Below are 975,175 nucleotides of genomic sequence, written 5' to 3'. Positions count from 1 at the left end.
TGCCTGTGGTTTACCGGTGGTTATCATTAGTACTTGCTCTTGAGGTCATTCTGTAGGCAGCAGTCCAGGTAAAGAAAGTTCAAAGTAATGTATGTAGCAGTGCTTAATTTGAGTGATGAGGGCCACACACAGATATACTTTTTTGTTTGCTTGTGGCTCCACTACGCAGGTGAATCCTAAAGAACTCAATGCTGCTAATGTATGCAACACCACCGTGGCTATGCTAGTCACATGCATAACATGCATTTGTGGCCCTTAAAATAGATAAAAACCTTATACTGCTGTTCCCTTCTGTGCCCAATCACAGCACGCAGGAGAGAGATGCTGCACAGCATACCAGCCTGACTTGCTGCCTACCCTTCTCAGATTTAAGCCAGGGATGGACTAATCATCCCGAAAACAGGTTGGTGATCCTCATCTCATAAACTGACCGCAGCCCACACAGAGTCAAAAGGTACACTTGCCAGTGTGAACTGCTCATAAACGGTTGGTGATAGCTGGTTTCCTTGAAGAGGGGCTCTGGTAGTTCACATTAAACACCTTGACTCACACCATGAACCAAAACTGGCACCTTCATCTATAGTGATGGAGGCTGTGGGATCCAACGCTGCGCAAATGTGGAACAGTCCTTACTACACATTCTGGTATTATGTGTTTTTGCAGTTAATACTCTATCCTTGCAATTTTCCTTAGGTAAATTTTGCCAGATAAAACCTGACAACAATACCGGGTAACAAATACCCGGTAAATACCGGGACATGCAAAGCACCAAAATCTGTTTGTTATGCCAATTTTTAGGCAAAATTTGTAACAGATGACAAATTATCACTGCAATAAAATCTGACAACCGATGATGGAATTTATCTGATACGATAATTATTGCATCGCAGAACAGGGCACTGATGATGAGAGTCTAAGAGTTATCTGCATTCAGTTTGGACTCGGTTACAATCCATGGCAGTGACCAATGCCTGTGCTGGAATGGCACAGTGCTTGATTTGCGATGGAGGTGGCTAGCTTCAGTAGCTATCACCTAAGAATTGTTTTTTGGACCCTGCGCTGATTAATTTGCAAATTAAACACTTGGCAGTACCAATGGTAGGAGTGCGCTCATGGTGAAAGTAAGCAGTGAATTCTTTAAAAAAAAAACTTGGGTACCGTCACATAAAAACGAATCACATGAGTATGAAGGAGCGAGGTTTTCTTTTAAGTCTCTACAGCTGTTTTTTTGGAATCCCATTTTTGAAAATGACAGATTATTTTCACTTCTCCACTGTAGGGTGAACAACAAATTCAAGGTTGTTTTGCATAGCAGACTGAAATTTCTTGGACAGGTCATTCATTAATTTCTTGGACAGGTCATTCGTTAATTTCTTGGACAGGTCATTCGTTAATTCATCCTGTAGACAGTCCAAGTGTAGAACTGTACTGCTATGTTTGCTCTATGATGTCATTTTTTTATAATTAACAATGCCAACAGGACTTCTCAAAGTATGTTTAGGTTACTACTATAGCCTTAGAACCCGCCGTAGCGGGCTCTACCGGCTATTAAAGGCCCGCTCCCCGCGTTAAATGCCCAAGGCGAGGGCATTTAACAAGGGAGAGGGACTTTAATAGCCGGTTGAGCCCGCTACGGCGGGTTCTAAGGCTATTAGAACATTCTGCCACACAGGGCAGAATGTTCTATTAAAAAAAAAATGTTCAAGGAGCCCGAGGGGATTAAAATCCCCTCGGGCTCCGTGAGGCTTTGTTCACAGCTGTTGCTGTGAACAAAGCCAACATTGGAATGTTGGCGCTGCGGGCTTTTACCGGCCAGTAAAAGCCTGCAGCGCTCCATTGTTTTCAATGGAGCCCCCAGCATTTCAATGTTCTAATTACTACTTATAACACAGACAACTCTCTAAAAAAGCGTCCTTTAATGCTCTGATGTGCAGTGGGTAGTGTTACCGCCACTTGCCATGATCCATCATAGCATTTCATTCAAAAACTTACCATTAATAATTTCAGTCCAACAAAACACCATTTCAAATGTTGCTTCCATAGCTGACATGATATGGCTCCTGCCTGCCCGCTCACACAACAGTGAAAAGTGCCCGCTAACTGGTCTCTCAAAGAAGAGTATTCCTATAAAACAGCAATGCCATATATTTGATTTTTAAAACTTCATATTCTAGGCCAATGTTTTAAGTCCGACCTTTGCATGAGTGTATTTAAATAATTGTAAAGGCAAACAAAAGTCTTACATTTTCGTATAACTTAACAATATAATGTTTTGCTTCAATTTGCTTTAAAGGTGATATACTAGAATATCAGGAACCAGAATGCGCACTGAATGTTTTTACTGACGTGTTCCAAAGGGCGTGTTTTATATTTCTAACGGCAAGAGTTAACTTCATCTACTCCTGTAGTAAAGTCTCTCTCCAGTTGAAGCCTCCAGTTGGACCATGGGTCATGGGTAAAATGGGTGGGTCCGTCAACTGCCAGATTCCAGTGTCTCTGAGCTCTTCACAGGCACAAAACCCCAAATATGGAATCTGTGGGGAAAACATAAAGACTCACAATAAGTGTCAAACAAATGTTTTTCTTTTCATATAAACACATGCTTTCACAGCTAGTAGCAAAAAAACAACCATTGACAATGCCAATGTATCTCGCCTCTGGCACTTATTGGATTTGTCAATGGTTGTTAGCTACGCTATACTCCACCCCTGAAGCTGTGCAGCACTGCTAAGCTACTTAAAAAAAAATATATATATATATTGCTTCACTTTGTAGGCGCACTTGTTTACAAAATGAAGCAGCTTCCTTTTTTTCTTTTTATTAGTCCATCCAACTTGGATGGACAAATAAAAGAAATAAAGTAAAAAAACATTTTCTTGGAAAGTGGTGGTGGGGATGCCACATGGATGGGGGCGACACAAAGCAACCTGGTGCAAAGCGCATGGTGGAACAATGTGGGGAGGGGGGCTGCATGAGCTATACAGGGAGAGGTGGTGGAAGCAGAAGCAACATGGGGATGTGGAAGCAATATGGAGGATGTAGGTGATGGGAAGCAACACGGAGGGCAGGGGGAAGCAAAGAGGGAGAGCAACGTAGAGAACAGAGGGTGAGTGAGAAAAGCAACCGTGCATCTGGAGCTAGGAGGAAGCAGAAGCACCCAGGTGAGAAAGCAACAAGGAATTGTGGAGCAAACAAGGGTAAGTACATCACAAAGGGGTGTGAGAAGAAGCACAAGGGCAGCGGAGATCAGTTTGGAGAGGGAAAGAGAAGCACACTAGGAATACAGATGGAAAACAAATGAGAACTTAAACAAAAAGAAGAAAGTAGAGCCTTCAAAAGCGAGCAGTTTAAGGACACAATAATGCATCCATGCTCCGGAGGAGGGACAAACAGAGGATGAGGAAGGGAGGTGCACATACGCTAACGAATATGAGACAAGTAAAGAAGAGTGGCAATGAGGCCAACCAATGATGAGCAATGGCTGAGCTCTAAGCCCACCATTCGCTATTGGAGCTTACATTCCCTTTAGTGAGGGTTGGCAAGGGGTCAGCACAGTGCGACAGAGACCAGCTTGTTTAAAACAGCTGGAGCTATACAAGTGCCCTCTTTCCCCTTGGACTGGTGAGCTGAATTCACTTCTGGGGTCTTGGGGAAGGGGGTGGTAAAAGCCTTATTGCCCACATCTGCAGGGCAATAACAGCAATAACACCCTCCCCTAATTACCCTCGTCTGTAACTCGATCCCACAAATGTATGAAGGGTAAATAACTGAGATTATGGCTCGAAAACGTAATAGGCTACGTCTAATCTCTCTTTTTCTTACACAGAATTACTTTCTAGGGTTGTACTTTTAGACTCAGGTGAAAAAAGACATATCCTAAATTCTACAAACTCACACAGTAAAATCAAACTGGATATTCGGCATGTTCACATTTCATTCAAAAAAATCTACAGCCCATAAAACCTTAGGCCCATGCAGATGATTTATTTACCATGAGGCTGTTTATCAAAAATCTGTCCCTTACCTTTTCATTGTTTATAATGGCCGATCAATATGTATTTGCCCCATCTTGAACTGTTGTACCCTTGGTGAGCCTAAAGCCTTAAAGCCAGCGAACAAGAGTGTAAAACATTCTTACCTAGAATAACTAATCACTCTATTGTTTTTACTCTTTACAGCCATTGATTATTGATGTTATTCTTTGGTCTGATTGAGGCAATTAAAGCAGCCTGCTAAAATACATTGCAAAGCCATCAAAACACTGCTAGCCTCAATGGAACTCCAGCAGTAATTAGAAAAACCTGGAAATCCTTTTAAATATTATTTTAGAAGAATCTCGGCCCAAAACCTCTTGATTCGCCGGGATCTGTAGCATAACACTGAATTGGACAAACAATATATGGAATCCCGCGAGAAAATATATTTTAATAATATCACTCCTCACAACAAGAGTCAGCGGGAGGTGGGAGGGAATTAAGTAAAAGTTGCAAGGGCCAGATTTACAAGGCTCTTGCACCTTCTTGCGCCACCCTAGCATAATGTTTTTGATGCTAAGGGGGGTGTTAAGGAGGCCATTTCCCCGCTCCATATTTAAAAAGTGGCGCAATGCTTGCATTGTGCCACTTTGTAACCCCCTGCGCCACATTATACCTGTGCCAGGCATAATGTATGCAAGGAGGGCATTCTAAAATAGGGAAGCAGCAAAAAATGGTGCAGTGAAATCTCTAAGATTTCACAACAACATTTTTTTCATCATTTTTAACGCCTGCTCGGGCAGGAGTTAAAGTGACGGGCCCATAGTAACCTATGGGTCTTCCTAGTGCTTTGCTGCACTAGTGCCATAATTTATGGTGCTAGTCCAGTGAAGCATCACAATAGCGTCATGAATTATGATGCTATTGTGGAAACGACCGCCATGGTGCGCCGTATTGTAAATAGGGAGCAGCCATGGTGTTGTTAGGTTGGGCACGGACAATGCAAGAAAAGTGGCGCATAGGGATCGATGCGCCACTTTCTTGTAAATCTGGCCCGAAATGTGCAGACTGAATCTGATGCCCTCATAAAACGAAATTTTCCAGGGTAGTGGATAGTTCACCAAATGGAGGATAGTCTGAGGAACCAAACTTCTTGCCGAAGTTAAATAACAGGATAGCAGTGTTTAGATTGACGACACTCTAAGATGCTGCATCCTGAAATTGTCCCTCGCATATTGAATATCCTGCACCTGTTAACGAGCTAATCACTAGTTCATATGACAAAGAAAATTTAAATGCAAACGCCATATAATAATTATAATTCTGAAAGCATATCAGAACCTGAAAGCATATCAGAATCTCGTAATTGCAAATACTCTTTTTTGTGACTAAAGCATCCAAATAACAGTGAGAGAAGATAAATAAAATGTGTTGGAGTAGAACAGTCTAACAGAACCACGTAAAACTAGACCAACCAGACGAGTCAGTTGATGCAAAATGAGACGGAATGATGTTTTAGAATTTCAGCCGGGGCACCAATTGTCTCATCATCTGGCAAATACACATACTCCCATCAGGAAATGGTAGTCATTCAAAGACAATGGCCTTAATTTCAATGTGTGTCCAAACTGGGCACCTTCTTAATTATTGTTTGCTCGGGATAGGGCAATTAATTGGTGCACAATTTGCATACGATTTCAAGCTTAGTGCTAATTGTTCACGTTTTACCACATTACGAGGCAAACAAATTTAATGTTGCACATCTTGTCTCTTTGATTTCCCACATGCTTTACCTGCTGCAAGAACCGATGTCGCACACCCATGCCAGGTTCCAAAAGCGCCTAACTTGTAATCAGTTTTCGGAGGAAAAAAAGTTTGCACCCAACAAGCGATTACTGGCAGATTGAAATCTGAGCCTCAGCATAACCAACTAAGCAAATAAAATCGCTGTGACCCAAGTTAATTTTAATCAATCAAAACTCAACCTTTTCTTTCGTTGGTATCGGAGAAACTTTAAAGCTTCCATGTAGGGTTAATAATATCATAGTGTTGTTGCAGAGCGTTCTCTTTTCTTAGCCACTAAACTTTGCAATAATCTAACTCTAGAGAGTAGGACCACAACATGCCATCAAGCTTTCAGGTAAAAGTTAAAAACATGTTTTTTTAGGTACATTTACAATCGCTCAATGCCCTGTTCATGGGATGAATTAATGTGGCCCTTTCAGCTCTAGGAATCCTTCCAGGATATCAGGCAACTCTATAAACCTCCATTCATCCACTGATTGATATGAGAAGCAATAGAAAGATGGTGAACTAGCACAGAAGGAAAATTGAAAATTCACAACAAACATAAGTTAAAAAGCAGGATACCAAGGAGAAACAAATTCATACACTTATCTCAAAGATTTCGGAACTCAGAGCAGTTTAAGCCATTTTCTTCTATTCTAAACCTACAAAATGTCTGAACAAAGGGCCAGATATACAAGAAAGTGGTGCATCAGCTGTGATGCACCACTTTTCTTGCTCTCCTCTAACGACACCATGTGCACACCATGGCACACGTTAGGTCAAAAGCGGAAAAATAGATGATGTTATTGTTGTACTTTGCAGGATTAGCACCATAAATTGTGGTGCTAATCGTGCAAAGTAAAGGGAGGCCTAATGAAAGTTATGGGCACATCGTTTTAACGCCTGCTCTGAACAGGCATTGAAAATGATGCTAAAAATGGTGCAAATGGTGCATTGAAATGCTGGAAATTTCACTGCACCATTTTTAGGGGCCTCTATACTCGGGAACGCTCCCCTTTGCATTCATTATGCCTGGCACAGGCATATTGTGGCATAAGGGGATGCAAAGTGGTACAATGCAAGCACTACACCACTTTGTAAATATGGTGAGGTAGAATAGCCTCCTTAACGCCACATTATTACAAATCACTCTAGTGTGGCTGTGAGGAAATGCCTCCTTGGCATGGTTACCCCCTGACTTTTTGCCTTTTGTTGATGCCAGTTATGACTGAAAGTGTGCTAGGTCCCTGCTAACCAGTGTTCCTTCCCTAAACTGTACCTTTGTTCCCACAATTGGCACAGCCCTGGCACTCACATAAATCCCTTGTAAATGGTACCCCTGGTACCAAGGGTCCTGATGCCAGGGAAGGCCTCTAAGAGCTGCAGCATGTCTTATGCCACCCTGGGGACCCCTCACTCAGCACATGCACTCTGCCTCACAGCTTGTGTGGGCTGGTGGGGAGAAAATTACTAATTCCACATGGGACTCCCCTCAGAGTGCCATGCCAACCTCACACTGCCTGTGGCATAGGTAAGTCACCCCTCTAGCAGGCCTTACAGCCCTAAGGCAGGGTTCACTATACCACAGGTGAGGGCATATGTGCATGAGCACTATGCCCCTACAGTGTCTAAGCAAAACCTTAGACATTGTGAGTGCAAGGTAGATATAAAGAGTATATGGTCTGGGAGTTTGTCAAAAACAAACTCCACTGTTCCATAATGGCTACACTGAAATCTGGGAAGTTTGGTATCAAACTTATCAGCACAATAAATACACACTGATGCCAGTGTGGAATTTATTGTAAAATGTACCAAGAGAGCATCTTAGAGATGCCCCCTGAATACCAGACCGACTCCTAGTGCTAGGCTGACCAGTTTCTGCCAGCCTGCTACAACCAGACGAGTTGCTGGCCCTATCGGGAGAGTGCCTTTGTCACACTGTGGCCAGGAACAAAGCCTGAACTGGGTGGAGGTGCTTCTCACCTCCCCCTGCAGGAACTGTAACACCTGGTGGTGAGCCTCAAAGGCTCATGCCTTTTGTTACAGCACCCCAGGCATCCCAGCTAGTGGAGATGCCCGCCCCTATGGCCACTGTCCCTACTTTTGGCGGCAGGGCTGGAGGAGATAATGAAAAAAACAAGGAGGAGTCACCCACCAGTCAGGACAGCCCCTAAGGTGTCCTGAGCTGAGGTGACCCCTGCCTTTAGAAATCCTCCATCTTGAGATTGGGGGATTCCCCCAGTAGGATTAGGGATGTGCCCCCCTCCCCTCAGGGAGGAGGCACAAAGAGGGTGTAGCCACCCTCCAGGACAGTAGCCATTGGCTACTGCTCTCCTGACCTAAACACACCCCTAAATCTAGTATTTAGGGGCACCCCAGATCTCAGGAAATCAGATTCCTGCAACCTGAAACAAGAAGAAGGACTGCTGACCTGAAAGCCCTGCCGAGATGACCGAGATGACAACTGCTTTGGCCCCAGCCCTACTGGCCTGTCTCCTGACTCAAACAAAACTGCACAGCGACACATCCGACAGGGACCATTGACCTCTGAAGCCTCAGAGGACTGCTTTGAAACACAAAGGACCAAGAAACTCCTGAGAACAGCGGCACTGTTCACCCACAGCATCATCTTTGCAACAAAGAAGCGACTTTTAAAGAACTCAGGCCCATATTTATACTTTTTTAGCACCGCAATTGCATCTTTTTTTTATACAAAATCGGCGCAAACTTAAAAAATACAATTGTATTTTTAAAGTTTGCGCTGCTTTTGCGCCAAAAAATGATGCAAATGTGGAGCTAAAAAGTATAAATATGGGCCTCACTCTTCCCGCCGTAAGCGTGAGACTTCACCCTCTGCACCCGACGCCCCTGGCTCGAGCTCCAGAGAACCAACACTACAGAGAGGACTTCCAGGCGACTGCAACCTCGTGAGTAACCCGGGATGACCCCCTTGAATCCCCACAGTGACACATGCAGAGAGAATCCAGAGGCTTCCCCTGACCATGACTGCCTGTAACAAGGAACCCAATGCCTGGACCAAGCACTGCACCCGCAGCCCCCAGGACCAGAATGAACCGAAACTTCAGTGCAGGAGTGGCCACCAGGCAACCCTCTCCCTAGCCCAGTCGGTGGCTGGCCCGAGAACCCCTCCTGTGGCCTGCCTGCACCGTTAGAGTGACCCCCGGGTCCCTCCATTGATTTGTTATACAAAACCCGACGCATGCTTTGCACACTGCACTCAGCCGCCCCTGTGCCGCTGAGGGTATGTTTTGTGGGCCTACTTGTGCCCCCCCAGTGCTCTACAAAACCCCCCTGGTCTGCCCTCCGATGATGCAGGTACTTACGTGTTGGCAGACTGGAACCGGAGCACCCCTTTTCTTCATAGGCGCCTATGTGTTTTGGGCCCTCCTTTGCCCTCTGCACCTGACCGTCCCTGTGTTGCTGGAGCAGTAACTTTGGGGTTGCCTTGAACCACCAACTGTGGGCTGCCTATGCCCAGGAACTTGAACTTGTAAGTGTCTTACTTACCTGACAAACTAACTATTACTTTCCTCCCCCAGGAACTGTGGATGTTTGCATTGTGTCCACTTTTAAAGTAACTTATTGCCATTTTAACTAAAACTGTGTATGTTACTGCTGTAATTCAAAGTTCCTAACTTACCTATGTGGAGTACCTTGCATTCTATGTATTTAATTCAAATCTTGAACTTGTGGTTCTAAAAATAAATTAAGAAAATATATTTTTCTATATAAAAACTATTGGCCGAGTGTGTGTTCCTCATATATTGCCTGTGTGTATAACAAATGCTTAACACTACCCTCGGATAAGCCTACTGCTGGACCACACTACCACAAAATACAGCATTAGAGTTCTTTAATTTTGCCACTATCTTACCTCTAAGGGGAACCCTTGGACTCTGCGCACACTATCTCTTACTTTGAGATAGTATATACAGAGCCAACTTCCTACAGTGGCGCTAAGAGGCGCTAGGACCTTGTAAATCTGGCCCAAAGCCTTTAAAGTGCATAAGATAATTTACAGTTTGGTCTATGCAGTCTTCTATAAACATGAAGGGATTTCTTTCTAAAACCTTACCTTCCGAACAACTTGCACAAAGTCCTTGGCATTCTGTGGTGAGAGTCCCTGTAGCTGGCGAGTGCAGGCTTCTAATGAAGATGCGTGAGCCACAATCAGAATGTTATATCCTGCAATGAAAACAGATTGGCTTCCTAGTAACAAAGGAAAAAGCAAAAACAAGACAAGAAAAAACAATACTACATAGCAAGTAATGCACTTCCAAAGAATTCAATAAGTGTATAATGAACTGTTAACAAATGTCTTTATACTGGTGAGTTACCTCCCCTCAACTCCCACCGCCCAGCACTCTGCAGTCTTGAATGTTTGGACAGGTGGGGAGGAGGTTGCCGGGGCGGGGGAATTCTCATACATGAAGAAAGTAGCAGAATATACATATGAGATGAAGGAGTATGGGCTTTGCTACAATACTTAGGGGATCATTCTGACCCTGGCGGTCCATGACCGCCATGGCGGAGGGCGGCGGAAGCACCGCCAACAGGCTGGCGGTGCTTCCTGGGCTATTCTGACCGCGGCGGTAAAGCTGCGGTCAGAAAAGGGGAACCGGCGGTTTCCCGCCGGTTTTCCCCTGGCCCAGGGAATCCTCCATGGCGGAGCTGCTTGCAGCACCGCCATGGGGATTCCGACCCCCTTCCCGCCAGAACCTGTCCACCGCCAGAACCAGGATGGCGGGAACGGGTGCTGTGGGGCCCCTGGGGGCCCCTGCACTGCCCATGCCACTGGCATGGGCAGTGCAGGGGCCCCCTAACAGGGCCCCACAAAGATTTTCACTGTCTTTGCAGACAGTGAAAATCGCGACGGGTGCCACTGCACCCGTCGCACCCCTGCAACTCCGCCGGCTCCATTCGGAGCCGGCTTCCTCGTTGCAGGGGCTTTCCTGCTGGGCCGGCGGGCGGCCTTTTGGCGGTCGCCCGCCGGCCCAGCGGGAATGTTGGAATGACCGCAGCGCGGTCATTCGGCGGTAACCGCATGGCGGGCGGCGACCGCCGCCCGCCGCGGTCAGAATGACCGCCTAAATCCAAACCTGTAGTGCAGATCCAGGCGACCAGGTTAAAATAGAAGAGAAGAAGAGAGCATCCCACTCATCCCACACAAAAAAAAGAGCTCAACCCCAGTCGTCCTGTGATCAGGATCAATAACCTGGACAGGGCGTACCCAGCACGGTCACAATACAACTCCCTTTTCAATACTCTTCAGCCAGGTTTGCTGGACCAGCATCAGGGTTTAAGTAGAGATCGCAAATTGTCGCTGCCTTTGCCAGTCTTTGCATGTGGATCTTTCTTGTCTTTATCTTCCCTTCCCCTTTATCTTCTAGTGTCTGACATTCAGAGGATGAGTCCCAGGTAAGTCATCTCTTATCGGTGGACCTGTTGAGGCTACCAGTTGATGTGAAATATCTGGTGCACTCTTCGGAGAGCAGGTATCCATGTCTTTTGCCTCTGGCTTGTCCAGAAACTGTTAAAAGTTCCACCACATCTGTAAACTCCCTATGAGTGCCATTATTAGTAACTTTATGGATTGTTCTAGCAGTCCAAATCAGATCCCCAATTTTCTAAGCAAAGGTCTCATAGTCACAAACTTGTTTCACAGAGATTCACTCTCTCCATGCAAGTTTTATCTTCTGGACATTTTGCTGTGATGGATTATAGGTGCTTAATGCTTCTTATTGCTGCTCTCCCATCCACTTTCTTCAGACACAGTGCCGTTGCCTTCTGGTGAAGGCTGCTGTCCCAGTCTTTGGATCCATAAACCACAATTGAGCCACTAAAGCCATGGCAGGGCAGGCAAGACTCAAAAATCTTCACATACTCTCCTTCAATGTTAATGGCTTGACACAATACATTAAGTAGAAAAAGACACTACGGCCCATATTTATACCTTTTGACGAACAACTGCGCCAACGCAGTTGTGCGTCAAAACTTTTACCGCCGGCTAACGCCATTCCAACGCGCCATGCGGGCGCCTTATTAATGGAATGACGTTAGCCGGCGCTGCGGACTGGTGTGCGTCAAAATAAATGACTCACACCAGGCAGCGCCGGCGTATGGGAAAATGGGGGTTGTGCATCAAAAAATGGTGCAAGTCAGGTCTGAGGCAAAATTCAGGCCTCAAACCGGATTTGCGCCAGTTTGTTGGACGCCCAACCTCCATTGACATGACTCCTGTCTTAGCAAAGACAGGAGTCATGCCCCCTTGCCCAATGGCCATGCCCAGGTGACTTATGTCCCCTGGGCATGGTCATTGGGGATAGTGGCATGTAGGGGGGTCCAAATCAGGCCCCCCTATGCCATAAAAAAAAAACGGAAAAAAATACTTACCCGAACTTACCTTTACTTCCCTGGGATAGGTCCCTCCATCCTTGGGTGTCCTCCGGGGGTGGGCAAGGGTGGCAGGGGGTGTCCCTGGGAGCAGGGGATGGCACCTCTGGGCTCCTTCCGAACCCACAGGTCCCTTAAAAACGGCGCACATAAGGCTGTGCGCCGTTTTTTAGGCCCACCCCCTCCTGTGCGTCAAAATGACGCCAGAGTATAAATAAGGGGCACAGGCCTTAAAGTCATTTTTTGGAAGGGAACGCCTACCTTGCATATAATTAACGCAAGGCTGGTTCCCCCTTCCAAAAAATGACGCACATGGTGGAATTTTGACGCCCGCGGGGTCGGACGTCAAAGTATAAATATGGGTCAGGGTTTGCGCCGATTGTGCGTCAAACATTTTGACGCACATTCGGCGCAAACAGAGTATAAATATGCCCCTACGTCACCAGACACAGCCCTACTTTAGGAGATGCACCTCTCACACACTGAATCAGACAAACTGAGAAGGGAGTGGGTCAGTAAAGTGATAAGTAGTTCTATTGTAAATAGGAATAACCCCAATTCCTTGTCAGGCCCTTCCCCTTCTTCACCAAAGAGATGAGATGTGGCAGTCTTGCTTAGAAAGTTTCTACAATATTGAGCACATAAAACACGGACTGAGCGACTGGGTAGATATATTTTCGTGAGATTGACAACTCGGGGCAATACATTAGTAGTGGGGTCCATCTATGCTCCAAACTCCAACAAGAAGAGACTTTTTTCAAGTCTCTTAATACTACTGACAGAATTCAGGTGATCTAAACTGGTGGTGGGTGGTGACTGGAACTTGGCATGGGATCCACATAATAACAAATCTGGCCCACTTGACAAGGCAAACCTTCTGAATAGAGCAGTGTTGGGAGACTTACTTAAAGACCTGGTTCTGAGAGATCGCTGGCGCCTACGCAACCCTTTCCTGTGTACACAGAACTTATTCCAGAATTGACTACTACCTTGTCAACCACCATGCTTTGATAAGGGACTGCACAATCATAGAAGGTGGGATTCTGACCATGCCCTGTCGGCTTTGGAACTGGACCTTGGTCATGTAGCTCCTACCATTAAATACTGGTGCCTTAACATATTCTATTATAAATTACCTAATGATAAATGAAAGCCAGCAACACATTTATGTCATTATTTAGATGACAATGAGCACTCAGTGGATTAACCCCAGACCTTGTGAGCTGTGGTTAAAGATAATATTCATGGCAGACTTGGCTGTGAGAAAAAAGGCTATGCAGGAGAAAGGTGCAACACTAAAGCTAGAAATCTCTCATCTGTCCAAACAATATGTAGCCAAACCAACCTCTCAACTTCTCCAAAGGATTGAATGAGCAAAATCTGACCTAAACTCCCACTTTACTACTCAGGCAGATTATGCCCCTTTGAGACTGAAGTGGCAGCATTATGAATAGGAAGAGAAAGCGGGCTGACTATTGACAGCACAACTTTGGCAACAGAAAGCACATCAAGCCATACCAGCAATCAGAGTCAAAGGTGGTGGCCTGATATCCAGCCTGTAGAAGTAGAAGAAGCATTTTCTCGATTCCTGAATTTAACATGGCACTAATCAGCCTTAACCCAAAAGCAGAAAAAGACCAAGCTCAATGTGCTAAATATTATCTGATATCACTAATTATTATGGACATGAAGATTATGGCCAAAGTACTGGCCATGAGAATTAAAATAGTTATAACAAGCCTCATTCATGACTCTCAGGTCGGTTTTTGTCCCTAGACATACATCAAGAAGCCACATGACGCTACTGGCAAATGAACTTTGGAAGATGAAAGATAACAAAATACGGTTATCCTTAGATGATACAAGACTTTTGACCTGGTCGAATTCAGATACTTGTTCTAAACCTTGCAAGGAGCTGTTGTGAGTCCGGAATTCCTTGCAAAGGTCAAATGGCTTTACTCTGACACCACAGCACAGAATGTCTTCAGAGGACATGTATTCCAGACCTTTGCCCTACGTAGAAGGACAAGGCAGGGATACCCCGTAAATACCCTCTTTTTGTAGATCAACTTGGAGCTACTTGCAGCAGCCATTCGCCAATATCGGCAGATAAAAGGCATAGAGAAGGCAGCTGGTCAAATTAAATTGTTGCTTTATGCAGATTATATTTTTCACTTCCTTAGTGACCCAGACAATTCAGTTCCTCCATTAATGTCCCTTATCACTGCTTTTTTAAACTTTTCTGGATACAAAATTCACTTGTCAAAAAACAAAGCTCTACCTATCACAAAGTGCCCCACTCAACATCCTCAAGGGGATTATGGCTTCCATTGGAAATCTTCTGATCTTAAGTAGCTAGGCATCCTGGTTAACACAGGGCTGAAGGGTATGATATCAGGTAATCTGAACACACTGCTGGCACAAATGGACAGAGATTTCCCCAATGGTCCTCGTTGCATTGTTCCCTGTGGGGTAGAGACAAAGTTGTGAAAATGATAACAGCGCCAAAGGTTTAATTACATCTTCCGTATGATCCTAATTACGATCCCCAAAAAGACTCTTCAAACACTAAACAAGCACATCAAAACTTTATTGGGGCAGGCAGGAAGCCCAGGCTCACGTCTGCAACACTTTTTTCAGATATAAGACCAGGTGGATTCCGATTAACAGACACCCACATATGTTGGTAAAGTGAGCTGAGGCACAAGCCCCAACTGGCCGAGGCCTACTATACAGTGCTCGAGCTTTCAACTCTGCCACACTGACAGCAATGTGGTCCATTTGGGAGGAATGTTCACAAACTTTTAGGTATTAATGGACAAAGCAGTCCCAATATGGCTGAATGTGGGCCACCAGATTTGATGTATCTCGTATAACTGGCCATAATGGGCAGAGGTGGGAATTAATGTGATAGATGACCTATACAGTGGCTCTGAGTTTAAGTCCTTTGACACTATGGCCCTGAGTTATACTTTTTGGGGCAAAACTGTACTAACACAGTTTTGCACCAAAACGTTTAGCACCAGCTTGCACCATTTCTGTGCACCAGCAGGGCACCATATTTATGTAATCAAATCACAAGCATTTATAAAGCGTGCTACTCACCTGTGCGGGTCTCAAGGCACTAGGGGGATGGGGTTACTGCTGCTCGAAGAGCCAGATCTTGAGCTGCCTCCGGAATGCGAGGTGGTCCTGGGTGGTCCTGAGGTTGGTGGGGAGGGAATTCCATGTCTTGGCCGCCAGGTAGGAGAAGGATTTCCCACCTGCCGTGGTGCGGCGGATGCGAGGGACGGTGGCGAGCGCGAGGTTGGCGGAGCGAAGATGACGGGTGGGCGTGTAGAAGCTGAGGCGACGGTTGAGGTATTCGGGTCCCTTGTTGTGGAGGGCTTTGTGTGCGTGGGTGAGGAGTCGGAAGGTGATCCTTTTGTTGACGGGAAGCCAGTGCAGGTGTCTCAGGTGGGTGGAGATGTGGCTGTTGCGGGTTATGTCGAGGACGAGGCGGGCGGAGGCGTTTTGAATTTGCTGCAGACGTTTCTGGAGTTTAGCGGTGGTTCCTGCGTATAGGGTGTTGCCGTAGTCCAGGCGGCTCGTGACGAGGGCGTGGGTCACTGTCTTTCTGGTGTCGGCGGGGATCCAACGGAAGATCTTTCGGAGCATGCAAAGGGTGAGGAAGCAGGAGGATGATACGGCATTGACTTGTTTGGTCATGGTGAGAAGTGGGTCCAGGATGAATCTGAGGTTGCGTGCGTGGTCTGAGGGGGTTGGTGTGGTGCCAAGGGCCGTGGGCCACCAGGAGTCGTCCCAGGCGGACGGGGTGTTTCCGAGGATGAGGACTTCCGTTTTGTCTGAGTTAAGTTTCAGACGGCTGAGTTTCATCCATTCTGCGACGTCTTTCATTCCATCTTGCAGGTTGGTCTTGGCGCTGGTGGGGTCCTTGGTGAGGGAGAGTATCAGCTGAGTGTCGTCGGCGTAGGAGGTGATGTTGATGTTGTGTTTGCGTACGATGTCGGCGAGGGGGCTCATGTAGACATTGAAGAGAGTCGGGCTGAGCGAGGAGCCTGGTGGGACACTGCAGATGATCTCGGTGGGGCCTGAGCGGAAAGGTGGGAGGTAGACTCTTTGGGAGCAGTTGGAGAGGAAGGAGGTGATCCAGTCCAGGGCCTGTCCTTGGATCCCGGTGGAGCGGAGGCGGGATATTAGGGTTCGGTGGCAGACGGTGTCGAAGGCCACCGAGAGGTCGAGGGCGACTGTTTCTCCGTTGTCCATCAGAGTTCTGATGTCGTCTGTGACTAACATGAGGGCGGTTTCTGTGCTGTGATTGGCTCGGAATCCGGACTGAGAGGGGTCGAGTAGGTTGTTGTCTTCAAGGAAGTTGGTAAGTTGCTTGTTGACGGTCTTCTCTATGACTTTGGCAGGGAAGGGGAGGAGCGAGATGGGACGGAAGTTCATCAGGTCACTGAGGTCCGCCGTAGGTTTCTTCAGTAGGGCGTTGACTTCGGCGTGTTTCCAGCTCTCGGGGAAGGTGGCAGAAGCAAACGAGCTGTTGATGATGGTCTGGAGATGCGGGGCGATGATGTCGTCGGCTTTGTTGAAGATGAAGTGTGGGCAGGGGTCCGAGGGGGCACCGGAGTGGATGGAGTTCATGGTGGCTTTGGTCTCTTCCGTGTTGATGTGAGTCCAGGCGTTGAGGGTGATGGCTGGGGTTGCAGGTTCTGTGGTGGTTGGCTGGGTCTGGTGTCCGAAGCTGTCGTGTAGGTCGGTGATCTTACGATGGAAGAAGGTGGCGAGGGAGTTGCAGAGGTCTTGTGAGGGTGTGATGCCGTTGGCGTTGGGGTTGGAGAGCTCTTTGACAATGTTGAAGAGTTCTTTGCTGTTGTGAGTGTTCTTGTCCAGTCTGTCTGTGAAGGAATTTCTTTTGGTGGCGCGGATCAGTTTGTGGTGTTTGCGGGTAGCGTTCTTGAGGGCAGCCATGTTCTCTGCGGTGTGGTCCTTGCGCCAGGCTTTCTCGAGGGTGCGGCAGTTTTTTTTGGATTCCTTGAGGGTGTCTGTGAACCATTGAGGTTTCCTGGTGCTGGTCTGTCTTGGGAGGCGTCTGAGGGGAGCGAGGTTGTCTGCGCAGTTGGTGATCCAATGCGTGAGGCTGAGGGCTGCGTCGTTGGGGTCAGTGGAGAAGGTGGGTTGGTTGTCGCTGAGAGTGGAGAGAAGTTGTTCCGCGTGGATTTTGTTCCAATGTCGGTGTGGGATGGATTGTGTGCGGAGGTGGCGAGTCTCGCGTCAGAAGGTGAAGTGGACACATCTGTGGTCGGTCCAGTGTATTACGGAGGAGTGGCTGAAGGATACGTGGTTGCTGGTGAAGAAGATGGGGTCGAGCGTTTGTCCGTCGATGTGGGTGGGGGTGTTCACCAGTTGCTTGAGACCGAGGTTGGCGAGGTTGGCGAGCAGGGCGGTGGTGTTGGGGTCGTTGTTCTGTTCCAGGTGGAAGTTGAGGTCACCGAGGAGGATGTAGTCCGGCGAGGCAAGGGAGTGCGGGGAGATGAAGTCAGTGATAGAGTCGCTGAAGAGGGCGCGTGGTCCAGGGGGTTTGTAGATGAGAGTTCCTCTGAGGGTGGTCCTGGGGTCGGTGTGGATCTGGAAGTGCAGGTGTTCAGCGGTGAGGGGGGTTTCTTCGGTGGAGGTGGTGACGTTGATGGAGTCCTTGAAGACGATGGCGATTACTCCACCGACTTGGTTGGAGCGGTCTCTCCTGGAGATCTTGTAGCCGTCGGGGATGGCTATGGCGATGTCAGGGGCCGAAGAGGCGTTCATCCAGGTCTCAGTGATGAAGGCGCCATCCGGTGCAGTGGAGTCCAGGAGGTCCCATCGTTCAACGGCGTGCTTGTGGACGGAGCGTGCGTGGATCAAGATGCATTTGAGGTGGTTGTTGGCACGTGGGCTGGCGGACGGGGTGGTTTCGCGGTGGAAGGTGAGTTTGCAGGTGAGGCATGCGAAGGGTCCATGGGTGCGTTTAGGGTTGGCTTGGAAGCAGGTACTGGAGCGCCCCGGGTTGAGGGCGCGGAGGGTGTAGGGGTCGTAGCGGTGCTGTGGGGATTGGGAGTGCTGGGGACCAGGGGTCGTGGCGCTGGGCGCGGTCCAGGAGCGGACGGGCGCATACGGGCTTGCCTTTGCAAAGGGTAGGCTAGTGTAAAAAAACAATGACGTTAGTCGGGTGGGGCTGGCGGTTTGGAAGAAGGGGGTTTTGCACCAAAAAATGACGTTAGGCAGGTTAGAGTTAAAAAATAAAATGACTCTTACCTGCCTAGAGTCATTTTCTGACGCAAAACCATCCATACCACATGACTCCTATCTTAGAAAAGACAGGAGTCTTGCCCACCACCCCAATGGCCAGCAGAGGGGACCAGGGTCCCCTGGGTATGGCCATTGCATCCTGTGCCATGTATGGGGACCCATTTCAGCACCCCCTATGGCACTTTAAAAACAAAAAAAATACTTACCTCTACTTACCTGGAATGGGGTCCCCCGTCCTCCGCTGTCCCCCTGGTGTGGATGGGGGTGTCCCTGGGGCCTGGGGATGGCACCTGTGGGCCTATTCCATGGTGTTCCACCATGGATATAGGCCCCGGGTCCCCTCACGCCTGCCCTGACCCACGCGTTAAAAAATGAGGCAAAGCAAGCTCTGCATGATTTTTTGACCCCTCCTCCATCGCGTGCAACATTTTTGCACGGGAGTAGAAATATGGCGTTAAGGCCATAGAGTCATTTTTTGCAAGGGAACGCCTACCTTGCATTCCATTAAGACAAGGTAGGTTTCCGCGTCCAAAAAATGACTTCAACTCGATAAATTTGGCGCTAGACGGTTCTAGCACCAAAGTATAAATATGGAATTAGTTTTGCACCAAATTAGAGTTAAAAAAAAGACGCTACTTCGGTGCAGAGTATAAATATGCCCCTATGGGCCTTATTTAGTATTGTTTCACACATCGCAATACAGCAAGACACCTTGCTGCACTGGGCTGCATTAATGGGAGAGGGCAGGAATGTGTCATATCTATCATGATATGGAGCATTCCTGTTCTTTCCTTGAGATGGTGAAGTTTTGGCTGCCTAGTGCCAATGCACGCACCCTTGCACTAAAGTGCAAGGGCACCTGCGTTGCAGCTAGGATTGTTTTTGTGCAAGAAGGGACACCTTCCTGCTTAAAAACAATCCTCTGAGGCTTTTACCTCTTTCTACATATGCTACAGAATGCAGCACACATAGAAAGAGGAACAAAATTAGAAATAAAGAGATTTCTCCTTGTTATGCCTCCCCTGGGAAGATGTTGCATTTTAATGTGTTCCCAAGTCTTCTACTCATGGTAACTCTGGGAATGTACCAAAATCCAAGGGTGGATGAGTGGGAACATAATTCTGCCCCCACAGAATGCCTCCCTTCATCACAGTAACGCAAGACAGTGACTTCTGCTGCTGTGCGTTATTCCAAATATACCAAGCACTGCAGGGCCATGCATAGTTGCCTTGGGTGGCCTGTTAAATCTCATCTAGGTTTTGCGTTGCCCTTGCGTTACATGTTACATTACCTTGTGTGGCACAAAGGCAAAACAAAACTTTGAGAAAAGGGTCCCTCTGTGTGCAGAATTCGCTCTGACGGATTAGCAATATCAGGATTATTGCCAATTGAGAGACTGTTGTCCTTCACAAGTACATACACTTGTGGGAGACAGGGATCTAGGGGCTCAATCTCCAACTTTAATCAGATTTTCATTGATTCATTATACTTGAATATTACTAGACAGGAGACCAAGACACACTAGCAAGTTAGATTGCATGTGAACTATACGGATGAAGACTGGACGGATCTGCTAGATCATCATGATCAAAATCTGAGGGAGGCCCTGTTCAATTTTCCTTCTTTAGAGCTTTGCATAATTGTTACTGGACTCTATATAAACTAAGAATCCTATGGTCCTGCCCAAGTTTGACCCATTACTGGGTGGCCGTTTGGTGTACGTTACTTAATACTAGCCTCTATGATTTTTCTGAATCAGTCAAATTAGCTATTCCACATGCCGTTTCAGATGTAAATGACAGTACCATTTACTGAAGACGATGGATGTCGACGTCCTTGGTGGTTGCGAAAATCTCTATATAAAGACATTGGCGCTTGCCAGATGTACCTACACCATGAACAGTCAAATGAACTTTTTTGACTGTCCACATATGAGAGGAGAATTTATCAATTCAGCATAAACTCACTCAGTTTAATGAAGCGTGGGGCCCATTCCTATGATTCGTTGACTCCTGAAAGCCTCATTATTTATATTGCTAGGTATCTGTACAATACAACATCAGGGGCATGGAACCCTCCCTCGCAGAAGGGACTCTCTATAGACATACATTTGTGAACCATGAATTCAGACCTGACAGGACTACCCGTTAAGAGGGACTGACCGGGCAGGCATAGTTAGACACTGTGGCCCATATTTATGCTTTTTTTACGCTGCGTTTGTGCCACTTCTTGGCGCAAAAGCAGCGCAAACTTACAAAATACAATTGTATTTTGTAAGTTTGCGCCGCTTTTGCGTAAAAAAATGACGCAAATGCGGTGCTAAAAAAGTTTAAATATGGGCCTGTATTACTCGGACAATATGGCGCTGGTGTCCCTGACTACATATTATGTATACTTAAAATTGATGTATACTGAGGGAAGGGGAAGGTTCTTGGGCATTGGAAGATATCTAGCCCTTGCAGTTGGGAGAGGGAGGGGATAAGGATGGAGTAGTATTTACTGGAGTGAACTCTTGTGACACCACTTATATATGTTAATGTATGTGTTAATGCAGTGGTTCCCAACCTTTTGTCTTCTGTGGACCCCCATTTTATCAATACGAGAACGTGGGGACCCCCACTGAATCACTATTGGAATCTGGGGACCCCCCACTGAGACAATACTGACAGCTGGGGACCAAATCTGTTAATATTATTTAATTTCCTAAGCAGTCGCTGACACCCTGAGGAAGCTTCGCGGACAGGAGTCCCCGGACCACAGGTTGGGAATCACTGTCTTAATGTATTGCTTTATCCATTAATGCTGTAATAGAGTATGATATGCTTTGTACGCTTGAACCTGCCTTTTTGGATCAGATTGTTGAGTCTGTCATGCTATATTTAAAGTCTTTTAAAGGGGGCTTTCTTTACTCACAGAGGTGTAGACCATGAACTTTGACCCTAGGATGAGGTCTTCACGTTGGTAGGGTTTGACAGGGCAAGTGTAGAAGGACAACTATAGCAATCAGATATGGTGCTGTTAACACTGGTTGCACTACATATTGTTAGACCTAACAGCATTAGGGTGGTCCTCCCCCAACTTTTGGCCTGCCTCCCTCCACTTTTCTGACACTGTTTTGGCTGGTTTTAGGACTCTGCACACTTCACCACTGCTAACCAGTGCTAAAGTGCAAATGCTCTTTCCTTAAACATGGTGACATTGGTTCATCCCCAATTGGCATATTTGATTTACTTATAAGTCCCTAGTAAAGTGCACTACATGTGCCCAGGGCCTGTGAATTAAATGCTACTAGTGGGCCTGCAGCACTGATTGTGCCACCCACATACATAGCCCCTTAACCATGTCTCAGGGCTGCCATGGCAAGGCCAGTGTGTGCAATTTCATTGCCACATTAACTTGACATTTAAAAGTACTTGTAAGCTTTAAAGTCTTCTTTTTCTACATATAAGTCACCCCTAAGGTAACCCATAGGACAGGGTGCTATGGAGGTAAAAGGCAGGACATGTACATATGTGTTTTATATGTCCTGGTAGTGGAAAACTCCTTAATTCGTTTACCACTACTGTGAGGTCTGAGTCCTTTCATAGATTGCATTAGGACTGCCCTCATATTATTTTTGAGTGGTAGATTCTGATCTGAAACGGGTAACCAGGTCATGTGTAGTATTGCCAGAATGGTAATAGAAAATCCTGCTTATTGGCGAGGTTGGAATTTATATTAATATTTTAGAAATGCCACATTTAGAAGGTGATCATTTCTCTGCACTTAAAAACTATCTGTGCCTTACAGCCTGTCTCCAATTAACATCTGGGCTGGGCAGGTTGACAACTCCCTTGTGCATTTGACCTAGACAACCACAAACACAGGACCCTCAGTCACTCCTGCATTCATCTGCATATTGAATGGGTCTTCCTGAGCTGGAAGGGTTGAGGGCCTGACACTTACATTTCAAAGGCTAGTGGCCTGCCCTCACACAATGGACTGCCAAACCCCTTACCAGGACCCTGGCAGACAGAACTGCACTGAAAGGGGAACATGTGCACTTCAAAACCACTCTTTAAAGTCTCCCCCACTTCAAAGGCATTTTTGGGTATATAAACTGGGTCTCTGACCCCACCAACTCAGACACTTACAGACCGGCACCTGACCTCTTGCAGAAGACCTACCTAGCTGCCCAAAGGTATCTCTGGCTACTTTGCTGCTCTGCTGTTGCCCTGCTGCCCTGCTGGCCTCTCACTGTGCTGGAAGGACTCTGCCTTCCCCCAAAGTGTTCTCCAATGGCTTGGATTGAGCTTTCCTCCTGTTCTGAAGTCTCAGGTACACCAAAGGCTTGAACTACTAGCTTTTTGCTAGTTCCCAACTTCAGCGACTCCAGAATGACTTCAACAACGCCGCAGCCTGCTCCTGCTCTGTGGACCTCGTTGCACACAATGAGCACAGCCTGCAATGCAAGTCTGATGTTGCTGCGACTCCGCTGATGTCACTCAGGGTCATTGTGACACTGCCAAATCAGCACATCACGTCCTGACGGACCAGCGACCCCACCGGGTCACTAGAAAGAAATGCCACGCATTTAACAACGCATCATCTCCCCCTGCATCTGGAAGGAACCAACGCCTCTTTCCTTGGAAGATGTAAGGGACTGACGCTGCACCGACTCCATCACGCTTCTTTATGACTCAATGAAACATCCTTGTTCTTTGTTTTCAAAAGGTACTGTACCTGGGGGTCCCTGTGACTCTGTGACCAGTACCGGTGGTGTTGGATTTTTGGGAACAACTCCGACAACGATGCTGTGATAGCCCCAGTTGGAGCTATTGTGTTTTCTAGGCACTTTAGTTGGATTTCATATTTAAAAATTCATGGCTTTGCTTGTGTACTTTGGATTTTCATCATTTCAACAGTACTTTATTCAGATAAATATTCTCTATTTTTCTAAACCTGTATTATGTCTTTTTGTGGTGTTTTCACTGTGTTATTGTATAAAGTTCTGAACAAATACTTTACACATTGCCTTCTAAGTTAAGCCTGCCAGCTCGGTGCCAAGCTACCAGAGGGTGGGCACAGGATAATTTGGATTGTGTGTGACTTACCCTGGCTAGGATTGTGGTCCCTACTTGGACAAGGGTGTATACCTCTGCCAACTTGAGACCCCATTTCTAACCCATATGTACTTGAAGTAGGTCTATATTGGAAGATAAGGGAGGCTCTTAGACACTGGGAGATTTAAATTATTAGCAGATGAGCATGTATGTGTTAGTGTATTGCTTTGTTCTTCAACACTGTGATAAGACATGACATGATTTGTATTTTAAAGCTGCCAAGTTTACACCTGGACTAGTTAGTTCGTACTCTTAAAGCTGTCCTGTTATATTAGGAAACCAATAGAAAAGATTAAAAAAAATAGATTAGCAACATGACACAAAGAAATAGGTGATTTGAATCTCTCTACATGGCATGTCCAAAAACATTTTAGAGTGAATAAGTGTATACATGCAAAATATGCATACTAATTGAGTTGCTAATGTCCACAAAAGCCAGGCACCATGTTCCCAATATGTATTTCTCTGAACAAGTTTCTGGTGTTTAGCAAGGGTCCATCCAACGAGAGACTCCACATAAGGTTTCAGGTGTGCCTTTATCACCACGCTAAAGAAGGAGGACGGATTATCAGATATATGAAGTAAGTGTTCCAAAAGATGAACAACAAATGTCAGTGTTGAAGGAACAAACCAGAGGACCTTTTACAGAGTCACAAATCAAAAAAGTTATCTTTCACCCACGGTTCATGTGACAGATTAGAACGTGTGGTTAGGGTTTTCTCACCCCCACCTACATGGGAAAGGTTGGCGGGACTTGTGCTGGGTTTCAATCTTAGACCTAACGACATTTTCAATTCTGGAAGAACGAAAGGAGTAAATTGCATTTTGTGGTAAACAACAGAACCTCTAATCGGGACATTGATTGGGCGGAGGCATTTTTTGAAGACCTTGGTCACAGAAAATGTGTATATGTAAGCATTGTAAATGTACTCATGTAATTTGTATATATTTATAAATTTTACGAGAGTCACAGAATCCAATATTAGAAATGTTTGCATGTTGTAGACTTCAGGTTTACTCCTTCTACCTTACATTCACTCATGTGGACTGTCTGTTGTCTGGAGAATCTGCTGGAGTCCTTAGAACATTACTATCCATTTTATTTAACTGGAAATCATTATTACTTTGAGTCTGGGCTCTCATCCAAGTCCTGACTTGTGTCACGTAGAGACAGACAGTTTTCTTGCTTTCTTCAACAACATTTTTCTTTAAAACTTCCCCTAACTATAATTACCTGGTTGTTAATGACCACATCCTGAAATGCCAGCTAGACAGGAAGAGGAAAGCCTAGGGAAGGCAAGAAACAAGGATTGGCATATGGAAGTCAAAAGATGTCATGAAGATTACCGGTCAGTAATCCGATTATTACCACATTGTTGTCTTTCCTCGTCCAATTTGTAACCCTTCAGGATATACAAACCAATAGGAATTTCAGGGACATTAAAAACCCACATTGTAAAACTGTGCGGATCTGTTGAAGCAAAATTAATCTGTAGACTTCATTTAGGACAGAGAGTGGGGCCCGCAACTACCACTTTTTGACCTACAGATGTTTGAGAGATAGCTCAATTAGCAGCCCAACATATGTCCTGCAAAGTAACACTTTTCAAATCCACCATGAAAGCCTCTACCCTGCGGGGTAGGCTGCCCGATAATCGGACCAGGAAAGTACAACAAGTAGAGGAATTTGTCCTACTAATGGCGGGATGCAGCTCATGGTACCCCCTGAAGATCTGCAGATCCTCACTGAAGAATTACACATTACAAAGAGTACTTTAGTGGAGCAAAAGACAAAAGTATGTTCCAAGTAAACAGACAGAGCCCTGTTGACATACAAATCATGCAAGAAAGAAACTGAATGGGAGCATGATTGGGACAGAGAACAGGGGGTGCCAATTCTTCAGAAAAATGAAACATGAAAGAAACTTTTGCACAGAAACACAACCAAAGACCACCTTGTCCCGTAAGTACGGCTAATGATGACTACAGCACATAGTGCCACAACGGTGCTGCACGAGGTGATACTAACAAGGAAATGGAGCCAAACCAAACTAACAGAAATTAATGAAAGACGCTCAAAGAATGCTTCCTGTATTGCAATGAAAACCAAAGGCACATCCTATAGAAGTGGGGAATGGGAGCAGGTCTGCAATTTGAAAAACTGCACAAAAGGTGTGCGGTGAAAGAACCAAGGGAGGATAAACCAGACCAAGAGACCACCCTCACTGGAACCGTAAAGTGAAGTCAGCCAGACACCAAAAAAACTTGCTGCTCCAGAAATGAAGAATTAAAAAGCATCACAATCCTAAGGATGCAACCCACGAGTTGAAGGCTAATCAGCAAACTGATGCCAATGTTACACATAACTCTGTTTGGGGGCGCAGATGATCCAGGTAAAGAACCAAAGCAGCCGTAGATCGAGCACACTACCTTTTGGACAGACCTGCTCATCCTCCAAGCCTTGGGCAAAGCTGTTGAGCGGTCTGTATCTCTGAAAGGGGCAGCCAAAGAGGGGGGGGGGGCAATCAAAACAAACAATGGGGATCCCTTGCCAGGGTCAGGAAAAACAGAAACCACAGTCTCCTAGGCCACCCTGAAGAACAAGATCTACCTGCTCAAACTGGACCTCTTTCAATACTCGTGATGCAATACTTTCATAAACAAAGGCCCTTCAGCCACAGTCCTCTTATGAAAGGGGCCACAAAAGTGGGAGATGAAAAAGGACGATCCTCAGAAGGACTTTTTAGGAACGGCAACAGAGTTTTGTGTTTTTCTAGAACATCTTATTCGAAGCCCCAAACTGAGGACTAAAAAGCAAAGAACCGAATAAAGGCAGGTGAAGTAGAGATGTATGCTGGGCTGAATACAATTTTCAACAATGAAGTCAAAGATGACAGTGCCCAAAGACAGCAGCACCAGAGGCAGTAACCACAGTCGAAACTTCATTAATGTCACATCCCATAATAAACAGTTGTTGATCCATTAAGGCCAAGACGTCTACAGGGTCTTGCCCCTTCTGAAGGACCTCAAAGTGACACTCAAAATCCTAAAGAAGAAACTGGAAAATATTAATTACTTGACCCTCAGCCTCTAGAAGAAAAATCAGTTGCTAAAAATAGGTTCTTTGGAGCAAGATCAATATTCGTAAGAGTAACATCTGCTGGGGAAGCATAGTTAACTGCTACAATGATTTTAGAGGACCCACTTCCAGTAGCGAGCCCACCTTAATAAAAGCAGGGACCTTGGTCTGAAACCCCTATAACCAACACCTTTAGTTAAAAAGTGAGGAAATGCTGGTTTTGCAACTTATTTTGCCTATTTTTTCAGAATGTTTCGGAGAGCCACATGGACAGTTAGGGAAGCTGATTCTTGGGACTGGAACGGAGCAAACAGGCTGCCATTTCACAGGCCTGGAACCCCAGTTTCTCCCAAAGGTGCTGAAAACAGCAGTCAGGTGTGAGCCCTGCACATACCTATTCCTGGCCTCACACTTTCCCAAGTAATCATCAGCAGTTAGATCAAGATGCTACCCGCTCCCATACAGTGACGCAGAATGGTGCTGGTGGCTCTTCAGGTATGACTGATAACATGCAGTTTCTCTCCTTCAGCACGTCTGATGCTCTCATATTGCAATGACTGATTCCTGCCTTCAACAGGAATATTGCAGCTTTACTGCTGGCATGCAGTTTTGCAGTCCTTTATATGAATCCCTAGTCACTCATCAAGGTTTACCTTCATTCCTAAAGCCTACTGTAATAGGTCCCCTGAATTAACCACTCTTGGTTTCTATTTTTAAGTGCCTGTGGGATGTAAAAGTCCTCTGCATGGTAAGAGATGTGTACCCCTGCCATGAGTGCCTAACTGTACTGTTGCCTGGATCCCTAATGCTAATTTATTTGCCAAAAGCAAACATGAATCATGCTGGTGCGCCATGACAAAGGCCTGTCTCATGGGTTGCGGTCTTGGTAAACTAGGAGTGGCAGCAAAAGCACTACCCTCATAGTGGTGAAAGGCTACAGCTTTCATCAGGAGTTAAGCAGTGTTAGAAATGGGGAGTAGGGGTTGTGGCAGTCCTTTGTGTGAGGGCAGGCCCTCCACCCTCCCAGCCCAGGAAGACCCCTTCAAAATGCAGGTGTATGCAAGTGAGGCTGAGTACCCTGTGTTTGGGGTGTGTCTGAGTGAATGCACAAGGAGCTGTCAACTAAACCTAGCCAGACGTGGATTGTAAGGCACAGAAAGATTTAAGTGCAAAGAAATGCTCACTTTCCAAAAGTGGCATTTCTAGAATAGTAATATTAAATCCGACTTCACCAGTCAGCAGGATTTAGTATTACCATTCTGGCCATACTAAATATGACCTTCCTGCTCCTTTCAGATCAGCAGCTGCCACTTCAACAATGTATGAGGGAAGCCCCAATATTAGCCTATGAAGGGAGCAGGCCTCACAGTAGTGTAAAAACGAATTTACGAGTTCTACACTACCAGGACATATAAACTACACAGGTACATGTCCTGCCTTTTACCCACACAGCACCCTGCTCTAGGGGTTACCTAGGGCACACATTAGGGGTGACATATGTAGAAAAGGGGGAGTTTTAGGCTTGGCAAGTACTTTTAAATGCCAAGTCGAAGTGGCAGTGAAACTGCACACACAGGCCTTGCAATGGCAGGCCTGAGACAAGGTGAAGGGGCTACTTAAGTGGGTGGCACAACCAGTGCTGCAGGCCCACTAGTAGCATTTAATCTACAGGCCCTAGGCGCATATAGTGCACTCTACTAGGGTCTTACAAGTAAATCAAATAGCCAATCATGAATAAACCAATCAACAGTACAATTTACACAGAGAGAATATGCACTTTAGCACTGGTTAGCAGTGGTAAAGTGCCCAGAGTTCAAAAGCCAACAACAACAGGTCAGAAAAAATAGGAGGAAGGAAGCAAAAAGTTTGGGGATGACCCTGTCAAAAAGCCAGGTCCAACAAGCAGTACGAGCGCAGTGACGGCGGCATACCATCTAGTGATCAGTAGTAGTTAACAAAGTGAGCAGGACCTTTTTAACCTGTGTCACTGGACTGAGGCCTAAGGGCTCACTCGCCTACTTAAAAGTTCCACTGCTGTGTGAATAACTCATCCTTGGCCTACTTAAAGAAGATGTGCAGCACTGCATAGCGCAGGACTATGGAATCTCCGTTGGTTGTATGTTTGCTTAGGAAGGGTAAAGTACAAGGATGGAGCAGTACTGTGCAGTAAATGTGTGGTTCATACATGCACTTGGTGTATGTATGCTTTAGAGGAATGCATTACACTCCAGCTACAAGAGCCAGAATGCTATGGGGTCTCTGAAAGGTATATATTACAAACATTAAAGTAGGACTGAAACGCGTAGACTGTTTATGAGAAAATAAACAGTTATTTCTGCTATGGAATGCGTCTCATTTATTTATATACACACATATATATGTATATATAGATGGATATACATATATAAGTATATATATATATATATATATATATATATCTCTCTCTCTCTATATATTTATATATATATATAGATATATATATATATATATATATATATATATATATATATATATATATATATATATATATATATATATATATATATATAGTCACTGAAAAAACAAAGGTTAAAGGGACATTATAGTTAAGTTCTGAATTTACTCGTACAAAACCATGAAAATTCAGCTCTATCACTTGCCCCCTTGCAATGTGCAGTTTTCTCATTAATAATGTTATTGCAAACATTCCATTGATTTCAAAGATTTCATGCAGGATCTTGTCAATTACATAATATGGCGAAGGCACGAATTATAGTTACCTTAAGGCGCAAGTTATAGTGACTTGAAAGAATAACTATAACTGCTGAATTTCTGTGGTTTTGTGCGAGTAAATTCAGAACCTAACTTTAATGCCCCTGTAACCTTTGTTTTTTTCAGTGACTTTCTACCTTTTTTTACGTTAAGTAATTTTAAGTACTATACGTTATTCTAACCCCTGCTAGGCAGCCAGGCCTTGTAGCCAAACCCTTATAACCACCCAACCCTGTGCTAAGCATGGTCTTTGGCCGTGCACAGCGCAGATTGGCCACAGGGCCTGTCTCTGTCAGTAGATGTGTGAGTGGGTGCATGAGTGTCTGAGTGGGTCTGAAAGTGGGTGTGTGAGTCTATGAGTGGGTCTGAGTGGCAAGCAGCCAATTTCAATGCTCATTTTACACGTGTATTCACAAAAATGCGCAATTTTTCACAAATTATTTGCGAAATAATTGTGCAATAACAGTGGCCAGAGATGTACAAATGTATTTGCCCTTAAATATCTCCTAAACTACTGAACGGATTTACATCAAATAACTAAAAAGCACAATCTGTGTACTGACAGCTAACTTTCTGCCACGTTTGGTGTAATTCCGTCCAGTGGTTCAGGCTCTAGGCGTGTTGACAGGTACTATGGGATTTAACATGGAAAACGCAATATTTTTTTATCCCCCTTTTTCTCGTCCCCCGCTTGACGGATCACCCGAAACTTCCTGTGCACAAAAAGAATCACTGGACCACTTTATTAGGAAATATTTTGTGAAGATTCGTCCAATGGTGCCCAAGATATAGGCAAGGTGAAAAATGCTTTTTCTATGCAAACATGGCCCTAACTATAACTATCTATTGGCGACCGCCACTAGGTAATATAACCTACTGGTGGTCGCAAGTAGGTAGTTACAGTTAGGACCTAATTTACATAGAAAGAGCAATTTTTGTTTTGCCAATAAGTTTGGAATCTTCATGACATTTTTAAAACTTATACCTCAGTGGGTTCAGCTACTCTCTTGAAAGTTTCAGGTGATCCATCAAGCGGGGGCTGAGAAAAACGGGGGGTCCCAAAACATGCTTTCCTCATGCATTTTCCCATAGCAATTTGGAACACGACTACAGCCTGAACCGCTGGACGGAACACCCCTATCTACCTTTGTATTTTACGTATGTCTTCCCTCCTTTAGCCAGGATGATAGACAGCATCCCAGAGGGCTCCCAGTGCATTTCCTGATGGTTTTGATGGTGCATTTTTCATGCCAAGGAATATGAAGACATCTCCACAAAACAAAGAAGCACTTACTTCCATATAGATAGGAGGAAGAACCCTGGTTTGGTGGAGATTTACTTCTTTCTAGTCTCGCTGGCAAATCAATAGGAGGATTTATCTTATCACAGAGTTCTGGAGAAAGATGCACGAGGAACAATCACATTGCCAAACACACACAAGGTCACTGGTGACATTTCCTTGTGCACCATTACACAGCTGGAGTGTAGAATACATACTAGTCATTTACCAAAGGAGGTAGAAAGAATTCTACTTGATTAGCTATTTCATGCAAAGCTGTGGACTCTTGTAGAAGGGCAGATGAGGTTCCTTTGTGGCAGAGTCTGTGGTGAATCCATATTCGTTTTTTATTGGGAAACAGGAGATTAGCTTAGTCCTTTGGCTTGCAGGCCTGTGCCCCCGAAACCGGTCCCAGGATGCTTGTTTCCAGTCCAGGGAAGACCTGGCCTAGCAGTTCGGGCTGGACTGTTCCCATGGGGAACAGGGTCAAGACTGATTTGCATACGGCTGGGTCCAAACTGGAATGGCATGGGCAGCAAAAAAACGATGGATTTAGGCCCAGATCACTGTACTGGGGGTGAATGTTTGACAATGTTCAGCATTCCATCCATCACTTGTTGTTTTTGCTTTGTCGCCCTAAGTGGGAAGGGTATGCCCAGACGTGGGTCCCGTGCTTCCCATGCCACTGGATTCAAGCTAGCCTGGCTGATGAGGGGTGAAACCCCGAAACCGGTCCCAGGATGCTTGTTTCCAGTCCAGGGAAGACCTGGCCTAGCAGTTCGGGCTGGACTGTTCCCATGGGGAACAGGGTCAAGACTGATTTGCATACGGCTGGGTCCAAACTGGAATGGCATGGGCAGCAAAAAAACGATGGATTTAGGCCCAGATCACTGTACTGGGGGTGAATGTTTGGCAATGTTCAGCATTCCATCCATCACTTGTTGTTTTTGCTTTGTCGCCCTAAGTGGGAAGGGTATGCCCAGACGTGGGTCCCGTGCTTCCCATGCCACTGGATTCAAGCTAGCCTGGCTGATGAGGGGTGAAACCCCGAAACCGGTCCCAGGATGCTTGTTTCCAGTCCAGGGAAGACCTGGCCTAGCAGTTCGGGCTGGACTGTTCCCATGGGGAACAGGGTCAAGACTGATTTGCATACGGCTGGGTCCAAACTGGAATGGCATGGGCAGCAAAAAAACGATGGATTTAGGCCCAGATCACTGTACTGGGGGTGAATGTTTGACAATGTTCAGCATTCCATCCATCACTTGTTGTTTTTGCTTTGTCGCCCTAAGTGGGAAGGGTATGCCCAGACGTGGGTCCCGTGCTTCCCATGCCACTGGATTCAAGCTAGCCTGGCTGATGAGGGGTGAAACCCCGAAACCGGTCCCAGGATGCTTGTTTCCAGTCCAGGGAAGACCTGGCCTAGCAGTTCGGGCTGGACTGTTCCCATGGGGAACAGGGTCAAGACTGATTTGCATACGGCTGGGTCCAAACTGGAATGGCATGGGCAGCAAAAAAACGATGGATTTAGGCCCAGATCACTGTACTGGGGGTGAATGTTTGACAATGTTCAGCATTCCATCCATCACTTGTTGTTTTTGCTTTGTCGCCCTAAGTGGGAAGGGTATGCCCAGACGTGGGTCCCGTGCTTCCCATGCCACTGGATTCAAGCTAGCCTGGCTGATGAGGGGTGAAACCCCGAAACCGGTCCCAGGATGCTTGTTTCCAGTCCAGGGAAGACCTGGCCTAGCAGTTCGGGCTGGACTGTTCCCATGGGGAACAGGGTCAAGACTGATTTGCATACGGCTGGGTCCAAACTGGAATGGCATGGGCAGCAAAAAAACGATGGATTTAGGCCCAGATCACTGTACTGGGGGTGAATGTTTGACAATGTTCAGCATTCCATCCATCATTTGTTGTTTTTGCTTTGTCGCCCTAAGTGGGAAGGGTATGCCCAGACGTGGGTCCCGTGCTTCCCATGCCACTGGATTCAAGCTAGCCTGGCTGATGAGGGGTGAAACCCCGAAACCGGTCCCAGGATGCTTGTTTCCAGTCCAGGGAAGACCTGGCCTAGCAGTTCGGGCTGGACTGTTCCCATGGGGAACAGGGTCAAGACTGATTTGCATACGGCTGGGTCCAAACTGGAATGGCATGGGCAGCAAAAAAACGATGGATTTAGGCCCAGATCACTGTACTGGGGGTGAATGTTTGACAATGTTCAGCATTCCATCCATCACTTGTTGTTTTTGCTTTGTCGCCCTAAGTGGGAAGGGTATGCCCAGACGTGGGTCCCGTGCTTCCCATGCCACTGGATTCAAGCTAGCCTGGCTGATGAGGGGTGAAACCCCGAAACCGGTCCCAGGATGCTTGTTTCCAGTCCAGGGAAGACCTGGCCTAGCAGTTCGGGCTGGACTGTTCCCATGGGGAACAGGGTCAAGACTGATTTGCATACGGCTGGGTCCAAACTGGAATGGCATGGGCAGCAAAAAAACGATGGATTTAGGCCCAGATCACTGTACTGGGGGTGAATGTTTGACAATGTTCAGCATTCCATCCATCACTTGTTGTTTTTGCTTTGTCGCCCTAAGTGGGAAGGGTATGCCCAGACGTGGGTCCCGTGCTTCCCATGCCACTGGATTCAAGCTAGCCTGGCTGATGAGGGGTGAAACCCCGAAACCGGTCCCAGGATGCTTGTTTCCAGTCCAGGGAAGACCTGGCCTAGCAGTTCGGGCTGGACTGTTCCCATGGGGAACAGGGTCAAGACTGATTTGCATACGGCTGGGTCCAAACTGGAATGGCATGGGCAGCAAAAAAACGATGGATTTAGGCCCAGATCACTGTACTGGGGGTGAATGTTTGACAATGTTCAGCATTCCATCCATCACTTGTTGTTTTTGCTCTGTGCCCCCATCACCTAGGGACTTTTAACCTACTTAGCATGCTCTTTTTTAGTCCATTTATTTTATTGTTTCTTCTAAGATGGCTGCCATTGTTATGGTTATAAAAATGTTTTGATTTGCATTATCAGTGCCACTCTGTGAAGGCGTCACTATCAGCATCAAAATCAAGTGATGTACGTAGGTATTTACATCATATCCCTTTCCCAATTATGTGTGACAGAAACATGATGTTCTTTTGGTGGGAACTGTGTACATAACTGCTGCTACAAGCCTGCCCCTTATCTACTGTTTGGGAACATACCTGCGCCAGGGGTCCTACATGGTCTGTATAAATACACTTCACACGGACAAGTTTATCAGAGAGATTCCTACCAGATGCCATAGACGCCATGTATGCTGCACGTCACCTTGCTGCCGAAATCAGCCTTCATGTCACCACAGAGTCTGACTTAGAGACCTCATTCCAGTACTTCACAACCAGGAACTTCACCGGGAGGGAACACCTCCCTCTATCACTCTCACCTAGAGCCATTAGAATGTCCCACCCACTACAAGAAATATGACTTCCCGTGCCAGGTACCCAATCCACCTCTGGGACCCTGCGTACTACTGGAGCTACCTCATACCCCTGAACCTCCTGGTGTATGTCATCCCCCTCCTTCAAGTTGGGCACCAAGTCTCTGGGCGTGTGCACTTCTTCCATACTGGACATAACACCTTTGCTGCCACCATCTGAACTGGACTCAGTTCATGAGTTACAAACATGTCCTTTTCCTTGGCTAAGGCTCTCTCAGCTTCAGCTCTCTCAAACTCTTTATCCAACTCTCTCATCCACTGCTCCTGATCTAGAAGCCAGCCCTCTCTCACTTGTTCCCACTCAGGGCTCCTGCCCTCTTCATCAGCGTAGTCCTCCTCCTTAGAATCATCTGGAATTGTTACTTCCCAGCGCTTCATCTCATACTGAAATAGGGCTGTCTCAAGAACCCATATTTGGTACCTTCTCTTCAAGGCCAGCCCCTTTCCTTGCAAAAATCTTTTAGCTTCCTCATTGTATAAATCTCCAGGTGCCAGACGTTGACTTCCATTCTGCAAAGGCCTGACAGATGCAACCAAATAACATAGTCCAGAAAGTCATAATACCTCCAGGAGGACACTAGATAACATTAGAGGGAAAAACTGTATGTGGTTGCGCAATGGTCTGCACTGAAAACAGTAGTGTACACTTAATCACTGTATGTCAAGTACAAATACAAGTTTTATCCTCACCGCTGATCACCAATGTTAGAAATGTGGTCTCTGGTTGGCAGTCAGTTCTCACTCTGTCCCAGCAGGGACCCTAACTCTAGTCAGGGTAAGGGAGTTACATTCGTAAGACAACCTCTGCTAGTCCCCTTGGTAGCTTGGCACAAGCAGTCAGACATCTCAAAGGCAATGTGTAAAGTATTTGTACCAACACACACAGTAATACAGTGAAAACACTACAGAACAGACACCACACCAGTTTAGAAAAATAGGCAATATTTATCTAACTCAAACAAGACCATGATACAGGTGGTGCGTCGATTTCAGCCATGAAGGGGGTGACGCATAATTTTTACAACCGCGTTGTAGGTGGTGCGTCAAAATGTTCCCCGCACGGCTCCCTGTGTGTGGATTTCAGTCCTTATTCTACCAGCTTCACCTTTCAAGGGCCCAGGGACTGGATAGGGCACCACTTAGCAGGACAAGAGTCTCAGCCGAGAGTTCAGGTGCTGGCAGAGGAAGTCTTTGATGGCCCTGAGACTTCAAAACAGGAGGCAAGCTCAGTCCAAACCTTTGGAGATTCTTCTCAAACAGGAATATACCACAAAGTTCAGTCTTTGTCCCCTTCCTCAGGCAGAAGCAGCAACTGTAAGATAGCCCAACAAAGAATAGTCACTGCAGGGCCAGCACTTCTCCTCAGCTCTGCTCCTTGGCAGAGGATGCTCTTGGTTCATGAAGTAAATCTGAAAATCTGGGGCTTTGGGTCCATTACTTATACCCCTTTATGCCTTTGAAGCAGGCAAACTTCAAAAGAAAGTCTCTGTTGTTCACAAGATCCTGCCTTGCCCAGGCCTGGCCCTCGACACTTACCGGGGGGTTGTAGACTGCATTGTATGAGGGTAAGCACAGCCCATTCAGGTGAAAGTAACTACTCCTTCCTCCACACTAACCCAGATGGCTCATCAGGATATGTAGGCTACACCCCAGCTCCCTTTGTGTCACTCTCTAGAGGGGATTCACAAACAGCCCAACTGTGAGTCTGACCCAGACAAGGAATACACAACAGGGAGAGTCACAGAATGGTTTAAGCAAAAAAATGCCCACTTTCTAAAAGTGGCAGTTTCAAACAGACAATTAAAAAAAAAACTTTACCAAAAGATTTTTAAAGTGTGAGTTCAGAGACCCAAACTTCACATCTCAATCTGCTCTCAAAGGGAAACTACATTTTAAGGATATTTAAAGATAGCCCCCATGTTAACCTAAGAGAGATAGGCCATGCAACAGTGGACACTGAATTTGGCAGTATTTCACTGTTAAGACATTTAAAACACATCAGTACATGTCCCACCTTCAGCATACAGCACCTTGCTCATGGGGCTACCTAGTGTCTACCTTAGGGGTGCCTTACATGTATAAAAAGGGAAGGTTTGGGCCTGGCAAGTGGGCACACTTGCCAAGTCAAATTGGCAGGTAAAAACTGCAAACACAGACACAGCAGTGGCAGGTCTGAGCCACGTTTACAGGGCTACTCATGTGGGTGGCACAATCAGTGCTGCGGGCATACTAGTAGCATTTGATTCACAGGCCCTGGGCACCTCTGGTGCATTTTACTAGAGACTTACTAGTAAATGAAATATGCCAATCATGGAGAAGCCAATCACAATACAATATACACAGAGAGCATATGCACTTTAGCACTGGTTAGCAGTGGTAAAGTGCCCAGAGTCCTGAAGCCAACAAAAACTGGTCATTAAAAATAGGAGGAGGCAAAACGTTTGGGGATGACCCTGCAAAAACGGTGAGGTCCAACACACTTACAAAAGGTAATGAGGTAACTCCAATGTTATCCCATGAGAGAGATGGACCTTGCAGTTGTGAAAAACTAATTAAAGTTGTTTCCACTTCCAGGAATGTAAATTTAAAAGTAAATGTCCCGCTTTTTAAATACACTGAACCCTGCCCTCTGAGCTGTCCAGGGCCTACCCAAGGAGTGACAAACGTATTAAAAAGGAAGGTTTGGGCCTGGCAGAGGGCTTACTTTATCAGGTCGAAACAGCAGTTTTAACTGAACACACAAGCTCTTCAATAGCAGGCCTAAGCCATGTGGGTGGCACAACCAGTGCTGCAGGCCCAGGATGCTTGTTTCCGGTACAGGGAGGACCTGTCCTGGCAGCTCGTGCTGGGCTGTTCCCATGGGGAACAGTGCCAAGACTGATTTGCATATGGCCAGGTCCAAACTTGTGAGCAAAAGAACAATGGATTAAACCCAGCTCTGCGACTGGGGGTGAGTGTTTGATAAGTTTCAGCACTCCATCCATCATCCTTTCATGTTGCTAAACTGGCCCACTAGTAGCATTTAATTTACAGGCCATGGGCATATGTAGTGCCACTTTACTACGGACCTAGAAGTAAATCAAATGTGCAAATTGCGTATAGGTCAACCCTTCTATGTTCTAGGAACAAAGCACAAGCACTTTAGCACAGGTTACCAGTGGTAAAGAGTGCAGAAACAAAAACAGGAGGCGTGAAGGCAACACGTTAGGGGTAACCCACACCAAGGATGCCAGGTTTAACCCAAGGTAACCCACTGGTGGATGAAAATGAGAAAATTAGTCACTTTGGAGAAGATATTTCAGTTGTGTTATGCTGCATTTGTTCACAGGCATTTTATTAAGATTTTACATGAGAGCTTAACACATGCCATCTGTTATATATGCAGAATAATGGAAATATAGTTTAGTTCTCTTTTCTACACTTCACCGCACTCACCCTCTTCCCAGTATCCATATCATGTCCTACCATAAAAGTTACCCCTTCAAGTTCTACTGATTAACTCATTGAGTTTGAATAAACAATATCCTTTTGCTTCATTTTTATGTAACTTTTTTAATTCTCACTGCTTGTTTAACTATCAGCTATCCCCAAGACCTAAGGAATGCTGGGCATACAAGTGGGGTTGATCCCTCCATCAAGTAATCTAATTATGGTTTCCATAACTGTTTAAACTTCCCCTTTAAATAAGAAAAGTCCCAGGTTCCATTGACAAAAATACATTTAGTTGCTAAAATGGTTGGGAAAACAATCACTAAGAAAGTTACCTCACTCTCAAACAGATCTATAGTTATTCCCTGATCCCTTTACACAACTAAGGCACATATTGCAATCTGACCTAGTTCAAATTGAGGACTATGAGTGGGTAGAAGCAAAGATGGCTGGCAGAGGTCTAACCATGGTGATCAAACTGAGAATGATACAATTTAAATACTGATCCCTCTCTTACTATGGCCCCACCAAACTTTGGCATATGGGTAGATGAAGGGATTCATTATGCCCACACTGCAATGTGGGTCAAGCAGATTTCTTCCATATGATTTGAAGATGCCCCATTATTGTATACTACTGGTATGAGATTTACTCCAGACTGGGTAGAGTGGTGGAATACCTGTTGACCCCTGGCCCTGCACATGCATTCTTGGGGATCAAGCACGAGGGAGCAGATACAACTGGGGCTAGACTCCAGAAGGCAATGGTCCTATTGGTTGCTGAACGAGATATAGTTGTCACTGGATTACACCCGCCTTCCCAGGCCTGGATAAATGGGCACAGGGGAGGGACATCTGTGTGACAACAAAATGTACAGTGTACAAAGCAAGTGGCTGGTGCACAAATACCACAAAACATTGGACATGTGGTGCAAACAGACAGATAAAAATAGAAAAGAAGGGAGGGAGAGAGGGCAGAGTTAATAACCTATGGTAAATATTTATATTCTCTGTCATGGACATCACATGGTGATTATGGATGTGTCTGTGCTGTTCTGTTTTTCTTAAGTAAAAATACCAATACAAATATTTTATTAAATAAAATAGCATCCATAATTTGTTGGCCCATTCTTGCATAGTTGTTACATATTTCCATTTCAGCGCTGTTAATTGCTTGGTGACTAACAACATATTTATTGTAAGTCTACAATCCCTCATGGATTGGCCCTTCTTTCCAGTCGTTTTCAGGCCCAGGATCTCTACAAGCTGGGTCCTCTGGTATGAGGAATCCCAACAAGTGGTTTATTTGGCTTTGAATCGCCTTCCAGAATAATTCAATCAGTGGACATGCTCACCAGATATAGATATCGTCCCCATCCTGATCTTACTCCCGCCAACATTTTCCACCTAGATTTTTAAACATTTTCTTAGTTGTCATTGGAGTATCACGTATATACACTGATTTCTTATTTTGGGCACATCACCACATGACATCCCACAATCTTTCCCATCTATGCCGTGGAAGAACAGTTATTAAGGGGCCACTGGAACAGTACACTACCACTTCAAAGTAACAGAGTAGATCTGGCAGGCATACCTTTTCTCCAGCAGTTGTCAGAATCGATCAAAGGACTCATAGCCCTTTCCCCACCCATATATGAAGTAATCACAGCTTCTGGCTTCTTCATATCTTTCTCTGGTATCAAAGTTGGAACAACCTAAAATTGGTGGAGAAGGTAAGGAAGTGTATCCACTGTCTCCAAGGGAATGCTCCCCAACGACGAGATGAAAAGCCTTTGCCAATGCCTGGGATCAGTTTTAAAGTGGTAATTAATCTTGTATAATTGGCTTGGTATATTTTTTTAAGTTTGCGATAGTATAAATTCACAAACATTTAATTATTTCCTTAACCCAGACAAAGGGTAGAGTTTCTTTTAATTAATTGTTCACCTTAGGAGATAATCAAGAACTTAATAATTCAAATTTTTTAAAATTAACCTTGGATCCAGAGAGCTTGCTATATTCTTGTACAATTTCGAGTGCCCTCTTAAGGAATGATTCTAGGTCTGTTAATGTTAGTTAGAGTAATCAGCAAACAAATTCATTTTGTGATTTTCCTCTCCAAATGGCACATCAGTTTTGTTGTAGAACTGTCTGATTCTGGCTGCCAGGGGTTTCGCTACAAGCTCAAAAAGAAGAGGAGATGGGGCAAGCTTGCCTTGATCCTCTGTGTTGGGAGAATGTTCGTTTTTTTAATTTTTTTTATCTCCTTTACAATTATTTTAGCTGAAGGGCTTTAATAGTTTGCCCATACTTTCATTCATTCTCCATTTCAATCCCAAGGAGTCCCTGGGGCAGTTGACACTGAAATTGCCAAATAACTCTGTTGAATGCTTTATCTGCATCCAGCATCACGGTCATCTTGGGTATCTTTCGAAAATGTAACTTCTTGATGAGGTGTAGAACTCGTCGAAATTTGTCATGGGTATGTCTGTGTGGTATAAATTTGGACTGATTTTGGTGGATCGAATTTCTCTTTGATGCAGCTGTTGCTTAATACTGAGTTGGGTGTATCTTACTTTTTATGAGTGGAGAATCTTTCGTGATACTACAAGTTTCCTGGATGTATATCACATCATAGTATGTGCCTTGGATCACCCACCAAATCCCATATCTTTTGTTTGGTGAATTTAACATCCTATCATTCAACACCAGTAAACTCACCATGGTGTTGGAAGTGTATGAGTGTGGCTATTCCCAACCTTACTAAGGTTCTTTTTTTGTCTTCCCTATCTGGAAAGATAGTGCCTATTACTTTTTCAAATTCCTGCAATTTCTCCCCTTCACCCCACTGTCCATAATTGTTATATTTCACCTTTTTACCTTGAGTATATAATGGATATGTGCCTGGTGTGGTGATGATGGGTACTGTGGTCCACTACCTCCTAGGATCTCCCTTTAGCCTTCTATTCTAACATCACATTGATAATGATATCTCTTACTGTAACTTCCTTAACTGAACCCTGTAATATTCAACTGTCTGCTTGTCCTTAACTTGATTTTGTCCGTTAGTTTCAGATTTCTGTGTGGGACAGATATTTCAAAATGTACTTGTTTCTCTGTGACGCTCTGACTTTTTCTCTCTTGGGTATCTTCCTTCTTCCTGCGGTTCCTTTGAAGTTGTAGGGGTATCTCTGACCCCTGCATCAAGTTCTCCTTGTCCCTCTATAAATGGTCTCAATCGTGAGTCCTAGTGTTTAGTTAAGACCATAATGCAAATGGAAAAGTCCATCTATATTAGACTTTCCTTCTTCAATGTTCTGCCATAATAGGGATCAATATCTGACATTTATTCATTGTAGTTTTTGACAAATCGTGGACCAAGGAGACCCCTGAAAGTTAAGTCTTTACTTTTGCTAGCTAATCTTGTAATGCTGTCTTTGATCTGTGATATGCCCACTTGTTCCCAGTGTACTGCTGGATTGCCTCTACTATGTGAGCCCTGACAATTTGGATGCCAAAGCTTTTGGTCTTTCTGTATGTTTGCTCTGAATAGGTACATGCAGGATTGTACCATGTCGGATCCCTCTTCTGCTTTCCTTACATTACAAATCCTGACATTATGCCCGGGTGAACTGTCCTTTATTATTATTATTATTATTCTACAGCTGTTGTAAAGTGCACTGTAACCAGAGCTGGTATTCTGGCGCTATTGCAAAGTCATTTCAGTATAGAGAGAGTCACCAGTAAAGCAGCCAAAATTTCAGTATTTTGGGAAAAGCCATGTTTTCAGGGCTTTTCTAAATGTAAGTAAATCTGTATGCTTCCTCAAGGTGGTCGAGAGCTCTAGATGCGTGTATTTGTCCCAGAGCTCCTGCAGTTCTGATTCAAAATTAGGGCATACTTTCTAAGTGCCTGGTGGTTAGCTTGAATCAGGTTAATCCCAATTCAAAGAATTTATACTTTAGCCCTTCAGGGTGTGTCTCAGTATCCCCTGCATTCATGAGCGCTTATTAAGGAAGGCTCAGTTGCACTTAGCGCGTCTCTAGTTTTGTGCACTTACCTCGTATTTCTGTCAGCGTTGGGTCTCTGACTTGTAGAAGTTTCAACCATTTATTTGCAATGGACATCCGCTTTGCAAATTCATGGATTTCCGCTGCCACTTCCTGGTCACTTTCTTCTGCCTTCTCACTTCGTGAGGGAGTCTCTTGCGTTTTTTCTCACTCCCTCAGAGCTATCAAGACTCTCTCTCTCTTGGCTCTGATGTTGCAGGGGGATACATTTTCTTAAGGCGCTGCTTTCGTTTTTCAGGTGCTCCCAGCCTTTGTTTCAAAGAAGCACTGTGGATTAATCAATGCAATGGAGATGCGGTGTCAATGCCACCTCGATCATGACTTCAGATCCTCCCCCATCTAGAACCTTTGTTATAGGGCTCTCTGAGCTGCCATAGCACAGCGGCTTGGTCAGGATGGGGGCCTCTGATGGGTGTTCATCATCGAAGTGCCATATTTCCTCGGCCATCTTGCCTTGGCACATGCCACACCCTTATGTTACAGTTTTAATGCAAAACAACTTACTGCTTCTGAGTGACTTCAGATAACGAAGCTATGGCAAAGGTATAACAAGAAAAGAGGATGTGTCCCGAGTGCATATGTCCTCATATACAATTATATGTTTACATGCAATGAGCAGGTTGCATTTTCAACGCAATAACAAGTGGGTCACCACCACATATTACTGGATTCCTTCTCGCAGGGCAAATCTGCTGTACATTAGAATTTGCAACCAGTCTGAAGACATAAATAACATCGAGAAATGAATCAGTAACAACACCCAGGTGAGAGAGGGAAGTTGGAATATTTCATCTTTGAGAAGGTTATTTTGGGCAGGTAAGTGAAAGGAATTGAAGGCAAAAGTACACATGGCGAACCTATCTTCCAATAGGAATCTGGAAGTACAAGGTAAAAGGAATACAATGGTTCATACAGGGTCAGTTATTTGTGGGTACATGGCCCAGAGGGAACATGCACTATGGGCGATGGAACATAAATCAATGGCCCGTAGAAATGTTTTCATCAGAAAGAATGACATATGCACTAAGCACTAACCTTGTGTGCCACTCAAAGTTGAAATGTCGACAATTACTATCAGAGATGGACTGGTGATTAGGTACTAGCAGGACTTTAGGATACTCCACGTTAGACTCAATGATAAATTTTTAGCCAGTCTTCAGCTTGTTTGGTTACACAGTTGTATGTGTCACTAGTGCCCTTCATTCACTGTGCCGTTAGCACTACTTCTGGATTAATTGTAATGCAGATATTAGATGTTTATAAAACACCTATTTAACAATTTTAAAGTTTTGATCATTTGTCAATTTGCTTTTTTTGTTTCAATCCGAAGTTTGAATTCATATAATTCCTGTGGATTTGTTCGTTTGTGCACAGGTCATTGATTTATGTTGACCGCTCTTGGCACATGTGACCTGTGGTCCATGTACCCAAAGATAACTGATTCTACTACTGTATTTACTTTGTATGGACCGTTATTGTTTAGTTTTCTATGGTAAGTTCGGTGACCACCTTCCTACAGGTTATTAAGGACAGTGGAAATGAATGGAAGGCATCAGCAGTTATTTCAGTTAAATGTTTTACAATCACTGACATCACTATCCACATCTTTGATGGTTTTGATAGTTATATAAGATCCACAATAATAAACCTGAAACGTTCCCATATCTAAATTCAAAAGGCCTGCATCAAGACATTACTATTAACAAAGATCAAAAGATGGACTGTAGATAGACCGCAAAGTATGCATTTTATGTTTTTGTTGTACCATTCCCAAAGGTCTCTTACAGGAAGCCTAAACAATCTCTAGAAGAAGGAAACCTCTAAGCAGGGTTTCTTACAGGACAATCTTTTAGGATTCTGGAGAGAGTTCCTCTGTGAAAATAGTCGTATCAAACTAGGTCTGTGATAAAACACAGTATAACACAACAGGATTATTATTATTATTATTGTCATTGTTATTATTTATATTTAAAGAGAGCACAGCTGTTACCTAAAAAAGGCATCCTGGCACTCACTAAAATAAATTAAAAATGGACAGGGGTTTAAGTAGTGTAAAGCCACGTTTTCAGGGATATGTCTGAATGTGTGAAGATAGCTAATGGTCCTAGCAGCCATATGTAGGGCGTATACAGAGAGATTTAAATTAAATGTGCTTTGGCACAGGGAGCCAATGAAGAGAGTCCATAGCAGCATCACTGGAAAAGCCACGCAAAAGGGAGCAAGCTAACATTATAGCAGCTGACTGAATAAGGAAAAGATGTTTAATAAGATATGTGAGAACCCCCCAAAATAGTGAATTTTCATAGTCAAGTCTACTTAGGATAGCACGCTGCACAATTACTGGGCATAACTGGGAAGCTGCGGTAAGATTTTGCATAATATCCACATTAATGCAAAACAGGTAGATGAGAGTCTGTTGATGTAGCTCATGAGTGAAAGATCACTATCCATATGTGCTCCAGGATTATGAACCAAATTTACCACCACTGGAGCAGAGTTGTTCTATGAGCTAAAAGTCGCTCTGCAGTAGATGCATGGGATTCCCTGTGTAGCAGCAACACATTACTTCAGTTTACTGGCATTAAATCTAAGTGAGTTGGCACAAAGCCACCTCGTGATGTTGAACATGCTTCTACGAAACAAACCCATCAGTGATGTCAGGTATTTTCAAATGTAAAAATCAGTTGGATATCAGCTGCATAATTGACAAATCTTAAGCCATGGTATCTAATCTTATGTATCAGTGGTCTGAGGTAGACATTAAACACTGTCAGACTCAGAGAAGAATCCTGAGGTACCCCCGCTTTGAAAGTGGAACAACTATACTGGAGATTAAAATGTCATCTTTGACCATGTCGAAAGCAGCGGGCAGGTCCAACTGATGGCCCCTGCTACTGGAAGATCATTTTACACCGTTACCTGTTCAGATTTGGTCCTGTGTAAAGGGCAAAAACCACATTCTGCCTCATTCAGAAGGGACTGTTCTTCCAGAACTCAGGTTGTCTGCTGTTGCCATGTTTTTCCAGAATTTTGCTGGAGTGAAACTCATCTAAATTTACAGAGGTCCGTCACATCTGCAGTAGGTTTTTAAGGAACGGAAGACCTAGGGCCTTTTTCCAGGAAAGTGCTACTACAGCTGTTTTCAAGAAGTGTTTACAAGCTGCTAGCAGAGGAGCAGCCAACTGATACAACAGCATCCTCCAAACCTTAGGTGGTAGCAGGCGAAGCAGGGAGCCAGAAGAAATTAAATTAGCAATATTGATAAAATCAGCCTCTAACAGCAACCCCAGGTAATCCAAATTTATGGAGCGATTATTATTTTGGCAATAGTAGCTTTATCCAAAGCAGTAACAGAGGTGGTATGTGAAGAATGTAAATTTGTTTGTGGAGTATGAGCCGCTATTTCGGGTTTTTTTATGTCGCCAGAAGCCCTGTGCCTGCTTTACTCTATGTAGATGGCGTTGTCTTGATCTTGAGAACACCCGTGGGGCTCCAGAAGCTAATGTGCGGATTTGAACAGTTTATGTCATCAAGGGGTATGATAATTAACAAATCCAAAACACTTACTATGGCCTGTGGCAAGATAGTAAAGAAATGTAGACGTTTCTATATTGAGAACATGGAAATCAGTACTGTCAATTGCTTAATTTATCTTGGGGTATTGTTCTCTAGTAACGGGCAGTGGGACCAGCTGGTTTGCTCAGGCAGGAACAAATTAAGAAGAAATTCAGGAGCTATATTCAGATTTGCTAATAAACTGGGGAGTCACCCAATAGACACTATGTTGAACATTTACAGAGCCTGAGTTCTTTCTACAGTAGCATATAGTGCAGGAGTGTGGGGCTACACTAAGAACACTCCCCTATAAATAGAGAACTGTTTCCTAAAACACATGCTATGTTTACCCACCTCAGCCTGTAACTGGATCACACACCAAAAAATGGGCATACAATATTTGGAAGATGTGCCACAGGTGAGACCTCTGCTCTTATGGCACAGCATATGGCCTAAGGAAGCCACTGGTTTTACAAAAGATCTCACATTAGATTGTATGAAACTGGATAATGCCATTCCTCTTTCAAATCTGTTTTTAATAGATCTATAAAACCTAAACCAGACGACGTGCTGTTGCTATCTAGGAAATGTATAAAGGACACTTTTATGCAATATAAGGCTGTCGATAGGAAGCAAATTGAATCTACTAAAACCACTGTTGGCCTTTACTTGTCTTACTCATTAGATGCTAGTAGGTTTAGCTATCCATACAATAGTCCATAGTCACCAACATGCAGCACCGGTTTGTTTTAACTAGACTAAGACTGGGCACAGGGCACCACCTAGTAGCTTTTCCCCAAATCAGGCATTGCCCATAAGAGTCTGCTAGATGCCCTTGCGATGCAGTTAGTAAACAATGCACATTGCACTTTGTCTTATTCTGTAAATTCTATGAACATCTTAGAATTTTCTACCTCAAACCACTTTTTATTGAACTCAATATAAGAACTTACCAGAATGTATTAGATTTTTTTTTAGCTTTAGATTTCCCGAACGTGTGCTATAGGGTGGCAAAATATATTTTAAAAGCAATTCACATTAGGAAAGTCTTATTGCACTTTAAAATTTGTCTACAGTTTCTATTTATTTTTGTAAATGATTACTGAATGCAGCTTGATAACTTAATTTGTTTATGATCTCAAATATTTATGAGTCTTATTGATTTATTCTCCTATTATTTTATTGTATTTTATTGCTAATGTGCTTTTATGGCTTACTCTTGGTATAGCCGAATAAAGACTATGAACTGAACTGAACTGAAATGAGACGGTATATTATTGACTTTATTTTCATAGATGTACATCGAATTGTCATACAATTAATTGTGTGTGACCCAATGCACAGTGCAATCAGGATTAGATAGGGAGCACATATTATATAAATGATTTTCTTTATGACATTAAAAGCCACCAGAATTTTTCCGCAAAAAATCCTGCTTTGGTAGTTCAAATCAGCTATTTATGTTTTTTGAAGGCCACCTTGAGTTTGTTTTACTTCGACAGAGTGGTTAATAAGCTGAGCTCTTTCTATTTTTTTACACTGGTGCTTAGTATCCCTTCGAGAATAACAAAGAGAAGGGACCCTATTTTTTAATGGTATAACACTGTCTTGTGCCCTGGTTATCTAGGTTCTATAGTGGTGAAACTCTTCTGCTATGGGACAGCCTGGATTTGCAGGAGGAGGGGATGCTTAATGTTCCTTCAGAGATACTTGAGATAGTTTAGGCCAGGGAGCAAACAGGGCTAGCTGGATTATGATTTTATGACCATTAGCAAAAAAATGATCAGAAATCTGGATACTAAAGGCAATGAGCTAGTGGTTTGTCCAGACCTGAGGTAGAACATTTAACACTGACATCAAATCTCCCAGGGCAAAAATGAGGTCAAGTGTACATGGCTGACACCTGTAAGTAGTTGCTGCAGTCCCTAAGCTGCCACAGAATTTACTGGGTTTATAGCTACAGGATTGCTGGACTCTTTGACCCAGGTGTTGAAGTCACAACATATAAAAGCTGCATGAAATACTATCATTTTTTTCAACAAAATTATCTAATGATTGTGCAGGGTCCCCAAATGTGTCTGGGGAGATAGCAAAGCGTACCTGCAATTGAAAAAGATGCTGAAAGACTTAGTGAAAAACCTAAAGGCTTGGCTTTGGAGAAGTCCCTCAATTGCAGTGATATTAAGGCTATGGGGTCACTCAAAATTATATCTAAACCACCCCCTCTATGAACGGGCCGTGAAAAATTTGTAATTTTATAACTGTCAGGACATGCTGCTCCTAAATTAGGTTTTATCTCGCCAGTGGGCTAGGTTTCTGTTACAAATAGAATTAATCACTGAGATAGAGCTAGATTACAGGTTATTTAGAACAATGACCTCTAGAAAACTAGCACACAAGTATCCTATGGATTTCATCAAAGATGTGTGTTTTTAAATAAGAAGCAAATAGGATAATTTAGCAAAGACTCCTCTGTTAATGCAATAATGCAAGCCAGTGGGTGGTCGGCAGAACTATACAGACCAGGTTTACTCACCTTTGCCTTTACATTCACTTAGAATTTCCTTTGTGACTTGAAAGCTTCTACTAATATACATGTCATAGGACTCGGAAACTACCAGTTTGCTAACTGGTATATGAGGTCTGAAAGGGAAGAAAAGAGATGATGGTTATATTGCTGTTCAGTTAGTGTATATAAAAGATGACACCAAATCCACTAAGCCCACTTGTCGCCAATGGCCATCTTATTAGCAATTCCCTTCAGGTTATCCATAAGAAGACAAAGAAGAAAGTAGTGACAAACATTCCAAAACTGATTGGTAACAACTATAAAATACAAAGTGTTTGTTTCTAATCTGAAGCATCAGAATCTAGTCTGAAGAATCAAAACAATCACTGCTTCAGCTGAAACAGGCATTTCAGAATAAAACTTGAATCTAATGATGATCGGCCCATTTCACAAAGTTATTTGTGAATGTCAGCTCAATGTGCATTCACAGGCAGTATTTTTTACAAATATAAAGCAAACTTTACGATTCACGAAAAGTGGTCCTAAACTTATTAGTGCTAAACTCAAGCTATACTCAACAGAAGCCTATTGTGACCCAGTCCATGAACCGTGACTTCTACTTGGTCTCTCTCTTCAATAATGTTTTCCCTTAAAATAGATTTATTCTGGATAAAGTGCATGAATTTTGCACAAATTGCTGAAAACCTTCATAATAAAGCTAATGTTGCTATTAAAGAATTCTGATTTCAAGTTAACTTCAATTGGGCATATTTTGTAAGTTTCTACTTTAAAACAATGCTAACAGACACATTCAACTCTAAGCCAAATTCAAATTAAAAAATATACTGATTAGTTATTAAAATCCATTACAATCGTCCACTCTTTATACATTTAAAACACAAAACCATGCATTATTTAAAAGATGAGAACATTATGTACAATACACAATTTAACCTTCACCGATCATAGAGTTACAAGATCTTCTATTGGCCAACTCTGTCGACTGTGGGTGTGATTGGTCAGTGACGATGCTTAGTAGGTATTTGACTGCATGTGTACAGGTATTCTGCTGGAGCATGCACAGCATGTTGGTTCTCATGCACGAAGAGTGCATCACTAAGACACAAAAACACATAATGGTACAGAAGTGCATCAATCTGCCCCATGCATCTTCTTCCAATGCCGAGGTAAAATTCCCTCTCCATCAATATTTCCATTAGAAGTGTGGCCGTAGTGCCTAAAACATCTCTTCTAGAAACCAAGGGTAGTCGATATTTGTAGCGTTAATGGTGGTAAGGCACAGCCTTCTTTGCTAAGCATAAGGTTTCATGGTACTCTACTTGCACATCGTTACTGAGTGCTAGCAGGTAAAAGATGTGTAAACTGAGTACATTTTTAACAGACTGTTGGCACATGCTTAATATGCTAAGCATAATGAGAATGGGGAATGGCAAAGGAAGCGAACCGCAGCCTCCATTTTAAAAAGTTTGACAGGAGCACTGACAAGCAGAAGCGCGTAATGTTAATTTATATAAACAATGAACTTGGAAGTAAGCACATGTCCACTGACGTGTTCTCCATACTTCACTTATTTTTATTTTAGATTTTAATTTAGATAGTGATGTAGGATTATCCGAGCTCTAACAAGTAGAGGTGTTCTTTATAGAGAACAGTGTTGCAGTAATTGATCTCAAACATAAGGAGCTATTCATGGAACATCACTGTATACAAGGGGTCTAACTGAGATCGAATTAAAGGCAACAGGATGTGTTACTCGACTATCTAAACTGGTCAGCTCCGTACAAAAGTTTGGTTTGACATTACTTGTTTATGCATTTATTATTACATTTCAGAGAAATAATCTCATAGAAGTGCAATTATCTTACAACACATATTAAAAGAAGAACTACATACCGCCTGATAAAACTGCATTGACAGCAAACATGATAAAGTGCTAGCATGAACAGGCAGTACATTTGACTTAAATACCAAGAAATTAAAATGAGCAAACAATGGTAAAAAAACAACTCCACCAACTCATCAACAATTTATATATAAGGATTATGTTACTTACCCTGTAAGCATTTGTTTGTGGCATGTAGTGTTGTAGGTTTACATGCTCTTCATACTTTTGACATCTAGGGGGTCATTCTGACCCCGGCGGTCTAAGACCGCCGGGGCCAGGGTCGGCGGGAGCACCGCCGACAGGCCGGCGGTGCCCTGCAGGGCATTCTGACCGCGGCGGTTCAGCCGCGGTCAGAAGAGGCAAACCGGCGGTCTCCCGCCGGTTTACAGTTGCCCTTAGAATCCCCCATTGCGGCGCAGCTTGCTGCCGCCATGGGGGATTCTGACACCCCCTACCGCCATCCTGTTCCTGGCGGTTCGCCCGCCAGGAACAGGATGGCGGTAGGGGGTGCCGCGGGGCCCCTGGGGGCCCCTGCCGTGCCCATGCCAATGGCATGGGCACGGCAGGGGCCCCCGTAAGAGGGCCCGCAAAGTATTTCAGTGTCTGCTAAGCAGACACTGAAATACGCGACGGGTGCAAACTGCACCCGTCGCACCCCTGCAACTACGCCGGCTCAATTCTGAGCCGGCGTCCTCGTTGCAGGGGCATTTCCTCTGGGCCGGCGGGCGCTCTTTTGGAGAGCGCCCGCCGGCCCAGAGGAAATGTCTAAATGGCCGCCGCGGTCTTTTGACCGCGGTGCGGTCATTCAGCGGCGGTACCTTGGCGGACGGCCTCCGCCGTCCGCCAGGGTCAAAATCAGGCCCCTATTGTTGGGTCCGAATGTGTACAAGTTGTTTTTCTTCAAAAAATCTTCTGGAGTCACATGGTAAAGTGACTCTTCCTCTCGGTGATATTGTGCATGGACATATATTTCTTTGTTAGATTGCTTTTCCGTATTTGGGAGACAATGGAGTGTGAGTAAAGTATTAGAATGAGATGTCCATGTGTATACAAATGTGAAAATATACTACCATGATCACGGGTTTTCCGGGGAGGAGGTTGGGCGCATGTGAGTCTACATGCCTCAAACAGATGCTTACAGGGTAAGTAACATAATCTGTTCGATGGCATGTATGGCTGTAGATACACATGCTCTGCGTAGACTGTAAATCATTGCCCTTCATAAAGCGGTGGCTAACTTGTGGGTTTTATAGTTGTCTGAAAAAGACTACGAAGCACTGCTTGTCCAACATTTGTTTGTTGATGTTGTAATTCATCCACACAGTACTGTTTTATAAAAGTGTGTGGAGTTGACCATGTAGCTGCTTTACAAATTTCAGACATTGGTATGTTAACCAAAAAAGCCATACGTGCTCCTAACGTACGAGCTGAGTGTACTCTAGGAGGTGTGGGCAAATTTATTTTAACTTTGGTGTAACAAGTTTGCATACATTTAGCTATCCATATTGAGATGCCTGCTTTAGATATAACCTTTCCTGTGTGAGGGGGCGAGAAAGCAACATAAATTGCTTACTTTTACTAAACTCTTTAGTTCTGCCAATATAATAAATTAAAGCTCTTTTTACATCTAATGTGTACAGATTTCTTACTGCAACTGTTGTGGAAAGAAAACTGCCAATCTAAATAAGAGATTTAGGTGACATTTGGAAACTACCTTGGGTAGAAAGTTTGGGTTGGTCCATAGGACTACCCTATGTTTATGTATCTGGAAAAATGGTTCTTCCAAGGTTAATGCCTAAAGCTCACTAACACGTCGTAGGATCAGAAGGTGCTGTCTTATATTTTTTTATCTACCATGGGTGTTATAATTCAGGCTCATACTGGATCCTAGAAGATCTTGCCTGCATGATGGGCTATTCCTTTTAACATGGGCAGATATTCGCAAGCTCTAGTAGTAGAAGAGAGAGTTTCAAAAGGAAAATCATCCTCCATAGGATCCTTGTGTAAGGGGACTTGATGGTACACAGCAGCCTAGCTGTAAGCTCATTAAAGCTCGTTAAAAGATGTAGTGTCGTCTGGTGGTGAAGCCTTAGCTGGGTAGAGGTCTGGATTTCCCAGGGGATCAATGTCATATGTGTTCCAGGGATCTATTGGTAGCTGATCTAATGTATTATCCCCTTCCTGATCTGTATTAGATTGTGGAGAGCCTTGTGAACCTACATCAGCTATGTCCACTATATCAGACTGTGAATGATGTGGTGAAGAAGGAAATTGTGGTAAGGAAGGCGGTGGAGGTTGTGAAGGTGGAGAAGAAGCATGCAGAGGTGGATGAATAGGACCAGTGGCAATGTCCTTCTTTTTCTTAGGAGGTGAAAATAAATCAATAGCCTCCTCAAATGAAAGATGGTGCTTGGATGAAGTTGATAGTTTCAGCTTTACAGTTTTTACCACTATTTGACCAGTAGAAGGCTGGATATGCAGTTTCCTTTGTTTATGATTGAGCATCTCCGCCATAGTCTCCAATATTGGATTTGTCCCGAAGCTGTCAATTTTGGTACTGCAGAGGAAGCTTTTGGTGTCAATGCAGGGTTTTGTTTTGGTGCTGAGGTAGTGTGTGCTGAGATAGTTGGAATCGAAGAGGCAGATAGTCAGCTCGGTGCTGAAATTGACCGACTATGTACATCAGCTTGAGCTTTTGGCTTGGCTTTTGGTGCCGAGGGGAGGGTAGGAGCCTCTGTACTCACTGCGTGCTGCACTGATGGAATATCTTCCGCTGCTTCTGAATCCTTCCTCCACTGCCAAAGACTCATGCAGCTCTTCCTGTTGTTGGACATCCTGGAGACCAAAGATGTCTGTTGTATCCTCTAATTCTTTGTGCTGCATTTCTTTCCAATGCGCTCGACGATCCTGCAATGTCCTTTTGGATCGAAACAATTGACAGGCCTCACAACTCTTCTCATCATTATCAGGAGATAGACAGAGGTTGCAAACCGAATGTAGGTCTGCGTGCGGGTATTTAGCGTGGCATCTGGGACAGAACAAAAAAGGAGTTCGATCCATCAGCAGCGCACTATCTTCCCAAGCAGAACAAAGAGATGCCCGACTGGGCAAGGCCTGAAGGTCGCAAGTGGAGCCTGTCAAAACAACAAAGAATGATTTATTTTTCTGTTTTCAATTGATGGGTATGAAACACAAATGAAAACAATACAGACAGGTGTGGGTGTATACAATGGTCCAAACGGAGCCCGAAGCAGTCTCGAACCAGAGCACCAAGGAACACGTCTGAACACGTCCGAAGCCGATGGTGGAAAGAAAACAATTTAACAATGGAGCAGAGCATGTGTATCTACAGCCACACATGCCATCAAATGGATTATGTTACTTACCCTGTAAGCATCTGTTTGAGGCATGTAGTGCTGTAGACTCACATGCGCCCAACCTCCTCCCCAGAAACCCCTGGTCATTTTAGTATACTTTCACGTTCTTATACGCATGGATATCTCTTTCTAACACTTTACTCACACTCCATTGTCACCCAAATGCGGAAAAGCAATCTAACAATGGAGTTGATGCCCATGCGCATTATCACTGAGAGGAGGGGTTGCTTTACCTTGTGAGTCCAGAAGATTCCTTGTAGAAAAACATCTTGTATATATCAGGACCCAACACTAGATGGCAGAAGAATGCAGAGCATGTGTATCTACAGCAACACATTCCATCTGACAACATTCTAAAAAACACATCCTCCATTAACTTTATTTACTGAACCATAAGCCTACAAACAAAGGAATTGATCAAAAGTACAAAAAAAAGGACGCTTATAAATAGGCTTGGACAGAGTTTGGGTAGCCATGCTACGTGGGACTCTGCAAAGTTGAAAAAAACTCTGTTGCGCTACATGGACTTATGCTAGCGGGCACAGTTTCTTGCTGCACCTGTTCGCACGACGCTTAAGGTCACTGGCAACGTGAAGTATGTCCGCACGAACGGCACCACGCGGTTGGCATGGGCGCAGCCATCTTGTTTTTTTTTGCTTGTTATGCTGCTGAGGCCTACTTTTATATCCCTCTATATGTCTCCCATCCCACACTTTTAAAACCTATTTTCCCCTAGTTTCTTTATATTATATTATATTACCTTTTCTCTGTGTTTTTACTTTTCTTCCAATGTTTTAGATTTTTTCTTGCGATTTTTTTACATTTTCATTTTTTTTGCTTTACTTTATTTTTTCCGCCTTCTTCCTAATCCTTCCTTATATTCCCCCCTCCAGTCTCCAGCGCCATGGCAAAGCAGGGGAGTGACAGCGCCAGGCACCCAACCACAAGTGTCAGCCGCCTTCCTTACGGGCGGCAGCAACGTGAAGGGGTGCAGCCCGTGCCTTATTTTCGAGGTGGAGGTGGCTGCTTTGGTATTCTATGTGCAGCGCCACCTCCCCTCCACCTTGGCAGCAGGCCCGGGTCTAGGTATGTGTTCTGGGAGCGCCAACAATGCTGGGAGAGGGTGCGCCGAGCTGCTCGCCGCAGCTCTGAGGTCCGAAGCACCCAGCAACAGCTTATGCATCGGTTGGCTGATATACTGGACAGTGAAATGGACCTGCTTGACTTCCTAGGCGTTGAGATTGCGGGGCTCAGTGAGTAATAATTAATGATTAGTTGTCTTCCCAAATAGTGAGCATGCTGCTCACACGCAGGTAAGTTAACTTTATGTTACAAATATATTATTATGTGATCATCGACTAGACAGGTGCTCAGTCCTACCTAATTGTACTTGTTTTTGGTGCTTGCTTGGATTGATCAAGAAGTAATGCAGACACTCCTCCTGTGCCTGTATAAGATAGTCATCATTAATATTAGTATTAGTGAGTTTGCATATTCTGTCACTTTTCAGTGCCTTTATTTTTTTGTAGCTAGTTCAGTGTCAACTCCCAATGAATTTTTCAGTGATGTGTAGTAGTTTTGCATGCATCCAATCTATGCATTGAGAGATTGAGAAAGAGAACTGTAGGAAATTTAGTTCCGGATGGTCCATGATACAATTATTGTTATTATCATTATTATTATTATTATTATTATACAAGCGCTCTGAACCTCTGATGCAGAAATGTTACAGCGTTTGCCTTTTCTGTTAAAATAATTAATATGCTTGGAGACATTATTTATTAACAGTACCACTAATATTTTCTATTTTTTTTGTTCTAACATCATACAGCATTCAGGGGCAGTAGGAGACCTGGTGGTGAGGCGGGTGAGGCAGCAGAAGTTGGCCCCTCCACAAGGGCCAGGGCAGATGGCTCTGCTGGCCCCAGTAAGTCCTCCTGTTGTTGTTAATATTAATATTTATTTCCCTTTTCAAAGCTCCACACTTAGAATTATGTTCTGCCTTTTTACTGTGCCTGTCTCCTAATTTTCTTCCAACTCCACTTCGATTTATTTGTTTCGTAAATTATTTTATCCCTGCATTAATCTTTTTACTTATTTTCTATATTTCAAGTTTCTTTACTTCAAACTGTCTGGCTGTACTAGTCTGTCTGTAGCTACCTTTCTTCTGCTTTGTCAGTGAGCTTCCCTTCTCCCCTTATGTATCTTATCTTGTGGAGTGGTGGTAAGGCTCAGAGAACCCATGTAATGAAGACTGCATGCCCATGTAAGGTATTTTACACATGTTTCGTGAGAAGGCTTTCTTTTTCTTGCTCCACCTCAATCATTAAAACAACGGAAATAAAAAGGTGTTTTTGAACATGGTCATGTCATTGTTTGTACCCTCCAACGCTGTGTATGTATTATTGGTATACTAGCAGTTGATGGTTGGAAATATGAGGAGGATGGCCCCATTGCATTAGCCAACCAAGACCACACGTCCTTCATTGACCAATTCTTGCACCCTTTCATTCTCTTGAAAAACTCAGATTCATCAATAGCTAGTTTTGCCCTTCCATTACCAAATTCCTTTTTTTACTTGACTACCTGGCTTTTAAAAAACTGCCAACAAACTAAATTCCCACCTGATATTTTGATAGAAGAGAAGTCTGTAACCGAAATATAGTGATGTATTGCGGTTGTACTTTGCTATTACAAAAAAAAACAATAGGGGGAGGCATATGTGGCATCTAAATTGTGTAATGCTTTTTCTAGCCACACCGGCCACCAGTGCCGGGGCCAGCAGCGCCAGTGCCAGCGCAGACGTGGCTGCACAAGCATATGAGGGGGGAGTCTCGGCGGTGGCAGTGGCAGGTGGTGGTAAGTCCTATTGCTTGCTTATTGATAATTAGTAATATAGGCACTACAAGGGTGTACTAGTGTTCTTGACTCACTCATCAACACCCTGCTTTAGCAGATGCAGCAGGAGTTAACTAAGTATTAATGGCCTCTCTATCTACAATTCAGCTGACTAAGGTTCATAAAATGAACTTGAACTATGATGTGTTTTGGAAAATTGAAGGAAGGATGGAAGGAGAATGGATGGGTGAAATATAATATGAGTGAAAGGATGTGTGTGTGGACTAAGGAGTGCATAATAATCATATAGTGGGTGATGAGGAGGATGAGAGGATGCATGGGTGGGTGAAGGATGGATAGAAGGGTATACGGTGAAAGGATGATAGCTCAGGTGGGTGAGAGGGTGTGGGTGAAAGGATTCCATGAATGGATGGGTTAACTGACTCCTCAGGTAAGTTAGATCTCTTGGATGGGTGAATGGGTGAAAGGATGCATAAGTGGTTATTGAATGTTGGTGAAAGGTTAATACAGAGCCATGTTTGGAATTTGGATGGTTTTAAATGGTGAAGGACTGGATGAGAGAATGCAAAGCTTAGCTTAAATGGTGTGTATCAAAGGCAAAGGGTGAAGAATAAGAGTACTAGAAGAACAAATTTGCAATGATGAATAGATAAATGCTTGGAATGAAGAAACAAGGGAGCTCTTCTGGATAGGGGCGTTCTTCTCACCTATTTTACTTGCTCGAAATGTTTTTTATCAAAGGTTTGATTCAAAGGTTTGGATTGTATTTTAGAATATTCCCTTGACTCACGGTATTTTTCAAGCGAGGCAGGTAATATGTATCCCAGCATCCATTTATCATTGCTTGTCTCCCTCGCTATGGCATTTCACAGGTGCCACCCATGATGAGCTAACAGCTGTATGGTTCAATTTGGCAGAATCAGCAATGCAATGTTGGCTGTGAATTGTGCGCCTGTCAGCTTAAGTTAAGTTAATGTGTCAAACATTTTTCAATGCATGGCAATACAAAAAAAGGTGTGTTTCCCTTTCCTCCCAGTGCCCACTGGGTCAGTCACTTCCAAGTACTTCACTCCTTTAATCTTTCTTAAGTTCTGTCCCAGACTTCTGAATAATATGAAAACTCCAATCTTTGCTTGCGCCACATTTTTCAAGCCAAGTGATAAATGTAATTCATTATGGCTTCCATAATGGATTTACTTCTATTCTAATGTTTCCCTTTCAACATTTGCAAACCACTGTGAGTCACACTACTAGCCAAACCTTAGGCACATGATGAAGTGGATGGGGAATTGATTGATCAGTAAAGTGTGTACTCTACCTGCCCATCCTAATCCTCTCTACCTTACCCTGCAGTTGAGTACATTAAGAAGATTCCTTTCCTTACTGCAAAGCAAATGTATCTTTTTAAAAAGTAGTTATTACAAAGTGAAGTGGAGAAGGGGCATGAGGACAGCGAGTAAAGTGGTCCATAAGTGCCTTGGTTTTCCTGAATCGGATAGTCTGTGATGATGCAAATGTGCCAAATACCACATATATATATATAATATATATATATAATACTAAGAATGAAACATGCCACATAGTATAATATAATCAATCATGCAGACATCCTGTCTGCCATAAGTAGGAGGTGGGACAAGTGATGCACTGCAGTACAAGGAAAGGATTAAGGAGTGGTGTATATATATGTATATATATATATGTATATATATATATGTACTGCAGTGCATCACTTGTCCCACCTCCTACTTATGGCAGACAGGATGTCTGCATGATTGATTATATTATACTATGTGGCATGTTTCATTCTTAGTATTCATCAGCCTTATAGTCCAGGTACAAAGAAGAACAGAGCCACTGAAATAAGATAATTTTCTAGTATAGCTGCCCCATCTGCAGACAGGAATGAATACGACTAGGGTGCCAGCTGAGCTAGCAATGTCTCCATTAATTTTCACAACAGGAGAGAGAAGAATACTTGTACTCCATAGTGCATATTATGGCTGTGACAGTTATCACCTAAAAATTGAATGGCACATGATTTTAAACAAGTGATTTGCTCAGACCATTGCATTGTTTATAGTTTCTCTTTTTTCTTTCTTGATATAGCTATTCCTGCTGGTCCACCATCATGGTGCGACACAAACACAAGCCAGTGTAATAATATAGTTAAAAATAAAAACACCCACTCTCAATATCTGCCACTACTAAACATGAGTCACATGAACCATCTTAACACTGAAACAAGTATCCATCATATCAATCGTTGAGGCATATATTATTACTTAATTGTTCCAATCAAGCATAGTGGCACATTGGTGATCCTCTTTGATGCAGGAAACAAAACACACACTGGCCAGTAAGTTGTAAATCAAATAGCTGGTGCAGTCCTGTTAAGGGACAAAAAAGGAATGATAGGCACAGAATAGGGGCAGGCATTGTCTCCTTGAAGTGTTTTTGTGGGGTTTTGCGGGCTTCTTCAATGCACACTGGTCCAAATCCAATTCTGCCATATATGTGCCTAAAACAGTTGCGGTTCATTAGTCATTTAGGTAGAAACAAACAAAATAAAATAATAAGGTCCCTCCAGCTGGGTATTTTTTTTTTCAAAGCAGTTCATCAATAGTAGAAAGTGGAAAGTTCTATGGTGTCCCAGGTCTAATCAGGGAAGTAGAGTTTGCCCTCAAACTCGTGGTTCACCCAGAAGTTGGACAGTTAACACACTACCATGACCTGAGTCAGACTAATCACCCTCATCCACCTCCTGTTGTACTTCAAGTATGCTGTAATTTGGTGGTATAAAGTGCTGATTCATTTTGATCATGGTCAATCTCTCGACGTTTTGGGGCGAGAGGCTGGTACTTTTTACTGTGACAACTGCACCAACTGCACTGAACACATGCTTAGCAGACACCTGGCTACAGGACAAGCCATTGTACAAACACCTTTTCATCATAGTTGTTTTTTTCACTCCCAACATCCCTTCTTCAGTAGTACCCCTATGATTTCCATGTTGTGGCTACAATGCTGTCATGATTCATCAGAAATAGAATATCATTTTTTGACTGGAAACACTATTGTTATTTGCTTACATTATACATTTGTACCCAATTTCACAGATTTACTTATTTATAATCTGAATCACATAGAAATATAGCGACTCACTGGTAATCATGCTATTTTCAGGAGTTAAGGAACTAGGTTAGAGCCAGGTCTCCAGGTTATATACAGCGGTGCCCCCCTCAAATCTAAAGGGGAGGGGTGGGCAGGGGTGCGGGGGCAACAGGGAAAATAATAAAACATTTTTTTTTAAACGTACCTTGTCGGCGACGACGATGCCACCCCCTGCCGCGTTGCTTCATTTCTCTCTGGTGTCCAAGAGGTCCCTGGGACACCAGTACAGGCTCCCCATGCAATCCTGGAGCTGTTCTCGTGCTAAACCCAGCATGAGCGCAGCACCAGGATTGGTTGAGTGGCTTGCTGTGCCGCTCAGACACTGCTTGAGGGTCTGTACAGTTTCTCCAACCCAGCTGTGTAACAGCTGCATTGGAAAAACCTAAGTGCGCATGTGTGATTGACCGGCCTAAGACGGCCAGCCAAACACACATGCGCACTTAAGTGCACAGATTCCACTCCCCCCCCATGGCCCAGCCCTATTCCTCCCTTTACACACTGGCTCAGCTGAGCCACCAGCTGAAAAAATAAAACAACAGTCAAATATTGTTTTTTTTTTGGCTGCTGGCTAGGCCAGGAGGACGATGCTCCTTCCCCATTGTGAAGGAGCTGCTCCTGGTTACAAGTTCAGAAACTATGCATACTTTTGCAATACCTTTTGAGAGACAGCAATTATAAATAAAATAATTGCACTAAAAAACATTTTTTTTTAAATGTGTTATTAAGTGGATCTACAGTTCAGAATAGAAGATGGAGACTGTTTATTCCAGCTCTGGTTTGTACTTAAAAGGCAATAGCAGTCAAAAGCAAATCAGTCACCCCAATCTTAGACACAAAATATGGAGTAATTATAGGCAATATCCGGTGAGACAGGATGGAGGTAGGTGGCTGGCTGAATGACAACCTCTCATATTGGGCAGAAAATTTGTTGGCATTCCTATTGCCTCCAACATTGCGTGATAGAGCACCACCATAAAGCTACCATTTGCATCCTCAATACTTTATAGATTCTAATTATACAATACATATACTGCTAAACAAACAATTTTGAATAGAGACATGAAATAGCAACATTCAATTGTTTTGTTGGCTTTATTTTCTTTTTCTTCATTAGGTGTATATCTTAGAAGTGTGCCCCAGTCTGCTTTTCTGAATAATTTGTCACCAGCACTTAGTGCAAGGTAAGATATTATCCTAACACCCCTACCCTTTACTTCCACAAAAGAAGGTGTAATGTAAGCAACACTAACATACCAATGACGACTGATATGTGCCGTGACACACAACTAAATGTTCCTATCAGAACCTAAAGGTTCTAATTTCAAAGGGTTACACATACACCCCCTCTCAGTCTCTCTCTCTCTGGATATATATATATATGTATGTATATAAATATAAATATATATATATATATATATATATATATATATATATATATATATATATATATATATATATATATATATATTACCCCTACTGGTGGTTACCAGTAAGTAGACATAGTTAAAACCATGTTTCAATAGAAAAAAGCTTTTTTGGATTTGCCTATATCTTTGACACAGTTTGACGAATCTTCATGAAATTTTCCAAAAAGTGTGCCAGTGATTCTTGTTGCGTATGGGAAGTTATGGGGTAATCCGTCAGGCAGGGACCAAGAAAAAGGGGGGGGGGGGGTGTAAAAAAATGGGTGTTTCCTATGTTAATTTCCATAGGAGTATTGAACACAACTACAGCTTGGACCGCTAAACAGAATTATATCAAATTTGGCAGAAAGGTAGCTTTTATGCTGATTACGCTTATTGTTATTTGGTGTAAATCTGTTCAGAAGTTTAAATAAAATCCAAATTTGTATATCTAAGGCCCCGGATCCTCCCTGACGACTTCAGAAATAATAAGAGCTTGTGCAGAGATCTCCAGAGCTCTAATTGGCTGCCAACACTTTAACCAGGAAGTGTTTGAAGCCATCTTGGGACTTGGCTTCACAATAGTAGACAACTTTTGAGTCTTGATCGAATTCAGGATGACTCTCACTGAAGGAATCACCGCACCAAATATATCTCCCACTATCGCAGAAGAGGACTCCCTCCTCTGTCTCTTATGATGTAATTCTATCATTGTCAGAAACTTTTTCAAATCCTCCATCTGGTAAATCTTTGTGAATACTATCCACAAATAACATGTCCCATACCATCCTCTTGGAAGACTGTATTAAGCATAAAGTCCACAAATATAATATATCCCTGGAATCGCAGGGTCCTGCCCATTCAACATAAATGTCCATTTATTCTGAAATAAAAACACATGCCGACATTCACTCGTACCCACAAATAAAGTGTCAGTGCGCGTCTTTGTCCTATATCCTATATACACAAAGCTTACCTACGTATAATGCATCTAAAGTTGATTTCCCTTGCATTTTTTATAACAGTGTAAACATAATCAGTCCTTTTCTCTAATCCTTTTTCAAATTTCTCCTTCAGCGCCTTTCTCCTGTCATCAGAATGATCTAAGAAGCTTTTCTCTAAAGGTGTAAGCAAGCATGTGAGGTTATTCTTGTGAGCATAAGCCGTGTCCAACGTTAATGTAGGCTCAAAGAATCCTCTAACCAATACTGTCATTATCCTTAGCTACTCTACTTAAGTATCTAATTATAGGAACAAACAAAAACACGACATCATGGTTAGAGTAAAAATATTGAATGTACTCTTAGTTATAGAACCTTGTTAGTAGCAGACTACAACTTATCCCATATGTTAGTGGAAGACTATGGTAAGTAACTCCTTCTTCGACTGAAGGAATATGCATACACACAAGACAATCCTTTGCATCCATCATCTCAACGTACTCACTCAGCAAGTGATAGAAAACATTAGAAGAAAGTTCTCCTTGAGCATTAGTAAAATCATGCAAATATTTCTCGTCTAACTTGAACCTCTCTAAAGCCGTTAGTGTAGTAGTCTCAAAAGCAGATGTATGGTTGGCTCCTCTCACATCAAGAACAGACATACCCACAATCATCACTATAAACAAAATCCCACACATAATTGCGAAACCAATGCTCATATATTTACAACACCTAGCATCCCTAATTTGCTTATCAACATCAGCCATGATCTGTAAAGAATCAGAAAGCAGAAGTAACTTACAAAACGTGCAGCAAAAATAAAAAATAGACAATTCTTTCAGCAGTTCAGTTCCACTTCCATGAACCCTTCATCTTTGGCAAAATCAGTTAGCAGCTTGTCAAATCAGGTTTCAAAAAGTCAAATCAGGTAATCAATGCTTTTTCTGGTTTCTTTCAACAGTCTCTTCCTCATAAATATTTTCTCAGATTGTTTCAACAATTCAGTTAATTAATCTTCTTCAGGTCACCTCAGAATACTGACTAGGAACTTCCCTATCAAAACAAAAAGACATAAATTCTTGCTGCCATTCGTCTGTAGTTGCATGTGCCCATTCAGGACCCGCATATCTTCGACTTGCTATTCTCTTTCTCTTCAACTTTCGGGCACCATTCAACTCTCCTTCACTTAATTCTTCTTTTCTCATATTATCTACCTCTTCCTCGATTGTTTGATCGACAGTCACCTCTTTCCTTTTCTCCACTTGCGAATTTGGCCACTTATCTCCTTTTCGTGAACGTTCTGTCGATCTTTTCTTCAGGACTGAACTTGTATCCTTTTCTTTCTCTGTGGTGTTTTCTCTTGACGGACCTACGACCGGTTCAGGAGGAGTCAGATCAATTTGACTTTGATCCACCTCAACTCCTTCCTCTTCTTGGTCCGGCACTTGTTCTACCTGTCTCTCGGAATCATCTGCTTCTGGGAGCACTCCCTCTGTACTATGCTCTCCTACTGGTTCACTTGAGATAAGTTCCCCAACACCTTCCTGGTGGTCTTCACTCTCGTCTCTCACAGGAGTGATGGACCCATCTTTAACAAGCTCAGGTTCAGCTTCAGTTCTTCCTTGTTCCTTTTCTTGTTCTGGTGCTGTAATTTGTCTCACAGTTGTTGGCACTCTCAACAACACTTCTTCATGATCCAGTGGACATGCCACCTTCTTCGTGTGACTCGCATGAATCCAGTTCGGGATCCCAGCACACTTCACAGTAGTCGTTAGGACCACCTGGTACGGTCCCTTCCAACGTGGCTCCAAACACGTCTTGCGCACGTGTTTTCGGTTAAACCTATCAATTTTAAACAAACGTACCATGGCATCCCTCCCAATGTATGCCTGACCATGATAGTACCTCGCCATCTGAGACAACAGACTATTTCGTAAAACCAAACGACCCTCCTCAGATACCCACAACTGATCCTGCCTTTGGACGCATTTCATTTTGCTCCATGACCGTTTCTTTTCTTTGTCAACATTACTCTGCAGCAATTTTAATTCTTCTAAAGTATCAACTACTTTCAATGCAAAACTCGTACATGTTTTGCCTTCTTCCGGTAACCATTCCCACTTGTCTTTGAAACGATATACAGTTCAATGCGCAAAACCTTGCGGCTTGAACCGCATATCCATTTCCCGAGGACACGTAGTCCTGTGACTTTAAATGTGCACTGAATTTCACCTCGGCAATTTCTTCAGGTAGTTGACTTGCATATAACAATTCCTTTATTCTCTCACAGTTTCTCACTGGTGATCCAGTAGAGGTCAGAAAACCTCTCTGCGACCACAACTGACCAAAATCATGAACTATTCCGAATCCATATTGGCTATCTGTGTAAATGGTAACTCTCAATCGAGCAGAAACATGACACGCCCTAGTAAGAGCGACCAATTCCGCTACGTGGGCAGAATACACTCCTCGGAGCCAAGAAGCTTCTAAGGTACCTGTAGTTGTGCATAGAGCATATCCTGCTCTCAGTGGCCCTGTATTGTCTCTCAGACAAGAACCATCAGCTAAAACAATTTGGCCATTTTCTTCCAATCGGGTATCTCTAATGTCAGGTCTCGGTTTTGTGCACAACTCAGTTACTTCAAGACAATCATGTTCAACATGTTCCTCTTTCTCAATTCCAGTATTATCACTTGGAAGTAAAGTTGCCGGGTTCAGCACTGTACATCTTTTCAGTGTTACATTTGGAGCACCTAAAATGCTCGTCTAGTCAGTCTAGCACCAGTCAAATATTGAGTTTTCGTCCTTGCCAGTAAAATCTCAATTGAGTGAGGGACCATTATAGTCAGGGGATATCCCATCACTACTCCTTCACATTGTGAAAGACTCTGACCAACTGCGGCGACTGCACGCAGACAACCTGGTAAAGCTGCTGTAACTGGGTCCAAAGTAGCTGAAAAATATGCTACTGGGCGATGAGCACCTCCGTGGACCTGAGTCAAGACAGACAATGAACATGCATCACGCTCATGACAAAACAATGTGAATGGCTTCTTGTAGTCAGGCATACCCAACGCTGGACCTCGCACAACTCTCTCTCAACGCAGTGAACGCTTTCATCTCATCCTCATCTAGCACTATGGGGTCTGTGACATCCTTATGGGTCAACTTATGTAATGGCTTTAAAATTTTCAAAAAATTCGGAATCCACTGGCTACAATAGCCCACCATTCCCAGAAACATCCTAACATCTCTCTGTGTAGTCGGGGGATTTATCTGCAGTATCATTGTAATCCTCGCTCTGGATATTTTTCTTGACCCTTTCTCAATTTGGTGTCCCAAGTACTTGACTACCTTCTGACAGTACTGCAATTTCAGTGGTGACACTTTATGACCATACTTTCCCAAATGATTCAGCAGGGCAATTGAGTCATACTTACACTCGTCCCTTGTCTTGGATGCAATCAACAAATCATCAATGTACTGTACCAGAGTTGACTGAAAAGGTAACTCTAACGACTCCAAATTCTTTTTCAAGATCTAGTTAAACAAGGAAGGTGATTCCGTGTATCCTTGAGGAAGTCTACACCAGCAGTAGACTCGATCTAGGAATTTGAAACTGAAGAGAAATTGACTATCCTCATGAAGAGGCACAGAATGCTTGTGTCAAATCAACCACTGTGAACCATTCTGCATCACATGGGATCTGAAACATTATTACAGCTGGACTGGGCACTACGGGACAATATTTAACCACAATTTCATTGATTTTTCTCAAATCCTTTACAATTCGAACCTTCCCACATGGCATCTTCAAACCCATTATTGGTGAATTACATGGGCTACTTAACACCTCCTTCATAACTCCCTGCTTCACAAAATCTGCAATTATCTGAGCCACTTTCATCAGAACATCTTGTGGCATATTATACTGGGGAAGCTGCGGAAACACTGCATTCTGCTTCAAGGTAACTTTAATCGGCTCCACTCCTTTGATCAAACCCACTTCTTTCCTTGTTTGGTGCCATACAGGGAGTGCAGAATTATTAGGCAAATGAGTATTTTGACCACATCATCCTCTTTATGCATGTTGTCTTACTCCAAGCTGTATAGGCTCGAAAGCCTACTACCAATTAAGCATATTAGGTGATGTGCATCTCTGTAATGAGAAGGGGTGTGGTCTAATGACATCAACACCCTATATCAGGTGTGCATAATTATTAGGAAACTTCCTTTCCTTTGGCAAAATGGGTCAAAAGAAGGGCTTGACAGGCTCAGAAAAGTCAAAAATAGTGAGATATCTTGCAGAGGGATGCAGCACTCTTAAAATTGCAAAGCTTCTGAAGCGTGATCATCGAACAATCAAGCGTTTCATTCAAAATAGTCAACAGGGTCGCAAGAAGCGTGTGGAAAAACCAAGGCGCAAAATAACTGCCCATGAACTGAGAAAAGTCAAGCGTGCAGCTGCCACGATGCCACTTGCCACCAGTTTGGCCATATTTCAGAGCTGCAACATCACTGGAGTGCCCAAAAGCACAGGGTGTGCAATACTCAGAGACATGGCCAAGGTAAGAAAGGCTGAAAGACGACCACCACTGAACAAGACACACAAGCTGAAACGTCAAGACTGGGCCAAGAAATATCTCAAGACTGATTTTTCTAAGGTTTTATGGACTGATGAAATGAGAGTGAGTCTTGATGGGCCAGATGGATGGGCCCGTGGCTGGATTGGTAAAGGGCAGAGAGCTCCAGTCCGACTCAGACGCCAGCAAGGTGGAGGTGGAGTACTGGTTTGGGCTGGTATCATCAAAGATGAGCTTGTGGGGCCTTTTCGGGTTGAGGATGAAGTCAAGCTCAACTCCCAGTCCTACTGCCAGTTCCTGGAAGACACCTTCTTCAAGCAGTGGTACAGGAAGAAGTCTGCATCCTTCAAGAAAAACATGGTTTTCATGCAGGACAATGCTCCATCACACGCGTCCAAGTACTCCACAGCGTGGCTGGCAAGAAAGGGTATAAAAGAAGGAAATCTAATGACATGGCCTCCTTCTTCACCTGATCTGAACCCCATTGAGAACCTGTGGTCCATCATCAAATGTGAGATTTACAAGGAGGGAAAACAGTACACCTCTCTGAACAGTGTCTGGGAGGCTGTGGTTGCTGCTGCACGCAATGTTGATGGTGAACAGATCAAAACACTGACAGAATCCATGGATGGCAGGCTTTTGAGTGTCCTTGCAAAGAAAGGTGGCTATATTGGTCACTGATTTGTTTTTGTTTTGTTTTTGAATGTCAGAAATGTATATTTGTGAATGTTGAGATGTTATATTGGTTTCACTGGTAATAATAAATAATTGAAATGGGTATATATATTTTTTTGTTAAGTTGCCTAATAATTATGCACAGTAATAGTCACCTGCACACACAGATATCCCCCTAACATAGCTAAAACTAAAAACAAACTAAAAACTACTTCCAAAAATATTCAGCTTTGATATTAATGAGTTTTTTGGGTTCATTGAGAACATGGTTGTTGTTCAATAATAAAATTAATCCTCAAAAATACAACTTGCCTAATAATTCTGCACTCCCTGTACATTTTCTTGCACTGTTCCCTGCAAATCGGAATTAAGCTCTCTCACTGTGATCATCGGGAAAAACTCAATTAAGTTGTACTCCTCATTTGTAGTTTCACACTCGGTTTCTGGGGCTGGATCTTCCTCATCATCACTATTTGTCTGGATCTCAACTCCATCATTTGAACAAGTAATCAGACACTTTGGGGGTCATTCTAACTCTGGCGGGCAGCGGAGGCCGCCCGCCAGAGTTCCCCCTCCAGAACACCGCTCCGCGGTCCGACGACCGCCGCAGTGATTCTGTGTTTCCCGCTGGGCTGGCGGGCGACCGCCAGGAGGCCGCCCGCCAGCCCAGCGGGAAACCTCTTCCCACGAGGAAGCCGGCTCCGAATGGAGCCGGCGGAGTGGGAAGGGTGCGACGGGTGCAGTTGCACCCGTCGCGAATTTCAGTGTCTGCTAAGCAGACACTGAAATTCTTTGTGGGGCCCTCTTATGGGGGCCCCTGCAGTGCCCATGCCATTGGCATGGGCACTGCAGGGGCCCCCAGGGGCCCCACGACACCCCATACCGCCATCCTGTTCCTGGCGGGCGAACCGCCAGGAACAGGATGGCGGTATGGGGTGTCGGAATCCCCATGGCGGCGCAGCAAGCTGCGCCGCCATGGAGGATTCCTAAGGGCAGCGGAAAACCGCCGGGAGACCGCCGGTTTTCCCTTTCTGACCGCGGCCAAACCGCCACGGTCAGAATGCCCTTGAGAGCACCGCCAGCCTGTTGGCGGTGCTCTCGCGGTCGTTGACCCTGGCGGTCAATGACCGCCAGGGTCAGAATGACCCCCTTTGTCTTACAAAACAAGTCCCTTCCCAGTAAGGATACCGAACTTGAATTGCAGGCCACAAATTTATGCAATCCCTGGAAATTGCCAATCTCAATTTGCTCGGGATCTGAATCGAGTTTATCAAATACTGATTCGCTACCCCCACAACTTGAATTGTCCTTGCTGAAAGAGGGAAATTCGGGACTACTGCACTTCTTACTGCAGAGCAAATAGCTCTTGTGTCAACCAAAAATGAGACTCTGTGACCCATACTTTTCCCCTCACATAGGGTCCTCTCTGATCTAGTTCTAGAGAAGACACAAGCACACGTGGTTCCTCATCAGAACTGTCGCTCATCCAATCACCATTTATTTCATTCTCACTGAGTAACGGGAATTGGTGTACTGTGTTTCTACTTCTGTCTTGTCTCTGACCTGTGACCTGTTGAGAAAGCATCATCTGTTACTGCTCCATCGGGGCTTGAGGTATCTGCATTTGCTGTCTAGGTACCATGGGAACCTGCTGCTGCATCGGCTGTAACTGTGACATTTGTGCACAGGGCATTTGCACCTGTTGCATGGGCTGGAAATTTTGCACTTGATTCCCATTACTCTGAAAATTTAAATTAGGACACCTTAATCTTGGTCCTCTCACGTTTTGAAATGTATTGACGTCATTACCTTGCTGAACAACACCTTCCTGCACCATCATCGGACACTCCCGCTTCGAGTGTCCCACGACTCCGCAAAGTGACAAGGCAATAGCTTCTTCATTCCCTGCACATCACTCGGAACCACTACAGTATTCAAATCCAGACCCCGGTTCATATTGCCTCCGCGACCTCTACCTCTCATCTGAGGCTGAAACATGACAATTTCCTGCTGTTGTGGTATCTGTTGCCAAAATTTCCATGCACTCCTGTTTGAGCTGCTTTAATCTGCATCACCATTGCCTTCTCTTTCAACTTTTTCTGCTTCTACTCAATCTCGTCACCACAGTATTTCGCATACTGCAACACCTCATCAATCGGCTTTGCTTGCCAGCAAATCAAATGACTCTTAATCATCTGACCTATGTCAGGTCTCAGTCCTTCTACAAATATGAACACAAAATGCAGCATGTATCTTGGGTCAATCACTTTTTTACCACTGTACTCCTTAAATGCCTTCAACGATCTCTCATAGTATGCATGTATCGATTCCTTCACCTCCTGCACTGTCAATTCTCTGCCAATCATTATTTTTAGGCGAAATCCTCGTCTTCAGGAACTTAATTACTTTGTAGTAACTTGTCATTACCTCAGGAGATGGTGCACCTGTACTCATATCTCTCTCTGGTTCACTTCTTGGCCAATCTACAGCTCTCTTGCACTCAACCCACAAATGAGCTGGAACCACTGTCTCCAATGAGGTGTTCAAGTCCCACTTCCCACAAACATTTTGCGAGCTTCACAAACCTGTCTGTCTGCTGATACCATTCTACTGGCTTCTCCCTCAGTTTTGGGTAATCATTCGTAAAGGATAAAATATCACTCCTACTCCAAGGGGCATGAACAAAATTTCCCCCTGGGATTTCACTCATTGGTAAAATCTTTACCGGATCCTTGTCCTGTTGTATAATTCCGGTCACTTCTAAAGAATCTCTTTTCCTTTTGTCTCTTTTCTTCATCCATCTGCCTTCCCACTTTTCTAATGCTCCCCAAACTTGAGCACTCTGCAATAATTCTTTAAGGTGCGCCTTCATTCCATCTGAGCTCATGTATTCAAAATCTTTTGCCTCGAAATCTAATCTATAACTTCTCTTCAGATGCTTTGCTTTCTCAATTTCTATGCCATGCTTCTCTGCCAAATCTGCTAATCTCTGGTGTACCTTGCCCACCTCTCTTGTAATTCTCGGGCATATGTATCTCAACTCTGCTTCGGTGTAGGACTCTAATCTATTTAGCCCCATTGTTCCCTCAACCTAGTTCACCTGCTTCCATGCTCAATCTAACACAATTGATCGGCTCCTCATTTTTGGAAGTACTCTGTGGGATATTCAGCTTGTCTAGCCATTCAGTCAACTGTTGAGCTGTCAATCCGAAATGTTACTCGCGTTCACCTGTGGCACCTGTTGTACCAATGCGTTTGATGTCTGTGGTGTCAATAATTTCAAACTCTGCCTACACTAGGTCCATTTGCAGCATCTGGAAGTGCGACAAGTGGACTACGATCCAACAATGATCTTGTCCCATCAAATGTCTCTTCCATAGAAGAGATTACCTGAACTTGTTTATCTGATCTCCTCCTCATTAGACTCTGAGACATTGCTCCCTGTTCATTCATAATTGGTTTCTTCTGCGCAAATTATGGTACTGCTGTACCAACAGTGATCGGCAGCGATATTGCATCTGGGGCTGCTTTGGCACCCGTACTCATTGGGAAAGTAACTCCCATACTCTGATTCATAATCGGTGTCAAGTCCGACTGTGTCCCTGTCATTAGCGTAAACCTCGGCATCCCCTTCGGCTGTACCTGGAGCAATAAAATTGGAGTTGGCTCAGGCTGAACCAGCAGTGGTCTTGGAACCACCTGTTCCGTAGGCACCACTAAGTTCGATGTTGTCTCTAAGACAGGCACATCAGGATAGATTCTCTGTATGGGTGGCGGATGCATCTGTTCGCGAGCTACTGGAGCAGTCACCACATTATGTCCTTGTCCCACACCCTGCATCTGGCTAGTATTTACCTGTATCTGACTCCCTGTCTCCATTGCCTGTGCCAGGGCTGTTGGATCAGCACTAGTAATCAGACCTTCGGCATGCACCGCATACGGTGGTGGTCAGTCTTGCAGTATTTGCGTAACAAGATCCTCAGCATCTGAGTCCTCCTCTACTATGGAAGACTTTCTTGCTTCCTTTTTCTAAGACAGACTTTTATTAGACTTTCTAGTTGCTTTCTTACCTTCCGTCTCATCTTCCTGCGTAATTGCTGGAAACAACTTAACTCCCTGCAATGCCTCTGCTCTCCACCTTTTCTGCTCCCAATCCCATTTAGCCTCAGCTAAAGACTTCTCAACTTTTCTTACTCTCCTTTCGAATTTCATCTGCTGTTGCTGTCTAGCTACCAGCTCCCAAACTGCTAATGCCTCACACTGTGCTGGTCTCAGAAGGGGCTTCGATTCATATAGTGCCATCCATAATTGCTCCAAAATTCTCAAATTGAACATCCCATTCTCAGGAAACGCTAAACTCCCATTTTTCTCTGTCAACTTGCACTTCTGTTTTAACTACAAACATGGCGCGACACCGCTCTCCTCCATTACAATGTAAGCCGGTGTATTCTCTGGTAGTGAAGGCTCTCCTACATTTGCTCTTATGTACGTATCTCCCCTTAGGGCACTCTTTCATGCCTTGAAAAGCTTAATCTTTTCAACTTTTGTTTTTTCAAAATCAGTTCAGAAAATTACTTTTACTCCCAAGATTCCTTTCACCCACGTTCTCAACCAATTGACTCTCATGGACGGCTGCCATTTTGTGCACAACCCTTTTCCTAACCAACCTATCCCAGGGTAGCTCTAAGACATCACACGAACGGCGGCTGATAAAGTCTTGCGGCTCGTCCTCCAATCTTCAATTCACACAAACTAATGCAAAATATTGCGAGCACTAATAAAAACCCGAAAACGAAAAACAAATCTGCTGGTTTACTACTGGAAGGTAACACAATCGCTTCAGAAACCTTACGTATTTTCACTGATGACCCTTTTGCTCATACAGCTATTCCTCTTTCTCAGACTCCTAGATTTGCAAGTAAAATTCGACCCGCAATTTTTATTGTCAACTGATCAATGGGCCTGTCCTGGTGCACACTGGACTCGCCAAATCTGAGTCGAAATTTCCTCCCACTCACTTTACTCACACACTGACTCATTGACCAGGCCTGATCAACCTACTAAACCAGACAGATTACAACATATATCCAAATGTCTCATACACTTTCCAATATACTCTGGAGTCTTAGACCATGCAGGGCCCCGTACATCAACAACCACATAGACAATTTTTTATCCCAAAGCGCCACACACATGTGAGGGTCAACGACTTTCTACTCTCATACTGCGGAGTACGCACACTCCTACTAAAACTTCATTGTCGTTGATTTGTCTGCTTTACAATGTTCTCATCATCTGGCTCATCAGCTATCAAATTTGCTGCATCTTCTTCTGCAGTCAGTGTCTTCATTGTTCGCGTCCTGGGAAAGAACCTCTGTCAAACATTAGACACTGGTAGATAAATTTTGTAACCATCATCTCCTGTTAGTCGGTTCTCAGGAAAAGCTTCTGCTAAGCATTTTGTTAAAACAATGAGCATTTCACAGTTAGTTTACTCTGTCAGCATTTTTCATTAAATGCTAAGGAATACAGCTTCTGCATGAGGCCTGGCAAACCTAGGCCAAGACACTTGCTAAGTTAAGGCCTACAGTTAATAAGCAAGACCACAATTTGCAACCCTTAATATGACATATTACTATCTTAATCCAATACATTTTCATTATTTCAAACATATTAATCATATTTTAGTACATTTCGTGAACGCTGGTGGCCATTCTTCGAGGTCACATTTTCAAATGTGCGCATTATTTTTCTACGTTATTCATTTTTCTACATAAATTATTATTCAAAATACATAACCATTAATTAATCATTTCTAATTAAAACATCTGCTTCAGCACATGAATTCAGTTTGCAATAGAAATGTGCCAGCTATAGCACTACCCCATCCATTGACACTAATGTTCCCCTGCCGCATGCCTTACCAGAAACGGAATAAATCCTGATGAGGTGCTTCTCTGCGCAAGATTGTTCTGATTGTCACAAAAAGCCCTACTGCAGAATCGCAGCTGTTCTCAGAATTTGCATACTAAGTCTGCGGACTTGCCATCTGGCTCTGAAGCTCAATGCCTCCATGCTGTCAAACACTCCTTGCGTGCTCTTTTGATCTCTTCTCCTTGCGCCCGCTCTCCCTGTGCTGTAGCACCCGTTACTCACTTCTAATCTGCTCTAATACTCCTAGTTCATTCTGCCTACCTGTTCATTGCCAGTCTTCGCTCACACACACCACTCGTCACTTAGCACCTCTCTCTGCTTTCTCGTCTCTGCCTGGATGTAGCTCCTGCTTGGCTCACTGGACACAGTGGTCAGTTTTACTTTTGCGCTGGTATGAGTCAGCCCATGGAAAAACGACCTGTCAAGCACCTCCCATGTAAATGTGTATATAGAACTATACGATTAGGTCAGCGAGGCTTGGGTAGGGAGAGGCTGGTCTCACCAGCTGACACTCAGGAAGTCTCCAGCAGGCTCCACTCTGTTTGGTCTTTTGAGAGGCATCCGATACTAGCATGTCCTATATTTGATTCTGCGTGCTTAGGAGCCCTCCTGTCATCAATTTAAAGAGCACCATTGAGTTGGGCAACAGTAACATCTTGAGAGTCCGGCAGAATTACTATTTAGAACCTTTTAAACTCATGTTATCAACACTTGTACAGGTATGCTCTCCCCCAGTATGTGTTGTAACCAGGATTCTCCTCCCAATATCCTTTGATGCCTCACTGCAATTGTCAAGATATGTTCACTGTGCATCCTTTTTTCATGCTTCAATGAGCCCCAAGTACATCCTTTCATGCTGGTCTCCGCTACCCTGAAGAAAACAAAAAATATTAGGTCGAAGGCTTGAATTAATCTCAGGCACTGGTAGCATTCCAGTCCATTGTTGTTTTGTCCTTCATGCCACTTCAGATAAGAACTGCTACTCTTACGTATATTCTCTCTCCCTCCTTCAGTTGTGTTCTTCAGGGCTGTCACAATTGACCCCACTGTGCAAGAACGCAGAACCGGTAATAGAGTTAACCCTTGTTCCATGAGCGACTTCATTCGCTTATATCTCACAGCCTTTTAAGTAGGCAAAGTGGGAGTTCATTAATTCATTTCTGAGGGGACGAGAAAGGTAATTGCTCATGTGTATCAACATTTCCAAGGCTTTCTTACATACCCTGATTCTGTTATGTCACTGAGCTGTTGTATAAAGCTTAGAATGATTGTGTGCTCCGTTCATTGTGACCAAGGCGGGACTCAAGGTATCACCAAAGAGGAATATTACGTATATTATGCTATTTGTGAAATTTCAATAAAATTGAGCTATTAAAAAAATGTCGAGGGCTGACTTTGGTTTTGCAGTCTACACCTCATATAAAAAGATCTCAATGCACAAACATACAGATGTATGTGAAATTGAATATTTTTAAAGGCGGTTAATGAGGGATGTTGTCAAGAAGGTGATTACTGAGCGGCTGGTTTAAAAGGATAAAGGCACAGTGAAACACGATTAGCCCCTTCACATGTTTTCGCATTTCAACAAAAGTCTCTGCTCAGAAAAACTGGAAAGGATACCTTCATAGCACTGCCAAACAACACCATTAATTGCAGTTCCAAAGCGGTATGCACTCTAATCCTTAAACCTTTGAGACCATTATTTAACTATTCATTAATCCTCTTGAGTCTGGCAGATGCTTGTATTTCTGCCAGAGTAATTAAAAAGAACAAATTACGCGGCAGTCAGTGATTTTGTGGCGCAAGTGCAACTATCGACAGGATCATTTAAATTACAATTATGCAGGCCATTGACGGTGCCTCTGGTTTTCAATGGAAGTAATTGTTGTAGACAGAAGGCTTGGAGAAGCTAAACATCTGACACAGAGCCGAGTTGCATGGGATGTTCTGAGTCTCACATGGCTTTACCAGAATCTTGTCCAAGGCCTGACTGGGAGCAAGGCTTCGTGTTGTTAAATGTTTACTATCGTCTCGAAATTTCTAGTGTCTGATCGGGTCCGTTTTTAAACATGGCCTACAAAAATGTTTGCCTATGGCACCCCTGTGGAGGCGGCGCCATAGGCACCATCAACAGGTAGCATGCAATGTTTTGGCTTATCATCATTTTCCAAATGTATTGGCTAAAGAACTTAGGTCCATATTTTTCATAATTTCACACAGCAAGACACCTTGCTGCACTGCATGAAATAGGAAGGGCAGGAATGCACCATATCGATAAGCACATTCCTGTACTCTGCCAGCGTTGGTGCACAATTAGCAGCCTAGCGTCAAAGCAGGCACTCTGGCGTCATGATGCAAGGGTGCCTGCATTTCAGGCAGGATATTTTTTGTGTTCGAAGGGCGCTTGCTGTACAAAAACTATCCTCAGACGAATTTACCTCTTTCTCTGTGTGTTTCAGAATGCACACACGTAGAAAGAGGGAAAACAAAGAGAAACAATGACACTTCTCCTTGTTATACCTCACCTATGGAGGCGTAGCATGTTAAGTCATCTCCAGGTCTATCTTTAATAGTAAATCTAGGGATGTGCCAAAATCCATGGGTGGATGTGTTGGAACGCCCACAGAACGACTTCATGGACGTAATAAAGCAAGGCAGCAATTTGCGCTGCCTAGTGTTACTCCAGATTTATCAAACCATGCAGATGGTCTAGCGTGGCATGGTAAATCTCGCTTTGGTTTTGCGTCGTCTCTGCGTCAACTTGCGTGGCGCAACGGAAACACAAAACCTTGATAAACCTGTCCTTTTATGCTTTACAAGCCTATGTGAAGACACATTTATCAAACACTGTGGCTCTACATGGCCTTTTATAGTACTCAAGACTCCTAATTCTTTACAGCAGCAAATTAATTATGTTCTTGCAATAAAGTGGGGTCCCATTTCCTCAATGTTGCTGGATGGGATGAGGTTTATCCTGCTGCAAATGTTGCCCACTGTTCCTCCATGTCCCCTATGGTGTAGACCTTTATAGCAGATCCAGCCTTAACTTGGCGATGCCCTTCTACCCTTCAAATCTGTCATTCTCTGCACAAGTATACTGCCATTTGAAATTATGGTTCAAAGCCACGAAGAAAAGGAAATGGTAATTAGTTTAAGGAGCTAAATGTCAGATTAAATCAAGGATTAACCTGGACGCAAATTTTGGTAATTTTTCGTAAGTGACATTTCTTGGTCCTTATGAAATTCGGCCAACAACTTATTTTACATGAAGTTAATAATCTACTAGGCTATTAAAATTGTGATATTGAAAATTAAATGATTTGTTGTAAATCTGTTTATCCATTTCTGAGAAATTAAAGACCAAAATAAAGTAATATGTGGGTGGTTAGTTGTGCAGGAGTATCAAAGTACTCCTGCAGTACTCCAAATGTAAAAAATAAAGCATACTATTTGGCCAAGAGGCCTTTTTTTCTCGTTAGCAATCTCGGACATGCAGGACCAAGCAATCAGCAGAAATGCTGTGCCTGCCTTTTCAGGATTTTAGGACATGGTCTCTGTGGCCTAAGTTTGTAAAAAAAAACAGACAACATAAAAGGGGGTATGGTAGGGGTACCTTGCCCCCTGAGCTTTGCGTTAGAGTTACAGAGGGACTGCCTGCCCATGGTGCCAAATTGAAAAATGAAATAAAAATTGTGCTGCAGGTACCATTGTACTCCCAAAGGACCCGGCAAGGTCCACCTGAGGTCCAGCAGGACTCAGCGTGCCCCACCATGTGGTTTTATGGGACCATGCAAGCATTAAGAAGCAACGCTTGCACTGTCTCACAGTACACTGGAGTGCTACTTTTGGTTCTGTAGTACCACTTGAGTACGGTGGTGCAGCAAAAAAAAAGGAAAATGTGGTGTGGAAGTCTGTGGGGGCTTTCCTGACTGGGAGGCTGGAGGGTTGCTGGCCAGCAATGTCATGCTGGCCACAAGCCTGGCTGCAGGCTTGGCCCTGCATCCAATCTACTACTGCCCATGGTCAAAGCTACGCTTAGTGAGTAAGTTGGGTGACATGCCATGTTAAATTACACCATTGATTAGATCACCAATGACATCCCAAATGTCATCATTGTTGACATCACTAATGGCATCATACAGTGATTTTAGCATTGGCCTTCAGAGTCTGAGGCCTGGAAGCAATTCGACACACTACTGGTGTGGATGATTTTCTATTCACATTAATGTGATTAACCACTTAAATCCTTCACATGACCTGCATTTCTAACTCAAAAGGTTGACAGGTACACATTTGCCACTGTGAAGACACTTTCTACCAGGCCCTACGGACTACACCCTATCGTGTAGTAAGATAATCTACACATGTTCCAGATATAGGCATAGTAGCATACAAGAATACAGACATGCTTACAACGCTAGTGAGAAATAAACCACTTCTGAGTGGGACAACACTAAGGCCCTCATTAAGACCCTGGCGGTCTTTTGATCACCAGTGTTAATGTGGCGGTATCTATGGTCTCACTACCAAGGATCTTTTTTAAATATCTCTTGAATAGCATTTTTTTATCTGAGTAAATGATAAACAGTATAAGTCATTATACATTCACTCTATCTAGTCATTGATTAGTCACCAGGTACATTTCATATGTTACACTCACTTACATTTCTTTTGACCGCCAGAGTTAATGTGGCAGTATCACCAACAACAGGTGGGCGATGTATACAGCCACATTATGAGTGTGGCAGATTGGCTGTTGCCAAACTGCCACATCTCCACACATACCGCCATGGTGGTATGAACCACCGGGCCAGAGATGTATATCTCTGACCCGGCGGTCCACAACAGACCGCCGGTGGCATTATGAGCTGGCCTACCGCCATGGTATAAGCAGCGGTAACACTGCCACGAAAACCATGGCAGTAGGGCTACCGGTGACAGGGAATTGCTTCCCTGTCACCGTTAGATGGCTCCCCCACCCCCCAGCAAGCACCTGACCCCCACGCCCCTCTACACATATAGGCCCACATTAAGACATTGGCCGTATAAACTGTCTACCGCCGCGGTGACGGCGCCAAAAGACCATCACCATGGCTACCATCTGTTAGCCAGATTATGACCACAACCGGACTTCCGAACCAAGAAGGGCAGAAATCCGGCCGTGGCCATATTGGCAGATCGTGGTAAGGTGGCGCTTCTACCATCAGGCCCGCCATGCCAGTAGACCGCCGCCAGCTGTATCATGACACATGATAAGGCCTGGCGGTGTTCTTCTGGCGGGCGCTGCTGGCGGTAGCAGCGCCTTGTCCCGTTCCCTGCCGCAAGACCACCTGGATGCAGGTAAGTTGGGCTTCTGACAGGGGAGAGGGGTGGGGGGTGTTGTGTGTGTGTATGTGGGGTTGTGTGCATGAGTGTGTGAATGTGTGAGTGAATGCGTCTGTGTGTGTAGTGTTGTTTTGCGTGGGTGTATGCATGTGTGTGAATGCGTTTAACAATGGAAATGTGAATGCATGTCTGCATGTCAGTGTGAATGTGTGTACGGATGTGTGCGAGCATGAATGGATGTATGCGTGAATGAATGCGTGTATGCCAGTGTGAGTGAGTGGGTGTATGTGTGGTGCTTGTCTGCGAGTGTGTGCGTGTATAGGGGGTGGGGAATCGGAAGGGGGCGCATGGATGGGGGAAGATGGAAGGCATCTGGGGAGTGTTTGAGGGGGTGGGTGAGCCTCCTACCAGTGACAGGGAAGCAATTCCCTGTCACTGGTAGGGCCTACCGCCATAGTTTTCATGGCATTGCTAACGCCACTAAAACCATGGCGGTAGGCAGGCTCAAATAGTGCTGGTGGTACAATAGTGGACGCCAGGCTGGAGACTGTTATTCCCGGCCCGGTGGCTGCTACTGCCATGGCATTAGGAATGGTAAATTGGCGGGTTGGATGCAGCCAACTCACCAGTGTCATAATGTTATGGGATCTACTGCCAGCCTGGTGGCGGTACGACTGCCACATTACCACCTACCGCCGGGGTCATAATGACCCCCGTAGCACCCCCTAGACACACACCCGACACTCATAGCACCCCTCACCCCCACAACACATAGCGACCCCTATACACATAGCGCCTCCTAGCCCCTACACACATAGAGCCCCCACCCCCTTTCCCGCATACATGCACACACACACCCACACGCACCACACATACACCCATTCACCTCCACTTTCAGACACGCATCCACTCACACTCATCCATACACGCATTCACTCACACATACTCACACGCATTCAGGCACCCATCCACACAAACTTACTCATGCATACACACTGATATGCAGACACACACTCACTGGAACATTCATACACGCATTCACTCACACGCATACAACCGTGCATACACAAAACTCACAGACCCATTCACACATGCACACACACATTCATACACACACACACACAGTCACCACATACAACACCCCCCATCCCCTCCCCTGTCCGACACCCAACTTACCTTGTCCTGCGAGGTGGTACTCCGGCAGGGAATGTGAAGGGGGGCTGCTACCACTGGCAGCGCCACCTCAGCAGGACACTGCCAGGCCGTATTAATGGTCTTAATATGTCTGGTGGCATCCTTCTGGTGGGGCGGTGCAGGAGGTAGCACTGCCCACGCGCCTCTGACCAACAGCATGGATACTGCCGGATTTCCGCCAACAGTGTGGCGGAAATCCATTATATGGCGGGCACTGGCGGTCTTCTGGTGTCCGTGGCTTTGGTGGTCTTAAGAAAAGACCACCCAAGTCATAATGAAGCCCTAAATTCTATGTTATTCAACAATCTCCAAAAACTCAAAATCTGAAGCGTAGCTCTGTAAATAAACATCCACACTTTATAAACATCCTTGCTGCATAGAATTTGTCTACAACAATGTATTAACAATTTATATTGGTACGTCCCCAAATACCCACTGGTGGATAATCTGTAGTGAACCAAAGGATTGGCCTTTCTCACAGATATTTTGGGGAAGCCTTTGTCTATGCCTCAAATTACTTCAAGATACGTTCAGCCTTTATCTTATTTAAAAGGGAGTAATACTTGCACCCCAAACTTTAGTGATTTGTAAACGTTGCACCGCTCAACTTTCAACAAGCACAGTTATATATATTGCTATGTAAATTGATATCCTATAGCCATCTGTTGGTAGCATGTAGTGCAATTGATTCATATGCTATGCACACTCCTGCCATCTAAAGTTGGGCCTAGACATTTTCTTCAAAGAAGTCAGGGACAGAAAACTTGTTATGACTCCACTCTAGGGCCACAATAATCAGGTCTGTTATGGCTAACCTGTGAGTCTAGCCTGGCAGAAGCGATGGACGAAGACAGTCCTCCCAGTCCCCCCTGGTGCAGGATCAATAGAGCTATAGAACGGCACACCCAGGTAAGTCACCAAAGTGAATGGGGAAATCGGATAAAACAATCAATGACAGCTAATTGGTCCCCTATGAGGCTGACGATCATCTATGGTCTCACTAACAAGAATCTTTTTTAAATATCTCTTGAATAGCATTTTTTTATCTGAGTAAATGATAAACAGTATAAGTCATTATACATTCACTCTATCTAGTCATTGATTAGTCACCAGGTACATTTCATATGTTACACTCACTTACATTTCTTTTGACCGCCAGTGTTAATGTGGCAGTATCACCAACAACAGGTGGGCGATGTATACCGCCACATTATGAGTGTGGCAGATTGGCTGTTGCCAAACTGCCACATCTCCACACATACCGCCATGGTGGTATGAACCACCGGGCCAGAGATGTATATCTCTGACCCGGTGGTCCACAGCAGACCGCTGGCGGAATTATGAGCCAGCCTATCGCCATGGTTTATGTGGTGGTAGCACCGCCATGAAAACCATGGCGGTAGGGCTACAGGTGACAGCGAATTCCTCCCCTGTCACCGGTAGATGCCTCTCCCACCCCCCCCAGCAAGCACTTGATCCCCCCTGTCCCCCACACTCATAGCTCCTCCCACACCCCCTACATACATAGCACCCCCCACCACCTACACACATAGCACCCCCACTCCCTCTACACACATAGCGACCCCACCCCCCTCCCCACATACATGCACACACACGCACACACCCATTCCCCTCCATTGTCAGACATGCATCCACTCACACTCATCCATACATGCATTCACTCACAGTCATCCATACACACATTCACTCACACATACTCAAGCATTCAGGCACGCATCCACACAAAGATACTCACACACATACTGCAACATACATACATGCATTCACTCACATGCATACAACCATGCATACACAACAATAACAGACGCATTTGTTCACATACACACACATTCACACAAACAGGCAGACACCACACACAACACACCCCACCCTCTCACCCCCCTCCCTTGTCGGACACCCGACTTAACTTGTCCCCCCACCCCCCTTGCCAGCAGGACACTGCCAGGCAGTATTAATGGTCTTAACACCTCCGACCGCCAGCATGGATACTGCTGGATTTCCACCCACAGTGTGGCAGAAATCCGGCAGTGCCCATTGTATGGCGGGAAGAGGACCACCAGCACTGGCGTTCTTCTGACACCCCTGGCTTCGGCAGTCTTAAGAAAAGACAGCCGAAGTCATAATGAGTGCCATAGTGTCTGCTCAGGGCTGCAACACTATTTCAGTCACCCTCTGTGTGACAAAGTACAAAATGGCCCCCAGAATGCCATTGCAGACTGGAAAGGCAGTGTCACACTGCCAGTTTGACTGCCATTACCATGACGGCAAAGCCACCCTATTCCTAAGTAAGGCATGTAGAGCCCTATGGTGGGGAGATGTGTTTTGTTAAGTAAGACATATATTTCTGATATGTTTTAACAGCAACACTTCCAAATTGTTGTTTTGCTGTGGATGTATTTGGCAGGCCCATTGGCTGCCACAGGGTTACTGGTTGGCACCCGAAATTGGCTAACTTCTGAATGGGACCACATATCTGGGTCATGTAAGTTATCAAATTAATTGTGGCATTAAATGCGACTTGATGGTCATGTCAACATTTATGTCACTTTTAAGGTTAAGCAACTTTTAGAAAGTTGCCACTCTGTACCCCATCTAGTCCAATGGCATCATAAAAAATCCCTGGCACACAGTCAGCTTTCCGACCACCTTGGGAGAGTTGTGAACGGCTTCCAGGCTCAGGAACAAAGGCAATTGCCGCAGAGTGAAGTTTGATCTCCTCCCACAAAATAGCCCCTCAAGGGTTAGCCCACAAGGCGATCTTCAAAGAGGAAACCACCTTTGAAGGGAAAATGGTGATAACACTCCCTAGCAGGCTGCCTTTTGTTTCTCTAGAGTGTTTGGAGGCACAGACATGGAGGGAAACCCAGTGTCCAAACCAGTTTTCCCATGGGTGTGTGCCCCTTAGCTAGCCATTTTTCTGGGGTGGGTTACCATGCTCCTGATGACCAAGGAAGGGTAGTGCCATCTTAGAAGGGGCAAGAATGTTGTACTCTGGGGTAGCCAGATGCCACACCAGACAGGAACTTAGTCACCCAAGAGGAGGAAACCCACTAGCCCATTGGCTAGTGACCATATTGCCCCCTCGGGCACTTTCCTGGGAAAAATATAACATCTTTGGCACCCTAGAACTCAGTACACTGTGGATTTGGAGAAATGGCTGAAGCAGGAGCATCTTGCTGGCACTGGAAGAGCACAAAGAGAGGCTGCACCATCTGAAGGACTGCACCTGCTACAATTTTGGGCTAATAAAGTTTGTGTCCATGGCTCCTGGCTCAGGGAAAAGTTGATTCCCAGACCAAAGCAGTGAGTCCAAGAGTCAGTCTGCTACCCCCTTGAACAGCACCAGGGACAATAACGCTCAAAAGATCCTGAATTACCAAGTTGGTAGCCACTGCAGACTTTTTGTCGCTACCAGATGCCGAGCCCTTCAAGAGACTTATCTGAGATAGCCAAAAGTTGCACCTGTGTCCCGTTTGTGTTGTCTGTTCTTGAATTCCTCAATCAAGAGGGACACTAGCCCCCACCGAAGATTTGCAGCCTGACCACTGTGTCACAAGAACCGAAGGCCTTCTGGAGAAGCCCTTCTACCAGTGGAAAGAGGAATTTGTGTACTCCGAGATCCTTGGAAACATTGCCCTACCTCATCTGTGAACCAAGAACTCATCCAGAACTTAATCCCATTAATCACACAGAATCAGGGACATTTTTTTAGCACCTTTTGCCTGCAACCCTCACCATCAGGACCACTCCATTTTCGTCCATGTCGGTTGTCCTGTAAAGATTGGATTTTGCTTCAAAAAAGCTGCGTTGGCCAGGTAACTGTCCAGTGTGCCCCCTTAGACATCTGTTCTACTGGAATTGGTTGCCGAACCCAGGCCGGAGTAGCCAAACTGAGGCCCAGATTTGAAAGGTCCTCGCACCATTCTAACGCCACATTAGTGTCATTTTTGTTTACGCTAATGTGGCTTCAGAACGCCAAAAACGCCACGCCATTTTAACAAAGTGGCACAATGCATGCCTTGCACCACTATGAATCCCTTTGCGTCTGCGCCAGGCATAATGTATGCAAAAGGGGGCATCCCCAACAAAAAAATGGCACAAGAAAATCTAAGAGATTTCCTTGCGCTTTTTTTGGCACTTTCAACACATGCTCAGAGCAGACGTTAAAAGGAGGTTTCCATTTGAGTGCTTTGCAGGATTAGTGTCAAACGTTTTGAAGCTAATCCTGCAAAGCTCCAGACTAGCATAAAAAATGATGATGCTTGTACCCCTAACTACCTCCATGATGCGCCGTATTTTAAATATGGCGCACACAGGGTGGCGTTAGGGGGGTGCTAAGTGGCACAAGATAAGTGGCCCTGCTCTTTTTTTTTTAAAAAAAGCTTACAAAGTTTTGGTTGACCAATGCTTGTTTGCATTTGCATTTAAAAGTGATAATATATTCTAAAATCTGTATCTCCTAGTGGTTTTTTTCATTAAGGTCTCTAAAAATTCATTAAAATATAATCTATTTTTCTAAATTGGTGACCTCTTTTGTCCGTTATTGCTTTCTTATTTTGTTGTTTGGTGTTGTTAAATGCTTTACACATAGTTCCTTTGCTTTAAGCCTTGCTGCTCGCAACCACAGCTACCTAGGTTTGAGCTTGAGGTTAAGTAAACAAGCCTGACTGGACCCAAGATTGTGTTTGTGAGTGTACTGCACAATAAGGCCCCACAGTCATCTTATACAGCACACTCAAATCCTCCCACCATAAATACACATGCTCTGCTTAAACTGTAAAGGAGTCTACCTCCAAAGTGGCTGCTAAAGAGCAGACGATGCATATGTTTAAAAAATAATTATTTGGCCAGCTTGGCCATCTAATGCATACTGGTGTGCTAGAATGTCTACACAATAAAGCTTAGTGACAGTATGTAGAGCCTTGCAGATATCTGTTATAGGGTTGTTACCTAAAAAGCTAGGGTGGACCCTTCATTGCATTTGTGGGCTCTCCTGGTCAAGGGAATGTGTGCATGGCCTTGCCATAGCAAGCCTTGATACACTTAACTATTCACTTTGCAGTGCCACTTTTAGAGATGGCTCAACCCCAGTGGGGTTTAGCGAAGGCTACAAAAATGTTGATTAGACTTTCAAAAGCTTAGATCTGTGATAATAACACATGATCTTAACATCCAGAATGTGAAGTGCGCTTTCTGCTTCAGACTCCGGCCGTGGGAAGAAAATGGGTAGGTCAGTGCTCTAGCTCATGTAAAAAATGAAACAACCCTGGGCAAAAACTTGGGGTTGGTCAGAAGAGCTACCCTATTTTTGTGAACTTGCACAAATGGTTCCCATGCTGTAAGAACTTGGGGCTCACTAATGCATCTGAAGGTTGATATTGCAAGATGTACTTTTCCAGACAAAAACTGTATTTCAGATGAAAGTGGGTGCTCAAAGTGAGGGCCGATGAGTGGTGTGAGGATCACATTCATACTCCACATTGGTTCATAGGGATCTTTGGAGGTATTACCGGTTCAGTTCGACCTGCCTTGTATAGGAGTTGAAGAAGCAATATCCTGCAAAGAATCCCTAAAGGAATCTGGAGAAGCAGTAAAGCATTAACCTTTTCCACTTAGCCATGTAACAAGTGCAAGTAGTGAGCTTTCTCACTACCTGCAGGATAAACATGCTTTGTATTGGAAGACTGAGGTAGCCAACTACTTGGAACTTAGGTTCTAGATCATGAAGTTCAGCTCTTTGGTATTTGGGTGTATAAGCTGAACCTGATGCTTACTGAGAAGGTCAGGCCTGAGCAGGAGCTTCTTGGTAAGGTTGACTGACATCTGTAGGAGCAGCGAATGGCAAGACTGCCTCAACAAGGTTGGTGCCTTGGCCCCACTAAGATAAGGGCACCTGTTGCACCTTCCTCACCACATATGGGATGAGGGGGGAGGCAGAAGGTGTAGGCAAATATCCCTGACTAGTTCATCCATAGTTCATCGCCCAAGGACTGTGGGCACTTGGAAGGGAAGTTTTGGCATTTTGCATTTTTGAATTTGGTGAACAGGTCCATTGATGGAGCACACACAAATGAAAGTACTTTTGAAGGAATTGTGGGTGGAGCACCTACTAGTGGACTTGCTGATACATCAAGCTGAGCACACAAGTAAGTCTTTCTTCTCTCTGAGCAACTCTTCGCCTGCAATTAAATGCTGTTGTGGGTTGCCTAGTGCCACATTTCCTGACCTAGAACAGACAACTGGAGGCAATGAGTGCCCCCCTTCTGGGTGTAATACTTGTCTGTCATGTTGCCCATGTTTTTTAGCACAGATGGGAGCATTGCTTTTCAGAGCTAATCTGATGGTTAGGGGCTCCATGTAGTTTACAAGGCACCCCTGGTGCTTAGGAATTCAGGTAACTTGGACAATTATCACATGGAGGTGAGATCTCCAACCCATGAGAGTCGTATCAGAGAGTCACCTGTGGAAGGGTGTCTAGAAAGGGTCTTTCCAGCAAAAGGTTATTGCTCCTCTACCAAACAGGGAATAGTGAGCCTGGTTGTTCCCAACACTAGATTCTCCCAATTCCACCTGCCTGAGCTCACTGTTTTGAGATGCACTCTTGTAGTGAGTGCATGTTTAGTCTGGCATATGATACAATTGCTGTGCATGAAGTCACAATCCCAAACATTTTCAGCATAGGTTCAAACAGTGATAGGATAGTGTGTCTGAAAAAGTGGCAAAAGATTCTAGAATACCATCACCCTCTGTTGTGGTGTGCTTTGCCTGTTTATGGATTTAGAATGGTTTGGACTAGTTGTGTTTGTAGATGCAACTTTTTTGGACTGGTAATAAAAGCTAGGATGTATGAGTGTGTGCTAGGCATTTCAGTTTCCTACTGCTCTTGATCAGCAAATTGTGTATAGAAAGTCATGTATGGCGTTTTTGTGCAGGTGTGCTGCAACTACCACGAGGCACATTGTAAACACCTCTGGAGCTGTAGTGACTACTGATGGTAGCACTTTGAACTGGTAGTGTTGAACTGGTAGTGTTGTACACTTATAATGAACTGAATCTACTGGTAAAGCGTTGGGGGGACTGGGATCTCAAATACACATATTTCATATCCAGCGCTGACACAAAGATGTATTGCCATTGCAGCAGGTGAGGTGATGTAAGGTGGGCATATGAAAGTATTTGTAAATGATGTAAATGTTCCATGGTCAGAGATTAAGGATCAGCTGGAGGAGCCATCCTTTTTGTGGATCATAAAATACAGGGAGTAGGCCCCTGTCTGATGCTGGTCTAATGGTATTGGTTCAATGAAACTCTTTGCTAGGGACACCTGAACTTCTTGATCCAGAAGGTGAAGGTGGTCTGAACTTAATGTGTGGTGGCGAGCAGGATCCTGAGAAAGGTTCTGTGGAATTTGAGGAATACCCTTCCTGCACAATGGAGATGGCGCATTGGTCTCAAGTGAGATCTTCCACTGAGCGAGGAAAAGCCTCAGTTTTCCCTGACAGATGTGATGTGGTTGGGGGATGGGGAGGTTAGAAGGAAGTTAAAGCATGCCAGAAGAGGCATGCATTGCAGAGCCACCTCTGCCATTCCCACATCCATTTCCTCTATGGGCTGCTTTTTGGAATTCTTGGGTTGCTTGTTGTCTTAAAATCTGTTTTGCTGCCCTCGAAGAGGCGATCTGGGACTGGGGAACTGCAGAGTACCCATGGATTTGACAATGTGGTATACTTTTTTTTATCTTTTTCCAGCAACTGTCGACCTAGACGCCAAACAGATGCTCTCCATTAAAAGGGATTTTCAAGAGATGCTGTGCCCCTCACAGACCTAGGCATGATCACCCTAAGCCAGGCATTGCTGTGCAGGAGGATAGTGGCATTAATAGCTCTTGTGGCCATATCCACAGCATTCAAGGCACACCTTATGTTGGCATCGCTGATGGTTTTCCTGTTGGCAACCAACTCATGTCAACATTTGCTGGGCTTCTTGGAAGTGCTTTACCACCTCTCCATTTTTCTCCCAGAGGTAGTGGTTGTTTATGGATATGATACCCACCAAGTTTGTAATGTGACAATGAGTGGCTGCCTGAAGCGTTATACGCTTCCCAGCTGCATCAGATTGCTTAGACTCCTTATCAGACAGAGAGGTGTCTTCTGTAGCCTGTGCCAAAACCCTTTAATGAGCAGTATGAACAACTAGGGAGTCGGGGCAATCTGTCCATGAATATAAGCCAATTATAGGGGGAAGGCTTCTACTTCTTTTTAACTCAAGGAATGGCCATCCTGGTCTTTACTGGCTCCTTACAGTTGTTGGCGGCTGACCTTCAGCATAGGAAGGTAGTGCAGCACCTGCTCAGTTTTGGACAAGGTCTCAAATAAGAAGTCATACTCATCTTGACCTGTTGATTGTGTGTAGGTTGTTGTATTACCACATGGTACGCAGTAGTATCATCTATTGGGGATGGTTTGGCAGAGTAGGAGTCGAGAGGTTGATTTTAGGGGTCTACCACATATTCTTCACAGGGATCATCTTCCTCTCAGGGTTTGAAAGGCTTGTTACAGGGGTATTCTGGGTAGTGAGGGCTGCTAAGCTCTGAGTCAGTGTTGTGTGGGTCTGGCAGAAGAGAATGGGGGTGTCATTTGAGGTGATGGAGGAGTAGTTGTGGATGACAATGATGGGATTGGTGTAGGACTAATAGGTAAGTCTCCAACCATTTTGGGAGTTGGTGGCTAAAAAGGGTCAAATTTTGGTTCCTCTTTGAAGGCCAGCCTATGTTGTTTCGGAATCCAGATGAGTCTTGGAGCTGGAGGTTTAGCAAGACTTTTTACAGAGTCTGGGTGACCGCAAAGTTTTTATTTGCATTGCATCCAGGACTTCCAAGAGCTTTTCAAAGATCTACCCCTCTGTTGTGTCCAACTTCAAGGGATGTTTTGGCGCCAGCTTCAGTGTTAGTTCTGAATGGGCCTTCAATATTGATTCAGGCTCAGAGTCTGGCTTTACAGAGCAAAGGTCAGAAGCGACGTTGAAGTGGGGTGCAATTTGGTGCTGCTGGAAAGGGTCTTCACAGGCAATTTTTCTGAATTAAGAGCATCCCAGTTGGAGGACTGGAAACAGAAGATAAGTGCCATTTCCAGCTTCACTCAAGCCTCAATGCCCAACTACTACCAGAGCTGTGCTCTGCCTCCATCAACGGGTGTTTTGGGGCTCAGAATGCACATTGTGGTGCTATGGAGTTGACCTGATCTTTGGCCCCAAGGTTGATATGTGTTGGGCTGCTGGCTGAAGGAAGTGTGAACCTTCTCTTCAACGTTGGTGCCCCCAGAGAAGATAGCCTGTTACACCTGACAGCCTTAGGGTGGTCACCCCTAACTTTTTGCCTGCCTCCCTCCACTTTATAGACACTGTTTTTGCTGGTTTTAGGACTCTGCGCACTCTACCACTGCTAACCAGTGCTAAAGTGCATATGCTCTCTCTCCCTTAAAACATGGTGACATTGGTTAATACCCAATTGGCTTATTTAATCTCCTAGTAAGCCCCAGTAAGATGCACTATATGTGCCCAGGGCCTGTAGATTAAATGCTACTAGTGGGCCTGCAGCACTGATTGTGCCACTCACACAAGTAGCCTCTTAACCATGCCTCAGGCCTGCCATTGCAAGACCTGTGTGTGCTGTTTCACAGCCACTGCGACTTGGCATTTAAAAGTGCTTGCCCAGCCTTAAACTCCCCTTTTTCTACATGCAAGTCACCCCTAAGGAAAGACCTAGGTAACCCATAGGGCAGGGTGCTATGTAGATAAAAGGCAGGAAATTTACCTGTGCAGTTTAAATGTCCAAGTAGTGTAAAACTCCTCAATTCATGTTTACACTACTGTGAGGCCTGCTCCTTTCATGGGCTAACATTAGGGCTGCCCTCATATACTGTTTGAGTGGTAGATTCTGATCTGAAAGGAGTAACAAGGTAATATTTAATATGGCCAGAATGGTAGTACTAAATCCTGCTGACTGGTGAAGTTGGATTTAATATTACTACTTTAGAAATGCCACTTTTAGAAAGTGAGCATTTCTCTGCACTTATATTCTTTTGTGCCTTACAATCCACTTCTGGCTGGGCTAGTTGACAGCTCCTTTGTGCATTCCACTCAGACAAACCCCAAACACAGGATGCTCAGTCACACTTGCATACATTTTCATACTGAATGGGTCGTCCTGGGCTGGGAGGGTGGAGGATCTGACCCTTACATGTCAAAGGACAGTAGCTTGCCCTCACACAAAGAACTGCCACACCCACTACTGGGACCTTGGCAGACAGGATGGAACTGAAAGGGGACCTTGTGCACTTCTAAGCCATCTGTGAAGTCTCCCCACTTCAAAGGCACATTTGGGTATTTAAGTAGGGTCCCTGACCCTATCAACTCAGACACTTTTAGAAAAGATACCACTGGTGAAGAATCCCTGATCCAGAACCTGCAACCTGCCAAGAAGAAGTGCCTGGCTGGCCAAAGGACTCACCAGACTGCTTTTCTGCAAAGGACTGCTGCCCTGCTGTGCCCTGCTGCCTTGCTGTCTCTGCTGAGAAGTGCTCTCCAAGGGCTTGGATAGAGCTTGCTCCTGTTCCTTGAAGTCTCAGGACCAAAAAGATTTCAATCCTGCAAAAGAACTCCTTGTGCGGTGGAAATCAACTCACAACCTGCACAAAACAACGCACAGCCTGCATCGTGGTGAGAAAATCACCGCACGCCAAACAGGATCGACGCAGCCCGATTTCCCAAAGAGGAGAACGATGCAGTGCCAGCGTTGCAACCGGAAATACGACACAGGGCCCACTGGATCGACGCAAAGCCAAGATGGAACGACGCTGCCCGACTTCCTGAGAGGAATCGACACAGCGCCGGCCGTGCGGCAGAAATTTCCACACATTGCCCACCGGATCGACGCAGCCCCTGTGACTTCGTCCTCCACACCCAGGATTTCAATGTATCATCCCCGGGGCAACCCGAAAACCCCGCAACCTGAAGAGGATCCCAGTCTACGCCCCAGAAATTGACACAAAGCCAGCCCTGCATGAAAACTCAACGATGCATCATCTGTGTCCCTGGAATAATCGACGCACACCTCCCCGTATTCCACGCATCTCCTCCTCTGCGGTCCCTTGCGGAGAATTCGAACGCAAAACAGGTACTTTGTGCTTGCAAGAGACACTTGTTGCTTTTTAAAACTAAAGACACTTATTATCATTTTCACAGTGATATTTCAACTTATACTTACTGAATCTTGAGCGTTGTAACCTGCATCTTATCAGATAAATATTATATATTTTTCTAAACACTGTGTGATGTATTTTTGTGGTGCTCTACTGAGTTATTGCATGATTTATTACACAAATACTTTACACATGGCCTTCTAAGTTAAGCCTGACTGCTTAGTGCCAAGCTACCAGAGGCTGGGCACAGGATAACTTGGATTTTGTGTGACTTATCCTGACTGGAGTCAGGGTCCTTGCTTGGACAGGGAGTAACCTGACTGCCAACCAAAGACCCCATTTCTAACATAGCCTATGGACTTTCTGCTACCTGTCCTGCTGGAATGCCAGAGAGCCAGGCTTTCCTCATTGCCTAGTATATTTTTGCTCTAAAAACATTGGGTGTCTCCAACTGGACTTGTATTTGCATTCTGTGATCGGCACACCTTCTTATCATTGGGAACCTTAAGGTTTTCTTGCTGCAGAAGGCAAGGCAGGCTTCACAGGGAGTCTCTCCAAGGTTTAAGGAGAGGAAGACATTGCAGACCTCATGATGGGTGCTCCAGGGCATTTGGCATTACACTTAGGGCAGAACTGGAAGGGTGTATCTTCCATATTTGTTTCCTAGGCACATTCTCCCAAAACTGTAGGCAAGGACACAAGGCTAGTTGACGATAGTGGCTCGAGGCAACAGTGTGTCAAGGTGTACAGGACATGACGGTCTGATTCGAAGTCGCAGTGTCTTGAGTGGATGCTCGGAGCAATAGCACTGCTATCATCATGGAGGCCGAAGAGTGAGTCACTGAAATCAAGAACAAAGAACCACTGTACTAACATGACAATCCTGGAGCAGCGTTCCTGAATATCTGAGCCCGAAAGCAGACGAAAACAATCTGAGGAGGAGCAAGGGTGCTCGTGCGTAGTAAACCAATGGCAGAGACACTGCAGGTCTTGTGATTCACTGGCTTGAGATTTTGTCAGTCACATCCTGGATCAGCCCACAAGGGCATTTTAGTCCGCCCTCTTTCTGTTGGCTGTTTCCATCTCACCTTCTGCTTCCAGGGAAGTGCATGAGGGACTATTTTACACTTGAAAAGCAAACTCTCTCATCGCACATTTTAATCTTATATAATCCATACATTCCCTACAAAAAACAACACTTTAAAAAAAATTGATTTGCCATGTAGCCGGCATTTTTTTTTACTATTGTCAGGGCTCGAGTGCAAGCATCAAACCTATTGGCTTTGCGAATGCTTGTTTTCCTGATTTCCAATATGAAAGACAGCCCAAATCATGACTCAACTTTGTCTTATTTTTTTATTTTTACAAAGGGGCCATGCAGTGTAGACAAAAAAAGTTTTTTTATCAGTCCAGCATCAGTAACAATCACCAACAAGAGGCATTCCAAAATGTTTCTTTGATGACAATTGCTTGGGTTTTAAGATCTATAATGATATAATTCACCAGAGAGCCCTTTCAAATAAGAATTTAAATAGTGGTACTTGTGTTTGTTCCATTTTTTAGCAAAAACTATTCCTAGAACAAGATTTGTCTTTAGAAACTCCATTATAACAATAAACAAATACATATAAATGATAGCTGCATTATAACAGGGTTGTCCAGTGTAGTGTCACTACATGTTTATGTATATGGCCTAAAATATATCACAGGCCCGGCATTTCTGGAACTAAGTGCACCCCATGCATTATATTGTCTGCAGTGGCTTCACAATCTGTTTCTCTATTGTTGCCCTAGTGGGAAAATCATTATGGGAAATCTTTTAGATTGTATCTGACCTTTTTAGGTCGAGTGTTAGCGTTCGACGTGTAGTATACTTAAGCATACTTATACTGTGAAGAAAAGCTATTTGATTTGTTAGTTGCAGTGTCCTTCAAAAATCCTTGCTTGCTAGTGGTCAGTTCTGCCTCTTTGTGCCTTTTTTCACTGTGGGAGCAGCACAAACTACTGTGTAATTACACTATGTCCTGTTTATCTCTTCTGTAAGGGACTTTTTTTTGGCAATTGCCAGTCTCACCTCAACAGTGTGGGTGCTTGTTCAGTCCCTCCTCCCCACCAGCTTCCTCTGCAAACATAATAAAAACAGAGGGAGGCTTTTCCAGGGCCAGCTTGCTCTTGCTCTCTTCCTCTTGTTCGAGCTGCGATTGTCCCTTTACCTAGTCTCCCTGGAGCATCGCTGCAGGACTTGTGAGCTTCCGCATACTTCTATATTACCTTCTGCTACCGATTTGTTTAAAAAATTCCGAATAGCTCTTCAGAGTTCTTCACACACGTTTGTGTGTTTCCTTTCATCAGAGGGGTCCCCAGCACCCTCCTCTGATTGGCCGGGGCACGCACGTCACTGCTTGGATTTTATTGCATCTTCCTTAATCTTCCTGTGTCGTCTCCCCACCACCAACTCCTGCCCGTCGCTTCTTGACACACTAAACCGCCCTTGCCCCTGCCCCCGCGCTTTGACCATTTTCTTAGTAAGCGCTCATATTTCTGAGCTCTAACGGCTCTTTTAAGCTTTTTTTATCGTAGTGTTTTCAGTCTCCTGGCTCTGACGGCCCTGTAAATCATTTATTTTCATTCCTACGTAATGTGCTGTGCTGCCTATGGTGGCCTCACAAGCTCCCGTGTTTCCCAGCTCCAAAGGCTCTGAAAATCTTTTTTGAGAAGTGCAATAGTATATGTAAACAGAACAGGACATAGTTGGCTGCAGTGCTTTTTGTTTCCTCGACCCCAGCCAGAGCCGATCTGCTTGAGTTATCTTTTTGTTTGCTCGATTTCCTCCTGTTTTAATTTAGCGTGTACTATGCTATTATTGAATCTGTTTTGCAGTCTATGAACTCTGCCCTGCAGGACCTGTGACGTGATTAATGACAGTTGTGGTGTGGAAGTGATACAACACCCCAGTAGTCTCACTGTGCCCTGAGGTTTCCACAATTCCACAGTATTTATGCACACAGTACAGACTGGGGAGCCCCCTCCTGCCTCGCCCCTTCCCCCCCTCTGCTTCCAAGATGAGGTTTCATACTTGCATGAGCTCATGAACCCTTTCAAGTAGAGCGCCAAGTGGTTACACGAGCATTTGCTCCAGTGTGTTGCTCAATGAGTCACGGTGACTCTATGTGACGTACGACTAGAGGAGCCCGACTATAAAATTGAGGGTCGAGGTTTAAGTCTCGGCCGGAGGCTCAACATCCTACGATTCTAGGCCAATCAATGCCCATCCCCTGCAGAGGTACTTATTTTTGATAATATTCAGTCAACCACTTCATCTCACCGTACTGTCCCTCAACCACCTCCCACACATCACTGCTTGCATTGTATTGCTTTTTCCTTCATCTCCCTATGTCGTCACCCACCACCACCTCTCGCTGCTTGTTTGATGGTGTACTTCTCTGGCTCTCTTTGAGATAGGTAATTTTGTATACGCACTGACAGGCTGATATACAGCCTGAACAGGATCACTCTGTTACGTTTGTTACTTTGGTGACTGCATACAGGAAGAAAATGCATAAGGCAACTAACAGTATGCTTTCTCTCCTCTAACTTCCTTTGCTCCATTGCAAGTTATTGTCGAAACATATTTGTCTCGAATTTTTTTTTTTTTTAATGTTCCTCTTAGTGGATCCCAGATGTTGCCATGCATGGCTGTGCAAATAGAGACCCTCCAATCTGATTGTGCTTGCAGATGAAAGTCAATTTATTATCTAATCTGAAATTAGAGTGCTTTCGATCATGCTTTCTTGGGTGAAGCATAATTCACAGAATGTATTAGTGTCACTAGCATAGTCCAGGGACCATACACAGGACGACCAATGCACCCCAATACTACACTGCAGCGCCCCTACTACTGTAGTTCAGAAAGCTCAGAAGCCCTGCTAATGCATCTCAATCTTGGCCTGAAGTCAACCCTGCTATTTTAGACTGGAGACTTTACACTGTCAGTGCCCGTCATTCCTGTTCTATAGCATGGTTGAATGACCACACAAAGCTTGCTGAGTGCGCTTCAACGCTGTCCTACAGCCCATTTGATTCTAGTTTATGGACCATGCATCCTTAAATGCACTTCACTTCTTATATGCAACAGCCCTGCTTGGTTGAACTGTGATTGATTATCCACTGCATACTGCTTACAACTGCAAACATTCATGTAATGTGTTATTGTCTTAAGCAATCTGGGTGCACATGTCTGGACCCCTAAATCAGCCCTGCAAGGTACTCTACCCTTGACCTACATCATAACGTGCAGCCGCTCTGCTTTAGTAGGTGCCCCAGCTCTTAGCTCTGTTCATCTACCTCTATCCAAACATGCAACACTTCTGTTATGCTGATGCTGGGACCAATACATAACTTTGTCAGCGGATCTGTATCTTCTTATAGCCCCCATATTGTACAACGGGCAGAGAGTGGAGTATTTCAAAGTGTTTCCAAACATACTCTCAGCAGTATTTGCTACTCCAACACTGACAATGATGTGTAACACTGTAAAAGTCCAGTTATGAATTTACAATGCCTATAGCTCTAACTCAAGAAACTGCAAGACCTATTGCATTGCAAATGCTAGTTCTATCACGCAGTCAGTAAAATGTGCAACTGTGGTCAGCCATTTTTTATCTGTGCTTTGAAACTAATCAAAGTTTATGTGACATGCCTACTAATATGAAAGTGTGATAGCAAATAGACATATAATCCTAAAACCTGGGTATAGTATGCTGATCCATGTTTGAGAAAGTCACACAATTTGCTTTCATGCAATTACGCGAAATTTCGGGGAAATTAAGGGAAATTACACGTACTTATTCGAAATGCAAATATTTCAGTTAGCACAATTTTTTAGCACAAATTGCATCACTGCATTTATTGTTGGAGCAAGGACGCATTTTGTGTTACACAAATAACTCACAAAAACACAAGTGGAGCAAGTAACAGCTGCTTATGTTGTGGTCGACAGGCGACTAATCGTAACCACACGACGTGGCATAATGACATGGCATAATGACATAACTGTGGGAATGTTGCATAGCATGCGTAATGCCGAGCTTGCGCATTACGCAGGACTACTTCAATTTGTTCCCAGGCCTATTCCATACCATTGTTCAGGATACCCGCATGGAATAAGCAACCATTAAACAAAATGACAATCAGTTAGATTGTCAGTAGTGATCCTGAAAATATGGACATGATCTGGCTCACCTCAACTATTTTCAAACGTAATTGTTCTAAGCCATCCTGAGTAAAACATTCATACCTTCACAGGCCCCTTGTGAAATGACCAGTTTTTTCTCCACTGTCCTCTCGCGCTGGTGAACTGCACAGTTAAATCCAAGGATAAACAATGGTCATCCATTTGTTAAGAATGTGCAAATCTTGGTTATATTTGACTGGCTCACGAACATGAAATAAGGACCCTTCTCGCATTGGCCACTCTTCAGAGAGCACTATATAGGCAGGCCCTCTCCACAACCCCCCTCCCTATTGCCCATGTCAGGCCTCAGTCATTAGTCCACATACATCTACTAAGGGCAGTGTTGATGTACACCAGGCCCAATGTACAACTAGTAGGGCAGGATGCATGCCAGATTAGCAGGCTAATCAAGGGTGCACAGTTCTTTGTATTTAAAGTTACTATTACTCCATATGGATATCAGAACATCTGGCAGCACAACAGGCATCTTAGACCAACATTGCCTTACCCCAGTGTGAAGAGACTAGTGTTTGTATGTTCATTAAAGGCTTCCCAAAGCCAACAGAGTGGTTTGCCAATGTTAGACAAGATAATTTATTATATGGCTACATGAGTTTCACTCCTCTCTTTGATTGTTATTTCATCAAAGCCCTGTACCCAGAGGGTCATTTATAACAACATTCTCCTTATATGCTGAAGCCCCATGATGGCCTAGCGTATGAGCCTTACACATGAGAACAAAAGCACTACATGTTAAATAAGCGCATGGCTTTCAATCATTCTGCTGTACCTGAAAGAACTTTGAAAATGCCCTTCTTTTCTTCCTTAATAACATATTGATTCTGATAAACAATGCTTAGAATGGTCATGAAGTCTGCTTGGACAACTATACTTGACTGTGATTGTAATGTGTTTGACCAGAGTCCACCTTGAAATGTGCAGTCGAAGATTCAGTTAAAACTTGTGTTTAGTACATACCATTGAAAACAGAGGTTTTCCACAAAAATAAATATAGGGTGGTGTGATTTTTAAAGGACTGTAAATGTGGAAGTGGTGTGAAATGTGTTCAGTGACTCCACGGGGCACACTTTGACTGGGACAGGTGAACAGGAAGGTATTCAGAGGTTAATGATAAAACACCTTAAAATTTAACTGAGGTAACTGAGGGTTTATTGGTTTTCTACATGGTTTCCTGTAGGGCAAAACTGGTCTGGGTTTGGTCATATTCCAATTTAGAAGAGACGGGATTTGGCAGTTTGGGTTGAGCTGTTGACATTGGAGAAGGGCCAAGGCTGATTTGTATACAGCTAGTATCTGTCTGGAGTGGCAGAATGGGCAAAAGACGATAGACTGGAATGCAACCCAACCAATTGTTACTGTTTGATGGACATGTTACTTATCTTCGTAACGCCTTATCTGGTAGAGACAATATCTAGAGGTTGATTCTTTACCTTAGAATTTCCCCCAGGCATCAGTCGGCCTCAGGAGATTTTTCTCTAGCAGTAGCCCTGCCTGTCATTAGGTGGCATCGATCGGCTCTGCGTCCATGCCAGATATAATGTTGCGGGTCCTATATAGGTGTCACCCCGACCCGCTGACATCACGACTTTCCACCCTAGAAGCGCAGAGCCATGAAGAACATGGACTACTGGTGCATCAAAATTAGGGCCCGGAAAGGGAGTCCCTGTCCCCAGAAATCAGTTTGCAGAGTGGGAAGGATGGGTCAGTGAGGAATCTGCAACTGGATATTGTCTCTACCAGATAAGGCATTACCGACAGTAAGTAACTTGCCCATCTGAGGGAGACATCTAGTTGCAGAGTCTTTACATTAGAATAGATACCCAAGCAATACCATCCGCAGCGGTGAGTCTGCGAACTAAGATCAGACTAAAAAGTCCTACAGGACCAAAAGGGCAAAGAGTCCATTCCTACCAACATAACTGTCCAGGCAGTAGTGTTTGGTAAACATGTGCAGATATGCCCACGCTGCCGACTGACAGATGACAAGGACTGGAACTCCTCGTGCTAACACAGTGGTTGCAACTTTTGCTCTGGTAGAATGAGCACACAAACCTTCCAGAGATTGCTTCTTAGCCAGTGCATAGCACGTTTTAATGCAAAGTACAACCCATCTGGAGATGTTTCTCTTCTGCACTTCCCAACCTTTCCTCGCAACCACATAATCAACAGACAGTTGATCGTCCAACTGGAACTCTTTGGTACGAACAAGGTAGAACGCCAAAGCTCTTTTTGGGTCCAGGTGGTGGAGTTTCTCCTCCTCCTTAGAAGGACGCGGATGTGTGCAAAAAGTAGGCAAGGTGATGGACTGACCTACATGGAAGGGCGTGACAACTTTTGGCAAATAAGAGGTCCTAGTGTGAAACACCACTTTGTCAGGATAAATAGACAGGTAGGGTAGTTTAGATGACAATGCCTGCAGATCACTCACCATGCGGGCAGATGAAATGGCCACAAGGAGATCTGTCTCCAAAGTGAGAGGACAACTGTGGAGAGGCTCGAAAGGAGTGTAGATCAAAAATGTCAAAAACAAATTCAAATACCATTGGGGCATAATGAATGGGGATGGAGGAAACATATGAGTAAGGCCTTAAAGGAACCTATTTACAATAGGTTATTTAAACAAAGAAGGTTGATCAGGCAACCTTAAAAAAGCAGAGATGGCAGACCAATAACCCTTGAGAGTGCCCACAGCAGAGCCCTGCTTTGCCAAAGAAATTATAAACAACAGAACCTCAGAGAGAAGGGCAGGGCAGAAAGAGGGGGTCAACAGACTTGTCTGCACCATGCCACAATTTTCTCCTAACTAGAGGCGTATACTCTTTTGGTGGAGGGATGCCTGGATGCCAAGATTACATTACAGACTTCAGGCAGAAAGTCAGAAGCTGTCAACTGACGCTGCTCAATCTCCATTGCAGAAGGCGGGGACTGGACAGGTTCGGGTGGAGAAACCTCCCCTGCTGCTTCAAAAGAACATCTTACCCGAAGGGGCATTCTAATCGGAGGATCAATGGCTATGCTCAGTAGCTCTCCATACCAGACTCTTCATGCCCAGTACACCACAAGAATTACTTCGGTCAGGTCATTCTTGATCTTCTTGAGAACTCTGGGCAGAAGTGGTATGCGCAGAAAGGCAAATAGGAGGCCTGAGTTCCACTTGAGAAGAAAAGCATTGCTGTGCAAATGCCGCCTTGGAAACTCCAAAGTGCAATACTGCTGACATTGTGCGTTCTCTTCAGAGGCAAACAGATCTAACCAAGGCTATTCCCTACTGCTGAAAGAGACCTTGTGCCATCTCCGGACGGAGATGCCTTTCGTGATGGACTAATCCCTGTCAGCTGAGTTCCTCCGCTCTGACGTTTAGAGCGTCCGCCAGATATTGTAACACCAGGGAAATGCCCTGTTGTTCTAGCCTTGTCCAGAGGTGCAGAGCATCCTAAAAAATGGCTTGTTGCAGTACCATATGGTGGTGGTGTTGTGAGAAAACACCTGCACTACCTTCTCTTTAAGAGAAGGAAGAAAGGCTTTCAAAGCTAGTCTGATCGTCCGGAGCTCCAACAGGCTGATGTGGAGTCCGGACTCTGCCAGGGACCAGATGCCTTTGATCTTTGCCTCTCCCAGATGGCTGCCACTTCCCAGGAGTGATGCATCTGTCACCACAGTCAGATCTGGTTGGGAAAGGCAGAGGCATCTGTCTCTGACCCAATCGCAGTTTGTTAGCCACTGCTGCAGATCTAGTGCAGTTCCTTCAGAGATTTGGACAATTTCGGAGAGATTCCCCTGATGCTGCGCCCACTAGATCTTCAGGTACCACTGCAAAGCCGGCATATGCCATCTAGCATGTGTCACCAGCAGGATGCACGAGGTCATGAGGCCCAGCAGCCTCAAAGTCATTCTCATTGAAATCGAGCGTAAAACATCAGTATCATGGCCTGAATATCCTGGCCTCCCCACTCAGTAGGTTAAATCCGAAATTGCACTGTGTCCATAACAGCTCCAATGAAAGGGAGCATCTGAGAGGCAGTCACGTGTGACTTCGGCACGTTTATAGTGAACCCCAGTGAATGCAGGAGGTCCACCGTAGTCTGGAGGAGGGAGACGACAGCCTGGGGCGAGCCCGCCTTCAACAGCCAGTCATTGAGATAGGGGAAGACTGAAACCCCTGATCTGCGCAGATGAGTGGCGACCATCACAATCACTTTGGTGAACACTTAAGGGGTGCTGGTAAGGCCAAAGGGGAGCACGGTGAACTGAAAGTGCTCGTGGCCTACGATGAACCGTAAGTAACGTCTGTGGACAAGCAGGACGGGGATATGGAAATATGTGTCCTGCAAGTGCAACGCTACCATCCAGGCTCCTGGGTTCAGGGAAGATGGAACATGAGCCAGAGTGGGCATTTTGAACTTCTCCTTCTTGAGAAAGAGACTGAGGGACTGAGGGACATATTTATACTTTTTGACGCAAAACTGCGCTAACGCAGTTTTGCGTCAAAAAAATTAGCGCCGACTAACGCCATTCTGAAGCGCCATGCGGGTGCCGTATTTAATCGTTATCCGCCGGCGCTGCCTGGTGTGCGTGAAAAAAAACGACGTACACCAGGCAGCGCCGGCGTAGGGGGATATGGAGCTTGGGCGCCAAAAAATGGGGCAAGTCAGGCTGAGGCAAATTTTTCGCACCAACCCGATTTGCGCCATTTTTTCCGACTCCCAACCCCCATAGAAATGACTCCTGTCTTAGTAAAGACAGGAGTCATGCCCCCTTGCCCAATGGCCATGCCCAGGGGACTTCTGTCCCCTGGGCATGGTCATTGGGCATAGTGGCATGTAGGGGGGCACAAATCAGGCCCCCCTATGCCACAAAAAAACAAAAAAACAAATACCTACCTGAACTTACCTTAATGTCCCTGGGATGGGTCCCTCCAGCCTTGGGTGTCCTCCTGGGGTGGGCAAGGGTGACAGGGGGTGTCACTGGGGGCATGGGAGGGCACCTCTGGGCTCCTTCAGAGCCCACAGGTCCCTTAACGCCTGCCTTTTCCAGGCGCTAAAAAACGGCGCAAAAGCGCCCGTACGTCATTTTTTTTGACCCGCCCACTCCCGGGCGTGAATTTTGCCCGGGAGTGTAAATACGGCGCACATGCCTCGGAGTCAATTTTTTAGACGGGAACGCCTACCTTGCATCTCATTAACGCAAAGTAAGTGTCCACGCGAAAAAATGACGCAAACTCCATGGACTTTGGCGCTAGACGCGTCTAACGCCAAAGTATAAATATGGAGTTAGTTTTGCGTCGGAATTGCGTCAAAAAAAACGACGCAATTCCGGCGCAAACGGAGTATAAATATGCCCCTGAAGGTCTAGGATAGGGTGGAGGCCTTTGTCCTTTTTGGGCACCAGAAAGTAGTGGGAAAAGCAACCACAACCTACATCTGGCACAGGAACCCTCTCTAGGCTCCTTTGACCAAGAGAGCCATAACTTCCTCTTGGAGAAGTGCCAAGTGATCCTCCAACAGCTAATCATAGGATTTTGGAATGGATGGAGGGTTAGCCTTGAAGGGGAGGGAACAGCCCCTTCGGACTATCTGCAAAACCCACCTGTCTGACGTGATGGACTGCCAGCGCAGATGGTAATGGTGAATCCTGCATCCAACTGAGCCCCGGTTGCAAATGGGCAGACTAGGAAGGCTTGGATGCAGTTGCAGAGGCAGCGGCGGTGGACTGGCCTGACCACTGGCTCCCTGGTCGACGAGAGTGGTGGATCCCAGCCACACAGAGGCTGGGCAGCATGCGCAGCATGGTAGCTGGAGGGGAATGGATGTCGCTGGGTGCCCCTTCCATTGCCACGAAAGGGGAGAAAAGCAGACAGAAGGGGATGAGGGGCCGCCGCGAGGTCCAAGGACCTGGCCATACCATGAGAATCCTTGAAGCGCTCAAGCACTGAGCCTGCTTTCTCTCCAAAGAGACGGGTGCCATCGAAGGGCATGTCCATAAGGGTAGCATGGACATCCCCTGAAAAGCCAGATTTCCTCAACCAGGTGTGGCACCTCAAGGCCACTGTCGAATCAACCGCTCTGCCTAGTGAGTAGGTCATGCTCAGTCCATATCAGATTGTGAACTTTGCTCCGTCTCTCCCACCAGCAACTGTGTGGGAAAGTACAGCCTGGGCCTCCTGCCCGACCTGTACCAGGTACCCAGTAGGACATCTGTAAGGACTTCATTAAAGGGGAGCAGTGGTTCTGAGGAGGAAGCCCCAGGCTGAAGCATCTCTGTCATGAAGGTAGTCCTGACTACCATTGAAGACAGCTCGAGGTCCAGGACCACAGTCACTCACTACACCACCCCTGAATATAAATCTCCCTCCTCTGTAGCCACGGAAGAGGGAGAGAACATGCCAGTATGTGAGGAGGTATCCAGGCCACTGGCTTCGCCCAGGTTCTGACTAGTCCATGGGTACGCCAGTCCATGGGGTCTTGGAGCTGCTATGCTAAAGGTTCAGCGACCCCTCAACTTCCTCCCCATAACCTAGCCCATAAAAATAAGACTCAGGATCTGACATAGGGGGCAAGGCCCCTACCAGCGCCATAGTCGGCATCGTGCAGCGTCTATCCAGCTCCTTGTTGGAGTCTGCAATGAGGATGGGGGTGGTGCAGGTGGTGACAGAAACGTTGACGTCAGAACCTGCGAAGTTCAAAGTGGAATGATCGGTGTTGATTCCGAACCATGCATGGATCTTTGGGTGCTCCTCAGAGCCGAGGTCGAAGCCGCCGATGCAGAACCCGAAGAGACCCCTCTGACTCTGTGGGGCCTGAAGGCATGCCAGCCGGGTCAGACTGCCCAAAAATGAGGCGAATGGCCTCATAAAACTCTTTTAGCTAGGCAGGGGTCACTCTGGCTCCCTGAAACTCTGGGAGTCACGAATTTGGCCAATACGCAGACTCCACAGATAGAGGCTTTGATTGATGATGCTCTCTCTGCCTCGTCTCATCAGCTGTTTCTCCTTCTTTGACTTCTTCTTATGCCTCAACTTAACCAAACGTTCCGAGGACTTGGTGTGGGTCAAAGAAGAGGGTGGGTTCCGCTACCTCTCCTGACACCTTTCTCTCGATTGAGATAAGTACTTATGTGGAACTAAGTGCTGGGCCTCCATCAAACGAAGCTGGTCAACGCCACCTAATGCCAAGCAGGGGTACTGCTCGAGAAAAATCTCCAGATCCAGACTGAACTGTGGGGGAAGTCCTAAGGTAAGGAATCTGCAACTATATGTCTCTATCAGAGAAGTGGTTCTATCAGATACTTTTTGAAAGTATACCACTCATAAAATTTGTGTTTTCCTTAATGTGGCACCCTAAGTGTGACAGATATGTTCAATGTGCCATAGAACGTAAGCTATGCATAACTGCTGAGGCATAAGTAGACTCATACTGCTCTGGGTTACCGGTGTACCAGTTCGGAGGGGACCTGCTTTCAAGTTTTGACTTGACTGGACTGTCCCCACTGGAGACGGCACAAAGCTGATTTTCATATAGCTGGTCCTTGGAAAGGCACAGTGGGCAAAGCCAATGAACAGGAATGATAGCTGGTGATTAAGACTTTTTGCAAGCATTCCGCCCACTATCTTTGTGATTTCCTCAGTGCAACACCCTGAGTGCGACAGTTGTGCTCAGAGTAGGGTGCTTTGTTCACTGTGCCATTGGACTCAAAGGCTCAAGACATTCATCAATGATTAAGCATAAGCCAAGTGGGGCACAGCTTGTCTGCATTTGCTTGCATTCTTGTTCAGAGCGCACTTAGCCTGGCATAGTGGGCACAAAAAGATGGCATGAAATATGCTTGGGTTGATTAGCTGTGGCTGAGAATTTGAGAATGTGTTCCACCCATCATCTTTGTATTTTTTTCCTACATGTTCTGCCATTTCTTACTAATGTATGCTTGTGCACCACACATAATTTACTGCTGTAGTATTTTAACTTAGTGAAGCCTCAGTGGTAGATACAGATGAATACCTTTCACTGTGTTTTCAATGAAGATTTTCTCATGCAAAGCTCATTAATTCTTCGCAATTTCAACTCTAGATAAGTTTATTCTTTCCATAACAAGATATGAAGTATTGGACCATGACGGTTTTGATATGTTGGCCAATATTTGCGGAGTGGAGTGGAGTGGACTGTCAAACTAAATGGGATATATACAAGTCATGCAAGGCCATCTCAAGTGGCTTTGCATGGCTTGATAAATCTAGAGTAACACAAGGCAGCACAAATCTCTGCCTTGTGTTTCTCTGCAGCAGAGAGGCGTGCCATGGGTGGAGCATGGCTGTCCTCACGCATCTACCCATGCATTCTGACACATTCCCAGATTTACCAACACCGGTGGAATGTGTCAGAATTGTGTGCCTCCCGACCAGATGGGCAACAAGGGGAAGGAAAATGTTACTTATCTGTTCATGGCATGTAGTGCTGTAGATTCACATGCTGTGCATAAGCTCACCATCTAGTATTGGGTTTGGAGTAGTATGATTTGTTTTTGTTAGAACAAAGTTTTTGAGTCACGGGATCGAGTGTCACCCCGACCCGCTGACATCATGACTTTCCACCCTAGAAGCGCAGAGCCATGAAGAACACGGACTACTGGTGCATCAAAATTAGGGCCCGGAAAGGGAGTCCCTGTCCCCAGAAATCAGTTTGCAGAGTGGGAAGGATGGGTCAGTGAGGAATCTGCAACTGGATATTGTCTCTACCAGATAAGGCATTACCGACAGTAAGTAACTTGCCCATCTGAGGGAGACATCTAGTTGCAGAGTCTTTACATTAGAATAGATACCCAAGCAATACCATCCCCATCGGTGAGTCTGCGAACTAAGATCATACTAAAAAGTCCTACAGGACCAAAAGGGCAAAGAGTCCATTCCTACCAACATAACTGTCCAGGCAGTAGTGTTTGGTAAACATGTGCAGATATGCCCACGCTGCCGACTGACAGATGACAAGGACTGGAACTCCTCGTGCTAACACAGTGGTTGCAACTTTTGCTCTAGTAGAATGAGCACACAAACCTTCCAGAGATTGCTTCTTAGCCAGTGCATAGCACGTTTTAATGCAAAGTACAACCCATCTGGAGATGTTTCTCTTCTGCACTTCCCAACCTTTCCTCGCAACCACATAATCAACAGACAGTTGATCGTCCACCTGGAACTCTTTGGTACGAACAAGGTAGAAGGCCAAAGCTCTTTTTGGGTCCAGGTGGTGGAGTTTCTCCTCCTCCTTAGAAGGACGCGGATGTGTGCAAAAAGTAGGCAAGGTGATGGACTGACCTACATGGAAGGGCGTGACAACTTTGGGCAAATAAGAGGTCCTAGTGTGAAGCACCACTTTGTCAGGATAAATAGACCGGTAGGGTAGTTTAGATGACAATGCCTGCAGATCACTCACCATGCGGGCAGATGAAATGGCCACAAGGAGATCTGTTTTCAAAGTGAGAGGACAACTGTGGAGAGGCTCGAAAGGAGTGTACATCAAAAATGTCAAAAACAAATTCAAATACCATTGGGGCATAATGAATGGGGATGGAGGAAACATATGAGTAAGGCCTTAAAGTAACCTATTTACAATAGGTTATGTAAACAAAGAAGGTTGATCAGGCAACCTTAAAAAAGCAGAGATGGCAGACCAATAACCTTTGAGAGTGCCCACAGCAGAGCCCTGCTTTGCCAAAGAAATTATAAACAACAGAACCTCAGATAGAAGGGCAGGGCAGAAAGAGGGAGTCAACAGACGTGTCTGCACCATGCCACAAATTTCTCCTAACTGGAGGTGTATACTCTTTTGGTGGAGGGACGCCTGGATGCCAAGATTACATTACAGACTTCAGGCAGAAAGTCAGAAGCTGTCAACTGACGCTGCTCAATCTCCATGCAAGAAGGCGGGGACTGGATAGGTTCGGGTGGAGAACCCTCCCCTGCTGCTTCAAAAGAACATCTTACCCGAAGGGGCAGTCTAATCGGAGGATCAATGGCTATGCTCAGTAGCTCTCCATACCAGACTCTTCATGCCCAGTACACCACAAGAATTACTTCGGTCAGGTCATTCTTGATCTTCTTGAGAACTCTGGCAGAAGTGGTATGCACAGAAAGGCATATAGGAGGCCTGAGTTCCACTTGAGAAGAAAAGCGTTGCTGTGCAAATGCCGCCTTGGAAACTCCAAAGTGCAATACTGCTGACATTGTGCGTTCTCTGCAGAGGCAAACAGATCTAACCAAGGCTATTTCCTACTGCTGAAAGAGACCTTGTGCCATATCCGGACGGAGATGCCATTCGTGATGGACTAATCACTGTCAGCTGAGTTCCTCCGCTCTGACGTTCAGAGCGTCTGCCAGATATTGTAACACCAGGGAAATGCCCTGTTGTTCTAGCCTTGTCCAGAGGTGCAGAGCCTCCTAAAAAATGGCTTGTTGCAGTACCATATGGTGGTGGTGTAGTGAGAAAACACCTGCACTACCTTCTCTTTAAGAGAAGGAAGAAAGGCTTTCAAAGCTAGTCTGATCGTCCGGAGCTCCAACAGGGTGATGTGGAGTCCGGACTCTGCCAGAGACCAGATGCCTTTGATCTTTGCCTCTCCCAGATGGCTGCCACTTCCCAGGAGTGATGCATCTGTCACCACAGTCAGATCTGGTTGGGAAAGGCAGAGGCATCTGTCTCTGACCCAATCGCAGTTTGTTAGCCACTGCTGCAGATCTAGTGCAGTTCCTTCAGAGATCTGGACAATTTCGGAGAGATTCCCCTGATACTGCGCCCACTAGATCTTCAGGTACCACTGCAAAGCCGGCATATGCCATCTAGCATGTGTCACCAGCAGGATGCACGAGGTCATGAGGCCCAGCAGCCTCAGAGTCATTCTCATTGAAATCGAGCGTAAAACATCAGTATCATGGCCTGAATATCCTGGCCTCCCCGCTCAGTAGGTTAAACCCGAAATTGCACTGTGTCCATAACAACTCCAATGAAAGGGAGCATCTGAGAGGCAGTCACGTGTGACTTCGGCACATTTATAGTGAACCCCAGTGAATGCAGGAGGTCCACCGTAGTCTGGAGGAGGGAGACGACAGCCTGGGGCGAGCCCGCCTTCAACAGCCAGTCATTGAGATAGGGGAAGACTGAAACCCCTGATCTGCGCAGATGAGTGGCGACCATCACAATCACTTTGGTGAACACCTAAGGGGTGCTGGTAAAGCCAAAGGGGAGCACGGTGAACTGAAAGTGCTCGTGGCCTAAGATGAACCGTAAATAACGTCTGTGGACAAGCAGGACGGGGATATGGAAATATGTGTCCTGCAAGTGCAACGCTACCATCCAGTCTCCTGGGTTCAGGGAAGATGGAACATGAGCCAGAGTGGGCATTTTGAACTTCCCCTTCTTGAGAAAGAGACTGAGGGACCGAAGGTCTAGGATAGGGTGAATGCCTTTGTCCTTTTTGGGCACCAGAAAGTAGTGGGAATAGCAACCACAACCGACGTCTGGCACAGGAACCCTCTCTAGGCTCCTTTGATCAAGAGAGCCATAACTTCCTCTTGAGAAGTGCCAAGTGATCCTCGGACAGCTAATCATAGGATTTTGGAATGGATGGAGGGTTAGCCTTGAAGGGGAGGGAACAGCCCCTTCGGACTATCTGCAAAACCCACCTGTCTGACATGATGGACTGCCAGCGCAGATGGTAATGGTGAATCCTGCATCCAACTGAGCCCCGGTTGCGAATGGGCAGACTAGGAAGGCTTGGATGCAGTTGCAGAGGCAGCGGCGGTGGACTGGCCTGACCACTGGCTCCCTGGTCGACGAGGGCGGTGGATCCCAGCCACACAGAGGCTGGGCAGCATGCGCAGCATGGTAGCTGGAGGGGAATGGATGTCGCAGGGTGCCCCTTCCATTGCCACGAAAGGGGAGAAAAGCAGACTGAGGGGGATGAGGGGCCGCCGCGAGGTCCAAGGACCTGGCCATACCATGAGAATCCTTGAAGCGCTCAAGCATTGAGCCTGCTTTCTCTCCAAAGAGACGGGTGCCATCGAAGGGCATATCCATAAGGGTAGCATGGACATCCCCCGAAAAGCCAGATTTTCTCAACCAGGTGTGGCACCTCAAGGCCACTGTTGAATCAACCGCTCTGCCGAGTGAGTAGGTCATGCTCAGTCCACATCAGATTGTGAACTTTGCTCCGTCTCTCCCACCAGCAAAGGCATGGGAAAGTACAGCCTGGGCCTCCTGCCGGACCTGTACCAGGTACCCAGTAGGACATCTGTAAGGACTTCATTAAAGGGGAGCAGTGGTTCTGAGGAGGAAGCCCCAGGCTGAAGCATCTCTGTCATGAAGGTAGTCCTGACTACCATTGAAGGCAGCTCGAGGTCCAGGACCACAGTCACTCACTACACCACCCCTGAATATAAATCTCCCTCCTCTGTAGCCATGGAAGAGGGAGAGAGCATGCCAGTATGTGAGGAGGTATCCAGGCCACTGGCTTTGCCCAGGTTCTGACTAGTCCATGGGTACGCCAGTCCATGGGGTCTTGGAGCTGCTATGCTAAAGGTTCAGCGACCCCTCAACTTCCTCCCCATAACCTAGCCCATAAAAATAAGACTCTGGATCTGACATAGGGGGCAAGGCCCCTACCAGCGCCAGAGTCGGCATCGTGCAACATCTATCCAGCTCCGTGTTGGAGTCTGCAATGAGGATGGGGGTGGTGCAGGTGGTGACGGAAACGTTGACGTCAGAACCTGCGAAGTTCAAAGTGGCATAATCGGTGTCGATTTCGAACCATGCATGGATCTTTGGGTGCTCCTCAGAGCTGAGGTCGAAGCCGCCAATGCAGAACCCGAAGGGACCCCTCTGACTCTGTGGGGCCTGAAGGCATGCCAGCCGGGACAGACTGCCCAAAAATGAGGCGAATGGCCTCATAAAACTCTTTTAGCTAGGCAGGGGTCGCTCTGGCTCCCTGAATCTCTGGGAATCACGAAGTTGGCCAATACACAGACTCCGCAGATAGAGGCTTTGATTGACGATGCTCTCTCTGCCTCATCTCATCAGCCGTTTCTCCTTCTTCGACTTCTTCTTATGCCTCAACTTAACCAAACGTTCCGAGGACTTGGTGTGGGTCGAAGAAGAGGGTGGGTTCCGCTACCTCTCCTGACACCTTTCTCTCGATTGAGATCAGTACTTATGTGGAACTAAGTGCTGGGCCTCCATCAGACGAAGCTGGTCAATGCCACCGAATGCCAAGCAGGGGTACTGCTCGAGAAAAATCTCCAGATCCAGACTGAACTGTGGTGGAAATCCTAAGGTAAGGAATCTGCAACTATATGTCTCTATCAGAGAAGTGGTTCTATCAGATACTTTCTGAAAGTATACCACTCATAAAATTTGTGTTTTCCTTAATGTGGCACCCTAAGTGTGACAGATATGCTCAATGTGCCATAGAACTTAAGCTATGCATAACTGCTGAGGAATAAGTAGACTCATACTGCTCTGGGTTACCGGTGTACCAGTTCGGAGGGAACCTGCTTTCAAGTTTTGACTTGACTGGACTGTCCCCACTAGAGAAGGCAAAAAGCTGATTTTCATATAGCTGGTCCTTGGAAAGGAACAGTGGGCAAAGCCAATGAACAGGAATGATAGCTGGTGATTAAAACTTTTTGCAAGCATTCCGCCCACTATCTTTGTGATTTCCTCAGTGCAACACCCTGAGTGCGACAGTTGTGCTCAGAGTAGGGTGCTTTGTTCACTGTGCCATTGGACTCAAAGGCTCAAGACATTCATCAATGATTAAGCATAAGCCAAGTGGGGCACAGCTTGTCTGCGTTTGCTTGCATTCTTGTTCAGAGCGCACTTAGCCCGGCATAGTGGGCACAAAAAGATGGCATGAAATATGCTTGGGTTGATTAGCTGTGGCTGAGAATTTGAGAATGCGTTCCACCCATCATCTTTGTATTTTTTTCCTACATGTTCTGCCATTTCTTACTAATGTATGCTTGTGCACCACACATAATTTACTGCTGTAGTATTTTAACTTAGTGAAGCCTCAGTGGTAGATACAGATGAATACGTTTCACTGTGTTTTCAATGAAGATTTTCTCATGCAAAGCTCATTAATTCTTCACAATTTCAACTCTAGATAAGTGTATTCTTTCCATAACAAGATATGAAGTATTGGGCCATGACGGTTTTGATATTTTGGCCAATATTTGCAGAGTGGAGTGGAGTGGACTGTCAAACTAAATGGGATATACCAAGTCATGCAAGGCCATCTCAAGTGGCTTTGCATGGCTTGATAAATCTAGAGTAACACAAGGCAGCACAAATCTCTGCCTTGTGTTTCTCTGCAGCAGAGAGGCGTGCCATGGGTGGAGCATGGCTGTTCTCACGCATCTACCCATGCATTCTGACACATTCCTAGATTTACCAACACCGGTAGACCTGGGAATGTGTCAGAATTGTGTGCCTCCCGACCAGAGGGGCAACAAGGGGAAGGAAAATGTTACTTATCTGTTCATGGCATGTAGTGCTGTAGAGTCACATGCTGTGCATAAGCTCACCATCTAGTGTTGGGTTTGGAGTAGTACGATTTGTTTTTGTTCGAACAAAGTTTTCAAGTCACGGGATCGAGTGACTCCTCCTCTCGGTAATTCTGTGCATGTGCGTCAAGTCCTTTGTTAGATTGTTTGTCCGCAGGCGGATATATATATATATATATATATATACATATACACAAATTAAATTACAATCTGTACATACCTCCTGGGGAGGAGGGAGGGCGAATATGAATCTACAGCACTACATGCCATGAACAGATTTCTACTGGTAAGTAACATTTTCCGTTCGATGGCATGTCTATGTGTGGACACACATGCTGTGCATAGATGGTAAAGCAGTCCCTCCATAAAGCGGTGGCTAGTGTGAAAGGGTTGCAATTGTTTGACAAAGTGTTTTAAGTACAACTTGTCCAACATTTGCCTGTGTTCTGGCAAAGATGTCTACACAATAATGTTTAGTAAAGGTATGTGGTGTATACCATGTTGCTGCTATACAAATGTCTGCAATAGGTATGTTACCTAGAAGGGCCATAAATGCACCTTTTCTCCTAGTGGAATGTGCTCTAGGCGTTACAGGTAATTGTCTCTTAGCTTTAGTACAGCAAGTTTGAATGCATTTGACTATCCATCTTGCTACAGTTGTTTTAGATATTGGGTCTCCTTTGGGTGGCAATGAGAAAGCCACAAAAAGTTGTTTTATTTTCTTTATATGTTTTGTCTGGTCTATGTAATAAATAAGAGCTCCCTTGACACCCAGAGTATGTAGAGCTCTTTCTGCCACTGATTCTGGTTTTGGGAAGAAAACTGGCAATTCTATTGTTTGGTTTATATGAAATTGCGAAATGACATTAGGAAGAAATTTTGGATTTGTTCTTAAATACAACCTTTTCTTTATGAACCTGAAGGAAGGGTTCTTCTAAAGTTAGTGCCTGGAGTTCACTAACACGCCTGAGAGATGTGATAGCAATTAAGAATGCTACTTTCCATGAAAGGTATTGTAATGGGCAGGATTGTAGTGGCTCAAATGGTAGAGCCATGAGTCTTGTGAGTACAATGTTTAAGTTACAAGATGGAACTGAAGGAATTCTTGGTGGAATTATTCTTTTTAGTCCTGCCATAAATTCTTTGATAACTGGAATTCTAAGCAAACTATGTTGTCTATTTTGCAGATATGCAGCTATAGCGGCTAAATGTAAACGAATAGATGTGTAGGCTAAATTTGCCCTTTGTAAATGTAATAAATATTGTATAATGTCCTGTTCTGTTGGCTGAAGGGGATCAATGTCTTTTTTGAGAATAACAAACAAAACGTTTCCATTTTGCAGCATAGCACTGTCTAGCGGTAGGTTTACATGCTTGTTTTAGGATATCCATACATTCCTGTGGTAAATGTAAAAAGCCAAATTCTATGACTTCAGGAGCCATATCACTAGGTTGAGTGATTTGGGATTTGGATGTCTTATCTGTCCATGTTTTTATGTCAGAAGATCTGGTCTGTTTGGAAGTTTTTGATGAGGAACAACTGAGAGTTCCAGAAACGTTGTGTACCATGGTTGACTTGCCCAAGTAGGAGCCACTAAGATCATGTTGAGGGAAGATTGATTTATCTTCCGTAGTAGGAATGGTAAGAGTCTGAGAGGGGGAAAAGCAAAAGCAAATATCCCTGACCAACTCATCCATAGAGCATTGCCCTTGGACTGAGGGTGTGGGTACCTGGAGGCAAAGTTTTGGCATTTTTTTATTTTTTTATGCAACAGATCTATTTGAGGTGTTGCCCATTTTGTGAAGTATTGTTGAAGGACTTGTGGGTGGAGTTGCCACTCGTGTGTTTGTTGATAAGTCCTGCTTAGCAGGTCTGCTAAATTGTTGGGTGTGTCTGGGAGATATTGTGCCATTATGTGAATATGGTGACAAATCGCCCATTTCCACAGTGATTGTGCTAGCTGGGACAGTTGTTGAGATTGTGTCGCCCCTGTTTCTGGAGCTAGTACATGGCAGTCATATTGTCGGTACGTACCAACACTGTTTTGTGTTGTAATTATGGTAGGAATGCTTTCATTATTGCCAAGAATATTGCTTGCAGTTCGAGGCAATTGACCTGTAAGTGTTGTCCCATATTCCCCGAACTGTTAGGTTGAGGAGATGGGCTCCCCACCCGTTGTTTGAGGCATCTGTTGTGAGAGTAATCTGAGTAATGAGGTCTACAATGGGACGCCCTTTTAAAAGGTTTGTGGTATTCCACCAATGTAGAGAGAGATAAGTTTGGCGGTCTAACAACACTAGATCTTCCATCTGACCCTGTGCCTGAGACCACTGACGAGACAGACACTGTTGAAGAGGACGCATATGAAGTCTGGCATGAGGCACTATGGCAATTCAAGATGCCATCATTCCTAACAGTTTCCTCACAGTGTTTACTATGTATGTTTGGTTCTGTTTTAATGTTGCAATTTATGTTTGAAAAGCTTGGATGCTGTTTTGGTTGGAAAATGCTATTCCTAATTGTGTATTTAGGATAGCTCCTAGGTATGGTTGTGTTTGCAGATGTTGAAGGTGGTATTTGACGTAGTTTATGTTGAATCCTAAGGAATGTAGAATGCATATTGTAGTTTGAGTATCGTTTTGACACTGAAGGAATGAATTGGCTTTGATGAGCCAATCATCCAGATAAGGGAAAACATGAATTTGTTTTCTTCTGAGATGTGCTGCCAACACTGCAATACATTTTGTGAATACTCTGGGAGCAGTTGTGACTCTGAAGGATAACACTTTGAATTGGGAATGTTTTCCTGCTGCAACAAATCTTAGATATTTTCGGGGTGCAGGATGAATGGGAATGTGAAATTAAGCGTCCTTTAAATCTAGGGCAGTCATGAAGTCTCCTATTTGTAACAGAGTTCTGATAGAATGTAGTGATTTAAGGGTCTAATATTGGTCTGAGCCCCATCTTTTTGGGGAATTAGAAAATACAGGGAGTAAACTCCGGTTCCTTGGTATTGTAATGGTACTGGTTCTATAGCCCTTTTTAGAAGAAGGAAATTTACTTCCTCTTTGAGAAGAGTTAGATGATCCTGTCAGAGTTTGGTGGAGTGGAAATGAGGTCCAGACAATAACCATTTTGGATAATTTGAAGTACCCACTGATCTGTGGTAATGTGAGTCCACTAGGGATAAAAGATTTGTAATCTTCCCCCTAAAGGAGTGATGTGGTTTAGTGTTGCATTTGTTGAGTCATTGTTTAGAGACTGATGAGGAACCTCTAGATGAAGATGGTTTTCCTCTTCCTTTGTTAGTGTTTCCTCTATATGACCCTCTGAAATAATCTCTGGTGTATTGAGAGGTGGGTTTAGTTTGACTTGTCGTTTGTTCTTGGAATGATTACCTGAATCCTCTACTAAACCCTGCACAACTAAAATTACTTCTATGTGTGCTGGCTTGCAAAGCTCCTTTGGCAGTTTGATTGTCCTTATTTATTTTTTCAAGTGTGGTATCCACTTGTGGATCAAATAAATGCTCCTTATCGAAAGGCATATTTAGAACTGCCTATTGTACTTCTTGTTTGAAGCCTGAACATCTAAGCCATGCATGATGTGTTATTATGATACTTGTATTAATACTACATGCTGCTGTATCAGCAGCATCAAATGCACGTCTAATGGAGTTGTTGGATACTGTTTGTCCCTAATTTACAATCTCTACCCCTCTTTTATGATGTTCTTCTGGTAGGTATTGTAAAAGTTCCTCTATATTATCCCAGTGAGCTCTGTCATATCTGGAAAGTAGAGCTTGAGCATTGGTAATTTACCAATGACTGGCTGCTTGAGCTGCTACTCTTTTACCTGCTGCCTCTAATTTTTAACTTTCTTTGTCAGGAGGAGGTGTGTCTCCTATTGACTGGTTATTAGCTCTTTTCCTTGCATTAGATGCCACAGTAGAGTCTGGAGGAATTTGTGTTTTTGTATATAGCAGATCAGTGGGTGCAGTTTTATACGTTTTATCAACTCTAGGACTGATAAACCTTGCTCTAACAGGCTCTTTAAATATTTCCTCTGCATGTCTGATCATTCCTGGTAACATTGGAAGAAATTGGCTTTCTTCATGTGTTGCAGCAAGGGTGTCACATAAGACATTTTCCTCTATGGGGTCAGTGTACATATTTACATTGTGATGTGCTGCTGCTCTTGCTTGTAGATATGATGTAGAATCCTCAGGAGGTGAGGGTCTAGCTGGGTAAAGATCCCGGTCATTTGGTGTAATGGGATCCGGATTGTACTCATCCCATGGGTCTTGCTCTTCTAATGTGTCCCCTATATCTTGTGACCCACCAGGTGGCGAACTAGGTGGTGTGGACCTTAAATGAGTGGGAGATGTTGGTGGAGTATGTTGTGGAGAAGTAGGTAAAGGTGGAGATGTAGAAGTATGAGAAGAAGTCTTATCTTTAGAAGTCTTCTTCGGAGGTGCAGAGGAATCAAGACTTTCTTCAAAAGTTAATTTCCTCTTTAGAGATGGCAGCGGTGATGTTATAATCCACCTTGTTCCTTGCTGAATTTGATGTTGGCGCTGTCTAGCATCTATAACTTCCAAAATTGGTTCCACCTGTGGTGTGGGGGATGTTACAGACTGCCCAGAGTCGCTGAGAGTCTTTTTGGTGTTTTTTTTGTTCCTAAGCTTTTTCCGGATGGAAATTTTTCGGTGCGGAAATTGTAGCTGTTTGGTGTTTCTTTTTCGGTGTCGCAGCGGTTGGTACCGAAACAACGTACCTTTTTCTATAATCCTTAATATCAAAATGGATATGTAGATTATTCAGAATTGGAATAACATTCCCCCCCCCAAATTCGTCCTAATGTAAACATTTCAAATCAACATTGCCGAAGTCTGAACAAATACGTACTCCTTACATATAATTGGCTTGATTAACCAAGACTTAAGACTGTGTTAAGTCAGAACTGTGACTTAAGACTGTGCTACGTCAGAATCCAAACTCCAGAAAGCAGTCCAGAAAGTTTTAAGATTGTTTATGCGTGGATGAAACCTTCATAGATCATGCCCATGATGCCTACCTAAGGAAAAAAGTTTTCCAATATTGTTAATGCTCAGAAAGTTGTAAGTCTATGTCAAATTTCTACCCTGACAGTCTATTTGAACCGGACCGAAGGTGTAGGGGCACTTGCTCCATAATGGGCAACTAAACTGGTGATAGTGATACAGTTTGGGATTTCCACGAAAGTTATGCAGAAGCATACAGAACAATGCAATGCAGAGCAACAGTAAGTATTATTGATAGTGGTGAATATCGAATGCTCTTTTGGGCTTATTTGCAGCTGTTAGAAAGGGTATTAGAACACTACTTGAGAAATTTGAATAGAAATATAATAATTTTTGTGAATGGTGCATATTTCATATTTTATGGTAAGCAATGAATCATGAGAACACTGTATAATCTTTATATGTATTGATTTGCCTGTCCTACTTTACAGTAGCTGTAATCCAAATATAGGAAGTTGTAATCTTAAATGATTATTTATGAGAAGAGAAGTAAAATAAGACTGTCTGTTGTGAAAGCAAAATCCGTATGTAGAGAGAAAATATTCGACTTATTAATAAAACCGTAACCTTGTTACACATAGCTTTTTTGATGCAAAGATTGCACTTCTGAAATAATTACTTTTTACCTGTATGTTGTATCAACACTTAAATTTGCTGCAGTTAGCTCTGCTGGGGATAGCCAGGCAGGCAGTGTGGTCCCAGAGACCCATTTTGTCCACTCAAATAAACCAGGCTCTACGCGAATTCTCATTGAATTTTCCTGTTGTAAGCCTAGAGGGAAAGACATTGGCAAGGATCACGTTTCAGTGAAATATGAACGGCAGTTGTTGTGAGAGTGATTTAACAAACTAGACAAAAAATGTAAACTACTATTAGATGACAACAGCATTAATAATCCACAAACGAATTATTAAAAAAAAGCTGATCTTCAACCTTGTGTCGATGGCTGTATGCCAGAAATATTGTCCTATGAAAATATTGTAGTCAAAGTATCATGAAGGTAGGTATATAAGAGTAAGTAATGCTTTATTATTCTTAACTACATAATCATGTACCTTGATTTATATATATATATGTGTGTGTGTGTGTGTGTGTGATACCTATAATATATATATACACACACACACACACATATATATATTTATATATATGTATGTATATATATATATATATATATATATGCATATACATATATGTATTTAGATATTAATTGAATAAAAAAAAAGGTTAAACCTTTGTTATAGTCCGGAGAACTTTATTTTTTATTCTCTCTATACAAACCAAACTTAAACTGCACAAACATTACAAGTTCTACACTTATGGTTATACCTTTAATTTTCAACTTGCGCACCACCTACATTACTTTAACTTTATTTATTCTTTAGGTACAGACCAATCTTAAGCTAAACAAAAATGTAAAATTCTAAACTTATACTTATACCTTTAATATATAATTTACCCAACACCTTTAAATGAATTTAACTTGCGCACTTCTGTACACGGTGCATTCAACTCAATAGCCACACTCTTCCTACGGAAACTAGGTCCTAACTATAACTACCTATCGCCAGTAGGTAGGTATAGTTAGGACCTATTTTCCATACAAAATAGTTTTTTTTGTTTTGCCAATAACTTTGGCGTCATTTGACAAATCTTCATAACATTTTTAAGACTAGTTTGACACTCACTTTAGCTGCAATCAGGGGGTCCCAAAAGGGGTTTCCACATGCAATTTCTCATAGCAATTTTAGACATGACTACATCCCGAACTTCTGGACGAAATTACACTAAATTTGGCAGAAAGCTAGCTCTTGATCCAGAAAGAGCCCTTTATATAATTTGGTGTAAATACGTTCAGTAGTTTTGGAGTTATTAAAGGAAAAATAAACTTGTATATCTGGGGATGCAGATAATATGTGGATCAGACTGATCTCATTAAGCGGTGGCTGAGAAAAAAGGGGCGGGGTCACAAAAAACACAGTTTCCCAATGCAATACTCCATAGGAAAATTGATCAGCGTCCCACCGAAAATGGCTGAACTGAATTTCACTAAATTGGCAGAAAGCTAGATCGTGATCCAGAAAACATGCTTTTTGTGATTTATTCTAAATATGTCCAGTACTTTTTAAGAAATTAAGGTTCAAAATCTTGGCATATCTAGATATTTGAGTTTATGGGATGCTTGTGAGAGTCTTGTGATCACGGAAGTTCAAATAATAGAGCAACATGATTGGCCAAGGGGACTTTTTTTCGTGTTGGCCCCCTCGCTTCAGGAGGAGCAAAGGGCTCCTGCGAACACTTGCAGGAGCTTGGGCTGTGAATGGCTGGCCGCAACATAAAGAGAAATGTTGCACCTGCCATTTCAGGACACAGGGACTTGATCCCCATGTCCTGAAAATGAAAAAGAATTACGGTATTAGGAAGCAGGTTAGTGTTACCCTATTGCCCTGGACCATGTAAGGTGTCTCAGAGAAATTCCTCTGGGGCTAAATTCAAAAGAAATGTTTTGGGATTTTTTTTTTTAAAGGGGCGGGCTGGAGTGTCTGTGGTGGGTTGCTGTGAACAGGTGAGTGCTTTGTTTGATGAGAAGTTGTAGGCCGGTGGGGTGACCTGCGTGGGGGGGGAGGGGGTTTGGCCATATGTACGGTGATAAAATATTACTTTATGTTAAAATAAACGTATATATTTACTGACAAAAAAAACAAAGGTTAAAGTTAAGTTATAGTTAAAGGGAAAAATATCAACGTAAATGTAATGTTTTGAACTAAACCCACTGGTTATAGTTTTTCAAGTAACTATATATATATATATATGTATATATATATATATATATATATATATATATATATATATATATATATATATATTAATAAATATATGTATATATATATATATATATATATGGAAAATGTCACTTACCCAGTGTACATCTGTTCGTGGCATTAGTCGCTGCAGATTCACATGCTGTGCACATCCCGCCATCTGGTGTTGGGCTCGGAGTGTTACAAGTTGTTTTTCTTCGAAGAAGTCTTTTCGAGTCACGAGATCAAGGGACTCCTCCCATTTCGGCTCCATTGCGCATGGGCGTCGACTCCATCTTAGATTGTTTTCCCCGCAGAAGGTGAGGTAGGAGTTGTGTATGCTAGTAATAGTGCCCATGCAATGGAGTGAATACGTATGTACATAATGTAGTTTAAAGTAATATATTTACAAATTTACAAATGTTCAAGATCAACTTCTAAACGGCTACAGGCTCCCGGGGAGGCGGGTGGGCGCATGTGAATCTGCAGCGACTAATGCCACGAACAGATGTACACTGGGTAAGTGAAATTTTCCGTTCAATGGCATGTGTAGCTGCAGATACACATGCTGTGCATAGACTAGTAAGCAGTTATCTCCCCAAAAGCGGTGGATCAGCCTGTAGGTGTTGAAGTTGTTTGAAACAATGTTCGTAGTACTGCTTGACCTACTGTGGCTTGTTGTGCTGTTAACACATCTACACAGTAGTGTTTAGTAAATGTATGAGGTGTAGACCATGTAGCTGCCTTACATATTTCGGTTATTGGAATATTTCCTAGAAAGGCCATGGTAGCACCTTTCTTTCTAGTTGAGTGTGCCTTTGGTGTAATAGGCAGTTCTCTTTTTGCTTTAAGATAACAGGTTTGAATGCATTTAACTATCCATCTAGCAATGCCTTGTTTAGAAATTGGATTTCCTGTATGAGGTTTTTGGAAAGCAATAAATAATTGTTTTGTTTTTCGAATTAGTTTTGTTCTGTCAATGTAGTACATTAACGCTCTTTTGATGTCTAATGTACGTAGTGCTCTTTCAGCTACAGAATCTGGCTGTGGGAAGAACACTGGTAATTCTACTGTTTGATTCAAGTGGAACGGTGATATGACTTTTGATAGAAATTTAGGATTTGTCCGTAGAACTACTTTATGCTTGTGTATTTGAATAAATGGTTCTTGTATGGTAAATGCTTGAATCTCACTTACTCTTCTTAAAGATGTGATGGCAATTAAAAATGCAACTTTCCATGTTAAGTATTGCATTTCACAAGAGTGCATGGGCTCAAAAGGTGGACCCATGAGTCGTGTTAAGACAATGTTGAGGTTCCATGAAGGAACTGGTGGTGTTCTTGGTGGTATAATTCTCTTTAGGCCTTCCATAAACGCTTTTATGACTGGTATCCTAAACAGTGAAGTTGAGTGCGTAATTTGCAGGTAAGCTGAAATTGCGGTAAGATGTATCTTAATGGAAGAAATAGCTAGCTTTGACTTTTGCAAATGTAATAAGTATTTTACAATATCTTTAGCAGATGCGTGTAAGGGTTGAATTTGATTATTATGGCAGTAATAAACAAATCTTTTCCACTTATTTGCATAGCAATGTCTAGTGGTAGGTTTCCTAGCTTGTTTTATGTCCTCCATACATTCCTGTGGAAGGTCTAAGGGCCTCATTCCGACCCTGGCGGTCTGTGACCGCCAGGGCGGAGGGCAGCGGAAGCACCGCCAACAGGCTGGCGGTGCTTCCTGGGCTATTCTGACCGCGGCGGTAAAGCCGCGGTCAGAAAAGGGGAACCGGCGGTTTCCCGAAGGTTTTCCCCTGGCCCATGGAATCCTCCATGGCGGCGCATGGGGATTCCGACCCCCTTCCCGCCAGCCTGTTTCTGGCGGTTTTCACCGTCAGAACCAGGATGGCGGGAACGGGTGTCGTGGGGCCCCTGGGGGCCCCTGCACTGCCCATGCCACTGGCATGGGCAGTGCAGGGGCCCCCTAACAGGGCCCCATACAGATTTTCACTTTCTGCTTTGCAGACAGTGAAAATCGCGACGGGTGCCACTGCACCCGTCGCACCCCTGCAACTCCGCCGGCTCCATTCGGAGCCGGCTTCCTCGTTGCAGGGGCTTTCCCGCTGGGCCGGTGGGCGGCCTTTTGGCGGTCGCCCACCGGCCCAGCGGGAAAGTTGGAATGGCCGCCGCAGTATTTTGACCGCGGGCGGTCATTCGGCGGTAACCACATGGCAGGCGGCGACCACCGCCCGCCGCGGTCAGAATGACCGCCTAAGTGTCCGAACTCTAGGACTTCAGGAGCCAAATTGCTAGATTCAGCGATGCTGGATTTGGGTGTCTGATCTGTTGTTTGTGTTGCGTTAACAGATCTGGTCTGTTTGGTAGTTTGACATGAGGCACAACTGAGAGGTCGAGTAGTGTTGTGTACCAAGGTTGTCTTGCCCATGTTGGCGCTATTAGTATGAGTTTGAGTTTGTTTTGACTCAACTTGTTTACCAGATATGAAAGGAGTGGGAGAGGGGGAAAAGCGTAAGCATATATCCCTGACCAACTCATCCATAACGCATTGCCCTGAGACTGATGTTGTGGGTACCTGGATGCGAAGTTTCAGCATTTTGCGTTTTCCTTTGTTGCAAATAGATCTATTTGTGGTGTTCCCCAACTCTGGAAGTAAGTGTTTAGTATTTGGGGTGAATCTCCCATTCGTGGATCTGTTGGTGATCCCGAGAGAGATTGTCTGCTAACTGATTCTGAATTCCTGGAATAAATTGTGCTATTAGGCGAATGTGGTTGTGAATCGCCCAATGCCATATTCTCTGTGCCAGGAGACACAACTGTGTTGAGTGTGTCCCTCCCTGTTTGTTGAGGTAATACATCATTGTCATGTTGTCTGTTTTGACAAGAATGTGTTTGTGGCTTATTATGGGTTGAAATGTTTTCAGCGCTAGAAATACTGCCAATAGTTCTAAGTGATTTATGTGAAACTGTTTTTGCTGACTGTCCCATTGTCCTTGGATGCTGTGTTGATTGAGGTGTGCTCCCCACCCTATCATGGAGGCATCTGTCGTTATTACATATTGTGGCACTGCGTCTTGGAAAGGCCGTCCTTGGTTTAAATTTATACTGTTCCACCATTGAAGCGAGGTGTATGTTTGGCGGTCTACCAACACCAGATCTAGAAGTTGACCCTGTGCCTGTGACCATTGTGATGCTAGGCACTGTTGTAAGGGCCGCATGTGCAACCTTGCGTTTGGGACAATGTCTATGCATGAGGACATCATGCCTAGGAGTTTCATCACCATTTTGACTTGTATTTTTTGTTTTGGATATATGGCCTGTATTACATTGTGAAATGCCTGAACCCTTTGTGGACTTGGAGTGGCAATCCCTTTTGCTGTGTTGATTTTCGCCCCTAAGTATTGCTGTGTCTGACACGGCAGAAGGTGTGACTTTGTGTAGTTGATTGAGAAACCTAGTTTGTGGAGGGTTTCTATGACATACTTTGTGTGTTGTGAACACCGTTCTAGTGTGTTGGTTTTGATTAACCAATCGTCTAGGTACGGGAACACATGTATTTGCTGCCTTCTGATATGTGCAGCTACGACTGCCAGGCACTTTGTAAAAACTCTTGGCGCAGTTGTTATTCCGAATGGCAACACCTTGAATTGGTAATGTACCCCTTGGAATACAAACCTTAAGTACTTTCTGTGTGAAGGATGTATCGGTATATGGAAATATGCATCCTTTAGGTCTAGTGTTGTCATGTAGTCTTGTTGTTTGAGCAGTGGGATTACGTCCTGTAATGTCACCATGTGAAAGTGATCTGATTTGATGTAGGTATTTAATGTTCTGAGATCTAATATAGGTCTCAGACTCTTGTCTTTTTTGGGTATGAGAAAGTACAGAGAGTAAACTCCTGTTCCTTTCTGTTGGTTTGGTACTAATTCTATTGCTTCTTTCTGTAGCAATGCCTGAACTTCTAGTCCTAGAAGATCTATATGTTGTTTTGACATATTGTGTGTTTTTGGTGGGACGTTTGGAGGGAATTTGAGAAATTCTATGCAATAACCATGCTGGATAATTGCTAGTACCCAAGTGTCTGTTGATATCTCCTCCCAATGTTTGTAAAATTTGCTTAGTCTCCCTCCCACAGGTGTTATGTGTTGGGGATGTGTGACTTGGAAGTCACTGCTTGTTTTGAGGAGTTTTGGGGCTTGGAACTTCCCTCTACTTTTTGGGAACTGTCCCCCTCTATATTGTCCCCGAAAACATCCCCGCAGATATTGGCTCTGATAAGTGGGCCTTGTTTGTGAGGTCGTGGGTTCTGTGCTTTGCCCTCGAAACCCCCCTCGAAACTGTGTTTTTCTAAATGTGCCTCTGCTCTGTGGAGAGTAGAGTGCGCCCATGGCTTTGGCCGTATCAGTGTCTTTCTTAAGTTTTTCGATAGCAGTGTCCACCTCCGGCCCAAACAACTGCTGTCCGTTAAATGGCAAATTCAGCACAGCTTGCTGTATTTCCGCTTTAAATCCTGATGTACGCAGCCATGCATGTCTCCTTATTGTCACTGCTGTGTTGACAGTTCTAGCAGCTGTGTCTGCTGCATCCATTGCTGACCGTATCTGATTGTTGGAGATACTCTGTCCTTCTTCTACTACTTGCTGTGCTCTTTTTTGGAACTCCTTGGGCAAATGTTCTATAAAGTGTTGCATTTCGTCCCAATGAGCCCTATCGTATCTGGCCAACAAAGCCTGTGAGTTTGCAATACGCCACTGGTTTGCTGCCTGTGCCGCCACCCTTTTGCCTGTTGCGTCAAATTTTCGACTTTCTTTATCTGGAGGTGGTGCATCTCCTGAAGTGTGTGAGTTCGCTCTCTTGCGAGCTGCCCCTACTACAACTGAGTCCGGTGTTAGCTGTTGTGTGATGTACACGGGGTCTGTTGGTGGCGGTTTATATTTTTTCTCCACTCTTGGAGTAATGGCCCTTCCTTTTACAGGCTCCTCAAACACTTGTTTGGAGTGTTTTAGCATTCCGGTTAGCATGGGAAGACTCTGGTACTGGCTGTGTGTGGACGACAATGTATTAAATAGAAAGTCGTCTTCAATGGGCTCTGCATGCAGGCTGACATTATGAAATGCCGCTGCCCTCGACACCACCTGTGCGTAGGCTGTACTATCTTCTGGTGGCGACGGTCTAGCTGGATAACAATCAGGACTATTATCTGACACTGGCGCATCATAAAGGTCCCACGCGTCAGGGTCATCTTGACTCATCCCTGTATGAGACGGGATTGCATCATAGGTGGAGTGGCTACCAGTGATGTTTGCGGCGATCGTTGTGGAGACGGTGGCGGGCTTACTTGTTTAGCCACCTTTGCCTGTGGCTGCTTGTCTTTCTCTTGGAAGCCAAGTTTGCGTTTCATTCTAATAGGAGGGAGAGTGCTGATCTTCCCTGTTTCTTTTTGGATGTGGAGCATTCTTTGGGTGTAGTCTGGCTCCATTGTCTCCAATTCCTGTCCAAATCTATGTATTTTCATTTGTGAGGACAGTCCTTGTTCCTCTGTGTAGTAACTTGATTTCGGTTCCGAGGCCGAATGTTTCGGTATCGAAACCTTTTCGGCTACTTTTTTAGGTTCCGACAAAACCTTTTTTATTTTCGGCGTCGTTGTCTCTCGGTGCCGATTTATTTTGGTGCCGAACTTGCTCGGAGCCGCTATCTCGGGCCCGAGATTTCTGTGTGGCGGTATCTCGACTGGAGTCGGATGACTTCGACACAAGTGTGCCCTTTTTTGGTGCCGATGATCGGTCACCTATTTTTCGGGTTAAGCCATGGCCTGTTGGCGGTGGCGTCCCCTGGGCTTTTGTGGTCTTCTCGTGAGTTTTATGTTTCGACGTCTTACTCACGGTTTTCGGCGAGTCCGATTCCTGGATGGAGAAGGTTTCTTCTTCCTCCTCGAAACGCCCTTGTCCTGTCGGCACCGACGCCATTTGCAGTCTTCTTGCTCTTCGGTCTCTTAGTGTCTTCCTGGACCGAAACGCTCGACAGGCTTCACAAGTATCTTCCTTGTGTTCTGGCGACAAACACAAGTTACAGACCAGATGCTGATCTGTATATGGATACTTGTTATGGCATTTTGGGCAGAAGCGGAATGGGGTCCGTTCCATCAGCCTTCAAGAGACACGTGGCCGGGCCGACCAGGCCCCGACGGGGGATCGCAAAAACCCTGAAGGGCCACCAGAGCTCTTCAAAAGTCGGTGTCGATCTGTTATAACTAACCCGATACCGAACTCAAACAATACCGATGATTTTTCCGAGATTATAACTAACTTTCTGAACCAAAACCCGGAGCGAAATGGAACACGTCCGAACCCGATGGCGGAAAAAAAACAATCTAAGATGGAGTCGACGCCCATGCGCAATGGAGCCGAAATGGGAGGAGTCCCTCGATCTCGTGACTCGAAAAGACTTCTTCGAAGAAAAACAACTTGTAACACTCCGAGCCCAACACCAGATGGCGGGATGTGCACAGCATGTGTATCTGCAGCTACACATGCCATCGAACATATAAATATATATATATATATGTAAATTATGAATGACATTATTAAAAGTCACTCAAAAGAAGCCCACGTTTCAGTATTTTTCAGCTCTTAAAAACAAATACTGCAGGAATCACCTTGGTTTCTGTCCATATTTGTCTGTAAAAATCATTAAAAACAGGACAGTGGGAGCCAATGGTCCAGCCAACTTTAAGGTTCTTACCTCAAAATATTTTGGCAGTCAAGATTTAGGTCATGATATTTCTGTATGTCGGATCTGTGAATTTTCTGATCCAATTTGAACATTTTATTTTCATCTGATGTCAGTGCCTAACATATCCAACTCATTTAGCCTCAATCTGCCAGCTTAACACCAATAAAACCTACCATGAGCTCGATGACTGATATGTTGTGGAAAGAGAGAATCAGAGCATGTATTTGGTCATACTGAAGATGCTATAAAGGAAATCTTAGCACCTGTCCCCTATCGGCAATGAATCTTCATGAATGTCCAGCTTCAATGAAGAAGTTAGGTGGATCGACCACCCTCAAACAAGAGCATCCACAACTAAGGCTTCATAAGGACACAGCCCTGAGTAGACAACTATTGCATAATAATGAAAGTACAGGATGGCAAATTCACAATCTCTGACTCTTCATAAATATTTTCTAATTGATCTGCAATGTGTATGACAACAAATCACCTACAAAGAAAAAATGAACAACTAATCAGGAGCCTTTCCATGACATGTCCCCTTTCTAACCCTTATGTTTAACTTGCAGGTCACCCTACCACCTACACTCTTCTTTCCTCTGATACTAACCTCAATTTTCTCTCTTTCCCTAACATTAACCCTTACATCAGTGCTCACACTAAGCCTTAAGATAAAACTTGCAAAATCTTTATCCAAACAACAACCAAAAACTAATCCACACCATAATGCCTACAATTAAAGTAACCAACCCTTTGCTTTTGCACAACAAACATCTTCCATTGATGCCAATGGAAAATCTGTGCTGATGATTCTTTATTTTGACTGTTGGTTGTGGGGCACTCTCTGTTATAGCATTGACTGTTATACATTGGTTGGTGACATTCTTGCCCTGAATCTGAAGGTGGGCGGCAGCTTGTATGCCAAGGAATTGATGGAGATTGTTGTTCTGTTGTGCTGTTGAAGCTGGGGAGCACATAAGGCCAGCATTACAATCCACTATCATTGATTTACATAATAATGTCATGTTTGTCATCCTATGAGGTTGTAACACAAAATATAAAAAACAAAAATATCGCAATACATAAATATTTCAAAAAAATACCAAATATTGGGCCTGATTACAACTTTGGCAGAGGGGGTTAATCCGTCCCAAATGTGATGGATATCCCGCCCGCTGTATGGACTCCAAAGTTGTAATCAGGCCCATTGTGTTTACATACTTTATAAAAAAACAACTATGTCAAAACAAAAATACCATGAGCCAGAATATCATCAATGAACAGATAGCAAAACAAATTGATTATATATAGCATTATATATAATTTAATCTAGATAATTTACTTTAATAATTAAAAATACATTTGAAGACATTAAAACAATATAATACAATTGAAAAAAGTAAAGACTATAATTTTTTTTACAAAAGATGTAAATTATTAAACAAATAAATTACACTAAATTGTTACTAATATCAATGAGAAAAAAAATAAACATATTTAACAGTTAATATTGTATTGATCGATGTTGATGCACACAGCAATACATATATATATATCTACAAAAAGTCGCATCACCACTATTAGATTCCCCCATCATCAATTCTCCGTCAATCCTGGCACATAGGGACATGGTCAGGAAGGACTCTGACACCTAAGCCTGAGGTTAATAACTGGCAGATCCCAGGATTGGTAACACTTAGCTGGCAGGCATATGCACAAACAGGAAAATGTAGATCAGTTCCCAAAGGTAGACAGCAACACCTCAATGGTCCCGGGGATTGGCTCTAACAAAGCACACATGGCCGGAGGGATGCATGCATTCCCAAACACAGTACAAAGTTAGATGCCACATGTAGTTAGGAACACATATCCAATCAGGACACAGCACACGGAGCGACCATGTACCCCTCAGGCCGGACATCTGGACACATACTTGCTGGCCCACATTGTATCCACGCCAGATCGAGGCCCACCTGTGTTCTCTACCTGGGATTGCATGTATGATTTCATGACAACTTTCCCAATTTTTTTTTACCAAGCAAAGAATGCATTTTATGGCTTTATAACACTCAGAGAAATGTATAAAAACGTGCTTTAATCTGATGTACAATGAGAGACAGTTCTCAGACCCTGGTTCTGTAACTGCTCTCCTGGCCGTCATGTTTCATTAAATGAACTGTTTCCGTTTTTCCAGGCGCCTCTTGTCTTTTGTTTTTAAGGTAAATTCACATTCGAGCGACATTTTGGTGAGCCAGCCATGAGCTGATTGGTTTTTCGACCCTGACTGTGACCCAAGGAAGTGGTCCCCGCCTGGACGGATTCACATTTCCTCAAACAAGAAAGGTGATCAGACACTGAAAGTGATTGGAAGTTTTATTAAACACGCGGTGCTGAGGTCCATACAGAATCTGCCATCAGAAGGGTAAGAGACTACATCAGAGCCATAGTACTAGCATTTGACGTATGGCAAACTTGGAAAAAAGCATCCCCTTTGTTGATCAGCAGCATCAGGGAAGGTGAATATCGTTTGTTTTCTTGGTGTGTTATTTTGGGATTGCTGATCGCTTGGACCGCTGGGCGTGACATAGATGGTACGCATAAGGCCCTGGGTTTGACATAGGGTCAGCACCTCTGATGTAAGTTTGGCTTTCGCTTGCACCGCTGGGCATGACACAGATGGTACGCATAGGCTCTGGGTGTGATATAGGACCCACACTTCGATCTTACTAGGATAAAGTGGTTTTCTCAGTCCTACTATTTTTAAGACTGATAGCATCTGAAAGAAGTGAGAGATGTGTTCCTTTGGACTGTTGAACCTGACACAGATGGTATGCAGGGCCCCTGGGTTTGACATAGAGTGTAATTCAAACATTAGGGAACTAGAACGATTGGGATCTAGGAGATTAGGCATAGCTTGTGATTTGTCGAGAAGGGCTTATGGGTATTGAAGCACCCCTTCTGTTTGCCACATAAATTGTTGTAATCTTCACCCATGAGCTGATATCGACAATATTATCAGGCTCCCCTAGTCCCACATACTGTGGAGCACTTCCCTTAGTCACAGGATAACATGCGCTAAGAGTGGGCTAAGGTATTTCTGACAGGCTGATCCCTTTATTTCTTTTGTGGCATGTCAGCTTTTCTTTATGCCAGTTGGAAAGGTGTTATTTTGAAATTGTGACGCTGGTGAATTATTATGACTGGGTCTTGTCTTGAGTGTTGTGACTGTTAGTAACTAAATGTACAGCATTGGCAAATGTAGGTAATTGTTTTTACCTTAGGTACTGTGTTTGACGATAACTTAAAATGCTATTAAGGTATTGCTGATTCTTACAAATTGTTATTTGATGCCAAAGTAAGGCTCACTATTTTGATGCCAGATTCCAAATTGGTTTGAGTTAACAACTGCACTTATCCTAGATTGTAGTTCCTCATATACATTGATGTTTACGTTTGTTGAATGTGTATTTTGATGCGTCTGTGAATAACACTGATTTCATTAGATCTAGTAATCCCAGGGTACATACTCCTCCCCACCATAGTAAAAGACTTAAAAGTCTCTAAAAAAAAGAAAAACTAGACATGTGTAACTTAAAATCCCCTAAAATACTAAATACTAGAAGTAAATATCCCCTAAAAACTACTCAAGTTTATCATGGATATGCCACTAAAGGATATACCACTAAAGCATATGCAGAATATGTTCCCCACACTAGCTAAGAAACTTGACAAGTTCTGCCAGGAACGTCATGCACACACCAAGGCACAAGCATTCCCCTGGCCAAACAGGGGAACCTTTGACCCCAACATAATTGAACACACAATAAAACAAAATACACGGCGCAAAAGAAGGACAAACAGGAAGCATTATCAGAATTATGGGCTGTCTTTGAGAAGGCCCAGACCGATAACATCGACCCGCAACCAATAAGTAAGGTGCTCGTACCTCCCCTGTCATACGCGGTGATGGTGGTTCTCTCCTGGATACCTGCCATCCCAGTGTTAGGATACACCAATTCACCAGTAGGGGGGGCCCATTAGGCCCCCAACAAATAACCAGTTGTTAGGTCTAGGCATGGTGGATCAACAGGCCCAGACACTCCTGGCACCACCCCAATCCAGCACTAGAGCTCCCTGGAGTTTGACCCCACTGTCCATGTCGGCCGAGGCGCAAGCCAAACATTCGGCTCGGGCCGCGGCGCGCGACATGGAGACACGCCGTGCCCCCAGCTTGTTGTGCAACATACGAGGCCCCAAATTGGGCATGGGGCCTCGTTCCTTCATTGCGTGACACGCTTTCAGGCAGGTCTAACTAACCCTCCCCCACTCACCTGCTATTGTTGTCTTCTTCTTTTCTTTTCTTCTCATTTGTGCCTCCCTTTATGTTTTTCCTTCTTCCCATATTGCCCCTCTCTTCCCAGCATGCTTTAGTTCCCTACTCTCTATGGCTCCTTGTCTATTACTTTCTATGTGTTTTTCCCTATCTAAAATGGTGTCCTTGCACTTCCTGTTGGTTGCTTCCTGTTTTTTGGGTATTTAAGGGCTGTGATTCTTTCTGTTTGGATGGTGTCTCCGCTCCTGCTTCCTTGTGTCAGATACTGGTTCACGGCTGTTCCAGTATTTTTCCTGTTCTTTTTTGATCTTGTATTTACTTATTAATTTTGCTCCTGTTTCAGGAAATTTTCCTTTTTTGAGGTTTTTTCCCCTTTTAGGTTTTTTTTCCCTCTGGAACTACTTCTGAAGGACACGGCCTGCTCTTGCCGTTCCTATCGCCTGCAGCACCATGGCTACCAGAAAGAATCGCCCCTACCTGGGCCAAGGCCGAACATTCAGGAACAAGACCCTCGCCACTCAATCTGCGGACTCCAGGTTAAAGCAGCGTGTAAGTCGTGACAGTCCATTGCGTTCATGCCACTGAACACCCATGGCACAGAAAGCACTCATTTCCACTGGTTCCAGGGAGCACACTCGAGTAACAAACGATTCATAGCCATTCTGGACAATGAGACAACTAGCAAGGGTGAGAGAAGGGGTCCCAGCCCTCTGGGATCGGTTGACAAAGGGGGCCACAAGGTACACTCAGGTAGCCAAGTAAACCACAGAGAGTGAACTAGAGGGTAGGTCCCAACTTAAAAGAACAGCACATAGCTCCAAGCGACGGATGCAATCTATATGGGAGTCAGAGGATAGGCGCGAACTAAGGAAGGAGAGAGAGAGCTCGCACCCTTAAAGTCCAACAAGTGAGCAGAGCATCATGCCTTCCACCTAAGGAGAATAGGGGTAGGTGCCGAGCCCTAGCCACTGAAGAACCAGAGGTAGAATCAGAAGAGAAGCTCCAGACTGGGGTACGTGCCTCACCAGAGTGTCAGCGAAGGAGAGGGGCTGACCGGGAAATTAGGGACCAAGGCAGTCTAGTGCAAACCTAGCTTAGACACAGGAGGACCAAGATGGTCCCTTTGCGTGCGAACAAGAGCAGCAATGACAATGGCATCCACCACTCCTCCCAAACATGCAAAACGAGTGAAATACCCCAAGGGATGCAGTAACTCAGGAGGAAGACATGATCTTTGCCTGAACCTTTTGCCACCTGCTAGCCCGCAGGACTGAGAGAAGTGATCGATATGATAGACCCTGGCTGGAGGATGGATCCTTTGAACTGGAGGACATAGTGAATGCAGAAGACTGCATGTGGCATAGAGAGGGAGATCCCGAGTGGAACTTTCCGTACAAGCAGGAGTGTCTGAGAAGGTGGAAATGCTATGTTGAGGGAAAACCAGTGGAGCTGCCCAAAATGAAAATATGTCTGTTAGTACAATAGGGTACCTCAGGGTCCATCTATTTGCCATGGGCTCAGATGGACAAGGAAGGGCCAAGAGCCAAACTGCCACCGTTGCTGGACAGGGCTGGGAAATGGATCTCATGCATTGAGAAGAAAACCAGTGGAATTACCCTAGCAATAGGTGATTTTAAAAGTCTGTTAAGTAGCATTATTGGTAAACAGACTAACATGGTGTTCGCCCGATACAAGTGCACATATTGCATCTTCAAAAGAAGAAACAGGAAAAGGATTAAGAAAAACAGGAGCAGGCCCAGCAGGACACCGCTACGTTGGTCCCAGAGCAGGGTCAGTTGGCCACACCCAAAGAGGAGGGCAGCTTGATGAAGGGTGGCAGTGCGACTCCCTAACCAGTGCTTAAAAAACAGGCACCCCAGGTTCTCGCACCCACAAACAAAGTGGGGTGGGTTCCTATAACAAAGTCAAAAGGTCCCCATTCTTGGGCCCCCAGCTGGGTCTGAAGTGTCTTTTACTCCCAATGCTAATAGTGCCTCCAGCTGCCCCCAGCTATATAGGGGCCCCCTTTTTTAGTTCTAAAACAAAGCTGTCCTCCAGTGTTGGAAGCCAAACTTCCAGTGCCTCATGGCAGCGCATAACCCCCAGGAGGTGGTGTCTGGAACTGTGAATATGGAGCATTTGATGCTGTTGTTGAAGATGATTTTGAGTCCGCCTCCTGGTTTGTGGAGACGGTCTTGTCATGTAATCTTGTATCCAGGTTGGATGGCCACAGCAATGCTAGGAGACGATGAAGGATTCAGACATGATTTCCTTAGGAAGAGGAGGTCTAGTGCGTTGTCGTTGAGGATGTCCCAGATTTCGAAAGAGTGCTTCCTGGGAGAGTGGGTGTTGAGAAGCATGCATGTGAGTGTTTGCTGAGAGATTGGTGTGGTAGGGTGTTGGCCTGGCTTGATGGAGTGGGAGGATGAGTGTGTGGAGTGTGGGAAGGTGGGACGCTGTAGGCGAAGTGGCAGAAGGGGCAGGGGACTGGTCCTACAGTGCTATGAGGTGCTAAATGGCAGAAGAGGACTGCTGGGCGTCAAGGGTTGAGCAAGTGGAGGGTGGCTGCTGTGTAGCGGCAGGGGCCAGACAGGAGTGGGAGGATGAGTGTGTGGAGTGTGGGAAGGTGGGACGCTGTAGGCGAAGTGGCAGAAGGGGCAGGGGACTGGTCCTACAGTGCTATGAGGTGCTAAATGGCAGAAGAGGACTGCTGGGCGTCAAGGGTTGAGCAAGTGGAGGGTGGCTGCTGTGTAGCGGCAGGGGCCAGACAGACTATGGGTCATGGCACTGGGCGCAGTACAGGCACAGAAGGGTGTAGACGGGCTTGCCTTTGGCAGCACACTTGCTGAGTGCGGTCGCACAGCAGCTGCCATTAAGTAAATCCTGGGAGTGAGAAAGAGCACAGGAGGGGTCAGCTGCCATTAAGTAAGTCCTGGGAGTGGGAAAGAGCACAAGGTGGGTCTAGGAAGCGCAGGAAGAAAACACTGGAAAAAGCAAGAAGATGCGAAAGAGAAGGTAGAGAGCAGGGGAGGCAAGAGGTGGAAAAAGTGCAGATGGGGAGGCTGTTGAAAAGATTGAAGGGTTCAAAGAGTGAAAAAAAGCACAACACTGGAAAAATGAAAAACGAGTTCAGAGTCCAAAGAGTGGAAAAGCATAGAAAAAGGCACAAGAGTGGAGGTGCAGAAAAAGCCATAAGACTGGAAAGTGCAGAAAAAGGCACAAGAGTGGAAAGTGCAGAAAAAGGCACAAGAGTGTAAAAGGATAGAGAAGGAAAAGGCACAGCGAGGTTCTAGTAAGAAGTGGAGTGAGAGAGCAGAGGAAGGAGGCTGCAGAAGAAGCGAGGCGGAGGATTGAGGATCAAGGCCAGGTACTAGATGGCCTAGAGTGGTCGGAGAATCAGCCCAGGGTAATTGGAGAGGGGAATGGGACTAAAAACAATATAAATACCTTTAAAAAGTATTCTTAACTTCCATAGTAAGTCCCACAATAGTTTTGACACTGTAATACTCTGGCAACAATGTTTGTAAGCCAATGTACTTTTATATGATATAATGCAGCTCCTATTTTCTTCTAAAGAGCTCTAGTAGGACGCCAGGACATCACAGATTCAACTAGGCTGCAAAGCTCCAGTCTTTGTGCTGGTATTTTCTGGACCAAGCTAACCAAAGGTTGTTAGGGCAGAGTGAGTGATTTTTTAACAATTGTGTTTGGGGAAGATCTCCTGTTTTTACTGATATTTGCTGGTCCCAGGGGACCAAGGACTGCGTGAGACAAGTGTATGTCCACAAGAGAGAAATATCAATTTGCACTGGCCTTTGTTAGATTTAGATGAACAAGGAATGCTGGAACTGAGTGAGAGAGTAGGTGCCATGTGTCAGTCACAGGGCATTTGGAAAAAGAACAGCATTGTCAGGGGCGTAGCTTCAGAGGAGGTTTTTTAGGGTATGACACCCCCCAGATAAATACATAATTGACTTGGTAGTTGGGTCTGGAGTTTTGCCTGTCCTCCTGATTTCACTAAGAGGCTTTTACTTGTTCGTTTTTGAATCACAAACCTAAATACATTTTGAGCTAGATTTACAAAGATTTTGTGTTAGGTTAAATCACTTTTTGATACAGACTTACACAACATGTTTTTTGTTATTTACAAAGCCATGCAAATGTTGATTTGCATGGCCTCGTGAAAAAGTAATGCAATCAACCACATCGCATTCGCTTGTGTTACTTTGCCTTTGTGTTACTCAAGTAGGCATTCTGTGGGAGGCACATGGGCGTTCCCATGTATCCACATATGGATTTTGACACAAACCCATATTTACACAGGCCCAGAGTTCCAAAAATTTCGTGTCTGGGTTGTGTCACTTTTTTGAAGCAGTCCCAAAACTAAATCCTTTTTTAGTACTTAAAAAGCCATGCATATGTCAGTTGCATGGCTTTGGGAGATAAAGTAATGCAATGGAGGACATTGCACTGTCTTGCATTACTTTGCGTCAAGTAGGTGCTCCATGGGTGGTGCATGGGTGCTCCTGTGCATCCACCTGTGGATTTAGATGCAAACCCATATTTACAAAGCATTGTAGAAGTGAGCCTAAATGATGTGCCTGGCTGAGGTGGGAGTAATGAGTAGAAATATTTTATTTTTCCTTCATATGTGCTCTCTGCATTCTGCAGCACACCTACAAGGAGGAAAAGCATGCAAGGATAGTTTTTGAGAAGGAAGGTACTCCTTCCTGCCCAATAACTAATCTGAGCACTATGCACTATGGTGCAAGAGGGCCTCCGTTGGTACTAGGCAGTCCAATGTGTGCCAGTGCATAGAAAGGGCAGAAAATATGGTGCAGTTCTGCTCTCTCTAGGTGACGTAATGCAGCACAGCAACTTGGTTTGCAATGCTGCATTGCACCACTTTTTTGTAAATGTGCCCCTTCGTGACCAGTTTATAAAAAAAGTAGCGTATCTGCACCCACAGAAGTGCTGCTTGTAAATGTACTGCTTTTTGGAATTCACAAACATTTGCAGTCATACACTTGGAAAGCTATGCCACTCTGTTGTTTCCAGGCATAATAATGGCAATCAAACACCCAAAAGGAGGTGGGACAAATGCTTACTAATAGTCTAACCACTGGCATTCACTTGGCATAGCATTTCACACTGATGTTTTTCAGCCACTGTGCCACTCTAGACAGAGGGCCTGACTTAGGATTCAGCAGAAGTAGTATCGGCTAGAAAGTGGTGAAGAACTTCACTGTCTTTAATTCGCCCGCCAATTTTGGAGATGTTTGTCAGCCTAGCGAAGTCACCACTGTCAAGGCAGTTCCTGTCAACGTAGGAAATGTTTACTGGATGGCTACACTAAGCATGACAGATGGCTGTCAATTTTTTCCAAGGTTTAAAGTATTTTAAAAAAGTGAGACTGAAAGTGGTTAATGCAATGTCATTTATGTGGTTTCATATAAGACATGCCACAAAAGGACAATCCTATAGGAACCAGGGCCCCATTAAGAACTCTTCGGGCACCCAAGAGTGCCTGAACGATGCATTAGCACTGCCACGTAAGTCTGCAGGGTTTCTATCGTGAGGACAGTTCACATGTGACGTCAAGCTGCTTTAATGGGATGAGGGCTCTGCAGTTATGAAAGGAATTCTTTCTAGGTTTAAGTACTTCCAGTTAAAAGACAGGTCTCATACTTTGAGAGTTGAACTGGGGTCCATTATACAAGTGGAAAAGCAGTTAATGGGGCACCCCCCAGGGAAGAAGGAAGTCTTGCTTTGGTATTTGGAGCTGCTGGAGTCTATGGAAGGAGCTTTCAGTCTGGCAGAGGAGCTCTGGCGAGGATGCCTGCAGGGAGCACAGTTACAAGATCTATGGCAAGTACTGATGCACACATTATATAGCACTGTTAAACCTGCATTTTTTTTAAAAGAACCATCTTTTTTCCCTCCATAGAGCCTTTTGGATGCCCCACAAGATCTAGAACATTGGAAAAGAGGGTGTTGTAATGTGTCGGAAACCTGGGCTGGAGAAGGCAATGGATGTCCATATGTTTATGGAGTGTCCTGGGATTCAGCAATTTTGGGAAGAAGCGGGTAAGACTGCCACAATAATTATGGGGATAAATTTTAAGTTAAGCCTCAGCTTAATCATCTTTGGGTAGCAGAGGGGCCAGCAAGGATGAGTGGCGATACAAGCAAGCTGCTTTTCTAAATGGTTTTGTTAGCTGGTAGGGAAAATGCAGGAAATGGATATCTGACATGCTTCCTCTCTGTACAGACTGGCTTAATGCACTTTCATATATATCTAAATTGGACATAGCTAGGGGGTTGTCTAAGAAGAAAAGGTTTTAGATACCTTTCATGGAAAGGCTGGGTGGTAACTTTGGTTAATCTGGGATGAATGCAAAGAGTGTATATCTGTCCAATTATTACACCTTCCACTGCACCCTCACCTAGGGGATGCATTTTTTTTTTCTTGGTCCGGGTCAACCTGTAAGCAAGACATGCATATCTCTGTGGCCATTCACTCCCCCATCCCCACCAAAGAGCACGAGATCGAAAAAGTAGGAGGAGTGACTAGTGTCAGGTGAATGAGGACAAAAAGAAAAAAAAAATCCAAAAGTTTTTTATTTTTCAAAAAGAAACTTTCAAAGCAGGAGCATGTGTTTTACAAATAAAAAACGAATTTTTTCCATGGTGTGGTTGGTGGCAGACAGTAAAAACAAATACCCATTCTGATCATTCACTGTAAGTAGGGTGGACAGTTAGATGGCTTTCTTCTGATGGCAACTACTCTTGTGGGGCCGTTGAAGGACGTTTTACACTGACAAAGCATATTTTACTTTGTTGACATAAAACTTGCAGCCTGCCTGACTGAAAATCGTGTGGGTGTACATTGAGGCCCTCATTGCCTCGCCGTGGGGGTCCTACCACTGCGGTGCCGGCGGTAAGGACCGCCACATTAAGAGTTGCGAGGCTTGGCATCTGCCAAGCCTCCACAACCCCGCCAGGCCCGCCGGTGCGGTCGCACCGCAAGGCCGGTGGGGAGCACCTCCAACCTAGCAGCAGGCCTCAGCCTGCCGCCTGGATTACGAGGCTGCAAATCGCCAGGCTTTCCATGGCAGTCACCCCGCCTCGAAAACCCTGGCGGTCACGCACCTTGCGATAGGAATCTTCATTCCTGTGGCCGGCACACACATACACACATGTCCGCACACATGCACACATCCCCCCTCCCGTCCACACACTCACACACACACCCCCACACGCCTTCACACATGCATGCATACACATACACACCCATTGAGCATACGCATACCTGCACTCAAACACACCCACTCACTCCCATTCATCAACACAGACAGCCCATTCACACGCACATACATGCACGCATTCAGCACCCCCTGCCCCCTCTGTAAACATGCACACATGCACCTAAACACACACACCCCTCCACCCCCCCTCAGGCGCCCACTTACCTCCTCAGTTGAGGGGGACATCCGGGAGGGGATGGGTCCTGGCGGTCTTCCCTCGCCGCCACCACCACGCCAGCAGGACTCCCCCAAGCCGTGTTACGGCTTGTAAAACAGCGGGCGGAGTCCTGCTGGTGTGGCAGTGCCAGCGAGGGACCCACCTCTGCAGTGCCGACCGTCTCAACTATGGTGGAAAGCAGCCAGCACTCGTTATATGGGGGTCTGCTGACTGCCAGGACTGGCAGTCGTCTGGCGGGTTGAGGTTTGCGGTCAGAGAAATTGACAGCCAAAGTCCGAATGAGGGCCTGAGTTTGGGTGGCAAGGTACTCTGTCGCTATTCTAACAGAGTACCTGTTTGTCAAATTCTAAATAAGCCCTAGAGGCCCACCTAATCCAAATCAGGACAAACCCTGCTCCTTATGGGAGCAGTCCAGCCCAAAATCTGGTCACCTCACACATTTACCATGTGGCCTAATGATTTTTTAACCGGGAAATATGAGAGCTGCACCCCCCGAATCTCACTGACTGAGCTACGCCCCCGAGTATCATCGATACAGCACAGTATGTTTTGTTTCTCACATTTGTACTGTCCGTTATACATAATATATTTTCTAACAATGTCGCTCTAGCATTACAATGCAAATACATTGAATTTATGTGTGAATGCATAAAAATACATTTCACAGAACATAGGCACATATCAGCCTTCATTAACACAGTCTGTTTGTGGATTGCCTGCTCTTTCCTTGGTATGAAGCAGTGACAATTTCATACTTCTTACCAGTTTCTTACCTTTCAGAATGTGATGAGCAGTTTGTACACAGCGCAGTGATGGAGAACAGTACACATAGTCAATAATCGTGTTACTCTCGAGTAAGGCCTCACCTATGGAGACAGTAAGGAAAGTTAACAGAGGTACACATTGGTTTTGCATTGCATGCTGGGATCAAAATCAGCAGAGAATTAGATTTGCCATATGCATAGGTGTCCAGTGCTGACACACATAGGAAATATATACGCCCTGCTTTCAGAATATCCATATGGGACTAATTTACCTACAATTCATTCGGATGGCAATCGTTTTCATACTCATTGGTATCATGAAATTCAGGCATGGCTCCATCCTTTGTGAGCCCAGTTTGGACACCCCTGGCATACAGTTTCAATAGAAATGCCTCTTAATATGTATCAGGGGTTAAACATTGTTGTATAATGTACTGTACAACTAATACAAAGTAAGTTAAAGTGGCAAAGCACAATGTTGATGTTTTTGTAAACTGAATAATAATGTGCAGCACTCAGCCACAATTCTGGTGTTTAGATGCCAACAGTACAAACTAGTGAATATAATGTAATAAAGATGGCGAACATGCACTTTACAAGGAACTGACAAACGTGTAACATTTTGAAAGGGGAAACCATTTCAACTGGACCTAGAACCAACTGTACACACACGGTTTATTTTCACCCAACGATGCATTGAAAACTGATAAACTATACTATATCACAACCCTTCGTCAGCCAAACTTTAATGTCACCCCACCACCCCAAATGAAAATGTGCACAAATGAAGAAGCATTTAATAGAATTATTTAGCATATCTTCCCACACCACACAATGACCTGTATCTGATTACTACACTGCACGTTTGGACTTTTATGGGTTAAATCTGCACATAATACATATGCACTGATTCTTGGTGTAGGGTAGCACATAGTGCATGATCAAGGAGAGAGCTTCTTATGCACTGTATGCCACTCAGTATGTTTCTCACTTTCCAAAACAGTCAAATGTGAGCAATTCATGTAAGTGCAGTAGACTGCTAAGAGTACACTAAAAAGCAGAGACTATTCACTAGGTCGCAGCCTACCAGACAGCACAGCTGTCTGTTATGCCAAAGACATCCTGTGGACTTTCAGAAAGTTGACCTGGGAATGCATCCTGTCTGTTGCTTGCCATTGGCTTTGTGGTTTTCTGGCTTTCCATTTGCTGGCTTCATTTGTTAGGCTCTCTAGTTCGAGTACGTCCCTCCCCATGCCAAAGCTGTGTTTACAGAATCTTTCCACTAACTTGTTTTCTGTAACAAACAGGCCTGCAAACCTTTTATTTATTCATGTTTGCTGGGCATTCAAGGACCGAGGTCAAATGTCAGGCGCTGTCTTCTGAGGAAGCCTGTGTTTATTTTGCATTGGGCTGACTTCAAAGTGAGAATGTTTCCAGGAACGAGGAATGCAGTGATTCCATTGAAGCTTTTCTGAAGATGTGCTGCTGTCGAGTTGTAGTTCCACACAGGTTGCTGTTGAGTACCCAAATTAGTTTAGGGTTGCAGCTCTGTGGCGCAGCAATGCAGTTCTATAATTTGAGAACTGTTTTTGAAAAGTAGTTCAGGGTGAAGGCTTTTTTATGATGTGCATGTTAGAAATTGAGTTTCTGGCCGGCTGGGGTATGCACCTAAGCCAGGCAGAACCCACCACTCTAGTCAGGACGAGGGAGTTACACACCCAAGATAACCCCTGCTCACCCCCTTGGTAGATTGGCACGGGCAGTCAGGCCTATCCCTGAGGCAAAGTGTAAAGTGATTGCACAACACACACACAACACATGTGATGCAATAAATACACAACAAAGGCAACACAACACCCAGTTATATAAAAATAAACTGTATTGCATAAAACATCATTAGACCAAACACAACATGCATCAGTTATACCCTGCTACACAAGCAGTTGTGAGAACATCACACATGTTACTAATACTCTGCGACAAAAGGTCAGGATAAACATATCACCAAAGATGCTAAGGCATTATCATGATTGCACATAGCATGAAAGCACTCCTATTAGGCACATGTCCGACACCCCAGAATACACCTTTCATCGTGAACATACTGGTATCATGAATGCACCTGCACTTATATTATACGATGGGAGGTAAATCCCGGCCTCATATGTGAAACGCAGGAGCTCCTATGCTCCGAGTGGGGAACATGTGGAAATAATGGTGGCAAGGCTGGGGACCTTCATCGAGGGTTGCCACCCCGGCCTGACCTAAGCTGCCAACAAGAAGGGGATTATCATTGGGGTTGGGAGTGGCTGGTAAAGGTGACTGGGCTGGCATGGGACCTCCATTGAGATTCTCCGGCCAGACGTCATACACTGCCTCACAAACCTCCACCTCGGGTCAATCTCCCCGCAGTCAAGGCCCACTGTGAAGGGGGCGCTGTGAGAGGAGAGAGGTGGCTCCAGCCTGCCCCGTCTCCCTCCGTCGTTGGAGACTGCTTGTCTCCAGTAGCAGCATGCCGGGTGGAGCGAGCCTCCTGTCTCGAGACCCTATCTGCTTCACAGTTCGGCCCTTCGGTCCCTTGGCAGAGGAGGGGCACCAGCAGGGGAACCTTCTCCCTCTGGCCCGACCGGCCAGCATCCTTCTTCCCGATGGCTCCCAACTGCGTGGCAGCACTTCTGGACTCGCGGAGGTGGCAGCGGTGATTTCTTGGGAAGCATTTCCTGCTTGTGCCCTGGGGGCACCACTGGAAGCACTTTTGTACACACTTGCTCCTCCTCTCCCTTCGACCTCTCCAACATTGGGGGGTACACTGGGGGACATGGGCGCTTCCTTGTGCCGAGGGGGACAAAGTGAAGAGCTGTTGACGCGCTTTAGGAAAAACAAAATACATTGCTCTTCACATGCTCGGGTTAAAACTAAAATACAGCGCTCCTCACGCGCTCAAAAGGAATAGCGTTCTCCCCTGCACCAAAGTAATCTAAACATGGGGGGAGGGAGGCACAGCACGCAGCCCCTGAAGACAGCAATGGGGGCACAGGACTGCAGGGCTCAAGCAAGCAGGCCAGCACAAGGGTTCACAGGCAGTGACAGTCCCTCTTAATGACCTATCAGGTCACAGGTCAGCACAACAGCAGCAGTCCCAAGGCAGTTCCTGGCAAGTTATTCCAGCAGCATCCAGTGATCAGTCCCATAGTCCTTTTGTGTCTCTCCATGTGGGGGAAAACCTCCTGTACTTATACTAATTTTGCATAGCTTCCAGAAACAGGGGAGAAGGGGGTTCCAACCAGTACTAACCGGTGCCAGGGGCGTCCTCTTTCTCCTCCAGTACTGGCTCCAAGCATCAGTGGGGGGTAAATAAGCCATTTGTGTGAGGCCAAGGAACAGCCTTTACAAACGCACGTGTGCCCCGCCTCTCCCTCTCGCAGCCCAGGAAGATCATTTAGTAGGCAGATGCACCTTTGTGACACCTCCATCCTCCCAGTGTAGAGGCTGTCTGAAAAGTATCCACAAAGCCCAGCTGTCACTCTGCCCCAGACGTGGATTGGAGGTAAGCTGCAAAACACCAGAGTCATAAGCACAGAGAAATACCCACTTTCTAAACTTGGCATTTCTATAATGGTAATAAAAAATCCACCTACACCAGTAAGCAGCATTTTTTACAACCATTACAACCATACCAAACATGCCTATGCTACCCCTCATAGATCAGACAATACAGCTTAGACATGTTAGAGCATTTTCAATGTAATCCTATGAGAAAGGCAGCACTCACAGTAGTGAGAAACCAAATAGGCTGTTTGTCACTATCAGGACAGGCCACACAACCAGGCACATGTCCTGCCTTTTACCCACACAGCACCCTGCCAATTCGGCTAGCTAGGACCTACCTTGGGGATGATTTATATGTAGAACAAGCATTTGCAATGCAATGGGTCTCACATTTGCTTGACTGAGAGCAAATTAGCGTTGTAAAGTTTTAACCGGACTTTTCTTGCCACATAAAATTAAATTGAAAAGTAATAGTTTCACATAAACAAGCCGATTTACAGTGGTATCAGCAAATGTGCAGCGAGATCGCGATGCGTAGGAAAGAGCAGTGTTTTAAAAGCCAGTGTGAGGCCATTAAATTAGTCTCCTGACTATGCATGCTCATTAAAAATGCATAAAGAACATATGTTTGCAGTCAGCAATAATACAGCCAAACCCAGGTTTGATACTGTTCCGATTGATAAACTCCAAAACAAAATTTAAAAAACAGCTTTGTGTGCACCACACATTCCGTGTGATGCTGTCTGCATACAAGTTACTAAAATTCAGCATGAACCTTCTTAATTACATTCAGAACAAACATTTCAAAAGATGGCGCTGCAAATGTTCTCTCAGCGGACATCACATGCTCAAAAACATTTACATAATTCTACAAATGTGTTTCAAATGCATGAATGAAACCGGTATTGATGACTACAAATGATTACCATTGGGAATACATATTAATCAAACATTGGTAAAGCCAATAGGTCTCGCCTATGCAAGATCGATTCACACTGTCAATTTTTTCACCCATGTTATACAGTATCAGGGCTGCTGAAGAGTCCCAAGAAAGTTTGCCGTAACCTGGTACACTATAAGATCATCATTTACTATGCTTTTAAAACGAATACAATTGAATATATAATTAAACAAGCATTTGCAATGCAATAGGTCTTGTATTTGCGAGAAATAGAGGTATTGGTGTTGTAAATGACAATGGGGGTCATTCTAAGTCTGGCGGGCGGCGGAGGCCGCCCGCCAGACTTCCCCCACCAAAATACCGCTCCGCGGTCGAAAGACCGCTGAGGGTATTTTGGGATTTGCCCTGGGCTGGCGGGTGACCGCCAGAAGGCCGCCCGCCAGCCCAGGGCAAATCATCCTTCCCACGAGGACGCCGGCTCAGAATTGAGCCGGCGGAGTGGGAAGGTGCGACGGGTGCAGTGGCACCTGTTGCGTATTTCAGTGTCTGCATAGCAGACACTGAAATACAAAGTGGGGCCCTCTTACGGGGGCCCCTGCAGTGCCCATGCCATTGGCATGGGCACTGCAGGGGCCCCCAGGGGCCCCGCGGCACCCCCTACCGCCATCCTGTTCCTGGCGGGAAACCCGCCAGGAACAGGATGGCGGTAGGGGGTGTCAGAATCCCCATGGCGGCGGAGCGCGCTCCGCCGCCATGGAGGATTCACATGGGCAGCGGAAAACCGGCGGGAGACCGCCGGTTTTCCGCACCTGACCGCGGCCGAACCGCAGCGGTCAGAATGCCCTGCGGGGCACCGCCGGCCTGTCGGCGGTGCTCCCGCCGACCCTGGCCCCGGTCAGAATCACCCCCAATATCTTTTATTTCTGTGTTTTGGTTTGGAGTGTAGGGGTTGTATGTAGTGTGGAGTGGACATTTGTGGTTTGTATTTTAATTGTTACTTGTGGGATTGTGCAGTGTTGAATTGTGTAGTACGGAGTGTATTTGTGTAGTGGAATTACATGGCATGGTGAATATATATTGGTGAGAGCTGCATAGACTACATAGAAAGGAAGACAGAGGGGGATAAGTAGTTGATTTAGGAACTAGTAGAAGCTTCCCTCACACAGAATGCACAATGCAACTTTCCCTCACAAAGAAGGTACAATGCAAGCTTGTTCCACACAGAATGTACAATGCAAGCTTCCTTCACAGGGAAGGGACAATTCCATTTTCCCTCAGAGAAGGTACAATGCAAGCTTCTCTCACAGAGAAGGTACAATGCAAGGTTCCCTCACACAGAAGGTACAATGAAAGCTTCCCTCACAGAGAATGTACCATGCAAGCTTCCCTCACATGCAGCAGATACAGCACAGCATCAGTGCAAGCTTCCCTCATACGCAGCAGTACAGCACAGCAGTAGTGCAAGCTTCCCTCACACGCAGCAGATACAGCATAGGCAGCGGCAATGCCAGGTTCCCTCACACGCAGCAGATACAGCACAGCAGCAATGCAAGAATCCCTCACATAAAGCAGATACAGCATAGGCAGCAGCAGTGCAAGCTTCACTCACATACAGCAGCTATAACACAGCAGCAGTGCAAGCTTCCCTCTTAGAGAATGTACAATGCAAGCTTTTCTTACACAAGGTACAGATACAGTGCAGGTAGCAGTGCACGCTTCCCTCACACATACCAGATACAGCACATCAGCAGTGCAAGATTCCTTCATAGAGAAGGTACAATGCTAGCTTCCCTCACAGAGAAGATACAATGCAAGTGTCTCTCACACAGAAGATACAATGCAAGCTTCCCTCACAGAGAAGATACCATGCAAGCTTCCCTAACAGAGAAGGTACAATGCAAGCTTCCCGCCCATGGAAGGTACAATGCAGGGTCCCCTCCCACAGAAGGTACAATGCAAGCTTCCCTCCCACAGAAGGTACAAGGCAGGCTTCCCTCCCACAGAAGGTACACTGCAAGCTTTACTCAAGGAGCAGGTACTATGCTACCTTCCCTCAAAGAGAAGGTACAATGTTAGCTTCTCTCGCAGAGAAGGTACAATGCATTTTCCCTCACAGAGAATGCACCATACAAGGTTCCCTCATACATTGCAGATACCATACAGGCAGCAGATTTGCAAATATTATAAACAGAAAAGGCCTGGAGTGCGAGGAAAATTAAACCCCTCCAAAAAGAAGGACAAATGGAAGCAAACACGGTGCACATGAGATATAAAGCACACCTAACTACTACCTTATCTAGAAAAAAAAGATAAACATCCACACGCATTCTAAATTTTGACAAATTCAGCACATCTACTTTAAGTTACATTTAAAAAAAAACATATGTTGGCTAGCAAGTTATAATCAAAGTGAATGCAACATACTAGGATGTGAGAGCGAAGCAAACAAGGAGCCTGAGAAGATGTATGGCCCCCAATGAAGGAGATAAGCTATGCCCGGAGTGTGGATGTTGTGAGGGCTGGCAGGGAGGGAACCCTTGAGAGAGAAGGACTCCAGATGCGAGGCGCAGCAGTTTTTAAGACAATGCGCTTGTCCTGTGCTGGCGTCATGCCTTTCCAATGTGATTAATTAATTGGAAACACCTTTCCTGATGAAAAAAGAAAAAATTAATAAGTTATACACATGTGGACTGCTTCTTCTTTCACACGTATATCCATGATGCAAAAAGTGCAAAAGAGTGAGGTTGACATAAAAGCAGAAGAGTAGTTTTCAGACCGAAAACATGCCTTCCTGATGGGAAATGAGTGAAAAGCAGATTTTTATAGTACACCTCCTCCTCCCAAGCTGCTGAAGGTCACATTAATTGCTCTATGTTTAGCTACATTCTATGAGAAAGGGCATATTGCGGCTTTCGTGAGCAGTGAGCTAAATGTTTATGATGCAGAGGCCTTTACAAAAGTGGCGCAGAACAGCTATCCATTATTTTTAAAAAATTGGTTGAAAATAATCTGGTGTAACTATGGTAAATATAAAAAATATGTGGCACAATTGCTCTCTAAGGTACCATACTGCTCGGCCACCCTGGGTGCAGCTTCCTTTTAACTCTCTCAGGTATCCTTTCCCTCTGACAGTTTTTTGTGCTCTTGGGCATACTTGTTAAACCACCCACAGTTTATGCTGACCCAGTGGCTCTGTGTCTTCTGTTTGCGGCTTGGATAAACCCTGCTGTAGGATTGAAAGTGAGCTGAGCCACAAGGGTGTAGATGTGAGTCGAGTGTAAGTGGTTGGTAAAGTAAAAATTTAAGTGAAGTACAGTACTTAGAAGCTACAAAAACCAGGTAATGAAGTTCTATGTAAAGCAAATAATTATTTTTCCTATTTCATTAACATTTGTATCATGTGCATGCATAATAGTAGTACTTTATTTATCTATGTATGGTCTTATATAGTGTAATTTTACCAAGCTGGGTTGCAGAGCATTAAGCGGAACAGTGGGGATTGCTACACAGCCACTTACGTCTTGCCGTCTCCTCACTCCAGACACAAGCGTGATGTAATACACTGCCAGAGGCTTAGCTATTCATAGTAGAGGGGGTGCAGTGTCCGATATTCAATCATGTCTAAATATGCAAGCTGTGCCCCCATGATTATCAGGCATATGAAATCCGAGGCTGAAAGATACGGCCAACAGAATGAACGTTCTTGCCTCGCATTTCCACAAAGCTCTAATGAAGTTAACAATAGTAGAGCAGCCTGAAAAGATTTATGGCCCGAATAAAGGAGATAAGCAATGCCCGATGTGTGGATGTTGTGAGGGCTGGCAGGGAGGAGCCCTGGGGAAAGACTCCAGGTGCAAGGCTCTGCAAGTTTCACATCAGTGTCTCTAGGTTTAGCTTTTGTGAGCAGTGAGCTAAACGTTTACAATATCATGGCCTGGTGCAATTATATATAAACACCTTCACAAGGATCAGCCCACTTAAATGTTAAAGAGGTTATTTTCTAAAGTAAACAAATTTTAATATTATATAAACAGTCGCAAAAAACCTGCATAGGAATTTTCGTGCTTAGGCACGGGGTGTTTCTTTTGTAAAATAAGCTTATTTTAATGTTTCATAAACACGCGCAAAACACCTACAGAGGATTTAATGCCCCTAAGCACAGAAGAACTTCTCTTGAAAAAATAAGCTTACTTCAAGATTAAATCAACACGCGCTGGGCTGTACTGAAAAAACATTAATCAACAGACGCTGGGCAGTGGTAAAAGAACATTACAAAATCGAAGCCTGAGAGCTACCTTTTATTAAAGATTTAATGGTGGAGCAAATGCTCCAGGAGCCAGAAGTAAACAAGGACAGTGCTGGCATAAATGACAAAAATAAATGTTATCGACATGGGAGGAGGTGGAAGGAATGGAATGCTGCAATAAAACTCAGGCAGCTATCAGCCTAAAACACCCACAGTGAAAAGGGAGAAACAAAGAAATAACAAAGTAGCCCATCACAGCAACAGGCAAAAAACCAAAGTGGAATAATACAGTAGTTGGTCACTGCTCTGAAACAGAAACAGGAGGGGAAAAAAGGCAGAACTGACCACTAGCGAGCAAGAATTTTTAAAGGACACTGCAACCAACAAATGAAATAGCTTTAAGCCAGAAGAAGTATAGTAAAAGTGTACAAGAGGTTGTACGTTTACGCTCAACCTAAAAAATGTGTTGTAGAATGCACTGTATTTGCTGTTTTTTCTCAAATTTTCTTGGGAGAGAACCCACAAAGCCCCACTGTGGTGGACAGGCTGACTTGATATGCACCCTGCTGGGGCTGACCTGACATAATTTGCCTGGGCTGCTTTGGGTTCCCAGTCCGGTGCTGACTTCTATACAAAATTCAGTGGCCCTCAGCTTGTGAGCCTTGTAAAAGCATGTGCCTCTTTAAGGCAGCTCAGCGTGCTGCATAATCTGAGCTGACATGATGACCAGATCCAGGACTGATGAGAACGAAAATAAATTATTTATTTTTCATCCCAGTGAGCAACATCTTTTTAACAGAATGAGTGGGCCCGTCATGTATGCCCCCCGCTTGGAGAATCCACAAAAGAAATAAAGCATTGCACAGACAATTACTCCAGAGAAAATATTTTAAGCTGGTTTTGTAAGTGAATCTATACAGCTCGTTAAGACTACCAGCATTAGTGACTGAAGGCAGTGATTTACACATCTTTATTAATAGAACTTGTTCTTCATATAAGACCTTTTATAGCCCATAAACCATTGTATACCTAAATGCTAGGAAAACAGCAGATGAATGTAGGGACAGAACCAGGGGCCTAAAAAAGCCTAGAATACCGGTTTTGAATATCTCTTTTTAGGTAGTGATTTTGAGACCTGTTGTATATACTTTGTATATACTTCTTTGTGGGCTTACAGACTGCCCACTGCTTTTCATTTATTTGTTGTATTGTCCTTTAAAAATCCTTGCTTGGTAGTGATCAGTCCCTCCTTTTTGTCTTTTGTTTCTTCACACGGAGCAGGGACCTAGTACTGTATCTTTACGATTTGGTTGTTTATCTTTTTCTCTGGGGGACTATATTTTTATTTCTTTTCCTGTTTGTGTTACACTGTGCTTAGCTTCAGCATCCATAGCTGCTTGCATTTTATTGCAGCATTCGTCCCTCCCACCTCCTCCCTCGTCTCCCTGCGGCTCCTCAAACATCTGCTCACAGCTGTGTCCTGTCTTCTTCTTCTTATATTATTTTTTCAAACAAAAGATTCTCTGGTTACAGCCTAGCTGCATACTATATTCTGAAAAACCAATTAGCCAATTAGTAATCAATGCGCCGTCTCTAGCACATACGTGTACTGTACTACTTAATTAAACCTAATAATTAGAACGGATGCGCTGGATATTGCAGTCGCATCCTGATATTTAAAAATTATCAGAGGACGCCCTGCCAACATCCTCCATGTATTTAGGATTAATGCCACCGCTCTTAACCATACAGAAAACAAATGAAGAGCTGGCTACAGTTGCGCCCACCACTTACCACTTGCCGTCAGCCACACAGATATAAAAGACTCACTGGATAGAGCCCTGCAGCATCCTTATAGCGGCATTCTTCCGAACTGAAGGATGCGTTCTTACTGACGTTAGTAGGACGTGTTTTAAAACGAACAGTATATGTCAGCATTTAAAACAGATATATATATATATATATATATATATATATATATATATATATATATATATATAAGAAAAAAAACCTCACCATTTCATGGGCGGTCTTGTCAGAGAAAAAAGAAACAGGACATGGGGAAGGTAAGTACTTCTTTAATCTTAAAACCATTAAATGGGAAAGGCCCTCATTCTGACCTTGGCGGTCTTTTCGCAAGACCGCTGAGTTACCGCCGCGGTGAAGACCGCCGACCGCGGCGGTGTGCCGCTGTGCGCATTCTGACCGCTGGGAGCGTTCCGCCGGAAAACCGCCAGCAGCCACACTGGCGGTCGGCGGGAAAGTGGAGACTGGTCAACCTCCACCGCCACGCCAGCAGAACACCGCCCACAGAATTACGACCCACATTTCTGTGTGGCGGTCTTCTGTTGGCGGTCTTCTGTTGGCGGTCACGTCCCTATGGCTCCCGTCGCCTCCCGGAGGACCAACGCACAAGGTAAGTTGATCGTCCGTGAGGGGAGGGGGTGGGGGGGTGTTGTGTGATGTGGGCGTGCATGGGGGTGTGCGTGTGAGTGTGTAGAGGGGGTGTGTGAGTGCGTGTATGCGGGCGGGGGGTGCTGCTGTGTCTATGGGTAATGTGTGCTGTTCGGCAGGTGCGCATGTCGGCATGTATGTGTGCGGGTATGTGTCCCCGTTGTGTATGTGTGTGTAGGGGGTGTGTATATGTGCATGTTGGGGGTGTGTGCATGTCGGGGTACATGTATGTGCATGTCGGGGTGGGGGTGGGGAGGGGGTTCGTACCACCTCTGGGGGGTGGCAGGGGGGTGGAGGGTGTGGGGGGAGGACTCGGGTGGGTAGTGGGGGGTGGGGGAGACCCCTATCAGTGCCAGGGAAGGAATTCCCTGGCCCCGATAGTGCTTACCGCCATGGTTCGCACGGCGGTTCCCGCTCGCAAGAAACCGCGGCGGTAGGCAGGGTCATAATACCCTTGGCGGTCTTGGGACGACCGCCGGGCCGGAGTGCGCAAACTCCAGCCCCGCGGTCATGACCGCCGTGGCGGTCGGAGTGGAGAAGTAGCGGTCGGTCGCGGCGGGGACCGCCGCGGTCAGAATGCCATTTTTAATACCGCCGGTCTGTTCGCGGTCCGACCGCCGTCTCTCCGCCGACCGCCAGGGTCAGAATGAGGGCCAAAGTCTCTTTCTATAGCGGATTTATTGTGTTTTTAGGTCGAGCTTTCAAGACTTCTTGTATATACTTTTTTTCTTGTCTGGAGTGTTTGAAGGTTCAGGGAACCAAGTGAAGCCTCTGAGGGGAGACCTGTTGGCCACCCATCCAGCGAGCTCCCTAGTCCCCTCCCTGGAGGCAAAGCAGGGTTGACCCCCTCAAACACCACAGGTAGGCCGGACGGGCCAAGCTGTGCTGAACCCCTAGTTTACAGTCTCCAGAAGAGGGCGGTGCCACCACCACAGGGCCTTGGTCAAGAAATACAGTAGCTCTCGAGATCTGACCTCATAGAGCATCAAAGATCTGGAAATAAAGCAGAGTGGCAGAGGGAATAGCACAAGCCTCCAGTATTGGTTTCTCCAACCAGTTACCTGTCTGTGTCGACCCCCAGTAAGCAGGAGAAAATGACAACCAGCGACAAGTACTTCAGGTGAGTGGTGCACCTGTAATGTTTTTTACATGCCACCTGTATTGGCTCTGAAACACCATGACATAAAGCTTCCTCCCACTACCTGCCAGTTTCTAACACTCCAGGACAAGCACTCATTATTACATTTACCTCTCCTCGTCTATGAGTGACATAGAGTACTGAAGGGTATGTATAAGAACCCTAAAAATAATTTATGAAAACGTAAGGAGATACAGAGCCTTTGACAGTGACCCGGTCTCCCAACAAATTGGGGAGTCTGGAGCACACTACATTGTGGTACTACCATATTATGACAGGTTACACTAGCCGCAAAGCAACAGTTTCTGAAACCTGCAACATCCAGACATTGGATATTAGCTTTTCTCCTTAACCTGACCCTGCTCTGCCCGCTGGGGTTAAAGTATCATGAGATGGGTCAGGTCCCATGTAGCTGGAGGTCTTATACCCTATCCCTACGACAACTAAATGACATTTCAGAAACTACCCTATCTTCTGCCCATCCCTGACACCTCCGCCCATAACCACTCTGTATACCCTAAAATATCAGGGCTGTTATCCTCATCTTTTTTACCTATAAGCACAAGTAGCTGTTGTTGGCTTCAAAGTAACCAATTTCATATTTCATCCATTCTCATGAACACCACTACTTTACAAAAATGATGTGCACTTTAAATCCGGGTTATGTAGATCATCACACCCTCCATTCCATGGACTTACTGTCTCCTGCCAGCTATACCTCCAGCTGCAGAAGCAGGTCTCTGGTGAGGATGTGGCCTGCTTAGATCCGAATCATACATTCAGGGAAATTGTGACAAAGATGGTGCTCTGCCTGCTCCCAGTTTAACAATATTTTTCATTGAAGAGTGTAGCTCATGCATGCAGCTCATTAATTTTTTTTTGCCTATAGTGAGTGCATGCAACTTCATTCCAATGAGTGTCACTTTAGTATTGATGCTAAAGGTGATCATCACATCAGTTCGATCAGGTTAAGGTAGACTAGCCTTGCCTTATGCAAATAGTGGGTGCAGACTCCTTGGTTGCTTGTTTCTGTTTTCATTTTAATTATTTTTTTTTGGCAGCATTAACATTTTGAACAGATATGCTTTGTAGACTTGCATTAATGGTACACAGTAACTCAGATTTATGAAGGACATTGATATAAACGATTGTGAATATGAGCCCGTAGTTCATAGAGATATGTGCAGTGTTGTCATGGGAAATGCTGAGGTACTCCTAATTGACACATATCCACTTACGCTAGATTAACTGCAAATGCCTAGACACTCAAATGGATCTGGTTACGCTTCTTCATTCTTTTCCAGAGTAAGTTGTGCTTGTGAAATAAATCTTATCACCTGGTAGGGAAGTTCAGGGTGATGCTAACCTGCTTGAGTGACTACAACCCTCTAATCTTAGAAACTAGGATGGGTTTTGTGAAGGGCTCTGGTGAGGAGGTACAGCAGCCTGTGCTGAGGCTTAACAGGCAGAAAGGCTTGACCATCAAGTGGGGTACAATTGATAAATATAACTTCCATAGAGATCTAATTACGAATATGAAGGAAGAGGTCATGATTGCATTGTGGGAGCATACCCCTGCACATGAAATTATTGAGGCATTTCTGTCTTAACAAGTTATATGGCAGACAAGCTTCAGCGCAGAAATATTAGTAAAGACAGAAGTCCTCGCTGGTTTAATCATGCATGCACGTCCGCACTTAAAGATTTAAAGAATATTATTAGCACTGTCCCACATAATCAGTCTGCTATTAAAGTGGCAAGAAGGACATATAAGGCCACACTTGTTGCCAGGAAAAAAGATATAAGGGAGAATGTCTGGGACAAGTTAATTGAAGCTAGTAACAGCAAAGATATGAAGGTTTTTTGGCAAGTGGTCAATTCCAACCCACTGGCCGACAAGGATAACACTGTAATGGATACTGTTGTTCCAGGGCAAGCTTGGGTGGAACACTTTTCCAAATTTTTTAAAACTTTTAAAACAGAGATTAACGTCTCTCAGGAAGAAGCGAATGGTTTCTTTGCTGGGAGAAATGCTTCCCTAGGTATAGTCTTCTGTAATTCAATAGAAATATCTGAGATATTACAGGCCAACCAAGATTGTCCTTCAGACAAAGCTCCTGGACCGGACAGAATTCCAGCTGTTGTATATAAAACCTTGCCAGAAGTTTGGGGGCCACAACTCACTAACATTCTGAGATATGCCATGATGAGCCCCCTGGTAGATACCTGGAGAGAGGCGATTATTGTGCCCATCTTTAAGAAGGGGTATAGGGCTGACCTGCAGTGCTATCGCCCAATCTCCCTCTTGGATAGTTCTGTTAAGATCTTAGGCCGAGTGGTATTAAAAAATTGGAAAACTGGGCCATGGAGACCAATTGCTTATCAAAGGTACAGTATGGGTTTCAACCAGGGCTGGGAACAATTGAACAGACTCTCAACCTGACTTTAATAGTACAAAAATACACTAAGGTAAAGAAAGGCTGTGTACATTTAGCCTTTATGGATCTGTCCTGTTCCTTTGACACAGCCGACAGATCCAAACTGTGGACTGTCATGTCAGATATAGGGGTGGATAAAGATATAGGCGGTCATTCTGACCCTGGCGGTCAAAGACCGCCAGGGCGGAGGACCGCGGGAGCACCGCCGACAGGCCGGCGGTGCTCCAATGGGGATTCCGACCGCGGTGGTAAAGCCGCGGTCGGACCGGCACCACTGGCGGTCTCCCGCCAGTTTACCGCCGCCCCATTGAATCCTCCAAGGCGGCGCAGCTTGCTGCGCCGCCGAGGGGATTCCGACCCCCCCTACCGCCATCCAGACCGCCGGGAACCGGATGGCGGTAGGGGGGGGTCGCGGGGCCCCTGGGGGCCCCTGCAGTGCCCATGCCACTGGCATGGGCATTGCAGGGGCCCCCGTAAGAGGGCCCCTAAATGTATTTCACTGTCTGCTGCGCAGACAGTGAAATACGCGACGGGTGCAACTGCACCCGTCGCACAGCTTCCACTCCGCCGGCTCGATTCCGAGCCGGCTTCATCGTGGAAGCCTCTTTCCCGCTGGGCTGGCGGGCGGCCTGAAGGCGACCGGCCGCCAGCCCAGCGGGAAAGTCAGAATTACCGCCGCGGTCTTTCGACCGCGGAACGGTAACCTGACGGCGGGACTTTGGCGGGCGGCCTCCGCCGCCCGCCAAGGTCAGAATGAGGGCCATAATCTCCTTACTCAGTAGACTCCACCCCTGCACTTCTGCACGGGTTCGTTTTAGCCTGGTGGGTGATCTAACTGAAGAATTTCCACCTTTAAAGGGGGTCAGGCAGGGATGTGTGCTGGCCCCCTTTCTTTTTCTCCTTTATATAAATGGCCTGGAAGATTTATTGTGTAAACTGGGGAAGGATTCGCCCCTCATCAATTCCCAGCCAATCGCAGTACTACTTTATGCGGACAACGCTGTTCTTATGTCAAGGACAGCAAATGTACTTCAAACTCTATTGAATGCTTTTAATACTTTTATTGAAAGCCTTCGTTTTAAAATTAATAGAACAAAATCCTTTGTGATGAAGAGTGGTCTAAAGGTATCAAAAAGCAAAAGATGTGTTCTTGAAGGCACAGAAATACTTAAAGTTTCCAATTTTACCTATCTGGTGGTCCCAATTGATGTTGATTTTAACTAGAACTTTTTTGCATAGTGTCCGCATCCTGCAATTTCAAAGAGCCATTGATGCAGTCTTTAGATTTTCAAAGAAGCTTGGACACAAACCTGTGAAGGAAATGTTGATCATTTTAAAAAGTAAATGCCTTTTGACTGTGTCGTTCAGAGCTGGGGTGTGGGGTTATACTGACTGTACAAGTCTCCAGGTAGTGGAAAATACGTTTCTGAGAAGGCTGTTAGCAGTCCCTCAATGTACTCCGGCTGTGTTTTTCTTTGATGAAGCAGGCTTGAGGGGCATAGCCAGCTACATAAGATTACAACCTTTTCTTCTCCGGTTAAGAGTCTGGCTAAATCCTGAAGCTCAACTATGTCGATCAATGATTTTGGATTGTTTGTCATTAACTCAGTTTATGGACATTCCCTGGCTCAGATGTGTTATTTCTACATTCTCTCGTCTCAGGGTAGGGGTAGGGAATTATTTCCAGGCCCCCAACTCTTTACCAGGGTGAGTAGGGGGGGGCAAAGACAGGATTAAGGATCTATTCTGGCATTCTATCTCTGACTCAAATTTAACTAGGGACACATCAGGAGACCTGGAGAGTTCGTTGCTACAACCATAACTTCCCAAGTTATATCTTAATATCATTACCTTGAGCAGCAGAGGTTTTTACTCATTAGACTTCGTCTAAATTCCATACATTATTTATTAGCATTTCCCAATCAAGGCACTAGGTTTAAGAAACTTCTGCCATGCTGTTGCGACGGCAGTTCACGTCAATGCACTTTGCTCTTTTCTGTACCCAGGAGAAGGTTTTAACGCCCTGTACTCCTCCCTACGGGCATAAGTGCCAGCCATTCTGCTTTCTCTTATTTGCAGGACCTAGGAAGTGAAGGGACAATACAGGCTGTGTTAAATTTTATATATGCTGCTATTCGAATCCACAAATGTTATTAATTTCTGTAGTATGTTTTTATATTTATACTGACATTGTCATTTATATTCATATCTTTGATTATGACTATGGCCCATATTTATACTTTTTTAGCGACGCATTTGCATCATTTTCTGATGCAAAAGTGCGCAAACTTACAAAATACAATTGTATTTTGTAAGTGTGCGCCGTTTTTGCCTCAAAAAGCTGAGCAAATGCGGCGCTAAAAAAGTATAAATATGGGCCTATGTCTTTTATGGCTCTTCTGAGCTGAATAAAGTATTTTTTTTAAAAAGAAGTTGTGCTAGTGAGTATGACCTATTATCATATCTGTAGATTTGAGTTACTTTTTCTTTGCGTATGTGTGAGCAATATGTAAGGTGGATTCGAGCAACACTATAAAGCACCATTAATTCATGAAGAGGTTGCTGACAGATAAGAGATATTGGAAACACAGACTATGCAGCACCAGACCAACCTGTTGCATGTTGACCTCACTGGTGCTTTGATTTCTTTGGCCATGGAAGCACTTAGAAGCTGGTCCTGAGATGCAAAACACAACCATCTATAACTTGTAATAAGGCCTAGGACAGAGTGTAAAGATCTATCAGACAGATGCACTATTCTGTGTAGATGTTTTCTTTTTAGGTCTCAGCCTACCAGACAACACATCTGTCTTGTTTGCAAAAGACTTCTTGGGGACTTTCAGGAAGTTGATCTAGGAATGCATTCTGCTCGTTGATTACCATTTACTTTGCGGTTTGTAACTCACACTATCTGGATGTCCTTTTGCTGACTTTATTTTCTTTAGATTCTCCAGGTTCAGTGCGTCCCTCCTGTTGCCTGAACCGTGTTCTCTGTAGCCTTCCATGAATTCACTTTCTGTAAACAGGCCTTTAAACCTTGTTCTTATCTTGTCACATTTGCTGTGCGCATTCGAAGACCAAGGTCAAATTTCAGGTGCTGTCTTCCAAGGGCACTTGTTTACTTTTCTTTCTCTGATTTCAAAGTGAGAGGATTTATGTAACAGTCTTTCTAGATCCTGGGGATAGGAAGGAGTTTTCTTCTAGCACATGACAACATTTAATATTTCAGAATTAGGATCAGAAATAAAGCACATGTTTTGTTATTTCTAAAGTGTGTTGGAAACAAATACCTTAGTATATTAAAACAAGTCATTAACATAGGTGATGCGATTTCCACACATTTTCGTCCCTTCACTATATAGTTTTATTAGTAAAACTATATGCTGTGCAAATGAAGTGGTCATGTGTTGTGTTCTTTGTAATTGCAGTGTGCTACCACACTATGAACACTCTACGCCACTCCACTCTACTTTGCACCACTACAAACAACTGGACTCAACGCTGCATCACTCCACTTTACACCACTCCATGCCACTGCATTCTGCATCACTCCACTCTATGCCACTTAATGCTACGCCTCACTTGTCTACCCTGTACCACTCCACTCAATGCCAATGCACTTTTTCCCACTCTACTCTACACCACTGCACTCTTTGCCACTGCACTCTACACCACTTCAGTCTAGGTCAAACTACTCTGCAAACTCAACTCTACGCCACTGTGCTGTATGCCACTTTGCAAAACTGCACTTTACGCGATTACACTCTCTGCTAATACACTCTATGCCAATGCACTTTACACTGTAACACTCAACTCTATGCCCCTGCACTCTATGCCGATCCACTGTATGCCCCTCTAATCTACTCTGAGCCGTTACACTCTGTGCCACTGAATTCTACACCACTTTACTCTACACCATTACACTCTATGCCACTCTATGTAACTACACCGTACCCTGCACCCCTCCACTCTATGCCACTTCACTCTACTCTGAAACAATCTTCTATACACTACTGCACTCTGCGCCACTCTCCTCAACTCTGCGATGCTCCACTTTATGCCACTTCACTCTGTGCCACTCTTCTCTTAAGCACTGCACTTTATGCCACTGCACTCTACTCTGCATCACGGTACTCTACACCACTGCTCTCTATGCCACTCTACTCCACAACACTGCAACCTGACTCTCTACTCTGCAACACTGTACTCTTTGCCACTGAACTCTATGCCACTTTACTCAGCACTACTCCACTCGATGCCACTGCACTCTATGACACTTGACTCTACTCTGCACTCTAGTCCGCTGCACTCTATGCCACTCGACTTTACTCCACATCACTTCACTCTATGCCACTCCATTCCACTCTTCAGCACTCCATTCTGTGGTGCTATGTGCACCTCTACTCAGCGCCGCTCTACTCTGCACCCCTTTACTCTGCACTAGTCCACCCTGCAACACTACACAAGACTATGCACCACTCTAATCTATTCCATTGCACTCTACGACACTGCATTGTACACTGCTGAATTCAATGCTGCTGCACTCAATGCCGCTGCACTCATTGCCACTATGCACTGCAACTCTCTACACCAATGCACTGTACACAAGTCCACTCTACTCTTGCCACTCCAGTGTATTCCACTCTACGCAACTCCACAATATGCCACTCTAGTACACCAAAATCTCTGCTATTCCACTCAACAGCATTCGAATCCACTCTATGACATTCAAGACTATGACACTCTCCTCTATGCCACTAACTTTTAGCCATGCTGCCCAGCACCCTGGTAAACATCTTGGCAAAACACACTGGCAAAGCCAAGAGCTCTTGCATAGCCAAGACCTATTGGCTTTGCTAATGCTTGTTTTGTAAAGTGCGGCCGTTCCCTAAAACTGAAGCAGCATACTACTGCTGGTGCTGCAGTATTGGTAATTACAGAAATGCTCACTTACAGCAGGAGTACGAGGTGTCAATACTTTCATATGTACACCGCTGCAGTTCAGTGTCAACTTAAGGATTTTAGGTCGCCGGGCAAGAAATATTTTGGGGCCTCTGTTTAGAACAACTTTGGATTTTATTACCCTTTTTTGCCCGACAATATGTTGCCTAACAATAGTGAATTATGCGTTAAAGTTTAAGATAGAGAAATATACAGAAGTGAGCTAGTAAAAACGTTAACATAAGGCCCACACACTACCTCCAGTGGCCGTATTATCCTCCTTCAGGAAAATTGACATTAGAGTTTATGGGTGCTTCCTGAAGTTCTTGGCCAGTATGGGTGTGGTGGATGTACAGTCTGTAGATTTACAATGGATACTAAAGCACTGGTAACGAATAATAGAACATTCAACTTACTATCATTTTTTAACTTCAACACACATAATGGCCCATATTTATACTTTTTGACGCAAACCAGCGCCAGCGCTGGTTTGCGTCAAAATATTTACAGCCGGCTAACGCCATTCCTACGTGCCAGACGGGCACCTTATTTAAGGATCGACATTAGCCGACACTGCGGGCTGGTCAGAGTAAAAAAAAATTACTCAAACCAGGCAGCGCTGGCGTAGGGAAAAATGGGGGTTGTGCGTCAAAAAATGGTGCAAGTCAGGTTTGAGTAAAAAATTAATGGCTCAAACCGGTTTGCGCCATTTTTTGACGCACAACCCCATTGAAATGACTCCTCTCTTAGCAAAGACAGGAGTCATGCCCCCTTGCCCAATGGCCATGCCCAGGGGACATATGTCCCCTGGGCATGGCCATTGGGCACAGTGGCATGTGGGGGGCCCAAGTTAGGGCCCCCTATGGCACTTAAAAAAAATAAAAAATTATACTTATCCCAACTTACCTGTACTTACCTGGGATGGGTCCCCTCATCCATGGGTGTCCTCCAGGGGTGGGCGAGGGTGGCAGGGGGTGTCCCTGGGGGCAGGGAAGGGCACCTCTGGACTGCTTCCATGGTCAGAGACCATGGAAGTAGGCCCACATGTCCCTTAACGCTTGCCCTCACCCAGGTGTTAAAATACGGTGCACATCAGGCTGTGCGCCGTTTTTTAAGGCCCGCCCCCTTCTGTGCGTCAAAATGACGCAGGAGTATAAATAAGGCGCACAGACCTTAAAGTCATTTTTTGGATGGGAACGTCTACCTTGCATGTCATTAACGCAATGCGGTTTCCCGCATCCAGAAAATGACGCACACGGAGGGATTTTGACGTTCGCTGGGTTGGGCGTCATTGTATAAATATGGGGCAAGGTTTGCGCTAAAAGTGCGTCAAAACTTTTGACGCACATTCAGCGCAACCAGAGTACAAATATGGGCCAATGTTATATATATGATTACATTTGCCTGTATGAAAATGTATGTTGGTCAAATCATACAAATGGAATAACATCAAGGTGGAAGCCGCATAAAGTGGAAAGTGGATGGTGCTCCCATGGTACAACACTTCTTGGAGCAGGGACATACTGACGATGACATCTACTGGGAAGTGGTTTGCCAGCACAGTAGAAGAGAAATCTCAAGTCTTCTGGACATAAGGGAATGTAGGTGGATGTAACTTCTGTACAACACAATTTACAACAAAAGCAACTCTCCTATCTTATGCACAAAGAAAAACAACAATTGTTCTAATACACAATTTAGACATAACAAAACACATTTTATTTCATTTCAAATAATGCAAAAAATGAAAACTCAATTAAAGCTTAAATAGCAAATAACATACATCCATAAATCATACTTTCGAACGACAAAACAACATAACCCCAATGAACAACAATCAACACAACATAGAACAAATCATCTCAAAAGACAGACACAAACCGACCAAATGTCAAGTAATCAAAAACATATAAAACAACCTATACATCCATCATAACACAAATATTATTTCAATATAATGACATATAAGTACAAAAATATCTGATATAATTTTCAATATGGGAAAATGGATATCCTTTCACATTTGTGGCAGTATAACATTTGTTATCCACCAAAGTCTTATGCATTTATATTCTGCCACTTCCTATAAGACTCCAAGGTATGTGTCAAATTCTTCACATGCTTCATACCCTTCTTTAGTTTTATATTTTGTTAGGATCGTTGAAAGGATGACACTTTCAGTTGTCATTTATTGCTAGTAGACACATTTCAGCTTTCACCTTCCTCACTACTAGCCAAACTGATCGTCCTCCCGTTGTTCTTTGGAAGGATCTATGCAGAAGCTCAGTGCTCTCTTGTGGTCCAAGCGATTGAGTCTCTCATGCTCCTTAGAAGGGTGAAATTGAGCATAGAATGCCAAAGGGGTGATGGTTTGACTGATGTGGAATTGTGACACAACTTTTGGCAGGAAGGATAGCAGTGTCCAAAGAGCCAGTTTGTCTGAGAAGATGGAAGTGTGTGGCAGATTGGCACAAAGAGCCAAATGCTCATGTACATGCTGTGCTAAGGTGATGACAATAAGGAACACAGTCTTGATAGTGAGATGCCATAAAGAAGAGCTGTGAAGCAGCTCAAACGGAGGACAAATCAAATAAATCAGGACCAGATTAACGTAACATTGGGCATAACAAAGGGAGAAGGGGGAAATGTGTTGTAGCCCTTTAAAAAATAAGATCATCACCGGTGACTTAAACAATGAGGGGTTGCCTGGTATCCTTAAGAAGGCTTAAAGTGATGAATGATAACCCTTAACTGTACCCAAGCAAAGCCTTGCCGGGCAACAGACAGAACAAATAACAATAACAAATAACAGAATGATGGATAACTTGGCTTGGAGGAGGTCAATCTGGCATGTGCAGCACCAACCCACAAATATATGCCAACGAAAGGCATATACTATTTTCGTTGAGGAACGTCTGGCTGCCAAGATGACATTAACCACCTCCGGAGGAAGGTTGAATGTGTTCTGCTGTACCCGCTCAATCTACACACATGAAGGTGGAGATTGAAAGGTCCGGGTGCAGAACCCTTCCTTGTTCTGGATTCCATACCCTCCTTGTCCAATCAGGAGCCATTAGGATGAATTAGGCCCAGTTGGTCCTCATCTTATTGAGAACTTGGCCTGGAGTGGTATTGGCAGAAAGGCATAAAGGACTTCCACTTGAGGTGGAACGCGTCAATGAGCAAAAGATGCCTTGGAAACTTCAATGCGCAGAACTGCTGAGATTGTGCATTCTTGGCAGTGGTGAACAGAAAGAGCCATGGTTGGCCCCATTCGCGGAAGACACCTTGCACCACCTCCGTGTGTAGCTGCCATTGGGATCCATTAGGTGTTGGCTGCTGAGCTTAGTCGCCCTGGCATTCAGTGATCCAGGGTGGCCATTTGGAACTTCTTTTTCTGGAATAATGCACTGAGAGGGAGTAGATCAAGAATAGGATGAAGACCATCGTCCTTGGGCACCAGAAATTAGTGGGAATAACAATCATGTCCTACTTCTGGTACAGGCACCCTCTTGACAGCCCCTTTCGCCAAAATGTCTTGAGCTTCCTGCCGCAAAATCCTAAAGGGTGTGTGAACAGTGTCCCATTAAACAGCTGGCTTGTGAGGAGACACCATTTTGCAGAGACGGTGATCGAGCACCCAGTCACTTCACACATACATGCCACTAGCCCTGCCCAAAAGCTTTGTAGCGCGGGGATTCCCACACAATATGGCAGCATGTGCCTGGATGCCCTCACCCATGTCAACAACTCTGTTCTCACTCTACCCATCTTAAACGGTGTGGCCTAGGCATAGTAAGACCAATGTAGTATTTTTAATTGAACCAATCATAAACCTGCCCGTATGGCAACCTCCTTCAGGGACGCCAAAGCCTCTGCTCAGTCTTCATCTAGCTCCTTAAGGTCTTGGGCCCACTGTTATCTCAGGTGCTTCAGTGCATCAGGTGTGTAGTTGAGTAGATCAGGGAGTTTGCTTTCCAGGACATGTATTCCTCTAATAGGCGACCTTCTAGGGGTGAAGACTCGGGAAGCACTGTTGCCCTCGCCAATACTGCAGTGAGTGCGTGGTATACCTGGATATAGAGGTAAAACTCAGGGAGGGCTAGTTGATAATCACATTGGAGGCCCAACCAAGGGACGATGTTCCCATAAGCCCAAAGGTATCCTATTCGGAAAGGACAATTAAGTCCCATTTATCGAATCCTGGCTGCACTCCCAGGTTGCCTAATTCCGCACTATACCATAGGGGAGTATCTTGTTTGATTTTACCCCGCTATTCTAGGGCCTTTAGAGCTGTATGCCAGAAAATAACCACAGTGGTCATGGGGCCAAGAAGGGAAGTGTTCCTAAGGGTGCCATAGATAACCAGACAGTTGCCTAATTAATCTAACCAGGCGAAACGCAGGTTTGTCTGAGAGGAGATAGACCCAACAATAGATGGTGGTAAATTGCACTGCCCATTAGTATTTCTGGATGTCAGGCAGGGCTATCACCCCATCATACCATCCCCTGGTGAGTTTGTGTAATGCAATCCTGGTTGGGTGCCATCCCACAGCAGCGTTCTAAGTTCCCTTTTGATGGTTTTAAAATATGAATTATGCACTGGGTAGGGTATGTTCTGTGGAATGTAAAGAAAAAAGAGTAGAGACATCATTTTAAAAAGAGCAACTCAGCAAAGAAGAGTCAGGGGCAGGGACCTCCAGTGCTTAACATCCCACCTCAGTCTATCCAGCAGCGGTGAGAGGTTTTTGGTGTAAAATAGCTCTGGATCTGTGGTGATATATGAGCCCAGGTAGCGAAACCCTTCTGTGACTATTGTCACCGTGCAGTCCGGGGGCTGTGGTTGCTGGCAGCCTTGCAGAAGATAGATTAGGGATTTTTTCCATTTTATACTGTAGCCTGAGTAGCGGCCAAAGTTGGTAATGCTGAGTGTATTGACAGGGTCTGAAATGTATAACAGGATGCCGTCTTCATAAAATGATATTTTGTCTTCCTGGTTATCATTCAAGTATAGACCGTGAACCAGTGGGTCTTGTCTGATCCAGGACGCCAAGGGCTCTAGAATCAGGGCAAAAATCAGCAGCAACAAAGGTCAACCATGACCAGAGCCACACTGAACGCTAAAAACCCAGGAGAGCCCTCCACTGACCCTCATCTGAGCCAATGGCCTGTGTAGAGCACAGCCTCAGCAAGTCTTGGAGTCATGGCTTGACACCAGACACCACAGGCACACTTGATGGGGATCTATCACAGACAGTTATTTGCAACAGTTCAGGCAGGGCTTAAAACCTGTCATTTTTGGGGGTGGCATCACCTACACACTGTTGAAAATGAGTGACAAATATCACTGTGAGATGAGGGAGCTTCTGATCCACAACAGAAAAAAGGACCTGACGTCAGCATGCAGGAGTGGTGCCTATATAGGCCCTGCATGCCGTTTTTGGAGAGGAATGGTGTCAGTGTGGAGCTGCAAGTCATCATCTTCTGGCGCACCGATCTACTACTGAAAAATTCCAGATCCAGTCTGAAGCTTGGGGAATAATGACTAGGTGAGGAATAGGCGGCTAGAGGTTTCCATCAGAAATTAGAAAGGTATACAAAATTATATTTGGCAAAGCAAAATGCTATCTCTCATATGAAGGCTTAACAAAAATTCTCAAAGAGCAAACCTTCTATAACCATGGTTTATCACATGATGTACCCAACACCATAAACCATTCCCACTACAATAATCCGTAAGAGTCTAAGAAAATAACTGTCTCTAGGCTTTAATACAGAGTAATGCCAATCCACACTTGAGTGTCTGTTGGCTTTAACATATGTATTGTGACAGAAAAGTCATCTGTATTGTAAAAGATATGAAACCTTGCCCTGAGTGCCCAACTGCACTGTTGTCTAGATCTCTAATGCTGATTTTTGTTGCCATAACCAAGCACGGATCATATGTGTGCGCCATGACATGGGCCTGCCTCACGGATTGTTGTCTTGTTGGATTCGGAGGGATGCCAAAAATGCTACCCTAATATTGGTGGAAGGCTACTGCCTTCACCAAGAGTTCAGCAGAACCAGCGTGGGGGTGGCAGCATACCCTGTAGTGACAAGCCGTGGTGAACAGGTCCTTTTTACCTTATGTGACTGGAGTAGCACCTACAGACTCATTCACCTTTTTAAAGTTTTGCTGCTGTGTGCTTAACTCACTCTTGGCCTACATCAGATGGATGTGGAGTGCTGTGTAGAGCAGGAGTAGTGACTCTGTGCTGAATGTATGAGTGCCAGGGAAAGGTCCAGTAGTAGGTCAGCGCAGTACTGTACAGTACATGAAGGTTTACTGCATGTATATGTAAGTGCATATATGCCTGCGAGGAAAATATTACACAAGAGATGTAGTGCTATGCAGTGCGTGAACAATTCAATCATGTGCAGGGTGTATGTGTGCTTGCAAGGAATACCAGTTAAGGGGTGAAGTGTTTGCAAATAGCACAAGGTGGTTCAATACAGAAAATCTCCATTACTGAACAGAGCACACTGAATGTTTGTACTAAAGGTATGTGTGTCTGTAGTGACACAATGAATGGAGGTAACAGTGCTGGACAGTGTGTGTGCTCTGAATTCACACTAATTTTAAGTGTGCCTGCAATGGTACATTACAAGGAGCACCCTGAGGTCCGTATTCGGAAGTCCAGGCATGCCAGGTGAAGACATGAGGAGTAGAGGAACCTCTTCAGACAGACTTGTGTATTACTGCATTCCTTTGAGCTGGGAGGGACACACACTAGAGGACGGGAGGAAAAGACTTCCTCTTTATACTTCAAAAGTGTGCGCTTTAATTCAGTGATAGATCACAAGGAAGGAGCCAGGACACATCTCAGAACGAGTTAGGGGCTGATAATGTAATCATAAAGTGTAGGGATAGGAGCCCAGGATTAACCTTTTAATGCACATGTCACTATGGCTGACATCCAGGTGTGAACTCTGGTCATTCCCATGAACTGGATTGTCGGACAGTCAGCTTCAAAGTCTTTCCCGCTGTGACAGACAGCTTTTCAATGGGCACAAAGAGTATTGAATATATACCCTTAAAAAGAAGCAGAACCTCAACATAAAACTTCAAAGACTCAGACCCTAAATCACATTTGGTGTCTGTAAAAAACTATAAGAAGGGAGCTCGAGACTCCAAAATGTATTGTCTGCCAAGCAGCCAGATGGGCTTTGTGAGAAAGGGAAGCTCTGCAAGACTTCTGCCTGCAACCAGGAGTGGTGGCCAAAGCCTGCTTGTCTTCTTGCTTGGTGAGGGGGCATCACCCAGGGAAACCAACACCATCTTCCCTGGAGTCTGGAGCACCAGTGCGTGCCTGCTTGCCAAGACCAACATGCCCTGTGAAGAAGACGAGACCCGTTGGAGGGTGCAAGGTCCAGTGGGAAGACCTACAGAGAGTATTTCCTGAATGGGGTGTGATGGAACAGCTGCGCACCAATGGGGCTGATATCTGTGTTCAGTGTTGACCCGATGACCCCGCATGCCAGGAGAGGACTGTTGTGGACTGAGCAATGTACTAAACACCATGTGGGACTTTCCAAGCAGCCTTTTTAGTGGAAGCACACAAATTCGGCCCAATCAAATCCTGTACTCAGGAAAACCAACATGTATGTAGAACCTAACGTTCTCTCTTTGTAGTACTCTGAAAGTTATTTTTTATTGATCGCATAAGAGCTAGTGATGATCAAGCCAAATCTAAAAATCCATGTAAATTAGTGCAACCCAGGGCACCCAATTCTGCTCTCAAACACAAAAGTGCACTCTGAAGTCTAAAGGTAATGATGGAAGGAGATGGTATTGGGACTGCAATGCAGTGGTTATGACGGCCCTCCTCTTATCTGAGCTGACCTAAAAACGGCCTTTAAAAGTAAATAATAAAGCCAATAACATATGAGGAAAATGAGCTTTCAACCATACAATTATTTAACTCCTTCTCTATGCCTTTGAAGCTGAAGATTACTTTTGCCCAAGAGGCTAACAAAGGCATTTCTGAAATAGCTACTTCAGAACATAGAGCCTATTAGGCTTTGGGAGCCAAATCATTAAAACATTTTTGACTGGAGCTTTTTAATTGTCGTAGTGGTAGGTAAAGGCAGTGCTTTCCCAAACACCTATTACTACTGTATCATGAAAACGCGATTCAGGAGGTCATAATTTCTAAGAACAACATTCAAGCATATCTGTTGTGTGGCATTCTGTGTGTTTATAATGTGTTCTGTTTTTTTTTTTTTATTTTGCTGTGTTTTCGTGCTTCACTATTCTGATACCATTTTGTGGTGTTGCACTGCAGCTACCGTGCTGCACTGTGTTTAGGCTCTTTTATTGTGATGTGCCCTTGTATGTTTTTATTTTGATGTAGTAGTTATTTATGTATGTTTTTGTGTTATGTTTCATTGTTTAGTTTATATACGTCAGAAAATGCTGCTGCTTTTACAACCAAAGGTATCATAATTTCCCTTTAATGATCTCAAGGCAAGAAACCCATTACTATAGTCTAGGGTGTTAAAATATCACTGCTCCAGCTCCTCCACTAATTAAAAGCACTAGTTGGCCCAAAACTTTGGCAGAGTATTGATTTAGACCGGTGTTTCCCAAAGTGTGCACCGTGGCTCCCTGGTGCGGCATCAAAACTCACCAGCGGCGCTGCACACTTCTAGGGAACACGGAAATGCTTTCATTTTCATACTACCGTAGGGCCCCATTCTAAAAATACATCACATTTAGAATGGAGCTGTACAGGAGTATGAAAAAGAACAAATCACAGTGGAAATAAATCCGAACTTGTTAGGGTTTTGCAATGTTATGTTGTAATTTGTAAATCCCATCAAGTTTGATTTGTTTCCACTGTGAGTCTCTCTTTCATACTACCGTACAGCTAACAAAGCTGAATGGTAATATGAAAGAGAAAGACTTGCAGTGGAAACAAACCAAACTTGATGGATTTTACAATAGACATCGTAACATTGTTAAAACCTAACAAGTTTGATTTATCTGCACTGCGATTCTTTCTGTTTCATACTACTGTACGACTCCATTCTAAAGACAAGTTACATTTAGAATGGGGCCGAACAGTAGTATGAAAAAGAAAGAATCACAGTGGAAATAAATCAAACTTGTTAGGGTTTTGCAGTGTTACATAGTAAATTGAAAAACTCATCAAGTTTGATTTGTTTCCATTAAGTGTTTAATTATTTATAAATGAAAACGTACCTGAAAGCTCTCCTCTGAAACACGTGGCTGCTGCAATTAAATATGCATGCCCAGAACATTGAGGAAGCAGTAATCCTAAAGCCATCTTGGGTCTCTTCAATCCATTTACACCCTCTCCCTGCCCCTTCAGTTCAGTCTTCCATCTTTCTCCCAATGTGGAGCTTTTCCATCCTTCTCTTCCTTCGTCTTTCCCACATGTGCCTTTGTTCGCCTGATGCAGAAAACTAAGGCACATATTTATGAAAAGTTTGCGCCACATTCCATCATTTTGTTATGCAATTTATATTTTGTAAGTTTGCACTGCTTTTGCGTAAAAAAATAATGCAAATGCAGCGCAAACTTTTCATAAATATGGGCCTAAGTGCCAGTCCTTAAAAATAAGTGCCGGTGCCCCCACTGTGTATTGCCATATGTGGGACCTCCAAGTGTGGTGCTGCAGGATCTGAGAACAAAAATGCTAATGTGCTTTTTTTTTTTTTATTGCCAGGAATAAGGAGAAACCGCTATGGCAGGCAGAAAGAGCATGACAAAAATGTTGTGCATTGGCCTGTAGCAACAGATTACTGGCAGTCCGTACTCCAAGTCACTAAAGACAAGTCCCTATCGCAGAAGCCCTTTAGCGGCTTCATCCCAATTATTTTTTAGGAAGGAAAAATGGAAGTGCTCCCGAGTCCTGGATTACATCTCCTCACCCGTCAAAAAAACGTGACATAACAGGGAGCTGCAGCCAATGGCCAATGGGTCAAGGGAGCCACGGGTCGAAAAAGTTTGGGAACCACTTATTTAAACCTTCGAGTGCCCGCCACCTGTGTAGAAAATTAAGGTAAAAAATAACTCCATTTAAGGATTATATTTAGCAATGCTAGGCATACCAAGTTGTTAATTGTGTGAACCATACGTGTACACTGTCGTTACTATATATACTGTTTTTATTTTGTTTCATACTTACCAACTAGTCTCGCTTGCGTACATCCAAACACTGTTATTGGTGCATCCTTCTCATAATCTCTGTAACCTCCGCTTCTCTGAGGCAACGTGTGCAGCATATTTAGGTTTGTTCGCACATACCGACCTGGGAAGGTAAACCACATAAATGTGTGATTTGTAGAAGCAAACTGTGCAATAATGGTGAAATAGAAGGGTTAATAGAAGCGTTTTACTCTAATCGCAGGAGGGTGCTTCTCATTGGCAATCCTTTTAATTTAATTCCAAATAAAAAGTCAATATGTGTTCCCAAATGATGAAGGCATGGTGCCTAATAAAGTCACCCCTTGTGTGGCGTTTGATCGCATCAGTTATGTCTATAAAAAAAACATCTTTTGCGATTTGGTTATGGATTTGAGGTCCTGAAATTATTTTACAGAAAAACATAATACCAAACGTAAATCTTTTAAAATTCAACCAATTCATTCTAAATGATTAGATTCACTTTTAACTGAAAACACGACTTTAATTGAAAATAACATTCCCCAAAAGGTAATGCTGTATTTTGTTATCACTAAACAAATATTTATGCATGGTGGCCATTTCTTTTTTTGCTTTAAAGAAGATTGTTAAAAGATGGCGGTTGTGTACGCTCATGCATGCGTCATGGGCATCTTTGAATGGATGTTATTAAAGCAACGCATCAGCCATCTTTGATTTGACACTGGAAGAGACTAGCTGGGGCTTGAGAAAATCAATGGTGACTTAAGTGGCAGTAGAGGAAGCCGAGTGTGCAGTGTGTGGGGGAAGTTGATGAAGCAGGGGAAGAAAAGAGCTGGAAAGTTGATAGATGGGGCAGGAGAAAAATCCTCAAAAACAAATGGCTCAGTATTTTTGTGCAGCTGAATCAGTATTAAGGTGCAACTCACCTGGCCTACTGGCCCTCACAAAAACAAATACATAAATATAAAGTGGGATGAGAGATACAAGAGACAGCGCTCTTAATTGGAGTGCTAAAGGAAAATTAAACATTAGTCACTGCACATCGCCTGTGGATAGATAATACAAGGTATCCAATCAAAATGATCATTACAAAGCTATGTTCAAGTTATGTACAAGGGCGCAGAACAAAAACAAGAACTGGAAAGAAAGCCGTCCAATTAGGAGCAGGAAACTGAGGTAGAAAGACATCGAATCATAAGCCATGAGCTGCCCCATTCCAACTTTATGTGCACAGCTAAAACTGTCTTTAGGTTGAGACATAGAAACAAATATGAGTTCAAAATGCTGGCATTTTCATTACATCTATTCATCGAACAGTACACCCTCCTATTTCACTGAACCTGTTGAGAAAAGGATGGCAGAGGCTTCTTAGTCCAAATACTCATCAGATCAAACTCCTTGTACACTCTATTCCGGTAAGAAACCAGATGAAAATGCAACAGAATAGCCCTTAAATTCCTTATGTAACATAAATATTTTTTAACATAATTGTAACAAGTATTATGCCCAATTTGTTTGTTTGTTTGTTTCTTCCTTCCTTTCTTTCTTTCTTTCTTAGAAGGAGAGTATCAGCTTTTCAAACCGAAATACTCATACATATGGATCACTATTACACACATAGATTAATTTTATATTTTGGTTTGAATCCACAAACAATGGGTGTGCAAAACTGTAGTGAAGAGGACAAGGACAAATGGACATTGCAGCATCATAACAGACAATGTTACAAAGGATGTTTACATGTAAAGTATACAGATAAGATTGCATGGGAGTCAGGTGCACATGTGTCCTGGTAACACGTGTTGAGGATGACGGGTGTCCTAGGGAATTAGAAGTGCTCTTAGAGAGGGTATGTGCCTTAGATCGAGAGATTGCATTTTAGTGATCAGGGTTAGGGTGATGGATTGAGCAGAGGGGGGGTTTAGCAGAAGTGTATTTCAGATGTCACAACCAGTGAAAGTGGAAAGAAAGCTGAAATAGTGGGGGTGGGGGTGGGGGTGAGAAAGTGGATTATTGGCTGAGGAACCCCTCCTAAAGCAACAACCATAGAAAGTCAGTAAATTAACCTGCACTTAACCCTTGGTAGCTTGGCACAAAAGCAGCTAGTCCTAACATAGAGGCAATACATATTTATTTTACACTCAGTCACCAACAAAGTGAAAACACAACACAAGAAAAGCCCCACACCAATCTAGAAAAATAGAGTACATTTTATTAAATAAAATTATACAATGACAGCAAAACTCCTATCAGTTGAACCGGAGATATGCAATTTCAAGATCTAAGGTAAAAGTAGCGCCAAAATGTGCAAAGTTATTTGGTCATGCCGGGGCTGCACAAAGTGACTAGTTCAAGCCTACTGTGATGGAGTGCAATCAGGGTACAAGACCAAGTTTGGTATGCTGGGCAATAAACCTGGTTGTACTTGAGCTGAGATGCGAGGGCCTGCGCTGCGCTGCATAGAATTGCTTCGGTTCTGATGGGACTGCCAATCAGAAGCTGCGAGATGCAATGTCCTGCGTCAAGATGCACGCATTGCATTAAGGACTTGCAAGATGCTTTGTCGAGTTGCATTGTGACGTCTTTTCCGATGAGGCCTCGGATCAGGAGGTGCGAGATGCTGCATTGCAATGTTGTACATTGAAATGCGTCATGCTGTGTTGGTTCCGATGAGGACACTGATCAGGAGCTGTGAAGTGCTGTGTTGCGAGGTTCTGCATTGTGTTGCATCGAACTGCATCGCTTCTGAGGAAACCAACAGGTGGACCAGGAGGAGTACACTCTGATGCTAGCCAAAGGGGCATGATCTAGGTGGCACCTATTAGGGATCAGGACGCAATCCAGCAGAGGACATCAGCAGGGCACAGGAAGGCTCAGTCGAGTCTGGGCAGCTGGGCAGATAGGACAGGTTTCTAGAGCTTGTAATGTCCCTGTCGCTCAGAACAGTAGGCCGGTCAGCTAGTCCTTGATGTCACCCTAGTGGTTCTGGGTTCATGGAGCAGGTCCAGCAGGACAGTACTTCTTGCAGTAGGGTGGTAGGGCAGTCCTTCCAGCAGCAGGGCAGCAGATCAGTCCTTTTTCTAAGTCTTCAGCAGGTCCAGAAGCGATCTGAAGAGTTGATCTGAGGACACAATATGTATTCCTGGTGCCAGCTCTGAAGTTGACCAAACTTCTAGACTTCCCCTCACATCTGGTTCTGGAATTTCCTTCCTTCGCCTGCCCTGGCTTCCAGTGGTCTTGGGAGACAATAGATAAATGTGAAGTGTTTTGTGAGTGTGCTAAGGCAGCCACTTTGAAGTGCAAGGGTGGTAGGCGACAGCTCTTCCCCTTTCATCAGGTCTGTATGGCCAACACTCAGTCCACCTTTATAATGCTGTACAAGAGGAATACACAGAGACCAAATGTTAGCTACACCTAGTCTTGTCACCCAGGATACAGGCTGCAGGCACCAAATGGTTAGGATAAGAAAATGCCAGATTTCTAAATGTGGCATTTTCAAAATTGGGACTTAAAATCTGACCTTACCATTAAAGAGGGTCTTACATTACAATTAATTTAAAATCAAACTTGAAATTCCTACCTGCTCCTAATCAAACATTATCACTCGTTAAATACAACAAGGTAAACCAATGTTATCCTATGGGAGAGGTAGGCCTTTCAGTAGAGAAAAACACATTTAAGAGTTTTTCACCACTGAGAAACAAAGACACTTAAAAGTACATGTCCAACCGTTTAAAATTCACTGCACCCTGCCATAAAGGCTGTTTAGGGCATTCCCTAGGGGTGCCCAATATGTATTAAAAAGGAAGGTTGAGGCCTGGCAAAAATGTTATTTGGTCCCATTTGGGCACCACAAAAGGGGTAGGAGGGAACAAATGTAGTAAACCTTTCAGAAAATGAGTCACAACAGGTGAATTAAACAGGGAAGGAGTGAACAGGCAGCCACAGAAAAGCCAAAAAGGCAGAGAATGTACCCTTTACGGTGCCTAGGGCAAGGCCTTACCGGGCTAGAGACAAAAGAAATAGCAACACCTTCGACAATGGTGCAGAAAGAAAGGGCTTCCATATGGAATGAGGAACATCAAGTCACAAACTTATCCTAAAGGCAGGCTTATACAGATGACATCACAGAACTAGGAAGGAAGATAAAAAACTCTCAACTGTTGCCTCTTGACCTACATGCATGAAGGTGGAGAGTGCAGAATCGGGTGCAATACCCTGCCCTGTTGCTGCTATAGGAGATTATCCCAAAGGGGCAGCCTGACCAGAGGACTAATGCTCATGCTCAGGAGGTCTGGGTAACAAACCCTCCATGCCCGGTCCAAAGCCACACGAATGACTTGGACCGGGTCTGTCCTGATCTTCATGAAAACACGGGATAGGAGTGGTATTGGCAGAAAGGCGTACAGAAGTGCCAAATTCCACTCAAGATGAGTGAGAGGAGCTTTGGAAACTCCAATGTGCAAAAGTGCAGACATTGCACATTTTTAGGGGAAGCTAATAGATCTAGCTAAGGGTCTACCCAAATGCAGAAAAGACCTTATGCAACCTCTGGATGCAGTCACTATTGATGATTCACAAGGCATTGACAACTGAGTTTGTCTGCTCTGGCGTTCAGTGAGTATGCTGGGTGCTGCACAACCAGGAAGTTGTCCTGGCCCTCCAGTCAAGTCCAGAGGCAAAAAGTCTCCAGACTCAGGTCCATGGCTCCACCTGGCTTGTTACAATACCACATGGCGGTGGTGTTGTCCGTGAATACCTGAACCAGCCTTTCATTGATGGATGGAAGGAAGGCTTTCAATGCCAACCAAATTAGCTCCAGATGGCTGATGTGGAGTTGAGACTCCATCAGAAACCAAAGACCCATGAGCCCCACCTCTCCCAGGTGGCCACCCCAACCCCAAAGGGATGCATCGATCACCATTGTCAGCTCCGGATGGGGAAGGGAGAGGGGGTATGCTGCTCTGTCAACATCGGTTCATCAGCCACCACTGCAGATCCTGTGCAGTCACCTCCAGTATCTGGACCAGGTCAGAGAGATTTCCTGGATGCTGCACCCAATCGGATCACATGGTCATATACAGGATGCAGGAGGCCACAAGATCCAGCAGCCTCGTCAAAATCAAAATAGAGGGTGAAATGTGAGAATCAGCCTGAGTATCCTAGACTTGTCACTCCAAAGGATATTCACAGAATTGCACTGTGCCCAGAATGGTTCAGATGAAAGGGAGCATTTGAGAGGGGGGGAGGGGGAGGGGTCATGAGTAATTTGGCACATTGATAGTTAACCTCAGTGAAGGAGGTCCGTCTTAGTCGGGAGGTGGGTAACAACTGTCTGGGATGGCCCACTTCCAACAGCTAGTTGTTGAGGTAGAGGAAGACTGGAACCCCGACCTCTGCCGATGGGCTGCAACCACTGCCATCACTTCTGTGAACACCACGGGGGCACTGGTAAGTCCAAAAGGGAGCACAGTGAACTGGAAATGCTTGTGGCCTATTGTGAATCACAGGTAATGCCTATGGGCCAGCAGGACAGGGATGCAGAAATACATGTCCTGTAGGTCCGGCACCACCATCTAGTCCCCAGAATCCAGTGCAGAGAGAACTTGAGTTAATGTGAGCATCTTGAATTTTTCTTTTCTCAGAAAGAGGTTGAGAGGGTATAGATCTATTCTAGGATAAGGCTGCCATTCTTGTTAGGCACCAGAGACTTGTGGGAGTAACAACCAAGCCCAACTTTTGGTGCGGGCACCCTCTTAATGGCTCCTTTGGCCAGAACATTGTGCACTTCCTGACGGAGAAAGGAAAGATGGTTCTCTGTCATCAAATCTTGGTATGGTGGCAAAGAAAGGGTGCACCATGTCTGAACAATGAAGCATCCACTTGTAGGAGGTTATCATAAACCATTGGGTCAGGTGGTGCCTGACCCTGCCGTCAAAGGGATGGTTGTGCTGAATGGAGGGTGCACTAAAGAACCTTTAATGCAGTGGCCTCCTGTGTGGTGGGGCACTGGGCAGCTTTCTAGGCCCTTCTCCCACGTCTTCTTTGTGATCCACTACCCTGCCTTCGAAAGGACTTAGCAGGTTTGTGTGCTTGCAGGAACGGTTGGTATTCCCAACGCCCACTCATTCCCTGGTCATGGCTGTGGTAGGGGCGAAAAGACTGCTGTTGGGACCGGGCAGATAGGGAAAGCCTGAGAGATCTGGCACTGACATGGCTCTCCTGAAAGCACTCAAGCACAGAGTCAGATTTGTCATCAAATAGGCAGGAGCCTTTGAATGCATGTCAATCAGGGATGCTTGGACTTCACCTGAGAACCCAGTGTTTTGCAACAAGGCGTGGTGACAAAGCCATGGTTCTACCAAGGAAATCTATGGTATCCAACTCACACCAGATGGCATAGTCAGCTACATCATGATCATCCCCAGAGGCTTGGTTGAGGATAGCACAGCCCTCCTCGAGAAGCATGGGAAGACGCTGTGCAACCAAGTCCCACAATGCATGGCATTACTTCTCGAAGCGGCATGTGTTTTTCACTGACCGCGAGTCTAGGCTGGTGGATGATAAAATACAATGATAAAATATGATGCTCACAACTGTCCACCCTGTTGAATTCCCTGTCTGGTGGGGTGAAGTGGCCGGTGGGGTGGTAGGGAACACATTTGGATCAACCATTGATTTTGAGGCCTGCACAACCGGGCTCTCCAGGGAGGAGCACTGGGAGAGGCTGGGTCTCATGTGGGAGGGTGCTGGCGTCAGGTAGTCATGCGCTGCACCGGAGCCCCTGTGGAAGGTTTTGGTGAGTCCTCCAGGAGAATGTCAGTAAGGGATTCGTTAAAGGTGTGCAGTGGTTCAGTGTAACCGGTGCCTGGTCCATTAAGACGTTGGACTTGACCTCGACAGCAGGCAGCTGAAGGTCAAGGACCTCTGCCACCCTGTGCATCATGGTCTTGAAGGATGCGCCTTTCTCTGAAACAGGGCCAGGAGAGAAAAGCATGGCAGTCTGCTGAGGTGTCCTGGCTACTTACATCACCCAACTCATTTTATCAGTTTTTTGCTGACCCAGGGCTTTCTTCTAGGGAACTAAACCTTTTCTCCTCATCTCTCCCTTTGGGAAGAAAAAGATTATATGGTGATGGTCAGTCCAGGAGTAGGTAATGCCTGTTCGGTCCAGAGCAAAACGATGGGCTCGTCACCGAACTGCACCAGAGGCGTCAGGGATGGTTCTGCAATTGCAGGAAGCACCTGCACAGTTTTGTTTGGTCCAGATCCCGGGGGGGGGGAGGGGTGGGGCAGGATCTAGAGGGCCCAGCTGGTGTTTGGTGCAAAACCATCGGTTATAACCTAGCAGGGTCACCTATCTGCTCCATGGGGCCTGAAGGTGCACTAGAAGGGATCAATGGCATGATGTCATGAAATTCTTTAAGTTGGGCGGGCGTCGCTGAGGCTCCAGTGATCTCTGCAAAGCAGGCAAAGCCAAAGAATGCTTCAACTTCTTCTTGGACTTACCTGACTTATAAGAAGAGGTCTTGGACCGTGACACTGATGGACCATGGGAATGGCTTCCAGAACGGCGTTGCGATCTCCCACGGGAGCAGTACTGGGTTTGCCTCAGAACCTCCTTCTGCCACACCTCCAGGAGCTTAAACACCTGCTTACAAATTGCCCTCAGATTCATAGAGTTTCAGTCGGAGCAGGCCTTGGGGTTGTGGCTAGATGCCAAGCACCACCGATAAACTGAGGGCCTCATTTATCAGTCCTTTCCACCACCGCTAGGTCATTTTTTTAAATGCAGGGTAGCCCTAGCAGTCAATACTGCTCAACATTTAATAACGGGCGCACTGGGCCTAATGCGTTATTTTGTAAAGCCCTGCACCATATTTTACCTGCACCAGTTACATATATTTGTAGTGGAAAAAGCCATGTAGAACTGACGCAGTGAAATTTACAACTTTTCACTGCGTCATCATACGACTTCACTGCGCCACATTTTTACGGCTTGCTCAGAGCAGGTGTAAAATTGACACAGGACTTTTTCCTATGGGACTCTTCTCATAGTATTATGTTTTCCTATGGGACTCTCCTGGCGTTGCTCAGTTTAACGACACAAATTCAGCCATGCATCTGTTTAGAACCAACAGATACATTAGAAATTCCGAGGCATCTGTGAAAACATGCACAATGGAACTCTGTATTATAAATTCAGCGCATCCATGGTGTCATTAGGGAATCTGCAGCAGGCACAAGAAATCTGATGCATCGATGTCGATGTGTCAGATTTGGGTAAATGAGGCCATAAGTGTGTGCCACACACAGATATCTGTTGGTAACATTCTCCCTACAGTTTAAACCCCATGGGTTTGTTGGAAGACATGCCCCTATCACACTGGGTATATTACAAACCATAGAGGGTAACCCTGCAAACTCAAGAGGGGCTGGGTCGAAATTATCAAGAGACTACAATGCCCACTCTTGAACCAAATCTAATAACATACATATATCCTATTGTTAACATGCAGCATAATGCAAACACATTAGAAAAACATCCTTCATTTATATACAAAGATTATATCCCATATACACATAAGAAACAACCCCTATCACAAACATAAAATAAGAAGGACAAAAGAAAGTGCTGAGAAATCCAGTGCAGGATTAGTCTCAAAGACATCCAGTAGAAACATAAATTTTAAAAGAGGAGCCTGCTGGTTCAACCTTTTCCTCATTGAATCATTAAGATAAATACAAGAGTAATAAATCCTCATTCAAGTCCTGCCTTCATTATAAAAAAGAGAAAATACATCCAGGCTCAAACACCATAGTCGACGTTTCGACCCCCTCTGGCTCTCAGGCTAATTCCGGGCTCACACACGGGTCTTCATCAGGACTAAAACGATAGGGGCCTAACTTAATACAATATCATTCTTAAAGCCACAATTGTCTTCAAAAACACTTCGTCTCACGTCACATCCGAGGCTACTGAGATTATACTCCTTCCACCATAACTTCACCCTGAAACTGGTCCCAGGATGCTTGTTTCTGGTCCAGGGAGGACCTGGCCTGGCAGTTCGGGCTGAACTGTTCCCATGGGGAACAGGGTCAAGACTGATTTGCATATGGCTGGGTCTGAGCTGGAATGGCATGGCAAGCAAAAGAACTGATGGATTAAACCCAGACCTGTGACTGGGGGTGAATGTTTGATTTGTTCTGCATTCCGTCCATCTTCTGTTGTTTTTGCATGTGTCACCCCAAGTGGGAAGGGTATGCCCAGACGTGGGTCCCGTGCTTGCTATGCCACCAGATTCAAGCTAGCCTGGCTAATGAAGGGTGACACCCTGAAACCAGTCCCAGGATGCTTGTTTCTGGTCCAGGGAGTACCTGACCTGGCAGTTCGGGCTGGACTGTTCCCATGGGGAACAGGGTCAAGACTGATTTGCATATGGCTGGGTCTGAGCTGGAATGGCATGGCAAGCAAAAAAACTGATGGATTGAACCCAGATCTGTGACTGGGGGTGAATGTTTGATTTGTTTTGCATTCCGTCCATCTTCTGTTGTTTTTGGTGTTGTATGTTACATCCATACCGTTTTCTTCACACACACCATCAAATGTAATCCTTTACATTTGGCTAATTGCAAAGTTCCTTTAATTACACGGTTGTATCGCTCCACTTCCCTATTCTCACTGGTATGATACACTGAATTCAATTTGTGTTCAATCTCATTACGATTCAAAAATTCTTCCATCATTTCACTCCTTAACTGCACCCTTTTAGGTAATCCTTCTCAAGAAACCTCACAATATTTTCAGTATTGTCACGCTTCTCAAACGTTACTTAAGGCCTTTTGGAGAAATAACCAACAGCTACTAAAGCATATCAAAATTATAGGTCCCATAATGTCCATATGTAACACCCCCTAAGCCATCTCAGAACAAGGTATAGGACATAATTGGGGTTTCAAGACCACCTCAGATTTATCCACCTCCATGCATCACTCACTCTCCCTGACAATTCTTTCAATTTCACCATCAATTCCAGGCCACCAATAATCTTTCTTAATCCTCCTCTTACTCTTCACAAAATACAAATGTCCTTCATGGCACAATTTTATGATGGGCTCTCTGAACTTCTTTGGCGGCACTACCTTAACTCCTCTCATAACATTCTCCTGCATTATCGTGAGCTCATTGTGCACCTTCAAAGAATTCTTACAACTTATATACAAGATTTCCTTTCCAGCCAACCATCTGTTATGTATTCATTTCGTTTTGTCGAAGTGACCTCCTGTTCACTGGCTTAATTCCATTCACTCCCTGAAATGACAGCCATTCTTTCATCTCCCATCCATGCTACAAACAGTTACTCCTTGATATCATTAACAATCTCTTCTAAGGGTAAAGGTAATCTGCTTAAACAGTCTTCTACTGTGTTCTTAACACTCGGAAGGTAATGGAAATTGTATCTAAAATCTAGCAGATATTCCAACATCCTTACAATTCTAGGTGTGGCATTGTATAAATCCTCTGAGGACAATACTTTAAGTAATAGTTTATGAACACACCTCACCTCCATTTCATACCCCCAAACTAAATTTCTAGTGTTCCAGACCCCACACAATAGATGGTGCTTCCTTTTCAATAATAGAATAATGCTCTTCGGCTGGTGCTAATGTCCTTGATGCAAACCCTACAGTATGTTCACTTCATCAAGCATCCTTCGGTGAAAGCACTGCACCAATACCTTTGTTGCTCATATCAGTATTCAAAATACACTCCAACTTTGGATCAAAACCTTGCAAACTTCCTACATTATAATTGCTTTTCTTAATCTCTATAAAATCACTCTGTACAGTTTCTGTACACACAAATTTCAGTTTGTTTTTTGAAAGCTGGAGTAAGTTATACATTTGTTTCTGAAAAATTCTTCACAAATTTAACATAAAATTCCACAAGCCCTAGGAAATACCTCAGTTCACCCTTAATGCTTGGTGCAGGAGCTTCTTTTAAAGCCTTAAGGAGAATTTTCTTTGGCTTTATTCCTTTGGCATGACTTCATGCTCTAGGTAGTCCAATGTTTTTACTCTGAATTTGCACTTTAAAAATGTGGCTTTGAGCCCATTATCCTGGAGGATTTTCAATACTTCACACAATCTACTGTTGGGCTGACCCTGGTTCTCCTTCATGATCTAATTTGTCATCCTGGAATTGCTTCCTTGTTTTTGAACAATATATGCATCCTTTTTTTAAATACTGCAGTCGCCGATGCGAGGCCAAATGGTATGGAAACAAACTGATAACATCCTTGGGAAGTCATAAATGTGGTTAGGGTTTTACTCTATTTTTGAAAATTTCCCTAGCGGTAAGCAGAGGACAAATCTAGTGAACAAAACCACTTAAAACCTTTTGTCACTGTTAACAACTCATTATTTTAGGCAATGGAAATCTCTCAATTACTATATTGCTATTGAAATACCTAAGATCTACACATAAGCAGATTTTTCTGTTGGTGCATCTGGCTACCACCAATGGGGCAATACACTCGGAAGCATCAACAGATTCAATGACACCCTGCAAACAACAATTTCTTGATTTCTTTGTTACTTCTTCTCTCAGAATTCATGGAATTTCTCTTACTTTCTGTACCTTGGGAATGGCATTCTTCTTAAGTACTATTTTGTGCGGATAACCTTTGAGTGTAACAATTTTACCGGATAAACAATGTGGATATTTCTCTTTGTAAAACAGACCACATTGCTCACCACCCCCAACAATCAATACCTGATCCTCGCTGTTCGGATCTAAAATGATATTCAGAGCTCTTGGATCGATCCAACCTAGGACTGAAGGTCCTTCCTCTGCGATGTAAAGTTTGCCCTTTGCTTTTCTACCCTTAAAGTCAAATGCTAACTCTCTGTATCCAATCATGGGATTAGGGTCTCCTGGGAGTCCCCTAATACATTTACAAATTTCTCTTTACATATCCGTTTGTCAACAATATTGAATTGTTACCCCAAGTCAGCTACATTTAACATTTCTACTCCACCAATGTTCATGTTACACGCAGGTTTCAACCTACTATTCTTACTCATAATATTAACACCATTACCTTTGGTATGTATTTTGATACCTAACACATGCTCATTCTCTTTGTAGTTTGTATGTGATTCTGAACTACTTGAGTCAAAACTAAGATCTGACACATCTAGCTAATGTTCTGGTTGCTTTACCCTTTCTACACACTTTTGCATAATGCCCCGTAATTCTACACTCTTTAAATTTTTGGTCTTTAGCTGGGAAGTTCTTGCTAAAAGCCAAATACAAATAACATCTTCTTTCTTATTTTTTGTCATGGTCTTCTTATTATCCTCCTGTACTGTAGGTTTTTCCTTCCTGTATTTTTGTTTTATTTTGCAAACCATATCCCTAGACTCCTCTTGTTAACCTCCCCCAGCCGCTTTAGCACACTTATTGGAAACTTGTGCCTTCTTAACAACTGCAGTAGCATCTGCTAACGGCTCCTCAGGATGTATCCACAATCTCTCCTGAACATGTTCATTATGCATGTAAGAGCTAGTTTTTTTAAGGGGAAACTATGGCCCATATTTATACTTTTTGACGCAAAGCAGTGCCAGCGCTGGTTTGCGTAAAAAACTTTACCTCCAGCTAACCCCATCCCAACGTGCCGGGCGGGTGCCTTATTAATGGGTTGACGTTAGCCGGCTCTGCGGCCTGGTTAGAGTAAAAAAAAATGACTCTAACCGGGCAACGCAGGCGTAGGGAAGAATGGGGGTTGTGCGTCAAAAAATGGTGCAAGTCAGGTTAGAGTAAAAAATCATGGCTCTAACCGGACTTGCAGCATTTTTTGATGCACAACCCCCACTGAAATGACTCCTGTCTTAGGAAAGACAGGAGTCATGCCCCCAGCCCAATGTCCATGCCCAGGGGACTTCTATCCCCTGGGCATGGACATTGGGCGCAGTGGCATGTAGGGGGGCCCAAGTTAGGCCCCCCTTTGCCACTTTAAAAAGTAATACTTACCTCTACTTACCTGGGATGGGTCCCTCCATCCATGGGTGTCCTCCTGGGGTGGGCAAGGGTGGCTGGGGGGTGTCCCTGGGGGCAGGGAGGGGGACCTGTGGACTACTTCCATGGTCAGAGACCATGGAAATGAGCCCACAGTTCCCTTAATGCCTACCCTCACTGAGGCGTTAAAAAAAGGCGCAAATCAGGCTGGGTGCCATTTTTTAATGCCCGCCCCCTCCTGTGCGTCAAAATGACGCGGGAGTATAAATAAGGCACACATGCCTTAAAGTCATTTTTTGCACTGGAACGGCTACCTTGCATGTAATTAACACAAGGCGGTTTCACGCATCCAGACAATTACGCACACTGCTGAATTTTGAGGTTCACGGGTCAGGCGTCAAAGTATAAGTATGGTGTTAGGTTTGCGCCGAATTTGCTTAAAAAATTGGGACGCAAATTCAGCGCAAACAGAGTATAAATATGCCCCATATTCTTTTATAGGCTCCAATTTGTTTTGTTTAATTGTAAAAACACACTGAAGTGGAGAAATAGTTGTCTACATCTTCCATTGGGTGCTGGTAAACATTGAAATCATCTGAATTGTGAGTTTTTTTTCCCTATGGAATTGTATACTATGAGCCCTTGTGGGCCAAGTGAATGTAAGAGTATTTTATTTTTCTTAACCTGTAATAACTCCTCATCTTCAATGGTGTCAATGTAACTGAGAAAATACCCTTTCCACTCTTTCCACTTAATTGGTGGTTCCCCTGAAGAGGGTAGAAATGGTTGTGTGGGTGTTAACATAAAAGTATGTAAAGCACACATGACCCCAATAATAAATACAAGTATGTTAAAAGTTACATACAGTAACAAATTTAACTGAGGGAGATCTACGCACAAGTACTTAGTATTGCAGTTTCAGCATGCCAGATTCAAGAAAAGTGTTCATTTCTGAAGCGGTGTGAAGATAAAATGGGTTATAAAATTGTGGCTAAGTTCTTTGCAACTAATATGGTACAGTAATAACAGTTCACTAGTTGTAAGCTCATGTAATAAACATTTTGCTGTTTCAGTGGTCATGGATAATGGTGGTGGACTGCACAGATCGCTAGTAGAATATCGCTGGTACATTGGGCAATGATAACGGTTATAGTTTAGGCAGATCGCTAGTTGAACGCGATTGCTACTTGAATGTACACAGACAACATTGGTAGACTTGTGCATTTCATAGTAAATGTCATTGGTTAATGGTGCAGTACATGTAGCGCTTACAAGCAATCCTCGCCTTTTTCAAGAAAATGTGCTTCAATCCACTTTATACACATTAGCAGCACAACGTCGCAACTCTAAGCGTAGTAACCTAGTTGAGAAATGCAGTCTGTGTTCTAGCCTCCTTCTAGCATGTTCTCTCTTCCTGTTACTTGATGACAAAACAGCAGGAAGATGCCAGGAGATCAGCACGTCAGCCACTTCTTCTGTGACTTCAAAGGTTCACTTCAGCCCCATTGTCTGAGCTTGCAGTGGGCATGGAGACCTCCACATGCAGACTGATGCCACAGCTCAGTCCCTTAAGAGCTTGTGGTTACTTGCTCAAGCTACAGTCCAATGGTGAGTCACTTAATTTGGCCCGACATTGCAAGTGCCACAGTGCAGGTTTTTAAGATGCAGGTGACTTCCAACCAAATCCAAACTTCAGTCGGGCCCACATGGTGCCAGTACCTACAAGACGGCTGACTGTCCGCACTCAATACTTTCCTTGGGCACAAGCACATGCAATGTCAACTCTGGCAACAGTACACCTCCAGATACCATCACTGCATCCTCCAAAAACTTGTCCTCGTATCTATGTGTTGGCCTTCTTCCAGTCGTGCGAGAACCAGCTGACTCCACTCAAAGTTCAGTGTTGGTGCCTCAAACAACTCAATAGAAACTTCTCCACCAATGCCTTATTTCACTGAAAGTCGCCAAACACTGAGTGAAGTGCTCTGTCATCCAAAATTTGTTGAGTAAACCTCACAGAATCATTGAGTTAAGAAGTCTTCTTTATTTACATATCAGAGAGATTGGAGGCCAACACGTCCTCTCAACACGAATGTCATACTGAAACTGCCACAAAGCCCTGTAATCCCAACATTCTTATATTCTAAACAAAACAACTACCATGCGCTGCACATCATAAATACCAGTGACAGCACATGAATTAACTCTATACACAACAATTGTTTCTCTGAGTTTCATATCTGGGAGCCAACTGTTACCTCCACTGATGAGGAATCCAGAAGGTCCAGGAAGTCCTCCACTTCATCCTGTTCTGAGTATTCTGTATTTTTTCCATCTGTTGCTATGATCATGAGTGTGGGATCCAAAAGGCCATAATTGATCTTCCCCAGGCAGAGGTAAGGATGAGCGCCAACAACTTAATTCTCTTAATGCCTGAAGAATAGTCTATGTATTAAGGGGCTGATTTAAGAAAAGTGGCGTTGCACACAGTGCAGTGCCACTTTTCTTGCCCTCATCAGCGCTCCCCCTACTGCCACCATGTGTGTGCCATATTAAAAATACAGCGCCCCATGGCGCAGGATAGGGGACAATAGCATAATTTATTTTTACGCTATTGATGCACTCTGCAGGAGTAGTGCCAAAATTATAGTGCTACTGCTGCAGAGTACAAAGGGGCCCATTGTATTCAATGGCATGTGCCCTTTTAACGCCTGCACTGAGCAGGCGTTAAAAGTGCAGCTAAAAATGACGCCAGGAAATCTGCTGGTTCCTTGCACCATTTTCACAGCCCCCCTAAAGGGGATACACCCCTTTGCATACATTATGCCTCGTTGACTCGGTGGACCCCATCAGCAGTACAGGCACTTTAGCCACAACAGTCACATACAGGTTGGCAACTGGTAGTAGATTTCGTGGAGGGATCCCTTCCCCATCCTGAGGGCTACTTATACAGAATTGAGGCTTCACTTTCTTTAGTTCTACCTGGCTGCACCCACCCTCAACTGAGGTAGGCCATACAAGAGGAGGGGATGGGGAAGGGATCCCTCCACTGTTTCCGTGGGGATTGCATAGTAGTCACTTTAGATTGCCAAGGATTGATGGCCTGATCTCTGCAGCTAAAGGGGGACTCTTTCAAGTTGACTGGAATTCAACTTCTGACCATTTCTTATTTTTATAGTCATCTGGCGCACCCACCAAGATACTCTGTTGCACAACTTAGAGAAAGGCCAAACTGGGAGTTCCTATCTTTACCCATTTCGAGCCCCTGTCTTCCCTGTTAGAGGTGGACAGGCTCTCTGATTCAGGGGACAGTACTGGCGGGCGTGAAGCTCTTCATTCCCTGATCAAGGACAAAGATAACTTGACCAGATTGTTTTGAAGGCATATAGACATACCTTCAGTTTTTGCCAATCTGGTAGCAGGTAATCTGAGTAACACCTGAATTGTCTATCACTAGATTTTGATAAATATTTGATAGTAGACTCCTCTGTGTGACTTTGGGATGTGTCATAAAAGCAACCTTCATGAAAGGTTCAAGGCATGTGGCTCTAGCACGGCTCCCTAATTTAACAAAGCTTGTAGGTTGTCCTGTAGGACGTTGTATTTGGCTGTAAAAAAAATCCCGGAGAGTAGAATGGAAATTTCTAGTTGCAGGAGGGAATAACCCAACCTTTATCGGCCAGGAAGGTTGAAGTGGGCAATCTGCACTGGAATGCTTTGGTTCAGGCCTGTACCCTAAAAGACGTCAATACTTACTTTCTGGCAGATGTCCCCCAGACTGCACTGAATTGTAATATTGCCCCAGACTAAGTAAATCATTTCAGGCGTATCTATACCTTGAAGCACTTTTGACAGTGTCAATAGATCTAAGTTGTGCAACATCCGGACCTCTATGGGGGTAGAGAAAGGACTTGTCAATTTCCTTAGAGAACTCCATTTGAACATCAGGGCCTTGGTGAGATATGGAAGCAATGGAGAGTGTTCTGAATCATTTAGCCTCCAATGTGGGGTACAACTACAGTTTTTGCCCCAATTCTTTTCCTCCTGTATACTAATAAGCATGAGTTTGTTTTGATAGGACTACCTGCAGATGTTCTTCAAGTTAAAAAGAAAATGGTACTGGCACTCCTCTGCACAAACTATGCTGTTTTACTAGCTAGAACCCATAATAGTCTGAAGGCTCCCATAGATGGATTAGTTAGTTTTATAGAAAGTCTAAATTTGGAAACAAACAGATCAAAAACTTATGTGATGGTCTGCGACCCTAATTCTGTGAAGACTCGCCCATTATATGTTAGGGGTATGCCCATTGAACAACCTCATTCTTTTCCCTATCTTGGCAATATTTTCTATGAGAATCTTAGCTGGTCTTCTTGTATGGCAAATAGGTGTACCAGCTTCAACTAGGCCATTAGGTTGGTCTTTAAAGTCTAAGCGTTGTTTAGGGAATAAACCCATCCATCCTCTTATAGAAATTTACAAACTCACTTAGGACTTAAGGGGCAGAGATCTGGGTTATTCCACAAGTCACCTGCAGGTGGAAGAGAATAGGGTATTCAGTAAGATCCTGGGGGTCCCATCCTGTAGTAATAATTTCAAGGTGCATGAGGACTGTGGTGTAGATTGTGTTGAAGATCACTTAAACTAGCTTCCCTGCTACTCGATCTGGTGCAAAGCATAAGCCTCTCTCAGAAAAGACATTATAAACGACTGTTTGGGTTGTGTGAGACTCGTCTCTCAGTACTTTGGCTTCATTACCTATAGCTCAATTTTCTAAATCTTGGTGGACCTAGTCTATTCACCAAGCCCTCGCTCATTAGGAAGGAGGCTATGGGGTGGATGAAGAAGCATTTGTTTTGGAAACAAGCCAGGGACAGGCCTATAGTTATTTCAAGTTCCAACTCTGAGTTCTTATTTAGTGCTGCAAACCTGCTCTGGGCCAGAACCATATCTTGAATGGATTATTAGCAGATGGGAAAGATCACTAATTACTAGATTCTGATTGGGATCTATCAGATGGAGGCTATGCTTCTCCCTTGGGCAGTTCCATGTGTCTTTTGTGTGTTGCTGTCTCTGTGGTGAGTCTTCTGACCACATTATTTTGCTCTTTCTGTTTTTCTGTGGATTTTATAGAGATATTTCCAAGGGCTTGCTTATTCCAGCTGTTTGGAAAGCCAAGATTAACAACTGCAGAACCGCACTAATTTACCTCCAATTTCTGAACTCAGAAGATCTCTGTTTGAGAGTGGGCTTATTGTTAAAATCTGCAGCCACAGTGCTAATTTCCATGATGTTCTGTTATTAAAAAAAAAACGATTTTTGTTCTGGCTTTTATTGTGTGAAAATGGTCTTTTATGGTGGATTTTATTGTCCTGCACATGTGTATGTGACTATAAAAATGTAATGAATGAATGTTGATGGGTGGCCTAGCAAAAGTGAGCTGGAGGACAAAAGAGAAACGCAAGCAGTTCTGGGAATTGAAGGGTGATTTGGTCATAGGTGATTGAGAGTTCATGCTGCTTTTAGAAAGGGTTGTACCACCTCTGGGTCTAAGAGCAAATATATTGAGAATCAGACATGAAGGTAATTTAAGAATCGTGAAATCTAAAAAGTGTGTGAAATACTTCCGTTGGTGGTCATGAATTGACTCAGACATGAAGAAGTTTGTAAGTCTTGTGGGCATTGTGCTCAGTCAGACAAGACAGTTTCAGTTTTCCATCCTCCGTTGGCTTGCAAGAAATGTCCTGATAGTCCTTGGGATGACCTAGGAATAGACATTCTTAGTTCCCATTTTAGATTCAAAGGGGGCACCTAAGTTTATAATTGTTTTACTGGATTTGTATTCCTAGTGGCCTGAGGTTGCAGTGTGTATTAAAGTTCACTCAGCTGTGGTAGTTTCCTTCCTTGAGAGAATTTTTCTTAGAGATGGTATTCCTAAAATGGCCCTAAATTCATTGCTGGAAGTCTGGATTTTTTTTGGGCTAGAAATTGGATCAAAACAAAAAACATTCCTGTGTACCACCCAGTTGGTAATGGTCTGTGGGGTGTTTTAATAATGTGATCATGGGAAGTGTACAAGCTGCAATCAATGAAGGATAGAATTGGGAGAAAGAACTGAATTGTATGATTTTGGAGTACAGAATACCGCCTACTTTAGCAGGATATAGACTGTTTAAGATTTTAGGAACCATTCACGAAAGATAACTCATCGTGGGTGACAATGAAGTTACAGAGCAAAAGGTCCCCTGCAGTGGTAGGTGGCAATTTAAGGGGAGCACCAGAAGTATAGGAATATTATGATAAGAAACATGGAGTGAAAGAAGTGAAGTTGGAGCATGGAGATTGAGTGAGAGTTAACTTAGGTGTGATCGACAGGAAGGGGTGTAGTAACTTCACTAAATCCCAACAAGTGAAACAGATTTTTTCAAACTCTGCTTAATTGAGTAATGGGAAAATGTGGTATTTTCGACGACTGACAAAGTGCAGTAAAGTCTTGTCTTGGAAGTTCATGTGGTAGGCACAATGTGTGGTTGTGGGAGGAGGATGAGAGTAGTCCTTCAGCTGTGGACTACGTGAATGATAATCATTCAATTGTGGACAATGAAAATGACAGCCACTTAGTTCCGAACCATGGAACGAGATGTGGTCTTGGGGTGTCTGACAAGAGCGTGTGTGATGAAGAAGGACCAACTTCGAATGGTCAGAATGACTTCTTCCTGATTAACGGCGAATTATTGACTCAATCTGGAGGAAGGGTGTATCTACTCATTCTGGTAGGTCATATGTACTTCTAGCTAAGTATAATGATTTTTGGTAGGCTAATAATAAGTTGTCAATATAACTTTTACTTTAGGATTTCATCTTTTGTCTTCACATTATTCTCCTTTAGTTCCTTGTCACTTAATTTGTAAATAACGTTACTTGGAATGTAATTTTTGGGGGTTGTTATTGTTATTAAGGGGGAGGATGTGGGTATCGGGTTAGCCTGTCGCCATGTGAATGAGGTTTTTTTCTGCAAGGTTTTTGGTGGGGGCAGTTAAGATGGGGGATGGCAGATGAAAGAGGATTAGAGCTGTACAGATGTGCTGCTATTCCATCTCACATTCCAATGTATTCTTCAACCTCAGCCTGCGTAGATTCCTACAACTCGCGGAAAGATGTGTGTCCCCTCACTGGTCAATCAGAAATGCTACATACTCTGTATTCGGTGTTAAAAGAATCAGATTGGCAGCTGGACCATCATATCGGCATCATGCCCACAATTTAAAAACAAAAGTGAGTCTTGTAGACAATTTGTATCATATGCATAGAGTTTCTCCTTGAAGTTGATATGATGTTTTAATAGCATCCTTAATAAATTGCATAAGAAAAACTGTGTTTTCAAAGTTTAACACCAAAGAGGGATTTCTGAATCTTGCTGTTCACAAATGTGTTATGTAATGTATTGAACAACACATATTCGTTACTGAAGGAATCAATGTATATGTTTAGACCATTCCTCTGAGCACTAGTTAATCGGATCACATATTTCTATTTAAGGACATCACTTCAGCATGAGAAGCGGATGTGTGAAGGAATGATGCTTAACAAGCTTCAAAATACCTAAATAGCACTGTTTAAATTTAATAAGCAACTTGTACTTCCTAAGCCCGAACCCTATGCTATTTAATTTAGTCAACTTTAGCAACCAATATGAAGTTGTGTTATCAAGTCAAACCTTGCTAAGAAATTTGGCAAATCTTCAGATAATGTCAAAACATCTTGTTTACCCTCTTTAATTCTCCCACAAATTTAAGAAAAGTTGATGCTGCTTTATTTTAAAACAGGAAGCAATGAACTAGATCTACTGAGAGTTAATTGCTTCCTGTATTAAAATAAAGCAGCATCAACATTTGCTAAAGAAGCTGCTCCTTGCATAAACTTGGGATCAGTTTAGGCGGGGAGCAGCTTCTTTAGTTGGAACACCCTACAATACAAGAAGCACTCTTAATCTGCTAACCTCAAATGCCTGTTTTTTTGCAGAGTGTTAAGCACAGGATTAGCAGTAGTACCAGCCATGCGGAGCTATAAAGGGACCATTTTTGGAAGGGAAGCTCCAAAGTCTCTGTGTATGTATGATTGAGGGATTGGTCTCTAACCAAACTTAGGAAGAGCTTTACTGAGATTTGAATGATTCAATAAATCAGCCACAACACATCTGATAAAATATTGAACTAGTAAAGGCTACTGATCACAAAAAGTCATCCTTCCTGAGAGTTTGAAATTACATTATGACCAGAGCAGACCACAATTCTCTATTACTTTCTGTAATATTCAACCTCTTGTTAACATTACATATCATGGAACAATATTTATTTCCTAAATGCTGCCTTGTCTAAATTTCATAAGTTTCTTAAGTTCTTAAGTGGTCCTAGTAGTTTCAATTCCTGAAGAAGTGAAAGGGAGAGTCTTTTTTACTGCCTCTCATCTTCAATGTGTGATAGAAACAACATTAACAACAACACATGTTGTTAAATAGCACTTAACTCTGCAATTATGTAAATGCCTATTTGCTATATTTAACAGGTGTCACTCTTACCCAATCTAATGAGATCAGACCTCAGAACAATATAAGGGTGAGTTTGCATTGTTGTGGTTTACACTGCTGAATAATCACGTCAACATCCAAAAAGTTAAAACCATTCACTTATGTTTGTACATCTATATTAATAATCTTATAAAAATTAATTTACCAAATCACCGTATGCAGACAAAAAAAACCAAAATAATATGAATTACACTTATACTCTTCCTAGTTGTTTTACAATCTGGAGTAGGTTCATGGTTGGATGGGAATCAGTAGACCTAAACCTGTCTGAATGGTTAACAGAGCCCAAATAAAAACTCTACTTGAGCGTCAAATGTTTTCTGGTATACAGATCTTATGATTCCTTGTGGGCAATGCACCTTGGGAAAGACGTCAACTATGCAAGGGTAACAATCTGGATGTGATTTTGGATGTCTTTGTAAGTTTAGCACATTAAATTGGAGTGGAGGTCAGTTTTGCCTTTTTTTTCCTTTGGCAAGAAGGTGTTTTCTTTTATTCCCCAGAACTTCAATCTTGGGTTGTCTGCTACTTAAATAATGCTAATCTAAATTAGGTTGATCTTTTTATAGCCAAGTCTCCCACTTTACAAACCTATATATCTCAGGTCTGTTTAGAATGCAGCTGGAAAGCTGGTGACTTAAACATTATGCTCCTATCTCTGCATGAGACAAGCCTTTTCAAATCAGAGTGTAACAACTCTTCCTGTGTCTCATCTTTGAAAAAATAAATATGGTTTTGCACTAGTATTGCTATACAAGATAACCTACAAATGTTTATTTACCATACGTTTTGCTCCTTTGAGGTATGTCTCCTCTCTCTCAACCTGTCACCATTTGTTGGATGCTGGGATAAACGAATCACAGTTTTTACTGTTGAATTGCAGCATGATCTGTGAAGTAATATTCACTACCACCAAGTCCGTTTCTTTTTAGAAGTTCATGAAGACTGAGGTGTATTTTAAAGTGTAATCATTTGTAGCAGTGCCCGTTAATAGAGTGGGGCTGGGAGAACCAACATGTGTATTTCAGGAAACAATAGGAAAAGAGACAGGTTTTCAAACTGAGATAAACTGTAAGTAACTTAGGATGTCGGTGGAGGCTAAGGAAAGGTGTAGGCCTCATTTTTGGTCTGCACCCAATAAACCTTTTTCTTCTATGTCATATGGCCAGCAGGGCTGAGTCAAATTAGACAATTCCAGACTGCTTTTGTTTATCATGTGATAATCATTTTAATATAGCATTATAGTTCACTACAGAGTGCTATATTAATGGTTGGTAAAAGTCCCGAATTTGAGCCACATGTCCCAGCTGAAGGCAAAGGCCTATGAAGAGTATAAGAGCCTTTGAAAACCGCAATAGCCCGAGGCAGACAGGCTATATTACTATTATAGCCGTCCAACCATGAGATCTAAATTAAATGGGAGAAAATTAAAGAAATGAAAGACAAAAATTGGAATGTAGGAGCGGCAACTCTGTAAAAGCCCTTATTTAACATGAACCATTCCATCATCTTCAGTCAAGCTCCCAACATTCAAGTTCTAATCTAGCTTACTCTGTTTCCAACAAGCTTTATGTAGTGAACGTGACTTAAATCAGACTAAGAGATTTATGGGAAAATTATAATGTAGGCTGATAGTGATGGATTCTCGAATATAATGGGGGCTCTTCAGAGTACTCCTTGAGGTACAACAGTTTATCAAATTATTAATGTCTCTAGATCTACTTAACTCATGTATTATGTCCTATTCTAATAAAGAAGGTGGATGACTGCAATCCAGAATTATGAAAATAGTTTAAATTTTCATGTTGAAAAGTACAATATTGGCCAATTGGGTACCTGGAAGAGATACTCTATGAGATGAAGGTAAATCAAGACAGCGTAGGTTTACATAGGCCCCTCACAATTTAGCTATTCAATCATGTGCACTTCTAATGAGAAATCACTCCATAAAGCACCCTATTAAAATCATGATCAGATGAGAAAGTAAAAATGGTGTGTGACATATTAAAAGTAAGATTGATTGATATTAAGCACATTGTCTGAACATATGTATGTCCAACCTGATAAGCCGTTAATGAACTCTGACTATTTGAGAAATCTCTCATAGTCACTCTTGGGAAGCCTGCCTCTTCACCACTTCTTTCTGAATGCAAGGATACATGATACTGTACCTCCTTGATAATCAATAAACACAGTGTAACATTTATGTTCACCGCTACCAACAGAAGCATGCTACAGGAAATGTGGGAGTGCAACTCAGTCAGTCTTTTGCTCTATCTCAATGATTTACTCCAACAAACTCACCTTTGGCATCAAAACATTGTGATAGCCAATACTTTCCAAATACAACATCCATTCGCTCTCCATGGCGACAGACAAAGAGGCAGCGTTTCTGAGGTCCAGGCTGGCTGTTTACTCTTAGAGTCTGTATAGAAAATATAGAAAAATGATTCAATGCTTTCGATAAATTGGGAATTCTAAAATATGTATGAAGCAAAGAAGGTTATATCTTCTTACTTCTGGATGAGGAGTACAATTGGGAAAGTTAAAGGATAGTAAAGGGAACATTATGCAGCGAGGATGTTACAAAAGAATGGTACTCTATTCTTTAAACTGCTCATAATGCCCTCCACTGAAATGTATTTCCTACTTTACTTGCCCTGGCCAAACCAGACATTGTGAAGAATGTTTTTTCTGAGCCATTTGAGATTTCCTCTGACTTATTGACCCTTCTTACATTACAGGCATAGATAACAAAGATCACAGTGTACTGCATCACTAAGATGTATATATTAAATGTCCCTATTAAAATGGCATATTTGTAAAAAGATAGAACTTTGATTGGTCTGTATAGTTTTGAAACGTTTTCTGATTATCACATCACATTTTGTGTGGTGCCACAGTACATTCAGTGCTACAGATGAAGTGTTATGCAAATAAACAACAATCATGAGTGAGATCTAAGATAAGTCCATGTTGATTTAAGGAGTAAAAAGCATGCCCCGTTGTCAGCCTCTAACTTGTGTACTGTCCATATACTATTGATCCAAAGTCGATAAAGACCTACCTGCATTGGTTGGCAGATTATTGTAAGTGGTGTTATGTCTCCCGGCCCCTGGTCTTCTTGATGCTTCCTTTCTAGTACTCCATCACCAAAGGTAAAGTTAGATGTTGAAGATGTGGTATTAAAAAATGAATAGGATCTGAAAACAATTAAGTCAATCAATTGATACATATCATGGCAATAGTTTAGAGAATGATATATTAGACATAGTATAGCAGTGTTCTTGGAGTAATGAGATTTTCAACTAATTAGCTGATCAGTTGTAGCCTTCGTTTACAATCACACCATGGAGTCTACCTGAGAAGAATAAACATAACTTATATTTTAACATCATTATGTCATGAATCAGAATTGAAAAAGAACCTGTCCCTGGCTTCAGCTTTGTCCCCATCATCTTTTGGATTTTGCTTTCAATGGGTTAGGAGTTTCCCATTTTGGGGACTGCCGAACACTCAGACCATACCCATTTAACAAAGATAGCGATCCCTGGGACCTTTACGCCTCATTTTTTGTCTCCACACGTCTTCTACCATCACTGGAGTTCAATGCAGAATTCAAATGATTGAGATAAGGTGGTAGGTTGTGGTTTGACCACTGGTTAATTTACATGGGGAAACTCCTCATGAAACCCTTCATCAAACTGGGAGGAAGCTCCAGAAACCGTACACATGGAAGTAGGATGCACCACAGAGACCCCTCCACTGGCTGCACCCACTGCAGTGCTGCTTAGAAATGACAGTGATGGAAAGTAGTTTTGATAGCCTCTCCCACACCGTATCACCATACAAATTCTCATTATGACTGGCCAGGAAAATGGCCCAGATTTTCCATGCCCTATAATTTACCTCTACATGGAGCAATGGTACTATGAGGGTGGGGAGAATATGCGCCGTTACAAGTGAGATCCTACAGGACCTCTTAGAAATGATCGTGTCACAAAGTATTGTCAACAAAAATATTGAGTTTACATACTTTGAATGTAAACTACCAAAATATTGTATTAAAAATTACTTTGGTACAGAATTTTGACAAAAAGGTAAGTATATTGAAATTTAAATATTATAGCATTATTAGTAAATTATTTAACATACTAAAGTTCAAAAACATAATATAAATAAAATAGCTTTAATAAGTAATGCAAATACAATATATAAATATAATCTAGGAAATATTAAAACAGTAATTACTAATATCTAAAAGACATAAAAATAAATATATTACCAGTAACTTAAAAGCAAAAATTAAGAAACATATACATAACTAAAACATATTTATTACCCAATTTAAATATATACACACACACACGCACATATACAGGCACACTTATATGTGAACAAACAAAAAAGTAAATAATTGAAAGATATTGATAATATTACTAATAACATAAAAATTAACAAAAATCACAATTAACAAAGCTAATATAAAATGTACAATCCATATAAAAATAAAACACTACCAATTTTTTAGGAAAAAGAAAATATATATATATATATATAATATATATATATAAGTGTAGTGTATATATATATATATATATATATATATATATACACATACATTTTTTTTCAAAAGTAACAATGACAAAATAAACAGCACTTACAAACAATCAGTTTAACTGATCCAAGTCCAATTTAAGTATAAGTAAGGAAAGTGTTGGACTTTGAAAGGGTTAGATTTACTATTACCAGTCCAATGGACTTTGAGATCCTTATCTCAGACCTCCGTCAGAGTGTCAGAGGCGGTATGTCAGGGGGCGTTAGTTGCTTGATGAATGTGTGCCTACAGTGTGATGCTCCCACCCCGGATTAAGAATTAGAAAACAAATGTTAGGAGAATAACTCCTACCGTCAGAAACAGAGGTGAACAAATTAAGGTCACTGCATGGTATTATTGTCAACCACTCGTTATTCACTAATTAGACTGATTCAGTGACAAAAGATAGATATCTCACAGATCTGTAGAAGGCTATTGATTCTTAATGGTGAATAAAGGATTGGCCGAAACATGTTGACAATATTATTTTGAGTGGTGGTAGGGTGATAATACCCTCAGACCATCCAATCTTTTTTATCTTAACCCTATCTAAGGAACCTAGAATAAATGAACTAAAAAATAAGGGGGTATCCTTAAAACAGTTTTAACAGCACTTTAATCATTAGATCCCTTAAGAATGTTGTGATAAATACAAAAATAATTTATTGCTGCCCGTCTGCTGAGAGCGACACAGGGTGTGTAGTAGAAGCCCAATGATGATGCATGCTACTAATAGTGGATGAGGGCACTTTTATCCCATAGTAAGGGACTCCAGAGAGGGCTCGTTTTGGAGCTATACCTCTTCAACCTCTAGGTGTGTGACTGATTTATATTTTTGAAGGTGGGTTATAGAGTAGTACCACTTGCCTCTTTTATGTTAAAAGCATCTAAGAACTCACCCATATTGTAGTGTCTGAGTGTAGTTATTTCAGGTTGACTAAGGAAGAGTGAAATACAACTTACATTAACATCTGTGCATTTGATCTTGAAGCACAGCTTTAAACAGCGTGTTTTTCTATTTTATATATATATATATTTAAATCTCCCCATTTGGGCAATACAATTTTCATTTATTACTACAAAGAATATATATATTGAGAGGGTAGATATACATCAGATAAAGCTTTAATCATTCATAATCACAGGAATTCAGTCTACTTCCTAACTGACCTTTTACATGTTAAAAATCATATTTATGGCACCTATCTGTCTGTAACTGATCTTAGACGTGAGTGACTAAAGTGGTGTGACTACTTAACATTTTAAAGCAAGAGAAGGATGTGCTAAGAGAAACAAGAAACAGAAAACTCTTTGCTTACCCATGGAACACCCAAGTTCCACATTCGTCTGCTTTTGCGATATAATTTTCTGGCAATAATCCAGAACAACCAGTTGCAAGTGATGTGCCGTATATCCAACCTTCACTGGTACTCGTTTGTTCAACTGGTGCCATGAAAATAAAATCCCCTGGAACTAATTCAAGTTCATCATCATTTTGCGGCATATAGGGGTATACTGCTTGTAGCGTCTACAAAACAGGAACACGTTAATGAGATGTTAATGAATGCATTCCCTACAGTACAAAGAACAAAAATTAAATAAAAACATTGACAAGTCAGAATACCAGTATATGAAAAAATGCACACGGTTACAGCCACTGCAGAAGTTATAGGTAGGAACTAGTTTTGGTAATTTGTTCAAAAACAGACAATACAAATGTTACAATACATCTTATAGGAAGCATAAAGCAGCCTTATATTATGATGTTGATCAACAGGTCTTTTGTGATGCATGAAACAGCCTTATACCTGAATGTGCATCAAACCAATGCCATAACATGATTGTGCCCTATTGAAGCCACTGATTTATTTACCGTGCCCATAAAGTCCTGCATGGAAAGGAAGGGGAGGAAGAAGGTTGTCACATTCCTTGTTACAAATGTGTTCACTTAGTCTTGTCAGTGCCAGAAACTAATGGTATCTAGAAGATGCTAAGCTTTATTAGCGGAGAGGCCTATTAGAAAACCTGATACCTCTTGACAGAAAAAGTCAAGACGCATGTTTTATGTAAGACTGGACAAAAAGAGGTAGAGGCAATCAAGAGTGCAGGGAGCAGACAGAATGAGCTGTCCCCTGTGAGGTGCGTGAAGCAGTCAAGCCCTCAGTTGGTCAAACCCATCATCTAGTTAAATGTGGATCAAAGGAGGGTATTGGTATATTAGTTTGCTATGATTTTTTAACAGATCGCCTCCAGTATGATGGGAGTGAAAGCCAAAACTTATAGCCCAGTGCATATGTGGAACTCTCACTGAATGTTTGATCTCAAGCTTGATGGATGGCAAGCACATCCAAGTAATATTGACCTCATATGCCTAGGTGGGCATCTATGCTGCAAGACCAGGTACACACAGACGATATGCAGCTATTCAATAAAATATAAGCAGAGCGTTAACAGCTGATGCTGCAGATCCCAACGGCACTCTACATGAAATGCTTGCAATATCATACACGGAATCCACCTAAAGATAGCATTTTGTTTAATACACCACTTCTGAATTGTTACAGTCCAACTTGCAGGTATTTATTGCATTAAAGCTTGCATTTTCAGCTGAGACACCACAATGTGACTCATAATATAAGAGACCTATGAAGTGACATTAATGCAAATGTAGGATGGCCGATCCCAGACAAGAATAACCAGTTATTGGTATCCCATGGCCCAAACATGAATCCTGAAGGATATCAACGAGAGTCATGACTCTTCTATTGTTACTGTGGCTGAGGATGATGTACTAGTATTATGTTACTAGTACATTAGTATTCAAAACTCTATTAGTTTATTTTAATATTTGTATATGCAACAGGTATGGTCTAACTTTATCCTGATTGAGGAACTTGTCATGTCAATCGTGATAGCAGAATTCACTCAAACATCTCCCGGACTCCTCCTCCAAGAGTGAACTGAATTAAACTTTATCCAGTCCTAATTGTACCTGTTTTGTGAATGGTGGGAACACAAGACAATAAACTATGTTTTTTGTAAACATTCTAATAGGAGTTTAAAGGGAATCAACTGATATTGGGTAGCTTCACAAAACACCTATTTCTTCAAGTGGAGCAACGTCCAATTAATAAACATCCAATGGCCAATTGATCCCCACAGGCAAAGTGGCATGGCATAGTGGCAATCTGGTTTGCACAGCTGCACAGTTATGAAACGTTCATAGTTTTTCTGAAGATAATCAATCAATCAGTCTATTTCTAAAGCGCACTACTTACCCGTGAGGGTTTCAGGGCGCTGGGGGGGAGGGGCTGCTGCTACTGCTCGTAGAGCCAGGTCTTGAGGTGTCTTCTGAAGGTGAGCAGGTCCTGGATCTGTCTTAGGTCAGACGGGAGGGTGTTCCAGGTCTTGGTGGCAAGGTAAGAGAAAGATCTTCCGCCGGAGGATCTTCGCCGGATGCGGGGGATGGAGGCGAGGGCAAGGTTGGCGGAGTGGAGTTGTCGGGTGTGGGTGTAGAAGCTGAGTCTGCTGTTAAGGTAGGTTGGTCCGGTGTTGTGAAGTGCTTTGTGTGTGTGGGTGAGGAGCTTGAAGGTGATCCTCTTGTCGACGGGGAGCCAGTGAAGGTCTCTTAGGTGGGGGGTGATGTGGCTGTGGCGAGGGATGTTGAGGATGAGTCAGGCGGAGGCGTTCTAGATGCGTTGGAGGCGTTGCAGGTGTTTGGACGGGACGCCTGCGTGGAGTACATTGCCGTAGTCGAGCCTGCTGCTGACGAGGGCCTGAGTTACTGTTTTCCTTGTTTCGGTTGGGATCCATTTGTAGATTCTGCGAAGCATGAGGAGGGTGTTGTAGCAGGAAGAGGAGACGGCGTTGACTTGTTTTGACATGGAGAGGGATGAGTCAAGGATGAAGCCGAGATTTCGTGCGTGGTCGGTTGGTGTCGGTGGGGTGCCCAGCGTGGCTGGCCACTACGAGTCGTCCCAAGCGGAGGGGTTGGGCCCAAGGATGAGAAACTCTGTTTTGTCCGAGTTTATTTTCAGCCGGCTGCTTCTCATGCAGTCGGCGACGGCTTTCAAGCCCTCGTGAAGGTTGGTTTTGGCAGTGTTTGGGCCCTTGGTGAGGGAGAGGATAAGTTGGGTGTCGTCGGCATAGGAGACGATGTTGAGGTTGTATTGACGGGCCACTTGTGTGAGGGGGGCCATGTAGATGTTGAACAGCGTCTGGCTGAGGGATGAGCCCTGGGGTACGCCACAGATGATGTTAGAGGCTTTGGATTGGAATGGGGGGAGGCGGACTCTCTGGGTTCTGCTGGAGAGGAAGAATGTGGTCCAGTAGTGGCGGGCGACAGGTCTAGGAGGATGAGTGCTGATGTTTCTCCATTGTTGAGATGGCTTCTGATGTCATCTGTGGCGGCGAGGAGGGCGGTCTCGGTGCTGTGGTTTCGTCTGAAGCCGGACTGGGAGGGGTCGAGGATGTTGTTGTCTTCGAGGTACCGGGTGAGCTGTGCGTTGACGATTTTCTCAATGACCTTCGCCGGGAATGGGAGCAGGGAGATGGGCCTGAAGTTCTTCAGGTCTTTGGGGTCCGCATTTGGTTTTTTGAGTAGAGTGTTGATTTTGGCGTGTTTCCAACTTTACAGGAATCTTGCTGTTTCGAAGGAGATGTTGATGACCTCCCATAGGTGTGGTGCGATGGCTGCATCTGCTTTGTTGAAAATGTGGTTTGGGCAGGGGTCTGATGGTGATCCGGAGTGGATGGAATTCATGGTCTTGCGAGTTTCGTCGTCGTTGATGCTGGTCCAGGAGCTCAGGCGGCTGGAGCGGGTGGAGTTCGTGGAGGGCGGGGTAGGTGTGTCCGAGGTGTGAGGGGTGTTGAAGCTGTCATGGATGTCTCTGATTTTTCGGTGGAAGGCGGTGGCTAGGGCGTCGCATAGTTCTTGGGAGGGGGTGATGTCTTTGACGGTGGCGCTTGGGCTGGAGAGCTCCTTTACAGTGTTAAAAAGATCTTTGCAGTCGTGAGCGTTGTTTTCTAGGCGAGTTTTGAAGGAGGATCTTTTTGCTAGCTTGATGAGTTGGTGATGGCTGCGTGTGGCGTCCTTGAGTGCTGTTTGGTTGTTTGGTGTGCGTTCGAGGAGCCATTTTTGCTTAAGTTTACGGCAGTTGCGTTTGGAGGCTTGGAGGTCGTTGGTGAACCAGGGGGCTTTTTTGTTGATTTGGTTGTTGGAGGGTTTCTTGAGTGGTGCAAGGCAGTTGGCGCAGTCGTTGATCTGTCACGTGGTGACTTTTCCCCAGCGTCGGCAGGGTGGTTGCTCGGTGAGGTGGTGTTCGGTTTGTTTCTTGAAGGTGAAATGGATGCAGTGGTGGTCGGTCCAGTAGAGTTTGGTGGTGTGATTGAAGGTGATGTGGTCGCTTGTGGAGAAGATGGGGCCTAGAGTGTGACCGGCTGGGTGGGTGGGTGAGTTGACAAGCTGTCTGAAGCCGAGGTTGGCGATCAGGGTGGTGGAGTTGATGTTGTTATTGTTTTTGAGGTGAAAGTTCAGGTCCCCGAGGAGGATGTAGTCCGTGTAGGTGAGTGCGTGGGTGCTGGCAAGGTCGGCGATGGCGTTGCTGAATGGTGCCCTGGGGCCAGGAGGTCTATAGATGAGCATTCCTCTGAAGGTGGTGTTGGGGTCGGTGTGGATTTGAAAGCGCAGGAGTTCAGCGGAGCTGAGGGAGTCGTCCAGGAGGGTCTTGACTTCAAGGGTGGCTTTGTGGATGATGGCTATGCCTCCTCCGGTTCTGTTGGTGCGGTCTCTGCGAGAGACCTTGTACCCATCAGGAATGGCTATGGCGATGTCAGGTGCTGAGGAGTCATTCCACCAGGTTTCAGTTAGGAAGGCCACGTCCGGGGTGGTGGAGTCGAGCAGGTCCCAGAGCTCGATGGCGTGCTTGCGTGCGGAGCGGATGTTGAGGAGTATGCAGCGGAGTTGGTTGGTCTTGATCCTGGGAGGTTTGTGGGCTCTGGTGCAGGTGAAGCTGCAGCTGTGGCAGAAGAAAGGCCCGTGTGTGCTCTTCGGAGTGGCCTGGAAGCAGGTGCTGTCTCGGCCAGTATTGAGAGCGCGGAGGGTGTCGGCGTCGTAGCTGAAGCTGGAGATGTGGCTGTTGCGAGGTCCAGGGGTTCTGGCGCTGTGCACGGTCCAGGCGCGGACGGCCGCAGACGGACTTGCCTCTGGTGCGCCAGTGGCGCGGTCGTGCAGCGACCGCCATTAAGAAGGGAGGGGGGAGGGAGGAGCAGCTTGGAGGCGGGAGGAGCGGGCGAATGAGGGTGCGGGGGGAGCGGGGAAAGGAGCAGGAAAAAAAGGCGCAAAAATTCAAAGAGGGCAAAAAGGCCCGAGATTAAAAAAGTTAGAGAAAGAGGTAAAAGAGTAAAGGCTGAAAAATGGCAAAGAGTAAAAGGCTAAAAAATGGCAAAGAGTAAAAGGCTGAAAGAAGGCAAAGAGTAAAAGGCTGAAAAAAGGCAAAGAGTAAAGGCTGAAAAAAGGCAAAAAGTAAAAAGGTTGAAAAAGGCAGAGAGAGCAGAGAACGAACGACAGAAAAAATAGGAGAGGAACCAGGGAGACACTCTAGCGGATCGGGTCCCGGAGGGCCTCGATCCCTAGAAGCAGCGAGGGCGGGGAGGGGGAGACAAGGGCATGGCTTGGTGGTGCTGTGCGTGCGGGGAGTGTATTACCTGGCCAAAATAGGTCAGGAGACACTCACCTTAGCGTGCAGCGGCCACCATTAAGAAGGGAGGGGGGAGGGAGGAGCAGCTGGGAGGCGGGAGGAGCGGGCAAATGGAGGTGCGGGGGCAGGGGGAGCGGGGAAAGGAGCAGGAAAAAAAGGCGCAAAAATGAAAAGAGGACAAAAAGGCCAGAGATTAAAAAAGTTAGAGAAAGAGGCAAAAGAGTAAAGGCTGAAAAATGGCAAAAAGTAAAAGGCTGAAAAATGACAAAGAGTAAAAGGCTGAAAGAAGGCAAAGAGTAAAGACTGAAAAAAGGCAAAAAGTAAAAATGTTGAAAAGGGCAGAGGGAGCAGAGAAAGACCAACGGAAAAAGAGGAGAGGAACCAAAGAGACACTCTAGTGGATCGGGTCCTGGAGGGCCTCGATCCCTAGAAGCAGCGAGGGTGGGGAGGGGGAGACACAGGCACGGCTTGGTGGTGCTGTGCACGCGGGGTGTGTATTACCTGGCCAAAATAGATAAGGTTTCTACAGGCACACCATGTACACATTGGGCCCTTTACCAATTCAACCTCAATGTAACTATAACGGATATTGGAAAGGAATATCATCTAAATTTGTAACATTGGAAAATTGATTACTTTTCATGTGAAAAGCGGACATCACTCATCAAACATGTGCTATAACATTCTTAACAGTTCAACTGTAAACAATGATATGTAGTAAACTATTCGATAATTTATCTTACAACACTGTAGTTTAGCCGTGTTGCCCACTGTTGAGGGCTATACCAGTTGTTAAAGGCCCTGAATTCAAATAATAGATCGAGCCACAGGCTTCGGCCTATAACAAGGGCGAGTAACCGGTTTAGCTTGAGCTAGAAGCACTAGGGCATTCCACCCATCAAAGAGCAAATGTAAATTAATTAAAAATGGAGAAACACAAAGACAAACATTGTCATGTTGGTGCAGAAGGCCTGTACCAACCATCATTGGTCCTGAACTATTCCACTGTCTTCAACGGAGCTCTAAGCATGCCAATGTTCAACTATGCATTAAACATAAAAAAATAACAAAAATCACAAAATATAAAGACAGAAAGACCATTTTGATCTTTTATGTTTTACATGGTTTAAAGCAACAGAAGTGAAAAGCAAACTGTAAAAGTGTTTAAAATACTGAAATATGTGTTGGCAAGTAAGGAAGGCATGGGTAACAGTCCAAGCATTATACTAAAAAATTGAAAATAACCTAAAATGCCACATGGCAAAGCACAATTAAGAAATGAGATTGAGGCATTAAGGAAGAAAGAATGTGGTGAAAGTGGGAAAAGGGATAAGAACCCAACAGTACCATTGGCTGAAAAACATCTAAAGAATTTGAGGTTTTCGTTTTGGATTTTTTATATTTTTGATTTTGCCCTCTTTAATTTACGTTTTACAAAGAACCTTTTGAATGGATGTGTTGAGGTCACATTGTAATCCAGTACAGAGGCCCAGATTTGCTAATCTTTCATGCAACACAAACCTGCAGGGGAACTCAGTGTACTGCGTTGCGTGAAAAAGAGAGAGCAGAAATGCACCATTTCTATTAAGATATGGCACACTTCTGCTACCTCGTCTTGCTGGAGTACTGTGTGCAAGTTGCCTGCATTATGAGCAGGACTGTTTTGTGCAGGAAGGGACACCGTCCTGCACAAAAAGTATCCTGGATGCCATTTTTATTTTTCTATGTGTGATGTGGAATACATCTAACATAAAAAGGGAGTAATGAGAAGAAATAAAGATATTTGTTTGTAAAACTAGGAATGTGCAACACTCCATTGGTGGATGTGAGCAACGCCCATACTCCACCATTGGAATAGCTCTCTGGCACAAGGTAACATAAGGCAGTGCTGTGAGCTGTTATTTTTTGTTTTGCAAAGCCATGCGAGTCAACCCATGCATGGCTTTGTAAATCCCAGTTAAGGACTTGCATTCCCTTGGGACTACTTGCGTCACACAAGGACAACACGAGTCAGTAGTAAATCTGGGCCTTAGTCCTTAAGTTATGTAGGAAGAACTACAATTTAACACATGATTGCTGAACATCTTCTAGAAGATCCACTGAATCAACAGAAGCTCACTCAATTTAAAGGCATACCTCATGATTTGCAAATCGTATATCCCGAGAAAATATTGCTGCTACCCAGTCACACCCCAGACTGATGTCGATATTTTGTGCCAATTTCTCCAGTGTGGGCAAATGGTTGGCTTGAAAATGATAGGCCAGTGTCACATGGAGTTGCTTTTTATGGGGCTCCACATGCACGTCTAAAATAAAAATAAAAAAAAGAATCATTATACATACTCATGAACCTTTACATTACTGCCATTTATACATAAAATTGTTTCAGAATGAGGTCCTCCTAATACCACCGGCACAAAACAAGGTCATGTCTGTTTAAACAAGGTTTGAAAGTTGCAGTCACCATCAATTACTAAACCTAGTACCGCAAAAAGCCTGGCAATCATACTGTAACATAAAAGATAGATCATATCAAAGGACAGTATAGCTAATATGCTCTACTCCTGCATAATATAAAATATGATACCATAAGTAACATAATGTAACCTAATATGCATAGCAAAACATGATATATAGGAAAGCATGGAATAACATGATATAAGAAAAATTGTACTGTAATGCCTTATTTTCTGGCTGCTGCTTTTCCACATTAGCATTAGTAATGACCACTTGATTCGTATTACCAGTATCTCTAACTAGTTACTTTTGTTTTTGTGTAATCCTTAACTTTATTTTGGGGATTCTGAATTTCTGCAAAGTAATTATGCATCGCTTTTATACGGATCCTCTACTACGTACACCAAATTCTAAACCAAGTAGTTCACTGCTATGACACAGCAATAGTTGATAAGAAATCATGTTACCCACTGTTGATAGGTCATAAAGGCCTTCCACACCAGACTGACAGGGTTCTCTGAAAGCCTGTCAGTGCAGTGCTGCTTGTCTCCTTTGACTAAAAGCAGAAAGTAGAGCTGATGAAGTTGTAAAGAAACAGGGAAGGTGTTAGGGTTGGGTGGCATGTACAATATTTATTTACATTTGGAACAGAGAGGACAGGCCATCCAAGGGAAATTTGGTTATTTACTGCTAGGATAAACATTCAATGCCACATTTAGAGGATGCCTGTGGGGTTACACATCTAGTAACTCCCTTCAGGTAGAGGAGAATACCTTTTTAAAGCAATTGTGTAGTTTACCAGCTTCAGCTTCCTCTTTGATTTTTCATAATGAGATTGGATTACAATTCTTGGAAGATCTACTCTTATCAAAACGACTATTACTTTAGTTTTCTATCTGGTCCAAAGTTCAAAAACGTTTTACCAAATCAGTTACATTAAACTGTCTCACCCTGCACCATGTTTTTAATATCCCTTAGCTTTCTTATATAAATGTATCATGTAGTACACTATTTCATACCCCTGTATTGCAAGATCAACTTAGATCTTTATCCCGCAATAAAAGTTTTATTAAGGCATCCTTTCTTAAATATAGGCAGGAATTCAGAATGTGTGAGGAATAAAGGAAGGCAACTGTTGTCTTATACATGTTAACTGCTCTGCAGGACAGATGTCAATATTACTTATCTTGTGTGACTATTATTCAGAATCGTATTGTTCTGACCAGACTGTAAGTGGGCACAGTACATCATCTAGTTATCTTTCCTGAAATGAATGTATACCCACCGGATACCATGCCTTGCCTCTGTGATGGTCGGTCTAAGCAAAGCATGCAGAACTTTATATTATTTTGTGACTTTTATAAGAATCTAAAGAGATATTATCTTAAACCAATTTTTCTTGCACAGAATATTAGCACCACAAATCTGCACTAAGTTACCTGTTTGCACTTGAAGACACCTTTGTATGTTTTGATGTTGAACTTTTTATAAGGGGGCAATACACCTCATGAAAAGTACTGTTTGCTTGTTGTGAATACAAGGAGAAAACGGGGCTGATTTTAACCACATGGTTCAAACTCACTGTGCATTTCTTATATTGTGTACATATTTATATTTATTGATGATATTCTGTATGTACTTTTATGGCTGTTCTTAAATTGCTTAATAAAGCTTTTTTTTTTTTTTGTCCTCTTACCCCCTGTTCCTACTACCCCACACCTTTTGTGATTATATAGTTTCTCTTGGGAGGCGGTGTGGGTTAGCCTTGCTTCCCTTGCTCTCTTTCTGTGTATTTCTCATTCACCCTAGGCCTTATATAAACCTCCTTTTCTTTTCAACCAAGACGAGAAGAGTTTTTCCTTGGCCAGGGGTTGCTCTTTCCTCTCAAACAATCCTCAAACTGTCCCAGTTCCAGGAGGATTTCAGAGCAAGATATAAAATCATTGGACCAATAACAGAAATACACTTTCATTCGGTAATACTTAAACAAAAAAATTCTTTATCTCAATGTCTTGATTTCCAATTCAATAATGGTGCCCAAAAGTTCCCCCACGTCCTGCCCCGCCCCCGTCATTTGATCCAATTCTGCAGTGCAAAAAAGGTCCTTAAGCCAATCTGAGTGGCCTGGAGGGGTCTTTGAAACCCATTTTCTGCATATTTCCCGCCTCCCCAACAGTATTGCGTAAAATATAAGCTTCTTATCTACAATTATGTCTCGATCAGACCGTCCCTGCTGATCTTGATACTGACCAAAGATTATTAGCTGGAGAGAAGCTTCAATTTCCAGATCTAGTATACTCGAAATTGTTTCACACACTCCTTCCCAAAAATGTTGAATATCAGAACATTCCCAAAACATATGAATATCCGTTGCTTGGATTAACCCACACTTCGGACATCTTGCCTCCTGCCCTCCTCTCATTTTAGATAATTTCTCAGGGGAAATATAAACTCTATGTATCGTGAAATAATGATTTTTCCTAAGAGTGGCCGGTTTCACAATACAAAAAAGCATTTTTAGTGACTCTTCCCACCAACTCTTAACTTCCTCTTTTGAAAAAAACTTCCTCCACAAATCACTGGGAAGTACAAATTCGCCATCCACCCCTTCTAGGATCCCTCAGTATCAAGCAGACACTTCGTGGGAGCCTCCCAGTGGGCTCGGGGTGATCTCACTCAATGGATTGGACATACCAACACCTTCCTTAACCCCCTGAGCCCATTTTTTTATCTGTAAAAATTTCCACCTAGACAAGGAACCACCCGTCTTTAACTGCAATACTTCCAAAGAAGAGGAACCCCCTCCGAAAACAAATCTCCCCAGTGCTCTAAACCTGCTTGTTTTATCGGTAGTGCTAAAATATCTTGAAAGCATTCCGGGGTTCCCGGGGAGTCCCAAATAGGTGCATCGGCATTATAATAGGTAAGTTTCGCAGATTGTCCGATGTGGTACCAGCTTTCTGCCAGCCCCCGCATAATTTTCAGTTTTATCTTTTTGAAAAATTTGGGGTCCCCGAATATAAACATAAAATTGGTTGAAGCGCTTTTGATATTAGAAGCCATTATTTTAAACATTAAACCTGTAGTCGTCGAGTCTGAGGCAAGAGACAATGTTCTAAAGTTTTTCAAAAGGAAGGCCCATGCATAATATTGCAGCTCTGGTAAAGCCAACCCGCCCTTATCCTTACACCGACGTAACTTCTTCCGAGAAATTCTAACACCTTTAGAACTCCAAATGAAGTCACTTATGAGGCGCTGCATTTTTTCTATGTATATTTTCTGCATTGGGAGTGGGGAAGTAGAGAACAAAAAATTCCACTTTGGAAGAATAGACATTTTTACCAAGTTAACTCTTCCGATAATCGTTAAGGGAAGGTGAATCCAGCTTTGTAGTAAACTCTTACATTCCAACAACAATTTTAACTGGTTCCTCTCAGCTAGTTGATTAATATTTTGAGGTATCAGAATTTCCAAATATCTAATTTCCTTTTTACAGTAAACAGATTCATACTCTATATTCCAAGCCATAATTTCTGTTTTTTCCACATTCACTTGATAACCAGACACCTTACCGAACTCCTCAGCCAGCTTGAGAATCTCAGAGAATGCAGTTACTAGATTATCTGTGTACACCAAAAGATCGTCTGCATACAAAGCAAGTTTCCTCTCCCAGCCCTGACAACAGAAGGGAGAAATCATCCTGTTCTGCCGGATCTTCCTCGCAAATGGCTCCATATATAAGTTAAACAGTACAGGAGATAATGGACAGCCCTGTCTGGCGCCCCTTGCTATAGCTATAGGGCCAGTAAGATTCCCATTCACTAATATTCTAGCTGTAGGGGCCGTGTATATCTGATTTATTACCCCACAGAGATTGTTTCCCAACTTAGCTTTTTTTAACAAGAGTTTCAAATAAGCCCAATTTACCTGATCGAAGGCTTTCGCAGCGTCAACCGTGATAATCCCTAAAGGGGAATCAAAGGATACTGCCATATCTATGGCCCTACTAATTCATATGTCAGCTCGTGTAAATATCTCCCTTTTGAGAAGCCCTTCTGGTCAGAGTGTATTAAACTATTTGCTACTCTGCTTAGTCTATCTGCCACTATTTTGGTAAACATTTTATAATCACTATTCAATAATGAGATAGGTCTGTAAGAAGAGCAATTAGTCGGATTTTTCCCGAGTTTCAAAATCAATGAAATCACTGCATCATTCCATGAAACAGGCATTCCTATCTCATTAGAAAAAATCTTACCAAATAGCTCGACCAAAATTGGAGTAATAACATCGCCTAATACTTTATACAGCTCCACCGGAATGCCATCAGGGCCCGGGGCTTTCCCTTCTTTACCCCCAGCTAGAGCCGCCCTCACTTCCTCAACCGTAATAGGGCCATTAAGAAATTCCTGTGTCTGCTGCGAGATTTCCGGTAACACGTCCTGAGCTAGCCAGTCCTCCACTGATTCTTCTCGCACCTCCAGGTGCTCCGAATACAGAGATATAAAAAAGTCCTGAAACCCTTGTTCAATATCCTCCCTACGGGACAGTTTTGTGCCAGTATCTCCCGCCACTATTTCCTTAACATGGCCCCTAACTTGATCTGATTTAGCTTTCCAAGGAAGCAGTTTCCCTGAACTCTCCCCATACTCAAAGTGTTTAAGTTTGCTAACCTCCCATCTCTTAACCGTTCGTGCCTGTAAAATATTTGCCAATCGTATTCTTAGATCGGTCAGCTCTACTCTTCCTAGCTCCTCCTGGGTCCCTTCATCTTTGCCAACCAGCTTCTCACTTTTTATTAGCATTTCCTGCTCTAGCCTATTTATTTCCTCACTAAACGCTTTACGTTTATAGCATGAAATACTCTTAATTTCCCCTCGTATTACCGCCTTAAAGGAGTCCCAAACCGTTGATAATGATGCTGAGCCTATATTAACCTTAAAAAAACCTTCCGTCTCTCTACGTAATTGCACCAAGACATCCTCATCTAGCAATAGTGCACGCTCCAATGTCCACCTCTTGAACATTCTTCTCTGGGGGAGCGTCAAATGCAATGCTACCGCAGCATGGTCTGATAAATGTGGGGGCAAATATTCAATTCTATCAACATTTTCCAACATCCTATCATCTACTAAAAAATAATCGGTACGTGACGCGTGGCTATATTTCTTATTAAAAAAGGAAAAGACTCTGGGCCCCCCTTCCCTCTTTCGCCATATATCACACAAACCATAATCTTTCATCATTCTCTTTAAATAACATTGTGATTTTGGCGTACCTAAGGATCCAGTCTATTATCCAGCACCACATTAAAGTCACCCGTCATAATAATTGGATCTGAAAATTCAATAAGCTAGGAAAAAACCTTTTTAAGAGGTTCAATATCATCCGTGTTTGGGCCATAGAATCCAACCAATATCAAAGTGACCTCATCAACCTGAATTCTTACTGTGACCCAACGACCGGCTTGATCCGCTCTAAATTCGAGAATTTCTAGTCTAGCTTGCAGACCTTGTTTGACCAAAATGACTACTCCCCTTGTGTGAAAATTATGAGTAGTACAAAAACACACTTGCACCCATTTTTGGGCCTTAAACAACTCCTTACACTCATCTGCAGCCAGATGAGTCTCCTGCAGAATAAAAATTTGCGCCGGTGAATCTTTTAAGTATTGTAGGATTTTATTCCGCCTTGATTTGGTCCTTAAACCATTGACGTTCCAAGAAAGTAGCTTAATTGTGAAATTCCCCTCCCCTGCCCTTTACCCAATCTAACCATTCAAAATGAACCCGTCGTCCCACTGCCCTGGTGAATGAGGAACTATTTCAATGCAAAACTCAAAAACACAAAACTCTAAAAAAGAAACAGAAACCCCCCCGCCTAATACCACCCGATCCCTAAACCCTCCCATGGGGGACCCCCCCACTATATCGGCCACCATGGGCCTGATTTTAGAGCACCCCGCCTACCTGGGAGCGTAAGATTTCAAGAAAAGTTATTTTACATGATCGGTCTGTTCCTTTTTAATAAGATCTAACAACTCATCCGCCCGACCTGTTTCCCTTATATTATACATTTTATTGTTGTACATTATCCGCAAAAATGCCGGAAACTTCAACTGGGCCGTAATTCCTAGCTTTTTAAATTCATCCAACCTTTTCCCCAACTCCCACTGCCTATCCATTCTAATCTTTGATAAATCGGATCTAATCTCAAATGACACATTTTCAACTCTTAATGATTTCTGTTTCAATGCGCTATTCAAGATTTTTTCTTTTAGATGATAGGTTAAAAAATTAACCAAGATTTTCCTTGGTCTAGTGCTGTTGGCCCGCCTCGTAAAGGGATCACGGTGTATTCTCTGAATGTCTTTTTCAATCTCTTCCCCACTCTCTTACAGCTCACATACAGCTTTAATAAGGGAAACCACATAGGACTTCAAGTTTACCCCTTCTGCCCCTTCCGGGATCTTTAACAGCTTTATGTTGTTCCGACGCGAATAGTTCTCCAACTGCTCAATTCTGACTTGTAAACCTTGTTCTTTTTCGTTTAAGTCTCGAATCTCATCCTTCTGGTGTTTCAACTCCTCCTTCATCCCCCCTACCGTCTCCTCCAATGTCTGGATCCTCTCCATTAAACTATCAAATTTTCTTTCCAAAACCTCACAGGCCTCTCTAATCTCTCCTTGATTACTCTCCGAGCTTGCAAAGCCCTTTTTTATATCCTCCGAGATGGAGAGAATTACTTCCTCCATGGAAGGATTGTGTCTGGGGTCAGGGGCCAAAACCTGAGCAAGGGGAGGGCTAGTAACCGCTTCTGGTATGACTCCTTCCTCCTGTCGCAAAATAGATGAATTACCACCTTGGCTCAAAGAAGAATCGAAATCGGCTTGTGTATTCTCCTGGTGAGCCGAAATATCAATTAAGGGGAGAGTAACTTTCAGCCCCCTCACCAGGGTCTGCGCAGTTCCTAGTGTACTTAATCGTGTGGCTATCCATTTTTCCTTTTCCTGGTACCAACACAATATCCTCCGGCCTGACCTTAAAATAAGCCCTTAATGAGGGCGCAAGTCCGTGCTTATTTTTTAATCTCCCCTCACTTCCTTCTTTCTTTTTCTTAAATAAATGATTTGCCTGGTCCGTTTTGCTTTTAAATTTCCCCTGTCTTCCACCAACATCAATGTCCTTTCCCCCCCCCCCTCAGCCCCAAACCCCCTACCTGTAAGGCGTTAACAGAGGTCTGGGGTGGGGGAGAACTCTTATCTCCTTGTCTGTAAGCGCCTCTGGCCCCCACGACACCCACCACCTTACTTGTAATTTCCAGGTTTGGATTTGAAGAGTAGCGCGTTGTCACGCTATCAGGCTCCTGAGAAACCTTCTCAGGAGCCTTTCCGATGCTGGCTCTGCCTGGATTCCCCCGCAGGGGAATCCTTGCCGAACCCCTTCGCACCCGGCGGAGCTCCAGCGCGGCACGCCCCCAGTGCCGAAGTCTCTCGCCGGATGCCTCCCCCGGTCTCAGCAACGGCCGGGATTCCGCATCTCGAACGGCCGGGCAGCACATCCAGCCGATCGCTGTGTGTATGTGCCACGCCCCCAGGAACGGCGGGAGGTGCGTCTAGCGAGCTGCGGCCGCGATGCAACCCGCCATGTCCCCTCTCTCTCCGTAAACACAGGTTCCTTAATAAAGCTTTTGAACCGAACCAAGTAACAAAAGTTGTTTCCCCGCTATTGCTAAAACATAAAAGAATTCCAAGCTGCTCTGACAGGTCTCCCTGAGAGCCGGTCAGTGCAGTGCTGGCTCTAGCACTCTTGTGGGAAAGAAAGGGATAGGAGCACAAAAGGATGGTGGATTATGCAGCTGGAGACCAGTTCTTTTTTACATTTGGGACAGGAAAGAGAGACCGTGTTATATATGGTTACCCCATTACTTCTTTACCCCTGCATAGCAATTGAAAGCAGGGGCGGATGATTTACGTGGGCCATACATAATGTATAAAACAATATATATAATTATAGGTGATTAACAGTGAATTAAGGGAATCTTCTCTCTCTATGGGTGTAAAATAAAAAGACCACAAGATCTGTTATTTTATGTTATACATGTCCCCCCAAATCATAAGACCCTGTTTTCAGCTGCTATGCAGCTGCAGAGGAGTAATGGCGGAGCCATACGTAACAAGGCCTCTCTTCCCCAATTAAAAAAAACATGGCCTCCTGTCACCTAACCTGTGTCTTTTCCTCCCTCTCCTCCTCAAGCTGTGTGCCCTGCTTTCTTGCGCTGCTCTGATAGACTCTCATCGTGGCCTGGAATTCCTTTATGATGTAAGTTAGTGTAGTTAACAAGTTCTGCTACCCACCATTGCTAAGTCATATCAGTGAATTACTGGATTTAGAATCTAGTCACTCACACTAATTGTTCTCTAGGAGAACCAGGCATAGTTACATTTTTGATGGGCAACAGTGAATACCAGGGTTTTTCTTCATATAAGGGTTCTGAGTGACATCATAGACTTCTCAAGCTTCACCTTCTTATATTCGATCTCACTAAGAAATCCTTCTGTGAAAATCATCCCTGTTATTCACTGTTACTCATCCATATAAGTTTTTACTTTTAAAATACCGCATTTGAAAAGGCCTTGTTCAGAACTAGATCGGTTTTAATCCCAAATATAGCATTAATTTGTAGATGGGTTACAGTGAATAACTTAGATGTTTTTGACCTTAGTAATCTGAGAGACATATTAGACTACTCAACCTTTGCTATTTTTGTCTGTTTCATTTCTAGTATATTTTCAAAAAGAATATATCTAGGTATTAACATGTAGGGTATTTGACCTAAATATATAACATAACCACATTTGACGTTTAAGGGAGCATTCTATGCAGGCAAGTCTTTCTATCTTCTGTGCCATGCCTGCTAGACTCCTGGCTGTGTCTCCCAATGCCCACAAAAAAGCAAACTTACATTATCTTCTGTTCATTGGGGAGACCAGGGGAACTAAAACAGCATAGGGAGGTGAACACACTAGATTTGTGCAATGTGCATCGGAAACCAAAATTGTAGGCTGTCTAGATGTGGACACTGATTAATGATCTAGACCTAGCACCACTAAGAGCTTAGAGGTGTCAAATAGCATGGCTGTGCCCAGAGAAGAATAGATGAATATCTGACCATTTCATTTAGCCTTGTAGATTATGCTGTGAACTTTCCAATAGCCCTCTGCATGGACATCAGAATATTAATAACAAAAATATTGCCTGATATAACATTGCGGCAGACAGCTCTTTTTAAATTCATGAGGAATTTGTGTCTAATGCATTTTTTCAGTAAAGCTGAAAGGTCATATCAAGATACCTCTGTACAAAGAGTTCAAACCTGATAGTACTCTTATGCCACCAACATCACATAAAACTCAGGACACCTTTGAAATACTTGTCGTTAAAGACTTAAATAAATAGAATCGGTGAAACAACATAAAGGCCCTAATTACGACCCTGGAAGTCTTCAGACCAATAGGGCTGCGGTGGCGGTCTGACTGACGCCAAAGCGGTGGCCACGGTCAGACTGCCAGCACCACCTGTTTCCCTGCACTGGAGGGACTGGCAGTCGTAATGCGCCAGGGCAGCGCTGCATGCAGCACCGCCCTGGGGATTATGACCCCCTTCTCTGCCAGCTTTTACATGACAGTTGCACCACCAAGGAAAAGCTGGCGGAGATGCCCATGCACTTGCCATGGACAGTGCAATGACCCCATGGACTTCCCTGTCACAGTTTCTGCCCGGTGACCCAGCTAGAACTCCTAATGGCGCCCATGGGAAGGCAGCTGTGGCAGGCAGGCTTTTCCACCGCCAAACTCTTAATGACCCCCAAAGAGTACTAGTAACCTCAGCCAAAAGAACAGAAGCACAATAATCACTCTTGAATTTAATTAAAACATCACAAAGCAAATGGGGCATAACAACAGAGGTTTGGTCATAATGGAAACCTCATTTTACAATCAAATGTGAATGCACATGTGTAGGATACTAATGTGCACATTGAGCTGGACAGCAATACAACTAATGGATTTCAAAGGACATTGGACAAAATACTGGAGTGAGCACAGGATCTAAAATGGGGTCAAAAGAAACCCAAATATAATTTTTTACAGATACCATTCCTTAGAAGGCCTAAATTGTACATACTAACTTAAGTGCACTGAAATCTGTAACATCCTTACTTCCATCCTCAAGTGTCAGTATGTGGCTCAATACATGTCATAAGGTAGATGTATCGATGAATTTCTACAACCCATTGTGCAGGCTATCAAACCATACTTAAAAGACACTACTGATTTCTTGAATAAAATTGGCACTTTGGAATTAGCAGGATTTGATGAAGTTTGGTTATGCACAATTGATGTGAATGCACTATACAACTATTATATTCCTATTACATGCGGGCCATTAAACCTTTATTATCAAATTGTAACATTTGTCATGTATTTCGCAATTAATTTCGATGGAAAGGACATTTTTTCTGATTGTACAAATAATTTTATGTCCAGATTGATTGGAAAAGGACCATATTGATGGTGACAAGAAATTGATAACGGGTTTGCTCCGATGTCTCCAATGCATTGATGACATTTTCATATATGTCATGGCACAACTGAAAACCTACTCAATAACACTGCTGAGCTGAATAAGAAAAATTAATATATCAAATTTAGCCATAATATTAGCAATGAAAGTGTGTGTTTTTTGGCTATTCTAGTCAACGTGAAAAATGGCTGTATCCGTAATAAAATGTTTCCGAAGACTACTGACAAAAACAACATGCTCTGTTTTTTTACTTTTTCACTATGGGGGACTCAAAAAGTGTTTAAAAAGAATACCATATGAACAAGAGACATATGACAAGACTGAACTTGAACACAAAGAGAAATTCATAAGTAAGGGATATCCCATAAAGATGGCACCCAAGACTACTCTTGGCATCAAGCAATATTATGATGAATAATTGCTAACTAAAACTTTGAAACAATCTCAATCATGATTAGTGGTATGACAGTCCCACAAAAGTAATATAGAAGTGATTGTAATTTAATAAACTGCATCTGATCACTGAAAGGGCCTTGTGGATTTATGTTACCGGTTAAACTGCAAAGAAGATGAAACGCTGCATCTCCGATACTTTATATCCAAAGAGTCTTAAAGACCAATTAGAAATGACACGTTTCCTGTGACAATGTTTGTTTCACATGTAGTGTTTAATTTCTAAAAAAAAGTGCCGGTGTCCAAAGTCCTCCTCTTAAACAGGTGACTGCTGCAATTAAATGTGCGAGCACGGAATACTGATGCAGCGTAATCCTGAAGCCATCTCGGGCTTCTTCATCTAAAGCTACTCCCTGTCGCCTCAGCTCACTCTAGCAGCTTTCTGCCTTCTCCCCTTGTGACGCCTTTTCATTTTTCTCTTCCTCCGTCTTTCCCATATGTGTCTTTTGCTCACAGCAAATGCTTGAGGCGGAAGAATAAGCCCCGGCCCTGAAAAATAATTGCCGGTGCCCGTACAGGAAACAACAAGCAAAATTAAGCACTGTTCTCATGTATACATTTAAGTTTTAAATGCTAGTCTTTTTATACTTTAGTTTTTGTGTATCTCAAACACAACTTCCTATTTAATAAATTTGTTGCCATCTTTTCATTTCTGGATTGCAGGTGCTGGAACATTTCATTGAGGTGAAGTATCACTCTATATTGCGTTAGCGTATAAGATACTGTTTGAAATAATGTGGAACAGAAAAGTAACAAATAGTTATAGCATAATATAATCACAGGTCTGGACCATTATGTATAGGCATCTAGGGCCAGATGTATCATCACGGCCCATTTGCAATTCGGTAATAGCGATTTTTAAGAAATCGCTACTACCGACTCGCAAAGTGCCATGTATCACATTTGAGATTCGGTAATAGCGATTTCCTAAAAATCGCAAAAGCTATTACCGAATCGCAAATTGCGATACCGGCCCCATTCGCAGCTATGGGCCTGCTGGCCCATAGCTGCGAAGTTTTTGCATTTCCAAAATTGCGATTTCTGAACCAAAAATCGCAATTTTGGAAATGCAAAAGGCCAGGGTGCTGGGGGCCTAGGGCCCCCTCTCCTGCATCCCAAAAACTTTTTTTTTTTTTACATGTAAGGTACAAACATGCCAAAAGGGCATGTGTGCTTTACATGTGAAATTTAAAAATGCAGTTTAACTGCATTTTTTAAATTTGTACCAGGTTACCACCTGGTTGCAGATCATGGTATTTTGCATGTGCAAAATGCCATTCTGCGAAAAATCGCAATTTGCGATTTTTTGCAGCATTGCCTTGCGACTCGCAAAGCTAGAAATTGCAATTTTAGCGATTTCTACTTTGTGGTCTGCGAATGCCTTTCATGCATTGCAGACCACTATTTTGCACTCGCAAACAACTGATTTTACCGTTTGCGAGTACAAAATATTTTCATACATCTGGCCCCTAGTGTCTATTTCGCCTTATGATAATAACATGTTGACCATTATAAACTACTACTTTTGCTCTAGGTACTAACACAATGGCTTCAACAAACACCACAGGGGAAATGAATTACTTTTTTAGGTATGATCTTTTAGTAATGTATGTGAAACATATTGTGTAGCCTTACAAAGCGATTGTTCATATCACTCTAATATGGCTGCAGTTCACTCTAATTATATGACTAATTATATGACTCTGAGGATGTGCCTCACCAGTTTAACCCTCCTAGGTTCACGTCCGCATCTGCAATCAGTGTTTAACGATCTCCGCTTGGATTTAGCACTGCATTCCTATGGGTGACTTGAGATGCTTGTTATATCCATTCAGATACGCTTTGGAGATAGTGAGGTGTTGTTAATCAAGGCAAAAGACATATGACTTTATTCAGGCTGTGACATTAGGCAGTTTGAAACGTCCTTAACCCCTTCGTTGCCAGGCCTTTTCCCCCTCAGGTGCCAGGCCTTTTTTTGGCTATTTGGGGCAGTTCGCGCTTAGGCCCTCATAACCTTTTGTCCACATAAGCTAGCCACGCCAAATTTGTGTCCTTTTTTCCCAACATCCTAAGGATTCTAGAGGTACCCAGACTTTGTGGGTTCCCATGAAGGAGACCAAGAAATGAGACAAAATACACCTAAAATTTTGTTTTTTTCAAAAAAATGGGAAAAAGGGCTGCAGAAGAAGGCTTGTGGTTTTTTCCCTGAAAATGGCATCAACAAAGGGTTTGTGGTGCTAAAATCACCATCTTCCCAGCTTTCAGGAACAGGCAGACTTGAATCAGTAAACCCCATTTTTCAACACAATTTTGGCAATTTACTGGGACATACCCCATTTTCACTATTTTTGTGCTTTCAGCCTCCTTCCAGTTAGTGACAGAAATGGGTGTGAAACCAATGCTGGATACCAGAAAGCTAAACATTTCTAAAACATAGACAAAATTCTGAATTCAGCAAGGGGTAATTTGTGTAGATGCTACAAGGGTTTCCTACAGAAAATAACATCTGATATAAAAAAATATTGAAATTGAGGTAAAAAAACAGCAATTTTTCTCCACGTTTTACTCTGTAACTTTGTCCTGCGATGTCAGATCTTTTAAAGCAATATACCATTACGTCTGTTGGACTCTTCTGGTTGCGGGGATATATAGGGCTTGAAGGTTCATCAAGAACCCTAGGTACCCAGATGCAGTAAATGAGCTGCACCTTGCAATGGGTTTTCATTCTGTATCGGGTATACAGCAATCCATTTGCTGAAATATAAAGAGTGAAAAATAGGTATCAAGAAAACCTTTGAATTCCAAAATGGGCACAAGATTAGGTGTTGAGAATCAGTGATTATTTGCACATCTCTGAATTCCGGAGTGCCCATACTAGCATGTGAATTAGAGGGCATTTCTCGAATAGACGTCTTTTTTACACACTGTCTTACATTTGGAAGGAAAAAATTTAGAGAAAGACAAGGGACAATAAAAACATTGGAAAAAAACATTTTTAGGCTGACAAGTGCAGCAGAAGTTTTATCGGTATAGATGAGACAATGTTTGGTGGCAGGAATTTTGTGGATTCCTGCAGATTCCAGAAGGTTCAATCACAAAAATGTGGGAAACGTGTGTTTTCCAGCAAAGTGGGAGGTTTGCAGGGCATTGTGGGTAAGAAAATGGGCAGGTGCATGTGAAGCACACCACCCTGGAATCAACCAGATGTTTAGTTTTCAGATGTGTCTAGGTCTTGTGGATTTTCCTACATGGCAGCGTCCCAAAGTCAAAAAAGTGCAGCCCTCACCATTCTAAGTTGGACGATTTTGAGAGTTACCAAGCTCTTGTGGCCCAAATGTAAAACCAAAACCCAAAATAATCAGATGCCCTCTTGCTTGCCATGGGATAAGATGTTACCCCCTTCAGTTGGGGTGGGGGCATAACCAGGCCCATACTGGTTAGTAGCCACCACCCCACTATTTATTTTTTAATTCCCTGGCATCTAGTAGACTTTCTGCCCCCCGGGGTGTGGATCGGGGGTAAATGCTTAATCTGCCCACTGGTGGGCAGAGCAACTTTGTCTCCATTTATTTGGGGTGGTGATATGGCCATACCCCCACCCTCTTATTTTGAAAACAAATCTTCCCTGGTCTCTGGTGGGCATTCTGCCCCCCTTGGGGGCAGATGGACCTTCCAAAAATATGCCGGAACAGTAATGCACCCTTGTGGGGAGTGACCCTTGCCCAAGGGGCTGCCCACAAGCAAAACACACACATACACACACACCAATCCCTGGTGTCTAGTGATTTCTGCCCCCCTTGGGGTCAGATTGGCCTAACAAAAATAGGCCAATCTGCCCCCAAGGGGAGGCAGAAATGGCTTAGATACAATTTGCCCCCCCAGGGGAGCGACCCTTGCCTAAGGGGTCGCTCCCCATGCATAAAAACATAAAGTAATAAAAAAAAATACATTTATCCCTGGTGTCTAGAGGTTTCTATCTCCCCCCCCCCCCCTGGGAGCAGATCGGCCTAATTTTATTAGGCGGATGTGTCCCCGGGGGGCAGAAAAAGCCTAAAAATAATTTGGCCCCCCGGGGAGTGACCCTTGCCTAAGGGTGCAGAGGGCCATATTTATACTTTTTGACGCAAAACTGCGCTAACGCAGTTTTGCGCCAAAAAAATTAGCGCCGGCTAACGCCATTCTGAAGCGCCATGCGGGCGCCGTATTTATTGAATGGCGTTAGCCGGCGTTAGTCGACCGGCGCTGCCTGGTGTGCGTGAAAAAAACCCACGTACACCAGGCAGCGCCGGCGTAGGGAAAAATGGCGTTTGGGCATCCCAAAATGGGGCAAGTCAGGCTGAGGCAAAAAAATCGTCTTAACCCGATTTGCGCCATTTTTTTGGGGCGCCCAGACGCCATTAACATGACTCCTGTCTTAGCAAAGACAGGAGTCATGCCCCTTTGCCCAATGGCCATGCCCAGGGGACTTCTGTCCCCTGGGCATGGTCATTGGGCATAGTGGCATGTAGGGGGGCACAAATCAGGCCCCCCTATGCCACCAAAAAAATAAAAAATAAAACTTACAACAACTTACCTTTTCTTCCCTGGGATGGGTCCCTCCAGCCTTGGGTGTCCTCCTGGGGTGGGCAAGGGTGGCAGGGGGTGTCCCTGGGGGCTTGGGAGGGCACCTCTGGGCTCATTCTGAGCCCACAGGTCCCTTAACGCCTGCCCTGACCCAGGCGCTAAAATCCGGCGCAAATGCGGGTTTTTTAGTCCCGCCCACTCCCGGGAGTCATTTTTGCCCGGGAGTATAAATCCGACGCAATAGCATCGGAGTCATTTTTTAAGACGGGAACGCCTACCTTGCATCTCATTAACGCAAGGAAGGTGTTCACGCAAAAAAATGACGCTAACTCCATGAACTTTGGCGCTAGACGCGTCTAACGCCAAAGTATAAATATGGAGTTAGTTTTGCGTCGAATTTGCGTCGAAAAAAACGACGCAAATTCGGCGCAAACGGAGTATAAATATGCCCCAGAGTATTTAAAAGGTAGGACATGTACTGGTGTGCTTTACACGTCCTGTTAGTGAAATGCTGTCAAATTTGTTTTTCACTTTTGCAAGGCCCAGCTCTTCCATATATTAACACGGGGACTGCCTTTAAATATCTTTTAAGTGCAGTTTCCCACTGGGAGCAGATGTAGATTTGAAGTTTGGGGTCTCTGAACTCACAATGTAAAGTTAGTTGGTAAAGTTAGTTTTTAGATTGCCAGTTTGAAAATGCCACTTTTAGAAAGTGGGCATTTTCTGCTTAATCATACTGTGCCTCTTCTTAGCAGCTGAATACACGTCTGGGTCAGACTGACAGTTCGGCTATTTGTGAATTCACTCTATACAGTGACACAAAAGGAGCTGTGGTGAGTCCTACTTATCCAGAAGAGTCTTCCTGCTGTGCTAGAGTGGGAGGGAGGAGCTGACGCAGGCACTTGAAAGGGCTGTGCCTGCCCTCACACAATACAGTTTACAACCCCCTAGAGTGTGTCTGGGGCAGGGCAAGGAAGAGGCAGCGTCTTGTGCACTACAAAGACTTTCCTTTGAATTTTGCCTACTTCAAAGGCAAAAATGAGTATAAGTATTGGACTGCTAACCCCAAAACTTGAGATTACTTCTAGATGAAGAGGGAACTCTGCCAAGGAGAAGAGCATGATGCTTGAGGAGGACCTGCTACTCTGCCTGCTACTTTGCTGTGCTGGCCTGCAGCTGCTTCTGCCTAAAGAGGGAAAGAACTGGACTTTGCTTTCTGAAAACCTCCTTGTGAAGTTTTTCCAAGGACTTGGACTGAGCTTGCCCCCTGTTCTGAAGTCTAAGGGACATCAAAGACTTCATCTGCCAGCACCTGGGCTCTCTTGCTGAGACCCCTACCCTGGCATGTGGTGCCTCACCCTAGAAAGGAGAAGCTGGTGAACACAAGGTGAACATCCGTGCACCATAGCCGAGCAGCAGAAAAAATAATACAGCACCTGCACCGCAGCTGAAAAGTCAACACATCACTGGTAAAAATGATGCATCGCCAGCTAAGTGCAGATTCATCGCAGCCGTGCATCCGGATTTTCCAAGCATCGTCCCTCAGTGTCAAAACCTGCAACATCACCACACTGACCCGAGGGTGCTTCTCCGGAAATGAATGCATCTCTTCCCTGCAAGGAAAGAATTGATGCATCACTTGCCCGGCTGAGAAAGAATCAATACACTGCCTTATTTGAGAGTAAGGAATCAACGCATTGCTTGCTTTTCTGACACCCGCCCGCCTGTGCCGCTTTATTTTTGAAGAATGCCAGGTACTTTGTGCTAAAACAATGCATCCATTGGTTTCAATGGATTAAGTCTCTTTTTACTTTAAAAATTCATATCCTTGCTTGTGTATGTTGGATTTTTGTTGTTTTGATCTTGTTTGAATGAGATAAATATTGGCTATTTTTCTAAATTGATGTGGGGTCCTTTTATGGTGTTTTCACTGTGTTACTGTGTGTGTTGGTACGAATACTTTACACATTGCCTTCAAGATAAGCATGACTTCTTGTGCCAAGGTACCAAGGGAGTAAGCAGTGGTTATCTGAGCTGTGTATCTCCGTTACCCTGACTAGAGTGAGGGTTCCTACTTGGACAGGGAGTACACTGACTGCCAACTAGAGACTCCATTTCTAACAATGGTGAGTCATTTACAGTAATTACACAAGTAAGAGGAGTTTTTTCATATGTTTGCCTCAGTTTATCAATGATCTGCAAGCTATAGGCACACAAAACAATATAAAGAGTACTGAGGGGCATATTTATACTCCGTTTGCGCCGGAATTGCGTCGTTTTTTTTGACGCAATTTCGACTCAAAACTAACTCCATATTTATACTTTGGCGTTAGACGCGTCTAGCGCCAAAGTCCATGGAGTTAGCGTCATTTTTTAGCGTGGACACCTACTTTGCGTTAATAATATGCAAGGTAGGCGTTCCCGTCTAAAAAATCGACTCCGAGGCATGTGCGTCGGATTTATACTCCCGGGCAAAAATCACGCCCAGGAGTGGGCGGGTCAAAAAAAATTACGTACGGCCGCTTTTGCGCCGTTTTTTAGCGCTGCAGGCGTTGAGGGACCTGTGGGCTCTGAAGGAGCCCAGAGGTGCCCTCCCATGCCCCCAGGGACACCCCCTGTCCCCCTTGCCCACCCCAGGAGGACACCCAAGGCTGGAGGGACCCATCCCAGGGACATTAAGGTAAGTTCAGGTAAGTGTTTTTTTTTTTTTTTTTGGGTGGGTGATTTGTGCCCCCCTACATGCCACTATGCCCAATGACCATGCCCAGGGGACAGAAGTCCCCTGGGCATGGCCATTGGGCAAGGGGGCATGACTCCTGTCTTTGCTAAGACAGGAGTCATTTCTATGGGGGTTGGGAGTGAAAAAAAATGGCGCAAATCGGGTTGAGGCGAAAAAATTGCCTCAACCTGACTTGCCCCATTTCTTGACGCCCAAGCCCCATATCCCCCTACGCCGGCGCTGCCTGGTGTACGTCGTTTTTTTTAACGCACACCAGACGGCGCCGGCGGCTAACGCCAGCTAACGTCATTCAATAAATACGGCGCCCGCATGGCGCTTCAGAATGGCGTTAGCCGGCGCTAATTTTTTTGACGCAAAACTGCGTTAGCGCAGTTTAGCGTCAAAAAGTATAAATATGGGCCTGAATCTTTAGATTTTTACATATGTAGTCTTGTTTTGTCTAACTGTTTGCTTGGAAGTAAAGTGATGAACAACTACTCTTGTTTAAAGATTATATAATAACTTCATACAAAAAAGAACTCCCCCTGATTAAAGATAAGGGGGTTATTACAACTTTGGAGGAGGTGTTAATCCGTCCCAAAAGTGACGGTAAAGTGACAGATATACCACCAGCCGTATTACGAGTCCATTATATCCTATGGAACTCGTAATGCGCCTGGTGGTATATCCGTCACATTTGGGACGGATTAACACCTCCTCCAAAGTTGTAATAACCCCCAAGGTCTGAAATGCAGTGGGGTTGCAAGTATTTGAACGTTCATGATGGAATATGACACACATTTTTATGGAAGACCCTTTATCATGCAATCAGGATAACCATACTGACTTGATTCTTTTTTTTTTTTTGTCCTCATAATTCTTATAGTACTTTCATTATGGCCAGACCTGATATATACTCAGATCCCTTTTGGATCAGGTGAAAGGCCAGCCTTATCTGGAAGACTCGTATCCGAAGGGTGGGAGTAACTATATGCCACCCATACCTTAAAAATAATCATTGGACAATTTACTCAAGAATTAGTACTTGGAGAAAACCAATTCACCCAGGACTGCCATAATTCTTTAACATCATTGGATCCATTTCTACAAAGATCTAATTGATAGATTTTCAGTGCAACATCCACCCATTCCCACCAGGTTGGGGGAGTAGAAAATCCAATGCCTACAAACCTCCCGTCTTGCCAAGAGTATTAAATAAAATAACAAATTCCTATGGGCACTTGAGAGGTTTATCGATTCTAAAGTACCACTAAATAAAACTAAAGCTGGGGAGGCCACCAATGGGACCTGCATCACAGAAGATAGAGTCTCAAACACATCCCCCAGAAATTTGAAACCCGAGAACATAGCATCAACATGTGAATGTCGTCTGCCCCCACCAACCCACACTTTTTACAGGCTGCATGGGCATTTTTGTTGAATTTATTTAACTTCTTTGGAGTATAATATGCTCTGTGCAAAACAAATAAATGGTTCTTTCTAAGAACAGCAGTCTTGACCACTTTATAAAGACGTTGCCAGGAGCCTACCCATAATGTATTGATCTCATCTTTGCTTACCACCTCCTCCCATAAGGAGCCCGGGAAATTCTGTTAAACATCTGAGTTGTCCAAACAGTCCAAGAATATTCTATAATAGGCAGCGGCTTCCTTCTTACATGGCTGATTCTTATGTAACAACTCCACTAACTCATTGGTCTCCTTTTCCGCTGGCCTTAAAGATCTTACCCATGCATGTAATTGATAATATTTAAACCTAGACATCGAACACTGGCTAGTGACAAATGTTCCCCAGGTTTCAATCCCCCTCCTGTAGTACTTGTCCCCATTCCATGATGCCTGCCTCCTTCAAAGGACGAGCCAAGGCATCTTGCAAACACTCTGGGGTTCGGGGGGAGTCCCAAATGGGAGCATGGGTACTATAATACGATAAATTTGTAATTTTCCTTATTTTTGCTCACAGGGAGGCCTCCACCTTTAGTGATTTCAGCCTTACTTTTTTGTAGAATCTTGGGTGGCCAAATTTGTACAAGAAGTTACGCTCCCCTTCCCCTTCGCCACTGAGCATAGCCTTCTTTTGTGGGGAGACCTCCTCTGCTACTAATAAATCTTTAACATTCTTTAACTGGAATGCCCATACATATAACTGGATTTCCGGGAGGGCAATCCCTCCTTTAAAATAACTTCTACGTAGCTTCTTCCTGGAAATCCTAATTCCCTTATAAGCCCAAATAAAACTATCTATCTTTGATTGTATGTCCTGTATCCATTTTTCCGTAAATTCCAGCGGGATCATGTTGAAGAAAAAAGTAAGCTTCGGAAGAATAAACATTTTAACTAAGTTCGCCCTCCCGGATAGAGTTAAAGGGAGATGTACCCAGCTTAATAACAGTTTGTCTATCTGATGCATCAAAAATTTTAGGTTTACCAACAATTTTTTCTCCAAATCTTGTGGTATCTTAACTCCAAGGTATCTTATCTCTTCCTTTATTAGCTTATGATGAATATTCATATTCCATGTCATGATTTCCGTCTTTGACATATTAATTTGATACCCTGATATCTGGCCAAAATTTAGTGTTATCCCTTCCACTCTATCTAACGCCGCAGGGAGGTCTGTAGTATAAATGATAATGTCGTCCGCATACATGGATATCTTTTTCTCCCACCCCATATAAATAAAAGGTTTTATTAGAGTGTCCTTTTTAATCATACAGGCAAGCGGCTCTATATACACGTCAAAGAGCAGAGGGGAGAGAGGACAGCCCTGTCTGGTCCCTCGAGTAATAGAAAACGGAGAGGTTAAGCTCCCATTTATCAAAACTCTTGCCGATGGATTGGCATAAATACTTTTAATCGCCCCCAAGAACCTTGGCCCGAAATTCAGCTGTATTAGAATATAATTTAAATAGCCCCAGTTGATAATTGATACATATGCCTATTTTTTTAAAAACCCATTTTGAGCTTCATGAATCAGGGGCACGATACCCTCCCCTAATCTACTGGCAAGTATGCTTGTGAATATTTTATAATCATTATTCAATAGGGAAATTGGCCTATATGATTCACATAACGAAGAATCTTTCCTGGGTTTTAATATGACAGTTATTATTGCTTCATTCCAAGACTCTGGTAGTTGAGATTCCCCCCTCCAAATTGCATTAAGAAGATCTTTGAGCAGAGGGGATAAAATACTACCTAATTTTACATAAAACTCCGCAGGTAAGCCATCCGGGCCTGCTGCCTTCCCTTTTTTTGCTTTGACAATAGCCTGTACTATTTCTTCCTCTGAAAATTCCTTCTCCAAAAGAGACACCCCTTCCTCATCAAGTCTCCCTGACATTAGTTCTTCTACCTATGGCATCTCTTCTTCCACCACTTCTGGTAAATCTTCTGTATATAAAGCTTAAAAAAAACTGAAATGCTCTTTGAATTGCTAAGGAGTCTGTTACAACCACCCTTCTACCAGGGTCCCTTATCTCTGAAATTTGCGAATTTGATTGTCTCCCATTTCTCTCTTACTCGCGTCTCTATTAATGCTGAAAGTGCTGCTCGCTTAGTCATCAATTCTAACATAATCGAATCTTCATCTCTCCCACCCAAATGAGCCTCAACCAATTTTTTCTCTAAGCTCTCTAATTCTTTCTCAATATCCTGAATGCCTGCTCTGTACTCTCTGTTTCTCCGGGCAGAGATGGAAATCAGAACCCCCCTAATAAAAGCTTTATATGCATCCCACACAATGTGAGGTGCTGCAGAGTTCCCATTATCTTCAAAAAAACATCTAGTTTCCCTCGACAAACATTCCACCACCTCCATGTTGCTTAATAGGGAACGATCTAACGTCCACCTCTTTGCTGGCCATGGGCCATCTTCCTTCAGAGTAACCATAACTGCGGCATGGTCAGATAAATGGGAGGGGATATGTTGTACATCCACCACACATGCGCTTAGAGTCCTAGCTAGTAGAAAATAATCTATCCTAGAATGATGCCTGTAGTTTTTATTATGGAAGGTAAAACTGCGTGAACGACCGTTCAATTCTCTCCAAATGTCAACCAAAGCATACTGATCCATCATCACTTTGATATACACCAAGGATTTTCGAGACCCACAGGCCTTACTACCAGAAGAATTATCTAACACATAGTTTAAGACCACATTAAAATCGCCTGCTATTATGATTGGGTACTGGGTTTCCAAGAGTGCATTACATATTTCCTGTAGAGAGGTCGTGTCGTCCACACCAGGACCATAATAGGATACCAAAGTATACATGGCCTGGTTAATTTTAACATCCGCCATAACCCATTTACCTTTTGTGTCTGATTTAGTGCACATGATCAGGGCATTGGCGACTCTCTTAACCAGGATTACCACTCCCTTCGAATGTGATGTATTATTAGAACAAGTCCCTTGACTAACCCAAGCCTGAGGTTTAAATATCTCATGTACTTCCACAGATATCAAGTGAGACTCCTGAATCATTACAATTTGTGCCGGGGAATCCTTGATATACTGCAAGATATAACTTCTCCTTGCCTTTACTCTCAATCCGTTCACATTCCATGAGAGAATCTGGAAATTACCTGCAGCCATCCCTCTTATATATTTTTTCAGAGGTAGTGAACATTCTAATAGACAATACTGCAGGACAAACCATTTTATATCGAGGACATTTTTCCCCATGCCTAATCCACCCCACCCCTGTCAAAACCCTTCCCCCCACCTTCCCGACCCCCTCCCCTGTACCCTCCCTATCACCTCCCTGGGGAACCCCCCCATTTTTGGCTATCCAGCCTTTTGGCGCTGCTAGACCCCCACCGTGCAAAAAAGAAAGAAAAGAAGGAGGGAAAAAAGTATCTCATTGTGATTTAGTTGTTCTTAAATTTCTCAAGGAGAGAGTCTGCTCCGGGGGGATCCCGTAAGTTATACATCCAATTTTCCCTCATCACTCTCAAAGTTGCAGGGAATTTTAACTGGGCCGTGGCCCCCAGTTTCCTAAACTCCTCCAACCTCTTACCAAGTTCCCAATGTCGGTTGGAGGTCATCCGCGATACATCAGATCTTACTTCAAAAGAGAAACCACTTGCATTCAAAGTTTCGGTTTTCAACGCCCTAGAGAGGATCTTCTCCTTAATAACATAGGTGAGAAAATTCACCAGTATCCTTCTTGGCTTAGCAGCATTTAGTGATTTCCGAAAAGGGTCCCTATGGACCCTCTGTATATCTTGGGATAGCAAATCCTCTGGACCTTCCCACACTCCACATTGACTTAGAAGACCTACCACAAACATTTTAATGTTGTCCCCTTCAACCCCCTCCGGGACATTCATTATTTTAATGTTGTTCCTCCTGGCGTTGTTTTCTAACACATCGAGACGCTCAGTATTCTGCTTTCCCGTTATCTTTAATACTTCAATATAATTTGTATGTTTCTCCACCGTTTCATTAAGTTGAGCCACTTGATTTTCCAGGACCTGAGTTCGCTATGTTAGAATATCCATCTTCGTCGCCAAAGCTTCGCAGGCATCTTGAATCCCTTTCTGGTTATGCTGTGATACCACGAATCCCTGCCTAACTTTCTTAGACAAAGAGTGCAGCAGAGATTCTAACGATGGCTGGATATGTGTAGAATTCGACTCCAGTAAAGGGTCATGCTGGGAACCAAAGGGGTCTGATGTCCTTCCCTCTGAGGTATCATTACTTTGTTGCGGGGGTATCCTCTCCTATACCAGGAGGGGTCTGCTTCTGTATTAGCACATTTGTGGCTGATACCCCCCCCCAGTTAAAGGGGGTGCAGATGAGACAGAAAAATTGCTCCCATGCACAACAACTTGTTCACCCTCTCACATTCAGACCATAAGGTCTTTTTTGGAGTTGTATCCGAGGAGGCAGGGAGGGAGGATATATTAGAAGTGGCCCTGACGTTGTCTAAGCTCTTGGCCTTGAAATATGCCCTCAGTGAGGGGGCTATTCTCTGCTGAGAGAGGAGGGAGGGCTGCTTTCTCCTCCCCTCAGGTTTCTTCCTTTTCTGTGGCAGTATTACCCCCCTTTCACCCAGTACAGTATCCATAGAGCTTTCAGGGCTACTAACCATGTCCTTACTGACCTGACATGAAAAGATATGAGAAGAACCCCCCTCCCTTAAACTATTAAAGTCCTCGGGCTCCACATGTCCTCCCACCTCTCCTAGTACCTGGTCCTCGGCGTCCTCCATGCCACCTTGATGCAGATTCAGAGGCCCCAGTGTTGAAGGGGGGGAGAGGGAGTCCTTTCTTCTTGCGTGGGGCAGCAATCCACCAACCCTGCACTCCATGCTGCCAAAACGTCTTGTGCTGCCACTGCCTGGTCTGCCTCCAGTCGCTCCCCTAAAGCGACCCTGGAGGTGAGAGTGCGCACTCTCCGAACTTCGAGAGCAGCGCGCTCCCAGTTTCCACCACTTTCTCTTCCCACTGCCGCAGTTCCCATTACCGGCGTCTTAACCCTCGCTGGAATGCGATCTCGTAGCTTGCAAGATGGCATGCCACTGTCGGGTAAGTATACGGGAGGAATTCCCGTCCCCCGCCCCGTGTCGCGTTTCCCCTTCTCCTTCCTTCCTTCGTCCTCGCGCACTAGCTTTGCGCCGGTAGGGGGTTGAGCAGCGCCGCAGCCAACCTTCAGGCGCCATGTTCCCCGTTCCCGCTCAATATTGATATGATTCAAACATATTGGATATTGGATCGGGTGCCAAAGTTTCGAAATCGCCAACTTTGTCCTCGAAGTTGGGGGAAGATGGCTTTGAATGCAATTTTCAAACTTCCTCTAACTTCACCTGCAGAAGAATTGTTTTTACAAACTAGAAACATGTATTTGCAAGATAATTTTATCGAAAAACCTTTCAAAAACACTTTTTTCCCACTAAAATTCAGACTGTGCTGAGGACTCTTGATAGTAGTTTTCGCTTTTGTATTTTCCTGAATATACATATTGTTGTGCTATAAAAAATTCTTCTCAATTTCATACTTCTCTAATTTATATTTGGAGAATAGACGCAACTAACTTACAAACAGTCCATAAAAGAATCTTATTGTTTGGCATTGCAGAAAAGTGATATACATTTATAAGGAAGATATCAGTTATTGTCTACTGGTCTGAGTAAATGCATTCTGAACCATTTGTGTGACTTGATGAGTAGTGAACAGAGCAAAACAATTCAGTTTTAGTTCTTATCACGTTTGCTCTTGATCAAAAATAGAAAATATATATGCAATTTTTAAAACAATGTGTTAAATGTACCACATGTACATTTTAGTACATAACAGTTTTTTCTTATGAAAAGGAATCCTTGTTTATAAAACACATTTTTTAGAGCTTGAAGCAAGATGTTTTTCACTATTATTGCTGTTGAAAACTTTAAAAAATCATTATTTCCTTTACCCCATGTTGCACTTTTACAAAATAGAAATTATATAAAATAGCAGAATGTTGCATAGTCAGTTTCCTCCAATATTCCTTTGGTGCAAAAATCTATATCTGATATCACCTTGAGCAAATCATGCCTGCTCCAGTTGTTTTAATAAAGAATAAAAACAGTGCAAAATAAATGTCATCCATTTTTTGAAGCAGAGCATCCCATGAAAAACTGAAACTAACCAAAATCCACCAGTGGCCTGTCTTTCAAATATTTTGTATACATGGTTATGTTTCTGGACTTATTAACTTTATTACTAAACACTGCTTGGACTTAAAATAATTGTGCCTTTGAAACACAACTCAGGATCTAGAAAGCAACACTTTTAGGGCCATATTTACAAGGCCCTTGCCCCCCTTATTGCCACATTTGCAGCAACATTTTTGCCACAATGTGATGCTAACGGGCCACTACCATAGCGCCATATTTACAAGGTTTCGCCACCTTGTAAACACTTTGCGCCACATCATATCATGCATAATATAAGCATAATGTTTGCTAAAGGAAGCGCTCCCTGGTTAGAGGGTCGCTAAAAATGGTGCAAAAGAATCTAGATTCCATTGCACCATTTCTGGCACCATTTTTAAAGTTAAAAGTTAAAATAAGGCTCCCATGGATTTCAATTGGCCTCTTAACACTATACTAGATTAGCGTCATTTTTTTACGTTAATCCAGTATAGTGTTACAATAGCATCAAAAAATTATGCTATTGCCGCAAACATGCGCCATGGTGCGACGTATTGCACGTACGGTGCTACCATGGTGGTGCTTGGGGACGCAAGTGGGCCGCAAGGAAAGAGATGCACCACTTTCTTGTAAATACAGCCCTTAGTTTTGTATACACAGGTATAGGCAGCAATGTGGCAACTGCAGCAGTTTTAATGCAAGAACAAAATCATAAGGGAGTTAGTTACTTTGTCATGTGCCTCGAAGCCAGTGCAGCTCTAGAAAACTAAACCTTTGCATGTTATTGGGGAATTTAATATTTCAGGAAGTTCTTATATGGATCAGAATTTATTATAAGAGCTTATCACAAACACTTTGTAAAATTATTCACCACAGGAGGATGTAGAAAAACACCTTCCAGGTGGCAAGATGGCAAGATTGGCTACAAGAATTTCATTTCCACGCAGAATACACTCCTGGAGCTAGAAATATGTTGGCTGATTTCCTATCAACATTGCGGTTAATGATTCGGGTAGTAAACAGTCAACGGATCAAGAAGAGGAAAGAGTAGTTGCAGGTGTGAAATTTCTAAAAGTTATGTTCCTGAAGAGGAATGTAGGGAGGCAATGTTGAGTGATGAGACAATTGGTAAGATTAAGGAATTTATTGAATCCATATGATGGGTTGCCTGTGAAGGGAATTCTCCAATAAGATGAATGATTATATTTCAATATAGCAGGAGAGTTGTCTATTAGTGAGAGTTTGCTAATAGGTGGTGATTGTCAGATGCTTCTAGCCGTGTGTGTCAAAGCATTCGAGAAACATCCTGGAATGGATAGCATGTTAAAAAAAATCAGGTCTAACACTTGGTGGCCTAGAGTGGATTGATGATTGGAAAGTAAGGTTAGATCCTTTATAGACTGTGCCATTCATGGTAAGTCTTAAAGGGTAGTTCAACAACTTAGAGAACATATTTCTACACCCAGACAAAGTAGGGGAGACTAAGTATGGCTTTATATACAGAGGTCTCCATGTATGTTGCTGGTGCATCCAAGTAGTTTTTGGTTTTGATTGACCACTTTTCACAATGGCCAGAAGTTAAATTGTTTGAGTAATTAATATCCACAGTAGTAATTGAATCTCTATATGGAAGTATTTGAAAGGGAATATGTTACAGTTTCTTTGGTCGCAGTTAATGGAGTTCAGTTAGTTTTTTTTTTTTAGAGGAAAGAGCTTCTGTCAACCCACTTAACTGATCACATGTGCACATAAGTTTACTATCTCCAAAGCAATGGATCTGTGGAGAAGTTGATCTGGAAGATTAAAGGAAGGAGTCCAGCTGGCTATGGCTAGCAATAACAACTGTGGAGAAGAGATAAAGGAAATGTTATGGACATAAACACTACTCCTAGAAATGTAAGAGATAAATCTCCATTTGAGATAATGAGATGGAGGCCAAATGAACTGAGTAGGCCAAAGTGTAATAGATCGATTAAATACAATGCTTTTAAGTTGGGAAATATGGTAAGGACTTAGAAGGTAGAATAGTTAGATGTGGTTTGCTAAGCTTTCCGAACTTTTGAAGTTTGTGGGAGATGGATGGCTAGTGCTTGAACTTTCAGAAAGTAATGTGTGGAATGTAGTAAAGGTTATAAGAGTACCATTATGGTTAGATAGACTATTCCCTTACACAGATGGTGATCGATCTTCATGGATAAGAGTACGTGTTGATTCCAAGGATGTCAAGAAGGATGTTCATTCATCCGAACGTCCATTCTGGTGACATGATCATAAGTGTGAATCCACAGGCAGTTAGCAGACGTGCCGTGCCAACTTACAAGGTGCCACAGTGTGACACACAATATTGTCTCCCCTCACACAGTCTCCCGGTGAGGAGCCAATATTACCCATGGCAGGGAAAACAACCTGGAAGCCCTTGTAAAAAGTGGTTTTCAGCTTGCTTTTAGAGGCTTTTAAGTGCCAATGACCATTAATGGGTGTGAAAACACCCCAGGACACCGACAGCAGCCTCAGCAAGCTCGTCTTTTTTAGGAGGAAATTTGGAGCGAGGGTGGGGGCAAAAGTGTCCCTTAGGTGCGTCTCAGCATGAGGCTGTGCCCTCTCCATGGCCCTGCCCCTCGTAACACTGAAGTTTTTGGTGAAGGTTGCAGGTCTGAGTTAGCCTCTTTGCTTTGTTCCTGAAATAGATCTTAATTCTTTTGTACAGTATTCACAATTTTGACTTTATGTCAATTACTTTTGTTAGCATATTAATTTAACTGTTTAATATTTAAGTTCATCTGAAGCCCTTCACAATATTTACATAGGGGAATGCTGCTTGCCAAGTTCAGGATTCCACTGGTGGCAGTTACAATGGACCTTCTCATGGATTGGAGCAGATGTGTACTTTCACTTACCTCAGTGTGCGATTTGATGCTTATCTAGTGAGGGCACAGGAGAGTAGAATGGTTGAGCCACATTTTAAGGTGTTCTACTTTAAGTGGCTATTGTTTCCAAATTAAATAGCGATACCCGGCTTCTGCAACTTGACTGAAATAAACTACAAAGTCTAATATGTGATCTTATCCAGAAGATCCTTATAACAAAAGTCAACAAACATTTAAATAAATACCATTTCAATGCTTTCTGGCTTTCCAGACCTAAATCAGTACTAAATATTGCGTATATGGGTGGATGCTTTTCATTATTTACTAATGGTATAACATTAAAGAGAGATTACAAAACTAATCTACCTCTTCTTGGATGTTAGAAAATAAGTCCCGCTTGTCCTCTGCTCACCTAGACATCACTCCGTAATGCTCTTTTGGAGTGCTTGGGGAATATGGCAGGATTGGGTTTGCTATTGTGATCCAGATGGAAGAGGGTGGTGGCTCTTGGAGCCCCTTCGGTGAGGGAGCAGAAGCCTCTTGAACATTGGAAATCAGTATTGCGGGGATTCACCACTGCCTTCCATGTCTCTGCCCAGAGGGATGCCAGCAAAATGTGAGTTTATTTGTAAGAAAACATGAACAGGATCAAGGCACTCCACAGGCAATAATGCGGCAGAAATATAATGAAGTTGCTGGGAATGTTTTTATTCCTTTTTGAAGATGGAGAAGAGAATTGTTCAGTGAAAATAAGTGTTCATAAACGATACAACAGAAATCAGCCAACACGTGTTTCGTCCTATCGGACTTTTTCAAGGCTCGGAGACTTATGATAAGGACCAATAGAGTCCGGGAAAAACTTCCATTGGATTTTCAGCAAGGTCGTCACTAAAATCTAGGAGAGCAGAATGTTTCGGTACAAATGATAAATGATGTCGAGAAGTGTTGATGAATTGTTCCAAATTGTAGACAGAAACGTTCAGTTTGACCCCATAGATGAGAGGGAAAAACACTCTGAAATTGTAGCTGGACACATATCTGAAAAATAAACCCGTCCTCAATGCCGGAGTGGGTGAGTATCCAGCGTAGCACGGTTGCGTGGAGCGCGTGGTAACGCTAATGGCATGTAGGCAACGAGTTTATTTGTGGTCAGCCTTTTCCCTTCCATCCAAACCTGCAATTTTGGATTGGAATTCAGTGCTACTGAATGGTACGAGGGGCAGACTTCATTGCACAGGGCATGTCCCAGTGAAAATTAGTACGTTCCTCCGCTACAGTTTTTTCAGCTATTGAAGGCAGTGCGTTCAAATGGTTATCTACTAGAATATTAAGGACAGAATGAATATTCTGCTAAAAGATTGACTTGAGAGTATTAATGGTCAGTATATTGTCAGGGCAAATATACATCGCTAAGTATGTATTTACTGTAACTTATTTCAAATCTAGGAACTCTGAAGATATGCATTGTCAAGGTACTTAAATGAGTAGTTAAGCATAGTACATCTATATTTATCTATATAAAGATTGATAATGATGTAGTAGACATTATTCTGGAGCTGATACCTTTGCAGGATGGTATTAGATAATATGGTAGAACACCGTCCAACAGCTGGGGGGCAAAATCCTGGTTTCCACTGGGGGGCACTGCATCACCTATTACATGACAAGCTTCAGAGTATGCTCTCTATAGTGCTGTTTCAACACCTCCTTTACATTTGTAGGCAAAGACTTTGGGCATGTAAACCTATTTTCAAGCCCCTGATTTTGGAAAGACGTTTTCAGATATGAAAGCCAAGGGATTCTGTTCATTTTGGCCAATTGTAAACAGTCAATCATGCAATCTTGTACCAAACTGGCCTCGGGTTTCTCCAACATCTGACCCACAATAAAAGGGGAGCAACAGCAATCAAGTCCTCCAGTTACTACATTCGCAGCTCCTCATGACAGATAATATTTGCTGCGTTCTTAGGTACCAACAGTAATCTACGTGCAGGTTTTTTCTCAATACGTTGTAGCGGATCTGCTTTGCCATAACCCCACAGACCCACCCCGTATGTAGCTGCTGATACACATTTAGATTTATAGAGCGTCACCATCTGAGGTATTGGCCTGTGACCTAATTTACAAGCGAAGCAAAATATTGCTTCTATATTTCTTACCAATTTCTCAATCTTGGTCTTAAGATGGGAATTCCATAGCATAAAGGAGCATACATGCATACCTAAATAGCAAAAATCTGTCACCTTATTAATAATGTTTCCTCCCATAGTAAATTGTTTGGACTTTGTATTTCGGGGCCACATGTCATTATATAGGACTTTGTAAAATTTACTTTCAGATCAAGGTCCCGCATAAAAGATAGAAAAAGGTCTAGCAGACCTTGAAGGCCATTAGAAGTTTGCGCAATTAAAACAGCATTGTCTGTGTACAGTAAGACTGGGAGCTGTCTCTACCCCATCCTTGGAAAGTCCTTCCGTACTTTAGTAGGAAGTCAAATAACCCGTTTATGTATATTAAAAATAAGAATGGAGCTAAGATGCAACCCTGTCGTACTCCTTACCTTAATGGAAAAGGGGTTGTTCTCTCGCCTTGTAAGCCGTACTGCACTGAGACCATCCGGTCTGTGTGTAGATGTTTTATTAACACCAACAGATTTAAATCAATACCCAGAGTTTCCATGATTTGTCAAAGATTCTCTCTCTTTACCAGGTCGAAGGCACTCCAAAGGTCAATAAATGCCATGTGAATGGCTCCTTTTTTTGCTGTTACGTATTTACTAAGAATGAGATGCAAATTTAAGGCTTGATCAACCGTGCCTAGACCGGGCCTGAACCCAAAATGAATTGGGGAAAGAATCTTTGCCTCCATCACCAATTCCTACGGACATAACAAAATCACCCTTCCTAATATCTTGGCGATGGAGTCTATAAAGAAAATTGGCCTATAACAAGTTGGATCTTGTCTACTACCCTTTTTAAAAATGGGGATGATTATGGCCAGTTTCCATGAAGAAGGTATTTTACTCTATACTATGCTTCTTAGGACATTTGTGACTAGAGGCCCCAAAAATATGGCATGGATTTAAATAGATCTACTGGGACCACATCCCGACTGGGTGCCTTTCCTCCTAGAATGATTCATTGCAGTAATTACCTCTTGTAGGTCAATAGGAGTATCTAATGCGACTGGGTTTATTTGTACGGGTTTCTGATTTGTAATTCTGTCCCCTTCATATTGTTGTTCATTTTCAGACTGGAATACCCTTGTGTAATGTCGTATTAAGGCATCTCCTGGTATCAGGCAATCATCTACTTTTGTGTCTTGATCAGAGACGTATGAGTGATTTATCACCATTCAAAATTTAGAAGTGACCTTCAATTAGGTAGCTGCCATTAGTTTTTCCCAGGCCTTTGTTCTAATTTCCGATTTCCTCTCTTTCAGTTTTGCCTTATTCAGACCCCCGGTCTTTTTAACTGGATCGCGGGAATAAGGAATTGATTTAAGCACTTTTTTTAGATTTTTGTGAGCAGCTGTGCACACGGAGTTAAACCATCGGTGCACTGCTGGTCCCAGCGTCGACCTGTCAGTGACCAGTGCCGCAGAGATGGCATTGCTTAGATGCTCATATTCCTGTACTATGAGATCATGGGTTGGCCAATGTGTCAGACAAAGATTGATAGAGTCTAGCTTTTGTTTAATGATTCTCTGATTGAACGCCTTTTGATCGACCTTTTCCCATTTCATTCGTAGACCTGTGTTTTTATAAAAAACAAGATATCCTCTCCCTGCCCTGTTCTTTAGACCTAGTTTAATGTTATAGGATAGGTTAATACACAGGGGATTATGATCACTGGCGCAGTGCAGAATTATCTTGAAATCACAAATTAAATGAGAATCAGCTAGGCTGATAAGAATAAAATCAATGAAGCTCCCTTTGGAGTTCCCCGTAAATGTTGGAATTTTCTGAATATTTTGAGGTGATTTCTCCCTTGCAAACATAAGGTCATCCTTACTAATAAAGATATTTAAAGCATTCCCTTCTTCTGTATGATTAAAATAGGTCGTCTTCTCTCTTCCCTCAATCAGGAAACTACATGCATGTGAGCCTTCAGATTGATATTGGGGCATATTGAAGTCTCCTACCCTGAGCTCTTTGTCCCGAAGCCGAGTAGATGAATCAAGGAAATCCATTACATCCTCAAAGCTTTTCCTCAATAGGCCATATAGTATATTATTATAAAAATGTATTAACAAAATACTCTTTCTCCCCTCAATCGATTGTAGGACAATCATAAAATAAGGAGAGGACCAAATTAGGGATGCTTCAATTTTTGGTAGGTGTAACGAAACAAGAACTGAGAGACCCCCTCTTGCCCTTCCTGCTATAGATGGTATTGCTGATTGATGTAAAGTTAGGTAACCACCCAGAAAAAAGGGATCTGTCGACCAGGTCTCCTGAAAGCAAATTATATCATACATAGATACTAAATTTAGATAGTCTGGGTTTTTTAATTGCGACCAGAGCCCTGCTATGTTCCAGGTAATCAGTGCTAAAGATGTATGTCCTAATCCTGCAGCTGGATCTGTCATAGTGGTTGTAGAAACCAAATCCCAAGGGGGATTGCCTAACGAGTCCACCTCTCCCTCTAATGGAGATATGTCTTGACCTGAGTTCAGAGCCTGAAAACGATTTACAATGGGAGCGTTTATCTGAGCCTGTAAACCGCCAACCCTGGATTTTGGTTTCGAGATACTGCAAGGGAGTCTAAAAGTAAAACAGAAGGATCATAAAAATGACTTAATGGGTACACTTGAATCCCTTCTTTTGCCCTTGCACAGTAGTCCAAATCTGCCAACAAGCGTTTGACCAAACAAGGGTTTTTTAATTTTATCACAACGTAATCTCTTTCAGAAGCTTTCTTTGATGGACCAACCCATTTCAGTCTGCGTGCCAAAAGGATCTTATTATTCAAGTCCTCTTGATATCTAGTTTTTGTCCTCAACCAATGGGTGTACAGCCATTTGAAGGAGGCACATTTTCTATCACCAGGACATATGGCGTGCATTCAAGGGGTAAATGCAGTGTCTCTTCTAGATTATTAGTGGAGTTAGTGTAAGGGAGGTTTGAACACCAAGAATAAGCCCCCCTTTGGTTTTCCAAGTTCAGTTTGTGCTCTATATATAAAGCTCTACATTTAGCTGAGGGTTGAGCTAATGGTGGACCAGTTTCATTCAAGTCTGGATTATATAAAGCGTTTTCATTCTTTAATGCGGACTCCTGGCTATGGGTTTTCCCTGGCACGGATGACTCTGAATTGGTCATCCGGAAAAGCTCGCTAGTCAGATTAGTTCCAATCTCTTAGTTATCAATTTAATACGTTTGCCCTCCTAGGGTACACAAAATGGTTTTAGTACAGAATCAATTAAATAAGTAGAATAATTTAAGGTGTCTTTCCTCATAGTACATTCCCTTATAGTGTCAGGGGCCACCTGTTGTCCAGCATTATCTTCCAATTGTATATGGCTTCTCTTTTTTGGTCCTGAGACTCCTTTCGCATTTTTAGCCCTTCCTCCCTCCCGATTCTTTTTTGGAGGTGCGGAATCCACCACTGAGAAATCAGGAATTGGGTCACTATTTCATTCCTTAGTTAGGCTTTCATCCTGCAAAGGGAGATGCAACGAGTGAGCGCCTATTCCAATCTGGGGCGGGTCAGAGTCTCAGGACTTTCACAATGGCTGTTCCGTTTGTGTAGGCTCCAGGGGTGGCCTCTGACAGCGTTTCTGCATGCCCCCAATCTTAACCTCCACTTGCTCTGATTCAGTCTCTATGACTCCCATAACAGAGGATAAATAGCATGTAATTGACGATTAGGCTGGAGGACCCGAGCCACTTTTCCCCCTTTGCACATAATTCTTTCTCTTCCCCATTAGGATAGGTGTTTCACGTACCTCAAATATTCCCCCCACAGAGGGGTGGCCCAACCAGACCTCTTCCGGCCGCTGACGGGCAAAGACGGGCCTCACCTTGGCCCGGTCACACATCAGGTTGCGTTCCTTCTGCCCAGGGCAGCCTGGGGCTTGTGGTCTGCACCCGCAAGTTCTCCACAAACGCGAGTCCTGCTCTGCAGGAGTGCAGAGTTGTTAGTAACAGGCTGATACCTGTCTCCTCCTCCTGCTCAGGGCAGCCTGGGGCTTGTGGTCCACCCCCGCAAGGTCTCCACAATTGTGCGTCCCACGCTGTGGGAGTGCAGCGCTGTAAATAACAGGCCAAAGCCTGTCTCCTCCTCCCGCTCAGGGCAGCCTGGGTCTTGTGGTCCACCCCCTGCAAGGTATCCACAAACATACATCGACAGGAGTCATTACCACCACCCCAGTGCCCACCACAGAGGACTAGTTGTCCCCTGGGCAAGCCCAACATACCTAGTGCTAGGCAGGGGGCCCCATTTAAGGGGCCACCAATGCTACTTAAGAAAAAAATGTATACGTACCTAAACTTACCCTGGATGGGGTCCACCTCCTATAGTGTCCCTGTGGTGTGGGTGGTGGTGTTCCTGGGGGTTGGGGTGGGCATCTTTGTGCCCATTCCATGGTGTTCCACCATGCAAATGGGCCTGCCTGCACCCTAACGTCTGGTCTGACCCAAGCGTTAAATAATAGTGCTAAGCAGGCTTTGCACCATTATTAAGGTTTGCCTCCTCCTTGCAGGTCGTTTCTGCACCTGGAGATAAATATCGCGCTAGGAGCTTAGCATTTTGTTTAGGACGGGAATGCCTACCTTGCATTTCATTGACACAAGGTGGTTTCTCGCATTCTGAATATGTCACTAACTCCAATATTTTGACAATAGACGGGTCTAGCGTCAAAATATAAATATGAAGTTAGGTTAGCTCCATTTTAGCACCAAAATGAATGGGGCCAAAGCATCGCTAATCATCCATAAATATGGGCCTCAATCCTTACAAAAAAAGAACTATCCTGAGTATATGTTAGAGTATTGGTAATAAAAATATAGTCTGACACAAATGTCATGTCCTGAATATAATTAACAAAAATATTGCTTTATTGGGTTAGATTTTCAATTATTATCTCCAATCGGGTAATATTTATGTACACAATATTTAGAACAAAGTGCAAAGGGATTTTGAATTTGTAAATGAAAGCAAAAGAGTTTGTGAATGCAAACAACTGCATTGTTTGTGGGTGTTACAAAGTTCTAAAGTGAACTACACCTTGGAAAGCACATTTGCCACACTTTAAATGGGACTTACAGGTGTGGTGAATTCCACACTCTTGGTGGAGATCTATGCATATGTAAATATGTTTACACCTGCCAGAAATTCTTTCGTGAAGTCCTAGCAGTCATAACTAAGGTGCAGTCAGTGGTATACATATATGCGTGTGAAGCCACATGCTAGCAGCTTTGGTTGAAAGGTTCAGTAGGGGCACACATTTAAGGAATGGCCTGTTAACTGTGGCAAAAAGCACTAATTGTGCCAATTCCTACCCATCGCCATAATTCCTAATTTTCCCATTTAGTCACCTATGGTTTAAGAAGAACCTGTGCAAACGCAAGAAATTACAGGCAACTTCAGAGAATATTAATCAGATAACATGCAAGAAAAAGGAGCTGGGGTATTGGCTAATACCCTTAGACACCATCAGTCCCAGTTTCTTGATGCTTCATACAACTCGCAGTATAGTACCAAAAGTCTCTTTGGCATATTAGGCAAACAGTGTAATGATCTAGTTTTTGAGCACTTGAGCCAAAGAAGAAGCTACACCTCCACCAAAGAATACTGTTGGTTTATGTTTTTTTCATCATCTAGAAACAATTATAACTTGATCTCCTGCTGATATCCCTTTCTGAAGGACAGCCCCTTCTTAATATATGGTATACCCCATTTCATCCAGTGAAGTTTCTGTTTACAAAAAGTGTGCCAAACTTCTAACTGCTTATCATTATCTGTGAGATGTCCCCATTCCATTAACTAAATGCGACTTGGAACATTCAAAACATCATTTCTTGTGAGGCCAACCACACTGAAAAAAATACTTAAAATAATTCATCAGCTGAATTTCTTAATGCTAATCTACCTGGGTGACTGGTTGATGGCTGCCTTTCCCCCAACAGTTTCAAGGAAAAACTCAAATGAGGATCTTGGGTGAAGAGATTATTAACTTGGGGGGAGGCCAGTGGTTGAGCTTCCACCAAATTAAGTAACTCAGTTTGCATGTTCAGGTAATTATTGGGCATTTTAATCCTGGCAAATTTGGGCAGAATTGACCACCTTAAATATATCAGAGAAAAACTGTAGGAGAGCGGTGTTGGTCATCAAACTCCTACTTGCGATATGCTCCGTGATAAAATGTTACTGCACACATCACAATTAACCAGGCCACTCATAATGATGGCTTATGTCATTTATCTAGAGGTCAAAATCCTTCAGCAAGCCAAGGCAGGATGTTGTATTTAACAAAGCCCCTACGGGGATGACTGTACTGAATATAGGGTCCAGCAAAAAGCTGTGGGTTTTTCAGTGGAAAAACTCAAGCAGTACACACTTGAAAGCTATAGAAGTTCAAGTCCTCATCATCCTGAAGTCTCTTTCCTGCCTCTTCGTATTCTTGGACTGTACATTCCAACCTCGTGACTTTTGTAGATCTCAAAATCCTTCAGTGGGACAAGGCTTGGAGATGCAGTTGGGCTGGGCCCCACAAGATTAGATAACCTATGAGCTGTTCCTTGTGGCAAAAAGCTCAGATTAGAACGAACTAGGGAATCTTGTCCACCTAGAGCAGGGTTCTGCAAAGTCGGTCCTGGAGAGCCGGGTCCAAGCCAGGTTTTTAGCATATCCACATTTAGAAAAAAGATGTTTCAGAAATCTACATGTTTCTAAATGTGGATATGCTAAATATCTGGCATGGACCCGGCTCTCCAGGACCGACTTTGCAGAACCCTGGCCTAGAGCATACCATTGTTGGGTAAATATTTAGTTGAATATGTTTTATAATTCCTAACTTTTCCAAACGTTGAATATGTTTCTATTGAATGCTCCAAATGCTTTTAGACCTTCAAGAGCTCTTCTTGTCAACCACACAATGTATCCAAGAATGTGCAAGGTTTCTGGGACACAGCTAAAGGTCCAGTCTCAACTGGGCTTGGTGATTCCTGTTCTACTTTTGTCTCCTGTTCTGGATTTCGTTATTAATGTCTGCTTCCCTGATCATTACATCCCCTACCTTTCCAGCAAATTCCATAACTTACAGCTAAATCTGTCCTATAAAGCCCTGTGGTGTTTTCTAAGACGGGGGAAGGATCATGCAGTTGCTGAAGCTCCTAAAGGTGACCCATAGGCTTCTCTCCTGCCACCAGTGAAAATCCTAAAGGAAGGGTCCTGTCCGTCGAGCGGACCCCTCGGCGAAAACGTAATCTTCCTCTATGGAACAGATACTGAAGGCCATCTAATTATGGGTTTGAGGTGACATGATCTTAGGCAAACATACACAGCTTTTCTAAAGATAATCTTTGTGGCATGTTTATCACTGAGTTAAATTTTTAATACCAAGCAAAATGCATTGAATACATTTTTTCTAGATTTTTTATTTCAAAATGAAAGGTTGCTTCAAACAGTGCAAAATATAGCAGCTGTCAATTCAAATAGTGCTGAGGAAGGCCAGTTGAAACATGAAATGTAATATTTCGACACTTTAGGCTTCTAGATCTTGGAGACCTGGAGGCACTTTTTTACAGGTGATTTATTTATTGCTAGAAGTAGACTTTTAACATGTCAAAAAGGTTTATTTCATATGTGATTGCTGCAGCTGCAGGGGCAGCCCTGGTAGCTACAATTTAAAGTCTCCCATGTGGGTGTTGAAAAGCCGCACTGTCACCCCACTTGCAACTTTTAACTTGCACACCACTTGTGCAGTTTTTGCACATTTGCACATTATTTCCCATTACTGATGTGATCTTTTCTAAACGTCAAATATGCCAACTGTGGTTAGCCAATTATTTGCCATGTTTTAGGAGTCATAACGCATGCAATGCGGGATGCTTGGCAGCCTCTCAGAGTGCCCTGGGCCTAAAGTGAGCCAATTAATCAGACAACGAGATATTTGACGCCTTCCATTGTCCAGCTTTCCAAGTATAACAACAAGTCAGTCCAAAAAAAAAGTGGAAAAGTACTGGGAAATTACACAATGTGCATTTTCCTACATAAACCATATTTTAGTCAGAGGTGCTATTAAAAGATGGAAGCAAATAAAAAAGAGTCTGTAGATTAAGCATAACATATTTGAACAAAGCAATCACGTATTTACAAACGCTTCACTGTCTTAAATAGCTGAGATGATTATTCAGAAAAAATGGTTTAGTGAATTCAACCTCCCCTGCTGAAAATGGCGTCTTGGCAAGACTGCCTCAGCCTTCCATTCTTCTGAGAGAGAGAGAGAGAGAGAGAGAGAGAGAGAGAGAGAGAGAGAGAGAGAGAGAGAGAGAGAGAGAGAGAGAGAGAGATATATTTGTAAGCTGCTTCTTGTAAAATCACTTTAATGACACGAACGAGAATTAATGGAAAAGTGATGTCACGTCGTTTGATATGTATTTAAATTGGAGCGCACTCGCACCGTTCCCCTTCTTTGTGCTCATCAGCACGAGTGGTGGCCTCTTGACCACGTGCACTACTTTACGGTTGTAGATGTACAGGCAAAAAAGGCCTAGGTACGCACTAACGGGGGGACACCTGGGAGTAGGACACAGTTACCAAGCTCCCGATGCTGTAGTCTTTTTGGTTGAAGAGAGGTGGACAGTTGTACTCCGAGGCCCCATAGAGTTTCCCGTGGGCATAGTGAGGTCACAGTTCAAGCCCCTCAACCCCCATCCCTCCACCAAGGCAGCCCATCTCTGCCTGCAAAAAAACGCAAGGTAGTGGGTCAAACTGAATTAGAAAGTCCCATGAACAAGGTCCATGCACACCTGATAAGGGGATTTTTTTTGCGTTTTTCAAAATACACATAACTTTGGGCTGTGAAAAGGTCTTTCCATGCCTCTTGTTTCCTGACATCATACAGTGGAAAGGCTGGACATTTCGCCAATAATGTACCATTGACTCATTTGTCCTATAAACCTTAAACAGTAGTCTGACTAAACAGTAACACTCACATCCTATCAAATTTCTATGATACAATTAGACATCTGAGGTTTTAACTCGGCGAGGTAATCCTAGCACGTTGTGAATATATTTACGGAACTAGAGTGCCCCCTAGAGGTATGATGAATCGCGAGAATCAACATGTTTCAGACAACTCACTGCTTCAAAGACAGAACAGATGTTTCTTTCACACAAGCATATGCCTATAGACACACGAAGACAGGATCTCTAAGAAATAAGATAACATTTTTTGTCAAGAATCAATAAGGTACTTTGACAATTTGTACTTTAAATAATTTGTATCTATTGCAGTTTATGACATGTAAATGGAAGTATTTTCTAAATAGACTATTAAAACATATTAAGTGTAACTGACAGGGCAAATACACCATCATCGCTTCCAAAGTTACTTAAACACATGGATGCATACACGTGTAGACTGAAATTCATATCTTGTTATACAGATGCACATACGTGCTGCTTCTCTGATGCTTCACACTCATCATCAACTACGGTGTTAAGCAGGAAATGCTCCGCCCCAGCAAAACCATAGCTCAAGAGTCAAAGAACCACAAATGTCAGTTTCCCTTTGAATTTCATATTTTGTTGATGTGTGAGAGATAGAGGAATAACATGTTCTTTCCCTGATCCGCTTTCTGTTTTAAAGACCACTGTCATAAAATGTATATGTTGGGTTTTCAGTTCTTGACAAGGTGTTATGCACTATCAAATGAATAATGCCAGCCAAAAACACCAAAGTGGCACGCAGGTCGCCTGGGTACATTCTAGGGTTGCTTCCGCGAGATATTCTCATAAAAAATGTAGTTTCTTTACATTTTCTAAATGGTAGTATATTTTTTGTGGTTTCCATTACCTGAAGTTTGTGGTAAAAAGAAGTGTGAAAACCACAGGTGAACTCTAAAAACTATACATTTAAAAGTAGACAATATTATCAATTCAGCCAGGGGGTCATTTGTGTAGCTGGTTCATGGTTTTTGTAAAGAAACTAATCTTTTAAATAAAATACTGATGTAGATAAGCAGGAAAACTGGAAATAGATGATATCTTCTAGTATTTTTTTCTCTACTGGCGGATTTACCAAAGGAGTATACATTACATCAGTCAGACTCTTCGGGTCACAGGGATATGTAGGCCATATTTATGGTCTGGTTGTGTCGCTCTGGCACCATGTAATGTGGTGCCAGAGCGACACAAACCTTAAGTGAGATTTATGAAGCCACACAAAGCCACCTTGCGCTGCATGGCTTCATAATGTCGAGTCATGTAGCAAAGCACATATCGCTGTTACGTTACTCTGCACCAGACAGTAGTTTTAATGAGTGTTGCATGGGTGTTTCCACGCAACATCCATGGATTTTGATGCAGCTCCAGATTTACAAGGACGTGTAAACCTGGGAATGGTCCAAAGAAAATTGCCTCCCCAGGAGAGGTGTAACATAGAGAAATATGTTTATTTCTCCTCATTTTTCCTCTTTCTATGTGTGCTGCATAGAAAGAGGAAAATGCCTCTCAGGATTGTTTTTGTGTGGGAAGGTGTCCCTTCCTGCACAAAAGCAATCCTGCATTCAACTCAGGCACCCTTGCACCATGATGCAAGGGTGCCTGAGTTGGTGCTAGGCTGCCAAAAGGGCATCAGCACAGGCGGAAAGGACAGGAATGTGCTGTGTTGGATAAATACAGCACATTCCTGCCCTTTCCCTGTGACACATGGCAGCGCATCAAGGTGACGATGCATTGCCCGGTGCCACAAAGCCCATAAATATAGGCAATAGTGTTTGTATAGTGTTGTTTGGTTGTACAAAACACACACAATACTGAGGGCGAATAACTGGGCTGCACCTTGTAATGATTTTTCGGTGTGTACCTAATCATGCCTCAGTTCACATGATAACATTTATTGAATGTAAAATTGGCACAAGGGAAACCTCTGGATATTTTTTAAATATGCCCAGGATACAGAGTTTAGAATAATATTAGTTATTTATGCGGCAATGAATTTGGGACACCCATAAAACATGTGATTAGAGGGCATTTTGCAAAATGCGTTCTTTCATGCATAATGGCATACATTTGGAAGCCAGAAAATCAATTGATTGAGAAAAATGCAGCATTTTGATGGTGTACTCTGTGCAATAATATATTCTCCCCGTTAGCGTATTACCTCTTGAGAGTGTAATAACTGATAAGCGTTGATGTACATCATTGTAAATCTGTGTTGATGTATTTCTAGGGCTCGTTGTGACTTCTGGCTAGTCCTATCAGAAATTAGTGGTGTGTTCCAGAAGATGGATCCAGCACCTAAAAAAAAAAATCATAATCAGGATGCCAGGATGCCCCACATAGGGTCTTGCGTAAAGTTAATTTGTACTTTATAGCAGATGATGGGTGGGAGTGTATTGGGCTAATATTTTGGAAGGGTAAGCTGGAAATGTGCCATTAATGCATTTGCAAGCCAACACCAAGAACTTAGTGCATTTAGGGCTCTATTTTTGGCATAAAACCTAGGGGCTTATTTGCAAGTCCTTTGCACTACCGCTGCATCATTTTTTATGATAATAAAATGGTGCATTCCTGCCCTTTCAAATTGGTGCAAAAATATTTGGGGCTCTACATATTTCATTGTAAATATGCCCCTAAGTCCCATGGTGACAACAGTGAGAAGAACTACTGTACTTTTGAAGGTTAAACAAGTTTCTGCTTGCAATGATTAGGGATTATACAGAGAAGTGGTTAAGGTGCACTACTATGATGCTGTTGTAGTCCAATTTGATGAATATTAGACAAATGATCAATGTCTTGGCTGTATGGAACAGGATGTGATTTTTGAATAGGGTTCACATTCAGAACTTGGTATTATACTGAGTCTACAAGGCCATTATGAACAATTCCATCTGCAAACAGAAGCAATATTGAAAACAAATGTTACTAGAATAAGAAGTAAAAGTCAAGGTTTCAAGATAGAACTGATAGAAGATCAAAAGAGAGATAGCTGCAAAAGAGGAGACAAATTAACAATCTATTTGATGAGTTCAATATGAGAGAGCATAGAGTCATTCACTGCCTTACAGTTGTTAAACTGCTGGATTCATGAAGTTGGGGAGGGATTGGGGGTGAGGACATGTGGCTCAAGAACAAAATATGTGTGCCATCTGTGTAGAAGTGGTATGAGAAGCTAATTGTGGAGATAATGTTGTCAAGAGAGGCTGTGTAGAGAGAGAAAAAGAGTGGATAAACAAAAGACCCATTTGGGGCACCAACTGGTACAGGGATAGTGGTTGAATTTCCTCATGGCACAACTGGATCATTTAGAAAGGCAGGGGAAAAAGAATGTGAGTGCTGAGCCAGTATTGTCCACATTTGTTAGCAAGGATAATAATATAGGATGATCAAATGTGTCAAAATATGTAAGTCGATCAAGGAGTGCAAGGATGGATGAGATGTGGTTAGGGTACTCACTGAGGTGTTAAAGCTGGCTAAGTGTCAGGAAGCCCTTTCATGGAAGTGGAGGCCTGAAAGTCTGATTTTAGGGAAGTGACCATATAGTTAGTGAAGTAACTGGTTAACGAGGGCATGTTTGATAACATGATGGGTAAATACTAGACTTGGATGAATGATTAGAAAATGGTGATAAGTGTAGTGAAACCTCAGAAAGCAAGAGGTTAGAAGGTTTCAAAGTCATGGGCTTAATATATACTCCCTACACCTCCATCCTTGCTCTTCAGAGGGCTCCAGTTCCCATCCTGTGGAGACACGATAGCCCTGTCTGTAGTGTGTATGACTTTATGGTAAAAAATAAAAACTGAAGCACTTGCCTTATGACTATCATCCTTGAACAGTAAGTAGCAAACTTGTATAATCTCAAGAAAGGGTTTACAGCACAAAGACTACAATACCTAGGCCCAGATTTATGAAAAGTGGCACTGAACCTAGTGCAGCGCCACTTTTCTTGCGCCCCTTAACGTCCCTCTCATGCCATCATGTGTGCGTCATACTTAAAATACGGCGCACCTGGACGGTAGTAAGGGGGACTAGCATCATCGTTTTTTATGCTAGTCCGGCGCTTTGCAGGACTAGCATCAAAAATGTTGACGCTAATCTTGCAAAGCACCCAGAGGTCCTCTGAACACCAGGGGAGCCTCTTTTTAACACCTGCACTTAGCAGGTGTTTAAAAATACTGATAAAAATGGCGAAAAGGAATTTCAAAGATTCCTATGCGCCATTTTTATGTCCCCCCTAGCGCTGGAATGACCCCCTTGCAGACATTATGCCTGCTTCAGGCATAGTGTGGTGCAAGGGGTTACAAAGTGGCGCAATGCAAGCTGAACAAGTGAGGAGCACAGGTGAGTCCGGTGATGCAAGAGAAAGAGACCCTGGAGGTGAGAGAGAGAAGTTGATATAGATACAGGTTAAACAGAAAGGGAAATTAGCATTGGCAATGCCAACAGGTCTGGCTTATGGATGAACATCCCCTCTTAGTCATTAATTGGTTTAGACACTCAGGCCCCTATTTATACTTTTTTAGCGCTGCATTTGTGCCACTTTTTCAAGCAAAAGCGGCGCAAACATACAAAATGCAATTGTATTTTGTAAATTTGCGCCGCTTTTGCGTCAAAAAATGACGCCAATGCGGTGCTAACAAAGTATAAATAGGGGCCTCAGTTTGTTCATCATACATGTACTCTGTCACTCAGGTTTGCACTCATGCATCCTGTTGGACCTGTTTGGGAGCAGATAGTGATAGGGAGTTTGGGGTCTCTGAACTCACAAAATAAAAATACATCTTTTGGTAAAGTTGGTTTTTAAATTGTCTGTTTGTATATGCCACTTTTAGAAAGTGTGCATTTTGTTGTTTAAACCACATTCAGTGACTCTGCCTGCTTGTGTATTCCCTGTCTGGGTCAGACTGACAGTAGGGCCGTTTGTGAATCTCCACTAGACATTGACACAAAGGGCGCTGGGGTGTAGCCTGCATATCCTGAGGGGTCAACTGGGCTAGAGTGGAAGGAGGAGTGGTCACTTACACCTGAATGGGCTGTGCCTGTGCTGGAGCATAAACATCATTGATAAAAGTGTGCTACTAAAACAAAATGAAATAACATGCTTAAAATGCGTAATGCTGAAAAGTGTGTTTTAGAAAAATGTGTGTTTTAGAACACATTAGCACTCTGGTGGCAGCCATAATTCTAGTTTGACATAATAAAATAAATCTCTTTTAAATTATATTTAGTGTGTGCATAATTAAATCTACTAAAGAATTCATGGTTTGAAAATGATGACATGTTTAACTCTGTCTAATTTAGCATTTGTTTTAAAAAGGCCTCATGTTAGAAATGCAGCTGCAATGTTTAAACTGCTAACGCTGAGAAATGTTTTTCCAAGAATCCTGTAACATGTTCTTTACTCGCAATAGAAAGGTTATGTTCCTATGATGCAACATTTGTCTGATTTCCTGAAGATAACATGTACTTGTGAAGCATAGGCTTAATGAATTTTTGAATAGGCTCTATGTGAAATCTGAAACATTTTTATTTTGCTGCAGAAACTGGAGACTGCATGGAGAAAGGATTAACTAATGGTGGTGGCAGAAAATAAAAAGGCTAACGCAGAGAACATGGAGTGAATTCAATTGGCTTTTGTCTCAAACCACTCCATTGACTGACCAATAGAGTTTTAGCTAGTTGTTTTCTAGGAGTATAACAGAATTAGGTGATGTAGAGTTTCAGAGTTCTGCTGCTCCTGTCAGGGCAGACTTCTGTTCCTGTGTGCCTTGCAGTTCTTCTCTGTTCCTGGCAGTGTTCAGATGTGCTTTTATTATTGCTATTGTAATAATATGCTATGTGTTAGCTTTCTGCCACTGACAGTTCAGATGCATTAAGGCCAAACATTACTGAAAGGTTTTGTATATTGTCACTGACCAGAAAGTGATGAAGTCATCGCTGCCTGCTGATAAAGACATAGCTGCATGCTGATCCATTTAGGAGAGCTATAACTAAATTGCACATTTGTCTTTCTTGTTGATTTTTTATGTGTTCTCTTGTAGAAATCCAACTGCTATTTTTGGTTAGTGCCATAGTCAGATGTTTTCCAAATAATTTTCGTCTTCTTTACTTTTTGCATGAAGCCCAAACATGCTTATCTGGTTATAGTACTAGTTAAGGGGATGGTACATTTTAAATTTGACTGTTTTATATAAATTGACTGTAAACAATTCATCTGCAATAACTAAATGTATACTGTGTCTATCATTTATTTGCTATTGTTGTTCTTCTGTATGGTGAATCTTGAATGCTCAATGATAAATATTTTGCCTAGACTGAGATTCCTCCACAAATTTGGTCAGATTGTGTTACTCATGTACTTTTATAATTTGGTCTTGCGTTTGGTTTATGTGATCTTAGCATTGTTAGTCTAAAGGGCAATAAATGGTTGAACTTTACTAAACTGGTGTGGTGATTCATGGCCATATGGGTCATGGTGCATATAAGTTACTGACTCCAATATGAAGAGTGATATTTATTGATTTGATTTACTTGTTGTTAACCATCTCACTCATATTGGAGTCCAAAGATCTGTGTGGAACTCTAAGGGTAATTGATGTTTACCCTATGTGTGTCACCTTAGAAATAAATTATTAAAGAAATGCAATGCTAGACACGCCCACACCTGCCCTAACACAATGCAGTCTCTAACACCCTGGTGTTTGCCTGGAGCCAGGGCTGGGCAAGGCAGAATCTTGTGAACAACAAAGACTTTCCTTTGAATTTTGCCTACTTCAAAGGCAGAAAGGGGTATAAGTAGTGGACCCAAAACCCCAGATTTTCAGATTACTTCTGGAACCAAGAGGAACCTCTGCCAAGGAGAAGAGCTGAAGAACTGGAGGAGGAGTACTACCCCTTTGTCTGTCACTGTGCTTTGCTTGGTTGGCCTGTAGTTGCTGATTCTGCCTGAAAGAGGACAAAGACTGGACTTTGTAGTATATTCCTGCTTGTGAAATGTCTCCAAGGGCCTGGACTGAGCTTGCCTCCTGTTTTAAGGTCTCAGGGCCATCAAAGATTCCTCTGCCGGCATCTGGACTCCCCGCTGAGACTCCTGCCCTGCTAAGTGGTGCCCTACCAGGCCCTGGGCCCTTGAAAGGTGAAGCGGGCAGAAAAAGGACTTAAATCTACCCACAGGAAGCCGTGCAGTGAAAATTTCGACAACACCAGCAACGCGGCTGTAAAAATGACACACCACCCGCCTCATGGCTGAAATCAATGCAGCACCTGCATCTTGGCTGGGAAATCGACGTATCACTTGCATTGCGGCTGGAGAAACGACACAACACCCGCTTGCGGCTGCTGAAAACGATGCAACCCTCATGCTGCGCGGTTTTCCCAACACCATGCAGCTGGATTTCTCATGCATCATCACTGGGCATCAAAATCATCGTAAACCTGTGCGGATCCGAGGTGCCCTGTCCAGAAATGGATGCATCGCTCTCTTGCGGGAGAGAAAAACGACGGCGACGGTGAAGAAACAACGCACGGCCTCACTTGTGAATAAGGAATCGACGCATCGCTGACTTTTTGGACACACGGTCACCCGTGCAGCTTTATTTTTGATGCAAACCAGGTACTTTGTGTGAAAGCAACGTTTCCATTGTTTTTATGGAGTAAGACGGTATTATTTTAAAAATTGTGTAAGTTGGATTTTTGTCGTTTTGGTCTTGTTTAATTTAGATAAATATTGCCTAATTTTCTAAATTGGTGTGGTGTGAATTTTGTAGTGTTTTCACTGTATTACTGTGTTTGTGTTGGTACAACAGCTTTACACATTGCCTTTGAGATAATCCAAGCTACTAAGGGGGTGAGCAGGGGTTATCTAAGTGGGTATCTCCATTTCTCTTACTAGAGTGAGGGTCCCTGCTTGGACAGAGTGCTAATTGACTGCCAACCAGAGACCCCATTTCTAACACATCCACCCACTGAATCACTCCTGCATTCAACCACAACAAACTCGCATGAACTCAACAACATATACAAGATAAATTAAAAGAATACAAGTAAAAAAATAGAAAACATTTTGCCACCTAAACCCAATGGACATATGCTTGCAATAACAAAACTAAACACAGCAGCAGCTATCTGTCTTGCAAAGATATTGTAAATCTATTGTTGTTTTAAAGTTCCAACATGGCTGCCACATTAAGAACCTACGTGCTAGCCATAATGGAATTGTAAAACAATGGTACTCTATGGACAACAGCATTTCAAAATGATCTATGGGTCTAGAGGAAATTAATGGCAAGCAATAAACTTGTTAGCACTGCTTGGAGAGCTGTAGTATGTTCTTAAGAAACATTAAAAAAAAGAATCAAACAAATGAGAGGGGAACTATAAAAGGAGAAAAAATGAAAACGAAATGACTGTCCAACAAGCCCTGACTTTCATTCTCAGGTGGAGATACACGTCATCAGAAAATGTCGTCATTCAAAGGCAAAGAGAGCCATGGACTGATGTGGGCTGAACCAGTATCTCATGCAGTACTCTGTCAACAGATAGACCAATAGTGAACAGAACTGATCCAAAAGCCCTCTATGTATCTATATACATTTATATATATAGATGTATTTCATTATGTAAAGTGTTTTATCAGAAGATCCTGGCAGACAGCTAATAATAGATTCAAGCAAGAATTATTACTGTGCAAATCTACCCCTTGGGCTTTTCAGACCAACACGAAAATACTTCACTACAAAGGTAATCTGTGACATTTCGTGTAACAAACTACCTATCTGTAGGTGTTAATACAAAGAAGCAACAATCCACCGGAAAAATCTATTGACTTTAACTCATAGTTTTTGTAATCAATATGTCAGGCCCAGTGTATTTATCATAAATTTTGATAATAAACAGATCATACCTATTGCACTGTAATTATTGTTTTCCTAGTGAACCATTCAGGCCTCTAGCTCAATGGCTTGTCATCATGCTTAAATGTGTATTGATGTATTATAATACATCAGGTCTACTGCCTTTATCATGTCTTTCTAAAACAATTAGGCCTGTGACCTTTATCATCGGCTTGTCACCATAACCAAAGCTGACTGACTGTTGATTACACACCTTCCTACAAGGCAAACATCAGGTATCCTGTAATAAATTTATAAATATCTACAAAATACTGTTGTCAAAACAATATAAAATCTTTATTAATGGAGCCTAATATGGATTGCCATTGTGAAGATCATCTGTCCCCAAGGTTTTGTTCCAGTGGGTTACCAACACCAAAGCCCTTGCCTACTATGGTAATCTGTGAGATTCCAAGTACAAAAATACCATCATACATGCTTTAAAACAGTGTAATAAACATCCACACTTAAAACCACTTGGTTTTCACAATATGTAAGGCCTACTTGCTTTTTCATAAACAGATGAGACCAGTAGAATTTGACCTAACGTTCTGCAGTGAACAGATAGGGACTCAGGTATTTACCAAAGGCTAGATACTACATACATCACAGGCCTACTGAAGTGTGTGTGTAGGATGTCAACCATCAAGAACTTTACTTAAGAATCTATTTCAAATTCAAAACATCTCATGAACAATCGCTTGACCACCTGATATGGACAGAAATAGCGCCACAGAAGTAAAAAAGCCCTGCAAGCGATTTTCTTGATAAAGTCCTGCAAAACCTGAAAATCAAGGACCTCTGGCCAGTGCCAGTGAGACTCCCCAAATCTAAAAGGTATTAAAAAAAGCATGAATAGGACTCTTGCATCCAAGACAAAAAGGACTTCTGCATACGTCCTCATGCTTAGATGACGGTAAATAGCTGCTCCTCTACTACATGTCAGGTCTATTAAAGCTAGGGGCCTAACTAAGCCCGAACTTTATGATAGGCAACCCGTCAAACAAACGGCTGTGGTAAACGTGCCAATCAATGGAGGTGGGTCTATCATGACAGACAATAAGGATCGTGTAATGCTCGGGTCAAGCTAAGAAAAATAAGTGACAAATTCTTCATTTCAATCTGGACAACAATTAGAATACGTGTTTTTGTTGATTTGATGCATTTTTACGCTACTGTTCTATGAAAAAGGGACAAAGCGTACAAAAAATTGAATGAAAAGGCTGGTTGTATACATTTCCCTGCAAAGAACTTCAGGAACGTAATAGAACCAATTTTTGCAATGCATTTTCAAGGCGGTGACACTTTTTTGCAAGGTCATCAACAATTGCTTCTATAGGAGGGCAATGTGGTATGAAATTTTCATCATTACTGGTTCAATCTCTCTTACAATTCAATAAATTGTCTATAAATTGTAAAAATATTAAAAAACCTATAGTAGGCCTCTGGATCTCTAGTCTTGTATTTGGCCCGCTCTGTCTGCCTGCTAGTAAGGCATGGCATAGACAGAGGTTCACTTGCTGTGCTTGGGCTATCACAAAAATTTCAAGAAATGCTTCTTAAGCTTTGTTTCTGCTTTCTTGAATAACCTATTTGACTTTTTTCAATCTGTCCTATGCACTCCAACATATCTGTATTAGGACTTTGGAGTGCAGCTGAAACGGGAAGCAGTAGCCCAGACAATTGTGCCTGGATGCGTAAAGCAACAATGAAATTATGGGTCTGAACAGTTGCAAGAAACTGCCCAGCCTTGAAAGAGGCATTGTGATCTTAACAGTCTGAGATTTCAAGCAAACAGTCAACTCTTGCTGGGGATATATAAGTAGAATGAACCACAGATACATTACATTCAACCCACTGTGTCTCACCTAAACCACTTAACAGTTTATTTTTTGTATCGGGCAAAGTGGCAAATATCGCCTTTAGGGCAGCCATCCATTTTGCAGAGCCTCTTAAAAAATGTATTACTTCTTTAAGTGTTAAAAGCCAATTACAGATTTCACGTACATCACCTGAATGTCCAATCACAAGGTTCAATGAATGTACATAAAACACCTTTGGCACACGCTCTGAAATTAGTGTCTGTGCACCCTTACCAGCACCTTTCATTGCAGCACAACAATCATATGTTTGTCCACGTATACGATCAACGTTCAGGCCATATGGCTCTAAAGAACTGAGAATTTTCTTTCCTATTCCAGCCCCTGTTCCATCCTGAAGTTCTTCAAAGCCAAGGACTTCTTCATACACAGATTTACCTTATATAAGAGGAATTACTAAAACAAGTTGCACTATAATGACAACCTCAGTTGTTCCATCTGCTAAAGTAGGAAAACATCTGGCATTGTTTGCGTGTTCCATGACTCTATTTCTCATAAGAATTTTGCAAGCAGAGATAACCTCATTCTGAATCTTCCTACTTGTGTAGGTTGCATAGGAAGGGCGTTGCCAGATGCCATGCCAGAACTTCATCCGAACCTTAAAGCTGTAGGTGCAAAGCAGTCCAAAATTGACCATCGTTCTCTTCAGGTTTTGTTGATGTAATAGGTTGTCTGTCCACTGTCTCTTTGGTCTCAAAAAGATATATTTTGTTTGGAACAATGCAGTATTGATTACACTAATGGCATAAGTCGATTCCTGTTTTTCAAAATTGCTTTCTTCCAGTTGCTCTCGATAATTGTTTTATCAGCAACAGGCTTCCCCCAAAAAATGGATAAGAAGTTACAGCGGTGGCCGCATAACGCAAGGCAGGGGGCGGGGAGACGGAGGTGAGGTAAAAATTTAAAAATAAAAATAACTTATCTCGCCTCGGTCCCTGCCGCCTCCTGCAGTCTCACGCTCCTCTTCTTCTGGTGTCCCAGCAGCATTCACTGCTGGGACACCAGCACAAGCTCACAGCAATTCTGGCTCAATTTTCATGCAAAACCTTGCAGATACGATGGAATTATCTATTTATGGGAAAGTAGTTCAGTAGTTTGAGCTTGTGCTGCAAAAAAATTGATAATCATTTGCAAGTCAAAGGTTGAGAACCTGGCAAGGCACAGAGCACCTCTCAGAGAATCAGTCATCTAGACTCCAGCACAATTCTTTCATCTAAGGTGGAACATTTGGAGAATAGGTCACAGAGAAATAACTTGAGAGTTCTAGGCATCCCCGAGGGGGCAGAAAGAGATGACCCTAATAGCTATGTTATACGTCTGTTCAGAGAACCCTTTCCTTCATTAAGTGATTGGGACACGAATAGCATGATACAGAGAGAAGATTGCTTTCCATTTAGGCGTACCAGCAAAGGTGAGTCTTCCCAAAACACCTGTGCCATTTTCATCTATGTTGGGAATTTTATAGTGGGGCATTCTTATTTCTCTTTCACTTTCTGAATTCCAGCATGAAGTTATTTGGGGAGTGCAGCTGCACCCCACGCACTTCTATTTCCAGCACCTTCCATGTTATTATATAATTGGTTGAAAATCCCCCCCACCCCACCCACTTTTACAAATGAAATGCTCATTAAACTATTTAAAAAAAAACAGAATGCAACTTGCCACTGTCTGAAAAACCAAGACAGGCAAAGGTATCATTCATGCAATAAAGGGGCGGCTTAACACCTGTGTCATGGTCTTGTCCACCTCCCCAAAAGACACAGAATGAATTTCAGATTTTGCAGTCACCTATTGCAGTGTTGTTACAAACTCTAGCGCTAACAAACATTAATTTATTGCAAGTAAAGCAATTGAAGTATGGCCCTTTGATGCACAGGCACTGGAAGTAGAGGAGTGAGCCATGCTGCACAGTAGCACCCCCAAAATAACCATGCTGGAATCCAGAGGGCGAATGAGTAATAAAGATGCTTTACACTTCCATTATATTGTGTTACATTTGCTGTGCTTTAAACGACAGAGGTCAAATGCCACAATATATTTCCTGTGACAAACACAAAACTAACTTTGCCCTTCGACAAAGTTCCAATTCTCAACTTTTCAGATTGTGTAGTTCTAGCACCACAACAGTCCAGAAAAAAAAGTAACTTGGCCCTTGCAGGGCAGTAAACCAGGGTCTTGGAAACTTGCTGCCTGCCCTTTAGATAGTATTTTTTGGAGTCTGGTTGCTCAGCAGCTCCGTCGTCCTGGCATTCCGACCCTCCCAAAGGTCTACTTATGCAGCTGCGGATCTAGTGTCTTGTAGCTTCACCTTGCATGGCACTCCTCTGCTTCTCCTCCACTGCCCTCGGATGCAAAAACAGACAGATCCTTGGCACTGTTCACCATTTATCTAGTAAGCAACACCATGGATGTGTGTACACTACAAGTGCACAGATAGCAAACCCTGGGATGTGACACCAGCAGGAATTGTTCACCTCCACTGGCCGTCCATTTCTTCCTGCTGTGCACACCTTCCCTCTACCACCCCATGCCGCACAGCACTTCAGAAGTGCTGTGGTGAAAGCCATGCCTTCTCGCAAGGCCATCAGCCAGTCCTAAAGAAAACGCAAGGTAGGCCTCTCAGAAATGGCCACTAAAATGAAATTCTCTATGTGCTAAAACATCCAATATTATAAACACAACCCGATGTGCAGTTTCAGTGAAATGAAAGAGGGATGGAATTGATACACTTTTTTTAAATTATTTTAACACATACATCAGAAAGGGTAGTATTTGCAGTAAGTTGGACCTTGCAGCTCTGGCTTAAGAAGACAAACGGGTTGGGGGGCGGGGGAGGAACTTGAATCCCTTTTAGCCAAAAGGGCGCTGCATGCCTGGTCATGGTGAAAACGTCACAAAATGTCTGTAGCATAAGGTAATGATGTAAAGTTTTGGAGCATTTCCCACAGTTAATTATAACACACCCGGGAGCAAATCTTTAGATAAAAGATGCAGGCTGCGCATCCAAAAGAGAGAGACAACTATAAACTCGTCCTGCATATGTCCACCTGTAGCTACTTAACAGCAAACTTTAATTGAATGCCTACATGGAAAGAACATTAAACAAAATATACATTTCATCTAATTCATGTTTCAAGTAGAAAGAAAACACAAATGGTAAATAAATTATCATCCTTGCAACCATCATTTTAAATTTGCAATCAAACTTGAAATCGACCCACACTTTAATTTAAGAATGTTAAACGCAATCTTCTGTTCGCCCTAAAACAAAATAAATATACCCACTCACAGAATAACTCTGACTGGAGAACTGTGACACAATTCTCCGGCATGACTTGTGCACAAACTCTTCTTGAACATTGAAATCAGCTAGCATTTGTATTCAATGAAAAATCTTTCGGTGTTTTAAATGTGAATATTTGCTAGATATATTTTGTAATGATTTTATTAACCTCACATGAAATAAATCGCTTAGTCACCTGCATCCATTTATACATTTACAAATGTGCACGAGTTTACAGAGGGCAAAACAAGATACAATCCCTCTCAATAGGGCCTAACACGAACCATCACAGTGAAATTCAACTCCAATGGTTAGTCAGAGTGGGTGACCAACACCAAAGCCCTTGCCTACTATGATAATCTGGTAGATTAAATGCAACCAAACAATCCATTGTTAGAGCCTGACTGGCTTTACCGTATGCTTTTCACAATAAATAAGGCAGGCCTATATTCTTTGTAATAACTTTTCATAATTAACTGGCCAGACCTACGGCATCTGCCATAACATTTCCTATCACAACCATAACTACAGATGTTGTCGTTGGCATGTCACTAAAACGAAATCAGGCCCACTGTAATGAGCATAAACTTTCTCACAAATCAACAATCAGATATAAAGTCAAAAATTTTTAAAAATGTGTACAAAATTACGGTTGTCTAAAAGCAAAGTGTGATCTCTCCTAACAGGGCTTAACACGGATTCTCACACTGCAAATGTTCTATACCCATGGTTTGTCAGAGGGATATTCAACACCAAAACTCTTGCCTACTAAAGTAATCTTTGAGATTCCATGCAACACCAAACCTATCTGTATAATTTAATTCAAAATAATACTAATCCATGCTTTAAATGCATATTCATGTCAACATATGTTTATGACAATCAATTTGTCCTACCTACTGCTTTTATTCTAATACAATCAACACAAGACTACTGTACAGAGCATGAGTTTTCCTCAAAGCACCCATCAGTCATACTGTCATAAAAGTACAAATGTATACAAAATTATAGTTGGCAAAGCAAAATACTATCTCTCCTAAAGCAGCCATGCAAAAATTATTGTGGTGGATTTCGTTTAGCTCCAAAGATTTTTCAGGTGTATTACCAACACCAAAACCCATGCCTACTGCACTTATCTGTGAAATTCGATGTAGGAAAATACCTGCCTACAGGCGTTAGCATAATGTAATAACAATCCATCCTTAAAAGCTTCAAAGCCTCATGCTTTTCAATATAAGTATGTCAGGCCTACACCATTGGTATAATGTATCTTAATAAACAGATGACACCTATGAAATATGCCCTGATTTTTCACAGTGAACTGATAAAGGCAATACATGTACCATCAGCTTTCACCTTACCCAACTCTGGCCTATTTCAATGCACATAATCTTGCAGCCATTATGCATACAGTTATAGAAATAAATATATGTAGATAAATAGAGCTTGAAAAACAATATACAACTCCTCTCAACAAAGCCTTACAAGAATCATCAGTGAAAACCCCCAGGAATTGTCAGAATGGGTGGCCAACGCCGGTCTACTATGGTAATCTGTGAGAGTACATGTAACAAGATGCCTGTCTGTGGCCTCTAACACAATGTGACAACTGTTAAAGATATAGGACCAAATGTATGAAGCCAGTTTGCATTTCCTAATGGTCCGAATTGCTATTTTGGGCCATTAAGAAATGCAAACTGAGCTTTTCTTATGTATAAATCTCTTTAAGGAATCGCAAAATGTGATTTCTACCCTGTAGAAATTGCAATTTGTGATTCCCAGAATAGGAAATAGGGATTTCCTATTTGCAATTCCTATTCTGCTGTACCATGTATTTCCTAAATGCGACTTGAGCATTTAGGAGGTGCAATTACCATACACTTGAAGTTGATGGTAACTGGTTACACTTAAAAAAAATCATCCTAAAGTACTTTATTTTAATTGCAATAGAGCACACACATGCCCATTAGGCATAAGTGTGCTCTACAGGTGCACCGCGATTTTTGGGGTGCACCAAGGGAGGCCTTTTGCCCATTGCCATCCTTGGTTTTGCATTTCCTAAGTAGCGATTTCCTAATAAGAAATCACTATTTAGGAAATGTAAAACCGGCCCATTGACTCAAATGCAATGAGATTTCTTAATAGCGATTCCTACTTTGTAGGAATGGCTATTAGGAAATCTGTATCTTGGTGCATTGCTTTTTGCATTTCTTAAATAGCGATTTCTATGAAGTCACTTTTTAAGAAATGCAAAATTGCATTTTCTTACATCTGGCCCTTACTGGCTTTAAAGAATGGTTATCTTAATAAATAAGAAGACCAGCTGCCTTTCTCGTAATGTTTTATTATAAGCTGATCAGACCTATGGCATTGGACATAACATCTCCCAGTGCACCAAACAAGCCTATAGCTTGTCACCATAACCAGCTACAGGTTCCACAACACAACCATCAAGAGTGGTGTCATAAAATTAGAAGGGCATACAAAATTACAGTTGGCTAAGCAAAATACGATCTCACTTAAGGGTGCCTAACAAGGATTCTCACTGAGAAAACATTTGATATCCATGGTTTGTCAAACAGTCTAACCAACATCAAAACCCTTGCCGACTATGAATCTGTGAGATTATGTGTAAATAAATGCATATATGTAGGCTGAAATATACAATTACAGCAAACCAAACTTAAAAGTATATTGACTTTAACGTATGCATCTCACAATAAATACATCTGACTTAGTGCCTTTTTTAAAGTAGTTCACAATAATACAGAAATGACACAGAACAGGCTTGAAGCCACAATAATTTGCTTGCTGCCATTACCAACTCAGTCCTGTTGTATCAAGTATAAGCTTTGCCACAAAACACAAAATGTAATACAAGCATCCTTTTCAGTAGAAGCACTCAAATTCGGCCCAGTTAAACACTGTACTCAGGGGAATCAACAACTGTGTGGAGCCTAAGACCCACTCTCAGTAGTACTCTTAAAGCTTTTTTAATCACAGAGTCAATCTGCAGCTGTGGTGTCAAGCCAGATCTAAAAATCCATGTCAATTAGTATAGCCCAAATGCTCTCAAACACACAACTGCACTCTAAAGTTTAAAGTTAATGATGGAAGTGAGGGTGCTGGGACTGCAATACATTCATGACTGCTCTCCTTGCATCTGAGCTGCTGGCAGAGAAAACAACCACAATATATTATTTTATCTACACCACTTTAATATAATTACAGTACCATATGGCCCCCTGAAACATCAAGCTCAGTGAGAAATATTGCTGCTCGCTCAGGTGGCTAGATAAACAAACTAAATAATTTCAGATCAGTCAAGGTGAAGCACTTCGTTCTCTGAAAGTACACAACGTCTGCCCAATCTAAACATTTACTCAGGACTACCAACAAGTGGTAGGAACCAAAGCTCATCTCTGTAGTATTCCTGACAGCTCTTTTAGGTAAAGCACATTTTGCTAGGAGAGAGCTGCACTATGATGGTAGGCCTAAAAAAAGATGTCAAGAATGAGGGGAAATCAGTGAAAAGCTGAGATAAGGCAGGAAAAAGAGAGTGAAATACAGGAAAAGGGAGTGAGATGGGAGCAAAAGAGAGATTTTTGGGACAGACCAGAAGTTGGAAGCATAAGAGACAAAAGTTGAGAAGGTGAAAGAGAGATGAGAGGAGAGAGGATGCAATGGACAAAGCCAGGCAGGAAAGTGATAGTAAGACAAAAAAGAGAGAATAGAGAATGAATACAGAAAAGGCAGGCACGCTACCTTGCAAAAGGACATCATCCCTCTGGCACAGTATAACAGACATGCATGCATTCTTTGGCATCATATTTTTGAAAAGGGAACCTTTGCATCTCCAAGGGTATCCCTGCATCTTCAGCCAGGGCTGCCTTACATTCAGGGAGTGAATGGGGATCTATTGGAGCAGTGCTGGTGAACAGATGTATGAATGCTGTGGTTGTAGAACAGCAAACCTAGCCAAAAGACAGCAGAGTGCCCTGAAAGGTCAAAGGCAAAGATGCCATCAAAGAGTAATGGGAGGACTTCTGGAAGAGGTTAACTCTAAACCAATATACACTCTCATTGGAAAGTTCTTAGGTATATTCTTCAACTCTATTGAGACTTGTCTTCAGCAGATCTCTTTGACCACCATCCGCACAAAGGTGACAAGGCCAATGTGTGACTTCACCATAGCCTAAGAGCCAGCCGTAGCAGGCTATGCCGGCCATTAAAGGCCCGCTCCAGCATTTAATTGCCAGTATAGTCCAGCTACGAAGGGCTTTAAGGCTATTTGAACATTCTGCCACAAGAGGGCAGAATCTTCTAATAAATAAAACAGAGTCCTCACGGAGCCTGAGGGAAATAGAATTCCCCTTGGGCTCCCTGAGGCCTTTGTTCACAGCTATTGCTGTGAACAAAGAACATTGGAATGTTGATGCTTCGGGCTTTTACCAGCCAGTAAAAACCCTGAGCACTACATTGTTTCAAATGGAGCTCCCAACATTCCAATGTTCTAATAAAGAAAGTATACAGTATCAGTCTTCACTGCTTTGAAGAACACTGTCAGTCGCCTTCAGGGTATTGATTCACTAAGAATTAAAGAGTGATGGAGTACCAGCACTTTAATACGATGAGGCCATGTAGCAAACAAAGGCTACTAAATAGTGTTGGCACCGAATTACAACACAATTTCCAAAAATGTTTCTTTTGGTACAAGGGATGGTGCAGTTCCATTCCTCATCACAAACCCTTTATTCATTGATGACTAACAAATGCATAATACAGTAAGGTACACTGTGAGATAATCTTTTGACCCAACCTCAATGTCTCAATATCTCCCAGTTTGCTGTTGGGAAATGGCAAAGAGCAAAAAACAACAAAGCGTAAATAGAGATCTCAGCGATGTTTACTTTGAAGCAGATTTAAGAGCCCCTAGTACCTCCTTGCGCCACATTACCATAATTTTGTGTTAGGCTAATGTGGCCAAAAGAGGCCTAAATCGCAGCGCCAAGTCTACAAAGTGGGGAAATGCATGCACTGCGTCACTTTGTAACACTTTGTGCTACACTATGCCTACGGTAGGCATAATGTATGCAAAGAACGCGTTCCCCAGTTAGGGGGGCCGAAAAAATGGTGCAAAGAAATCTAAAAGATTTCTTTGCATCATTTATTTCGGCATTTTTTAAGCCTGATCAGAGCAGGCGTTAAAAGGGGGCATGCCATTGTTTTCAATGGACCTCAATGGGCTTTGCAGAATTAGGATCAATAATTTTTATGCTAATCCTGCAAAGATACAGTGCAAACATGGTGGTGTTAGGGGGCGCTAAGGGGCGCAAGAAAAGTGGCATTGCATTGGATGCAGCACTACTTTTCCTAAATCAGGGCCTTTGTGTTTCTGCTTCAGCCTTCCTGACCACTCAGATCAGGGCTAGAAGGAACAGTGTCAACCAAAGTGACCCGAAGTGTAGCAGCTGCGATCCCACTGATTTATGATTGCATTTGTGCTGGTGCAGATGTTGTTCAGCTTGATTGATAGTCAGTGAAAGAAGGGGAAGGGACTGCTATGTGGGTTTAGAACACGGATCAGGGGCCCAAAATGCAGTTCGATATATGCCCATTTACATCTGGCAGCATTCGTATACAACAGGTTTGCCTGCCGAGTTCCACAAAGGGTACATGCCTGTCGACCATGGCCTTTGACTCTAGTATAGTTCTCAAATATAGCAGGAAAGACGTGCTTGAGCCAGGCCCCAATAAAGTGGCATGAAACATATGTCAAGTGCAGAGAAACTTAACAGGGGTCACCCATGGACATCATTTAGGGGTCACAGCTGACTTGTCCTTTGCTACCCCTAGCACCACCATTGCGACCCCTGGCCTCAGCGGTGGCAAATTCATTGCCAGGAACATAGTAGCTGCATGTCCTCAGGGACATCAGTTGAACCTCCACTCTCTTTGTTTTCTGTCATGGTAGCTGAGGTAGGTAAAAAATGCTTTTAAATGTATGCTGTGTGCATGCTTGCAGTTGAGAGTGTGTTTAAGTGAGAGAGTGTATGTAAGTGTGAATTTGTGTGTATGTATAAGTATGTGTGTGGGAGTGAAAGTAGAGGTCAAAGGATGTGTGATGTTACTTCCGCTACCTCTGGAATTTGGGTGAATTGACGGCCATGGGGTCACCCTGTTTTATAAGAAAGACAAGAAAAGAGTGATGAGGTAAAACAAGCATTTGTAATGCAATAGGTCTCACATTTGCTTGGGCTAGAGTTAACGCCACTGTAAGTTCATAACTGGACTTTTCTTGCCACATAAATTGGCCAATTCTGCCTCATAATTTTGTCATCTCCTGCCATATAATTCCATTAGCCCTACATATAACTAAAACACTTCCATTTACCTTCTTCCTCTATCTGTGGCAAAAAAAAAATGGTGCAGTTTAGTATCCTAATTTAAATCAGCGAGGCTAATTCCAATAGAATACCACTTTCACTACCCCACCATCGGAGTTTCTGGATGGCTAACACATTTCCCCCAAAAAAGACACAAGACAGCCACGGAGGAGTAATGAGAGAGATAAACTAGAAGGGTCACTCAAACATGTCAAGAGTGTTCAAACAGTCATAGTTCAAAAAGGATGTTAGATTGGCCTAAATTATGGTCATAATTGTAATAAAGAGAGATTATTAAAACATATACAATTATCATATTAAATAGTGGTTCCCAGCCTGTGGTCTCGGGACCCCTGGGGGTCCACGAAGCCTCCTTAGGGGGTCCGTGACTGCTTAGAAAATTATATAATATTAACAGATTAGGCCCCCAGCTTTCAGTGATGACTGATTGGGGGGTGTCCCTAGGTTCCAATAAGGATTCAGTGGGGGTCCCAGGGTCCCAGTAAAGATAAAGTGGGGGTCCACAGAAGTCAAAAGGTTGGCAACCACTAATATAAACCTTTATCAGAAATAAACTTTTGGCATTAGACTGTAATGCCCAGAACATCCCCCAGAGGACAGCATAACAAAAATATAATTTGCAAGAAACATGGTCATGTAACCATATTGTTAGCTCCAAGAAGGGATACCCCCATGAACAAAATACAGAAGAAAGTAATGCAGTGTAGCCATATACTAAGCCCCAAGAGAATATTTTAGTTTAGAGCCAGCAGGCCTACTGCAATGATATTACAAACAAGGCCTTTCAAGCAAAGCTTCTCCCTACTGTAAAACAAAAGTCATAGCCATGAGAAAGCTTAAAAGACAGTGAATAGTGGGAGGGGTTATTATTTTGTGGTCCCCACTATCCTAGTGTGGGAATCCCAGAGAGGATGTAGACAGAAAGAGCGTTTTGAAGGTTGTCCCATTGTCTTAGGACCACCACAGCCTGACTGCTTGTGCCAAGCTACCAAGGGGGTAAGCGAGGGTTATCTAAGTGTGTTTCTTCATTGCTCTGACTAGAGTAAGGGTCCTTGCTTGGACAGGGGGTAACCTGACTGCCAACCAAAGACCCCATTTCTAACATTGGTGATCAGCGATGAGGACTGGACTTGTATTTGTACTTGACATACAGTGATTAAGTGTACACTACTGTTTTCAGTGCAGACCATTACGTCACCACATACTACTTATTTTTTGCTTTTGCTCCTTATGGTATTTTTCCTGCTTCCATGTTTTTGGTGATCTTTTTGTTGATTCTTGAACTTCTCATTGGGAACACTTTTTTTCTGCCTTGGAACATTGCACTTTTGATTTGCCATTATGTCTCGAGCTGGAGATGCAGCAGCTGGAGCTGTTTTTGAGTTAGGGAAACTGAAAAGTTACACAGTTGCTAAACTGAAACAATTCTGTAAGGATCCTGCCTGTTCCATTAAGAGTTCCACCAGGAAGGAGGAGCTGCAAAAGGCACTGAGGGCCTGGGTGACAGCCAAGGAGTCTGGGGGGCACACAGAGGAGGAGGATGAGGCTGGGGAGGTGCAGAGTGTTCACAATGGTGTAATGGATGTACTTGTTATGCCTGGGGGGAGGTTCTCCAGGGCAGGTAGCAGTGTGTCATCCAAGGGACTGACGCCTGAAGAGTTGCTGGACAGACAGGCAGAGAGGGTTCACCAGTTGGATTTAGAGAAGTTTAGGATGAAAATGGAGAGGGGAATGGAGGAGAGGAGGATGGCCAGAGAAGAGAGGATGCACATGGCTCATGAGCTTAGTTTGCGGGAACTAGATCAGAGGAGCCAGTCTAGTAGAGATGGTAGCAGCAGTTCCACAGTGCAGCATGAGAGGAGGGTGCACATTCTCAAAGACCTAGTTAAGGATTATAAAAGGGAGGATGACATATACTTGTGGTTTAAGGGATATGAGTCTGCTCTTCACATGAACATGGTACCTGAAGCACATTGGGGGGGCGGGTCTGTGAAAGTTTGAGGTAAAGGGGGGGGATACTCTGACATCCATAAGGGATCGTCAGGGACTCACTTACTCTATCATGAAGGATGCCCTACTCACAAGGTATGGTCTCACCGCTGAGCAGTACAAAGACAAGTTTAGGTCCTACATAAAGAAAGAATCCCAAAGTTGGCTAGAATGTGTTGACTCTTTTTGCAGGTCACTGGATGGTTGGGTGAAGGGCAGTAAGGTAACAACTTATGAGGGGCTTTACAACTTGATTGCATGGGAACACTTGTACAGACTTTGTTTTCCAGAGCTGTGCTAGCTCCTAACTGACAGCAAGCTGACTGACCCAAGGAAGCCTGTGCAAGAAGTGGACCATTGGGAGAGCACCAGGGTCCAAAGGAGGTACGGGGAGACCACGCCAAGGGTCGGCATGGTCCCTCTCAGAAGAAGTAGGGGGGTAAGAGTAAACCGGGGGAGTTCTCTAAAGGGCCCCGACCTAGTTCCCAGAGGAAGGATTCCCAGCCCCCAGTTGAAATGAAGCCATGATTTTCTAAAGGGAAACCTGCATAGGGGGGTCCCCGCAAGTGTTATGCATGAGACCAGGTGGGTCGTGTGAGGGGGGATCCCAAATGTCCCAAGTGGACACAGGCACCCACAGGTGCTCAAGCACATGGTTTACCAATGTAACGCTTGGGGAGGAGTTGGTTCCAGGTGGGTGGGAGCCAGCTGAGATGACCATTGTCTCACTAGGGGACAGTGAGATGGTCCAGAGAACCCTTGTGCCTGAGAAAACTAAGAAGTACAGGCAGTGGGTGACCGTCAATGGACAGAGGGTGGAGGCTCTGAGAGACACAGGAGCCAGTGTGTCTACTGTGAGAAGTCACCTGGTGTCTGAAGAGCAGATAGATCTCCATGTACTTAACCAAGTAGTTGTGGTAGACAAGTCAGAGAGCCTGTGCTGAGTGGCCCAGGTTCCCTTTGAATGTGGGGCGTCTCAGGTGCCTTGAGAGTAGCTGTGAGTCCAACTATGCCTGTAGGTTGTCAGCTTGGCAATGACCTGGAGGATTCCCCTTAGAAGTAGGTGGAACACATGTCTGACTTGGAGATGTTGGATCTGCCTGGGAGGGTATGTGTGTCCACCCGGTCAATGGCAGCATGTCAGGGTGATCAGGATACCCTGGAGCCTGAAAGAGTGACCCGGGTGTCTGCCAGAAGGAGCAAGGGGCGTGGGAAACCAGCTCCAAAAGTTCCCACAGTCCAGGAGGAGGCTGAACCTTAGGGGGATGCCCCGGAGCCTTCAGAGTAACAGGTGGCTGAAATGGGGGCGGTCCCTGAACTGACTCAGTGGCAGCAGAAAGGGGGACCCACCAGGGAAGCATTATGTGAGGCACAGAAAACATGCCCTACTCTGGAGGGTTTGCAGCAGCAGGCTACAGACCAAGCGTCTGGCAAGGAGTCTGGTTCACATCTGATTTATTGGGAGGATGGCCTCCTATACAGTGAGCCTAAGGTCGCACATCCTGGGTCAGCCCCTGTGCTGGTGGTACCCCAGTGCTTCAGGGCCTTCCTAATGGGCCTGGCTCAGGGTGTGCCTTTAGCTGGACACTTGGGGCACAACAAGCCCTTTGAATGGCTTGTCACCCACTTTTACTGGCCCCAAATGTGCAGGCGCTCAGATGCACACTGTAAGTCTTTCCAAACTTGTCAGGAAAGTGGCAAGAGTGTGGAGAAATGTAATGCTCCCCTCCAACCTTTTTCTGTGGTCACCACCCCTTTTGAAAGGGTTTGTATTGACATTGTGGGGCCTCCGGATCCCAAGACAGCCATGGGCAACCTGTTCATCCTGGTCTTGATGGACCATGCCACCCAGTACCTAGAAGCCATTCCTTTGAGGTCAATCACCTCCCCTGAGGTGGGACGTGCATTGGTTTGGGTTTTTACCTGCATGGGGTTCCCCCAGGAGGTAGTATCTGATAGGAGTACCAACTTCATATCAACATATATGAAGTCTCTGTGTATGGAGTGTGGGGTGACATATAAGTTCCCCACTGGTTACCACCCTCAAAGTAACGGTCTGGTTGAGAGATTCAAACGCACCTTGAAAGGCATGATCACGGACATGTCAGAGCGATGAAGGTTGGGACAGTTTGCCTATTTCCTTAAACTCATCTATGTAAACATGATAGGGACACTGGAGGCAGTCCTCCTGTGAAACAAAGGCCCATATTTATACTTTTTGACGCACAACTGCGCCAATGCAAAAGTTTTACCGCCGGCTAACGCCATTCCAAAGCGCCATGCGGGCGCCTTATTTATTGAATGACGTTAGCCGGCGCTGCGGACTGGTGTGCGTCAAAAAAAATGACTCACACCAGGCAGCACCGGCGTAGGGGAAAATGGAGCTTGAGCGTCAAAAAATGGGGCAAGTCAGGTCTGAGGCAAAATTCAGCCCTCAACACGATTTGCGCCATTGTTTTTGACGCCCAACCCCCTTAGCAAAGACAGGAGTCATGTCCCCTTGCCCAAAGGCCATGCCCAGGGGACTTATGTCCCCTGGGCATGGTCATTGGGCATAGTGGCATGTAGGGGAGCACAAATCAGGCCCCCCTATGCCACAAAAAAAATACGAAAAAAAAACTTACCTGAACTTACCTTAACTTCCCTGGGATGGGTCCCTCCATCCTTGGGTGTCCTCCTGGGGTGGGCAAGGGTGGCAGGGGGTGTCCCTGGGGGCATGGGAGGGCACCTCTGGGCTCCTTCTGAGCCCACAGTTCCCTTAACGCCTGCCCTGACCCAGGCGTTAAAAAACAGCGCCCATCAGGCTGGGCGCCGTTTTTTAAGGCCCGCCCCCTCCAGTGCGTCAAAATGACGTCACAGTATAAATATGGGGCACAGGCCTTAAAGTCATTTTTTGGAAGGGAACGCCTACCTTGCATATAATTAACGCAAGGCTGGTTCCCCCTTCCAAAAAATGGCGCACATGGTGGAACTTTGACGCCTGCTGCGTCGGACGTCAAAGTATAAATATGGGGCAGGGTTTGCACCGAATGTGCGTCAAAAATTTTGACGCAGATTCGGCGCAAACAGAGTATAAATATGCCCCAAAGTTTACAGACTGACTGACAAGATTAGGACCAACATTAAGGATGTGGTATCCAAAATGATAGCTCTTGGGGTTATTGAGTTCTCTAGTAGCCCTTGGTCTTGGTCCCAAAAGCTGCTGCTCCTTCTGCCACTCCAGAACTCAGATTTTGTGTGGGTTACCGGGGACTCAATGCGGTCACTAAGACTGACGTGCACCCCATTCCTCTGAGCTGATGAGCTCATTGATCGGTTGGGGGCTGCCACCTACCTAAGTACTTTTTAATTTGACCTCTGGATATTCACAGATTTCTCTGACTGAGGAGGCTAAGGAGAGGTCTGCATTTTCCACGCTAGATGGGCACTACCAGTTTAGGGTGATGCCCTTTGGGATGAAGAATGCCCATGCCACCTTTCAGAGGCTGGTTAACCAGGTGTTGGTTGGACTGGATGATTTCAGTGCAGCATACCTGGGTGACATTGCTGTGTTCAGCTACGCTTGGGAGTAACACTTGCAGCACCTCTGGGAAGTGTTAGATGCCCTGCAGAAAGCAGGCCTCACTATTAAGGCAAGCAAGTGCCAAATAGGGCAGGGTTCTGTGATGTACTTGGGACACCAGGTGGAGAGAGCCAGGTGGCACCCCTACAACCAAAGATTGACACCATTCTGGCTTGGAGCCCCCAAGACCCAGAATGAGGTGAGAGACTTTTTAGGCCTCACAGGCTACTATAGGAAGTTCGTCAAGGAGTATGGCACTATTGTTGCCCCCTTGACTGAGTTAACTTCTAAGAAGCAGCCAAAGAAGGTGATCTGGACAGAGGCTTGCCAGACAGCTTTCGATCCACTGATTCAGCCATATGCACGTCACCCGTGCTGAAGGCACCTTACTTCTCTAAAGAATTTGTTGTGCAGACTGATGCTTCAGAGCATGGTGTAGGAGCTGTGTTGTCACAGCTAAATGAAGAGGGCCTATATCAACCTGTACCCTTCATCAGTAGGACGGCCCCTCAGATGGTTAATACAGATGAGGGGTGAGAATCCAAAAACTGTTGAGGTGGTACATCTCCCTACAGGAAATGGACTTTATGGTGGAACACCGCCCTGGAACAGAACACGCCAATGCTGATGGTCTTTCCAGATTCTTCCACCTTAGTGAAGAAAACTCCCATGAGGTTGGGTAGTTCTCCTCACTTTCAGCTGGGGAGAGACATGTGTTAGACCTGCCATCCTTGGCGTGGTCTCCCCTAACTTTTTGCCTCTACTTCACAGGTTGTTGTTGTGTGCGGGACTCTGTTTTTGCTGTTTTTATTACTCTGGGCACTTTACCACTGCTGACCAGTACTAAAGTGCAAGTGCTCCCTATGTGAAATTGTATTTGTAATTAGTTTTTCCATAATTGGCATATCTAATTTACTAGTAAGTCCCTAGTAAAGTGCACTAGAGGTGCCTAGGGCCTGTAAGTTAAATGCTACTAGTGTGCATGCAGCGCCGATTGTGCCCTCCATATAAGTAGCCCTGTAAACATAGCTCAGACATTCCACTGCAGTGCCTGTGTGTGCAGTTTTTAAACTGCTGATTCGGCCTGGCATGTGTTCCCAATTGCAAGACCCAAACCTTCCCTTTTTGTACATGTAAGGCACCCCTAAGGTAGGCCTTAGATAGCCCAATGGGCAGGGTGCAGTGTATGTTAAATGTCGGACACGTACTTGTGTGGTTTTACATATCCTAACAGTGAAATACTGCTAAATTTATTTTTCACTGTTGCTAGGCCTCTCTCTCATAGGTTAACATGGGGGCTGCCTTTAAATATCCTTAAAGTATAATTTCCCTTTGAGGGCAGATAGAGATATGGAGTTTGGGGGTCTCTGAACACACAATTTAAAAATACATCTGTTAGTGAAGTTGGTTTTTAGATTGTTAGTTTGAAAATGCCACTTTTAGAAAGTGGGAATTTTCTTGCTTTCACCATTCTGTGTCTCTGTCTGTTTGTGGTTTCCCTGTCTGGGTCAGACTGACAGTTGGGCTGTTTGTGAATCTCCTCTAGACAGTGACACAAAGGGAGCTGGGGTGTAGCCTGCATATCCTGATGAGCCATCTGGGCTGGATGGAGGGAGGAGTGATCACTTACATCTCAATGGGCAGTGCCTGCCCTCACAAAATGCAGTCTCCAACCCACTGGTGTGTGTCTTGGGCCAGACCTGGGCAAGGCAGGATCCGTTAAACAACAGAGTCTCTCCTTTGACATTTGTCTACTTCAAAGGCAGAAAGGGGTATAAGTATTGGACCCAAAACCCCAGACCTTTAGATCACTTCTGGATTCAAGAGGAACCTCTGCCAAGGAGAACAGCTGAAGAGGTGAGAAGTGTTACGCCTGCGCTTTGTTGGGCTATCCTGCAGTTGCTGCTTCTGCCTGTGAAAGGGGACAAAGACTGCACTTTGTTGTGCATTGCTGCTTGAGAAGAATCTCCAAGGGCTTGGACTGAGCTTGCATCCTGTTTTGAAGTCTCAGGGACATCAAAGACTTCGTCTGCCAGCATCTAGATTCTCTGCTGAGATTCCTGCCATGTCAAGTGGTGCCCCATCCAGTCCTTGGGCCCTTGAAAGGTGAAGTTGGCAGAACAAGAACTGAAATTAACATACAGAACACCGTGTGGGGAAATTTGCGACGCACAACCTGCAATGCGGCTGAAAAACAATGTACCACCTACTTGTGGCTAGATTCGACGCATCACGGCTAAAGAAAAGATGCAACCCCCGCTTACAGCTGCTGATAACGATGCAAACCGCACCCAGCACGGTTTCCTAACACCGTGTGACCAGATTTCTCATGTCTCATCGCTGGGCATCAGAGTTATTGTGAACATGTGTGGATCCGAGGTGCCCTGTCCAGTAATCGACGCATCACTCTCTTGCGAGGGAGAAAAACGATGCATCGCCTATGTGACCGGAGAAGAAATGACGAACGGCGTCACTTACGAATAAGGAATTGAACCATCACTGACTTTTCCAACGCAAGCTTCCCTGTGCAGCTTTATTTTTTACACAAACCAGGTACTCTTATTCTTTTAAAAATTCATATCAAGACTGTTGTATGTTGGATTTTTGTCGTTTTGGTCTTGTTTGATTCATATAAATATTACCTATTCTTCTAAAGTGGTATGCTGTCCTTTTTGTAGTGTTTTCACTGTATTACTGTGTGTGTATTGGTACAAGTACTTTACACATTGCCTTTGAGGTAAGCCTGACTGCTTATGCCAAGCTACCAAGGGGGTGTGCAGGGGTTATTTAAGTGTGTATCTCAATTGCCCTGACTAGAGTAAGGGTCCCTGCTTGGACAGAGAACAAACTGGCTGCCAACCATAGACCCCCATTTCTAACACAAACATAATGTTGGACAAGGGATTGCAAAGTGGTGCAATACATGCATTGCGCCACTTTGTTAAAATGGCACGGCAAAAATTGTCTCCTTGAGCCACATTAGTGTAGATAAAAATGACGCTAATGTGGTGCAAGGATAAGCTAGGGCCTTGTAAATTTGGCTCCTAATTTTTTTAATTCTGGGAACAACTAGGAGGTCAAGATGGTTGGACCTAAGATACCTATTGGACTGGTGGGGAGTGATCAACTGGTGCAAAATAGGTGGACCTAAATTATGTTTTGCTTGATGTACAATATAAAGAGCCTTAAATTATCTTCTGCGATTAATGGGTAGCCAATGCAAAGCTGTAAGTTCTAGATGTGCTGATTGTTGTGATTTTGGAACACCTATCAGTAGCAGGCAGCTGCGTTCTTGTCCCTGTTGGGAGATGGGCAGTACAAGGTTTACCTCTGCATGTCTTATAACCTAGCATTAAAACCCTTTATTGTTATATAAATAATCACAAATGCACACCATTATCTATAAAATATATATGAACACATAAAAAATTGAAAAGAATTTTGCTGTACTGTTTGATAGTGATAAAGTCCATTTTTGTGCTGTTTGCTGGACATTTTGTGCTGGACGCACATTTTCCAGCATACATTCAAACATTTTTGACGAGTACTTGTACGACATTAAAACCATAGGTTGTGAACAATCGGAAAATGTTTGCCAGTTAGGAGGAAGTACATCACTTACACTCAGACAAAAGGGCAGCATTATTCCTTATGCTTAGCACCCATTCTGTCAACCTACATCTCTTTGCAAAGAAACTGCACAACTGCACCACCTCCTTTGCATTCTTTTGACAGAAGTTGCACATCTCGGCCACATCCCTTGCTTCAGGTGAGTTGAGAAAAGGTGCTTTCTCAGCATAGTACAGAAACTACCTAGTAATCAAAAGTGCTTTAGTGCTTTCACTCTGTGGTCAATGGAAGAGCAACAAAGGGTAGGGCTGAGAGCTCCTACCAGCAATGTTTCCAACAACATCATCTAGCAGTGGTTCTTCATTATTGTTGGTCTAATCATCAGCGAAAGATAAACTTCCGCACCTCAACTGTCTATCACAAAGTAAGGCAAGGTAAGACTATTTTGGTGTAAATTATTAATTATCTGAGTGTGTTTGAATGACCAATAAAGTTCCTTAATATGGTCTATAAATCCCTGCTTTACAGTATGTGGTGATTCCCATACAACCAAAAAATTAATATCAAGCAAGAGATTTTTAGTATGTTAGTATGTAATGTTCACGTAGGGAGACACTTATCTCTACACTTACCGTATCCCTCCAGAACTAAAGTCATGTTAATTATTTTATAAATACCCTGCTCCAGAACCGGGGCACTTAATTGAGTAATTTTGACCCTCACGGTGATGCCTTCTAATAAGCATTTTTTTCCTACAAAAGTTCTGTAGCTGTACATATCCTCACAACTCATTCCTTAATATTACTGCGGATACCACTATTTGAATATATGCTTTAGCTGCAGCCACAACAAGGTGTTTTCCAAATTTCAAACAGAATTTCTTTATTGTGTGATAGACACAATTCAGGCTCTATCATCCCTGTACAATTGTGGGTCTCCTGCTTATGGTGCAGATACCACATGCTTCCAAAGAATCAAACAAGCACAATCTCTCTTACCCTCTTATCCAGAGTGAATGTGGTGCTTCACTGTTTCCAAAAATCATATGCTTGTTTTTTTCATTATTAAAACATGTTTTGTGTGTATTCAGTATTTTTCTAAATGCTGGAGTAACTGCAGCTGGGAGCTCTTTATATGAGTGAGAGTTGCAACATCATCTACGATGAGGATAGGGATGCGTATTTCGTGGACACTTCCAAAATCTCCTCTACGTTCTTAAACAAATTGCCTAGATCAATAAAGAAGAGGTTAAAACACTGGATGTATGGTGCACCCCGTCAGATCTTCACCCACCCACTCCCAGGCACACTCAGACTCTCCCACTCTCACTTACTGACCCACACAGACACTACTCAGACACTCTCACACCCAGAGACACCCTCTCACAGCTACTCTAACACCCAGAGGCTCCCCCACCCAGTCTCACACCCACATAGACCCTCACACACCCAGAGACACCCTCTCATACTTATTCTCTCACTCAGAGAGACAGGCCCTGCGGACAACAACCGCCGTGCACAGTGCGGGTGGGATGATTATGGGGGTTGGGCGCAAGGCTGGCCGCAAGCCATGCGCAGTGGTGGTTAGATTAACGTGTAATAATTGAAATTCATTTACGTTAAAAAAACAGAAATTCACTAAAAAAAAAACCTGAGGTTAAAGGGATGTTATAGGTAGGAAATAGAATTAAAAGAAACCTTAGAAAATTACTTAAAAATCCAAAGGTTACAGGGACGTTATAGTTAGGCTCACATTTGACACAGACACAACCATAGAAGTTCAGCAGTTATAGTTACCTAAGCTAACTATAGCTTGCGCCCCTGTAATGCACTGCAAATGACCTCACATCTTACATCACTCATGACATGCTCAGTGACATCACTGATGACATCACAAGTGAAATCACTGATTACATCATCCCCAGAAACACACACACCCACTTATACCCCCATACAAACGCCCATACATCCACACACACACAACTACACACATACAGACTCATAAAACTACTGACACACACCCACACACTCACACAGCCACTGACACAACCACTCAATCGCCTCTACAGCACTAACAATTTCTGCCCCAGGGACCCCATCTCCCAGGGTCCAGCCTTGTCATTTAAAAAAAAAGATTTTTTAGGTGAGAGGCCCCCCTCATCAGGCCAATCTCAGCCTCCCTCCCTGGCAGATTTCGGCCCGGGGGACCCCACCGCTTGGGCCTAGCCATGTCACCTGGGTGTCCCCTCAGGGCATCCAGTCTGAATGGTTGGGGAAAGCCTCCTGTGGGAGCTGGCATTGCTGTCACAGAGAGATAGCTAAAGATGCTAAAGATGCAGCTTCCTCTCTGTGAGAGCAATAGTTTCCTCTGTTTCCCTGCCCTCATGCGTGCAGGCAGGGAAACAGAGGAAACCTCGACTCAAAGCAAGTGAGAGTTGTTTGACAGCTTTTACTTGCTGGGAGTGGAGTATTTGCTTCAACTTGGTGGGAGCTGTCAAAGCTCCCATCAAGCATAGCAAATAGCAATGTCCCGGGGATGGGCAACCCGGGACATATCAGGAGCACGCACTCAGTGTTGCAGTCCCCAGAGCCTTCTATGGCTCCTCGAAGGGGGCTGTGCGGCTCTCTTCCAATTTCAAACAACCCCATGAGAGGTGGGGCTCCCAGGGGCTGGGGGTCCATGATGGACCCTCTTCATTATATAAATTCAGCCCTGGGGAGGTGGTGGTCTGAGGGCTGTAGGGGGCTACATGCCCCACCTTAATTAACAGGAATAGTTCAGGGAGGTGTAGGTCCCTGGAGCTGTGGGGGGGGGGCACATGGTCCCCGGGGGAGGTGGTGGTTCCTGGTACATACAAAAATGCCCTAGGAGGGGGACCCTATGCCCCGCACCTTTATTTTTACATGCCGCCAGGACCTAGCCCACCCAGGGGCTTTAGTGAATCACACAATTTTTTTAAAAACAATTTGCTGCAAATTAGTAAATTTGTCACGAATCTGCCAAACAATGCCAAGGGTATAAGCGAGTCAAAAAATGCTTTTCCAATGGAAACATGGTCCTAACTATAACTAGCTACTGGAGGCCACCAGTAGGTTATTAGGTTATACATATACATATACTGAGGAAACAGAAAATACCTGCTGCACAGGGGAAGATTCTGCAGAGATCGTACCACTTTTTTACAGCCTGCCTAACAAATATTCAAAATGCGTTCCTTCTCACTATTCTATTCTCCCTGCTTGTGGGAGCAATGTTTTCATATGTTTGCCTTCATGCGTATTTGTGTGCAAGGAAACAGATGGAAACTCTACTTTTTACAAGTGAGAGCTGCTGGACAGCTGTCTCTTGCAGAAAGTGAAATGTTTGCTCTGACTTGGCAGGAGATGTCAAAGATCCCTCTAAGTCTGAGCAAACAGCTATGTCCCAGGGATGTGCATCCTGGGACATAGCAGACGCTGGCCCAGTGGGAGTTGGCAATCCCCAGGGCCATCTATGGCTCTTTAACGGGGCTACATAGCCCCCCCCTCCAACATAAAATAGCCTCAGGTAGGTGGTGGTCCCCAGGGCCAGGGATCCACAAGGGACCCCTTCATTATTTTAGTTCAGCCATGGGGAGGCGGTGGTCCATGGGGTGCGGGCGGGGTTCCACATGGCCCCTCCAGCATTATATTTAATTAAAGCCCGGGGCAGTGGTGGTCTCCAGGGCTGTTGGGGGGGGGGGCACACAGCCCCTGCGCTTTGTTTGATTTCCACCCCAGGAAGGTGGCTGTCTCCAGGGCTGAAGGGGGGTGTGGTCCCTGCATTGCATTTGATTAAAGTCACGGTGTGATGGTGGTCCCCAGGGCTGCGGGGGGCTGCTTGACCCCACACATTCATTCAATCAATCAGTTTTTATAAAGAGCAACTATTAACCTGTGAGGGTCTCAAGGTGGGTCAGGGCCTCATTCGAAGAGCCATGTCTTGAGGTTCTTCCTGAAGATGGTGTGTGGGCAGGTTGTTCCAGCTCTTAGCTGTGATGCAGGCATAATATCTATCTCCGGCTCTGGTTTTCGAGATGCGTGGGATCGTGGCTAGCGCCTGCTAGGCGGAGCGGAGGGGTCTGGCGGGGTTATGGAATGAGATGCGATGGTTCAGGTAGGCTTGTCGGATGTTGTGAAGGGCCTTATAAGTGTCGGTGAGTAGTTTGAAGTAGATTTGCTTCTCAATTAGGAGCCAGTGGAGGATCCTCAGGTTTTGGGAGATGTGTTCCTTGTGGGGGAGGTTCAGGACGAGTCTAGGGACAGCGTTTTGGATGAGTTGTAGTTTCCTCTTGTTCTTTGTGGTGGTGCCGGCGTAGAGTGAGCTGCCATAGTCAAGCTTGCTTGTGACTAGGGCGTGGGTGATTATCTTGCGGCAGTCGACCAAGATCCATTCGAAGATTTTGCACAGTTGGCGGATGGTGTGCCAGCAGGAAGAGGTGACTGCGTTTACCTGCCAGGTCACTGATAGGGAAGAGTGGAGGTTGATTCCTAGGTTGTGGGCGTGGTCAGTCCGAGTAAGCGGTGCGCTGAGTGATGTGGGCCACCAGGAGTTGTCCCAGGCTGAAGTGGAGTTTCTGAAGATAAGGAGCTCGGTCTTGTCTGAGCTGAGCTTGAGGCAGCTCTCCCTCATCCAGGCAGTGACGGCTTCCATTCCGGTGTGATAGTTCCTCTAAGCTTTGTCCGGTTCTTCAGTGAGCGATATGATGAGTTGTGTGTCATTGGCGTATGACACGATATTCATTTTATGCTCTCTGATGATGGCTGCAAGCGTGGCCATGTAGATGTTGAAGAGTGTTGGGCTCAGGGAGGATCCCTGAGGGACTCCGCAGCTGACTTTTGTTGGTTTGGATAAGAAGGGTGGAAGTATGACTCTCTGTGTTCTTCCAGTGAGGAAGGAGTCAATCCATTGCAAGACTTTTCTGCAGATTCCTATGTTGTGGAGTCTGGTACAGAAGGTGCTGTGGGAGACCGTGTCAAAGGCTGCTAAAAGATCGAGGAGTATGAGTGCTGCAGTGAGGCCGCTGTCGAGGAGTGTGCGGATGTCATCGGTGGCTGCAAGAAGAGCTGTCTCCGTACTGTGGTTGCTGCAGAAGCCAGACTGAGAAATATCCAGAGAGTTGTTGTCCTTGAGGAATTGTCACAGCTGTGAATTTATGGCTTATTCCAGGTCTTTGGCTGGGTGGGGTAGCAGCGAAATGGATTGGAAATTCTTGAGCTCTGATGGGTCGGCTGTGGGTTTCTTTGGGAGGGGGCAGACTTTGGCGTGTTTCTAATCTTCGGGGAAGGTGGCTGTTTTGATGGAGCAGTTCAGCGTCTTGCGGAGTTCAGGGGACGATGGATGCACTGGCTCTGTTGTAGATGTGGTGAGGACAGGGGTCTTTGGGAGCTCCAGAGTGAATGCTCTTCGTGATGATTTCAGTCTCTTCTGTGATGAGAGTGGACCAGCTGTGGATGATTTGGGTAGGTTCTGGGGGGGCTGGGTCGGTTGAAGGTTCTGATGCTGGGCAGGTTCTGTTGGAGAAAGCTGTCATAGATGTCCTTAATCTTGCGGTGGAAGAAAGTGGCCCATTAGTTGCAGAGGTCTGGCGATGGGGGATTTTGGTGGCTTCGGAGGGAGGACTGGTGAATTTGTTGATTACCGCAAAGAGTTGTCTCCTGTTGTGTGGGGAGGTGTTGATGCGTTAACGGTGTGCAGCTTTTTTGTGTTCTGGATGCATTGGTAATGGGTGGCAGTGGTTGCTCTGAAGGAGGCAAGGTCTTTGCTGGTTTTGCTGTTTCTATATTTCTTCTCTAGGTGCCTGCAGGTGCGTTTGGATTCTTGGAGTTCGTTGGAGAACCAGTTGGCCTTTTTTGGGATGCGCTTGACCGAAGTTGAATGGGGGGTGGCTAAGGAGTTAGTGCATTTGGTTATCCTGGAGTTGAGGTTGTGTGTTGCGCGGGGGTGATTAGGCAAGGGACAGGGTGAGTTGCTTTCGGTGATTTTGTTCCATTTCCTGTGGGGGGGCCCTGGGGACGCAGAGGAGATTGTTGAGTGCAGTGATGGCGAAGTGTAGGCAGTGATGGTCATGGAGATATTCTTGATGGTGATCCAGTTGCTTGAGGTAAAAATGGGATCTAGTGTTTGTCCTAAGGCATGCATAGGCACGGTGATCAGTTGTCTGAGGCCAAGGGTGGAGAGATTGGCGAGTAGGGAAGTGGTAGTTTGGTCGTTGAGGTCCTCGAGGTAGAAATTCAAGTCGCCCAGTAGAAGGTAGTTGGTAGACGCCAGGGCGTGGGGGGTGGCCGGTCAGATGGGAGGTGGGAAGGTGAGAAAAGTGCTTCGTGGGGGGACAGAGTGGGGAGGGCTGCAGGGGCAGCAGCAGCACGGGAACGAGAGGGGAACAGAAAGACAGAAAAATAAGAGAAGAGGCAGAGGTATAAGAGCAGGAGTACGGAGAGACAGAGATAGACATAAAATGCTTACTTGTGGAAGGCCACTAGGCCACCATGGATGAGGCGCCGGCAGAAGTCTGCAGGTGGAGGAGGGCCTCAAACTGAGAGTCAGGCAGGCTCTCAGTTCCATCCAGAGGCAGCAGCAGGAGGAGCTGGGGAAAGCAACAGACGCTGACCATGTGGGCTTCAAGTCTACCCATTGCTATAAATTTTTCTATGTCAATGTCCTTTAAAAATCCTTGCTTACTAATTGTCAGTCCTACCTCTTTGTCCCTCCTTTTCGTCTTTTGTTTCCTCCCACAGAGCACTGACCAAGTACTGTATCCTTATGCTTAGTTTTTTTATCTGTTTGTTTGGGGAACTATATTAGTATTTCTTTCATGCTTGTGTTACACTGTGGGTGTTTGAACAACTGTTGCTCTCCCGTTTTATTGCAGCTCCCCAACTGCCCCTCCTACTCTTAATTCTTGTTATCTCCTCACATCTGCTGCACCATTGTCCCCCACGTGCCTGGAGAGGTACTTATTTCTAATTATTTTAATATTTACTTTTATTTTTAATATATTATGTAAAACACAAACCACTGTGAGCCAGGAGAAAGAAGCACGCATCTCTGCTCAGACTCAGTTTCCTGGAGGCTGTCGCTACGGCTCCTGCCCTGAGTGGTTGTTTTGATATTGCTTCATCCTGCAAATCTGTGGTTGGGACCCAACAAATATTCACCATTACTACAACGGACAAATCATACGCTTGCCCATGGCAGTTGTCCCTCATCCTTTCTTAATGCTGGGTACCTCTTTTCTAGCAAATCAGTCAGAGTATCAGTGTCGAGTCTGTCCTGCTCTACTTCGGAAGCACTCTCTGTAGCTGTGCCTCACAATCAACATTTGCTGAGTAGCCACTGACTTTCCACGAGTGAGGTGTAACGTCTAGCCATAATCATTTGCCACACCTTTGGCTGTGATAGTGGCCATGTTGGAATGGGACAAAGACATCAGCTGTTTATGTCTACCATTTAAAAAATTACAAGACCAGCACATAGGCACAATATGAGACATGCCTGCTGCTCTTTCAGAAAAAGAGCCATTTCTAGGTCTCAACAGAACAACCCGGTACTGCCCCATGCCTCCACACTTACCTCTTCTCAATACCTCTCACTTTAATTTCCCATACCTCCCCACTTGTACATTTCCGTGCATTTCTTCTTACCCCTCTAACTCCACATATCTCTCATAGCTTCTTTGCAAAGCCCGTACCACACCTTACTCTCCCTCACCTTTTTACAATGCCTTGTCAGGGGTAGTAAGGACTATATAAATACAATGACAGCCCCTTTGCGACATAACCATTGGCAGAGAACACTAACTGCAATTATTTGACTGCCTCAAGCTATCTCTCGTCCCCACATCTCTCTTTACACCCATTTTTTATTTTCACATATCTCCTGTGTTTCAAAAATGTTGATGCTAATCCTGCTTAGCCCATTGTAAATAATGGTATGCCTTCTTTTAATACCTGCTCTGAGCAGGTGTTAAAAGTGCAGAAGAAAATGACGCAAAGAAATCTCTTAGGGGCAGATTTAAGAGCACCTAGTGCCTCCTTATCCCACATTAGCGTCATTTTTTTACATTAATGTGGCCCAACGAGGCCACTAAAGCCGTGTAATGCCCCCTCTGCATACATTATGTCTGGTGCAGGCATAAAGTAGCGCAAAGGGTTAAAAAATTAATTTGGTGCGGCAATTTGGCCTCATTGGGCCACATTAGTGTAAAAAAAAATATGCCAATGTTGAAAAAGGAAGTGCTTGCATCCCCATTCACTTTGTCAACATATCTTTAAAAGTTACACATTAGAAATTCATCATTCTAATACTTTACACTTGTTTTTAGTAAACAAGCATTGACAAAGCCAACATACCTGGCTTTTACAACCTGAAGCTTGTTAACAGGGTTAGTGCATTATTTTGTTTGCACCCGGTAGCACAGTAAAAGCAGAACTGTTGGCTTTTAATTCTCATTGCAAATTGTGTTTTTTTCGATTATATTGCTAGTGGCAGTGAACTTCCTAAATTCCTTGAAGGGAATCATAACTACATTGATACAGGATATGCAAAAATCCAACTGTGGTGTTTTGCTTCTGTAAAGCAAAAGCAATACTAAATAGCATACCATGGCATTTTGGCCCACCCATACATCATAGTAGGGCAGCTTACATGGCAATGCCTGCTGCTGGCAGATGTAATGGCCACAAGGAGGGCTGTTCTCAAAGTCAGAAGTCTTAGAGGACAATTATGGAAGGGCCTGATTTGCATATGGCTGGGTCCAAGCTGGGGTGGCGTGGTAGGAAAAAAATGATTGACTGAACCCAGATCTTTAGGACTGGGGTGAATGTCTGCATTTCTCAGCACTCCGTCCATCACCTGTTCTTTTAGCTTTTGTCGCCCTAAGTGGGAAGGGTATGCCTTGATGTGGGTCCCGTGCTCATTGCACCACAGGATTCAAGCTAGCCTGGCTGATGAGGAGTGATACTCTGAACTGGCCCCAGGATGCTTGATTCCGGTCAAGGGAGGACTTGGCCTGACAGTTTGGGCTGGACTGTTCCCATGTGAAACAGGGTCAAGACTGATTTGCATATGGCTGGATTCAAACTGGTGTGGCATGGTGGACCAAACAAATGACGGATTGAACCCAGATCTTTGTGACTGGGGTTGAATGTTTGCATTGTTCAGCATTCCTTCCATCATTTGTTCTTTTTGCTTGTAAGGTGCGCATATCACAAATGTTAAAACCAAATTCAAATCCCATTGATGCATAATGAATGGGGATGGAGGAAAAAGAAGTGCAAGACCTTTGGGGAACCTAAGTACAGTACTTAAACAAAGAAGGTTGATTAGGCAACCTCAAAAAAGCAGAAATAACAGACAAATAACCTTTAAGAGTGCCCATAGCAGAGCTAGCTGGGACAGGGAAATGATAAACAACAGGATCTCACAGAAAGGGGGTCAACAGACTTGTCTGTGTACCATGCCACAAATTTCTACCAACGACAAGCGTTTGCCATTTCACTGGAAGGACATCTGGATGCCAAGATTATGTTACAGACTTCGGGAGGAAGGCCAAAAGCTGTCAACTGTCGCCACTCAAACTGCACACAAGAAGCTGGAGAGTGCACAGGTTTGGGAGCAGAACCCTTCCCTGCTGCTGCAAAAGAAGATACTCCCAAAGGGGCAGTCTCATCAGAGGATTGATGGACATGCTCAGCAGCTCAGGATAGCAAACTCTCCATGCCCAGTCTGGAGCCACAAGGAGTACATGGGTCCGATCTTTCTTGATCTTTTTGAGAACTCTGGGCAGAAGAGGTATGGGTGGAAAGGCATACCGGAGGCCTGAGTTGCACTCAAGACGAAAGTCTCTCTGAGTGATTGCTGCCTTGGAAACTCCAATGCCCAAAACTGAAGTCATTGAGCATTCTCGGCTGAGGCAACCAGATCTAACAAAGGCACTCCCCACTGCTGAAAGAGACCTCGTGCCATCTTCAGATGGAAGAGCCTGCTAGATAGTGAAACACCAGGGATATACCCTGCTGTTCCAGCCATGTCCAGATGTGCAAAGCCTCTTGACAAAGGGTCCATTACCCCACCCCACCCTGCTTGTTGCAGTACCACATGGCAGTGGTGTTGTCTGTGAACACCTGCACCATCTTTCCCTTCATAGAGGGAAGAAAGGCTTTTAAGGCTACCAGGATCACACAGAGCTTCAACAGGTTGATGTGGAGTCCGGATACTGCTGAGGACCAGATGCCTCTGATCTTCACCTCTCACAGATGGCTGCCCCATCCCAGGAGTGACGTATCTGTCACTACTGTCAGATCTGGTGGGCAAGGGAGGGGATCTGCCTCTGACTCAATCGCGATTCGTCAGCCAACACTGCCGATCTTTCAAAATTCCCTCTGACATCTCGACCTTGTCAGAGAGATTTCTCTAATGCTGCATCCACTGGAACTTCAGGTCCCACTACAGAGCCCGTATAAGCCATCTGGCACATGTCACCAGGAGGATGCAGGAGGCCATGAGGTTCAACAGCCTTAGAGTCATTCTCACCGAAATCTAGGATAGAGGCTTAAACATCAGTATCATAGCCTGAATATCCTCGATTCGCCGCTCGAGAGCATAAGCCTAAAACTGCGTGGTGTCCAGAACAGCTCCGATTAAAGGGAGCGTCTAAGAGGGAGCTAGGTGTGACTTTGGCACTTTTATAATGTACCTCAGCCAATTCAGGAGGTCCTCTGTAGTCTGGAGGTAGGAGACGACAGCTAGGGGTAAGCCCGCCTTCAGCAGCCAGTCATTGCGATAAGGGAAGACTGACACCCCTGTTCTGTGCAGATGAGCTGCAACCACCACCATCACCTTGGGGAACACACTAGGGGCAGTGGTAAGGCCAAAGGTGAGCAAGGTGAACTGCAGTGCTTGTGGCCTAATGTATATGAAAAATTAACGTCTATGGGCAAGCAGTACGGGGATATCAAAATAAGTATCCTGCAAGTCCAACACTACAATCCAGTCTCACCTGTCCAGCGAAGATAGAACCTGAGCCACAGTGGGCATCTTGATCTTCTCCTTTTTGAGGAAGAGATTGAGGGACCAAAGGTCTTCGATACGGTGAAGGCCCTTGTCCTTTTTGAGTACCAGAAAGAAGTGGGAATAGCAACCGCAGCCTACTTCTGGCATGGGAACCCTCTCTATGTCTCCCTTGGCCATAAGAGGCATAACTTCCTCGCAGAGAAGAGACAAATGATCCGCTGTCATTCGATTTTAGGACGGTGCCATCGATGGAGGGATAGTCATGAAAGTGATGAAGCAGCCCCTTGGGACAATCTGTAAAACCCACCTGTCTGATGTGATGGATTGCCAGTGGAGCAGGTGATGGCGAATTCTGTTTCCAACTGGCCCTAGGTGGAAGAGAGTCAGACTAGGAAGGCTTAGAGGCTGCTGCAGAGGGCGAGCAGTAGACTATCCTGACCGTTGCCCACCTGATCCACTGGACAGTGGATGCCATGCCCTCAGTCACGCAGAGGCTTGGCAACATGCGGGGCACAGAGTGTGGCAAGGAGTTGACATGGTTGGAGGCTCCTTCTGTAGCCACAAAAGGGGGAAAAGGCAGACTTGGGGAATGTGGGGCACTGCAAAGCCCAAGTATGTGGCCATAGCTTGAGAATACTTGAAGCGCTGAGTCTGCCTTGTCTCAGAAGAGATGGGTGCCATCAAAGGACATCCCCAAAAAAGCCATGTGTCCTCAGCCAGGTGTGGTGCCTCAGGTCCACTGTTGATGAAACTGCTCTACCTACAGAGTTGGTCGTGTCCAGTTGGCAACTGATTGTGAACTTCACTGTTTCTCTCCCATCTGCAACAGCTGGCGAGAGTACAGCCGGGGGCTCCTCTGGAACCTGTGGCCACACTTGCGCAACCATGTCTCACAGCGTGTGGGGATAGCAGCCCAAAAGGCATTGGGTGTTCATGGACCACAATGCAAGGCTGGTGGATGAAAACATGTTCTTCCCAAGTGTGTCCAACCTTTTGGATTTCCTATCTGGGGAAGAGGAAGGGAACGCGCCCTGGGAGTCAGAAGCTTGGATAACCAAGCTCTCAGGGGTGGGATGTGCATCAGAAAACTTGGGCCTCCTGGAGTGGGGCAATGGCGGCGGGCAATTGTCCTGTTCATAGGACCCATTGTGATGGCTTTGGACCAGGTAATCAGTAGGACATCCATTAGGGCCTCATTAAATGCAAGCATTGGTTCTGAGGTGGAAGCTCCCTCTGTCAGGAGATTGGTCTTGATGGCCACCAAGGGCAACTCAAGTTCAGGACCTCAGTTGCCCTCCTCACCACCATAGAATAGGAAGCTCCCTCGTCTGTAGCACGGTAGGGGGAGAAAGCATTCAGGTATTTGGAGAAATATCCAGTCCGCTGCTTCACCCCCTAGTCGATGCATCAGTCCATAGATAGTTCTTCATGAAGCTGGTATTCCAAAGGGTCCTGTAACCCCTCCCATTTATCCCCGTAACCTAGCCCATAAAAAAGGGGTCCACGATCCGACTTAGGAGACCAAGCTCCCGCTAGCATTGGAATCAGCGTCGTACAATGCCCATCTGGCTCCATATCGGGGTTGTGAATTATAATGGGGATGGCCTAACCCGTGGATGTGGAAGCGGCCAGGAGTGTCAACATCGGGGAAGGGACTAGGTCCTTGGGTATCACTCAGCACCAAGGCCGAAGCCACCGGTGCAAAATCCAAAGGGGCCCCTTTCGACTCCGCTCAGTTTAAAGGTGCACCAGTGGTGCCAGACTGCACGAAAATGAGGTGCATGGCCTCATAAAACTCTTTGATTTGGATAGGGGTCACTTTGGCTCTCAGACATTCAGAGAGGCCTAGAACGTAGGCACTCCGTCATCTTGTCAGCCGACGGACGAGAAGAAGTCAAAGAATGCTTTGCCTTCTTAGATTTCTTCTTGTGCCTTGACTTACCCAATTGCCCCAACATCTTGGAGTGGGGCGATGACAATGGAGGACTCCACAGCTGATGCCAGAACCTTCCTGTCGACCGAGATCTCGACTTGTGCAAAGTTGAGCATCAGCCCGCTATCAGCTTTACAGACTGCTTCCTCAAAGCCTTTGGATGCATGGCTCGACACTTGGAGCATGACTTTGGGTCGTCGTCGTGCTCCAGGCAGCAGAGACTCACGAGGTGCAGGTCTGTCATAGACACCGCTCGATAACAAGATCCACAGGGCTTGAAGCCGGTCTTTCTGGATAACATCCTCGACACACCAGGAGTAAAACACTAACAAAAATCTTCAACAAAAAATACATTTGAAAAAACAGTCAAAAAATTAGTGAGGGGTAGCTCTCTTCGTATCAGTGTTTGCTGGTGCGGAAAGAAACCAACTAACATAGCGCGCTGGGGTGGTGCCTAACCGCAATTAAATATCTGCCGTGGACGACGCCGATGACGGACGCGTAGCCAATCAACACCACCTGACTGCGCACAGGGGTACTGCTCACAAAATTCCCAGGAACCAGTCTGACGCCTAGGGGAAATTCAAAGGTAAGGAATCTGCAACTAGAAGTCAAATACATATATTTAAAGCTGATATTAATCACTACTGCTATCTGAGTCTCAAGCTAGTTAAGACTGGTGTAATATGTCTGTTGTGTACATCTGCAAGGTCACCATAACAGGAGACTTGTGTATGAGACTGACAAATCTGTCTAGCTTTACAATCTGCAGCCCGTAATCATGAGATTTGGGGCACTTCTTATTTTATCCCCCAATCATTCCACAGATATACTCAGTAATAACATATGACTACACTATGGGTGTTACTGGTCCTAGCGCAGGAAGGAAAATTAGCCCTGTGACTGCTTGTATAGCTAGTGAAATACAGGAATAATCAGAGTACAGTTTGCCCCTTAAACCTCTGTGCCGCGGTGCCACTTCCGCTACAGTGCCATTGATAGCTGTGACCCACTTAGCTACTGCAAAGGAACCTCCTTTGCATTGGCAGAATGGGAAAATGAAAGAAATTGAAATGTAGAGGTGGTGACAGAGGCTAAAATGGCAGATCATCGGGTATTACATTTCCTTAAATTCCTCTATTACCTTCACTACGCCCTTTTCAATATAATTTAATAAACTTGTTGAAAGTGATAAAAAAAGCATAGCTTTTCTCCATTTTCATAAGATCTCCTTGGAGTCAGTGAAACACCAAGGACCACAACCTGGGAGTAGGTGTGGTTTGTTTGGCCAACCATTAACATATTGAAATAGTTTATTTTACCACTGCTTCCTCCAAACCCATATCTGGCATTTCAGCACATTTATTTGAGTGGCTGACCCTTTATTTTGAAAAAGTTCTCAAGGCCTCATTTACAAGATGTGTCAAGTTTCTTGTGCCTCCTGCACTTCCCCAAACGATGCCATTGGCGAGCTGTATTTACAATACAGAGCTCTATGGTACAAGTTTTCACAGATGCATTAGAATTTGTGACACATCTGTGGCGCTAAACTGATGCATTGCTGGATCTGGGTTATTAAACTGACGCAACTCCAGCAATGTGAGGAGAGTCCCATAGGTAAAAGCCATGCGTCCATTTTATGCTTGCTCTGAGCATGTGGTAGAATTCTGATGCAGTGAAGTCGTAAAATGACACAGTGAAAAGTTGTAAATTTCACTGTGTTTGTTCTTTCTGTCTTTTTCTGTGGGAACGCCTAACCTACATACATTATTCCTGGTGCAAGTAAAATGTGACGCAGGGCTTTGCAAACTGATGCATTGGGCCCAATGCGTCAGTTAGTAAATAGGGGCACTGCTAGCGCCACCGCTTAATAGATGAAAAGCGCAAGGGGCTTGTAAAGGAGGGCATCAGTGTGTTGAGTCCGATTTTTTCGTTAACTCTAAATCACACTCTTCTCTATGGTCCTACAGTATGGAATGAAATGGCCAGCCTGACTGTGAAAAGTGGTCGGTATCTCGATAAGGCCGAACCTTCAAATTGTTGAGCACTCTAAATTAGGTGCTCTCAGCGCTTTAGAAAACACCAAGATAATTGAAATGCCTAGGTATGATTTGATCTCACTGCGTAGATCCTGGGAAGTGTGTGGGGCGATTATAGCTCATGAAGATTTTTTTTAAATTCATGTTAGACTTTCATGTAAATGTTGGCGCTAGGAACTGCTGCACCAAGCAATATGTCAAAATGTCATCTCATTCGCTTTCCGCTTGGAGGAGGCGCACACAAAACACCATGGCAATTATTACATCCTCTGCAAATGCAAAGAGGGCTACACTAAAAGCACTTAGCCTCCGCACCTAACAAAGCCCTTGCCAGTATGTCTCAGAAACCATAGTCTGTGGCTGTGTAGGAAAATCTTCGCATCAGTGTGCGTTGAAGCACTTTGTAACAGGTGCTGACAATACAGCAGCCACATAAACGCCTCTCTCTTCGCACTGCCACAGCTATGCGGTCACACCTACAAGTGCTTAATTTGTAAAGATAATAATAATAAATACAAGAAATTGCGCAGAGGCTGAAGGTTTTTCTTATGCGCCGTCAGCCGGCCTGCTCAGCACATGCGATGCCTTATAACAAAGCTCTCTGGTTTAGATTCCACCTCGCTCCTCTTTCCATCACCACCCGCACTTCTATTCGATTTAATTCATTATAACCGGTTATTTTTCATTTCTGCTTTTTACCCCTTTGTCGCTGTTTTCTTTCACTTCCTCCACCTTTCACATGTTTCTGCCTTTCTCTCCTTCCATGATGGGCCAAAGTCTGATTATAAAAAATAAGTCCGGACCACAATGATGAGGGCCAGTGCTCTCCACTTGGAATCCCAAACTAAGCACTGTTTATGACACAAATATGGGGAGCTGTTGCTGCTTCGTCTGCAGTGGGAGACTGATGTTTGACGCTCTAAGAGTTCGTACTTTCCACCAGCAGCTATTTCTCTCAATCGACTTTTCCCTCCGGACAGGTCTAAGCTCCTGAAAACCACCCCCATTTTAAATTGTGGTTCAACAACTGGACTGCAAGTTTGGGTTTTTGGCAGCAAATTAAACCCATTTAATTGAACCTTAAGGAACGCTACTGATGAACTTGAACGTTTATATTTTCTGATATTTATTTCTAATTATTTACTTATGTAAATGCATCAATGTAGTTCACCTTATTTTTGGGAAGACTTTATTTAAATTTATTTTGCTGTCTTCTATTTATTGGTAATTTAAGATTCCTGCAAGATGCTAATGAACAGTAAAACAAGGAAGACACAAGGATGTATGGTAGGTATGATGAAACCTTTATGAGAAAAAAAACACGATGAAGGAGCCAATTTGAAGAAAAGTAGTAATGGCCATTTTTAGGTCACAGTAACAAAAATAAAAAACGATATTGAAAATAAATGTGTTCTTTCATCACTTAGGAAAAGATCATATGAAATAAAAATAAAGGAACTAATAGGTATCAGCAAAGGGTTGATGTAGGGCCATGGTTAGAGATAGATTTAGGTAAATTATAAGATTCAGTTAAGTTAGTGGAAGGATGGAGCTAAGGCTACAAATGATTAATGTGTGATTCTTATTGTTTGTAATTATGCATTGCATTGAATAATGTATTTACTGAAGCTTCATAATGTGAATCTGAGAAGTTATAAAGTTAATTAAAAACTGAGTGATGAAAAGTACAAGAATTAGGATTAGGGCTAAGTGTCGAGATACAGTAGGCATTAGTGCAAGTGGTTATATGTATTTTCTTCAAAAAAATAATTTATAATGGACATTTTATTATTGAAGCTAATGTCATGTTAACTAAAATGTTCATTTTAAGGCAACTTCATAGTTGGCTATTCTTAATACTAATTATCATAGATGTATTCTTCTTCCATTGCATAAACATCTCGCTAGTACGGCAGTTGTTACGCGTCCCTCGGAATTGGCGTACTAACATTTTCACACTCGAAATTAATCATAATGGCGGTATTAGTAATTTTGATATGCGAGATACAGTAGGATTCGACTGGTCCAGACAGTCCCCAGAGACATGGGGCATTATTTTTGGAATCTGGAATACTGTACCTAATTACCAGGGGCATAGCTTGCTCAGTAAGATTAGGGGGTGTGAGCGACAACATACATGCTGGCATATAATGTTAAAATACATTTTAGGAGAAGCAGTGCAGAAGGAAAGTTTAAGAGACCATGAAAAAGCATAGGGTTGCAGATTATTTGGGATTCTTAAAATACAATACTTTATAAAATAACCGACAATTTTAAGAACTTAAAAAAAGAGACGAGAAACAGAGTGTGTGTGTGTTTTTCTATGTGTATATATTTAAAAATCCGAAAGGCTCCGCAGACTGAAAACACCTGTATCCAACTATTTTCTAGAGAATACATTTATTAGTGGGGAGTACCACTTGAAACACTCTCTCGAAGCTAAACCCCTGCTAATTTCCAGAGTAACTGGCAGTTTTGGGCCTTCAGAAATAGATATTTCAACACATTTATGGTGAAATATCTGAGGAAGGAAGGGAATTACTCGGAATGCAGCATTCCCACTTTCTTTGCAATATCCAATTTAGCTAGAAACATCTTTTCCGGGTGAATCAGGAATTCTAATGAACCAATATTAGGTGGCTAAGACCAACTAAAGGCAAACTATTTTTTTAAAAGCTCAGTAGTAAACTTGTTATATCACACAGGTATGAAAGCAGTCAACAAGGATTGCAAGCAACAGCCTAGGGTTAGTAGTTACTATGCTCAATATTCCTAGATAACGCCCTGATCTGTACATACAGAATCCTGATGGCATATGAGTTCCACTCAAAGCATCTATGTGCCAAATCTATCACTGTGAATGTCAGTCTATTTGAATTTAATGTAGAACGCCACATCAGATCTGAGGGGCTTATTTATAAGTAGCCTGCACTGCAAGTGCGTCACTTTTCGTGACGCACCTGACGCGCAGGCTGCTGACCATGACCAATATCTACAAGGCCACACAAAGCCACTTTCCCGCAAAGCAGGCATCTGTGCACTATGGTGCAAGGCTGCCTGCTTTAGCGCATGGCAGCCATTTGTGCACCAGCGCAGGAGAACAGGACACTGTATCTTGTAGATTCGGCAAATTCCTGCTCTTTTCTTTTGAGGCACGGCAGCGCAGCAAGAAGGCTTGCAGCGCTGCCCAGCGCTGAAAGCTTGTACATGAGCCCCTGAGTTTTTAGATGGATTTGTGTCATTCTTCCTAGTGTTTGATTTTTGCAGGAGAAAATCAATAAAATACATTATTAAAAAAACTGAGTTTTTAGAACCGTTTCTTATATTTGGGTCAGTTTTACAATTCAATTTTTGTAAGTGAAATTCCTGAAAATGTCCTACTTACCAGTTTTAGAAGCAGCCAGAGCAGCAAAATCAGCAGCAAATTTCTTTAAAACATCAGCACATTCTTCATTTACGAAAAGTCCAATGAAATTCGAGGATATGTATAGTTCCAAAGGCAGGGGCAATGGGAATTTGGATTTCCACTGGCTGACCGTTGTTTGCAAAGCTTCACAAAGGGCATCAACTTTACTGTCCTCACACTGCCAAGAAAGCAAAACACTGTTAACCAAGAGTGTGCTCCCTATGTATACTTACATCATGCATCTTTAGCTCAGAAAATAATGCACCTTATACATTTTTAATTACCATAATAACAATGATGATAACAGAATAATACATGTATCATCCCAAACATTGTAAGGATATTGTTAGTTGCCAGGAAGTTCAATCGAAATGCACCAAATGGCCACCTTAGCGACAACAACTAGTGACATCTGGTTGCTGCAAAAGGTTCGGACCTAGGTGTGTCCCTGGTGGTGCCCGCCTCCACCATGGAGGGCTCTCTGGTTAGGTGTGCTTTCACATTCAGACTCCACTTCGGCCACCCGACTTACCACCCTTGGTCAGGCACTGTAGGGACTCAAGTTCGTCCCTAAGGGATGGCTCCCAAAATCAGTCTTACACTATTCAGTTCTTGGGTGTTTATGGCATGGGTTCATTCAGTTTGGCCCGAATGGGGGTCGGAATGGTGTGCAGGGTGGTTCGGTGACCGTGGTGTTCGTTGCACGGTTTGTTCTATTGTTGTCTCCCCTCCTTATTGGCACTCATTATCACACTGCGATCATCGGATATCTGCTTCGACAGACGTGGCCAGAGCTGCCACTGTCTAGATGTGTATGTAAATACCAACAATCAACTGCTTGACTTGGAATGTTAGAGGATTGAACAATGCATGTAAAGCCAGACATGATTTCATGTATCAACAGAGTCATAACATAGATATTCGTATGGTTCAGGAGTTAGATCTTACTAACGCCACACAGAAGCACCTGTGCACTGGGTGGATTGGTGAATGCCACACGGTGCTGTACTCCAATTTTGCGCATTGAGTTGCAATACTTATCAGTAAAGGGATACCCTGGCATACCCAAGTGCCGAACGACCCTCAGCGACATTGTGTACTCTTAGCTGGTACACTGTGGGATTGTCCGTCTTCTATTTATCTATGGTCCCAACTTTGATCTGATCTTTTTGCAGAGGTCTGGCAGCTGGCCGGCACACTACTATGGGGTGGGAATTTTAACGTGGTGCTAGACCAGATAGCTGACCATCACAGTGCCACTAGGGCACCACACCTGGGTGCCTCTTCACTGTTGCGATTGCCCCTGGCTGAAAACTGTCTAATAGATCTCTGGTGAGCCTCGCACAGCTCTGACAGGAAGGGCACCTGTATTACGACTACACACAATACGGGTCTTGCATAGACTTCAGGCTCGCTACTCAAGATGTCAAGATGTGGACATCCAGAGTCAACCATTCACCATGCACACTTTCTGATCATGCCCCGGTTCTGCTGCAATTACGTGTCCCTGCATCTGCATAGAGGACATTCACTGGGAGGTTTCTGAGTGGCGCCCTCAGAGACAACGTTTTTCGAGAAGAGGTAAGGAAGGCAATAGCTGATTATTTCTACAGCAATACAACTTCAGTACAATTCCCTTCTACCCTTTGAGAAGTGTTTAGATCAGCTATTAGCAGGGTATTGTAGGAAGTTGGCTCTGTATATACTATGTCAAAGTGAGAGATAGTGTGCACGGAGTCCAAGGGTTCCCCTGAGAGGTTGATAGTGGCAATAATATATAATACTAATTCTCTATTTGTGGTAGTGTGGTCGAGCAGTTAGGCTTAGGGTAGTGTTAAGCATTTGTTGTACATACACACTCAAATACTTAACTCCAGGCCAATAGGTTGTTGTATAGAAAAATATTCTTTTCTTAATTTATTTTAGAACCACAAGATTCAGAATTCAGGTAAGTACATACATTGTAAGGTATTTGGCATAGGTAAATGTATAACTTTAAAGTAAACTGTAATGTACACAGTTTTGTAAAAAATGGCAATAAGCTAGTATAAAAGTGGACACTGCAAAATTCAACAGTTCCTGGGGAGGTAAGTACAAGTTAGTTTAGCAGGTAAGTAAAGCACTTACAAGTTCAGTACCTGGGGCATAGGCAGCCCACCATTGGGGGTTCAAGTCAACCCCAAACACCCAGCACCAGCAACACAGGGCCGGTCAGGTGCAGAGGTCAAACAGAGGCCCAAATAACATATGCGCCTGTGGAGACTAGGAGTGCTCTGGGTCTAGTCTGCTAGCAGGTAAGAACCTGCGTCCTCGGGGAGCAGACCACGGGGTTTTTGTAGAGCACTAGGGGGGGGTCACAAACAGGCACACAAAATACACCCTCAGCGGCACAGGGGCAGCTGGGTGCAGAGTGCAAAGTAGGTGTCAGGTTTTGTATTGGTTTCAATGGAGGGACCCGGGGGTCACTCTGGCGATGCAGGCGAGGCACAGGGGACTTCTCGGGCCAGCCATGGACTGAGCAAAGATGAGGGCCGCCTGCTGGTCACTCCTGCACTGGTAGTTGGTTCCTCTCTGGCCTGGGTGCTGCGGGTGCAGTGCTTCTTCCAGGTTTCGGGTTCTTTGTTACCGGGCAGTCGCCGTCAGGGGGATCCTCTGGATTCTCTCTGCAGGCGTCGCCGTGGGGGTGCAGGGAGGTAATCTCAGGGTGTCCACGTCGTTGGAGTCCCCTGGGGGTCCTCGCTGCAGTGTTGGTTTCTCTGGACACGAGCCAAGGGGGTCGGGTGTAGAGTGTTGTGGACTCACGCTTCAGGAGTAAGGCTGGAATCCCTTTAAAGATGGGTTCTTCTTTGTTGTTTGGACAGAGCCGCTGTCCACGGGAGTTTCTTGGTCCTTTGAGTTGCAGGGCAGTTCTCTGAGTCGGCAGAGGTCACTGGTCCCGCTGGATGTGTCGCTGTTGCAGGTTCTTTGAGTGTGGAGACTGGCCGGTAGGGCTGGGGCCAAGTCAGTTGTCGTTCCTGTCTTCTCTGCGGGGCTTTCAGCTCAGCAGACCTTCATCTTGTTTAGGTCCTCAGGAAATCTTATTTCCTGGGTTCAGGGTTGCCCCTAAATACTAGATTTAGGGGTGTGTTTAGGGCTGGAGGGCAGTAGCCAGTGGCTACTCTCCCAGAGGCTACACCTTCCTTGTGCCTCCTCCCTTTGGGGAGAGGGGCACATCCCTAATCCTACTGGGCTAAATCCTCCAAAACAAGATGGAGAATTTTCCAAGGAGGGGGTCACTTCAGCTTTGGTCACCTTAGGGGTGGACCTGGTTGAGGGAGTGACTCCTGCTTGTTTTTCTCATTATCTCCCCGGACTTGCCGCCAAAAGTGGGGGCTGTGTCCAGGGGGGTGGGCATCTCCACTAGCTGGAGTGCCCTGGGGCATTGTAACAAGAAGCCTGAGCCTGCAGAGGGAGGTGTGAAGTACCTCCACCCAGTGCAGGCTTTGTTTCTGGCCTCAGAAAGCACAAAGGCTCTCACCCCAGGGGGGTCAGAAACTCGTCTATCAGTGGCAGGCTGGCACAGACCAGTCAGTTCTGCACTGAAGGATTGGGTAAAATACAGGGGGCATCTCTAAGATGACAGCGCAAACTTACAAAATGTAACTGTATTTTTGTAAGGCAAACGTACAAAATATAACGGTATTTTGTAAGGTTGCGCTGCTTTTGCGTCAGAAAATGATGCAAATGCGGTGCTAAAAAAGTATAAATATGGGCCTAAGTTCCTCCATTTAATGGGCCTCCTATGCCAACAACCCATAGCTTGACTGGGTATTAATGGTGTGATATTGCACTTTTAAGTTTTACATATTCTGATAATGAACAACTCCTAAATTTATTTTTCACTACTGTGAGACTTACCTGTCCCATAGAATAACACTGGGTTACATTATTACATTTAATACGTGCTAACTTTTGATTGGGACCCGGGAGGCAGTTCATGTTGGGAATCTATTAAATTGAAATGTAAAATCCTCCTTAATGATAAAGTTTGATTTTAAAATACCATTTAGAAAATGGCACTTATGGAAGTTGCCATTTTCCCCCCCTTAGCCATTTGGCGCCTAAAGCCTCCCCTGGGTCACATGACTGGGTGTTACTGTCAGACTTTGTGAATTCATCCCAGACAATTACACAATTGAGGGATGCTGGCAGGACGGGGGATGGATTTGGACACAGCCCCATTTCCCATTGAATAGGCTCTGCTCTGCCTACACACAAAGGTCTTGCCACCTCCAGTGCAGGGGAGTCAAAAACATTCCAAACACTTCAAAGAGAAACCTCTAGAAACTTCTTCCAACTTCAAAGGAGGCACCTGATATAAAAGTAGGGCTCTCAGACCCACTGTTCAGTTCACTTTCTGGATCTGCAGAAGACTCTTTGCTGCACCTGGGAGGACTGCTTTGCCTCCTAGAGTCTGCCTTGAAATCACAGAAGCCAGCCTTGAACCCGAAGCTGTGCATCTTCACCTGAACCCTGGATTACCAGACTGACTCCAAAGGCTAGTTTGATGGCCTCCTGTTTAGAGCTACAGAGACATAAAAGGCTCCCGCCCCCTTGAACCTGCACCTGGACCCAGCCTGAGTGAGCCCTGAACCCTCAAGTGGTGTTCCACCTGTCCTGGACCCTTGGTCATCATGCTGATGGTGACCAGTTAGCCAAAATCCAAAACGTGAGAAATTGTGGCTAAAAACTGCTCTGAGAACTGAGGGAAGACAGGGACTGACTTACTCGTCAATCTGTCCAAGGAGCATCACCAGTGGGCCTGACTTTGTGGCTGCTCCCACTACGTTCTTCTCTGCAGTAACAAATCTGTTCAGCGGCTCTTCACTAAAGGGGTATCCAACCTCCTGGAACTGTCTTTGGCTAGAGCCTCCTGCCTCATTCCACTGGAGATTTTTGACTTCCAAAAAAGTGACTAAATCCAAATGTAGAAATCTTCACTGCTACTTAGGCCAGAGGCTCAATAGTGACAACATTCCGCCTTGGACACTTCCTGAAGGCTTGTCCAGCTGAACTTTATCTTCTCAGAACAGTTTTCTTGAACATTCTTCTAAGTTCGAAGATAAATGGTGACCGGGCTCAATCCACTTCTTGTATCAGACCTGAGCTCGATAGCGGTAAGCCATATTTTTCAACTTTGACCCTGTCTCATGCCACTACATTTCTGCGGTTGGTGCTTTGAACTTTTCAGTGCTAGTTTTTACTGAAAATTTTTAAAATTCATACCTCTGGTCCTCCTGATTGTTTTTTTGTTGTTTTGGTGTCAAATTGACAATACGTTGCTCTATTTTTCTAAATTGGTGTGGGGTCGTGTTGTGCTTTCACTTTTTTACTGTTTGTGTGCTGCATGAATACTTTACACATTGCCTGTAAGTAAAGCTGGACTGGTTTTTGTGCCAAGCTACCCAGTGTTAAACACAAGTTAATTTGGTGACTCCGTGGCCCAGTTAACTAACAACTCAATCTCTCACAAGCATCCGGAGTCACTCATTTATTATTCAGTGCTTCAGCATGGAGTGACCCATAATGCCTTGCAAGGGCTGTTTTGTTAAATTTTTCAAGCTTCGTGGTACCCCTAGAATAGTGAGGAGCATCACCAAGAATTTTTTAATGTCATCTGTGGGATGCAGGAAGTGTGGCAGCCCCCCCACCCTGCAACATTAAAAGAAAACAGTAACTCTCCTGGTTCACTGAATCCATGACCTCCAAAGAGCTTACCATATTTTCTAAACAATTCCTAGCTAGAACTCTATGCTGTTCTACTGGAGTGTAAGGTCCACTTTTGGTTGTTTTTTTTACTGCATTTTTCTGGGCTGAAAACTGTTAAAAGAAAGACTCAGGGACATGTTGCTTTTACTAAAAAATAGAGTTTTTACATATTTTTAGTCCACAAATTGCAATCATAAAAACTATGTTAAAAGAAAGACTCACATACATGTTTTTTTATTATGTTTATTAAACATTTTTTATAATAAACACCATTATGAAACATTGTACTTTGTCAATAACTGAAATGTACACAATAATAAAATAATTGTGACTTTTGTGGCACAGTCCTAAGTGCGATGTTATCTACTTTAGGAAACAAACCTCCACTACTGATTGCTTGCTTTAAATTATTCTTATGAAAGGTGCATGTTTCCCTGCTTCAGTGGATCGCATCTACATCATGTCATCTATTCCTGGTACATGATTTATGATAACAGAGGTGTTTTTTGCAATGACCTCCAGAGGCCATTCAGAAAGGTAAACATGTTTAAATCTACTTCAGTATTGAGTTGTAAATCTACACTTTGGGCCATTCAAAATTTCCGAGTGTAATATTACACCTAGCCCTGACATGACTGACTGAATACATTTAACAATGAACTTACAAATGTTAAGTTACTCGTAGTAACCTTTCACATGCGGTATCTACCACCATTATGGACACCTCTCTTTAGGAAAGTATAGGGAAAATTGATTACATTCATGAAGTTAACAAAATATTAAAATATTTCAATATAAAACATAATTGTAAGATAATGTAAAACAATTAGCTTTAATCTAGTACTAATAAAAAAACTGTTGCAGCACATTAACTCATCAAAATAAATGTATATTAAAAAAAAAGTATTTTAAATATATATATTTTTTTAACAAAATGCAACTATGCAGAATATATCTATCACTTAGAACACCTAATGAAAAGATGTGTGTTAAATATATATTTAAAATGTTTAATAAAAGTTTAAAAATGTAATTGAAAGTTTTAATGAGCTAATTTTTCCTTTTCTATTTTTTTAAAAATACTAGACAAATTCTAGATACACATTATTTAAAAGTCAGAATAATGTCATTGTTTCAACATTGTTTTACAAGGTGTTATTCTAAGTCTCTACCTTAACTAATTTCTGTGGGGGAATGTATGATGGAACAACGCATGTGGGCACCATGCATGCCTTAACAACGCGGTCGGAATAACAAACGTGTTGTTTCCAGGCATGCCTTTACATCGATTTTTCATTGTAAATGCATGCCTAGTAAAGGCATGTGCAGGAAAAGTATGTGTGGTACTATTATGCCAACAAACCACCCGCCCTGAGGCCTAAAAGTACCCCACCCCTAATACTTAAACTACCCCGACTACCTACCTGCCCTAAAAACAAAACTATCCTGACCTCCCACCTGCCCTAAAAACAAAACTATCCTGACCCCCCACCTGCCCTAAAAACAAAACTAGCCTGACCCCCTACCCACCATAAAAACAAAACTACCCCAATGACCCACCCTTGCCCCTAAAAACAAAACTACCCTGACCCCCACCCCTGCCCCTAAAAACTGAATTGCCCCGATACCCCCCACCCACCCTGAGCCCTAAAAACTTCACCGCCCCTCCCACCAGCCCTAAACAAGTACCCCGGCCCCCCACCCTGCCCCTAAAAACAAAACTACCCTGATCCCCCACCCGACCCCTAAAAACTGAACTACCCAGACACCCACCCTGAGCCCTAAAACCTAGCCACACTAAAAACAACCGACCCCACCGCCCACCCTAAAACAAAAGTACCGGACCCCCCCCCACCCCTGTCCCTAAAACCAAAACTACCCTGACCCCCACCCACCCTAAATACAAAATTATCCTGTCCCCCCACCCACCCCTAAAAAAAAGAAATAGCCCAAGCCCTTAATCCACCCCACCCCTAAAAAGAAACCCAACCCTGTCCTAGCCCCAATTACCTGACCACGCCCTCTCCTGATCCACCTTAAAAAAAAAAAACACCCCACCCCACCCCTAAAAAAAATAGCCCAACCCCCACCCCAAGGCCTTTATCCACCCTTAAAAACTACCCCCCAACCCTGCGTGACCCCCCACCCTGAGCCCTACCCTTAAAAATTATCCCAAACACCCCCACCCCTAAGAAAAAAAATAGCCTAACCCCCAAACCCCAAACACGTTATCTACCCCACCCCTAAAAACTACCCCCAACTTTGCCCCAACCCCACTTACCTGACCTCATCCTCTTCCGATCCACTCTGCCTTTTTCCTCTGCCCTGTGGGGGTGTTGCAGTACATGTGAATAGCCGTGTGTGGTGTACACTCATTCTGTGGCTAGGATGGAGTACATTTACAACTGTTTTGTGACACATAAGGCTGTAGTAACATTAAAAGTTTAGGCCCATATTTAACAGAAAATGATGGAGCGCAATTCTGCGCCGAAATTGGCAGCACTGCACTGTATCATTTTCACAACACAATGATGCATCGTATTTAATTGAAGATGGCACACCCCTGTGTTGTCCCTTGTGCTGTGCTAAATTGAGCTGCCTAGAGCCAACGCAGGCATCCTTGCACCATTGTGAAAGAATGTCTGTGTTGAAGGGTTTGATTGTTTATGTGTGGGAAGGTGTCCCTTCCTGCACATACACAATCTTTGATGGTTATTTGTCACTTCTGTGTGTGCTGCACAATGCAGCACACACAGAAGTGCCAAAGCGTAATTTTTAAATGATTGTTTATGTGCAGTAAGGGACACCTTCCCGCACATAAAAAATAATTTCTGGCATTTTTCTCTTTCTATGTGTGCTGCAGAATGCAAATAACATTTGATTGGAAGGAGGTAGGAAAGTCAAATACAGTGTCTGGAGAATTGTAATTTAACATCCTTTTTAATGGTAAAGTCAGATTTTAACTCAATTCTGAAAATGCCACTTTTAGAAAGTTTACATTTTCTTGCCCTAACCATTTGGTACCTACAGCCTGTTTCTGAGTCGCATGACTAAGAGTAGCTGGCTGTTGGCCTTTGTGTATTCCTCTCAGACAGCATCAAAATGGTCTGGGTGGTGGCACAATGGGCCATCTCTGACTTGATAGGGGGCAGAGTTATAACCTTCCACACTTGCGCTTCCAAGGCACTGGCTTAGCTCACACACATAGGACTTTACACTATCCTATTGTGCCCTCAGACAGACTGAGACCATGGGAGGGAGGCAGGAAATAACAGACACCTCTGTAGGGGGAAACTGGAGAAGTTTCTCCTACTTCAAAGTGGGCATCAGGTATGAATAATGGACCCTCAGACCCATTTTTCAGATCACTTCTGGACCTGTGGAATATTAAGGACTACTTTGCTGCCGTGCTGCTCTGCTGCAAGAAGGCCTGTCCAGCTGCTCTGCTGCCCAGCTACAAGGAGGGCCGCTCTGATGCCCTGTGAAATTTTACATTCTACCATTGTAGTTCCATGATGACTTTGCTGGCGACACCCAAACACTTTTTCTTCCCAGTACCTTTGCATCTGAGACAACCAGTTGTTCAACCATCCCCATACTGCTCTCAAGTGTAGCCTTGCATTTGAGATCTAATGAATACATGAAGCCATCCAGTCCAAAAACGCCATTACTGTCCTCACTGTCAGAGCCTGGGACATTCATTAAAGGAGATTTGGTTTCTGGAAGGCCTGGAACCTCCTTCTTATCAGGTAGGCATTCACCTCCTTTGCATATAATTCTGCCTCCAAAAAGGTATGTTTTCATTTCTGATAGGGAAAGGATTTCTTTCAACTGACTGTGAATTCCACCTAACATAGCAGAATCACCACAGCATTATATATAGGGTTGGCACTGTGGCAATAAGTTACCTATTATTCAGGTAAGGGTCCAGGTGAATGTTTTGCTGTTGCATAAGAAGCTACAATAGTCATTGTTTAGAATCAACCTTAGGTCAGAATTTATGCTGAACGGCAAAAATTTCAACTGATAAGGTACCTAAACATCATTATTACAGGAGATATGTTTGATGTGCTGGATGCATGGGGATATGAACAGTGCCACCCCTAATAGATGACTGCCAAGTAGTCATGTTCTTCCAACATTGGAGGGGTTCTCATGTGGAACCTTTGAGTTTTGAAGAATTTGTTCAGAAACTCTAGAAAAGTTAGATCATGGTGTCTTATTATGAGGAATATAAAATATACTCCAGTGGAAACTTCCATTAGAGGACCTTTTTCAATTGCACTATTTTGTAACAGGTCTTGAACCTCTTGATGGAACATGTGTATATCTTTCATGTAGATTAGTGTATTTGACTTCACTGTTGAAGATTTTTTAGAAACTCAATGCAATAGCCATGTTTGATCAAGCGTAACACTCATGCCTGTCATTATGGACTCGAAGGTATCAAGGTAGTCCATAATTATGCCACCCACTGGTGTCAGATTTTCAGGTGGATGATATATGGAATCATTCTGTGGCAGAAGCAGACTCTCTAGAGACCTGACCTCTGATGAAAATTGATCTTAGTTTGATATGGTTGCTGTAAATGTGATGGCAGACTAAAAGTCCTTCCTGACAATCACCTTTGGAATTTCGTTGAGTAATGCAGAGTTTAGATATGAACTTGAAATAATCCTACTCTCTTTTACAATGGATCTTACTCTATTTTGAAACTCTTCAGACAGATGCTGAACTAACTCCTCCATATCACCTCACTGTAGGTGTGCCTCTGTTAAGTAAGACATTTGAGCTCGTTGTACGCCTCTGAGAAGCAGCTTCTCTTTCCATTTATCTCACTATAGCCTCCAGTTTCTTATAAACGTTGGTGGTGGTGATGCTGAGGATTGTGTTGTGTCCTCTTTCTTGCTGTAGGAATTATAAGCGAACCAGACTGTTCATGACATTTAATATCCTGTGGATTCTCTGTGGATGCCTTTATTTATTTTCTATACAGTGCCCACTTTTGAGGTATTATGGGATTGTAATACGGAAGAAGGGATATCCGTTACGTTTATGAAGGAGTAACCCCCTCCACCAAACTCTAAATCAGGCCCTTAGTTTGTTTTGAGTAAAAAACCTGATTCCTTTTGATTAGCCTCCATTTCTAGATCAAGTAGAACTGCTGCTCATTTTGCTATTTCATTATACAATAAAATATTATCCAGCGAGGATGCTCTGGTGGGAAACATATCTACATCTTCTTGTGGGCAGATGATGTTATCATCTTGCCATACTCCTTCCTCCTTTCCCTATAAATCATACACAGACTCGATATCTGGTTGTACTAAAGCAGTTTCCTCCATTTCAGTATCTCCTGACTCACGTACCGGTTCCCTGGTGTTGCCGAGTCTACTATTTCTGATTGTTTTGCTTACTCTGTCTCATCTCTTTCCTTGGCTTTTTTGTTCCTAAACCTTTGGTTTTCTTGGGTGCAGTAATGACATCTTTAAAGAATATTTCGTTAATGCGGCTTGGAATTTCAACATCAAGTGTCCTCTTTCTCTCCTCCACGTTGGCAATGTCAAAAGATCTTTTCTAAACTCCCCATTCTTCTTTTGAGGTAAAAGTCCTCACTTTTACCTTTTTAAGCTCAGCTGTCTTCTGAAGTTGAGACAATATCTTTAGTTAAATCCGTACCAATGGGCTTCACTTTGGCCAGGTAGGATGGGATGTACTGACAACTTTCTCGACTGACTGTGTTTTCGGTATTGAGTATTTGTCCTTATGCAAGCCTATGGGTTTGCTCAAAGATCTCAACATCTGCATTTTGAATATATACTTTTATAGGTTTTATTTAGATGGCTCTGAAAGCATTTTGTAGAAAGGCACTGTAAACCTTAGGTCAAACCTATATTTGTGGGTTTATCCACGAGCCTCAATATTATAAGGGAGAACTGATTTGATATCCAACTTTGATTAATGTTCTTTCTGTGCCACTTCTCAGGCAAATATGTCTTCCTTCTCTGAAAACCGAATTTGTTTTCACAGAAGGAAACCAACTGTGTCTGCTCCGACAAGTCTGCTTTGTGCCAACAAGATTTTTCTTTTTTTAACTAAGGTGTTTGACATAACAGTCATCAACATTATGATCTCTTGGGAGGCATAACAAGCATACCAGGTGTTTGCTGTTAAGAATTAACTTTTGCATTCATTGGCAGCAGTACTTGAAACGTGTATTCATAATGCAAAATGGCCTAGATGAGTTTCTGGGACACCACCCATTCCATCATATAACCTATTCTTCAACTACATTGAAGAACCCCTGCAAAAAAAACTGAATCCTCAATCTAGAATACATTTCAGGTACTCCTCTGATATTTACTCAGTATCTTGATGTTTTGTTAGTCTTTTCTTAACTTTCTCTCTACTGTCCATCCAGAAAGCTCTGTAGAGGCACCCCATAATCGATCAGCAGAAAACAAAATCTACAAAAGAGGTCACATTAGGGGGCATTTTAGGCTAACGGTCAATGTCTTAGTAAGTCATGACAACTCCACCTAGGTCAGGGATGCTTTATATGTGCCCCCTTGGTGGCCAGAAGCATTGGGATGCAGTTTACTTGACTGTCACATTCATTCTGTAAGATTGTATACAAAATGGGAAGAATTTATTTACACCTTAAGTAAAACAAAGTGAAAAATGCAAAAGAGGCGTCCTGCAGCACTTATCTTTTGGAACACCATTTTGTTAAGGATATTTTGCAACCAATGTGTAAAAATTTGATAGTCTCTTCAAAATTCAAAAACGTGTATTTACTTTAACACGCAGAAGTGTTTCACTCTATTACATCACAATGTATCACTGCACTGTGAGCCATTTATTAAAAGTGATAGTTTTCAAACATGAACTTAGAAACAATGATGCTTTCGCCCACCCTGACAACAATGCTATTAGTAAGCCAAGAAGCAAGGCAGTTGTCTTGTGCACCTTCTGGGTGGCCTAAGTTGTTACTGTACATCATTATTAAATGAAACACTAGAAAATGTTTTTACAGCGCACATTCTGAACTTATGTATTTAAAGGTGCTCCCATTTGCAATAATGATGATAAAGGAGGCAAAGTGAATTAAAACCATTGCCCAGGATCACACAATATAGTCAAGTGGGGAAGCCATGACCGGATCCCAGGTTTTCTGGGTTCACTTTCCGAATTCAGCCACTAAATTGGTTTATTTTTCCTTCACACATTTTACATCAAAAGGTAAGGCTTTGTCTTAAACTGTTGGTGAATAAGGTTAGAATGTGAATGGCAGACTGAGGCCACATCAAGGCTTGATTTATTATCAGCACAAGGATCTAAGAGAACCTTGTGCTGAGCCAGAACCTGGTATCTGGCTCGGGCTTGGATGTAGCCAGTGGCCTGCTTACAGCTATGACCTCATGGTAATTAAGGGGACAAAGGCACAGGAAGGATATGATTTGACCCTCAAAATAACTTTACTACTCATTGTCCAACCCATGAACAAGCATTGCTTCCCCTACACCCATCTTACACCCTCCTGATGCCCACCCTGCTGGGATTAATGTGGCTCTTGTTCACTCAACAGACCATATTTTTAGATTCTTGGGAAAATGTTTGCGAGTACCTAGGGTAAAGTCCAACAGATTTTTTTTTTTAGAAATTAATACTTTCAAACCCCACGACTAGGTGGTGCAAGGGTGCACAGAAAATCAATTAAGTCGAGATTTTACTGCAAAAGTTACAATTTCGATTATTCATAACATATAAAAGTATGCTTATAAAAAAGACAGAAATTCCCATAAAAAGGGAGTTAAATTTTGTTTAGTCACAATAAAAACTGAAAAATCAGTGAAATTTGCCTGATATACACAAACCATAAATTACACCTCTGCCATGCACTCATGGTGACTGCACACCTGACATCAAGTAAGCAAAGCAAAATGCTTTTCTGCAATTGTGCCACTAAAATTAATTTCCATGAAAAAATAAATAAGACAAGAGTTACAAAATGCCTACTGTGATAAAATACATAAGTTGTATGACGTACATGTAGCAAATCTAATGAATAAATAAATAGAATAAAATGTATGCTAAGAAAACGAAGCTGTGACATGATTAAACTAAAATCCATCAAAGATAGAGTCAATGTGTTTTTTCTCTAAGCCTCCACATGGCCAGCAGAAACTGTGAAACCCCAAAGGCCACCCATTGACTGATGTAATTTTTTAAAAAAATTCCGAATTCTTCTCTACACACCCTGACCCCAATAGTGCGAAACACTGGTAGTGTCCATTTTTTCCTGGCACATCGGTACACTGGGAAACAAAATAACACATGCTCCCTTTCTTACACAGCAGTACAAAAAGGCTGCACTGTGGCAAGGAGTGCACACCAAGCTAACAGTAAAACAAGTGAGGGGAAGGGTCCCATCTCTCAGTTGCAGATAAAGCTTCCTGGCAAGCTCGTCTAAAATCTGCTCCTGATTAAACACTTCCTTCAGCAGCAGGAATGCCAAGGTCCAAGAACCCAGATTAGAACAACTATAAAGGAGGCCTAATTTATGTTGTCAGTAAGCTTCCTAGTAATCGCACTGGCCTCCTTTGGGGGTATCCAATAGGTGTGGTAGACCAATATTAATCAGAGTTTCCTTCACAAGCTTCTACCAGAAGTAAAATCTCTGACAAAACCTAACTGATAATAGCACAGCTCGGGAGCAGCCCAAACCCTCTTCCAATACAAAATTAGAATATAATATTGGCTTTATGATGTGCTAAAAGTTAGACCCATTAGTTGACGCATAAATCGAATTTCAGCTATGCTGAGGGTGGTCAATTCTTTATGTCCCCAGAGCGTTGCGCCATAAAGAACAGAGCCAAGAGCCTGATAGTTGTAGACTTACAAAGCTGGGGCAATAGGGTGAAAATGTGAGCCCTTTTGCATCTTTACCAAATGCATATGCCAAAACAAAGGTTCAGGGGTGGTTACCCCTAGGTAGTCAAATGTATGGATACATTCAAGGGGAGAACCTCTGAGCATGGGATTTGGGCGTGTGGAACTACAGGGATTGAGAACGATATATATAGTCTCAGCAATATTTATGTCCAAACCCCTGAGATTACAAAAAAAGTCAAACCTATCAAGGATTTTTTGAAGGGCCATGGGAGACTTCAATAAAAGCAGCATGTCATCCGCACACATCAGGGCCGGGACCCTGATGGCTGCAAGTCACTGTGGTCTGACTCTTGATGGCCGACTTAAGCTACCATATCATTAATGAAAAGCATGAAAAGTGTAGGAGTGAGGATGCACCCTTGCCTAACTGCCCGGTTTACTGGGAATGGGTCCATAATTTGTCCCATCTGCCCACATCTAACTTGGGCAAGATTGTTATTGTGAAGCCTCACCATTTGCTTGGCAACTAGTGCAGAACCCCAATATCAGACAATCCTTCCACAGCTTGGGGCGAGATATGAGGTTAAATGCTGACCTAAGATCAACAAACACCATATACAGACTCCCCTGCCCTAGGAGAAAAAACTTCCAGTATAACATCTGGAGCCGAAGTACCTGATATGTCGTACTAATTAGGTCCCTAAATAGTGCTTGTAAAGGGCTTAGTATCTATGTGGCGGTCATCCATTCTTGAAGTCTGCTCAGTATAATCCCCGCAAAGAGTTGTTAGGAGCTGTCTATACGGCTGATCAGCCTGTAGTTTGATCGATTGTTGAGGGATCCTTTTTTAAAAGTAGGAATAATCTCAGCCCCAGCCCAGGAGAGAGGTATGGATGCTCCCCTCATTATGGCACTAAAAATTGGATCAAGGTAGAGACTCCACACCTCAGACTGGTCCTAAAAACGATCACCGGATATGTTGTCCAGCCCAGGGGCCTTTTGGAGGATTGTCTTACTTACTGCTAGAAGAACGTCCTGTGTGCCATTACATGGGCAGTCATGTTGGTCCAAATGCAAAACCTGAGGGTCTGCCATTAGTATTGGCCCAGGAGCTCCACTGCAACCAGAGGCTCTAGAGACTTGTTCCAGGGATTCAGTAAACTCAGAGGTAAAATATATACTGGAAAAGTTGGTGACCTAATCTGACATTTGTGTATGGTTTTTTATCAGGCAGAAACCCTCCAAACCTCCTGTTGTAACAATATTCCAGATGGATCGCGAGTCACCTCTTTTGATGCAACTAGCAAAGCCTCCCATTTACTAGTCTCCCACTCCCTCTTCACTTCCTGGATGGCGAGTTTGTAGGCCCATTTAGACACCTGTATCTGTAACCTGTCTTGTAGTTTAATAGCATAAAATAATGCAGCTCTTACATTGTTACTGTTAGAAATGAGGTCTCCGGTTGGCAAAGGTTTGCATCCTGTCCAACTAGGGACCCTCACCCTATTCAGGTTAAGGGAACCACACACACACACACACATGCGCACACACACACAGTGAAAACACGCCAGACTCCACACCAGTTTAGAAAAATAGCCAAAATGTATCTGAGTAAAACAAGACCAAAATTACAACAATCCAACATACACAAGCAAAGATGCAATTTTTTTAAGATTAAATCTCAGTAAAGCACTCAGAAACACAATAACTCCAACTGGAGCTATCACGACGCCTTGACAAAGTCATTCCCAACAGTCCAACACCACTCGCGAATGAGTGCAGGCCACTTATAGAGTCGCACGGACCCCAGACACAGTATCTTTGAAAACAAAGAGGAAACAAAGACATTGCACGGAGTCAGGGAGGTGAGGAGTCGCTGGAGTTGGAGCAGCGTCAGTTCCGTACTGCTTCCAGGGAGGTGAGGTGTGGGTTCCTAACGGATGCAGTGGAGGTGATGCCACAACGGTGGTGAGGCATTAGTTCCTTATGATCTGGCGGGTAATGAATCCAGCAGGTCAAGATGGGAGGCATCAACTTTTCGGTGTCGCGATCACATCACGGGGCCACAGGTGCTACAGTAGAGTCGAAGTCAGGTGTCCCAGACATCAGGAACACAGCACTAAGAACCCACGTTGGGGTGGGACTTTGGAGGAGCTGTGGTGGTGTCAGGTCTGCCGTTTTGGTCACAGTTGTTGCACTCAGCGGTGACCACGGCTCCGGTGCAGGCAGCGGCACGAAGTCGGACAGTGGTGCAGATTCCGAAGTAGCTCTGGAGTCAGTGTACTTGGATTCTTCTTGGTTATACCAGAACTCTCTCCCAGGGATCCAGGGACTGGATTTGGCATCACTGGGCAAGTCAGGACTCTCAGCAAGAAAGCCCAGGTACTGGAAAATGAAGTCTTTGATGTCCCTGAGACTTCCAGCAGGAGGCAAGCTCAGTCCAATCCCTGGGAGAACCTTTGGAAGCAGGATGTAAAGTCCAGCCCTTGCACTCCCAGGACAGAATCAGCAAGCAGCAGGCCAGCACAGCAAAGCAACCAGCAGAGTGGCAGTCCCTCCTACAGCATCTAGCGTTTCTTCCTGGCAGAATGTCCTCAGTCCAGAAGGATTCTAAAATTGTGATCTCAGAAGTCCAGTACTTATACTCATTTCTGCCTTTGAAGTAGGCAAACCTCAAAGGAAAGTCTTTGTAGTGCACAAGACCCTGCCTTTCCTACCCTGACCACAGAAACGCTCCGGAGGGTTGGAGATTGCTTTGTGTAAGGACAGGCACAGCCCTATACAGATGCATGTGTCAGCTCCTCCCATCACTCTAGCTCAGGAAGATGCATCAGAATATGCACAGCACACCTCAGCAACCTTTGTGCGACTGTCTAGAGTGAAGCCCAGCTGTCATCCTGACCAAAGCGTCTATTTCACCAACAGGCAGAAGCACAGACTGGTTAAGCAAGAAAATTCCCACTTTCTAAAAGTGGCATTTTCAAACTTACAATTCAAAACCAACTTCTCCAAAAGATGTATTTTTAAACTGTGAGAACAGTGACTGCAAACTCCATATCTCTATCTGTTCCCAAAGGGAAATTATACTTGAAAGATATTTCAAGGCAATCCCCATCTTAACATATGGGACTGATAGGCCTTGCAATAGTGAAAGCCGAATTTAGCAGTATTTCACTATCAGGGCACTTAAAACACACCACCTACCTTAGAGGTGACTTACATGTAGTAAAGAGGAAGGTTTGGGCCTGGCAAGTGGGTGCACTTGCCAGGTCTACATGGCAGTTTAAAACTGTGCACACAAACACTGCAGCAGCGGGTCTGAGACATGTTTACAGGGCTACTCATGTGGGTGGCACAATCAGGGCTGCAGGCCTACTAGTAGCATTTGATTTACAGGCCCTTGGCACACATAGCGCACGTTACTAGGGACTTACTAGTAAATCAAATATGCCAGTCATGGATAAACCAATCACCAATACCATTTAGACTGAGTACTTGCACTTTAGAACTGGTCAGCAGAGGTAAAGTGCCCAGCATCTTAAAACCATCAAAAACGAAATTGTGTTGATGAATGCCCACTGCTCCAAGATGGACAGCTTGGGCTGTAACACTGCAATGTTCCAGGAAATCAGTTTGATGGGAGGGGCCAGTGTGCCTCAGATTGCAACCACTGGCGCATTGAGATTCACACCCAACCCCTTTATGTCATCGATATCTGCCAGTGCTTCAAACCAGTTTTGGGTCGTAGTCCTGGGTGGGTAAGTAGGGAATGGGCTGGGGCCAGTAACAAGGGGAGTGTCCTTGAGGAGCCCAATCGCAGACCCTTGCGGTGCAAAATGATTTTTTTTAAGAGTCCTAGAGGTAGTGCTACAATTCTACTGTGAGCAGCTAACTTCCAATAGAGCCAAACAGTAAGTGAAGAACCAGAAAGGGGTGCCTAAAGTTGACAATAACACAGCCACCTTGCTGATCCAGGGGCCTGTGGCCAATCCAATCCACCCTTCTTGTCAATAAAATGTTATCTGCCATATGTAGTGGAAAACTTCTAAAGTGGCCCAATCAGTTCAGAGTCTTGTTAAACAGATCCTTATGGGTCTCCCTCTGATCCTCGCATACGGGTGGAACTCCAGTTAGTTAATATTTGTCCACACAAGACCCGGTTCCTGAGCATTGTGAGTAGATTGAATTCTGGCTGGCTGCCTTACAGTGTGGCTTCGCTGGGTCTCAGGACGATGTTGAATATTTGTTGTGGTGTTGTCAAAGTCAAACTCCTTTCATGGATTGTAAGCTGTGAACCTTAGGTGGGCTTTATCCACTGGACAGGGAGGGCAGCTTGTGGAATCTGTAGGACTTCTCTTGCCCCTCTCCTTATCAAAGTCTAGAGGTATCACTGGACAGGGGACCTGCATATGTGGTTCCAATAGATGCTTGGTGTCCTTGAGCAGACACTTAATTGCTGCCAAACTTGCAAAGACTCACATTGGCACCTCCTGGGGCAATGACTCCTGGGACACAGAGTACCCACCAGCAAGTTATTCACCCAGAAAGTGGCACTCCCCAGGTAGCGGAAGCCCGTGGTGCACTATGTAGCGCAGAAGAAAGGGTGTGCCTGCCTCTCTCGAGTCTCACGCTGGTGCCTCCTGGTGCAATCACTCCTGGGATACAGAGTCCCAACCAGCAAGTTGTCTGCCTAGAAAGTAGGTCTCTCCAGGTATCGGTAGCCTGCAGCACACTATGTAGCGCAGGAGAAGGGGTGTGACTGCCTCTCCACCGGTCTCACATTGACTCCTCCTGGTGCAGTGACTCCTGGGACACAGAGTCCCCACCAGCAAGTTCTCCTTGCAGAAAGCGGTGCTCCCCAGGTAGCGGGAGGCTGCAGTATGCTATGTAGCGCAGGAGAAGGGGTGTGCCTGCCTCTCCCTTCGTCTCACATTGGCGCCTCCTGATGTAATGAATGACTCCTGGGACACAGAGTCTGCACCAGCAATGTGTTCGCCAAGAAAGCAGCACTCCTCAGGTAGTGGGAGCCCTCAGCGCGCTATAAGCGCAGGAGAAAGAGTGTGATCACCTCTTCTCTGGTCTCACGTTGGCACCTCCTGGCGCAATGACTCCTGGGACACGGTGTCCCCACCAGCAAGTTGTCCTCTCAAATGACATCATCAATGCCATCACTCACGTTTTATGTTAATACCTTATGTTCAAAAGAAAATAAACCACTTTTACCATCGCTACAAAAAGTATGAAAACCAAAGATTCACACCATAAGAAGATATGCTCTATAGCAAGCTGTGCTTAATAAGATGATACGTTATCCTTCAGACGACAGGCAGCAACTCAAGACAGCATATAGGAAAAACAATATTGTTCAGATGTTAACTTACCATAAAAAATTGGCAAAGCGTGATGTGCGGAAAGATGTTATGTGCTTTGTTCTTGCCGCATAACTGTTTGGATTGCTGCCAGTATTCGGACAGTTTTTGTGCCAGTGGGCCTGTGGGTCGAAGATACAGAACATACTCGCGAGGCAGGGGGTCATCTAGAAAAGGGTCATCTATATGCGAGAACAACCTGAAAGCCAAAGTGGAGATGGTTAACTCTGTAAACAACATTGAAGAATGTAAACCTAGTGAGCCCTGTCAAATTCATCCCAGACTTATCCAAACAGTTTTGCAGGAATTGGCGAAGAATGTCTTGTTCCCTTTCCTTGCGCCCAGAAAGAGAACGCTTTTGCTAATTATAGGTGCTGTCTTGCGGGCGACCCTAGACTGCTACTTAATACTTCACTGCTGTGGATCCAGCACTGCGTCAATATTAAAATGGAAGGACTATGCGACACCTGGCGTTTATTGTATAACAATCTCACAAGAAGCATTAGTACTAATAAATGCTCAATAAATGCTGAACACTCCTTAAATGTGTTGTCACAGAAAGCAGAAAGTAAAAAAAAAAAAAACAGAAAATAAATTATCCTATAAAAGGTTTAGAATGTGAAGAACGCGCGGGCGCTTCTTCCAAGTTAGCTGGTTAATTAATAACAGAAACACACGTAATCACTGGCCTCAAAAGGTAACAGGTAAAAGCCACCTGGCTCTTTCATTGCGCCATGCTGCCTGTTGAACCAGTGAAATGAGCATTTGCTGGCTGCCAGCCTCGAATTTTCTGTTATGGTAAAACAAAAACAGGATAAAAATTCTCACTGAACAGTTCCTGATGAAATAACAAAGGCTTGTCGGCCTACATTGTTTTTTTAGAGTTGGAACACAATAAACACATCTCTAATGCCTAAACACCAGCCCGCATGTAAAACATACTTTTCTTTTTTTTAACGAAATTTAAAACTTTAACAATCATAAGCTTCAGTGGTTTAAGGCTTTGATGCTTGCAAATGTTTCTTTTCTAGGTATAAAGGCTTTCCCAACTGCCCGTTGGGCCTCAGCGGCGGCTAACGCTCTTATGCATGATAATAGGCATCAAATTGGGGGTGGGGTAGCCACGTTATGGGATACTTACATGCTGAAGCTGTAGGACAAATTGAACCCCTTTACCCCATGTGGAATGTCCATGGGCAGGCCACCCCCAGCTCCTGTAAAAAGGGCTCAGACCAAGACACAGCACACTCTCTGATGACTGCACGTGACTACCTCCTTTCCACCATACCAAGCCTGGGTAAGACACGCCTGTCACCTCCTATGCCCCACCCCCACCCCCGCCTGGCCATCCTCCGCTCCCTAATACCACTAAACCTACATTGACCCCATCCCAGCAGCACCATGAGACCCATTATATACATTAGATGATAAGGATACCAGCCGGCACAGTTTAATGTTTTAGTTACCTCTTGTTTTTCTCTTATATGTTTGGCTGGACCATCTTTAGGGATGATAAAATATATGAAAAAGTCTTAACTACTTGTCCGTCCCTCATGATATTTGGATCGGAAGGTTCCAACTCCTGGTCCTCCTTTTTTCACAATGATGGTGCTGGTATTATCGTTACTTAAAGTGGAGATGTATGCATATGTATCTGAATTCTAACGGAATTGTTGCAAGCATAATGCCATGCTGCCTATTGTTCTTTTTTCTTCTAAATGCATATAAAAATATTACCAAACAAAGGGGGTTATTCTAACTTTGGAGGAGTGTTAATCCGTCCCAAAAGTGACGGTAAAGTGACGGATATACCACCAGCCGTATTACGAGTTCCATAGGATATAATGGACTCGTAATACGGCTGGTGGTAAATCCGTCACTTTTCCGTCACTTTTGGGACGGATTAACACCTTCTCCAAAGTTAGAATAACCCCCAAAGTCTTTTCCCTTTATGGGGGTGTAAGGCATTAAAAGTTGTAAACTTTATTTTATAGGGTAAAGACGTCAACATTTGTAATAGGGTAATAGGGTAATAGGGTTTAAAGCTTTAACAGATGTAAACTTTTCCTTACAGGGTGTAAGGCTTTATAGGTTGTAAACTTTAATAAACGTTAATAGGTTAAAACTTTGATGGTTGTACATCTTTCTTTATATAGGAATTAAGGCGTTCACATCTGTGGCATCAGTGTTTAGGACAAAGCCCAGTTTTGTAACATGTTCTTTTCATTAAGCACATTTCTAAACTAGACTGCCCAGTGGACTAAACAGTGCACATGTTCAGTACTGTTGTTTCAGCCAATAGGTCTAAGTACACAAGGACTTTTGGGTTAATGAGTCTCATGAGATTTAGGTGCCTACAAATCATATAATGCTTTAGGCGTTTCACTAAAAAATCAAAGGGGGCTGATAACTGGTTGACAGTAATGAGAGTCCATCTTCCAAAGGTGACAGAAAATCTTTCATGCAGAAAGCATAGAATCTTGGAGATGAAGGGAACAACGTTCCAGGGCTTATATTTTAAAGAAAATGACACATGACTCTGCTCTTTCCCTTCTCCACCTACTCTTCGGACCCAAAGAAGGAGATTTCTCAGTTCTAACAAGGGTCTATGTCCATGTAACTCTACGTGTCTGAGAGGCAAGCCCATATAGGCCAACCTACAAAGAATGTGCCTCCATTTATCTTCATTCAGGACAATGGTAAGATCATCCAACAGTGAGATTCTCAGGCCCCCGGAGTAGGCACTTCTCATTAAAGATTGTCTTATTTCAAAATATTGGTCACAAAAATGTTAAATAACGATACAGTGTCCAAAGTATCATTTACAAAAGTTTTATCTCATGGAGTGTAGATTTTCTTTTATTTATTCCAGTGGAGATATTTTTTTGTAAATTATATTTAGGGTTTTGGGGGGATTACTGACTGGCGGGAGGTTTCCCACCACCCTCTTAAAATTGGGGAAGTGGTGCAGTCCGAGGCTGCACTGGGCTGGTTGGGATAGATTTTGGGCTATGTATAGCCCTGTATAGTAGGGAACCATCTTAGGTCCAGGGCACCATTTTGAGGCAGGAGACATGGTGGCAGGCAGGTCGTCAGAAATTTTTTCCAGTGTCAGGTAGTTAGTTGTCATAGCGGAGAGGTAATTACCTTTGTCGCTAGGTGTGGTAGTGGCATCACAATTAACGGTAGGGGCATGATAATGCTGCCTTTCAGTCGTTGAAGGCAGACAGAAGCATCATGGACCAGGACAGCACAAAAAGGGACATGCTGGGATTTTAACAAAGGAATGTGCACTCAGGAGTATTGTAAATTCCGACATGAGTGCTCTAAGTGTGCAGGAAGGCATGCACTGGTCCACTGTTATGGGAACGATGCCCCTTCCGCAGGTGCAGCATGACAAGGGCAGGCACAATATAATGGAACGCAACAGAGATGGCAGCCCCCGGCAAGGGGGCGAAATGGTCATGGTCCTGCGGGAAAAGCTCATACTCCAGTTAACCTGGAGAGGCTACATTTTTGGCTGGCACAATATGATAAAAGAGGTGATGCTGATTTGATGAAGGAGGGGTTTACCTAGGGGTTCAGGTTGGGGACCACAGGACCGAGGGAGTGATGGTGGGCGGAGAACCTAAGATCGGTGAGGGGCAATGAGGAGGTGGTACAGAACAAGTTGAGGAGAGAGGTGGCGGAAGGTCACATGGCAGGCCCTTTTTCAGACTGGCCGATGCAGAACCTTATTGTGTCACCTATCAGTGTGGTACCCAAAAAAGAGGCGGGACAGTTCCGGCTAATTAAACATCCTTCATGGCCGGAGGGCACATGCGTGAATGACTTCACTCTGGAGGACTTAATGAGAGTATCATATGCCTCGGTGGACGTGGCCATTGAAATAGTAGAGATGTTGAGTCCCTATGCACTAATTGCAAAGACGGATATTAAGTTAGCCTTTCGGTTACTGCCAGTGCACTCAGAGGATTTTGAGCTCCTGGGCATTCAGTATGTTGCGGCCTGGTTTGTGGACAAGGGGCTGCCAATGGGTTGCTCTATTTCTTGAGTACTTCATCGCATTTCTACAATGGATATTCACATGGGTCACAGGTCGGTGACCCATTATTTGGATGATTTCTTTTTTGCTGTGCCCGCAGGTTCTGGGCATTGTGCAGAGCTTTTGAGCCAATTCAAGAGTCTTATGGGGGATCTGGGTGTGGCCCCTGCCCCCTCAGAAGATGATGGGACCCAGTACAGCGCCATCCTTCTTGGGGATTGAGCTGGACTCGGAGGCCATGATGATCCGCTTGTCTGAAGACAAAAGGACAGCTATGCTAGCAGCAGTGGCTGAGATGCTGCGCAGGCACAAGATGACGGTAAAAGACATATAGGTTTTACTGGGATATCTCAATTTTGCCTCCAGGGTGGTGAGAGCGGAGAGGACATTTTGTAGGTGAGTGGGTCTGGCAGGAAACAAAGTACTTCACCACCCCGTGAGGCTTACGGCAGGTACAAAAGAGGACTTGCGCATGTGGTGTGCCTTCCTGCAATCCTTCAATGGCATCCCTTTGCAGTCGTGGCAGGAGTGCGAGTGGGATGCACAAATATGTTCAGATGCGGCAGGCGCTAGAGGTTTTGGCATCTACTGGCAAGGATGGTGGTAAGCTGAGGAGTGGCCACTTGAGTGGAAGCAAGGAGGAGGAGTATAGCCCTTTTGGAGCTGTTTGCACTGGGGGTACAATCTATGTGTGGGGTAAGTAACTGGAGCACAAGAAAGTGGTTTTCAGGGTGGATAACTTGGTTGTAGTGCACGTGGTGAACAGGCAGTCAGTGAGGGATCTACAAGTACTGCAGGTGTTGAGCCTATTTGTATTGGGTTGTTTTCACCATGACATTTCCTTCAGGGCAAGGCACGTGCCTGGCGTGAAAAACAACATTGCGGATGCTTTGTCTCGTTCACAGTGGGATAGGCTCCATGGGCTGGTCACGGACGAGGAACTGGTCAGGACGGCGATGCCGGAGGTGCTATGGAGCATAGGCAACAGAGGATGCTTCTCTTGGTGGTGAATTCTTTGGCACCTTCCACCAGGCGGGCATATGCGCTAGCATGGCAGGTATTTTTGAGGTCTAGGGCAAGGAGACGGGCCCGGCCGGGGAACAAAGTAGAGGGTGTAGTGCAGTTCATTATGGAAGTTATGGAGAGGGGACAGTCAAGGGTGACTACTGCGGGTAAGTTGGCGGGAATCGCCTTTGGAGGAAAACTATTATGGGGGCATACACCATAGGCTGGAGAGCTCGGAAAGAGGATATCGGAAGCGTGTGCCAGAGACGTGGGGCAGAAGGAGACAGCCAGTAGCCCATTCAAGCAAGGTCTTATAAAAGAGCTAGTGACAACCCTCCACACAATCTGCATCGGGGACGAGGAGGCACCGCTATTGGGGACATTGATGTCTTGAATGTTCTTCACAGCCTTTCGGGATTCAGAGCTTTTGGGGAAAGGGCATTCAGCAGGGATATCTTGGCAAGAGGTGCATGCAGGCCAGAAGGGAATTTGTGTTTTTCTGTGTAGTTCTAAAACAAATCAGACCAGTGCCTGATCCGCCAGTATTTCTGAGGAAGTACCCAGTAAAAGGGCTATGACCCTGGAACTTGGGGAAAGTACTGAAGGATCAAAGTAAGGATTTGATGGGGGGAGTGTTTCTCCATAGAGATGGGAGGAAGGTAACATCCTTTCAGTTACTTGAGGTCACAAGGAAGTGTTTGATGGCCCTGGGCTGTGACACATCGCTGTTTGGTACTCACTCCTTCAGAATAGGAATGGCTACAGAGGCAAGCAGGCAGGGGTGGGGTAGGTCAGCAATTATGGGCATGGGGGGTTGGAAGTCAGATTGCCACCAGTGGTACATGCGCAGCAGGGGGGCGATGAGTTCTAGGGGAATCGGGTGGTGGGGCATTACTTTATAAAGGAGGACCAATTTTGGAGAAAACCTGGATTGGACTAGGAGCGCTATTGAGTGCATTGGGAGGGAAAAGGGGAATGAGGTGAGAGGAATTGTTGTTGGTGCTAGATAAGCTAAAATCTAGGTGCGCATGCCCAGACCTTTTGTTACCTCATTTGGGGGAAAATTATTTAGTGGTGAAAATGGGTCTAGACATGATGAAAGCTATGAAGAAAGATTTACTGGAGATCCAGAGGCAGCGGAAGGGTGGCCATGTGATATGGACGGGTATTGTTTCACAGAGGTCCTGGAGGGGAGCACAAAAACCGGGGGACTATCGAGTGTACGCGTAGGAAGGTTAACAAGGAGATGCAGGGTTTTTCGAAGGCATAGGGATCACTTATTTGGAGCATGTAGAACTGCAGTATGAGGACGCAGGTTTTTTTAGGGTGACAGACCTGTCCTTCATGGGCATGGAGCTGCACTTGTTGCACATGCGGGAAAAAGTGAAAGAGCTTTACACGAGCCTTAGGCACTGGGGGGCAAAAGAAGTTGAGCAGGCCGCCTTTTTCTGGTGGCAGAGCAAGGGCGACTTCATATGGTATACAAATAGGTATGGCTAGCGAACCTTGCAGTACACATTGAGAATAAAAGGGGGTGGACAACAGCAGGCCGGGACAAGACAGGAAGTAAAACGTTGCATTAAGAGTTATGCTAGATGCACGTTCATTTGTTATGTTGCATCAGAAGGCTGTTAATGATAAGACACAGTTTCAACAGGAAGTAAACAGTCTGAACTGTTAAAGTGTACTAGATGGCATGGTTAAGGTTAAAGAGTGGAGAGAGGGTAGAGAAGAAAAGGGGGGTGAGTTGTGTTAGGTGACTGGCTGTATAGTGATATATATAGGTTTGTAAGGCAAAGGCCAGGATTTTGAATTGCAAGTGTACTTGTTTTCCAAAAAAGCGGCCTTTTTCACACACAAGTCAGTGTTGGTAATGCCCCCTCTTCCCCAATCAATAGTTTTGTTAGATGATATTTAGTCCATAATATTCTGGTAGCATAGCACTACAGAATGAATGGCCCAGGGTCAGTATGTATTCTCCTTTGCTGAAGCAGATATTCTACAATTACTGCAGCCTTTGCTCCTCAGACCCTATTTTGTGTCCTTGTGTTTCAGGTTCCTAATCATAAGCACAAAGACACCTAAGGAATTTTGGCAAATTGGAACGTAGACAGACTATTGTGAAAAGAACACACATCAGTAGAATGTATCATCTCTTTCCTAAACACAATAAGCAAGGTGGAGTTATAGACAAAGATATGGCTGAGCTCCAAAAACCCTGAACCAAAGACATATTACATGGTGTTAGGACACAAGAAAGCAGTGGTCTATTTTAACCTGTTTAAATATAAGTACTATCTCATTCCTTCAGTGTACACATGAATGTATCCTTAAAATGATACACGTCTCAATGGATTTATGTTTTTCTAAAGATTACATTTCATTAGATTTTATAATTGTTGCATGAATAACATAAATACATTTTTTAATGTTTTATCACATGTGACCTCGCAAGTCCAAGGTCACAGTAATATTTAACATTGGACACAATCCCTAATTGACTTTATTGAACCCTCAATGAATTCCATAATGACATAGTCCTACTTGTTTCATTTTCATTCAAATGGCAGACCATTTCACTATATATATTTTTATGAATGTTGTATAGGTTTTCTTAATTGTGGACTTTAATTGTTTTGGTTTTTACCAGGCTGATAATCACTTTAAAAAAGATGTATTTCAGCATCCCTCAATGTCAAATGCAATGCCTTTATCCAGGGAACTGACCAAGGAGATCCTCTGTTTTGGATGATTAAAAGCTAGCATTACTAAGGTTATTTTCAACTGACAGGCTTTTTCACCCAGTCAGGCCTTTTCTTGCCTTTGATGTGTTTAAATGTACTTATTTCTTTCGTAGGTTTTCTCCAGAGGTTTGTGTATGTTTGCAGTGTAGGTAATCCTTTATTTGTGGATGGCTGGTAGTTTTTCCCACATTTAGCAGATTTAAGTGACTCAGGACTTGAGAGTCCCAGGGATAGGTGGACCATGTGGGACACAACTATTTGCTCATCATTTTACTCACTGGTTCTGGTCTCACTGCTGTTTGCTTTCTGACCTCAATGCATCAAGCACATAATGCGAAACATCTGCAGAGCTGCACTGTTTTATGTTCAAAGGATTCATGCCTTCTCATGTTCTGCCGCACTAAGGAATTGTAGTTTTGGTTCTTGGAGTTACATTCTCTACTGTGACAATTATCACATGCTTCCTTGCATGTGCTGCTTTCTGCTTCAGGATTTCATTCAGAACCTAGCCAATTTCTGTGTTAAAAAGTGCATTTTAAATTGAAATCACCAATACTGTTTATCATGTTGCGCAATCTAGACATGTTTCATGAGCTGCTTCAGCTTTTCCCTTGACTCTGATCCAGTCATGCAAGAAGTGGTAGGATATACACTATTTTAGCTGCACTGTTGCACCCTCCATTCCTTTAAATTTTAAATGCATATTTATTGTATCCTTATCAGTGAGGAAATTGTGTGTGTGTTCTTGTCTCTTGGAGTTGCAATTACATTTTTTCTGGGAGCACATGTAAATGAAAATGTAAAAGAATCAGACAGGCTTTGAAGAATGCTATGTGTAATATGCTAATGACAATGAACTGTCATCTTACAATTTATTTTTATTCTTATGAAGTAATAGCTCACTCGCCATATTGAAACAAACATTTCACTTTATGGTACCTGAACAAGGATAGACATCATGGCCCGTATTTATACTTTTTTTGCGCCGCATTTGCGTCGTTTTTTGACGCAAAAACGGCGCAAACTTGCAAAATGCCATTGTATTTTGTAGGTTTGCGCCGTTTTGCGTCAAAAAGCGGCGCAAATGCGGCGCTAAAAAAAGTATAAATACGGACCCATATTTGCAAATCAAATTAAAAATGGTAAATTAAAATGACTGAGTAAATTCTTTATTGTGTAATTTTCTATTAGATCAATTACACTAAAATGAGTGTTAATCACTGATAAAGAGTATAATTTACCATCCATTATGTTAATAAAAAGTGTAACTCCATATCTGCAAAGAGGGTTGTCTAATGACATTTTATGGGACCTTATATGCCCAATATTAAATTAAAACTAGTGATGGGTGATTGAATAGGATGTTATCTTCTTCTCTTGACTTTGACTATAGGTTTTAATAAAAAGAATCACATTAAGAACATCTACATAGATGTTCTAGTGGTGGTCAGAAACCTGTCAGAGGAACAGTCTTCAGATATTCTTATAAATTAGATCATACTAACCAGTCACATGCAGCTTGGACACTTCTACCACCTGTGGAGGCCAGCGCTTTTTGTCTGCAACAAAGAGAACAGAAAATGTGCATTAACTGCAAAAGACTACCTATCCCAATAGTATCAACAGATAAATGTCTTGCCCCCATAAATATACTTTAGTGTGATTTAATAAAAAAGCCCTTTTCTGATGCCAGAAGCCTTTTTGGATATATTCTTGAAACCATAAGTTAGACCTACTTGCATATCTTGGTAAAAAAATGTAATAGAATATTAAGGTTTACGTTAACAACAATAATAATAATATTGACATAATTATACCTCTGACAACAATGATAATAAAATACAATTTTTAATGATAACGATAATAAAATGACAATGTTGAAAAAAAGCAATAGAAGTAATCATCGCACATCCTCATCATTATCATAAAATACAATAACAGTGTTAATAATCATAACAGTACTTTCTATAATTATTGTTATTATATTGCTATTCTTATTGTCATCCCAATAACCGCAACATTGCTACTACTGATAAAAATAATAAGAATAACCTTTTCATATGGTGCTTATTTCTTTAGATTTACAATTTCCTTGCAATCCAAATAATACATGTCTCCATTTTCTTACTTAGTTTTAAACTTTGGAAGAATGAGAGGGTGATCTCTGCATGGAATACTAGCCTATGGCCTATATGTTAGACCCTGTTTTCAGCAGTGTTTCACTCATTGAGCTATACTAACGATCAAAAGCTAATTCATTCTGAATGAACCATTCCATAGATCCTTCTGAGCTCCGCCACTATAGCCTTAGAGCCCACCACAGCAGGCTATACTGGCCATTAAAGCCTCGCTCCAGCGTTATAGCCATATTCCAAAAACCAACCTTATTCCATAAATAGAGCTATGATTATGTGACCTTATAATCATTCTTTGTTTAGAAGAGAGGATCATAAATACCATGGAAGTAATTTGAAATCATTAACTTTGTCAACTAGAATCTAAATATGTAATTAAACTCTGAACAAACCAACCATATGGGCTCAACAATGATGAAGAAATCCACATATATCTGTAACAATTATACTAAAAGCAAAGTTAGGATCTCATCAATCTGGGGTTCATAAACAAAACAGGACATGTAATAATTACATACTTGGAAAGCTATATATATATATATTTACTGAGGCCAATAATTTGGGTACAGTGTGAAGATTCGGAGATAAACATGGAGACAACTCCAAATATTGGTGGTTTTGGACAAATATTTAGAGTATTACATGTATTTGGACAATCCTTCACAAAATGTTTAGAAGCGACTAGAGTGTTGAAAGAGGAATAATAGAATTGGTGCGAATTCATGTAGGTTTTCTGTGTTCCCTCTTTTTCCTTTCTTTACTTTCACAGGGTTGTTTTGAATGGTATTAAGCACATGATTGCAATTGCACTATAGATCCCAGAATGCTGCACGATATGCAGGATGGGCCAATAGTTAAATTAGAAAGTAAAGATGGACTCGCCACCGTGCAAAAGACCATGATGGTCGAAACACGTTGGTGGAGCCATAGTGTGGATTAATAAATATGTTTATTTATAAGTGCCTAGAGTGCAGCAGTTTGTCAGTTTTCTGTAAAGAAATGTATTTGGTGGCTCGTCTGCCTTCTTTGCTTCTCAAGACAGCAAAAACACAGATGAACAGAATTACACAAAACGTGGCATGCAAACAGGTTTTTACTCAAAGAAGCGCCTTTGCTTGGTTTGATGCAAATCTGTTCAGTAGTTATTGGGAAATTAGCATTTAAAAGTATTCCAGTTTCAGGTTGAACAGATTACATTTTAAAGATAACAAGATTGATAAATCTGTGAATCACCCAAAGAACTGTGAATCAACACAGGGTTCATGATTCCAAGTTAACAAAAAAAGGCATATAATTGGTCTAGAGAGTTTTTTATCCAGCCGTTCATTGGGCATTGGCAAATCCAGCAGGGGGTTTGTAAATCTGCTGTGTTTTTAGTGTCTGGTATCACAGAAACATTTCTGCTGTGGCTGCATTTAGCCAACATGTTCCAATGTGCCCCCTGGTGAGATTTTTTTTTTAAAAGAGAACACACAGGGGTTTGGCCAACCTAACCTGCCTCAAAGGCCAATGGAAGAAGGCCTCAAAAGCACAACTAGCAATAAAATAAATATAAAAAAATATTTTTTATCAAGGGATTGGCAAATCATATGTAGACCACCCTGGACCACAGGATTTGTATATTAAGCACATGATTTGCAAATCCTGTAAAAGAAATGCAAACATAAAGTATTTAGCACACTACTACTGCCCTTGAGCAATAGGCACATCTGGAGTTTGGTTACATGTAGCAAGGTGGGTGCCTAGCCGCAATCCAGGACCTGTGGCCAACCCTCCTGCCTCCACACTGTGGGTGTTGGTCACTCTTGGGAAGTGTTGGGTGCAGGGCCTGGCTGCATACCAGGTAATGCAGCCAGACCCCTGCTGTGCATGACTTTCTCCAATGTGCAGTGGGTTTGGCTACCCAAAGAGAATTGGGCACAGAGAATGCTAGGAAAATTTAGATGTGGTATATCATCAAGAAACCTCAAAAGTTTATTAAAAAAATAAAGTTTAAAGAAAGGTTATGATCATTTTTGGTTTTAAGACCTCAGTGTACATTTAAAAAACCTTGCACACCCCTGTAGGTTGAATCAAAACCACTGTTGCATGCCACTCAACAGATGGCCTCGTACATAATAAAACTAGATTTGTGACTCAATAGATGTCCTGAGTGCCTGGTCATTGCCCGCAACACACTTATGTCAGTGGTTCTTGGCCAGGCAGGTTGAAAGCAAAAGCTTCCTCCACATTTTGTTGGCTCGCACAATGTGCTTGGCACCTTCAAAAACTGTTCAATCTCATGATCAACACCCTATAATCTCCAAATATCATGCGCAGAGGTACTGTCTGCGCACCGTGATACTATAATTGGATTTGAGTTTGTGGTATGCAATAAGAGAAGAAAAAGCTTTTTTAAAAGAGTTATGATTTGGTAGAAATCCTACTATGCACTTTTCAGAGAAGTGTTTGGACTTATGAGGTTTGGAGTTTTCAGTATAACATATCTAAAAGTGCTCTGGCTTATCATTTTAAAGTTGGAAGCATTGTTGTGATGTGCCACATGGGTAAGATTTAATAAGATGTGCATTTATTTGTGCTATGTATTTGGTAGGAATGCTACTCAGATATATTTTAGTGGAATCCATGCCCAGAAAGCCTGATTTGAGTGGCATTGTTCAGCATCCTGACTTTGGGCCTATATGTATGAAAAAGGATGTTTGTCAGTGTAATGTCAAGTGTTGGGTTACTGTCTGAGCGGATGGAGAGGTACTAAAACAGTAAAGGTCATTATTGAGTTTTGCGGCTTTACATTACTGAGAGATCTTACCCATAAGCTCAATATTTGACAGCCACTCTTCACACAGTAAAAACACAGTGGAAAAAAGAGGAACAACTAGGAATGAAACCCACTAATGCAGAACCACCATTGCCGGAGTCTCTCATCAAAAATACATTTTGATTCAATGGAATCAATTCTTAAGGAGCTGGTGGAAGCCCACGATCCTGATAAATTAACTTCGCTTCGCTTAGCACTAATGGTATGCAATCTGAAATAAGTGTGATAGAGAATGAGGTGAAAAAATAAATAGTAGAATTTCAGAAATGGAAGATAAAATCAGCAACACTGAGGAGTGAAAATTTCCCATGTTAAAGAACTCGCCTCAGTTATGGCTAAACACTATCCTATTTCTTCCAACAAAGTTTCAGAATTAGAGGACCACTACAGAAGTTGTGATCGGAGTATCTTCAGAATCCCCAAAGGCTCTGAAGGTCAAGATCATAATGCTTGTATAAGATTTGAGGAAACCTGAATTCTGAAAATGACTGGTATACCCTTTAACAGAATAAACTCATAAGGGCAAATAAGGTTTCGTCCCAATCATTGTCCTATATTGTATATCTGTAAACCACTATTATTCCAACAGACAGAATTTATTCTTCACTTCATGAAAAAAAGGATCACCCTTTATGGGAACGTAAACAAATCTTCATATCACAGCACCACTTCAAACCTACAGTAGATTTGAGAAAAGGAACTTTGGCGGTGAAACCCAGACTAAGACTAGACACCTTGAATTTTCCTTTGCAGGTCCATCATTATTCAAGGATTTATTGAATAGATCTGCACACATCTTTCAACTGACACTGAGTTAAAAAGGTTTCTAGAGGAACTAGATAGTGCAGAAATGGAAACCAACTTCAAAGTAACTTTTTGCACTTCCAATCAACACAAAACAGAACCTATGCCTTAAGGAGTTGGCAACATCTCTATGCTCAAAAGTACCTAAATGTTGTAGGTTAGTACTAGTTTATTGTCATCCTACACCACATACATTATTGGCTAACTCCTTAGATGGAGTTTGTATCGCCTGTGGTAACATCTATCCCTATCTTCATTTCTCCTACTTCGGTTTTCTGCAACCTTAAGTTTATTATGCTCCAGTAACATCATGATATGAAGAAGATTATCAATCATTCAAAACCTTGTCATGTTTCATAATGGCATATTTGTCATGCTGTTCTCTTCCTTGAGATAATTTAGACATAGCTTTTAATGTATGATATTGTGGATATTCCTTATTCTGGTTATTATTAATCACATTGAGAAGCACATAATTGTGTTCATCCCATTGAAGTTATATGGCTTTGAAATATTAATCTAAACTGTGATATTTGAGCTCATCAGTCACCAATGGAATTCAATCTCCTTTATTTCTCCACTGCTTAGAAAAGGTGGTGACTGGGAGGGGGATCAGGAGGGATGGGGTTGATTTGTTCTGCTATTTTCTTTGTAGCTGTTCTTGATTTTGCACATCTAGATTATTTGAGGTCTTGTTATCCTGTCTCCTCTTATCCTTTCCATTTTTGCACTTTTGACTTTTATTCTCATCATCATATCTGTTGCTGCTTCTCTTTTTCTTTGGATCATTCGCAGTTGATTGACATTGACATGGTTTTAAGATGGCTTCCAATGTATATTATTGCCATTTATTTGATGCAAAATACAAAGGAATTATGTAGTTGTTTATTATATTTCTTATCCATAATGTTAGATGTTTTTCTACGTCTCATATGGGTTTAACTCACCAGGTGAGGAGACGCAAAGTATCAGAATATAAATATAAACTGAAAGGAGATAAAATATTTTTATAAGAGTCCAACATTGGTCAAAATGAGGCACTCTATTTGAATTGAAAATGGGTTGCGAATGTAGACCGTACAGCTTCAGATGGTAAGAAAAACGGATTAGTAATGATGATACTCAAAAAAGCTAAGATTTATGTACTGTCCACTACCAGAGATAAAAAAGGTAGATGTATAATTTTAAAGGTGAATAGGGAGAGCAAAGATTTTTATGTAATCAACATATATGCCCCAAATACAGACAAGTGAGAATTTTGGTCTAATCTTGCCCAAAATACAGGCTTTATTCCAGATTATGTGTTGATCTAAATGACAGAGGCTCTCAATCATCCATACAAGTATGTCCCATTACTACACACACTTGTTCATACATTACCCAACACTATGCTCTCATTGGCACATGGCAGCCCTATCATACTGCCTTTAGTCACTGTATGTGGTGCCTTAGTCACTGTATGTGGTGCAGACCATAGTATCTGGCTCTTTGAAGATGAGACATGAAGCCAATGTAGCTGTGTATGGGGCTATGTGCAAATAATGTACATGATACTTGGCCTTTAGTGTCTCACAATGTTTTGGACTTATCAGGATTGGTTCTCACTACAGAAAAGGTTACCCAGCCCTGGCCTAGATGATGTTTGCAGCCTGGATTGGTAACATGAGGAGATAGTGTCAAGGGTACTCAACAGATCACTGCCAGTTAGTATTTCCCAGGAATTTGTAAATGTTTGAACAAATCTGTACTGACTGTTTTGTGTCACATCACTACAAACAAACAAAATCACTCAAAACCTTTTTTGTTGTTTTTCTTTCTCATCCATACAGGCCAATGCCCATCAGAAGCGGAAAATATTGAAGGCCATCGCAAAGAAGGTGTGAACCCTGGTGGTCCATAAGTGGAGCAGCCTGCACTGCAGGAAGAGGTGGGAGGACCAGAAAGTCAGCCCAGTTTCAGCTCCGCCAGGCCCCCCACTGAGACAAATGTGTGTGCTGCACCCTGACCCCCTCTAATGGCCTGCATCCTTGCAATGGCCTACCCGGAACTTGATGAGCGGTTGAGGGCCCAACAGCAGCATCAAGGGTGTGAGCTATTGTATGTAGCTATTCTTGCAGTTTAACCTTTTTAATCTGTAGCAATGTTGTTTGGCATATACTTGACGATTGACACACATCCAACGGAAATGAGGGTTTCTGAAGGTGTAAGTTTTTCAGACGGTGTCTGATGCTGTGTTTGGTTTATTGTTTTGAGCTACAGGTTTTCCCTAGCTTCATTAACACAAGCCAAATACTGTTTTGAGCAGACACATCTGCATGCACAAAAGGGGTACTTGCATTTTCTACTAGTTATGAGGGACATTTGTACCAAACATGCCCCATTTGAGGATTGGGTCAGGTGTGATGCTCCATCACAAATCCGATTGTGATGCTCCATCACAAATCCGAGTAGGTAATGTAGGCTCTATTAATGCTGGCATGGCATAGCATGCACTTATGATACAGTTGATGTTTCAGACTTTACATTGATAAGTTGGTACAATTACAATATAATCGTGAGTATCTGCTCAAAACACACTGTTAAAGTGTACAAGCGCATCATTCCTTATCCGAAATGTGTTACAAATATGATTCAACAGCAAGATTCGAGTCATTTTGTGTAGACAGTAGAGGATTTCCATGGAGAATTAGTCCTTCACAAATGTGCATGTAAGCCAGTCAGTGTCAAGCAACATGAGTTTTATACCAAACTGTATTGATTGAAATAGACAGGAATGTGCCCACATTGGGGACAGAGTTACACATACCCCAAATTACATTTAAGTGTCTTTAGTTATGTCCAGATGAGAAATCAATTAAGACCAGAAAAGTGTGATGTAACGTTCCTTCTGAAAATGTACATTTAAGTATCATGGACGTTGGAGTGTTCCATCTGGATAGGTCGACACCAGGCCCGAAACATTACATCTTTTGGATATGTGGATATGTTTTTGCTCTGTACTGAAGTGAATGTATCCAGACCTATATATGTACTCAAGCTTTCAAAGCCATTTGTCATGCAGAGAAACAAAAGTGGATGAGAGACAAAAGGCATAATTGGCTGAAGAGCTACCATGAGGAATTTCTAGACTGTGAGCAAATAGTTTGTGGAATTCTTCCCTACATGCATGAGATACTGAAGAAAAAGAAGCAACGTTTTAGAGTCTTGAAGCTGGTTTAATATGTAGAGTTTGTAACTGTTTTGTCAGTAAAGTTCATGTTCCATTCTATTTACACAGATACACTCAAACTGTTGCATCTGTGTTTTCAGCATCATCTTGGCAACGCAAAGGTGACAGCAGCCACGTCGGTGGGGAAGAAGCTGGGCACTATGGTACCAGTGCAGACACTACTGACACTGAGTGACCCAGTGCCACAGAGGGTGAGGGGACTAGCACAGAGGCCACCATTGACTCAACATCATCTTCAGAAGCCTCCATAGAAGACCAGTGGTGGCGGGCCCTAGTGTAACAATTCCTCCTACCATTGTCCACCATCCACATTTCCATCTCCACTCTCCGTCTTGCCCCACCCCCAGTTTGCCATAGCCTCCCCCCTAAAAGGGGTAGCGTCACCTTTGCTGCAAGCACCTCCCCTCTGCCCTTGTCTTCCAGGCTATTGACCTACTGCGGACTATCTCTGTGGGCCAGACTGCACTTGGCCAGACTGTACTACTGAACGCCATCCAGGGGCTTAGGGGCAGATCTATGGAAAGTGGCGCTGCAATGAGTGCAGCGCCACTTTCCCTGTGCCTCTTAGCACCCCCTGCCTCCACCACGCGTGCAGCGTATTTAAAATACGCCACACCATGGTGCAGGGTAGGAGGCAATAGAGTCATTTTTCATAACGCTATTGATGTACTCTGCAGGAGTAGTGCCAAAATATTGGGGCTACTCCTGCAGAGTGCATAGGGCCCCATTCTAAAGAATGGAAGCGCCCTTTTAATGCCTGCTCTTGAGCAGCAGTTAAAAGTGCTGTAAAAAATGGCATAAGGAAAATTCATAGATTTCCTTTTGCCATTTTTCCGGCTCCCCTAACAGGGGAATGCCCCTTTTGCATACATTATGCCTGGCGCAGGCATAATGTAGTGCAAAGGGTAACAGAGTGGCGCAATGCATGCACTGTGCCACTCTGTAAATAGGGCGTGGGGATTTCAGCCTTGTTGGGCCACATTAATGTAAAAAATTATTATGTTAATGTGGGCCAAGGAGGCGCTAGGGCATTACAAATATGCCCCTTTGTGAGCAGATGACACAGATGCTAGCGTACCTGGTTGGCATCCACACTGCTATGTCTTGCCTACAGAGGTCATTCCAGGGTCTGGCCTCCTCACTTACCGCAGTCTCCCACCTATCCCAGACTTCTGCCCCAACTCTCACCTCTTCCCCATCCCGAAACCCTCTTACCAGCCCTATCCAAAGCACACTCTCACATCTGCACGCACCCACTCAAACACAAACAAGCAGCACATCCACACACAAACACAGCAAGAAACAGACACAAACATACAGACAACACCCTCCAACCACGACAAACATACCCACTGACATGACGCCCACCACGACACATACATCCACACCCACCACCACCACACCTGCATACATTACACCCACCATGACAAACATACACTCCCACCACCATCAAACATGCAGACACAACACCCACCAAAACAAAAACATCCACACTCACCAACACACACAAACACACACACACACATGCACCAGCACATTCAAAGGCACCATAACCACACACAGCACCTCCATAGCACACCCATCCACACATACATTGCACGTTACACAACCTGTACACAAACACTCACACTCACCCATACAACAGACACCCAGTAAGAGACACAAACCAACATGTACACAATATACACCAGACCCACAGGCACTGGCACCATCAACAGACACATGCACATCAGACACTACCACTCTGCTACCTCCTAACACCAACTCTCTGCAATCATCCAACCCACTTTTCTAAGGAAGACCTTTTTGTCCTGGCCCTGATCCCTTCCACATCTCAAACCACCCATGCCAAACGTCTTTCTGACCCTTGCACATCCCAAACCACCCCTCCCAAAAGTAAATCCACCCCTCCCAAACCCACCCTTTCCAAACCCAAGGATGCCCCCCCACCAATTAAGACCATTGAGGTGCCTGCTGTCTGCCCAGTAGATGCCCCATGCGGAGGAGGTTGATTCTGGCAATGTGACCATGATGCAAGTACTGCATCTGCAACCCAGGCTTCGTACATTTGGGCTTTGACCCCTTCTTGTACAGTTTATTTTGGAACTGAATTTTGAGAGAATTCTTGTTTTCATGATAAATATTTTTATTTGACTATACCTTTGTCCTGGCCTTATTTTTGGATTGTTTCCAGTTGTGTGCTGTTGATGTTATTTCTGCTAATGTGTGTGCCATGCACTTTTTCCATTCTATTAACTTATTCTTATTTGTGATAAGCACAGGTTTTCATTTTTGGATATCTTTTGAAGGCATACCTTAGTATTGTACATTTGTGATTTTGGAGCAAGCAATCATCCTATTATTGGACACTTGCACCAAAGTTATATGTGGTTCTGTTTTTATGACTGGAGAATGCATATGTGTTTATTTTAACATGATGTGTCTATAATATACACAGATGCATTACACAGAGAACCTGATGCTTTAAAGTTAAATGACATCTAATGTTTGGCATAAATTGCACAAACCAAGGGAACATGTGACCTTCATGCATCTCTGACATGTTTGCAGTTTAGAGTTAACATTAGTTGTACATTCTGTGTACACCCACTTGTAGCATTTTGTAGTTCAATTATCGTGTATTTATGCAGTTCCTATTGCGTGTACTGTTTATGTTATTGATATGATAGTTTAGGGAAAATTACTGCACACACCTGTATGAACACATTTGGAGCTTAGATTTATATGACTTTCTGTGTAGGTGTCCATTGCCATGAGGGCAGTTAGTAATAAATTGGTGAGTGTTTCTGATATATCCAAGTGTGGGTTTAAACATTTTCCTAACAACGACATTAAAGACATATGCATTGCACATCATTGTACTCTTGCTTGTAAGTTTTTGTTATACATGCACAACTCTGGTGGTAAAGTACCCCAACGGTTCCGAGGATTACATGTAATACAGTGACTTACCTTCTGGTCCAGAGAAAACGGGGTTGATTTTTGTCTTGGTACTGGAGCAGCTGCAATGGCAGGACTTGTATGACAAGGTTAATGGTTCCAGGAAATGGGAAAACTCTGAAAAAGGTGAGCTTCATCTTTTTATCCCTCCCAATCCACCAACTAGTGTGTGAAGGTTTAGCCACCACAGTTGCGTCAGTGGGAAGGCACATTGTGATTCGCTTAGTGGTAAAACTGGCCGGAGTCCTGCCGCTTTTGCCTATGGCACCGTCGATGCGGGTGACTGCAGTTCATTGGCGCCTTTTGTCTGTGGCCCCAACAACATCTAAACAGAACAGGCGGACAGCCAAGATGGGTGACAGGCAATCAGATGGAAAATTTAAAGCGGGACCATAACGGCCAACAGATAAATCAGGCCCTAAATGTCATTCTTTCTAGTGGTTTTGACCTAAAACAAGGTACAAGACAGGGTTGTCCATAACCACCAACATTGATTCTGTTGGTTATTGCACCCCTACTGCAAATGATTAGGACACATATGTTTATCACAAGTGTTCATCTCAATAATATCAAAGTTAAAGCAGCAGTGTATGTGGATGTCATCTTAGTCTCTACCAAAAATGCGAAGCAATCTCGTTTAGCCTTATCTTAAACTATAGAGACTTACCCTTATCTCAAACTCTAGAAACTTACTCACACTATTCGGCTACACCTTAAATCCAATCTGAGGTCATGGCTTTAAATAAATTTAGAAGGAAAGAACTCCGGAGTACCTTAGGGCTGGCTTGGCAATCTACATACATTGAGGGATTTATTATGACTTCGGCGGATGGAAAAGCCTGTCTGCCGAAGTCAAGACGGGTAGGTTACTGCCAATGCGGCAGCTTTCCTGCCAAGCCCATTACGAGTTTCTCACTGGGTCAGTGGACGGAAACAGAGTTTCTACCCGCTGGTCCAGCGAGAAACAGCCTACAGCATTGTCACCGGCCCATAATAGAGCTGGCAGTATTGCTGTAGTGCATAGGGTGCAGCCGCACCAGTTGCAATGTTCACTGTCTGCAAATCAGCCAAGTGCATGGGTAGTGAAGGGGCCCTCCAGGACACCCTGCACCCTGTCTCTGCCAGCTGTTTCATGGCGGTTCTACCGCCATGAAACCGCTAGCAGAGATGGGAGTCATAATCCTTGGGATCAGGACCTCCAGCACCGCCAGACCGACAGTTGTAATCTGGTGGTCCTGGCGGTCTGACCGCAGCACTACCCGTGGTCGTAATGTAGAGGTTGGACCACCACATTGGCAGTGGTCCGACCACCACCACGACCCTGGCGGTCACTGGACCGCCAAGGTCGTAATCTGGCCCTAAGAGTCTTGGTATTGAATTTAACAATTACCTCACAGACGATTAAACATAAGGAAAATATTGCTTTAAAAAAAGATTTCTAATCTCAAAGAGAACTGGTTCCCAAAAAATTGAAATTGGTGGGACAGGAGGGAGCCCGGTAAAATGATGACCCCCCCAAATGGTAAATTACGTGTTATGTATTGTCCTTGCTATTCTGTCGGATGATTTTTTGCTAACCTAGATTCCATTAAACTGCTTTCTCTGGAACAGTAGGCAACCTAGGATATCCTTAAAGAAAGTTGGACTTACCAAAGAACAGGGTGGTATAAAATTGGCACATTTTATAGACTATCAAACAGTGTTTCTCTTTAAACAAGGCCCCAAATGGCTAATTCAACCTAACTCTTGCAAGCATTGTGGCTAGAAGTGGAAAATGTGATACTATTAACTGAGACCATCATCTCATATTTGACATCTCTTAAAGCTAACTGTCTCCATTCCAGCACTATTCTTAAAGAAAATTATTATGATTTCAAGATGGAAACACAACTGAAAAACTCAAATTTGGCATCCATCTGGCGTAATAATAGTATTAAAGTTGATGAAAAGCTTGCTAGGTGGGATGAGTGGTCCTCTAGAGGTATTTTTACAATTAAGCAGTTGGGCACTAAACCAGAACAATTGTCATTTGCTAACTTACAAGTATGCACATATTGAATAATTTGGAATTGTATCATTTTATAAAGATCAAAGTTTTGCTAGCCAAAACAAAGAAGTTTAATTTGGATCCCTCTATGTTTGCGTTAGCTACTAATTTAAGTAAACCAGGTTGTGTTGGCTCCAGATCTTATTCCATGTTTCTCCCATAGTCTACAACATTGATACTCACACTACGGCCCGAAGGCCACATGCGGCCCTCCTGACCTTTACATGCGGCCCCCTGGTCAACAGTAGCACTCGACTGCTATTTACTCGATTCAGCGCTAAATGTTTAAAAGATGTTTAAAAAAACAAGCAAGCTTTTATTTAAAGGCTAATTGTGCAGATCAGTCACTAGATGTATATGCTTCACTTCCCCTACATCCACCTTACGGTCAAAACCCCCCTGCCCGACTGTCATTGTTACCATCAATGTGGCCCTCGGTCACATTACAGACCAAATTTTCTGGCCCTGGGGAAAACTTTTGTGAGTACAAATTTTTGGGGCTACAAAGTAGACTTGTCTGGTTCGCTCTAAAGGGAAATAAAATATAACTCATGGCAAATATATCTGCAACTGGTCTCTGATTTGGTCTTCGCTTTTTAAAAATAAGAGAACTGCCGCACTTGCGCAAGCAAAATATCATCCTGTGTATAGGACATTTTGGACACCACAAAGGCTGTACAAACTTAATTTATGAGAGAACCCATTATGTTTGAATTGTGATATTTTAACGGGTTATTTGGCTCACATTGTATTTCAATGTCTGAAATTACAAACATTCTGGGTGAAGGTTTTTCATTTTATTGGGGTGGTCTTGCAAGTCACATCCCCTCACTGCTTTTCCTACCTATTGACGTGCCCACAGATTTTGATATTGTTAACAAAATTATCCCTATCGATTAAATGTTTCCCAGATTAGCCTGAAAGATTTATTTTATTTTGAACAACTTTTTAAATGTATCTCAGTACAGAGGTGGAATGAATGGCTGTTTTTTTACTATTAGATGTGCTGATATAATCACTTTACAAAAAACTCCTTCCTTCGAAGCCCAGAACACGTCCCACGTGGGACAAACTAGACTTCTATCTTGAAAAAATTAAGACACCTTAAACAATTGTACTGGTTAGTATGTGTTGTCGTGTACTGGACGGTCATTAAGGCAGCCACCATAGGAGGACTTGTGGCTCCCGCCTTTTATTCAGTGTTTGCTCCTTTCATTATAACTTCTTAAATTGAAGAAGGGGAAAATATGCCTTCTTTCAAAAACCCCATTTTGAGTCAACCTTTTGAACATTTTGGGGGGACTAAAACCTAAAGCACGGCTGAGATAACTCGTGACTGAGTCCTAATTTACTATTCATATATGACTGGGAAAGCCATCAATTGTGCCCCAAATTGCAATTCGAGCTTGGCTAAGACAAGTTTTGACAGCCTCAAAGTCATAATGGAAAAATCCCAAGATAACTTTTAACTGCTCCACCAAGTCTTTTCTGAAAACGGCTGAAATAACTTTCAAATAGGCCTCACAGTGTTATTCAAAAAATTGACTGAGTCACCAAGTCCTATTTGGAAATCACTATTGATTGAGGGCAAAAAAAGTGGAACAGTTAAATAACTTTCAACAGGGGCCCACAATCTTATCAGAACATAACCGAGAATGTGTGCATACAATGACTAACGCCTTGCCAATCAATATTTCCGATCACAATAGACAGTGTCTTGGCAATGCTTTTGAAATAATTTATTTTATATTTGAATACAAAATACAGAGGTCGTCGTTGCCAAAGTATGCATACGCCTTTGGAAATAAAAAAAACATTGCTTTCTCAGCCTCAACTGTATAGAAATCAATACATTAAACAAATGGAGAATAACAAAAATATCTATTACATTAACTCGTCATACCTCAATTTCTTTCGTATCCACTGTAATATCCCACTTAATTCAGCCAATTATATTTCCACTGCTCCTCACTCTTGTCCACAAATCTATGTTTTTTTCATATTTCATCTTTTTTTAGTGAACTCCATGTTTCTGGCCTATCGAATGACGGATCCACACATTCGCACCCACACTAAAATGCGTGACCTCCTATTTTAGAGGGCCTGCGCATTGGGTAAAAATTTTCATTATTTTCTATACCACCTCGCATAACATCCACTTAAGCGCAGGCTGTTCCCAAATATTATCTTTGGGTGGCATTCGCTGACTGTGGCCCTGATAGTTTCTCTATAAAATTCCGGTAAACCTTCCAAAATGCACGTTAATTGGTAATAGCTTTGTTGTTCACACGCGGTTTTACTTCATTTATTGATGGAGGTCGATCATTAATTAGCTTTTTGCAGATGAATAAAGGAACTGAATTCCTCTGCTATAATGTGGTGTCATCCAGTGGCGGCTGCTGCAAATCTCAAGGTGAGTGGGGGATGGAGGGAGCTGGTCAAGGGAAGGGGACAGAGACAGAGAGGGAAAAAAGAACTTAAAAAAAAACAAAAACAAAAACAAAAAAAATTACCTTACCATCGGCTCCTGCCTCCTCGGGCTTCTTTTCCCTCGATGTGGTGTCCAGTCCCAGCATTCGCTGGGACACCAGCACAGGCTCCCCAGCGTTCCTGGTGCTGCTTACATGCTAAACATAGCATGTAAGTAGCGTCAGGATTGGTCTGAGCAACAGTCACAGCAACTCAGACACAAGCCTGTGGTCTGTGCTGTTTGGAGGAACCTAACTGAAACTTAAGTGCCCATGTGTGTTTGACCGGTCGTCATGCACACTTAGGCCCATATTCATACTTTTTTAGCACCGCATTTGCATCTTTTTGTGCTGCTAAAGCAGCGCAAACGTACAAAATACAATTGTATTTTATAAGTTTGCGCCGATTTCGCGTCAAAATACGACGCAAATGTGGCGCTAAAAAAGTATAAATATGGGCCCTAGTGTGCTGATGTCCCTGGCTGTGTTCATTTACATCAGAAATGAGTTCCCACTCTCCTGAACTTAACTAGCTTTCCAGGGGTAATAATTAAGCCCTAAGAACAAAAAACACTATGGGCCATATGTACCAACGAATATTCCAATAGACACAGAATGGGTAAAACCCTTTGCTACATCTGTCCCTATGCTCTTTTCAGAAAAGCCTGCAGCAGAATAGTAAGTCACGTTTCAGCTTTTATTTCGCAGTCAGCATTCTACCCCTCTATGAAAGAAGGTCTGTGAATAGACATAAAAATGCAGAAATGAGAATTCGTCAAAAACACTTGCCCTCTTGTATTCTTTAGCACATAAAAGGAATAGATATTGTTAATCCGCCACCTTAGATTCTGCCAGGCATTCCACTTCGAACGTGTCGCATGCCGACTTGTGGTCGTGCTCTAACGTCGCATGGCAAATATTATTTCTCAGGCCTTCTCCAAAAATAACAAATGTGTTGTTGCTGAGTTTTTTCTTGCTTTGAAGCACTGTTCCTGGCACCCCTTGTCTCCTCCGCCCGGAAGGTGTTATCTGATCTGCTATTAACAGAAATCGTTTTTAATTTTTACATAACAATGTATCCAAGTTATCGCACATTCTGAGTCTAGAAAAAAGGGTGATTTGAGTCCTGCACGTGACCGCTTGTGAAGCAGGTGCTTAGCTCCTCTGTTAAATCACTAACACATCATTGGACGATTGAAATTTTGGGCTGATTCACACATAAAAGTGCAAATATAGGGCATTACAGAGATTCGTACACTATGTACATATTTTTCTTTATTCATAAAACCCTTGTTGTTACTCCATAGCTGCCAAATTTTCAGGTGGCTTATGTGTGACATTTCCCTGGTTTCAGTGAATTTATGAGCATTGTAAACAAGCATTTGCAATGCAACGGGTCTCGCATTTCTCCAAATTAGAGCTATCAGCAGCTGTAAACTCCCAACCGGACTTTTCTTGCCACACTAAATGGAAAAAAAGCGCGACCGCGCTGCTACAGTTCACTCGTAGTGAAACCTATCGGCAAAAGTGCAATTATCTACGTAACTGGCAAAAGTGCAATTAACTATGTAACAGGGTCGATGTCATGGAAAGCGCTCGACTTCTGCTAAGCGAGATCGTGCTGCGAAAAAAGATAAAAAGTGGTCCACAAACCGGATGGAAAACAGCGAGCCTCGCATGTTTTCAGTACTTGGTCGCTGCATTTGAGGAGGGTTAACCACCGGAAAAGGCATGACGTATGCATGCCTTCCACTAATGAAGGCAAGCAGATTTTAACAGGCAAGCCCACGAACCAATGAAAGATACTGACGTGACATGGACTGGGCTCCGAACCCTTTTCTAACTACTAAAGCGTCTTGCAAGCGAAATGCATGCGCAAGCGCATGTGACGCAGGCTCGACCGTAAAAAGTATGGGAACTGTGATGCTGCATGCAATGGGGCAGGGTCAGTGAGTGTGGGGCGTCGTCGAAGGTGTAGCTAAAAAAAACCTAAATATTATGTACATTTTTTGGTCTTTTGCCATCAGACCGCTACATACAAAACAACATGAATCTTAAATGAAAAATACATTTAAAAAAAGTTGTTACTCAGTGGCAAATGCACTAAAGTACAATGTGAAACTTCTAGTAATGCACTGCAGAGGTCTGTGTGTAACCAGACGGCCATATAATTAAACCTTGGTAGGTGCATAGGAGAAATAGTTACTTGTGTATTTTTTGTGCTACGAGATCAGAGTCTGTGTGAATATGTAAGTCATTATTTTTAACTTGCATTACACACAGTATAATATAGACTGTTACAAAATTCACAGAAAGGTTTCAAATAAATGGTGCTTCCAAAATATAGATTTTAGTAATATCCAGACTAAACCTAATGCAATGTATTTGACATAACTGTCCTTTCAACCCTTCCTCTGGGTAGTAAACGCTATGCAAATACAGTTTCAATTAAAAATATGCATTTCACAGCTCAGTTGTAAATTGTTTGGACTACCACTCAAATGGAAATCTGTGCCATCACAAAGCTTTGAGAAATTCTATCACCTAAAGCATCATTTACATGTGCAGATTACCCTATACAGTTGCAGATTAACTTTTAGCGCACATCGGTATTTCTTTCAGGGAGGCAGGCCCCCTGGCAGAAAGGCTTGCTTAGCTCTCTACCTAGCTTCAGTTTCACAACACAGGAGACTCATTATGAGATGCTTCAGCTGAAGCAGTTAGGATCTCAGAATTAACCGTCGCGTGACAGTTGTCATTTTTACAAAAAGTAGGGGAATGGTTTCTTGTAAATCAGAAAAGTATGGGCACATCGTGCCCCTCCAATTCGGCCCACTTCGACCACTGCTTATGAATGACATTTTACTACCTAAAGTGTGACATTTTAAGTTTAGCTGCCAAATGACCCAGCTCCACGTGTAATGTGCTGCACCAGTTTCTTGCCTCTGAATTCTTGGACTTGTAGTCCTGTTTTATAATGGAATAAACAAAACTACAAGTCCCAGAATTCAAAGAAAAAACTTTGACTGGAGCAGCACATCACACATGGACCTTGGAAACTTGGCAGGGCTGTCTGAGAGACACTTTCTCATCAGTAAAATCAAACAAAGTCCACATAAAGCTCTAAATAACAGGCATTACCATCTTTTGTGCAATGAGAAGCACAAGAAGGACTACAAATGGTCCGTTCTAACCCCATTAACACACATTGAAATTAGCCTTAACCCTCCCAGTCCATCCCCAAACTCCATTAAACATATCAGAAACAGCCAGTCGACCAGGGTGGTCAAACCATAGACACATCCACCAGATCTACTCATGCTCAATGCACTCTAACCCTGTTTACGTCCATCAGAGCCATCCCAGACAATTCAAAATCATTCTAGCCCCATTCACATCCACAAGAACCAGTGTGGACCTGTCCAGTCCATTCTAACCCTTTCACATCTACCAGAAGCAGTGTGGCCCTGCACAATCCATTCTAGCCACATTCACATCAATCAGAGCCAGTGTGGCCCTGCCCAGTCCATTCTAGCCCCAATAATACCCATTAGAGCCAGTGTGACCCTGCCCAGTCCAATCTAGTAGCCAAAAAATACCCATCAGAGTCTGTGTGGTCCTGCCTAGTTTTATCTAGTATCAACATTAACACCCATCAGAGCCTGTGTAGTCCTGTCCAGTCCCATCTAGTAGCCCCATTCCCAATCTGAGCCAGCCAGCCCTGCCTAGTGTATTCAACACCAGCCTAGGCCATTCTACCTCCATGTACATCAACCAGAACCACATGGTTGCCAGTGTTGTTTTTTTACCTGCCTGACCAGTATTTTAGTGTCCCGCCGGCACAAAATAAAGGAAAACACCGAAATCTGATAATCCCTCCCCCCTCAGTGCATACTTAAAACACAAACATAATAAGAAAGGACTTTAAAATTGTGTTGTAGAGGTGCATTAATGATTTGCTTCTAATAACTGAACAAAGGCAGAAAAGCAGTATTAATATTAAATACCACTTCCAGCTTTTCTATAAAGTCCCATTTATCATGTCTCACCAGTGTCAGGAGTCCCAAGTGCTGTGCCATTGGCATCTACCAGGCTCAGCCAGGGTGTCACCATCACGCAAACAGGGAGACAGGCAGGCAGACAGTGCTTTGCAGTTGTGAATATTGAAGAAAGAGACCTGGTCTGTTGTGGCCTTAATTCAATCAGTAGATCAAGCTCTTGCTGCTACTGCTGCATGATCTAAAACCTCAGACTGGCAGCACATTTAAGGTCTGTTGTGACACGGCCAACCTGGACTTTTAAGGATCTTGCTAGCATCTCTGCACACAGATATGTGTCACGGTGACCGAAGGTGGGCAAATGATGGTGCTCTTCAACAGCTGAACAACATCCAGCCAAATCATTTCCATCAGCCTACAAACTAGGATGTGATAACTCAGTTAATTAGCCTGCAATCTGGCCAATCAACAACTGTGGACCAGGAAGGCTGAAGCCAGTGTGTTCATGTTTATGGCACACAGGGGGTCATTACGACCCTGGCGGCCAGCGGTAAGCTGGCGGTAACACCGCCAACAGGCTGGTGGTGTTCCACCAGCTATTATGACCGTGGCGCAATAGCCACGGCCATACCGCCGGCCCCTCCAACATACCGCCAGGCTTCCGCCTGGCGGTCACAATCCCCATGGAAAGGCTGGTGGTAAGGGGACTTGGGGTGCCCCTGGGGGCCCCTGCACTTCCCATCCACTTGGCATGGGCAGTGCAGGGGCCCCCAGGCATAGCCCCGTCGCACAGTTCACTGCCTGAATTTCGGGCAGTGAAATGCACGACGGGTGCTACTGCACCCGCTGCACATCAGCATTGCCGCGGGCTCTATTACGAGCCGGCAGCAATGTTGATGTGACTTTTCCGCTGGGCCAGCGGACGGTAACACTGTTACCGTCCGCTGGTCCAGCGGAAAAGTCATAATAGGGAGCCAGGAATACCGCCGGCAATGGCGGTATTCTGGCTCCCGCAGCCTCGGCGGTCTTTTTGAAACACCGCTGAGGTTGTAATGAGGCCCACAGTGGCTATCAAATCCATGTGGGTAGATCTTCTACCTTAGGACTGAGGGGCAGGCTTGCAGAATAATTTACAACACAAAACTTAGCTGAACCCAGGTCACCCCAATAGCAACTTCCACAACCTGGGCCTGGCTATTTTTCCCTTGAGGCAGCAGCACACAGCAAGTGTTTCTGGATGAATATGATACTCTACAAAGCTGCCTACAGGGCTTTATTCCACTGTGATGTAGTTGAAGGTTTAGTGCTGTCCCTCATGTCATATAAGTCATCAATACATAGCAATATATGCATTATGATAACTAAAGTACTAATACTTTGAATGTAGAAAGATGCCATGAGATGCCATTTTAATTGTGCATTCATTTAAACTACAGTTAGAAACCTTGGTGGTATTGCTTATAAATCAAATGTTTGAAAGATTTAACGGATAGTATGGTATAATTTAGACCTTAGACAAACAGAATGTATTGAAACGATATTGAATTTCTAATGATTAATGATTGAAATATGTGTGCAAAAATAGAGAACTGCAGTTCTGCGTTATAACAATTGAAATTCATTGATAGAGTCTTTTTGTTTAAAATGTAAGCAACATGCATATTATCGGAGCATTATTAATGTTGAATTCATAAGTTTGCATATTACAAATGTGTTGATTAAAACATATTAAATAAAAGTATTGCTTTAATTCACTTGCATTAGCATACGTGAGGCTTGCAAGTCTTGTATTTCATGAGTGAGAAGGAAATGATTAATTTTCAAACGTGAGCTTTCTTTCAGACATTTCCATGAAAAGACTAGCTTTGGTAATAGACTCCTATTGTTTAGCCATAGATAGGAGTGTATCAGTGTCCTTGAGTTTGGAACATCCTGAGCAATGGACTAACAAATTATACAAATGCTTCAATCCGGTGTGAAGCTAAATGAATGGATGAGGTTCCCATGACAGACCTGGAAATAGATGTTGATGTTGCAACCTAGAGTTGTGTGATTGGTTACTATGGGATGAGGCAATATGGACGGTCTTTCAGAGCAAATGAGACTGCTTTATGAACTTCAATATGTCATTGACCAGTTGGACTTTAGCCAGATCAAAACCAGATGAGTATCCTGACTGACTGAAGATGAGATGCTGGGCCCTTTCCCTGAATGCTGAGCCCTTGGAGAGGTATCTTCCTATCTGCTTTGCCCCTTTGAAGTGTCCCACTGAGACTTTAGAGATTTTCCCCTAATCCCTGCAGAAGACTCTTGATCAAGCTTCTGACGTGCTGATACTTTCAATTTTTACCTATCTTTTGCCCACCTTAGTTAGATCCCTGTTGCCCGAGATTGCCTTTTTCCAAATTCGTTTGCCCTTTTTGTCTTTTGCCCGTATGCGTTCCGCCCAATACATGTTAATTTTTAATTTGCCTGCTAGGTGCTACCAATTATGCGTGACTAAGTATTTTATTGGGGTAATGTGGACACCGTCACTAAAACGTGTCAGTCTAACCCCTGAAGCATGGTACTTGGCAGGATTATTACTCTTCTGTGTTGAGAGCTTTCTGAGAATTTCCACATGGATGGACCTTCTCTCCCATTTTGTTTAACCTACATGTCAGTCACTTTTCCCAGAGAAAAATACTGGCCATTTGCTCATATTTTAATATTCTGCAAAGGTCCGTGCTTGACACTTAAGTAGGACCTTGTATAAAGTTGGCCGTATTTCATTTTCACATGTTTGTTTTGTCTTTGTATCATTTAATCATCCAGTAGAGATCAGTAATGCAGTTCTAGAACACAGATAAAAGTGCTTTCTACTTATATTTGCTGTTTGAAACATGTACTGATGAGGGGGAAAATACCAGATTTGGATGATTTTCCTATTTTTCATACCATCTAGCACATTAAAATACAGGTCATGCCAGTATAAAAACTGCCTAGTGGCAACTCTACTCTGTGATCTAATTAGATGTCTGGACTTCAGACCCTTTTTTATGATGAGATCGGACTAAAAGTCCACCAGTTCCAATGGTCAATTTAAGGCCTATCTTTTCAATATTCACTGCTATGTGTACTCTAATGTTTTAAAGCTTCTGATTCGTGGCCTCCACAACGTGACCCACTGATTGCCTATGCTGGGTGATTGTGCTAAGGTGTGACCTGCCCTTTGGCCCACAAACTGAGGTAGTGTTATCCACTGTTGTGCAGCTCAAGCACCTGAAGACTTTTTTACCTTTCATCCCTCAGGCCAAGAATGTATTGGGATAGTTGTGTTGTGTGTTCTTGTCTACTGTAATGTAAACTATTGGTGTTTGTTTGTATCAAAATTAAAACATGTTCATCAATACTTCTTGATCACCATAGGGGGTACTATATATGAGTGGAATTTGTTTATTCAGGTTCTTCTTTCTGCAGTTTTCAGTGTGCCTTAAGTGAAATTATATTTTACCCAGTAACAGCAGGTATCCTTTTATCCAGGATTTATTCTCGTCCTTTGCCTAAAGACAATGCATTCTTTCCTGAATCGTCAATTTTGAGTTCAGTAATTTTAATATGGCGTTGCAGTAGACAAAACTGCTATTGCATCAGTGGTGTCACTTCATGAAGTTCCTGTGTTCACAGGGTGTCTCATATACACCATAACCTTTATCTCAGAGGCAAGATCATCATTACATTGTAATAAGAAAAACATTCTCACATTCAAAAAGGTCTGTTGTTGGATTAGTTAAAAAACAGAAATAATAAAGCACATTGCAGGAAGTGCAAATACTAACACACAGGAAGCAATTTCTGCCACTATCTATCCATGAACAGCATGCCTTGTGCTGGGCATGTCAATTCCATTGGCCAGCAACCATTAGTTGCTGTCTTCTGCCATGAACGGCAATTACAGAAAACCACAAATAGCTGTTGCCATCCCTGACTTGCTATTTAGTACCCCCCAACACTGCCCTTGCTAGCCCTTATCTGAGGGTTCAAGGTTCAAACAGGCTGGACAGGATGGCTGTGTCGAGTGTGGATTGCCTGCCTGCAGGCGGTTGGGCACCGGGCCAGTCAGTAGGCCAGAGGCTGCAAAGGTATCATAATAGGATCTTACCTTACATTAACCCGTAGGGTACCTTGGACGAGGTGATCTCCCGCGATCGTGGAGCAGGAATCCCCACTAGCCACCAGGGATTTTTTATTTTATTAGATTTTGGGAGCGACCGCTTGGGCAAGGGTCGCTCCCCTCGGGGGCTATTTTATTTCGTATTTCGCCCCCCCCAGGGGCAGAACGGCCGATTTTTCAGCCGATCTGCCCCCAGGGGGGGGGGGGGGCGCAAACCACTAGACATCAGGGATTTACGTTTGGCCAATTATTTTGGGAGCAACACCTCGGGCAAGGGTCGCTCCCCTCGGGGCTATTTTATTTAGTATTTCGCCCCCCCCCCCCCCCTGGGGGCAGTTCGGCAAATTTTTCAGCCGATCTGCCCCCGGGGGGGGGGGGGTGGGGGGTTAAAAAACCACTAGACACCAGGGATTTACGTTTGGACAATTATTTTGGGAGCGACCCCTTGGGCAAGGGTCGCTCCCATGGGGGGGCCATTTTTTTTTATCCTATTTCGCTCCCCCACCCCCCCGGGGGCAGATCAGCTGATTTTTCGGCCGATCTACCCCCGGGGGGGGGGGGGGCAAAACCACTAGGCGCCAGGGATTGTGTGGCATGTGTGTGTGTTTGGGGCACCCCTTGGGCAAAGGTCGCCCCCCCCTAAAGTAGGGAAATTTTGTATTGGCTATCTCTGCCCCCCTTGGGGGCAGATGGGCCTATTTTTGTAGGCCCATCTGCCTCCAAGGAGGGCAGAAACCACCAATACGCCAGGGATTTTGTTTTTTGTTCCCCTTTCTTTGTTTTCTGCTGGGGGTGCCCTCTTTGGCAAGAGTCACCCCCTAAAGGGGGCACTGCGCTGTTGGCCATTTCTGCCCCCTTGGGGGCAGACCGGCCAATTTTTTTACACCCATCTGCAGAATCCACTAGACACCAGGGATTTACGTTTGGACAATTATTTTGGGAGCGACCCCTTGGGCAAGGGTCGCTCCCATGGGGGGGCCATTTTTTTTTATCCTATTTCGCTCCCCCACCCCCCCGGGGGCAGATCAGCTGATTTTTCGGCCGATCTACCCCCGGGGGGGGGGGGGGGGCAAAACCACTAGGCGCCAGGGATTGTGTGGCATGTGTGTGTGTTTGGGGCACCCCTTGGGCAAAGGTCGCCCCCCCCTAAAGTAGGGAAATTTTGTATTGGCTATCTCTGCCCCCCTTGGGGGCAGATGGGCCTATTTTTGTAGGCCCATCTGCCTCCAAGGAGGGCAGAAACCACCAATACGCCAGGGATTTTGTTTTTTGTTCCCCTTTCTTTGTTTTCTGCTGGGGGTGCCCTCTTTGGCAAGAGTCACCCCCTAAAGGGGGCACTGCGCTGTTGGCCATTTCTGCCCCCTTGGGGGCAGACCGGCCAATTTTTTTACACCCATCTGCAGAATCCACTTAGACACCAGGGATCGTGTGTGTGTGTTTTGTGTGTGTGGGGGGGGGGGCGGCACCTTTGGCAAGGGTCGCCCCCACCAAAGGGGGCTCATTAGTGATGGCCATTTCTGCCCACTTTGGAGGCAGATCAGCCTATTTTTGTTAGGCCCATCTGCACCCAAGGGGGGCAGAAGGCACCAAAATGTCAGAGATTTTGTTTTTTGGTTCCCTTTGTTTTTTTTTGCTGGTGGCACCCCCATTCGCCCCCTTTGGCAAGAGCCACCCACCCCCAAACAGGGTACAAAGCTGTTGGCCATTTCTGCCCCACTTGGGGGCAGATCAGCCTATTTTTTTTGGGCCCATCTGCCTCCTAGTGGGGCAGAAGCCACTTAGGCACCAGGGACAATTTCTAAGTTCTTGGTGGCGGGGTGTTTGTCAACTGGCGAAGTATTTGTATTTGTGATTATAAAAGTTTATTTCTTCTTTTTATTCGAGTTCAAAGCTTTTGCTTCCTTTGCTGTGGATCCTTGCGGTTTTGGCAGTAGTTGTGCTGTGGTTTACATAGTTGCATGTTTTAGGTAAGTGAAAGCAATTTACTCCAAAGGAGTATTGTTGACATGCATGAATGACATGTTTGTAGGTGGTGTACTAAATGCAGTATTGTGTGTGAAATTGTTCTTAGATTTGAGCACAATGATATTTGTGTTGTCATATGTCTAATTTGCTTTTTTCTTTTTAGTGGGATATCATTGGTGATTGCTGTGTCTGTGCAGAGTAGTTGCTGGTGAGCAGCTTTTTCAGGCAAGTGAGTGGTATAGTTTTTTTAGTACATAACCTTTTGTGATAAAGCTACACTTTGTTTATTACTTATTTTAGTGCTAGTTGTTGTTGGCAATCCATTTGTTGTTAGTGAGGATCATGGCTAGCCGCAGAGTGACCGCTCAGCAGGTTGTTGGCATGCTCTTTGAGTCGTCTTCAGACCATGATTACGAGACTGACTCTGCATCCGAGGCAGAGGAGGAAGTGAGAGATTCTGGCAGTGAGTTTTCTGTCCGAGAGTATTCTTCTGATGAGGAAGCTACTCTCAGTGCAGATGAAGAGCCTGTTTTAGAGGAGGACATTGATGTGCCAAGAGTGCAGCAGCCTGGGGCTGAAGGGTTTCCCATTAGATGACCTGACACCTGGATTGCCCCAAACATGGAGCAGCCACAGTTACCTGCATTTACTGGTCTCCCGTGTGTAGAGTGAATACGGAAAACTTTTTGCCTGTCCATTTCTTTCACTTGTTAATGGAGGATGTATTTTTGGAAGAGATTGTGGAGCAGACTAATTTGTATGCAGAGCAATATTTGAGGGACAACGCTGCCAGACTTAGGCCTCAGTCTAGAGCTACTCAGTGGGTTCCCACATATCTGGAATAGATGAAAAAGTTTTTAGGTTTGACTTTTTTGATGGGGTTGATCAGGAAGCCGTCACTGGCTTCTTATTGGTCTACTAGTCCCTTGATGGCAACGGCTATATTTCCTGCAGCTATGACACGTAATCGCTATTTGCTTCTTCTTCGTATGCTGCATTTTGTAGACAATGCTTTAGCCTTGCCACGAGATCACCCTGATTTTGACCGTCTTTTTAAGATTAGGCCTGTCCTTGATCATTTTGTAGATCGGATTTCAGAGGTCTATGTTCCAGGCAAAGAGATAAGTGTGGACGAGTCTTTGGTCCTTTTCAAGGGGCGTTTAGTTTTTAAGCAGTACATTCCTAGTAAGAGGGCACGGTATGGGATTAAATTGTATATGCTGTCAGAAAGCAGCAAAGGATATGTGTATAATTTCCGGGACTACATTGGTAGGGATTCCAGTATTGACCCTCCTGGTTGTCCGGCCACTTTTGGAGTTAGCGAAAAAATTGTGTGGGAACTTGGTAGACGACTGTTTAACAAAGGTCACCATTTGTACGTAGATAATTTCTACACTGGAGTGCAGTTGTTCAAGGAGTTGTTTAGAGTGGACACTTGCTTGTGGCACAGTCCGTTCTAACCGGAAAGGCTATCCATGGGAGCTTGCCTGTAAAAAACTTGAGAGGGGACAGTGCAGTGCCTTGCGGAATAATGAGCTGCTAGCTCTGACATTTTCAGACAGGATGGATGTGTACATGCTATCTAACATCCATGATGAGAGATCATGGATAGCCTTTCCGGTTAGAACGGTTTCTTTTCACAAATTTAGTGTTTGGCACATCACAGACGTATGTGGACACATCAAAATGATATGTTACAAAACTACCTGTGTTTGGGGGGGAGGGGGCACCTATGTTTTTGGTCCTGGGTGCGGCCTTCATCTAGGGAAACCTACCAAACCCAGACATTTTTTTAAACTAGACACCCCAAGGTGTCCAGGGAGGTGTGGCTTGCGTGGATCCCCCAACATTCTCTTACCCAGACTCCTCTGCAAACCTCAACATTTGCTTAAAAAAGCATATTTTCCTGACTTTTGTTTGTACGATCACCGCCCCAGCACAAAATTCCTACTCCCCAGCGTTCCCCTCAGTATCCCAAGTAAAATGACACCTCACTTGTGTGGGTCCCCAAAGCAGAGTCACCCTAAAGATGTATAAAAGTAGAATATGTGCTTATCAACTCGCTGTGCTATCCCCATAATCTCTACAAGTTTGTGGCCTTTTTCTGTTGCAGGCACCTGGCCCAACCACACAAGTGAGGTATCATTTTTATCGGGAGACATGGGGGAACGCTGGGTGGAAGGAAATTTGTGGCTCCTCTCAGATTCCAGAACTTTCTGTCACCGAAATGTGAGGAAAACCTGTTTTTTTAGCCAAATTTTGAGGTTTGCAAAGGAGTCTGGGTAACAGAACCTGGTCAGAGCCCCACAAGTCACCCCATCTTGGATTCCCCTAGGTCTCTAGTTTTAAAAAATGCACAGGTTTGGTAGGTTTCCCTAGCTGCCGGCTGAGCTAGAGGCCAAAATCTACAGGTAGGCACTTTGCAAAAAACACCTCTGTTTTCTGTCAAAATATGGGATGTGTCCACGTTGTGTTTTGGGGCATTTCCTGTCGCGTGCGCTAGGCCTACCCACACAAGTGAGGTATAATTTCTATCAGGAGACTTGGGGGAACGCTGGGTGGAAGGAAATTTGTGGCTCCTCTCAGATTCCAGAACCTTCTGTCACCGAAATGTGAGGAAAACCTGTTTGTTTAGCCAAATTTTGAGGTTTGCAAAGGATTCTGGGTAACAGAACCTGGTCAGAGCTCCACAAGTCACCCCATCTTGGATTCCCCTAGGTCTCCAGTTTTCAAAAATGCACAGGTTTGGTAGGTTTCCCTAGGTGCCGGCTGAGCTAGAGGCCAAAATCTGCAGGTATGCACTTTGCAAAAAACACTTCTGTTTTCTGTCACAAAATGGGATGTGTCCAGGTTGTGTTTTGGGGTATTTCCTGTCGCGGGCGCTAGGCCTACCCACACAAGTGAGGTATCATTTTTATCAGGAGACTTGGGGGAACGCTGGGTGGAAGGAAATTTGTGGCTCCTCTCAGATTCCAGAACTTTCTGTCACCGAAATGTCAGGAAAACCTGTTTTTTTAGCCAAATTTTGAGGTTTGCAAAGGAGTCTGGGTAACAGAACCTGGTCAGTGTCCCACAAGTCACCCCATCTTGGATTCCCCTAGGTCTCTAGTTTTCAAAAATGCACAGGTTTGGTAGGTTTCCCTAGGTGCCGGCTGAGCTAGAGGCCAAAATCTACAGGTAGGCACTTTGCAAAAAACACCTCTGTTTTCTGTCAAAAAATGGGATGTGTCCACGTTGTGTTTTGGGGCATTACCTGTCGCGGGCGCAAGTCCTACCCACACAAGTGAGGTATCATTTTTATCGGGAGACTTGGGGGAACGCTGGGTGGAAGGACATTTGTGGCTCCTCTCAGATTCCAGAACTTTCTGTCACCGAAATGTCAGGAAAACCTGTTTTTTTAGCCAAATTTTTAGGTTGCAAAAGATTCTGGGTAACAGAACCTGCTCAGAGCCCCACAAGTCACCCCATCTTGGATTCCCCTAGGTCTCTATATTTCAAAAATGCACAGGTTTGATAGGTTTCCCTAGGTGCTGGCTGAGCTAGAGGCCAAAATCTACAGGTAGGCACTTTGCAAAAAACACCTCTGTTTTCTGTCAAAAAATGGGATGTGTCCACGTTGTGTTTTGGGGCATTTCCTGTCGGGGGCGCTAGGCCTACCCACACAAGTGAGGTATCATTTTTATCGGGAGACTTGGGGGAACATAGAATAGCAAAACAAGTGTTATTGCCCCTTGTCTTTCTCTACATTTTTTCCTTCCAAATATAAGAGAGTGTGTAAAAAAGACATCTATTTAAGAAATGCCCTGTAATTCACATGCTAGTATGGGCACCCCGGAATTCAGAGATGTGCAAATAACCACTGCTCCTCAACACCTTATCCTGTGCCTATTTTGGAAATACAAAGGTTTTCTTCATAGCTATTTTTCACTCTTTATATTTCAGCGAATGAATTGCTGTATACCCGGTATAGAATGAAAACCCACTGCAGAGTGCAGCTCATTTATTAGCTCTGGGTACCTAGGGTTCTTGATGAACCTACAAGCCCTATATATCGCAACCAGAAGAGTCCAGCAGACGTAACGGTATATTGCTTTCAAAAATCTGACATTGCAGGAAAAAGTTACAGAGTAAAATGTAGAGAAAAATTGCTGTTTTTTTCACCTCAATTTCAATATTTGTTTTTTCAGTTGTTATTTTCTGTAGGAAACACTTGTAGGAGCTACACAAATTACCCCTTGCTGAATTCAGAATTTTGTCTAGTTTTCGGAAATGTTTAGGTTTCTGGGATCCAGCATTGGTTTCACACCCATTTCTGTCACTGACTGGAGGGAGGCTGAAAGCACAAAAAATCATAAAAATGGGGTATGTCCCAGTAAAATGGCAAAATTGTGTTGAGAAATTGGGTTTTCTGATTCCAGTCTGCCTGTTCCTGAAAGCTGGGAAGCTGTTGATTTTAGCACCGCAAACCCTTTGTTGATGCCATTTTCAGGGGAAAAACCACAAGCATACATCTGCAGCCCCTTTTTCCCATTTGTTTGAAAAAAACGAAATTTTCACTGTATTTTGGCTAATTTCTTGGCCTCCTTCAGGGGAACCCACAAAGTCTGGGTACCTCTAGAATCCCTAGGATGTTGGAAAAAAAGGATGCAAATTTGGCGTGAGTAGCTTATGTGGATAAAAAGTTATGAGGGCCTAAGTGAGAACTATTCCAAATAGGCAAAAAAAGGCCTGGCACAGGAGGGGGAAAAGGCCTGGCAGCGAAGGGGTTAAACAATATAGAAGTTTACTGAATTAAAATAAAAGTCAAAGTGGAAATATGAAAGCTGTAAGATTTTAACTTATGTTGAAAAACTTAGAAAAAAAACCACTACCCTTCAAAAAACAAAAAACAGTCAAATTCACTAATTATATGTGACTGACATCAGTATAATTTGCACCGCTGTAATGCACTGCTTTTGATCTCATACTTTACATCACTGATGACATCAGAAATCTATGGCTGTGCTAATCCTATGCCTAAAACTTTTACCAGAAAAACAGACATTTGAAGTGAGTAGTTTTAGGGTGGCTGGTGTTGTAGGGTGCTCTATACAAGAGCTGCTCTCCACATAAACTTTGGGCTACCCAGAGTGCTCGGTTTCTTTTTAAAATTGTGTATGCAGCACTTTTGATGCTAGTTCCCCAACTACCACCATGGTGCGCCGTATCTTAGATACATGCACACATGGTATTGGTGGGGGGGCGCAAGGAGCTGCAAGAAAAGTGGCGCTACGTATAATGTAGCACCACTTTTCATTAATCTGGCCCTTTGTCTCTTTCTAGCTTGGCGTGGATGGCACTGTGCTAATCCTATGCTTAAAAATTTCACTAGGATAACAGACATTTGAGGTGAGCAGATTCAGAGTGTCGCTGGTGTTGTTGGGTGCTCGACACAGGATTTACACTCCACTAAACTTGGGAACTACCCAGAGTTCTCTGCTTCTTTTCTGCATAATTTATGCAGCACTGTAAGCCTTAAAAGGTATTGTTTTGACTTATACTGGGCGCTCCCTTGTGTTTGAACAAAGCTAAATCTCTCTGAAGAGCAATAATGATAGCGAAACACTTGTCAGGGGTTGCTTTTATTCATTCCGGGTTGACTTGGATGGCATTTTACAAATTCAAAAGCTGTAATACTGTGCCTGAAGTGGTAAAAGGCGTTTGCCATTTAACAGCAGAGTGGATGGCACCGCGCTAATCCTATGCTTAAAAACTTTGCTGTATAAATGACAAAAGACTTTGGGGCATATTTATACTCCGTTTGCGCCGGAATTGCGACATTTTTTTTGACGCAATTTCGACGCAAAACTAACTCCATATTTATACTTTGGCGTTAGACACGTCTAGCGCCAAAGTCCATGGAGTTAGCGTAATTTTTTAGCGTGGACACCTACTTTGCGTTAATTATATGCAAGGTAGGCGTTCCCGTCTAAAAAATCGACTCCGAGGCATGTGCGTCGGATTTATACTCCCGGGCAAAATTCACGCCCGGGAGTGGGCGGGTCAAAAAAAATGACGTACGGCCGCTTTTGCGCCGTTTTTTAGCGCCTGCAAAAGGCTGGCGTTAAGGGACCTGTGGGCTCTGAAGGAGCCCAGAGGTGCCCTCCCATGCCCCCAGGGACACCCCCTGTCACCCTTGCCCACCCCAGGAGGACACCCAAGGCTGGAGGGACCCATCCCAGGGACATTAAGGTAAGTTCAGGTAAGTGTTTTTTTTTATTTTTTTTTGTGGCATGGGGGGCCTGATTTGTGCCCCCCTATATTGCCACTATGCCCAATGACCATGCCCAGGGGACAGAAGTCCCCTGGGCATGGCCATTGGGCAAGGGGGCATGACTCCTGTCTTTGCTAAGACAGGAGTCATTTCTATGGGGGTTGGGAGTGAAAAAAAATGGCGCAAATCGGGTTGAGGCGAAAAAATTGCCTCAACCTGACTTGCCCCATTTCTTGACGCCCAAGCCCCATATTCCCCTACGCCGGAGCTGCATGGTGTACGTCGTTTTTTTCCACGCACACCATGCAGCGCCGGCGGCTAACGCCGGCTAACGTCATTGATTAAATACGGCGCCCGCATGGCGCTTCAGAATGGCGTTAGCCGGCGCTAATTTTTTTGACGCAAAACTGCGTTAGCGCAGTTTTGCGTCAAAAAGTATAAATATGGCCCTTTGTCTCTATCTAGTTCGGCATGGATGGCACTGTGCTAATCCTATGCTTAAAGGCGTTGCTTGATAAACAGACATTTGAGGTGAGCAAATTTAGAGTGTTGTTGGTGTTGTAGGGTGCTCTTTACCAGAGCTGCTCTCCACCTAAATTCGGGAACTACCTAGAGTTCTCTGCCTCTTTTTTGCATTTTATATAAAACCAAAACAAACTACTGAAATTCACCAATTATATTTAACTGACATCAGTATAATTTGCACCGCTGTGATGCACATCTTTTGACCTCACACACTGATGATGACATCAGAAATCTATGGCCGTGAAAGTTACATTTATGTCAGTTATGTTTAAATGATGAATTTTAGTGTTTTTTGTTTTTAAAATGTTAGAGCTTTTCCATTGAATATTTACACTTTTTAAAGTAATCGGTTTTTTTTTATTGAGATAGTTTGAAATGTAAACACGATTTTAAGAAGTCTAGGACTAGAATGTTCTATTATATTGATGAGCATGATTCATTAAAAGGGCCATGTGCATTCTGAATAGGGTATTGAGTTAAAAAATGTAAAATTACTAAGGAATGTGAAGAAGGGGCATGAGCATAGAAGTGGGAATTGTATCTTTTTATTTATTGTAAGGGCTTTTTATTTCTTTAATTGATGTTTGATTATATTGGATTAGCATGGTGATGCAGCATCACAATAAAACATAGGTTTTGAGTATATCAACCACAAATTTGGAAGGTAGCATGGAGGATGAGACTTCATACTATTATGGAATGTCAAGTGGGGGTTTTCCTTAAATGTGGTGGGTTTGTCTTGTATTCTGCAGCACACAGAGAAAGGGCAGTATGCCTCAAGGGGTTGCTTTGTGCAGGAAGGGTTCTCTTCCTGCACAAACACAATCCTGCTTACAATGCAGGCACGCTTGCACCCTGGTGTTGGCGCCAGGTAGCATATTGTGCACCAGGACTGGGAAATAACCGGAATGCGCCATACAATATTAGGCATGATACATTCCTGCCCTTTGCCTATCAGGCAGCGCAGAAAAGTGACTTACTCCCTGCGTGTGATATTTTGATACAAACACATTGCAAAAGTGTGAAATGACAAAAAATGGCACGCTAACTCACATCTAATAACCTCGAAACTGGGACACAATTTAAATCGCCTAACTGGTATGTCATTAAAGTAAGTCCTGTCAACATCTTTGCTGTCAATCTCAGGATTTTAGCAAGACATTTTTTTTCTAAGGCCCTGGGATCGCGTCACGTGCCTACTGGCTTTTGGGAGCACGATTCAGTATTGTGGTTGTCTATACTGGATGGAATAACGAATGAATGAAAATGAGCGTTCAACAAAATATGTTGACCTAAGGTGCTCTAGCAAGACATTTGAGTTTTCATGGTTGCCTAAAACAGGAAATTCGCAAGTTTCCACTGGTGTAGTTCCTCAATATGTTTGACATGTCTAATCTCACACACACTGGAGCTAACTGCTTCCCTTTCTAGCTGTGAGTGGGCGGCAAAGCTACGCAGCCACTTAGTTTAGTGACACTTGGTTGTGAACTGCACTGACAATATATGAAACTCACTGAAAACTATGCACTGTAACTATCTGCAAGTTGGTGAATTACAAACATTTGCTACTGGACTCTCTCCAAAACTTATGAGATAAACGTCTACTATTTTGACACTTCACATTTCCTATGCGCCCTGCAAATATTGGAGGTCTATGTTGTTATTTTTCCATGTTTTAAAGTGGTACATGTGGCTGAACGTGTTTTGGTTGCACTCGGGTGTGAAATAGTTTAGTTGTGAGGCTGGACTGATTTATGCATGGTTGCAAAGTGAACTGATATCAAGGTGAATAACTGCGGCATGGCACTTGGAGTTAAAACCCAGTAGTTGACAGGGCATGGTCAAAATCATACTCATTACATCATTTGGACTCACATCTATAGACTACTACATATTTATCAGTAGCAGGCACAAAAATTTCACATCTTGTAGGTTTGTGTAGTTAGACGATGAACACCAACGGAGTGGCATACAAAGTGTTTTGGAAGGATCCACAAGGATTAGGTAAGTGTACCTTACGTAATAGGTGGCTGTGGGGTTACACCTAACGATGCATAGGGAGTGGTTAGTGGGTGTAGGAGATCCAATTACTTTGCAGGTCAGGAGCTCCTGGAAGAGCTAAACATTCAGCTCCACTATGGACTGGGAGAACGAGGGCTTTTATTGGATCTCTTGGTCACAAACATGGCAATGTCACTGCTTGCAGTGACCACCCATATTGTAATGACCACACGTGTTCTTGATCAGGTTTGCAACTCATCAGGTAGGATGACATGTTGAATCAGTTTTTCAAAAGCGTAACTAATTCTAAAATGAGGCATTCATAATGTAAGGAGTTAACATCTCATTTGTTCACGCTGAAAGCAATAGCGATTTTGCCAGCGCGTGAAGATGTACACAGATGAAGCAGAGCACTGGCATAATATTCAAAGGGTCTGCTTTACATTGCTTTTTTTCTTGAATTAGTGCGCTTTGCTCCTGGAAATTGGGCAGTTAGTCCCGCTGAAGCCAGGAGTCAAACACAATTACTCACAGATGAAAAAGTTTAAACTGCAGTCCGAATGAAAAACCTTTGTAACTCTGCAACACCAAAAGAAAGTTCTTCATTTTGCATGACAGTACTACTGCCCCTTAAGTAGCTCTTTGGAACTAAAGAAGACACAAGCTCCTCGAAGATCACCAGCAAGTGGTTGCTACATTTCAACTTTTCACAGTCGCAAGTCTAAAGAACTATTTGTCCAGCTTGGACCTTCAATTAAAATACATCGTCCAGAACATATATCTTAGAAGATCTCAATAGGAAACTTTGTATTTTTTATTTTTAAGAATAGAGGTTGAATTGTGACCGAATCTTTCACATAACGTTTTGTTGGGTACTTTGGGACGTTATTTTCATTGAACGAGGGCAGACAAAAAGAGGTACAAGATAAAATGACACAGAAAGCATAGAGCTAAAATTGATTTGGATTGTCCTATTCCCACACAAAGTCAGTGCTTAATTTGTGCTTGTTTCCGGCGCTGAGCACCGGCACTTATTTTTGAGGGCCGGAGCTTAGTCTTGTGCCTCAAGTATTTTCTGCGAACAAAAGACACGTTTGGGAAAGACGGAGGAAGAGAAAAACGAAAAAGGTCACTATGAGAGAAAGCAGAAAGCTGCAGGTGTAAGCTGAAGGGGCAGGGGTGACTGTAAATGGAGAGACCCGAGATGGCTTCAGGATTACCCTGCCTCAGTGTTCCGTGTTCGCACATTTAATTGCAGCAGCCGCGTGTTTAAGAGGATCGCTTTGGGCACAGGCACTTTTTTATTTACAAATTAAGCACTGCACAAAGTTAAACTGAATTTCTTTATTTACATGTAAAACAAATTCCAGTTTCAAGAGGACGTTCAAATTATATGTTTCCATGTTCAAGGTGGTAATTGCAACGCTGACACTTGTAGAGGGAGAAGGGACACGGTGTGTGAGGGTTCAGTGTGGGAAAAGGGAAATTGGGTAGAAAGGCACAGAATCAGTGAGAGAGGCACAAAGTGTGTGAGAGGGGAGAGTGGTGCAGCATTTTGGTTTGGGAAGTGGCACACAGAGCATATGCTTACAGTGGGTGAGTGTCCCTAAGGACTGTGGGGCTACAAATGGGCAAGGACAGATAGGTAAGGGGGAGAAATCCAGTTATGGGCACAAAGTGGGAAAAGGCACCGAGTGAGCACAGTGTGAATGAGAAAACTAACAATATCTGACGGGCACAGAATTGGTGACAGGTTAGTAGGTGAAGGTCAAGACTTGAGGGAACAGAGTGGGTGAGGGTACAGAGTAGACGATGTGGCAGAGAATAGGTGAGTCTATAGGAAAAGTGAGTGGCATCAAGCCTTTCTGAAGAAATCCAGCAGACGGTTTTATTAATTTGCTGCGTACACACTAAGGCATACCAATTAAAAAGAAACTGGCAGAGATAAGCACTGTTGTCTCGTGGCTGAGACAAAAGTGTGAATGAAAGCCTTGCTTTGTGCGGAGATGGCCAACATGATTACTGAGCCTACCCGATATCTGCTTTGATTGCTTAGCTGTTGCATTTACTGTGGGTGACTTGACTTCATGACGTCCCAGTTAACAATTCTAAAACTTTCGACATATATGAATAGTTAGGTAGTGAGCAAGACAGTGAGGCTGAGTGTGGATCCATTGCTACATTTCTGTAACCAAATCCCCGTACTAACTCCTTATTTCACCTTTTAGCACACAAGCCCTGCTGAAAGTTATGGCCTGGCCAGGCTCCATTTTGGGAAAATGCGACTGACGTTGACTGAACTATAGGAACAGGACTGATCTGTGTAAAGCAGCTGGTATTTTTGCAGGAGGTCTTTGACAAGGGCTATATGTATTTGAATATTTTACTCCTATGTCACCCAAGTTATAGATTTAAAAAGAAGACCATATACAAACCTGGCACTGAGCCAATAAGGTAGTGTTAAAAACTGAAGGCCTTTTGGATTTAAATTCAAGAGAAGTGAGGTCAAACGCGTGGCCCGATCTACTAAGTATATCTTTCTCTTTGTAGACCCAGTGAGCTAATCATGAAATACAATGAACGATCAGAATTTATGTATTCCGAGAAAAAGAGGACAAAACCAAAATGAAAATATATGCTACAAAATACATAAAAATATCATACAACATCATATGAATCCGATTTGTATGGATGTTTATGTTCGAGCTACGATTACAAAACCGTTATGACTTCCTGGCATGTTCCGATACCCTGGTTATTAACTTCTTCCAATCTCAGTGTGTTAGAAGTGCAAAATGTAGGAAGTAATCCACATCGAAAATACAATTATTCAGTATTGCAAAGATTACACCTCCCTAAGACTGGCTAATTATACCTCAAGGTGATTGAAGACAAAAGAACAGGCCCGTAAAAGTCGCTTTGAAAACGTTACCATCCATTTTGTAAAAATTGAGCACTGGAAGTGTGGTTTGAAACAGGCTAATGTTATTTTTTAATACTCTCAGTATCCATTGGGGAGCATAATCATATTTCAGGATTGAACCAAGTGTGATAGCTACCCATCCATTCAATAGACAGGGTACTGGCAAAAGAGCAAATAGTGGTACCCATGGAAATGTTCCCAATCATGCTAACAAATTTTTCATTTTGCGCTCCCTCTCTTCCCCACAGAATGGACCCTGATGTACAACAGGAGCTTTTGACCACAACAGAATTCCTGCACCACACAAAAGAATCATTTCTACTTGACACTAATGCAGACTGAGGAAAAGGAAACCTCAGAATTATCTTTGAGCAAATGGCAGCTCATTTATGGGACAATGCTAATTTAAAAGGACATGTTTAATCACAGGCCTGAGCAGGAACAAGCAGCAGCTTAAATCTGCATTGTGAACACACCATTCTTCTTTCCATTTATCTGTATTTTTATTTTCAACATGTTATCTTCTATGGAATTATTTGGGTTTTTAGATATTTTCAACCTCTAGATCTGGGAGTACAGTTCTCTGGGATTGGTAAATCTCGGCAAGCACAATGAAATTTCAGCCACTGTCTTGGTATACCCTGCGAGAAGCCAATATTTTTATCCTGGGAGAGAATACTGTTTTCACACATTTAGGGTAAAATACATTACCCCAGGGCTCTCAGCATGAGCTAACCAAACTAGTTTTCCCTGCCCCATTTTGCAGTGCTTTCGAATTGCATTTCACCAGCTACATTGGATTACAAATGCATTTCCTTTTTATGAGCAAGCCTGCAAATAACTAGAGTCAACAGGGGAGCCCCGATTTGACATTTACAGCCTGATTTAGAGTTTGGTGGAGGGGGCTACTCGTCACAAACATGACGGATATCCTTTTCGCTGTATTACAATCCCACAATACCCAATAGAGATCGAAATACGGCGGACAGGATACCTGTTACGTTTGTGAAGCAGTAACCCGCCCGAAAAACTCTAAGGCCCGTATTTATACTTTTTGACGCTAAACTGCGCTAACGCAGTTTAGCGCCCAAAATTTTTGCGCCGGCTAACGCCATTCTGAAGCACCATGCGAGCGCCGTATTTATTGAATGGCGTTAGCCGGCGCAAGCAGACCGGCGCTGCCTGGTGTGCGTGGAAAAAAACCACGTACACCAGGCAGCGCCGGCGTAGGGAAAAATGGCGTTAGGGCGTCTTAAAAATGGTGCAAGTCAGGTTGACGCTAAAAAATCGCCTCCACCCGATTTGCGCCATTTTTAACGACGCCCAGATGCCATTTACATGACTCCTGTCTTAGTAAAGACAGGAGTCATGCCCCCTTGCCCAATGGCCATGCCCAGGGGACTTATGTCCCCTGGGCATGGTCATTGGGCATTGTGGCATGTAGGGGGGCACAAATCAGGCCCCCCTATGCCAAAAAAAATATATAAAAAAAAAACAAATGTATACTTACCTGAACTTACCTGAATGGCCCTGGGGTGGGTCCCTCCATCCTTGGGTGTCCTCCAGGGGTGGGCAAGGGTGGCAGGGGGGGTCCCTGGGGGCATGGGAGGGCAGCTGTGGGCTCATTTTGAGCCCACAGGTCCCTTAACGCCTGCCCTGACCCAGGCGTTAAAAAGAGGCGCAAATGCGGGGTTTTTTGCCCCGACCACTCCCGGGCGTGATTTTTGCCCGGGAGTATAAATACGACGCATTTGCGTCGCAGTCATTTTTTGGATGGGAACGCCTACCTTGCATCTCATTAACGCAAGGAAGGCGTTCACGCAAAAAAATTACGCTCTTTACTCATATTTTGGCGCTAGACGCGTCTAACGCCAAAGTATAAATATGGCGTTAGTTTTGCGCCGAATTTGCGTAGAAAAAAACGACGCAAATTTGGCGCAAACGGAATATAAATATGCCCCTAAATCAGGCCCTTAAAGTTTAAAATTCAACACACTGACTGCAACCCTGTTTTCAACTAATCTTTAAGCTACTACTTTTTTCATTACACTGTTCTTAACCTTACATATTCATTTATAGAATACTACACTTACTCCTGGTTCTCCCCAGAGCAAGAAAAGAAGTTATATCACTTTACAAGTTTTAAACTTTGCTCTACATTTGCTGTAAATCTTTGTGCTTGCTTCAAGATTCCGCTATGCCATAATATGACAAACTGTGGACTCAAAAGTAAGACTGGACATTCTTGTATACAGGAAAGGCCTTTGGAGGCTGCCGGTTCCTTACCATTTGTTGACTTCACGTCACTCTTTGCGGGCTCTGTAATTGGCCAGTGTAGCCGAAACGTAATTTCTGGTTATTTGTGTAGAGCAAGGACCAAGCCCAGATTGATAAAAGTTCATCCGTGCCTACCCGCCGCTCCTGATGTGACTGAGTTACTATTTCTTTCCCCGTCCACTACCCACCCTGGCTGCTGCTCCTTCCATATCGCTTGAGCTTTTTTCTCTTGGTTTTCATCCTTGCTGTCTCCTGTTACAGCAAAGTGTACATCAGGGAAGCAGCAAATACGAGGTGCCACATTGCCCTCCTTTTCTTTCCTCTTTCTTGCCTGAGGGCCTTTTTAACATTTAACAAAAAGTTCTAAAACCCCTGACTGATCATTGTTCTTTGGAAAAAGCGGTTTTCGGCTAACCTGCTGGCATGGGTCCTGGCTTCTAAATCTAAGCGTTTTCTGGATTTTTAATAACAAATAATGAATGCGCCTAGATTTTTGCACTATATATAAATCTAGATCGTTTTTACGAGACTGCAGCATGCCCATTGCATCTGTTCTCTGGACCACAGTGGGCATGCACTAACTCTGTGGTGTGAGCTACAGCCACTGGATCCGAAGCTGTCCCTAGGAAATCTGTGCCACACTGAAACAAAGTAAGACACAGATGCATCAGGCACACACAGGCATACATAAAATATGTACAGCCACACACAGGTACAAACAAAAATGCATATATATTTATACACCCTCTAACACGCATGATACAAACACATCCCTAAATACATATACACTTATGGATTCGCTCAGACGCACATGCACATATCCATACATACACACTCACATCATAAACATATACACTAACTGACAAACGCAGACACACACAGAGTTTTGTCTGTTGAGCACAGACTTTATATTAAAATATTATATTTGCTTTTTGATCTGGAGGCAAGGCTTGCTATTTCCCAGAAGCCCAGGCTTCTCTTTGAAAACATGGTGGCTGGCACTGAGCACTAAAAATTTGTAGATGAACATGTTACAGGCTGGCTGAGAGACGAATCATCTCTGTGGATGCTGGGCTCCCCTCATCCCTTGGGTGGCTAACACCATTCTTGGACTATGGGAGTGCAAACTCTATGCACTGTCTGTTCGTTCATGTGTTTGACTCGCTCCCAAGCCTCCTACACACAGCCTGTCCTGCAGCGACAGCTCCTCTGTTATGGAGGAGGAGCATCAGCCCCCTGCCAGCAGAGGCAAATGAACTAAAATGACAATAGTTTTATTATCATTTTATTTTTCACCAGGGGCAGAGTCTTGGGGGCGTGTTCATATTAAGAATGGTGGAGGAGTGGTGGGCACTGCTGTCAGTGCGCATGTCAATTTGGCCGGCTGTCTTAGGACAGTCAAACCGACATGCACACTGACATCTCTCCAACCTAGCTGTGTTGCTGGGTGGAGAACAAAAGCAGGCACAAGCACCCAGTCCCCGATGCAGTGCAAAACAAGCCTGCTCCACCCAATCCTGATGCTATTCTCATCTGTATTACCAGTATGAAAGCAGTGTCTGGATTAGCCATAAGGATGTCTGTAAGCCTCAGCCTGTGCACAGCAGAGGAGTGGCAAGCAGCAGGTAAGTTCTTTTTTGTTGTTGTTTGTTTTTATTATTCCTCCACCACCCCTCCCCGTGCTGGCTCACTACTTTTCCCTGACACCAGCCACTACTGCTATCCTATCTGTGTTTCTCCCACTACCTTATTATGCCTGTAGGTCTCTACATACACATACTCTTCTCACTCAAAAACCCCTACAACACTGCTCAATATGTCCATGAGCCTCACACTGTCCACATCCCCCCTACACCTCATACTGTTGTCTTCCACCCTTCTCTGTAGGTCGCTGTGTGCCACACACCCTCACAATGCACTCGTGCCACTGCTCCAGCTTGTAAATCTGTTTCCATACCCCCATTTTCTCACAGTCGGTTCACATGACCCTAGTACCACAATCTGCCACATGAACCAATTCTCATACTGTCAACTTACCCCCAACTCCTCACAGCCAGTCCTCACACCCCAGCTCCTCACATCCTGTCCCCATGAACCAGCTCATATGTCAGTCCATGTGCCCCGTGCCCCAGCTCTTCACAGTCTGTCCACATGGCCCAACTCACACTCTTTCCAATGGCGACTTGTCCACTGCTTCCCAGTATATCCAAATGCACTGGTTCCACATTTTTCCCACAACCCTCTGCTCCTCTTACTATCTGTTCAAGTATGAGCACACCTCAGTTAACCATGTACAACAAACTCGCTTTCCCATCACTATTCAGTACTTATGACCGGCCCTCGTTATTGCTTGCCCTTTTTTCTAACTTGGGCAGGCAGTTTGTTATGAGTAGGCTTTGCACAAGGACAGAGGTAAAAAAACTCCTACTTATATTTTTAAACCCTCCTTTTCTATCCCCATGATCCACTGTTTCTGCGTTGTTCAGCTCTTTGTGGGAATTCCACACAATTCCACCTTACTAAAGGTTGTGGGTAAAATAAGTATGTGTAAAAAAGGGTGGTACGGCAATTGATTACAAAACCTCACCTCTGGTAAAAGCAAGAGGGGCATATTAGCTTCCTGCTGTGCCCAAGGACTTGGGGCATTTAGGATACAGAACAAAGGGCAGCTAATATCTGCCCGTTCCTATGTAACCTCCAGCATTGTTCAGGGAAAGGAAGCGAGTGCCACGTACCAGCCGCTCTGGGACCGTCTTTGTGAATATGAAAACAACACAAGATGCAAAGACGGCCACAGCGTTGCTCACAGACAACAACTGCTCCACAGGCACAAAATAAGAGAGTTGGGGAGTATATCCATAAATTCATGGACCTAGGGCAACGCCGGGAGAGTTCATAAATAATGACATCATTCAGATCCTTAGGAAAGTTGAGGCGTGAGAAGGGCTACTACAGTGAACATGGTGGGATTGTAAATAACTACGCCCCTTGCCCTTGGGCAGAGTGAGGACGACAAATGGTCTACTACCACTGGGCAAGAAGGGCATTTCTGAAAACACCCATGCTATCTTTTAGCACTTCCTATGTTCCAGGAGGTTGAAGTAATTAAAATAATTACCCCTTGGGTAGGGCAAGAGGGGTTTGGGGGACATATGTAATAACCTCCAACCCATGCCATTTCTTTAAACACTCCCAATATTAGAAACCACTCCTTCACCCACTGGCAAGGGGGGGCAGCATAAGTCTTTTAGTGGCCCCTCCAATCATTGATGGCGGTGTATAACAACAACCATCATTATCCTTTGTTAATAACTTTCAAAATACATGAACAATACAGAGGTTTAAACAAGACAAGGAACAAATGTAAACCCACCAGCAAGGCAAGCCGGTTAAGCATTAATAATCATATCCATTCTGCCATTTAGAAATGAAGGGGGTGCCCACTAGGTTTTGTTGAAAAAGCTCAATTTTTTTAAAAAAGAAAAATGTTTTTTTGAAAATGGACAGTTTTAGTGAAAATTACCACATTAGTGTCTGTCCCCCAACTTCGTCAATGACACCCCTCTCTACCTTGTCCAAGAGCAGTTGAGGTGCAGTGCTCTAACTTCAACAGCCTTGTGCAGGAGAGGGCATAGTGTGTGTCACCCTCTCCATCTTGCTCAAGGGTGTTGGAATACTTATAACACAGCCACAACTTACTCACGAGTGGGGTAATATATGTTCCCTTCTCTTCCACCTGCGTAACTGAACTGTAGGGCGGGTACCCCAGAAACCTTGACTTAATTTAAACTTTAATTTTTATAAACTATAATATAAATACACAATCGTGCTTGAAGGAGAGAGTGTGCGTTGCATGAGTGTGCACGTGTGTGTTTGTATGAGTGCATGTATGCGTGGGTATTTGATCGGAGTACAGTATAATAAAATGTTTTATTCTTTCACGTTTTTAAACAGTTTTTCAAAATGTGTGGGGCAAGTATTAGGAAGTTTCCTGCAAGGGGTCTTTTGAAACGACGGAGTATCAAATACTAGGTCCGCCCCTGATCAGACAGAATGAAATGTGATTAAAGATTATGGAAACTAAACTCCGATTCTCCTGGATGAGACGGGAATATCAATGGGAAGGCCTTTGTGGAAGGAACATCCTCCTTTGTATGATAGAGAAGGCTGAACACACACTGATTACCTTAGGTAGCAAAACATGACCTTTGGGGCTCAAGAATCAGCTAGTGGGATATCAGTACATTTAGGGATCTAATTGACACACAGGCTTATTGCAGTCTCGAGGAAATGTGCTCATAAATGCTTTACCCTCCAGTTATCAAGGAAATCGGGCAACACCATTACCACAAGGCTTAAAAAAAGAAGAAAATCAGTTACAGTATCCATAAAAACAAGTTATCCCTACTGTTGTGAATATTATTGTTATTATTATTATCATCATCAATTATTGTTCTTATTGTTTTTATTATTACTTATACTACGAATGTTAATAATAATATTAATATTTCCTGGAATCTGACAAGCTGTTCCTGCAATCTTTCAGCTTTTCCCCTACTTGTACTTGTTTTCCTTTTCCCTATCCTCTCTTGACACATTTCAGAATCCTTGAACGACTCTTGTAAGATTCTACAGAAATCTAATTTAAGGTATGAGATAAGGAAAATTGTGGTGGCTGAATGCGGGGCAAATGTTGACTCCATGGCAAGATCCGTTTTGTATTTCTGATTGAAAGCAACACAGGAAAGCATGTGAGATGATTACTGTTAGACCTGACAGCCTTAGGGTGGTCTCCCCTTAAATTTTTGCTTTCCTCCTCGACTTTTCTGACCTAATTTTTGCTCGCTTAAGACTTTGTGCACTTTACCACTTCTAAACATTGCTAAAGCTCTTGTGCTCTCTGCTCTAAACATGGTAATATTGGCTTATCCCTAATTGGTGCATTTAATTTACTTATACCTCCATAAGAAAGTCACTACACGTACCCAGGGCCTGTAATTAAATGCTTCATGTGGGCCTGCAGTGCTGATTGTGCCACCCACTTAAGTACCCCTTTAACCATGCCTCAGGCCTGTTATGGCAAAGCCTGTATGTAAATTTTATACTGCCATGTCGCCTGGCAAAATAACCTTGTTCCTATGCTCAAACCTTCCCTTTTTATACATATAAGTCACTGATAAGGTAGGCCCTAGATATGCCAAAGGGCAGGGTGCAATGTATTTAAAAGGCAGGACATGTACTCTTAAGTTTTACATGTCGTGGTAGTGAAAACTCCCAAAGTTGTTTTTCACTATAGCAAAGCCTGTCTCTCCCATAGGATAACATTGGGATTACCTTATTACATCTTATAAGTGTAATTTGCATTATGTAAGAGATAGTGTTTTCCAGTTTGGTGTCACTGGAATCATAATTTAAATTTAGGTAAGAAGGACAGGGTCCCTGTGCGAATACGGAGAGGGATTCAGGGAAACATACATTAAGTAAAACAATACAACACTCTCCTACTGATTACTAGACATAATTAATAATCAAAAAGCAGTTATATTAATATTCAAAAAATTTTTTTTATGAACAATCCATATTTACAAATGTATACATATACATATTTATTTTCAAGCTGTACCATTCCAAAGTGAACCATCAAACAACTACCCATTCAAAAAACAAACAAAAAAAAAACCTCAAAACACTGAATGCATAAATCAACATATCAAGACTGGACACACACATACATATAGCACAAACATATAAACAAATACTGAAACATTACAACGACTGACCAAATAATCAACAATAGTTTATAATAAAAAAACATATATCAAACAATCTCAAATTTGAATATTGAATACATAACAAATAACACATCGTATCCATATCACAAATGTAAGGTATAACTAATGAAAAATACATAAAGATAGAATGAATTTTTATAAATCAACGTTCACATCAAAAGATACTTCTTCATCAATTGATAGATCCTCCTAATTACAGAATTAATAGATCATCTTTACTGTGTCCAATTAAGACATCAGGACTGCCATCAGAACTGCAGACGCGCGTTTCGGTGGACATGTATTTCCATATGTGTTTATAATATTGCTAGCCACCTTCATCAGGGCACTACATCATATACTGCGCACTGCGTCGTCTTTTTTTGAAAATCTGTGCATAAATTGGAGACATAATTATTTATATGCCTACGGGCTGTTACATGGTGTGAACTCATATGTAATCTATACCTATGAGTGAGGGCCAGTTTGCATACATGTGGGGACCAGCAAACAACACCTCCATGCAGATACAGTGAAAATGCCCAGTAACATGCAAATAACACTATATAACGCGTGCTGAATAAAGATACATACAGACGACATCCATCACCAATTTAAAATCAAATAGAAAAATTGTTTAACAGAGAAATGCATGTTGTACCTGATGGTAAAAGAGATCACATACAATGGAAAACTACAGCTGTTCTAAGAAAATCAGAGGCCGAAGTACCGGAAACTGTAGCCAAACATCGTTTGGAAAAAACAGGATAAACACAGATAAATACGTCACTTCAAAATTCAAAGGAACACCATTACATAAGGATATTTAACTCTCAAAAGCATACCTTTATGAATTATTCATAGAGAGCGCTGTCTAATCCATTCAGACAAGCCGAACTGGAATCACTATCGAGCATGATAACGAGAACACGCTCCCTGGACGCCCGATATTTAACAAATTACAAGTGTGGAAATAAACAAGGGACAAAGTCCCTCTTCGTACATTGATAAAATCAAAAGAAAATCGGAAAGGGGTAGTTACATAATACCAAACATCAATAAACCCATGCAACAACAAAACACTACGAAAACCCACCAAACAAATACACAATATCACATAATCACAGAAGCTAAATTCTAAAAAAAGGCAATGATAAATACTAAAAAGAACAATTAACTACAACAACCCACCGAAGACATAATCAAAAGAGTAAAAAAAACTCAATAGGAGGAAATGCCTAAAAAGAATAAAGAAATCATGACTCAAGGGATGACAACCTGACTCACTATTCACAGGGCATGATGCCAAGGGATGTCTTCGTTCAAACCCCTTTTCAAGGAATCAAGGAAGAAAATCCAAAACACCTCCTTCTTTTTTCTAAGTCTCTCAGAAAACAAATCATTTCTTGCAGTTATTTTTTCCAAAATGGTCCATCTAATTTCTTCCTCCTTGTGATCCAATGTAACCGAATGTGTGACCAGGGGAGCATTGAGGTTCTGAGTTCTTATGGAAGATTTGTGTTCAGACAATCTTACTCTAAATTCCCTTACTGTCTCACCAACGTAACCTAGATTACATGGACACATAATAAGGTAGTTCACATTTTTGGATCTACAGTTAGTCATGGAGTTAAGGGTAATTGTTTTTCCATTGTAAATTACATTTTTAGAGACTATTGCCGTATCACAGGCATGGCAGTTGCCACATTTAAAATTACCTTTGATGGGATCCAAACCTGTAATTGATCTTTGTTTCGCTGCTTGAGGACAGGAGACCGCAGATCGAACTAAGATATTGCGCAAGTTTTTATTTCTCTAGAACGCAAATAAAGGTTTTTCTAAGTGAACGGAATCCTCACTGGTATTTAAAATATGCCATTCTGAGTTAATGATTTTACGAATTCTCTCATTCAGGCTGGAATGGTGAATCATACATGCTAGCCTATCGCTATTCTTACATTTGTTGCCCTGAAAAAGTGATTCACGGTTGTAATATTTCGCTCTCTTGAGCGAATCTTTGATCACTTTCACGGGGTATCCTCTCTGTTGAAATTTATCAGAAAGGACTCCACCATGTTCAACAAAGTCTTTCATCACTGTGCAATTCCTTCTCAAACGCAAAAACTGGGAAAAAGGAATGGCATGTCTTTGACTCCTAGGGTGGAAACTGTCATAGTGTAGAAGGGTATTTCGTGCTGTGGGTTTGGTGAATAAGGACACCAAAAGGCATCCATCCCGATGTTTGATATAAACATCTAGAAACTCTATCTGATTGTGATCCCACTTCATAGTGAATTTTAAATTGTCATCACAGAGGTTTAACCATAGGAAAAATTCATTCAGTTCTTGTTCACCTCCTCTCCAGATGAAAAAAACGTTGTCTATGTATCTACACCATAAATGGATGTTTTAAAAAAACGGAGCAATTTCATTATATATGTGCCTCTTCTCAAAAGATCCTACATATAGGTTTGCTACACTAGGAGCGCATGCAGCACCCATACTAACTCCCTTGATTTGTTGTTAAACCATTCCATTGAATTCAAAATAGTTGTTAAATAGAACTGTCTCAAGACATTCTAAAATAAATGGATGAAGCGGATCTGGGCCCAGGTCCACAAAGAGAGCCTTGACACAGTCAAGTGCCTGTTGTTGGGGAATGTTAGTATATAAAGACTCTAAGTCCATGATGACCATTATTTCTTGTTTGGAATCAAAATCTAATCCTTCAAGTTTAGAAATGAAATGTCCTGTGTCTCGAACATACGAAGGTAACTGTATCAATAATGGTTTCAAGAAAGTATCAACATATTGAGACAACAGTTCAATCGCTGAACCAATAGTGGAAACAATGGGACGGAACGGAGGTTCTAGAGAATTCTTATGTACCTTAGGGAGTCCATATATGATGGGAAATCTGGTATATTTCGGAGTGAGAAACTCAAACTCTTTTTTACAGATAAGACCCAAATCTAGTGCATTATTGCTTTTAACCTTAAATTTTAATTCACATACTACGATTTTAAATTGTAATTCTGAAAATGCAACTTTTAGAAAGTTGGCATTTTCTTACTTTAACCATTTGGTGCCTGCTGCCTGTCTCTGATCACTTGTCTGGGGTGGGCAACAGCTAGACTTTGTGTATTTCCCCTAGAGAGCCAAACACAATGGGAGCTCAGGTGTGACATAATGTGCCATCCACATCCTAATGGTCCATTCTGTTCAGGATGGGAGGGAGGAGCTGGGCCTTGCCTCACAGTTACAAGTGAATAGGCTATTTCAGGGTCCCACACAAAGGGCTGCGTAACCCTCTGTAGTGAGACTGGAGTCAAGACAGAAAAGGCAGTGCCGCTGTGCACTTTAAAGACCTGTCTTTGAAGTTTCCCCAACTTCAAAGGCCAAACTGGGTATAGATACTGGACCTCTGACACCACCAAGACAGTACACTTCTGGACCTGTGGGTACTCTGCCAGGAAGAAGGACTGTTGTGCTGCTACAAGGACTGTCACTCTGCTATGCTTCTACTCTGCTACACAGGAGTGTGCAGGCTGTGCTGTGCAGACCTGCTGCCTCCTGCCCTCTTGTCAGGGAGTGAGAAGGACTGGACCTGCATCTCTCCAGCCCGGAACCCAGAGTGACTCCAGCAGCCAGCTGTCTGGTCTCCTGGTGGAAGCCTCAGGGACATAAAAGACTTTCAACCCACCTACGTCTACAACTGGACTCTGCTATCTGTGAATCCACCCTTCTAAGTGGTGCCACCACAGTCCTGGACCCTTGGAAGTGGGTTTAAGGTGTTTGCTCCATCTGAAATGACACATGTCCACTGCTGAACAGACTGGAACTGGTGCATCACCCCTGTTGCATAGATTGGAACCGGTGCAATGGTCCCATTGCGTGGATCAGAGGCGGAACATTGCCTCTCAGGCATACATCAACCTTGGTGTATTGCCTTCAGAACCGCTGCATCTCGGATCTGACACATCGTTGCTGTTGTGCGGAGAATATCAAGGCAGCTTTGCTACTGCGTGGGAAGGATCGACACATCACCGCCACTGCAGGGATTAACACGGACGCATTGCTTTAGCCTGCTCCCCGCATCTTCAACGTCAATGCAATCAGGATTAAGGTATTTTTGTTCAGTGGGATCAATAGGGTCTCTGTAGCCCGCCTGCGCTCCATCGCGGTCGGCCTGAACTTTTGACTTTGACCCTGCCGGCGCAACCGGATATCCCCGGTTGGTGCTTCTTGTTTCTGAGCACCATATTATTTCACTATTTTACTATTTGAATTGTTGAACAAATACTTTACACATTGCCTCTTAGGTTAAGCCTTGCTGCTCTGCTCCAAGCTACCCTAGGGTCAGCAAAAGTTAATTTAGGGTATGTTTGCAACTTACCCTGACTAGGATTGTGGTTCCTGCTTGACCAGAGTGCATGCCTCTGTCAACCAGAAAAAACAATTTCTAACAATTATGTTTAGCTACTCAAAATTAGTGGATTGGATATAGAGCGTGAATATATTTAATATGTAAGCATACATCTTTATCAGGAAGACAACATTTAATGAGAGTTTTGAAACATCTGCTCCGTAATGTGCGTTGGCCCAATTAGGCATATAAGGAGTTGGAGAAGTGACAATTAGGACTACTTTCCACATGGTGGTAAAGCTAATTATGAAAATAAAATAAGAAACACTGTGTGTGAAAGTGTGAGAAAGCAGAGTAAGTGGTGGGCTATTGTTAGCAGATTCACCTACCTGTCTAGAAATAAAGCTTTCACTAACTGTCAGAATGATTCTGGGAGTAAAGTGCTTGCTTCTGGCTTTTGGTGCTACTGGCATGGCACATGTTCACATTCTGTCAGAGCTAACTCAGCTTTTCACCATATCTAGGTCAAACAATTGGGTACTATGACATTGTGTAAAAGTAGCACCTTTTATACTGAAAGATATATTATGAACCTTTACTATTAGTAAGAAGTTTAAGTTTATTTTTATTAATTTCAAGAGTGAACACTATCAAATGAACTGCTGCTATGTGTTTGCAAGCATGGTTACATGTGTCTTCCCAAAACACATATTCTAATACAGTTATACAGATAAAAAAAAGATGTGAAATAAGAATGTGCCAAGGCCAGCTTAAATACATTATAATGAAAATTAAAAAATGCAGTTATATAAAAAATAATCTAAGGAGAATCATATCAGTAGATAAAAGGATCCATCGAAAAACCATTAAGTACATAAGAAATGGTAAATCACAGTATCAAGAACTCAGAATACAGTTTTGAGTACGTTCCTAAAAATTCCAGAAGTGAAAATGATCGAATGTGACATGCAAAGCATTCCACACTATGCGAAAAGACAGAAAAAAAAAATGTCTATGACGTGGCCAGCAAAACTGACTGGTCGGACAACCTTGAAGTGTAAGGGAGATGAAATTAAGGGCCAGATGTAGCAAAAATCCAATTTGCGAGTTGCAAATTGCGAGTCCTTCTGACTCACAATTTGCAACTCGCAAATTGGTATGCAGAACGGTGTCTCAGACAACGTCTGTGAGTCGGTATGGGGTCGCAAAGACCCACCTCATTAATATTAATGAGGTGGGTCGCAAATTGCGGCCCCATAGCGACTATCGGCACTCGCAAACATGGAGGCCTGCTGTAGTCAGCAGACCTCCATGTTTGTGACTGCTTATAAATAAAGCAGTTTTTTTTTTTTAAGTGTGCACTTAAAAAAAAATCCGAAACCTTTAGTTTCGGTATTTTTTCAGGGCAGGTAGTGGTCCCTTGCAAATCGTTTCCTACATCTGGCCCTAAATGTGTTGGTTCCGATGGTTTTTACTACTATGCCTTTGAATTCAGTGTTATCTGTGTCTTGTATTAACAGAAACCCCTCTACTAGTGTTGCTCAAAGCATGAATGGGGCAGTTTTTTGAATGAAGCAATAGGATAATTCGAATGATCCAACCCCTACATTTTCCCCCAAAGATTAGACCAACCAACAGAACTGAAACTGAGTACCACCATGAATTCTAGCAACAACACACCACTCCCAGGCATCCCATGGTTCTCCTGCTGATATCCCAGATGATTAAACAGTGATCCATCATTGACTATTATGCTTCAGATCCCAACTGCTCATTACAAATTAACTGAAGAGTAGGAACCCAGTGTCTCAAATGCAAGAATACAAATATTGTGAAAACGTTAGCAATGACTTTGAACAGCAGAATCAGCCAGCAACAAGCTAGCTGAATTTGATAAATTCCCCGTTTGAAAGTGTGCCTAACTATAGCACTTGTCCACATAAAGGGAAGCTTTCCATCAGAAAGAATCTAGAAAATGAACACACTCTTTGCCCACCATTCCAGATTCCAACTCAGTAAAGTGCCTGGGAGATAATCAGGCTCATCTGCCCTACTCAGGTTCATCAACAGCATGTCTTCTTTGTGTTCAACCCCAGAAAAAACTCAATGACAGATTCATTCACCTCATACAGCAACACATCAATTGCTGCCAGGTTTCCCATGTCCATGCATAATTTGCTAATCCAGTACCGTTTTTTTCTTTGAATTCTTGGACTTTTAGTCATGTTTTATAATGGAACAAACAAGACTATAAGTCTCAGAATTCAACAAAAAACCCTGGCCTGGAGCAGCACCTCACACATGGACCTGGGAAACTTGGCAGGGCTGCAGACTACCAGAAATCAAAGGGCCCATTATATAAATCTCGCAGCTGCTTGAGTCATTGATCTGTTGACACTATACATACAATTATAGTCATTAAACACTGCAAGCGCATAAAAATAGGAGCTGCACTGAGCCACTAAACCCAATCATGATATAGCCCCTGGTCATATGCATTATTGACAATTGTCATCCCTAAAGGACACTTCAAGAGAGAAGTAGGCCTTCAACAGTTGTACAGAACTAATAATACCATAGTGCCCCTCAGGTGCATATATGTAATGGGTACGCTCAAGTACATGTTTGGCCAACCCTCTGTCTAAAACCCATGCCGGTACATCTTTGTCAATGCGGGAGAAATGGTTGGACATCGCAAAACCTACTGCATTTTTAAAAACGTACTTTTCAGTTATCAGAGGATAAACCACTCCGTGCCTCTCCTGTTGACCATTTATTTTTAACGTTTAGTTTTTGCTTTTTTTATTTTCTGCCCCTGCCAACGTCTACTTTCCCTTCCACCAGTTCCTCCTACATCCTGTTCATTTTTGTGCACATCATCCAAATCCAGCCTCTCGCGTGTCTTAAGATCCATGTTGCAGCAAATAGAGAAATCTGACTGCATTCCAGTGATCCTCTTCCCCGGGAATCTTATTTTTTTCCTTTCAAATTGTTACTACAACCATTATTATTATGTTAGGATTTGTAACACATTTTATTTAAACATGTATCGTTCGCTGGACTTCAAAACGTGTCCATTGAATTTTTTTCTGTGTAATAATTTTCTTTTTGTGGAACTAGGTTTCTCATATGCCATATTTTCAAGGCTTTTAAGTGGAATGAACAAACTGGGGGTCTCCCAAAGGAGCGTGATAATGAAGTTAAAGGTGTGACTTAAAAGACCTAATCTGTGCTTAGCATAGTGTGCCGCCTGACAGGTATTTTACTGCTTCTTTCTGTCGCTGCCTCCAGATGTACATTACACCTACAACATGCCAGGAGTAATGGCTTTGTCAATGGTTGTTAGTTGCATAAGATAAAAACGCAACAACAAAGGCATCTTTGTATAAAATATGAAAAATGCTTCCGTTCTGAAATGATGATGGAGAGCCCGATAGGGACCTATCTCAGCACCTGCTTTTGAGAACTGCTGGTGCTGAGCGCCGTCAGGACCCGGGCCACTTAAAGCCCTGCATATTTTGATTGTGAGGTTCTGTTCTCCATTTTGGATTTTCTTCTAGTTGTGGTAATACCGCATCACCAGGCTGTGCAACAATTTTTCCACCACGGCAGGGATGACACTTTGTAGCTCTTAGAATGCGGTAATTTTTGCTCGTAGGACCAACTTGGTGCCATCTGATGATCGCTCCTTAGACACAGTGGTGAAGTGCAGGGCCAGCCATAAACAAGTTGAAAAACCTTTGAACTCTTCCTTTAGGACAATCCATTGAATTCTATAGTTTATACATGGTCAGTCATGCGCAATAGCAACAATACTCAGTTTTACATAAAACTTCATGCTTATGCTAGCTCATGTTTGGAGAAAGTCTCTAAACCTCATCTCACCCAACACTTTCCGATAGCCCTAACTTCAGCCAACACCCTACACTCGAACTAGATGCAAATATGAGCACATTACAGACTCAGGAGAGGTATGGAGCCCAATGTGAATGGTACAATGCAAAGTAAACAAAGATGGCTGAAATTTAACCCTGTGTTTGCCACCAATGTGTTGTAAAATATTATTTGAGAAATATTTAAAAAATGTTTACAAAGCTGGCATTTTATAGACAGTGGAAACATTAATGTAAATGGGACTACGATGCGAGAGTTGATCTGTTTGAGGGTAAATGGACTTTTGACATCGCACATTTGTATCAAACCACTGAGTAAGTAGGAAGGTACAACAAATTATGATAAAGGTTCACTGCAAATCAAACAAGCAAGAACTATCATCTGAAACTAAGAATTAAGATTGTTTTCATGTCACGTGGGATCCCTTTACCGAGAAGTTTGCTGCATTATCTGCTCGTTGTGTCAGACTTTCCATTTCTCTGTCTTATCTGACGGAGTTTTGAGTGAATGTGGTCACAAGCTACATCCTGAAAAGGTCTCAAATTAGAAGCGTCTGTAAAGGACACTTCCTCCACTAAGTAACATTCGCATGAAACTCACATTATCTCTCGTTTTCATGAAATCTCTGGAAATTTGCAACCTGGACTATGAATATTATTCTAATTTTAAACTTATTTTACTCTACCTTATTTTACAGTGCTTTACTCTACAAATTACACACTACTCTGTTAAGGCAGAGAAAAATAAGTTGAATATGTTTTTAAAGAAAACGCAATTCAGAAGATTTAATATCAGCTCTACAATGGGGATGAATCCATAAACTTCAAAGGCAGCTTTATGATTCAATGGCTGCACAATCCAATTGTAGACAACGTGCCTAACATTACCAGACACTGTTGGTACATTTTGCATAAGTTGAGACTGACAAAAATATCGCAAACAATTGTGCGCAGTGAATTTGCTTATGTGCATCCCCTGAAAATATTTAAGAAGCTTGCCACTGTGGCAGCTATCACAGGGGACGGTGGGGGAGGTACCATGGCAGAGCATGAGCGGAGGCAGGGAATCCTGAAGTCGCGCGGGGAAGCGCTTTCACTGCATCTCTCACGGGAGAAGCAAGGCTGGGCGACGGGGTCTTCTTGCATAGCTTTACTCCTTGGTAGTGCCACATGTAGGGGAGGAGGGCGGGTGACCATAACAGAAAGCCCTGCTGCTTCTCAGTAGTTTTCAAGTGGAAGGAGGTCTGCATACATAATGGAAGTTTTGCTTTTTCATGTAAGGTGACTACGACCACATTAACATTTCTCCTGCTTGGCAGCTCTGGCGGGGACGAGATGGGACCATCATCTAAAACTCATAGAACTGAAAACCACTTTTCTAGAAAGGCCACGATTTGTACCCAAACAAAATAAAATACATCATAATCCAGTCTACTAAACTAAACAGTTTTCAAACAAATGAAGGGCATGAATCCATGCCATAACCTTTCCCAGTGCAACAATACTATAATAAGCATTGGCAAAGCAAATAGAGCTGGTGTTGACTGCCAGCCCTTTGGCTTTGACAATGCTTACTGTGTCAAGGGCTTTGCAAAACGTTATTGTTGGGGAAGCTGCAGGGGACTTAATCTAAAAAAACACTGGCTGAAAGCAAAACTATTATTTTGTTCTCAAGAAGCACACATTGGCATAGTAAACCCTGGCACTGAAGGGAACTACTTTGTGTGAGATGTGATCCTTGTGAAATGGCTAAATCACTCAGAGGTAAGTTAATCAATGGTTGAAGTGGGCCGAAACATTTGCCTAATGCTGAACACTGTGGTGGGCAAAAGAAAATGTGACTGACACCATATCAGACTGATGAATGAAGAGGGCTGGCTGAACCCCTATAGGTACATATATTATTTATTTAATTTTATTACAAATTAAAGGATCTTGACTAACCTAAAATGTGACAGGTTAATGTATCCATTTATGAGAAAGAAGGAAAATGTTACTTAATCATGTATCATGGCATGTAATGCTGTAGATTCACAAGTTGTGCATACTCCTGCCATCTAGTGTTGGGCCCGGTTGTGTTGAAATGTTATTTACTCTCTAAGCATCTGTTCATGGCATTTAGGGCTGTAGATTCATGTGTGCCCACCCTTCTCCCAGACACCTGTGATTGCTACAGTTGCCATTACTTCTTACTCCTCTTGCATTGTCATCTTTCTATATCTTTCGCAATCCTGTATTGCATTGCTTCTGTTTCTTCATCACCTGCCATGTGGAAAAAAATCGAACAATAGAGCCAATGACCATGCACATTGCATGCAAGAAGTGGAGTCACAGTGCCTTGTGACTTGAGAAGAATTGTTCTAAATAAAAGCAACTTGCACACATCCGAGCCCAACACAAGATGGCAGGAGTATGCCTGCATGTGTATCTACAGCCACGCATCCCTCGAACACATTGTTTTGAATAATACTTGTGATTTGGAATTCTGTAAATACATACTGAAATTTCCTTATGCAAAGATTTATGCTGGTTCAACTGAAATAAAGATGAAAGTGCAATTAAATGAACATAATAGTATCATCAGATTGTGCAACACAAAATCAAACGTGGTTTGTCACTTTATAGAGGCAAATCACAATGAGTCAGCCACATTTCCAGATTTTAGAAATGGTACTGGGAAATTTGAAGGAAATAGATCTAAATGGTTCCTTCAGCGTGACACATTTTGCATTAATTATTGGAAGTCATATACCTTATAGGACTTAATGATAGGATAGAATTATCCGTTTCTTACAAATTCATTGCTGGCCAATTATATTACTGTAACAGAAAAGCATTGGTACCACTATAGATATTGTTTGTTTCTGAGGGGGGGGGCACAAAGTATATTATTAACTCGCTTCTATCTTTCCTTGTAATGTCATACACACTGAAACTAGGTATGGGAAGTTCATGGACTTCAATGAAACTGACGAAAGACTCCATTATACACCCCTTTTATTTAGAATATAACAGATTATGGGAAACAGAAAGGTAACTTTAATGACATTTGGTGTACAGGAATTCTAGAAACAAGCAGACGAAGATAGGTAGCTGCCACAGTCTACAGAACACTAAAATGGTAACTAATTTGTATATGACAAAGTCATATAATTTTTTTGATTTGCTTATAACTTTTCTTTGCATAGACGTGATTGCACAAAACCTGCCAATCCACTAAATACTAATCTACTAACTCAGTTGGTTAACTTCTGGCATGCCAAATTTAATGAAGATATATATTTGGGAAAAAAGGTGGTGAAAAAGGTTTCATTCACCATTTTAGCTCTCATAGGAAAATTAGCATAGCATCAAAGTAGAAATTCACCCTGAAAGCGTGCTGTTTTAGATTTGGTGTAACTCTGTTCAGTAGTTGTTGACATATTCACATGTAAAAAAAGATAGCAGATGCAATTTAAGAGGTTCAGACTTTTGTCTACCTTTTAGGAGAAAATACATTTGTAAATTTGCTTACAACCTTGGCATAGTTTGACAAATATGGCTGAAATTTGGTACGCCCATGATATGTACAGAGTACTATTAGTATGTTTTAATTTGCGCCTATCCCTAAAAGGGTGGCATTTAAAAAGGGTGCAGTGGTCCTTTGCAAATACGTTTGCCACTGTACGATGAATCTGCACAAAATGTGCCAGAAGCTAGGAAGGATTACTTTTCTTTTGTTGTTGTCAACTTTGTTTTTCAGTGCATACATGGGGGTATATTTGCAGAAGAGAGGTCAATACAATTTCAATTGCTTATAACTTTGGTGCTGCTTCATTAATCAGTGTCAAATGTGACAAGTAAGTAACACGTGATTTGCAGTGCAAATAATTAGGTTTCAGAAGTTTCAATGAGGAGGCAAAGTTAAAGGGAGGGTCACACATATTTTTCATTCATCATGCAGTGCTGTTCATTAGCACTGTGGAATGAATCTGCACTAAATTTGGCGGATGCTTGGAATGCTTATTTTTTTATTGTTATGTCAAGTTTTGTGCCAATCTATCAAGGGGTTGGGGTAAGTTAAAAAGGGGGAAAAACAGTTTTCAATTGCTAATACCTTCAGCACTGTTTGATGACATCCAGTGGGGTGGAGAGGAGCTAAAGGGGGTATCAAACCACTTTTGATTTACTAATAACTTAAGCACCAACTAATAGATTTGATAGAGACTTAGCATGTTTAGCCTACTCTTAGTTCTCTAAATTCCATGCCATCACATCAAGAGGGAGAAGATTTCAAGAAAGAGTGAAAGAAGAGTTCATCTTCTAATTAATTTGACACAGTTTGATGAATTCACACAAATTTAGCAGAGTGTTAGTAGCTTTAGCTTACTGTCGGTTACATCAAGTTTTGAGTAGATCCATCTGGCGTGGTAAAGATAAATTTGAGAGGGCAAGTAGAGTTTTGTAGAAAATCTGTCTGTCACCACATATTTGTACCTTTTGCCGGACCCTATATTTTTGCTAGTATTAGAACATTGTGGACTTTCGCCCTTCTAACCAGTGGTAAAGTACCTGTCCTCCCCCTTTAAATATGATTGAATTGCCATATTCCTAATTGGTATATTTATCTTACAAGTAAGTCTTAGAATAAAGTACAAAATGTACCCAAGGCCTGTAAGTTAAATGTCACTGGTGGACTGCAGCACCTACTGTGCCATCCACTCCAGTGACGGTGTAACCTATGGCTTCAGGTCTGCCACTGTAGCCTATGTCAGTTTAAACACTGTAATGCGAGCTGTCAAAATAAATTCTTTTGACAGGTCAAAACATCCATTTAAAATATTATGAGTGACCCATATGTAGGCCTTGTTGCCCATAAGGTGGGGTACATGGTACGAAAACAGTAGGAATTTAATGCTAATCTCCTTACAGGGACTAGTAACCAAAAGCTATTTTTCTCTGTGTCAGGCTAGCTGTCCAATGCCGAAAACCAGAACACAGATTAAAAATCCTAATACAATATTTGTGGGAGGGAACTAACTAGGAAAATAATTAAACAACTATTTTCAATGGTTGTTAAAAATCCAAATAAACAGTCAATTCCGAATTTTAATAAATTTTAACGAAAATTACTTTTAGAATGTTACCCTTTCCCTGACTGAAGTTCCTCGAGGTTAACTAGTATTTTAAAAGGTGTGAAAAAGGAATAAAATGCTTCCCAGAAGCAAACAATAGGTTGATGTAAATGGGCCGAGATGACTCCCCTGACCCTCAAAGAATATGAGGGGTGGGGGTTATGAGCATCCCTTTTGACATTTCAGTGTCAAATCCTTAGTGAGTGTCAAAGTCTGATTGGTAGGTCTGCTGGACTTACATATAACACTTTGGGGGTGCACGTGAAAGAGAGAGAAGAGCATGCCAAGATAATTCTTGTGTATCCATTGTTTGGTTGCTAAGCAACCTGTTTTGTCCCACCAGACTTCTCTCTCTGGGCTTTACATATAACACTGGGTGCACACTTGAAAAGAAAGGAAACAGGAGGCCAAAATAAATATTGTGTATCCATTGTGTGATTGCTGCACACCCCTACTTTTTTCTACCAGACTTCTGTTTTTGGGTTTATTGGGAGTATAATGGATGCCTAAATCTGGACTTTGGTGTCAGACTTGAGAGGACACTTGGATTACCACAGTACACTCCCTATACACACCCCAGTCCTCAGAGCCTAGGTTTAGTGCGACTGAAGATATTAACCATCTTGAAAATTCCCAAAGTGGGTAGATTTGGCCCCAGGAACTTTTACTCATTTTTGTTTTTTGTTTTTTACAAATGATCCAAAATACGGATGTGGCTATGGGTAACCCAGGTTCATGGGATAACATTCATATATCAGTATTCCTAATGAAAGGTACAACGTTGGATAAGTGTAGCTCATCCTATCAGACACCACTTATTAATTCAGATGACAATATATATTCCAAAATATTGGCCATTTTGTTGGCCAGGATTATAGAGCAATTAGTTAGCTAACAACAACAAGGGTTGAGCAGGCATGTGCAGTTATATAAACAATGCAATGGCATCATTCACTAGATTCTTAGCTATTCTAACCGGTATGATACTACTAGATGTTGAAACGGTGTTTGATTGTGTTTCATGGGGATCTTTCTCAGCAGTTATGTGCAAAATGTAATTTTGTGAGAAAATCATGAACCATATTCAAGTCATATGAACAAAACAATTGCTAGGATTTTTACTATGGGTCAAGAAACAGAAACTATTAGTATAAGTAAGGGGATTTGGCAAGGATATCCCATTTCTCCATTGCCATTTGCCTGGTACCTTTAGCCCTTTATCAAATCCTTACTGGACAGACAGGCAAATCTAACCACCATCTATTAATTGGAATCAGTGTTAAACCTTCTGCTTTAATGGATGATACTGCAGTAGATTCAACTGATGCAATGTATTTACTATGTGGGAAATTTTGCACATTTGAAGATTTGAGCAAAAGATGTGCTCTTACTCGAAGGAGCTTCCTTAAATACTTCCTTATCATGTGACAGCACAAAATGACCAAAAACTGGGAGAAATGTTGGAATAAATTTGAAATGACACCTAACATAAGAATGGAGCCTTTATACGCCCTCCAGAGATTTTACAATGAGTACTTACTACTGAGAAAGATGAAATATAGACATGAGTATTGAGTTTCAAATTATGATCAAACTGCTGCACAAAAAGAAAGTGACTGTCTAAGGTAATCTGCAGTGATACATGATGTCATCAGGTTAATGCTGTCACGTGATATGAAATCGCTCAGCAACTTCAACAGACACTGGTCTCCCGAACAGGCTTACCACTCAAGTACTGGAGGTGAAAACTAGGCAAATTAATGAGAGTGGTCCTCTGACTAAGTGAGTAACAGCAATTAAAAAATACACATTGATTGCACCTACCGTAGTCCCTCCCTTTGAGCCTACAATGAATTTATGGGATCATATTGGTCTCCTTTTCTCTTATTAATTTACAGTGTGTGACTACTAGACATGACCCACTCTTCGAGACTCTAAGGGGCAAGAAAGGGAAACCGATCGCACAGGCACACTGTATCTAAATGATTTATTGAGAGTGCATAGTTATCACAGGTCCACTCTAGTGACCAACAATGCTAGTAATGATTTTTGTAATAATCCACTTATATTTTCACAAATACCTAAGAGGTGCCAGAGAAGTATGAATGACCGAAAAAACATGAGAGTAGATTACACCATCAGGATGTGCTGATTGCATAACACTGGAATGGGTGCACAAATTGTGATTGTGCCAATAAGCAGAATCATAAACCAAAAAAACATAAATTCTGTAATGAAAACATGGACATGTTTATGTCACTCAAATTATTTCTCACCCCTTTTTTACCTACGGAATACCGAGAAGCCCTCTCCGAGATCTGTATGAGAGTTTGGAGTCACAGTGATTGAGCAAAATTTGTTTGCACATTAGGATTCTGATTCAGAGAATAGCCAAACAACCATAACATAACATGTGTATTTGTAAAGCGCACGTTCACCCGCAGGCATCTTGGGGCTGAATAACAGATGTTTATTGTTACCCAACTCAATGGTACTCATTTTATCGACCTCAGAATTTTGGATGAAAGGCTGAGTGAACCTGCCGGGATTTGAACCTGTGACCATGAGATCAAACACAGGCCCCTATAGTGGATGCATTAGTCCACTAAGCCACCAGACCATAAGTTGGTGGAAAAGGTGGCTGAAGCATGTAGACCACAGCAGAACCATGAATAGTACTACCTCAAAGGCATCTTCCTTTGTTTTTAATCTCACCACACAGACCCATAATAAAAATGTAAGTCTAGGGTACCACATAGACAATTTACTTTCTAAGATCCCTCCAAATGTGCCTAGTGCTCCCTCAAGGATTAAGGTTGTTTAATAACAGTCGATATAGTTCATATTAGGACAAGCGCTATCATGAAACATGCCACTGTATGAGTCAGTGGTTGAGAGCTCTTTTAAACAAAATTGCTTTTTCTTTTCTAGGTGTATTTAGAGAGCTTCTAGAGTGATAAGCAGTGGGTAAATTCTCTCTTTGATTTTTATAGGACAAGAAAATGCCAACTTTTTAAAAGTGGCCTATTCAGAATTGTGACTCAAAACCCAACTTTACCATTGAAGAGGTTTCAAATTAAAATTTCTCAGACACCAAACAAGACTTTCCTACTTGTTCCCAATTAAATGTAATAAGGAAACTGAATGATATGCTATGGATGAGGTAGGTCTAGTAATAGTGTAAAACTAATTTGACAGTTTTTCACTACTAGAACCAGTAAAACTTAAAACTATACATCCAACTTTCTAAATACACTACATTATGCCCTATGGGCAGTTCAGGGCCTACTCCGGAGTGACTTATATGTATTAACAAATAAAGTTTTGGCCTTGCAGAAGTTTTATTTTACCAGGTCAAAATAGCAGTTTAAAACTGCAGTAGTCCTGAGACATGTTTTAAAGGGTTACTTAAGTGGGTGGCATAATAAGTGCTGCAGGCCCCCTAGTAGCATTTAATTTACAGGCCCTGGGTACCTGTAGTATCACATTACTAGGTACTTACAAGCAAAGTAAATGTGCCAATTTCACCATGTTTAAAGGAGAGAGCACAAAAACTTCAATCAATCAATAGTTTATTCGGTCCTAATTTGGACCATTTGAGTAGTTGGTAGTGATCATACATACAAAAAGATAGAAGCCATGAACCATCACTTAGTAAAAAAACATTTGGCAGTTAATACAGAAAGAAAAAAATTCATAAAATTAGATAAACGGTTTCATAAATAATTAAAACAAAGCTCTCTAAATAATCTCTGTATCTTACCCTATGCAAGAGGCTAAGTGCTAAAATAGTGCTAACCAATTGTTAAAAGCATGAAAATCATTCTAAAACAGGTTTATATATAAAATAAGACATAAAAACTACATATAGTAGCTCCAATTGGCAAAGGCTAGGAGTCAACCAGTGGAAAATAATGCCATAGGTTAATCAGTTCCATTAAATAGGATGATCGAATAGATTGCAACTTGCGGTTTTTAAAATTATATATGCTGAGGAACTATGAGTCACTTCAATTGGGGTAACCCACTGGCCATCATGCGCGGGGCTACATTCTTTCATCGTCGATAGGTCATACTAATCGTTTTATTTGAAATCCCAGATTAATATAGCAGGGTGCTAGTTCGCTAACTTCTAGACCGTTCTTCGACCGATGGGTTCAAATCTGTAGTAGTCCTACTGCGGATTTTCCATGCTGCTGCCAAATATTTGGAAACCGAACTCACTATCAGCATGGAAGTGTCATATTTGCATATTCTATATACACTGTTTCGGTTTTGTGATGGCAGTGTTTTACACAGAGGGATAATCCACTTCCCACGAGGGCATTTGTACAGAGGACAGAAAAATAGGACATGCTCAGAGGTTTCCTTGCATAGATGACAGTTTATGCATTTGTCAGATAGAGAACTATTGGTTGGCCAGCAAGCTGTGAAGCTGTTGACTGCCAATGTTCCGTATCTGAACTGAAGTAATAAGGAACGAGCACGGGCTGGCATAGGGAGATCCAGGAAGCTTTCAGGCAGAGGTTCATGCTTAACCAGCAGAAACTCTGCTGTCAACCGACCCAACCCAATTGAGCCGAGGGATTCCTCATGGATCTTTCCCAATAGCGGTCTTTGATCAGGCGTTTTGCATTGCCAGGGATCATCTCGGGATTCTCCCAATACTGGGCTAAGTTCAGTTTAACCCAAGCCGCCCTCATCTCCCTAAGCACAAGAACTTTAGCACTGGATAGCAGTGGTAAAGTCCAAAGACTAACAATAGCAAAGTCAGTAAAACAGAAGGAGTGAGGACAACACGTTTGGGGTGACCATGCATAGAGAGCCAGGTCCAACAGAAAGTATAATATTTTTAATAAAGTTGAAGATAAATTCATGCAAGTTGGATCATTAATGATATTATGGCAGTAGAAAATGAGCAATATGAAATATGTTGAAGGAATCAGGTGGATGTAATTATTTACTAGGAGTTAAATATCTGTTCATTAAATTGTCAAAAGTATCTCAAGCTGTGTGCAATACAATTTAACAGGAGTTTTTTTTCATCCGTAAAAGGACTATTATATAAAAGGGATGGCTTAAATTTCAAATTCAGTCAAATGTGCTCACAAATCATTTGCACCCTTCTTGTGTTATACTGTACAGATTGTGCAACATTGTCCAGTATTGGCAGTCTAAATTTATCAATGAAATAATTAAGGACAACTGCTAAAAGGTGAGCCATTAAATAGCAGTATTTTTGCAAGGGTACTGGAATGAAGAAACAAATCAGTTTGAAGAATGATATTTGAAAATAGTTTACAATAAATTCAGCTGTGAAACACAATGTAAACAAGCACTAGCCAAGCCAATAGGTTTTGTCAAGAGCTATTGATGTGTTTCAACCATGTTGTAGACCAAATAGCTGCTGTTCAGCATGGCTAAAAGTTAATGGTGTAGAAGAGAGTGGTGTGGAGTGTTGTTGAGAGGAATGGCAAAGAGTGGAGTAGCGGGCTGTAGAGTGGAGTGGCACAGAGTGTTGTGCTATGGACAGACATGGAGCAGAGTGGCGAAGAGTAGAGTGAACTGTTGTTTGGCACAGAATAGTGCAGAGCTGAGTGGCATATAGTGGTGCAGAGTAGAGTGTAGTGCCGTAGAGTGCAGTGGCATAGACTGGAGTGCTGCAGAGTGCAGTGGTGCAGAGTAGAGTGGTGTAGAGTCAGTGCTTAATTTGTGTTTGTTGTTTCCGGTGCGGAGCACCGGCACTTGTTTCTGAGGGCCGGTGCTTAGTTTTCTGCCTCAAGCATTTACTGCGAGCAAAAGACACGTGGGAAAGACGGAGGAAGTGAAAAACGAAAAAGCGTCTAAAGGGGAAAAGCAGGAAGCTGACTGCGTGAGCTGAAGGGGCAGGGAGTGGCTATAAATTGACTGAAGAGGCCCGAGGTGGCTTCAGGATTACGCTGCCTCAGTATTATGTGCTCGCACTTTTAATTGCAGCAGCTGCGTGTTTAAGAGGAGAGCTTTGAGCACCTTTTTATTTACAAATCATGCACTGTGTAGAGTGCATTGGCCTGTAATACAGTAGTGCTGAGTAAAGTGCTGTAGAGTTCAGTGGTGTAGAGTGAAGTGTTGTGGAGCAGTGTTGATGAGTGCAGATGTGTAGAGTGGCACAGAATGCAGTGGCATAGGTTAGAGTTGTGTTGAGTATAGTGGTGCATAGTAGAGTGCAGTGGCATAGAGTGGCATAGAGTAGAGTGGTGCAGAGTAGATTTCAGTGATGTACAATGGAGTGGAGACGTGTTGAGTACGGTGGACTGGTGTAGAGTGCATTGGCATAGAATGCTGCAGAGTACAGTGGCAAGATTGCAGCAGCAAAGAATTCAAGCCCTCACTGCGAGTCTGGTGGTCCTAGGACTGCCAGACTTGCGGTGGCAGTAGGTCCGACAGCCAAATTGTGACCGTGGTGAAAGTGCCGCGGTCGGACCTCCGGCACTCCAACTTTTTTGCCGGCTGATGGCCTGGCTGTGCCGGTGGTCCTGGGGATTCCTACTCCCGTGTCTGCCAGGTTTTGCATGGCAGTTCCACCGACATACAAAGGCTGATGGAGACGGGGTGGGGGCCCCTGCACTGCCCATGCACTTGGTCCCTGGGCAGCCCCGTTGTGCTTTTCACTGCCTGACTTACAGGCCAGCGTCAATGTTGAGGGTAGTTTCCCACTGGGCCAGCAGGCGGAAACCCTGATTCTGCTCGCTGGAACAGCAGAAAACATATAATGGAGCCAGCGGGCGAAAGACCGAAGATGGAACTGGAAGACCGGAAGACCGGAAGACGGAACTGGCGGTCTTCTGACCTAACGAGTTTTGCGGCCGGCCTCTGCCGCCTGCCAAACCCGACATGAGGCCCTCAGTGTTGTAGAATGCAGTGGCGCAGATTGCAGTGGTGCAGAGCGGAGTGGTGCATAGTGAAGTGGTGCATAGTAGAGTGGTGCAGAGTGGAGTGGCCTAAAATGCAGTGGCATAGAATGATGCAGAGTAGAGTATAGTGGCATAGAGTAATGACAGAGAGTGGGGTATTGCACAGTTCAGTTAAATAGAGTGCAGTGATGCACAGTAGGGTTGAGTAGAGTGCATTGCCATACAGTGCAAAGTAGAGTGACGGAGAGTGCAGGGTTGCAGAGTAGAGTGCCGATGAGTGCAATGGTGTAGAGTGGCTTTGAGTGCACTGGCGTAGACTAGAGTGGCATAGACTACAGAGGTGCAAACTTAGAGGCTTTTCTACTTTTGATATATTCTGAAATGCTAACACAGTTCATTTAAATGTTGTGTGCTAGAAAAAAAAACTTTCCTACCCCCAGTATCCAGTAAGATAGTCACATGAATCCTCTCACTTTGAAGTCAGAGACAAAAATGTAAACACCAACATTCCACGGAACACAGATCCTGAATTCCGACCCTTGTCTTTGAATGAACAGCAAATATGAAGAACAAGATTTACAGGCCTGCTTACAGAAAAGAACACTTGTGGAAGAATACAAGAAGAGTTAGTGTGAAAAGGCTTTGCTCCTTGCAAATAGAAAGGCAGAAAATGTGACTCACAAACCACAATGCCATTGGTAAGCAGTGGGTGGAATGCATTCCCAGGGAAGCTTTCTGAATGTTCCCAAGGTGTCTTTAGCAGACAAGACACATGGGCTCCAAATCCTGTGAGAGACCTTATGTGATTCCCTGTCTGCTCCAGTATCTTCAAAGTTTTAAAAAAAAGAGTTTCAAATTGCCTATTTAATATCTGTGCTCATCGGTCGAACTTCAGCCTTTTGACTGAAAGAATTTGTTGCGTTCTTACATAAATTCAATTTCCAGTGCTACAGTAGGAAATAATGCACATGTTCTTGGTTAAGCAGTCAGAGGTCAATACTTAAGGGTTCCTCTTTGTGAACTGGAATTATTTATGGCTCCGAATACACATTTCTAGACAAAGCAGTCAACATAAGTGGTTTGCCATTTCCAAAGTTGAAAGGATAATGTTTCATTTTATGACTCAAGGGATCAGGGGTAAAAAAACACTTAACATGTAGGAACCCATGGGAGGCTGTTCTATCTACCACCTACTGTGCCAACTAACATTCTTCACACTAATGGAAATTTGTACGAAGTATGACATGCTGAGACTACTTTAACGTTCGTAACTCGATAAACCATTCTGAAAAAATTCACAGAGTCAAGAACAAGTTTGAAAAATATGGCTTGCAACGGGACCGAAACAACACTTGAACTGGTCCAGAAATCAGGTGGGTTGTGTTCATCTCTCAAAGTACTGCACAAGAGGGTATACACCTGACTGATGAGCATGAACCGATCTATGATTTTTAGTATTCCTGATGTAATGAAAATAAGTTCCTGCCCTCCCCTGCAAACTTAAAGAAAGGTAATTTTTCAAGTTCATGCAGTTGGTGAACTAAGCATACTGCATTTGTCTCATGTGAGAAATTGGGTTGTTGGTTGACTTGGGTGTGAGCCCTGGTCAGGCAGCAGCCAAAATCCCTTAAACTTGAGTAGCTAGGAACAAAAATAAGTCAGGCTAAACTTAGAGGCAATGTGTAAAGTATTTATGCAGCACACAAACAGTAATAAAGTGAAAACTCAACACAAGAAAAATCCTAAACCAATTTAGACAAACATTAATAAATAATTTGACACCAAACCAATCAAAATCCAATAAGTAGATCCGGAGCTTTGACATTTTTAAGTTTAAAGTTCAAAATAGCAAGTCCTCAGTTTTGGAAAATGGTCACCTAGCACCTGAATGGGTAGGATTTAATTGCATCTTGGTCAGTCAATCAGCTCACCTTTCTTGAAAGAAAACAGTAGTTCAGAGTCGTCAGCATAGGAGATTATCTTGGCCCTGAAAGACTCGACCAAGGCCACCAAGGGGGGTTATATACATGTTGTTGAACACAGTATGACTAAGGGCCAAGCAAAGGGGCACTCCCACCTAGACACTACTCTTACCATACGAAAAAGGTGGCAATCAGACCATCTTGGTATCTATCTGCAATGAACTATTTCAGCCACTTCGACACAGTGCCTTTGATCCCTATATAATGAAGACCGGCAATCAGCATGGAGTGTGGGACCGTATCAAAAGCAGCATATAGGTTCAACAGAACAAGGACTGTTTTTTAACCTGCATTCAATTACTTCAGAAACTTCCAGGATTGCAGTTTCTATGCTAAATTTAGGCCTAAATCCTGACTGGGTGGAGTGGAGGAGCCTTATGGACTCTATGTATTTGGAAAGCTACTGATTCATGAACTTCTCCACAATTTTAGACAAACCTGTCAGCAGGGAGATAGGTCTATAGTTACCTGGGATACTAGGGTCTGCATTGGGTTTTTTAAAAGGGGAAACAAATTCTTGGCCTGTTTCCAGATAGAGGGGACTATTGAAGATGACAGAGATTTGTGTGGTTGGGAGTTCAACACTGGATTGACAGCACCCACTCCCTTTCCTAGAACAGAAGGGGGGCAAGGGTCAGAAGGTGAGTCTGACTTGAGATTTAAAATGGCAAGCCTTGAATCCTCTGTCAAGATTGAATCAAAAGAGCAGAGTACGCAGTTGATGACATTGGGGGGAGGAAGGAAGATGAACGGGAGACCCATTGTGGTGAGGCTACTTTGACTTTCTACACTTTTGTTCTTAAAGAAAGCCAGTTCACACCACTTGGTCGAAGGATCTTAGCTACCGTGGCATGCTATTAGATCAAGAATTTGTTTTACTATCTTGAAGATTTCTGTGGCTTGTTGTCCACCTTTTCAATCTTTCCCTCATATGATTTCCTTTTGGTAGAATTATTTAGACTGGAATAGTTTTTGAGTGCTGACATATTTGGTTTTATCCTCCAACCTATAACGCCAACACCAAACTCTTTTGGTCTTGTTATAAGTTTGTTTTGCCTGCCTAAGAGATTCATTAAACCAGGGGCAAGAGAGCTTGCCAAAGACTGTTGTGTTTCTAGGGAGGGGTCTAGTTGTTCCACTGAGGACCGAATCCAATTATCAAATACCTGAATGACTGACTCAAATGGCCCAGAGAAGGTTGGTGCTGTGTTTTCCAGGGTGTTTAGCAAGCTATCCTGAGAGATTCTGGGAAAAATATTAAATGTATCTATAATGGAGGAGATTCTCTGACTTCCCAGTGAGGTCACCTGCCAATCGAAGTGGATAAGATAGTGATCAGTCCATGGAAGAGAAATAGGGTCAGACACACTTAGGTTCTTATTCAAGAAAATCAGGTCAATGGTATGTCCACCGGTGTACGTGGGTTTGGCGAAAGATTGAGAGAGGCCAAGAGGGGGCATAATATCAATAAGACTGAGTGTCTTTGTCAGAGGGGGAATCCCATGTTCCAAGGGCAAACATTTATATATTTGGGAGGGGGTGCACGTGGCCCCCCTCACCAGGCCGATTACGGTCCAGAGGACCGGCATCTCTCCGGAGGCCAGGCCAATGTGAATTATGGGGAAAGAGAGCTGCACAGCCACCCTCCTGGAGCCATTAATGGCCCTGGACTGCCACCCCCAGGGCCAGCTCCCTATGTACCGAGGTGACCCCCTCGGGACACAGCTGTTTGCTTTCACTTGTTGGGAACTATTTGACATGTCCCACTAAGCGAGAGCAAACAGTAAGTCGGTTCCCAGCGGGCAGAGGCATGTAAAAAGTTACTGCCCGCTGGGAGCAGACTTTTTATCCATTTCCCTGCCTGCTGTGAAGTGGGCAGGAAAACAAACAAAAAAATTGCTCACACACGCAGAGAGCAGCATTTTTAGCTGCTCCGTGGATGCAGGAGCAATGCCAGCTCCCGCTGGAGGCAGGGAGCCAGCTGAGGCGGTGGGGGCATTGGGACTCTACCCCTGCAGCCTCGAACAATGAGGAAATGGGTGTCCTGGGTGGGGTCAGGGTGCCCATGAATTTGAAATGAGGCCCCAAGGAATAGGGTCCACAGGGCCAGTATTAGTGGAGGTAGGGAGGCTGGGTGCCCCTCTTCCCCTTTAAATGGTGGTCAGGCCCTGGCGGGGTGGGGTCCCAAGGGTCAATATTGGCCCAGGGAGGGGGTCTGTGCTCCCCCTTCCCCCTTTAAATGCTGAGCATGCCTCAGGTGATGAGGTCCCTGGTACCACTATTGGCCTGGGGAAGGGGGGCTGAGTGCTTCCCTCCCCCTTTAAATGCTGGTCAGGCCCTGGGAGATGGGGTCCCCACGGCTAATATCGGTCCGGGGAGGAGGGCTGAATGCCAGCCCTCCCCCTTTAAATGCTGGGCAGGCCATGGGGGATGGGGTCCCCAGGGACAATATTGGCCCAGTAAGGGGGAGTGTGCCCCCTTCCTCATTCAGATGCTGACCAGGCCCTAGGGTATGGGGTCCCCAGGGCCAATACTGACCCGGGGAGGGGAGCACAAACATCTTCCCCTTTAAAAAGGGGGTAGGCCACAGGGTTGGGGTCCATGGGGCCGAAATTGGCCCCGGGGCTGTGTGCCCTCCACCTACGTTGACTGTCTTTGCGGGGATGGCCACACGGCCTGGCTGTGCACAGCGTGCAGTAGGCCGCACTTTAGGCCAGGCCGTGCGCCAACCCGGCTCCACACATGGCCCCGGGCCATGCGCAGCAGAGGTTGGTTTAGCGTATGGTAATTAAAAATGAACTTGCATTAAAAAAACAGACATTCACTAAAAAAGCAAAGGCTACAGGGACGATATGGGTAGAAAAGAAAATGTTAAAAACAAAGTTTACAGAGCCATCATAGTTAGATTCAAAATGTACATGCACAAAACCCCAAAAATTCAGCTGTTATTGTTAGAGTTATTTCAAGTACCTATAACTTGTGCCCTAAGGTAACTTTAACTCGCGCCCCCGCCATGCACAGTTTTCTCATCAATATTTTTATTAACTATATATATATATACACACACATACATATATATATTATTGAAGATTTTCAACCAAAAATGTATATTGCAGGAAAACTGCTCCCAGGAATGTTTGCTTTGAGAGTTTTAAATTGAATTCATTAAATAAAGCTGTTTCCATTATTTTCTGGAAAAACCTATCTATAAAATGGAAATGTTCTATTTTTTTCCACAATCCCTATGTTGAAGTTGCACACATAACTTCACAGAACATGGAGCTATGAAGTCCAACAAACCGCAAACACTACACAATCCTACTTGAAATTTCCAGTTTGTGCTAAAAAATAGATTAAAACCTTCCGATATAGGATGGCAACTTCTAACTTAAAACAGATGCAGACAACTGTTTCACAATATTGGAAAGCGGAAAGCATCTTCACTGGATAACAGTAGCCCTAAAAAGTAAACAATGAAATATCAAAGACCATTGAAACAACCCCTTAATGTTAGTAGTCTTGAAAAAAAGGGCACACAGGACGCGCTTCTAAAGGGCTCCAACCCCTGACTGCTAAATCCTGCACAATCCTGGCATTGCTGATGAAGCAAATGCCCTCAAGATCCAAATCCTTCTTTTTAAATTTCACCAAGGACCTGATGTGCAGACTAATGCATTGGGGCCTACTATGCCCAATGCGGGGAAGTGAAGCCGTGACTGCAACAATGAGCGGAATGCCATAATGACCCGGCGAGAGAGCTGACGTGGGTGGTGAGCTGGACAATCCAACCTCAGCAGAGTCCTAGGGTGAGGCAGCTTTTTCCAGCACACGCCGTCGAGGGGAGAGCATCGCAGTGCGTGCACACACGGCGCTGGTTTGCGTAAAAAATTTTACCGCCGGCTAACGCCATTTCTACGCACCATGCAGCCGCCTTATTTAAGGAATGACGTTAGCCGGTGCTGCCTACTGGTCAGAGTAAAAAAAAATGACTCAAAACAGGCAGCACCGGCATAGGGGAAAATGGTGGTTGTGCGTAAAAAAATGGTGCAAGTCAGGTTTGAGGCAAAAAACATGCCTCAAACCGGACTTGCACCATTTTTAGACGCACAACTCCCATTGAAATAACTCCTGTCTTAGCAAAGACAGGAGTCATGCCCCCTTGCCCAATGGCCAGGCCCAGGGGACTTCTGTCCCCTGGCATGGTTATTGGGCACAGTGGCATGTAGGGTGGGTGCAAATTAGGTCCCCCTATGGCACTTAAAAAAAAAATATATATATACTTACCTCAACTTACCTGTACTTACCTGGGATGGGTCCCCCCATCCATGGGTGTCCTCCAAGGGTGGGCGACGGTGGCAGGGGGTATCCCTGAGGCAGGGAAGGGCACCTCTGGACTCCTTCCATGGTCAGAGACCATGGAAGTGAGCCCACAGGTCCCTTAACGCCTGCCCTGACCCAGGTGTTAAAAAACGGCGCACATCAGGCTGTGTGCTGTTTTTTAAGGCCCGCCCCCTCCTGTGCGTCAAAATGACGCTGGAGTATAAATAAGGTGCACAGGCCTTAAAGTCATTTTTTTGGGTGGGAACGCCTACCTTTCATGTCTTTAACGCAAGGCAGTTTCCTGCATCCAAAAAATGACGCATACGGAGGAATTTTGACGTCCGTGGGCTCGGGCGTCAAAGTTTAAATATGGTGCACGGTTTGCGTCAATTGTCCGTCAAAATTTTTGAGGCACATTTGGCGCAAACAGATTGTAAATATGCCCCTACATGTCATCTGTTAATGCTCCATTATGGTTAATGCATGGAGTAGATGGCTGAAGACTGCATTTATTGAAAATGGAATTCGATAGTGCTGGGATGCCATATTATTTGCACCAATTGATCTAATCCCAAAATGTTCTGCTGGTTTGTTCAATTCATGGAGCATGGACATAAACAACACAGGAAAACGGCCTCTATTTTAAAATTGTGATTGTTTGACTTTAAGTGATATGTTTGGCTAGAGATTTGACTGCAATATACTGGTAGACTGCCAAGGCAAGAACTTTCACATTATTTTAGCTTTAAGTTCTAGGTTCTGTTGGTTTTATTAGATTATTGTAAGATTTTAATTAGCCATCAATAAACTACAACTAATCACTGTTTAACAACTGAAGCAGCAGCAACATGCAGTCAAACAGATCCTTAGACAAACAAATCAAAAAGTGACAAGTAGTTGTGGTACAAAGTGTTAGAAATGGGGTCTCTAATTGGCAGTGATTTGCACCCTAGCCAAGTAGGGAACATCACTCTAGTTATGGTAAGGGAACCACACAACTAATATAACCCCCGGTCTCCCCCTTGGTAGCTTGGCAAGAGCAGTCAGGCTTATCTCAGAGGCAATCAGTAAAGGATTTGTACACACACACACAGTAACACAGTGAAAACACCACAGAAGTATTCCACACCAGTTTAGAAAAATAGCCAATATTTATCTGAGTTAACAAAGGTCGAAACGACAAAAAGTGAACTTACACAAGCAATAATATAACTTTTTTTTAAAGTTGCAAAGAGTCTTAAATCAAAGAAATCAATGGTTGTCTCCTTTTTTAATACACAGTACCTGGGATGCGTCAAAAACAAAGACGATGCAGGCCACAGAGGAGGTGAGGCACTGGAAAACAAAGCAATGGATTGGTTCATTACTGCATAGGAGAGATGATGTGTCAGTTCCTTACTGACAGGGAAGGAGATGCGTCATTTCTTTCCTTGCAGGAGAGGTGACACAGTTCCTTACTGGCAGGCGAGGTCATACGCCAGTTCTCAACCCGCAGGTGTTCCTTGCTGCGGTGCGGGGTCAATGTGAAAACGGTACCCAGGGACCCTATCACCATTCAAAATCCCTATGGAAAAATGAATGGGGAAATGCATTTTGGGAACCTCCTTTTTCTCTGCTTCCGCTTCACGGATCACCCCAAAACTTTCCAGACAGCAGCTGCCATGAGCGTGAACGCTTTTTGGGAAATTGCATGAAGATTCATTAACCAGCATCAAAGTTAGCAAAACAAACAAAAGAAATTCTATAAAAACTTGGTACTAACTATAACTACCTGGTGGCAACTGCCACTAGGTAACAAATGTTCTAAATGTCTAAGTGATAAAATGCTTTACATTTGATTTTGTAAAAGGAGAGCCAGAATAGAGAATGCTGTGCCACACAGTCTGGACCATTTAAAACAGGGCACGACAAGAAGTTTATTAGAGGGGCAGAGTGCAGTTGGTGGATTGTCCTTTACAAGCAGGAAGATTACGATATAAGGACTTGCATATCAAACATATATCTTTAAAAACAATTCACTTCTGAACAGGCAACTAGTTTAGAGTGTTCAACATGTTCATCATTTTCCTTCTTTTGGAGACCCCCCAAGACAGGTGGAACCATGGTTTTGGATGATGTGAAAGTGGAGCATAAGCCGTTTTGGATGATTTGAAGGCGGTGCAGAAGAGTAGCTGTTATGCCTAAAGAGACTGAGTTAACCAATCAAAGCTGAAGCTACTCCTTTCCTACTAGTCAAGGGTAGCAGATAGGATATGTGTTTAAAGCAATATATTGGAAAAGAACAGGAACATGAAGAGAGACACAAAGGACCTTGGATGACATTTGACGTTCAGAGCCAACGATCCCTAAGCTCCTGACCACTTTAACAAGGGAAGCGCTGTTGTCCATAGATGAAGAACAAAGCAGTCAATCCCATGTTGATAGATGGAATCCTGCCATTGATATCTTTGTTTAATCTGGTTTTAGTTTTAACCAGGGATTATCCATCCAAGTTTTTACTTTAGCCATGCACATGTTTAAAGAGTGGCCTTTTTTAGGGTCCACGTGGTGTAGCAGAGACCCCAACTCTATCATACTAACACAGAATTACTTGCCATATTTTAAGTTCTCCGCCATGTTGATGAGGTTCCCTTGGCAAAACTGTTCCAGTTAACAAGAGGGAGTACTTTCATCAAAACTGGGAATGATTGCAGGCCACCATGATTTAGCAGCCATTTGGCATTATTTTGTGTTGCACACAGCTAACTCCAGAAGAGGGGCAACAGTTATCAGCAAAGGGCATGACATATCGGAAGTGTTTTCCCTGTGCATAGGGTCCATTCTTCTTGCTCAGGTATGCCGTGCCTCACATGGTAGTTTGGGGCAGGAAACATATACTTTAGAAGCCCTACCCTTCATAAGATAGCCCTTTCAATGTATACTTACTGGTACCTCTCTAGAAGTTGGTCTTTTAAAAATTTCCAACGGACTGAACTGGTCATCGCCCACTCCTGGAGGCAGCCGGAGCCCCCTTCACTTAAGGTCTGGAGAAGGGGAGTGGACTGGTGTGCTCACCAGGAGAAGCCATTTTATGAAGCAACGGACTGCCTTAAAAAACACAGTAAGATATGGGGTGGATGGAGGGCATGGACTACCAATAAAATGCTGCTATTGTTTGTAGACATTGATAACCTAAGTTATGCATCAACACCTGCTGTGACAATGTCTCCTGACATTAGGTAGTTGCTACTGCTAAATGTTAAAACTATTAAAATGTGGTTATTAAAAAAGATTTCCAACGGAGGACCAAACTGACGATCCACCATCAGAAAACCTACCAGTACATTGCACAGCCCTGTCTTACTCTAAATGACTTGCCTCCATAAGGATCACAGAGAAATTAGATATGGCCACAAGTAGTAGAAGATACATTGGGGCACATTTTCTATTTGCTACAGAATTCAGCACAGTAACTGTAGGAAAGTTCCCTTTTTCACATGGTCACCCCCACTTTTTGCCTGGTACATGACACAGTTTCCTACTATCCAGGTCCATAGTGCCAGACCTCTTCCTCTAAAACTGTACAATTGTTCTCCAATTGACAATACCTTTGCCCCCCTGTATTTCCATAGTAAATGGTACCCCAGGTACCTATGGTATGGATACCAAAGGGGGTCCCCAAGGGCTGATGCATACATGTTGCCACCCTCAGGGACCCCTTTACAGTTTCACCTAGTTCAGGCAGACTGCTGTTGCAGGCTGCCTGTCTTGGCGCAGCTAAACACGAAAACAGGACATTGCACACAGCCCGTGTGCCATGCCCACTAACACTGCATGCAATATATGTAAGTCACCTATACAGCAGGCCTTCCAACCCTAAGGCAAGGTGCATATGTTACATATGTGGACATATCTGCAAAAGTAGATATGGCTCTGTTATGTCTGTGTCAATTCTTACACATATCAAGTAATCAGGAAAGCCATTTTAAGTACATGTCCTGGACACTGGTCAAAGCGACCCTCACACCTGCATGATGGCTTCACTGAAACTAGGAATGTTTAGTATCAAACATCTATTAATAAAGGAGGAGATGCCAAACCCCCTGACCCAGGACCCATTTGGCACCTGGACTGATGGGAAAGTTAGTAGTCAGAAAGGCGTTGCCACCCCTCAGGTCATTTCCACCCATATGGTGATGTGGACCCAAAATGTAAAAGTCTGCCATCTTGGTGATGGCAAAACTAGTTACTCTGGGACAGGGTTCTGCCCACATCCCACAGGAGGTGGTCATATAGGAGGTGTAGTGACCCCAGGGATAAGTAGCCCATTGGCTACTAGCCTACGCTCTCCTAATGCCCCTAAATTCAGTATTTAATTGAGCCCCTGGCACCAGAAAATCAGATCTTGCTGACCTGAAGAAGAAGCGGACACTCAAGAGACCCAAAAGTGAGAGCTGAAGACCAGTGACGGACTCAGCGCCAACCCTGCCAGCCTACCTGCTGACATCGACAATTTTGCGAAAGATGCCTTGTCCTGCAGCTGCTTGTGCATCTAAAATTCTATGAGGACTGCCAGCCTTCATCCAAGATATAGGAACTCCAGTGGAGCAGGGGAGCTGCTCCCATGCATCTTGCGGGCACCCAAAGAGACACTGTAAGGACAGATAAAACCCAAAGCTGGTCAGCACCACTGCACCTGTGCCTCCTAGCCCGAATTAAAGTGAGCCAATGGTGCCAGCATGGTCCCCAGACCCTCCAGAGACAGAATCTACTGTTGGTCTTCACCACTGCGACCTTCAAACAGACGCCTGCAGCCTCTTTGTGCAAGCCGCCTCCACTGACAGAAACTCAACAGATTTGGTTAAACTGGATCCCCAGCCCATGCCTGCAGCCTCTTTGTGCAACCCCTTCTACTGTGACCGCCACCAGTGATAGAAACCTGATGGTCCTAGGTGCCTCTGCACCCGGTCGCCCCAGACCAAGGAGAAGAGGACCACTGGTGTGCCTCCATCCTTAGCATCGCAAGACTTGAACCCCACGGTTGGTTCGGCCAGACTGTCAACCCTCCCCCAAGTCCCCACCTGCAGCATCTTTGTGACCGGACCAATCCCCAAGGGGCACCCAACGCTGAACTGCACCACTGCACCTGACCGCCCCAGTACCGCCTGAGGTGACCTGTTGGTGTGGCCTAGGACCCTGCCCTGTACTTACTTTAAGTTTTGAAGATTGGTCCCGTAAGTTGCTGTGAAGTACCTGTTTGGATATATTTTGCTCTCCCACACAATAACATTGCAGCTTTAGAAAATTGCACTGTATCGACTTTTCAAACCTCTGATAATTTCTATTGCAAAATGTACTTACTTGATGGTATGGATTCTGGTGCCTAAACATACATAAAGATCCCTGTTAATGGTGTAAATCTCCTTATTCAGTTGTGTGTCTCATTTATTGACTGTGTGCCTATGGTAAATATTTAACACTCCACTCTGATAAGCCTAAGGCTGCTCGGCCACACTACCCTCTAAGAGAGTACCTCGGGATTTCTAGAGCAAGCCCCTAGTAAGAGAACCCCCTAGACTCTGTGCGCTGTATACCTCATTTTGGTATACTATATAAAGAGCCAGATTCCTACAGCAACCAAAGACTTGCACTTCATTGTGTGTAAGGGAGAGAGCAAGACAGTGATATCTACAAAGATATGGCACTGCTCCTCTCTTTCGAAGTGCTAACGCACAATTTGGCTGCCTAGTGCCAATTACATACCTTTGCTCCATACTGCAATGATGTGTGCATGAATTTAGCATAGGTTTTATACGGGAAGGGTATGCTTCTAGTACAAAATACTATTCTTAGGCTTTCTTTTTCTCCCCACTTTGTTTGTGTGCTGTCCACTACAGCGCACATGCAGAATTAGAAACAAAATTATTTCTCCTACTTTGCACCAGCATAGAACAGTTGTACAATGTTGGTGCAGAGCCCTGTCTACCATAGTTTGTAGACAGGGTTTTGCATCAAAAACCTTAAGGGAGTGCGTAGTAACACAAAAGCATTGCCCATGGGATGACACTTTGATGCAAAGTAGCACCTAGCTCTACTTGGTGTTACTTATAGGCAACGTTCCACCGTAAAAAAAGATGTGCAGTGGAAATCAAATCCCAAATCAACACTTTGCATTAGTTTGCATCCCTTTTTGGAGGGTTTGGACCAGTGCCAAATGTTGATACAACTGGTTCTTCAACTTTATGACACTGGCACTAGAACCTTGAATGAATGGAATTAAATGAACCACACAAAATGGATAACCTAGCTTTGTTTGTCACTCATACAATGCAACTATCTTCAAATACATGAGTTTCCAATGTACATAACTGATCCAGAAAAGATTTCCATGGCAAAGACTGGATGACTACCATTTATCTTCACTCACTGTAAATGTATCCTGTGTTACTATTCTCAAATGTAGCTGGCCGTTTAGGACATATCACCCCGAGACTTCTACCTTCCCCTTCTGCATCGAATACGAGGGGTGTAAATGGGAATAAGTTCAATTAAGTTCAATGTTGTTTCTCTGAATCAGTGTGTTTCTGAATAGATATGGCATATGTTTGCCTCGTCTTGTTCATCAAATTTCACCAAGTTCCCTTACTGAATTCTGATTACTCCCAAAAAGATTTTAGTGGCAGTGATCATCCGCGAGCCATTACGGAATCAATAAACCAATGCTTATTGCCAATATCTCAACGCATCATTTGAATGGATTGACCCATTCTTTGCAAAACGTGTAGCAAAGGACATGAATTATCGGAAGAAAATTGTCATGAAACAGCGCTAATGATGTCACATTGTAATGCCTGTGCAAGACAAGTAGAAGGCTATGTCAAGTCATTTCAGTAAAAAATTAGGGGAAGCTTGGACTACCAAATTCCGCTTTGGAATATCGACCATATGTGTTTTAATTAGTTAACACACACGAGGGGGGAAGGTGTATACGACTTAGCAGTCAAAACACCACATTCTATTAATAGGGTTATATTTGAAAGTACGTTTGGATGTCATGGCGATTTTCAGTGAATAACAGTTGCTGTTAACCTGACCTAATCCTTTCATAAAAACTACATTAATTACATTTTATGTATTCATATTAAATCGTAAATAATTTGACGAGCGCAATTAAGAACAGAGAAGGTGGTCGGATAGTTCGAATTTCACACAGAAATGTCAAGTTCTGTTGTAACAGCAAAGCTTTGAATTCCTTTTGGCCCTACCCGCTCCGATTTCTTGAGTAATAGGGTGACAATTTACTCGAAAGAGCGGCTTTTAATTATAAAATATGCTGCTTCCTCTTTCAGCCAATTACATGTTTTCTGAATTGCTTCAATTGCTACAGAAAGGACTCCATGTCTGCCATTTAATGACATTTTCAATATTATAAAGAGCGGCTTACACATTCTGCTCTGCACAAGCATGACAATTCATCAAGCACTGATTATTGAAAGAGAAACCAAAGTTTGGGCGCTAGTAATGCCATGCATTCATTTTCAAGTACATTCTAGGATGAACTCGGTTTGTAAACGTAGTGACAGCAAATGTATAGAACCCTTGGATATCGATTAGGGAAAGCCAGGAATAGCTGTCCTAGATGTGGCTTGCCCTTTGGGTCCCTGCCCTTCCAACACCTAGTCGGCGAAGCCATAAGGAAAGCAGTGGGAGCTGCAGACTTGTCTCTGCTTTCACACTGCCGTTGCCTCCTCCTTCCCAAGTTCTGCTGATAAATAGGTGACTGCATAAAATCCATTGTACCTGCATATTTCCACAACAGAAAGTTGCATTTTGAATGTAAAAACGCCAGTTTCTGTCAATCTGTCTATCATGATTTGCCATCTTAAAGTGAACTTTTCTGTCAAATAAGTGCCGTATTACACATCTGACGCACACACAAGTTGCACGGCGGTGAACCATTAACTGGATGGGCGTGGCACAGGCTGGGGGTGTATGCGCAGACACGAGCGCACAGGGAGCAGCGCATTAGTAAAAGACAGACCAGCTCTTTCAAACTGCTGGCTTGTCTTTCACAGCAGATGGCAGCACCAGTGTTTATTTCAGGGGAGGCAGGGCTCCCCTCACAGAAGGATGCAGCCTATGACAGCACCCATTTCCGGTGAAGCTGGAAGTGGTTCCTTTGACCACTGTTTCCCCCTGTGGGGGAATGCTACCATGCACCACATCGTATATGGTGCACAATCAGAGCATCTTCTGATAGCTTTTATTACCTCTGCACCTGGGTCTCAACTATGGTGTAGGTGTAAACACAAAGGCATTCCCTCATTTGCTTTGGACCCCCCCCCCAATGTAAATGAAGGAACAGCTGCTTCAGATCACACCAGCAAACATTTTGCACTGATGCAATCCATATTACAGAAGGGACTGAACAAGTGTCCACCCTTTTCTGTAATATCAAAGTGTGCATGGGTGAAAAATATCAGTTGCGCCCTCTGGGCACTACATGCAATATGGCCCTTAAGTGTCATGAAGATGTGCATGATAATTTGTGAATTAAACATATATTACCCTAGCAGTATAACCAGCTGCTTTAAGTGATCATTATCCAGATATTATGACAGGCATTAAATAGTGCACTTTTGCATAGTAACAGTAAGCATTTTTGGTTGCCAGATGTTCCAATAATGTGTATTGAAAGTAGAAGATTGGGAAAATAATGTTAATATTACTTACCCAAACACAAAACAAAAGAGAGAGAGATTCCAGTACTATTTTGGTGCTATATACTTAGCTTCAAGGTGGTTAATATCAGGACTTGATAGTTTGAGCCTACCCTGAGGTGTTTGTGTGCCTAAATTCCACCAGTAGTAGACAACTGTACCATGGTGATGGGCAATTTTGCAGTGGTGTCAGGGATTTTGCAACAAACTTGAATCAAAATTTCCATTTATTGACTATTTGGATAAAATCACTTTTGAACTGGTCAGTCGGTGAAAATATTTTTGCACTAATCAGTGTAAATTTCACAACAGATCTGCCTGGAACCAGGGCACTATTGCATGGCACCAGTGCAATTTATGCAATATACCACCAGATCTTGGTGGGAAGAAGCAATGTGTGTTTTTTAAACAGGCCCTGCTCATTTTTTCATCACTTGCCATGTCCGTTATATCGGTCAGACTAAATGTCACTCCAGCACAGACGGGATGAGTGTTGGGAGATTGCAGTGCTGGATGCATATCAAATACTGCTGCCCACATAGTACAAGTGGTAGATTGTGTGGTAAGCAGAAAACCATAAATCACAAAAGACAGCAGTGAACTGGAAATAATTCGGACATTGTTCTGCAGTGTGCATTGAAACTGAAACAATGAGATTCAGTAACAATAGGAACACGCAGTAGGAATTCGAGTATTTTTCAGCTTGGAAAACAGTATGTCTGTTTTCTTAGATATCAGTGTCACAAATTCCACATGGACTAAATCAGAGTCAAATGAGGGTGTGAAATGTAAATCTTGCTGCTGAAACTATGAGAAGAATTTGGCACCATAACATCTCAGGCAAAATTCTGTCTCAAAAATATGATTTGGGGGAAATAATTTGTATAATGCAAAGATAATTTAAAGAGGTCTTTGTCAGGCAAATGAGTAGACAATTTTCAGCCTTAGGGTGGTCTTCCCCCAAAGTTTTTGCCTGCTTTGCCTCACTTTTGCTGATGTGCTTTGTTTGTCTTAGGACTCTTGGCACTATACCACTGCTAACCTGTGCTAAAGTGCATGTGCTCACTCCCCTAAAATATGGTATCATTGGTTTATCCACAATTGGCATATTTAACTTACTTATAACTACCTAGTAAAGTGTGCTATATGTGCCTAGGGCCTGTAATTTAAATGCTACTAGTGGGCCTGTAGCACATATTGTGCCACTGTAGGAGGCTGGCCTGGCTTATAGTGGGTACCTTGTGGTACTTACGCCTTGTGCCAGGTCCAGTTATCCTTTATTAGTAGAATAGAGGTGTTTCTAGCAGCTTAGGCTGTTAGAGGTAGCTATGGCAAAGCAGCTTAGGCTGAACTAGGAGACATGCAAAACTCCTACTATACCACTTATATCATATAGCACAATATCATAAGAAAACACAATACTCAGAGTTACTAAAAATAAAGGTACTTTATTTTAGTGACAATATGCCAAAAGTATCTCAGAGGAAACCCTCACCTAGGAGGTAAGTAATATACACAAATTATATGTACACAAACCCAAAACAGGTAAGTAACAGTAAGAAAAGTAATGTAAACAATCTAGAATCACAATAGGATGCAATAGGAAGACATAGGCCTAGGGGCAACACAAACCATATACTCCAAAAGTGGAATCCGAATCACAAATGGACCCCAGGCCTATGGGAGATTGTAGAGGGTCGCTGGGACTGTAAGAAAACAGTAAGGGTGTCCAAAATACCCCAACCCAAGACCCTGGAAAGTAGGAGTAAAGTTACCCTACTACCCCAGAAAGACAGTATAGTCGTGATAGGGGATTCTGCAGCAACCACAACTGCTACCAAAGCACTGAAGACGGATTCCTGGACCTGAGGAACTTTAAAAGAAGGGGACCAAGCTCAAGAGTCACGCAAGTGTCCGGGGGGGCAGGAGCCCACTAAACCCCGGATGAAGGTGCAAAAGGGCTGCCTCCGGGTGGAAGAAGCCGAAGATTCTGCAACAACGGATGGTGCCAGGAACTTCCCCTTTGGTGAGAAGATGTCCCACGGCACGCTGGAGGTTGCAGAAGTGTTTCCACGCAAAAATACCGCAAACAAGCCTTGCTAGCTGCAAGAGTCGCAGTTGAGGATTTTGGGTGCTGCTGGGGCCCAGGAAGGACCAGGATGTCGCCCCTTGGTGGAGGTGACAGAGGGGGTGCTCTGCAACTCAAGAGACCCCCACAGAAGCAGGCAGCACCCACAGAAGTACCAGAACAGGCACTTAGAAGACCAGAGGACAGCAGTCGACTCAGAGTCACAAAGGAGGGTCCCACGATGTCGGAGTCCAACTCAGCGAGTTGGGCAATGCAGGACGGAGTGCTGGGGACCCAGGCTAGGCTGTGCACACAGGAAGTCCTGATGCAGTACACATGTTTGTTGTCTGGCGTGGGGAGGCAAGTACTTACCTCCACCAAATTTGGACAGAAGGGCCACTGGACTGTGGGAGACACTTCGACCCAGCTTCTGTGTTCCAGGGACCACGCTCGTCAGGATGAGAGGGACCCAGAGGACCAGTGATGCAGAAGTTTGGTGCCTGCGTTGGCAGGGGGAAGATTTCGTCGACCCACATGAGATTTCTTCTTGGCTTCCAGTGCAGGGTGAAGGCAGACAACCCTCAGAGCATGCACCACCAGGAAACAGTCGAGAAAGCCGGCAGGATGAGGCGCTACAATGTTGCTGGTAGTCGTCTTGCTACTTTGTTGAGGTTTTGCAGGCGTCCTGGAGCAGTCAGCGGTCGATCCTTGGCAGAAGTCGAAGAGGGAAGTGCAGAGGAACTCTGGTGAGCTCTTGCATTCGTTATCTGAGGAATAGCCCAGAGGAGAGACCCTAAATAGCCCAAAAAAGGAGGTTTGGCTACTAAGAAAGGCGGCTTGGCTACTGAAAGAGGTAAGCACCTATCAGGAGGGGTCTCTGATGTCACCTGCTGGCACTGGCCACTAAGAGCTGTCCATTGTGCCCCAACACCTCTGAATCCAAGATGGCAGAGGTCTGGGACACACTGGAGGAGCTCTGGGCACCTCCCCTGGGAGGTGCTGGTCAGGGGAGTGGTCACTCCCCTTTCCTTTGTCCAGTTTCGCGCCAGGGCAGGGCTGGGGGATCCATGAACCAGTGTAGACTGGCTTATGCAGAGATGGGCACCATCTGTGCCCATCAAAGCATTTCCAGAGGCTGGGGGAGGCTACTCCTCCTTAGCCCTTCACACCTATTTCCAAAGGGAGAGGGTGTAACACCCTCTCTCAGAGGAAATCCTTTGTTCTGCCTTCCTGGGACCAGGCTGCCCAGGCCCCAGGGGGGAGAAACCTGTCTGAGGGGTTGGCAGCAGCAGTAGCTGCAGTGGAGACCCCGGAAAGGCAGTTTGGCAGTACCCAGGTTCTGTGCTAGAGACCCGGGGATGGATGGAATTGTCCCCCCAATACCAAAATGGTATTGGGGTGACAATTCCATGATCCTAGACATGTTACATGGCCATGTTCGGAGTTACCATGGTGACGCTACATATAGATATTGACCTATATGTAGTGCACGGGTGTAATGGTGTACCCACACTCACAAAGTCTGGGGAATTTGCCCTGAACAATGTGGGGGCACCTTGGCTAGTGCCAGGGTGCCCACACACTAAGTAACTTGGCACCTAACCTTCACCAAGTGAGGGTTAGACATATAGGTGACTTATAAGTTACTTATGTGCAGTGAAAATGGCTGTGAAATAACATGGATGTTATTTCACTCAGGCTGCAGTGGCAGTCCTGTGTACAAATTGCCTGAGCTCCCTACACGTGGCAAAAGAAATGCTGCAGCCCTTAGGGATCTCCTGGAACCCCAATACCATGGGTACCTAGGTACCATATACAAGGGAATTATAAGGGTGTTCCAGTGTGCCAATGAGAATTGGTAAAATTAGTCACTAGCCTGCAGTGACAATTTTAAAAGCAGAGAGAGCATAAACACTGAGGTTCTGGTTAGAAGAGCCTCAGTGATACAGTTAGGCACCACACAGGGAACACATATAGGCCACAAACGTATGAGCACTGGGGTCCTGGCTAGCAGGATCCCAGTGACACATATCAAACACACTGACAACATAGGGTTTTCACTATGAGCACTGGGCCCTGGCTAGCAGGATCCCAGTGAGACAGTAAAAACACCCTGACATATACTCACAAACAGGCCCAAAAGTGGGGGTAACAAGGCTAGAAAGAGGCTACCTTCCTACAGCCACCCCCTCAAGTAGCCCTCTAAACATGTCTCTAGACTGCCACAGCAGGGACTATGTGTGCAGTTCGACTTCCATGTCGTCTTGGCATTTAAAACCCCTTGCCAAGCCTTACACTTCCCTTTTATTACAAATGTCACCCATAAGGGCTCTAGGTAGCCCACAGGGCAGGGTGTTATGTAATTAAAAGGCAGGACATATAATTTTAGGTTTTACATTTCCTGGCAATGAAAAACTCCCAAATTCGTTTTTCACTACAATGAGGCCTACCCCTCTCATAGGTTAACGTTGGGGATTCCTTATTACATTTATTAAAGTATTATTCCTGATTAAGAAGGAGTGAACCTTCCATGTTTAGTACCTATGGAACTGTAATGATAAATCCTCTTTAATGGTAAGATCAGATTTACTATTACCATTTTGGAAATGTCACTTTTAGAAAGTTGGCATTTAACTGCTCTTAGGCCTGTGCCTGCAGCCTGTCTTCAATACACATCTGGACTGGGATAGCAGCTTGATTCCTGCATTCCCTCTAGAAACGACTCACACAAAGGAGGGGTAGGTGTGACTGAGTGGCCATGTGCATATTGATAGGTTATTGTGAGCCGGATGGGAGGGAGGAGCTGACATATATTGCTGAATAAGCAGTGACCTGCTCCCACACTGAGGAGTACTTAACCCCCTACATGGGGGCAGAAAGGGAGGACACCTCTCCAAAGGCAACCCAACTTCAAAGGCACCAATGGGTAAAAGAACTGGACATCTGACCCTAAAAAAAGCAATACACTTCTGGACCTGTGGATACCCGGCCAGGTAGAAGGACTGATGTGCTTCTAAAAGGACTGCTACTCTGCTAGACTATTGCTCTGGAAGAATGGCTTTTCTGTTGTGCTGACCTGCCTGCTGCCTTACCTGCCTGAGTGAAAAGGACTGGACCTACCCCACTTGAACTCAGGGCTTATTGGCTTGCTTCCTGTTCTGAGGTCTCAGAGACAGCAAAGCCTTCAGTCACCCCTGCTATTGCCTCTGGACTCTGCCAACTGTGAGTTCTGCCCTGTCAAATGGTGCCGACCCTGTCCGGGGCCCTGTGAGGTGGGCTCTACAGCTACTTCTACAAAAACCTTAGACCATTGCGTCACTGCAGCGATTGGAACTACTGCATCTCTCCTAGATGACGATGCATCACAGCTACTGAGGAGGACATTGAAACACCGACTGCGCGGCTCAGGATCAACGCATCGCCCTCGGCCCAAACGTATCGCCTTTGCATTACTGGCTGAGTGGCTCGATGATGATGCATCAGCTTCCCCAACAAGGGTTCGTCGACAATGCTTCCCTGATTGTGCGGATCAGAACAAAAGCATTGCATGTGCATCGCCTCCTTTGCTCCTCGCATCATGTCTTAAATGCTGAAACATTATCTATCCACAAAGCACTCTTTCAGTAGAACAAGATTGGTCCCAGTATCCGACCCGTGCTCCATCGCGGCCGGCTTGCCTTTTCAGATTTGACCCAGTCTAGCGCAACCAGGTAGCTCAGGTTGACGCATTACACTTTGAAGCACTATATTTGCAGATAGTCTTTAAAAAACTATGGGGGTCATTCTGACCTTGGCGGTCTTTTCGCAAGACCGGCGAGTTACCGCCGCGGTGAAGACCGCCGACCGCGGCGGTATGCCGCTGTGCGCATTCTGACCGCTGGGAGCGTTCCGCCGGAAAACCGCCAGCAGCCACACTGGCGGTCGGCGGGAAAGTGGAGACTGGTCAACCTCCACCGCCACGCCAGCAGAACACCGCCCACAGAATTACGACCCACATTTCTGTGTGGCGGTCTTCTGTTGGCGGTCTTCTGTTGGCGGTCACCTCCCCATGGCTCCTGTCACCTCCCGGAGGACCAACGCACAAGGTAAGTTGATCGTCCGTGAGGGGAGGGGGTGGGGGGGTGTTGTGTGATGTGTGCGTGCATGGGGGTGTGCGTGTGAGTGTGTAGAGGGGGTGTGTGAGTGCGTGCATGCGGGCGGGGAGTGCTGCTGTGCCTATGGGCAATGTGTGTAGTTCGGCGGGTGCGCATGTCGGCATGTATGTGTGCGGGTATGTGTCCCAGTTGTGTATGTGTGTGTGTAGGGGGTGTGTATATGTGCATGTTGGGGGTGTGTGCATGTCGGGGTGCGTGTATGTGCATGTCGGGGTGGGGGTGGGGAGGGGGTTCGTACCACCTCTGGGGGGTGGCAGGGGGGTGGAGGGTGTGGGGGGAGGACTCGGGGGGGCAGTGGGGGGTGGGGGAGACCCCTATCAGTGCCAGGGAAGGAATTCCCTGGCCCCGATAGTGCCTACCGCCATGGTTCGCATGGCGGTTCCCGACCGCCAGAAACCGCGGCGGTAAGCAGGGTCATGATACCGTTGGCGGTCTTGGGTCGACCGCCGGACCGGAGTGCGCAGACTCCAGCCCGTCGGTCATGACCGCCGTGGCTGTCGGAGTGGGGAAGTGGCGGTCGGTCGCGGCGGTGACCGCCGCGGTCAGAATGCCATTTTTAATACCGCCGGTCTGTTCGCGATCCGACCGCCGCCTCTCCGCCGACCGCCAAGGTCAGAATGAGGGCCTATATCTCAGGGTGTGTCCAAGATGGCGCCCTTGTAGGAGCCGATTGTTGGAGCTCCACTGAGTGGCTCAAGGGAACCTGATGCTATAATTTGGAGCCGAGGAGTGAAGGAACAACTGAAGATCACAGCCCGCCACAGGGGTTTGCTGCATTTGGAGATCCCCACTATTGCACCGTGAGTGGCGGCCTGACCGCTCCAATCAGTAAGATGGCAGCTGCTCTGCGCAGACTTGCCAGAGCCCACCAATAGTTATCTAAGTGCCTACTGTTACTGAGGTGAAGGGGAGTAACAATCAGGTGACCAAAGAAGCAGCTGATCATCAGATTGCCCTCTCATATTCACAGCAGACTGGAGGAGGTGTGGGAAGCCTGAAAGCAGAATGGGGGTGAGGCTTGCATGCGGCCCCATGAAATGGATTGCTGCAGCCACAAGGCCAAAAAACTTCAATGGAGCCTGGTGGCCAGTGGAAAGAGGTGAACCCAGTGCACGCAACCACCAGGGGCAGATCCTTCTGCCCCAAGATCAACACTTTCAAAGAAGTGGGATAGACACCTCTGTGAGGCCACCACTGTTCGGTGGTGTCCGGGGACTACATAAACTGGGCCAATGCCCCCCCCACCCAGCGACCCAGCATAGAAACTGACAAGGGTGCTGCACAATGTTGGTAATCTGCGATGCCCCCACCGGTTCTCGTGCGAGGGCTGGAGTTTGAACAGAAGGGTGGACAGAACCTGGTTACTGGCGGTGATTGAGCGATAGCACCTGTGCTTATCGCATTCCCCCTCCCTCCAACTGAGACTGAGCCAGACCCCACCCAGTGTCTGCCATCTGATGAGAGGTGATTGCGGGCAACACAGACTGAGATAAGTGGCCTCACTTCTATCGCCACCGTGGGGACCGGCGTGAGTGCCATCATTAACAACATAAACTTGATAATCCCCCATGGTTGCAGGGGGCTATCCCATGCCCATTCCAGGACAAACACACCTTGGTGATACACGGAGGTGGCACCTCTGGCACTACTTACAGGTTGCTGGAGTTGCTCCCCACCCAATTGTTTTGTTGTGGCCCATGTTCTCCGCCAGGCCAAAGTGAGGGGCAGGATGACAGCCCTCGGACAGCACCTCCACTGACCCGCTGAAGCGACACGGCCTCTGGGTTGCGAATTGAAGGAGGCTCCTTGCCCTGTCCCGGGGGGAGGGAGTGGGGGAAATAAGTTATCCCCCCCTGAGAGTACTTTCTGGTGCAACCCCTCATAGAACACCCCCGCACTGCGAGAGATTTACTTGCAGCCATGGAGATCCACCAGGGCAAAAGAGACACTACCATTAAGGATGTGCTCTCTAAATCTGCCTTTAGACATACAGATTCAACTAGAGACCCTGTGACCCCTCCACAATTTCTCTATGCCACCTCACAAGAGAGCCACACTGATATAGACGCCCAGTTACAGGCATGTTTATGAAACCCTTTTTTCTCACACTGCGTGATGACATAGCAGCCCTATGGCAGGAAGTAGCCGGAAAGATATTAAGGAGGTTCGTCACAAACTTGATGAAAGGGCCAAGGAATCGTCATTTTGGAACAGGGCAGTGATGCCAGAGAGGAGGAAATGGAGGCATACTAACACCAGCTGATCAAACTCCAAGATCAGCATGCAGATCTCTATTATCATCTGAAGGACTTAGAGAACAGGTACTGCAGATTCAGTTGTCAAATAAAAAGGGTCCCTCTGCAGGTGGACACTGGTAAGCTGGAAGACTAAGGTGGTCATTATGAACATGGCGGTAAACACCGCCCCACCGGCGGTTGCGGTAACTACCGCCAACAGGCTGGCGGTCCAGACCACCAAATAATGAAGCCAATGAAAAACAAGTAGCTCCGAAAGTGAATAGTGGCTGTGTAATACAATGGTGCGCACTTCCAAAAAATTCCTTGCTTGTATATAAGTACGAAACAGTCAATGATAATGAAACCTGAGCATATGAGTTATAAGGAGTGCCAGGGTGGTTCCACACCCAGCCACAGGGTGTGTAGGTTGTGAGCCACTTGGTCCACAATGGATAAATGAAGTTGAGAGAACCACGGCACATCCAATTATTCCAAATATTGTCCTTTATTCTTCTTTAGTTATCCATTGAAAACAAGTAGTGGTCCATCCAAACACTACTACCTTCGTAGTCCCGTCGAGGACGGAAGAGGCCACCCACAGGCCAGCGGAAAGGTCCTACCCACCCACAAAATAATGAAAAACAAGACCGCCATCAGTTCTGGGACGGGAACCCCTGCCAGGCAAAGCGTGGTGGAAACAAACAATATAAAAGGACACACTCACCAGAGGCACACACAACACGCCGACGCAGACATGGAGAGAGAGTTGAAAATAATGTCAGTGCTGCTCCTCGCCATATACAGTGAAGACGAGGACGGTAAGCACAGCAGCCTAGTACACATGGGAAGAAAGGGCACAGTTTCACAGCCACCCCACCCACCCTGCAACGCACCCCTAACCCCTCCCACATCACAAGTCAAACATATCATAACAAAACGTACTTAACAGACACAAGCCAACAAAGACCTGTACCAAAGTACACACATGAGCACATCACACCTCCATAGTGAAATGCTGTACAATGTCACCATATTGTGCCAACAGCACTACTGGGCACTGAAGCTTTATTTACAAAGACATTACGTCATGTCCAAATGCATCATTGGCCAGTTAATTACAAATAGCCTGAAGGGCCAAAACAGGCCGAGCTTTGCTCCCACATGTGCAAAGGGCACTCCACTTGAAAGGGGCATCAATGGGGCAGCCAGGGACCTCAGGGAACAGTGGCAGGGGGTGGCAGAGGTGGGGACTTACGTCTGGAAGGGGGGCTTGGGCTTAGGTTTGGGAGGTGGAGGGGGTTTGGGCTTGCCCTTGGAAGGAGGTGGAGTGGGCTTGGACTGGGGGGTGGCAGAGGGACCTGGGGCAACACAGGGCTTCTTCCTCCCTTGGGAAAGGGCACAGGAATGGGAAGGGTGGACTGGAGCGGACTTGGACATGGAAGGAGTAGACTGGACAAGGAGATTGCTTTGTTTAGAGACAAGACAGGGTGGACCAGTGGGTTCGAACAGGTCAACACAGGAGAGGAAAAGCTTCTTAGAGGCAGTTGGAGGGGACTTGGGGGCAGGTCTGGGAGTGGAGGTTTAGTGAGAGCTTGTACCAGGTGACTGCATGAATGGGCCCAGCAGCAGTGACTGAGGGTACAGTGCGTGTGGGTGTGCATGGTGAGGTGACAGACAGGCTGGCGAGGGAGGTTGACACACTGGGGAAGAAGATGTTGTTGCGTGTGCTTTGGTATGTTGGGTGTGTGCCTGCCTGTGGTGGGAAGTGTTGTGCTTGTGTTTGTCTGTGTGCTTCTTGTGTGTTGATCTGTGTGCATGGCTGCCTGTACGCATGCTTGGGATGGGTGAAGGCAGTGGGGTTCTGGAAGGGGTAGAGGTGGTGGGAGGGGGGGACTGAAAGACCGGGGACACTGGCTGCCGTTAAAGAGGAGGCCAGAGCCTGAAAAGATCTCTGTAGGCCAGACATGGCACAGTGAATGCCTTCCAGGTATGCATTGCATTGCTGCATCTGGGATGCTTGCCCCTGGATGGCATTCACGATGGTTGCCTGCCCTACAGATATGGTCCTCAGGAGGTCAATAGCCTCCTCTGTGAGGGCAGCAGGGCTGACTGGGGCAGGGGATGAGGTGCCTGGGGCGAAGGAGATGCCCACCCTCCTGCTGACCGGGCACAGGCAACTGTGTGGGGACCAACTGGGAGGGCGGTGATGGCATGGGGGGTGGCGGGGTTGGCATAGAATGGGTGTGCCCAGTAGGGTCTGCCACCACCCGGGAGCTCCCATCGGAGGAGGTATCAGAGTCACTACCTCCAGTGGTAGTTGCCTTCCCCATGGTGCTCCCCTTGCCTTCCAACCCACTGGTCCCCTACGTGTCCGTCGACTCTGCCTCCTTGGAACCGTGGGCTGCTGCATCCCCACTCGCCAGTGCCACTGTTCCCTCGCCAGATGATGCTGATGTACACAAAGGACACAAGAGCACAGGGGTGGAGAGAGAAAACAAGGGAGAACTTTGTCAAAACCTGAATATATGTACATCTCTGGCTCACACACACTCCCATTCAGGTCACACACTTACACGCAGCACATACAACATACGTCATGATTCTGCCCCTGACTAGTGGCCATTACCCCAGAATACACCACATGACCCACATGAAACACGGACCTGATACACTGTGTGAAGTACACCCATGAGAGACCATGCCCAGCCAATGCACTTACAAGTCCATGAGGCCACAAAGCATATCAGATGACAGAAAGGGGACCCCCCATACATAGGGGGCCTATAGAGACTGCCCAAACTAGCCCTCACACCATCCCAGGGATTTTAAGGGGGCAGGACTGCAGGAACACACCTGTCCAAGTGCCTGGCACTAGAATGCAAACATACCACAGCACCAACATCCATCCATCCATCTAAGCAGTATCACAACAGTGTTGCTACTCACCCCCTTGTGGCTGCTGTGTTGCCTTCAAGCACCCATTCAAATCCGGATAGGCCACTGCCAGAATGCGGGCCACTAAGGGTGTCAAGGTCCGACGGGCACCCCTTCCTCGTTGGGAGGCCTTCCCCAGCGGGGCCTCTCCGGTCTTCCTGGCCCAGCACCTCAGGTCCTCCCACCACTTCCTGCAGTGGATGCTCCACTGGTTGTAGACCCCCAGGCCCCGCACCTCCTTGGCGATGGCTTGCCACAGGCCTTTCTTTTGATGGGCGCTGACCTGCATGGGACACACAGAGCAACAAAACAAATGTCAGTATGTGTGCACCAAATACAGATGACATGTCATTCCTTATGGAACAGCCATTGTTGAAAGGCATGTTGTCAACTCAAATACAATACATACCAGACAGTCTACGGCTGGGCAGTTACACATCAAACCCACATGCATACAGGCATCCACCACAATCACACACATCTAAGGATGTCAGATGCCAACTCACCTGCTCCTCTAGTCGCCCATACAACTTGGCATACAGGGGTAGGACCCCGTCCACCAGCTTCTCCAGCTCCTCTGCGGTGAAGGCTGGGGCCCGTTCCCCTGTAACCCGCACCATCCCAGGGACCAGAGTCATAACACAGCAGCACACGCAGTGGAGTACTACCCTGCATGGGAATCAGGAGTCAAGTGTCAAGGGTCTGACAAAATGGCATAGCTACCGCGGCGGTGTGCTCCGTCACCGCCAGTGGCGATCATGATTGGTGCTCATTCCCTATTGAAAGCATGTAATCCAATGATCGGGTGCATGGCGGTGAACACCGCCTTCTGCCATGACGACTAACGCCAGCGGAATTAAGTCACTTCCACTCTATCATACCTGAATGGCTGGAGGCTGCCATTTTCCTACCACCACATCACCATAGCCGGGCCATGAGTCTAGGATCCTCACATGTACCCATCTTTGGAAGTGTGTCCACACTGGGATGCCATTATGTCAGAGTTAACTCAGCAGACATTTGCCTGATGGTGTACTTCATACTTCGCGTTTTTGTGTGTTACCTACGTGTCCCACTTACAAAGATACAGTGACATCATGGGATGCAAGTGTAAGTTGACCCTTAGATTGTTTTCTTTCCTCCCGCATAGGTATAGACCCATGTGGCGAGGGAAGCCCCCATCTGTTTACAGACTCCTGGTTGATCTGGAAACTATGGAGGAACGTCACATCGTTGTCACCTACAGACTCAATAGAGCTACTATCCATGACCTCTGTGCATTAATGGATCCTGTACTGAAACCGGCAAATCAAAATCAGCATGCCATCCCTACAACTGTGCAAGTGCTATCTGTACTCCATTTTTTGGCTACAGGCTCATTTCAGGTGATAGTGGGCATGGGTGCAGAGGTCTCACAGCCAATGTTCAGCCTCATCCTGTCAAAATTCCTGGATGCATTCATCCAACACTTGCAAACATATGTCCAGTTTCCCCAAAGGGCTGAACTTCCCGCCATCAAATCTGGATTGTATGCCTTTGCTAATATCCCCCATGTGATAGGTGCCATTGATGGAACCCACATAGCTCTCACTCCCCTAAGAGTAAATGAACAGGTGTACAGGAATCGGAAGAACTATCACTCCATGAATGTACAATTGGTGTGTACTGCTGACCAGTAGATATCACATATCAATGCCAAGTTCCCAGGCTCAGTCCATTATTACTTTGTCCTGAGAAACAGCAGTGTATCACACATGATGGAACAACTACAAGGGGACAGAGGATGGCTCATAGGTGAGTGTGTACGACCCTGGATCTGTACATAGTTGACAGCCAGGCTACATGTATGTAAAGTCAGTTTATTAAGGTCCTGTCTCACCCACTTTTGCAGGTGATTCAGGCTATCCCAACTTGCAATGGCTCCTGACACCTATGAGGAATCCCAGGACAGATGCAGAGAGGAATTATAATGAGGCTCATGGACCTAGTAGGAGGGTGATTGAGCGCACTATAGGTCTCCTGAAGGCTAGTTTTCGTTGTCTTCATCTCTCTGGGGGATCCCTGTGCTATGTCCCTGACAAGGTGTATAAGATAGTGGTGGCCTGCTGCATGCTGCACAACTTGGCTGTGAGGAAAGCTATCCCCCTTCTGGAAGAGGAGGGTGCTGTCCAACCAGCCCAGCAACCTCAGAGAGGGGATGAGAGTGATGGTGAGGAAGAAGAGGGGGACGATCTCAACTCCGGGCCCAGCTTATCTGCCTATACTTCCAGTGACTCTAAGGTACTGTTCAATGATGCTGATGTATTCACTGCATAGTATCAGTCTAACTCATGTAATTGATGATGTGGTGTCCATAGTCAGTGACAATATTAACTGATGACTGAAGTGGCATGTGCCAGGAAACCCAATATTATGTGCAGTGTGACATACTTCAGACACTACAGTCCGTTAGATCCCCTCCTGCAATAAAGGTATGGTTTATTAAGTTGACTGGCTAAGGCATACACAATCACAATTGATATCTCATATTGATAAGGGGCATATGATTTGAGTGCATTGGTGTATTTATTAAATGGCAAAATATACATAATTCATGGGACAGCGAAAGGGAGGGGGCATGTGGTGCACATACATACTCAGGTACATATGCTCAGCAGTTGGTAGCACTGGGTTTTGGTCCATGTGGCCATTGGAGGATGGTGTGATGGCAGTGGCATGTCAACAAGGGAGCACAGTGGCACACAAGAGAGACAGTTCAGGGCAGAGTCACTTCCTAGTGCTGGGTTTGGTCTTGGCTGGTGTTTCAGTGGCATGTCTGGGTCTGAGGGCACGTTTGCGTAGCTGGAACCGGGCTGCTGGGTAGGGGTGCTGGTTTCCTGTGTGTCCTCTGCCAGTGCCACCAGTCCAGTAGCTGCTACAGATGTAGAGGGCAGGGCCGTGTACTGGTTAGTGGCCAGGGCTTGCAGGTGGGTGGAGGATTCAGGTGGTAATGATGCTAGAGCACCCCTGCAATTGAGGCCATGGTGGCATTGAGCTGTTTCCATTGCTCCTTGGCCTCTTGGTGGTGTGCTAACTGCAGCCTCTGATTCTACTCCAAGGTGGCCAGGATCTGGCCCATCCTGTCTTGAGTATGGTGGTATGCTCCCAGGACCTCAGATATCACCTCCTGGGCTGCTGCATCCATCCTTTGGCCACCCCACTGGGCCACTGATGCCCTCTCACTGGCCCTAGCCCCCTGTACCTGTGTCCCCTGCACAGGTCTGGCAGTCCCACTTGCACTGGGCCCTTCATCATCCTGCCTGTTGGTGGGTGGAGACTCTGGCCTCTGTACATGTGGGCCACCAGTCCGTGGCAGGGAGACACTGGTGTGGGGTCGTTTGGCCAGACCTGATGATGGTGGCTGGGTGGTAGGGCTGTCAGTGGTATCCTGGGTGGGGCTGCTGCAGGGTGACAGTCCGGGACTGTGTGGTGGGCCACGGATATCCTCTGTTTCCAGACATCCCTCTGCACTCTCCTGAGTGGGGCCTCTGTCTTCAGGTGGGGCGCGGGCACTCCTTGGCATTTCTGTCTGGGTGGCATCGGTGGTGGTGCCTGTGGGGGGGGAATGGACATGTGGGTGTCAGGTGCTTTTTCGGCAATTGCTGCACTGCTCTGCCCTATTTGATGATTATATTCCCCTGCCGTGGAATGCAAGGTACCTTCATGTACATTTCTTTGCATTTTATGTGGGGGGTGAAGGTGCACTGTGGGTGTTGTAGTGCCACTGGGAATCCATGCAGGGGTAGGTGACTGTGCACAGGGGGCTGGATGGAGGTCTGTTTGTGGGATAGTGGGCATTCAGGGGAGTTGGATGTGGGTGTTGTGGACTGGGTGGGGATGGTGTCCTGGTGGTAGTGTGGGGGTGGGGTGATACATGCATTATAGGTGCGGTGACTGTTAAGGTATTGTAGTTGACTTACCCGAGTCCAGTCCTCCTGTGAGCCCAGTGAGGCCTTCCGGGTGCAGGATAGCCAGGACCTTCTCCTCCCAGTCAGTGTATTCGAAGTTGTAGGTGGGGGATCACCACCAATCTTCTGTACAGAGATGCTGTTCCTGGATGCCATTGACTGACCCTTCGCACGCAGGTCATTCCATCTCTTCCAGATGTCATTCCTTGTGCGTGGATGGTTTCCCACTGCGTTGACCTTGTTGACTTTTCGCTGCCATAGCGCCATCTTCCTGGCCATGGGTGTCTGCTGCATCTGTGCCCCGAATAGTTGTGGCTCGACCCTGAGTATTTCGTCCACCATGGTCCTTAGCTCCCTATCTGTGAAGTGGGGGTGCTTAGGGGGTGCCATGGTGTCTGTTATGGGTGTGTGTTGTGGATGTATTGGTGAGGTTGCTGTCGAGTGGTTGTGTGTGTGGCTTGTAAAGGTGTTTGGGATTTGTATGTGTTTTGGTTGTGTATTTGTGTGTGAGACTTGTGTGATGTGTTCAGTGTATGCGTGTTGTGTTGTCAATCTCAGTCATGCTATTGGCGATGCAAAGGATTGTGGGGTATGTGTGTGAGTGTTTTATAGTGTTGTGGATGTGTGTCAGGTGTGTGGCTTTCAAAGTTGCCAATGTGTGCATTTGTTGTTGGTGGGTCCCATTGCTGGCCGTGGCGGTCCGTGCCACCAATGGTCGTTCGGTATTCACTATCTGCCATGCTGATTTGTGCATCATTATTTGGTGGGTGGAGGATTTGTCTACAGGGCGGTGGCCGGGTGGGGTGTACTGCCTTTCCACCATTGTAGGCCCTGACAGTGGGTGGAGGTTGCAGGATTCTTGGAGGTCTGACTTTTTGGCATCATTATTCGGCGGTGTGCAGTCTAACGCCACTGGCGGTCTTCTGTTCACTGTCGCCACGGCGGTCGGCGGTGATTACCCCCAAGTTCATAATGAGGTCCGAAGTCCTGTGTCTTTTCTGCCACATAGTACCGGAACTCACCGACAGGGAACTCATTTTGGACTGCACACACAGAACAGGCCACCCCTCAGGTGCCTTTGGGACCCCACAAGATATTCTGGCCTGTTACCGTCAGAAGGAATTGATCATGTCTTCTGTGAGGTATCAAGGAAGGGTCACCTTTGAGGGATCTCAGGAAGTCGGGCTGCATCGTTCTGGGTCGGCCTGCATCGCTCTAGTAGGGCCGTGCATCGAAGTTCCAGTCACATCGCTGGCACTGCGTTGATCTTCCGTCGCAAAGTCAGGCTGCATCATTCCGGTCTCGGCTTGCAGTGATTTTTTCACCGCGAGCAGGCTGTGCGTCATTTTTGGCAGCCGGTGTGTCGAATTTTCCCCGCACGGGGATTCCAGTTGCAGGAGAGAAGTCTTTTTTGGTCCTGAGACTTCAGGGAACAGGAGGCAAGCTCTATTCAAGCCCTTGGAGAACACTCCTTCAGCACAGCAAGAGAGCAGCAAGGCACCAGGGCAACAGCAGGGCAGCAGTCCTTTACAGAAAGCAGTCAGGTGAGTCCTTTGGGCAGGCAGGCAGTTCTTCTTGGCAGGTTGCAGGTTCTGGTCCAGAGTTTCCTTCCCAGGTAGTGTCCATGAGGTAGAGTGTCTACACCAAGAAGTGTCTGAGTTGGTATGGTCAGAGACCCTGCTTAAATACCCAAATGTGCCTTTGAAGTGGGGAGACTTCAAAGAGTGGCTTAGAAGTGCACAAGGTCCCCTTTCAGTTCCATCCTGTCTGCCAGGGTCCCAGTAGGGGGTGTGGCAGTCCTTTGTGTGAGAGCAGACCCTCCACCCCAGCCCAGGAAGACCCATTCAAAGTGCAGATGTATGAGGCTGAGTATCCTGTGTTTGGGGTGTGTCTGAGTGAATGCACAAGGGAGCTGCCAACTAAACCTAGCCAGATGTGGATTGGAAGGCACAGAAGGATTTAAGTGCAGAGAAATGCTCACTTTCTAAAAGTGGCATTTCTAAAATGGTAATATTAAATCCAACTTCACCAGGATTTTGTATTACCATTCTTGCCATACTAAATATGACCTTCCTACTCCTTTCAGATCAGCAGCTACCACTCAAACAATGTATGAGGGCAGCCCTAATGTTAGCCTATGAAGGGAGCAGGCCTCACAGCAGTGTACAACGAAATTTAGGAGTTTTACACTACCAGGACATGTAAACTACATAGGCACATGTCCTGCCTTTTGCCTACACAGTACCCTGCCCTCTGGGTTACCTAGGGCATACCTTAGGGGTGTCTTAGATGTAGAAAAAGGGGAGTTTTAGGATTGGCAAGTACTTTTAAATGCCAAGTCGAATTGGGAGTGAAACTGCCCACACAGGCCTTGCAATGGCAAGCCTGAGACAAGGTTAAGGGGCTACTGAAGTGGGTGGCACAATCAGTACTGCAGAACCACTAGTAGCATTTAATCTACAGGCCCTGGGCACATATAGTGCACTCTACTAGGGACTTATAAGTAAATTAAATAGTCCAATTGGGTATAAGCCAATGTCACCATGTTTTAAGGAGAAAGCATATGCACGTTAGCACTGATTGGCAGTGGTAAAGTGTGCAGACTCCTAAAGCCAGCAATAATTAGGTCAGAAAAAGAAAAGGAGGAAGGCGAAAAGTCTGGGGATAACCCTGCAGAAAGGCCATTTCCAACAAGGGTCTTAAAGAATATACATAAACAAAAAGATTTGCATAACATAAGACGCCAACGCATGCTGGCCAGGAAGCAACTTAAAGCGTTAGATGTAGATGCCTCAGAACACGTCATACTCTGTACTAGGCAGAAGTACTATGCTGAGAGTAATAAAGTGGGCCTCCTTGCCCATTGACTGTGAGCCCACACTCAACACCAATGGATTGCAGAGATTCAGGGCCCATCTGATACCAGGGTACATCACGAGGTAGGCATAGTGGCGGAATTTGAACGCTTCTATGCTGAGTTATACTCAGCAGGACAGCTCAGTCATGTCAAGGCCTCTGAATACATTGCACGGCCTCCCTTAACCAGCCTACCTGAGAGGTACGCCTTTCTTTTAGACAGAGACTTCCCAGTGGATGAAGTCCTTGGAGCTATAGGAAAACCCCTATTGGATAAGGCGCCCGGCCAGGATGGGTTTACCTCTACATTTTATAAAGAGTTTGCCGCTCACCTGGCCCCAGTGCTGACCAGGCTGATTAATACTTTTAGTGTGCAGGGAACCCTTACCGACACAATGAAAATGGCAATCATAACAATCATACCCAAGCCAGGAAAGGACCCTGCGTTTTGTTCTGCATACCGTCCCCTATCACTTCTCAAAGTAGAAGCCAAAATCTTTACTAGCATATGTGCAGCCCGCTTAGGGCAGTATATGCCTGGGCTGACAAATCCGGACCAAGCTGGGTTTATTACTGGCAGAAACTGAAGTGATAACACCAAGCGTATCCTCCACCTTATTGATAAAACAACCCAATCCCATATTCCACCCTTGTTAATATCGATTGGCGCTGAAAAAGTGCTTGACCGAGTGCATTGGCCTTTCCTCAAGATAGCCTTAGAGACAGCTGGCCTGGGCTCGTGTTTCCGTAGCCCGTTATGGTTCAGTTATGCTGGCCCACCTGCTTCTGTGCGCATCAATGAGCATTCCCTGTCTCCCATGGGACGAGTCAGGGGGGTCCATTATCACAACTTTTATTCACTCTTTACATGGAGCCCCTCATCAAGTGGATTCGGATGCATCCTCTTATTGAGGGTATTACTATGGAAGGTCAGGTCCATAAAATAGCCCTTTATGCGAATAGCGTCCTGCTCACCATCACTCAACCGCGTTGTTACCTGCCCCATCTGTTGCAAGAGCTTGAAACTTTTGGCAGAGTATCAGGCTTTAAGAGTAACGTGCAAAAATCTCAGGCTCTTAATCTCACCGCCCTGATGGGCAAGAGGACCCAACTCGAGACCCTCTTCTCCTTTCCTTGGGCGACCCAAGGGGTTCAATACTTAGGCATTCAATTGTTTTACACTGTTGACAAGATGGCGGACCACAACTATGCAGCCTTACTGGCCACCTAGCCACTCCACAGTTCAGTCTGGGCAAGGAGGCCCTATATCAGGGGTTGGGAAGATTGCGGCTGTCAAAGTGTCCCTTCTTACCAAGATTTTTTACTCAATGGAGACGCTCCCTCTCCAACCATCGCCACTCACCTTACAGAAGCTACAACAGCTAATGGAAACATTTATCTGGGAAGGTAAATGCCCATGTATGGCTAGGAAATGGGCCCACTTGCTGATGGCCACACGAGGGCTGGGCATCCCCCACCTAGTGCACTACTACCAGGCTACACAGCTGAGATACCTGGTGGAATGACAGTGGCCAAGTATGGAGAAACACAGGTGCTTTATAGATTTTAGTGTGGGCATACACATATGGAGAATACCCTGCCTTCTCAAGAAACATCACACGTCAGGGGTATACATTTCCCTGGTGTTGAGGGCAACAGTGGGGACATGGGACAAACTCTACTTAGCTAAACAGCTCTCCACGTCCATTTCACCATTCACACCTACAACATAGAACCCAGACCTTCCCCTGGCACAAGACAACACGCTGTTCTCCTTCTGGCAAGAGGCTAAACGTAAGTGAATTGGGGACCTGTTTGACCTTAACGGCTCACTGGACTTCCCGAACCCAAAGCACACTGTGGCGTACCTGACACTGAATATTGGTGCTACACCGTCCTCAAGCACTGGGTAATGCATCCTCTAGTATGCTCCCCTGTAGTAGGAAGACCCATAACACACTTCTAGAAATGGCTCCTCACCGCCATGATGACAATCATAGCCTCGCTGACATTTATGCCCACCTCAACACTCTCCTCAATGCTACCACCTCACCGCCCACTCATGCTGGGAACTGAAGTCTGAACACCAGTTCTCTGATAAGAAATGGTCATAGATGTTTCACCATGCCTGCACCTCTGCCTTCAGTGTCTCTGGGAAAGAGACCCTTCTTAAAATCAAACATTATTGGTACTATATACCGGCAAGAACTGCTAAGTGGAAGTGAGGTAATGATGACAGTTGCTGGCAACAATGTAATCACACAAGCACATGGATTCACCTTTTATGGCAATGCCCTAAATTGCACCGTTTATAGACAGACGTCCTGGCAGACACTGATTAAATGTTTGACACCGAACTGCCCCGGTTCCCGACTACATTTTATTGGGTCTCTGCAGTGCGTTGACCTATCTCTTGCAGTCAGCCAGGGAGAGGGATTTCAGCCTGGCCCTATGCACAGCCAAAGATGTTCTGCTGAAATGGGGCATGAAGGATGCGCCAACGCACACAGACTATGTAAGCTATGGGACCTCCTGGGTATGAAGAAACTGGTGCCCTTCACAAGCAGAAGCTTCCTCAATTTGGGAAAACGTGGGGTCCATGCCTTCGACATCTTGCACAGAGATTTCAGGAGCTGATCTGCCCTGCGTACCTGCAAGTGTTATGCCTCACAGCAGAGACCCTCTGGCAAACTTGATAGTCCCACTGTTGTTGCCTCCCGCTTGGACTGTGTTGGGAGATATCAACGCTTGCGAGCACCTCACCTTCCTCGTTCCCCACGCTCTCCCTTTCAATGGCTCCTAAGGACATTTTAACACCACCCCCCTTTCCCTGCTTTCCCTTCCCAGTTGTTGATCTTTTTGTTTCCTTTTCCTCACCAGCCAGTGGTTGTAGGCGACTAGATATGTTGCTTTGTTTTCATTCTACTTAAATTAAAAACAATAAAATCAATATAATCCTAAAAAAATCATACCTCCACTTCTACTTATTGGATCTTTCTTGTTTTGGTCTTGTTTTACTCATACAAATATAATATATTTTCCTAACTTGGTGTGGAGTTTTTTTGTGGTGTTTTCACTGTGTTACTGTTTCAAGTGCTGCACAAATACTTTACACATTGCCTCCTAGGTTAAGACTGCCTACTCTGTGCCAAGCTACCAGAGGGAGAGCACAGGTGAATTTATGGTGTGTAACTTACTTACCCTGACTAGGATTATGGTCCCTGCTTGGACAGCATGCATGCATCTGACCAACTAAAGACCCAATTTCTAACAAGCAAGATTTCTAAATATATGAAACTTACCTTGTTGGGGAAAAATACAGTGAAATTTGTATTTGCCCTGTGTCTGCTCCTTCATTAATATAATCTATTTTGAGAGAACTTGTTAAGTTTTTGACATAGTTTATAGAATTGTGTGGAAGAAAAAAAAACTTTCAATTTTTCTCATGCCTTCAGTTTAACCCCCTGGGTGCCCTGGACGAGGTGATCTCGTCCCAGCACACGGTTCCCGTGTGCCTGGGACGAGATCACCTTGTCCTGCACCTGGCCCACGGGGGGAGTGCTAGTGCTCCCCCCATGGGCCCCCCACCCACACCCCCCGGTTGTGGATGGAAGGGGAATCCCTTCCCCTTCCACCCCCCTCGGCAATCTGATGACGTCAGCGCGCTCACAGCGTGCCGACGTCATCAAGTATTGCCGAGGACGCGCTGGAAGCCATTTGCTTCCAGCGCATCGAGGGAAAGGAACTCCAAGAGGTGAGTCCTTCCCTTTTTGGGGTTTTGGGGGGGAAAACAGACACGGGGAAGAAAAGGGTTTTTCCTTCCCCTGTGCCTTTTTTCAGTGGATTCCTCGTCCACGATCGCGGGCGGGGCCCGCGATAGTGGACCAGGAATCCCCACTAGACACCAGGGAATTTCTTTGCTATTTATTTTTGGGAGCGACCCCTTAGGCAAGGGTCGATCCCATGGGGGGCTATTTTTTATCCTATTTCGGCCCCCCCCTGGGGGCAGATCGGGCGTTTTTTCGGGTCGAAAGCCACTAGGACACCAGGGATTGTATTTTGTGTGATTTTGGGCAAGGGTCGCTCCCATTGGGGGCATAAATAATCCTTTTTCGGCCCCCCAGGGGCAGATCGGCCGTTTTTTCAGCCGGGTCGAAAGCCACTGGACACCAGGGATTGTATTTTGTGTATGATTTGTTTGGGGAGCGACCCCTTGGGCAAGCGTCGCTCCCCTTGGGGGCATAAATAATCCTTTTTCAGGCCCCCGCGGGGGCAGATCGGCCATTTTTCCGGCCGATCTGCCCCCAGGGGGGGTTGAAAGCCACTAGACACCAGGGATTTTATTTTGTGTATGATTTTTTGGGGAGCGACCCCTTGGGCAAGGGTCGCTCCCCTTGGGGGCATACATAATCCTTTTTCGGCCCCCCCTGGGGCTAGATAGGCCATATTTTTGGCCGATCTCGCCCCCGAGGGGGTCGAAACCCACTAGGCGCCAAGGATTGTGTGGTGTGTGCGTGTGTTTTGTGTGTTTGGGGGCACCCCTTGGGCAAGGGTCGCCCCCCCAAAGGGCGGAAAATTTGTATTGGCTATTTCTGACAGGCCTATTTTTTTTAGGCCTATCTGTCCCCAAGGAGGGCAGAAACCACCAATACGCCAGGGATTATTTTTTTCCCCTTCTTTTTGTTTTGTGCTGGGGGTGCCCCCTTTGGCAAGGGTCGCCCCCTAAAGGGGGCACAGAGCTGTTGGCCATTTCTGCCCCCCTTGGGAGCAGATTCGCCTATTTTTTTTAGATCCATCTGCCCCCAAGGGGGGCAGAAGCCACTTAGGCACCAGGGACAGTTTCTAAGTTCTTCGTGGCGGGGTGTTTGTCAACTGGCGAAGTATTTGTATTTGTGATTCTAACAGTTTATTTCTTCTTTTTGTTCTAGTTCAAAGCTTTTGCTTCCTTTGCTGTGGATTCTTGCGGTTTTGGCAGTAGTTGTCCTGCGGTTTGTATAGTTGCATGTTTTAGGTAAGTGAAAGCAATGTACTCCAAAAGAGTATTGTTGACATGCATGAATGACATGTTTGTAGGTGGTGTACTAAATTTAGTATTGTGTATGAAATTGTCCTTAGAATTGGGCACAATGATATTTGTGTTGTCATATGTCTAATTTTCTTTTTTCTTTTTTCTTTTTAGTGGGATATCATTGGTGATTGCTGTGTCTGTGCAGAGTAGTTGCAGGTGAGTAGCTTTTTCAGGCAAGTGAGTGGTAAAGTTTTTTAGTACATATCTCTTTGTGATAAAGCTACACTTTGTTTATTACTTATTTTAGTGCTGGTGGTTGTTGCCAATCCATTTGTTGTTAGTGAGGATCATGGCTAGCCGCAGAGTGACCGCTCAGCAGGTTGTTGGCGATTCTTTTTGAGTCGTCTTCAGACCATGATTACGAGACTGACTCTGCATCTGAGGCAGAGGAGGAAGTGAGAGATTCTGGCAGTGAGATTTCTGTCCGAGAGGATTCTTCTGATGAGGAAGTCACTCTTAGTGCAGATGAAGGGCCTGTTTTAGAGGTGGACATTGATGTGCCAAGAGTGCAGCAACCTGGGGCTGAAGGGTTTCCCATTAGAAGACCTGACACCTGGATTGCCCCAAACATGGAGCAGCCACAGTTACCTGCATTTACTGGTCTCCCAAGGTGTAGAGTCAATACGGAAAACTTTTTGCCTGTCAATTTCTTTCACTTGTTTATGCACAATGTATTTTTGGAAGAGTTTGTGGAGCAGACTAATGTGTATGCGGAGCAATATTTGAGCGACAACGCTGCCAGACTTAGGCCTCAGTTTAGAGCTACTCAGTGGGTTCCCACATATCTTGAAGAGATTAAAAAGTTTTTAGGTTTGACTTTTTTGATGGGGTTGATAAGGAAGCCGTCACTGGCTTCCTTTTGGTCTACTAGTCCCTTGATGGCAACAGCTATATTTCCTGCAACTATGACTCGTAATCGCTATTTGCTTCTTCTTCGTATGCTGCATTTTGTAGACAATGCTTTAGCTCTGACACGAGATCACCCTGATTGTGACCATCTTTTTAAGATTAGACCTGTCCTTGATCATTTTGGAGATCGGTTTTCAGAGGTTTATGTTCCAGGCAAAGAGATACGTTTGGACGAGTCTTTGGTCCTTTTCAAGGGGAGTTTAGCTTTAAAGCAGTACATTCCTAGTAAGAGGGCACGGTATGGGATTAAATTGTATATGCTGTCAGAAAGCAGTACAGGATACGTGTATAATTTCCGGGTCTATACTGGTAGGGATTCCAGTATTGACCCTCCTGGTTGTCCAGCCACTTTTGGAGTTAGCGAAAACATTGTGTGGAAACTTGGTAGACGACTGTTTAACAAAGGTCACCATTTGTACATAGATAATTTCTACACTGGAGTGCAGTTGTTCAAGGGGTTGTTTAGAGTGGACACTGTTGCTTGTGGCACAATCCGTTCTAACCGGAAAGGCTATCCAAGGGAGCTTGTCTGTAAAAAACTTGAGAGGGGACAGTGCAGTACCTTTCGGAATAATGAGCTGCTAGCTCTGAAATTTTCAGTCAGGAGGGATGTGTACATGCTATCTACCATCCATGATGAGAGTACTTCCCCTGTGACTGTTTGGGGCCAGGTTGTGGAAGCGCGCAAACCTATGTGCATTTTGGACTACAATAGGCACATCGGTGGTGTTGATAGAGTAGATCGGAGGTTGGAACCTTATACTGCTCTGCATAAGTCTTACGTGTGGTATAAAAAGTTGGCCCTACATTTATTTCATCTGGCAACTTTTAATGCCTTTATTGTGTTCAAGGATTGTTCACTTGAATCAAGGATGACATTTGTTAAATTTCAGGAGTCAGTGATAGAGAGCCTTATTGTGGTGGAACAGGCAAGAGTTCCTAGAGTAGCAGTGGTGGAGGATGTGGCTAGATTGAAAGAGCGCCACTTTCCAGATGACATTCCTCCCACTCCCAAGAAAGACTTTCCCACAAAGAAATGTAGAGTATGTGCCCGAAGAGGTATCCGGAGGCAGAGCCGGATGTACTGCCCCGATTGCCCTTCAAAGCCTGGGCTGTGTGTGCCCGCCTGTTTCAGAAATTACCACACCAAGAAAACTTATGAGGAAATACCGAGAGCATAAACCGCCTATTTTATATTTTCGTATGTTCAGTTTCACGGTTGGCATTACTGTCATGTATTTAGTTAGAGCTGTTGTGTTTGTAGTTTTGTACTTGTTTTATAATTAGTTAGTGGTTTCTTTGTTGTTTATAAACGGGAAAAAATTATGGCGATGTGTGTGGGGTGGCGCTTGGCTGGCGGTGTGTGTGGGGTGGCACCTGGCTGGCGGTGTGCTTGGGGTGGTGGTTGGCTGGCAGTGTGCGTGGGGTGGCGCTTGGCTGACAGTGTGCATGGGGTGGCGCTTGGCTGGCTGTGTGTGTGGGGTGGCGCTTGGCTGGCGGTGTGCTTGGGGGTGGCGCTTGGCTGGCAGTGTGTGTGGGGTGGCCCTTGGCTGACAGTGTGCGTGGGGTGGCGCTTGGCTGGCAGTGTGAGTGGGGTGGGGCTTGGCTGCAGTGTGCGTGGGGTGGGGCTTGGCTGGCAGTGTGCGTGGGGTGGGGCTTGGCTGGCAGTATGCGTGGGTTGGCGCTTGGCTGGCGGTGTGCTTGGTGTGGCGCTTGGCTGGCAGTGTGCTTGGGGTGGTGCTTGGCTGGCGGTGTGCATTGGGTGGCGCTTTGCTGGCGGTGCCAGCCAAACGTCAGTCCACACACTCCCATCAGCTAGTGTGACTGCTGTATCAGGTATGTCTGTCGATGCGAGTGTTGTAATGTGCTGGGCCCATGGCTGGCGGCGTGGATGGTCTTGTGCATGTCATGTATGAAAGGTGTGTGAATGGACTGTAAAACAGTTGGTGCCTTGACGCGGCTTTGCAGCTCACGAGCTGTGAGTCATTGGTTCAGATTTTTGGCCTTTCAGTTATTAACAGTGCATTTCACTTTTGTGAAATCTCTTGTTAATAAGATTTGATCTACTGAACCATCACGCACCCTCGTGCCACATCCAACCAGTATGTGTGGTACAAATGACAAAATCTGCTCCGCTATAATCAGGCGTCGCAGCACACTTGTGAAACGCTAGGTGTCTCAGGTGGGACCCCGATGATGAAGCATGCCACCAACTTGGTTGGTGGGTGAGGGGTCTTTTTCACATAACCTAAGTGTGTTTCTTTTCACAATTTTAGTGTTTAGCACATCACGGACGTACGTGGACACATCAAAATGATATATTGCAAAACTACCTGTGTTTGGGGGAAGGAGGCACCTATGTTTTTGGTCATGGGTGCTGGCTCTATCTAGGGAAACCTACCAAACCCAGACATTTTTTTAAAACTAGAAACCCCAAGGAGTCCAGGGAGGTGTGGCTTGCGTGGATCCCCCAACATTTTCTTACCCAGACTCCTCTGCAAACCTCACAATTTGCTTAAAAAAGCATATTTTCCTGACTTTTCTTAGTAGGATCACCGCTCCAGCACAAAATTCCTACTCCCCATCATTCCCCTCAGTCTCCCAAGTAAAATGACACCTCACTTGTGTGGGTCCCCAAAGCAGAGTCAGCCTAAAGATGTATAAAAGAAGAATATGTCCTTATCAACTCGCTGTGCTTTCCCCTCTATCTCTACAAGTTTTTGTCCTTATTCTGTTGCAGGCACCTGGCCCACCCACACAAGTGAGGTACCTTTTTTATCTGGAGACTTGGGGGAACACTGGGTGGAAGGAAATTTGTGGCTCCTCTCAGATTTCAGAACTCTCTGTCACCGAAATGTGAGGAAAAAGTGTTTTTTTTGCCACATTTTGAGGTTTGCAAAGGATTCTGGGTAACAGAACCTGGTGAGAGCCCCACAAGTCACCCCGTCTTGGATTCCCCTAGGCCTCTAGTTTTAAAAAATGCACAGGTTTGGTAGGTTTCCCTAGGTGCCGGCTGAGCTAGAGGCCAAAATCCACAGGTAGGCACTTTGCATAAAACACCTCTGTTTTCTGTAGAAAAATGTGATGTGTCCACGTTATGTTTGGAGCATTTCCTGTCGTGGGCACTATGCCTACCCACATAAGTGAGGTACCATTTTTATCGGGAGACGTGGGGGAACGCTGGGTGGAAGGAAATTTGTGGCTCCTCTCAGATTCCAGAACTCTCTGTGACCGAAATATGAGGAAAACTTGTTTTTTTAGCCAAATTTTGAGGTTTGCAAAGGTTTCTAGGTAACAGACTCTGGTGAGAGCCCCACAAGTCACCCCGTCCTGGACTCCCCTTGGTCTCTAGTTTTCAAAAATGTACAGGTTTGGTAGGTTTCCCTAGGTGCCGGCTGGGCTAGTGGCCAAAATCCACAGGTAGTCACTTTGCAAAAAACACCTCTGTTTTCTGTCAAAAAATGGGATGTGTCCACGTTGTGTTTTGGGGCATTTCACGTCGCGGGCGCTAGGCCTACCCACACAAGTGAGGTATTATTTTTATCGGGAGACTTGGGGGACTGCTGGGTGGAAGGAAATTTGTGGCTCCTCACAGATTCCAGAACTTTCTGTCACCGAAATGTGAGGAAAACATGTTTTTTTAGCCAAATTGTGAGGTTTGCAAGGGATTCTGGGTAACAGAACCTGGTCAGAGCCCCACAAGTCACCCCATTTTGGATTCCTCTAGGTCTCTAGTTTTCAAAAATGCACAGGTTCGGTAGGTTTCCCTAGGTGCCGGCTGAGCTAGAGGTCAAAATCTACAGGTAGGCACTTTAAAAAAAAACTCTGTTTTCTGTAGAAAAATGGGATGTGTCCACGTTGTGTTTTGGGGCATTACTGGACAGTACCGGCCCATTTAAAGCACTGCCCTTAGGGCCAAGTCTGCCGACTTTGTAATTGGCGATTCGAGTTCGAGTCCGTGCCGGCCCACCAGCCTGTGATTGTGGGCACATCACTTCATCTCCCAGTGCCTAAAAAAAAAATAGGAACGGGGAAAGCAATGATCAATGAAAGCAGCAACTACCAGTGAGCGGGAGGAGTGGTCAAACACCAAAGAGGAAGGAGGTCAGGGGACGGCAAGCAGGACGAGCCAGCGAAAGGACAATAGACAATAAAAATAGTACCTCAATGCCAGCGTGAGCAGCAGATGGAGATTAACCCCTTCGCTGCCAGGCCTTTTCCCCCTCCTGTGCCAGGTCTTTTTTTTGCCTATCTGGAATAGTTCTCGCTTAGGCCCTCATAACTTTTTGTCCACATAAGCTACCCACGCCAAATTTGCGTCCTTTTTTTCCAACATCCTAGGGATTCTAGAGGTACCCAGACTTTGTGGGTTCCCCTGAAGGAGGCCAAGAAATTAGCCAACATACTGTGAAAATTTCGTTTTTTAAAAGAAAATGGGAAAAAGGGGCTGCAGAAGAGGGCTTGTGACTTTTTCCCTATAAATGGCATCAACAAAGGGTTTGTGGTGATAAAATCAACAGCTTCCCAGCTTTCAGGAACAGACAGACTTGAATCAGAAAACCCAATTTTTCAACCCAATTTTGGCATTTTACTGGGACATACCCCATTTTTTTGACTTTATGTGCTTTCAGCCTCCTTCCAGTCAGTGACAGAAATGGGCATGAACCAATGCTGGATCCCAGAAACCTAACCATTTCTGAAAAGTAGACAAAATTCTGAATTCAGCAAGGGGTAATTTGTGTAGATCCTACAAGGGTTTCCTACAGAAAATAACAACTGGAAAAAAAAATATTGAAATTGAGGTGAAAGAAACAGCAATTTTTCTCTACGTTTTACTCTGTAACTTTTTCCTGCAATGTCCTGCATTTTCCTGCATTGTAGCAATGAAAGGCAGTGGCTTTAATTTATTTGCTATTCACTTTCAACATGTGGTTTTCTGCAGAACACTTGAAAAGAGTTAGAAGACTCAGGTTTCAATGCAGGGCCCTTAATGAAAAAAAATAATGCTTGTTGTTATTTATTATTAAAACAGTTAAAGCTGCAATTCCTTAATAGGAGTTCAAGGAGAATGCACTACAATACTTTCGCTTGTTTGCTAAATGGACAGAAAAAAAGATGACTCAGCCTTTTGTACTGCAGGCCGAAACTCCGGGGGTTCACTTTCTGCTGAGTGCTCTCCGTCCTCGAAGCCACAAGGGCTTGGGTTATATTTTCCACCAACAGCGCTTTGAACTTGGCTGCTGTAGAACACCAGAAAACTGTCATATTCTTCATTTTATAAGCTAAGTGAGCACAGCCATAATTGATGTCCATCAAATTCCATACACAGAAATGTCCCCTTTCGATTTTTGCTCATCGATTCACATTTCAAAAATGTTTTCTTTGCACAGTTTTTTCAAGGGCGTAGCAGGAAATGTACGTTTGCAAGACTCGTTTCACACTTGTGGTGATTTCTAATGTTACTAACTGCTTTTTCGCCCTTAATTTTAAATTGCCTTTAATCTTGCAAAACACGCATTCTCCTACCCAGTCCTATCGTGTTGATTATTCCCCTCCCGCCCCCGTCTATGTGGCTTATTTCCCCTCTCACCCACCTATCCACTTTGCTTCCCCCTCTCCGTCCACGTTGCTTTTGCACTGCCCATTTCATAGCGCTTTTTTGTATTTTAAATGTCCCAGTGATTGTTGGTCACCTCTACTTGGTTGGCAAAGCTAATCGCTCGCCCACAGACGCAACCTATTGACTTTGCAAATGCTTGGTTTGAGTCTTGCAGTATTTAGGGCCTTTATAACTTTTTCCACAAAAGATATCCAGGACAAATGATTGTCCTTTTCCCCACATCTTGGGAATTCTAAAAGTTTCTAGGTTTAGTCTTAATGTTTGTGGTGGAAATAGGTGTGGAAACCAAGGGTAAACCCAGAAAGCTATACATTTTTGAAAACTAGACACAATTTTGAATTCAGAGAGCGGTCGTTTGTGTTGATTACTTATAGTTCTCAAAAGTAACTAATTGTTAAAAAAAAGAATGAAAATAAGTGGAAAAATAGCAACTGGTAACAACATTTTCATCTGTAATTTGCCCAAAGAGACGATTTGTAAAAAAATTATACAGTTACATCAGTCAGACCTTTCTGGTCACAGGGATATATAGGGCCAGATTTACAAGGCCCTAGCTCCCCAGGGGTGGCATACTTTTATTCCTCCTTGTATTTTTTGCCTTTTTTATGTGTGCTGCAGAATGCAGCACACATAGAAGAAGTAAAATGCTATGGATGATTGTTTATGTGCAGGAAGGGACACCATCCTGCACATAAACAATCACACCCCTCAACGCAGACACCCTTTAACTATGGTGCAAAGATGCCTGTGATGGCTGCTTAATTTAGTGCTGGTGCAGGAAGAAACGCAGGTTTGTGTCGTATTCTTGCACATATGGCACATCTTTGCATTTAAAAACTGGTGCAGCATGGCACTACTAATTTTGGTGCAGCATAGCGCTGCACCAGTTTCTGGTAAATCTAGCCTATAGTGTTTGGTGGTTGTAGAAAAAAATTGCCTTAGCCAAAGCCAACAATTGAGCTGCAGCTTGTAATGATTTTTTTTGTATACTGACCATACAGCAATTTAATTGGTAAAATCTAACATTGAAAAATGGGTCTGATAGAAACCTATGTATTTTTTAAATGTACACAAGATACTGATTTTAGGAGTGGTGGGTATTTGCGTACCTCTGAGTACTGGGTTGCCTATCCTATCTTCTGATTCAGAGGGCATTTTGCAAAATGTGTTCTTTATTGCACACTGGCTTACATTTGGAAGCCAAAATTAGGAGAAATCCAATTTGTAATAACAAAAGTTCTTCTATTCTGAGTTATCACACTTCTAACTTGTGTGGGTGGGCCTACCATCCACGACAGGAAAGGCCCCACAGTGTGACATGGAGACATCAAATTGTTTGATGTGAAAAACAACCCCTTTTGGTGATGTGGGCAGCTGTGAGACTATGGGCCCAGGATGGCCCACCCAACGAGGGAAACCTACCATATCCAGACATCTCTGAAAACTAGACACCCAGGGGAGTCCAGGGTGGTGTGACTTATGAGGATCCCTCTACCTTTTTCATCCCACAATGCTTTAAAGTCCTCACACTTTGGCTAAAATTATGCATTTTCACCACATTTCTGTAAGAGGATGTTCCTGAATCTTTGGGGATCTCCAGCATTCTACCACGTAGCTCTTCCACATGTCTCCCAATTTAAACAATACCCAACTGATGTGGCTGGGCCTAGCATCTGTGACATAAAAGACCCCAAAATGCAACATGTAGACATTGCATTTCTGGCATGAAAAAATACTTTTTTCGTTGACATGGGCAACTGCAGAATTTTGGCCCGGGTTAAGCTGCCACCCAAGAAAACATATCAAACAGAAACATTTCTGAAAACTAGACATGTAAGGCGGTCAAGTCATTGATGCTGCTATGTCTTATAACCACTAAATCTGGAAACTTCAAACTTTGGAAAAACTCACACATTTTCCAATCTGTGGGGATATGCAAAATTCCTGCCACCCAGGGTTCTCCACACAAAAAATAGTAACCCGCCAAGGACAATCTAGGGAGATATAAAAATAGGATGAAAACAAAAGTTATTGCAAGCACAGGGACTTATTCACAAACTTCATTTTGTAGTACTTTAGTAGGCCTACATTAGAACTACTAATGTACTACAAAATTTTGTACTCACATGCTTGCTTCTGGAGGTCTATGCCTCTGCCTCTCCTTTATTTTATATGCAGAGATCTCCGAACATGTAAGCACACCTTTTTAGCAGTAAATGTGAGTGGACAGTCAGAGTGGCTATAAAATGGGTCATATTTATGACTAGAGGTGAGAAGTTTAGAGAGGACTAAGAAGGGATTTAGAAAGTGCTAGGATGGGCTTATGGAGCACACATAGCCACCCACAAGAGAGTAAGCTGATTGCTGCTGCTTAATGCAAATCTATGGTTAATACAGCCAAAAAGACCCTGAAGAGTAGTGAATGTACTCCAGCTCAGAGCTGGAGTAAGTCCTGCACCACACATGGAGAACCATATGTACTGCAACGCCCTCCCACCGAAAATGATGGCTTTAGGGTCTCAAAACAAAACTCCATAGGAAATAAGAGTGAATTAAAATATTTAAACTATTTAAAATATAATAAAAAATAATTAAATAAAATGTCATTTAAAATATAATCGAGTGTAACTACATTTCTTAGAAAATAACTATAAATAAACCACATTTATTCTTTTTTTTTAAATATATTTTAATAACCTTTTTTTAAAAATTTATGGAACATCAATTTCCATATAAAATAAATAAAATATTTGTAATCATTTTTATGTCATGTGTCATAGTTTATAATACATACTATTTTCTTTTTTAGATTAAGTGGTAATTTTTATCCTTACTTAAAACTTCAGAAAAATAATTTTATTGTAGTTTAAGATATTTTAAAGAAGTACATTTTTATTTTAAAATTGTTATCATTTTTTATAGTGTCGTACATTTAAAATCGATATATAAATTGAAGTAACATTAATATTTAAACATCAAATATTGTTTCTATTTTTTTCAAAAAGTGTAATAAACTTTTACACTTTTCCCATTATTTTGCCATTGTGAAAATTCTAGCCCCATTGCAGATTCTTCACCAAGTGTGCAGAATGTCAAATACAGTGATAAATTCACTACTAGTAGTAAATTTACAGTTGTTTATGAAATTTTTAGTGACTCCACCATTTCAGGAGGTGGAGACATGTACGTCTACACTATTCTAAATTTGCATTTGTAAATGGTAAATAACAAAAAGTAGTAAATTGACTACAAAGTGTAAGAATAAACTTACATGTGTAGATCTACTCATGTAGTTTTACCTTTGTGAATAACCATTACAGTCAATAAAGCAAGTAAAATATCCTTAAAGCTAATGTTCCCCTCGAGACTGAATAGCACATTTATTGTTGCCCAATCCAATGGTAATGTGCTGATCTACCTTGAGATGATAAAAGGGTGAGTGGACCCACAGGGGTTTGATCTTGAAACAGTGAGGTGAAACAGATTCAAGAGTGGACGTGTTATTCCACTGAGCTACTACAACATTTGGTGCGTCATGTGCACTTTGAAGATGTCAATATAATCATGCAGGAAGGGCTATAAAAAATATTAAACTATACTGCTTTTGGAGCCATTTTGATAACATAACCCCAAAATGTAAGTGTGTGCTTCCTACATGGTAAATAACGCAACTCAAATATAATTTTAAGGTGACAATATTATAACGCATAAGTATCAAACATGTATTCATTGTAACACTGTTGAACTAAATGTTAATTATATATGATTTTTGAGCGAGGCAAAAAAACAACAGTGCACTGTAATCTTAAAATCCCAAAGAGATGTTGCTGTATGTAATGGATTAGGAGGTCCAACAGGTAGCACGGGTGACAAAAGCTTTTAAAATATTATGTGTGCATTTCCATAACATAATGTAAATTTCGGATGTGCACATTAGACTCTTGATACATGTTGATACTGAATAACAGACCTTTACTGTCATCTGACTCAATGGTAAAAAAAAAATTATCGACGCCGAAAGTGTAAAAGGCAGTGTGTACTCCCTGGGGTGCTAATTATGTGACCATTGGGTAAAAAAAAAAAAAAAAAAAAACACAGATCTGTAGAATTTATTCATTATGTCGCAGGTGTCACATATGAGTTAAAAGTGTCACTCACTATAGCTATGCAGGAAAGCCGCAGCACCACAGTGATACGCCTTGCTTTATGCCTTGTGTACAACACAGGAAGTTATAGAAAAACCCGGTGAAGAAAGTTCACCCAAACACGTTAATTAAAGCCTTTTAACTGATATTTGCGCACAGAAGTTATCGTAATCAAAGGAAACGCCAGACAAATACGAAGACGCACGCTTCCTGGCTTTCGGAGACGGGTTTAGGACGTGACCAAGAAATATAAAAGTGTACTTGTAAGCAGCGACTGCAGCAACTGAAATGCGATGTGTTCTGTTAATATGACAATATTTGGGTGCAGGAGAAAGAGCAAAGAAATGTAACGCTTGATATTTGTACGTAATTTTTCACACAAGCAATAAAAATGCTGTGCAGCCTCGAAAGCGCAAGGCTATTTTTAGCCACATAATCATGGAGAGGTGTACAAAAGTCACATTTTAAGGGTTGGGGGGACTATGGACGGTGTACATTAAATCGAAAAAATGGCACGCATGCCACCCTAACAGAATGCGAATATAGCGCATACTACTTGGACAATTGTTGAGACCGTGAGACGGAATTAAAAATATAACTAAATATTGATATAACCGTTCTAAATATAGCAAAGCGATTAAAATTCTGTATGGCTTCGAAGGTGACAATATAATCGTCAGAGAAGCAGCACTCAGGAATTAAAACACACCGCTTGTAGACTTGTTGACAGTGTCTAAAGGCAAGAATATTAAATGTTAATAACATCGCTTTTAACGAGGTTAAGCAAAGGGTTTGGATATTATCTGTACGTTCAACGTGTGATTACAATCAAGCAGGAAAGGCCAAGAGAAAAATGAAAGCGTCCGCTTTCTGTCACTTTTAGAACCATAAAGATGTTTATTACAGCAGCTGTTTTCAAACAAGTTCACCTTCAAAATGAGGTGTGTGTGCTAAAGGTGTGAATATAATCATTAATGAAAAGACAAATAGATTAAAGGCCTAAGTTTTACCGCTTTTGGTCACTTTTTAATACACGAACAAGAAATGTAAAGTCATGCTTGTTATATGGTAACTTATGGAACCAAATTGTGATGTGTAGTGGTTGCTGACTGCCATGGACATCAATTAGTGGTCGCAGCTGTGACCCGCTGGCTTGCCCCTTGCGACCCATGGCGCTCCCTTTGCGAACGCTGGTCTCAGAGGTAGCAAAATCAGTGGCAGAAATACAAGGGCAGCTCGCCCTTGCAGACATCGGTTGCGGCTCCACGTTCCTTGCTGTCTGACAACTTTTTGGCTGCAGAGCGTCGCCCCACTGGATTTTAGCAAAAGAAAAAAGAAAATGATATAACGATATGTTGTTATTTTATTTTTCCTTGGAGTAAGGGGCTGGGCTGGGCTGGAGAGGGCCGGAGGAGGCTTGGAGAAGGGGTATGTGCAACATAAAGCTCGCATGATTGTTTAGCGTGTTGGGCTGGTGAAACAGACATGCACACTTTGCATGTTCTCTACCGGCTGTACTGCACAGCCGAGTGGAGAACATGCACAGGCTCCCACTACCAATCTGAGCACCGAAGCAGGCCGCTCAGACAAATGACGACGCTGCTTTCATGCTGGTGACAGGAGCTTGCGTGCTGCCAGGAAGAGGACATAGGGGAGACGAACCGTGTCTCCCAAAAGAGAAGGTAAGTGGGTTTTAAAAACATTTTTTTTTTTTACTCCCCTGCCCCCACCTGTCCCATCAACCCGGCCATCCCGCCATTCTCGTTCAGTGGCCACCTCCACTGAGTTAAGGTAAGTAAAAAATGCTTTCAAATATATGTTGTGTGCATGCTTGCAGGTGAGAGTGTGCAAGTGAGAGAGAGTGTGTGTATGTGTGTATGTGTAAGCATGCATGGGTATGAGAATGAAAGAAACGGTTAAATGGTATATGATGTCATTTCCGCTATCTCTGGAATTTTGGTGAATTGACGTTCATACTGACTACTTCAACGTATGATGTGGTTAAGGTCGTCCACCGTGACAGAAAAACATCGTGATTAAGCTCTGAGTGGACAGTGTCGACATGGCGTAATGTTTGTCACAGGGAAGAGTAAGTGGGCAAGATGGTTGGATCATCGTGTGGGGCCACCACATGTGTCTCTCCTACCTTTTGTCCATTATGGGGGATATTTAGTAGAGTCCTGCAGCAGGCAAAAAGACGGTCCTGTTGTATCCAAATAGGAGTACTGACAATTTGAAACTTGATAGTAGATTGCCCATTTTAGAGGTGAGGGAGTCTAGCCAACCTCATGGGAAACACACACATTTTGCCCCCTTTCAGAATGCTCCCTCATATCATGCGATCAGGTGAGACAAGTATAGAAGCATCTGGAATCAGTAGACAGGTATTCTACGGGGCTCAGTGACAACAACTAGCGAATTGAGTCAGAGAAGCATAGACCTACGTTTCTTCTATCCAGACTCTCTTCCCGGTGACAGAATGCTTGGATCCAGCGTGTGTGGACTGCCTCTACATTGGCTATTATTGTGAGATTCTGGCTTGCTAGTAGAGTTTGGGTTGGCTTTGATGACCTGGAAAAGAATGTCTTTACTTCGCCCTCGAGAGTTCAAGAAGTGTCATTTTGTGTCATCCCGATAAATGAGCTTGGCACTGTTGTACTGGCTATCTGTTCGTATTTTGGAAAGGAAACAGTCTCTGTTGTTGATTTTCCAAATACAGGTTGAGCTAGTTTGCGGTATGTCACAACACTGAGTGATGCAGGATTGGAATGACACGTATGGCATTTTGCCCCACCCATCAACTCCCAAAAACGCAATAACTTCGTCTTTTCTGATATCAGCACTGCCTGCCAACCTTTGACCAGTGGACAAGGAATAATTTCTGACCTTGTGCACCTGATCATCTTGTGAGGGACTGGAGAGCCAACGGCTACACTGAGAATGCAACTTTTCTGTCCTTTCGATGCATAAATAAATGCATGCAATTGTTAACCATGAAGATGAACATAAACTTTGTCCTTTTCAACGCTAATCCAAGCGGTAGTTCATGAAGCAATAGCTGTGAAATTATCTTTAGTAATACGGAACAGCAACATACTACATGTACCTGGCATATGCACTAGATGTGGATGAGCTGCCGGCAAAAGGCTGCACAACTGAGGTGGCAACGGTACAATTCTCTCTCCAAATCACCCATTAGCCACTTTATGCAAACTACCCTCTTATGGTATATTTTGATTACAGTTCACGGCATTGAACATTCAATTACTAACAACGTATTTTCTTTTATCATCTGCAGGAAAGAAATGTTTCTGCTAGTGACCGGGTATTCAAAACAATTTGTTTCTAATTGATAGCAGCTTCAAATAATGCGCTGCATGTCGAGGATATGATTTGTTTCAGCACCGTAAAGGCCACCACCACACAAGTCGGAGCCAGCATGAAGTACTAAAGATTTTTTGAAGTAACATAAAATCTAATCCATTTTGTTGCCAGATGCTTTGAGAAAACTGACTGTTTTGGAGGAGTATCCATTGCCTGCCCACCCACCACACCTGCCTCCTTGCTGAAGATCTTCTTGAACTATGGTGATCACCTTAGCACCTTCCGCCAGGCTCTTCCAATCTTTTTGATACATGATTCTTTAACAGAACCCTAGTACTTCTGTTTAGATAGACCTGTTGGTAATTATTATTTGTTCTTTGCCACCCAAAACGTTGATCTCTAGTTTAGGGTGCAACTGCTGGTTTATTACTCAAGCACTTAAAAATAAGTAATTATAAGTGTTCTTAAATCCTTCAATGACTTAGCATTCTTTTTGAAGCCGTACATGTGATATTTTATTGATACGTGGCATTTATTGATTTTTTTATTTCAATGTTTTAGAGAGTGCTGTGTGTAACCTTTTGCTTATTCAGGCCACAGAAGGGGGGAGGGGCAATGTATGCTCTGAGAAAAAAGTGAAGCAGCAGGTGACTATGGCCCAGTAGGTAAGGCAGGGCCTGAAGTTAATGTTCTATGATCATGGCCCCAGAGCGCCTGACGATTTGTTTAGAAAGAAGGTCTGAAGAGTTCAGTTTTCAGGATTTTTCTGATGTCTGGGTGGTTTGTTTCAGAGTTTCTAGAGCAGTTGAGGGTATTCCACAGCTTTAGACATTGTGCTCTCAGGGATCTGCTTCTGTGTTACATTTGTTTGAACGACGGTTTGTGGACAAGATTGGCAGATGATGAACAAATGATTCTGGCTAGACTTGTAGATGTTTTGTGTCTTTTTTGCCAGTAGCTTTGTTCGCCAAGTAGGGAACCTTGTTTTCGATACTGGCTTCAACTGTTTTCCAGTTGGAAGATTTCACTGGATTCTTGATTTGGCCTTGTTTACCTAGTTTAAGGCACACTCTGGCTTTGAGATTGTACCCTGGCAATGAGCATTTTGGGGAGGTCAGTGGCAGTGATATTATTGTAACCAAGAGGAACATGGCAGGATCGTTACACATTAAGGTAAATTTGGAGTAGTAGGAGTATTTAGTGTTTAATGGAGCAGAGATAACTGGTGACTAATTGGTGTACCCCCTATATCTCTGCCCAGTACAGGGGTGTGGTCTAAAATCGGGCAATAGGATTTCCAATTAAGGGTTGGAAGGACATTTGTAGGGAAAGTCTTCTCCCACAAACCTTTTAAATTTCCAGGGGAAATTCGGAGTTATGATTTTATATAATAATTGAATTTTTATACAACTTTAGTCTGTGAACTCTTTCGCTGATGGCTGCAGAGCCTGACACATGAGAATCATATCAGTGGAACTCAGGCTGGTAGCACATATGCAAACAGAAACACTCCGCAGTTAAAGTAGGTATAGACCTCTGCCTGTCCATCAACAATTTGACTTTGTGAGATTTAGTGCAAGCAACTGAAAAGACCAGTGTTCACGACCTCTCTTTCCTACATTGAGAGGTTCCGCACTTCGGTTTTGAGTTGCTCTTCTCTATTTAATCAATCTGTTCTTTTATCTTTTAGACTTTGTTGAATGTAGGCAGGAAAATGTGATCAATGGAAACACTTGAGTCAACACTCCTTAACAACCGCAAATTCCTATTTTTAGCATTCCACTCTAAGGGTGTTTTTGTTAATTTATGGTGTCAAAGAATGAAATCAATAACATGCTAATCATTCTTCGTTTCCCAGTAAGCTGTTCTACGTAACGTGATGACTTAACACCTCTCAGTTCTTTGATGTAGGTAATTTGCTGAAGTCAAAATGGTTTACCCTGGAGATATATCAAGGAATGGTTAATGCACTTTTTTCTTAGAACACTGCAGGTAAGGCGTTTACAATAAATAACAACTAGCTTACGTTACTTGACCATGCCCAAGTTTGATGTTTTCTGGAAACTTAGCAACCAATTCTTTGCCTAAGAAAGGTTTGCATGTTTCAGTGTTTTGAAAAATAAACGCTGAGCAGTCGACCCTCAATAGTGTTGTCAATGTGGGTTTCCATTATTGTGAATTGTCATATTAAAATGGTTGCACAACCTAGTGATTACATGCATTTAATTTCTCACCCACCCCAAACTGACTGCTGAATGGCCATTGGTGCATATTGGCATTTTTGGCCCTTTTTAAACAAGTTTGAGCATTTGAGCCCCACATTTTAATTCAGATTTTGTTGTCAGTGCTTTATTTGTGAAAATAATAATAATTATAATAAGTCCAGAAGTTCAAATATTTTCTCAGGAACCTTCTGCCACTGTTGCCGGATGGTGTGGTAGTTCAGTGCCGAGGCTGCCTACTCCACCTTTGGCCATGTACTTCACCCGTAGGCAGCTAGTACATTTGTGGGGGAAGTAGATGGCCAAGTGTGAGCTGTGTAAAGTGTTTGTGTCAGTATTTTGCTGGTTTGACCCGGCTGCGCAAAAATTGCCTACTTTCAGAAAACAAACAGTTTGTTAGTTCGTCGGTCACCCTACAGCATACCAACCAAAATCTACATGCAAAAGCATCTTCTACAACACGAAAAACCTGGGGTGTGAAACCACATGTTTACAAGAATAGCTAAATTTGTAATGAGGTGGTTGATAATGTCTTGTTTTGGCTTTCACATTACACGGCCATAAACCTAGCATAGATGCTAGACTGTGACTAGCTAAGTAGGCAAGAGTTTCTTATCCACACAAATGACAGAACTCAAATATATATGTTGTAAGAACGTCTTTGAAAGATTTGTTCCCATTCCTGATTATCTGAATCCGTGAGTAAGATAAATTCGAGACAGGTGCATGTGAGATTGTATACTGCATTACCTTTGCAATTTATCTACCTAGTCTCAGGCGCCTGCCTAACATAAAAGGACTCTAGCAGGTCTAGTTGAGTTTAGGGGGTTATTTTAGAGAATGGTAGACCCTTAACCCCAAACCCATGAATCTTGGAGCTTCCACAGACCACTGTGACATGAGAAGCTGTGAACGGCATTCCAACATGGAATTTTGCCCTGTTCCTGATGGGAAACACGTAATCAGTGCACCAAGACGTGAAAACACAGAGGTATGATTCATAGGAGTTATTGTGCATAAGAGTCAGTCTTACACGCTCAAATTCCTTCATTTATAATAGCAATGTATTCACAAAATATAAACTAGAACTTGTAAACGCTTTTGCTCATTCATCAATATTACCTCCACAATGCTGCTGCATTGCCCAAGAGGCAATTGCACTTAAGGGGTGTCACGTTTGGAGTTTCCTGGTCGGTTTTCCCTAGTATATTTTCGAAGTACAACCACCTGGGAATTGTGGGTATTCTCATTTCCTTTACAATATTCCACCCTGGAAATGGTCAGAGATTTACTCTTGCGGGGAAAGAAGTAAGGGCCAGATGTACCATCACGGCCCAGTGCGATTCGGTAATAGCGATTTTTAAGAAATCGCTATTACCGACTCGCAAAGGGCCATGTATCACATTTGCGAATCGGTAATAGCGATTTCTTAAAAATCGCAAATTCTATTACCGAATCGCAAATTGCGATACCGGCCCCATTCACAGCTATAGCTGCGAATATTTTGCATTTCCAAAATTGCGATTTCAGAACCAGAAATAGCAATTTTGGAAATGCAAAAGGCCAGGGTGATGGGGGCCTAAGACCCCCTCTCCTGCACCCCAATTTTTTTTTAATCAACATGTAAGGTACACACATGCCAAAAGGGCATGTGTGCTTTACATGTTGAAGTTAAAAATGCAGTTTAGCTGCATTTTTAAATTTTGCACCAGGTTACCACCTGGTTGCAAAGAATGGTATTTTGCAAGTGCAAAATGCCATTTTTGGAAAAATCGCAATTTGTGATTTTTCCCAGAATATCCTTGCGACCTGGAAATTGCGAATCGCAAATTGCGACTCACAATTTCCAGGTCGCAATGCAAGAAATCGTTATTTTAGCGATTTCTTAGTTGTGGCCTGCGAATGCATTTCATGCATCGCAGACCACGGTTTTGCACTCGCAAACGGCCGATTTGACCGTTTGCGACGCAAAATAATTTCATACATCTGGCCCTAAATTCCTTTCCAGAGTGAGAAGGGGAAGGATAATGCCCGCAAAGCAGGGGACCATTTCAGGGTCCTTCGTGAAGAAAATATTTTCCCTGTGACGAAATCAAAATGGCATAGCCAAAATCTAGGGACATTTCTCAATGCTAAATTATGTACTGTGTACAATTGCCAGTTCTGAAATGCCCCCTTATTCAAGCAATTGCAAATTCACAAAAGGTTGGCAGGAGAACAGTTGGATATTTGTGACTATTGCAGCCTAACCTGGGAAGCCTTTCTTAATTCCGACAATGAATACATGTACATCTCTTCAAGGTTCTAACTTCCAGAAGCAGCTTTACTCCACTTCATTAGTTCACACCCTACAAGATGCAGCCTTGAGAGGCGCAGCGTGTTGAGTTCTTATGAGGTTAACAAAGCCTCAGCAAACGTGTATGCGTTTCCAGAAACAAGGACACCTCTAATTACGTTTAGAAAGACAAAACTAAAGGTCTGGGGAAGTAAGAACATTCACGTGGAATAAACATGCGGGTATGTGTTTAAATTCTAGTCAGCCGGATTCTTTGACACCATTTAGTAATACTGCTCATGCTGTATGTATATATATATATATATATATATATATATATATATATATATATATATATATATATATTAGTAATACTGCTCATTCTGTATGTATATTTTCTGCACTTGGCAGGATGCGGGATAAATATCAAAATAAACAGAAATTTAATAGACATGTGATTTGTAAAAACCGAGCTTTTTACCCCTTTTTTAGGTAACTACCAAGCACCGCAAATAGTAGGAATGATGCAAAACACACACAAAGAGTGCGTAAATTGAAGCAAATACAGAAGTTACATTTATAGTAATACCTTCTTTTTATGAGAAGACGCGGCCAAATGTGTTGTGCTTAGGAAAAATGCAAAGCCAACCAATTTCATTTTCAGGATACAATTAACATAATTATTTTATGAATCAAGAACTAAAACTGTGTCTATGCTTTGAATCAAAAAGTGGTCAGTTATATCACAAACTGTTATATTTCTGTATATTTTTTTTTTTAACGTTTTCATGGATTACACTTTGTTGTAAAACTGACAGCGGAGATTGCTGCTACAGGAAAGCATTAGATATATGATAAGTAATAGTTTCATTTTTAGGTCTTGCAAACACCTTGCATTGTCTGTCTCTTCAAGACATTGTGGCCCATATTTATACTTTATTAGCGCCACATTTGTGCCGCTTTTTGACGCAAAAGCAGCGCAAACTTACAGAATACAGTTGTTTTTTGTAAGTTTGTGCCTCTTTTGTGTCAAAAAATGACGCAAATGCGGCGCTAAAAAAGTATAAATATGAGCCTGTGTATACAGTTAGTGTGCTATAGCCTGCCCGTAGCTTACTATTGGTGAGCTTCAGCGGCGCTCTAATTTGCTTCTTTTCTGTTTGACTTGGAACACGTGCATCATTTTCCCTCTTGAGTTTATCCTTCCACTGTATCATGGGCCAGCCCCTGCCTGTTTTATTGATGAACTTCCATCAGGGCACTGGTTTCATCATTGAACAGCCCTCTTCGTAATTTTGGGGTGGGGGCACATCTGATGTTGCTTCTTTTTTACTTTTATTTAAAGGACACCTTTTATATTTCCCATCAGCCCAGCATACTTATTATTTACAATGCCCTCCTCGCTGTGGCAGCACAACATTTAATACATATTTCATATTTTGCAATGAATCTTTGTTACACTTAACCTTGTGCACTCTCAAAACCACATTTAGCCCATGTGAGATATGTGATGCACCCACAAATAGCCTGTGAGGTGTTCTGTGTCCCACTTGCCACTAAAGGGGCTGGAGATGGAAGGATGCAAGTGCTTATTGAGACATTTTAGTTTTCATTTTATCTATCATCTCTGCTCCATTCCATCTGATTTGCAAAGACTTTGTGGAGACATTTGGAAAGCTTCCATGGGAATGAATTCCACCCATTGCTTACCATTGGCTTTGGGTTTTGAAACTCACAAATGCTTGCTTTTTTATTTTCTGGTTTTGCTTTATGTTGCTCAATATGCCTCTTTCCCTCCAGTGGAGCATACCCTGTTTACTGTATTCTCCCAAAGTGCTCGCTTTCTGTAAACAGGCCTTTAAATTATGTTCTTATTTGTTATATATGCTGTGCATTCAAAGACAGAGGTCAAACGTTGGACTCAGTCTAGGCCACTCTACTTCACTTTATTCCACTCCACTCTACGACACCCCACACCGCTCTTACCACTCCCTTCCTCACCACTTTATGCAACTCCACTCTAAGCCACTTCGTTCTATGCCACTCATCTACACTCTACCTAACTCCAATCTTGTGACACTCAACTCAACGCTACTCCACACCACTCTTCACCATTCCACTTTATTCCATTCACTCCACTCCAGGCTACACCGCTCCATTCTATGGCACTCTACTCTACTCCACTGTTACAACACTTTACTCTACTCTAAGCTATGCCTCTCTATGCCACTCCACAGTACGCCCCTACAATCTGTGCCACTCCACTTTATGCCCATCCAGTCTACAACACTGTACAACACTCTACTCTATGCCACAACACTCTATTCCACAGTACGTCCCTCAACTCTACACTTCTTCACTGTATGCCCCTCCACTCTACACCATTCTACACCACTCACTATATATGACTCCACTCAGCTCCTTAACACCCTATGATGCTCCACTCTATTCCACTTACTTTTAGCCATGCTGAACAGCAGCCACACAGGTGTACAATATGGCTAAAACATATTCGCAAATCCAGTAGCTCTTGCATAGGCAAGACCTTTTGGCTTTTCCAATGCTTACTGAAAGAAAGATGTCTTCATTACCTTAGAGGCACACTACAAGTTAAGGGCTACATTTTTATCCCTGTGCATTGTATGTGATTATGATCACACCCTCACAATTTTCCCCTGATAACTGCTGGTAGGACAAACCTTCAAACCTTCTGAAAGGCCTATGAAAATGGCAAATATGCAGAATTTTGTATGTTTAAAAACAACTTCACAAGTTATGCCACATTTTCCTACTGGAAATTCACAATAGGAGGTATTTGTCACACATTCTGTATACCTTAAATACCACAAGGCTGGGAAAGACCATTGCATTGGAGTCTTATCTGATCGGGTGAGCTATGTTTAGGAATTACTGCCAGAGTTGACACTGAACAGGTGTTCTGTTCAGTTGAAAAGTGGAGGGGCAATACAAGATGCCTTTAAATCGTGTTCTTATGTCACATTTGCTCTGTGTTCACAGACAAATGTCAAAAGTCAGTTTTTCAAAAAATTAATTTTCCTTCTGACTGTAGAGTTCCAGGGCTTTGTAAGGTGAACTGTGTGACCTGCTGCTCAGAATGTAAAATAAAAGGATATAGGGTTTGGGGATTTTCCCAACACACAACATTTAAATGACTGAGTCTACTGTGCAAACATTTCAAAATATATTTCAGTAGTTGTGAAAGCCCTTTTTTATATTTCTGTGTGATGAAAAAATATTTGAATAGGATGAAAACAAATCAAAATACTTTGTGTTGATGTGCAAAGGATATGTTTCCTGAAACCCAGATTGTTAATACACTATATAATTTTATCAGTAAAGCTGCAAGTTAGTGGATAGGTTTTTGGGTATTTCCTGGAAAGTTACTGTGTGAAGATGACAATATGTTACCACAACTCGGTTTAGTAATAGATCACTGGATCAACCTCTTATTTTCAAACAGATTTTATAAGGCATTACACAAAACTACTGGCCAAATTTACTTTGAGAGAACCAATCAAGAGTTAGACAAGGGTAAAAGAAAACAGAACCTCGAAATAACGAATTAAAAGTCTAACATGCAAAAACAGCTGAACAGCTGGTAAGTACTCAAAATTAGGCAATGGGATTGCCTAATTAATGACTCAGAGCTGCCCCTCAGATCAGCAGGAGCAAGTAATGCTAAACTCTACACATTTTGGTGCTACAGTTATGCACACTTTCTCAATGCAAATGAATGGAAGCAGGAACAAGTAATAAACATAAATCTACTGATAGGCACTAATCAATAGGTGCCAGGCTATTCTCAGAAGAATGAATGCAAGAAGTCATTATGAAGGAGGTACCTGTTTTACAAGCAAAAGGCTTACTCTATTGCTCTGAAAACCTTGCTTTAATGTGCCAACATAAGAGTCTACGCTTAATAGAATAGCTTAGCTAAAATGTGTAGCATACAAAACAGTAAAATAAAATGGAAACTCGTTTAAATTGCCAGTAAGTGTACAACAGTGCTAAAGCTGGACTTCAAGCAAGTACAAAATGGAAAACTGTGATTGCTTCATATATCAGAACACGTTAGACCCATATGTGGACTTTACGTTTTGAAGTATATAAACAATCATTAAGGTATGTGCGTAAGTGAATTCGCATTCTTGCTGTTTGAGGGCCTCAATATATAAAATATGGTAGTGGACATTCAGGGGTGATCATTGCCACCAGAGGGCAGAAGCTGGTGCATCCTTATTGGAACCGTGGTGGTGGCAGCCCTTGAATTTTGTTGGATGCAAATCTGTCACAAGAAACATGTCCAAGCCATCACTGGCAGAGAGGAGGGCAGCAGGCATCTCATTTCTATAGGGATTGGCTCTCTGAAAATAAGGTCCAACATACACATCAATTTGGTGGCTCTGTATACTAAATAAGTAAGATTGAATGGGCCTCGACAGGTCATTCACACCCACACTTAGGCCAGGTTTTTTGACTGACTCAATGTGGGCTGTGTATCAGAAAGGCAATTTGGTTGCTTCCAACACAGTACATAGACGCCTTCTACCCTCAGGGTGAGTGTCTTCGACTAACTTCTGCTTGCAGTGAAACCACACTACCTCACTACAGCAGACGTTGTGCCATAAACAGTTGTGATGGCTCAATGCAGAGCCAACTGCCTGTTTATACCCAGTTGAACTGCTCAAAGTGCTTGCACTTCACTAAGAATTTCTCTATGTTAGTGCCTGACCTGCAGATTGTACAGCTTGGAAACAGTAAACAGAGGTTGCCTCTTTATGTTTATGAGCTGTGGTTTCTGAAAATCATTCAATAACTCAGATAATTTCGAAGTTAAATGCATGCACTACACACAATCCAAACATACGAAAAAGATGTTTGGTTTTGCGCTCAGCCAGAGCACTTGTTCATAATAATGATTCACATAGGTAAATTTACACATGTAGAAATGCAAGTATTCACAATTTCTGAGTGTAGATTTACATCTAAGTAGAGACTTACATGTTTCCACCCCTGAAATCAGGGGCTAGAGGCATCTAAGGCACAATTGACAATAGACATACTTTTGCATGGCTTTGTTAATTGTCCCCAAAACAACTAAAATGGGAATAAAGTGGAAATACATGGGTCATACAAATAGAAAGGACTGTGTTCTCCTTGTACATTTACTAATAAGGTGTTAGACCTTTGGGGCCAATTCGTAAAGGCATGTAGGAGCATGTAAACGTGTTCTCGTATAGTATTACTTCCCTTACCCACAAATGCTTTTGTGAAACTGCCCCAGAGTATTTTTCTAAATAAATTCAAATTAATTTGTGGAATACAATTCTGCAGTGTTCTTGGGCAATTTTGTACCAGGTTTGAACTGGCATATTCCCCAACTGTCTGGTACACTATTTAGTTTCTGTTTTGATGCGTTGCAAATTGTTGCATTTGCACATTTTGCTGGTGCCGATATCAACGTGGAATGGTTTTGTTCTGTGGCAAAATTAGTCCAGACTGTTACAAAACTTTCCAGAGCCATTGAAACTAATTAATCTTGCCCTATTTATTGGTACATACATGTTTTATTCCAGCTTATGACAGCTGAAAGAATACGTCAAGAACATTGAGAGAACTATTTTCCCTGATGCCATTGCTTTGTTTCAATTTACTGCCCTTAGGACATTTGACAAAAAATTATGAAATACATGAAGACAAAAGAAGGTTTGATATGGCTCACAATGAACCAGGAAGTAGTTTTGTTAATGTGGCCACACTAAAGACCACAAACAAGTCGCCTTTGTCTGGTGTCTGGTGCTAGAAATAGACAGCTACAAAATTACCACCTGCATGGCTTTCAAGGTGAGGCTGTAGTCTAAAGTTATTATTATTTACCATGTAGAGCGCATTGTACAGAACAATGGCTTCCTTTGACGTCTCCCCCTTGAACCAAAAGTGAAGTTCTATATAAAAAAGCGTCTTACAAAAAGCCACGGCCACAATGTTATCACACACATACCTGAAGCTGTTCAGCGTACATACCAGTCCTTCGGATGGAATGTACTCGAATTGGTAATGGCTTCCGGCTACACATAACAAACAACACGACCGAAAAGAGGCAATACTGCAGCAAAGTAACTGCACGCAGATTAAGGATGGTTATACTCAAACAGTGAGGAAACAGAGTCAGGTTTTTTTTACAGAATCCTCAAGATAGAAGTTGAAGGTGATGAAGCAGAAAATGAAGGTTTTACATTTATTAACGCATAAACGTAGTGTGAAATAATCATGTGTGACTTTAACCGAACTAATAAAGATTGTACGGGGACAAAATGTGCCCTCAGAGTAGTTTGCCAACATTTATAAGCGTGCTTTATATAACGTGGTGTACTAGAATTGCACTAATCCGACATAATCATAAACGTGTGCTACGATTTGCTTGTTTGAAATGTTCTAGCTTAGCATAACTTTAGTGCAGGCTTCGGCCTAGTTGCCTGGTCTCACGGTTTAGATGCTCGTATTTTTCCACTGTGCTAATAAACGTGTATTTTTGCTTGAAGCTGTAATTTTCCACAGAAACCGTTCACATACTTATCTTAAGGTTTCGTGCCAGCCTGGCATATTTTCTCTTTACTCCAAGGTCGATTTGCAGGTGCGGACAATGGAGGCTCTGAAAGTGAGCTAATTGGCATAAAATGTTGCAACTTGCGTACCCATCTCCAAGGATAATGTATGCTTAAGTAAAAGCTTGAGAACTGTCGTTTTTGATTGGACAATTTGAAGCTAACCTATGAACCCTCCAATGGAAGACCCTACTGGATTTGAACTATTGCCTATAAAAACCAGGTGCACGAGAAGAAGGTAGCCATTTGCCGCCATTCCATTTTGCAGGACATTGCAGCTATTATCGCCCACTTTGCTGCAACGCCATTTTGAAAGAAACTTTGATGCTTTCTCTAATCGAGAGAAAGAGACCTTAATGATTCTTGCCCTAGAGACTTTAACTTTGATCCCTTGCATGAAGTAGTAGTTTTACCTTGCCGCAGTGAGGCAATTGCCCCGTCCACCCCTGCCCCTTTTGCCCCGTCCCATGCCGATCGAAACGGTACCCATGCTGACCGAAGAACGGTACCTGCGAGACGAAGACTTCCTTGTATGCTGATCGTAATTGGTAAATATGAAAGGAAATTGTAAAATTGCATTGTGTTCCTTTTAGGTAACCAACTGCTGATTTTGAGAAGAGCCCTAGTTAGGAATTTTCTAAATTAATGTTGCTAAATTGTTTTCGCATGAAGTCCCACATGCCGATGCTAATTTGAGGTTAGACGAGGATTCCATATGTCACACGATGCAATTTGAGATCTTGTTATGCTGACTAAATGTATGCAATCAGTCCGTTACAGATTATCGTATTAGTGATTTGCATTGCTATTATCGAATGCCTTGTGATTCAAATGCTACATAGATTGCACCTGTTTCGCCGCTATGGACAGCTATTAATGTTCATATATGTTTATCATTTGGTGTTGAGACACATCTATATTGTGCTAGCTTTGTTAATATAGGGAAATAAAATTCACTAACTTTGAATAAACTGGTGTGGTTATTCCTGGCTGAAATGTCAGGGTTCGCCGAAATGTATTCTGGATTAATTGTTAAGTGTTATGTCGATCAGGGTATTGCTTATGTTCGTTATTGATTATTGATTTGCATTCAATTGATCGATATAGAGAGTACGGAGAGTCCCACTTAGTCAAAAGATTCATCGGCCTAAAGAGCGTCCAAATACAGGTAAATTATTAATACGGAACGCTCTATCAGTAGATGGTAGCAGAGGATGGTTTTGTCTTTTGGGACCCTGTACTCTTAAAGTACATGGTGTTGAATTAACGGTTACGCATTTTGAGACCCCACTGGAGAAGTTGAATTAGATTTTTCTTGGATAAAATAGATTGACAGAATGATGATGGGCTAGGTCCACCGCGACTTTCCCGGGATCTCGGAGCTTGCGAATGGAGAGAACGGAGGTGTGGAATCAGCGTCGGCGGTACTAGTGATGGTATGAGTGAAGTTAGGGTTTTGCGCTTGCACAGCTTATTGCCGCAGGGTGTGTGAAAAGGTTGCGAGGATTTTTTCTTTTTTAGAGGATAGCGGAGGTGCGACTCCGAGTGTAGAAGTAGTGAAGTCGTCGAACTTCATAGAAATAGCGGAGGTGCGACTCCGAGTGTGAGAGTAGGGAAGTCGTCGAACTTCATGTGCGTGTGGCGCTTTGTGCATAAAAAGGTCCACGTGGTTGTTGTTGTTGAGACGGGCCCTGCGAGGTCAAGAGACTCCAGAGTATGTTGATCTATGTTGTGGTCTGGGCGGTTTAGTAGGTTGATCGGGCGTGGTCAACGAGTCGGTACGTGTGTTAGAGAGTGAAAGAAACTTCGACTTCGGGCTTTGACAAGATTCTAAGTGCACTAGAACAGATCATTGACAAGTTGAGAGTAGGTCTGCGGGTCAGATTTGCTTGCGAATGTGGGGACCGAGAAAGACGGAATAACTGCCGAGGCTAGTGAAAAGTCCCTAAGGTCCTGAAGCGATTGTGTTACCCTTCCTGTAGTAAACCGACAGATCTGTTTTATTTTTTGGTAGCTCGCGATACATGCAAAGGTTGTTACGAGAGGAGCTGAGTGAAGGAAGACTAGCCGCGAGGCTTTGTCAGCCGCAGTGTGTGTGAGTGTGACGTCACTAGGAGCCGCGCGGAGATAGGTTGGTTGCAGAGAAGGGTCGCGCACGGATTGGACGCAGTCCGTGGGACTCGATTGGAAGGGGAAAGGCAAACGAAGAGTATTCCGGGAATTAAAGTCACCTATTGATTACAAACTTTGTGAAATAAAAGACGAGAAAATGAAATTCTTTAAAGCATTTAGGAGTGCGATGAAGGGGGAGTCTTACATTAAAGCGAGCGTAGGAGAGGAGACGCCACCTGAGGGTACACCAGCTTACATTGTAATGGAAGAGAAGGGGGTAGCTCCGTGCCTTTGGCTAAAGCAATGGCACAAACTGACAGAGAAACATGGGAGCGTAGCGTTCCCAATACATGGGACATTCAATATAAGGATCCTAGAGAATTTGAGATTCACGATGTACGACATGAAGGTACCTCCAAGGCCAGCCCAGTTTGAGGCTCTAGCAATTTGGGAACTAATGGCCAGACAGCAACAGCAGAAGAAGTTTGAGACCAGGATGAGAAAGGTAGAAAAGACACTAGCGGATGCTAGGTGGGATAATGCACAGAAGGTGTGGAGGTCAGATGTATTGCAGGGGATAAAATTGTTTCCCGCAATTACCAAGGAAGAAGAGGAGACAGGTAAGAAAGCTACCTGTAAGACAGACAGGAAGTGTTCCAAGGATAGAGAGGACGAGGAAAAGTTGAGAAGAGAAGAGGAGTTAGAGGATGAGGAGTTAATAATGCAATTGCTGAACGACCGTCCACCACCTTATGCGGAGAATGGACAAGGTCCAAGTACCAGTTCTGCCCCTCCGGCACCGGTACAGAACAGTGAAACCCAGAGTTCAGGAGCATCATCAGGATCTAAGGACCCGAGTCTACTGTTCACCCCGCAGATACCGCAGGTTAGGAGAATATATCCAGATGTGCCCATGTTGAAACCAGCAGAAAATTATCAGCCGCAGGTCCCAAGGTATTACAGCAGCGACAATAGTACGGGAATGATTTTAGACCCAGCCGCAATGGGAGGACAGAATGGTCACAACCCAACCATGGCACAAGCTGAATCAACCCAGTTTTTGATGCCTCAAAGGCAGATGCAGGGGGGAAACGCACATGCTCAAATGACGGGGAGTCAGATGGGCATGCCGGCAATGATGACCCATAGTGTGGGAATGAACGTGCCTCAGAACATGGGAAATGGACAGAATCCAGATGCGATATCACTACCCATTACTGTAGGTCCGCCGGTACCCTTGTACAGTCAGCCTAACTTAGGTATGAGCGGTCAGGGATCAATGCTGCAGAATGGGACCGAAAGGAGGTGCATAGAAAACACTCCAGGGATAACTCCGATAGCGGCTCAGCCAAATGGATCTGGGACCTTGATGGAGTTTAGCCCCATATGTGCTCAGTCGACACTGGTGAGGCCGAGTCCCCCACTGATAATACCCCTAACATCGAACACTGAAAAGTTGCCGCAACCATCAATGGCAGTCGATGTGAACGCTACACTGATGGGGGTGAATGCGCAACAGCTGACACAGTGGTTCAACAGTTTGAATTCCACACAAAGCTCGACAGTGGGAAGGGAGAAGATTATATGAATAGGATGAGATTGAACATGGAAGCACAAGAATTGGTGGAAGGGACTATGGGTGTGAATAGGTTAGAGTCCTACTCGGAAGAGGAGCTGAGGTATCTATGTCCAAAGATTACGAAGGAAGTGAACAAGGTACATAAAAGCTTGCAAGAAATAGCTGACAAAAACGGGGTTGACATAGACAAGACAAAACACTTGAGCAGGAGCTACAGGTTGGATTTTGGGACCACAGATTTTGAACACATGAGGTCAGCAGGCATGAAGGCGCACCTTAGAGAATTGCTGCAGAGTGCACAAGTGTGGAGGTGCTTAGACAAGTGGGAAAGCAGGTGGGTAAAGAGAAAGGAAAAGAGGAGGGACAGTGCTACAGAGCATAATGAGAAAAGACCACAAAGCAGCGAGACAGTAACCATGTTACCAATGAGGGAGACAGCAGGGGGAAAATTAATACATGTACCATGGCACAGAAGCGATATTCAGTCTTTTACGGACGATTTTCCCAAACTGAGGGAGAAATCGATTGAATGGTATCAGCAGACTGATAGGTTTGTGAAGCTTGCAAAATGTCTTTGGGAAGATCTGAACACTCTCTTTGAGATTGTGGTTCCGGCAGATTTGTGGGAGGATTGCAAAAGAGCTGTAGGTTGGCCGACAAGTGAACCAGAGAGAGACAGGGAGACGGGTGCACCATCGCCTATGGTGATGAGCCTGTACTATAAGGTGATTGAGCATTTGAAGACGAAGGTAGCCGCGAAAAATGTGGATTGGCAGAAGACTGATCGAACTGCCCAAGAGGCTAAAGAATCGATTCATAGTTACTATGAGAGGTTGCTGAAGGCGTTTAAGAACTACAGTGGCACGGAAACAATAGAGGCGAAGGACATGCTTCATTTTGTGTTTAGATTTGTGGAAGGGCTGAGGCCAGAGATAAGTCAGATGATAAAGTCGCATTTGATTTGCTGGCAGTCTAAACAGATTGACGAAGTCTTGAATTATGCGAAATACTGTAGCGACGAAATTGAAGTGAAACAGAAAAGGTTGAAAGAGAAGGTGATGATGATGCAGCTTAAGGCAGCTCAGACAGGTCTGCAAGGTTTGCAAGGGATGCAAGGGTTCCAACAGCAGGTACCGCAACCGCAGCCGCAGTTGCAGGGAAACATGGCGTTTCAGCCACAGGCCAGAGGCAGAGGCAGAGGAGGTTTTGTGAATAGTGGTCCGGATTTGAACACTGTTGTGACGGGTGTGCAGGCAATGAAGAAGGTGATGCCGTGTCACGTGTGCGGAATAGTAGGTCATTGGAAACGCGAGTGCCCGATGGTGGTGCAGGGAGGTGCAGGTGCAGGTGTAGGTGTTGGTCAGCAAAACAATGATGTCAATGCATTTCAGACAATGAAGGGACCGAAAATGAGAGGTCCAAACCCAAATTTTCAGACCATAAATCAATTGCAGGGATTACAACCTATGCAGCCGCAGCAGATGCAGATGCCCCGTATGCAGATGACGCAAATGCAGCCAATGCAACAGCAGTTACCCATGGTACCTAATCAGCAAATGCAAATACCCTTGGCACCAATGAGTCAGCAGCAAGTGATGGTTCCTCCACAGGTCTCGGGTCAGGTAATGAGTACAAATGGCACCGTGCAACAGTTCCCATTACACAGTGAGAGTGGAATAAACAATGTATGGGAGAGTGAAAGCTCAGAAGAAGAAGGAGATTGTGTGCTTGCAGCATCCTTGGAAGTTGATCAAAAGGGTCCGTACGTAGAGGGAAGAGTAATGGGTCATCGTGTCTCGTTCTTGGTTGACACGGGAGCCACACGTTCGACTGTTAAGAGCAGTGAAGTACCAAATTTGCCACTCTCAGGGAGGACAGTTCAAGTGGTGGGAGTAGCAAACAGGCACCTGACGAACCCAATAACAGATCCGGTACCAGTCAGCATCGGTAACTATCAAGGGGTACATCAGTTTGTGGTATGTGACTCAAGCCCGATAGCACTGTTAGGGAGAGACCTATTGTGCAAATTGGGTTGTTCGATCATGTGTTCGAACGAAGGAATAACAATACAGACGAGCAGTGATGGGGAAGAAGAGGACAGTGTAGAGGGGGATGAGATGGAAACTGTAGATGAAGAGTATCCTCTGATTTGTCTTTTCCCGATGATAACAGAAGAGGATATTCCAGCCGAGTTACGGGAAACAGTCGGAAAGGAAGTGTGGGACATGACAGGGAAAGAGGTGGGATTGATGAAAGGAGTGGAACCAGTGAAAGTGACTGTAAAGCCCAATGCAATCTTTCCCCAGACCCCACAATACCACATGGCACAAGACACCCTCATGAAAGTTGCCCAACTTATTGACAAATTTGTAAAACAAGGGGTACTGAAAGAAGTGTTAAGCAGTCCATGTAATTCACCAATAATGGGACTAATAAAGCCAAGTGGAAATGTCCGACTTGTGCAGGACTTGAGAAAAATAAATGACATCATAGTCAAATGCTGCCCAGTAGTACCGAATCCAGCCGTGATAATGTTCCAGATCCCTTGCGATGCCGAGTGGTTCTCAGTCATCGATTTGTCACAAGCATTCTTCTCGGTGCCTCTTCATGAGGACAGCCAATTTCTCTTTTGTTTCAAATTCCTAGACAGAGTGTACAGTTGGTGTCGAATTCCTCAAGGGTTTTCTGAGTCACCGTCAATCTTCAATCAGATTCTAAAGAAAGATTTGGAAGCATTAGAATTGCCATTCGAGTCAACCCTAGTACAGTACATTGATGACTTACTGGTTGCATCGAAGACAGAAAGTGGCTGCACAGCCGATACCATTGCTCTGTTGAATCATTTGGGAAGAAATGGACATAAAGTGTCTCCTTCCAAATTGCAGTTCTGTCAGAAGAAAGTGAAATACTTGGGTCACCAGATAGAGAAAGGGTCACGGAGAATAATGAAGGAAAGAATAACGAGTGTACTTCAAATGAGTCCACCAAAGACAAGGAAGGAGGTGAGGAAGTTTTTGGGAATGGTGGGCTACTGTCGCCAGTGGATTCCCAACTTCTCAACTCTAGCGAAGCCTCTACTGAAACTGACCCAGAAGGATGCTTTGGATCAAATTGAGTTGAAAGGAGATGAGATGGATGCTTTTGTTGAACTGAAAGAATGCATGTGCAGGGCTCCAGCTTTAGGTATGCCTGATTACACAAAGCCTTTCACATTGTTTTGTCATGAACGTGATGCATGTTCTTTGTCTGTCTTGACCCAAGCCCATGGTGGCGTAAACAGACCAGTAGCGTATTTTTCAGCTACTTTGGATCCGGTCGCAGCAGCACTCCCAGGGTGTCTGCGCGCTGTAGCAGCAGTTGGTATCAGCCTCACTCAGAGTGAAGGAATAGTGATGGGACACCCAGTAACAGTCATGGTCCCTCACTCAGTTGAGATACTTTTGACCCGCTCCCGAACGCAGCACATGACTGGAGCAAGACTCACAAGGTATGAAACGATAATTCTGGGCTCACCGAATGTGCAGCTGAAAAGGTGCACTACGTTGAATCCAGCAACCTTGCTTCCTGGAGAAAATGTCGAAATTGAGAACGCTGAAGACGTCGAGCATGACTGCCTTCAGGTGACTGAATTTTGCACAAAACATCGACCGGACATTAAGGATACTAAGCTTGATGAAAATGATCAAATTCTTTTTGTGGATGGTTCATGTCTAAGAGATGGGATGGGGATTTTGAAAGCAGGATATGCTGTCTGTACTGTAACAGGGGTCTTGGAAGCGGGATGGCTTCAAGGAGTCTATTCTGCACAAGTAGCAGAACTTGTAGCCCTTACCAGAGCATGTCAACTGTCTGCATTGATGAAAGTCACCATTTACACTGATAGTCAATACGGGTTTGGGATTGTGCATGACTTTGGACAACTATGGTCACAGAGAGGTTTTCTGACTTCTTTAGGATCCCCAGTGAAGAACGGGGAGAGGATAAGGGAATTGTTACACGCCATTCAAGTGCCAGCCGAAGTTGCAGTGGTAAAGTGCAGTGCTCACACGAAAGGACAGGACTATGTTTCTCTGGGAAATGCATATGCGGATCAAGTCGCAAGATTTTGTGCCTTGAACTGTATATTACTGAGAGATGAATGGAACTCAATAAGTGAGCCAGAACTCGAACCAGCTGAAGCATTTGCCTTGAAGGTCGTAGATACAATAGATGAATTAAAAGCATTACAAAATAATGTCAGGGAGGATGAAAGAGATTCCTGGATTAAATCACAATGTATAAAGAGACCAGACGAGTTATGGGTTTCACATGAGGGAAAATTTGTTTTGCCAAACAGTCTCTTATCACAGCTTGCGCGGTTTTATCATGGGCAGGCTCACCTAGGGAGAGATGCCATGATAAGATTGTTCAAAACTGATTGGTTTAACCCCAGATTTCGTCAAGCTGCAGAAGCAGTTTGCCATCGATGTGTCACTTGCCAGCAGATGAACCCAGGAAAGGGAACAGTTGTGAACGCGAGCCACATTGGTAGGGCAAGCGGGCCTTTTAGTCGTATGCAGATGGACTTCATTGAGATGCCTGTGCATGGGGGTCTGAAATACATGTTGGTGATTGTGTGCATTTTTAGTCACTGGATTGAGGCATACCCCACATGTAGAAATGACAGCCTTACAGTTGCAAAGCTATTGTTGAGAGAGTTAATACCACGTTTCGGATTCCCGATCTCTTTAGAATCAGATAGGGGAAGTCACTTCAATAACGAGGTGATAAAGTTACTTTGCGAAGCGCTGAACATTGAGCAAAAGCTGCACTGTAGCTATCGCCCTGAAGCCTCAGGACTGGTGGAGCAGATGAATGGTACACTGAAATCAAGAATGGCGAAAATATGTGCATCGACAAATTTGAAATGGCCTGACGCATTGCCCTTAGTGCTAATGTCAATGAGAAACACCCCTGATAGAAAGACTGGATTGTCTCCGCACGAAATTCTCATGGGCAGGGCTATGAGACTTCCTGCAGTTCCCGCAAATGCGCTTTTGAATATTACAGATGATATGGTGTTAGACTACTGCAAGGGTCTGGCTGACGTGGTTCGCTCTTTCTCTCACCAGGTGGAAGCGACCACCTTGCCACCGATTCAAGGTCCAGGACACACACTGAAAGCAGGTGACTGGGTCGTGGTAAAGAAGCACGTGAGAAAGTCGTGTCTGGAACCCCGTTGGAAAGGCCCTTTCCAAGTGATCCTGACGACAACTACCGCTGTGAAGTGTGCGGGGGTTCCCAACTGGATTCACGCCAGTCACACAAAGAAGGTGTTGTGTCCCACAGATGAGGAAGTTGAAGCGCTGAAACTACCAGTGCCTGACAAAGCAGTGCTGAGACAGAGCAAAACCGAACTGAAAGCGAACAGGCAGAAACGGGAGAGAGAGAGATATTCTCTGAGGACGAAGAGACCAACTCGCTTGGGGGAGACCAAGGAGAAAGTTCAGACAGTGACGAAGCAGCTGAAGGTGACAAAGAACCTGAAGCAGCTGAGGGTAGCAAAGAGCCTGAAGCAGCTGAAGGTGACAAGGAACCTGAAGCAGCTGAAAGTGATAAAGAGCCTGACGAAAGTAACGGTGACGAAGGGCTCGAAAAAGGTGAAAAAGCAGGAGAGCCTGATCAGAGGAGGGCTTTCCCAGAAGCAGACGGTACAGAAAAAGAAAAAGAGAACGTGATCGATTCCCCAGAAGGAGGGGACAAGGCAGAACAGAACGAAAAGGTTCAAGCTTCCACAGAAAAGATCGCAGGTCCATCAAATGGACACGGTGCAAAGAGGAGACTAAGTATATCACCAATAAAAGAAAGGGTTAAAGAAAGTTTGAACGACGGAGAAAGGCCAAAAGTGAAAGAGAAAAGAAAGGAAGTGACTGTTGTGGAACAATCCTCAAGTGAAGAAAAAGACTTGACAAAAGAGGAAAGTACCAGCGAAGCAGAATAGAAAAGAGAAGCAAAATTGAAAAGGAAAAGGATACCAAACAGGAGGTATTCCGGTCCTGAATGGGCATATGTAGTAAATGACGATTGGACTGACGAGTTTGTATCTCTAAGCATCGAGAACGAAGAAGAGGAAGAGATACCAATAGAAAAGAAACGTTTTATGGACTCTGTCGATTGAAAGGGTAATAAATGATATTGCTTGCTACAATATAACGTGAAACAAACAACCAGCTGAGACATTGCTAAACAGGATGAGACATCTGCTGAACTGATAAAAGACTGAGTTATTGCCGAATAGAGACAAATGCTGCTAACCGATAAGTGACTGGCCTCTTGAAGAAGACGGTGTGAACATTGCGCTCGCTCAGCTTTGTAACTGAATTGCTAAATAGTTTCTTTTACAAGTGCTTCTAGCTCTCTGATTCTATACAGATCATGACGCAAAACAATAGAAAGAAATATTGTAAATATGTGTGTATAGGCTTGATAATCGCATGTGTACTAATAATAATGGCAATTGTGCTTGGAATACATGGTAAGACTGAGAATGAGAGAATTGATGCTTCTACTCTTGCTCCTGTTTCTGTCACCGAACTAACCGCATTGAAAAGACTAGCATTGGATGAGAGACTCTTGCACGATAAGAAAGAGCTTTCGTATAACGTTTTCTATTGCTTGCTAACAGAATATGTTGAAACAATGGATGCAAAAGATTGTTATGTGTGTACACAGATACCGACATCAGTGAAGGAAGGGGTGACTTATCACCACATGCCTCTTACATACGGGATTACATGTAGTATAGTAATGTCTAGGTTTTATGGTCAAACTAACATACAGTATTTTTACTTGAATTATGATGTTACCTTTGCATATGTTCCTATAATAGTGCAGCCAAGCCAGATTGCTAAAGATTGGGATGCTAAAATTATGAGGGAATTTTTCGAGCCAATGCAACCTTTTGAAACGGCTCACGCTCATAGGGAGAACCTTACCTGCTCGCTCTCTGCAGTAGAAATAAGCTTTTTAGATCGCACAGATGATAGAAGAGCACAAATGAAGGCGAAATTAGAAAAAGAGCTACATAAAAGGACTTCAGTAGATAATTATGATTTTGCTGCAATAAAGACACAAGGGAGAATTGCTTTAGATGCTTGGCATGTAGGGAAATTTTGTATATATCGAGGTGAATCTTATTATGACAACATTTTTGTAGGAGCGAGTGAGTGTAAACATACGTTTATTTTTAAGGCCAAATGGACATTCATGATGAACGGACTTGACCCTGTCATTCCAGGTGTATATTACATTTGTGGGTATAATGCCTATTATCGTCTTCCAAAGGGATGGTGGGGGAGATGTTATTTGGGTATAGTGTTCCCAAAGGTTTATCAACTGGATGACCTATCGATGATTCAAAAGACATCTGGATCCCATCGTATCCAGAAAAGAGAGACCGCAGCTGCTGTGGTAGGTGATATATTTGGAGCCATGATTCCTTCGTTGGGAGTTGTGTTGAATTCCATTAAAATAAGAAAGTTGTCTACTATAGTGGATAACATGTTGACGAAGTTTTCAGGTGCTATAATCCTGATAGATGCTGAACTTGCAGCGGAAAGAGCTATGACTCTTCAAAATAGGCTTGCTTTAGACATTCTTTTAGCAAAGGATGGTGGCGTTTGCAAAATGCTTGGTGCACGACACTGTTGTACTTATATTCCTGACAATAGTGTGAAAATTAAAACTATGCTTGCTAATCTAACAAAAGAAAGTGCAGATTTGAAGGAATTGAAAGAACCAGGAGTGTGGGAGAAGGTTGGAAAAGGACTTGCTTCAGTGGGACATTGGATTGGGGGAATTTGGAATGGAATATTGGTGAAAATAATAGAGGGAATATTAATAGTAATAATTTGCATATTTGGAATTTGGGGAATAAAAAGGGGAATAATAATGATTATGGAAAGAATTAAGAGAAGAAAAGAAGAGAAAATTATGAAAAGAATGGCAGAAGAATACAAGGCGCAAACTAAGGGAATTAAAAGGAAAAGAGAACTGACAGAATTTTAATGGAATAAAATTTGTGGGCATGATTTGGTGTGATGACAAGTAGTCATCAGAGGAGGGATTGATGAAGCAGAAAATGAAGGTTTTACATTTATTAACGCATAAACGTAGTGTGAAATAATCATGTGTGACTTTAACCGAACTAATAAAGATTGTACGGGGACAAAATGTGCCCTCAGAGTAGTTTGCCAACATTTATAAGCGTGCTTTATATAACGTGGTGTACTAGAATTGCACTAATCCGACATAATCATAAACGTGTGCTACGATTTGCTTGTTTGAAATGTTCTAGCTTAGCATAACTTTAGTGCAGGCTTCGGCCTAGTTGCCTGGTCTCACGGTTTAGATGCTCGTATTTTTCCACTGTGCTAATAAACGTGTATTTTTGCTTGAAGCTGTACTTTTCCACAGAAACCGTTCACATGCTTATCTTAAGGTTTCGTGCCAGCCTGGCATATTTTCTCTTTACTCCAAGGTCGATTTGCAGGTGCGGACAATGGAGGCTCTGAAAGTGAGCTAATTGGCATAAAATGTTGCAACTTGCGTACCCATCTCCAAGGATAATGTATGCTTAAGTAAAAGCTTGAGAACTGTCGTTTTTGATTGGACAATTTGAAGCTAACCTATGAACCCTCCAATGGAAGACCCTACTGGATTTGAACTATTGCCTATAAAAACCAGGTGCACGAGAAGAAGGTAGCCATTTGCCGCCATTCCATTTTGCAGGACATTGCAGCTATTATGGCCCACTTTGCTGCGACGCCATTTTGAAAGAAACTTTGATGCTTTCTCTAATCGAGAGAAAGAGACCTTAATGATTCTTGCCCTAGAGACTTTAACTTTGATCCCTTGCATGAAGTAGTAGTTTTACCTTGCCGCCGTGAGGCAATTGCCCCGTCCACCCCTGCCCCTTTTGCCCCGTCCCATGCCGATCGAAACGGTACCCATGCTGACCGAAGAACGGTACCTGCGAGACGAAGACTTCCTTGTATGCTGATCGTAATTGGTAAATATGAAAGGAAATTGTAAAATTGCATTGTGTTCCTTTTAGGTAACCAACTGCTGATTTTGAGAAGAGCCCTAGTTAGGAATTTTCTAAATTAATGTTGCTAAATTGTTTTTGCATGAAGTCCCACATGCCGATGCTAATTTGAGGTTAGACGAGGATTCCATATGTCGCACGATGCAATTTGAGATCTTGTTATGCTGACTAAATGTATGCAATCAGTCCGTTACAGATTATCGTATTAGTGATTTGCATTGCTATTATCGAATGCCTTGTGATTCAAATGCTACATAGATTGCACCTGTTTCGCCGCTATGGACAGCTATTAATGTTCATATATGTTTATCATTTGGTGTTGAGACACATCTATATTGTGCTAGCTTTGTTAATATAGGGAAATAAAATTCACTAACTTTGAATAAACTGGTGTGGTTATTCCTGGCTGAAAGGTCAGGGTTCGCCGAAATGTATTCTGGATTAATTGTTAAGTGTTATGTCGATCAGGGTATTGCTTATGTTCGTTATTGATTATTGATTTGCATTCAATTGATCGATATAGAGAGTACGGAGAGTCCCACTTAGTCAAAAGATTCATCGGCCTAAAGAGCGTCCAAATACAGGTAAATTATTAATACGGAACGCTCTATCAAAGGTATCCAAACACTGAAAGATATGCAAACCATACTAATGACAAAACATTGCTATTCAAATGTCTTTAACACCAAGAAGTCTTGCTTACCGTACGAGGTGCAGTTCACAGTAGCACTCAAATCCTGAACGAATTGTAACAAGAAATCAAAACAATGACCACAACTGCACACTATGGAGTATTCGTGGTATGAAATTCCTGAGTGCGGATGGTTCCACCAAGCAGGCATAACTGATAATAACATTTTAAATGTTTACATTTAGGGACTATGAAGTAATACAAAGCAGAGAATGTTTTTTTGGTTGTATTTAGTGTTGACAGTCAGGAGCCGGTAGAATTAGCGTAAACCACAGGGTAACATATAATGGTCCACGGCATACCGAAGCCAGCCTGCGGTGAAAGAAACCAAAGCCCATATTTATGGGCTTTTGGCGCAGGACAGCGCATGAAGTCACCTTGCTGCGCTGTCCTGTGTCAAATCGAAAGAGCAGGAATACACCATATTTAAGCAGTGAGGCACATTCCTGTCCTTTCTTACTGCGCTCGTGCCAGAAGGGACACCATCCTGCACCAAAACAATCCTGCGAGGCATTTTCCTCAGGATGCAGCACACATAGAAAGAGGAAAAAATATAAGAAGAAATAAAGATATTTCTCTTTGTTGCACCTCCCCTTGGGAGGCGTAAGGTTTTGGCACATCCCCAGGTTTACAAGCTTTTGAATCAGGGGATGTGTCAAAATCCATGGGTGTTGCTGGGAACACCTACCTCAACACCAGTGTAATGCCTCCCTTGCGCAAAGTAAGGCAACGTAGTGATTTGCATTGCCTTTCCTTACTCCATATCTATGACGCCATTCAAAGTCACGCAAAGGCTTTGCCTGGCTTCATAGATATGTGTTCAAGGTTTGCGCCGAGGCTGTGCCACAAAAAGTGATGCAACGGCAGTGCAAGGGGCTCATAAATATGCCCCCTAAGTGCACAGGGCCACATTTTTCTTCACAGGCACTGGTAAATGCCAAAATTGCTGTCAATCAAAGTTCACCAGTCCTTCCATCACAATACCATTCTGTTTTTATCTCAGTCCTTCACTCTTTTTCCCTTTGTCAAGGTTTTCCCAAAGTTCTCTTCTGCTCCAGGGCAGACTTTCTCCCAGCATGCCAACTACTGGTTATCCAGCTAACGGTGTGGGAGGAGGCTAGGGATCAGCCATATCTTCAGACCATGGATGTGGCTGTGGCCTATTCCTCAGCCGTCTGCGTTTTTGCTGCTTCGAGCGTGCAACTTTTGGAACTTTTCCTGGTGGTGTGTTCAATGAAGATGCAATATCATGGATCTCTTGAAGATGGCCTTTGCACAGAGGGAAATGCTGCATACCTTAAGGTTTTAGCTCACTCTAAGTCTCATAATAAGTTCTGATGCACTTGGGAACACTGCATGTTGAAACCTAGGTTACACTGAAGAACTTCAGCATTAAATGCCCATAATCTCCCACCTTCCAGAAACGGCACAGCAGTGCAGCTAATGGCAACTCCGATAACAGCGCATGCTACACAAAAAAAGTTCTCTGTGCTATCAGGTCAGTCTTGTGTTTCACAACTACAACAATTTATATTTAAATATGTCTTTCTGTATTGAGAAAATCATATACTTGAAGTACAAGTTAGCCTCTCTTCCCATTACACTGTGTCGCAATAGCATTTGCTGTTTCGCTGAAAATGTGTCTCAGTTCTCCTTCCTCAGCTTTCTTCCTCTGCCTTCTTGTCTTGTTAGCATGATTCTGGAGTGTGTACATTTTCTGACAATATACCCATTTTATATTTACACCTTTTCGCTTATGCTTGCTATTATGCATTTCTAACTCGTTTTACACACGTGTACTATTTTTGATTTTTTACAAGTGTCTTATTAATTGCTAAATAAGTGTCCACTAAGTATTGCCTTTTATTCAGTTGTTTATGTTTTCCTATGTACAAATGTATCTCTACGCCTTCACTTCAGAATTGCTTACAAAATGTTCCATACAAAGCTTAAAACAAGACAAAGGGTAAAAAGATTATAAAATTTAGGTTAAATTTTGGTTAAAAACCAGCCGTATTGCTGTGCTTGAATAATTCAGTGTGCCTAACTAATATCAATCTAAAAATAGAGTCCTGGCTACAGACACGTGCTTTTTGAGAGAAAGAGGGAGATGTTCCTATCTAAAGTGGTCTGCTCGAAGATGAAGTAAAAAGATGTTTTAATAATTTATACTGAGATATGCTTCAAGGATCGATGCACCAGTAAAAGCCAATGTCATCAGACAGTTTTGCAGTTACTCTTAATCCATTGTGAAGCGATGTTAATGCAACCAAAATATACTGTAGTAAACTATATGTTATAATTTGTCTGAACATTGGGATCAATGCATGACTCTATTTGCAGTCAAATTAGTTATCACTAAGAGGAATCTAAGGCCTCTATTTCAGGTCCCCTAGTAGTGGATGCGATGATTATCACCCTAGTATTATACCACACCCAAAGGTTTCAAACTCATCAGGTGAGATAATTATCACCTATTCCGAGTTCAGCCGTCAAAAACGTGGCATAACATGCATGTTTTTGTGTTTACCACGCCAAAATCCACAAGTCCCTTTAAATTCTGGGAAGATTGATTTGCCAAAATTGAATGGGGAGGGGGGGATACACCACTTTTGATGGTGATCCCTCTGTAATCAATGGTCGTTATTTTAAGAGGCACGTTTAGCTGAGGTATACATTTCGAAAATCAATTTAATGTGATACTGTGTAAGAAAGTAAATAACAATTTATTTATATTTATCTGTAAAGTACCTCTGTGAAGGCAGTGTTCACGGCAGTGCATTCTTAGGAATGCTATATTTGCCATTCTACAATATTGCATTATACCTCACTGCCAAATGCTACACCAAGTCCTAGTGGCTATATCGGTAGATGAAACATATGAACCGTATTTATAGGCCCGATCCTCAAGCAATGGCCTATAAAGACAAAGAGGGCCTTCCAAACTAGGTATAGCACATGATAGAAGGGCTATATTCATATTAAAACATTATTTCCCCTGAGGGTGGAATGCCCTTAATAAATGGAAAAACAGAAAGACTGTTAGCCCCGAGCCTCTCCACTCTCTTCAACAGAACTCTGAACATTAACTCAGTTAACAGACAGGACGTTGTGGACAGTGGCTAAGCCTGGACAGCAGAAAAATGCCAAGTATTGACTTTCTGAGGTAGTCCTGAGAATTATTTAGAATGGGGCCTGATTATGTATGTTTATTCTTGTGATGGACAATTGTGTAGCAATGTGTGCAGATAACAACTGCGGCTAAAAGTCAGTCTTCCTACAGGGAGGTCAGTGCAGGTAATGTTTAAGGTTGGTTGGTGATTTTTTTGCACATTTTTACTGTACTCGAGCAAATTTGTGCAACATGTACACTGTTATTTGGCCTGTTCAAAATGAGCTATTAGGTTGTTTGGTTAACCTTTGCTATTAAACTTTACCGAGTTGAAATCGACCCTTTTTAAAGTGTGAAACATCATATGGAGCTTAATGAGATATGACTTAGTTAAGTGGTACTTTGAAGTGGTGTTCCAGGATGAAGTGTAAAGGGGACAAAAGCAAGAAATCTCAAACTGGGCCATGAATCGATTAATGAAAACACTGAAAGAGTTCTGCTATTCACATCACATGGTACAAATGCATATATCATGAGCCAACCTGCATCTGCATCTTAATCAATTTCTCCTATGTGTTGCAACTGAAATACAGATAAAGCATCTGTCAATGGAACTATCCTAGTGCTCAAATTTCGTCAGAGACCTCAAACCTAATACGTTCATGGGCTCAGCTCTGTTATGGATCTTCCAGTAAGGGCATCCAATATAACATAATGTTGACAGTTCACTGGTCCAAGGAAAACTGAAAAACAAATTGGATTAGCTGTCAGTAAGCGTAACTCACAATATATAAATTCCAATGAGCTCCTTCCACTGATGTCTGCCTTTTCCAGACATTCAGATATGACTCTTTGGCATATTTTGATTTCTGACCTAGTCTGGTGCACAACTTTTCATACAACCTGGGGTCCCAAGGGTCCTCCAGACACAACAGCATTTGCATCGTATGTTGGACACTCAATCAACACAACCAATGGTGGTTGCAAGCCATAGTGATAAGGCACCCACCAATCAATTTAAAATAAATGCCTTTAGACTTGTACATTATTAATGAGTGGCAGTTTCTGACCTGAGATATATAAATACTATACTCTGAAAATCCCCATCTTAGCCGGTTTGAAAGAGGTAAATTGAACTGGATTTAAATTCTTCTATACTTTTCTTTCTATCATTTTAAAATTGTATATTAAAGTAATGATATTGGTACGCATATTGAAATTTTGCAAGGTTATTGTTTGAATTAGGTTAATCATAATGAAAATAATAGTATAATTACATACATTGTCAGTAGTTCTGTGGATAGGTGCAACCAGAAGGAGTTTCTTCTTTTTTTAAGCATTTAAGAATTGGAGAAATGTGTTACTGGTGATGGAGATTGCTGAGCGGCAGTAAAAGTTGTGAAGTCTAGATTTCTTACCATAAACTTATATATGGGGCTGCCCCTGTAACCCCTGAGAGTTAGGGAAAATAAATGTAGAAAAAACGAAAGAGAATTTTTTAAAGAAACAATTTATTTTTACAAAGGAGCGAGGGAGAGAGTGACTTGTAAATTAATCATCTGGCTTTGTCGAGCTATACTTTCTATATGCCAGAAAATAAATGTAACATGCCTGAAAAATAGAGGGCAAAATACCTACAGAGGTAGTAACTAAAGTGGCTCTGGTGAGGATTGGCAGGATGTATGGAGGCTTCTGCCCTTAGGCCCACATGTACGAACGTTTGCAATTGTGAGTTCTTAATTGTGATTCCATGTGAATCACAATTAGGAAATCACAATTTCCAATGTTTGAAACTTATAGAGTTTCATTTTTGATTCCCAGTGGGAATCGCAAATAGACCTAACACGTCAATATTCATGAGGTAGGTCTCGCTTTGCAACCCAGTGGGAATCACAAAAATCACAGGGATGGTGGCCTGCTGGGGTCAGCAGACCACCATGTCAGTGATTGCTTTTAAATAAAGCAGTCTTTTGTTTTTAAATGCAGCCCATATTCCTTGAAGGAAAACAGGATGAGTTTAACAAAGGAAATGAAAAGTTTTCTTTTCATTTTTTAAGAGTAGGCAGTGATCTCTGGGACCACTGTTTGCTCTTAAAAAATGCTTTTACAGACCTTCCCACAAAGGGAATGGAGTCCCTTTGGGACCCACTAGCATTTCAATCGCAAAACATTCAAACATATCACTGCGATTCAGTTTTAGGAAGGAACGCCCTAAACACGCCCCTTCCTAATACTGAATCGCAATGCCAAACTGCCATTCAGTAACAGGTTTCCGAAATGCAATTTTGCATTGGAACGTACCAAAACGTTTTTTAGCGGACACAAACAGCTTGATTCTGCAAATCAGACCGTTTGGTACCGCTAAAAAGCTTTGAGCATCTGGCCAAAAGTTCCATGTGCGAGAAGGGTTCTGTCCAATCCTTTAAACAGTATATACACTAAATTTCTGCAGAAATTGCCACCAATTCTGTGACATCTACAATCACATTTTTATATACAGCTTCAAGCCACTCTTCGGCCACTTCTAAGTGCTGTAAATAATAGGTGTTATTATGAACCCAATTAATTGCTGCTTCCCTCAGGAGGCCGGAAGCCTGTGTTGACCTTTCTGAGATTCTCAAGAACCACAGATCACAGCAGATATAGTGATGCGTGTTAACATCCTAGGCTTTCGTTTTATTTTAATACCTTGTGCTGCTGGATCAAGAGCGGGGGGCAGCCACAGCACACCGTCTGCACCATTATGCTTTTTTTAGCAGCATATATAATGCTGTCATTCCATCACTCGCAGGGTTGTCAGCACAATGTGAATTTAATGGTGGTGCAAATGTTTACAGGCTACACCACCCTTCATTTCTTAAGAATTGAGGCCTCTTGTATCCTGTAGCAAATGGACCTTGGTTTTAAAGCTGTCCACCACTTAATGCAAATACCTAAAAAGTAGAATGCTTTGTACTTTAAATAAGGAACTTCCCCTTGCTATGCTACTTAAACTTTTTTTTAATTAACCCTGTAGTAATAAGGCGAGAAAGTGGATCCACCCACCCTCCATGCACTAGGGAATAGTTTGCCTCATGCTAAAACCAGGTGGTGTGGGGTCCCGTGAACCCTTCTTCTTACAGGCCACACACCATGCTTAATTCAGTAGTTAAGGTCGACAAGACTGTGGGGGGGGGGGCATATGGGGAATGGTGCACAAAGACCAATGGGGTTCATGCTGGCTCGTAATACGGCATTCAATGTCCGTTGCCTCACACACGCCCTACTCAAATCCATGGATGATAACCGGGAACTGGCCCTTGTAGCCATAGAGCTGGAGCAGGCCTTTGACACTGTGGAATGGGACTATTTGATGGCGGTGTTGCAGGGAATGGGGTTCAGGCCTGTCTTTTGCATCTGGGTGAAGTTGCTGTGCGTAGACCTAGTAGTCTGTATGAAGGTTGAGGTTAAACTCTCGAAGGCTTGGTCAGTGGGGAGGAGCACAAGGAAGGGCTGCCATCTTTCAGGACTCTTATTTGCAATAGCCATTGAACCTTTGGTGTTATTGCTAAGTAGAGACCTGGGGGCCTGGGGTATTCAGGTGGGTGGTTCGAACCATGTCATCTCACTATACATGGATGAAGTGTTAATATACGTTCACTCTTCCAGAAGGGCGGTACCAATCCTGATGAGGCTACTGGCTGACTTACTTGAAGTTGCCAGTTTGAAGGTTAATATTCAGAAGATACTGTTATTTATCCTTGGGAGACTTGTGGGGACACCTCCAGAACAACTTCCAGCCCATTGGGAAACAGAGCGTCAGATACCTCTGCATAATGGTTACAGACAGTGATGCCCATCACAGGTGCATACAAGTATACAGTGTCTTTGAGGGTCTTGTTGGGTCGATTGGATTCTGGAATAAATTGCCCCATTCGATGATGTGTAGGGTGGCAAAAGCCAGGATGGTTTTTCGTCCATGCTGCTACCGCTTGGGCCACAAATCTTCCACAAATTGAATTGTCTACTGATCCCGTTGTTGTGGGCTGGAAGACGCAGCAGGGCAGCCCTGTTGGTTCTTAAAAGGGATACAGTGGATGGAGGCCTGGAACTCCCAGTCCTGTCACAAACATGGTATGGCACATAGCTGTAATATGGGAAACAGTGGTCTAGACGATACTAGGCAAGGCTCCCTTTGAGAGGGAATTGAGGCTCTGGTATCTAGCACCTTTTTGGGTGATTGATGCTGATATGTTCATGGATCAGTGCAGGGCAGGTGGTTGTCAGGTGGCGTGAGACGTATTTCCCTGGGGAGGTGTTTCTTGCTGGATGACCAAGAGGCTTTAGGTGTGTGACAGGGTCACTTTCTGCTCTGCGCTAAACTGGAAAGATTGGCAAAGGAGGTGTGGAGTGAGTTCCTGGCGGCACTGCAATCCTCGCAGGTATTGGGCAGATTACTTTGGTGGGGGTAGGACCAACGCCTAATTACCCTCTTTAATAAAGCCCTTGAGGGGGGCATGATATAGCCTCCCTAAAAGGCTAGGCAAGCCTGGGAAACAGAGCTGGGGGAACTCATTGTGGATGCAGATTGGTTGTGCTTGTAAAATGGTGGAACAGTGTCCTGTAATAACAAGTTTCAATTACTACACTTTACCTACTTGCACTGCACATATGTGACCCCTTCTCAAAAAGATGGCTCCCACCACGGCAGCAAGATGGGCGCGGTGTGGGGTGCCTCCTTTTTGCACCTTGCTTGGGCCTGCGTTGCAGTTCATGGGTTTTGGACGGAGGTAGTCTCTAGGATCGAGGCGGTCACCAGCATCAGATCTCCCTGGCCCTGGGGCCTGCCTGCTGGGCATAGCGAAGAGACCTAGGAGCAGGAAGATACCATACAGACTATTCCAGCTTGCACTCCTTCTGGCTAAATGGCGGGTTGCCATCAGGTGGTTAGGGACCAAACCACTGCAGACATCCTCCTGGCTTAGGAATTTGCTTCAATGGGGGTTGCGGAGGAGCAGCACCTGCGCCTTTCATAAACCGACGATAGGGCTACAGATGATGAAATTACTTGAGGGTGTCATCTTGACAAATTTAATGTTGAGGAGTAATCAGACTTTGATTCTGGCTCAGAAGATGAAGTGTGACGTCCGCATGATGTGTATTGCTGTGAACAAATGACATGACAACCAAGTGTGGTAATGTTTGATTTCCTTACATGAGCTTGCTTGTGGCCTTGGACAGTGTGTTGTTCTTTATTATATATTCTCCTGCTATGCTATACTGCATTGGTGGAAGACCCTCATTGTCCATACCTATTGCAATGTTCCACTGAGACATATAGGACTTGTATTTGAGATCTCTGCACTGCCTGTTATGTTGTTTTTATGTTGAAAATCAATAAAACATTTTTTTTAAATAAAACACTCTGTAGTACTAAGGCAAATAAATGAGTTCAAATTGCCTGCAGGACATGTTGGTGGTGGTATGCAGAAAGTCTATATAAAGAGAGGGAAATGTGCAGGAAATATTCTTGGCATAGAATATGTGTTCCTCTTTATGGTGATTTAATACTGATTTACACTGGCTAACTTTATATTTAGCAGTACACTTTGGCAACACATGAACTCTATAAATTGAATAATGTTTGTGTTTGCATTCTTTTTTGTTTTCTCATATCCGGTGTTGTTAATTTCATATTTACTGATTACATGAATCAATAATAAATGTCATTGAAAAACAAAATCTGCTGAGGCGGAATAATATTTATACTGTATGTTGTATTGTCTTTGGAGGGCTACCACCTGTGCTTCATAGGATTTTATAATTGTATATTTCTTTAGGTTTGAATAGATGTTTAATTTCCCCTAAGTTAACACATTCTCAATAAGTGTTAGTTTCTAATGCCTTTGGCCTACTTCGTTTTTTCTTCTTTGTACTTGGCATATTGTTGTGAATACGATTCTTGCAATATTTATTAAATATGGCGCTAATTGACCTCTGCATATATCCCTTCTCATCTGTTTAATTTAGCAATAGAGCATTAAAAGCTATACAGAGGAGATATCAAATACTGTATTGCATTTTCACACTGCTTGGTCAGAGAAGGATGGTGGGAGTGGAATAGTACAAGAGGAAAATAATAGTTTGCATGTGCTTTTCAACCTGCAGGAGTGTGTCATCCTTTGCCTAATAATTTTAAATTGTGGTAGGCGGAGCTTTTACTACACCTGTGTAGAGAGGGAAAGTCTATTTTATTTGCCTTGAGCGAGGTGGGTGAAGACTCCTGGCTGGCTAATTCCGAGGCACAGCAAAGGCCTCTAAAAGAGATTTCCTGCTCTAGGATGTTGCACAACACCATGAATCAGTAAATTCTAGAAGCTTGCAGTCCACCTGCGGTCACCAGGTAAGTGGTACAGGGCAGGGTCACTGGCGGCGGTGTGAGGTGGAGGGGGGGAATGGACGGAGCTAAGGAATCATCACCACATCATAGGCTTAGGAGCATGGCCAGGTCTGCTGAGAAGCCTCGCAGGGTGGATGGGGGCAGAAGGCTCAGAGCAAGGGAAGGGTTTGTTGCCCTTTCTGGCAGCTGCAATGTTTTCCGCTGCTGCATAAGGTCACTGAAGCTGTCGTTTTAGGTCTCGGCTTCAGACAGCTTTAGTTGCTTCTAAGCAGACATATTGCGTATAATACATAAAATATACTTAGGAAAGAATATCAACCCCTTGCTGGAGGACTGGATGGCCTTGTTGCAGGGTCGGACTGGGATGAAAAATAGGCCTGGGCACCCTTAAAAAGAAAAGTGGCCCACGATTTGCAGATTTTGCCCTTTTGAGTAACACTGCTTCAGTGTTTTAAGTACTATCAAAATAAGAGGGGGGCTTCTCTAAAAGAGGCATGTCTAAAAAGATGAAACTGAATTATCTCAATCAAGCTGCCAAGATCTGTTGACACTTAACTTTTGTATTCTTAACTCCAGTGAGTTAAAACAAAATATGCAAACAGTTGCCAGCACTGATTATGCATAGATCAGTCCACACAAGTGAACCATAGCTGAATATCATTGAGGTCACTTCTGTTCAAGCCACTGGTCCCTTCTCAATCTACGTACATTAATGTGCCCGTAGCTGGCCCAAGTTAGCTTTTTATATCAATGGCCGGCCCAGCAAGGGGTGGGGGAGTATTGATGCCTCCGATCCTGTTGGTGAAAGGAAGGTAACAGAACCCCATGAGCCTACTGATTCAGGCCTTCAAGAAGGCTGCTTAGGTCCCCACTGGGCCACTGGCGGCATCTGAACAGCAGAGCTCGCTCTCAAACCGGTCACTACTCCACCCTAAACAGCAACTCACACTGACCCATCGGCCACTGCCCGAGTGCCCACCTTACCAATGCAACCCTGCCTTGTCGTCTGTCCCAGTAGTCCCTTCCCTTCTGTATCAATGCCTTTTCTTCTCATTGAGGTTTGCAGCATTTCGGTCTACTCTTTTGTTCCCATTCAGCACTCCATGGTAGTGCATGTGTGTTTTTTTGCTGTTTCTCCATGTGCAGCTTTCTAATCCCTTACCCCATTGCACCTCTCACTCTCAGTATTGCGTCCCCCACAGCTTGCCGCTTACTTCCATGCCCCTCCACAATCATTTAGGTTGTTGTTGTAAAATTTCATCCCTCCTCTGATGCTCCCCATCCCTTTCTCACTTGGCACCACCTTCTGCCGTTTTCTTTCCCTTCCTTGCGGCCCATCTCCTGCAACATAATGGATGCTGCTATTGTTTTTACCAATTGGGGATGCTTCTAAAATGAGCCAGCATTGGCAAAGTCACTATTGAAAACCTGCTATTCTAAAAGTATAGAAAACATTATTGTATATATTTTCAAAATGGCCACTACGTTGTTTTTTACAACATGATGATGTAACCATCAGAAGAATATAGAAAACGCTGATTTCTATACTTTCACAGTGGCTGCCCCATTGTGTGACTCAACCCGATGACTCAACGTGGCAGTGCCTCAAATGCATAGAAAACACATCTTTCTATAGTTCCAATATGACTGCCACCATGATGACGAAATGCCATGCTGTGGGGCGCAGTGGCAGCCATATTGAATTTATAGAAAACAGCGTTTTCCATGCGTTTTTTTGCTCAGGCTGCACTTGAAACTCACACCAGGCCTGCTGGCTAACATTGTTTTTATCTACTCATTGAGAAAAGTTAATTTTACATTCATTATTATGGCTGCACCTGTGTGTGTCAACTTTCATTTTTTTTTTTTGGCTGCACTCATTTGCCCCATGTGACTTTGTGACCATGCTGTCTTCTAATTGCCTTTGTGTTGTGCTAAGCAAAGCTTTTGTTTGGTCGCAGTTAATGTCATGGGATCTGCTTCTTTTTCATACATTCTTTTTAACTAAGGGGAAAGTGGAGAGGACAAAGAACTCAGAATACATCCTCCCCTGTAATAATCAGTAACCACAAATAATCTGGGTGTACACAAAACAATCCCAGGAGTAATTTGACCTATGTGCGAAGAAAGGTATTTATTTGGGGTGCAAGCCCTCACCCACCCTAATGTGGCATACTTCATAATAGGGTTTCTCCTCATCGCGGTAAGATGTTTAATAGCAATGTGGCCAAAAACCCTAAAATTAGGAGAGCTTTTAGAAGCCTATCTGCATGTGGTGGTCTAGCAAATGTACGGTCAAGAGTATGGGTGGAATGACAGTCGGGAAATAAATACAAGAGACTAAAAGTACCTACTCCTGGCTATAAACTTTCTGTGAGCCCAGAGTGTAGATTAAAAATGCAGAGGAATTTTCAAACTTGTTAAACGGTTGATATGTTTCTGCTCATGGAAAGTTGCCCTCTAAACGTCAAGGGGGTTTATAACCCTCTCTGTTTGTAAGTGTCTCATTCATGATTAAATATTTATCATACATTGTTTAATGAGTCAAAAGGTAATTGACCAAGGTTGGTGAGGTAGGAGGTGTGCCCACCTTCCTTAACACCCTGTAAATTAGTTATTCTGCCTTCCAACAAAGTCGTCATAATGAAGTCAGATCACGTTTTTCCACCTCCAGTGTTAAAATCCACATGCTGTCCCCACTGTGCGACAACACTTTCTATTAGCCACTTTAAACAGGAATGTACCTCATGGAAATCCAATGTTCCACATGCTGGTGGGAGGAGACCTAGAACTCATACATGTTTTGCACCCACTGTGGGACAAAGCTTTTTATTTGGCACTTTTAACAGGAATGTGTCTGAGCCAAATCCAATGTTCAAAATGCTGATGGGAGGAGACCTGGAACTTTTATATGTTTTGAAAGCTGGTTTGATCTCGGAGGTAATTTATGTCTTACAAAATGTCCTAGATCTGCACTTTCCAAAGCAGTAGCTCAGCATTTCGGACCCGCAAACTATTGGCTTTGCTAACGCTTGTTTAATTTTATGTTGTTATCATTGTAAGTTTTATATTTTATTTTAACAAATTTTATTTGGTTTTAGCAGGAAAACAATGACACATAGCCCACAGATTAGACTTTGGACATTAAAATCAGTGTGCCTAGTAACATAAACCAGTAACATACATAGTCTATCCCACCCATCCCACCCTGACCCTGACCTTACATCACAATCGCTATCACATGTAGCATAATTGTCATCTATCCCATGCACCATGTCCTTGTGTTTTGTTTCCATATCTCTGGATTTCTGCGTCCAGACTATGTGTGGTGGGATGGACGGACTCTATCTAGTACAATCCCTCTATAGTCAGCCCACCTTTGCCGTCCTTTGCATGATTTCGGTGGCACCTCCTGCCTAGGTACAATGCCACTTACATCCCTATGCAGTGATCAATGTCCCACTTCCATACCACTATGGACGGGTTGTCGCAGCTTTCCAAGCCCTGGCAATGTCTATTTTAGTAATCATTAAACCCAGAAAGAGGAGTAATCTTTTATATCTATTCCTCCTATACCCTTGTTACGGTGGAAAAGAACCAACTTCGGGTCCAACAGGATCAGCCACAAGAGGCATTTTTTTAGGAAGAAAATCACACCCCGTCAAAACCGATTCAGGGCCATACAGCTTCACACAGTATGTATGAAGGTACCCTCTTTTTCTCCACATCAGAGGCATGACAGTGACGTGATAGCGCCCATGCGCCACAAGTGATATCTCGTATAGTAAGCTCTGGAAAGATATTTAAATTGTATCAAGTGGAGGCAGGCTGAAATAGCCGCCTCCCAAGGAGCACCCAGGGCCTTCCCACAGGTGTCAGTGCCTAGTGACCCTCGATCTGCCTCCCAGGCTGCTTGAAGAGCAGGCAACATAGTGGAACTATTACGAACACGCAACTGGTATATTTTCATTATTTTATGGTTCCCCCAGGTACCCCAGAAGAAGCTTTCCCTTCAGTGGGCCAAATTCTGTGAGGTGGTAAGGTTCCTAATGAGGGTGTGTCTCAACTGACGATAGCAATGGAATTGTTTGTGTTGTAACATATACTCAGTTTGCATCTCCTGGTATGATTTTAATACTCTCCCCTGCATGACATCCCCCATGGTGGAGATTACAATGAGATCCCATGCCAGAAATCCCTCCAGTTGCATTACTTGGGTAAGTACCATGCCTGGGGGATAGTGCATGGGTAATTTTGTAATTGATATGATAAGCAAGGTAGGAAGACCATCTTGAAGATTGCTGATCTGCCTGTCAAGGACAACGGCAACTGCAACCAAATCTTCACCTCATCCCTTACTCCGGCCAATGTGGACACCATGTTACAGGCCAGGATATGACCATGCTCGGGAATAAAAAAAAAAACATTTAAGTACTGAAAGCCACCCTCCGCCAGCATGAGGCCCAGTGCCCAATTTATGGACCCAGTGTAGCCGTTGATACCAAAGACTTTTGATTTTTATGGCATTCATAAAGCAGCCAGAGGTCTCTTCAAATAGAAACAGGATTTGTATGATGCGTGGTCCCGAAGTCTCTAGTTGGGTAAGAAAGAACGGGACATCATCTGCATAGAAAGAGACTCTGTCTGAGACCCACGTGCCCCACTTCAACCCCAGGACTTGGGTGTCTAATCTAATCCAAAGTACCAGAGGCTCCATGGCCAAAGCAAATAGGAGTGGGGATAAAGGACACTCCTGTTGCGTCCTCCTACAAATTGGGGAGGGGTCTGACATAGCCCTGCCATTCTTACCATGGCAGATAAATTGGTATATAATAGCTGGATGTAGGAAATAAATCTGGGGCCGAAATTCTGCCTCTGAACAAAGCTAAGAAGTATACCCAACTGACGGAATCAAAAGTTCTGTCGATATCTACCAGGAGCATGGTCACTGGTGTCTCCAGATGACTTGCAAGTGTAATGTATTACGGACACGCCTAATGTTATGTCACATAGTGCGTTTGGGCATAAAACCTGATTGATCCAGGTGTACTAACTAAGTTATGTATTCGATCAGTCAGTTTGCTAGTGTCTCTAGAAGTTTCATCTCTGTATTCAGGAGGGAAATCGGGCGATAGGACGAGTGTTCTTCTGGTGGACGGCCAGGTTTGGGAAAAACCACGCACTCTGCATCTTGTCAGTCGGACGGAAGTGGCTCATCCTCCATTGCTGACTGTAACACTGCTAGAAGGTGGTTCCTAAGGCGGGGCAGGTAGGATTTAAAAAAAATTCAGGAGAGCCCATTAGGACCAGGAGTCTAAACTGCCTGCATAGCTGACAAGACAAATGCAAGTTCTTCTTCAGTAATGACCTCCTCCAACTGTGCACGGACAGCAGCCAGAAGGGCAGCCACAAAGTCTTCTATCACACGGAACACTCCCCTAGGAGTAGTTCCTGCAGCATTAATCATCGTTTAGGTAGGGTGGGCGAGTCTGTGTCTTGATATGTGGTCTAGGGAGTGGGAATGTGGTGGGTCTGTGCACCTCAACAATAAAAACCAGAACAACATTCCCTAAACCCCCTCACCCCCATACTTCGTAAACCAGGCTGTATGTATTGTGGGAGGCATTACTTCTCCTCCACCCAATGGAGGATTGCACCAACAAAGTCCAGCAACAGTATCACGCAACTGGAGTCAAATGGGCGTATGGGCCAAACATTGCAAGACACCGCCCACTTAGAAATATATGTCACTGGTCCTCCAGTGCCACCCAAGCAAAGAGATCAGTCTTGTGTCCCCAACCCACTCATTGCACAGGAGGTACTCTATATCTGCGGGCCCTCTCGCTTCATTCAATAACTATTTTGTACTCAACCTCACATAGGATTATGCAGTGTCTCTATGTAAGTCTCTTTCCAAGCAGGCTAGTTGCCGTAGCACAAATCCTGCTATCTCTTATATTGAGTGCTTCTCTCTCACACAGCTATCCATCAGTGGCCCCCCCGGATCTCATCCACAAACAGGGAACCCGCCGAGATTAGACCAGCTGCCAGGCGCTGATGTCCTGTCAAAGACACGTTGCAACCCCTACGGGGCAGCATCCGGTGGCCTCAGTCCATGAGGGCAACGGCCCCCAAATCGTAGGGAGCAGGAAGGCAGCGCTGTGAAGGTAATGGGGCTCAGGGCCAAGACGAGTAAATGATGGCCTCGCCATATGAAAGTGTCTCCCAAAAGTCAGCACCACCCTGGAAGCTCACCTTGTCTCCCTGCGCCGTGTTCTGTTCTCGCCAGCCTGACCGTCTTTCTCCCATGGGTCTAAGCCTGGATTAGCAGATGTGGGGCCTCCACACCAACCTCGTCCTCTCTCGAAGTCCCCTCAGGCCCTGCTGGGGCCGGCACAATTGTGCCTTGTGGTCCAGCAGCCTCCAGGCCCAGATTGCCCTCCTTGAGGCCAGCACAAGGCACGTCCCCACCCTTCACAGGGGGGAATCAAAGGCCCCCAAATGCCACCAGAGAAAAACAAGGGGCTTGCAGAGAACCTCAATTGAACCCCCTGTTGAGTCAGTGAAGGCCAGAAGCAAGCCCACGAGCCGCTGACACCCCCGGGTGAGCCATGGACCCCATCCTCCTCTGCTGCATTGCCTCTGATCTTCTGTGTCCCCCACTGCGGGAAGCCATGGAAATCAGCAACAATCTGCCCTCTCCAATCGTTACTGAGTCCTGGGTGTGTCGGTGTAGCCCTTTCTCTTCAGTGGGGTTTAGGAGTATGGCTGTTTAGAGTAGGACCATCAGGAGCGTTGTTAAAATGTGGCCACCAGGTTCTCCTGTTAGGCAAAATTTATATTTCACATACATTTCAAAGCTATGAGTTGGATCACTTTCCAACTTCGCACACTTCTGCACTAAATAATAGAACTGATAGCTTTGACTATAAAAATATGAATTTTCGATGTATGGATTAGTAAGCTTCAAGGTCTTCAGGCTATTTTCTGCATGTCTCAGGATTTCTCACCATGTACCCCAAGATGGTGTAATCTAACCACTACCAACATTTGTATTCTTCTGAGCCGATTTCCATGGATGCTATTGAGTTTTCAAGTGTACAAAGCTCTAACTCACAGTGATTGAGGAATATTTTTTTGGTGCTGCAAATTAATGTTTTTCATCTGTACTTCTATTAAATTATGTTATTAATGATCTTTTTTATACCTTTCATGAGCCGAGCGATACAGATCTGCAGATTACAGAATCTGTCATTCCTCTGCAGTGGGATCCAGACTGATATTACAAAATCTGTCACACCTATGTAGATGGCATGCATTCTAAAGAGGTTGTTCTCTCATTTGGGAGGGGTGTAGACCCATACAAACTATAGGGTATTTTTGACCATGTTCTTTAATAGCAAAGCATGTGTACAGGCAAAGGAGTGTCCACTATACATGCAGCAGGTGTGCCACCCTTGAGGTGGCATACAATTTTCATACCCTCCAGGCTCCCTTTGAGAATGGGTTCAGATGCTCAAATGACCTCCCCACACCATAGGGTGGTACAGAGGAGATTTAAACCCCTGTTTTGAAGGGAGAGGGTTCAGGGTCACCTTCGAAGTGCTGATCCCTTTACAAAAAACTCATTAGGATCTGCATAGTCAGCATATCTGAAATGGCACCATGAGCTGTAGGCTTTTAGTGGTGTTCTGAGGACTCCAACAAGAGCGGGTGAGTCCTACAAATGTACTCACCCTACGGGTCTACAGAGTCTCTTTATGAGAATTGGTAGGCCATATAACACACAATAGAGTGGTGCATAAAACACCACCCAGATACTGCAAACTCTCCTGCACACGTGCTAGCTGTACAAGTTAGCGTACTCGTGCAGGAGGAGTCTGTGCTTTGCTTTTGTTTCAAAAAATTAAAGGTCCCATTCTAGTCATGGTGTATATATGATAATGTGTGTCCATGTCAAACTTTGTTCGCACATATAACAATCAAGATTCTGGTGTTCTATCTCTCATAGTTGACAACTTTTTGTAACTAGGGAACAAGATTCGAGGCCCAGCCTTAGCTCAGCATTCTGTTATCTTAGGAAAACTGCTCAGTCTGCCAGTGTTTAAAAAAAATAGTAATGGATCTGGTGCTCATATAAAGTGCCGCAATACTCTTAGGCCACGTTTGCGCTATATAAAATTGGAAAAAAATGAATTTTTGAATGTTATTTATTTACATATTTGTGATCTCTTGGGTATTAAGTGGCATTTCAGAAGGCCAACAATCCACGACAATAATGTATTACTGACTTTCATTAGTATCAAATTGCTAAGACTTGTAAACCATTTTAAAAACAAATTCTATCATTTTAAACTAAGGATATAACAACCTATTGAATGGGTAGCCAGAAATATAAGAATTATACCTTTAACTGTTACCATACACCAAAAATACCACATTTTAAAGCCTTCTGATCATGATTTTAATTTTACAAGTGGGACTTAAATTACCCAAACATATTAAACCTTTTTTCAAAATTGAAGTCTACTTTCAATCCACTGTTTTTTATACACCCACCTCCAGAGGCTTCTGGTGAACTTTGAAAGTGGTGGGGCAAAAATATGTCACTGTATATTATCAAGGAAGTGAGCAAAGAGAGCAAGCCTTACTTCCAGTGGGAATGGGCAGGGAGTTTTTACACTGAAAACATCAATAGTGTGATATGACTTAAGTGTCATCTACTAAATTATTTTATGTAATATTTTTATATAGAGCAACTCATCTAAGTGTAGAGTGTCACAGTGCTTTCATCACACAGAAAGGCTCAATAAATCATACAAGTGTGTAAATCAACACCCAGGAAATGTTAAGCAGGACATCGAGGATTACTGGGTGTAGGAATCACATATCGTCTATACTTGCAGACATTATGGCCCTCATTACGAATCTGGCGGTGCTAAGACTGCCATTCGTGGTGGCGGTAGAACCGCCGCCAACGCGGTGGTCCGGCCTCCACATTATGACTGTGGCGAACGCATCACGGTCGGACCGCTGGCACCACCACTTTTTCGCCGGCTGATGGTCTGGCAGTGCCGGCAGTCTTAATCCACCAGAGCAGCGCTGCAAGCAGAGCTGCCCTGGGGATTACGAGTCCCCTCTCCACCGGCTTATCAGACAGTGAAAAGCGCAACGGGGGCTGCATCCCCCGATGCACCACAACATTGCTGCCTACTCTGTTACGAGCTGGCATCAATATTGTGGGCTGTTTACCACTGGGCCAGCGGGCGGAAACTCTGTTTCCACCCGCTGACCCAGCGGGAAACTCGTAATAGGGGCCGCAGGAAGGAGACCACACTGGTGGTCTCCTGACCACGATAGTTTGGCGGGCGGCATTTTCTGCCTGCCAAACTTGTAATGAAGGCCTAAAGGTTAAGACTGAATGGTCAGGAGAAACAGAGTCAGGATATCAAAAGTAACACACCCATTGTGCTTGTCTGTACTAACAAGATTTGATCACTTCCTAAAGGAACCTTTCTTTGTAATCTTAGAATAACCGATTGAGAAAAAAAACAATAAGGATCTAAACCCATGACTTACAGTTTGCATGCAGCACCTTGATGCCAGTACATAGATCACTGTACTATATTAGAAGGATTGCAACTTTTGAACTGGTATTAACAAAATTATCTCAGTGTCAGAAGCAGTAACCCACTTACCTAGCTAAATAATCTGTGATTTGCATTTGTGCCTTGCAACAGGCAGGCACATTAACCCTCTTTACAACTTAGAGTCTGTGACTGGGCAAAAAAAAAACTCTCCCAGAACTGTGTTAATCAGTAGAGTTATTTTACAGCTAATATAATCCCCTCAAATCCCCTCAAAATTACTGGACAGAGATCTCTGCATCACATGTCTTAACCCTGTAAGATATTTTACGATTCTGCCTCTTTGTGACCAATTAGGTAATATACACTGACTGTCAAATTCTGCTTTTCAAGCTCTGGCCCTCATGACTTAACACCACTTTCCGTTCCACACTCTGACCCCAATTTACGGGTCACTGGAGTACTTCTTTTTCTAATTTCAGCACTTCCTCTCACTGATAATTAAAGCAAACAAAGACAGAAAGGTCATATTAACAATGGTCACAGAAGATTAATATAAAACATACATAGATGGCACGCCCTTTTGCCCCCTATCGACCAGCCGTGGCTGTCCATCACACAGTATCTCTAAATCATTACTTTAAATGCCAGGAATGCACAACTAGTTCACTTATCAATTCTGAGAAGTAGCTGTGCTTTTAAAGTTAGAACAGGAACAATTCTTGTGGAAAAAAGCTCTTCATAAACTTAACCCCTGAGCCCTAACCACTTCCATGTTTCTTCCCCCTGATTAACTATGTTCCATTAATTACCAATTTAAATAAAGAACTTGATATCTGCCCTTTAGCTGAAACCCTTCTTTTAGTTTTATCAGGTCAATAGCCTAGTTTTGGCACACACACTATTGCATAACTTTACATATGTACTTCGATAGATTGATGTTAAAGTTGAATTCCTCTATATTCCAATCCTTCGCCCTGCATCATATAATCAATTTAGAAGATGCACAGAACTCAAATCAAGCCAACCAAAAAAGTTATACACTCCCTTTTCAGATACATAATTCTGAAAACACGAAAGGAGCATAAAATCAAAAAAGGTAGGATTAGACAGAAGCGATTTGGAGATATTTTGATATGTTTACATAACAGCACATTCTCTGACTGTTGATTCAGCCTGGCAAGTAAATATGTATCCTGGCAAAATGGATAAAATCAGCTCTGGCAAGCAAATGATTTCCATTGTTATGTTAAGGAGCTAGATTACAAGGGGAGCCTAAAGCAATCAACCACTTCTTACCAGGAAGGTAAAGTCCAAACCAACACCCTACTGACTCCAATTCCCTGCTGCTCTTTCCCACGCAGACAGCCTTTACATTTCCCTCAAATATAGAACTTACAGACATTTTCAGCTCTCTCAAAGTCACCACCTCTGATGATGCTGTCTTACCATTATCCATTGTGAACGCTCTTCAGGATGATGCCTTCACACCGCTGTTCAGGGTCAGCAATATCTGCCTCAGTCTTACAGCCTACCTAGAATCGCTAAAAGCAGGACCGATCCCCTTCCTCATGGTAAAAAAAATATAATGGTCTAAACAATCTGAACAATTACCACATCTTTCAACTTCCTTTCATTGAAAAATCACTTCAAACAACCTCCTAGGGGACAAATAATTTAACTTCAGGTCCTGTTGCTCCATGCACTTCTGAAATTCCCAAACTTCAGGAAGTTAACACACTCCGAATCACTGACAACAATTACCACTGCCTGTTGGTTGTACTTAATCTCTCTACAGCCTGTGATACAGTCTTCCACCAAGAACTAATCGACACCATGCAAATACACATGGGTTTCTCCGACTCTATAATGCTGTGGTCCACCTTCTGCCTCACCAACCAATAATAATGCATTCAGATAGGAGCCACATGATCCAAAAAGCAAAAAGCTGACTCTCTCCTGTGTAGTGCCTCAGTGCTTCATGCTCTTCAGACTCATCATCAGCAGTTACACCTAACCAAAGGAACCTTATTAATGAAGATCATTCAATAAGCCAACTACACAAATATCTTCCTGAAAATACACTGGCTCAAGATATTCAGTGAAGAGAATGAAAGGGATACAGAGGTTCAATAACTGTTCAGACATCACACCCTCAAACGTTTTTGTGGGGACAATCCCTCAGATCCCGCAACTTCAACAAAAGGTGTGTTTTTGAGGTCTCAAAAAGTCTAATTAATATACACAAAATTGAGGATTGTAGGAAATATGCGTTATTTATGGTTTCTCTCAAAAACAACATTTGTAGTTCAAGGCCAAGGAGATATGTTGTATTTATAATTTCTTTCCAAAGCAATGTTTGTGGTTTAAGGCCAACGCATATTTTCTTGACAATAGTTGCTCCTTCACTGCCAAAAAAACTATAATTTTTTACATTCAATTATAATATACACGAGTAACAAAATAGGATTAAAAGGACTATTAGCAGGAAAAGAAGAAGACGAAGTAAGAAATAAGGAAAGGGAAAAAAGGAGAAAATATAATAAATACTCAAAATCAAATGATGATATATCAGTCTAAGTAGTAAAAGTGGTTTAATGTAATGACCAAATCAAGTAGACTAGTCTCAGAAAAGGAAAATGACACGCAATAAGTGAAAAAATAAAAATGGAAGAATATCAAACACTTAATTAAACATCCGTTAGTCAAACTACAGACGAGGACACCGCCGGGGTGCAGGGTATCCCCACCGACCCCATTACAAATTTCCCACTGGACTGACAGGCGAAAACCAAGGTTTCCGCCGGTCAGCCCAGTGGGAAAGATGCGGAAGCATTGGTCCCGGCTCACAATTGTGCCTGCAGCAATGCTGCTGCATGAAGGGTGCACCATCACCCTTGAAATGCACAGCTGCACAGCACACAGTGCGCATTTCAAGGGTCCTGGGCAAGGGGGCCCTCCTGTGCCCCCCCACACTTGTTCTCCACCAGTCTTTTCATGGAGGTGAAACTGCCATGAAAAGGCTGGTGGAGAACAAGGTTGTAATCAGCAATATGGTGCTGAGTTCAGGGCCGCCCTGGCTGATTACAACCAGGACCGCTGTCCGCCCACCAGCTTCATAATGTGGCAGTTGGACCGCCACAGCAACGGTGGTCCGACTGCCACCGTGAGTCTGGCAGTCTTGTGGCCGCCAGACTCGTAATCAGCCCTGTAGACTAAATCACAGTGAAAAAAAAGTTATGTGGACAAAAAGCTGTTGTGCAAATAAAGTCCTATGGTCACACTCTGAATGTTGTGCAAGCAAATCAAGAATACCAACAAAAGTCAAAATACCAAAATAGTAACCAGAAGAACTTGGAAAGCAATCCAAGAATACCAAGAAAAGTAAGGTTACCAGAAGAAAATAGTAAAAGTTAAAATTGGACAGCAAGCCAATTAGATGGAGATCTGAACAATATGTGGGAAGAACAAGTGAAAACACATAGGGGCTCATTTACAAGCCCCTTGCGCCACCATAGTGTAATTCTTTTTAATCCTAAGGTGGCGCAATACAGTCCCTCACCCAGCACCGTATTTACAAACTGGTGCAATGTCACCGTTGTGCCAGTTTGTAAACTCTTGCACCACATTATTGCTGCACCCGGTATAATGTATGAAAGGGAGGCGTTCCCCCGCAGGGAGGCCCAAAAGAATGGCGCAATGAAATCTACATGATTTTACTGCACCATTCTAGCGTCATTTTTTAACACCTGCCCAGGGCATGCATTAAACTAATGCTAGGTTCTTTTCAATGGGCCTCCCCGCGCTTTGCTGGACTAGCGTCAAAATTTGTAATGCTAGTCCAGCAAAGCACCACAACTTTGTCAAAAATTTCGACACAGTTGTGTTAACAAGCGCCACGATGTGCGTTATTATAATTACAGAGCTACCATGGTGGTATTAGGGAGGGTGCAGAGCAATGCAAGGAAACTGGTGCATCAGATCTCATGTGCTAGTTTCATGTAAATGAGGCTCATAGTGTGCCTTAGAAGAACAAAAATCATCAAAACATACCAAAGTCAATTCATAATTAACACAAATGATAATGAAGCAGTTAGATATTTTCAATAAAAAGGCAGAACCTGACGTATTATTTTATCTGCAAAATAAAGAATAAACATTAAAGACCAGGTTCAAGACATAGATCAGGTGCTAAAAAAAATAAAAATGCCACTTTCCACAAAATTTATTACATGTGCTAACATATAACCTGGGCTAATGCAGAAGTAATTTTAGGAGGTGAATCAATGATGAAATGTAAGAAAATAGATCAATGCAAAATATCACTTTACTGAGAAAATAAACAAAAATATCAATGTGAGAGAGGTCACAAATAGAAAAATATATGACAGTAAAAATGAATTAACCGGAATTACCGAAAGGCAAGGAGACAAAGTGGAAAAGTAAAAAAAACAAAAAAAGAAGCACACATAGGGTAAAAAGGATAACGGCGTTCACGACGCGCATAACAAATGACGGTGAGCAGTCTACTGTGCTGCACCGTGTTTGTAAAGGAGCTTCATTCATTGAAATAACAAATATACTTGTGGTAACAAGTACTCATAGTGTGCAAATGTCAGCCACGTGTTCAACTTAGTGCCGTAACTGTCAAAATGTACAACATACAAAAACTAAACAGGAAGTAAAAGAAATACGTCCATAATGCACGAAGCCATGTTAATGGAAGAGCCTCAGTAGTGGCGAAATTCAATAACGCTAATGCTAATAAGCGCTCGCAGTCAACGGGAAAATAATATATACATGACTTGGTGCCGTGGTTGACAAAGTATAACAACACTGACTTACAAAACCAGGGTAACGCTAATGGAAGCAACTTACCGGTATGATACCCGCGGCTTAGTACGTCCAGCAGTATATATACGGACGACATTTCTTAGCCTGATAGAGAATAAATATGTAAAGAAAAAGTCACATGTATAGGTACGGAATCAATTCGGAGACAAATACATATATAGTCGTATTGTCTAAACGAGGTAAAGAGGCGTCCATGTTGGGTGAAGAAAAAAGACGGTGAGTGAAAAAAAGCTGATAATACTAACAATCGATGTATGAAGGCAAAATGTTTGAAAGTGAACAGGTAACAGTATATAACCAAACGTGGTAACAACAGTTTAAAAATGAGGAATAAAACAACAATAATGAAAGCAAATACAAGTACCACAATAGTCACACAAGATTACTAAGAACTAGCGTCCGGTAACTAACGCAATCAAAGATGTCATAAATAATACAGATCTGCCACAAGGGAGAATAAATGTGCACCTAATAGAATTAAGATAGCAGAGACAGTGTGATAGCTGCAAAAGATATAGGGCCCATCAGTGATGAAAAAAAATTAAGTCGGTGGTACTGTACAACAGCTCACACTGTGTCATTCACTAAAACTCTAAAACGACTATGTTATAAAAAAGAGAACCGACTGATGCTAAAAACAATCTCAACAGTAACTGTATTGAAGAAGGAAAAGCAAGCTACTGCTATACCCATGTACATGGATCTGACAGAGTGTAGCCAAATTAGTGAATTAACAAGCAAAGTGCATGGTAGTACATGCCTCCAAGGAATCCATAAATAGTACCTAAGTCAGCAAGAATAACCAATAGGAGCAACTCGTGATTGAAAAGTACTCCTAAACTGAAAATATCAAAGTACAACAAACATAATCAAGACAGTAATAGATGACTTTGGAAAACAAGGGCAAATCTGGCAGGTACTTGCTCGAACCAATTCAAGACGTAATAAGACAAAATCATGATAAAATAAAGAAATTCAAAGAAGAAGAATCAAACAAGGTGACAAGAAACTTAAAAATAAAAACAAATATAAAAAAAAGCACAAGGACAGAAGAAGGCTATACAATTAGGTACTGCAATACCTCTTCTTTATTCAACCCCAAAGTAAAAGCCTGCAGTTTGAAAATCCAAAAGCTCTGTCTCACACATAAACATTGTACATAATCACCACCTCCTCTATGTGGTTTAATAGTTTTGAAGACAACAAAACAAATACCATTCAAATTTGACCCACACTGAGAATCCCTCAGATAAATGGACACTGGGTAATATCAATGGGTTTGTTAAAAGCCCTGAGGTGTTATTTCCATCTTTCTTTTACTGGACGGATCATAGCTCCTACATAGATTTACTGGTATACACAAGTAATAACATATGCACAGAAACAAGTGTTACAAATGATAAGGTCAGTAATTGGGTAATTCGGTTTCTTTTCTAGATCAGGAAAGCTGTCTGTTTACTACAAGTAAAATCACAGCAGATACAAGTGCCACATTTGAAAAAAACAGGTAAGTCACAAATAATGGTGTAACGAAACTTAAGGGGGCCCTAGCTCAAAGTACCTTGAGGGGGCCATCTTGGCCCTGGACCCGGTCAGGGGTCTGCCGCCTGTGCACTGTGTACTGTGCTGACGGCACCCTAAAGATCGGGGCCTCCTCCCTGCGCCGGCGCTGCGTGGGCCTGATAGAGCGGAACGTGGTAACAATTTTCCTGCGTTCGGACGCTCTTTAGGTCGATTAATCTTTTGACTAAGTGGGAACTCTCTGTACTCTTAATTGATCAATCACCTTATATTGATCATCAATAACGAACATAAGCAACACCTTGAACGACATAACACTTAACAATTAATCCAGAATACATTTCGGCGAACCCTGACCTTTCAGCCAGGAATAACCACACCAGTTTATTGCAAAGTTAGTGAATTTATTTCCCTATATTAACAAAGCTAGCACGATATAGATGTGTCTCAACACCAAATGATAACCATAAATGAACATTAATAGCTGTCCATATCGTCGGAACAAGTGTAATCTATGTAGCATTTGAATCACAAGGCATTCGATAGTGGCAATGCAAAGCACTAATACGATAATCTGCAATGGGCTAATTGCGTACATTTAGTCAGCATAACAAGATCTCAAATTGCATCGTGCGACATATGGAATCCTCGTCTAACCTCGAATTAGCATCAGCATGTGGGACTTCATGCAAAAACAATTTGGCAACATCAATTTAGAAAACTCCTAGCTAGGGCTCTTATCAAAATCAGCAGTTGGTTACCTAAAAGAAACACAATGCAATTTTACAATTTCCTTTCATAATTACCAAATTTCGATCAGCAATCAATGAATTCTTCGTCTCACAGGTATCGGTTCTCGATCAGCATAGGACCGGGACGAAAGGGGCAAAGGTGAACGGGGCAATTGCCTCACGGCGGCAAGATAAGATTACTACTTCATGCAAAGGGGCAAATCAAAGTTAAAGTCTCTAGGGTAAGAATCATTAAGGTCTCTTTCTCTCGATTAGAGAAAGCATCAAAGTCTCTCAAAATGGCGTCGCAGCAAAATGGGCCATAGTAGCTACGAAGTCAAAATGGCGGGATGTCCGAAGATAGAGAGCTTCCCTCTCGTGCACCTGGGTTTTATAGACAACAGTTCTAGTCCAGTAGGGTCTCCATTGGAGGGTTCATAGGTTAGCTTCAAATTGACCAATCAAAAACGACAGTTCTCAAGCTTTTACTTAAGCATACATTATCCTTGGAGATGGGTACGCAAATTGCAACATTGTCTCTCGATTAGCTCACTTTCAGAGCCTCCATTGTCCGCACCTGCAAGTCGACCTTGAATTAAAGAGAAAATATGCCAGGCTGGCACTAACTTTAAGATAAGCATGTGAACAGTTTCGGTGGAAAAATACAGCTTCAAGCAGAAATACACGTTTAATAGCACAGTGGAAAAATACGAACATCTAAACTGTGAGACCAGGCCACTAGGCCAAAGCCTCCGCTAAAGTAATGCCAAGCTAAAACATTTCAAACAAGCAAATCGTAGCACACGTTTATGATTATGTCGGATTAGTGCAATTCTAATACACCACGTTATATGAAGCACGCGTATAAATGATGGCAAACTACTCTGAGGGCACATTTTGTCCCCGTACAATCTTTATTAGTTCGGTTAATATCACACATGATTATTTCACACTACGTTTATGCGTTAATAAATGTAAAACCTTCATTTCTGCTTCATCAATCCCTCCTCTGATGACTACTTGTCATCACACAAATTTAGCCCACAAATTTTATCCCATTAAAATTCTGTCAGCTCCCTTTTCCTTTTAGTTCCCCTAGTTTGCGCTTTATATTCTTCTGCCATTCTTTTCATAATTTTCTCCTCCTTTCTTCTTTTAATTCTTTCCATAATCATTATTATTCCCCTTTTTATTCCCCAAATTCCAAATACACAAATTATCACTATTAATATTCCTTCTATTATTTTCAATAATATTCCATTCCAAATTCCCCCAATCCAATGTCCCACTGAAGCAAGTCCCTTTCCAACCTTCTCCCACACTCCTGGTTCTTTCAGTTCTTTCAAATCTGCACTTTCTTTGGTTAGATTAGCAAGCATAGTTTTAATTTTCACACTATTATCAGGTATATATGTGCAGCAGTGACGTGCACCAATCATTTTGCAAACGCCTCCATCCTTTGCTAAAAGAATGTCTAAAGCAAGCCTATTTTGAAGAGTCATAGCTCTTTCCGCTGCAAGTTCAGCATCTATCAGGATTATAGCACCTGAAAACTTTGTCAACATGTTATCCACTATAGTAGACAACTTTCTTATTTTGATGGAATTCAGCACAACTCCCAATGAAGGAATCATGGCTCCAAATATATCACCTACCACAGCAGCTGCGGTCTCTCTCTTCTGGATACGATGGGATCCAGATGTCTTTTGAATCATTGATATGTCATCCAGTTGATAAACCTTTGGAAACACTATACCCAAATAACATCTTCCCCACCATCCCTTTGGAAGACGATAATAGGCATTATGCCCACAAATGTAATACACCCCTGGAATGACAGGGTCAAGTCCGTCCATCATGAATGTCCATTTGGCCTTAAAGATAAACGTTTGTTTACATTCACTCGCTCCTACAAAAATATTGTCATAGTAAGATTAACCTCGATATATAAAAAATGTCCCTACATGCCAAGCATCTAAAGCTATTTTCCCTTGTGTCTTTATAGCAGCAAAGTCATAATTATCTACTGAAGTCCTCTTATGTAGCTCTTTTTCTAATTTCGCTTTCATTTGAGCCCTTCTATCATCTGTGCGATCTAAAAAGCTTATTTCTACAGGCGAGACGGAGCAAGTAAGGTTCTCCCTATGAGCATGAGCCGTTTCAAAAGGTTGCATTGGCTCGAAAAATTCCCCCATAATTTTATAATCCCAATATTTAGCAGTCTGGCTTAGCTGTGCTATTATAGGAACATAAGCAAATGTAACATCATAATTCGAGTAAAAATACTGTATGTTAGCTTGACCATAAAACCTAGACATTACTATACTACATGTAATCCCGTATGTAAGAGGCATGTGGTGATAAGTCACCCCTTCCTTTACTGATGTCGGTATCTGGGTACACACATAACAATCTTTCGCATCCATAGTCTCAACATACTCTGTTAATAAGCGATAGAAAACGTTATACGAAAGCTCCTTCTTATCGTGCAAGAGCCTCTCATCCAGTGCTAGTCTTTTCAATGGTGTTAGTTCAGTGACAGTAACAGGAACAATAGTAGAAGCAGCAATAGTCTTATTCTCACCCTTTCCATGCATTCCAAACACAATTGCCATTATTATTATTACACATGTTAGTACCAAGCCTATACACACGTATTTACAATATTTCTTTCTATTATTCTGCATAGCGTACCTAGGCATGATCTGTATAGAATCAGAGAGCTAGAAGCACTTATAAATGAAACTACTTAGCAATTCAGTTACAAAGCTGAACGAGCACAATGTTCACACCGTCTTCTTCAAAAGGCCAGTCACTTATCGGTTAGCAGCATTCGTCTCAATCCGGTTTAGCAATGTCTCAGCTGGTTGTTTGTCTCACGTTAGATTGCAGCAAGCAATACCATTTACTACCGTTTCAATCAACAGAGTCTATGAAACTTTTCTTTTCTATTGGTATCTCTTCTTCTTCTTCGTTCTCGATGCTTAGAGATACAAACTCATCAGTCCAATCGTCGTTTACAGCATATGCCCATTCAGGACCGGAATACCTCCTGTTTGGTATCCTTTTCCTTTTCAATTTTGCTTCTCTTTTCGATTCTGCTTCGCTTGCACTCTCCTCCTTCGCCAAGTCCTTTTCTTCACTTGACGATTGTTCCACGACAGTCACTTCCTTTCTTTTCTCTTTCACTTTTGGCCTTCCTCCCTCGTTCAAACCTTCTTTACCCTTTTCTTTTATCGGTGAGATACTTAGGTGGTCATTCTGACCCTGGCGGTCTTTGACCGCCAGGGCGGAGGACCGCGGGAGCACCGCCGACAGGCCGGCGGTGCTCCAATGGGGATTCCGACCGCGGCGGTAAAGCCGCGGTCGGACCGGCACCACTGGCGGGGTCCCGCCAGTGTACCGCCGCCCCATTGAATCCTCCGCGGCGGCGCAGCTTGCTGCACCGCCGCGGGGATTCCGACCCCCCCTACCGCCATCCAGATCCCGGCGGTCGGACCGCCGGGATCCGGATGGCGGTAGGGGGGGTCGCGGGGCCCCTGGGGGCCCCTGCAGTGCCCATGCCACTGGCATGGGCATTGCAGGGGCCCCCGTAAGAGGGCCCCTACATGTATTTCACTGTCTGCTGCGCAGACAGTGAAATACGCGACGGGTGCAACTGCACCCGTCGCACAGCTTCCACTCCGCCGGCTCGATTCCGAGCCGGCTTCATCGTGGAAGCCTCTTTCCCGCTGGGCTGGCAGGCGGTCTGAAGGCGACCGCCCGCCAGCCCAGCGGGAAAGTCAGAATTACCGCCGCGGTCTTTCGACCGCGGAACGGTAATCTGACGGCGGGACTTTGGCGGGCGACCTCCGCCGCCCGCCAAGGTCAGAATGAGGGCCTTAGTCTTCTTTTTGCACCGTGTCCGTTTGATGGACCTGCGATCTTTTCTGTAGAGGTTTGAACTCTTTCGTTCTGCTCTTCTTTGTCCCCACCTTCAGGGGAATCAGTCACGTTTTCTTTTTCTTTTTCTGTATCGTCTGTTTCTGGGAAAGCCCCCTTCTGCTCAGGCTCTCCTGCCTTTTCACCTTTTTCGAGCCCTTCGTCACCGTTACTTTCTTCTGGCTCTGTATCACTTTCAGCTGCTTCAGGTTCTCTGTCACCTTCAGCTGCTTCAGGCTTTTTGCTACTCTCAGCTGCTTCAGGTTCTATGTCACCTGCAGCTTCTTCGTCGCTATCTGAACTTTCTCCTTGGTCTTCCCCAAGCGAGTCAGACTCTTCGCCCTTCAATAATATTTCTTTCTCTCCTGCTTCTGCTTGTTCGCTTTCAGTTCGCTTCTGTTCTGTCTCAGCACTCGGCACTGTTTTATCAGGCACTGGTAGTTTCAGCGCTTCAACTTCCTCATCTGTGGGACACAGCACCTTCTTTGTGTGACTGGCGTGAATCCAGTTGGGAACCCCCGCGCACTTCACAGCGGTAGTTGTCGTCAGGATCACTTGGAAAGGGCCTTTCCAACGGGGTTCCAGACACGACTTCCTCACGTGCTTCTTTATCACGACCCAGTCACCTGCTTTCAGTGGGTGTCCTGGACCTTGGATCGGTGGCAAGGTGGTCGCTTCCACCTGGTGAGAGAAAGAGCGAACCACGTCAGCCAGTCCTTTGCAGTAGTCTAACACCATATCATCTGTAATATTCAAAAGCATGTTTGCGGGAACTGCAGGAAGTATCATAGCCCTGCCCATGAGAATTTCGTGCGGAGACAATCCAGTTTTTCTATCAGGAGTGTTTCTCATTGACATTAGCACTAAGGGCAATGCGTCAGGCCATTTCAAATTTGTCGATGCACATATTTTTGCCATTCTCGATTTCAGCGTACCATTCATCTGCTCCACCAGTCCTGATGCCTCAGGGCGATAGCTACAGTGCAGCTTTTGCTCAATGTTCAGTGCTTCGCAGAGTAACTTTATCACCTCGTTGTTGAAGTGACTTCCCCTATCTGATTCTAAAGAGATCGGGAATCCGAAACGTGGTATTAACTCCCTCAATAATAGCTTGGCAACTGTAAGGCTGTCGTTTCTACGTGTGGGGTATGCCTCAATCCAATGACTAAAAATGCACACAATCACCAACACATATCTTAAGCCTCCATGCACAGGCATCTCAATGAAGTCCATCTGCATACGACTAAAAGGACCGCTTGCCCTACCAATGTGACTCGCGTTCACAACCGTCCCCTTTCCTGGGTTCATCTGCTGGCAAGTGACACATCGATGGCAAACTGTCTCTGCGGCTTGACGAAATCTGGGGTTAAACCAATCAGTTTTGAACAATCTTATCATGGCATCTCTCCCTAGGTGAGCTTGCCCATGATAGAACCGCGCAAGCTGTGATAAGAGACTATTTGGCAAAACAAATTTTCCCTCATGTGAAACCCATAGCTCGTCTTGTCTCTTTATACATTGTGATTTAATCCAGGAATCTCTTTCATCCTCCCTGACATTATTCTGTAGTGCTTTTAGTTCTTCTATTGTATCTACGACCTTCAAGGCAAAGGCTTCAGCTGGTTCGAGTTCTGGTTCACTTATTGTATACCAATCATCCCTTAGCAATATACAGTTCAAGGCACAAAATCTTGCGACTTGATCTGCATATGCATTTCCCAAAGACACATAGTCCTGTCCTTTCGTGTGAGCACTGCATTTTACCACTGCAACTTCAGCTGGCACTTGAATGGCATGTAACAATTCCCTTATTCTCTCCCCATTTTTCACTGGGGATCCTGAAGAAGTCAGGAAACCTCTCTGTGACCACAGTTGCCCAAAGTCATGCACAATCCCAAACCCATATTGACTATCAGTGTAAATGGTGACTTTCATCAATGCAGACAATTGACATGCTCTAGTAAGGGCTACAAGTTCTGCTACTTGTGCAGAATAGACTCCTTGGAGCCATCCCGCTTCCAAGACCCCTGTCACAGTACATACAGCGTATCCTGCTTTCAAAATTCCCATCCCATCTCTTAAACATGAACCATCAACAAAAAGAATTTGGTCATTTTCATCAAGCTTAGTATCCTTGATGTCTGGTCGAGGTTTTGTGCAAAATTCAGTCACCTGAAGGCAGTCATGCTCGACGTCTTCAGCGTTCTCAATTTCAGCATTTTCTCCAGGAAGCAAGGTAGCTGGATTCAACGTAGTGCACCTTTTCAGCTGCACATTCGGTGAGCCCAGAATAGTCGTTTCATACCTTGTGAGTCTTGCTCCAGTCATGTGCTGCGTTCGGGAGCGGGTCAAAAGTATCTCAACTGAGTGAGAGACCATGACTGTTACTGGGTGTCCCATCACTATTCCTTCACTCTGAGTGAGGCTGATACCAACTGCTGCTACGGCGCGCAAACACCCTGGGAGTGCTGCTGCAACCGGATCCAAAGTAGCTGAAAAATATGCTACTGGTCTGTTCACGCCACCATGGGCTTGGGTCAAGACAGACAAAGAACATGCATCACGTTCATGACAAAACAATGTGAAAGGCTTCGTGTAATCAGGCATACCTAAAGCTGGAGCCCTGCACATGCATTCCTTTAATCAACAAAAGCATCCATCTCATCCCCTTTCAGTTCGATCTGATCCAAGGCATCCTTCTGGGTCAATTTCAGCAAAGGCTTCGCCAGAGTCGAGAAGTTGGGAATCCACTGGCGACAGTATCCCACCATTCCCAAAAACTTCCTCACCTCCTTCCTTGTCTTTGGTGGACTCATTTGAAGTACACTTGTAATTCTTTCTTTCATTATTCTCCGTGATCCTTTCTCTATCTGGTGACCCAAGTATTTCACTTTCTTCTGACAGAACTGCAGTTTGGAAGGGGACACCTTGTGTCCATTCCCTCCCAAATGGTTCAACAGAGCAATGGTATCGGCTGTGCAGCCACTTTCTGTCTTTGATGCAACCAGTAAGTCATCAATGTACTGTACTAGGGTTGACTCGAATGGCAATTCTAACTCTTCCAAATCTTTCTTTAGAACTTGATTGAATATCAACGGTGACTCAGAAAACCCTTGAGGAATTCGACACCAACTGTATACTCTGTCTAGGAATTTGAAACAAAAGAGGAATTGGCTGTCCTCATGAAGAGGCACAGAAAGAATGCTTGTGATAAATCGATGACTGAGAACCACTCAGCATCGCAAGGGATCTGAAACATTATCACAGCTGGATTCGGTACCACGGGACAGCACTTTATTATGATGTCATTTATTTTCCTCAAATCCTGCACGAGTCGGACTTTCCCACTTGGCTTTATTAGTCCCATTATCGGTGAATTACATGGGCTGCTTAATACTTCTTTCAGTACTCCCTGCTTCACGAATTCGTCAATAAGTTGGGCAACTTTCATGAGGGTATCTTGTGGCATGTGGTATTGTGGGGTCTGGGGAAAGATCGCATTGGGCTTTACCATCACTTTTACTGGTTCTACTCCTTTCATCAATCCCACCTCTTTCCCTGTCATGTCCCACACTTCCTTTCCGACTGTTTCCCGTAATTCTGCTGGGATATCTTCTTCAGTTATCATCGGTAAAAGACAAATCAGAGGATACTCTTCGTCAACTGTTTCCATCTCATCACCCTCTACACTGTCCTCTTCTTCCCCATCACTGTTCGTCTGTATTGTTATTCCTTCGTTCGAACACATTATCGAACAACCCAATTTGCACAATAGGTCTCTTCCTAACAGTGCAATCGGGCTTGAGTCACATACCACAAACTGATGTACCCCTTGATAGTTACCAATGTTGACTGGTACCGGATCTGTTATTGGGTTCGTCAGATGTCTGTTTGCTACTCCCACCACTTGAACTGTCCTCCCTGAGAGTGGCAAATTTGGTACTTCACTGCTCTTAACAGTTGAACGTGTGGCTCCCGTGTCAACCAAGAATGAGACACGATGACCCATTACTCTTCCTTCTACGTACGGACCCCTTTGATCAACTTCTAGAGATGCCGCAAGCACACAATCTCCTTCCTCTTCTGAGCTTTCACTCTCCCATACATTGTTTATTCCACTCTCACTGTGTAATGGGAACTGTTGTACTGTGCCGTTTGTACTCATTACCTGACCCGTTACCTGTGGAGGAACCATCACTTGCTGCTGACTCATTGGTGCCAAAGGTATTTGCATTTGCTGATTAGGTACCATAGGTAACTGCTGTTGCATCGGCTGCATCTGCGTCATCTGCACACGGGGCATCTGCATCTGCTGCGGCTGCATAGGTTGTAATCCCTGCAATTGATTTATGGTCTGAAAATTTGGGTTTGGACCTCTCATTTTCGGTCCTCTCATTGTCTGAAATGCATTGACATCATTGTTTTGCTGACCAACACCTACACCTGCACCTTCCTGCACCACCATCGGACACTCGCGTTTCCAATGACCTACGTTTCCGCACGCGTGACACGGCATCACTTTCTTCATTGCCTGCACACCTGTCACAACAGTGTTCAAATCCGGACCATTATTCACAAAACCTCCTCTGCCTCTGCCTCTGGCCTGTGGTTGAAACGCCATGTTTCCCTGCAACTGTGGCTGCGGTTGCTGAAACACCATGTTTCCCTGCAACTGCGGCTGCGGTTGCGGTACCTGCTGTTGGAACCCTTGCATCCCTGGCAACCCTTGCAGTCCTTGCAGACCTTGCAAGCCTGTCTGAGCCGCCTTAAGCTGCATCATCATCACCTTCTCTTTCAGCCTTTTCTGTTTCACCTCAATTTCGTCGCTACAGTATTTCGCATAAGTCAAGACTTCATCAATCGGTTTCGACTGCCAGCAGATCAAATGCGATTTTATCATCTGACTTATCTCTGGTCTCAGCCCTTCCACAAATCTGAACACAAAATGAAGCATATCCTTCGCCTCGATTGCTTCCGTGCCACTGTAATTCTTGAACGCCTTCAACAACCTCTCATAGTAACTATGAATTGATTCTTTAGCCTCTTGGGCAGTTCGATCAATTTTCTGCCAATCCACATTTTTCGCGGCAACCTTCGTCTTCAAATGCTCAATCACCTTATAGTACAGACACATCACCATAGGTGATGGTGCACCCGTCTCTCTGTCTCTCTCTGGTTCACTTGTTGGCCAACCTACAGCTCTTTTGCAATCCTCCCACAAATCTGCCGGAACCACAATCTCGAATAGAGTGTTCAGGTCTTCCCAGAGACATTTTGCAAGCTTCACAAACCTATCAGTCTGTTGATACCATTCAATCGGCTTCTCTCTCAGTTTGGGAAAATCATTTGTAAAAGACTGAATGTCGCTTCTGTGCCATGGTACATGTACTAATTTTCCCCCTGCTGTCTCCCTCATTGGTAACATGGTTACTGTCTCGCTGCTCTGCGGTCTTTTCTCATTATGCTCTGTAACACTGTCCCTCCTCTTATCCTTCCTCTTTACCCATCTGCTTTCCCACTTGTCTAAGCACCTCCACACTTGGGCACTCTGCAACAATTCTCTAAGGTGTGCCTTCATGCCTGCTGATCTCATGTGTTCAAAATCTGTGGTCCCAAAATCCAACCTATAGCTCCTGCTCAAGTGTTTCGTCTTGCCTATGTCAATCCCGTTCCTGTCTGCTACTTCCTGCAAACTTTTATGTACCTTGTTTACTTCTTTCGTGATCTTTGGACATAGATACCTCAACTCCTCTTCCGTGTAGGACTCTAACCTGTTCACACCCATATTCCCTTCCACCAATTCTTGTGCTTCCATGTTCAGCCTCATCCTGTTCAAGTAATCTTCTCCTTTCCCACTGTCTGAACTTTGTGTGGAATTTAGACTGTTGAACCACTGTGTCAGCTGTTGCGCATTTACCCCCATCAGTGTAGCATTCACATCGACTGCCATCGATGGTTGCGGCAGCTTTTCAGTATTCGATGTTAAAGGTATTATCAGTGGGGGGCTCGACCTCACCAGTGTAGACTGAGCACATATGGGACTAAACTCCATCAGGGACCCAGACCCAGTTGGCTGAGCCGCTATCGGAGTTATCCCTGGAGTGTTTTCTATGCACCTTCTTTCTGTCCCATTCTGCAGCATTGGTCCCTGACTGCTCATACCTAAGTTAGGCTGACTATACAAAGGTACCACTGGACCTACGGTAATGGGCAGTGATATTGCATCTGGATTCTGTCCATTTCCCATATTCTGAGGCATGTTCATCCCCATATTATGGGCCATCATTGCCGGCATGCCCATCTGACTCCCCGTCATTTGAGCATGAGCGTTTCCTCCCTGCATCTGCTTTTGAGGCATCATAAACTGAGTTGATTCAGCTTGTGCCATTGTTGGGTTGTAACCATTCTGTACGCCCCTTACGGTTGGATCTAGAATCATCCCTCCACTGTTGTCACTGCTGTAGTACCCTGGCATCTGCGGCTGATAATTTTCTGCGGGTTTCAACACGGGCACATCTGGATACATTCTCCTGACCTGCGGTATCTGTGGGGTGAGCAGTAAACTCGGATCCTTAGATCCCGATGGTGCTCCTGAACTCTGCGTTTCACTGTTCTGTACCGATGCCAGAGGGGCAGAACTGGTACTTGGGCCTTGTCCATTCTCTGCATAAGGTGGTGGACGGTCATTCAGCAATTGCATTATCAACTCCTCATCCTCTAACTCCTCTTCTCTTCTCAACTTTTCCTCGTCCTCTCTATCCTTGGAACACTTCCTGTCTGTCTTACAGGCAGCTTTCTTACCTGTCTCCTCTTCATCCTTAGTAATTGCGGGGAACAATTTTATTCCCTGCAATACATCTGACCTCCACACCTTCTGCGCATTATCCCACCTAGCATCCGCTAGTGTCTTTTCTACCTTCCTCATCCTTGTTTCAAACTTGTTCTTCTGTTGCTGTCTAGCCATGAGTTCCCAGATTGCTAGAGCCTCAAACTGTGCTGGCCTTGGAGGTACCTTCATGTCATACATCGTGAATCTCAAATTCTCTAGGACCCTTATATTGAATGTCCCATGTATCGGGAATGCTACGCTCCCATGTTTCTCTGTCCACTTGTGCCATTGCTTTAGCCAAAGACACGGAGCTACCCCTTTTTCCTCCATTACAATGTAAGCTGGTGTGCCCTCGGGTGGCGTCTCCTCTCCTACGCTCGCTTTGATGTAAGACTCTCCCTTCATCGCGCTCCTGAATGCTTTAAGGAATTTCATTTTCTCGTCTTTTGATTCACAAAGTTTATAATCAATAGGTCACTTTTATTCCACAAAATTTGTAATCAATAGGTGACTTTAATTCCCGGAATACTCTTCACCTGCCTTTCCCCTTCCAATCGAGTCCCACGGACTGCGTCCAATCCGTGCGCGACCCTTCTCTCCAACCAACCTATCCCAGCACGGCTCTTAGTGACGTCACACTCACACACACTGCGGCTGACAAAGCCTCGCGGCCAGTCCTCCTTCACTCAGTTCCTCCCGTAACAACTTTTTGCATGTATCGCGAGCTACCAAAAACTAAAACAGATCTGTCGGTTTACTACAGGAAGGGTAACACAATCGCTTCAGGACCTTAGGGATTTTTCACTAACCTCGACCACTATTCGATCTCTTTCACCAGCCTCGGCCGCTATTCCGTCTTTCTCAGTCCCCACATTCGCAAGCAAATCTGACCCGCAGACCTACTCTCAACTTGTCAATGATCTGTTCTAGTGCACTTTAGAATCTTGTCAAAGCCCGAAGTCGAAGTTTCTTTCACTCCTTAACACACGTACCGACTTGTTGACCACGCCCGATCAACCTACTAAACCGCCCAGACCACAACATGGATCAACATACTCCGGAGTCTCTTGACCTCGCAGGGCCCGTCTCAACAACAACAACCACGTGGACCTTTTTATGCACAAAGCGCCAGACGCACATGAAGTTCGACGACTTCCCTACTCTCACACCCGGAGCCGCACCTCCGCTATCTCTATGAAGTTCGACGACTTCTCTACTTCTACACTCGGAGTCGCACCTCCGCTATCCTTAAAGGAAAATCCTCGCAACCTTTTCACACACTCTGCGGCAATAAGCTGTGCAAGCGCAAAACCCTAACTTCACTCATACCATCACTAATACCGCCCACGCTGATTCCACACCTCCGTTCTCTCCATTCGCAAGCTCCGAGATCCCGGGAAAGTCGCGGTGGACCTAGCCCATCATCATTTTGTCAATCAGTTTTATCCAAGAAAATCTAATCCAACTTCTCGAGTAGGGTCTCAAAATGCGTAACCGTTAATCCAACACCATGTACTCAACTAGTACAGGGTCCCAAAAGACGAAACCGTCCTCTGCTACCATCTACTGATAGAGCGGAACGTGGTAACAATTTACCTGCGTTCGGACGCTCTTTAGGTCGATGAATCTTTTGACTAAGTGGGAACTCTCTGTACTCTTAATCGATCAATCACCTTATATTGATCATCAATAACGAACATAAGCAACACCTTGAACGACATAACACTTAACAATTAATCCAGAATACATTTCGGCGAACCCTGACCTTTCAGCCAGGAATAACCACACCAGTTTATTGCAAAGTTAGTGAATTTATTTCCCTATATTAACAAAGCTAGCACGATATAGATGTGTCTCAACACCAAATGATAACCATAAATGAACATTAATAGCTGTCCATATCGTCGGAACAAGTGTAATCTATGTAGCATTTGAATCACAAGGCATTCGATAGTGGCAATGCAAAGCACTAATACGATAATCTGCAATGGGCTAATTGCGTACATTTAGTCAGCATAACAAGATCTCAAATTGCATCGTGCGACATATGGAATCCTCGTCTAACCTCGAATTAGCATCAGCATGTGGGACTTCATGCAAAAACAATTTGGCAACATCAATTTAGAAAACTCCTAGCTAGGGCTCTTATCAAAATCAGCAGTTGGTTACCTAAAAGAAACACAATGCAATTTTACAATTTCCTTTCATAATTACCAAATTTCGATCAGCAATCAATGAATTCTTCGTCTCACAGGTATCGGTTCTCGATCAGCATAGGACCGGGACGAAAGGGGCAAAGGTGAACGGGGCAATTGCATCACGGCGGCAAGATAAGATTACTACTTCATGCAAAGGGGCAAATCAAAGTTAAAGTCTCTAGGGTAAGAATCATTAAGGTCTCTTTCTCTCGATTAGAGAAAGCATCAAAGTCTCTCAAAATGGCGTCGCAGCAAAATGGGCCATAGTAGCTACGAAGTCAAAATGGCGGGATGTCCGAAGATAGAGAGCTTCCCTCTCGTGCACCTGGGTTTTATAGACAACAGTTCTAGTCCAGTAGGGTCTCCATTGGAGGGTTCATAGGTTAGCTTCAAATTGACCAATCAAAAACGACAGTTCTCAAGCTTTTACTTAAGCATACATTATCCTTGGAGATGGGTACGCAAATTGCAACATTGTCTCTCGATTAGCTCACTTTCAGAGCCTCCATTGTCCGCACCTGCAAGTCGACCTTGAATTAAAGAGAAAATATGCCAGGCTGGCACTAACTTTAAGATAAGCATGTGAACAGTTTCTGTGGAAAAATACAGCTTCAAGCAAAAATACACGTTTAATAGCACAGTGGAAAAATACGAACATCTAAACCGTGAGACCAGGCCACTAGGCCAAAGCCTCCGCTAAAGTAATGCCAAGCTAAAACATTTCAAACAAGCAAATCGTAGCACACGTTTATGATTATGTCGGATTAGTGCAATTCTAATACACCACGTTATATGAAGCACGCGTATAAATGATGGCAAACTACTCTGAGGGCACATTTTGTCCCCGTACAATCTTTATTAGTTCGGTTAATATCACACATGATTATTTCACACTACGTTTATGCGTTAATAAATGTAAAACCTTCATTTCTGCTTCATCAGGCCTTTGTTACACCACTGGTCACAAATAGTTTGATTAATTGGGGTCTCTTTCGAATAGCGTGCAGTGTCACTTAGACATAAAATGTCTTTAAGGTACCTGTCCCTTTGGAAAGTCAACTCAGGCCGGCTATTTAGATATTTACATAAATCATTATCTATCATAAGTAAGTGCCAATGATTATTTAAAATTTTGTAAGCTTGTGAACACTTGATTATATTTCGTAATGAATCTGATGTTGTTATTACTATTTTTCAATCTGATTTGTGATTTAACTGACAACTTGATTTTTGCATAGTAAGTCATTTTTATTGATAAGAGTGACCCTATTATAAGCTTTCTGAACAGCAGACTGAGGTATCCTCTCTGAATGAAACAAGAGTGAATAATAGAAGCCTCTTCCCCAAAATCAGAATCATTGCTGCAAATTCTCCGTGCACTGAGTAATGCCCCAAACAGTGTATTCTGTATCTTATAAGACGGATGTGCAGAGGTGGAATGTAGAACACTATTTACAGCAGAGGGATTTCTAAACATCTTACTAGCAATTTTGTGATTGTCTATATATAAAGTACAGTCTAGAAAATTATTTGTATTTTTGCTGTATTCCAAAGATAACTCTATATTGTGCGAGTTCTGATTTAAAGTAGAGTGAAAGCTTACGAATGTAGTAATGTCACCTTTTCATATCATAAAGGTATCATCTATGAATCTAAGCCCTAGAAGGACATTATCCTCAAAAAACAAAACCGTCCCTGGGAAGATGACATGCTCCCTGTTGCTATGGATGTCAAGACTTTATATACTTGAAGATGGTTTAGCTAATATGGAACATTTCATACCATAGAACGGCTAATTTACTATCACATAGTAAGATGTTATTGGAAATGGCTGATTTTGTGCTTGTTTTGGAGAAAACTGCAAATATAGCATATCTCCTTGGTCTTAAAATATGAATATTGTTTTGGAGAGAAATCATAAATAAAGCATGTTTCATTGAAACCTAATATTTGTGGATTGTAAATAGATTTTTTGAAACCTCAAAAACATGTCTTGTGTTAATATTCAGTGACTAGTTACAATCATCATCATCATCATCATTCTATTTGGTTAAAGATATTACCACAAGAGCACAAAATAACAAATAAATAAAAAAAACAATTGCATCATAGGTTTTAAACAAGCAATGAATTGTAAAATGGACAGTATATCTGGTAAAACTCCATTTTAAGCAAAAGAATTAAAGTAAATACAATCTGATGGACAAAGGTGGGTAGAAGTTGCAGAAAAACATATAATGGAATAGAGTCAGTGAGGAACGTTCGGCATGGGCAAGCAATCAAGTCAGAACTAAACTGTCCCTTAGGGTACGAAAGATTCTTATGAATGGTAACCAAACTAAATCTACAAAGGGTACTTCTTTCCCACGATTGAGTGAAAATGAATAGATAGATCTCCATGCTTCATGAGTTCTGCAAGGCAAGGTTATCTCTCAGAGAAAGGTTGGCAAGTTCCACCATCTCATGCAGTCCATTTCTACTTTCATGGGAAAGCTTCTTCACCCAGATTGTTTTCTGATTTTGAAATACATTTGGAGTTGGAAAATAAAAAAGGCATACTCAGCTCAATAGAAACAGATTTAATATATTTTAGCCATGGAATTCTCAAGCCCATGGAGCAGTTTGGACAGATAATGACTCTATTTAGCGAAGCCTTGAGACTGGCCCAGAGGTAAATTCAGAGTAACAGAGGGGCCTACGTGATGGTATCCTTAATGTAAAGCAGGCCCAAAATCACAAATATAATATAAATTACTGATGAGGAGACCAAGTAACCAACAGCAGAAATAATTTCCTTGTACTAAATAGATCTTGTTGAAGAATAGCCCCAAATGTCTGTACCATAACATAACGTCGGAACACACTGCATTTTGTATACTTTTAACATAGGAAGTAAACATTTATGTCTGATCTTGGCAGCAAAATTGACTGTAGCCCCAACTGACTGCACAAACCTTTGACATCTAAAGCTAAGAAAAGCAGGTCAACAAGAGAGATACTATTTGCCCCTGGGGAAATTAATAATTCCCACCATTAGCTTACTGCTTATGAAGAATTGACTACTGTGCTGCAGCTGAAATGACTGTTCACAAAAAGAGGTGATGTGCAGGGAAATATAACAAAGTATGTGGCCCATGGATAACCAGTCAATCTGGCTGGTAAAGTTAGAAACTGGATCCCTGTCTACTGTAGATCGACACTACTTATGTATACCACGGAGATGCCTTGGACCAGTGGCTGTCTTTTTCCATCTGACCTGTTTATACTGTAATCTTTGCTCATTGTTTTGTGTTTTGCCTCCTACTAGAAAAAAACGAATAAAATAAAAAATAGAAGCGGACTAAGAGTTAGCATTGTCAAAAATGCTCCCGAGTATGGAAAATAATGAACTCTCTAGATAAATTTGTTTTTTACAGTCAAAGCCCAACATTTAGTTGAGCAGGGCCCACAGACCATCACATTTGTTTTAGAAATGTTTGCATCAAGGAAACAATTGTTTAAAAAAGAAACAAACAATCAAAACCCTTCTTAATAGCATTAGAGATGCAAGACAACAACACAGCATCATCAGCTTATAGCAAAGTGAATTAGGTCTGTGGTTGATAAGTGGCTATCTTGGCCAATAGCTAACAGGAGTAAATTAAGTTGGTTTATAGAAAAAATAAACAACATTGGGGGAAAGCATAGCCCTGACGAATGGCCCTCTCTAAACTGAAAGAATCTGCACATTCTCCCTGACCACCAACTCTTATCCTAGATGACAAGTCAGCATGTAGCCGCTGAAGGAAATTGACAAGGCTGCATCAAGAGACATTAGGATCAAAATTTGCCACAACTTTGATCTATGAACCTGTTTGAATGCACTACTTAAGTCCATAAAAGCCTAGTGAACAGCACCCGCTTTAACCACAGTATACTTGCTTATAATAGGTTGCAGATTTAGGGTCCAATTTATATTTCAGTTGGTGGCCCATTTCTCTGCCAAGGTGATGGAATAAATTACTGTGTCATCCAAGCAGAGACGCCGCCCTCTGAATTTAGCAACATCCACCGAGCTGGCACATTTCCCTGGTGCATCCCACACAGCAGGTACGTTGAATGTGATACAGAGCACTCAGCTCCTCCACTTCCCAGCAAAAAAAGTGGTGAAGCCTCTAAGGTGTACTTATTGATCACCCCGCCAGCTATGCAGCACCACCAGCAAACAGAAGAGTATCCCACGTAGCGGTGAAGTGAGATGCACTATATATCCCTCAGCTCCTTCTGTTCCTCCCAACAAATGAAGCAGTGAAGTTTGATAGGTGTATGGTCGATTAATCTCCCAGGCAGGCCCCACCACCATCAGTAACAGATGAGTGTTCCTGCACAGCAGGGAACTGAATGCCCTATATAGCGCTCAGCTCCTCCTCCTCTTCATAGCAAATGATGAGCAGTTTCCTGGGAGGTGTAATTGTGAATCACCCTCCTAGGCAGGCAGCACTATCAGAAGCAACAAAAGATCATCATTCAGTAAATCAAACCTGTCTCGATCTGATCCCAAAATGTATTACACTGTTTCTTTGCGGTGTCTGCATGTTGTGCTCCGTAGTACTAACCATATTTGGTGATAAAGAAAGCGAACCTTAACTTCACTTTACCTTTCGTTCTTGTCAGTGAATAAAGCCTTTTGAACATTTGTTGCTTCCACTGTGTTTCAAATAGCTCTGTGCCATCCACGAGTCAGTTGCAGACAGGTATGTAAATGTACACAGGGCCTGGTATATGATGGCAGGAAATTGATTTTGATAGTCACAAATGTATGCTAATGCTATTTACCCTAATTTTAAAGATACTAATTCTAATTGTTTTTCTTTTTCTTTGTCACTCTCTACCTTTCCTTCTCTCCCTCTTAGTCATTCATGTGATTTTTCTTTTCACCTACAGCTTCGTCTCTCCCCTCTATCATTATTCTTCCTCTCTCACTCAACTGCACCTTCACTGGCTTGCTCTCCTTTTCTCAGGCGTTTTCTTTCTCACATTTTGATTATCTCCTTATCTGTCTCATATTGTCCTTTCTTTTCTTTTCTCTCTCTCATTCTTTTGTTGCCTCGTATTTTCTTTTACTTAACTCCATATCTCTTTTCTCTTATGCCATTTTTTTCATTCTCTCTGTCCCTCCATCTCTCCTTTATTTTTAAATGTATGCCGGCGTGTGAAAAATCACATATTTAAAGTGACCAGTGAAGGCTTTATGCCAGGGCTGTTGTCATGGAAACTCATAAAGAGATGCAGTACTACGTGATTATTTGACTGGTAAATAAAAGTGGTAGGCGAATTCGAGACTGTACAGTCTTTCTTACTTAGAAACAAACATTGCATATGCACCAAAGGAATCCTGCAAGATCAAGACGGATAACAAAAGGCCTAAGTCCCTTTTGATGTCACGGAACTCTAATGTGGCTATGTATAAGCTTCAATGTTACAGTTACAAGTACTTTTCCCTGAATAGTGCAAGCATACGCAAACTCAATAAAATACTGCCATGAAAAAGAAGCATGAATTGCTCCAATATGCGTGTACCCGATTAAATGTACCTGCTGACCATCCAATGGAAATATTGTTTGATAAACAGCAAGTGAAAAACACGCTGCTCTGCTTGCTGTGTTTTCTTTACAAAGGCCACCTAGGCCTGTCAAAAGAAAGGTGAGAGAAGCTATGTAACCCAACAGTGTATAATGGTGTTAGGCCAAGAAAGATACTGAAAACCCAAACAATATCAGAGGCAAACAGGAATACAAATCAAGTTTGCAGGGGTGTAGCTTAGTAATTGAGATGTACGAATCTCAAATTTCCCAACTTTGAAAGCAGTGAGCTGCAGGGCGGGAGGGTGAGTTGGCCAAAGTTCTGGATGGATTGTTTCTATAGGTCAGTACTGATTTCCATTAGCTTGCAAACTGTCTAGAGTGGCACAGGGGGCAAAAAACAATGGGTTGGAATGCTACCCTGAGTGATTGCCTTTAGTTAGACTATTCGCAAGCATTCATCCTGTAGCATTGTGAGTGTTTGATTGCCATTAGTATGCCTGGAAACCTGAGACTGGTGCAGGTTTTTAAGCCTACTACTGCCAATATTTGTGAATTCCACAGAGTAGTACATCTGAACTAATTCAAGGAGTACTTCTGTGGGTGCAGAATCACTAAACCAGTCACTGTATATATTTAAGTTTCTTCTCCAGACAAAGAACATGTTAAAATATCTTAGTGAAAAGAGAACAAGAAAAACTGACACCAACATATCAGACCTAACCAGGGCCCCCAGACCAAAGTACCAGGCAATGATTGCACTTTGCCCCTTCCTGTCCCACCTTGCATGGTAGTTTTATTTACTGATAAGAGAAGCTGTATAAACAAAGGATCCTATTGTGGATCATCAATGAAAGCACATGTGCAGTTATTTATTGGATACCTTTCAGATTCTACCCGGAAACATAAGCATCTTTTTTTCACCACGGTGCCACATCACAATGGCACTTTTCCATAAGCATTAAGTGTCCTTTTTTGTGTAAGACTGTGAGAAGAGAAACCTCTGCTCTTGTGACACCCTGAGTAATGCACCCACAGGACCCGTTGTGCCCACTCCTAAACACCTTAGAAGCTTAGGCTGCTGTTACTTATGAGTTATATTTATAGTTGTGTAGTAGTGAAAATACTCCAATTTCTGGAGAGAGTGTAAACGTCGAGAAGAGAATCTGCTGTGAGAACTTGTTCCACCCCAATATACTTGAAATCAGACCCCAAGTCTTGAGCATATGTATGTGTCTATTCATACAGTACACTCTCTGTTTTGCTCTTTTTGGCACAAGTGATTTAAGTATTATGACCATAATCAATAATTTGCTGAAGAATCAAGGTATCAAGGTTTACAGCCTTGTCATTTCACCTCCCTCTTTCCTATCTTCATTTTTAAGGGGTATAGCGAATAAATCTGTCTGGCCTTCATCCAGGTTAGTGATAAGGCAGTTGAGCAACTAGGCCTTAAACAATTGTGGTAGCATTGAGTTTTGTTGAAATCATGGAGATTCACTAAGTTTTGTGCTTTTCAGATTGTCTGTGCTTTCTGGTCTGGAAAGTTATTATCACTTCTGTACTTCCCTGCCCTTCTTCTCTTCTAATGCTTGTACTGGAGAAAATATGTGGAGCTGAACATCCTTATTTTTCATGGTGGCTTAGGGTTCAAGGAAACATTGGGGACTGTTGTAAGTGGTGAGCATTTTATGTAAACCAGAAGTTGTGATGCCATTGTCTAATTCTTTACCCCACAAATTTCATTGGCATCATGATGGTCACGGAACCTCAATTCTCTGGTTGTCCCAATCTACTCCAGATAGCCGTTTTTGCTTAACTGGTGACCATTACTATTTGTGATGGAGTTGCAGATATCTTCAGTTTGTATGTGACGGCCTGGCCACAAAAGCATCTTAGGACAGAAGCTTTTGCTGATTTATTAGGCTCTGCTTATTATTTGTTTATATTCTCATTCAGCCTAACATCCTTCGTATACTAAAGGATAAAACTGTGAGTGACCATTGAGGCAATACAAACATGAACATGCCCATATGCATGACAAATTGGTACGAAAGACAGGGTGGTGGTAGGAAACATGCATTGAGAAGAGAGAAAGTCATGCTGTTAATTTGGGCTGTTACCTTGACATCTTTTATTATGAGCTAAACACTACTACTGTCATTATATGTTTAGGCATCGCAAGAGGTATGGAAAGCACCAAATAAATAACCATGTAGTACAAGGATTAAGATTAATAAACAATCCTTTTGTCTTTCACTCTTTAAACTTAAAAAGTGGCCCATGTAGAAGAAATCTGTTAGTTGTCTATTCTAGTTTTCATCAAGGTCCTTTTCCTACCACTGAATAATAGTTGAATGTCGACATCTATTGTTCACACAAGCAATTTCTTTTGTTTATACAGCTCTTTTTTCTTTTCTTCAAAAAGATGATTAAATCTGAAAATTGGCTGCATGAAAGAACAACTTCATTTCTATGTGGCTCCACAGCTGACGTCTTACAATCACTTTTAGTCTATGGCACAGAAACACAGGTGGCATAGTTTTCCAAGCGGCGCAATCGACAATTACACAGGAATAGGTCTTGTTGCTTCCCTTTATAGTTTATCACACATTGGGGGTCATTCTGACCCCCGCGGGCGGCGGAAGCCGCCCACCTGGCGGGAACCGCCAGAAGACCGTACCGCGGTCAAAAGACCACGGCGGTCATTCTGACTTTCCCGCTGGGCTGGCGGGCGACCGCCAAAAGGCCGCCCGCCCGCCCAGTGGGAAAGCACCAGCAACGAGGAAGCCGCTCCGAATGGAGCCGGCGGAGTTGCTGGTGTGCGACGGGTGCAGTTGCACCCGTCGCGATTTTCAGTGTCTGCCAAGCAGACACTGAAACTCTTAATGGGGCCCTGTTAGGGGGCCCCTGCAGTGCCCATGCCAGTGGCATGGGCACTGCAGGGGCCCCACGACACCCGTTCCCGCCATCCTGTTTCTGGCGGTGAAAACTGCCAGAAACAGGATGGCGGGAAGGGGGTCGGAATCCCCATGGCGGCGCTGCGGATTCCCTGGGGCCGCGGGAAACCGGCGGGAAACCGCCGGTTTCCCTGTTGGCGGTGCTTCCGCGGTCGTTGGCCCTGGCGGTCCATGACCGCCAGGGTCAGAATGACCCCCATTATCTTGTGGTTCTTTTTCAGGGACTTCATTGGCAGATGGTCAACAGAGAGAACTGTGTCAGTTGCAATTGATCTATTTTCTACTCTCAGTCTGTCTGTCAATGACTGGTAGGCTGCTCTTTGGTTTAATCCTCTCACCCTTTTTGTTTTCTTTTCTGTCTAGAGAAGTGATCTTCAGAGAGTTGCTGCTGCTATCTGAGATGTACCAAAACACAGTACCAGAACCACATCAACTAAAGCCGAATCAAAATCCAGTTTATCATAAAAACCATAGAAGAATGTGAAATGTTATCTCCAAGACTATTGTGTCCATACTGTGGGCAAAGTAGCTGCCTTAAACACCAACTGCTGATGGAACCAGAGTGAAAAATGTTTCTTGCTATAAGGGAGAGTTAGACAACAGACATAAAAAACAGAAAAATGAACTTTTGCATGAGGCACCAAAATTATTGTCAGTTCCCTAAAGGTGGTGTGCTTAATTAATGAAATGTAATATTATAAAAAAACATCTGAGTAGAAAAACATCTTGTAAAATCACTTTGTGCAATGTCATCTATGTATAGATCATGGACCATGGTATATCACTACCACTCCTCCTACGACTCTCGTGAATTGTCAGCATTGGGAGCCGCCACCACCTTTCAATTCTCGTAGTTCTACAAACATCAATGCTCAGATCTTCCTTCTTGGTGAGTGCCCTGTAGCATCGCTCTGAATGTTGTTGCCCCGCTTGTATTTATAGATTTGTGGCATCTGTAGACTACTTCCTGAATTGTTACAATGGAAGGAAGCAGGGTTTCCTCCGTAACTTTGAACCTCATTTGACTTTTGAGTCCCAAAGGGATACTTTCAGGAAAATCTGAAGCTCAAATAAACTCAACTGTTATGCTTAAGCGGTCACTGTCAACAAAAGACAGTTATCCTCATAGCTGTGCTTTAATGTAAGACATCGGCTACTTGCAGTGAGGATTAAAGTCAGATACCTAAAAAGGCTTCAACATATTGTTAACGTTTACTAGAGCGAAACTGCATCTGATAATACTAGTATTTCTTTCAGCAAAATGGAAGTTAACTTGAACACTCAAACATCCTGTGGCTAGGCGAGCGAGCCAGATGCTAAGCCTGTTGAGCCAAAGATCCATGTTTGAAGGTTTATGAAAAGGATTCATTTTGCTTTTAAACATGAAAACAGTCATTCAATTGTTGCTCCTTGTAGTAGTGTGATTTTAACATAATTAGAGGCATACCGGCAGAAAAGTCACTAGACCACCAGCCCCTCCTGTTACCTATGACACTACAGGGAGAGCCATCACATTACTTTTGATCATTTCAAAATGCCATTGATGTTTTTACACCACTCTTCTAGCAAATAGGAGACTGCAGCAATGATTGATAACATAAACAAACATCTATTAGCTACTATAGCAACAGATGAAGACATAATTTAAATTAATGGTCAATCAGATAAGTCAACGGAGAACCAAATAAGTTGAAGGGGATAGCAACCATAAACATAATGATTTAAGTGATGTTTTGAAAGAAAAATACATTTAAAAATAATATGTTTGAATTTCCATTTTTTCAGCACAGCAAGCAGCCATCAACCACTGGAAGTTTCAGAATTCTTTAAAAACACCGGAATTCATAAGGACACTGAAAATCTTTTAAGATTCTAAAATTGCCTCAGGCCCTGATTATGAGTTAGGCGTAGTGGTAATTACTGCATGTTGGGGTACATAGCGCATGACTTTAATGCATTGATCACAAGTTAAAAAAGGCATGTGTTACTTAGCACATGTTCTGAATACTGAATGACTGTAGTCCATGTGTGCTAACTACTGCATGTGCTATTTAAAGCATACACTATTCATTATACGTGAAAAAATATGCTTGGGGGTCTATAATGCCAAATTACAAGTTTGAGAGAATTACTGCAGCTATTAAAAAGTTTACTTGGCTGAGACTCATCATCATTGTAAAGTGTGGCCAATGTATTTTGTTAAACATATTCACACTGATCCAAGTATATGCCACAGGGGCTAAAACCTCCAAAGGTGCTGCTGACATATTGACATCGGACAACTAATCTTGATGGTGAAGGAGTGGTTTATCTGCCCAGCACCTTATGGGTGATTTTCTACCACAGCATGAATAACACTGCTAATCATTAGGATCATAACATTGTGGTTTTGTCTAGAGAATATAACACACCAGCTCAGTATATACAGATCACACCATACAGCATTTGCACATACATAGGGGGTTATTCTAACTTTGGAGGAGTGTTAATCCGTCCCAAAAGTGACGGTAAAGTGACGGATATACCACCAGCCGCATTACGAGTTCCATAGGATATAATGGACTCGTAATACGGCTGGTGGTAAATCCGTCACTTTTCCGTCACTTTTGGGACGGATTAACACCTCCTCCAAAGTTAGAATAACCCCCATAGTGTCTTTCATTTTACACATTACATCCCAGCTGTTCCAGTCACCTGAGGTCACCATGTGTACATGAGAGCACCCAGTTGACCCTAGGATACCAGGAAATCCTGCTGTATCACAGATGATTGCTTTTGCTGGCGTTAGCTGTGGGGGTGACCACGTGGAACTGTTTATACTGTTCACTCACTCTCTACAAAGCATCCACCACGTATTTTGTTAAAGGTTGACTGAGAGATGCCACACACAAAACCTACTGTCTGTTGTGTGGTGCCTGCTGCAAAGAATTCTAGCACTGTTAGCATTTTAAGGAAGGGGGGATGGCAGTGGATTCCTAAATTGGACTCCAGGTTATCAGTAATAATGAAAATATGTTCTATATGGTGCTGTATGCAGACTGTAAATCATCTAGATCACACGCTTACCCATGGTTATGGGCTCCAGCCTCACTCTGTCGATCTAGGCTCTTATCCTGTGTGGCTGCACTATTTGTGTTCATTGATTGGTATCCTGGTTTCCATACTCATGCTGCATGGTTTATGGCATAGCCTGATATAGTAGCCTAGCAGTGCTACATCTATGGTGGTGTACTGCAGTAAATAGGTGTGAGCTGCTGCAATAATCCCATAAGACCTTCACGTGTCCCTGGCTGATAATGTAGGTCTGGCCACCTGTGCAGGTGTGTGTGTGAGATTTTATTATTTTCAGTTCAATCAGTCCATATAATATGGGACTTTTTTGGATTGCTGTTGGTCTTTGAATTTTTTACTGCTTTACATTTTTCTTTCATTCACAACACTTTCACAAGTTTTTCACCACCTGCTTTTGACTGTTGTGATTTTAAGGTGGTATTTATTGCAATTGGGTGTTGTTTAGTCCATGTAATGGGCATTTCAGTTGAAAATGTGTTGAATGTAATGGCAGTGTGCTGCCACACTATGAATACTCCACTTTATGCCACTCCACTCTACTCTGCACCTCTCCACACCTCTGCACTCTACTCTGCACCACTCCACTTCACTGCACTCTGCACCACTCTACTCTGTGCCACAGAACTCTATACTACTTCACACTATGCATCTCTACTCTACATGGTACCACTCTACTCGATGCCAATGCACTCTTCACCACTCTACACCGCTGCCTTCTTCACCATTGCACTCAACACCACTCCAGCCTAGGTCAATCTACTCTTCAGAACTACACCCTATGCCACTGTACTCTACACCAATCTGCAACACTACAGTCTACACCACTGCACTCTATGCCAATACATCCTATGCCAAGGCATTTTCCTCTGTAACCCACTCTACGCCAATACACTGTATGGCACTCTAATCTACTCTGCACCACTGCACTCTATGCCACTGCACTCTACATCACTTCACTCTATGCCACTGCACTCTATGATACTATAGTCTACCATTCACCGCTCCCTGCTTCTCTACACTGCATCACTCTATACCACTGCACTCTATGCCACTCAACTCTACTCTTCACTCAACATCACTGCACTCTATGCCACTTGATTCTACTCTGCGCCACTGCCCTCTGAATCAGTAAATTCTATGCACTCCACTCTGTGCCACTCTAATCAACACCACTGCATTCTACAATGCTACATTGTATGCTGCTGAATTCAATGCCACGCACTCAATGTCACTGCACTTCACACACTATACTCTGCAACATTCTACACCAATGCACTCTACACCAGTCCACCCTAGTCTATGCCACTCTATGCGACTCAACACTATGCCCCTCCAATACATGACACTCTGCCACTCCACTCTACTCTTCGCTATTCCACTCTACAACACTTCACACCTCTATCCTCTACGCCATGCTGTTGTAAAACATAGCTAAAACACAGTAGCAAAGCCAATAGGTCTTGCATAGGTGAGACCCATAGGCTTTGCCAGTGCACTTTAGCCTTCTGGAATGTTGTGCTCTGTGAAACTTTGCGTTATTATGTTTTTTAAAATGTGGTGTTTTTATTAAGCAAAAACCTGAAGGTGCAACAGGTACCTTCTTTAGAGCACAACAGAGAGCATCACAGAGAACATTTATATTGCAGCTGAAATCTCAGACATGAGGAGCTGCATAGACTGAAATTCAGACATCTGATTGTTTTCGTGAGAAAACAGGGGAGCATTTTAATGGGGCTGTACTAAATAGTAGACTGTGCAGTTAGGTTACATATCTCCCAAATGTGGGTATTTATTGTCTATATTATCTATTTGAGGCATGAAGAAACAGAGTGGTTTGCCCAAAAATAACCCAATTTATTTTTGTATTACTGATGATGAGAGTAGAAGCCAACTCTAAGGACTCTAAGGCCCGTAATTTAGTCACTGAGGTCACATCATCTTGCACATGTTTAGTTCTCATTTCTTGGTATGTTATGGTATGGTATTGTATGGTATGCCATGGCATGGTATGGTATGCCATGACATTTTCATTTCTCTCCATAACACCTACTTTTTATCACAGCATACATTAAAATCTTGAAAATCCAGACAGTTAATCTCCAAATATCTTATATGATTTTCTCATAACTTTCTAATGCTTTCATACTTATTAACGTAAAATGCAGCCATTCATGGGTGTATATGTGCTAGATGAGGATGTGCTACTCACTAGGTACTAATAACCATTATTTAAAAAAGTATTTATAAGTCTAACCTTATATAACTAACTGAGCAATATAGTTCTGATCCATACTGTCTCTTTGTTTAAATGTTTTCTTTTCCTTTACTTTTCACAGGGCAAAGTTATATTGAAAACAGTTCACATCCACGCTGGGATGAGGTTCAGACAGCAGGAATACAAGCAAGCATCTTAAAGCTATGGCACTGAGTTTATTTCTGGATGCAGAGTTGTGCAGAGTTCAGAAATGTAAAACTTTGAGGCTGATTATGATTCAGTTAGAGCAGTATTTTGTAGGTTGAAGACTACTCCAGCCCATTCCATGTTCCCCAGAGTCCAAGCACCTAAAATACAGGTGTGGGACTAGTGGGGGCAATTTACCAGGTCTAGACACACATCCAGCAAAACCTCCATAGACTTCAGGTTAGTGGCTGCAACCACAAGCTGCCCCACTCAAACCTTCATTTTATACATAGCTACTAAGAACACTGCTTCCCCCACCAACAGCCACAGGAGTGCCTGCCCTAGTAACAACATGTACCTGTATGGAACCCTGAAGTTCTGGGATAGCAATGTGAGAAAATGTCCAGGGGTGAGCAGAACTCCCAGAATTTGACTGTGCGGAATTCCATGGTAGAGGTACATTACAACTCTGCAAGATTCCGCAGAATTCCGCCAACCAGCGGAAATAGGCACGCTACTTGCTTGTGCTGGGATTTAGCCAGCAGCATGTTCTGTGCTGAAATCTCAGCGCGAATAGTAGCATGCAGTGCGCCAGAGGGAGCTACTGCTCGAGTTGACATTTTTGATGCCAAAGTAGATTTTCTACCTGAGCAGCAGCCTTCTAACCGCTAACGGTTGCGACTACTCACGTTAGAAATTCTCACCCGATATCCTCCTTGCAACGGGAAATCATGCTAGGGAACGCCAAGTATCGCTCACGCTTGCCGATTTACTGTTCTGGAGCTGCGTGTGAGAAGAAATTCCATTACATGGCAACAGGTGGAATTTGGTCGGAACTCCAGGGTAAAGCCTGCGATTCCACGGGCGGAGCTGAATATTCCAACCAGCCTTAAAAAGGACCCAGTAATTCTATAGATGAATGGTTATTCCCCATTCCAGGAACCTAGAATACATGGGTACAGGATTGCAATTAATGGCCAGAATCAGTGATTACAGTTTTGGTAATTTTGAGACCCTGCATCATGCAGCTCGTAAATAACCCTCTTTGTGATGTTGTAAACTTTTTTAAATTTTACACAATTCCCCCTGGGGCAGCAAAAACTCCTATATTAAAAGCCCTGGATATATTTAGAGATTGTTTTTGTATTTTTTATATGTGATAGTGTGTATTATTTTATGGTATATACACCAAATCACTCCTTATCTTTACACACGAGTGAGACCAACTGACAATCAGCATCTAGTTTTAGTACTCACAGGCAACTGGGCAATTGTTTTTACAAGTCGTGCCTGTTATCCTAGGAGCCAAATATTACTGCAAGCTCATAGAAGTTAAGGGTCTCCTTATATGCTTTGTCTTTCAGGGTGCAAAATGGTCACAGAATCAAGGCTTACTTTTAGGGGATGCTTGCTGTAGTTTAGAAAATCAGATCCAGGTAACACAGATTGTTCAGTCACATATTATTTTGAAAAGTAAATAGTGTGTTTCTTTCTCTTTTATTAAACAGTTTAAAATACATACAGCAGCTCTAAAGCTGAAAACATTTCAACCAAATTTGGGGACAATCTGACTGACCATTGATGAATGTCCTAACTTTATTTATAGAGGTTGATGCTTTTTTTTAGGCAAACAAGATTAAAGTGGACGATCACTCACTTTTGAAGGTTTTTTATGGGCCACTTTTCTAAATGCATCATTCTTTATATTCTTTTGTCATTCTATAGAACGCGATACTGGTACACAGTGCAAATCTACTTTACAGCATATACTAAGGGGAATATTTACGAGTGCCTTGTGCTGCCATTACATCACTTTTTGTGACACAACAGTGACACAAACCTTGAACTCATATCTATGCAGCCATGCTAAGCCACTTTTTGTGGCTTTAAATGGCCTCAAAGATATGGAGTAAGGCAAGGCAATCCTAATTGCTGTGTTGTCCTACTCTGCACAAGGGAGGTGTTCCAAGGGCGCGGGTATTTCCATGCAACACCCATGGATTTTGATGCATCCCCAGATTGACAAGACCTTGTAAACCTGGGGATGTGCCAAAACCTTACACCTCCCCACAGGAGGTGCAATGAGGAAAGTATCTTTATTTCTCCTTGTTTGTCCTCTTTCTGTGTGTGCTGCATTCTGCAGCATAAATGGAAATAGGAAAAAGCCTCCCATGGCTGTTTTTGTGTAGGAAGGTGCTCCTTCCCGTACAAAAACAAATTCTGCCTGCAAGGCAGACACCCTTGCACCATGGTACAAGGGTGACTGCATTGATACTAAGCTGCCAAAACGACACCAGCGCAGTGAGAAATGCCACAGATTCAGTGCATTACTGCCCTTTCCCTTTGAGGGTAGCACAGCAAGGTGATTTGCTGCACTGCCCTGCACCAAATACCCATACATATGGGCCTAAATTCATAAATACTATGTAACCTCCCATTGTTTATAGTATTACTCAAAAATAATTATTAATGAAAAGAACTCCCAACTGGGTATGAAAAAGTGTAAGTACTAGGGGGAGTGTGAGAAGAGTGGCCAATGTCACACAATGCACAGGATCGTTCACAACCACAAAGGAGCAAATCTGAAGTTAGGCTGATTCACACAACAGAAGGTGGGTGTGACGTACATCTACTTGAAACTGTAAATCAGGAATTGTATCTAGGCAAATGTGGAAAAACTAAATGGAACAATCTGATCTGTTTTCCGAAGGAGGTATTGTATAATACTGTATTAGTATTGACAGGGCGATTTCCATACCCATTGCAAGGCCTGAAGAGTTTTCTTGATTGCTGATTGAGTAGCTACTGTATAATTTATATTACATTTATTATTCGTATAATGGTTTTATTAGTAAATTTACAATGTGCTTCACAGGCATGACAAGGTCATGAAGCACTTAGATTTTCATCAGCATCCATAGGAAGCAGGCTTAAAGAATGCTGATTATTGGTAAGTGTATGTGGGGAAAAAGATCTAGAGTCATGTGTGAGGTTTGGAAGCAAGGCAGATGTATTGTCTATGTCTTTAATACAGTTGCAGACAGTGTAGGAAACAGATGCTGCTGCGGATCTTTATCTCCTATACCTTGCTATTTTTGTATCATACATGGGATCATGGAATGCCTGTATTAAAAACCTGTCTCTAATTTCTTTATCATTGTCAACTTGTGAGGCACCCAGTCGAAATGATGTAGCTACTCAATTTTAATCATCACAATGCCTGCTACCAGAGCCAGTAGTCAAGGGGAAAGGCAGCTCAAGTCACAAAGCATACATAAGGAATATGGTTAAAAAACAAAAAGTGTCTTTTGATTCTTCTGCTTTGCTTCTCTTGCTGTATAGCGACGAGCAGAAATGAGAAATGTATGTCAATATGTTTATTTTTGGGTACTCCTTAGGAAATTATACAAAAATTAGAATCCTTTTGCATGTTCTAAACATTCCGCGCTACTATGCCTTTTTAAACTGACCTGTACCATACGATTTTAATATATTTTTGTAATATGTATCTATCAGCTTTTTGATGTGTTGATTTTGCACTAGAAATTCTGTTTTTATTCTTAATGTTGACAAACATGCTCTCCCTTTGGGATCAAAGAGCAACGCACTAAGGATTTGTGGTTTGTGCGAAAGGCGATGGTGTGAGCATTTATTACAAAATAAAGTATCCGCTGCTCTAAGGATATTGCAAATCGCCTCAGAGTTTCAAAACCTTTAAAGGAACATGGCCTTCATCCTCGTTCCTCTTTATGTTCATGGAGCTCATTTGTGACTTGCAGTTTCCTAATAATATATGACATGGTATACCTTGTCCTATATATACAGCGGCTGCTGTTCATGCTGCCCAAATAACCAATGGTTACAACAGCGCTGGGCACATTGTGGGAATATTAGCAATGCACAAATAGATTACAGGTTTAGGCACTGCTCGCATTGCCTGAACCATATTTGCAATGAAGGGATTTAAAGAAGAAGCAAGTTTGGTCAAAAGTCTGCAACCTCTTATAAAACTTACACCTAAACTTCTACTGCACTCATTAGTGCCTCCGGTATGTCTAGGTGCTTTAGAGAGATGCTAACACCCAACATGAAACAGCAGGCCCGGGGCATGGGAATGTCACAACCCTGAATGACGCCACAACAAAGTGGCTCCAAAGGAGGCAATACTATCCATCCGTGGCAGCAGTATCAGGGTGTTAGCTCAGCTCCAATACATTCAGAGCCATAACATGTGCAGAACTGCCTGAGTTCCTGCCGCAGCTGGCCACTGCCTGCATCATTCGCTTCACCTCCGCTGGCTCCAGCCATCGAAGTTTCCTAGTTTAAGTTGTGGTCAGTGAGGTCTGGTCGAAAATATTAGCAAATATAGAAAATTCGACTTGGCAGTAAGAGTAGGTTTTTGCCACTGGCAGGTACCCCTTTAAAGAGCCTGCTAATACATGGCAATGCGCCACTAAAGAGAAAAAAACAAATTTTGCTCCCCATTAAGAAAAAATAATAACTCTATGCAATAGGACTTGTATGTATTCCTTCTCTTGTCTTCACCCGTCTCAGTGCCTGTAAAGGTGAGAATGCCCGGCAAAGTGTGCTTAGCATCTGCAACAGAGCATCTCCTTTCTAGAAGCTTCCCTCCTGTCCTCTCCTCTTGTCAGAGCAAGTCCTTGCCATAGCAGACAACCTTGGAAGATGAGGGTGAGGGTCTCTTTGAGAAAAAGTCTGCCTTGTAAGGATGTAATGAAGACTGGGCCCATAATACTTATAACCAGAAAATCACAGACATATATACCGTTCCAGTCAGACAGTAGGCAGAGCTGAATGGCAGCATGCAAATCCTTCCATGAAAACCAGGCACTCCCTCGGACTCTCCAATAACAGAGATCACATTGGGATAATGCATCAGGCTGTTGGGCCTTCTGAGCTGCCTGCCCAGTGAACGGTTAAGATCACTGTCACTCATCCACACATTCAGTTCACCCAAGTCCCAAGGTACACGGGATTTAAAGTGTACACCTTTTATTTTAACCTGGGCATGTTTCATTGACTTTCATACTCTCTCTTCTGTAGTCACTCATCATAAATACAGTTAGGTGGGTCATATCTGTGCTGAATGATGGACTGAAGCACTCTGTTAACAAATGTTTTCAGCACCTAGAAACTAAACACATCGTATGTGTGCTCTACGAGTGATGTAATTATATTTATTATATATAGTAGCCATTAATGCTTGAGCTGCACTCCACAGATGGAATTCGATCCTCCCCAATCCTCTGACCTCCAAGAGGTGGACTGAGGCCCTCCAGCAGGTGCAGAGAGTATCTCGGAATCCTAGATTTCGTTATACACAATTTAACTTTGTCCACCAGACGTACCTGTCCCTGCATCGTATTCAACGCATGTACCCTGCATCAAACCCGGCATGTTCCCGCTGTGGGCTCCATGCAGCCCGCTTCTATCACATGGTGTGGGACTGTAATCCATTGCAGAGAGTCTGGCAGAACATAATAGCAGACATTACAGACATAACGGATCATACATTTACACTTAACCCGGAAACTTGTCTTCTGGGAATACGCCCTAGAGCTAAGCAACATATACACATTCATAAGTTTGCTGATCTAGCGTTTATCGTGTACAAGCGATTGATTGCTATGGGGTGGAAGGCATCTCGACCACCGGAATTGCCCAGCTGGCGTGTCATGACACTAAAATGGGCACGCGGCGAAACACGTTTACTGCGGGCCTTGCGGGATAGGGGGTAAGCACTTACAGGCTATGATACCTGGGAAGCTTTGGTGGCCAAATTGGAAGCTTAAAATGATGAGCGCCCGCCGTGACTTACTAAACGGCGGACAGAATGTTAAAATGTGTATCAGCCTTTTATGTTTCTCTAGGTGGAATTGGTGACAAATGGTCTGAAAATGGCTGTGTATTCCTATTGAGCAAACCTCGATAATGTTTAATAAGAGACGGATTGGTTTGGGTAGACCTGCAGTGGAGTGTGATACTGACAAGACTATTGTCCAAACATATACCCACGGGGAATATCGTAAGGAACAATAATTTACCTAGCTGTTCCAGCTTTAGATTGGGTGGCAGGAACATGCACAGGCAAGCTAATGGTATTATTATTAGAACTGTGCCATGGTGTAGGATTACTAGAGGGGATATGGAATATGCGTAGCACAGGCACTTCAATGGGGGTGTTACTGTAAGGTATTGTAATGTAAAGAGATGATATTGCATGTCTGTACTGCTTGGAGCCAAATGATAGAATTAACGCCTGAATCAATGGACAATTTTCTTTTATTGGAATGTGGTGCATATTAACCCAGTTTTGTAATTGTGGTCGACAATGTGTGTTGAAATTAATAAAACAGATTTAAAAATAAAAATAAATTAGCCATGAATCTATTCTGTTGGTACGAAATTTGCCTTGTGCAAAGCACTCGTTTACCCACCGGACCTTGTCTGCATTATTTAATAAATAAATCATAGGATTAAGACAGAACAAAGGGACCTGAGGTATTCAAACATCTGGTGCACAGAGAAGGGTATTAGAAGGTAATCCTTGACAATCAAAACGGGTGCCTTTCTAAATGCATGACGACCTTCTAAAACATTATATTATTATTATTGCTGTTAGTAATAGTAGTAGTGGCATTATTATAGTTAGTATTATTATTATTGTTGTAAGTAGTTCAAGTAAAGTGAACCAGGAATAAAGGCCTCAGAATGCTTCCGGGTACTATATATAGGCCTATGATTACAATGGACGGGAACGCTGTAACACATGATGAGCCACGTGCTAGCGCAATCATGACTGCACAGGCCTTTAGCGAAGGAGACAGTGACCTGGCCAACCCTGGTCACACACAAGACCCACACTTACACAGGTTCACTGAGCAAGTCGGACAAAGAGGCACTTCTCATGTGCTTTACTGAAAAGCAAACCCAGCTAATCTTAATAGGTTGCTGGCATGCACCGTAGATTGAATTTCGGCAAAGTGTGAGTGTGCATGAGAGGTCAGTGCAGAAGTACCTGGAGATGTACTTTGGAGACCTATATGCACATATATCTGCTTTTGTGGAAGTGGGAAAGAGTGCAGCTGTTTAAAACACTGGCAAAGGTCTTGCCTTTGGAAACTATTGCCTTTGCCAATGGTTCTTAGCTATGCTGCACAGCATGTGAATCTGTACACCATGGCTGAAGAATGAAAACAAACCTTAGACCAGACCACCTGCATCAATTTGTGGGTGAAAACACCATGTATATGATTGCCTACAAATCATGTGAGAGGCTTGTTTCTGTTCAGTTCTGATCCAGTTTGGTTGGGTAACTAAAACGAAACGTGTTAAAGCATTATTTTTTCAGAGGAGTCTCAGACCTGGCATCCTTGGCAGTGTTTCCCCTAACGTTTTTGACCTCTGATCTCCTGTTTCTCTGACTCATTTTTGCTGGCTTTTAGGATTCTGTGCCCTTTACCACTGCTGGCCAGTGCTTACCTGCAGCTGCTCTGTACTCTAAACCTGCTAACATTGGCTTATCCACAGTAGGCATATTTGATGTACTTGTAAAACCCTAGTAAAGTGCACTATATGTGCCCAAGCCCTGTACATCAAGTACTATTAGTGAGGTGCAGCACTGATTGTGCCACAGACTACAGTAGACTTCAAACATGTCTCAGGCCTGTCACTGCAGACCCTGAGGGTGCAGTTTTAAACTGCCATTTCAACCTGGCCAGTGCACACATATGCCAGGCCCAACCCTTACTTTTTATTACATGTAAGTCACCTCTAATGTAGGCCCTGGTTAGCCCCAAAGACAGGGTGCAGTGTATCTAAAACATTGGGCAAGTACCTTTTAGTTTAACATGTCCAGGTAATGAAAAACTCTTAAATTTGTTTTCCAGTACTGCAGGGCCTGTCTCTGCCATTGCTTAACATTGAGGTTGGCTTAAAACATCCTGTAAGTGTAATTTCCCATTGGGAAGAGCTAGAAATATGGAGTTTGGTGCCCCTGGACTCACAATTGAAAATCACAACCTATGGTGAAATTGTAAGTCTGAAAATGCCACTTTTAGAAAGTTGGCATTGTCTTACTTTAAACAATCTGTGCCTCTGCCTGTCTCTGAATACGTCTTGAGTACATCACAGCTGGACTTTGTGCATTCCATTTGGGTGTGACATTTGCATCCTGATGGCCCATCACCTGGCTGATGGGTCTTCCTGGGCTTGGTGGGAGGGAGAAGCTGACACATACACCTCAATAGGGCTGTGCCTCTCCTCCCACGAAGGGCTGCATACCCCCCAGTAGAGTGTCTTTTGAAGTCTTCCCCACTTCGAAGACACATTTTGGTATAAGGACTAGACCCCAAACACCACCAAATCAGATCACTTTTGGATGTTGAGGAGACTCTGCCAAGAAGAGGAGCAGTGCTGCCAGGAGGGACTGACACTTTTCTAACTGCTCAGTTGTTTTGGCTTACTGCCTGCTTATTGCTGTGCTGCTAGGAGGGACTGCCACTTTGCAACTTACTCTGCTGTGTTGGCCAGCTGCCTTTTGCAGTGAGAAGGACTACTCCTGCTCTACTATCTCAAAGGACACCTCAAATAAGTCTAAGGGCTTCTTGGTTGACCCCTGTTTGAAATATCAGGGCCATCAAAGATTTCAACTTTGCACCACTGCCGTGAGACTCTTTCACCCACAAGTGCATCTCAACGAGGGACTGTGTCTGACTGCTCTGTTTGCGTGACCCGTTCCATCTGACCAGCGTGTGTCAAGCACTCCTTTATTTGCCAAGTCAGCATATGCCGAGTGCTTCTTCATTCACTAAGTCAGCGCATGCCAAGGGCTTCTTCATTCACCAAGTCAGCGCGTGTCGAGCACTTCTTTGTTTGCCAAGCCAGCATGTGTAGCACTTCTTCATTAAACAGCCCATCACATGTGTTTCCTCGTCTACCAGCCCAGCGTGTGTCGAGTGCTTTCCAGCATTTGGCAATGCCTTAGTGTGCCCGGCCCAGCCGCCGTGACTGAGAACATCTTCACACGGTCATCCAGACACCCACAAGGTACTGTGAGTAAGTGGAGCGGGCCGACTGCTTAGCCGCTGTGCGTGCATACCCACCGAGATCCCGCACTGCAGCTCTGGGCTGCCTGTTGTGTGTTTCTGCCCCACATTGACTTACAATCTTGAGGCGCCATGGAAGCTGAGATCCCCTGCAAACCATTGTGGCTGAGAGACTGTAATTGTGAGGGCTTTCCTAGGACTCATCTAAAGAGACCTTATCATAACTCCCTGAAAGCACTGTGATCTTTGTAAGCACCGTGATTTTCAATACTAGGCTTGAACCGTGATAACCTATGTAAATATAATTGAATTTTTGTTATTTGTGTCTAAGTTTAATCACATAAATATTCCCAATTTTTCTAAACTAGTGTGGAGTCTTTTTGTGGTGTTTTCACTCTGTTACTGTAATTCTAGTGTTGCACAAATACTTCACATATTGTCTCTTAGGTTAAGCCTGACTGCTTTGCGCCAAGCTACCAGAGGGTGAGCACAGGTTAATTTAGGAAGTGTAACTGACTCACCCTGACTAGAAGAAGTGTGGTCCCTACTTGGACTGGGGTCATACCTCTGCCAACTAGAGACCCAATTTCTAACAAGGAGGTTGGGGAAGCATCAGGCAGAAACAATACAGGTCCGGAAGCAGCACAGGGGCAAAATCAACACAATAGCCTGTGGGGTGGAAGCAATGCATACTTGCACAGGATGCAAGGGTGGGAGTATAAGCAAGGAGTGAGAGAGCAACGTGGGGTGGGTGATAAGCACCTAGGCCAGACACCAATATGGAGGTGGTGGGGAAGAAGCACACAGATGAGAAAACAACAGGGGAGTACATGAGTGTAAAAACAACATGGAAATGTATGGGGATTAGTACAAGGATGACAGCAGCACAGAGTGCAGGGGAGAGAACTAACTACACAAGTGAGTCAGCTAGAAAATACATGAAATATCATGGAGTAGTACGCTGAAAAGTAAAAAAGCAGTGCTTGAAAAGCAAGTACTGGTATAATGAAAGCCAATCAATCAAAAGTGATGATGAAGAGGCAATGTTACATGGGAGGTATTGCAAATGGCCCTTCTGCAGGGTTATCCCCAGACTTTTTGCCTTCCTCCTTCTCTTTTTCTGACCTCATTTTTGCTGGCTTTTAGACTCTGCGCACTTTACCACTGCTAACCAGTGCTAAAGTGCATATGCTCTCTCCCTTTAAACCTGGTAACCTTGGATCATACCTGATTGGACTATTTAATTTACCTATAAGTCCCTAGTAATGTGCACTATAGGTGCCTAGGGCCTGTAGATTAAATGCTACTAGTGGGCCTGCAGCACTGGTTGTGCCACCTACTTAAGTAGCCCCTTTACCTTATCTCAGGCCTGCCATTGCAAGGCCTGTGTGTGCAGTTTCACTGTCACCTCGACTTGGCATTTAAAAGTACTTGCCAAGCCAAAACCTCCCCTTTCTCCACATATAAGTCACCTCTAATGTGTGCCCTAGGTAACCCCTAGAGCAGGGTGCTGTGTGGGGGAAAGGTAGGACATGTACCAGTGTAGCTTACATGTCCTGGTAGTGTAAAACTCCTAAATTTGTTTTGCACTACTGTGAGGCCGGCTCCCTTCATAGGCTAACATTGGGGCTGCCCTCATACAGTATTGAAGTGGTAGCTGCTGATCTGAAACGAGTAGGAAGGTCATATTTAGTATGGCCAGAATAGTAATACCAAATCCTGCTGACTGGTGAAGTTGGATTTAATATTACTATTCTAGAAATGCCACTTTTAGAAAGTGAGCATTTTTTTGCACTTAAATCTTTCTGTGCCTTACAATCCACGTCTGGCTGGGCTTGGTTGACAGCTCCTTGTGCATTCACTCCGACACACCCCAAACACAGGGTACTCAGCCTCACTTGCATACATCTGCATTTTGAATGGGTCTTCCTGGGCTGGGAGGGTGGAGGGCCTGCTCTCACACAAAGGACTGCCACACCCCCTACTGGGACCCTGGCAGACAGGATTGGACTGAAAGGGGACCTAGTGCACTTCTTAGCCACTCTTTGAAGTCTCCCCCCCTTCAAAGGCACATTTGGGTATAAAACAGGGCCTCTGCCCTACCTCATCAGACACTTGCTGGAGAAGAAACTTGAACCAGAAACTACATCCTGCCAAGAAGAACTGCCTGGCTGCTCAAAGGACTCACCTGTCTGCTTTCTACAAAGGACTGCTGTCTTGCTGTTGGCCTGCTGCCTTGCTGAACTCTTGTCTGGCTGTGAAAGTGCTCTCCAAGGGCTTGGATAGAGCTTGCCTCCTGTTCCCTGAAGTCTCAGGACCAAAAAGACTTCTTTTTTTCACTTGGACGCTTCGTGCGCCAACATTTTCGACGCACAGCTTGTTCCGCAGCGAGAAAAACGCCGCACACCGACGCTGATCGACGCAACGCCTTCGGGATGACCGGAACTTCGACGCACGGCCTCGCAAGGACAACACCGCCGGACCTCCAGAGGAGAAATCGACGCAACGCCTGCCGTGAGAGCGAAACTTCGACGCGCAGCCCCGCAGAACGATGCGCAGCCGGAAAACAAGCAGGAGAATCCACGCACAGACCCGGGACATCTGGTAATCCCCGCGATCCACAGAAAGAGACTGTCCGCGCCCCGGAAAACGACGCCCGACTTCCCTGCGTGAAAAATAACGACGCTAGTCCGTGTGTGCTGGGGAGAAATCGACGCACAAACCATTTTTCCACGTATCTCTTCTTCTGTGGCCCTCTGAGGAGATTTTCCACTCCAAACCAGGTACTTTGTGCTTGAAAGAGTCTTAGGCGGTCATTCTGACTTAGGCGGGCGGCGGAGGCCGCCCACCAAAGTCCCGCCGTCAGAATACCGCTGCGCGGTCAGAAGACCGCCACGGTAATTCTGAGTTTCCCGCTGGGCTGGCGGGCGACCGCCAGAAGGCCGCCCGCCAGCCCAGCGGGAAACCCCCTTCCATGAGGATGCCGGCTCCGAAGCGGAGGGCTGCTTGGCAGACACTGAAAATCTTGGTGGGGCCCTGTTAGGGGGCCCCTGCAGTGCCCATGCCATTGGCACTGCAGGGGCCCCCAGGGGCCCCCAGGGGCCCCGCGACACCCGTTACCGCCAGCCAGGTTCTGGCGGTCAAAACCGCCAGAACCAGGCTGGCGGTAAGGGGGTCGGAATCCCCATGGCGGATTCCCATGGGCAGCGGGAAACCGGCGGGACACCGCCGGTTTCCCGTTTCTGACCGCGGCTGTACCGCCGCGGTCAGAATGCCCATGGATGCACCGCCAGCCTGTTGGCGGTGCATCCGCGGTCCCCGGCCCTGGCGGTAGGCAACCGCCAGGGTCGGAATGACCCCCTTTGTTTGCTTTTTAAAGCCTTAAGACACTTTATATCACTTTTCAGTGATATCTCTACAAATTCACATTGCAACTTTATTCGTTTTGACCTACAATTATCCTGATAAATCTTATATATTTTTCTAAACACTGTGTGGTGTATTTTGTTTTGGTGCTATATGGTGGTATTGTATGATTTATTGCACAAGTACTTTACACATTGCCTTCTAAGTTAAGCCTGACTGCTCGTGCCAAGCTACCAGAGGGTGGGCACAGGCTGGTTTTGGATTGTGTGTGACTTACCCTGACTAGAGTGAGGGTTCTTGCTTGGACAGAGGGTAACCTGACTGCCAACCAAAAACCCAATTTCTAACAGGAGGGAAAATCACAAGCTGGGATACAAATAAGAAGCAGGCAAATGAGAAACAGGAAAGCCAACCAATCGCATTCAAATGGCAGGCTCCAAGTCCCTTTGACTATATTAAACTGTCATCAGAACGCTTTACATTTTGATGCTGTACCGGAGTGAACTGAATGTATCACAATGCAATCTATGACAATTACTTGGTGGGTTATTACATTACAAACATCCTATGATGAATCTGTAATGCATTCATAGTATTTATCTGAAGGCATTTGCCCCAAATCAATGGCGTAGTCAACCACTGGGAAAAACGTTTCGAACTTTGTCCACAGAAAATGACGATTCTTCCAATGGTGAAACTATAAGGTTCCTGTGGGCAGGACAACACACAGAATAGGGAGGAGAGGCACCAATATGAACGAAGCAGCTGAGGTTCAGAGGAAAGCAAACATATATTGTGCAAGGGCTGAAGAGGTGGAGTATTACTTATAAAGCTGCCTGCAGCGAGACAGCAAAAAGGAAAATACTCAGCAAGAGGGTTTGCATAGTTTTCCTAGTGTAATAACATATTTTTGTGGGATATATCACCCATAAAAATGCTTAGCAGGCAACCATAAAAAAAACGTAGCAGTCAGTGGGAGGTTAACAATGTCAGCAACAACGTACAAAAACATAAAATGTTCGTTAGTTAAATTACACAATTTCACACACTCATAAAAAATATATAGTATCCTTAATACACTATCAGCATCAGCGGAGGTGGCCATTAAAAGAGACATGTTTGCAGCAACAAGCATAAAAATATCACTGTGGAGACACTGACTCAGAATGTCCAGGAAGTACAGAAGCACACGTGCAGCTCAGGCGTAATTGTGTTGAATGTTCCTATGCTGTCACTTAGGGATCAATTCAGTCAAATTTGTATTCAAGCACTCTCGGCAAAGGCCCTTCCTTAGCCAGCCACACTGGCAAATGCATTACTTTATGTTAAAACGTATTACAAAAGCAGCGATAAGTGTGAATTATTATAGAAAACAGCCCCTGATCAGGAGGTGATCGTCGAAAAGGTGGTATTTATCGCACCCTCTAAATACTGATACCCACGGTGAGGGATTTACTGGTGCAGTAGGCACCTTCTATTCCTTGTTTTGGCCTGCTATTGAGGCATAAGAAGCAGGTTTGGGATTTATTGCACTAAAATTGCCATGTTTTGATTTTCGGCTGGGTATTTTCCCTGATAAATTAAGCCATAATTTACCAGGTGAAATGAGTCCGGGGAAAACAGCAGGGGCGGGAATATTACTGCAGAACTCGGAACTCTGGTCCATGTTCTAACTCATGCTTGCACTGCGATCCGAATTCAAACCCAAATCATAATCGGGATCTTTAGCTGGAAATAACCTTAGGGACTGTAAGGTTGCATGCATTCATGGGGCCAAACACAAAAAAGCTCGAAATGATAACACATAGGCTCACACAATTTGTGTACATTAAAAATTCCAGAAATTGTACGAAAAACCTGTGCCTGTTGGAGATTTCCAGGACCACCCACATTGGAATATTTTTTCACTTGTTAACAATTCTGAATTCTGCGTAAGTGCATTTGGACTTTTTAACTATTTTTCGGCTGTTACCCTTTTATGAACACTCTGCAAGTAGGGCCTAATTTGTAATTCACCTTTGTTGTTTTTCAATTTACTCATTTTTCACAGTTATTTATCTTTTCTTTTTACTTCTTTTACCTGTTGTTTATATTGCACTTCGTCAGAAACAGAAACTGGCACTGTGGGTATCTGCGGACTACGTTTTAGTTTAAGTGACACTATGTAACGAGCAGTGACAAAGCAAATAGGCTTGAACTTGTCTTTATATTAAAAAGTTCATGTATGTCAAACACAAAGAAACTTTTTTTTTGCGTAAAATTACAAAATAGTCCTATATATGTTTACAGTATAAAGCCAGTGCAAACCTCGGTGTAAAGAAAGAGAACACAGCGTCCAATGATAGATTTAAGACCATGGCAGGTAGCTACCGCACTGCAACATCACAAATTAGAAACAAATGCCTCAAAAAGGCATTATTAATAAAGAAACAACATAGAAACTGTTGCCTGTGATGGTCATGATTAAGCAAAGACACTAAGGGGCAGATTTAAGAAAAATGGTATTGCACCCAGTGCAGCACCACTTTCCTTGCGCCTCTTAGCGCCCCCTACCGCCACAATGTGTGTACCTTATTTAAAATATGGCATACCATGGCGCAGGGTAGGGGGCAATAGCATCAGAATTTTTACGCTATTTATGTACTGTTCAGGGTTAGTGCCAAAAATTTGGCTCTAATCCTGAACAGTACATAGGGGTCCATTGTAACCAATGATGCGCCCCCTTGTAACACCTGCTGTCAGCAGGTGTTAAACATGTCGAAAAAAAGCTCTTAGATTTCTTTACATCAATATTTCAGCCCCCCCCAACAGGGGAACGCCCCCTTGCATACATTATGCCTGGCTCAGGCATAAAGTGGCGCAAGGGGTTACAAAGTGATGCAATGCATGCATCGCCCCACTTTGTAAATCTGGAGCTGCGATTTAGGCCTCGTTTGGTCACATTAGCGTAAAAAAAAATTGATGCTAGTGTGGTTCAAGGAGGCGCTAGGCCCTCTCTGCGCCTAGGGGACTTATTTACAAGCCTCTTGTGCCGCCGGTGAGTCACTTTTTATATGGAAAAAATTGATGCACCAGAAGTGCAAGGGTCTTGTAAATAAGCCCCTAGATGTGCCAAGAGGCATGGGAAATCGTTAGTGAAGGTGGGTAGAGGCTCAAAAGGAATGTATATAGACTATTGTGTAGCAACACACAGAAAAATGTCAGGCAGGCTGAACTGATTGATTGGTTCTTACTACAGCAAATGTCTATTACTCTGTGTATCTCAACACCACATCAAGCAACTTTCTTGCACCTTTTCCAGCAAATGAGCTCTTGAAAACTTTTTCACACGTTATACCTAAAAATTACAGAGTAGTTATAGTTAGGGTCACCAGAGATAGGGATTGCTCTGATTTTTGTCCTTTAATAACTTTGCGCCTGTTTGAATCTCTGTGAAACTTTGCAGATCTGTTGCACCAGTTACGTTGTCTGAGGATTAAAAGTTTTGCAGTGTTTGATCAAGGAGGTGCAAAGAAAACAAGGAGGTACCAAAACATGCTTGAAATCTACTGCATTTTACATAGACTATTGTGTTTTACAAAAACAGCCAGTCGGATTTTGATGAGATTTACCAGCATTAGGGTGTGCAGATGGTTATTTTGGGTAGTGCAGGTAATTAGAGTAAGTATTTTTAAGTTATTTCAACTTAGTGTAATCTGTTGCTGTGGTCTTTTGCGGGAGTACCACAGTACATAGCAATCCAATCCAATTCCAATTCACATTTTTAAAGCGCGCTACTCACCCCTAATGTTTCAAGGCGCTGTGGGGTATGTCCTCAAGATTTAGTTGATCAGTCAGGTCTTAAAGTCCTTCCTGAATTGAGGTAGCGGTGGCGAGTGCCTGAGGTGTAAAGGCAAGGTGCTTCAGCATTTTGCTTCAAGGTAGGTGATCTCCCTCCAGCCGAGGACTTCCTTATGCGGAGTACGGTGGCGATCAACTGCAGCAGCAGTTGTCACACAGGAGGGAGCGACGGATGCTGGCAAGAACTGTCAATGGAGTTGCCCCTCACTGCGCAGCGGCCACCTTTAAGAAGGGGATGGAGGGGGGAAGAACTGATCAGCTGGGAGGCGGGAGGGCTGGAAAGTGCTTCGAGGGTGGGGCCTCGGGGGGCAGCAGCGGCCACCCTTAAGAAGGGGAGGGCCTGGTCAGCAGGGAGGCCGGAGGGCGAGAAAGTGCTTCGAGGGCGGGGCAGCAGCAGCAGGGAGGGAAGCACTTGAGCGGCAGGGGGACAAAAGCAGGAACAAGTGAAAAAGTGCAAAAAGAGAGAGAAACAGTAAAAAGGAGGAAAAACAAGAAAAAGAGGAAAGACAGAAAAACAGACAGACACTGGCCACCAGCGATGAGGTGCAGGTGGGTGCCTGTGGGTGGAGGCGGTCCACGAACACAGAGCCGTCAGGCAGCAGTGGCCACGCAGGAGGGAGGGTTGGACCCTGGTCAGCAAGGTCAGTGGAGTCTCCCCTCAGTGCGCAGCAGCCACCCTTAAAAAGTAGAAGGTAGGAGAAAGGGTCTGGTCAGCCGGGAGGGCAGGAAAACGCTTCAAGGTCGGGGTGGGGTCACATGGGCAGCAGCGGCAGGGAGGGAAGCGTGGGAACAGCAGTGGGGCAGAGTGGCAAAAGCAGAAACGAGCTTAAACTTGCAAAAAAGAGAGAAACAGTTAAAAGGAGGAAACAGAGGAAGGACAGAAAAACAGATAGACCCAGATGGCCACTAGGCCTTCGGGGATGAGGTGCAGATGTGTGCCTGCGGGTAGAGGCAGGCGTCGAAGACAGAGCCAGCAGGCTCTGTCAGGCATATACCAGCTGCAGCAGCCGCAGTGACCACACAGGATGAAGCGACGGGCGCTGGCCAGAAACGTCATTAGGTGACTGGCTAATGACTGTCTTTACAAAAGTTAAAGGCTGTCATGTTGTTTTTAGGTACAGTTTGCTTGTGTTCTGCATTATCCTTCTAATCTACGTAAGTATTAGGCTTGGTATTTTTTCCCCTTCCTAATACCATTTCAGCAAAGTGGTAGTAGGTAGGGGAAAATATTTATAAGCTCCCATATATATAAAAAAAACAGCGTATCGCAGTACCACAGTGGCACCAAAAATAAATAAATAAATGAAATAATTGTTCAAAAATTAGAAATACACTGTTTGACACTGTATTTTACAAATAAAGTGTACTAAATAGTATTTTCTATTTTTAACATATTTTAATATGCACAAAAAAAGGGAAAAGGGAAGCGTGTTAATCCCTACAGATTACCACACTACTAAAAAAAACACAGTTCACCCTAGAATGCTATAAAAATATATTGAAAATATATTGAAATTTATTATGAAGAATTGTAACCATTTACCCCTTAAATATAGTGGTAAAAGATAGTCAACAACTGCACACTGTATGCCACTACACTGTACGCCAATTCACTGTACACTATTCCACTGCAGGTAACTCAACTCTATGCTATTCAACTGTACCCCACTTCAATGTCTGGCCCTGCATTGTAGTCAACCGCCACTCCACTATACCACAAACCACTGTATGCTATTACACTTTACAACACTACATTCTATACCAATCCACTAAACGCCACTTCAATGTATGTCACTACACTCTACGCTTCTATAGTTAACCCTATTCCACTGTACAACACTGTACTTCACACTACCCCATTATATGTCACTTCACTCTATGTAATTAGACTTAACGCCACTAACTCAACATTATTCTACTCAACACTACTCCACTGCATGCTTCTCCGCTCTATGCCACTACACTCTAGGCTACTCCACTGTACATCACTTCACTATACGCTATTACACACTACACCACTCCAATGTATGATATTGTGCTGTACGTCACTCCACTGCACGCCTTTCCACTGTACACTATTTGACTTTACGCTACTAGACTGTACCTCACTCCACTCTATGCAAGTCCACTCTACATCGCTCAAATGTACGCCACATCCCTGTATGGCATACTACTCTATGTCACTACAGTCTATGCTATTTCACTTTACCCCACTCTATTCTATCACACTACACTGCACACCAATGCACTGTATGCTATTCCAGTAGGCAATATTCCAATGTATGCAGCTACACTGTACAACACTCCAGGGTATGGCACTCCACTGTACACCACTACACTGTACAATAATATATTCTACTGTACTCTACCGTACATACCTCCACTGGACGACACTGCAATCTGTGCTATCCTACTGAATACCACTCCACTGTACGCCAATCCACTTTATGCCACTCTACTATTCTCTCCTCCTTTGTACACCACTCTACTTTGTGCCACTCCACTGTATGCCATTATACTCCATCCAAGTTCACTCTGCGCCACACCACGGTATGCCACTTCACTGTACAGCACTCTGCTATGTGCCACACCACTGTATGCCACTGCAGTGTACCTCATCCTACTCTACTACTCTCCACTGTACACCACTTTACTGTACCACACTACACTATAACTTGTCCCTTCAACATGCACTAACTGTACCCTTGCATATTACATTACATAAATTATAGGATGTGAAATCATTACATTAACAACAACAATTATCTTGAATCTCAAATCACATGATTTGCCACAACGCTGTGCATGGTAGAGTGGTGAGTTAGAGTTTATGTAGTGTGGTGAGTGAAGTGACAAGACTGTCTGCGGACGTGCACGACATGTAATAATTTGAAGCTGGTTCATGACTATAAATGTGAGCTGTAACTATCACATATATTAACGTGAAAGTGGTGCGTAAATCATACATTAAAGCGAAAAATATAACTGGCAATTTCTAATGTTTATGTAATTTAAGTTGGGTTTGTATACAAAAAAAAAGATTTCCTAGCTATATCATATCTTCAACATCTGGGTTTTTATTGGAATGTATATATATTTATGGATTAACTTTGTATGGAAATGTGTAATGTTTGCTGCAAAAGTTATAGCCAAATAACATTTAAATAAGCCTACCCTTGCAGCTGCTGTCCTCACTATTTTTGTTAATTACATGTTATTAGACACTTTTTGTTACAAAAACTGCACTCTTCTGGTGGAAGAACATAAAACATTCACAGTAGTTTCACCTCTTATTGGACAGCAAATTGCATCTTTTACTTTGATCCACTTTCTTATGTTAGTATTCAAACAAAAGGACTTTTCAGTCAGTGAGTTAAAGCTCTTGTAAGCCAGACCAAAATGCACATATCGCCAACAGCCATGGCGCTAAAGGTCAAAAGATTAAAAGAATGTCATAAATGCATGGAGCCGCACAATCAGTCTCTGTTTACGGTTTGAGTTATGAAATGGCATGTGAACTGTCAACTGTCTGATAACTTTTATTTCTCAAGGCTGTCATTTTTAGTTCGGTCCTGGAAACAGCTTTAGCTGTCTCGCCATCTTTTGTAATAAAAATGTTAAATCAAATATGTATAAATACAGGGGATTTGGGTCATCCCTCTTCATGCATTGGTCTGGTCAACCGTCATTCAAGTTTCACTTCCATGCATACCAGCATAAAGCATGAGGCGGTGGCTCAGCCCACATCAGGCACTGGTTCTCTTGGGAGGCGCTGGATCAGGCCACTTAAAGTATTGGTTATCTTGCTCTGCGAGTGTAAGTATTTCCCTGGTAACTTGTGGCCATCTAACTATAAAGAAGAGCACCACAGTTCCCTGGCTGCCGAGCCAATACTTTACATTGCTAATGAATTTTCTTTCTTTTATTTTTTATTTCTTTAATCACCCGTGTGTATTTAAAATATGTCTTTAGGTTATAGCAAAATAAAGGTCCAGAGTACTTTTTTTGTGCTAATGTTCATCATATACTACTGGGATGTGCACTGCAAACAAAAAGGGATCTATACCCGTTATATGTATACCTGTCTGCTAAAAATCCAATGCTAGTCTACTAAACGTATGTACAACTGTCAATTGTTTCTACATTCAAAAGTTTTTAAAAAAGCATATGGCTGCCACATTTAAGTGGCGGTGTGTTTTCTTTCTTTTTCTTTTTTCCTTTTTGCGGTATAGCTTGCAATATTTTTTTTTAAAGCTAGCTAATACTAAGGCCCTCATTACAACCCTGGCGGTCAAAGACCGCCAGGGCTGTTTCGTAGATTTCACAGCCAACAGGCTGGCGGTGCAATCCTGGGTATTACGACCGCGGCAGAAGTGCCGCGGTCGCACTGCCGGGACCGGCGGTTTTCCGCCTCAGTGGTCCCGGCGGATTTAATCCTCCAGCGTTGCCCAGGGCATTACGAGTCGCCCTCCCGCCAGCCTTTTCATGGTGGTAGGAACCGCCATGAAAAGGCTGGCAGAAAGGGGAGTCGCGGGGCCCCCTTGCACAGCCCCATGGAGCTTTTCAGACAGTGAAAAGCACAACGGGTGCAACTGCACCCGTCGCACCGCCGCAACACCACCGGCTCCATTTGGAGCCGGCTCCCGTGTTGTGGCTGACATCCCCGCTGGGCCAGCGGGGATGTTGTAATGGCCACCGCAGAAGTGCGCCCGCATTGGCCGCCGCGCGGCGGTTACAACTTGGCTGGCGGAGGTTGCCACCCGCCTAAGTTGTAATGAGGGCCTAAGTCTGTTGGTGTTGCTTATACTTGTTGTAGAATACTAGGAACTGGATAAACTGATCAATTTACAATTTGCCATGTTTTACTTTTATATAATTACTGGATTTGGGGAAATGTTTTAATGTTTACTATCCAGAGGCAAGCAAAATGTTTGCTAAAGACTTGTCCAATCTTATCCCAAGATAGAGTCATTCCTTCTATTCCATACACAGAGTTATAGAATTATCTTTCCACTGCACTAGCTCCTCTCTTATCTACATTCTCTTCCAACAAAGAATTAAGATCATTCAAGGCTGCAAGAAGAATATCTACAGAGAAATAGTTCAAATCATTCAAATCATTAAGGACAATTTTGAGGACCAACAAAGAAAGTTTAGTCCCTCTTTGATGTAGAGCAATTCCATTTTAAAATATGAGTCTGTTTTGTGCTTACTGGTTACACACTAGGTACTTCTTCACTATTTAACTACAGGTAAGTCATCTGTGCAAGCGATGACAAGATGAAAAGGTTGAGCAGGAACTGGAGATATGCGGGAAAGAGGAGTTACAGGTATGAGAAAACTCAGTGCACTAAAGCTGAAGACTTCAGAGGGATTGCAACGGTTGTCTCGGTCCCCAGGGCAGATCATGTTGGATGAATGTGTTTAAAGAGCTACTGTGGTTCAGTCACCCTGACCTTCTGTAAGATTAAACATGCTGTGACTAGAGATGACTCTGTACTATGGGGGCTAGGTAGCTAGTGGGGAGAAGCTGTCAGACACCTCTTACCCTCATTTTCTTTCCCTTTTTATGAGGATGAGCTGTAGTAGACATTAACAGCCTACCTAATTAAGGGCCATATTTAGACTTTTTTAGCGCCGCATTTGCGTCATTTTTTTACGCAAAATCAGCACAAACGTACAAAATACAATTGTTTTGTAAGTTTGCGCCGATTTTGCGTCAAAAAACGATGCACATGCAGCGCTAAAAAAGTATAAATATGGGCCTAAGCGTCTTCCTTCAATGTGAGGTAGTGTGTAGTAAGGAAAATGGGAGTTTATGAATTGTAACAGAATAAGGCCTTACTAAAACAGATTCCCATCATATCAAATACCACCAGGATGATGTAATCACGTAGGTTTACTGAATCTGAGCATAGTGCTCTAATGGTGATAAAACAAGTCCTTTGATACTGAATGCCTGAATAATTTTAAATCCAAACTAAAGGTCCCTAAAAATAGAACAACCTCCAAACAAGGCGACGGGTCTTACAGGTTCCTAGAACAAACTGAGATACTACATTAGGCACATGAGGGATACAGTGTGTGCTTGTGTCCTCACTACACCGCCTCCTCCATACCATTTTGCCTCAATGACTAATGATATCCAAGAGGAGACCAAAAAGAGGGTTTAGGATCTGTTAGCTAACCTGAGTTTCTTGATTCCATTGTGAAGTAATGAGGATGTCTCATTAGTTACACCTTGGAATGGTGTAGCACCAGTCGAAAGAGAGACTGATTGGTTACAAGCAGGAATAGTGCAAGCAAGAACAGCGCAGGAGAACACACAACACTGACAATGCCGCAAGCAGCTGAGTGAATTACAGAAATGTAGCAAGAGCGGGGGCCAGATGAGATGCTTTCAATTGCCACCTCAGTGTTCCTAAATTCATATTCAGAGTGTGAAATCCAACGACTATCCAAGAGAGTTTGTGACCAACTACTGAATGATGGGCAAGAACCAGAAGTGTCCTGACCAAATTGGCAAACCCATAACCCAATGTTCTCTTTCCCTTGTGACAATATCCAGTCTCCAGACAAGGATGTCAAGCTACTAGTAATATTCCATGGTCTCTGTTCGATCTCTTACATTTCCAAAAATCCAAGAAAGTCCTCAGTGTTCATGGAAGAATCGAATACTGTTTTGATTGCTATAAAAAATCCTAACTGGGCTAAAGTGGATTAATTATTGCATTTTATTGTGCTTGGCGAGAGTAGAGACCACCTGGTGGCAAAGGGCACCTGGCTACAATAACCTAGGGACAATGATACATTGACTGCTGCTAGACATGTTTTGTTGAATGCCATTACTAGTCTGCCCTACTAAAACTATTTGACCAGAGTTAACAATTACAAACAAAACATTAGTAAAGCTTCCTGGATTAACTGAAGGATATATTTGAACATCATTCTGGTATTGTGAGCACAACCAGAACCACTCAAGAGGCACCTGCTTTTTATTGGGGGTTAAAACCAGTGTTGCAGCAACTGCGAACCATACTGGGATGTCAAATAAATAGTTGTTTAAGCAAATCATTGCATTTCTGTTCAAGAATGAAGAATCTACTATTTTTAAACTGTCATTATAAGTGTAATAATTTCTGCAAATGATCAGGGGAAGGACAGAGGGAAGGATTGATAGGGTGTTGGAAGGGCATGTAGGAGCAAATGCCATGGAAGGGAAGAGTTTGCTCTGTCCAATAAATCGTCCTACTTAATTTGTGGTCAGCTAGGACACTGGAAATGAGATTGTACAAATCTACCACAGGGATCTGCTATTGTGCCCGAACAGCTTGATTTCCCTCCTCCTCCAAACATACACACACCATTTTAGGACAGCCCAAGTGAAGAGGAGCCACATGCTTTCTATACACTTTGATTCCAGTAGACCCGAAAGGACCCTAAGTATGATGTGCTGTTAAAAAAAAGCCCACTTCATCCTTAATGAGACTGGTCCTAGTTGATCTGCTCCATAAGATGTAGTGTTTCCTACTTTTCCTCTTTCAAATAAAATATTGCTGCAGTTGTCATTTAAATACATGTGCTCTGCACTCTACAAGGTATTGTGTGTCTATCTCTTTAGGCTTGATTACAAGCCAACACACTTGCTACTTAAGCCCCACCTCTCTCGCTAACCTGCTGGGGTGTCCCCTGTGAGCAGTGAACAGTACTGTGTACTCTGAAGTATGGTGCCTTATTTGGATGTTTAATTTGTAAATGAGAATTATGTTTTAGCTATGAGGTGTGAAAAAGAGTTTTGTTTCACCCCAAAATATGTGTTGCGCCTCAGCACAAGTCCCTTCGTCTTGGAGGTCTTAAGATGCTAGTGGTGTAGGCTTTATTTTAACTTTACACCCTATCAAGATTTGATTAAACCTAACAAAGAGGTTTACCCACATAACACAATAACCCCTGTTTCCAGAGGAGGAAGCATTTATCCACTTAGTTATTTCTGCTCTGTTAAATCAAACAGTTTTAATCCCCACCGCTGGCATTTGTAATATTCTACCACTGGCCCATTTGCATTATTGACACCGTGAGCATCTTGAGGACACTTCTTACTCTATGCTTGTTGGCCACCATTGTTTGAACCAGTCCTATGATATGACTGCCAACACCTCCTTACTGTCTCAGCTGTTTCATGGTTCAAAATCCAGCAGCCTGAACGACGTCTGCAATGATATGCAGCCTGACAACGGGAGCGGCATCAAGATTCACCAGTAAATTTGACCCTTGTAGAGAGGTCTGTTTCACAGTCTACTGTTCAGCAACGTGGTTGTGAGCGGCTGAGGACTGTCCTGTGGTACAGGTACCACACTGCAAGCAGAATACAGAGCCAAGGGACGCCGGATCTACTTAGCTTCTGCACAAGTAAACCATAAAGATGCAGCAAGAATGCAACCCCTCCTCCAGCCCAGGACTAGGATGTTACTGTTTGAGAAATGGCAGAATATTCATGGGATGGAGTGAATGTCACACTACCATACCCAAGCAAACAGCCCCTATTCCTTTCCCCATCTATTCCAAAGTTTAAATCCTGAAAACTATTTGTTCGTCTGGAGTAGTGTTCACCCAAAGAGAGTTATCTGACCAAACTGGAATTTATTGTGTTTAGGGCAATAAAGCCTATGTGTGGCTGACTAAAGATCGGTCCGTGGCAAGAAATCGTGGATATATTGGCCAAACCCAAGACATTTTGTCACAAACTCACCCAAGTCTGTATAATTTCTACAGCAAGTCTCACTAGAGGCAGGGCTTCTTCCCTAACTCACCCATTAACTGCTTGCGATGATGACAACAATGATTATGATGTCATTAACTTTGATGTTGGTACAATAGGAAATGCAGAACATTGTGAAAGGCAAGAAGTATTAGGATTAATGAAAACTGAAGTGTTTTTATAATTATCTCATCTGCCCAAAAATATAACTATGCACTTTTTTTCTGCAAATTAAGTGCTGAATATGGCACATTTAGTGCACCGCAGACTTCCTGAATGTGAATGTACCAAGATTTGCCACACACATATGTCAGCACCTATGTACATGCATCTCTAGGTATGGGTAACCCTCGTTGTATATATGTAACAATAAGTTGCTGATATCTGGGTAAATATTAGTGATCACAAGTTTGTGCTTGCAAAACGTGGGTTTGGGATACAACCACTCACACATTCGTGATATGTTAATGCTAAAGTAGTACTGGAAAGTGTGCTTGAACATAAAGAAATGCAGCCAGGCCATGGCTCACCAGGAAGCTTCCGACTCTCTCTCAGTGATGACAGTAATCACATTCAATACACCCTGATCATGCACAATGCCTGCCTCAATGCTAGAGCATGCAGAAACAGCTACCCTACCGTAAGCCACTGTAGGCCAGACAAGAACCTTTTTTTGATTAATTCACAGCTGCCTCATCAACCAACAATTAAATGGCAAGAACTGAGGAGGTGGAGGGCTCTAGGCTATAAAGCCCTGTGAACCAGAACCTCAGGGGATGTGGTTTGAGGAGCCATCATGGCGGACTCTCTTTAGAGGAGATCCCCCTCATGTCAGCCATATCATACAGGATAACTCCGAAGCACCACAGAGTTATCCTGTATGATACGGCCGACGAGGGGAAGCGTGGGCAAACAGCAACGCCCACGGAGAGCTGAGGTACCGCAGCTGCGGAAACCGGCCCCTTTCCCATCCCCCCCAGAGACTGAACGAGCTTGAGAGGGCCCCGCGGGAATGGTGCAGCCCAGGAGACAAAATGGCGTGTGGAGCACTGGGCTGGAGGCGGGTGTAGCTGAGGCCGTGTGAAGCCCGGCGCATCACGGGAGCCAATCCAGTGCCGCTGGTTTTGCGGTGCGGAGGTGGCACCCCAGGCGCAGGGCTGAAGAGGTGAGCTGCGCTGGGAGGCCGGAACAGAGACAAGTGAGGCCACACAAGTTATTGCGGTGTGCTGGGACCACGGGGAGCGCCCTACTGCAGCGGCAGGGAGCGGGAGATATCCGGCGGTGCCTGGGACCTATGAAGTGGACCCCCACTGTTGGAGGGGGAGCTCGGCACTGTTGTGAGGCACGCTGTCAGTGGTGTCCCTGCTGCGGAGGTGCGAGGATCGCACCAGTGTGCCTCAGTTGTACTGTTATCTGCCGCTCTGGGGGGCAACCAATGCGCCCAGTGTGGGACTGTGGTGCTAGACACCAGGAGGCATCGTTGGGGAATTCTGTCAGCTGGGGGCAACCGGTAGAAGCAGCATGGAGCTGCATGCATTGTGGCCTCTTAGGCCCACTGGTGTCGAACTGCAGGCCCTTGGCTCAGCACACATGATGATCTGATGGCGGAGGGCCGGGACAGAACAACTATTAATGGCCATGGTCTCCTCCATGTGGACCATAGGAAACTTGTGGATGGAGTGGCGCTATTAGAACAAACTGTCACGAGACCGCCACCCAGAACATCCAACCTGGAAACATCCATGAAGGAGCTGTTGGAAAGAGTGTGCATACTGGAGCAGCGGGTAGAGGATTCGGACAGCACATCATGCAGAAACAATGTTGGACTGGTGGGCCTGTCGGAGGGCACCGAGGGGGCTGATCCCATGCAGTACATCGAAGGCTGGCTGCCCACAGCTCTCCCCATGGATGCCCATACTCATTTCTTCTTCACTGAATGGGCACACAGGGTCCCGGCTTGACGACCCCCAGCGAGTGCCAACCCACGACCGATGGTCATACGGTTCCTTCATTACCATGATAGAGGCATAGGCCCTCATTTTAACATTGGTGGTAAAAGCCGCCTAACGCCGCGGCGACGGCCGCAAAAAGACCGACGCCGCAGCTACCATCCGTTCGCCAAATTATGACCACAGCTGGATTTACGCCACAAGAAGGGTGGAAATCCGGCTGTGGCCATACTGGCGGATGGTGGTAAGGTGGCGCTGCTACCACCAGCAGCGCCATGCCAGTAGACTGCCGCCAGCCATATCATGACACATGATACGGCCTGGTGGTGTATTGCTGGCGGGCGCTGCTAGTGGTAGCATCGCCCTGTCCAGTTCCCTGCCGAAAATCCCTCTGGATGCAGGTAAGTTGGGGTTCCAGCAGGGGAGGGGAGTAAGTGCTGGGCGTTGCTCTAGCCCCCATGTACCGGATTCCCTTTCTTCTGATGGAGAGAGCTCTGCTGTCACATGGCCATCTGTGCAAAGCTCGCATGCTCCTCTGGATGTAACCCCACAGACATCAGACACTGTTATCTGAGTTCAACTGTCTTTATATCCATGCTTCTACTCATATGTACGTAGCTCTTGATAATGCGTAATACTCCTCATATGGCCATGAACCTCAGACTGTTTGTAAAGTGGTGCAAACTGTGGTCCCTCTGCTGTTACATATTGCTGGTCCTCATCCGGTCACCCCTACCATAAGACCAACTATCTCTTGTCTTAGTTGTTATGCTCAGTGCTTACTACAATTTGCTCTGCTCCCACACACACACTTAGAATGCTAACATCTGTGTGGCAAATGTGTGCGGCGCCCCCAGTTGTCCACCCTACATATGATGATGCACATTAATGTCATGATATGGAACATTTGTGGCATGCACACTCCAGCGCGACGCTACGCCATATACTCCTATCTGAACAGGGGTGTGGAATTTATTAAAATATCTACTTGTCCAGGGGACAGGTTGCTTCTCAAATCTACTTGTCCTGTAAAAAGATCTACTTGTCCCTTTGGTGTCATGTAGTGTGGTGACAAATTATGGCAGCAATCTCATTATGTAAGAGCTCTGATAATAGCCTCTCTGATTATGCCAGGGCTACTACCATAGTAGGGCTTGAATACTTGCCGTTTCAATCCCTACTGTAGCAAGTTCCTTATTTTGCCACCTTTCTGCAGATCTGCATACTGGGGCTGGAGGAAGCAGTAAGCAATAGTTCCAGGGCTGGAATGCCTTTGAGTCTGGAAACCTACTAACCTGCATGTTTTAAAGATTTTCACCAGCTTCTCTCTAATATTTTCCCATAATAAGAAATGTTGGACATTTACTCCTGACAATGGCAGAATTAGAACTTTTTCCAGGGTTGGTAAGAAAGTGTCCGGAGGGAAAATGAACTTGCAAATGCTCAATAGATTTTCACATGAGCAAATCTACACATGGGTATTTACCCATGCTAAAATACAATTCACAAATATTTTATAGGGGTACGACATATACCATGGGTGCACTTTTGTGACTTTCTTTAAGAATTTCGGGCCACATGTAGGTAGGTTCAGATTTGCGACCCGCAAATTGCGAGTCAGAGCGACTCGCAATTTGCGAGTCGCAAATCCGAATGTAGGATGGTGTCCCTGACACCATCTGTGATTCGCAAGGGCTTCGCAAATGCCCACCTAATGAATAATCATGAGGTGGGTCGCAATTTGCGACCCCCTTGCGAATAGTGGCCCTCCCAGGGATGGTGGCCTGCTGGAGACAGCAGACCACCATGTCTGTGACTGCTTTTCAATAAAGCAGTTCTTTTTTTTTTTGTAATGCAGCCCGTTTTCCTTAAAGGAAAACGATATGCATTACAAAAACGAAAAATGAAACGTTTTCACTTCATTTTTTTAGAGCCTGCTCTGAAAAAATGTTTACAGTGACATTCACAATGGGGAAGGGGTCCCCATGGGACCCCTTCCCTTTTGCGAAAGTGTTAGCACCCATTTGAAATGGGTGCAAACTGTGATTGGTTTGCGCCTGCGTTCGCGGTCACAAAGCAATCCTACATTGCACTGCGAGTCGCAATTAGGAAGGGAACACCCCTTCCTAATTGCGAGGCGCAAACCCGTTTTGCGATTCGGTAACCAGGTTACTGAATCGCAAAACTGGGTTTGTGCATCGCAATGTGCTTTGTGCACGTCGCATACAGCGAAAGTCGCTGTTTGCGACATGCAAAAAGCTACCTACATGTGGGTCTTGGTCCCTAATTAGGTCTGGTGTTAACAAAGACATTTTGTTTTTATTAAACTTCTATTTCTCTCTCTTTCGGCTGGCTTTACTGTGAGTGATCGCATTCTGCTCTTCCACAGGGAGCATATTGGCACACAAAGTAGTTTTGTTCAGTGTCAGGAACTACAGTGGCAATCAGTGACGTAACGAAACTGGAGGGTGCCCCTTTGCAAAGAACATGGAGGAGCCCCCTCTCCAGACTCACTCAGGGCAGGTGCTGTGCTGAAGGGGCCCCCTGGAGGGCGGCTGCGGGGTCTTTGTTATGCCACTGGTGGCAACGTGTGCTTTTAGAGTTCAAAAACTTTGGGGGGTTTTTTTGCCAGTGTTTGTTACAATGTTGAGGGCCTGGTAGCTCCCACAACAATAAAGTGTTACAAAAGCCATGTCAAAACAAGACACGCATTGATGAAACTAAAAGACTTATAAAAATATGTCAGATCAGTTGGCTTTGTCAGTGTTTGTTTATTTTCATGCTTCCCATATTTGTGTTGAAAATGGTTACACTGATTTTCCATTAGAAATATTTTTGAGAAATACTAGCATGCATCAACACATTTTACTAAATGACACTTCATTTGCATCTAATCAGAGAGCATTCTGGGAGCATTATACTGAGCCTCATAGCCTAAACTTTTCAAACATGTGTATACACGTTTTTCTTTTTTTGTACTGGAACCAACGTCAGTAGTGAAGTGTGACCTTAATACATTTATTTACAGCACTCACCCTAATAATGAAGGCTTTCAAATAATGAACCATAAATACAAGTCCGAACAGCATTATCTTTTGGAAACACATTACCTCAACTGCAGAGAGTTCCACTCTCTGTAAACCGGCTGCTAAAGGGTTTGTGCTGCAGAGGGTGGGCCTACTTGTCCCAAGGACAAAGTAAACATAAAAACTTGTTGCCCTTGACCCCAAACAAGATGTCCCAGGCGTCAGCACCACAATGCTCACATATCTATGTTACAAGAGTCTCACCTAACAAGCTCAGAGGTAGACGCGCTCAGAAGAAAATGGTGAGGTCAGGTGTATTCCACAAACTACTTGTCCTATGCAGGTGGTGTGTTACTGTGGATTAGACCAAGGACCCCGTTTGACCTGATAGAACAGGTCGCAGATGCCAATGGCCGGTATGTGTTTGTTTGAGGCCGGCTAAGTGGTTGTCATATCCTCCTTGGGAAAATATATGCTTCCAATGTAGATTAGGACTAATTTTTCAAAACGCTTAATCGATTGCTGGTGTGCTGGAGATTTGTACCCTGGCTGATTGGTGGGGATTTTAATTGCATGCTAGATACGCATATGGACAGGTCCTTTCCACCGTTGGAATGTACTACTGCCACCTATAATGCTTGTTCTTTAGTGACCTGGCTGCACCACTGGCAACTGACGGATGTCTGGCGTCATTATAATTCAGGGTATACTCCTTCTACTCGGCCGCTCATGATTTCCATGTCAGGCTTGACAGATTCCTCTGAACGGCCAACCTGGTTCCGGCGGTTGTACGGACAGATTATTTGGGCCACACACACTCCGATCACAACCCTCAATCCCTTCAACTCGATTGGGATGGGGCCCCCACGCGGAGGCTGCAAACTGCAATACTGGAGGAACCGGCATTCTGTGAGTTGTCTGGCCACCAGATAGGTAGTTATTTTGAACTCAATATAGACACAGCCTCGTCTCCTTCATCGGAATGGTATGTGTTCAAAGCTATGCTGCGTGGCCATTGTATGGGGCTTAGGTGCGGTATGCACTGGAAACTGGACCAGGAGGTGTCCGCTGTGGAACGCCAGTTGCTGCGGCACGAATCGGAAGTGGCTTGGAATCCTGATGCCCTACCTGAACTGCAAGCCGCCCGTAAGGCCCATTCAGAACTCCTTGAGCATTTGCAGTGCCTTAATTATGCAGCGCATTCGGCCAACATGCATGCAAAGGCAGATAGAGCCAGGACGCTACTTGCCCGCTTGATACGTCAAGAAACCCCCCCATAGTACGTTAATGTCCATCCGGACACCGACAGGAGATTTGTTGTGCACGCAGGATTCAATCCTTGCAGAATTTCACACACACATTATGGTACTTTGTATAGCACGGTCTCTCATTCTCCCCTAACTGAAACTGACCTGTTCCTCGCGGGACTGCCTCTGCCCAGGATCTCTGCCTAGCAGCTTTCGGACCTCGATGGCCCTCTCCTGCTGCCTGACGTGCAGGACACCATTCGTTCTCTCGCCAGTGCGAAGCACCCGGTTCGGATGGACTGCCAGACGAATTTTACAAGGCGTTCACAGCCCAGCTAGAACCTAAGTTGCTTGCTATATAGGAGGAGGCCTTGGCACAGGAGCACTTACCCCCTACACTGTGAGAGGCCATGCTGGTCTACCTACTGAAGCCACCCAAATAGTCTGCACTCCTTCAGGCCCCTGGCACTCCTTAATAAGGACAATAAAATATTAGCTGAAATTATTGCAATGCAACTGGCTCCACTGGTACCTGCATTGGTGCATGAGGACCAGAATGGCTTTGTACCGAGTGGCACAACATCCTAAACCTGCACAGGTTTTTTTGAACGATGCGCTGTGCTCTCTGCCTCTGGCCACAAGCAGGTTGCCTGGTGATAGACCTAGAGAAGGCGTTTGAATCACTGTGCTTTCTGCAGCAGGTGAAACTGCTATATATGCTCCCATTAGCCATAACCAGAACGGGATGACTCCTGTCACCCTCCATCTCTGTTAAGAGAGGCACACGGCAGTGGTGTCTTTTGTCCCCCTTGCTCTTCGCTCTGGTGGTGGAGCCACTGGCGACTGCGCACCATAATGCGGGGCGCACTTGGGGCATACCATTGGGCGATGGAAACCATGCGGTCTCTTTATATGCGGAGGATCTTCTGGTGTACATCAGAGATGTAGTGGAGTTACCCAGAGATATAATACCATTGTTCAATGCACATGCGCGGATAACTGGCTTGCGAGTAAACTAGGCCAAATCTTGTGTTTTCCCGTTGTCGCCTATTGTACCTGCCCCAGACCTCACACCGATAGCCCCCGGCCTAACTTGGCAATCCAGTACCTTCAGATATCTTGACATACATACAGGTATACCACGTGGATACTGATCTGTTTGATGGGAATCTGACATGTGCGGTGTCAGGTTTGCGTTGGCAGATGGCGTTCTGGGAAACGTTGCCGCTGAGGGCCGGGTAGCCCTTGTTAAAAGGATAGTGCTGCTGAGGCTCTTATATTATTTTGTGAATTTGCCGTTATATATCCCAGTTGCCTATTTCCGATCTCTGGAACGTGAGCTCCGTCATTTGATCTGCAACACTTCCTGCCATAGGGTGACACTGTCTAGACTTAATCGCCCATCAGCTCTGGGAGGTTTGTCGCTACTGAAATTGGAACACTGCTATTTGGCTGCGCAGTTACAGTGAGTGGCCCGTTGGTTCTCGTTGCGACATCTGGCGGACATGGCTACTGAGCTTCCAGTGTGGTCAGGTTGTAAAGTACTTTGTTTATTCCACCCCTGTGCTAAAACATCAGCACCAGCACCCATGTTACTAAACTTAGCATATCGCTGTTACCGCAGGTGTTGTTACCTAACCAGGGGCATCACACCATATGAGCTGCCCATGTCGCTATTGGGGAGCGCCGTGGGGCGCCAGTACCACAATGTCTACAGAACTTCCCATCTGGCATGAAGCAGGAATATATACCCTAGGGGATCTATACTCTGATGGTGTCCTTTACACTCATGATGAACTAATGGAGGCCACTGGCCTGCACTCTGGCACCTTCTTCCTGTATAACTCTCTTAAAAATACTTTGCAGGGGGGTGACCTCACGAAGGAGCACCAGTTACATTACACAATGCAATATCTGCATATATTCAGAGAAGAGAGGCACTTAATACATTGGTTGGCTGACTCTCTGCATGCGCATACATCCAGCTCCCTTGTGGCTCTCCGAGGGTGGTGGGAGGGGGACCGAGGGGGAACCTTCACAGACAGGGAATGGGAGACCATATTAGAAACCCCTTTGTACGTCCCACGCAAAACAATATTATGTGGTTCAAAGAACCTATCTCACACCCGAGAAAATTAACAGATATTTTAACCGCATTGTCTGTGCGAGAGCCGAATGCACGGTACTCCGACGTGAGGAGGTGTTGGGGTTGCGGAAGTATCCTATTGCGACACAATGGGAAGTAATGTTAATGGACCTCAGCAACCCATTGACACCGACGCTGCTCAGTTCTGATTCCCCCACTGTAGACGATGCATGATTGCGATAGCATACATATACTCTAGAGCGCCGCATTAACAACACACAAAACAGATGGACACCCCATTTAGCTCGGGGCAGCTAAGTCGCATGGAAACCACATGGACTGCATGTGTGGGGACAATGCGCTGAGTACCTCTAACCTGTATAATAGTTTTACTGATTCTATATTGTAAGTACATAGACATGTTTTGCCTGCACCTCCCGCCCTTCTCTCGTATGTTTACTGTTGTCAATTGAAGTTGTATGTAAAAGCATGCATCGCACGTGCCTTTATACGGTGCTATGTCAACTTTGAAATATAAATGCAATAAAGAAATATATATATTTTTTAAAATGAAGCAGAACCTCAGAGTTTCACCAAACCAGTTGTCCTCCAGGAAACCTCCTAAGAAATAAGCTGCAGGGCTGTAGGCTACATTGAGGTCGTTATCGGCAAAACAAGAGGTGCCAAAACAAAAGGCCACAAAGGTGCAGGTGCACCAGACTGCAAACAACAGCCTCAAGAAACTGGCAGGTTACTATGGAAATGGAGCACTGGTAAACATGAACAAATAATTTATGAGGAAAATCTTTACTTTCCTTAAGGAACACCTCACAATACATTGAGACTCCTGTATTCATAGGCCATCACCTCATTAGAATTAACGTTAATTTGAAAACATTTAATGTGACAATAACAGCTGCTCCAAATTGCCTGCAGCTGGCTACAGAGACACTAGCAGTGAAAGTAATTACCTCAAAAGAGATATCCTATTTCATATTCAACGGATATGGGTTATCTGCCGAGGGGATATGGGCCGTTTCTGCTGTATAACTATAAACTTGTCGGAAAACAGTAAGTGTCGAAATATCTCGGGCTGAGTTCGTTGTAGAAATCTCTGCCAGTACTGTATTGTAGAACTAGTATAGCGCTTTCTAGTGCAGTTTTGAAGCGCTTGTCAGCATGGGTATCAAGCTACACAGTGTAGGGTGTGTGGTTGAGAGAGGGCTGTCTTAGTATCGAGCTTCTGTGGTACGTGTTTTCATGTTGTGTCTGATATAACCACAGAAGGGCGGTTATTATTTTATGTGATATGGTGTTTAGCATAGAAGTGAATGAAAGCAGTGCTAACATTTTGAGATATTCTGACAGCATTAGTTAGCTCGCATGTCCTGAGGTATTTGTAATTATTTTACGAGAGAGTCCAACCATGCTTTTGTTTCTGCTGCATTTAGTCACCGGTGCTACAACGTTAGGAGGCTAGATAAATATTAGTGGGAGGGAAGAGTTTGTCAAAGATTTGCCTGTATAGAATGTGATATCGGCATAGTAGGGAGAAGGTCACAGTATATAGCTAGTGAGACCTTCAGTATTTGACATTGAGGCACATTTTGAGTTTGGCGGGCAGAGCACATCTAGTGTGACAATGTATTCTGTCTGCTAAACCGTTGATCCACATGTTCTATTTGGGGTTGGGAGTACTGCTAGGTATCTGTCAACGGAGCCCCAGTTGGCTTCCTCCGACAGCCTGACAGAGTGAGGGCTGTTGGAGGAAGAGCTATTTAGGGTGGACAGTGAGATGTTCTTTTTTTGTATGTCACAACCAGGTAAAACCTTGCAGTAAGGGACACAAAAAGACAAATAATGACCACCAAACCCTCGAATAAAAAAACTCCCTGGGTGTGGAGGTAATTCGTTTTTTGTTGTCCAATAACAAACTCCTACTTTGTCAACTTGGGGGTTCGTTTTGGAAAAACAAAAGCTTTGGAAAAGTTTGATGGATGGCTAATCACCAAAGTTTTCGTACATCGACATCAGCCACTCTCCCGGAAGTTTCTATCAAGGTACAGAGATAACCACCCGGGGGCACAGATGAGCTTCCCATGCTGCCAAACTCCGGATGCAGATTTCATAGACATGTTGTGGTCTTGCCCATCCCTTCAGAGCTACTGGTGTGCAGCGCACACTACCATATGCACGGTCATCAAGCTGCTCGACATTTACACATGGGAGGTGTTAGACTTTTCATCCTTGGCGTGGTCCCCCTTAACTTTTTGCCTCTGTTCCCCAGGTTGTTGATGTGTGCTGGACTCTGATTTTGCTGTTTTTGTTACTCTGGGCACTTTTCCACTGCTAAGCAGTTCTAAATTGCAAGTGCTCCTTTACAAAATGTATATGTCATTGGCTTATCCATTATTTGGCATATTTGATTTACTAGTAAGTCCCTAGTAAAGTGCACCACAGGTGCCAGGGCCTGTAAATCAAATGCTGCTAGTAGGCCTGCAGCACTGTTTGTGCCACCCGCATAAGTAGCGCTGTAATCATGTCTCAGACCTGCCATTGCAGTGTCTGTGTGTGCAGTTTTAACTGTAAATTCGACTTGGCAAGTGTACCAACTTGCCAGGCCTAAACCTTCAATTTTCTTACATGTCAGACACCCCTAAGGTAGGCCCTAGGTAGCCCCAAGGGCAGGGTGCAATGTATGGTTATGGTAGGAAATATAGTAATGTGTTTTATATGTCCTGACAGTGAAATATTGCTAAATTCGTTTTTCACTGTTGCAAGGCCTGTCCCTCTCATAGGTTAACATGGGAGCTACCTTTAAATCTGATTAAAGTGTAGATTCCCTTTGGGAGCGGATGGACATGTGGAGTTTGGGGTCTCTGAGCTCACAATTTAAAAATACATCTTTTAGTAAAGTTGATTTTCAGATTGTGTGTTTGAAAATGCCACTTTTAGAAAATTAGCATTTTCTTCCTTATACCATTTCTGTGACTCTGCCTGTTTATGGATTCCCTGTCTGGATCAGTTTGACAGTTGGGCTGGTTGTACCCCACACTAGACAGTGACACAAAGGGAGTTGGGGTGTAGCCTGCATATCCTGATGAGCCACCTGTGCTATGAAGGAGGGAGGAGTGGTCACTCACTCCTTAAAGGGCTGTGCCTGCCGTCACACAATGCAGTCTCCAACCCCCTGTGAGTGTCCGGGGCCTGGCCTGGGCAAGGCAGGATTTCACATTCAAAAGAAACTTTGCTTTGAAGTAGGCCTACTTCAAAGGAGAAATTGGGTATAACAAGGGCACCCAAAACCACAGACTTTAGAACACTTCTGGAAACAAGAGGAACTTCTGCCTGGAGAAGAGCTGAAGAGCTGAGGAAGAAGAGCTTCCCTGCCTGTGACTGTGCTTTGTGGAGCTATCGTGAAGTTGCTGCTTCTGCCAGAGTAAGAGGGCAAAGACTGGACTTTGTGTGTCTTCTATCTTGAAAAGAAATCTCCAAGGGCTTGATTTAGAGCTTGCCTCCTGTTGTTTGAAGTCTCAGGGACAGCAAAGACTTCTCTCTGCCAGTACCTGGAGTTGGCTCTGCCCTGAGGTGCCCATCCAGTTCCTTGGACCCTGAAAGGAGAAGCTGGCAGCCTAAGAGGAGGAAATCCACGCACAGAGCGCCTTGCGGGGAAAAGATAGACGCAACTATAATCAGTGGCTGAATAAACAAAGTGCCGCCGGTTTCGCAGCTGAAAATCAACACTCACCGGAAACGCGACCGAAGAATCGACGGAGGCTGGGAGATCGCAACCCGCGCTGCATGGTTTTTGGATCATCGTGCAGCTGGATATCTGAAGCAAGCACCGCTAGGCGTGTCAAAACAACGCAAGGCCTGCACGGACCTGAGAGTGCTGACCGGATCGACGCATCGCTCTCCTGCGGAGAGACTGAACGACACGCCCGACCCGACGAAAGGAGAAACGACGTAAGGGCCCGCTCGTGAGTGGAATCGGCGCATCGCACGCCCTTTTTGACACACACTCGCCTGTGCGGGGTGATTTTTGACGCACCCAAGGTACATTTTCACGCTAACAGCGTTAGCGTGTGTTTTAAACTACAAAAAGACTCTTTTTACTTTTTAATTGATAACTTGACTTGTGTGTTGTGGATTTTTGTCGTTTTGGTCTTGTTTTGTTTAGATAAATATTTCCTATTTTTCTAAACCTGTGTTGTGTCATTTTGTAGTGTCTTCATTAAGTTACTGTGTGTGTTGGTACAAATACTTCACACCTAGCACTCTGAAGTTAAGACTACTGCTCTGCCAAGCTACCAAGGGGGTAAGCAGGGGTTAGCTGAGGGTGATTCTCCTTTACCTTGACTAGAGTGAGGGTCACCTGACTGTCAACCGAAGACCCCATTTCTAACAGGAGGTATGCTACTTGGGCATTTTTAAAAAGAGAAAACAGCAATAGATGTGCTCCTGCTTTGCAGCCCTGGCACTCCCCCCGGCCAAATGTGTACTCACTTTCCAACGGCAATCACCCGTGGCCCACCCAAATTGCAGCATGGCATGGAGCGGTACAAACTGGTGCACAGCCGAGGACGCTCTTCCCTACAAGGAGGTTTGCCATCTCTACAAACAACCTATCTCTCCCTAGTGGATCGTCATCTTTGTGCACTACCTACAGGAGGTGAGGAATGATGATTTTCCCCTGCAATCTGGCCATGTTCCCTTCATCCACTTCACACACCGCAAGCTGCTGAGGACACTCACATGTGTGCCTACACTCTGCTTTTATCCTCCAAATTTTAAATACATCATTCCCTACACCTGTCTGCCTTCGCCTTACATCAGACTGCTGCACCTAGCCTCCACCACCACCAACCCAGTTTTTGACAATACGGTAGTGAGCTGCAGTTCACAGCAAGTAAGGGTCACCTGAGACTTCCGCCCTTTTCTATCCTGAGTATATCATCTTATGTGTTGATGAAGACTCTTCTCCCTATTTGTTCTCTCCTTTCTCTTGAGCATACAGTCTTTATCACTTGACCACCATACTCACTGTACTGATGGGCAAAGTCAACTGAATGTGTTACCTGTTTTGAAAAATCTAATAAAAACAATTTTAAAAAAGTACAGAGATAACCAATGGGTGGGTGGTAATCTCTAAATGTGTCAGACAGTAGTCTGTCAGGATGGTGGTGGTAATGTCCTTCATTCCTCTGATGGACTGTTCTTTGTCCACCAAATTTTAAATGTGGCCCTCAATTGACTTCCTTTGTTGAACAACATTATTTGTCAGATCTTTGTACAGGATGCCCACTTTGAAATCTGCATATGCATGTGCTGTGTTTTGGTTAGATTTTGTATACTGTATTATAGCATTTTTTTAGCACTTACTACTCCTGTGTGGGGTGCCAAAGCACTTGGATAGCATGAAACACCATGGGGGACTGTTGTTGGAGATGTGTTGCCTTCTTTTTATTTTGAGCCTATGTCGGAAGGATTTCTATGTTGTGCATGATGACTACCAATGTGGTATGATATTCAACTCCACACATAATAATGTAATAGGTTAGGAAACATGAGAGCTAGATAATTTTATAGTTTGTGGTATGCTGGAACCCCTGATTAATTCTGCCAACCCTTTTACTGTGTTGGGATTTTTTCTCAATCCCATTTCCTGTGCTTGTCGTGAAAAGAGGCTGTCTCCACTCAGGGATGTTATGGGCTTTGGCTAGGTAATGGGTATGGAGAGGAAGTGGGTTGGAATTGGACTGGTATTTTTCTCTGCGTATATAATTCAATAAAAACTAGAAAAGATTACTGAATCAAATTTCATTTCAAATAATGTTAACTTACATACATAAAGCATTTAAAATCCTTACATATTTTTGGAATACAGAGACTGAATAAATGTTTGTCCATTTTAGTTACATCGTTTAATTGGAAAGAAGCATGAAAGGAAAGGCACTGGCTAACATTACAATTAATATTATATCCACTGTTGCTTTTGAGATGTAAATTAGGAACCTTGTTTGTATCGCACATGCTAATTTTGGCACTCCTAATTATACTGTTTGTTTACCATTAATGCGGAGAACATCTGCTTGCTATTGGTTGCCTCACCCTATTTACCTTAACGATAGTCTTGTTACGCATATATTATGGAACAAACATTTTGCTGTAGGTGCACATCACCAGCATTAAAATTATATAAATCATGTATCAATAGGGAAGTCTTGCACTTCACTCCCATGAAAGCTTCTCCCCTGAACAAAGCGGAGAGTCTAGAACCCAGACCTGCAGTCACAGGTGATAGCGCGTCACACCTTATTAAGTGAACTTACAAGGAGACGTGTATAGGCTGATGGGAGTTTTTGACTGTGCTTCGAGTAGTTCCCACCATATATCCCTTACCAATACAGATCAATAACTGTAACAATCAATGACATCAATAATCAATACGAGTCAGTAATTTCCACATACCACCACCTCGCGGCGATGAATAACCACGACTTTATGTAAAAGTTAGAATGTTTATTTCCCTATTTTAACAATGCTAAAGTCACGTAACTTAGTCTCAAAATCAAATGATAAACATACAAAATCAATACTGGCTGACCAAAGCGACGAAAGAATCCCAATTTAATCAAAGCTTGAGCCACTACACATTCTAAGGTTACAGTACAAATTAATAACACAAATAACTGTTCAAAAGAAATGGCATACATTTAGGTTCAGCAAGGAAAAGACATCAACTGTTATTACATGTAGCGAACTTCATCAGTGAGAACCCTAACTAACATCAGATTAAAATAGCTTGTTTGGACTTCACGCAAAACAATTTAGTCACACAATTTTGGAAAACAACTATCTATGGCGCTATCAAAATAACGGTTGGTACCTAGGGACAAAAGCCAATAGACATAACAATCAGTAACATCATCTTATACCTTGCCTCAGTATGGTTCAGCAAGTTGTGACAGTCTTCATCAATGGGACATCATATCAGTCAGCAAGACATCATTATTCAGCATTAAAGTTCATGAAAAACAAAGTCTCTTTATTACAGTTCAGAAAGGATAGCTAATAGCGAAGTGGAAATGGAATAAGGGGCAAATGCGGTTCTCCTCTCAGTGCAGTCTGGCTAGGTTAGATTCCTTAAAACTACTTCCCGCGTCCTCACTGGTCAAAGAATTGCATGTTTACATTTGGTCCAATGAAAATAAAACCCCAAATCTAAAAGTTTACTACTAGACAGTTCACATCAATGATTGGCTCCTCTTCTCCCGTTCTCGTCATTGCACTCGTCAGGTATCAATATTGTTGCAGCTTATACTCCAGTCAGTGCATCCATTGTCTTCTTCCTGGGAAGGTCACTCTTACACATACTAACTTATACAATGTATCCTTTGCTAGTACAACATTTTCTAGAATGTGGTTCTCATGAGAACTAACTTCAACTACGAGCACATGGTCAGTACAGTGGAAAATCACAAATTAATTCTCTAAGCAGCCATTTTTTTAGTCGTCTAAGAAATGCAGCTTGACATGAGGCCATGCAACTTGGCCCAAGACCTTGCTAAGTTAATGCCTAAAATTAATAAAGCTAATATATAATACATAACCCTTAATATGACATATTACTACATTAATCAAACATAAGCTCAACATTTTACATTAATAAGCTATTAATAAGTACACTTTGTGAACATTGGCAGCCACTCGGGCCGGTGCAACTTCAAATGTGTGCATTATTTTTCTCTACGCTAATTTATTTTCTATGCAAATCCAACACTCAAAATACATGAATATTCATTAGTAAAATTCAGCGTTAACACAGGCCTTTGATGACCCAAACTGCAAAATCAAGAAAGGGTCTGAACCTAAGAGAGTCTAACTGCCAAGAGGGCTTTGGACTCAGAGACCTTCTGATCTGATGTATGGTCCTGGTGCATCCTTTCAGAGCAATGACCCTTCCTCTCCCAACAATGATGCAGCTTCATGCCCAGCTGCCTAAAGGTGCAAGACTCCAGAATGCCAAATCGGTTTGTCTGGGTGCGTGATCGCTATACATACACTCAGGATATGGGTAAGAGCTTAACATGTAAATTAAGTTAAAGGCCAGGCAAAGGTGCTTGCTGTTTTACTTTCACATAGTAAGAACGTATCACAAAACCCATCGAGTGTAGCTTGTGATTCATTTCACAGGGAACCAGCACTAGAAGTTTGAGCAGGACCGTTGCTATGGAAGCAGGATTAAGACTGATGTGTGTATGACTGGTTTCTGTCTGAGGTAGCATAATCAGCAAACTAATTATGGACTAGAATGTGTCCCTGAGTAAGTGTCTGAGATTAATTAAAGTATTCCTCTGATTACTCTTTAGGTATTCCTCCTTGCCATGCACTAAGTGTGACAGGTATGTCCTGACATAAGTCATGTGCTCAATGTGACACAGGACTCAAGCTGCATCCTGCTGTTGAGGCACAAATAGGTTGAAATGCTTAAGGGTTGCATTCAACCCCTCACTTCTTGTATTCCTAGTTATATTTGTCACTCACCATTCAATACTTTTTTAGTTTTCCTTTTCAGCAGAACACGTTGGCGTCTTTACTCTGGTTTTGATTTTAGTTTTAGGTCAACATTTATAAAGATATTTTGGCTTTCATAAAATTATATGTATAATAAGGTCCACTGAAATTATGCGGCAGTAGAGGGCCAAATTATGAGGCAAGAAAAGGCAAATGTTGTGGCATAATGCTGCACACGTTATATGATTATTATGTCCATTTATTCATCATTTTTTTATTTGGCAACACTGTCTGGCAACTGGTTGCCCCTAATTAGTACCAGTTTAATACCCCAATATAGAGACAAACAACACAAAGGGGACTAGCCCAGCTTTGCTTGGGGCAGGGATCTTCAAACTTGAGGGGCGGTCCCCCATAGGGGGGCTTCAAGTGATCATAGGGGGGCACCAGGCTCTGGACAAAAGAAGTACTATGCAGCAAAACAGGTCTTTGTTTTAAGCTCATAAAATGAGCAGAGATAAACCACTCTGTAATGGGCCATCACTAACATTTTTTGTCATTTATATCCAAGATGAGAGTATGTATCAAAAGGGAAGGGGTTTCAAATACTCTTTAAAACTCCCATCCCTACTTCTAATATTCAAATTGTGGATACTTTTATATGTTAGTAAGGCCTGCCTGACCAGAATATTATGTTTAGCGTCATGTATTTGATTGTGTTTTTAAAACAGTATCAGAACATAACTGCAATCTTTAAATAAGCCTAGACATATTTAAACATTGCCAATTTAATAGAATAGTTATGAAAAATGTGCAGGGTGGCCCCAATGATTTTCTTTATCACTTGAGGGAGCGTGTCATTGAAACGTTTGAAGACTACTGGCTTAGGGCCATTCATTGCGCGGGCAACATGTGCCACTGCATTTTTGGTAACTTTTGAACTGTTTGAGAATAAAAACTTTTTTTTTTATATACAGTTTATGGCGGGGATAATGGATTCTATAGCTGTTAGACCTGGCATCATTGGCATGGTTTCCCCCTGACTTTTTGCCTTCTGAGCTGACTTCCTTTTTGCTAGCTTTAGGAATCAGGGCACTTTACCACGGCTTGCCAGAGCTTAAGTGCATGCGCTCTTTCCCTAAAACATGGTAACATTGGCCTATCCGCAACTGACATATTTAATTTACTTCCCTAGTATGCGCATAGGGCCCGTAAAGCAAATGCTACTAGTAGACATGCAGCACTGACTGTGCCACCCACATTAGTAGCCCTCTAAACATGCCTCAGGCCTGCCATTGCTGAGCCTGTGTGTGCAGTTTTACACTGCCGTGTCGAACTGATAAGTTAACTCACTTGACAGGCCCACACCTTTCTTTTTAATACATATAAGTCAACCTGAATTTAGGCCCTGGACAGCTCCAAGAGCAAGGTATTGTGTATTTAAAAAGCTTCAAAATGTACTTTTGAACTTTACATGTCCAAGTAGTGAAAAACTCTTAAATTCATTTTTTACTACTGCAAAACGTATCTCTCCCATAGGTTAACATTAGTATTGCCTTATTACATTTTATCTATGTAATTTCCATTTGGGAAGAGATGCCCCCTCCCCCCCACGTTTGGTGTCTCTGGAATCACAATTTAAAATCACGACTTATGGTGAAGGCGTATTTTAGATTGCAATACTGAGAACGTCACTTTTGGAAAGTTGGCATTTTCTTACTTTAAATCATCCAGTGCCTTCTGCCTGTCTCTCAATACAAGTTTGGTAGGGTGACGGCTGGGATCTGGTACATACCCTCCAGACAGCAAAACACAAAGGCAGCTTAGGTGTGACTGAGTGGCCATCTGCATGTTGATGGCCCAGCCTAGGCAGGATGGGAGGAAGGAGATGACACTTACAACTGAATTGGCTTTGCCTGAGCTCTCACAAATGGCTGCAAAACCCCCTTATTTTCTGGAGCCAGACGTGGAAGGACAGGGACTTTGTGCATTTCAAAGACCTCTCTCTGAAATCTCCCCACTTCAAAGGCACCACTGGGTATAAGATCTGGTCTTCTGACCCTACCAAGTCAGTACACTTCTGGAACTGAGGACATTCTACTGCTGTGCTTCTGAAGGGACTGTCACTCTGCTGGAAGTCTACTAGACTTTGCTGAACTCCTGCTTTGCTGTGCCTGCCCTGCTGACCTCCTTGCCTGGTAGGGAGAAGGACTGAACTTGCATCTCTACATCCCTGAAACCAAAGTGTCTCCATGGGCTTGCTGGGCTACCTCCTGTTCTGAAGTCTCAGGAACATAAAAGACTTGACTCAACTCTGCACCAGCTCTGTACTCTGTCAACTGTACATCCTACCCTGCCAAATGGTGCCAACCAAGTCCTGGGCCCATGGAAGTGGGTTCTCCATCTGTTTCTACAGAAATCCATACATTGTCTTCACTGCGCCAATCAGAATTGCTGCATCTCTTTTCAACGCCAATGCATCGCCACTGAGGTGAAAGACATCACAGCACCAACAGCACAGCTCAGAATAAGCACATCCCCCTCAGTCCTGATGCATTGCCTTCACATTGCCGGCTGCGCAGCTTGATGACTATGCTTTGCCTTCATTGCAAATGGGTTTGACATTGCATCGCTGCCCGGGGATATCACATTGACGACTGCACGGTTTGGCAACAATGCATCCCTAACTGTGCGTATTGGAACCAACGAATCGCCTTGGCATTGTCCCCTCTGCTTCTCGCATAGAGTCAGTCCTCAACATCAACGCAACCCTTCACAAAAGGTATTGTTTCAGGGAGGCAAGGTTGGCCGCAGTAGCCAGTGCATGCGCCATCGCAGTTGGTCTGAACTTTGAATTTACCCTGGTCGAAGTGACCAGATAGCCCTGGTTGGAAATGTGCAGATATTCTTTAAAATTGATATCTCGTCTTCTACATATTGGGTTTTGGTTGTTTTGCTCTTGTTTCACTCATCAAATATAGACTAATTTTCTAAGTTGGTGTTGAGTCTTTTTGTGCTGTTTTCACTGCATTACTATTTCAAGTGCTGCACAAATACTTTTTCACATTGCCTCCTAAATTAAGCCTGCCTGCTCTGTGCCAAGCTACCCAGAGGGTGAGCACAGGTTAATTTATGGTGTGTAACTGATCTACCCTGACTAGGATTGTGGTCCCTACATAGACAAGGTGCATACCTCTGCCAAACAGGGACCTAATCTCTAACAGTGTCAAATATGGCAAATGAAAAATTACGCAAGAATTGGCTGCACAATTGCATAATTCCAGTGACCCCGTGTATAATATACTTACTTATATGACTTTCAGCCAGCTCTCTTTGTCCAATCTTTCATTGTGCTATTCACGTTTGTCTTCCACCCACAAGATCATACAGCATGGGGTAAAGGGTCAGACACATTTAGCCATTAACTAACTTCTCTGTGAGTGATGGCATTCTGTCCTTTCAACAGGAGTACATCCACATTCAAAGTAGTCCCTAGCAGTGCCCAGTACTATTTTGGCAATCTGTATTTTTGGAGGCGAAAAAATGTTTGTGCTTTTAGACAATTTTTTTAAACCGATGAAGGGCCCAGCACCATCCTCATCGACTTTTCAGCCAACTACTTACATATTGGCTTTGCCAACATTTGTTTACAATATTTACTGTATCTCATGCACCAACGGCCTACGGCTGAAGAGGGTTTCAGTTAAACTGAAACTTAAAGTTAAGAACTGTGAATGATGCCTTGGATTTATTTGTAAAACATACTGATCGCACATTTTAGGCAAACATATACAACTGTATAAACGTTGTCGCGTGAGCTGCACATCTGGTTCCGCTGTATTACGAATGCCAGGAGTAAACAACATTTGAAGTCACGTCTTCATGAAAATGTGAAAGATATTTGAGAACCGACACCAAAGAAGAGGAAATATGTAAACGGTTGATATCAGACAGCTTCTTATCTGTCGTTTTGAATAGATAATGTGTGCTTTTCCTCCCTATAAACGGATTTGTGTAAAAATAACAAGGCATGGCTGTTAATAAATAGCTTTACGACCTTCCACTTCAGCCAATGAGCTGCGACGCGGACTGGCCATGGGGATAGACGTTTATCACAGCCACATTTCTAGAAGCAAGCGTGGGTGGAAAATTGCTGCCACGTGATGTACCACGAGACCTTCGGAAACCGCTAGCTCAGTAGACGAGATACAGTTATCTCTTGCTCGAAAGATAACGTTCCCGGACTTGGATCACAACGCTTGATACTTGAAAATGAACCGTTAGGATGGAGCTATAGTGCACGGACAGCATAAGGCGAATTGACACCGTTAACTTGGAATTCATAACTAGATGATCTGTTTCTCTTTTACAACACGTAGAAGTCCAGAGTTTATGTGAGTTTATATGAGGAGTGTAACAGCCAAAGAACAGGGTTACAGTTTAGCCTGGGCTGTAATTGTGGATAGATTCACAAGTAGTATTGGAATTCAAAGTCGTTTTGTTGGAAGCTCCGAACTTGGTCTTTGTTAATAGTTTACTTGACAAACTGAAGCACGAACAAAAATCTTCGCCTCGCTGATCAGTACAAAATTCAATATGTGGCCATTTTGTGCTGCCAAAACAGACTCGAGAGATAAATGCATCGCCAGTGCCTAATCTGTAAATAAAAAGGTGCCGGTGCCCAAAGCCCTCCTCTTAAACACACAGCTGCTGCGATTAAATGTGCGAACACGGAACACTGAGGCAGCGTAATCCTGAAGCCGTCTCGGGCCTCTTTAATGGATTTAGGGCCACTCCCTGTCCCTTCAGCTCACTCTTACAGCGTTTTGCTTTCTCCCATTGTAGCGCTTTTTCGTTTTTCTCTTCCTCGTCTTTTCCATGTGTGTCTTTTGCTCGCAGTAAATGCTTGAGGCAGAAAAATAAGTGCCGGCCCTCACAAATAAGTGCCCCTGCTCCAAGCACACATTAAGTCTGTACATCGCGCTAGAAAAATACAGTGACAAAACCAAATCAGCTGAAGAGTACATTGTTAAAAGTGTTAAAAAGTAAAACATGTAACATTTATTTCTGTTTTTTTTAATAGATACATAACGTAGGTTCACTATTTATAAACGATTTCGCCACCCATAATGAGGATAATAACCTTCATAGTCATCAAACCCTGGCCGACTTCCATTTCTCACTGCATGACTGAAGGTACAATTTAAGTAACCACGTGGTACCAATGACCCCCCTCCTTCATTTTACCATAACAAAATATTATCTTCAAACAAACATTTTTGAAATCAGGGCCATACTTGTCATAAAGAAATTCTACCCTTAACCTAAAGAGGTTTAGGCTGACATGAATTTTGCTTCCTGAGACTTGTGCGCTGTAGTGTCAAATGCTAGCATGCAAAGGTGGCCTCAATTACGGAATTTTGGAAAAATGGTTAATGTATCCAATATTTCAGCAAAAATACGCTGGATAGTGATTCTTGATTTCATCTATTTCAGTCATCCTAGTAAATGGTTTTGGTGTTCATAACAATGGCCCATTCACTACCTTAAACTGGCCAAAATGGTTCCGTTCAACTATAAATGGCTTATAAATATAGAGGTGCATCCCAAAAGAAGACCAGTCCAAAAGTGGTTGTTCAAGTTTTCTTGAATCTTCTTTATTTATTTACTTCCTTTTAAAGTTCTTGAATATCATATGAGTTAAAACAATCACAGCCTCAGCCACCGCGTATGTTCCAACATCAAACTTCATCAGGGCTGCAATACAGTACAATACACTAAAATTACATAAATATATGCAAAACTAACAAAATCTAAAAATAGTACCGTGCATATTGATCTGGCACCTCCTCCCAAATTTCCGATAATTAATATAAAAAGATTCTTAAAAAATCTTATATAGAATCCTATGGTCCACTACATAGGCTCACTAAAAGCATGGGACTAAATCACTGCGGGCACACACAGGTGTTTTGACTTTACGCACCAACAAAGTATATAAAGGATACTTTGTTACTGGTGTTTTCTTAAGTGTGCCGTTACGTGGAAGTGTGGCTCACACCACTTGGCACTGATTCAGGTAGGCCTAACTGGTCGGAATACCGGATCACCAAACTGTGGGAATGGTTGTAATAGCTTTTTGATGTAATAGTATGTTTGGACTGATTGTTCTGGGTCGGATATGGAGTGCACGTAATGCAGTTTTGTGGTGGGCTAATTGGAAATTTCGAACAATCATTGACAACATAGGAGAAAAATATCTCTAACTATGTTGCATCTTGCTTGAGGACATAAACATTTGGAAATTAATACGGTATGTGATGTGTATGATAGTGACGCTTTCCAACTAATTAGCTATATTATGTATTAGGGATAAAATAAGGTGTTTCTCTTTCATGTTCCTCTTCTCTTATGCCTAATGTGATTAGATAGATTTGATGAATGCTTCCTGTCAGATTTTGTTTGAGGATTCGAACTTTTGGATTTAAGTGCGGCAGGTGATGATTAGGGTATTGATGTATTTTGGGGGAACTAGCTATATGATATGCCGGTAGTGCCCTAATAGGGTTTTTGTTCCTCTCCTCTTATCTTTAATTGTGACTAGATTGACTTGATGAATGGGCATGTTTTTTGATAATAAATAACTTCAGGTAACATGCTTTTAGTGATCCTATGTAGTGGACCATAGGATTCTATATAGGGTTTTTAAAATAATATTTTTATATTCATTGACAGAAAATGGGATGGTGATACTACATCAATATGCACAGTGTTATTTTTAGATTTTGCATGTTAGTATTGTATATATTTATATTTGAGCCCTGGTGGTGTTCGATGTTCGAACTAAATGCATTGGCTGAGGCTGTGATTATTTTAACTTATATGCTACTCAAGAACTGTAGAAGAAAATAAAGAAGATCCAAGAAAACGTGAACAACCAGTTCTAGACTGATTTTGTTTAGGGATGCACCTCTAGATTTATGAGTCTTTACTGGTCTGCTTTGCAATGGTATAAAGTGGCACCAGATACATTGTGGGAGAACTGAGTGGGAGGTGAGATCTGGATTACCTGGCCATCAAGTGAATGTTTATAAATACACTATAAATGGATATCTTAAATAATCATTGTGATTGCCATCTGCGTAAAGGTGTAAGGGCAAACATCTAATTAAAAATGCAACTGAACAAAAATGAATCAGTGATTCTCTTCATTTCTTTAAAATAAAATGTCAATTTAACTCACACAGATTAAAAAATATCATACCAAGAACACTGGTATTTAGGTTGAACTCCCAAAATATGGCTAGTAATATCCTAAGCAATGTTGACAAGATCCCCGTCCCCTTTGCAAGACAAATCACTAAAAAGACTACCCCCACAGAATGACTAGGCTGCAACTCATTCCATAATATTGTGTTTCTGTTTTTAGGTCGAGCCTAGGCAGCGCGCAAGCACTGTCTCTCGACATGTTGTAATCTACTTCCATGGCCTTGCAACAGCCCCATCTTATGCCCATCACCTTCATTCATTCCTTGGCCTGCCTTTCAAAACTCCCTTGATTTTGTAGGTAAATACTTTATGTTTGCTCCGCCTTGAGGCTGCTTTGTTACCACCTTGGAGTCTGACCTCGCTACATGGATTATTGCACGATTGGCCATTTAACTTAGTGTGGGGCACTACTTTTTTCTTTTGCCTCGCCACTTCGCGCTACATGGCCGTATCTTGTTTCTTCCTCCTCCTTGTTTTGCATGCCACTGTTTCTTTGTGGGGTCTGCGCACAAAGGCTGCATGCTGGGGGGAGGGGGAGTTCTTTTTAATTTATTTAATATATATTTTAAAAAGGTTTATATATCTCAAACTAGATTGGAGGAGTGCTTTACATGAGGACATGAAGTTTCATATAGTGCAAAGTCGATGGGAGGAGCACTTTACATGACTAGGTGAAGTTCCATTTAGTGTGACCTCGACCTGAGCGCGCTTTACATGAGTACCACTTAACAAGTTTTGCAGTTGAAAAATATACAAACTGGTGCATTTAACACAGAAAAGAACACAGAAATCCTCACAGCGGCTCTCCCGGCACAGCAGGAGAGCCAATACTACAATATTCTTTATGGTGCATTGCCTTATGACATGGAGCAGTGCCATTTAGGGTGCAATTAGAGTATATATAAACGGTGGTGTGGTACGGAACACTGTCTTCAAAAGTGCTGGAGGAAACATTCTATGCACATTAACTCCAGAAAGTAGAGGCAGCATGACGCAGGCATTAACATTTAGTGTGCAGCTGGTGCATGATATAGAACATATAACATGGATAATTGTTTTCCACGTGCAGGTTCAGTGCCCTACGGAGCATTACCTTCTAGTATTTTATGAAGCATTTCCTTTTCTGGTCGTAGCCCCAATATGAAATTGGGAATTGCTTCCTAAGATATAGTTTAAAATATGATATTGACTACTGCCTTCCAGGGTGCAGTTTTTCATTGTACAGTGAGAATTGCTTTCCTGTGTGCAGGTCAATATGATATGGGGCATTGCCATTCGAGGTGCAGCTTTCAGTATCATTTGCAGCATTGCCTTCCAAGGTCAGTGCTTAATTTGAGCCGGTAGTTGCAGATGGGGGCAACAGCACTCATGTTTCGGCACCAGCACTTACTTTTCTTCATCAGAGTATTAACAACAAAGAGAAAAACGCAAAAGGGGGTATGAAGGAGGAAAAGAAAGATAGAAACAATGGCAAAAGGAGAGATCAGGGAGGAAAAATAATGTGCAGTGTTTAAGGGGCAGGTGACGGCTGAAAGAAGCATGAGGTGGAATCAAGACTTTGCAGCCCTTGGTATTCAGTTTTAACAACCTTCAGCAGTACCAGGGGCACCTCGTTGGCAAAAGTTTAGGTCCCAGTACTAATTATTGTGCACATTAAAATCTTTGCATGGTGGAACTTTGATTATTGGTATGGAGCGTTCCATTCCAGGCTTCAGTTTCTTTATGACATGGAGCACTGTTTTACAAGGTGCAGTTTTCAGTAGGATATGGAGTATTGCCCTCCAGGTGCAGTTTCATTGTGATGCAGAGCATTGCCTTCCAAGGTGGACTTTCAGTAGGATAGGGAGCATTGCCCTTTAAGTGCAGTTCCAGTACGATATGGAGCATTGCCCTTCAGGTGCAGTTTCAGTAGGATATAGAGCACTGCCCTTCAGGTGCAGTTTCAGTAGGATACGGAGCATTGCTTTACAAGGTGCAGTTTCAGTAGGATATGGAGCACTGCCTTCCAGGGTAGAGTTTCAGTAGGATATGGAGCACTGCTTTACAAGGTGCAGTTTCAGTAGAATATAGAGCACTGCCTTTCAGGATAGAGTTTCAGTAGGATAGGGAGCTTTGTCCTCCAGGTGCAGTTTCAGTATAATATGGAGCATTGCTTTACAAGGTGCAGTTTCAGTATGATATGGAGCATTGCTTTACAAGGTGCAGTTTCAGTATGATATGGAGCATTGCTTTACAAGGTGCAGTTTCAGTATAATATGGAGCGTTGCTTTACAAGGTGCAGTTTCAGAAGGATATGGTGTATTGCCCTCCAGATGCAGCTTCTGTAGGATATGGAGCATTGCTTTACAAGGTGCAGTTTTAGTAGGATATGGAGCATTGCCCTCAGGATGCAGTTTCAGTAGGATACGGAGCATTGCTTTACAAGGTGCAGTTTCAGTAGGATATTGAGCATTACCCTTCGGATGCAGTTTCAGTAGAATACAGAGCATTGCCCTCCAGATGCTGTTTCAGTAGGATATGGAGCTTTGCTTTACAAGGTGCAGTTTCAGTATAATATAGAGCATTGCTTTACAAGGTGCAGTTTCAGTAGGATATGGAGCATTGCACTCCAGATGCACTTTCAGTAGGATACGGAGCATTGCTTTATAAGGTGTAGTTTCATTAGGATTTGGAGCACTGCCTTCCAGAATAGAGTTTCAGTAGGATACTGACCATTGCCCTTCAGGTGCAGTTTCAGTAGGATATTGAGCATTGCACTTCAGGTGCAGTTTCAGTAGGATATGGAGCATTGCCCTCCAGATGCAGTTTCTGTAGGATATGGAGCATTGCTTTACAAGGTGCAGTTTCAGTATGATATGGAGCATTGCCCTCCAGATGCAGTTTCTGTAGGATATGGAGCATTGCTTTACAAAGTGCAGTTTCAGTAGGATATGGAGCATTGCCCTCCAGATGCAGTTTCTGTAGGATATGGAGCATTGCTTTACAAGGTGCAGTTTCAGAAGGATATGGAGCATTGCTTTACAAGGTGCAGTTTCAGTAGGATATGGAGCATTGCTTTACAAGGTGCAGTTTCAATAGGATATGGAGCACTGCCTTGCAGGATAGAGTTTCAGCAGGATATTGAGCATTGCCCTTCAGATGCAGTTTCAGTAGGATATGGAACATTGCCCTCCAGATGCAGTTTCAGGAGGATACTGAGCATTGCCCTTCAGGTGCAGTTTCAGTAGAATATGGAGCATTGCCCTTCAGGTGCAGTTTCAGTAGGATAGGGAGCACTGCCTTGCAGGATAGAGTTTCAGTAGGATATTGAGCATTGCCCTTCAGGTGCAGTTTCAGTAGGATATGGAGGATTGATTGACAAGGTGCAGTTTCAGTATGATATGCACCTCTGCCTTCCAGGGTGCCATGGTAGTTTGACACTGTAGCAGCACGGGGCACTTGGACAGCTTACAGGATGCAGTCTCATTTGGAGGCACTTTAGAGAGGTGTACCCCAGGCGTCAGAGACCTGTTCTGGTGCATCAGTGAGACGCCCCTGACCTACAGGTACAGCGTGTGTGGACCAGAGAAAGAGTGACTCGGCTAAAGCCAATTCAGAATAACGAGGAAGTTAAACAAGAGCTAGGAAAAGTCAATCAGTGACTAGTGACTCTCTGGTTCCCTCGTTGCTGCACTTCACAGCAAAGTGTTTCCTCTGGTGACGCCTGCTAATCATTGACAATGCCCGAAATAATTTACATTGCTGCCTTGATAAATGTTCGCACACATTCATTGTAGCCGCAAATAACCAAGTTTGTTCTTTTAAGCAGAAAACATTTCTTACAGAAGGCCACCTGCTTTCTTTTTAAACTTGGGGTGCCACTGAGCAAAATATTCCACGTACGGTTACAATGCATCTGTAAGATTTATAAAGGGCTACAGGTCTGCCAAGCCGACCTATGTGGTGGGTGACACTTTCGGCCAATCTCGACTTGGCAGCCAAGAGCACGTTTCATTCTGGCATTTGTATTTTCTTTTTTGTTATCGATCCATTTATTGACTAAACAATCGCTGAATGCAAAGTGCAGTAGGCTAAGCAACCCGGGCTAGTTGAAGGTGACACGCATTATTTGGAGCCACTTAGCAATCAATAAACCCCTATCTGATCCACCCATGACAGTGGTTAATTCTACAATAACTAGCAATAGTTAATAAAAAAAATCTCGTACTTATAGATGTGTTGCTTGACTTTTCAGCAACTAATGAGGTGTACAAGATAATTTGCATTTAGCCCCAGCAGAAATTCTATATGACCAATTGAATGTTTGTCTTCTAGATCCAGTTGTAGCATGTGGTTTGTATGTACTCTATGACCCTAAGTCATAAATCACAATTAAGGGCTGCACTCTGAGTTGCGCATAAAATAGAAGTGGTGCAAATAAGCTTTTCTACCTAGACCGGAATCACTGAGCAGGCAATTGTTCACTACGTGCCTTTTGAATACATGCCAATCTACCCGACTCAGGAGGAAGACTCCAGTATTTTTAAGTAAAAAAATGGCTCAATTTTGTTTATCACAAAAAAATTGCCTCTCCTTCAACACAAGCCAATGGGGGAAATACATTTTCCTGATTCTTTTTTATGTATTAAAAAGGAAGTGGGGCTGGCAAAGGGTTTATTTTGCCAGGTCGAAGTGACAGTTTAAAAACTGAACACACGGCTGCAATGGCAGGTCTGAGCCATGTTTAAAGAGTTACTGAAGTGGGTGGCGCATGTAGTGCTGAAGGCCCACTAGGGGCATTTCATTTACAGGCCTTGGGCATAGGTAGTGCCACTTTACTAGGGAATAAGGGTATAAACCAATTCTACCACGTTTTAAGGGGAAAACACAAGCATGTTATCACTGGTTAGTAGTGGTAAAGTGCACAGAATCCTAATGCCCATACAACTGAATTCAGCAAAAAAGTGGGAGGCTGAGGAAAAACGTTTGGGAGTGACCCTGCAGATAGGGCTTGGTCCAGTAGAAACACTAAGTTGTGAATAAGGCAGAGTACTCAGTGAAATAAAGTTTACGAAATAGGCCTTTTATTTTCAGCAGAATAAAACAAGGGATATTCGACTGCTTATCGAAAAAACAGCTGCTAAAACCAAACTAAACATTAAAAAGCTGTTTCAAAATGCCACTGTAATGAACTGAATTTTAATTCAGAGCATCTGAAGGTATGTCCAAAAATCCATATTCCGGATACTAGATCCATCCATAACTGGTCAGCTTGAACATTCAGCAGAGACTATGTGCCCTATTCACAGAGACAAGTTGGGTTATGTAAAGTAGTCCTCCTATAGTACTCTTACATGCCTTTGTGAAGACTCCACAAATGATTGAAATGGTAACACGATGACAATATTCAGGGAATATTGATATGCACCTATAGAACAAATAGAAAGGACTGAGTCCTCTTTGCACTTTCACTAATAGGAAGTTCGACATTTTGGGGTGATACACAAAGGCATGTAAAAGTGTGTAAAACAGTAGTCCTGTAATACTACTTCTCGTACTGATAAATGCTGGGGTGAATTGGCCCCTAGGAGAATTGACACCAAGGGATATCCATGACAAAAAGTTGTTTGGTGGCACAAATGGAAATGTGTACTTTTGACAACCACCTGCACACGTTCAAGACAAATGTGTGCAGCATCACTATTACCACATATGGTACAGCAGGGCCTGATGTAGAGGAATATTCTAATCATGCATCACATCACTGAAAGGCTACTGGTTACACATCATGCAGGTAAATGCAGAAATAATAACATTATTTCCACAAATTAATAATTTACTTTATGCACTGCAGCTTTAAATGCAGGGCACTACTGTGGAACAACATTTTTACTGCATTGGTGTAGTAGCCCTAGATTTTGTACACGACTGTGACTTGGCTCATGAGTAGTGTTCACTGCTTCTGACATGAATGAACAAGCCATGGCACAAAACGAGCACACTGTGGAAAAAGGATTAATGATCTGGCTGATTCAGGGCAAGTACCTCTTAAGGCGAGGCCCTAAAAAAAAGATGCCAGATGGTAAAGAATGGCCTCAAAAACATACATTTGTGTTGTGGACAATCTTGTGGGAGAAGGTTACAAGGTGGGGTCCAAATGACTACTTTCCCTGGTACTGTAAAAATCCTTGCATGAGTACTTGGCAGAATTATTCATTTTGAACTGGCACACAAAATCTTAATTGCCATTTAAGACATAACACCTGATTTAGAGTTTGATGGACTAGTTACTCTGTCACAAACATGAGGTACATCAGGCCAATAGAGTACAGATCTAAACAATGGGTAAAATGTGAGTGTAATTAAATGGGGAGTTGCTTTGACACTCAGACCTGACATTTAAAATTTGAGAAAGTTATGCAAATTTGTGATTTAATCTTGTGTAGGAATTCTGCTTATTATTATTCTCAGTATTATTGTTTCTGTTGCTGCTGTTAATACAACTATTACTGCTACTATTACTACTACTACTACTACTACTAATAATAATAATAATTTGTTTTTATACAGCTTTTCATACCAGTCTGCCATAGTCTATAAATAACGTATGACTATCACATACTTAAAGATACTCAGTTAGTTGACCCTCGATAGACTGGAGCCTAGTGATTGTGCCCTGCAGATCACTACAGATGTCAGCGTCAAGCGTTTAACTCACTGAGCCAACTTGTCAGAATAATGAATGGAGTCTCTTAAAAGTTATAGTCACTGACATGAAATTCAATAAGAGATCAGGGGTCTTATTTGGACATGACACACTGTCCCACTCTGTACACTTAAGTCCATGTGTTGGTCAGGATTGGGACAGTACATATTCTCACAAAAAATGTTTTGTCCACAGTGCAGGGGCAAAGCTATACCTGCACTGGCAACACACATTAGTGAGAGGCGGACCGACTGCTTGAAGCTACACGTTTGCCTTTCACTATGCAAGCAGCAAAGCAGCCTTTATTTTAAAGGGGGCACAGATTGTCCTGTGTGTGCAGTGACTGAAAACCCCCTGGTGCAGGGCGATGTACATATTCCCCATTCCTCCCTTTCAAAGGGCAACGTCGGTAGTTCAACGATTGTGTGCTACCTTTGTGTAGTGCACATCCACTGCACCTCCTGACAGGCGCTTTGTCTCTGCATCTGTAATATGGAGAGATTAAACAGGCAAAGCAATCCCTCCTTTGCATAGGGCCACACCCCAAGCAATGAGGAACAGACCCTTCAGATAGCACCTGCATACATGTAGAGCCGGCCCAATCTGTAATACGGAAGGGGCTGGGCAAGCATCTGTGGCCCCTTGTGTAATAGCAAGGTGCTCTGGTGGTGAAGGAAACTGATGCACATGCCTATTGTACCCCAAGGCACTTAGTACCTCGGGTTAGGTGAGAATGGTGTGGCCACACTTTAACATCAACATGTTATCAATAATTTAACAACAAAACAGACAGGTACCTTGTAAAACATTGCCTCTGCATAGCCAGTAACAAAACAGACAGGTACTTTGTAAAACATTACCTCTGCATGTCCGGCAACAAAACAGACAGGCACCTTGTGAAACATTGCCTCTGCATCGCCGGTAACAACAATTAGTACAAAGACATCAACATGAATGCCAAGTAGCTATTAGTAAATGTATTATTTTAAACGAGTAGGCACTTGTGATACAAACCATTGCATCCACATTTTGTATTAGAATTGGAGTAAATGCCCTTAATTTTAAAAATAGAAATAGATGGGGAACCTGATTCACAACTCTTTTCTCCAAGTCACTATGCTTTACTTCTGCCTTTGGTGTGAATTATTCCTTCATTTTAAGGCTCGATTCACAAAGCATTTTCTATTAGTGTCTGTCTCTTACTCCTGACCTTGATGTAACTTACTGATTTCTCTACCATGAACTTTATTTTTCTGATGGAGGAAAAAGGAAAATAAACGTAGCGCGCTACCACATGTATCCACTACACTTACTACTTTTTTCACATCGTCCATGAAAGTCGGTAAGTGTAAGGCAGTAGGGATTGACTAGGAAACTATAACTTGCACAGATGTTGATGCGTACTCCTGGGTATTTCTGTTAATTCCCAATAAATTGAATACGTATTCAAATCATAGATGTAATCTGAGAGTGGATTTTGAAAACACGCATACTACATTCAGTGCATCTGCACCCAGCAAAGTAAGAGCTTCAAGTACCAAGAGGACATTGACATTCTAAAACCAACCAGCACTTCCTCAAACTAATTTGGGCATTAAACCAAAAACTGGACCTCTCTGCTGCTATACACTTAGTCCTGGACAATGCACATTTTTGGAAAGAAATTACCTTATTTAGCAAATACCTACCAACTTAGTGTAAATACGACTTCTCCACTCATGTTCAGCTGTCGAATCATTGAGGTTGACTCAAGTTTACTCATAAAGTGCATCTATAACTGGGAACTCTAGATCCTAGATAATGGAATAGGGATTTCTTCAATCTTCTGGATGGAAAGAGCACTTAAGACTGCAGACAAACCATTGGGTTTATAGATATTTTGCCATTGCTAGTGTAAGGTGTGGTGGGAATATGGGTGCTCTCTCTGGGAGAGCCATCAAAGTTTGTATTACAAATGTAGTGATTATACATAAAGTTATTTATTTGTGGATATTCACATTTTCAAGGCCCTTTCACATACCATAATTCTAAATGTACAACTACATCAAGTGTGTGTGTGTGGGGGGAGAGCGGGGATTATACCAAGAGAAAATGCCCTAAACACTACATTTTCAAACAGTGTAGAGAAAGGGATTTCTCCACATCAACAATATGCTCTGCTCCTCATCTGCAGGGACAGGCTCAGGCTCCCAGCCTGTCCTGCGTCCAATCCTACCACTGCTGGCATGAAAGCAGCAGTAGGATTGGGTGGAGCACCCTGGCTGGGCGCTCTGAGGCAGAGTGGGAGCCTCTGCCTGCTCACTCCAATCCTGCACTGCGTTGCCAGGTTGGACAGAGCCTAATGCCCATGTATGTTTGGCCGGCCCAAGACAGCCAGCCAAACATACTTGCGCACTCTGTTCCTGCCACGCCAGTGACCTTGCCCCTTTTGCATTGAAAACGTAATAAACGCAGTTTATTACGTTTTTACTGTAAATGTTTTGCAGCTGCTGTTGCTGACGAGGGGTGACTCTCCTCTGCCATAGTGGAGGAGCCGCCGCTTAGTGGACTTCCTGTAAAGACTTGAGATAATGCTCTATAGGCAGCTAGCTGTAAACCAACGGTTATGTCGGAGATGATGAGAGTGTGTGTGGACGAAGCAGTCACATGTCAGGCCTTAATGACATATGGCTGAACCTTCACCAACATTGCCAGTCACCTAGATAAACCGTTGGGCATTCTATTAAATTATTTGCATGTCTTTCTCCTTCCAGCTAAGAATTTCAACCAAAAAAGCAACAAATATAACCAAATGATCAAACTATAAGAATAACGTGATTTGTATAGTGCAGCTACTGAAGTGTTGCCATTTCCTAGGTCTATAATTAAAAGGTGAACTGTTTAAATCATTTTATCGACTGCCGAAAGATGAAAGGCGGAAAAAATCTCTCTTGGGCAAGTCGGATTCCAAGGATGAAAAGACTGAAGTTAAACGTATTTATTTCTCTGTCACATGCTTGCACGAGTAAACAAATCACCCCATTAGGTACAATATTTTTCTGAAAATAACCCACCTACGTTGAATACAACCATCCGGAAAAAAATAACAAAATAATGATGGCTTGTTAGTGATAACTACTGCATAGATTTTTCCTCCGCCTAAATACCTTTTGATGATAACAATTATTTTCAGTGCATTTCACAAAAAATAAACTGGACAGTTTTGCAAACCGAAATTCGTGCAAATGCCATCGTTAATCTTCACGCCGGCACTGCTGTGTGGCATCTGACGAGAGAACACCTGACCATCCTTCAGCTGGAGGTGAAATGTCAGCAGGCCCTTGGGCCCTGTCTTTCTCCGGACAGGGAGAATGTGGGAGCACCGACCCTCCCTCAGCACAGCGTCACTCAACTTCAAGGACGCATTTAACTCATTTCAGTGCTCAACCAACATCAAGCAGCCACTCCCAGCCTCCATCGCCTCAGTGAAAACCGACACTCCTGCCTCTGAAACACTGCAGTGGGTGAGACTGCATCCGCCGTGCTGCAGGCACACGAGCTTCCCTGCTCATCAGCTGTTGTCTCTCGCGCGCGCACACATCGGCAAAGCATCACGCACACACACGCACGCACACCCCTCTGCTTAGCATAAAGCAACTTCTCAGCACAGCATTTATTGCACACCTCTGCAAAGCATCACGCACAATTTTACCTCTCTGTACAACATTACGCTCACGATCACCCCGCGGCAGAGCATTACACACACACATACAAACACACCTCTGCACAATACTACCGCACTCATCTGTGTTACACACACAAGACACACACTCACGAATCTTTACGAAGCATTTCACAACACATGCCGCCGCATAGAGCAGGTATTAAACTCAAACACCTAAATGGCACAGTGTTCCACAGCCCCTCCGAGCCCTCTGAACACAGAAATATCGAACACACACCTCTAGGCACAGCATCTCACAATCAAACCTCTTTCGTATTCATTTGCTCGCTTCCCCCTCCCACCCGTAACATAAGTAACATAACCAGAACGGCTCTAAAATGGAAGTCATTTGGCTGCCTGTGTACTTTAGATAACTGTTTGGATTTCTGCTGCATTCCACACCACCCATTAATGCTCTTCCTGTGATTCTAAAGGGGCTCTGATCCAGAACACGCATTATACATGCAAGCAATCAACATCTGTCTATGTTTAGACATACACAATAACCGAGGCACTCGTCAGCGCACATCACAGGCAACAATACCGATGCCATCCCAGAGGCAGTAATAACAATCATCGTACAATTCCCATTCGTGTCATGTACAGATATCAGTAAAGGGCAAAATACACTCTGGTATATCCGTGCAGAATGATAATAAAAATAATTAGGCAGCCACTTACGCCCTAGCTTTCGGGAACCCCATTGACAGGAGAATGTCCAGAGACGATCCGTTTTTTATGGTCCCTGCCCTGTGCTGCCGGTTTCTCCTGGGAGTCACTTTACCGTACAGATCTTCCTTCGCAGCCATGGCTCCCGAGTATTCACAGCACCATGCCTCAGAAACGAGCCATCTCCGACCAGGCAAAGCCCAGCCTCTCTGCTAGAAGGAACTAGGGTTTCTGCCCAGCAGCTTAGCATGTAATAACCGACAGCTTCCTGGTGCAGCAGCGCAAGGGAGGCCCAGACTCATAGGAAGTGACTGGCCTGCCTTCAGCTGGCTGCACGAGCGGCCCTGCCCCTGCCGCTGCAACATGTGCAGAAAAGATCCATTGCAATTGCACTTCCTCTTCGAAGAGTCAGGAATTTGCCTGGGTAATTTTTTGAATGGATCAAAAGGCAGATGTCTTGTGGGCAGGCTTGTCTTCCTGTGCCAGAGCCCTCCCCCTCTCTCTTAAAGCGGCAGCGTGCATGCCTTGCAGCTAACTAGGAGCAAATCTGCTGCTTATGTACAGTTACAGCAAGAGAAGCAAATGCGTCTGCTATGACAAGGTGGTGTGATAACCATTGTCTTAGCAGATCATTTTGCAGCACCGTAGGGGTGTTCCCTGGATTACAAGTGTATTTTATCACAGGGAAATATGCTTCTTACTAACTCAAAGGAAAGTGGCTTTGAATTACTATAACACGAAAACATAATTCGAACGCACATTGATGACTAAATGAAACACAAAATGTTAAAAAATGGAAAGAAAAAATATTAGCAAAGTAATGTATTGGCCCACCAGCCCTGGCACTAAGTGCTTTTATTATCAGGTGAATGTGCACACAGTCATGAAAAAACTGCCATCTTTCACAGTGCAAGAGTGCCAATACCTGAAGTAGGCTAACCTATTGCCCCATGCTGTATATGTTGTAGTACTCAAAATCAAAATGTGAATGACAGCAGAACAGACCAATAGATGAAGAGCGCTGACTCACAATCCTTCTATAGATGAACAGATGTTTATTTTATTTATGACATATTTTGATTACATGAGCCTGGTAAGAATATTGAAGCTGCTAGACCACAACTAAAAAATATGCTAGTATGAGGAATAGTTAAAACCTTTCTTTACTTCATCATTAAAATCAGTAACAGTCAAAAAACCAAACAACAAATACCAAATTTTAATGGGAAGGAAATGTGCAGTCAACCATCCGAAAAGGACTGGCTGTGTTGCAGAAGAACTACCATCAGTGATGAATAGGAACACAATTGATTTTTACTTCTCTGCCAGGAAGTAATGCTCCTGGTAATGACACTTTACATGCCATATGGCAGCATCTCTGATGTTAAATTCTCTCAGTAGTAATTATCACTGTGGAAAAATACCACTGGACGAGCACATCATGTTCTGCTTTGCAGCAGCTAATATAGGGGTAGTGTAAATCAACAATGGTAATGTTTTTATCTTGGCAGTACAATATCACCAACTAGAAATGAAAGTGTGATGTGAAGGGGCAGTGACCTGAAGCCTATGAAAAAAAGCATTTTTCTCTCGTTACCTATGTGTTTGTGGTGGCCATATTTAGTATGCGTTTCACGTAGTGGAGATGGTTATGGTTTTGACATTAATTCAGTGATATTCTTATTTTCCATCTGAGACACTACCATTTTTAGGTCTCAGCTAGACAGCACATGCACTGTCTCTTCAAGACTATTGTAATCGTACAGGGGGCTTTGAGCCTGCCCGTTGCTTACCATTTGTTGATTTGATTGGCACTTGTCTTTACAGCCTCACAATTGGTTGTTGCAGGCCTAGCATCATTTCCGTTCCTGTCTGTGGAACAGGGTCCAAGCACTGATTGATTCAAACGAAGCAGTGTCCCTTCCGCTGCTCCCAATGTGATTGAGATACTTCCTTTTAACTTCTAGGGCCCAGCAAACAGGTGTGTGACTGGCAAAAAAGTGCCCAACAGGACAAACAAAATGGTAAACCTTTTTTTATGTATTTAACTCATTTCTTTTATTTTGCCAAGTCTTCTTCTCTCACTTTGCACTCATGCATTGTTTTTGCTTGTGGGCACTGCTCTCAAAAGATGACAATCATCTTGTTCTGAATATTTCAAAGTGGCATTTTTTCTTTCTTATGTATAATTAATGAAATTATGCTAGAACACACAATCATGCAGTACACTGTAATCCACCATACTTCAATCCAATCACCCCCACTCCAATCCATGCCAATCTACCCCACCTCACACACACCAATCCGCGCCTCTCAGTCTAATCCACCTCACTCAATCCAATCTGCCACAAACCAATCTAATCCACCCCCTCCAACACCAAGCCACTCACCCTAATCCATCACACTCCAAACCTCCCAACCAACCCCACTTAAAGATGTCCCAACCCAATCTGCCTCACTGCAATCCAAGTCAATCTGCCCCACTCCAATATACCACACATCAATCCAAAATAATCTGCCCCTCTCCAATCTAAAACAATCTGCCTCACACCAATCTACCTTACTCCTATCTAAAACAATCTGTCCCATCCCAATGTGCCACGCTCCAATGCATAACAATCTGTCCCACTCCAGACCAAAACAATCTGCCCCACTCCAATCGAAAATAATCCAATCTGCCCCACTCTAATGTGCCCCATTCCATAAACAAATTATCTGCCCCAATCCAACCTGCCCCACTCCAATTCAAAACAATCTGCCCCACTCCAATCCAAAACAATCTGACCCACTGCAATCTGCCCCACTGTAGTCCAAAACACTCTGCCCCACTTCAATTGAAAACAACCAGCCCACTCCAATCTAAAACACTATACCCCACTTCAATAAAACAAATCTGAACACTCTATTCCAAAATAGTCTGCCCCAATCCAAAACAATCTGATCAGTCGGATCTAAAACAATCTGCTTACTCAGATCTACAACAATCTACCCCACTCCAATCTGCCCATCTCCAATCCAAAACAATCTACCTCACTCAAAACTGCCCCACTCCAATCCAAATAATCTGCCCTACTCCAATACAAAACCTGCCCCACTCTAATCCAAAACAGTTCGCCCAATCCACAAAATCTGCCCACTCCAATTTGCCCCACTCCAATCCAAAACAATCTGCCCACTCTAATCCTAAACAATCTACCCAATCCAATCTAAAACAATCTACCCACTCCAGTCTGTCCCACTCCAATCCAAAACAATCTGCCCCACTATAATCCAAAACAACCTGGCCCGCCCCATTAAAAACAATGCGCATCTCTCCAGTCTAAACCAATCTACCACTCTCCAATCCAAAACAATCTGTCCCACTCCAATCTGCCCTGTGCCAATTCAAAACAACTTTCCCATTCTAATCTACCCCACTTCAATTTGCCCGCTCTAATTTGCCACTCTCCAATTTCCCCCCTCCAATCCAAAACAATCTGCCACACTCCAATCCAAAACAATCTGCCCCACGACAATTCAAAACAATCTGCCCCACCCTATTCTACCCCACTCCAATCCGCACCACTTAATCTGCCCTGCTGAAATCCAAAACATTCTGCCCTAATCAATCCAAAACATTCAGCCCCACTCTAATATACCCCATTCTAATCTGCCCCACTCCAATGTTCCCCATTCCAATCTGTCCCACTGCAATCTAAAATAATCTACCCCACTTCAATCCTCCCAACCCACCCCACTCAAATCAGCCCACTCCAATCTAAAAAGATCTGCCCCATTCCAATCTTAACACACATCAATCTAAAACAATCTTCCCCATTCCAATCCAAAACAATTTGCCCCACTCCAATCTGCCATACCCCAAACTGCTCCACTCCAATCGAAAACATTCTGCCCCACTCCACTCCTGAACCATCTGCCCCACTCCAATCCAAAATAATCGTCCCTACTCCAATAAAAAATCTGCCCCGCCAATCCAAAACAATCTGTGCCCACTTCAATCCCAAACAATCTGCCCAACTCCAATCAGCCCCACACCAATCCAAAACAATCTGCCCCACACTTATCCAAAACAATCTGCCCCACTCCAATCTAAAACAATCTACCCAACTCAAATCCAAAACAATCTGCCTCACTCCAATAAAAACAATCTGCACCACTCCAATCAAAAACAATCTGCCCCACTCCAATTCAAAACAATCTGGCACACTCCAATTCAAAACAATCTTCCCCACTTCATTCCAAAGCAATCTGGCCCACTCCAACATGCCCCACTCTAATAAAAAATAAACTGCCCCAATCCAATCTGCCCCACTCTAAATCAAAACAATCTGCCCCACTCCAATCCAAAACATTCTGCCCCATTCCAACCAAAAACAATATGTCCCACTCTAAACCAAAATAATCTACCCCACTCCAGTAAAGAAAATCTGCCCACTCCAATCCAAAACAGTCTGCCCCAATCCAAAAAAATCTGCTCAAGCCAATCTGCCCCAATCCAAACCAAAACAATCTGCCCCACTCCAATCCAAAACAATCTGCTTCACCCCAATCTCCCCCACTCCAATCCCAAATATTCTGCCCCAGTCCCATGAAAAACAGCATGCTCACTCCAATCCAAAATAATCTGCCCTACTCCAATACAAAAAAACCTGCCCCAATCCAAAAATTCTGCCCATTCCAAACCAAAACAACAGCCCACTCTAACCTAAAACCATGTGCTCAATCCAATCTAAAACAATCTACCCACTCCAGTCTGCCCCACTCCAATCCAAAACAATGTGTCCTACCCCAATCTGCCACACTCCAGTCAGTCCTACTCTAATCTAAAACAATCTGCCGCACTCCAATCCAAAACAATCTGCCCGCTCCAATAAAAACAATCTGTATCACTCCAATCTAAAACAATCTACCACACTCCAATTCAATCAATCAATCAATAGTTTATTCGTTCCAGATTTGGACCATTTGAAAAGTTAGAAGTGATCATACATACAAAAAAAATAAAAGCCATGAGCCATCACTTAGTAGAGAAAACATTAGGCAGTTAATACAGAAAGAAAAAATTCATAAAATTACATAAAAAGTTTCAAAAATAATTAAGACAAGACTCTCAAAATAATCTCTGGATCTTACCCTATGCAAAAGGCTAAGTGCTAAAATAATGCTAACCAATTGTTAAAAACATGAAAATCATTCTAAAACAGGTTTGTGTATAAAATAAGGCATACAAACTGCATATAGTAGCTCCTATTGGGAAAGGCTAGAGGTCAACCAATGGAAAATAATGCCATAAGTTACTCAGTTCTATTAAATAAGTTGATCAGATAAATTGCAACTTGCGGTTTATAAAATTATATGTGGTGAGGAACTATGAGTCGCTTCAATTGGGGTAACCCACTAGCCATCATGCGTGGGGCTACAGTCTTTAGGTCATACTAATCATTTTATTTAAAATTCCAGATTAATATGACAGGGTGCTAGTTTGCTAACTTCTAGACCGTTCTTCGACCGATGGGTTAAGATCTGTAGTAATCCTACTGCGGATTTTCCATGCTGCTGCCAAATATTTGGAAACAGAGCTCACTATCAGCATGGAAGTGTCATATTTGCATATTCTATATACACTGTTTCGGTTTTGTGATGGCAGTGTTTTACACAGAGGGATAATCCACTTCCCACGAGGGCATTTGTACAGAGGACAAAAAAATAGGACATGCTCAGAAGTTTCCTTGCATAGATGGCAGTTTATGCATTTGTCAGATAAAGAACTATTGGTTGACCAGCAAGCTGTGAAGCTGTTGACTGCCAATCTTCCGTATCTGAACTGGAGTAATAAGGAACGAGCACGGGCTGGCATAGGGAGATCCAGGAAGCTTTCAGGCAGAGGTTCATGCTTAACCAGCAGGAACTCTGCTGTCAACCGACCCAACCCAATTGAGCCGAGAGATTCCTCATGGATCTTTTCCCAATAACGGTCTTTGATCAGGCGTTTAGCATTACCAGGGATCATCTCGGGATTCTCCCAATACTGGGCTAAGTTCAGTTTAACCCAAGCCACCCTCATCTCCCTAAGCCACCGTACTTTTTCCCATCCATAGCAAGGTGGCAAAAGTTCTTTAACTGCTAATCTGAAGGGTTCGAGTTCCTCCGTTTTCCATAATCTGACCCAGTACAGAAGTGGTCTTAGGTATGCTGTGTCCTTAATACTATTTAGACCCAGGTCCAGTCTTAGGGGGAGCATTGGCGTGCCCTTCCCCAGTCTGGATACGTGTCTGAGGAAATTATTTTCTTTAATTTGAAGAGTGTCCAATTGTCTGTGAAATCCCCAAAGTTCCGCTCCATATAAGGTCGCGGCACGAATTTGGGCTTTGTAGATTTCAGAGATGAGGGTCAGAGGGGGACTTATTGCAGTGCTAGCCTTACGTCCTATCACTCCACATCTTTGGCTAATTGTTAGTGCCCCTTTCCTTATAGCTGGATCCCAGCTGCCCTTATCAGATAGTCTAATACCCAAATAATCGTATTCCATTACCCTCTCCAAATGAATTGAATCCATCCTAATGTTTGCTCTAAGCTTCTTATTCGGGGCACTGTATATCATGAGTTTAGTTTTCTTAAGATTTATGTCTAACCCGTGATCTCTGCAAAAAACACCGAACTGGTTGACCAGATTCTGAATTCCCATGGATGATTTAGACAAAAGGATAGTGTCATCTGCATAAAGTAGGCATGGTACTTTGGTCCCGGACAGCTTTGGGGAATCATTAGTGCAGTTTGCTAAATACTTAATACAATTATTTATGTATAGAAGAAAAAGGGTGGGGGCCAAAACACACCCCTGCCTGACTCCCCTCTCAATAGCCACTGCTTCTGTTAGGTCACCATTCTTTCCACTCCTGATTTGAGCATAAGTATTCTCATGTAGTCGGATAATGAGTTTCAGGAGGCCATGTGGGACACCCATATTAGCTAGTGTCAGCCATAGCTGATTTCTGGGGACCAAATCAAACGCGGCTCTAAGGTCGATAAAAACTACGAAAAGGTTACTTCCGCCTACTTCTACAGTCTTCCATTTTAATGTTAAAAATCTTAGCACCTGATCTATGGTACTAACTGCGGGCCTAAACCCTGCTTGCAAATCAGAAATGGCATTAGTTTCCAGAATCCATTCTTCTAAACGAGACAAAATTTGCTTAGCAAAAAGTTTTTGTAAGTTGTCAAGTAAGGAGATTGGACGGTAGTTAACAGGGTTAGAGGGGTTACCTTTCTTAAAGATGGGGACTATCTCTGCTCCCATCCAGGAGCTCGGGACAGGTGCTCCTGCAGTTACCGCATTGGAAATGAGGTTCAGATATGGGGCCCATATATCTGGGTTTGTCTTATATAAATCGCCAGGTATGGCCTTTCCCCATTTCAGTGACGCGATCGCAGCCTTGGTTTCTGCCAGGGTAAATTCAATTTTGGGACTCTCAGTAATCATGGTATGGGTCAGTTCCCTAGAAGTAACACCAGTAATCCCAGAATATAATCGGGAAAAGTGATCTGTCCACTCTACAGGGAGTATTGAAGCACCGGGCGAACAATTGGATTCTTCGCTGGCATCAGCCACTATTTTCCAAAATTTCGAGGTGTCGTTTATTTTAGCAGACTCCAGGAGGGAAACCCATCTAGATTCATCCCATGTCCTACGGGCTCTACTTTGTTCCTGTCTGTAATCTTTCCTGGCTTCCCTTATATGGTCTGATTGGCCTCCTCTTAAAGCTCTCAGGAGTTTGTGTTGTGCTTCCCTACATGCAGCGTTGAACCACCTTGCGTTACACTTCTTTTTAACTTCTTTTTCAGACTCTTTAGTGAAAAGATTTTTTAGAGAGTTAAAAAAATTGCGTGTGGGCTGCTATAAGCACACCACTGTCTTCTAAAGGCTGAGATATACGATCCATGTGATCAGCCAGTTGCCTGAACACAGATGCCAAGGTGGCTATGTCGGTGCTCAGGGATTCCCATCTAACATTTCGTCTATTGTTGGACAATACAAGCAGTTGTTCGTGGGTCTTGGAACAAGAGACTTCAAGTAGGGGTAATAGGTTCCTAAGAAATAAAATCAATGGTTCGTGATCACTTTCCTCATGTTCTACAATGTTCATGTCAACCATATAGCCCCACAGGCGGATATCAAGCAAAATATAGTCTATCTGGCTCTTCTGTGTCCCGCGCCTGAATGTAGGGTGAAGATTGGGATCCGAGCGGGAACGCCCATTGCAAGCCCGCAAGCCATGTGCCAGTGTAATATCCACAACCTGATGTGTTAATCTATTTGTTTTTGGTCTTTTGCTAGATACCAGTTGAGGGATACCCCAGTAGGCGTCTTCATCTTTATATAGTTCCTGGGCCAGTGAGTAGGGTTCAAAAGTGACATTAAAATCTCCAGCAATAAGAATAAAGTGGGAAGGTGATTTACAAGAAAGAAAGCTGTCCAAAATAGTCAATGTGTCGGACTCATATTTACTGCCCAGGCTCCTGTTATAAATATTAATTATTAGAAGTGGTTTCTCGCTAAGGGATGGTATTGATAACCCCATTAAATCAGGGCAGCCCAAGTCAATTGTTTCAATCCGACATTTGAAGGAACAACTGAGCCATATAAGTAGCCCACCTGAGGGTCTCCCTGAATTCACCTTAGTTGCTGGGACCCAGTAACTTTTGTAGCCAATTCTGTATTTGGGCTCCAGTGCCCATGTTTCTTGGAAAAGGCATATTTTATGTTTGTCTATGAATTTGCCCCATTCAGGGTTGTTCATTTTATTCTCCAACCATGCAATATTCCAGCTAAGGATGGTGTCTAGGCCATCGATTATGTCTTGGGGAGCTTCAACCGTAGGGTTCTCTCTTGCAAATGGAATACCGTGGGGAAGTTTTATACCCTTTTCAGTTGTGTCTAAACCGGCCGTATTTGGGTTTCCCACTACAGTATTTCCCAAAATATTTCTTGCCCCGTCTAGATCGGGGGATGACGTGTGCAGTTCGGGTGTCTGAGATAGTGGTGGATATCCAAGTTTACTGAGGACTACTAAATCTATGGTTAGGTTAGTCTCAAACGCCTTGCGCTCCTTATTAGCACCCCCAATACAGATTTCAGAACTCCGGGCACAGGGGGAAGGCCAGATGCTAGTTTCCGTCTTAGAAGGATCTGGCTGGGCAAGTGTAGAAATTGGTGTAGGGTCTCTGGTAACCTCGGGCTTACCTTGCCCTATTGCATGAGTTTTTTTATTTCTGACTATAGAGTGCTTTTTATCCCAGTTATTTGAACCCTGAGGCTGAGATGAACTGTACTTAGTGCTGTCTTTTAGTCAATCAATTTCAGAAAGCGAGGGCGAGAAAGGGCTGGGTCTTAATTGAGAATCAGGCTGCATCTGTGCCCTAATGGGACCTCTGTGTGACATTGTTACCCCCTTAATAGCTGGTACAGCTTTGTGAGGGTAAAAAGCCTGGAGCCTGCAAAGTGAGGTTACTCCCCCAAGAGGGTTAGAGTGACACACGTTCAAGGAGAGCTGTTGGACAAGGGAGGGCGCATCGAAGTTAATAACAATACAATCCCCTGTACCGGGGTTTTTGAGCGGACCCACCCAACCCACCCTCCTCACCATTAATATTGAGGGTATCATGTGGAAAGCAAATCTAGCATATCTATGAAGCCAGTGGATGACCTTATTTTTCAGTTCTGTAAATGATTCAGAAATATTAGGCTTAAGCTTTGGAACATTCGTAATAACAAGCACATAAGGGCAAGCTTCCGGTGGTAGGTGTAAAGTTCTCGTATTGGTTCCTAGATCCCTATGCATCCGGTCTGCTGGAGAGTTTGTATGGGCCTTGAACAGTTTTGTGTCCGTGTTCATAGAAGAAGCAATTTCATCAGTCCACCTTGGGAGGAGGGAGTCTCTCTTTAGGTGCCTTGTTTTAGGGGGGTTGGCCAGTCTAGCAGTAGAAGCCTTCACTGGTTGATGCGAAGAATCAGGGCAAAGTGATTGAGAGATGTGAGCCGTACTTGGTGATAGAGGAGGGTTACTGGCACTGCTGACTGGAGGGCAAGGGGGAAAATATTGTTGCGAATATTGTAAATCTAATGAGGGAGAGGTATTTGGCTGATTAAGTTTGATAAGAATGTCAAGTTTCTCCTCAATAGCTGATAGGCGAGTTGTTATAGGGTATAGTTTTTTGGAGAGCTCGTCTTTTATAAAATCTATTATGAAGGCTATGTCTGGGCTGCCGTTGTTAATAGCTTGGGCAGGTGTACAGTCCTTGGTCCGAGTAGGCACGGCATGATTGGGGGAGTTCAAAACACGGGCCCGTTTGTTCTTTAGGTTTACCTCCCCTCGTTTCCTTTTGCCCTTTGAGCTGTGCTCTGGTGAGGGTGCAGGCCTATCTGGCATAGATTGTGTAATTTCTGAAGTATATATGACCTTGACCAGGGGCTCTGCGACGGGCATTCGGGTAGTTTGGGTAGTTGGGTAGTTGGAGGTAATTGGAGATGGAGTTGGCGGGGCAGGCTGGAGAACCGGTGGGTGAAAAGGTTGTAGTGGAGTTTTCGACAAAGTCTCAGTTGGTGAGGGGGCAGTCAAACGGCGCTCCACCAGTTCAATTTCTTTTTCTAATGCCCCAACCGCTTTTTGAAGGAAACCATCTAGAGTCTTGTTATTGTCGGGTTTTACCAAAGGCATCCCCCTCTTCCGTCTACCCATCTTGCTTTGATAAGGCACTTAAGTCCAGTCCCAAAGTTTGGCAGTTTATTTCCGTGGGTGCCCTTCCTCTCCTGCTCCCACCCTGTTTTAGCTCTACTGGGGCTTTGTTAAAAAGAAACTGAGACACCAGGAGGGCCAGAAGTGCAGCTCACCTATATTAAGAAGGTGTCCGGGTGGGTAAAATATGTTCGTCCTCTGGTCACCGGCCTCGGAAGTCTGGATGAAAATAATATGGCCCTGCCCGGCCTCTTCCGGTCGCTGACGGGCGAAGGACGGGCCCGCCCTTGACCCGGGCTTCGCCCGGGCGCTGCCCGCGCGCGTCCCGTGACGGCGGGAGCGCGAATGTAATTTAAAGGGCTCCTGCCCTTCGTTCACTGGTTCCCCGGCAGCAGCGACGCGCTTCCCGCGACGGCGGGAGCGCGAATGTAATTTAAAGGGCTCCTGCCCTTCGTTCACTGGTTCCCCGGCAGCAGCTACGCGCTTCCCGCGACGGCGGGAGCGCGAATGTAATTTAAAGGGCTCCTGCCCTTCGTTCACTGGTTCCCCGGCAGCAGCGACGCGCTTCCCGCGACGGCAGGAGCGCGAATGTAATTTAAAGGGCTCCTGCCCATCGTTCACTGGTTCCCCGGCAGCAGCGACGCGCGTCCCGCGACGGCGGGAGCGCGAATGTAATTTAAAGGGCTCCTGCCCTTCGTTCACTGGTTCCCCGGCAGCAGCGACGCACTTCCACACTCCAATTCAAAACAACCTGCCCCACTCTAATCTACCCCACTTCAATCTGCTGCACTCTAATTTGCCCCTGTCCGATTTGCCCCATTCCAACCCAAAACAAACTGCCACACTCCAATACAAAACAATATCCCCCATGACAATTCAAAACAATCTGCCCCACTCCAATTCTCCCAACCCACCCCACTCAAATCTGCTGCACTCCAATCTGCCCTGCTCCAATAAAAATAAAACTGCCCCATTCCAATCTGGCACGCACCAATCCAAAACAATCTGGCCCACTCCATTCTAAAACAAGTTGTCCCACACCAATCCAAATCAATTTGCCCCCCTCCAATCTTAGACCTGTGAGCTCTTGGCGTGGTTTCCCCTGTCTTTTTGCTTCTGACCTCCTGGTTTAGATCCTGTGCTGAATTTCGTTGTTTGCTGGCTTTGGGACTCTGGGCACTTTACCACTGCTGACCAGTTCTAAAGTGCAAGTGATCCATGTGTAAATTGTATTGGTGATTGGTTTCTCCATGATTGGCATATTTGATTTACTTGTAAGTCCCTAGTAGTGTGCACCAGGTGTGCCCAGGGCCTGTAAACCAAATGATACTAGTGGGCATTCAGCACTGATAGTGCCCCCATATGAGTAACTCTGCAAACATACCAGGCCAGCCATTCCAGTGTCTGCAGTTTTAAACCTGTTCGACCAGGCAAGTGCACCCACTTGCCAGGCCTAAACCTTACCTTGTACTACATATAAGTCAACCCTAAAGTAGTCCCAAGGCAGTCCATGAGCAGGGTGCAGTGTAGTTAAAAGGTAGGACATACACTAGTGTGTTTTCGTGTTCTAATAGTGAAATACTACTAAGTTCGGTTTTTCACTATTGCAAGGCCTATCTCTCCCATAGGGCAGCATGGGGATTGCCTTGAAATACTTTTCAAGTGTAATTTCCTATTGGGAGTTGATAGATATATGGAGTTTTGGTTCTCTGAACTCACACTTTTAAAATACATCTTTTGGTGAAGTTGGTTTATGAATTGTAAGTTTGAAAATGCCACTTTTAGAAAGGGGTCATTTTCTTGCTTAACCATTCTGTGCCTCTGCCTTTGTGCTGAATACAAGTCTGAGACAGGATGACAGTTGTGCATTCAATCTAGACAGTCACACAAAGAGAGATGAGGTGTGCGCTGCATATTCTGATGGGCCATCACCATGCTGATTTGTCTTCCTGAGCTAGAGTGGTGCGAGGAGCTGACACTTGTACCTGAATAGGGCCTTGCCTGTCCTCACACAAAGCAGTCTCCAACCCCTTGTAGTGTGTATGGGGCCAGGACAGGGATAGGAAGGTTCTTGTGCCCTACAAAGACTTCCCTTTGAAGTTTGCCTACCTCAAAGACAGAAATGGGTTTTAATACTGGACCTCTGACACCACATAGTTAGAACACTGCTGGACTAAGGACATTCAGCCAGGAAGAAGAGCTGGATGCTCTAGGAGGGACTGCCACTCTGCCCTTTGCTTTGTTGTGCTGGCCTTCTGCTTGCTGCTGCTGTCCTGGGAGTGAAAGGACTGGACTTTGCTTTCTACTTCCTGCTTTCCAAGGTTCTCCAATTTCTTGATCTGAGCTCCCCTCCTGTTAAGTCTCAGGGCCATGAAAGACTTAACCTGCCAGGCCTGGACTCTCTTGCTGAGAGTCATTACTTCCCAAGTTGTGCCAAAACCAGTCCCTGAGCTTTGGTGCAACCAAGAAGAAACTAAGCACATCGACTACAGAGCGCCTTCAGGACCGGCACCGCCGTCTGACTCCACTCCACTGCCTGCACTGGAGCCATGGTCCCTGCTGAAGGCAATGATTGCGATCTGCAACACAGGACCGACACCGCGGCACCGCCTCTGAAACCCCACCACAACATGAGTCCCGAGTGCTATGTCACAGACGTCCGTGCCATCCGAAACTGACTCCGCCACAGCACTTGTGGCCCCATGGTGTGATTGCAACACAGCTAAGCTGAAGCCTCTCATCTTGACAAGCTGGATTCACTGACCCCCACCTGGTCGTGAGGAAACAACCCCTCGTCACCGACACCGCATCATCTCCCCTGCAACTGTAAGGAAGCGATGGCTCACCTTCCCAGCCCAGCAGGAAGGAACCGACACCAAACCTCCCCGGTAGCAGTAAGGAACCAACACCACACCGGCTCCAGTGACGCCTCTCCTTCCCGAATCCGTGCAAAGTCTTTGTTCCCTCATTGTTTTCCAAGGTGCTCTACCCTGGGTCTGTGTGACTCTGTGACTGGCCCACACTCACTTGTGAGTGGCATCGGGCTGTTGGGAACAACTCCGCCAAGATGCTGTGATAGCCCAGTTGGAGCTATTGTGTTTCTAAGCGCTATACTACGATTTAATCTTTGACAATTCGTTTCTTTAGTTGTGTCTGTTAGATTATTGTTGTTTTAGTTTTGTTTTAGTCAGATAAATATTGGCCATTTTTCTAAATGGGGAGGAGTACTTTGTGGTGTTTTCACTGTATTTCTGTGTGTGTAAAAATACTTTACACATTGCCTCTGAGATAGGTCAGGCAGCTCATGGCAAGCTACTATGGGGGTGAACAGTGGTTTGTAGGAAAGTACCATCTTGCCTGGCATGTTACCCCCATATTTCACTGTATATATGTTGTTTTAGTTGTATGTGTCACTGGGACCCTGCCAGCCAGGGCCCCAGTGCTCATAAGTGTGCCCTGTATGTGTTCCCTGTGTGATGACTAACTGTCTCACTGAGGCTCTGCTAACCAGAACCTCAGTGGTTATGCTCTCTCTTTACTTTCTAAATTGTCACTAACAGGCTAGTGACCAATTTCACCAATTCACATTGGCATACTGGAACACCCTTATAATTCCCTACTATATGGTACTGAGGTACCCAGGGTATTGGGGTTCCAGGAGATCCCTATGGGCTACAGCATTTCTTTTGCCAGCCATAGGGAGCTCTGACAATTCTTACACAGGCCTGCCACTGCAGCCTGAGTGAAATAACGTCCACGTTATTTCACAGCCATTTACCACTGCACTTAAGTAACTTATAAGTCACCTATATGTCTAACCTTTACCTGGTAAAGGTTGGGTGCTAAGTTACTTAGTGTGTGGGCACCCTGGCACTAGCCAAGGTGCCCCCACATTGTTCAGGGCAAATTCCCCGGACTTTGTGAGTGCGGGGACACCATTACACGCGTGCACTATACATACATACATGTATGGCGTCACAATGGTAACTCCGAACATGGCCATGTAACATGTCTAAGATCATGGAATTGTCACCCCAATGCCATTCTGTCATTGGGGAGACAATTCCATGATCCCCGAGTCTCTAGCACAGACCCGGGTACTGCCAAACTGCCTTTCCTGGGGTTTCACTGCAGCTGCTGCTGCTGCCAACCCCTCAGACAGGTTTCTGCCCTCCTGGGGTCCAGCCAGGCTTGGCCCAGGAAGGCAGAACAAAGGACTTCCTCAGAGAGAGGGTGTTACACCCTCTTCCTTTGGAAAAAGGTGTCAGGGCTGGGGAGGAGTAGCCTCCCCCAGTCTCTGGAAATGCTTTGATGGGCACAGATGGTGCCCATCTCTGCATAAGCCAGTCTACACCGGTTCAGGGATCCCCCAGCCCTGCTCTGGCGCGAAACTGGACAAAGGAAAGGGGAGTGACCACTCCCCTGACCTGCACCTCCCAGGGGAGGTGCCCAGAGCTCCTCCAGTGTGCTCCAGACCTCTGCCATCTTGGAAACAGAGGTGTTGCTGGCACACTGGACTGCTCTGAGTGGCCAGTGCCAGCAGGTGACGTCAGAGACTCCTTCTGATATGCTCTTACCTGTGTTGCTAGCCTATCCTCCTTCCTAGGTAGCCAAACCTCCTTTTCTGGCTATTTAAGGTCTCTGCTTTGGGGAATTCTTTAGATAACGAATGCAAGAGCTCATCAGAGTTCCTCTGCATCTCTCTCTTCACCTTCTGCCAAAGGATCGACCGCTGACTGCTCAGGACGCCTGCAAAACCGCAACAAAGTAGCAACAAAGACTACTGCAACCTTGTATCTCTTCATCCTGCCGGCTTTCTCAACTGTTTCCAGGTGGTGCATGCTCTGGGGGTAGCCTGCCTCCTTCTTGCACCAGGAGCTCTGAAGAAATCTCCTGTGGGTCGACGGAATCTTCCCCCTGCAACTGCAGGCAACAAAAGACTGCATCACCGGTCCTCTGGGTCCCCTCTCAGCACGATGAGCGTGGTCCCTGGAACCCAGCAACTCTGTCCAAGTGACTCCCACAGTCCAGTGACTCTTCAGTCCAAGTTTGGTGGAGGTAAGTCCTTGTCTCCCCACGCTAGACTGCATTGCTGGGTACCGCGTGATTTGCAGCTGCTCCAGCTCCAGGATTTCCTTTGTGCACAGCCAAGCCTGGGTCCCGACAGTCAAACCTGCAGTGCACAACCTCCTGAGTTGTCCTCCGGCGTCGTGGGACTCCCTTTTGTGTCTTCGGGTGAGCTCCGGTTTACTCCTCTTCGTAGTGCCTGTTCCGGCACTTTTGCGGGTGCTGCCTGCTTCTGTGAGGGCTCCCTGACTTGTTGGGCGCGCCCTATGTCTCCTCATCCAAGTGGTGACATCCTGGTCCCTCCTGGGCCACAGCAGCATCCAAAAACCCTAACCGCGACCCTTGCAGCTAGCAAGGCTTGTTTGCGGTCTTTCTGCGTGGGAACACCTCTGCAAGCTTCTTCACGACATGGGACATCCATCATCCAAAGGGGAAGTTCCTAGTCCTCTTCATTCTTGCAGAATCCACAGCTTCTACCATCCAGTGGCAGCTTCTTTGCACCCTCAGCTGGCATTTCCTGGGCATCTGCCCAATCTCGACTTTGTCGCGACTCTTGGACTTGGTCCCCTTGTTCCACAGGTACTCTCGTCCGGAAATCCACTTTGGTTGTATTGCTGATGTTGGTCTTCCTTGCAGAATTCCCCTATCACGACTTCTGTGCTCTCTGGGGAATATAGGTGCACTTTACACCTACTTTTCAGGGTCTTGGGGTGGGCTATTTTTCTAACCCTCACTGTTTTCTTACAGTCCCAGCGACCCTCTACAAGCTCACATAGGTTTGGGGTCCATTCGTGGTTCGCATTCCACTTCTAGAGTATATGGTTTGTGTTGCCCCTATACCTATGTGCTCCTATTGCAATCTACTGTAATTTTACATTGCTTGCATTACTTCCTTTTGCTATTACTGCATATTTTTGGTATTTTGTACATATATCTTGTGTATATTTGGCATCCTCATACTGAGGGTACTCACTGAGATACTTTGGCATATTGTCATAAAAATAAAGTACCTTTATTTTTAGTATATCTGTGTATTGTGTTTTCTTATGATATTGTGCATATGACACCAGTGGTATAGTAGGAGCTTTGCATGTCTCCTAGTTCAGCCTAAGCTGCTCTGCTATAGCTACCTTCTACCAGCCTAAGCTGCTAGAAACACCTCTTCTACACTAATGAGGGATAACTGGACCTGGTACAGAGTGTAAGTACCCCTTGGTACCCACTACAAGCCAGGCCAGCCTCCTACAGGGTTATCTTAGCTGTGTGGCTACTTTACTTTGACTAGAGTGAGGGTCCCTAATTGGACTGCCAACTAGAGACCCCATTTCTAACATTGGTGACCAGTGATGAGGATAGAACTTGTAATTGTACTTCACATACAGTTATTGACTTGCACTACTTCCATATTGCAGACCATTACACAACCACATACTGTTTTTTTCTTTGTTACTTTTTGGCGTTCTCTTTTTTGCTGTCTGGAATTCTAGGGCAACGTCTGAGTTTCATCCACCATCATGTCTCAGCCTGATGAGCCATTAGCAGTTGTTGAAGATTTGGTGTTTGAGCAGGAGAGGTTGGAGGCCTCTATGGTGCCTCAGCTCAAAAAAGTTTTGCAATACGTTCTAGTGTCCTTTTAAAGGCCTCACTAGAAAGGAGGCGCTGGAAAAGCCCAGTTAACAGCCAGGAGGATGGTGATCACGCAGAGTTGGACAGTGTAGATCTGGAGGAACAGAGCCTGCCTGGGGATTTTGTGGTGCAACAGGATCTGTCTGGGGGAAATGCATCCGCCAAGGCAGGCAGTAGTTTTTCTTCAAAGGGTCTGACCCTAGAGGAGCTGGAGGACAGGCAGGAAGCTAGGAAACAGACTTTGGAGCTTGAAAGGCACAGACTGAAAATGGAGGCAAAGATACTGGCCATAGAAGAAAGAAAAATGATCTTGACTCAAGCTGAGCTTAAAAGAGCTGTACTTGAAAGGCAAGGCCAGCACAGATGGTGGCAGCATTTCATCAGTGCAGTCTGAAAGAAAGGTGCACCTACCTAAGAATTTAGGGAAAAAGTACACGAAGAAGGATGACATACACAGGTGGTTTTAGGGCTATGAGGCAGTTCTCCTAATGCACGTGATCCCATAGAAAGATTGGGTGGCACATCTGTGGAACTACTTCACAGTGGAAAGGAGGAACACATTGTTGGCAGTAGGAGCAGCAATCAAGATTACCTACACCCCCATTAAGAGTGCCCTTATCACTAGGCATGGACTGACACCAGAGATGTACAGAAGGAAGTTTAGGGAGAGTAGGAAACTTGACTCCCAGACCTGGCTTGAGTGTGTGGTTTCCTTTTGCAGAGCACTGGACGGTTGGGTGAAGGGCAGTGAGGTAAAAGATTATCAGGGGCTGTACAATTTGTTTGTGTTGGAGCACTTGTCTAGTCTGTGTTTTCCAGAGCTGTGCTAGCACTTGATTGACAGCAGGTTTAATGACCCCCCCCCCCCAAGGAAGCTTGCTCAGGAGGCAGACCACTTGATGAGTACCAGGGTCCACAAGAAGTTGTAGGTGTGAGACTCTGCCCATGGTGGGCAAGGTCCCCAGCAGAAGAAGGAGGGTGGGACAAAGATAAAAGTAAGTTCTCAAAAGGCCCCCAAACTAGTTTTCAGGGTAAGGATTGCCAAATCCCTGTTGAGAAAAAGAGTTGGTTTCCTTCAGGAAAGCCTGCAGGGAAGGGAGACAGAAAGTGTTTCGCCTGTAATCAGGAAGGGCATTTCAGGGGGACTCCCAAGTCTCACAATGGGCACAGCCCTCCACTGGTGGACGGACACTAGGGGTGGCCTGTGTAGCACTTGGGAAGATGTTGGCCCCAGTTAGTGGTGGGGAGCCAGCTGAATGAACCCTAGTCTCCGTGGGTGATGTGGTCCAGAGAACCCTTATGCCTGACATTACTAAGAAGTACATGCAGTGGGTGACCATCAATGGGAGGCAAGTGTGGGCTCTGAGAGACACAGGAGCCAGTATGACACCTGCCGTCTGAGGAACAGGTAATCCCTAATGTGGTCCACCAGATTGTAACAGTAGACAACAGTGAGCACCAATGTCTGGTAGCTCAGGTTCCCTTTGAATGGCAGGGATCTCAGGTTCCTTGAGGATAGCTGTGAGTCCATCCATGCCTATTGACTGTCTGCTAGGGAACGATCTGGAGCATACAGCCTGTAAGGAGGTAGAGCTCAGGTCGCACTTGGAAATGTTAGGATTGCCAGAGTGGGTGTGCATGACCACATGTTCCATTGCCACTAGAGAGGGTGATCAGAAGGCCGTGGCGCCTGAAACAGTGGCCCAAGGGCCTGCCAGGAGGAGGAAGGTTGAGGGGCATGGGAAACTCGCTCCTGAGATTCCTACGGTTTGGGAGGAAGCTGAACCTGAGGGGGATGCCTACAGGGGAAGAAGTGGCCAACCTAGAGGACCTACCCGAGCTGACCCATTGGCAGCGGGAAGGAGGCCGCACCAGGGAGGAGTTCAGCGCAGCATAGAAATAGTGCCCCACTCTTGAAGGTCTTCAGAAACAGGCCGAGGTCCAGGCAACTGGTGACACCTCTGGATCTCACCTGATCTACTGATAGAATGATCTCCTGTATAGCGAGCCTAAGGTTGCTGAACCCGGGGCTGTCCATGTGCTGGTGGTGATTCAGTGTTTCAAAGCCTTCCTACTGGGTCTGGCTCATGATGTGCCACTGGCAGGTCATTTGGGGCAGGAGAAGACCTTTGACAGGCTCCCACTTCTATTGGACCCAAACGAGGAAGAACTCAGATGCGTTCTGCAGGGCCTGTCAAACCTGCCAGGTGAGTGGCAAATCTGGGAAGAGGTGCAAGGCTCCTCTTCAACTGTTTGCTGTCATGAGCACCTCTTTTGAGTGGGTGGGCATTGAAATTGTGGGGCCTCTGTATGGGCACCTGTGAGAGGGACGCTCAGTTTGGTGAAGCAGGGCTGGGAGCAAGCTCGTAAGAAGCCACCCCAGGATGTATTCTGTTACATGCTGGCATTCAGGAACCAGACAACCCACTTCCAGAAACTCCCCCAGGAGAATTTGGAAGCTGCCAGGGAGGACATAAATCACTAGTATGACCAGAATACCACTCTGGTTGAGTTTCAGCCTGGTCAGAAAGTGTTGGTGATGGACCCGGAAGAGCCCAATGCCCTCTGAGACCGTTGGTCTGGCCTGGTTGACGTGAAAGAGCGCAAGAGTAATTTCACCTTTCTGGTGGACATGCAGACTCCTAGGAACCCTTTGATGGTCCTGCACATGAACTGCCTTGAGCCACACTTTGAGAGGTCTGAGTTGACCATGGTTACGGATGATGGCCTGGAAGAGGAGAGTGAACCTCTTTCCTAACTCCTGTCATCCAAAGAGCAGAATTGGTCAGTGGAGGGTGTGAACCTCTCCCCTACTCTGACCCTAAAACAGCAAAGGGACCATCACCGGTTACTGGGACAGTTCACCTCTATGTTCTCACTCATCCCTGGAGTCACCCAATGGTGTACTCACGGCATTGACACTTGGGACAGCCTGACTGTTAAGCACAAATCTTACAGGTTGACTGCTATTGTGAGGAACAGCATCAAAGAGGAAGTCTCTAAGATGCTGGAGTTAGGGGTGATTGAGCATTCCAACAGTCCTTGGTCCAGCCCAGTGCTCCTGGTTCCCAATCCTGCTTCACTGAGTGTCACACCTGAACTAAGGTTCTGTGTTGACTACCGTGGACTCAATGCTGTCACCAAAACTGACGTGCACCCCATCCCCTGAGCTGAGGAACTCATTGACCGGCTGGGAGCTGCCAAGTTCCTCAGCACGTCTGATCTAATGTATAGGTACTGGCAGATTGCCTTGACCGAGGGAGCAAAAGAGAGTTTGGCGTTCTCAATGCCAGAGGGGCATTATCAGTTCTTTGTTATGCTCTTGAAGGTGGCACCCCTGCCACCTTCAAGAGGCTGGCCAACCAGGTCCTGGCTGGGTTGGAAAACTTCAGTGCTGCCTACCTAGATGCCATTGCTCTAGCTGGGAGGACCACTTGCACCATATCCAGGAAGTATTGAGAGATCTGCAGAGTGCACACCTCATTATCAAGGCCAGTAAGTGGAAGACTCTACTTCTTTGGGACTCACTTCCGAGTTTAGTCAGACCACCGGCATCTCAAGTTGTTAATGCAGATGAGGGGTGAGCATCTTAAACTGTTGAGGTGGTCCATCTCCCAACAGGAAATGGACTTTATGGTGGAACACCACCCTGAAACAGAACACGCCAACACTGACGGTCTGTCCAGGTTCTTGCGCCTTAGCAATGAGAACTCCCATGAGGGTTGCCCAAGGGTAGGTCGCTCCCCCTGCCGCTGCAGCTCCTCCAGCTCCTCCAGGTTCCTGAGACCCACCTCGCAGTAAGTACCCCCCACCTCCCAGCCCCTCGCCCTGCCCCGCGCTACTCACCCTCTCTCCTGCTCCTGCTTCTTTTCTCCTTTTCTTCTTCTCTGTTCTTCCTCCTCGCTCCTCTTCTGTAATCTTCTTCTGTACTCTTCTTTTCCCCGTCTTCTCTCTTCTTCTGTGTGCTTCTCTGCCTCTCCTGTCGCCTCTCTTCTTCTTCATCTTCTTCTGTGGTCTTCTGCCTGTCTTCTGCCTTCTGTTCTTCGTCTTCCGTATCTTCATCTGTGATCTTCTGCTCTTCTTTGATCTTCTGTGATCCTCTCGTCTCCTGTTCTTCTGTTCTTCTGTTCTTCTGTTCTTCCGGTCTTCTGTTCTTCTGTTCTTCTGTTCTTCCGGTCTTCTGTTCGTCTGTTCTTCTGTTCTTCCGGTCTTCTGTTCTTCTGTCTTCTGTCTTCTATCTTCTGTCTTCGGCTCTTCTGCCTCCTCCGTCTTCTTCTCCCCGCGCCTGCCCTCCTGCTCCTGCCTCATCCCCCTCCCTCACTCGCCTCCCCCTCTCTATCACCCCTATCTACCCCGTTCGCTATCTACCTCCCTCACTCCTCCTATCTACCTATCTCTCTATCTATCTATCTATCTCACTATCTAACTCCCTCACTCTCCACCTCCTCCTATCTACCTATCTCTCTATCTATCTATTTCTCTATCTATCTATTTCTCTATCTATTTTCTCTATCTATCTATTTCTCTATCTCTCCCCCCTTCCCGCCACCCCCTCTATTACCTATCTTCCTATCCTCTCACTCTACCTCTCACCCTCACCCACCTCTACAACCCTCCCTCCCCTATCTTCACAACCCTACTCCTATCTCTCTCCCTAATTTCCTAAACCTCCTAACACTCACCCCCCTCCACCCTTAAACCCCCCTCCCCCAGCTCTTCTCACTCTACCTGTCCCCCACCTCCCTCGCGCTTTCCCGCCGTGACCTCCTGCACGCCCCCGCCCCCCAGCTCCCATTTGCCCCCAGCTGACCCCTCCCCCCCCCTCCTACCTCATATGGCGGCCGCTGCGCGACCGCGCGCAGCGGGCACGCTGCTGGCGCGCCGGAGGCGTGCCAGGGGCAAGCCTGTCTGTGCCCGTCCGCGCCTGGCCCGCGCCCAGCGCCACGACCCCTGGTCCCCAGCTCTCCCAAGCCCCGCTGATCCGCTACGACCCCACCACCCTCCACGCCCTCTACCCAGGGCGCAGCAACACCTGCTTCCAAGCTCACCCCAAACGCAACCATGGACCCTTCGCCTGCAACTCCTGCAAACGCATCTTCCACCACGCAACTACCAAGACCACAAGCCCACGCGCCATCAACCACCTCAAGTGCATCCTGGTCAACGCTCGTTCTGTCCACAAGCACGCCGTTGAACTCTGGGACCTCCTGGACTCCACAGCACCGGACGTCACCTTCATCACGGAGACCTGGATGAACGCCTCCTCTGCTCCAGACATCGCCACCGCCATCCCCGAAGGCTACAAGATCTCCAGAAAAGACCGCACCAACCAAGTAGGAGGAGGTATCGCCATCGTCTTCAAAGACTCCATCAGCGTCACCACCTCCACCGAAGACACCCCTCTCGCCGCTGAACACCTGCATTTTCAGATTCGCACCGACCCCAGGACCACCCTCAGAGGATCCCTCGTCTACCGTCCTCCCGGACCGCGCGCCCCTTTCAGCGACGCCATCACCGACTTCATCTCCCCGCACGCCCTCGCCTCGCCGGACTACATCCTCCTAGGCGACCTCAACTTCCAGCTGGAACAAAACAACGACCCCAACACCACCACCCTGCTCGACAACCTCGACAACCTCGGCCTCAAGCAACTGGTGAACACCGCCACCCACATCGCCGGACACACGCTTGACCCTATCGTCTCCGCCAGCAAACACGTCTTCTTCAGCCACACCTCCGCTCTACACTGGACCGACCACAGCTGTGTACATTTCACATTCCGACGCAAGACCCGCCACCTCCGCACTCAACCCATCCCTCGTCGACAGTGGAACAAAATCCCCGAAGAGCAACTCTTCTCCGCACTCGCTGCCAACCAACCCACCCTCACCACCGACCCCAACGACGCAGCCCTCAGCCTCACGAACTGGATCTCCAACTGCGCAGACAACCTTGCTCCCATCAAACAGACGCATCGATAGGCCAACACCAAAAAACCTCTCTGGTTCTCTGACACCCTCAAAGAATCGAACTTGTCGCGCCCTCGAGAAGGCCTGGCGCAAGGACCACACCGCTGACAACATGACCGCCCTCAAGAACGCTACCCGCGAACACCACCACCTGATCCGCGCTGCCAAAAGGAACTTTTTTACCGACAGACTGGACAAAAACAGCCACAACAGCAGAGAACTTTTTAGCATCGTCAAGGAGTTCTCCAACCCCAACGCCAACACCAATGCCGTCACGCCCTCACAAGATCTGTGCAACTCCCTCGCCACCTTCTTCCATCGCAAGATCAGCGACCTCCACGACAGCTTCGGACACCAGACCCAACCAAGCATCACCGAACCCACACCTCCGACCATCACCCTCAACGATTGGACCCACATCAACATCGAAGAAACCAAAACCACCATGAACTCGATCCACTCCGGCGCTCCATCGGACCCCTGCCCTCACTTCATCTTCAATAAAGCCGACGACATCATCGCCCCGCACCTCCAGGCCGTCATCAACTCCTCTTTTTCTGCTACCTTCCCCGAATGCTGGAAACACGCCAAAGTCAACGCACTACTAAAGAAACCTACGGCTGACCCGAGCGACCTGAAAATCTTCCGCCCTATCTCGTTCCTCCCCTTCCCCGCCAAGGTAATAGAGAAGACCGTCAACAAACAGCTGACCACCTTCCTAGAAGACAACAACCTGCTCGACCCTTCACAAACCGGATTCCGAACCAACCACAGCAATGAAACTGCCCTCATCCCAGTCACAGACGACATCAGAACCCTGATGGACAACGGTGAAACAGTCGCCCTCATCCTCCTCGACCTCTCGGCTGCCTTCGACACCGTCTGTCACCGCACCCTAATCACCCACCTCCGCTCCACCGGGATCCAAGGCCAGGCCCTGGACTGGATCGCCTCCTTCCTCTCAAACCGATCCCAAAGAGTCTACCTCCCTCCGTTTCGATCAGACCCCACCAAGATCATCTGAGGCGTACCTCAAGGGTCATCGCTCAGCCCGACACTCTTCAATGTCTACATGAGCCCCCTCGCCGACATCGTACGCAAGCACAACATCATCATCACCTCCTACGCCGACGAGACCCAACTTATACTCTCCCTCACCAAGGACCCCGCCAGCGCCAAGACCAACCTACAAGAGGGCATGAACGACGTCGCAGATTGGATGAGGCTCAGCCGCCTAAAGCTGAACTCTGACAAAACGGAAGTCCTCATCCTCGGCAACACCCCGTCCGCTTGGGACGACTCCTGGTGGCGCACGGCCCTCGGCACCGCACCGACCCCCGCAGACCACGCCCGCAACCTCGGCTTCATCTTGGACCCTCTTCTCACCATGACCAAGCAAGTCAATGCCGTGTCCTCCACCTGCTTCCTCACCCTTCGCATGCTCCGCAAGATTTTCCGCTGGATCCCCGCCGACACTAGAAAAACCGTGACCCACGCCCTCATCACGAGCCGCCTGGACTACGGCAACACCCTCTATGCTGGGACCACCGCCAAGCTCCAAAAACGCCTGCAACGTATTCAAAACGCCTCGGCCCGCCTCATCCTCGACATACCCCGCAACAGCCACATATCCGCACACCTGAGACACCTGCATTGGCTCCCAGTCAGCAAAAGGATCACCTTCCGACTTCTCACCCACGCACACAAAGCCCTCCACAACAAGGGACCGGATTACCTCAACCGGCGCCTCAGCTTCTACGCCCCCACCCGTCTCCTCCATTCCTCGGGCCTCGCGCTCGCTGCCGTCCCTCGCATCCGCCGCTCCACTGCGGGTGGGAGGTCCTTCTCCTTCCTGGCAACCAAGACCTGAAACTCCCTCCCCACCAGCCTCAGGACCACCCAGGACCACTCCGCATTCCGGAGACTCCTAAAAACCTGGCTTTTCGAGCAGCAGTAACCCCCCCGCCCTTTTCCCCTAGCGCCTTGAGACCCGCACGGGTGAGTAGCGCGCTTTATAAATGTTAATGATTTGATTTTGATTTGATTCTCCCTAGTTTCAGCTGGGGGACACATGTAAGACCTTTCAGCTCTTTGTGTGGTTTTCCTGTCTTTTTTGTGTCTGACCTACTGGTTTTGGCCCTGTGCTGAATTTCGTTTTTTTTCTGGCTTTATGACTCTGGCCACTTTACCCTTGCTGACCAATGCTAAAGTGCAAGTGCTCCCGCTATAATTGTATTGGTGACTGGTTTCTCCATGATTGGCATATTTCATGTACTAATAAGTCCCTAGTACAGTGCACCAGTTGAGCCCAAGGCCTGTAATCCAAAGGCTACTAGTGGGCCTGCAGCACTGATTGTGCCACCCACATGAGTAGCTCAGCAAACATGCCCAAGGCCTGTCATTGCAGTGTAAGTGTGTGCAGTTGTAAACTGCCAGTTTGACCTGGAGAGTGCACCTACTTGCCAGGCTCAAACCTTCCCTTTTACTACATGTAAGTCACCCCTAAAGTAGGCCCAAGGCAGCCCCATGAGCAGGGTGCAGTGCATTTAAAAGGTAGGACATGTACTGGTGTATTTTACATGTCTTTATCGTGAAATAGTGAGGTTTGGTTTTCTACTATTGCAAGCCCTATATCTCCTAAAAGGTAACATGGGGAATGCCTTGAAATACCTTTTAAGTGTAATTTCCCATTGGGAGCAGATGGAGATAAGGAGTTTAGGGTCTCTGAACTCACAGTTTTAAAATACATTTTTTGGTGAAGTTGTTTTTTGAATTGTAAGTTTGAAAATGCCACTTTTAGAAAATGTGCATTTTCTTGCTTAACTATTCTGTGTCTTTGCCTTTCTGCTGAATACGGGTCTGGGACAGGATGACAGTTTGGCTGTTTGTGCATTCACTCTAGACAGTCACACATAGGGAGCTGAGGTGTGCCCTTCATATCCTAATGACCCATCACCAGACTGGTGCTAGAGTGATGGGAGGAGTTGACACATGCACCTGAAAGTAGCCTCCAACCGCCTGGAGTGTGTCTAGGGCCAGGGCAGGTAAGGGCTGGGTCTTGTGCACTACAAGACTTCTCTTTAAATTTAGCATACTTCAAAGACAGAAATTGGTATAAGTACTGGACCTCTGACACCACATAAATAGAACACTTCTGGACTGAGGACATTTTGCCAGGAAAAAGAGCTGGATGCTGCAGGAGGGACTGCCATTCTGCCTGTTGCTTTGTTGTGCTGGCCTGCTGCATCTGTCTGGGAGTGAAAGGACTGGACTTGGCTTTCTGCATCTTGCTTTCCAAGGTTCTCCAAGATCTTCAATGTAGCTTCCCTCCTATTAAGAACTTTTAGGGCCATCAAAGCCTGCCAGCACATGGGCTCTCTTGCTGAGAGTCCTGACTTCCCAAGTAGTGCCAAATCCAGTTCCTGGGCCCTTGGAAAGGAGCTCTCATGCTAACAAGAAGAAACTAAGCACATCAACTCCAGAGCATCTTCGGAACTGGCGCTGCTGTTAGACTCCACGCCACTGCCTGCACCGGAGTTGTGGTCCCCTCTGAGTGCAATGACTTTGACCTGCAACACAGGTCCGATGACACCACAGGGCCTCTGAAGTCCCACCACAGCGTGAGTCTCGAGTGAGTCCCGAGTGCCCTGTCGCTGACGTCTGTGATACCTTAATCCAACTCTGCTGCAACACCTGTGCCCCATGGTGTGATTGTGAAACCACAAAGTCAACGCCTCGCATCTTGACCTGCTGTATTCATGAACCCCGCCTGGTGGTAAAGAACCAGCGCCCCACCACTGACCCCGCAACACCTCCCCTGCAACCATAAGGAACCAATGCCTCACCTCCCCTCCCCAGCAGTAATGAACCAACACAGCACCAGCTCCAGTGATGCTTTACCTTCCCGAGTCTGTGCAACGTCTTTGTTTCCTCATCTTTTTCCAAGTTACTGTACCCGGTAAGGAGTACTTTTGTGGTGTTTTCACTGTGTTCCTATGTGTGTGTACAAATACTTTACACATTGCCTCTGAGATAGGTCTGACTGCTCGTGCCAACCTACCAAGGGGGTGAATAAGGGTTATCTTAGCTATTTGGCTCCCTTACTCTAACTAGAGTGAGGGTCCCTACTTGGAAACGGCGCAAACCTCTGCCAACTAGAGACCTCATTTCTAACACAATCCAAAACAATCTGCCCCACTCAAATTCCAAAACATCTGCCCTGCTCCAATCCAAAGCAATCTGCCCCACACCAATGTGCTCCACTCCAATCCAAAACAATTTGCCCCACTCCAATCTGCCCCACACTGGTCCAAAACAATCTGACCCACTCCTGTCTGCCCACCCCTATGTGCCCCACTCCAATCCAAAACAATGCTTCCCAATCCAAGACAATCTTCCCCACTCCAATTCAAAAACATCTGCCCCACTCCAATACAAAACAATCTGCCCACACTTACCAGGGAGTCCATCTTGGGGTCCGTGATGCTATCTCTGAAAAATGAAACAGAAAGAAAAATAGGTGACAGAGCGGTCCTGACCCAGGAGGTTGTTTTTCAGAACCAAGTCAGACCGAAGGAAGAACTGGAAGAGGAAACACGGAACACGGAAAAACCCAGGAGGGATAAAAAAGAGAGAGGGCACAAGAGATGCTGGAAAGGAGAGGAGAGAGAAGAAGCCGAGGACACCAAAGGAAAAGAACAAGCAGAAGACTATTGGAGAGAGGAGTGAGGGCGAGAAGAAGACTGGAGAGAAGAAAGAGAACAAGAAGAAGATGAGTGTAGAGAGGAGCAAGGAAGAAACGAAGATGACTGGAGGGAGGAGCAAGACGAGGGGATTGAGGCAGAGTCCTGGGACTCCGCGAGAGAAGCCCATAGCCCTGCCATGGTTCCAGAAACCGTGGCACTCGTGGTAAGTGATGCTGGAAAACCAAAACGGGAAATACAATAAGGGAGGTGGTGGCCCTTTGCAAGAGCTTGTACACTGCACAATTTCTCACATAGCATAACTAGGAAAGCATTAACAGAATTTAGCCGCCTGAGCGGATTACAAGACGGTGGTTAAATAAGTGATTATCCAACCCACCCCACTCCAATCCACCCTACTCCAGTCCAGTCCACCCCACACCAGTCTAATTCACCCCATTCCAGTCCAACCAACCCCACCTCACTTCAGTCCTATCCAACCCAAATAAATAAATACATCTTTTCGGGGCACCTACGCAATCTCCCTTTCTGTTGCACAAATGAGCACTGTATTGTTTTTTTGGTTGTCTGGGATTCCCTTCAAGTTCTCTTCCATTGTACACTACTTTATTAGACCCTTGCGGGAGAGGGCTGCAGGAGCACTTCAGTAATGTGATATGCACCCTGTGTATTTTGGTGATCAGTAAAGGTAATTGTAAAACCAATTACTTACAACAGGTTTTCCTTCTTCTTCTCCTGTTACTATGCTGCGACGCTTCAGTGGCTGTTCCCTCTCCAGCCCTGACGCACCTAAAGAGAGAAGAAAGAAGACAAACATTAGAGTAGCACATATCATAACACTCCAAAGATAATTTTTTTAAAAAAAACGCAATGAGGACATCAACTGAAAACAATAACATACTCCGTGTTTTTGTTGCATAAGCTAGAAACTAACAAAATCTGCCAACATTACACACCATATAAGGCCTCCGAAGATTCATTTCCGACCCAAACTCCCACCCCACCCCACTCAAATCCAGTCTATCCCCATTCACTTCGTTCCAATCCACCCACTCCAATCCCCCAACTCCAATCTACCCCACCCCACTCTAATCCAATCCAATCAAATCCACCCACCCCACTCCATTCCACAACACTCCAGTCCACCCCACTCCAATCCAATGCACCCCATTTAATCCACTCCACTCAATCCAGTTAGTTCAAACCACTCCAATGCAATCTGTCCCACTCCAATCCATCCCTCGCCACTCCAATCCACCCCACTCCAGACCACCACCATCCAACCCACCCCACCCCAAGCCAAACCAATCCATCCCTCCCCCACTTCACCCCACTCCAACAGAATCCACTTCACTACAGACCACTCCATCCCAATTCACCCCACCCCATTTCAATCAACCCCATTGAAATCAAAACCACCCCATCACGTCCACCCCACTCCAATCCACCCCACTCCGATCTAATCTACTCCAATCCACCCCACTCTACCCAATTCCAATCCACCCACCCCACACCACCCCAGTTCAGTCCACCCCACTCAAATCCAATCCACCTACTGTAGTCCAATCCACCCCACTCCATTCCAATCCACACCACCCTAGTCCAAACCACCCACCTCAATCTAATCTAATCCACATCACTCAAATATACCCCACTGCACTCCAATCCAATAAATCCAATCCACCCAATTTCAATCTAGCGTATCTAATCCATCCCACTCTGATCCCCCCACTCCACCCCACTCCAATTCACCGCACTCCAAGCCATCATACCCCAATCCAATCCACCCCACTCCAGTTCAATCACCAACCTCAGCCTAATCTAATCCACACCACTCAATACACCCCAGTGAAATCCACCTCACCTCATTTCAATCCACCCCACTCCAATCTACCCAGTCCACTCAGTCCACCTCACCCCACCCCACCCTACCCCAGTACAATCCACCCACTATAATCCAACCAATCCAGCCCACTACCTCAATCCACTCCAGCACACTCCACCCTATTCCACCGCACTCCAATTCACTCTATACCACTCCGCTCTACAACACTGCACTCCACAATACTCTTTGCCACTGAACCACTGAACTCTACTCAACCTTAGGACACTCTACCCCCCCTTTCCCACTCAGCACTCCAACAAATCCACTCTGACAATACATCCCCACTCCACTCTATGACACTCTACACCACTAACATTTACCATTTCAATCCACCCCACTTCAATCTACCCAGTTCACTCAGTCCACCCCACCCCACCCTACCCCAGTCCAATCCACCCCACTACACTCCAACCAATCCAGCCCACTACCTCAATCCACTCCAGCCCACTCCACCCTAATTCACCCCACTCCAATTCACTCTATACCACTCCACTCTATAACACTGCACTCCACGATACTCTCTGCCACTAAACCACTGAACTCTACTCAAACTTAGGACACTCTACTCCCCCTTCTCCACTCAGTACTCCAACAAATCCACTCTGACAATACACCCCTACTCCACTCTATGACACTCCACACCTCTAACATTGCACCATGCTAAGCAGCAGCCACACTGGTGTACAACATGGCAAAAACACATCGCCAAACCAATAACTCTTGAATAGGTGAAAACTATTGGCTTTGCCAATGGTTGTTAGACTATCTCATTTCCTGAAATAGAAAGTCGTAAAATAAGTTTAGCACTTCTAAGGGAAAATTTAAGAACTCCATGTGCCATCTAACGACACATTAGTGCAATTTTTTTACACAAATGTGGCATTAGATGGCCAAAAATGCTGCGGCAGACTTACAAAGTGGCGCAATGCATGCATTGCGCCACTTTGTAGCCCTTTACGCTACATCATGCATGTGCCATTCATAATGTATGCAAAGATTTTGACACTAGTTCCTTAAGTACCGCCATGGTGCACGTATCTTAGATACGGCACACACATGGTTGCAGGGGGCGCTAAGGGGCACAAGAAAAGTGGAGCTACACTGAGTGCAGCGCCAAAAAGTGGCACTGCACTGGCTGCAGCGCCACCATCCTTAAATCTGGCCTCTAGAGTTTTACCACAGGTGGTTATGTGGATGTATTCAGGTGTAGGGGTTTCTCCCAGTGGGCAGCTTTTTTCCCCTTCTGCAATAAGAGTTATCCATATTTCCCAATTACCAAGAGTAGTAAAATTACACGTGCGTCTAGAAAGACACCTGCTCTGTTTGTACTCAAAAAGGTACAATTGATTAGGGTGACGAACTTCCTAGTATACACGGACACACCTGCTGGAAATCCCTGCCACTTAATCTCCAATTGAAACAAGAATTTGTGACGTTCAGGTTGGTACTAAAATCCTTCCTAATCTTTCAATGACTAAAGTGGATCCCAACGCCTCACTCATGCATTGACTTGCAGTAGGGTGACCAGATATCCTAAATTTGCCAGAGAGTCCTATTTTTTCACCATTTGCCCATGCAAAGTTCATAAATTTAGCACTTCTCTGTGTCCCGTGGGCTCTCACTATCCTAAATGAGACTACTGGATTTCTAGGCAGCAGGATCGATAACGGTGTGGGGGACGGAGTCTGACCCACGTGTAAGGAACTCTGTCACCCTAAATCCGGTTTTTGCTCCAGCTAACTAGCAGTGCCTCATTTCTCCCACGGGGAAGAGATGATTGGGCAGCTGAGCGCATGACATCTTTGGAACTTCTCAGGGAAGTCGTGGTCACTCAGATCCAAACCAACTCTCTCATTTACAATATGATCTCATATACAAATGACAAAGACAGTATAAGTTTTATATAATGATTTAATAAAATGACTGTATTTTAGATAATAAGGCATGAGCCGCAATAACCAGAACCATACAACACAGTAGGATTGAAATAGTTACCATACGAACAAAGCGATCATCGTGTATAATAGTTTCTACTCTCCCTCTGCTTGTTCTGTTTCGAGCACAGCATGTTAAGCTTCTAGCTTGCCTGTCTGTATCACTGGGGAGACATCAGCCCTCATACCTGAGCAAAGGCCTGCGATCTTGGTTCAGAATCTGCAACGAGGCAGTCAGCGTCTAGTTGTGGTTCCCTGGTCGGAATCTCCCTCTTGCGTGTATTGGGACAAGGAAGTGATTTCATAATTAACATGTCAGTGTGATCACAAAATGTCCCTACGCAGGAATGCCAAGTCTAATCTCCTACCACGTCTATCGGCAATGTACCAGACTGTATCCTTGACTGAAGCACAGAGTGAATGTGTTATGGAGAACTCCAGTGCTGAAGTAGGCAAAACAGTGTGATATGAATAAAAAACAAAACCGAACTGGCTATTTGAAAAATAACAGTACGAAGCCTAATAAAACGCATTTAGGGCAAAGTGCACAGAGGCTCTAAGCTGCCAGCAAATGAATAAAATACATCCAGGGCAAAGTGCACAAAGGCCTAAAGCCTGAAGCTAACGCGCAAAAGATATGTAAAACCAACCACACTACACTGTTTTCCAGAAAGGGTCGACTCAACACTGAAAGTGCCAAGTTTTCATGTGTGCCAGTGCAGGATTTGTTAGCTGACCTTATTAAAAGGCAATTCAATTAATACAAATTTGACTTGTGGCCTGCATGCTGTATCCACAATCAAAGCAGCCTAAAGGAGTGGATTGGGCTGACTTCTGTCGTACCCTGGAATTTAGTGAGCACAATGCATTCACCAAGTTTATTATTTAATTTATAACAATGCTGTTGCATCGTGGCAGATCCGATGTCATCATCGCTAATAGTTTTCACAAAGTGTGCTTAGAAATGTGATTATAAAAACACTGGTAAATAGTTTTGCTGCCTCACCAGTTTCATGTTTTCCACAAAAACCATAATAAAGACACATATCTGCATTTATTAGTGAAAAAACACAGGTTAGATATGGTTCAGCAAACACAAACCTATAAAAAGCCCTGAAATTCAACAGTAATGGTATCCAATGCACAACACACACCTTAACTCACGATCCTGCCATGCTTTACTTTTGGGAGACAGACATTTTTCTAGTTCCTTTTACAAAGTTGTGTATTGAGCACAGTGCCGCAGGCAGACAACCACCACTGCACACGATCTAGCTGTGTGCAGCAGGAGGTTGATGCTGGGCATAGTGTTTGGGCAGACCCTGCGTCAAGCCCACAGTGGATAACCAAACCCGGTGCTAATGGCCTTCAGCCTCTCCTTGGCCAAACGTCATGTGCAGCGGAGGTGGATAGCAGGGCCAACTTATAGTCAGCACCTGCTTTTATTTATAGAAATGTAAGCATTTGAGGACCCTGCTAACATGTTACGAAACCTCGCTGACTTGTGAATCCAGGATGGACCTTCTGCAGAGTTTGAAGACCTGATAGGTTTCTGTGGTCCCTCTCAGTTTGCTGGGGGTCCTGATCCCACATCGGAGGTCAACAAACCCTGCAAGGATTTTCTTATCTAGTTTCCTTTTCCTTTTTGGGAGATGGCATTGTTGTTACCAGTTTGGGTTCTGTTCAATCAAAGGTGACACTTGGCCAACCGACATTTGCAGTATCTGGAATAACAACAGTATATTTGCCATAGCTAGTACTCACACCATAAGAGATGGGGGTAGTCATATCTTTGTGCTGTTATACAGTTGACACACAGAATGGAATGTTGCTGGAAATACAAACTTTTTTTCCATTTGATGGGTTGAGATGAATTGAAGATGCATAAATCAGCTAAACCATTATTCCCACCCACTGATTACTATCTCTAAAAAATCCTCTACTTCTAGGTTTTCAACCACTGAAGGAGTGGTTACCTTTGTTTTGATTGTTCTGAGGAAGATTGTAGCTGTGCGTGTTGTTAGTGCATTAATTTCGCTGAATCTGTGTGCTGCGTTCCACATCATCTATAATCTACTACTTCTGTGATGTTCTATCAAGGGCTTTGTCCTTAGTATCGGGAAAGTGCGTAAGTAGTTATGTTATACGATTTATAGGGTGCACTCTCATCTGTGACGGTATCTTGGTGCTGAACATTCTGATTGATGCTAATGGAGTGTCTCACAGGTTCCTCTTCAACCCCTCTTTTTTAATTCTATCTGAACCCTTTGGCACATACACTTGCAGCATCTAGACTTTTTAAATTTCTCTGTGTATGACACATAGATCCTCAGCAGCATCAAGGATCCATGACACACTTATAATTCTCAGATTTCACAGGGATCATGTGGTAAGAGACTGTGCACTTTTTAAAGTTACACCCATCCGTGTCCATGACAACGCTCCTATGTAATGCATACGCATCTTGCAATTGTGATTTGTGGTCCAATTTTAGGATCCATGTCCTCCTTCATACGTTCATAATTTAGGTCTGCTGTTGGATTCTGATCTCTTAGTTCAGCATGAGAGTGCTATAACTTTAAAGGCCTCCTTTATCACCCTAGGATTCTAACAAAAGTGCTGCCCATTCCCTCTTTTCGTCAATGCATAATAGTCATGAAGGCTTCTCTTTACTGTATGCTCAATGTTACTAATTCATCTGAGTTTAATTAAAAATATAATGAATAAATTGCAGCATATCCAAAGGCGCAGCCCACATAGTCTTTGGACTGAAAAAATTATATCAACTGATCGATGGATAGATAGGTTGCTTTTATGAACAGCAATTGAATCCTCTAAAGAAGCCTGAGAGAGAAGAGGGCTAATGACCTTTACATTCAATGGCTAAGCGCTCACAGAACCTTAACCAGTTATTCATCCCTAATTTAGAGAATAGTAAGGTTAGTGCATCTCCTTTGAACTTCTTTCCTTGCTCCTTATGTTATATATATTAAACTTTGTTTATTATTGTTTTCTTTTAAAGTGGTGGGGCCACGGGGATGACGAGCACTAAGGGGGTGTGCACAGCACTCCCCCTCACTGCGCATGTATGTTTGGCCGTCTGTCTCAGGCCGACCAAACACATGCACGGTAGGCTGTTTCCAGCCCAGCAACTGTGTTGCTGGGCTGGAGAGAGCCTGCACAGGCTCCCAGTCTGCCTGGGAGCACCCAGCCTGGGTCAGGATTGACCGCAGGGCAGGCTGGGAGCCTGTGCCTGCAGCCAGCAGAGAAGAGGCAGATGGAGCAGTGCTGCACAGCGAGGGTGGTAAGTGTAATTTTTAAAATGTTTATTTTTATTTTTCTCTTCCCACCCCTGCACACCAAGCCGCCCCTTCCGTGCCCGAGAGACACTCCTGCTTTATTAAGTGCATTTAGTCAGAGAGCGAGGGAGCAGGGGAATGCAAGGATGGTTGTGGCAATCTCTCCTATCACTGTGACTGCTGGCTTTATCTGTGATGAACTTCTGAAAACAATCTCTCCACCAGTGTATAGCATGTGTGATCTTCTAGTTAACACTGGCGATGAGATAGGTGACCTGCCCTGCCATCTGGCCAGCTGATCGCCATGTCACTGAGTGTATCAATTCCCATCATGGTGTAGTGACAGACGATCAGTGTTCTCTGCCTCTTGTTGCCTGGCATCTGTCTGCATTTGCCTGCTGTCTTATCCAGGTGACTGGTTGACACCTGTTCGGTATAAGTCAATAAGGACGCTCAGTGAAGGACCACACACCAATTATGAATACAATTTAGCTTTACTAGAATTTCAGGTAAATGTAGGCATTTAGCACATTAACAATAGTGGAATAAGAATAGCAATGAAAAGCATCTATTTATCTATAACTACACTACAAAGAGCATCTATGAATATATAAGCACAGAGTTCATTGACAGATATAAGTTTTGATTAACTGTATACCAAAATGCATCACACTACGATGTTCAGGAAGCAAAATATAAATGAGTTGAATACTTCAGATAAGCTTTGATTTACTGCACACCAAAATGCATGTTTCAATTACTGCAGCAGGCTCCCACTACGATGTTCAGGAAGCAAAATATAAACGAGCTGATTCTTCAGATAAGCTTTGATTTACTGCACACCAAAATGCATGTTTCAGTTACTGCAGCAGGCTCACACTACGATGTTCAGGAAGCAAAATATAAACGAGCTGAATACTTCAGATAAGCTTTGATTTACTGCACACCAAAATGCATGTTTCAGTTACTGCAGGAGGCTCACACTACGATGTTTAGAAAGCAAAATATAAACAAGCTGAATACTTTAGGTCATAAACACAGTGCAAGCATAATCAATCATAATAATAGAGCAGACAAACAAAGGCCTTTTATTCCTGTGTGGAACTTAACTTAGTCCACGAAATGCTGGGAAGCCCTCTACCGCCTGCTTGGACCTCTCTCCCCCTCAAGCATCACGGTCAGCAAAACAGGGAGGCAGAGCTGGGCCATGGCAGCTTTCACAACTCCATCTGCGAGCTTCAAGTCCCTCACCCACACTTCAGTGCTTAAATAACTTGAAGCTTGGATTCTATCTCTTTCTGGCATTTTCTAGCTATGTTATCAGCACTTGGCTGCTCTGCCCTTCCCCAGCCTTTGTTTTCATTCCATCTTCTCCCTGTACTCTCGTTCTCAAGGTTGAGAAGGAGTCTTCTACACAAATAAACTTGAAAATAATATCATGAACTTTTCCACGTTGTTCGGGGGGTTTCAGCAGGCATCATGCTCATCTTAACTGCTCAAGCTAATTAACCCTTTGCGTCACAATGTCTTCCGCACCTTTCCCTATACTGATCACCTGCGAACTGTGAGTACTAAGGGGAACCTTGATTTTGAACGATAATTCTCCAACATTCTGGGGTGTCATATTATCCTGTTTCCAACAGCACATTGTGCATGAGCATGTGTGGTATATGCATTTTGACAACACTCACGTTGTAGCTACATGGACACCATCTTTAAGTCCACCTAGCGTATCTGTTATTGGGCAATCTAACACAAGTGTGCATGAATGCCAAAAGGATATTCATGGCTGGCATTGCCATTATTTCAGGAAACCACAATCTACTGCACTTTCAATAAAGCAATGACTATTTTCACAGTTTTTTGCTGTATTTACTTTTCTGTACACTCGACCACTGTGTGGGTTCTCGCTCTACAAGTAAAACCATGCAAGCTTTTAACCCATCACACCTTTCCTACATACAGCGGGTGAACCATCTATAGCCTGAAAGGATTGGTTTAGGGCATTAAACCCTTTCCTTGGCACTAAGCTTGTAAGCGCGTCTGACCTTAATAAGTAAACTTACAATGGGATGCAAATAGGTTGATGAACCGTTTGCCTCACAGTTAAGATGTTCTTACCCTAGCTCCAGTACATAATCAAGAATCAATACACAATAAGCAATGTTTATTATCAATCAATAAATCAATAATCAATGGAGTCAGTAATTGTCACACACCATGACCTTTCAGTCATGAATAACCAAACCTTTAGTAAAAGTTTAGAATGTTTATTTCCCTATATTAACAATGCTAAAGTCATGTAAATTAATCTCAGTATCTAATGAAACACATACAGAAACAACACTGGTTGTCCAAAGCGGCGGAAGAAACTTAATCTAATCAAAGCTTGAACTGCAACACATTCTAAGGTTATGGTGCAAATCAATAGCAAAGTCAACTGCGTCAATGAAATGAAGTACATGAAGTTCAGCAGAGAAATTCATCAAGCATTAGTCCCTGTTATCATAACTCATTAGTGAGGATCCTTAACTAACGTCAGATTAGCATCAGCATGTTGGTCTTCATGCAAAACAATTTAGTAACACAAATTTGGAAAAACATCTAACTATGGTTCTATCAAAATAACGCTGTTGGTACCTAGAAAGAAAAAAAAGCAAATATGCATAATAATCACAATCTGGATATACTATCCTCAGGGTGGATCAGCAAAGCAGAATCATTCTTCGTCATCAATCGAGCAGCAAGGCATCAGGATTCAGCATCAGAATGTAAAAAAAGGCAAAGTCTTTAAGCATTAAAATTAAGCATGTCTCTTGTCAAGACGCATAAGTAAATAGTAACCTCTCGGTCAGGAAAATGGGCAATAATAGCTGTCTTCTCTCTGTGCAGTGTCGTTAAGTCAAGGTTACCTAAACTACCCGCCCAAATCCCTATAGGTCAGTTAATCGTATGTTCGTACTCTGTCTAATAAAACTATATCCCAAATCTATGAATTCTAATATTACTCCTTTTACATGTCATTGATTGGTTTGTCTTGCGATGTCCTCATCATCCAACTTGTCAGGTAACAATATTGTTGCAGCTTCTACTCTAATCAGTATCTTCATTGTTCTTGTCCTGGGAAAGCAAGTTTCACACACATTACACATAAAATGTTGCATTGGCAGAACATCATCTCCTACAAGTCGGTTAGCTCGAAAAGCTTCCATTATGAGCACATTTAAACAATACAATAGAGATTCACAGTTTAATTTTCTGTGGTCAGCTACTTTATTAAACACTAACAAACACAGCTTTTACATGAGGCCTTCAACTAGGCCAAGACACTCACTAAGTTAAGGCCTACAATTTAACAAAGCTAAAGCTTAATTCATAACCCTCAATATGACATATTACTGCATTAGTCTAACATATATTTAACATTTCATAATATTTAAACATTGATTAGTACACTTCGTTAACATTGTGGCCATTCTTCGTAATCACATTTTCAAATGCGTGCATTAATTTTCTACTTTATTATATTTTCTATACAAACTTATTATTCAGAACACATAAACACTCATTAATAATTATTAAAACACTTGCGCTAGCAATCCCTCCTCTGATGACTAAATATCATCACACTATTGCCCACACATTTTTGCATCAATTAAGATTTTTACAGTTCAATCTTTTCATAATTTCATTTCACCCTTGAATTTTACCTATACAATTTTTCCCTTTTCTTTTCTTCCCTCCTCTGGTTATTCTTTGTCCTTTTCTATGTAACTCTTTTGCATAATTTGAATAATCCACATATCCCCAATAGACAAACCACAACAATTAATATTCCCTGTAATATTTTCAATAGTATCCCATTCCAAATATTGCTGAGCCAATTTCCCACTGAAGCAAACCCTTTGCCAAGCTTTTCCCAAACACCTGGTTCTTTCAATTCTTTCAAATCAGCACTTGCCTTAGTCATAATTAGAAAGTAAGTCTCTTATCTCTTTAGTGTTATCTGTTATATATGAACAACAATGCCTAGAATTAATCGTTCTACAGACTCCACCAACCTTCGCTAAAAGAATGTCTAAAGCAAGACGATTTTGAAGAGTCATAGCTCTATCAGCAGCTAATTCAGAATCTATCAGGAGTATGGCTCCTGAAAAATGTGCCACCATGTTATCCACAATACTAGACAACTTTTGAATCTTTATCAAATTCAGAATGACTGCCACTGAAGGAATCACTGCTCTAAATATATACCCCACTATAGCAGAAGAAGACTCCCTCCTCTGTCTCTTATGATGTCACCTTCAGAAACTTTTTCAAATCCTCCATTTGATAAATCTTTGGGAAAACTATCCCCAAATTACATGTCCCATACCATCCTCTTGGAAGACGGTAATAAGCATTAAGACCACAGATGTAGTAAATCCCTGGAATTGCAGGTCCCTGTCCATTCAAAATAAACGTCCATTTACTCTGAAACAAAAACACATGCCTACATCCACTCGTTCCCACAAATAAAGTGTCAGTGCACGATTTAGGCCTATATATACACAAAGTTTCCCTACGTGTTGTGCATCTAAAGCTAATTTCCCTTGCGTTTTAATTGCACTATAAGCATAGTCATTCTTGTAAATCCTTTTCTCTAAGCCTTTTTCTCATTTCTCTTTTAGTGCTTTTCTCCTGTCATCTGTGTGATCTAAGAAGCTTTTCTCTAAAAGTGTAATCAAGCATATCAAATTATTTCTATGCGCATAAGCTGTGCCAATCATCAATGTAGGTTCAAAGAACCCTCAAACTATTTCTATGTCATTATCCTTAGCTACTCTACTCCAATACCTAATTATAGGAACAAACGAAAACACTACATCCTAGTTTGAGTAAAAATATTGAATGTACTCTTGGTTATAAAGTCGTGTTAGTAACAGACTACAACTTATCCCGTAGGTTAAAGGCAGACTATAATAGGTGACTCCTTCCTCAACTGATGAAGGAATCTACTTACACACAAACCAATTCTTCGCATCCATTGTCTCAACATACTCACTCAATAAGCGATAGAAAACATTAGAAGAAAGTTCTCCCTGTGCATTAGTTTCCTCATGCAAAAATTTATCTTCGAACTTAAACTTCTCTAATGCCGTTAGTGCAGTAGTTGTCCCAAAAGCAGAAGTATGGTTGGCTTCCCTTTTATCAAGAACAGACATACCCACAATCAACACCACAAACAAAATCCCACACATAGGGGGTCATTCTGACCCCGGGCGGCGGCGGTAGCCGCCGGCCTGGCTGGGACCGCCAGAAGACCGTACCGCGGTCGAAAGACCGCGGCGGTCATTCTGGGTTTCCCACTGGGCTGGCGGCGACTGCCAAAAGGCCGCCCGCCAGCCCAGCTGGAAACACCCTTCCACGATGAAGCCGGCTCCGAATGGAGCCGGCGGAGTGGAAGGTATGCGACGGGTGCAGTAGCACCCGTCGCGGATTTCTGTGCCTGCTGAGCAGACACTGAAATTCAAAGTGGGGCCCTCTTAGGGGGGCCCCTGCAGTGCCCATGCCATTGGCATGGGCACTGCAGGGGCCCCCAGGGGCCCCACGACACCACTCACCGCCATCCTGTTCCTGGCGTCAGAACCGCCAGGAACAGGATGGCGGTGAGGGGGTCGGAATCCCCATGGCGGCGCAGCAGAGCGGATTCCCATGGGCAGCGGAAAGTCGGCAGTACACCGCCGACTTTCCGTTTCTGGCCGCGGCTGTACCGCCGCGGTCAGAATGCCCAGCGGAGCACCGCCAGCCTGTTGGCGGTGCTACCGCCGACCCCGGCCCCAGCGGTCCATGACCGCCGGGGTCGGAATGACCCCCATAATCGCCAAACCAATGCTCAGATGTTTACAGCGCTTAGCATCTCTACCCTGTTGACTATTGTTGCTCATGATCTGTAAAGAATCAAAAAGCAGTAGAAGATTTAGAAAACTAACAGCAAAAATCAAAAATAGATAACTCTTATTTCAGCAGTTCAGTTCCACTTCCAAGATCCCTTGTCAAAATCGTTTAGCAGCTTTGTCAAAATCAGGGTTCAACAAGCCAAATCAGGTTCAATGTCTCTTCCGGTTACTTTCAACAGTCTCGTTTCTCAAACATCTCTCTCAGATTCTTTCAACAGTTCAGTTAATTAGCTTCCTTCACATGCCAAAATACTGACCTGGAACTTCTCTATCAAAACAAAAAGACATAAACTCCTGCTGCCATTGTTTCGTCGTTGCATATGCCCATACAGGACCTGCATATCTTCTTCTTTTCAATTTTTGATCACCATTCAGCTCTCCTTCACTTAGATCTTCTCTCCTGTGGTATCTATTTCTTCTTTGATTGTTGGTTCAATGACCACCTCTTTCCCTTTCTCCAACTGTAACTCTGGCCACTTATCTCCTTTCAGTGGACCCTTTGTCAGTGTTCTCTTCAGAGTCGAACTTGAACCTTCTCCTTGTTCTGTGGTGTTTTCTCTTGACGGACCTGCAACCGGTTCAGAAGGAGTCAGAACACAATGACTTTGATTCACCTCAACTCCTTTCCCTACTGGGTCTGGCAATTGCTCTGTTTGTCTCTCAAGATCGTCTGCTTCTGGGGAAACCCTCCTCTGATTAGGCTATCCTGCTGCCTCAATCGAGATGGGCTCTCCATCACCTTCTTGGAGATCTTCTCCCTCTCTCTCACAGGAGTGACTGAACCATCCTCAACAAGCTCAGATCCAGTCTCAGTTCTCCTTCTGGCCCTGAGACTTGTCTCACTGTTGTTGGTACTCTCAACAATGCTTCTTCATGATCCAGTGAACATGCTACTTTCTTCGTATGGCTCGCGTGAATCCAGTTTGGAATTCCAGCACACTTTACAGCTGTGGTAGCTGTCAAAACTACCTGATAGGGCCCCTTCCAATGAGGCTCCAAACACGTCTTTCTCACGTGCTTTCGGATCACAACCCAGTCCCCAGCTCTCAGGTTGTGTCCTGGGTCATGGATCGGTGGCAGTGTGGTGGCTTCCAGCTGCTGAGAAAAAGAGCGAACTACATCATCCAGACCTTTGCAGTAACCCAAAACCATATCATCTGTTAAGTTGACAAGTGCATTTTCTGGCACCGCTGGTAACCTAATTGCTCTGCCCATGAGGATCTCATGCGGCGACAATCCTGTTTTACTGTCAGGTGTGTTTCTAATTGACATCAATACTAAAAGCAATGCGTCAGGCCATTTCAAATTTGTGGATGCACACAACTTTGCAACTCTTGACTTCAAGGTACCATTCATCTGTTCCACTAGTCCTGATGCTTCTGGGCGGTAACTACAATGCAACTTCTGATCAATGTTCAATACTGCACACAGTAATTTAATTACTTCATTATTGAACTGACTTCCCCTATCTGATTCTAAAGAGATCGTAAACCTGAAACGCGGTATCAGTTCCCTAAGCAGTAGTTTCGCTATTGTGAGACTATCATTTCTTCGTGTAGGGTAAGCTTCAATCCAATGACTGAAGATGCAAACAATCACCAACACATATCTCAAACCTCCACACACAGGCGTCTCAATAAATTCCATTTGCATTCTGCTGAATGGACCTCCCGCTCTTCCAATGTGGCTCAAATTAACCACTGTCCCTTTCCCTGCGTTTAGTTGTTGGAAAATAACACATCGATGGCAAACTGCTTCAGCAACTTGTCTAAACTTTGGGTTGAACCAATCATGTTTGAACAAACAAACCATTGCATCGCTCCCAATATGTGCTTGGCCATGATAGTACCTTGCCATTTGAGGCAACGGGCTATTTGGCAAAACCAAATGACCCTCCTCAGAAACCTACAATTCATCTTGTCTTTGCGCACATTTCATTTTGCTCCAACTTGTCTAAACTTTGGGTTGAACCAATCATGTTTGAACAAACAAACCATTGCATCCCTCGCAATATGTGCTTGGCCATGATAGTACCTTGCCATTAAAGACAACTGGCTATTTGGCAAAACCAACTGACCCTCCTCAGAAACCCACAATTCATCTTGTCTTTGCACACATTTCATTTTGCTCCTTGAGCGTTTCTTCTTCCTGTGAACCTTATTCAGCAACATTTTAATCTTTCCATAGTATCAATTATTTTCAATGCATAGCTTGTACAAGTTTCGACTTCTTCAGGTAACAGTTTCCACTTGTCTTCGAATGATATACAGTTCAATGTGTAAGTCCTTGTTACTTGATCCGCATATCCATTTCCCAATGACACGTAGTGCTGCATTTCACCACGGAAATCTTTGAGGCATTTGAATAGCATGCAACAATTCTTTAATTCTCTGACCATTTCTCCCTGGTGAGCCAGAAGAGGTCAGGAAACCTCTCTATGACCACAACTGACCAAAATCATGGACAATTCCAAATCCTTGCTGACTATCCATGTAGATTGTAACTTTCAGCTGAGCAGAAACATGGCACGCTCTAGTAAGGGCTACCAATTCCGCTACTTGGCCAGAATACACTCCTCAAAGCCAAGAAGCTTCCAAGGTACCAGTAATTGTGCACACTGCATATCCTGCTCTAAGTGTCCCTGTATTGTCTCTCAGACAAGAACCATCGACAAAGACAATTTGGTAATTTTCTTCCAATCGTTTATCTCTAATGTCAGATCTTGGTTTTGTTCACACATCATTTACTTCAAGACAATCATGCTCAACATCTTCCTCTTGTTCAATTTCAGCATTTTCACTTGGAAGTAAGGTTGCCTGGTTCAGCACTGTACATCTTTTTAATGACACATTTGGTGAGCCTAGAATACTCGTTTCATATCTAGTCAGACTCACACTAGTCATGTATTGGGTTTTTGTCCTTGTCAGTAGAATCTCAATAGAGTGAGGGACCATTACAGTCAGGGGATGACCCATCACAATGCCTTCACACTGTGTTTGGCTCTCACCAACAGCTGCAACTGCACGCAAAGAACCTTGTAAGGCTGCTGCAACTGGGTCCAAAGTAGCTGAAAAATATGCTACTTGGCTGGTTACACCTCCATGGACCTGTGTCAAGACAGACAAAGAACATTCATCACGCTCATGACAAAACAATGTGAAAGGATTTGTGTAGTCAGGCATACCCAAAGCTGGAACCCTGCACAAACTCTCTCTCAACTTAGTGAATACTTTCATTTCATCCTGGTCTAACACTACGGAATCAGCAACTTCCTTGTGAATCTGCTACTGCAGTGGTCTTAAAATGACTGAGAAATTTGGAATCCATTGTCGACAATAACCCACCATTCCCAAAAAGATCCTGACATTTCTCTGTGTAGTCGGGGGATTTATCTGCAATATGGTTGTAATCCTTTCTCTGGATTTCTTTCTTGACCCCTTTTCAATCTGTTGACCCAAATATTTGACTACCTTCTGACAGTACTGCTATTTAAGCGGAGATACTTTGTGACCATTTCTTCCCAAATGGTTCAACGGGCAATTGTATCATAATTACACTCTTCCCTTGTTTTGGGCGCAATCAGCAAGTCATCAATGTACTGCACCAAGGGCGATTGGAAAGGCAATTCCAATGACTCCAAATTATTTTTCAGGATCTGATTGAATATGGAAGGTGACTCTGAAAACCATTGAGGAATTCTGCACCAGCAATAAACTCGATCCAGGAATTTGAAACAAAAGAGAAATTGGCTATCCTCATGAAGAGGCACAGAAGAGAATGCGTGTGACAAATCGATTACAGTGAACCACTCGGCATCACATGGAATTGGGAACATTGTCACAGCTGTATTGGGCACTACGGGACAACATTTGAACACAGTCTCATTTATTTTTCTCAAATCCTGAAAATCTGAACCTTCCCACAGGGCTTTTTCAACCCTATTATTGGTGAGTTACATAGACTGCTCAATACTTTTTTCAGAACCCCTTGCTTGACAAAGTCTGCAATTATCTGAGCTACTTTCATAAGGACATCTTGCGGCATTTGGTGTTGCGGAAGTTGAGGAAAAACTGCATTCGGCCTCACAGTAACTTTAACTGGCTCCACTCCCTTTATCAAACCTACTTCTTTTCCTGTCAGGTCCCACACCTTCTCCTTTACCATTCCCTGCAAATCAGGATAAAGCTCTTTCACTGTAAACATCGCAAATAATTCAATCAAAGGGTACTCCTCATTTGTAGTTTCACACTCAATCTCTGTGACTTGTTCCTCTTCATCATCACTATTCAACTGAATCTCAGTTCCATCATTTGAACAAGTAATCAAACACTTTGTTTTACACAACCAGTCTCTTCCCAGTAGGAATACCGGACTTGAGTCACAGACTACAAATTTATGCAATCCCTGAAAATTGCCATCTCCATTTGAACTGGATCTGTAATCCGATTTGTCAGATACTGATTTGCTACCCCCACAACCTGGACTGTTCTACCTGAAAGGGGCAAGTTTGGAACTTCTGCACTTCTCACTGTGGAGCATGTAGCTCCTGTGTCAACCAAAAATGAAACTGTGTGACCCATAACCTTCCCCTTCACAAAGGGACCTCTTTGATCTACTTCTAAGGAAGTTGCAAGCACACATGGCTCCTCATCTGAACTGTCACTCGTCCACTCATCATTTATTCCATTCTCACTGTGTAACGGAATTGATGTACTGTACTACTATTTCTGTTATGCCTTTGACCTGTAACCTGCTAAGAAAGCATCATCTGTTTCTGCTCCATCAGGGCTTAAGGTATTTGAGTTTGCTGTCCATGGGAACCTGCTGTTGCATCAGCTGCAACTGTGAACTTGTGCACTGGGCATTTGCACCTGCTGCATGGGCTGACAATTCTGCATTTGATTCACATTACTCTGAAAATTTGGATTGGGACCTCTCACTCTCGGTCCCCTCACATTCTGGAATGAATTGATTTAATTACTCTGTTGAACAAAACCTTCCTATACCATCATTAGACACTCCCGTTTCCAATGTCCAATGGCTCTGCAAATGTGACATGGCAATAGCTTCTTCATTCCCTGCACATCATTCTGGACCACTACAGTATTCAAGTCTGGACCGCGATTCATATTTCCTCTACAACGTCTCCCTCTCGTCTGAGGTTAAAGCATCATGTTCCCATGATGCTGCTGTGGCAACTGCTGTGAAAAATTCCCTTGCATTCCTGTTTGAGTGGCCTTGATCTGCATCACAATCACCTTCTCTTTCAACTTTTTCTGCCTCAACTCAATCTCATCACTACAATATTTCGCATACTGCAACACCTCATCAATCGGCTTTGCTTGCCAACAAATCAAATGACTCTTAATCATTTGGCTAATCTCAGGTCTCAATCCTTCCACAAATCTGAACTCAAAATGAAGCATGTCTTTTGCCTCAATGGTATCTGTACCACTGTAATGCTTGAATGCCTGCAGCAATCTCTCATAGTACGCATGTATCGACTCCTTTGCTTCCTGAGCTGTCCTGTCAATTCTCTGCCAATCAATATTCTTGGGTGAAATTCTCAATTTCAGAAACTCAATCACCTTATAGTAATATTTCATCACTTAATGGTGCACCTGTATTTTTGTCTCTCTCTGGTTCACTTGTTGGCCAATCTACACTCCTCTTACACTCAATCCACAAATCAGCTGGAACATCTATTTCTAATAATGTGTTCAAGTCTTTCCACAAACACTTTGCAAGCTTCACAAATCTGTCTGTCTGCTGCTACCGCTCTGCTGGTTTTTTCTCTCAATTTTGGATAATCATTTGTAAATGATAGAATGTCACTTCTGTTCCAAGGGACATGAACCAAATTTCCCCCTGGAATCTCTCTCATTGGTAAAACGTTTACTGGATCTTTATCCTGCTGCACATTTTCAGTCAGCTCCAAAGAATCCCTTTTTCTCTTATCTTTTTTCTTTATTCATCTACCTTTCCATTTCTCTAGTGCTCCCACGATCTGAGTACTCTGAGGCAATTCCTTAAGGTGTGCTTTCATTACGGCAGATCTCATGTGTTCAGAATCTTTTGCCTTGAAATCTAATCTGTAACTCCTTTTCAAATGCTTTGTTTCCTCTATTTCTATGCCGTATTTCCCTGCCAAATCTTCTAATCTCTGATGCACATTGCTCACTTCTCTTGTAATCTTTGGGCACAGGTATCTCAATTCTGCCTCTGTGTAGGAATCCAACCTATTCACCCCCATCGTTCCCTTAATGAGTTCAGCCGCTTCCATGCTTAGCCTAGGGCAATTCAAATACTCCTCTCCTTTAGGAGCACTCTGTTGGGTATTCAGCTTCTCTCACCATTCAGTTAATTGCTGAGCTGTCAATCCTTGTAATTAAATGTTACTTGCTTGGACTGGTGGCACCTACTGTGCAACTGCATTCTGAGTCTGCGGTGTCAATAATTTCAAACTCTGACTAACGTTTGTCCCTGTACCTGGAAGTGCTACAAATGGTCTAACAATGATCTTAATCCGTCAAAAGTCTGTCCCACAGGAGAGACTACCTAAACATGTTCATTATGTCCTCCCCTCATTAGGTTCTGGGACATTGTTCACCTAGAGTTAGCTTCTTCTGTGGAAATAATGGTACAGCTTGACCAACAGTAATGGGTAGCGATATAGCATCTGGGGCTGCTCTGTCATTTATACTGTATGGGAGAGCAACTCCCATATCCTGATTCATCATTGGAGTCATATCTGACTGTGTCCCTGTCACTGGGGTAAATCTTGGCATTCCCTGTGGCTGTACTTGAGGCAACAAAATCGGAGTTGGCTCAGTCTGAACCAATATCGGTCTCAAAAAGACCTGCTCCATGGGCACCACTAAGTTCGAAGTCGTTTCCTTAATGAGCACATCAGGATAAATTATCTGAACCTGTGGTGGTTGGATCTGAGTCTGCACTATAGGAGTGGTAGGCACATTAAGATCACTTTGCACCGCATTCTTTGTCAGGCTAGCATTAACTTGTACCGGACTCACTGTCCCATTCACCTGTGTCGGAGCTGTCGGACCAACACTGGTACTTGGACAACTCTAATGTACTGTATATGGTTGTGGTCGATCTCTTAATAATTGTGTGATAAACTCCTCTCAGTCTGAGTTCTACTCTTCGTTTGAAGACTTTCTAGCCTCCTTACTCTCAGGTGGACTTTTACCAGTTTTTCAAGTAGCTTTCTTTCCTTCCTTCTCGTTTGCTTGCGTAATTGCCAGAAACAACTTAATTCTGTGCAAATTCTCCATTCTCCATGCTTTCTGAACACAGGCCCATCTAGCCTCCACTAAAATCTTTTCTGCCTTTATCATCCTCCTCTCTAATTTCAATTGCTGTTGCTGTCTAGCTACTAGCTCCCAAATAGCTAATGCCTCAAACTGAGCTGGTCTCAGAAGGGGCTTTGATTCATATAGCACCCTCCGTAAATGCTTCAAAACTCTCAAATTGAACATCCCATTTGTAGGAAATGCTAAGTTCCCATCTTTCTCTGTTAATTTGCACCATCGCTTTATCCAAAGACATGGCGTGACACCCTTTTCTTCCATTACAATGTAAGCTGGTGTACCTTCTGGCGGTGTAGCCTCGCCTACACTCGTTGTAATATACGTATCTTCCCATAGGGCACTTTTTCACGCTTTGAAAAAACTTTATCTTTTCTAACTTAAAAAAATAAAATCAAAATCAAATCGGGAAGTGACTTTTAGTCCCAAGATTCCTTTCATCTACGTTCGCAACCAATTGCCTCCTCTCATGGATGGCTGCCAATCTGTGTGCGACCCTTCTCACTAACCGACCTATCCCAGAGCGGCTCCAGTGACGTCACACTCATACGTACTGCGACTGACAAAGTCTCACAGCTTGTCCTCCCTTCACTCCAATTCACACAAAACAAATGCAACTATTGAGAGCACTAATCAAAAACCAAAAACAAATCTGCTGGTTTACTACAGGAAAGGTAACAGAATCGCTTCAGAAACCTTATGGATTTTTCACTGATGGCTCTTCCTGCACTTACAGCTACTCCTTCTTTCTCAGTCTCCCAGATTTGCAAGTAAAATTTGATCCGCAAATTTTACTCTCAACTGATCAATGGGTCATTCTTGGTGCACATAGGACTCGCCAAATCTCAGTTGAAATTTTCTTTCACTCACTTTAATTCACACACTGACTTGTTGACCACACCCGATCAGCCTATTAAACCAAACAGATTACAACATAAACCAAGTGTCTCAGACACTTTTTAATATACTCCGGAGTATAGACCACGCAGGGTCCGAACATCAACAACCACGTGGACAATTTGTGAGCACAAAGCGCCACACACATGTGAAGTTCTATGACTTCCCTACCCTCGCACTGCAGAGTACGCACACTCCTACTACAACTTAACGTGGAGTACGCAAACTCCCTAAAATCCTTGCAAACCTTACAATTCACCTGTGATTTGCATAAGCTGTGCAAGCGCAACCTATTTCACTCATACTATCACTAGAACGCAGGGAACATCCTCAAACAACCATTAGAAGGATCCAGGATCTGGGAAAGTCATTTCTGGACTTTTGGGAACATCATTTTCTCTCCAATTATCATCATTGAAAAACAAAATCCAAATCTCAATAATAATGAACTCTCAAAAGAACCAACTCATCAAACTGCGACCATGTCTGTTCGTCTTTTATTCTATACCGGTCGTCTATGGTAAGCTCTTAAGGAGACAAACAATCAGTCAGTTACCATCTCTGTTAACACCTGTCACTCTGTACTGGACGTCTATGGCAAGCTCTTAAGGAGATGAACCATCAATCTGCTACCATGTCTCTTAGCGAGTCTGACCTTAATAAGTAAAGTTGCAAGGGGACGCAAATAGGTCGATGAACCTTTTGACTCACAATGAAGATGTTCTTACCATAGCTCCAGTACATAATCAATAATCAATACACAATAATCAATGTTCATTATCAATCAATAAATCAATAATCAATGGAGTCAGTAATTGTCACACACCATGACCTTTCAGTCATGAATAACCATACCTTTAGTAAAATTTTAGAATGTTTATTTCCCTATATTAACAATGCTAAAGTCATGTAAATTAATCTCAGTATCAAATGAAACACATACAGAAACAACACTGGTTTTCCAAAGCGGCGGAAGAAACGTAATCTAATCAAAGCTTGAACAACATCATCTCCTAGTAGTCGGTTCACACGAAAAGCTTCCGTTATGAGCACATTTAAACAACACAATAGAGATTCACCATTTAATTTTCTCTTGCCAGCTACTTTATTAAACGCTAAGAAATACAGCTTTGACATGAGGCCTGGCAACTAGGCCAAGACACTCGTTAAGTTAAGGCCTACAATTTAATAAAGCTAAAGCTTAATTCCTAACCCTTAATATGACATATTACTGCATTAGTCTAACATATATTCAACATTTCATAATATTTAATCATTGATTAGTACATTTCTTTAACATTGGGGCCATTCTTCGTAATCACCTTTTCAAATGTGTGCATTATTTTTCTACTTTATGATATTTTCTACACAAACCTATTATTCAGAATACATAAACACTCATTAATAATTTTTATTAAAACACCTGCGCTAGCGAGCTCAAACCTGACAAAAAGAGACGGTTTTTGGAACATTATTTCAGGTTAGAGTGACAAGAAATGTTTTCACACGCACCTGCATTTATACCAGAAGTAGATGATGATAATGAAGTTGATGAACATGAGAAAGCTGTGAAGAGATTAGAAAAACATTTCTGCAAACCTCCAAACTTAGTTGTTAGAAAGCTCATTTTTTTAGTGTAGTTCAAAGGTTTTACTGACCCACTCATAAGAGATAAACTAGTCAGCCAATGCTTGAACACAAAATACATGAGCGGCTACAAAGCCAACATTATTAAAGATTCAAGAGAGTCAGTGAAAGTACTTAACAAATGTGCTGAAGACCCTGTCCTTGTGGTCAAAGGAAACAAACCTTGCACCAACAAAACTTTGCTGAAGAAAAAAAAAAAATGGGAACAATAAGTGTTACCAGTGTAGGTCGAAATTCCATGTCACTTCATTAAAAGAATGTCCTGCACTAGAAAAGGAGTACATTAGGTGCAGTGTTTCTAGCCATTTTTACAGGGTCTGTAAAATGGATAATAAATTGATTGGCATAAATGTGGTGGTTGATGAATCAGAGTAATGCACAACATGGATTATTTGGTTTTGATTGTAAGAGTTCGTGAAAATAATGTTCCTGAATCCAAGGGTCCTATTTAGAATGTTATTATGAAAGGAGTGCATATTCTTTTACTCACTCATTCTGGGTCCAAAATTACAATTTCTAAAGAGACGTTCTAGGAGAAGAACATTCAAGTGCCATTAGTTGCTCCAGATATAAATGCTCAGGGTTGCAATGGTGCAAAGATTGACCTGAAAGGTTACTTTAAAATGGGTGTAAAGTAATAGGGGGTGTGAAGTCTGAGGAAAGGTCTAGGGGGATCATTAGAACTTTGGCAGGTGGCAGAGGCTGCCGGCCAAAGTCCCGCGTCGGGATGACCGCCTATGCACCCATCCCTCCGTGGGCCACGTTACGAGTGTCCCGCTGGACCAGTGGGCGGAAACAGCGTTTCCTCCCGCTGGCCCAGTGGGAAACTCACCACAACATTGATGCCGGCTCATAATCGAGCCAGCAGCAATGTTGTGGTGCGTTGGTAGCAACAGCACCCGTCATGCTTTTCACTGCCAATAATTTAGGCAGTGAAAAGCGAGATGGGGCTGTCCATCGTGGCCCCGGTACTGACCATGCCAAGCGCATGGGCAGTGCAGGGGCCCCCATGGGACCCCGACGCCCCCTTTCCGCGGTCCGACTGCCATGCAAAGGCTGGCTACACTAAGAGTGTATTCACATATCGTACTGTTGTGTTTGCAAGGGAGTGTTTTCCATCTGTATTGGTATCACATAACAGTGGGCAGTTTACGTCATCAGAATTTATGGAATTTGCGAGTGGTGTAGGTATTAAGCACAAGAGGTTTAGTTGTACCATACCCAGGGAAAGGATCTAGTTGAAAGGGCAAACTGAATGTTGAGTGGGTGTGTCCGGGAGGCTGTGGTTGATGGTATGATGCTGTGGATGCTGTCTGTGCAATGCTGTGGTTATACCGTATCACTTTTCATAGTTCACAGACATGTCTCAATTCAAGGCTTTGAGAGGCAAAACGTCTCAAAATCTGTAATACCCTGCATGGTTGAATAGCTTGGCAAAATCTATGTGTACTAGTCTGAACATACATATGGACCAGAACGATACTGGCTCTCACTCCAAGATTCGCCCCAGTCAGAGGAAATGCACAAGAGGTTTCATGTGATCAAAAGAAATAAATCCAGCATTTTGAGAAGGGTGTTAGGGCTCATTTCGAGCCGCCTTATTTGAAAATAAAGAAAGGGAAAGTGGATTTTAGTGTACCTTGCCAAGTAAAGGAAGCGAGTGAAGATGGCTCCTCTGTGGGGTTGTCTAATGGGCAGTAATGGAAGTGCACACAAATAGTTAAAGTTTCCAGTACATATCAGAATTGTGTTTCAAACCCATGTGAAGGAGGTGCTAGAGTACCTGAAGTTGTAGATGCTCATGAAAAACACAATGGTAAAGCACAAGCTAAATTTTGGGATTATGTTGTTGGATAAGCCATTTTTTTTATTTCCTTATGTTCCTTTTCCCTGCTAACATTGATTGATCTCTACTTTGATTTGGGAATAGCTAGATTGATGCATCAAGTTTCCATGTTTCTTATGTCATTATCTACATTTTTAATTAGTTTATTTATGTCTTTGTGCTCAGTAAAGTAGAAGGTGTGTTATTTTCTTATACTGTCCTCTTTCATTTGCCAGTGTTCCGTTGTTTTCTGGTAGATTGCAGAAGTAATTTATTAGTGCATTCGGTCAGAAAGGGAGCAGAGAAATACAAATGTGGGTGGAACTGTCTTTCCTGCCACATGAAAAGCTGTCCTTTTCAGTGGTGAACGTCTGGACTGAATATCACTGTCAGTATATATTGTGTGCAAGCTTCCTTTCATCAAATATATCAAGGTGACAAACCAAAGATGGCCTTCAAATATCCTTGCTTCACCCTTTAATAGCACAGACCAAGCACAAATCATACTGGGAGTAAGGTGCTGCGGTTAGTATTGGTCATCTGTATTTCTCCATTTTATTATGCTACACCTTCTCAACATACATTTTTTTTTTCACTAACAGTTAATATTCTTTTGGAAGGATTCCTAGTGTGCAGTCTGCATTTATTACCTGAGTATATATATCACATATTATGAATTAAGGACTTGTTTGATATTCCAGGTCCAGGCTCTAAATGTTGATAGTTGGAATATTAAGAAAGTAGTTCTTCTAGTAAAGTATTAGAAGGTATTGTCACATTTACCTAAATTTAAAGCATTCAGTGGTCCTTTCAGTAATCTTAATATTCTGAGTTTGAATCCAATATGTTGAATAATCACTTGGCTTCAACCTTTAATGGTCACAAAGATCTGAATGATATTTTACTCTATAAATCCTTATATGCTCAGATTATTTTGCACGAATATGCAGAGGGTATGTGTGGTTTTGGCAAACATAGGGGACAATACAGTTCTAATTTATATCATTACTGGTGCAAAAAATGAATCATAATTATTTGAACAACATTAACGAAATCTCACTTAAATTTATTGACCAGAACTTTATCCACATAGGGGTCTTCAATCAAATAATGGCGCATTTTATGTCTTGGAAATCTCTTGTAAAACTCTCAAATCTTCCAAAAACGTTTGTTCCAGGTAGAGGGTGATATCATTTTCTTTTATGTCTACAACTCATGGTTCTCTATGTCAAATAGGTTGCATATTACATAAGAAAAATCAGCTGGGAATTTTATTTTATCATTCTAGAACTGCATTTCAACTTTCATCTTACTATGATCATGCTCATCTTATCTCCTCACCTGACCTTCAATTGTGTAAGGAAGCACAAAATAGGTAGAGGTGCAATACTGTAGCAGAATATAGGTGGAAAAGTAATACTATCTTCATTAGAGATTAATCATTTAGGATAGAATTACAATTTAACTGGATTGAATGGATGACTGCTGGCCATAGTAAACACTGTTTGGGATGCTTATACAACTGCCTACATTGGAGTTTTTAATGCCTATCATTAACAAAAGAAAAATACTGGTTCACAGATTTCTGATAGTATGCTAAAAAAACAAGCGTTTAAGTTGGATTTCTCCAAGAAGAAATCACAGTTTACTTCACAGAGACTTCAATCTGATGGAATAGATTTGAATTGCAGTGCTACATAAGTATAAAGAAAAAAAATTATTGAGCATTTATCTAATATCAAAGTTGGAAAAGACTAGTATTTGCAACTTTGTGGATAGTTTACTTCTGTTTTGCTTAAGTTAACATAGAATGCCTCAAAAAGAATGTTTCAGAGTTTGAGATGTGCTTTGTTATTACATTTGAGAAGAAATTAAAAGCTCTTTGAACTGATATATTTCATTAGAATTCATTTCTCAAATCACTAAGTGGACTATTTAAAAGAAAAGGAGATTTCCCAGTTGATATTTCCAATGAAACCATGGTAGCAGACACATGTAAATCTAAAAACAAACCTTTCAAATACTATTGTCCTTTGTCAAATCAGACCCTCCTTTCATGTCACAACCTCCTATGCAGTTGTTAAGTTGTACAACTTCTTTTTCTCAATATTTGTTGAGATCACTTTTTGTTTTTGTAGATCCTATAACATATAAGGACAGATGTGTTTATAGTACCCAATAGAAGAGTAAGATTATACTGAGGCTTCGCCACCTTTTCAGGATTCAGTAATAGTTCATTTCTCTAGGTTAGTTGAAATATATAAGTTGTCTAATCCTGTAAGCAATATGATGCGCTAGTTATTATACTTCCAAGAGGTCTTCAAAACTGTTTTCTATTTAATAACAAGACTTTATAAATGCTATTGAATGGCAACAAGAATTGTATCAATAATAAGGCTTCCCATATCTATAAATATTTAGATTTGATAGCCTATTCACTTTAAATTGGAAATCAGCAACTACTATCACATACAAATCCTTGTGTAATTCTGTTTGAAACAATCATAGAATGAACACATGTAACATCAGACCTCTAAAGCTAGAAGTTAAAAGAAACAGAATAAGGAAACCTTTGATAGATGATTTGAACACATGTTTCAGGATACCATATTCAACCAAAAATACTTGGATGCTGCACTAGAAGTAATCAAAAATATCCACTAGAATTTAGTTTTTTACATTTACTGTACTAAGTTCATTATTTTATTATCTTTGTAGATATTTTGTGATGAATTATTTAGCCCTTGCCATTAGAAATTATGCATGTTTCTTACTTTATAATTTCAATGTTTCTTATTTATGCCCTCACTCTCATGTGTTGTTTACTAATTTATTATACTGATATTAATTGTTACTCAATGTTCATTTTCCTCTCTCAGACATTAGATATTGTTTTATCTGATGCCCTGGAGTTATCATGTTAGATGCATGCATGCAAATTAGATATTTGTTTCCTTTGGTAATATTTATATATTTTTTCCTGACATAAAAAAAGCTTAATTCAAAACAGCTGTCATCATTGTCCCTAATCAATGTGTATTACAAAATGTTTTCCAACATTCTTACCGCACGTGCAAAAAAAGTACTGCCACACTTTCATTCAAATCATTGTTTCAGAAAATACCAGACTGTTTTTTGGCACTGTTTCTAAAATACTTTCCACCAGTTTTGCCTTAACAGTAGGAAAAGCCTTTGACTATGAAAGTTGCAATTTTATAAAACAGGTTCTCTCTTGACATGGTATTTGTCCAAAACTTTTCTTCATTGTTAATCTCTTGTGTAATACCCCAAAAGGACCTGTATTTGCTAATGGGTCCATGTCTCCTTAATTTTCCAATGGGTATGGAGCAAGGAATGGAAAGGAAGCTGTCTTTTGTTTTTTGTTTTCATACTTTTTTAATAACCATTCTTAACATGTATTACATCCAATAAAAAAATATAGTGTGTCAGGTGTAACATGTTTTAAATTCTCTTCCCTGCTTATGTGGATGATATTATTTTTTACCATATACATCCACCTGCTCTTTGCAATATTTTGAAAGCTATGGCTGCCTATGCTAGCATCTCAGAATATAAGTTATGGGAATATTGTATCACTGAAGAAACTAAGGGACTAATTTACAGTTTAGTGGATATATCACAAATGTGACCGATAGCCCGTTCACTTTATTACAAGTGCATTAGTATGTAATGCAGAGTATCCATCTGCTAAATGCTAAATCAAGCCTACAGGCTTTGTCCAATAATGATGTACATCAAGACACTCACTTGTAGATTCTGATTTTCTTTGCAAAGAAGTAAAAGTGAACATAATGTGACAAGAACATAATTGTATTTATTTCAAAGTGAATTTTACCAGAAACAAATGAATTATTGGAATGTTATGAAATAGTGTGGATGTTGTTCAAGAGTTTGTTTTACTGTCCCCATCTATCTTGGGGTGGTAACCCCTGAACGTGAAATACACATAATTTGTAACAACACAGTCTAGAATTTTTGATGCAAACTGCATTTCTTTGTCTTTGATGATATGTGCTGTTACATCATGTAATTCGATAATTTCTTTCATCTACCATGGCCCATCTGGAAACTTTATCTACAGAAGAACTAGTAAACAGATCTTTTAGGTGGTCTTGGTTTCGACAAGACATTGTAGAGCATTTGAAATCCAGTATAGTGTGTCAGCAAGCCAAATCATCTCAAACCGAATCAATAGGTTTTTTCCAACTCCTGCCTATCTCACATCATCCTTGGTTTATGATATCCATTGGTTGAATTTTAGATTTACTGAAATCTGAATCTTGTGTCACTATTTTGGTTGTCATTTATTCATTTTATATTAAGAAATGTCACAAGTTTGGCAAACGTACCTACAGGCAAACAACTTGCAGATATGTTTAAAGAAAGAGATCTCAGCAAGATGTGTTTCTAGAAATAACATCTGCATTTTAATGTATATTTCCTGGTTGATAATTTATTTGAAAATGAAAATGAAAGAAGAAAAGTATCCATCGTTCATATCTGTTGTTCTCATACCTTAATCTCAAGATTCCCACATTTTTGTGATTAGTCGAGATTTAATTTCATATTTTTCTCCTAAGTAATGTCACCAGTGATAGAAAGAATCCCCGATGACTAGTAACTCTCAATTATAGATTCTGGTGTCAGGATGTCATTGTGAGTGTATTGCCCTTATAGCTTTAGTAGATGCATCAGTTTCTACAATAATAGGTACAGGTATATCAGGATGTTGTGAAATAGATGGAGTAATAAAAACATGTTTCAGATTAGAAAAAGCTTGGTCTTATTGTTCTTCCCATAGAAGTGGAGTGCCTTTCTTGGTTAGTTTAGAATGAGAGCAGTTGGAGATATGAAGCCTCTATGAATTGTCTATGAGAAAGTGCAAAGTTCACAAATTGCTGGATACCTTTCAAAGTCGTGGGAGTAACCTCTGCAAAGCAGCCTCCAACGTTTGCTACTCCTAACATTGTGGTGAAATTATATATCGCAAAAAAGAGAATTGATTGCGTTCAAATTGACATTTCTCCAGTCTGACATACAACATGCTCACATAAATGAGTTAGTACTTCACTGACATGCTGATGAAGTTTGACTCACATTTCAGAAAAGATGATAATGTCATGAAGATAGACTACAAAAACCTTATCGAACTTGTCTAGCATAATGTCATTAACCAGACTTTGAAAGGTAGCAGGGGCATTGCGTTGCATGAAACGCACCATTAAATACACTTCCATTCATCGTATTCTCTTCTCTGAACCAGACTGTAAGATCCTTTTTACTCTAACTTGGTGAACCACCAGGCCGAGCACATTCGTTTTATCAAGTTTTAATGGTAATAATATTAATGTGCTATAATCAGTATACTCTCTAGGGGGTTTTGATAAGAAATATATAATAGCACCAGTTGTGGAGCTTGTAAGTCTTTTAGATAGTCTCTGACAAAATATTTCTTCAATTCTGTTTCTCCTTTTTGAATGAGAGAAGAAATTCTTCCATGAGGTATTCTTGGCACCGGAAATGGGCCTAAAATGCAGTCAGAAGTTTAGGAGGTAGAAGCATTTTGGATCTTTTTCATTAAAATATAGGCAAAATCTTGATACCCTGGAAGTATTTGTAAGGTGTTACCAGTTTAGCTTCATAACTGACTGTGACTTCTCATTTCACAAACTTTAAAAACTTGAAGGAATACTGATAGTGTTAGAAGGATTATATATCTCCTGAGCCAAGTGATACCAAGAATGACATAAAAAGCTACGGCATATGTGATATAAAAAAACAGAAATTTGATGCATCCCATTAGCGAGACCATATTAAGGATTGTACTTCTTTTTTTACACCCTCTGAAATTAAAGGGGTGCTATCTCAACTCTACTGCACAAATTGGTTCTGTTTTTTGTTTGTTTCACAATGGTTTTTCTTTCTATTTGACAAATTGTTTCAAAAATCTCAAAAAGCTACAGACTAAGGTCCAGGAACAATTCAATGAACAAATATGCAATTGCAGCAGCACGTAAAGAGTTTTTTGTTCTTGTGGTCTGCCCACCAACCAGCACTGAGCGAAACAAGTTTTCAGGCAGCAAGGGGCATGGTCCGACAAAATGACCAGCAGTGCCACAATATAAGTTTAAATTATCCTTTCATCCTGTTTCCTTCCCAATGAATCAAAACTCATTTTTTGTGCTGCTAAACTACATATGCTCTTTGGTTAAAGTCACAGTAGGATTAAATCCCACTGAATAATGTAATAAATACGCGTGAAGAAGATTTTTCAAAAGCTTTTCTCTTCTACTTTGTGCATGCTGTTGATTAATCTGTAATACTTTATAAGTCAGAGAAGCTGTATTTCTTGGTCTGTTTATGGTTCATGGCACACCATCTACCAAATCTGTTATGACTCTGTCATCCCATCTCTAGGGGGCACTGTAAAGGGACTGTCTGTAGTCTGGGAGTCACCTTGAACACTCATCTAGAGTCCCTTTCTGACTCCTGTTTGCATCCCTTTTCGCTATGGTATGCTTTTGTAGAATTACATTTGCTTCCTGGGACTGCAAATCCTGGAATGCACAGCCTGGTAGTCAGGAAAGCCTGGATTCTACTATACATTGTTTTCTATGGGAAAAGTCCAGTTGCTCCTTTTTACTGGATTCTCTCCTCCAGGACTTGCGAGTGTCTGAAACTACACACACCTGAGACCTGTCCTGTGCAGCCAAGTCATGTGATTCCACATGGGGTTTGCTGCAGCCTGAAACTGCTTATAAGCAGCCATTTCCTCAAAACCCTCATCGTGCATTGGAGTTTGATTCCTTTGTGTTCCAGACCCTTTATCGGATGGTGTTCCACTCTTGTTCCTGTTCTGTTTTAGCTTGAACCTGCTTTCTGTTTCTCTGCCCTGTTCCTGCTTGTTCCAGCCAAAGTCTGCTCCCTGTCTCTTAGCCTTGTTCCTGTTTGTTTATTCCAGAGTCTGCTCCCTGTTTTTCAGTCCTGTTCCTGCCTTGTTTCAGCCTGAACCTGCTCTCAGTTTCCCAGTCCTGTTTCCTGCTTGTTCCAGCTCCCTGTATTCCCGTTCTGTTCTTGCTTGTTCCAGCCAGAGCTTGCTCTCTGTTTTCCAGTCCTATTCCTGCTTTTGCTTCAGCCTGAGCCTGTTCCCAGTTCCTGCCTCTGCCTCCTAGTTTGTTCCTTCTGTTTCCGTTTCCTCTTGGGTATTTGTGTCTGGTAAGTGTACTATCAGTCTTCACCTGTGTATAAGTGTTTTCCTTTGTACTGGGGTTGGCTCCTGGTTTACAGGAGGCAATTCCAGCCCCCATCCTTTGTCTAGTGTTATACGTAGTCTTTAGTGCCTAACAGTGGCAGTGTGCTATTGCTTTTTTTCCAGGAATTGCCACTGTGTTTCCAGCTGGACCCACAAGGGATTATCTTGTGAATGTAAGTACAATCCTTGTTTGTGCTCCAAGAGTCCAGAGGCAGAATCACTTCTGCTGCCTCCTTTCTATGGGGCTTGCGGGGTGACTATCTGTAAGAGCAATCTGCACAGAGGCATTGACGTTCCCTGTTGCTGTGGGAAGTTCTGAGCCCTACCCTGTGTACAACCTTAATGGTAACCCCAGTGTTTGTCCATTAGTAATCCATTCCCTGTTTGTTTACACTAAGGTTGCTCTGCTTTTACTTTCCTGTTTCCTGTGCCTTTCCATGGCTGTCCTTTCCGGTGCATGCCTTTAGCTTCTCTTTTGCCCTAGTACACTACCTCTTTGGTATATTCTGTGACCTCAAGGGGTGTCCCTACCAGAGTCCTGATCAGACCCGCCCGAAACCGTGACAAAATCCTCGTGGAGTCATTGGGGGAAAACAGCAGCCCCAGCATTATCCAACCAAAATGCTCTGACAATAACCTTTGAACCTGGGCAGTATATGAAATTGTATCTTAGGAATCTTGAAGTGTCGATAATCCCATAACACCTCCTTGTTTTGTATGTTCCCTTTCAATGACAGTCCAAAACCGAACCTGGAAGCATTGAAACTGGTAAAGAAGGGATCTTTTCTTAATATAGGAAGAGTGGGGCATGTTAATGCATCCTTCATCAGAAAAGTTAGTAGAAAGGAGGCTTTAGACCAATGTGGTCTGGCAGAGAAATGTAGCTGACCATGGGTAAGGGTCCTCAAAATAGTTTGGATCATCTGCAAAATCAGTGGATGCAACAGCAATTTTAGTAGGAAGAGCTGATGCGTAAGAAGCATTAATAATTCCCGAAATGCGAGATACTGGTTTAGCAGCAGACACCATCCAAAATTGGTTGGATGATGTAAATGAAAAGACACTACCATGCTCATTGGGTTGCAGGTTTATATTATACAAAATAATTGCTCTTTCTGTTAAAGCAAAGTTTCTCTTTTTTGTACATTGTCAATGGATTGACACAGAGAAGAGAAAGGGTAATTGGCAGAGTTCATGTTGCCCTGGTAAACTGTCATGATCACCATTATTAAAAAAGCTGCAAATCCCAAGCTTCCCTGACCCCAAAACAACAGGAGCACTGGTAAAAATGCAATGGTCTAGCAGAATGAACTCAGGGACACAGAATAGCAAAATAAAGATAAGTATCAAATATGGAGAGCCCCCAACAGCTAAAATTAGTGAATTAGTTATAATCAATATATGTGCAATAGTATACATATTGCATTACAAATATTGATAACACACTTACCTCCACCAAAACCTGGGGGTTGCTAGCCCCAAAGGAGGGATGGAGATTGGCTCAGAGACCAAAACCTGAATAGGGACGAAAGGCAAGAGAGCCAGCACACACATAAACAAGGTAAGGGAAACAAAAGGGGACCCAGGAAAACAACAAAGATGCAGAAAGAAAGAAGGCATGGTACAAACCAATGCAAGTGGGAGAGCCCAACAAGCTTACCAGGCAAAGTGAGTTTGCAACGTGTTGCTTTTTATAGGATCTCTGCCTAGAATTATCCAGGAGGGGAAGTGAATTCATGACTTGTAGTGAAAGGTTCACTCTTGCATTGGGTACTACCATGGTAACTGTCAGTAACTCTGTAGGTAAGCCCCAACATCTTTGAATGGGAGCCAAACTGACCATGAGTCCCTGATTTCCTACTATGCCCTGGTTGCCACAGCCCCCAATTTCCCTGGTGTCTTACTCTTACTGGAACCCACACATCTCTATCAATGGCTGTCATGATGTGTGCGGTCCTTAACCTGTGGGTACGTCCTGGCATCCTGTATATTATATTTATGCAACATTGACACTCATTTTCTATGCACAAATACTGTTGTGAATGATGTCTTGTAACTTACTATACTGAATTTATATGCTTATTAAATTCCAATAAAGATCCACAACAAGTTGGTAAAAGATACAAAAGTATTCTTTAACTACCACAAAATAAAATGCTTGAATAAAATATATAAAAGAAAACCAGTGCAATTCTTCTATAAGTATGTCACTGTTACTCAACCTGCCTAGCAATTAACATGGAATTGTTGGAGGTTAGTGATATCTAATGGTAATGGTACCAAAGATAAGGGCCTTCACTACAATTCCTTCTAATTAGTTTGACCAGACAATGCATGCTTTAAGACAAAACTTGGGAGCTTTGACCCAGTGAACAGAAATTTCGTCAGACTTCCATGGTTTTAATGACTTCAATACCTTTCACTCTGAAAAAGAGACAACTTATCTTTAAATTTGATTGGTAAATGAAAATGACATTTACATTTAAATGGTACGTGCCATACTTCCACAAATCCATTCATTTGATTGTCTATTGTGGACCATGCAAAAAAAGTGCACTTCCAAAGATAACTTTGTTCTCCAAGGTATTCTTGCCCACAAGAGAATACCTTTCAAATACAATTCAGTTCATATGTGGGGCTTCTCTTTAGTTTTCCTCTTTGTTTAGGTACTTACTCCTATCACCAAAAAGTGTAATTTTGTGTGTGATTCTAGGTTTGGAAACTACCTGCTTCATAATTGTGTAAAGAACAATCACACTGTCTTGTGGATGTTTTGGAGTAATTCCTGCTTTTAACATCCTCTTTTCCCACCCAAATCCTCAACATATGATGATAGAAAAGTCACAGTTCTGGAAGATTTCCCTCCATCATTGCAGTTTTTGCTTGAACAATAACCCCCATCCTATTATTCTTTTAGTATTTAAAATTTTAAGGAGCAAATGCTTTTTACGCAACAAGTTGCATGTATTTGAGTAAACATCTTTGTGAATCAGGTTCAAAGTGAGTGTGGTTTTGAGTGCTGTTTACGCCTTGTAACAAGGGTTTTCACGTCTAGTATTTCCTTTCTAAGGAAACTGTGGGTCTTACACACAATACGTTTTCTGTGAATAGCTTTGTTTTACTACTGTCTTTGGTATGAATTTGTCCTAACACATGGGCATGAATCAGGCATTCAGAAAACCTCCCCTTTGCTCCTTCTTACACATTCATTTGCTTTAAGAATACAAACATTGGTACACTGTGAAACAAGTATTACTTGAATAACTCCTTTAGGTATGATGAACTGGCACAGATGTTTGTTCAAACTTGTTTTTAATAACAAGCTCATAACACATAATTATGTGTACTTTCAAAGAAGGTATTTAAAAGTAAAACGTGTAATGCAATAATTTGTACTCAATTCCAGTGTGCCACAAAATGAATTGAACAGTAAATGGCTTCATTTAAGTACCTACTGTAGTTGTACAAGATTATGTTTCATGATTGTTTGATGAACAGTGTTCAGTTTCCAATAACTCACATAACATTACATCTCACTGGCAAATACGTGCACTTTAATCTAGCTGTGGTGACTAGAAAACTAATGATCCTTCTGTGCCTGGCCTAATGATGCAGGAGCTCCTCCTAAAATATACAAAGAGTTAATAAAAACCTTGGAATTACCATGGACGCCAAACAGTCAATGAACCAACAACTGGACGAGGTAGCCAAATGAAGCTTGCATTCACATCTTTCTGCACCTAGGATTTCCGTCCAAGGTTCAATCTAGGATCTCTCTTGTCCCATCAAAACTAGACTATGCTAATAGTCTGTGTTAGACCTGGCATCCTTGGCATGGTCTCTCCTGTCTTTTTTGCCTCTGCTTCCCATGTTTCGACTGTGTGCTGGACTCTGTTTTTGCAGTTTATGGTACTCTGGGCACTTTACCACTGCTGACCAGCGCTAATGTGCAAGTGCTCCCTATGTAAAATGTATGTGTAATTGGCTTTTCCATGATTAGCACATTTGATTTACAAGTAAGTCACCAGTAAAGTGCACTAGAGGTGCCCAGGGCATTTAATTCAAATGCTACTAGTGGGCCTGCAGCACTGGTTGTGCCACCCACATGACTAGCCCTGTAAACATGGCTCAGACCTGCCATTGCAGTGTCTGTGTGTGCAGTTTTAACCTGCCAATTCCACCTTGCAAGTGTACCCATTTACCAGGCCCAAACCTTCCCTTTTTATACATGTAAGACACCCCTTAGTTAGGGCCTAGGTAGCCCAATGGGCAGGGTGCAGTGTATGTTAAAGGTGAAACATGTACTTGTGTTTTACATGTCCTAACAGTGACATACTGCCAACAAATTTTTTCACTGTTGCAAGGCTTCTCTCTCACAGGTTAACACGGGGCTGCCTTTAAATATCCTTTAAGTGCAGTTTCCCTTTGGGAGCAGATGGAAATAGGGAGTCTGGTGTCTCTGAACACGCAATTTAAAAATACAGCTTTTGGTAAAGTTGGTTGTAAAATTGCTTGTTTGAAAATGCCACTTTTAGAAAGTGGGCATTTTCTTGCTTAAACATTCTGTGACTGCTTCTGTATTCCCTGTCTGGGTCAGACTGACATCTGGGCTGCTTCTGAATCCCCTCTTGACAGTGACACAAAGGGAGCTGGGATGTAGCCTGCATATCCCGGTGGGCCATCTGAGCTAGAGAGGAGGGAGGAGTGGTCGTTTACACCTGAATGGGCTGTGCCTGCCCTCACACAATGCAGCCTCCAACTCCCTGCTGTGAGTCTGGAGACAGGCCTGGGCAAGGCAGGATCTTGTGAACAACAGAGACTTTCCTTTGAGTTTTGCCTACTTCAAAGGCAGAAAGGGGTATAAGTAGTGGACCCAAACCCCTAGATTTATAGATTACTTCTGGAATCAAGAGGAATCTCTTCCAAGGAGAAGAGCTGAAGAGTTGAAGGAGGAGTACGGCCCCTTTGCCTGTGACTGTGCTTTTCTGGGTTGGCCTGCAGTTGCTGCTTTTGCCTGGAAGAGGACAAAGACTGGAGTTTGTGGTATATTCCTGCTTGTGAAGAATCTTCAAGGGCTTGGACTGAGCTTGCCTCCTGTTTTGAAGTCTCTGGGCCATCAAAGACTTCCTCTGCCAACACCTGGACTCTGCTGAGACTCCTACCCTGCCAAGTGGTGCCCCATCAACTCCCTTTCCCTTTGAAAGATGAAGTTGGCAGAACAAGGACAGAAATCCATGTACAGAACACTGTGCAGGGGAATTTCCGACGCTCCACCTGCATTGCGGCTGGGAGATAAACGCATTGTGGCTGGAAAAATGACTCAACACCCGCTTGTGGCTGCTGATAATGATGCAAACCCCCACGCAGCATGGTTTTCTGACACTGTGCAACAGGATTTCTCACGCATTGTCACTGGGCAACAAAAATCAATGCAAGCCTGTGCGGATCCGAGGTGCCTGTTGGGAAATCAATGCATAGCTCACTTGCGGGAGAGAAAAATGACACACCTGGACCCGACCGGAGAAGAAACGATGCACGGCCTCACTTGCGAGTAAGGATTCAGAACAGAGGAGGGTGGAGACAGCGCAACCTTTAGAAAATCCATGAAGACTTCAGGACTGAATTATATCTTGGCAGAGAGGAAACTCTGTTGCAATTGAGATGGAGTTACCTTCCCACCAAGACTATGGTCTGCCGGACCGATTTAAATTTGGCAGACCATAGTTTGAAAACGGCACAGACTAATCTGTCTCCGCTGTGGTCAAACTCCCCCAAAAGCCAGGTGGAGTAAGGGCTATCGGAGGTTTGGCTAAATGTCTACCCACCTAATCTAGATGGGTGGACATATAGCAGTTTTTCAATATCTGTCACAGCCATGAAAAACCTTGTGGTAAAGGGAACTGAAAAGTGCTAAATGACCTTCTCACCATTGGAGGAGGCTCCCATGGCAAGGGGCCATTTTTTTTTTTTCATAAAGAAAATCCTGCTTTGAGATTTTCTTTTTGAAAATGGAAAACATGTAACTTTGACATATGGCTGCAACATGTTTGATGGAGCAGTACAGCACTGGTAGGAACTGCCTTGCTGGTAAATCCTGTCAATGCTTGAAATGTCTGCTGGAGCACTGGACATTTCATAATTTGGCAGGTGGCACCTCTGTCAGGGCGATGGAGTAATTGAATTCTATCACCCAGGTGGAGAACGGCTTTCTGCTAAATTACAAATATGTCCCCTTTTTAGCAGGGGACTGGTAATTAGTACTTCCTAAGCACAGCCATTTGGGTATGGTAGGAATTAAATGTTGGAATGCAGTTTCTCTTCTTCAATGTGAGGAAATTTCTAAGTCAGGCATTAGGAAGGCTAATAATACCAGGGGCAGAGATCTCTCACCTCCAGGTGCCCATGTGATTGGTGCTCTGTCTTTGAGACGAAACAAGTTCCACCTGCTGTGAGAAACACCTGCTGTCTGGAAAGGAACCTAAGAAGGACACTTAGAAGGGAGCTACCCCAAATCAGTTCTGAGATTTGAGACAGTGGATTCACATCCCCCATCCAGAAAGTAGAGTATAAAAGTGGGATCCACAAAAACATCCACTTCTTGACGAAGGAAGGGATGCTCAACAGAGTACTCAAAGAGCTGCTGTGTGATGGGGGCTGGTGTTTGCCTGACAACTAGTCTTCCAGTGGTGAGGAGATATTACTTCTGTTGGAGGAGCTGAGTGTCTGCCTAGTTCCTAAAAGCCTGGCTGCATGTTTAGCGAAGAAAGGAGTGTTGAATCCTGCAGAATGACAAAGTGTCAAGGAGGAGTAAACCAGAATGTTCAAAGGGTCTGAAGCACCCTGAGAGAGCAGACACTCTCAGAAAGTGAAGCCAGGAGTGACCTACATTGTGAGGAGGGCCTCTGGTCTGTCTGTGAGATCTTTATCTGAGAACTGCCTGAAAAACTATTAACCAAGCATGCCTCTCCCTGCTATTTGTGACTGACTCAGTGCAATAACAAATTTGCTGTGTCCCTGTAAACCTGAGTTGACCAGGAGGCCACAACTGCTCAAATAACTACATTTAAACCCATATGCATTGCTCACAGATCACTTAACCAGACGGGTCCCAAGATTGGGATTGCACAAATCACACCTTATAATCTTACAAGACGCTTGCGTTCTTCCAACACCTGCCAAGCTATGTTTCCGCCGTTCCACAAAGTAAGAAGAGGCGGCCGATCTTTCCAGTACAATGTTTCCAAGCAATATAATTCTATGGCTACTGCCTTGCGGACTGCTGAATTGAAATTGCCATTCCACAAACAGCTAAAGACTTGACTGTTCGCACAGTCTTGTTGATCACCTGACTCTGATGGCAGATGTTTATCATTGCTGCTGTGTAATGTATAGTACACTACAGCTCTGCGATGCCCTATGCTAGGATGTGCTTTATAAGTGCCTAATACAATACAATAGAATACTTCAACACTTCAATTCTGATAGGTCTGGTAGGCCACAACTGCACCACACCCCTGTGAACTTAATTAGCCTGGGAGGTAGCAGCTGCACCTCATTAATGGGAGCCTGATCGGCCTGGGTGGTCATTTCTGTACATCGCCAGTGTAAACCAGTCAGGTTTACACCGGCGATGAATACCTTATCTGCACATCGCTGCTGCAAACGGGATTGAAATGCTGCGTCCACTGGTGAGGCTGGGGTACAGCATCTGGACCCGAACTGCGTTCATAGAGGTGCTGTCTGGTCCTGCATGACCGCCATACATGTGCCGGATTCTCCACCCAGGCCCTGCCCTTTTGAACTTTGCTCTACATTGCTGGAAGTAATTGAGGCCCACCTGAGCCTTCTACCCTCCATCTGATTCAAGCACCTCCTCCTCTCTCCCTGGCTTCTCACCTTTTGCCTCTTTTACCTGTTTGGCTTTTGATTTATCTTCTTTTTCATTTTTCACATTTGCGTCTTTTGTTTCTTTTGTTCCTTTTGCATTTTTCAACTTTTAACTCTTTTGCCCCATTTTGCCCATTCTCTTTGTTTCTCCACACACTCCTCCTTTGCCTCCTGCTGCTCTCTTTCCACACTGCTCTGTTTGTCTCTCATTTGCGCTTTGCACCGCAACGATTATTCTCACATTCGCCTTACTTGTCCCACTTTTCACTTCTCATCCACTCCACACTTTGATCCTTATTGCTTTCTCTTTTCCTCTTTTTGCTTTAGTTTGTGTCCTTTTTTTTGCACCTCTTTTGCCTCCCTCTGCTGTATTTTCCATCTTTGTGCACTTCCCTGCTGCTTCCATACTTTATTTATTTTATTTGCTTATCTAACACATCAAATAGCATACACAATAGATCAACCATACACTTGGTATGCTGTTTATGGTAAGATATACAGACATCATTTAAAAAATCACATTCAGATATTTATTTGGGGTCTGGGCTGTATGTCCATCAATAAGGTACAGGCATTAGCAGAGAGCCAGAGGGTGATTTTAGGTAGCAAGGCTTAGTCCAAGGAATAAACTGTGTCAGCGGGGTCATCTGTAGCAGTTGACATTCTCTCACATCCCTCTGGTCCGACCACTCTACTCAATACAAATGGCACCGGTAGGTCCCTAAGCCTACTGGGCACCGGCCTAAAGGACCTGTTCCTCCTACACTTTCTGCCACTTGCTTCTGCCCTGCCCAGCCAAGCACACTGTCTCCCAGGACTCCTCTTTCCCAGACCTTCTTGTTGGCAGCTGTGACTTGGCTAAAGCCCTCCACGCAATGAACATGGGATGCCGTCCATACTTTCGCTGCACTTTGGCCTGCCCCACCTCCACAGAAGGTGCATTCTCCTGTGCCACTTGCAATTCTCCTTTGTTTCTCCCAGCCAATATCCCATGTTCCCACGAAGTCACCCAATGCACACTACCAAACCTATGAAGCCTTGCAAGACACTACTGCGCACAACACATATCCCACCCTTACCTGCCTTATCCTCAACACCTGCTTGTACGGCAAACACACTATAAAATAATGGAACCTTCTACATGACCAATTCCCAGACCTACTCTTCCTCACTGAGACCTGGCTAAACCTAATACCCACCAGGCATCAGGAATGGCTATCACCCCTCCCTGGCTACAAGATCGCAATACAGAACAGAACCGGCAAACCTGGAGGGGGACTCGCGATCATACAAAGAAAATATCAATTGCTCCATGTCATCAACAAATGCTCCTGACCCCCTGGGCTTAGATGCATTCAATGAAACATGAGTGCACGGATTTGAAATTTTTTGCTGGATTTATACCAATAGTAAGATCAAGTGACTCAGTTGTACTTCCAAGCCATCTGGAGGTAACGTTTATAATCTGCTGCATGCCAAATTAGTGCCTCTGCCACCAGTTACTGGGAACTATAGCTCTTGCCCCTTACACTACTTCCCTGAGAAGCTTTGCAATGCATGTCCTCACTTCCCTGAGAGGCAAGTGCAAGAAAAAGTGTACTTGGCCCAGCTTTCAGCAGGACATACCTCAGGACACTAGTGGCAAATGGCCTCAACCTTTATAATAAGGGTTTTGTAAACCCTCTCTGCCTGCCTCCTCCCCTCGAAGGGGGTCTGACCTCTATTATTACTTGTATTACTAGACATGAAGGAAAAGTTAAAGTCACATGTTTTGAGCATATGAAGAACACCTTATGGGTATTAGGTTGTGAAGATCAATGGCTTAAACTGAATTCCATAAATAAAGAAAGTGTAAATATGATTAACGAAAAATATCGGGACTCACCGTTGGTATGTATTGAATCTCGAGCACAAGTGACGGCCAGGCTTTTCAAATATCTAGAAGCAAAAGAGAATGTGGATCCAGAAACCTTTGTTCATTTTATTATGTCTTGTCTTAAACACTTTCAGAGTTTTAAGAGAAGGACTAGCTATTTAGCACTACATTTTTTTTGTTTTTTATAGAAAGGCCCGCAAGCTAGATGGCCGATTTCACAATTTTACAAGCTTGGTACAACAAAGATAAATGAGGCTATGTTGCTAAACTGCCTGAAACAACTACATTAGTGCTAGATATAGTGTACAGTTTCATAGGTACTGCCTGGTAATTATGCAAAAAGCTTTTGATGGCAATTCAATTGTGTTTTAACTTTGTTCTGCTTTGGAAACAATAGGCTTTGTACATTTAAACAATTTTACAAACTGTCTGCACATTACATTTATATTCAAAATATATAAATATAGTTATGCAGCATGCTTGTTATGAAAATTAGCTATTTTGTCCTCTTCAAAGGTTTGAGTTTTTAAGTAATGTTTAATTGTAAATGACAATGGTAATGAAGAAAACTACTTTATATGTGGATGTGTTCTTTGTGAAACAACAGAATGCAATCACTAACAGTGAACCTAGCAAATGAGTAAAATCGGCTGACCCCTTGGCCCATGTTGTATGCTGAATTGGGTGGAAGACATATTGAAAGTGACACAACAGACCAATGGATCAAGCGGTCTGGCCGAGAGCTGCTGCAAGTAAGTACATTTTATATATGATTTTAGTAAAATCAAAAGATTATGGCCACTAGTACTAAAAAAGTACTAGCGCTCATTTAGAATAATATCACATTACATTTAGACCACTTAAAAAGCAAAAAGTACCCCCTTAAGCCAAGCAGTATGTTAGCTTATTAAAAACTATTTCAATGAAAACTTAAAATTGTAGGCTGTCCTTTGGGTTTGAGAAGCTTTGGGTTTTAGAAGCAATGTAGCGGCTCAGTCCATAACCAATCATTCAGAACAGTATGTGGTAAAGTGGGATACAATGTTTAGGAGACATGTACAGTTGCCAAGTAGCAACTGGAAGATGTGGGTTGAAGTACTGTGGTAAGTGGAGCATATTTAAAAGATAATAACGATACGTCAGAAAATAGGTTGATGTAGTGGTTCAAAAACTAAGGGCTTCTTTTACAAACGTTTTTGCAGTTTCTAAGGCTGCTTTAAGCAAAGAAATATGGCAAAGGGTTTTAGCATGTTCAAATGTCAAGATTGTTTTCTAGCTTAAAACTATTTTCTTTATTTTCTTCTTGTGACTTACTTACTTAAAACTTCTTTGTGACTTACAACAGTTTTAAAACTAACAAATGTTGAAGCTAAATAAAGAGACACAGGCAAAGTCAGGCTTCATACTTAGTTGTATTCATGAATTCACAGGGCCATGCGCTAATAAACCTTTTTGCAGTTTCTAAGACTGCTTTAAGCAAAGAAATATGGCAAAGGTTTTTAGCATGTTGAAATGTCAAGATTGTCTTTCTAGCTTAAAACTGTTTTCTTTATTTTCTGACTTACTTACTTAAAACTTCTTTGTGACTTACAACAGTCTTAAGACTAACAAATGTTGAAGCTAAATAAAGAGACACAGGCAAAGTCAGGCTTCATACTTATTTGTATTCATGAATTCACGGGGCCATGCGCTAATAAACAACATGTCCGATAAGGGGAACCCCTACCAGAACATTTATGCATGAAAACCATTGTCATTTCTCCCCACGCACTTGCCTCCATGATCTACTCCCTCATCGGGGACCTTAACTACCACAATGACAACATCACCACCACTTCCCTGCTCGAGAACCTCGACACAATAAGACTAAAGCAACTGGTCACCTTGCCAACATACATCGCTGGACACACTCCTGATGTCATCTTTTCTACCAGCAACAACATCGCCGTCGACAACACCACTACACCTCACTGTACTGACCACTACTGCATTCATTTCACCATCACCGTACTGACCATCCACCTCCTCACTATCCAAGGCCCAAGCAGAAAATGGAACCAGATCACCAAGGAACAGCTCACCACCACCCTCAGAAAGAATCGCCTGCCCCTCACCACAGACGCTAACATCTCAGCACAGAACTTCTACCAATGGATCTCCGAATGCACCAACACCTTAGCACCTCTCAGAAAGACCTCAGCTAAACACCACCTCAAGAAGGCGATCTGGTTCTCCCTCGCACTCCAGGACTCCAGGTGCACCTGAAGATGGCTAGAAAAAAAGATAGAAAAATAGCAAGTCCCTGGAAGGCTTTGAGGCTTTCAAAGCTGCCATCAAATCCCAACACCACCTCATCAGAGCCACCAGGAAAGCTGTCCTTCAGGACCGTATCAGTGCCACCGCACACAACATCAAAGAGCTCTTCGCCGTGGTCAATGAATTCGCCAAACCCCATTCAGAAACAGCAAACATCCCTCCATGTCAAGACCTTTGCGACAGACTAGCCAACTTCTTTCACCAAAAACATATATGACAGCTTTGGACCCCAAGGTCCATATTTATACTTTTTTAGCGTTGCGTTTGCGTCATTTTTTGACGCAAAAACGGTGTAAATTTGCAAAATACAATTGTATTTTGTAAGTTTGCGCCGTTTTTGCGTCACAAAGCGGCGCAAATGCGGCGCTAAAAAAAGTATAAATATGGGCCCAAGACCCTCTGAGCCCTCCAGCAACCCTCCAGCTCCGACCCTCTGAACTGTCACAGATCTTGCATAGCTGGACCACTCTCACCATGGATGAAACCCGCTCCATCATGAGCAGCATCCACTCTGGAGCCCCTGTCCTCACCACATTTTCAACAAAGCCGACACCTCCATCTCGCCTGATCTCCGCCACACCCTCAAGTGTTCTTTAAATACAGCTACCTTCCCTGAGGACTGGAATCACGCAGAGATCCACCACTCCTAAAGAAACCCACTGCCTACCCCCTGGACATCAAAAATTTCTGCCCCATCACTCTGCCGCCTCTCCCACTGAAGGTCATCAAAAAGGCCATCAACACACAGCTCCTTAAGCACATCAAGGACAACAACATCCTGGACATCTTCCAATTAGGTTTCAGGAGCAACCACAGCACGGAGACCACCCTCCTCGCTGCCACAGATGTCATCCACTCGCTCTTCCACTGCGGCCCTCATCCTACTGGACCTATCGGCCTCCTTCGACACGGCTTCCCTCCACATCCTCTGCTCCAGGCTCAATGCAGCAGGCATCCGCGGAAAGGCCCTTCAATGGATACGCTTCTTGCTGTCAGGCACAATACAGAAAGTCAGACTCTCGCATACCTGTCAGATGCTACAGAGATCCTCTGCGGAGTTCCAAAGGGCTCCTCCCTGAGCCCCACACTCTTCAACATATACATGGCTCTGCTCGCATCCATCGTCAGGGACCATATGCTGAACATTGTCTCCTATGCCAACGACACCCAGCTTATCATCTCACTGACTGAAAACCCCACAACTGCCAAGAAGTATTGCCACAATAGGATAGAAGCTGTCGCCGTCTGGATGAAGGACAGCTGCCTCAAGCTCAACTCTGACAAGACCAAGATCCTCATCCTGGGACCCTCCACATCAGCCTGGGATGACTCCTGGTGGCCAGCCACCCTTTGCTACCCTCCCACCCAACAAACCATGGATGCAACCTCGGTTTCATCCTGGATTCATTGCTCACCATGACCTGCCAAGTCAACTCAGTCGCATCCTCCTGTTTTCACACACTCCGACTTCTCCGGAAGCTCTACAAATGGATGCCAAAGGACTGCAGCATGAACTGTAACCCATGACCTGGTTACCAGCAGGCTCGACTATGGCAATGCCCTCTTCGCTGGCACCACCCAGAAGAGCCTGAAGAAACTACAGCACATCCAAAACTCATCCGCCAGGCTCATCCTGGACGTTCCCCACCGCAAACACATCACCAATCACCTACGAGACCTCCACTGGCTTCCTGTTAAGGAAAGGATGAACTTCAAACTCCTCGTTCATGCATACAAGGCCCTCCATGACATAAGACCCACCTACCGTAACCACTACATCACCTTCTACTCCCCCATCAGACCTCTCTGCTCTGCTCAACAGGCACTAGCTACCGTACCCTGCATATGGAAGACGTCGGCTGGAGGAAGATCCTTTGCCTGCCTCACAGCAAAGAGCTGCAGCACCTTGCCCCTGCAAATCAGACAGTCACAATCATTACCTCAATTCAGGAAGGAGCTTAAAACCTGGCTCTTCTACTGAAGCACAGAGAACAAATCCCCCCAGAGCCTTTTGACCCTTGTGGGTGAGTAGTTGCGCTTTATAAATCCTGATTTGATTTGACAAAAGTGTGAAAGCACATTATCCATTTAAAACACATAAAAAAATGATGTCTTCATTGTTATGGGCACATACATTACATTACTTTTATCAGAAGATGCATGAGGTTACACAAATATAAAATCTCTGATCAATCACAATAAAACAATATTTTGTGTGACAAGCGTGCTAGCAGTGTGACACAAGATGACGTCCGGTGTGATGTCCACATGTCCAACGTGTGGGGACTTTTCAGGTGTTGACACAAAAATGTGTGCGCAATCCCTACTCAATCAAACGCGGGCCCGCAGACCAAGCTATTTATGGTTATAATTTAGCTCACTAGTGTTAGGTGAGCGAGGCAGTCGCATATCACTGGTGGTGTCTTTTGAGCAAGCTTTGCATTACAAGCTATTCAACGGCGTACATTCTTTATTCAAGGTTCTCTGACCTTTCCATACATTTTACAGGTCTTTTCATCATTGAGTATTAGGGGCCAGGGACAGGCAGGAGAAATACAAGATGAATTCTCCAATCAGTTTCCACATAAGTAGTTACTTTGAGCCCTATTTACTGGGTCTTTGAATACTTAGGCCTAAGTTGGATACAGGTCTTATTCAAGCCTAATGCATTTAGACTTATGTTGAATTTTCATAGACTGCCTTTCCATCCACAATTCCCTCAAGTTTGTCCTGTTTCTTTAGGGGACTTTAGACTCAGGAAAGTGTAAGGTAAATATGGTATGTTCTGGTTTGTATGACAATTATATTTTCAAGAACATCCTTCTCAAAAGATCCTTCCTAAGACAACTCAAAATGCCAAACTACTGAACAATTTTAAATTAATATGTCAACTCATTGAAAGATCGGCACTGAAGTAAATCAGCATTTGTTGAAGATAGAAACCTCTGATTGGTCTACCAAAATGGCTTCTGTTAAGGGTTTACATCTGACATATCCCTGATTGTGATGTTGGCTTATAGCGAAACAACTCTTGACTCAAATGGAATAGCAGCCCTTCTACTTGATCTTTCACTTTCCTTTAAAATGGTTCATCACCCTAGGCTGCAACAGATTCTTCATGACTTAGGAGCTAATTTATTTTTAGATGGATGGCCTGTGGGTCCACCATGAGGACAGAGTGAATTAATCCATTCCCATTTTGGAGAGGTCACCTACATAATTTATACATGACCTCCAAGAAGGCAATCATTTATACAGGCATTGGCAGAAAACCACCATTAGTGCAGTTCCTGTCATTGCATTTTTCTGTTTGCTACAGGAATGCATCAGAAGGATGCAGCCCTGTAGCAAACAGTATTCTTTTTTTTCTTTTCAAAAAGAAAATCCCGAAACTTTGCAAAAGAATAAAAATACTGTTCCCCGTGTCATTGGTGGACATGTAGCCATTTCTCTGACAACCCTTATTCCCCAGGGTCGTCAGAGACGTTTGGCCACGATGGAGACAGAGTAGTCCCCGCTGTGCCCAAAATGAGGGTCCGTCCGCATTTCAATTGCGAGGTCAGACCTTCATATTGCAGGTATGTATACTCTGTCACTCTTGTGACGAAGTATACATACCACCAATATAAAAACCGGGCTTAAATAATTCAATAAACTGTCCTGACATGGTTTACATTATATTTCACTGACTGGAAACTCATTCCCTATTCTGGGGATACAATTTATCATATTTGATGTAGTCTGATCTAGTCATGTCCATAAATGGCATACCTGAAGGCTCAGTCATTGATGTTCTCATGTTCAACATCTGCCTAACTTCACTACCTGAATTTCACTGCTATATTTATGTTGTTGATAGAATCAAATCATCTTGAAGCTCAAATGTTCCTCTGAACTTGACTTCAACACCAATCAGGAAAAGCCTACAAACAATTGATCATTGGGTATTTGCTAATCACCCCAGCTCAAAACCATAAAAATGGACATTCTCGAATGACTGTAGCTTTTCGAAAGTGATCTGCTACGGATCTAGGTGTCCTGCTTTCTTGCATGTTGCAACTGTACAACCCAACAACGTTCTTTCATTTGACCTTGTGAACTAGGACCACCATCACCACACTCAGCTGAAGTGAGGGCTACAATCTAACACTTATACCAAAAGTAAATCAAGGAAATAATTAAGCTTTCACATGCCTTTAACATATCATACCATTCTTCCTTCAAAAACACTCCACGCATATCATCAAGTGACACCTCTGTGCCGGAACATAGCTCCGTTACTAACGTGCTTCCTTTCAAAAGACACAAACTCGTTTTTTCCATCCAGTCAGCCACACTTTGGAATCAATGCCTGCTTGAATGAGGAGAATTGACAATCATCTCCAGTTTTAGAAGACATCATAACATGGATCTTTCCATCCTTGAATCTACAAGATACATTTGAAATGTTCTAATTGGTAAGTAGATATACACAGCTGCCTCAGTTGTCGGACTCTGAGACACATCATACGTATGTGCTGTGATGCACAGCGCACATCATATGGACTTTATCTCTGAACTTCACTCATTACACCGTATATCTTCCACAAAGGAGATACTACACCCAACACTCTATCAACGATGTACACTGACACCCAAGAATCGATGAAAACTGGAGTGCTTCTTAGCATCATAAGGGTATAAAGCACCGAACAAATGCTTTAATACAACATGTTTATGAGACATAAATGATCCATGTGCTGGTAAAAGTGTCGGTAAGGGTACTATTTATCATAGTTTGGGAGGTGCAAGAAGGAGTGGCATGCCAGCAAACAATATTAAAAACTGAAAAACATGTATATTTCTAAAGGTAATTTTTTTTTTTTTACCTCAATCATGTGTGTTTCACTTCAGTGCATAAAATACACAGAGATATGGTTAGGAAATCAGTGACAGAAGTTAGAGGTGTATGAGTAGGAAAGATTCAAAGAGAAAGGAAAACAGTACCCATGCATCCCAGCGAGGAGGATATGTATTATGAGGTAACAACTGCTTTTATTAATTGAGCCATGCATCTCTACTCGTTGATTTTTCAAAATAAGTGGTCCTCAACATTTCAAGGCGATATTGCCATGGAGAAAAAGGGACCAGAGAATTATTTTTTAATATTTACACAGATTGTCATTCAGTTTAACAATTCATTACACAACAACACATTACAAATAAGTATTTACAAATGTGGAAGGGTACACCTTGCCCAACCCTCTCTCCAAAAGCTGGGCATTGGCAAAGGTGTATCTGTTTAGGGTTTTGGAAAGGGTGGCTAAGCATCTCCGGTAGTGTACATGTTAATTTGACTCACTTTCGCTTGTTCTTCTCTTAACCTGTTCAAAGTTAAATATATGAATATTGTTTATAATCGTTAGTTTGGCATATCATGTCGTGACTACCTATATCCGAGGATTGTTCACCATTGAGCAAGGACCAGAATTAAGCCAGAGTAGACATCATCTTGACATCATGACAGGTGAGTCTACTATGAATGCCCACAATATGTCAATTACCATCATAGACCTATGGATGCCAAAATATGGCAAGAATTACCACCATACTGCCAGAACCACCAATGTGACAAAGCAGGACAGACACTGCCACCACTATAACAGGGCGAGCATTATGACAGGTCTGGACATTATTATACAATTAATACCCACAATAACCAGATATTACTGCCATATAGAAAGGACTTCCACTATTTCATGAAATACTCCACTGTGCCATTGATGTTCATGATATGTCAAGAATGGTCACCATTCTGTCGCGACCAGCATACTGCCAGAGATACACATTATCATGGGCCAGATGTATCATCAAGGCCATTTGCGATTCGGAAATAGCGATTTTTAAGAAATCGCTATTTCCGACTCGCAAAGTGCCATGTATCACATTTGCAAATTGGTAATAGTGATTTCTTAAAAATCGCAAATGCTGTTACCGATTCGCAAATTGCAATACCGGCCCCATTCGCACCTATGGGCCTGTTGGCCCATATCTGCAAATTTTTTGCATTTCCAAAATTGTGATTTCTGAACCAGAAATCGCGATTTTGGAAATGCAAAACCCCAGGGTGCTAGGGGCCTAAGGCCCACTCTGCTGCACCCCAAATGTTTTTTTTCGGACATGTAAGATGCACACATGCCAAAAGGGCATGTGTGCTTTACATGTACAATTTAAAAATGCATTTGAAATGCATTTTTTTATTTTGCACATGGTTACCACCAAGTTCAACTTGGTGGTAATTAGCGATTCCTAAATGCCAAAATCGCATTTAGGAATTGCTCCATACATGTGCTAAGGAATCGCAAATAAGGAATCTTTATTTGCGATTTCTAATTTAGAGAGTCACAATTTGCGACTCTCTAAACAGGGTTGCAATTTTAAGGAATCGCTATTTTAGTGATTCCTTAAAATTGCGTTCAGAATGTATTACATACATTCTGAAATGGCATTTTGCATTCGCAAACGGGCATTCGCACCGTTTGCGAATGCAAAATGCTTTCATACATCTGGCCCCATATCTCTGGATGTCCACAATTTTCCAAGAATAAGCAGCATAAAGCCAGGGACAGCATTTTGACAGAAGTGGGTAAAATGCCATGTATGCCTAAATGTTGTCAAGAATTACCACCATTCTAATAACTGTGAGTGAGAGGTATGTTTTTTCTTTATAGGTGTAGGTCAAGATGCTTATGTGCACACTTGTCACCAGGGTAAAGCAGAAATAGTCTTTTAAAGAATACATCAAAGGCATTAGTTACCATGTAATGGACTGAGACCATGGTGGTCAGTATGAAAGATTGGAAGGTGGTGGCTTTACACAAAAAGGAGCTATAAATTGAGCATGCTATTTTCAAGTTAAGGCAAGTACTTCTAGGGCAGACACAACTTGTGTTGCAGCGCAGATCTTTGTCTCATCCTATTATTTTATAATAGTGAGTGATTGGATGCTGCCTTAAGGTTGATGAACCTTTTGAGTTGTATGGATTACATTGATTGCCACATTGATTATTGCCACATAAAACAACAACATTAAACAATAATAATATTCACCAAAGATTTAATATATGACACACCATGACCCATTTGGCCATGAATAACCATGCCTTTTAGTCTCAAGTCTCAATTAAAATATGTATTTCTTTATATTAACAATGCTAAAGTCACCAAAAATATTCTCAACACCAAATGGTACAAATAAAGTAGTATCACAGGTTGGCGAATTGGCCTGAAAAATCTTAGTATAAACAGGGAAAATAAAACAATACACTCCATAGTTAGAACACAAATCAATAATATGAATATCTGTGTAAGAGAGATAAAATACATTTGATTCAGCATAAACAATGTCAAATCATAAGCATCGAGAAAACACCTCACTAACCTCAAATTTGCATTAGCATGTTGGGCATCATGCAAAGGTTTTAGTAACATAAATTTAGAAAACATCTAGCTATGGCACTATCAAAAATAGCAGCAGAATTTTAAGCAGCAGCAGTTTGGCACCTGTAAAGCAAAAAGACAAATACACAGAATTAATACTCCTTAAGGTAAACAGCACTCAGGTTACAGCTTCACCAGGGGGACATCAATATCAGGGCAAAGGCAGTGAAAAGAGTTGACAATTTAGAAATGTGGACTCTAAATTCTCTGAACCATCAAATTACTTATTTAAGGCAGGCAGCATAGCACTATAAGCTCTAAGCACTAAGTACAAAAAAACACCAGCATTTCTTTTGCATGGAGGCTAGAAAAAGAATTCTAATTAATAAAGTACCACAAGCCAGTGGACTTACTGGTAAAACATGAAATGTCAAAGTGACAGATCATAAGAATTAGAGGTGAAGCCTCTGGAAACCATGGAAAATAATGCAAATATGATTGTCAATGTCTGATTCACAAACATTAAATTAAACTTGGTAAACTTCTGTGATTGGCTAAAAACTACACAGGTGCACAAATCATCCAATCACAAAACATCAGCACATCAGAAAATATTCCACTATTAACTTAAATATTTCATTTTCCTCTGCCTCTTCCTTTTTGCGTAAGCTCAAAAAGATATTAATTATTATGTCCCGCAGTCTCCTCTGCACGGGTTTTGTGAAGGTCTCTTGCTCAACAGATTCCACAATGCACTCTCTGCCGGACACAAATATCAAAACTTTAAATTCAACTTTTCCCCTTGAAAGAAATACATTCTATAAGTACAAGAAAACAGATAAAACTCATAATTCAAACAAAACAAGCTTGTAATTCTACGGAAGCATTTGACACTTTTAACTCAGCTTAGCAAACAGATAACTACACGTGATGACTTTGCTTACTTGAGCCACAGCAGAGAACAAATGTTGAAAGAAATACATTTTATTAATAAAACAGTGGCAGACATTCAACATCAGCTTTGGCCTTGTTCTGCCGAAAGGCACTGCAGAAACCTCAAGAATTAACTCATATTTATTCTAACATTATTTTTCAAAGCACACGTTCTGGAAGAGACAGAATATTTTTCTTTCATCACTAAGTTAACACATTAAAAAAAATATGTGCAGGCCTTTCACTCTTATGGTGGCCACTTAACAAGCACACTTTCTATGTCAATATTTATTTATTTTCAGTTGAAGCATTTCTCATGTTAGTGTATCAGTGTGATTACATAAAATAATTATTTCATGTCAGGTCTATGCTCACAATCCCTCCTCTGATGACTATATATGTCATCACACTTACATTCCAAATAAATGTATTTATTTCACTGTGCTGTTTTTCTAAAATGTTGTTTCGCTTACATTTTTATAATTTATTTTCTTCTTTGAGTTTTTTCCCATATAATCTTTCCAATTGAAATTCTACCCTCCTCTGATTCTTTTAAAATCTTCTTCTTCTGATCACTTTGTACAATTTGCATATTCCCCATATACCAATTGGACAAATCACAATAATTGAAACTCTGTGTCTTTTTTTCCATTACAAATCCTTTCCCTAGGTTGCCAATCCAGTTTCCCACAGCAGTCATCCCTTTGCCAGTTTTCTCCCAAATAGTGTGCTCTGTTAGTTCTTTTAATTTAGTTTAATATTTTGTTAAATTGTTAATCAAACCTCTAACCTCTTCACTGCTGTCCGGTATGAAGGTACAACAATGACGTAGAGCTAGCAATTTACAAACTCCGCCCTCCACATGGCGGTTCTGAAGAGACATAGCTCTTACCGCAGCCATTTCTGTATCCAAAAGGATAATAGCTCCTGAATATCTTGTCAGTATGTTATTTTTTCCCAATAATGTTCACAGCTTCATTCACACAGGACCCTTTTGTCAAATATCAGTAAAATTGTCAAAAAACGTTTAGCAGCTTTGCCAAAATCAGGTTATTAAAGTCCCTCAAGAATATTTCTTCTCAACAAAGTCTCTTTTATTTAGTTTTCAAATTCTCAATTTTTTTCTCAACATGTCTCCATCCATTTTCTTCATGTGTCAAAAAATAGACCTGGAATGTCTATGTCAAAACAAAAATTAAAAAATTCTTCTTGCCATTCATTAGTAGTTGCATATGCCCATTCAGGGCCAGAATATCTTCTATTGGCAACTCTCCTTCTTTTTGATTTTCGACCATCACTTGATTCACCATCACTCAGATCTTCACTTATGGTGTTATTGACTTCTTCCTGTATTGGCTGCACCAGATTGGTCTTCTCTGACTTTGAAAGTGTTGCTGGCCAGATGTCACCTTTCAGAGATTTTCTTGTTAATGCTCTTTTCAGTATTGGACCTGAATTCTTCTCATTTGACGTTCCCGCAGCTGGTTCAGGAGGAGTCAAATCTGTTTGGGTTAGATCTTCGTCAACTCCTTTCCCACTGGGGTCAGTCACTTGTTCAGTCTGGTTTATCAGACAATCTGCTTCTGAGGACACCCTCCCCTGGGCAGGTTTTCTTTGGACCGGTTCCCTTTCTTGCTCTCTCTGGACCGGTTCATTTACTGTTTCATTTGAGGATGTTGATGACCTTTCATCCTCATCTTCCAGGATTCCTTCCGCCTCATCTGACACAGGAGTGGGCTAGTCAACTTGAGCCTGTTCAGGCACTATCTCCAGATTGTTTGTTCTCCTGTCTTGTCCTGGAACACGTTCAGGTGGTGTAATCTCAACAGTTCTTCTTCTTTTTCTGTTGGGCTATTCACCTTCCTAGTGTGGCTCGCGTGGATCCAGTTCGGAAGTCCTCCCCACTCCACACTTCACAGTTGTAGTTGTTATTAATACCACCTGGTAGGGTCCTTATCACCTTGGCTCCAAACACGATTTTCTCGCATGCTTCCAGATCACAACCCAGCCACCTGCCTTCAGCTTGTGTCCTTGCTCTTGTGACTGTTAAAGGGTGTAAGCTTCCACCTGATGAGAGAAAGAGCAAACCACATCAGCTAGGCCTTTGCAGTAGTCCAATGCCATATCATCTGTAATATTTAGAAGACCATTTGCAGGTACAGCTGGCATTCTCATGGCCCTTTCTATGAGGATTTCATGGGGCGACAATCCTGTTTTCTTGTCAGGAGTACTTATCATTGACATTTGAGCCAGTGGCAAAGCATCTGGACATTTAAGATTTGTGGATGCGCACAATTTTGCCAATCTTGATTTTAAAGTACCATTCATTCGTTCTACAAGTCCTGAGGCTTCTGGGCCGTAGCTACAACGAAGCTTCTGTTCAATGTTTAAAGCTGAACATAGAAACTTAATCATCTCATTGTTGAAGTGACTTCCTCTACCTGATTCTAATGAGACCGGAAAACCAAAACGTGGAATTAACTCCCATAGCAGCAACTTTGCTACTGTGAGACTGTCATTTCTCCTTCTAGGGTAAGCCTCAATCCAATGACTGAAAATGCACACAATCACCAACACATATTTCAAACCAGCAAATGCAGGCAGCTCATTGAAATCCATCTGTATTCTGCTAAATGGTCCTCCAGCGATGCCTATTTGTCCCAGGTTGACAACTGTTCCTTTGCCCACATTTATCTGCTGGCAGATAACACATCTGTGGCAAATTGCTTCGGCAACCTGTCTAAATTTTGGATTGAGCCAATACTGCTTAAATAACCTAACCATGGCATCTCTCCCCACATGAGCTTGTCCATGATAGTATCTGGCCATCTGAGCCAGTAAACTGTTGGGCAGGGCAATCTTCACTTCTCCCGAGATCCAGACGTCATTGTTCCTTTGGACACACTTCATCTTAACCCAATTTCTACGTTCATCTTTCCCAACATTGTCTTGGAGAGTTTTTAATTCTTCCAAATTATCAGTGACATGCATCATATTATATGTCTAGGTTTCATCATCTTCAGGTAACAATTCCCATTCTCCTTTGAAGGATATGCCGTTCAATGCGCAAAACTTTGCGACTTGATCAGCATATGCATTTCCCAATGACACGTAATCATGTTATCTCTGATGTGCACTGCATTTCACCCCAGCAATCTTTTCAGGCATTTGAATTGTTTTTAACAAATCATGAATTCTTTCACCATTTCTTACTGGTGAATCAGAAGAAGTTAGTTAACATCTCTGTGACCACAATAGGCCAAAGTCATGCACAATGCCTAAACCATATTGACTATCTGTGTAAATTGTCACTTTCAATTGAGTTGAAATGTGGCATGCTCTAGCAAGAGCCACTAGTTCTGACACATGTACAGAAAACACTCCTTGAAGCCATGAAGCTTCCAGCATGCCAGTGATGGTGCATACTGCATATCCTGCTCTTAATGTTCCCACATTATCTCTCAGTCAGGTACCATCAACAAAGATTATTTGGTTATTTTCTTCCTGACAAGTATCTCTAATATCTGCTCTAGGTTTTGTGCATAACTCTGTAATTTCCAGACAATCATGTTCAGTATCCTCCATGTTTTCAATGTTTGCTTCCTTATTTGGAAGTAAAGTTGCTAGGTTAAGCACTGTACATCTCTTGATGCTAACATTTGGAGATCCCAAGATTGCTGTCTCATATCTGGTCAGCCTTGAGCTGGTCAGATACTGTGTCTTAGACCTGGTGAGTAAAATCTCAATGGAATTGGGACCCATTATAATAATGGGATAACCCATTACTATACTCTCACTCTGAGTGAGGCTCTGCTCAACTGCTGCAATGGACTAAAAACAACCAGGTAAAGCTGCTGCGACCGAATCCAAAGTAGCTGAAAAATATGCCACTAGGCGGTTCACACCACCATGAGTCTGAGTCAAAACAGACAAAGAACATGCATCACGTTTATGACAAAACAAGAGAAAATGTTTAGTGTAGTCAGGCATACCTAAAGCAGGACCTTGACACAAACTCTCTTTCAAATCAGTAAAGCCCATATTTATACTTTTTTAGCGCCGCGTTTACGCCGCTTTTTGACGCAAAAACGGCGCACACTTACAAAATACAATTGTATTTTGCAAGTTTGCGCTGTTTTTGCGTCAAAAAATTACGCAAATGCGGCGCTAAGAAAGTATAAATATTGGCCTAAATGCTTTCATACAATCCTCACCCAGCTCTATAGGATCCGAAAGATCCTTATGAGTCAGCTTCTGTAAGAGCTTTGAAAGAACTGAAAAATTTGGGATCCATTGGCGGCAGGAACCCACCATTCTCAAGAACATCCTCACATCTTTCTGAGTAGTTGGTGCAGGCATTTGCAAAATAGTTGCAACTCTCTCTCTAGAAATCTTTCTAGTTCCTTTCTCAATGAAATGACCCAAGTATTTCACCTTTTTCTGACAGTACTGCAGTTTAGCAGGGGACTCTTTGGCCCATATTTATACTTTTTTAGCACCGCATGTGCATCATTTTTTGACGCAAAAGAGTCGCAAACTTAAAAAATACAATTATATTTTGTAAGTTTGTGCTGCTTTTGCAACAAAAAATTATGCAAATGCGGCACTGAAAAAAGGTATAAATATGGGCCTTTATGTCCATTGTCTCCCAGGAAATTCAACAATGCAATTGTATCATATTTACATCCTTCTTTTGTCCTGGATGCAATTAATAAATCATCAATGTACTGCACGAGTGTTCACTGATAAGGCATCACCAATGATTCCAAATTCTTTTTCCAGATCTGATTAAAAATGGATGGTTACCCTGAGAACCCTTGTGGAATTCTACACCAGCAGTAGACTTTATTCAAGAATTTGAAACAAAAGAGATATCTGCTGTCCTCATGAAGAGGCAAAGAAAATAATTCTAGACATAAGTCTACCACAGTGCACCATTCAACATCACATGGGATCTGAAACGTAATCACAGGATTTGGCACAACTGGGCAACATTTGACCTCTATGTCATTTATTTTTCCCAAATCTTGTACAAGTCGAATTTTCCCATAAGCCTTGCGCAGTCCCATTATTGGTGAATTACATGGGCTGCTCAACACTTCTTTCAGAATCCCTTTCTCCACAAACTCTCCTATCAATGGTCTCACTCCCTCAATTGCATCTTTTGCCATTGGATATTGTGGAGTCTGAGGAAAAACTACATTGGGCTTCAGTACAACTCTAACTGGCTCTACTTCTTTTATCAACCCAATATCTTTTCCTGAAAGATCTCAAATTTCAGTCTTAATACTTTTCTGTAAGTCATCAGGAAGATCTTTCACTGTTTGTTTGAATTTCAATTCCCTCATCTGAACAGGTAATGCAACATCTTGTTTTGCACAATAGATCCCTTTCAATTAAAGACATCGGACTTGAATCACAAACCACAAATTTGTGCAAGTCTTTAAAATTGCCAATTTTAACCAAAACTGGTTCTGTAATTGGGTTTGTCAAATATGAATTATCATCCCCCACAATCTGAACTGTCTTCCCTGACAAGGGCAAATCTGGAACTTCTTCAGATTTCACTGTTAAGTGTGTAGCTCCAGTGTCAATCAGAAATGAAACTCTGTGACCATTCACCTTTCCTTTAACATAAGGACCTTTCTGATTCACTTTTAAAGAAGCTGCCATCACACATTGTTCTTCATCTGAACTCTCAGACATACATTCATCGTCTATTCCATCCTCACAGTGTAATGGAAATTGGTGTACTGTATTGTTACTATGATTCACACTTAGACCTGTGACCATCTGAGAAAGCATCACCTGCTGCTGATCCATAGGTGCTTGAGGTATCTGAATCTGTTTTTGAGGCATTTTAATTTGTTGTGCAGGCACCATCTGCACCTGTGGCTGCATCTGCTCTAACTGCGGCATTCACATTTTACAGGCTGTACATTTTGCATGGGTTGCATGGGTTGAAAACCTTGCATTGGGTTTACACTATTCTGGAAAATTTGAATTTGACCTCTCATTTTTGGTCCTTTCACATTTTGAAATGAATCAACATCATTTAATTGATGAATCATACCTCCCTGATTTACCATAGGACACTGCTGGTTCCAATGTCCAATTCCCCCGCAAGCATGACAAGGTAACATTATCTTTCCTTGCTGCTCTCCTTGAATCATTACTGCATTCAAATCCAAACCACGATTAGCACTTCCCATTCCACCATGACTTCTACCTCTGCTTCCATTCTGAAATATACCTTGATTCTGAAACATGCATGCCATTTCCCTGTTGCTGATGAGGCTGGAAAGTTCCCTGAATCTCTGTCTGTGCAGCCTTAAAATGCATCACCATCTCTTACTCTTACTCCTTCAACTTTTTCTGTTTCAACTCCATCGGATCGTTACAGTATTTCATGTACTGCAGCACCTCATCAATTGGTTTTGCTTGCTAACAAATCAAATGACTCTTAATCATCTGACTAACCTCTGGTCTGAGTCCCTCAACAAATCTGAACACAAAATGAATCATGTCTTTTGGCTGAATTGTTTCTGTACCACTGTAATGATTACAGGTTTTAACAATCTCTCATAGTATGCATGAATTGATTCTTTCGCTTCCTGAGCTGTCCTATCTATGCGTTGCCAATCAATGTTTTGGTGTGAAATTCTTCTTTTCAGAAATTCAATCACTTTATAGTTATATTTCATTACTTGAGGTAATGGTGCACCTGTTGCTGGATCTCTTGGTGGTTCACTTGTTGGCCAATCTACACTCCTCTTGCATTCAGTCCATAAATCTACTGGAACAACTATCTCTAAAAGTGTGTTCAAATCTTCCCAAAGACATTTTGTAAGTTTCACAAACCTTTCTGTCTGCTGATACCACTCAACTGGTTTCTCCCTTAACCTGGGGTAATCATTTGTAAATGAAAAATAGTCACTTCTGCTCCAAGGGACAAGTACAAAATTCCCTCCTGGAATTCCTCTCATTGGTATGCTTCTCTATTCTGCAGTGCTTCTGTAAAAGAAGTATCAGGACCTTTTTTCAGCTTGTCGCTTTTTTTCACCCATCTGCTTTCCCATTTGTCTAATGCTCTCCATATCTAGATGCCTTGAAGCAACTCTCTAAGGTGTGTTTTCATCCCTGCAGATCTCATGTGTTCAAAATATTTTGCATGAAAATCCAACCTATAACTTCTCTTTAAATGTCTAATTTTTGATAAATCTATCCTATGCTTGTCTGCTATCAGCTAACTGTTGATGTATCTCACCTGCGTCTTTTGTAATCTTTGGGCACAAGTATCTCAATTTGTCCTCAGTATAGGACTCTATCCTATTTACACCTATGGTTCCCTCAACAAGTTCACTCACTTCCATTGAAAGCCTAGTGTAGTTAATATAATTCCCTCCACTAAAAGCATCTTGTGAGGTATTCAGCTTTTCTAACCACTGTGTTAATTGTTGAGCTGTCAACCCTTGCAATGAGATGTTATTAGGCTGAGTACAAGGCTGCTGTTAAACAATTAGACTTAGAGGTTGAGGTGTCATTGACCTCGAGTCAGCAACAATAGGTGACCCTGCTCCAGTATTCAAAGGATTATTCAAAGGAGTATTCAGCGAATCTGTGAAAGGACTCAAGTCTATCAATGACCTTGTTCCATTAACAATCTGTGTCACAGGTGTACCTATTTTGGCATTATCACTGATTCCTCCTCCCACTAAATTCTGATTCAGGATTCCCTGTCCATTTGTACCATTGTTACCCTGGGCATTGTTGGACTTTTTTGATTATGCAGGGTCATCCTCAATCTTTTTGCCTCCTACCTCCTATTTTTTCTGACCTGTTGCTGTTGGCTTTTGAACTCTGAGCACTTTACCACTGCTAACCAGTGCTAAAGTGCATATGCTGTCTGTGTAAATTGTATTGTTGATTGGTTTATCCATGATTGGCATATTTGGTTTACTAGTAAGTCCCTAGTAAAGTGCACTAGAGGTGCCAGGGCCTGTAAATCAAATGCTACTAGTGGGCCTGCAGCACTGGTTGTGCCACCCACATAAGTAGCTCTGTAACCATGTCTCAGACCTGCCAGTGCAGTGTCTGTGTGTGTAGTTTTAACTGTAAATTCGACTTGGCAAGTGTACCCACTTGCCAGGCCCAAACCTTCCCTTTTCTTACATTTAAGGCACCACTAAGGTATGCCCTAGGCAGCCCCAAGGGCAGGGTGCAGTGTATCTTTCAGGTAGGACATATAGGGGGTTATTCTAACTTTGGAGGAGTGTTAATCCGTCCCAAAAGTGACAGTAAAGTGACGGATATACCACCAGCCGTATTACGAGTTCCATAGGATATAATGGACTCGTAATACGGCTGGTGGTAAATCCGTCACTTTTCCGTCACTTTTGGGACGGATTAACACCTCCTCCAAAGTTAGAATAACCCCCATAGTAATGTGTTTTATATGTCCTAACAGTGAAATATTGCTAAATTCGTTTTTCACTGTTGCAAGGCCTGTCCCTCTCATAGGTTAACATAGGGGCTACCTTTAAATATGATTAAAGTATAGATTCCCTTTGGGAGTGGATGGACATGTGGAGTTTGGGGTCTCTGAGCTCACAATTTAAAAATACATCTTTTAGTAAAGTTGATTTTGAGATTGTGTGTTTGAAAATGCCACTTTTAGAAAGTGGGCATTTTCTTGCTTATTCCATTTCTGTGACTCTGCCTGTTTGTGGATTCCCTGTCTGGGTCAGTTTGACAGTTGGGCTGGTTGCACCTCACACTAGACAGTGACACAAGGGGAGCTGGGGTGTAGTCTGCATTTCCTGATGAGCCATCTGTGCTAGGAGGGAGGGCAGGAGTGGTCACTTACACCTGAAAGGGCTGTGCCTGTCCTCACACAATGCAGTCTCTGACCCCCTGGTGAGTGTCTGGGGCCTGCCCTGGGCAAGGCAGGATTTCACATTCAAAAGAGACTTTACTTTGAAGTAGGCCTACTTCAAAGGAGAAATTGGGTATAAGAAGGGCACCCAAAATCACAGACTTTAGATCACTTCCGGACATCAAGAGGAACCTCTGCCTGGAGAAGAGCTGAAGAGCTGAGGAGAAGTGCTGCCCTGCCTGTGACTGTGTGTTGTGGAGCTATCCTGCAGTTGCTGCTTCTTCCAGAGTAAGAGGGCAAAGACTGGACTTTGTGTGCCTTCCATCTTGCGACGAAATCTCCAAGGGCTTGATTTAGAGCTTGCCTCCTGTTGTTTGAAGTCTCAGGGACAGCAAAGACTTCTTTCTGCCAGCACCTCGAGCCTCTGGAGAGACTCCTGCTCTGACAAGTGGTGCCCTATCCGGTCCCTGGGCCCTTGAAAGGAAAGCTGGTGGAAATCCAAGGAAATCGATTTCGGACGACTTCGGACCGACACAGCTTCTGAATCCAGTGACACCACCTGCAACCGACTCTGTGATGTTCGCTGGAATACGACGACCGTCGCAGGCCCGACGCCGCTGCAGCCCTGCTGAAGTCTGCGACTCCGGGGAAGTCGTCGCACCACGTCGTGACCAACGCTGCTCAAAGTGCGCAGATTCAACATTTCACACAGACGCCGCGATCCCCGACTTTGCGCATCGGCTTGTTTTCACTCTTCACCAAAGGTACTGTACTTGGGGGTCTACGCGACTCCATGTCCGGCGCCGCTGGTGTCGGATTGTTGGGAAAGACTCCGTCACAATGCCGTGTTAACACCTCATTGAAGCATTTTGCGTTTCTAAGCTCTATTTTTGAGTTTAATCTTTCAAAATTCATAACTTGACTTGTGTATGTCGGAATTTTGTCGTTTTGGTCTTCTTTTGTTTAGATAAATATGTCCTATTTCTCTAAACTGGTGTTGTGTCATGTTGTAGTGTTTTCATTAAGTTACTGTGTGTGTTGGTACACATACTTTACACCTAGCACTCTGAAGTTAAGCCTACTGCTCTGCCAAGCTACCAAGGGGGTAAGCAGGGGTTAGCTGAGGGTGATTCTCTTTTACCCTGACTAGAGTGAGGGTCTTTGCTTGAACAGAGGGTAACCTGACTGTCAACCAAAGACCCCATTTCTAACAGGCATACAAAGGTATGGGTGGACCAATTGTGCCAGGTACAGAAACTGCATCTGGACTTATTCTGGCATTTACATTCTGAGACTGCATTACACCTGTGTTCTATACTTGAGGTAGTAACAACAGGGTTGGCTCTGCCTGAATTAACATTGGTTTCTGGTAAACCTGTCCTGTTGGCACTGTAAGATTTGTTGTTGCCCCCACAATTGCCACATTGGGATAAATCCTATGAACACTAGGTTGTGGCAGCTGTACAGAATCTGTTGATTGATTTAGACTACTCTGTATTGGTATTTGTACTAAAGGACTAGACTGCACTGAGCTCTGTGCCATGTTAGGATTAACCTGTGTAGAACTCTCAATCATGTTAAGACTACTCTGTATTGAACTCTGTGATATGTTAACCTGTGTTGGTGCAGAAGGATTCACACTAGTACTTGGACCATTATCTTGTGCCACATATGGTGGTGGTGGATGATTTCCCAATATCTGTAAAAGGAACTCATCATCATCTGATTCCTCATTATTAATCAAAGATCTTTCAGGTTCTTTTGATGTCTGATCTTCATCTGATGAACAGAAACTATTTTTAGATTTCTTTAAAGCTTCCTTTGCATCTTCTTTACTATCTTTAGACATTGCAGGAAATATTCCAATACCATGTAAGGTAACAAGTCTCCACTGTCTCTGGTCATTGTCCCACCTATCTTCTGCAAGTGACTTCCTGTTCTTCTAATTTTTCTCTCAAATTTCAATGCTTCTTGTTGTTTGGCTACTAGCTCCCAGATTGCTAATGCCTCAAACTGAGCTGGTCTTGGTGGAGATTTTGGACCATACATCACTTGTCTCACATTTTCTAAAATTCTCAAATTAAATGTCCCATTTTCAGGAAATGCTAAGCTCCCTTCGTTCCTTGTGATTTTGCACCAATGTTTTAACCAAAGGCACAATATATGCTGGAGTACCTTCTGGTGGACAAATTTCTCCTACCCTAGCTGGAATATATTCATCTCCCCTAAGCGCACTTTTTAAAGCTTTGAGAAACTTAATTTTCACAAATGTATGTCAAAATCAGTAATCAGGAAGCAACTTTTAATCCCACAATCCTCTTTGTCTCCTTTCTCAACCAATTGCACTTCACGATTGTCCACCAATCCGTTCGTGACCCTTCTCATTAACCAACCTATCTCAGTGCAGCATAAAATGATGTCACACTTACACACAGTGGCTGACAGAGTCTTGCGGCTTGCCCTCCTTAACTCAAAAACATTCAAACTAATGCCATATTACTTGCAAGCACTTCATCAAAACCTAAAAAAATAAATGTGTCTATTTACTACAGGTAGGGTAATACAATTGCATTAGGAACCTTACAGATTTTCACTGCTGACTTTTCACTGTAGCATCTATTCTTCTTTCTCAGTTCCCCAGATTTCCAAGCAAAATTGGACCTCCAAATTATACTCTCAACTGATCAATGGATACTCTTTTGGTGCACATAGGACTCGCCAAATCTCAGTAAAAAAAAAAAAGGCCTTGCACACAACTTGACTCACAAACTTGACTTGCCAACCACACCCGATTAGCCTACTTAACAGACAAATGACAACAAAAACCAAGTGTCTCAATACACTTTTAATATACTCCGGAGTCTACCTATCTCGACCTACCTCAGGGTCTGTATACCAACAACCACGTGGACAATTGTTTTTAAGCACCAAGCGTCACACACACGTGAAGTTTGCCAACTTTCTTACTCCCACAGTTTGGAGTATACAAACCCCTTCTACAACATCATTTTGAGTACGCCAACTCCCCTAAAAACTCAATCTCCTGCAAATAATTTGGTAAAGCTGTACAAGTGCATAATCTACTTCATGCAACCTAACAACAGAACCCTGAGAACATTCCCCATCAACATAGGCAGACTACAAGGTCCAGGGGACAGGCACCTTGGGTGTTTAGGGACACATCTTCTCCATATTTTTCTTCAATAAAAAAATAAATAAATCTCAATTAATAATCAATAACAATCAATAATTAGCAACCAATAACTCAGCTTAGCAAACAGATAACTACACGTGATGACCTTGCTTACTTGAGCCACAGCAGAGAGCAAGTGTTGAAAGAAATACATTTAATTAATAAAACATTGGCAGATATTCAACATCAGCTATGGCCTTTTTCTGCCAAAAGGCACCGCAGAAAACTCAAGAATTAACTCACATTTATTCTAACATTATTTTTCAAAGCACATGTTCTTAAAGAGACAGAATATTTTTCTTTCATCACTGAGTTAACACATTTTACAAAAAACGTGCAGGCCTTTCACTCTGATGGTGGCCAATGAACAAGCACACTTTCTATGTTAACATTTTTATTTTTTCATTTGAAGCATTTCTCATGTTAGTGTATCAGTGTGATTACATAAAATAATTATTTCATGTCAAGTCTGTGTTCACACTTGTAACATTGTTGAAGATCCTTGCACGTTTGCTTGAGTATAGACAGGCTCCACCTTGTACCATTATTGTTTTATCTTCTCTTGATCTCTTTAGTTAAATTTTAATAGTTTTGCTACATGCTACATCTGCTACAGTTCATTGTATTACTTGCTCTATGTGTTCAATGCTTTCCTCCAACGTTTACGTTTGGTATCCCTGAACTCTTCATCATTTTAGAATTTCAAACTTTCGATACGAAACTTACTCTTTCTTAAGGATTCAAGCAAGCTTTTGTCCATTTTATTTAAGTCTATCTGTTGACTTCTATTTTCATCTTAATCAGAAATGCTTTATTTTGTTTCAAACCTTAAAAAGCTGTAAAACCCAAAAACAATGTCACACAATTTATTGTCATAATATTAACAAAGTGCATCATAACACAAGGGGGGCTGGGAAAGAAAGGGAAACTTGTAATGTTTGAGTCAAAGCACAGTCCAATGAGAATCTTCCAATAGGACCTAGTGTCACAGGGGTTACTCCCCCCTTTTGCTCCAAAATATATTTGCAATAATTGATTAGTAATATATATTGGCCTGTATACAACACAAATAATATACAATAAATGACATCAGAGAGTACATTTGCAATATGAATTAATACAGATACAGTTAATAATAACATCAATTCATTGACCCCAGCATGTGCTAGAAAATAATTTAGCTTTCATCTTTATAATTAGGCATACAAATAATGTGTTCAGGCCAAAGACATTAAAAGTTAAGTTGTCAGTTAAAAGTAATCACTGGTTGAAAATTGCGGAAACACAAGGTAAGACACAGGGGTTCAATCCATTTGTGTCTAGGTTTCGCATGCATTGAACAGAAAAACAGGACATTTGATACTTTCGACACCATAATTAGTGCACAGTTCACATTAGGCCCTATTAAGGGAGCCTTTTTTCCACTCTGTTTTATGCATGTTGATTTTAAGCACTCCAAAGCACAGCTTCATAAACAAGGACCTTGCCAATGAATAGATTCTACATGTGGTTCATATATGGAAAGGACTTACGAAGGATGAACCTATTAGCGAAGATGCCCAGAAAGTTGCATCTGTGCAGAACAAGTTGAACATGTTCCCAGAATGCTGATTTAACTATCCCTTTAGAATTCTGAGTGATAGTATTTAGGTTGTCCAATAGTTCACCTAGGCTCAATTTCCGATATGATTGGCAAATGTGTTAGAACCATGGAAGACTTGTGGTACTGGTCAAAGACAGTAACTCCTTTAAGACTTTCCCATATACATGCAGTTCCTCAATGGCCCATAACTTTAGCCAAAATAAAAGAGGTTGCATGGTGGCACAAAACTCAATACGTTTAAGGAGGATATTGATAATAAGAGAATTAAGCGGGTTCTCCGGGGGAGGTTACTAATGATATTATGAAATTATTTCCTTGCACATCTTTATGGGTTACAGATGAGTACCCTCAGATTTCAGCCACGTAAAGTGTTGCTGTTTGGCCTTTGCCCCAGTCAATCTCAAGGGCTGGTGAAATAACCCAGTTTCGATGGCACCTTGGAAAATTTCAAAATTATAGCTGCTCTATGGGTGAATGTGACTTTGCCTTTCTCTAGGTGTGACCCCCCCCAAACAAATTCTATCACAAACTTTGATTCCCAGATTCCTGGAACGTGCAACTCTGTCTCGAACCTTATCTCACAGTTAGATTTTCCCCTTTTAGCACTTATGCAGGTCGAAAATCATTATCTTGGACTAAGAGGTGTTAATTTTGAAACCCTTTGTTGTACAATATGATTGGAAAGAGGCCAATAAGTTTTCCAGGCCCCTGGGGATTCAGGATATTAAGGGCCTGATTACAACTTTGGCAGAGGGGGTTAATCCGTCCCAAATGTGACGGATATCCCACCCACCGTAGTACGAGTCCATTATATCCTATGGACTCGTAATACGGCGGGCAGAATATCAGTCACATTTGGGATGGATTAACCCCCTCCGCCAAAGTTGTAATCAGGCCCTAAGATACTATCATTGGTGAATAATAACGCCAGAACAGTTAACCCATTTAAGTTTGGTAAATCGTTGACTTAGCCATTAAGATTGTTAATTACATGATTTCTATGTAATGAAAAGGGCTTAGGGGTCAGAACACAACCATGTCTCACCCCCTCCTCACAAGGATGTGTTTCATAAGCTCCCAATAGTTTCCCCATCTGACCTGGGTGTTATTTCCCCTGTGAAGCCTCACTATGATGTTAAGAAAATAAGGCGGATCTCCCATGGTTCTTGGTGTTTCCCATAAGAGACATCTTGGAGCAAGAACAAATGTGCTCTTTGATCCATAAGGGTAATGTATAAATGATATCAGCTAGTTTAGTACACTTCCATAAGATTAATGACAGAGAGAAGACTTGAATGACTGTACCTATTTTTGCTCCAAAGTCTACTTGAAGGGTGACAATATACAGTTTCGCAACATCCAGTCCTCCAATTTAAGGAACTGATGAGCGAAAACCTTTTGAAGGTTACTTAAAAGGCTAATGGGCCTACAGTTCGAGGTCTGTCCTTTGCTCCCTTTTTTATAGACTGCTAACATTTCGGTCCTTAGCCAGTTTGGTCGAACTTGGGCACCTTGGGCAATAAAGGCAGACAGTATATTAATGTAAGGCACACAAATTGTTGGTTCAGATTGGAATACATCTCCCAGTATTTTGTCAGGCCAAGGGACTTTCCCTGGTTTTAATCTTTCCATAGGTTATGTAGGGCATACCTAAGGGGTGACATATGTAATTAAAGGGAAAGTTTAAGACTTGACAAGGGGTTTTTAATGCCAAGTCGACATGGCAGTTTAAAACTGCATTCAGGCTACAGTGGCAGACCTGGGTTTATGGTATAACACTCCACAAGAGAAGTACAAGTTAATTAAATATGTCAATTAGGTATTAACCAATTTAACCATGTTTTAGGGGTGTGAGCACAAGCACTTTAATACTGGTTAGCAGTGGTAAAGTGCAGAGATTCCAAAGGCCACCAAAACACATTCAGCAAAATGTGGAGGGAAAAAGGCAAAACGTTTGGGGGCAACCTTGCAGAGAGGGCCCGGTCTAACAAATGCACATACCTATATTTAGAAGCCTCTAGCATACCTGACCTGTTATCTTCCTCCCAATAAGATTTGCTAGAGTGCAGGATCTTGTAATAGTTGGGTATAGCAAGTTTAACTCCTTCTGGACTGCCTACCTTGGCAGCTTTAATTAGTGTAGACTCCTGGGTGAAGCATGAAGAGCAGCCTACATTTCTGGATATCTTTGGATGAACTGAGTTCCACAGATGTTCCTTCAGTTTGGCAAATAATTTCTCATGGAGATTGACTAATGGGATCTGGTTAACCAGACAATTAAGGTAAAGTTAAAACATGTTATAAAAGCTCTGGTACATTAGATCTACCCTGTCCTTATTTTCTGTGATTCTGGGCCACTTAACAGACCTATGTTTATTCCCGACCTGTATAATAGGGTTAGCAATCTGAGGGGCATCTTATGATCCTTCTAACATAGGATAAGACAATGTCAAGTTCAATGGATAATATTTACTGTCAGACCTAGAGTCAATTTTGAAATCAATCATTTTGTGTCAAATAGAAGTAACCAATTAAAATATAATCTATATGGCAATGATATGGTTCTCTGGTAAATGTAAGTAATCTTTGTTGGTCATACCAGGACCTTCCATTACAGATGTGCAGGTCATGGGACAAGGTTAGAGATGCTAATTGATCAGCTGCGACTGTGGGGGAAATGAGTGGAATCAATTATAGGAATACCCCTTTGTTCATCTTTCTCGCCTGTCACTAGTTTAATACATTCAGGTTATGTTGGAATCACCACCTGTGTGGGTTGGAGACTTAGGGGGTCATTCTGACCCTGGCGGTCATGGACCGCCAGGGCCAACGACCGCGGAAGCACCGCCAACAGGCTGGCGGTGCTTCTGGGGCCATTCTGACGCCGCGGTCAGAAAATGGAAACCGGCGGTTTCCCGCCGGTTTCCCGCGGCCCCAGGGAATCCTCCACGGCGGCGCTGCAAGCAGCGCCGGCATGGGGATTCCGACCCCCTTCCCGCCATCCTGTTTCTGGCGGTTTTCACCGCCAGAAACAGGATGGCGGGAACGGGTGTCGTGGGGCCCCTGGGGGCCCCTGCAGTGCCCATGCCACTGGCATGGGCACTGCAGGGGCCCCCTAACAGGGCCCCATTAAGATTTTCAGTGTCTGCTTGGCAGACACTGAAAATCGCGACGGGTGCAACTGCACCCGTCGCACACCAGCAACTCCGCCGGCTCCATTCGGAGCCGGCTTCCTCGTTGCTGGTGCTTTCCCGCTGGGCGGGCGGGCAGCCTTTTGGCGGTCGCCCGCCAGCCCAGCGGGAAAGTCAGAATGACCGCCGCGGTCTTTTGACCGCGGTACGGTCTTCTGGCGGTTCCCGCCAGGCGGGCGGCTTCCGCCACCCGCGGGGGTCAGAATGACCCCCTTAATGCCACTAATCTCTAAATAATGATCTAAGGTTGCAAGAACAGAAGGCTCCTTATGTCTCACTAGATGGTGATCATAGGAATTATATGTATGTAGACTTTCTCACCCAATTCCCATTAATGATATGCCAGAATGTTCTTGAAGACAAGTGAAAGGTGTTTATCATTATATTTTGAGAAGTGCTTAGCTCAGATCAGTAATCCTCCAGATTCTCTGCCAAAAGTGGAAGGCTCTGCTGTGATTAAAAAAAAAGTTACATAGCCCGGGATGGAATGTTGGTTGAGTTAGCCAAGTCTCTTGAAAGAGGCATATGTGAAAATGGTTTACATAAGTGAGCCAGCCCGGGTCATTTAAGTTAGTTCATAGACGAGCCACGTTCCAGGAAGACTCTTAAGTGGGAATATTCACCCATCTCTGTAACAGTAATAATACCTTAATTCTGTGGAGGATGTAAAGTTACTCCGGATAGAGTTGAAACCATCTGTGATTTGAAATCCTGTTCAAGTGTTTGACTCAAGTCATGGCCTGGCATGTGGAAAAAGTTATTGTGCTCATCTGGCTTGTGGTTGGGGATAAAATCAGTTACCGGGGGGTGGCATTCTTGGTTGCTGGGTCCCCCAACAATATACTTGTCAAGTCAGTCTATATCATTGAAGAGTGCCAATGTCGTAATGATGAAATACTCTTACAGGCTCACAGGACTGAATTGCTCTCTCTATATGGGAGGTCCCCAATCTTGGACAAAAGGCAGTTGATGTCAAATGTAAGGTGCAAAATCAGGATACTTACAATTAATGGTAACACAATCTCCGGGAAAGCTCTTTTTGGCATACCCAATCCACCCCACTCTACCTATCACCAAGATGTCGTACCAGTGCTTTATGTTAAACTTGGCATGCCTAATAAGCCAATGGCATACACTATTTTTCAGTTGTGTGGGTGACTCAGTCACTTTGGAGCACAAAAGTGGAACATTGCTGAGGATGACTACATACGGGCAACTGTCAAATGAGAAGGTAATGGTTTCACAAGACTCTATCCTTAATAGCTGGGGTACAAGCTGTGGCTAGAGTACTATCACGCTGGGTGCTATAGTGCTGAGTAAGACGACTGATGGTGTCTGTGATTGCAGTGGGTGAGAGAAAAACAGCTTGTGCCAGAATGATGTCAAGATTGCATGGATCCATGGGGTTGATGGGAGTAAGATGGGCCAAAGGATAATGCAGAGAGCCACTAATGCAGCTGTGTTTATTATATTTAATGATGCCCAGAGATGCTATTGGCAGACCTTTAGTAGTCTGTGGCACATGGGTGCTTAGGGAACAAGCCAGAAATCAGCAAGTGGCAAGTAACACTGTGAGCACAAACTACATCAAAATATTGTCGACCGCTTCTGTGCAAGACGAGTGGAGCATATGCCTAATGCACAAGCTGGCTACGCCAACAGCTTCAGCCCTTGTGCCCTTTGCCTTGTGCCTTGATCCTTGCCTTAATCCTTGATCGTTGCACCTTAAAACTGAGAAAAGAGGTCCCTCTTCCATTCTCTCCCACTCAGCTCACTTGACTGCAGCTGAGGCTGTCACTCTTGGTTGCCCCCTGGAGTGTGCAGTAGTTGTGTAGGCCAGCAGTTCTAAGACACTAGGGGCCAGATGTACTTAAAAAGTGGTTTACGGTTTCCTAATAGCAAAGTTTTGTGATTTGCTACTAGGAAATCACAAACTAAAATGTACTATAGTGTCTCAGACACTTTGTGATTCCCAAATGGGTCGCAAGGGACCTCCCTCATTAATATTAATAAGGCAGGTCGCAAATTGCAACCCGTTTGGGAATAGCCACAATCACAGGGATGGTTGCCTGCTGGGGTCAGCAGACCACTATGTGTGTGATTGCTTTTTAAGTAATCAATCAATCAGTCAGAGACTTGAATAGCTCGGCTTATCACCTGTGGGGTCTCAAGGCGTTGTCATGGGCGTGTTGATCATTCAAAGAGCCAGGTGTTGAGGTCCTTCCTGAACTGCTTCAGCGAGGGAGCCTGTCTGAGGTTGAGTGGGAGCGTGTTCTAGGTCTGAACTGCGAAGTAAGAGAAGGATCTGCCTCTGGCTGTGCTCTTCCTGATTCTGGGGATGGCAGCAATGGTTAGTTGGGAGGATCGGAGTTGTCTGGTGGGGATGTAGAAAGTCAGGCAGTGGTTGAGGTAGGCCGGTCCATTGTTGTGTAGTGCCTTGTGAGTCAGTAGCTTAAAGGTGACGCATTTGTTGATAGGGAGCCAGTGAAGGTCTCTGAGGTGGGTGGAGATGTGGCTGTGGCGAGGGATGCCCAGGATGAGTCTGGCTGCTGAATTCTGGATTCTCTGTAGTCTTGCTTATAGCTTCTTTGTGATGCCGGCTTAGAGTGCATTGCCGTAGTCCAGTTTGCTGCTGACCAGTGCGTGGGTGACCATCCTTCCTGTCTCTGTGGGGATCCACTTGAAAATCTTCTGGAGGAGACGAAGCGTTTGGAAGCATGAAGATGAGGCTGTTCTTGTGTCGTCGGTCAGGGAGAGAATCAGTTGAGTATTGTTGGCGTAGGAGACAATGTTTAGGCCGTGCTGTTTGACGATTTTAGTGAGCAGAGCCATGAAGTTGTTAAAGAGAGCCAGAATTAGTGAGAAGTCTTGGGGTACTCCACAGCAGGTTTCTTTGGGTGCCAAGGTGAACGGTGGAAGTCTGATACTCTGGGTTTTTCAGGTGAGGAAGGATTGGATCCATTCCAGTGCCTTGCTTTGGATGCCAGAGTGGTGGAGTCTGGTGCATAGGGTGGAGTGGGAGACTGTGTCAAAGGCGGCAGAGAGGTAGAGGAGGATGAGGTCGGCCGTGTCTCCATGGTCCAGTATGACTCGGATGTCGTTGGTGACTATGAGGAGGGACGTTTTAGTCCTATTGCTGCTCTTGAATCCAGACTGGGAGGGGTCTAGGATGCCGTTTGCCTCAAGGAACTCCATTAGTTGCATGTTGATGGGCTTTTCTGTTACCTTGACAGGGAAGGGGAGCAGAGAGATGGGTCTGTATTTCTTCATCTCCCTTGGGTGGGCAGCGGGTTTCTTCAGGAGCGATTGATCTCTGCGTGCTTCCAGTGGGATGGGAAGGTGGCGGTTTCAATGGAAAGGTTGATAGTCCGCATAGTTTGGGAACGATGGTAGCACTGGCCAGGTTGAAGATGTGATATGGGTATGGGTCCGAGGGTGTCCCTGAATGGACGGAGCTCATGAGTTTCCTGGTATCTTCTGTGGAGATAGGGGTCCAGTGGCTCAGAGTCGACTGTGATGTGGGATCCGTGGTGGTGCTAGTGGGTGGTGAGGGTGGGCTTTGTTTCTCAAATCCTTCATATACGTCCTGGATTTTCCAGTGGAAAAAGGAAGTGAGGTTGTCAAAAAAGGCTTGGAGGGGAATGTCCAAGGTGTTCGTTTTGAGGTTTTTGAATTCCCTGACTATGGCAAAAAGATCCTTCCTGTTGTGTGCATTGGTGCTGATGCATTCTTGAATGGCAGCGTTCTTGGAGGCTCTGATGCGCTGATGATGTGTGGTGACTGCATCTTTGTAGGTTGTGTGGTCTCCGGTTGTTTTGCTATTTCTCCATTTTCATTTCAGTCATCTGCAGGTGCGTTTTGACTCTTGGAGTTCTGTCATGAACCAGCTAGGTTTTCTTACATTGCTGGTTTCTGGTGGGTTTTCCTCAAGGGAACTATGGTGTTTGTGCATTCTGTGATCCAGCGCTGAAGGTTGTGTGCCAAGTCATTAACGTTCATGGCATCTGGTGAGGGGAGTCTTTGAGTGCGTCAGCGAGCTGGGCTTCAGTGACCTTGCTCCAGTTTCTGCCGAGGAGTGGGATATGGTGGCATATGGTGGTCTTCGTGAAAGCGAAAAGGATGCATCTGTGGTCGGTTCAATGGTGTTCGGAGGTGTGAGAGAGGATGATATTGTTTCCTGCTGAGAAGACGGGGTCGAGGGTATAACCTGCTGAGTGAGTGGGGAGGTTGACTACTTGTATGAGACCGAGGGTGGCACGGTTGTCCAGGATGGATGTTGTGTTTTCCTCAAAAGAAACAGGGACGCTTTACAAAAAGAAAAATGAAAAGTTTCCTTTTAATTTTTTTTAAAGTAGGCAGTGGTCCATGGGGCAACTGCCTGCTCTTAAAAAATTATGGCACCCCCATTCACAAAGGGGAAAGGGTCGCTTGGGGACCCCTGCCCTTTTGCTAATGGTTACCACCTCCTTCACTGAGTCATAAAAGTATGAATGTTTTGCAACGCAATCTGGTTGCAAAACATACATACCAGTGCAATTTGGTATTAGGAAGGGATGCCCTAAACACATCCCTTCCTAATACAGAATCACAAAAGCAAAATGCGACTCAGTAACAAGTTACTTAGTCACATTTTACCTTTGGTACATGACAAATAGCATTTTTCCAGTCACGAACGGCCCAAAATGCTTTGTACAGCTGACCCTAAGACACATTTCATGAGACTGAGTCCCACAGTGCGTCTGTGAGATGCTCCAGTGATGCTGAGCATCTTACTTTAAGACAGCATTCATCCATTGAGTCCAGTGCTACTTTATCATCCTTGCCTTGCCAGCGACCCTTGACCCTGCTTCCAGCAGACAGGCCGCTCCTCTCGCCGCCGCCCCGCGCCACCTCCACTCTGTGCTGGTTTACTGTTCATTGTTTTTTAGCCTCTTGGGCTTCTTGCCGTTTTTCCTAATCCAAAACCCTGCCGCTGCGTCCCCGCAGCCCCGCCCCACTCCCCCCACCTCCTCTCCTTCAGTTTTCCCGCCGCTGTACCCTGCGGCCCCACCCCCCCAGCTTTCCCATTCACACAGCCCTCCCTCCTCCCAGCTGCCACTCCCTGCCACCACCCCTCTTATGGCCGCTGTAGCACGGTAACAGGAGCGACCCATGACCCTGCTTCCAGAAGGCAGGTTGCTCCTCTCGCCGCCGCCCCGCACCCCCTCCACTCTGTGCTGGTTTACTATTCATTGTTTTTTAGCCTCTTGGGCTTCTTGCCGTTTTTCCTAATCCAAAACCCTGCTGCTGCGTTCCCGCGGCCCCACCCCCCTCCCTTACCTCCTCTCCTTCAGCTTTCCCACCGCTGCCCGTGTGTGTCCGTCCGCGCCTGGACCGCACCCAGCGCCACTCCCCCTGGCCCGCAAGTCCCCCACACCTCCCCGCGCCACTACACTGCCAGCGATCTCCAGGCCCTTAATCCAGGCCGCCCCTCCACAAAAGCACCATCATAATCTCGAGCAGCACCCATGACACCCGCAACCTCGCCGAGCACCTCCACTTCAGAATCCACATCAACGCCAACACCACCCTCAAAGGAACTCTGATCTACAGACACCCAGGCCCCCGCTCTCAATTCTGCGAAGCCATCGCCGACATCGTCAGCCCCAACGCCCTCGACTCCACAGAGTACATCCTCCTCGGCGATCTGAACTTTCACCTAGAAAACAACAGCGACGCCAACACCACCAACCTGCTAGACAACCTCACCAACCTCGGCCTCAGACAGCTCGTAAGTTCACCCACCCACTCCGCAGGCCACACACTCGGTCCTGTCTTCCCAGCCAGCAACCACGTCTATATCAGCCACACCACCGAACTCAGCTGGACAGACCACTGCTGCATCCACTTCTCCTACCAGAAGCCAGTCACCCACCACCATCGCACTCAACCCCCGACGCAATTGGAGCAAAACATCAACGGATCAACTGATTTCTAAACGCCCCCAGGACCCACCCCCCGAGAACACGGATCCCAACACAGCCGCCACCAACCTGATTCGTTGGATAGACGCCTGCGCCAACACCCTCGCACCGCTCCAAAAAACCCCAAACACCCTCCACCGAATTAAGGCCAAGTGGTTCACCCCAGACCTACAGGAATCCAAACAGCTATGCCGCAGAATGGAAAAAACCTGGCACTGCGAACTTACCAACGCCAACCACATCGCGTTCAGGGATGCCATACGCAAACATCACCAACTGATCCGCACCACCAAAAGGACCCACTTCAAAAACCGCATTGACACCAATGCTCACAACAGCAAAGAGATCTTCAGCATCATCAAAGAGCTCTCCACTCCCAAGACTTGCTCCAATGAACCCCCGCCATCACAGGAGTTCTGCAACTCACTCGCAACCCACTTCCATCGAAAGATAGATGAAATCCACAACAGCTTCAACCCCCAGGCCCAGCAGCTGACTACAAACACCCACACACCCAACCCCCCCAAGCAACACCCACCTCCTCCACACCTGGACTCCCGTCAACAAAGAAGACACTGCCAACACCATGGCCTCCATCCACTCCAGATCACCTTCGGACCCCTGCCCACACCACATCTTCAATAAAGCAAATATCATCGCTCCCCACCTCTGCAACACCATCAACAGCTCCTTCAAGTCAGCCACCTTCCCAGAAAGCTGGAAGCACGCAGAAGTCAACGCCCTGCTGAAAAAACCCAAGGCAGACCCAGACAACGCGAAGAACTACCGACCAATCTCCCTCCTCCCATTCCCAGACAAAATAATAGAAAAAATCGTGAACAGCCAACTATCCCGATTCCTGGAAGACAGCAAGGCATTCAACACCTCCCAATCCGGATTCCGCAAACACCACAGCACCGAGACCGCACTCATCACTGCTACCGACAACATCAGGACCATGCTCGAAGAAGGAGAAACAGCAGCACTCATCCTCCTCGACCTCTCCGCAGCCTTCGACATGGTATGTCATCACACTCTTCGCACACGCCTCCATAACGCCGGAATCCGTGATAAAGCACTCGATTGGATCTCATCATTTCTTTCAGGCAGAACCGAGAGAGTCTGCCTTCCACCGTTCCTATCAGAAGCCTCCAGAATCATCTGTGGCATCCCCCAAGGCTCGTCACTCAACCTCACGCTCTTCAACGTCTACATGGCCCCACGCGCCAACATCGCACGAACACACCACATCAACATAATTTTCTACGCAAACGACACTCAGCTAATCCTCTCTCTCACGAAAGACCTCACAGCTGCAAAAAACAACCTCCACAACGGACTCCAAGCTATCGCCGGCTGGATGGAAGCAAGCCGCCTCACATTAAACATAGACAAGACAGAGATCCTCATCTTCGCAGCCAACCCCTCAGCATGGAACGACTCCTGTTGGCCCACCTCCCTAGGATCCGCACCACCTCCCACCACCCACGCACGTAACCTGGGTTTCATCTTGGACTCCACACTCAGCATGACTCAGCAGGTCAACGCTATCTCCTCTTCTTGCTACAACAGCCTCCGCATGCTCTGCAAAATCTTCAAGTAGATTCCCTTAGAAACCAGGAAAACTGTCACCCACGCCCTGGTCAGCAGCCGATTGGACTACGGAAACCCCCTATATGCAGGAACAACAACCAAACTCCAAACAAAGCTGCAGAGAATCCAGAACGCATCGGCCCGACTCATTCTGGACATCCCAAACCGCGACCACATCACCCCCCACCTCAAAGAACTGCACTGGCTACCAATACCAAAGAGGATCACCTTCAAACTCCTCACCTACGCACACAAGGCCCTCCACAACACAGGACCAGCCTACCTCAACGAAAGACTCAACTTCCACACCCCCACCCGCAACCTTCGCTCCGCCAGCCTCGCCCTCGCCTCCATTCCCCGCATCCCCTGCACCACTGCTAGAGGAAGATCCTTCTCCCAATTGCCTGCCAAGACCTGGAGCTCCCTACCGCTCCACCTTCACCAGACCCAAGACCTACTAACTTTCAGGAAACACCTAAAGACATGGCTTTACGACCAGTAGCATTCCCCCCCCGCACCTTGAGACCCTAACCGGTGATTAGTGCGCTTTATAAGTCTTATGATTGATTGATCCTTTGTTCCTCCATTCCTTCCTACGGTTTTGCTCTACCCAAGCCAGAGCAGTTGTGGCTAGAAGGCCGGGTTTTGCATTGGTTCTTGTCTCTACCATGGGCGTCCTAACACTGCAGTGCCACATTTACCTTTCTGAACTGGGCCCTATATCTGTAATAATGCTCCATTTCTGTGTGCCTCATTTGATTCAACATTAGGGCCCCGTGATCATAAGATGCTACTGCTTACAGTTAATTTGTGATCGCTCAGGTATAGTAACACTATGCAGTCACATATTCCTTCCTTATTTAGGAACTGATTTAAGAAAAGTAGCGCTGCACCCAGTTCAGTGCCACTTTTCTTGCCCCCCTCAGTGTCCCCCTAACACCACCATGTTTATGCAGTAGCTAAGATATGGTGCACCATGGCTGCAGTAAGGGAACTAGCATCAACATTTTTGACGCTAGTTCAGAGTTTTGTAGGATTAGAGTAAAACATCTTGACGCCAAGCCTGCAAAGCCTATGAGGTCCATTGTAAATAATGGTGTGCCTCCTTTTAACACCTGCTCTGAGCAGGCGTTAAAAGTGCCAAAAAAATGACACAAAGAAATCTCTTAGATTTCTTCGTGCCATTTTTCGGCCCCTATAATGGGGGAACGCCCCCTTTGCATAAATTATGCCTGATGCAGGCACAATGTAGCACAGAGGGTTACAAAGTGGCACAATGCATGCATTGTACTACTTTGTAAATTTGGCACTGCGATTTTGGCCACGTTGGGCCACATTAGTGTAAAAAAAATGATGCTAATGTGGCACGAGAAGGCTCTAGGGGCTCTTGAATCTGCCCTTTAATGTTTTTAGATAGTGCTAGTTCATCCGTTGTGTATTAGAGCCACCTCACAAAGAACAAAGCAAATACTAAGTTCCATAAGAAATCATGCTGGGACCCCCTGCAGAATGTGGTGAGGTGCCCCTGAGTTTCCATATTTCACACGCACAACTTTTGGTTGAAATGGAGCCCCCTGAAAGATGGGGCAACCCCTGTGCTGCAGGTGCTTCAGGGGCTCTGTTACACCCCTGTAAAAACAGTTGCTGAATTTAGGACCTGATAACATGGAAAAAATTGGACCATCAGTATGGAGGGAATTTATATGACTACGCAAGACGTGTGTTAACACATCTCAGAATGAATGGAGGTTAGACTAAGAAGGAACTCCGACAGGAAGTGTGTTCCTTACATTTATTGTTGTTCTTTAAATGATGAGTTAGAGCTCCGGAGGTTGTTTCCAAGTAGAGTTATTTTCCTTGAGGTCCAAATATGTTTAATAACATATTTTGATTTGTCTCGATGAATAGTAAAGTTAATTATTTTGCACTTGATCCTTGTCTCAATGGGAAGACAGCAGCGTTGTTTAAGTATTGGAGAAACATGATCACATTTGCTCATTGAAGACATTTGTTTAACTGTCCAAGGAAGAAGGTTTGTGGGAGGAGGATGTGACTGAATTCTGCGTTGCCGAATTATAGATATGAAATGATTAACACATGGCTGCATTTTCCAATTGGGTACTGTTAGACTTTTCATCCTTGGCGTGGTCTCCCTTAACTTTTTGCCTCTGTTCCCCAGGTTGTTGATGTGTGCTGGACTCTGATTTTACTGTTTTTGTTACTCTGGGCACTTTACCACTGCTAACCAGTGCTAAAGTGCAAGTGCTCCTTTACAAAATGTGTATGTAATTGTTTCTCCATGATTGGCATGTTTGTTTTACTGTTAAGTCCCTAGTAAAGTGCACTAGAGGTGCCCAGGGCCTGTAAATCAAATGTTACTAGTGGGCCTGCAGCACTGGTTGTGCCACCCACACAAGTAACCCTGTAATCATGTCTCAGACCTGCCACTGCAGTGTCTGTGTGTGCAGTTTTAACTGTAAATTCGAATTGGCAAATGTACCCACTTGCCAGGCTTAAACCTTCTCTTTTCTTACATGTCAGGCACCCCTAAGGTAGGCCCTAGGTAGCCCCAAGGGCAGGGTGCAGTGTATGGTTAAGGTAGGACATATAGTAATGTGTTTTATATGTCCTGACAGTGAAATATTGCTAAATTCGTTTTTCACTGTTGCAAGGTCTGTCCCTCTCATAGGTTAACATGGGGGCTACCTTTAAATCTGATTAAAGTGTAGATTCCCTTTGGGAGCGGATGGACATGTGGAGTTTGGGGTCTCTGAGCTCACAATTTAAAAATACATCTTTTAGTAAAGTTGATTTTGAGATTGTGTGTTTGAAAATGCCACTTTTTGAAAGTGAGCATTTTCTTGCTTATACCATTTCTGTGACTCTGCCTGTTTGTGGATTCCCTGTCTGATTCAGTTTGACAGTTGGGCTGGTTGCACCCCACACTAGACAGTGACACAAAAGGAGCTGGGGTGTAGTCTGCATTTCCTGATGAGTTATCTGTGCTAGGAGGGAGGGGAGGAGTGGTCATTCACACCTGAAAGGGCTGTGGCTGTCCTCACACAATGCCGTCTCTGACCCCCTGGTGAGTGTCTGGGGCCTGGCCTGGGCAATGCAGGATTTCACATTCAAAAGAGACTTTACTTTGAAGTAGACCTACTTCAAAGGAGAAATTGGCTATAAGAAGGGCACCCAAAACCACAGACTTTAGAAATACTTCTGGAACCAAGAGGAACCTCTGCCTGGAGAAGAGCTGAATAGCTGAGGACCGAGTGCTGCCCTGCCTGTGACTGTGCTTTGTGGAGCTTTCCTGCAGTGCTGCTTCTGCCAGAGTAAGAGGGCAAAGACTGGACTTTGTGTGCCTTCCATCTTGTAACAAGTGGTGCCCTATCCAGTCTTTGGGCCCTTGAAAGGAAAGCTGGTGGAAATCCAAGGAAATTGACTTCGGACTACTTCGGACTGACGCCGCTGCTGAATCCGGTGACGCCACCTGCACCCGACGCCGTGACCTTCGCTGGAACGCGACGCTCTTTGCAGGCCCGACGCTGCGGCAGCCCCGCTGAAGTCCGCAATTCCGTGGAAGTCGCCGCACCACGTCGTGACCGACGCCGCTCGAAGTGCACGGATTCAACGTTTCACACAGACGCCGCGATCCCCGACTTCGCGCATCAGCTTGTTTTCACTCTTCACCAAAGGTACTGTACTTTGGGGTCTACACGACTCCGTGTCCGGCGCCGCTGGTGTCGGCTTGTTAAGAACGACTCCGTCACGACGCCGTCTTAACATCTCATCAAAGCATTTTTGCTTCTAAGCGCTATTTTTGAGTTTAATCTTTTAAAATTCATAACTTGACTTGTGTATGTTGGATTTTTGTTGTTTTGGTCTTGTTATGTTTAGATAAATATGTCCTATTTTGCTAAACTGGTGTTGTGTCATTTTGTAGTGTTTTCATTAAGTTACTGTGTGTGCTGGCACAAATACTTTACACCTAGCACTCTGAAGTTAAGCCTACTGCTCTGCCAAGCTACCAAGGGGGTAGGCAGGGGTTAGCTGAGGGTGATTCTCTTTTACTCTGACTAGAGTGAGGGTCCTTGCTTGAACAGGGGGTAACCTGACTGTCAACCAAAGACCCAATTTCTAGCAGGTACCAGAATATTAATTTAGAAAAAACGACTCTACCATGGTGAAAGACTATGTAGAACACACCAGACTGCCAGAGAAAACTTCACTGAGTAACCTAATTCTGACCAAGCAGCACACTTTGATACACATAAATGCTTGAATGTGGAGTAGCGCAATATTGACTCCATTCTTTAAACGTCATCATTGTGCAATTTACGCCTTAACATTCAACATTATATTTACTGTGTGTGGAAAGAGGTAATTTTGGTTCCACCATTGGAAGTTACAGATATTGTATAAACATGTAACTGTCATAATATATATTGGCCCTCATTATGACCCTGGTGGTCAGTGTTAATATGCTGGAAAGTACTGCCAAAAGCCAAACCGCCAATGTACCACACCGTCCGCCACAACGGTAACAGCCACCGGGCTCGAGATATCAATCTCCAGCCCGGCGGCTGTCACAGTACCACCTGCGGTATAATGACCCCGCCTACCGCCATGGTTTCCGTGGCTCCCTTACCACCACGAAAACCATGGTGGTAGGCACTATCAGTGACAAGAAAACCCCTCCCTGTCACTGATAGAGGTCCTCCCCACCCCATCCCCCTCAACAGATCCCCCAACCCCCTTCCTCTCCAAACACCCCCTACATTCACGCCCCCTTCACACACCCACAAACATACACACACCCATTCCCACATGCATCCAAACATGCATACATCCATTCCCACACACATCCGCACACACTTTCATACATACACGCAGACATGCATTCACAGAACACAACATCCATGCACTCACATCCATACATGCACGCACATTCAACACAGAACACCCCCGCATACACATTCCCACACACCCCCACACACACACACACAACACCCCCACCCCCTCCCCTGTCAGAGCACCCACTTACCTGTGTTCAGGGGGTCTTCTGGCAGAAATCTGGCTGTGGTCCTAATACGGCAGGCGGCTGGTAGCCGCGGCGACTGTCTTTTGGGGGCTACGGCGGTAGGCGGTTTTTACCACCAATATCATAATGAGAGCCATTGTGTACCTTAGCATTTCCTAAAGTAAAGTGAAGCACCAAAACGAATTATTGAAGGTGTGTTCACTTTAGAAGACTAGAGATTCATATATGCATGTGTTCCAATGTTTAACTTTAACAATGTACATGTGTGGTTCTCATTCACGTTTCCACCCATTCATTTTGAGTTATATTGCTTTATTGAAGTTTTCATATATATTCATGTTTCCTTTATAATTGTTGCATGGATTTTGTAATTGTAAGGAGCATTTATAATCATGTATTCTGAATGTGCATTGATTGTTTTATTGTTAGCATAACCAAATCACTTTAGATGCTGCTCCGGTGGCACAGGGCTCTAAATCATATCTATGAGGCGTCGTAAAGCCACCATGCGTGGCTTTGCAGAGCCTCAAGGATATGGAGTAAGTCAAGGCAGCACAAAGTGCTGCATTGCCTTACTCTACTTCAAGGAGGCATTCCATGGGCATTGGGGTCAGTGTTCCCACACAACATCCAATGGTTTCACACATTTCCAGATTTACAAGGACCTGCAAACCTGAGAATACGTTATGCCAATGGGAGCCATAACGAGGAGAAAAACTTTATTTTTCCTTGTTTTTACATCTTTCTATGTGTGCTACATTCTACAGCACACATAGAAAGAGGAAAACACCTCATTTATTGTTTTTGTGCAAAAAGGGCACAAAACAATCATGTCAATAATGCAGACATCCTTGCACCATGGTGGAAGGTTCTGGCGCTGACTCTAGGCACCAATTTGTCTGTCGGTGCAGGCAGAAGGGACAGGAATATGCTATATTTCATTAATACAGTGCATTATTGCAATAATTTTGATGCAGGGCAGTGCAGCAAAGTGACTTGCTGCCTGCCCTGTGGCAAAAATGTGCAAATGAGGCCCTTGGTTTCTTGTGTTTAACCTTCAACATAAAGTTTTGTTTGCACTACAATGTTCTTTTCCTTGCTGGTGTTTTTGTGGGATTCCATAGCTAGTGAAGGGCATATTGTATCTAAGAGATAGTGAAGTCTTGGAGGATGCTTTGGCAAGGACGAGAGGTGCTACCAAACTAAGAAGAAAAAACTAATGTTTGTGTATTAGAAGCAGGGAGACACTCACAGTCGTCCTGATGTTCAAACCGTGAGATGGGAGACCCGAGGAAAGTTGCCAATTTCAACTGTGAGAAGACGGAAAACTACTTGTGTTGATGATGTGGATTTGCAAAGGTTCTGTGGGTTCAATTGGTATTAACACTGTTAGTAGAGAGCAGATTCCTTTTAGACTATGAGGGGTTTAGACTTTTCTACCTTTATTCACTTTGTAGTACTTTATGCAGCACCTTGCTTGGAGAACTGCTACTGAAGTCTCTGCTATGCGGAGACTTTCCTGTTATACCAGAACTACTTAGGGTTTCCTAACTTTAGTTTCATTTGGGCTTACTTTAGAATAACTTAGATTTATCCATGTTTAGACAGGACGATCGTAGCTTGCACACAGATCATCAAATATGTATTATGACATTGCTGGGCATAGACATTCGCTCTGATGGTAGAGTTTGCGGAATTCGGGCAATTTGAGCTACGTGGAGTGGCACGGAGTACCGCAATTCCGCATACTGTTGCGGTGTGGCGTTTATTTGCATGTGCGATAATGGATTTCGGCGTTCTTTCTCTCAAGAGCACAGCAATATTCCTGGGCCGCTAGTGAGCTTGTGCAAGCCTTTGCATTTAATCATGCTGTTTCTGGGTGCAGGCGCTAGACTTCTTGTTCACTCGTGCTGCTTCTGGCTGCGACGGCAACGATAACAGTTCTGCTCACAAGCGCGAATACGCCTGGAGTACATTTTCTACTCCAGATACATCTAAATGTAGTTATAAAATGGTTTTTTTTCTACTTCAATGGGCCCTTCAAGTTGTTTTAAAGATTGAGAAGCCTTTGTTTTCAAACAGAAGGAACTACCCCAGAGACTCCCCCCAGTGCTTTGTCCATCTCCTGGTCACTTCTCACTTGGATTTCAAGGTGGAAGTATCACTCTTTTTGTCTCCTAAATCTACCTTTGGATTAAAGGACTCTGGGCCATATTTATACTTTTCGACGCACAACTGCGCCAATGCAGTTGTGCGTCAAAAAATCTAACGGCATTCTGAAGTGCCATGTGGGCGCCGTATTTATTCAATGACGTTAGCCGGCGTTAGGCGGCGGCGCTGCCTGGTGTGCGTAAAAAAAAATGACGTACACCAGGCAGCGCCGGCGTAGGGGAATATGGAGCTTGGGCGTCAAAAAATGGGGCAAGTCAGGCTGAGGCAAAATTTTCGCCTCAACCCGATTTGCGCCATTCTTTTTTACTCCCAACCCCCATTGAAATGACTCCTGTCTTAGCAAAGACAGGAGTCATGCCCCCTTGCCCAATGGCCATGCCCAGGGGACTTCTGTCCCCTGGGCATGGTCATTGGGCATAGTGGCATGTAGGGGGGCACAAATCAGGGCCCCCTATGCCACAAAAAAAAAAAAAAATACTTACCTGAACTTACCTTAAGTTCCCTGGGATGGGTCCCTCCATCCTTGGGCGTCCTCCTGGGGTGGGCAAGGGTGACAGGGGGGGTCCCTGGGGGCATGGGAGGGCACCTCTGGGCTCCTTCCGAGCCCACAGGTCCCTTAACGCCTGCCCTGACCAGGCGCTAAAAAACGACGCAAAAGCGGCTGGACGTAATTTTTTTTGACCCGCCCACTCCCGGGCGTCATTTTTGCCCGGGAGTGTAAATACGGCGCACATGCCTCGGAGTCATTTTTTAGACGGGAACGCCTGCCTTGCATATCATTAACGCAAAGTAGGTGTCCACGCTAAAAAATGACGCAAACTCCATGAACTTTGGCGCTAGACGCGTCTAACGCCAGAGTATAAATATGGAGTTTGTTTTGCGTCTAATTTGCGTTAAAAAAACGACGCAATTGCGGCGCAAACAGAGTATAAATATGCCCCTTTGTTTTTGTGAAATCTCATGAGTAAGTTAAAAAAATATTTAATAAGGGTGTTGTTTGCTTGCTTGGGCATACACCAGTATTTCGTTGTACCTTAATTTGATTTTACAATTTTCATTGTGGTGGGTGGCCTGGAGTTTAAGTATGGGCCTAAGTATTTATTTTGCATTTCACTGATTTTCATCTTTTGTAAAGGAACATTGTTGCACAGCCCAGTACCTTTTCTACATGTTTGTACATTTGCAATATTGTTTTACTATGTGGTCTAGATATCCAAAGGGCCAAAGGCCCAGTACTAGCAGACATCAGTGCATGTAATAAATGATTCCGTGATATATGTTTTTAAAACTTTTTTTAGGACAGGGATGGAATTGGGTGAAATGAAAAATGTAGGCTATTTTTTGCATTTTCATTTTTTTTTGCAGAAAGTATATATGCTGGGTGGTAATATTTGATGGCATAGGAGGATGTGTGTACTACGGTTGTGAAATTTTTATAGCTGAGTATATTTTTGTGTTTTGAATTGCAGAGTTAATGTTAGTGTTTTTTTTCAGTGTTACCACCATGCCTCCTTATTGCCGGTGTGTGTGTTTGTGTGTATGTGTGTTTGTCATTGTCCACCATTTGTCTTTGTTCACCATGCTGTGTGGCCAGGGGCGATTTTGTGTAGTATATGCCCATAGGCTTGCATGTATTCTTTGTACTCCATGTCTCCTTGTTTGGAGTTGTTTGACTATGTGGCTGGTGGCCATTTTGTGCACACAGCCAGTGTTCCTTTATAGTAGGCTTGCATGGGTTCTTTCTCTGTTCCCCATGCCTACTTGTTGCTGTTGTTTGACCATGTGGTTGGAAGCCATTTTGTGCGTTCAGCCAGTGTTCCTTTGCCAGAGGCTTGCATGTGTTCTTTCTCTGTTCCCCATGCCTCCTTGCTCCTTGTTGTTATTGTTTGACCAAGTGGCTGGTGGCCATTTTGTCCATCCAGCCAATGTCCCTTTGCCATAGGCATGCATGTGTTCTTTCTTGGCCAAGTCTCCTTGCTCCTTGTTGTTGTTTGACCATGTGACTGACAACCATTTTGTGCATGCAGCCAGTATTCCTTTGTCAGAGACTTGCATGTGTTCTTTCTTGGTTCCCCATGACTACTTGCTACTTGTTGATACTGTTTAACCATGTGGCTGGCCGCCATTTTGTCCATCCAGCCAGTGTCCCTTTGCCATAGGCTTGCATGGGTTCTTTCTTGGTAATTTCTCCTTTCTCCTTGTTGCTGTTTGAGCATGTGACGGGAAGCCAGTTTGTGCAAGCAGCCAGTGTTTCTTTGGCATAGGCTTGCATGTGTTCCTTCTTTGTTCCCCACGCCTCCTTGCTCCTTGTTATTTTTGTTTGACCATATGGCGGGGTGCGCAATCATTTTGTCCATCCAGCCAGTGTTCCTTTGCCATAGGCTTGCACGTGCTCTTTGTTTTCCATGCCTCTTTGCTCCTTGTTGTGTGACCATGTGGCTGGCAACCATTTTGTCCACCTAGCCAGTGTACCTTTGCCATAGGCATGCATGTTTCTTTGTTTTTTATGCCTCTTTGCTCCTTCTTGTTCTTTGACCATATGGCTGGCAGACATTTTGTGCATCCAGCCATAGGCTTACATACAAAAATCATTAATTATTGATCATTTGTTTATTTTAAGTTTCTATTTACCTTTTTATTTGTATTTACTATTTTAATTTTTCATTTAAATGTTTTATTCCATTAATTTTAATTAAATTGTTTATTTAATTTTTTTATTTACTTTTTGCTATTTTATTTTTTTAACATTTTAAATATTTTTTTATGTTTTATTTTAATTTTATTTAATTCTACATTTTACCTTGATCCTTCTATCCACATCACGTACCTCTATCCATCCACCAAAGACGCACAGCAGCACTACAGTATCCATTTTCTTTAGGGGTATACTAATTCCATTTCTTCTTGGACATCCTGGTTGCGGAACACTGCAGACAAATTAGCAGCATAATTCATTTTTCTAAATGATTATTCCATTTGCCCGGACCACCTTGCTGCCATAGACTTTTTAAAGGATTATTCAATTTACCGATGCTTTCCCAGGTGTCCCCTTTAAAACAGATGGAGAAAAAGCAAAGAGCTAAATCTGCATGTTGTGCTGTCTGATTTGAAATGAAATTTTATGGTGTGGTTTGACTTTAAAATGTTTGATTACATTGGTATTTATCACATAAGTAACCACCGCACTTTACATTTGTCTGCACTAAGTCTTCACATCACCCAAAGTACAGCCAAAGAGAAGGCCTTACAGTTACTTCGGCCAACCAAACTCTTCTGTTTGTGCCTCTTAGTGCCACTGCCAACTTAAAGCTCAAATGGCCCCAATGAAAGTTGCTCGGAAGAAAGTGGTCTGTGAGAAGAAGCTTCTTTCTACCAGTGGCGTGCCAACCGCAACCATTTTTGGGAGATGTGTGCCTGACACACGGACCTCCAGAAAGGAAGCCTTGAGCAACACTCCAGCATCAACAGCACCACCCCAACCTAAGACCAAGACCATGTCTGTCAGTGAGGCAGCCATTGTAATCTTGGTAATGCCGATGAGAAGTGACATTGAATTGGATTTGTTATTTTCGCAAAGTAGTATCCAATCGTTTCAGGAAACAGAGCAAAGTGGACAGCAGCTGCAGCCAGCAATAATAGATCTTCCCGAAGTAAGAGCAGAAAAGGCAGTCAAGTTTCCTGCCGAGCAAGAACCCCCTCTTTTAGAATCAATGGCTCCCAGTTCTCCAGCAAGAAAGAGAAAGGGTACTACTTCGCTATCTGCTTCAAGCAACACATCTAATGATGATGATGTTGATAGGGACGTGGAGTGGACCCCGGAACAGTTCAGGAGACACCAGGAGAGACAAGGGAAAAGAAAGGTTCAAGAAAGCCTTAAAATCATGGAAGGGGATGATGAGGAGGAAGATGATGACGATGAGCCAGTCATTGTGGAATATGGCACAAAGGAGTCCGACATTACTATTCAACTCTTTCCGAGGGATGTGGCACAGGCAGCACTGCCAGCTCCCATATTTGTAAGGCCCCAGCAGAGGCCTTCACCATCCCATACCTCAGTAGAATTATGCACTGCAGAGAGGCAATTGACCCCCCCCCCCCCACCTCCAGTTCTTCTTCAGGACTTGGCAGTAGTCCAATAGGAAAATACTCCTCCTCATTTTGGGACTTTTTTACAATTAGCAAACAGGAGGATAACATTGTGATATGCTCCATTTACCACACAAGTGTTCGTCGAGGTAAGCCTGGTTCACATTATGGTAAGGAGAACCCATATGAAAAAACATCACACAATCTAGTGGGAGGAGCACCTTAAAAAATGTCTGAACCTGGTTGCGGTGATGAAGGTGAGGAGAGCCGGGAAACATCAGCTACAACTGGTCAAATCACTGTGGAAGGTGAGGAAGAAGAGGGTGACATACTCACACAAAGCAGCCCTGTCCTCAGCAGTGCACCAGAATCACCCGCGTCAGCGACCTCACAATGTCACAGGAAGACTCAGAGTCAGATGGAGACACCATGGCATACTGTGACAGCCCCACGACACACATTGGGTCTACAACCATCTACATCTCAAAAGTCGCCTGTATCAAAGAAGAAAATCCAGTCTACAATTATGGGCATGTTTAGGCAGAAGGAGCCCTACGACCGCAACCACCCAATGACACTTTGCACATTGGGAAGCTGGCAAAAATGTAAGAGCTGGATCTCCTCCCTTTTTCTTTTGTGGAAGGAGTGGGATTCCTAATGTTTGTGGCAGCCATCTGCCCAAAATGGAAGGTTTCACGTTGAGCCTGTTTTGCTAGAGTTGCTGTTCCAGCGCTGCATCACGATGTGCTGCAATTGGTTGGACAAGCTTTGCAACAAAGTGTTGTCCACACTATCCACCTGACAACAGACATGTGGACCAGTTGTCAGGTGACAGACTACATGTGCATCACTGCACACTGTCTTTTGTGGGGGTAAAGCAAAAGCTATGCACAGGTCTTGGTCCTGAAGAAAGTTTTAAGAGCATTTGGCAGCATGCAACTGTAGCCATGTTGGCCATGGAGAAATTACACACAACTGCAAACATCTTGGCAAGTTGTATAAATGAATGTGACCTGGAGGTCTCCAAACTGGATTTGTGGCAGTAACAGGGATGTGGAATTCCTATCCCCAATGCCAGGACATATTGTTTGGGTACAAGGGCAACAAGTTTTCATGTTTACTTTGTCCTTCAGACAGGTAGCCCTAACCACCTGCAGCACAAACACTTTGGCTGCTAGTTTATAGAGAAGGGAACTGTCTGCATTTGAAGCAATATGTGTGCCCTTTTGTTAATGCTGTTCAAACTTGTATTTATGGTTCATTAATGAAAAGCCTTCATTTTTAGGGTGAGAACTGTGAATAAACGTTTTAAGGTCACACTGCCCTACTGGTAGTGATTCCAGTAAAAAAAGAAAAAAGTGTACACACGTTTGAAATGTTTAACAATATGAGGATAAGTGTAATGCTCCCAGACTGCTCTCTGATTAGATGCAAATGTTTGCAGAAGCTTGTAAGTAAGAGTTATGAAAAAAATGCAAATAGCGCATTTTAGGTGCTATTTCTTTCAAGCGTCACTTAGTTAAATGTGTTAATGCATGATAGTATTTCCCAAAAATATTCCTAATCGAAAAATCAGTGTAACCATTTTCAACAAGATAATGGGAAGCAAATAAACAAGCACTGGCAAAGCCAACCGATCCCACATTTTGTGTAAGTCTTTTGGGGGGCATATTTATACTCTGTTTGCGCCGAATTTGTGTCGTTTTTTTCGACGCAAATTCGACGCAAAACTAACTCCATATTTATACTTTGGCGTTAGACGCGTCTAGCGCCAAAGTTCCTGGAATTAACGTAATTTTTTTGCGTGAACACCTTCCTTGCGTTAATGATATGCAAGGTAGGCGTTCCCGTCTTAAAAAATGACTCCGATGCTATTGCGTCGGATTTATACTCCCGGCAAAAATGACGCCCGGGAGTGGGCGGGTCTAAAAAACCCGCATTTGCGCCGGATTTTAGCGCCTGGGTCAGGGCAGGCGTTAAGGGACCTGTGGGCTCAGAATGAGCCCAGAGGTGCCCTCCCCTGCCCCCAGGGACACCCCCTGCCACCCTTGCCCACCCCAGGAGGACACCCAAGGATGGAGGGACCCACCCCAGGGACATTAAGGTAAGTTCAGGTAAGTATTTTTTTGTTTTCTTTTTGTGGCATAGGGGGGCCTGATTTGTGCCCCCCTACATGCCACTATGCCCAATGACCATGCCCAGGGGACAGAAGTCCCCTGGGCATGGCCATTGGGCAAGGGGGCATGACTCCTGTCTTTGCTAAGACAGGAGTCATTTCAATGGGGGATGGGCGTCGTAAAAAAATGGCGCAAATCGGGTTAAGACGATTTTTTGCCTCAGCCTGACTTGCCCCATTTTTAGACGCCCAAACGCCATTTTTCCCTACGCCGGCGCTGCCTGGTGTACGTGGTTTTTTTTCACGCACTCCCGGCAGCGCCAGTCGGCTAACGCCGGCTAACGCCATTCAATAAATACGGCGCCGGCATGGCGCTTCAGAATGGCGTTAGCCGGCGCTAATTTTTTGGGCGCAAAACTGCGTTAGCGCAGTTTTGCGTCAAAAAGTATAAATATGGGCCTTGGTTTTGTCAATGAGTGTCTTGTTTTGACATGGCTTTTGCAACACTTTATTGTTGCGGGAGCTGCCAGGCCCTCACCATTGTAACAAACACTGCCAAAAAGAAAAAAAAGTTTTTAGTCTCAAAAAGCACACATTGCCACCAGTGGGGTAACAAAGGCCCCACAGGAACGCCAGACCTAATTAGGGACCCTATTCTTGAAGAAAGTCACAAAAGTGCACCCACGGTATATGCCTTTGAATGAGTGGCTTTCATAAATTCACAAGAACTTACAGAAGTAGACCAGGAACTCGGACCTCTAGAAAATGTTTATGAACTGTATTTTAGCACAAACCAATATCCATGTGTAGATTTTCTCATGTGAAAATTTATTGAACTTACAAGTTCACCTTCCCTCCAACCACTTTTTTCCCAACCCTGAAAGAACTTCTACTTCTGCTATTGTCAGGAAACATTCTCATTATGGGAAAAGATTAGAGAAGAGCTGGTGAAAATCCTTAAAACACCCAAGTTAGTAGGTTTGCAGACTTAAAGGCATTCCAGCCTTGGAACTATTGCTTGCTGCTTCCTCCAGCCCCAGTATGTAGATCTGCGGAAAGGTGGCAAAATAAGAAGTTGCTATAGTAGGGATTGAAATTGCAAGCATTCAAGCATACCATAGTAGTGGCCCTGGCATAATCAGAGAGGCTATTATCAGAGCTCTTACATAAAGAGATTGCTGTCATAATTTGTCACTGCAATACATGGCACCAAAGGGACAAGTACATTTCTTTACAGGAAAAGTAGATTTAAGAAGCAACCTGTGCCATGGACAAGTAAATCTTTTATTAAATTCCACACCCCTGCAGTAACATAGTCAAGGCCATGGCAGACGGTGGCTATTTCGGGGACTTGTGTTTGGCGCGCTGCATCAACCTTATTGTGTAAGACTTTCTCAAAAAGAAGACATAGTCAGCAACATACTGACCAAAGGGCAGACAAATCTGAAGTCATTTCAGCCATTCTTTTAAAGCCTGGCAACAGTTGCAGATTACTCAACGCTTTCGGAGTACTTGTTAAAGCCCTGGTACAGGAGGTGCCAACACATTGGAACTCATCCTATTATATGTTGCAACATCTGTTTGAGCAGTACAGACAGATCAAGGAGGGGATGCAAATGGGAAAGCTATGACCATGGATGCGGACCAATGGGAACTAGTCAAATGCCTGACACAGATGCTGCTCCCTTTTGAGGTTTCACTCTGGAAGTTAGCAAGGAGTACAGCACTATAGACCAAGCTATGCCACTGTTGCATCTGCTACAGGACCAGCTAAAGAAGATGTCTGAAAGGTTTGCACTCGAAGGTGTGAACGAAAACCCAGAAGTGCATTCCTTAGTTGAGAGCTTAATCCTTTGTTTGACTTGTAATGCAAGGCTGCAAAATGACATTATTTCATCCAAAGAGTACATCTGTGCCACCCTACTTGATCAATACTACAAGAAAATTCTTCCCACTTTCATTCCTTTTTCTGAAGGGGATGCTTCAAAATACAAGAGATGGATTGTTGAGCAAGCCGGAGAACTGGAAGAAGAACGCCTGGAACTTAGAGGCCCGCTCAGCAGTTCTGGGGTGCCACTTTCAACTTCCAAAGAAGGCAGTCTTGTCTAACAGCAGCCAACACCAGCAAAAAGAACACTGGCAACAACCGCATCAGAAGAATCTGACCCAACCTCTACATTGCCTTGGTTTCAAGTGGCAGGTCTTAAATCCAGTGCAGAGGCGAAGGTAAGAGAGGTCAAGCAAGTGGCAGCACCAATGACACTTGAAAGGATGTTCCAAGAGTATCTGGATGACCCAAAAGAGGTGTATGTGGATCAAAACCCATTGGTGTCTTGTATGGAAAGATGAGCCAATGGCCAGAGCTCAGCAGGCTGGCAATAAAATATCTGGCTTGTCCTGCAGCCAGTGTGTCTGCTGAAAGTGTGTTCAGTGCAGCTGGTGCAGTTTTTACAGTGAGAAGGACCAGTCTCTTGCCTCAAAAGATGGAGAGATTAATCATGATCAAAATCAACCAGCATTTTATACCACAGTGTTCCCAAACCACCACAGAAGGAGTAATAGGATGATTGGTTAGAATCAAGTGTGTTTGCTGACCAATGTCTGTCTGAATCACCTGAGTTTGAGGAGGAACTCTACTTCACGGACTGACTATGCCAGTGCCACCATAGAACTTTGTAAATATTTCTCATTGAACTTCTTTGTTTCTCTTTCTTTCCCCAAAAAATCTTTTTTGACCTATGTGCAGTGAAGAAGCCCCCACATTCCCTTCAGGACATTATAGATGATGCCTGCCTCCCTCACATGCCATTGAGTATCCTTTTTTTTACATCACCTAGCAGGGCTGCCCCAGAAGATCATTGATTAAAAGACTGTCAGTGCCAATGCCAAATTCCAATGTGTTGCTACTTGCAATCAGTGGAGGAGATTATATTTTGTTCCCCCAGATGCTTGGATTGGTAGAGGTAACTACTAACTGTTGTACCAATGAATGGTGAAGTGATTGTGAGTGATGATTGATGATGTATGTAGTGGCTGATATTGAAGGAGGGAATCTAATACATTTATAAATGTAATTCTGATGATGTGCAATGTTTGGGGAATGATGGGTGATAATTTGTTCCTGAAAGTGATTGGTCTTTCAAACTTAGTGACAATTAACTGCAGTGTCCATTCCTTTTTTCTGGTTCCTCAGACCAGACCACTCCTTTAGTTACCAAACACAAATCTTGACAAATGCTCCAGTCCTGTTTCTCTATTTGTTCTTCAACAGCAGTGCACTTGAGTATACAGGTCCACCTCACCCAGCTTGGGACTGGGCCGGAGTTCCTCCGAACCAGGAGGAGGAGGATGGAAGGACAAAGGGCGGGACTACCTAGACAGCTGGAAGGGGAAAGTTATCAATTTCAAAGACAAATGGTGAAGACTCCGATGCCTAGTACTCACTCAGCTCTGTGGACTGGAGAAAGGTGCGTTGATTTGGGAGATGCTGCTGAGTGTGTGCATTGCTGGCTCAAATGTGAAACTCCTCTTTATGTTCTTGCTCTCCCAATGAGTCTTCTTGGCACACTCCGGACTTCTCATGAAGCTTACGTTGCTTCCAGTCATTTTGTCCTTCTCCTTTACTCCATAATAGAGGTAGTGTTTTTTTTTAATATGCAGGCCTTTTCCTAGTCATCCACAAACAAAACTTGATGAAAGCTCAATACCCCAGCTTATCTACCAGACAGGTTCAGCAAGGAACCCAAGAGTGGTGGACATTCCAAGAAGAATGGAGATGCACTGCCCAATTTGGCAATACAGTATAATTTTCCTTTTAACAATCATAATTTTTCGAACTGGGTGGGTTAACCGACATCCCCTATGATTTGTATTTTTCAAACCTAGAAGACATAGAATCTAGAGATATACCATCTTGGATCTCTCTGGGATAGAAGAACTGTTTGCAATGCATTTAACTTAACTGTGTCATACTTATCCCTTCATTGTTTCCTTCCACAACAGATTGATGATGATCTGCTGCTCGCTGCAAAAATGAATATTTTCACGGTTTTCTTTGTGTGGTGGTTTTTTTTGTCACACCTTTCCCCAAATCCACTTTTTCATCCATCCATCAAGCCCCCTACCCTCTTCTCCAGGGCTGTGTGATTTATTTAGGTGTGACTTAATTTTACACCATATACAGATCACACACGTTCTGGGGTGGATGTGGGTAAAGCAACACCAATACCCTGCATGACCTTCTATTACCTGAGCAATAGTCCACACTGGCCCCATCAACATCACCATTAATTCCTGTTGTGTTTATGTGTTGTATAAACGCTTAACCTTATCCTACCACTCTTGACTCTAACCCCAGTTCTCCTGACTCCATGATTTAATTTCCTAAGTTTCGTTTTTAAATACTAGCTCCCCACCATTGCTCAGAAGAAGTTGATATTGCTAGTTTTTATTATCATATTAGACCTCCTTTGTTGTGAGTCAAATACTGTCATTGAGGTAGTCTTGTCTCAGTCTTCCTAAAGTTATAGTATGATGACCCACTAGCTCTTTGGTTTCTTTCAATTTAGTTGACAGTGATGGATAAACCTTTGATTTATCCTGCAGTTGGAGTTTGCATAACTGGGAGTGGCACCTCTGTCTTCCCTGTTAGCACGCTAGCCTGCTATTAATATTACCTACTACCCCTTAAGATGCCATCTTGGGAAAACCCCTGCAGTAGGAGACTCCCTCGCTTCATCTATTCAGGAGAGAAAAGAAGAACTATGGATTGAAGTTAACCTGTTTAGTTAGTAATTAACTCCTACTAAAAAAAAAGTGTATCCAGGTTTTTGTAAGCAAAATAGGCAATGGCAATCATTCCTTAGTGGGCAATATAGTTGTAGAGGTCAATAGAGCAAGGGTATAAGTAAATGACATACACGTTTTAGAAGATTTTAAAAAACAGGCTGCACTAAAAGACAGCAGTGCAAACTAAAACAATAAAATAACCATTTGAGGCATAAATCAAGTGAAGTAATTATCCGCTTTATTCAAAACAAATACAAAAACCCACCCTATCTACCCACAACAGGCCCTCTCCTCTCCCCAAACAAAAAGCCCCATCCCCAAAAAGTCCAATGATAAGTCCAATATATAAAGTTCTTAAAGAAACCCCATCCCAACTTCCTCCCCACCCTCTCCACCCACAACTAGTGTCCCTCCCACCAAAAAAAAAGGTAAAAATTAAAAAAAGAGTCAGAAGAGGGCGTTCTCGACACAGGCCCAGAGATCTTTGAGGGTTGCCTCCATGTGTGCCAGCCAGTCGTCAAAGTATGTAATGTGTTACAAGACACGGCGTTGGAAGATGCGGTCCGAGCCCAACCGGGCAGAAGTGGTGGAAGCGGGCCGGGCTGATGCCAGCTGGTGGCTGCAATGGAGGTGTTGCTGGGAGGCTGGAGGCGCTGATGGTCGGTTGGGGGAACAGGGGCCAGGGGCCATGTTGACTGCTCCCTTGGCCTCCTCCTCCTCTTCCTCTTCCTCCTGACGGGTCACCAGCTGCCAATATTCATTGTGGATTCCCTCTAGCCTCTGCTGCCGCAGCCGGCCTAATATCTCCTGGTGAGTTGGATGATGTCCTCCAGGAGTACCTAAAGCAGGAAAGAAAGAGGAAATGACAAATTATAAACTGTTCTCTGTGCATAATTTTTTTTTAAAGTAGAGTGGCTCAGAAGCAATAAATTGCTGTTCCTCTAGGGCCACTGGAATGTGATGTGGCTGATTATGACGAGTCATAGAGCCATTTTTTAACCACACATGCCTCACTGTAGTTGACGAATGTCAAAAGGGTAAAATCCTAACTGGCATGAATCTGTTATGGAAGGCATAAAATATTAATCAATTATACATACATGTGGTGCATGCCAAAGTGATTTGTCAATTTTTGGGGGTTTCTGAGACAGAACTTTGGAAGGAATAAAGGACTGAAGTACTAGAAGGTCACAGAGTGGGCAAAGAAACATACCTTTTAAGTTTGCAATGCATTGACAACTTTGTAAATGTTGCATTAACTGAATCAGATGCCCATTATACAGAAAACACTATTGTATGCTGAATTGAACCATGCTGCAGTTACGTCATAGTGTCATTGCTGACTGATGGGACAGATATATACTGCCCTGCTTCAACTACAGCGAGTTAAGGGAGAAGACAGAAAATTAAAATACCCCCACTTTGAACCAAAGCTTTGAAAACCATGCAAACCAAGTGAAGAACCTGAACAGCAGACATGTCTCTCTCCACAACAGCTCCATTATATTTTGATCCAAGCAATTATTTGTTAATCTTTTCACTCATCTATACTATTCACCCCTGCCACCATTTAAGCTTTACACTCTCTCGTCCAGTCTTTCACGCTATTCCAATCCAGTCATCCATATTTATCCACCCATCCATCCATGGACTCACGCATCCAGAATCCACCCTTTCAAACACCCTGCTTTCACCTATCCATCCATTTATACACATATTATTTGTTACTACCACCCATTCCTCACCTGAGCATCAGCTTTTTCTCATCTATCTCTCACCCACGGAAGCATCCTTTCACTCTTTTCTATGCATTTCATCTAAACTTTCAAGCACCCAAGAATCTTCTATCACTCACCTATGCATCTTTCACTTTCACCCACACATCCTTTTACTCATATACCATTTATTTTAGACATCAATCCTTTGTTCGCTTTTGCATCAAGCCATCATTTGTAGCATCGGTTCATTATGAGCTTCTGTCTGCTGATTTGCAGAGAGACGAGGCCATTAAGAACTCAACCCTCACTGCAGCTGCTAAACCAGGGGCTTCATAATCAATGCCCTTGCAGTGAGTGTATTAGTAATCGTCAATGAGAAAGAGCAATATGACTTACTAGCACCTGTCCCTTCTACCGCCGCTTCTCCCTCTCCGACCGCTGGTGTGTCTAGTGCACTAGTGCTTCTGCCAGCCCCTGCAATGGTGGTCGGTGTGGCTGGAAAAAAACATTACACATTTTAGTTCAAACAAATAAAACCATAATAGATCATTACAGTTGTATCTTTTTCTATCATTCACTTTAGGAATTTTGTTGGTTGTTAGAAAAGCCAGGTACACAAATCAACTGCAAACATTTCGTAATGGAGGAGCAGAGCTAAGTGACTGATGCAATTAAGGGGTGGGATACTTTGGTCAATTCAGGAATACCTATGGTGAGGTCTTGGTTGAAAAATGTAATGGATATAAGCAAGGCAAAGAAAACTTTCACAAACATTCGAGGAAAAGGTGACTTGGGCATGGAATCTTGTCCGTAGAGTACCTGTCCTAAAAATCTGTCCTCTTACTATTAAATACCAGTCCACAAAATATAAAAGGGGAAAAGGGAAAGCTAAGCTTAGCAACAAAGCAGAAGAAAGCTGGTACAGACAGGAGGAAGTCAGGTACAGAAGAAACATGAAAAATAGACCAATGCAGGGATAACAAGAATTTAACAAAGCTTGCATAGAACAAAAATAAGTACCAAAAAAGGGAAGACAGGCACAGTAAAACTAAAAGAAAAATTATTTGAAATGAGGAGAGCTGAAAATTAGGGAAATAATGATAATATAATAGGAGGACTTACTGGGGCCAGCAGATCCGCCGCATCTGCAGTGGTAGTGGCACTGGCACCCTAGTCTCCTCTTGGACCCGTCGCCGATGTTGCCCTCTTTTTCCCCTTGGGTGCTGAAGAAAGAAACAAAGAAGATAAAAAAAGAATAGTGGTAGAGTTATTCTCCTAGAAAATATTTTGACAAGCAGAAACAAACACAGTAATATTGTACTTTTCTAAATAAGATTGCCTAGTATGATGGACTCAACTTGAGTTGACCTATTACATTTACTTTCCTAATTCTTACACCTAAGCTCAACACCAAGGCCCATATTTATACTTTTTGACGCTAAACTGCGCTAACGCAGTTTAGCGTCAAAAAGTTTTGCGCCGGCTAACGCCATTCTGAAGCGCCATGCGGGCGCCGTATTTATTGAATGGCGTTAGCCGGCGCAAGCAGACCGGCGCTGCCTGGTGTGCGCGAGAAAAACCACGTACACCAGGCAGCGCCGGCGTAGGGGGAAAATGGCGCATGGGTGTCTTAAAATGGGGCAAGTCAGGTTACGTCGAAAAAATCGTCGTAACTCGACTTGCGCCATTTATTTTCGACGCCCATCCCCCATCAACATGACTCCTATCATTGTAAAGATAGGAGTCATGCCCCCTTGCCCAATGGCCATGCCCAGGGGACTTCTGTCCCCTGGGCATGGTCATTGGGCATAGTGGCATGTAGGGGGGCACAAATCAGGCCCCCCTATGCCAAAAAAAATTATTAAAAAAAAATAAAAAAAAACTCACCTGAATGTCCCTGGGGTGGGTCCCTCCAGCCTTGGGTGTCCTCCTGGGGTGGGCAAGGGTGGCAGGGGGGGTCCCTGGGGGCAGGGGAGGGCACTCTGGGCTCATTTTGAGCCCACTTGTCCCTTAACGCCATGCCTGACCCAGGCGTTAAAAAGCGGCGCAAATGCGCCGTTTTTAGCCACGCCCACTCCCGGGCGTCTCTTTTGCCCGGGAGTATAAATACCACGTAAAGGCCTGGGAGTCATTTTTTAGACGGGAACGCCTCCCTTGCATATCATTAACGCAAGGAAGGGGTTCACGCTAAAAAATGACGCACATTCCGGGAACTTTGGCGCTATTCGCCTCTAACGCCATAGTATAAATATGGCGTTAGTTGGCGTTAGTTTAGCGTCGAATTTGCGTCAAAAAAAACGACGCAAATTCGGCGCAAACGGAGTATAAATACGGCCCCAAATTTCCTAAACTACAGGCTATATCAACAAACTTTTGACACAGGGCAGCGTCCAAGCCTCCTTGCAGTGGGGGCCCTATGTCACAACAAGGGAGCATATCAACATTCCCAGGACATGATGGGCCAGATCCTGGACAACGTGCAGGAGAACAGGCGGCTGCAGGAGGGACAGTACCAGGAGATCAGGGAGGACTTGTAGGCCATCAACACCACCCTGGTCTCCATTGCAGGGGTGCTGGTAGACATGGCCAACATTATGAGAGAGGCAGTTTCACAACAGCAGGCCCCTGCCACTAGCCAGACATCTGAACTGCCTTCCAGCTCCGTTGCCGCTAGTGGCTATGAGGCCCGCCACAGGACTCACAGGCCACCAGCACATCTCCCCCTGCAGAAGGATAACCACCCTGCAAACATTCCCTGAGATCCAGGCAGAAGCCAGAGACTAATGCCAAGACCCCCGCCAGGAAAAGAAACTCTCCTGATTGTCACCCGTGTGTCCCACTCAGTCACACTGTCCACCTTAAACTGCCATTGCTCCCCTTCCTATGTCTTCATGGACAATGCACCTGTGCTACAAATAGACTGGAACAATACCCTGGACTTTCCTCCATCATCACCCCATCCCCTTGCACTTGCCCCTCTTCTTCTTAGTACTTCCATAAACACCATTGGAAAAAACAACTAGTATAGAGTATGTTACATTTTTAAAGTATGTATTTGCTGAACCAGGTTCAAACATTGCAATTCAACTGTACAGTAATTTTGCACATAGGAAATACCTGTATTTGGCTGCAGTGATCACACCAGGAGTGATAGGGGGACACCAACATCTGTAAAATGAATTGCCAAAGGGTACAGTAAGTGGGCATAGAAGTGGGAAATAACAGCATGCCAGTGCCAAAGTTATACAAATTATTGACAATGAAATGTGAATTAACACTGTCTTACCTGTGTGCCATTGGAAGTATTGTCGTATCATTGCTGTTCTGTTGTCCTCATCCTCTGCCTCCTCATCCTCACTGTCCACTACTGCCACACGGTCATCTCCAGCCTCCTCCTCCTGCAGAAAAGGCATATGGCGTCTCAAGGCAAGGTTGTGCCACATGCAGCATGTCACGATTATCCGGCAGACCTTCTTGAGTGAGTAGAATAGGGATCCACCTGTTAGATGGAGGCACCTGAACCTGGCCTTCAGGAGGCCAAGGTTCTTTTGATTATCCTTCTTGTTCGCCCATGTGCCTCATTGTAATGTTCTTCTGCCCTCGTCCTGGCATTCCTCACAGGGGTCAGTAGCCATTGTAGGTTGGGGTAACCAGAGTCACCTGCAAATATTGAGGGACAACATTTAGCCACACACTATCCCATATGGCCCACACCATACCCATACACCAACACCTACTGGGTGGGAACCAGGGCTCACCTATTAGCCACACCCTGTGCCTCTGTAGTTGGGCCATCACATTTGGGATGCTGCTATTCCTCAGGATAAAGGCATCATGCACCGTATTACTTAGCATTGACCAGGGAGATGTACTGGTCCACCAAGCACACCATCTGTACATTCATGGAGTAAAAATTCTCACAGTTTTGGTACACCTGTTCATTGTGACAGGGGGCACGAATGCAATATGAGTTCCATCAATTGCCCCAATTATGTTGGGGATATGTCCCATTGCATAGAAGTCAGCCTTCAGTGTGGCCAAATCCTGCACCTGGGGAAAACAATAAGCTGCACAGGGCAGACAACACTATGGTCAGCACTATTGAGAACATTGGCTGTGATATTCCTGCTGCCAAGCCCACTGTCACTTGGAAAGATCCAGTTGCCACGAAATGGAGCACTGATAGAACTTGCACAAGAGGGGGGATTCCAGTGGGGTGACGGATAGCAGATATCAGGTCAGGCTCCAATTGGGCACACAGCTCAGAGCTGGTGGCCCTGTCCAGTCTATAGGTGAGGACGATGTGCATGTCTTCCAGTGTTGCCAAGTCCACCAGGGGTCTGTACACGGGGGTATGTCTCCATCTCCTATTTACCCACAACGGTGGCAATCTAAGGGACAAAGGAGTGAGGAGCCGGTCACAAACTGAACACTGGAGCCACAACAATACAAAGCATGATGTCAATTTGCATTGGGTAAGTGGGATTTGTCCTGTGTGTCCAAATTTTAACTGTGACGCAGGTATTGTCCAGGCCTGCCTCCCCCTCCTAAAATGGCGTCTACCTATCCTGTGTCGGGGGACAGGTGGAAGTGAGGTAATTCCGCTAACGTTGTGGGCCGTTACGGGAGGTGGTCGGGAACCGCTGTGCAACTCCTCATTGGTTAACATTGGGCCCTATGGGGTACAGTGACCAATGGTGATCTACGCTGGTATGCACTGCCGTGGAGGTGACCGGCATTTTCTATCTGATTCCTCACTTGCTACCTGAGCTTCAACAGGAGAGGACCAACACTGCACGTGCTGCTGTGCGCTGTGTCTGGAACCTACCATGACCTGTGTGACTGGGGAAAGGGCCCCTGCCTTCACCTCGGAAGAGTTGGAGCGACTGGTGGATGGGGTCCTACCCTAGTACGGACTGCAGTATGGGCCTCCAGACCAACAGGTGAGTACACTTCGAGCACCATGCATGTGGCATGAATGCATGGAGTTGTGTGTGTGAAGGCCTCCTGTAAGGGGGTGGATGGATGTCCTCTGGGCGGCGTATTGGTTATGTGCTGGGCCATGTGTGTGCAAATGGTGATGTGAAGGGATATGGTGGACCATATGTGTAACAAGCAGGACTGTATGACTCATACTATTTTCCTGTGTGTATTACCTCTGCAGGTCAGTGCCCATCAAAAGAAGGGTATATGGCGTGCCTTTGCCTAGGACGTGCGGACCCTGGGGGTCTATGGCAAGCAGAGCACCCACTGTCGGAAAACGGTGGGAGGATCTGAGACGCTGGGCACGGAAGATGGCTGAGGCCCAGCTGGGGATGGCCTCCCAATGAGGAAAGGGTGCCTGTCGAACCCTGAGCCCCCTGATGGCCCGCATACTGGCGGTGGCATATCCTGAGCTGGATGGGCACTTGAGGGCATCACAGCAGCCACAAGGGGGTGAGTACAGTGCCCATCATTACAACTTACGCATGGTAGGGTGGAATCTGGGTGGGGGATGTGTGTCAGTGGGTGCCCGTTGCCCAGGCCTGACATTGCAGAGTAGGTCACCTGTTGGCAAGGGTCCTGAAGGGATAATCATGCTACCTAGCTCGTAGGCATCCACAACTGGTCAGGGCTGCGTGGGTCCCAGGTGTGCTGCATTTGGTGGTGTGTACCCCTCCTCATGCCTTGGTGGCTAGCAAAATAACTGGTAGTGCAATGCATAGTGCTTAGGGCTATTTCCTGTGTGTGAGAGTGGTGTGTACGCCAACGGTGGTGTTGGTGCAGCCATTGACCAGGTGTATCCTTTGTCTCTCCCCTCCTTTTCGTTTTGTCACCCTGTCCTTATATGCATTAGCATCATCTGGCAGAGGAGCAGAGGCACCGGCGATGGAGTTAGCTGCATCCCACAGGACCCAGAAGGCAGAGTCCACCGATGGTGAGGGCACCAGTGGGACGGAGGGCGAGGGGAGCACCACGGCAGAGACTGGAGGGGACAGTTCAGACACAGATACTTATTCTGATGGAAGCTCCCTGGTGGTGGCAGTCACCTTTGTGACCCCCCCAGCTCCAGGTACCACCACCACCCCCGTACCAGCACTGCCCTCCTAGCAGCCCCTCATCGAGTTGCCCATGCCCGCTCACCCAGGTGGGTGGGCATCTCCTTCGCCACAGGCACCCCAGGCCCTGCCTCAGTTAGCCCTGCTGCCCTGAGTGAGGAGGCGACTGTTATGTTATGTTATTGAGACTTATATAGCGCCAGCTACCCGGAGGCCTCGTAGCGCTGATCAGTTTGAAAAGTTTAGAACATACTGGAGGAATCTCAAACTTCCCTGGAGAGGGGGAACTTAGAAGAATTTAGAATAGCCAGGTTTTAATAGCCTTCCTAAATTCAGTCTCCTGATTCATCATGCGAATATTCGTGGGTAGGGAGTTCCAAAGTCTGGCTCCCTGGTACTTCAGGGATCCATCTCTGTAGGGCAGTCAACCATTGTGAATGCCATCCAGGGGCTTTCACACTGGCTTGGTGGCCCAACAGAGATCGAACCAGGCTCTGGCCTCCTCTCTGATGGCAGCCATTGTCCCTGTTTCCACTCTTCCCCCTCCAACTTCCTCTTCCCAATACCATTCCCCTTAACCCCAACCTATCCCAAACACACAGGCAGATGAGCATGCACACAAGAGAACAGACAAGAGTGGCCCTGGTAAACACAAGCACCACACATCATCCCACTGGCACTCACACAAACACCATCCAGATGCAGGCATACCAACATCCACAATTTCCACTGTCTCCCGTCCTCCTCCTCCACCTCCATCTCAGTTGCATCTGCACTCACACCTGCATGCACTACATCCTCATCCACTACCAGAATCACCACCACACCTAGCAGAACACACAACTCATTGAAGACACCTCCACAACAGCCATGCACACGTCCCCTGTTTCCTCTCCCACTGTGTCTGTCCCCCCTTCTGCCCCCCTCCTAAACTACACAAACGCAAGCACTCAGACACCCAACATCCATTCACCTCACAACAGCATTCAGCCCATGCACCTGCACCCAAACTCAGACAGACACTTCCTACAAGCACTCCGTTTTCCTCCACTCCCAAACCTACTCTCTCTTCCTGCCCCAATGTCCCTAAGAAGCTTTTCCTCTCCACCACTGACCTCTCCCCTACCCCTCCCTCTGTCTTTCACATCTGGCCAGGGTGGTAAAAACCCAGGCAAGCACCTCAGCCACAGGCCCAGTAGTCTCCACACCCACTCGTCGTGGGAAAGGATCCAGGGCACTTGTGCAGAGGGTGAAGGAGCCTGCACCAGGCAGCCTCAAGGAAAGGGTGCCTGCTCCAGCTGCTGCCCGGAAGGACAAGGAGCCGGCCCCACCTGCTGCCAGGAAGGGCAAGGAGCCAGCCCCAGCTGCTGCCAGGAAGGGCAAGGAGCAAGCACCAGCTGCAGCCAGGAAGGGCAAGGAGGCAGGGGCAGGGTTGTGCAGCCATCCAAGGCTGCAGAGGATGGGCAGGAGCTTCCCCCCACCAGCAGCAGCAGCAGCACCACCACCACTAAGCAGCCGTCCGAGGCTGCAGGGAATGGGCAGGAGCTTCCCCCTACCAGCAGCACTACCACCACTGAGCAGCCATGGAGGCTGGAAAGGATGGGCAGGAGCTTCCCCCCACCAGTGGCTGCAGCAGCACCACCACTGAGCAGCCGCCCAAGGCTGCAGGGGATGGGCAGGATCTTCCCCCCACCAGCGGCTGCACCACCACCACTACCACCACTGAGCAGCCATCACCGCCGGCGGACGGTATTTAGTCCTGCCTCCATGGGCTGCTATGCCGCCTGGCCCCTGCTAATCCAGTGGGTATGACACCCACCTGAGAGACTGTGACCTTGCACTCCCCAGGATCAAGAGCACAGGGCACAATGCCCCCTCCAGAACCAGTGGGTAAGACACCTACCATCCCCAAGAACAGGGCACGATGCCCCCTCCAAAACCAGTGGGTAAGACACCCACCAACCCCAGCCTCCCCAGGATCAAGGGCACAGGGCACGATTCCCACTCCAGAGCATGTGGGCAAGTCACCCACTTATGAGACTGTGGCCTTGCACTCCTCAGGACCAAGTACAGGGCATGTTGCCCCTTCCACAGCATGTGGGCAAGTCACCCACTCGAGAGACTGTGGCCTTGTACTCCCCAGGACCAAGCACAAGGCATGTTGCCACCTTCAGAGCATGTGGGCAAGTCACCCACTTGAGAGACTGTGGCTTTGCACTCCCCAGGACCAAAAACAGCGCATGTTTCCCCCTCCAGAGCATGTGGGCAAGTCACCCACTTGAGAGACTGTGGTTTGGCACTCCCCAGGACCAAGCATGGGGCATGTTGCCCCCTCCAGAACCAGTGGTCTTGCTCCATCTGCCTGCTGAGGTGCCCCATCGTTCCCTGTCCCCCTGATGTGCCTGCCTATTTTCGAAATGATGCCCCTGCAGTGTTCATTACGTGTTGGTGCAGGTGACAAGTGGGGCCTTGGACTTTGGCCTGTGGTCCACGCACACTGAGGACTGGGCAGTGTCCCTTGAACTGTACATTTGTATATACCAGTTACATTGCATATTTCTTATTTCTACTGTGTTGATCTTATTACACTCACTTTGGTAAAATCATGTTGTCCTTGCATTTTTCATCCGAGGTACTGGTATATATGTTTTATTACTGCAGCTGGTTGTGTGTATGGTGTTGGGGGTGGGGGTATGTGTTGTGCGAGTGTGTGTCTCTCTCTCTTTTTCCTCCCTCCTCCCTGGTGTGCTAGGTGTCTGTACTCACCGTCATCATCTTTGCCGTCGTTGGTGTTCGTGGTGGAGCAGCACATAGAAGAGCATTGGGAAGACATGCAGCTCTGGCTCCAAGGCGTGGTTGTTCCCTGTGTCTCCAATGGTGAGTCCTTTCCTTCTGTTTAGTGTTTCCACCAGGCTTTTGATGTTGTTGGTACTGCCCCAGAAATGGTGGCGGATTGCAGGGTCTTAATACGGTAGGCAAGACATTGGCTTCCGCTTGGCTGTAGGCGGCTACCGCTGTGGTGTCTGCTGTTTTCGCCCTGGCGGTTCAGTGTGGTAAAGTGGCTGTCTATCTTAGTTCTCACCGCCATGGTCATAATTTAATTAAAAAATGAAATCCTTGAAGGCTATACGAAATTTGATTAGGGGAGATTTGAGGATACCTGTTTGAGAGAGAGAAGAGGCACAGTTCGGAGATACTCCAGGTCATTATGTGGCCATATATGTAGGACTTAGCACTACATGGCTGATTCAGTGGCACAAGATCACAGAGAAGGAAGCATTGATGTTTCCACCCTATGTCACATTTGATTTGAGAATCATTGAAAATTTGAGGAGAGTATTGTACGAAATGAAGCCACCATCTGAACCCGCACAGTTTGAAGCACTTAATGCTTGGGAGCACACAGCTCATATTAGGCAAAGGGAATAATATCACAGAAGAGTTCGAAAGGCAGTACTTAGTTGTGCCAATGCTAGATAGTAGGCAACACAGAAGTGGTGGAGGACTGATATAATAGAGGGAACTAGGTTGTACCCTGCACGACGAGTGAAGAACTTGAGAAAAAGAGAGAAAAGAAGAGGGTGGAAAGAACAGGAAATCCAGAGAGTTCAGTTGAAGACAGTGATAGTGATTCTAATGATGATATACTAGATCTGTTATTGTCAGTCCGTCCAACTCCATGTAATGTGGCCACTTAATATGAAGGAATCAGTGGAGCAGTGGCAGTGTAAAGTCTGGAATAGCAACAGCTCCAGTAAATATGAGTCAAAATCAGACATAAGAGAGGTCAGGGATTATTGTCCCTGTTAACTCTACAGTTCCCAGTACCCCATATGTGATTGCTGTTCCAGTCAGTATTGGTCCCGCAGTTCCCTTGTATAAACGCAATTCAGCAGGAACCACACTACACACTTTGACAGTTCCCACCAGAAAAGGTATGTTAGCTAATATGTCTGTGGGCCCACGAAAAATGAGGAACTCCTTTAGTCCCGGTTCAGGCAAATACTCCTTGTGTTGTCTCTCCAGCGCCAGTCATGAATCAGACAGGACTTACTTCTGTAGGAGAGTCTAATCCAAGATTAAAAAATCCTAACATGTCAGTTTGGAATTCATCTCAAAGTAGGATCAACAATAGTTCCAGAGAAGGAGCTGATTAAATTTTTCAGTGGACCCCTAGGAGAAAGTTAAGGTTCAGGATCAGACAGAGAAATAATGCAGAAACCGGTGAGGGAAAATGCGGTGGATATGGTCAAATTAAAGTTAGAATTTGATGAGATGATACAAAGAATTCTAGATCTTTCCATAGTGGATACTCATCAAGAGGGTGAGCTTGTGTTTATGTGAAAAGATGTTACTAGACCTGCAGGACAAACTCATACTAAATTGTCTGAATTATCCCAAACGTATGAGACAGATTTGAACCGAACCAAGTCATTGCAGAAAGGCTATCATGTGTGTTTTGATGAGATATTTGCAGCATGAGAACATCAAGAAAGTGAATGAAAATTCAAGAGCTAATTGGTAGCATATGAAAATAAAGCGAGTTGGATAAGTGGAAAAGCAGGTAGAAGAAAAAGAGAGAGCAAAAGAAACCAAAGAAAGGGCCGTCTCCGCGTTTACAGGATGGAGAGGGTGCTTTAAATTTCCCAGTGAGGGAAGTGACTGGTGAAGGTTATATCCATGTGCCTTGGAGTAGGAGTGATCTTGTGTCATTCATCAATGATTTTCCAAAATTAAGAGAAAAGCCAGTGGAACCCTATAAACAGGTGGAGTGGTTTGTGAAGATTTCACAGGTTTTGTGGGTGGATTTGAATACCTTCTTTGACATTGTGATCCTGAGTGACTTGTGGGCATAATGTAAAGTGGCTGTAGAGTGACCCTGAAATGAAGCCTCAGATAAATCCGATAATAAATGCCCCTTCGAAATTGGTGATGAAAACGTATCAGCAGGTGATAGCCTTTTTAAAAGGGAAAATACCAGCCAACGATATTGATTGGGTTAAAATTGACAGGATGACCAAAGAGCCTAAAGAGTCAGTGCATACCTTGTATGAGTGATTGTTGCAGGTGTTTGAGCAGCAGAGTGGAATGGAGAAGCTAAGGACACATGAAATGTTATGTACAGGTTTGTGACAAGATTGAGACCTGAGATTAAATTGATGATTCAGCAACGCTTGCTCTGTTGGCAGAATAAGTCAGTCGATGAGATTCTGAGATATGCAAAATATTGTATTGACGAATTGGGAATGAAGCAGAAGTGGTTGAAGGAGAAGTTGATGGTAGCACAAATGAGGATCTCAGAGTTAACACTTTGTAGGGATGTTGGCTCTATGCAAGGAGTGTAGCAGCAGGGAGTTCCTGTGATACAAGGTCAGAATGGGTTCCCAAAGCAAGGTAGAGGTCATGATGTTCCAGTTGACCCGAGTACTGGAATTGATGTGACGACTTTGCAAAGATCGACTCCTTGTCACTATTGCAAAACGTTAGGCCATTGGAAGCAGGGATGACACCTTGATCCCAACAGAATGATGAATGAGAACCACTTTCAAAATTCACGGTTTGTACAGCCCCAGAGTAATAACCTTGTGCTGTCACAGAATGTACCGAGACCAAGAATGCAAAATCCTGATGTGTCCCAGGCTCCAGTGATGCAGGTTCCACAAGCCCCAATGCTGCATCAAAATGCCAATTGTATCTAATTTAATTCAAATCCAGTGTCAAATTTAAACCAAAACTCCTCCCAAAATCAAAATCCATTTCAACAGTTTCCTGTGTTTGATGCCTTTGGAGGCTACACTTTCAACCAGTCACAGTGATGGTGTCTGTGGGGTGAGGAAGACTGCGTACTTGGTGCAGTCGTGCAGGTAGAGCAGAGTTGTCCATTTACAAAAGGTAAGGTGAATGGCCACCCCATATTGTTCTTGATCAATACTGTTGATACCCCCTCTACTGTTAAAACAGTGGAGGTTACAAACGTTTCTCTCTCTGGAAAAATAATTCAACTTATAGGAGTTACAAATCAGCATAGGTAAAGCAGATATAGCTGGATCGGGAGGCCGGCGGACACATCCCACATGATCCGCCAGTAGGCATGCTTGGGACCTCCCCCTTCCTAGGTACAGACACTACGGGAGGAAGGTGCTGAGAGTGGCGACGGAGAAGGAGGACACGGGCTCAAGTATTACTCCTTGGGATGTATGAAAAAGCTGGATAAGGATCAGAAATAGCTGAGCAAGTTCCAGAATAAGATTAAGGATATGGAGAATTATGCTAGGAGGTTGAACCTCTGTTTTGTGGGGGTGCCAGAGCGTACAGGGTAGTCAGCAGGATATGTTACAATTACTGCTTGAAACTTATATTTTGGAAAATCTATCAAAAGATCTGATAATTATGTGGGCACATTGGATTTCCTCACAAAAGAAGCCAAATTCCAAGGATCCTCATACAATCATTGTAAATTTTGCAGACTATAGAATTTTAAAAAATATCCATAGAAAAGCAACTCAAAAGAAATTGTTTGGTTGGACCGAGAAAGAACAGGTGCATGTGTTCTCTGACATGTCTGTGGCCTCAGCACGCAGAAGAAGAGAACTGATTGGCTTGATAGGCCAATTAGAGGGAGTGGGGGCTCAAGCTTCTATAACTCAGCAATCAAAATTAAAAGTATTGTTGAAAGGGCAATTCTGTTTGTGTACAACCCTTGAAGATGCCCATAACCTCCTGAAGAAGGGACAGACTGGCTAAGGACTGGTTAAAGAACACAGTTCATGAGATATGGGGATGGGCTACCTGCTAGTGTTATAGATAGATGAATTTTATATTTGTGTACTATGCTAAGATGCTTAGATGTTTAAATTCTTTGTGACAAGGCACGATCAGCCAGAAGAATTTATATCATGTTATATGAGGAAAAAGTATGAACGTCTGTGTTATATAGCGGAAAATATAAAAACGGGGGAGAGGGGCTGCATGGGTGCATGGGTGCAAGTATGGCCTAGCACATTCATGTTTTATGTCTAAAGCGAGGGGTGTGGGTGGGGGATAGTTTTTCCCTTTTGAGTATGCCATATCACTTTTCCAGGGGACCAAATCAATAAGGGATGGTAGGGGGCAGTGTGGGATAGTACCCCTCCAAGTGGGGAAGGACACATAGAGTGGTGGAGGGTTTAGCGGGCATGGGGAGGACTTGGTGTTGGTGTATGGGGTGGGGCAGAAAAAACAAAATGAGCAGATATACCAGGAAGAAATTGCATGTAGTTATAATGATGGTGAAGGAGCCTTAGTAGAATAGGGGAAGGTGAAGGGAAGAAGGGTTCTGCTTCAGCCACAATTATGTATGGAAGCGATAAGGCTAAGCCAGGGTAAAAAATATACATAATATTGGGTTCTTTCTTGCAATGGTAATGGCTTTTAAATAGACAAAAATATGGAGCTGTAATAAATTGGTTGACTATGTTTGATCCTGAAATAATTTACTTGCAGGAGACTCACCTCAAAGAAAAGTAACCAAATTTCTTTATTCCTAGGGTCTATTCACATGTTTTTTTTTCAGACGGACTGGAGGCTCAGGTGTGGCTATTTTTTGTCTAGGTCAATAAACTGGGAAGTAATGAAAGTTATTAGAGATTAAAAAGGCAGATGGATCTGGTTGAAAGTGCAGGTTTATAGCGCTTTCCTTAACCTCCTCAACTATTATGGCCCTGTGCAGGATAAGGAAGCTCCTTTGAAGGAAGTATTTTCTTTGGCAACATGCGCCGAAGGGCCTCTAATTTGGGGAGGCGATTTTAATTATATTCAGGGCTTTAAATGGGACACCTCAAATAGATCCAAAAACAGCTGAATCCTAAAACAGCTAAGGTAATCGGCTCAATGAAATATAATCGGAAGTCGATCCATGGCAATTAGATCACGATGGGCAGGTGCAATTTACTTGCTTTTCACCCACACATATAATTCAGCTTCACAACTGAATTTTTTTTGTCTCAAAATCGGTAAAGTCGACGGGGCGTGGGAATTTGAGCCACTGTATTTTCAGACCACTCAGTGGTTGGTGTTATATTAGAGTTAGCAGGTACCAAAATCTCAAGGACTCAGTGGCAGTTCGATAGGACACTTCTGATGAATCAGGGATGGTTGGATACTATGCGTACTTTTATCCAGGAATCTTTTGAGATTAACCAAGGTACTGCCTCCTCGATTTCTGTGTGGGAATCACTTAAAGCTGCATTTAGAAGTCAGGTGATTGTGTACAAGTCAGCTCAGATGGGAACCTGGGAAGCACAGGATAAGGAATTACAAAATACCCTTGATTATGCTCATGAAGCTTTTATTAGGGAGGGGGCAGAGTTTAGAGTAGAATTAAAAGTAAAATTTGACCAGACCAAACAGATGCTGAGAGATTTTTACATTCTTGAAGAGATTAATAGTTCAAAAACATTTCGGCAGAATCAGTATGAAGAGAGTCAGCTGGTGGGTAAACTGGTGGCTTGATCAAAAAGGGTTAAGCAAGACACACTACGTATTAGGGAGATCAGAGATCACGCCTCCAAAACAAAAAGACGATCTTAAAATAGAGATATTCTTGCAGCATTATGATAGTATTTATGGCAGCAATAAGGTTGTTTCTAGAACCAGCCTTGAGGATTTTGATGTATTTTTTTGGCGTCCATGCATGACCGAGATGCACAGTAAGGCACTATTGCTAGATATCTCACTTGGTGAGGCAGCCTAGGCATTACAAAAGATTGCTAATGCTAAAGCAACTGGTACAGATGATATTCCAACCGAAGTTCATAAAACATTCAGAAAGGGCTATTGCCACATTTGGTGCATTTATCCAATGAAATCAGAAATGGGTTGCATATCCCTCCAGCATTTAAAGAGTCAGTGATGGTAAGTTGTTTGAAAAAACAATAGGATTCTGAGAACACAAACTCTTATTGTCAAATAAATCTACTTAATGCGGATTATAAACTAGTAGCCAAGATCTGGGCATAATGGATAATTGAGGCTGGTCAGATCATGGTGCAGAAGGAGCAGAGTCGGTTTCTATCAAATCGAGGGATGGCTGCGAATACACAGTACTTGGTCCAAGCTATTGATTTTTTTTTCGTGCACCCAGGGCAAAGCTGCAATTGCAATGATTGATGCAGAGAAGGCATTCGATCTTGTGAATTGGGGTGCTCTGTTTTTAGCGTTACAGAAATTTTGATTTAGAGAATCTTAAAAAACTTTACTAAGGGGTGGAAGCGCTGGTAATAATAAATGCAAAGCTTGCAGGTATGGTTCAGATTAAGTGTGTCACCTGGCAGGAGTGCCAAATGTATCCGATACTTTTTGACCTTTTCATTGGACCATTAGCAGAACAAATACGTAGGGCCAACAGTATTGCCCCCCTCTGCAAGGGATGTCTAAACTCAAGTTTTTTGTGGATGATTTGGTGTTATATCTAAAGACTGACCATGTTCACGTTAAGGTCACATTGGACATCTTTCAAGAATACACAAATCTGGGAGACTATTAGGTAAATCAAGACAAAACCGAGACATTGCTCATAAACGCCCATTCCTCGGTGCTTCCAGCAGAGCTAAGACAGAATTTTAATAGTAATCGTCCCATTCGTTATTTCAGGATTTCTGTAACAAATAATTACACTGACCTATTCCAGCAAAATTATGAGAAAATGATGGCAAAAGTAAAAGGCCTACAAGAAAGATGGCCGTTGTTACTGCTTACTGTAATAGGGAGAGTGTCCTAAATTAAACTGTCGGTTCTGCCACTATTTTTGTTCCTTTTTCTGAATCTCCCAGTAAAAATCAATAAGGCATTTTTTTAAAGAGCTGAAATCCCTTATAATTAAGTTTATATGGAAGGGAAAATTATAGAGTGAGATATTCAATCCTTCAGTTAGATGAGGAACAAGAAGACTTGGCCTTACTAGATTTTATTTTTGTAGTACCAGTCCGCATGGTTGAATATTATGCTCAAAATGGGTATAGAGAAAGGAGTTTTCAATCTTTTTTTCATAAGGAAAATGGTACAGGAGAATGGAAGTAAACGGTTATTTTTTTTTAATAAATGGCAAAACTGTCAAAAAGAACAAGGTAAAGGTGTTAGGTGAAGTCATTTGGGCAGTAGAAAGGTTTTTTTAAAACCAGACTTACTACATTATGTCATTGGTTGGTAATGCTACAGGACTGTCAGGGGCTAGAATTGGCGATTCCAGAAATTATTTGCAGGATTTGGAATTTAAAACGCTACTGGGTATTGGGCGATTTTTACCTAGGCACTCAGCTTGCTAAGTCGGGGGGTGATAAAACTGCGAGTAGGGACAGAGCAGGGGTAGCTCTGGCATAGTTGTGTTTAAATTAAAAGCTTGATAAACAATAGCCTGCAAGAGATGAGCCTTTCTTCAGAGGTAATTATGAAACTATGGTATAAAAGTCAATTCGTAGGAATAGGGAACTGGTACAGGTCCATTCGTAAGCACACAGACTCCTCTTTGATCAAAGATCATTTGAGAATGTTGAACAGGAGACAGGAACTAGGCTAACAGCGCATTTCGATATTAGGATACAAATCTCTAAGTTTTAAGAGGATGAGTATTTTTATCTCCGGGGATAGCTTACTATACCCCAAAAGCAATTAATAAAATGTATCCATCTGTTATTAATAAATGTTTTAGGTGCGCTCAAGAGGAAAAAGGGGATTGGTCACATTTTTTTTTGAGTGTCTCAAACTGACGTAATTCTGGGAGGTGGTCTTTCGAGAACTAAGTCAAGGAATTCAAGTGACGTTGAGGCTAAAAGCAAAGTTGGTGCTTTTTAGGGTATCGGGTCAAACTTCCGGCTAGATAAGTACATTTAAAATTTTATAGCAGTGTCATTAGCTGTAGCGAAGTAATTGATCTTACAATACTGTTGCACGATTATGGTACCAACTCTTAAAATATGGTTCATGAAGTTGCAGAGGACTGGGGGTTTCGAGGAAGTATACACCTGGAGGGTGGGTAGCCTGAAGAAACATCTTGCAGTTTGGGCACAATTAGAAATTATGGCTGCACATCATGGTAAAGAGATGAACCTAGAAAGCTTCCTTTTGACTTAGTGGCCAAGAGAAATCAGGATCTCAATAGGGTCAAGGTACCATACTGCACAATCATATACTGTGACTAAGTTTCTGTAGTACAATGACGTGTTAGTGAAGATACAATGAGTATGATAATTAATTAAGATTAATTAGCTTAGATATAAAATGGATCAGTTTGCAGATGTGAAATACGACCTGCTGTGTTGGATACATAAGATTTATGAAATCTAGTTAAGTACTGTAGCACTTCATGGGACTAGAATTTGCATAGGAAAAAGAAAGGGTATGTATTTGTTTGTTAACGATCTGCTCTGTGAATACATACGTTTTATAAATTTGAGTAAGGTACTGTAGCACTTTATGGAAAAGGAATATGCACAGGAAAAAGAAAGGGGATGTATTCATTTGCTAAAAGACTAAATGGTTTGCTTCCAGTATGCCTGTTCTTTTGGATTTGTGAGACTTTCGGTCCTGATGTTTAATATCATTCACCATTTTTCCTGTATGTGATGGATTGTGAGTCTATGCTCATTGTTTAAATTTAAATACACTTGTTTTTTCATGTATGTGACCTCTGGTCTGGGAATAATGTTGCTCTTTAATTAATATATTTGTTGTATATTGGCAAATCTGCTCAGTAAAAAGTTTATTTTTTTTAAAGTTACAAATCTGCAAATGACAAACCCTGTAACAGAAAAAGTACCTGTTAAAAAAAGGATCATTTGAGGAGAATCACCAGTTTGTGGTGTGAGATTTAAGACCTGTGAGTCTACTAGAACGTGATTTGTTGTGCAAGTTCAATTACACTCTTAGAGATATGGCTACTCCTGAGATCTGGGACTTTTTAGGACAGGATATTGGTTTCATAAAAGGAGTTGAGCCTGTTTGCATAAAAGTAAAACCTAATGCTGCACATCCAAGAACCCCACAGCACAATCTGAACCTGGAAACAATTGCTGTAATTACTCCTGTGATTGAGTCAATGATACAGCAAGGCATTTTGAAGGAGATAATGAGGCGGTCCATATAATATAATGGGCTTACTGAAGCCTACCGGTAAGAACTGCATAGTGCAGGACATGAGAATGATCAACAATTTTGTTATGCCCTGTTGTCTTATAGTCCTGAAACCAGCTGTGATTTTGTGTTAAATTCCATGAGAGGCTGACTGGTTCGCTGTCATCGATTTGTGTCAGACATTTTTTTCTGCTCCCTTGCATGAGGACAGTCAGTAACTTTTCACCTTCTGGTTCCAGAACTGTGTTTTGGCATGTTGCCGAGTCCCACAAGGGTATAGAGGGAGCCACTCAATTTTTAACCAAATCCTCAAAAAATATTGAGGCCATAATCATGCCCTGTATACTGTCATAATTCAGTTTATCGATGACCTGTTGGTGGCATCTGATACACATGAAACTTGCAAATGAGGCACCATTGCCTTACTCAATTACTTAACTGAAATGGATGTAAAGTGTCCCGAACAAGCTGCAGTATTGCCAGAAAGAAGTTCTGTACCTCAGATGTCACATTGAGAAGGGAGTGAGGAATGTGTCACAGGAAAGAGTCACAGCGATTGTTAACATTAATCCGCCAACCACCCAGAGAGCAGTTACAATGTTTTTTGGAATGGTGTGCACTTTTCCCTAGTGGCCAAGCCTTTTTTAGAGGCTGACGGATGTGTCTGATTCAATTCCATGGGAAAACGACTGCTTGGTTGCCTTCCTAGAGATGAGAGAAAGTATCTGTTGTACCAGGCACAAGGAATGGCTGATTACAATAAAGCTTTTACACTTTTCAGCATGAGAGGGAGGGCTGGACTTTCTCATTGCTTACACAGATTAACAGAAATGTGAGATGCCCTCTGCCCTACTTCTCTGCTACTCTTGAGCCTGTGGCCGCAGGACTACCCGGTTGTCTTAAAGCCATGGCAGCTGTAGGTGTTACCATTGAATGGTGCGAGAGTATTGTGATGTGATATCTTCTTACTGTTCTTGTGCCACATTCAGTTGACATATTGTTGACACATACCCACACTTAGTACCTTACAGACAGCTGCTTGACAAAATATAAACAGATTATACTGGCATCTGAAAACGTTACCTTTAAGAGATGTGCAACTTTGACTAATGCTACTCTCATGCCTTTCCCAAAAAGTAAAAATATTGATGAGATGGTTGGGCATGACTTCCTCGATGTCACTGAACTACGCACCAAGCCAAGACTAGATAAACAGGATGACCCACTGGTAGAGTCTGATTACATACTGTTTGTGGATGGGTCTTGTTTAAGAGACAATGAGGGAAACTTGAGAGCTGTTTATGCAGTCTGTACTGACGCAGGAGTAGTCAAAGCTTCCTGGCTTCGAGAGGTGTTTTCTGCACAAGTGGCTGTATTGATAGATTTTACCAGACCTTGCTGTGTCTCTGACCAGTTGAGAGTGACTCTCTTTACAGATAGTCAGTATAGCTTTGGTGTTGTTCATAAAGCCGGGAAGTTATTTTCACAAGGGTTTATTACGTACTCTGGCTCTCCCATTCATAATGGGGAGTATGTTATGAGACTATTGGAAGCTCTACAGCTTCCTGCATACATTTCTTATGTGAAGTGCTCTGCTCACCACAGCAGTGATGATTATGTGACCGTGGGCAAACAACATGCTGATGATGTTGCTCGATATGGTGCAGATTGGTCACAAACCTTCAATGGTGAATCTGTGACTGAATCCAAAGGTGATACCAACTATATTCTTCTGTTGTCAACAACTGATACCCATGAAGAAGTGAAGAGATTGAAGAAGGAAATATCAGAAGCTGAACAGCAGGGTTAGATCAGGGCAGGATGTGTGAAGAGAGATGACGATATATGGGTGTCTGTGGATGGCAGACTGACAGCAAACTATCACCGATGGCAAGTCATTTCCATGGACCTGATCATTTTGGGAGAGGTGCCGTGGTGAGGTTGTTTAGACAGCAGTGGTTCAACCAGTGATTCAGGTTGATGACTCAAAAATTGTGTCACAGATGTGTTGAGTGTCAACAGATGAACATAGGGAAAAGCCCTTCTATGACACTAAGCCACATAGGAAGATCAGGAAGGCCAGTCAATAGAATACAGATAGAATTCATGGAGGCCTACATGACCAGTATAAATGACAGTCTCACAGTAGCCAAATTGTTGATGAGGGAGTTGATAACTAGATTTGGTTTCCAAACTTAGCTGGAGTCAGACCGAGGAACTCATTTCAATAACGAGGTCCTAAGAATGCTGTGTGCAGCATTACAGGTGGAGCAAAGACTACATTGCAGTTATTGGCCAGAGGCTTCTGGAAGTGTGGAGTAGGTGAATGGGCCATTGAAACCCAGATTGGCCAAGGTGTGTGCATCAACATCTCTGAAGTGGCCAGACGCTTTGCCTCTTGTTTTAGTGAGCCTTCGCAGTGCTATTTGAGTGCTTGTGTATCCTTTTATACTTTAGTATACAATTGATCTATTGGTCCATTGTTGTCTGTGCCTTTGTAAGTAGGGTATGTAATACCTGTCAAGCACCACCCCAATAAGCTGTGTTCTGTACTTACATTATCCACATTTACTTCTGTCAACAGAAGAGGTGATTTATATGCCACTAGTACCTTTCCACATATGTATTTTTAAGAGAAAGATTGTGATTTGATCCAGAACGAGGAATGATTATTGTCGCAGAGGATACTGAGGAGTCTGATCTGAGTAACATCGAAAGTGAGCAACCAGTACTCAGGAGCTCAAAAAAAAGCTAGAGTGCCAAGTCGGAGGTACTCATCCCCTGACTAGACATACTTTGCACTGTCCCTGACAGAAAAAAAAGGATTGATGCTTTGGAGATAATTATGGGGGGAGCCAAGAAACTGCTTGCAATGCCTGCAAATGAGCTTGGAAACATTACAGATGACATGGCTCTTGACTGTTTCAAGGGACTAGCTGTTGTGATCTGTTTTCTGTCCTGCCAGGTTGAAGCTGTTACTGTTTCTCCACGTCTGGAGCATTGCCATGGTCTCAGTCCTGGCAATTGGGTTCTGGTGAAGAAGCATGTTTGAAATTCATGTCTGGAGCATAGATGTGTGGACTGTACCAGGTTATCCTAGTGACGAAGACAGTTGTCAAGTGTGGGGGTCTTCCCAACTGGATTCATGCTGCCCACACTCAGAGAGTGGAGTGTCCACTTGATGATGTGACAGTGTCTCTTCCACAAGCGCAACACATAACTGAGAGGCAGCGAGACAAGGGTGCACGAAGTACAGAGACTCGGCAAAAGCCTGTAACAGCACATCAGCTTGAGTGCGGGTCTTGATGAACTGGCATTTGAAGAGTCTTGGTCTGAACTGCTACCTGAGCCAGATTCAGACCCTGATGAAGGGCCTAGTGCTGTGTCACATCAAATAGAACCGGAGGACAGTCAGCCAAAGAGGCAAGAAAGAAAGAGATTGTCGAAGCATTCAAAGAGCAGTTCAAAAGCAATTACAAGTCCAGTGAAGTGGACTGGATCTGTCCTCTATGAATCCTTACTTTATGGACTTGTAATTGCATTTGGGCTGCTATTTGAGTGCTTGTGTATCCTCTTAAACTTAAGTATACAGTTTATCTATTGGTCCATTGTTGTCTATGCCTTTGTAAGTAGGGTATGTAATACCTGTCAAGCACCACCCCAATTTGCTGGATTCTGTATTTACATTATCCACATTTACTTCTGTCAACAGAAGGTGTAATTTATATGCCACTAGTACATTTCTGCATATGTATTATTAAGTGAGAGATTGTGATTGCATCCAGAACGAGGAATGATCACTGTCCAAGAGGATACTGAGGAGTCTGATCTGATTGACAGCGAAAGTGAGCAACCAGCACTCAGGAAATCAAAAAGAGCTAGAGTGCCACGTTGGAGGTACTCTTCCCCTGACTGGACATGCTTTTCTGATAATAATGATGGAGTGGAACCTGTGATTTGAACGACCTAAGTGAGGCGCCAGTTGAGCCTCTGTAAAACTGATCTGCACCCTGAACTGAGTTTAAACTGCACTCTCATTGGACAAACTGAGATGAAAAAGTTCTGATCATTTGAATTGAGCTTTGATTTGTAAATAATAAAAAAAGACATTGTTAAAGTTCAAATGTTTTAAAAAGAGTCCCCAGGCCAGAGGCAGCAGAAGGAGCAGAAGGGTGTCATTTAGAAGAAGATGGAGCAGGGCTAAGGAATTCTCCGTAAGATTTTCTACATAATCTTATTGCACGATGATCGAACTTTGTTTTGCTTTTTTGCGCAAGTATAAACGCACAGAAAAGAGACTGTTTGCTGCTAATTTTAACTCAATGGTCTTTCCTTTATGGAAACTAATAACACACGTAGATGTACATTTATGTCTGGAGGAGTGTTGCTTGTTACCATTGTAGGATTAATAATTCTTTTCATAGGATTGTCTTCACCCACGGCTCCTATAGTAGCCAAATTTAGGCCTAGTGTTATCCCTTTGACCCTAAGCCCTAGGTACAATAGATTACATGCACAAGATTTTAAGGCTTTATATGTAGATGTATCTAGAAGAGATTATTCAGCAAATGCCTATTTTATCCCCTTTGCTGCCAGGCCTTTTCCCCCTCCTGTGCCAGGCCTTTTTTTGCCTATTTGGGGCAGTTCGTGCTTAGGCCCTCATAACTTTTTGTCCACATAAGCTAACCAAGCCAAATATGCGTCCTTTTTTTCCAACATCATAGGGATGCTAGAGGTACCCAGACTTTGTGGGTTCCCCTGAAAGAGGCCAAGAAATTAGCCAAAATACAGTGAAAATTTCGTTTTTTTAAAATAAATGGGAAAAAGTGGCTGCAGAAGAAGGCTTGTGGTTTTTCCCCTGAGAATGGCATCAACAAAGGGTTTGCGGTGCTACATTCACCAGCTTCCCAGCTTTCAGGAACAGGCAGACTTGAATCAGAAAACCCAATTTTTCAACACAATTTTGGCATTTTACTGGGACATACCCCATTTTTACAGTTTTTTGTGCTTTCAGCTTCCTTCCAGTCAGTGACAGAAATGGGCATGAAACCAATGCTGGATCCCAGAAACCTAAACATTTATGAAAAGTAGACAAAAGTCTGAATTCAGCAAGGGGTCATTTGTGTAGATCCTACAAGGGTTTCCTACAGAAAATAACAACTGAAAAAGAAAAATATTGAAATTGAGGTGAAATAAACATCAATTTTTCTCTACGTTTTACTCTGTAACTTTTTCCTGCAATGTCAGATTTTCGAAAGCAATATACCGTTACGTCTGCTGAACTCCTCTGGTTGTGGGGATATATAGGGCTTGTAGGTTCATCAAGAACCCTAGGTACCCCGAGCCAATAAATGAGCTGCACCCTGCAGTGCGTTTTCATTCTATGCCGGGTATACAGCAATTCATTTGCTGAACTATAAAGAGTAAAAAATAGCTATCAAGAAAACCTTTGTATTTCCAAAAAGGGCACAAGATAAGGTGTTGAGGAGCAGTGGTTATTTGCACATCTCTGAATTCCGGGGTGACCATACTAGCATGTGAATTACAGAGCATTTCTCAAATAGATGTCTTTTTTACACACTCTCCCATATTTGGAAGGAAAAAATGTAGAGAAAGACAAGGGGCAATAACACTTGTTTTGCTAATCTATGTTCCCCCAAGTCTCCCGATAAAAATGATACCTCACGTGTGTGGGTAGGCCTAGCGCCCGCAACAGGAAACACCCCAAAACGCAACGTGGACACATCCCATTTTTTAAAAAGAAAACAGAGGTGTTTTTTGCAAAGTGCCTACCTGTAGATTTTGGCCTCTAGCTCAGCCGGCACCTAGGGAAACCTACCAAACCTGTGCATTTTTGAAAACTAGCGACCTAGGGGAATCCAAGATGGGGTGACTTTTGGGGCTCTGACCAGGTTCTGTTACCCAGAATCCTTTGCAAACCTCAAAATTTGGCTAAAAAAACACATGTTCCTCACATTTCTGTGGCAGAAAGTTCTGGAATCTGAGAGGAGGCACAAATTTCCTTCCACCCAGCGTTCCCCCAAGTCTCCCGATAAAAATGATACCTCACTTGTGTGGGTAGGCCTAGCGCCCACGACAGGAAATGCCCCAAAGCGCAACGTGGACACATCCCATTTTTTGAAAGAAAACAGAGGTGTTTTTTGCAAAGTGCCTACCTGTAGATTTTGGCCTCTAGCTCAGCCGGCACCTAGGGAAACCTAGCAAACCTGTGCATTTTCGAAAACTAGAGACCTAGGGGAATCATAGGTGGAGTGACTTGTGGGGCTCTGACCAGGTTCTGTTACCCAGAATCCTTTGTAAACCTCATAATTTGGCTAAAAAAACACATGTTCCTCACATTTCTGTGGCAGAAAGTTCTGGAATCTGAGAGGAAGCACAAATTTCCTTCCACCCAGCGTTCCCCCAAGTCTCCCGATAAAATTGATACCTCACTTGTGTGGGTAGGCCTAGCGCCCGCGACAGGAAATGCCCCAAAGCGCAACGTGGACACATCCCATTTTTTGACAGAAAACAGAGCTGTTTTTTGCAAAGTGCCTACCTGTAGATTCTGGCCTTTAGCTCAGCCGGCACCTAGGGAAGCCTACCAAACCTGTGCATTTTTGAAAACTAGAGACCTAGGGGAATCCAAGATGGGGTGACTTGTGGGGCTCTGATCTGTTTCTGTTACCCAGAATCCTTTGCAAACCTCAAAATTTGGCTAAAAAAACACATGTTCCTCACATTATGTTGACAGAAAGTTCTGGAATCTGAGAGGAGGCACAAATTTCCTTCCTCCCAGCGTTCCCCCAAGTCTCCCGATAAAAATTATACCGCACTTGTTTGGGTAGGCTGAGCGTCCGCAACAGGAAATGGCCCAAAACACAACGTGGACACATCACATTTTTTCTTTGAAAACAGTGCTTACCTGTGGATTTTGGCCTGTAGCTCAGCCGGCACCTAGAGAAACCTACCAAACCTGTGCATTTTTTAAAACTAGAGACCTAGGGGAATCCAAGATGGGGTGACTTGTGGGGCTCTGACCAGGTTCTGTTACCCAGAATCCTTTGCAAACCTCAAAAATTGGCTAAAAAAACACATTTTCCTCACATTATGGTGACAGAAAGTTCTGGAATCTGAGAGGAGCCACAAATTCCCTTCCACCCAGCGTTTCCCCAAGTCTCCCGATAAAAATGATACCTCACTTGTGTTGGAAGGCCTAGCGCCCGCGACAGGAAATGCCCCAAAGCGCAACCTGGACACATCCCATTTTTTGACAGAAAACAGAGCTGTTTTTTGCAAAGTGCCTACCTGTAGACTTTGGCCTCTAGCTCAGCCAGCACCTAGGGAAACCTACCAATCCTGTGCATTTTTGAAAACTAGAGACCTAGGGGAATCCAAGATGTGGTGACTTGTGGGGCTCTGACCAGGTTCTGTTACCCAGAATCCTTTGCAAACCTCAAATGTTCCTCACATTATGGTGACAGAAAGTTCTGGAATCTGAGAGGAGGCACAAATTTCCTTCCACCCAGCGTTCCCCCAAGTCTCCCGATAAAAATGATACCTCACTTGTGTGGTTAGGCCTAGCGTCCGCAACAGGAAATGGCCCAAAACACAACGCGGACACATCAAATTTTTTCACAGAAAACAGTGCTTACCTGTGGATTTTGGCCTGTAGCTCAGCCGGCACCTAGAGAAACCTAACAAAACTGTGCATTTTTGAAAACTAGAGACCTAGGGGAATCCAAGATGGGGTGACTTGTGGGGCTCTGACCAGGTTCTGTTACCCAGAATCCTTGGCAAACCTCAAAATGTGGCTAAAAAAAACACATGTTCCTCACATTTCTGTGGCAGAAAGTTCTGGAATCAGAGAGGAGGCACAAATTTCCTTCCACCCAGCGTTCCCCCAAGTCTCCCGATAAAAATGATACCTCACTTGTGTGGGTGGGCCATGTGCCTGCAACAGAATAAGGCCCAAAACTTGTAGAGATAGAGGGGATAGCACAGCAAGTTTATAAGGACATATTCTTTTATACATCTTTAGACTGACTCTGCTTTGGGGACCCACATAAGTGAGGTGTCATTTTACTTGGGAGACTGAGGGGAAAACTGGGGAGTAGGAATTCTGTGCTGGAGTGGTGATCCTACTAAGAAAAGTCAGGAAAATTAGCTTTTTTAAGCAAATTTTGAGGTTTACAGAGGAGTCTGGGTAAGAAAATGTTGGGGGAGCCACGCAAGCCACACCTCCCTGGACTCCTTGGGGTGTCTAGTTTAAAAAAAAATCTGGGTTTGGTAGGTTTCCCTAGATGAAGGCCGCACCCAGGACCAAAAACATAGGTGCCCCCTCCCCCCCAAACACAGGTAGTTTTGTAATATATCATTTTGATGTGTCCACATACATCCGTGATGTGCCAAACGCTAAAATTGTGAAAAGAAACGCACTTAGGTTATGTGAAAAAGACCCCTCACCCACCAACCAAGTTGGTGGCATGCTTCATCATCGGGGTCCCACCCGAGGCACCTAGCGTGTCACAGGTGTGCTGCGACGCCTGATTACAGCGGAGCAGGTTTTGTCATTTTTACCACACATACTGGTTGGATTTGGCACGAGGGTGAGTGATGGTTCAGTGGATCAAATTTTATTAACAAGAGATTTCACAAAAATGAAATGCACTGTTAATAACTGAAAGGCAAAAAACTGAACCAATGACTCAGAGCTCGTGAGCTGTAAAGCCGCGACAAGACACCAACCGCTTTACAGTCCATTCTCACACCTTTCATACATGACACGCACAAGACCATTCACACCGCCAGCCACGGGCCCAGCACATTACAACACTCACATCGACAGACCGCGCAACTCAAGGGCCCATCACTTACATACGCCCACATGCCTGATACAAGAATCACACCAGCTGATGGGAGTGTGGACTGGCGTTTGGCTGGCACCGCCAGCCAAGCGCCACCCCAAGCACACCGCCAGCCAAGCCCCACCCCAAGCACACCGCCTTCCAAGCCCCACCCCACGCACACCGCCAGCCAAGCGCCACCCCACGCACACCACCAGCCCAGCGCCACCCCAAGCACACCGCCAGCCAAGCGCCACCCCAAGCACACCGCCAGCCAAGCGCCACCCCAAGCACACCGCCAGCCAAGCCCCCCCACAAGCACAGCGCCTTCCAAGCCCCACCCCACGCACACCGCCAGCCAAGCGCCACCCCACGCACACCGCCAGCCAAGCGCCATCCCAAGCACTCTGCCAGCCAAGCGCCACCCCACGCACACCGCCATCACTTTTTTTTGTTTATAAACAACAAAGAAACCACTAACTAATTATAAAATAAGCACACAACTACAGACACAAAAGCTCTAACTAAATATATGACAGAGATGCCAACCGTGAAACCTATGAAAATATAAAACAGACAGCTTACGCTCACGGTATTTCCCAGAAGTTTTTCTTTGTGTGGTAACTTCTATAACAGCTGGGCACACACAGCCCAGGCTTTGAAGGGCATTCGGGGCAGTACATCCGGCTCTCCCTCCGGATTAATCTCCGGGCACATACTCTACATTTCTTTGTGGGCAAGTCTTTTTTGGGAGTGGGAGGAATGTGATCTGGAAAGTGCCGATCTTTCAATCTAGCCACATCTTCCACCACTTCTACTCTAGGAACTCTTGCCGGTTCCACCACAATAAGGCTTTCTATCACCGACTCCTGAAATTTAACAAATGTCATCCTTGACTCAGGTGAAAAATCCTTGTATACAATAAAGGCATTAAAAGTTGCCAAATGAAATAAATGTAGGGCCAACTTTTTACACCACACGTAAGACTTACAAAGAGCAGTGTAAGGTTCCAACCTCTGATCTACTCTATCAACACCACCCATGTGCCTATTGTAGTCCAAAATGCACGCAGGTTTGCGCACTTCCGCAACCTGACCCCAAACAGTCACAGGGGAAGTACTCTCATCATGGATGGTAGATAGCATGTACACATCCCTCCTGTCTGAAAATTTCATAGCTAGCAGCTCATTATTCCGCAAGGCACTGCACTGTCCCCTCTCAAGTTTTTTACAGACAATCTCCCTTGGATAGCCTTTCCGATTAGAACGGATTGTGCCACAAGCAACAGTGCCCACTCTAAACAACTCCCTGAACAACAGCACTCCAGTGTAGAAATTATCTACGTACAAATGGTGACCTTTGTTAAACAGCCGTCTAGCAAGTTCCCACACAATTTTTTCACTAACTCCAAAAGTGGCCGGACAACCAGTAGGGTCAATACTGGAATCCCTACCAGTGTAGACCCGGAAATTATACACATATCCTGTACTGCTTTCTGACAGCAGATACATTTTAATCCCATACCGTGCCCTCTTACTAGGAATGTACTGCTTAAAAACTAAACGCCCCTTGAAAAGGACCAAAGACTCGTCCACACTTATCTCTTTGCCTGGAACATAGACCTCTGAAAAACGATCCACAAAATGATCAAGGACAGGCCTAATCTTAAAAAGACGGTCACAATCAGGGTGATCTCGTGGCAAGGCTAAAGCATTGTCTACAAAATGCAGCATACGAAGAAGAAGCAAATACCGATTACTTGTCATAGTTGCAGGAAATATAGCCGTTGCCATCAAGGGACTAGTAGATCAATAAGAAGCCAGAGATGGCTTCCTGATCAACCCCATCAAAAAAGACAAACCTAAAAACTTTTTCATCTCTTCCAGATATGTGGGAACCCACTGAGTAGCTCTAGACTGAGGCTTAAGTCTGGCAGCGTTGTCCCGCAAATATTGCTCTGCATACACATTTGTCTGCTCCACAATCTCTTCCAAAAATACATCGTCCATAAACAAGTGAAAGAAATGGACAGGCAAAATGTTTTCCGTATTAACTCTACACCCTGGGAGACCAGTAAATGCAGGTAACTGTGGCTTCTCCATGTTTGGGGCAATCCAGGTGTCAGGTCTTCTAATGGGAAACCCTTCAGCCCCAGGCTGCTGCACTCTTGGCACATCAATGTCCTCCTCTAACACAGGCCCTTCATCTGCACTGAGAGTAGCTTCCTCATCAGAAGAATACTCTTGGACAGAAAACTCACTCCCAGAATCTCCTGCTTCCTCCTCTGCCTCAGATGCAGAGTCAGTGTCGTAATCATGGTCTGAAGACGACTCAAAGAGCATGCGAACAACCTGCTGAGTGGTCACTCTGCGGCTAGCCATGATCCTCACTAACAACAAATGGATTGCCAACAACAACTAGCACTAAAATAAGTAATAAACAAAGTGTAGCTTTATCACAAAGAGTTATGTACTAAAAAAACTATACCACTCACTTGCCTGAAAAAGCTACTCACCAAGCAACTACTCTGCACAGACACAGCAATCACCAATGATATTCCACTAAAAAGAAAAAAGAAAAAAGCAAATTAGACATATGACAACACAAATATCATTGTGCTCAAATCTAAGGACAATTTAAAACACACAATACTGCATTTAGTACACCACCTACAAACATGTCATTCATGCATGTCAACAATACTCCTTTGGAGTAAATTGCTTTCACTTACCTAAAACATGCAACTATCCAAACCGCAGGACAACTACTCCCAAAACCGCAAGGATCCACAGCAAAGGAACCAAAAGCGTTGAACTAGAAGAAAAAGAAGAAATAAATTGTTATAATCACAAATACAAATACTTTGCCAGTTGACAAACACCCCACCACCAAGAACTTAGAAGTTGTCCCTGGTACCTAAGTGGATCCTCCCCCCCTCAGTGGCAGATGGGCGTACAAAAATTGGCCAATCTGCCCCCAAGGGGGGCAGAAATGGGCAACACCTCCGTGCCCCCTTTAGGGGGCGACCCTTCCCAAAGGGGGCACCCCCAGCACAAAAAAAAAAAGGGAACAAAAAAAAAATCCCTGGCGTATTGGTGGTTTCTGCCCTCCTTGGGGGCAGACGGGCCTACAAAAATAGGCCCATCTGCCCCCAAAAGGGGGCAGAGATGGCCAATACGAACTGTCCCCACTTTGGGGGGGCGACCGTTGCCCAAGGGGTGCCCCCAAACACACACACCACACAACCCCTGGTGCCCCCAAACACACACACCACACAATCCCTGGCGCCTAGTGTGCTTCCACCCCCCCGGGGGCCAGATCGTCCAAAAATGGCTGGTCTGCCATTGGGGGGGGGGGGCAAAAATAGCCCCCCAGGGGAGCGACCCTTGCCCAAGGGCTTGCCCCCAAAATAAACAATAAAAACAAAATCCCTGGTGTCTAGTGGATTTCGCCCCCCCCCCCCCCTTGGGGGCAGATCGGCCAAAAAATCAGCGATCTTCCCCGGGGGAGCGAAATACTAAAAAAAATAGCCCCCAAAAGATACATTTATTTAAAAAGAAATCCCTGGTGTCTAGTGGATTTCGCACCCCCCTGGGGGCAGAGCGGGCGAGAAATCGGCGATCTGCCACCAGGGGTGGGGCGAAACACTAAATAAAATGGAGCCCCGGGGGGGGGGCGACCCTTGCCCAAGGGGTCGCCCCCAAAAAATACAATAAAAACAAAATCCCTGGTGTCTAGTGGATTTTGCCCCCACCCTACCCCCCCCCCCCCCCGGGGGCAGATCCGGTGAAAAATCGGCGATCTGCCCCCAGGGGGGTCGAAATACTAAAAAATAGCCCCCCAGGGCTCGCCCTCAAAAGAAACAGACCTTGAAAAATCCCTGGTGGCTAGTGGTGATTGTGGAGCAGGAATCTAGTGAAAACAGGCACGGAAAGGACTCACCTGTTGAGTTCCTTTCCCCTCGACGCGCTGGAAGCAAATGGCTTCCAGCTCGTCCTGGCAACACTTGATGACGTCGGTGCGCTGTGTGCGCGCTGTCATCAGATTGCCGGGGGGGGTCGGGGGTGTAAGGGGAAGGTCTTCCCCTTCCATCCCGCCTTGGGGGTAGTGCACAGGGGGGGCGCGCTAGCGCTCCCCCAAGTTCCCGTGCCTTGGACGAGGTGACCTCGTCCAAGGCACACGGGAACTGTAGCCTTGGACGAGGTCACCTCATCCAAGGCACAGAACGGGTTAAACTGCTTTATAAATATGTTGACACTATGCATGCAAAGAACTATGGCGTCTGCATGCAGTTACCTGTGCCAGCTTCAGAGATAATTACCTAGAACTATATTCCTCTTACATATGTGTTAGGTGTAGTCCAGTGTAGAGTCTGTTTAATGGGACAATACATTTCCAGTACTATTTTCCAAATTATGATGTTGTGTTTAGTGAAGTTCCTTTGTTGCAACATTTGAATCATCACTTTCGTGTTAAGACAATGGAGACAGTTGGCAGTTTCCTTAAACCAATCATGACACTGGTCAAGGCTTATGCTCTCATAGACACTATTTGACATGTTCTCTAACTGAAGTTGAGAAGAAATATTTTGATTTAATAAAAGACAGGAAGAGAATAATGGATGAAAGGGAAAAACCAGTGTGGGGTGCGATGAGAAAGAAGCAAAAAATCAAGACTTAGGAGATATGCCAGCACTACTCTTAGATTGGCAGCACAAAGGGAAATTATGTGTGAGTAGAAAAGAGTCTTCCCTTAATAAACGTACATGGGTAAGACTGAGTGTAATCATGATTTTAAATATGGAGATTTATAGCTTGCATTTTTGGGAGGACGTGATCCCGCCATTCCTGGAGTTTATTTTATTTGGGGGGATCGTGCATATTTCAAACTCCCCAAGGAATGGTATGGTACATGCTATTTAAGTGTGATTTTCCCAAAGATTTATCATGTGGAACACCTAAATGATCCTGTATGGGAGACAAAGCCTAGAAATAAGTGAAGTGTTAGTAGTGCTGAAATTGTGGGAAGTATTTGTGGTGCAGTAAGCACAAATTGTCAGAAATCTGTTGGTTTCTCAGGAGCACTACCCTCGAGAGGCTCACCTTCTGGCAGCTCCGACTCTGAGATATAGTCAACAGAAGATCAGAATGACCGAATGAGCAAAAGAAAATTAGGAAGGGTACTGCGGGGAGGGAGACCTGGAATTGGGGATCTAAATCATTATCATTGCTAAGTTTATGATTTGGAACAACGTAGTTATTCTAGACAGTTCACAACAAAATAATAACGTCACTATAATTACCTGTAAAATAAATTCTCGTGAATTAGTCAGTTGTTGAAATGCTGTACATAATGGGGATTTATTATTTCTGGAGAAAACTTCAGATAGAGTTTTCAGTGTTCCTTTAAACCGACTGTTCATTATATATTTTCATAACTCAAAAGTCTATGAATGCCATGCCTTTATATGTTTTTCCAGTCTTAAGGCTTCTTTCCTGCAATCACCTGAAAGTTCTCCTAGTTGCCAAATACACACATAGATATTCAGAAAGCGTTTTTACTGCAAGTGCCAAAGATACACGTTCACGCTCAGGCAATACTGCTGATATGGTTTCTACAACTGAGTTTTAACTGACACAAATGCACTCCAAAATCAAGGCTCACTGTGCCTGGGCCATGTGTTGTCACTGAGAATGGTAGACAAAGTGTCATGCACTGTAAGCCTTTCTGTCAATTCACTGCTGCATGGAGCACAAAGAGCACAACAAATGGAGGAGCTTCCTTACCTGCTCCGATGACAAGGAAGATCTACTGCAGTCTTGCACTCAAGTCTCTGGGGCTTTGGTTGCTGAAGAAGCTCCCGAGATGAACTACAGCCTGCAGGATCCTCATTAATCTGCATTTGGCAGAAGGACGTGGCTGCATTTAAAGGGCGGGCAAACCAAGATGGCGGTTGTGATGTGAACTCTCTCATGAGAATCTAAACACTGGAAACCAAAAAAAAAGCACTCTTTTGGACCTGGCCTTTTTTGCAGGGTTATCCCCAGACTTTTTGGCTTATTCCTCCTAATTTTTTCTGACCTATCTTTGTTGGCTTTAGGACTCTGGGCACTTTACCACGTCTAACCAGTGTTAAAGTGCAAATGCTCTCTGTCTAAATTGTATTGGTGATTGGTTTCTCCATGATTGGCATATTTTATTTACTAGTAAGTCCCTAGTATAGTGCACCAGGTGTGCCTAGGTCCTGTAAATCAAATGCTACTAGTGGGGCTACAGCACTTACTGTGCCATTCACATGAGTAGCCCTGAAAACATGTTTCAGGCATGCCATTGCAGTGCTGTGAAGTGCACCCACTTGCCAGGCCCAAATCTTCCCTTTTATTTACTTGTAAGTCACCTCTAAAGTAAGCGTAAGGCAGCCCCGTGGGCAGGGTGCTGTGTATTTAAAAGGTAGGACATGCAGTAGTGTATTTTACATGTCCAGATAGTGAAATACTGCTAAATTTGGTTTTCACTATTGCAAGACCTGTCTGTTCCATAGGGTAACATAGGGATTGCCTTGAAATAACTTCTTAGTAATTTCCCATTGGGAGCAGATGGAGATATGGGTTTTGGGGCCTCTGAACTCACAATTTAAAAATACATCTTTTGGTGAAGTTGGTTTTTGAATTATAGGTTTGAAAATGTCACTTTCAGAAAGTGGGCATTTTCTTGCTTAACCATTCTGTGCCTCTATCTGTCTGTGGAATACATGTCTGGGTCAGGATGACGGTTAGGCTGTTTGTGCATTCATTCTAGACAGTCACACAAAGAGAGTTGAGGTGTGCCCTGCATATTCTGGTGGCCCATAACCAGACTGATGGGTCTTCCTGAGCTAGAGTAGTGGGAGGATCTGACACTTGCACCTGAAAAGGGCTGTGCCTGTCCTTACACAAAGCAGTCACCAATCCCCTGGAGTGTGTCTTGGGCCAGGGCAGGAAAGGCAGGGTTTTGTACACTACAAAGACTTCCCTTTGAAGTTTGGCCACTTCAAAGACAGAAATGAGTTTAAGTATGGACCTCTGACACCACAGAGTTAAAACACTTCTGGAGTGAGCACATTCTGCCACAAAGAAGAGCTGTATGCTGTAGAGAGACTGCCTCTCTGCCTGCTGCTTTGTTGTGCTGGCCTGCTGCTTGCTGCTTCTGTCCAGGGAGTGAAAGGACTGGACTTTGCTTAGTACATCCTGCTTTGCAAGGTTCTCCAAGGGCTTGAACTGAGCTTGCCTCCTGTTAAGAAGTCTCAGGGTAATAAATGTCTTTACCTGCCAGTGCCTGGTCTTTCTTGCTGAGAATCCTGACTTGTCAAGTGGTGCCAAATCCAATCAGAGCCCTTGGACATGAGCTCTGGTGCAAAGAAACTAAGCACATCAACTCCAGACTGACTGGATTAGCGCTGCTGTCTGATTCCGTGCCACTGTCTGCACTGGAGCTATGGTCCCAACCGATTGCAATGACCGCGACCTGCAACACAGGCCCGGCGCTGCTACAGTGCCTCCAAAGTCGTGCCACAGCATGCATCCTGAGTGCTGAGTCACTGACGACCGTGACATCTGACTCTGCTGCAGCACATGTGGCCCGTGGTGTGATTGTGACACCGCAAAGTTTACGCCTTGCATCTTGACTTGCTGGATTCATTGACCCTGCCTTGTCATAAGAAACCGACGCCTCACCACCGACACCACATCACCTACCCTGCAACCATCAGGAACTGACGCCTCACATCCCCTGCCTGGCAGTAAGGAGCCAATTCCTCACCTCCCTGGTGGTATTAAGGAATCAACACTGCATCGGCTCTAGTGAAGTCTCACCTCCTCAACACTTTACTACCGCTGACCAGTGCTAAAGTGCAAGTGTTCCCTGTATAAATTGTATGTGTACATTGGCTTATCCATGATTGGCATATTTGATTTACTAGTATGTCCTTAGCAAAGTGCACTAGAAGTATTATGTATTATGGGGAGTGCTGTCTTACCCAATTTTGAGGGAAAAGTGTTTCCTCTAAGCAATTCGGCTCCCAGGTCTGACGTGTACAAGTTAAAAAGGATAGGAGTAATAACACAGCTTTGTTTTAAGCCTTTGTTGGTGTAAATGTTCCAAGTCACATGTGATTTTGTGATCTTGATTCTCACCCAGGTATCGGAGTATAGGGCGATCATGGAAGCTAGCAGAGCCCCTGGTATTCCCCATGCCGCCAGCTTCTTCCAGAGGATGTGGCGCACCGCGCTATTAAAGGCCACACTATAGTCAATGAAGCAAGCAAATAGTGGCTGAGCAGATGGTTTCAGTGCTTTCTGACCTAGGTATGAAAGATCTAGCATGTTATCTAAGGAGGAAGAACGAGGTCTGAAGCCAGTTTGATATGTGGTATAATATTGTTCTCTAAAATCTATCTTTCCAGCTCTTGTAGCCGCACCCTTGAATAGGCTTTGCCATCCACATGGGCTATTAGCCTATCATTTTCTGAGATAGGGAAGTCACCTTTTTTATGGATTTGGTGCGATATTGAACCTTTCCATGCCTCTGGGAACGGAGAATGATGTAAACAGTGGTCAAAAAGAGTGGTCAGGGGTTCAGCCCAAAAATCTTGGTAATCTCTGAATATGCTCCCTGGGAGGCCATTCCATCCCGGAGCTCCATCTCTCCTAATGTTACCGATCACTGTTTACACTGATTTGACTGTAGTCACTAGTGCCGTATCTACTAGGCCCTCCAGGTCCTGTTGCCACGACTTGGTGCTCATTGCTGTGGTATGATCTGCATCCATGCAAAGATTGCCCACGTAGGTTTCCCACAAGCTGGCTGATATCGCATTATCTTTGCTTGTTGTAGCATGGAGCAGCGAGTGGACATAGTCCCAGAATTCTTTGCTTTTGCTCGGTGGTAATAGTGCATGCAGATGGATCCAGCATTCTTCGATCTCCTTTTGTTTCAACTCCCATATTACTTTTTTGTAGTCTCTCATCGCCAACCTCCGAAGAGCTTCCGCTTCTGGGGTTTTGTTCCTTTCTGCAGTACTCATCTGCCCGCCTGCATTTCCTCCTACACTGACTATATTCCCTAGTTGTTGAGAATCTGTCAGTTTTTTGCCTTTTAATTCCTGCCAGCCCTTGGTGCGTTGAGCTGCATAGCAAATCATGTAAGCTCCTTACCATGTTTGCTCACCGGTCACTAGTTCTGCTTTTCTCACTTTCCAGATTTAATGGGCCATTCGCCTGCTTCCATAGTTCATATTTCTTCTTGCAGGGCATGCTCCATTTGATCCATAATCCAGGTGCTGTATTCAAGACAGAGGAAGCCTGTTCTGTCACTGAGGTTTCTGATCAGTAGGCTGGTCAACTAGACCTTGGAATCACTCTGGTGGGCCTGGGTTCAAGCTGCAGCTCTAGTCCTTCTCACTCAGGCAGGAGGGAAGCAGGGCAGCGCAGCAGGGAATCAGAACAACAGTTGTTTTGGCAGCAAAGCACAACAGCAATCCTTCTGAGTCTTCCATACGTCTAGAGGTGTACTGAAAAGTTGTGGACTGAGGGCCAATATTTATAGCTGATGCCCTCTTTAAAGTAGGTGAAGTTTCGAGAGGTTTCCACTACTTTGACGCTCCACGTCCGATGGTGCAAATTGAGATCAGAAATAAACTGATGTCACCGTGTGGAGATGGTTGTTTCAAAGTGACCTGACATCACATATGGAACCGACGGACCTGACACAGAGCCACCTGTTGTTGCATAAGGGAATTGCTATTAAAGTTTCAGAATTCAGTCTAACACCTGGGGAAAACCACACTGTGGTGAATCTGCAGTTAGATACAGCCTTCTGTACCAGAAAAGGAGTTACCGAAGTTGTTAGAAATGGGTTCTCTGGTTGGCAGTCCGGTTGCTCCCTGTCCAAGCAAGGAACCTCACTCTAGTCAGGGCAAAGGAGAAACACACTTGATTAACACCCGCTCCCCCCCTTGGTAGCTTGGCACAAACAGAAAGGCTTAATCCAGAAGCAGTGTGTGAAGTATTTGTACCAACACACACATTAATACAGTGAAACACTACAAAATTGACACCACACAGGTTTAGAAAAATAGTAAATATGTATCTAAGTAAACAAGACCAAATACGATAAAAATCCACAATACAGAATTAAAAATATGACTTTAGCGATAAAAAACACCGAAATAGTTCCTAGAAGCACCAATGCTGCAATTTGATGTTAAGCAGCGCCGTGACAGAGTCATTTCCCACAATGCTATGCCACTGGCGCCATTTATGGAGTCACGCGGACACCCAGGACACCTTAGCAAAAGTGTGAAAAACAGGCCGGTGCACGGAGTCGGGGAGCGAGGAGTCAGTGGATCTGATGCGGCGTTGGTTCCGGTGCTGCGAGGTGAAAGAGCAGAGGTGTCATGAAGAGGGGTTGGGTCCTTGCTGCTGAGCGGTGTAGTGGTGTTGGTTGCTAGGAGTCCATCCCTGGGCACCTCCAGCAAAGTCAAAGTCTGGCAAAGTCATGATGTTGCGGGCGACCTCACAGGGTTGTGGTCTTGTCACAGGGTTACAGGTGCTGCAACGGAGTCGGGTGTCATGAACGTTGGTGCTACCACACCCCGAACTTGCGCATTCCTGGGAAGTCAGCGGCGTTGGTGATGCAGGGCCTGTGATATTGTTGGGGTCGTCGAGCTTCTGCGAGGTCCACAGCTTCAGATGAAGGTGGCGTCATGGGTTCTGTGCAACGGCATCCTTATGATGTCGCACAGTGTCATCCGGTGTTGTTTCACAGGATTTCACCAGAAATTCACTCAGGGGCCCAGGAACTGGAATGGCACCCTCTAGCAAGCTCGAGTTTAGTTTTAAGAGTTTAGTTTTATGAAATTGTAAAGTGCGTAGCTACCCTAAGGCATCCCAGCGCTAAAGGTATATAACGACTCCTGAAAACAAAGAAAAGGATAAGAAGAAAAAAAGTTAACTACAATAAAGGATGGTTTTTAGCTTCTTCTTAAAAAGACGCTCCGAAGGTTCATGACAGAGCTCGGAGGGGAGGGCATTCCAAAGGCAGGCAGCCTTGATGGAGAAAGAGTTGCCTCCCCAGGCTCTCTTGAACCGAGGTATGTAAACATGCCGGATGAAGGATGAATTCAAACTTCTGGTAGGGGTGTAGATAGAGATCCGTTTTCTGAAGAAAAGCAGACCCTTATCATGTAAGGCCCTAAGAGTAATGCACAGAGCTTTGAAATGAATACGCAGCTTAATGGCAAGCCAGTGAAGTACTGCAAGGGCCGGCTTTGCAGAGAGGTGTGTAGGTAAATTCGTAAGGAGCCTGGCTGCTGCATTCTGCACTATTTGCAGCTTCTTTATCACATAGTCAGGGGAACTAAGAAGCAAAGAGTTCCCATAGTCAAGGCGGGAAAGAATCAAGGCTTGAATGAGGATTCTTCTGGCCGTAAAAGGTAAGAGATTAAAGATCTTCCTAAGAGTTCTTAGGAGACCAAAACACATGGAAGACACTTTATTGGCCTGAAGTTCCATGGTTAAGCGAGGGTCAAGCCAGAAACCAAGGCTTTTAACATGCGCCTTGGGAGGAGGGAGATTATTAAAAACCTCTGAGTAAGACGTCAGAGGAAGAGCAGGGGGGCCATTACCTACAATCATTACCTCTGATTTTCCGTTGTTGAATTTGAGTTTGGATTGAATCATCCAATCACCAATATCCTTCATACAGCGGGAAAGATTCGCAGAGGACGAATCCCCAGTGCTGGAGAGGGATACCACTAGCTGGGTATCATCAGCATAGGTAACCATAAAAAGGTTATGGGGAGCAATCACTTTAGACAGCGGTGATTAATAAATATTAAAAAGAGTCAGACTCAGGGAGGAGCCCTGAGGGACTCCACACGTCATTGCGAAAATATCAGATGGGAAGGAACGGTCCTTAACTTGAAAATATCTTCCTATGAGGAAGGAGGAGAGCCAAGAGAGAGCCGTGCCTCCTATCCCCATCTTAGAAAGTCTGCAGCAGAGAAGGTTATGATCCACAGTGTCGAATGCTGCGCTAAGATCAAGTAGGGTAATGGCCGTGTGGCCCCTTTGATCCAGAAGTTGACGGGCAGACTCGGTCACTGTAAGGAGAGCCGACTCAGTACTGTGTTGACCTCTGAAACCCATTTGGGTAGGATGTAAGAGCTTGTGGCTCTCAAGATAACTATTTAATTGATGATTCACATGTTTCTCCAGGATCTTAGATAAGATGGGGAGAAGAGCAATAGGTCTGTAGTTTTCCAGAGAAGAGGGGTCCAACTTAGGCTTTTTTAGGAGGGGCTTAATAATTGCATGCTTAAAACATTGAGGAAGAGAACCTGAGGAAAGGGAATAGTTTAGTATTTTTGTGAGAGGTGGGACAATGATGTCTGAAGGCCGCAAGAGAATAGATGGAGGAGAGGGGTCCAGGGGGGAACCGGATTTAATGTTAAGAAGTAGATTAGATGTTAGAGCATCTGTAAGGGGTAAAAAAAGCAGCTAATAAAATCCCTGAATGAGAGGGATCAGTGGCCTGATCATCTGAGGGTTCCTGAGGGGAAAAGGAAGGAAACCCAGAGTATATCTTGATGGTCTTGTCCTGAAAATGGGCTGCCAATCGGTTACTATGTTTAGTGGATGCCTCTATAGAAGAAGCGGGCATGGGGATTATGGTGAGTTCTTTAAAGATCTGAAAGATTTCTGTCTGTGATCCGGAGGACTTTTCTATTTTAGTTCCATAGTAGGTAGACTGAGCTGCTTTAATATTTTGGTGATAAAGTCTAATAGATTGCCTATAGGTTTCTTTGGCAGAGGGACTATAATTCTTTCTCCAGATTCTCTCTAGCTTTTTACAGTTCTTTCTCAGATCTAGTAAAAGAGGGGAAATCCAAGGTTTGGCCTTATGAGATGATTTTTTTATTCTTGATTTAATAGGCAGAATAGATTCCAGGGAAGAAGAGATCCACTCATCGAAAGAATCTGCAGCAATCGAAGCGGAAAAGTTGTTAGTTATAAAGGAAGCACAAAGTGCATTGTGCCATTCACTAGAGACCAACTTCGACCAGATACGCCCAGAGGTTATAGAACTGGGTTGAAGATCCCCAGGGGCATTATAAGGGAAAGCAAATGATAAAAGAGAATGATCTGTCCAGAATAGAGGCAGAGGAGATAGAGAGGTAAGATCAGAAATATTACTAAATATGAGGTCCAAGGTATGGCCCTTAAGGTTGGAGATATCTGCAAGAAGGAATTCACAACAGAGTCCATCCTTCGCCCCCTTTCACAGGCAGAAGCAGCAACTGCAGGATAGCCCAACAAAGCACAGTCACAGGCAGGGCAGCACTTCTCCTCAGCTCTTCTCCTAGCAGAGGTACCTCTTAAATCCTTCTAGTAGTCTTGGGGTGATCTAAGGTCTATGGTGTTAGGTCCAATACTTATACCCCTTTCTGCCTTTGAAGTTGCCAAACTTCAAAGAAAAGTCTCTGTTGTTTACAAGATCCTGCCTTGCCGAAGCCGGGCCCCAGACACACACCAAGAGGTTGGAGACTACATTGCGTGAGGGCAGGTATAGCCCATTCAGGTGTAAGTGACCACTCCTTCCTCCACTCTAGCCAAGATGGCTCATCAGGATATGAAGGCTACACCCCAACTCCCTTTGTGTTACTGTCTAGAGGAGATTCAGCCCAACTGTCAGTCTGACCCAGACAGTGAATCCACAAACAGGCAAAGTCACAGAATGGTTTAAGCAAGAAAATGTCCACTTTCTAAAAGTGGCATTTTCAAACTAGCAATCTAAAAACCAATTTCACTAATAGATGTATTTTTAAATTGTGAGTTCAGAGACCCAAAACTCCATATTTCCATCTGATCTCAAAGGGAAACTGCACTTTAAGGATATTTAAAGGCAGCCCCCATGTTAACCTATGAAAGAGATAGGCCTTGCAACAGTGAAAAACTAATTTGGCAGTATTCCACTGTTAGGATATGTAAAACACATCAGTACATGTCCCAAGTTCGACATATACTGCACCCTGTCCATAGGGCTACCTAGGGCCTACCTTAGGGGTGCCTTACATGTATGAAAAGGGAAGGTTTAGGCTTGGCCATTGGGTACACTTACCAAGTCGAACTGGCAGTTTAAAACTGCACACACAGACATTGCAGTGGCAGGTCTGGGCCATGTTTAGAGGGCTACTCCTGTGGATGGCACAATCAGTGCTGCAGGCTCACTAATAGCATTTGATTTACAGCCTCTGGGCACCTGAAGCGCACTTTACTAGGGGCTTACTAGTAAATCAAATATGCCAATCATAGATAAACCTTTCAATAGTACAGTTTACACAGAGAGCATATGCTCTTAAGCACTGGTTAGCAGTGGTAAAGTGCCCAGAGTCTAAAAGCCAACAAAAACTGGTCCGAAAACATAAGAGAAAGGAGGCAAAATATATGAGGATGACACTGCAAAAAGGGCCAGGTCCAACAAAAGTAAAACTTGTTCTTTCCATTGTTTAAATCATAAAGAAGAGTCAATAATAACGAATGCTATAGTGTTGAAAATATGGCAGCATGTTAATCCATAACTCAATTATAACCATCAGCCTAATATTTAACTAGTTCCCATCTCTATATACATCGTTAACACTTTCCCCTAACATTAACCCTTAGGCCCATATTTATATATTTTTTTTGCGCTGCATTTGTGCCGCATTTTGACGCAAAAACGGCACAAACTTACAAAATACAATTATATTTTGTAAGTTTGCACTGTTTTTGCGTCAAAAAGCGGTGCAAATGCGGCGCTAAAAAAGTATAAATATGGGCCTTAGTCTTTCTCTAATCTTAATCCCACTTCATCTCTAAACATATCTCTAAAATTGATTTCTAATTTCACCCCAACCTTTTTTTTAAATATTTTTTAATTGTTATTTCGAAAGCATCAAAGATGTACATTGCCTTAATGCTCATATTTGTTCTTCACTATTACCGTTCTCCCATTTCTTCATTTTCAAACTATGTTTACTCGATTTTTTTGTTATTAAGTCTTCATTCTTCATCCAGGAGATTTCTCTAATTTTGATGGATTCTGGCACACTGGAAAATGTAAATGGCCCCAACAATAGAGTAAACACGAAACAACGTGTTATGTTAAAAATGTCGTGCTATATCAGAAATGAATGACAAGGAGATTAGCCCCATCCCTGATGCACACTACTGCATGCAGCCCTTAACACCTCCCTTTCCACTTCTGTGATTCCTATAGTTCTAGAAGCAAGTTCACTTTGTGAGGAGTAGGATTGATGGAGAGTCGTAATTGAGGAGTCTTTACCCAGTTCAGTACACCATCTTCCAAACAGTAAAAGAGCTGGAAATGGTATAGGGGAGTGAGAAGATAAGTAAGTACAAACATTCACGCAACAATAAATATGCGGGTCACAACGCTGATGATGCAATTATAATTGAGGAATTAGTAGAATATAGAGGTCTCGCGGACACATCTGTAATAATGCATAAGGTACAGGGGTCAAATGTGTATTATGATATGACTTTGCCAAGCAAGGAAAACAAACAAAAGTATCTTATGAATAGACTACAGTAGAAATAAAAGAACACACGCAATAAGAATGGAACTTAATACACAGCGTCAGCCTAATAATGTTAGATACGTGTTCCCCCAACACCTTTTGATAGAACATCAATGACCTGTTTGTGAGGCAGCTCAGATCAGCAGAGAGCCACTTCACAATGCAAATTGCACCGAGCAACAGCCAAATGTCAGAATGAGTGAAGGCCTACACATGACACAGTGAAAACACTTGTGGCACACGTGGAGGTATACAACTTACTCTTACCAAGCACAGTCACAGAGGAGAAGGCTGAACATGTAGCAATAGTCTTTTGTACGAGACGCTCTGGTGGCGCTATGCCCTGTGCTGTATTTACAGGGTGGTGTTAAACCACTTTTTGTGGCTTACCACTACCTTGTACACGGCCCCTTCAAATGCAGCACTTGGCATGGAAAGGGCGTGCAATGGGTGTTGCTGTGGACGTGCTGCGCAAACACCCACTGCATTTTGATGCTGCCCCAGATTTAGGTATTTCAGTAAGCCTGAGGCACCGGCAAAATCTAACATCACCCCTGGGGTGGCATTAGAAAGGCGCAACAAGATGAAATACTTTTATTCCTCCTCATTTTTTGCTTTTTCTATGTGTGCTGCATTCTGCAGCACACCTAGAAAGCGCAAAAAGGCAGAAATTAATGTTTATGTGTGCGAAGGTGTCCCTTCCTGCACATAAACAATCATTTCAAAATGACGCTTTGGCACTTCTGTATGTGCTTCATTCTGCAGCACACACAGAAGTGCCAAATTGCCATTAGTGATTGTTTATGTGCAGAAATGGACACCTTCCAGCACATAAACTATCAAATCCCTCTACGCAGACATCCTTGCAAGATGGTGCAAGGATGCAAGCATTGGTGCTGGCACTAAATTTAGCACCAGTGCAGGGGGAAACGCAGGGCTGTGCCGTATTCTAATAAATACAATGCATCCCTGCGTTTCTGAAGTGACGCAGTGCAGTGCTGCCAATTTTGGTGCAGCACAGCGCTTTGCCACTTTTTAGTAAATCTGACCCCAAATCACTATGTGAGCTTTTCAGGTGTTGGCAGGCAGACCGTCCCTCATATCTGTTTTGGCAACTTCAAGTCTCTATGCCTGCGTCAAATGCTCCAGTGATCTGCATTAATGAACATATCCACACATGCACCTTTTTGATATGTGCAAGGACAAATGTGTGAATGGGTATTTTATGAATTAAATAGGACATGAATCAATGAATAAGTATGGCATTTACAGCAGCACTTGTGGCCACTCTATCCTGAAGAAATGCCAAATTCATATTTGTTATGTGTAAGACCTCAATGTATTTTCCTGGGTCCCAGTAAAAGGGTATGTTCTGGTAAAATGTATCAGCGTGTGGGTTCAGAACTTTGTTCAGGGGCTGAAATTTCTAATGCCCAGCCCTCAGTTTTGCTGCTTTCAGGCGGGCATATTTTATGAAAATTGTTGACCAATGATATGGGGCCTTGTTTTTTATACTTTCTTCATGTTTATTTTGAAAATTTGAACAGTCACTCCTGGGTGTTCTAAGTGAGTCAATTGGCCTGGCCTGAGGTGAGGTGAGGTGGGGTGATCAGGACTTGGCATCTTGAACAGAAGGCTACCAAACTTACCACCTGTTCTGGCAGTCGCTCTACTCCATATTTATCGTTTAGCACAGTGCGATGTTCAATCTCACCATAATGCTTCCTATACACTCATTTCCTGATGTCTTCCATCCCAATCAAATGTGCAGGACCAATGGTTGACAAACCCATCTATTCTGTATTTAACTTGGTACCTGGAATACACCCTGTCAGCCAAACAAACGGTGAAACACCCATGCTATCATTAGGAGGGGTCCTTATTGCTCATAACATATCACTTAACATTTTCTACCAGTTGAGTTTATTGACAAAGGCCAAATATAACTTCCCCTTAGGGCACGGTTAAACTGCTCCACCAATCCATTGCTTCTGGGAGGATAGAGAGCAGTTTTTATATGCTTGCTGCCATGCCCCCCCCAGGAAACTTCTCATGTCACAAGACAATAATTGAGCCCATTGTGGTAACACTCTCATTAGGACACTCATCTCTTTTAAACACATTCTGTAAGAAATGAATGACCACCTCGGTGCTCACTGTGCTTTCAAACCTTACATTTGGTCACTTCATTAAACCGTCTAATAAAACAAAAGCATACTTAGATGTTTCTTGCAATACAATGTGAGGACTGAAAAAAATGAAGTCTAATTTATTTCACAGAATCATCAGCACTTCACAGGAGTTACAGGTAACTGATGCATGACATTACTTAAAATATACGCACCGCAATCTTTGACATGACACTCTACAGCCTTGTCTACACTATGCCACCAGAATGTTTTGCATGCACGCTGTTTCTTTACGAGAATAATCACATGTCTTTCAGGTGCCAGCTCTAACACTTTCTTCCTTCTACCCAGTGGCTCCTCCAGGTGTTGGATACACCATAACAACCCTTATTCTCAAGTCAGCCCATGAGAAATTTGCAAATATGGTTCAAATTCAGATTTCAAAGCTCTCACTTGTGGCCACACGTTCACCACACAGTCTCTCACCTGCATATTCACCACGTCACTTTCCACAGCACTATTCCACTCGCCTTTACATAAGGTTTCCTTAAAGACCACTGACACACAATTGTCGCACAGACAATTTCGGTGTTGTCTTTTTGTCCAAAATCACAATAAACATCATCCAATGATAAAACTGAAAATCCGCCACAACGTTTGTCTTGCCCAGAACAATTTTAGCCATACGACCATGCTCTAGCAGGCCATTTTGTTGTCTTTGAAGTAACTTTCACATAACTTCTGGTCGTAAATATGTTTACCAGTGGTTTGTAAGCAGTCCGTATGAAGAAATACGCATCAAAAAAGGTGCGTAAAATGGTGCACCCCACCATAACGCCAAAGCTTCTTTTTCAGTTGTAGAATGGCAGGACTCAGCACCTTGAAAAGCCCTTGACGAAAAAATACCACTTCTTCCCTGCCATCACTCATCTTTTGCATCAATTCAGCACTTAAACCAGCATTAATGGTAGTGGTAATTATATAGCTCTGATCTTTAGTTCCATATGGTTTGAGGGGCTTAGCAAGTACGATATATACACGCAGACTTTCAAAAAGCTGACTGACGAGATCACTCCAATCATATCTTTTGCCTTTCTTAAGCAATTTTTTCAACTGAAATGTTTTTTCCACAGATTGATGAATGAACTTGGAATTTATTTCAATCAATTCAAAGAAAGACCTACGTTTCTTTATCCACTGGGATAGGATCCTCATCAGTTGTACTCAAAAGATTTGTCTTGGGTTTGACACCCTTCTGAGAAATGTGGTGACCTAAATAATCTATCCCTTCTCTATTGAATTGCAATTGGATGCTTGCTGGATGCAGAAGACAGCTGTTGGTCTGAATCAAAGAATAGCCATCATGGCTTTGAAACAGTTCTGTTGCCAAATCCCACCAATCAACCTCGAAAAGCTGTTAAGTGTAAAGTTGTATACAAATAACCTATTTAGAAGCCAAATCATCTTTTATAAGATTCAAGCATAACTAAGCTAAAACGCCATAAAAATATATTTGAAAATGTAAAACCCATACTAGTTCCCGGTAGCTGTCATATTAAAAAATCCCAACAGCTTCCAACAACTTCCATGCAAAGTTTTCCATCATCTGTGAAGAAAAAGTGTGAAAGATAGACCACTTTCTCAGTCACCTTCCTGAGGTTAAAACGTCCATTGAAGCTGTCCAAAAATAAAGAGTTACCAGGTACTCTTTTAGATAAGCCCCTCCAACTGAAAACCACTGCCAAGACTAGATATTAAGGGACCTATTTATGAGCACCACCTTGCGCCACATTTACGGCATTTATTTTGCAGCAAATGTGGCATTAAAGGTGGCATTTCTCACAGACCATATTTACAAAGTGCCACAATACAAGCAATTGCACCACTTTGTAACCCCTTGCACCACATTATACCTGAGTCAGGCATAATGTATGCAAGGGAGCACCCTAGTGGTGATGGGCCTGTAAAATGGCGCAAAGGAATCTATGAGATTACTTTGCTCCATTTTTATCAGCACTTTTTAACGCCTGCTATGTGCAGCCATTAAAAAGAGGCTCCCATTGATTTCAATGGGCCTCTGGGTGCTTTGCAGGATTAGCGTCATCATTTTTGACAGTAGTCCTGCAATGCGCCAGACTAGGGTAAAAAATTATGATGCTAGTCACCCTATCTACTACCATGGTGCGCCGTATTATAAATAGGGAGCGACCATGGTGGCGTTAGGGGGGTGCTAAGGGGTGCAAGAAAAATGGCGCTGCAGTAGGTGCTGCACCACTTTTCATAAATATGCCCCAGAACCTGTTAATGCTAGGTTTCTGCAGGATATCAGTCCTTCGCAAACTCACTAGTGCACCAGCTTCATCAATGCCTCCTGGCACAAGAAATGTCCCAGACTGTCTAAAAATGCCAGGTCACACCACTCCTTAAAAAACAGGTGCAGATTGAGAGAATTTGGTAAAGCTGTGTAGGCACTCAGGTTGCACAGCTAAGATTGAATGATGAAAGTGAACAATGTGCTTTCAGATGAGTGTCAATCACGTTTCAGGACTCACGTCTACATGGATATATCAACAACATATGACACAAATCTACTAAAATGCTAAAAGGAAGATGTGTAAATAGGGGAATGTCAGAGTGGGCACTTTACACCTTGAGAACTCGTGTTAATGTATGATAAGCCCTGGTAAAGCAAACTGGCTTGGCTTCAATGTGCTAACAAAAGCAGACACATCCATGCACAAATATGCAGACGTTTTGTGCCATGTATCTGTACAACCGGCGGACTTCTGTGCTTCCGCTATCTTTAATTCCTCAAACTGCGTGGCACCAGTGCAGCAAAGTTAGAAAATGAACAAGCATTTTCAATGCAACGGGTCTCGCATTTGTTGGAGTTAGAGCTATTAGACTTGTAAAGCAAAAAAAAACGCAGCATGATCGCGCCATGTAAAATGCAGCGCGATTGCGCTGCGTGGAAAATAAACAGATAAAGTAGTCCGGACTCCAGGCTGAAAACATCGAGCCTCATGTGTTTTTGGTACTTTACCGGTGCTGTGTAGGTGGGCTAAACACCGGAAAAGGCATGCCTTTCACAAATGAAAGCAAGCGGATTTTAAAAGGCAAGCCCACGTGCAGAGTAGAGTAGTGTGGCACAGATTGCAGTGGCATAGAGTGGAGCAGAGTAGAGTATAGTGCCTTAGAGTGCAGTGGCATGGAGAGCAGTGGTTTAGAGTGGAGTACGGTAGAGTGGAGAAGTGGAGAGTAGAGTGGTGGAGAGTTCAATGGTGAAGAGTGCAGTTTTGCAGGGTAGAGTGTCAGAGTGCAGTTAGGAAGAGTGGAGTAGAGTGGTGTATAGAGCAGTGACCTAGAGTACAGTGATGCAGAGCAGAGTGCAGTGGCATAGAGTTCATTTACATAGAGTACAGTTTTATAGAGTGCAGTGTAACAGAGTGCAGTGGTTAAGAGTTAAGTGGCGTAGAGTGCAGTGACATAGAGTGGAGTGGCACAGGGTGGAGCAGAGTGGCATGGAGTCCAGTGGTAAGTGACTGATGTGGCATGGGCGTGGTTTCAAGGGCAAAGAGAGATTACAGAATGGACGGAGCACTTTGTGCTCACCCATAAAAATAGCTGCTCTGCAACATGGAGAATGAAAAAAAATTACTGACATTGGAGGCACAGAAACAGATAAATTGCACAAAGACAAGAGAAAAAACAGTCTGTGTGCATTCGAGCATCGCTGTGTATGCATGAGCATTTAAAACGAGAAGTCGTGTTTTCAGTAGGTATTTTCAGTGTTTTAGAGGTCTTGTGAGTTTACTTTTTTCCAAAACTGCATTAGCATGCAGATAGCGTATTAAGGTCTGCATTTTGAAAGGAATGTCGAAGTAATCTGCCTAATCCAATTTGAGAGAGGTGGATTACTGGGGTCTCAAATTGTAATGCAAGTAAGAAAATCTGTAGAAATCTGCAGGGGCGTGACGTGTACATTGGAATTTAGGTTTTTCAATTAAGTTGAATATCATCATTTAATGGGTCTGCTCAATCGATTACTTTCTGCCACTGAGCGATGTTGCTTTTATTGGAGATATTGAACTGAATTTTGGGTGGTGGCCAAGGTATGCACATTTGCTATAATCAAATCGCTTAGCAGCATTGATCAAAGTGTGCTATATAGACAACATTAACCATCACACATTAATTTCGCAATCCTGTTTCGCCGAATATTGAAAACATCATTACTTTGTGCTAACTGAAAACATAAGGCAATAGTGAATTATCCTTTAAATCTACTGATGAAGAACACTGTAAAACAAACAAGAAAGCACATTAAAAGTTGTTAGTGCAGCTAAACGTGGATTCCATGATAAAGTATGCCCCAAAAAGTGTGTAACAAACAAGAGAAAAGATGGAGTAAAACTTCTGTAAGCTGTAGACTGTGCCTGTCCCAAAAACGCACATTTGACTCTCACAGTACAACAGCAGTGCAGTTGAAATATATTACATCCTTCCATAGGGTTATTCCAGCTAAAGGTAGGAATTGAAAACCATATGCACAAAACATTTTTTCAGTTACAAATGGCTGATTTGCAGATTTGTCCCACTTGCGACCAAAAAAATGATTTTTCGAACGTACAAACACCAAACTGTGTTTCTAGTGAATTTCAGTTTGGCTTTGAGAACAAAAATAAAATCGCTATTTGGAAGGGGCATGTTCAGGGCTCCCCTTCCAAATAGGGAATCTGAATGGTATGTACACATTTTCAGACTGAATTGTATTTGCAAAATATTCTTACTTTATCATGAACTAAGAGTGGGTAGCAACCCATTTGTAAATGGGAAAGGGTCCGCTTGGGATGCCTTCCCCTTTGAGAATGTTTACAAAAATGTTTTTTAAGAGCATGCAGTGGTTTCACAGTTTGCATTTTTTAAACACTTTAATTCATCCTTTAAGGAAAACAGGCTGCATTAAAAAAAAGATTGCTTTATTTAAAAGCAGTCACAGACATGGAGATCTGCTGACCCCAGCAGGCCACCATCCCAGTGATGGCAAATAATCCTAGTGGATCACAAAGTGTGACCTACCGTATTAATATTCATGGGGTAGGTATATTTGCGACCCACTACAAAAGGCTAATTAGAAAATAATTGCCAGATATAACTTTAGTACATTAATAATAGTGATTACCAATTAGTGATTAACAAAAAATCATTATTTAGTAATCACTGTTACTAACGTTATTACATCTGGCCCCAAAATATTACACTGGGGATATAGTGATTCATTTTGTCCATCATAGTGATTGAAAAGGTGATCAAAATGGTGAACTCTTCTTACACACTGGTCCACAATGCTATCCGTATTGCCATACTGAAATTTAGCTCTAAATTCTGGGGCACACAACTTCTTTCCAAGTTCTAGGCCCATATTTATACTTTTTGACGCTAAACTGCGCTAACGCAGTTTAGCGTCAAAAAATTTAGCGCCGTCTAACGCCATTCTGAAGCGCCATGCGGGCGCCGTATTTATTGAATGGCGTTAGCCGGCGCTACCAGACCGGCGCTGCCTGGTGTGCGTGGAAAAAAACCACGTACACCAGACAGCGCCGGCGTAGGGGGAAAATGGCGTATGGGCGTCTTAAAATGGGGCAAGTCAGGTTGCGTCGAAAAAATCGTCTTAACCCGACTTGCGCCATTTTTTAACGACGCCCATCCCCCATCAACATGACTCCTATCATTGTAAAGATAGGAGTCATGCCCCCTTGCCCAATGGCCATGCCCAGGGGACTTCTGTCCCCTGGGCATGGTCATTGGGCATAGTGGCATGTAGGGGGGCACAAATCAGGCCCCCCTATGCCACAAAAAAAAAAAAAAAATACTTACCTGAACTTACCTTAATGTCCATGGGATGGGTCCCTCCGTCCTTGGGTGTCCTCCTGGGGTGGGCAAGGGTGGCAGGGGGGGTCCCTGGGGGCAGGGGAGGGCACTCTGGGCTCATTTTGAGCCCACTTGTCCCTTAACGCCATGCCTGACCCAGGCGTTAAAAAGCGGCGCAAATGCGCCGTTTTTGGCCACGCCCACTCCCGGGCGTCATTTTTGCCCGGGAGTATAAATACCACGTAAAGGCCTGGGAGTCATTTTTTAAGACGGGAACGCCTCCCTTGCATATCATTAACGCAAGGAAGGGGTTCACGCTAAAAAATGACGCACACTCCGGGCACTTTGGCGCCCGAAGCGTCTAACGCCATAGTATAAATATGGCGTTAGTTGGCGTTAGTTTAGCGTCGAATTTGCGTCGAAAAAAACGACGCAAATTCGGCGCAACCAGAGTATAAATACGGCCCCTAGTGTCTAACAGAAAAGTGGATTGCCTCACCATCAAGGAAGGGAAGCATGTTGGTGCCCACCTACTAAAAGTGATATAGAAATTCCCCTAATAACTACAGTTTAACTGCAGTGCTTTATGCACACAATAAATTGTTCACTAGAGTGATGATGTGAGTACTGACTAGAGATGGTGCAAAGGTTTTTCCACCCAGAGGCCAAACTGGTGTTAGACATGTTTTTTGTACATTGTGTAAGGTAATGACATTGGGTATTATAGCTTTATATACCCTAACTAGCATGGGTGAAATTCTTGAGTGTTGCTTTTGGATTACAGTGCAGACTTTTACCATGTGTATAGACCATCTCTCAACTCAACTCTCAACACATCTGCCCTACATTATTCAACCTGACAAAAGTAATTTATGGAAATATAAAGGTATATTTACAGATTAACTCCAATGGACCACTAACTCCTAGGATTTATACCACATCCAGATCGAAGTAGGGTGTAAATTGGCACCACCTCTGTTCAAGGTGTACGTTGTGAATAGGACCCCCATAGTCCCTCCTGTATTGCAGGCGTAGCATCACATGGGAGGCAGAATGATAGGGCCACCACTGTAGGGTGGGGTGGAAATTTCACTATAGACCTTTGAGCATAAACTGATCCTTTTAGAGCAAGCTCCGGCCAGTCTTCTGCATCTCCAGGATGAATATCTATTACATAACCCCAAAATAAATGTTATATGGATATCAGCAGAATAACAGCGGTGGTCTTTTGTGGAGGCAAAATTAACTAATCTTGGTCTCAGGCTAAAGCACAGTAGGAAATACATACACCAGGGCATAACGCTCTCTTTAAATTGGATAGCACACATCAAGCATACAAAGATAACAATATTAAAACTCTTTAGCCTCTGAAAAACATCCGCTTTATTTATAATGGGGGATTAGTTGAACTGACACTGAGAGTCTTTTATATCTAAAATAGACTCTATATACTCTGCTGTTTGTTTGTGGCCTGATGTGCAGTTCAGCTCAGCTAAATTTCAAAGAGTTCAAATAGTTGCTTAGCTTGAGAATGTCAGCTCCTGTCCACTTGAAGTATGGACGGTTATATGTTTCTAGAAGAGAGGCACTTACTCAAACCTAGGGATGAGGTGCAGGCTTACCAGGCATTGTTCCTGCTGAATGTTGATATTAAAATACTGGGTAGAGTGCTGGCTACGAGATTGCTACCATCAATATGTGGCAGCTGATACACCAGGACCAAACTGTGTCTATCCCAGACCGAAATACTGACCTGAAAATGCAGAGACTTGTGAAGTCGCTGATGGAAGCCTCAATTCGTTTCGATGAAGCACCAGTGATGACTGTGTGTTTGAAAAGATTTTGATAGCTTAGAATGGTGGTATTTATATGTGGATAGATGAGGATTAGGACAGGGGATTTGAAGACGGACTGACCTGCTTCATAATGGCACCAAAGAAAGAGTTAAGGTAGGTTGAGTAATATTGGGTAGCTACAACATTCAAAGAGGTACGAGACAGGGGTGCCCATCATTACCCCTGCTGGTTGCCCTGGGGTGTGAAACCTTTGAAAGTATAGTATTTACAGTTGCTAGTTATGCTGGAATACAATTGTGAGGTCAAATCCATTTATTTCTTTATATGCAGATGATATGCTCCTCTACCTACATGACAGTAAGACTAAGCTAGAGGAGGCACTTCACTTACTAAATGCATTTGGCAATGACTCTGGGTTGAAAATCGATTGGCTGAAAACTAGTCTGTTTCAAATTAAGCCCTCTTTATATGGGCAGGTCCATGACAGACACTATAGCAGTTTGACATGGGAGCAGAGGACTGTAAGATTGTTGTGAATCAGGCATGCAGGGATGAAGCAGATCTAATGGAGTGCAACATGGGGGTTGCTGTGCATGCATAGAAAACAATGGTTACTTCCAGGAAAACTCTTCCAATCTCTGCAGCGGGAAGACTGGTAGTAATCAAGGGCTAATTTTCTGGAAAATACTCTCATTTGCCATAGTGGGAAGAGTGAAAATTACCAAAATGATTAGCCTACTTATGCGCTTAGATTTCTTTCATCACGCTACCAGAAATAATTCCAAGCGGAAAGATTTGTGAAGTAGACATGTTATTCACTGACCTTATATAGGGGTGGGTAAAAGAGACATAGGGCGGCACTTGGTCAGCTACAATGCCCTACGAGTGAAGGTGGATTAGTTGTCCCTGACGTTGAATCGTACTATTTAGTGGCATAAATGCAGTGATTTACTAGGTAGGTGGTAGTGTGATTAAATGTGGAGGTGAAGGCCTAAGACATGAGATCTCTTTTACAGTTATTAAAACAATTACTGCCAAACCCTAAACAGACAAGCATTAGCAAAGCCCCTAGATCTTGCCTATGCAAAAGCTACTGCTTTGCTAATATGGTTTAGCCATGCTGTACACCAGTAAAGTTAAGTGGCATTGAGTGCAGTGCATTGAATTCAGCAGCATGCAATGCAGCATCGGAGTGGCACAGAGGTGAGTGGCGAAGAGTGGAGTGGTGCAGAGTAGCACAGAGTAGAGTGGCTTAAAGTGCAGTACAGTAGAGTACCGTAGAGGGGTGCAGAGTGGAATGGCATGTAGCTGAGTGGTGCAAAGGGCAGTGGCATGAAGTAGAGTAGAGTGGCATAGAGTGCGGTGGCATAGAGTACAGTGGTGGAGAATGGTGGAGAGTGGAGTGGCTTGCAGTTAGGTGGTGCATAGGGCAATGGCACATAGTAGAGTTAAGTGGCATAGAGTGCAGTGGCGAAGAGTGCAGAGTAGAGTAGTGTGGCACAGATTGCAGTGGCATAGAGTGGAGCAGAGTAGAGTATAGTGCCTTAGAGTGCAGTGGCATGGAGAGCAGTGGTTTAGAGTGGAGTACGGTAGAGTGGAGAAGTGGAGAGTAGAGTGGTGGAGAGTTCAATGGTGAAGAGTGCAGTTTTGCAGGGTAGAGTGTCAGAGTGCAGTTAGGAAGAGTGGAGTAGAGTGGTGTATAGAGCAGTGACCTAGAGTACAGTGATGCAGAGCAGAGTGCAGTGGCATAGAGTTCATTTACATAGAGTACAGTTTTATAGAGTGCATTGTAACAGAGTGCAGTGGTTAAGAGTTAAGTGGCGTAGAGTGCAGTGACATAGAGTGGAGTGGCACAGGGTGGAGCAGAGTGGCATGGAGTCCAGTGGTACAGACTAGATTGTTGCAGAGTAGAGTGAAGTTCATAAAGTGGCATAAAGTGTAATGGCATAGGATAAAGTGACGTAGAGTGCAGTGGCATAGAGTGCAGTGCTGCAGAGTAGATTAGAGTGGTGTACAGTGGATTGGCGTAAAGTGCAGAGGCATAGAGTTGAGTGTTACAGAGTAAAATGCATTGGAGTAGAGTGTATTGACATAGAGTGCAGTGGGGTAGAGTAGAGTGGTGAAGAGTGCATTGGCATAGAGTAGAGTTGTACAGGATAGGGTACAGAGGTCTAGAGTGAAGTGGTGTACAGTGCAGTGGCATAGAGTGGAGTGGTGCAGAGTGTAGTGGCATGGCATGGAGTGGTCTGAAGTGAAGTGGTTCAGAATAGAGTGCAGTGGTGTGTTGCAGAGTAGAGTGGAATGGCCTAGAGTGGAATATTCATAGTGTGGTAGCACACTGCCTTTACAGACAGCACATTTTCAACTGAAATGGCCATTATATTCAATCAATTCATCACTGCTTGTAAAGTGCTGCTTATCACCTGTGGGGTCTCAAGGCGCTGTGGTTTGAATGATGATCATTCGAAGAGCCAGGTCTTGGGAGCCTTCCTGAATTGCTTCAGTGATGCAGCTGCTGCATTATGGATTCTATGTAGTCTTGCTTGTAGCTTCTTTGCGATGCCGGCGTGGAGCCGTAGTCCAATTTGCTGCTGACAAGGGGGTGGGTGACCGTCTTTATGGTCTCATTGGGGATCCACTTGAAGATCTTTCAAATGAGCTGCAAGGTGTGGAAGCAGGCAGCATAGACTGTGTTGACTTGACGGGTCATGGAGAGCGTTGAGTCCAGGATGATGCCCAGGTTGCGTTCGTGATCGGTGGGGGTGTTTCCTAGGGCGGCCGGCCACCAGGAGTCGTCTCAGGCAGAGGTGGTGGAGCCGAGTACATGGACCTCTGTCTTGTCCGAGCTGAGCTTGAGGCAACTGGCTTCCATCCAGGAGGCGACTGCTTTCATACCGTTGTGGAAATTTCTCTTGGCTGTTTATAGGTCATCGGTCAGCAATAGTATCAGCTGGGTGTCGTTGGCGTAGGAGATGATGTTTAGTCCGCGCTGTCTGATGATCTTAGTGAGCGGGCCATGTAGATGTTGAAGAGGGTCAGGCTTAGTGAGGATCCCTGTGGTGCTCCGAAGCATGTTTCTGTGGGCTTCGAAGTGTATGGTGGGGGGTCTGACACTCTGGGTTCTTCTGGTCAAGAAGGATAAAATCCATTCCAGTGCTTTGCCTCGGATGCTGGCGTCATGGAGTCTGGTGCACAGGGTGAAGTGTTTGCACAGACATACAGTTTTACTAATAAAACTATACAATGCACAGAAAATGTGTGTAAATTGCATCACCTAGTGTAATGAGTTATTTTGATCATATTAAAGTACTTGTTTCCAACACATTTCAGAAATAAGAACAAATTTGCTTTATTTGTGTTCCTAACTCTGATATAGTCTGAAATACTCACACAGTTCATTTAAATGTAGTTGTGTGGTAGGAAAAAGACTTTCCTACCCCCAGTATCCAGCAAAATCGTCACATAAATCATCTCACTTTGAAGTCAGAAAAAGAAAAGTAAACAAGTGCCCTTGGAAAACAGTGCCTGACATTTGACCTTGGCCTTTGAATACACAGCAAATGTGACGAGTTAAGGACAAAATTTACAGACCAGTTTACAGAAAGGGAGCATTAGGAAGGATACTGAATTAAAGTTTGGGCAAGGGAATATATGAACTCAATCTGACCAGCCTAAAACAAATAAAGCCAGCAAATGGAAAGCAAGAAAATGTGAGTTACAAACCACAAAGCCAATGGCAAGCAAAGGCCAGGATGCATTTCTAGGTCAGCCTTCTGAATGTTCCCAAGATGTCTTTTGCAAACCAGACAGTTGCTCTGTCTGGTAGGCTGCAACCTAAAAAAATAAGGAATATCATGGACTGTAAAATGTGCTTAAATACTAGGAGGCTGAATGAAAAACAAAAACATGAGTTCCATATTCACCATAGATTCCAGTAATTTTTTAAAATCCATTAGCTCATATGGGAGACTGAAGGGGATTGCAAATATGGGCACAACGTGGGATTGTAAAACTGAGCAACTTATTTAGAGACAGCAAACTGTTGACATTTGAGGACGTCTTGGGGGATTTTAACCTACCTGCTACCAAATTCCTTTTACATGGTGAAGTGTAGCAGCAATTAGGAAGAAATGGAAGAAAGATCTGGTGAACCTGACTTACATCAGGGGTTGAATGTCAGCTACACTAGCACTGAAAAGCTATAATGTTAATGTTTTAGGCACTGACAACATTCTTTTTTTTAATAAGGTATAAATATTACACACAAAAAACTATACATAGGTAGGATTTACTTAGGCTGGTCACATTGTTATGACCTGAGCTTATCCCTTCATATAGGTCGATTAGTCGTATTGAACAAAATACTTATTATGTTTGTCTTGACCACAGAATCAGCATTACAATTGCGGCAATCCTTTAATCACCTTCCGATGTAAAAGAATTACCTTTTTTAGCTAATCATTTTATGTAATGTTTACATAGTAATGACAAACAACTCCTACTTTGATTCCCAGGATTCCTCTTAGTTACATAGCTTTGTTTAGGCTTACTACTCTACAAAATACTGCCATGTAGCTGTAAAACTTTTTATACTCCCAACTCGTTTTGAATACACTTCCTCAAATCTCTTAGTTCTTAGCATCTTATTCCACCAGTTCTGTAGCAAACGAACCATTTGAGTCCGCTAATGTTGCAGTATTAGCGAACGAGCTACTGCAAAAGCAATAGCAATAAAATATTGTTGCTATTTAGCTAGTTCACGTGATATCTTAGACACTCCAAACAGAACTTAGCTTGGCTCTACCTCAATCTGAAAGTTTGAACTTTGATTTATTACCTGGTTTATCTCCAAGCAAAAGGTTATTAATTTGGGGAAGTCTAAAAAAAATTAAGCCAATTCCCCTTCCTCTCCTGATGGCAGTGAAAACATTGATCCGCAATTGATGGAAATATTCTATGAATCGCCTCAGGAGTGTAGTATACCATCCATCTAGAGAGGAAAGATATTCTTTTATAGTTAGCTGCCCTCAAAGTTTTGTGCCCCAATTCCAAGATTATTCTCCAATCTTCATTAGAAATTACACATTATGTTGTTTTGAAAAAGAATTCCCTAATATCTGCAATTAATTCACAGGCGGAGTGATCTACTAGCAATCTGTACCAGTTACCTGTACCCACTAATTTACTCCTAATTAGAGCCCTCCATGTTGGGTGTTCTTGTATACTTGTCATTGGTATATTTGCAATAAGGAAATAGGAGATCTGAAAAAAGTGCAAAGAGTCTAGTTACTATATTCTCCACCCTTATTGAGACCTCCCCCCAAGTTATATATCTACCTCTTGGTAGGAAATCACTCATCTCTTTAAACCATTTGCTATTCCATTGGCCTATCAGCGCATCTGAAAGATATAGGCCCCAATATTTACACTCCTGTAGTTTTAAATAAATATAACCTGGTGGTATTTGATGTGTTTTACTCACAATCTCTGCTCTCTTACTAAGATCACGAATATAACTATATCAAGTTTTGTTTGGAGGTTTAGTGGTTTTAATATGAATGCTGGGTGACTTTTGCTGATTCTGCAATCATTCTATTGACCAAAAGTATTTTCCAGGGTCTCTTTGTTATCCAAATAATGTGCCAATGTATCCTTCAATGCGGCCTGATAATAAACTTGAAATTTAGGAAGTGCCAAGCCTCCTTGGTTTCTGTTGAGCTGCACGATTGAGAGCCTTACCCTCGTTTTTTTTCTCTTCCAAATAAAACTTCGTATCATGGAATACAGCTCACGAAAATAGGAGCTATTTATTCTTGTTGGTACATTATTGAATGAAAAAAGAAAGAGCTGAAGCATTGACATCTTGATTAGGGAACCTCTTCCTATCAGAGTCAATGGGAGAACCATCCATCTTTCTAAAAGTGCTTGTACTTTTTTAAGCATCCTGACATAATTTATGTTAAACAAATGGCCATAGTTCTCGTAACATATATTCTCAAATATCTAATGGGTTTGGGCGAATTAGCTTGCTGTTGCAAGGCAGGAAGGAGATTCTATATTCCTGTGTTAAATAGAAGAACCATTGTTTCACTTTCGTTAATCTTGTAGCCCCCTATTTGAGTAAACTCATTAGTTCTATCCAGCATTGTTCGTAAGTTATCAACCTCTGGGTTTAGATATAAAATGATGTTGTCAGCAAAGAACTTTATTTTAGGCATTGCTGCTATAGGTGACATAATTTCGCTCAAGCTACGTATTATATGAGCCAGAGATTTGATTTTAAAAAAGCAAACAATATAGGAGAAAGAGGACCGCCCTGTCTAGTGCCCCTATTCTGGCATGAGCGCCCTGATATAGCCCTCTTATCATCGACATGAATTGTGAGGGGAAACAAATTTGGTCTGGCTATATAATAAGGCTTCCCATTTCACTAGATCGAAGGCTTTCTCTGCGTCTAACATTACCATTACCGCAGGGATTGTATTGAGCGAAAAATACTCAACTGTCTGTATTAGAAGATTAGTATTGGATGCTTCAGTCTGTTAGCTACAAAGCCGTTTTGATCTCTAAGTATTAATTGTTGAGCAATAGGTGTGATCCTAGTAGCCCAGACCTTTGTTAAGATTTCGTAATCTGCATTCAGCAGGCTGATTGGGCAATATGAATCTGGCTTCAGTGGATTTTTATCTTTTTTTTCAAAACTCACTATTGTTGATTCTTTAAATGCTGGGGATATTTCTTCACCCCAGATTATTGCATTATATAAATCAGTTAGGAACAGTACTAGCTCCTCGCAGAAAATTTCGTAAAATTCTATAGGAAAGCCGACACCACCACATGCTTTTGCACTCAGCATTTTCTGGATAGCTCCATTTATCTCAGAGGGCGTAGCACTGACAAAATTCATAGTTACAGTCATAAATACACTAAGGAAAAAATGACCAGGAGAAGTAGGGCAACCAAAACAGGCACCAACTTGGATGGAAGTACTAGAAAATGCCTTAGAGTGTTGAGAAATGCATGTTTGAAGCTAAATAACTTTAACTTCTTACACAGAGCTTACCTCGCACCAGGAAAGGAAAATTCATTTTTTCCAAACGAACAAACGACAAGCCCTGGATGTAGTGAAATGGGAGCTGAAGTGCTGCATATAGTATAGGCTTGTGATACTCTTTCTGAGTGCTGTACTGAGGTTGAACATTTATTAACAAATACACACACAGAATTCTATGTCAGGACCGGAGGCGAGGATTATGCCTTGCTTTCTTCACTTTATTAAATGAGCAGCCAAGAAATTAATACAAACTACAAGTCCCATGAACAGTTGGGAAAAATGAGTACAGTGATAACCAATGAACAGTAAGAATTTTGTCCAATTAACAGAAGGCAGTCCATAACATAGTCCCTTGTTTGTGTTCAGTCTTCCTCTTTCAGCCGAGATAAGTCGTTTTTTTCTAGCACTCTAAAGTTTGACATGGTTATCTTTCTGTCTATGCTTATTTTCTTAGGTTTTTATCGTATTTCATTGTATTATTATTGTATTTTATTTATTTGACTTTTTCTGACTCGCGGGAGTGTTTTTCGCCCCTTCGCGAGCGTTTTCATTTGGTGCACATACCTTCCTGACAACAGTCAGAGGGCGCTTGTCGGGAAGGTAACCTTGACAACGAACGTTGAGGAGACGCGCTGAGCAAGATGCGCGTATTTCTCCTCAGAGCGCAACAAGGGTGTTTCTCCTCGACGCGCTAGTTCGTTGTTGAGTCAATTCAAACGGATTCTTTTCTGCCTGGAGAGCGACGCCCTGCTGGGTCCGTAATTACTTTAAAAAAAAAAAAAAAGAAGAACAGGAAAGGCTTTGACGCCCCTTGCACAGGGGTCAGTATTTTAACTATATATATATTCATTTCTTCATATTTAACCCTTTGGGTTATTATTATACTGCCTTTTCGGGACATTCTCCCAGGCAAGCAACGAAGGTTGCTATCAACCCCTTTAATTATTTTTTGGTGCACTGGGGTGTAGTTGTCCCTGGTTTTAGCCTCTCGCACTTGAGTGCACAGACACTCTTTCTCTATCAACTGACGCCCAGTTGTATACAGATATATATATATATATATATATATATATATATACTAATTAAAAAAAATAAAAAATAAAAATAAATAAAAAAAGAAGAAAGAAGGAACTTCTGAAACCATTTTTACTGTTTAATATTATTCTTTATTGTTCCCATATTTTTCTAAAATGGATATGGATCCTAATGAGGAGGAGGAATTCTTTGATGCGGTGGACGCGTCCATTTATAGGGCCGTCTCGGAAGCAATTGGTCCCCTTGAGGACAGACTATCACAACAGATAGCGCGCGAATGCGCAAAACTTTCATCCCCTCCTGTTATCCCTTCCGCTCCCCCTACCTCCAATGATACCTTTGCAGACACGCCTCCAGCTAAGCGTCCTCGTGAATCGGGTATTGATGTGGACCTCTTTGATAGAGTTAGGAATTCTCTGGTTACTCCTTCGGATTCTTCTTTTCCTCTACTCTCCTCAAGGCCTCTGTCACCAACTCTCCCTCACAGTGATTCGTCTGGGGATCAAGAAGCAGATGCCAGTCCATCCAGATCTTGGCTTCCTTCTGGATCGCAATCTGCTCCTCAAATCTCAGACATGTTGGATCCAGATGATATTATCCATCCTAGATCGTCTGAATGGGCGCCATCTGACAAGGTGGCAGCTTATGTTGCGTCACGTATAAGGAAACCGCTGGAGAAAGATTCTCGTAATTGCCTTCGAGCAGTGTCCACGACCATCTTTGGCGGACAAGGTAGCCATCACTCCAGAATTAGACCCCAGGATGTCTACCTTTCTTCATAAATTTATAAAAGACCCTAAGAAAGGAATTGATAGGTCCTGGAGAGCATGTCAAGACAAACTTCTTGATGTCTTGGGACCCTTGACAAAGATTTTGGACACGGCAAAAGATGCTAAGTCTTCTGATACTATCATTTCTCCTGAGGTTCTCTCAGGTTGGGCACAACGCGCTATCATCTTTTTGGGAAATGCTAACTGTGCCCTTTCCACCGAACGCAGACGTTCTTTATTAATTAAAGTGGACCCCAAACTGGGGGATCTGGCTGATTCTGAGGCAGGTCCGATAGCGCAAGGAGGTTTGTTTGGTGAGCCTTTCATAAAGGAGTTAGGGAAGTTTGTTAATACCTTCACGTCCCTGGACAAGGCACACTCTTCAATGAAAAAGGTTTTTCCCACTCAGATTTTCCATGGGGACGGTCGAGGAAGGGGCCGCTCGTCCGGCCGCCCACAATCAACCAACTCCTTCAGGCGGCAAGGCTCCAGGCAGACTCACTTCCAAGATCACAACCGTTTTGCCAACTTCTACCCGACTAGGGCCAGACGTTTCAGACATCGTGGTGGCAGAGGATCTTCATCAACAACCTCTTACCGTAAGTGTTCTCCCTTCTTCCCTTCTAAAAGTAGGGGGTTGTTTGGCGAGTTTTATCCACGAATGGAATCAAATTACTCAAGATGCATGGGTCTTACAAACAATTCAAGGTTTCCATATAGAATTTGTGGGAACTCCCACACAGTTTTCGCTTCCAAAACCCCTAGTGTTCTCTTCGCAAGACTCCCTTTTAGTAGACACCGAAATTTCAGATTTACTACAAAAACAGGCCATTTGTCCAACAACCCCACATCCGAGGGGTTTCATAAGCAACATCTTCCTAGTGGACAAAACGGATGGCGGTCGCCGACCAGTCATCAATCTAAAAGAGTTCAACGAGTGGCTTGTGTATCGCCACTTCAAAATGGAAGGAATCCACCTTTTTAGAGATGTTTTGCGCCCTCTAGATTGGATGGCTCGTCTCGACTTAAAAGACGCCTACCTCACCATTCCTGTCTATCCATCCCACAGACGTTTTCTTCAGTTTTTCTGGGGCGATCAAACTTTCGAATTCACTACCCTTCCATTCGGTCTTTCCTCAGCCCCGTGGTGCTTCACCAAGGTTCTCAAACCGGTGGTGGAACACCTCAGGGCTCAGGGAATTCGGTTAATTGTTTACCTCGACAATATTTTACTTCTGGCCCAGTGCCCCAAACAACTTTCATCGCATCTACAGACAACCGTCAACTTGCTGCAAAACCTAGGGTTCATCATAAACGAGGCCAAGTCTCTTTTAATCCCTTCTCAAAAACTGGTTTTTCTAGGTTTCACTATCGATTCGGTATCCGCGACTCTAAGCCTTCCTTCCCGCAAGATGACGAAAATACGTCACGAACTTCGTCGTACCTTGGTCAAACACCAAGTCTCTTTACATCACATTGCCCGCCTCATAGGACTTCTCTCCTCTATTCAGGCAATTTTCCCGGGTCCACTGCATTACCGAGCTCTTCAACGGCTCAAGGCAGCCCACCTGCGCAAACGCCTATAGTATTCTCAAAAAGTGATTCTTTCACAAGAAGCGGTAGAAGAAATTCGTTGGTGGCTTTCACATATGGAAGCCTGGAACGGCAGAGCTATTTTCGGCTCGGCTCCAGATTTGGTTATAGAATCGGACGCCAGCAGAGTAGGCTGGGGTGCTCGATGTGGCAATTTTTCTACCGGAGGGACGTGGTCACTACAAGAACAGAGCTTACATATAAACTGTCTCGAATTACTAGCTGGTTCATTTGCGGTCAAATGCTGGACCAAGGATTCTATCAAGTCGAACGTGCTCTTTAAGACGGACAATATTTCGGCGGTCCGATATATCAATGATCTAGGTGGCTCTCATTCCGAAACACTTTCCAATCTGGCGTCCAGTTTTTGGCAGTATTGCCTGGACCATCAGGTTTCTGTGACAGCACAGTATCTCCCGGGAAGCCAGAATCAGATTGCGGACTTTCATTCTCGACACATCAAGGATTCCAGTCTATGGAAACTTCATCCGGAAGTCTTTTCCTCTCTGTCCCAACTTTGGGGACCGTTCTCGATCGATCTCTTTGCTTCCAGGTTGGATCACCAGATTCCCAGATTCTTCAGCTGGAGGCCAGATCCTTTGGCAACAGCTACGGATGCATTTCTACAGAATTGGAGTCAGGAGAAAGCTTATGCTTTCCCTCCCTTTGCGATGATTACTCGAACATCCGCACAGGTGCGTCGTCAATCAGCATCCATTGCGATCATAACTCCAATCTGGAGGTCTCAAGTGTGGTTTCTGGTTCTTCTGGAACTTTCTTGGGATTTTCCAATCCGACTCCCCCTGTTTCCCTCGCTTCTTCTCAGTCCGAATGGTACCCCTCATAAGATGGTCCTCGAAGGTTCTCTAACCTTGATGGCGTGGCGGATTTCCGGGGACGCTGGTCGGTGACGGGACTTTCGCAACAGGCTGAGGAATTATTATCCAAAGCATGGGCCCCCATCACTTGTAAACGCTACAGATCTGCGTGGGGAAGATGGTCCCGTTGGTGTTTGCGAAGGGGTTTTAATCCCGTGGAAAGAAACATAGTTCATATCCTGAACTTCCTTGCTGACCTTGCTTCCAAAGGTCTAGCTTATCGTTCTGTTAATACTTATCGACCCGCGATTTCAGCTGGACACGTGGTAGTTGATGGTTTCCCTGTCGGCGAAAATAAACTGGTGTGTCGTCTTCTTCGGGGTATAAGACTTTCTTTGCCTCCGGAGCCCCGGTATTCTTTCCTTTGGGATGTTAATCAAGTTCTGAACCTCTTCCTATCTTGGCAACATAATCACTATCTTTCCAGGAAGGAGCTTTCGGCTAAGTTAGCCATGCTACTTTGTCTTGTTTCTTGTAGGAGGGTCTCTGATGTTCGTGCTCTCGACATTTCCCATAGGTCCTTTTCTCCTTCAGGAGTCTCGTTTACAGTAGGTAGACGCTCAAAAACTAATACCAGGGTTATATCTTATCCGTCTTTTCCTGACGCTCAAAAACTATGTGTGGTTCAATGCCTTAAAGCATACGAGGACATGTCCTCTGAACTCCGTCCTCCTGGTGAAGATCAGCTCCTTATCTCATTACGTAAGCCTCATAGAGCTGTTTCTTCTCCTACTATTGCTCGCTGGGTTCGTTGGGTCATGCATGAAGCGGGCATTGATCTTTCCCTTTTTGGTGCACATTCTGCTCGTGGGGCTATGGCCTCTAAAGCTTCCACTTAGGTGCTCGTCTGGAAGACATCATTAATGCAGCAGACTGGTTGTCAGATTCTACCTTCAAAAGGTTTTACTTCAAACCAGTTCTGAACATAGCACAGTTGGTTGTCAACGAGCTTTAAACTAGCATAATCCTCGCCTCCGGTCCTGACATAGAATGAAAAATTTCCTAGCTATCGTAACGGAAAGTTTCAATTCTATTAAGGACTCGGAGGCGAGGATTATCCCACCCTGATCACCTTTATAATACTACAAATTTTAGGTGAACCCACCCCGTATTTAGTAAGTAAATTTTATCTTATATATTTCAAGTTTTTTCTCATACTTATTAATATACTGCATTTAAAAAAAAAAAAATGTATTCATTTAATTTAAACAACAACCTAATTTGTTTCAGAATGAACATTTTCCTTAATTTGTTTTATTTTCAAAGGATCTGATATGACAAAACAGGAGACTTCATGATCGTTCTTGACTGGCTCGCGCTTCGAAAGAGGAAGACTGAACACAAACAAGGGACTATGTTATGGACTGCCTTCTGTTCATTGGACAAAATTCTTACTGTTCATTGGTTATCACTGTACTCATTTTTCCCAACTGTTCATGGGACTTGTAGTTTGTATTAATTTCTTGGCTGCTCATTTAATAAAGTGAAGAAAGCAAGGCATAATCCTCGCCTCCGAGTCCTTAATAGAATTGAAACTTTCCGTTACGATAGCTAGGAAATTTTTCATTGTGCATTCCTCTCCTGGGACATACCTCTTCGGAATGTAGCCCGACCCTGCAAAATATGAGATCACAACTAAGTTTATTGTTCTAGCTTTGATATTGGCCAAAAGACAACCCTCCACCCCTGAGATATGTTGACAGCTCTTTGGACAGATACTGGGATCCACGTGTGGTTTTTAGTTGGTATTGCATTAGAGTTATGAAGTTTATTAATATAATGTGAAATAGTCACAAGTTGGCACTGAGTAATTGTATTAGTGTATTGTTTTTACAAACAACGGATACATCTCCCAAATGAAGTTATCCTTTTGGCCAGTTATGGCCTAGACTTTACCTTCCTGGATACGCTGTGGCCCAAGCTGAAGTGTGAACAAAATGTGTAAAACTAAAAATGTTAAAGTATTAGCACATGAAGAACCAGGGGCCACATGTACGAAATACAGATTTTGCGACTCGCAATGTACAACAGTGTCAATGAAACTGTTTGCGATTCACAAAGGGGTCACAAATGACCTACCTCATGAATATTCGCAATTTCCCAAATATTCCCAATTTGCGACCCCATTGGGAATGGCCGCCCTCACAGGGATGGTGGCCTGCTGGAGACAGCAGACTACTATGTCTGTGACTGCTTTTAAAGAAAGCAGTTTTTGTTTTTTTAAATGCACCCCGTTTTCCTTCAAGGAAAACAAGATGCATTTCAAAAACAAAAAATGAAAAGTTTTCTTTTCATTTTTTCAGAGCAGGCAGTGGTCCATAGGACAATGTTTTTGCTGCCATTCACAAAGGGGAAGGGGTTCCATGGGGATCCCTTCCTGTTTGCGAATGGGTTAGCACCAGTTTGAAACTGGTGCTAACTGCAATTGTTTGCGACCGCATTCGTGGTCACAAAACAATCATACATGGGACTGCGACTTGCAATTAGGAAGGGAATACCCCTTCCTAATTGCGACTCGCAAACCCTTTTTGCAATTCGGTAAATAGATTACCGAATCGCAAAAATGGGTCTGTACATCCCAAATTGCATTTTTCCTGATTCGCCGTTTGCGACGTGCAAAATGCTTCATACATGTGGCCCCAGATTCCCAAGAGTAACTGATGATAGCAGCCTGGGTTACAATCAGGTGATTTGAACTTCCTGAAATTCAATTTTTCGTTCAATTTTCCATAATCAGCCGACATTGTACATTTTCAGAAATGCAAATCGGCAGGATAATATAATTTCTGAAGCTTAAAATAATTTACACAGAGTTTTGACCGCCATGATTCTATCAATGGATAAATCCTTGAGTGGAACTGAACATATTCCGGGACACTTTTCTTGCACCTCTTCGCACCCCCCCTAAAGCTATCATGTGTGCGCCGTATCTAAGATATGGTGCCTCAGGGCGGTATTTAGGGAACTAGCATCAAAATGTGTGACGAAATTTCAGAGCTTTGCAGGATTAGCATAAAAAAATGTGATGCTAATCGTGCAAAGCACATTGAGGCCCATTGTAAACAATCGAGTGCCTTCTTTTAGTGTCTGCTCTGAGCAGGTGTTAAAAGTGGCCCAAAAAATGACCAAGGAAATCTCTTAGATTTCTTTGCACCATTTTTTCGTCCCTCAACTGGGGAAACGCCCCCTTAGCATACATTATGCCTGGCCGCATTAGCGTAAAAAAAGAATTACCCTAATGTGACACAAGGAAGAGCTAGGGGCTCTTAAATCTGCCCCAATATCTCTCTTGTCAACCTTACTATAAACATTAACAAGTACTAGGGCTAAAGGTGACATAGCACTTCAGACACATACTGTAACAAACATGCCTGAGATCAAGAAACCACATAAGTACAAAAATACGACAGGAGCTGGAATCAATAACATGGAAGAGGAAACACTAACTGATTTGGTTGTTCAAAACCAGCATGGTGAGCTCAAACTAGATAGTGGTCAATGATGCACCACAGGTGGGAGGGGTAAATAGAAGTTGTTAACCATCCCCGAATAATCAGAGCCCAAGAAAAGAGGAGACTTGGGGCATATTTATACTTTTTGGTGTAAAATTGCACTAAGGCAGTTTTGCATCAAAAGGTTTTGCACCGGCTTGCACCATTCTTGAGCCCCAGCCGGGCACCATATTTATGGAATGGTGCAAGCCGGCGCAAAGGGTAGGCTAGCGTAATTTTTTTTTACGTTAGCCGGGTGGGGGTGGCGGTATGAGAGAAGGGGGTTTTGCACAAAAAAATTACTTTAGGCAGGTTAGAGTAAAAAAAAAAAAATACTCTAACCAGCCTAGCGTAATTTTCTGTCGCAAAACCATCCATACGACATGACTCCTGCATTAGGAAAAAACAGGAGTCATGCTCTCCACCCCAATGACCAGCACAGTGGACAAGGGTCCCCTGGGCATGGCCATTGCACCCAGTGCCATGTAGGGGGGCCCATTTCAGGGCCCCCAGTGGCACTTTAAAAATAAAATAAAATACTTACCTGTACTTACCTATACTTACCTGGGATGGGGTCCCGCATCCTCCGCTGTCCCTCTGGTGTGGGTGTCCCTGGGGCCTGGGAGGGCACCTGTGGGCTTCTTCCATGGTGTTCAACCATGGAAATAGGCCCACAGGACCCATAACGCCTGCCCTGACCCAAGTGTTAAATAATGGTGCAAAGCAAGCTTATCACCAATATTTGACCCCTTCTCCCCCCCATGCGTGATTTTAGCACAGGGAATGAATATGGCACAAAGGCCATAAAGTCATTTTTTGCATGGAAACGCCTACCTTGCACCTCATTGATGCAATGTAGGTTTCCATGCCCAAAAAATTACTTTATCTCCATAACGTTGGTGCTAGACGGGTCGAACTCCAAAGTATAAATATGGAGATAGTTTTGCACTGAATTTACTTTAAAAAAGATGCAAATTCAGTGCAAAACAAATATAAATATACCCCTCGCTGTCTCTGAGCTCACTGTAAATAAGGAAGTGGGAAAGGCAAGGATAGAAAGTAAGGGCCAGAAGGAGAACCTTCCCTTTTACATGTTAAGGAGGTTGTTAACAGACAATGGCAAGGAAAAATCAGGGAAGTCCATGGAAGCAAAACATGATCGAGAAGAATCGATTAGCCGGTCACCAGCCCTGCGGAACAAAAATGATAATGAAAATAAAACCTACACAATCAATGGCGAATTAGGGACTGTCTTTACCCAGACTATTTTTGGAACAAAAGTGAGTAAACCAGCTTGAATACAAAAATGCAGAAGGAAGAAACAAGAAAGTTACCGAATAAGGAACAGAGAAACTACCTGTGCAAACTAAGGCGTCATTCACAAGGACTTTGCATCACTGTTGCATCATTTTTTTGACCCAACGTGGCGCAGGCATTGCTTTACACTGCTCCACATTTACAAACTGATGCATTGGATCCAAAGAGTCAGTTTGTAAAGCCTTGTGTCACATTATATTTGCGCCACGTATAATGTACACAAGGTAGGCGTTTCCTTGGGAAAAGCCATGCAGAACTGATGAGGTGAAATTTACAACATTTCAATGCGTCGTTCAGCAACTTCACTGTGTCAAAATACTAATGTTGCTTGGAGCAGACTTTAAACTGATGCAGGACCTTTCTCTGTGGAAGCATTCCTTGCATTGCTCGACTAGCTTCATTTTTTGATGCTAGTCCAGCAATTCGTCAGTTTAGCGCTGCAGATGCTTAGAAATTTCTGACACATCTGTGAAAACATGCGCCATGGAGCTCTGTATGGTAAAAACTATACATCCATGGCGTTGTTATGGAATCATTGGGCAGCTTAAAAAATCTGACGCATTGGGCCAATGTGCCAGTTACTTGTAAATGAGGCCCTTAGTGGCTTATTTGCAAGCTCTAGGCGCCAACGGAGAGTCACTTTTTGGGACGCACCAGCGGTGCATAGTGCAGGCCCATATCTACAAGGCCGTGCAAAGCCACTATGCCAGGCTTTTCTTGGCTTTCTAGATGTAGGCCCATATTTACAAGAAAATTAAGCAGCGTGGAGCCGCAAGCTAGGTTGCTGCGTTGCGCCATTAGGAAAGTGGAGGGATTTTCATCTGTGCTGGTGCACAATTGTCTGACTAGTGCCAACGCAGGTACCCTTGCTCCATGGCGCAAGGGTGCCTACATTGCAGGGATGATTGTTTATGTGCAGGAAGGGACAATCATTAATGGAGTTTTTCTCATTATACGTGTGCTGCAGAATGCAGCACACATAGAAAGAGCAAACAAACATTTGCAATGTAATGGGTCTCGAGTTTGCTCAAGTTAGAGCTATTGGTGTTGTAAATTCCTAACTGGACTTTTCTTGCTACATAAATTGAAAATTTAAAGTAAAACAGTTGACATAAGCGAGACGATTCAAAGCGCCACAGCCGCTCTGAGCATGAGTGCAAAGGAGAGACACAGAAGGAAAAAGAAGTTCGCTCGCAGTCAAACGTATTGGCAATGTGCAATTATCCGTGTAACAAGGTTGGTGTCCAAGGTGATAACAAAACCGCCCGAGGAGGGACAAGCGTAAAACATTTACCATGATAACAAAGAATTTTTGAAAGGCAAACCTCGAACGAGTGAAAGGGATGGGCGTGCCGTGGGCGTGGTTAAAAGCCCGCAAGACTTACTACACGTCAAATAGGGCTCTCAGACCCACTCTTCAGTTTACCACTGGACCTGTGGAAAGACTCTCAGAGGACTGTCTGCTGCTGTGACCTGCTGTGCACACTACCAGACTGCTGCTGTACCTGGAAGGACTGCTTTGCTGCCTGGAGCCTGCCTTAAACCTTCAGAGTTTTATCAAAACAATGGTTCTTATTGGAGATACTTGTATACAAATTGAAACATCAATGAAACTGTGGTCGGAGGAAAATAGAGTAAGGCAACCCCAAGTTTCACTACAATTAATAATACCAACATGGAATATTCATTAATATATATTGAACATTACAATCATGCAAAAAAAACATTGTTTCCCAAATAAAATGGAACCAACAATGGCCAAAGTGATAAACAACAATGTACACAAAGGAACAAAGCAAAATAGATTTACAAAAATACAGCAAACAACCTCAATGATTATACATATGTCTCAGACCCTTTTAAAATTTCTAAGGATCAAACTACAAGGTTCGTTCAGCTCAGTCAACAATGTTTCAACCGTCTAATGGATTTAGAGTCTCATCAGACCAAACAATAAATGGGACACCTGGAGTCAATGACACATAAATAATGAAAAAGTGAAAAGCCCTGTAGTTTAAAAGGAAAAATTAGGCCCACAAAATGAATGGTGTCATACACACCAGACGTAGACAAGAGAAACAAAAAAAAGAAGCGTCCATCCCACCACATGTGCGCAGTGAATTAAAATTGCTAGTGTAGGGAACCCTGCTGGAGTACTGTATACAAGGGCAATAAAAAAAACGAAATGAGAAAAAAAATACAGTAAGCTCAGTATATATACAAAGGTTGTAATATACTAGGTTAATTCAGGCACCCAGGGGAGGGAAACAGACTTACCCCACCTGGAAGTAAGGTAAATCCTATGCATATTCTGGAGCAGTGCGTTCCACAATCGGAATGTTCAGCATGTAGTAATACTAATGTTGACTCTCTTAATGAACAGCTCCTGCATCTTTATATTTAGCCATGATCAGCAAAGTCAGGAAAGCGCATTATGTATTGACAATGAACCACAAGGGACACAACTTCTTCAATTTCAAGTATAAGGATTGTTTCTGACAAAGAGGCTAGAAGTGCAAGGCTGCAGAATAAGGAATCTAGAGAGAGCATGGTCAGCCCATAAGTTTAACATTGAAAAGATGCTCATGCCACCATTGGTGTTAACAGGTAAAAGGAGAGAGAGACACCGGGACCCAAATTGTAAAATGGTTAGAGTGACCTGCATGCAAGATATTCGCAAACCAAAATAATGTTGTGAAAAGGAGACCAGTCTTCTAGGGGCAACCAAGACACAAGGATAGTTTTGACAACAAAAATAACGAGTCGGTCTACAATGTTGACAAAGCAAACAAAGTGAAAAATATACTGAATTTGAACAGAAAGGGAATTTCACTCTTGGCCAAGGACTGTGTTTGTATGTTAACAGAATGAAAAGTCTAGCAAGTGTTTTTGTCTCACATTTCACCAAAGCTCTAATAACGTTAGCAGAGCAGCCTGAGAAGATTTATGGCCCCAACAAAGGAGATAAGCAGTGCCCTGTCTGTAATGTCGTGAGTGCTGGCAGGGAGGGGTCCTGGAGAGGGAACCTCTCTGCGATGCAAGGCTAAGCAAGTTTCACATCATTGTGCTAGGTTAAGCTACCTTCTCCGAGAAAGAGCATATTGTGGGTTTTGTGAACAGTGAGCTAAATGATGGGGTGTTTGTTTAGTAAAATAAGCTTATTTTAGGAGCCAGAGGTAAACGAGGTCAGCACTGGAATAAAGCCAAAACAAATGTCAGTGACATGGCAGGGGGCGGGAGGAAAGGAATGCTGCAACAAAGCGCAGGCAGCTACCAGCCTAAAACTCCCACAGTAAAAGGGGAGCATCAAAGAAATGTCAAAAATAGTTCACCAAAGTGGAACAATATAGTAGTTGGTCACTGCTCTGAAATATAAGAAGGAGGGAGAAAGAGGCAGAACTGACCACTAACAAGCAAGAATTTTTAAGGGACACCGTAACTAACAAATGAAATCGCTTTAAGCCAAAAGTATAAGTATACTTAATAAGTATACACCAGGTTGAACACGTATGCTTGACCTAAAAACAAGGAGAAATAAAGGTATTTCTCCTGTTGCATCACTTTTATGCCCCCCCTGGGGTGGCGTAGGAATCTGACGCCTTCCCGGGTTTATGAAACCTTGTAAATCTGGGAATGCGTCAGAATCAATGGGTGTCGCTTAGGAACACTCACAGCAACACCCATGGAATGCCCTTTTTACGCAGAGTTTTGCATGAAAGGTGGCCATAATTACAAGGCCATGAAAAGCCACGCAAAGTGGCTTTACGTGGCCTTGTAAATATATGTGGGCACACTGCGTCGATGGAGCATAATAAAAGTGACACTCCAGCTGTGTTATTGGGCCATGGGTCATTGTAAATAGGCCCCATTGTGTAAAGCAATGCAGCGCAAGCCGCTGCGTTGCTTTAGACTGTGTCAGGGAGGCATCCGTGTGTGTTTCGTTGAGTGCCCCACGGAAAACCAATGGATTTTGATGCATTCCCAGATTTACAAGAATCTGTATGCCTGGGAATGCGTCAAAATCTTACACTGCCTCAGGTGGATAAATATCTTTATTTCTCCTTATTTTTCCCTCGTTCTATGTGTGCTGCATCTGGCAGCACACATAGAAAGAGGAAAAAGTCTTCATGGATTATTTTTGTGTAGGAAGGTGTCCCTACCTGTACAGAAACAATCCTGTCTGGAAATCAGGCATCATTGCACCCTAGTGCAAGGGTGCCTGTGTCAGTGCTAGGCAGCCACTGTGCGCCAGCACATTGGGAGAGGAGAGAAATGTGCCTTATCTAGTATATACTGCACATTTCTGCCCTTTCCCTGTGGCATTGTGAGTCGGGATAGTGGTTTGGAATCTATAATCTAAATGCAACTTTTCACACTCATTGATGATAGACCTGGGAATTAAGGTGTTTAGAATGTGCTTCTTGAAAAATGTGTTCGACAGTAACAAGATAAAGATGTTCCAGCAAGCTGTACATTTTTTTCTGTGGGGGAAACAAATACAATTTGCTACAGACTGGTCATAAAAGTTCTGAGAAGTCTGCCCATGTGAATATAGCTCATTAAATGCAATTTTAGAGTTGTTACTATGCACATTACTGTTTTCTTTGCTAGTACCTTAATATTTATTTTAGATTGTAGTTTGAGGGACCCGTAAGACAAACCTGGCAATTGAACAAAAAAAATTAACACACTTTACAAAGAAATAGTAATGAGAAGGAGGAGTGGATACCGGAAATACATTTTTAATTAGGTGAAGAAGCTGCAAATCAAAACATTTAAGATACTATGGCCCGTATTTATACTTTTTGACGCTAAACTGCGCTAACGCAGTTTAGCGTCAAAAAGTTTTGCGCCGGCTAACGCCGTTCTGAAGCGCCATGCGGGCGCCGTATTTATTGAATGGCGTTAGCCGGCGCTAGCAGACCGGCGCTGCCTGGTGTGCGTGGAAAAAAACCACGTACACCAGGCAGCGCCGGCGTAGGGAAAAATGGCGTTAGGGCGTCTTAAAAATGGTGCAAGTCAGGTTGACGCCAAAAAATCGCCTCCACCCGATTTGCGCCATTTTTTACGACGCCCAGACGCCATTTACATGACTCCTGTCTTAGTAAAGACAGGAGTCATGCCCCCTTGCCCAATGGCCATGCCCAGGGGACTTATGTCCCCTGGGCATGGTCATTGGGCATTGAGGCATGTAGGGGGGCACAAATCAGGCCCCCCTATGCCAAAAAAATATATAAAAAAAAAAAAAATTTATACTTACCTGAACTTACCTGAATGTCCCTGGGATGGGTCCCTCCATCCTTGGGTGTCCTCCTGGGGTGGGCAAGGGTGGCAGGGGGGGTCCCTGGGGGCATGGGAGGGCAGCTGTGGGCTCATTTTGAGCCCACAGGTCCCTTAACGCCTGCCCTGACCCAGGTGCTAAAATCCGGCGCAAATGCGGGGTTTTTTGCCCCGCCCACTCCCGGGCGTGATTTTTGCCCGGGAGTATAAATACGACGCATTTGCGTCGCAGTCATTTTTTTAGACGGGAACGCCTACCTTGCATCTCATTAACGCAAGGAAGGCGTTCACGCAAAAAAATGACGCTCTTTCCTCATACTTTGGCGCTAGACGCGTCTAACGCCAAAGTATAAATATGGCGTTAGTTTTGCGCCGAATTTGCGTCGAAAAAAACGACGTAAATTCGGCGCAAACAGAGTATAAATATGCCCCTTAATATTTCAATGACATTTAATTAATAGAGTAAATGATGAGAGTTTGAATTATATTTTAGGAGTTTTATTAATCAATTAGCTCATCAATATCGTTATTAGTAAATCAATCCCAGTCAATTGCTTTTTATAGAACGAAGCATATAGTATTTCCTGTAAGATCTTTACAAATATTGTGATTGATTGATTGATCTAAATCTTATTCTATTCTTAGTTTCAAAATATATAATTAAACAGAAAACCCATAGCAAGTTCTGTCTCAGCTGTGAAAGCATCAGTTCAGTAAAGTATCTCAGTAACAAATTCAAGCAGCTCAGTCAGAATAAAATGGTTCTCTGACTGACGCCATTCTCTGTGGTTACGTACTTGCATTTAAGGGATTTTAAACATGACTCCCGAGTTCCACGTCACAATAGTGGCTAGATGCCTATGACAGCAAAGAGCACTCTCCTCTTCACCTGCGAGGTACGCTTCAGAGCTCCATAGGTTGTGATTCTTACATAGCAGCACCTGTAGATTTAGGCTAATATTTATACTTTTTTAGCGCTGCATTTGCGTCGTTTTTTGACGCAAAATCGGCGCAAACTTACAAAATACAGGGGCATATTTATACTCGGTTTGCACCGAATTAGTGTCATTTTTTTTTACTCTAATTCGGTGCAAAACTAACTCCATATTTATACTTTGGTGCAAGACCCCTCTAGCACCAAATTTATGGAGTTAAAGTCATTTTTTGAAAGTGGAGACCTACTTTGCCTTAATGAGATGCAAGGTAGGCGTTCCCGTGCAAAAAATGAGTCTATGGCCTTAACGCCATATTTAGGGCCATATTTATACTCTGCGGCATATTTATGCTCTATTTGCACCGAATTAGTGTCATTTTTTTTAACTCTAATTCAGTGCAAAACTAACTCCATATTTATACTTTTGTGCTAGACCCATCTAGCACCAAGGCCCTGATTTAAACTTTTTTTGCACCGCATTAACGTCATTTCATGACACAAAAGTGGCGCAAACTTACAAAATATTGGCCCTTATTTATACTTTTTGCTGCAAAACTGCACTAACTCAGTTTTGCACCAAAACGTTTAGCACCGGCTTGCACCATTTCTGTGCACCAGCCGGGCACCATATTTATGGAATGGTGCAAGCCGGTGCAAAGGGTAGGCTAGAGTTTAAAAAAATGACTTTAGTCGGGTGGGGCTGGCAGTATAGAAGAAGAGGGTTTAGCACCAAAAAATGGCTTTAGGCAGGTTAGAGTAAAAAAAAATTACTCTAACCAGATTAGTGTCATTTTATGGTGCTAAACCTACCATGCCACATGACTCCTGCCTTAGAAAAGGCAGGAGTCATGCCCACCACCCCAGTGGCCAGCACAGAGGACAGGGGTCCCCTGGGCATGGCCATTGCACCCTGTGCCATGTATGGGGGCCCATTTCAGGGCCCCCTATGGCACTTTCAAAAATAAAATGCACTTACCTGTACTTACCTGGGATGGGCCCCCCCATCCTCGCAGTCCCTCTAGTGTGGGTGGGGGTGCCCCTAGGGCCTAGGGAGGGCACCTCCGGGCTTATTCCATGGTGTTTCACCATGGAAATAGTGCCACAGGTTCCCTAACGCCTGCCCTGACCCAGGTCTTAAAAAATGGGGCAAAGCAAGCTTTGCCCCATTTTTTGACCCCTCCTCCCTCCCTTGCACCATTTTTACATGGGAGTATAAATATGGTGTTAAGGCCATAGAGTCATTTTTTTGCACGGGAACGCCTACCTTGCATCTCATTAAGGCAAGGTAGGTTTCCACTTCCAAAAAATGACTTTAACTCCATAAATTTGGTGCTAGATGGGTCTAGCACCAAAGTATAAATATGGAGTTAGTTTTGCACTGAATTAGAGTTTTAAAAAAATTACGCTAATTCAGTGCAAACAGAGTATAAATATGCCCCTTAGCGTCAAACAATTATGCTAATCTGGTCAGAATCATTTATTTTGACTCAAAACTGCCTAACGTCATTTTTTTTTAAGCTAGCCTACCCTTTGCACCGAGTTGCACCATTCCATAAATATGGTGCCCAGCTGGTGCTAAAAAATGGTGCAAGCCGGTGCAAAATTTTTTGGGGCAAAACTGCCTTAGTGCAGTTTTGCACCAAAAAGTATAAATAAGGCCCCCAATTGTATTTTGTTGGTTTGCGCAGTTTTTGCGTCAAAAAGCGGCACAAATGCGGCGATAAAAAAGTATAAATATGGGCCAATCTCGGTAAATGTAGATTTACCTAGCATTCGTACTGTGACGCAAGACGTTTAGGTACGCGTCGAAACTTTATATATACCGCGGTATAATAATTTGTTGGCCTGTTCATGACCAGACACGGCCTTTGTTTGCGTCTGCATATTGTGAGATTTTATTATAATTGCTTGTGACCCTAGCTTATTTTCTATACATGACCTGGCCCTTTTATAATTCAGGACCTTTGCACATGCCTCAGAGTGTAGTGTGTACTGCAATAGGATAATATATAGAGCATATTTGTTGAGACATCGCTGAACTTGCGGTGTTATAGATGATTCTTTTGAGTGCAAAAAATACTTTTTAAATTGCTGTACGTATATGATTTGCTTGTGATTTAAGCAATTTAAGCATATATCAGACGAAATTTGGTTATTCTCAATTATATCTTATGTGCCAGCTTGATGACATGGCCTATATGTTTCTTTGAAATTACTTATACATGTTCCATGGGCAATGATACATGGAAACTTAATGGTGGCATTTGTGTTTTCCTTCACTCTACGGGACAGGTTGAAAACACCTGATATGCATATATATTATTGTTGAGTCTGAAATACGTTGCTTCTGAGGTACGAGGGGAGATGAGAACTGATAAACCTGGGTGCATTCCTTAGTAGGAGACACAAATAACAAGGTGGTGTTTTACATTTCAGGATGTGTTTTATCACCTATCTCATGGATAGCTTGTACCCTATTAACACGAATTACGTAGAAAGAACTATTTGTCGGTGAATCAATAGCACACCAAGGGTGCTTGTTGATTACTTTAGACTTGAGTGAAAACGGTTCTTTCAATCTTGACTTGGTAGAGTTGTAGTGAGTGACCCATTAACTCTTCGAACTACACTGGCTTTCACAATCCATTTTTCTTTTCTACCACTGGTGACTTAGTTTGTCCTGGTGATGATATTTTAAAATACGGTTGACTCCTCCTTGAATTGACTTCATGTACATGAATTTATATTAGCCCTTAAGAAGTCAGCTGCTACACATGCAGCACTGACAAAACACATGTTGGCATTGGCTTTGCCATTGAAATTGTATAGAGCTTCTTATGTGAACTGCGAAAAAAAGAAGAAGTTAAATTGGAGAAATTGGCTGAGATATAATTGCCTGAGATGTGAAATCTTATGGAATATCGGAATATCTTCTGACATATGAGAAGAAGAATTAAAGCTGAAACTGTGATTTGTGAATACTACATGGTCTTGTTATCGTATGCTGGAAGTTTTCAGACATGTTGTGGATGTAATTAATGTTACACTTGTGGCCATGACAGAGGTCAAAATAGTCAAAGAATGAACAAGTACAAAGGAATTTGCTAACATACATTTTTCTGCCAAGTGCACATTGTTGATTATCATCCACCAAACAAAGGAGAGTACCCTATAGCTCCAATCTGCTTAGGGTACTGTCCTAACCGCAATCACAAAAAACTAGCAGGCAGGGACAAATTTACTTGTTATTTGAAACAACCAAATATTCACTATTGGTTTCAGGGGTGAATTACTACCCCAAAAATTACTAAATGTATTTATAATAAACTGCAATATACAAATCGTCATGCCAACACATATTGCTTATTAAATTACTGGAGCACAAACAATAAATTATATATACATCAAATTTACATCTCATAAAAACACATAACATAGATACCCAAAAGAGGGGTAATACCCATCAACATGACTTTCTATTATGGTCACAATATCGCAATTTACACTGTGATCCAATCCATTGTAGGTCACCAAGGATCTAGCACCCAGCTGTAAAATACCAAACTATTTTTTTACAAGGTATTATGTAGTGCACCATCAGTTTTGTATATCAATTTTTTATTTCAAAACCCTTGGTCCCACTTATCCGATGTCGACGCGTTTCGGCCTCGCAATTCTTGGCCTCTTCAGGACTGTCAGGGGGCACTGGCACCTCTACAACAATTAACACACAAATTAAAACCATGCCATCTACATAGATTTATTCTCTATGCAGCTTCAAATGTGCAGAGTATCAATCCCCAAATTATTTTTATATATACACCATTGTACCTCTATTAGGAATGTGAAATTACTCCTTTAAGGAACACATTCCTAAATAGGTCCCTCTCCTCCCAATCACTTAATCTCGATACCTCCATAAGTGAACACAACACTAAAGCAACACCGTGTGTCTCAATATATTAATTAGCCATGCCACTCAAACATGCAGCACACTCAGTGAGTCCCATTGTGTGCAATGCCTTTCTTACCTTTGTCTGAAATCCATACTTTAACTAAAGAATTAGTTTCCAATTAATTCTACTCTTAAACAAAGAAAAGGGGAAGACAAGGAAAGAAAAGAAGAGAAAGAAGAGAAGCTTTCAGTGAGCCTCTATTTATTGTTATTATAAAGCCACAAGTATCCTTTTCAAGGGTACACTCGAGCTAAGTGTTCTCTTCTTACTTATTTACCACAGAGGCTCTGTCATAAACTCGATTTTGCTATCCGTTCAATGTTAACCCTGCAGGGGTACATTAAACATAACTAAATTTTAGATCTAGTCACCGACGATCCTCAAATCGGTTTACTCTAATTATTTTTGTTAATGTTCCACTGTCGAACTTGGGTTTCCAACATAGTTTATTTCACTTACTTGGGCTTTTTACTCGACGGTCCGTGTAACCTGTGCCATATTCGTTGCTATCGATACGGCTCAAGGCTGCTCTTCTGATTTAACACAGCCTCAGGGAACGCCGTCTTGCACGCGGCAGCGTTTTAGATTGTTACCGGGCGTACACTAGCCCGCATTTGTTTCTAGTTAATGAGGAACGGTGAGCGCCATATTAGAAGGACTATGCCTTGTATCTCCTCTTATATTTAATTTAATCTTCTTCTGCAATAAACAGACCTATTCTTTAGTCCGTTATTTCCCTGAAACGCAATCAAGAAACCTGCATTGTTGGAATCGCCCAAAGCTTACATACTCTGTTTCTAGCGCATTTTTCATAATTTTAAGCCAAAAGATTTATACATTGACCCGTTCTGGTGGGCATCTTAAGATAATTTTTCAAAGGTTAATACCCAGCTGTTGTACCTATAAAATGTTGCCTAAAACTACCGAATTCACTACTACATGCTAGCTGCTATTCGAAGCCTGTAAGTAAAAAACATAAGTACAATCTCTCATAGCTTGTTCACACACCCATAAATCTTCAACATAATCGAAAAGGTCACATTCCTAACTTCCTTTCATTGCACTCTTTTGATTATTATCTCAGTTTCAATTTCCATGATTATACGAACATTTAGAGTTTAACCCCCATATCTCTAAATTGTTATATATTTTCACTCGTTCTGGTTGAAACCTAGAGCCAAAAGATAACTATTTTCACATTTCATCTGCCAATTAAAGCCCAGACTTCGTCGCAATCATTTAGTCCAAGTTTGACAGTCTGGAATTTCTCAATCAGTCTTGCTTCCAATTTGAGTAACCTCGTCAACGTTGTTGGGCCATCCGTTTTAGGTTGTAACACAGCTAAAACTGTCCATCTGATATCGTCTGCTTTATGGCCAAATTCCAAAAAGTGTTCAACCAGTGATGCTCCTTTTATGGCGCATTTCAGTCTTGACCGATGCTGGAGGATGCAGCTTTTCACTGTTTGTGAAGTTTGCCCAATATAGGCTTTATTACATGGGCACAATATACAATAAATAACATTCTTTGTATTACAATTTGAAAAGTCATATTGTACATGGTTTCTACCATTTATAACTATCTCTCTTGAATCTTGCGTAAATTGGCATGCTGTACATTTACAACATCTGAAGTGTCCCTGGACTGGTGGAAGCTGTAGCATTGTCCTCAGATCTTTCTTATCTGTTTTTTTCACTGCAGCATGTACCCACTGGTCTTTTAAACTACGCGCTTTCTTAAATGAGAACAATGGTTTCTCAAAATTTAGGTCTTTGATGATTCGCCAATTCTTTTCTATAATCTTGCGGATTTTATTGGCCTTTGGGCTAAATGTCAGTACACACGTCAAAGGGATCTCATTTGTTTGTTTTTTAGGCGTAAGGAGTGTTTCTCTTGGGGTAAACCATGCTCTTTTGGCAGCTGCTTTAACTAACTTTTTTGGGTACCCTCTAGTTATTAATTTTCCCTTCAGTTCTTCCGCATTACAAAAATAGTCGTCTTTATCTGTACAGTTTCTTCTTATCCTTAGAAATTGCCCGTATGGCAGATTCTCTTTCAGGGCTCTGGGGTGTCCACTAGAATAATGTAGCAGTGTATTGCGGTCTGTCGGTTTTTTATACAGACTAACCTCTAGCTTCCCGTTCTTAGAAAGAATCCACAGATCCAAGAAATACATTTTTGTTTTATCTTTACTCATAGTAAAGTTAAAGTCAGCAGTACGTTGGTTCAGCCAGTTAAGGAAAGCATCAAGCAAAGATTCAGGAACCGCCCAAATCATTAAGATATCATCAATATATCTAAACCATTGGGCGATATGAATTTTAAATGGATTATTTTGTTCATAAATCCACTTTTGCTCGAAGCAATCCATCACCAAATTGGCGATCTCTGGGGCGAAGCTACACCCCATTGCTACTCCTTTCACTTGTCGATATAGCTTTTCATTAAATTTGAAAAAGTTGTTTTTCAGACATAAGGTCGCTAACTCGACTATAAAATCTGTAGGAGTGCATGCTGGCTCTGTGTTGTTATTCAGAATCTGTCTCATGATCTCTAAAGCTTCGTCTTGTGGGATATTTGTATATAGTGACTCTATATTGAACGTCACCAAAATATGTTTCTCTTCATTATACATTAAATTTTCGATTTTGTTGATAATATCCATAGAGTCTCGAACATATGCTGTTGTCTTAACTACGAACGGTTTAAAAAAAATGTCAACAAATTGGGCAAGAGGCTCCAAAATGGACCCACATGCTGAGACTATTGGTCTCCCTGGGGGTTCTTCGATGTTTTTGTGTATCTTTGGTAAAATGTAGAAGTATGGCATTCTCCCATCATTTTGGTTTAGAAACTCAAATTCTTTTTTGCTAATCCACCCATTCTCTCTAGCTGTCTGTGTCGATATATCAATCTGATGCTGGACTTGTTTGGGTGTATTGACTGGCAACTCGCGGTAATGTGCCTGATTGTTTAATTGTCTCATTACCTCTTTATTATATTGTTCTAAACCCCAGATCACGATGCCACCTCCTTTGTCGGCTGGTTTAATTACAATGTCTTTATTCTCAGCTAGACTCGAGATGGCTCCTTTTTCCATTTTAGAGCAATTGTCCTTAAAGAACATCTTCTTAGAGTTAAGGGAATCTAGTTCTTTCAATACTAAATCTTCAAAGACCTTAATTTCTCTGGGCATCTCATTTCTTTCAGGTAAAAAGAATGATTTTGGTTTAAAAACAGTGAAAAGCTGCATCCTCCAGCATCGGTCAAGACTGAAATGCGCCATAAAAGGAGCACCACTGGTTGAACACTTTTTGGAATTTGGCCATAAAGCAGACGATATCAGATGGACAGTTTTAGCTGTGTTACAACCTAAAACGGATGGCCCAACAACGTTGACGAGGTTACTCAAATTGGAAGCAAGACTGATTGAGAAATTCCAGACTGTCTAACTTGGACTAAATGATTGCGACGAAGTCTGGGCTTTAATTGGCAGATGAAATGTGAAAATAGTTATCTTTTGTCTCTAGGTTTCAACCAGAAGGAGTGAAAATATATAACAATTTAGAGATATGGGGGTTAAACTCTAAATGTTCGTATAATCATGTAAATTGAAACTGAGATAATAATCAAAAGAGTGCAATGAAAGGAGGTTTGGAATGTGACCTTTTCGATTATGTTGAAGATTTATGGGTGTGTGAACAAGCTATGAGAGATTGTACTTATGTTTTTTACTTACAGGCTTCGAATAGCAGCTAGCATGTAGTAGTGAATTCGGTAGTTTTAGGCAACATTTTATAGGTACAACAGCTGGGTATTAACCTTTGAAAAATTATCTTAAGATGCCCACCAGAACGGTTCAATGTATAAATCTTTTGGCTTAAAATTATGAAAAATGCGCTAGAAACAGAGTATGTAAGCTTTGGGCGATTCCAACAATGCAGGTTTCTTGATTGCGTTTCAGGGAAATAACGGACTAAAGAATAGGTCTGTTTATTGCGGAAGAAGATTAAATTAAATATAAGAGGAGATACAAGGCATAGTCCTTCTAATATGGCGCTCACCGTTCCTCATTAACTAGAAACAAATGCGGGCTAGTGTACGCCCGGTAACAATCTAAAATGCTGCCGCGTGCAAGACGGCGTTCCCTGAGGCTGTGTTAAATCAGAAGAGCAGCCTTGAGCCGTATCGATAGCAACGAATATGCCAAGGGTTACACGGACCGTCGAGTAAAAAGCCCAAGTAAGTGAGATAAACTATGTTGGAAACCCAAGTTCGACAGTGGAACATTAACAAAAATAATTAGAGTAAACCGATTTGAGGATCGTCGGTAACTAGATCTAAAATTTAGTTATGTTTAATGTACCCCTGCAGGGTTAACATCGAACGGATAGCAAAATCGAGTTTATGACAGAGCCTCTGTGGTAAATAGGTAAGAAGAGAACACTTAGCTCAAGTGTACTCTTGAAAAGGACACTTGTGGCTTTATAATAACAATAAATAGAGGCTCACTGAAAGCTTCTCTTCTTTCTCTTCTTTTCTTTTCTTGTCTTCCCCTTTTCTTTGTTTAAGAGTAGAATTAATTGGAAACTAATTCTTTAGTTAAAGTATGGATTTCAGACAAAGGTAAGAAAGGCATTGCACACAATGGGACTCACTGAGTGTGCTGCATGTTTGAGTGGCATGGCTAATTAATATATTGAGGCACACGGTGTTGCTTTGATGTTGTGTTCACTTATGGAGGTATCGAGATTAAGTGATTGGGAGGAGAAGGACCTCTTTAGGAATGTGTTCCTTGAAGGAGTAATTTCACATTCCTAATAGAGGTACAATGGTGTATATATAAAAATAATTTTGGGATTGATACTCTGCACATTTGAAGCTGCATAGAGAATAAATCTATGCAGATGGCATGGTTTTAATTCGTGTGTTAATTGTTGTAGAGGTGCCAGTGCCCCCTGACAGTCCTGAAGAGGCCAAGAATTGCGAGGCCGAAACGCGGCGACATCGGATAAGTGGGAACAAGGGTTTTGAAACAAAAATTGATATACAAAACTGATGGTGCACTACATAATACCTTGTAAAAAATAGTTAGGTATTTTACAGTTGGGTGCTAGATCCTTGGTGACCTACAATGGATTGGATCACAGTGTAAATTGCGATATTGTGACCATAATAGAAAGTCATGTTGATGGGCATTACCCCTCTTTTGGGTATCTATGTTATGTGTTTTTATGAGTGCTGTAATTAATATGTGAGATGTAAATTTGATGTATATATAATTTATTGTTTGTGCTCCAGTAATTTAATAAGTAATATGTGTTGGCATGACGATTTGTATATTGCAGTTTGTTATAAATAAATTTAGTAATTTTTGGGGTAGTAATTCACCCCTGAAACCAATAGTGAATATTTGGTTATTTCAAATAACAAGTAAATTTGTCCCTGCCTGCTAGTTTTTTGTGATTGAAGTGCACATTGTTGTGCACACTTTGAGTGGAAAGATCATGTTTATATGCAGTGTTTAGTTAGTCCTACAAGCCTTTTCGTACAAGTTATTTGGGGTTCTTCCCAATCCCTAAGCTTCTTTCTAAGCACAGTCAGACTTTTAAAGTTGGCCTCAATAGAAGATATAGTGATAGAAAAAGTAAGAATAAAGTTGAGAAAAGAATAAGACTTACTTTTATCTTACTTTTTAGAAGTTTCAGAGAGAAATTGAGTCTGCTAGGTATACTTATGTATAGCTCTAAGTATTAGAGTACACTTTCTTGTGGAAAGCACCAGTGACAGAGTGATAAGGCAATTGCAAGTACTTATCCAACCGCTGCACCACCAATATAGGAGGCTGGCCTGGTTTGTAGTGGGCACCACAGGTACTTACACCTTATACCAGGACCAGTTAACCCTTGTTAGGGAAATGTAGTCAGTGTCTTGAAGCCAGGCTATATAGTGGTAGCTGTAGGCAGAGCAGCCAAGGCTGAACAGGAGACATGCTGTCAACATCAGGACAGTGCGCGCTCTACGGACAACAAAAATGCAAAAACCCAGCCTTTATGCAAGAGCATAATTCATGCATTGTGTTTATATGCAGTATGTTAACCTTTTGCATTGCAGACTTTAACCTTGAAAAACACTATTAATGATGTTTGCAATAATTGTTCATTTGCAAGGTATTGCTGCAGGCTTACTGAGTGTGTTAGGGTGTGGTCCCTTTCTAGGACCTTCTAGAAGCTTTCTCTGCAGCATTACTGGGTGTGGTTTGTGGGCTGGGCCAGACTATATATAAGGGAGCCAGCCCAGCTCCATGTGCTTACTCTTCAGAGGTCCCGGTCAGAGCAGCAGCAACTTCCTGAGCTCCTGTTCCGGAGGCCTACCTTGATGTTCCAGGCCTGCCCTGCATTATATTGGTGATCCTTGAGCTGGGTGGTAAGGCAGAAGTCGGGCTGGGCCCCCGACCACGTTCTCAAAGACTCTTGAGTTTTGGGCCTACTCGTGAAACTTTCAGAGTACGCAAATTATTGCTCTCATGTAAAACTTAGTGTTTAGATCGGCAACAGCTTTCGCAATCATTTCATAGCATTTGCATATTCTTGTTCGAATCGGCAGTGTGCGCAATTCATTTCCCGCATGTAAAACTTGGTGTTCAGATCGGCAACAGCTTGCGCGATCATTTCATGGCATTTGCATATTCTTGTTCGAATCGGCAGTGTGCGCGATTCATTTTCCGCATGTAAAACTTGATGTTAAGATCGGCAACAGCTTGTGCGATCATTTCATGGCATTTGCATATTTTTGTTTGAATCGGCAGTGTGTGCGATTCATTTCCTGCATGTAAAACTTGATGTTCAGATCGGCAACAGCTTGCACGATCATTTCATGGTATTTGCATATTCTTGTTCGAATCGGCAGTGTGCGCGATTCATTTCCCGCATGTAAAACTTGGTGTTCAGATCGGCAACAGATTGCGCGATCATTTCATGGCATTTGCATATTCTTGTTCAAATCGGAAGTGTGCGCGATTCATTTCCAGCATGTAAAACTTGATGTTCAGATCGGCAATAGTGTGCGCGATCATTTTATGGCAATTAAAACTTTGATGTGTAGTGTTTGTTGAAGTGCACACATGTATCCTGGGCTTTTGGATTTTCTGTGAAGATGCTAAATTCAAAATGTGACATTCTTTGTGCATGTTAAGTCCCTAGTACAATTCCTATTGTTTTCCAGGGAATGTTTCAGATTGCCTTTTGGCCTCATGTAAAAATGCAATGTTTGTTCTGAAACATTATTCTAGAAGCTTCTTGTATTCCTAGACAGTATGTGACATTTCATGAAAAGCTCATATGAAACATTGTATTAACCATTCTTGATTTTTTCCAGGTACCCAGAGTTCTTGAGGTCTAGTTATAGTCACTTCTTAGGTTATCCATGGTTACAGTATGAGAATGCTTAGAACCATAGTCTAGTGAAAGTCAATGTGATAATATCTTGATATTGTGTTGTTTAACCTTTTGCTTCCTACAGGTCTCCTTCCCAGCTGTTCCCTACCTAATCCCCTTTTCCCCCACTTGGACTCTTTCAGGCTCTGTGATATTTCTATCAGCGTTTTGGAGCTGTCTAGTGGTGGACATGTTGGGAACGTGCGCAGGCCCCAAGGATCTGGTCTCCCTGACACATGCAAAGCTCTTGCAATACCGCTGTAGTCACACAGTACTCACACACAAGAAAGACAATACTCAGTGTTACCAAAAATAAAGGTGCTTTATTTTAGTGACACAGGGACAAATATATCTTAGAGGCTATGCTCCCTTAGGAGGTTAGTAAAGCACATAAAATATACACTTGTAGCCAAAACCAGCCATAAAATAGTGAAAATTGTAAAAATCACCATAGGCTAGAATGGGCCTAGGGGCAACACAAACAGTATACTAAAATAGTGGAATGCAAAAGTCGGTTCCCCCCTAGGCAAGAGTAGTGTGTAGAGGGGCACTGTGAGTGTAACAAAACACCAAAGGTAAGTAAAGTACCCCACCCCAGAGCACAGGAAAACAGGAGTGAAGTACAGCAAGTTTCCTCAAAACACACTAGGAGTCGTGGTAAAGCATTATGCAAAAACCAAGCAAGACTGCAATGCACCAATAATGGATTCCTGGACCTGAAGACCTGTGGAGAAAGGAGATCAAGTCCAAGAACAGATGAAGAGGCCAGGAAGAACAGGAGCTCCTGCGAACCCAGATGAAGGTGCAAAAGTGGATTCTTCGGTTGGAAGAAAAAGTCAGAAATGCACCAAAGAAGACAGCTGCGGGTTCCTGCTTGGTGCAAGAGATGTTGCATGTTGAGTCGTTGGATGCAGGCTGCTTTTCGTCATTGGATTCCACCAACAAGCCTTAGTTCACACAAATTTCGCAGTTGGCAGGAAAAGGTGCTACCTGGGCCCAGGAGGGACCTGGGGGTCTCAACTCAGACTGAGGAGACAGAGGGGGCTCTCAGCACTTCAGAGAGCCCTCAGAAGACCAGGCAGCACCCACAGGAGTCCCAGGACATGGGGACAAAGGAGTTGCAAATTGTGGTCGCTGCAGCACTACACAAAGGGATCCCACGTCACCGGAGAACAACTCAGGGAGCTGAGAATCGCAGGATAGAATGCTGGGGACCTGGGCTATGCTGTGCATGAAGGATTTCTTGGAGAAGTGCACAGAAGCCCTAGGAGCTGCAAAATAAGTGGCGCACAGGGGTACTGTCTGGCTCGGGGAGGCAAGCCCTTACCTCCACCAAACTTGGACAGCTGGATCTTTGGACAGTCAGATTCACTTTGGTCCACCACCTGTGTTCCAGGGATCACGCTTGTCAACAGGAGATAAGTCTCAGAGTACCGGTTGTCACTGCAGAGAGGTGCCTGCTGAAGCAGGGAAGTGACTCCGTCACTCCACTGGAGATTCCTTTTGTCCTTCTGGTGTAGGAAGACAGGCAGTCCTCAGAGCATGCACAACCTGGAAACTGTTGCAGTTGCTGGCAGGAGCTGAAGTTACAGAGATAGTTGCAATAGCCTTCTTGGATACTTTGTTGCAGTTGTAGAGTTCCTGGAGCAGTTCTGTGGTTGATCCGATGGTAGAAGGTGAAGCAGAGGTTGCAGAGGAGTCCTGCTGGAGTCTTGCAAAACAGAATCTGAAGAAACACCCAGAGGAGAGACCCTAAATAGCCCTGAGAAGGGGATTGATTACCTAACCAGGTATGGACCTATCAACAGGGGTCTCTGACATCAGCTGCTGGCACTGGCCACCCTGATGCTCCCAGTGTTCCCTGACCATCCTGTAAACAAGATGGCAGAGCCCAGGGACACTCTGGAGGAGCTCTGGGCGACACTTATGGGTGGTGATGGACAGGGGAGTGGTCACCTTCCCTTTGTGCAGTTTCGTGCCAGACCCAGGACTGAGTGTACCTGAACCAGTGTAGACTGGATTATGCAAGGAGGGCACCGTTTGTGCCCTTCAGAGCATTTCCAGAGGCTCTGGGAGGATACCCCTCTCATGCCTCTAGCACCTATTTCCAATGGGAGAGGATGTAACAGCCTTCCTGGGATTGAGCTGCTCAAGCCCCAGGAGGGCAGAAGTCTGTCTGTGAGGTGGCAGCAGATGGGGCTGCAGTGGAAACCTCAGAGAGCTGGTTTGGCAGTACTGGGGGTCTATAGTGGAGCCGCCACGGTGCATGCAATTGGCCCCCAATGCCAGAAAAGGATTGGGGGTACAATGTCTCAATCTTAGACACCTCACATAGCCATACTCGGGTTACCATTATGAAGCTACATATATGTATTGACATATATGTAGTGCACGCTTTTATGGCGTCCCCACACTCATAAAGTCTGGGAAATTGGTCTTGGACAATGTGGAGGCACCTCTGCTAGCAGAGGGGTACCCTCACACACACTAACCTTGCACCTACCCTTCAGGAACTGAAGGTTAAACATATAGGTGACTTATCAGTTACCTGGTGCAGTGAAAATTGCTGTGAATTAGTGCTTACACTATTTCACTCAGGCTGCAGTGGCAGTCCTGAAGAAGTGTTTGTATGAGCTCCTTATGGGTGGCAAACGAAATGCTGCTGCCCAGAAGGATATCCTGGGACCCCAATGCCCTGGGTACCTAGGTACTATATACTAGGGACTTATAGGGGGGGATCCAGTATGCCAATCTGGAGTGAAATAAGTGGTCACTAGACTATAGTGACAAATTTGGAAACAGAGAGAGCATAAGCACTGGAGTTCTGATTATCAAGACTCCAGTGTCACAGTCAAGCATACTGACAAAACAGTAAAACAAACTGACATAGGCAACAAACTATGAGTACTGGGGTCCTGACTAGCAGGATCTCAGTGAGACAGTAAAAACACACTGACAAACAGGTAGAAATTGGGGGTAACGTGCCCAGAAGGATGGTACTTTCCTACATCATAGGACACATCAATGTTTGTTGAGGACATGAGGAAAATGTGTTTTAGATTGGTTAGTCTTTTGTTGCATTAAGACATCAGAGGAATTAGTGCTATAGCTTTAACCTGTGTCCATTAAACAATTGTAATGCAATGAGGTCATATCTAATTAGTGATTTTTCTTTCACATCAGTAACTCTGTATTTTAGGGTGCTCTTAGTGGATATTAACAACGGTTGTTGATTCAGTCCTTAAGGGCCCAAAAGAGGAACATAATTGGTTTGAGTACATTTGAGTAATTTGATTGTACATGTTGCTTGTAACACACATTTTAGTCTGCACAGAATGCATTAATTGCGTTTATGAATATGATGAATGGCAGGCCTTTCACTTTAACCACTAAGGCGGTCATTCTGACCGCGGCGGTCGCCGCCCGCCAAGCGGTTCCCGCCGAAAGACCGCTCTGCGGTCAAAAGACCGCGGCGGCCATTCCGGCTTTCCCGCTGGGCCGGCGGGCGACCGCCAGAAGACCGCCGGCCGGCCCAGCGGAAAAGCCCCTTCAACAATTAAGCCGGCTCCGAATGGAGCCGGCGTAGTTGAAGGGGTGCGACGGGTGCAGTGGCACCCGTCGCGATTTTCAGTGTCTGCAAAGCAGACACTGAAAATCTTTATGGGGCCCTGTTAGGGGGCCCCTGCAATGCCCATGCCAGTGGCATGGGCAGTGCAGGGGCCCCCAGGGGCCCCACGACACCCGTTCCCGCCATCCTATTCCTGGCGGTAATTACCGCCAGGAACAGGATGGCGGGAAGGGGGTCGGAATCAGCGCCGCCATGGCGGATTCCCTGGGCCAGCGGGAAACCGGCGGGAAACCGCCGGCTCCCCTTTTCTGACTGCGGCTTTACTGCCGCGGTCAGAATCGCCCAGGAAGCACCGCCAGCCTGTTGGCGGTGCTTCCGCTGCCCTCCGCCCTGGCGGTCATGGACCGCCAGGGTCGGAATGACCCCCTAAATGATGTATTTGAAGTTGAAAGAGTTAACATATTTGTATGTAATGTTTTTAAGCTAGTCAATCAGTCAATATTTATAGAGAGCAACTCATCACCCCTGAGGGTATCCAGGTGCTGGGGTTGTAGGGTCTCAGTCAAAGAGCCAGGTCTTGAGCTTCTTCCTGAAATCAGGCAGGGAGGGAGATGTCCGTAGGTGGAGGGGCACATTGTTCCATGTCTTGGTGGGGATGTAGGAGAAGGATTGGTCACTGCTGTGGCTGCAGTGAATGCAGGGTGTGTATGTGAGGCTACAGTGGTGGAGCACAGATGTCTGGTGGGTTTGTGGTAGTTCAAGCAGTAATTGATGTAGGCTGGTCCCTGGTTGTGAAGGGCTTTGTAGGCGTGTGTGAGAAACTCAAATTGGCATCTTTTCTGAATGGGGAGCCAGCGGAGGTTTCTGAGGTGGGGTAGATGTATGTGTGTTCGTGAAGGTCTAGGGTCAGCGGGGCTGCTGTGTTCTGAATGGTCTGGAGTCTCTTGAGGAGTTGGGAGGAGATGCCAACGTAGACTGGGTTGTTATGGTCTAGCTGGCACGTGATGAGAGCCTGGGTAACGGTCTTCCTGGTTTAGACAGGGATCCATATGAAGATTTTGTGAAGCATTGAAGGATGTTGAAGAAGGAGGTGATAGCGTTGATTTGGAGCTTCATGGTGAGTTTGCTGTCTTGCGAAGCTTGTGGAGGGTGTTAAAGCAGGAGGAGGTGACATTATTGATTTGGAGCTTCATGGTGAGTTTGCTGTGAAGGATGAGGCTGAGGTTGCGAACTTGGTCTGTGTGGGAGGCTGTAGGGCCGAGCTCGAATGGCCACCAGCTGTAGTCCCATATGGAGGTGTTTTTCCCAAAGATAACCACTTCTATTTTCTCTGAGTTGAGTTTTAGGCAGTTGGTTCTCATCCAGTCCGTGACACTAGTCATGGCATTGCAGAAATTTGTTCTGGTGGTGAGGGGGTCTTCGTTGATTGAGAGTATGAGTTGTGTGTTATCTGCATAGGACATGATATTGAGTCTGTGTGATCTGCCGATGTCAGCGAGGGGGGTCATGAAGGTGTTGAATAGAGTGGGCTTGAGGGACGAACTTTGAGGTACACTGCACATGATGTTCTTTGGTTCAGAGGTGAAGTGTGGTAGGCTGATTCTCTGCATTCGTCCAGTGAGGAAGGAAGCGATCAATTTGAGGGTGTTACCCTGGATGCTGATGTTGTTGAGTCTGTTTATGAGTGTGTGGTGGGATACGGTGTCAAATGTTGCTGATATGTTGAGAAGGATAAGGGCTACTTTCTCTCCATGATTGAGGAGGGATCTGATTTCCTCCTTGGATGCTCTAAGGGCCATTTCCGTGCTGTGGTTGGAGCGCAAGCTGGATTGAGAGGTGCCAAACAAGATGTTTCTTTCGCGGTGTTGTGTGAGATTGTGGTTAATGGCCTTTTCCGGGACTTTGGTGGGGTATGGGAGCAGAGAGATGGGGTGGTAATTTATGATGTCAATGGGATCTGCGGAGGACTTCTTAAGGAGGGATCTGATTTCAGCTTGTTTCTGTCTGTTGGGGAAGGTCGCTGTGGCTGATGGAGGAGTGATAATGTTGGTGAGTTCTGTGCCTTTCTACTTAGTTCTGAGGTTAAAAAAGTGGTGGTGGCAGGGGTTGGTGGGTGTCCCAGAGTGGATGGAGGTCATGATGGCTGTGATGGTTTGCATGGTGAGCGAGGTTCAAGTCCTGATTGTTTGGTTGGTGTGCATGGGTGGGTTGAGGAAGTTGAGGTTGGCCTCGGCAGGTTGGGGTTTGAAGTTATTGTAGATGGTGGCTATCTTGCTGTGGAAATAGTCCGATAGTGTGTCGCAGAGTTCTTGGGAAGGACTGATAGTGTTCTCTGTGGCTAAAGGGCTGGAAAAGTACTTAACTGTTTTGAAGAGTTTCTTCGAGTGGTTGGTGCTGGTGTTAATTCGGTTTGTGAGGGCTGCTCTCTTAGTGTCCTTGATGCGTTGGTGGTCATTTTTAAGGGTTGATTTGTAGGCAGATCAGTCTGAGGTGTTTTTGGTGGAGTGCCATTGTTTCGCTAGTTGTTTGTGGTTGTGCTTGGTGGTTCTGAGTACTGGGATATATCAGCTGGCTTGTCTTGAGGCTTTGTAGGTTTTGGCTGGCTTCATCGGGGCAACTCTGTTGGCACATTTTGTGTTCCAAATGGAAAAGTTCAGAACGGCCTGCTCTGGATCTGGCAAGGTTTTGACTGGATGTCGTTGAGGGCCTGCATTCACTGGGTCTCCGTCACTTTGCTCCAGCCACAGTAAGAGGTGCTGAGGGGCTTAGTGCTGTCCTGGTGCCTTCGATGGTGAAGTGGACAATAGCGTGGGTGGACCAGGTGAAATCTGTGAAGTGGCTATATTTGACTCTGTCGCTGGATGTGAAAATCAGGTCCACTCTATGTCTTGCTTTGTAGGAGGGGTCGGTAACCTGTTGGGTGAGGCCAAACTTGTTCATGCTCTCCTGGTGTTGTTGGTGTGTTTGAGGTAGAAGTTGAGGTTGCCGAGAAGGATGTAGTGTTTGGAGTTGATGGCTAGGGGGACGATAAAGTTGGAGATGGTTTTGCAGAAGGAGGGTTGGAGTTCAGAGGGTTGGCTGACAAGGGTGCCTCTAATGGTTGTCTTAACGTCAGTTAGAAGTTGGAATTTGGGGTGTTCCATGATGGAAGTGGGGTCGTCTTCGGTGGCAATGCATTGGATGGTTTCCTTGTGGACGATGGCGATGCCTCCTCCTTGTTTGTTTGTGGGGTCTCGGTTTATCATATTGTAGTGGTTCGGCATTGCTCTGGCTATGTTCGGTTTTGAGGAGGGGCTGATACATGTCTCAGTGATCATGATTACATCAGCGGGGAGGGTGGTGATGATGTCCCAGATTTCCGTGGCGTGTTTACATAGGGAATGGGCATTGATTAGAATGCACTGGAGTGGTTCCGGAGCCCTCGAAGTTTTCTAGGGGGGTGTGGCGAGGGCTGCTGCATGGATGAGCGATCCTCCATTGATGGAGAAGCGGCAGTGTCGGCAGGTGAAAGGTCAATTGGTTATGCGTGGAAAAGAGGTGCAGCAGTTGTTGTAGCATCCGGGGTCCAGAGCTTGGAGCTTGATGGAGAAATACTGGTGAGTGGTGGGAGGGTCAGGGCTCCTGGCACTGGCTGTGCTCCAGGCACGTACGGGTGCAGATGGGCTTGCCATTAACGTGGCCACTGTGCGGCCACGCTGTGACCTCCATTAAGTAAGTCCTTGGGGGGAGGAGTGCATTGATGGCAGAGGGTGGGGCTGGCGGGTAGCACAATATGGGCAGGAAGGGAGGGATGGGAAAATGGAGCATCAGCAAAAGTGGAGGGAACCAAATGATGATACAATGAATCAAAAAGACTAAAAGTGCAGAAACAGTGACAATGGAGTAATGGCGGCTATACTAAACAGATGAGCAAGCACTAACAAAACAGTCACAAACGCACATGAGCAATGGGGTAAAAATGCAGTGGAGGCAAATGAATGAAGCACATGGGCAATGGGGTAAAAGTACAATGGAGACAAATGAATGAAGCACTGACAAGGACTGACAAGCACCGACAAGGACTAACAAGCACTAATGGAGGCAAATGAAAGGAGTACTGACAGGGACCTACAAAGGACTTACAAGGACTAACATGAACTAAAGACTTACAGACACTAGCAAGGAATTACAAGTAGTTACACTTGCAGTAGCGAACGCACATGAGGCCGGAGTGGTCAAAACAACTGGCGACCCCTGTGGGTAGGAAAAATACAATTTGTTGTAGGTTGTTGTTGATAGGAAGCATATAAGAAGGATGTGTTAGTGTATTGTTCTTGTTCCAACTTAAGGATCTAATCTTACAGACAAATTACATTTATGTAGTTTATAGTTAGGGGCTCTATTTATCTGATTTATCAAATTGGAAGATGGTGTTTTATAATGGTATGGAGTATAGTGTCAAGGTCAAATCCTTGGACGAGAGCAGAAATAGCAAATGAAGTACTGAATGCAGTCCTACTGTTAAGAATGTCTGGGCTGATGTCATGTGTATGATATGGCCAGTGGATGTATGGGCAGATTGATCTCTGATTGTTTTTAGGACATATTGCACGGATATTGTGGCAATAAAATATTTGGTAGAATCTGTAATCAAATATTATTCACATGTGTGTTGGGATGCATTGGAGGAAATGTGCATGGAGGGATACTCCAAAGCCTTGGGTTGGTGTGTGAGTTGAATTCTTCAGGGTTAAGAGAAATCCATGAGAGGAGAGTGTATGTGGGAGGGTAAGAGATGAAGGTTGTTGCTTGCAGACTTTGCATCATTTTGTGACGGAGATCCAACTTCCATCACTCAGTTAATTTTGGAACTTAAATAAGGGATTTGTGTTCCTGTCATTAGACAGTGGCTGTAAAGAAGTACGACGCAAATTACTAGCACCTCTCATCTGAATATTGCCTTGGGGTAGCTGTGTCCTTATAAGGAGAGTTTGTTTTTTGCTGTTGTTTTGGCGTGACAAAAAGGAACCTTAGCTAGGAGACGCTTTTATGGCATCCGGGGTAACAAACGATTTAGTGAACATTCGGAGATTGATATCCGAGGACTGGATCAAGGTCTTTGTTGTCATAGTTCATCGTTATGTTGTCCTGAGGCAATAAGGTTTTTCATGTAGGGTATGTTTTTGTTATTTAACATTAAGAAGTAAAAACATTCTGTATCAATCTAGGAATGTCTGTGTTTTGTGAAGAAAAAAGGGTCAGAGTCACTATACTGCATGTGATATATTGTGCATCAAAAAATTTCACAATCACTACATTGCCATGACCACTCACCAGTGCATGGTAAGTCAGGATAAGTAGAAATGGAGTTAAGAATATACTTACCTTGTGATGTATTGCTAGTTGGTGTAGTGGATGCAATATTTTTGTTGGTTGATATTGCAATTTTGTTATAATTGGATACAGCCAAAAAAGAGTGGTTGGTTTTAAAGACTATGGTATTTATCACAGATTAAGGGGCATATTTATACTTTTTGACGCAAAACTGCGCTAACGCAGTTTAGCGCCAAAAAAATTAGCGCCGGCTAACGCCATTCTGAAGCGCCATGCGGGCGCCGTATTTATTGAATGGCGTTAGCTGGCGTTAGCCGACCGGCGCTGCCTGGTGTGCGTGAAAAAAAAACACGTACACCAGGCAGCGTCGGCGTAGGGAAAAATGGCGTTTGGGCGTCCAAAAATGGGGCAAGTCAGGCTGAGGCAAAAAAATCGTCTTAACCCGATTTGCGCCATTTTTTGGGGGCGCCCAGACGTCATTAACATGACTCCTGTCTTAGCAAAGACAGGAGTCATGCCCCCTTGCCCAATGGCCATGCCCAGGGGACTTCTGTCCCCTGGGCATGGTCATTGGGCATAGTGGCATGTAGGGGGGCACAAATCAGGCCCGCTATGCCAAATTTGTTTTAAAAAAAAATACTTACCTGGACTTACCTTAAGTTCCCTGGGGTGGGTCCCTCCATCCTTGGGTGTCCTCCTGGGGTGGGCAAGGGTGGCAGGGGGTGTCCCTGGGGGCTTGGGAGGGCACCTCTGGGCTCATTCTGAGCCCACAGGTCCCTTAACGCCTGCCCTGACCCAGGCGCTAAAATCCGGCGCAAATGCGGGTTTTTTAGTCCCGCCCACGCCCAGGCGTCATTTTTGCCCGGGAGTATAAATCCGACGCAATAGCATCGGAGTCATTTTTTAAGACGGGAACGCCTACCTTGCATATCATTAACGCAAGGAAGGTGTTCACGCAAAAAAATGACGCTAATTCCATGAACTTTGGCGCTAGACGCGTCTAACGCCAAAGTATAAATATGGAGTTAGTTTTGCGTCAAATTTGCGTTGAAAAAAACGACGCAAATTCGGCGCAAACGGAGTATAAATATGCCCCCAAGGGTTTTGACTTGGGTGCCAGCACTTGTATTTGTCGTATTTTAGGGTAGTTTTGAATAGGTAATGGAAGAAAACGATCTCAATCCCGGAGACACATCTCATAAAAATGTCTTTGTTTTAGGTTTGGTGGTATGCGGCAAACATCTAGGCTTGAGATGCAATCTTCACTGTTGGCTAGCCACACCATGTCAAGTGTGAAAGGTGTGCGTACGTTAGACTTTAAATTTTGTTCACTGCATCCTGAGGAGTTTTGCGCAAATCACATCCACGTGCAAAATACATTTAGTTCAAAATCAGCTTTAGATGCTGAACCTCCCTGAGTGCTGAGTAAGTAGGCATGGAGTATTTGTCCATTTGTGTAACATCAACAGGAGTGCGAAAAAGATTAGTATACCTACCCATGTCTAGGAGGAAAACACACTTAGGCATCAATCATATTGAAGTGTACAATCAAATTAAGGCGGAAAATTGCCCATAGTGCAACATCAATAATAGGGAACAAACTTTTAGGAGCGCAAATTCCTTTTAGGAGCAAACACACATTTTGATGCAAAAGACTACAGTCTCCAGCCCGGCGGCCGTCATTAGGCCGCCCATGGCATTTTGAATCCGCCCACCGCCAGGGTTTGGTGGTTTCTTTCCCTGGCACTGATAGTGGCCTCCCCTGCCTCCCTCCCCCTCCCTAGATTCCTTTCCCACCCTTTCCCTCCCAACCCCTCCACATATACACACATACATGCACATACATACACACCTATACACACATTCAACCATGCATGCATACATTCATACACACTCACAGCAACACTCACGAACATAGATCCAGGCACACACACAATCACACGACACAACATGCACATACACACACACCCACTCATGCACACACGCATTACACATGCATGCACGCATTCCAACACAGTCACACACACCCCCACACATGCACGCAACACCCCCACCCCCTCTCCTGTCGGAGAACCCGACTTACCTGGTTGCAGGGGGTCCTCCGGCAGGAGACGGGACGGCTGCACTCTTTCAGTGCTAACTCTGATGCATGGTGACAGAAGGCCGTCAGTGGCTTACTTTTCTATTACCCTTGACCCCATTACCGCAGGGATGCCCAATTGTTTGAAATCAGTGATGGCTGTGAGTATACGTCTCAAAAAGTGTGAAAGCATAGCGATGGGGCATTCTTTAACTGTTATGGTTCCTCACTCCGTTGAGTTGTTGCTTACCAGAACCAAAACCCAGTACATGACAAGTTTCTGACTCACCAACTAAGAGCAGCAAATCCTCACATTTGAAAATGTGATATTAAAGCATTGCCAGGTTTTGAATACCAGCTACTGTTACCTAAAAGTGATGTATCTGATAATTTTGAACATGAGTTTTCTGACATAAAAGATGAGCCTTTAATTAGACCTTTTTATGTACTTTTTGTTGATGGTTTATGCTTGAGAGCAAACAATGGTTCTCTGAGAGCACCTTGTGCTGTCTGTACAATCCAAGACATTGTGGAAGCCTGCTGGCTTCAAGGTATTACTTCAGCACAAGTAGCAGAGTTAATTACCCCTACCAGAGCTTGCAGTTTAATAACCAAAGCAAGAGTGACTATATCTACACATAGTATGGCTTTTGTGTGGTCCATTACTTTGGGCAGTTATGGTTACAAAGAGGCTTTATAACATCATCTGGTTCAATGATTAGGAATGGCAAACATGTAAAGAGACAGCTAGAAGCTTTACAACTCCCAACTTAAATAGCTCTTGTTAAATGTGCAACTCATAGGAGTGGCAATGCTTCTGGCACAGTTGGAAACAGATACGCGGATGAAGTAGCACAATATTGTGCAATTGTGGTATGCACATTTAATGGAACATTCACAGATGAATCTCAAGAGGATACTGTCTTTTCAATGTTGATGCCTATAGCTGACACATTGGAAGGACTAAAAGGTTTGCAGGAAAATGTCACATAAAAAGAACTGCAGGGCTGGATCAGAGCAGGATGTGGAAAAAATGCAAATTGCATTTGCATTTCAGCAAATGGGAGACCGGTGTTGCCAGTTTATTACCTCCCATGACACAATATTTTCATGGCCCCACACACTTAGGAAGGGATTCAATGAGAAGGTCCTTTAGACAAAACTGGCTTAACCCCAGATTTAGGAAGCATGCAAAGAATTTATGTCACTGTTGTGTAGCATGTCAACACATTAATGTAGGAAAATGAACACCTGTACCTGAACACTGAGTCATGTAGGAAGAGCAGGTGGTCCCTTCAACAGGACGCAAATGGACTTTATTGAAATGCTTGTTAAACGAGAATAAACGTATAGAAAGACGAAATTGAGAATGAGTGTGCTAGAGAGTGCTAGTTGGGCCCACTTTATATGCTACCACTTACTCAGCTTACTCCACGGGGGCCATGGTGTGTATTTCTCCAAGTGCTCCCTTGACCCTGTGACCCTAACTGACACAGCTATCGACAAAGAGGGGTGCTATGTGCTGCTCGAGGGATAGCTAGATGGTACCCCTGTTCTCACTGGGAGCATATGCACTCCAAATTCCCACCAGGGCAGTTTCTGGACAGCACACTCAGATGTCTTAGCTCACAAAACTCACATACCATGGATACTAGGGGATGACTATAACTGTGTTCTTGATTTACACTTGGATAGCTTCCACCTACTGCTAGCACACACCCCACCTCTTCGTACAGGCAGAGCACCTTGCCTTCTGGGTAAGGCACTGAGCACTGGTAGGAATGTGTAGAGCCCTATATCCTGATTTGTGAGTTTATTGCTTACACTCGGTACACCACAGCCTCTATGTGCATCGTGATCGCATACTGTGCTCGCTAACTATGTTGCTATCCAGACAAACTGCAGACTACTTGGACCGTGTGATCTCCAATCACAATGCCCATATAGTAGAGATGCAGTGGGGCATCCTCTTTCCTCTGACCCCCATGTGGCACCTCCTCCAAAATTGCCTGGAGGACCCTGTCTTCCCAGATATGCAGGGGTTGCACATATGTAATTACTTCATCGAAAATGGACACTTGAGTGGGATGCCTTGAAGGTAGTTACCCGCAGCATTTGTAGCCAAGAAATTATAGTGGTCTGCAGGTCCCTTAACAGTGAAATTATAGAAGTGGAACATTACCTACCATTGCTGGAGAGGCAGGCAGAGCGGGATGTTTTCCACCCAGCCATGCTGGATGAGGCAAAGCCTCAACATTCAGCTCTCGAGGAGCGCCTGCGATGCTTTCTTCTTACTGCCTATGTTGCTAGGACCCACAGGTAGGGAGATAAATCCGGTCACCTCCTCGCCTGGTGGATCAGTCAGGAGAAGAGGGGGGACTCCCATCCTTGAGCTCATCTCCCCCACTGGCACAACCATGCACACACAACATGACATCCTTCAGGAGTTCTACCAATATTATTCTGAAATGTATACAGCACTGCATATTTGGTAGGGGAAGAGTCCTTCTTTCCATATCTAACCCTGCTCCAAATCTCTGCGACCCAACAGGAAAGCCTGGACGTTGTGATTACAACCGCCAATGGTAAGTCGGGGATTCAGGATCTTGCTAGAAATAAGACCCCTGACATCGATGGCCTTCTTATAAAATACTACAGCATTTTCACTGATAGCCTGTCATCTCACTTAGCTGAAATGTAGAATGGGACCCAGAGGTTTGGTGAGCTACCATCCTCCCTTCGATACTATTGGCTTGCATCTGTCCCTAAGCCAAATCAGGACCCTACCTTTGCATCCTCAAATCGACCTATTGCCATATTAGGGGCAGTTTATAAAATACTGGGAATATCTTGTCAACTAGCTGCGTGCAAATCCTTCCAGAGTTTATCCATCCAGACCAAAACAGGTTTGCCTGTGGTTCAGGTTCAAGGACAATTCCCCTTCATGGCCTGCTTGGTTCTTGACTTGGAGAAGGGATTTAATTTGCTCAACTGGGATTACTTGATTAAGGTCCTTGCATAGATGGGTATAAGTGAACGCCTTCTAGCCTATAGGTGGCTCCTGTAGATGAGGCCCCTCTCCCTGGTCAGGTTTGGCCGTTATTCTCCTCCCCATTCTCTGTAGAATGTGGCACTCAGCAGGGATGCCCCCCCCCCCCACTACTCATTTTGAATATAGAACCATTCACCATAGGGCTTCGGAGGCATGGTCAACACTGGGGTATTCCTCTTGCTGACCGAACGAACGCAGTGTCGCTATACACTGATGATCTCCATTGTACCTTCCCGACACCCATGCAGATCTCATCCCCATTCAAGACACACTCCAGACGTTTGCTAGACACACGGGCCCTGCGGTCAACTGGGTGAAGTCCAGCGTCTTTCTGCTACTCACTGACTTTATCCCACAGGAGATCTGTTCGGGCGAGATGCCACTTAACTGGTGGAATTCTGCTGTCCTGTATCTAAGAATTTGCCAATTTCACTCCCTGACTGACCTCTTTGATGGCAACTTGAGACCTCCACTAATAGCACTGAAGTTGCTGGTACATTTCTGGAAGAGATTACCAGTTGCTGCCACGGGTAAGATTACTTTATCAAAGATGGTGATTCTACCTCACCTTCTCTATTACTTTACCAACGGCCTGTGAAACCTCCTTGCAGCTTCTTCTGTGACCTTGATTCACTGCTAATAGAATTTATCTGGGGGTACCTGCCGCAGCCAGATAGCTCTGAATAAGCTACAGTTGCCTACCAGAGGGGGCGAATTAGGCTCTTCCTCATTTGAAGCCTACTCTCTAGCGGCACAATCGCAATGGACAGATGGTTGGCAAACTGCAATCTGGAGGAAACACACCAAGGCTCATGGCCCCTCACCGGCTGCCACTATTCATGGCTTCCTGCTCCCACAATCTTTTTTCAGGCTGACACCTTCTTTCATTCGAGTGACTTTAGATAGACTATGACCTCCCACCAGGCCAATTCCTCACTTGCGGCCAGCTGCATAACATTTGTTACACCCTATGGTCTACACGGAATTAAAAACCACATACACACGCTGTCTTTTAGGTACTTCTTACCATGGGGAGGGTGCCAACTTGATCACATGGCTCTACAAGGCAATTCAGGACCATGCAGGCCCTTGTGCACTAAATGGGAGGACATTGAATGACAATGAATGGGACCAGATTCTAACTCTCCCTCAGAGTGTCTTGAGGAATGCCAGATTTAAATATATGCAATTCCTTATGCTTCACTGTGCTTATTTGACCCTGCACAACTTAATCAATATTTTCCCATGGCAGACCTGCAGTGCCCCTGCTATAAGTTGGGGAACGCTGTCCTCTGTCATATGCTATGGTCTTGTCCCCTACTGGAGGGGTGTACACACTACACTATGTGAGATCACTAAACTCCCAGACATATATACAGTGGAAGTCTGCTCCATAGGCATTTTTCAGGGCAAGAAGAAACACTTAGGGCCTCATTTACAAGGCCCGTGGACCACCAGGAAAGGGCAGCAATGCACTGTATCAACAGGATACAGCACATTTCTGCCCTCTCCCCCTGCAATGGCGCACAAATTGCTGCCATGCACCACTGCAAGCACCCTTGCACCATGGTGAAAGGGTGCCTGCACTGTGGGGACGATTGTTTTTGTGCAGGAAAGGACACCTTCCTGCACAAAAACAATCAGAAGAGGCGTTTTCCTCTCTCTTTGTGTGCTGCAGAATGCAGCACACATAGAATGAGTAAAAAATTGGAAGAAATAAAAATATTTCTCCCTATTGCGTTACTCTTATGCCACCCATGAGGTGGCGTAGGAACCTGACATATTCCTAGACTTATAAATCTGGGAATTCGTCAGATTCCTTCAGGTTCCATGTGTGTTGTGTGGAAACACCTCAAGCAACACCCAAGGAATGCCCTGTTCTTGCAGTGTTATGTGTGAAAGGGGTCCACAGTTATAAGGCCATGAAAAACCATATAAGTTGGCTTTGTGTGGCCTTGTAATTATGGTCGGCACGCTGCACCAACGGAGCATTAAAAAAAATGAGGCTCCTGTGGCGCAGTGTGCCGCTAGGGCCTCGTAAATTAGGCCCTTAGTACGCAATCGCTTCACAGGGCTGGTCTTTTTACTTTCCAAAGGGATACTTACACTACAATAAAGAGCTTCACATTCTCCACCACTGATGGCATGACAAGGTGCAGCGCGCAAATGGGGAACAGCAGAAGGGACCGCCCTCTGCTATGAAAAAACACAACACCTTCGCAAACGCCCAATTTCCCAAGAGTGGGACATGCTTCTGAGACAATTCTTGCACCTCATGTCCCCAAATGATCTCCCCTCGTGAACTTGACTGTACTGTAGACCTGCCATGGGACTCTCCAGTGCACATCCTTCTCACTTTTCACTCTCACCCGTGCATACTATCTGGCCCTTCTCTTGCTTCCCTCCTCCACTGTGCACACAGCGGAGGCACACAGTGAGGCCACCTCGCCACTCTAACTATTTTGCTATTCTTATAATATATGAACCAATGTCCATTCTTCCCACTACCTTCCACCTTACCATGTCTTTACCTGCCTCCATGCCACCCCCACACTCCTAGTTGTAGATTTTTAACCCTATGAAGTTATATTAGTTCTTGTTACAATGTATTTTGACTGTAACACATTGTAGCAAGATGTGTATACCCTGTGGCCCAGATTTATGCTCAAGTGGCACAGTGCGGTGCTGCGCCCAAAATTGCTCCACTGTGCTGCGCCACTTTTGAAATGCAGGGATGCGCCGCATTTAGAGGAATACGGCACACTTCTGCGTTTCTCCTGCGCTGGGGCTGAATTAAGCTAGCGCAAACTTCGGCATCCTTACACCATAGTGCAAGGGTGTCTGCGTTGAGGGGATAGATTGTTTATGTGTAAGAGGGTACCCCTTCCTGCACATAAACAATCTATAATGGCGATTTGGCACTTCTATGTGTGCAGCAAAATGCGACATACATAGAAATACCAAAGCGTCATTTTGAATGATTGTTCATGTGCAGGAAGGTGTTTCCTCCGGCACGTAAACAATCGTCCATGGCATTTTGCTTCTTGTATGTGTGCTACAGAATGCAGAACACATAGAAAAAGCAAAAAAGAGGAGGAATAAAACCATTCCTCCTCATTTTGCCATGCTAACGCCATCCCTGGGGTGGCATTAGTTTTTGGTGCTGCCTCAGGTTTCTGACAACACGTACATCTGAGGCAGTGTCAAAAGTAATGGGTGTGCGGGGGAACGCCCACTGCAACATCCATTGCTTGCCCCTCTGACGGCGAAAACTGCGTTGTAGAGGCCCACATTAACAAGCGAGGGGGACTCCTCCGTTAGGGCGGAGCAGCGTTGCCCCCTCGCCAGCAGCAGCAGCTGCAGCTGCAAAACCTTTACCACAAAATGATAATAAACTGAGTGTATTATCATTTTCTGGTAAAGTGGCGGAGCCACGGGGGTGACCAGCAGTGAGTGGGAGTGCACAGCACTCTCCCTCACTGTGCATATGTTTGGCCGATGGTCTTGGGCCGGCCAAACACACATGCACAGTAGGCTCTCTCCAGCCCAGCAACACAGTTGCCGGACTGGAGAGAGCCTGCACAGGATCCCAGTCTGCCAGGGAGCACTCCCAGCCAATACTGACGCTGCTCTGAGCAGCCTCAGGATTGTCCGCAGGGCAGGCTGGCAGCCTGCGACGGAGGAGAGGAGCAGCGTGGCGGCGAAGTAAGGTAAGTGTTTTTTAAAAAATGTTAAATTAAATTAATGTTTATACACAGTGAGCCGCCCCGCCCCTTCTGCACCCCGTGAGCTGCTAATGATTACAAGGAAGCGTTACACCTCCTTGTAAATATGGAGCAGTGCTTAGCGCAGGAGTCTTCAAACTGGGGGGCAGGCCTCCCTAAGGGGGCCCCTAGTGATCCCAGGGGGGGGTGCCAGGGTCTGGTCAAAAGAAGGATTATGCCGATAATAGTGCTTTGTTTTAAGCAGAAAAATGTTTATTGCATTTGTAAAAAGGTAAAAGAACTTAACTGCAATGTTTAAATAAGTCCAGATTTATTTAAACATTGCCAACTTAATAGAATAGTTATAAAAAATCAGAGGGGGCCCCCTGATTTATTTTTTCCCACTGGGGGTCCCGGCATTTACAAGTTTGAAAACCACTGCCTTAGCGCCACCGGAGCGTAGTGAATAGTGACTCTCTGGTGGTGCTAGGGGATCTTAAATATGCTCATATGTAGTGCTTAATTTGTGCTTGTTGTTTCCGGTGCGGAGACCCAGCACTTACTTTTGAGGGCTGGCGCTTAATTTTCTGCCTCAAGCATTTATTGCGATCAAAAGACACATTTGGGAAACGTGGAGGAAAAGAAAAACAAAAAAAACGTCTCAAAGGGAGAGAGCAGAAAGCTGCAGGAGTGAGCCGTAGGGGCAGGGAGGGGATGTAAATGGATTAAAGAGGTACGTGATGGCTTCAGGATTACGCCGTCTGAGTGTTCCGTGTTCGCACATTTAATTGCAGCAGCCGCGTATTTAAGAGGAGGGCTTTGGGCACCAGCAAATTTTTATTTACAAATTAAGCACTGCTCATATGTTTTCCATTCTTGGCAGGGACATGACACAGCTATGCTCCAGGATGTTGTGTTTTTGAAGGTGCTTTACTCTTTATGCTTATCTCTGTGATCCCCTATCTCTTGGAGTGAAAAGGGGTAAATGAAACAGCTTCCTTTATGTCATACTGCATAGTTGAGAATCCCGGTTAGATCCTGGATTGGTTAAAACTTCAGGATGCCTGGAGTTTGGTGAGGGACATGTGAATGCAATTAAAGAAATTGCAATATTCAGCACCCAATGGGTGGTGAATGGGTGCTAAAACACAGTGCTCATTACATTATACATGAGAAAGGAAGGTGTCCAAATGGCAGATCGTACGTTGCCCAACATTTTAGCTGCAATATTGGAGAATAGCAAACAGAGGAACAAGGCACTGCTGTAGACATTCAGCTGATAAAGAGAGGGGATACTGGAAGCTAGAAGTTGGGATATTGTTTCACCACTATAATTTACTAATGTAAATTGTGATATAAAACAATAAATTAACGCAAATAAAGGAGACACCATAGATTGCTATAACAAAGTTATACAAACAATAAACTGGCACACTAAAGGAAGTCACCTTTGTCACTTGATTTAATTGGCAAATGTAATAAATCACAAATAAACACAATAAAGTAATCACTGTTCATGCTACTGTGGGAGTATGCTTTTCACAAGTTCATTGTGTACTAGTAGGGCCTGATTTATACTTTTTTAGAGCCACATTTGCGTCATTTTTTGACGCAAAAGTGGCTCAAACTTACAAAATACTATTGGGGCATATTTATACTCTGTTTGCGCCGAATGTGCGTCAAAAAAGTTTGACCCACAATCAGCGCAAACCCATATTTATACCCCATATTTATACTTTGACGCCTGACCCGGAGGATGTCAAAAATCCTCTGTGCGCGTCATTTTTTGGATGCAGGAAACCGCCTTGCGTTAATGACATGCAAGGTAGGCGTTCCCGTCCAAAAAACGACTTTAAGGCCTGTGCGCCTTCTTTATCCTTCTGCATCATTTTGACACACAAGAGGTGGCGGGCCTTAAAAACGGCGCACAGCCTGATGTGCGCCGTTTTTTAACGCCTGGGTGAGGGCAGGTGTTAAGGGACCTGTGGACTCACTTCCATGGTCTATGACCATGGGGGCAGTCTAGAGGTGCCCTTCCCTGCCCCCAGGGACACCCCTTGCCACTGTCACCCACCCCTGGAGGACACCCTTGGATGGGGGGACCCATCCCAGGTAGGTACAGGTAAGTTGGGGTAAATATCATTTTTTTATAACTTGGGCCCCCCTACATGCCACTGTGCCCAATGACACAGAAGTCCCCTGGGCATGGTCATTGGGCAAGGGGGCATGACTCCTGTCTTTGCTAAGACAGGAGTCATTTCAATAGGGATTGTGCATCAAAAAATGCCGCAAGTCCGGTTTGAGTCATGATTTTTTACTCAAACCTGACTTGCACCATTTTTGGACACGAAACCCCCATTTGCCCCTACGCCGGCGCTGCCTGGTTTGAGTCATTTTTTTTACTTTGACCAGCCCGCAGCGCCGGCTAACGTCAGTCCTTAAATAAGGCACCCACCTGGCGCGTAGGAATGTCGTTAGCCGGCGGTGTGTCCTCTACAGAAAGGCTACAGACACAGGCTCCAGCCTGCCCTGCGGCCAATCCTGATGCTGCTCAAAGCAACATCAGGATTGGCTGGGAGCACCCAGCCTCGACGCTTCCAGGCAAACTGGGAGCCTGTGCCTGCTCTCTTCTGCCCGGCAACTGTCATGGTGGGCTGGAGAGAGCCTACTGTGCCTGTGTGTTTGGCCGGCCCGGACGACTGGCCAAACACACATGCACACTGAGGCGTGTGCTGTGCACCCCCCTCACTGCTCGTCACACCCTGTGCTGCTCCTGCTCGCCGGGGGGCGTATGCGTGTGATGCTCATCCACCCTAACGGAGGATCGGCACCTGAGCACATCACCCAGAAATCCTCAGAATCTATCTCTAACTCTCAAACTATATATGTGGCAATTCCACATTCAGAGGTGTACTTTGCAAATGTAAAATGTCAACAACTGTGCATTTGAAAAGTGCTACTTTTGTGCACGAAAGTCCAATTTAGGTCCACATAGCCATTTTTGGGAATTTGGTTCTATACCAAACCGTGAATCTATGGCCTTGAATAGGAGTTTGGTAGTATTGGGCTATGTCAATAGCTTGTGTGCTAAATTACATTGATTGTATTTACTCCATGGATTAATTACAGAATGTGTGTTATTTACCCAATGGTGGAAATACCATACCCAATAAAGAGTATATATATATAGATCAACAGAGCAGCACATAAAAGGACCTTGGGACACCACTAAAGCACACTAACAACTCCTTCCTGCATCGGACTGCGCACGCAGCCATTTTGTGTGGTCAAAGCACCTAAAATAAAACAAACAGAATCAATTGATGTCCTCTGATGTCACTTAGTAATCACAAACAAAAACCTGAAAACCATTCCATCATGGACCCCTAGCAGAGTAAGGAAGTACGGATTGTGTGCTGGACATCCTGGCCAAGACAGTGGTAGGGCACCATGACCGTCTAATGTGCCATCTCATTCTCAAGAACAGAAAACAGGAACATACCTGTGGAAGGACATAACAGACAAAACGAATGCCATATCAACATATCCACGATGTGGAGAATGTCAGAAACAGGTTCTGCACCTTGAGATGTAGATACGTAAGTTAAGTGCTATGCAAAAACATAAAAGCTTGCCAACCAACAGTGTTTTTCCACCTCAGCACCACCTCACACCGTGGGTAGAGAACATGATGATGACCCTCAACATTTTTGGAGTGGAACACATAAATTAATGTTTCGGGGTAAGAGGAATCCAATGCAGGAGTGTCAATGGAAGCACATATGGTTGTTAAAAAGTTGACTTGGCTGAGAATCATCTCCAATGTAAAGAGTGGAAGATTTTTTGTAGCACATATTTACATTGATCAATGTATGTGATGCTATATGGGCTGAAATGTCTCTAATGCTATTGCTGAAATGTATTGAGATTGGACTGCTTATAATGTGTTATAATCTTGATGATGAAGGGTTGGTTTTGCTGTTAATCACCAAGCAACCAAGTATGTTGAGGGAAATGTGTCACCATGGAATAACTATTGTTGCTTCAACATTTGTTCAGTAATGGTGTGCTTCATTTTGCAGTTGCATCATACTTGTTCCTTAGGATGTGAGGCTACCAAGTGTACATGTGTGCAATAAAATACCCGGAAATCTCACTGTGGCATAAAAGTTTTCTTTAATGACAGTGACTATGTGGCTGTTGAATGGGAGCTATATATGTGTCCACTTATTCTCAGTGAAGTGTCATTAAGTTGTGATTTTGTTGAAGGTTGGGTGAGAAATGCCATGCACCGAACCTACTGTCTGTTGCGTGGTGTTTGTTGCAAAGACCTCTAGCACTGCTAGAATATTCAGGGAGGGGGGTGTCAGTGGATCCCTTTATGGGCTCCAGTTCATCCGTAACATTGAAAGTATGTTATGTATGTTGTCCACATGGAGCTTATATGTCCTCTGGATCTCTAGCTGACTGGTACTTTAGGATCCAGCCTTCCTCTGTGAACCTGGTTTTCATATTGTGTTTCTGCACCCTTTAAGGTCATGGCTTTGTGGAATTGATTTCCATTCTTGTACTGCATGGCTTATTGTAGCAGAACATGACTCTGGCATAGCATGACATATTGGCTTATAGTGCTGCATCCATGATGGTGGACTGCAGAGATTAACTATAATCTACTGCATTAAACCTGTGAGTGCTTCACATATGCGTTTTTTTCTTATGAAGGTCCTGTCCTGTGTGTGATAAATGCCACATGCAGTTTTTAACTTGTGATCACACAGGTCTGTGAATTCACATACTATTCAGCTTGGCAGGTGGTAATACCCCTATGCCTGACACATAAATTGAATCTCAAGTGGTGTAAATACCATTTGTATTCGGAGGCATATTGATCAAACTTTCACACAAAGCAGCAAGCCAACTTGCTGCACTGCATGAAAGGGAAAAAGGAAAAGGTCAAGAATGCACCCTATTTACCATGTATGTATGTACATATTACATAGCACATTCTGTTCTTTCCATGAACAGGGGCACTTTTGTCTGCCCAGTGCCAACGCAGGTACCCTTCCACCATGGTGCAAGGGTGCCTGCGTTTTAAAAAGGATTGTTTTTGTGCATGAAGGGGCACCTTCCTGCACAAAAATAATCATTAAAGCACACATTGAAAGAAGAAGATAAACGAGGTGAATTGAAGATATTTTTGCATTTTTATGCCTCGCCTGGGGAGGCGTGGCATTTTGAAGCATTTCCAAGTCAACCATTAATTGTAAATCTGGGAATGCGCCAAAATCTATGGGTGGATGCATGGGAACACCTATGCTCCAACCAAGGAATTCCTCCCTTGGGCAGAGTAACGCAAGACAGTGATTTGCGCTGCCTTGCGTTGCTCCAGATTAATCAAGCCATGCAGGGCCACGCAAGTGTAATGCAACACAATGATAAATATGCAATTAGGTTTACGCCAGGTTTGGGCTGGGTTTGTTTAAGTGGAGTTTCAAAATATGTTTCAATACAGTCTGTTAATTGGAGATAAAAATACATAAACACATCTGTCAATGCAGCAGTTTTGCAGAAAGTATGTCTCAGCTTGTGTTAAATCAGGGCGCAAAATTCGAATGAGCGAACTCATTATTCGCTCTATTCACAATAGACTTAGGCCCGTATTTATACTTTTTGACGCTAAACTGCGCTAACGCAGTTTAGCGTCAAAAATTTTTGCGCCGGCTAACGCCATTCTGAAGCACCATGCGGGCGCCGTATTTATTGAATGGCGTTAGCCGGCGCAAGCAGACCGGCGCTGCCTGGTGTGCGTGGAAAAAAAACACGTACACCAGGCAGCGCCGGCGTTGGGAAAAATAGCGCTAGGGCGTCTTAAAAATGGTGCAAGTCAGGTTGACGCAAAAAATCGCCTCCACCCGATTTGCGCCATTTTTAACGACGCCCAGACGCCATTTACATGACTCCTGTCTTAGTAAAGACAGGAGTCATGCCCCCTTGCCCAATGGTCATGCCCAGGGGACTTATGTCCCCTGGGCATGGTCATTGGGCATTGAGGCATGTAGGGGGGCACAAATCAGGCCCCCCTATGCCAAAAAAAAAATATACAAAAAAAAATATATATACTTACCTGGACTTACCTGAATGTCCCTGGGGTGGGTCCCTCCATCCTTGGGTGTCCTCCTGGGGTGGGCAAGGGTGGCAGGGGGGGTCCCTGGGGGCATCGGAGGGCAGCTGTGGGCTCATTTTGAGCCCACAGGTCCCTTAACGCCTGCCCTGACCCAGGCGTTAAAAAGAGGCGCAAATGCGGGGTTTTTTGCCCCGCCCACTCCCGGGCGTGATTTTTGCCCGGGAGTATAAATACGACGCATTTGCGGCGCAGTCATTTTTTTGGACGGGAACGCCTACCTTGCATCTCATTAACGCAAGGAAGGCGTTCACGCAAAAAAATGACGCTCTTTACTCATACTTTGGCGCTAGACGCGTCTAACGCCAAAGTATAAATATGGCGTTAGTTTTGCGCCGAATTAGAGTTGAAAAAAACGACGCAAATTTGGCGCAAACGGAGTATAAATATGCCCCTTAGGCCCATATTTATACTTCCTTTGCGCCGCATTTGCGTCATTCTTTGACACAAAAGCGGTACAAACTTACAAAATACAATGGTATTTTGTAAGTTTGCGTCGCTTTTGCGTCAAAAAGCGGCGCTAAAAAAGTATAAATACGGGCCTTAAAGTGTAAAAAAGGTCACAAAATAAGTTGCATGGATTTTTGCACTTTTAGCTGAGGGCTAAAGTGGAACACAGTGTCAAAAGAATATGCAGCCTCCGAAAATGGAATAATACGAGAACTAACAATAATACTACAGTCATATAATTATGTAATTTTTACATATGATGTGCAATATAATTATGGCCGTAAGATATTTTAATAGCTTTGCAGGCGTAGGAGTTTGTTCAGACTCAACACGTTCAGTTCCGACAAGGCATCCACCTATGTAAATTGAGTTCTACTGTTACGGGGAACGTCTATTCTTCGGTTTTGGCGCCATCACGTGTTCGTTGGTAACTACTACACCAACAAGAATATAATTTAAGAGCTGAAGCTTGTAGTGTAAAAGTTTGCAAGCCACTATAGTATCGTGTCTGGCTAATAACACACAGAATGTAGTCAACTGATAAGCCTGAAATTCCATCCATATGGACACTAAACAGAAGCCATTAGACAGTTTTAAAATCAACTTGGAGCCATCATACACTTGTTAACACTATCAGAGACTGGGTAGGCTCAGAGCGGAGTAACACAGAGTCATTATAATAACTACGGACATATTCTAGTTTATGAAGAATGGGACACACGCTGACATCATTTTCCAAAGGCTTAATAGTCATGAAAAAATAAGGACCATGATTTTACAGTAGAACTGTACCAAGTTGCCTTTAACAGAGCTTTTATTACCAAAGGATGTTCGACTTGGTCCGTCAACACCGACTGAACTCTAACTCACTCGTTGCCTCTATAAATGAACACTGAATGATGTCAAAGCAGGCATAAAATCCCAAGCAGTCAGCATCAAACAAAGGACAATTCTGAAATGCCTATTGGTAGGGATTGTTAGGGACGTAGGTCTGGGTAATTAAAACTGTTTTCCTCTATACTGAGTTGCCACTTTACCAAACCGAAGCACAGCTCTCTAAAAACTTCATAGTAATTAAATACATCGCTGCTGATTTTCGATCACATTAGCACTGAAGATTTCCATTGGACATCCTTATTTTTGCTTCCTATGGGTCAAACACATCTCCCATTATCAATTCACCATTGGGAGCAAAAGTGTCGCCCACTTGATTTGGCCTTTAGTATGTACGTATGAGGTATTTATATAGTGCAACCCGAGCCGAAAAATCAGCAGAGTGTTGTACAGTGTCAAAGGCAAGCACACAGCCAATGAGTGACATGAGAGTTGGTTAGTTATTGCATTGGTACTGCACCGTGATGTAGTGTACTACATCAAGAGTTGTATCCTCAACTTTTTCCAAAATCGGAGCAGTTTTGGGGCAGTTGTTATGAATACAAGGATGTTGTTCCCGATCCTGGGTGCATAGGTGGAAAAAAACTGCTGCACTTTTTTTTCTTTTTTACATTTCTTAGTCTGAAGTCTCATGGTGTCCTGGCTGCTGTGTACCAAGGTGCTGGTGATGAATAGCTTTGTAAACCATGCTACTGGTTTTTAAGATAATGCTGGCATTCTCCCAAACTGCTACCCTAACCGTTTTTGGACAACAGAATGGGGAGGTTTCAAGAATTTTATGAATTTAGAATTTCTTTTAGAGAAATACAAATGCTATGAATGATATTAATTTTTTTTTTTATATGATTTCCAACCTGTTTTTTAACATCTAAGTAATATTGCTTCATGAGGCAACAAAATAAAAAAGAACAGATGATGGACGGAATGCTGTACAATACAAACATTCTTTCCCAATCACAGATCGGGGTTTAATCCATAGTTTATTTGCTCCCCACACCACCCGAGTTTGGACCCAGCCATATGCAGATCATTCTTGACCCTGCTCCCCATTTGAACAGTCCAGCCTGAACTACCAGGCCAGGTACTCTCTGGACCGGAATTAAGCATCCTGGGAACGGTTTCAGGAAAACACCCCTCATCAGCCAGGCTAGCTTGAATTCAGTGGTGCAATGAGCATGGGACACAAGTCTGGGCATACCCTTCCCACTTATGGCGACAAAATCAAAAAGAACAGGAAGAACAGGCATTTCAAGGGCGCCCCTTCTAATTGTGACTCGCAGGCCCATGTTTGATTGTTTTATGACCATGAATGCTTTGCAAAACAACTGCAGTTAACACCAATTAAAATTGGTGTTAACCCATTCAAAAACTGGAAGAGGTCCGCATGGGTCCTCTTCTCTCTTTGGCAATGGCAGCGAAAATGTTTTTTCAGAGCAGGCAATGGTCCCACGGACCACTGCCTACTCTGAAAAAATGAAAAGAACACTTTTCATTTTTGAAATCCATCCTGTAGGCTACATTTAAAAAATACTGCTTTATTGAAAACCAAGTCACAGACATCGTGGTCTGCTGACCCTAACAGGCCACCACCCTTGTGAGTGTAACCATTCCCACATGGGTCACAAATTGTGACCTGCCTCATGAATATTAATGAGGCAGGTCCTATGCAACCCATTTGGGAATTGCTAACAGTGTCTCAGACACTGTTGTACATTATATATTGGGACTCGCGATTTCCGACTCGCAAAATAATGCAAATTGTGAGATGCAATCTGTAATGGTGGTACATTGGGCCCCAGATGTAAATAAGGACTCCTTGAGGTATATGGCTGTCATAGAACGAAAGAGAACTCATTGTTTGTCATCCTTCTCCTGGATGGTGGAGCAAAGAACATTGTTGGTCTCTCTCAGTGGGCAGGCATGCATTGATATTCCTTTAGTCAGAGAATGGTGAACTCCCATTGCTGAGGGGAATCCATGGTTAATTCGCTAGTGAAAAGGTCATTTCTTGGGCAGAACTCAATGGTGTGTCTCTATGGGAAGTTTGCAGTACACCCTCCTGGGCATATACACACACATTTGTGTCTTACCATAAGAAAGTGGTGGGGTTTACAATCATCTGTATTGTGTGCAAGTGTCTTATCAATCGTTCTCCAAAGACTTACATTTCCTCAGCAAAACACTTTCAGGCTCATGACGTATTTTTTTGCCCTGGCTGTGGTCCATCCGGTGATCAACGATTAAGGAATTTGACGCAAATATTGGATGGTGTGATAAAACCTTGTTTAGTTACTGGTCATTTTTGTTATGCTAAGTATCTTACTTGTCCCTGCCCTTGAATTCCCTCTCTTCTGCATAATTATTGACTGTAGTAATAGATTTGCTTTGAATTATTTCATTGAATTCACAAACAAATATTTAAAAAAACGAAATTCAATTTTAATGGGAAATATGTTTTTTTTCTAAAAACAAATGAGGCCAATATGTTGATTCAGTTGCGCTGCACTGCACTGCTTCATGAATCCATGTGAGGATACCAAGGCCCGTATTTATACTCCGTTTGCGCCGAATTAGCGTCGTTTTTTTCGACGCAAATTCGGCGCAAAACTAACGCCATATTTATACTTTGGCGTTAGACGCGTCTAGCGCCAAAGTATGGGCAAAGAGCGTCATTTTTTAGCGTGAACGCCTTCCTTGCGTTAATGAGATGCAAGGAAGGCGTTCCCGTCTAAAAAAATGACGGCGACGCAAATGCGTCGTATTTATACTCCCGGGCAAAAATCACGCCCGGGAGGTGGCGGGTCAAAAAACCCCGCATTTGCGCCACTTTTTAACGCCTGGGTCAGGGTAGGCGTTAAGGGGCCTGTGGGCTCAAAATGAGCCCACAGGTGCCCTCCCCTGCCCCCAGGGACCCCCCCTGCCACCCCTGCCCACCCCAGGAGGACACCCAAGGATGGAGGGACCCACCCCAGGGACATTCAGGTAAGTTCACGTAAGTATAATTTTTTATATTTTTCAATTTTTTTTGGGTGGCATAGGGGGGCCTTATTTGTGCCCCCCTACATGCCACTATGCCCAATGACCATGCCCAGGGGACATAAGTCCCCTGGGCATGGCCATTGGGCAAGGGGGCATGACTCCTGTCTTTACTAAGACAGGAGTCATTTAAATGGCGTCTGGGCGTCGAAAAAATGGCGCAAATCGGGTTAAGACGATTTTTTAGCGTCAACCCGACTTGCGCCATTTTAAGACGCCCTAGCGGCATTTTCCCCCTACGCCGGCGCTGCCTGGTCTACGTGGTTTTTTTCCACGCACACCAGGCAGCGCCGGTCTGCTTGCGCCGGCTAATGCCATTCCATAAATACGGCGCCCGCATGGCGCTTCGGAATGGCGTTAGACGGCGCTAAATTTTTTGACGCTAAACTGCGTAGCGCAGTTTAGCGTCAAAAAGTATAAATATGGGCCCAACTTTTTTAGCCTCCACTTTCACATTCGTTTTAAATGTTTCAGTTTTTCTTTTTGCTTCTCTATTTTAAAAACTTTATTAATCTAATTTAACTATCTAAGCAGTTGCAGATCTGTGAGTAGGTGTCAAAGACTCCAGAGGTCCACGGACCACAAATTAAGAACTGCTGCTTCAAGCTATCCAACCCCAAAGATTTGTGGCTGCGCAAAAAATGTATAGTAGCGTAGTATGAGAAATCTCCTGTAGGAATTTAGGCCCATATTTATACTTTTTTAGCGCTGCATTTGCAGCATTTTTTGACACAAAAGTGGCGCAAACTAATTGTATTTTGTAAGTTTGTGCTGCTTTTGCGGCAAAAAATTACGCAAATGTGGCGCTAAAAAGTATAAACACGGGCCTTAGGGCCTTATTTATACTTTTTGGTGCAAAACTGCACTAAGGCAGTTTTGCCCCAAAAAGTTTTGCACCGGCTTGCACCATTTTTTAGCACCAGCTGGGCACCATATTTATGGAATGGTACAAGCCGGTGCAAAGGGTAGGCTAGGTTGAAAAAAAATTACGTTAGGCAGTTTTGAGTCAAAATAAATGATTCTGACCAGATTAGCATCATTTTTTGATGCTGAGGGGCATATTTATACTCTGTTTGCACTGAATTAGCGTCATTTTTTAAAACTTTAATTCAGTGCAAAACTAACTCCATATTTATACTTTGGTGATAGACCCATCTAGCGCCAAATTTATGGAGTTAAAGTCATTTTTTGGAAGTGGAAACCTACCTTGCCTTAATGAGATGCAAGGTAGGCGTTCCCGTGCAAAAAAATGACTCTATGGCCTTAACACCATATTTATACTCCCATGTAACAATGGTGCAAGGGAGGGAGGAGGGGTCAAAAAATGGGGCAAAGCTTGCTTTGCCCCATTTTTCAGACCTGGGTCAGGGCAGGCGTTAGGGGACCTATGGCCCTATTTCCATGGTGGAACACCATGGAATAAGCCCAGAGGTCCCCTCCCTAGGCCCTAGGGGCACCCCCACCCACACTAGAGGGACTGCGAGGATGGGGGGACCTTATCCCAGGTAAGTACAGGTAAGTGCATTTTATTTTTGAAAGTGCCATAGGGGGCCCTGAAATGGGCCCCCATGCATGGCACAGGGTGCAATGGCCATGCCCAGGGGACCCCTGTCCTCTGTGCTGGCCACTGGGGTGGAGGGCATGACTCCTGCCTTTTCTAAGGCAGGAGTCATGTGGCATGGTAGGTTTAGCACCATAAAATGACGCTAATCTGATTAGAGTCATTTTTTTTTACTCTAACCCGACTAAAGCCATTTTTTGATGCTAAACCCTCTTCTTCTATACTGCCAGCCCCACCAACTAAAGTCATTTTTTTAAACTCTAGCCTACCCTTTGCACCTGCTTGCACCATTCCATAAATATGGTGCCCGGCTGGTGCACAGAAATGGTGCAAGCCGGTGCTAAACTTTTTGGTGCAAAACTGAGTTAGTGCAGTTTTGCAGCAAAAAGTATAAATAGGGGCCAATATTTTGTACGTTTGCGCCACTTTTGCGTCATAAAATGACGTTAATGCGGTGCAAAAAAAGTTTTAATCAGGGCCTTGGTGCTAGATGGGTCTAGCACCAAAGTATAAATATGGAGTTAGTTTTGCACCGAATTAGAGTTTAAAAAAATGACACTAATTCGGTGCAAACAGAGTATTAATATGCCGCAGAGTATAAATATGCCCCTAAATATGGCATTAAGGCCATAGAGTCATTTTTTGCACGGGAACGCCTACCTTGCATCTCATTAAGGCAAAGTAGGTCTCCACTTTCAAAAAATGACTTTAACTCCATAAATTTGGTGCTAGAGGGGTCTAGCACCAAAGTATAAATATGGAGTTAGTTTTGCACTGAATTAGAGTTTAAAAAATGACACTAATTCGGTGCAAACAGAGTATAAATATGCCCCTTAGTGGCTGGAATCCCTATTCTCATGGTATGCACTGCATCCTACACACAAGCATAAGAACAGGTGAGAGTAAGCACCCTGTTGTACTGGTGATTCAGTCTAATAGCTCTGCCTAGGACGATAAAAAAGAAGTAAGGCCCATATTTATACTTTTTGACGCAAAACTGCCCTAACGCAGTTTTGCGTCAAAAAAATTAGCGCCGGCTAACGCCATTCTGAAGCACCATGCGGGCGCCGTATTTAAACAATGACGTTAGCCGGCGTTAGCCGCCGGCGCTGCCTGGTGTGCGTTGAAAAAAACGACGTACACCAGGCAACGCCGGCGTAGGGGGATATGGAGCTTGGGCGCCAAAAAATGGGGCAAGTCAGGCTGAGGCAAATTTTTCACCTCAACCCGATTTGCGCCATTTTTTTCGACTCCCAACCCCCATAGAAATGACTCCTGTCTTAGCAAAGACAGGAGTCATGCCCCCTTGCCCAATGGCCATGCCCAGGGGACTTCTGTCCCCTGGGCATGGTCATTGGGCATAGTGGCATGTAGGGGGGCACAAATCAGGCCCCCCTATGCCACATTTTTTTTTTTTTTAAAACACTTACCTGAACTTACCTTAATGTCCCTGGGATGGGTCCCTCCAGCCTTGAGTGTCATCCTGGGGTGGGCAAGGGTGACAGGGGGTGTCCCTGGGGGCATGGGAGGGCACCTCTGGGCTCCTTCCGAGCCCACAGGTCCCTTAACGCCTGCCTTTTACAGGCGCTAAAAAACGGCGCAAAAGCGGGCGTACGTCATTTTTTTTGACCCGCCCACTCCCGGGCGTGAATTTTGCCCGGGAGTGTAAATACGGCGCACATGCCGCGGAGTCAATTTTTTAGACGGAAACGCCTACCTTGCATATAATTAACGCAAAGTAGGTGTCCACGCTAAAAAATGACGCTAACTCCATGGACTTTGGCGCTAGACGCGTCTAACGCCAAAGTATAAATATGGAGTTAGTTTTGCGTCGGAATTGCGTAAAAAAAAACGACGCAATTCCGGCGCAAACGGAGTATAAATATGCCCCTAAGTATCTGCATTTTCCAAAATTGAAGATCTGCATTTCAGTGTTTCAGTCATCCACGTAAGCTGATATACAACTGTTGGAAAACCCCTGCCTTATGTCAGATAATGAGAGAAGAAAATGGTTAATATGCAAAATAAAACTTACCTTGGAAAGTACTTTTTATACATTGTAATCAGACTAAAATGTATTTCTAGTTATACAATCTATTCAGATGATTAACATTTACTTCTAGAAATAATTAAAAATTTCAATTGATTGTGCCACTGGCTCGGGAATGCATGTCTGGCACAGCTACAAGTAAAGTGTTCATATATATCTATCCTTAGCCTATGCTGCATGCATTGCAATTTCTAACATGTCACTTGTCGATAGTATGTCAAATATCAAAGTCAATAGTACTGACCTGCACTTATTTCAACTGCCAACATGTTGTCAGGGTAAGCATACAAAGGGAAGAATGCGGCTGCACTTTTTTAGGAGATATTGTAGAGTTGATGTACGTGCAGATTGATATATAAGACTCAGGGCCCCATTTATGAGTTTTTGCCACAGGGCAGTGCAGCAAGTCACTTTGCTATGCTGCCCTGCATCAAAAGGAAAGGGCAGGAATGCACTGTATCAATGAAATACAGTGCATTCCTTTCCCCTCTGCCTGCACTGATGTATACATTGGTGCCTAGCACCTACGCAGGCACCCTTGCACCATTTATTCAAGGGTGTCTGTGTTGTTGGCACAATTGTTGCAGAAAAACTAACAATAGAGGTGTTTTCCTCTTTCTATGTGTGCTGCAGAAAGCAGCACACATATAAAAAAAAGGAGAAATAAAGTTATTTCTCCTCGTTACCCTTCCCCTAGCAAGGCACACAGTTTTGACACATTCCCAGGTGTACAGATCCTTGTGAATCTGGGAACGTATCAAAACCCATGGGTGTTGCATGGGAAAACCCACTGCAATGCCCATTAAATGTCTGCTTGACGTAGAGTGAGGCAATGCAGTGCTTTGTGCTGCCTTGCCTTACTTCATATCTCTGAGGCGATGCAAAGCCACACAAGTAGCTCTGCATCTCCTCATAAATATCATTGAGAGGCCTGTGCCACCGGAGCATCATAAAAAGTGATGTTCAGGCAGCACAGGCCTCTTGTAAACACGACTCTCAATATTTTGGTAGACCACCTTCTGGCTACTGCCTCGAGCTGTCAGGCCAAGTCAGTTTTTATTCACAAGGAGATTGGCCATCTCTGGGAAATCACTAGAGCCTCTCAGACCCACAGACGTAGCGTAAGATACAATAGGATGGTCAGAAGGGGTTTGGTGGTGCTAAGAGAAATGCATGCTACTAATGCAGGGATCATAATTTCCAGAGCCATGTGGGAGTACCTGGCAGTCTGTGGATCCTGTGGAGATGTGGAGGAGTGTGCAACTGTGAGGACAGGTGTACCAGAGACAATAGTGCTGGTGGCTAGGCTGACGTGCATCGGCAGATATAACTGCACAAAGCTGTAGCCTGTTACATGGCTCAGGTGTCTCTGAGGGTGTCCTCTTGGATATTAAATCCAAAGTGGATGTGTGCCGGTAGGCGTACCTCAGTTCTTTGAAGTTGCAATGTTCTCTTGTCCTCAAACAACATTGAAGACTCTGCTTTTTCACTTGCAAGATAGACTCATGAATCTTCTTTTGTGATGGAGTGTCTGGCATGCAGCGCACATGTACACCTGTATCTGGCTGTCTGTGGATCTCTAAGACTCCTATAGTTTTACTGATTTCCATTGTGTAGTGTTATATGTGAATCCAAAAAGGTTCCAAATCCCGCAATAGCACTGTGCATTATCCTGCCCTGAGCCACCATGAACTCTATACCTAGCCATTTTCAGCTGGTGCTGCAGGGTTTTGCTGTTGCTGCATTACTGGCCATATCTCTAAAGATATCTCAGTCTTTTCTGCTTTCGTCCTCACCCTTTACTCTATAGTGCCACCATTCCCTTGTAGCGTGTTTCAGATCTCTTTGTTTTGCCATACATAAGGTGTCTGTGATCATTTGCTATAACATGAAAAGCACTATTGCCACTCATCTCCCCAATGCCTTTGTCATCTCATGCAATCCTTGTTCTTCATTGATGTTCACTTTCAACAGCTCACCTCATTCCTATTTGAAACCATAGTATGCACATTTTAATGGTATCAACAAAGATTGTGGTAACACTGAGTCAAAGCAGTTCAGAATTTATCACAGTTGTGTGTCCACAATAAGGCCCCATTGCATTGTGACAAATGTAGTCCATGCAATTGTAATGTTTTCAGTTTTATTGCAGCAGAAATGTGTCAAAAATAGAAGACAATCCTATCTCCCCACAAGGAACAAAGTAATCATATTAGCATACAACAATTGTCCAGTGGGGCTCATTCATTGCAAACCACTCATATGACTCTGAGGTTTGCACTGTCATTTAATCATTCATTTCTTATTGAATAATATCAAATGAGTACATCACACGTTTTTCTTTATAGAGCCTTGATATATTTTTATAGTGCAATAAATGCAGTGTAAGGATGGCGCACATGACGCTCAAGTGATAAACATATATATGTTATACAAAAAAAGACACTACAAAGCTCCCTGGTTGTCAAATAATTCTCAATTATTAGAAAGGAAGTTAGTATCTGTATATAATATACCCATGTATAATTCGAATACTAGACCCAAGGGAGGGGTGTCGCTTCAACCTGTGTTTACTGACCGGGTCTCATCAGCGCCAATATCATCTGACTATCATACCACACCAGGTGTGGGCATCTGGGCACTCCCAATGGTCCCGCTTAAATGCTTTCAAACTCAAATACCCTATGGGCCGCCTCCTATTCTTATTCAAGCCTCATGCGATGCTCGGAATGGATCAATACTCCATATAATTTGTCGGCTGCTTCCACTCATTGATCAGGAACCACTTTGTCGTCCGAGTAGATCTGTGTTTCTGATTGTGCGCCTCTCTGTGTTCTCGCCATTTGTGTTAATATATTTGTAGCAAGACAACACTAATCAATTTTCAATGGGATGATCTGTGTTACTTTAGCATTTAGTACAGTTCAATTTTCAATGAGGTATCCTCCTGAGAACATAATATTTTGCTTTCATTAATGCTTTTTTGGGGGAGCTAAAGCTTGTTCAGCTGTGCTAACTCAGAATGCTGCAGGACATTTGCAAGATAAAAAACACCCAAGTACCTGTTCCTATAGCAAACTCTACCACACATGCATCCCCGATGCAGACCCCTGGCAGCCTAAGGTTTCAAAGTCATCAATACAGATTGTGGTAGCACTCTTAGTACACAGACCTTATTGTTAGGATGTCCCTTCAGAAAGTATGCAGCAGTAGGTGTGCAAAATCACAACGATAAAATAAAGTAACATAACCAGGCAGAATAAAATTCTATGTTAGGACCGGAGGCTCCGATTATGCTTCTCTTTCTATGCTTTATTTTCTACAGCAGCCAATATGAAACTTTTATTCCAAAAAACGATATTCCCCAGAATCATATTGATCACACGACCAACCATAGAGTATATCTCCTATAGAACCTGATGACATGAACACCCGTCCTCTTTCTTTGCTGTTACGCAGCCAGTTAAGTTGTGTGTTCCTATACTTTTCATGATAGATCTGGGTAATGTGACTTGAATGCTGTGTTTGTTTCACGCGTTTTAGCATGCGCTGATTTATTCACTTATTTTGCCTTTCAGGGTATTGTTTTTTGGGAGCGCTACGGCCTCCCCAGGTCGTGAGGCTCTCGTGGATCTTTTTCGTTGTGGAGCGAGAGTGGAGGCGATCGCGGCCGCCATCCATCTTAGATGGCCGTGATCCATTCATTCTAGTCCCTTGGGACTAGGAACTGCGTGTGTCGCTACAGCGGTCAGGAGGCTTGGGAAAGCATTGGGCGGTGCGCTCCATTGCTTCATGTTACCATACCTACCCAGGTTGTTTTTTTCATACCTCCTCAAGCAGTTTTGATGGCTCCTGATGCCCTGGGGCATCATAGTGTGTCCAGGGTTGTAAAATTTGCATTTGCTCTGCCTAGAGTGTTTGGCATACCTCGCCTGCAGGGGTTACACTCCCCCTTTGTTCATAGATTTTGGCTATATATATGCATATATATATATATATATATATATATATATATATATATATATATATATATATACACATATAGGCTTAAATTGCTATAAATTGCTGGGTGAATTCCACCTTGAATAAGCACTATGGCCCAATATGATCCTTATGAGGGACATGGAGGTGAAGCTCAAGAGCTGGGTCTTTCATTAGAAGACAGCCTTGTCGAGGTGCTTGACTCAAAAGTACAATATTCAGTCAATAAGGCCTTGGATAAGACTTTCGGCCCTCTGACGACTCACCTTAAAGGATTTATGTGCCAGCAAGGCTGGCTTCCCCCTCTTCCAGCCTCAGAGTCTGCTACACAAAATGCAAACCCATCTGGTGGTAAGGCTAAAGGGAAGTCCCAGGGGAAACCTTGGCACTCTGATGCCTTTGAACAATTTTCAGCTTCTGTCTTGGCAGACCATGTTTATAGTCATTCACAGCCACAGGCTTCTACTTCAGATGATGCTTTCAAGTATTCAAACGCGTTGGGTTCCGATTCCTCTTCTCAGGATTCATCAGGCAATGATCAGGATGACGCTCCGGGTGCTAGTAAGAAAATGCACCGGGATCGTGGATCGGATCCCGGTCCAAGTCCCCCTAAGGAGCTCACTTTTGATCCCACAGAGATTGTGCACCCCAGGTCTACCAACTGGGTTCCTTTACCAGAGGTCGCCAATTATGTCCAATCTCACCTTCGGCAGGGCATTGACAAGGGGGTTAGGGAGAGGCTTCGTTCTGAATGTCCTCGTCCAGATCAAGCTGGGAAAGTTTCAGACACTCCAGAAGTGGACCTGACTATGGTTACCTTCATGAAGAAGTGGGCCAAAGACCCGAAGAAGGGTTTTGAGACAGCTTGGCGGTCATGTCAGGATAAGTTACTGGATATGTCAGGACCTCTTACCAAGATCAGATCCTTGAACATGGCTTTCAGGCTAAAGAGTCTGGTATAGCTGTCGACCCAGACATCTTGGTAGGTTGGGCACAGCGTGCAGTCTGCCTGTTGGGTAACAACAATGTGGCAATGTCGACAGAGAGACGGAGAACTATTCTAATGCGCATTGATCTGAAACGTAATAAACTCGCGTCCTCCGAAGCTGGTCCTGTGGCTCAAAGCCTCCTCTTTGGAGGTCCATTTGTGAAAGATTTGGCAAAGTTTTCAGCCACCTATAATACCTTGGATAAAGCCCATTTGTCATTGAAAAAAGTTTTGCGCAACATCTGTTTTGGAAGGGCTGGATGATTCAGGGCCTGTTCATCTGGCCGAGGATTTTACCAGGGCTCCCCAAGAGAAAATTTCAATTGCCAACACGGCAATTGTCAGGACCAATCAGCTGACCAAACCTTCTATCCCTCCCGTCCACTTGGAGGAAACCAGAGATTCTGCAGAGGCTATGGCAGAGGCCAATATTGAAATTCCCAGGAGTCAGGTTACTCAGATGAGCATTTTACCTTGTTCAGAAGTGATATTGGGCGGAAGGATTCAGCATTTTGTGAGCAATCGGATACAACTGACCAAGGATCCCTGGGTTTTCAAATCCATCTGAGGATACAAACTGGAATTTTACAGTTCCCCCGTTCAAGATTCTCTTCCTCAGGATCTGAATTTTTCCCTACACGATCAAAATCTCATAACAGAGGAGATTGCCCGACTGCTCTGAGAGAAAGCTAACTGCCGGTCCAGTCCTCATCCCAAGAGTTTTATGAGTTCCATTTTCTTGGTCAGCAAGCGGGGAGGGCGTTCCCGCTTAGTGCTCAATCTTAAGAATTTCAACTCATGGATAGTTTACAGACACTTCAAGATGGAAGGTATCCATCTTCTCAGAGACTTTCTACTGGAAGGTGACTGGATGGTCCGTTTAGATCTAAAAGACGCTTATCTGTCAGCTCCTATTTTCACCCCCACAGGTGCTTCCTGCAGTTCTTTTGGCAGGGGCAATGTTATGAGTACAAAGTCCTTCCTTTCGGGCTCTCGTCAGCCCATGGTGTTTCACCAAACTGAGGAGGCCGGTCCTGGAAGCACTTCGTGCCAGAGGCGTTCGGTTGATTGCTTACCTTGATGATCTCATTCTGATGGCCCAGGATCCACTTATGGTTATGCAGCACCTGTCTTGGACAGTCCAACTGTTGCAATCTCTTTGTAATTAATCAACCAAAGTCCTGTCTAGTCCCTTCACAACGGATGGAATTCTTGGGGTTCCAGATAGACTCTGTCTTGTCCCAATTGATTCTCTCTCACCAAAAGATTCAGAACATCAAGAGTGAGTTGAGGTCTGCTTTACAAACCGAGACCATATCGTTGAGATCAGTGGCTCGGATTGTAGGTCTTTTGACCTCCTCTATCCAGACAATTTTCATGGGTCCTCTTCATTACAGGGCTCTTCAGCGTCTGAAGATCCAGCACCTGCAGAAGGGATTAGCCTATGCAGACCAGATTCATCTTTCTCAGGAGGCCAGTTTGGAGATGAACTGGTGGTTGGTCACATGGAAGCCCGGAATGGCAGGGCGATTTTTGGCAGCGCCCCTGATGTTATTCTAGAATCGGATGCAAGCAGGTGGGGCTGGGGTGCCAGGCGTAGTCCCCTCTCCACGGGGGTCATTGGTCAGAGTCAGAACTTCAACTCCATATCAACTGCCTGGAGCTGCTGGCCGGCTCCTTTGCAATCAAGAGCCTGTCCCCTCTCAAGAGCGATTGTTGCAGTCTGTTGAGAATGAACAACGTCTCAGCTGTACGTTATGTCAACAGGCTGGGGGCTACGAGGTCTCAGATGCTAGCAGAGATATCCAAGGATCTTTGGCATGACTGTCTTCAGTATCGGATCTCACTCATTGCGGAATATCTGCCAGGATCCACAAATTTGGTGGCAGACTGGTACTCCCGTCACCTTCCGGATTTCATCGATTGGAGGTTGCATCCTCAGGCCTTTGCTTTAATCAATCGTCTGTGAGGTCCATGTTCAGTGGATCTGTTTGCCTTCCGGCTCAACCGTCAGATTCCTGTATTTTTCAGTTGGTGTCCGGATGCGGAAGCGTTAGCGACAGATGTGTTTTTGAAGGATTGGTCTTCCCTCAAGGGGTTGCATTCCCACCTTTCAGCATGATCCCCAGGGTTCTCAACCAAATTCGGCGTCAGAAGGTAGACTGAAAGGGATTTGGATCCCTCTCAGGGGGATGTATGTATCATACATTTTTTATCTTTGTAAGCTGAGTCTGGGTTAGCCTATAGATCAGTTAATAATTACAGATCTGCTATTTCAGCATGCCATATTCCGTTCAATGGTAAGCCGGTTGGTGAGGATCCTTTAGTGTGCAAATTGCTCAGAGGCATCCGTTTTGCCATGCCTCCTCAACCAAAATATACCTCCCTATGGGATGTTGATGTGGTGCTTCCATTGTTGAGATCTTGGCTTCATAATAAATATTTGTCATGCAAACAGTTGTCGGCCAAGTTGACCATGTTATTATGTCTGATTTCATCTAAACGGGTATCAGATGTGAGAGCCTTGGATCTCAAGGGTCGATCTTTTTCTCCGGAGGAAGTATCTTTTTCTGTGTCAAGGAGAACAACAACTAATACGAAGGTGATTTTTTATCCGTGTTTTCCACAGGATTATAAGCTCTGTGTGGTACAAAGTCTTAAGGCTTATGAGTCAGCCACCTGGGACTTTCGGTTAGAACCTCAGGGGCAACTTCTTGTCACTTTGCAAAAACCTTTTTAACCAGTTTCCTCTGCCACTCTGGTGAGATGGATGCGTTGGTTACTTTCTGAAGCAGGTATTGATGTTTTGGTGTTTGGAGCTCATTTGGCATAGAGGCGCTATGGCTTCAAAATCTTTTTCATTGGGTTCTAGTTTGAATGAGATCATGAAGGCTGCAGATTGGTCTTCTGAATCTACATTCAAAGCTTTTTATTACAAACCAATTGTGCATATAGCGTCAGTGGTGATAGCACAGCTTTGAGCAAGTATAATTGGAGCCTCCGGTCATGACACAGAATATAAACTTTTCGAGCTTTCGCGTCAATAATTTTAAATTCTATTAAGGACACGGAGGCGAGGGTTATCCTACCCAAAGGATATGTGTGCTTACATCGTAAGGTCTAAGTATTACAATTCCGGTTCATTGAAAGTTTCAAGTGTTAAGTATATCCCCTCCCGTTATGGCATTTACGTATGTGAGTACTTTTGGTGAATAGTTTTTATGGTTTTTATTTTATTTTTAGGAAATGAACAGAAGCAAACTTGAAGTTCGATGGTTGACTGTCTGTGAGTTGTTTTTCTTTCAAGATCCTCGGGTTTGGAGTTATGGTTCCATGATCTTCAAGATAATCTGGATGAGTCTGGTTCTGGACTTTGTCTTTAAGGATGTTCAGATGTTGGGACTGTTCCTGCAGGTTCCAGGTTGGGACTTTGTTGTGTATTCTGTTGCAAAGAAAGAGAACGGGTGTTCATGTCAACAGGTTTTATAGGAGAGATAAATGCAAAACAAAAGAAGATGAACGGAATGCAGAGCAAATCAAACATTCTCCCCCAGTCACAGATCTGGGTTTAATCCATCAGTTTTTTTGGCTTGCCATGCCGTTCCAGTTTGGACCCAGCCATATGCAAATCAGTCTTGACCCTGTTCCCCATGGCAACAGTCCAGCTGGAACTGCCAGGCCAAGTCCTCCCTGGACCAGAAACAAGCACCCTGGGCCCGGTTTCAAGGTATCACCCTTCATCTGCCAGGCTAGCTTGAACTGGTGGCATAGCAAGCACGGGATCCATGTCTGGGCATACCCTTCCCACTTGGGGTGACAAATGCAAAACAAAAGACGATGGACAGAATGCAGAGCAAATCAAACATTCACCCCCAGTCACAGATCTGGGTTTAATGCATCAATTTGCTTGCCACCCCATTCCAGTTTGGACCCAGCCATATGCAAATCAATCTTGACCCTGTTCCCTATGGGAATAGTTCAGCCTGAACTGCCAGACCAGGTCCTCCCTGAACCAGAAACAAGCACCCTGGGTCCTGTTTCAAGGTATCACCTTTCATCAGCCAAGCTAGCTTGAATCTGGTGGCATATCAAGCACGAGAACCACATCTGGGCATACCCTTCCCACTTGGGGCGACAAATGCAAAACAAAAGAAGATGGACGGAATGCAGAACAAATCAAACATTCACCCCCAGTCACAGATCTGGGTTTAATCCATCAGTTTTTTTGCCTGCCATGCCATTCCAGTTTGTACCCAGCCATATGCAAATCAGTCTTGACCCTGTTCCCCATGGGAACAGTCCAGCCTGAACTGCCAGGCCGTGACTGGGGGTGAGTGTTTGCATTTTTCAGCACTCTGTCCATCATCCTTTTGTGTTTGCAAAGTTGCCCTAAGTGGGAAGGGTATGCCCAGACGTGGGTCCCTTGCTCACTGTGCCACTGAATTTAAGCTAGCTTGGCTGATGAAGGGTGAAACCCTGAAACCGGAACCAGGATGCTTGTTTCCGGTCCAGGGAGTACCTTGCTTGGCAGTTTGGGATGGACTGTTCCCATGAGGAACAGGGTGAAGACTGATTTGCATATGGCTGGATCCAAACTGGGGTGGCATGGTGAGCAAAAGAACAATGGATTAAACCCAGATCTGTGACTGGGGGTGAGTGTTTCCATTGTTCAGCACTCCGTCCATCATCCTTTGTGTTGCTAAAGTTGACCTAAGTGGGAAGGGTATGCCCAGACTTGGGTCCTTGGATCACCATGCCACTGGATTGAAGCTAGCCGGGCTGATGAAGGGTGAAACCCTGAAACCGGTCCCAGGATGCTTGTTTCTGGTTCAAAGAGGACCTGATTTGGCAGTTCAGGCTGACCTGTTCCCATGAGGAACAGGGTCACGACTGATTTGTATATGGCTAGGTCCAAACTGGGGTGGCATGGTGAGCAAAAGAACAATGGATTAAACCCAGATTTGTGACTGGGGTGAGTGTTTGCATTGTTCAGCACTCTGTCCATCATCCTTTTGTGTTGCTAAAGTTGCCCCAAGTGGGAAGGGTATACCCAGACATGGGTTCCTTGCTCACCGGGTGCAGGAAAGTACCATTTTGCCTGCCATGTTATCCCCATTTTCACTGTATGTATGTTTGTTTTTGCCTATGTGTCACTGGGATCCTGCCAGGCAGGAACCCACTGTTCATAATGTATGCCCTGTATGTGTTCCCTCTGTGGTGCCTAACTGTATCACTGAGGCTCTGCTAACCAGAACCTCAGTGTTTATGCTCTCTCTCTTTTCTTTAAAATTGTCACTGCAGGCTAGTGACTAATTTTTACCACTTCTCATTGGCACACTGGAACACCCTTATAATTCCCTTGTTTATGGTACCTAGGTACCCAGGGTATTGGGGTTCCAGGAGATTGTTAACACTCTTGTCTTCTTGTCTTCATTACTGACATTGATCATTTGTGCTAAAATTCAGCATGATTACCTATTTGGATGTTTACTCAGAAAGGTTGATTGATGCTGTGTTTTGTAGTGTTTGCTTAGATTAGACTGCATAGTTCAATGTGTTAGTATTGCATGGTGACAACATTTATCAGCCACTATTAGTTGACTTTGATTTCTCTTGATGAAGCATTATTCTGTCCAACACAGCATGATGGTGTGTGGTTTCTCCCTTCATCAGTTATTCTCCTCAGGATGGGCAGGCTATGATGCAATCCTGGCCACTGCACAGATGTATCTGACTACATGATGTCAGGACAGTTGTATTGACAAGCTACATGGTTGTCACACATGCACATTTGTGTTATCTACTGCACAGTTGATGTGTCAAATTACACAGAGACATATTTGGTGTGCAAGTGCAATTTATTGATAGGTGCTGTAGTGCAATATGTACATTGTCCATGTTTGCTGAGTCCGTTCTAGTGCAATCTTACATGGTGATCCTACAGAAGGGGTGTGGATCATGCTCCTGACATGCTGGGGTGATGTTACAGACAGTGCAGAGGGACAGGATTTGCCGATTAGTAGGAGAGAGACATTCACTGGGCATGCTGACAAGTTATACAGTGGTTAGCAGAACAGTCATTGAGCATAGTTGTTGTAAGACTGGCATTTGACAAAACCTAGGTCAAAGTAGGCCATGGTGCAGGGACTGGTGCTTCCGGGTACTCTTCCGTGTGAATGTGATCTGTTCCATGTCTTCTTCTTCTGATGTGTGTGTTGCCTGCTTCGTCCTTGTTGTTGTTGGTTGTGAAGGGGCAACACACACCTCAGTGTTAGAAGACGTGGAGCCAGACATCCCAGTTGCTGCTCCCTGTGAAGGTCTTAAGGGCAGTACTGCAGCAAGGAGGGTCTGCTGGTTTTTGAGAACAGCAGCCACATCACGATGGTAGGCAGCCAGGTCGGCCCTGAGGGAGTCATGATTGCATTCGTGCATGCAGTGGAAGGTTTGGGGTGCGAGGTGTTGTCGCAACTCCCTTACTGCAGTGGTGAATTCCTTGACAGTTTCTTGTAGTCCTTGCAGTATGGATGTTAGGGCTTGCATAGCTGCTGCCTGATCTGCAGATGACATCATGCATGAACGCTCCCCCTCAAGGCTGGTTGCCATATTTTGCATCCCCACCCGCACCTCCTTGGCCAGCTCCTGCTGTACTCCAACTACAGTTCTTTCAAAGCTGGTGCCAGTGTCGTCAGAGTCCTCAGCTGTATTGGAGCTGGCAGGTCTTGCAATTGGGGGGGATGGGTGGATCCTCTGCGCTGGCTGCTTGTTCTGTGCTCCTCCTTGTGACTGAAGGTGGGGCTGGAGGGTTTCAAGGACCTTTTGGATGGTCTCCTGGGGAATGTTTACGGGCTCGTCATCCATGTCATCAGGGAAATCTGGGACAGGCATATCGGCAGGTGATCCATCTTCCTCTGCAATGAAACAGGGTACAATAAGTGTGTCTGTGTTGTGACAATTTTGACGTGACGTGCCTGCCTTTTGATGAATTCACTTTGTGATCTTGTTTTGTATTGATATCTGCTGTCCTTCAGATGGGCATTGTTAAAGGCCTATGGCCCACCTGTGTGTCACATGTATGTTATTGAGTTATCAGACTTGTCAGCCTCATTGCCTCAAGGTGTAGCTTTATGCCAAATAGAGAATAGCCACCTTTTTGTCCTACTCGACCCTCCGTGTATATCCATTTTCATGGTGAGACCTTTCACTGGCTGTGGGTGTTCTGATGGTCCTGGCAGCACACTTGACTCTCAGGACCTGCCCCAATCCCTGATCGTTCACATTGACTTAATTGTAATTGACATGTAGCATATCCTATGCATGGCAATGTTATGATGTGATATGGATGTTGATATTGTTAATGTGTCCTGCTGATGCTGGATAATGTGTGTTACATTGGATTGCCCTGATAGTCGTATCAGTGTCCTATTTCCCCCTCTGACTGTGCAGGTGTATTTCAGTGACCAGTTCCATGTGTCCCCTCCTCAATGCTGTTGTCTGAGCAGTATGACTTTTGTGATGTTGCCTTGTTTGTCAGGCACGGGAAGGACCCTGACATATGCAGCATGGGTGTGTCCTTAGTGCTGTGTCACTCCTATTGTTGTTTAAATTGGCTGATGTTTGTGACACCTATGGGCATTGACATTTGCATGTACTGGGGCCTTTCTCTTGTTTCAGGAGATTGTTGCAGATGTCATCCTCACCCCCTAATTTAGGTTTGTATGTTCCATGGGGAGGTTACTGCAAATGGCTACTATAGCTGCACACAGTTCATAGGTGGTATTGTCAACTGTTGTGGCAGTTACATTGCAGTTGTCGTTTTGGCTAGAGGATTGCTAATAGGGCCCTAGTTAATGTAGGAGATATGTTGGCTGACGAGTGCCAGGATGTAAGTTTGACGTAGTGGCCTTCCCTCCTGTCGAGGCTTTCACTTTGCTCCATTGTTGGCATGACAGCATGCCCCCAAAGGACTGTTGTTGGTGTAGTATAATGTTGTGCCCCAGCTTCTGTTTGTGCAGGCCATGCCCCCATGCAGTACCCCTTTACCCATGCCACTCCATGTATTTGATGACTTACATGCAATGTGTAGTAGGTATTTCCCCCCCTGCTTACAGTCAACATTATTGTATTTTAATTCCCCATGTGACTTACCCTGCATCTGTGTTGTCTCCTGGTAGTCTGCGCGGTCCTGTCCTTGAATCCCTGTGACAAACTCCTCAGGGATGACGGCTGCAACCATCTCCTCCATGTGGTCCAGGGCCTCCTGGTGTGCTGGACTCCCACCTCCAGTCTGCAGTGCTGCCTTCCTGTTCCTGGCCATTTTTTCCTTTGTCCTGCGTTTGCAGTCATGCCAGCGTTTCTTACACTCGGTGACTGTCCTGCGTACTTCAGCCACACTGTTGATCTTGTCAACAATTTGTTGCCATATTGCCTCTCTCCTACTGATTGGCAACTTTGAGGTGATAAACAGTTCGTGCTGGTGTTCCGTCACCTCTTTAACCAGGATTTCCTGCTCCTCTGCACTGAAGCAACACTTTCTTTTATTTCTATAAATGTCCTGGTTCTTGTATGGATCGTCCTGGCTGGTTCCTGGTCTGCTGTCATCTTCCTGGGGTCTGTAGTGGCATCTGGGATCCATTTTGGCTCTCCTCTGGTGCACTTGCAGTGTTCGTGTTTTTTTTTTATGCTATTGTGTCAAAAAACAGCGCATATCCGGGTTGCGGTGTCGTAAATCGACCCACAGTCATTTCCGCCGCATTAACGTTGTTTTCCTTTACGACTTGACGCCGCGGTGTGCGTCAAAAATAATGACTCCCACCTGTTGATTGCGCCGCCGTGTGTCAAAGTATAAATTTGACGCCCGCACAGCGCTACGAAATGGCGTTAGCCGGCAGTAAAAAAAAATCTCGAAAAACTGCGGCGGCGCAGTTTTGCGTTAAAAGGTATAAATATGGCCCTGTGTCTCTTAAATGTTGCCTTTTTATCTCAAGCCGACCAATGCATTCGATATCTCAGGGACTAGGGCCAGCCAGATCTCCTTGGGGGTCCCACGTTTTGGACACTCTAAGAGTTGTTAGAATATGCTGTGGAATACTCATGCCCTGGTGACCGATAAGCATGCTTGTAAAGAGCACATTAACTGGTATTAGAACATTGGAATGCTGAGAGCTCCATTGAAGACACTGTAGTAGCTCTGGGCTTATAATGTCTGGTATAAGTCCGGAGATTCAACCTTCCAATTTTAAAATTTTCTCCATTTGTAATTTAAAACATTCTATCCTCAGTGGGTGGAATGATCTAATAGCCTTATAGCCCTTCTGCCTCAGGCTGTACATTTGTTAAAGGCCTTCTCTCTCGTTAAAAGTATATAACTCAGGTTCAGGCCCTTGGCAGCGGGCTACAAGGCTAAAATAAATCACTGAGTTTCACAACTCTGAAACTTGTGCTATAACAATCCTCCACCAGGCAATATGAATTTGACTCTCACAGCTGCATCAACTGGAACTGGTTATCTCTTCTCGAAATCTTAACTTTAATGCCATCCCACAAAGCCTGTCATTTGACTTCACTTTTAAGGTGTGACCTAAATGCTTCAGCAATCTGTCAGGCTACTGTAGATGCACAAAATAAAATGCATTCAATTCTAATAACAACACACTGGCCAGATTAGGTTAATCTCCTGGAGTGTCATTCACATATTGGGGGGATTGGCCAGCCCCCTTTAGCCATTTGTTTTGTAACCAGTGTCAATCACATTTTGGAGCAGCCCACAGGACAGCCTTTAGCTGTTTAGCGCATCATGCTTTGGCATGACTCTTTGCACAAGTGTACATTGGGAAGGAGTCTATCACTGACTGTCGTCTTAAACTGCGTACCAGCTCTCCAGGTAGATTAAAGTATGTAGCGCAGGCTGAAAGGCTAAAGGCAGAAGTGCGTGTGCAAGTTCATTTATGGTAACTTGCTGCAAGAACAGCCTCTGAGTTATAGTCCAGGACTAGGTCCCAACCAGGTTTTTCTTACATCACCACTTGGTGAGTATATGGAAATGATAGACATTTTACTTATATAGGTGAATAACTGGTAGTTAAGAATGGCACATACGTGGTGCGTGCATCTCCTCACTAAAGATGGCCACAGATACTGGCTGCCATGTAAGCAAGGAAGCATCCGGAATGTGGAAAATATGCAGAGAGTGCTGCGTTCCAAAGTACACTGTTCCAAGCTGATGCAGACATCCCATTGCCCTAATTTATACTTTTTGGTGCAAAACTGCAGGAACGCAGTTTTGCATCAAAAAGTATAGCGCCTGCTTCCACCATTCCTGAGCACCAGCCGAGTACCAAATTAATGGAATGGGGCAAGCCAGCGCTTAGCTTGGGCTAGCGTCTTAAAATAAGATGCTAGCCGGGTGGGAGTGGTGGTAGGGAAGGAGGGGGTTGGGTGTCAAAAAATGGCACTAGCCTGGTTAGAGGCAAAAAAAATGCCTCTAACCAGATTAGCGCCATTTCCTGGTGCACAACCACCAAAAACATGACTCCTATCTTAGGAAAGACAGAAGTCATGCCCCTGCATGGCCATTGCATCCCATGCCATGCAGGGGCCCCCAAGTTAGGGCCCCCGATGGGAAAAAAATCTAACAAATACTTAGTTGGACTTACTTTGGATGAGGTCCCCCCTCCTCCGGTTCCCTCTGGTGGGGTGTTCCTAGGACTTGGGGAGGGCACCTGTGGATCCATTCCATGGTGTTTAACCATGGAAATGGGTCCACAGGTCCCCTAACGCCTGGTCTGACCCAGGCGTTAAATAATGGTGCTAAGCAAGCTTAGCACCATTATTTAGCCCCTCCCCATACCTTAGCGTCATTTAAGCACAGGAGGATAAATATGGGGCTATGTGGATAGCACCATTTTTGGATGGGGACGTCTACCTTGCATCTCGTTGACGCAAGGTAGTTTCACTCATCCAAAAATGGTTGACTCCTATATTTTGACATTAAACATGTCTAACGTCAAAATATAAATATGGAGTTAAGTTTGCGCTGAATTCGCATTAAAAAATGACGCAAATCCAGCACAAAATGAGTATAAATAAGGGCCCATGCTTTTTGAACTGTACCCTGTTGCATTAAATAGTGAGGCATCACAGCCACGCCCCATAGATTAAACAGTGATTAAATTGTGGTAAGGTTCGCAAGCTCCTTAAAATGCATTTGTGCACATAAAAAGAGAAAACAGGGATGAGAAGAAAAAGTCATTATCTGTTCTTTTATTCTTTTGTCAATTCATGCTAGCTCTCATTCATCCACACAGTCATCTGTTTAAGCACCCACCCACTCCGTCATCCGTACACGCACCTAATCACTCACTCATTCATCCATGCAGTAACCAAACCATACATTATTCTAACACCACCATTATTCTAACATTTGGCACATTCTGGATTTCAACTAATCACCATTCTACCTAACCACAGACATAAATGCACTACTCAATGAAACAACACACTCAGGCCCATATTTATTGGAAAATGACAGAGTGTGACATGTGCCAAAATTGGCAGCACCGTACTTCATCATTTTCACAATGCAGGGATGTGCCGTATTTAAGTGAATATCGTGCACCCCTGTGTTGTCCCCTGCGCTGGCTTAGCTGACAGTGCCAACGCAGGCATCCTTGCACCATTGTGTAAGGATGTCTGTGTTGAGGGCTGTGATTGTTTATGTGTGGGAAGCTGTCCCTTCCTTCACATAAACAATCACTAATGGCGCCTTGGCACTTACGTGTGTGCTGCAAAATGCACCACACATAGAAGTGTCAAAGCGTAATTTTCAAATGATTGTTTATGTGCAGGATGGGACACATTCCCACTGGTAAACAATAATTTCTGGCATTTTGCTCTTTCTATGCATGCTGCAGAATGCATAGAAAAGTGACGCTCCAGTGGCGCTAGGGGCTCATAAATATGCCTCTCAGTTTTATATTAGCCAATTGGCTTTGCCAATACTTTTTTCATGCAACAAAACAGTGTTATTTTTAGCTGGTAGACAACATTATCAATCAAATAATTTCCCTTCATCTTTGTTTTATGCTCCTTGTTTGCATCGAAATTTACAACTTGGGTGGCAGGAAATGAAACTATAATAATGTGGTATCGAATGTTCTTAAATGTTGTACTAAAGAAGGTGTTCTGTCTGACATTTGGGCTCATCTACATGCAGCAATTTTACATTCGATTACTGCCGGGGCCTCTACTAATGCGTTACACTTTCAAAAGTCAAAAGTGCGTCATCTCATAACAGTGACATTAAAAATCGTGCCTACCTCTGTCTCATAGTATGCTTGCCACCAAATGATCAGCGACAGTGCCAGACACCCTTCTTCCGCCCTCATGATCTCAACTTTTCCGAAATACAGCGAAAAGAAAGCAAGCCTGTCTTTTTTCAGCCCGTAACGAGGGGTGCGCCTTACCCTGGGGTGTCTCTAGTCAAACTAATCTGCAATTAAGTAAAATTATGTATAATTACCAGGGAGCTGCGCTTTCTCCTCCTCCGCCAAACGCTTCCTGCAAAATTGAGCAATTTATGATATTACATCTGTAGAAAAATTTATCAGGTCTATGTGCTGACAGTTTTGGCACTTGCTGAAGCTATGCGCCTCAAATGGAATTTTATGCCATATTTATTTTTAAATTCTGACACAACGGAAATAAATGAGATGAGAGATTGTGTTTGCGCCCTGTATGGAGTCGTGGGAGGAGATGACTCCATATTTTAAGAGCAGATGCAGCTGCTCAGAGCCTTTATCATTTGCAGAATCAATAAACACCAATGACATGGAGCTAGGACCTTTAGCTCGCATGCTAAAACAGGTAACCACGGAAATATACATAACAAAATACAAAATAAAAACGTAAGACTGCAAAAACAACAGCATACATAAAGTTAGACTTAGAAAAATATTGATCATGGGCCTAAGTACAGGACAAGCTGATAGAACAGTTTTTTTCCCAATCAATTCAACAAAAGGTGGGACGTGGTACCTACAGGATTTGAACATTTTTAGCAGGCTTATGTATTTTCCTAAAATATATTTTTATTGTGTTTTTGCTGTCAGTTTCCAAGGCGTCTGTTTTCCGTGGTGGAAGATTCAATACAAATCCAAGTGTTTTCATTAAACGAAGTCGAATGGTATTCTTTTAAGAAACAGCGTCTGATAATGAGGTCTCTCATTTCAGGTATGAATTGCACAATGTGATATTTTGGGCCTGCGGGAAAAGATGTTTTCGAAATGTCATTAGGGTGGCGACCCTCCAGCATATCCAGAGGAAGAACGTCATATTCTATTTTATTTTATATTTTTTTTACTATTTTGGACTCCAACTCTACATTTTTGGCGCCGGGAGTGGTTGAAACACCGGGAATCCCAAGGAAGTATTGTTACTTTATATGTTTGATTTTACTTTCGTGTTCGCCGAAATTTATGGATTATTATTGGAAATTTTGGATTTTCTACTGTATTGGACTCTGACTCTACAATAAACCATGCCGATCTTCCACTTTGACTTTATGCGATGTGAAGTGGTTGCAATAGCACGGTAACATTGAAAGCAGGCACCCTGACACACTCTTAGTCAAACAGCCAGGGGCATAATGTGGTCGGTAAGATTTGGGGGCTGTGAGCTGTAGGTTTTCTCCACAGTCACGCTGTTATATAATGTTAACATACATTATAGGACAGGCAAGGTGCACTAGAGTGGCTTAAGGGCCAATGGAAAGGGAGAGGAATGTGGTGGATTAGTAAGGGTACTAGGTTAATGAAAACACAATATTTTGTAAAATAACCAACATTTTTTAAGACTTTAAAACAGAGAGAGGAGAGTGTGTATGTGGGATTGTGTCCTTGTGTATGGAAAACATGCTGGTGAAATCCATCAGGAACCTCACAATACCGACTGAAAGCCCCTGTACCGAATTTTATGGCAAGACCGGAGGCTCCTCTTATGCATTCTTTTCTTGCTTTAATTAAAACAGCAGCAAGTGAAGAACACAACAATTCCCATGAGCATGGAAGAAACCAGCCAATGGGAAACAAAAGGTAGTCCAATAACAGTAACCAATGAATAACCACATATGCCATTATGACGTAACTGGACTGCGAACAGCCCTCTTTTCTTGCTGCTCGCAATCCAGTTAAGTCGTTTTTTCTTATTTTTCTTCTATTGTGGTGCATTTTGTTATAGTTATGGTCATTTTACTGTTGTTTCATGCGTAATATTATGCCTTTGCTGTGTGCTAATGCACTGTTTTCCTCTCCAGTCGGCATGTTGCCGCATTAGCGTCGTGCTCTCGCGCTCCCCGGCGCGAGCTCGACTTCCTTAGACGGTTTTAACCGTTCCTCGCGTCGCGCCATTATTTGAGCAACGCGCGAGGAACGGTCTACTCCCGTGTACCTCTATCGTCTTTTCAGCAGCTTTAGAACGCTTACCGACGTTTCTCCTTCAAAACGAACCGCTTTTTCAGGAAGTTTTTCGGGGCACGTCCTTCTCCTTCAGGCTCGTCGGTGTCTCTCAGCATACTCAGTAGGCAGTATCAGACACGCCCTGGGGCGGAGCTGTTTCTTTTTCCCTCACCCCCTTGGCCATTAACCCTTTCTTAACCAGTTTTTGTTTAAACATGGATTCTGGCAGCCCAACCTCTCGTCAGGTAGACCCTGAAGAGGTTTCTGCCATTAAGCAGGATATTAATCATTTTATTCAAAACTCTGTTCAACAAGCTGTCAATAATTCCATGAATAGCCTATCAAAAAATTTAGAATCTTCAGTTTTGAAAATGTTTAATAAAACATTTACTGCCCAGTCTGCAGGGGAGTGCAGACAGCGCCCTTCACTCATTCCCAAGAGTTCATATAATTTGGCGCAGAAAGTTTGTGAGGTTTCCTCACCCATGGCAGAGGACGCGGTTCCTCAAAAGGCTCCAATTAAGGAGAAAAGAGTCACTGAGGGTACGGCTCAGAAACGCAAGGCAAAATCTAAGAATATTTCGTCTCCCGTAGTTATCACCTCCATTCCAGATACTGATGACGAGGTACCCGATGCGGATTCAGATGTGGATCCATCTGATCAAGATGATTGTGACACTGCACCTGTCTCAAAAAAACCTAAAATTTCCTCTTCCAAGATCACTCCACTCCTAGACTCGGAAGGTTTGCCTATGTTTGACCCTTCCTTCATATTACACCCCAATTCAACTGAATGGTTCCCAGCTAATCATGTGGGAGAATATGTTTCTACCAAGTTATTTTGTCCTTTAGATAAGCAAACCCGCTCTAAACTTAAATCTGAGTGTCCTCGTCCCTCTCTAGAGCATAAGGCATCCGTTACTCCTTCCATTGATCAACCCATCCTCACCTTCTTTACCAAGTTTGGCAAGGATCCCAGGAAAGGGGTAGATAAGGCCTGGTCCTCTTACCAGGACAAATTATTAGACGTCATTGGCCCTCTAACTCGTATTTTCGACATGGCAGAGTCCGCCAGAATCGATGGCTCTGCAGTGGACCCGGAAGAGCTTTCCTTATGAGTCCAAAGATCTGTCTGCCTGTTAGGCAATGCCAACGCTGCGATTTCTCAAGAACGTCGCAAAGGGATCTTGCTCAAATTAGACCCCAAACTGGTTCATTTAGCTTCTCTCCAAGCACTCACCAATACAGAAGGCTGTTTATTCGGCAATAACTTTATTAAAGAATTGGGCAAGTACGTGGCTACTTTTACTTCGATCAATAAGGCTCAACAGTCCTTAAAGAAGATGTTCAGTCAACGGGTTTTCAACAGGGCCGGCAGAGGCAGGAGCCGCTTTGCCGGCCGTACATATTACAACCAAGGCTCCCGTGGCAACTACATCTACAACTCTTCATACCAAGAATTCAGACCCCAGTTTTACCCACAAAGAGCCAGAGGTTTTCGTGCCAGAGGCTTCAGGAACAACAGAAATGCCAACCAAACAGGTAAATCAGTTTCCTTCTCTTGTCCATGTGGGCGGTCGCCTTTGTCATTTTTTCCCAAATTGGTTGGTAATTACTTCAGATCCTTGGATTCTCAATACCATTCGAGGTTATATAATAGAATTTTACTCAACTCCAATACAATCTGTTGTTCCCCCACTTCCACGGTTTTCTACAGATATGTCCGCTCTTATCTCCTTGGAAGTACAAACCCTTCTCCAAAAGCGAGCTATTGCTCTTACTCAACCCCATCCTCTAGGCTTCACCAGTTCCATTTTCCTAGTTCAAAAGAAGAACAAGAAAATGAGACCGGTTATCAACCTCAAGTTCTTCAACCAATTTGTGGTTTATCGTCACTTCAAGATGGAAACAATTCTCCATCTCAGAGATTCTCTCCTTCAAAACGACTGGATGGTCCGCTTGGATTTACAGGATGCCTACCTGGTAGTTCCAATCCACCCGGATCACAGGAAGTTTCTTCAATTTCAGTGGCTCGACCAATTCTTTCATTTTACATCTCTTCCTTTCGGTCTTTCGTCAGCTCCATGGTGCTTCACCAAATTCATGAAGCCAGTGATAGCGCATCTCAGGGCACAGGGGGTAAGACTTCTTATTTATCTAGACGATATCCTCCTCATGAATCAATCTCCTCATCTACTCTCATCCCATCTCAACCTGACTTGTTCTCTCTTGACAGACCTTGGCTTTATCATCAACAAAGAGAAGTCTATTCTTCTTCCTACCCAAACTATAGAATTCTTAGGTTTCCTCGTAAATTCCGTTTCGTCCACTCTGCTTCTCCCTTCTGCAAAGATCAAATCTATAAAGTCAGAGATTCTTCAAATTCTTCGCCACTCAACCATTTCTCTAAGGACCCTTGCCTGGGTAGTCGGTCTTCTTTCCTCGTCCATTCAGGCTATATTCCCAGGCCCGTTGCATTACCGGGCTCTCCAACGGTTAAAGATTCAGGGGCATATTTATACTCCGTTTGCGCCGAATTAGCGTCGTTTTTTTCGACGCAAATTCGGCGCAAAACTAACGCCATATTTATACTTTGGCGTTAGACGCGTCTAGCGCCAAAGTATGGGCAAATAGCGTCATTTTTTTGCGTGAACGCCTTCCTTGCGTTAATGAGATGCAAGGAAGGCGTTCCCGTCGAAAAAAATGACGGCGACGCAAATGCGTCGTATTTATACTCCCGGGCAAAAATCACGGCCGGGAGTGGTCGGGTCAAAAAACCCCGCATTTGCGCCACTTTTTAACGCCTGGGTCAGGGTAGGCGTTAAGGGGCCTGTGGGCTCAAAATGAGCCCACAGGTGCCCTCCCATGCCCCCAGGGACCCCCCCTGCCACCCTTGCCCACCCCAGGAGGACACCCAAGGATGGAGGGACCCACCCCAGGGACATTCAGGTAAGTTCAGGTAAGTATACATTTTTTTATTTTTTTATTATTTTTTTGGCATAGGGGGGCCTGATTTGTGCCCCCCTACATGCCACAATGCCCAATGACCATGCCCAGGGGACAGAAGTCCCCTGGGCATGGCCATTGGGCAAGGGGGCATGACTCCTGTCTTTACTAAGACAGGAGTCATGTAAATGGCGTCTGGGCGTCGTTTAAAATGGCGCAAATCGGGTTAAGACGATTTTTTTGCGTCAACCTGACTTGCGCCATTTTAAGACGCCCTAACGCCATTTTTCCCAACGCCGGCGCTGCCTGGTGTACGTGGTTTTTTTCCACGCACACCAGGCAGCGCCGGTCTGCTTGCGCCGGCTAACGCCATTCAATAAATACGGCGCCCGCATGGCGCTTCAGAATTGCGTTAGCCGGCGCAAAATTTTTTGACGCTAAACTGCGTTAGCGCAGTTTAGCGTCAAAAAGTATAAATACGGGCCCCAACATCTTCGCAAACGACTTTCTTACGCAGATGTTATTCCCCTAGATCACGATTCACGTACAGAACTGCAATGGTGGATAGACCATTTAGACGCCTGGAACGGGAGGACTATCTTTCCATCAGCCCCAGATCTTGTATTAGAATCCGATGCAAGCCTAACCGGTTGGGGGGCCCGCTGTGGATCAATCTCGACTGGAGGGCTATGGTCACCAGAGGAGTCCAGATTGCACATCAACTGTTTAGAGATGCTTGCAGGCTCCTTTGCAATCAGAAGCCTAGCGAAGAACAGGGTATGCTGCGCTATCCTTTTAAGGATGGACAACATTTCCGCGGTCCGCTATATCAACCATCTCGGGGGTACAAAATCAAAACCCTTAGCAGAACTGGCAAAAAGCTTTTGGGAGTTTTGTCTTGCAAACCAAATCTCGGTCCAGGCAGAGTATCTTCCGGGATCTCTCAACTCTATCGCCGACTGGCATTCACGCCATCTACGCGATTCGAGCGACTGGAAGCTTCATCCCGCAATATTCCATTTTCTTCAAGACAGATGGGGACCCATGTGGATCGATTTATTCGCGTCTCGCCTCAACACACAACTTCCCCAATTTTACAGTTGGAGACCGGACCCTTCAGCCCGGGCCTACGATGCTTTCTTTCAGGACTGGTCCAAGTCCCTTTCTTACGCTTTCCCTCCTTTCGTTATGATCAGCAGAGTGCTTGCTCAGGTCCGGCGTCAACAAGCTACTTTAGTTCTCATCGCTCCTTTCTGGCAATCCCAGATCTGGTTCCCAACCCTTCTGGAACTGGCCATAGACTTTCCCTTTCTCATTCCTTCTTTCCTGGACCTTCTTCTTCTGGACCCTCTTCAACGCCCTCACAACCTCATTTTAGACAACCTTCTTTCCCTTTCAGCTTGGAAAATTTCAGGAATTACCAGTCTTTCCCTTTCATTTCGTCACAAGCTTCAGAATATATCAAACAATCTTGGGCCTCTGGAACAAGGAATGCCTATAAGTCAGCTTGGACTTTATGGCACAGCTGGTGTGTGGGAAAACACATTGATCCCCTTTCAGCAGATTTTTCTTTTATAGTGAATTTCCTCGCTGCGGAAGCTAGCAAGGGTAAAGCGTTCCGTACTATTAACCTCTACAGGTCTGCCATCTCCTCGAACCACCACTTAGTCAACGGAAGGCCAGTGGGAGAACACCCGCTTATTTACCGACTTCTAAAGGGAGTAACATTTTCTAATCCCCGCTTCCTAAATACAGAATCTTGTGGGATGTTAAAATGGTATTGAATTTCTTCTTTTCCTGGCCCGATAATTCGGCTCTTACTTTAAAAATATTGTCGGCTAAACTCACCATGTTGTTGTGCCTTGTATCTCTTAAACAAATTTCTGATGTTAAAGCTCTAGACATTTCTTCTCGTCAGTTTACTCCTTCTGGAGTATTATTCACCATTTCTAGGAGAACAAAAAACAAATTTGCATTCTATTTTTTACCCTTATTTTCCTGATCGTCCTAAATTATGTGTAGCAAAATGTTTAAAAGTATATGAACATGTGACTGCGCATCTAAGAACGTCCTCATCTTCCCAACTCCTTATTTCCTTTCGGAAACCTTACAAGCCAGTGTCCACTGCTACTTTGGCTCGTTGGGTCAAGTGGATTATGTCATTGGCTGGTATTGACACTTCCATATTTGGAGCCCATTCTTCCAGGGGTGCCATGGCATCCAAGGCCCTTTGGGCTGGTTCACGTCTGGAGGACATTCTTAGATCTGCAGATTGGTCTAATGATAATGTGTTTAGGGTTTTTTATTGTAAACCAGTTGATAATACGGTTATGAATGTTATTAATTCGCTTTAAACATGCATAATAGGAGCCTCCGGTCTTGCCATAAAATGTAGATTTTCCTAGTTTTAATGACGGAAAGTCTTAATTTTATTAAAGACACGGAGGCGAGTATTATCCCACCCGTTGTTTTCCTGATAACTACTGTTGTTTGTTTCTTTTCCCTCCCTTTAGTGGCACTGGCTGTCCAACCTACTACCTAAGCCATCTTCTTATTCTGTGGAAGGATCATCATCTTCAACGCTTTCTCCATATCCTCTTCTCTGCTTGGCGGATCATCAGTGTGCCTCCCTTCATCGGCAGTTCCCTGGCCTCATGAACTTCTGCACCGAGTTGTTGTCTTTCATCATGGCTCTGTTAATTTTGGCGGCTATTTTTCCTTTATTTCGTACTAACTGATCTTTAAGCACAAGAAAAGAGGGCTGTTCGCAGTCCAGTTACGTCATAATGGCATATGTGGTTATTCATTGGTTACTGTTATTGGACTACCTTTTGTTTCCCATTGGCTGGTTTCTTCCATGCTCATGGGAATTGTTGTTTTCTTCACTTGCTGCTGTTTTAATTAAAGCAAGAAAAGAATGCATAATACTCGCCTCCGTGTCTTTAATAAAATTAAGACTTTACGTCATTAAAACTAGGAAAATCTACATTATTTACTTGAAAATACTTTTATCAAGGGGATGTGGCACCCCAAACATCCCGCCTGAAGCTACGCCTCTGCCAACAGCCTTTTTTAAGCTTGCATGTTGATCTAAAGAAAATTAATAAATACACTTGCCATTCAAGCTTCAAGGTGCACAACTGCACATGCCAAGTAATTTTGAGGAGTCCTCCTATACTACTCTTTACAAAGCACAATATTATCCTGACAGGACATTCAACGTCCTCCGTGTCCTGACTTTGTAAGTCCTTCAGTGTGAATTACAATACAGAGCACTGTCCATGGATAGCTGTCCAGAACGGGGTTCCACCACAGGGTTTCAATTACACCAAATAACCAATAAGAGCAGAGCTCCGGCAGTCTATGATTTCATTTGGAACGTTGAGATTGAAAGCTCCACATTATCAATTACCCATCTTCAAGTTTATGTTGTGTAAGCCTCTTCTGCACTGGTGCTCACAATGATCATCATCACGAGAATCGGGGTGCCATAGGACAACATGCCTTGTTTGACACCACTTCTTTCATACTCTCACTACCAAGTTGCATCTTAAAAATTATACAAAGGGAGCCCTGGTATTTAAACAAAATTTCATGTTTAAAATATCGAGTCTCAGAAATATCAGAAAATACATTGTGTTACAAACACAAGTGTTGCAGAAATATAATTATCAAGAATATCGATTTTTTAGGTAAGTAATATCATTTTCAAGAATATAAATCTTGTAAATATCATTTTCAATAATATAGTTGTCAAAATATTATTTTTTATGTGTTACTATTGTTTGTATTATTGTTGTTAATATATTTCAATATAGTTTGTCATTTTAAGTGATTTATAATTTTTAATGTAATTGCTAATAGTAATTTATATTGTCATAGCAGGTTGCTAGGTTGGTAGGGGTATAAGGTGGAACATTATTAAAGTATAAATAATTAACAATTAATTATCAATTAATTAACAATTAATTATTAATGTATTTGGAATTATTTCACTGATTATTAATTATGTAATACTTATATTTTATTAGTTGTATATTAGGAGCATGTTGTTTTGTTTGTAGCGGTATCGGGTTGGATATTAATCAAGTATTAATACATTTATTGTTATTATTTAGTTAATTCTTAATGACATAAATTATGTAATAATTACATTTTTAAAATTATATATTAGGTGCAGGCAGCTGGGTTTGTAGCGTCATAGGGTGAGAAGTTATTAAAGTAATAATTAATTGTTAATTATTAATTCATTAATAATAATTTAATTGATTATTATTTATGTTACTTGTGCTATGCCTTTTTATTTGAGCTATATTTTAAGTGTGTGCTGCTAGGTTTGCGGGGGTATAGTATGGGAAGGTAAGTAAGTAATAATTAAATTGTGTAAAAATCATGTCAATTGTTTATTTTTATATTTATATATATATTTTGGTTAATCAATAATTTGCCTATTAAGAGTTTTATATTTGTTGTAAATTAATAAGGTTATTTATATTTGTTTTGTGTTAAAAGTGAAGCACTTTCCCTAATGTTGCACAGAAAGGAGTGGGAACAGTACAGTTTACCACTTCGGAGTCCAATGCTTTCTATACTGTTGCACAGACTGGAGTGGGAACAGTAAATGCTACCACTCCGAAGTCGGTCTGAATGTGGAGTCCTTGTATACAAATATTGCACAGGAGGCCACTCTAACAGTGGGAGAGACAATCTTGAGAGAAACTAACTGGTTGTCTATCACACAACAAAAACAAAGAGTCGCTCTATAATGTTGTACTTACGTCCGACATTCTGGTTTCTCTGGCTTTACCACTTACATTGACAAAGAGGAATATATATATATATAAAATGTTTTGGGAAATAAGCGAGGCGGACTACACGCCCTGGCTTGGCCAAGATTGCACGCATCACTACTATTGATGCAGCAAGCATTTTATTGGATCTTACCTTCAGAAAAATGAGGCGGACAACATTTCCTGGCTTTCTCCGGGAGAACACGCCTCTTTTGTGATGTATTGCATCCTAGCTGCCAGGCTTATGATATTTGTGCAGCAGGGTGGCAGACTACATTACTTGGCTTCCTTCAGGACTAAAAACATTTTGCAATGGTTTTTGTAATTGTTATGTGTTTGAAAAAACAAACAAAAAAAAACCTGGTACGTATCCCGGCTTCTTCCTCCCTGGGAGAACATATCCGGCCAAATTGTTCGAAACAAACCCATGCAAGTTTGCAGGGGTAAAGCGGACTTCATTACCCAGCCTCCTCTTGGGTGTGGGCTAAATACAGCTGGAGTGATGCAGGGGATCCTCAGCTGAGACAAATGATTATGCCCCACATCCCCCACCCCGGTTTAAATTGACAACCCCGAAAAGAGCCGAGTTTTCAGTTTGGCCTGACAAGGTGATGGGATAGGAGTAAACAGACCAACGCTTCTTTTGACAAAGTTAGTACAGGGCACTTCAATTAATGTATTGGGGCTTCGTTTCTTGGAAGTTTTGTAAAGAGTATAGTGTTTTTTCTTCTTACCCATAAAATTCTTGTGTGTAGCAAATGGGACTGTAAAAAATGCTAGTTACAATAAAAACCATAGCAGGGCTATGGTTGTTTTGGGATTTTTCTGAATTGCTCTGTGTGTGGATATGTACCTCATTTAAAGGCAGTGATGGTAATAGGTTCCCTCAAAGGGTTTATTTTCTCTAGATCAATTTTATTTTCTCTACACCAATGTGCTTTCTCCACACCAATGGTTTGACCATTTAGCTGGGGATATCACCTACGTTTAGTGGGCTGTGATTTGTAGGGCTTTTGTCTGATCAGTTGTCCCTGCCTCCATCTTTCCCCCCCAGTGTGTGACTACAAATGGTGTTGCCCCTCTCATGGACCAGGAAACAAGAGGCTCCCACAATTAGAATAAGAATGTATTCTGAAGTCAGATACCTGAGTTGATAGAACCTAAGTAGGAGAATTGCCCTCTGTGTATACCCTATTTGTGCATGATAAGCTTCTTTTAAATTATAAGGGGCTACTGCATTAATTGAATCTCATATCACTACAGTTTGCAGTGAAGTGTGCTGTATCACGCGTGGTCACAGAGTTTTTAGTGGGTTGTCTTAGAAAAATGAAGGGGTGGATAGATGTGAACTTTTGTGTGATATCTCTACAGTTGCCCTGTGAAACATTAACCTTACTTAAGGTGGGACTTTTGCATGTGGTTCCCTGCACAGTGATTTGTAGTGTGGGACTAGACAGTTAGGTTTGGTAGGGATCCTTGACCCTAATGAATGCTCGAGATCCGTAGTGGCTTGTTGGAATGGGCAAAAATATGTTGACTTGAATAGGTGACATGAAACTTAATTGTCATGATTTCACCCACTATTGGTTTTAACAATACCTCTGTTCCCCACTAATAAAGGCAAAACGCCAGGGGTAATAAACAAGGTATTTTTATGAATCTGGATCCCAGTCTTTTTATCCAGTAATCTCCTATCAATAACTCCCTTCTGTTCAGAAGAACCAAGTGGTTGAGTCCGCCCTGGTGGCAGTATTCCAACCAGGGTGGGGAGTAGAAGCCATGGATGAAGCATGACACTATTAGGAGTATGAGGCTTTTACATCCATAAACGGAAGTGACCCAAGCATGCCCATGTGATAATAGGAATGAACCTCAATAGTGGTAGTCCTTTGTGAGGAACCGAAAAGGAGTTTTCCCAATTAGAGCAGTCATATTTCTGTGTAATACATCGATAAAAGGGGTGTTGTGACTGCCCTTTTATGTCCACCTACTCTCATATTTTGTGTAACAATGTAGTCAGCTAATGAGAAACACAAAGAGTAATAAAATAGTATTCTGAACAAGATGTGCCCACATTGTGGGTTCTGACTTCCTTTATTGTGTGTTCTTCCTTTCCTTAACTACGTAGGCTCTCAGCTGAAAACAGGGGATCTCTTGGGCCCAACTACACAGCGTAGTGTAGACACAAAAGTAGAACAAAAGGTGCTCCTTGTCACCAAATATGAAGTGATGGAGGCACGCAAACAGCTGCCAGTAGATCAATAAACATATTTATTGAAGAATCATAGATACATGAGTACAGCTGTACAAGCCCAAAAGATAGCTCCAGCTGCCACAGCACTCAGGTTATACCACATGGGCTTTCTAACCTGGAAAATTACATGAACCAATGAATTAGACACTTACACTTGATGAATGCAGAATGTCATAAATAACTACCAATGCTGAAGCGCACACACACAATGGCACATATACACTGACTCAACCACAAATACAAAACTACACCACACAGCTTCATCTGCATCGCCTGTCACACGTCAACCAGATTAGAAATACCAATTAGATCCCATTGTCGAAAACTTGACAATTATGAACTATATTTTAGCCAGATTGTACTCCTCTACGGGGGTTTCCTGTGTCGCTTTCCCATACTAGTGAATCCAAAGAGCGCGTTTTGCCAACATTGTATAATCACTTTGGACAGGCCTGGGAGTGATTGGGACGTTGGATTTCCGTACATGAGGCTTAAGAAATTGTCTTCGCCTATTAGAGTCAGATCGGATCTACACACTGGAACCTATTCTCTTCCACAAAGTAAGTAATTCAATATGAGGACGTGCAGGCCCAATAATTGTATTATATTGTATTTGTATTTGTTGCATTTCTAAAGTGAATTAGACCAACCAGTGTATCAAAGCACTGGGAGGGCAGAGGGAGAGGAATACCGCCCCAGTGATTCCACCACAGCCCGGAAACAATCACACCCTCCTCCAGAGATCGTAAACAACTCCTAAGAAACAAACAGCCATGTTTTTCATTTGTTTCACTGTTTCCAAAACGCAAGATGTCCACTGAGGCACAGTGGATAGAAACACATATTCGCGATGCCACTCTGCCATCATATGTGGACTGAACATATTAATCAAAAGCAATGCACATGAGTCGTCATGCCCACAGGAACGAGTGTGCCCTGCCCACAACTACTTCTGGGAGATCTCTAGAGGAAGGTTTTGCAGCACATATAAAAGCCTGGGTAATCCCACCCTCTCATACAGGGCCACCTGGCCATGATATTCAGTGAGAGATCCAGGCAACCAACTATCTTTTTGCAATTTCTCAGTGGAATTAAATCAGGTGAGTTCGGAGTACAGTGGAATGTGTATGTTCAGTGAGACTGAGTCACTGCCAACACAAAGAGCAAAAGAGGCACTGCTGGCGGGAAAGATGACTGTTGATAGCAGCAGAGCACCACTCACATTCCACCTCTTTCCTCAGGACCGAGGAAAACTGTGAGAGAGAGAGGGTGCATCATCATCTGCCATTCTACTTCTTTTCTCGGGTGAGCGAATCAAGGTGGACAGCACCATGGAACTAAGCACCTTTCTAGTTATGCCAGAACAGAGCATTTGATAACCAGCTTTAAAATCAAATTTGATTTCCACATTAATGGCTTTCAGTGGAAGCTACAGGTAACAGTTTATACTTCAATGACTGAGTTATCCAATCACTAATCGACCCCCACCTTCGAAGCACTAGGTAATATAAAACAATGGCACTACTAGGTAACAGAAGAGAGGTGAGATCTGTTTTGTTTCTTCCAATGCCCCTCTCTGGCTTTATCTGGCGAAACTGAATGGGCAGACTCCAGGGTTGGACTGGGCCACATAAGAGGCCACAGAAGAGGCGCTGGCACCAGAATAAAAGTGGTCCCGAATAGCGAATCAGATAGCTAAAAAAGTAGCCCATATTTGCAAGTAGAGGCACTTTTGAACTTGTGAAACATGCTGTGTAGGTGTTTTGCAAGGGATAGGAGGCAATATGAATTTATGATGCTGCGGGCAATGTTTGTTTTAACGTCAGGGAAATCACCAGAAAGAACGGGCACAGCAGAACATGAAAGTGACCTACAAAGAGCCAAAAATAGCGATCCACACACTAGCCTGTCAGAACAGCAGGGGTGGCTCCTCCGTTAGGGCAGAGAAGCATCCCCCCCGCCAGCAGCAGAATCTGCAAAAACCTTAATAAACAAAATGATAATAAACTGTGTTTATTATTCTTTTGTTTGTTAAAGGGGTGAGGCCACGGGGTGATGAGCAATGAGGGGAGGGCACAGAGCACTCTCCTCAGTGCACATGTATGTTTCGCCAACCGTCTCGGGCCGGCCAAACACACATACGCAATAGGCTCTCTCCAGCCCAGCAACACAGTTGCCGGGCTGGAAAGAGCCAGCACAGGCTTCCAGTCTGCCTGGGAGCTCCCAGCCAATCATGACGCAGAGTCATGATTGGCAGCAGGCTGGCTGTGAGCTTGGGTCTGCCTGCAGCGGCAGGAGCAAGAGGAGCGGTGCAGCGTGGTAGTGGAGCAGGTAAGTTTTCATTTTTTTAAAAAGTATTGAATTTTTTTTTTTCACCCTCTTTCACATCCATCCCCCCCACCCTCGCGCATGCACCCGCCTGCCCCTTGTTACCAAAGCGAGCCGCTACTGCAGAACAGCCATCCGGGCACTGCCTGATTGCCCTGAAGGTCACTCGACCTTAGCCGAGTCATCCGAATTATCATTCTTGGTTGGATACAGATAGTAGTTCTGCTTTGCATACAGTGTATACTATTTCATTTATGTGACCAAAAATAAACTATGTATAACATGTTTGCTACGCTCTAATGCATCAGCAGTAGAATCCTTCAGACTGTAAAGATCCCCTTCAACACCCTGTTCTGCAGGATTCTGTTCTGCATCATGAATTTTTGAAGCTGCATCAATATCTCAGGTTAGAGTGATGCCCTTTTATTTTTTTCAGTGGTTTACTTATCCTTTCTATTTTCATAGACCTTGACTCCGAACGTCCTTTAATGCAGTGTTTCTGTGGTGACAGGTTGTCCTTTCCATAGTTGCCAATTTTCTCAGGTCCAGTGTGATGTGCTGCTCCAGTCCATTTTCTTCTTCGAATTCTGGGTCTTGTTAGCCTTTTCTCTAGGATGATATAAACAGGAATACAAGTCCCATAATTCAAAGAAAAAGCCTGAATGGGAGCAGTACATCATGCATGGACGCGGGAAAGATGGCAGGGCTGCTAAAAAGGCTACTACCCACAAGAGTTTTCTTTACAGTCTTGGTGATTTACTAAGCTAACATCTTTTGAGTGGTTTTAAAAACATAGCACCTTCATTGTGTGGCTTAATTTAGGCTTCTTGAACCATTTTTCAACACAAGTGACATTGAGCCAAAAAAGTCTCTCTGAAGGTCAGGAAAAATCATTTTTCTCCCTCTAATTTACCACAAAATAAGGAAAATGTGTTGAGTGTATTGTTTATCTTGGCATATACTGGCAGAACAAATTTGTCCATAACCCTAATGGGGTCTCCAAATGTTTAGAACTTGAAAACGGTTTTCTTTTTTGCAACCTTATGAAGATTGTTTTTTAACTCCTCCCTATCACAGGAGTGGGAAAAGGCACCCCTAGGTACCGTAACTCATTTTCCCATTGTGTCACCAGGCATTTTCCATCATTATTCTGAGTGACAGGTCTTCGGGATGACAGGTTTCCTTTATAGTTATTTTTTTGGGTGAAAAGCATGCTACCATTACTGTGAGGGCCCATTAACTAGTGCAGAAACTAACGGCCTGATTTAGAGTTTGGCGAGTGAGGTTGATCAGTCACAAACGTGACGGGTATACCATCCGCTGTTTTACAATCCCATGTTATCCTATGGGAATGGTAATATGGCAGACGGGATATCTGTCACATTTGCAATGCAGTAAACCGGTCTCCAAGCTCTACATCAGGCCCTAAGAGGCATGTTTACTATTATTTCGTGAAACGCAGCAAGGGAACTTTATGAGCTGTCTTGCATGAGAGTGAGCAAGCAGAAATGCTCAATATTTACCAAGATATTGAAAATTTCTGCTCTTCCCATGTCCTGGCGAACTGCGTGCTACGTAGCTCCAATGCAGACACACTTGCACCACAGTGCAAGGGTGTCTGAGTTACAGGAAGAATTGTTTTTGTGCAGGAAGGGATACCTTCTTGCAAAAAAATAATCCTTAGTGGTGGCAATTTCCTCTTTCTATGTGTCCAATATGGTCCATATTTATACTTTTTGATGCAAATCAGCGCTAGTGCATATTTGCATCAAAAAGTTTACAGCTGGCTAACGCCATTCCAACGCGCCAGCTGGGCCCCTTATTTATGGAATGACGTTAGCCGGCACTGCGGCCTGGTTAGTGTCAAAATAAATGACTCTAACCAGGCAGCGGAGGCATAGGGAAGAATGGGGGTTGTGCGTCAAAGAATGGTGCAAGTCAGGTTAGAGTCCAAAATATTGACTCTAACCTGACTAGCGTCATTTTTTGACGCACAACCCCCATGGAAATGACTCCTGTCTTAGGAAAGACAGGAGTCATGCCTCCTGCCCACTGGCCATGCCTAGGGGACTTCTGTCCTCTGGGCATGGCCATTGGGCACAGTGGCATGTAGGGGGGCCCAAGTTAGGCCCCCTATGCCACTTCTAAGTAAAAAAAATACTTACCTCTACTTACCGTAGATGGGTCCCCCCATCCATAGGTGTCCTCCAGGGGTGGGCGAGGGTGGCAGGGGGTATCCCTAGAGTCAGGGAAGGTCATCTGTGGACTGCTTCCATGGTCAGAGACCATGGAAATCAGCCCACAGGTCCCTTAACGCCTGACCTGACCGAGGTGGCAAAAAATGGTGCTAAACCAGATTAGAGTCATTTTTTAGGGCCCTCCCCCTCTCGTGCGTCATTTTGGCACGGGAGTGTGAATAAGGTGCAAATGCCTTTGAGTCATTTTTTGCCTGGGAACGCCTCCCTTGCATGTCATTAACACAAGGTAGGTTTCCACTGTAAAAAAACGACTCTCACTCCATACATTTGGCGCTAGACGGGTCTAGTGCCACATTATAAACATGGAGTTAAGATTGAGCCAAATCTGTGTAAAAAAAATGACGCAAATCCGGCACAAACAGAGAATAAATATGCCCCTATGTGTGTTGCATTCTGCAGCACACATGGAATAAGAAAATACCAAGAAAAAAAGATATTTCTCCTCGTTATGCCTTTCTGTGGTAGGTGCATCATTTTGGCACAATCCCAGATTTACAAGTATTTGTTAATTTGTGATTTCATCAAATTTCATAGGTGGGTGCATTGTAACTCACATGCTTCGCACATGGAATGCTTAGCACAATGAAATGTAACGCAATAAGAAAAACTGTTTTTTTATATTGCTACAGCTCAAACGTGTGTAAAAAAGAGGGACAATCCGTGTCTCTTGAATCTGTGGTGTTTGATCAAGCAGATACTCACATATTGGTAAAATTGTTGTGAGCCAATTAATTTAAGTGGAAAGAGGGGAGATTTAAAAATAATGTCTCTGGGTGTTGACCATAATTAACTTCTTATTTTGAGAATGCCACGCACATGTACTAGTCGCATTTTCTCATAACCTTTCGCTCTTCCAGCCCCTAACAGATGGACAACAAGATCTAACTCAAAGCCTGAAGTTTGCTGCGAGCCAGAAATCTGGCTGCATTTTCTTTTGAATTATTTTATTAAGTTTCCATTGTCATTTGTAGAACATTATATTGTGAACAGATGTGAGTCACATAGCAGAGAACAACAATAAATTGACGTGGAGGAGATCTGCCAACTTTCCTTGCGTTATATTGATAGTTTCTTTTCAATCTATCAACCCAAGTATCAAACTTTATTGTAGTGGGTGCTTAAGCCATTTCCGAATACAGATATTGCAAACCATCAAAAATTATGTATGAGACACTGGGGTGAAAATGTGTGTTGTCACTGGCTGTAGTCACTGTCATAAATATCCCTAAAGATCTCTACTTTATTTTTACCTTAAATGCCCCAGAATCTATTTGTGTTTTCCCTCTTTTTTATACTATGTGAATCACTACCAGGCACAACATTTCCCATCAGTCTTCTGAGTTGTATCTGTTCTTTCAACAACTTAACCACTGGAAAATGCCACCCCTGCTGTTTATTGTGGAGTAAACAAGAAAAACTGCAGCACAATTTCCAAGCAAGAGGTCTGCAAATTTTCAGGAGAGCGTTCCAAAAATTGATGTCTCCTACCGTGTCAAATCTATAATTATCTCTTTAAAAATGCCATGACTAATCACTGTCTCTAGTTATTGAAAAACAATATGTTTAATCCTGAGACAATAATCAGATGGGTAGAATCCAAGTAAAAGCGGTCATTGGAGTTTTAAAGAACAGGCTCATTTATCCTGTAAGACAATGATTGTTTTTAGCATACTTCATAGTCCATTTAAATTATTCTTTTTCAGCTAAGGAAATAATACTGGGTATGTATAGAATTGAAAATTCACTACCGGAGTTGATCGTAGTTGACATCTCCATAATTTCAATATGTTGCAACAGCTGTCAACGTCACACAACATCCCAAGTGAGTGAAACTTCTCCAAGAATTCCACTGCGAAAAGGTAGGCACGCGAACGTTAGTGAGCTTTTTAAAGCCTCTTCTTGCTTCAGTCCAGTGTTGGTCATCCTTATTTTTCGGAACCCGCACTGTTAACTGTGCACCTTGTTGCTTCTACCAGCTTTGTTTTGTGGTAGTGTTGTTTCAGGAACTTTCACTATTTGCTAGGGTAGCTGCCATATTTCAGAATTGTGGAACTGATGAAAACCCCAGCCATCCCTGACTCTGTGTGCTAACGGCCAGAGAACAACCTGTCACCAGATACAGAAACTGGGGCAGAAACAAGGGTGGGGGGTGGAGTGAGAGAGAAAACCTGTACCGGAGCCCACTCTCCGTATATTCGTCCGTTTTAAGGGACGACACCAATCTGACTAGTTTTGAAGGGTTGGTAGCTCTGACCCACAGGAAGACAGAGTACAGACGGTCAAGAAACAATATGATCTGAGTACCAAAGAACAAAAAAGGAATGAAACAAGGCTTATCGTTTCCTCCAGTGGATGGTGCTCTGACAGGCTGGGACGGAAACTGAGATGAACGCTGCAGTGCACTCACCAGTAAAGCTCAAATTGGACAGAGGACAGCTAAACCAAAACGATAAGTCTGGAGAGGGACAAACTGAGAGCGAGGGACCTGAAACGAAGAGGAATGGCATTAGTTTGGGACACAAAATGAATATGAACAAATAGGAACTAAAGCACATGTCGGTAAGCCAATGTCACAAGGCAGCTCATTGATGGCAAAGGTTAGGGAGCCAAAGGAGCAATAAACAGAGCTCTACCAAACTTCTCCCTGAAGTGATCACAAGCGAGTGCATGTCAGTCAAATGGTACGCTAGAAAACCAGTGTTCCAGGCTGTCTCAGTTTTAACTGGTTCGTTTTCCAGCACCTTAAGCCCCCTTGTGCCTGCCACATTGCCTGAATCCTGACAGTATCCTTGTTTCCAGAACTTGACCCATTCTGATGTGTTTCCTTGATTCTTTAGATAGTACTATTCAGTGTTGTCTGATATCTTGACCTTTCTCTTCTTCTCTAGATTCTCATTCTGCAGTCATTGCCTTCCTTTCTTTATTTCCTAAGTCCCACATTGCTTAGATTCCATTCATTGCTTCATTCGTTCAGTGTTTTGCCTTTCTGTCATAGCTTCTTTAGTTCTCAGGTCATTAATGTGATGACTTTGCTTGTTGTCTGCCAAGTGCGCTTACGTTCACATTCCTTCCTCTCAAGCACTGCTAAATTCCAGCTCCTTGTCTAACATGGCTGTATATTATGTTCTCCACCCTTGTGATTACCACTTCACGTGTTCCTGTGTAGTTGCCGGAATTTATAGGCACAGCTGGCAACCTAGGCAGTTTTCCTTGTCTATTGTAAGTATTCTCTTAAAGTAGCAATTTATAACATCACCAAAGGTATCAAAACCACATACCCGGACCTTGCATTTTGTTCTATATGTGTCTATTTTCCAACTGTGGGTGAGGAACAGACTGAGCTTCAGCCTTCCCGTGCCAAGCACGGAAGTGATGCACACCACATACCCTTCACTATTAATCTTGTTATCTGTCTATTTTATACATCCTGAATGATAGTTTTTCTGAATGCTGATTTGCTTGTTGGGTGACTGGATTTTACGAGCTTAGGGCCTGATTTAGATCTTGGCTGTAACAGTCCTGCCATCGATATTCCATCGGACTTCCTAGGCCTTGGTGGTCTGCCTGGTCTATTTAGATGTTGGCGGGTCCACAGACGAAATATCGCCAATGAACTGCTGCCACTGCCATGAATCTCAACCCACATCGACATAGGCAAAAGCAGCTGGTGGCGGGACTCCAGCCATTTTTACCACCAAGCCAATCACAATGTGCCTTCCTGCCAATGCAACTGTGGCAGCTATACCTCCACACCAGAGTTGTACAAGTACTGCCTTTGCTGTTGCTACTGGACCAAGATGAAAATCATCCTCTTTATCACCGATACAGAAGGTAAGTCACTGTTTTACTTGTCATTCTCTGAATTTTTGGTGTACATTAGCACTGGACTTGACCTTGTTTAACAAATACCAGCAAAGAATAGAACAAAGATGTGAAATGCATGTCTGTGTAATGTCGTACTTAAAAAGATGTTTACAAACACACCTCAAGATATTAGTAACACTCACCAATCTGGTACTAACTGCCTTCATCGCAATGGACACCCACACAAAAAGTAACAGCAATCCCAAATCGAAATGTGATCATAGAGGTGTGTTGAATAATTTTCCTAAACTACCATGTCATATACATAAGCAGTATACCCAATAGGAACTACTGAATTCCATGATAATGTAGCAATTGCACGACAAAATGCTACAAGTGGGTGTACACAGAATGTACAACCAATGTTACCTCTAAACTACAAACATGTCAGAGATGTATTAAGGTCACATGTCCTCTTGGTTTGTTCAATGTATTATGAACATTAGATTTAATTATCTGTAGGTTCCCTGTGTATAAGCATATGTGTATTTTATTGACACATCATGTTAAAATAAACACACATGCATTATCCAGTCATAAAAACAGAAACACATATTATTTTTGTGTAAGTGTCCAGCAACATGATGAATACGTGCACCAAAATTGACATGTCCGTCTCAAATGTGCAACACTAATCTATGCATTGTAAAAATATCTAAAAGATAAAACTTGTCATTGTCACTGTCACAAATGAGAGTCAGTGCATTTCACACACATTAGCAGAAATTACATCATCAGCAAACAATTAGTAACAATAAAAAAATAAGGCCAGGACAAATGTATTGTCAAAGCAATATTGTTTTTTATTGAAATGAGATGTCTCTCATAAATTTAAAATAATAGCAAAAAAAACAAAGGCTCAAAGCCTAAACGTCCCAAGTCTGGGTTGCATGCCCAGACTGGGTCTCCTATTTGCACTGCCAAAATCAATCTCATCTGGAAGGGACATCTATGGAACAGAGAGAAGGTACCTCAATTATGTTACTTTGGTGGGGACCTTGTGTTTGGAAGGGGTGGGTTTGGAGTTAGGAGGGGTGGCTTTGGGTTTTGAAGAGGTGGCTTTTGAGTTTGGAAGGTGTGGGTTTTGTATGTGGAAGGGTGGATTGGAGTGTGGAAGGGGTGACAAGATGTATAGGAGGGGTGGTGTGGGATGAGGAAGAGGCCATGGCCAGGGCAAACACAATGGCGGTCATTCTGACCCTGGCGGTCTTTGACCGCCAGGGCGGAGGACCGCGGGAGCACCGCCGACAGGCCGGCGGTGCTCCAATGGGGATTCCGACCGCGGCGGTAAAGCCGCGGTCGGACCGGCACCACTGGCGGGCTCCCGCCAGTCTACCGCCGCCCCATTGAATCCTCCACGGCGGCGCAGCTTGCTGCACAGCCGCGGGGATTCCGACCCCCCCTACCGCCATCCAGATCCCGGCGGTCCGACCGCCGGGATCCGGATGGCGGTAGGGGGGGTCGCGGGGCCCCTGGGGGCCCCTGCAGTGCCCATGCCACTGTCATGGGCATTGCAGGGGCCCCCGTAAGAGGGCCCCTACATGTATTTCACTGTCTGCTGCGCAGACAGTGAAATACGCGACGGGTGCAACTGCACCCGTCGCACAGCTTCCACTCCGCCGGCTCGATTCCGAGCCGGCTTCATCGTGGAAGCCTCTTTCCCGCTGGGCTGGCGGGCGGTCTGAAGGCGACCGCCCGCCAGCCCAGCGGGAAAGTCAGAATTACCGCCGCGGTCTTTCGACCGCGGAACGGTAACCTGATGGCGGGACTTTGGCGGGCGGCCTCCGCCGCCCGCCAAGGTCAGAATGAGGGCCAATGTCTTCTTTAAGAAAATGGGTAGGGTGCTTACGAGGTCTTTGGGGGTTGAGAGGTAGAGGGAGTGGCAGTGTCTTATGTGCATTTGTCTGGTGATGGTCCAGGAGTCTGTGGGCTTAGTGTATGTTTTGCTTTGTGTTTTTACTGTAGGTCAGTGTGGGTGTTTGTGTACAGTATGTGTGTTTGTGGATGGGTCTGCTGTGGAGGTGCTGTGTGTGGTTGTGGTGCCTGTGGATGAGCTGATGCATGTGTGTGTGTCATGGTGGGTGTGGTGTCTGTGGGTGAGGTGGTGGTGGGTGTAGATGTTTGTGTTGTGGTGTGTGTGGTGTCTGCAGGAGTGGTAGGCATGGATGTCTATGTTGTGGTGGATATGCTGTGGGTGTGCTGGTGGTGGTTGTGGATGTGTTTGTCATGGTGGGTGTGGTGTCTGCAGGTGTGCTGGTGGTGGGTGTGGATGTTTATGTCATGGCGGGTGTGGTGTCTGTGGGTATGCTGCTGATGGTGGCGGGTATGTGGTGTCTGCATGTGTGTGTGTGCCTATGTTTCTTGCTGTGTTTGTGTTTATGTGAGGATGTGCTGCTTGTGTGTTTGAGTGGGTGCATGCAAAGGAGTACATAGGGCTGGGAAGAGGGATTTGAGATTGGGAAGGGGTGGGAGTTAGGGCAAGAGGTTGGGATGGGTGGGAGGCTGCGGCTAATGTGGAGGCCGGACCCTGGAGCGACCTCTGTAGGCCAGACATGGCACTGTGAATGCCATCCACATAAGCTATCATCTGTGCTATATTAACACTAAGCCCCTAGATGGCATTCAGTACTGCACTCTGGCCTACAGAGATAGTCTGATAAAGGTCAATAGCCTATTCATTGAGTGCAGCCTGGGAGACGCGTGGGGAAGGTTCCTGTAGCTTAGGTGATGCCACCCCTCTTAGGGGTGCAGCTACAGCCAAGTGGGGGGTGGAGGGAGCAAGAGAGAGGTTGTAGATGGAAACTTGGATGGCAGACAATAATGCAGGTGGAATTGCCTGAGTAGGGTCTGCCACAACTAGGGACTGGTCGCATGTGCAGGCCTTTGAAGATAATGTTGAGTTGTGGCCTCCGTGCCAGTCCCATCACCCTCTGTGGCACTCTGTCTCTCGGTATTGGTGGCATCTCCACTGGAACCACAGTGCCCAGCTTCTTCCCCATCAATGTGACTACTGTCATCTTTGCCTTGCCCAGATGATGCTGAAAAAAACACACAACAGTTTGTGTGTAAATACAATTGAACATGAAATTTGCTCACAAAACATTTGCCAAGTCTACATATTAAACCAGATTCAAGGCTCTCAGACTTGTCTTCTTTACTATCATTATCTCATGCATGTACAGAAGAATTCCACAAACCATTGCTCACAATCTATACATTTCTTATGCTAGCTCCAATATCATGTATGCCTTTTGTCTCTTTTCCACTTTTCATTTTCCACATGACAAATAGCTTCGACAGCATGAGTAACATAGTACTGGACACATTCCTAACCCACTTCAGTACAAAGTAAAAATATTTCCACATTTCTAAAAAGGTCATGTGTTGGGACTGTGTTTGACTTATCAAGATGGGATACTCCAGTATGTATGTGATGTAACCTTCCATCTCCAATTGTTCTTTCAAGTATCACTTTTTCTCACAGTCATTGCTTTCACATCTGGCCATACCTAAGGACACCTAAATATAATTTGGGGTATGTGTAACTCTGTCATCAATAAGGACACATTCTTGTCTGTTTCAATCAGTACAGTTTGGCATAAAAATGCATGTGGTTGACAAAGAGTGGCTTACATGCACATTTGAGGAGGACCATGGCTTCCTGACAATCTGCTGCTGCCTACATGAAATGAATTGAATTTGCTGTTGAAACATATTTCTAACATATTTCAGATGAGGAATGATTCCATTGGACACATTTTCAGTCCTTTTGGTGCAGACGCTCATGATCATATTATCATTGTATCAACTTACCAATGTAAAGTCTGAAACATCAACTTTATCATGAGTGCACACTATGCCTTGTCACAAGTAATAGGGCCCACTTTACCTACTCACATTTGTGACTGAGCATCACACCTGCCCCAATCCTCAAATGAGGCATGTTTGGTACAAATGTCCCTTATAATATGGAGAAAGTGCAGGTTCCCCTTTTTTGCATGAAGCCACGTGTCTGCTCATGACAGTACTTGGCCTGTGATGAGGAATCGAGTGACAACCTTTAGTACAAAACAACACACCAAACACAGCATCAGAATGCTGTCTGAAAAACTTACACTTCTAGTAATTCTTATCAGCGTTGGATGTGTGACAACCGCCATGTTGATGCTAAACATCATTGCTGTAAATACAAAAGGTTAAACAGCAAAATAAGCTAAATACAATAGCAGCCCCTTGATGCTGCTGTTGGGCCCTCAACTGGCCATCAAGCTCCGGGATAGGCCACCAGAAGGATGCAGGCCATTGGGGGGGTCAGGGCACATGTGTGTGCCTCAATCGGAGGGCTGGTCGAGCCAGTCTTTCTGGTCCAGCTTCGAGGACTTCCCACCTCTTACTCCAATGCAGGCTCTTATGGACCCTAAGGGTCTGCACCCTCTTTGAGATGGACTTCCATAAGTCCTTCTTCTTATGAGCGTTGACCTGCATGGATAAGAACAAGCAACAATAAAAGATGTTTGGAGTGATTTTGTTTGTCTTTAGTGCAGTGACACAATTTTTGGAATCTCTCACAGACATTGTAAGTCAGTACAGATTTTTAACAAACCTTTAAAAGTGCCTAGGAAACACTATTTTGCAGGATTAGACTTGACACTTTTCTTCTCCTCGTGTTACCAATCCAAGACACAAACAACATCTATGCCAGGGCTCTGAAAGCTTTTGTGTCTTGAGACCCACTCCTGATTAGTCCAACTCATCGTGAGCTACTAAAGGCTAAACAACCTTACCTTATTTGCACATAATCACGTGCACAGCTACATTGTCTTCATGCCTAATCCTCTAAGAGTCAGATACTATGGTTTGCACCATATACAGTAAATGAGGGCAGTATGGTCCTACCTCGCGGCAATGAGCTGGAACACCTTGCCTCTTCACTTCAGGCAGTCACCATTGTTGCCTCAATTCAGGAAGGACCTTAAGATGTGGCTCTTCGAGTGAAGCAGAGGATCGACCCCTTCAGCGCCTTAAAACTCATTTGGTGAGTTGTTGCACTCTATAAATATGATTGATTGATTGATATGGGAGAGCTGCAATGTGTCAATGAGAGCATGGTTTTGGGTGATATATGAACACATGTGTGCAGTAATGGTACATACTTGTAAGAATGAATGAGAGTTGTGTCATTTAGACTGGTAGCACAGGAAATACCTTTAACCATGTGGGTCACCATGACATGGTTAAAACATATAGATACTCCTATTCCAAAATATGGGCTGTGCCTTCACTTCAAAGAAGAGCATCAGGCAACTTCATAACTTTAAAAGATTCTCTTTGCACTTGACATTTCTCGCATTTCAAGGTGTGCTGTATGTTTCCACTTAAACTAGTAGTACAGTGCCTACTAGCCACTGGAAGTTAGGGGCCTGCAGTTTGTCCAATGAAATCTGTAATTGCGAGTAACATGCACTGCAAAATCAGCTAATTCTTTCAGGTGACTTTTCATTTCAATGTACAGACATTTCTAACATTGTCAAACAACATTCAGTGTCCACTTCACTCATGAACACAAATGGACAAATTAAACTGTGTACAAAGGAGGACCAAGTTAATTTGGCAAACATTTCCCACTCAACCTGTACCTGTTCCTCTGGGTTCCCATACACCTGGCTATACAGTGTCTGGTGAGGAGCTCCACCTCCTCAGGGGAAACGCCAGGTGACCTGTCACCTGCTTTGCCCAGCATCCTTGCTCCCAGAGGTTGGGAACAGAATCAAAAGTTAAGGAGGTGTTGTTGGTTGCAAGATTAGGAAGCAAGTGAACTTGACGCATAAAACAATGAACTGTTAGTGTGTTTGAGATCAGTAGGGCCATGCTGTATGTTATATTCCCATTGGCAGTAACTGTAAAAACTAAAATAAAACAAATAATGTGTAAATAATACATTTCAAATGAAGTGAAGTGAACCAAATCACGGTTGCCTGCTGCACACTGCCCTGCAATGGAACATCCCAATCATCACATAGGATGGAGACCGTGAAGAGCCCCGGGTGAGGATATCAAAATGCCCAGTAAAGATGACAATGGTAGAGTGGAAGGAAGTGACCTATGTCAAGATGCCATTGACTCTTCTTCAACTGAGTGTAAGTGTACTCTTACATATTGTAACATCCAATGTCAGAACAACTTGTGACATACTGAACATATTAGCCTGTGATGGAAATTTAGTAGGAATGGCCAGTTCAGGAAAGTCCAAGGCAAAGATGTTCATTGATCAAACTTTCTATGCATTGACTACTGTGCATATTAACAAAGATTGTCTTTGCTTGTGCTAAGTATATCTGTCCTCCTTACTGATAATTTTAGTCAAAATTCTTTGGTGGAACCATAAACATTTCAAAATTGTGACATTTGCAGTGATAGGTTGCTGTTGGAAAGTACAAAGGGAGCATGGGTTAATCCAGGGACAGACACCTACTTTGGATGTACAGATCATGTAGAGAGAAAACTGGCACAGTGACTGAATGGAAGTTCTTAAGATTGTGTCAGACATATTTTCTGGTGGATGTTGCCACAAAGGAAACATGTGCTGCTTAACTTGCTCTAACCACATGTATATGTCAAGTCATAGCATTGTGATCTGCCTTCACATTGGCTAAATCTTCAATTTGTGTTCAGTGTATGAAGATGTTGATGTGTCTCATCATAGTTGCAAGAAATGTTTTGAGGCACACCACTTAAAGGTGGTTGTGACATTGCTGCCACAGTGTACTTAAATGCTGCTGTGGTCTCAATTTTTGTAATTGCCATGATATAGACTATTGGTGTTTTTGATGTAAGAATCATATGGTGAGGGCAGGGTGTCTGGCTCCAGCTGATGCCATGAATCAATGATATTTTACTTATTTAATTTGGATTATTGAAAAATTCCATTTCGCCCATGGTTTCAAGGTTGTGGAGTGTCAACCTCTAAATGGCACAGACTATTTGGTTTAAGCATGGTTTGTGATAATCAGCTCTGGTTTTGTAAAAAACTTGTTACCTAGAAATTTATGATACTAATACATTTTGATTTTAATTTGTTATGTTTGAATGAAAAGGGTAACATATTACCTATTTGTCATATCTGACTTTTCTTTGCTACTAATTGTTCAATTGATTTAACAAAATGATGGTGGAAGGAAGACATAAAAGAGGAAATACTACAATAAATACAACAACAGTCTTGGAGTGTGTCATTAGTATTTATTTCCATGACACAAGTGAAATAACAAGTGTTTAAAAACAAGCATTTGCAATGCATTAGTTTTTGATGAAACGTGCCCCACAGGTTATTTGTAGACTTTGCAGCTCTACATACTTCCAAGTGACTATACATAGGTCTGTGCGAATAAGCCTGCAGCTCACGTATTTGACTACATCTTTATGGCTATTACAATGTAATGGTCAACCTCAGGAACCTCTGACTGAATGGGTAGATCTTTTAAGGTGAGCAGACCTTTGCCACACAGAGTCCTGCACTAGCAAGAACTGTGTAAATGGATACAAATAGGGGCGCTGTTCTTTTCAGTGGTTAAAGGGTAGTAAAAACATGCCCTGAGAGAGAATATCTGTTGGGAATAATATATATCCTTCTGCATGTACATGGTGTTATTCTGGATTGAGTTAATTTTATAACAATAAAAAAAAAACTAGAAATAATTTCTATGCAGATCATTTCTACTGAATACACATATACTCACAGTACAAAATAACTAGAATGCCTAGCTGCAGCAGCTAAAAAGCTAACACAAATACACAGGTTGATGGAATCTCTAACACCAACAAACCACAGAATCTACAGTTTGTGTATTAATTAAGGCATTGTTTTTGCACAATTTTTTCAGTAGTTTTCGTTTGTAGAGTTGCGTTTGAACGAAGCTATATTAAGCTATTGAAATTTATGGCTAAAATGTTGCAGGCGGCTAAAAATGGATGTGGGGTGAAGTGGGTTGTGAAGCAGCCTGGCAGGTCGGTGTCATCATAATTTATTAGTGGAAATGCCAACCAAAAAAAGAAGTTATTCAAATTTCAACAAAGTAAAAATAAAAAATATACTTATCATTTATAGCACACAATATGATATGAAGGATTGGTAAAAGGCAAAATATTAAATACACATTTAATTTTTTTTTGTAGCACACAATATAACATGTAGCACACAAAACACTCTAAGCTGTTTCAAGGCGCTACGCCAGGTGATACCTTGGGCCATATTTATACTTTTTGACGCAAAACTGCGCTAACGCAGTTTTGCGTCAAAAAATTAGCCCCGGCTAACGCCATTCTGAAGCACCATGCGGGCGCCGTATTTATTCAATGACGTTAGCCGGCATTAGCCGCCGGCGCTGCCTGGTGTGCGTGAAAAAAAACGACGTACACCAGGCAGCGCCGGCGTAGGGGGATATGGCGCTTGGGCGCCAAAAAATGGGGCAAGTTAGGCTGAGGCAAATTTTTCGCCTCAACCCGATTTGCGCCATTTGTTTCGACTCCCAACCCCCATAGAAATGCCTCCTGTCTTAGCAAAGACAGGAGTCATGCCCCCTTGCCCAATGGCCATGCCCAGGGGACTTCTGTCCCCTGGGCATGGTCATTGGGCATAGTGGCATGTAGGGGGGCACAAATCAGGCCCCCCTAAAAAAATAAAAATAAAAACACTTACCTGAACTTACCTTAATGTCCCTGGGATGGGTCCCTCCATCCTTAGGCGTCCTCCTGGGGTGGGCAAGGGTGACAGGGGGGGTCCCTGGGGGCATGGGAGGGCACCTCTGGGCTCCTTCGAGCCCACAGGTCCCTTAACGCCTGCCCTGACCAGGCGCTAAAAAACGGCACAAAAGTGGCCGTACGTCATTTTTTTTGACCCGCCCACTCCCGGGCGTGAATTTTGCCCGGGAGTGTAAATACGGCGCACATGCCTCGGAGTCAATTTTTTAGACGGGAACGCCTACCTTGCATATCATTAACGCAAAGTAGGTGTCCACGCTAAAAAATGACGCAAACTCCATGGACTTTGGCGCTAGACGCGCCTAACGCCACAGTATAAATATGGAGTTAGTTTTGCGTCGGAATTGCGTCAAAAAAACGACGCAATTCCGGCGCAAACAGAGTATAAATATGCCCCCTTGTCTTTTTAAGTTGTTAGGTAATGTCACTATTTTTTTGGGACACTGTTTATTAGGGGTTATTAATTTGTGAGGAAAAGCATTTCAAATTCAGAACACTACAAATGCTGCTGGATAAACAACATCCAATCAAACATGTTCATTTTATAACATGCCAATGAAGGGAAGAAATTGCTGCATCAGAAAGTAGTAAAAAGAGGACTTTTTAAAGTGTTGATAATGGCAAGGGTACCACACCATGACACAAAAAATGCATTGCAAAAATGCAGTTCTAATTTTAGTGGAAGAAAAGCAAATCACTGACACAGAATATCGATCAGAGAACTAGAGATCTGACAACTATCAGCTGTCCATCATATCTATCGCACAGAGGTGTTGTTTGATTTCAGACTGCTTCCTCTGTGGTCGCTGTGTTTACAAAAGGTGGTAATAAGAAGTATCCAGAAATCTCAGGCACCAGTCTCTGACGTTAGGCTGGATGTGCAGCTTGTTTCACACAAATGTAAGAAAATGGGATTTACAAGTTATCCATAGAATTGTAGCAACCACGGGGTTCGGATATACACAAAAGACTACATACAAAGCTAGGGTCATGAAATATGGACATGCATTTTTACTACTGGACAACTCTACAAGAACTGCCAAATTAGGGAACACTGAGATATTGTTTACATGAGAACTCTCACATCTAAAGGTAAAGCGAACCAGAAGCCGTGGAAGGTTCTTGCGTTTCAGGTAGACCCAGGTGAAGGGCCTGGGTGGGTGGAGCAGTCTCCTGTTGTGGTAGGACCTCCCTGTCTGTGGCTGACAGAGGTGTATTGTGTCCAGCTGTAGAAGGACCACGGACAGGGGTTGATGGTACCGGAAAAGCCCTACGCATATGATGGTATACATTCAACTCAACACAGTAGTGAGAAGTTTTAAGTACTAAACCATTCCAAAGCCTAGCAGGCTAAAACGATTAGACAAACTATACCACAACTTAATTGGAAAAAGGCACTGGCCATCATATGGACACTGCATGTCAATACTACTTCTATTCAGCATGCCACATAACATGGTAGCAGACCTTGGATTCAACAGACTATGAAGTATGTAACCAATTACATCAATTCACTGTAGCTATGAGACATGTCATCATGCTTAATCAACACAACTGACAATTTCATACATATGATGACATGGCGAGTGACAAATGCACATCTTTTGGACATGTGTGCATATAGGGAAGTAAAGCAAGGTAAAACAACACTACATGCACTATTGTCTTGTAGATACAAAAACAGGGCCGTCATAGTCATATGTTAACACCAATGACTATTCTTGTTAAAAAGTGAGTTATATGTACCTATTTAATTGACTATAGTGGAGATGAATACGTATTTACAACATGTACACATTTGTATAATGTAAATAGGTCAAAATACCACTTTCTGTGCAAATTGATGGAGTTTTGTACCTGTTTTTTTAGAGAACAACATAAATTGAGAGAAAGCAAGGCACAATGTAAAATCAAGGGATGATCTATGGGGAACAACACAAAACATGACAAAACATATTGCTCATTGTTAAAAAGAGAGACACAACCATGTTGCTAGTAATTGTTATGAAACACAATATTTTGTTTACTTAATTGTAGATATATATGGGTGTAAGGGTGTTAAAACATTCTAAACAGCTAATTTAGGGCAATAACTCAATGTCTGATTATTGAGACATCCCTAAGTGCCATTTAACAGTCTCCAATCCACCAGGGATTCCAATCAAGCTTTCTGGATGTAGGATCTGCAATACCTTCTCCTCCCAAGGAAATAGTTGTAAGGGGGACTGGGAGAAGCATCACAAGTACTCAGGGCCTCCAGGTGATGTTTGGAGGCCAGGGAATGCACTCTCCTCTACAGGTCATTTCACCTCCCTCTAATTTCCTTCTGTGTGCTGAGATTGTTAGCCACAGCATTCACTCTGATGACAATTCTGGTCCACATTTCCCTTTTCTGCTATATGGTTGTATTTTGCACTTGTGCTCCAAACAATTGTGGCTCTACTCTAATAATTTCATGCACCATGACAGACTGTAAAACATAGGCTTCTCCTCCCCGCCAGAGTGGTAAACAAATATATACTGGTGCCCCAAATGTAATTTGAAACCTAATGCAAAAAACGAAAAAGTGAAAAAACAGACATAGAATTGAAAAAAGAAAGTAACTTGGCTCTTCCCTGACAAAGTTGTCCTCAGATTGGTGGTCAGCAGGGGAATGGCAGAGGATCATGGCCTCAAATGGAGTGTGTTTTATAGTGTGTTTTGCAGGTATTCACAATTATTCAATATACATCAGGTTTTGGCTGCTAGCATCCAACCAATGGCCACTACCATAGTACAATATGGATTATGTTCTGTGGCGAACTTCCGCTGTCATGAACCCACCGCTGATACACCGTCAGCACAACTGTGCTATACTAAATATGGTCAGTGGGATCTCGCCGTCAGGACGGCTAAGTAGTGCTCATAACCAACATTGGAGTCAGCTGCGCCGGCTATGGGATACGGCTGGTGCAATGGAATACACTGACGGTGGCTGACCCGCCATAGATCTAAATACAGTGGGCAGCTCATCATCAGCTTGACGGAGTACTTGGGACCACCGCTGTGGTGGATTGGCGACAAAACCATCAAGATCTAAATCAGGCCCATGGTCTTGCATTGTCATCTTGTGCAAGCTTCCCAATTGGATCCTTATAAGCTCCTGACTCTGATATTAGACCGGTCTGTTACCAGTTCTCTCTTCCCTTTGTCTTCACCTGTCTTTGCCAGACCCTTTCCGGACACTTGACTTAACCAGTCTCCAGGGTACACAAGCTACAGTGAGAGATAGCTCTGATTCATCAGACTTCCTGCTGCCCCACTGAAAGCAATGCAATTCCTTAGGAACACAGGTCAGGAGCAGGGATGGTTTATGCAAGATCTGTGCTTACTCAAGAGACCAATAACTTTACTCAAAAAGTGTAAAGTTAGGCTTCAGATCTAAGTTTACCTTTATGAATTGGGCCCTTACTGTGTGTTTATAAAACATTTAAAAAAAAACAAATTGAATTCAGAGGGCTGAGTATTTGGTAAGCCTAGGAAGTCTGGGCATTTGCAAAATCAGCATGCATATCTATATGTATGGACAATCTAAACTGCAGAAGGTTTTCCACAATGGTTGTCCTGGTTATGTAGATTACTTGAGTGCCATTGCATATGTGCACCTCCTTTTGTGGAATATATGGCATTTGCACTGACTGAGCAGTCGAAAACAACATTAAGCATTTTTCAGCTGGCCTTGGTCTAGATGCAAACACTTTGCAGATGGTATGTTTCGGACCCACTTTGAAGTGTAGGTACATGGATAAGGTTCCTGAGTCCAAATATAGATATGTGCAGTCCACATACTATTCATTGATCGACCAGGACATCTGCCTGCAGGAGTAACATCCTGTAATTCTTTTCTTTTTTACAGATTAAAAATATGACTATCCTCCTTCTGGTTGTGTCCTCTTTCCTCCTTCCTTAGCACATGTAAATCAAGCAGGGTAATGCCCAGGATAGACAAAACATAAGATGCAAGACAACTGTTCTCTTCAGCTTGCCACCTAAGTATCATTTATGATCCATGTCTCAACTGAAATTACTCCTACTTGTCATGATCAACTAGCTCTTATCTGGACGTTGTATTCCTTCCTAATTTTTTGGGCCAATAACGTATTCTCACTCCTGTGCTTTCTCGACTGAACAACAATTTGAGTCTTCATATCCTTGTCTAATTTCTCGTGCAGCTCCAATTGTTGAAACTGTTCAATACAAGTCATGTTTTAAAAATAAAAAGCTGCAGTAACTTGAAACATGTAGAAACATGCAGCAAGATTCTAGCTTTTCTCTATCTAAGGAGTGCAAAAAATAAATATGTGTCCCTCTGCTTCTCATTGTAAGCTATTAAAATAGAGCATAGGAAAGAAAAGCATTGTTCTGTTTGTTGCTTTAAACAGCTGCTTTAATTATGCCCCATGACCTGACCTGCCTTTCACCTTGGTTGCTGGCTCTGGCAGCAGGCATTATGACTTCAGAACTCGACTGTAATAACTTATGATAGTTGAGTTTTCACTTTATAATCAGTGACTTGGTGCATCACAAGTCACTGAGTTTAAGTAAATAAGAGGCATATTTATGAGCTCCTTGTGCCAACAAAAAGTAACTTTTTGTGATGCCCTGGAAGTGCAGACTAAAAAATCATATCTATGAGGCCATGCAAAACCACTTTACATAGCTTTGATTGGCCTCATATATATCTGGAGTAAGGCAAGGAAGTGCAAATCACTGCCTTGCCTTACTCTGCACTCAGGAAGTGCTCCATGGGTGTTGTGGCGGGTCTCCCCATGCAACATCCATGGATTTTTACAATTCCCCAGATTTGCAAAAACATGTAAACCTGGGGCTGTGCCAAAACTTTACGTCTTTCTAGGTGAGGCGTAACGAGGAGAAATAACTTTATTTCTCCTCATTCTGCACACATGAAAAGAGGATCTCAGGATTGTTTTTGTGTAGGAAGGTGCCCCTTGAAGCACAAAAACAATTCTGCCCACAAGGTGTAAGGGTGCCTGCATTGGCACTAGGCTGCTGAAATGGTGCGAGCACAGAGGGAAAGGAGAGGAATGCACTGTATTGCATAAACACCATACATTACTGTCTTTTCACTTTTGCGTAGGAGAGCACAGCAAGGTCTCTAGCTGCGCTGCCCTGCACCAAATCCCCATTAATGAGGGCCTAAGTGACTGACGTTTATACAGGGAGAACAGACTCCCATGTATTATATAGGTATTGTTACGCACATGCATACTTTAAAACAAATGCAATTTACCATCACCCATTTGCCTTCTGCCCAATCCAGTTTTAGTTTATTTTTCCTCCAGACAGGAAATTAATGTCTCTAGTCTGCATTTTCGTTTTTACTTTCAGAAGAACATCTTTTGTCATCTATTTCTCTTTCTCGGTTTTCTGTAATGCTGATTTATATGATTTACTTATTTCATTGCATTAATTCATTTTGTAAAGTTCATTATTGAAAGATCTTTACAGATCCAATTAAAAAGAAATATAATTAACTGAAAATGAAGGGACAAGAGTCCTTTATGACTGTGCCTGCATTTTTGTAACCCCATTAGTATTCGAAGCACCTCCACGAGGGAAGGTAATTGGAAAATCCCTAATTGTTTCCCTACAGATACCATATGGGAGTTATTCCCCCACACTGAAGCATTGTGCAGAGCCAAAGGGACCACGTGTCTAGTGAGCTTTGAAAAAGGGTTCTACTGAATGGCACATATTGACTATTAAGCAGATGAAGTGCCTTTGCCATTACCAGGCCCCTTTTGTCTGGGGTTGGTGTAGGCTCTATTAAAAAGAAAACCATAGTATCAGACACCAATGTCTACTTTATATTTTGTATCTGTACGCCCACTGTACAAAAACAGCGCACTTGTGTTGTTTTCTGCTTTTTGTGTTATGTTATAAGCATTTGAACATCTCATAGCTTTTATTGGCTGGGCACTGCAGTGCCTCTCGTAGCCTGGTGTTGACTTTGCAATGTCTCCAAGATGTGCTAGCAATTCTGTGAATGCTTGTTAGGTGAATGTCCCAACTTCAATGAGATGTGGGTGTTTGTTGTTGGTGTTTGAATGTTGTAGTATCATAGGCATGCACGTTGCCTGGTAGAAGTTTGTGTGAAAGGCAATTATTGTTAGCAGATGTGGTTATGTGCTAAAATAGCCCGATTATGGCGAATACAGTGCTTAATTTGTGCTTGTTGTTTCCGGTGCTGAGCACCGCACTGATTTGTGAGGGCCGGGGCTTATTCTTATACCTCAAGCATTTGCTGCGAGCAAAAGACACATATGTCATAAAGGGAGAAAGTAGAAAGTTGCAGGATAAGCTGAAGGGGCAGGGGTGGCCGTAAATGCATTGAAGAGGCCAGAGACGGCTTCAGGGATTACGCTGCCTCAGTATACAGTGCTGGCCGATTTAATTACAGCAGTCTTGTGTTTAACAGAAGGGCTTTGAGCACCGGCACCACTTTAATTACAAATTAAGCACTGGGCGAATATGGAAGTTAGGTGGTTTTTTTGAGCTAGTTCTGTATGTCAGTGCATGGTTGGTCATGGTGGAAAGTATATTGTGCTGAGCACCTTGATATCTAGCTATATAGAGTATGTGTGCTGTGCAGTGGTCTGTCTAAAGTGTACGGGTGGTTGATATCTGTGTTTACAATCATCATAAATCAATTCCCATATGTATGACAAACCAATAAATCTAATAACTTGAGTGAGCCTCTTGAGGCAACACTGCTGTCTAAAAGGTGTAAAATACCATTTGACAATTGTTAGTTTGTGCTTTGGTGAAAGACTGTGAAAATCTCCACACAACCTTTGTGGACAAGTACAAGTTAGAGCCTATCAGAGCCAAAACTAAGTCCTGCTTAAATGTGTTATCGGTTGTGATACATAGTGGTGACATGCCAGCAGTCATGTAATGCGCTTACTTTGACATTCTGGGAGTGCAGCCAACAGCTATAGAAGGTCTGATCTTTTGCCACAACTGAGCAGCTTCTTCAAAGTGCTTGATATTTTTCTTCTTCTTTTATGGTCAGTGACTCATGTATATTAGGTACACAGTCACCACATTCAGTAAAATATGATGGTAGGAGATGGATAACCTTTTAGCATAATTTTTTTAATTCAAATCTGCTGCTGGTCGTCAAAGGTATCTGTTAGCTAATCCTCTTCTTCTATCTCCCTTATGGGTTTATAGTAAGTACACTATTATTTTGTCCATAGTCTTGGATATTGTCATCAATAGCCAGTGTATTGATCTTATTCTGCTAGCAATGGTGGCTATGGCTTCTTAGCATCCACTGCTTCCTTGAAAAACATTACGATGTCTCTATTTATGCTACTGCTATGCATAATGTGAGTTTCGTAAACGTTTTGCAAGTACCACCAATCCAAACATCTTCTTGTTGCGATTCTCTTTCCAAATATGACTGGAGGCTTCCTGTAGTAGATCCACTTCACAGTTATTCACAGATGAAATCCTGTGTCTCAAAGGCCAGACACCAACTGCTTCTTTCCTTGTCCTCCCTACTGCCTCAGAACCTTCCCATGTAATAAATCTCACCTCTTACCTAGTTACATTCCATAACCATGAAAGATGCTGCAATGATGTACTCACAAGTCCAAAGGCAAAATAACCATTATAACACATCAGAACATATTATATGACATCCCTTTCCCTTCATTAATGTGAAATACAAACAAAAGAACAGCCACAGGCACAGGTAACCACAGGTAGGGACACACATAGGAAACACCTGGAGACAAAATAACATAAGACAACAGAGAAGAGAATCCGCCTAACCACACACAAAATCATTCAACCAACCTAGTGGTCTATGACATCTCCTCTCCCTTGCCCCCACATGATTATCACCCGGATCTCAGACAATTTTGTTAACAAGAGCTGACACCTCCCTTACACCAGCTGTATTGGCTTGAAAGTCTCCTTCATCTAGTAACATCCAACCTTTGTCCAACTCCGGTTGACTTGCCCCTCCTTTCTGAAACAACCCGACTCTCATCAGATTCTATGTATGACCACTGTCCAACTTCACACAATTTCGTCCCACAACCTTCACTCTGTAGGGATTCAAAAACGTTGACAACCCTCAACTCACTCCTCAAGGCTTAACCTTCACCCAATCTCCAACAACAAACAAGCCTTTATTTTGACTGTAATTCACATTTCTTACCATCTCCTCAACACATCCTTTCCGGAACTATGAAGGGCCTACTTCATCCATGATTTTCTCCCTCATCATCTCGAAAGGGGATTCCCAGTGGCAGTGGTGTAGTGTGATATGCCCAGAACATGTCTTTCACCCCATTTTGCACACTCAACCCTGCCTTGCTAGCTAGTTCTATAGTTCCTTTAATTAAGTGGTATGTCCTCTACACTTGACCATTTCCTTGAGGGTTATATAATCAGGTACAAAAATGCTCCACTCCAACAGTCTCATAAAATGTTCTCAGCTGCATGCTATTGTCAATGACACGTTTTGAAGGTATTACTTCTCTTCTGAAGACTTCTTCTAGCATAGCATTGGTCGATTTTGTTTACACCATCATAAAGAGCACTTTAAACCACCTGAATTTGGCATGTCTAACAACAGCAGCAAACCTCTCAGGAAACAATTCAAAAGGTCCTACAAAATCTAGACTAATGTTTTCTTACACATAGTCTGCTTCCAACATATGCTGGTGGTCCTCATTGATGCCCATTCCTATCTTCAATCTCTTCTCAGAATTTTTGCACTCCACCCACCTCTCTACCCATTGTTTGACGTCACTGTCCATTATGGGCCACAGAAATTTTCCTTCAATTTTTTAAGGGTAAACATCTGCCCAAGGTGACCCTTATGCACTAACCACTCAGTTTGTTCCTTACTGCATCTAGAGGTACAAATCTTTCACCTGTTACAATGAGGTTGTTCCCACTCAAGGACAATTCCTCAACTACCTAATGATATGGTTTGACAGCATCCAAATATTGTGCTTTCCTTTCGCACTTCTTTGACCATCCTTGTCGCTGCACTAAGTACCTCATCCTCATTCATCGCTCTCATTCACTATTCATTGAAACACTCCTCCGAACATCTTTCAACACATCCTCCACATCCGCTACAACCTCCTCCATCTCCAAGACATCTCAGCTAGCAGCTTTGTAAGACAATATCAGGCAGTCTGTCACTTCATTCTTCCAACCAGGCCATGTACAATGTTGTTTCAATTATTTATTTGCATTTCCTTATAACACCATCCAGCCCAGCCAATGAGTTTGGTCCAACCATGGACTTCATCGAGGTTAATCTTAAGACTTTTTCATTCTGGTTGTGGAGTTATCAGTACTTTCCCTGCACGGTTCACAACTGACAACCCCACACATTAGGTCATGAAATAACTAATTTGAGTAATGGCTGCAACCAGTATGGGCTGGATCGTGTTATAAGAAAATGCAAATGAAGATTTGAAACAACATTGTACATGGCTCCTTTTTGGATTGAGGATTGATAAATTGGACAAAAAGAGTTTTCCTGATGTGAGCTTATTTGGCCTAACAACTTTGATTTGAGAGGATTTGTATATATCTGGGTTCTTCTCTTTATTATATTGTTTTTCAAGATTAGTGCATCTGGAGAAGTGGATCACTGAGGGTTAAGCGCAAGAGCTTTATTTTGGATTCATCTCAACCCTGGTAGGGGCAGTAGTGACCCACACTGCTTTTAACATTTATGACACAGTTGCTGTACTGTCCCCAAAGACCAACATGTCATCCTGAAAGAAGACAGCATTGTTGACCCTGAACAACACATTTGAAATGAGTCTTTGAAAAACACTCATCACTAAGGACAAGCCAAATAGCATTCTGTTAAATTGAAAGGCACCTTCTATAATGATGAAAGCAGTTAAGTGCTTAGAGACTGGATGTAACAGTATCTGAAGATAAGCACTTTTGAGATCCAGTTTGGGGAAGTACTTTCCCGCAGCTAATAAAAATATCAGCTTTGTAATGTTAGGCAAACCGAAATGGCACATAACTTCATTTTGGTTGAAGCTGAGTAAGTCAACACAAAACCTCAAGGACCCATCACATTTCTTCATTATCACCACAGGAGCTAACCATTGTGTGGCCTCAACTGGTTCAATAACACCATATTTTATCATTTGTTCAATAATTCCTCTGACCTCCACCCTTATTGCCACTGGGACCTTTCTAGCTGTATGTCTCACTGGAATAACATATTTTCTCAAAACTATTCTGTGTCTATAGTCCTTTGCTTTACTCAATTTGTTCTTGAATACTGGTCTAAATTGATCCATCAATGCAGACATATCTTTGTCATCAATAATCATGACTTCATCAACAGCACAAGGATTATTTATGATGTTCAAGTCTTACCGCTACTTTCAGGCTAAAATTGGTGAACCCTCACTGGCCACGTATACTTTTCCTTGAGTGTGGTGGTCCTAGAACTCAATCCTCTGAAACACATAACTTATCACCCCAAAGCTGGCTCCCTGAAAACCCTTCTATAGCACATCAGTAGAACATAACACTCTTCCAGGCCATAACATGTCGAACATATGTTTGTGTATGATTGTGTAGAAGGAACCAGAATCAACCATCAAGGAGACCTTCTTGTAATCCACCTTGAAATCTGTCTTGGGACGTGTTCTTCTTTTAGATTTATCATTATTGCCGGATTCTCTCTCCTCGGAGTCAACCATAAGAAACCTGTGCTCCACTGTTTCTCCTCTTTCTTTTATTAAAGCACAACTTAGTTGACCCTTCTTTCTACAGGCACAGCACTGTTTGCCCTTAGCACAGCCACTCTTTTAGTCCACCAAGTGGTAGTTACTGTTATACCTGTAACACAGCCATGCTGTGGTTTTCCTTGTGCATTCAGAAAGTGGTTGGCTTTCAAACTTCCCCCTCTGTTGTGTGCTGTGCCAGAAACATTTAGCTTTCTCTTTACTAGAGCCACCAGATCTGAATCATTGTCCATCTTTGCAACCTAGGAGGTGCTTTTACTGTCCATCATTTGCATCTCCTTCAAGCATTTTTCTGATTCTTCAACTATTTTGGCTATCTTAATAGCCTTTAAAGTCAGATTTCTGGCAGCCCAGAGTCACTCTTCATCCATTTGTTGTTACAGAGAGCTGTAAATGGATCCCTAATCAGCTCCTCTGTCATTAAACCAAACTTAAACTTTGTCGCCGATTCCCTCAACCTGGCCACAAACTCGTCCATAATCTCATTCGGCTTTTGCTGCTTTATGTAGAACTTATGGTGTTGCATGACATTCTTCAACGTTTTGCCAAACCAACTTTGTAGTTGCAATTTTATCTCTTTGTACACACTTCGTTTCATCGCCATATTCCTGACACATCTGTGGCAAGTATTTGAAGAAATGTTGAACTTCTATGACCAAACACCCTATGAACAATGTTTTTTTTTCTTTCTGAGAGAAGAGAAATCAGTCTCTGCAACAGCCACCAAATAATTTTCAGAAGTCTCCTCCCATTCGTCCCACTTAATGAATGGATCACCTTGCTACACCAAGAATGGAGGTGGTACAATAATGGACTGATTTATTCTCATCATGACCCTTAAGACAGTGTCCCCCAAGATAAACATAATAGGTGCACTGTGGAGAGAGAAAAGTTAGATGGTGCTGCACTTTAAATCCTGCACCCACAACTTGACAGTAGCAATTCAGCCCTCTCTCAACCATAAGTCATGTACGTTTTTGACCATATTACATCCCGGACTGCATGTCATCATGTATTTTCTCACCATGGTTTTCACATTTCTGATCAGTCTTTCTTCTTTGAGCCTTTCATTCTTGCGAACTGAATATGTTTCATGTCTTGTGTATATCTATAAGCATTCACATCATTTGTGTCAACTATCATTTTTCTTGCCAATTTAATACTCATTTAATTCAACTTTCATATTGCTCTTTTTTCCATCGATTGGATCCAGGAAGACATTACCATCTTCCAGAACACTGGTTCAGAAACTGATGTCAAGGGGTCCAACCAGAAATCAAACAACCTTGGCAATCATGGGTGAGGTGCCTTATTTTCTAATTATCAAATACATGTATGACAACCATTACCTTTATTTGTTTCACTACGCTCTCATATTACTAAGTTAAAGTGTGGCTCCCTACATAAATCTGATAGAAAACCTATCTGGTGAATTATTTAGGGCAAAATGTTCTTGTTTGGCGTAGGAAATTGGGTTCCTGGTTGAGGAGGTGAAACTCTACTCAAGTAGAAACCTCAATTCTTGTCAGGGTGAAACACAAGAAAACCTCAAATTCACCTGTGCTTAACCCTCTGGTAGCTTGGCATGGAGCAGTGAGGCTTCACTTAGAGGAAATGTGTAAAGTATTTATGCATTACTTCAAACAGTAATAAAGTGAAAACACCACATAATAAAAGTCCCATGTCCATTAAGAAAATATAATTAATTTTACTACATTATTTTATACCAAAATGACAAGAATCCAGTAAGTATACCTGGAGATATGCAATTTTAAAGGTTTAAGTGAAGGTAATGCCTAGAAGCACACAGTGGCAGCTTTGGTTATCTGGTTGTGTTGGACCGGTACAAATTCACAAGTTCAGGCCAACAATAATAGAGCATGAGCCAGATACATGGAGCAAGTTAGTACCTTAAATCTGGGTTGAGGAATGTTGTGAGATCTCCCATGGAGGTTGTGTCGCACAGCTGCGGCTCTGATTGGCTGCAGGCTAGGATGTGAGGTCCTATGTCAAGGATGCAGCAAGGATGCAGCATGCTGTGGTGATTCTGGCGAGCTGTGGGGCTGCAAAGTGGCGTCCTGCATTAAAGATGCATCGAGCAGCAGTGTTGCTGAGGAGTAGCGGGGCTGTGATGTGAGCTCCTGCATTGCCACGCGCCAGCGATTCCGATGAGGAGCTGCACAGTGATGTGGAGCTGTGAAGTGATGTATCATGCTGCGTTGGATCTGCCTGGGCCACAGCTGGGCTAGCAGAGCACCTTCAGGCCCACCTCTAAGGTTCCAGTCCAGGACTGGGCTGGCACTACGTATTGGACACGACTCAGAGTCGACAGAGTCCAGGTCCTGGGTTCAATGTGGTTGGAACCTTTTCTGTCCCTGAGGTTCTGTTTAGAAGGCCAGGCAACAAGCCATTGGAATCAATCCTGTGGTCCTTGATTCTAGATGCAGGCCGGTCCTTTTCACTCAGGCAGCCAGGCAGGAGAGTAACAGGTCAGCAGAATAGCAGTCCCCCTTGCAGCAGAGCACCAATACAGTCCTCCTAAATATTCAACAGGTCAAGAGGTGTACTGAAGAGTTGGGTCTGAAAGTCTCATATTTATACCTGGTGCTAGCTTTGAAGTAGGAAAAGGTTCTGGAGGTTTCCACCCCCAGAGGTATCTGGAATTTCCTGCCTCAGTGTCCTGGTCGCAGCTTGTCTGGGGCCACAAAAGACTGGTGTTAAACCCTTTGTGAGTATGCTCAGGCAAAAGCTTTGTGATGTGCTAGTATGGTAGGGGACGGCCCTTCCCTGTCTTCAAGTCAGAGATGACTCATCCTGCCAACATTTATTCCCCCTTTGTCTCACTGTCTGGTTGCAATACAGAAAGGCCAACTGCCAGCTACACTTAGTCGTGACCCAGGATACAGACCGAGGCACCAAATGATTATGGCAAGAAAACGCCAACTTTCTCAAAGTGCCATTTTCAGAGTTGTGACTTAAATCCAAGTTCACAATTAAAGAGAGTTTTGAATTACATTACCTTAGACATCATCCTCGGTCTTCCTACCTGCTCCCTATTGAAATGTATCACTTATTAAATATAATTAGGTCACCCAATGTTATGTTATGGGAGATGTAGGCCTCTCAGTAATGAAAATTGAATTTAGTAGTTGTTCACTAGAAGAACATGTAAAACTTTAAAGTGCATGTTCACCTTTTTACATACACAGCACCCTGTCATATGGGCTGTTTAAAGGCTGCCCTATGGTTGTCTTAAATGTATTAAAAAGAGAGGTTTAGGCCTGGAAAAAGGTTTATTTTGCCAGGTCAAAATTGCAGTTTAAAATTTCACACACAGGCTGCAATGGCAGGCCTGAGACATGTTTAAAAGGCTACTTAAGTGGGTGTCACAAAGAATGCTCTAGGCCTACTAGTAGTATTTAATTTACAGGCCCTGGGTACACGTAGTACCAATTTACTAGGCTGTGGACCTACAAGTAAAGTATATGTGCTAATTGAGAGCACACCAATGTTACCATGTTTTAGGGAGAGAGCACAAGCACTTTCGACTGGTTAGCAGTGATAAAGTGTGCAGAGACGTAAGGCCAGTTAAAAGAATGTCAGGTCCAACATGTGGCTTATGTAATTCTTCTTCTTCTTCCTGCAGGTCCTAGGGACACTGAGCCTGACAATGATGCTGCAGTATACACATTTGTATATAATGGAGGGAGCTGCCACATAACCCACTAGAGTTTGGCCTTTCATATCACACAAAACAGGAAATTCTATTGGTATTTTGTCAACAATAAAAAATGAATTAACATTGGACAATAAAATATATTTTTTAGTTCATTATTCACAATGCTCACATGTAGAGACCTCCTTTCAAGACTTGAGGCCGCAATGTGTCGACCATACCCCAGGAGAAGTCCACTTTGAAAGGTCAAAGAAAAAAATTCTGCAGTTGACCGGTGCTTGAACACCAGGAGGATTAATTGCATTTTTACAACTGATAACGCGTCCCGTCTTAGATAATTTAATTTGTCTGGGACTCGTTTTAGGCCAATGAATCTTTTGACCCTGATTGAAGACACCTTAGGACGAGACATCTAATCAGCATATAAATCACTAGGTCAATAATTTTCTCCATAACCAATATGTCAAAGTAAATGCATTAATAAAGTTTGATCACACCATGACCCTTCAACCATGAATAACCACACAAAACTTAGTAAGATTTACGTTATTTTATTCCCTATTGGTTACACTCTACTAGCAAGTTTATTAGTCTCAAAACCAGAAAACACTTCAGCAATGTCACAATATGGCAACTAGAATAAGATTTCATCAAAGCAAAGATCATAAACATCAGAACAAATCAGGACGTCAACATGGATTAACTCTAGCAGAGTATCATTAGCGCATTATTCAACAAAGCATTGATTCAGTCATTTGTCTATTTGCGTCCGTTTAGTGAACTCCTTAACTAACCTCGAATTAGCATTAGCATGTTGGGCTCCATGCAAAACAATTTAGCAACACAAATTTAGAAAACATCTAACAATGGTCTCTATCAAAAGGTAGCAGTTGATACCTAGAAAGGAAAGGCAAACAGACAATTTAATTATCATATAGTTACCCTCCGTAATGAGTCAGCATACAGAGTCAGTCTTTGTCCTCAGGACATAAGTTGATCCGCCATCACCCAGGGAACACAGCAAAGTTCAGCAAGACAGGCAATAAGGGACACTTCCCTCATAAGGAGGAAAAGTATGAATCGGGCAGGACAAAGATGAGGATAGTTCGAAGAATTAAACAGCAAAGTCTTTAAGACAGTGTGGCGAAGTGTCCAGGTAATAGCAAAGGCACGTAATGGCTCATTTCCCCTCGCGTCACAGGATTATATCAAACTTGTTGTAGAGTCCCCTAATTTCCAATTGGGCAAAATTTGGTGCATCATTATCTCCTTCCAATAATCAGGTAATCACCTCCTTAGAATTGTCACTTTAGAACAGTTCTCACGTAGTTTATTGGCTCCTGTAATTGACTTCTCCAATGGGAATGTCAGGTACAAATTTCTATTCCCTGAGGCTCAGTCAGTAGTTCCATTGTCTTTACCAGTTCAGGCGACCTTGTACCTGTTGCAAGTTTACACTGTTGCATTCAGCAAGAATGTCTCCTTGAGCAAGTCGAGTCTCATGAGAAAGAATTTACTACGGTTACACACATCTTCTAGCTTCTGGAAAAATACAGCTACATGTCCTTCAGCAAGTCAGCACATTGCACGTTAGAAAAAACACATTTAATGTGAGACCGGCAGCTAGGCCCGACTCATGCTAACTAAGGCCTAGTTATTAAATTTTAGCGACATCTTAACATATAACTCTTGTTGCTTAGTACAAAACCATACATTAGTACATTAATAATTCATTGTTAGTCAATTTCATTTACCATCGTATACATTGGTGGCCACTCCCCGTGGGAACATTTCAAACACGCGTTTAGTAAAACACAGCAATACAATTTCTATGCGCCATCCTTAGGCATTAATTTGCAAACATTTCATGTTAATTTTGATTATAATAGCTACACTCCAACACAACTTAGCGCTCTGTTTTACAGTGCACCATTGACAGACGGACTATGCTCAAAACTTAGGACAGGTCGTCTTCATTGTTCGTAACATATTTAAAACAATGACAGGGTGGTTTCATACCAATGAGTTTTTAATGTTTGATTTACACATTATGCATAATAACCGTTTATTGAACTGTATGCATACACATATCTTGTTGTCATTCATGCATCTTACCAGCTGATATTGGGGTCTTGAAAGGAGGTATCTACGCATAAGCATTGTGAATAATGTACTAAAAAAGAGTATCTTGGCATCAGATAATAATTCATGTTTATTGTTGGCAAAGTACAATAGATGGCTCTGTACCGCCAGAGTTTCCTGTTTTGAATGGTTAACGATTCCAAAACCAAGGACAGTAAGCAATCCCCGAAGAAAATCTTACAGTTCTCCAAGCAGCTATCTTAGCGGCTTCCACTGCAGAATAAAATGAGGACGACGAGAAGGCGAAAAGGGATAAGAAATAAAGGGAAGCAGAACATTTTAAAATCCCACTCAGAAACCGCCATCTGTCTTTCTCCAAGGTCTTTCCTGAGTATTGCTAGCCCCCAGCTACCAGTGAAGTAGCTATGAATGCATGTTCAGCCTACACAGGATTCACCTCTACGTCGCCGTCAACCTGCCCTTAGTTGACTTGCCTAAACGATTATTCCATGCATGTGCAGCTCCGGGCTTTTTACAATCATCTGACACAAATGACAACCCTAGTGATGAGCAGCTCTTCCAAGTGACATGTGAAGGATTTTGGGGCCTTAGGACTTTATTAACAACTTTTATTACTCCCTTTTGTCTCATTCAAGCCCACGTGATGCCAAACAATATTGAATTATACATTAAACCTTCAGAAATGTTGAAACACAAATACAGCAGAAAGCTCAAGGTGCCTGGCGTCTGGCAGTCAAACAGTAGCAAAAGAAAGACTGAACAAGCATTAATAAAGCTATTTATTTTTTAGTTTGGGTTCAGATTTGTAGTACTTGCAATATTTAATGTAGAATTCAGTGGCTAACAAGCTTGTTACTTCCACAGTAGGAAAAACATTGTATGGGGGTATTCATAAATGTTTAGTTGACTAATGTATAATATTAACCTAAGACATATGTACACATACTTGAAATTGTAGCTTTGGTTGCTGAAAATTTGTAATCACAAATATGATCCCCTTCCCAGCTGGGGCAGATTTACTACAGTGTCATTCAATGCAGTGCAGCAGCCAAAAATGCTGCTCTGCATTAATTGATAGTGAGGGAGCGTGAGAGCACCATATCTACAGAGTTATGGCTCTCTCATCTCCTCTCACTAGCGCAGAATCTTTCTACCATGCCCCCCACACACACCTTTGTGCCATAGTGCAAAGTTGAGTTCAATAGTCTAGTATAGGTTGTGTACGGGAAGGGTTCACTTCTAGTGCAAAATACTATACCTAGACAACTTTTAAAACTCTTCATGTGTGCTGTACAGTGCAGGTCACATGCAAAGTAGAAAAAGAAAGGAGAAATGAAACATTTCTCCTTTTAACCCTGGCTTCAAAAGGCATTATTTCTTTACGCAAAACCGTTTCTCACATTTTTTATAGATAGGGTTTTGCATCAGGAAGAGTTGCTGGTTGCATGGGAATGTCAGTATAGCGCCCTTTAGACTCTAAGTAATGCAAAGCAGCGCTTCATGCTACTTTGCATTACTTTTAGGCAATTCCAGCACAAAATAAGTTTTATGTTGGAAAGTAAATAGTAAAAAGAAACATTTTGTGATGGTTTATGTCACTTTTATGACCCAAACTCAGCGCAGCATGTTAGTAAATCACCCCCTCAGGTGTTTTTGCATTAACAACAAAGTCAAAGCACTGCTCTTAGAATTAGCACCATTCCAATGGTTAAGCTCAAATAACTTTCTCCTAATTTCTCTTTCTCTGCCTTGTCACTTTTCTCCTTTTATATGTGTGCACATCTCAGGTTAGACACTTCTCTGTGAGCCTGCTGAGAAAGAGAAATGTGATGGGTCAGGATATTGGAGCTTGACGGAGACATAGAGAGAACAGCATATTGACAGATGTGAAGGAGTGGGACAAGCAAGATTATGTGAAAATATAGAATCAATAAAGGTGAGGTCGCCTAAATGGATGAGAAAGAGAAGTCAACATAGCAATTTGTAGATAAAGAAATAGTTAAGGTTTTAGAGTGAAGTAGACAGAGAAAAAGAGCGAGGTAGAGGAGTACAGAACTCCAAGGGATAAAATGGAGACAGAGATAATGCAGAAAGAGGGGTGAGTTAGAGAAAGGTAAATCCTAACAGAGTTAAACAAAGAGACTTGAGATAGAACAGAGAGATGCAAGATACAGAGTGAGAAAAATGAGAAGAGGTATACAAAACAAGTCAGGGAAACAATGTAGTGAGGAAGAGAGAAATGTAGAGAGTGTGGTGAACGGTTGAAAGAGAACTGTGGTGTACAGTGCAGAGCTGAGATAGGGAGCTCTATAAAGGAGAAATTTGAGGAAGGTAATTGAGGTGGAGGGGATGAGCTGAACTAGAGAAGGAGGTTTGTGTGAGAGACAAAGAGAGAAAGAGGAATTGATAACAGAGAAAAGGGGAGAATATTTTTAGAGAGATGAAGGAAAGAGAATAGAAGTAGAAGGAGATAAAGAGGTGAGGTGCTGAACTAGCTATGTGGTAAATGGAATGGTTATGCAGATAAAGAGAAGGAGCGGTGAGGCAGAAGGAGATACTATTAGTGAGAGAGACATGAGAGAGAGTGAACTGAGAGAAAGAGGTGAGGAAGTGTGATAAGAAAGAGAAAGAGCTGAGAAAAAGAGAGAAGTACAGAGATGTCAGGTAGTAGAGACATGGAAAGAGAGAGGTGAACTAATGATAGAGATGCGGTTGTGTGAGAAGTTTAATAAATGGAGGCGACATGCAAGGAGGTCAAATGGAAAAAGAGCAATGAAGTACAGGGAAAGAAATGAGAAAGAGAGATCTGAGGTAGGGAGAGAGGAGGCACTTGACAGAGAAAGATATAGATATAGGGACCTAGAGTGATAGAGAGAAGGGTGAGGTCATGAGAGAGTGTTAGATGAAGTTGAGTGAAGTATATTGGGTACATAAGGAGAGGGGTAAGAGCTAGATGAGGTAGAGAGAGCCGAGATAGAAACAGAGGATGAAGGTGCACAGAGAAGGGGATGGTAGGTAACAGGGTTAAGGTAGAAGAGGTGACGTGACGTAAAGAGAGAGACATGATGTAAAAATGTTATTTTTCAACTTAATTCTCAGTGACTGCCTAAGAGTGTGTGTGTGTTAAGTCATGCAGACTAAGGGGCATGTATAATATTAATTGTGCAACATGTACAGCAACTAAAGTTAATGCGCTGCATTGAGCAAGGTGGATGAAGCATTGCAGAGTCATGTTTATTTAAAATGGCCAGCTATTGCTCACTACCCCGACCCCGGCACACAAATAGGCTGCCTAGCGCCTTTCACAACATTGTTGTGGGCTGTGTAGCATAGCATTTGTAATGGAATACACTGTTTCAGCACAAAATCACATTCTTAGACCATCGTAAAACATTCTGCTCATTCTATGTGTATTATATAGACATGCAAAGTGTGGGGTGCTTGGATAAAATAAAAATCTTCCTTTTCTTTGCAAAGGCCAGGTTGGATATATTGTGGTTTATAAAAAAAATGGATGTGTACTTGTTCTAATCTGCCCAGTTTGCACCCAGGTTTGTCTCCTTGTCAGAGTATATCCACGAAGGTCTTATAGTTCCACTATATAAGGCAAAAGTGTGTGCCAAAGTTGCAAGTATCTGAAAAATTGGCCTTTATGAGGTCATATTCTGTCTCAAAGCCAGTCATCACGTCACTCAGTTTAGAGATGTTAGTGATGCCCCACCCTTTGAAGCCCTGCATGGCAGACACTCACATCAACCAGAGTCCACACCACAGGGAAGTCTCTCTAAGTGGCAGGCCCAGTCCAATGCTTATGTTGTCTCTTCCCATACTTTTAAAATCACTCTTCTAACTGGAGGAAGTAGAAGGAATATTGGTCCACCTCAAAGGAGATGAGAAACCTGTGTCCCCTGAATCACCTATTTCTGTGAGATGAAGTCCATGTCCTCCTGTGAGTCCAAGCCACCATTAATCTAAGATAATTAAGTGAGATGCTTTAGGAGGAGAAACAGACATTCCCAGCTGACCAACTAAAAATGTTTTGTGGAAATCCACTAGGAAGAACTCATAGGCACCTGGTAATCTGCCAGTGAACTCTAAGGCATTTAATACCCTTCTGATGTTTTGCCTCATAGCGCTGTGAGACCCAAAACTGGATTGATCCGATTGGACTAATGGGCCAGTAACTTGTACCAGGAGATGACCAGACCCTCCGCCCAAATCATGATATCAATGTTTAAAAGGGATATGGATTGATACAAAAAACAGTGTTCTGGGAGTTTGGCCAGGTTTATTGATGTCCACTATATCGTCCATGCAGAGGTCAAGCAAGAGTGTTCCCTGTTACTGAGCTTCTAGAAAAACCTCCCTTAGATGGTTGAGAAGCCACAATTTGTAGGACTTAAAAATCTCAGCAAGGAAATCTTTAGGGTCTAGTTTTTTACCAGATTTTAAATGGCCAAAGGTTTATCCCAATTTCTTAACTGTGACCTCTCCTTCTAATAGCTCTCTCTTATCTGCAGTTAACACTGGGGTTGGGAAATCCCCAGAAACCCAGACACATTCACTTGAGAGTAAAGGGAGTATAGTAGGATGCAAAATAATGTTTTTTGTTGGGTTTCCTCTTCACCATATTCTCATCCTTATCTAGTAGAAACATGATGGGTTAATGCAGAGGTGTATTGGGCACAATCAGCTGAGGGTCTTCCTTGTCTTATCTGCCCAGTAGTAAATGTGACTGCATGTTAATCCAGGTGTTCTTTGCTGCCCCCAATAACATCTGTTTGAGGATAGTTTAGATGACACAGAGAGTTGCTGTTCCGGTACTAGTACACATGCCTCAATAGAGGGCACTTGTTGATGCTGTTGTTGGTTTCAACCTATATGATGGCTAGTGCCTCCCCTTGCAGAGTGGCCTTAAAGGTTTCTCAAAGTGTTTGGTGAGAATCAACAGAGTCCATGTTGATGCTGAACTAATGGTAGATTGCTTTGCATAAATGTTGATGCCATTTGAAGACAGTCAGCCACGGTGTGCTTAGTCTCCATCCAAGCCTGGCAAGTTGCTAGACAACCCTTTCATAAGAATAGCTACTTCGGTTACCCGATGAGTCCCATTGTGGGGTGTAAAGGCATAATCAAGATGTCCCATGATCCCCGCAGTAGTAAATGTAGCTTTTGTCTGTGGGATGCAGGGCTCTGCACACATCTGTTAGCCCCAATATGTTTAGAAATTTGGCTAATGGAGTTTGACCATCAGTCCTCTATGACTGCCCCTTCGACCTGTCAATCATTCCATTGACCACCTCATTTAATTTTCCGCCTGCTACCAAGGATTGTGGGGCAATTGGACCATCAAGGCCTTAGGATGTCCACTGACAAGAGGGGGAGTGTAGGCACGACGAAGGGATAGTAACCCTGCATGAAACACTGGTGTAAACCCGGTCAGTAAGAAAGGATCATCTTGTACCCAACAAATGGGTCTCCTGCAAATGGAGAGCATCCACTGTTAAAAGTCTGGCAACCTTCAGCACTTCCACTCTCCTTACTCTAGTGAGTAACCCATCGTTTCAGGCGAGATTCTTTAACTGGCTTTGTGGTCCAGCATGCATATGATCAGTCATAGGTGGGAATGTCTAGACCATTTGGTTGGTGAGGGTGAAGTGAAGCATGTGTCATGAAATAACAAGGTAGGTGCTGGATTTGCACAAGTCTGCTGTTCTATAAAGACATACTCTCCCTCCAGTATCAATTTTGAAACAAGATGTATCTGTCAAGGAATGAACTAGGGACATTACACATTAGGTCAATCTAACTACACCAGCATCCCTTTGCATCAGAGTTCCCATACTTTCCCACAAAATAAACCCTCCAATGCAAACGTTATAAAGTCAGAGAATGACTTCAAGATTGACCACAGCAGTCAGTGGAATACAGAAAAGACAGCTAAGGAGTCAGAGGCCTTGTCTGAGCATCTGTGTCACCCTCAGGCATGGGCTGCTGGTGTTTTGGACCGTCAATATGCAGCTCATTGGAGTGGTGATGTTTGCTAGACTTCTAAAATTGCAGCGCAGCAGTCTCCAAGAGCAATCAACTGGGCATCCGTTAGAGTTCACATTTTGAGGGGGACTATCCTGGATGAAGTTTGGTCGCTCCTCCAACTAAACCTGTGCACTATCTGCGGTGTTGAAAAACAGTGTTCTGGGGGTTTGGCTGGGTTTTCCCCCCAAAATGAAGAGGGCCTTCCACCCAAAAATGACTTTGCTGTAAAATCTGGAAACTCCATGACCTGAGAGGAATCATATCACAAATTGTCTTGGCAGTGGGAGGCTCTTAGAATGGTGTCTTTATCTACAATGTTAAACACGCGGGTGATGAAGGGCTGTGGTGGTGCCCCAGGGGCAGCCAAAGGGCGAGAGATGTTTGAGCGTTCTTAGTAGCAAAGTTTGGTGTAAGTTTCTTTCTGGGAACCCAGGTCTTTAACAACTGTGAGATGATTAGAGTGAGTGAAGAACCTTCTGTTCTCTCAGGGTCTCCAGCAATTCTAATGTTCTGATGGGAACCATCAGCCTCTTCTATCCCGGCCTTGAGCTACTATACAGGTGTTTACAGTTTGGAGATTTTTGACTGAGATCCCTGGATAGAGTCTTCTCTAAGATCCTTCCATCAGCTTAGGTGACCCTGTACGCAGTGTTGTAGAAATCGTGCTGTAGTAGGGAATTGCCAACCCTGAGCATGCCAGTTTTCTCCTTCAGGGAAGAATGACTTGTAAGATCAAGGCTGTCTTGACCTGTGGGGCATTATGAGGCTTGGTGGGCAGTTCACCATCTTGAACTGACATAGACTTGGTGAATTTATAAATTTTCCCTTCAGAGGAATGCACCGCTTGATGTTCATCCTTTCCCATCATGGCTGGAGTTGTGCTAGCATGGACAACGTTCAACATGGCCTGTCTTAAAGCTGGGGTGACCAACCTCCATGAACATTTGGGTGATGCAAGGTGAGACACTGTGATTCAATTGTGGCCCTGGGGGCAAAGATGTTGGCAGAGACTACCTCTGGTTAGTCCAGTGGTCTCCACATTTCTGTCTCAGTCAGTAGGCTGGTCAGGATTCTCTCCTGGGGGGCCTGTGTTCACCACCTCTGCCAGACCAGTCTTGTCACAGGCACCACTACAATAGGTGGCTTAGTGTGGATCCATTGGGCACCTCTCCTCTGCAAGCGTCCAGAGAAGGAGGGGAGTCATACTTGTGATTTTTAAACTAATATTGATTCTATATTGGAAGTGGTCATTTTCAGTTAGTAATTTATAATGAACTTCTTGAGTATCACACTACACCGATAGTGTAGAGAATGTGTACTACAACATGTAGGATCTGATTATGTCATAATTTATGGTGCCTACAGCTTAGATTATGAAGGACGAACAAAAATATTATAAATTGATCATCAAAAAATTATTAGGTGTACAAAAATGTTTTGACTAGAAATAACTGTGTTATGTCAATGTACATTTCCATTGTGCCAATGCTACAAACTTAGCATGGAGGGTTTGCCAGATGGTTTTAAGGATCCCCTGGGGCACTTTTGTCAACTGGGGATATTGGGAATGCGGCTGGGAGGATACCGCGGCACATCTTGTGCCATGATACTGGGGCAAGTGGAGGAGGCCTTCTCCAATACTTGCAGCATTTCTTTCCTCTCTGGGTGTTGGAACACACTGCATTGCATATATATCAACACAATGGACTGCGTTTGATATACTTACCTGTACCCGCAATAGTTGAGAATTGTGTTTGGCTAGATGCATGCGTTTAAAAACCGTTACATTTTTTACAGGGGAGTATTTATAAATGGTCATTATTATGGCAGTCTGTATTTTTCAGTCTATGGGCCCAAGTTACAAAATCCTGATAAAATATATAGATTAGCTCCTGATCTCCTGCTCTCAAATTTGTATCTACTTTCTGAATCATTTACTACCAGAGATTCTCAAAGTCATTCACCTGTTTACAAGTATGAAAAGTGTATACTTCCTCACTGGGACTTGTAATAATGGAACCCCATAGGATGATAATTCATTTTCTTTTTTTCTCCATGGAAAAAACATTTCCATTGAGATACCCTTGTGCACTTCCAAACAATTTTGTGGATGATTGTGCCTATTCCCTGCACCAAAATGCATTCTTCACTTCTTCACTGTTCTTGTCAAGAATATTTAAGAGTATTTTTGGGGTGGAAATCTACCTGCAAATTGTTGTTACATTCTTACAAATGCATGAGTTTGTGGGTGCTTATCAAATTTTCCTGGTGGATTAATCGAGAAAATAATCATTTGGTAGTATATTTTGCCCTTGCAAATTATATATCTAAAGTGTCACAAAATGTTGCATGTGTAGACTATGTTTTCTTCAGCAAGTGGTTTTGCATGGACCTCTCCAGATAGCCCTCTGAAATGAATTCTGTTTCTACCTAGCAAGGCAGGTGGATGGTCCCAACGATGGGGGTATCACATTCAACACAATTTTATAGAAATAGAATAACCTTGCAAGGTATGTCTGAGTGTACTACAATACTGCACTTAAAGGTGATGATTCTCCGAGTTAGGGTGCACATTTGGAATTTCACTGAGGGGCTTACCTTTGCTTCACTTCTGAGGCTGGTAAAAGTGCAAGCGGGTAGCTTTCTGAGTCCCACCTGACATCTGCTTGACAAAAAGAAACTGAAATATATTTAATAAGTTTCCTCTTACGCTTTAAGGGCCTGACTTATGAAAAGTTAGCACCACCTTTGCGTCATATTTTTTATGCAAAAACTGCGCAAACTTACAGAACATAATTATATTTTGTACGTTTATGGCGCTTTTCCGTCAAAAAATGACGCAAAGGCAGTGCTTACGTTTCCTAAAGCAGGCCCTAAATTTATGAGGCTGGTAAAAGGATCCTTTTCTTACTCCCACTTAACATCTAACTGAAAAAAATATCAGTATATCAGAAACATACTTCCATAACATTCCTCCTATTATTGAAACAAATTTCAGATTTTTTCAGATTTTTGTTTAATTTGCTACAGATTCCAAGAGACCAAAGGGAAATCTACTAAAATCCCAGGTACCTGGGAACGGGTTTGAAAATCTTTTGTGAATTTCCATTTATGACAATGCAAAAGCATTTCGGCATGAATAGGTGTACCATACCTAGTGTACTTTTAAGGATGGGAAAATTTCGGAAAATGTGCATAATTGCACTGTGTAACTTTTTTCTCCTCATATAACATTTTCCCCCATTGGTGGATCTTTTGTATTAGAATCTCCCCTATGTTGGGAATGTTACCTTCCCATTCTCTCTCTTCGGTACCAGTAAATGTCTGACTATTTATATGGTGGAAGTACGCAATGAGGAAATTTCTGAACATCCACAAACAAGTAAGTCCAGAGCCATTCCAGTCTTGGAACAGTCGCCGCCTATGAGAAGACAATTATTCACATGAAGGTACACGAAAAAGTGATTGAGTAAATATTACTAATGAAAAAGCATGTTTTATGAATAAAATATGTGGCTTCATATTTGAAGAAAATACCATTAGCCCTCGTAAGTTGAATTTACAAATACAAATGGCTTGTGAATCAGACCTCTATTGGTGATTCTGCAGACAAACAGAATAATTCAGTCTTATCGGGATGCATTACTAAGAAGGATGTTACCATACATTTGTGAAGGAGCAGCATGATAGAGAGTCTAGTATCATTCACAGAACTCCTCATGGGTGGGGCAGGCAAGGCACTTTTACTCGGGCCCCGCACTGTTCAGGGTCCCACACTTTTGTTTCAAAATTAATTGAATACTGTACGTTTCTGTAGAAAACACTTTATTGTAATCTAATCGTGAGGTGCTCCTTGAATTACAATACAAACCGGAGAAGGCCCCAGCAAGAGTTTTTGCTTCAGCTCTTAGAAAACGTTCTGAAATGCTTAGTGTGGTCTGTGCCTTTTTTCGGTGTGTCAATTAATCTGGATTTTCGCCATTAGTCCAGTTCACAGATCCAGCTTGGTGGGCTGTGCTAATTTTGTCTTTCCATTTTTAGAGGACACTAACTTGTAGTTTGAGGGGGAAAGAGGAATTTATTGGGCTAGAACTTAGCTGGCAAGGAGGTGAAACATTGTAAATCTGCTTCCTGAAGCAGAAAAGCAGGCCCCGAGGTCTGGTGTCCTTGGCAGGCAGGGAAAAGCTTATGTTGCATTTCCCCGTCTATGTGACCGCAAGCTTTTTGTCAGAGTTGTCTATAGAAAAATAAGGTCATTCAAGATCATAGAAAATAAATCAGAAATTTCCTTTTTGTAAAGCTAGAGCTGATGTGATTTAAGACAACATACAATCCACCAATGATACAATTCTGTAATTAAAAATACCAAAAGTTTAAATGGTACATGGTAGTAGCTTCCTTACAGCCTCACAGTATACGTTTCAATGTGTGAACTAGTAAAGCGTAATTTACACATCATGGGCGCAGTTAATTACTTTTGTGCATTGTACGTGCATCCATTTGCCAATCATTCGTAAACTGCATATGGCATAATGTAAGTATATGTACGTGCATGTTGATAGCATCATTACAGGTGTTGTACCGTTATATCTGAATGTATGCAAAACAGAAAAAAATGCAGAATGTGCATTTCAGTTTCTTCGTAGTACAGTTTTTGTGTTTGTTTTACCAAAATTAGCACCACTTTCTTCACACATCCTCTGATAAAAAGCGAGTATAATATTGCACTTTGCCACAAATTCTACCCTACATGTGCAGGACACATTTGAGTGTAAGGTATGGTCCTATAAAAGTACTGGATATACCTTTCCAAATATTTGCGAATATGCATTAAGGGTCTTCCCCTAATTTAAAGTCGCCCTTGCCATACCTCTGGAACGCACCCAAAAATGTCTGCTTTAGGACACCCTTGTGAAAATGTACTTCAGAATAACATAACACATACTTCGCACACTGTAAATAAAAGTAAAATACTCTGATGTCTTTTGTGTTCACGTTTTGTGAATCAAGGGCCAGATTTACAAGAAACTGTGCAGCGCTGTGCCAAAAATAGCAGCACCGCGCCAGTTTTGGAATGCAGGGATGTGATGTATTCACAAGAGTACGGCGCACCCCTGCGTTTCCCCCTGCGCTGGCACTAAATTAAGAGCCTGCCCCAACACACGCTTCCTTGCACCAAAGTGCAGGGGTGGGGGTCTGTGTTGAGGGGATTGATTGTTTATGTGCACCCCTTCCTGCCCATAAACAATTCACAATGGTGATTTGGCACTTCTGTGTGTGCCGCTGTATGCAGCACACATAGAAGTGCCACATCGTCATTTTTGAATGATTGTTTAGGTGCAGGAAGGGAAACCTTCCTGCACCTAAACAATCATCCATGGCCTTTTGTTATTTCCATGTGTGCTGCAGAATGCAGCACACTTGGAAAAAGCAAAAGAAAACAAGGTGAAATAAAAGTGTCCCTCCTCGGTGTGCCACGTTAATGCCACCCCTGAAATGGTGTTAGTTTTTGGTCCAGCCACAGCTTAATACCTTATAGTAAATCTGGGGCAGCATCAAAGGCAATGGGTGTTGTGGTGCACCCATTGCACGCTCATCTGGGCCCATATTTACAAGGTGGCTTTAAGCCACAAAAAGTGGCTTAGCACCAACTTGAAAATGTGGTGCACTGCACAGTGCCACCGGAGCGTTTCTGAAAGTGACGCTCCAGTGGCGCTAGGAACGTGTAAATCTGGCTCCAAGTGTTAATCTATAAGCATGAAGTGTATCTTTGTCCATGCTTAATAACAAACATTTTAAGGGCTACATGTAACACTTACTACACTTACTGAATATATTGATACTCAATTCACTTACCTCTGAAGTTTTGGCGACTGATTCACTCTTGCAGGGGTTTGAACTTGAGACCTGCAGATCACAGAATGTATTAACGGTGAAATTTTATCTCACTGAATCCTCTTCCTGGAAGAAGGGTGCCTTGACAAAGTTTGTGATTTGACTCTTAAGTTTTTTTTCAATTTCATTGGAAACAGAACAAAGTAATATTGATGTTTGGGCTAACAAAGGGTCTTTTGGAGCATCTAAGTGCCAATAGAAGGTGAGTCATGGTGGGATATGGGCAGTTTGAGTGACACTGTGGGAAAGCGGAGGGACAGTAAAAGGGTTTATGGACTTATCACTAGTGGAGTGGGCATGGGTAGCATCTGAGGATTAATTGATGGTGTTTGAAATCCAGTGGAGTGACTCAGAGGGAGCTGGTGTTTTCTGATGATGTAAGGCTGATTCCTGGGGACTGTCTGAAGGATAGCTATGGGTGCCTGAAAACTCTTACGGTTGCTGAGTATTAACATTTTGGCAGCTGAAGTCTAGTTTGCAGTCTCTTAGGGATGACCAGTGTTCTATGAGGATGGTTTATGAGGACAGCTTGAGGCAACATGAGGATCAGATAAAGGGCCCTGAGAGCCAGCACACAGTCTGTGATGGCAAGCTAAAGGTACTCTTAGCAGAACACATGAAGGTCCTATACCAACTCCCCTTGCCAACGCACTACATTCATTTCTGGTGCATGTGCTGTACTTGTTTTGTGTCTGAATTAAGTTGTGCTTCTAGATGTGCTGCACCCCTTCACTGTGCTCACACTGCTCTTGGCTCCGCTGTCCCACTTCTTTGTGGGTCTGATAGAAACTTGCACTTCCACTGTTGCCTTTGCTGTGTTTACTGTTATTCACACTTGGGTCAGAATTTATAAACAATTCATACAATACAGCACAGCAAGGAAAGTTGCTGAGCTGTGATGCATGAACGGGAGAGCAGAGCAGTGCAATATCTACTAAGATGTGGCACTGTTCTTCTCTCTCCTTATGTATATGGTGAAGGACAGTTCCTTGTCACTGAGAGAAGCACCTGCAGAAAACATATTATATAAAAGGGGCTTCAGGGACCCCAAAACTGGAACATCAACTTATTTCAAGGTGAGATTAAAATATGAATTTGATTGACCAAAGAAAATGATGATAGAGTTGACATGTGTATGACATGTGTTAGCTAGCAAGTGTGTAGGATTATGTGAGAGGGCACAGGCTGTCGACAAGATGGCAAACAGCATGCAACGGCTCTGGCTGGAATCCCCTCTAACCTTCTTTAGCCAATGAGGTGTTTTCATAACAGGCCTAACTTAAAACTTTGTCTAGGTTATAGAAAGTTAGCTCTGTACTCTCCGTAATCGTGGGCCGGTAATACTAAGTAAACTATCATGTTCAGCTTTGAGCAGAGGCACAGGATGAAATGTCGTTCAAAGAACTGAGAACAATGATGTTGCAGAAAAGTAGTTGATTAGAAAATAAAAACATCCCTGCTAAAGGCAAGCCATGCTGAATTATAATAAAATGAATATATGAAATAAAATGTGTATCTAGGTAAAAGGGCAAGTTTCCTAGGCCTGTAGTTAAAATAAGTGTGCCCAAATAAAACACCAAGATGAACCCATGACAGAGCATACCAATAGCACCTATGAAGGCAATATATCTAGGGTCTGCCTGGGTAGTATGATTACAGTATGAATTTTGTGATTTTTTAACTTAGTATCCCATTATATGTATACTCTTACCTCCAATTCGTGGGCCCATCATATATAGGAGAAAACCATGGATTTGTTTATTTTCACACTGAGATTTCAGCAGTTTCCTATTGTTAAACTGTGAGGAGAACTGAGTAATTATCAGGGGAATCAAAGCCTCAGTCACTGATGCCCCAGTGAGCCTAATTTGTAACAGGAACCTCACGGTCCCACTTGTAATTCCTCAGTAACCCCAACCATCTGAAGTTATCCATACCCCTGGCATGGATAACTCCACCGGCTAAAAGGTTGCCAGACCACTCAGAATGAAGGCCTATTCAGTTTAGTCAGTGTTCATAATTCCATTTTTTTCTACTGCTGAGGAATTGCATTGCCCTGTGCTGTTCATGATAGGGGCAGGTATTCGTGCCATTGTGTAGAATGTTCCAGTTCCGCTAGAGCTGATACATCAATGCTGTCATCAATAGGACATTGTGCTAATGCTGAGGTCAAGGGGAGTATGAGCAGTCGAATACTGGAAGAGACAGGAGTCAGGATTTGACCAGAAAAAAAGTAGAGGTCAGAAGCCACAAGTGAGACAACCCTACTAAGAACCTTCTTCCAGGTAGCTAAGGGACAGAGAGCTGCAGGGCCTCTCCCTGGCTGAGCCTGAGAGGTTGCAGGTCCCTGAAACTGCAAATGTGTTTCAGGGAGCGAACCTCGCTCAGAAAACTTGTTGCTGGGTGAGAGGAGGATACTGAGAATGTAGTACCTGGTAATCTCAGTGAATGGTCATGATGAACGGATAGAAAGTGCTGAGAGGTGTATCAGGGTATAAAAGAAGAATATGGAAGCTCATCTTACAGGTAAATCCTTGCAAGGTTCAAAATGTGGACATATCGAGGAGCCTGTAGTGAAAAATCTAGTAATAGATTTACAGAAATTAGTCTCTGTAGTCAGAGCGATCATGATTATTTAGAGTGATGTGGGAGATTTTAACTAAAAATAGTGTGAGAATTCCTTTATGAGGAAGTCATTGTGGAACACATTCAAACCTAATTTCCGAGTACAGCATCCTCACTGAATGGCAGCCCATGCGGGGTTTATAAGCAACATGTTTCTGTAGGAGGTAGAAAATGAACGAGGGGCCTTACATTAGGTCAAGCGAAGGCTTAGGGCCTGATTTATGAAAAGTTTGCGCCGCCTTTACGTCATTTATTGACGCAAAAGCGGCGCATCCTTTTAGACCTGTATTTTTCAGCTGTAACCTGATTGTGTTGTGAACAGTTATTATTTTCAGTACAGCGGCACTGTGCATCTTACATCTAGCAATGATATATGTGTCCGTCTTGCAAAGAATGAACATATAAATATTATAAGCTCGGTTTCAAAAGGCAAAGTGGAAGGACCTCTTTTTTTAAATGAAATAATTGCCATGGTTTAAAGTTGTTTTCGTTATGTTAGAGATATAAACATGAATTTTGAGGCGGTCAAAAGATTCAAGCCAAACTAACCATTAGTCATATTTTGTACAAAGTGAGATCCTTACTCTTGTTTTCTTAAAATACAGTGCCAATGAATAACATGAGAAAGTTCCAGTAGCACTGTTATGATGCAGAGAGACTGAGAGGCGTTTTTAACAAAACAATATGCAGCACAGCAAGGGCCAGATGTGCGGCCATTTCATTTGTGAGTCTCTAAATGCGAGAGGCTCGCAAAATAAAATGTACAAAGGGGCATATTTATAGGTCCATAGCTAGGGTGACCAGATTTTGAGGAACAAAAACCGGGACAGGTCAGACATAAAAGAAGGACTAACAACTTTACTCTCACTTTTATATCTGGCCTGTCCCGTTTTTTGCACAGCTTTGAGAATGTGTGCTTTTACATACATACATATATTATATACACACACACACACATTTACAAGACTACACATATAAAATTAGCTATGGCTTGACCTCCCACCTTGCCCCCGCAACCCACCCTCACCCACCTCTCTCTGCTCCCCAGTCCATCTCTCTGCTGGAAGCAGACAGGGGACTGTGTTGCCTGACAGTAACATGTAAATTACTTTAATTATTGCATACTTTGTAGGCGTCTGTGAAAGGAGAGCAAACCTTGAATTTATGCTTCCCTAGATAATCTATGTAACGATCTGACCTTTGTCCCAAAAACCGGGACATTTGTTTAAAATTAAGAGAAGCATCAGGACACCGGGACAGTCCTCTAAAAACTGGGACTGCCTGAGGAAATCCGGGACGTCTTGTCAACCTACCCATAGCGCTACCTTGCGCCACAATAACATAATTTATTTTGACGTTAATGTGGCTCAACAAGGCCAAAATCCCCACGCCATATTTACAGAGTGGTGAAATGCATGAAGTGCGCCACTCGGTAACCCTTTGTGCTACATTATGCCTGCTCCAGGCATAATGTCATAATGTATGCAAGGATGGCATTCCCCCGTTAGAAGAGCTGGAAAAATTGTGCAAGGAAATCTCTGAGATTTCCTTGTGCCATTTATTCCGGCAGTTTTAACACCTGCTCAAGAGAAGGCGTTTAAAGGGGGCTTCCATTCTTTAGAATGGGCCGTCGGTACTTTGCAGGTGTAGCGCTAATATTTTGGCACTACCCCTGCAGAGTACATCAATAGTGTCATAAAAAATGACACTATTTCTCCCCCCTACCCTGCACCATGGTGCGGCATTTTTTAAATACAGCGCTCACATGGTGGTGGTAGGGGGGTGCTAAGCGGCGCAGGGAAAGTGGTGCTGCAATAAATCTGCCCCTAAGTATCTCAGACACATTTAGCAATTCCCAATGGGGTTGCAAATTACCTGCCTCATTAATATTCATGAGTTAGGTCGAAATTTGCAGCCCTACTGGGAATGACCACACTTACAGGGATGGTGGCCTGCTGGGGACAACAGACCACCATGTACATGACTGCTTTATAAGTAAAGCCGTTTTTTTTTTTAATGCGGCCAGTTTTCCTTAAAGGAAAACGAGATGCATTACAAACAAAAAAATTAAAAGTCTCCTTTTCATTTTTTCTGAAAATGCAGAGGTCCTGCCCTGAAAAAATGTTAGTGCCCCCATTCACAAAGGGTAAAAGGTCTCTTGGCGACCGATTCCCATTGTAAATGGACTACCACCAACTTGTAGTTGATGGTAACTGCGATTGTTTTGCGCCTGCAATTATGGTTGCAAAACAATCATACATGCCATTTTGTCACGCTATTTGGACGGGATGCCCTTGGCACTCCCCTCCGAAATTTTGACTTACTGACCTATTTTGCGATTTAGTAAATAGATTACCGAATTGCACAACAGCATTGGTATATACCAAAATTATATTTTCTGGTTGCAAACGGCCTGATTCTGTGAATCGGACTGTTTGCAAGCATGAAATAGCTACGTATATATGGCCCCAAATCACCTTGCTTTGCTGTGTGATAGGGAAAAGGCAGATTTGTGCCGCACTTAATATTGTACATCTCATTCTTGTATTTTCCCTGCACTGGTGCACAGTCTGCTGTCTAAGGCCAGTGCAGGCACCCTTGCACCATGGTGCAAGGGTGTCTGCGTTGCAGACAGAATTGTTTTTGAACAGGAAGGGGCACTTCCTTCACAAAAGTAAGTTTGGAGGCATTTTCCTCTTTCTACATGTACTACAGACTGCCGGGAACACATAGAAAGAGGAAGCAAGATGAAGTAAGGAGGAGAAATAAAGACATTTCTCCTTGTTATGCCTCACCTGGGGAGGCATAGGATTTTGACATATTCCAAGGTCTACCAGTAATGTAAATCTGGGAATATGACAAAATCCATGGACAGAGTAATTCAATGCCACGATTTGTGCTGTGTTGCGTTACTCTAGCTTTGTCAAGCCAGACACAGCCATGCAAAATGGCCTTATGTAGCTTGATGAATCTAACTTAAGATTTGGGTCACTCTTGTGCCCCATTTTGTGGTGCAGGAGCGGCAGCACAGCATTAATAGATATTTATTAGTGGCCCTTCATGTTTAATTTAAAAATTAGAAAAGTCCATATTCATGAGACTTTAGCTAGTGTTCAAAGACAAGTGCAGTATTCAAGTAGTTGGGGGTGCTGACATTTTCAATTTTTAAAAGTGACATTCATTCATAAATAAAGCAGAACCAGACATGCGTGAGCATCATGGCACTAGGATAAGCACACTAAAGAAGGGAACTGGGACTAGGAAAGACAAATCAGCCAAAGACGTTGGCTAGGGTTGTGTGGCAGAGTATGCACCTTTAGCAGAGCTCATGCCAGAATAATGTATTATATTCAACAGTCCAATATTGAAGGGCCAAAGAAAGAGATGCTACTGGGGGATACTATAGCGTTGCAGATGTCACAACAGTGAATGGTCACTGTATTGCCAACAACCAATTAGCATGTTGAATACCCTCAGACTTGTTGTAACAGGAACTTTGTTTTCTTGATCTGACATTCCCAGTTGAGGGATTAGGGGTAGGAAACACCCCATTAGACCAACATTTGGGTCAAAACAGAATCCTAGACTCACTGTTAACTTGTATTATTTATCAACAACAAAATTCAGACATAAAGCAGAGGTATAGCTAGGTAAAATAGCAAATTCTTTTAACTGTACATAAAAACATACAATGAAGCATAGATTGTCCAGATAGATCATCACATGGACAGGGCTTGGTTTCAAGGGGCCAGATTTATGACCATTTCATTTTGTGAGTCTCTAATTGCGACTTTTTGCGAGTTGCAATTAGAGACTCACAAAATGAAATGTACAAATGTGTCTCAGACACATTTTGTGATTCCCTACGGGGTCGAAAGACTTACTTCATCAATATTCATGAGGTAGGTTGCAATTTGTGACCCCATTGGGAATGGTTACCCTCACAGGGATAGTGGCCTGCTGGGGCCAGCAGACCACCATGTCTGTGAATGCTTTTAAAAAAAGCTGTTTTTTTAAATGCAGCCCATTTTCCTCAAAGGAAAACAGGATGCATTTCAAACAAAACAATTGAAAGTTTTCTTTTCATTTTTTCAGAGTAGGCGGTAGGCAGATAAATATTTTCGCTTGCATTCACAAAGGGAACGGGGTCCCATGGGGACCCCTTACCCTTTGTGAATGGGTTACCACCAACTTGAAGTTGGTGGTAACTGTGATTGTTTTGCAACCACATTCACTGTCGCAAAACAAACTTACATGGCCCTGCCACTCGCTATTTGGAAGGGGCGCCCTTGGCACGCTCCTTCCTTTTCAATAGAGACTCGCAAAAAAATTTTGCGATTCGGTAATGGATTACCAAATCGCACAATGGGGTTTGTACATCCAGAATCCTTTTTTCTGATTGCTAACGGCATGATTCTGTGAATCAGGCTGTTTTGCGACCAGGAAAAAACATTGCACATCTGACCCAATATTATGTACATAGCCAAGGGGGAAACAGAGCAAATATTTCATGTTACCAAACGTAAGGCGAAAAAGCAAGGAACGTTCCCAGTGAGTGCGAGCAAGGCTGGTGTAATTAGTAGTGCGGACACATTCCCACAAATAAAGATATTGAACCACACGAGTCTTCCCCTTAATATCCCTAAAACACCTTGATATCCTCAAGGTCATAAATTGCTTTGGCCACAGCATTCTTGTTTATGCCCGCAAAGGTTAGCGGATTAGTGAACAAAGTTTGCATTTCAACTGTGCTAAGTTCATCCTTTACAAATGCAAGCCAAGGAATTGATAATCCTTTATCTGGAATAGGACAGTCCCTTATTATCTCCTTAGTTAGGACGGCCTTAGAATTTCGCCAAATGGCAAGTTATAAAAAGACTGGCCGCATCCTAATCAAATCCACTGTATAGGGAATCCCAAGTTCGTTGTGGCAGACAAAATCTAAGGCTGAAATTGGGACAGATAGGAGTGTTCCGCAAACCTGTTATGCTCACTCTGTACGGCCATACAGTTTGAAATCTCCCACACCTTGGCCACATACATAGCAATGGGTAACCATTGTAATCTATATATTTGTAACATTGGAACAAGGGACCCCCTCTTTAGGTTGTGGAAGACTACATAACGACCCATTAGCCCATATAAAGGTAGTGGTGTTTAACAATATTAGGGGACCAAGATCCCTGTGCAGAGAAAATAATGCCCACATAAGGAAATTTGTTAATACTACTTAGGCAGTGATTACTAAAAGACATGTTCCAGAGAGAACCACACTTAGGGTCACATGTCATGATATGATTTTTTTTTTATTAGTCTGAAGATCAAGGGAAGACATAAAATCAGCAAAAACATGGATCAATAGGTGCAATGCCCTGGCGGTACATGCTAAGAGCAATGCATCAGCATCATAATGGAGTGTAGGGAGTGCTCTGCCTTTTATTACAGGTACATCGAGGTGGCCCGTGTTAAGTGAGAATGTAAATCATTGATGTAAAGAATAAATAAAAGAGGGGCCAACACGCATCCCTGTCCGAATTCCAATGTCCCCTAACACATCGCCATGTGTACTAATGCAAACCCAGGCCCTCATATCCTTATGCACATGAGCAAGATAATGGACTAAAACTATGTCCAAGCCTCGTGCAGCAGGTAAGTGCGATACTTTGGCCCTGTTCACACAATCGAAGGCTGACAAGTGGTCCATAAATGCTAAATAAACAAGTGTCTTTTTCACCACTGTATATTTTCATAGGATCAATTTTACATTGGACTATTTTGGAAGTACACCGAGTGTCAGTAAGAGAAGAATAGGCAAGGTTGTTAAAAATGTTTGTAAGCAAGGGAACCCAAAAGGTGGTGTTACTTTTGATAAGCTCAATGGGGACCTCAAAGGGCCCTGGTGCTTTACCACCCATACTTTGGCTGACAGCGTCCTCTACTTTTTCTAAAGTTCTCTGGAAACAGGATAATTAGCAGTGGTCTATAGTAGAAGAATCAGGAGATAAGAGAGCTGCATATATTGGGCTAAAATATTCCTCCAACATACTACTGACAATATGACAAAAAATGTACTAGATGATCTGTTGGTATGCTTTAAGGTGGCCACAAAGGCACAAAATGACTTGCTATTACCCAGATGTGAGGCCTGAGATAATGCTTTCCACTGTGCTATAACAACCTCCTGTCGTGGCTTAGTGATGATTATTTTGTATTGCTTGTGAAAACATGCCACTAGGTCAAAATCCCTTGGATTAAAGCCAAGAGCTAGCTGAAGAGCCCAATTTGCCGTGAAACAGTTAGAGTTGAACCATCTGGGAGTGTCAAACATAAACTTAGCAGGTTTCAGGAGTGCCTTCCTAATCCCTGAACAAAGGTTGGAGAAGGCTTCCACCACTCGCGAGTCGTGGCCCTCCATTGTCAGACACAAATTTACCAGCTCTAGATTAGCTTTGATTATCTCTTTTAGCATTTGGACGGGATCACACAGTCCCCAACCCAATCTCAAGTTATCAGTACTAGCTTGCAAGTGGCATGATCCAATGTTATGACTAAATTTTCCTTTAAGACGCAAAGAAAAAGTGGCCTCAATGCGGTTGTGGTTCCTATAGAATGAGGAGATATCCATGACATGTAAAAGTAGGTCCTCAAGATTCCGGGTAAGAAAAAACAGTCTATAATTGATGATCTGCCATTCTCTTTAAAAGTGAGGACCTCACAGCTGGACAAACTAGAAATTGCCAGGATATTTACCAAATCAAGTGGGGCAAGAAAAGAAGCTAATGGTCAATACTAACATAGGATTCAGAATGTAAATCCTCATAATTAATAGGCAACCACACATTAAAATCACCAGCTAAGGAGAGATACAATGTATGCCCTAAACAGGCCAAATCATCTGCTAATTAAGAAATACATTTAAATAATGGGGAGAATTTAGTATTGAGAATACCACTAAACTCATGAGAAAAATTCACAGTATGCAGAGTCAAAGTTATTTTAACTACTATGACTTGAAAATTGCTGTCAATGTGCTTAAGAGTTGTGACATACCCACCTAGTGCAGTACGTGCCCAGATTGCCAACCCCACCGATGGACAACCCACGGGTTGAAAGAGTTGCAGGGTCACTAAAACAATGAAAGCCATCCACGTATGCAGGCAATGTGTCCAGAGTTTCTTGAAACAGAACAATATCATACCCCCTAATGCAATGGAACCTATCCATTAATTCAATCTTAGATTTAAGACTGGCCACATTCCAGCTAAGCATTTTAAGGGACTCAATATCCTTATCCATGGTATTGCTTCTTGCATTCTTGGGAGCCCCTATGTCAGACCCAGCTGTGCGAATTGCTGCACCTACAATACGGGAATCTAACAAAGGACATTCCAACACCTCATTTTCATCTTCTATAAAGAGGGTAAAATTCCTGATGAACTCCCCAGGCTCATCCTTGCCAGGGGGCGCCTGAATAGTTGTTGGGGCGCACTTTCTGAGTCAGCCTCCCTTCTTCAGATCACTAGGGGGCTTATTTATAGGACCCTAGCACCTAGGGTGGGAATGTGTGGGAATGTGTCCCTTCCTGATCATAAACAATAATTTGAAAATTACGCTTTGGCACTTCTGTGTGTGCTGCAGTATGCAGCACACACAGAAGTGCCAAAGCGTCATTAGTGGTTGTGTATGTGCGGGAAGGGAGACCTTCCCGCACATAAACAATCACACCCCTCAATGCAGACATCCTTGCACAAATTTAGCACCAGCGCAGGGGACAACACAGGGGTGTGCCATATTCACTTAAATATGGTGCATCCCTGCATTTCTAAAGTGACGCAGCACGGCGCTGCCAGTTTTGGTGTAGCACCGTGCTGCACCACTTTTCCATAAATCTAGCCCTAAGTGCAGAAAACTTTTTAGCACAAGGGACACTGCAAGAAGTAACTGTATTCTTAAAAAGGGGGCGCAGTATAGGGGTTGGAGGTCTGTAAAACAATCCCAGTGAGCGAGTAACAAACTAAGTTTCAATTGTGCTATGGTATTCCTTTGTGTCTAAAATGTCTCGAACTCAAGCAGGCCTTCAAATATTTATGACAATACAATCCCCCATGAATCTTTTCACTGATTGACCAAGCCAACAACCATGCCTCACCATAATTATCTTGTTGGACCCCCAGACATTAAAGTGCTTATGCACATTTAGCCAACGAGCCATCTTCTTCTTCTTTTTGGCCTGGGTGTGGCCTGCAGGCGCAGCTGGGCACCCAGACATGCTATGTAGTGCTTCCTTGATCAGCAACAGCTGCGTACACTGTGGAACACCCAACTCTACTTGGCCCACTGGGAGATGAAGTCCTGGTAGTGCGGCAAAAAGTAATGAAGTCTCCATGTTTCATTCCCTGGAAAGATTATAATAAAAACCTCTACAGAAAAAGATTTAAAGAAGAAAAAAAAACAAGTATATGTAATTGTATAGAATGCATTGTACAATAACCATAAAATAAAGAACTAATTTAGCAGGAGGGAAGCAGTGGAGAGGGAAAGGGACAGTGTCATGAATACTAGTAAGCAGAGTAACCAACCAATATGTTTAGTATTGAACGGGAGACCAAATCAACCACATGATTTTCCAAATTTACTCCATCCTTCTTTAGGTCGAGCATAGCAGCACACAAGCGCTGCTTTTCCGACGTGTTGGTGTCTATCTGGGCTTTTAACTACGCTCACCGCACGCCCAACACTATCACTCGTTCGTTAGCTTGACTTTCAAGAATCCTTTGTTTTCGTTGGTAAATTCTTTGCGTTTTTTCCACCCTGGGGCGGTTTTGTTACTGCCTTGGCCATCGGCCCTGTTACATGGCTAATTACACTTTTGCTGATAACTTTGACTTTGAGCAAACTTCTTTTTCCTTTTGTCTGTCTCCTTCGTGCTCACGGTGGTCCTTAAATCGGCTTGCGTATGTCAACTGTTTTACTTTTTATTTTCAGTTTGTGGGGCAAGAAAAGTCCAGTTCGTAATTTACAACGCTAATAGTTCTAACTCGATCAAACATGACACCCACTGCATTGCAAATGCTTGTTTTCTCTACTGTATGGGGAGCAGGATGGGGTTGGATGCCCTGCACTTTTTTTTTTTCTATGAAACATGATAACAATAACAATTATGCCTGTAGCTGTTGCACATTTCTTTTACTTCTGCCACGTTTGGAAATTATATCCCTAGGGCTCCATATTCTACCAGGCAAAATGTGAACAAATGTCTACATAATTTAATAATAATATTAACAGCACATTCTACATGCCAACTTCTAGCTTTGTGAATAAGGCCAACTGACTACTTGTGCATCTTGGTGCAAGACCTTCCCTTGTGTACCTCGGCTTTGGTACAGATTCACTCAGAGAAGCAACGCTTTAAAAAGATGTACCACAGCCATCTAGGGGCGCGCAGATTACCCTTCATTTAATGCAGTTTCCAAGTCCAATGGGAGTTGGAGAGAAGTCTGAAAGCGGAAGGATAATTGTGCCAAAAGCTGTAAGGGGCCTGTAACAGGACTGCCTCGTTTGAGGCACCTAGAGGCTGCTTGGTTTGCAGTTGGCGCTATAAAATGACGTTTCTCTCTGTCACTCTACTCAATTTAATCTGGTTATTTCTTTCCAGAGTACACACTTCTGTATTCACATACAGAGGGATAAGTACAAACATATGTTTTGTTTCACTCAGCCTTCTTCAAAGGCAAGGGAAGGAATGGGCCGTTCTAAAAATGAAGGTCCTCATTTAAACCCTGCCTCATTCATAGAATCCCCAAATCACGAGGGGGTAGTAATTCCAGTCCTTTCCTTTAAGGAGTTCATGTTCTTTTAGTTTGGCTTTTGTCATTATGAATCCAAGATAAAAAGTACTAGAATGCAAAGTACAAATCCGGCTTGCATAAGGCTCTTTGGTCCGATATGTGGCCAATTAGAGAAATTTGACCATTGAAACTGACCAAAAATCCCAATTTCCTGTTGCTTCTATTTTTAGGTTGGAGATAGCAGCACGCAAGCACTGCTTTTCCTGTGTGTTGGTATCTATGTGGGCTTTTAACCACGCCCACCTCACACCCATCACTTTCACTTTCACTTCAACTATGTTAACATTGGTAAATGCTTTACGTTTGTTCTGCCTTGGCCATCTTCCCTGTTACATGGATAGTTGCAGGCTTGCGGATAGTTTGACTGCAAGCGAACTTCTTTTTACTTTTGTGTGTCTCCTTCGCGTTCACGCTCATGTCAGCGGTGCTGCTTTAAATCAGCTCGCTTATGTCAACTGTTTTATTTTTCATTTTCAATTTATGTGGCAAGAAAAGTCCAGTTAAGAATTTACAAGGCTAATAGCTCTAACTCGGTCAAACACTAGACCAATTGGATTACAAATGCTTGTTTTATATTTGCTGAACCACCATCTTTTTCTTAGGAGCGCCAATGTGTGTAAATCTAACGAATCACCGTAGCTTGGTTTCCAGAAGCACAAGTTCATCCACTTTTCAGCAATTAATGCTAAAAATGAAACATTTCTCCTAACCACAACAAGAGTCAGCAAACTGACATAGTAGCAGAAGGGTACTGGCTTAGGCTTATTGTCTGAGTGCAAATCATGTACCATTATACTTTTTGAACTACCTTGTCCCTAATGCTTTTTCATATCGATCGCATGAGCCAATTCTGTCATTTTTGGCATCCTCTCAGATGTGATTGGAGAGATCGGTTTTCAAGTATTCAACCTGGTAATCTTTGCTAGTTGCAACACAGAGCTTTCAAAAAGCCCTTTTGATGAGTGTATTAGGCATAAGTGCAATAATATAACAGATTCAGGTGCTCATTCTGAGTTTGAGGCAACCGAACCGCCACACCGATTGCGGTCTTGTGACCACCAGCAGGGTGGTGGTGCAGACCGCCAAATAACGAGTAAGGCGGTGAACCCAATGTAATACAGACAACTCACTTCCAGCCCCACCACTGCCGACGAGCAGTATCCGCCGGAGGAAGACTACTTCAGGCAGGAGGCAGCCAATGTCCCGCCCTCCATATTCTGAGTAACCACTACGCCAGGATATCCGGTGGGGCCTTACCACCATGAAAAACCTGGCAGAAACAGAAAGTATAAAAGGAAACACCCACCTCCAGGCACAGAGACACTGCCGCGGCCACCATGGCAAATGAACTGCTAGTCTTCCCAGGGTTGTATCTCGCCATCCACCTTCAGGACCACTGATGACGACGAAGACGACAACCGTAAGTATACCTTGCACAGAAGGGAGTGAAATGGCAGTTATACACTCCCACACAGAACACACATACCCCACACACACAGTGAAAACCACACACATGCACACATAACATACGTCAGTGCCAAATACCCAATACACAAACAAAGCCATGCAGATACATGACAAACATACAGCACAATCCATAACAACAACACCACCAACACAACAACAACTACCCCACAAACACAACAACAATGGCAAAGACGGGCATATTGTGTGACACCACACATACACACACACCATGAACTCCATGTAGCAATGACACACAATCAATAGCTGTGAACACACATCCAGACAATCATACAGGTGACAAAACATGTACAACCAACAATCAAGGATATACACACATGTAGCACTAGTCACACGGACGCACACAATACCACATACAAACACACAAGCAAGCATACACACACATCATAACATCCCCATGGCCCAAACTATCCACCAAGTGCAAGCAACAACACAGACACAATCCACACACAGCCCTCACACACCTTTGCACACAGATGTCACACCATCATGTAGAAGTAAACCAGGACAAGCATCTTATCTTGCCAACAACAGCAATGTGGGCAGATGTATTCAAACAATGAATAAACTATATACAAAATGTGCCAATGGCAAGTCCAAATGTCCAAGTCAGGAGGACACATTGTCCGTCAATATGGGCCCAACTTGACTCCTGATTGAAAATAGGCCTCCACTTCATAGGGGCAGCGATGGGACCCCAGGGGTGTGGGGGATGTGGGGGAGGCTTGGATGTGGAAGGAGCATGTTTCGGTTTGGGTTTGGGAGTGGTGACCTTGGAACTGGGAGGGGTGGATTTTTTGCTGGGTGGAGGAGCAGGGGAAACACCAGATGGGGTACCCAAGGAATGGGAGGTGGAAGGGCCTGAGAGGGGCTAGGGAATATGCTGTTTATGGGGAAGACAGGGTGGGAGAGGAGTAGGGAAGAGGTCAAGGGCAGCAAGAAAAACTCTCTTAGGTTCAGGGGGCGGTCACATGATTGAGTGTTGGGAGTGGGGTAGAGAGAGTGCTCATCTGACGTGTCTATGTGCTGTACGTGGATGCTGGTGTGTGCAGTGTCTGGATGTGTGTGGTGGCTCAATGTTGGGTGGTTGAGTGGGTATGTATGCATTTCTTGGGAGGGGGCACAGATGCAGGGAGAGGGAATGGGTGATGTGTGAGTGAATGTTGTGGTGGTGTGTGCAAGTGAGGTGGATGTGCTGCAGGTGGTAGAGATGGTAGTCGTGGTGAGTGTGGATGTGGTGTGTGGGGTATGTGATTGTGAGTCTGCTGTTGTGGTGATTGAGGGGATGACAGAAATGACAGCAGGACCAGTGTGTGACGATGTTGTGCTGGCAGGTATGAATGGAGATGTGACTGTATGGGAGGAGGTGGTGGGAAAAGTGTCTGTTGTTGTATCTCCAAATGTGTGTTGTGTGTGTGCATGCCTGTGTGAACATTTGTCATGCCCATGTCTGTCTTTGCGCACCTTGTCTGTTGTGGTGGGTGTATGTGTGTGTGTTTGTGTGCCATGGACGGTTGTAGGGAGAGGGCTTGTGGATTGGGAACAGGTAGCTGGAGGGGGGACAGAAGATGAAGGTACACTGGCTGCAGTCAATGAGGAGGCAAGAGCCTGAAACAATCTCTGGAGGCCAGACAAGGCACCGTGAATGCCTTCCAGGAATGCATTGGTCTGCTGCATCTGGGATGCCAGTCCCCTGATGGCATTCACAATTGTTGTCTGCCCCACAGAGATGGACCTCAGGAGGTCAATAGCCTCCTCATTGAGGGCAGCAGGGCTGACTGGGGCAGAAGCAGAGGTGCCTACGGCGAAGGAGATGCCCACCCTCCTAGGTCAGCAGGCACAGGCAACTGGGTGGGGTGCTACAGGGAGGGCAGTGCTGGTGAGATGGGTGGCGGACAACAATGGTGTTGGTGTGGTACCAGAAGGGTCCGCCACTGTCAGGGAGTCGCCATTGGAGGAGGTATCTGAGCCAGATGTTGTGGTAGCTCCAGTCTCCCCCGTGGTGCGTGGTGCTCCCCTCGCCCTCGGTCCCGCTGGTCCCCTCGGCTTAACTGCTGGCCGCCTCCTGGGTCCCGTGGGCTGCAGCATCCTCCCTCACCAGATGATGCTAATGCACACATAGACAGAGGAGGAGAGAGAAAAGGAGGGTGGCAGAAACAGAAAGGGAGGAAAATATTAGAACCCACACATCCACTTCACATACAAACAATGCAGATAACAGTCCCTGCCCGCAAAACAATAGACCAATTAGCAGTCATGCAGACATTCCCAAATAGAGTCATGCAAGCTATGTCCAAACCCATCTCAACCTTGCAGACCAAACTCCTGAATGAAGACAACTGCATGCCCATTAATGGCAAAATGCCTACTCCTAGAATCAAGCCCATGACTATACCCAATCACATGTCATCAATTACAGAGTGATACTAATCTAAGCAGAGAGGGACTCAGGACACTAACTAACTGATAGGAATGTGAGGAGTACATGTGGTACACAGGATCCATTGATGTAGGAAGTGATGCAAATGCATCCTTCACGTAACATGCCTGTCATTACCCATATACAGTGCCATCATGACCACTTCGTACTACTACAGTACACGCAGAGATGGAGGATGCAGCCATTGACATGATAGCAGACTTGAGAGACCCATACCTACAGCTGAACATGTGTCACTGTACCACCACTTCTTATCCTACATAGCTCAACATAGCGACCGTCACACACTCCTACTTGATGGGTGTGGCAACCAGGACTGTACATTCCCTAAATTACATCTGACTACGTTCATTCCAAGTCGAAGGAGGGTGACAGAGCACAACCATGCAGTAGTGACCTGGCAGTGAACACTTACCCCCTTGTAGCTACTGTGCTGCCTTCAAGCGCCCATCCAAATCAGGGTACGCCACCGGCAGTATGCGGGCCATTAGCGGATCAGGGTTCGACGTGCACCCCTCCCATGTTGGGAGGCCATCCCCAGCTGGGCCTCTGCGGTCTTCTGGATCCAGCTTCACAGGTCCTCCCAAAGCTTCCTGCAGTGGGTTTATCTGTCGGCAATGGACCCCCAGGGTCTGCACTTCCTTGGCGATGGCTCGCCACAACCCTTTCTTCTGGTGGGCGCTGACCTGATTGGGAACCAGTGAGAAAAGGGGGGACATGATGTAAATTATACCAATCCAGCAGTAATCTTTGGCGACACACAATGGACACTGCTCATGCACACTGGCAATATCCCACACATATCATGTGCATGCTACAGACCTGATCAGTCATGACATGTCAATGTGCACACACATACATCATAAAACACCACCCAACTTGTGTGACAAAGGACGTTGTACTGACCTGTTGTCCTGGAGCTCTTTACAACTGCTCATACAGGGGTAGGACCCCTTCCACAAGTTTTTCCAGCTCCTTTATTGAGAAGGCTGGGGCCCTTTCCACTGTAGTGTGTGCCATCGTTGCTCCAAGAGACAGGACACAGCAGCATACAAAGTGGAAGTCTTTTTAACCCAAATGCCAGGAGTCAAGTGAGCTGTCCCACACAAAATGGTGGTTGCGACTGCAGCGGTCATGACCGTCACTGCTGCCAGTGGTCGTCATTGGGCCCAGTCTCCCATTGACATCAATATTAGCCAGTGAGGAGTTGCACGGCGGTTCTGACCGCACACTGCCATGACGACTTCCACCGGCGGAAAGAGGTAACTTCCAGCAGTCCAGTGCATGCCGGACACGCAGATGCCACTTTAGTCTGTGACATTACTGTCCTGAGTTTACACAGTGTAACTATCTGCATGTCATCACAAATACATACTTCCGGTCTGACATGGTGAATATAGACACATGTAGTGGGTGTCTAGTGACATTTACAGACGTGTCTCAACAGTTTTCAGCATATTTGATCAGTATAGTAAAACACAGGGAAGGTGTAGGTGTACATGTCCTGTATACGTCCATTCACACAGAAATCATATGCCATCGTCTGGTTAGGTACAGAGGGTAGAGTAATGTGTACTCCCACATTACAGGCAACTAGTATGACTATTACATAATGACTGTCGTGTGTCATACTGAATAGCCTACATTGTGACAGATACCTTGATTGTTGTTTGTGTCCCCGCACAGGTTTGGCTTCAATGGAGTGATGAGGAATGCACCAATTTACGGGTCACTCGTAGATCTTGAAACCATGAAAGAGCGCCACATTATCATGACCTATCGACTAAACCATTTGTGCATCAAGAAACTGGTGTGTCTTGCAGACCAATACATTACACATGTGAATGCTAAATTCCCTGGAGCAGTGCATGATTCCTACTTCCTGAGGAACAGCAGTGTCCCTGCAATGATGTCACAGCTACAGGGAGAAGGGTCCTGGCTCATAGGTATGTGTACTGCTCTCCATATCAGACATCTTTACCCCTCATCACACAGTCAGCACTCCGCTTAGCAATGTTAACTATGGCCATGTTTCCTTTTCCACACAAGTGACTCCGGATTACCCCAACCTGCCCTGGTTCCGGACACCTGTGAGACATCCAACTACATTAGGGGAGAACAGGTACAATGAGGCACATGGCCGGATGAGGTGTGTGACTGAACGTACTTGTGGTCACTTGAAAGCCAGATTTTGTTGTCTTCATGTGTCTGGTGGTGCTCTACCGTACAATCCAGGGAAAGTCTGCAAAATCACTGTTGCATGCTGCATGCTCCATAATCTGGCCCTCAGAAGGAACATCCCACATTTGGAGGAGGGGGACGATTGTGCTGGAGCAGTGTTTGTGTCCGGTGTCTCTGATGCTGAGGGAGAGGGGGAGGCTGACATGGATGTGGCACATGACAACAGGACTGACATGATTTGTCACTACTTTCCTTGATATACAGGTATGTCTGCATTACATATCATCTGCGCATGGGAGATGTATTGCTGAAGCCAATCTGTAGCCAGCATTTGCATGCACCAAGGTATGTGGTGGGACTGGTGCCTTACATATTGCTTAACAGCCTTGAAGGGTAGGTGACTCACCATGAGAGGAAGTGGAAATGCTCAGCTGCTAGGTTCATTTGTGGAATGTTGGTGCCATTGCTGTACAGCCTTCTAGTTGTACTAAAGGTTTAGGGTCCTCAGGCTGCCTATTTGGGGATATGTTAAGGGGACTTATCAGTCTTGTCCTGCTGTGTAGGCATGTCATACATTGACATCTGCTGGGTGTCAAGTACCCGTTCATGACTACTCAGGTGGTTGTGCAATTGAGGATGTTATCTATGTTTCATCTTTCTTGACCCACACATGTGTGAATGTAAATGCAGACTCTTACATATGGTGTAACATAGCTGCTGGGAAACTCATCCTGTGTTTGTGTTCAGCTGCTATTGATTTATGACTGTGGATTACATTCCTTACAACCTTGTACCTCATTCCATTTTTTTATCACTCTTCAGGTGACATCTCTGTTTGCAGCTGCTTGCTGATTTGCCTGTTGGCATAGTTGACAGTGGATGTTAAAACAATATGGATGTACTTACACAACTGCTGGAGTATCCCACTACATCTGTAACTTGGACATTTAGGTTGCGTAGACATGTGTATTTGTTTGTTGTTCTTCAACATATTCAGCAATACTTACAATAAAGAGACATGCACCACGACTTGTGATAATGGGTGTTTATTTACTGTTGTATTTCACAGACCAGAGGAGTGGGCTAGTGCTCTAGGTGATGAACAGAGTGGGTAGTCCAGCTGTTAGGTTCATAGGTCCTGTGTCCATTTGCCTCTGAATGATGTGGCCTTGGTATTGGATAGCCAACAGGGTGTAACAGTGACACTCAAGGGTGACATTTCAGAAGAGGGATCACTTCCTGGTTGGGGGGTTGGTTTTGGCCTGAGGTCCTGCAGGATGTCTGGATGGGCAACCTCTTTTATGGGGGGTTCCTCAGCTGCAGGGGTAGAGGTGCTGTTGTCCTGTGGGTCCTCCTGCTGTGCCTCCATTCCAGTAGCAGGTGCTGATGTTGAGGGCAGTGGTGTTGACTGACTACTGGATGTGGCCTGCTGTTGGGTGTATAATGTCTGCAGGATGCAGTTGAGTTCCTTGAACTCCCCTACTATGGAGGCCATGGTGGCATTGTGTGCCTGCCACTGCTGCCTGGCCTCCTGGTGGTATTCCTCCTTCAGCCTTTGTGTCTTGCAAGGTGGTGAGTATCTGGCCTAACTGGTCCTGGGTTTGCTGGTAGGCACCCATGACCCTGGAGACGGCCTCCTGGGCAGTCGTGTCCTGTACCTGCCTCGTCCCTTGTCCCACAATTGGCCTCCTACTAGCCCTTGCCCCCTGTGCCGCTGGTGCAGTGTGCCTCCTCCGACTGACACCAGGACCGTCATTGTCTTGGGTTTGTACAGTTGACTCCTGCCCCTGTCCTGTGGGTCACACTGATGATTGATGTGACCTTGGGACACAGGTATGGGAAGGTGGGCTCTGCTGTGCACTGGCTGCCACAGGGGAGGTGGTTTGAGTTGTGGGCAGGGTGAGCCTGGTTGTGGTTGACTGACCACTCATGTCTGATCAGGGTCAGGGTCATTGTCCGAATCCAGACTTGCATGTTAATCATTTTGGTAGTTGTGGCACTTTCTGCTGTGTGAGGCATACATTAAGTTGGGCTGTGAGGGAATGGCGTCAGTGGGGGATGTGGCATACAACGGTGGGTATAGAGCCAATGATGGGATTGAGCATGTTTGAGTGGTATGAGGGGGTGAGAAGGTGGTGGGGTTACATGCTGTGCACAGGGACATGGTGGCCAGTGAGTACAACTGACTTACCAGTGTCCAGTCCCATAGCAATTCCTGTCAGCCCTTACGGATGTTGTATGGCCAGGATCATCTCCTCCCATGGTGCCATTTCTGGGGGAGGTGGTGAGGGTCCTCCACCAGTCTTCATGACGGTCACTTGGTTACTGGAAACCATGTCCGGAACCTTCCGCCTAAAGTCTTTCCACCTCTTCCTAATGTCCTCTCTTGTGCGTGGATGGTTCCCCACTGCAGTCACCCTGTTGACTATCCTCTGACATAAGTCGTTCTTCCAGGCTATGGACGTCTGCTGGACCAGTGTTCCAAACAGTTGCGGCTCCACTTTGACTATTTCTTCGACCAATACCCTGAGCTCCTCTTCTGTGAATCTGTTTTTTTTGTGGTGCCATGGCGGTTGTGTTGTCGGTTGGGGATTATGGTGTGCAGGGATTCTGGGTGTGCTGTTTGCAGTTGTGATTATGTGTAATGGTATGTGCGTGTGCTCTGTGGTGTTTGTTTGCAGTGGTGTGTTGTGTGATGCATGCCTAGTATGATGGTGCCTGTGGTATCTAGGTGCTGTGCCTCCTTTCAGGGTGCTCTTCTCTTGCTCTGTCAGGGTTTCTAGATACAAAGGGTTCTGGGTATGTGTGGGGGGGTGTTTTGTAGTGCTGTGGACAGGTGTGTGTATCTGTTTCAGGTGGTGCTATTGGTGTTATCCTATCTGGTGCAGTGTTGCTGCAGTGGTGGCTACTTGTTTCAGTGATGGTTTGGACCGCCAATGGATTACCGCTGTGTTGGTTTCCGCAATGCTGATTTGTGACTCGGAATTTGGCAGGCGGCATTTTCACTGTGTGGCGGTGGTGGTGGTGCAGCCGCCTCCTTCATACCGTCATTGTTTTTTCGGTCTCAAGTTGGTGGTGTTGTGTTGGTCACTCATAATGCGGCAGTCTTCACTCAGCCATCGCTGGCAGTGTATCAGCTGCCATTTGCACGGCGGTCTTCAGTAATGACCGCCAAACTCAGAATGAGCACCTCAGTATTTTTATTGTGAGAACTGCTTTCGGTATCGTTATCAGTAGCAGCTGCTGCATGTTCTTCTTCTTATTATCATTATTATTATTGCTGTTATTAGTACCATTATTATCATCTTTGTTATGAATATTATCATTATTATGTATTTTATCATTATTAAAGATGTTGTTTTATTTAATTTCAATTCTATTCTTAATATTTACATCTTAACATTATTAGCATTACTTTTATAGTTCTTGATGTCATCTTATTTCCCAAATATTGCTCTTCATTCATCATATATATACATGTATATGTATATGTGTGTGTATATATATATATATATATATATATATATATATATATATATGTACATGTATATGTGTGTGTATATATATATACAGTTTTAGTAGTTAAGGAGATCTATTTATATCACTGATGTTTCTTGAATAGGAAATTTTAGCAGCACTAAAATACACCTAATCCAGCAGAGGGCAGTGTTGTTCCACATATTCTCTGATTTGGCACCGTTCCTGAAAAAAGCAACAGAGCAAAAGGTTCATGATCTCCTTTGTCCACTGACTGGGCTTTACTTATTTATTTGACGGTTTTATATGGAGCTTCGCATTCTGTTACTTCAGAGCGCTTTATTCAGTGTGCGATGCTCTAATTGGACTACTACTAAAAAAAATGTGCCTTTGTTTACAAGGCTAACCATTTAAGAGTGATAATTAAACACCAGGGGGCATATTTATACTCTGTTTGCGCCGGAATTGTGTCGTTTTTTTTTACGCAATTCCGACGCAAAACTAACTCCATATTTATACTTTGGCGTTAGACCCGTCTAGCGCCAAAGTCCATGGAGTTTGCGTCATTTTTTAGCGTGGACACCTACTTTGCGTTAATGAGATGCAAGGTAGGCGTTCCCGTCTAAAAAATTTATACTGAGGCATGTGCGCCGTATTTACACTCCCGGGCAAAATTCACGCCCGGGAGTGGGCGGGTCAAAAAAAATGACGTACGGCCGCTTTTGCGCCGTTTTATAGCGCATGGACAAGGAAGGCGTTAAGGGACCTGTGGGCTCGGAAGGAGCCCAGAGGTGCCCTCCCATGCCCCCAGGGACACCCCCTGTCACCCTTGCCCACCCCAGGAGGACACCCAAGGCTGGAGGGACCCATCCCAGGGACATTAAGGTAAGTTCAGGTAAGTTTAAAAAAAAAAAAAATTTGTGGCATAGGGGGGCCTGATTTGTGCCCCCCTACATGCCACTATGCCCAATGACCATGCCCAGGGGACAGAAGTCTCCTGGGCATGGCCATTGGGCAAGGGGGCATGACTCCTGTCTTTGCTAAGACAGGAGTCATTTCTATGGGGGTTGGGAGTCGAAAAAAATGGCGCAAATCGGGTTGAGGCGAAAAATTTGCCTCAGCCTGACTTGCCCCATTTTTTGACGCCCAAGCTCCATATCCCCCTACGCCGGCGCTGCCTGGTGTACGTCGTTTTTTTCCACGCACACCAGGCAGCGCCACCGGCTAACGCCGGCTAACGTCATACAATAAATACGGCGCCCGCATGGCGCTTCAGAATGGCGTTAGCCGGCGCAATTTTTTTTGACGCAAAACTGCGTTAGCGCAGTTTTGCATCAAAAAGTATAAATATGGCCCCAGGCATCTCCCTCCTAAATGGTTTCGTTGGGAATCACAACACGAATCAGAGGCAGACCTGCCTTGCAGCCACTGTGGTGGCAGAGACGGGTTGCATTCCGCCCTTCCTACCTCAGCCAAGGTCCCAAACACTGCTAGTAACCAGGGCTGTAGAAGACATTTTTATACTTTGTTTGCCCCGAATTTGCATCATTTTTTTTTACGCAAAGTCAGTGCAAAACTAACTCCATATTTAGACTTTGGCGCAATTTATGGATTTAGGCCCATATTTATACTTTTTAGTGCCACATTTGCATCACTTTTTGACACAAAAGCAGCACAAACTTGCAAAATATAATTGTATTTTGTAAGTTTGCGCCACTTTTGTCAAAAAGTGATGCAACTGTGGCAAAAAAAATGTATAAATATGGGTCATAAAGTCTTTTTTTGGACATGGAAACCTACTTTGCGTCAATGAAATGCAAAGTAGGCGTTCCCGTGCAAAAAATGACTCTATGGCCTTAGCGCCATATCTATCGCCCGTGCTGAAATCACGCATGGGGGAGGAGGTGGTCAAATAATGGTGCAAAGCCTGCTTTGCACCATTATTTAACAATTGGGTCAGGGCAGGCGTTAGGGGACCCGTGGGCCTATTTCCATGGTGGAACACCATGGAATAAGCCCACAGGTGCCCTCCCCTGGCCCCAGGAACACCCCCACCCACACCAGAGGGACAGCGGAGGCTGGGGGACCCCATCCCAGGTAGGTATAGGAAAGTACAGGTAAGTCTTTTTGTAATTTTTTTTAAGTGCAATTGGGGGCCCTGAAATGGGCCCCCCTACAAGACACTGGGTGCAATGGCCATGCCCAGGGGACTCTGGTCTCCTGTGCTGGCCATTGTGGTGGCGGGCATGACTCCTGACTTTTTTAAGACAGGAGTCATCTGGTATGGATGGTTTTGTGTCAGAAAATGACGCTAGCGTGGTTAGAGTCTTTTTGTTTTTTACTCTAACCTGCCTACCACAATTTTTTGGTGCAAAACCCCCTTCTTCCATACCGCCAGCCTCACCTGGCTAACTTTATTTTTTTTAACGCTAGCCTACCATTTGCACTGGCTTGCACTATTCCATAGATATGGTGTCCTGCTGGTGCTCAGAAATTGTGCAAGCCAGTGCTAAACGTTTTGATGCAAAACTGTGTTAGTGCAGTTTTGCATCAAAAAGTATAAATCTGCCCCTTAGGCCCATATTTATACCTTTTTGCACCACATTTGCATCATTTTTTGATGCAAAAGAGGCGCAAACTTACAAAATATAATTGTATTTTGTGAGTTTGTGGTGCTTTTGCATCAAAAAATGACTTAAATGCAGCGCAAAAAAGTATAAATAAGGGCCTATGGGGCAGATTTATGGAAAGTGGCGCTGCACTGAGTGCAGCGCCACTTTCTCTGCGCCCCTTAGAATCCCTCTACTGCCACAATGTGCATGCCGAATTTAAAATACTGCGCACCATGTCGCAGGGTAGGGAGAAATAACGTAACTTATCATGATGCTATTGATGTATTCTGCAGGAGTAGCACCAAAATATTGAATAAGAATGGAAGCCCCCTTTTAACACCTGCTCTTCAGCAAGTGTTAAAAGTGCGGTAAAAAATGGCGCAAGGAAATCTATTTTATTTCCTTATGTCATTTTTCCGGCTCCCCTAATGGGAAAACGCCCCCTTTAGCATACATTATGCCTGGCGCAGGCATTGTGTAGCACAAAGGGTTACAGAGTGGCGCAATGCATGTATTGTGCCACCCTGTAAATACGGTGCAGGGGTTTCGGCCTTGCTGGGCCACATTAACGTAAAAAATGATGACGTTAATGTGGCGCAAGGTGGCGCTAGGGCATTATAAATGTACCCCTAAGGGGCATATTAACGAGCCCCTAGAGCCACCTTGCACCACCTTTGCGGCATTTATTTTAATGCAAGTGTGGCGTTAAGGTGACATTTCCCTCGTGCCATTTTTACAAAGTGGTGCAATGCTTGCATTGTGACACTTTGTAACCCCTTGTGCCTCATTATTCCTGCACCAGTCATAATGTATGGAAGGCGGCATTCTGACTCTGGGGGGGGGGGGCGTAAAAATGGCACAAAGGAATCTATAAGATTCCTTTGTGCCATTTTTATCAGCATTTCTTAACGCTTTCTAACTGCAGGTGTTAAAAAGAGGCTCCCATTGATTACAATGGGCCTCTGGGCGCATTGCAGAATTAGGGACATATTTATACCCGGTTTGCGCCGGATTTGCGCAATTCTTTTTTACGCAAACCCAGTCTAAACTTAACTCCATATTGATATTTTGGCGATTGACATGTCTAGTGCCAAAATATTGGAGTTCAAGTCATTTTTTGCCTGCAGAAAACTACATTGCATCAATGAGATGCAAAGTAGGCGTTCCCGGGCACAAAATGCCATGATTTTTGCTTGGGAGTAGGAGGGCCTTAAATAATGGCGCTAAGCTTGCTTAGCGCCATAATTTAATGCCTGGGTCAGGGCAGGCGCTAGGGGACCTGTGGGCCTTTATCATGGACAGAGACCATGGAAACAGCCCACAGGTGCCCTTCCCTGCCCCCAGGCACACACCCACCCACCCGCACCCACACCTGGAGGACATCTAAGGATGGAGGGACCCATCCCAGGTAAGTCCAAATAAGTATTTTACATTTTTTTCAAAGTGCCATAGGGGGGACATAAGTCCCCTGGGCATGGTCATTGGGCTGGGGGGGCATGACTCCTGTCTTAACTGAGTCAGGAGTTATGTCCATGGGGTTCTACCATCAGAAAATAATGCTAGTCTGGGCAGAGGCATTTTTTTGCCTCTATCTTTACTAGCGTCATCCTCTGACGCTAAAACCCCTGTTCTCCCTATGCCTCCCGCACCCAGCTAGCATCCTTTTCTCTGATGCTAGCCGGGCCCTATCGACGGTTAGCGCCATACCATAAATATGACGCCCGGCTGGCGTCTTGGTACGGCGCTAGCCAGTGGTAGACTTTTTGACGATGAACTGCGTTAGCACAGTTCAGCATCCACAAGTATAAATATGGGCCTTAGTGTCATAATTTCTGACACTAGTCCTGCAAAGCGCCGGACTAGCATCACAAAGTATGATGCTAGTCACCCTAAAAACCGCCATGGTGGCGAGAGGGGTGCTCTAAAGGGTGCAAGAAAAGTGGCTCTGCACCTAGTGCATAAAAATTGACCTACATTTCTGGGGGGGGGGGGAGGGACAGCCTTGGGGACTTTTGGTTGACCCTATAGAAGATGCTATTGTCTAAGAGCAGCAGGCTTTGATAAATGTATACAGTCATGTGGTTCTGAAGAGCAATATCAAGAAAGGAGGGTGAGTCATCACAGTCTGTAAGTATGCTTTATTATTAACTGCATTCTGTAAAGCAATTAGAAAATATGTGAAAATACATGATCCTTGCTACTTTATGCACCAAGCAACAAGGGTGGGAGAGAAAAAAAGGAAGAATAAACATTTTCTTAGCGACATTCATAAACCTTCATAAACCTCAAAATGCAACTGGATGAATCAGAAACCATTCTTTCTGCTGCAGCCAGTTATAATAAAATCCTGAACTAATGTTTGACAAATCAAATATTTTCTTGTGCCATTCACTGTGGAGTACGATTATTTTGCTAATGTCTGTTTGTCAAATGATTCCATCACTTCCTTATGTATGTTGCATATGGCACATTCCAGTCTTTTCTGTGACATAATTGACCTTAACCAAGTTTTCCATCGGTGGAGACCAATGAAGCTTCTCTCAGTCTCAAAGAGTATAGTGAAATAACTAAGATGACCTGTTGTAGGCCCTCAACCTATGTTCAAAAATCTCTCTCTTGGAAGCATTTTTTTAAAAGTATGACTGCAAGTTCTGGTCTTGAAGAGTATTTAAACATACTTGAAAATACAGTTAACTGAGGAGAGCGTAGGAAGTGGTAGTGAGCAATGGTGTATTGTGTCTGTCTCTGTGCCCATTTTTAAGGTTTCAGTCCATCCATGCCGTCATTCTCTATAATAAGGTCTCAGTCTTTTGAAAGGTAATGCTGTAATCACTCATTAAATTTTAATGTTTGTTGCCGTAACCACTCATTGATTGAATATATCATATATCATGCTGTACGGAAGTCACCAATCCTCTATTACCCCAACTAAACCTTGACTCCCCACAGCTGCAACTCTTTAAGAGTGAGCTGTATAAAGGCTTAGTGAATTGGAATTTAAAAGTATCTTAGGCAATGGGGCACCAATAGGTATCTGTTGCACTTGCCCCTCAATGCAGGGTCACTTCGGTACTTTTTTCCTTTGTCCCTTCTGCGTTCTGAGCATGTTTTTGTGGCCATTAGGACTCTGTGCACTTTCCCACTAGTAACTACTGGTAAAGTGCTTGTGCTTTTTTCTTTGCACATGGTAAAACTAATTTACATCTAATTGGCACATTTTGTTTACTTATAAATCCTTTGTAAAGTGGTACTACATGTCCCCAGGGCCTGTACATTAAATGCCACTAGTGGGCCTGTAGCACTTATTATGCCACCCACATAAGTAGCCCTTTCCAACATGTGTAGTTTTAAGCTGAAATTTTATCCTGGCAAAACAAACCTTTTGCCAGGCCTAAACCTTCATTGTTAATTCATATGTCACCCCTAGGGTAGACCCTAAACATCCCATAGAGTGGGGTGGAGTGTATTTAAAATGGTGTCCATGTGGTTCCAAGTTTTACATGTCTTGGTAGTGAAAAACTCTTAACTTAAATAAACTGTTCACTACTGCAAGGCTTGCCTCTCCAATAGGATAACATTGTGTTACTTTTTTTACTTTTAATAAGTGATAACTTCAATTGAGAACAGGTAGAAGGTCAAGTTTGGTGTCTTAAGAATTGTAATTTAAACCCATTTTAATGTTAAAGCTGGATTTTAAGACTCAATTCTGAAAATACCACTTTTAGAAAGTTGACATTTTCGTGTACTAACCATTTGGTGCCCGCATCCCGTGTCCTGGGTCACATGACTGCATGTAGTTGGCAGTTGGCCTTTGTGAATTCTTCCTAGACAGTAAGACAAATGGGGAATAAGGTGTTGGCAGGATGGGAGGGATGGAGCTGTTCTTTGGCCCAATTAGATTTCGAAGGAGCTGCCTCAGGACACTCACAAATACCTTGACACCAGTCTATTGTCACCCCAGTTCCCTTGGAGTCTGGCAGGGGAAGGAAGGAAATTCCAGAACCAGATGTGAGAGAAGCCTAGAAGGTTCTCCCACTTCAAAGTCTTGTCCTCCAGAGGACTGCCCTGTTGCTTGAGGCCTGCCTTGTTCTTGAGAAGACTGCCCTGCCGCGTGAGGCCTGCCTTGTTGCTTGAAAGAGAGAGGACAATCTCTTTGAACCCAGGACTATCGGAGCAGCTCTCATGGTTAGGTGACTGACCTCCTTTATGTGTTACAGGGACACAACAAACTCCAGGGACCTCACTGCACCGGCCAAATTGACCTGCTGCAACTGGCCCTTCTTGGACCTGCCACTGGATCTGCTTGAGCCCTGTCGGTCTCTGCTGGAATGAGTTCCTGATCCCAAGAGGTGCCCCACATCAGATCCTGGACCATTGGCTGGCATTGGTTGAGCTCTTCCTTTGAAATACTGATTCTTTAAATTCTGTGTCCATGGCTTTGAGGAGGTTACCTTTTTCACCGGGACTAACCTTGTTCCTATATCCAACCCACATTCCATCTTGTTCAGTCTGACTTTGTCCTGGCCTACCAACCAGATAGCCACAATTAGAGCTTTCTGCTTCTTGGTGCTTTTTTTACTTAAACCTTTATAATTGCATATCTCCAGTTCTACTGATAGGATTTTTCTCATTTTTGTCTCATTTTATTTGTTGCATTTTACTTTGTTTTCTAAATTGGCATGGGGTTTGTCTTGTGTTGTGGTTTCACTTTACAATAGTTTGTGTTCTGCATAAATACTTAGCGCAGTGCCTCTGAGTAAAGCCTGACTGTTTTTGCCCCAAACTACCAGAGGGTTAAGCACAGGTTAATTTAGTGACTGCTGTGGTTCACCCTGACCAAGATTGTGATTGTTGCTTGCGAAGGGTTTTCACCATACTCAAAACACAATTTCTTACTGTATCCACCATTAAATAACCACCTTCTACCCCTGGCCTCTAGAAGAAGCATGTCAGAGAATGAAAGCACTTAGAAATAATGCTATTAAAATAATATTGCCCAGACCTCCAGATGGCAATTCACAGCATTAGCAGACAGCAGCACTCCATTAAATGTGGCCCTGTTTGTATGTTTTATCCAAAGAACTACAAGATTTCTAATCGCAGCGTCTCCCTTTTTCCATGAAAGTATTACGTAATAAGCACTGCATTAAAATCTGCATAAGACTCCAAACAGTGGCAATCTTCCACAAGGGCAATCTCTGGGAATTTTCCTGAGGACCTACCTCACCATAACTGCAGTGCTGTGGGGCATGTGGAACCAGGAAAATTGATTATTATTCCCAGCCTCCCCACTCAACAATGGTGTATTCATGGTCAATCATATTTTCAACATAGGACTCTGCTGCCATTTGCTTTATCATTGGACAGGAGGGGGAAGTGAGGATACAACCACAGGCTTCTGAAGTGTATTGCTTGCTCTCCTGTGGCAGCAAGGTGGAGATTGAGGCACTGCATGCACTGTATGCACTCAATGCAGCACAAAAGATAAGACACAACAAAATAATATTTAAACTTTTGCTGTCAAATCGGCTGAAAGAATTAGTACAGATGGATGCCATAAGGGTAGAGTTATCACAAACAGAAAAGCTGAAGAAGCAGATAAACGTGCCATGAAATATGATTCATGTATGAGATGCTAACAAAATGAGATCCTCGATGTGTCTGTATTGGAGACAGATGCTTTACAAATGGGAAAAACTTGATGTGAAAGAAAGAGACATATAAAACCTAGTATGTGAGATGACTTTAAAACAAGATGCCGAGTGTATGTGTGTGTGTAATATGTTTGCAAAAACGAGATGCAGTGTGTGTGAGAGATGGGTCATACAAACACATAACGCTTGCTGTATGAGACACAGTGTACCATATGTTGTGACATGCTTGAAACAATGAGAAATGTAGCACAGGCTTGTGAAATGCTCACAGAAATTCAGTATAGTAAAATATGCCAAACGAGATGAGTGTGGGTGATGCTTGGTTAATCAGCAAATCTAAGGTCTCCTTTGGAGCCAGTACAGGCTTTAATTCATAGAACCATTTGAAGTATCATGGTGTCAGAAAGTTATTCTTTTTGAAAGGTACTCTAAGATTATTTCCAGTCCACAAAAGGTTTGCACTAGGTAAAATCCGAATGTGTTGTGCTAAAAAAATATTTTTGAAAGCAATGAAAGCAATTAAACATTGAGGGGCAAATTTATAACTTTTTTATGTGACATAGCACATTAACCAAAGTTGCTTTCCTGCATCAGTAGGAGAAGTAGAACAGCACCAGATCCGCTAACACATGACACCAGTTTTATCTCTCCCTGCGCTGGCGCACATTTGTCTGCCTTGCGCCAGTGCACATAGCCACGCACTTTAGTGTACAGGAGTGTGTGTTTTATGTCAAGCATATGTTTTTGTAGTGTTAAGGTACATTTTTATACAAATACTATGCTTTAACATAGTTTAATATTTTGACCACTCTATGTATTCTGTAAAGTGCTGTACACATATAAAGTTTCAAACGTTTAGGGAAAAAAATAAAACTGTTCTCATTCTTTATGCCTTCTTCGAGGAGGTGTACATTTTTGGCACAAAGTCCCATTTACTCTTTTCCTTTTTTTTTTATTACATATAGCTTTGCACCAAAAACCATGGACGGTTGTATGGAAATTAGGGAGGGCAGCCACTGAAAGCTCAGACCAGCCTTGAGTTGGAAGCCTAGCTCTGGCTCAGCTCAAGGTCCTCACGAGCTCAGCATTGGCTTCTGCCTGGCCCCCCTCCCTCTACCCAGGATGTGGCGTTACGTTCAGAGCTGCTGAATGTGGAACTGGGGAACTAGGTTCAAGTCTCTCATTGGCTCAACATCCTGTGATTCTGGGCCAATCACTTAAACTCCCCTTGGCAGTAAACAATCCATGTGATCTTCTATAATGTAACTAGTGCTCATATAAAGCACTCCAATACCTTCAGGTTGAGTTTGCGCTATATTTAAGAAACTGCAGAAAAAGAGATTAAAATAAAGCTTTATCACAAGAATGAACAAATGAATACCCATTCAGTGGCTGATTTGTACAAAGTGAAACTAGAAAAGTTGAATTAATCACAACGTCCCCTGTTAAAACTGTATGATCTTAGGCAAATATTTTATTTCAGCAAAACTATTTTTCCTTCATTATCGCCAATAAGAGCACATTCAAATATGTTAGTTCAGACTACCAGTGGTAGAAAACAATCACTTTTAACAAGCACCTCCCGTTGGAGTGCTAAAACACTCCGTGTCATTGTAAAAGCTTCATCTTAAAGAAATAAATAAACAATTTTGAAGAGACTTTATCATATTTTATGAGAAGTTTGTTGTATGATTTACATAGCAAATATTTTCTGGGCTTGGCTCATGCCCGGGCCCTTAGATGTGAGCCAGACCCTTGGCTCGGCTTTCCATGTTAATTTGTTGGCTCGCCTACCTCCATATTAAGTAACTGAGGTTTAATTTCAGAAAAATGGACTGCCCACAGCTCAAAGAGAACCAAATTATGTGACCACATTGACTAAATTACGCAGCAATAAAAAGCAAATTGTGTTGCGTAATGTGACACCTTTTGAGATTGTATTATTTCATTATATTGCCATTTTTACAATCCTTATACTATATGGGAAAAGGTTTCACCTCATTAGTACAGGCCTAACGCCCAAAGGTTGCTTATATGTTATATGTGGTGATCTGTGTTGTGGTCCTACCATGTGGTTTCGCTGCTCTTATGCGTGAAGAGGACTGATTCTAAGGTATAGATGGAAGTGTCTGAGTGCCTTGTGGCCTATGTTTAGACTATTTTGGTATGAGTTAAAGGGTACCAAACTTCAGAGGTACAAAACCAGTGTTTCGAGCAAGTAAAAGGCCCATGTGTTCATCAAGTCCCTCTCAAAGCATCTTCCGTAGAAGGAAATTGCATCATGCACTTTACTGTGCAACAGAGTTTATAGCACTCATAATATACTTTGCTAAATGTAACAATTAACTGGAAGGAGAAGAGTGGATGGACATGGAGGACTGGACCATTAAATAAAATCAATTATCGAACCTGATGGCAGAATATAACTTCTTTCATTAAAGATTCTGATTAAATAGTGTCTTACATTATTAAAGGTTACAAGGTGTTAAGAAAATAATAAAAGACATACATTTATATTCTGTCAAATATTTATGTTACAGCACCTTGAGACTCACAAGGAATAGGAAAGCTTTGTAGAAATACCAATATAATATTACAGTGTAACTATGTTGTTCATTCGTATTTTAAAGGAAGCTTGCATAACCTCTCTGTTGTAGTAGTTTAGAGTGTGACAAGGGACTACTGCAGTGTATTTGTCAATGGGGAGAGAGATGGCAATGAGGCCATTCATCCCTGTTTATCTGTCCCCACCAAGTCTTCAATGACACCTTGCAAGTGGGCTGAAGAGAGTCAGGGTCACAAGAAGCAATTAAAAAAATCAAAGCCTCCTCTACATTTGAAAAAATCGTTGGTGTCAGGGAAGCTGCTGCAGCCAGGGCCATAGGGGTTGCGTGCTTTGATTCCGAAAAGAGTCAGCAGCCCGGTTTAAACTTCATTCCTTTTCAGATCTCATGCTTTTAATGCACTGAAAAATGAATAAAGTTTGAACAAGGGCTGCATCGCTGTTTCTTTCTAAACTTTAGGGTCTTTTGTCTCCATGTCCCCCCCCATCTTGTCCCCTCTGCCCTTCACCTCCAAAATCTGGGGGGGATAACTCTCCTGCATCCCTCACAGTTCCTATGCCCATGCTAGTGTTAACGCGTCCCTCTGTGATAATTTATTACACATCAGGACTCGTTTTTGGCCAATGAATCTTTTGACCCAGTTGAGAGACACATTGGGACGAGATAGCTAATCAATATGTCAATCAATGCGTCAATAATGTCATCAATATTTATTACAACAATGTATTTCACTTTAGTCAAAGACATTAATCAATTCAAGATACCACCATGACCTGACAGTCATGAATAACCACACCAGTTTAGTAGACATTTATGAGTTTTATTCTCTATTAGTTACAATTCTAAGAGCAAATGTGTTAATCTTAAAACCAAGAAGCAAAAGTAGCATAGTCACAATATGGCAACTCTGATAGGATTTCATCAAAGCAAATATCATGAACATCAGAACATAACATGGCGTGAACATAGATAAATTTTAGCAGAATGTCATTAGCGCGTCAGTTAAAGAAAGCATAGATTCAGTTGTTTGTCTATTTGCGTCAGTTTAGTGAACACCTGTCCTAACCACTGATTAGCATTGGCATGTTGGGCTTCATGCAAAATGATTTAGAACACCAATTTGGAAAACATCTAAACTAGGGTCCCTGTCAAAGAAAGCAGTTGGTACCTAGAAAGGAAAAGCAAACAGACAAATCACAATTTCATTGTCATAGTTACCCTCCAAGGTTTAGGTCAGCGCGCAGGCTCGGTCTTCGTATTCAGGACATCAGTCTAATCGCCATCAGTCAGAATTCAGCTCCGGGGCAAAAAAGGGCACTTCCCTCATAAGGAGGTAAAGTGTAAATGGGCAATCTAAGAAAAGGATGGTTTAATCAACCCAAAGTAATTCACCAAACAGAGTGACAAAGTTTCTTGATAAAATCATTAGCATTCCCTAACCTACCTCTCTGTGTCATGGGTTTTTATACCTTTTTCGTTGTACATTCCCCTAAAATTTCATTGGTTCGTGGTTATACCCCACTATCTTTACCCAGTTAGAAAACAGATTATGTCATTAATCTTTCATCCCATATTAGTTTACAGGCTTTTTATTGGTCCATATGATTGACATCTTCAGAGATAGCACGTCCGGTATGATTTCATCCTTCTGTAATCTTTTGCACATCTTTTGGTCAGTAGCTCCATTGTCTTCACCGGTTTGAACGACCTTGTACATTACATTAATCTACACTGTTTCATTTTGTTTAATATTTTCTACAAGCAATGTGAATTTCATGTGAACGGATCTGCTATGGTTACATTCAGCTTCTAGTTTGAAGAAAAACAAGAGGTCATGTCCTTTTATGAGTCAGCACACTGCACGTTAGGAAAAATAAATTTATTTTGAGAGCCAGGCAGCTAAGCTTCGGCTCATGCTAACTTAAGGCCCACAATGATTTTAGCACAATTTCAATGATACAGTCATTAATAATTAGTATTAAACGTATTCAATTTATAATAATTCATAACATTAGTAATTTTTATTAGTCCACGTATATATTTACGGCCACTCCCCGTGGTCACATTTCAAGTGCACGTTTAAGAAAAATTCATTACTACAGTTTCTATGCGGCATTATCACACATTAATTCATAAACATTTCATGTTAATATAGAATATATATAAGCTACACCCTCTCACTAGTAACACTACTGGTGGAGGGAGGAGTTGTGGGAAGAGAGGTGACACTCTCATTGGTCAGCAGTTGTGCCTTGGTGTTGGGGGGATCTCTGGTTACATCAGCATTATTTGCATGGGTGTGGAGGGGTGGGGCAATGCCATAATTTTGTGTTAGGTTGCTCGATCTCGGTGTTTTAGATCTTTTTATCTCATCTTTCTGAAATTACCACAAACACCACCTGCAGCAAGCACAAATACTTACAGTTCCCCATACCTCGCAAAACACATATATAGATTGTCTTTACAAGTTTAAAATTGATCCGATTAGTAAACAAGGGGATGCAGTTTTTTTAGCTATTCTCTAATGGGGACACTTTTAGGCCCATATTTATACATTTTTAGCGCCACATTTGTGCCACTTTTTGATGCAAAAACAGCGCAAACTTACAAAATACAATTGTATTTTGTAAGTTTGTGCCCATTTTGCGTCACAAAACGACGCAAATGCAGCGCTAAAAAAGTATAAATATGGGCCTTAATGTTGTGCCCAGGTCTATATTCTGTCCCAGTCTGACCATGGTAGCAGGTGAAGTGGTTTCATTGCCCAGCAGTGTGAGGGGCCCTCTACACCCAAATTATTGTAGTTTAGCACCCAGCCCTGGAAGGAAGAAACCAGGGCACAAGCCGGGGTACACACGTGTAGACAGCATTCTGCCACTATTTTTACACAGTGGACTCCATCTACCCTGCCAAGAAGTTGAGCCCATTGAAATATGCTGAACCCATCCCCCTATAATATTCAGACACTGGGACCTTTCAGCAGTGCCTGAACATTGTCTGATTTTGTTCAAAGCAACAACGTGCAGAGGCCAAGGGGGCTTATCAGATTCAAGCTGGGCATAAAATAAATGCCTAATGTCAGGGGCCACGAAGCCTTCTTGTCCTAGTATCCTGGCTTAGAGCTATATGGAGATTCGCATATAGATGCAAGAACATTGGAGGGGAAACAAAGGCACACATCTTATTATATAATGTTATGTAATGTAAGGTGGATTTGTAGAGCACTGCTTGTTCTCTGTGAGTGTATCCAGGTGCTGAGTAAGTGAGTATATTTGTGTGGTGAAGCTGGGCCTAAATACAGGCAGTCTCAATGGTCCTGCAAGAACACTTATTAAAAAGGCAGGTCTTCAGCTTTTTCCAGAACTCAAGAAGTGAGGAGAAGGCCCTGATGTGTTGCAGGAGGTCGTTCCAGAAATTGGTAACTTGCTAGGAGAATGATTAACCTCCATTGTTCTTCTGTGGATGCAAGGTGTGTGCGCGAGGGAGAGTAATGATGAGCGAAGTTGTCTGATGGGTTGGTGGAAGTGAAACCAGTGATTGAGGTATGAAGGTTCTGTGTTGTGTTATGACTTGAATGCGTGTGTGAGAAGTTAGAACTGGGAGCACTTCTGGATGGGAAGCCAGTGGAGCTCTCTGAGGAGTGGTGTGGTGTGGGGTGGATGTGAAAGGTCGAGAACGAATCTGGCGGCCACATTTTGGGTGATTTGAAGTCTGTGAAGGAGATGGGCTTGGAACCTAGTGCAGAGTGTGTTGTCATTTTCCATTCTGTTTGTGATTAAGGCCTGAGTAAAAGTACGTCTGGTGTCCAGTGGGAGACACTTGCAGATTTTGCATAACTTGGCGAAGATGTGGAAGCACGAGGAGGTGATGGTGCTGGCCTAGGATTTCATGGTGAGGTTGGTGTCCAGGATGAGGCCTAGGTTCCTAGCGTGGTTGGTTGGAGTGGATGTGGTTACAAGATTTGTGGGCCACCAGTTAGAGTCCCAAGGTGAGCTCTTATTTCCAAAGATTAGCACATCAGTTTTGTTGGTGTTGAGCTTGAGGCAGTTTTCTTTCATCTAATTGGCCATGCTGATCATGCATTGTCTGAGGTATTTATTGGTAGTGACGGTGTCGTCTGAGAGGGAAAAATGAGCTGGGTGTCATAAGCATAGGAGATGATGTTGATTCCATGGGATCTGATGATGTTTGCCAGAGGAGTCATGTACGTGTTGAAGAGTGTGGGGCTAAGTGATGATCTTTGTGGGACCACGCAGATGAGGTCTTTTGGTTCTGAAATTAATGTTGAGAGCCTGACTTATTGGGTTCTTTCGGACAGGAAGGAAACTATCCTTCTGTGTTCTGGTCCTTGTATTTCAGCTGTGTGTAGTCTGTTGATGAGTGTGTGGTGGGAGATGATGTTGAAAGAGGTGGGGAGGTCGAGGAAAAGGGTGGTGGTCTGTCCATGGTCGAGGATAGTGCGTACGTCATCTGTGGCAACAGTGAGAGTTGTTTCCATGCTGTGGTTGTTTCGGAATCCTGATTGCGAGTTGTCCAGGAGTATGTTGAATTCTAGGCAGTCAGAGAGTTATCTGTTGATGATTTTTTCAATGACTTTGGCTGGGAAGGGGAGCAGTGAGATGGGTCAGTAGTTGCTGGTACTTTGGGGTCAGCTCTGGGTTTTGCGTTGATGGCATTGACTTTGGCATGTTTCCAGCTGTCTGAGAAGGTGGGTTCTGTGGGAGCCCTTGAATTTATTGTCTTCATTATTGCTGAAGTTTCCTTGATGGATAGAGGGTTCCATGGTTAACAGGCTTGGAAGGTTGATAGAGGACGGCTGGGTTCAGAGTTGCTTGGGGATTTTAGGAGGGAAAAAGTTGGAGAGGTTGTTGAAGAGTTCTTGTGTAGAGCTTGAGTTTGGGTTTCAGCTGTAGGGTTGGTGAATTCTGTGATGATGGCGAAGAGTTGCTCGCATTTGTAGGAGCTATAGAGTGAGTTTATTGTTTATTTCGGGCACTATGTCCATAAAACATCACATAAATTACGATTACAATGTAGTCAATCATAGCATCCAACAGCAATATTAATATAAAAACGTGACAATAAATCATTAAAAGAAAAAAGGTTAAAATATTAAAGGAGAATCATAAAAAAAAAAAAAAAATTATAAAAATAGACATTACTTGCATTTGGTGTAGCTACATTCGAATCTCAGGGTCAGGGCCCTTTTCTTGGTCTCTTTTGCTCGCTGGTGACAGCTTCACAGTGTGCCCTTCACAAATATTTAGGAGAAGTATGGTCTTGACTTTGTTCAGTCCCTTAATATAAGATATATGCATCCTTTACAAGGATGTCAGAAGTATTGTGAAGTCCCAGTATTTGCACAAATAACAATGTAAATACCACCATTTTGTTTTATTTCTTTTATAGAGCTGCTTATAGAGCTGCTTATCTCAATGGAGGGTGTCAGAGCACTTTACATCACATGCACACATTATACATTGACAATAAATCATATAAATGTGTAAATTACTATGCAGAATGTATTACATGAGACAGTGAGGGCTACAAGGAGTAGGAGTCATATGTTCTTAGTGATTTACTGTGCTACATTAGAAGGATTACAATTTCTGAACTGCAAGCAAAAAATGACTCTCTATGTTAAAAGCAGTAACCCGCTGACCTAGCTATATAAAACAAAAATCTGTGATCTACATGTTATGAGCTGTGCTTTGCAATATTAACCCTCTATGCTACTTTGATTCAAAACTGAGACTAGACAAAAAAATGATCTCTGCAGCAAATGTGTTAACCTCCAGGGTTATCTTACCATTGTTATCTTACCTTAAATCTACAGACAACTGCTGCTGCACTATGGTAGATTTTCTCACACTGACTCTGCTCTCTGTCTAATGACAATTTCTGTGAAGTGCACAGAACCATATTGTTTGGATTACAAATGGTAATCCTCATTACACAGAGGCGGTCATTCTGACCCTGGCGGTCAAAGACCGCCAGGGCGGAGGACCGCGGGAGCACCGCCGACAGGCCGGCGGTGCTCCAATGGGGATTCCGACCGCGGCGGTAAAGCCGCGGTCGGACCGGCACCACTGGCGGGCTCCCGCCAGTGTACCGCCGCCCCATTGAATCCTCCAAGGCGGCGCAGCTTGCTGCGCCGCCGAGGGGATTCCGACCCCCCCTACCGCCATCCAGATCCCGGCGGTCCGACCGCCGGGATCCGGATGGCGGTAGGGGGGGTCGCGGGGCCCCTGGGGGCCCCTGCAGTGCCCATGCCACTGGCATGGGCATTGCAGGGGCCCCCGTAAGAGGGCCCCTACATGTATTTCAATGTCTGCTGCGCAGACAGTGAAATACGCGACGGGTGCAACTGCACCCGTCGCACAGCTTCCACTCCGCCGGCTCGATTCCGAGCCGGCTTCATCGTGGAAGCCTCTTTCCCGCTGGGCTGGCGGGCGGCCTGAAGGTGACCGCCCGCCAGCCCAGCGGGAAAGTCAGAATTACCGCCGCGGTCTTTCGACCGCGGAACGGTAACCTGACGGCGGGACTTTGGCGGGCGGCCTCCGCCGCCCGCCAAGGTCAGAATGAGGGCCATAGTCTTTTTGTCTTTGTTTATTTCATAAACATGTGAGACATGTTGCCTATCATACCTTTTAAAGCCCTTTGCTTTATCCACAAGACCTACTTTATATGCCCCCAAGCCCGACGTCTTTCTACAGAATATCTTTACTTCGTATTTATCTAAACCACTATTATATTCAAGGAAAACAACATACCGTTACTACAACAGGGTGCCCAGGAGGGCCTTGAGAAGACAAAAGGTCAAAGTGTAATGAGGATTACCTTTTGTAAACCAAAAATGACCAAGCTGTCCTTTTTAGGGTTGAGTGCAAAGCGCTCTGTCCCTGGAGTAATGTCTCTGTGGGCTTTTAACCACGTCCATGTCACACCAATTAGTTTGGTTGGTTTGTGGGCTTGCCTTTTAAAATCTGCTTAATTTAATTAGTGAAAGGCATGTATATGTCATGCATTTTCCAGTGTTTAGCCCGCCTCGAGCACGCCGGCCAACTACTGAAAACATACGAAGCTCCACGTTTTTGGTATGGTTTCTGGGTTGCTTTTTTCTCTTCAATTCGTAGGCACTGTGATCTCGCTGGGCAGTAGTCGAGCGTTTTGCATGACATCGACCCTGTCACATGGATATTTGCAGTTTTGCCGGTTAAACTAATAATTTAACTTTTTCTGGTTACATGCATACTTGCACTTTTGCAGATGCGTTTCATTGCGAGCGAAATTCTGTTTCCTTTTGTGTGTCTGCTTTAAGCTCATGGAGGCCATCGGCTTGCTTATGTGAAACTGTTTTACTTTTCGTTTTCAGTTCATCTGCAGGAAAAGTCCGGTTATTTATGTGAAACTGTTTTACTTTTCATTTTCAGTTTATGTGGCAAGAAAAGTCCAGTTAGGAGTTTACAATGCGACTAGCTTTAACTCAAGCAAATGCGGGACCAATTGCATTGCAAATGCTTGTTTATTTCATACCCATGTAAGGATGTGTCCAATAAACCATTGTTAGTTGCGGTATTCTATTGGGCAAAACAATCATATTTGTTACACCTGACATCCTTGGCATGGTCTCTCGTGTCTTTTTCGCCTCTGCTTCCCATGTTTTGACTGTGTGCTTGACTCTATTTTGGCTGTTTTTGGTACTCTGGGTACCTTACTGTAGTGCTTTCCTCTTATTTAGTTTCTAAGCACTAACATAACACAACAGAAATGCACTTCTGAGGTCAAAGAAGACTTTTATTGTTATTTTATTCTTCCCCAACCACAATGTTTATGAATGAATGACGAATTAGTAGCTTTCAAGTCCGCGTTAATCAAACAAAATATATCAGTTTGCAATATACACAGCAGGTTATATTTATAAGATATTGAATGCAAAGCAAAACAAATACTTCACCGTGTGGGAACTATTCACAGCTTCATCTTTCTAAGGTCTGCAAGCTGAGGACCCCTGTCAGCCGCGAGAAAGAGAGATTCATCTACCCACACGGGATTGCTGGCAGCCTGCGCCAAGCTCCAGCACGAGGTCCGGCAGATTCGAATCTGACTCTCTGCAGCCTGTTACATTCGTTACAAAGGTGTGCCCCCTCCTCTCAGACCTGGGAAACTGAGCAAGCCTTTTGGAGACTGGCCAGGTCTCCAAGACTACTCCTGTTCCCAAGCTTAAGGGAAGAGAAACGACGCCCATGTACTCTCTCTTATCAGGTCTAGTCTACTGTGAGAGCAAAACATCTTGGTTCTCTGGTGCAAAAACACAGCTTGGAAAAATACAGCTTAGATTCTCAACTGCCATGTCTAACTCCACGTTAAAGGCAATGGGCAGCTAACCTAAATATCAAATGCAATGTCATGTTAAAGGCAATAGGCAGCTAACCTAAATATCAAAATGCAATGTCTTATATCATGTCAAAGCCCATAGGCAGCTGAGCTGAATATAAAATGCAATGTATAATATCATGTCAAAGCCCATAGGCAGCTGAGCTGAATATCATGTCAAAGCCAATAGGCAGTTAAGCTGAATACAAAATGCAATATATAATATCATGTCAAAGCCCATAGGCAGCTGAGCTGAATACAGAAAGCAATGGCTAATGCCATGTCAAAGCCAATAGGCAGAATACAGAATGTAATGACTAATGCCATGTCAAAGCCCATAGGCGGCTAAACTGAACAAAACATACCATGTGCTACTGGTGAACATTGAGCAACTAATATGCGCAGTGGTGAAACACAAAGTCATTGGTCAAAACAAAACTTTATCAAATGGCAGGACATTCCGCCCTTTGACCAATGAATTTTTGTTTCACATATCTCATATTTAAAAAAAAAAAAAAAAATCAGCACAAAAAAAACATTATGATCAAAGCAATCCCTGTAAAGCAATAGAAGTGAATTAACACATTGATTTCATGACCTTTTCACATCAGATACATCTACATAGAAAAGACTGGGCATTTTTTTTTTTTTTCTGAATGAGTCTCTAATTCAACAGTGTTAGCAATTTGATGTGGCATGAGTTCTGCTCATGTAAAGGTGCACGGTCCACCTGAAAGGTTTTCTGGAAGGTAAGCAAAAGTCAGAGTTCCATACGAGAGGGGAAAAAAAAAACACAGCAAACAAGTTGAACTTGAACTGAAGGCGCAGTTTGCGCAAAATGGATCCATGGTGCTGGCACTTTACTCAGCCAGGTTCAGGTTGGGGATTCGGTCCCTTCCCCGACCCCACATGCACACACCGGAAGGGGGACCACACAGCGCACTCAGGGACAGTGGCGAAACGTGGTCGGATCTGCAAAAGAAACAAGTATAACTTTTCTTGTAAATAACATTTTTCATTTAAACTGCACCCTTCCTCTTTCTTTCCCTGTTTTATAATCAGCAGGACGTTTTTGGGGCCCTTTGTTATATTTTCTGCAGGTTCTGGAGGGTCACTTGGGGCTTCAGCCCACACATCAGTACTGAGGTTTTTATCTGCTGCGCCACAGCTTCCCTTTTCTTGCACTGTCAGAAGGGCTGGGGCAGACTCCTTCTTTAACAAACCTCCATTCACTGCACTTTTGCCAATTTGGGCCATTCTGTCTCCAATTTGTATGAATGAATCAGATTCTTTTCTAGGTATCAGCATAATTTCGATTTTTCCTTGGTAATTTGCAGCAATCACTTTCCCTAAAACCTGATCAATTTGCCATTTCTGTTCTGGTAACTTTCCTCTCCCCAACTGCTCTGTGACTGCTTGCATGACAGATTGCTTTTGTGCGTACTGCACAGTTTTTATCAAATCTAGGGGAATGTGCATCTCTCTCATCTCTGCCCACCTGTAAGTGGCCTTTTCACATTTCTGGGGCACCCACATAGCCATCCCCACTAAGGCAGAATTCTGGGTGAACACTTCTCTCTCTGCATTTTTCTCATTAACATCTGCAAGGTAATTGAACCAGTTAGGTACAAGCCATGTGGCTAAAACATTATCAAAGAACCAAAAATCAGCGTAAAAATGACACATCTCATGTAGCTCTTGCTTTAAAATCTGACACACATTATACAACGCTGTTCCTTCTACTGTGCCAGAAAGCAACATTTCAGTCAATGAATCATTAGTAAAACAAACATGCTTTTTATCTTCAGTAGACACGAATTCAAATGGTGCACACAATTTCATTGATAATTCTTTTACCTGTGGTACTCTAGCCCTGTCTTGCAAGTACCAGATCCATTGTATGATTCTAGCTAGGGGCACTATTTTCTTTCCTTGTTCTTGATTTAAATATACATAAGTATTTCCTTCTTGCACTGCGCAGAAACCTAAAGTCTGCATTATTTCATTTGCCAAATCACACGCGCGCAGCTGCATATAATTTTTCACAGTGACCATATACAAAAGTGTTAGGATTTCTCTCAAATGAGGGCTATTCTTTTTCCAAAAATCAAACAAGCTAATGAAACTCGGGGTGTCTTGCTCTAAAATCTTTCGTTTTACTTGTGCATTTTGCAACGGTAACTCGTAAATCACATTCTGAGCTCTCTCGTCCGTGTTATCAGTTAAGGAATGCATATTGTCTGCCAAAAACCCTGGCTCACATGGAAACTCAGTGCAGCTCGGAGCTGTCTTAACCCCCTCATTACTGGAATGGGACAAGAAAGATTCTTCATTTTTATAACTTTCAGCATAATTTTGAATTATCGTATCCTGGCTAATTTGCTCACGTAAATTCCTATTTTCAAGTTCCAACTGCCTACATTTCTCCTGCATTTCTCTGTAAGCAGATAAAGGTATACAGACCTTTCTGTCATCATTACTTCCAAAACACACTTTTTCTACATATATACAACGGGAATTATTTCTCAAAACAACATCAGGCATTTTAGCTACACATGCATTTTCTTCTGTAATTCCCCAAACAGAAAACAATTCACAGTTTTTCTTAGCACCATCAGGCAGTTCATCAACACATGTATTCTCAGACATGGTCTGCCCTGCTACTGTGATTCCCCAAACAGAAAACAATTTCTGTAATTCTCCAAACAACAAAAAACAATTACACTTTTAAAGTGTGCACTTAGAAATCTACTAACTCGTCAAACCCCTTTAATCACCTCTTAATGACCGACCCCACGACTCCAGGTACCAATTGTAGTGCTTTCCTCTTATTTAGTTTCTAAGCACTAACATAACACAACAGAAATGCACTTCTGAGGTCAAAGAAGACTTTTATTGTTATTTTATTCTTCCCCAACCACAATGTTTATGAATGAATGACGAATTAGTAGCTTTCAAGTCCGCGTTAATCAAACAAAATATATCAGTTTGCAATATACACAGCAGGTTATATTTATAAGATATTGAATGCAAAGCAAAACAAATACTTCACCGTGTGGGAACTATTCACAGCTTCATCTTTCTAAGGTCTGCAAGCTGAGGACCCCTGTCAGCCGCGAGAAAGAGAGATTCATCTACCCACACGGGATTGCTGGCAGCCTGCGCCAAGCTCCAGCACGAGGTCCGGCAGATTCGAATCTGACTCTCTGCAGCCTGTTACATTCGTTACAAAGGTGTGCCCCCTCCTCTCAGACCTGGGAAACTGAGCAAGCCTTTTGGAGACTGGCCAGGTCTCCAAGACTACTCCTGTTCCCAAGCTCAAGGGAAGAGAAACGACGCCCATGTACTCTCTCTTATCAGGTCTAGTCTACTGTGAGAGCAAAACATCTTGGTTCTCTGGTGCAAAAACACAGCTTGGAAAAATACAGCTTAGATTCTCAACTGCCATGTCTAACTCCACGTTAAAGGCAATGGGCAGCTAACCTAAATATCAAATGCAATGTCATGTTAAAGGCAATAGGCAGCTAACCTAAATATCAAAATGCAATGTCTTATATCATGTCAAAGCCCATAGGCAGCTGAGCTGAATATAAAATGCAATGTATAATATCATGTCAAAGCCCATAGGCAGCTGAGCTGAATATCATGTCAAAGCCAATAGGCAGTTAAGCTGAATACAAAATGCAATATATAATATCATGTCAAAGCCCATAGGCAGCTGAGCTGAATACAGAAAGCAATGGCTAATGCCATGTCAAAGCCAATAGGCAGAATACAGAATGTAATGACTAATGCCATGTCAAAGCCCATAGGCGGCTAAACTGAACAAAACATACCATGTGCTACTGGTGAACATTGAGCAACTAATATGCGCAGTGGTGAAACACAAAGTCATTGGTCAAAACAAAACTTTATCAAATGGCAGGACACTTACCACTGCCGACCAGTGCTAAAGTGCAAGCGCTCCTGTGTAAAATGCATGAGTTATTGGCACATTTGATTTACTAGTAAGTCCTTAGTAAAGTGCACAAGAGGTGCCCAGGGCCTGTAAATCAAATGCTACTAATGGACCAGCAGCACTGGTTGTGCCACCCAGATATGTAGCTCTGTAAACATGGCTCAGACCTGCCACCGCAGTGTCTGTGTGTACAGTTTTAAACTGTCAATTCGACCTGGCAAGTGTACCCACTTGCCAGGCCCAAGCTTTCCTTTTTATACATGTAAGGCACCTCTAAGGTAGGCCCTGGGTCTCCCCGTGGGCAGGGTGCAGTGTATGTTGAAGGTGGGACATGTACTGATGTGTTTTACATGTCCTAACAGTGAAATACTGCCAAATTCATTTTTCACAGTTGCAAGGCCTATCACTCTCATAGGTTAACATGAGGTTTGCCTTTAAATAACTTTTAAGTGCAGTTTCCCTTTAAGAACAGATACAAATAGGGAGTTTTGTATCTCTGAGCTCACAATTTAAAAATACATCTTTTGGTAAAGTTGGTTTTTAAATTGTTTGTTTGAAAATACCACTTTTAAAAAAGGGGGTATTTTGTTGCTCAAACCATGCTTTGGCTCTGTCTGCTTTTGTATTCCCTGTCTGGGTCAGACTGACAGTTGGGCTGTTTGTGAATCCCCTCCAGACAGTGACACAAAGGGAGCTGGAGTGTAGCCTGCATATCCTGAACGGCCATCTGAGCTAGAGTGGAGGGAGGAAAGGTCACTTACACCTGAATGGGCTGTGCCCTCACACAATGCAGCCTCCAACCCCTTGGTGTGAGTCTGGAACCAGGCCTGGGCAAGGCAGAATCTTGTGAACAACAGAGACTTTTCTTTGAGGATTGCCTACTTCAAAGGCAGAGAGGGGTATAAGTAGTGGACCCAAAACCCCAGACTTTAGATTACTTCTGGAACCAAGAGGAACCTCTGCCAAGGGAAGACATGAAGAGCTGGAGTAGGAGGATTATTGCCCCTTGGCCTGTGACTGTGTTTTGCTGGGATGGCTTGCAGTTGCTGCTTCTGCCTGAAAGAGGACAAAGACTGGATTTAGTGGTATATTCCTGCTTGTGAAGAATCTCCAAGGACTTTGACTGAGCTTGACTCCTGTTTTGAAGTCTCAGGGCCCACAAAGACTCCCTCTGCCAGCACCGGGACTCTCTGCTTAGACTCCTGCCCTGCCAAGTGGTGTTCCATATAGTCCATGGGCCCTTGAAAGGTGAAGTTGGCAGACCTAGGACTGAAATCCAGGCACAGAACACCATGCAGGAATAATTTAGACACACCACCTGCAACACGGCTGAAAAACAACATGCCACCCGCTTTGTGGCTAAAAACAACACTCCACATGCATCGCGGCTGGGAGATCGATGTATCGCGGCTGTAGAAACAATGCAACACCTGCTTGCGGCTACTGATAACAACAGTAGCCCCATGTAGCGAGATTTTCCATCACCATGTGGCGGGATATCACACGCATCATTGCTGGGTGTCAAAAGTCAACGCAAGCTTGAGCGGATCCGAAGTGCCTGTCCGGAAATTGACGCATCACTCTCTTGCAGGAGAGAAAAACAACACAGCACCCACTCGACCAGAGAAGAAAACGATGCACGGTCTCGCTTGTGAGTGAGAAATCGATGCATCACTGACCTTTTCAAAGCACGCTCACCCGTCAGGTACTTTGTGTAACAGCAACATTTCCATTGTTTTCTATGGAGTAAGACTCCTATTCATTTGAAAATTCATATCTTGAATTCTATATGCTGGATTTTTGTCATTTTGGTCTTGTTTGATATTAATAAATATTACCTATTTTTGTAAACTGGTGTGGTGTCCATTTTATAGTGTTTTCACTGTATTACTGTGTGTCTTGGTACAAATACTTTACACATTGCCTTTGAGATAAGCCTAACTGCTTGTGCCAAGCTACCAAGGGGGTGAAGAGGGGTTATCCTAAGTGTGTATCTCAATTATCCTGACTACAGTGAGGGTCCCTGCTTGGACAGAGTGCAAACTGACTGCCAGAGACATCATTTCTAACAATAGTCATCAGTTCTGATATGACACCAGTGAAGCTTTCATTAAATTACATAAAATAAATTGGCAATCCTTAATAAGATAGGATACAGTGGCCAACTGCTTTCCTGTCTATAATATATATTCAATAATGCTTGATGAATGCAGTAGTAGATACCTATATGTTACAGTACGCATATGCAACAAAGGAACCCCCACTGCTGAAAAGCAAGATACCACTAGCTCTTAGTAGATCTGAGCTGCATCAGAGGAGATAACTGCACTCCTGGAATATAATAAGCCTTTGAAACAGGAGTACAAACCCATTTGCTTCCTGTAGTATTAGAATGTTTTGAACCTCGTTGGGCAAACCTAAAAATACAAATAGTGCTTCACAAGTGCTAAACATTGCCAACATTTCTAGGTAACTTAAAATGGCTCTCTTTATATCAATACAAATTAAAGGAGTTTGGAGCGTTGGACTTAGAAGGGTTAAATTTACTATTCTCACGGCAATCTAAGGAACAGTAGGGAATGTTTTGGACTTCAGAAAGTAAGATTTGCCAATCTGTGCAACGAGAGAGAAAATAGTGGACTGTGAAGGGTTAATATGTACAATTTCCACTCCAGTGTGTGCAACAGTAGGGAAAGTGTTAGACTTCAGAGGGGTTAAATTTACATGTTCCACTCCAGTCTAATGCCCCACTAGGTGCACTTTAAAACACATTGCATATTAGCATAATTGTATTAATTTAGAAAAAAGATAAAGTTCTTGATATAAAAAGAATTACTTAACGCATATATACATATATATATATATATATATATATATATATATATATATATATATATATATATATATATATATATATATATATATATATATGTTATTTAAAAAATAACATATTTACAGAATTCATACACAATGTAATATTTAATTTAAAAATACCGGTTATGGTCTATACCTCTCCAAGCATAACAATCCACACCTAAAATATAACTAAAATAACTAACTATAACACAGCTTACACGCTGATAATATAATTAATAAATAACTAATTAATAATTATATTTAATTTATAATTACTTAATTAACTTCCCACGACACAACACTACAAACCCAGCCACACACACCTAAAATATAACTGATATATATCATTATTACACAATATACACATTCATTAATCAATTAAATATTTGATTATATAATATATTCATTTTTAAATATTACTTAATTGACTTCCAATCCTATTCCCCTTCAAACATAGCATCCACGACTAAAACATAACTAAAACAAGTCAGCGTAAGATAATGTGCATAATTATTAATCACTCCAATAAATAATAATACATTATTTATTAATTATTTATTACCTAATTAAGTTACCAAACCTATACCCCTACAAACATAGCAAACTCACACTTAAAATATATGTACATTAAATCCATTACCTAATATAAGTATTTAATATCAATCATATACCTACTTAAAATGATTAATTATTCAATTATTACTTAATTAACTTCCCTCCTGCAAGCCCAACAACCTGCTATGACACTATAAATTACTAGAAACATTTAAATTAAAAATTCTAAATCACTTAAAATTACAAACTATAAAAACCTATTATATAAACAAAAATAACTCATACAATTAATATATAAACTAAAACACTGAAATAATTAAAAGATAATTCCTCGCCAGCGTTCTGCCTGTATTTCACTGGTGGAACTTGCAGGCCCCAGGCATACCAGGCCAGGAGGAGCTCACAGCTGCTGTAGGAGGAGGTGCCTGTCAGCGCTCTTATGGGCTATCACTCTCCCCGTGGCACAGGATTCCTCACCAGCTTTCTGGCTGCATTTCCCTGGTGGGGCTCACAGTCTCAGGGACTACAACGAGGAGGCGCTCACCATTCACAGCTGCTGCAGGGGGAGGTGTCTGTCGGCACGCTTTTAGCGCTGTCACTCTACATGCGGCTCAGGATGTGCACGGGCCAAGGGCGGGCCCAACGCCCAACCCACGCATGTCAGAGCCTGAAGGAGGCGAGTGGGGCACCCCTCTTGGCTCTATGACTTTATGACTGGCCATCTGTCGCCCACTAGTAAGAACATATACTTGCATTCTTTTCGTCCTTTCTAGACTGTCTCCATGCTTGTCTGCTGACCAGAACTTACGCAATACCAACAATTCAGGCAAAGAGTGACATTGGACGTAATTGAGTGCATGTGGAGCACTTTTTCTCACTTCCTTAAGGGCGGGAGCATCTGAGCACAAAAGTATTTTAATATCCTTACTATTGATTGCTGACTGCCTGTATTATGTAATTCGCTGGGGCTTTCCCTGAAATTGCTTTTTGGCCTTGCAATGAGCTGACTTTAAACGATCAGTCACTTTTTTCCTCAAATACTTAATAACAATGGGGAAAAGGAAAGCCCGTAGTAGCCCTCAAGAAATTGCTAGTAGCAAGAGAGTTGATCGACATGCTTCTAATAACTTTACTATGGAGGAAACAGAGGACCTCATTGAGGTGGTGGAAACAATCTTAAAAGGCAAAATATCCGACCCTCCTGGCCCAGGCCACAAAATTGCAGGAATGTTCAAACAGGGGTGTAAGACTGGCACACAAAAATGTATAGAGCCTTCTACAAAAAAAAGCCCAGTCAAAAAGAGCAGAGAAAATTCCTGATAACACCAGAGAGAGATGGCTCAGATTGCTGGTGCATAGTATGATGAGGAGGATATTCAAGTTGGTTCCAAAGAATGTAATATTGTTACTGTCACTACTTTCCCTGAGGGACCCTGTTGTAATCGCTTTAATCTCCTGGCAGATATGGAAGCTGTAAAGAGACACGGGGAAGCATGTTACCAAATTTGACGAACCACTGTGACTGGGGCAAGAGCCTCAAAGAAATTAGAGACCTAGAGGCATATTTATATCCAGTTTGAAGTGAATTAGCGTCATTTTTGTTTAATGTAATTCAGCGCAAACTTAATTCCATATTTATATTTTGGCGCTAGACATGTCTAGCACCAAAATATTGGAGGGAAAGTCATTTTTTGCCTGCAGAAAACTACTTTGCATCAAAGACGTGCAAGGGAGGCGTTCCCAGGCTAAAAATGACTCAAAGGGCCTAGCGCCTCATTTATCCTCCCGTGCAAAAATGGTGCACGGGAGGGAGGCGGGCCTAAATAATGGTGCCAAGCTTGCTTAGCGCCATTATTTAACACCTGGGTCAGTGCAGGCATTAAGGGACCTATGGGCCCATTTCCATGCTGGAACACCATGAAATAAGGCCACAGGTGCCCTCACCAGGCCCCAGGGACCCCCCACCCACACCAAAGGGACAGCAGAGGATGGGGGACCACATCCCAGGTAAGTGCAGGTAAGTAGAGGTAAGTATTTACCTAACTTGGGCCCCCCTACATGGAACTGTGTCCAATGGCCATGCCCAGGTGACATAAGTCCCCTGGGCATGGCCATTGGGCTGGGGGGCATGACACCTATCTTTATTCATACAGAAGTCACGTCCATGGGGGTTGTGCATCTAACAATGGCGTTAGTCAGGTTAGAGTCATTAGTTTGACTGTAACCTGACTAGCACCATTCTTTCAAGCACAACCTCCAGTTTTCCCTACGCCTCCCCCACCCGGTTAGCATCATGTATTTTGATGCTAACTGGGCCTTAGCGCTGGCTTGCGCCATTCCTTAAATATGTCTTCCGGCAGGTGCTCTGGAATGGCGCTATACTTTTTGATGCAAACCTGTGCAAACACAGTATAAATCAGGGCCCCTATTTTGTCAACGTGTGGGGGTATCCAGAGTTTAAGCCTGCATGTTGCCCAGATACTGAATAAGACAGAAAACCTAGGCATGGTGCAAATAAATGGAAGAAAAGGAACCTGCAAAAGTTGTATGAGTGATGATAGTAGGGGGAATGGAGTAATAGTGACCCTACATGAAATTGTAGATCCAAAGAAGGGGTGTACTCATGTTTGTGAGGGTACAATGGTGCAGGTACTACAATGTGGGGACAATCAACAAAGAAGTGGGTTAACGTTCCCCATTTATCCATCATACAACCCCCAAGTATTGCTCTCTGAGCAAGAGGGAGCCATGCTGACATAAATAGAAGTATACCCTGGCACCCCCCACCAGAACCAATAAAATGGAGATACCCCGAAGGCAAAGGGGAAACGAGATGTAGACAGCTAAGTATGGAAGACTTGTCCTGAGAGACTAGAACACCTAGGAACTCTGTTTAAAAGGTATATATGATGACCCAGATGACCCGCAGGAGTTAGGGAGGATAATGACTCCCTTAAGAATAAGTGATCCACGGGATAAGAAGCCATAGACCCTGCTACTCCCTGTGTGGTTCTAAAAATTCTGGACCCATGTAATTTACTTTGCCACAGCAGTACGATTTTAGTATCAAAAGACCGATAATGACTAGTACACTAAGCATGAGCATTTTCGCTCAATTCCAGCAGCGTTTTCACCTCGAAATAGCCATTTTCGTCCTGCACTCGTGGCTCCCATTTTATACACGGCAGCCATTTTTAAAAGTTGCCCTCACATAGGCTTATAATACAGTCAGATTTGATTCCAAGGACACGTACACCTTGATTGACTTTTCTCAGACCTGGGCAAGCTGGAACCATTGCCTCAGGCCAAACCTGTTTGGTCAGTCCCTCTCCCAGTGGCCGAATCAGATAGCATCAAGGCACACCATGCCATAAAACCCTTATTATCGCTCACACACCCTGCCTAATCTTGCTCACACCTGCACCTGCTCTTTTCTTCTTCTTACTTTACGAGGGGGAGGTGTCCGTTTTAATTGGGGGTCCACACTTATCTGATGTAAAATACTAGGCCTTGCCGGGTAATTTATTATGGGTTGGATGACATGAAATATGAGGTTTCATCATGACACTGTTTTTTCCTTTGTAGTGAAAACATGTGAATGACCAACCAAAATGTCAAGAATGTTTGCCTGAAGCTTAAAAAAACTATATATAAGGAAACCTGACTTTGCATTGAAACACAGTCTCCTGAGAACATACAAACTGTGCTGTTGTACTTCTAGGACGCTTGTTACTTGGTTGCAGCCAATAAATTCGATCTTTGACTTCACCTAGAAGACTCTGAGTTTCTGTGGTCTGAATCAGGAAAGTACCCGAGGTCTTTGGGTGTACCCTGGCACCACTGGGTTACCGGATCAGTACCGGTTCTGAAAAACCCAGTACCTCAGTTGGCGCCCAACGTGGGGCGATACCAGCGGTACCGGTCCAAGCCTGAGGTCCGTGAGGAGCTTCGTGTGAAAATTCTGGAGGAAGGCCGCCACTTCATCGACCCCTGCATGTCGACGTGGTCCGAAAGTCTTTACTGCGAGGTTCCCCGCTTCCCGACGGCTACGAAGGACTGCTGCCCTGGCTATCGCCCTGATTTGGACCCTTGATGTTTGGTAGAGCGAAACGATAAGACGAGTCTTCTGGTGACGTCATCGATATTTTCAGTTAAGTATACGTGGAGCGTCTCCCAGTCCTTAGTTGGACACTTGGTTTGGTCCTTAGTTGGACATTTGGTTTGGTATCCCTTCGGGATCACTTTGATTTGGAACTTGCAAGTACCAAAGCCGAAGGACTCGTGTATTTACGAGACTATCGTAAACGATAATCCTTTGAAGTTTGAAGCTAGACTAGTGAGCGAAGATGCCTGGTCTTAGCAGACTTGGAAATTTGTTTTGTCTTGGTTGTAAAAGGGACTCCCGGTTGGAGGACTCATGTCCGGTTCCTCCGATTGGAACTCGAACCTATGAACTATATGTGAAGCACGGAGTAGGCCCCATCACATATAATGAAGTATGGATCCGTTACACCAGAAAAGATGGTGTTTTAAAATGGCCCCAAAATGGTAGCTTTGACACAGAAATCTTAGATAACCTCGAAGTTAGACTTTTTAAGAAGAAAGCCCGGCCGGCAATGTTTGATTCTTTCCGCTTATGGCGTAAGGAAGCCAAGCAAAAGGAAATTAAATTAGCTAAGAAAAATAAGAGAGAAAAAGGTATTTCGATTATGCAAGCTGCTATACAGTTTAAAGATAACGAAGTAGAACAGTTGAATTAGCAGTTGCATAGGCGACATAAAATGACAGTAGATAAATGCTATCCAGTTTTGCCGCCTCTTCAGCAAGATGCAGCAAAAGACTCTGAAAAAGATCCCCTAATGTCGCATTTGCTAAGTTCGCCACCACCCTATGCGCAGAATGCCACGGCACCTCCGCAACCTCTAGTTGCACAACCAGTGGTTGCATTGCCTCCTGCTCCTCCACAGCACCCACCAGCTATTCTTCAGTCTGTTCCTATTCCTCCGGTGCAGCCTCCTCAAGGGCCACCGGCTTTGACATCTGCTCTGCCTTTACTTCCTACAACTTTGACTACTATAGCGACTACCACTCCTGGTATTGTTTCTGACACTGCTTCTGTCTCTGCCTTGTCTCATTCTGTTTTTCCTCCTGTTCATTTGTCAACCTCTCCCTCTATCCGTCAGAGAATGACAAACACTATGACTAGTCTTTTATCCCCTCTCTTTGGGTCATTAGCTACGACCCCAGTTTCAGAGCGTAAACAATTGCGTAGCCAATTGCCTGATGGTAGGGAGAAAGAGACACTGAATTATTTGGTGCATAAATGGGTTACTGAACCAGCGAGATATGAACTAGAGTCTGTTATGGATGTCTTCCATCAGTGGGAAGAACTGAAACAGAGATACGTTTTTGAGAAAATGTGTACTTTTCTTTCTGAGGATTTAGAGGAAAATGGTTTGGAACCCAATCCGCCCAAGTTGTGTCGTGTACGGTTCGATTTTGCGACAGGTTTGATTGTGGGTTCAGATGTCGAGAAAGCAGTTGCGATGTTATTGTCGTTTAGGACTGAAGGTGTTTCCAGGTTATTGTTTAAATATGATTCTTCTGCTAAAAAGAAAAGGAAACAGTACCCCATGAGAGAAGTTCCCCCACAATGGAGGGAAGGGGACCCAAATGCTAATCCACCTGTCCTGCCTCATTTCCAGCGTGTATGGGTACACGTTCCATGGAAGCGAGCTGAAGTTTTAGCCCTTAAGCAGACATTGCCTGATCCCCGTAAGAATCCTACAGGGTATTACAAGGAATTGTCACAGACTGCGGGGTCTTGCATTATGAATTTAGCTGACATAGACATGTTGTTTGAGAATGTTGTTCCACAGCCTTTATGGGGAAAGATTCGCCATACAGACCATGCTGAAGAGTTAGGTGACACATGGGCTAATATTGCTGCTGCAGATGCCCGACAAATTGGTGGTGCTAAACCTGAGCCTTTAGTGACAGAGCTTCCTGGTAGGATTATTGATTACATGAAAACTATAATGCCTGCGATGCGTGTAAACTGGGATAAATTGTCTGCATGTAAGCAAAAGAAAGAAGAAACGGTATCAGATTTCTTCACCAGGTTTGAAGAAACGTTTGTGGACCACAGTGGTCAAGATATGAGCACGGAAGGTGGTCAACGTTTGTTCGTCGATAAATTTGTGCATAATCTGCTTCCTGAGTTGTGTGAAAAGTTAAAAGATTCAGAAAGTTCTTGGGCAGTTTCCTCTTCAGCGCAGATATTGGCTACTGCACAGTACTACGAAAATAGAGATAAAGATGAGAGAGATAGAGTAGAGAAGAAAACTAAAGAATTAAAAACGAAGGTTCTGTTACAACAAGCGTACCCGCCACGTGGTGGTCAAAATAGTGGTGCACAGAGTAACTATCAGAACAACTATCAGAATAACTATCAGCCCCAACCGTTTCAGAGAAACTCGCAAAGAGCCGAGTATGCTCAACCACGTATCCCAGTAGGTCCCAATCAGTGTTCATATTGCAAGGAAGAGGGTCATTTCAAGTATAGTTGCCCTGCTTTGCTACAGCGCGCAAATGGTACTTCTGGTTTAAGAGGTCGAGGTGTTCCACAAGCACCTAGAGGAAGAGGACGTGGATATGTTCCCCAGAGCGCGCGCCCATTCCTCCCTCAAAACTCAATGAACAGATTTGATCAACAGGTTAATGCATCTGGTAGGACGGCTCAGTACTATACTGATGATTACAGAGGATGAGCATTTGGACAGTAATGATTGCTAGGATAGCCATAGACAAAGAGAGGGAGTTGTTTCAGTTCCAGTAGATCAGAGTGGGCCTTATGTTAAGGTGATTGCATCAGGTGTGTCAGAACCTTTTCTGTTGGATACTGGTGCTACCAAGAGTTCTATTATGCACTCAAAACTCCCTGGCGCACCTTTGTCTGGCGAAACAAATGTATCAGTAGGGTTTTCCGGCGCCCCAGTTAGAAATCCGATTTCTAAACCTATATCTCTTTCTGTTGGACCTTGTAAATTTGAAACACCCCTTATTTTGACGACAGGTTGTGGCGAGAACTTGTTAGGATTAGATCTGTTAAAGAGATTGTATGCGACATTGTATTGCTCTCCTTCTGGAGTGCAACTCACATTGGGTAAGAAAGTGGTTTCACCAATGTATTTGTCAAAGGACAGATTTCCACCAGAATTTTCGTCTCTTCCTAATACTCTTTGGGCTACTGGACCTAATGATGTAGGTCTTTTGGAAATTCAGCCATATGTGATAACATTAAAAGCCAATGTTAAAATGCCACGTATTCCCCAATACAAGATCTCTAGTGAAGGGGAAAAAGCGTTGTTAGCAATTATTTGTGATCTGATTGAGAAGGGTGTAATTGAAGAGACAAGAGGCAACGTTTGCAATAGTCCTGTTTTGCCTGTCTTGAAGCATACTGACCCTACTCAGCCACATGTTTATAGGTTTGTAATTGATCTTAGAGAGGTGAACAAAATAGTTGTGCCACAGTTTCCAGTCGTCCCCGATATCACTGCATTGTTGACAATGATTCCAGCTTCAGCCACTTGGTTTTCAGTGATAGACCTGAAAAATGCTTTCTTCAGCATCCCTATTGCAGAAGAGAGCAGGGACATTTTTGGCTTCAATTTGGGAGGACGAAGCTTCAGATTTAAGAGAGCTCCTCAAGGCTATTGTGAAAGTCCATCTATCTATAGTCAGGCTTTGAAAGCACAACTTGACACTCTTATGTTACCTGATGGCGCCACTCTCATTCAATATGTCGATGATTTGCTAGTTGCTGCAGATACTAAGGAGATCTGCAAAGAAGCAACATTGTCATTATTGCGTCATTTGTCTGATTTACACCACAAAGTGTCCCTTTCAAAGTTACAGTATTGTCAAAAAGAAGTGACCTATTTAGGTCATCTCTTTTCGAAGGAGGGAAGGCAACTGACCCCAGAGAGAATCAGGGCTGTTGCAGCAATGAGTGTGCCAAGAACACAGAGAGAAGCGCGTGCTTTCTTGGGTATTACATCATATTGCAGACAATGGATACCTAATTTTTCGTTAATAGCCAAACCCTTGGTGGCATTAACTTGTAAAGATACACCAAATCCCGTCCCATGGTCTGAAGATTGTCAGAAAAGTTTTGTCGAATTACGTGATGCATTATGTTCAGCTCCTGTGTTGGGTACCCCCAACTACAGCAAGCCTTTTACATTGTATGTCCATGAGAAAGAAGGTTGTGCGTTAGCAGTTTTGACACAACAGTTTGGAGACAGGGAGCGTCCATGCGCCTATTTCTCTTCAACCTTAGACCCAGTAGCTAAGGCACTACCAAGCTGCTTAAGAGCGGCAGCGGCAACTGCTGTTCTATCCGACAGTCTGCTGGTTTAGTGATGAATAACACATTAATCGTAATGGTTCCACATGCAGCGGACACGTTGTTAAACAGAACCAAGACACAGCATTTAACTAGTGCTCGATTGTCAGGTTACGAGTTGACATTGTTAGCAAGCCATGTACATATAAAAAGATGCACTACACTTAACCCAGCTACGTTATTGCCAATTGTGACGGAGTTAGATACTTCTGAACAACATGATTGTCTCCATAGAACAGAAGAAGAAACGAAAGGGAGAATAGACCTTCTGGACACTCCCCTTGCAAAGAGTGATGGTACTTTGTGGGTGGATGGTTCATGCTTTAAGCTCACGAATGGTGACACGACTGCGGCGTATGCTGTGACAACTTTGTGTACGATTGTTGAAGCTGCACGTATCCCACACAATTCAGCCCAAGCAGCTGAGTTAATAGCCCTAATAAGAGCATGTACAGTATCAAAAGGAATGAAAGTGACTATCTATACCGATAGCCAATATGCGTTTGGTGTGGCCCATAGTTTTGGGCGTTTGTGGAAGGAACGTGGGTTCCTGACCTCGCATGGAACTAAAATACAGCATGGTCAGTTGGTAAATGAGCTCCTTGATTCACTTACTTTACCGTTGCAAGTTGCGATTGTGAAGTGTAGCGCACATAAAAAGGTGACTGATGATGTTGGTCGTGGGAATGCATTTGCTGACGAGGTCGCAAAAGAAACGCAAGGAATGTGATGAGCCGAATGTATGTCGCGGGCCCTGCAAGATGGATTGGTGATGTTGGAATGTGTGAAGACACGATAGAAAGCATGAAATCGATTCAAGCTGAAGCCACAGAGAGAGAATTGAGTGTGTGGAGAGAAAGTACAGGTAAATTGGATGCGAACGGTTGTTGGGTCGAGTTGTCAGAACATCAAAGATGGTTGCTACCCGATGCGTATGTGCTTGCAGTAGTTACAATGGCTCATGGAATGGCTCACATCAGTGTGAAAGGGATTTGGAAGTTGTTGGCCCCAGTATGGCAAAATGCAGGAATTCCCAAGTGCGCAGAAAATGTGGTTAAAAATTGCATGGTATGCCTGAAACACAACCCTGGTAGAGGAACCCCAACTCCAGCTGGTCATTTTGCACCTCCTACGTATCCGTTTGAGGTTTTGCAGCTAGATTTCATCCACATGGAGAGGTGCAACAACTTAAAATACGTACTCGTTGTTGTTTGTGCCTTTTCAAGATGGGTGGAAGCCTATCCCCTAAAAGACAATACTGCGCTATCCACAGCCAAAGCCCTTGTGAAAGAGTTCTTCCCTAGATTCGGAATGCCGAGAATGATCTGGAGTGACAATGGAAGTGAATTTGTGGGTCAAGTGATGAAGAAAGTATGCGAAGGGCTAGGCATAAACCAAAAATTTCACGCTGCAAATCACTGTGCCACGTTTTCTGCCTTTCAGCGATGCACGAATAAAAGGAACACTCACTAAGAAAGAAAGTGATGACATTTTACAATCAGCAGTATCACCGTCAGTTCGATTGGACACTACAGAACCTGAACTCCTTTTTCAGGACCACACGATACCTGGGACTAACCGTTATAATCTACGACCAAGAATAAAGGACAAATAAAACAGTTTACTTTTCTTTCCTTTAGCAAAGTTCTCCAATATGGAACATTATTTTTGAATGACTTTTTTTTTTTTTTTTTTTTTTTCGAACCTCCATCCGGGTTCAGCTGTAGGATCGTGGCTGAAAAGACTTAGGGGGGTAACCTGTGGACACAAGGTCTACAGGTCTGGTTTGTTCTAGGGCGGCCTGGAACATTCAGAACACTCCTAAGTGAAGTAAACCAACCGCCATGAACGGCACGGTTAGAGGATGGAATCTTTCCAAAATGGAGAACATGTTGAAAGACTGAGTTTCAAGAAGAGAATATGTGAAACGATAACCAGGAAACGGTTTTTGCTGCTGTGCATTTTTATGTTATTTAGTATACTTATGTTTTTTATAGGATATGTTTTATTCTGTTTTAACGTGATATTGGCACCCACTACCTCGTCTACACCTCCTCCTTCCACTGTTTCCCCACATTCTTTTCAACTCCTCCCTAAACATGAATCTGCTAGGAGACTAGAGTTCATTAATAACTCCTTCATCCAGCTTTTGCACCCACACCAACTAGTGATAAATACAACTAACTGTCGGGTGTGTGGCCTTATGCTTCACACAGAAGATAAAGGTATCCCTTATCTGATCCTGCCTTTCAGCCACAATGGTTCCGTGTGGGCATTCAGAACGATATTCATCTATGCACACTACCCCCTACGTTTTGCGGGAGACAACCCTAAGAAAAATGCTTTAGTTAAAGGTATCATAGACATGATGAAGGACAATATCTTCTACGAGACTATCCCCAGAGATGAGACAATAGCATATATAGGATGGAACATGACCGGATATGAAGCCACAATGAGTGAGAAACAGCAAGCTAAGATATCTTCTCTGATTTGGGTTGTGCCCCATCAGGGTCACCTGTGTCTGCAAGGTACTGGCAAGAATCCCAGAGATCAGCTAGGGGAAAGCGTCTGCACTGAGACATATGTCTTCGCATCTCAGACCTCCCCTCCGCTCTTGGCAGCTAAGGGTACCTATTTCATCTGCCATGATAGAGCCTTTACATGGTTGCCCCCTGACTTTTCGGGCACATGCTTCGTTTCGTTCCTGTTGCCCCCTACCTACACAGCAGCGGCAGATTACCACAAGACAAGGATAGTTAGAGGCGTCTTCAGTAAAGAAGACACTGTAGGACAAGAATTTGGGGACTTCGTAAAGGGTTTACTGCCGTTCTGGGGACAAATAGGTAACAGCAGGAGCATAAGGCAATTGATAAGAGTGGTTGAATCCACTGTGGCTGAAACCGCTGGTGCCCTTGGTAACTTGACTGCTGAGCTCCAGTCGGATCGTCTTATGACCCTTCAGAACAGGGTCGCATTAGATGTCATACTTGCAGACCGGGGTGGAGTATGTACATTGATCCAATCGAGTTGCTGTGTTTTTGTCCTAGATAACGCTCCAACAGTATACCAGGCCATCTCCAAACTGCATAGAATTTCCGAATCTATTCATTTAGATAGAGGAGATTGGTCATTAATGGGATGGTTCTGGGAACTGATATCAGCATGGGGATGGAAGATACTGATGGTCATTGGGATGATCTTGGCCATTCTTTTCCTGTTCTGTCTGTGCGTGCAGTGTGCTCCTGCGATATGTGGCCTCTGTGTTACATCATGGATAAGGAAACCTGCACCAAGAGACGCTAAATACTAGGATGATGTTACAGCAACATCTCAACGACTTTAGAAACATAGACCTGGACTCAGATTAGCATGAGAATAGGTTTATTGCCTATGTAAGGGCAAAAGGAGGGTTTGTGGTTCTAAAAATTCTGGACCCATGTAATTTACTTTGCCACAGCAGTACGATTTTAATATCAAAAGACCGATAATGACTAGTACACTAAGCATGAGCATTTTCGCTCAATTCCAGCAGCGTTTTCACCTCGAAATCGCCATTTTCGTCCTGCACTCGTGGCTCCCATTTTATACACGGCAGCCATTTTTAAAACTTGCCCTCACATAGGCTTATAATACAGTCAGATTTGATTCCAATGACACGTACACCTTGATTGACTTTTCTCTGACCTGGGCAAGCTGGAACCATTGCCTCAGGCCAAACCTGTTTGGTCAGTCCCTCTCCCAGTGGCCGAATCAGATAGCATCAAGGCACACCATGCCATAAAACCCTTATTATCGCTCACACACCCTGCCTAATCTTGCTCACACCTGCACCTGCTCTTTTCTTCTTCTTACTTTACGAGGGGGAGGTGCCCGTTTTTATTGGGGGTCCACACTTATCTGATGTAAAATACTAGGCCTTGCCGGGTAATTTATTATGGATTGGATGACATGAAATATGAGGTTTCATCATGACACTGTTTTTTCCTTTGTAGTGAAAACATGTGAATGACCAACCAAAATGTCAAGAATGTTTGCCTGAAGCTTAAAAAACTGTATATAAGGAAACCTGACTTTGCATTGAAACACAGTCTCCTGAGAACATACAAACCGTGCTGTTGTACTTCTAGGACGCTTGTTACTTGGTTGCAGCCAATAAATTCGATCTTTGACTTCACCTAGAAGACTCTGAGTTTCTGTGGTCTGAATCAGGAAAGTACCCGAGGTCTTTGGGTGTACCCTGGCACCACTGGGTTACCGGATCAGTACCGGTTCTGAAAAACCCAGTACCTCACCTGATGAGATCTGATATAATGGTGGTTAAGTGTTGCTAAATGCAAGGTAAGCAGCTTGAATACGTCATTCTCATGCTGAAAAAAGAAGAGCATGTAATTGGGCTAGTGAACCTAGATCTGCGAATTACCCCTCCAAAAGGTTCATCCATACAGTTTAAACTGAAGTTTCTAATTAGAGAATATTTCACACCTAGTAAATAACCAGATGATTTATTCAAGAAGGGGTACAAGACAACCTGTGAGAGGATTCCAATGTCAACTTTGTATTCATCCTCTGATTTACCCTTAGCTCAAGGAAACACAGTAGCAGGCAGGGACATAATATCACAAACAGAATGAGCACCTGAAAGACCATAGCTCTGCAAAATGGGAATCTAAACCATTTTAAGCTACTCTCATGTAATGTAGGAGGATTAAAATCTAACTGAGAGACCCAGAGTGGGGAACTTCTATTGATAACTTTCATATCTGCATTTTTGAAGAAACCTGGACCCTCAAACCTATTTTTAAGTCTGGGTTTATAGACTGTAGTATGAGACAAAATGCCCATCTGCAGGGCGGCCATCAGGAAGTCTAATATTATGGGTCAAAACGACCCTAATGTGCAGGATAAAAAGGCCAAGGGCCTGAGTTAGATGTCAGTGGATGGAATACTCCGTCATAAACATGACGGCTATCCTGTCCGGTGCATAACAATCCCCAAAGGATAGAATGGGATTGTAATATGGGAGATGGGATATCTTTCATGTTTGTGATGGAGTATTTCCCTTCTCCGACTTCTAAATCAGGCTCCAACTCTTATTACACCTGATATCCTTGGTGTTGATATAAAAGGGAATTAAAGGGCATTTCCTTTTAAGACTTCTGAATACATATAATTACTTTTCAAGCTCAAATCAGGAGTTGGAAATCTTAATTGCTCTGTAAGAAATTCTGGAGACCCTTCGTAGCGGTAGCCATGTCATTCTAGCTGGGGAATTTAATGCAGCATGTGAGACCCTGGACTTCATTCAAAACCTTATCCAGAATGAGGATGATAAAAGGAGCATCCCAAGATTGTTAAATCTCCCTTAAATCGGGGTACAAGCATTTAATTACAAATAGCATCACTCATGCTAGCATACGGACTGACTCATGTAAGGGATGTACAAACTCAGACAAGATGGCTGAATTCACTTCCAAGAGGGCTAACTCCAAAATCTGAATTGATTATATATTACTTGATCTGAACTTATGGCCTGCAGTACTGGATATGAAGGTCATTGACAGCGGCCATAATGGTTTAGCACTTGAGCTGAGGAATATACCTTGCGTGTTGAATAACCCCTTACCTAGCGTAATAAATTTTGCCCCTAAATCTGTTTGCGCCGGATTTGCGCCATTTTTGTTACGCAAATCCTGCGCAAATTTAACTCCATATCTAGATTTTGCCGCTAGACATGTCTGGCGCCAAAATATTGAAGTTAAAGTAATCATTTGCCTGAGGAAAAATACCTTGCATCAATGAGACACAAGGTAGGCTTTCCCAGGCAAAAAATGAGTCAAAGGCCATAGCGCCTTATTTATCCTCCCAGGCAAAAATCACGCACAGGAGAAGGAGGGCCTTAAACAATGGCGCTAAGCCTGCTTAGCACCATTATTTAATGCCTGGCTGAGGGCAGACATTAGGGGACCTTTGGGTCTTTTTACATGGTCAGAAACCATGGAAACAGCGCACAGGTGCCCTTCCCTGCCCCCACAGACACCCCACCCACCCGCACCCACACCTGGAGGACACCTAAGGATGGGGGAATCCATCCCAAATAAGTCCAGATAAGTATTTTTTGGGGGGGCAAAATGCCATAGGGGGCCTAACTTGTTATGACATAGTAGCAATACATATGTTCTAAAGAACTATATATATCTAGAATATACACATATTCAGATAAAACTTATTTATACTCACAGGCATATGCAGTCCATAGCTGTTTGAATATGGTGGTTATGAGGGAAAGAGCCAACTCTTGAGTAGTTTTCTGAGGACAAGATAGTTATCTGTGGATCTTATAGTTGGGGTAATGAATTCCATAGTTTGGCTGCTTGAACAGAGAAGGATGTACCACCTATAGTCTTTTTCTTGAATGGTGGTGTTCTAAGGCAGGGTGCCAATCTTGAGCGGAGGTTTCTTTGTTGAATATATTTGGTTATTTTGTATCTGATAATCATTTATCATGTGGAAGAATCTGGCAAAGTATCTGGAATAAGCCCCAAGTGGAAGATAATTGGTTGTATGATTTATCATGTGAAACTATTTCGTAAAACTTTTTACATTTTGGCAGATACTGAATGTAATACATGTGATGTTTTACTGAATTGTTTTATGTTTTTAATACTAGGAGGTGATTTTGAGTCTATATGTATATTACTTTTATGTATGTGTTGTTTTATGGTGAAATTGACCAAATAAATAATTGTTCATACCAAATTAAAAATGATATTCTTTACAATGATATTTTTGAAAATTATATTAACAACGATGATATTCTTAATGATGAGATTACCTGAAGAAATTATATTCTTGACAACGATATTTCTGTATCACATTATTTTTACATTACAATATGTTTCTCCCATATTTCTGTCTCCTGATAGATAAATTCAATATTTTGTCCAAATACCCCTCAAGGACTTGTGCCCATTGTAGCTTTAAGTTTGACACACCCAAATCTATGCAGAAACCATCTAGCAATAAACGTAGAACACTCCTAGCAGGATATGACAATGATTTGATATAATTTGACAAGCACAAGGTTCAACAGGAGATTACATTTTTTGTGTAAGCCTTTGTGGTAGAAATGAGCCTTAAATCTTGAATTGTAGTTGTAGCTTCAGCAGAAAGCCCCATATTCATTAAGTCTAACCTCTCAACTTCAAAACAACTAATTTCATTTCTGGTATGGATGGCATAGCTTAACCCCTGGGAATCACTGCACAGGAAGCCAGAGACAGCTTTAGTCACACACATACTCACTCCATCCTGATCTTGGGAAGCACTTAAAAGATGAAAAGAACTGGGAAAAGTGCAAATAGATGCCCTCTGGGCTATAGTGTCACAAAAGCACTCTGTCCCCCATTAATGGTATCCTTATATCTAAAAAAAGACATCTACTCAGTTTTTCCTGTTGGCAAACAAGTCGAAAACTGGATAGCCAAACCTGTACAGGCTCCGAATATCTTCTGACTTATACACAGAGTGTTTGACAAGAGAAAAACTCTTTTGAGATGGTCCACTAGCGGTTTTTCCCCATTGTTGAGGTACACCACTTTGATTGATGGAACCTACCTGGTGCCTCATTACATGAGCTGTACTGTCAGACAGTTCAGACCCTTCTTCCTGGCACTACCTTACTTGCATCTCTTTCTGACATCATTGTTTGTTCTAATGAATGCTGGTAATGATTTAATGGAGGAGCATATGCCAACAGATCCCTCATAGAAGCTTCCAGTTCTCTCCAACTGGAAGAATGAGATTTCTCTGTGACCATTCATTGATCTTGTGCTTTGTGATCTGGACATGTGGGATCCCAACTAAGAGAGCTGGCATCTGTAGTGATCACATAAGGGGCTAAGAGAGCTGGCATCTGTAGTGATCACATAAGGGGCTGGAGTGCCAAACTTCACATCATTTCCAGGATTGTATGCTTTCAGCCACTACTGCAATTAAATCCTTGGCACTGGAGGAACTGAGAAAGCAATGCTCAGGTCCCCTGAGACTGGACTCCATGACTTCAGCAGATAAAGCAGAAGAGGCTTCATATGGAATTTGGCCCAAAGTACTAGACTAGAACATCATTTGATCCCTTATAGCCTTGTACCCTGATCCATCCTGTAATAGGTGTCTTGTCACTTTTTAGGAGGTGCAACATACTCAGCTGTTACAGTGAATTCTGTGTTTTGGTTGGAAAACCATCCTTAAATATGTTGGAACTTCTGCTTTTACAAAATTTCAGTGACTTGGACTTTGGAATGCTGACCAACATTGCAAGTTCTGTCAGAAGATATTACACCCATTGTACATGCAGCGCTGCTAGACCACACAACAGAGCATTGTCTAACCACTCATCCAAACATAGGTGTAGCCTTACACCTTCTGCATACAACAAAGCCACCAGGGCATGCGTTGCAGTAATTGTAGAGGGTATGATATAATGCACCTGCCACTCTGTGGGTGGCTTATCCAGCACACATAATACTCCTCATGCCTTTCATCCTCTATAATTACAGCATATTTGGGATTTTGAGATTAACTCATAAAACATACCTAATTTGAACTCTAGTCAGAAGAAGTCAATGGCCATAATGCCAGAAGACAAAACACATTTTGGCTTGAGTGCTTGTACTTGTAATGGAAGCAGAATAAAGAAGAGATTGACTTTACAACAACCTTACTACAACATCATATTTGTAATATTTAGTGCTCAAAGTTGGAATCTCCACGTTTGGACTTTATTCTTCTGGGGATTGATTGGGTTGCCACTCCTCACTCTCTGAGGACTGATCTGAGGAATTAAAGAAGTTTAAATTGACCAAATAAATAATTGTTCATACCAAATTAAAAATGATATTCTTTACAAAGATATTTTTGAAAATTATATTAACAACTTGAGGATAATATGAAAGTGTGCACCTGCCATTATTACTTATATAAGTCATACAGACCAGGGTTGTCAGATTCCTGGTAATTGTTACCGGACCTGGTCTGAGTTCAAATGGCAGTATCCTAAATTTCGAAAGCCTGCCATACACAGCACATTGGATTTATTTCGGGTGTTTCCAGATTGGAACATGGAACTATGCACCCTGCAAGTTCAGTGATGCTAGGAATTCTTGAAGTCCATAAAGAGGAATCACCTAACTGCAATGTCTTCGTTTTGAAAGGCAAAGGCAAAGTGAGGTTCGTTGCTGTATGGTTTTGAAAACCAGCACCAATCTGATTCCTCTGTTTACTGTTTGTGCCACTAATATGAATGGATAGCATCATTCTCCACTTTATTTGGGAAACTACCAATACTTCTCTCTTTCATAACAGCTCCTGAAACCCCTCATCAGAGCTTGAAATCTGATCCTGTCACTGGGTTCTGGACTTACAGGTAGGGAAATGAGGGCCAGATGTATCAAGCTCCCGGTTTGCATTTCTTAAATAGCTAATTTTAAGAAATCGCTATTTTAGAAATGCAAAATGGGCTGTATCAAAATTGCGAGTCAGTAATAGTGATTTCTTAAAATTCGCAAATGCAATTTGGGCGTTGCAAATACAGAATCGCAAAAACAATTAGCGAATCGGTATTTGAAAATCACAAATTGCGAAAACGGCAACGCGGAACAGGCTGATGACATCACAACCAGGAAGTGAGTCAGCCCACGCTGGTTCCAGGAGCCACACCCACAGGAGCAGGCAAAGAGACACAGCCCAGCACCAGGGAGGCAACATTGTGAGCCAGCCAGGACAATGATGGGAATGTGAAGGAGAAAGAAGACAGGAAGCACAAGCTCAAATTCAGTGAACAGGAATTGGAGGTGCTCACTGAGGAGGTGGTCAGGAACCACAACAAACATTTTGGGAAGAACTCACTCCAGGTACCTGAAAGTGAGAAGAGGAAACTGTGGTCAGAAATCCAGATCAAAATATGCGCAGTGGGTGTTGCGCAGAGCTTTGTTGAGGAGATACGCAAGCGATGGTATGACTTGTGTTCCAGTGCCAAAGAGAAGGTGGCAAGCAGGATAAAGGAAGCAAGCAGCACCGGGGAAGCACCACCCACCCAGACACCATCTACACCAATGGAAGACATGGTGGAGTTCACACTGCTTCCTGAAGCTGTCAGTGGTGTCACTGACATTGACACCTCAGGGACACCCAGCACCAGCAAAGGTAAGGGCAGTAATGGTGTGTATCCCCATATGTGCATGTACAAATGCCCCTTAGAAAATAGCTATTAGCTCAATGCATTGTGATAAGTAGTCCATGACACATCTTACATATAACGCAACAATGCCTTATGGGAGTGGTAGTCCACACCCCTAAAGTGCTAATACCAGATATATAGCACGTTATTGTACAGCTACACAGAGGAACAACACAAACAACTCACAGTGATAGGATGTTAGTGTACATTTATCAATAATGTGCAACATTTTGTGAAATATTCATAAATGACATGCTGCACATTGTTGTTGTAGATGCCCAGGGCGCTGCCACACCAGAAGGTGGAAATGTGGGGAATGGCGAAACACAGCCACAGACCGACTCAAACACCAGTGAGTCCTTCAGTATTGCACCAACTAGACGCAGGGCAAGGGTGTTACCTCTCCCAGAGTACAACCTGGATTCAGATGAAATGCTGGAATTAGTACCCACACCACCCCCAGTGGCTAGATCCTCAGGAAGACAGCAGTCCCTGCCCCGGCATCAGTCAACTCCCCTCAGGAGGCATCACGATGCAGGCAGACAGTGCACAGATGAAGGAGATGGCCCATCAATCTTTGGCAGCCTTTAAGGGGATTGGTGCAAACAACCAATGTTTTGGATGCAATGCAGACAGCACGCAGTGCTACAAATCGCGAACTTGGGCCCATATTTATACTTTTTTTAGCACTGCATTTGCACTGCTTTTTGACGCAAAAGCGGCGCAAAGTTACAAAATACAATTGTATGCGGGTAGCGCATTGGCCGCATTTGGGAAGGCGTCATCTGTCTCCAAGGGGCAGGAGCCCTTTAAAAAGTACATCGCGCTCCCGCCGTCGCGGGTAGCGCATTGGCTGCATTTGGGAAGGCGTCATCTGCCTCCAAGGGGCAGGAGCCCTTTAAAAAGTACATCGCGCTCCCGCCGTCGCGGGTAGCGCATTGGCCGCATTTGGGAAGGCGTCATCTGTCTCCAAGGGGCAGGAGCCCTTTAAAAAGTACATCGCGCTCCCGCCGTCGCGGGTAGCGCATTTGCCGCATTTGGGAAGGCGTCATCTGTCTCCAAGGGGCAGGAGCCCTTTAAAAAGTACATCGCGCTCCCGCCGTCGCGGGACGCGCGCGGGTGGTGCCCGGGCGAAGCCCGGGCCAAGGGCGGGCCCGTCCTGCGCCCGTCATCGCCCGTAAGAGGCTGGGCTGGGCCACCCCTCTTTCGCTTTCAGCAAGGTTTGACTGTCTAAACTTATTTAACCCACAACGTGCATCCTGAAGCCCTCCTCTCTGTGTTAGTGGTCTTATAAAAAGCCTAATTAGCCTAAATCAGTCTGCCCTGCCTGTTGCCTGTCTGTCTACTGTGAAAATGGGCAGGAAAAAAGGTCCTTCATCAGATCCTCTGGGGGGTAGTGGAGGGTGTAGCAGACAGGGTTGTGGTACCACCACTTTAGACTCCTTTCTTGCAAGAGCAGTCGGGGTTGTTACAAAGGAGATTGATCTGGCTGAGAGGAGGCTATCCATGGAATTAGAGGATTGGCACCACACCTCAATAGATAAAAGCTCTTGTGAGGCTGTGGCTGTGGAGGTGGAATACCGGGGGGGGGGGGAAAGGTACTGGTATGGCTGATACTGAGCCTGTTGAGGCTGTGAGTACGGAGTCAGCAGTGGACTCTGGGGGGGTTGGCCCCTCGAGAAGAAGTAAAAGACTTTTAATATCTTCTCCCCCGGCCTGCCCCATGGAAAAGTGTAGTCCCCCTCCAAGGAAAAAGAAAGCCCTAAAAAAACTGATACCCAAGACGAAAACACCTCTCCTGGAACACCCCAAGGATGCGAGCAGTGACTTTGCTCCTGGCCAGCTTTTGGGGTGTGATGTAACTGGTATACTGACCAAATTTCGAGAAATGATACAGGAGATTTTGGCTCCCGTGGTGGCAAAACTATCAGCCATAGAAAGAACAGTATCCCTGATCTATGAGCATGGTAGCCAAGGAGGACATGGTATGGCTCCAACTAAGCATCCCTGCGCCGGGGAGGAGGTGGTCCTTCCAGAGGTAGCTGCAGGACCTCTGGGGCTCTTGGGTAAATCACCCTACCTACCGGTAAATCCGGTAAATTTAGGGGATCAGGGTGCCTGTGTTAAGACTTTCTCCGTTTCCAGTAAGGCCAGAGGGGCCCGTCAATATGTCTAGCTGCACGAGGCAGCCTGAGACGGTTACTGTGACAGCCAAGGGGGGTGGCCAACTGCTGTCTGAAAACAATGTTTTGAACCCGCCAATGGCCAGGCCCTCCTCAGCTTGCTTGGATCTCCCCCCAGCATGTGCCCCCTATGTCGTAGTCCTGACGAATGTGCCTGCTCTTGTTTCTGGGACAACTGAGTCTACCAACCAACTCATAAATAAGGCTGGCCACTGGCTGAGTAACAATTGTGATTTTTCATGTAAAGAGTTTAAGGATATTCTGCTTGCCAGAAGAATTGGCTGGGTTGGTCCTAAAAATAAGGTGGGAAATGATGACTGTATTATCATTAACGTCAGATATCCTGCCTTGACTAAAAGGCTTCTTTCTAGCTTCCGTCCTCCTGTGTGTAGAACAAGTAAAATGGGTATGGTCCCTTTGGGCTATTTCTACGATCACATGCGTCTGAGTACTGGGGTGTCTCTTGGCTCTGGGAGGAATCTCCCCCTGGGACAGATAAGCCGGCAAGAAAATAGCAGAAGAACTAACAGCAATCTATCCCTGGAAGGGGTGGACTGACTATGCGCTGAAGTGCCGGCTGTACAAGAAGAGGTGCTCACACAGTGTAATCTTATCTCATGGAACATTGCGGGCTATGATGCTAAGCTATCAGACCAAGCTTGGCTTGGGTGTGTGGCAAATTATGATGTCATCATGCTTCAGGAAACCTGGTCGGAAGGTCTGTCTGTGTGGGATGGGTTTGACAGATATGCGATTCCAGCTGTGCAGTCTCTTGGCGGTCGCTCAAAAGGTGGCCTGGTCACCCTAATTCGCCTCTCAAAGATAGTGGGTGCCTTTCAAATAAACTGCAACCATCAAGGTATATTGCTAGTCTGGGTACTCTTCTCTAATCATTTTAATATATTACTGGTCAATTTTTATAATGCAGTGTGGGATGTGGGGTGCCAAATTGGGGCCTTATTCTCCGTTCTTAAGGTCATGAAATATAGAATGGAGAAGGTGGGATTGGAATTTCGTGCCATCATCTCGGGGGATTTTAATGCCAAATTGGGCAGGGTAAGCACTGTGGTTAATCCCTTTACTCCTGACTGCGAGGACTACTCAGCGCATGGTCTGCAGGATCCTAGAGGCAGAGATCTATTAAAGGAACTCAGGAAGTTGGGCCTCTTAAATTTCTATGATATTGAAGCTGTAGGCACCCATCAACTTCCAACCTATGTGGGAAGAGGGTCTGGATCCACCATTGATTATATTTTTGTCTCTCCTCCTATGAGAGGCTTGGTGATTGGGGGTAAAGTGTTAGGCGAGTGTTTTAGCGATCATAATCCCCTTATACTGTCCTTTAAACTCCCTGGGGTCCAGCGTTTACGGGGTCGAGGTAGGCCTGTAATGGTGGAGACAAGGAATCAGGGTAGGAGGCTTGGGTGGAAGCAAGTAGACTCTCAAAAAATAGTTAAAAGGGTTGTAGGGGAAAACTTGCACCTATTTATGGAAATACTCCTGACAGAAGCACCAAATCCCACGACTGTTATAGATGCGATAACAGTAGTAAATGCAGCAGTCAGTGACTGCCTCTTTCCAGTTGGCAGCCACCCCAGCAAACGTAAATGTGGCTGGTACGACAAAGCCTGCTATGATGCAAGGGTAAACTTAAAGATGGCTACCAAGACTCACCCTAGAGACTGGGTTCTCGTAAGAGAAGCTAGAATGAGGTATAAAAGGGCCCTGAGGGATAGTAAGCAAAAATATAAAGACAAAGCTTGGGAAGAGTTAGAGCGTGCTACAGCTTTGAAGGACCCTGGCCTGTTCTGGAAGGTGGTAAATAAAAGCTCCTTTGTAACAGAAACCTCTGAGGGCCTTGGCTGTAATATCGCCCCGGAGGCCTGGGTAACTCATTTCTGTGGATTATTTGATGGTACCCCCCTAAGAAATATTCGGGAGAGCGTGTATGATGCGGCTCCTAACCTAGCAATCAGGTTTTCACTACAGGAGGTTATTGATGCAATACAGAGTAGCGCAAATAATAAAGCTCCGGGCCCGGACTCGATCCCGATGGACATGTATAAAGCTAACCCTCATTTGTGGGCACCCATCCTTTTAAATGTCCTCAATGCAGCTGTCACTGTGGGTATCCCTGCCTCTTGGAGACTGGCATGCATAGTTCCAGTGTTTAAAAAGGGGGATCGTAATGATCCTAAGTCCTATCGCCCCATATCACTCTTGGATTCCTCTGCGAAGATTCTGGGACGAATTATCCTAGGTCGTTTGGAGGCCTGGATGATAGGAAATGATATTTTAAGTCGGGAACAGTATGGCTTCAGGGAAGGCCTCGGCACGCAAGAACAATGTCTCAATTTACTAATGCTGATCGGTAAATACACCCAGGCTAGGCAAGGTACCCTTTATCTTGCATTTATGGACCTTAGCTGTGCTTTCGATAAAGTGAACCGGTCCTTATTATGGAAAAGGCTAATTCAGTCAGGGCTGGATCCGGATATTGTAGAGCTTCTTCGATATCTCCATTTAGGGACAATCGCAAATGTGAGGGTGGGCTCAAATGGGGAATGCTCTGAGGCCTTTAAGCTTTCAAGGGGCGTGCGCCAGGGGTGTGTGTTGGCCCCTACCTTGTTCCTACTATATACAAATGGATTGTCCGACTTTCTGATGGAATATTGCAGGGATGTCCTGAAGGTGAAAGGTATTGATATCCCTGTGCTGACGTATGCGGATGACGCGGTCCTTATGGCCCGCACGATGAACGGTCTCCGAGAATTAGTTAGAGCTTATGCTATTTTTATGTCAGCTTTGGGACTGGAGATAAACTTTAAGAAATCGCATTTCATGGTGTACGGTAAACCTATGAGCAGGGTGGGGGAGCTAAGGGTGGGTGATCAAGCTATTAGCAGAGTCCACGAGTTCCCATATTTAGGGGTCATTTTTGATGAGAAAGGATCTTGGAAACCCTGTATTGCCAGAAGGATTGTGCTTTTTCATGCAACAGTTGGTGCAACCTTTGACTTTGCGGCTAGGGTAGGCAGTAAACCTGTCAAATCCATGCTTGAAATCTATAGGCGGAAATGCCTACCTGTCCTCCTGTATGGCTCAGCACTTTGGGGGTTTGGGGATCCCCGTGCCCTTATGGTGGAAGAAAATCGTTTTTGTAGAAGGCTTCTGGGTGTTGGACAAAATATTCCTGGTTTTTGCCTACACCTGGAACTCGAGCTTTGATATGTACAGGACATTATCCAGCTGGCCCCCCTTCTGCTATGGATCTCAGTTTGGAGCAACGAACATGCCACTTTTAATAGGGATATCCTAAGGGACTGTCTGGCATGCGATAATGTAAAGCATATTCCCTGGTTGTCGCACATAAGGAAGATGGCACATGATCTGGGGCGGCCTGATTTGTTTGACTATCCCGAGGACCTGACTAGCTATGATAAGAAATGGGCTAAGGATAACTTTGTGAGAATCCAGGAGACTAAGAGAGAGGGGGAGGCTCTGGGGAAAAAATCGATCAGGGATTTTATTGTGCTAAAGATGTGGGTGGGTCCTGAGCGATATCTCTTAGAAATCAAGGATGTGAGGGAAAGGTCTCTCATAACTCGATTTCGCTTGGGGATCCTTAGAAGTAATTTGTGCTTCCCTTTAGGTCAGTATGGGGAAAAATGTTTTAGACCCTGCCCCTGTGATGGGGTGTCCCATCAGACCTTGATTCATTTTACACTTTTCTGTGTTTTTTATGCACCTTTTAGAATCCGATTTTTATTACCACTCTTAAGGAACAAGGGTTTTGTGCAATACCATCCTGCTTTTATGTGGCTGCAAATGGCCTCTGATGTATTGGTATGGAAGGGCCTGGGTTCATTCCTGAAGGGAGCTACTACCTGGCGAAAAAATGTAAAATTTTTAGAGTGATTTCTTCTTATTCTTTTTCTGTTTTTATGATTATAATTCTTATGATGGGTGTTTTTATTACATATGGTTTTTATCTGTATTTTAAATAATTTATTGGTTGATTATATTGCTGTAATGGATGAATTTTTTCATACCGAATAAAGTTTCTTCTTCTTCTTCTAACTTTGTGCTGCTTTAGCGTACAAAAATGTACGCAAATTTGGCGCTAAAAAAGTAAAAGTATGGGCCTTGGTGGTGGGGATAGTGAGGAGCTCTCTAGCCTCAGCAGTCTTACAGCCCCTGTGATGGATCCTAGACCTCGCAGTACCAGACACAGTACTGTCTGTGAACCCGCTACAAGAGGTGCCAACGAGGCCACTGAGCACTCAAGTGCAGTGCGTGGACGTAGGAAGTAATGTTGAGGGCTACAGAGGATTACCTTAACATGTAGCAAGACAGTTATACTATGATGCTAATAATGTGACACTGTTAATTGCACATGTTTGCCTATAGTGCATAGCTATGTCCTATGACACATATGTTACTTGAAGTCAAGGTAATAAAGATGCTAACTACAGAAATACATAAAATTGAAGTGGTGTTGTCATTACTTACATCAGAAATGGCTGCACGTGATGTAAGCACGTCTTTGCTTGCCCTCTGCTGCACTGCTCCTGTCTACTGGGTGAATGGGTAGTAATGGATCACCATCCTTATCTGAGTCCGACTCCGTGGGTTCCACAGGTATGCCCCTGGTCATTGCAATGTTGTGCAACATAGCATATGTAGCCACAGTTTTGCAGGTCGTCTCAGGGATGTACTGTAGTGCACCTTCACTCTTATGGATGCACCTGAAGCTGCTCTTTAGCAGTCCTAAGGTCCTCTCCACCGCACTGCAGGTTGCCCTGTGTGCAGCATTGTACCTCCTCTCTGCTGGCATTGCAGGGCTCAGGTAGGGCATCAGTATATAGGTCCACACTGCGTAGGCACTGTTTCCTGGAATGAATAGAGAGTAAAATTAGTACTTGTGATATCTGACGTCACATTTACATCAATGCAACAGTGTCAACTATCAAATTACCCAGTAAATATCTTTCGCCAAACTCCCCAGCTAGTAGTCTTGTGTGAATCCTGCTGTAGCGAAAGATGTACGAGTCATGTATGCTACCTGGGTATCTGGCCACGAGATCGTTTATGATGTTGGAGGCATTGCTAATCACCTGTATGCTCATGGAATGATGGTTCTCACGGGTCCGATAAACATACTCAATGGCAGATGGTGGACAGATTGATACATGTGTCCCATCAATGGCACCTATGACATGTGGGAATTGGGTAATCTGGTAGAAATGTATTTTTGTCTGTTGTAATTCCTGTGGGGTGTGGGGAATCCTGTGTGCTGTTGAATTCTGCTCAGCATCGCATTGAGAAATGCATTAAAAAATCGTGAGAGGGCACTCTGTGAGACCCCTCCTGCTGCTGCTATAACCCCTTGATAGCTCCCTGAGGCTAATAGGTGTAGGGAGCATAATACCTGCACATGGGTGGGTATACTATTTGTCCTGTTTGCGTTGCGCTGCAGTATGTGTTGTAGATCAGCTATCAGGTCAAGTATCATGGCTGAGCTTAACCTGTACTTCTCATAAATTTCCTTCTCTGTCTGGTCAAAAAGGGTTATGTACACTCTAAAAATGTCTCCTCCTTCCTCTCCTCAAACCTGCCAGGATCCTCATTCTCCTTGCCATCACGTAGAGTGCAGCCATTGTGGAAAAGAGGCTGAGTCATTCTGGGCCTCTTTATATAGGTTGTACCTGGTTAAAACCTGATTTCAGTTTGTGGTAAATTGCATGTGCAAAAGGCCAGCCTTCGATTATTCGAACTTTGTGATTTTTTGATGCTTCACATTGTGAAAAGGAATTTGCATGTCGCAATCTATATATCGCAAATAGCATCATGATTTTGCGGATCGCTATCTGCGATTCGCAAATCTAGGTCGCAATTTGCATTACGCAGATAGAGATTCGGTAAATCATGTCGCTATTTGTGATACCCTGATTGCGACACGCAAAATCATGTCGCAATCACAAGGAATCGCTACTTTAGCGATTCCTTATTTTTGCACTGAGAATGCCTTTCATACATCGTATATGCCATTTTTGCATTCGCAAACGGGCAAGTTTTGTGATTCTCACCATTTGCGAATGCAGTTTGATACACCTGGCCCCTAATTCTTTATGATATCCATTGTAGACTCTCAATAGGGCACAAGGATTTTTGAATGATTGTTGCCATGAAGTCCTGAATTTGTGAAGGCGACCCACTACTGGCACCTCCACAAAAGGGGACTTAAACCCGTCAAGACCTTGACTGTTTTTCTTAGTGCTCTGAGGATAAGGTGCTTCCCATTTATGACTAAAAACATTTTTTGAAGGTACTAAGGGGCATATTTAAACTCCGTTTGCGCCAAATGTGCGTCAAAAATTTTGACGCACTTTCAGCGCAAACGTTGCCCCATATTTAAACCCTGACGCCCGATCGGGCGCACCAGGAAAATGGCGCTATGTGCGCCAGTTTTTGGAAGCGGCACCCCGCCCTGCGTTAATGACATGCAGGGTAGGCGTTCCCGTCCAAAAACAGACGCACATAGCGGTGCGTCGTATTTATGCTTCCGGGCAAAAATCACTCCCGCGCGGCAGGCGGCGCAAAAAAATCATGCAAAGCACGAATATCGTGAAATTTTAACGCCTGGGTCAGGGCAGGCGTTAAAATGGGGCAAACACACCTGTACTTAATCAGAACACACAGAACAAACAACAGAGCAGCAGAGCAGCAGAGCAGCAACAGGGAGACATGGAGGTGCTTTTTCTTCAGCGTGCACGTAGACGCAGAGCCCTGCAGCAACAACAGCAGCCACAACAACAACAGCAGGGACCCCAAAGACAGCGCAGAAGGCAGGAGAGGATATTCCGCCCAAGAACAACCCTGCATGGCCTCAGGGAACGAGACATCATCCATAGGTACCGGTTGAACTGGCAGGCCATTCAGCAGCTGCTGACAAATATTGAACAGCAATTGGCCCCCACTTTAGTGACTCCACGCACTATCCCAACAGAAACAAAGCTGCTTGCCGTACTTCACATGCTGGCAAGTGGCTCCTTTCAGACAACTGGTGCCCTGGTTGGTGGAATCTCACAACCATCTTTCTCCGCATTCCTGCCTAAAGTACTGGATGCCATCATTGGACTGACACCCCGCCACATCTGCTTCCCTAACACAGTGCAGAAGCAGCAGGAAACTAAACAGGGGTTCTACGCCATCAGTGGCTTTCCGCACGTCCTTGGTGCAATCGACTGCACACACGGACGCCTTGTGCCACCTGCTGCGAGTGAACACCTCTACCGCAACAGGAAGCACACACATTCCATCAACGTGCAGGCCATAGTCGATCACCAAGGACTGATCAGCAACATTGTGGCTAAATATCCTGGGAGTGTACATGACGCATTCATCTTCCGTCACAGCACCATCAACCAACACTTCCAGGATGGACGGTATGGCAATGGACTACTTGTTGGTAAGGACAAAAATCTACTCATATACTCACTGCACAGAAACCCTCTAGGATAAACAACCCATACACCACAATAGCAACACCTAGACAGGAACACACTGAGGTACTCACATCACTAGCCATGTTTCACAAGTCACCATTGAACCTCTCACACATTGGAATTTACTCTACAGCTTAGTGTGAAGACATTCATGACTGTTGTTGCCTAAATGTCACCTTGCAAATTGGAAGTCTCACATTAACCTGTACACTAATACAATGCATAAGTTTTAAGGGATGGGATGGCCTGGGTATGTTCAATTGAACGTTTCTAATACACTTTCATGTTTCAACTCTGCCTGGAACTATCATCACACCCCCAGTGAGGACACACGGACACCTGTGTCACAAGTCACAATGCAAGGGAGGGCACACTGTACTTGAGAAACCGATACATCCTGCTGACAAACAGTTAGCCAACAAACACTTGCTCAGCCAAGGAAAAAAAACAATGCCAAAGTTTCCACCAACAACCATAGGTTGTCACATTAGTACACAAAATAGTCACAGACAACACAACACAACTACTTCCATCAAAGATACGTACAACAGTGCCTCCTACATCTAATTGATACCATTCTGTGTTTCTCTTTCAGCTGATCAGGGGTATGGCATCCAGCCTTGGATAATGACACCATATGGGAACCCAAATACTGCTGCTGAGCGGGCATACAATGACGCCCACAAGAGGACACGCAGCATTGTGGAGCGGACCTTTGGGATCCTAAAGTCAAGGTTCCGCTGCCTTGACATCACTGGCGGAAGCCTACTATACTCCCCAGAGATGGTCTGTAAGATCATACTCACTTGTGCCATATTACACAATATTTGTGTAAAAAGGAACATTCCCCTCCTTGAACCGGACCCAGAAATGCCTGAGGATGATGATGAGGAGGATGCTGGCCTGCAACAGGAGGGGGAACAACCTAACACGGCAGCAGGAGTGCGTAGGCGCCAACAGCTTGTGAACAATTTTTTTACTTAAGTTATTATAATCACTTGTATTCCACACTTGTAAATAAACACAGATAACAAACACCACATCATGCTTTGGCCTATTCATTTCTGACCACCTTTAGTTTGAAATAGCTGAAGATGAATGTCGTCTCATTGATCAAGAATGCCATTAAAATTCATCACACCAAAAATAAACATCACAACTGTATGCACAGAGGGTAGGATGTGACACGATACATTACCATACACAGAGCCCAACAAGAATACAAATGTGACAATTACACATGCCGGATCCAAACAACTGAAACAGTCTCTCATCCAGCCCAAAATTGGAGATCATTTGAAAGTCACATTACACGTGTTCAGAGACTGGGTGGGACCATCCATGTGTACGTGACCATGTCATCAATGGCTTCTCTCAAGTGTGTGATATGAGCAATACACAATAGCTACAACATCAGCTGCCACTAACTCAGGAGGAGACCTTGAAGTTACAGTGACAACATACACCCAGACAGGTGATAGTGGATCCACATTCCCACACACATGTACACATATGTCATACAATCAATCTAATATTTGAAAGTAGACCATCACAGTTGTGTCCCAGTCTGAACCTAGCAGGAAGATTGTAACATGACACTAAACCAGTTTATGCAGAAAGGGACACAGACAACCAAAATATTCTTCTCATTATCACATTGGGAACGCTGAGAGTCTTGCAAACATAGTCATAGGAAAATGGTATGCAAGTTTGCTCCAATTCATCATTACTGCAAACGTCAAATGGGCTAATGAGATCAATGAATGGTCAACAGTCATTCATACCATATGGCCTTACATTAGCCCGCTGCTGCAGGTTTGGCATGATATAATAAATATACTCCATGGATACAGTAGCTATTCTGGATGGTCAAATCCTAGGGTGCAGGGGGCCTAAGTCCACCTCTACCGCCCCCAAAACATACAAGGATCATGTACTTGTGAACTAAACACATGCATAAGGCACATGTGTGGTCTCCATGTCACAAGTCCAACACAAATCTGAAACACAAAATCATAATGGGACATGCTCAGCCCCATAAAAACTGAAAGTGACTCTCCCACTCCCTGTTAGGACTACAGATAAAAGCATCACCATCATAAATGTGGACACATTTTGGAGACGGAATACATAATGGTATCCCATCCATCATTTCAAAATAGCCATCAGCAATTACACCAAATATGTCGTCAAATATGGTCAATACATTAGTTAACGTATCCCAAACATTACAGTGTGAATGCCTTCTATACATAAAATAACGGACATGTGTCATATACAAACACATATGTGTATCACATCGCACCGTTTGACCATGACAAATCACCTTTCCAAAGCTAAAAACATGAAGACATAAGGATAAATTTGCTCCATATTCTACGCATACAGCATGGCCGTCATAATCTGTTCACATGCATGTGTGCACACAATGCAGAGTCAAATACAAATGTATCCAAAAGTGTCTTAATATTTCGCCTTCAAAGTATAATTTACATCCACAATATTTTTGACTCTGCATCATGTGCACTACTGTACGTGTAAAAAAAATGACGCCCATGCTGTATGCGTGGTAAAATTGACGCTACATGGACAATATGTTGGTCATTTCATGTACATTATAAAATATGAATATTCATATCATATTTTTTCACTCCGCATCATGTGCACTACTGTACGTGTAAAAAAAATGACGCCCATGCTGTATGCGTGGTAAAATTGACGCTACATGGACAATATGTTGGTCATCTCATGTACATTATAAAATATTAATATTCATATCATATTTTTTCACTCTGCATCATGTTCACTACTGTACGTGTAAAAAAAATGACGCCCATGCTGTATGCGTGGTAAAATTGACGCTACATGGACAATATGTTGGTCATCTCATGTACATTATAAAATATTAATATTCATATCATATTTTTTCACTCCGCATCATGTGCACTACTGTACGTGTAAAAAAAATGACGCCCATGCTGTATGCGTGGTAAAATTGACGCTACATGGACAATATGTTGGTCATCTCATGTACATTATGAAATATTAATATTCATAACATATTTTTTCACCCCGCATCATGTGCACTGTAATGCGTCAAAAAAAAATGACGCACAACTGTGTATGCGTGAAAATATGACGCAAAACGGGAAAATAAAAACGGCGGCCATTTTCTGCAGGAAGTGATGTAATAGGATATCCTGTTTACAAAATCTGTACTGGGAGTTAACTTTCACTTTCACTTTGCAGTCTCAGATTTATCTAGACTGTGTCGTTGTGTGAAAGGTGTTGTCCTGTGTTTTACTGCTTTTGTGTCCTGTGTGCCTTGTATTTTGTCTTAGTGTCAATCTATTATTGTTGTATAACATTGTCTCAGTCTGTTTAGTGTTATTTTGTCTATACCTGTGATAGTTTGTATTGTCAGTGGGAGTCTGTTGTGGGTAGCATAGTTTGGGGGGTTAGTTGGGCTATTTTTCTCCTTCTTCTTTTTCTTTCACACCTCTACCTTTCCCCATTTCCCACTTTTACTTTCATATTTATTTTGTCCAGCATTAGTCCTCTCAATATGTCAGGTAGGCCTCGCCTGTCCAGGATGGGTGAAGACGAATTGGGGGGGTTCATATGGCTAGTAAGCCATTTCCTCCCACTAATGCTGGAAGCTGGGGGCCGTGTGATACAGGGGTATCACACGGAGGCGAGGAAAATCCGGTGGGAGAAGGTGCGCCATCACCTGGTCCGGGTCTACGGGAGTCTGAGAAATGTACACCAACTCAAGCACCGCTGGGCAGATCTGATCACCAGGGAACAGGACCTGCTGGACCACCTGGGACTCCGGATTGGTGGCCATGTTGGTGAGTAAAAATCTATTAAATGGGAATGATAGAAATCTGTGTGTGAACATGTGATGATTGTTAGCCAATCTGCAAAATAAGTAGCTGACTGTGTGTAATGCTAGGGAAACCTAGGCCCATGGTTATACACATAAATCCCCATATTTTGCAACACATGTACACGCAATAACAGCATTAAAATCCAACATCTATTTGTATTTTGCTAAGTCGCCCCCTCTCTGCGTCACAAAATGTTGCAAATGCTGCGCTACAAAGGTATACATATGTGTCCTAATGTGTATTTGTTGCAGAATGTGTATGAAGACCTATGCTACCAGTCCGATGGCTCATTTTTGCAACACATACCAGATGCCTGTAGCTGCATGTAATGTAGTGTTGCATTTGTGTCAGAAAAGCAACACGTGAACTGCTCTATTTGTACTCCACTGGTCATAATGGCCAGTGAGTACGTCATGTATAAACAACATACCTACATATGCAGACGCCATAGCTAAGTTGGAAACACATGATGATGCTATACATGTGTGTTGCCTTCACGTCACATGAAGTTAGTCATGTTGTTCACACATATATCACATGTGTGTCTGGTTGCTGTGTGTTGAACCTGTCCACATAGCCTGTTTGATTGTGAGTGGTCATGCAGTCCTCATGGAACCAGTTTTGGAATGTCTCTCTGGGATGCACATGCTGAGATGTATGGTTAACATTATTGTTGGGGCATACTAATGGAGGATTAACTTGGACGACACATGACTGTCCTGGCCACTGCATGAGTGTAGTAGGGTGTGACACTGGAGCAGGAGACTCATCCAATGATAATGTTGAATACAAAGTCATCCATGCAGAATGAGCATGTGTGAAAGTCTATCATTACCATGTCATATTCACACAGTGTCATTGTAACAGAAATTATTTGTCTGTTCACCCAGTCTGAGTATAATCTTTGTTTCATGCTTTACAGGTGGACCAGCCCCGTACACCGTGGGAGAGGTGGCCCATTTTGACGACCCCGATACCTACAGTGAGTGTCGCCTGAGTGCTATTTACATTGTTTGGTAATGAAGCATGATGGATTACTGTGTGTTCAAGAGAATTCATGATTTGATGTGCTGGCCGTTCATTGGCTTTGTTGTTTTAGTGTGATATCAAATTTGAATAATGTTTCTCTAAAGCAATACCTAGTCATCTCTCAGATTGAGGGGTTGTAGCCCATTCAATTAGGGTGGCAA

The 975,175-nt window shown here is 43.7% G+C and overlaps 1 protein-coding gene across 1 annotated transcript; it reads right to left on the bottom strand.

The window, feature by feature from the left end:
• Nucleotides 1-1,230: 1,230 nt before the first annotated feature.
• Nucleotides 1,231-575,535, bottom strand: UBASH3B (ubiquitin associated and SH3 domain containing B). Its single transcript, XM_069224422.1, has 14 exons — nt 575,067-575,535; nt 319,804-319,857; nt 310,517-310,703; nt 290,472-290,670; nt 202,166-202,335; nt 194,651-194,859; nt 191,802-191,937; nt 191,039-191,159; nt 167,149-167,271; nt 137,295-137,387; nt 115,786-115,930; nt 47,738-47,844; nt 9,859-9,968; nt 1,231-2,534 (listed from the first exon to the last, which is right to left on the bottom strand). Exons 1-14 carry the CDS (start codon nt 575,192-575,194, stop codon nt 2,397-2,399), a joined length of 1,920 nt encoding a protein of 639 aa, XP_069080523.1. The 5' UTR covers nt 575,195-575,535; the 3' UTR covers nt 1,231-2,396.
• Between the last annotated feature and the right edge of the window lie 399,640 nt (nt 575,536-975,175).

Source organism: Pleurodeles waltl, chromosome 3_1 (assembly GCF_031143425.1).
Source record: "Pleurodeles waltl isolate 20211129_DDA chromosome 3_1, aPleWal1.hap1.20221129, whole genome shotgun sequence".
In the NCBI taxonomy this organism is placed as follows: domain Eukaryota; kingdom Metazoa; phylum Chordata; class Amphibia; order Caudata; family Salamandridae; genus Pleurodeles; species Pleurodeles waltl.
The sequence above is the reverse complement of the archived record's forward strand: the minus strand, read 5'-3'. Positions and strand labels throughout refer to the sequence as shown.

Excerpts from the sequence above, each read along its gene's own strand:
- UBASH3B (XM_069224422.1), bottom strand. The coding sequence starts at position 575,194 with ATGGCTGCGAAGGAAGATCTGTACGGTAAAGTGACTCCCAGGAGAAAC. Across the intron at positions 191,938-194,650 it reads GGAACTTGGGTGTTCCATGG|ATCCTATTCATTTTTTAATA; the intron begins GTAAGCAAAGAG and ends AATTGTTTTCAG. Across the intron at positions 137,388-167,148 it reads TACGCAAGCGAGACTAGTTG|GTGAGGCCTTACTCGAGAGT; the intron begins GTAAGTATGAAA and ends CTGTCTCCATAG.